We start from the raw sequence: 1153433 nt of genomic DNA on the forward strand, positions 1-1153433 counted from the left end.
GAGAGCTGTGGAGACTGGGTCATTGAATATATTTAAGGCGGAGATCGACAGATTTTTGAACGATATGGGAGTAAAAGGTTATGGAGCGGGCAGGGAAGTGGAGCTGAGTCCATGATTAGATCAGCGATGACCTTATTGAATGACAGAGCAGGCTCGAGGGGCCGAATGGCCGACTCCTGCTTCTTATGTTCTTATAAATATTGGCCAGGACACCTGGGATAACTTCCCTGCTTTTCTTTGACTGATGCTATGTGATCTTTTATGTTCACCTGAGAGACAGGGCCTTGGTTTAATGTATCATCCGAAAGACAGCCCCTCCAACAGTGCAGCACTCCCTCAGCACTAAGTCTTTGGAGTGGGACTTGAACCCCACTACCTTCTGATTCAAAGATGTAAAGTCCTGTCCCCTCAGAACAGATTCACACGAGGCATGTAGTGAAGTCAAGGTCACTCTGGACCTGCACCTTTATTTCACAGCTCTGGAATGCTGCACTTGCCTGAGACCTGTCCTTATATACCTGTCTCTTGCAAGTGCACCGCTGGTGGTAAGGTATGCTGGTGGTTACAGGTCATGTAGAGCATGTTAGGATACAGTTATATATAATAATGTAAGATACATGACAAAAGGCAAGAGTGCTATCCACTGAGCCACGGCTGACTGCAAGCAATATCAAATCAGAACCTTTCCAGACATGGCATTCATTGCAGAAGTGTCTCTTGGCAATTAATGAGGCAATGCGATACCGCGGAGTTCAACTCTTGTATTTCTCTATCGTTTATGACAGTATCATTTTACTTTCACAGTTGAAGCCTTGTTTTTTTCCGGTTTCTGTGGATGCAGCGCGGAGAGAATGTGTAGTCTGTGAGAAAAGCCCGATGGCGCCTGTGAGACATGTTAACATTCGGGCTGCTGAATAACAACTCGGAGATGAAAATATTGTCCACAATTACAAGGTCGTTACTCCCTGCCTAGTTAGATAAATACTGATTATTTGGACAATGGAGATATTTGTCTGGGAGATGTTGACAGTTGTCTGCAGGAGGAGATTAAGGTAAAAGATCACGCTGTGTTTTCCTTGTTTCTCGGGGAATATTTCGATGGGGTCGCGCTTTAATACTGTTGTTTTCTTTTAAGGCAATTTTTCTCCTTCCTTTCCCGGAGGAGGTCAGTTCGGTTATTGCTTGGACACATTTTTATGGGTACATAAGAACATAAGAACATAAGAATTAGGAACAGGAGTAGGCCATCTAGCCCCTCGAGCCTGCTCCGCCATTCAACAAGATCATGGCTGATCTGGCCGTGGACTCAGCTCCACTTATCCGCCTGCTCCCCGTAACCCTTAATTCCCTTATTGGTTAAAAATCTATCTATCTGTGATTTGAATACATTCAATGAGCTAGCCTCAACTGCTTCCTTGGGCAGAGAATTCCACAGATTCACAACCCTCTTGGAGAAGAAATTCCTTCTCAACTCGGTTTTAAATTGGCTCCCCCGTATTTTGAGGCTGTGCCCCCTAGTTCTAGTCTCCCCGACCAGTGGAAACAACCTCTCTGCCTCTATCTTGTCTATCCCTTTCATTATTTTAAATGTTTCTATAAGATCACCCCTCATCCTTCTGAACGCCAACGAGTAAAGACCCAGTCTACTCAATCTATCATCATAAGGTAACCCCCTCATCTCCGGAATCAGCCTAGTGAATCGTCTCTGTACCCCCTCCAAGGCTAGTATATCCTTCCTTAAGTAAGGTGACCAAAACTGCACGCAGTACTCCAGGTGCGGCCTCACCAATACCCTATACAGTTGCAGCAGGACCTCCCTGCTTTTGTAATCCATCCCTCTCGCAATGAAGGCCAACATTCCATTCGCCTTCCTGATTACCTGCTGCACCTGCAAACTAACTTTTTGGGATTCATGCACAAGGACCCCCAGGTCCCTCTGCACCTCAGCATGTTGTAATTTCTCCCCATTCAAATAATATTCCCTTTTACTGTTTTTTTTTCCAAGGTGGATGACCTCACATTTTGACATTGTATTCCATCTGCCAAACCTTAGCCCATTCGCAAGATGCCGGGCGGGCGGGCCCTGCCGAAGGAAGAGGGAGCGGACCGGAGTTAAAGTTAGGTGGCCGGGGGAGGCCGGAGCTGGTGGGGGAGGTCAGAGCGGGAGCTGGGGGTCGGGGGGGTCGGAGCGGGAGCTGGGGGGGGGGTTCGGAGCGGGAGTTGGGGGAGGGCAGTCGGAGCGGGAGCTGGGGGGGGTGGTCAGAGCGGGAGCTGGGGGCCGGGGGCGTTGGAGCGGGAGCTGGGGTGGGGCTCGGAGCGGGAGCTGGGGGGGGGTCAGAAAGGGAGCTGGGGGGGGTCAGAAAGGGAGCTGAGGGGGGAGCGGAGCGGGAGCTGGTGGGGGGGGGTGTCGGAGCGGGAGCTGGAGTGGGGTCGGAGCGGGTGCTGGGGGGGGGGGTTGGAGCGGGAGCTGGGGGGGGTGGGAGCGGGCAACGGAGCGGGAGCTGGGGGGGAGCGGGCAGCGGAGCGGGAGCTGGGGGGGCGGGAAGCGGGCTGCGGAGCGGGAGCTTGGAGGGGTGTGAGTGGGGGGTTGAGAGAGCCAGCTGAACAGGGGAGAAAGCTGGACGAGGGAGGTGCAGCCTGATCCTCGCAGCCCCAGTGAGGCCATTCGGCCAGGGCTAGTGGCTGCGTGCTTCGGGCCCCTCCCACACAGTTTCGGGCGCTTGGAGCTGCTGCACATGCGTGCCCACTGTAGCGCACCTGTGCAGAGGTCCCTGCAGAGATTTCAGTGCAGGGACTTGGCTCCGCCCCCCACAACTCGTGCTGTGCTGCACCAAGCTTCAAAGGACCTGCAGGGAGCTGGAGAATCTGAAGGTATTTTTTTGACGCACTTTCGGGCGCGAAAAACTGGCGTCCAGGTTGGGGCTGCGCCATTCTAGGCGCGGCCCCGAAACTTGGGCCCATTGTGTTTGAAGCGGCATTGATGGGCTCGATGATCACCTCCGCAACAAGGTGTTAACTGCCTCGCATTAACGATTGATGGCAGACTCTGGGTCTTCTGAGGTCGTACAGTTGCCGACGTGTACGTTCAGCCACATGCATTTCTGTCTGAAAACGACGTTACTTTGTGTACAGTATTAGCCGAAATCTCTTTATGCTGCGAAATTTGTTTGGTGTTATCGCTGGTGGACATAAATGCCTGGGCTATCATTATGGCTTTGCTCAGATTCAACAATCAATAGTTTGCGAAGGATAACCTCATGGCCAATGCCTAGCACAAAAAAATCTCTTAGCATTTGCTCAAGGAATCCATCTGTTATGCTCATAATAAATGGTCAGACCGAGTACTGTGTGTAATGAGCAAGTGTGACCTTAGCTCCTTTATTGTAGTTCCAGAGTGCAGGTACTTCGTGGGTGGCCTGCTTATATACCGTGCTCCTAAGGGATGCTGGGATCCTTTGGGACTCCAACAAGTAGGCCCTCTGGTGGATAGGTGTGAGGCAAGTTACAAGGTTACAAGGTGTTAAATACATAACATCACTCCTCCGTGAAGTCAACAATGTACTTATTTACAAGGTGAGACGATCTGGGGCTTTGCGCCCCCTTGTCGATCGTCTCGGTACAAATGTTGGTGTGGTTGGGTTGGTCAGTTCTTCATTGGGCTGTTGGGCAGACGGCCTTGCCGGGCTGCTGGGTATGATGAGTTCTGTTTCATGGTCAACTGTGATGTTAGTTGCCACTTGTGTGTGTGTGTGTTGGAAGCTCAAAGTTGGTGGTGTCCTCTTCAGGTTGTACGTAGCTATTGGTGAACCGCAGTTTAATTTGGTCCAAGTGTTTTCTGTGCGTTTGTCCATTGGTCAGTTTGACCTGAAACACCCTACTCCCCTCTTTGGCTGTGACCGTGCCAGCGAGCCACTTGGGACCATGTCCATAATTGAGCACAAACACAGGATCATTGATCTCAATATCGCGTGACAAGTTTGCACGGTCATGGTGCACACTCTGTTGATGCAGCTTGTCCTCCATGTGATCATGTAGATCATGGTGGACCAGAGAGAGCCTTGTTTTAAGTGCCCTTTTCATGAGCAGCTCGGCTGGAGGAATCCCTGTGAGTGAGTGGGGTCTGGTGCGGTAGCTGAGCAGTACTCGGGACAACCGGGTCTGCAGGGAGCCTTCCGACATGCGCTTCAAGCTTTGCTTGATGGTCTGAACTGCCCGTTCTGCCTGGCCATTGGATGCGGGCTTGAACAGCGCAGATGTGACATGTTTGATCCCGTTGCGGGTCATGAATTTAGACGAGGGGATTAAATGCAGTATCTCCAAATTTGCAGATGATACTAAGTTGGGTGGCAGTGTGAGCTGCGAGGAGGATGCTATTAGGCTGCAGAGTGACTTGGATAGGTTAGGTGAGTGGGCAAATGCATGGCAGATGAAGTATAATGTGGATAAATGTGAGGTTATCCACTTTGGTGGTAAAAACAGAGAGACAGACTATTATCTGAATGGTGACAGATTAGGAAAAGGGAAGGTGCAACGAGACCTGGGTGTCATGGTACATCAGTCATTGAAGGTTGGCATGCAGGTACAGCAGGCGGTTAAGAAAGCAAATGGCATGTTGGCCTTCATAGCGAGGGGATTTGAATACAGGGGCAGGGAGGTGTTGCTACAGTTGTACAGGGCCTTGGTGAGGCCACACCTGGAGTATTGTGTACAGTTTTGGTCTCCTAACTTGAGGAAGGACATTCTTGCTATTGAGGGAGTGCAGCGAAGGTTCACCAGACTGATTCCCGGGATGGCGGGACTGACCTATCAAGAAAGATTGGATCAACTGGGCTTGTATTCACTGGAGTTCAGAAGAATGAGAGGGGATCTCATAGAAACGTTTAAAATTCTGACGGGTTTAGACAGGTTAGATGCAGAAAGAATGTTCCCAATGTTGGGGAAGTCCAGAACCAGGGGTCACAGTCTGAGGATAAGGGGTAAGCCATTTAGGACCGAGATGAGGAGAAACTTCTTCACCCAGAGAGTGGTGAACCTGTGGAATTCTCTACCACAGAAAGTAGTTGAGGCCAATTCACTAAATATATTCAAAAGGGAGTTAGATGAAGTCCTTACTACTCGGGGGATCAAGGGTTATGGCGAGAAAGCAGGAAGGGGGTACTGAAGTTTCATGTTCAGCCATGAACTCATTGAATGGCGGTGCAGGCTAGAAGGGCTGAATGGCCTACTCCTGCACCTATTTTCTATGTTTCTATGTTTCTATGAACTCTTTGAATTCGACACTGGTTAAGCACGGCCCATTGTCACTGACTAGGACATCGGGCAGGCCGAGCGAGGCAAACATAGCTCGTAGATTTTCAATAGTAGCCGTGGACGTGCTTACAGACATTATTGCACATTCAATCCACTTTGAGTAAGCATCCAAGACAACCAAAAACATTTTGCCGAGGAATGGGCCTGCATAGTCTACATGGATCCTTGACCATGGTTTGGATGACCAGGACCATAAACTTAGAGGTGCCTCTCTGGGTGCATTGTTCAACTGAGTTGCATTGGTGTACACATGATTCTAAATCTGAGTCGATGCCTGGCCACCACACGTGGGATCTGGCTATGGCTTTCATCATCACGATGCCTGGATGGGTGCTGTGCAGTTCACAAATAAATGTGTCTTTCTTGGGCAAAACCACACGATTGCCCCACAAGAGACAGTCAGCCTGCAGGGACAGCTCATCTTTGCGCTTGTGGAATGGCTTAATCGCTTCCTGCATCTCCACTGGGACACTGGACCAGCTCCCATGGAGGACACAGTTTTTTACCAAGGACAGTAAAGGATCCTGGCTGGTCCAGGTACTGATCTGGCAGGCCGTAATGGGGGATTTCTCATTCTCAAATGCCTCCAGGACCATAAGCAAATCCGCTGGCTGTGCCATTTCCACCTCAGTGGTGGGCAATGGCAGCCGACTGAGAGTATCTGCGCAGTTCCCTGCCCGGTCTGTGGCGGATTACATAGTTGTATGCCGACAGCGTGAGCGCCCATCTTTGGATGCGGGCAGAGGCATTGGTATTGATCCCTTTGCTTTCCGAGAATAGCGATATGAGCGGCCTGTGGTCAGTTTCAAGCTCGAACTTGAGTCCAAACAAGTACTGGTGCATTTTTTTTACCCTGTAAACGCACACCAGAGCCTCTTTTTCAACCATGCTGTAGGCCCTTTCGGTCTTGGACAAACTCCTGGATGCATACGCAACTGGTTGCAATATTCCCGATTCATTAGCCTGTTGTAACACACACCCGACCCCGTATGACGACGCATCGCAAGCTAACACTAGTCGTTTACATGGGTTATACAGAACAAGCAGTTTGTTAGAACACAGTAAATTTCTGGCTTTCTTAAAGGTTGCCTCTTGTGAATTCCCCCATACCCAGTCGTCTCCCTTGCACATTAGCGCATGTAGGGGTTCTAGCAGGGTGCTTAACCCAGGTAGGAAATTACCGAAGTAGTTAAGGAGTCCCAGAAACGACTGCAGCTCCGTCACGTTCCGTGGTTGCGGCGTGTTCTTGATGGCCTCCGCCTTGGCGTCGGTGTGTCTGATGCCATCTGCTGCGATTCTCCTTCCTAACAATTCGACGTCCTGTGCCAGGAACACACACTTCGAGCATTTCAACCTGAGCCCCATGTGATCCAACCAACTAAAAACCTCCTCCAGGTTCTTCAAGTGCTCCATGGTGTCCCGACCTGTAACCAATATGTCGTTCTGGAAGACCACTGTACAAGGAACCGACTTTAGCAGGCTTTCCACGTTTCACTGGAAGATGACTGCAGCCGACCGAATCCCGAACGGGCACCGGTTGTAAATAAATAGACCTTCGTGTTGATGCAGGTGAGGCCTTTCGAAGACTCCTCCAGCTCCTGCATCATGTAGGCCGAGGTCAGGCCCAGCTTGGTGAATGTCTTCCCTCCAGCCAGGGTTCCAAATAGGTCGTCTGCCTTGGGTAGCGGGTATTGGTCCTTCGGCGAAAAACGGTTAATTGTTACTTTATAGTCACCGCAAATTCTAACTGTACCCTCCTCCTTGGGTAACATAGAAACATAGAAAATAGGTGCAGGAGCAGGCCATCTGGCCCTTCGAGCCTGTACCACCATTCCTTCAGTACCCCGTGCCTGCTTTCTCTCCATATCCCTTGATCCCTTTAGCCGCAAGGGCCACATCTAACTCCCTCTTGAATATATCTAACGAACTGGCATCAACAACTCTCTGCGGTAGAGAATTCCACAGGTTAACAACTCTCTGAGTGAAGAAGTTCCTCCTCATCTCAGTCCTAAATGGCTTACCCCTTATCCTTAGACTATGTCCCCTGGTTCTGGACTTCCCCAACATCCAGAGCATTCTTCCTGTATCTAACCTATCCAGTCCCGTCAGAATTTTATATGTTTCTATGAGATCCCCTCTCATCCTCCTAAACTCCAGTGAATACAGGCCCAGTCGATCCAGTCTCTCCTCATATCCTGCCATCCCAGGAATCAGTCTGGTGAACCTTCGCTGCACTCTCTCAATAGCAAGAATGTCCTTCCTCAGATTAGGAGACCAAAACTGAACACAATATTCCAGGTGGGACCTCACCAAGGCCCTGTACAACTGCAATAAGACTTCCCTGCTTCTATATTTAAATCCCCTTGCTATGAAGGCCAACATACCATTTGCCTTCTTCACCGCCTGCTGTACCTGCATGCCAACCTTCAATGACTGATGAATCATGACACCCAGGTCTCGCTGCACCTCCCCTTTTCCTAATCTGCCGCCATTCAGATAATATTCTGCCTTCATGTTTTTGCCCCCAATGTGGATAAGCTCACATTTATCCACATTATACTGCATCTGCCATGTATTTGCCCACTCGCCTAACCTGTCCAAATCACCCTGCAGCCTCTTAGCGTCCTCCTCACAGCTCACACTGCCACCCAATTTAGTGTCATCTGCAAACTTGGAAATATTACACTCAATTCCATCATCTAAATCATTAATATATATTGTAAAGAGCTGGGGTCGCAGCACTGAGCCCCGCGACACTCCACTAGTCATTACCTGCCATTCTGAAAAGGACCCGTTAATCCCAACTCTCTGCTTCCGGTCTGCGAACCTGTTCTCTATCCATGTTAGTACATTACCCCCAATACCATGTGCTTTTATTTTGCACACCAATCTCTTGTGTGGGACCTTGTCAAACGCCTTTTGAAAGTCCAAATACACCACATCCACTGGTTCTCCCCTGTCCACTCTACTGGTTACATCCTCAAAAAATTCCAGAAGATTTGTCAAGCATGATTTCCCCTTCATAAATCCATGCTGACTTGGACCAATCCTATCACTGCTTTCCAAATGCGCTGCTATTTCATCCTTAATGATTGATTCCAACATTTTCCCCACTACTGCTGTCAGGCTAACCGGTCTATAATTACCCGTTTTCTCTCTCCCTCCTTTTTAAAAAAGTGGTGTTACATTAGCAACCCTCCAGTCCATAGGAACTGATCCAGAGTCGATAGACTGTTTGAAAATTATCACCAATGCATCCACTATTTCTAGGGCCACTTCCTTAAGTACTCTGGGATGTAGACTATCAGGCCCTGGGGATTTATCAGCCTTCAATTCCGTCAATTTTCCTAACACAATTTCCCGCCTAATAAGGATATCCTTCAGTTCCTCCTTCTCACTAGACCTTCGGACCCTTAGTACATCGGGAAGGTTATTTGTGTCTTCCTTTTTGAAGACAGAACCAAAGTACTTGTTCAATTGATCTGCCATTTCTTTGTTCCCCATTATAAATTCACCCAAATCCGACTGCAAGGGACCAACATATGTTTCACTAATCTTTTTCTCTTCACATATCTATAGAAGCTTTTGCAGTCACTTTTTATGTTTCCGGCAAACTTCCTCTCGTACTCTATATTCCCCCTCTTAATTAAACCCTTTGTCCTCCTCTGCTGTATTCTAAATTTTTCCCAGTCCTCAGGCTTGCTACTTTTTCTGGCTAATTTGTATGCCTCTTCCTTGGATTTAACACTATCCTTAATTTCCCTTGTTAGCCATGGTTGAGCCACCTTCCCCGTTTTATTTTTACTCCAGACAGGGATGTACAAATATTGAAGTTCATCCATGTGATCTTTAAAGGTTTGCCATTGCCTATCCACCGTCAACCCTCTAAGTATCATTCGCCAGTCTATGCTAGCCATTTCGTACCTCATACCTTCAAAGTTACCTTTCCTTAAATTCAGGACCCTAGTTTCTGAATTAACTTTGTCACTCTCCATCTTAATAAAGAATTCTACCATATTATGGTCACTCTTCCCCAAGGGGCCTCGCACAACAAGATTGCTAATTAGTCCCTTCTCATTACACATCACCCAGTCTAGGATGGCCAGCTCTCTGGTTGATTCCTCAACATATTGATCTAGAAAACCATCCCTAATACACTCCAGGAAATCCTTCTCCACTGCATTGCTACCAGTTAGGTTAGCCCAATCAATATGTAGATTAAAGTCGCCCATGATTACTGCTGTACCTTTATTTTTTGTTTGATGCTGTCCCCAACCTCATTACTACTGTTTGGAGGTCTGTACACAACTCCCACTAGCGTTTTCTGCCCTTTGGTATTCCGTAGCTCCACCCATACCGATTCCACATCATCTAAGCTAATGTCCTTCCTTACAATTGCATTAATTTTCTCTTTAACCAGCCACCCCGCCTCCTTTTCCTTTCTGTCTATCCTTCCTAAATGCTGAATACCCCTGGATGTTGAGTTCCCAGTCTTGGTCACCCTGGAGCCATGTCTCTGTGATGCCAATCACATCAGACCCATTAACTGCTATCTGCGCAGTTAATTCGGTCCGAATACTCCTCACATTGAGGCACAGAGCCTTCAGGCTTGTCTTTTTAACACACTTTGACCCTTTAGAATTCTGCTGTAAAGTGGCCCTTTTTGTTTTTTGCCTTGGGTTTCTCTGCCCTCCACTTTTATTATTCTCCTTTCTATCTTTTGCTTCTGTCTCCATTTTATTCCCCTCTGTCTTCCTGCATAGGTTCCCATCCCCCTGCCATATTAGTTTAACTCCTCCCAAACAGCACTAGCAAACACTCACCCTAGGACATTGGTTCCGGTCCTGCCCAGGTGCAGACTGTCCAGTTTGTACTAGTCCCACCTCCCCCAGAATCAGTTCCAATGCCCCAGGAATTTGAATCCCTCCCTTGTGCACCATTGCTCAAGCCACGTATTCATCTGAGCTATCCTGCAATTCCTACTCTGACTAGCACGTGGCACTGGTAGCAATCCCGAGATTACTACTTTTGAGGTCCTACTTTTTAATTTAACTCCTAGCATCCTAAATTCAGCTCGTAGGACCTCATCCCGTTTTTTACCTATATCGTTGGTACCAATGTGCACCACGACAACTGGCTGTTCACCCTCCCTTTTCAGAATGTCCTGCACCCGCTCCGAGACATCCTTGACCCTTGCACCAGAGAGGCAACATACCATCCTGTGCAGTTGCGGCCACAGAAACGTCTATCTATTCCCCTTACAATTCCCCTATCACTATCGCTCTCCCACTCTTTTTTCTGCCCTCCTGTGCAGCAGAGCCACCCACAGTGCCATGAACCTGGTTGCTGCTGCTCTCCCCTGATGAGTCATCCCCCTCAACAGTACTGAAAGTGGTGTATCTGTTTTGCAGGGGGATCACCGCAAGTGACCCCTGCACTACCTTCCTTGCACTGCTCATCCTGTTGGTCTTCCATTCCCTATCTGGCTGTGGACCCTTAACCTGCGGTAAGACGAACTCACTAAATGTGCTATTCACATCATTCTCAGCATCGTGCATGCTCCAGAGTGAATCCACCCGCAGCTCCAGTTCCGCACCGAGTACCGGAACAATCGCATTGGCCCAGTCGTTGAACTCCACCGGCGCGATGATGCCTTTACGTTGCAGCCTGTCTAGCTTGATTTCCACTTTTTCACGCATCATGTACGGTACCGCCCGAGCCTTGTGGTGGATGGGTCGCTTACCGGGAACTAAATGGATCTGCACTTTCCCCCCCGAGAAACTTCTAATGCCTGGCTTGAATAACAATGGGAACTTGCTTAGAACCTGGGTACATGTGGTGTCGTCAACTGATGAAAGCGCTCGGATGTCGTCCCAGTTCCAGCGGATTTTCCCCAGCCAGCTTCTGCCAAATAACGTGGGTCCATCCCCTGGCACAATCCACAGCGGGAGTTTGTGTACTGCTCCATCATAGGAGACTTTGACTTCAGCACTGCCAATTACCGGGATTAGTTCCTTTGTATAAGTCATTAGCTTCGTGTGAATGGGGCTGAGCTTGGGCCTATGTGCCTTCTTTCCCCACAGCCTGTTGAAGGCCGTTTTATTCATTATGGACTGACTTGCCCCCGTGTCCCGCCCCATAGACACTGGAATATCATTCAGTTCAACTTTCAACATTATTGGTGGGCATTTCCTCGTAAACGTGTGTACCCCGTAAACCTCTGCCTCCTCCGTACGAGTTTCCAATTCCATCTGATCCTCTGTGGACCGATCTTCCTCTGCAACGTGGTGGTTTGCAGGGTTTGCAGCTCGCCTGCACATTCGTTGGAGGAGTCCCATTGTTCTGCAGCCATTGCAGGCATAGTGCTTAAAGCGGTATTGATGGGGCCGATGATCACCCCCGCAGCGCCAACAGGGTGTTAACTGCCTCACATTAACAGATGATGGCGGACTCTGGGTCAATTGAAGTCAGGCCACAGCAGCCGGGTGTGTACATTCTGCCCTGTACATTTCTGCTCAAAACCGACGTTACTTTACGCACAGTACTGGCCAAAACTTCTTTGTTCTGCAAAATCTGCTTGGTGTTGTCACTGGTGGACATAAATGCCTGGGCAATCGTTATGGCTTTACTCAGATTCGGAGTTTCTACCGTCAACAGTTTGTGAAGGATTGTCTTATGTCCGATGCCCAGTACAAAAAAGTCTCTGAGCATTTGTTCTAGGAATCCCTCAAACTCACAATGTCCTGCAAGGCGCCTTAGTTTGGCGACGTAGCTTGCCACTTCCTGGCCCTCCGATCGTTGACACGTGTAGAACCGATATCTCGCCATCAAAACACTTTCCTTAGGATTTAGGTGCTCCCGGACCAGTGTACACAGTTCTCTATAGGGTTTCTCTGTTTGTTTAGCCGGGGCCAGGAGATTCTTCATGAGGCCATAAGTAGTGGCCCCACAGACATTTAGGAGGATCGCCCTTCGTTTGGTCGTGTTCTTGTCCCCTTCCAGCTCATTGGCTATGAAGTATTGGTCGAATCTCCCCATGAAGGCCTCCCAATCATCCTCCTCCGAGAACTTCTCCAGGATGCCGACTGTTCTTTGCATTTTCGCGCGATTCGTTACCTCGTCGTCAATTGTTATGCTCATAATAAATCGTCAGACCAAGTACTGTGTGTAATGAGCCAGTGTGACCTTAGCTCCTTTATTGTAGTTCCAGAGTGCAGGTACCTCGTGGGTGGCCTGCTTATATACCGTGCTCCCAAGGGATGCTGCGATCCCTTGGGACTCCAACAGGTAGGCCCTCTGGTGGACAGGTGTGAGGCAGGTTACAAGGTTACAAGGGGTTAAATACATAACACCATCGAATTCGCAATGTCCTGCAAGGCGCCTTAGTTTGGCGACGTAGCTCGCCACTTCCTGGCCTTCAGACCGTTGACACGTGTAGAACCGATATCTCGCCATCAGAACGCTTTCCTTCGGATTTAGGTGCTCCCGGACCTGTGTACACAATTCTTCATGAAGATTCTTCATGAGGCCATAGGTTGTTGCCCCACAGACGGTAAGGAGGGTCGCCCATCATTTGGCAGCGTTCTTGTCCCCTTCCAGCTCGTTGGCCACGAACTATTGGTCGAGTTGCTCCACGAAGGCCTCCCAATCGTCCCCTTCTGAGAATTTCTCCAGGATACCAACAGTTCTTTGCTTTTTCGCGTGGTTGTTCATTATCTCGTCGCCAGTTGTTAAGCTCATAATAAAATCATGCAACTGACTACTGTAGACAATGAGTAAGTGTGACCTTAGCTCCTTTATTCAAACTCCAGAGTGCTGGTACAGCATGGGAAGCGTGCTTATATACTGTGCTCCCAAGGGATGCTAGGATCCCTTGGGACGCCAACATGTACGCCCTCTGGTGGTGGTATGATACAGATTGCCTAGGGTTGTATACATAACAGGTTCATCATAACTTCCTTGCTTTTGTACTCTATTTATGAAGCCCAGGATTACATATGCTTTTTCAACTGCTTTCTCAACCTGCCCTCCCACCTTCAACGATTTGTTGACAGAAACACCCAGGTCTCTCTGTTTGTGCACACCCTTTAGAATTGTGCCCTTTAGTTTATATTGCCTTTCCTCGTTCTTCATACCAAATGTATCACTTTTCCGCGTCAAATTTCATTCCACCAGCCTGTCTGTGTCTTCTTGAAGTCTATCACAATCATATTTATATATCTTTATAAATACACTCAATAAATAAATATATGCACAAATAACTGGCAGTACAGCGCTATCGCAGCAAAAAGCTTTATTACCACAGGAGAGAGATTGACAGATACTGAATGTGGTGACGAATATAATTGTGCCACATTGGGGTACATTATCCGAGATAGAATAAGTCATTGCTTAGTGCACAGAATGACATCTCCACATATTTCCTACGTTCTATGAAGATTAAATCAAGAAATGACAACAAGTGGTGCCCGGATAGTCAGGCATCACAGTACGATTTGGATTTAAGATGAGCCTATTTGCATCAAATGATCACTTTTCTGATCTCACATCCTGCTGTCTGGTCTATTAGTTGGAGGATTAGTATGGACAATGATCACATGGGCAGGTGTTACACTGTCACTGTCATTTTCTATTCAAATCTCATGCAAAAAAACACAAACAAAAAAAAACCTAACAATAAACTGCTGCTGTAACTCAAAACAGCGCCAATATTTTTTTTTAAGTTACGATGAATCAAACTCCTTCTCTGAGTCCCTCTGTTTCCTGCTCTCTCCCATATTTCTCAGTTACTCTCTGAACCTATTAACCATTTCCCTTTCTGCTCAGCTCTCCTTTCTCTGTCGATTATCTTTCCGCTCCTTTTCTTGCTGGATAGAATCGCAGCACACAGCCGCTGAAACTCAGTGCCGCATCATAGAACCATCACGCAGCACAGGAGGAGACCGTTCGGCCCAACGTGCCTGTACTGGCTCTGTTGAAAGAGTGATCTGATTAGTCCCGCTCCCCGCCTGCTCTTTCCCCATAGCCTTGCAACTGTTTCATAAGAACATAAGAATTAGGAGCGGGAGTAGGCCATTCGGCCCCTCGAGCCTGCTCTGCCATTCAATAAGATGATGGCTGATCTTCTACCTCAACTCAGAAGAATGAGAGGTGATCTTATTGAAGTTTTAAGATAATGAGGTGGCTTGACAAGGTGGATGCAGAGAGGATATTTCCACATAGGGAAAACTAAAACTAAGGGACATAGTCTCATAATAAGGGGTCGCCCATTTAAAACTGAGATGAGGTGAAATTTGTTCACTCAGAGGGTTGTAAATCTGTGGAATTCTCTGCCCCAGAGAGCTGTGGAGGCTGGGTCATTGAATATATTTAAGGCGGAGATAGACAGATTTTTGAGCAATAAGGGAGTAAAGGGTTATGGGGAGCGGGCAGGGAAGTGGAGCTGAGTCCATGATCAGATCAGCCATATGAATGGCGGAGCAGGTTCGAGGGGCCAAATGACCTACTCCTGCTCCTATTTCTTATGTAACTCCACTTTCCTGTACTGTCCCCATATCCCTTGATTCCCTTAATGTCCAAAAATCTATCGATCTCTGTCTTGAATATACTCAAAGACTGAGCCTCCACAGCCCTCTGGGGCAGAGAATTCCAAAGATCCACCACCCTCAGAGTGAAGACATTTTTCCTCATCTCAGTCAAGTATTGATCCAATTCACCTTTTGAATATTACTATTGAATCTGCTTCCACCATCCTTTCAGGTTCTAGATCATAACAACTCGCTGCGTAAAGAAAATTTCTCCTAATCTCCTCCGCTCTGGCTCTTTTGCCCGAACATCTCCCCAACACACTGAAACAATCCCTCCCTTTAAAATGCCACGCTGTTTTAAGTAGAATCACAGACAGTTGCTGCTGTGATCTGATATTCAGAGATATCCCACTGGCAATAGTGGCGTGTCCTCTATTCAACATACATCAAACAATGACTGTTAATTAAATGAAAAAAATATATGGGGTTGGGGTTGGGCGGTGGGGGTGTAATTTTAACCTAACTCCCATGCTGGGAATCCCACGGGATCAGGTCGAATGCTGGTTTTACAACCCACCCATTATCCGTTGACACTGGGGAGTAAAATCGGGTGGAGTGTGTCGCCCAACACTGTCAGTTTCCCGATGGGCAGGTGAGGTTAGAATTGACCCCTCTGTGTGTCTTAAAAAATCATGTGCAGTGTAACCCAAACAGAACGCCAAGATTGGTGACACGCTGTTCATGTTAATCGTGCACTCGCAAACCAAACTGGATCCACCGTTGCACTTTGCCGCCGCTATCATGGTGTTGGCTCTGGGGTTGTCCCCAGGTACTGGTCCACGATTGGGAGGAGCCGTGGGGAAGGACCAGCGTGGCTCTGTTTACCGCCGGGCTGATCCTGCTTCCTGCAGTTAGTCGTCACCATACACCCTCCCGCACCCCGCACCCCTCCCCACCCTACAAACCCCCCCCCCCCCACCCTCCTGCCCACACAGGACTGTCGGTCCACAGTTTGGTAAACCTTTAACTTAAAATAGATAAAACCTGACATAAACAGAGGAGATTTACGAGGATGTTGTCTGGACTGGAGAATTTTAGCTGTAAGGAAAGATTGGATAGACTGGGTTTGTTTTCTTTGGAACAGAGGAGGCTGAGGGGAGACCTTATTGAGGTGTATAAAATTATGAGGGGCCTGGATAAAGTAGATAGGAAGGACCTATTTCCCTTAGCAGAGGGGTCAACAACCAGGGGGCATAGATTTAAAGTAATTGGTATGAGGTTTAGAGGGGAGTTGAGGAGAACGTTTTTCACCCAGAGGGTGGTGGGGGTCTGGAACTCACTGCCTGAAAAGGTGGTAGAGGCAGAAACCCTTCACCGCATTTAAAAAGTACTTGGATGTGCACTTGAAGTGCTGTAACCTACAGGGCTAGGGACCAAGAGCTTGAAAGTGGGATTAGGCTGGATAGCTCTTTGTCGGCTGGCACGGACACGTTGGCCGAATGGCCTCCTTCCGTGCTGTAAATTTCTATGATTCTACGATTTGACGCCGCATTGATTTTAGATCAGGCTGCCTTTGGATCAGTGCAGCTTGGAAAGCTGATGGCAGTTCTCCAGCCTGATCCCCAGTGGAACGTCCCGCGCTTGACGGGGAAACAGCAGTTTATGTTGTGACTAATGCTTAAAAGAGGACAAGTGGCACTCTGCGAACGTGGTTTCAGTTGAGAAATTTGACTTTGGAAATGCGTCGCCGGACAGACAATATTTTGTAAAACTCCTGCTCATTGGGGAGTCAGCCCTTTCATTTCCGTCTGATGGCTTCCACGGTGTCTTGTGGGTTACACTCTTCCTAAAGGAAAGGGAAAAAACAATCGGTGACGACAAGCATGTCTAAAGAGGTACGGCCTGCTTTAGTTCTGTCCGTTATAAAAGGAGTCAAAGGGGACTTCACTTGCACTAGAACATGTCCTGGTTTGGTTTGATACAGATTTTAGTCTATTTATATCTCAGCCAGGTGTCTGAGGAAGGGCCATAAGAGTTAGGAGCAGGAGTCGGCCATTCGGCCCCCCCCGAGCCTGCTGCGCCGTTCAATAAGATCACGGCTGACCTTCGACCTCAACTCCACTTTCCCGCCCGATCCCCATATCCCTTGATTCACCTAGAGTCCAAAAATCTATCGATCTCAGCCTTGAATATACTCAACGACTCAGCATGCACAGCCCTATGGGGCAGAGAATTCCAAGGATTCACCTCCCTCTGAGTGAAGAAGTTACTCCTCATGTCAGTTTTAAATGGCCGTCCCTTTAACCTGAGATAATGTCCCTTAGTTCAGGACACTTCAGCCAAGGGAAACAACCTCTCAGCACCTACCCTGTCAATCCCCCTCAGGATCTTACATGTTTCAATGAGATCACCTCTCATTCTTCTCAACTCCAGGGAGTATAGGCCCAATATATTCAATCTCTCCTCATAGGACAACCCTCTCATCCCAGGAATCAATCTTGTGAATCTCCATTGTACCGCCTCTAGGGCAAGGATATCCTGCCTTAAATAAGGAGACCAAAACTGCGCACAGTACTCCAGGTGTGGAGTCACCAGAGCCCTGTATAATTGTAGCTAGACTTCCTTACTCTGGTACTCCAATCTTCTAGCAATAAAGGCCAACATGCCTTCCTAATTGCTTGCTGTTACCTGCACGCTAACTCTATGTGTTTCTTATACTAGGACACCTAAATCCCTCTCAACACCAACATGTAATAGTTTCTCACCATTTAAAAAATATTCTGCTTTTCTATTCTTCCTACCGAAGTGAATAACCTCACATTTCCCCTCCGTTATACTCCATCTGCCACCATATTGCCCACTCACTTAAGCTATCTATATCCCTTTGCAGGCTCTCTGCATCCTCCTCATATCTTACTTTTCCACCTAGCTTTGTATTGTCAGCAAACTTGGATACATTGCATTGGGTCCCTTCATCTAAGTCATTGATATAGATTGTAAATAGCTGAGGCCCCAGCACTGATCCTTGTGGCACCTCACTGGTTACAGCCTGCCAATCTGAAAGTGGCCCGTTTATCCTTACTCTCTGTTTTCTGTCTGTTAACTAATCCTTTATCCATCCGAATACATTACCCCCAATCCCAAGTGCCCTTATCTTGCTTAACAACCTTTTATGTGGCACCTTATTGAATGCCTTTTGGAAATCAAGGTATACTACATCCACTGGTCCCCTTTAGCTACCCTGCTAGTTACATCCTCAAAAAACTCTAATAAATTTGTTGACTCTGCCTAATCATATTATGATTTTCTAAGTACCCTGTTACATAGAAACATAGAAAATTGGTGCAGGAGTAGGCCATTCGGCCCTTCAAGCTTGCACCATCATTCAATATGATCATGGCTGATCATGCAACTTCAGTACCACATTCCTGCTTTCTCTCCATACCCCTTGATCCCTTTAGCCGTAAGGGCCACATCTAACTCCCTTTTGAATATACCACTTCCTTAATAATGGATTCCAGTGTTTTCCCAATAACTAATGTCAGGCTAACTTGCCTGTAGTTCCTGGTTTTCTCTCTCCCTCCTTTCTCGAATAGGAACCAAGCTATTCAATTCAAATACAAACAGCTTCATCGGAATTTCCTCAGGGGTTCCTCTGATTGATGGCTGTAACTTTGGCAGAAACTCTGCCAAACTCACGGTGGCTGGTCAGGGCAAGTTGCCGATGATATTCCTGGCATTCGTGTCTGAATATGTCTTTAATTGGTGGCTTTTAGTAGTTATTTAAATTAGTCCTGGTTGCTTTCTGTAAAGTATTTCTCAGCATGGCTGGTTCAATTGAGAGAGTCTGCCTGAGGTCTTCAGAGAGTGATAGTCGGGCCAAATAGCTTAATTAAATGGTGACAAACAGATCACTTGGAATAACCAAAGCATCATTTAACTCAGCAACCGTGACTATTTTTTTATTACTCGAGAAGTCACCTCAGTTTTAAAATTCTCGTCCTTGTTTTCTCCGTACCCCCTTCCAGCCTTACAACCCTCCGAGATCTTTGCTCTCCTCCAGCCCTACAACCCTCCGAGATCTCTGCTCTCCTCCAGCCCCACAACCCTCCGAGATCTCTGCTCTCCTCCAGCCCTACAACCCTCCGAGATCTCTGCTCTCCTCCAGCCCTACAACCCTCCGAGATCTCTGCTCTCCTCCAGCCCTACAACCCTCCGAGATCTCTGCTCTCCTCCAGCCCTACAACCCTCCGAGATCTCTGCTCTCCTCCAGCCCTACAACCCTCCGAGATCTCTGCTCTCCTCCAAATTCAGCTTCTTGATTTTCATCATCTCCACCATTGGTGGCCTTGCCTTCAGCTGCCTGGACCCTAAGCTGTGGAATTCCCTCCCTAAACCTCTCCAACTCTCCACCTCTCTCTCCTCCTTAAAACCTACCTCTTTGACCAAGCTTTGGGTCACCTAACCTAATACCTCCTTATGTGACTACGTGTCAAATTTTGTTTGATAATCGCTTCTGTGAAGCACCTTGGGACGTTTTGCCACGTTAAAATGGTACGTTGAGAGGGTAATTCCAGAGCTTACGTCCTCAGCAGCTGAAGGCACGGCTGCCAATGGGCGAGCGATGAAAATCGAGGAGGCGCAAGAGGCCAGAATTGGAGGAGCGCAGACATCTCGGGGGGTTGTGGGGCTGGAGGAGGTCACAGAGATAGGGTCTGGCGATGCCATTGAGGAATATGACAACAAGGATGAGAATATTAAAATCGAGGCGTTGCCAGACCAGAAACCAATGTAGGTCAGCAAGCACAGGGGTGATGGGTGAGTGGGACTTGGTGAAAGTTAGGACACGGGCAACTGAGTTTTGGATGAGCTCAAGTTCACAGAGGGCAGACAATGGGAGGCCGGCCAGGAGAGTGCTGGAATAGTGAAGTCCAGAGACAACAAAGGCATGGATGAGGAGACTTTAAGTCTTTACTTTTGGATTTCTACAGTCAAAACCACATTTCAAGAAACTGAAACATAAAGCTAACCTTGCTTCGAGGCGGGATTATGATTTTATCTTTCCTCATTCCCACACATACCACCTGGTCTTCAAAGATCTTCAGCTCATTCTCCATCGCCACAGCATTTCGACCTGTTTCCGGTCAAAAATAAAATGCCTGGTCATTATCGTGTAACTTTCTATTTCCTGTTTGTTTCACTCATCTAAAAAAAAACATTGACAGGTGTCAGCCATGGCTCAGTGGTGCGTCTCATCCGAAAGACGGCTACTCCGACAGTGCGGCACTCCCTCAGTACTGCCCCTCCGACAGTGCAGCACTCCCTCAGTACTGCCCCTCCGACAGTGTGGCACTCCCTCAGTACTGCCCCTCCGACAGTGCAGCACTCCCTCAGTACTGCCTCTCCAACAGTGCGGCGCTCCCTCAGTACTGCCCCTCCGACAGTGCAGCACTCCCTCAGTACTGCCCCTCCGACAGTGCGGCACTCCCTCAGTACTGCCCCTCCGACAGTGCGGCGCTCCCTAAGTACTGCCCCACCGACAGTGCGGCGCTCCCTCAGTGCTGCTTCTCCGACAGTGCGGCACTCCCTCAGTACCGCCCCTCTGACAGTGCGGCACTCCCTCAGTACTGCCCCTCCGACAGTGCGGCGCTCCCTCAGTACTGCCCCTCCGACAGTGCGGCACTCCCTCAGTACTGCCCCTCCGACAGTGCGGCGCTCCCTCAGTACTGTCACTCCGACAGTGCGGCGCTCCCTCAGTACTGCCCCTCCGACAGTGCGGCGCTCCCTCAGTACTGCCCCTCCGACAGTGCGGCGCTCCCTCAGTACTGCCCCTCCGACAGTGCGGCGCTCCCTCAGTACTGTACTGTGAACGTCAGCCTCGGCTATGGGCTCAAGTCTCTGGGACTCGATCCCACAACCTTCTGTCAGCTGTCATTCAGTCGGAAGCACTTTTGCCTCTGAGTCAGAAGGTTGTGGGGGTGAGGGGGTGGGGGGGGTGGGGTGGCGGGGTAGAGATGAAGGTGAGGGGAGGGAAGGGGAGGAAAGGTAGAGATGGAGCGGGCGGGGAGGGAGGTGTTGGAGGAGAGGGACGGGGAGGTTGGATGAAGAGGGGAAAGAAGGAGAGAGAGGGAGGAGAGAATTTGGAAGAGCTGAGGATGGAGGGAGGGGGAGCTGGGGAAGGATATTAAAGAGAGAGAGGGAGGAGGGTGAAGGGAGAGTGAGGGGAGGGGGGAGGGAGAGGGGCAGGAGGGAGGGTGTGGGGGAAGAGAGGGGTGGAGAGGGACGCGGGGAAAGATGGGGAAGAGAGGGAGTGAGAGGGAGAGAGTGGTGTCAGGAGCAGAGAGGAGGATGGGGAAGAGGAAGGGGAAAGGGGATAAAGAAAGAGGGAGAGGGGGAGGCAAGGAAGAATGTGGAAAGAGAGAGAGGGAGGAGAGAAGGGGAGGAAGGAGGGGGAGGATGAGAGATGGGTGGAGGGGGATGTGGGGCTAGATGAGGAAGGGAGAGAGGGAGGGAGAGTGAGTGGAGGGGGTGGGAGGGTGAGGGGGACAGGGTGGTGTAGGGAGTAGAGAGGAGGAGGCGGGGAAGGGTAGCAGGGAAGGACGGAAAAGAGGGAGGAGGAGGGGATGGGGAAGGGTGAGGGGGACAGAGTGGTTTAGCGAGGAGAGTGGAGGAGGGGGGTGGAGGGAAGGGAGAAAGCGGGGAGGGTCAGATAGTGGGGAGGGAGGGGACAGAAAGCCTGGGCCCGCTAAATCTACCCGATAGCTTGGCTCAGAAAGCTTGGTTCATTGAGCAGTTTGCGAAGGATCGGCACTCAACACTCACTGTAGAGGGACATCGTGTTAAACATTTTGCCATCGCGCTTCTCCTGAATGTGAAAGAGCATGCAGCTGGGGATTCTGGCATTGAGAATTTTGATCACCATGTAGGGCTTTGCTGCAAGTAAAAATGGACAATTACTGCATCCAGGAATAACAAACAAAGCTCAGGAAGAACGTTGGAAAGTTTCTATTTAAGAACATAAGAACATAAGAATTAGGAACAGGAGTAGGCCATCTAGCCCCTCGAGCCTGCTTCGCCATTCAACAAGATCATGGCTGGTCTGGTCGTGGACTCAGCTCCACTTACCCGCCCGCTCCCCATAACCCTTAATTCCCTTATTGCATAAAAATCTATCTATCTGTGACTTGAAAACATTCAATAAGCTAGCCTCAACTGCTTCCTTGGGCAGAGAATTCCACAGATTCACAACCCTCTGGGAGAAGAAATTATTTCTCAACTCGGTTTTAAATTGGCTCCTCCGTATTTTGAGGCTGTGCCCCCTAGTTCTAGTCTCCCCCACCAATGGAAACAACCTCTCTGCCTCTATCTTGTCTATCCCGTTCATGATTTTAAATGTTTCTATAAGATCACCCCTCATCCTTCTGAACTCCAAGGAGTAAAGACCCAGTCTACTCAATCTATCATCATAAGTTAACCCCCTCATTTCTCGAATCAGCCTAGTGAATCGTCTCTGTACCCCTTCCAAAGCTAGTATATCCTTCCTTAAGTAAGGTGACCAAAACTGCACGCAGTACTCCAGGTGCGGCCTCACCAATACCCTGTACATTTGCAGCAGGACCTCCCTGCTTTTGTACTCCATCCCTCTCGCAATGAAGGCCAACATTCCATTTGCCTTCCTGATTACCTGCTGCACCTGCAAACTAACCTTTTGGGATTCATGCACAAGGACCCCCAGGTCCCTCTGCACCACAGCATGTTGTAATTTCTCTCCATTCAAATAATATTCCCTTTTACTGTTTTTTTTCCCAAGGTGGATGACCTCACACTTTCCGACATTGTATTCCATCTGCCAAATCTTAGCCCATTCGCTTAACCTATCCAAACCTCCTTGTAGCCTCTCTGAGTCCTCTACACAACCCGCTTTCCCACTAATCTTAGTGTCATCTGCAAATTTTGTTGCACTACACTCTGTCCCCTCCTCTAGGTCATCTATGTATATTGTAAACAGTTGTGGTCCCAGCACTGATCCCTGTGGCACACCACTAACCACTGATTTCCAACCGGAAAAGGACCCATTTATCCCGACTCTCTGCTTTCTGTTAGCCAGCCAATTCTCTATCCATGCTAATACATTTCCTCTGACTCCACGTACCTTTATCTTCTGCAGTAACCTTTTGTGTGGCACCTTATCGAATGCCTTTTGGAAATCTAAATACACCACATCCATCGGTACACTTCTATCCACCATGCTCGTTATATCCTCAAAGAATTCCAGTAAGTTAGTTAAACATGATTTCCCTTTCATGAATCCATGCTGCGTCTGCTTGATTGCACTATTCCTATCCAGATGTCCCGCTATTTCTTCCTTAATGATAGTTTCAAGCATTTTCCCCACTACAGATGTTAAACTAACCGGCCTATAGTTACCTGCCTTTTGCCTGCCCCCTTTTTTAAACAGAGGCATTACATTAGCTGCTCTCCAATCCGCTGGTACCTCCCCAGAGTCCAGAGAATTTTGGTAGATTATAACAAATGCATCTGCTATAACTTCCGCCATCTCTTTTAATACCCTGGGATGCATTTCATCAGGACCAGGGGACTTGTCTACCTTCAATCCCATTAGTCTGTCCAGCACTACCTCCCTAGTGATAATGATCATCTCAAGGTCCTCCCTTCCCACATTCCTATGACCAGCAATTTTTGGCATGGTTTTTATGTCTTCCACTGTGAAGACGGAAGCAAAATAATTGTTTAAGGCCTCAGCCATTTCCACATTTCCCATTATTAAATCCCCCTTTTCATCTTCTAAGGGACCAACATTTACTTTAGTCACTCTTTTCCGTTTTATATATCTGTAAAAGCTTTTACTATCTGTTTTTATGTTTTGCGCAAGTTTACCTTCGTAATCTATCTTCCCTTTCTTTATTGCTTTTTTAGTCATTCTTTGCTGTTGCTTAAAATCTTCCCAATCCTCTAGTTTCCCACTAACCTTGGCCACCTTATACGCATTGGTCTTTGATTTGATACTTTCCTTTATTTCCTTGGTTATCCACGGCTGGTTATCTCTTCTCTTGCCGCCCTTCTTTTTCACTGGAATATATTTTTGTTGCGCATTATGAAAGAGCTCCTTAAAAATCCTCCACTGTTCCTCAATTGTGCCACCGTTTAGTCCTTGTATCCAGTCTACTTTAGCCAACTCTGCCCTCATCCCACTGTAGTCCCCTTTGTTTAAGCATAGTACTTTCGTTTCTAACACAACTTCCTGATCCTCAATCTGTATTACAAATTCAACCATATTGTGACCACTCATTCCGAGAGGATCTTTTACGAGGAGATCGTTTATTTTTCCTGTCTCGTTACACAGGACCAGATCCAAAATGGCTTGCTCCCTTGTAGGCTCTGTTACATACTGTTCTAAGAAACAATCCCGTATGCATTCTATGAATTCCTCCTCCAGGCTACCCCCTGCGATTTGTAGGTTAAAATCCCCCATAACTACTGCCGTTCCTTTTTCACATGCCTCCATTATTCCCTTGATTATTGCCTGCCCCACCATGAAGTTATTATTTGGGGGCCTATAAACTACGCCGACCAGTGACTTTTTCCCCCTTACTATCTCTAATCTCCACCCATAATGATTCAACATTTTGTTCATTGTAGCCAATATCATCCCTCACAACTGCCCTGATATCATCCCTTATTAACAGAGCTACCCCACCTCCCTTCCCTTCCTGCCTATCTTTCCGAATCGTCAGATACCCCTGTACGTTTAATTCCCAGTCCTGGCCAGCTTGCAACCATGTCTCTGTAATGGCCACCAAATCATACCCATTTGTAATGATTTGTGCCGTCAACTCATTTACTTTATTTCTAATGCTGCGTGCATTTAGGTAGAGTGTTTTCATCCTAGTTTTTAAACCATGATTTTTAGTTTTTACCCCTCCTGCAGCCCTTTTATATTCAGTGGTCCTTTTTGTTTCTTGCCTTTGGTTTCTTGCATTTGATTGTTGTCAGGGTGTCGAATCCTTCATAATGTCTTCATAAGGTGTGGTTCACCTCAACTCATCTCAACCCAACTCACCTCAACTCAACTCACCTCAACTCAACACAACTCACCTCAACCTCAACTCACCTCAACTCAACCCAACTCACCACAACTCACCTCAACCCAACTCACCCCAACTCAATCCAACTCACCTCAACTTATCTCAACCCAACTCACCTCAACTCACCTCACCTCAACTCACCTCAACCCAACTCACCTCAACTCAACCCAACTCACCACAACTCACCTCAACCCAACTCACCTCAACTCAACTCAACCCAACTCACCTCAACCCAACTCACCTCAACTCACTTCAACCCAACTCACCTCAACCCAACTCACCTCAACTGACCTCACCGTCTTCCACCTGCCATAACCTGTTCTCCTTTCCTGCTCGAAGCGCATCCCACCCGCCCCTGGCCAGCTGCAGCGCCTCCCTATTCAATTTAAGTGCTCGTTTCCATATTTAAACCCCCTCACCAACCTCCACTGGCTCCTCCAGTTTTAGGCCTCCTCTTGCACCTGTCAGTTCTCCCACTCTGGCTTCCTGCCTCCCTTCTTCCTCCTCCTGCCCCCCCCCCCCCCACTCCCTTCCCCCTACCATTAGTGGGAAAGCCTATTGCTGCCTCAGTGAGATAGTTGCACTCGCATAGATCAATTTTTTTTTGTGTTTAATACTTAAGTTTGGTACTTACGTTCACAGGTGAACTCCAGGCCATTATTTGATAAACGATAGGCCTCCATCTCAGAGATACAATTGTCTCCTCTAGGCAAAGTGAAAAAGGAATTATTGTCCATGCAAGAACTAATGGTTCCATTATCTCTATTGCTGGTAAATCACTCAGCACTAATGTGTTCTCTCATGTTGCTGCCATATTGCTTCATCTCTTTTAAGAACATAAGAAATAGGAACAGGAGTAGGCCATTTGGCCTCTCGAGCCTGCTGTGCCATTCAATAAGATCATGGCTGATCTGATCATGGACTCAGCTCCGCTTCCCTGCACGCTCCCCATAACTCTTTATTCCCTTATCGCTCAAAAATCTGTCTATCTCCGCCTTAAATATATTCAATGACCCAGCCTCCACAGCTCTCTGGGGCAGAGAATTCCAAAGATTTACAACCCCCTGAGAGAAGAAGTTTCACCTCATCTCAATTTTAAATGGGCGGGCCCTTATTCTGAGACTATACCCCCTAGTTCTAGTTTCCCCTATGAGTGGAAATATCTTCTCTGCATCCACCTTGTCGAGACCCCTCATTATCTTATATGTTTCGATAAGATCACCTCTCATTCTTCTGAACTCCAATGAGTACAGGCCCAACCTACTCAACCTTTCCTCATAAGTCAACACCCTCATCTCTGGAATCAATCTAGTGAACCTTTTCTGAACAGCCTCCAATGCAAGTATATCCTTCCACCAAAACTGAACGCAGTACTCTAGGTGTGGCCTCACCAATACCCTGTACAGTTGCAGCAGGACTTCTCTGCTTTTATACTCTATCCCCCTTACAATAAAGGCCAACATTCCATTTGCCTTCCTGATTACTTGCATACTAACCTTTTGTGTTTCATGCACAAGTACCCCCAAGTCCCTCTGTACTGCAGCACTTTGTGCAATATTTCTCCATTTAAATTATAATTTGCTTTTCTAGTTTTTCTGCCAAAGTGGATAACCTCATATTTTCCCACATTATATCATCTGCCAAATTTTTGCCCACTCACTTAGCCTGTCTATATCCTTTTGCAGATTTGTTGTGTCCCCCTCACAATTTGCTTTCCCACCCATCTTTGTATCATCAGCAAACATGGTTACAGTACACTTGGTCCCTTCATCCAAGTCATTAATATAGATTGTAAATAGTTGAGGCTCCAGCACTGATCCCTGCTGTATCCCACAAGTCACTGTTTGCCAACCGGAAAAAGATTCATTTATTCTGACTCTCTGTTTTCTGTTAGTTAACCAATCCTCTATCCATGTTAATATATTGACCCCAACCCCGTAAACATTTATCTTGTGCAGTAACCTTTTATGTGACACCTTATCGAATGCCTTCTGGAAATCCACTGGTTCCCCCTTATCTACGCTGCTCATTATATCCTCAATGAACTCCAGCAAATTTGTCAAACATGATTTCCCTTTCATAAAACTTTTCATAAGAACTTTTCTTCGTAGTTCTACTGTTTTCAAACACTTCCCCCCTCCCCCCCCCCCCCACCCCCTTCTCTCATGAGAGGGAATGATCCACTGTTGGACACTCCTTCCTTCCCTCCTCTGGCCCCCAAGGGGTGCTCTAGTATTGAATTGATCTAATCCCTTCGTCCCTCGGTGGAAGATTGGAGTGCCAGCAAACAAATAAATTACAGCCCATCCCTACTTACAACTGAGTGGCTCGCTGGGCAACTTCATGGGGCATTTAAGGGACAATCATGTTGGTGTGGGACTGGAGTCACATATAGGCCCAGACCGGGTAAGGACAGCAGATTTCCTTCACTAAAAAAGGACATTCGTGAACCTGTTGGGTTTTCGTAGAATCATAGAAATTTACAGCACAGAAGGAGGCCATTTGGCCCATCATGTCCGCACTGGCCGACAAAGAGCTACCCAGCCTAATCCCACTTTCCAGCTCTTGGTCCATAGCCCTCTAGGTTACGGCACTTCAAGTGAACCGCCAAGTACTTTTTAAATGTGGTGAGGGTTTCTGCCTCTACCACCCTTTCAGGCAGTGAGTTCCAGACCCCCACCACCCTCTGGGTGAAGACATATCCCCTCTAAACGTCCCACCAATTATTTTACGACAATCTGGCAGATTGCTTTTTAAAACCAAATTCAAATTCTGAAACTGCCCTGGTGGGCTTTGAATTTGCATTGTCTGAATTATTAGTTCAGGCTGCTGTAGTATCTGGTCCAGAAACATAACCACTACATTGCAATCCCTTTATCTATTCGTCTCCCTTAGAGCAGAGAAGGTTAAAAGGAGATTTGATAGAGGTGTTCAAAATTAAAAAGGGTTTTGATCAAGTAAATAAGGAACAACTGTTCCCACTGGCAGGAGGATCGGTAACCAGAGGCCACAGATTTAAGGTGATTGGCAAAAGAACCAGACGGGAGGTGAGGAGATATAGTTTTATGCAGTGAGTTGTTGTGATTGGAATGCACTGCCTGATAGGATGATAGAAGCAGATTCAATAGTAACTTTCAAAGAGAATTGGATAAATACTTGAAGGGAAAAAAATTAGCGGGGCTGTGGGGAGTGGGTGGGGAGTGGGACTAATTGGACAGCTCTACCAAAGAGCTGGCATAGGCACGATGGGCCGAATGGCCGCATAAGAACATAATAATTAAGAACAGGAGTAGGCCATCTAGCCCCTCGAGCCTGCTCCGCCATTTAACAAGATCATGGCTGATCATGGCAAGATCATAGCAAGATCATGGCCAATTTGACCTGAAACACCCTACTCCCCTCTTTGGCTGTGACCGTGCCAGCGAGCCATTTGGGACCATTTCCATAATTGAGTACAAACACAGGATCATTGATCTCAATATCGTGTGACAAATTTGCGCGGTCACAGTACAAACTTTGTTGATGCCGCCTGCCCTCCACATGACCATGGAGATCAGGGTGGACAACAGAGAGCCTTGTTTTGAACGCCCTTTTCATGAGCAGCTAGGCTGGGGGAACTCCGGTGAGTGAGTGGGGTCTGGTGCGGTAGGTGAGCAGCACTCGGGATTGGCAGGTTTGCAGGAAGCCTTCCGACACATGTTTCAAGTTGGTTTGGACTGCCCGTTCTGCCTGGCCGTTGGATGCAGGCTTGAATGGGGCAAATGTGACGTGCTTGATCCCATTGCGGGTCATGAATTCCTTGAATTCAGCACTGGTGAAACACGGCCCATTGTCGCTGACCAGGACATCAGGCAGGCCGTGCATGGCAAACATGGCTTGTAGGCTTTCAATAGTGGCTGTGTACATGCTTACAGACATTATCGCACATTCAATCCATTTTGAGGAAGTATCCATGACAACCAAAAACATTTTGTCTAGAAATGGGCCCGCATAGTCCACGCGGATCCTCAACCAAGGTTTGGAGGGCCACGACCACAAACTTAACGGTGCCTCTCTGGGTGCATTGCTCAGCTGAGAGCAAGTGTTGCACTGGCGCACGCATGACTCTAAATCTGAGTCAATGCCGGGCCACCACACGTGGGATCTGGCTATGGCTTTCATCATTACAATGCCTGGGTGGGTGCTGTGCAGTTCACAAATGAACGTATCTCTGCCTTTCTTGGACAAGACCACGCGATTGCCCCACAACAGGCAGTCCGCCTGCAGTCGTTCTCGAATGCATCCATCACCATGAGCAAGTCCGCTGGCTGTGCCATTTCCACCCCGGTGGTGGGCAATGGCAGCCGACTGAGAGCGTCTGCGCAGTTCTCTGTGCCAGGTCTGTGGCGGATTACATAGTTGTATGCCGACAGCGTGAGCGCCCATCTTCGGATGTGGGCCGAGGCATTGGTGTTAATCCCTTTGCTCTCAGAGAACAACGATATGAGCGGCTTGTGGTCAGTTTCAAGCTCAAACTTGAGGCCAAATAAGTACTGGTGCATTTTTTTTACACGTAAACGCATGCCAGAGCCTCTTTTTCAATCATGCTGTAAGCCTTTTCGACCTTGGACAAACTCCTGGACGCATAAGTGACCGGTTGCAAAATCCCCGATTCTTAGCCTGTTGTAACACACACCCGACCCCGTACGACGACGCATCGCAAGCTAGCACTAATCTTTTACAAGGGTTATACAGGACAAGCAGTTTGTTTGAACACAACAGATTTCTGGCTTTCTTACCCAGTCGTCTCCCGTGCGCAGTAGTGCATGTAGGGGTTCTAGCAAGGTGCTTAACCCAGGTAGGAAATTACCGAAATAGTTAAGGAGTCCGAGGAACGACCGCAGCTCCGTCACATTCTGTGGTCTCGACGCGTTGTTGATGGCCTCCGTCTTGGCGTCGGTGGGTCTGATGTCGTCTGCTGCGATTCTTCTTCCCAAGAACTCGACCACACTTCGAACGTTTCAACCTGAGCCCCACGCGATCCAACCGACTAAGAACCTCTTCCAGGTTCTGCAAGTGTTCGATGGTGTCCCGACCTGTAACCAGTATGTCGTCCTGAAAAACCACGGTGCGAGGAACCAACTTTAGCAGGCTCTCCATGTTCCGTTGGAATATTGCTGTGGCAGCCGGAATCCCGAACAGGCATCTGTTATAGATGAACAGACCTTTGTGCATGTTGATGCAGGTGAGGCCTTTCGAAGACTCTTCCAGCTCCTGCGTCATGTAGGCTGAGGTCAGGTCCAGCTTGGTGAATGTCTTCCCTCCAGCCAGGGTCGCAAATAGGTCATCTGCCTTCGGTAGCAGGTACTGGTCCTGGAGCGAAAAACGGTTAATCGTTACTTTATAGTCCCCACAAATTCTGACCATGCCGCCCTCTTTAAGTACCGGGACAATCGGACTGGCCCACTCGTTGAATTCCACCGGCACGATGATGCCTTCTCGCTGCAGCCTGTCCAGCTCAATTTCCACTTTTTCACACATCATATACGGTACCGCCCGAGCCTTGTGGTGGATGGGTCGCGTACCGGGAGCTAAATAGATCTGCACTTTCGCCCCCGAGAAGCTTCCAATGCCTGGCTCGAACAATGATGGAATCTTGTTCAGAACCTGGGCACATGAGCCGTCGTCGACGGACGAGATCGCTCGGATGTCGTCCCAGTTCCAGCGGATTTTTCCCAGCCAGCTTCTGCCAAACAATGTGGGGCCATCCCCTGGTACAATCCACAGCGGGAGTTCGTGTACTGTTCCATCATAGGAGACTTTGACTTCTGCACTGCCAATTACAGGGGTTAGTTCCTTGGTGTAAGTCCTTAGTTTGGTGTGAATGGGGCTGAGCTTGGGCCTGTGAGCCTTGTTGCACCACAGCCTGTCGAAGGCCTTTTTACTCATTATGGACTGAATCGCACCCATGTCCAGTTCCATCGATACTGGAATTCTGTTCAGTTCAACTTTCAACATTATTGGTGGACAGTTCGTGATGAATGTGTGTACCCTGTACACTTCTGCCTCCTCGGTTCGAGTCTCCGATTCAGTCTGATCCACAGTGGATCTATCTTCCTCTGCAACGTGGTGGTTTGCAGGGTTTGCAGCTCGCCTGCACATTCGCTGGAGGTGTCCCATTGTTCTGCAACCGTTGCACGCATAGTGCTTGAAGCGGCATTGATGGGGCCGATGATCACCTCCACAGCGCGAACAAGGTGTTAACTGCCTCGCATTAATGATTGATGGCGGACTCTGGGTCATCTGAGGTCGTGCAGCAGCAGTCGGCGTGTACGTTCCGCCATGTATATTTCTGCTCTCAAACGACATTACTTTGTTCACTGTACTGGCCGAAACTTCGTTACTCATAGAAACATAGAAACATAGAAAATAGGTGCAGGAGCAGGCCATTCAGCCCTTCTAGCCTGCACCGCCATTCAATGAGTTCATGGCTGAACATGCAACTTCAGTACCCCCTTCCTGCTTTCACGGCATACCCCTTGATCCCCCGAGTTGTAAGGACTTCATCTAACTCCCTTTTGAATATATTTAGTGAATTGGCCTCAACTACTTTCTGTGGTAGAGAATTCCACAGGTTCACCACTCTCTGGGTGAAGAAGTTTCTCCTTATCTCGGTCCTAAATGGCTTACCCCTTATCCTTAGACTGTGACCTCTGGTTCTGGACTTCCCCAACATTGGGAACATTCTTCCTGCATCCAACCTGTCCAAACCCGTCAGAATTTTAAACGTTTCTATGAGGTCCCCTCTCACTCTTCTGAACTCCAGTGAATACAAGCCCAGTTGATCCAGTCTTTCTTGATAGGTCAATCCCACCATCCCGGGAATCAGTCTGGTGAATCTTCGCTGCACTCCCTCAATAGCAAGAATGTCCTTCCTCAAGTTAGGAGACCAAAACTGTACACAATACTCCAGGTGTGGCCTCACCAAGGCCCTGTACAACTGTAGCAACACCTCCCTGCCCCTGTACTCAAATCCCCTCGCTATGAAGGCCAACATGCCATTTGCTTTCTTAACCGCCTGCTGTACCTGCATGCCAACCTTCAATGACTGATGTACCATGACACCCAGGTCTCGTTGCACCTTCCCTTTTCCTAATCTGTCACCATTCAGATAATAGTCTGTCTCTCTGTTTTTACCACCAAAGTGGATAACCTCACATTTATCCACATTATACTTCATCTGCCACGCATTTGCCCACTCACCTAACCTATCCAAGTCACTCTGCAGCCTCATAGCATCCTCCTCGCAGCTCACACTGCCACCCAACTTAGTGTCATCCGCAAATTTGGAGATACTACATTTAATCCCCTCGTCTAAATCATTAATGTACAATGTAAACAACTGGGGCCCCAGCACAGAACCCTGCGGTACCCCACTAGTCACTGCCTGCCATTCCGAAAAGTACCCATTTACTCCTACTCTTTGCTTCCTGTCTGACAACCAGTTCTCAATCCACGTCAGCACACTACCCCCAATCCCATGTGCTTTAACTTTGCACATTAATCTCCTGTGTGGGACCTTGTCGAAAGCCTTCTGAAAGTCCAAATATACCACATCAACTGGTACTCCTTTGTCCACTTTATTGGAAACATCCTCAAAAAATTCCAGAAGATTTGTCAAGCATGATCTCCCTTTTACAAATCCATGCTGACTTGGACCTATCATGTCACCATTTTCCAAATGCGCTGCTATGACATCCTTAATAATTGATTCCATCATTTTACCCACTACTGAGGTCAGGCTGACCGGTCTATAATTCCCTGCTTTCTCTCTCCCTCCTTTTTTAAAAAGTGGGGTTACATTGGCTACCCTCCACTCAATAGGAACTGATCCAGAGTCAATGGAATGTTGGAAAATGACTGTCAATGCATCCGCTATTTCCAAGGCCACCTCCTTAAGTACTCTGGGATGCAGTCCATCAGGCCCTGGGGATTTATTGGCCTTCAATCCCATCAATTTCCCCAACACAATTTCCCGACTAATAAAGATTTCCCTCAGTTCCTCCTCCTTACTAGACCCTCTGATCACTTTTATATCCAGAAGGTTGTTTGTGTCCTCCTTAGTGAATACTGAACCAAAGTACTTGTTCAATTGGTCTGCCATTTCTTTGTTCCCCGTTATGACTTCCCCTGATTCTGACTGCAGGGGACCTACGTTTGTCTTTACTAACCTTTTTCTCTTTACATACCTATAGAAACTTTTGCAATCCGCTTTAATGTTCCCTGCAAGCTTCTTCTCGTACTCCATTTTCCCTGCCCTAATCAAACCCTTTGTCCTCCTCTGCTGAGTTCTAAATTTCTCCCAGTCCCCAGGTTCGCTGCTATTTCTGGCCAATTTGTATGCCATTTCCTTGGCTTTAATACTATCCCTGACTTCCCTTGATAGCCACGGTTGAGCCACCTTCCCTTTTTTATTTTTACGCCAGACAGGAATGTACAATTGTTGTAATTCATCCATGCGGTCTCTAAATGTCTGCCATTGCCCATCCACAGTCAACCCCTTAAGTATCATTAGCCAATCTATCTTGGCCAATTCATGCCTCATACCTTCAAAGTTACCCTTCTTTAAGTTCTGGACCATGGTCTCTGAATTAACTGTTTCATTCTCCATCTTAATGCAGAATTCCACCATATTATGGTCACTCTTCCCCAAGGGGACTCGCACAATGAGATTGCTAATTAATCCTCTCTCATTACACAACACCCAGTCTAAGATGGCCTCCCCCCTAGTTGGCTGCGAAATTTGTTTGGTGTTGTCGCTGGTGGACATAAATGCCTGGGCTATTGTTATGGCTTTACTTAGATTCGGAGTTTCAATGGTTAACAGTTTGCGAAGGATTGTCTCATGGCCAATGCCCAATACAAAAAAGTCTCTAAGCATTTGTTCTAGGAATCTCTCAAATTCACAATGTCTTAGTTCGGCGACATAGCTCGCCACTTCCTGGCCCTCCGACCGTTGACACGTGTAGAACTGATCAAAACGCTTTCCTTAGGATTTAGGTGCTCCCGGACCATTCTTCATAGGATTTAGCTGTTGGTTTTGCCGGAGCTAGGCGATTCTTCATGAGGCCATAGGTTGTTGCCCCACAGACAGTTGGGAGGATCGCCCTTCGTTTGGCAGTGTTCTCGTCCTCTTCCAACTCGTTGGCCACAAAGTATTGGTTGAGTCTCTCCACGAAGGCCTCCCAATCATCCCCTTCTGAGAATTTCTCCAGGATACCAACTGTTCTTTGCATTTTCACACGGTTGTTTGTTACATCGTCGCCAATTGATAAGCTCACAATAAAGGGTGAAACTGAATACTGTGTACAATGAGCAAGTGTGACTTTAGCTCCTTTTATGAGGCTCCAGAGTGCAGGTACCTCGTGGGTGGCCTGCTTATATACCATGCTCCCAAGGGATGCTGGGATCCCTTGGGACTCCAACAGGTAGGCCCTCTGGTGGTAGTGTAATACAGGTTGCAAGGGGTCAAATACATAACACCCTCGTCCTCACCTTCCACCCCACCAGCCTTCACATTCAACAGATCATCCTCTGCCACCTCCAGCGTGATCCCACATCTTGCCCTTCCTTTTCAGCATTCCAAAGGGACCGCTCCATCCCCACGACACCCTGGTTCATTCCTCAATCAGCCCCAACACGCCCTCCCCTACCCTCAGCACCTTCCCGTGCAAGCACAAGAGATGCAACACCTGCCCTTTTACCTCCTCCCCGCCCACTATCCAGGGCCCCAAACACTCCAGGTGAAACAGTGATTTACTTGTACTTCTTGCAATTGAGTATACTGTATTCGCTGCTCACAACGTGGTCTCCTCTACACTGGGGAGACCAAACGCAGATTGGGTGACTGCTTTGTGGAGCACCTCCGTTCAGTCCGTAACATGACCCCGAGATCCGGTCACCTGTCACTTTAATTCCCCGCTCCACTCCCACTCTGACCTCTCCGTCCTCGGCCTCCTACACTGTTCCAACGAAGCTCAACGTAAACTCGAGGAACAGCCCCTCATCTTGCGATTCGGCACTTTACAGCCTTCTGGACTCAACATTGAGTTCAACAATTTCAGACCATAACCTCTGCCCCTATTTTTTCACATGGCAGCTGTTGATAATTCTGCCATTCCCATTTACTCCTCTTCCAGACACACCTTCTGTTTCTTAACTTGTCCCATTACCATCTCCTTTCGCCTTGCTCCATCATCCTTTTTGTCTCTTAATCGCTCCTGCCTTCCACTCTGTCACAGACATTCCCCTTTATCTTTCCTCCCCTCCCCCCTTTCCCTGCCCCTGCACTTGCTTTAAAACCTGTTCTATCTCTAATTTTTCCCAGTTCTAACGAAGGGTTATCGACCTGAAACGTTAACTCTGTTTCTCACTCCACAGATGCTGCCCGACCCACTGAGTATTTCCAGCATTTTCTGTTTTTATATCTGGATTTGGGCAGCAAGGGGAATGACCCCTCACATTCTGCTCCCTCCTTGTTTGGTGGTCCAGTGGTTAAGATTTGGTGTTCTTACTTCTATGGCCCGGGTTCAATACACGGTCCGGTAAGTACATTTTTCCTCACACAAAGGGTAGTGGAAATCTCGAACTCTCCCCCCACAAAAAGCGGTTGAGGCTCTGGGGGGATGGGGGTCAATTGAAAATTTCAGAACTGAGATTCATAGAATCATAGAAATTTACAGCACGGAAGGAGGCCATTTCGGCCCATCGTGTCCGTGCCGACTGACCAAGTGTTATCCAACCTAATCCCACTTTCCAGCTCTTGGTCCGTAGCCCTGTAGATTACGGCACTTTAAGTGCACATCCAATTATCTTTTAAATGTGGTGAGTGTCACGTATTCAACTGCCATTGTAATCCATGTATAAACTGACCTAAGTTGTACACCGTGAGAACACTGACCACTAGGTGGTGAACTTGTGGGAGACACTCCTAACCTGGACTTTCAGGTATAAAAGGGGAAGCTCCATCCATCTTCTCCACTTCAGTGCTGGAATAAAGGTCACTGGTCACAGAGTGACCTTCTCTCTAGTATGGGCCTCGTGTGCATTTGTACTGTATAGTAAGGACATATTAGTGAGGGTTCCTAATTGACAGATTTTTGTTTGGCAGAAGGGATTAAGGATTACAGAACCAAGGCAGGTAAATGGAGTTAAGACGCAAATTAGCCATGATCTAGTTAGAACATAAAAAAATAGGAGCAGGAGTAGGCTATTTGGCCTCTTGAGCTTGCTCCGCCATTCAATAAGATCACGGCTGATCTGATCTTAGCCTCAACTTTATTTCCTTGCCCGCTCCCCATAACTCTCGACTCCCCTAGCGTTCAAAAATCTGTCTGTCTCCGCCTTGAATATATTCAATGACCCACCCAGTTGAATGGCGGCGGAACAGGCTTGAGGGGCTGAATGGCCTTCCTCCTGTTCCTATGTCCAGGTCTCAGTTGCCTTGGCAACCCAGCAACATCAAAACAGAGCAATTTATAAAGAAAGGGAAAGCTCAGATTGCCAGCTGAGAGGGTTGGGACTTACACACGCATGTAGCTCTTTATCAGAGTCTTGTTCATTCGGAGGACGGGAGTGTTTAAGAAGAAGGCGTTGTCCATCTGGTTGAATTCCTTTCGATACGGCTCGTACTGGGAGGCCCAGCGCAGTAAGTACCACTTGCCGGAGAACTGCCGGAGGTAAAGAAAATTAAAAACCATCATTTGTAAATGGACTTTAGAACCATGGAATTATAGAAATTTACAGCACAGAAGGAGGCCATTTGGGCCCATCATGTCCGTGCCGACCAACAAAGAGCTATCCAGTCTTATCCCACTTTCCAGCTCTCGGTCCGTAGCCCTGTAGGTTATGGCACTTCAAGTGCACATCCAAGTACTTTTTAAATGTGGTGAGGGTTTCTGCCTCTACCATCCTTTCAGGCAGTGAGTTCCAGACCCCCACCACTCTCTGGGTGAAGAAATTTCCCCTCAAATCTCCTCTAAACCTCCTACCAATTACTTTAAATCTATGCCCCCTGGTTGTTGACCCCATTGCTAAGGGAAATAGGTCCTTTCTATCCACTCTATCTCAGCCCCTCATAATCTTATACACCTCAATAAGGTCTCCCCTCAGCCTCCTCTGTTCCAAAGAAAACAAACCCAGCCTATCCAATCTTTCCTCATAGCTAAAATTCTCCAGTCCTGGCAACATCCTCATAAATCTCCTCTGTACCCTCTCTAATGCAATCACATCTTTCCTGTAATGTGGTGACCAGAACTGCACACAGTACTCTAGCTTGTGAGTGTTGAAGGTCTTTCAGTGATTCTGTTCATATACATGGGGCACATCACAACGCTTCTGTGACACAATTAGCAAAGTAAGCAAAACTTGCATTTATATAGCGCCTTCAACAACCTCAGGACCTCCCAAAGCGCTTTACAGCCAATGAAGTAGTTTTGGAGCGTGGTCACTGATGTAATGTGCGAAATGCAGCCAATTTGCGCACAGCAAACTCCCACAAACAGCAATGTGATAATGACCAGATAATATGTTTTTGGTGATGTTGGTTGAGGGATAAATATTGGCCAGATCACCGGGGAGAACTCTCCTGCTATTCTTCGAAATAGTGCCATGGGATCATTTACGTCCACCTGAGAGAGCAGACGGGGCATCGGTTTAATGTCTCATCCGAAAGATGGCACCTCCGATAGTGCAGCGCTCACTCAGTGCCTCCCCTCCAACAGTGTGGCGCTCCCTCAGTACTGCCCCTCCGACAGTGCGGCACTCCCTCAGTACTGCCCCTCCGACAGTGCGGCGCTCCTTTAGTACTGCCCCTCCGATAATGCAGCGCTCCCTCAGTGCCTCCTCTCCGATAGTACAGCACTCCCTCAGTACTGCACTGGCGCGTCAGACTGGATTTTTGTGCTCAAGTCCCTGGAGTGGGAATTGAATCCACAACTTTCTGACTCAGAGGCGAGAGTGCTACCCACTGAGTGACTCAGTGTCATGTTACATGGTGCATTTAACTCTGTGAGCTGGTGATTTTGTTTATTCGTTCCAGGGATGTGGTCATCGCTGACAAAACCGGCATTTATTGTTTATACTTAGTTGTCCTTGAGAAGGTGGTGGTGAGCCGCCTTCTTGAACCGCTATAGTCCGTGTGGTGAAGGTGCTCCCACAGTGCTGTTAGGGAGGGAGTTCCAGGATTGTGACCCAGCGACGATGAAGGAACGGCCGATATATTTCCCAAGTCAGGATGGTGTGTGACTTGGAGGGGAACGTGGAGGTGGTGGTGTTCCCATGCGCCTGCTGCCCTTGTCCTTCTAGGTGGCGGAGATCGCGGGTTTGGGAGGTGCTGTCGAAGAAGCCTTGGCGAGTTGCTGCAGTGCATCTTGTAGATGCTGCACACTGCAGCCAGGGGGCGTCGGTGGTGGAGGGAGTGAATAGAATCACAGAATGGTTACAGCACAGAAGGAGGCCATTCGGCCCGTCGAGCCTGTGCCAGTTGTCTGCAGCCAGTACCACTCCCCCTGCCCTTTCCCTGTAGCCCTGCAAGTGTTTTCCTTCAGGTATTTTTCCAATTTCCTTTTGAATGCCAGGATTGAGTCTGCCTCCACCACCTTTTCAGGCCGTGCATTCCAGATCCTAACCACTCGCTGCGTAAAAAGGCTTTTCCTTGTGTCACCTTTGGTTCTTCTGCAAATCACCTTAAATCCGCGTCCTCTAATTCATGACCCTTCTGCCAATGGGAACAGTTTCTCTCTATCAACTCTGTTGAGACCCCTCGTGATTTTGAACACCTCTATCAAATCTCCTCTCAACCTTCCCTGCTCCAAGGAGAACAACGCAACTTCTCCAGTCTATCCATGTAATTGAAGCCCCTCGTCCCTGGAATCATTCCCGTAAGTCTTTTCTGCACCCTCTCTAAGGCCTTCACATCCTTCCTAAATGTGGTCCCCAGAATTGGACACAATACTTCAGTTGAGGCCTGTTGTGTTCTTAGATGCTCTAACAATGACTCCATGAGGCAGTGTGTTGTACTTGAACTGTAATGACCTTAGTTCTTTATTAGTTAACTCCACAGTGAGGATCACACCTGGTGGCCTGCCTTTTATACTCGGCCTGGCACACCTGTACAGGTAACCTACGAGTCTCCCACTGCTGTGCCCTCTGGTGGCACACCTTAAGATAATACCAACAGTAGCCATGTAGGATACATGACATCACTCCCCCCTGAACCCTCAGTGCAAAGCGCCCCTGCTTTAACTGTGCTCTGGGCTTAGCCCTGTATGGGTTTTGTCTGGTAGACCTCTGGCGGACCAGCTCAACCTTGGGTGGGTAGTTGGTGCAGGTAGCTGGTGGTTGCTGTGTGTGTATGTTCCTGACCACTCCATTCTCCCCCCCTCCCACATTGGTGTGGCGGGGGCTCCTAACATTCAGGTAAGTGAGTTTTGCGTTTTATTTTTGTGTGGTTCCGTGGTGCGACAAGAGCGTTAGATGCCTTGTCGATGTGGTGACCGGTGCGTGAGGACAAGCTAGTTCCAGAGCTGCTGCGTGGTGCCCCTGCAGTATGGTGGCGGCTCAGTGCCCGGTGCTGGCAGTGGGAAGCCGGTTGGCTCGCCTAGCCTGCTCTCGGGGCTATTGCCGTGGAACCTAGCGTCGGGCAGGTTCACAGATGCCTGTGACCCCCCCCTGTCCTTTCTTTAAGCCCTGGGTCCCAGCTGCTCTGAGGAGCTGTCGTCTAGCAGTGCGCAGGGAACTGCTGACTCGCTGGCCTGAGCGTCGCTTGGTTTGGAATCCTGGCTGGTGCTTGTTTCCTCTGGGGGAACAGTGGAGGGTGACCCTACATCTAGGGGTGTGGCCTTAGTGCAGTCTGCTCCTTCAGGCTCGTGGCCGTTGGTGCCATCGGTTGCCTGAGAGACGGAGCCGACCCAGGGCATGGTCTCACTACCATTGCCGTTGCCCTGCTGAGGTCGCTTGCCTCGCAGCTCGTGTGTGTTGGCTGCTTGTGGCCACACTTCGTGGTGCCTGACTCTGGTCCCCGGGACGCAGGCTACAGCATTGGGTAGCTCGCTGGACCTGTGTGCACCCGATGGGTGTCTGCCGCTGCATTGGCTGCGTGTGGTGGGAATCCTGCATCGCACAGCTTTTGCTTACTTATGATGGACACTCAAGGGGTCCTATCACGATCACGTGACTTTTCCTCGCTGGTTGCATATGCACAGTTCAGATCATCAATTACACATTGTACATAATCGCGCGACTTTTCCTCGCCGGTTACATGTACACAATTCCGATTATCAGTTACACATTTTACATGGTCAGTTTCACGCTTTACATAATCCGCTACACCTTTAGCCTCTAACTTACAATTACTGTTACATTGCTTAAATGTGTGGAACTGTCCCTTTAATTGTAGTGGGTTGCAGGCCTCCTTTAAGAGAGTCTTGCTATCTTTACCCCAATCCGCTTCTCGGTTTGGTGCCACGTGTTGTTCTATCAGCGCCGCACCTCGTGGTCTGGCCGCCGCCATTTTTGTCTTCAGCGCATCACCTCGTGGTTTGGGCGCCATCTTTTCTTCGTCCACGATGTCGACTGCGGTGATCCTCTTCTCCCCGGGTTCTGCCTCCACAGTTGGGAAGTCACCTCTGGATCCGATTTTCTCCCCCCGGAGTCCTGCCACTGGAGCCTGGAAGATGCGTTCAGGTCGTCTCAGCTGGACACAGTCGTGCTGAGCGGTCTGTGCCTCGGGTGCTGTGCTGGTCTGCTCTCCGGTGCCGGGTCCACCCTCGAGTGAGGGCTTGCTTTGCCTCTGAGCACAGAGGGCTTCGATCGCTGGAGGGGTGAAATCTTCCCACTTCCAATGGATCTTCTTCATCCACCTTCTGCCGAGCAGCGTTGGTCCATCACCTGCAACAATCCACAGAGGTAACTTGTGCACCGTGCCATCATGGAGTCCCTTTACATTCACACTACCAACGACTGGGATGATTTCATCGGTGTAGGTGCGCAGTTTTGCCTGAACCGGGCCAACTCGGGTCGTTCAGCCGGATTGTCCCATAGCCTCTCAAAGGCTCCTTGATTCATCACTGACTGGCTCGCCCCCGTGTCCTCTTCCATGAAGACTGGACTTCCCTCTATCTCGACTTCCATCTTCAGCGGGGAGAACTTGGTGGTGCAGATAAACATGCTGTGTACCTCCCCGTGTGACTGGGCTGCCTCTCTGTCTAACAATTCATAATCCACGCTGGATTCATGGCCATCTGCAGACTCCTCATCGACACAGTGAGTCCTATTTCTCTTACACATTCGCTGGAGGTGGCCCTTTGTGCTGCAGCCTTTGCAAACATAGTCTTTAAAACGGCACTGGTGAGCCCTGTGATTCCTTCCGCAACGCCAGCATAGTGCTACTCGATTAGTCCCCCTTGGCGGACTCTGAGTTACTCAGGGGCCTGTTCTCTCTCCCCCCGAGAGTGTTCGTGCTGTACACTCTGTGCACAGTACCTGCCGGGTTTGAGTCCTGAGGGTGAGACATCTGCCTAGAGCCGCAGGTCGAGGTCATGAATGCCTGGCTCACAGAGATGGCCTTCCGCAGTGTGACTGTGGTATCCACTGACAGTAGCTTGTGAAGAAGGCCCTCATGGCCGATTCCAATGACAAAAATGTCCCCCAGCGCTTCATTGAGGTGGTTGCCGAAATCGCACGGTGCTGCCAGCCTCCTGAGGTGTGCGGTGTACTTCGCGACTTCCTGGCCTTCGGGCCGTCGGTGGGTATAGAACCGGTGTCTGGCTGTGAGGATGCTCTCCTTGGGCTTGAGTTGTTCCTGGATCAGGGTTACAAGCTCCTTGTACGTCTTGGTCGTTGTCTTCGCTGGTGCCAGCAAGTCCCTGACGAGGCCATAGACGGTGGGCCCACAACTGGTTAGCAGGATAGCTCTGCACTTCTCAGCCAGTGTGGCCGGGTCGACTCCTGCCGGGTCGTTTGCTGTGAAGAAATGGTCTAGCCTCTCCACAAAGGCGTCCCAATCATCACCATCGGCGAACTGCTGCAGCGTACCAAGGGTAGCCATTTCCGCGTGTAAGTTCGTAATCTCGTCGCCAGTTGTGCTCTTAGATACTCTAACAATGACTCCATGAGGCAGTGTGTTGTACTTGAACTGTAGTGACCTTAGTTCTTTATTAGTTAACTACAGAGTGAGGATCACACCTGGGGGCCTGCCCTGTATACTCGGCCAGGCGCACCTGTACAGGTAACCTACGAGTCTCCCACTGCTGTGCCCTCTGGTGGCACACCTTAAGATAGTACCAACAGTAGCCAAGTAGGATACATGACATGTGGTCCCCAGAATTGGACACAATACTCCAGTTGAGGCCGAACCAGTGTTATATAGAGGTTTTGTGCTCCATGCTTCTATTCATGAAGCCCAGGATCCCGTAAACTTTTTTAACTGCTTTCTCTACCTGCCCTGCCACCTTATTTGTGCACATTCACCCCCAGGACTCACTGTTCATGCACCCCCTTTAAGAATTGTACAGTGCAACCAGCTCCCATAATTTAACCCTTTAACATTATTCTGCTGAATCTGTGTTGCACCCGCTCCAAGGCTAGTGCACCCTTGCTGAGGTTGCCTGGGCCTGACACAGATAGAAAGGGTGAGGGTGAGCTGAGCATGCTCACCATATGGTGATGGGTTCAGAAGAGAGAGAGAGAGTGGAGCAGTCGGATAAAATAAAATGGTTTGAAACCCAAAGTTTCTAAAGGTGTACCACCGCCACCTTGTGGCAAAACATCTGAACTGCAACCCGAGGCTGAGAGATTGCCCCAGCTGCCTGGGGAATGGTTCGGGACTGAGTCACAGCCATGGCCTGACTTTGCGTGTCTTACCAGTGTTCAGGTATATTAAAAATGTAAAACACCACTCCACATAGGTGTCAGCCGTGACTCACTGGGTCGCACTCTCGCCTCTGAATCAGAAAGGTGTTGATTCAAGTCACACCCATTCAAGCTTGTTTGAGTAGTGTGGGCTTATAATCTCTAGAGTTTTGGAGAATGAAAAGTGATCTCATTGAAATGTATAAAATTCTTAGAGGGCTTGACAGTGTAGATACTGGGAGGATGTTTTCCCTGACTGGAGAGTGTAGAACTATGGGTTAATAGCCTCAGAATAAGGGGTCAGTCAGAGTGCAAAAGGGATGGTGTTCGAGACCAATATGTTGAGGAACCAACTAGGGGGGAGGCCATCTTAGACTGGGTGATGTGTAATGAGAGAGGATTAATTAGCAATCTTGTTGTGCGAGGCCCCTTGGGGAAGAGTGACCATAATATGGTGGAATTCTGCATTAGGATGGAGAATGAAACAGTTAATTCAGAGACCATGGTCCAGAACTTAAAGAAGGGTAACTTTGAAGGTATGAGGCGTGAATTGGCTAGGATAGATTGGCGAATGATACTTAAGGGGTTGACAGTGGATGGGCAATGGCAGACATTTAGAGACCGCATGGATGAACTACAACAATTGTACATCCCTGTCTGGCGTAAAAATAAAAAAGAGAAGGTGGCTCAACCGTGGCTATCAAGGGAAATCAGGGATAGTATTAAAGTCAAGGAAGTGGCATACAAATTGGCCAGAAATAGCAATGAACCCGGGGATTGGGAGAAATTTAGAACTCAGCAGAGGAGGACAAAGGGTTTGATTAGGGCAGGGAAAATAGAGTACGAGAGGAAGCTTGCAGGGAACATTAAGACGGACTGCAAAAGTTTCTATAGATATGTAAAGAGAAAAAGGTTAGTAAAGACAAACGTAGGTCCCCTGCAGTCAGAATCAGGGGAAGTCATAACGGGGAACAAAGAAATGGCAGACTAATTGAACAAGTACTTTGGTTCGGTATTCACTAAGGAGGACACAAACAACCTTCTGGATATAAAAGGGGTCAGAGGGTCTAGTAAGAAGGAGGAACTGAGGGAAATCCTTATTAGTCGGGAAATTATGTTGGGGAAATTGATGGGATTGAAGGCTGATAAATCCCCAGGGCCTGATGGACTGCATCCCAGAGTATTTAAGGAGGTGGCCTTGGAAATAGCGGATGCATTGACAGTCATTTTCCAACATTCCATTGACCATGGATCAGTTCCTATGGAGTGGAGGGTAGCCAATGTAACCCCACGTTTTAAAAAAGGAGGGAGAGAGAAAACAGGGAGTTATAGACCGGTCAGCCTGACATCGGTAGTGGGTAAAATGATGGAATCAATTATTAAGGATGTCATAGCAGCGCATTTGGAAAGAGGTGACATGATAGGTCCAAGTCAGAATGGATTTGTGAAAGGGAAATCATGCTTGACAAATCTTCTGGAATTTTTTGAGAATGTTTCCAGTAGAGTGGACAAGGGAGAACCAGTTGATGAGGTGTATTTGGACTTTCAGAAGGCCTTCGACAAGGTCCCACACAAGAGATTAATGTGCAAAGTTAAAGCACATGGGATTGGGGGTAGTGTGCTGATGTGGATTGAGAACTGGTTGGCAGACAGAAAGCAAAGAGTAGGAGTAAATAGTTACTTTTCAGAATGGCAGGCAGTGACTAGTGGGGTACCGCAAGGTTCTGTGTTGGGGCCCCAGCTGTTTACATTGTACATTAATGATTTAGACGAGGGGATTAAATGTAGTATTTCCAAATTTGCGGATGACACTAAGTTGGGTGGCAGTGTGAGCTGCGAGGCGGATGCTATGAGCGACTTGGATAGGTTAGGTGAGTGGGCAAATGCATGGCAGATGAAGTATAATGTGGATAAATGTGAGGTTATCCACTTTGGTGGTAAAAACAGAGAGACAGACTATTATCTGAATGGTGACAGATTATGAAAAGGGGAGGTGCAACGAGACCTGGGTGTCATGGTACATCAGTCATTGAAGGTTGGCATGCAGGTACAGCAGGCGGTTAAGAAAGCAAATGGCATGTTGGTCTTCGTAGCGAGGGGATTTGAGTACAGGGGCAGGGAGGTGTTACTACAGTTGTACAGGGCCTTGGTGAGGCCACAACTGGAGTATTGTGTACAGTTTTGGTCTCCCAACTTGAGGAAGGACATTCTTGCTATTGAGGGAGTGCAGCGAAGATTCACCAGACTGATTCCCAGGATGGTGGGACTGACATATCAAGAAAGACTGGATCAACTGGGCTTGTATTCACTGGAGTTCAGAAGAATGAGAGGAGATCTCATGGAAACGTTTAAAATTCTGACGGGTTTAGACAGGTTAGATGCAGGAAGAATGTTCCCAATGTTGGGGAAGTCCAGAACCAGGGGTCACAGTCTAAGGATAAGGGGTAAGCCATTTAGGACCGAGATGAGGAGAAACTTCTTCACCCATAGAGTGGTGAATCTGTGGAATTCTCTACCACAGAAAGTTGTTGAGGCCAATTCACTAAATATATTCAAAAAGGAGTTAGATGTAGTCCTTACTACTAGGGGGATCAAGGGGTATGGCGAGAAAGCAGGAATGGGGTACTGAAGTTGCATGTTCAGCCATGAACTCATTGAATGGCGGTGCAGGCTCGAAGGGCCGAATGGCCGACTCCTGCACCTATTTTCTATGTTTCTATGTTTCTATGTTAAGACAGAGATGAGTCGGAAGTTCTTCACTCAGAGGGTTGGGAATCTTTGGAATTCTCTGGCCCAGAGGGCTGTGGATACTGAATCGTTGAGTATCAAGGCTGAGATAGATAGATTTTTGGGCACTAATAGAATCAAGGAATATGGGGATAGGGCAGAAAAGTGGAGTTGATGTCAAAGATCGGCCGTGATCTTATTGAATGGCGAAGCAGACTCGAGGGGCCATATGCTCCTATTTCTTATGTTCTTATAAATCCCCACTCCAGAGACATCAGCACAGAATCGAGGCTGAGACTAACAGTACAGTACTGAGGGAGGGCCGCACTGTCGGAGGGGCAGTGCTGAGGGAGCGCCGCACTGTTAGACGGGCAGTACTGAGGGAGCGCCGCTCTGCCGGAGGGGCAGTACTGAGGGAGCGCCGCACTGTTGGAGGGGCAGTACTGAGGGAGCGCCGCACTGTCGGAGGGGCAGTACTGAGGGAGGGCCGCTCTGCCGGAGGGGCAGTACTGAGGGAGCGCCGCACTGTCGGAGGGGCAGTACTGAGGGAGCGCCACACTGCCGGAGGGGCAGTACTGAGGGAGCGCCGCACTGTCGGAGGGGCAGTACTGAGGGAGGGCTACACTGCCGGAGGGCAGTACTGAGGGAGCGCCGCACTGTCGGAGGGGCAGTACTGAGGGAGGGCCGCACTGTCGGAGGGGCAGTACTGAGGGAGAACCGCACTGTCGGAGGGGAAGTACTGAGGGAGGGCTGCTCTGCCGGAGGGGCAGTACTGAGGGAGTGCTGCACTGTCGGAGGGGAAGTACTGAGGAAGCAGTGCACTGTCGGAGGGGCCGAACTGAGGGAGTGTTGCATTGTCAGAGAGGCAGTACTGAGGGAGCGCAGCACTGTCGGAGGGGTAGTACTGAGGCAGCTCTGCACTGTCGGAGGGCCAATACTGAGGGAGTGTTGCACGGTCGGAGGGGCAGTACTGAGGGAGTGTTGCATTGTCAGAGAGGCAGTACTGAGGGAGTGCCCACACTCAGAGAGGCAGTACTGAGGGAGTGTTGCATTGTCGGAGGGGCAGTACTGAGGGAGTAGTGCACTGTCGGAAGGGCAGTACTGAGGGAGTGTTGCGCGGTCGGAGGGGCAGTACTGAGGGAGCGCCGCACTGTCGGAGGGGTAGTACTGAGGCAGCTCTGCACTGTCGGAGGGCCAATACTGAGGGAGTGTTGCACGGTCAGAGGAGCAGTACTGAGGGAGCAGTGCACTGTCAGAGGGGCAGAAATGAGGGAATGCCGCACTGTCGGAGGGACAGTACTGAGGGAGTGTTGCACTGTCGGAAGGGCAGTACTGAGGGAGCAGTGCACTGTCGGAAGGGCAGTACTGAGGGAGCAGTGCACTGTCGGAAGGGCAGTACTGAGGGAGCAGTGCACTGTCGGAAGGGCAGTACTGAGGGAGCGCCGCACTGTCGGAGGGGTAGTACTGAGGCAGCTCTGCACTATCAAAGGGGCAGTACTGAGGGAGTATTGCACTGCCGGTGGTACCGTTTTTCGGATGAGATGTTAAACCGAGGCCCCGTCTGCTCTCTCAGGTAGACGTAAAAGATCCCATGGGCACTATTTCGAACGTTTTGAGACGTTCTGAAGTGGTGAAAGGCGCTGTAGAAATGCAAGTTCCTTCTTCCCTGATCAGCCCCGAGTATGTGCGGAATTCTCCGGAGTGGGGATTTATAAGAACATAAGAAATAGGAGCAGGAGTCGGCCATTCGGCCCCTCGAGCCTGCTCCGCCATTCACTAAGATCATGGCTGATCTTCAACCTCAACTCCATTCCCGCCCGATCCCCATATCCCTTGATTCCCCTACATTCCTAAAATCTATCGATCTCAGTCTTGAATCCCCACAGCTCTCTGGGGTAGAGAATTCCAGGGGATTCACCACATTCTGAGTGAAGAAATTTCTCCTCCTCTCAGTCCTAAATGGCCGACCCCTTATTCTGAGACTGTGACCCCTGGTTCTAGACTCCCCAGCCCGGGGAAACATCCTCCCAGCATCTACCCTGTCCAGCCCTGGAGGAACTTTATCTGGTCTTACCGTGGGGCTCTTGAGGTCAATCTTTTTGGGTTTGAGCACCCGGCAGGCCTGTGGCGCAGCGACAGACGATCCGATCAGACCGACGGCGATGAAGACCAAGGTGGGGAGGCCTGCCATTGTTCCCCGTGTTGTGCTGCTCGCTGTGCTGTTGGACAGAGCTGCTGCGATATTTATAGAAGCCTTGGAGTTTGTTGCAGTTTAAGCTCTGGCAGCGCCGCTGCCCAATAACAATACTGCCTTTTCCTGGCTCACCGTGACGACAGGCTTTCTTGAATCCGTGCCACGAGCAGACACACAAATAAAACCGGAAGCTTTTTTCGTCAAGCGATAACAGAATGTTCTACCCAAACCCTGAGAGCTGACCGTGCAAGTTAGTCTTTGTGTGTCAGCCGTGGCTCAATGCGGAGCACTCTGGTTTCTGGGTCGGTAGGTTCCTGGTTTCAAGTCCCCACTCCAGGGACTTGAGCACGAAAATCCAAGCCGACACTCCCAGTGCAGTACTGAGGGAGCGTTGCACTGTCGGAGGGGCAGTACTGAGGGGAGCGCTGCACTGTTGGAGGGGCAGTACTGGGGGAGTGCTGCACTGTCGGAGGGTCAGTACTGAGGGAGTGCTGCATTGTCGGAGGGGCAGTACTGAGGGAGCGTTGCACTGTCGGAGGGGCAGTACTGGGGGAGTGCCGCACTGTCGGAGGGGCAGTACTGAGGGAGCACTGCACTGTCGGAGGGGCAGTACTGGGGGAGTGCTGCACTGTCGGAGGGTCAGTACTGAGGGAGTGCTGCATTGTCGGAGGGGCAGTACTGAGGGAGCGCTGCATTGTCGGAGGGGCAGTACTGAGGGAGCGCTGCACTGTCGGAGGGGCAGTACTGAGGAAGCGCTGCATTGTCGGAGGGACAGTACTGAGGGAGCGCTGCACTGTCGAAGGGGCAGTACTGAGGGAACGCTGCACTGTCGGAGGTGCTGTTTTTCAGAAGAGACGTTAAACCGAGGCCCCGTCTGCTCTCTCAAGTGGACGTAAAAGATCCCAAGGCACTATTTCGAAGAAGAGCAGGGGAGTTATTCCTGGTGTCCTGGGCCAATAGTTATCCCTCAATCAACATATCAAAAATACCAGATTATCTGGTCATTGTCACACTGCTGTTTGTGGGAGCTTGCTGTGTGCAAATTGGCTGCCACGTTACCCGCATGACAACAGTGACTACACTCCAAATGTACTTCATTGGCTGTAAAGTGTTTTGAGACGTCCGGTGGTCATGAAAGGTTCTATATAAATGCAAGACTTTCTTTTCCGAGTGAAGAAGTTCCTCCTCATCTCAGTCCTAAAACTATGCCCCCTAGTTCTAGACTCTCCAGCCAGGGGAAACAACCTCTTTGGTCTCCGAGGTGAGTGTGTAACCCACTGAGCAATGGCTGACAATTCCGCACAGGAGATAGCTATGTTGCAATCTAGGATTGAACAGATTCCCCAAACATCGCGGAGCTGGCTTGAGGGGCTGCATGGCCTACTCCTGCTCCTATTTCTTAAGTTCTTAATGCGTCATTGCTGTGATTCCCGTAAGTCCCTTGTTGGTATTTATTTGCATAGGGCATGGTGTTGTTTTGGGCAGATTGTTTGGAGCGTTGTGGCTGAATGATTTCCTTGTTGGGGAATGTTGGCTAACAAGCTGCGGGCTCTGTGGTGGTTACTGGAACTGGACGTCCCATCAGGTTCTGAGCTGGCGTCCCACCACGATAAATTGTGAAACTGAATTCAACAAATCTGGGCCGGCACCACAAAAACAACCATTGTAAAAAAAACCTGTGTTTTTGTTTACTAATGTCCTTCAGGGAAGGATATCTGCCACCCCCTGACCTGAGGCTAGTTACCGAGACAGGAATTGAACCTGGGCCCTTTGTGTTTGGTTCCTGCATGGCCATCAACGTTCCCTGTGTCAGCTGTGGCTCTCTGGGTGGGAACGGCGAGGAGTGAGCAGATACTGCTGATCACTGCAGGAGTTGGAGTGAGTTCGTAAAAAGTTGGTGGTGGGTTTTTGGGTTGTTTTTCCCCCCAAAATTTTAGGGCCTTTTTGGCCCATAAACATCAGCCAGCTGGCTGCTGAGGGGCCTGGAGTGCCGGGCCCCTCAGAGGACAATGCTCCCAGTGTGAATTTAACCAGGGGAGGGAATGTTGGGGAAAGGGAGAATAAAAGGCCCAAAGATTTGGGCCGGGACCCCAGGAGGTTTGGAAAAGAAAACACGGTGGTGGTTCAGTGCCAGGATAAGGAGAGATGCGAGCTTGGGATATTATCCAGGCACTACACGAGGACTGCGGTGAGGGAAGTTGCTTTGCCTGCCGAGCAAAGCCGAATGTTGGGTTCGAGGTGACGGTCAGTGGCCGAGAGGAGGTGGAAAGACTTTTACTGAGCCTGAAGGTTGGTGAGAAGTTCTTGGATGTATCTTTGCTGTATTCTGAAGAGGTGGTGAGGTTTCATTCTTAAACCTGCCGGTTTATGTTGAGGACAGTGTGCTAATAAAAAAAGTTGGAGTCGTGGGACATTAAACTTTGCTCAGTAATAAAGAGGAGATACTATCCAGGAACGCCAGTAGCCAATGGAACCCGTTGTGTAAAAGTGCGGTTCCCAGGGGGAGCAAAGTCATTGCCCTACAGCATGAAATTTGAGACAATGGAAGGAGTGCAGCTCTTCTGGGTTCTACATGGTAACCAGGTGAAGGTTTGCTATTACTGACTTGGACACGACCATCTTGTAAGAAGCTGCCCAGACCTGCACTGTTATAACTGTGGCAAGTCTGGACACATCGCTCGGAACTGCATGGCAGAGAGCTGTGGGGTGTGTTACAAAGGCCCCTCCGACTGTGAAGTGAGGCAGAAGGAAGCTCCTTGAGTGACGAGGAGATGGGAGAAGGAGAAGGAGCAGGAGGTGTGAGTGGAGTGGCCGGAGGAGCAGAGCAGGAGGAGGACACGGCCGGCGAACGGAATGAGAAAAGCGAGCAAGAAGAGGCAGAAAATTGTGGCGCAGAGAACAGGATGGAGGTGGTGGAAAACACACCAAGTATGGTGGAAAAGCACAAAGACAGTGGGGGGGCAGCAGGGGTCAAGGGCAGAGTTGAGCCATAATAGGGCTCGGCTCTCCCTAAAGAATCGGGTGTCCATGGGGGGAGCAAAGGTGGGTACGGGGTAAGTGTAAGCACTCCAAAGAAAGATGGAAAGTCAGACATCTCGGGGAGCAGGAGGGGGCTAGACAAGGAGAGGGGGGCAAGAGGCAGGAGCCTTAAAGGGGTAGGAGGACAGGAATGGGGAGACAAGGGTGAGGATGTTCCATTGTCCCAGAGAGAGAAGAAACGGGGACAAGGGTCAGCGGTGGAGGTGAGGCCGAAGGGAGTGGCACTGTTGGAGAAACCATGTTAGCAGGAGGACTCTCTAAGGGAGATTCTGTATCTGACGGGGAACAGGGACGGGAGATTAGCGAAGAGCTCAAGAGTGAGGAGCCAGAGGAGGATGGAGACATGGAAGTGTGGGGGTGGGGATGGGGGAGGGGCAACATGTGGCGAGGGAAAGGTTAGTGAGGGGTAGAAGGAGGGAAAAGGGGCAGCTCCTCGGCCTAAACCTAATGTAAGGAAGAGGCAGAAATGGCAGGGAATGTTCAAACAGGAGGTGAAAAAGAGCCGGAGAAAACAACAGCTGCCCAAAAAGTTGGGAAGGAGCATGAGAGGAGGGAAGGGCCGGAGATTAAATGACGATGGGGGGATTATCAGGCACACTTCCTTCATTAGGAGCCAGAATTACATTGGTCTCGGTTAATGTGAACGGACTGAGGGGGGAGAAGAATTTGCTGCAGTTGTTGCAGTGTTTTAAAGGCACTGGCCTGTTGTTTCTGCAAGAAATCTTTTGGGATGAGAATATCCTAGAAAGAGTTCAGAAGGCTTGGTTATGATCAATTTTTAAACTACAATAGATTAATATATGTTACGGGAGACAAACTAAACTTCAGGTTTTGATGTTACTATGTGTTGGAGGAATGGCTGTGCAGAGTGAGGGAAAGAGTTTGTATGATGCAATGGAATGATCACGATGTTATAAATGTTGAATGAATTGTATATATTTTTTAAAGCGAGTAGCACACTCGCCTCTGAGTTAGGAGGTTGTGGGTTCAAGTCCCACGCTAGAGACTTGAGCACAAAATTATAAGCTGACGCTCCAGTGCAGTGCTGAGGGAGCGCCGCACTGTCGGAGGTGCCGTATTCTGGATGAGATGTTAAACCAAGGCCCCGGTTACTCTCTCGGGTGGACGTGAAACATCCCATGGAGGTGTGTGAAATTATGAGGGGCCGAGAGAGAGAGTGGATAGGAAGGACCTATTTCCATTAGCAGAGGGGTCAACAACCAGGGAGCATAGATTTAAAGTAATTGGTAGGAGGTTTAGAGGGGATTTGAGGGAAAATATTTTCACCCAGATGGTGGTGGGGGTCTGGAACTCATGCCTGAAAGGGTGGTAGAGGCAGAAACCCTCACCACATTTAAACGGCACTTAGATGTGCACTTAAAGTGCCGTAACCTACAAGGCTACGGACCAAGAGCTGGAGAGTGGGATTAGGCTGGGTAGCTCTTTGTCGGCCGGCGCGGACATGATGGGCCAAAGGGCCCTCCTTCTGTGTTGTAAATTTCTATGATTCTCTTTCAAAGAAGAGCAGGGAGTTATCGCTGGTGTGTCCAAACTAATATTTATCCCTCAATCAACATAACAAAAACAGATTATCTGGTCATTATCACATTGCTGTTTGTGGGAGCTTGCTGTGCGCAAATTGGCTGCTGCGTTTCCCACATTACAACAGGGACTACGCTCCAAAAAGTAAATAATTGGTTGTAAAGCGCTTTGAGACGTTCGGTGGTTGTGAAAGATGCTATATAAATGCAAGTCTTTCTTTTTTCTCTAAGCTGTGGGGCCGCGCAGTAATGGGAAAGGTCCCACACAGGCCGTTCATCGGCTCCTCCATTGTAAATACCGTACAGACACCGAAACTTCCAGGGACCACACACTAAAGGAAACAGGCCACGCAGAACAAAGCACAGCTTGCAGGAAACATCGCTGACTACATTTTCATTTTGTAAGCAGTTAGGCTGAAATGCCTTTCATAAAGGAGAATAAACATTGAAAGGCCTTTTCATGTAAGCAGCTGCCCCGGTGTCTTATAACTGGGACTCAAATAAAAATGGATTCACTTTTCACGGGATTTGGGCGATGTTTATTTTTATGGGTCGGATTTATTGACCATCCCTCAATACATTACCTAAGAAGGTGTTAAAGGGCAGCCACATTGTTGTGGGACTATCTACATAGAATCACTAGATAGAATATACAGCACAGAAACAGGCCATTCAGCCCAACCAGTCCATGCCGGCGTTTATGCTCCACTCGAGCCTCCTCTCGTCTTTCCTCATCTAAATCTATCAGCATAACCCTCGATTCCCTTCTCCCCCATATACTTGTCCAGCCTCCCCTTAAATACATTGATACTATTCGCTTCAACCACTCCCTGTGGCAGCGAGTTCCACATTCTCACCACTCTCTGGGTAAAGAAGTTTCTTCTGAATTCCCTATTGGATTTCTTTGTGACGATCTTATACTGATGGCCTCTAGTTATGCTCTTCCCCACAAGTGGAAACATTCTCTCTGTATCCACTCCATCAAAACCTTTCATCATTTTAAAGACCTCTATTAGGTCACTCCAAGAGAAAAGAGACCCAGCCTGTTCATCCTTTTCTGATAGGTATATCCTCGCATTTATCATCCTTGTACATCTTTTTTGCACCCTCTCCAGTGCCTCTAGCCTTTCTATTACCCGCCCTTGTGGTAGCACGCCTGTTTTCAGAGGGCCATGCTGCTCCCTGCTGCAGTGTGATTGGGGATTGGGTAGTCAGCTGCCCTGACTCTTTCCCCCACATCTTTTCCTAAACGATATTCCATCGTTGCGCCCGACTTGGGATGAACTTGATGCATATTTTCTTGCGGCCACTTCGCAGTGAGCGGCTTAAGGTGTTTGTCACTGAACACTGCCTTCTCACTCTGCTCCTCCAGAGCTGACACAGGCGTCTCCGATGGAGATCAGCGGACTGGCATACGGGCTTTAACATAAGAATTAGGAGCAGGAGTCAGCCATTCGGCCTCTCGAGCCTGCACCGCCATTCAATAAGATCATGGATGATCTTCTACCTCAACTCCACTTTCCTGCACTGTCCCCATATCCCTTGATATCCAAAAATCTATCAATCTCTGTCTTGAATATACTCAAAGACTGAGCCTCCACAGCCCTCTGTGGTAGTGAATTCCAGAGATCCACCATCCTCTGAGTGAAGAAGTTTCTCCTCATCTCAGTCCTAAATGGCCGATCCCTTATTCTGAGACTGTGACCCCTGGTTCTAGACTCCCCAGCCCGGGGGAAACATCCTCCCTGCATCTACCCTGTCGAGCCCTGTAAGAATTGTGTATGTTTCAATGAGATCATCTCTCACTCTTCTAAATTCTAGAGAATATAGGCCTAGTCTGCTCAATCTCTCCTCATAGGACAATCCCCCATCCCATGAATCGGTCTGGTGAACCTTCGTTGCACTCCTTCATGTTTAGTGCTACTGGATCGTGCTGTGACCCCTGCATACGAACAGCGCTCAGCAGAAGGATCCCTTTGTATGAGCAGTTTTTCCCCCATCTCTCTCGAGGGCGCCTCTGCGCTGGGTTGCAGGTCCACAGGGGCTGGGCCTCCTCCTGCACCACGTCCGACTCACTGTTATTCATTGGGCACTAGCAGATTATTCAACTGCAGAGGGCCTCACCGCCCGACCCCCTCTCCTGACCTGATGTCTGCAATTGTATCCTACCCTACGTAAACGAGAGGTCATCCGAAACTCATGGCCTAACTCGCACCAAGTTCCGCTCACCTATCATCCCCTGTGCTCGCTGACCTACATTGGCTCCCGGTTAAGCAACGCCTTGATTTCAAAATTCTCATCCTTGTTTACAAATCCCTTCATGGCCCTCGCCCCTCCCTATCTCTGTAATCTCCTCCAGCCCCCCCCCCCCCCCCGAGATGTCTGCGCTCCTCTAATTCTGCCCTCTTGAGCATCCCTGATTACAATCGCTCAACCATTGGTGGCCGTGCCTTCTGTTGCCTGGGCCCCAAGCTCTGGAACTCCCTCCCTAAATCTCTCCGCCTCTCTACCTCTCTCTCCTCCTTGAAGTCGTTCCTTAAAACCTACCTCTTTGACCAAGCTTTTGGTCATCTGCCGTCATTTTTTTCTTATGCGGCTCGGTATTAAATTTATTTGTTTTGTCCTGTGAAGCGCCTTGGGATGTTTTACTGCGTTAAAAGCACTATATAAATACAGGTTGTTGTTGATGTACCCACTAACAGCGGGTGTTGTGCAGCAATCAGGGGCAGGAAGCCGGGCTATTTTGCCATCCTGAAGCCAGGGGCCAGGTAACCAAGCATAGCCTGGGGATGACACGTGAATCATCTGCTCTTGAGGCCGAGCTGCTCTCGAAGGACAACATTTGCTGAGTCATCAGGGGAGCCCAGAATGAGCCCTTTCAACCCTCCCAAGAGATGATGCTTTCTGGTTGAGATGAATGGTGCTATCGAGTGACCTGCTTTTATCAGCATGCTCTCCAAACGGGGCACAGCTTGGTGCCCTATTACATCACACAACATTCTGGAACAGCATTTTCACAGAGTATCATTTTACACAGATCCATGGGAGACATTTGTCTCTCTGAAAGACAAACTGCCAATACAAAATTGACCCTGGTTTGATTGTATAGCCGTGTTTAGTTCTGTTGATATAATCAATAGGGAGGTTAATTATACATTTAAAAAAAAGCAAAACTTGCATTTATATAGCGCCTTTCACAACCTCAGATGTCCCAAAGCGCCTTACAACCAATGCAGTACCCTTTGAAATGCGGTCACTGTTGCAATATGGGAAACGCAGCAGCCAATTTGTGCACAGTAAGCTCCCACAAACAGCAATGTGATAATGAGCCTGCTCTTCTTCAAAATAATGCCGTGGGATTTTTGTTGTTGAATATTTGTACAGTAAAAGGCTGCTTTCTTCACTTCTTTGGGATACTGTCCAGAGACAGCTTAAACTGTGAAAAAAAAATAAGATTGTGGAACCATTGCTGAAAAAGGCTGTGTCATGAAATTTCATTTTCTGAAATATTTTGGTTTTACGGTACTCTCGTTGAATATGGTGCACTTGTCCTATTAAATAGACAGATTACTATTTTAATAACTGCGGTTGGATTTATAATATTCTACATTGCTTTCAAAGCCTGAAGCTGCTCTGTAATTGCATTATGGATGTTTTATTTAAATAGAAAATAGATTCAACAATAACAAGTTGTACTTATACAGTGAAACGTCGCAAGGCGCTTCACAGGAGGATTATGAGATAAAAAATTTGACACCGAGCCGCATAAGTAGAAATTAGCGCAAGTGACCAGAAGCTTGGTCAAAGAGGGAGGTTTTAAGGAGCCTCTTGAAGGAGGAAAGAGAGGTAGAGGGGCGGAGAGATTTAGGGAGGGAGTTCCAGAGCTTGGGGCCCAGGCAACAGAAGGCACGGCCACCGATGGTTGAACGATTATAATCGGGGATGCTCAAGAGGGCAGAATTAGAGGAACGCAGACATCGCGGGGGTTGTGGGGCTGGAGGAGATTACAGAGATAGGGAGGGGCGAGGGCATGGAGGGATTTGAAAATAAGGATGAGAATTTTAAAATCGAGGCATTGCTAAACCGGGAGCCAATGTAGGACAGCGAGCACAGGGGTGATGGGTGAACGGGACTTGGTGCAAGTCCACTAATAAACCACATGTGACGCCAGGTATATGGCAGATTGGAGGCTGAATATTTTTCGAATAAAGTAAATTAACCCCCACGTTGAATATGCCTTATTGAATATGTGTTTATCCCTAAATAAATGATGAAAACGTGTTAGTCTATTCCACCCATTAATTATTGGGTTTCTGATCTTTGATTTGAAATGTGATTCAGTAACACATTCGAGCCGCTGTATACAGTTTGAAGATGTTTGCACTTTTTAATCTTGTTTCTGTTGCCGGTTGTTTGGTATTGAGGTTTTTTTTTTGGAATGTTTATTTTCTCCGGCAGTGACTGTTGCTGGGAACTTGGTAACTGGAAGCGTTGTTACCTTTCCCAATCACTGTTGTAATGTATGCAGATGTGAGCAGGCTCACAGGTTTACAAAAATAGTTGTAGAGCTATTGCTGCAGTGTGTGAGGTTGCATTTATATAGCACCTTTCACGACCACCGCACGTCTCAAAAAGCACTTTACAGCCAATTAAATACTTTTTGGATTGTAGTCACTGTTATAATGTAGGATACGCGGCAGCCAACTTGTGCACAGCAAGCTCCCACCAACAGCAATGTGCAAAATATCAGGTAATTGTTTTTTTTTTGTTATGTTGATTGAGGGATGAATATTGCCCAGACCACCGGTGGTAACTCCTCCCTGCTCTTCTTCAAAATAGTGCCATGGGATGTTTTATGTCCACCTGAGAGGGTAGACGGGACCTCTGTTTAATGTCCCATCTGAAAGGCGGCACCTCCGACAGTGCAGCACTCCCTCAGTACGGTGCTCCCTCAGTACTGCCCCTCAGGTGGTGCGGCACTCCCTCAGTACTGCCCCTTCGAGGGTGCAGCACTCCCTCAGTACTGACCCTCCGACAATGCAGCGCTCCCTCAGTACTGCCCCTCCGACAGTGCAGTGCTCCCTCATTACTGACCCTCCGACAGTGCAGCGCTCCCTCAATTCTGCCCTTCCGACAGTGCGGCGCTCCCTCAGTACTGCCCCTCCGACAGTGCGGCACTCCCTCAGTACTGCCCCTCCGACAGTGCGGCACTCCCTCAGTACTGCCCCTCTGACAGTACGGCGCTCCCTCAATTCTGCCCTTCCGACAGTGCGGCGCTCCCTCAGTACTGCCCCTCCGACAGTGCAGCGCTCCCTCAGTACTGCCCCTCCGACAGTGCGGCACTCCCTCAGTACTGCCCCTCAGTGCAGCACTCCCTCAATTCTGCCCTTCTGGCAGTGCGGCGCTCCCTCAGTACTGCACTGGAGTGTCAGCCTGGATTTATGTGCTCCTGTCCCTGGAGTGGGACTTGAACCCATAACCTTCTGACTCAGAGGTGAGGGTGCTACCCACTGAGCCGCAGCTGACACTGGTCGAGGTTTATAATCACTATTGTCACTGATGATATGGGCACTACCAAAAGTCAACACTCAAAAACCTTTAGTGCATGAAAGCGGTATGTGCACAGGAGGGGTCGTCTTTGCCATGTGTTGCTCTTTACTGCGCTATACTTTGTCTCAATGTAGCATACTTCTCTGTAACATTGCTACGCTGCACGAGTACAGGAACTAACTGTGAGGGCATTTCTCATCATTCCTTCCTACGGACAGCTTGTTCCTTCACTGGTAGACAATTTAACACTGTATTTTGGTGCTTCTTCAACATTGGGAACTTTACTGTGGGAGTAGGTGCCAGGGCGAGTTAATGCATTGAGGGTACAATGAGACTTGGTGGTTTATCGAAATAACATTGGGTTTTTGCCGTGAGCTGACTCAGAAGTGGGCTATTTTCATAAAGTTAGTCCCACCACACATCTTGTTTCTGTTGCCGGTTGTTTGGTATTGAGGTTTTTTTTTTGGAATGTTTATTTTCTCCGGCAGTGACTGTTACTGGGAACTTAGTAACTGGAAGCGTTGCTACCTTTCCCAATCACTGTTGTAATGTATGCAGATGTGAGCATGCTCACAGGTTTACAAAAATAGTTGTAGAGCTATTGCTGCAGTGTGTGAGGTTGCAGCCCCTCTTCCGTTATTTGAAGGGGCTGCTCCGCGATTTCTTGCTGCACTTCAGTCCCACACTCCTGATCTTTGGGCACCCTGTGCGGAGGGGAGCGAGCAGGTCGGAGGGCCTCCTCATAGGACTGCTCCTGGGCCTGGCCAAGGGGGCCATTAACCGGTCGAGGGGGCCGTTCAGCCCGAATGCCTGCCTCTCTTCCGCGGCTACATCTGAGCCAGGGTGTCCTTGGAGATGGAGCACGCGGTGTCCACCGGTACGCTCGCGGCCTTCCGCGAGAGGTGGGCACCGGAGGGACTGGAGCGCATCATTACAACAGGGAACAGAATTTTAATTTGATTTGTTAAGGTTCCCTTTAACATTTATTTGTTAATTTGTGGGTCCTAATCATTGTGTCCCTTTACCAAAGGGGGCACTTGGCTTAAAGTTATAATAAGAATTGTAGAGCTATTGCATTGTGAGTAGCTTAGCCAAGGTGGCAGAGTATCATAGCTGAGTATCCTCGCCTGATGCGTGCACACATGCACTTCCCAAGTACGGGGGATATGGAGGAGGCAACACTCCACAGCAGGCACCCTGGCTGACATTTGACCTTCCCTACATCAGTGACACAAGTGAACTGTACTGCCCCCCAGACTGTACCACTGACTGAGATCACAAACCAACCCAAGCCCATGCAAGATTTGAACCTAGTGTGTCAGGTTCAGTACCATACCAACTAGTGTCTTTACCTACTGAGCATTTAATGGGGTGAAGAAACCCGCCCCTCCACTTCCCTCCCCATCCTCTCGTCCCCGCCCCCTCCCCATCCTCTCTTCCTCCCTCCGTCCCTCCCCTCCGCCCACCTCCTCTCCTCACTCTCCTCCCCCTCCCCTCCCCTCTCCCCACCAGTGTCTCCAAAAATCCCTGTGTACTAGTTATTTTCTAAAACAGATTAGCCGACCTCCTGTGGCATTGCTCCCAGTATATCAGATGGTTCATTGCTTTATAACATCACAAGTGTTATTGCATGTGATGAGTACTTAAGTGTTTAAGTGGCTTTTCCATTTGTAGCCCTAAAATCTAACTGTTGTAAATTCTGAGGTCAATGAAAGAGCAAATAGGTGTTGGGGTGTATCCACAGGACAACTGAGTACGAGACCATGGTCAGCCCTCACTTGGAATACTGTGTCCAGTTTTGGTCTCCTCACCTGGTAGGTGATATTGAGGCTTTGGAAAGGGTGCAGACGAGGGCCATTAGACTAATTCCCAGTGTAAAGCATCTTAAAGAAAAGACTTGGATTTATATAGCGCCTTTCACGATCACCGGACGTCTCAAAGTGCTTTACAGCCAATGAAGTACTTTTGGAGTGTAGTCACTGTTGTAATGTGGGAAACGCGGCAGCTCAACTTTCACACAAGAGCCGGGACTCTTCACTTTAGAGATGTGTAAGCTTAGGGGGGATCTGATTGAGGTTCGTAAGATAATGAAGGGAATAGCTTGTATTCTAGTTGAAATTTGTTCCAATTAAATAGGTTAGGCAGGACCAGGGGTCACATATTTAAGTTGTATGAGGCCAGATCTAGGTTAGATGTCAGGAGGTGGTTCTTTTCCTAGAGAATAGCAGACCACTGGAACAGACTTCTGTCTCATGCGGTGGATGCTGATTTGCTGAATTCCTTCAAGCATGAGCTGGCCCTGTTTCTGGCTACGGTGGAGATCACCTTTTGCCGAAGATCGGTACTGCAGGGAACTCGGGGCCAGAGTGAACTGCTGGCCTAGTTTCTATCGTCTAGATGGGTCGAAGAGGAATTTCCCATATTTTTTCCCCTGGGTTTTTTTTAACCTGGTTGTTTGCCTCTCCCATGGTTTCGGGTGGGGAGGAATGTATATGTTGTGATACACCAGGTATCGCAATTGTATGGGACAGGCTTGACAGACTACAGGATGTTTACCCATCCGTCATTGTTCGTATGTTCGTTTAATGCTGCTGATGAGGGAGGTTTGCAAATTGGGAGGTGCTCATAAAATTCTGGGTTGAGGTCAGAGGTTGCTGCTGCGTTTTCTACATTACAACAGTGATTACACTTCGAAAAGTACTTCATTGGCTGTACAGCACAGAGGTTGTGAAATGTGTGATCACTCCTGGCAGGCCTCCCATCTTCTACCCCCTCTTGAGGTCAACTCTGCTGCCCATGTCCTAACTCGCACCAAGTCCCGCTCACCCTTCACCCCCTGAACTACATTGACTCGTGGTTAAGCAACGCTTCAATTTTAAAACTCTCAACCTTGTTTTCAAATTCCTCCATGGCCTCGCCCCTCCCTATCTCTGTAATCTCCTCTCTCGTTATAACAGTGACTACACTTCAAAAAGTACTTAATTGGCTGTAAGGTGCTTTGAGGCGTCTGGTGATCATGAAAGGTGTTATATAAATGCAAGTCTTTCTTTCTCCAGCCCCACAAACCCACCGAGATCTCTGATCTCCTCCAATTCTGGCCTCTTGAGCACCCCCAATTTTAATCGCTCCACCACTGACGGCCTAAGTTCTGGAATTCCCTCCCTAATCCTCTCTCTCCTACTTACGCTCCTTAAAACCAAAGTCTTTTCACTAAGCTTTTGGTTAGCTACCCTAATTTCTCCCAATGTGGCTCGGTGATAATTGCTCCTGTGAAACGCCTTGGGTCGTTTTACTGCGTTAAAAGTGCTGTATAAATACAAAGTGGGGTAAAAAGACACTGCTGATGTGCAATGGAGAGGAAGTGAGAAGGTGCTTTAAAACCCTGTGCTCTTGCCGAGTTTAAAATGTGTTGATTTATCTTATTTTTGGGGGGGGGGGGGGGGGGCGCAAGTTACAATCGTTTTTTTCACGAAGAATGCACAAAACAGCCAACCCAGGTTTCATTGCTTCAGTTTGAAATATTTATTTCAATAAAGTTTCAGAAACTTTTAATTTCAAACGATGGCAGTCTAAGCCCCAACGAGACTAGCAAAGGCTGAATAAGGTACTTCACAGCTAAATAGTGAACCGCTGTACGGAACGGTCGAACATCTGCGACTAAGGCAATAATGATACTGACGTCTGCGGATGACCATTTCATGGCAACTCTGTTTCTATAGCAACAGACACACACAGAAAAGCGAATGGAATAGAAAAATAACCCCCCCCCCCCACAGCCCTCAAAACAAAAACCCAATCAGAACTAAAAAATAAAAAAATAAAAACGAAAAGCTGATGGGTGTTCAGAATAGTACCAAAATGTATCTGAGGTATTCTGATGGCTGGATTTTCAACTGTATTATCAGATTTTTTATTTTAAAAAAAGAAATGAAATAAATTTAAAATGTATTAGAATTCTAGATTCTTCACATATTTCCTTCAAAGTAAAAAAAAACAAACAAAAATAATTCAGGAATTTAAAAAGCGCTTAAAGCATTTTCCTATACAGTACGTTTAAACTCTGCATATCTTATAGATTTGAAACACTGAAATATTCCTCTCTTCGAAACACCAAATTTACACATTAGACAAGCCAAGAAAAAACTCTACATAACTCTCCAATACCAGTTGGGTGCTGAAGCAACATGTTCACAACTACAAACAGATTTACTTTCAAACATAGACATCTGCGATAGAGACAGCCGATTGGTTTCCTTACTTTGTTGAACCATGATTTTTTTTTTAAACATTTAAATAACATTAAATAGCAGATTGCAAAATACTGATCCAACTGTATACAACATAGCGCACAGAAAACATTTGACACAATTTGATCAGAAGGTGGAAAAAGCGATCATTATTGCAGGAAAGATTCTTGGTTACTTTTCTTTTTCATGAATAAAGCTCATCTCAATATTAATTACAGCTTTCAGGGGGGGGGCAACTCTATACAAACAGAAGTAGTGTTCAAAATGAGGAACTTAAAAAAAGACAGTATGGGTTTCAAAAATAGTTCAAACTCTTTTTTTCTCTCTAAAGACAAAGGAACAGTAGGGGTTTGAAACCCTGCTGCTCTCACACCTGTCCAAAAACACAATTAAAATAATCCCTTAAAATATTAAAGGCACTTATGAAATAATTAAGTTAACAATTATCCTTGCGTTTTTGACTCTGGGTGGGGCCAGGGGTGTTACCCCCAGTCACAAAAACTGGAATTGTCACCCCCTCCCCCACCCAACGACACCCACTCCTATCCTGTGGTAGTTACATAGCACCATTGATTCAAAATGACACATGAACCAAAACAAATACATGAGAATGTATGAGCACCAATACCAGTCAATGGGAGGTAGTAAGTCACCCCGGGAAGCTCATTTCATTAGCACCGTGTGGTATCACTAGAAAATGGGGTGCTGCCAAGGTACCTCATCACTTACTTTTCTCCCCTGTGTCCGAAACCCATCAATTGGTTCAGGCGTTTTTTTTATTTGGCAGCTGAAAGCTAACGCTGGAACTGTTTGCGCATTAAATTAAGTGTCACGGATTTTAGAGAATTTCAACAACTCTTAATAGTTCCCCCTTTTCTCCTCCACTATTGCACATTGGAGATGCTTAGCAGACATGCAGCTCTATCTACTGCATAAAGTCACTTTTCTGAGTATCCTAGCCTGTGGAACTGCTGATATTAACTTTCGCAGCCACTGGAAACCAATTAGCTCTTTTTTTTCACAAATAAATGCATCTTCTGCAACCCAGTTATAGACAGTCTGTCTCTTCTCTCTCAACACGGCGGCCTTGGTCATTGGTGGAGATCTTCCATTCTAGTTGTTTTAGCTAAGCACTCTCCCACGAAACAAGTCCTCTAACATTTCCTTGCAGTTTTATTATTAATAAAAAGCCATTGACAGCCTTCTCTGATCAGTGATGTGACATTTTTCGCATCACGTCAGCATTTCCTTGAGTTTTATTGAACACACAATAAAGAATAACTACGCTCTGATGTGGGTTAAAGATGGTTCAAGTCAAGAGCTCAAAGAAAGCAGACAGGCCCCACCTCCAGGTGGTAATGTATTCCAGGCTTTGGTTGTGGCAAGTTATAGATGCCGATTATGGGCAACTGATTGGGATCTTGCGTGTGAAAAATGAAGTGCGTCTGATGCCATCGGCCGTCTTGTATCTGAAATGCAATGAAATAAACACGAACACGATCATCACTTATACTTGTGATTAAAGCAGCTAAAACATTACACCCCTTAAAATAAAAACACTTTGCTTTCTGTCCAGAAGATCTTCAGACTTTCTGAAGGGTAGTGAAGTGGGTTCAAATCCAAATCTGGATGTGGGACGATGGCGAAGGGGCCTAAATAAAATGAAATTGTCGGCCATGCCTTCAGCTGCCTGGGCCGTAAGCAATGGAATTCCCTCCTGTAATGTATTTGCTTCATGGGTTCTTTGCTTAAGAATTCATAGCAACTAAGAACGTTGGTTTATTAACAAAGGTTTAACACTCAAACTACACATTACCAGTTCATCCACTAGGTTCACAATTGCATACCTCATCGTGGATGATCTAGACTCAACTGACTGGGGTTTTATTGAGCCTTGTGAACATCACATGACTGGCTAAGCCACTCACAATGCAACACAGCTCTACTACAACTATTTTTAGTTGATCTGTAAATCAAGTACCTCCTGATTAAAGGGGCCCACTAAAACTGACACATTAACAAATTAAACTTTTGAAAGTAAACCTAAATCAAATAAAAATTTGGTTGCCAGGGGTGATGATGCACTCCAGTCCCTCCGGCGCCCACCTCTTGCGGGAAGGCCGCGAGCGTACCGGTGGACACCGCGTGCTCCATCTCCAGGGACACCCTGGCTCAGATGTAACCGTGGCAGAGAGGCAGGCAGTCGGGCTGAATGACCCCCTCGACTGCCCACTGCCTGGACCGGCTGATGGCCGTGCCCAGGAGCAGCCAGCTCTACTACAACTCTTTTGAGTAACCAAATCAACATTAAATCAAGTGCCCCCCGATCTGGGGGACACTACAAACATTGCCCCTTTTTTTTTGTATTTTTGTAGGTTTTTTTTGTGGTTTTTTTGGGGCTCTAAAACCATAATTTACAAGTGCCCCCTATCTTTTGGGGGACACTAAAACCGGCATTTAAAACAAATGAAACTTTAAAACATATAAAATCAAATTAAAATTTGGTTGCCGAGGGTGATGATGCACTCCAGTCCCTCCGGCGCCCACCTCTTGCGGGAAGTCCGCGAGCGTACCGGTGGACACTGCGTGCTCCATCTCCAGGGACACCCTGGCTCAGATGTAACCGCGGAAGAGAGGCAGGCAGTCAGGCTGAACGACCCCCTCGACTGCCCACTGCCTGGACCGGTTGATGGCCCCCTTGGCCGTGCCCAGGAGCAGCCAACTCTACTACAAACCTGTAAGCATACTCACAGGTGCGTACATTACACCTCCCTAAACCTCTCCGCCCCTCTCCTCCTTTAAGGCGCTCCTTTAAACCTACATCCAATATCTCTATGTGGCTCGGTGTTAAATTTTGTCTGATTTATGCTCCTTGAAGCGCCTTGGGACCAACGTTCCCTTTGCACAGCTGACTCACCGGCTTTTAAATAGAAAAAAACTGCGTGTGTGCAGGATTTTAAAGCGGTCCCGGACCTAAAAAAACAATCAAAGGGAACACTGCTTGGGATGTTTTACTACATTAACGGTGTTATATAAACACTGGTGTTGTTGTTATTGTCGGCAGAGATATTCTAGTGACAGAGTCCCCACCTCAAAACTGCTTATAATTTAGCACTCAAATGTGCAGAGCCATTCAGAGGTTCCATGAGGGTGTGAGGTTGTAAATGGACGTGTTGCTGTGGTCCAGTATGCTGTTGTTGGGTCAATAGGTGTTGAGCTTTTACCCCTGCATAAGGTGCCGAAACTGCAACTCGGAGGAGCAATTAAATACAACAACAGCAACTTGTATTTATCTAGCGCCTTTAACGTAGTGAAATGTCCCAAGGCGCTTCACAGGAGTGTTACGAGATTAAAAAATTTGACACCAAGCCGCACAAGTAGAAATTAGCGCAGGTGACCAAAAGCTTGGTCAAAGAGGTAGGTTTTAAGGAGCGTCTTGTAGGAGGAAAGAGAGGTAGAGCGGTGCAGAGGTTTAGGGAGGGAGTTCCAGAGTTGGGGGCCCAGGCAACAGAAGGCACGGCCACCAATGGTTGAGCGATTATAATCAGGGATGCTCAGGAGGGCAGAATTAGAGGAGCGCAGACATCTCGGGCGGAGGGGCTGGAGGAGATTACAGAGATAGGGAGGGGTGAGGCCATGGAGGGATTTGTAAACAAGCGATGGGTTTGTTTGCAGGTGGAGGCTATTTTACTGCGATGTCAAAACTGAACATAGAACAGGGGAGTATGGTTTGATTTGATTTGTACCCGGCAGTCATCCAGCAGTACTTCTGGTATAAACGTTCCCCCTGCCTCCAGCATCAGGCCATTCCACGACTTGAACTTTACGGCTTGTTTGAAAGGTTTGTCCAAACTTCCATCTGCCCACACGGGCACATTCAGGCAGTGTATGGTGATGTGTTGGACCGCCTCTGAGCTCAGCAAGTGTAAGAAGTTCATCTGGACCCGTCCCACTGAGAACTCCAACTGAAAGCAATGCAAAGAATAATTAGGACCTTGTTCCCAATAGGGCAAGAAAATAAAAACAGCTGTACCAGCCTCAAGTGGCTGAGTTATAAAGACTTGCATTGATATAGCGCCTATCACACCACCAAGATGTCCCAAAACGCTTTGCAGTCAGTGAAGTATTTTTTGGAGTGTAGTCATTGTTGTAAAGTGGGAAATGCGGCAGTCAATTTGCACACAGCAAGCTCCCACACACAGCAATGTGATAATGACCAGATAATCTGTTTTAGTGATGTTGGTTGAGGGATAAATATTGGCCCCCAGGACACTGGGAAGAACTCCCCTGCTCTTTTTCAAAATAATGCCCTGAGATCTTTTGCGTCCTCCTGAGAGGGCAGATGGGGCCTCGGTTTAACGTCTCGTCCGAAAGACGGCACCTCCGACAGTGCGGCATTTCCTCAGTACTGCCCCTCCGACAGTGCGGCGCTCCCTCAGTACTGCCCCTCCGACAGTGCGACGCTCCCTCAGTACTGCCCCTCCGACAATGCGGCGTTCCCTCAGTACTGCCCCTCTGACAGTGCGGCGCTCCCTCAGTACTGCCCCTCCGACAGTGCGGCGCTCCCTCAGTACTGCCCCTCCGACAGTGCGGCGCTCCCTCAGTACTGCCCCTCCGACAGTGCGCCGCTCCCTCAGTACTGCCCCTCCGACAGTTCGGCGCTCCCTCAGCACTGCCCCTCCGACAGTTCGGCGCTCCCTCAGCACTGCCCCTCCGACAGTGCGGCGCTCCCTCAGCACTGCCCCTCCGACAGTGCGGCGCTCCCTCAGTACTGCCCCTCCGACAGTGCGGCGCTCCCTCAGCACTGCCCCTCCGACAGTGCGGCGCTCCCTCAGTACTGCCCCTCCGACAGTGCGGCGCTCCCTCAGCACTGCCCCTCCGACAGTGCGGCGCTCCCTCAGCACTGCCCCTCCGACAGTGCGGCGCTCCCTCAGCACTGCCCCTCCGACAGTTCGGCGCTCCCTCAGCACTGCCCCTCCGACAGTGCGGCGCTCCCTCAGCACTGCCCCTCCGACAGTGCGGCGCTCCCTCAGCACTGCCCCTCCGACAGTGCGGCGCTCCCTCAGCACTGCCCCTCCGACAGTGCGGCGCTCCCTCAGCACTGCCCCTCCGACAGTGCGGCGCTCCCTCAGCACTGCCCCTCCGACAGTGCGGCGCTCCCTCAGCACTGCCCCTCCGACAGTGCGGCGCTCCCTCAGCACTGCCCCTCCGACAGTGCGGCGCTCCCTCAGCACTGCCCCTCCGACAGTTCGGCGCTCCCTCAGTACTGCCCCTCCGACAGTGCGGCGCTCCCTCAGCACTGCACTGGGAGTTTCAGCCTGGATTTCTGTGCTGAAGTCTCTGGAGTGGGACATTGACCCACAACCTGCTGACTCTGAGACGAGAATGCGACCCACCGAGCCACGGTTGATATAGAAGGGAGTTGGTTTCAACCGTGTGAACACAGGGAGCCAAAGCATGGCCTGCGCTCTGGCCAGGATCCAAGCTCCGTAAGGGCTCTCCCAGTTTCTGTTGCAGATTTCCTGGTCCTGTCTGGCCAGTTTCTGTTCTGTGACCCCCCCCTCCCTCCATCGCTGCTCCTCGCTGGTGACACTAAACTTCAGCTTGAGGGCCCGGTGACTTTGCACAACAAATATCGTAGCTGTGTAAAAATTACACAACAAATATTATAAGTGTTACTTTAACCGTGACCCTGAGGACCCGTTTGAATTGGTTCTTTTGTTTATTCAGTAGGGTAGGCACAGAAGCACACGAACTCGTGGTTAGGCAATTGCCGCAGTATTTGTTGTGAAACTCTTCATAAATGTTTGCTAATGAAAGCATTACGTACAGTGCTTGACCTGCAACTGTACTGGATGCTTGTCCAATGATCTAGAAGGCCATTTTGGACCGTCGCCGAAGCCTTTCAGCGATCTCCCCTCAGCCTTGATGACCGGCGGCGAAATGCTTGGAAGAACTGCGACATATGGAATGGATTCCTCATAGAAGACCCCACAGTACAACCTGAAGGATCAAACCTTCCTCGCAAACAGTGGACAACCATCAACCGCCTCAGAACAGGCCGTGGCAGATGCTGCCACCTTCTCCATAGGTGGAAGATTGAAGCCTCCCCATCATGCGACTCTGGAGCTCCTAATCAGACCCTGGAGCACCTCACTGAGCACTGCCCTCAGAGGGAACTCGCAGGCAGCCTACAAGATATCCACGCTGTTACATCGGAAGCTCAGCTATATTGATATCTGATTTGCTTTTGCTACTACCATTTGAAATAAGAACAAGGAACAAGGTTGAAGTAACACAATGTATTTCATCAGAAAATCATAGACTAATGCAGCACAGAAGCAGGCAATTTGGCCCGTCGTGCCTGAGCCGGCTGTTTGAAAGAGCGATCCAGTTAGTCCCACTCCCCAAATTTTCCCCCTCAACCGTGCAAATTACAACAACAACAACTTGTATTTATATAGCACCTTTAACAGGGATAGCTGGACTGACATATGCGGAGAGACTGGATCAACTGGGCCTTTATACATTGGAGTTTAGAAGGATGAGAGAGGATCTCATAGAAACATATATGATTCTGACGGGATGGGACAGGTTAGATGCGGGTAGAATGTTCCTGAAGTTGGGGAAGTCCAGAACCAGGGGACACAGTCTTAGGATAAAGGGTAGGCCATTTAGGACTGAGATGAGGAGAAACTTCTTCACTCAGTGAGTTGTTAACCTGTGGAATTCCTTGCCGCAGAGATTTATTGATGCCAGTTCATTGGATATATTCAAGAGGGTGTTAGATATGGCCCTTACGGCTCAGGGGATCAAGGGGTATGGAGAGAAAGCAGGAAAGGGGTATTGAGAGAATGATCAGCCATGATTTTATTGAATAGTGGTGCAGGCTCGAGGGGCCGAATGGCCTACTCCTGCACCTATTTTCTATGTTTCTATGTTAACAGAGTAAAATGTCCCAAGGCGCTTTTACAGGAGCGTTATCAAACAAAATTTGACACCGAGCCACATAAGGTGATATTTGGGTGGATGACCAAAAGCTTGGTGAAAGAGGTAGGTTTTAAGGAGCGTCTTGAAAAAGGAGAGATACAGAGGCAGAGAGAGGATTAGGGAGTGAGTTCCAGAGTTTAGGGCCGCCAATGGTGGAGCGATTAAAATCGGGGATGCTCTCGAGGGCAGAATTGGAGAAGCGCAGAGATCTCTGGGAGGTTGTAGGGCTGGAGTAGATTACAGAGATAGGAAGGGGTGCGGCCATGGAGGGATTTGAAAATAAGGACGAGAATTTTTAAATTGAGGTGTTGCTGAACCGGGAGCCAATATCGGTGGGTGAGCACAGGGGCGATGGGTGAGTGGGACTTGGTGCGAGTTAGGACACAGGCAGCAGAGCTTTGGCTGACCTCAAGTTCATGGAGGATAGAAAGTGGGAGGCCGGCCAGGAGTGTGTTGGAATAGTCAAGTCTGAGGGTTTCAGCAGCCGATGAGCTGAGGCGGGGGGTGGAGTTGGGCGATGTTATGGAGGTGGAAATAGGCGGTCTTAGTTATGCTGCGGATATGTAGCTCATCTTGCCGAAAACTCATCTTGCCGTCAAATACGACACCGGGGTCGCAAACAGTGTGGTTCAGCCTCAGACAGTTGCCAGGGAGAGGGATGGAGTCGGTGGCTAGGGAAAGGAGTTTGTGGTGGGGACCGAAGCCAGTGGCTGTGGACTTCCCAATATTTAATTGGAGGAAATTTCTGCTCATCGAGTACTGGATGTCGGACAAGCAGTCTGACAATTTAGAGACAGTGGAGGGTTCGAGAGAAGTGGTGAGGTAGATCTGGTTGTTGTCAGCGTACATATGGAAACTGATGCTGTGCTTTTGGATGATGTCGTCAAGGGGCAGCATGTAAATGAGAAATAGGAGGGTGTCATGGATAGATCCTTGGGGGACACCAGAGGTAACGATGCGGGAGCGAGAAGAGAAGCCGTTGCAGGTGATTCTCTGGCTACGACTGGGTTAGTCCTCTTCGAGCACATGTCCGAACTTTACAAAGACATTGAGACCTGGACTAAAGTAACATTTACTGTATTTGTTGTGTAACTTTGACACATAGCGATATAAAGTAATATATTTGTGGCTGAATTGTTTGCCATTTGGGCCAAGGTTAAAGTGATTGTCACATTATTTGTTGTGTAACTATCTGAAGTTGCTATTTATTCAGCAGCATAAACAGAAACACAGCCTTTTACTGTTAAGAACATAGCACCAGGAGGAGGCCATTGAGCCCCTAGAGTCCGCTCTTCCATTCAAAGAGACCACGGCTGATCTGTGACTTAACTCCAGCCTTTGCCTCACGTCCCTTAGTACCCGAAATAAAAACAGAAAATGCTGGAAATTCTCAGATCAGGCAGCAACCTGAAACATTAACTCTGTTTCTCTCTCTGCAGATACTGCCTGACCCGCTGAGAATTTCCAGCATTTTCTGTTTTTATTTCAGATTGCCAGTATCCGCACAATTTTGCTTTTGTTATTTATTTTTCTATGCACCTAAGTTGCCCACAAGATGAATAAAGCATGGACACCTCTTCTGTAGAGTTTAAAAAAAAAGTTTTGTCGTCATTTTCAGGTCTTAAAAAAAATCAATACTAGGAAGTCAACTATTAAACTTCAGAGGAAGTAATTTAGAAAAGGTTGCGAATAGCTGCAATAACAGCATGCGCCTGCTGGTGGCGCTGCCGTGATGGTTTATTTGTTCTCAGCACTGCCACCTCATGTTACTGACCGGTACTGCAGCACTAAATAGCTGATGAAAGGCCATCGGCCTGAAATGTTAATTCTGTTTCTCTCTCCACAGTTGCTGCCTGAGTTTTATTTCAGATTTCCAGCATCCGCAGTCTAAATAGCAATCGTTGGATTGCAAATCGCATTTATTTTGGTGGTCTACATCTTGAAAATGTGTAAAAGAAAGACTTACATTTATATAGCGCCTTTCACGACCACCGGATGTCTCAAAGCGCTTTACAGCCAATGAAGTACTTTTGGAGTGTAGTCACTGTAATGTGGAAATGTGGCAGCCAATTTGCGCACAGCAAGCTCCCACAAACAGCAATGTGATAATGACTAGGAATCTGTTTTTTAGTGATGTTGATTGAGGGATAAATATTAGCTAGGACACCGGGGATAACTCCCTGCTTTTCTTCAAAATAATGCCATGGATCTTTTACATCCACTTGAGAGAGCAGATGGGACCTTGGTTTAACGTCTCATCCAAAAGACAGCACCTCCAACAGTGCAGCACTTCCTCAGTACTGCATTGGAGTGTCAGCTTAGATTTTTTGTACTCAGGTAAGTCCCTGGAGTGGGACTTGAACCTGAACCAAACCCACAACCCCCTGACTCAGAGGCAAAAGTGTAACCCACTGAGCCACATTCACTGAGACAATAAGTGAAGCACAATAAGTTGTGGACACTCCCATTTGTACACTCCTCCCTTTCAGTGAGGTAGTGCCCTTATTCTGAAGCTACCTGCAGCTACACTGGTACAATGTCTTGCAGGACGCAGAGCTCCGAAAAGCTAAATGACATGTTAATGACAAGTGAAAATTCTGGAAAACACTCAGCGGGTCAGGCAGCATCTGCGGAGAGAGAAAAGAATTCACGTTTCAGGTCTGTTCTGATGAAAGGTCACCAACCTGAAACGTTAACTCTGTCTCTCTCTCCGCAGATGCTGCCTGGCCTTCTGAGGCATTTTCCGTATTTATGTTACTGTCCTTGACGTCAAGGCAGCATTTGACCGAGTGTGGCACCAAGGAGCTCTGAATTTTCCGCTTCTGCATATTTTGCTTTTGTGAGGACATGTTAGTGAAGACTGGCCATTGCATTCAATGTCACAAGTTCACTACCTGCGCTTTAACCAGAACTTAGAGTAAGACTAGAACGCAGTAATGTATAGAGTCTCTTCAGTCTTTGTAAAGGGCTGAGAATTAGATAGTCACTGGTAACTCTAGGTACTTGAACTAGGTTCTTCCACAGCACCTCGCAAACCCGCGACCTCGACCACCTAGAAGGGCAAGGGCAGCAGACGCAGTCACACATCATCCTGACTTGGAAGTATATCGGCTGTTCCTTCATCGTCGCTGGGTCAAAATCCTGGCACTCCCTCCCGTGGGAGCACCTTCACCACATGGACTGCAGCTCACCACCACCTTCTCAAGGGCAATTAGGGATGGGCAATAAATGTTGGCCTTGCCAAGAATGAATAAAAAAAATTGTCTGTCTCTGTCCAAGCAAAAGGGTTAGGCTTATCTGTTAACAATTGCTGTTAGCTGCTCCAGACAGACATTAATGTTATGGGTCCAATATGGTGATTGGCCTTCAGGCTATAGAAGGAAGCTAGGTAGATGGGTTCATTAAAATATTGAAAAATCATATTGTAGCATTACCTTTGACACAGTGACAGGCTTGAGACAGGTCTGCCCACCGTTAGTGAAGTTGCATATCACCTCGATGGTGTCAGAGGTGCAACCGAGGTTAGGATCGATCCAGTAAGTTCCTAAGGAGTAAATAAAAGAAAAAGATCAGGTGTTGCTCCAAGCAACAGTGGTTAGTTGGTTGCGGGGAGGGGGGGGGAGGGGGAATCGCACCTTTCAGATAACCTGTACAAAATGGACTGAGCTCACTAGACCGATCTGAGATACTGGACACTGGACAGGTCTGAGATACTGGACACTAGACCGATCTGAGATACTGGACACTGGACAGGTCTGAGATACTGGACACTGGACCGGTCTGAGATACTGGACACTGGACCGGTCTGAGATACTGGACACTAGACCAGTCTGAGATACTGGACACTGGACCGGTCTGAGATACTGGACACTGGACCGGTCTGAGATACTGGACACTGGACCAGTCTGAGATACTGGGCACTGGACCGGTCTGAGATACTGGACACTAGACCGGTCTGAGATACTGAACACTAGACCGGTCTGAGATACTGGACACTGGACCGGTCTGAGATACTGGACACTGGACCAGTCTGAGATACTGGACACTGGACCAGTCTGAGATACTGGACACTGGACTAGTCTGAGATACTGAACAATAGACCAGTCTGAGATACTGGACAATAGACCAGTCTGAGATACTGGACACTGGACCAGTCTGAGATACTGGACCGGTCTGAGATACCGGACAATAGTTCAAAAAACAAGAAAGACGCGTTTATATTGCGCTCTTTCATGACCATAGGACGTTCCAAAATGCTTTACAATTAATGAAGTAGTTTTTGAAGTATAATCACTTGTAATTTGGAAACACAGCAGCCAATTGGTACACAGCAAGTTCCCACAAACAGCAATGCGAGAATGACCAGAATATCTGTTTTTAAATTATGTTGATTGAGGGATAAATGTTGGCCAGGACACCAGGGATAACTCCCCTGCTCCTCGAAATAGTGTCACAGGATCTTTTACGTTCACCTGAGAGAGCAAACGGTGGCCTCGGTTTAACACCTCATCCGAAACATGGCACCTCCAACAGTGCAGTACACCCTCAGCATGGCACTGGAAGTGTCAGCCTAGATTTATGTGCTGATGTCTCGGGAGTGGGATTTGAACCCACAACCTTCTGACTCAGAGGCGAGAGAGTGCGTCGCACTGAGCCACGGGCTGACAGCAGCCTGGGAACGGAGAACTGAAAACCACTCTGCCACAAAATTGACGGGATGCAAGTTTGCATCAATGTTTGGATCTCGCCTATACTGTCAGGCGTGAGCGGGGAGCACCTAGCAGCGTGATCAGAGGCTTGATCAGTAGACTGGGTAAACCTTGGAATATCACTGCAGAGCTTAGCCAACTACAGGAGGCTGAAAGCAATTAGGTCATCGATAACCATGTTTTGGAGCATGCAGGGTTTGGTGGAGCTCATGCCATCCATTTATCCCGTACATTTCCACATCCAGTCAGTTTGGACCAGCCTGAAGTTTGGGAGTTGTGTACAAAGCATTTAATTAGTAAGGTAAGTTGAGAGAGACAGTACTTGACACCAACAAGGCCAGTAATTTACAAAAAAGCCAATGTCAATCTGGATTGATTCTTGCCAGTCTACATGGAGGGACATTAAGAAGGCTAAGAGGAGATTTGATAGAGGTGTTCAAGATCATGAGGGGTTTTGATGGAGTAAATGAAGGGAAAGTGTTTCCAGTAGCAGGAGGGTCGGTAACCAGAGGACACAGATTTAAGGTGATTCGCAAAAGAACCCGAGGCGAGATGAGGAAATTTTTTTTTACGTTGTTGTGATCTGCAATACGCTGCCTGAAAGGATGGTGGAAGCAGATTCAATAATAACTTTCAAAAGGGAGTTGGATAAATACCCTGAAGGGAAAGTATTTGCATGGCTATGGAGAAAGAGTAGGGGAGTGGGACTAATTGGATAGCTTTACCAAAGAGCCAGCACAGGCACGATGGGCCGAATGGCATGCTCCTGTGCTATGTCACACTGTGATTCTATGACTTGCAACTGCACGGTCAAATTGGAGAAGATATGGCAAGTGACTGAGTCAGTGAAAGAGTTAGCACCAGAATACGGAATCACAGTCTATTCGGACTCACCATCATTCATTCGCTGCTCACAGTTCATGAGGTCACGACAGACACGGGCAGGATTGTCCCTAGTACCCAAAGGGTTCTTAATGCTGTGGATAAGATTACTGAGGTAGTGTAGGGTCTTAAAGATCTCTGCTCCCTGGTCAATCAAAGGTAGGTCTGAATTCTGAAAGTTCTGCATGGGGAATAGAAAGGTTGGCTCTAATCACCGCAGTTAAAACGTACATCTATAACAGCATATGTTGCAGTAGTTATCAAAAGATATGGGGCTTAAAATTAACTTGCTTAGTGGCACCCGTTAGTGCCCGAGTGCCACCCTTTACCGAGCGATGCGCTGGCAGTGCCTGCCACAACCTGCCGCAAGTTTACCAGCAGCGCTCAGAGCTAGCACTACGCACTCTAGCTCCACCCACTTGGTGACGTCACTGAGGGTGCAACGCCCCGTATCAAAATGACTGCTTTGGCCTGCAGTCGTGCCCGGCGCTAATTCTGACAGGGAAAGCAGGTGTCCCGGAGAAACTGCCGGGGCAATATGTCTGCGGGGTGAGCATTTGGCTGGTCAAAATGAAATTTATTTGGACTAATGTATCTCTCTCAGGCGTTCAACACTGTTGCTAAAACTCCCGTGCATTTTCTTTCAGTTTTCGGGTGGTCCAGCTGGCCTCCCCTTTGGGCGCTGAGATGCCGGTTTCCTAGCCCCAGAACTTCAGCAGCGCTCCCGCAATAGCGCCCCAGGAAACAGGGTTAGTGCCTTAGGAGGGGTGTGGAACATTTCCCTTAGCTCTCCACTCCCCTCTTGGGGTGTTAAAAACAAATATCCCGGTTGGAGGCGGTAAATATCGCCCGGTGCTAAAGTTAGCGAGCAGGCGGCATCACCGCCTCAAAGCGGCCTATAATGAATTTGTAACCCATGGTTCCAACTGATGAGGGCTATCAAGACACAGATGAAGAGCGTTCAGCTACCTCTGTCCTGAGTGCAGTTTTCGATTCGATAAAAGCTTGTAAAGCAGCACCTAGATCTTCGTGTTTCTGAAAATATAAATGGTACAAAATAATGTTTCAGACTCAAACCAGGGGCATGGGAGTAATTGGAAAGCTCTTACAGAGAGCGAGCATAGGAGCGATGGGTCGAATACATAAGAACATAATAACATAAGAATTAGGAACAGGAGTACATCATCTAGCCTCTCGAGCCTGCTCCGCCATTCAACACCTCTGTGCTGTAAAATTCTAAGGCCATTTTTGATTGCAGCCTTACCTACTGTAGCTGTTTTCCCCTGGCTGGGGAGTCTAGAACCAGGGGTCACAGTCTCAGAATAAGGGACCAATCATTTGGGACTGAGATGAGGAGAAATTTCTTCACTCAGAGGGTGGTGAATCTTTGGAATTCTCTACCCCAGAGGGCTGTGGATACTGAGTCATTGACTATATTAAAGGCTAAGATCGATAGATTTTTGGACTCTAGGGAATCACGGGATATAGGGATCAGGCGGGAAAGTGGAGTCGAGGTCGAAGATCAGCCATGATCTTATTGAATGGCGGAGCAGGCTCGAGGGGCCATATGGCCCACTCCTGCTCCTATTTCTTATGTTCTTAGTAGTATGTTGGAAATGTTTAAACTGCTTTAATCTGTAATTGTACAGTATATAATGTATTTTATACATATTTAACCCATTTTAATCTGTTATTGCATGCTGTATGGAAAAAGCTACTGTATACTATTAACACTTCTAGCGCTGTACATTGTTTAAACTTCTTTAAATCAGCCAATTTATTTGGTTACAATGTTGTGACCTATTATTAAATAATCAGTCTGTAGTCACTTCTCGGTTATAAATGCGCATCCATAGTCTCAGACAAGTGTTCTCAGCAAAATGCCAATATTTTATTACATTGGTCCCTTCGACCCCAGTTGGTGGATGTTGCACTGCCATTGAAGGCTCAGAGACCTGCTGTAACCATTCTCTGATTCTATGCTGAAAGTAGGCAAGGGCATAACGGGCCGAATGGCCTTCTTCCGTGCTGTAATAATTCTGTAACCATTACTATGCTTTTGATTCATTTAGAGGAAAGCAGTCTTGTGGTGCACGGCTGTGAAACTCATGCAGGAGGAGTAAGGGGCTCAAATAATTTTAAAAAACTTACGAGTGCGACTTGAATTCCGGGAGGACCCTGTTCAAAAGATCAAAGGTCAGCTGTATAAATGCTCGAGTGTTTACTGATCATTATCGACATTATGTTTGGTGACTTTATGTTTTTTTCTATTGATACGTTGATCACAAGAGTTCCAAAACATGAAATTATGTGGCTGCAATTAAAAAAAATAGAAATCCAGGAACTTACCGGTGGTCCAGGGAGTCCTCGTGGGCCGGCTGGACCCTGAAAAGAAGAAAGTCATAAGGTGTCCCATCAGTTTCCCGTATAAAACCCATGTAAAGGAGAATTGAATATTGGTAAGTTCACGGTTGACATTTTCTGGTGACCAAGTTTACTGCTGTATTTTGCGATGTTTTTACAGCACCTGATTCCAATTGAGTCTACTGGATTAAACTATTTTCCTCACAGTGCTCACATGGATAACTGGATACTGTGCGCGGAATTGGCTATTTATTGGGGGCTGACCAACTGGGATTAGTTCTATTGCCCATTGTGTTTTTTTAATTCATTCACAGGATGTGGGCAAGGCCGGTATTTATTGCCCATCCCTAACTACCCTGGAGAAGGTGGTGGTGAGCCGCCGCCTTGAACCGCTGCAGTCCGTGTGCTCCCACAGTGCTGTTAGGCAGGGGGTTCCAGGATTTTGACTCAGTGACCATGAAGGAACAGCCGATATATTTCCAAGTCAGGATGGTGTGTGACTTGGAGGGGAACGTGGAGGTGGTGGGGTTCCATACGTCTGCTGCCCTTGTCCTTGCAAATGGTGGAGGTCGCGGTTTGGGAGGTACCGCTGAAGAAGCCTTGGCGAGTTGGCTGCAGTGCATCTTGTAGATGGCAAACACTGCAGCCACAGTGCGCCGGTGGTGGAGGGAGTGAATGTTGAAGGTGGTGGATGGGGTGCTGATCAAGCGGCTGCTTTGTCCTGGATGGTGTCGAGCATTTTGAGTGTTGTTGGAGCTGCACTCATCCAGGCAAGTGGAGAGTGTTCCATCACACTCCTGACTTAGTTTTATTGATGATGGAAAGGCTTGGATTCAGCAGCATGAAAGGCAAACGAGGAACAGCAACTGTTTTTATTTTGTGGGTGTAAACAGGGTAGCTGGGTGGCGACCATATCCGCAGCAAGGCAAAACTACAACATGCCAAGCAGAGAATCTCTACCCAACCTGTAGCTTGCACTAGGATGGCCAATCCTCTCTCCCTTGTGGGACTGCTATTTATTTTGCGGTTCATAATTGTCAGCAAAAATGTTAATTTTTATGTTTAAGTCCTTAGTTCAGACCATGCCAGTCACTCCCTTGCAAAATAGTGGCCCTGGTTAATGTCTGATTTAGTCTGAAGAATGAAATAAAGGCAGCACCTTACCTGCGGTCCTTGTACACCCTGCCATCCAAAGAAGGGACAAAAAAAGATAACGATTAGAAAGAAAGTTCCGCACAGATTTTCAGAGATTTTTCATGAGTAACATTCAACTATCTAGTCAGCCAGCATGCTCATCTCTATCTTCGGGTCTGCTGTCACAATCCTACCTTGGGAGAGACAACCTCCACACACGCACTAATCACCAGCCACAGTGAGATGAAGGTGTAATCACCTCCGCTGGCAGGTGTATGGATGTGTGGCTGCTGGCAGATAGGCACAGAGCACCTCTGATTTGCCTGGCCTCCCATCAGTGCTTCTTCCAAGCACTTCAATAGAGCGACGGATGGACAGGGGAAAGCATAAGACCATAAAAATTAGGAGCAGGAGTAGGCCATTTGGCCCCTCGAGCCTGCTCCGCCATTCAATAAGATCATGTCTGATCTTCTACCACAACTCCACTTTCCCACACTATCCCCATATCCCTTGATTCCCTTAATATCCAAAAATCTATCGATCTATGTTTTGAATATACTCAAAGACTTAGCCTCTACAGCCCTCTGGGATAGAGATTTCCAAAGATTCACCACCCTCTGAGTAAAGAAGTTTTTCATCATCTCAGTCCTAAATGGCTGACCCCTTATTCTGAGACTGTGAACCCTGGTTCTAGACTCCCCAGCCCGGGAGAAACATCCTCCCTGCATCTACCCTGTCAAGCCCTGTACGAATTGGGTATGTTTCAATTAGATCACCATCGGATCCCACTGGAAACCCTTTGGTGCTGGTTTGGCAATTTAACAAAAACAATTGGCACCAGGACTCATGAGAACCCAAGCACCAATGTGCCGAAATGACCTAAAAGCATCTGCATGAATCTCCTGACTGGCCCTTTAGTGTCAGCCGTGGCTCAGTGGGTAGCACACTCGCCTCTGAGTCAAAAGGTCAGGGATTTAAGTCCCACTCCAGGAACCTGAGCAAAAAAATCCAGGCTGACACTCCTTGCAGTGCTGAGGGAGTGCTGCACTGTCGGAGCAGTGGTCATTCGAATGAGACGTTAAACTGAGGCCCTGTTTGCTCTCTCAGGTGGATGTAAATGATCCCATGGCACTATTTCGAAGAGGAGCAGGGGAGTTATCCCTGGTGTCCTGGCCAATATTTATCCCCCAATCAACATCACAAAAACACATTATCTGGTCATTATCACATTACTGTTTGTGGGAGCTTGCTGTGCGCAAATTGGCTTCTGTGTTTCTCACATTACAACAGTGACTGCACTCCAAAAGTACTTCATTGGCTGTAAAGCGCTTTGAGACATACAGTGGTCATGAAAGGCGCTATATAAATCCAAGTCTTTCTTTTAAATCTGCATCTACATATAAGTTCATCATCCAGCAACCCCGGCCACCCATTTATAATGAGTGTGAATCAGAAGCTTCGTGGATCCAGAATTTCCATGGGCTAACTAAGTGAGCGTGACGGTTTGGCACTAATCTCGAGTTGTGGACTCGTGCCCACTGGGCTGAGACTGTCCAAACTCTTGACTTGACTTGCATTCTTTTTTCTACAGTGCCTTTCATGCCCTCAGGATGTCCCAGAGCACTTTACAGCCAACAAAGTACTTTTTGATGTGTAGTCAATGTGACAGCCAATGTGGCAATGACCAGATAATCTGTTTTTAGTGATGTTGATTGAGGGATAAAAATTGGCCTGCTCTTCTTCAAAATAGTGCCGTGGGATCTTTTACACCCACCTGAGAGGGCAGATGGGGCCTCAGTTTAACATCCGAAAGAAGTCACCTCCAACACTGCACTGTACTGCGAGTGTCGGCCTAGATTTTTGTGCTCAAGTCTCTGGAGTGGGACTTGAACCCCACGACCTCTTGCTCAGAGGCGAGTGTGCTACACTTCGACTGACACTGGCTGACACTTCGACTATAAGTGAAATTAATTTCCATTATAGTTGAAGGAGGCTTCCTGTTCAACCCCTCTGAGTTCAAAGCTCTAACCCAGGGGCAGAAAGCCACTGTCTAATGCACTTTACAAAAAGTTGAAAAGTGTTCTATTCACCGATATTGATATTCCTTACTTTAATCAGCACAAAATAAAATAAATAATAAGAAACATACTGAACAGAATTCATCTCCTCAAATTTGGAGTCAGCGTGATGCAGGGAGACGGACTTTTAATTCTTTCAAATTAATCACTCTTACCGTATCACCTTGATTTCCTTTATAACCCTTTGGACCCTAAAAAAACAAAGAAGAATTGTAGAATTTGTGCTTAAGTGAACATATTAAGAAATTGTAAATAACACCAATTACTTTGGACATTTTCCTTTTTAACTTCAATAAAGATAAATCAAAGAATACTCACAGGATGCCCCGTGGGACCTGTCACGCCAAATGGGCCCATGATGCCTTCTTTACCCTAGATAGGAAAGAGTGCTTAGTCTCAAACACCACACAGCTTTCAACCACCACATTAACAAGTTACGCGTGCAAATTACAATCCTACTTTACATCTAAGTCTAAAGTTGTTCTTATATTGGGTTTATTGGGGTGTGAACAATAAGCTTGCCAGATTCGCAAAGACCAAATCCGAGAAAGACTCTATAAACGGCCGGCCCCAACAAGCACTGTACCCATCTCCAAAACCCGCGACCTCATGACCTCTACCACCTAGAAGGACGAGAGCAACAGGCGCATGGGAACACCACCACCTCCATGTCCCCCTCCGAGCCATTCACCATCCGGACTTGGAAATATATCGGCCGTTCCTTCATCATCGCTAGGTCAAAATCCTGGAACTCCCTCCCTAACAGCAGTGTGGGAGCACCTTCACCACACGGACTGCAGCGGTTCAAGAAGGCGGCTCACCACTACCTTCTCAAGGGGCAATTAGGAATGGGCAATAAATGCTGGCCTTGCCAGCGACGCCCACATCCTGGGAACGAATAAAAAAAATTACAAACCTCTTAAAGAATCACTAAATTTGGCATATCGCGTCTGTGCGTTTGGACTCGAACTTTGACTGCACGCATACTTATAACATTATGTTTAACTTGAAGATAGATGGCAGCAATTCACGATAACAGTACAGGTGAATTATCACCCTCCTGTGACCCACAACTTTATCTACTCAGTTTGACAAAGTGAAACCTGTCAGAAATGATGTTTGCATGTAGAAATGTAACATTTCTTACCAATTCAGTAAATAGTACAAAGCGTCATTTAAAGGGCACTGCATTGCTCCTTTAAAGGGCACTGCATTGTTCATTTGCTGACTGGAGCAGACTGGGAGGAATCATAGGTACAGGTTCCATCACTAAGTGTTTTGGAGTTTTAGTGATTATGACATAAAACAAGTCAACTAATCAAACAATTGTTAACTTGAATTTATCATCTCCTTTATGCGTGTGCAGTTACAGATTATAAAAACATAGAAACATGGAAAATAGGTGCAGGAGTAGGCCATTCGAGCCTGCACCACCATTCAATATGATCATGGCTGATCATGCAACTTCAGTATCCCATTCCTGATTTCTCCCCATACCCCTTGATTCCTTTAGCCATAAGGGCCACATCTAACTCCCTTTTGAATATATCTAACGAACTGGCCTCAACAATGTTCTGTGGTAGAGAATTCCACAGGTTCACAATTCTCTGAGTGAAGAAGTTTCTCCTCATCTCGGTCCTAAATGTCTTACCCCTGATCCTTAGACTGTGACCCCTGGTTCTGGACTTCCCCAACATTGGGAACATTCTTCCTGCATCTAACCTGTCCAATCCCGTCAGAATTTTATATGTTTCTATGAGAACCCTTTTCATTCTTCTAAATTCCAGTGAATATAAGCCTAGTCGATCCAGACTTTCTTCATATGTCGGTCCTGCCATACCGGGAATCAGTCTGGTGAACCTTTGCTGCACTCCCTCAATAGCAAGAATGTCCTTCCTCAGATTAGGAGACCAAAACTGTACACAATAGTCAAGGTGTGGCCTCACCAGGGCTTTGTACAACTGCAGTAAGACCTCCATGCTCCTATACTCAAATCCTCTCGCTATGAAGGCCAACATGCCATTTGCCTTCTTCACCACCTGCTGTACCTGCATGACAACTTTCAATGACTGATTTACCATGACACCCAGGTCCCGTTGCAACTCCCCTTTTTCCTAATCTGTCACCATTCAAATAATATTCTGCCTCCCTGTTTTTGCCACCAAAGTGGATAACCTCACATTTATCTACATTATACTGCATCTGCCATGCATTTGCCCACTCACCTAACCTGTCCAAGTCACTCTGCAGCCTCTTAGCATCTTCCTCACAGCTCACACTGCCACCCAGCTTATTGTCATCTGCAAACTTGGAGATATTACATTCAATTCCTTCGTCTAAATCATTAATGTATATTGTAAATAGCTGGGGTCCCAGCACTGAACCTTGCGGTACCCCACTAGTCACTGCCTGCCATTCTGAAAAGGACCCGTTTATTCCTACTCTTTGCTTCCTATCTGCCAACTAGTTCTCTATCCACGTCAATACATTACCCCCAATACCATGTGCTTTAATTTTGCACACTAATCTCTTGTGTGGGGCCTTGTCAAACGCCTTTTGAAAGTCCAAAATACACCACATCCACTGGTTCTCCCTTGTTCACTCTACTAGTTACATCCTCAAAAAATTCCAGAAGATTTGTCAAGCATGATTTCCCTTTCATAAATCCATGCTGACTTGGACTGATCCTGTCACTGCTTTACAAATGCGCTGCTATTTCATCTTTAATAATTGATTCCAACATTTTCCCCACTACCAACGTCAGGCTAGCTGGTCTATAATTCCCTGTTTTCTCTCTCCCTCCTTTTTACATTAGCTACCCTCCAATCCATAGAAACTGATCCAGAGTCTATAGAATGTTGGAAAATGACTACCAATGCGTCCACTATTTCTAGGGCCACTTCCTTAAGTACTCTGGGATGGAGACTATCAGGCCCGGGGATTTATTGGCCTTCAATCCCATCAATTTCCCTAACACTATTTCTTGACTAATAAGGATTTCCTTCAGTTCCTCCTTCTCACTAGACCCTCGGTCCCCTAGTATTTCCGGAAGGTTATTTGTGTCTTCCTTAGTGAAGACAGAACCAAAGTATTTGTTCAATTGGTCTGCCATTTCTTTGTTCCCCATTATAAATTCACCTGATTCTGACTGCAAGGGACCTACACTTGTCTTCACTAATCGTTTTCTCTTCATATATCTGTAGAAGCTTTTGCAGTCAGTTTTTATGTTCCCTGCAAGCTTACTCTCATACTCTACTTTCCCCCTCCTAATTAAACCCTTAGTCCTCCTCTGCTGAATTCTAAATTTCTCCCAGTCCTCAGGTTTGTTGCTTTTTCTGGCCAATTTATATGCCTCTTCCTTGGATTTAACACTATCACTAATTTCCCTTATTAGCCAAGGTTTACACCTTCCCCGTTTTATTTTTACGCCAGACAGGGATGTACAATTGTTGAAGTTCATCCATGTGATCTTTAAATGTCTGCCATTGCCTATCCACCGTCAACATTTTTAGTATCATTCGCCAGTCTATCCTAGCCAATTCATGTTTCATACTGTCGAAGTTTCCTTTCTTTAAGTTCAGGACCTTAGTCTCTGAATTAACTGTGTCACTCTCCATCTTAATGAAGAATTCTACCATATTATGGTCACTCTTCCCCAAGGGGCCTCGCACAACAAGATTGCCAATTAATCATCTCTCATTACACAAGACCCAGTCTAGGATGGCCTGCTCTCTAGTTGGTTCCTCGACACATGGTCCAGAAAACCATCCCTTATACACTTCAGGAAATCCTCCTCCACTGTATTGCTACCAGTTTGGTTAGCCCAATCTATATGTAGATTAAAGTCACCCATGATAATTGCTGTCCCTTTATTGCCCGCATCCCTAATTTCCTGTTTGATGCCATCCCCAACCTCACTACCACTGTTTGGTGGTCTGTACACGACTCCCACTAGCGTTTTCTGCCCTTTGGTGTTCCGCAGCTCTACCCATACAGATTCCACATCATCCACGCTAATGTCCTTCCTTACTATAGCGTTAATCTCCTCTTTAACCAGCAGCGCTACCCCACCTCTTTTTCCTTTCTGTCTATCCTTCATGAATATTGAATACCCCTGGATGTTGAGTTCCCAGCCTTGGTTACCCTGGAGCCATGTCTCCGTAATTATGCAAAACGGCAATTAAAAGAAAAGTTTCTGTGAATTCCCTTGTAATAAATGATCACTTACCATTAATCCTGGAGGTCCTTTGGGACCCTGGATCCCAGTAAAACCTGCATCTCCTGGATGGCCCTACAGAAACAGAGCAGATAATAAATGATGGATCTTGCTGTTCTCAATTCTAAATTGGACCCACATCAATAAAAATGATCATGTGGCTAGAAAGGGCAAAATACACACACACCGGAGAATATAATTAACAGCCTCGAAATCATTGACCGGGAATTTCCATTTATGCCACCCCCCAGGCCATGATGTCCCGGCTTTGGATTTCAATGGCTGAAGAATCACAAGCTGGCAAGTGTAGACATGGAAAACCTTCCCTATTAATACTTACTGCCCACTCAAAGACTCAGCAGAGTCCATCACAAGGGACTATAGCACTGCTACCCAGAAGACTGAGGACTGAGGACTGAAATTGCCCCCTTTTTTTTTTTTACAGGCCGTTACCGTAATGGCGGGGGGGGGGGGGCAGCAGAAACGGGATTTCGCCGCACCCCCTTTTCCGCCCCGTGGGGGAAATAGTCCTGTGGGAGTGCGGCCACTGCCGGTCGGTGCCCCCGGAAACTTTCCGCGGCGGGAAGAAGCTGCCAGTGGCTGGACAGTGCGGCCGTCCTTAAAGGGGATGGCGCGCTGCTGCGGCCGGCATTTTCTTTTAATTGTTGGCCGACTCTGCAGTCGGCCCGACAACTGCGGCCACGAGTTCGGTCGGGCCGGCCGCCAACAGGCAGCCCGGCTCCCCCTCTTGGCCTGGCCAAACCCTTCCCTGGTGGCCCAGTGGGCGCCCCCAGAGGCCTCGCAGCGTCCCTTCCCTTTAACTGAAGGGCAGGGACGTTGTTACGCGTCAGCGCGGCGGTGATGGACACCGCTCCTGACCCGGACCCGCCCCGACACCCTCTCAAACAGTGTCCCAAAGCACAGACACAGTTAGAGCTGAATTTTCCATCTCTTTACTCCGACTCCCGCTGGGCGGTAATAATTCGAATTATCTGCCCGAAACGGGACGGAGGGCAATTTCCCCCCCACCGAGTGTTTGAGTTCTAGAGCTGATGACTGTTTGAATCCGTGTGCTATAGTTACACAATCACAACAACAACTTGTATTTATATAGCACCTTTAACATAGTATATTGTCCCAAGGCACTTCACAGGAGCGTTATCAAACAGAATTTGACACCGAGCCACATAAGATATTAGGACATGCGACCAAAAGCTTGGTCATCGAGGTAGATTTTAAGGGGCATCTTAAAGCAGGGGAGAGAGGCGGGGAGCAGAGCTATATTTGTCCATTTCTCACACTGACCTTCCAGTTTGGAGCTCCTTTTGTTCTCCGTTTGTCTTTTCACTGCCTTATTGAACTATTTTCAGTTCGGTTAAAGCCTGTCTAAGATAATCAGTGCAGATCATCCAGTAACCTTCTTCACATTCTAGATTTTTATTAAAAACCCGATTGCAGAATAATTAAACAGTCCCTTGTGTTAGGAGTCACCAAATGCGACTCGTGACTTTTGCTGCTGCTCTCCATCCTCATTTTGTCCTGTAGGAAGGACTTGTTCATCACTTTCTAGTTGTAATGAAGCATCTAATGAACACACACGCTTGTCTCTTCTCTTTACAGACGCTGAGAGACCTGCTGTGTATTTTCAACAATTTCTGTTCTCATTTCAGATTTCCAGCACTTACACTTAAAGCACTTGCATTTATATAGCGCCTTTCACGACCACCGGACGCCCCAAAGCACTTTACAGCCAATTAAGTAACTTTTTGAAGTTATAGTCACTGTTGCTATGTAGGAATCATCCTTTTTCTCTCCACTAGAATAAAAGACTTCAATAGAGCTACAGTAAAGGTTGCTATGGAAAGATGCTCAGTGAGATGGACAGTTTCAAGCTCTCCCTAAACTTGTCTCAATCCCAAACTTTGCAACAAAGGTTAAGTCTGCGCTGCGCGGGTTTATTCTTTCAACAAGTGGATGTCGGGAGAATAGCTTCCTGGTACAGGGCCCACGTTAGTTACATCCTTACTGGAAACAAAGGGAATTATGTTTGTAACCTGTGAGCTCAATTACATTTTTACTGAGCGTTAATGGTGTCGTGTGTGTGTGTCTGCACGAGTGTGAATGTGAGGGTGTGAGTGAGTGAGTGAGTGTGTGAGTGTGTGTGAGTGTGTTTGTGTGTGAGTGTGTGTGTATATGAGCGTGTATGTGTGTGTGTGTGTGTGTGCGCGTGTGTGCATGAGCGTGTGTGTGTGTTTGTGTGTATGAGTGTGTGTGTGTGTGTGTGCAATTGTCTTTTAGTGCTGTGGGTAATGTCAAAAATCCATGGGGCCATGCAAGTTCCAGGTTTTCGCACGTGAAGCGCATGGGGTTGCCGCGCATACGGTATTCTCATAAGTATGAATGGGGATCCTCTCCTTTCATTGGTTGGACCAGCCCACGTGATCCCATGGGCGCTTGCGAACCGCCTGCCGGCCCTGAGATACGTGGGCCTCTACCTGCAGATACCCGGAGAGGCCTCAGGACCGCGAGCCTCTGTACCTCCCGGACCACCAGGTACGAGGGCATTTTACTTGCGGATGGGAGGTGTTTCCCCCACAGGAAGCCTCTGACCCCAAATTCAGGGCTGTTGTTATTATTGGAAACAGACGGGTGGTTGCAACAGAGATGCAAATAAATCAGAATTGCCCAAGGGTGACACATGAAGTATTTAAATATTTGCTTAAAAAAGAATAAATATAAGCAAAACATTTCAATACAGCTCCACAGGGGTCAAGAACAAACATACATAATGAGGCTGTTTACACGAATGTGTCAATACGGATTACAACCTCGACTAGTTTAAATCAGACTTAATTTGCTTACACAAGTCTCAACAAATGTTCAGGTCAGTGCCAGATTTGTTGCTGCTTATCAGCAAGTTTATGAACAATTATTTAAAATTACCCGACATCTGCACATAAAACGTCGGCCACGAGCAACACTTGCTGGTTAGTGAATATTTTCCAGGATATAACGGCACCATGTCAAGGAAGCAGCCATTTTTTCCACAAATCCACCAACCTTGATGGTAAAATAGTGACTGACTGCACAGTCATTCATTAAAATAAATGTTAAAATCAAAAAACACTGATCAGAAAAGCTTGCCGGCAATCAATTGCCAATGACTTCATGCAAACTTACTCCATGCTACTGAACTGTGCAAGACCATAATCAGGTCATGGAAAATATCCTGGAAGTCAGCTCTTGGTCCGTAGCCCTGTACCTTACGACACTTCAAATGCACATCCAAATACTTTTTAAATGCGATGAGGGTTTTTGCCTCTACCGTCCTTTCAGGCAGTGAGTTCCAGACTCCCACCATCCTGTGGTTGAAAAAAATTCTCAAGTCCCCTCTAAACCTCCGACCAATTTCTTTAAATCTCTGCCCCCTGGTTATTGATCCCTCTGCTAGGGGAAATAGGTCCTTCCTATCTGCTCTATCCAGGCTCCTCATAATTTTATACACCTCAATTAGGTTTTCCCTCAGCCTTCTCTGTTCTAAAGAAAACAACCCCAGCCTATCATCTGATTATTCTCTTCAGATGTTGTTTGTGCACAGCCAAGCTTGGAATGTTGGAATCTGGAGACGTCTGTGGCACAATTACAAGTAACCACCTCCAGGAATGAACACACTCCCTAAGTTAAAGCCCCCGATTGCATTTGTATTTTACAACCCAAGTGACTTGACCTGCTCCAGATCGATTTGATCATTTGCTCCCTGTGCAAGTTCTATTCCCGTCGCCTACCTCTCGATGTCCATGTGAAATAAGATCATAAGAAATAGGAGCAAGAGTCGGCCATTTGGCCCCTCGAGCCTGCTCTGCCATTCAATAAGATCATGGCTGATCTGAGCTTGGCCTCAATTCCACTTTCCTGCCCGCTCCCCTTGACTCCCTTATCGTTCAAAAATCTGTCTATCTCCACCTTAAATATATTCAATGACCCAGCCTCCACAGCTCTCTGGGACAGAAAATTCCAAAGATTCCTGACCCTCTGAGAGAAGAAATTCTTCCTTACCTCCATTTTAAATGTGCGCTCCTTATTCTGAAACTATGCCCTAGTTCTAGATGGAGGGGAGGGCTTGAAAGCAGCTGGGAGACCTCATAGATGGGGAGCGCACACTGGATATGTAGAGCTAGCGGGGCGTGTTGGAGACACACAGGAGAGGATCTTGGAGTCATGGTGAAGATGATGCAATCTGGAAGACACAAAACTTTCGAGAGGGATCTTGGGGACACAGATTGGATGAGGATCATGTGGAAGTGGAGAGGGCCAGGAGGAACGTTGAGGAGATATTGCAGTTCGAACTGATTTGGGTCAGCTGCTCTCTTCCAGTTTTAAAGTGAAAGCTGACTCCTGTTTTGCTAAACTCACCATTAAGCTTCTGCTAGAGGCCAATAAAGTTAATTTCCAATTTCAATCCTTCTGATGAATTATTTAAGCTTTGCTGCTGAAGAAATTTAAACAAAACTCTGAGCGACCTCTTCAGGAATGATTTTCTCCAACTGTTTTGTAACTTTATACAGTGCAGAGGATTTTTAAAGAGAGATCTTTAGTATGAAAGAAGCTTTGTGTGCCCCAGAAATCAGTATCTTCATTGAGGGAATGTAATGAAAAGCACATGGTAGCTACTGGGGAACTACTGGGCATAAATGATTACAGCAGAGGGGGATGTGAGACTTCAGCTACCTTCAGTGAGTGTATGCCAGGGCAGCACTCATAAAACAGCACTGCATTTATAGAGTGGGTGCATTCTTACACATCCAATAAATGGTATATCTTGCCAAATTTGAAAGGCGAGGTTATTGCTGCATCTGTCCACAGTTTTCCAAACTTAATTCTTTTTGCCCCATTTTGTTTTCTGGCCCATAAACCATTCTGTAGAGGGTGGGTGTTGGTGGACTATGTGGCAGTGGGAGCTCATCACAGCTGATGCATTCAATGTAGAAATTGTGAAATATTGCAATTTAGAAGTAAGGAAGTACAAAGGAAGACTTGCATTTATATAGCACCTTTCACCACCACCACCGGACGACCCAAAGCGCTTTTCAGTCAATGAAATACTTTTTTGAAGCGTAGTCACTCTTGTAATGTGGGAAACGTGGTAGCCATTTTCCGCACAGCAAGCTCTCACACACAGCAATGTGGTAATGACCAGATAATCTGTTTTTAGTGATGTTGCTTGAGGGATAAATATCTTCCAGGACACTGGGGGAGAACTCCCCTGCTCTTTTTCGCCCATCTGAGAGCGCAGATGAGACCTCAGTTTAACGTCTCATTTGAAAGAGGGCACCTCCAACAGTGCAGCACTCCCTCAGTACTGCCCCTCCGACAGTGCAGTGCTCCCTCAGTACTGCCCTTCCGACAGTGCAGCGCTCCCTCAGTACTGCCCCTCTGATGGCATGGCACACCCTCAGTACTGCCCCTCCGACAGTGCGACACTCCCTCAGCACTGCATTGGAGTGTCAGCCTAGATTTATTGTGCTCAAGCCTCTGTGGAGTGGGACAGTAACAAGAGGGCACAAATTTAAGACAACCACGTAAAGAATTAAAGTGCAGCTAGAAAATAATTCTTTACCCAGAGATTGGTTGGAATTAGCACTTTCTGCTGTTGAGGCAGAGTCCATAAATGCTTTTAGCTTTAAAAGGAGGACTGTTCGCGGGTATGGGGAGTGAGTGGGAAAACACTCGTCATCTCATGGGAAAAAACACCAGTGCGGAATTGACGGGTTAATTGGCCTGTTGATGTGCTGTAACATTCTGAATGTTAACCAAGTGAGACCCTCCGTCTGACTGAGTAACACGTTACCAGAGCCCTGGTTGTTCTCATATTAACCTTTTTGACTGGATGCCCAGATTTTACGATTGGGTGGAAATAATGCCTTTCCCCCCAATGTCTGAATGAGACAAAATAAACTCAATATACAAAGTACAACACCCCCTGCCCCCACCACCCCCCCCCCCACCCCGAAGACTGAATCAATTCTCTGAAACTACTCAAAAGACATGGGCCAAACAGAATGGTTACTAATTTTTGTAACAAATTGCACTAGTGAGAAAAACTAGCGTAAAAGAACTTTGAAATTCCCTCCATGGCCTCGCCCCTTCCTATCTCTGTAATCTCCTCCAGCCCCAGAACCCCCCCCCCCCCCCGGAGATGTCTGCGCTCCTCTAATACTGCCCTCTTGAGCATCCCTGATTATAATCGCTCAACCATCGGTGGCCGTGCCTTCTGTTGCCTGGGCCCCAAGCTCTGGAATTCCCTAAACCTCTCCGCCTCTCTATCTCTCTTTCCTCCTTCAAGACACTCCTTAACCTACCTCCTTGGTCACCTGTACTAATTTCTCCTTATGCGGCTCGGTATCAATTTAAAAAATCTCATAATTTTCCTGTGAAGCATCTTGGGACGTTTCATTATGTTAAAGGCACTATATAAATACAAGTTGTTGTTGTTGAAATTTATTGCAAGCAAAATGCACTTTGCATTTCACAATCAAGTATCCTGCTTGGAGGATGGGATTATGCAGCAAATATGTATTGGTGGCATTTCATTCAAGTTGCTAAAACATAGAAAGCAGAGTGTAGGGATAGCTATTCAGATCGGAGAAAGGTACAAAGCAGTGTTCTACACGGATCAATGCTGGGACCATTATTGTTCATAATTTACATTCATGATTTGGACTTAAGAATAAGTAATCCAATATCAAAATTTGCAGATGATACCAAACAGTGCTGTATATTCCAAGTACAACGCCTTAAACATTCACTCCCTCCAGCACTGACACACCGTGGCTGCAATGTGTACCATCTACAAGATGCACTGCAGCAACTCGCCAAGGCTTTTTTGGCAAACCTGCGACCTCTACCACATAGAAAAACAAGGGCAGCGAGTGCATAGGAACACCACCTAGTTCCCCTCCAAGTCACACACCAACCTGACGTGGAAATATATCGCTGTTCCTTCATCGTCGCTGGGTCAAAATCCTGAAACTCTCTCCCTAACAGCACTATGGGAGTACCTTCACCACACAGACTGCAAAGGTTCAAGAAGGCACCTTCTCAAGGGCAATTAGGGATGGGAAACAAATGCCGGCCTTGTCAGCGACACTCACATTTTAGTCGGGAGCAGCAAAGGTAGTTGCAAAATTAGTTTGAGAACATCAGTAGACAACTGAATACTTGCTCTCTTGGTCTCGAATGCTCTCCTCCTCTGTCTACAATGCGTACCATCTACAAGATGCACTGCAGCAACTTGCCAAGGCTTCTTCGACAGCACCTCCCAAACCCACGACCTCTACCACCTAAAAGGACAAGGGCAGCAGGCGCGTGGGATCACCATCACCTCCAAGTTCTCATCCAAGTCACACACACCATCCTAACAGGTAATATCTGTAGGACATTGAGGGAAACCCGCACTTCCGGGTGTCCTATCCATAACGCCTCCCCTCCCCCGTCTCGGTAAAAGTGGGGGACAATATGTTCCACATGACTCAACTAGCAATGAGCCACAGAGACTGAGGCTGGGGACAATGGATGTTCCAAAATGCAACAGAAAACAGAGAATGGTCACAAAGCTCAGGAAATGTTCTTATAGTAAATACCGTTGGTCCAAATACTCCCATCAGCCCAGGAAAGCCAGATTCTCCAGGGTCCCCCTGAAATCAAGAAGAACACTTTGGTTAGCAAAGAAGAGCAAGGCCACATTAGTCACACAACATATGTGGGACGGGGGGGTGAAATTTGACATGGGTGAGGATGTAGAACAGGCGGTATTGCACTGGTCGCCCATTGTACCCTCCGCTCGATATTCAGTCCCACTGACTTCAGTAGAACTGAATATCGGACGTGTGGTACAACGGGCGACAGAAGCAATTCCGCCTGTTTTGCCTCCCCGCCCGTGCCCAATTTCACTCCCCCCATCTTCTACAGTGCATAGGAAGGAAATAGGAACAGGAGAAGGCATTCAGCCCCTCGAACCTGTTCCATCATTCAAAAGAAAGACTTGGATTTATATAGCGCCTTTCACAACCACCAGAAGTCTCAACGCGCTTTACAGCCAATTAAGTATTTTTGGAGTGTAGTCACTGTTGTAATGTAGGAAATGCAGCAGCCAATTTGCGCACAGCAAGATCCCACAAACAGCAATATAATAATGACCAGATAATCTGCTTTTGTTATGTTGGTTGTTGATTCAACTAGAACATGTATCTGTATCTTAACTCTACAGTGATTTGATCAGTTACTCTAAAGTAAGACTGGAGACAGGGAATACTTCAATATATAGTGACATCTGTTGCTGCATTTACAGTGCCTTGGATCAAGACTTCCTGTAATTCACACTTGCATTGAACAGGAATAGTAATAACATTGAGCTAACTGGTACTAGGTAGAAATGTACTTGTATCTGGAACTTACTTCAGCGTTTCTGTTCATATCACTCACTGTCACATGACTACACCTCTACGTGTCTGTTGATATGTATGAGAGCGAGTATTTGTGTTTTAGCCTTCAATCTATGATTTTTGTGGCAAATCCACAATTTAATCAAATGGTAAATAGATTTTTTTAGATTCAATGTCTTACTGGCTTGGTCCATGGTGTGATTCAGGGTGATGTTAGGGTCGTCTCCCCGATAATAAATTCTTATATCAGACCAAACATGCTGTTGTGAACAAAACACCATTAAGAACATAAGAAATAGGAGGTGGAGTAGGCTATTCGGCCCCTCGAGCCTGCTCCGCCATTCAATAAAATCATGGCTGATCTACTTCAACTCCGCTATCCCCATACCCCTTGATTCCCCTGGTGTCCAAAAATCTATCCATCTCTGTCTTGAATATACTCAAAGACTGATCGTAAAATACACGCAGAAATAACCGATTTAAGATCAGATCAGATTTGGATATTAATTAATGGAGTAAATTGTGTGACATTTACTCCATGGCATCTACATCATACGACACTGAGAAATTTTCAGTGCATTGTGATAAATTATTTATTATTTATTAACTCGCACCAAGTCCTGCTCACTCATCACCCCTGTGCTCACTGACCTACATTGGCTGCCGGTTAAGCAACGCCTCCATTTCAAAATTCTCATCCTTGTTTTCAAACCCCTCCACGGCCTCACCCCTCCCTATCTCTGTAATCTCCTTCAGCCTCACAAGGCTGAGTAGACTGATAGATTGAGTAGTCTGGGTCTTTACTCGTTGGAGTTCAGAAGGATGAGGGGTGATCTTATAGAAATATTTAAAATAATGAAAGGGATAGACAAGATAGAGGCAGAGAAGTTGTTTCCACTGGTCGGGGAGACTAGAACTAGGGGGCATGGCCTCAAAATACGGGGGAACCAATTTAAAACCGAGTTGAGAAGGAATTTCTTCTCCCAGAGGGTTGTGAATCTGTGGAATTCTCTGCCCAAGGAAGCAGTTGAGGCTAGCTCATTGAATGTATTCAAATCACAGATTGATAGATTTTTAACCAATAAGGGAATTAAGGGTTATGGGGAGCAGGCGGGTAAGTGGAGCTGAGTCCACGGCCAGATCAGCCATGATCTTGTTGAATGGCGGAGCAGGCTTGAGGGGCTAGATGGCCTACTCCTGTTCCTAATTCTTATGTTCTTATGTAACTCCTGTCTCCCCCCCGCCACCCCACCCCCGCCCTGAGATATCTGCTCTCTTGAGCAACCCTGAATAATCGCTCAACCATTGGTGACCATGCCTTCTGTGGCCTAGGCCCTAAGCTCTGGAACTCCCTCACTAAACTTCTCCACCTCTCTACCTCTCTTTCCACTTTTAAGACGCGCCTTAAAACCTACCTCTTTGACCAGGCTACCCTAATTTCTCCTTATGCGGCTTGGTGTCAAATGATTTGTCTACTAATACTCTCGTGAGGCATCTTGGGATGTTTTAGTATGTTAAAGGCGCTATGCAAGTTGTTGATATCAACAGGATTCCCACATTGAAGCATTGTACAACACTTATTGACTGACCTCCTCTTTATAGAAAACAATGGGAAAATATTACCAATACAAGTTGTAATCCCCAGGAAGGGTGCACTGCAGAAAAGTAGCAATTTTTCAGTTACTTTCATGCTTTGATTCATTTCATGGGAGGAACTAGGGCTAATTTTACGAAACTGACAGGAGATCTGGGAACAAGTGCGTTTAATAATCTGCGGCTTCATTCAGCAATGTGCAGGCATTCCCTGTTGTTCGGTTGCGAATGACTGAAATGTTGCATGAGGTATTTACATCATTTGCATGGTGTTTTACACCCACTGTCACAGTCGGCGGAAAATCCTGGCCAAATGGAAGAAATTCCAAGAGTTGTGCCGGGAAACTGCTGTAACCCCAGTGCAAAATCCTAGCTATGATCTGAGCAAGGCGCTGAATGAACCTTATGTTTCTCTGCTAACCTAGGTCACTATTGTGCAACTTTAAGCAGCAGTGGATGGCAACAGAGTACAGATACTTGAGAAGATAGACTGGAGAAGCTGAGATTGTTCTCCTTGGAGCAGAGAAGGTTGAGAGGAGATTTGATAGAGGAGTTCAAAATCATGAGGGGTCTGGACAGAGTAGATAGAGAGAAAGTGTTCCCATTGGTGGAAGGGTCGATAACCAGAGGACACAGATTTAAGGTGATTGGCAAAAGAACCAAAGGCGACATGAGGAAAAATCTTTTTTACACAGTGAGTGGTTAGGATCTGGAATGCACTGCCTGAAAGGGTAGTGCAGACAGAGTCAATCATGGCTTCCAATAGGGATAAGTACCTGAAGGAAAAAAATCTGTAGGGCTACGGGGAAAGGGCAGGAGAGTGGGGGTGGGAGGATGCTCCAGTTGAGTTCATCAAAAAAAAGACTTGCATTTCTGTAGCGCCTTTTACAACCACCGGATGTCTCAATGTGCTTTACAGCCAATGAAGTACTTTTTGAAGTGTAGTCACTGTTGTAATGTAGGAAACATGGCAGCCAATTTGTGCACAGTAAGCTCCCACAAACAGCAATGTGATAATGACCAGATAATTTGTTGTTTAGTGATGTTGATTGAGGGATAAATATTGGCCAGGACCCCGGGGATATTTGCCCTGCTCTTCTTTGAAATCGTGCCATGGGATCTTTTAGGTCCACCTAAGAGAGCAGATGGGGCCTTGGTTTAATGTCTCATCTGAAAGACGGCACTTCCGACAGTGCAGCGTTCCCTTGGTACTGTACTAGTTTTTTGTGCTCAATCTCTGGAGTGGGATTTGGACCCATGACCTTCTGACTCAGAGACAAGAGTGTTACCCACTGAGGCAGGTTTGACACACAAATCAAGCAGTACATCATCTGTTACAGCTAATGATCAGATAATTTTGAAATAAAAATAGTACCTTCAGTGTTTTTCTACCTAATCCAAAACTAGTTCTTCGTAATTATTTTTAGACAACGCCCTAAACGATGGCGAAGCCCTTGTCAATTCTCTGATCATATTTGCCAGAATACTTAGCTGAACATGGCTGACAGAAGCAGTTAATATCAACTCGTCAAAATACAGCTCGGGAAAGAAGCGTGTCACTGACCGGTTGACCTTTGGATCCCGGATCTCCTCTTTTCCCAGGCAGACCTGCCCCTCCTTCTGTTCCTTTTATTCCCGGGGGTCCCGCCTGGCCCCGCAATCCTCTCTCTCCCTGTGACAATCACAATGGATAAAGAAACATGGATTTACTGACGCTGGTTACAGACCGCGAAGAACTGACTGTACTTTACAATGCGTCTGTTACAGCATCTGACTTACCGCTGTTTTAAACTGAACACCAAGTGACCTGCAAAGCTCGGGTGTTCAGTATTCTTTAAAATGAACAAGGGAAGACTGGTAAACAGACTACTGCAACAATAATTCGCTTGCAGACAGAAAAGATTCAAATAAATGGTTTCAAACAAATATGTAGGGAACAATTACTTTTAAACAGAGTCGTTCCCCCAATAGGCTGTGGATGCTTGCGGGTGGGTGGGGGGATCAATTGAAATTTTCAAGACGGAGATCGATAGATTTTTGTTAGGTCAGGGCATCAAGGGATATGCAACAAAGGCAGGAAAATGGAGTTGAGGTACAGATCAGCCACAATGTGATTGAATTGCAGGCTCAAGGGGAGGAATAACCTCCTCCTGTTCCTATGAGCACCTAGACTGATCAGTAACCTTTTGAAATTAAAAAAAAAATTAATTCACTGGATGTGGGCGTCGCTGGCAAGGCCTGCATTTATTGCCCATCCCTAATTACCCTTGAGAAGGTGGTAGTGGTGAGCCGCCGATTTCAGAGGGCAGTTAAGAGTCAACCACATTGAGGTCACATATAGGCTAGAGGCAGATTTCCTTCCCTAAAAGGGCATTAGTGAACCAAATGGGTTTTTACGACAATCTGGTAGTTTTGTGATTTATTTAATTAACTGAATTTAAATTCTCCAGCTGCCGTGGTGGGATTTGAACTCATGTCTCTGGATCATTAGTCCAGGTCTCTGGATTACTAGTCCAGTAACATGACCACTGAGCTACCGTACCCTTACCGTACCGTTCTTTTGTTCCACCATTTCTCCATTGGTTTCAGTCCATCTAATTGCTAGAGTTTTATCTCATTTGTGAAAGTGAGGGATGATGATACGGAATTATGGATAAAGACATTGTGGCACTAACTGGGCCAAATCCAAGCACCCCAGACCATGCAATGGATAGTCAGGCCATGGTTTTGGCCTTTCCGAGTGTAATGTATGCACCTGTGAGTATGCTCACAGGTTTGCAGAGCTGTTGCGAGAGGTAGGCATCATCACCACCGGCAAACACATTTTAATTTGATTTAAGTTTCCTTTAAAAGTTTTATTTGGAAATTTGTGGGTTCGAGTGCCCTTGCCAAAAGGGGGCACTTGATTTAATGTTTCTACTTTAAAATAGTTGTCGAGCTGTTGCATTGTGAGTGGCTTAGCCAGTCACGTGATGTTCACTGGATTCAATAAAACCCCAGTCAATTGGGTCTAGGTCATCCACGATACAGTATGCAGTTGTGAGCCTAGTGAATGAACTGGTAATGTGTAGTGTGATTGTTCAACCTTTGTTAATAAACCAACTAGTTCTTAATAGCAATGTGTTATTATGAATTCTTAAGCAAAGATCCCATGAAGCAAATACATTACATCGAGATTGAAAGACTCCACGTATGAAAGCTCTCAATAATAACATAAGAACATAAGAAATAGGAGCAGGAGTAGGCCACCTGGCCCCTCGAGCCTGTTCTGCCATTTAATAAGATCATGGCTGATCTGATCATGGACTCAGCTCCACTTCCCTGCCCACTCCCCATAACCCTTTATTCCCTTATTGCTCAAAAATCTGTCTATCTCTGCCTTAAATACATTCAATGACCCAGCCTCCACAGCTCTCTGAGACAGAGAATTCCATAGATTTACAACCTGCTAAGAAGAAATTCCTCCTCATCTCAGTTTTAAATGGGCGGCCCCTTATTCTGAGACGATGTTCCCTAGTTTTAGTTTCCCCTATGTGGAAATATCCTCTCTGCATCCACCTTGTCGAGTCCCCTCATTATCTTGTATGTTTCGATAAGATCACCTCTCATTCTTCTGAACTCCAATGTGTATAGGTCCAACCTACTCAATCTACCTTCATAAGTCAACCCCCTCATCTCCGGAATCAACCTAGTGAATCTTCTCTGAACAGCCGCAATGCAAGTATATCCTTCCTTAAATATGGAGACCAAAACCTACACTGGGCTACAGCACAGATAATTGACAAGGGTTGGCTCCTCAAGCACTATTCTGTCCCAAATGTCAGTGTTTCTACACCAATACTATTTGATCCAATTTAACAGCAGAGATTTACAGAGCATCACACTTGGAGATGTTATGGGAGAGAATCAACCTGCGTGTATTCTGATCACTGCAAGGAGAATTAGCTCTCGAAAGAAGTAAAGAGAGATGGCTGTTTGATCTGCAGCACAGTGACAGTTAGTTTTAACTTTTGATCATGTTCCTTCTTTGATTCCAACCAAAGGGTCACTCTGGCTTCAGCAATGGGAACATTTAGCGATGCCTCAAGGCATGTTCAGTGCGCAATTCCATAATAATGACATATTGCACCGCTCTGTGTGACCACAGGGTATGTGGCATAAAGATGAAACAAAATATGCGTCATGAGGACTCTTGGCGATTTATTTGTTATCAGTCAAAGCCGCAAAAAATAATTAATTTGCAATTTGTTCAACAGATGGAGAGAGATGTGTGGTTTTAACATCTTTTGTTGTGAAATGACAATCAACCACATCAGATACACCATGGAGTTCATGATAAACAGAACATTGGGGCCGATTGCACTCTGGAACACACAGCCGGCAGTGATTAGAACTCTCTGTTGGACTCTTCAGATTGTGCTCCTCAGATTTGGCTAATCTTACATTTCTCACAGCACAGGTACCGATACACAGCGTGTACGGATAGAAAGGGTACGATTACAAAAACAGAAAATGCTGGAAACCCTCAGCGGAAAGAACTGGCAAGTTGATGTTTTGGATATGGACCCTGGATCAGAACTGGAAGACATTACACATGAACGGCATTCAAAAAGAACAGGGAAGGGAGAGGGAAAAAAACCCACAACCACATGGAAGCATGAAAAAATGGCAAAGCTACCATGTTGGGAGGCCTTAAAATCTCTCCCCCAAGTCTTTCCTACTACACTTCTCAAACCTGACCAGTTGTATCACTCTGATACAGCACAGACCATGGACAGACGTGACAAAGACCTGCTTTTACGGCTCGGTACCAAAACAGGCAGTGCAGTTAAAGACTGAAAGACTTGGATTTATACAGTGCCTTTCATGACCACTGGACGTCTCAAAACGCTTTACAGCCAATTAAGTACTTTTGGAGTGTCATCATCATCATAGGCAGTCCCTTGGAATCGAGGACGACTTGCTTCCACTCCTGAAGTAAGTTCTTTGGTGGCTGAACAGTCCAATACAAGAGCCACAGACTCTGTCATAGGTGGGACAGACAGTCGTTGAGGGAAGGGGAGGGTGGGACTGGTTTGCCGCACGCTCTTTCCGCTGCCTGCGCTTGATTTATGCATGCTCTTGGCGTTGAGACTCGAGGTGCTCAGTGCCTTCTCGGATGTACTTCCTCCACTTAGGGCGGTCTTTGGCCAGGGACTCCCAGGGGATGTTGCACTTTATCAGGGAGGCTTTGAGGGTGTCCTTGTAGTGTTTCCGCTGCCCACCTTTGGCTCATTTGCCGTGAAGGAGCTCCAAGTAGAGCATTTGCTTTGCGAGTCTCGTGTCTGGCATGCGAACTATGTGGCCTGCCCAGCGGAGCTGATCGAGTGTGGTCAGTGCTTCAATGCTGGGGATGTTAGCCTGGACGAGGACGCTGATGTTGGTGCGCCTGTCCTCCCAGGGGATTTGTAGGATCTTGTGGAGACAACGTTGATGATATTTCTCCAGCAACTTGAGGTGTCTACTGTACATGGTAGTGCAGTCACTGTTATAATGTGGGAAACGTGGCAACCAATTTTGCACACAGCAAACTCCCACAAACAGCAATGTGATAATGATCAGATAATCTGTTTTTGTTATGTTGATTGAGGGACACTGGGGATAACTCCCCGGCTCTTCTTCGGATTAGTGCCATGGGATCTTTTACGTTCACCTGAGGGGGCAGACGGGGTTTTGGTTTAACGTCTCATCCGAAAGACGGCATCTCCAACAGTGCAGCACTCCCTCAGCACTGCACTTTGTGCTCAAGTCCCTGGAGTGGGGCCCACAACCATCTGACTCAGGGGCGAGTGCACTACCCACGGAGTCATATCTGACACACAAATTAACAGGATGACTGCTTCTGAAGGGGCTAAAGGCCCACCACCCTGCAGTCTGGTTGTGCATCTAAGTACTGCAGTCGACCTTTGGATTGGCAGTGCAGCCTGTTAGACTGAGGCAAGCATGGTCTTTGTAAGGTTGCAATATTTGCTTGGTACATTATTCAATTTATTTCATCATTTATTTTCAACAATTGTGTCTGCAGATCATTTCGAACAGAGTGCCTTTAATCCATGCTATTTTTCCAACTCATTTTGCTTACCCAATTTTGGAAGAAGGTTAAATATTCTTTTGGCAGGTTGAAGTGCCTGGATAATTGCTGCCTGTCATGAGCATATGTTCAGCTTTAGATTCTAATTGACAGATTTGCCCGAAGGGGTAGGATTTTATGAAATGGTTGGAAGCTGGCAGAGGAGGTCTCATAAATACAAAACAATCTTTCACACGCACCAATAAACATTAATTAAGGGGTAACTGTTTTTTTTGCAGAAGCTTAATTGAGAAGGTATATCAATTTTTTAGATTCATTTTTCCCAAACTTGAGAGGCTGGAGTTTTTGGCTGATCTGGAAAATTGTGACAGGTTTATTGGGTTATGAAATAAATTGATTCCAAATTTTGAAGAAATGTTTAAGTTAGATCATGTCCATGAGAAAGTGTGAATTAGAAAGAGGTCATGGACAGACATATTACCGCAGTGAACTGAAGACTACCAGATGCCATTAACAGCATCAGTAGGAAGCTGACTCAACCAGGAGGAGGCGCTAACTACTAACTCACAAGGGGTTCGAGTCCTTTCAGCTCTTAAAAACCTGTAGTAACTGTGTTAACCCATCCCTTTAACCCATCCTAATTTGACTATAATTAGGACCTCAAGGAATTGTTGAGCAATGGACCAGGTGGTACAATATATAAGAACATAAGAATTAGGAGCAGGAGTAGGACATTTGGCCCCTCGAGCCTGCTTGGCCATTTAATAAGATCATGGCTGATCTTCTACCTCAACTCCACTTTCCTGCACTGTCCCCATATCCTTTAATATCCAAATATCTATCGATCTCTGTCTTGAATATACTCAATGCAAAGTATAAATGCTGCCAGGAGACCTAAAATGGTTTGGCTCCAAGCAATTTAGCAATTTTTAGAGACTAAATCAATCACGTAACCTTTTAATGGACATAGTTGGCTTGGCCCTGGGAATGGGCGGGGGAGTGGGACTGGCTGAAGTGCTCTTGCAGAGAGCTGGCACGGGCTCAATGGGCCAAATGGCCTCCTTCTGTGCTGTAACCATCCTATGATTTATATAGGACTTGGGGACGTCCCATAGCATTCCACAGCCAATGACGTGCTGTTGAAGTGTAATCTCTGTTGTTATCTAGGCAAACATCCTAGGTTGGGGCCATAAAAAGGAGCGGCGTGGATGCCTCGGGAGCAATGTGGAGGCCCAGACCTGTGTGAGAACACCAGCGGCAGGTCAGGACCTCCTGCATGAGAACACCAGCGGCAGGTCGGGGCCATAAAAGGGATGGCAAGTGGCCTCGGGAGCAGCGTGGAGGCATGCCACTCCAAGGAACAGCGCGAGCTGGTGCAGGAGGGCGACGGCAGCGAAAAGTGACGTCATCCAGGTCGGTGATTGGAGCGTGGGCAGATACAGCAGGAGCGGCGAGATCGGGGCGAAGGAGCAGCGAGAGACTGTAGAGGGACGTGATTGGGGCCCAGGAGAAGTGTGAGTTCAGGGCCAGGAGCCCAGGGGCAGCACAGGCCAGCCCACACTACGATATGTGTGCGCATTAGGTCCATGCAGCAGAGCAGGTCTCCAGTCTTCTTGGATAACCCTTGCCACTGGACCAAGACCGAGCTCTGTCAAGCCCGTGTGGTGGCTGGTGTGCAACGGCCACCACACGTTAAAAAAAATCCACGCACAGGCATCTTCCACCCTTCAGGATGTAGTTCAGGACCTAGAATATTAGGTCCTTCATTGAAACACCTGTGAACGAATCTCTTATTGGCGTGAAAGCAAGTCATCCTTGATTCGAGGGACTGCCTGCCTGAGCAAACATGGCAGCCAATTTTCACACAGCAAAGTCTGACAAACAGCCTTGGTTTAATGTTTCATTGAAGCAGCACGTTCCGCACTGAGGTATCAGCCTAGGTTATATGCTTAAATCGGTAGTGGGGCTTGAACCCACAATGTTCTTACTCAGAGTGCTGCCACTGAGCCCAGATGAGACTTGAAAAAGTAGAAAGTTACAATGGCTTTCAAAGCATCATTGGCAATATGCAATATACGGTAATATCTTACATAAGAAACTAACTCCCGGTAGAATGAGAATTCACTCCCGAGTATTACTGTTTGCTTCACTTGAGTGACACACTTTTTCAGTTGTTAGTGAGACCATGCTCCATCCCTGTATTGTGTGGACAGATCACCTGTGAAGAACTACCTTCGTCTTTCCAGTCGTCGAGTTGCTGTACATGACTGCTTCAGGCCACCGAGTTGTGACCCAGGAAGCCTCGAACCTGCTCACCTTAAAGCCAGGGGGTCCCTGAGATCCAGGCAGTCCTGGCACTCCAACACGGCCGCGCGCTCCGGAGGCACCGATCAATCCTACACCCCCGTCATCTCCCTGTTCTCCCTATGGCATGAGGGAAAGTAACATGTTAACAAGCCTCAAGAGAAACCAACTCTCGCCTGTTCATCCTAAAACTGCTGCTGTGATTCTTAATCCGCAAGGTGTGATAATTCACTGCAGTGAAAATAAGACTCAGACCAACAAATGTATAAAGGCTCTCTCGCAGGGATATAGGGTGCGGACCCGTGTTCATTTCATGTCAAAATTTTGCACACCTCGATCAGATCGTCTCTGTTCTAATGAAAACATGATCAGTTTCTCTAGTCTCTCAATACTAAAGCCTCTCAGCCTCTGTGTAATGTTAGTAAATCTCTCCTGCACCCCCTTCTCAACCTTGACATCCTTCCTAAAGCAGGGCCCCTGCTTGTAAAACTGTAGGAGCTGATATGCTTCTTATTTTGACAGCTTTATAAACTTGCCTCCTGAATACGATTTCGAGTAGCCAGGGTTAAAAAGGAAGCCTGCTCTCTTCATTAGATGTAAATTAGAAGACAACAGACAGTCACGTTGTAGAAAAATGAAATTCCTTTCGATCAGGAATTAGGATTAAGGTGCTCTGATAGTGGGGCTGCATGCTAAACTTCTCAATCAATGCAGCTTTGGCAGAAAGATACATCATGTACGGAAAAAGAGTGTGAGAAACGCACTACCAGTATTCCACGACCAAGATGTAAGCACTGTTAGCATTTTAGTTGCTTGACTGTTTCAAAGGAAATACCTTTACATCAAAGAGGTTCCATGGGACCAATAACCCCATCCTGGCTACTGGTCTTTGGTCCCGACAAGGATTATATGGCTCTGTGGATGCTCGTGTATTCTCGGTGTAATGTCTTATACTGAGTGATTCATTTTGTGCAAGAAACAGCTGTCTTTGCCCAAAGGAACTGTTGCCTTTCATAAAAATTGCAAAAAAGGGCAGCTTTTAGAATATTGATCCCTTCAGGGACTGGTCCCATGGCCAAGAAATGTATCGTGCCCATTTTGTGGCGGGGGCGGGGGGCGGGGGGGATACCGGATCCGGGAAATGTTGGGGTCAATTGGGGGTACGGTCTGGGGATTGGATCGGGCGAGCAGGAAGCAGCGGCGATCAGGAGGTGGGGATTAAATGCGGGGTCTCCTAATCCTCCTGGCTTCACATTCAGGTAAGTAAAAGTAAAAAAAAAAGTCTAGTTTCTGAGTGTGTGGGCTGCCTGAAGGCAAATCAATCTTGCAGATGTTTAATGTATGCACCTGTGAGTATGCTCACAGGTTTGTAGAGCTGTTGCCTATGCTTTTAAAGCCCCCCAAAAAAAAAACCAAAAAAGGGCAGTTGAAAAGTGTCTGGAGTGTCCCCCAGATCGGGGGGCACTTGAACTAATGTTTATTTTTTGTCCCCAAAAGAGTTGTAGAGCTGTTGCCATCGCGGCCTTCCGCGAGAGGTGGGCGCCGGAGGGACTGGAGTGCATCATCACACCCGGCAACCACATTTTAATTCGATTTGAAGTCTAAATGTTACTTTGTTTAATTTGCCAGTTTTAGTGCCCACCCCCCACCCGCCCTTTTAGCCAGGGGGCACTTGTATAATTTGTGTTTCAGTGCCCTCAAAAAACCCCAAAAAAAACAAGGGGGCACTTGAAAAGTTTTTGGAGTATGCCCCCCCTTTAATCAGGGAGCACTTGATTACTGATTGCAACTAAAATAGTTGTCGAGCTGTTGCTGCTCGCGGTCTTCCGCGAGAGGTGGGCACTGGAAGGACTCGAGTGCATCATCACCCCCGGCAACCAAATTTTAATTTGATTTTAAATGTATAAAGTTTAATTTGTTTCTTGTGCTGGTTTTTAGTGTCCCCCCCCCGCCCTTTTAGCCAGGGGGCACTTGTATAATTTGTGTTTTTAGTGCCCTCAAAAGCCTCCCCCCCAAAAATAAGGGGGCACTTGTTTGAAAGTATTTGGTGTCCCCCCCCCACTTTAATTAGGGGGGCACTTGATTTAATGTTTTATTTTGTTCACAACAAAGGAAATGTAGAGCTGTTGCATTGTGAGTGGCTTAGCAGTCACGTGATGTTCACAAGACTCAACAACACCCCAGTCATAGAAACTTAGAAATTTACAGCAAAGAAGGAGGCCATTCCGGCCCATCGTGTTTGTGTCGGCCGACAAAGAGCCACACGGCCCTCGGTCAGCAGCCCTAAAGGTTACATATAAACTTATGAACAACGACGGAAAGGCAAAGAGCACCCAGCCCAATCAATCCGCCTCACCACAACTGCGGCACCCCTTATACAAAACATTTTACACTCCACCCCAACCGGAGCCATGTGATCTCCTGGGAGAGGCAAAAACCAGATAAAAACCCAGGCCAATTTAGGGAGAAAAAATCTGGGAAAATTCCTCTCCGACCCATCCAGGCGATCGACACAAGTCCAGGAGATCACCCTGGCCGTCTTCTATTCCCTGCAGTACTTATCATTATATCTGCGCCATCCAACAGATGGTCATCCAGTCTAATCCCAATTATCAGCTCTAGATCCGTAACCCTGCAGGTTACTGCACTTTAAGTGCCCATCCAACCATCTCTTAAAAGTGGTGAGGGTTTCTGCATCCACCACTCTTCCAGACAGTGAATTCCAGAACCCCACAAACCTCTGTGTAAAGAAGCACCCCCTCAAATCCCCTCTAAACCTTCCACCAACCACCTTAAAACTATGCCCTCTCATAATAGACCCCTCCAACAATGGAAATAGACCCTTACTATTCACTATGTCCAGGCCCCTCAATATTTTGTACACCTCAATGAGGTCTCCTCTCAACCTCCTCTGTTCCAATGAGAACAAACCCAGCCTATCCAATCTGTCCTCATGACTAAGATCCTCCATTCCAGGCAGCATCACAGTAAATCTCCTCTGCACCCTCTCTAGTGCAATCACATCCTTCCTATAATACGGCAACCAGAACTGCACGTAATACTTCAGCTGTGGCCTAACCAAAGTATTATACAATTTAAGCATAACCTCCCTGCTCTTATATTCTATGCCTAGGCCAATAAAGGCAAGCATTCCGTATGTCTTCTTAACCACCTTATCCACCTGGCCTGCTACTTTCAGGGATCTGGGGACAAGCACTCCAAGATCCTTTTGTTCATCTACACTATTAAGTGACCCACCACTTAATGTGTATACCCTTTCCTTATTAGCCCTCCCAAAGTGCATCACCTCACACTTCTCTGAATTAAATTCCATTTGCCACTGCCCTGCCCATCTGACCAGTAGATTGATATCATAGAAACATAGAAAGTAGGTTCAGAAATAGGCCATTTGGCCCTTCGAGCATGCATTACCATTCAATATGATCATGGCTGATCATGCAACTTCAGTACCCCGTTCCTGCTGTCTCTCCATACCCCTTGATCCCTTTAGCTGTAAGGGCCATATCGAACTACCCCTTGAATATATCTAACGAACTGGCCTCAACAACTTTCTGTACAGAGAATTCCACAGGTGCACAATTCTCTGAGTGAAGAAGTTTCTCATCTCAGTCCTAAATGACTTACCTCTTATCCTTAGACTGTGACCTCTGATTCTGGACTTCCCCAACATCGGGAACATTCTTCCTGCATCTAACCTGTCCAATCCCGTCAGAATTTTATTTGTTTCTATGAGATCCCCTCTCATCCTTCTAAATTCCAATGAATAGAAGCTTAGTCGATCCAGTTTTTCTTCATATGTCAGTCCTGCCATCCCGGGAATCAGTCTGGTGAACCTTCGTTGCACTCCCTCAATAGCAAGAATGTCCTTCCTCAGATTAGGAGACCACAACTGCACACAATACTCAAGGTATGGTGTCACCAAGGCCCTGTACAACTGCAGTAAGACCTCCCTGCTCCTATACTCAAATCCCCTCACTATGAAGGCCAGCATGCCATTTGCCTTCTTTACTGCCTGCTGTACCTGCATGCCTACCTTCAATGACTGATGTACCATGACACCCAGGTCTCGTTGCACCTCCCCTTTTCCTAATCTGTCACCATTCAGATAATAATCTGCCTTCCTGTTTTTGCAACCAAAGTGGATAACCTCACATTTATCCACATTATACTGCATCTGCCATGCATTTGCCCATTCACCTGACCTGTCCAAGTCCTCCTGCAGCCTCTGAGCATCCTCCTCGCAGCTCACACTGCCACCCAGCTTAGTGCCATCTGCAAACTTGGAGATATTACATTCAATTCCTTCGTCTAAATCATTAATGTATATTGTAAATAGCTGGGGTCCCAGCACTGAACCCTGCGGCACCCCACCAGTCACTGCCTGCCATTCTGAAAAGGAACCGTTTATTCCTACTCTTTGCTTCCTGTCTGCCAACCAGTTCTCTAGCCATGTCAATATATTACCACCAATATCATGTGCCTTAATTTTGCACACTAATCTCTTGTGTGGGACCTTATCAAAAGCCTTTCGAAAGTCCAAATACACCACATCCACTGGTTCTCCCTTATTCACTCTACTAGTTACATCCTCAAAACATTCCACAAGATTTGACAAGCATGATTTCTTTTTCATAAATCAATGCTGACTTGGACCGATCCTGTCACTGCTTTCCAAATGTGCTGTTATTTCATCTTTAATAATTGATTCCCATATTTTCTCCACTACCGATGTCAGGCTAACCCGTCTATATTTCCGTGTTTTGTCTCTCCCTCCTTTTTTAAAAAGTGCGGTTACATTAGCTACCCTCCAATCCATAGGAACTGAACCAGAATCTATAGAATGTTGGAAAATGACTACCAATGCATCCAATATTTCTAGGGCCACTTCCTTAAGTACTCTGGGATGCAGACTATCAGGCCCTGGGGATTTATCGGCCTTCAGTCCATTCAATTTCCCTAACACCATTTCCTGACTAATAAGGATTTCCCTCAGTTCCCCCTTCTCGCTAGACCCTCGGTCCCCTAGTATTTTCGGAAGGTTAATCGTGTCTTCCTTAGTGAAGACAGAACCAAAGTATGTGTTCAATTGGTCTGCCATTTCCTTGTTTCCCATTATGAATTCACCTGATTCTGACTGCAAGGAACCTACATTAGTCTTCACTATTTTTTTTCTTTTCACATATCTATAGAAGCTTTTGCAGTCAGTTTTTATGTTCCCTGCAAGCTTACTCTCATACTCTATTTTCCCCCTCCCAGTTAAACCCTTAGTCCTCCTCTGCTGAATTCTAAATTTCTCCCAGTCCTCAGGTTTGCTGTTTTTCCTGGCCAATTTATATGCCTCTTCCTTGGATTTAACACTTTCCCTAATTTCCCTTGTTAGCCACGGTTGAGCCACCTTCCCTTTTTTATTCTTACGTCACACAGGAATGTACAATTGTTGAAGTTCATCCATGTGATATTTAAATGTCTGCCATTGCCTATTCACCATCAACCCTTTAAGTATCATTCTCCAGTCTATCCTAGCCAATTCACGTCTCATACTGTCGAAGTTTCCTTTCTTTAAGTTCAGGACCCTAGTTTCCGAATTAACTGTGTCACTCTCCATCTTAATAAAGAATTCTACCATGTTATGGTCACTCTTCCCCATGGGGCCCTGCACGACCAGATTGCTAATTAATCCTCTCTCGTTACACAAGACCCAGTCTAGGATGGCCTGCTCTCTAGTTGGTTCCTCGACATATTGGTCTAGAAAACCATCCCTTATACACTCCAGGAAATCCTCCTCCGCAGTATTAGCCCAATCAATATGCAGATTAAAGTCACCCATGATAACTGCTGTACCCTTATTGCATGCGTTCCTAATTTCCTGTTTGATGGCATTCCCAACTTCCCTACTACTGTTTGGTGGTCTGTACACAACTCCCACTAATGTTTTCTGCCCTTTGGTGTTTCGCAGCTCTATCCATATAGATTTCACATCATCCACGCTAATGTCCTTCCTTACTATTGCGTTAATCTCCTCTTTAACCAGTAATGCTACCCCACCTCCTTTTCCTTCCTGTCTGTCCTTCCTGAATATTGAATACCCCTGGATGTTGAGTTCCGGGCCTTGGTTACCTTGGAGCCATGTCTCCGTAATCCCAATTTCATTATATCCATTAACAGCTATCTGCGCAGTCAATTCATCCATCTTATTACGGATGCTCCTCGCATTGAGACTCAGAGCCTTCAGGCTTGTTTTTTTAACGCTCTTTGTCCTTTTAGAATTATGTTGTAATGTGGCCCTTTTTGATTTTTGCCCTTGATTTCTCTGCCCTCCACTCTTGCTTTTCTCCTTCCTACCTTTTGCTTCTGCCCCCTTTTTACTTCCCTCTGCCTCCCTGCATAGATTTCCACCCCCCTGCCTTGTTAGTTTAAACCCTCCCCAACAGCACTGGCAAACACTCCGCTTAGGACATCGGTTCTGGTCCTGCTCAGGTGCAGATTTCCCGGTTTGTACTGGTCCCACCTCCCCCAGAACCGGTTCCAAAGTCCTAGGAATTTGAATCCTTCCCCCTTGCACCACTCCTCAAGCCACGTATTTAGCTGAGCTATCCTGCAATTCCTACTCTGACTAGCACATGGCACTGGTAGCAATCTTGAGATTACTACCTTTGAGGTCCTACTTTTTAATTTAACTCCTAGCTCCCTAAATTCAGCTTGTAGGACCTCATCCCATTTTTTACCTATATCGTTGGTACCTATATGCATCACAACAGCTGGCTATTCACCCTCCCCCTCCTGAATGCACTGCAGCTGTTCCGAGACATCCTTGACCCTTGCACCAGGGAGGCAACATACCATCTTGGGGTCTCGTTTGCGGTTGCAGAAACGCCCATCTATTCCCCTTACAATAGAATCCCCTGCAGCCCATGACTTTCCTCTGCATTATTAACCACACAGCCAATTTTAGTGTCAACTGCAAACTTCTTAATCATGTTCCCTATATTCAAATCTAAATCGTTGATATATACCACAAAAAGCAAGGGTCCCAGTACTGAGCCCTGCAGAACCCCACTGGAAACATCCTTCCAGTCACAAAAACATCCATCAATTATTACCCTTTGCTTCCTACCTCCAAGTCAATTTTGGATCCAACTTGCCACTTTGCCCTGTATCCCATGGGCTTTAACCTTCATGACCAGTCTACCATGTGGGACCTTATTAAAAGCTTTGCTAAAGTCCATATGTACTACATCGTACGCCCTACCCTCATGGTTACCTCCTCAAAAAATTCAATCAGGTTAGTCAGACACGATCTTCCCTTAACAAATCCGTGTTGACTGTCCCTAATTAATCCTTGCCTTTCCAAATGCAGATTTATCCTGTCTTTCAGGATTTTTTCCAGTAATTTTCCCACCACTGAGGTTAGGTTGACAGGCCTGTAATTACTCAGCCTATCCCTTTCTCCCTTCTTAAACAAGGGTACTACATTAGCATCCTCCAATCCTTCGGCACCATGCCCAAATCCAAAGAGGACTGGAAAATGATGATCAGGGCCTCTGCTATTTTCTCTTTTACTTCGCTCAACAGCCTGGGATGCATTTCATCCGGGCCTGGGGACTTATCTACTTTTAAAGCTGCTAAACCCATTAATACTTCCTCTCTCTCTATATTTATTTCATCCAGAATATCACACTCTTCCTCGATAGCATTATCTGCATTGCCCCTTTCCTTTGTGAAAACAGATGCAAAGTATTCGTTAAGAACCCTCCCAACATCTTCTGCCTCCACACAAAGATTACCCTCATGGTCTCTAATAAGCCCTACCCTTTCTTTAGTTACCCTCTTACTCTTAATATATTTAAAGTCAGTTGGGTCTAGCTCATCCACGATGAGGTATGCAGTTGTGAGCTTGGTGGATGGACTGGTAATGTGTAGTGTGATTGTTAAATCTTTGTTAATAAACTAACTAGTTCTTAATAGCAATGTGTTGCTATGAATTCTTAAGCAAAGAACCCATTAAGCAAATACATTACAAAATGAGACCTCAAACAGGCGCTAGGTCCCTTATTTACATATGCAACGGGTCTAACGTCTGCTTCAGGTGTGGGTAAAGGACACCTATTTTTTCCTTTCCCAACATGGCAGGCTGGAGCACCTCCGGGGATTATGTGCGCAGGCCTCTTGCCCGCCATATTGGCTCAGTAGGCCATTTAGCACCTAAAAAATGGGACTAATTCCTCGGACCATCTCTCTCATAAATATCACGCAGTCTAGTATTTTGCCTATGTGTCTTTGCTATTGTATACCACTTTATTTGTAATTATATCTCAGAACAGCAGTTTACATATATAAAGAAAGCACAATAGCATCCTATACTTGCCTCTGCCCTCAATTGTGGCTAATTGCTAGATCCGGGCTAAGCAAACTGGAATAGAGTGGAGGCAAAGGATACAGATTTTGGTTTGCTGGAGACTTGTTTATGGATAGTGACATTGGCACGGGGGGAGGTGGGGGGCGGGGGCAGGGGTTATTAATTGAACTATTGGGAAGCTAGCCTTTACTTTTAAATTGGAAAAAAAGTTAATGAACAGCGATTTATTAAATTGCAATGATTAGATTGATGGACTGTATATTTAGCAATCGCAGTGTTGTATGTAAAGAACAGAACATGTAAGAACATAAGAAATAGGAGCAGGAATAGGCCATAAGGCTGCTCGAGCCTGCTCTACCATTCAATAAGATCATGGCTGATCTGATCTTGGCCTCAACTCCACTTTCCTCCCTGTTCCCTATAACCCTTGACTCCCCTATAGTCAAGAATCTGTCTATCTCAGCCTTGAATATAATCAATGACTCAGCTGCCATAGCTCTCTGAGGTAGAGAATTCCAAAGACTCGCGACCCACTGAGAGAAGAAATTTCTGCTCATCTCTGTCTTAAATGGGCGACCCCTTATTCTGAAACTTTGCCCCCTAGTTCTAGATTCCCCCACGAGGGGAACATCCTCTCTACATCTACCCTGTCAAACCCCCTCAGAATCTTATATGTTTCAATGAGATCACCTCTCATTTTTCTAAATTCCATTGAGTGCAGGTCCAACCTGCTCAACCTTTTCTCATAAGACAATCCCTTCAACCAAGGAATCAACCTCGTGAACTTTCTCTGAACTGTCTCCAACGCAAGTATATCCCTCCTTAAATACGAAAACTTGTGGCACATTTAATTATAGTGCTGTGCAATATTACTGCTGGGGACAGAGATTCAGTCAGGGATGATTAACTTAAATGATTGTCCCACAGATGCTTTCATCACTTTATCAGAAGGCCCTTCTTACCTGGATTCCTGGTTTGCCATTGAGTCCGGGAAATCCGTCCAACCCTGGAGCACCTTCTTGACCTTGTCGGCCAACAACACCCCTTGGACCTGGGGGCCCAACAGGACCCTGAGGATTAAACACAAAACATGATATGAGTTAAGCTTTAAAACATGATATGAGTTAAGCTTTAAAATATTCTGAATTACAACTGTGTTAGAATGTATCGTGCGTAATATTCATCTTTGTTCCGATAGAAATGACAGTAAAATATTACACTATTGAGGGTACGGTAGCATAGTGGTTATGTTACTGGACTAGTAATCCAGAGGCCTGGAGTAATGATCCGGAGATGTGAGTTCAAATCCTACCACGGCAGCTGGGGGAATTTAAATTCAATTAATTAAATACATCTGGAAAGAAACAAGTATCAGTAACGGTGGCCATGAAACTACCAGACTGTTGTAAAAACCCATCTGGTTCACTCATGTCCTTCAGGGAAGGAAATCTGCTGTCCTTACCCGGTCTGGCCTATGTGTGACTCCAAACACACAACAATGTGGCTGACTCTTAACTGTCCTTTGAAATGGTTACTCAGTTGTACTAAACCGCTACGACAAAGTCAGCACCGTGTGGGAGTACATGCACCACATGGACTGCGGTGGCTCACCACCACCTTGAGGGCAATTAGGGATGGGCAACAAATGCCAGCCTTGCCAGCGAAGCCCACATCCCGTGAACGAATAAATAAAAAAGATATATTTATATTTGCAGTTGTACAGCCTTGTATAGTCAGGTCGTCAGGATATCTCAAAGCCCCACTGTAATCAATTAAATAGTGTTGAAGTGCAGTTAGTGTTGTTAAGCTGCTAAATTGATGAATCAAAGTAGATGCGCAGTAAAAACACTTACTGGTGGGCCTTGGCTGCCTTGCATACCTCGGAAACCGTTTTTTCCTTTTCGCCCCTGAACAAAAAAGAAAGGGTTAACAGAACCCCGCTAGCTTTATGGTGTTAGTGGAGCAATAGAACGTAGCACCAACACACTTTAACATTTGTTTCCCCTGAAGTTCGGGACACATAAGAGTGGCCATCGGTGCCAAGGCTTCCTGGGCTGGATTTTCCGATGGAGGATTTTTCAGGCGGTAATGGCGGCGAGGCAGTAAAGTTTGCGGCGGGACAGAGTTTGCGTCAGCAGCCATAAAACTTAGCAGCTGGGCCCAGAGTGTGGAGCGGAACGCTAAGGGAGGCCTTCCACATCTCCTTTGGGGCGCTAGGCTGGCTGAGCAACTGGAAATCCCCAGCGTAAGAGCAGGCCTTGGAGCGCCCCAACAGAGGCTCCCATGGAAAAAAGAATTGCTACAAAACACACAAAAAAACACATTAGGATAAATCGCTAAAATAAAAACAAAACAATCAAACTTACCTCATACATTAATTACTTCACTCACCGTTGTCGGGACAGCTCGGCGGTCCCACCACGGAGCACTAGAGGGTCAGCACCAAACCAAAATCAAAGCGCAGTCAAAATTGGGCTAACCAAACTGGAAGCAATACGGTGAGGAGGATTTCCCGGAGTGCATAAGGGATGGTTTTCTAGACCAATATGTCGAGGAACCAACTAGGGGGGAGGCCATCTTAGACTGGGTGTTGTGTAATGAGAGAGGATTAATTAGCAATCTCGTTGTGCGAGGCCCCTTGGGGAAGAGTGACCATAATATGGTGGAGTTCTACATTAGGATGGAGAATGAAACAGTTAATTCAGAGACCATGGTCCAGAACTTAAAGAAGGGTAACTTTGAAGGTATGAGGCGTGAATTGGCTAGGATAGATTGGCGAATGATACTTAAGGGGTTGACTGTGGATGGGCAATGGCAGACATTTAGACACCGCATGGATAAACTACAACAATTGTACATTCCTGTCTGGCGTAAAAATAAAAAAGGGAAGGTGGCTGAACCATGGCTATCAAGGGAAATCAGGGATAGTATTAAAGCCAAGGAAGTGGCATACAAATTGGCCAGAAATAGCAGCGAAGCCCGGTGACTGGGAGAAATTTAGAACTCAGCAGAGGAGGACAAAGGGTTTGATTAGGGCAGGGAAAATGGAGTACGAGAAGAAGCTTGCAGGGAACATTAAGACGGATTGCAAAAGTTTCTATAGATATGTAAAGAGGAAAAGGTTAGTAAAGACAAACGTAGGTCCCATGCAGTCAGAATCAGGGGAAGTCATAACGAGGAACAAAGAAATGGCAGACCAATTGAACAAGTACTTTGGTTCGGTATTCACTAAGGAGGACACCAACAACCTTCCGGATATAAAAGGGGTCAGAGGGTCTAGTAAGGAGGAGGAACTGAGGGAATCCTTATTAGTCGGGAAATTGTGTTGGGGAAATTGATGGGATTGAAGGCCGATAAATCCCCAGGGCCTGATGGACTGCATCCCAGAGTACTTAAGGAGGTGGCCTTGGAAATAGTGGATGCATTGACAGTCATTTTCCAACATTCCATTGAATCTGGATCAGTTCCTATCGAGTGGAGGGTAGCCAATGTAACCCCACTTTTTTAAAAAGGAGGGAGAGAGAAAACAGGGAATTATAGACCGGTCAGCCTGACATCGGTAGTGGGTAAAATGATGGAATCAATTATTAAGGATGTCATAGCAGCGCATTTGGAAAGAGGTGACATGATAGGTCCAAGTCAGCATGGATTTGTGAATTGGAAATCATGCTTGACAAATCTTCTGGAATTTTTTGAGGATGTTTCCAGTAGAGTGGACAAGGGAGAACCAGTTGATGTTGTATATTTGGACTTTCAGAAGGCTTTCGACAAGGTCCCACACAAGAGATTAATGTGCAAAGTTAAAGCACATGGGATTGGGGGTAGTGTGCTGACATGGATTGAGAACTGGTTGTCAGACAGGAAGCAAAGAGTAGGAGTAAATGGGTACTTTTCAGAATGCAGGCAGTGACTAGTGGAGTACCGCAAGGTTCTGTGCTGGAGCCCCAGCTGTTTACATTGTACATTAATGATTTAGACGAGGGGATTAAATGTAGTATCTCCAAATTTGCGGATGACACTAAGTTGGGCGGCAGTGTGAGCTGCGAGGAGGATGCTATGAGGCTGCAGAGTGACTTGGATAGGTTAGGTGAGTGGGCAAATGCATGGCAGATGAAGTATAATGTGGATAAATGTGAGGTTATTCACTTTGGTGGTCAAAACAGAGAGACAGACTATTATCTGAATGGTGACAGATTAGGAAAACGGGAGGTGCAACGAGACCTGGGTGTCATGGTACATCAGTCATTGAAGGTTGGCATGCAGGTACAGCAGGAGGTTAAGAAAGCAAATGGCATGTTGGCCTTCATAGCGAGGGGATTGGAGTACAGGGGCAGGGAGGTGTTGCTACAGTTCTACAGGGCCTTGGTGAGGCCACACCTGGAGTATTGTGTACAGTTTTGGTCTCCTAACTTGAGGAAGGACATTCTTGCTATTGAGGGAGTGCAGCGAAGGTTCACCAGACTGATTCCCGGGATGGCGGGACTGACCTATCAAGAAAGACTGGATCAACTGGGCTTGTATTCACTGGAGTTCAGAAGAATGAGAGGGGACCTCATAGAAACATTTAAAATTCTGATGGGTTCAGACAGGTTAGATGCAGGAAGAATGTTCCCAATGTTGGGGAAGTCCAGAACCAGGGGTCACAGTCTAAGGATAAGGGGTAAGCCATTTAGGACCGAGTTGAGGAGAAACTTCTTCACCCAGAGAGTGGTGAACCTGTGGAATTCTCTACCACAGAAAGTTGTTGAAGCCAATTCACTAAATATATTCAAAAAGGAGTTAGATGTAGTCCTTACTACTAGGGGGAATCAAGAGGTATGGCGAGAAAGCAGGAATGGGGTACTGAAGTTGCATGTTCAGCCATGAACTCATTGAATGGCGGTGCAGGCTCGAAGGGCCGAATGGCCTACTCCTGCACCTATTTTGTATGTTTCTATGTTTCTAAAATGGGGGAAATTGCACACCCGCTTGACAGTTTTGCTCAGTGCTGCTCAGTGACCCCACAAAACCAGCGTTTCACCTGAAAAACGGCACCTCCGACAGTGCAGCACTCCCTCAGCACTGCACTGCAGTGTCAGCTTAGATTGTTTTGAGCTCAAGTCCCTGGAGTGGGACTTGTACCCACCACAACCCTCTGACTCAGAGGCGAGAGTGCTATCCACTGAGCCACAACTGACACTATGACAATAGGTTTATCTTACACTCAGATTCATTCTCTACTTTGGCAAATTTGACGAGTTCTTGGCTGGACCACTCGGTGGTATCTGGGAGGTAATCTACGCCCATCTACCGCCCTGTTCAAGCTGAAAAACAGAGCAGTCAGTGGACAAAAGTTTTAAAAAGACCTAATGCTAACTGGCTGCCTAACAAGCTCCTCCTTCGTTCAACTGCTGTATGGTGTCTGTTTATCCTTCCTTTTTGGAACAGCCTGGGGCATTTCACGACATTAGAGGTGCTACGTTAGCGTGTTATTATTCTTAGTCATGGCTTCTCTTTGAGATTGTGTAGAATTCCTAATTGCTCCGCAGGGTAAGGCTTAAAAATTGAAGGCAGGTTACTTTTCTAAGCAAGTAAGGCTTAAGGAACGCTACCAGTCCCTGTTTTACAATGAGGTGTGGGAGTGTTGAGTGTCTCAAAGCACTTTACAGCCAATTGAGTACTTTTGAAGTGTAGTCACTGTTGTAATGTGGGAAACGCAGCAGCCAACTTGTGCACAGCAAGCTCTCATTAACAGCAACATCACCACCATCATAGGCAGTCCCCCGGAATCGAGGAAGACTTGCTTCCACTCCTAAAGTGAGTCCTTTGGTGGCTGAACAGTTCAATGCGAGAGCCAGAGACCCTGTCACAGGTGAAACAGACATTCGTCGGGGGAAGGGGGGGGAGGGGGGGGTGGGACTGATTTGCCGCACGCTCCTTCCGCTGCCTGCACCTGACCTCTTCACACTCGCGGCATTGAGATTAGAAGAGCTCAACGCCCTCCCGGATGCATTTTCTCCACTTAGGGCCGTCTTCGGCCAGGGTCTTCCCAGGTGTCAGTGGTGATGTCGCACTTTACCAGGGAGGCTTTGAGGGTGTCCTTGTAATGTTTCTGCTGCCCACCTTTGGCTCGTTTGCCGTGAAGGAGCTCCGCATAGAGCAATTGCTTAGGGAGTCTCGTGTCTGGCATGCAAACCGTGTGGCCTGCCCAGCGAAGCTGATCGAGTTTGGTCAGTGCTTCAATGCTGGAGATGTTAGCCAGGACGAGGACACTGATGTTGGTGCGCCTGTCCTCCCAGGGGATTTGCAGGATCTTGCGGAGACATCGTTGGTGATATTTCTCCAGCGACTTGTGGTGTCTTCTGTACATGGTCCATGCCTCAGATCCATACAGGAGGGCGGGTATTACTACAGTCCTGTAGACCATGAGCTTGGTGGTAGATTTGAGGGCCTGGTCTTTGAACACTCTTTTTCTCAGGCGGCCGAAGGCTTCACTGGCGCACCGGAGGCGATGTTAAATCTCCGCATCAATGTCTGCCTTTGTTGATAAAAGGCTCCCGAGGTATGGGAAATGGTCCACGTTGTCCAGGGCCGTGCCATGAATCTTGATGACCTGGGGGGCAGTGCTGTGCGGCGAGGACAGGCTGATGGAGGACCTTTGTCTTACGGATGTTAAGCATGAGGCCCATGTGCCTCGGTGAATACATCGACTATATCCTGGAGTTCAGCCTCAGAATGTGCGCAGACGCAGGCATTGTCCGTGTACTGAAGCTCAACGACAGAGGTTGGGGTGATCTTGGACCTGGCCTGGAGGCGGCGTAGGTTAAACAGCTTCCCACTGGTTCTGTAGTTTAGTTCCACTTCAGCGGGGAGCTTGCTGATTGTGAGGTGGAGCATGGCAGCGAGGAAGATTGAGAAGAGAGTTGGAACGATAACGCAGCCCTATTTGACCCCAGTCCGGTTGTGGATTGGGTCTGTAACAGAACCGCTGGTAAGGATCATGGCCTGCATGTCGTCGTGGAGCAGGCGAAGGATGTTGACAAACTTTTGGGAGCATCCAAAACGGAGAAGGACGCTCCATAAGCCCTCACGGTTGACAGTGTCAAAGGCTTTTGTAAGATCAAAAAAGGCCATGTATAAGGGCTGGCGCTGCTCCCTGCATTTTTCCTGCAGCTGTTGTGCTGCAAAGATCATGTCCATTGTGCCCTGTAGGGGCGAAATCCACACTGTGATTCCAGGGGGAGCTTCTCGGCTGCAGGGAGAAGACGGTTGAGGAGAACTCTAGTGACAACCTTCCCAATGGCTGATAGCAGGGGGATTCCCCTGTAGTTGCCGCAGTCGGACTTGTCCCCCTTTTTAAAGATGGTCACGATCACTGCATCTCTGAGATCTCCCGGCATGCTCTCCTCCCTTCAAATGAGAGAGATGAGGTCATGTATCCATGCCAACAGCGCCTCTCCGCCATACTTCAGTGTCTCAGCAGGAATTCCATCCGCACCGTAGCCTTGTTATTCTTCAGCTGTTTTATGGCTTTGCCTACCTCGTGCAGCATTGGGGTTTCACTGAGTTGGTGGCGGGTCGCATGCTGCGGGATGGAGTCGAGAACACTCGAGTCAAAGGCAGAGTCTCGATTGAGGAGATCTTCAAAGTGCTCCTTCCAGCGGGCCCGGACAGCCTCGGTGTCCTTGATGAATGTTTCCCCGCTCTTGGCATGGAGTCGGGTGGGGCCTTGACTGCAATGAAGAATACTCACATATTGTGGCTGTCGGCCAGTTGTTGCATCTCCTGTGCTTTCTCCATCCACCACCTGTTCTTTAGGTCCCGGCTTTTTTGTTGGACCTCAGCCTTGAGCCGCCTGTAATGTTGCTTTGCTGTTCCTGAGTTGGGTTGTTGCCTGAGGATCAGAAATGCTCTGCGCTTATGATCTATTAGTTCTTGGATTTCCTGATCATTTTCTGGTGTTTTCTGGCTGAGTAACTAAGTGTCTCTTCATAGGCACTGGTTATGGAGACCTGGAGGGCAGACCAAGCACTGTGGGCATCTCAGGGTCATCAAGGCATGCCAGATTAGCTGTGAGGCGCCAGCTGAATAGGGCTCTCTTAGCTTGGTCTTTAAGTGCCCCGGCATTAACTTTTTTGTGGCACTGCTTCTGCTGTCCCCTCTGCTTTGGGGCTATGTTTATATTGATGATGGATCGGATTAGGCGATGGTCCGTCCAGCAGTCATCAGCTCCTGTCATGGCGCGGGTGATGCGCACATCCTTGCGATCCATGGTTCAGATGATGACGTGATCGAGTAGATGCCAGGGTTTGGAGTGAGGGTGATGCCACTATTGTGTTCCTAACACAGATGAGACTGCACACAGGGAGATTAAAGTAACAGTGACCTCAGTCTTTATTAAGACACTCCAGAGTGAGGAACAGGCCTTAGGGACCGGCTTATATACAGTGCTCCCAAGGGATGCTGGGATCCCTTGGGACTTCAGGGGATGCACTCCCTGGTGGCGGAACATGGGAGTGCATGCTTTACAGATACACATCACTCCCCCTCAAAGTCAAAGTGAAAACTATTTACAAGGTGAGGCGTCGGGAGCCTTTCTTTCCCTGGTGGACCGCCTCGGTACAAATGTCTGTTCTGGTGTGTTGGCTGTGCCCTCGCTGGGCTGGCGTGTTGTTGGCCCTGCAGGGCTGCTGGGTGAGTCTGGTCTTGCTGGGCTGTTGAGCGTGATGGGTTCGATTTCCTGGTCCGGGATGGCGTGGTTGATCCTTTGGGTGTGTGTTGTGGGCTCGAAAAAGGTGGTGCCTGCTGTGGGTTGTTCAGGGCAGTCTGTGAACCACAGCCTCGTTTGGTCCAGGTGCTTTCTGAAAATGTGTCCATTGTCTAATTTAACTACAAACACCCTACTCCCTTCTTTAGCTATCACCGTGCCCACGATCCACTTGGGACCATGTCCATAGTTTAGCACATACACAGGGCCATTCAGATCAATTTCCCATGACACAGTGGCGCGACCATCGTTTACATTTTGTTGCTGCCGCCTGCTCTCTACCTGATCATGCAGGTTGGGATGAACCAGCGAGAGTCTGGTTTTAATTTGTCCTTTTCATAAATAGCTCAGCCGGGGGCATCCCTGTGAGCGAGTGGGGTCTCGTGCGGTAGCTGAGCAGTACTCGGGACAGGCGGGTTTGGAGTGAGCCTTCTGTGACTCGTTTAAGGCTCTGTTTGATTGTTTGTACTGCCCGCTCTGCCTGCCCATTGGAGACTGGTTTAAACGGGGCCGAGGTGACATGTTTGATCCCATTGCGGGTCATGAATTCTTTATATTCGGCACTGGTGAAACATGGCCTGTTGTCACTGACCAGTATGTCAGGCAGGCCGTGGGTGGCAAACATGGCCCTCAGGCTTTCAATGGTGGCGGTGGCGGTGCTTCCCGACATTATTTCACATTCAATCCATTTTGAAAAAGCATCCACCACCACCAGGAACATTTTACCGAGAAACGGGCCCGCATAGTCGACATGGATCCGTGACCATGGTCTGGAGGGCCAGGACCACAAACTTAGTGCTGCCTCTCTGGGTGCGTTGCTCAACTGAGCACACACAGGACTCTAAATCAGAGTCGATACCGGGCCACCACGCGTGGGATCTGGCTATCGCTTTCATCATTACTATACCTGGGTGTGTGCTGTGGAGATCCGAGATGAACGTCTCCCTGCCCTTTTTGGGTAGCACTACGCGGTTACCCCACAACAGGCAATCTGCCTGAATGGATAGCTCGTCCTTTCGCCGCTGGAACGGCTTGATTGGCTCTTGCATTTCAACGGGAATGCTGGCCCAGCTCCCATGCAGTACACAGTTTTTTACTAGGGACAGCAGAGGATCTTGGCTGGTCCAAGTCCTAATCTGGCGGGCCGTGACAACTGATTTATCATTTTCAAATGCTTCCATGACCATCAACAAGTCTGCGGGCTGCGCCATTTCCACCCCCGTGGTGGGCAATGGTAGCCGACTGAGAGCATCCGCACAGTTCTCCCTGCCTGGCCTGGAGCTGATGGTATAGTTATACGCTGATAGTGCGAGTGCTCACCTTTGTATGCGGGCTGAGGCACAAGTATTTATCACCTTGTTTTAAGCGAACAGGGATATGAGGGGTTTGTGATCAGTTTCCAGCTCAAATTTGAGGCCAAACAGGTACTGATGCATATTCTTTACCCCGAACACACAAGCTAATGCCTCTTTCTCAATCATGCTGTAGGCCCTCTCGGCCTTAGACAAGCTCCTGGAGGCATAGGCGACAGGTTGCAACTTCCCCGCAACGTTAGCTTGTTGTAATACACACCTGACTCCGTACGACAATGCATCACATGCTAGCACAAGTCTTTTACATGGGCTATACAATACAAGCAACTTGTTGGAGCATAAAATGTTTCTGGCTTTCTCAAAAGCAATTACTTGTTTTTTTCTCCATACTCAGTTCTCACCTTTACGCAATAACACATGTCGGGGCTGTAAGAGGGTGCTTAACCCTGGTAGGAAGTTACCAAAGTAGTTGAGGAGTCCCAGGAACGACCGCAGCTCCGTGACATTCTGTGGCCTGGGCGCGTTCCTGATAGCCTCTGTCTTGGCGTCTGTGGGCCGAATGCCGTCCGCCGCGATCTTTCTCCCCAAAAACTCCACTGCTGTTGCCATGAAGATGCCTTTCGACCTCTTCAGCCGCAGCCCTACGCGATCCAGTCGCTGGAGGACCTCCTCCAGGTTTTGTAGGTGCTCGACGGTGTCCCGACCTGTGACCAATATGTTGACTTGAAAAACCACCGTGCGTGGTACCGACTTGAGTAGGCTCTCCATGTTTCTCTGGAAGATCGCTGCAGCCGACCGAATTCCAAATGGGCATCTGTTGTAGATGAACAGTCCCTTGTGCATGTTGATGCAGGTGAGGCCCTTTGAAGACTCCTCCAGCTCCTCCGTCATGTAGGCCGAAGTCAGGTCGAACTTGGTGAACATCTTGCCTCCTGCCAGCTTTGCAAATAGGTCGTCTGCCTTAGGCAGCGGGTATTAGTCGTGTAGCGAGAAACGATTAATAGTTAGTTTATAATTGCCGCAAATCCTGACCGTGCCATCACTTTTGAGTACTGGAACAATCGGGCTGGCCCACTCACTGAATTCTACTGGGGAGATGATGCCCTCGCGTTGCAGCCTGTCCAGCTCGATTTCCATTCTCTCCCTCATCGTGTGAGGTACTGCTCGCGCCTTGTGGTGAATGGGTCATGCCTCTGGGACCAAGTGGATCTGCACCTTCGCCCCGGAAAAGTTTCCAATGCCTGGCTCAAAAAGGGAAGGAAATTTGTTGAGAACCTGGGTACATGAGGCCTCATCGACATGTGATAGCGCTCGGATGTCATCCTAGTTCCAGCGGATTTTGCCCAGCCAGCTCCTTCCAAGCAGTGTGGGGCCATCGCCCGGGACAATCCAGAGTGGCAGTTCATGCACCGTGCCCTCGTAGGTGACCTTGACCATGGCGCTGCCCAGGACAGTGATTAGCTCTTTGGTGTACACTTTCAGTTTTGTGTGGATGGGGCTCAGGGCTAGTCTGAGTGCCTTGTTGCTCCACAGTCTCTCAAACAACTTTTTACTCATGATGGATTGGCTAGCGCCAGTGTCCAGTTCCATGGCTATGGGTAAGCCATTCAATTTTACATTTAGCATTATAGGTGGACATTTCGTCGAAAATGTGTGCACCCCCCGTGTACTTCAGCATTTGCCTCCTCTCTCTGAGGCTCGAAATTGCTTTGATCCACCATGGATCGATCTTCCTCTGCCAAGTGGTGGTTAGCAGGTTTTGCAGAGCTTGCAGCTTGTCTGCAAGCTCATTGGAGGTGTCCCATTGTTCCACAGCTCTTGCAAACATACTCTTTGAAGCGGCATGAATAGGCTGAATGGAAGCCTCCACAACACCAACAAGGTGTGAATTGCCTTGCATTCATCCTTTGTTGCGGACTCTGAGTCATCTGGGTCACCTGAGGCCTGCTGGCAGTTGCAGGCTCGTGTTTTCTGCTCTGTACATTTCTGCTCGCAAACACAGTTCCAGTTAATTTATGAACATTGCTAGCACTTGTGTGCTGAGAGATTTGTTTGGTGTTATCACTGGTGGACATAAACGCCTGTGCTATTGCAATGGCCTTACTGAGGGTCAGTGTCTCTACAGTGAAAAGTTTTCGTAGGCTGGTCTCGTGGCCAATGCCCAGTACAAAAAAATCTCTGAGCATTTGCTCCAGGTAGACATCAAACTCACATTGTCCTGCAAGTCACCTTAACTTGGCGACGTAGCTCGCCACTTCCTGACCTTCAGATCGCTGGCACGTGTAGAACCGATACCTTGCCATCAGCACGCTCTCCCTCGGGTTAAGATGCTCCCGAACCAGTGTACACAGCTCCTCATACGACTTATCCGTGGGTTTCACCGGAGCCAGAAGATTCTTCATGAGGCTGTAGGTCGGTGCCCCGCAGAATGTGAGGAAGACCGCTCTCCTTTTTGCAGCGCTTCCTTCTCCGTCCAGCTCATTGGCTACAAGGTACTGGTCGGTGCCGTTCGACATCGGCTTCCCAGTCCTCACCCTCCGAAAACTTCTCCAGGATGCCCACAGTTTGCTGCATCTTTGCGTTGGATTCGTATACTCGTCGCCAGTTATTGTGTTCCTAACACAGATGAGACTGCATACAGGGAGGTTAAAGTAACAGTGACCTCAGTCTTTATTAGGACACCCCAGAGTGAGGAACAGGCCTTAGGGGCTGGCTTATATACAGTGCTCCCAAGGGATGCTGGAATCCCATGGGACTTCAGGGGATGCACTCCCTGGTGGCAGAACATGGGAGTGCATGCTTTACAGATACACAACAGCCACGATGCCTTGTATTTGTCCCGCTGGCGGAACAGGGTGTTTGGTGATGATGAGTTCATGTTCCAGACATTTTGTCAGGAATAGGGTACCACTGGAGTTGGCTTTCCCTACCCCCTCTCTGCCAATCATGCCACCCCAGAGGGCTGTGTCTTTGCCGACCCTAGCATTAAACTCACTTAGGAGGATCAATTTGTCGCCCGTGGGGACCTGGGACAGGGATGTCTCAAGGTTGGAATAAAAATCCTCTGTAGCCTCATCGATTGCATCGAGTGTTGGGGCGTATGCACTGATGACTGTGGCGCATTGGTTCCAGGATAGGGTGCGTCGAAGAGTCATGAGGCGGTCGTTAACCCTGCAGGGGGAGTCTTTGAGGCGGTCGACCAGCTCATTTTTGACGGCGAAGCCGACTCCATCAAGGTGGCGTTCTTCCTCTGGTTTTCCTTTCCAGAAAAAGGTGTAACCTCCACCATGTTCCTTGAGCTGGCCTTCCCCTGCCCACCGGGTCTCGCTTAGGGCGGCGATGTCAATGTCAAAACGTCCAAGTTCCCGGGCAACTATGGCGGTGCGGCGTTCCGGCCTGTTGCTGTTGGAATTGTCCATGAGGGTCCTGACATTCCAGGTCCCGAACTTCATATTAGCGAAGTGGAAGATGCCCGAGTGCGAGTTCTTTTAACGTGGGGTGGCCGCTGCACACCGACAACCACACTGGTCTTGGTCCAGTGGCAAGGGGGTCCTAGACAACTGGAGACCAGGCACTGCTGTATGAGCCTAATTGCCTACGGTGAAGTGTTGGCTGCAAGCTCAGCGCCGAGTAGCGCCATTGATGGTAGATGGCCCGATGCTTGGTAGGGGGCCAGGTATTAGGAAGGTCAGCTGTCTGCTGGGGTCGTGGTTTTAAAAGTTTAAGAGTTTAAAAGTATTTCCAAATTATTTTTTTTTAAGTTACACAAGTTGATTGAAGATTTATTAAATAGATTAAGAGTTGATAAACAGCAATGTTAGAATGACCAGATAATCTGTTTTTGTTATGTTGAGTGAGGGATAAATATTGGCTCCAGGACACATTGGATAACTCAGCTGCTCTTCTTCGAAATAGTGCCATGGGATCTTTTACGTCCACCTGAGAGAGCAGACGGGGGGCCTCAGTTTAACGTCTCATCTGAAAGACGGCACCTCCGACAATGCAGCACTCTCTCAGCACTGGAATGTCAGCCTAGATTTGTGCTCAAGTCTCTGAAGTGGGACTTGAACCCACAACCTTCTGACTCAGAGGCAAGGATTGGCACGAGGATTGCGGAATGCTGTAGCCCAACAGGTGCATCACCATGACAACTGTTTATTCTTTCCCTTCCATTACCAACACACACCAACAGAAATAGCAATCGTCACAGCCAGCAACTTTGTTTTTCATTGGTGTTGCCGTGAGTGAAAGAGAAATGCCAATGAAAGCCAATTTCAATAAGTGGAGTAGCGTGTGTGTGTGTGTGTGTGTGTGTGTGTTGGTCAAACAGTTGACTCATTGAAACTACACCAAAGAACCACGAATTCTCTTCGCTTACCCTAGCTTGCCATTTTACCGCACACACGTACGATGATGTAATTGTCACAGGGAACTAGTAGTCTTTGAACAGCAGTTAGAAGCAGGAATTGCCACTCAAATACCGTTCAAAGAAATGGGCGCTGCTGAGGTATAGCCTCTCGACAGTATTTTGGGGAATACATGAGTATATTTCAGAGTGTTGGCCTCAACTTTAACTTTGCCCCAAAAGCACAGCACATGGAAGACATTAGATATATTTTTCAAACCTCTTACAAAAGGCATGATTATTAAACTTTGGGCTGCCTTTCAATGAAAGGCTGGCTTTCTATAGTTGTAATTTTCCCAATGTTTTTTTTTTAAACTTTTGGTTCCACTCCACATGGAACACATTATAAATTCCAAACCCTGCTCATCAGCTGGGTCTTTCAAACTCTTGGCTCTGTTGCAGGAGGACAGAGCTGGTAATTGCTACAGTGGAAAGGTTTGTAATTACTTAGTGTGGAAGCTGAACGCCGTTGTGGGATTTGGAATTACCCGAGCTCTTTCTTCATTGCTGCTAAAACTGCTCTCTGGCACAATTCTACACCAAGGCTGGAACACGATTCTTCCCAGACAGTATAAACGTCCACCACTTTCCAACGTTGGCTAATTCTTGGTGCACAGCAATTAAGTTTCAGGGTTGTGAGGCATTCTATGAATGAAGTAAGCAATAAAATCTCGATGTTGGCCTTCAAAGGCCAAGCATAATACTGCAGGCAGATCGACTGGAAAGCGTGAACATTGAAATTATGGCCAGTTGACCTAAACCTCAGAGTGAGGATGCATTGCAGATCCATGTTTTCTAATTGATAGAAGTTCTTTAAACTACTGCACAGCAGTAGAACACTGCTCCACAAATTGCTGCAATGCAATTCGCACATACCGAGCTCCCACTCTCAGCCAAGGTTGTCATGGAGACACAGGGCAAGTTGGAGGAAGGGTCATTCTAAAGCTGCTCTCATGCCCTGCCGAGTGATTAATTTCAGAATGGCACTGGCATAGGCCTGGGAATTGTTTAATCTTGTCCCCAGCCCCAATGTCTTTGGCACAAATCACAAATAATGAAAGTGTAATGTATGCACCAATGAGGATGCTCGTGGGTTTGTTGAGCTGTTGCATTATGAGTGGCATAGCCAGTCATGTGATGTGCAATAAAACCCCAGCCAGTTGGTCATCCACGATGAGGTACACAGTTGTGAGCCCAATAGATGATCTGGTAATGTGTAGTGTGATTGTTAAGCCTTTGTTAATAAACCAACTAGTTCTTAATAGTAATGTGTTGCTATGAATTCTTAAGCAAAGAACCCATGAAGCAAATACATTAAGTAGGGGAAAATGCCTTCAAATAAAAAAGGACGGTTAGCCTCAATCCAATCACGGTACAGGTAAGAAGGCAGCATCAATGCAATAGATCACAATGGCATGGTTTGGCTTGATTCAGTTGAACTTGGATTTCACACAAACTAAGTTAATGTGTAACTGGATACTTTGGTGATTATTTTTCTTTGCGCTGATAATGCATGCCGGTATAGTCAGAGCCAGCATGGATTTATGAAGGGGAAGTCATGTTTGACAAATCTGCTGGAGTTCTTTGAGGGTGTAATGAACATGGTGGATAAAGGGGAACCAGTGGATGTGGTGTATTTGGACTTCCAGAAGGCATGTGACAAGGTGCCACATAAAAGGTTACTGCACAAAATAAAAGTTCATGGGATTGGGGGTAATATATTAGCATGGATAGAGGATTGGCTAACTAACAGAAAACAGAGATGCAGGATAAATGGTTCATTCTCTGGTTGGCAATCAGTAACTAGTGGGGTGCCGCGGGGATCAGTGCTGGGACCCCAACTATTTACAATCTATATTAACGACTTGGAAGAAGGGACCGAGTGTAAGGCAGCCAAGTTTGCTGATGATACAAAGATGTGAGGAAAAACAATGTGTGAGGAGGACACAAAAAATCTGCAAAAGGACATAGACAGGCTAAGTGAGTGGGCAAAAATTTGGCAGATGGAGTATAATGTTGGAAAGTGTGAGGTCATGCACTTTGGCAGAAAAAAATCAAAGAACGTTATTATTTAAATGGAGAAAGATTGCAAAGTGCCGCAGTACAGCTGGACCTGGGGGTACTTGTGTATGAAACACAAAAGGATAGTATGCAGATACAGCAAGTGATGATCAGGAAGGCCAATGGTATCTTGGCCTTTATTGCAAAGGGGATGGAGTATAAAAGCAGGGAAGTCTTGCTATAGCTATATAAGGTATTGATGAGGCCACACCTGGAATACTGTGTACAGTTTTGGTTTCCATATTTACGAAAGGATATAGTTGCTTTGGAGGAAGTTCAGGGGTTGATTCTGGGGATGAGGGGGTTGGCTTATGAGGAAAGGTTCAGTAGGTTGAGCCTCTACTCATTGGAATTCAGAAGAATGAGAGGTGATCTTATCAAAGCGTATAAGATTATGAGGGGGTTTGACAAGGTGGATGCAGAGAAGATGTTTCCACTGATGGAGGAGACTAGAACTAGAGGGCATGGTCTTAGAATAAGGGGCCGCCCATTTAAAACAGAGATGAGGAGAAATTTCTTCTCTCAGAGGGTTGTAAATCTGTGGAAGTCATTGCCTCAGAGAGCTGTGGAAGCCGGGACATTGAATAAATTTAAGACAGAAATAGACAGTTTCTTAAACGATAAGGGGTTAAGGGGTTATGGGGAGCGGGCGGGGAAGTGCAGCTGAGTCCAGAATCAGATCAGCCATGATTGTATTAAATGGCGGAGCAGGCTTGAGGGGCCGAATGGCCGACTCCTGTTCCTATTTCTTATGTTCTTATGTTTATAAAGAATATTTTTGCCAAGCCTATATGATGCATTGTATTTTGGCTCTGCCACTGCATTCCCAAACTTATCCATGAATTGCCATTCAATAAACTATTGACTGCCAACGTAATGCCCTCACACAACAGCACTCCAAAGCCAATCCCATTCTGCCTTGCTAAACACACGTCTTTCTGTAGTGTTCTGTAGTAAAGCAAAGTATATGTCTTCTCTGTAAAAAAATTTTATTTGATGTCAACTGACCCCATCTATTATGCCTCTGGTGTCATGCATTGTGAATGCAGCTGATGGTAAAAACAGATGGTCGTAACGCTGGTGGTTAAAGGGGATATGAATGCTGATGGTGGATCTGAAATGGGACAGTTACAAAATATAAAGGGTGGATTTTCCGGTCTTTTGCACTCTGTTTTTTGCCCCCAGGAGTAGCGGCAATGAGGTCTTCTGGGCGGGCGGTCAGCCTCCAATGCCTCGCGGGGATTTTCGGGACCGGTTTTGCGGTTGCACGGAAGAGCTGCGCCAGTGTGCAACGCCTCTGGTTGCAACACCGGCGCACTTTTTGACGCCCACCCGTACACCCCGCAGCACGCCCGCAATGAACGCCTGGGAAATCAGGTGGTCCAACAGATACCGACTGCAGAGAGGTAAGTAATGTCGTCCTAAGGTAAGTGTGATTGTTTTTTCTTTTAATTTTTTTTACGATTTATGTTGTAGTTGTGTGAGCTATGTATTGGGAATGTTTTTGTGGGGTTTTTTTCAGTTTTTTTTCTCCCCAGGCGTCTTCGGCGTGCTGCCGAGCTTGGGTTGATTTCTTTGGAACAGAGGAGGCTGAGGGGAGACTTTATTGAGGTAAATAAAATTATGAGGGGCCTAGATAGGGTGGATAGGAAGGACCTATTTCCCCTAGCAGAGGAATCAACAGCCAGGGGGCATAGATTCAAAATAATTGGTCGGAGGTTCAGAGGGGATTTGAGGGGAATTGTTTTCACCCAGAGGGTGGTGGGGGTCTGGAACTCACTGCCTGAAAGGGTGGAAGAGGCTGAAACCCTCACCACATTTAAAAAGTACTTGGATGTGCACTTGAAGTGTCGTAACCCACAGGGCTACGGACCAAGAGCCGGAAAGTGGGATTAGGCTGGATAGCTCTTTGTCGGCCGGCATGGACACGATAGGCCACAATGGCCTCCTTCTGTGCTGTAACTTTCTATGATTCTCTGAATGATGATACCACATAATGCTAACAGTTTGCTGATGATACCAAATTAGGGTGTGTGACAAACTATGAGGAAGAGATTGCAGGAGATCATGGTCACATTAGTGGAATGGACAGATAGGTGGCAAATGCAGTTCAATGCGAAGGAATGTGAAGCGGTACATTTTGAAATAAAAGAATAACAAGTGGCAAGACAAAAGGCAAGATCGGAGAGATCTAAGGTGGAGACACATAGGTCTTTAAAGAAATGAGCAGAGCTAGAAAAGGCTATAAAAAGACAAGTGGAATTCTGACTTTAGTACATAGGGACATTGGTTACAAACGTAAGGAAGTGATGTTGAACTTGTACAAAACATTCGTTAGGCCATAGTTGGAATATTGTGTACAGTTTTGGGTACCCCGTAGAGAGGATATTGGCACCATGGAAATGGTATAGCAAAGATTCACTAACTAGCACCATTTCACTGGAACAGAGAAGGTTGTGGAGCTCTATTCTGAAAGGTTTTGAAATGGTATAGAGCGAAAAATAATTTCCATTGGTGGGTGTAATGTATGCACCTGTGAGTATTGTTTGTAGAGCTGTTGCATTGTGAGTGGCTTAGCCAGTCATGTGATGTTCACAAGACTCAATAAAACCCCAGTCAGTTGGGTCTAGGTCATCCATGATGAGGTATGCAGTTATGAGCCTAGTGAATGAACTGATAATGTGTAGTGTGATTGTTAAACCTTTGTTAATAAACCAACTAATTCTTAATAGCAATGTATTGCTATGAATTCTTAAGCAAAGAACCCATGAAGCAAATACATTACAGTAGGCAAATCTGTAATGTCCACATACCCCTGAAAGTAGCAGGCCAGGTAGATAAGGTGGTTAAGAAGGCATGCAGAATGCTTGCCTTTATTAGCCGAGGCAGAGAATACAAGAGCAGGGGATTATGCTTGAACTGTATAAAACACTGGTTAGGCCACAGCTGGAGTACTGCGTGCACTTCTGGTCACCGCATTACAGGAAGGATGTGATTGCACTGGAAAGGGGACAGAGGAGATTTACGAGGATGTTGCCGGGAGTGGAGAATCTAAGCTATGAGGACAGGTTAGATAAGCTGGATTTGTTTTTATTGGAACAGAGCAGGCTGAGGGGAGACCTCATTGAGGTGTATAAAATTATGAGGGGCCTGGATATAGTGGATAGAAAAGGGTCTATTTCCCTTAGCAGAGGGGTCAACAAGCAGGGTGCATAAATTTAAAGTAACTGGTAGAAGATTTAGAGAGGATTTGAGGGGAAATTTCTTCACCCAGAGGGCGGTGAGGGTCTGGAACTCACTGCCTGAAAGGGTGGTAGAGGCAGAAACCCTCACCACATTTAAAAAGTACTTGGATGTGCACCTGAAGTGCCGTTAACTGCAGGGTTACGGACTTGGAGCTGGAAAGTGGGATTAGGCTGGATAGCCTCTTGTTGGCCGACATGGACACGATGGTCCGAAATGGCCTCCTTCCGTGCTGTAAACTTCTATGATTCTATGAAATCAGTTAACAAGGGGGCTCGGACTGAGGATCAAGGAGAAAGGTGGGAATTGGGACAGTTATTAGAATGCGGAATGCTTTACCACAAGTGGCTACTGAAGCAGAGAAAATAAATCCGTTTGAAATGGAATTGAATATGTATCTTAAAAGGAAGAGAATAAATGTATCTGGGGCAAGAGCATGGAAACCAGAACAGGTGCCATGGGTCTAATTGCTTCCTTCTGGCTGATAGTGTCTATGATTCTCTTCCCTTGGCTGTAGGGAACATCACTGCTTACCATGGGGCGGAAGGCTGAATAAACTACAGTTACCCACCTCTTGACCTTTAGATCCTTTCACACCTGATCGACCTGGAGGTCCAGGGTTGCCCTAGAAATTCGAAACAGACAATGAAGGAATTATATGCAGTTATACATCCAATGCAAGTCAGCGGTTTTACGACATAAACGTTGTCCTCCTCCATGTGGAACCAATTACTGTAACGCTTCCCCTCCAGACAAATTCTCCTCCCACTGCACAATCGCACAAGTAATTCAACCCGTGCGGTTTGCAGAGCAGAGTTAAGAAATGCCGGCATTCTGATAAAAATGAAACTTTAATCTCAGGGAGCACTTACACAAGCTCTGTGACTGGTGGATTTTTATTAAGTTTTAATGCGCACTTACTGGCAAACCTTGCTGGCCGTGCTTCCCTCTCTCGCCATCCAGACCTTCCTGACCCTGTAAAGGAACATATATCAGTCAATGTGAATGCTGCCAAGACCTACTAAGACCATAATACTTTGGGTATTTTAAATTCAAACGCCCAAGTAATGTCACATCTGTTTATTGTGCACTGCCCTCTGCCCTCGTATCTGCTCAACAAATGTAGAGATAACTGTTGAAAAATTGAGATAGTACAGCTCAGTTTCTCTGATCATGTAGCACCTTGCAATAATCCCCCTCTGTCGTTTGTGGTTGCCAAATAAATCAGAGGCATTGATGTATCTTCCAATGAGGTAAAGTGGCAGGATTATTGGCAGTAAGCTGTCCCACAATACCCTGTACCGGCACCATTTCTAGAAGTCTCACTTTAATTATGAGTTCCCCGAGTTTGATATTTCATAGCCTTATTCCTACAAGTACCCACTGCTTACATATATGTAAACAACAACAACTTGCTAGTGGAGGAGGTTACAGAGATGGGAAGGGGCAAGGCCGTGGAGGGATTTGAAAACAAGGATGAGAATTTTAAAGTCGAGGCGTTGCCAGCCCAGGAGCCAATGGAGGTCAGCGAGCACAGGGGTGATGGGTGAACGGGACTTGGTGCGAGTTAGGACACAGGCGGCTGAGTTTTGGATGAGCTCAAGTTTACTGAGAATGGAAGATGGGAGGCACACTTCCAGGAGAGCAGTGGAATAGTCAAGTCTCGAGGTAACAAAGTCATGGATGGGGGTTTCAGCAGCAGATGAGCTGAGGCAGGGGCGGAGTCAGACGAAGTTCACAGGTGTGAATTTTGAGAATGAATTGTAATTGGATGCTTGGAGGAAAATGGGAGGGGCATATGTTTAAACAAATAAGAGAAAGAAAGTTTTGCATTTATATAGCACCTTTCACGACCATCGGACGTCTCTACTACTGATGTCAGGCTAACGATCACATGGAAGAACTTCAGCAATTGTACATCCCTGACTGGAGTAAAAATAAAGCGGGGTGGCTCAACCGTGGCTAGCGGGGGCAGGTTGGGGATGGTGTTGGATCCAAGGAAGAGCCATATAAATTGGCCAGAAGGGGCGACAAGTCTGAGGACTGGGAGAAATTTGGAATTCAGCAGAGGAGGACAAAGGGTTTGGTTGAGAGGGGGAAAATGGAGTACGGGAGGGAGCTTGCCGGGAACATGGAGGCTAACTGCGGAAGCTTCTGCGGGTGTGTGAAGAGAAGTGGATTGATGAGGACGGATGTGGGTCCCTTGCAGTCGGATTCAGGTGAATTTATAGTGGGGAACAGGGAAATGGCAGACCAATTAAACGGGTGCTTTGGTTCTGTCTTCACGGAGGAAGACGCGGATAACCTTCTGGAGGTACTGGGGGACCGAGTGTCTAGTGAGAATGAGGAACTGAAGGATATCCTTATTAGTCAGGAAGTTGTGTTGGGGAAATTGATGGGATTGAGGGCCGGTGAATCCCTGGTGGTCTGCATTCCGGAGTGCTTGAGGAGGTGGCCCTGGAGATAGTGGATGCATTGGTGATCATTTTCCAACAGTCTATCGACTCTGGATCAGTTCCTATGGACTGGAGGGTAGCTAATGTAACACCACTTTTTAGGGAGGGAGGGAGGGAGATGCAGTATAATGTGGATATATGTGAGGTTATCCACTTTGGGGGCAAAAACACGTAGACAGAATATTATCTGAATGGCGGCAGATTAGGAAAAGGGGAGGTGCAACGAGACCTGGGTGTCATGGTTCATCAGTCATTGAAAGTTGGCATGCAGGTACAGCAGGCGGTGAAGAAGGCAAATGGTATGTTGGCCTTCATAGCTAGGGGATTTGAGTATAGGAGCAGGAAGGTCTTACTGCAGTTGTACAGGGCCTTGGTGAGGCCTCATCTGGAATATTGTGTTCAGTTTTGGTCTCCTAATCTGAGGAAGGACATTCTTGCTATTGAGGGAGTGCAGCGAAGGTTCACCAGACTGATTCCTGGGATGGCAGGACTGACATATGAGGAGAGACTGGATCAACTGGGCCTTTATACATTGGAGTTTAGAAGGATGAGAGGGGATCTCATAGAAACATATAAGATTCTGACAGGACGGGACAGGCTAGATGCGGGTAGAATGTTCCCGATGTTGGGGAAGTCCAAAACCAGGGGACATAGTCTAAGGATAAGGGGTAAGCCATTTAGGACTGAGATGAGGAGAAACTTCTTCACTCAGAGAGTTGTTAACCTGTGGAATTCCCTGCCGCAGAGAGTTGTTGATGCCAGTTCATTGGATATATTCAAGAGGGATTTAGATATGGCCCTTATGGCTAAGGGGATCAAGGAGTATGGCAAGAAAGCAGGAAAGAGGTACTGAGGGAATGATGAGCCATGATCTTATTGAATGGTGGTGCAGGCTCGAAGGGCCAAATGGCCTACTCCTGCACCTATTTTCTATGTTTCTATGTCTCAATGTGTTTTACAGCCAATGAAGTACCTTTCGGAGTGTAGTCACTGTTGTAATGTGTGTAATGCGGCGGCCAAATTGTGCACAGCAAGCTCCCACAAACAGCAATGTGATAATGACCAGATAATCTGTTTTGTTATGTTGATTGAGGGATAAATATTGGTCCCAGGAAACCGGGGATAACTCCTCTGCTCTTCTTTGAAATAGTGCCATGGGATCTTTTACGCACACCTGAGAGAGCAGACAGGATCTTGGTTTAACGCCTCATCCAGAAGACAGCACCTCCGACAGTGCAGTACTGCACTGGAGTGTAAGCCTAGACTTTTGTGCTCAAGTCCCTGAAGTGGGACTTGAACCCACAACCTTCTAACTCAGAGGTGAGTGTGCTGCCCACTGAGCCACAGCTGACATCATACAAGGAGGTTGCATATGCATATGTGGACAGTCGCATACAGAGAAAAATGTTCACTTCACCTATCTATAAAGGCCACCTGAGGCACATAGTCATGTTATGGTTAGCATTTTGCCTGTCTATCTTGTGCACTGTAAGCCAATCACAATTTATTGCCACACTATTTTTCCCCAATGTCCAATCTCAGTTAAGCCCATCTGACTGCAACAATTTATCACGCCAATCTTTATAGCCTCTCTAAGCAGGAGATCAGTTTAGGGCCAAATTGTGTCAAGGTTTCTGCAGCAGAACTGGGCTGAGGTGCCTTTAATCTGTTTAATTTAATGCAGGGCTCTTGCAGCTGACTGAGAGGAGGCTTGTATCTAGTCAGTACGGCTGACTCAACCACAGGTCTCAGAGTTAATAGGACAGTCTGCTCACCCATTCTATCACCTAGCTCGTAGTGCTCTACTAGGCTTCTCTCCCCAATTTTAATTGCTCCACCATTGACGGCCGTGCCTTCAGCTGCCAAGGCCCTGAGCTCTGGAATTCTCACCTTAAAACGTTCCACCTCTCTTTCCTCCTTACAGGGACAGCTGACTCAGTGGGTAGCATACTTGCCTCCGAGTCAGAAGGTTGTGAGTTCAAGACCCAAATCCAGGAACTTGAGCACATAAATCTAGGCTGACACTCCAGTGCAGTGCTGAGGGAGCGCTGCACTGTCGGAGGTGCCTTCTTTCAGATGAGACATTAAATTGAGGCCCTGTCTGCTCTCTTTCAAGTGGACGTTGGACGTAAAAGATTCCATGGCATTATTTTGAAGAAGAGCAGGGGAGTTCTCCCTGTCTGCTCTCTCAAGTGGACATAAAAGATTCTATGGCAGTATTTCGAAGAAGAGCAGGGGAATTATTGGCTGGTGCGTTTCCTACATTACAACAGTGACTACACTCCAAAAACTACTTCATTGCCTGTAAAGCGCTTTGAGATGCCCGGTGGTCGTGAAAGGAGCTATATAAATGCAAGTCTTTCTTTCTTTCTTTAAGATGCTCATCTGCCCTAATGTCTCTTTATGTGGCTTGGTGTCAAATTTTGTTTGATAATGATCCTAGTAAAGGTGCTATATAAATCAAAGTTACTGTTGTTTGCTCTACATTCTCACACCAAAATGCTCCAAATGCAATACTTCAACAAGATACTATGCTGCAATATACTGAGCCCACCAATAAGTGAAGGCACGGTTTAGCATTCAACTGTTTTTGCTTGCATCATCCATGGATGGAGGAATGTTAGCAATTCAGTCGTTGGGGTGCACTGTGGCAAACTGTACAACTGTGATACATAATGCATGGAAAACTCAGGCTCGAGTGGACAACAACTTGTATTTATATAGCGCCTTTAATGTAGTGAAACGTCCCAAAGTGCTTCACAGCAGTATTATGCGATAAAAATTTGACACCGAGCCGCATAAGTAAAAATTAGTGCAGGTGACCAAAAGCTTGATCAGAGAGGTAGGTTTTCAGGAGCCTCTTGAAGGAGGAAAGAGAGGTAGAGAGGCAGAGAGGTTTAGGTAGGGAGTTCCAGAGCTTGGGGCCCAGGCAACAGAAAGCACGGCCACCAATGGTTGAGTGATTATAATTAGGGTTGCTCAGGAGGGCAGAATTAGAGGAGTGCAGACATCTCGGGCGGTTGTGGAGCTGGAGGAGATTACAGAGATAGGGAGGGGCGAGGTCATGGAAGAATTTGAAAATAACGTTGAGAATTTTGAAATTGAGGCGTTGCGTAACCGTAAGCCAATGTAGGTCAGCGAGCACAGAGAAAATGGATGAGCGGGACTTGGTGCGAGTTAGGACACGGGCAGTCGAGTTTTGGATCACCTCAAGTTTACGTAGGGTAGAATGTGGGAGGCCAGCCAGGAGTGCGTTGCAATAGTCAAGCCTAGAGGCAACAAAGGCATGGATGAGGGCTTCAGCAGCGGATGAGCTGAGGCAAGGGCGAAGACGGGCGATGTTACAGAGGTGGAAATAGGCGGTCTTAGTTATGCTGCAGATATGTGGTCGGAAGCTCATTTCCGGGTCAAATAGCCATTTCTGAAACAAGCTGCAGATAGGCAAGGCTCCCTTGAACAGTAAGGTGAGGCAGAACGATACTGAGAGAAGTGGTAAATAACCTACAGTGTAACCAGGGTCTCCAGGTTCGCCTCTGTCTCCTCGATCCCCAATGGGGCCCTGCAAAGAAACACACACACTTTAGTTAGTTCGGTCTCTTTCTCCTTTTTCACAATCAGAGCATATGAAGTGTCTGAAAATCAGCACTGGTGCAGGATTTTTCTATTTAACTTTACTCTCTGTAATATGAACCTTCATGCTTTTTATGTCCAACTTGTTCATTTGTTTTGCTTTTTTTTTCTAACCTTGGTTGTGCAGAAACTGCAGTCGATGTCTTTTCTTTTATAAGCCAAGGGGCAGCCTTCCAGAGAGGGGTTAGAAACTCCTCAGTACTTGGAAACTCATTCGTACATAGATAATTGTCAGAAGTCTAGCGCAAGGTGGCAAGAGTTAAGTTAATTATTTAAAGTTTGAAATGAATGAGAACCCTGGCTGGAAGCAATCTGAGAAGCATCTGCTGTTGGTTGGATGTGCACTTAATCTGGAATAAAAGGCTAGCTCAAGCGCCCTGCTAACAATTCAGTGACTGGAAACGGATTTATCTTTGTGATTCGCTGCAGAAGTTGTCGTCATGCTGAAGGACACCTCATGGCTTTGACGTGTAATGCAGCTTGGAGGTTACAGCAACTAATTGCGTGCAGATGAAGGGTCTGAATTTGCGCTGTGGGTATGACCGTACAGACAGTCTGGCATGTTCATCTACAATTCCTCTACTTCAGTGCAGACGATAACCCATTTATTTTTAAACAGGTTGACAGTGTTCATGACTGTGTCATATAACTGCGTATGTATCCAGCAGATGGGGCTGCATCATGAGGGATGTGCTAGCCTGTATTTGGCATGCTGTTGGCTGAGAGAGAGAGAGACATCGTCCAAAACTATGCGTCCCTTCAGTGCACTTCCACTCTAGCTCCAGCAGGAGTGCAGTGGAAGCCTTGTGTATTTTCAAGCTACAACTCGGATCGTCCAGCCAACAGCATACCAAGTACAGAAGCCAAATAAATGATAGCCTACTCTTCATGACTCAGCCCCATCTGCCAGTTACAGTTGCACGATGTGGTCGCAAACACTGGCCTGGAAATTCCTGGGTCTCGCTCCACTGGCGCAAGTGCACCAGAGTGGAACCTTTGCCTGCCCTTGCCTCCGGCCAAATCCAGAACCCCAATTCCGGCACTGGAATAGTTTGCTTATCTACAGTGTCAGCTGTGGTTCAGTGGGTAGCACTATCACCTCTCTGCCTCAGAAGGTTGTGGGTTCAAGTCCCCACTCCAGGGACTTGAGCACAAAAAATCCAGGCTAACACTCCATTGCAGTAATGAGGGAGTGCTGCACTGTCGGAGGTGCCGTCTTTTATACGAGACGTCAAACCGAGGCCCCGACAACTCTCTTTCAAGTGAACGTAAAAGATCCCATGGCATTATTTCGAAGAAGAGCAGGGGAGTTCTCCCCGGTGTCCTGGAGAATATTTATCCCTCAATCAACATAACGAAAAAAACAGATTATCTGTTCATTATCACATTGCTGTTTGTGGGAGCTTGCTTGTGCGTAAATTGGCTGCCGCGTTTCCTACATTACAACAGTGACTACACTCCAAAAGTACTTATTGGTTGTAAAGTGCTTTGAGACATCCGGTGGTCGTGAAAGGCGCTATATAAATGCAAGTCTATCTTTCTTTTATCTGATGTTGGCCACTGGCGTCTGCCAGGGCGTGACCTGCCCTTCCAAGGCGCGAGGAATTTCAGATGGAAGTATTAACTGTTCTTAACTCTGGAGGGAGTGTAGTGAAAGGCCCAGGATATAGTCCCGGCCTAATCCCACTTTCCAGCTCTTGCTCTGTAGCTCTGCAGGTTACGGCACTTCAGGTACACATCCAAGTAGTTTTTAAATGTGATAAGGGTTTCTGCCATCCTTTCAGGTAGTGAGTTCCAGACCCCCAAAACCCTCTGGGTGAAAAAAAATACTCAACTCCTTTCTAAGCCTTCTACCAATTACTTTTAATCTATGCCACCTGGTTATTGACATCTCTGCTAAAGGAAATAGATCTTTCCTATCCACTCTATCTAGGCCCCTCATAATTTTATACACCTCAATTAAATCTCCCCTCAGCCTCCTCCGTTCCAAAGAAAACAACCCCAGCCTATCCAATCTTTCCTCATAGCTCAAATTCTCCAGTTTAGGCAACATCCTCGTAGATCTCCTTTGTACCCTCTCTAGTGCAATCACATCTTTCCTGTATGTGCTCTGGATTGACTTTATTGTACCATTTAGTGTTTAATAAACTTATATAAGCCCCTCCCCTTAGTCATTTTCTTTCAAAGCTAAAGGTCCCAGTTTTTCTAGTCTTCCCTCATGAGTCTAGAGTACTGCATCACAGCTGGAGTACTGCGTGCAATTCTGGTCACCGCATTACAAGAAAGATGTGATTGCACTAGAGAGGGTACAGAGGAGATTTACGAGGATATTGCCTGGACTGGAGAATGTTAGCTATGAGGAAAGAATGGATAGGCTCTGTGTGTTTTCTTTGGAACAGAGGAGGCCGAGGGGAGACTTAATTAGAATTGAAGGAAAAATAGTATAATTTGCTGTTGACGCCAAATTGGGGGGAGAAATATGGCAAATTGTGACCAGGGTTGTGAAAATTGCAGGAGGTCATAGATAGGGCAGCAGGATGGGCAGAAGCAATTCAACGTGGAGAAATGTAATGTTATAACCAGGGGGCATAGAGTTAAAGTAGTTGCGGAAGGATTAGAGGGGAGATGAGGAAACATTTCTTCCCCCAGAGGGTGGTGGGGGTCTGGAACTCACTGCCTGAAAGGGTGGTAGAGGCAGAAACCCTCACTGCATTTAAAAAGGTACTTGGATGTGCACTTGAAGTGCCACAACCTACAGGGCTATGGACCTAGTGCTGGAAGGTGGGATTAGGTTAGATAGTTCTTTTTCGACCGGCACGGACGCGATGGGTCGTAATTTTTCATGATTCTATGAATAAAATTAAATGGACAAATTTTTTATGGAAGAGGAGCCTTTGAGTGTAGATACACAGCATTAAAGAGGATCGCAAAAGTAGATAAGGCCACAAAAAGAATGGTCGGCATTGCTGTCGGAGCCATTGAATCTAAAATCAAAGGGAGAATGTTGAACTCGTACCTAACCCATGCTGTACCTGCCCTGGGAGTGTCAATATTGGGCCCTTCATTATAGGAAGGATCATCAACATCCTAAGCAGTCCCTTGAACGAGGAAGACTTGCTTCCACACGAGTTCACAGATGTTTCAATGAAGGACCCGATGTTCCAGTCATGAACTGCAACTGAGGGGGTGGAAGATGCCTGTGCGTGGATTTTTTTAACGTATGGTGACCGTTGCACACTAGCCACCACACGGGCTTGACAGAGGCCTTTATCCAGTGGCAAGGGTTAACCAGGACGACTGGAGACCTGCTCTGCTGCACGGATCTAGTGCGCTCACATATCGCAGGAGGTGCGGCGAATAAAAGCAATGGCAAAGGGAAATCATATATTTGCTACACAGTTAGCATTCATAGATAGACGAGAAGTGGGGATTTATCACTTGAGCTGAGAAGGTTAATGACATAGGACAAAGGGAGTTTAGAAAACATGTCAGAGCGGTTAGAAACTGCCACAAACCATTAGTGAAGCAGATTCAATAGCTTACTTGTGTCATAGTTTAATCAAACTTATATAACAAAGACTCTTACCCTGTCTCCAGGTGGGCCAGAAGGACCTTCAACCTTCCCATCATCTCCTTGTTCACCCTGGAACATTAGAACAATTCTATTAGTAACATCCTCAGGGAACCAGAGCCTACAGGAAGGCTTAACTGGTAAAGCCCTGGTAGTCTGAATGGGCCAACAATTCCGGCCTCCCCGGGTCTGTACAGAGTTCCTACGGTCCCGAGAAGGCATTGGTAATGGCGGTTTCCAGCGCGCAATGTGAATACGCTGGAAACCGGCATTTCCGATCTGTCAACTTTCTGGATTGACAGATGGCCGCATCTCGGGAGCGAGGACATTTGTCAGTGGAAATTTCCAATATTTACGCTTACAAATGTCCTCAAAAATCTTGCGCCTGAAAAAGCAGACGCACAGCCTACTTTTACAGGCGCAAGTGTTTTAAAAACACAAAAACATATAAAAATAAAGTTATTAAAACATATTTTATCATTAAAAACCCTCCCCACAATGGTAAGTTTATCTTAAAAAACTTCTTAAAAAATCGGGAAATTATTATTTTTTTTAAGACATTAATAACTTTAATTTAAATGAATGTAGTGTAATTATTTTCTATTTTTTATTAGTGTGTTGGGTGTTTGGGGCTGTGTTTTGGGTGTTTCGGGCTCGATCACAATCATAATAATAGGAGTTTAGGACCCTGCGGAACTCCTATTACTATGATACTTTACCTGATTGGCTGCCCAGAGCCATGTGACTCCAGCTGTAGGCCTGCGCATGCGTTGACGTGCACGCGCTGCGACTGGCAGTCTGGAGAGGCCTCAGCACCGGAAAGTCGAATGTGGGCAGCAGCTTAAGGTGGGTGCGTATTTTTTCTCTAAAATGCCCACGGGAAGGCCAAAATGGAATTTCAGAGCCAATATTTCAACTATGGTGGAAATAACACAACAGGATGAAAGAAAGAAAATAACAAGAGTCGACTTCCAGTAAACTTGCTTTTAACTGGAATAAAAACAGAAAATGCAAGAAATCTCAACGGGTCAGGCAGCATCTGTGGGGAGAAACCGAGTTAACGTTTCAGATTGATGACCCTTCGTCAGAACTGGCAAAAGTTCGAAATCTAACAGATTCTTAAGGAAGTGCAGGGCAGTGAAAGGGGGAGGGGAGGAAAGAACAAAAGGGAAGGTCTGTGATAGGGTGGAAGGCAGACGAGATTGAGAGACTAAAGGGAAGATGGGCCAAATTGAGATGGTAATGGCTCACGTTAGGAAACAAAAGATGAGTCTAGATAGGGTGTGAATGGCGGAATAATTACCAGCTGCCGTGGGAAACAGAGAAAAAAAACTTAAAATAAAAGTTGGGGGGGGGGTGTTTCTGTAAAAAAAAAAGGGAGGAAAAGAAACAAAATATGGGCAGAAGTTATGGTCTTAAATTGTTGAACTCGATGTTGAGTCTGGAAGGCTGTAAAGTGCCTAAACATAAGATGAGATGCTATTCCTCGAGCTTGCGTTGAGCTTCTTTGGAACAGTATAGGAGGCCGAGGACAGAGAGGTCAGAGTGGTACAGGTTTACCAATGGCTGATCCTTGTAATCACTCTGATTTGGCAGGTCTGTGCTATACTGTAACCAGATTTTCTGAATAACATTACTTAATGCCAATGGTGTTAACATAAGATTGATCGGAGGCTCTAGACAGGAGTTCATTAGTCGGTAATACAATTCCAAAGGAAAGATTTTTTTTTAACCAATTTCTACAAAGGTTTATGGCTACATTGCATAATGTCACAAATTCTGCACAAATAAGTTTTAATTGGATGTAAACTGGTTGAATTGCTTCTGCCCCGTGCCCCATTCCCCCCTCCCCCAGAACACCAGCCAGGCCACTAACAAGTCTACAAAAACTGCTAGCGATCATAATAAAAGCTAACATTATTGAGCACTTAGTAAGGTATGAGATACTCAGGGACAGTCAAGATGAATTTGTAAAGGGCAGGTTATGCTTTGTTGAATTTTGTTAAAAAATCACTGAGCAGATAGGGAAAGGGAATGCAGTAGATGTGATATATTTGGACTTTCATAAAATGTTTGATAAAGTGCCATACAAGCGACCTGTGAGAATTAAGGCCACTGGTATTAAAGGTAAAGTAGTGGTATGGATAGAGGCACAGCTGAAGGTTAGAAAGCAGGGGTAAATGGATGTTTCTCAGACTGTAAGGGCTCCCTTCCCGTGTCACTTAAGCACATTTACAAACAAACAAGGAGTAGCTTGGATGGTGTTTGAGGGGATCACACTATTCTCCCAACTCTAGGCATTAAGGTAGATACTTGTAAGATTTTTTTCTGGGAAAGAATAGGGCTGCAAACATTAGAGAAAAAGCTCCAGAGATTTACCCCAGTGGACGACTTTGGGCTATTCATTGGCCTGTGGATAATGGATAAAAAAAAAAAGAACATTTTGATGACTATTAAAATATAAATTTGTAGGGCTATGGAGAAAGGGCATGGGAGTGGGACTAATTGGATTGCTCTTTCAAAGAGCTGTCTCAGCCACGATGGACCGAATGGTCTCCATCTGTGCTGTATCATTCACTGATTCTATTCAGCTTTTGTATTTAAAAAAAATTTGTGATGACAAATGAGCATCAGAATTTTATTGAAAAGATAGCTCCGGCCCTCGTGAGTCAGAACGCCAGAGATTAGTTTTCCCCTAATCTTCCATTGAAATGAGATCTTTCTTGCTGGGTTGTGTGCAGACAGAAAGTTAATTTCGACTGTCAGGAATTGGCAGTGGTAACCACCTTCAGGATTGTCAGAGAAGCATAGGGAGTTTGTTTCCCAGTGGGTTGCGGGCCAGCTGGAAAGGTCTGTTTTTAATCGCAGATAATGCAGAGGTGAGTCAGCAATGAACCACGGCAGGACCGAGTTCTTTTTTAGCAATGTCTGGAGAACTCATTCAGTTTTAAACCAACCAAGAAACTCCAAACAGCATAACAGTTGGAAAATGGGAGTAATTATACTTGAAGGCAGTCAAAGAGATAGATCTTTTTCCATCTCCCAATACGGTCATTACTCCCTCTGATGAACTCAATAAAAAAAATGTTTTTTAAGTACAACTGCTACATTTGGTAACACTCAACTGGCTGCTCTTGTCTTCCTCATTTCATTATTGGATTTTTATAAAGACCTTCTTACAAAATGAACGTTATTTGAAGCCAGCTCCTTTGAAAATTATTTGTTGTTTGCAAATGCGATAATGGTGCTGGTCATGCACTTCTTCTGAAGTATGATTCAGTTTCTTTGAAGTGAAAGAGCAAACCCATGTAACGGCCTTGAAATTACAGCAGATATGCCTCAATGCATTTATTTTAATGGTGACATTAGCCTGATTAAAACAAATGGCACTGGTTAAAAGTTTCAGACAAAGGTGTCTCGGACAAATCGATCAAGCGCTCAAATGTTAATTATTTTCTTTCCTCCTTTAAGACGCTCCATAAAACCTATCCTTTTGACCAAGCTTTTGGTCATCTGCCCTCATTTCTTATGTGGTTTGGTGTGACATTTTTGTGAAGCGCCTTGGGAAGTTTTACTACGTTAAAGGCGCTAGATAAATACAAGTTGTCGTTATTATTCACAAAGCGTAATTTCGGGACTAATGTCTTTTGAATCAGGACATAAGAACATAAGAAATAGGAGCAGGAGTAGGCCATTCAGCCCCATGAGCCTGCTCCGCCATTCAATAAGATCATGGCTGATCTTCTACCTCAACACTACTTTCCTGCACTGTCCCCATATCTCCCTTGATTCCCTTAATATCCAAAAATCTATCGATCTCAGTCTTGAATATAATCAACGACTGAGCCACCACAGCCCCCTGGGGTAGAGAATTCCAGAGATTCACCACCCTCTGAGTGAAGAAACTTCTCCTCATCTCAGTCCTAAATGGCCGACCCCTTATTCTGAGACTGTGATCCCTGGTTGTAGACGCCCCAGTCAGGGGAAACATCTACCCTGTCAAGCCCTGTAAGAATTTTGTGTGTTTCAATGAGATCACCTCTCATTCTTCTAAACTCTAAGGGCCCGAACTTGGTGGCCTTATCGTCCGTTGCCGCCAAGTTTTTTGGGCGGTCTCCCCTCGGTGCCAGTTTCCTCTAGGCCTCCTGCCGGCGGGAGGCGAAGACCGCTGGGAACCGCCCGCTGACGGCCGCTAGCGCGCAAGGCACGTAAGTGACCTCCTGCCCGCCAAGCTGCCATTTTGGTGCGGGCGGGAGTGGCAGCAGCAGGGGGAAGGACCGCTGGGTGAAAGCAGGTCTAATCCCAACGGTAGGTAAGAAGACCTGCAAAAAAAGGTTAGTGAACTTTTTTTATTTTTTTTTCGGCGATTTATGTGGATGGGATCCCCTGAAGGTGTTCCAGTGGGTTTATTTTGTCCATAAATTTTTATTTTTAGCTGTTCCCCTCCCGCCCCCCCCCCCCCCCCGCCCCCATCTCCCTGGACCCGACTCATTCCTCAGCGGCACTTTGGCGAGGATTGCATTTGCCGCTGAGATTTGGAGCTCCCGCCCACTGCCGCCCAGATTCACGGCGTAAGTCGTTTTTTTGCCGCCGGGCATAACTTTTAGAGGAATCTTCCTGGCAAAGTACTGCCCGGTCTCTCGGCGGTCCTTTGGGCGGCACTTGGGCGGGCCTTAGCTTTCACTAAGTTCGGGCCCATGGACCTCCAGGAACAACAAAAGTACGACATTAAAACAAAAATAGGCTTCGTCATTGTCAGAGCAGCTCAAGACAAAAACCATGCTCACTGGCGTTGTTCTCCTTGGAGCAGAGAAGGTGAAGAGAAGATTTGATAAAGGTGTTTAAAATCATGAAGGGTTTAGATAGGGTAAATAAAGAGAAATTGTTTCCACTGGCTGCAGGGTCGGTAACCAGAGGGCACAGATTTAAGGTGATTTGCAAAAGAACCAGTGATAATGAGTGATTGGGATCTAGAATGCGCTGTCTGATAGGGTGTGGATACAGATTCAATAGTCGCCTTCAAAAGAGAATTGGATAAATATATGAAGGAGAAAAAATGGCAGGGATATGGGGAAAGAGCGGGGGAGTGGGTCTAACTGGATTGCTCTTAGCAAGAGCCGGCACAGACTCGATGGGCTGAATGGCCTCCTTCTGTGCTGTACTAGTCTATGATTAACATTAAATTGATCATATTGAAATTATTCAAAGAGAAATTTTAATTTTAGGATGTTATTCATTCCTATGACTGCCTGTGAAAGCAGCTGGGCTCGAAGAGATTGTAATAAAACCTCATTATCATCATAGGCAGTCCCTCGGAATCGAGGAGGACTTGTTTCCACTCCCAAAGTGAATTCTTTGATGGCTGAACAGCCCGATACGAGAGCCACAGACCCTGTTACAGGTGGGACAGACATTCATCGAGGGAAGGAGTCGGTGGGGCTGGTTTGCCGCGCGCTCCTTCCGCTGCCTGCGCTTGACCTCTTCATGCTCTTTGCATTGAAACTCGAAGAACTCAATGCCCTCCCGGATGGACTTTCTCCACCTCAGGCGGTCTGCGGCCAGGGTCTCCCAGGTGTCAGTGGTGATGTCGCACTTTACCAGGGAGGCTTTGAGGGTGTCCTTATAACGTTTCCGCTGTCCTCCTTTGGCTCGTTTACCATGAAGGTGCTCCGCATAAAGTATTTGCTTAGGGAGTCTCGTATCTGGCATGCGAACTATGCCTGCCCAGTGAAGCTGATCGAGTGTGGTAATAAAACCTAACTAACAATGCAAGCTCCAGTCCTTCAGCTGAAGTCTGTGGGTGGCACTGCAATACTTCGGGAATCCTCCACCCTAATTTGGCGGCTGCCTTCATGGACAATACGGTGCAGATTCAAGTCAAATAATAAAACTCGTGACTGAAAGCAACTTCAGAAATACGAGGATGGGATTAAGGAATATGTTTATCCAAATTGCATTTCACTCTCAACACTTTGGATCGTAGAGGCAGGTACTGGGATTTTACAAAATAGAAGCTGCAGGTTTTAGGAAACTATAATCGGGCATAATAGTCTTCGAAATCCAGTACCGCCTAATGCTTCAATGGAAACTGATGAAACTGTAATTTTGACCATTAACTTTGTGAAATAACCTTTGTCGTGTGTACCCCGATAACGAATGGGAAGCAACGATCAAAGACATGAACACTCAGAGGAAATGGATAGAGAAATGGACTTCTGTTCCACTCACTACTGCCTTCTCTTCACAGCTGAGATTGATAACTCAGCACAGTGGGATAAAGCCTGTGTCTCTCCACTCTGTGCCACTGTGTAATGGTGCTATAACACCATCAGCACCATCAGAAAGTAACTACTTTGGTTCTGAAACTCCCACAGCCAGATTCCTGGGATTTGGGCAAGGACCCAGTTGTGCCAGGATTCTGCAGCATTCCTTTAAGGTCACATTTTCCTCTGGGATGGAGGAGGATTCCTTCGCCTGTCCCCTGTACCTGGGATTTCTATATCCCAAGAGACCCTGGGAGAGGTTCCGCCTCTGGCCACTGAGGCCCGAAGGTGAAGACCCGATCCTAAACTGCATGGCTCACGGGCACCTGCAAGGGCACACCCAGCGCGTCTGTCCCAATGTGGGCGTGTCCGAATGCACCTCTTGCAGGTGCTGGTGACCCCTGTCCTTGCACCTGGAATGGGGTCGGCACCTTTGGGCCTCTGTCCCTAGGAACAGAGCACCTGACGGCTGAGTGCCGTGCTCCGAACCCCCTCTCGGGCTGAAGATGAAGCACTTATTTTAAATCTTCAGCCCCAAAAGCGAGCCATTTTCTTGCAGGTCGGGGTAAGGTCTGTTTTTATTTTATGAACAGCTTCAATGGTATTCACATGGCCAGAGTTATGCTGAGGCCTTATAAAGCATAACGAGTATAGAAATCCCCCAGGCATGCCGCCTTGATGTGGGGACAGGGGCAGTGAAGGAATCTTTCTCGCTCCCAGTGGAAAATGTGACCTTAAACGAATCCTGGCAGAGCTGGGTTCTTACCCAAATCCCAGGAATCCAGCTGTGGGAGTTTCAGAATCAAAATTGTTACTTTCTGACGGTTAAAGCACCATTGCACAGTGGTACAGAGTGAGAGACACAGGCTCTATCCCCACTGTGCTGAGTTATCGATCTCAGTTGTGAAGAGAAGGTAGTAGTGAGTGGAGTAGAAGCATTACCCTGGGGGTGGGGAGTGTAATGTATGCACCTGTGAGTATGCTCACAGGTTTGTAGAGCTGTTGAATTGTGAGAGACTCAATAAAACCCCAGCCAGTTGGGTTCGTGGAATCCACGATGAGGCAGGTGGTGGTGAGTTTGATGGATGAACTGGTAATGTGTAGTGTGATTGTTAAACCTTTGTTAATAAACCAACTAGTTCTTAATAGCAATGTGTTGCTATGAATTCTTAAACAAAGAACCCATGAAGCAAATACATTCCGGGGGGGAGGGGGGGTGGATTTATCTATCGGATTGTTGTAGTCATTAATAGCATTTTGCTCCCAATCTGTCTGTCCCAACTGCTTAGCTGCAAGCGATGCATGGTTTAGGAAGGATGTACGAGGAGAGAAGGTGGTAGGGGTGCGGGGGTTGCAGGGGGAGGAGGAGGTTGGGGAGAAAGGTTTTCCTCGGAAGGTAAAGACTTTAAAATTCTATTTTTAATAATCCAATGCAGTGGATTTAAAAGTTATGAAACAACTATTTTTATACATCAGAACCTTCACACTGGCCAATCTAGCAATTTTCAAATTAAAAAAAATCTACTTCCTGGAGACGACGAAGTAGAATACAGATGACTTTTTAAAGAAATTAAATGCATTTATACTCCCACAATTAGGGGTAGTCAAGTGCAAATCCCGGGCCTGTGCGGATAGCCTTTAATCTACATATAGATTGGGCTAACATATAGATTGGTTTTCTAGACCAATATGTCGAGGAACCAACTAGAGAGCAGGCCATCCTAGACTGGGTCTTGTGTAATGAGAGAGGATTAATTAAGCAATCTTGTCGTGTGAGACCCCTTGGGGAAGAGTGACCATAATATGGTAGAATTCTTCATTAAGATAGAGAGTGACACAGTTAATTCAGAGACTAGCGTCCTGAACTTAAAGATAGGTAACTTCGATGGTATGCGACGTGTTGGCTAGAATAGACTGGCGAATAATACTTAAAGGGTTGACGGTGGACAGGCAATGGCAGACATTTAAAGATCACATGGATGAATTACAACAATTGTACATCCCTGTCTGGTGTAAAAATAAAACGGGGAAGGTGGCTCAACCGTGGCTAACAAAGGAAACAAAGGAAAAGGATAGTGGGGTACCGCAAGGTTCAGTGCTTGGCTCCCAGCTATTTACAATATATATTAATGATTTAGACGAAGGAATTGAATGTAATATCTCCAAGTTTGCAGATGACACTAAGCTGGGTGGCATTGTAAGCTGTGAGGTGGATGCTTAGAGGCTGCAGGGTGACTTGGAAAGTTAGGCGAGTGGGCAAATGCATGGCAGATGCAGTATAATGTGGATAAATGTGAGGTTATCCACTTTGGTGGCAAAAACAGGAAGGCAGATTATTATCTGAATGGTGACAGATTAGTAAAAGGGGAGGTGCAATGAGACCTGGGTGTCATGGTACATCAGTCATTGAAAGTAGGCATGCAGGTACAGCAGGCAGTAAAGAAAGCAAGTGGCATGTTGGCCTTCATAGCGAGAGGATTTGAGTATAGGAGCAGGGAGGTCTTACTGCAGTTGTACAAGGCCTTGGTGAGACCACACTTTGAGTATTGTGTGCAGTTTTGGTCTCCTAATCTGAGGAAGGATATTCTTGCTATTGAGGGAGTGCAGTGAAGGTTCACCAGACAGATTCCCTGGATTTCCAGGACTGACATATGAAGAAAGACTGGATTGACTAGACTTATATTCACTGAAATTTAGAAGAATGAGAGGGGATCTCATAGAAGCACATACAATTCTGACGGGATTGGACAGGTTAGATGCAGGAAGAATGTTCCCGATGTTGGGGAAGTCCAGAACCAGGGGCCACAGTCTAAGGATAAGCGGTAAGCCATATAGGACCGAGATAAGGAGAAACTTTTTCACCCAGAGAATTGTGAACCTGTGGAATTCTCTACCACAGAAAGTTGTTGAGGCCAATTCATTGGATATATTCAAAAGGGAGTTAAATGTGGCCCTTATAGCTAAAGGGATCAGGGGGTATGGAGAGAAAGCAGGAGTGGGGTACTGAAGTTGCATGATCAGCCATGATCATATTGAATGGTGGTGCTGGCTCGAAGAGCCAAATGGCCTGCTCCTGCACCTATTTTCTATGTTTCTATGATACTGCACCGTACCATATCAGAGCATCTCAGAACCACAATATCACAGGTGCAGAACTGCACCTCTAGCTCCTCCCTCTACAGACAACTCAATATTGAGTTTCAATAAAAATAAACACAATATTTCTCCCCCCCCCCCCCCCCCGCCCCCCGCCCCCCTGCCACCAAAAAGAAAAAGATTGAAGGGAACTGCAATGTGCTGAAGATTCACAGAGCTGAAGAGGCCTCTATAAAGTGTAAAACAATCTACTGCACGTGAAGACTGTTTCATCTCTGATTCGGCCCAGCCTTCAAGGCACAAACTCACTTCCAGATGTGTGCAACTGCGGACTGACTCATCAGTATGTATAGAATTAGATATTGGCCAGCGTGAGCAGAATCGTTTGTGTAATGACTTAATTAGGCACATTGAAAGTGAGTACAGTTCAGAGCCTCGGGCATGTGTCAGTGAGATGGCCGATAGGCATCGGTCACTGAATCGCGACTGAGTTGTATAAACTGAATTGATTGGAGAGGCAGCTGCAGATTGCGGGGCTGATGTACTCTGCATGCAGTTCCCTGTTTATTTTATTCTGTTGTTGCTGCCAGAAACACAGTTTAACTCACTGCAGAGAAATTAAAAGCTAAGTTTAAAAATGAGGCTACTTTACCTTTTCACCTTTGGGACCAGGTGGTCCTTTTGGTCCCGGTGGCCCTTTATGTCCCTGTGAAAGGCAAAAAAAAAGTTTTCAATTTTCTAGTGACAACCAAATTAAAGTTTATTCAGGTACAAGCAGTTATACAGCATTTCAGACCAGCACTTTACTATTAAAAGCATCGTGACATTCTCTATGACCAGCACAGGATAAAAAGCTGCAAGGGTAGCAACTGTGACTCTTGTACAGGTCGCTGTGCTTTATACTAATCTGTGACAAGGTGGCTGCATACTCCATGTGACAATGGTGTGTTACAATGGTAAATGTGAGACATGCCACTTGTAAAAAAAAAGACAGCGGATTGCCAGCTTTATCAGTGGCATGTCTCACATTTATTGCAGACATATATTTCGCCTTCATGAAAGGCGCATGGCACAACTTGGACACAGACATATGCCATTCTGATAAAAGTAGGAAAAGTAAGATCGGGGTAGGTGAAATGTTCCCCTCTAAGCTGTGTGTGTGTGCGTGAGCAGCCTCGCAGTAATCTGGACGGCCCCGCACAGGCCGCTCACGAACTTTACCATCTGAAATACCGAGCCGGCACAGAAAATTTAAAGAAAAGAAAAACTTAGATTTATAGAACGCCTTTCATGACCATTGGACGTCTCAAATGCGCTTCACAGCCAATGAAGTACCTCTGAAGTGTAGTCAAAGTTGTAATGTGGGAAACGCGGCAGCCAATACGCGCACACCAAACTCCCACAAACAGCAATGTGATAATGACTGTAAGGGATAAATTGTAAGAGTTGCAAATTGTAAGGGATAAATTGTAGAAGTTGCAAATAGGTGGTCAGAACAGTGCTGAAGATAGTGAACTAATCAGTATTAGGAGGGTCTGAGAAACTGCCTATGTATGTAAAACTTGCTTATGTAGGTATAGCACAAAGCAGTAACGCGTTAAACTGTATCCTTAACCTTAGTAACACTTAAACAGCCAAAGTCAGCAGTTTTTGATTAGAAGTCTCTGAGGAAGAGATAAGGAAGCCAATATTTTAGTACAGTCATTCTAGGCGACTTACAAAATGGAACAACACAATAATGGGAGATGGACAATTGCATGTACCATAGAGCCAATCTGATAAGAGTCGACAAATCAATGTAACTTCGCTGACAGCAATAGACCTATTGATGATTTTGTAGGAGGGTAGCTCCTCTTCAAAACCTGTATAAATTATAATTGAAAACTCTTTTATTTCGAAGGTTTAGACTGAACCTTCCCATTGCTCGAAATAAAGCCGGTAAACCTGAGGTTACATTTGTTTACTTCCATGGTCATTATACAGTTGGAGCTGGGCGAGGTGTCGATGAACTAAATCAGTTAATCCACCCCGAGGGAGAGAAGCCTCCTTTTTACCCCTACAATAACCAGATAATCTGTTTTTTTGTTATGGTGATTGCGGGATAAATATTGGCCAGGACACTGGGGATAACTCCCCTGCTTTTCTTTGAAATAGTACCATGGGATACTGTGGGTTTTATCGGCTCATCCGAAAGACGGCACCTCCGACAGTGTAGCACTCCCTCAGCACTGGAGTGTCAGGCTGGATTTTTGTGCTCAACTTCCTGGAATGGGACTTGAACTCACAACCCTCTGACTCAGAGGCGAGTGTGCTACCCACTGAATAAACAGGTTGTGGCAACAAAGACAATTTGGAAGAAACATCAGCAAGGTGTAAGACGGGCAGCTGGTCCAATCTTGTCAGTTTCCTGCCGGGGAGCTTGGATGGTTAGTTTAAAATTACTCGCTATTGTCTGTAGGGGGGGAAATTTGATTTTAAATCTCCTTGGGATACAGTGTTAATATGTAATAGAATTGGTCAGCACATTGAAATAATAAAGATTGAAATCAGTTTGTTAACATTATCATATGACAAGTAGCGTTCCAATCTGAATGCGTTTGCTCTTGATTCCTTTAAGCCAGCATCTGATACAGAAGTAATTGGACTTGTCATGGCATTTTGTTTTTGTATCGGGGCATGTATCGAATTTATCACAGAAAATTTATGGACGTTACTGAATACGAGTGAAGGGCCTGGATTCTAATCTCTCCTGGCTGAATAACTGGAAGCAACGGTTTCATAAAGTGGCATTTCATCACGACACTGAAACCAGAGAAGGAGGAAGAGGATAAATGAGGTAAAAGTTGGGTTCCCCAAGTGTGTGAAGCAATAAACAGTTCCTGTATACTCGGTAAATCCTAGTAACTATGGGTTCAAAGCACTTAATGAAACGGAGGGCATCGTTGATTGCCTCAATCACCATACACCAGCAACATGGGTACCTGCTGCTGAGAGAAGAGGCCATTGTCAACGATAGGGGTAAGTTGCTAGTTTGCTGAGGTTGTGAAGAGTCACAGAGAACCACTGTCTCCTGGAGCCTTGCTTCACTGCCTTGGGGTCAGAAGGAAATTACCAAAGTTTTTCCCAATTTTGCCAGAGGTAATGCCTCTCTTCAGAAATGTGTGTGTGTGTGTGTGTGTGGGGGGGGGGGGGGAGGGGGGGGGGGGAGGTTGGTATGTGAGAAAGTAAACTTGCATTTATATAGCACCTTTCATGACCACCAGACGTCTCAAAGCACTTTACAGCCAATGAAGTACTTTTGGAGTGTAGTCACTGAGGGGATTTCAGGAGAAATATTTTCACCCAGAGGGTGGTGGGGGTCTGGAACTCACTGCTTGAAAGGGTGGTAGAGGCAGAAACCCTCACAGCATTTAAAAAGTACTTGGATGTGCACCTGAAGTGCCGTAACCTACAGGGCTACGGACCGAGAGCTGGAAAGTGGGATTAGGCTGGATAGCTCTTTGTCGGCCGGCACGGACACAATGGGCCGAATGGCCTCCTTCTATGCTGTAAATGTCTATGATTCCACGATATCTTCCTGTAAATGTATTTGTAGTTACATTGCAGTAAATGTTGTATCAATCAGATGATGCTCTTCCTCTGTTATGGCTGGCTCACATTCATATCTGGTACTGTAAGCAGAATATGCTATTAACACAATGACAAGAGTAGAAGGGAGTATCTGATGGAATGCACAGGCTACCTATCCGCTATCTTGATCATTTTTTTTGTTTGCCCAATGTTTCTCCACTCCTTTGCTAAAGGTGCAGATTCATACTGGGAACTTTTGTCAGGCCTGTTCAGTAATGTGCTTGCCAGCGGCAGGTTATAGCATGGAATACCTTGCCACAGGGAGTAGTTGAGGCAGAGGCCGTTACATCTTTCAAGGGAAGAGTAGATAAACATTTGGAGCAGTGGGGCAGTGGGATTAGTCTTGGATTGTTTTAACACAGAATCGATGCAGACATAATGGACCAAAAGGCCTCCTTCCGTGCTGTAAACCTCTATGGTACTAATACCCTCGCAACACACATAATTCACCTCTGGTTTGCTGAGTGATGTCAAGCAACAAGTACTTTAATCATTCACATTGCAGGAAGAGACAGTAAAGTCTATAGTGCTGACTGGATGAAATACTCACCTTGGTTTTACATCAGTGTTCTAGGGCACAGCGGGTGCAGTGGTTATGATATATAAAAAAAAATCACAGATTCTGGAAATATGAAAATAAAAACAGAAAAAGCTGGAAATACTCAGCAGGTCAGGCAGCATCCATGGCAGTGCAGCAACAGCCAATGACGGCGGCCTTTTGGTCAAGGACTAGAAATCCAGAGGATGCGAGTTCAAATCTCACCATAGGAAGTTAGATTGAATTCAATAAATCTGATCATTTCTGGGCCAGTGCCAGAAGACACTTTCCTTCCGGGAAGGGACCCCGTCACCATCCTGCCCCCACCCCCCAACCCAATTTGCTCTGGCCTGCACATGCTTACATTGTGGATGACCCTTTACGCTCTCTGAAGCAGAGTAGCAAGCCTCTCAGTTGTAAAAAAAAATAATTGTTACCCTGGTCGAGTGCGCTAATTGTGGCCATACAGGCATCACCCACATCTCAAGAACAAAGAAGAATACATGCGGGCAGAAATTCAGTCCGTTGCCGCTTCTGTTCGTGCCCCGGAGAGGGTACAGTGACGATTCACTAGGCTGATTCCGGAGATGAGGGGATTACCTTATGATGATAGATTGAGTAGACTGGGTCTTTACTCGTTGGAGTTCAGAAGGATGAGGGGTGATCTTATAGAAACATTTAAAATAATGAAAGGGATAGACAAGATAAAGGCAGAGAGGTTGTTTCCATTGCTCGGGGAGACTAGAACTAGGGGGCACAGCCTCAAAATACGGGGGAGCCAATTTAAAACCTAGTTGAGAAGGAATTTCTTCTCCCAGAGGGTTGTGAATCTGTGGAATTCTCTGCCCAAGAAAGCAGTTGAGGCTAGCTCATTAAATGTATTCAAGTCACAGATAGATAGATTTTTAACCAATAAGGGAATTAAGGGTTACGGGGAGCGGGCGGGTAAGTGGAGCTGAGTCCACGGCCAGATCAGCCATGATCTTGTTGAATGGCGGAGCAGGCTCGAGGGGCTGGATGGCCTACTCCTGTTCCTAATTCTTATGTTCTTATGTTCTTATGTAATGGGTGGCGGAAATCATTGCTGGATGGATGAGTGATCAGCTTCCAGCGCCCCGCCAGGACATTCGATGCCCGTTTTGCGGGGGGCGCGGCGAGCCGGTGTGCAACGGCCCCCGGTTGTGACACTGTTTTGAAATCTGTTTTCTGGGGGATCCGTAGCGCCTTGCTGCGCCCCCTAGTGGAACCGCCTGGGAAAGCGGGCAGTCCGAGCTGTTCTGGCCGCGGTGAGAGAAGGAATGTCTACCTGAGGTGATTGTGATTGTTTTTTATTTTTGCGATTTTATGTTTATGTGGCGTCAGTTTGGTATTGGGAATGTTTTTGGTGGGTTTTTTTGCCGATTTTTTTTTCCCTACGGAAGCCTCTCTCAGGACGTTCCGAGGCCGGCTGTTTAGCTCGGGATTTTCAGTTGCTCAGCCAGCTTAACGCCCTAACAGAGCTGTGGAATGCTTCCCTTAGCGCTCAGCCCCACACTCGGGGCCCAGCTAATGAATTTTGTGAATGCAGACGCAACTAAATTTATCGCCATGCCGCCATTAGCACCCTAATTAGCCCCCAACCGATGGTCTGGTGATGTTACTGCAGTCCTCACACAGTTAATTTAGAAGGTTACAGGTTGAGAAGCATTAGCTGAGAAATGTTCAATTTCGTTTTCAGACCTGCGCTGTTTCCTGTTATACGGTGGAGTAAACATTACTACAGTCTGTGTAGCGAAGTGTCCTTACCTCATACCCTGCCAGCCCTAGTTCACCCTGAGCTCCCATGCGACCAGGAGCGCCCTGCCAAAGAGGGGGGAAAAAAACTCATCAGGCAGCTGAATCCGGAATCAAGCGGAGATAACGGTGCCTTTGTAAATTTGAAATAATTTTACTCATCCATTCATTAGAAAATAAGTTAAATACATTAGTTAGTTTCGCTTTTGCAGTGCCGACCAGGACCTGGTAAATCTGAATGTGTAAAGTTCAGTGGAACTTCTGATAACAGATACTGCAAGCTGAGAAAAGCACATCATGTACTGACAACTTTTACACAAACATATTTTACTCAACACTGCAAAAACAAGAGGAAAGTTTTTAATAAAATGCCATTTTAATCCATCAGTTTTGATAAACATAGATTAGCACATCAATAATATTCCCTTTCTAGAAATGTATTGCACAACTAACACATGCTGTCTGTCTGGCCTCATCTTCCAGTGTCTCACGCTGTAATATGATCGTTTACCTCCTGTATCTACTGCGCTGTTCAGCATTCAGAACTGCTGCACACAATGTGCCATTCAGTGTGTGGACCATTTGCATGCAATGTCCTGCCTAGTGTCCAAAGCCTCTGCATGCAATGTCTTGCTCAATGTACAATGTCCACATGCAATACTGTTCGGTATACAAAGCCTCTGCATGCAATACTCTGTTCAGCGTACAGACCCCTCTGCGCAAATTGTTCAGCGCTGCCAATGATATATTGTACTTTTTCAGCCTCTTATTGCCATTTAATATTCCATCCTTACTCGTCTGTAGCTAGCACAGGCAATTAAGTGGGTTGCACTCCTACACACCATAGCTTCTGATTCAACATGCATTATTTGTGTCTCCTTTATTAATGGTAAATCATTTATTATAATAATCCTAACTATAACATACCTTTTGTGCAGCAATTAAATGAAACAATATACAGAAAGTCGACTGTGCTTAACTGTGGAAAAACCGACAGTCTGCCAGTACTTTCGTGGGTTAAGAACTAACTCCTTATTAGCTTTTAGTGGATGAGAGATTGACAGGGAGGTTTAATTCAGTAAAACATGTTGTATTTACGAAGCCGATTACCATAGATCCTCGTGTTCCTCGAGACCCCTTGGGCCCCTGGGTTCCCTCGGGTCCTTGCTCTCCTGTGGGTCCGGTCTCTCCTAGATGTCCGAAGTGGCCTTTGCTACCCTGCAACGCACAACACACGAAAGGGTTAACAAGGATTTCATCACCGGCCAGCTCTTTTGTGATTCCAGCGCGCTGTGTAAAGGGCGAGGTAGGTATTGGGAGTGCAAATCGCAAATAACAGCACAGTCCCAAGAAACAAGCACCTGGAATTTATCAAATAATTTAACTTTAGAAGGGGAAGGCGATAGGAAAATCACCTGGGCTTTGTATGGTCTGAGCAGTGACAATCCTCAGAGTGGATGCTGGGATGGGGGTGTGGAGAAGCGATTTGAGTGGGCATGTGGCTATTGTTGGATGGGATACAAGCTATTTTTCCAGAGGTAGCAGCCTCCCTTCCATTTCAGCATTGTCATTGGCACTGGCCCCAGCAAATACCTTTTATTTACAAGAATTAATTGAAAAAAACATTTTTCTCCACAGCTGACACAACCCATCTCCGATTATTCAGCTTTTGCTTTGATGATGTGCGAACAAATAATTTACACAGAAAATCCATCCATCTTAATATTGCTTGTGGGGGGAGGTGGAAGAATGCTATTAACATCCAGGGATTGAATAGTTTTACAGTTTGTTGATGGATCTGTTCCAAGGTCACCGAGGAAATGACACACCCTTGTAACTTTCACATTGTTTTGATATGAGTTCTGAATGTGGTACCTTCAACAGACATCATTTGAGAAGGGCTACAGTCAGACTCGAGAGTTATCGAGCTGCCTATCTCTGCAACTCTTTACCACTTATATATTATCAGGGTGCGGGTCGATTTGGTACTTTTAACTGGATTTAACTCTTGGATGTTAGAACGGTACATTACTAATCTAGAAGGCCGAAACAGAAATAAACAGGAAAGTGCATCAAATTATGAGGGAAACGTACATGAATAAATGAAAGACAAGTATACAGAGAGGTAGATACATTGAAGTAACCACAGACTGACACTTTTTTGCAAACAACAACAACTTGTATTTATATAGTGCTTTTGACATAGTAAAACCTCCCAAGGCGCTTCACAGGAATATTATCTGACAAAAAATCTGACACCGAGCTACATGAGGAGAAATTAGGATAGATGACCAAAAGCTTGGTAAAAGTGGTAGGTATTAAGAGCACCTTAAAGGAAGAAAGAGAAGTAGAGAGGCGGAGAGGTTCAGGCAGGGAGTTCCAGAGCTTAGGGCCCAGGCAACAGAAGGCACAGCACCAAATGGTGGAGTGATTCTAGTCAAGGGGGCAGAATTAGAGGAGCGCAGACTTCACTTGGGGTAGTGGGGCTGGAGGAGATTACAGAGATCGGGAGGGGCGAGGCCATGGAGGGATTTGAAAACAAGGATGAGAATTTTGAAATCAAGGCGTTGCTTAAACAGGAGCTAATATAGATCAGTGAGCACAGGGGTGATGGGTGAGTGGGACTTGGTGTGAGTTAGGATACATGCATCCAGGTTTTGGATGAGCTTAAGTTTATGTAGGATAGAATGTGGGAGGCCAGACAGGAGTGCCTTGGAATAGTCAAGTCTAGAGGTAACAAAGGCATGGATGAGGGCTTCAGCAGCGGATGATCTGCGACAAGGGCGGAGAAGGACGATGTTACAGAGGTGGAAATAGGCAGTCTTAGCTATGCCGCAGATAAGTAACATAACTAAGCAGATAAACAGTCGGATAAATGTGTAGGTAAAAGCAAGCAAATAGATGTATCTTTTTTGATACTATTAAAAATAATATAGGCACGACTAACCTTTCTGCCAGGTTTTCCCCTCTCCCCAGACTTCCCAGGTTTTCCTTCAGGTCCCTAGATAGGAATAACAACATTGATGAAGGACATTTTGCACAGCTCGTAAAGCAATCACTGATGGGGAACGGTAGCATAGTGGTTATGTTACTGGACTGGAGGCCTGGATTAATGATCCAGGAGACATGAGTTCAAATCCCACCATGGCAGCTGGGGAATTTAAATTCAGCTAATTAAACAAATCTGGAATAAAAAGCTAGTACAGGTTGGACCTCTGTGCACCCTCGGGACCTGACCGGTGCCAAAACACTGAATTTTCCGAACCACGAGAGGTCAGTATATGACATAGAAACATAGAAAATAGGTGCAGGAGTAGGCTATTTAGCCCTTCAAGCCTGCACCGCCATTCAATAAGATCATGGCTGATCATTCCCTCAGTACCGCTTTCCTGCTTTCTCTCCATACCCCTTGATCACCTTAGCCGTAAGGGCCATATCGAACTCCCTCTTGAATATATCCAATGAACTGGCCTCTCTGCGGCAGGGAATTCCACAGGTTAACAACTCCCTGAGTGAAGAAGTTTCTCCTCATCTCAGTCCTAAATGGCCCACCCCTTATCCGAAGACTATGTCCCCTGGTTCTGGACTTCCCCAACATCGGGAACATTCTTCCCGCATCTAACCAATCCAGTCCCGTCAGAATCTTATACATTTCGATGAGATCCCCTCTCATCCTTCTAAACTCCAGTGAATAAAGGCCCAGTTGATCCAGTCTCTTCTCATATGACAGTCCAGCCATCCCTGGAATCAGTCTGGTGAACCTTCGCTGCACTCCCTCAATAGCAAGAACATCCTTTCTCAGATTAGGAGACCAAAACTGAACACAATATTCCAGGTGAGGCCTCACTAAGGGTCTGTATAACTGCAGTAAGACCTCCCTGCTCCTATACTCAAATCCCCTAGCTATGAAGGCCAACATACTATTTGCCTTCTTCACCGCCTGTTGTACCTGCATGCCAACCTTCAATGACTGATGAACCATGACACCCAGGTCTCATTGCATCTCCCCTTTTCCTAATCTGCCGCCATTCAGATAATATTCTGCCTTCGTGGTTTTGCCCCCAAAATGGATAACCTCACATTTGGCCACATTATACTGCATCTGCCATGCATTTGCCCACTCACCTAACCTGTCCAAGTCACCCTGCAGCCTCTTAGCGTTTCCCTCACAGCTCACACTGCCACCCAGTTTAGTGTCATCTGCAAACTTGAAGATATTACACTCAACTCCTTCATCCAAATCGTTAATGTATATTGTAAAGAGCTGAGGTCCCAGCATCGAGCCCTGCAGCACTCCACTAGTCACTGCGTGCCATTCTGAAAAGGACCCGTTTATCCCGACTCTCTGCTTCCTGTCTGCCAACCAGTTCTCTATCCATGTCAGTACATTACCCCCAATTCCATGCGCTTTGAATTTGCACGCCAATCTCTTGTGCGGGACCTTGTCAAAAGCCTTTTGAAAGTCCAAATACACCACATTCACTGGTTCTCCCTTGTCCACTCTGCTAGTTACATCCTCAAAAAATTCCAGAAGATTCGTCAAGCAGGATTTCCCTTACATAAATCCATAGTGACTTGGACCGATCCTGTCACTACTTTCCAAATGCACTGTGATTGATTCCAACATTTTCCCCACTACTGATGTCAGGCTAACCGGTCTATAATTACCCGTTTTCACTCTCCCGCCTTTTTAAAAAAGTGGTGTTACATTAGCTACCCTCCAGTCCATAGGAACTGATCCAGAGTCGATAGACTGTTGGAAAATGATCACCAATGCATCCACTATTTCTAGGGCCACTTCTTTAAATACTCTGGGATGCAGACTATCAGGCCCCGGGGATTTAGCGGCCTTCAATCCCATCAATTTCCCTAACACAATTTCCCACCTAATAAGGATATCCTTCAGTTCCTCCTTCTCACTAGACCCACTGTCCCCTTGTACATTCAGAAGGTTATTTGTGTCTTCCTTCGTGAAGACAGAACCGAAGTATTTATTCAATTGGTCTGCCATTTCTTTGTTCACCATTATAAATTCACCTGAATCCGACTGCAAGGGACCTACATTTGTCTTCACTAATCTTTTTCTCTTCACATATTTATAGAAGCTTTGGCAGTCAGTTTTTATGTTCCCTGCAAGCTTCCTCTCGTACTCTATTTTCCCCCTCTTAATTAAACCCTTGGTCCTCCTCTGTTGAATTCTAAATTTCTCCAAGTCCTCAGGTTTGTTACTTTTTCTGGCCAATTTATATGCCTCTTCCTTGGTTTTAACACTATCCTTAATTTCCCTTGTTAGCCACGGTTGAGCCACCTTCCCAATGACTGTACCAAAACACACTACATAAGCATACGCCTAACCTAGGCTTACTGGTACCCGTAGAGTGCTGCTCACTGATCTCCTTCTCATTTAGGGGTAAATTAGAGCTAAATAATAGCACAGAACACTGAGAGCCAGGACTGCCGGCCGCACATAAACAAACTTTGCGGAAGCGCGGGAAGCCAGGACATCACCCATGCAAAGCGGCAGTTCCGCAAACTAATGTCGAACCACCGATGTTTCCGGACCAGAGAGTCCCGGACAGGAGAGGTTCAACCTGTATCAGTAATGGTGACCATGAAACTACCGGATTGTCGTAAAAACCCATCTGATTCACTAATGTCCTTTAGGGAAGGAAACATGCCGTCCTTACCCGGTCTGGCCTACATGTGACTCCAGACTCTTAACTGCTCCTCTGAAATGGCCTAGCAAGCCACTCAGTTGTACCAAACCACTATGGCAAAGTCAGCAAGACTGCAGCAGTTGAAGAAGGCGGCTCACCACCACCTTCTCAAGGGCAACTCGGGATGGGCAATAAATGACGGCCTTGCCAATGACACCCACATCCCGAGAATTAATACATTTTTAAAAATTACGCTAACAGGCTGGGGTTATGTTGGTTTGGGTCGCTGGCTTTTCTGTAGATTGGGTTATAATGATTGGGTTATAATGATTCACGTGGTCAGAATTGAACTCTGCCAGCTTCCTGACCACCCCCACTCCCTGGTGTTTGGGTACCTCAGTATTGTATGATACTCTGTTCAATACTCTGGACGAGAACTAGTGAAAGTCAACTTAAGTGAAACGAGTGAGTTCAAGGATAAAATGGATCTGAGGAACCTGAACTCAAAGCTGTTGTCTGAAATTCAGCTGCTGAATCTCTTGAATCTACCCGTCTCCAGCTGAATTACTCTGGTCAAATTTCCTAAAAGTTCTAAAATCTAGTTTGGGTTAAGGATGAACACTTTGATAATAAAACAAACCAAAAAATGACTCGTCTCATCAAGGGTGTCTTTGTACTGATTACTGCTAAATAATTAAAGTTACAATCGCAAACTTCCATATTCCCGGACTCTGGAGCTCTTGCTATCCATTGAATTTATGGTCTCGGGTTTGGTGAAACTCAAACAGAATGCATATGGGTTTATTACCCTCTCTGGGATAGGGGTTGGAATCCAGCCCAGACTGATGATCCACAGACCCAGCAGTCCAGTGTCAGGATACACCGATCCCGATAATCCAGTTTCAGGATTTGGGGCCCATTATTGGGTTAATGGGACAGTTTGATCCATTAGCCAGCCTTCTCATTGCACATCATAACAATGTTGGGGCTTATTACAGAGCCCTTTGGTGGAGTAGAGTAGATTGGTTATGCTCGATTGTAAAATATTGCTCTCTTCCTACTGTTCTACTGTACAGAATTCCAGCTGTCACTTTATCTTCATATCGTCATGGCCAGCAAAGCATAATATTATTGATCCAGCAATATCACGGTATTTTGATTATATATCAGGTTTTTAAAGAGAGTGCTGCTCAATGCATACTTAATCAGGTCGGTCTGATGTCTTGATGCAACGTTGCATTGTACTATCCTACATTATAACAGTGACTACACTTCAAAAAGTACTTCATTGGCTGTAAAGCGCTTTGAGAGGTCCGGTGGTCGTGACAGGCACTACATTAATGCAAGTCTTTCTTTTCTCTCTTACTAATCTTTAATGGTGCGTCAGCGGTAGTTGTATCTATTGGTAGTAACGATGTTTCTGATTTTTACTTCTGGTTACTCGACACTGAAAACCATACAGGGCTCGGACTTGCGAAGTTAGAGAGAGGCACTGGTGACTCAGAGGTAGAGTTTTTCCCATTTCCTATTTAGAACTTCCTAAAAGAAAAAAACCTGCATTTAGATAACACCTTTCCCGACCATTGGACGTTTCAAAGCGCTTTACAACCAATGAAGTACTTTTGGAGTGTAGTCACTGTTGTAATGTGGGAAATGGGGCAGCCAATTTGCATACAGCAAGTTCCCACACACAGCAATGTGATAATGACCCAGATAATCTGTTTTTGTTATATTGATTGAGGGATAAATATTGGCCAGGACACCGGGGATAACTCCCCTGCTCTTCTTCGAAATAGTGCCATGGGATCTTTTATGTCCACCTGAGAGAGCAAACGGGGCCTCGGTTTAACGTTTCATCTGAAAGACGGCACCTCCGACAGTGCAGCACTCCCTCAGCACTGCACTGGATTTTCAGCTTAGATTTATGTGCTCAAGTTCCTGGAGTGGGGTCTTGAACCCACAACCTTCTGACTCAGAGGCAAGTGTGCTACCCACTGAGCCACAGCTGACATTGTGCGGTACACTTCTAAACGGTACACTTTAGATAAAGGCAAAAAAAAAAATTTTTCTGTAAAATTATATGTACAGACGGCAGCTTCATGAATGATTTAACATTATCTAAATTAATGTTGTCTAAATATTGGGGAAAGGTGCCACTTGTACACTGGATGTTAAGTTAATATAATTTACATATGTAAAATATATGTACTGTCTGCACAGATTTGATTAATCTCCTATACCATAATGCCTACAAACACAGGTTTTGTATGTACAGGAGTTACAGCTTCTAAATGGGAATGTTATTATGCTTTAAAAGTTGTTGGGGGAGTTGTTCCATTTGCCTCAAACATGCAACGTGATGATATCGCTTGCACTGCAGAGCGATCGTAGCATTGCTTGCGCGTGACGTCATGTGAAGCATCTCTGCCACACCACTCTGCTACGATCTTCTTCGCTCCAATAACGACAAAGAATCCCCCTTGAATGAAAATGTGTAAAAGTTATGCAGACACCATTTCTTTCTAGATAGGCTAGATAGAGTGGATATGAAAGACCTATTTCCCTTAGCATAGAGGTCAATAACTGGGGGGCATTGGTAGGAGGTTTAGAGGGCAGTTGAGGAGAAATGTTTTCACCCAGAGGGTGGTGGGGGTCTGGAACTCACTGCCTGAAAGGGTGGTAGAGGCAGAAACCCTTCACCACATTTTAAAAGTACTTGGATGTGCACTTGAAGTGCCGTAACCTACAGGGCTACGGACCATGAGCTGGAAAGTGGGATTAGGCTGGATAGCTCTTTGTTGGCCGGCATGGACTCGATGGGCTGAATGGTCTCCTTCTGTGCTGTAAATTTTGGCAATGAATGGGGGTCTCCCCGATTTTAACTCCAGGTGGATTCCCCGCTCAGGCCAAAGTTAAAATTACAGTCGGATCTCAATTATGTCATCGGGCCGCAACATGCACAAGTAAAGAAGGACACTGTTGGCTCTGGGCGCGTGTTCTTGCTGCCTGCTCTGGTTAAAATTGCAGATGCTGTGATCATGGTGGCTTTCGGACAGGTTGATTTTAAACTGCTGAGCGAGTAGGGTTAAAATCGCCTCTAGAAGTCAATGAAGAAATCTGTAAATCACTTGGTGGTCTTAATGTAAAGTTTTTCACTTTTCTGGGTTGCTTTTCTCACTAATTTTCTCTGCCACTTTGTTTTGTTTGCCTTTTGTGAGTGGCTATCTTATACATATATACCCCCTTCTTCTCGACTCACCCACAAGTGGAAACAGTTTCTCCACATCCACCCCATCAAACTCTTCCATAATTTTTAAGACCTTTATTAAGCCTCGTTTTAGTCTCTCTTTTCCAGTGAAAAGAGCTCCAGTCTCTTCAATCTTTCCTCTTTCTGGTAATATCCTTTAAAATCATTTCCGCACTCTCAGTTTGGATAAAAATTATGCATTGCAACGAATAGCGTTTTTAATGTAGTAAAACGTCCCAAGGTGCTTCGCAGGAGTATTATAAGACAAAAAATCGACACCAAGTCATATAAGGAGAAATTAGGGCAGATGACCAAAAGCTTGGTTAAAGAGATAGGTTTCAAGGAGCGTCTTAAAGGAGGAAAGAGAGGTGGATAGGCGGAGAAGTTTAGGCAGGGAATTCCAGAGCTTGGGGTCCAGGCAGCTGAAGGCACGGCCGCCAATGGTTGAGCGATTATAATCAGGGATGCTCAAGACGGCAGAATTAGAGGAGCGCAGACATCTCATGGGGTTGTGGGGCTGGAGGAGATTACAGAGATAGGGAGGGGCGAGGCCATGGAGGGATTTGAAAACAAGGATGAGAATTTTGAAATCGAGGGAGCCAACGGAGGTCAGCGAGCACAGGGGTGATGGGTGTGTGGGACTTGGTGCGAGTTAGGACACGGGTAGCTGTAAACTATTCACTTTATAACTTATTTCAGTGTAAGCAATGAAGATATAAGAACATAAGAAATAGGAGCAGGAGTAGGCCACCTGACCCCTCGAGCCTGCTCCGCCATTCAATAAGATCATGGCTGATCTGATCATTGACTCAGCTCCACTTCCCTGCCTGCTCCCCATAACCCCTTATCGTTTAAGAAACTGTCTATTTCTGTCTTAAATTTATATAATGTCCCAGCTTCCACATCTTTCTGAGGCAGCAAATTCCACAGATTCACAACCCTCAGAGAAGAAATTTCTTCTCATCTCAGTTTTAAATGGGCGGCCCCTTATTCTAAGATCATACCCTCTAGTTCTAGTCTCCCCCATCAGTGGAAACATCCTCTCTGCATCCACCTTGTCAAGCCCCTCATAATCTTATAGGTTTCGATAAGATCACCTCTCATTCTTCTGAATTTCAATGAGTAGAGGTCCAACCTACTCAATCTTTCCTCATAAGTCAACACCCTCATCTCCGGAATCAACCTAGTGAACCTTCTCTGAACTGCCTCGAAAGCAAGCATATCCTTTCGTAAATATGGAAACCAAAACTGCACGCAGTATTCCAGGTGTGGCCTCACCAATACCCTGTATAGCTGTAACAAGACTTCCCTGCTTTTATACTCCATCCCCTTTGCAATAAAGGCCAAGATTCCATTGGCCTTCCTGATCACTTGCTGTACCTGCATACTAACCTTTTGTGTTTCATGCACAAGTACCCCCAGGTCCCACTGTACTGCAGCACTTTGCAATCTTTCTCCATTTAAATAATAACTTGCTCTTTGATTTTTTTTTCTGCCAAAGTGCATGACCTCACACTTTCCAACATTATACTCCATCTGCCAAATTTTTGCCCACTCACTTAGCCTGTCTATGTCCTTTTACAGCTTTTTTATGTCCTCCTCACACATTGGTTTCCTCCCATCTTTGTATCGTCAGCAAACTTGGCTACGTTACACTCAGTCCCTTCTTCCAAGTTGTTAATATAGATTGTAAATAGTTGGGGTCCCAGCACTGATCCCTGCGGCACCCCACTCGTTACTGGTTGCCAACCATTTATCATCTCAGTCACTTCTGAAGCAACTAAATAAAGAGTAAAGTTTCAAATCTGAGCAGCAGAATGGCAGCATCATGGGGGGGGGCAGGAGCAGCTGCTGTTGTGAAGCCCGTATTGGGATGGGGCATGGGTCTTGCGTTGATTGAGATAACCCAACAGAGGAGGAGAAGAAGGAGGGAAATTACTCCTGTCAATAGCTGCCATGAAAAAGAGGAAATCAGCAGGAAATTATCATTGGAAGAATTTTATCTTCAGAGCCCGGGAATGGAGAAAGACTGAGGTGGAATATGAAGGAGATCGAGCTGGGAAATCATAGTGTCACAGTGAGGAGTTGGATTACAGGGAGAAGGCCAGGGAATAGTACGACGAGAAGCAGATAATTGTGAGGATGACACCTGGAGATAAGGAAAAACAAAGATTGGAGTGGGATCAGAGAAGAAAGGAAGAATGAAAGAAAGATTTTCATTTATATAGTGCCTTTCACGACCTCAGGACGTCCCAAAGTGCTTTACAACCAATTGAGTGCTTTTGAAAGTGAAGTCACTGTTGCAGTGTAGCTCCTACAAACAGCAATGAGATAATGACTAGATCATCTGTTTTTTTTTTAGTGATGTTGACTGAAGGATGAATATTGGTCAGGACACCGAGAAGCACTCCCCTGCTCTTCTTCGAAACAGTGCCAAAGAAGATGGCAAAGGACACAGCCTGGTAGTTGCAGGGACTGTAAAATTAAAATAAATAGGGAAAAGCAGAAAGGCAAATAAAAACATCTATAACAAAGGAAAAATTAGGGGAAAAAAATAAGAGAAATAATGAGGAAATGCAGAAGAAACAGAAGGTACTGAAACAGAAACTGACTGCAAAAGCTTCTATAAATATGTGAAGAGAAAAAGATTAGTGAAGACAAATGTAGGTCCCTGCAGTCGGATTCAGGTGAATTTATAATGGGGAACAAAAAGAGATGGAAGACCAATTGAACAAATACTTCGGTTCTGTCTTCACGAAGGAAGACACAAATAACCTTCCGAATGTACTAGGGGACAGTGGGTCTAGTGAGAAGGAGGAACTGAAGGATATCCTTATTAGGTGGGAAATTGTGTTAGGGAAATTGATGGGATTGAAGGCCGCTAAATCCCCGGGACCTGATAGTCTGCATCCCAGAGTACTGAAGGAAGTGGCCATAGAAATAGTAGATGCATTGGTGATTATTTTCCAACAGTCTATCGACTCTGGATCAGTTCCTATGGACTGGAGGGTAGCTAATGTAACACCACTTTTTAAAAAAGGCGGGAGAGAGAAAACGGGTAATTATAGACCGGTTAGCCTGACATCAGTAGTGGGGAAAATATTGGAATCAATCATTAAGGATGAAATAGCAATGCATTTGGAAAGCAGTGACAGGATCAGTCCAAGTCAGCATGGATTTATGAAAGGGAAATCATGCTCGACGAATCTTCTGGAATATTTTGAGAATGTAACTAGCAGAGTGGCAAGGAAGAACCAGTGGATGTGGTGTATTTGGACTTTTAAAAGGCTTTTGACAAGGTCCCGCACAAGGGATTGGTGTGCAAAATCAAAGCGCATGGTATTGGGGGTAATGTACTGACGTGGATAGAGAACTGGTTGGCAGACAGGAAGCAGAGAGTCGGGATAAACGGGTCCTTTTCACAATGGCAGGCAGTGCCGCAGGGCTCAGTGCTGGGACCCCAGCTCTTTACAATATACATTAACGATTTAGATGAAGGAGTTGAGTGTAATATCTCCAAGTTTGCAGACGACACTAAACTGGGTGGCGGTGTGAGCTGTGAGTAGGACGCTAAGAGGCTGCAGGGTGATTTGGACAGGTTAGGTGAGTGGGTAAATGCATGGCAGATGCAGTATAATATGCTAAATGTGAGGTTATCCATTTTGGGGGCAAAACGACGAAGGCAGAATATTATCTGAATGGCGGCAGATTAGGAAAAGGGGAGATGCAATGAGACCTGGGTGTCATGGTTCATCAGTCATTGAAAGTGGGCATGCAGGTACAACAGGCGGTGAAGAAGGCAAATGGTATATTGGCCTTCATAGCTAGGGGATTTGAGTATAGGAGCAGGGAGGTCTTACTGCAGTTGTACAGGCCCTTAGTGAGGCCTCACCTGGAATATTGTGTTCAGTTTTGGTCTCCTAATCTGAGGAAGGACGTTCTTGCTATTGAGAGAGTGCATCGAAAGTTCACCAGACTGATTCCAGGGATGGCTGGACTATCATATGAGGAGAGAGTGGATCAACTGGGCCTGAAAAAGGAATGGCAGTAATCATGGGGGATTTTAACCTACATATCGATTGGTCAAATCTAATCGCATGGGGTAGCCTGGAGGAGGAATTCATAGAATGCATACGGGATTGTTTCTTAGAACAGTATGTTACAGAACCTACAAGGGAGCAAGCTATCTTAGATCTGGTCCTGTGTAATGAGACAGGAATAATAAACGATCTCCTAGTAAAAGATCCTCTCGGAATGAGTGATCACAGTATGGTTGAATTTGTAATACAGATTGAGGGTGAGGAAGTAGTGTCTCAAACGAGCGTACTATGCTTAAACAAAGGGGACTACAGTGGGATGAGGGCAGAGTTAGCTAAAGTAGACTGGGAACATAGACTAAACGGTGGCACAAGTGAGGAACAGTGGAGGACTTTTAAGGAGCTCTTTCATAGTGCTCAACAAAAATATATTCCAGTGAAAAAGGGCAGTAAGAGGAAGGATAACCAGCCGTGGATAACCAAGGAAATAAAGGAGAGTATCAAATTAAAAACCAATGCGTATAAGGTGGCCAATAGAAGATTGGGAAAATTTTATGACTAAGAAAGCAATAAAGAAAGGAAAGATAGATTACGAAAGTAAACTTGCGCAAAACATAAAAACAGATAGTAAAAGCTTTTACCGATATATAAAACGGAAAAGAGTGACTAAAGTAAATGTTGGTCCTTTAGAAGATGAGAAGGGGGATTTAGTAATGGGAAATGTGGAAATGGCTGAGACCTTAAACAATTATTTTGCTTCGGTCTTCACAGTGGAAGACACAAAACCGTGCCAAAAATTGCTGGTCACGGGAATGTGGGAAGGGAGGACCTTGAGACAATCACTATCACGAGGGAGGTAGTGCTGGACAGGCTAATGGGACTCAAGGTAGACAAGTCCCCTGGTCCTGATGAAATGCATCCCAGGGTATTAAAAGAGATGGCGGAAGTTATAGCAGATGCATTCGTTATAATCTACCAAAATTCTCTGGACTCTGGGGAGATACCAGTGGATTGGAAAGCAGCTAATGTAACGCCTCTGTTTAAAAAAGGGGGCAGACAAAAGGCAGGTAGTTTAACATCTGTAGTGGGGAAAATGCTTGAAGCTATCATTAAGGAAGAAATAGCGGGACATCTAGATAGGAATAGTGCAATCAAGCAGACGCAACATGGATTCATGAAGGTGAAATCATGTTTAACTAATTTACTGGAATTCTTTGAGGATATAACGAGCATGGTGGATAGAGGTGTACCGATGGATGAGGTGTATTTAGATTTCCAAAAGGCATTCGATCAGGTGCCACACAAAAGGTTACTGCAGAAGATAAAGGTACGCGGAGTCAGCGGAAATGTATTAGCACGGATAGAAAATTGGCTGGCGAACAGAAAGCAGAGAGTCGGGATAAATGGGTCTTTTTCAGGTTGGAAATCGGTGGTTAGTGGTGTGCCACAGGGATCGGTGCTGGGACCACAACTGTTTACAATATACATATATGACCTGGAGGAGGGGACAGAGTGTAGTGTAACAAAATTTGCAGATGACACAAAGATTAGTGGGGAAGCGGGTTGTGTAGAGGACACAGAGAGGCTGCAAAGAGATTTAGATAGGTTAAGCGAATGGGCTAAGGTTTGGCAGATGGAATGCAATGTCGGAAAATGTGAGGTCATCCACCTTGGAAAAAAAAACAGTAAAAGGGAATGTTATTTGAATGGGGAGAAACTACAACATGCTGCAGTGCAGAGGGACCTGGGGGTCCTTGTGCATGAATCCCAAAAAGTTAGTTTGCAGGTGCAGCAGGTAATCAGGAAGGCGAATGGAATGTTGGCCTTCATGCAAGAGGGATGGAGTACAAAAGCAGGGAGGTCCTGCTGCAACTGTACAGGGTATTGGTGAGGCCGCACCTGGAGTACTGCGTGCAGTTTTGGTCACCTTACTTAAGGAAGGATATACTAGCCTTGGAGGGGGTACAGAGACGATTCACTAGGCTGATTCCGGAGATGAGGGGGTTACCTTATGATGATAGATTGAGTAGACTGGGTCTTACTCAATAGAGTTCAGAAGGATGAGGGGTGATTTTATAGAAACATTTAAAATAATGAAAGGGATAGACAAGATAGAGGCAGAGAGGTTGTTTCCACTGGTCGGGGAGACTAGAACTAGGGGGCACAGCCTCAAAATACGGGGGAGCCAATTTAAAACCGAGTTGAGAAGGAATTTCTTCTCCCAGAGGGTTGTGAATCTGTGGAATTCTCTGCCCAAGGAAGCAGTTGAGGCTAGCTCATTGAATGTATTCAAATCACAGATAGATAGTTTTTTAACCAATAAGGGAATGAAGGGTTATGGGGAGCGGGCGGGTAAGTGGAGCTGAGTCCACGGCCAGATCAGCCATGATCTTTTTAAATGGCAGAGCAGGCTCGAGGGGCTAGATGGCCTACTCCTGTTCCTAATTCTTATGTTCTTATGTTTATTCACTGGAGTTTAGAAGGATGAGAGGGGATCTCATAGAAACATATAAGATTCTGACGGGACTGGACAGGTTAGATGCGGGAAGAATGTTCCTGATGTTGGGGAAGTCCAGAACCAGGGGACATAGTCTTAGGATAAGGGGTAAGCCATTTAGGTGAGATGAGGAGAAACTTCTTCACTCAGAGAGTTGTTAACCTGTGAAATTCCCTTCCGCAGAGAGTTGTTGATGCCAGTTCATTGAAAATATTCAAGAGGGAGTTAGATATGGCCCTTACGGCTAAGGGGATCAACGGGTATGGAGTGAAAGCAGGAAAGGGGTACTGAGGTGAATGATCTGTCATGATCTTATTGAATGGCGGTGCAGGCTCGAAGGGCCAAATGGCCTGCACCTATTTTCTATGTTTCTATGTTTTTATGAAAAAGAAAGAAAGAGGGAAACTAATCAATAAACAATCAAAGGAGGGAAGAAAATAAAAAGGCAGATAAAAATGTATATTGACATATATTTAAGAGAGAGGAGAAAGAAATAATGAAACGTTATTTCTGCAGAGAGAAAAAAAATATTTGCAGACGAACACTTAAATTGTAGGAAGTGAGTCTGTAAGATCATCTGACCTCCTCAGGTTAACTCGAGCAGCAATCCCCACTTTGTAGTCAGAGAGGCTAGAGGGCAAGCTGCAATTAACAGTGTCCTGTAGTTTGATCATTCTCGTAGTAAATTGAATCATGTCCCAGCTAATGGTCATTTACCAGTTATAGGATTGTAAAATTCCATCATAGAATCACAGAAATTTACGGCACAGAAAGAGTCCATTTTGGCCCATCATGTCTGTGCCGGCCGAAAAAGAGCTATCCAGCCTAATCCCACTTTCCAGCTCGATATGTGTGCGCACTAGGTCCGTGTAACAGAGCAGGCGGACGCTCCCAGTGTAGTGCTGAGGGAGCACTGACATACCGTCTTTTGGATGAGACGTTAAACCGAGTCCCTGTCTGCACTCGCAAGTGGAGAGAAAAGATCCCATGGCACTATTTCGAAGAAGAGCAGGGGAGTTATCCCCGGTGTCCTGGGGCCAATATTTATCCCTCAATCAACATTAAAAAAATAGATTACCTGGGTCATTATCACATTGCTAATTTGTGGGAGCTTGCTGTGTGCAAATTGGCTGCTTCGTTTCCGACATTACAACAGTGACTACACTCCAAAAACTACTTCATTGGCTGAAAAGCGCTTTGGTGGTCATGAAAGGCCCTATATAAATGCAAGTCTTTCTTCCTTTTTTCTCTCGTTGGAGCTGTTTTTATTAGTGACCCACCGAGACAAGCTTCACTGCAGAGTGCCATTGATTCAGCATGTTCTTTTTTTAATTGGCTTTTTCATTCCATACTTTCTAGCCGTACATTCCCAAAAGCACAGTTCATGGTTGTTACAGCACAACTACACTGAAGGAAATTTTCTGTGGAAAAATGGATATTTCCTTTGCCCTGGAGAGGTAACTAGACTGGTGGTGATGACAGCCTGTAATGCCGACTTCAGCACCGTGGGAACAGCTAGCAGCTAACTAGCTGAGCAATGTAACTATTTGTACTGCACTTTTTTCACAGACAGGCGTCTGTCAAGCCCCCCACCCCCTGCCCGTACTGCACTTTTTTGACTGACAGGCGACAAGCCCTACCCCATGTCAAGCTCCGTCCTCTTCCTGGCCCAAATCATTCCATCCACGTGGTGCCGAGAAGCAGGTTCCGACTCTCTCCCCCCAACAACCCCCCCCCCCCCCGGCAGGCCTGGGGCTGAAAGCAGCCGACGGGGGGGGGGGGGGGGCCGATAGCAAGAGGCTGGGGGGGAGGGGGGGGTGGGGGGAGTAAGAGAGAGGCTGGGGGGGGGAACGAGAGGCTGGGGGGGGGGAAGAGAGGCGGGGGGGAAAGAGAGGCTGGGGGCGGAAAGAGAGGCTGGGGGGGGAGAGAGAGGCTGGGGGGGGAGAGAGAGGCTGGGGGGGAGAGAGAGGCTGGGGGGGAGAGAGAGGCTGGGGGGGAGAGAGAGGCTAGGGGGGAGAGAGAGGCTGGGGGGGAGAGAGACGCTGGGGGGGAGAGAGAGGCTGGGGGGGAGAGAGAGGCTGGGGGGGAGAGAGAGGCTGGGGGGGAGAGAGAGGCTGGGGGGGAGAGAGAGGCTGGGGGGGAGAGAGAGGCTGGGGGGGAGAGAGAGGCTGGGGGGGAGAGAGAGGCTGGGGGGGAGAGAGAGGCTGGGGGGGCGAGAGAGGCTGGGGGGGAGAGAGAGGCTGGGGGGGAGAGAGAGGCTGGGGGGGAGAGAGAGGCTGGGGGGGAGAGAGAGGCTGGGGGGAGAGAGAGGCTGGGGGGGAGAGAGAGGCTGGGGGGGAGAGAGAGGCTGGGGGGGAGAGAGAGGCTGGGGGGGAGAGAGAGGCTGGGGGGGAGAGAGAGGCTGGGGGGGAGAGAGAGGCTGGGGGGGAGAGAGAGGCTGGGGGGGAGAGAGAGGCTGGGGGGGAGAGAGAGGCTGGGGGGGAGAGAGAGGCTGGGGGGGAGAGAGAGGCTGGGGGGGAGAGAGAGGCTGGGGGGGAGAGAGAGGCTGGGGGGGAGAGAGAGGCTGGGGGGGAGAGAGAGGCTGGGGGGGAGAGAGAGGCTGGGGGGGAGAGAGAGGCTGGGGGGGAGAGAGAGGCTGGGGGGGAGAGAGAGGCTGGGGGGGAGAGAGAGGCTGGGGGGGCGAGAGAGGCTGGGGGGGAGAGAGAGGCTGGGGGGGAGAGAGAGGCTGGGGGGGAGAGAGAGGCTGGGGGGGAGAGAGAGGCTGGGGGGAGAGAGAGGCTGGGGGGAGAGAGAGGCTGGGGGGAGAGAGAGGCTGGGGGGAGAGAGAGGCTGGGGGGGAGAGAGAGGCTGGGGGGGAGAGAGAGGCTGGGGGGGAGAGAGAGGCTGGGGGGGAGAGAGAGGCTGGGGGGGAGAGAGGCGCTGGGGGGGAGAGAGGCGCTGGGGGGGAGAGAGGCGCTGGGGGGGAGAGAGGCGCTGGGGGGGAGAGAGGCGCTGGGGGGGAGAGAGGCGCTGGGGGGGAGAGAGGCGCTGGGGGGGAGAGAGGCGCTGGGGGGGAGAGAGGCGCTGGGGGGGAGAGAGGCGCTGGGGGGGAGAGAGGCGCTGGGGGGGAGAGAGGCGCTGGGGGGGAGAGAGGCGCTGGGGGGGGAGAGAGGCGCTGGGGGGGGAGAGAGGCGCTGGGGGGGGAAGAGGCGCTGGGGGGGGGAGAGAGAGGCTGGGGGGGGAGAGAGAGAGAGAGAGAGAGGCAAGGGGAGAGAGAGAGAGGTGAGGGGGAGAGAGAGAGGCGAGGGAGAGAGAGAGAGAGGGGCTGTGGGGGGGGGGGGACGAGAGGCTGGGGGGGTGAGAGAGAGGCTGGGCAGGGGGGAGAGAGGCTGGCGGGGGTGGGGAGAGAGAGGCTGGGGGGTGGGGGGAGAGAAAGGCTGGGGAGTGGGGGGGGGAGAGAGAGGCTGGAGTTTGGGGGGAGAGAGAGGCTGGGGGGTGGGGGGAGAGAGAGGCTGGGGGCTGGGGGGTGGGGAGAGAGGCTGGGGGGTGGGGAGAGAGAGGCTGGGGGGATGGGGAGAGAGGCTGGGGGGATGGGGAGAGAGGCTGGGGGGATGGGGAGAGAGGCTGGGGGGTGGGGAGAGAGGCTGGGGGGTGGGAAGAGAGGCTGGGGGGTGGGAAGAGAGGCTGGGGGGTGGGGAGAGAGGCTGGGGGGTGGGGAGAGAGGCTGGGGGGTGGGGAGAGAGAGGTTGGGGGGTGGGGAGAGAGAGGCTGGGGGGGGGAGAGAGGGAGGCTGGGGGGGGAGAGAGAGAGGCTGGGGGGGGAGAGAGAGAGGCTGGGGGGGGGAGAGAGAGAGGCTGGGGGGGAGAGAGAGGCTGGGGGGGAGAGAGAGGCTGGGGGGAAAAGAGGCTGGGGGGAAAAGAGGCTGGGGGGGGGAGGGGGGAAGAGAGGCTGGGGGGAGGGGGGAAGAGAGGCTTGGAGGAGGTGGGAGAGAGGCTGGGAGGAGAGAAGAGAGGCTGGGGGGGGAGAGAGAGGCTGGGGGGGGGAGAGAGAGGCTGGGGGGGAGAGAGAGGCTGGGGGGTAGAGAGAGGCTGGGGGGGAGAGAGAGGCTGGGGGGGAGAGAGAGGCTGGGGGGGAGAGAGAGGCTGGGGGGGAGAGAGAGGCTGGGGGGGAGAGAGAGGCTGGGGGGGAGAGAGAGGCTGGGGGGGAGAGAGAGGCTGGGGGGGAGAGAGGCGCTGGGGGGGAGAGAGAGGCTGGGGGGGAGAGAGAGGCTGGGGGGGAGAGAGAGGCTGGGGGGGAGAGAGGCGCTGGGGGGGAGAGAGAGGCTGGGGGGGAGAGAGGCGCTGGGGGGGAGAGAGGCGCTGGGGGGGAGAGAGGCGCTGGGGGGGAAAGAGGCGCTGGGGGGGGAGAGAGGCGCTGGGGGGGGAGAGAGGCGCTGGGGGGGGAGAGAGAGGCTGGGGGGGGAGAGAGAGAGAGAGAGAGGCAAGGGGAGAGAGAGAGAGGTGAGGGGGAGAGAGAGAGGCGAGGGAGAGGGAGAGAGAGGGGCTGTGGGGGGGGGGGAACGAGAGGCTGGGGGGGTGAGAGAGAGGCTGGGCAGGGGGGAGAGAGGCTGGCGGGGGTGGGGAGAGAGAGGCTGGGGGATGGGGGGAGAGAAAGGCTGGGGAGTGGGGGGGGGAGAGAGAGTCTGGAGTTTGGGGGGAGAGAGAGGCTGGGGGGTGGGGGGAGAGAGAGGCTGGGGGGTGGGGATGGGGAGAGAGGCTGGGGGGTGGGGAGAGAGAGGCTGGGGGGATGGGGAGAGAGGCTGGGGAGATGGGGAGAGAGGCTGGGGGGATGGGGAGAGAGGCTGGGGGGTGGGGAGAGAGGCTGGGGGGTGGGGAGAGAGGCTGGGGGGTGGGGAGAGAGGCTGGGGGGTGGGGAGAGAGGCTGGGGGGTGGGGAGAGAGGCTGGGGGGTGGGGAGAGAGAGGTTGGGGGGTTGGGAGAGAGAGGCTGGGGGGGGGGGAGAGAGGGAGGCTGGGGGGAGAGAGAGAGGCTGGGGGGGGGAGAGAGAGAGGCTGGGGGGGGGGAGAGAGAGAGGCTGGGGGGGAGAGAGAGGCTGGGGGGGAGAGAGAGGCTGGGGGGGAGAGAGAGGCTGGGGGGGAGAGAGAGAGGCTGGGGGGGGAGAGAGAGAGGCTGGGGGTGGAGAGAGAGGCGCTGGGGGGGGAGAGAGAGGCTGGGGGGGGAGAGAGAGGCTGGGGGGGGAGAGAGAAAGGCTGGGGGGGGAGAGAGAGAGGCTGGGGAGGGGGGGAGAGAGAGGCTGGGGAGGGGGGGAGAGAGAGGCTGGGGAGGGGGGGAGAGAGAGGCTGGGGGGGGGAGAGAGAGGCTGGGGGGGGGGGAGAGAGAGGCTGGGGGGGAAGAGAGAGGCTGGGGGGGGAGAGAGAGAGGCTGGGGGGGGAGAGAGAGAGGCTGGGGGGGGAGAGAGAGAGGCTGGGGGGGGAGAGAGAGAGGCTGGGGGGGAGAGAGAGAGGCTGGGGGGGGAGAGAGAGAGGCTGGGGAGGGAGAGAGAGAGGCTGGGGAGGGAGAGAGAGAGGCTGGGGGGGAGAGAGAGAGGCTGGGGGGGGGAGAGAGAGAGGCTGGGGGGGGGAGAGAGAGAGGCTGGGGAGGGAGAGAGAGAGGCTGGGGGGGGAGAGAGAGAGGCTGGGGGGGGGAGAGAGAGAGGCTGGGGGGGAGAGAGAGAGGCTGGGGGGGAAGAGAGAGAGGCTGGGGGGGGAGAGAGAGAGGCTGGGGGGGGAGAGAGAGAGGCTGGGGGGGGAGAGAGAGAGGCTGGGGGGGGGGAAGAGAGAGAGGCTGGGGGGGGAGAGAGCGAGGCTGGGGGGGGGGAGAGAGCGAGGCTGGGGGGGAGAGAGCGAAGCTGGGGGGGGGGGGAGAGCGAGGTTGCGGGGGGAGAGAGCGAGGCTGGGGGGGGAAGAGAGCGAGGCTGGGGGGGGAAGAGAGCGAGGCTGCGGGGGGAGAAAGAGAGGCTGGGGGGGAGAGAGAGAGGCTGGGGGGGGAGAGAGAGAGGCTGGGGGGGGAGAGAGAGAGGCTGGGGGGGGGGAAGAGAGGGGCTGGGGGTGGGGGAAGAGAGAGACTTGGGGTGGGGGAAGAGAGAGACTGGGGGGGGAAAGAGAGAGTCTGGGGGGGGAAAGAGAGAGGCTGGGGGGGGGAGAGAGAGGCTGGGGGGGGGAAAGAGAGAGGCTGGGGTGGGGGAGGAGAGAGAGGCTGGGGGGGAAGAGAGAGGCTGGAGGGTGGGGGGAGAGAGAGAGGCTGGAGGGTGGGGGGAGAGAGAGGCTGGGGGGTGGAGGAGTGAGGGGCTGGGGGGAAGGAGAGAGGGGCTGGGGGGGCAGAAGAGGGGCTGGGGAGAAGGGGAAGAGAGGCTGCGGGGGAGGGGGAAGAGAGGCTGCGGGGGAAGAGAGGCTGCGGGGGAGGGGGAAGAGAGGCTGCGGGGGAGGGGGAAGATAGGCTGCGGGAGAGGGGGAAGATAGGCTAGGAGGGGAAAAGAGAGGCTCGGTGGGGCAAAGAGAGGCTAGGTGGGGCAAAGAGAGGCTAGGTGGGGCAAAGAGAGGCTAGGAGGGGGAGAGAGAGAAAGAGAGGCTGGGGGTAGAGCGAAAGGCTGTGAGAAGAGGAGAGAGGCTGGGGAGAGAGAGAGAGAGACTGGGTTGAGAGAAAGAAAGGCTGGGGGGGAGAGAGAGAAAGAGAGACTGGGGGCGGGGGAGAGAGAGGCTGGGGGGAGAGAGAGAGAGAGGTTGGGGGGAGAGAGAGGCTGGGGGAAAGAGAGAGAGGGTGGAGGGAGAGAGAGAGAGGCTGGGGAGAGAGAGAGAGCGAGGCTGGCGGGGGGGGAAAGAGAGTGGTTGCGGGGGGGGGGGGGTGGGGCAGGGGGGGGGAAGATGCACTTGCGCTGGGATAGGGCACTGTGGCTGGGCGAGGGATGTACTTGGACTGGGGTAAGGCACCGACTGGGGGAGACATGCACTTGGACTGGGGAAAAGGCACTTTGGCTGGCCCTTGCTGTCTTCTGGGGAGCTCTATCCTCTGTCGCTTCAGGAAGTCAGTGGATCGAGTTACAATTTGCAAAGTCAGTGAGACCTTGGGATGGGTGAAACTTCACGGTGTGGCTTATCCTCCAAGGGGACCAATCAGAAACAAAGGATGGAGCATGTTGGCCATTTTTGCAGTACAAATAAGCACGTCCTTATCTGAGGAACTTTATACGCACAAGATCCGTTTGGCGGTTCCAGTCAGCCCTACTAATAAACAACCATCAATAGTGTATCATTCCTGTAATGTATTTGCTTCATGGGTTCTTTGCTTAAGAATTCATAGCAACACATTGCTACAAGTGTTAAAAACTAGTTGGTTTATTAACAAAGGTTTAACAATCATACTACACATTACCAGTTCATCCACCAGGCTCACAACTTCATACCTCATCGTGGATGACCTGGACCCAACTGACTGGGGTTTTATTGAGTCTTATGAACATCACGTGACTGGCTAAGCCACTCACAATGCAACAGCTCTACAAATTGTGAGCATACTCGCAGGTGCATACATTACAATTCTTTTCACTCTGAAAAAATTATCAAAGCGCAGTAAACTGTTAACTGCAGTATTGCTCTTTGACTTTGATGGGAGGGGGGGAGGGGGGAGAGTGGGGTGGGGTGGAATGAGGTGGGAATAACTCACAATCGATGACCTCACAGACTGACTTTTGGAAAATATTTTCAGACATTGGATCTGGGCCAAGATGTTAAACCGAGGCCCCGTCTGCTCTCCCAGGTGGACGTAAAAGATTCCATGGCACCTATTTGAAGAAGAGCAGGGGGAATTCTACCCGGTGCCTACAAGGCTACAGACTAAGTGCAGGAAAGTGGGATTAGGACACGATGGGCCGAATGGTGCTGTAAATTTCTATGATTCTATAAGAGCAGATCTGTTGGTGCAAAATCTCCAAGCAGGTCCAAACCGAATCGCCCCACGACAGCATAAACTAGATTTAGGCTCGCGTTGCAATCTTCCTCTGTGAGCAATTAATATTTCACACCGGTGCGGAATTACATAAACCACAATAGCTTGACATAGCGGTAGTTCAAGCTAAATAAAGTTATTGTTCCAAACAATAAAAAACATGAAAACATCTCTGAACATAACAAGCATAATTTCACAGTCATTGGGTTTTAGTACTGCACCAAGGTTCAGTTAAACACCCGTGACATAGAATCATAGAAATTTACAGCATGGAAGAAAGCCATTTTGGCCCATTGTGTTTTTGCGCCGGCCAACAAAGAGCTATCCAGCCTAATCCCACTTTCCAGCTCTCGGTCCGTAGCCCTGTAGGTTACAACACTTCAAGTGCACATCCAAGTACCTTTTAAATGTGGTGAGGGTTTCTGCCTCTACCACCCTTTCAGGCAGTGAGTTCCAGACCCCCACCACTCTCTGGGTGAAAATAATTCTCCTCAAATCTCCTCTAAACCTCCTACCAATTACTTTAAATTTATGGCTACCCTGGTTGTTGATCCCTCTGCTGAGGGAAATAGGTCCTTCCTATCCACTCTATCTAGGCCCCTCATAATTTTATACACCTCAATAAGGTCCCCCCTCAGTCTCCTCTGTTCCAAAGAAAACAAACCCAGCCTATCCAATATTTCCTCGTAGCTAAAATTCTCCAGTCCAGGCAACATCCTCATAAATCTCCTCTGCACCCTCTCTAGTGCAATCATATTTTCCTGTAATGTGGTGACCAGAACTGCACGCAGTGTCAATACAATGCTGCTTGCAGGTCTGTATTTGAAGGTTGTGTTATTTTCAATGGAATTCTGGGACTAGTAAATATGATCGGTTAATCTCCAAACCACTGCTGTATTGATATGTTGGCCAGATTTGAAAGGAGTTCATATAATTTGGGGATGCTTGTGGGCTGCTACTTGTAAAAATACTTCCTTGCTTTAAAAATATCCCCTGGTTTTGCAATCATACATAAGGCTTTAATAAATTTTAAATGAACTAAATAAGCGGTTTAGGAAAAGATGACATCACTTTTATTTTACTGGTTATTTAGGAAACTCAGTAAACATAGATAATCTGATGAAAGGCTATTGTCTGGTCGCTTGCCAAATGAATTCATAAATAGGCCGATAATTAATCCTGTTGCTGCTTTAGAAAATTTTACCGAAAGCATTTATTCATCGAACATCATAACATGCCTGTTTTTTTTCCCCCCCTTAATTTAATGAGGTCTTGTGTCTGTATCTGTGTTATCATCCCAGAGCAAGGGAGATGAGATGCTGTATTGTCTGGGCTACCAACCCCTCCGTAATTTGCATCAATGCAGATCGACAGAAGCCACGCTTTGCCAAGGGAATGGGGTAGACCTTCCCCTAAGAATGCAAGATTCCCCATCTGGTGGCCAGCTGAACTTCAATAAATTCGCCACTGGGAGCAGCTGAATCTAACATCAACTGAGGCTGGAATTTGGCCTTGGGCTCTGGAGGCTTTAACCACTAGACATCAGGTTACCAGAAATGTTCTTTTCATTTAAAATGCTCCCCCATAAGGTCAGTCACATCAATATATTTATTTTGAAGGGCTTGACAATCAGGCCCCAGACCTTTTAAGTGCTTCCAGTTTCTTTGGTTGACAGGCAGTGCACTCACAACGGGACCAGTTCCTCTGTGGGCACTTTACCCTACCTCTGTAACCTCCTCCAATTCTATATCCCAATTCACATGCTCCACTCTGCTGGGCAAGTTTTCTTTCCTTTTTTTTTTTGAAGGGCCTTGGGATGTTCTGTTCACTTCAAGGCACAATAGAAGTGTAAGCTTTGGTCATTGAAATAATTTGCAACTGTGAGGTGCTGCACTAATTGGACCTGGAGTAAAACAATCTATTTTGTTTATTCCAGATGATTTAATTGAAAAAAAAATCAAATAAATCATGTACTGCACCTGTTCAGACTTGCATAGGAATTAGGAGCAGAAGTAGGCTGTACGGCCCCTCGAGCCTGCCCCACCATTCAATAAGATCATGGCTGATCTTCGACCTCAACTCCACTTTCCCGCCCGATCCTCATATCCCTTGATTACCTTACTTACTTTAGATTGTGTAATGTATGCACCTGTGAGTATCCTCACAGGTTTGTAGAGCTGTTGCATTTTGAGTGGCTTAGCCAGTCACGTGATGTTCACAAGACTTAATAAAACCCCAGTTGAGGTTGTCAACCGTGGCTCAGTGAGCAGCACTCTCGCCTCTGAGTCAGAAGGTTGTGGGTTCAAGTCCCACTCCAGGGAATTGGGCACAAAAAAAAGTCTAGACTGACACTCCAGTGCAGTGCTGAGGGAGCACTGCATTGTCGGAGGTGCCATCTTTCAGATGAGACATTAAACCGAGGCCTTGTATGCTCTCTCAACTGGACATAAAAGATCCCATGACCCTATTTCGAAGAAGAGCAGGGGAGTTATCCCCAGTATCCTAGCCAATATTTATCCCTCAATCAACATAACAAAAAAACAGATTATCTGGTCATTATCACATTTGCTGTTTGTGGGACCTTGCTGTGCGCAACTTGGTTGCTGCGTTTCCCACATTACAACAGTGACTACACTCCAAAAGTACTTCATTGGCTGTAAAGTGCTTTGAGACATTGTGAAAGATGCTATATAAATCCAAGTCTTTCTTTTTTTTTTCTTTCAGTCAGTTGGGTCTAGGTCATCCATGATGAGGTATGCAGTTGTGAGCCTAGTAGATGAACTGGTAATGTGTGGTGTGATTGTTAAACCTTTGCTAATAAACCAACTAGTTCTTAATAGCAATGTGTTGCTATGAATCATTAAGCAAAGAACCCATGAAGCAAATACATTACAGATTGTTATCCATTTGCAGTGCTGGTTGAAGGAACCAATGTTGGCCATGTTGCTTGAATGGCCTTTTAATTGACTTTGAAGGACTAGCAGTTTGTGTGGGTCAAGCAGCTGCTGTATTTGTTGTGTGCCGAAGGCCCCTGGGACACTTTCTGGTCACAGGGGCTTTCAGGATATATGGGATAGATGGCCTAGGGCGGGATTACGGTGGTCACGCAGATGGTGGGAATGGAGCGGTAACTTATTCCCCACCATTCTCGAGGGCACTACCACCCTGTTTTTGCTGGACAGGACTCCTCAAAATCTCCACACCTGTGTTTTTTGCTGGTTAGCAGAGCTGCTGTTTGGAATTTTAGTGGAAGGAGATGCTTTCGATCTGTGAGGGCTGACCAGGTTAAAGCTTTCCACCCTCTGTATTGAAGAACATTAATTGCTACCAGCAGGGACCTGACATCAGATCCTGCCCTTTGGTCAATCTCAATAAAACAGGAGCTCTGAGCTCAGCCAGCCCCGCCACAATGCACTATTTCGAAGAAGAGCAGGGGAGTTGTCCCTGGTGTCCTGGGGCCAATATTTAACCCTCAATCAACATAACAAAAACAGTCTATCTCGTCATTCACATTGCTGTTTGTGGGAGTTTGCTGTGCGCAAATTGGCTGCTGCGTTTCCCACGTTACAACTGTTATATATACAGACTGTGGATATACTCTCTGTGTAGTCACTGTATAGTTGCATAAGATGGAGACTTGTTTACCTGATGTACTATCAATAAGGTTTACACTGTGTATATACATGCTGGCACCACTAGAGGGTGCAACTGGTGGAGACCGGGATTTCCTGTCCTGCTCTGGTGGCAGGGGCTGTATAAAAGGGGAGCCACCATGCGGCTGCCTCACTCTGGAGTTACGAGTAAAGGACCAAGGTCACTACAGTTTGAGTACAACACATTGCTTCGTGGAGTCATTCACAAGTACACTATTCGAAGGGCCGAATGGCCTCCTCCTGCACCTATTTTCTATGTTTCTATGTTTCTACTGGCGACGAGAATACGGACTTTCATACGATTATGGCTACCTTTGAGTGATGATTGGGATGCCTTCACGTAAAGGCTCGAGCAATATTTCGTGGCAGGGAGACGGACACATTGGCGGAGAAGCGCAAGGCTCTACTGCTGACCAGTTGTGGGCCCGAGGTCTATCGCCTCGTCAGGGACTTGCTGCTGCCCATGTAGGCCAAGGATAAGACATACGATGAGCTGACTGAACTAATTCGCGACCAACTAAAACCAAAGGAGAGCATCCTCATGGCCAGGCACAGATTCTACACTCAGTGCAGACCTGAGGGCCAGGAGATTGCAAAATATGCTGCCGACCTCAGGAGACTTGCGGCACCGTGTGATTTCGGCACGCACCTCAACGAAGCATTGTGAGACATCTTCGTTATAGGAATTGGCCACGAGTGCCTCCTTCACAAGCTATTATCTGCCGACACCACAGTCAACCTGCAGAAAGCCATCGACATCAGTCAGGCGTTCATGACGTCGACCTGCAGCACCAAGCAAATTATTCATCCTGTGGACTCAAACCCGGCAAGTACTGTACATAGAATGGTGCCTTTCATAGGTAAGACTGCAGAACGTGGCTCTGCCCAGGGCAGAGAGCACAGAACTCAGTGTTCCAGAACTCAGAGTCTGCCGAGGGGTGCTAATCGAGTAGTACCATGCTGGCCTTGTGGAGGAAACCATAGGGCTCTCCAGTGTCAGGTTGCAAAGCCTGTAACACGAAGGGCCACCTCCAGCGTATGTGTAAAAGAAATATGACTCACCACCGAGCAGAGGAGTCGGTAGATGACTTTGAATCCAGCGGGGAGTATGATGATTTGGCCATAGAGGCAGCTCAGCCCCAAGAAGAAGTGTATGGAGTGTATACCTGCAACACCGATTGTCCTCCAGTGAAGATGGAAGTTGAGATAAACGGCATTCCAGTCTTCATGGAAGTGGACACGGGAGCGAGCCAGTCAGTGATGAGCCAGGATGCCTTTGAGAGGCTATGGAATGAAAAATGACCTGAGCTGGTTCCAGTACAGGAGCTGATCCCAGTCCCTGGTAGTGCGGATGTAAGTGTAATCCATAATGGCGTGGTGCACAAGTTACCTCTGTGGATTGTTGCAGGTGATGGTCCAATGCTACTCGGAAGAAGGTGGATGGGGAAGATCCAGTGGAAATGGGAATACCTCTTCACTCCAGCAATCGATGTCCGCCGTGCTCAGAGGCAGAGCAAAATCTCACCTTCGCTTGGGCCAAGCACCAGAGAACAGACCAGCGTAGCACCTGAGGCACAGACCGTTCATCACGACTGCGTGGCAATGATCCGACCGGAACGACCGAAAAGTACCTTCCTGGCTCCAGTGGCAGGACTCCCGGGGAGGAAGATCGAATTCACACGCATTCTTCCAGCTTTGGTGGCAGAATCGCGGGAGAGAAGGATCAAGGCAGTCGACCTCGAGGACAGAGGCAAGATGGCGTCCCCGCTGGAGCGAGGTGGAGCATGGCGTGGCAGGGTTCTCTTAAAGGAGACCTGCAACCAACTGAACTTAAAGAGACATTGTATGCATGAACCGATTAAGAATGCAAAGAACAAAATGTTGCGAGATGTCGGGAATAGAGTGTCCCCAAAAGTAGCAAGCCAGCGACCTCAGCAGGGTGAAGGCACTGATCCTGATGCCCTGCCCCAGGTGTCCCCACAAGTTATAGGCCAGCGACCTCAGGAGGGTGAAGGCACTGATCCTGATACCCTGCCCCAGGTCTATCCCACACTGCAGGCACCCGATGGCACTATTTGCCATGGACCTGGAGACGAAACGGTGCCAATACACGCAGTCGGCTGCCGTTGCCCACCATCTGGGTGGAGATGGCGCAGCTCCCAGACTCAGTCGCTACCTCGGCCATGTCCAGGAGTGAAAGGTCAGAACCAACGAGTTGCCCAAAAGGACCGGGAACAGTCAGATTCCTAACACTGTTAGAAAGCAGGAAGAAGATTCTGCAGCCTCAAAGGAGGACAGGGAGGCCACACACATCTGTGGCTCTGCCCACCACTAGGCAATGGCAAAGGCCCCGAGTCCAGGCAAGATGAGCGAACCAAGCCCATCCCACTAGCAGGGGGCGCAGCGCCGCCATCAGATGACTAGGACCCCGTCCGGTTGCTCTGGAACTAGCGTCCTCGCATACCTGTACTGCTACCTCAGTACTGACCATGACTGAACTAATTATGCAATCTACCCAATCCTGGCACACGGCCGTAAAACGCAACGAATGTAAGTCATTGAACCAAAGTGTCACGATACAAACTGTAAAAAAAAATGTTTTTTTCTTCCTTTCTTTCTACTTGCACTGTGCCTGATCCTGCATGTTTATGTAACGGGCCAGCTGCATGATCTCGCTGGGGGGGGGGGTATGGATGTATGTTGCCATGGACACACACATGGATCACACCCAGAACCCTCCGGAACCTCCACTGCATCATCGAACCATCCAAACTGGTAACCACTATCCAACGTTGTGGCAAAAGGACTTGGGGGTTAACAGGGAGAGAGCCAAGCCAAAGCACAGTCAAGGTGCAAGGGCTATTTGCACTTAAGTCTTGGGAGAGCTAAGCCAGAGCACATAGTGCAAAGGTAATTGGCACAAAGGACTTGGGAGAGAGTGATGTTATATATGCAGACTATAGATATACTCTCTGTGTAGTCACTGTATAGTTGCATAAGATGGAGACTTGTTTACCTGATGTACTATCAATAAGGTTTACACTGTGTATATACATGCTGGCACCACTAGAGGGTGCAACTGGTGGAGACCGGGGTTTCCTGTCCTGCCCTGGTGGCAGGGGCTGTATAAAAGGGGAGCCACCTTGGGCTGCCTCACTCTGGAGTTATGAGTAAAGGACTACGGTCACTACAGTTTGGGTACAACACATTGCCTCGTGGAGTCATTCACAAGTACACTACAGATATAATAATAACAGTATCATCATCATAGGCAGTCCCTCGGAATCGGGGAAGACTTGCTTTCACTCTTAGAATGAGTCCTTAGGTGGCTGAACAGTCCAATACGAGAGCCACAGTCCCTGCCACAGGTGGGACATACAGTCATTGAGGGTAAGGGAGGGTGGGACAGGTCTGCACACGCTCTTTCCGCTGCCTGCACTTGTTTTCTGCATGCACTCGGCGATGAGACTCGAGGCACTCAGCGCCCTCCCAGATGCACTTCCTCCACTCAGGGCGGTCTTTGGCCAGGGACTCCCAGGTGTTGGTGGGGATATTGCACTTTATCAGGGAGGCTTTGACAGAGTCCTTGTAACGTTTCCTCTGTCCACCTTTGGCTCGTTTGCCATGAAGGAGTTCCGAGTAGAGCATTTGCTTTGGGAGTCTCGTATAAGAACATAAGAATTAGGAACAGGAGTAGGCCATCTAGCCCCTCGAGCCTGGCATGTGGACAATGTGGCCTGCCCAGCGGAGCTGATCAAGTGTGGTCAGTGCTTCAATGCTGAGGACGTTGACCTGGACTAATATTGGTGCGTCTGTCCTCCCAGGGGATTTGTAGGATCTTGCGGAGGCATCATTGGTGGTATTTCACCAGCACTTGAGGTGTCTGCTGTACATGGTCCATACACTCCATAAGTACTTCATTGGCTGTAAATCGCTTTGAGCTGTCCGGTGATTGTGAAAGGCGCTATATAAATGCAAGCCTTTCTTTTCTTTGTCAGGATTTCAGTGGGGCCTTTGGGTGCAGCCTCTGTCCATCGCTTACATGGCCTTTTAAGCGGGGGTGGAGTCGAGTGGTGGGGTGCCCAATGGCAAGAGTTTACACTGCCCTCTGAGATGAGAGCAGCCATACACCAAGGTGCCAAAAAGGGCGCAGGTGAGAGCTGAGAGCGCAGGCTCGGATCATGTCCCAAAACCCTGAAAATTGAGTGAATGTTTGGGTGACATTTTGACCACTTAAGAAAGGAGGGAGGCCCGGCACATAATGGCCAGCTTTGCGGCTTTTGTGTCAGCTGTGGCTCAGTGGGTAACACCCTCGCCTCTGAGTCAGAAGGTCTTTGGTTCAAGTCCCGCTCTTGGGCACAAAAATCTAAGCTGACACTCAGTGCAGTACTAAGGGATTGCTGCACTGTCGGAGGTGCCGTCTTTCGGATGAGACGTTAAACTGAGATTCCACCTGCTCTCAGGTGGACATAAAAGATCCCATGGCACTATTTTGAAGAAGAGCAGTTATCCTCGGTGTCCTGGGGCCAATATTGATCCCTCAATCAACATCACTAAAACAAATGATGTGGTCATTATCACATTGCTGTTTGTGGGAGCTTGCTATGTGCAAATTGGCTGCTGCATTTCTTACATTACAACAGTGACTACACTCCAAAAGTACTTCATTGGCTGTAAAGCGCTTTGAGACACCCCGTGGTATTGAAAGGCGCGATAGAAATCCAAGTCTTTCTTTCACGAGGGAGCTCAGCACCCGAGATGTGTCCACCACAGCCTTGCAAATAGGCTGACCTCCCAATGACCCACAGAATCCAGCAGGGTCAGCACTGTCACCAACGCCTGCACATGCCACTGTGGGGGGTTTATCCATTGAGCTCCTGGAGATTAAGCCAAGTAACTGAATTAAGCCTACGTAGTGAGCAGAACTAGTCATAGTCATAAATGTTTACAATTGCTGCGGGTCTAAGAAGTCACTTGGATAAGCATTGCTACCTTGGGGAAAACACTGGCCCAGAAATTGCTGTCGGAGGCAACAGGAGTGTATAGCCTCCATGGGATCACATGGGCCAGCCCAACCTATCAGAGTATGGGTATTCCCATTCATACTTAATGGTGAGTTCCGATATAAGTATGAATGAGAATACCCCCAAAAACACAGAAAATAATTTTTAAAAACCATCACATATTTAAAATTAATCAAAATGGAATTTAATTAATTATGTAAAACAAAAATTAAATGTTTTGAAAATCTTTTTTGCATCTTCTCCAGTGCCTCTATAAACTTTATTTATAATATGGAGAACAGAAATGTTCACATTACTCCAAGTGTGCGCTAATTAACTTTCTATACAAGTTTAACGTAACTTCTCTGCTTTTCAATGCTATCCCTCTTGATAATGATTTGATTTAAGCTCTCTTCCTCTTGTGCTAAAGCTTAATTCATTTTATTTTTAGATCGTTAGATTTGTTTCTTCCATTCTGGTCTTTTCTATTACACATCATTTTCCATTCTGATATTCAGATTCCTATCATGGTTGTTATATATGTAAACCTGTAAATATCTTGTTTAACCACTAGAGGGCTCATCCCCAGGAGTCCCAAGGGATTCCACAATCCCTTGGGAGCACCTGTACTTAAGGAGGCCTCACAGGCTGGAGAGGCACTCTGGAGACCTGCAATAAAAGACTAAGGTCACTCTTTACTTTAAGCTCACAGTGTCTGATCAGACTCTTTATTTAATACACAATAACTGGCGACGAGATACAGATGACGAACCCCACTGCAATGATGCAGAGAACAGTGGGCCTCCTGGAGAAATTTTCAGAGGGAGATGATTGGGAAACCTTCGTGGAGCGACTCAACCAATACTTCGTGGCCAACGAGCTGGAAGGAGAAGCGAACACTGCCAAACGAAGGGCGATTCTCCTCCTCGTTTTCAGGGCACCAAAGTATAGCCTCATGAAAAACTTGCTTGCTCCAGCGAAACCCACAGAGAAGTCGTATGATGATTTGTGCACACTGGTCCGGGAGCATCTCAACCCCAAGGAAAGCGTTCTGATGGCGAGGTACCGGTTCTACACGTACAAGAGGTCTGAAGGCCAGAAAGTGGTGAACTATGTCGCCGAGCTAAGACGCCTTGCAGGACATTGCGAATTTGAAGGACATTTGGAGCACATACTCAGGAACTTCTTTGTACTTGGCATTGGCCATGAAGTAATACTTCGCAAACTTTTGACTTTAGAGATCCCAACCTTGAGTAAAACCATAGCGATAGCCCAGGCGTTCATCGGCACCAGTGACAATACCAAGCAAATCCCTCAGCACACGAGTGCTGCTACAAGTACTCTGAACAAAGTAATGTTGTTTTCGAATCGTAACGTACAGGGCAGGCCTCATATGCCTGCAGCTGCACGTACGCAGATGTCTCAGAGTCCACCATCAAGGGTGATGAATGCTAGGCCATTAACACCTTGTTGGCGCTGCGGGGATGATTATCGTTTCCATTCATGCCGCTTCAAAAGATACGTTTGCAAGGGCTGTGGAACAATGGGACACCTCCAATGTATGTGCAGGCGAGCTGCAAACCCGGCTAATCCTGCAAACCACCATGTTGCAGAGGAGGACAGATCCACAGAGGATCACGATAAACCAGAATCTTAGACCGAGGAGGAAGAGATATATGGGGTGCACACATTTACCACAAAGTGTTCCCCGATAATGCTGAAGGTTGAATTAAATGGACACCCGGTGTCAATGGAGCTGGACACGGGTGCGAGCCAGTCCATTATGAGCAAAAAGACATTCGATAAATTGTGGTGCAGCAAGGCCTCAAGGCCAGTCCTGACTCCCATTCGCACTAAACTGGGAACTTATACAAAGGAACTGATTCCCGTAATCAGCAGTGCTACCGTAAAGGTCTCCTACGATGGAGCGGTGCACAAGTTACCATTCTGGGTGGTACCGGGCGATGGCCCCACGCTGCTCGGCAGGAGCCGGCTGGGGAAGATACGCTGGAACTGGGACGACGTCCGAGCGCTCTCGCCCGTCAACGACACTTCGTGTGCCCAAGTCCTAAACAAGTTCCCCTCGCTGTTCGAACCAGGCATCGGGAAGTTCCAAGGAGCAAAAGTGCAGATCCACCTAATTCCGGGTGCGCAACCGATCCATCACAAGGCGAGAGCAGTACCGTACATGATGAGAGAGAGGGTGGAGATCGAGCTGGACCTGCTGCAACGAGAGGGCATAATTTCGCCGATTGAATTCAACGAGTGGGCCAGTCCGATTGTTCCAGTCCTCAAGGGAGACGGCACCATCAGAATCTGTGATGATTACAAAGTAACTATCAATCGTTTTTCCCTGCAGGATCACTACCCACTACCAAAGACAGATGACCTATTTGCGACGCTGGCGGGAGGAAAGACATTCATGAAGCTGGACTTGACCTCGGTCTACATGACGCAGGAGCTGGAGGAATCATCGAAGGGCCTCACCTGCATCAACAGGCAAAAAGGTCTCTTCATTTACAGCAGATGCCCCTTTGGGATTCGATCAGCTGCGTCGATATTCCAGAGAAACATGGAAAGCTTACTGAAGTCGGTTCCGCGCACCGTGCTCTTCCAGGACGACACCTTGGTTACAGGTCGGGACACCATCGAGCATCTGCAGAACCTGGAGGAGGTTCTTAGTCGGCTCAATCGCGTGGGGCTCAGGTTAAAATGCTCGAAGTGCGTTTTCCTTGCACCTGAAGTGGAGTTCCTGGGGAGAAGAATCGCGGTGGACGGCATCAGGCCCACTGATTCGAAGACGGAGGCAATCGAGAACGCATGGAGACCACAGAATGTGACGGAGCTGCAGTCGTTCCTAGGACTCCTGAACTACTTTGGTAACTTCTCAGCACATTGTTAGAACCACTGCACGCTTTACTGTGTAAAGGAGACGAATGGGTATGGGGTAAAAGCCAATAAAATGCCTTTGTAAAAGCTAGAAAACTGTTATGCTAAACAAATTGCTTGTGTTGTATGATCCATGTAAGCATTTTGTACTAGCATGTGATGCGTCGTCATATGGTGTCGGGTGTGTATTGCAACAAGCTAATGAATTTGGAAATTGCAACCGGTTGCTTATGCATCCAGGAGTCTGTCTAAGGCTGAGAGGGCCTACAGCATGATTGAAAAAGAAGCGTTAGTGTGTGTTTATGGGGTAAAGAAAATGCATCAATATCTGTTTGGGCTCAAATTTAAATTGGAAACCAACCATAAGCCACTGATATCCCTTTTTTCTGAAAGTAAAGGGATAAATACGAACGCATCAGCCCACATCCAGAGATGGACGCTCATGTTGTCCGCATACAACTACGCCATCCGCCACAGAAAACTGTGCCGATGCTCTCAGTAGGCTGCCATTGCCCACCACAGGGGTGGAGATGGTGCAGTCCGCAGATTTAGTTATGGTAATGGAAGCATTCGAGAGTGAGCAATTACCTGTTACCAACAGATTAGAAGCTGGACGAGCCAGGACCTCTTACTGTCCTTAGTGAAAAACTGTGTGCTTCACGGGAGCTGGTCCAGTGTTGGAAATGCAGGAAGAAATAAAGCCGTACCAGCGGCGCAAAGCTGAAATGTCTATATAGGCAGACTGCGAGGGCCCAACAAATGACTCACCAAAACCAGCTTTTGCACCGAGACGATCAACCAGGGAAAGAAAGGCCCCAGATCGACTCACCTTGTAAATAGTTACACTATTGACTTGGGGGGGTGGGGGGGGGGAAGTGTTGTTATATATGTAAATTTGTATATACCTTGTTTAACCACCAGAGAGTTCATCCCCTGGAGTCCCAAGGGATCCCACAATCCCTTGGGAGTACCTGTACTTAAGGAGGCCTCACAGGTTGGAGAGGCACTCTGGGGACCTGCAATAAAAGACTAAGGTCACACTTTATTTTGAGCTCACAGTGTCTGGTCAGACTCTTTATTCAATACACAATAATGGTGGTTCCAAGATTGGCTCTCTATTACAGTAGAGCAACTTATATGCATCCCAATTGGTTAAAATGCCCCCAAATTCCGCAGTAATCTAAAAGGCCACAGACCTTTGAGTATTTCATCGATTGAATTACTATTTATGGCCTTCCTCAAGGTGAGGGATATGGGTGCAGGGAGTTGGAACATTTTCTATTTCAGTGTCAGTATCAAACAATCCCAGGCAAGGATTAGTATGGCGGTTAGAAACAGAGTAAAGCTTTCTCTGTACTTCCCCAAATAAATGTCTCACTCCTTACTGCACTAGTATAATAATTTTCCATTTCCAAAAGCAGATATTCTGTGGCTTTCTTTGGGTGAGATTGCCAATTTGGGATTAACCATTGCCAAATTAGAGGCCGTATTGTACTGCGGGTGTGCATCTTTCAGGAACAGAATTGAGGCTGCTCAAATTCATTTGACTCAGGACACTTATAAGCCCGCCGCAGAAGTAAACTTTCAGGAAACTTAACTCATCCCAGAAGAGAAAGGCCAGAGTGTAAACCACAGCAACAACAACAACTTGTATTTATATAGCGCCTTTAACGTAGTGAAACATCCCAAGGCGCTTACAGGAGTATTATTTGACACAAAGAATTTGACATCGAGCCACAAAGGAGAAATTAGGGCAGGTGACCAAAAGTTTGGTCAAAGAGGTAGGTATTAAGAAACGTCTTGAAGGAGGAAAGAGAAGTAGAGAGGCGGAGAGTTTAGGCAGGGAATTCCTGAGCTTGGGGCCAAGGCAACAGAAGGCACGGTCAGCAAATATAATCTGGGATGCTCAAAAGGGCTGAATTAGAGGAGCACAGACATCTCGGAGGTTTGTGCAGCTGGAGGAGATTAGGGAGATAGGGAGCATCCTGGACTGCAGCATCCAGTCCCAATGTATTTCACAGATTGATTAGAGAGCAACGGCTAGAAATCAGAGCAACATCCAGCCAAAATAGCATGCCCTGAAAACTGCTGAAAATCCGCAAGGAATGTGGTTAGCATGATTGCAGCAACAATGCATTTTCTGCGATTAGCTTTGAGGCATGTAGTCGGAACAAATTTAGGAGAGGGAGAACGGAGAATGTGCCGATCGGACTATTGATATTTACAATATGACCAGAGAGTTTGGCAGTGGGCTCGAAGAACTCTACCTGCCACTCGTATAAACAGGAGGCAACACTCAAAACTGTTTTTTGGAGCACTAGCGCATGATGGCATCGCCAGCCTGTCTCATTTAGACTGGACGGATTGCTGTCAGCAGCATCAAGCCTAGAGTAGTATACGCCATCTATGAATGTAGCAACAGGCATGCATCAGTGCCTCTGGAATGCTGTGATAATGTGCTGCGTTGAGGCCAAGCGGGTGCTTATGTTGCAGGATGAGGCTATGATTATTAGAGAGACCTGGAGATTTCCTGCTCTTCACCATCCACAGGGAGCAGTGGTTGCCAAAACCTGGAGTGATTTATGCAAACTCAGGCCAACATGAACTCGCATTAAGGACAAACCCATTCCAGATTTCACTGGCCTGGATCCCACCTTCTAAAACTTAATGGAAACAGTTAATCTAACGGTCCATCGTGACTGAACAAACTCAGCAGTGGGAATGAAAGAGGGGACTCAAAGGAGGCTTTGCAGTGGGTCAGTGGGTCGCCCGCTTAACCCATTCCCTTCCCGACCGGCCAAATCTTCATGCACTTTTGTAATTCAATTTGTTCAAAAACCAAACAATATGCAAGGCTCCCAAACTGCACCCGGCTGAGTGTGATGGTTGTCAGGTTTATTCCCATTCATAGGCTTTCAAATCATGTAATCAGCAAAGGCATTTGAAATGACTGCCATTGTAGACCATGGATTGAAAGGCAGCGATGGGCTGACTGCCTGGCATCCTACTCCTCCGCGGTAACTGTAAAGAAAAAAAAGACTTGCATTTTTATAGCGCCTTTCACGACCACCAGATGTCTCAAAGCGCTTTACAACCAATCAAGTACTTTTTGAAGTGTAGTCACTGTTGTAATGTGGGAAACGTGGCAGCTAATTTAGGCACAAACAGCAATGCGATAATGACCAGATAATCTGGTCATTTTTGTGATGTTGATTGAGAATTAAATATTGGCCAGGGATAACTCCCCTGCTCTTCTTTGAAATAGTACCATGGGATATTTTACGCCCACTTGAGGGCAGATGGGGGCCTCGGTTTAACGTTTCATCCGAAAGACGGCACCTCAGCACTGCACTGGATGTCAGCTTAGATTTGATGTACTCAAGTCCCTGGAGTAGGGACTTGAACCCACAACCTCCTGACTCAGTGCTACCCACTGAGTTGCAGCTGCAATAAACAAAAATCATCCATTAAGTCTTGCAGTATTCTGAGAAGTCTTCCAAAATGCATACCGAGAGATTCCAAAACCATCTTTAATATGTTCTTAGTTCTCATTATCCCCGCTCCAGTAATACATATCATTTTAGTGATTCTCACTCTTTTGTCAGTGGGAGATGATCCAATGTCTGCGAATGTAAAGGAGGAAATCCAATACCAAACACACTTAATGATATCAGCCACAGAGAGGATTTGTAAAATGAAACCAGTAATAAAATAATTAACTTTTTTTTTTAAAAAACAGAAATAAAACGTAGAGTTTTAGATGTCGATTTTTTAAATTAAAAAGTCGTGGTGCATGCAATGGTTAGATTTTGCAGTGGTATTTTTTTTAAATATTAGAACGCTGTTCCTGGGTATATCTGTGTGATTGGCTTGAGGAGACATTACAGGTGCCAATTTGCACAGACAAGAGAAAAAACAAAACAAAAAAACTTGAGCGACACCTTGAAGAAATGCACTATGAAAACAGGGGGCTGGAAATTCGCTGGGAGGGCGCTCCTCGCGAGGGTTGGAACAAGGGCGCTAAAGGGTTTGCAGCCGTGAGTGCTGGCATTCGCGCCGCCTGGCAAGTTCAGTGTGCCGGTACCGGTGACATAGAGGAATATTGCCTGGGAGCGTTGCGCCAGTGTGCAACGCCCCCGGTATCGACCCACTTTCAAAATTTGTTCTGCGCTGAATCTGTAGCACCCGTAGTGACCCCGCCAGAGAAAGCTGGTGAGCAGAGCTTTTCTGGCGGCAGTGAGCGAAGGAATGACCGAGTTAGCTAAGTGTGATTGATATTATTTTTCTTTTTGCGATTTAAGTTTATCTGCGATGAGTAATGTATCGGGAATGTTTTTGTTCCGATTATTTTTTGTTGCAGGGAGGCCTCTCTTAGGGCAATGGGATATTCAGCTGCTCACTCGGCCTAGCGCCCTAAGATAAGTGTGGAAGGCTTCCCTTAGTTGCCGACGCAAACCATTTCCCGGCGTTAAATTTACCCACTGTCCGACATTAACGCCCCGAAAAACCGTCAACTAATTCTCAGCCCATGGTGTTTCTGATTAAACTTGGGAGTGTGTCAGGCCGCTGTCCATATAATGCACAATGGAATATACCATGCTTTGCAACAGGTTTACTGTTTCCCGATCAGCATTTAACCTGCATTTACAAACATTAGTTTGTCTGCTAAGTGGCTGCTTTTTGTATTTTTGAAACATTTTTGGACAGGATTTCAGCTCCAGAACACACAGGCTTGGCTGGGTTTACCCTGGCGCCTGTTCCCTCACTATCCCGGCTGTGCAACGCTGTAAAATGTTGGATTGAAACAGTTTCCAGATGTTGGGCACCTGGGTTCTGGATCTCGCTACTCAACAACTTCCTAAATCTACAAACATTACGCAGAATGTAGATTTACTGGGAAGAAATAGAACCTTGTTTGTAGTTAAATGCAGCATTTAAAAATAACCTCCAGAAAAATACACAATATTCTCCTGTGAATAAGTCATTCTTTTGAACAAGGGCTTTATAGTGGTCCTGAACAGTTTCAAATTACATCCAAAAGCTGTTGTAAAAAAGAGATAAGGATGGCAGCAAGCCACTACTTCCACACTCATCCCCTTTGAGAATGTTAAACGAGACTATAAACAACAGTGCAAGAAGACCTTAGCATGGTCCATTGCTGCGAAAGAAACTACCAGGAGCGTTATTCAGCAGAAAAAAGCAGCATTAATGTTCATTAAATCAAATTCTACCGCACTTTGACGCAATGAAAAGAAAGTATTATTAAGAATTCTTTCATAAAAATTAGGAGCAGGAGAAGGCCATTCGGCCCCTCGAGCCTCCTTCGCCATTGAACAAGATCATGGCTGATCTTCTACCTCAACTCTACTTTCCTGCACTATCCCCATATCACTGGATTCCCTTGATTACCAAATATCTATCGATCTCAGCCTTGAATATACTCAACGACTAATACTCCACAGCCCTCTGGGTAGAGAATACCAAAGATTCACCACTCTCTGAGTGAAGACATTTCTCCTCATCTCAGTCCTAAATGGCCGACCCTTTATCCTGAGACTGTGACTCCTAGTTCTAGACTCCCCAGCCAGGGGAGACATCCTACCTGCATCTACCCTGTCAAGCCCTGTAAGAATTTTCTATGTTTCAATGAGATCACCCCTCATTCTTCTAAACTCGAGAGAATATCGGTCAACATCTACTCATCATCTCACTCTTCCATTGGAGAACAGTGTGAAGTAGTGGAAAGATTTACTGGCTGATTAACAGTCTGACAGGCTACGTTAATGCTCCTTCCATGGCCGTAACCATCTTTATACCAGCCGACAGGGTGGTTAGTCCTATACGGCGGGAGGGTTTTATGATGGGGGGGTGGGGGAGGTGGAGAGAGGGGGGCACCCACACCCAGCGGACCTCTGACTCCACGTGCCAGGACTGTCTGGAGTGGGGTTTGAACACTGCACCTTCTGACTTAGAGGCGGGAATGCTACCACTGTGCCAAAGGCTCACTTCAACATCGACTAAGATAACTGACTGTAACTTTCTCATGCAAAAAAAAAGAGCTATGTGGTACTGCATTTATATAGCGCCTTTACGAGGAGCGTTATCAAACAAAATTTGACATTGAGCTACATAAGGCAATATTAGGGCAGATGAGCATCTTTAAGAAAGACTTGCATTTATATAATGACTTTCATGACCACCGGACATCTCAAAGTGCTTTACAGCCAATTTAATACTTTTGAAGTGTAGTCACTGCTGTAATGTGGGAAACGCAACAGCCAATTTGCACACAACAAGCTCCCACAAACACCAATGTGATAATGATCAGAGAACCTCTTCTGGTGATATTGATTGAGGGATAAATATAAGCCAGGACACCGGGGATAACTCCGCTTCTCTTTTTTGAAATAGTGCCATGGGATCTTTTACTTCCATCTGAGAGAGCAGACAGGTTAATGTCTCATCTGAAAGATGGCACTGCTGACAGTGTAGCACTCCCTCAGCACTGCACTGGGAGCGTCAGCTTGGACTTATATGCTCAAGTTCCTGAAGTGGGATTTGAACCCACAGCTTCCCGACTCAGAGGCCAGAGTGCTACCCACTGAGCCACAGCTGACACAAACAATGAAACAAGTAGACCAAGCACAACATTTCTACCTTAATACCACTTTCCCAACTGCATCATGGCTACTTTGCTATCATTTTCATTTTAAGAGGTAAAATAATGTCATGCTATGTTGAAGATGACGTAGAGTGGGCTTCCTTGACACAGCTCGTCTCCCAGACTGTAACAGACAAAATAATTCCTTCAAAAAACAATTCCCACCTCCCCAGGCTGGGTGGATACTCAATGCTGGAATCAACTGTTCCCTTCCCAAATTGGAACAAGGCGAGTGACTGAACAAAATACCATGGGCCGAAATTCAGGGCCGCCTGAAAGACTTTGTAGTTTTTTTGCCGTCGGACCAGAAGTCGGTCATAGTGGGGTCGGAAGTGCGGAGGTAAGTGAGGCTATGGGATGGAAGTTGGGGCGGGATCGGGACTCCGCCACTGTCACTCACCGGCGGAGTGGTGGTGACTTCACGTGTGTACGTCACAGCGCTCTCTTCCCTCCGTTAAAGGGGAGAGAATCAGGCATTTTTCTATCTTCGGCCACTGGGCCCCCAGGGAGGGTTTCTGCCGGGCCAGCCGCCTGGCACCCAAGAGGGGGTGCTAAGCTGCCTGTTGGCGACCCGGCCGAACCCGTGGGCAGTATTTTGCCGGCCGATCAGGAAGTCGGACAGCAAAAATAAAGACATAGTGGCCGCGGCAGAAGACCCTCCACGTGAAGGGCCGTCACGCTGCCGGGCTGCACACGGTGAGGAGAAGCTGCACCGACAAGAATGCTGTTGGGGACACCGTGCGGCGGGGGAACAATCTTTTCCACTAAATCTGGGAGGCAGTATTCTGGAGGTGAGGGTCAGTGGTGGTGCGCTTGTGGCAGTCATCAGCAGCGGGGCAGAATTGGGGGCAGGCAACCTGAATTTGTGTCGGGGGGGGGGGGGGGCATTGGACTGCAACGCGGTGGCCACTCGATTCCGCCGCATGGCTGCCGCTAAACGGCGGAAACGGACCTTACACAGACCCTGAATTTCGGCTCCCATGAGTCAAATGACTCAAGAAAATAAAATGCATTTTTCCCAGGTTTTAGAGACAGAAGTCACAGAAGCAACTATGTGTTCCCTGCACTGCACCTGATGTGACAGGTGAAATAATTCAGTGATGGAGTCAGCTGCCCAGTTCTCTAATTGTAACAGGCATCGGGATTTAATAACACAATTAAATGTCCACTTCTTCAACTGTAACATAACTAGAGTCAATGGCACAATCGGGTATCTGCCTCCTGGACGTTGAAAGATGCAGCGATGCTCTGACGCAATCAGCTGTCTGTTTTTCAGACTACATCGGGAATAGTGGCGCAATAATATTAATGAAATAATCTGATTTCTAGATTTGGTGACAAAATCAGATATCCATTAGCCAATACGTGATAGTTGGCATCACGCATATACATAGAAAATTATGACACAGCAGGGGGCCATTTGGCCCATCGTGCCCATATAATATATACATATTATATATGTGTATATATGGAGTGACTTCATGGTGTTGGTCACAAAACCTGGTAAGTCACTAAAGGGAACCTCTCTTCCTCAAATCTGCCTTATAGTCTATGAACAGGAATTACACACTATTGTTTTTTGATAATACCAGGATATTTCGGAAAACTGTCTTTGCTAGTTTTCCTTTCTTGTTAAGAGTAGAAATACTTGGGGGTAATTTTGCGAGTCTCCATCCTCAGTGCAGAGCCTCACTAGTGGTCAGTGCATGTTGGAAAATTGGGTTGCAGTCCAGTTGTCCTATCGCTGCTACTGCGTTTGACACTGGGAGTGGAGCCTGGCAAAATTACCGGTAACTTGAGGATACATCACAAATTATCAAGACTGTGGATAATCTTGGTGGGCAAATAAATTATTGTGAATTTTAAATATTCCCATGTGTACTGTGACATATCTCATCTTTGATTGTCCACAGATTGTTATTTCCAGTCATTCCATATTCATGATTTCTATGGAAATAAAATTGAAATGGTACTTACTCGGACTCCTGTGATTCCTGGTACACCCGGTGGTCCTTGATTTCCTTTTAGTCCTTCTGGCCCCTTGTCTCCATTATCTCCTTCTGCCCCTGGGTCTCCCTTGTCACCCTAGTATGAAAAACGACACACGGGTGGTCAGCGAGGGGCAGATCAGTCGACAACAGAAGCATCAGTGATAAATGAAGCCTACAACAGCCATCTGAGATCTCTGCAGCCTTCCAATTCTGGCCTTTTACGCATCCCCGATGTTAATCGCTCTTCCATTGGAGGCCGTGCCTTCAGCGACGGAGGGCCCAAGCTCTGGAATTCCCTCCCCAAACCTCAATGCCTCTCTACCTCCCTTTCCTCCTGTAAGGCGTTAGGAAACCGGCATCCTAGTGCCTAAAGGGAAGGTCTGATGGATTCCTGAAGACTGGAAATAATTAGGCTGGAGCTTCTTTGCAGACTGTTGCACACCAATCAAGGTGAAATAAGTGCACAATAATTCAAAAATCGCAACCTGTGGACACCCACCTGCTCAGCTGCCTCCTTATCGCCCTGGGAGGTTGGGGAACGCCTGCTTTCCCTGTCGTGATTAGCGGCAGGAGCTAAGGCAGGCAAACCCAATGAAGTTCGCGACCACGGCGCGAATGGGGCATTGCACGCGCATCTACGTCACCAAGTGGGCGGCGCTAGAGTGTGTAGCGCTAACTGCGCAGAGCAAATAGGGTGTTGGGGTGTATCCATAGGACAATTGAGTATAAGACGAGGCATACTGTCTTGTCCTTGTACAAGACCTTAGTCAGGCCGCACCTGGACACAGTTGTGTCCAGTTTTGGTCTCCTCACATGATGGGTGATATTGAAATCCTGGAAAGGATGCAGAAGAAGGCCACTAGACTAATGCCAAGTCTAAAGCATCTTAGTTATCAAGATAGGTTAAAAGAGTTGGGACTCTTCACCTTAGAGCAACATAGGCTTAGGGAGGGATATGATTGAGGTTTATAAGATAATGAAGGGAATAGACGGTGTTCCAGCTGTACGTTTATTTCAATTAAATAGGTTAGGTAGGACCAAGGGGCACAAATTTAAGGGCTAGATCTAGGTTAGATGTCGGGAGGTGGTTCTTTTCACAGAGAACAGTAGACCTCTGGAACAAGCTGCCCTTTCATGTGCTGGATGCAGATTCACTAAACTCCTTCAAGCAAAAGCTGGAATTGTTACTGGCTGCAGTGGAGATCAACTCTTGCAGAAGGTAGGTACTGCAGGGAATTTAATGGGCAGAGTGATCTCCTAGACTAGTTTCGATCGCCTAGATGGGTCGGAGAGGAATTTCCCAGATTCTTTCCCCAAAATTGGCCTGTGTTTTAAATCGGGTTTTTTTGCCTCTCCCAGGAGATCACATGGTTTCAGGTGGGGAGGTGTATATGTTGTGACACACAAGGTATCGCAATTGTGTGGGACAGGCTCGATGGACCAGATGGTCTTTACCTGTCCATCATTGTTCATATGTTCATAACTGTTAGCACCGCTGGTGAACCTCTACGGAAGTTCCCAGGAGGCTCTGCCAGCTCGCGTTCGGTCGGTTGGGCACTAACAGGTGGCGCTAAGCTATCGAATTTCGGCCCCAAAAGACATTCTTCCTTCAAATTGACACTGATGCAATAAGGATGGTTTAGGGAGGAGTGGGCGAAATGATTTTGGGGCTAACAGTTATGAAATGAGAGGCTCATAGAGTTGGGACTTCTTTTCACTATAGAAAGAAAATTGAGGTTGGATATATTCCAGATCTTTGAAGTGCTGAGAAAAGCATAGGCAATGTAGGTTTCAGTAGGTTATATGACTTCAGCTAGAATCACGGAACGAAAAGATGCAAGTATGTTTTAACAAGCCATGAGGTAGACAGCGCTTGAGAACATAAATTTCTCCAGCCAAGTACAGACAAGGCAGATTCATTCCTTTAAAAAAAAGGTAGATAAATGTGTGGCTAAGACTGTAAGCTTAAGTTTAGATAAAAACAAAACAAGCAATCTACAGAATAGCATGGTTCCTTTGCAGCTGGCAGCATGGATGTGTCATTTGTGGAATGAAACTGGTTGGGGTAGCAACGTTGATACAATGTATGAAAAATGATACGTTTGTGTGCACTTCCCATCAATGTTTTCCATTATAAATTCCTGGGCCTGCATTAGTAACAGAAACATCCTACGTAAACTTGTCACTCTGTAATTACACCTTCCCCCAGCTTCTCTGATAAATGTGAACATTGGAATTTATAAAGGAAATATAAAAATAAGGACATGATGTAAGACGTAAAAATGGGGACTGAATTACATGTGTCCCCTGGTCAAATTATACCTCTCTCCACCTGAAGGTTCCACTTGGTCTACACTGCCCATGTGCAACAACATGGGAAATCGACCAGTAATATATTAAAAATCTTAGATCTGTGGACATTTCTGTTACAAATTCTTGCGTTCACATTTATAATGGAAACTGTGAACCTGTCCTGCTGTGTTTACACTGCAGTTTTGCATCTCCCAGCTCCTTAGCCTGTACTGCAAAGAAACGGCAATACTCCAACCAGCTCTACTTCTCTACTCCCAAATTGCAGTAGGTTTTGCTGCAAAACCATCTATATGTTAAAAAATCTTATGCCAGTGTGCATTTATTGTCAACTTCCCCCCCCGCCCCCCCCCACAGTGCCAGCCATGGCTCAGTGGGGAGCATCCTTACCTCGGAGTCAGAGGTTTGTGGGTTCAAGTCGCAATCCAGAGACTTGAGTACAAAATTCCAGGCTGAGGGAGCACTGCACTGTCGTTGGGGCAGTACTGAGGGAGTGCTGCACTGTCGGAGGTGCCGTCTTTTAGATGAGACATTAAACCGAAACCCCATCTGCCCTCTCAGGTGAACGTAAAAGATCCCACGGCACTATTTCGAAAAAGAGCAGTGCAGTTCTCCCCGGTTTCCTGGCCAATATTTATCCCTCAATCACCATAACAGAAGCAGATTATCTGGTCAATATCACATTGTTGTTTATGGGAGTTTGCTGTGCGCAATTTGGCTGCTGCGTTTCCTACATTACAACAGTGACTTCACTCCAAAAAGTATTTCATTGGCTGTAAAGTGCGTTGGGATGTCCAATGGTTGTGAAAGGCACTATATAAATAGAAGTCTTTCATTTTTCTTTTTTATATAAATTCCTATGTCCAAATTTAGAATGGAAAATGTCTAAGTAAAGTTGTCGCGCAGTAAACCCTCCCCCCACCCACTCTAGTGGACGCACTGCTGCACTAGCAGTAAACCCTCCCCCCCCCCACTCTAGTGGACGCACTGCTGCACTAACAGTAAACCCTCCCCCCACCCACTCTAGTGGACGCACTGCTGCACTAGCAGTAAACCCTCCCCCCCCCACCTACTCTAGTAGAGGCACTGCTGCACTAACAGTAAACCCTCCCCCCCCCCACTCTAGTGGACGCACTGCTGCACTAACAGTAAACCCTCCCCCCCACCTACTCTAGTAGAGGCACTGCTGCACTAACAGTAAACCCTCCCCCCCCCACCTACTCTAGTAGAGGCACTGCTGCACTAGCAGTAAACCCTCCCCCCCCCACCTACTCTAGTAGAGGCACTGCTGCACTAGCAGTAAACCCTCCCCCCCACCCACTCTAGTGGACACACTGCTGCACTAACAGTAAACCCTCCCCCCCACCCACTCTAGTGGACGCACTGCTGCACTAACAGTAAACCCTCCCCCCCACCCACTCTAGTGGACGCACTGCTGCACTAGCAGTAAACCCTCCCCCCCACCCACTCTAGTGGACGCACTGCTGCACTAACAGTAAACCCTCCCCCCCACCCACTCTAGTGGACGCACTGCTGCACTAACAGTAAACCCTCCCCCACCACCTACTCTAGTAGAGGCACTGCTGCACTAACAGTAAACCCTCCCCCCCACCCACTCTAGTGGACACACTGCTGCACTAACAGTAAACCCTCCCCCCCACCTACTCTAGTGGACGCACTGCTGCACTAGCAGTAAACCCTCCCCCCCCACCTACTCTAGTAGAGGCACTGCTGCACTAGCAGTAAACCCTCCCCCCCCCACCTACTCTTGTAGAGGCACTGCTGCACTAGCAGTAGCAGGATGGTGTAATTACAGCAAGATGTGACTTTAAAATGGAGACTTAATTACTATGTGTGCCCTGGTCAAATTATACCCCACCCTCTAATCACAGTTCAACTGAAGACTACACTTGGTCCTCACTCCCATTGTGCAATGGTCCGGAGATTGACGAATATAAATACTGACGTTGGATGGAGTTTTCAGGATTACCTTAGGGGATGTGAGTACAGCTTTATCCACCTTAGGAGATTTATCTCTGTTCAACTTTTTCAAGAGATTAAATAAATTGGTTAGAGTCCAAGAGAAGGCAAATTGTACATCATCTATCAAAAACGATAGACCTGATGAGCTGAGTTCTTGAAGAAAACAATTAATGAGCTTAGAATTGTGGTCCCCGCCACAAACACTGTTCCCTAGCCACTGATTCCAACCCTCTCCCCAACTTCTATCTGAGACTGAACCAGACTTTTGCAATCTTAGTGTTATATTTGATCCTGAAATGAGCTTTCAACCACACATCCGCAGCATAACTAAGACTGCCTGTTTCCACCACCTTAACATCGCCCGTCTCAGCCCTTGCCTCAGCACATCCGTTGCTGAAGTCCTCATCCATGCCTTTGTTACCTCTAGACTTGACTATTCCAATGCACTCCTGGCTGGCCTCACACATCCTACCCTACGTAAACTAGAGGTGATCCAAAACTCAGCTGCCCGTGTCCTAACTCGCACCAAGTCCCGCTCACCCATCACCCCCTGTGCTCGCTGACCTACATTGGCTCCCGGTTAAGCAACGCCTCGATTTCAAATTTCTCATCCTTGGTACCTTTCTCGTAAATCTCTTCTGTACCCTCTCCAAGGCCTTGACATCCTTCCTAAAGTGTGGTGCACAGAATTGAACACAATACTCCAGCTGTGGCCTAACCAGTGTTTTATAAAAGTTTAGAATGATGTCCTTACTTTTGTGCTCTATTCCTCTCTTAATAAAGCCAAGGATCCTATTTTAACAGCCTTCTCAACTTGTCCTGCCACCTTCAAAGATTTGTGCACATACACCCCCAGGTGTCTCTGTTCCTGCACCTCCTTTAAAATGTTACCATTTACCCTCTCCTCATTCTTCCTACCAAAATGCATCACTTCACACTTCTCTGATTTAAATTTCATCTGCCATGCATCTGCCCATGTCATCCTTGTAATGTATGCACCTGTGAGTAGGCTCACAGGTTTGGAGAGCTGTTGCATTGTGAGTGGCTTAGCCAGTCACGTGATGTTCACAAGACTTAACAAAACCCCAGTCAGTTGGGTCTAGTACATCCACGATGAGGTATGCAGTTGTGAGCCTGGTGGATGAACTGGTAATGTGTAGTGTGATTGTTAAACCTTTGTTAATAAACCAACTAGTTCTTAATAGCAATGTGTTGCTATGAATTCTTAAGCAAAGAATCCATGAAGCAAATACCTTACAATCCTGAAGTCTGTTTCCTCATTATTGACCACATTTCTGAGTTTAGTATCACCTACAAGCGTTGGAGTTATGCCCTGTATGCCCAAGTCCAGGTCATTAATATATATCAGAAAGAACAGGGTCCTAATACTGATCCCTGGGGAACACCACTGTATACCTCCCATCAGTCTGAAAAACATCCTTTCACCACTACTCTCTGCTTTCTGTCCCTTAGCCAACGTATTCATGCTGCCACAGTCCCTTTAACCGTGTGGGTTAATTATGCCAGAAAGTCTATAATGTGGTAATCTATTCCATTCTTTGCAGAGAATGAGTCAATTTTAAATTGACTCATCATTTTCAGAAGAGATTCTTTGAAGAACCCTTTAACTGCTGTACTGTGTGACCGTAACATCAATCACAAAAATAATTTAAAAAATAGAGACATAAGCATTCACTTTCTGAAACCACCCTGCCTACTTATTAATTTTACGGAAAGATGTGGTCGTTACCCCTTTTGAATTGTAAAATCCAGCATTAAGGAAATAGTAAACTTATAAAATTCCTCAAATGAAAATTAGAATTTGTACATAAAAGACAGCGTCTTTCATGACCTCAGGACGTCCCAAAGCACTTTACAGCGAATAAAATACTTTTAATGTGCAGACACTGTTGTAATGTAGGAAACGCAGCAGCCAATTTGCGCACAGCAAGTTCCCACAAACAGCATTTAGATAAATGACCAGATAATCTGTTTTAGTGATGTTGATTGAGGGATAAATATTGGCCAGGACACCGGTGATAACTACCCTGCTCTTCTTCAAAATAGCGCCATGGGATCTTTTGCATCCATCTGAGAAGGCAGACAGGACCTCGGTTTAACATCTCAGTCGAAAGACGTCATGTCCGACAGTGCAGCACTCTCTCAGCACTGTGCTGGAGTGTCAGCCTAGACTTAGTGCTCAAGTAAACAACATGAACATTGTGTGTGCAATACAACAATTACTGTCCCATGATCAGTGTAGGAAGAAAAGATATTCAACAGTCCTGCCTTCAAAGATTTGGTCCCCTCCCCCTTCAAAAGACCAACTTGGAGAAATAAAACTCTTCACAAAATCTGCATTAATTTAACTTTAGTCTTCACACAATCTATTCAATTCAAATATCCTAGACACTGAAGCCAAATTAATGGCTGCATTATCTTTAAACCATATATGTATAATTCAGATTTCCAGCATCTGCAATTTTGTGCTTTTGCATGAATATTACAGTCCGCACAGATTCACTGTTGAAATTCTTACCTTGAGCCCATCGATTCCAACAGGTCCATCATCACCCACCAGACCAGGCTCACCCTTGAAACATAAAAATAATAATGAGCCAATTTTGAAGGAGTCATTTGCCTCTGGTCATTATGTACTGATAATTAATTTTAGCGATACATTTATAACTAAGTCTACAATTAATGCATTATCTGTGAGCTATCTCACCCAAGACTCAGTGGTGCAGGTTAAGCTTTGGGATTGACCATATCGAGGACTAGGTGCTGCAATCAGAGCACAGAGAGTGGCATAAAGTTTGATTCTTCCAAAAAAGTCGTGAATTGTGTGCCTATGAAAGCCAAGGTCTGAGCAGGTTCCAACTGGGAATTCTTGTACTGTAGTTTACAAGGAAACTGATTCCCAAAATAGAGCAAATATGTACTCCATGGCTATCCTTGTGGTCGGCAGTGTGACAGTTTGGGCAAGCTAATTGTCTAAACATAATGCAGCAGTCATTACCAGAAATCATTTGGAGCAACCAGTGCCAGTGAGTGTTACAGCACTAATGCTTAGAACCGTGCGGCGATGGACAAAGGTTGATTTGAAAGGCCGGGATAATTGAATGGAGAATTGTGCCTGGCACAGGGAGCCCTTGATGCAATCTTGGAGCAGGCTGGCTTGGAAACAAAGTGGCCTAGAGCAGGTAGATTGTTGTTCAGGGATAGTTTAAAAAGGAAGAAAATGATCTATTTTTAGAAAATAATGGCCCAGAATTTGCAGTCGGAGGCTTCCCGCGGACGATGCCTCCGACCGCAAAAATTTCCATCCCAGCAGCGTAAGCGCTTCATACGCATCACTGAGATCATGTGGGCCGGCCCAACCTATCAGAGTAGGGGTATTCCCATTCATATTTATGGTGATTCCAGGATTTGAAAAATAAATTTACATATTTTAAAGGGTCTAAAAAAAAACTTCTTATTTAATAGGATTTTAAATGTTTAAATTATTGAAAATCTTTAAAAAGTTTTAAACTTTAAAAGTCTTACTCTGATAAAAGCAGGCCTTATGCCTGCGTTTATCAGTCGTAAGAATTTGAATTGACATTCGCTGGGCAGAAGTTGGGCAAATAGCTCAATTCTCTGCCTGCAGAGGCTCTTTACTTCCGGATTCTTGACAGATCGCAAGTTCCGGGTTTAAGCGCATGCGCAGCGCATACCTAAACCCGGAACTTACGCGGCCCTAATGGACTTGTGTGCACCTCGTACACCACCCATAGGGGCCGCGAATTCAGGGCCAGTCTGTTTTTAAAAAGGTACCAACTTTGATGCCTAACACAAGGCTGAAAGAGAGTATATTGTGATGCTGAATCCTTATGGAAATAGAGAAATAACTATCCTGGAGATTTATGTCATATAGACAGTTGACCAAACACTCTGACTGAATTATCTGAGGTACGTATGGCCACTCTTGAATTTTCTTTTCTTTATGAAAGCATTCAAGTGACTTAGGTCCTTGACTGGACTGTAATTCTCAACAGTTTGAGGGTTCAAAAGATAACGGGCGAAAAATTGACTGGAATAGCCGTTAGCACCCTCTCGGCGCTTACCGCCAGCGCGCCGTGCTGTCAGCGCCTCCCGGGAGCTTTACCGGCAACACAAACAGTAAGCGCTGCGCACTCTAGCACCACCCACTTGGTGACGTCAGTGCGCGGGTAATGCCCTGTTAACTCTGCGGTCGCGAATTTCAATGGGTTCGCCTGACTTATCGCCTGCTGCTAATTGCGACAGAGAACGCAGATGTTCCAGAACCTCCCAGGGCGATAATGAGATGGATCAGCGGGTGGGTGGTTATAACGTGAGATTGAAATTTATTTAAGGTTGGTTGATGTGTTCAATGACCTCCCTTCCATTTATTTTTACTCCTCAGCTGGTCCAGCTGACCTCCCCTTTAGGCACAAAGATGCCGGCTTCCTAGCGCCACAACTTCATTAGCACTCCCATACTAGTGCTCCGCGATTGAATGTTAGCGCCCTAAGAAGAGCTTCCCTTAATGCTCCACTCCCTTCTTAGGGCACGAAAAATCAATATCCCAGTCGGAGACGGTAAACATCGCCTGCCGCTAAAGTTACCGCCTCAAACCAGGCTATAACCAATTTTTCCCCCAACCTGTTTCCCCATCGAAGACGCTCTGATTGTACATGTTTCCGTATTACACAGCAGGACTTGGGGTGAAGAACTTCTGTGGAGATTTGAAAAAAAATTTAAAATATGGAGGAAAATTTCTATCTTGAATTGCCTGCCTGACCCACCTATCATTTTGTAATCTAAAAAAAAATAGGAACTTATTTGACCCAAAAGAAAGTCAGGTAGGAACAATGCTTGGGTCTCAGAGTTACCCAAGATTAGGATATGGCAGCCAAGGCTTCACGGGACTATGATATTTCCTTGCATTTCTTACAACGCTCTATCATGTTCTCAACTAGCTCATAAAGGGGGCAGTTCATTTCAACGAGAAACTCTAAGGGCTAGAAATTGGGGCGATAACTTTTCAGGGAGCGCAAAAGTACCGCCGGGCGAAAAATAATTTTTGCTCCCGGGAATTTCCGCTTTATGCTCCAAGAGGGAGGTGGAGCATTAAATTAAGCACTAACACTTCCCTTAGAGCGCTAAAGTGAGTGAGAGAAGCGGTAGCAGAAGAACGCTGAACAATATTCCGTGCAGGGCTGCCGTCTTTGGAGACTATTTCCCTCACTTAAAGAGAAGGGCCAAAGTTGGTTTGAATCAATCCTCATGCTATCTCTGTGCGGCCACGGGACCTGTGCTATGTGCATAACAGCCCCAAGCACTCTAAGAGAGCGCAGGGCTGAGGAATCGCGGGGGCAAAAGAAATCAGGAGGCACCAGAGTGGGGAGAGAAATAAATGTTACCCTGCCGCACCACCACTGCCTTTAAATATTGCTCCCCAAGTGGCCAGCTGAGGTGAGAATGCCTCCTGCAGCTGCTGTTGTTGGCACCCGGCAACGCTGCAGGGGGCAGGAGCGAATATCACATCCGGGACGCTAATGGGGTGCTGCGTACCGGATGACGTCATGATTTACGGGACGCAAGAGAGCGAGGAGGTATGCGTTAGCGCCAGCACAAAACCGCCAGCGAGGCTTGCAGGTGTCGGTGAATTCGCCACACTCGGTCGGTAACCCCTTAGCGCTCCATTACCGCCCCCAGCAGGCGGTAACGGGAGGTGCAAACCAGGCCAACGTTTCCCCCTAAGTGCTTTACCCTGAGTTTTGAGTGTCTGGCAGGAATTCAGAGCAAGGCATAGTGGAACAGTAACCCCGAACAGTAAAATAATTAGAGATCTTCTTTCCCGATGGCCTTCCCCAGAGCAGTAACGTTACTGCAATGCTGAAAGTCCGACCGTGGGAGAGGAGGAGGAAGAGGAGGGACTCTCGTCCCACTCGATGTATCAAATTATCAGTGGACACATAGGAATCCGAATGGGAAAGTGTGCTGCAACCTGAATGGGACAAGGGATCAACAAAAGAGAACAGCCAGAAACTGACGAGACGATTGGTCAAGAAAGATGTACACAGGTTCAGCTTTTTCCCACAAACAATTGTCGAATGGAACCAGTCAGATAACATATGAACATAAGAAATAGGAGCAGGAGTAGGCCATATGGCCCCTCGAGCCTGCTCCGCTATTCAAAAAGATCATGGCTGATCTGATCATGGCCTCAACTCCACTTCCCTGCCGGTTTCCCATAACCTTCGACGCCCTAACGAAATGGTAACAGCAAGCTCACTAGACACATTTAAACATAAACTGACAAATTTGAATGAGTAATTTCACTGCTGCACTCAGCCACCGACCTCACCCCTTGCAAGGTTGGCGGAGTACAGCTATGCTGCATAGGCCGACTCAACCAAGACAAGACAAGACACCACTGGAAGGTTTCTTGAATATTGGTTCATATTGGGAGCACTGAAATGCAACTCAATCAATCACTTACCCTTTGACCCATAAGCCCTTGTTCACCAGCGCCTCCAGTTGGTCCAATTGCACCCTGTAGATCAGAGCATGTGTGAAAACTACAGTGAAAATATTCATCCATCTCAAATACCTTTGCATCATTCAATTTCAGACAAAACAGGACTGCAACATAATGTATCAGGAAATGTTGTTTATCTGAGAGTGCTTTGGTTAATGTACCGGCAACATTTGAAAAAAAATCCTGGATTATTTATTAATCTTTGACATAGTATAACTAGAGGCCATCAATTTAAGATAATCATCAAGAAATCCAATAGGGAATTCAGAAAAAACTTCTTTACCCAGAGAGTGGCGAGAATGTGGAACTCACTACCACAGGGAGCAGTTGAAGCGAATAGTAAGGGGAGGCTAGATAAGCATATGAGGGAGAAGGGAATAGACAATAATGCAGATAGTTAGATGAGGAAAGATGTGAGGAGTCTCGAGTGGAGCATAAACGCTGGCATGAGTTGATTGGCCGAACGGCCTGTTTCTGTGCCGTATATCCTGTGTAATCCTATGTATGTAATTCCATCGATGCCTCAAGGAACAGGGAGAAACAACATTGTTCACAGGATCTTCTTGCCTGCAGGTATGTGCCTTGCTATTAAAGGTTGTACTGTGTAACATGGTAAATTCTTTGACAAACTTCCAACAGATTCCAAGTTTACCGTTTCAAAAATGTCATAAAAGCAACCTCTGTACGACAAAGAAAAAAGTCAATATGGTGTTGTTTTTCTGTAAAAAGTTCAACGCGTGTAACCCTGGAATTTCTAAATACATGAACATTGCCCTAATATGCTGTGCTATGGAGCTGAGGGGGGTGGGGGTGGGGGGGGGGGGGGGTGAGGGAATGGACTTTTTGTCCTCATGAGTCACATAAGTACATACCATGGAGCCTCTGAGACCTCATATAAAGTTTAAATCTATGTTCCCATTAATTTGCCCATAGCTGAAGTTCACACCACACAAGTACCAGGCAATGACTATCTCCAACAAGCGAGAGTCTAACCACCGCTCCTTGTGTACCTTCTAATAGCTGGTTTCGGATGGCACTGGTTGAGCCAGGCCATCACCCACCTTCTTAGCTGGGTACCTTAAAAAGGAATTAGTCTCTCAATAAAAAAACAAACACAAGCAAACAGAAATGCCATCAGGTACATTTACATTCTGGTCTTCCCAATGATTTTACGAAGTACTATCATGGAACAGGTTCGAGTTGTATTGCAGGGCTTCTACATTTACTAACATGCATTCTCTAGACAACAACTTGTATTTATATAGCACCTTTAACGTGGTGAAACGTCCTAAGGCGCTTCACAGGAGGATTATGAGATAAAAAATTTGACACCGAGCCGCACAAGTAGAAATTAGCACAGGGAAGAGGTAGGTTTTAAGGAGCGTCTTGAAGGAGGAAAGTGAGGTAGAGAGATGGAGAGGTTTAGGCAGTTCCAGAGCTTGGGGCCTAGGCGACAAAAGGTACAGCCACCAATGGTTGTACGATTATAATCAGGGATGCACAGGAGGGCAGAATTAGAGGAGCGCAGACATCTCGGAGGGGGGGGGGGGGGGTTGTAGGGCTGGAGGAGATTACAGAGATAGGGAGGGGTGAGGCCATGGAGGGATTTGTAAACCAGGATGAGAATTTTGAAATCGAGATATTGCCAATGTAGGTCAGCGAGCACAGAGGTGATGGGTGAGCGGGACTTGGTGTGAGTTAGGACACGGGCTGCCGAGTTTTGGATCACCTCAAGTTTACGTAGGGTAGAATGTGGGAGGCCAGAAGGTTGTGCATTGGAATAGTCAAGTCTAGAGGAGATTACAGAGATAGGGAGACATGCAAAGATGCACTGTTATATGACAAGTGTGATAATAAATAAAGTCTTGCAGATTACCAATGTCACCTTAAGTTTTTTCATAAATTAAAAAAAATGAATTTAATACTTTTCGATTTTCCTTTCAATCCCCGAAATGGGCTGTCGATGTCTAACTGATTGCCAACAATGCCATTCTATAGCACAGTAGACACTCATTTAGAGCTGGGTAGAACAGTGTGGCTAAATATTTTTCACCTCTGGGTTCAAATCCAGTTCAAACAGAGGGGATGGCACTCTCCTGGGATGAGGAAGTGGATGGAATAAGTGTGTTAGAACCTCTCCGCAATGTCCATGCCAATTTGGCTGGAAGCTCATCTGCCCAAAGCTATGTTTGCTGCAGGACAAGATGTGAAGGCCTTTCTTCCTCCCGGGCAAGGCATCGTGCTGCAAATATGACATACAGAGAATTCACAAAAGCCTCTTACCATGTGGATGCAGCAACCATTTTAAACGTAGCAGCCTTTTTACCGCTGCTAATTTTGAATTATGTAGCAGACAGGACAAGTGATAAAAGGAAAACTTTTTTGTAACGGTAAGCCCAGTGTGAACTCAATCTTTTGGGATGTACTTAAGCTAGGAGTACATCAACTTTAAAGTATGCGCACTTCATTGAAAATTTAACCCAGGATTAAAAGACTATTTAAAAAAAATCCATTTAACAATGGCTCGGAATTTGCGGTGGATGATAATGGCGAACAAACATTGGGCCTAAATTCGTGCTCCCCACGGGCACGTGCGAGGTGAGCAGGTACCCGTGGGGTCCTCTCAAGTTCTGGGTTTAGGCATGCGAAGTTCCTAAACCCGGAACCTGTGATCTGTCAAGGGCGGAGAGTTGGGCTATTTGTCCAACATATGCCCAGTGAATGTCCTTCAAATTTTTATGACTAATGTTGCGACAAATTTGTGCTTGTGTGTTTTTGGGGGTATTCCCTATGAATGGGAATACCCCTACTCCGATAAGTTGGGCTGGCTCACATGATCCCAGGGATGCGTACGAAACCCATATGCTCCTGGAACATGCGTCCATAAGTGCCCACGGGAAGCCTCTGAATGCAAATTCTGGGCCAGCATTCGCTGTTATTACCCCTTTGAAACTGACTGCAACTTCAGGATTTAGCGCATGCGTATCGTAATGCGGAAATCCTGAAGTTGCGGTCAGTCATTCACTGCTCCGACACTGACTGTGCTGTACCCACTCCCCCCTCCCCCGTCACTCAGTGTAAACAGTGAAATCAGGGAAAACAGACCAAGACTTCGGCTCTTCTGCAATAATCTCGTGGTTAAATTCCCCATTAAAAGTTAGACACTTTTGGATTAGTTGCAATTGGGGATTTAACAGCGTATTGACTGCTGAACAAAGGGGACCCCAGCTATTTACAATTTACATCAATGATTTAGATGAAGGAATTGAATGTAATATCTCCAAGTTTGCAGATGACACTAAACTGGGTGGCGGTGTGAGCTGTGAGGAGGACGCTAAGAGGCTGCAGGGTGACTTGGACAGGTTGGGTGAGTGGGCAAATGCATGGCAGATGCGGTATAATGTGGATAAATGCGAGGTTATCCACTTTGGTGGCAAAAACATGAAGGCAGAATATTATCTGAATGGTGACAGATTAGGAAAAGGGGAGGTGCAACGAGATCTGGGTGTCATGGTACATCAGTCACTGAAAGTTGGCATGCAGGTACAACAGGCAGTGAAGAAGGCAAATGGCATGTTGGCCTTCATAGCAAGGGGATTTAAGTATAGGAGCAGGGAGGTCTTAATGCAGTTGTACAGGGCCTTGGTGAGGCCACACCTGGAATATTGTGTTCAGTTTTGGTCTCCTACACTGAGGAAGGATATTCTTGCTATTGAGGGAGTGCAGTGAAGGTTCACCAGACTGATTCCCGAGATGGCAGGACTGACATATGAGGAGAGACTGGATCGACTGGGCCTGTATTCACTGGAGTTCAGAAGAATGAGAGGGGATCTCATAGAAACATATAAAATTCTGACAGGACTAGACAGGTTAGATGCAGGAAGAATGTTCCCGATGTTGGGGAAGTCCAAAACCAGGGGTCACAGTCTAAGGATAAGGGGTAAGCCATTTAGGACCGAGACGAGGAGAAACTTCTTCACTCAGAGAGTGGTTAACCTGTGGAATTCCCTACCGCAGAGAGTTATTGATGTCAGTTCGTTAGATAGATATGGCCCTGACTGCTAAAGGGATCAAGGGGTATGGAGAGAAAGCAGAAAAGGGGTAGTGAGGTGAATGATCAGCCATGATCTTATTGAATGGTAGTGCAGGCTTGAAGGGCCAAATGGCCTACTCCTGCACCTATTTTCTATGTTTCTATGTTATGGCCCTGAAAAATGAATTTTAATTTTGTGGAATGTCAAATTTATCCATTCTAATCAAATTATAAATGTTTTTAAAAAGTTTCTTCATCTTTATTTCAGGTTTACCTTTTCCCCCATGTGTGAGCCCCAATCTTTGTTTTGCTCTCTATAACATTTTTTAAAAAGTTAGAATCAAAGGAGCTTATCCACTTCCTAGTTCTCGGTTGGTGAGAATTCTGCATTGTGATTGGCTGCTTGGACAGCATGTTGACGTCCCAGCAGCTCGCGTTAGGGATTCCCCATTAACTTCACACTGATTTCAACAGAACGTCGGAAAAGCTGAACCTCTCGCCACAGAGATTGCGAGATCTTTGTGGAAAGCTTACTTCAGGGTCAGCGGCGCGTGCCTTTGCTTCGCTGCTGACCTCAAATTACGGGTTATTTTATGTACCTTCATTTATACAAATGTACGAAATTGACGGGCCAGGAAAGAGCAGGCAGTCCATCAATTGAGAACTACTTAAAAGTTGAAGTGTCAGTAATTTGGGGGACAGAAACCTGACATTATTAGCACAAGAACGATTACAATCTCTCGGTTGTGCTTAAAAAATTTTAAATTTCAGCTCAGTTTTAACACAACTCTGTGCAAGCTTCAACCCACAAATCGTGCACTCTGCCTTGGACAGCAATACTCTCGTGTGTCCTCATGGTTTTCAACGAGTGAAGAAAACACCAACTGGGGTCTCTTCCATCAGGGCTTCAGCTTATTGACAGAACAACTGTGTTTATTTTCTGTAAACTGAGTACCTGAAAGGGGTATCAATACTCCAATACGTGTTAGAAATAGATTTCGGCTAAAAATCTGGTTGTGCAGCACACCCCCGTGAGGGGTGCTCATCATCACCATAGGCGGTCCCTCGAACGAGGATGACTTGCCTCCACATGAGTTCACAGATGAGCTACAGGGGGCGCTAGGGGGTTAGTGCCAGCGAGCGGCGATAGTTGTGACACTCGTCGAATTTAGTTGGCTGGTAATGGCGGCGAGAAGGGGCATCACCCGGCAGCGTTGTGCCGGTGTGTAATGCCCCGGCAGCGACCCAGAAACAACTCGGAAGCAAACTTCAGTTTGCTCGCCAGCATTAGTGCCCCGTGGTAACCATGCCAGGTTAACCCTGGCGGTCACAGCTGCCCCAGGGTGCCGGAATGACTCCAGACGGTAAGTTCCAGTGATTTTTACTGCACTATTTGGTAGTGATTTAATTTTATGTGTGTTGTGTAATGCACATGGAATGTTTTCTGCGAATTTTGGCCTGACTTTTTCTTCATCATGTAGGCCTCTCTTGGGGGGGCTACGAAGCCGGTTCTTTATCGACGGATCTTCGGTACCGCTCCCGGCAACGCTTCCCATAGCGCCGATTTCAGGGCGCAAAAACTGAATTTTGCTGGACCCGGCACCAAAAATCTTCTGGTGCTAAATTTAGCGCCTGGACAATATTATCATCTCAAGAGGCATCCAACCAAAGTTCTAGCCCTTTGTATTTTGCATGACAACAAATAATACATCAGCATCAGTCAAACTGATTCACTTGTGTGATTCATAATGATTAAAATGATACGGATCGACTCTTCCAGAATTGAGGAGGCCGAGCTCTGGAATTCCCTCCCTAAACCTCTTCGCCTCTCTACCTCTCCCTCCTCCTTCAAGACGTTCCTCTTTGTCCAAACCTTTGGTCACCTGTCCTAATTTCTCCTTATGTGGCTCAGTGTCACATTTTTTGTCTTATAATACTGCTGTGAAGTTTTATTATGTTAAAGACACTCTATAAATACAAGTTGTTGTTGAAAATGAATTGCCCAAAATGCCTCATTACCACCTTGAACTTCATAGAAAAAACTGCAATCCATATAAAGTAGGAACTTTTACCATGTTACAAAAAGCAGTTAAAATTCAAACTCTTTTCATTATTATGAATGAATACAGTTTTCCAGCATGGTGGATCGGTGTTGTCTGTACGGACTTCCAGAAGGCATCTTGCAAGGTTCCGCGCAAGAGATTATTAGCAAAAATGGGAGCACACAGATTTGGAAGTAACCTTAAGACATTGTTCAGTCATTAGTTGCCAAAAGGCAGGGAGTGGGGATAAAGGCTTCATTCTATGATTGGCAGGATGTAACAGGTGGTGTGTCCCAAGGATCTGTACTGGGGCCTCAGCTTTTCATCATATACATCAATGACTTGGATGAAGGAACAGAGTGTTGTAGGTCCAAGTTTGCACATTACACTGAGTTAGGAGGCACAGTAAGTTGTGTGGGTGGGAGGATGAAGTTACAAAAGGGACATAGACAGAGTAAGTGAATAGGCACAACTGTGACAGATGGAGTTCAACGTGGGGAAGTGTGAGGTCATCCACTTTGGATCGGAGAAAGACAACTCGGAATACTTTCTTAATGTTGAGAGACTAGGAGCGAAGGGATTTGAGTGTCACTGTACACACATCACTAAAAGCTGGAGCATAGGGTACAAAAAGTAATCAAAAAGGCCAATGGAATGTTGGCCTTTATCGCAAAGGAATTGGAATTGAAAAGTGAGGAAGTGATGCTTCAGTTGTACAGAGTCTTGGTCAGATCCCATCTGGAGTAATTGTGTTCAGTTCTGGGCACCATACTTTGGAAAGATATATTGGCCTTGGAAAGGGTACAATGCAGATTCAACAGAATTATACAAGGGCTTGTAAAGTTAAATTATGACATCAATTGGCTAGTATTCCCTTGAATTTAGAAAGTTGAGGGTGATCTAATTGAGATGTTTAAAATGATAAAGGGACTCGATTGGGTAGATATAAATAAACTATTTTTTCTATTGGGAGAATCCAGACCAAGAGGGCATATTCTTAGAATTAGAAGCTGGCCATTCAGGAGTGAAATTAGGAAGCACTTTATCACAAAGTCTGGAATTTGTTCTTCAAGAAGCTGTGGATGCTGAGTTAATTGAAATTGTCAAGACTGCGATCGATAGGGTATGAAGCGATATGTTACAAAGGGGCCAAATGGCCTACTCCTGCTCCTATTTCTTACGTTCTTATGTTTAAAGGTGGGTAAATGAAGTTGAGGTACAGATCAATCATGATCTAATTGAATGGCGGAACAACCTCGAAGAGCTGAATGGCCTCCTCCTGCTCCTATGCTATTCCAAATCAGCAAATTTAACTCACCGAGCCTTTGAAGAGTAAAAAGTAGCGCGATAAGCTTTTAGGCGATGTTTGTATTCACGTGGGGACTTGCATCACTGACTGCAATCACCGTGAATAAATTTGTTAAAAGCATATATTAAAACTATGTTTGATAGTAGTTATGCAAAACTTTCCGCTGCTGCCGATTTCACATCTGGTGCAGTGTAAACTTTGCCGGCAGCCAGTCTGCAGGCTGTGGAAACAGAAATTTGGGGAGCTGGCAAATTCTGCCTGCCTGAAAACACCTTAAAAAAAAAACATTTAAGATTACAGATTTTCAAACTATTGCTTACAGTATATTCCTACTGAAGAAGCAGGCACTCTCGAGATTGTTCTCATTTTGCTGTATAACATTCAGAATTAGACAGTTGCAGAAAATCAACGTCAAGGATGCTATCTGATAGAAAACAGGTGCATAGTTTACTTGCAGCAAAAGAAACGCAGTGCACAGAGGGTTACTGTGAGAGAAGTTCTACCCACCTTCCCTTTCCACTCAAAAAGTTTTACAGGAAGAATGAAGCCTGCTGTAGAAATTCTGACTTATTCTGTCTGACTGCCCAGTTGGACTGGGTTGTAATGAGAGAGCCAGCCTTCAAAACAAAAGCCCCCATTTATCCACAGAAAATCAGTTCGGAATGATTAGAAAGTCTTACCTTCTCTCCTAGTTCACCTGGGAGCCCAGGCTCACCAATAGGGCCAGGAATCCCCTGAAAAATAGAAACAGCCTTCAGCAAAAAAAAATCTCCAATATTGTGGCATTTATGTAAATGGGATCTATGGTGTCCAGAAGAGCAATTGAGAGGAAGACTGATATCGAAAGAGACTGCCAGATCTGAAGCCAAGGTTGAAACTGGTCCGTGCAACGCATTGAAACAGAGTGTCTCCTCCTCTGCTCCATTCACTACTATCAGGATGCAGAGCAGTACCTTGTGCGTACCAACTCTTCAATCACATTTCTACTGAGAACCTCAGCAGAGGACTTGTTCCTTATTCAGAGCAACAGGGATTGTTGGTGTGTTTTGGGAATGAGAGTTTGTAATTATGGGGTAGACTTTCAAACACTGGTTACCAGTTTCTCACGTGAATAATGAGGGATCTATCGTTGAAAGTCTGGTGTGGGGGCCTTGTGCACCCATCTGCCTCCTCGATTCAACTTTCAGGCCGGTCTATAAACGGACACCTAGCACACCTGCCAACCACAGAGGGCAAGGCTGTTTAGATGTGCAATTCAGGGTCCTATGCTTGTCGTCAGCTATGGCTCAGTTGGCAACACTCTCGCAGTTGAGTCAGAAGGTTGTAGGTTCAAGTCCCACTCTGGGGACATTAGCACATAATCTAGGCTGATGCTCCAGTGTAGTGCTGAGGGAGTGCTGCACTGTCAGAGGGGCAGTACTGAGGGAGCGCCGCACTGTCAGAGGGGCAGTACTGAGGGAGCGCCGCATTGTCGGAGCGGCAGAACTGAGGGAATGCTGCACTGTCGGAGGGGCAGTACTGAGGGAGTGCTGCACTGTCGAAGGGGCAGTACTGAGGGAGCGCCGCACTGTCGGAGCGGCAGTATTGAGGGAGTGCTGCACTGTCAGAGGGGCAGTACTGAGAGAGTGTCGCACTGTCGGAGCGGCAGTATTGAGGGAGTGCTGCACTGTCAGAGGGGCAGTACTGAGGGAGTGCTGCACTGTCAGAGGGGCAGTACTGAGGGAGTGCCGCACTGTCAGAGGGGCAGTACTGAGGGAGCGCCGCATTGTCGGAGCGGCAGAACTGAGGGAATGCTGCACTGTCGGAGGGGCAGTACTGAGGGAGCGCCGCACTGTCGAAGGGGCAGTACTGAGGGAATGCTGCACTGTCGGATGAGGTGTTAAACCGAGGCCCTGTCTGCCCTCTCAGGTGAATGAAAAAGATCCTGTGGTACTATTTCAAAGAAGAGCAGGGGCAATCTGCCCATTTTCTTTGGCCAATATTTATCCCGCAATCAACATCACTAACAAAGATTATCTGGTCATTATCACATTGCAGTTTGTGGGATCTTGCTGTGCGCAATTATGCTGCTGCATTTCCCGCATTACAGCAGCGACTATACTTCATTGGCTGTAAAGCGCTTTGGGACATCCTGAGGTCAGGAAACACGCTGTAGAAATGCAGTTCTTGTTTTTCTGTTTTGTAGGATCCCCAAATACAAACTTTCAAAGAGAAATGCAGCACATGCCAGCGGCAGTTGTCCCAGGCGTCGAGAGGTGGTCCGTAAAAGAAGTACCGGGGGCCTCTCCCAAAAGCTTACCTTTTTTTCTTCTTGTTAAGGATTTTTGTGGGGCTGGCAGAAGAACATAAGAACATAAGAATGAGGAGCAGGAGTAGCCATTCGGCCCCTCGAGCCTGCTCCACCATTCAATAAGATCATGGCTGATCTGATCTTGGCCTCACCACTTTCCTGCCTGTTCCCCATAACCCTTGACTCCCCTGTAGTTCAAGAATCTGTCTATCTCCGCCTTGAATGTATTCAATAACTCAGCCTCCACAGCTCTCTGGGGTAGAGAATTCCAAAGATTCACGACCCTCAGAGAAGAAATTCCTCCTCATCTTCGTCTTAAATGGGCGACCCCCTTATTCTGAAAGTATGCCCCCTAGTTCTAGATTTCCCCACGAGGGGAAACATCTTCTCAGCAGCTACCCTGTCAAGCTCCCTCAGAATCTTATGTTTCAATAAGATCGCCTCTCATTCTTCTAAACTTCAATGAGTATAGGCCCAACCTGCTCAACCTTTCCTCATAAGACAACCCCTTCATCCCAGGAATCAACCTTGTGAACCTTCTCTAAACTGCTTCCAATGCAAGTATATCCCTCCTTAAATAAGGAGACCAAAACTGTACGCAGTACTCCAGGTGTGGTCTCACCAATACCCTGTACAGTTGTAGCAAGACTTCCCTACTTTTATACTCCATCCCCCTTGCAATAAAGGCCAACATTCCATTTGCCTTCCTAATTACTTGCTGTACCTGCATACTAACTTTTATGTTTCATTGAATGCTACATTGATGTAGCCCTGGGTGCTTATCTGGGGGTCGGTTTATCAAGCACTGTTCAGGCAGTATAGAGGAAGAATAATCATTCATCTAACTCACACTGCATCTGACCTGCAATGCATTGTTCTGATACTGGATATAAAAGCTAGAAAATATTCAATTTCCCAGCATTGACACATACGTCAGAAACAGTGCTTTAGGAACAGTTTAAAACAAATAAGACTGTTGTCATTTTACCTTTAGTCCCATCTCCCCCAGCATTCCAATCATTCCCTCTGGTCCAGATGGTCCCTGAAAAAGTAAGGCAAGGAGGTAAAATATTGCTCACAATTTAAGGTTTCACCTGCTTATGAAGAATCTGATATTAAACAGTTTTTGCTGGTGATAAATGTTCAGGTGCAGATTACTGACCAGAAGGCAACAGCAAGCATCTATTACTAAAACGAGCCCACACAGGGGATTTCGTTTTTTACGATCACTGTAGTTTTCATTTGGTTGCAATGATAACACTGCACGCAGCTTGGTGCATGTTAAGAGAGAACGTACTTGCACTGGATGACACCAACACTGAAGTATCTCACTGCTTTTTTTTTTGCTCTCAGACGCTGCGTCATAGATCCTTTAGTCAAGAAGGTATGAAAATGTAACGCCAAGCTTGTTTGCAGTTCAACTGAAGGAGGCTGTTTGGCTGCACGGCAAGAGATATGGGGGTAGAAATTGTGCTCCACCTGAAAAGAGTCGCACCTACCGCTCTTGAAATGTCATTGCGGCGGCCTTACCATCGAAATTCAGCATTTGGGGGATTTTCTTGGAGTGGGGCGGAAGTGGCCTCATCATCTGGGGGGGGGAAATGGGGGCGGGGCAGAGTAGCCGACGCGCAAAGTCATCAGCGCCGATGACATCATTGCGCTGGTACGTCAACGTCCCTATCAATCTGTTAATGGAGAGGCCCACTGCGAACTCTGCAGCCACTTTGGTGGCAAACACTTGGCCACCAGGGAGGGTTTCGGCCGAGCCAGCGGCCTGGCACCCAAGAGGCCCGCTTTCAGGTGGCCAGACACCTTCTAGAAAGGGGCAATATCGGCCCCATGGTGAATTGGAGAAAAATGCATGATGTGGTGCTGTAAGCACAGTATGCTGGCTGTCGGCACGCAATGCAGTGCTGAGGCAGTAGGTTGGAAGTGTGGGGCGAGAGTTGCTTTTCCAGTTTCACTTCCCCGAGCTGACATGAACTGAGCTTGTTCAATTAACTTAAGAGACAACAGTTATCTTAACTAGTTCCCATTGGGCACAGACCTCCAGAAGATAATAGCCCACACCATTAAATTGATGATTTTATTCAGAGAAGTCATAAGGATGGTGGAAAAATTCAAACAGGGGTAGTAGGAGAGTAAGGTTGGATTAAGACATATTTTTGGGTAGAACACAAGTGCGAGTATTTTTATAATGCCTTTAATGTTAATAGGGGGAGAAACAAATAGATAAAAAGGAATAAACAAGTAGAGACCAAGTGGTGGATGAGTTAGGAGAGGAGACCATAAACTTGGCGTTATCAACAACAACTTGCATTTAATAGTGTCTTTAACATAAAAATATCCCCAGATACCCCGCAGAGGTGTAAGGAAAATGAATGCCGAGCCAAAGAAAAGGTGACGAGGGCTGACCAAAAGCTTGGTCAAGGAGGTGAGTTTTACGGAGAATTTTAAATGAGGAGTGGGAGATGAAGATGTGGCAAGGCTTGGGGAGGGACCTCCAGAGAATGGAATCTAGGTGGTTGAAGGCATGGCAAAGGGAGGGGCAATGCCCAAGGGGCCAGGGTCAGAGGGTGAAGGGCAAGCGGAACTTAGTGCAGGACAGGATATGGGCAGTTCAGTTTTAAACAAAACGGAGTCAATGGACGTTGGGAGGATGGGCGAGTGACAGGAGGTCACTGGAGAAATCCAGCCTTGAGGTGACAAAAGCAAGGACAAGGGCAAACGCTCTTCACGTACATTTAGCACCTTGAGAATCACATCTGATCTGTGCTGGAGAAAGCAAGTGTTGAAGGTACTGGAAAAACTGGGGAAAGCGTGGAAATTGTTAAACAAGCTTGGCTCTATTTTCACCATCTGAGAGTTCTGTGAAGTCCATATTCATTCAATAATTCAATAGTGTAGCTCTTTGGCAGGCTGGAGAGAAACTCTATCTCTTTCTCGTGGACTTAATATAGTCATGCAACTCAATCTCCAAAATCCACTTTCTACGACATAAGGGAGGATGGGGATGTGAAAGACTTACGACCAAAGCAAGACAATTGAGTTGCCAGTTCCTCAACCAGATCTCCAGGGTCTGAGGCTGGAGCACAATGCATTGCTGCTGCTGCACCTCAAGCATTCTACATAGATCCCAAATATCTGCACATTACCAAATGGTGAAGCTTCTTCTTGCACGTGACATTTTACCCAAAACCAGCTGTCTGAAGCTTAGCCCCTGGTGTGCAAATGTTCAAATGCAGAGGTAATCGTCACTCGCTGAACTGTGTTTGGCTATGGAAAATCGGCAACTGGTATTAAAGTACAGTTTATCTAGGGCTTCCTATCTGTAGTTTTAAATATATATTCTTTTATTTATTTGTTCACGGGATGTGGGCGTCACCAGCAAGGCCAGCATTTATTGCCCATCCCTAATTGCCCTCGAGAAGGTGGTGGTGAGCCGCCTCATACAACTGAGTGGCTCGCTAGGCTATTTCAGAGGGTACTTAAGAGTCAACCACATTGCTGTGGGGGGTCTGGAGTCACATATCAGCCAGACCGGGTAAGGACAGCAGATTTCCTTCCCTAAAGGACATTAGTGAACCAGATGGGTTTTTCCGACAGTCCGGTAGTTTCATGGTCACCATTACTGACACTAGCTTCTTATTCCAGATTTATTTAATTAATTTAATTTAAATTCCCCAGCTGCGGTGTTGGGATTTGAACTCATGTCTCTGGATCATTAGTCCAGGCTTCTGAATTACTAATTCAGTGACATAACCACTATGCTACCATACCCGTATATATAATACACATACACAAAATCATATTATTCACGTATATACATGGGTCTTCTCTTGCCGTTTCAAATATTTTATTTCATGCAACTAGTGTCCCACTACACAATTATAAGAGTACTTACTGGTTCTCCTGGGACTCCTTTAGCTCCTGGAGGACCAGAAGGTCCTGGTATACCCTGCAACAACAAAGTGGATTAGGTTCATTCTCAACAGGCCAATGTTTGGTAAACAAGTTAAAACAGAGAAATAAGAAATTTAAATGTGACAATAATGTGGCATTTGGATTTGAAGAAAATGTTCCAGTTTCCTCTGCAGTGTTTCCATGCCTGTGGTGGTTTGGAGAAGTTGTGGATTGTTCCATCTTTGTTACACATGATTTCTACAGAATTTGTCAGCCACAGAATCCCATTTGCGTAAATTTTTTGTTTTCCTACGCATCACGACAGGGGACTGAGCAAATTGTAGAAATTAGAAACTTGCTAACTCGAGAGCGAATGGTTAACACAACTTTAACTTGAGAGAGAAAAAAAGATTAAAATGGACTGGGAACAAGGCACTTGACTTCCAAGGGGGTTAGAGTAAACAATGTTTATTATTAAAAGAGGGGAAAAAAATATCTTGGCATAGCTCTTATAATATCAAGAAGCAGGCAAAAAGAACATACTACAAAGCACAGGGCCTCGAGCCATGATGATATTTTAACTGTTAGGCTACTGGCAAGTTAAGAAAAACTACCAAATTTTAGGCTTCTGGACACTGAAGCAAACATTATTACAGTAATGAAACTGCGCAACTGTACTTGCATCCTCACGATACTTTAATATTAACATTATTAAAAGAAATATTAAACCACAATTTTCAATAAAAATTGTCAACAATCTATTTCTGCTTTCTTTATTTCACCCTTTCCCTCCCCCCCCCTCCTCGTCCTTCTTGACCTCTCTGCAGCCTTTGACACGGTTGACCTCAAGTCGCTGGAGAAATACCACCAACGATGTCTCCGCAATCCCCTGGGAGGACAGATGCACCAACATTAGTGTCCTTGACCAGGCCAACATCCCCAGCATTGAAGCACTGACCACACTTGATCAGCTCCGCTGGGCAGGCCACATTGCCCGCATGCCAGACACGAGACTCCCAAAGCAAGTGCTCTACTCGAAACTCCTTCATGGCAAACGAGCCAAAGGTGGGCAGAGGAAACCTTACAAGGACACCCTCAAAGCCTCCCTGATAAAGTGCAACATCCCCATCGACACCTGGGAGTCCCTGGCCAAAGACTGCCCTAAATGGAGGAAATGCATCCGGTATGGTGCTGAGCACCCTGAGTTGCGTCGCCGAGAGAATGCAGAAATCAAGCGCAGGCAGCGGAAAGAGTGTGCAGCAAATCTGTCCCACCCTCCCTTACCCTCAACGACTGTCTGTCCCACTTGTGACAGGGACTGTGGCTCTCGTATTGGACTGTTCAGCCACCTAAGGACTCATTTTAAGAGTGGAAGCAAGTCTTCCTCGATTTCGAGGGACTGCCTATGATGATGATGATGACCACTCTATCCTTCTCTAACGCCTCTACAACGTTGTCCAGCTGGGTGGGACTACACTCGCCTGGTTCCATTCTTATTTATCTAATCGTGGGCAGAGACTCACCTGCAACGGCTTCTCTTCCCACTCCCACACCGTTACCTCTGGTGTCCCCCAAGAATCTATCCTCGGCCCCATCCTATTTCTCATTTACATGTTGCCCCTTGGTGACATCATCCAAAAACACAGCGTCAGTTTCCACATGGACGCTGATGATACCCACAGCTCTACCTCATTACCACTTCTCTCTTCCCCTCCACAGTCTCTAAATTGTCAGACTGCTTGTCCAACATCCAGTTATGGATGAGCAGAAATTTTCTCCAATTAAATTATGGAAAGACCGGAGCCATTGTTTTCAGTCCCCGCCACAAATTTCATTCCCTAGCCACTGACTCCATCCCTCTCCCCAACTTCTGTCTGAGGTTGAACCACACTGTTCGCAACTTTCGTGTCATTCTTGACTCTGAAATGAGCTTTCGACCGCATATCCGCAGCATAACTAAGACCACCTATTTCCACCTCCGTAACATCTCCCGTCTCTATCCTTGCCTCAGCTCATCTGCTGCTGAAATCCTCATCCATGCCTTTGTTACCTCTAGACTTACCTCCAACGCACTCCTGGCTGGCCTCCCACATTTTACCCTACGTAAACATGAGGTGATCCAAAACTCGGCTGCCGTGTCCTAACTCATACCAAGTTCCGCTCACCCATCACCCCTGTGCTCGCTAACATAGAAACATAGAAAATAGATGCAGGAGTAGACTGTTCGGCCCTTCGAGCCTGCACCACCATTCAATTAGATCATGGCTGATCATTCCCTCAGTAGCCATTTCCTACTTTCTCTCCATACCCCTTGATCCCTTTAGCCGTAAGGGCCATTTCTAACTTCCTCTTGAATATATCCAATAAACTGGCATCAACAACTCTCTGCGGTAGGGAATTCCACAGGTTAACAACTCTCTGAGTGAAGAAGTTTCTCCTCATCTCAGTCCTAAATGGCCTACCCCTTAACCTACATTGGCTCCCAGTTAAGCAACGCACACGATTTCAAAATTCTCATTCTTGTTTTCAAATCCCTCCATGGCCTCATCCCTCCCTATCTCTGTAATCTCCTCCAGCCACACAACCCCCCCGAGATGTCTGTGCTCCTCTAATTCTGCCCTCCTGAGCATCCCTGATTATAATCGCTCAACCATTGGGGGCTGTGCCTTCGGTTGTATTGGCCCTAAGCTCTGCAATTACCTCCCTAACCCTCTCCGCCTCTCTACCTCTCTTTCCTCCTTCAAGACAATCATTAAAACCTACCTCTTTGACCAAGCTTTTGGTCACCTGCTCTAATTTCTACTTATGTGGCTCGGTGTCACTGCTGTTAAGCACCTTGGGATGTTTTCCTACATTAAAGATGCTATATAAATACAAGTTGTTGTTGTTGAAATTGTAACCTTAAAAGTTGCATTTTTCAAAACTAGCATTACTGCAATTTCATTAGTGGGTTCTTAATTTAAGAGAAAAATACATATATTATAATTTTTCATAAATAAAATAATTGTGCCTATGCATTGAGACAGAAAAACATTTGCATTTAAGTTGCACCTGATGTTAGGATGTTATGTTTTTATTATTAATTCTTGTGATGTGGGTGTCGCTGACAAGGCCACCATTTATTGCCCATCTCTAATTGCTCGAGAAGTTGGTAGTGGGCCATCTTGAACCGCTGCAGTCCGTGTGGTGAAGGTGCTCCCACAATGCTGTTAGGGAGGGAGTTCCAGGATTTTAACCCAGCGACGATGAAGGAACAGCCGATATATATATATATATACACACACACACACACACACACACACACACGAGTCAGGATAGTGTGTGACTTGGAGAGGAACATGGAGGTAATGGTGATCCCACGTGCCCGCTGTCCTTGTCCTTCCAGGTGGTGGAGATCATAGGTTTGGGAAGTGCTGCTGAAGAAGCCTTGGCGAGTTGCTGCAGTGCATCCTGTAGATGGTACACACAGCAGCCAAGGTGCGTCGGTGGAGGAGGGAGTGAATGTTGAAGGTAGTGGATGGGTTGCTGATGAAGCAGAGCGCTTTATCCTGGATGGCATGTTGCTTCCTGAGTATTGTTGCAGCTGCAATCATCCAGATAAGTGGAGCACATTCCATCACACTCCTGAGTTGTGCATTATAGGTAGTGGAGAGGCTTAGGGGAGTCAGGAAGTGCGACACTCACTGCAGAATAACCAGCCTCTGACCTGGTGTATTAGCTATGATATTTAGGTGGCTGGTCCAATTCAGTTTTTGGTGAGTGTTGACCCCCAGGATGATGGGGGTCGATGGCACTCTGCGATGGTAATGCTATTGAATGTCAAGGGGAGGTGTTTGGGCTCTCACTTACTGGAGATGACCATTGCCTGCCACTTGTGTGGCACAGATCTCTCTTTCCACTCATCAGCCTTAGTTTATTATCTGAGCAATTGCGAAAGCAGTTAACAATCAATGTGCCAAAGCTGTTCACAATCAATGAATCAATTTGGAAGTGCACAAGGTCCCACAATCAGAAAATATGATGAATGCCCAGTTAATTTGTTCTGGTTGGTGTTAGTTGAGGGAAGAATATTAACTTGATATCAAAAGACTTCCCTGCCCTTCTTTGAATAGCACCATGGGATCTTTTGCATGCAGCTGAACAGGGAGATGGGCCTCATTTTAATGTGCCATGTGAAAAATAGATATGGTGATCTCCCTCAGTTAGGTTGTTGGAAGAATGTATCTGGCAGAAATGATGCAGTCCTCACAGGGAGAAAGAAAAGGAAATTTAAAAGGGAAGTGAACTTATACTACAGTGCCTGGCTGCATTATTACAAGTTGCCTGCTGGCCTTCATAGTTGGCAATGATGCATTCCGTAGAGGCACATGAAAACTGTGAAGAAGAGAAAACTGGTGTGCTAAAATTTGACTTTCTTGAAGAAGTAACTTTTCATTCAATAAGATCATGGCTGATCTTCTACCTCAATTCCACTTTCCTGCACTGTCCCCATATCCCTTGATTCCCTTAATATCCAAAAATCTATTGATCTCTGTCTTGAATATACTCAATGACTGAGCCTCCACAGCCCTCTGGGGCAGAGAATTCCTAAGATTCACCACCCTCTGAGTGAAGAAATTTCTCTTCATCTCAGTCCTAAATGCCCGACCCCTTATTCTGATACTGTGACCCCTGGTTCTAGACTCCCCAGCCAGGGGAAACATTCTCCCTGCATCTACCCTGTCAATCCTTGTAAGAATTGTGTATATTTTAATGAGATCACCTCTCATTCTTCTAAACTCTAGAGAATATAGGCCTAGTCTACTCAATCTTTCCTCATAGGACAATCCCCCCCATCCCAGGAATTAGTCTGGGTGAACTTTCGTTGCAGTCCCTCTATGGCAAGTGTATTATCCTTCCTTAGGTAAGGAGACCAAAACTGTACACAATACTTCAGGTCTCACCGAGATCCTTTATAATTGCCGTAAGACCTCTTTACTCTTAGACTCAAATCTTCTTGTAATAAAGGCCAACATACCATTTGCTGAATAAAAGTAAAAAAAAGAAAATAATTTGAAAAGAAACAAAACAACTTTCAGCTTTAAGTAGCAAGAATTCGTTGAAGTTGAACTAGAGACAACACTGCCTTGAGCATAATCTTGATTGGAATATAGAATTCCAATGCACCAACTACTTCCCATTAACTCCCACTGTATGGAACACCTAGCCCAAGTAGAACATTTAAATGTATAGCCTTGATTGAAGCATAGAATGTCAGTCTACCAAACCACTTCCCGTTGACTCCTACTGTATAGAATGTCTGATACAATCAAAACATTTAACTACAAAATGGTGATACAAGCATGAAATTCCAACCAACCAAACCACTTCCAATTCACTCTTATTGTATATAATATCAGGTCCAAGTATAACATTCTAAAGTGAAAACCTGATTCAAGCATGGAATGTTTCTGAATTATCCAGATTTTGGTTATTGCAATGTATGCACCTGTGAGTATGCTCACAGGTTGGTAGAGCTGTTGCACTGTGAGTGGCTTAGCCAGTCACATGACGTTCACAAGGCTCAATAAAACCCCAGCCAGTTGGGTTTGGGGGATCCACGATGAGATATGCAGTTGTAAGCCTAGTGGATGAACTGGTAATATGTAGTGTGATTGTTAAACCTTTGTTAATAAACCAATTATTTCTTAATAGCAATATGTTGCTAGGAATTCTTAAGCAAGAACCCATGAAGCAAATACATTACATTTATCAATATCTCAGGCACAGTCAATCCACTAGTGAGTTTACACCAGAGGCAGCAGAACATTTTAGATACTTCATTAACTTCCGCAGAAAATATATGATTTTAATCACATTGTGTTGCTTTTGTTTAGACTGAATGATTAAATATATTTGAACCTAATTATTTAATGAGTTGCACTATAAAGATATGATTAATTGCATTTTAAACAGTTTATAGCAATCCATATCTTAAAACATATTTGATGGAAAGTATTTCAAGACTGGATGCTAGTTTTAATAGTTTAGGGCCTTTTAAAATATTTATGTATTGGCAGCCAAATTAAGATGTTATTCGCATGGATGGCGTGCACCACAGCTGAGACCATTCCTGCACTCATCCAACATGTATTTAAACGCAGGCTTTGCTTGTATAACAATCAATAAAGGAAATACCAGGAAAGATGTGATCAGGAAAGATGAGAGGGTGCAGAGGAGATTTACGAGGATGTTACCAGGATTTGAAAATTTTAGCTATGAGGAAAGATTGGATCGGCTGGGGTTGTTTTCTTTGGAACAGAGGAGGCTGAGGGGAGACCTGAATTAGGTGTATAAAATTATGAAGGGCCTAGATAGAGTGGATAGGAAGGACCGGTTTCCCTTAGCATAGGGGTCAATAACCAGGGAGCTTATTTTTAAAATAGTTGGTAGAAGGATTAGAGGGGAGATGAGGAAAAAGATTTTCACCCAGAGGGTGATGGGGGTCTGGAACTCACGGCCTGAAAGGGTGGTAGAGGCAGAAACCCTCATTGCATTTAAAAAGTACTTGGATATGCACTTGAAGAACCATGACCTACAGGGCTACTGCACTTTTTTGACCGACACGATGGGCTGAATGGCCTCCTTCTGTGTCATAATTTTCTTTGATTGTATGATTCTATGAATCTGTGGCTAATTTTTTTTCTGCCTCATTGCGGAGGTGCCGAGGTCGATTATAGAACATCTACTGCTGCTTGGGCTGAGATCTGTTCCCTCCAAACAGATCAATGATTGCACCTCGGATCTGTATAGCTTAGCACCGCATCAGGTGATGTATTTCCCCACTGAATGGCCGGGGAGTAGTGCAGGAGCATTTAAGCACAAACAATATATTTTTCACGTCCTAAGAATCCATTACGGCCACTCTCCTGGGAGTGTACTGCCTTTGATTTATTTTTCCTTCCTGTGTTGGTCTGCCTCTCTTCCCAGGAGGTATTTTTGGGTGTTGGAGGACTTGCATTTTGTAGGCCTCCCGGAAAGGGTCTCTCAGTGCTTGGCAGTTCCCAGTTCCACGTGGAGGCCATACGCCATGTTTTGAGTTTTGATGTACTTCTAATTGGTAATTTGCTTTTAAATCAGGAATTTCTTGTCTCCAAGGATAAATTTCCAAAGGCATATCCTAGAGAATTGTACACACCAACTGATAGCAAAGAGGTGTGGATTAAATTAAGGCCTAGAAATTGGATCACACACGAACTCAGGCACAATCTGGTGCAGTGGTTGCTGCATGCACCTAAGGAGGTTAGCAGCACAAACAGGCAAAATTGGTCCGCTGAACTCCCCTACTCTTCTTTGAAATAGTGCTATGCAATCTTTTTGGGGACGCATCTCTCCGACAGTGCGGCACTCCCTCACTGTTGGACCTCATTGTCGATGTCTGCCCTTGCTGATAGTAGGCTCCCAAGGTATGGAAAATGGTCCATGTTGTCCAAGGCCACGCCATGGATTTTGATGACCGGGGGGCAGTGCTATGTGATGAGGTCAGGTTGGTGGAGTAGCTTTATCTTATGGATGTTTAGTGTAAGGCCCATGCATTCGTACGCCTCGGTGAAGATGTTGACAATGACTAGGAGTTCGGCCTCTGAATATGCGCAGACGCAAGCGTCATCTGCATACTGTAGTTCGATGACGGAGGATGGGATGACCTTGGATCTAGCCTGGAGGCGACGGAGGTTGAACAGGTTCCTATTGGTTCTACAGTTTAGTTCCACTCCAGCGGCGAGCTTGTTGAGAGTGAGATGGAGCATTGCAGCAAGGAGGTGTACCAGCGCAGCCTGAGGAAGAGAGTGTTTGAAGACTAGGACCTCAAATCTGGCACCAAGCTTATAGTCTACAGGGCAGTAGTGATATCCGCCCTCCTATATGGCTCAGAGACGTGGACCATATACAGTAGACACAAAGCACTGGAGAAGTACCATCAGCGCTGCCTCCTGCAAATCCCCTGGGAGGACAGATGCACCAACGTTAGCATCCTCGACCAGGCCAACATCCCCAGCATTGAAGCACTGACCACACTTGATCACCTCCGCTGGGCAGGCCACATAGTTCACATGCCCGACATGAGACTCCCAAAGCAAGCGCTCTACTCAGAACTCCTACACGGCAAGCGAGCCCCAGGTGGGCAGAGAATATGTTTCAAGGACACCCTCAAAGCCGCCTTGATAAAGTGCAACATCCCCACCGGCACCTGGGAGTCCCTGGTCCAAGACCGCTCTAACTGGAGGAAGAGCATCCGGGAGGGCATTGAGCACCTTGAGTCTCGTCGCCGAGAGCATGCAGAAACCAAGTGCAGGCAGCGGAAGGAGCGGGCGGCAAACCAGACTCCCCACCCACCCTTTCCTTCAACGATTGCCTGTCCCACCTGTTACAGAGGCTGTAATTCCCGTATTGGACTGTACAGTCACCTGAGAACTCGCTTTTAGAGTGGAAGCAAGTCTTCCTCGATTTTGAGAGACTGCCTATGATGACGACGACTCCCTCACTACTGCACTGGAGTGTCAGTTTGGATTATGTGCTCGAGTCTCTGGGGTGGGACTTGAACCCACAGCCTTCTGACAGAGGTGTGGGTGCTACGCACTAAGCCAAGGTTAGTACCTGGAGCACGATTGCTCCTCTTGGCTTCATATTCAGGAAAGTATACAATTGTTTAGTTCATTGTTTGGTGGCACTCTCCAGCGGTTCCTTTAAGGACCTCTGGTTTGCTGTCTGTGCGTTCGAGAAAACTAACTGCAGCATGTGCAGTGCTGTCCAATTTTGCAAAGGGCCCTGAAACAGGTGTTGGACTTCTGATTGGCATAGGCAATGAGTCTAAAGCCTGTTTCAGGTGGGTGGCCTGGATGACGAGGGAGCACGAAACACTATGGCATGTGCCGCACTTCCGGCGTAGATTGAGCGCACTCATACCATATTGGACCCTTCAGCAGCTGGTTCCCGCTCAAGAAACATGCGCTGTGCAATCGTATTTCTAGGCCTCAGTGTCCAGTATGTGTTGACATGGGCGGGTGGCGGGGGAGGAGAGCAAAATCACCTAAAATCTTAATTATCATCCCTCACACACTTTGGCCCACGAGAGTTTTCCAGGTCCATTCTGATACAGTAAAAACCACTTTTATGAGGTTACAAAGTAACAACCAGTAGTTTCTAAACAAAATCAAAACATCGCACTTGGTTTATCGAATGTTCGAAGTAATGCAATTGTTAATCTTAAAGTTCACTATGTGATTTTTTTTTTAGGTTAAAGAATTTTGTTGTGCATTTTTGTTGGACAGTTAAATTGTTTGGGAAATATTATTTCTACAGATTAATTGCAATTCAATGTTTTGTAAAATGTTATTCAAATACTTACCGGAAATCCTGGCGGTCCTGTCCCTCCTGGTTCCCCTCTTTTACCCTATAAATTAAAACATGGATTTAACAATCAGGTTTTCAAAAGTATGACTCATATGTTAAACGCTTGCCAGAAAAAATGACATATTTTGGATAAATTAAAAAATATATATTTTGCCGTCTCTTTGGCTTCACATACCCTTTGTCCCTCTGGTCCAGTCCGACCTGGTTCCCCTAGAGATCCCTGTAGGGGAAAAAAAACAACGCATTTTTTTTTAAAACATTGGGCTAAAAATTTGTTATACCCGGTTTGAGGAAGCGGTGACACGCCTGGTCGCTAACTTCAGCGCCGGGCGATGTTTACCGCCTCTAACCGGGATATTCACTATTAGCGCCCCAAGAGGGGAGTGGAGAGCTTAAGGGAAGTGTTACACACCCCTCTTCGGACGCTAACCCTGATTCCTGGGGCGCTATTGCAGGAGCACTGCTGAAGTTCTGGTGTTCTGAAACCGGCATCCCAGTGCCCAAAGGGGACCACCTAAAAAGTTAAAAAACTAAGGCATCTAAGCAACAGTGTCGAGCATCTAGGAGAGATGCATTAATGGAAAAAAAAATAATTTTAACTGCCCACCTGCTCCCCCCTCGGACATATTGCCCCGGCAGCTTCTCCTTGAAGCCTGCTTTTCCCGTCGGAAGTAGCGGCAGGCGTTACAGCAGGTGAAAGCAGTCAAGTTCGTGACCACGGCGCTGTGGGGGCGATGCACACTCTTGAGCGCTAACTGCTAGCGCTGCCACTAAACCTCCACTGAAGTTCGCGGGAGGCGCTGACAGCGCGGCACTCAGGCAGTAAGCACTTAGTGGCCTGTTAGCATCCCTCTCGGGTGCTGACAGGCAGCGCTAAGCGAATTAATTTCTAGCCCATTAAATTTATTACTTAAGGCAACCATGTCTTTCCTGGCATAAACATCTGTGGAGCGGGTAGCTGATTTATCCACTCATCCTCAACCATTTTACGCAATAGGAAATCCCTTCATTTAGCTTAACCCTCATTAGAAGTATCACCGACATTCATGTGTGAACAAATTGTCTGCAGGCAGGTTATTTCTGGTATGCTCTGAACTACATGTGTGCAATGTTCTACTCTGCAACATAGAAATTAAAATATTCATTTCAATAACTTTTAGCGCAGTTATTTAAAAATCTGCAGAGAGCCAAAACCGAAACAGAATCTTTGGCAGCAACAACATGACTAACGAAGTAATTTAATAAACACCCTTTGCTTTATAGTTTTTTGTATCATACCACCGAATATTAACAGTTGGCCCCCTTTACCGGAATAACATTGTGGGAGAGGCTGAGCATAATCTGAATGCATTCTTGGAAGCTTATTTGTAAATAATTTTTAAAAATCAAATAAATACTTGACTTTTTATTAACTCTCCTTTGAAGGTAAAGTACTAAATGAAGAATTTTTTTTAGACATCTCCAAAATAAAGGAATGTTGGTTGCGGGCTGGGCCACCTCCTCCCTTGCAGCCTCCTGATTACGTACCTTGACACCCAATGACCCTGGCTCCCCCGCGGGTCCGTCGGAACCTCTTGCACCCTGAAAGACAGAGGAGATGATTTGAACAGCAGGTGTCTCTCTTGCACTTCTTCCAACCTTCGCCTCAGCACAGAGCTGGTGCTGCACTGGGATTCTTTCTTCCCATATTCCTTCCTGTATCCCTAGTTGTATAATTTTCTGGCTTGCTCACTTGCTGAATTTTGTTTGTGCTCCTTTGTTCTCTGAATCCCCCCCCCTCCCCCTCTCCCACCCACGTTCTCTTTCGTTACTACCAGAAAATTAAGCTTCATCGGTCATCTGAACAGCAGACTTTCATTCTATGACCAGTGGGTGGCCTGCCTGAATGGTTAATTCTGTTAAAGACACCAGTTAAGATTTGCATCAAAGTAAGAGCGCGGTACAAAAAGACTTGCATTTACATAGCGCCTTTCACGACCACCAGACGTCTCAAAGCGCTTTACAGCCAATTAAGTACTTTTGGAGTTTAGTCACTGTTGTAATGTCGGAAACGCAGCAGCCAATTAGCGCACAGCAAACTCCCACAAACAGCAATGTGATAATGACCAGATAATCTGTTTTTTTGTTATGTTGATTGAGGGATAAATATTGGTCAGGACGCTGAGGAGAACCAGTCTGCTCTTCTTCGAAATAGTGCTGTGGGATCTTTTATGTCCACTTGAGAGAGCAGACGGGGCCTAGGTTTAACATCTCATCTGAAAGACAATGACGCACTCCCTCAGCACTGCACTGGAGTGTCAGCCTAGATTTTTTTACGTGCTCAAGTCTCTGGAGTGGGACTGAACCCACAACCGCCTGACTCAGAGGCGAGTGTGCGACCCACTGAGCCACACTGGCTGACATCAAGAAATACACTCTGAGGTTGCGCACGTATCTCTATTTCAAAAAGCACATGTGATAATATTCCGCGATTGAAAATGACAAAAATTCTTTTTGATAAGTCTGCAGACAAAAGAAAATGTACATTATACATTCAGTGCACAGAGAGCTCAAACAATTGCAGATACTTCCACTAAACTACCACAAGTTATCTTCAGTTCCTGGCTTTCCCACATATGTTTTGTATTGCTTTTTTTGTTATTTAGAATGAAATGCATAGTTTTATTTCTATGTCTCCTGCACATTCCACACATTTTCAGATAGTATATTCCATTTGTTTTTAAAGGTTCTGGTTGTTTTTTTTTAATGAAAGAAACAGTTCAAAGCAATGATCTTGCAGTTATGATTTGATGAGGTGGTTAGCAAATAAAGAGAATTCCAATCTTTTCTTTCCATACAATTTAAATTATCCTGGAGCTCTGCCTGGGTCTCAGTTGCATTTCAGGACCTACTTTTGTCTTAAGGAACAATGACAACAAAAGTCAGAAGAAAATAAGAACTAGGAGCAGGAATAGGCCATTTGGCCCCTCGAGCCTGCTCCACCATTCAATGAGATCATGGCCGATCTTCTACCTCAACTCCACTTGCCTGCACTATCCCCATATCCCTTGATTCCCTTAATATCCAAAAATCCATAGATCTCTGTCTTCAATATACTACTACTATGCAACCACTGAGCATCTACAGCCCTCTAGGGTAGAAAATTCCAAAAATTTACAACCCTCTGAGTGAAGAAATGTCTCCTCATCTCTGTGCTAAATGGCCGGCTCCTTATTCTGAGACTGTGACCCCTGGTTCTAGACTCACCAGCCAGGGGAAACATCCTCCCTGCATCTACCCTGTCAAGCCCTGTAAGAATGTTGAATGTTTCAATGAGATCACCTCTCATTCTTCTAAACTCAAGAGAATATCGGCCTCGTCTATTCAATCTCTCCTCATAGGTCAATCCCCCCATCCCAGGAATCAGTCTGATGAATCTTTATTGCACTCCCTCTATGGCAAGTATATCCTTCCTTAGGTAAGGAGACCAACTCTTTTGGTTGGACAAACAGTTAAATCAAGTGCCCCCTGATCTGGGGGACGCTCCAAACACTTTTCAAGTGCCCTTTTTTTGATTTTTTTTGTTTTTTGAAAAAAAAATTGGGGGCACTAAAATCATAATTTTACAAGTGCCCCCTATAAAAGGGGGAGGGGGACACTAAAACCGGCAATAAAACAAATTAAACTTTAAAACATATAAAATCCAATTAAAATGTGGTTGCCGGGGGTGATGAAGGTAAGGCGACCAAACCTGTACACAATACTCCAGGTGTGGTTTCATCAGGACCCTATATAATTGCAATAAGGCGTCTTTACTCTTATATTCAAATCCTCTTGTAATAAAGGCCAACATACCATTTGCTCTCTTAATTGCTTGCTGTACCTGTATGTTAACTTTAATCCTCTAAACATAAGGAACAGACAGACAAAGACTATACTATGTGATACTTGATAATGGAATATAATTACTAAGTAAATAGAAACTGAAAACCAAAACCACTTCTACTTATATACTGCATTCATTGACTGAATAATTTTGGATGTAAGTATCTAATTAGGAAATGCCAGACAGCTAATGGCTACTGCAACTGACATCTGGAAATCAACTACTGTTTCTGGTGCCAAGAGCGCAATCAAAATCCAACCAACATCAACTGTTCGATATAAAGGTCACGTTGACAGCACTCAGTATCAAAGTGTCGACACACTATGAAATTGGCTGACACGGGCTACATTACAAAATAATCACAAATGAACACTTTCCATTTTAGTCTCCATGAAATAACAATAGGTGAACTGCAGTAATTAGACAATACTTAATGAAAGATTGTTGCAGTATTTGAACACTTTCCTTACAGAAACTTAACTGCATGTAAAGTGAGAGATGAATGTTGGTGTCGGAGAGACAGAGTTAATCCTTAGTCAAGATTCTCTCCAACTTCATTCACATATAAAGAATCTTTACACCATATTACTGGTGAAGGGAAATAGTTAACTGTAAAAAGAATGACTTGGATTTCTTTCACTTTTAAAGTGTAGTCACTGTTGTAATGTGGGAAATGTGGCAGCCAACTTGTGCACAGCAAGCTCCCACAAACAGCAATGTGATAATGACCAGATAATTTGTTTTCTTTTGTTATGTTGATTGAGGGGTATATATTGGCCCCAGGACACTGGGGAGAACTCCCCTGCTCTTCTTCGAAATAGTGCCATGGGATCTTTTATGTTCACCCGACAGGGCAGACGGGGCCTCGGTTTAACGTCTCATCCGAAAGATGGCACCTCCGACAGTGCAGCGCTCCCTCAGTACCGCACTGGGAGTGTCAGCCTAGATTTCTGTGCTCAAGTGGGTGTTGAACCCACAATAGTCTGACACAGGGCGACCCACTGAGCCACAGCTGATACTGTAGATTTCTCATGGAGGTGAGCATCACATATTTTATAAATTGGTGCCGTCAAAATCAAGACAACCAGGAAAATATAACTGCACTAATCGCAAATAATTTAAGCATGTTCCAATGCAAGTATATGTCACACAGGCAACTGGGCAGTTGGGGGTCAAAAATATGTCTGCAATCATAGTTACAAGAACTGTTAATTGGAAAAGTAAATCCAGGTTTATTTAATATGGACGAATACATGTGTTAAATTAGTGGAGACAGGAATTTGGTCTCAGCTTGTTAAGTATTATACGGAAACACATCGAGGATCATCTCTATCCTGCAGTGCTCACAAGATTTTCACATCCCAGCTGTATGAATGCTGTGCTTTTTCCACCGTTTGCATTATTTACCTTACGTCAACTAGAGGTGATCCAAAACTCGGCTGCCTGTGTCCTAACTCGCACCAAGTCCCGCACACCCATCACCCCTGAGCTCGCTGACCTACACTGGCTTCCAATTAAACAACATCTCGATTTCAAAATTTTCATCCTGGTTTTCAAATCCCTCCATGGCCTTGCCTCCCCCTATCTCTGTAATCTCCTCCAGCCCCACGATTACCCCACAACCCCCCTAGATGTCTGCGCTCCTCTAATTCTGCCCTCATGAGCATCCCTGATTATAATCGCTCATCCATTGGTGGCCGTGCCTTCTGTTGCCTAGGCCCCAAGCTCTGGAACTCCCTGCCTAAACCTCTCTACGTCTCTTTCCTCCTTCAAGATGCTACTTAAAACCTACCTCTTTGACCAAGCTTTTGGTCACCCGCGCTAATTTCTACTTATGTGGCCCGGTGTCAATTTATTTAAATTTCTTAATACTCCTGTGAAGCGCCTTGGGACGTTTCACTATGTTAAAGGCGCTATATAAATACAAGTTGTTATTGTTGTTGTTGTTGATCGATATTTCAGTTGTATTGATGACCGGGGTCAAGCAGGGCTGCGTCAACGCCCCAACCCTCTTCTCAATCTTCCTCGCTGCCATGCTCCACCTCACAGTCGACAAGCTCCCCGCTGGAGTGGAACTAAACTACAGAACCAGTGGGAACCTGTTCAACCTTCGCCGTCTCAAGGCCAGGTCCAAGACCACCCAACCTCTGTCGCCGAGCTACAGTATGCGTACGACGCCTGCGACTGCGCACACACAGAGGCTGAACTCCAGGACATAGTCGACGTATTCACCGAGGCGTACGAAAGCATGGGCTTTACACTAAACATCAGTAAGACAAAGTTCCTCCACCAGCCTGTCCTCGCCGCACAGCACTAACCCTCAGTCATCAAGATCCACAGCACAGCCCTGGACAACGTGGACCACTTCCCATATCTCGGGAGCCTCCTATCAATAAGAACAGGCATTGACAACGAGATCCAACACCGCCTCCAGTGCGCCAGTGCAGCCTTTGGTCGCCTGAGGAAAAGAGTGTTTGAAGACCAGGCCCTCAAAACTGCCACCAAGCTCATAGTCTACAGGGCTGTTGTAATACCCGCCCCTCCTGTATAGCTCAGAGACATGGACCATGTACAGTAGACACCTCAAGTCGCTGGAGAAATACCACCAACGATGTCTCTGCAAGATCCTACAAATCCCCATGGAGGACAGACGCACAAACATTAGCGTCCTCATCCAGGCCAACATCCCCAGCATTGAAGCACTGACCACACTTGATCAGCTCTTGGACAGGCCACATAGTTCTCATGCCAGACATGAGACAGGAGACTCCCAAAGCAAGCGCTCTACTCGTAACTCCTTCATGGCAAACGAGCCAAAGGTGGACAGAGGAAACGTTACAAGGACACCCTCAAAACCTCCCTGATAAAGTGCAACATCCCCACTGACACCTGGGAGTCCCTGGCCAAAGACCGCCCTAAGTGGAGGAAGTGCATCCGGGAGGATGCTGAGCACCTCGATTCTTGTTGCCAAGAGCACGCAGAAATCAAGCGCAGGCAGCGGAAAGAGCATGCTGCAAACCAGTCCCACCCACCTCTTCCCTCAACGACTATCTATCCCACCTGTGACAGAGATTGGTTCTCGTATTGGACTGTACAGCCAACTAAGAACTCATGTTAAGAGTGGAAGCAAGTTTTCCTCGATTCCGAGGGACTGCCTATGATGATGATGTATTGATGAGTTTGTGTTGGGTGCTCCATTGCTTTCCACCTGAGGCAAATTCACAGGTTCTTTGCATCTCATTGTCTGGCCGCAACTAGCAGTGTGACTGCATCACAGTTTGTTCGCCTTTTGAGCCCATCGCATGCAGCCCATGTGACTGTGCCTGCTGGCGGAGTGGTTCCGCAGGCTTGCGTTGCAATTTCCTACTGCACATGTGGCTTCTCATTACGCAAAGGACCTGAAGATGTTATTATAGTGGCTGACGCAGATAACAACAACTTGTATTTATATAGCGCCTTTAATATAATGAAACGTCCCAAGGCGCTTCACAGGAGCATTATGAGACAAAAAATTTGACACCGAGTCATAGAGGAGAAATTAGGGCAGGCTTCTTGAAGGAGGAAAGAGAGGTAGAGAGGTGGAGAGGTTTAAGCGGGGAATTCCAGAGCTTAGAGCTTAGGCAACAAAAGGCACGACCACCAATGGTCGAGCGATTATAATCAGGGATGCTCAAGAGGGCAGAATTAGAGGAGCGCAGACATATCTGAGGGTTGTGGGGCTGGAGGAGATTACAGAGATAGGGAGGGGCGAGGCCATGGAGGGATTTGATAACATTAAAATATTATCTGGAATGACAAAGGAGGAGTTTAACACGTGAGCATAACTGGGGTATTCAACAACTAGTGGCATGTTGTCTGAGGTCGACAGTGTAAACGTACTGTTGCTTTAAGTAGGGTCCAACTTAATCTCCAACCTATTAAGGAAAAGAGGTAGAACCGTCTTGCTACAGTTGTGTAAACAATCACTCGAACCATCGAAAGCGGATGTTGATAAGAACGATTCAAATGTCCAAGTTGGTGAGATAAAAATCACGGTGAGATAAAAATGATGATGGAAAAAACAAATTAAAGTATGTTTGAGACTGCTCATATGATGGGGGTTTTTTTGCATTATTTTTGATGAAAAAAGAAACAATTTAGTCTTGGGATACTTGCATGTGCAGAGACTTCCCGAGCTGGGCAAAATCAACATGCAGAGATTGACAGGAATGAGTTTGAACAGAAGGTTACTGTAATGTATTTGCTTCATGGGTTCTTTGCTTAAGAATTCATAGCAACACATTAAGAACCAGTTGGTTTATTAGCAAAGGTTTAACAATCACACTACACATTACCAGTTCATCCACCAGGCTCACAAACACCTGCCTTGTCGTGGATCCCCCAAACCCAACTGGCTGGGGTTTTATTGAGTCTTGTGAACATCGTGTGACTGGCTAAGCCACTCCCAACTCAACAAGCTCTACAAACCTGTGAGCATATTCACATTGTGCACACATTACAGTTAACTGTTGGCAAGCGGTTCACATGTCCCAAAATATACTTCCTGAACATAAATACCGCAGTAGTACCAGATCAATCGGCAGAAACAAATATAGAAGTGTGAATACACAATGCACAGAATCAGAAAATGAAGGATGTATGTTGATCTTACAAATTGGGTTGAGAATGACTCTACTTGGTTTTTAAACAGGGGAGTGAGTCCAGATAGTATCCTTTGGTCTGTGTGGGACAAGCATCTGTTTTGGTGGCATCCGTACTTCTGCCCCGACTTGAAGCCATTTATAGAGGACCTTTCACGACCACCGGACGTCTCAAAGCGCTTTACAGCCAATGAAGTACCTTTGGAGTGTAGTCACTGTTGTAATGTGGGAAACGCGGCAGCCAATTTACGCACAGCAAACTCCCACAAAAGCAGATAATCTGTTTTTGTTATGTTGATTGAGGGACAAATATTGGCCCAGGACACCGGAGAGAACTCTCCTGCTCTTACTGAAAATAGTGCCATGAGATCTTTTACATCTAGCTAAGAGGGCAGATGGTTTAACGTCACATCCAAAAGGCACCTCCGACACTGCAGCACTCCCTCAGCACTTCATTAAAGTGTCAGTCTAGTTTTATGTGCTCAAGTCTCTGGAGTGGGACTTGAACCCACAATCTTCTGACTCAGAGGCGAGTGTGCTACCCACTGTTATGTAGATCGTACAAAGAGAATCAAATAGACAAACTCAAAGGAAAAGAAATTGGCAGATTTATGGAGAAAAACATGCAGGGAAAAGAAACCATCTCTGTATTTTTGGCAAGCATGATTGAAAGAGACTGCCAGAAATAGAGAGACGAACGTGGAGGATATGTCAGATTGATGAAACAAGGCCAACTCAGTAACAAACTGTCTCTTTATATGTGATAATTGCTGATTTCAAGATGGAGGCACAAAGAACGTGGAGGGAAAAGAATCCTGCTGGAACAGTAGCGTGCGTAAAGGTGTGTTAGCATCATACAAGTGTAATGTATGCACCTGTGAGTATTCTCACTGGTTTGTAGAGTTGTTGCATTTCGAGTGGCTTAGCCAGTCACGTGATGTTCACAAGACTCAATAAAACCCCAGTCAGTTGGGTCTAGGTCATCCACAATGAGGTATGCAGTTGTAAGCCTAGTGGCTGAACTGGTAATGTGTAGTATGATTGTTAAACCTTTGTTAATAAACCAACTAGTTTTTAATAGCAATGTGTTGCTATGAATTCTAAAGCAAAGAACCCATGAAGCAAATACATTATAACAAGCTTCTGTCAGCATGTGGGTAAAGGTAACACAAGAGAAACAGCAGGATTGTAGACACTGGTGAAATCTGATTGACTTCAAATAAATCTGCTAAGTAACAAATTTAAGGATTCACCTGCGTACTGATTTATTTTGACTGGTGGAATTTTTTCCCTCAAGCAATACAAATGCATTTTTTTTAGCCAGCTGTGGCTCAGTGGGTAACACACTCACCTCTGAGTCAGAAGGTTGTGGGTTCATGCCCTCACTCCAAGAGCTTGAGCACATCAATCAAGGCTGAGAGAGCGCTGCACTGTCGGAGGTGCCGTCTTTCAGATGAGACATTAAACTGAGGCCCCGTCTGTTGTGTATCTGTAAAGCATGCACTCCCATGTTCCGCCACCAAGGAGTGCATCCCCTGAAGTCCCAAGGGATCCCAGCATCCCTTGGGAGCACTGTATATAAGCCGGCCCCTAAGGCCTGTTCCTCACTCTGGAGTGTCTTAATAAAGACTGAGGTCACTGTTACTTTAACCTCCCTGAGTGCAGCCTCATCTGTGTTAGGAACACAATAACTGGCGACGAGTATACGAATCCAACGCAAAGATGCAGCAAACTGTGGGCATCCTGGAGAAGTTCTCGGAGGGTGAGGACTGGGAAGCCTATGTCGAACAGCTAGACCAGTACTTTGTAGAAAATGAGCTGGACGGAGAGGGTCCTCCTCACGGTCTGCAGGGCACCGACCTACAACCTCATGAAGAATCTTCTGGCTCCAGTGAAACCCACAGATAAGTCGTATGAGGAGCTGTTCGGGAGCATCTTAACCCGAGGGAGAGCGTGCTAATGGCGAGGTATGGTTCTACACGTGCCAGCGATCGGAAGGTCAGGAAGTGGCGAGCTACGTCGCCGAGCTAAGGCGACTTGCAGGACAATGTGAGTTTGATGACTACCTGGAGCAAATGCTCAGAGACTTTTTTGTACTGGGCATTGGCCACGAGACCAGCCTACGAAAACTTTTGACTGTAAAGACACCAACCCTCAGTAAGGCCATTGCGATAGCACAGGCGTTTGTGTCCACCAGTGATAACACCAAACAAATCTCTCAGCACACAAGTGCTAGCAATGTTCATAAATTAACTGGAACTGTGTTTTCGAGCAGAAATGTACAGGGCAGAAACCACGAGTCTGCAACTGCCAGCAGGCCTCAGGTGACCCAGATGACTCAGAGTCAGCAACAAAGGATGAATGCAAGGCAATTCACACCTTGTTGTCATTGTGGAGGCTTCCATTCAGCCTATTCATGCCGCTTCAAAGGGTATGTTTTGCAAGAGCTGTGGAACAATGGGGCACCTCCAACGAGCTTGCAGACAAGCTGCAAGCTCTGCAAAGCCTGCTAACCACCACGTGGCAGAGGAAGATCGGTCCATGGTGGATCAAAGCAATTTTGAGCCTGAGAGAGAGGAGGCAGATGCTGAAGTACACGGGTGCACACATTTTCGACGAAATATCCACCTATAATGCTAAATGTAAAATTGAATGGCTTACCCGTAGCCATGGAACTGGACACTGGCGCTAGCCAATCCATCATGAGTAAAAAGATGTTTGAGAGACTGTGGTGCAACAAGGCACTTAGACCAGCTCTGAGCCCCATCCCCACAAAACTGAGAACGTACACCAAAGAGCTCATCACTGTCCTGGGCAGCACCATGGTCAAGGTCACCTACGAGAGCATGGTGCAAGAACTGCCACTCTGGATTGTCCCAGGCAATGGCCCCACACTGCTTGGAAGGAGCTGGCTGGGCAAAATCTGCTGGAACTGGAATGACTTCCGAGCGCTATCACATGTCGATGAGGACTCATATACCCAGGTTCTAAACAAATTTCCTTCCCTTTTTGAGCCAGGCATTGGAAACTTTTCCGGGGCGAAGGTGCGGATCCACTTGGTCCCAGAGGCACGACCCATTCACCACAAGGCGCGAACGGTACCTCACATGATGAGGGAGAGTGAAAATCGAGCTGGACAGGCTGCAATGCGAGGGCATCAGCTCCCCAGTGGAATTCAGTGAGTGGGCCAGCCTAATTGTTCCAGTACTCAAAAGTGATGGCACGGTCAGGATTTGCGGCGATCATAAAGTAACTATTAATCGTTTCTCGCTACAGAATCAATACCCGCTACATAAGGCAGACGACCTATTTGCGACGCTGGCAGGAGGCAAGACGTTCACCAAGCTCGACCTGACTTCGGCCTACATGACGCAGGAGCTGGAGGAGTTTTTGAAGGGCCTCACCTGCATCAACACACACAAGGGACTGTTCATCTACAACAGATGCCCGTTTGGAATTCGGTCGGCTGCAGCGATCTTCCAGAGAAACATGGAGAGCCTACTCAAGTCGGTACCACGCACGGTGGTTTTTCAGGACGACATATTGGTCACGGGTCGGGACACCGTCGAGCAGCTACAAAACCTGGAGGAGGTCCTCCAGCGACTGGATCGCGTAGGGCTGCGACTGAAGAGGCCGAAATGCATCTTCATGGCAACAGAAGTGGAGTTTTTGGGGAGAAATATCGCGGCGGACGGCATTCGGCACACAGACGCCAAGATAGAGGCTATCAGGAACGCGCCTAGGCCACAGAACATCACGGAGCTGCGGTCGTTCCTGGGACTCCTCAACTATTTTGGTAACTTCCTACCGGGGTTAAGCACCCTCTTAGAGACCCTACCTGTGTTATTGCATAAAGGTGAGAATTGGGTATGGGGAAAAAAAAACAAGTAATTGCTTTTGAGAAAGCCAGAAACATTTTGTGCTCCAACAAGCTGCTTGTATTGTATAACCCGTGTAAAAGACTTGTGCTAGCATGTGACGCGTCGTCGTACGGAGTCCGGTGTGTATTACAACAAGCTAACATTGCGGGGAAGTTGCAACCTGTCGCCTATGCCTCCAGGAGCTTGTCTAAGGCCGAGAGGGCCTACAGCATGATTGAGAAAGAGGCATTAGTGTGTGTGTTCGGGGTAAAGAAAATGCATCAGTACCTGTTTGGCCTCAAATTTGAGCTGGAAACCGATCACAAGCCGCTCACATCCCTGTTCGCTGAAACCAAGGGGATAAACTCTAATGCCTCAGCCCGCATACAAAGGTGGGCACTCGCGCTATCAGCATATTACTATACCATCCGCCACAGGCCAGGCACCAAGAACTGTGCGGATGCTCTCAGTCGGCTACCATTGCCCACCACGGGGGTGGAAATGGCGCAGCCTGCAAACTTGTTGATGGTGGCGCAGCCCGCAGACTTGTTGATGGTCATGGAAGTGTTTGAAAATGATAAATCACCTGTTATGGCCCGCCAGATTAGGACTTGGACCAGCCATCGACATGGTCCCAAGTGGATCGCAGGCTCGGTGATAGCTTAAAAAGGGAGTAGGATGTTTGTAGTCAAACTAGACAATGGACAAATTTGCAGAAAGCACCTGGACCAAACAAGGCTGCGGTTCACAGACTGCCCTGAACAACCCACAGCAGACACCACCTTTTTTGAGCCCACAACACACACCCAACGGATCCACACCACCACCCCGGACCAGGAAATCGAACCCATCATGCCCAACAGCCCAGCAAGGCCAGGCTCACCCAGCAGCCCTGCAGGGCCAACAACACGCCAGCCCAGCGAGGGCACAGCCAACACACCAGAACAGACATTTGTACCGAGGCGGTCCACCAGGGAAAGAAAGGCTCCCGACTGCCTCACCTTGTAAATAGTTTTCACTTTGACTTTGGTGGGGGGAGTGATGTTGTGTATCTGTAAAGCATGCACTCCCATGTTCCGCCACCAGGGAGTGCATCCCCTAAAGTCCCAAGGGATCCCAGCATCCTTTGGGAGCACTGTATATAAGCCGGCCCCTAAGGCCTGTTCCTCACTCTGGAGTGTCTTAATAAAGACTGAGGTCACTGTTACTTTAACCTCCCTGCGTGCTGTCTCATCTGTGTTAGGAACACAACACCATCTGTCTCCTCAAGTGAACATAAAAGATTTCATGGCACTAATCTGAAGAGGAGCAGGGGAGTTATCCCTGTTGTCTTGGCCAATATTTATCACTCAATCAACATAACAAAAACAGATTATCTGGTCATTATCACATTGCTGTTTGTGGGAGCTTGCTGTGCGCAAATTGGCTGCTGCATTTCCTACATTACAATTGTGACTACACTCCAAAAAGTACTTCATTGGCCGTAAAGCACTCTGGGACGTCCGGTGGTCGTGAAAGGTGCTATAGAAATGCAAGTCTTTCTTTAAATAATTTGTAAGTTGTATGCTCACTAAAGTGAGGCGTGCTGGGAAGTGAAATCATTTTATATTTTCCGCATTACACCCGTGTTACAAATGGACTAGTGCCGACCATGGCAGTCTCGCTCACCGTCCTCACGGGCCATCATTTTCTGTGGATCTGTGATTTCCTGACAGGCATGGGTGCTGGGCGAGACTCCCCATTAGCAGCGCAGATTCATAACGTCAGCCCACAAACATAGGAACAGGAGTAGGCCATTCAGCCCCTCGAGTCTATCCCTCCTTTCAATGAGATCCAAGCTGATCTATATCCTAACTCCATTTACCTGCCTTGCCTCCATATCCCTTAATACCTGTGGCTAGTGAAAATCTACTGCTCTCAGATTTAACATTATGAGTTGAGCGAGCGTTTACTGCTTTTTGCAGGAGAGAGTTCCACACTTCTAAAAAGACATATTTATATAGCGCCTTTCACAAGCACCGGACATCTCAAAGCACTTTATCGCCAATGACGTATAGCCAATGAAGCACCCTTCTGTCTCAGAGGCGAGAGTGCTACCCACTGAGCCACTGGCTGACAAGGGAAGTAGTGCAAATAGAACAAGTAAAATAATATTACTTCTTAAAAATGAACTGTTCTTAATATATTTTCCCAGGCTGCCAACAGCAAAACAAGGCTGGTATAGAAATGGCTGCAAATGGCTCTGCAATCAGCTTCCTGGACCGACGCCCATTAGTTAGCAATCACTTTGCTCTCTTGTGCCCAGCACAGACAAAGAGAATCACAACCGTAGGCTTCAAATATGTGACATGCGTCTTCGTAATTTAGTTGGGCAGAAACAGCAGGATTCAGCCAATTAGCTAAAAAATAAAATCTTAATACATTTACTAAGCCTGACATGCTTTATTAAAGATTAGTGAAGGTAGCAGCACATTCCTGAATTACTTCCAGTAGGTATCACATCAGCGCCCCACTGCCTTGGCTGAGCCATGCGCAGCTTGGCAATGAAAACAGATGTAAAAATATAAAAATAAACTTAATCTCACTGTTGCTAGAAGGGCAGTCTCCATCCTGAGAGAGGTTTTCGCCACGGGATTATTCAAACATGAAAGTTTTCACAATTAGGTTTTTAGCTGGGTCTTGAAGCTGCTTAACCCCAGAAACTGCTGTGAAATGATTTCAAAAGCCTTTGATTTGATTTTTAAAAAGGAAGGCTTTCATTTATATAACATCTTTCATGACCACCTGACGTCTCAAAGCACTTTACAGTCAATGGAGTACTTTTGGAGTGTAGTCACTGTTGTAATGTGGGAAATGCGGCAGATAACTTGCGCACAGCAAGCTCCCACAAACAGCAATGTGATCATCTGTTTTGTTATGTTGATTGAGGGCTAAATATTGGCCAGGACACCAGGGATAACTCCCCTGCTCTTCTTCGAAATTGTGCCATGGGATCTTTTACGACACGAGAGCAGACGGGGCCTCGGTTTAATGTCTCATCCGAAACTCGACACCTCCGACAGTGCAGCATGCCCTCAGCCCTACACTGGGAGTGTCAGCCTAGATTTTTTTATGTGCCCAAGTTCCTGGAGTGGGACATGAACGTACAAACTTCTAACTCAGAGGCGAGTGTGCTACCCACTGAGACACAGCTGACAGAAGTTCACGTAACTTGTTTTTTTCCCTATGGAGCTGAGAGATAGGAACATAGGAAATAAGTGCAGTAGGCCATCTGGCCCCTCGGGCCTGCTTCGCCATTCAATAAGATCATGGCTGATCTTTGACAACTCCACTTTTCCGCCCAATCCCCATAATCGCTTGAGGTTCCCCATGAGCCCAAAAATCTATCTATCTCAGCCTTGAATATATTTAATGATACAGCATTCACAGCCCTCTGGGGTAGAGAATTCCAAAGATACACCATCCTCTGAGTGAAGAAATTCCTCCTCATCTCAGTCCTAAATTGCCGACCCCTTACCCTGAGTGTATGCCCCTTAGTTTGTGAAAGGTGCTATATAAATGCAAGTCTTTTCATATCATAAATTTGAAACCTTGCATTTGCATAACTTTACATTTAAAAACAAAACCAGACGAGTCTGATTAATCTATGATGAGATAGTGCACTAGCAGAGGCTGATAATCACCAATAGAATCATAGAAGATTTACAGCACAGCAGGAGGCCATTCGACCCATCGTGCCCGTGCGGGCCAAACAAGAGCTATCTTGCCTAATCCCATTTTCCAGCTCTTGGTCCGTAGCCTTCACATGATTGAGTACACATGCACAGAATAGCCCCTCCACAGTGCTGTAAGTGGGTAATACATAGATTTGCCACCCTGTTAAAAATGCAGTTGTGTAGTGGAGCAATGTGCAGCGGCCTGGCCTGGAAATTGGCGCAGTCCCAGCCTGCAAGACCATCAGCAGGCCGGGGCCATTAGAGGGAGCAACGTGCGGTGGCATATCACGGCAGGAAGCAGTGCGTGCTGCTGCAGAAGGGCGACGGCTGCCAAGAGGGCGACTTGATTTGATGTCACCCAAATCCAGGTCGCTGATTGGAGTGCGGACGGGTACAGCAAGAGCGGCAATGTCGGGGCGGAGGAGCGGCGAGAGTTCGTAGAGAGACGTGATCGGGGCCCATGAGAGGCGTGAGTTCGGGGCCCAGAAGAGCCGAGGGCCCAGGGGCAGCACGGGCCAGCCCACACTGCGATATGTGTGTGCACTAGGTCTGTGCAGCAGAGCTGGTCTCCAGTCATCTTGGTTAATCCTTGCCACTGGACCAAGACCTAGCTCTGTCAGGCCCATGTGGTGGCTGGTGTGCAACGGCCACCACACGTTAAAAAAATCCACGCACAGGCATCTTCCACCCTTCAGGATGTAGTTCGGGATCTGGAATATTAGGTCCTTCATTGAAACACCTGCGAACTCATCCCTTTTTGACGTGGAAACAAGTCATCCTCATTTCGAGGGACTGCCTATGATGATGATGATGATGTGCAGTTTAAATGTAGCATTACACCATAGGTTTGAATGCTTACTATTACAAAGCAGAGTAGGTCTGCTGTGGACTGTGGACTAACAGCCTGCAGTATCCCTTCCACCCTCTGTCTTTTATGGGTGTATACTGATATCCATCAACTCAGATGGTTCTAGGTTTATGCTCCAGAGCAAACTGTTGCTTTCATCTCCTTGTATTTGGTGTGTTTTATGGACCAGTTGACAGGAAACATTGGAATTGTAGGTGTAATGATTCATGCCACGTCTGCAATAAGTCACTCAGATTTCAGTTCTGGGTGACTCACAGTGCTACTCTCGCTGTCTCTCTCTCTATGTCTCTGTCTGTGTCTCTCTCTGTCCCTCTCTCTCTCTCTCTCTGTCATGCTCTCTCTCTATCTGTCTCTCTATCTATCTGCCCCTCTATCTATCTGTCCCTGTCTCTGTCTATCTCTCTACTTCTATGTCTGTCTTGTCTCTCTCTGACTTCCACGCGGTTTCTCCCCAGGAGTTCCCACTTTGTGATCCGGATGCTCTCTATCCCCAAATCCAAGCTCGTGGTTCTTATGTACCCATAATGGTAGTACAGTAACAGATGGCGATATCTGTACAACTCTTTTACTGGACACGAAGTTCAATTCACAAAACTCTGTATCCCAGTTTACTGATGATATCATGAAATTGGTCCAATAGAGCTGCACATTTGTTGCTGTGTTTTGGTTTACCCACAGTTTCAGGTTGTTACCAGACTTAGCGTTCTGTCTACAATGTGCCTGTGAGGCAATGCAGTCAGATGAAGTGAAAAATAACTCATAGCAACATCAATACACTTTGTCACGCTCATATTGCGGAAAGTGTTACTTGCAAGTAATGCTGTGGTGAACTGTTGTTACATGCTCTGTGCAGTGCCAGGAAGCAATTTTTTGTAATATTTGTGAATTCAATGTCATGTAGGTCATGCGCCAAGGTCAAATGTAAAGTTGCTCAGAAATGTAGAATGAAATAGAAAAAGATCATGGAAAAATCAAATCAGACAATGAGAGCCTGGAGGGAAGGCACGCACTGCATCCAATCTGTGTCCGTGTGGGAACAGGATATTTGTCTAAAAGGAGTCGTGACTCATGTGCTGTGAAGTTGGCAAGTAGGTGTCAGCCTTGGCTCAGTGGGTAGTGCTCTCACCTCTGAGTCAGAAGGTTGTGGGTTTACGCTCCTCTGCAACGACTTGAGCACATAATCTAGGCTGACACTTCAGTGCAGTGCTGAGAGAGTGCTGCACTGTCGGAAGCGCCGTCTATTGAATGAGAAGTTAAACCGAGGCCTCATCTGCCTTCTCGGGTGGATGTAAAAGATCCCAGGACAATATTGCAAAGATGAGTTGGATAGTACTCACCGCAATCCTGGCTAATATCTATCCCTCAACCAATATTACAAAAAAAAAATCCAAATGATCTGATCATTATCTCATTGATGTTTGCAGGAGCTTGCTGTGCACAAATTGGCTGCCGCTTTCCTCCACTGGAACAGTGACTACACTTCAAAAAAGTACTAAAGCACTTTGGGATGTACTGAGGTTGCGAAAGGCGCTATATAAATGCAGGTTCTTTCTTTCCTTTTATTTAAAGTGTTGTAAAGGCACTTGGGACCTGGAAAACGCCACCTCTTGGGAGATAACCAGGTGAAAACATTTCCAGATTGCCATCTAGACCAGGGCATGTGCAGATAATAAAATTCTCATCTCACCAATAATCTGCAGTGAACTGCTACAAAGTTATTAAGGCCAAAGTTCACAGTTTTAGCCGGAAAGAGCGTATAAAAGGAACTTGTGACTCTGAGGCAAGGCTGTAACACTAACTGCAAAACACCTACATCCCAATCATATTGCCACAGGACTGAGCCTCAGGAACGCTCAGTCATTCAAATTGGCTTGGCAGCTGGGAAGATGTGTTGTGAGTTTCCAGCTGGTCTATTAGAGGGAGAACTATACTGCAACAGGATGGGGAAAAAAGCCTGGCACCCGGTTTCCATGGTTAGTCCTGGTACAGCACTGAAGGTTAAGCAGAGCAGAGGCACTAACCAGTTGCAGGTTGCAGGAGCGGAGTTGCAGCAAACTTGAGAAGACGAGGAAGAACTGGGAAAATACACAATTTTAAAAAGGTCTCTAATGCGTGGGTCTATGTTTCTAAGTGGATTGAATATGTTTTTAATTTCCTTGCATTTTTTTTACATTTTCCCCCCGAGATTACATAAGAACATAAGGAATAGGAGCAGGTGTAGGCTATCCGGCCCCTCGAGCCTGCTCCGCATTCAATAAGATCATTGGTCATCTTCTACCTCAACTCCACTTTTTCGCACTATCCCCATGTCCCTTACTATCCAAAGATCTATCTATCTCTGTCTTGAATATACTCAACGACTGAGTCTCCACAGCCCTCTGTGGTAGAGAATTCCAAAGATTCACCACCCTCTGAGTGAAGAAAGTTCTCCCCATCTCAGTCCTAAATTTCTGACCCCTTATTCTGAGACTGTGACCCCTGGTTCTAGACTCCCCAGCCAGGGGAAACATCCTCCCTGCATCTACCCTGTCAAGCCCTGTAAGAATTTTGTATGTTTCAATGAGATAGAAACATAGAAACATAGAAAATAGGTGCAGGAGTAGGCCATTCGGCCCTTCTAGCCTGCACCGCCATTCAATGAGTTCATGGCTGAACATGCAACTTCAGTACCCTATTCCTGCTTTCTCACCATACCCCTTGATTCCCCTAGTAGTAAGGACTTCATCTAACTCCTTTTTGAATATATTTAGTGAATTGGCCTTAACAACTTTCTGTGGTAGAGAATTCCACAGGTTCACCACTCTCTGGGTGAAGAAATTCCTCCTCATCTCGGTCCTAAATGGCTTCCCCCTTATCCTTAGACTGTGTCCCCTGGTTCTGGACTTCCCCAACATTGGGAACATTCTTCCTGCATCTAACCTGTCTAACCCCGTCAGAATTTTAAACGTTTCTATGAGGTCCCCTCTCATTTTTCTGAACTCCAGTGAATACAAGCCCAGTTGACCCAGTCTTTCTTGATAGGTCAGTCCCGCCATCCCGGGAATCAGTCTGGTGAACCTTCGCTGCACGCCCTCAATAGCAAGAATGTCCTTCCTCAGGTTAGGAGACCAAAACTGTACACAGTACTCCAGGTGTGGCCTCACCAAGGCCCTGTACAACTGTAGCAACACCTCCCTGCCCCTGTACTCAAATCCCCTCGCTATGAAGGCCAACATGCCATTTGCTTTCTTAACCGCCTGCTGTACCTGCATGCCAACCTTCAATGACTGATGTACCATGACACCCAGGTCTCTTTGCACCTCCCCTTTTCCTAATCTGTCACCATTCAGATAATAGTCTGTCTCTCTGTTTTTACCACCAAAGTGGATAACCTCACATTTATCCACATTATACTTCATCTGCCATGCATTTGCCCACTCACCTAACCTATCCAAGTCGCTCTGCAACCTCATAGCATCCTCCTCGCAGCTCACACTGCCACCCAACTTAGTGTCACCCGCAAATTTGGAGATACTACATTTAATCCCCTCATCTAAATCATTAATGTACAGTGTAAACAGCTGGGGCCCCAGCACAGAACCTTGCGGTACCCCACTAGTCACTGCCTGCCATTCTGAAAAGTCCCCATTTACTCCTACTCTTTGCTTCCTGTCTGACAACCAGTTCTCAATCCATGTCAGCACACTACCCCCAATCCCATGTGCTTTAACTTTGCACATTAATCTCTTGTGTGGGACCTTGTCGAAAGCCTTCTGAAAGTCCAAATATACCACATCAACTGGTTCTCCCTTGTCCACTCTACTGGAAACATCCTCAAAAAATTCCAGAAGATTTGTCAAGCATGATTTCCCTTTCACAAATCCATGCTGACTTGGACCTATCATATCACCTCTTTCCAAATGCACTGCTATGACATCCTTAATAATTGATTCCATCATTTTACCCACTACCGATGTCAGGCTGACCGGTCTATAATTCTGTTTTCTCTCTCCCTCCTTTTTTAAAAAGTGGGGTTACATTGGCTACCCTCCACTCGATAGGAACTGATCCAGAGTCAATGGAATGTTGGAAAATGACTGTCAATGCATCCACTATTTCCAAGGCCACCTCCTTAAGTACTCTGGGATGCAGTCCATCAGGCCCTGGGGATTTATCGGCCTTCAATCCCATCAATTTCCCCAACACAATTTCCCGACTAATAAGGATTTCCCTCAGTTCCTCCTCCTTACTAGACCCTCCGACCCCTTTTATATCCAGAAGGTTGTTTGTGTCCTCCTCAGTGAATACCGAACCAAAGTACTTGTTCAGTTGGTCCGCCATTTCTTTGTTCCCCGTTATGACTTCCCCTGATTCTGACTGCAGGGGACCTACGTTTGTCTTTACTAACCTTTTTCTCTTTACATATCTGTAGAAACTTTTGCAATCAGTCTTAATGTTCCCTGCAAGCTTCTTCTCGTACTCCATTTTCCCTGCCCTAATCAAACCCTTTGTCCTCCTCTGCTGAGTTCTAAATTTCTCCCAGTCCCTGGGTTCGCTACTATTTCTGGCCAATTTGTATGCCACTTCCTTGGCTTTAATACTATCCCTGATTTCACCTAAACTCGAGAGAATATAGGCCTAGTGTACTCAATCTCTCCTCATAGGACAATTCCCCCATCCCAGGAATCAGTCTGGTGAACCTTCATTGCACTCCCTCTAGGGCAAGTATATCCTTCCTTAGGTAAGGAGACCAAACCTGTCATCATCATAGGCAGTCCCTCGAAATTGAGGAAAACTTGCTTCCACTCCTAAAGTGACTTCTCAGGTGACTGAACAGTCCAATATGGGAATTACAGTCTGTCACAGGTGGGACAGACAGTGGTTGGAGGAAAGGGTGGGTGGGGAGTCTGGTTTGCCGCATGCTCCTTCCGCTGCCTGCGCTTGTTTTCTGCATGCTCTTGGCGACGAGACTCGAGGTGCTCAGTGCACTCTCGGATACTTTTCCTCCACTTAGGGTGGTCTTTGGACAGGGATTCCCAGGTGTCGATGGGGATGTTGCACTTTACCAAGGAGGCTTTGAGGGTGTCCTTGAAACATTTCCTCTGCCCACCTGGGGCTCGCTTGCCGTGTAGGAGTTCTGAGTAGAGCACTTGCTTTGGCAGTCTTGTGTCCGGCATGCGAACATCAAACCTGTACACAATACCCAAGGTACGGTCTCACCAGGGCCCTATATAATTGCAATAAGACGTATTTACTCCGAGACTCAAATCCTCTTGTAATAAAGACCAAAATATCATTTGCTTTCTTAATTGCTTGCTGTACCTGCATGTTAACTTTCAGTGATTCATGTACAAGGACACCCAGGTCCCCCTGAACACCAACATTTCCCAATCTCTCACCATTTAAAAAACACTCTGCTTTTCTATTTTTCGCACCAAAGTGGATAATGGCAGTTGGTAGTGGCAGTTCTGACGAAGGGTCCGTCGACCCGAAACGCTAACTCTGTTTCTCTCCACAGATGCTGCCTGACCCGCTGAGATTTTCAGCATTCTCTGTTTTTATTATGAATAATATAGGCCTGTAATATTACTGTAATTTATGTTGCTTTTTCTTGTGCTGTGACGATGTCAAGTTGATAGCTAGCCTACCTCCTTGCTGACAGTTACTGGAATACCTCCAGTTGAAAAGTTAGATCCCCGCCAGCCGTAGCAATACTCACTCTAGAGCCGTTTGAAAAATAGTGCCCCAGGGGTCAGTTTACGCTGTTTCTCTGGGGATTCTGCCAATTTTCCATTGACGTGATGATGGGCGATGGGCAGAACCCCTTCAGAAATTCCATCCAAACGTATTTTGTAAATATGACAGAATGCTTAAGAAATTCTATGGGTCATGCCAATACTGAGCCAAATTTTACATTTATCATATTTGGACAGTTCAGATCTTTCCAAAGAAACTAATTGGAATGTAAACTATCCAGTAGATGGCTGGATGCATAGCACAATAAAAGGGAGCATGGTTCTATTTGAGGATCCCACCTTAATATTCCGATTTTTCTAATGATTAGTCTAAACTCATAGACCTGGACCTTTTCTGCTGGTGCAAAGACCCAATGTATGAGACCTGGTGACAGAGGGTATTAGCAAGATTTCTACTGCCATTGATTTTCCATTTCAACAAAAAAAAAAATCAGCAGAAGTGGGAGTAGATTCTGGTGACAGATCTTTGGTGGGGCTGATTTCTGCACACCCCCAGTCTGTGCTCTTAAACTGGCCCATTTCCCAGGTTCAACATCAATAACAACAACTTGTATTTATACAGCACCTTTAACGTAGTGAAACATCCCAAGGCGCTTCACAGAAGTATTATGAGATAAAAAAATTTGACACCGAGCCACATAAAGAGAAACTGCGGCAGGTGACCAAAAGCTTGGTCAAAGAGGTAGGTTTTAAGGAGCGTCTTGCGCCCTGTTAGCACCCCCCGGAGGCGCTAATTGGGATTGCGTTATGAATGGTTCATAATGGCTTATTGACAAATTGTTCCATGCCTACCCCAACATCTCCATGAAATGGGTGGTAAAGGGAAGGAAAATCTCTTGCATTAATTCGTAAATCTATGTTGCCTATTGTTTTCCTAAAAGAAAACCTACAGTATAACTGGTGCATTAAATCACAAATTTGTATTATAGAATCATAGAATAGTACAGCTCAGAAGGAGACCATTCGGCCCATCGAGTCTACGCAGGCTCTTTCGAAGAGCAATCCAGTTAGTCCCACTCCCTCACTCGTTCCCCATACCCCTGAAATGTTTTCACCTTCAAGTATTTATCCAATTCCCTTTTTGAAGGCTACTATTGAATCTGTTTCCACCACCCTGTCAGGCAGTGCATTGCAAATCCTAACCACTCGTTGCGTAAAAAAATTTTTCCTCATGTCGCCTCTGGTTCTTTTGCCAATCACCTTAAATTTGTGTCCTCTGGTTATCAACCCTTCAGCCATTGGAAACAGTTTTTCTTTATTTACTCTATCTAAAACCTTCAAGAATTTAAACTCCTCTATCAAATCTCCTCTTAGCCCTCTCTGCTCCAAGGTGAACAAACTCAGCTTCTCCAGTCTATTCACATAACTGTATTCACTCATCCCTGGAACCATTCCAGTAAATTTCTTCTGTACCCTCTCCAAAACCTGCACATCCTTCCTAAAATTCTCACTGTCCTGAGGCAGAGTAGATCAAATCTGAGAAGCCCTTGCACTAATCTTTCTCTTTCGTTCTTTATGGGTTGTCTCCTCTTCAACGTGCCTGCACTTCTGTCTCAACGAGGGCAGGATTCCAGCCTTCGGTATTTGGTGACGTTATAACAAGTGTTGCCCTTGATGAAAGCGTTTGGCTGAGCATCCTGCTCGCAGGCGCTAGTGGCAGCCTTTCTTATAGAAACACCATCTCAACACTTCCGGGCAGTCACTTATCTATTCTAATCAGGTAGATACTGTTGCCAGTATCACGTAACACATTGGCAGATGTACTACCATTCATAACGCAATCCCAATTGTCCCAAGTTAGATGCAGGTTGATGTGCAATAATTTCTCTCTATGTTGTATGTGCTGCTTTAGCATATGATGTACATTATTTTTGTTTAATGTCCAAGTGTGCAGACATTTGTCATGATATGAGGTCTATTATGTATCATGTTTCAGGTTTTCTCTCAACTAGAATATCAATACCACGATCTGAAAACTTGGTCTTACATCTGCAGGGAACATTCCCAAGACATCTGCCTAGTTCATAGAATTGTAGAATGGTTACAACATAGAAGGAGGCCATTCGGCCCGTTGAACCCGTGCCGGCTCTCTGCCAACAGCATTTCAGCCAGTCCCACTCCCCCACCCTTTCTCCGTAGCCCTGCAATTTTTTTTCCTTCAAGTACTTATCCAATTCCCTTTTGAAAGCCACAATTGAGTCTGCCTCTAACACCCTTCAGGCAGTGCATTCCAGATCCTAACCACTCGTTGCATAAATTTATTTTCCTCATTAAAAACAGAAAATGCTGGAAATACTCAGCAGGTCAGGCAGCATTTGTAGAGAGAGAAACAGAGTCAACATTTCAGGTCGATAACCCCTCATGTCGCCTTTGGTTCTTTTACCAAGCACCTTAAATCTTCGTCCTCTGATTCTCGCCCCTTCCGCCATTGGGAACAGTTTCTCTCTATCTATCTCTGCAATCTTTTTCAGCCTCACAATCCCACAAGATGTCTGCGCTCCTCAAATTCTGGCCTCTTGAACATCTCTCATTACAACTGCTCAACCATCGGTGGCCGTGCCTTCAGCTGCCTGGGCCCTAAGCTCTGGAACTCCCTCCCTAAACCTCTACGCCTCTCAACCTCTCTTTCCTCCTTTAAGACGCTCGTTAAAACCTATCTCTTTAAAAAAGCTTTTGATCGTCTGCCTTAATTTCTTCTGAGGCTTAGTGTCAAATTTATCTGTTTGTCTGTAATACTGTTGTGAAGCACCTTGGGACGTTTTACTACATTAAAGGCGCTTTATAAATAAAAGTTATTATGATTATTATTATTACTCTGTGTAGACCCCTCATGATTTTGAATACCTCTATCAAATCTATTTATGCCAAATCAGTAACAACCTCTCCAAAGACTGGTATTTTCAGACATTTCCACATTGTTGGATGGCTTCTCTGACAAATGCTCCTAATTTTATAAAACTTTTGACAGCACCGGCACTTTACATCACAAATGAAGTACAGCAGAATTGTGACAACAAAAACTTTTACAAATCGTCCCCCAAAAATGTGAGGAGCAAATAGAAGCACAGAGTACCAATCAGGCTGGAATGCAGCATGCTGATGAGGCAGGAACAAACAGAGACAAGGCATATGTTGCTGTCCATATGTTAGCTACACTTTACATTCTACAAGGAGATGTTTCTGAATTCCTAGCTCCATCTATTTGCTCAGTCCTGCGAGGGTCTGGTGACGTTTCTTAACTATAATCCATACAAGACAAATGTTTGGGGTTTGCAATGATCTCTCGGTGCATCCAAGTCTTATATGATAGAGCAGTCATGGGGTTATTTTTTTGGAATGTGGTGCAGTTGGAAGTGACTGAATGCAGGTTTTGCCATTTACCAACCATGAGGGATGGTGAGGGTTGGGGAGTGGGGGAAGGGGAGGGGGTGCAGTGGAGGAAAAGATTTTCTCCGCTACTTAGGGTAAAACCATAAATGTGTTTTTTATTCTCGTGTTTGTGATTTTGTTACCAATAGCCAAGAGAAGAAATCTTTTCCCCATGACATTGCTCTGCTAGTTATTTTAGCAGAGGTGTTAGCCCATTCATGGCGTCAAGGTAATGGACAGAGGAATGTAATACAAACTTGTCAAGTGTTCACCTGCTGGTATCACCCTTTCGGTTTCGGAGTTCTTTTTAAGCTTGGTGCAAAATTGCTCCTTGAAGTATAAAAGAAAGGAAGGCTTGGATTTCTATAGCACTTTTCATGACCGCCAGACGTCTCAAAGTGCTTTACAGCCAATGAAGTACTTTTGGAGTGTAGTCACTGTTGTAATTTGGGAAACGTGACAGCCAATTTACGCACAACAAGCTCCCACAAACAGCAATGTGATAATGACCAGATAATGTGTTTTTTTTGATTGAGGGATAAATATTGTCTAGGATGCCAAGGATAACTCCCTGCTCTTCTTCGAAACAGTGCCAAGGGATCTTTTGCGTCCAACTGAGAGAGCAGACGGGGCCTTGGTTTAACGTCTCATCCGAAAGACGGCACCTCCGACAGTGCAGCACTCCCTCAGCACTGCATTGGGAGTGTCAGCCTGGATTTTTTGTGTGTAAGTCTCTAGAGTGGGACTTGAACCCACAACCTTCTGACTTAGAGGCGAGAGTGCCACTGAGCCATGGCTGACAATGTATAGTCAGTAAGGTGGACTTCAGAATCATGTATTTACAGTAGTTATTCAACATACTTTATAATCACTAAGAACTGTCTGCATATGAAGGTCTATTAAAGGACTAAATTTTGAGAGAAAGTTCTTAACTATTTTAGGAGCAGTTTGAAAATTGACAAGAATACTGGAAAAAATGAGAGCTGGCATGAGTACTACTGAAGACTTTAAAAAAGAAAGGCACCAAATCATTACAAAGGAAAGGTCATTAATCCTTGATGGGTATGGTTACTTCCCCTGGGCCTCATAAATAGAGGTATAGAATACAAAAAAGTTGGAAGTTATGATGAACCTGTATAAAACACTGGTTCTGCCCCAACTGGAATATTGTGTCCAATTCTGGGCACTGCACTTTAGGAAGGACGTGAAGGCCCGCGAGAAGGTGCAGAAAAGATTTATAAGAAAGATTCCAGGAATGAGGGACTTCAGTTACGTGGATAGACTGGAGAAAGCTGGGGTTGTTCTCCTTAGAGCAGAGAAGATTGAGAGGAGATTTAATAGAGGCATTCAAAATCATGAGGGATTTGGACAGAGTAGATAGAGAGAAATTGTTCCCATTGGCGGAAAGGTCAAGAACCAGAGGACACAGATTGAGGGTGATTAGCTTGGATGATGTGGAATCTATATGGGTAGAGCTGCAGAACACCAAAGGGCAAAAAACGTTAGTGGGAGTTGTGTACAGACCTCCAAACAGTAGTAGTGATGTTGGGGAGGGCATCAAACAGGAAATTAGGGGTGCATGCAATAAAAGTGCAGCAGTTATAATGGGTGACTTTAATAGGCACATAGATTGGGCTAACCAAACTGGAAGCAATACGGTGGAGGAGGATTTCCTGGAGTGCATAAGGGATGGTTTTCTAGACCAATATGTCGAGGAACCAACTAGGGGGGAGGCCATCTTAGACTGGGTGTTGTGTAATGAGAGAGGATTAATTAGCAATCTCGTTGTGCGAGGCCCCTTGGGGAAGAGTGACCATAATATGGTGGAATTCTGCATTAGGATGGAGAATGAAACAGTTAATTCAGAGACCATGGTCCAGAACTTAAAGAAGGCTAACTTTGAAGGTATGAGGCGTGAATTGGCTAGGATAGATTGGCAAATGATACTTAAGGGGTTGACTGTGGATGGGCAATGGCAGACATTTAGAGACCGCATGGATGAACTACAACAATTGGACATTCCTGTCTGATGTAAAAATAAAAAGGGAAGGTGGCTCAACCGTGGCTATCAAGGGAAATCAGGGATAGTATTAAAGCCAAGGAAGTGGCATACAAATTGGCCAGAAATAGCAGCGAACCGGGGACTGGGAGAAATTTAGAACTCAACAGAGGAGGACAAAGGGTTTGATTAGGGCAGGGAAAATGAAGTACGAGAAGAAGCTTGCAGGGAACATTAAGACGGATTGCAAAAGTTTCTATAGATATGTAAAGAGAAAAAGGTTAGTAAAGACAAACGTAGGTCCCCTGCAGTCAGAATCAGGGGAAGTCATAACGGGGAACAAAGAAATGGCAGACCAATTGAACAGGTACTTTGGTTCGGTATTCACTAAGGAGGACACAAACAACCTTCCGGATATAAAAGGGGTCAGAGGGTCTAGTAAGGAGGAGGAACTGAGGGAAATCCTTATTAGTCGGGAAATTGTGTTGGGGAAATTGATGGGATTGAAGGCCGATAAATCCCCAGGGCCTGATGGACTGCATCCCAGAGTACTTAAGGAGGTGGCCTTGGAAATAGCGGATGCATTGACAGTCATTTTCCAACATTCCATTGACTCTGGATCAGTTCCTATCGAGTGGAGGGTAGCCAATGTAACCCCACTTTTTAAAAAAGGAGGGAGAGAGAAAACAGAGAATTATAGACCGGTCAGCCTGACATTGGTAGTGGGTAAAATGATGGAATCAATTATTAAGGATGTCATAGCAGTGCATTTGGAAAGAGGTGACATGATAGGTCCAAGTCAGCATGGATTTGTGAAAGGGAAATCATGCTTGACAAATCTTCTGGAATTTTTTGAGGATGTTTCCAGTAGAGTGGACAAGGGAGAACCAGTTGATGTGGTATATTTGGACTTTCAGAAGGCTTTCGACAAGGTCCCACACAAGAGATTAATGTGCAAAGTTAAAGCAAATGGGATTGGGGGTAGTGTGCTGACATGGATTGAGAACTGGTTGTCAGACAGGAAGCAAAGAGTAGGAGTAAATGGGGACTTTTCAGAATGGCAGGCAGTGACTAGTGGGGTACCGCAAGGTTCTGTGCTAGGGCCCCAGCTGTTTACACTGTACATTAATGATTTAGACGAGGGGATTAAATGTAGTATCTCCAAATTTGCGGACGACACTAAGTTGGGTAGCAGTGTGAGCTGCGAGGAGGATGCTATGAGGCTGCAGAGCAACTTGGATAGGTTATGTGAGTGGGCAAATGCATGGCAGATGAAGTATAATGTGGATAAATGTGAGGTTATCCACTTTGGTGGTAAAAACAGAGAGACAGACTATTATCTGAATGGTGACAGATTAGGAAAAGGGGAGGTGCAACGAGACCTGGGTGTCATGGTACATCAGTCATTGAAGGTTGGCATGCAGGTACAGCAGGCGGTTAAGAAAGCAAATGGCATGTTGGCCTTCATAGCGAGGGGATTTGAGTACCGGGGCAGGGAGGTGTTGCTACACTTGTACAGGGCCTTGGTGAGGCCACACCTGGAGTATTGTGTGCAGTTTTGGTCTCCTAACCTGAGGAAGGACATTCTTGCTATTGAGGGAGTGCAGCGAAGGTTCACCAGACTGATTCCCGGGATGGCGGGACTGACCTATTAAGAAAGATTGGATCAACTGGGCTTGTATTCACTGGAGTTCAGAAGAATGAGAGGGGACCTCATAGAAACGCTTAAAATTTTGATGGGTTTAGACAGGTTAGATGCAGGAAGAATGTTCCCAATGTTGGGGAAGTCTAGAACCAGGGGTCACAGTCTAAGGATAAGGGGGAAGCCATTTAGGACCGAGATGAGGAGAAACTTCTTCACCCAGAGAGTGGTGAACCTGTGGAATTCTCTACCACAGAAAGTTGTTGAGGCCAATTCACTAAATATATTCAAAAAGGAGTTAGATGAAGTCCTTACTACCAGGGGGATCAAGGGGTATGGTGAGAAAGCAGGAATGGGGTACTGAAGTTGCATGTTCAGCCATGAACTCATTGACTGGCGGTGCAGGCTAGAAGGGCCGAATGGCCTACTCCTGCACCTATTTTCTATGTTTCTATGATTAGCAAAAGAACCAAAGGCAACGTAAGAAAATATTTGATCAATTTAAGACCTGAAAGGGTGGTGGAGGCAGACTCAATTTCATCTTTCAAAAGGGAGTTGGATAAGTGTCTGAAGGAAAAAAAATTGCAGGGCTACGGAGAAAGGGCGGGGGAGTAAGACAGGCTTAGAGTCGGCACGGGCTCGACAGACCGACTGGCCTCCTACCGTTCTATGATGCAATGATTCTAAGATATCCACTTGCCCCATACAATAGGAGGAGTGGAATGTTTCTCTGGGGCCGTGCCAGACATCCTCTCTGCTGTCCTAGAGGGATGGTGCCGATCCAACAATCTGCCAGAGGCTTGGGAGCGCGCAACTGCAGGACTTATAGGAAAAGGCCGGCAAGCCTTGGCCATGCAGATGACCCTGTCCTTGTGTTTTGGGATAGGGTCTCCGGTCTGGGGCTAGTGCAGGTGGGCATTCTGCCTTGCTGCATTCGTGCTGGCACAAAATTTCAGGCCTAAAGTCTTTTTCTAAAACGATGGCAAGGATAAAGATGACATTTGATAAGATCATGTCAGTGATCATGAGGTCTACTTTTCCAATTAGTCACTCTCAGTACCACTTTCTTGGCACAAAAAGCCATTTTGCATGAAAAATATCTCTTTCTCACATCGAGAAATGATCGAATAAACAATATTAATGCTGATGGATGTGTTCATCACAGATTGTGTGCCGAAATTTAATGAATGTTTTTAGAGGTACAGGTTGTACTTCTCCAGTCAGGACACTTTAGTCCGGAAACATCCCTGGTCCAGCATCAGTCCCGGCAAGGGTGGCAGCCATTGAAAAAAGAATTGTGGCTCCACGTGTTAAACGTACGTGTGATGCATTTTGGATGACAAAGCTTGACAGCCTTGCCCTGGCCAGCTGGAGATTTTACACACTGGCTAGTACTGTGGTTCGACCCGCGCTCCTCGCTGCCATGGCCGCCTCTCCTTGCCTGATTGGCGGTGGGCGCGCTTACTCTGAAGGCTGCAGCTGCAGTGCTGGGCTGAGCTGACATTTTCCCCTCCCCCCGGTCTTGGGGGGTGGGAGGGGATGGGTGTGTGTATCTCGGTGCGAGGAGGCTGCCGCTTCCACCAGTCAGGCTCTGCTCACGGCTTATGCATGGGACTGGCGGTGGGAGTAGGATTGTGGGTAAGGGTCGGCTTCTCTCCTTGACTTTATCCTCCACTTTATCTCTAATCTCTAGTTTTTTTGTGTGTATGTATATGTTTTTTTGAGGTATTGGTGTTGGTGTTCATTGAGGTAAGCGGGCCGGGCAAGGAAAGGGAAGGGAAGGGCAGGTGGTTGACTGAGGTGCCAAAGCTGGGCCTGAGGATTTAAAAAAAACGGATAGATTCTGGACGACTAAATGCTGCGCAGTAGGCTTCTGTGCAGCGCATGTGCAGAACATGTCTGGGTCGTTGTCAGCAGCATTGTTACCAGTTGACTTCCCGTGGTTCGGAAAATTCTCTGGTCCGGCACCGGTCAGGTCCCAAGGGTGCCGGACCAGAGAGATCCAATCTGGTAGTTGCTTGAAAAGCAGTATTTTATGAAACTGCTGACAATTTGTCCTGCTGTACTACAGCAAAAAATGTTTAATGTTTACTGGCATGAAGGATTAGCATGGAGATGATGGTCGCAAGTGTCTATGTGTTAGTGCCTGCGTAATTTATAATCAAAGTGAGGTCTGTTATTCCTCATGCTACTGAAAGCAGCCTTGTTTGAGTGCTGGAAGTGAAACCTTTATACCAATGCAGATTTGCAGATACTGTTGTAGAAGAACTCTGTCTCAGGAGGAAAGGGATTTTCTACATTAAACAGCTGTGTTGGTGTTGGCCAGCCTGTTAGAAAAATCGCCAAATAATGTTTGGCTTCTCAATGCGTTTGTTACAATAATCATAAAATGATTTAACCCAATTATTTATATATTACACTCTCCCATTATCTTTCACTGTCTGTCCATATACTCGGGAATTCTTCCTGGTGCTTGAATATCCATGAAAATTGCCTAGCTGGATCTGCTATTGGCAAGTTCTGAGGAGCAAGTCATGTTTTCCAATGTGACCCCTTCACCCCGAGACTCAGAGACCCCCAAGATTCAATCCAATCCTTGGCCGAAACGTTGATTTCCTGACTGATTTCAGATGGCAAGTTACCGACCGAGGTTGTATGGTCTAGACACTGCACTGAGTAGGGGCTAGGGCCTTCCCAACAGGAGAGAGGGGAAATCAGCAGAGCCCCAACTCGGGTCATACGTCAAGACCCCTACTGCTGGCTGCAAAGTGGAGGTGGTGAAAAATGTGTTTCCTTCCATTTAGAGTTCTGGATGCTTGCTGAGTATGAGTGAGAAAAGAAAGAAGGAAATATTTGCATTTATATAGCGCCTTTCACAGCCACTGGATGTCTGAAATCACTTTATAGCCAAGGAAGTACTTTTGAAGTGTAGTCACTGTTGGAATGTGGGAAACGCGGCAGCCAATTTGCGCACAGCAAGCTCCCACAAACAGCAATGTGATCATGACCAGGTAATCTGTTTTTTTGTTATGTTGACTGAGGGCTAAATATTGGCCCCAGGACACTGGGGATAACTCCCCTGCTCTTCTTCAAAACAATGCCATGGGATCTTTTACGTCCACCTGAGAGAGCAGACGGGGCCTCGGTTTAACGACTCATCTGAAAGACAGCACCTCAATCAGTGCGGCGCTCCCTCAGCACTGCACTGGGAGTGTCAGCCTACAGTTTTGTGCTCAAGTCCCTGGAGTGGGACTTGAACCCACAACCTTCTGACTCAGAGACGAGGGTGCTACCCACTGAGCCACAGCTGACACAGAAGGTGAGAATATGCATATATATATTACATAAGTCCATTTCATCTTAAATCTACACAGTTAAGTATAGAACTCAAAACTTTGAAGAGGTTTAAACAGCCGGGCATGGGTTAAAGAATGGTGAAACTGTTGAGAACAAATCTCTACTCCTACTTTATCACTGAAGTTGCAGGATTTTGAACTGACACGTATGCCCCTTATTTTTGGCGGAACTTCATTAAAATGTATTAATTTATGAGATCAGTTCTGTGGGGATTTTAGCAGCATTCATTGTTTATGCTCAATCTCCAAATTTGAATGCTGCTGGCCCGTGAAGTAATTTCTCCGTGTTCAATAAATAGATGTTGTCTGATTGTGGACATGACATCATAGCTGTAACAGTGAGTGACTTAACCTTTTTCAGGAGAAACTCAAGTACTGAGCGTTGCTGAGGCAAAACTGAATTCTGGCACTTAAAAAAGTCAGTAACTTAATAGTAATTTCCTCCAAACAGCTTTCCCCTCCCCCACAGACCAATTTTTCAATCAAATGCCAATCCTCATTTTGCTTCTTGTAAGAACAATTCGGATTGTAATACTTGGAATGGAATGTAATTCCTGCTTGTTTCTTCTCATTGTATTTCATATCACAGGCAGAATGTGCTAAAACAAAGTGAGCTGTTAACGTTAAATCAGAATACACTGGATCTCGTTTGGTAAAAGAAAAAGAAAAGACTTGCATTTATATAGTGTCTTTCACGACCACCGGACGTCCCAAAGCACTTTACAGCCAATGAAGTACTTCTGAAGTGTAGTCACTTGTTGTAATGTAGGAAACGGGGCAGCCAATTTGCACACAGCAACTCCCACAAACAGCAATGTGATAATGACCAGATAAACTGTTTTTGTTACTTTGATTGAGGGATATATCCCAGGGCATCACAAAGAACTCCCCTACTTTTCTTCAAAATAGTGCCATGGGATCTTTCACATCCACCTGAGAGAACAGACGGGGCCTCGGTTTAACGTCTCATCCGAAAGACGGCACCTCCGACAGAGCAGCACTGCACTAGAGTGTCAGCCTAGATTTATGTGCTCAAGTTCCTGGTAGGCAGTTACACCATGGGAAAACCAGTCTGTATAAGGTCACTAAAACATACATCTGTTTTAATAAACCGCAGAATATCTTCCTGAGGACACCGGATGTGACATTGCAATGCACAACGCGGACGATTTTCAAGTACGGGTGTGAAACGGGCAGGGCATTTGCTACTCCCACCCCAAACCAGCGTGTCATGATGCTCCATTTTGAGGTGCGCGAGTCATTTTCAGAATGAGGGCAAGCTGTCAGCACTGCTCCCGCTTGCAGTTCGCAGCTCACCCACCGAGGGGCCGCAGGAAATTCAGCCGAGCTCCTGCAGCCTGCACCTCCTGAAGGGGAGCTGGCTTTGTCAAAGGTGAATGCCAGAGCTGCTGCCGCTGCGAGTAAAGTGTCTGCTGCCAGAACCCCCTCCCTTTCCTGGATGCTGCGGGGCTCTTGGTGGAGGAGGTGAGCAGGTATTCTTCCCCGCACATGGGTGTCACGCCAGTCAGCGGGCAGAGGTGGCAGAGCCTGTGAACACCAGGAGCCCGAGACTACAGACCTGGACTCAATGCGGGAAGAACTTCAATGACCTGAGCAGAACTGCTAAGGTAAGACTCCCAGTCACAGCTTTCTTACAATCTGCACGGCTCTGCCAGCACTCTACTGTGGCTGCAGCACTCGCAGGCTTTGCCACCCCCGCATTCCACTTCTCCCTTCCAATGACACACATGAATGTACCTTCTTCTGCTTCCACTTGCACACTCTGCATCGGCATGTTTAGGCATGAGGGCCCAGAAATTGTGAGAGAAATTGTGAGGGAAATTGTGAGGCCCTCACAATTTCTGGGCCCTCGTGCCTAAACATGCCAATTCCTTTGCTCACCATGAAAACGATGTTAAGCTGCCGTAGACATCTTCACATCTCTTCAACAGGCCACGTGCTAATACGCTCCAACTTGTCTTGCAGGACAAGCTGGCGCACAGCAAGAGGGAGCGCTCCAGATCTGGAGGAGGGCCACCATCCACCCAAGAGCTCACACCAATGGAGGCAGCTGCGATCGACATCATGGGCAGAAGGAGAAAAGGTGGATAAGTGCGCACCAGCAATTGTTTGCGCTTTGGGTTGTCCACCAGCGAGGCTCCGTTGCATGTCAGACAGTGTGGAGGAGGCCATTTCCAAGTCGAGTGGAGTCATTGTGCATGGCATCAAGGCAATGCAGTCAACCATGGAGCGTGTGGTGTGCTCTACGAAGGGTGAAGCAGGGCCCTCAGCAGCGGAAACAGTGGCGAGAGCTCTGACCGTTCAGCTGGAAGCTGAGACTACTGCCATTCAGGCTCTTGGCCCCACCATTCCCACAGGTTTCCATGAAAGAGTGGCTAGGGGCTTCAGGGCTTTTACAGCCCTCCTGCAGTCTACTCTCCTGCAGATGAGTGCCAGTAGTACTATGGGTGAGGCACCTGCTATCCTCTCTCTCTCTCTCTCGAGATGAGAGCACACCTGTTTTCCCGCCAACCCCTCAACCAATGCTGCCCCTGGTGCCAGAAAGCCAGCTGGGTCCGCCTGTCCCGGCAGCAGCCATGCTAAAGCCACCAGCATCGCACGTTGTAGGAGCATCGGAATAGCACAAGAGCATGAGGCTTAGGCACCTGGGTGATAATTAGTTTATGGATATGTTAATGCTCATCGCCTTTCAGATGAGACGTTAAACCGAGGCCCCGTCTGTTCTCTCAGGTGGATGTAAATGATCCCATGGTACTATTATGAAGAAGGGCAGGGGAGTTATCCCCGGTGTCCTAATTTATTGCAAGGGGAATAGAGTATAAAAGCAGAGAAGTCCTGCTACAACTGTACAGAGTATTGGTGAGGCCACACCTGGAGTACTGCGTACAGTTTTGGTCTCCGTATTTAAGGAAGAATATACTTGCATTGGAGGCTGTTCAGAGAAGGTTCACTAGGTTGATTCCCGAGATAAGGGGCTTGACTTATGAGGATAGGTTGAGTAGGTTGGGCCTATACACATTGGAGTTCAGAAGAATGAGAGGTGATCTTATCGAAATATATAAGATAATGAGGGGGCTCAACAAGGTGGATGCAGAGAGGATATTTCCACTCATAGGGGAAACTAAAACTGGAGGACATAGTCTCAGAATAAGGGGCCGCCCATTTAAAACTGAGATAAGGAGAAATTTCTTCTCTCAGAGGGTTGTAAATCTATGGAATTCTCTGCCCCAGAGAGCTGTGGAGGCTGGGTCATTACATATATTTGTGGAGGTAGAGATATTTTTGAGCGATAAGGGAGTAAAGGGTTATGGGGAACGGGAAGGGAAATGGAGCTGAATCCATGATCAGATCAGCCGTGATCTTATTGAATGGTGGAGCAGGCTCGAGGGGCCAAATGGCCTACTCCTGCTGCTATTTTTTATGTTCTTATGTCCTGGCCAATATTTATCCCTCAATTAACATAACAGAAATAGATTATCTGGTCATTATCACATTGCTGTTGTAGGACCTTCCTGTGTGCAAATTGGCTGCTGCGTTTCCCACATTACAACAGTGACTACACTTCAAAAGTACTTAATTGGCTGTAAAGTGCTTTGAGACGTCCGGTGGTCATGAAAGGCACTATACAATTGCAAGTCTTTCTTTTATTAGAGTCTTTTATGGATTCCTTAGTGTGCAGAGTTTATTTAGCGAGTGGTTGCTGAGCAGGCAATGTGATTTGATTGAAAGAGCCAAGCTGGTGTTCGGGCTGAGTGTAGTCCTATGGATAGTAGAAGGAGTGGGGCTAGTGTTGGTGCAGGACAATAGGAGCGACTGCTGGTACAGGAGACTAGGAAGTAGTTCGCCAAAGTGCTCCACGATGAGCTGCTGTGGAAGAGCTCTTGCAGCTGGCAGGGTCAATGGGCCTTGCTCTCCCACGTCATGCTCTGAGTGTCTTCTTGTTCTTCATGTTTCTTCGCCTGCACCTCATCTGCCACAGGAGGTTTTATGGTTGTCGGCACATCCTGGGTGCTGTACTGCAGGACGCCTCCAGACATATTCAGGTAGTGAGAGCATTGGTTGAGAATTTTAAAAAAATGTGTACACGGGATGTGGGCATCGCTGGTAAGGCTGGCATTTATCGCCCATCCCTAATTGCCCTTGAGAATGTGGTGGTGAGCCGTCTTCTTGAACCGCTGCAGTCCGTGTGGTGAAGGTACTCCCACAGTGCTGTTAGGGAGAGAGTTCCAGGATTTTGGCCGAGCGACGATGAAGGAACGGCCGATATATTTCCAAAACAGGATGGTGTGTGAGTTGGAGGGGAACATGAAGGTGGTGGTATTCTCATGCGCTTGCTGCCCTTGTTCTTCTAGGTGGTAGAGATTGCAGGTTTGGGAAGTGCTGCCGTAGAAACCTTGGCGAGTTGCTCGCATCTTGTAGATGGTACACACTTGCAGCACGATGCACCAGTTGTGGAGGGAGTGGATGTTTAAGGTGGTGGATGGGGTGCCAATCAAGCGGGCTGCTTTGTCCTGGATGGTGTCGAGCTTCTTGAGTGTTGTTGGAGCTGCACTCATCCAGGCAAATGGAGAGTATTCCATCACACTCCTGACTTGTGCCTTGTAGATGGTGGAACGGCTTTGGAGAGTCAGGAGGTGAGACACTCACCGCAGAATACCCAGCCTCTGACCTTCTCTTATTGCCACAGCATTTATGTGTCTGGTCCAGTTAAGTTTCAGATCAATGGTGACCCTCAGGATGTTGATGGTAGGGGATTCGGCGGTGGTAATGTCATTGAATGTTAAGGGGCGGTGGTTAGACTCTTGCTTGTTGGAGATAGTCATTGCCTGGCATTTGAATGGCATGAATGTTACTTGCCACTTATCAGTCGAAGCCTGAATGTTGTCCAGGTTTTGGCGTATACAGGCATGGACTGCTCCATTATCTCAGGAGTTGCAAATGGAACTGAACACTGTGCAGTCATCAGCGAACATCTCCACTTCTGACCTTATGATGGAGGGAATGTCATTGATGAAGCAACAGAAGATGGTTGGGCCTAGGACACTGCCCTGAGGAATTCCTGCAGCGATGTCCTGGGGCTGTGATAATTGACCTCCAACCACCACAACCATCTTCCTTTGTGCTAGGTATGACTCCAGCCAGTGGAGAGTTTTCTCCCTGATTCCCATTGACTTCAATTTTACTAGGGCTCCTTGATACCACAATCAGTCAAATGCTGTCTTGATGTCGAGGGCAGTCACTCTCACCTCTGGAATTCAGTTCTTTTATCCATGTTTTGACCAAGGCTGTAATGAGGTTTGAAGCGGAGTGGTTCTGCCGGAAACCAAACTGGGCATCAGTGAACAGGTTATTGGTGATTAAGCTTGATAGCACTGTTGACGACATCTTCCATCACTTTGCTGATGATTGAGAGTAGACTGATGAGACGGTGATTGGCTGGATTGAATTTGTCCTGCTTTTTGTGGACAGGACATACCTGGGCAGTTTTTCCACATTGTCGGATAGATGCTAGTGTTGTAGCTGTACTGGGACAGCTTGGCTAGAGGCGCGGCTAGTTCTGGAGCACATATCTTCAGCACAACAGCCAGGATGTTGTCGGGGCCCATAGCCTTTGCTGTATCCAGTGCGTTCAGCCGTTTCTTGATATCATGTGTTTGCCGTTGGTTTGCTCCAGGGTGGAGGCATGGCTTTGAACGAACTTCATCTGTCCGTCTGTGCGTGGGTTCTTGATCGGTGTCATGAGCCACGTCTGCAGGGGGATAGTCCTTGTATCCAAGGAGCCAGCCTCTGAACCGATCATCTGGGCGAAAGGGGGCGGGGGAGGGGTGCAAATTGAGGATTGATACAGGATAAAGGAATTGTGACACTGCCGGGATACCGAGCACAGATCTGCCTGCTGCACTGCATGTTGCTGCACATCAGCTGCACGCTCAACGAGTGGAAGCCCTCCCTGATGATGTGTACTCTGCGGTCTTGCGGTGGAACATGCAAGGCTGCATGTGTGAAGCCAATGCTGCCCTGCACCTGGGGGAAGCCCGTAATTCTGGCCAAGTCCAGAGACCTCTCTTCCTGCTTCGTAGGAGAGACAAAGTCATTGGCTCTGGCGGAGAGCATTTGCGTCACCTGTTTAACGCAAACATGCGCAGACTAATGCTGTCAACGGCGCATGGTGCAACCTGGAATAACCCCGAGGTGTAAAGATTCGGAGCCACAACGGCTATTGCAACCACAGGCAATAATGAAAAGAAAAAAGAAAGATTTGCATTTATATAGCGCCTTTCACGACCACCGGATGTCTCAAAACGCTTTAAAGCCAATGAAGCACTTTTGAAGTGTGGTCACTGTTGTAATGTAGGAAAAGCAGCAGCCAATTTGCGCACAGCAAGCTCCCACAAACAGCAATGTGATAATGACCAGATAATCTGATTTAGTGATGTTGATTGAGGGATAAATATTGGCCACAGGACATCGGGGATAACTCTCCTGCTCTTCTTCGAAATAGTCCCGCGGGATCTTATATGTCCACCTGAGAGAGCAGACGGGGCCTCGGTTTAACATTTCATTGACAGATGGCATCTCCGACAGTGCAGCACTCCCTCAGTACCGTACTGGAAATGTCAGCCTAGACTTTTGTGCTCAAGTCTCTGGAGCGGGACTTAAACCCACAACCTTCTGACCCAGAGGCAAGTGTGCTGCCCACTGAGCCATAGCTGACACTAAACGATCGTGACCAAGTGCTGGGCTGCAGTTTGTGACTTAGTTCTGTGACTGTCTCCCTGGTAAAGTGAAGCCTTCTCACACGGCAGCCCGGTCGGTATTCAAAGCCTCTTCGCTGGCGAGCTGCCTGGGACTGCCCAGTAGGTGTTCATAGCTCGCCGGTGTCATTTAACTGAGACCCGAGGTCCCGAATCAGGTGAGCCTTGATAAATACTCAGCACCAAATCCTGCTCACCCATCACCCCTGTGCTCGCTGACCTATATTGGCTCCCGGTTAAGCAACGCCTCGATTTTAAAATTCACATCCTTGCTTCTTAAATCCCTCCATGGCCTTGACCCCTCCCTATCTCTGTAACTCCCTCCAGTCCTATAACCTCCTGAGATATCTCTGCTCCTTCAATTTTGTCGTTTTGAGCCTCCCCGATTTTAATCGCTCCACCATTGGCGGCTGTGTTTTAAGCACTGGAATTCCCTTCCTTAACTTCTCTACCTCTCTCTCTCCTCCTTTAAAAAGCTCCTTAAAACCTATCTCTTTGACCAAGCATTTTGTCACCTGCCCTAATTTCTCTTTGTGGTTCTTGATGTCAAATTTTGTTTTATAATACTCCTGTGAAACGCCTTGGGGCGCTTACTACGATAAAGGTGCTGTATAAATACAAGCTGTTGTTCTTGCCCTTGGGGGAAGAATTTCTACCCCGTAATGTACATATGGGAATGGAATGGAATGATTCTGTGTGGAACTTTTTCTGACTGTATAATAATGGAATCAATTTGTATTGTCCTTGCACAAACATCAAAATTGGAACTTATTTTTAGAAAGGACTGCTACCATTTCTGCACTCCTCCCCGTGGTGCACTAGTAGGGATTATGCAAACAGAATATCTCACTGTGCTATAAAGCAGCAACACCAGGAAGGTGTTTGGATAATGTCACAAAGTTGCCTGAACCCTAAGCGTATGCACAAGTCCGCGTAGCACACTAGCAAAACCAGCTGCTGTTTTAACAACACAGACAGCCTTCTATTCTGTTGCTCAGGGGTTTTATTTTTTTTCCCAGTACCACCGCCAAGTTTTGCTGTTCAGGTTTGAATTTCCTGCAGCTGCTGCTACTGTAACCTAAATACTCAGGGGGTTGACACAGCATGAAAGGACCTGATACGGGATTATTTTGCATAGTACCTTACCAGAATATAGGATACGCTAGACGAGAAAAGACCAAGGTCCATTCATTTAGATCGTCTTCCACCATCCCTGGTAGTCGCATGATGCAATGATAATGGAGCTGTTCACTAATTACTTCAATCAATCTCCAGCAATTAGTCTACAACAGACCCAGACATGACGCAAGCGCCGCCCCCACCCCCCACCCCCTCCCCGCACTGTTGGAAAGCTTTGGGAACCACAGGTACACCTGTTCTGCCCGAGCTCGCTACACTTACCTTATGTCATGTCTCAAATTATTCACATACTGTATCCCAAAATGTTATTTTCTGGAAGATATCTATCCAATTTGCATCTGAATGAATCAACATTAATGAACTATTTCCACCGTCTCTCTAGGGAGCCTGTTCCATAGATTGACCACTCGCTCACTGAAGTATCGTTTCCACAGATTAATTTTGAATTTACCCCTCCTTCAAGCACAGGCCGTGTCCTCTGGCTCACTCTTCTGGACAAGGTTAGACAGCTTGTCAGGATCTACATTATCTAGTCTCTTTAGAATCCCACAAACAGCTATCAGATCTCCTCTCAATCTTATTTTTTCCCGTGGGAACATGCCCAATTTACATAATCGCTCCTCATAATCCAATCCTGCCATCCTTTCAATCAGTCTGATTGCTCTCTTCTATATCCTTTCAATAGCTGCAATATCCTTTTTGTACCAATGGTTTATACAGTGGCGGGATTACCTCACTATTTCGACTCAATATTGACCTTTTAATACATCCCAGCACCCTGATTTGCTTTACTCATTGATGCCGAGCAGTGTTACGCAGCGAGTGGTTAGGATCTGGAATGCACGGCCTGAGAGGGTGGTGGAAGCAGATTCAATGGTGGCTTTCAAAAGGGAATTGGATAAGTACCTGAAGGAAAAAAAAATTGCAGGGCTATGGGGAAAGGGCGGGGGAGTGGGACTAGCTGAATTGCTCTTGCAGAAAGCTGACGCGGGCTCGACGGGCCGAATGGCCTCCTTCTGTGCTGTAACCATTCTATGATGGCTTCACTTTATTGCCAATCAGGGTCTATCAGTGCTCTCAAAAGCCAATCCTGCCACAGAATGCAGGGTAGATGGGAGGGCGCCTAATTGATGTGGAACTGCAGGAGCCAGTGGCACCAGTGCACATTGTTGGTGCCTGCCTGTCCCATGTGGACGAAGGTGATCATGCTTTCCCTCCGTGACCCCAGCCGTTTACTCCTTCAGTCCCCAATGTAAAGGGACCAATACAGATTTTAGTGACCATTTGTGTAAAAAAGTTGCTTTCCTCTGGGCTCCAGGCCACTGCTCAGTGGGGCCTGCTTGCAGCCATCTCTAAGCCGGTACATCTCATCTTATTCAGCATTACCAGTCTCCAGTCCTACACCAGGCCTCAGGGGTCTGGACCCCATGGGAAATTCCGAGCCATCTTTTCCATTGGTTAAAAAGAAAGACTTACATTTATAGCGCCTTTCATGACCACCAGACGTTTCAAAGCACTTTACAGCCAATTAAGTACTTTTGGAGTGTAGTCACTGTTGTAATGTGGGAAACGCAGCAGCCAATTTGCGCACAGCAAGCTCCCACAAACAGCAATGTGATAATGACCAGATAAGCTGTTTTTGTTATGTGGATTGTGGGATAAATGTTGACCAGGACACCGGGGATAACTCCCTTGCTCTTCTTCGAAATAGTGCCATGGGATCTTTTACGCCCACCTGAGAGGGTAGACAGGGGTTCGGTTTAACGTCTCATCCGAAAGACGGCACCTCCGACAGTACAGCACTCCCTCAGCCCTCAAGTCTCTGGATTGGGACTTGAACCCACAACCTTCTGACTCAGGCGAGTGTGTCACTGAGCCACGGCTGACACTAGTAGTTGAATCAAAGACGAGAGTCATTGATCTCAAGACAAGCACTACATATAGAAAGCTGGCATTGGAAGAAAATGTTCATGCAAAAATGATTGGAATGTGAAATGCTTTGCCACGAGTGGCGATTGATACGGAATTAATTCAAGAAGATGCTGGATAGTTACTTAAAATATTTTTTAAAAGGAGGAAAGTGGGATTGGTTTGGGGAAAGAACAGTAAAAGCAGACTGTGTAAAATCAGCCCCGAGAGTGGTATAAACTCAGTGCAGGCAAGAACAACAAATGACCTCCTGTGCTAAAAATTCCTGTGTTTTTACGTAGCAAATCTCTCAAAAAACATTCTGAGCTGGGAACCTCAGTCGCAAAAATACAGCTGTTAGGATTCAATGAGATTCAACCCACCACAAGGCCAGTATTTTATGTAACTAGAGAGGAAAAATTTGCATGTTTGGTCATTGTTACGGCACTGATACTGGGTATGACTGTCGACTATTCGTGTTCAAGATATCCTGGCAATGCTGATACGGATCGGATTTGAACATCCCAGAAGTTTCATAAACTCTTGTGAATCCTCCTATTTATAAAATCTCACCTATCTGCGCAAGAAAGGTCAGAGTTTTCCAAAAATCTATTACTCTCAAAAGTTGCTGTTCTGAAAATTACCGAATATTAGAAGGTGAAATCAGAAAAGTGACCAGCAAAAAAAAAGTCGGGCAACATTTCAATTCTCCAAATATTCTCTGGAAAACCATGCAGTGTTTATGCTGGTGTGAAGCTGCTACTGCCACCCACAGAGGACTCATAAGATGTGTTTGGGAGGGCTTGATTCTTCATAGACTTGAACTTCAGCCGGAATGTATTGGATAAAAGGAGTCTGTGTAGTTAAATTCACTTTTTTTTTAATCCCTATTAGCATTACCATAAAGTTAGCGAAAATCTGGCACTGTCTTACCAAAAGCGGCATGTTTCCACAAAAATTAAAATAAAGGTGGCCAAAATTTCCCCTTTGCACAAGGCTGTTAGCCCCGGCAGCCGGTGATAAGGGTATGCTAAAGGGTTTTCTCCCCCGGGCACTGCACTTAGAGCGCTCCCCCCGGAATTGCCCCCCAGGGCTCTGCCTGCAAAAAGAGGTTTGCACTGCGCAGTAGCGATGACATCATCGCCACGTGCGCCGACCTCTTTATTGCCGCGCGCCGACCCTTTTGCGCCCCGCGGGGGAAGTTGCCCCGCGGGAGTGAAGTCCGTGGGGCTGTGGCGCCCCAGCCACCCTTAAAGGGGAGGTACCGCCGCGGTGGCCACCATATTTTTTGTGTCGGCCGACATTTCGGTCGGCTGGTTCAGCCAGGCCGCCAACAGGGAGGCCGGCACCCCCTCTTGGGCGCCAGGCCGCTGGCCCAGCCAACACCCTCCCTGGTGCGCCAGTGGACGGCACTGAAGGTGCTGCTCAGATCGCAGTGACCCTCCCCTTTAAGAGAAGGGGAGGGACGTTACTACGTGGCGGCATGACGTGGTGCGTCGATGTCATCAGCGCCACGTTGATGTGAGTAGCCTGGCGCTGAGCGCTGCGCGTGCCGCACGTGTGCCCCGGGAGCGCCAACAAAAGGCACGGTTACTGCACCCACCATTTTTATGGCTTCAAGAGGGCAATTCCACACTGCGCCGACGCAAACAAAACCTGCAATTCGTATTATGCACTGCAAATCCAGTGCGGGGAAATTTCAGCCCCAAGGTCTTCTACAAAAAATGTGTTGATATATTATATATATATATATATATGGGCAGGTACAGCAGGAGTGGCAAGGTCGGGATAAAGGAGTGGCGAGAGATTGTAGAGGAACGTGATCGGGGCCCAGGAGAGGCGTGAGTTCGGGGCCCAGAAGAGGCGAGGGCCCAGGGGCAGCACGGCCAGCCCACACTGCGATATGTGTGCGTACTATGTCCCATGCAGCAGAGCTGGTTTCCAGTTGTCTTGGATAATCCTCGCCACTGGAACAAGACCTAGCTCTGTCAAGCCCGTGTGGCTGGTGTGCAACGGCCACCCCACGTCAAAGAAATCTACGCACAGGTCCTTCATTGAAACACCTGTGAACTCATCCCTTTTTGCGTGGAAGCAAGTCATCCTCGATACGAGGGACTGCCTAAGAAGAGAAGTTTGCAGGTAAGTAAATATTACCTTGTTTTATCAGTTTATTGCTGTGCCTTGTCCAGTCTGCATGCATGAAGCTCTCATTTGACTGCATGAATATCAGCACTGACTGAGGTATAACTTCTCCCTGTGCTGATGGGTGATCTTTAGACAAAAAAACACTTGATAGCGAATTTTACCCTCATTATAATTATTTTAACCCCCACACCCCCCGCCCCCGCCTCGCGTGTTCCCTCCTCCGCTTATGATATGCTGGGGTAAAGTCCCATTAGCGTTGCAAACTCTCATCCAAGTGTCATAAGTGTTTGCAGACCATTTGATTGTGAAATCAGTCCCCGGGAATGGCATAAACATAGTGCAGGCAAACCTGATCTTTTCCTCATCCAGTGTCCGTGCATTTTCCAGCAGGAATTACTGGACAGTGATCATGAGCAGAAACCCTGGATGACTTACTGCTTCCGAGCCTAGACGTGGTCACGGCTGATCTTCCAAGCCCTGACAATCACTGATTAAAAAGCTTTGATTGGAAGGGGTTTCATTCCCAGGGTGTCCAGCTTGTCTGTGATGCAGAGCAAGCCTTGTCCTCACGGGTCACTGCAAGGGGTATCAGCGGGCAGAATCGGCAAGTGATTATGTCAACTGATTGACTGCAGTGGCTGAATTGAGAGATGTGGAGGGGGCGGAGGTGAGGATGTTAGATTGTAGAAAGAAGTTTTGGGGTTGTGCAAGGCAGTTGATGTGCGTTAACAACATAAGAAATAGGAGCAGGAGTAGGCCATTTGGCCCTTCGAGCCTGCTCCTCCATTTAGTAAGCTCATGGCTGATCTGATCTTGGCCTCAACCCCACTTCCCCGCCTATTCCCCATAACTCTGGACTCCTCTATAGTTCAGAATCTGTCTATCTCAGCCTTGAATATATTCAGTGACTCAGCCTCCACAGCTCTCTGGGGTAGTTTCTATACCAAAATATTTAACTTACCCCCAGAAAACTTGTGTGCAACCCACTGCTGGTGTATGGCGTACCTTTATGATGCAACTATGGCATAACTGACCAAGCCTCCCTTCCTGCTACAAAAACAGTTACTACCTCTTCCCTAAAATGTGAAGAATCGCAGCTTATTCTCATGGGCTGCTGATACCTGTTCTCTATGTATATGAGCTTGCAAACAAGCGTACAAAGATAGTGCGTGCAGATCAATATTTCCGTGCAATTGGCCATAGGTTTGTACCCTACTGGCTTTCTCAAGCACAGGGTAAATCAGTCCTTGATTTTCTTAAATCAGCTCCCAGTTCATATACCCAGTGCAAGTTTTCCTACATTTGATGAGGACAGGAACATTTAACCAATTGAGGAGTATAATATGGTTTGTTTTTATTACTTGAAATATTATAGCAGAGAAATTACTATTCATGATATTAGTGTCCACACATTTAGCATATTCATTTGACATTCCAGTGCTATTGTCAGTGTCAGCTGTGGCTCAGTGGGTAGGACCCTCGCCTCTGATTCAGAAGGTTATGGGTTCAAGTCCCTCTCCAGCGATCTGAACACAATAAAATATCTAGGCTGACACTCTATTGCAGTGCCGAGGGAGTCAGAGGTACCGTCTTTAAGATGAGATGTTAAACCGAGGCCCCATCTGCTCTCTCAGGTGGATGTAGAAGATCCTATGGCACTATTTTGAAGAAGAGCAGGGGAGTTATCACCAGTGTCCTGGCCAATATTTATTCCTCAATCAACATAACAAAAATGGATTCTCTGGTTATTATCACATTGCTGTTTGTGGGAGCTTACTGTGCGCAAACTGGTTGCCGCGTTCCCTATATTACAACAGTGGCTATACTTCAAAGGTACTTCATTGGCTGCAAAGCGCTTTGAGACGTCCGGTGGTCGTGAAAGGCGTTATATAAATGCCAGTCTTTCTTTTTCTTTTTATTTCAACAGAGTTATGGCCTACTCCTGCTCCTATTTCTTATGTTAGCCCCTTGAAAATAAGCAGATTAATCTCTGCATTCAAACATGAGGCAAAGGAATGTCATGTGAACAGGTTAAGCTCACATGCTAATTCCTATGGATTCAAAGCTAAAAACATGAGACGGAAAAATATAGAAATAGCGGGGTCATGCAGTTTTAAGTGGGGCCCCTCAAATCAAGTATTTCAGTTCTAAATCACTGCGCGATGGCAAGCAGCCTGATTTTTTTTTGTTTTAACAAGATTTCTACACTAAGTCCTTCGTATTGAACTTGTAATAAATCTGTCGAGGACTCGGCTATTTCACAAACCCTCTTTGTAAGTGTTTATCACATTCTTAATGTGCTGAAAGGATTTAAAACGCATCATGCACAGGACTTTGCTGCACATGCAGTTGACCCAATTTGGCTTACATCCGAAAAGTTTTGAATTTCCCACTTTTCTCAGACTGCTGTAAGGGAGCAGCACTGTGTCATACAGCTCACTGACTTTATTTTCAGGGCCATTCATCATGAAAGGTCAAATTTGTATTCATTAAAAGAAATCCAACCATAATAATTAGTTACAAATATTTCTCATTCCGCTCTTAAAGACTTGGATTTATATAGCGCCTTTCACGACCACCGGACATCACAAAGTGCTTTACAGTCAATTAAGTACTTTTGAAGTGTAATCACTTTTGTAATGTGGGAAACACGGCCGCCAATTTGCACATAGCTAGCTCCCACAAACAGCAATGTGATAATGACCAGATAGTCTGTTTGTTTGTTTTTGTTATATTGATTGAGAGATAAATATTGGCCAGGACACCGGGGCTAACTCCCCTAATCTTCTTCGAAATAGTGCCGTGGGATCTTTTAAGTCCACCTGAAACATAGAAACTTGGAAAATAGGTGCAGGAGTAGGCCATTCGGCCCTTCGAGCCTGCACCACCATTCAATAAGATCATGGCTGATCATTCACCTCAGTACCACCTTCCTGCCTTCTCTCCATACCCCTTGATCCCTTTAGCCGTAAGGGCCACATCTAACTCCCTCTTGAATATATCCAATGAACTGGCATCAACAACTCTCTGCGGTAGGGAATTCCACAGATTAACAACTCTCTGAGTGAAGAAGTTTCTCCTCATCTCAGCCCTAAATTGCTTACCCCTTATCCTTAGACTATGTCCCCTGGTTCTGGACTTCTCCAACATTCGGAACATTCTTCCTGCATCTAACCTGTCCAGTCCCGTCAGAATTTTCTACGTTTCTATGAGATCCCCTCTCATCCTTCTAAACTCCAGTGAATACAAGCCCAGTCGATCCGGTCTCTCCTCATATGTCAGTCCTGCCACCTTGGGAATCAGTCTGGTGAACCTTCGCTGCACTCCCTCAATAGCAAGAACGTCCTTCCTCAGATTAGAAGATCACAACTGAACACAATATTCCAGGTGGGGCCTCACCAATGCCCTGTACAACTGCATCAAGACTCCCTGCTCCTATACTCAAATCCCCTAGCTATGAAGGCCAACATACCATTTGCCTTCTTCACCGCCTACTGTACCTGCATGCTAACTTTCAATGACTGATGTACCATGCCACCCAGGTCTCGTTGCACCTCCCCTTTTCCTAATCTGCCTCCATTCAGATAATATTCTGCCTTCGTGTTTTTGCCACCAGAGTGGATAACCTCACATTTATGCACATTATTCTGCATCTGCCATGCATTTGCCCACTCACCTAATCTGTCCAAGTCACCCTGCAGCCTCTTAGCGTCCTCCTCACAGCTCACACCACCACTCAGCTTAGTGTCATCTGCAAACTTGGAGATATTACACTCAATTCCTTCATCTAAATCATTAATGTATATCGTAAATAGCTGGGGTCCCAGCACTGAGCTCTGCGGCACCCAATTAGTCACTGCCTGCCATTAGAAAGAAGAAAAGTAAAAGTAGAGGGCAGAGAAACCTAAGGCAAAAAGCAAAAAGGGCCACATTACACCAAAATTCTAAAGGGGCAAAGTGTGTTTGAAAGACAAGCCTGAAGGCTCTGTGCCTCAATGCGAGGAGTATTCGGAATAAGGTGGGTGAATTATCTGCTCAGATAGCAGTTAACGGGTATGATGTAATTGGCATCACGGAGACATGGCTCCAGGGTTACCAAAGCTGGGAACTCAACATCCAAGGGTATTTAACATTTTGGAAGGATAGACAGAAAAGGAGGTGGGGTGGCATTGCTGGTTAAAGAGGAAATTAATGCAATAGTAAGAAAGGACATTAGTTTGGATGATGTGGAATCGGTATGGGTGGAGCTACGGAATACCAAGGGGCAGAAAACGCTAGTGGGAGTTGTGTACAGACCACCAAACAGAAGTCGTAAGGTTGGGGACAGCATCAAACAAGAAATTAGGGATGCATGCAATAAAGGTACAGCAGTTATCATGGGTGACGTCAATCTACATATTGATTGGGCTAACCAAACTGGTAGCAATGCGGTGGAGGAGGGTTTCCTGGAGTGTATTAGGGGTGGTTTTCTAGACCAATATGTCGAGGAACCAACCAGAGAGCTGGCCATCCTAGACTGGGTGATGTGTAATGAGAAGGGACTAATTCGCAATCTTGTTGTGCGAGGCCCTTTGGGGAAGAGTGACCATAGTATGGTAGAATTCTTTATTAAGATGGAGCATGACAAAGTTAATTCAGAAACTAGGGTCCCGAACTTAACTTTGATGGTATGAGGCACGAATTGGCTAGATTAGACTGGCAAATGATACTTAAAGGGTTGACTGTGGATAGGCAATGGCAAACCTTTAAAGATCATATGGACGAACTTCAACAATTGTACATCCCTGTCTGGAGTAAAAATAAAACGGGGAAGGTAGCTAACATGGGAAATTAAGGATAGTGTTAAATGCAAGAAAGAGACATACAAATTAGCCAGAAAAAGTAGCAAGCCAGAGGACTGGGAGAAATTTAGAATACAGCAGAGGAGGACAAAGGGTTAATTAAGAGGGGGAAAATAGAGTACAAGAGGAAGTTTGCCGGAAACATAAAAAATGACTGCAAAAGCTTCTATAGATATGTGAAGAGAAAAAGATTAGTGAAGACAAACGTAGGTCCCTTGCAGTCAGATTCGGGTGAATTTACAATGGGGAACAAAGAAATGGCAGACCAATTGAACAAGTACTTTGGTTCTGTCTTCACAAAGGAAGACACAAATAACCTTCCGGATGTACTAAGGGACCGAAGGTCTAGTGAGGAGGAGGAACTAAGGATATCCTTATTAGGCGGGAAATTGTGTTAGGGAAATTGACGGGATTGAAGGCTGATAAATCCCCAGGGCCTGATAGTCTACATCCCAGAGAACTTAAGGAAGTGGCCCTAGAAATAGTGGATGCATTGGTGATAATTTTCCAACAGTCTATCGACTCTGGATCAGTTCCTATGGACTGGAGGGTTGCTAATGTCACACCACTTTTTAAAAAGGAGGGAGAGAGAAAACGGGTAATTATAGACCGGTTAGCCTGACATCAGTAGTGGGGAAAATGTTGGAATCAATTATTAAGGATGAAATAGCAGTGCATTTGGAAAGCAGTGATAGGATTGGTCCAAGTCAGCATGGATTTATGAAGGGGAAATCATGCTTGACAAATCTTCTGGAATTTTTTGAGTATGTAACTAGTAGAGTGGACAGGGGAGAACCAATGAATGTGATGTATTTGGACTTTCAAAAGGCTTTTGTCAAGGTCCCACACAAGGTGTGCAAAATTAAAACACATGGTATTGAGGATAATGTACTAACGTGGATAGAGAACTGGTTGGCAGACAGGAAGCAGAGAGTCGGGATTAACAGGTCCTTTTCAGAATGGCAGGCAGTGACTAATGGAATGCTGCAGGTCTCAGTGCTGGGACCCCAGCTCTTTACAATATATATTAATGATTTAGATGATGGAATTGAGTGTAATATCTCCAAGTTTGCAGATGACACTAAACTGTGTGGCGGTGTGAGCTGTGAGGAGGATGCTAAGAGGCTGCAGGGTGATTTGGACAGGTTAGGCGAGTGGGCAAATACATGGCAGATGCAGTATAATGTGGATAAATGTGAGGTTATCCACTTTGGAGGCAAAAACACGAAGGCAGAATATTATCTCAATGGCGGCAGATTAGGAAAAGGGGAGGTGCAACGAGACCTGGGTGCCATGATTCATCAGTCATTGAAGGTTGGCATGCAGCTACAGCAGGCGGTGAAGGCGGCAAATGGTATGTTGGCCTTCATAGCAAGGGGATTTGAGTATAGGAGCAGGGAAGTCTTACTGCAGTTGTACAGGGCCTTGGTGAGGCCCCACCTGGAATAGTATGTTCAGTTTTGGTCTCCTAATCTGAGGAAGGATGTTCTTGCTATTGAGGGAGTGCAGCGAAGGTTCACCAAACTGATTCGTGGGATGGCAGGACTGACATATGAGGAGAGACTGGATCGACTGGGCCTGTATTCTCTGGAGTTTAGAAGGATGAGAGGGGATCTCATAGAAACATAAAATTCTGACGGGACTGGACAGGTTAGATGCAGGAAGAATGTTCCCGATGTTGGGGAAGTCCAGAAGTGTGACAGGGTGAAACATAGGGTAGCAGACGAGTACAAGTTTCATGTCGAGGCGGAGGCAAGTGCCAAATGAGGTGCCCTAAGGGTCATTGTTGGGACCAATACTGTTTCTAATTTACGTGAATGACTTGGACTCAGAACCTCAATGCAAATTGGTCAAGTTTGCAAATCATACCAAACTAGGAGGGACCAATTGAATTGAAGAAGGCAGTACGGATATTACAGGAGGTGGTGAACAAAATATAGAAGTAGGTCGGACAATAGCTGATGAAATTTAATGCGGGCAAAAATAAAGCGCTGCACATGGGAAGGAAAATGGGCGGCACAGGTTCTCCATGAATGGTGCTGAAATTGCTGAGGAAAAAACTGAAAGAAGCTGAAAGCACCCTCGGAGTCTTGGCTGACGCAACGCTCAACATGTCGAACCAATTATGAGCAGCAATCAACAAAGCCAATAGAATGCTGAACTGTACAGCCAAAACAGTAGAATTCAAGACTGATAAAGTCTAGATCAAATTGTAAACAGATTAGAAGGTTAAATGTGCGGCTCAAAGAGTGGTGTGGGAGGCACCAGGACTGGTGGCTCTGTGGGGCACTGCCACCAGTGCTGGGGAAAGAGGGAACTGTTCAGTTGAGACTGGCTCCACCAGCTGGGACCAGTGCCCTGGCGAATCGAGTAACTAGGGTGGTAGACAGAGCTGAAAACTAATGAGGAGGGGGATGGGAGGATTCAGCAAAGAGTAAATTCAAAAGCAGTAAGAGAAATGTAATGGCTGTAGAGCAGAGCAGCGATTTGGATAAAAATAAGCAGAGAGGGTCAGGAAGGGGCAGACAGCTTAACAAAGGTAATAAGGGCATTAGTGACTAAGATGACATCAGGGACATAAAGAAAAAAGTAAAAGCTAAAGGCACTATATCTGAATGTGTGAAGCATTTGCAACAAAATAGATGAATTAATAACACAGGTAGAATTAAATTAATTTGATGTAATAGCCATATGGAGACGTGGTTGCAGAATGACCAAGGTGGGAAACAAAATATTCTACAATGCTTGACGTTTAGAAGAGATAGGCAGAATGGAAAAAGTTGGGGGTTGGGGGGGGGGGGGGGGGGGGTGCTAAGGCGGTGGTGGGTGGGGAGGGGGGGTGTAGCCCTGATAATAAACAATGGGATAAAGAGAGTAGAGAGAAAGGATCCTAGCTCAGAAACACAAGATGCAGAATCAATTTGGGTGGAGCTAAGAAACAGCAGGGGACAGAAAACATTGGTGGCATTTGTTTATAGGCCCCCTAACAGTAGTTGTAGTGTCAGGCACAGTATAAATCAGGAAATGAGAGCTGCATGTAACAAGGGTAATACGGTAATCATGGGGGATTTTAATTTTCATATAGACTGGGCAAACCAAATTTGCAGTAATAGTGTGGAGGATGAGTTCATGGAATGCATTCAAGATAGTTTTCTAGATCAGTATGTCGAGGAACGAACTAGGGAAGAGGTTATTTTAGATCTAGTATTGTGTAATAACACAAGATTAATTAATAACCCTGCAGTGAAGGAGCCTCGGTGGAAGAGTGATCATAATATAATAAACTCAATATAAAATTCTGTGAGTGATTTAATTAAATCCAAAACTAAAGTCTTAAATCTGAACAAAGCAAACTATGTAGGTATGAGGGGCGAGTTGGCCAAGGTGGATTAGGATACCAGATTTAAAGATATGAGGGTACATAAGCAATGGCAAACATTTAAAGAAATAATTCATAATTTGCAACAAATTGACATTCCCTTAAGGAATAAAAACTGGCTCAACCATAGCTAACAAGAGAAGTTAAAGATACTATTAGATTAAAGGAAGAGGCTTATAATATTGCTATGAAGAGTAGTAAGCCTGAGGGTGGGAAGGGTTTTAGAGTTCAGCAAATGATGACCAAGAAATTGATAAAGAGAGAGAAAATAAAATACAAGAGTAAACTAGCAAGGGACAAAAAAAAACAGATTTTCAAAGCTTCTTTCGGTATGTAAAAAGAGATTAGTGAAAATGATTATGGATCCCTTACAGGCAAAGACAGGAGAAATTATAATGGGGAATAAGGAAATAGCAGTGACATTAAACAAATAATTTGATTTTGTCTTCACGGATGACGACACTGAAACATTCCAGAAAGAGTGGGAACAAAGAGTCTAGTGAGAATGAGGAACTTCAAGAAATTAATATTAGTAAAGAAATAGCACTGGAGAATTTAATGGGACTAAAAGTCGACAAATCCCCTGGACCTGATGGCCTACATCCTAGGGTTCCAAAAGAGGTGGCTACAGCGATAGTGGATGCATTGGTTTTAATTTTCCAGAGCCTGCTCCTCCATTCAATAAGATCACGACTGGTCTTTTACCTCCACTCCACCTTCCCGCACTATCCCCATATCTCTTGATTCCCTTAGTATCCAAAAATCTATCGATCTCTGTCTTGAATATACTCAACGACTGAGCCTCCACAGCCCTCTGGGGCATAGAATTCCAAAGATTCACAACTCGTTGAGTGAAGAAACTTCGCCTCATCTCAGTGCTAAATGGCCGACCCCTTATTCTGAGACTGTGACCCCTGGTTCTAGACTCTCCAGCCAGAGGATACATCCTCCCTGCATCTACCCTGTCAAGCCCTGTAAGAATGTTGTGTGTTTCAATGAGATCATCTCTCATTCTTCTAAATTCTATGGAATACAGCCCGACCAAAAAGAAAGACTTGCATTTATGTAGCACCTTTTACGTCCACCGGACTTCCCAAAGTGCCTTACAGCCAATTAAGTACTTTCTTTTTTTAAGCGTAGTCACTGTTGTAATGCAGGAAATCTCACCTGATAGGAAAATCCCCTCATCCCAGGCTTTATCAAAGTTAAACGCAGGTACAAAACATGTATAGAAGCTATACAGAGACAGACGAGAGGAAGAAGATATAGAGAAGGTCAAACATACAGAAAGAGGGAAAGAGTGAAATATAGTTATACATAGATAAGAATGGTGAAAAGTGTGCAAGGCTTTGTATATGTAGCGAGAGAGAGAGAGAGAAAAAAGCCAACTGCAAGGCCTTAAAATGAGTCTGTGGGGTGCGGGAATACATATTGATCAAAACATCAAATATTAACCATTAGCAATCGGTTAAACACACCAATCGAGGAACAACACCTCATCTCTCGATTAAACACTTTACAGCCTTCTGGACTCAACATTAAGCTCAACAATTTCAGACCATAACCTCTGCCCATATTTCTTCACACAGCAGCTGCTGATGATTCTGCCATTCCCATTTACACCTTTTCTAGACCCATCTTTTGTTCCTTTACTTGTCCCGTTACCATCTCCTCTTGCCTCGCACCATCATCCCTTTTGTCATTTAATCTCTCCTGCCTTCCGCCCTATCACAGACCTTCCCTTTTCTTTCCTCCTCCAACCCCCTTTACTTGCTTAAAACCCGTTACACCTCGAACTTTTTCCAGTTTCTCTGTCTCTCCACAGATGTTGCCTGACCTGCTGAGTATTCCCAACATTTTCTGTGGTTAAATACACACACCGGTGAAAAATCACAGAGTTTAGATGGAACACGAGCAGCATAGTACTTTAGATGGCTGTTGGTTTTCAGGTGTTCATCTGGATTCCTACCTGTTACTTTAATAGAGGAATTAACCTGATTAAAGTAATTCATTAATACCCTTGAGTAAGTAGCAGAGAGAGAAACATTTCAGATGGATGCACTAATGATTCCGACACTGGTATCCCATGGTATAACTTCAGGACTGGAAACAGACAGGAAGACAAACATCAACAGACAGAGGGAGACGGAAAGTGTGGGAGGGAAACAGAGGCACAATTTTTTTTAATATGGTCCGTACACAAAACCATGAGAGATACTTTTTGAAATTTGTTTCCATTTATAATGAGAGGTGGTAGTATCGTGAATTCAATTTGTTCTTTAATTTATTGAAAATCTGTTTCAACAAAAGCACCGGCAAGGGATGTTGGTTATCAAAAGGGCATCGAAGTGCTTAACTGCAATAAAAAGATAGATAATCTCAGAGATGTTCCCATTAGAAATGAAGTCATTGGAAAAACTTCCTTCCCGCCCACACAGTGATGGGTTTGGATATTTCAGTGTAGTTGGTTTCTATTAGAAGTATCAGCAGCTTGATTTTTTTATTCATTTTTTATTGCGAAACATGTTGTGAATTAAATTTACTATGTGGAACTCACAGATAGTTTGGTTTAACACATTACAGGTATAATGTTCCTGCCATTAGAACACAATGAATCCAACTCATCGCAAGCAACATCACAGAAGAATGGAAGGGCCCCAAGTATTTTTTGCAAATCAGGCCCTACATTTTTGACAAATATCATTTTATATGCTCCAGAAGCTAACTATATTCTCCCTCCTTTAAATATTCAAAATGCAAGACTCTCCATAGAGACATTTTCACACTATAGATTAGAAATGTTGCGTACTCGACTGCTCAGGGCTCTGACGTTTATGGAGAACGGGATGTACTTTCCAAAGACAGGATCTGAGAGACCACAGTCCTGACACTTAGAAAAATATGGAAGGAAAGAAAGGGCTTCTTTAAAACCCAGCAGGTTATGACTGAATATCTATACTGCATCACTGAATTGTGGAGAGGCAGGCCAGTTGAAGTATGGACCACCTACCCACGCACAATTTCCTGATGGAATAGAGATAGTATCCATTATCGCTGAAGTTGACCAGGCTGAAGTCCAAGATGAAACAGAGATGCAAGTGTGGTACAGATTGGGCAAACTGCCGACAAACAGCTGCTGAATACAATTTTGTGCAAGCATTTTTATATTACAATTGCTATAGATCTGCTTTCCGTGATGACTGCTAATGGCGATCATGAGGTAAAGTTTCAATTTGCAGAATATTAACATTGTGTTTTGACCTACACATAGTAGTTTCCAATCTTAATTCAACAATAATGCAGCCGCATCTGTAGGACACTGAGGGAGTATCAGCATTTGGCCAAATACTACAGACAGGGAGCAAAGCGTTTTACATAGATACATAGAAAATAGGTGCAGGAGTAGGCCATTCGGCACTTCGAGCCTACACCACCATTCAATATGATCATGGCTGATCATGCAACTTCAGTACTCCATTCCTGCTTTCTCTCCATACCCCTTGATCCCTTTAGCCGTAAGGGTCACATCTAACTCCCTTTTGAATATATCCAACGACCTGGCCTCACCAACTCTCTGCGGTAGAGAATTCCACAGGTTCACAATTCTCTGAGTGAAGAAGTTTCTCCTCATCCCGGTCCTAAATGGCTTACCTCTTATCCTTAGACTGTGACCCCTGGTTCTGGACTTTCCCAACATCGGGAATTCTTCCTGCATCTAACCTGTCCAATCCCATCAGAATTTTATATGTTTCTATGAGATCCCCTCTCATTCTTCTAAATTCCAGTGAGTATAAGCCTAGTCGATCCAGTCTTTCTTCATATGTCAGTCCTGCCATCCCGGGAATCAGTCTGGTGAACCTTCGCTGCACACCCAGAGAGTGGTGAACCTGTGGAATTCTCTACCACAGAAAGTTGTTGAGGCCAATTCACTAAATATATTCAAAAGGAGTTAGATGAAGTCCTTACTACTAGGGGGATCAAGGGGTATGGCGAGAAAGCAGGAATGGGGTACTGAAGTTGCATGTTCAGCCATGAACTCATTGAATGGCGGTGCAGGCTAGAAGGGCCGATTGGCCTACTCCTGCACCTATTTTCTATGTTTCTATGTTTCTATGTAATAGCAATAATGTCCTTCCTCAGATTAGATGACCAAAACTGTATACAACATTCAAAGTGTGGCCTCACCAAGGCCCTGTACAACTGCATTAAAACCTCCCTGCTCCTATACTCAAATCCTCTAGCTATGAAGGCCAACATGACATTTGCCTTCTTCACCGCCTGCTGTAAATCAATGACTGATTTACCATGACACCCAGGTCTCGTTGCACCTCCCCTTTTCCTAATCTGTCACCATTCAGATAATATTTTGCCTCCTTGCTTTTGCCACCAAAGTGGATAACCTCACATTTATCTACATTATACTGCATTTGCCATGCATTTGCCCACTCACCTAACCTGTCCAAGTCACCCTGCAGCCTCTTAGCATCCTCCTCACAGCTCACACTGCCACCCAGCTTAGTGTCATCTGCAAACTTGGAGGTATTACATTCAATTCCTTCATCTAAATCATTAATGTATATTGTAAATAGCTGGGGGCCCAGCACTGAACCTTGCGGTACCCCACTAGTCACTGCCTGCCATTCTGGAAAGGACCCATTTATTCCTACTCTTTGCTTCCTGTCTGCCAACCAGTTCTCTATCCACGTCAATACATTAGCCCCAATACCATGTGCTGTAATTTTGCACACCAATCTCTTGTGTGGGACCTTGTCAAAAGCCTTTTGAAAGTCCAAATACACCACATCCACTGGTTCTCCCTTGTCCACTCTACTAGATACATCCTCAAAAAATTCTAGAAGATTTGTCAAGCATGATTTCCCTTTCATAAATCCATGCTGACTTGGACCGATCCTGTCACTGTTTTCTAAATGCGCTGCTATTACATCTTTAATAATTAATTCCAACATTTTCCCCACTACCGATGTCAGGCTAACCGGTCTATAATTCCCTGTTTTCTCTCTCCCTCCTTTTTTAAAAAGTGGGGTTACATTAGCTACCCTCCAATCTATAGGAACTGATCCAGAGTCTATAGAATGTTGGAAAATGATCACCAATGCATCCACTATTTCTAGGGCCACTTCTTTAAGTCCAAAAATAATGCTAGCAAAATTCCTAGCATGAATGCAAATCTCAACACTAACAGCACATTATCTCCACTGCCATTGTGAATTAATTATGGAATGGTTACTGCACAGAAGGAGGCAATTGGTCCCGTTCAGCCTGTGCCGGCTCTCTAGAAGAGAATTTCAGCCAGTCCCATTCCCCGCCCTTTCCCCATAGCCCTGCAAATTGCTTTCCTTCAGGTACTTATCCAACTCCCTTTTGAAAACTACGATTGAGTCTGCCTCTGCCACCCTTTCAGGCAGTGCATTCCTGATCCTAACCACTCGCCGTATGAAAAAGCTTCTTCCCGTGTTGCCTTTGGTTCTTTTGCCAATCACCTTAAATCTGTGTGAATATCGAATCACAAATCGTATACCACATGCTACACCTAGCTGAGTCTGGTACAGATATAGTTTGGACATTGTGCACAGCGGACAAAGTGAACAACCTCCCGTTTAATCCCCCAAAATAACACAACAAGCAATGTTACCTATTAGGACGGAAACACTGAATGTCACATTTGGCCCATGAACTCTGTACTGAGGCTTTTCTCCACATCAGCCGCCTAGTCTAATTCTCCTTCCTTGCTTGGACCGATACCCTTTAATATTGCCACAACGTCAATAATTCTTTATTCCTAATCTACATGCATCATACATGATGATTTTTAAATACTACACAAGAGGAAATTACTGCAGTGGGTTAGCCACTGCATTTTGTGTTGAATTACAGTGGGCCTGAAAATCCTTGGAAATATTGTAGTGGCACAAATGCAGTATAATGGGAGTTATTTACTGCTTTTGCAGCTGTCACCTATTCAGAGCAATGGAAAGTCACTGAGAACCCGACCTACTTATGTGATGTGATCCCCGAGTGATGTGAAAGTCGTCAAAAAGTTGGAAAAATGGATAGTAGCTGGTAAATGCTGCTTAAATGCCTATAAACAGCTACTCAAGTATTGCAGTTACATGACCCGCCGGGTCAGCTAAGTGCAGGCAGAGCCGGCACTTTGGAAATTTACAAGGAAGCGGGGAGCGGGATCCCGCCCCGCTGTCAATCTTTTAGATTTTGGCAGCGGACCCGGCTCCGAACCCACTCTCTGAGCACCGGCAAAATCCCGGCTGGTGTGTGGACGCTGCTGGGTGGACCTCGCCATAATGTAGGGCCACCTTTCCTTATTAATGCAGTTATTTTTGGTCATATACAGAAGGGGACTTAAGTTCCCAGCAATTGCAAGTACAAAAGAATTGGCAGCAATGTTTTGGCAGCGAAATTCTAGTTTCATAACACTCCTGTAAAGGCCAATTTTAATTCCCAGTGTATGAAAATGCAGAAAATCAATTCTCTTACCTCGAAATATACTGCAGAGCAATATTCTTTAATGCTGATTTGGTATATATTAATAACACAGAATTCTTACTATGAATTAGAGTCCTCAATACTCTACAATATGTTAACAACTCGCTTTTTGTACACTGAAATACTCGACACAGTAAGTAGTTATTTTCTCCGCTTTGTATTTGGAAGTGCTTGCTTACCCTGCGGCCTTTTAATCCTCTCATCCCAGGGGGTCCTCGCACACCTTTGGCACCCTAGGGTAGATACACAAGCAACTCATTATGATTGTCATCATCACCTGGATGTTAGTAGCTCAACAAAAATAAAGACTTGCCTTTCTATGGCGCCTTTCACGATTCGAGGACACCCCAAAGCACCTCGCAGCCGATGATGTACTTTTGGATGGTAGAATCAAGAATTTGTGGCCTTGGGATGCGGCATCGGAATTGCAGTCAATGAAACTGAATCTCAGGCGCTGCGTATAAGGGCGGCCGATCTGATATCGCCCACATTGCGCCACTACCCGAGAAGAATTACTAGGCCAGTATGTTTTCACTTACAGTGAGAAAGAGAGAATGTTGGCCTTTATTGCAAGTATAAAAGCAGGGAAGTCTTGCTACAACTGCACAGGCCGTTGGTGAGACCACACCTGCAGTACTGTGTACGGCTTTGGTCTCCTTATTTAAGGAGGGATATACTTGCCATTGGAGGCAGTTCAGAGAAGGTTCACAATGTTGATTCCTGGGATGAAGGGGTTGTCTTATGAGGAAAGGTTGAGCAGGTTGGGCCTATTCTCATTGGAGTTTAGAAGAATGAGAGGTGATCTTATTGAAACATTCTGAGGGGGCTTGACAGGGCAGATGCTGAGAGGATGTTTCTCCTCATGGGGGAATCTAGAACTAGGGGGCTTAGTTTCAGATAAGGGGTCGCCCATTTAAGACGGAGATGAGGAGGAATCTCTTCTCTCAGAGGGTCGTGAATCTTTGGAATTCTCTACCCCAGGGAGCTGTGGAGGCTGAGTCAGTGAATATATCCAACGCTGAGATAGACAGATTCTTGAATGATAGGGGAGTCAAGGGTTATGGGGAGTCAAGGCAGGAAAGTGGAGTTGAGGCCAAGATCAGATCAGCCATGATCTTATTGAATGGCAGAGCAGGCTCGAGAGGCTGTATGGCCTACTCCCGCTCCTATTTCTTATGATCTTATGCGAGAGAGAGAGAGAGAGAGAGAGAGAGAGAGAGAGAGAGAGAGAGGGAGAGAGAGGGATGGTGAGGGACACAGATGTACTAATGTGAAGGAATAACAGTGAGAGAACAATCGGGATCGAAAGGTGACTGAGAATTATTGAAAGAGCTGATTCGATCCAGAAGGATTAGAGAGGGGAGACTAAATAGCGAGAGAGTGTAATGGAGCAAACACAGCAGGGGGAATAGGCAAAGATGTCGCTCCTTGAGAAACAGCAAGCTGAGAGGTGGAAAATAAACAAAGATGACAGGGATCTATAACTGTACAGTTTAGATTTACTGCTGCATAAACATTTGTCTTAAATTGATTTTTGTACCAATAAAGCTGAAGAATGTCAGTACTGGAGATTGAAAACACTATTCCACGTTTGGTAACTAGTATCAGTATCAAGCACTCTCAGGCCAGGCAAATCTCCAACCACTTTCATCCCATCTATCTGGGCTAGATTCAAATCCAGATCCAAAAGTGATGTGGCAGTATTTTAAGACTATGGGCCTGAATTTGCGCTCCCAATGGGCGGGTACAAGGTACGCTCATGCCCATGGGGTCCCCGCATGTTTTAGGCTTAGGCATGTGAAGTGTGTGCGCCTGAATCTGGAACTTGCCATCTGTCAAGAATCCTCTTGACAAATCGCACGCCTCCAAAACTATTTTCCAACTCCTGCCCAGTGAATGTCCTTCAAATTCTTACGACTGATAAAAGCAAGCGTAAGGCCTGCTTTTGTCAACATAAAACTTTTAAAGCACAGAATAATAAATTTTTTTCAATAATTTAAACATTTAAAATCCTATTCAATAAGGTAAGTTTATTTTTAGACCCTTTAAACGATGTAAATTTATTGTTAGACCCTTTAAACGATGTAAATTTATTTTTCTAAAAATAACGTTTTTGTTTTAAATAATTTATTACATTCCATTTTGGTTCATTTTAAATGTGATGTTTTTTTTAATTTATCTGAAGTGTTTGTGTGTGTTTGGCAGTATTCCCATTCATACTTACGCTGATTGGAATCACCCAAAAGTATGAATGGGAATAACCCTACCCTGATAGGTTGGGCCGGCTCACGTGATCCCAGTGATGCGTATGAAGCGTATACCCTGCTGGGATACGTGGGCCTCTACACAGGCCTTCACAGAGGTCCGGGACCAGTAATCTCCGAAACTCCAGGACCAACAGGTACTTTCGTAGAAACTTTTGCGGTCGGAGGCATCAACTGCAAATTCTATGCCATTATTATTTTACTCAATACTGTACCACCAAAAATAGCTTGCGTGTTTATTTATTTTGTTGTTTGTGGGACCTGGCTGTATGTAAATTCGCAGCCATAATTGCCTACAAAACAACCAAGCAACATAAGAACATAAGAAATAGGAGCAGGAGTAGGCCATCTGGTCGCTTGAGTTTGCTCCGCCATTCAATAAGATCACGGCTGATCTTGGAACATCCCAAGGACATGAAAGGTGTCCCACAAACGCAAGCTCGGTCCATCTCTTACCCAAATAGCCGCTAAGGTTCTCTAGCTTCTTGCAAGTTTTTCCTTCCAATCTTGGCAAGCATATTGTTGCAGCGCGTATTGTTTATTTCAGGGTTTAACTGGCAGCCAGAAGTTAGGGAAAAAGAAAAAGGGAAATAAAAGAGATGAAGAAGTTAGAGAAGTGAAGGCAAACAGCAGAAGATTTAAAAAATGAGGGAAACAGAGGGAACAAAGAACTGAAGAAGCAGCAAAGTACGGGAAAAAAAACATTAGAAGAGAAAACACAAAGAAATCATAAGAGTCAAGAAAGAGACAACTGGTAAAATGCAAAGTATTGAGAAAACAGAAAATTTAATTTCAAATTCAATTTTTAAAAAATCACACCTTTGTATTAATTTGGTATAACAACAACAACTTGTTTTTATATAGCACCTTTAACGTAGTAAAACGTCTCAAGGTTTTTTCACAGGAGTATTATGAGATAAAAAATTTGACACTGAGCCGCATAAGGAGAAATTAGGACAGGTGACCAAAAGCTTGGTCAAAGAGGTAGGTTTTAAGGAGCGTCTTGGAGGAGGAAAGAGAGGCGGCGAGGCGGAGAGGTTCCGGCAGGGAGTTCCAGAGCTTGGGCCCCAGGCAACAGAAGGCACGGCCACCGATGGTTAAGCAATTATAATCAGGGATGCTCAAGAGGGCAGAATTAGAGGAGCACAGACATCTCGGGGGGGGGGGGGGGGGAGGGGAGGGGGAGTGGAGAACGGGGCTGGGGGGTGGAGGGGGTGGGTAGGCGTAGTGGGCCTGGAGGAGATTACAGAGATAGGGCAGGGCGAGGCCATGGAGGGATTTGAAAACAAGGGTGAGAAATTTGAAATTGAGTCGTTGCTTAACCGGGAGTCAGTGGAGGTCAGCGAGTACAGGGGTGATAAGTGAGCGGGACTTGGTGAGAGTTCGGACACAGGCAGCTAAGTTTTGGATCACCTCTAGTTTAAGTAGGAAAAGTCGGGAAAATGAAAATAATATGAAGTGTGAGAAAAGCTAGAACATTGTATTAGCGCATGTAATACAATGTTATTTAGGCAAACCACTATGTTTGTTGCATTTGGGAAACTGATGAGCAAGTTCCACAATTCTTGTACATACGAAAGTACACCTATTCATTAAGCCCTGTGTGCACAAATAAAATATGGTCGTTTTTCTAACCAAGGCCGCTAGCATTCTGCTTTACTGGCACAGCCCTGAAGACTGAAGCACATGTGAACTAAAAGTCATCTTTGATTAAGTTAAAACAAGTTTCCACTATTAAAGGCGCTTATACATACACTGCACCACAGAGTTTAAATATCTGATTAGGAAGGGAATGGAAAATCCATATCAGGAGTTGATTATTTATTCTGTCATGGAGTACTGTTCCAGCTCGTTACAGATCAAAGAGAGGTAATGGTGTGGTTATTGGGGAGGTGCTATCCTGTAATATTTCACGTTCCTTCACTATGAAATGAAGAGGAAATGTTTTCTTTAACAGTAGGTGCACAAAATGATATTGCACAAGAAAAAAATCCTTTGAGCGACTGAAGGACACGGTTCAACCGAGAATAAACACCCGCTGTGCACTGGGACAGTAGCACTGGCGCTGTGCTGTAGTGCCTTGGGGAAACTTGTAACACTAACATCCATAAATAAGCCAGCTTCAGTCTCTGAAGAAGCAGCATAAAGGAGTCTCTAGAGGCACTTATACACAGCGATACTTTGGTGGAATAAACCTTGATCAGCCAGTAGGAGGCACGCATAGCCTGCTCAAAGGATAAGCATGTTGCCATCATCCCTGCATATACATAATATCCACACACATATAAATTTGTGTGTATATATATATACATATACACTTACACCCACATACACATGTATATATACACACATATATTCATTCATGTGCTTTTGATACATACATACTATCTAATTTATTTAACCCTGATGCAACACACAGCAACCTGAGCTTTGAATGTTAAAATATCACTTCGATCAAAAGTACAAATGTTCCATTTGAATGTTATACTCCTTTAGTGTGGTAAATTTGAAGGTAAGGCTCGTTTTACTGGCAGGCTTTCCTGCTGAACCTGAATCCGTGTAAATGTACTGAAATCGTGGATTTAGAATTCATTCTGGAAATTTTGGTCCAGCACTGTGATGACACACACAAATGCACAATGGGACTGGCACACAGAGAGAGGGAGAGAAAGAGAGAGACAGACAGAGGGAGAGAGTGGGATGGACAGAGAGAGTGAGAGAGAGAGAGACTGGGATGGACAGAGAAAGAGAGAGTGGGATGGACAGAGAGAGTGTGTGAGAGAGTGAGACAGTGGGATGGACAGAGACAGATAATCTGGGATGGACAGAGAGAGAGAGAGAGAGAGAGAGACTGGGATGGACAGAAAGAGAGTAGGACGGACAGAGTGTGAGAGAGAGAGACTGGGATGGAGAGAGAGAGAGAGAGAGAAACTGGGATGGACACCCACACAGAGGTCATTCTTTCATGCCTTGTGTACTGTGCTGGGAGATGGTGTTCTGTCTAATGTAGCAAAGAGCTTTCAGATGGTTAAACCTAATATCTCATAAAATTGCCAGACACGCAGTTTCATTAGATCACTGTACATTCAGGATTCCTGTGGTCCCAGCGCCAGTCATCCTGTCTAATCTCACATGGTTATATTTTTCTCCGTTTGATAATTCTTCTTCTTAGGTGGTCCCTCATATCGAGGATGACTTGCTTCCATGTCGAAAAGGGATGAATTCACAGGTTTTCAATGAAGGACCGAATATTCCAGGTCCCGAACTACATATTGAAGGTGGACGTGGATTTTTTTAATGTGTGGTGGCTGTTGCACACCAGCCACCACACGGGCTTGACAGAACACGGTCTTGGTCCAGTGGCAAGGGTTAACCAAGGCGAGTGGAGACCAGCTCTGCTGCACGGACCTAGTGCGCTCACATATCGCAGTGTGGACTCTCACCACAGATGCTTCCTGATCTGCTGAGTATTTCCAGCATTTTCAGTAGTTACTATCAATGCTAGAAAGAGACACCATTTTTTTAAATGTCTAATAGTTTGTATTAGTAGATAGTCATTAGCCAATTAGTTAGCAAGCGCAGGCAGCGGAAGGAGCGTGCGGCAAACCAGACTCCCCACCCACCCTTTCCTTTAACGACTGTCTGTCCCACCTGTGACCGAGACTGTAATTCCCGTATTGGACTGTACAGTCACCTGAGAACTCACTTTTAGAGTGGAAGCAAGTCTTCCTCAATTTCAAGGGACTGCCTATGATATGAGTTAGGATTGCAGGAAAAGCAGCACACCAACAAAAAAGGATGGAATGCCGGTAAAAGTGCTATGAATGATTTGTGTTTGGTGATTCTCTGAGGGTTCCTCACCCTCCATAAGGTGGATTGGTGAACACTAGTGAAATGAGAGAGAAAAGGGCAACATTTTACTTGCTAAGATATTGTGAGGCCTCAGTGAGTATAGTGAAGGGGAAACTCTGGTGTAAATGGAAAACAGGAGTTGCTTTTTTTAAAAAAATAAAGAGAGCATAGGTGTAACGATCATATTCTGGTGGAGTAGGAGGAGGAGAGGGGGGCCTGGAAAGGTTAAAGGATATGCATGTCTTGCAGTAGGTACTACCCCAGACTGTGGGTCTATCACAAAAGAATCAGCCTCTTGTGCATGGAGGTACAACAACAACTTGCATTTATATAGCACCTTTAATGGAGTAAAACATCCCAAGGCGCTTCACAGGAGCGATTATTAAACAGAATTTGACAGAGCTACATAAAGGAGTTATTAGGTCAGGTGACCAAAAGCCAAGAGGTAGATTTTAAGGAGCGTCTTAAAGGAGGTAAAAGAGGAAGAGAGGCAGAGAGGTTTAGGGAGAGAACAACATATGGGAGTCTCAGAAGAGAGGCTATGACTCTAATGTACCACCGGCCCATAAAGACAACAACAACAACGTGTATTTATATAGCGCTTTTAACATAGTGAAATGTCCCAAGGTGCTTCACAGGAGTATTATGAAATAAAAAAGTAGAAATTAGCACAGGTGACCAAAAGCTTGGTCAAAGAGATAGGTTTTAAGAAGCGTCTTGAAGGAGGAAAGAGAGGTAGAGAGATGGAGAGGTTTAGGCAGGGAGTTCCAGAGCTTGGGGCCCAGGCAACAGAAGGCACGGCCACTGATGGTTGCGCGATTATAATCAGTGATGCTCAAGAGGGTAGAATTGGAGGAGCGCAGACAACTCGGGGGATTGTGAGGCTGGAAGATATTACAGAGATAGGAAGGGGTAAAGCCATGGATTTGAAAAAAGACCTGCAGAGACAGTCAGTCACTTGCAAAGCACTGCAGTGACAGTGAAAGCCACCACTTCTAAGCACCCACAGGAGATATATCAAGAGTCCGCCACTTTGTCTGATCTTGAGAACAACTGAAACTTCATCTGCCACACAGTGAAAAGAACCGCACACCAGAAGATGTGGCGAAAATACAATCATGTTTCTCAATTGTGCATTGGTGGGGACGTACATGTTGCTGGTATCACTTATGCACTGAGAACTTCTCTTCGCTGGCTGCAGAGGTGTCTTATTAATTGCTGCTCTAGTTGACATGAAACCACTGGTTGGTGGTTGGACAGCCAATGGGTAGGCTGCAGGAGATCCAGAAGCCCTTCATCTGGGGCATCAGTGTTAGAGATCTTCTGTTCTGAATTTGCGGTTGGCTCTTTGCTTCCAGAGGCAATGTCTAATGCCATCGTAAAATAGAATTACTAAAAAACTTCTGCAGTAAAGCGTACTTTAAAAAAAAATGCAAATCGTCTAACAATCCTTGACTTCAAATTCCTTCTGTGCTAATTCGAGGGATAAAAGTCGCCTTTTTCTCTCCATCAAAGAAAACTTTTGTAAATGAACTGTGTTGTGTTGCTGGCAAAATCGAATTATTTGTCTAGTCATTATGCAATGTGCAAATAAGTAAGGAATGAGGGCCCTCATTCATCCTTAATCTGAACCTTGATTAATAATGCGTTAAAACAACTGTCATCGATCTGACCCTCAGTTTTCTCAGTCCCTGTTTCTAAACCAAAATTTCACAAAAATATAATTCAGTGAGTCCTATTCATGAAGTTTTTTTTTTAATGAATCCACAAAATGTGATTTCCTGCCATTTTTAAATAAAAATTCCACATATAACTATTTGCGGAAAAATGGCCGAAACTACCGTTTTTGCTGATCCACAAATCCTTTGCGAACAGGGGCACATTTCAACGGTAGGGTTGGATATATGATCACATCAAACATCCTTGCACTTTGGTAGCCAATGACCTTGCTGAATAGCATATTCTTGAACCTTGACATTATAAAAAGAATAAATAGAAATTGTGAAAGATAGTTTGAGTGAAGATGAAATAAAAACAGAAAATGCTGGAAATACTCAGCAGGTCAGGCAGCATCTGTGGAGCGATAAACAGAGTTACCGTTTCAGGTCGATGACCCTTCTGCTACTTTACACGATTGCTGTGTGCATCCAGCACTCCTTGTGTTGTTCATTGGCTGTTCAGCGGGAGGTCCGATATCATGAGTAGCTGGCGCTACTTAAAGGCAGCCTACACCTCTTAAATGGGTGGTGCATTGTGGCTGCAAGCTGTGCTGGGAGTCATTTGAAAACTGAATCTGTGCTGGGATACTTTGAAGGACTAGTAGGGGACTAAGAGTAGGGGCAGGGAAATGAGGGAGGGGAGGAAAGAACAAAAGGTAAGGTCTGTGCTAGGGCGGAAGGCAGGAGAAATTAAATGACAAAAGGGATGATGGTGCAGGGCAAAAGGAGATGGCAATGGGATAAGTTAAGAAACAAAAGATGAGTCTAGATAGGGTGTAAATGGAAAAATCAAAAGCTACCGTGGGAAAGATAGAAAAAAAAATATTGAAGCGAGAGGTTGAGAGCATGCATGTGCATTTCTGACGGAAGATGGTTCATCTGTGTCTTCGTACACTAAACCTATCGGCCAGGTTTCCCAACAGTAGCAAATCCAATAAACTGCGGGGGCACTTACTGGTGGTCCAAGTGGTCCTGGGGGGCCTAGTTTTCCTGGAGGTCCGGGGTGTCCCTGGAAATCAAATGGAGAAAAAAATTCAATTGTGACGGAGATATTATAAGTAGGAATGAGAAAAAAATCACTTGTAGTTGTTCGTGGCTATTTGCGTGTGTGTCAGCCAGTGGGTACAACAGGTACAACAGTGACTACACTCAAAAAGTACTTCATTGGCTGTAAAGCGCTTTGAGTCGTCCGGTGATCGTGAAAGGCGCTATATAAATGCAAGTCTTACTTTTAGCACTCTCACCTCTGAGTCAGGATGTCGTGGGTTCAAGTCCCACTCCAAAGACTTGAGCACAACAATCTCGGCTGACACGTCCAGTGCAGTACCGAGGGATTGCTGCACTGTCGGAGGTGCTGTCTATCGGATGAGACGTTAAACCCGAGGCCCTGTCTGCTCTCTCAGGTGGCCGTAAAAGGTCCTATGGCACTATTTCGAAGAAGAGCAGGGGAGTTATCCCCGGTGTCCTGGCCACTATTTATCCCTCAATCAACGCAACAACAAAAAAAGATGATCTGGTCATTATCACATTGCTGTTTGTGGGAGCTTGCTGTGCGCAAATTGGCTGCTGCGTTTCCTACATTACAACAGTGACTACACTCCAAAAGTACTCCATTGGCACTTTGAAAGGTCCGGTGGTTGCGAAAGGCTCTATATAAATCCAAATCTTTCTTTCTTCTAAATACATTTTTGATGAAGTATTTCTGAAAAGGAATATGTTTTTTTGGGCGAGACTTTCCCCTTCATTTTCGGCGGTTTTCTCGGCGGTACAGCTTTTTTTTGTGAAAAACTACCCGGCGAAAGTTACCTCTTTATTTTTTTAAAGAATTCCGCTGACATTTTGAAAATATCGCTGGGGAGCAAACTGCCCACATGCATCTGCACGCACCACCGAGGAAACCGCCATGGCCCAAGTTTTGCCTCAACGGGGACCCATACGCACCGCCGAGGAAACCGCCCACAAAAAGCTGCCGGAAACAGGGCGGTAGGCGAAAGCCCTGCAAAGAAAGGTAAGTTAAAGGTTTTTTATAATTATTTTTTAACATTTTTTTAACGCGATTACGTTAAAAAGTCTTGAGAATGTTTTCGAACTTTTTATTTTTTGTTTAATTAAAAATATATATTTTTTGAGTTTTCCCCCCTCCTTAGGCCCAACCACAGCCTCGGTCTAAATTTTAAATACTTACCGTCCGTTCCGGTAAGAACCGCCCATTTTACTTAGTTTCGCCTTTAACCGCCGAGAAACCGCCGAGAATCTTGGTGATCCATTTTCTCGCAGGGCGCTTTTTTTTTTTAAAACCTTTTTTATGGAAATTTTCACCAGTGATTCTTAGCGGTCTTTCTGGGTGGCAATCGGGCGATGGGGGCTTTAGGGAAAATCTAGCCCTTTGTGTGCAGTTCATATTTGTGCTGATTTGTCAAACGGGAACTGTAGGAGTGCTAGAACGTTTCAGTGTCATGTCTGAAAATAGGGCACTGCTTGTTTTTTTTCCCCCTTGAGGTACATTACATACAAATTATTTTGTAAAAAATATATTTTAAAAGCAAGCTTTGAAAGAATGAAGTTTTATTATTTGTTAAACATAGGGAAGAATGTAATCCATAATTATAAAAGATAGTTGGTTTTGCAGCCCATGCTGTATTAAGTTCCCAGTTATATGAGCTAAATGTATAATGTGAAGAAATGTAAAGTTATAGAAACATAGAAAATAGGCGCAGGAGGAGGCCATTCGGCCCTTGGAGCCTGCACCGCCATTCAATATGATCATGGCTAATCATGCAACCTCAGTACCCTACCCCAGCCTTCTCTCCATACTCCCTGATCACTTTAACCGTAAAGGCCACATCTAACTCCCTTTTGAATATGTCCAATGAATTGGACTCAACAACTTTCTGTGGCAGAGAATTCCACAGCATCACAACTCTCTGGGTGAAAAAGTTTCGGTCCTATATGGCTTACCCCTTATCTTTAGACTGTAACCCCTGGTTCTGGACTTCCCCAACATCGGAACATTCTTCCTGCATCAAACCTGTCCAATCCCATCAGAATTTTATAAGTTTCTATGAGATCCCCTCTCATTCTTCTAAATTCCAGTGAGTATAAGCCTAGCCGATCCAGTCTTTCCTCATATGTCAGTCTTGCCATCTCGGGAATCAGTCTGGTGAACCTTCGCTGCACTCCCTCAATAGCAAGCACGTTCTTCCTCAGAAAAGGAGACCAAAACTGATACGTCCTTACTACACGAGGCCCATGCTTGAGAGGTCAGTCTGTGACCTGTCCTTTATTCCTTAGCACTCAAGTGATGAAGGTGGGTGGAGCTTCCCCTTTTATACCTGAAGGTCCAGGTTAAGAGTGTCTCCCATCTAGTGGTCAATGTTCTCACGGTGTACAACTTAGGTCAGTTTATACATGGGTTACAATGCTGGTTGAATACATGACATCACCTCCCCCCCCCAAAGTCTTATTGGGATCACAGGTTGAGTCTCTCTGGTGGTTTACGCTCCCTTGTAGAGCACCTGAGTTGGGGCTCTGGTTGTTGGGTGCTGGCCTGAGTGTCTACTGTTTGTGGTGCCTCAGGCCTGTCCGGACTGCCCACAGTGACTGGGCTCTCCTCCACTTGGTTCCGGTGTTCGGTCACCTGTGGTGGAGTGAACTCTACATCGTGTTCTTCCTCTGCTTCTTCTATGGGGTTGCTGAACCTCCTTTTTGTTTGATCCACATGTTTGCGGCAGATTTGTCCATTGGTAAGTTTAACTACCAGAATCCTATTTCCCTCTTTGGCAAACACAGTGCCTGCGAGCCATTTGGGCCCTGCAGCGTAGTTGAGGACAAAAACAGGATCATTTACATCAATACATCGCGCCCTCGCATTCCTGTCATGGTAGTCATATTGTGACTGGCGCCTGCTCTCGACAATTTCTTTCATGGTGGGGTGTATAAGGGATAATCGGGTTTTGAGCGTCCTTTTCATTAGTAGCTCTGCGGGTGGAACCCCTGTGAGCGAGTGTGGTCGGGATCTATAGGCCAACAGGAGGCGTGATAAGCGGGTTTGTAGGGAACCCCCTTGGAATCTGAGCATCCCCTGTTTGATTATCTGCACTGCTCGTTTTGCCTGGCCGTTTGAGGCCGGCTTGAACAGTGCCGTTCTAACATGGTTAATTCCATTGCCTGCCATGAAGTCCTGGAATTCAATGCTTGTGAAGCACAGGCCATTGTCGCTGACCAAGATGTCCGGTAGACCGTGGGCGGCGAACATTGCCCATAGATTTTCTACCGTGGCAGAGGATGTGCTTGAATTTAAAATGTCACACTCGATCCATTTGGAGCAGGCGTCTACTACAACCAAAAACATTTTCCCCATGAAAGGACCTGCGTAGTCCACATGGATGCGTGACCAAGGCTTGGCGGGCCATGGCCAGGGGCTAAGGGGGGCTTCCCTGGGCGCATGGCCCAGCTGGGCACACGTGTTGCACCTGCGAACACAAAGTTCCAGATCTGCGTCTATCCCTGGCCACCAAACGTGTGACCTGGCAATTGCCTTCATCGTGACAATGCCCGGGTGCCCATTGTGGAGTTCTCTGATGAACACCTCTCTGCCCATCTGGGGCATGACTACGCGGTTTCCCCACAGTAGGCAATCGGCCTGAATCGAGAGTTCATCCTTGCGCCTGTGAAATGGTTTAAATTTCTCAGGGCATGCCCTGTACGTGGCTGCCCAGTCCCCATTCAGGACACATTTCTTGACTAGAGACAATAGCGGGTCTCTATTTGTCCAGACTTTAACCTGACGGGCTGTCACGGGTGAGCCTTCGCTTCCGAAAGCTTCAACAGCCATGACCATCTCAGCACCATGCTCGGTAGCCCCCTCAGTGGTGGCTAGTGAGAGCATACTGAGTGCATCGGCGCAGTTTTCGGTGCCTGGTCTGTGCCGAATTGTGTAATCATAGGCAGCTAACGTGAGTGCCCACCTCTGTATGCGGGTCGATGCGTTTGCATTTATGGCCTTGTTGTCGGCCAAAAGGGACGTTAGGGGTTTGTGATCTGTCTCCAGCTCAAATTTCCTGCCAAACATTTTCTTTACCGCATATACACATGCGAGCGCCTCCTTTTCTACCATCCCGTAGCCCCTTTCTGCCTGGGACAGACACCTGGAGGCATAAGCTACCGGCTGTAACTGACCCTTGGCATTGACATGCTGCAAAACACACCCGACACCATAGGACGACGCATCGCACGTTAACACAAGTTTCTTACATGGGACATATAGCGTTAACAGATTGTTGGAACATAACAAATTGCGTGCTCTATTAAAAGCCGTTTCCTGGCTGTCCCCCCAGACCCATTCGCAACCTTTGTGTAGGAGCATGTGTAGCGGCTCTAGCAGCGTACTCAATTTGGGAAGAAAGTTACCAAAATAGTTCAGGAGCCCCAGGAACGAACGCAGCTCCGTCGTGTTACGGGGTCTGGGTGCTCTCTGGATCGCTTCCGTCTTGGATGCAGTAGGGCTGATCCCGTCTGCTGCTACCCTCATCCCCAGGAATTCTACCTCTGGAGCTAGGAAGACGCACTTCGCCTTTTTCAGTCGCAGACCTACCCGGTCCAGTCTGCGTAGCACCTCCTCCAGGTTGTGGAGGTGTTCTTCAGTATCGTAACCCGTAATGAGGATGTCGTCCTAAAAACCATCGTCCCTGGAATCGACTTGATGAGGCTTTCCATATTTCGTTGGAAGATCGCGGCGGCCGAGCGAATCCCGAACGGACATCTGTTGTACTCAAACAACCCCTTGTGTGTTGTGATGGTGGTCAGCTTCTTCGACTCACTCGCCAGCTCCTGGGTCATGTAAGCTGAGGTCAGGTCCAATTTTGAAAAAAGTTTGCCACCGGATAGCGTCGCAAAGAGGTCCTCCGCTCTCGGTAGCGGGTACTGGTCTTGGAGTGACACCCGATTGATGGTGGCCTTGTAATCGCCACATATCCTGACCGACCCATCCGCCTTGAGCACCGGCACGATCGGGCTCGCCCAGTCACTGAATTCGACTGGCGAGATGCTGCCTTCCCTCAACAGGCGGTCCAATTCGCCTTCTATCTTTTCCCGCATCACGTACGGCACCGCTCTGGCCTTGTGGTGTACTGGTCTGGCGTCCGGGTTTATGTGAATCACTACCTTGGCCCCCATGAAAGTGCCAATGCCGGATTGAAATAATGAGTGAAATTTGTCCAGGACCTGTGAGCATGATACTCGCTCCACAGAGGAAATTGCATTGACATCGCCCCATTTCCAGTTCATGACAGCAAGCCAACTCCTCCCCAGTAGTGCGGGACCGTCCCCTGGGACAATCCAGAGTGGCAACCTGTTCTCCGAATCTTTGTGGGTCACGACTACCGTGGCGCTGCCTAGCACCGGAATGATCTGCTTTGTGTAAGTCCGTAGCTGTGCGTCAATCGCCGATAATTTTGGCCTCCTGGCCTTGGATGCCCACAACTTTTCGAACTGTTTGATACCCATCAAGGACTGGCTGGCACCCGTGTCTAACTCCATTGATACTGGGATGCCATTGAGGAGCACTTTCATCATTATCGGTGGCGTCCTGGTGTATGAACTGTATACATGCTCCACATGAACTCGCTGAACTTCAGCTTCCAGCGATTTCCCCCAGTGTCCATTTCTGCAATTTCTGCAGGTATTTTGCTCATCTCTGCAAACTCCGGCTGAGTGTGTGCCTCCACGCCTCCAGCATGAGTTGTGGTTTGAAACAAAAGGTCCCTTGCCAGTCGATCGTCCCTGACTGCCCCTGTTATTGTCCTTGAGTGCACCATTAACAGGTGTTGATGGCCCCATTACTGGCCGCATTGTCCCTTGCAATGGCGTGAATCGCTGTTTAGCTTGCCATTGTCTCTGTCGAACTCCCCCTCTGGGTTCGACTACATGTTGGGGCATGCCTGACTGCCCTTGTGTGCCTGGAGAACTGTGTGCTGCTTTAACAATGTTGAATCTCTGTCCCAACCATTCCTTCACACAGTACCTCTCGTCTGTTCTGTTAGTGGCCATGCTCGCGTGGTTTAAATCCCAGTTTCTTGTCGCCATTGATACATCCTTACTACACAGTATAAATGCACACGAGGCCTATGCTTGAGAGAAGGTCAGTCTGTGACCTGTCCTTTATTCCTTAGCACTCAAGTGATGAAGGTGGGTGGAGCTTCCCCTTTTATACCTGATGGTCCAGGTTAGGAGTGTCTCCCATTCGTGGTCAGTGTTCTCACGGTGTACAACTTCGGTCAGTTTATACATGGGTTACAATGCTGGTTGAATACATGACAAAAACTGTACACAATACTCAAGGTGTGGTCTCATCAAGGCCCTGTACATATGCAGTAAGACCTCCCCTGCTCCTATACTCAAATCCCCTCGCTATGAAGGCCAGCATGCCATTTGCTTTCTTTACTGCCTACTGTACCTGCATGCCTACCTTCAATGACTGATGTACCATGACACCCAGATCTCGTTGCACCTCCCCTTTTACTAATCTGTCACCTTTCAGATAATAATCTGCCTTCCTGTTTTTGCCACCGAAGTGGATAATCTCACATTTATCCACATTATACTGCATCTGCCATGCATTTGCCCATTCACCGAACCTGTCCAAGTCCCCCTGCAGCCTCTGAGCATCCTCCTCACAGCTCGCACTGCTACCCAGCTTAGTGTCATCTGCAAACTTGGAGATATTACATTCAATTCCTTCATTTAAATCATTAATGTATATTGTAAATAGCTGGGGTCCCAGCACTGAACCCTGCGGCACCCCACTAGTCACTGCCTGCCATTCTGAAAAGGACCCGTTTATTCCCACTCTTTGCTTCCTGTCTGCCAACCAGTTCTCTATCCACATCAATACATTACCCCCAATACCATGTGCCTTAATTTTGCACACTAATCTCTTGTGTGGGACCTTGTCAAAAGCCTTTTGAAAGTCCAAATACACCACATCCACTGGTTCTCCTTTATCCATTCTACTAGTTACATCCTAAAAAAACTCTAGAAGATTTGTCAAGCATGATTTGCCTTTCATAAATCCATGCTGACTTGGACCGATCCTGTCACTGCTTTCCAAATGCGCTGCTATTACATCTTTAATAATCGATTCCAGCATTTTCCCCACCATCGATGTCAGGCTAACCGGTCTATAATTCCCTGTTTTCTCTCTCCCTCCTTTTTTAAAAAGTGGGGTTACATTAGCTACCCTCCAACCCATAGGAACTGAACCAGAGTCCATGGAATGTTGGAAAATGACCACGAATGCATCTACTATTTCTAGGGCCACTTCCTTAAGTACTCTGGGATGCAGACTATCAGGCCCTGGGGATTTATCGGCCTTCAGTCCCTTCAATTTCCCTAACACCATTTCCTGACTAATAAGGATTTCCCTCAGTTCCCCCTTCTCGCTAGACCCTCGGTCCCCTAGTATTTTCGGAAGATTATTCGTGTGTTCCTTCGTGAAGACAGAACCAAAGTATTTGTTCAACTGGTCTGCCATTTCCTTGTTCCCCATTATGAATTCCCCTGATTCTGACTGCAAGGGACCTACATTAGTCTTCACTAATCTTTTTCTCTTCACATATCTATAGAAGCTTTTGCAGTCAGTTTTTATGTTCCCTGCAAGCTTACTCTCATACTCTACTTTCCCCCTCCTAATTAAAACCTTAGTCCTCCTCTGCTGAATTCTAAATTTCTCCCAGTCCTCAGGTTTGCTGCTTTTTCTGGCCAATTTATATGCCTCTTCCTTGGATTTAACACTGTCCTTAATTTCCCTTGTTAGCCACGGTTGAGCCACTTTCCCTTTTTTATTCTTACGCCACACAGGGATGTACAATTGTTGTAGTTCATCCATGTGATATTTAAATGTACCATTGCCTATCCACCGTCAACCCTTTAAGTATCATTCTCCAGTCTATCCCAGCCAATTCACATCTCATACCATCGAAATTTCCTTTCTTTTTCAGGACCCTAGTCTCTGAATTAACTGTGTCACTCTCAATTCTATCATATTATGGTCACTCTTCCACAAGGGGCCCTGCACGGCCAGATTGCTAATTAATCCTCTGTTATTACACAACACCCAGTCTAGGATGGCCTGCTCTCTAGTTGGTTCCTCGACATATTGGTCTAGAAAACCATCCCTTGTACACTCCAGGAAATCCTCCTCCACAGTACTGCTACTAGTTTGGTTAGCCCAATCAACATGTAGATTAATGTCATCCATCATAACTGCTGTACCTTTATTGCACGCGTCCCTAATTTCCTGTTTGATTCCATCCCCAACCTCCCTACTACTATTTGGTGGTCTGTGTACACAACTCCCACTAACGTTTTCTGCCCTTTGGTGTTTCGCAGTTCTACCCATATAGATTCTACATCATCCACGTTAATGTCCTTCCTTACTATTGTGTTAATCTCCTCTTTAACCAGTAATGCTACCCCACCTCCTTTTCCTTCCTGTCTGTCCTTCTGAATATTGAATACCCCTGGATGTTGAGTTCCCAGCCTTGGTTACCCTAGAGCCATGTCTCTGTAATCCCAATTACATTATATCCATTAACAGCTATCTGCGCAGTCAATTCATCCATCTTATTACGAATGCTCCTCGCATTGAGACTCAGAGCCTTCAGGCTTGTTTTTTTAACACTCTTTGTCCTTTTAGAATTATGTTGTAATGTGGCCCTTTTTGATTTTTGCCCTTGATTTCTCTGCCCTCCACTTTTGCTTTTCTCCTTCCTATCTTTTGCTTCTGCCCCCTTTTTACTTCCCTCTGCCTCTCTGCGTGGATTCCCATTCCCCTGCCATTTTAGTTTTCCTGGTAGGAAAAATAAAAAAGCAGACTATTTTTTTTTTTAAAAAGGTGAAAGATTAGAAAATCTTGGTGTTCAGAGGAACCTGGATGTCTTTGTACATGACTCACTGAAAGTTAACATGCAGGTACAGCAAGCAATTAATTAAGAAAGCAAATGGTATGTTGGCCTTTATTGCAAGAGGATTTGAGTACAAGGGTAAAGACGTCTTACTGCAATTATGTAGGACCCTGGTGACACCACACCTGGAATATTGTGTACAGTTTTGGTTTCCTTACCTAAGGAAGGATATTCTTGCCATTGAGGGAGTGCAACAAAGGTTCACCAGACTGATTTCTGGGATGGGGGGATTGTCCTACGAGGAGGGATTGAGTAGACTAGGCCTATATTCTCTAGAGTTTAGAAGAATGAGAGGAATGAGAGATACTTACAAAAAATGTTTGTGCTCGTCACAGTGAGGGATGTCAGTACTGAATAGTGGAATACTTCCCCATTTTCGGGATCAGTGTCAGCATTGAACACTCCCACGGCAGGACCAATGATCCTGTTAATTTTTTGGGGGTCCGCAGCCTCTGTATGGCTCGTTCAAAATACTGCACATGCGCAATTTTTCTCCTTTAAAGTCCGGTGAGCTGGCAGCGCGGGAGCTTAAAGGGAAAATTGGCCAAGTACAGTATGACATTTTGGTAAGAAAAAAAAGGTCACATATTACTTGGAAAATAAGAATCTAAATGGGATCTGGGAGTACAAATACACAAATCACTAAATGTAGCGACTCAAGTCAATAAAACCATAACAAAAACACTTGGGTTTATTTCTGGAGGGATAGAATTGAAAAGTAGTGATGTTATGCTAAACTTATATAGAAACTTGGGGGAGTATTGTGTACAGTTCTGGTCGCCATATTATAAAAAGGATATGGAGGCACTGGAAAGGGTGGAAAGAAGATTTACAAGGATGATACCAGAAATGCGAAGGTATACCTATCAGGAAAGGATGAACGAGCTGGGTCTTCTTTTCTCTTGAAAAGAGAAGGCTGAGGGGTGACCTATTAGAGGTCTTTAAAATTATGAAAGATTTTATGGAGCGGATACGGAGAGAGTGTTTTCACTCATGGGAAAGAGCAAGACTAAGAGCTAAGTTTAGCTGAGGGAAGATTACCCAAACTCATTTCCCAACTCGTTACAGGCAGTTGAAAATAAAACTTTCATCCCGTCATTCTATGTTGGATTCAAACAGAAACTCAAGAGGTCAAAAGGTACTTCGTCAATCAGCATGTCGCCCAGTCCCAAAATAAAAAAAGGTAGCAATTTCTTCACCGTAATTGGTGTAACCTTACAGATACTACTAAACTGTACATGCCTATCCCAACCATTCATTGTACTTTGGTGTAACAATTATTTCTCAAATAACCTACACTTTCTGAATTTCTAAATTAGCCCAAAGTTAAGAGGAACCAAAGGATATGGGGATCGGATGGGAAAGAAAGAGAGAGAAAGACTTGAATTTATATAGCACCTTTCATGACCACTGGATGTCTCAAAGCACTTTACGGCCAATGAATTACTTTTGGAGTCTAATCACTGTTTTAATGTAGGGAATGGGGCAACCAATTTGCGCACAGCAAGCTCCCACAAACAGCAATGTGATAACCAGATAATCCGTTTTTGTTATGTTGACTGAGGCCAAAATATTGGCCAGGACACCGGGGATAACTCCCCTGCTCTTCTTCAAAATAGTGTCATGGGATCGTTTACGTGCACCTGAGAGTGCAGACGGGGCCTCGGTTTAACATCTCATCCGAAAGACGGTATCTCCAATAGTGCAGCACTCCACTGGGAGTGTCAGCTTGAGATTTATGTGCTCAAGTCCCTGGAGTGGGGCTTGAAGCCACAACCTTTTGACTCAGAGATGAGTGTGCTACCCACTGAGCCACAGCTGACATCAAGTGGAGCTGCTGTAGAATATCAGCCATGAGTTTACTGAATAGTGAAGCAGGCTCGAAGGGCCGTACGGCCTATTCCTGCTCCTAATTCTTATGTTCTTTCGATGGATTTTGAAAAAAATGATAAGTAAAAGATATACTGCTGATTGACTGCCTTTGTAGCCTTATGGAGATTGGTCCCACAAAATCTTTCAAGACTTTGACACAGTTAAACAAAGAATATAAAGCAATTGGAGATTTGTAGAACAGAATCATTTGTCACGACCACGTTTTGCTTGAAGTGGGCAGTTCTGGGAAATAGAATGGATATTGATGAAATTATCAAAGCTCCATATTAGAATCATTATTTTATAGTGGTTTTACGACTTCCTATTGAACTGTATTTGGGCTGGGATATAGTAAAGTGTACATTTCCGTATGCCTTGATCTTCTCTTGCACTCCCCCTTCTCAAATTGCTTTAAATAAAGTTGCTTCCTCCTGCCGTTTCTGTTGCCATGTGAAAATGACATTGAGTTCCACAATTTCAGACCATAACCTCTGCCTCTATCTTGCTGATGTTTCTACCGTTCCCATTTACACCTCTTCTCGATCCATCTTATGTTTCTGTACTTGTCCCATTACCATCTCCTTTTGCTTTGTACTATCATACATGTAATGTATGCATCTGTGAGCATGCTTACAGGTTTGTGGAGCTGTTGCCAATATTTGAAGGGGCTGCTCCTCAAATTCTGGTTGCACTTCAGTCCCACGCTCTTGATCTTTGGGCATCCTGTGCGGAGGGGAGCGGGCAGGTCAGAAGGCCTCCTCATAGGACTGCATCTGGGCATGGCCAGGGTGGTCATTAACCGATCCAGGCAGCGGCGGTTGAGGGGGTCATTCAGCCCGACTGCCTGCCTCTCTTCCTCGGTTACGTTCGAACCAGGATGTCCCTGCAGTGGCCTTCCGCGAGAGGTGGGCACCGGAGGGACTGGAGTGCATCATCACCCCGGGCAACCACATTTTAATTTGAATTGTTAATGTAAAAAGTTAATTTGCTTAATTTGTCGGTTTTAGTGCCCCTTTAATAAGGGGGCACTTGATTTATTGTTTTATAAAAATATTTGTGGAGCTGTTGCACTGTGAGTGGCTTAGCCAGTCATGTGGTGTCCACAAGACTCAAGACCCAGTTAATTGAATCTAGGTTATCCAAAATGAGATATGCAGTTGTGAACCTAGTGGAATACTTGGTAATGTTCAATTTGATTGTTAAACCTTGCTAATAAACCAATTAGTTTTTAACAGGTAATGTGTAGTTGTGAATCCTTAAGCAAAGAACCCGTGAAGCAAATACATTACAAAACCTTTTGTCTTTTAATCTCTCCTGCCAACTACCCTATCACAGACCTTCACTTTTGTTGTTTCCTCGCCTTCTCTCTTTCTCTGACCCTGCACCTGCTTAAGAACCTGTTACATCTCTAACTTTTTCCCAGTTCTAACGAAAGGTCATCGATCTGAAACATTAACTTATTTCTCTCTCCACAAGATGCTGCCTGGCCTGCTGAGCATATCCTGCAATTTCTGCTTTTATTTCAGATTTCCAGCATCTGCAGTATTTTGCTTTTGCATGTTTTTTTTTCTTGTTTTTGTTAATATTCATATACATGCAACTTCATGAGCACAGGGTCATGAATAGTTGCTGCATGATATTATCAAACTCAGAAACGTCACGTTAAAAGGTAACGTGATGGGGCAGTGCATAGGATGTTAATGCCTGGGAAGAACGCAATTCTTTGAAACTAAAAATGCAAGATAAAATTGCAGTTATATAGTGCCTTTCACGACCACCGGACCTCCCAAAGCACTTTACAGCCAATGAAGTTCTTTTTGAAGTGTACTCACTGTTGTAATGTAGGAAACACGGCAGTCAATTTGCGCACAGCAAGCTCCCACAAACAGCAAAAGATAATAACCAGATAATCTATTTTAGTGATGTTGATTGAGGGATAAATTTTGGCCAGGACATCAGGGAGAACTCCCTTGCTTTTCTTTGAAATAGTGCCCTGCTTTATTTTACATTCAACTGAGAGGGCAGATGGGGCCTCGGTTTAACATTTCATCCAAAAGGTTCCCTCAGTACTGCTCTGGAGTCTGTCTAGATTTTGTGTGCTCAAATCTCAAGTAGAGAAGAAAATGAATAAATCCCTAGCTGTGGCAAATTGCTAGGTTACAGATCTGGGGATGTCCCATTTCTTTCATGCCCTGGACAGCCAGCCTGCAGGGTCATTGTTTCATCTTTCAGGTGAGATGTTAAATCGAGGTTCCGTCTGCTCCCTCAGGTGGACGTAAAAGATCACATCGCACTATTTCGAAGAGGAGCAGGGGAGTTATCCCCAGTGGCCTGGACAATATTTATCCCTCAATCGACGTAACAAAAACAGATTATCCAGTCATTATCACATTGCTGTTTGTGGGAGCTTGCTGTGCACAAATTGGCTACCGCATTTCCCACATTACAATAGTGACTACACTCCAAAAGTACTTAATTGGCTGTAAAGTGCTTTGAGACATCCGCTGATCATGAAAGGCGCGATATAAATGCAAGTCTTTCTTTACCATGCACCTTGCATTCCCAAAGTAAATGGCTACCAGTTTAGAATTTTACCATACCAATTACGCATATGAAACAGACATCATGCACCCTCCTAACAACAGCAATTGGAGAAGTGTGGGAAGTAACTGTACTGAGAAAATACAGCGCACCAACTATTCAAAACCCGACAATCAATATGTATATGACCCCCCGCCCCCCACCACAAAATAAAAGTAAACTTCATCAAATGTTTTCAAATAGGAACACATTCATTTTTGAACAGGTCGGAAGGACTGACTAAGCAAAGTAAGGATAATCTATTTCATACAGGAATAGCTGGCATTTTTGATGACATTAAATGATGGACAGTGTAGAGTTTGGCATTTTTAGTTAGAAAACATTAAGCACAAGTGTCCATTCATCTGAATTTTATGAAACAGAAATGTTATTTGTGAGACATAAGAAATGGTGTCGCTATGAAATAAATTTCTCTTTAACATTAATGATTGGCGACCTTCATTTTGCTGCCATTTCCTGCGTGAAGGAAACTGCTTTCAATAAATATTTCTGCCTTTTAACTTTTCCTAATTCGCTTTGACTCCAATGAGCCAAACCCCATCTCTGGCAAGTGAAGACTGAAACATCTATACTCCGGCTCTGTCGCTGCATTGGCCGAGAGACAGTAAGTATACAGAATGTGTGTTCTGGCTCCAGTGGTGGGGATGCCCGCATTCCCACAGCAATTATCAACATATTGAAAATATATCAGGTAAATAGATTTGTCTGTTCTAAAAATAGTTAGCGATTTTAAAGCTCTTTCTTCTGCTGTCTGGGTGGGTAGCTGAACTTGTGTTCACAACTGCCAGCGAGGAATTAAAAGGTTTATTGACACACACAGCTCTTTAAGTTGCATTCAGACAGATCTCCAGAAGCAGTCGGAATGTGGTGAGGGGCTGCTTTGGCAGCACTCAGAGTCCAAATAAAAAAAGACATGAATTAAAGGGAATCCACACTGGTATCTCACATTGAAAGCATGCCAATTGGTGGAAATAATATATCACAATAGCCTGATGCACACAGCATATGTTGTCATCACATCCACACATAAATTATATGACTGGCTTCACTCGGAAAGCTGTTTCTTTGTTGAACAGCTTTTATAGCCATTAGCACTGTTAGTTCACCAAGACAGAAATAGAAAGATTGGCCAATTCCTACCCTGAAAGCAGCACCAAGATGACAATCAGCATGGAGCCGGATTAAGAAATATCGAGAATAAAGTTGGGTATGAAATTCTCATGGACCTCAGTGACACAATGTACAAAAACAAAACAGATTATCTGGTCATTATCACATTGCTGTTTGTGGGAGCTTGCTGTGCGCAAATTGGCTGCCGCGTTTCCCACATTACAACAGTGACTACATTCCACTGGCTGTAAAGCTCTTTGAGATGTCCAGTGGTGGTTAGAGGCGCTATATAAATGCAAGTCTTTCTTTCTTTCAATGTAGTAAATCCATATTTATAACAAAGAACTGAAGTGAATTTGGATCAATGTGATTGTAATTAAACTTATATTCTGACTTCCAAATTGTTCAAACACAAAAATAGTACACTGAATAAACTTTTGTTAACTGTAGCTATTACAACTCTTTGTATTATAGCCCATCATTCTTTCAGCACATAAGTCATTGTGTAAATATTAGCCATTCAGAATTCACTCTGGTCAAAACGAGTAAACATAAAGACCATAGAAATGTTACAAAGTGGTTGCATAACTTGCAAAAACCAAACAAGAGACTGATTATTTTTTTATTTGAATGATTTAGCATTTTTATTTTTGCTGAACAACCTTTTTTTTTGTTTTGTTGAATTGCGCTCCTGTGAAACACCTCGGGGTATTTTACTGCCTTAAAGGTGCTATATAAATGTTGTTGTTGTTGACCTTTGCCAGTCCACTTACACATTAGAAATCTCTTGGCATTATTTGAAGTAAAGTAGGGAGTTCTCCCAGTGTCCTAGGCAATAGTTACCCCTCAACCAATCCCACAAAAAGATTAGCTGGTCATTAGCTGTTTGTAGAATCTTTATTTTTCTATTCGTACACTGGATATGGGCGTCGCTAGCAAGGCAGCATTTATTGCCCATCCCTAATTGCTCTTGAGAAGGTGGTGTGAGCCGCCTTCTTGAACCACTGCAATCTGTGCTATGAAGGTTGATACAACTGAGTGGCTTGCTAATGGCCATTTCAGAGGGCAATTAAGAGTCAACCACAGTGCTATGGGTCTGGATTCACATGTAGGCCAGACCGGGTAAGGACAGCAGATGTCCTTCCCTAAAGGACACTAGTGAACCAATTGGGTTTTTACAACAATCCGGTAGTTTCATGGTCACCATTACTGATAAGAGCTTTTTATTCCAGATTTATTTAATGAACTGAATTTAAATTCCCCAGCTGCCGTGGTAAGATTTGAACTCATGTCTCCAGATCATTAGTCCAGGCCTCTGGATTATTGGTCCAGTAATATAAAATCTTGCAGTCATATTTGCCTACATAACAATAACTTATTGTATTTGAGACCTTCTGAGCGATGTGATAAGGCGCGATATAAATACAAATCTTCCAAGCGTTAATAATTTTAACATGATTATAGAAATGAAACAGTATAAGAGTATTGTGTAGACAGCTCTTTCTCTCTATTTGTTTTCGTGTCCTAGAAGTGATTGGTTCACACTTTATAATTACAGAATATCGGAAAAAGTCTCAAAAAGGCACTCGCGATCTGTAGGTACATACGGTTACAAAATTCAAGCACTAATGCATAGATAATGGGTGGGAACAAGGCATCCAAGCCTGCAGTCAACTTCAGTCATTCTAAATAAAGGGGCGATTTTCCATTCCCCTGCTTTTGGCGTGAGCTGGTGGTGCATACCGGAAAATTCTCCATCCCTAGCCCTTAATTTTATGTCCATTAAAATTAAAGAACAGGAGATCATTGTTCAGGGTATGCAACTTCTTGATACGCACTCCAGGCCTGCACTGAGAGCACTGAATTCTTCCATTACATCGGCGCTAAAGAGCACGGCTCCAAGGGGATTTGTTGGTTTGTGAGGTTTTAAATGAAGCTTGAAAATGTTAACGTTGGGCGAATGTGGACTGTTAGAACGCTACACAAAAACTAAATGAGAAATACTGTCACATTATCAGGAGGTCCATTGTTATTGCTAAGCTTAGTGCACTTGCGATTTCTGAATTTGCAATGTAAAAACCTGTCAGTTAAATATTTTTAATTCATCATCCCAGATTTTGCTGGAACGCGGCATGCCGTTAGTTCATGCTCATTTAGGTGTTAGCATTTTTGCTGGAAGTGCGCGCTGATAACAGCGCAGCGAGGGAAACAGGGCATGTGGGACCTTGCTGAACAACAGGACAGGCAGTGTATCTTCTTTACCAGTGGAATTAAAGGATTAAGAGATAAACAGTGGAAGGACGGAGGAGGGTGAATTAGAGTCAAATCAGGAAGAGAGAAAGAAATAAAGAGAGGGGAATAAAGATTGGATATAGGGAGAGAAAAGTGACAAAAAGGAACATTTAGAAAAAAACATTTAAAAATGTAAATCTGGCAACTTTAAAAACTCTGAAAACAATTCACAACCAGAAGGAGAAAACGGGGAACTATAGACTGGTTAGCCTGACATCAGTAGTAAGGAAAATGCTGGGGTCTATTATAAAGTGTGATAGCGGCACACTTAGATAATATCAACGGGATTAAACAAAGTCAACATGGATTTATGATAGGAAAATCATGTTTGACAAATCTACTGGAGTTTTGTGAGGATGTAACTGATAGAATAGATAAGGGAGAACCAATGGATGTAGTGTATTTGGATTTTCAGAAGGCCTTTGATAAAGTCCCACGTAAGAGGCTAATGTGCAAAATTAAAGCACATAGGATTGGGGGTAATGTATTGGCATGAATTGAAAATTGGTTAACTGACAGGAGACAGAGAGTAGGAATAAATTGGTCTTTTTCAGGGTGGCGGGCAGTGACTCGTGGGGTACCACAGGGATCAGTGCTTGGGCCCCAGCTATTCACAATATATATAAATGATTTGGATGAGGGAACCAAAAGTAATATTTCCAAGTTTGCTGACGACACAAAACTAGGTGGAATTGTGAGTTGTGAGGAGGATGCAAAGTCGCTGCAAGGTGATTTAGATAGGTTGAGTGAGTGGGCAAATACATGGCAGATGCAGTATAACGTGGATAAATGTGAAGTTATCCACTTTAGTAGGAAAAACATAAGGACAAAGTATTATGTAAATGGTGATGGCTTGGGAAGTGTCGATGTACAGAAGGACCTGGGTGTCCTTGTACACCATTCATTGAAAGCAAACATGTAGGTGCAGCAAGCAGTTCGGAAGGCAAATGGTATGTTGGCCTTCATTACAAAAGGATTTGAGTACAGGAGCAAGGATGTCTTACTACAGTTATACAGGGCCTTGGTGAGACCTCACCTGGAGTATTGTGTGCAGTTTTGGTCTCCTTACCTCTAAGAAAGGATATACTTGCCATAGAGGGAGTGCCAGACTGATTCCTGGGATGGCAGGACTGTCGTATGAGGAGAGATTGGGTAGACTAGGCCTATATTCACTAGAGTTTAGAAGAGAGGGGATGTCATTGAAATGTATAACATTCTGACTGGGTTGGATAGACTGGATGCGGGGAGGATGTTTTCACTGGCCGGGAAGTCTAGAACAATGGGTCACAGTCTCAGGATACGGTTAAGAAATTTAGAACAGAGATGAGGAGACATTTTTTCACTCAGAGGGTGGTGAACCTGTGGAATTCCCTACCACAGAAGGCTGTGGAGGCCAAGTCACTGAATATATTTAAGAGGGAGATAGACAGATTTCTAGAAACAAAAGGCATCAAGGGGTATGGGGAAAAAGCGGGAATATGGTGTTGAGATAGAGGATCAGCCATGATCATATTGAATGGTGGTGCAGACTCGAAGGGCTGAATGGCCTACTACTGCTCCTATTTTCTATGTTTCTATGAAATGAGACTCCACACTAATAATTGTTCACTTTCTGAGCAAAGGATGTTGACCTAGGCACCCGTTTCCCTAACAGCACTGTGGGAGTATCTTCACCACACGGACTACAGTGATTCAAGGCAGCGGCTCACCATCACCTTCTCAAGGGCAACTAGGGATGGGCAATAAACGTTGGCCTTGCCAGCGATGCCCACCTCCCATGAACGAATGAGAAAAAAGATTGGCAGTTGTAATGTATACACCTGTGAGTATGCTCACATGTTTGTAGATGTATTGCATTGTGAGTGGCTTAACGATGATGTTCACAGGACTCAATAAAACCCCAGTAATTTGGGTCTAGGTCATCCACGATGAGGTATGCCGTTGTGAGCCTAGTGGATGAACTAGCAATGTGTAGTGTGATTGCTAAACTTTGTTAATAAACCAACTAGTTCTTAAAGCAATGCGTTGCTATGAATTCTTAAGCAAAGAGCCCACGAAGCAAATACATTACTGCAGTCATTGACAATTCATCATCATCATAGGCAGTCCCTCGAACGAGGATGACTTGCTTCCACATGGGTTCACAGATGTTTCAACGAAGGACCCAATATTCCAGTCCTGAACTCCAGGGGTGGAAGATGCCTATGCATGGATTTTTTTGAACGTGTGGTGGCCGGTGCACACCAGCCACACACGGGCTTGACAGAGCTAGGTCTTGGTCCAGTGGCAAGGATTAACCAGGACGACTGGAGACCTGCTCTGCTGAATTCTGCCATTCAATCAGATCATGGCTGATCTGTAACTTAACTCTATTTACCTGCCATTGCTCCATATTCCTTGATACAACAAAAATCTATCCTGCTCAGTCTTGACATTTTCATTGGACCCCCAGCATCTACAGCTTTTTCAGCAGGGTGGGGGGGGGGGGGGAGGGGGGAGATTTCCAGATTCCCACTACCCTTTGTATGAAGAAGTGCTTCCTGACATCACTCCTGAATGGCCTGGCTCTGATTTTAACATTATGCCCTTGTTCTGGATTCCCCATCAGAGGGCGTTGTTTCTTGGTACCAGCTCTATTGAATCTCTTTAATCATTTTAAACACCTTGATTAGATTACCCTTCTAAGCTCAAGGAAATACAAGCCCAGTTTATGCAGCCTGTCCTGCCTGCAATAAGAACATAAGAACATAAGAAATAGGAACAGGAGTAGGCCATAAGGCCCCTCGAGCCTGCTCCGCCATTCAATAAGATCATGGCTGATTTGACAATTACCGTGTTGTTCAAAGGGTACTTATGAAGTTAATTACTAGAGTTAACCTTCTGTGGCGCGTTTTATGGGCAATTAATATGCCAATGCAGCAACTTCAACAAACTCACGGGGAGGTTAAGCGAGAGATGTAATTTTAGTGAAGCTAATGGCCAGCAACTTGTGGCGATTGGCAATTCACGGGGCATCACTCCCTCGCCACAAGTTGCTGGGCGATTGGCGCATTAATAAAGGTGTGCGTCGTTTTCAGCTAAATCTGGGCCGTGATAATTCTCACTTCTACGTATCTTCTCCCCACTCATTTACTTTTGTTTTTCAGTGGAAGTAAAAAAACAAAAAATTACCATAATTTTCTTTTAATTCTCCATTTTTACAGTCCTATTTTAAATGTTATTTCAGTCCCTCTTTTGGTCTCCCCATGCTAGGTAAAAGTGCTTGGGGTGGTGGGATAAATGGCCTCCCATCACTGTTCGAAGGAGGTGTGTGCGTGTACGGTGTGCGTGTGCATGAGGAAATTCGGACATGGATCTCACCAATTCATTCCCCCACCCCACTTCTTCACTGATGACACGCAGGCCACCGCTTGACTTGTACCTCAAACAGCAGAAGCCAAATCAGGAAACTGCAGTGGAGGTGAATCATGGGTGCAAAGCCAAACGTTACCACAGCACAATTGAGCACGTGACCACACTCATGATTGTATTTCAACTGTAGATATACGGAACTAACCAAATGTTAATTATAAGACTTCAGCAAGTATTACAACCTCAAGGTTTTTTTTATTGGCGACAGATCTGATTTTTATTTTCCATAATGCCCACCTCATCAGTTTTGAGTTCGAGATGTTGGTTATGCTGAAACAGCTCCAACTTTGGCAGTCGCATACTTAAGTCTGAAATAATTTTATTTCCAAACTCTTGTTATCTCAGCCCTTCCTGCTGGATAAGCAGGGTCTCTATGCAATTAAGAAAACAAATGCTATGACCAGCAGGTTAACTGTTACCTTGCTGAACAAACAGGAATTCTATACACCAGCGCAAACTGTGGTACGTATTCCACGTATGAAGTGGACTCATCCATTTTCTGGTATGTGGTATTATACTCGGCTGTTTAAACCTTCTGTTCGACCAAGCCATTCTCGTGTGAGCTACATGATATGATTGTAACCTTTGCTTACCAGAAGACAAAATGTTAATTTTGCAAAAATAACACATATTATTCTCTGGCTTCCCCCATTATTCCTGTGGCACAGATAATAACATAAGAATTAGGAGCAGGAGTAGGTCATTCAGCCCCTCGAGCCTACTCCGCCATTCAATAAGATCATGGCTGATCTTCCTCCTCAACTCCACTTTCCTGCACTGTCCCCATATCCCTTGATTCCTTTAATATCCAAAAATCTATCGATCTCCGTCTTGAATATATTCAACAACTGAGCCTCCACAGCCCTCTGGGGTGGAGAATTCCAAAGATTCACCCTGAGTGAAGAAATTTCTCCTCATCTCAGTCCTAAATAGCCGACCCCTTATTCTGAGACTGTGACCCCTGGTTCTAGACTCCTCAGCCAGTGGAAACAACCTCCTTGCATCTACCCTGTCTACCCGTGTCAGAATTTAGTATGTTTCAATGAGATCACCTCTCATTCTTCTAAACTCTAGAGAATATAAGCCCAGGCTACTCAATCACTCCTCATAGGACAATCTCCCCATCCCAGGAACCAGTCTATGACAAGTATATTCTTCCTCAGGTAAGAAGACCAAAACTGTACACAATACTCCAAGTGCAGTCTCACCAGGGCTCTATATAATTATAGGAAAATGTCTTTACTCTTATACTCATACATACATACATGTTTCACAGCTGCTAACATAGTACAATGCCCCTCTAACCGGCTGGTGGGAGGGTGGGTGAATGATAGTGGTCCAACAGGACTATCCCTCTGACACCCCTGTGGGGAAGTGTCTGGCCTCCATCCACTGCAGCTCCCGTGTGGAGAGTCACATGTGTAAGCCCACATCCTGCCACTCCAAAATACTCCAAGGCTGCATGCAAATGCAAAATTAGCATCTCTCGGGCCAAAAGGAACATTTGGGGAGGTTTGGTTCTTTAATGCAAATATCCTGATCAATTGCAGTGCATTATAAAACAGGAAGTCGCATTTTTTTAAATGATATCATTAATGATGTTTCAACATTTTTTTAAATAAATGCAACACATACCCTCTTTTTGGTTTGAAACCCACTATATTGTAAGATTACAGTCAATCATGCAATTGCAATGACTTTTCTCAGACAGCAATGGGTCTGAATTCCTAGAATCATAGAATGGTTACAGCACAGAAGGAGGCCATTCAGCCCTTCGAGCCCGTGCCGGCTCTCTGCAAGAGCACTTCAGCTAGTCCCACTCCTCTGCCCCTTCCCCGTAGCCCTGCAAATTTTTTCCTTCAGGTACTTATCCAATTCCCTTTTGAAAGCCACCCACCCTTTCGGGCAGTGCATTCCAGATCCTAACCACACACTGCGTAAAAAAGTTTCTCCTCGTGTCGCCTTTGGTTCTTCTGCCAATCACCTTAAATCTGTGTCCTCTGGTTCTCTGGAATTAAGCCCAGTCTGAAGTGAGACACTGAATGGTTTTATTTAACCTAGCGAATTGTTTCCCAACAGTGTAATGAAGCTGCAAAACTTTACAATCTAATTGCTTAATATCACTTCAATGCTGGAGGAGCTAGGTTAGACCTGGTGAGAAAGATTTGGGCTTTCAACCAGAGACTCTCGGCCTCCAGGTGGCTCAGACACGGCTGGCCTCAATGGGTAATATTTATAATAATTTATATTCAGTTTGGACACTAGATGGAGCATTTTATCACTGCGATGCAGTGAAGGAGCCGATACAGAAAACTTGCAGGACTGGTATGCCTTTGAGAAACACTCCTCCTGTTGGCAGAATGACATTGCTCCAGAAACAGTAGGAACACAGAGAATCGACCTGAAACATTAATCTGTTCTTTATCTTTTCAAATGCTGATGGACCTGGTGTGTACTTCTTGCATTTTCTGTTGCTATTGTTACCCTGGCAGGGTGACTTGGGCAGGTTAGGTGAGTGGGCAAACGCGTGGCAGATGAGTATAATGTGGATAAATGTGAGGTTATCCACTTTGATGGGAAAAAAACACGAAGGCAGAATATTATCTGAATGGCGGCAGATTAGGAAAAGGGGAGATGCAACAAGACCTGGGTGTCATAGTACATCAGCCATTGAAAGTGGGCATGCAGGTACAGCAGGCAGTGAAGAAGGCAAATGGTATGTTGGCTTTCATAGCTAGGAGATTTGAATATTGGAGCAGAGAGGTCTTACTGCAGTTGTACAGGGCCTTAGTAAGGCCTCATCAGGAAAATTAGGTTCAGTTTTGGTCTCCTAATCTGAGGAAGGATGTTCTTGCTATTGAGGGAGTACAGCGAAGGTTCACCAGACTGATTCCTGGGATGGCAGGACTGACATATGAGGAAAGACTGGATCGACTGGGCCTGTATTCAGTTTAGAAGGATGAGAGGGGATCTCATAGAAACGTATAAAATTCTGACGGGACTGGACAGGTTAGATGCAGAAAGAATGTTCCCAATGTTGGGGAAGTCCAGAACCAGGGGACATAGTCTAAGGATAAGGGGTAAGCCATTTAGGACCGAGATGAGGAGAAACTTCTTCACTCAGAGAGTTAACCTGTGGAATTCCCTGCCGCAGAGAGTTGTTGATTCCAGTTCATTGGATATATTCAAGAGGGAGTTAGATATGGCCCTTACGGCTAAAGGGATCACGGGGTATGGAGAGAAAGCAGGAAAGGGGTACTGAGGTGAATGATCAGCCATGATCTTATTGAATGGTGGTGCAGGCTCGAAGGGCCGAATGGCCTACTCCTGCACCTATTTTCTATGTTTCTATGTTAACGTTACTGCAATAGAATCACGGAATGATACAACAGAGGAGGAGGAGGCCATTCGGCCCATTGTACCTATGCCGACTCTTCAGTAGAGCGATCCAATTAATCCCAGTTCCCTGCTCCTTCCCCATAGCCCTGTCAATCTTTTCACTTCAAGTATTTATCCAATTCCCTTTTGAAGGTTATTATTGAATCTGCTTCCACCACCCTGTCAGGCAGTGGAATCCAGATCACAACAACTCGCTGCTAAAAAAAACATTTCCCCTCATGTCATCTCTGGTTCTTTTGTCAATCACCATAAATCTGTGTCCTCTGGTTACTGACCCTTCTGTCATTGGAAACAGTTTCTCCTTATTTACTCTCTCAAAACCATTCATGATTTTGAACATATTTATCAAATCTCCTCTTAACCTTCTCTGCTCCAAGGAGAACAACCCCAGCTTCTCCAGTCTATTCATATCACTGAAGTCCCTCGTCCCAGGAACCATTCTCGTAAATCTCCTCTGCCCTCTCTCCAATCCTTCTTAAAATCTGGTGCCCAGAACTGGAACACAATATTCCAGCTGAGGCCTAACCAGTGTTTTATAAAGGTTTAACATAACTTCCTGGCTTTTGTACTCTATTCCTCTATTAATAAAGCCAAGGATCCCCTAGGCTTTTTTTAAGCAGCCTTCTCAACTTCTCCTGCCACCTTCAAAAATGTGTGTATATACACCCCCAGATGTCTCTGTTCCTACACCCCCTTTAAAATTGTACCATTTAGTTCCTATTGCCTCTCCTTATTCTTCCTATCAAAATATATCACTTCACACTTCTGCGTGAAATTTCACCTGCCATGTGTCTGCCCATTTAACCAGTCTGTTTATGTCCTTCTGAAGACTATCACTATCCTCCTCATTGTTTACTACATTTCCAAGTTTTGTATCATCTGCAAACTTTGAAATTATGCCATGTATACCCAAGTCCAGGTTATTAATATATATAAAAAAGAGCAATGGTCCTAATACCACCCCCCCTGGGGAACAGCACTGCATACTTCCCTCCAGTCTTAGAAACAACCATTCACTACTCTCTGCTTTGTGTCATTTAGCCAATTTTGTATCCATGCAGCCGCTGTCCCTTTAATGCCATGAGTTTTAATTTTGCTAACATCAATTATGTGATACCTTGTCAAATGCCATTTGGGACATGATCTTTGCAGCGCATCGGCTGCAGGAAAAATGCATGGAACAGCGCCAGCCTTTATACATGGCCTTTTTCGACCTTACAAAGGCCTTTGATGCTGTCAACTGCGAGGGTCTATGGAGCGTCCTCCTCCATTTCAGATGCCCCCAAAAGTACGTCACCATACTCCGCCTGCTCCACGACGCCATGCAGGCCGTGATCCTTACCAACGGATCCATCACAGACCCAATTCATGTCCGGACCGGGGTCAAGCAGAGCTGAGTCATCGCCCCAATCCTCTTCTCAATCTTCCTCGCTGCTATGCTCCACCTCACAGTTGATAAGCTCCCCGCTGGAGTGGAGCTAAATTACAGAACCAGTGGGAAGCTGTTCAACCTTCGCCGTCTCCAGGCCAAGTCCAAGACCACTCCAACCTCTGTCATCGAGCTACAGTATGCAGACGACGCCTGCGTCTGTGCACACACAGAGGCTGAACTCCAGGTCATAGTCGACGTATTTACCGAGGTGCATGAAAGCATAGGCCTTACACTAAACATTAGTAAGACAAAGGTCCTCCACCAGCCTGTCCTCGCCGCACAGCACTGCCCTCCAAACATCAAGATCCACGGTGTGCCCCTGGACAACGTGGACCACTTCCCCTATCTCGGGAGTCTCCTATCAACAAGGAAATTGATGGGATTGAAGGCCGATAAATCCCCAGGGCCTGATGGACTGCATCCCAGAGTACATAAGGAGGTGGCCTTGGAAATAGCGGATGCATTGACAGTCATTTTCCAACATTCCATAGACTCTGGATCAGTTCCTATGGAGTGGAGGGTAGCCAATGTAACCCCACTTTTTAAAAAAGGAGGGAAAGAGAAAACAGGGAGTTATAGACCGGTCAGCCTGACATCGGTAGTGGGTAAAATGATGGAATCAATTATTAAGGATGTCATAGCAGCGCATTTGGAAAGAGGTGACATGATAGGTCCAAGTCAGCATGGATTTGTGAAAGGGAAATCATGCTTGACAAATCTTCTGGAATTTTTTGAGGATGTTTCCAGTAGAGTGGACAAGGGAGAACCAGTTGATGTCCAGAACCAGGGGTCACAGTCTAAGGATAAGGGGTAAGCCATTTAGGACCGAGATGAGGAGAAACTTCTCAGAGAGTGGTGAACCTGTGGAATTCTCTACCACAGGAAGTTGTTGAGGCCAATTCACTAAATATATTCAAAAAGGAGTTAGATGTAGTCCTTACTACTAGGGGGATCAAGGGGTATGGCGAGAAAGCAGGAATGGGGTACTGAAGTTGCATGTTCAGCCATGAACTCATTGAATGGCGGTGCAGGCTCGATGGGCCGAATGGCCTACTCCTGCACCTATTTTCTATGTTTCTATGTTTCTAACAAGAGCAGGCATTGATGATGAGATCCAACACCGCCTCCAGTGCGCCAGTGCAGCCTTCGGCCGCCTGAGGAAAAGAGTGTTTGAAGATCAGTCCCTCAAAACTGTCACCAAGCTCATGGTCTACAAGGCTGTAGTAATACCCGCCCTCCTGTATGGCTCAGAGTGTGGCTCAGTAGGTAGCACACTCGCCTCGAAGTCAGAGGGTTGTGGATTTAAGTCCCACTCCAGGGACTTGAGCACATAAATCTAGGTTGACACTCCAGTGTAGTGCTAAGGGAGTGCTGCACTGTCAGAAGTACCATCTTTCGGATGAGACGTTAAGCCGAGGCCCCATCTGATCTCTCATAAGAACCTAAGAAATAGCACAGGAGTAGGCCATTTGGCCCCTCGAGCCTGCTCCACCATTTAATAAGATCATGGTTGATCTGATCATGGATTCAGCTGCACTTCTCATAACCCTTTATTCCCTTATTGCTTAAAAATCTGACTATCTCTGCCATAAATATATTCAATGACCCAGCCTCCATAGATCTATGGGGCAGAGAATTCCAAAGATTTACCTCTGTGAAAGAAGAAATTCCTCCTCAACTCAGCTTTAAATGGGCGGCCCCTTATTCGGAGGGAGCAGACCGGGAGGCCATTTGGCCTGGGATAGGTGCGGGGAGCCGACCGGGAGGCCATTTGACCAGAGTTAGGTGCAGGACTGGAGGGTGGAGGCCACTCGGCTAGGGCTAGGTGCGGGACCAGGAGAGTGGAGGCCACTCGGATAGGGCTAGGTGCGGGACCAGGAGGGTGGAGGCCACTCGGCCAGGGCTAGGTGCGGGACCAGGAGGGAGGAGGCCACTCGGCCAGGGCTAGGTGCAGGACTGGAGGGTGGAGGCCACTCGGTCAGGGCTAGGTATGGAACTGGGAGGGGGGAGGCCACTCGGCCAGGGCTAGGTGCGGGACCAGGAGGGAGGAGGCCACTCGGCCAGGGCTAGGTGCGAGGGAGCGGACCGGGAGGGCACTGGGCCTGGGATAGGAGTAGGGATCGGCACTGGCATCGGTGGGGGGGGGGACTTTAATAATTTAATGGAGGTAAGTTGCTACAATGTATTTGTGCTTGTGGAATTGCTACAATGTATCTGTGCTTGTGGAATTGCTACAATGTATTTTAATGTGTTGTGCAGGTTGCAACCTAGCTGTATATTTCCCTTTCCAGCCTCAGCCCGCATTGTGTTTCTGGTTACCGTGGCAACCCGATCTTTTTGACGCAGATCAAGGCTTCACCCCCAAAACAAAAGGACAGGCTAGGCTGCGCCAAAATGAAGAAATCAAAAGAGGAAACTTGGACCCCAAAAAACGGGCACAACTCTTCAAGTACGCCAAAAGAAAGCTTTGGGGAAAATTGAGCCCATAATCTATCTTCCCTTTCCTTACTATTTTTTCTCAGGTGGACATAAAAGCACTATTTCGAAGAAGAGCAGGGAAATTATCCCCGGTGTCCTGGCCAATATTTATCTCTTAATCAACATAACAAAAAAATAAATTATCTGGTCATTATCACATTGCTGTGTGTGGGAGCTTGCTGTGCGCATATTGGCTGCCGCGTTTCCCACATTACAACAGTGACTACACTCCAAAAGTACTTCATTGGCTGTAAAGTGCTTTGAGACGTCTGGTGGTCGTGAAAGGCGCTATATAAATGTAAGCTTTTCTTTCTTCTTTCTTTAATTCATCACAGAACTTGATCAAGTTTGCCAAACATGGTTTGTCTTAAACAAATCCGTGCTAGCTTTCATTTATTAGCCCATACTTTTCTATATGCCGATTAATTTTGTCCCGGATTATAAGTTTCCCCACGTCGACATCAGAGGGTGAATAGTGGGTAAATAAAATAATGTCTTTCTCATATTGGAATATTACTGAAATGTTTTAATTAGTGTGGCTGTTACATAGTCCATTGTTACTGAAATACCTTGTTGCTGGAAGGCTCCCAGACACACTTCAACCAATAGCAGTGACAGTATTTACAAAATTACAGTATTGAATGAAAAACTAATATCAAATTAAAAGATTTATATTTATTTTTTTATATAAATGTTTTGCCCTTTCTCTCCTGAAGATGCTGACTCATGTCCGAGGTACCATTCCACAGGTACTTCACCCAAGAGGGCTAATTTGCCTTGAAGGGGAATAATTTGCACGGTTATGGACAACATTCCCCCTATGGTATGCTAGTTCGCGGCCGCGCATCGATCGGGAGGTCCCGCGCAGGTCGATCACCAGCTGTTGCCGCTGGAAAAGATATCGAGCACAGGCGGCTGTGCAAATTTAAAGGGACCACGAACAGAATGAAAATTAGAGGGAACGTTAGTTATGTGGCTGGCCTCCCACATTCTACCCTATGTAATCTCGGCTGCCCAAGTCCTAACTTGCACCAAGTCCCACTCAGCCATCAACCTTGTGCTCACTGACCGACATTAGATTCCGGTGAAATAATGCCTCGATTTCAAAATTTTGTATCCATGCAGCCACTGTCCCTTTAATGCCATGAACTTTAATTTTGCTAATGTCTATTATGTGGTACATTGTCAAACGCCTTTTGAAAGTTCAACCACACTACCTTCATCAATCTTCAGTGTCAGCTGTAGCTCAGTGGGTAGCACACTCGCCTCTGAGTCAGAAGGTTCTGGGTTTGAGCACATAAATCTAGGCTGACACTCCAGTGCAATGCTGAGGGAGCGCTGCACTGTCAGAGGTGCCGTTTTTCCCTCCCTATCTCTGTAATCTCTTCCAGTCCCACAACCCCCTGAGATGTCTGCGCTCCTCTAATTCTGCCTTCTTGAGCATCCCTGATTATAATCGTTCAACTGTTGCCCGGGCCCCAAGTTCTGGAACTTCCTCCCTAAACCTCTCCGTCTCTCTACCTCTCTTTCCTCCTTCAAGATGTTCCTTAAAACCTACCTCTTTCCCGTGCTAATTTCTACTTATGCGGCTCGGTGTCAAAATTATTATTTTTAAAATGATCTCAGAACACTCCTGTGAAGTGCCTTGGGACATTTCACTATGTTAAAAGCGCTATATAAATACAAGTTGTTGTTTTAAATTGGTCAGCTCCTTCAAAGAGCCGGCACAGGCCGATGAGCCAAATGGACGCTTTCTGTGCTATGATTCTAAGTGGCCATTCTTCACGGGTGGGCCTAGGCAGCAAGTATTGACAGGTTATTGGACTGTCGCAGCAACACAGCCAAGCCCAGATGTCTCTTTGCTTACACAGTGATCGGCAGCCAGAACTCTGGCAGAATGGAACGTTCCATAAAACAGCAGCAGGGGAGAAAGCTGCACTAATCATAGCTGGAATGTCTTCAGGAGTCAGGTTTGATTATGAAGTCAAGCTAGCTGCACGCGCAATTGTGATTTAGGTAGGCTGTCCAATTTCTAATCCAGGTCGTTCCGTAGCTCTGTTCCCAATTGCATAGACACCCCTCACAATGTTCTACCTCTCTAAGGAATAACAATAGAGCTACGTAAACACTCAGGTCCAATAAGGTACATTGTTCAAAAAACAGTTCTTTTATGACTGTGCATTGACCTTAAAAGTAACAAATATATGACCACCGGACACTATCAGGCCTACTCTAAAGCCTTTTTATTAAAAGATGCATGTTCTCTGCATTTCAGAATGTGTATTCATAGGAGTGTATATATGCTAATAGACATATGTACAATAACCGTGATGCTGATCATTTATCATTGTGCAAAAGCTTATCGCATAACTGCACACGGAGAATCTGAAAACACTGATCGCACAAGTTAGGATAGGAAAATGCATTTCAGAATGAGAGCAGGAGAGAGAGACAGGTTGGGGTGGGGGGGGGGGGTGGGGGGGGTTGCAGGGAGAGAAGGGAGTGAGTGGAAAGAGAGGGAAGGAAACGGGGAGGGAGAGGAGAGAGAGGGGAGGGGGGGGAAGAGAGAGCAAGGGAAGAGGGGGAAGAGGGAGGGAAAGAGGGGGAGGGGAGGGAGAGAGAAAGAAAGTGTGGGGAGAGAGTGAGGGGAAGGGGAGAGAGAGAGCGAGGGAGAGGGGGAGGGGAGAGAAAGAGAGGGAACAGACTTACTCCTTACCATCGCTCCTTTAACTCCAGGAGGCCCTGGAGGTCCCGTTTCACCACGGTCACCCTGCAGAAACAAGAGAAGGCGGTATTTAGTTGGAATTCCAGAATACACGCCTCACATCTGCTCTAACATTAAGTACACTTATAAGCTGGGACAAGAGATTGAGGTTTAGTGTGCGTCATCACTGATGCATTGTAACTGTGGCTTTCCATTCGCTTAAATGCACAGCAGCACCTCATTGTGTAAACAGCTCAACATAAGACCATAATAAATACGAGCAGGAATTGGCCATTCGGCTCCTTGTGCCTGCTCCGCCATTCAATAAGATCATGGTTGATCTTCGACCTCAAATCCACTTTATCGCACTATCCCTTGATTCCCTTAGTATCCAAAAATCTATTGATCTCGGTCTTGAATATACTAATCGACTAAGACTCCATAGCCCTCTGGGGTAGAGAATTCCAAAGATTCACAATGCTTTGAGTGAAAAAATTTCTCATCTCAGTCCTAAATGGCCAACCTCTTATTCTGAGACTATGGCCCCTGGTTCTAGACTCCTCAGTCAGAGGAAACATCTTCCCTGCATCTACCCAGTCAAGCCCTGTAAGAATTTTGTAGGTTCAATGAAATCATCTCTCATTCTTCTAAATGCTAGAGAATTTAGGCCTAGTCTACTCAATCTCTCCTCATTCCACCCCCCTCTCAGGAATCAGTCTGGTGAACCTTTGCTGCACTCACTCTAAGGCAAGCATATCTGCTTATAAATCTGTGTGAGAATCAAACAAGCTGATTCATTATCTATCTGTATAAAAATAGCTTTTTCAATTTGTATTGCTCTTATACTGCAGTGCAAGAAGTCAGCAGGCATCCATGATAAAACCTCCATTTGTAGAGTTTTCCTAAATTTCAATACCTCTTTTTCTTTGCGTTATTGGGTCATTGTCAGGAAGAGTTCTTGCAGGCGCCAAGGAAATGAGAAATAAGGAAAACAAGAAATTGACCAGAGGTTCTGGTGTGGATTTTTTTAATCCTTGCATGCAATGGAATATTGTTGTCAGTTTGATAGGCAATAGAGTGACTCTAAATGTGATCACACCTGGAATACTGTGAGCAGTTCTGGGCACCACATCTTAGGAAGGATATATTGGTCCTGGAGGGAGTGCAGCGTAGGTTTACCAGAATGATACCCGGACTTCAAATATTAAGATAGGAGGAGAGTGTACACAAATTAGGGTTGTATTCCCTTGAATTTAGACGGTTAAGGGGTGATCTGATCGAAGTATTCAGGATATTAGGGTAGGAGAGATAGAGAAAAAGTATTTCCGCTGGTTGGGGAATCTAGGACTAGAGGGCATAGTCTAAAAATTAGAGCCAGACCTTTCAGGGGCGAAATTAGGAAACACGAAGGGCGGTAGAAGTTTGGAACTGTCATCCACAAATGGAAATTGATGCTAGGTCAATAATTAATTTTAAATCAGAGATTGATAGCACTTTGTTAACCAATGGTATTAAGGCATATGGGCCAAAGGCAGGTATATGGAGTTAGGTCGTAGATCAGTCATAATCTCATTGAATGACGGAGCAGGCTCGAGGGGCTGAATGGGCTCCTCCTGTTCCTGTGTAAGCCAGCAATAACTGGGTACCATTCCAGTATGATGTCCTCAGAGGAACATACAAGATTAACATTTTGCAACAATTTCACCACAACTTGAGTCACAAGTGTTTTACCACTACTGTTTTGTGAAGATTTTAATTAGAACAAGCTGAAAAGTTGTTTCTGAGTTCAATTATACCCAGACAATTTGATCAGTTTGGATTTGAGATAACACTTACATAAGAACATAAGAAATAGGAGCAGGAGTAGGACATTTGTCCCCTCGAGCCTGCTCCGCCATTTAATAAGATCATGGCTGATCTGATCCTGGCCTCAACTCCATTTCCCTGCCCGTTCTCCATAACCCTTGACTCCCCTCTAGTTCAAGAATCTGTCTATCTCAACCTTGAATATATTCAATGACTCGGCCTTCACAGCTCTCTGGGGTAGAGAATTCCACAGATTCACGAGCCACTGAGAGAAGAAATTCCTCCTCATTTACGTCTTAAATGGGTGACCCCCTTATTCTGCAATGATGCCCCCTAGTTCTAGATACCCCCATTTCTGCCTGTTTCAGATAAATGCAACATAAATAATGCCCGGCTCTGGCGAGAAAATAGATAGCAAGCGCCAGAGAGAAGTCGGAAACCAGGAATGGTGCCACATGGCATTGGGGAACCAAAGCACGGTGTTAGAGTGGTGGGATTCTGAGTTCACAGTTGCAATCCTCAGTAGCAGTTTGAAGGAAATGCTGAACGGGAGGGGGCGGGGCCAGGGGAGACGATGCCTTGGTGGGGCAAACAGAGCTATCCTTCTTGTAAACATGCAGCACCATTTCCCCTTCAGCTCCACTTCAGCAGGGACTAAACAGGAGCTGGACAGTGGGGTTGCTCGGTCACTTGTGCAGGGAACCGTAGTTCAAACCCCGCTGCAGCAAATTTGCAAAATTGGAATCAATAAATCTGGTAATTTGTTGCCTGGCAGCAGAAACATTGACCAGGAAAGGTGCTGGTTCATTGATGTCCTTTAGGGAAGGGCGCCTACCACTCCCACCTGGTCTGGCCTACAGGTGACTCCAGTCCAATGCATGGCTGATGAAAATATCTCAGTATCAGCTGTGGCTCAGTGGGTAGCACTCTCTCGCTTCTGAGTTCAAGTGGGTTCAAGTTCCCACTCCAGGGACTTGAGCACAAAAATCTAGGCTGACACTCCAGTGCAGTGCTGAGGGAGCGCTGCACTGTTGGAGGTGCCGTCTTTCAGATAAGACGTTAAACCGAGGTCCCGTCTGCTCTCTCAAGGGGACATAAAAGATCCTACAGCACTATTTCAAAGAAGAGCAGCGGATAATCCCTGTTTTTTTGGCCATTATTTATCCCTCAATCAAAATAACAAAAAACCCCAGTATATCTGGTCATTATCACTTTGCTGTTTGTGGGAGCTTGCTGTGCACAAATTGGCTGCCGCGTTTCCTACATTACAACAGTGACTACAGTCCAAAAGAACTTCATTGGTTGTAATGCATTTTGAAATGTCTGATGGTCGTGAAAGGCGCTATATAAATCCAAATCCTGTCTTTCTTTCTGGGGAACTAAGGATCATCATGTATACTGTAATACATACTGTAAGTATGCTCACAGGTCTGTTGAGTTGTGAGTGGCTTAGCCAATCACGTGATGTTCACAAGATTCAATAAAACCTCAGCCAGTTGGGTTCGGGGGATCCACGATGAGGCAGGTGGTTGTGAACCTGGTGGATGAACTGGTAATGTGCAGTGTGATGGTTAATCCTTTGCTAATAAACCAACTCGTTCTTAATAGTAATGTATTGCTATAAATTCTTAAGCAAAGAGCCCATGAAGCAAATACATTATACATACTGCCTTGCTAGTAAGCACCTCCAACAGTGAGCACTCCCTCAGCACTGCACTGGAGTGTCAGCCTAGATTTTTGTGCTCAAATCACTGGGACTTGAACGCACAACCTCCTGACACAGAGGCAGGAGTGACACCCTAACAAGAGCTCAAGATTCCCAGATAAACATTTTAGGGAGATTCGAAGCAACTTGTTTTGCCAAACATGGGAGCCAGATAAACACACGAGAGAGGAAGGAATAGAAGGATAGGTTAATGGGGTGAGATGAAAAAGGGTGGGAGGAGGCTTGTATGGAGTATAAACACCAGCACAGACCAGTTGGGCCGAATGGCCTGTTTCTGTGCTGTAAATACTATGTAAAATACAACTTTGAAAATGTGCCTGTACATTGGGATTCCTTTTGCTTCCTCACTTGGTGAACACTGTACCTGTTTCTAACCATTTTGGATTAAGCTACAGCTTAACATTAACGTGTCTGGATTACTTCTGTCAATCCCTGTTATTTCAATAGTAGAACATGGATCAAATGCAGTACAAGAAATAAACCTATTTCTAAGCATGAACCTCCCTCCCCCTTTCTCCCAATACAGCTCTCCTCACTCAGCAGGTGTCACCAAAACTTTTACCAAATCATCCTGTGGTCAGTTGCCTTGAGGTGTGCTTGAGCCATCTTAGATTTGAGAGCGAAATGATTGGCTTCCACGAGTTGTTGGAAAAATTGAACATTCCAATTTTACCAGGTAGACAGACTTGGAACTGTCCTGCTTGTAAAGCAGGCTACTCTACTGACATTACACTGTGGGACTCAGATCTGTCACCAGGCTAGACTGCATTGTGTTCACGTCACTTCTGTTAACATCACGTGTCTCTGCCCCTGCCTCAGCTCATCCGCTGCTGAAACCCTCATCCGTGCCTTTGTTACCTCTGGACTTGACTATTCCAATGCACTCCTGGCTGGCCTCCCACGTTCTATCCTACGGAAACTTGAGGTCTTCCAAAACTTGGCAGCCCGTGTCCTAACTCGCGTCAAGTCCTGCTTACCCATCACCTCTGTGCTCGCCGACCTAAATTGGCTCCCGGTTAAGCAACGCCTTGATTTCAAAATTCTCATCCCTGTTTTCAAATCCCTCTATGACATCGCCCCTCCCCCCTATCTCTGTAATCTCCTCCAGCCGCACAACCCCCGCAAGATAACTGCACTCCTCTAATTGTGTCTTCTTGAACATTCCTGATTATAATCACTCAACCATCGGTGGCCATGCCTTCAGCCGCTTAGGCCCTAAGCTCTGGAATTCCCTCCCTAAACCTCTCTGCCTCTCTTTCTTTCTTAAAACCTACCTCTTCGACCAAGCTTTGGTTATCTGCCCTAATTTCTCCTTATGTAGCTCAGTGTCAAAGTGTTTGTCTCATAACACTCCTGTGAAGCGTCTTGGGACATCTTACTATGTTAAAGGTGCTATATAAATACAAGTTGTTGTTGTTCCAGCAGTCATTAACATCCACGTATAATTTAAATGCTTATTAGATTCCAATAACTCACTTTGAACACAAATTGGTGGCTGTAAAATTAACGTACCTTTTCCCCAACTTTCCCAATTTCTCCGATGTGTCCGATGAATCCCGGCTCCCCCTGGTATAGGAATACAAAAACAGAAAGGTTGTTGCAATTGAGAAATAATAATAAATGATTGTAGCGTATTCAGTGTTCCAACATCCGACCACTCTGGCTTGCGATTCGGTCACAGCAATGATTGTACGAATTGTGCTTAAAAGACATGCAGCTGAAACAGTTTCTAACGGTCGTTTGGTCTTTCTCTTGCCATGGGTCTGATGTATTTGCAGGTTCACAGATTGCTCAGTGGGAGGGGTACAGGGTCACACTGGGGCAGAGGTTGCCACCCGCTTTACCCGAAAGCTGGCCATGCATCAACAAAAGCAGAGAGTACAGAAAACCAAAAGCTTGTGCCTTGGAAAAGCGACTTCAAAGGAGACTAAAATCGGGCGGATGGAAAAACCAGTGCCGTGCCCGATCCTGTCGGTTTTTCCGATAGGCAGGTTAGGTTAAAACTGCCCCTGTCGTGTCATCGCAGGCTGTGAGATTCTTGGATTCAACTCCACAGTGGCAGGAGGTCAACAGTCATAAGTTGTCTAGTGTTCTTATCCCTGCATAAATGGATTGTAAAGATAAAAAACAAAAATCTTTCCGTGGTCGCAAGATTATGTGATTGCACGAGAGAGGGTAGAGAGGAGATTTACGAGGATATTGCATGGACTGGAGAATTTTCGCTATGAAAGATTAGATAGGCTGGGGTTGTTTTCTTTGGAACAGAGGCTGAGGGGAGATTTAATTGAGGTGTATAAAATTATGAGGGGTCTGGGTAGAGTGGATAGGAAGGACTTATTTCTCTTAGCAGAGGGGTCAATAACCAGGGAGCATAGATTTAAAGTAGTTGGTGGAAGGATTAGAGGGGAGTTGAGGAGAATTTTTTTCATCCAGAGGGTGGTGGGGGTCTGGAACTCACTGTCTGAAAGGGTAGTAGTGGCAGAAACCCTCACCGCATTTACAAAGTACTTGGATGTGCACTTGAAGTGCCGTAACCTGCAGGGCTACGGACCTAGTACTGGAAAGTGGGATCAGGCTGGATAGCTCTTTTTTGACCAGCACAGACATGATGGGCTGAATGGCCTCCTTCTGTGTCATAATTTATCTATGATTCTATGATTATGGGCAGCCAGATGCTAAATTCTCATGGGGCATCATCAAAAATCAACAGACCAAAGACTTGGCCACAATTATTAAGCTCTTGTGTGATGACAAGGGTAGCGAGGACAGCTATTTCCGTGCTCCTTCCAAACACTGCTCTGGTTATCACCCGAGGTGGAAGTAATAGTTCTAAAAAAGAAACTACAGGTTTGCTTTGGAAGTCAGCTTGCTATTCACACATCATTAACAGCTGCAGTCAGAAATAAATTAATCCTCATTTAACTGAAGGTTATTTTAGAACCAGGGACTGACAGTTCCTGCATTCCTTGAACTTAATGACCTGAGAAATGAGGGCGGTGTGGTTTCGGAGAATGTTACTGGCGCATTAGAGCGAAAACGCACAGAAGAATCATTCCCAGTGACATATGCGTTTCCTACCCAGGAGACAAACAGTTATACCGACATCGCACGGAGATTTTTCCTCAGCAGATACAAAACACAAACATTCTGCAGCACAATAAATTCTGCTTTGGTACCAAGTTGCCCGTTTTAACAGTAATTTAGATGGGACGGCAGCAGCCCAATCGATCAGAGCTGCAATTACACTTTGGCTCCCCCATCTCAGCTGTATCATTTGAGCAGGCAACTTTATTTAAATAAAGCAAGACAACCCACTGATGTTAAAAAGCATTGAGAGTAATTTTTTACGCATTCACAGGATGTGGGTGTCGCTGGCAGGACCAGCATTTATTGCCCATCCCTAATTGCTCTCGGGAAGGTGGTGATGAGACGCATTATCCAACTGAGTGTCTTGCGAGGGCGTTTCAGAGTGCAGTCAAGAGTCAACCACATTGCTGTGGGTCTAGAGTCACGTATAGGCCAGACTGGGTCAGGACGGCAGATTTCCTTCCCTTAAAGGCATATTTCCTTCCCTTAAAGAACATTACTGATGCTCGCTTTTTTTTAAACCCCCCCCCAATATTTTTATTTAATTAACTGAATTTAAAATCCCCCGTCTGCCGTGTGGGATTTGAACTCGGGTGTCCTGATCATTAGTCCAGGCCTCTGGATTAGTAGTCCAGTAACAACCACTGTGCTACTGTACCCTTACACAATAAAGAAAGACAAGTTGTACTGTTGAACTAAGTGAGTCTGATAAAAAAAATAGTTGCTCTGTGTGTCTACTTGCTGCACAATAATTCATATCTGGCCACATCTTACCATGTGTTTTTTCAGTCTGCCTGCAAACAGATTGAAGAGGTGGATGTGGGGTTGGGGGCGGGGGGAGTACATGTGAAAGACACGAATATCAAAGTTCAGATCACAAGGGGATGCTATTGTTATACCCCTGGGTTATGCTTCTACGTGGTTTGATATGGGGCAGTACAGGCACATCTTTAATTTACGATGGCCCGGCTGCTTCTGGGAGTGACTAGCAATGTTGTAATGGAGACAATATCCAAAGTTAAGACCCTAAACCAGTAACAGAAGGAGATGGTTAACTCGAAATTTGAATGTTTGCATACAAGTGGCAGGAGCTCCAAGCAACCTCATTGTCTGGGATGGACTTCCATAGGCACAAGAAATATCCTACGCTGGGCTACAAGTTAGAGAATCATAGAATAGTACAGCACAGAAGGAGGCCATTCAGTCCATCGCGTCTGCGCTGGCTCTTTCGAAGAGCAATCCAGTTAATCCCACTCCCTTGCTCTTTCCACATATCACTGCAATTTGTTTCTCCTGAGAAACAAGGAAGCACCTTTTAACCCCAAATGTAACGCCCCTATTTAAAAAAGGAGGCAGACAAAAAGCTGGAAACTATAGACCAGTTAGCCTAACATTTGTCGTTGGGAAAATGCTGGAGTCCATTATTAAGGAAGCAGTAGCAGGTCATTTGGGAAAGCATGATTCAATCAAGCAGCATCAGTATGATTTTATGAAATCATGTTTGACAAATTTGCTGGAGTTCTTTGAGGATGTAACGAGCAGGGTGGATAAGGGGAAACCAGTCGACGTGGTGTATTTGGATTTCCAGAAGGCATTCGATAAGGTGCCACATAAGGGGTTACTGCACAAAATAAAAGTTCACGGGGTTGGGGGTAATATATTAGAATGGATAGAGGATTGGCTAACTAACAGAAAACAGAGGGTCGTGATAAATGGGTCATTTTCCGGTTGGCAAACAGTGACTTGTGGGGTGCCGTAGGGATTGGTGCTAGGTCCTCAACTATTTACAATCTATACTAATGACTTGGATGAAGGGACCGAGTGTAATGTAGCCAAGTTTGCTGATGATAGAAAGATGGGCGGGAAAGCAAGTTGTGAGGAGGACACAAAAAATCTGCAAAGGGATATAGACAGGCTAAGTGAGTGGGCAAAAATTTGGCAGATGGAGTATAATGTGGGAAAATGTGAGATTATCCACTTTGGCAAAAATAATAGAAAAGCACATTATAACTTAAATGGAGAAAAATTGCAAAGTGCTGCAGTACAGACGGACCTGGAGGTCCTTGTGCATGAAACACAAAATGTTAGTATGCAGGTACAGCAAGTAATCAGGAAGGCAAATGGAATGTTGGCCTTTATTGCAAGGGGAATAGAGTATAAAAGCAGAGAAGTCCTGCTACAAGTATACAGGGTACTGGTGAGGCCACACTTGGAGTATTGCGTACAGTTTTGGTCTCCGTATTTAAGGAAGGATATACTTGCATTGGAGGCTGTTCAGAGAAGGTTCATCAAGTTGATTCCGGAGATGAGGGGGTTGACTTATGAGGATAGGTTGAGCCTATGCATATTGAAGTTCAGAAGAATGAGAGGTGATCTTATTGAAACTTATAAGATAATAAGGGGGCTCGACAGGGTGGATGCAGAGAGGATATTTCCACTCATAGGGGAAACTAAAACTAGGGGACATAGTCTTAAAATAAGGGGCCGCCCATTTAAAACTGAGATGAGGAGAAATTTCTTCTCTCGGAGGGTTGTAAATCTATGGAATTCTCTGCCCCAGAGAGCTGTGGAGGCTGGGTCATTGAATATATTTAAGGCAGAGATAGACAGATTTTTGAGCGTTAAGTGAGTAAAGGGTTATGGGGAGTGGGCGGGGAAGTGGAACTGCGTCCATGATCAGATTAGCCATGATCTTATTGAATGTCGGAGCAGGCTCGAGGGGCTAAATGGCCTACTCCTGTTGCTATTTCTTATGTTCTTATGTTCTTATTAATCCATTTAGCTTGTCCTGTTGTTTACATCCAAGTACAATACCAAATTGGACCATTTTCATGCCCCTCAGGCCTGAGAGCAGCATGAATCCCTGGACTTGAGGCTTATTCAGAATTTATCCATTCCTTTTTTTTTAAATGCTTCAACCTGAGGACACCAGATGACTCAACATGTGGTTTAGACAATGAACGGGCAATCGGTTTCTGGGCCTTCACCAATGTAGCATCTGGGAGGCACAGTCAACAGCCCACGAATGATTCCCTCTCCGAATCTTCCCCCAACGCCACCCCCCACAAGTGTAGATGTCTGGCCTCTGCTTGGCACCTCCCCACAGCAATATGTATTTCTATGCTGTGCTGATACTCCCTACACTCTGCAGCTAACATGTCAAAAGAATTAATTTGGCTTACAGTCATAGTTCCAGCTCTATTCTCCTGGTTGCTTTTAGAAATATATTTAATAATTACAAAAGTATGCACAGTGAAAGAAAACAATAAAAAAGCAAACAAGGATTATGACATTTGTGAAAACTCGCCAGACACATGCTGGATTGGAAATAAGATGTTCTACAGAACAATGACCAACTTCCCAACAATGCAGTATAGTTGACTCTGGATTAAACCATAATTTTCAGAGTATTCCAATGTACCAAATTACTTCAGTTTCTGTCTCATTAGAATGGATTTGCGATCCAAGCATAATACCCGACGACATAGCCCCAGTTTGAGCATAAAATATTCCTCCACAATCTCTATTTTTGTTGGTCAGCACACTGAATGTTGCCAATTCGCCACTTTCCAAACACCTGTCGTGCACTACAGGCTGTAAAAGTCCATATTTGGTTTGATAACGTGTTTTAGTTGGAGCGCGCGCAGCGGTAGAAATCGTTAACTTTTAGATACAAGCCAGTTACACATTAACCAGAATTCAGCAAGATATAAAAAACTTCTGTTTATACAATGAGAATGAGACAACAGTTACCTGCTCCCCGACCTTTCCCACCTTTCCAAAATTGCCAGGTTCTCCCTGGGAGGAGAAAAGAAAACAAAGACCAACATTTTTGACGAGCTGAAAATTGTTTTGAAATGTTATTTAATTCCCCCCCCCCCCACAAAACAGTCCAGATTTTCTGCTGCACAAGAAAAACAGTTTCCTTAAATAACACAATCTACAGATCTGAACGAAACACTTCCAGAGTCAGTGGTAGGCGGAATACATATTTTCTTGAGTTGATATATATAAGGGGTCACAGTCTCAGAATAAGGAGTCAGCCATTTAGATCTTAAATGAGGAGGATTTTCTTCACTCAAAGGGATTGTGAGTCTATGGAATTCTCTACCCCAGAGGGCTGTGGATGCCCAGTCGTTGAGTATATTCAAGATGGAGATCGATAGATTTTTGGACTCTAGTGGAATCAAGGGATATGGGGTTTGGGCAGGAAAGTGGAGTTGAGGTTGAAGATCAGCCATGATCTTATTGAATGGTGGAGCAGGCTCGAGGGGCCGCATGGCCTACTCATGCTCCTATTTCTTATGTTTTCCCAAAGAAATAACTTATTTGAGAGAATTTTTGATGTTGTACATGTTTAAGGTCATAAAATATCAGACTTCAGCTTCACACATACACAATCGCTGTTGTCTCTTGAGCTGGCTGGTTAGGAATGGAGTCATCATCTTCATAGGCAGTCCCTCAAAATCGAGGAAGACTTGCTTCCACTTTAAAAGTGAGTTCTCAGGTGACTGAACAGTCCAATACTGGAATTACAGTCTCTGTCACAGGTTGGACAGACAGTGGTTGAAAGAAAGGGTGGGTGGGGAGTCTGGTTTGCCGCACGCTCCTTCCGCTGCCTGCGCTTGTTTTCTGCATGCTCTTGGCGACAAGACGCTAGGTGCATAGCGCCCTCCCGGATACTCTTCCTCCACTTAGGGCAGTCTTTGGCCAGGGACTCCCAGGTGTCGGTGGGGATGTTGCATTTTATCAAGGAGGCTTTGAGGGTGTCCTTGAAACGTTTCCTCTGCCCACCTGGGGCTCGCTTGTCGTGTAGGAGTTCCGAGTAGAGCGCTTGCTTTGGGATTCTTGTGTCAGGCATGCGAACAATGTGGCCCGCCCAGTAGAGCTGGTCTAGTGTGGTCAATGCAATGGAGTCAAGAATCATTATGGCACAGAAGTAGGCCATTCGGAATGGAAGACACAAGTAAAGAAACAAAAGACGAGTCAATGTTTGTTTGTTTACTTGCCCCATTACCATTTCCTTTTGCTTTGTGCCATCATCCCTTTTGTCTTTTAATCACTCCTGCCTACCACCCCATCACAAACCTTCCCTTTTGTTCTATCCTCCCCTCCCCCCCTTTTCCTGCCCCTGCACTTGCTTAAAACCTCTTGCATCTCTAACTTTTTCCAGTTCTGATGAAGGGTCATCGAGCTGAAATGTTAACTCTGTTTCTCTCTCCACAGATGCTGCCTGGCCTGCTGAGTATTTCCAGCATTTTATGTTTTTCTTTCAGATCTCCAGCACCTGCAGTAATTTGCTTTTGGCACAGCAGAAGTGAGTTTCAAACAAAGCTCCATAAGCCACCCGGGTTTAGTGTTGCACAGGCAGTTTCTCAGGAAGCAGGCCAGTCGTGAGGTTAAAAGTTCAGAAAACGATGGGTTCAACCCTCCAACAAGACATTTGAGGATCCAATTCACTCTGCGTTGTAAATGCTCCACTATGAAATTCGTGGGGCTAAAAATTTGTTATAGCCTGGTTTGAGGCGGTCGCTAAGTTTCGCGCTGGACGATGCTTACCGCCTCCAACCGGGATATTCAGTTTTAGCGCCCCAAGAGGGCAATGGAGCGCTAACTGAAGCATTGCACACTCCTCTTAGGGCATTAATAGGGTGGGAGCGCTACTGAAGTTGAGGTGCTAGGACACTGGCATCCTGGCGCCTAAAGAAGAGGTGAGGTGGGCCCGGCAAAAACTGCAAGGAAATGGAAGAAACATTAGCAACAATCTTCTAGAGGTCAGAAAGGTAAGTAACTGTAAATAAAGTGCAATCTGAACACTTACCTCGTCAGTCCTTCAAATGTCGCCCCGGGATCTTCTTTGCAGCGCCTGCTTTCTGTGTCGGGAGCAGCGCCAGGCGCTATAGCAGGTGAAAGCAGTCAAGTTGGTGAACCTGGTGCTAAGAGGGTGCTGCACCCACATGACGTCATCAAACGGGTGGCACTAGAGTGTGCAGTGCTAAATGACAGCACCGCCGCTAAACCACCAACGAAGTTGGCAGCAGGCTGTCATAGCGCGGCACTCAGTTGGTAGGTGCTTCGCAGCCTGTTAGTGCCCCTCTCGGGCGCTAATGGGTGGCGCTAAACCAATGAATTTCTAGCTCTCAGTGTGTTATGCAGATCAGATTGTGTGCCGCATACTGAAATGATTATATAGAGCTCTGATTCACAGCTGCAAATGTAATGGTTAGTGTGATTACAATTTTGTGTTAAATGCACAACTGCTGAAAGATTAATCATACATTACCACATAAATGGCGGGTGTAGCAAAAGTATAAGATTAAAATTGGTTAGAATTCACAGAACATTAAATGCTCAAAAATGCATGACATTGTTTTCTTCAGAGGGGTAGGTTTTAACTCGGGTTGGTAACTGCAATGTATTTGCTTCATGGGTTCTTTGCTTAAGAATTCATAGCAACACACTGCTATTGAGAACTAATTGGTTTATTAACAAAGGTTTAACAATCAAACTATCAGTTCATCTTCTAGACTCACAACTGCATATCTCATCGTGGATGACCGAGACTCAACTGACTGGGGTTTTATTGAGTCTTGTGAACATCACGTGACTGGCTAAGCCACTCACAATACTCACAGATGCATACATTACAGTAACGATGCATAAATGGTGCTCCGGCCACTGCCATCCTCAAAGGGCCTTCTGCTGGCCGGCCGGAAAACCTGCCCGTTTCAGGTGGTAGGCCCCTTTAAATATGCAAATTGCGACATGGCCCCGACTATGATTTTGAGTGACAGCGGGGCGGAGCGTGCACAGGGCAGGCTCTGCCCAGTTTTAACTGGGTATGGCAAAAGAAGCACAAAAAGGGTCAATTTTAAATTATATTTTGTGGGACTGCGTGCGCTCCTCCAGAGCTCCACAAGAATAATGTGGGTCGCTGCCAACCCAACTCCTTCATGTCACCCCACCCTTCATGGATCTACCTTCCTGCTGGCCAGTCGGGTCTCCAGCCCCTGGATATTGCACTGGCCCAGAGCTGGCTAGCTGCCAGTAGCTCGCCGATAGCATCGTAATAGGTTTTCCCCCCCTCCCGCCTCTCTCAAAATGGATAAGGCCTCCTTGCCAGCAGGATCGGGCGGCCAGATCGTACAAATCTAAACCCTCCTCAGGGCGTCAACCTCAGTTCCAGTGTATTATTCCAGCTTCAGCAGAAAACAAATTGAAGTGAGCCCAACCACATTTTATTTAATTTTTATCAGAGATGAGTGAACACCCAAGCAGTGCTGGCTGAGTTTGGTTCAATCTGATCCAAATTGAGCTCAAACCAAGACCAGGCCTATTTCAGAGGTTTGGGGGAAAGGGTTTGATTATCGTCCCAACACCACGTTCCTCTCCAATCTCGGTACAGGTACACGTTTTTTCTGCCATTGGACAATTTATAGAAACAGTACTCCATGTACTGTCATTTGGAAGGATATCAGTGAACTTTGAACTTGACGTCAGCCTGGTTTGTTTGAGGGAACAATCTGAACTTGCCAAATACATTTGAGATTTTATGGTTCAGCTGTAACCCGAGTTAATTGGACAAGTAGCAGCCAAAATATGATCCATATTGTTACATCTACCTAGAGTTTTACCTTGGGACCATCAGGTCCTGGTTTGCCGGGAAATCCTCTCCTCCCAGGACGTCCCTAGAACAATACATGTAAATGGAAAGAAATTGTCACATTTTGGAATGTATGAGTCAATTCCAAAATTCGCTCAGAAGAATTTTAAATATAATTTGCTAGTTGTGGGGGCGGGGGGGGCGGGTCTCCTTTAGTATGTAGTACGTTTCACCTTCACTGTAATGCATAATGGCCCCAGAAATTGGTGAGACTTGCTCAGGTGGAGTGCAGGTTGGAAAATCGCAGGTAGCTCATGCCCAAACAGGTGCTCCAGGTGGGTGGAGCTCTTAGAGCTGCACAATAGCCAGGAAACCCAAGGGCAGTGTAATGTATTTGTTTCATGGGTTCTTTGCTTAAGAATTAATAGCAATACATTGCTATTAAGAACCAGTTGGTTTATCAACAAAGGTTTAACAATCGCACTACACATTACCAGTTCATCCACTGGGCTCACAACTGCATGCTTCATCGTGGATGACCGAGATCGAACTGACTGGAGTTTTATTGAGGCTTGTGAATATCATGTGAATGGCTAAGCCACTCAAAATGCAACAGTTCTACAACAACTCTTTTGATTGGAGAACAAAATTAAACAGTTAAATCAAGTATCCCCCCGATCTGGGGGACACTCCAGACACTTATAACTGCCCTCTTTACAGTTCTACAACAACTCTTTTGATTGGAGAACAAAATTAAACAGTTAAATCAAGTGCCCCCCGATCTGGGGGACACTCCAGACACTTATAACTGCCCTCTTTACAGTTCTACAACAAAGACTGTGAGTATACTCACAGGTGCATACATTACAGGCACCATAAATTGGGCACTAACCTGTGCACCAATGTTCCCAATAATTGCTTTGTTTTCCCCACACGAGGCCCCTTTAATAGACTGCGTGGCCCATTCAAATTTTTGCGTACGTGCAATTTCTTCCATGTTAAAGCTGGTGAGCGGCTTGCATGGGACCTCCAGACCACCACACGGCCGCGCAGCTTAGCAGGAACGTTGCTGTGTACTGAATTCTCTGATATGTGCTGCCATCGAGGAAGACTCACTTTGGGGCAGAAGCCTTCTGATTTTGCAGGTTACATATTATAAGGATATAGGGCTCATTTCATGTCACTGAGGCATGCAATTGGTAGGCATAAAATTTACAAGAAATACTTTGGGTTTTTTCGCACCACACACAACGTTGCAGTAGGTGCTCAGAATTAGGAACCTTGGTTGATTTTTTTTTTATGCTGTCTGGTCAAGTGGTTCGGGGGTCAATTGCAGGACCTCAAATGTCAACACAGCTGAGATCAGTAAGCCCAGCACAGACCAGGGACTGAACCTGGCTGGGATTTTCCTGATCTGTGTGACTCACTCGCCTATCAAGGGAGGCGTTACTGACACGCATCAGGGAATCTCTGGTCTATTTAAGATTTGCATTTCTGTGGAATTCCTGATTTGAACAGTTGGTGCGAGTTTGCGGGAATGATGCACTGTTAAAAATTTCATCAGGAATATGTAATTTTCTAATTTATTGGGCTAGCACCCTGCTCTTTCATATCTGGCACAAGGTTTGAATGCTGTCCAGACTGCAAGAATGAAAGTCTCTTCTCTCGCTCTCTCCTTACTCTACAGGTCCAATGTGAAATAAGTCTGTTCAGCCTCAGGCCAGATGTTAGCAAGCACAGACTTGCTCTACAAAGCTGGCCATAGTTCAGCACAAACTGGCACAGAGACAGACCACAAGAATCGTTGATGTGGGAAATGGGGAAATTCACACAGCAGAGGGTGTCGTTCTGAGTTGGTGCTCAAGTCATGTTGAGAGCAGCATAAGGGAAGTTTTCCTATGCATCGGACTGTGCCTTACCAACTTTGATGTGGAAATTGGGTGCTAGACATTGAAGAATATTCCATTTCCCAGCATGAATATTCCTTTACTTTGCTCAACACAAAAATAACATTATATTTTTTTCTTCAGCATGCAGTGGTAAGAGCTTCAGCCACCTGGAGCTCCTATTGGAAATCTGGGCATGAGCTGTCTATGATTTTCCATTCAAATGGAAAATTGTGATAATGGATGCTAGAATTTCCAATTGGTGATTCAGGTGAGTGAAGCCCTTATGCCTGTATGTTGATGGTGTAACTGAATCATTAAACGGAGCATAAGATCATAAGAAATAGGAGGAGTAGGCCATATGGTCCTTCGAGTCTGCTCCGCCATTCAATACGATCATGGCTGATCATCAACCGCAACTCCATTTGCCCGCCCAATCTCCATATCCCTTGGTGCCCCTAGATTCCAAAAATCTATCTAGCTCAGCCTTGAATATATTCAGAGACTCAGCATCCACAGCCCTCTGGGGCAGAGAATTCCAAAGATTCACAACCCTCACAGAGTGAGGAAATTCCTTCTCATCTCTATCCCTTATCCTGAGACTGTGCCCCCTAGTTCTAGACTCTCCAGCCAAGGGAAACAACCTCTCAGCATCTACCCTGCCAATCCCCTTTAGAATCATGTATGTATCAGAGATCACCTCTCATTCTTCTAAACTCCAGAGAGTATAGGCCCATTCTACACAATCTCTCATCATAAGACAGCCCTCTCATCCCAGGAATCAATCTAGGGATCGTCAGATAGTTACTCAAACATCTCGATCCAGATGTCACTTTCAATTGGTGTTGTGGTCTGTCCCAAGTTCAGTGTGCATCCCTTCCAAGTCATACTGGACAGTTACTTACACATTATTTTCAGATGTAGCTCGCCCTCCATTCACAGTCAGTGGACATTACCAAAGCTATTTAAATGGCCACAATCTCAATCATTCTAACAGTGCGATTCAGCAGTCCATTCCAAGATTTGGATAGCGAGCTTTGAGAGAGGTTGAAGAAGTGAGTGCTGAACAAGATATGAAAGAGTCACTGCACAGTGAGATTTAATTCCCTGTAATTATTCTTGGTGCCACATAGCCCCTTTAAGGGGCTGCGGGGGCTATTCAAAATACCGTGCATGCGTGGTTTCTACATTGAAAAGCCGATGACTCTCCCAAATCTTGAGCAGCACTCCCACCTCAAAATCTTGCTCAGTGCCTCCTGCTCCAGATCTTGTCCAGAGTTTACTCCCTCCAAACCTCGCTTTCCCCCCACCCCACCCCACCCCCCGCCCCTGCACATCAAATCTTTCCTGATGCCCTATCCTAACAAATCTCACACAGCACATTCTTCAAATCGCCCACAACTCCTTTCTTTAAATCTCAATTAATGCTCCTCCCCAAATCTAGCTCAGAGATCCCCTCCTCCCCAAAGTTTTGCTCCATGCTTCTGCCTTTAAATCTTACTCAGAACCCACTCTGCTTCATTTCACTCAGCATTCCCTTCCTATAACCACACATAGCTTCTTCCCTCAAGAGTAGCTCATCCCTTCATGCTCAAAATCTCAACTCAGCAATCCCTTTTTCAAATTTCACACAGCACTCACACCTTCAAATCCCACTCAATGCTCCCTCTCAAATCCTCTCTTCCCGTAAAAATTTGCTCAATGCTCACCAATGTTCCCTTTAAGTAGCACAGCTGTGCAGCGCTCCAGGGAAACCTTGTACACGGCTCGGCAGCTTTTCAATGCAAAACCCCGTGCAGCGCGATATTTTGAAGGGGCCTCGCAGCACCAAAAATAATTACACGGAACATTGGTGCTCGCTCCTTTAAATCTCACTGTGCATTGACTCTTTCATATCTTGTTCAGCACTCACTTCTTCAAACCTCTCTCAAAGCTCGCTCTCCAAATCTTGCTCAATGCTCCATCCCACAAACCTGCCTCAATTATTATTACAGGAGGATTTGAGTATAAGAGTAAGTCTTACTGCAATTATATAGGGCCCTGGTGAGACCACACCTGGAGTACTGTGCACAGTTTTGGTCTCCTTATCTAAGGAAGGATATACTTGCCATAGAGGGAGTGCAACGAAGGTTCACCAGACTGATTCCTGTGATGCGAGGAATTCTATGAGGAGAGATTGAGTAGACTAGGCCTATATTCTCTAGAGTTTAGAAGAATGAGAGGTGATCTCATTGAAACATACAAAATTCTTACAGGGCTTGACAGGGTAGATGCAGGGAGGATATTTCCCCTAGCTGGAGAGTCTAGAACCAGGGGTCACAGTCTCAGAATGGGTCGGCCATTTAGGACTGAGATGAGGGAAAATTTCTTCACTCAGAGGGTGGTGAATCTTTTGAATCCTCTACCCCAGAGGGCTGTGGAGGCTCAGTCTTTGATTACATTCAAAATAGAGATCAATAGATTTCTGAATATTAAGGGAATCAAGGGATATGGGATAGTGCAGGAAAGTGGAGTTGAGGTAGAAGATCGGCCACGATCTTATTCAATGGCGGAGCAGGCTCGAGGGGCCGAATGGCCTACTCCTGTTCCTAACTCTTATGTTCTTATAATTCTCACTTCTTCACATTTCACTCAGAATTTGCATCTTGTGACCTTGCTCAGCTCTCGTCTCCTCAAATTATCCACAGCACTCACCTCTTCACAATTCTCACCAAGCCAGTTTATGACAAATTAATAAAACATTACACAAGGCGATAATATACATCTGAAGTGGTAAGAGATCCATATTAACACCCTTAATTATTAAACTAATTAGAATTATACATTATGAGCATATTATTATAGAAATGAGATTACCTTTACTTTAGAAAAAAAAAGGTTACAACTGGAATATTTAAGATCTCATGTAAGAATGATTCATGGAATACACTACATTAGGGATATGATGTCATGCAGGTGATCTGCTCCCCAGTACAGTACAGTGCTTGTCCATTTCTGAAATTTTGCCACAATTTGTAATTGCTTGAACAAGTAGCTTATTTTTTCAGGCTTTTAGGAGCTTTCGAAAACACTGCCAACAGTCAAACAATAGCGATGAATTCCAAGCTACTGCCGTCATACAGTTACGCCTCTGAAAAGCATCCGAATTTTTATTGAGTTCAGTGTTGCATGCTTTGGTTCTATTATTGGTAACAAGCACCTTGTCCAATTATTGGGAGGGAAAACTGTGATCCCAAGTGCCGGGAGGACTGCTGACCATCAAACCAGGTTCTCCCTCTCAACAGTACGTTCTGTTGGTGCCACCACTCCACTGACGGGACCGTAGATTAAAGTTTTACTTATTCAAGGCAAATTATTTGTCAGCTTCTTTAATATTGTGTACCTCTTTGCTTCACGGTGCCAAAATTATTTATACAATATATAATCAGAATTTTAGCTATGAGGAAAGGTTGGATAGGCGGGGTTGTTTTCTTTGGAACAGATAAGACTAAAGGGAGACTTAATTGAGGTATATAAAATTATGAGGGGCCAATATAGAGTGGATAAAAAAGACCTATTTCCCTTAGCAGAGGGGCCAACAACCAGGGAGCATAGATCTAAAGTAATTGGTAGAAGGTTTAGAGGGGATTTGAGGGGAAATTTCTTCACCCAAAGGGTGGTGGGGGTCTGGAACTCACTGCCTGAAAGGGTGGTAGAGGCAGAAACCCTCACCGCATTTAAAAAGTACTTGGATGTGCACTTGAAGTGCCGTAACCTACAAGGCTACGGACCAAGAGCTGGAAAGTGGGATTAGTCTGGATAGCTCTTTGTTGGCTGGTGCTGTAAATTTCTATGATTCCCTGACCCCCAACCTACTTAAGAATACAGAAGTTTGCATTGATACCGATATGAACATTAGTAATGAATGATTAATCATAAATTTAATCAAATCAAGCGTACCTCAGGACCTGGATCTCCCGGTGGCCCGATCGGTCCTTCATCCCCCTGGAATAAACCATATGAAAAACACCCGTCAGTGGATTTGCTCATTAGGATACACCTTACCATTTTTACTACAAAGCTACGTCATCCCATGAGCTGCCTGGGACTTTTTCAATAGGAGGAGCATTATGCACTGTCAAATTTCAATAGGAGGAGCATTATGCACTGTCACTGCTGACTGGCATGATGCAAGTATAAATTTACACCCATGGATAAGGTAACCATTATTGTTAGCTTGAGTTGTACAATTTTTATTATTTGTCATCCAACAACAACTACCAATTACATTATTACAACGGGTTTCTCATTATTTCTGATTAAGTGTCACAATGGCCCTGAAATTCCGATGTCCCGGGCCTGTACGCAGTTTCTACGGACCCGGGAAAGCATCGGAGAAGCCAGTTTTCAGTGCACAATGCGCATGCGCTGAAAACCGTCTTTTCCGATCTGTCAAGCTGGAGCTTGACGGGTCTTCCTCATGCACTAGAGAACTATGAGTTCTCGCGCAAAATTCCGACTTTTAGAGATCTTCTGCCCAGGATTAGGGCATGAAAGTTCTGCGTGAGATAAAGCAGGCGTACAGCCTGCATTCTGTGTGCATTTGCATCACCTGAAACTTTGCTTCAAACAGCTCAATAGCCTTCAACATAAGCAGCAGTCGATGCTGAGGAGTTCTGTAGAGTAAAAGCTTAACACAAACTAAATAAACAACAGGAAATGGAAACAAGCAGCTTCCTCTCATAGTATTAAAGAGATTCAAATTTTTCAACTTTTATAACAATTGAGGTACTGTGTTGTCTATTGCAGCTTGGCTTGTAAAATATGATCAACTTTATGCAAGTGTGCACAGGTGTCAATAGTAAATTGGGTGAAATCGATACCCTATACTAAACTACTTCAACTCTATTTATGCTGATCAATTAGTTTTTTTTAAATATGGAGATGGGAAACCTGCATGAATTGTTTAACGCTTCTATTTTTGTGGAAATGTAACATGTTGCTCCGTCCTGTGCCCAGACCCGACACCTTAGATCAGGGACGTGGCCTATGTAAATGAGCTTCTTTTGACAGCTCCTGTGGGCGGGGACAGACTCCGAAAGAAGCCACAGGCTTCGTGCGCGCTGCGTTCCCATGCGGCGTGACGTCATACGCTGCCCGGGAATCTTCATCACAGAATCATAAGTTCAAGAGGGCGCAGGAGAGAAAGGTAAGTGCGCATTTTTTTTCTTTATTTTACCAGATTGCCCACGGGAATAGTGTTACAGGAATTTCTGGACGATTGATTTTTAATACAGAGACTGTCGTTTGAAGAGCCAGTTTGCCCTGACTTCACTGAGACAGTTGTAGACAGATCTGACTTTAACATAGGCACTTGTTTCTTTTTTTTCTAATTCTAGTTCTCTCTTCCTTTTTTAAAAAAAAGGTCAAGAAATTACTGTTGCCAATATGAGTGGATGAATGCTTAAAGCAATTGTAAGGGAATACTTTACTACTTTAAAAGTGGCATAAAGTAAATTGATTAATGTTTCTTTTGAAATAGTGTACAGAAGAATAACAGAATATGTTAAGTGCTCCACTGCAACACAATTGTTTTATTTCCAGGCCTCATCAATTCTCCATTCCATGCACCATTCTCTGACTTAAGAAAAAAAGGATCGTAGAGAAATATTACACACACACAAAACATAAAACAAGTTTGCAAAGTGAAGGCACTTCTGTGTCAGCCGTGGCTCAGTGGGCAGCACTCACCTCTGTGTCAGAAGGTTGTGGGTTCAAGTCCCAACTCCAGAGACTAGAGCACAAAAATCTAGGCTGACACTCCAGTGCAGTACTGAGGGAGTGCTGCACTGTCGGAGGTGCCGCCTTTCGGATGAGACATTAAACTGAGGCCCCGTCTGCTCTCTCAGGTGAACGTAAAAGATCCTATGGTACTATTTCGAAGAAGAGCAGGGGAGTTATCCCCAGTGTCCTGGCCAAAATTTATCCCTTAATCAACATAACAAAATCAGATTATCTGGTCATTATCACATTACTGTTTGTGGGAGCTAGCTGTGTGTAAATTCAAAACACTTCAAAAGTACTTCATTGGCTGTAAAGTGCTTTGGGATGTCCTGAGGTCATGAAAGGTGCTATAGAAATGCAAGTCAGTCTTTGTTTTATAACTATGTACAGCCAGTCTGGTCCAACTATGCAAATACCAATCTTCAGTCAGCTCCAGGAAGTGGTGCATGCACGTTGTGAGCTGATTTGACCTCCAATTTTTCCCTAATCTTTCCTCCCCGGTTTCAAGCTGAATGCGTCCCACTCATCTGGTAGAAACCATTAATTTATTTGACGTATTTATTTGAAATCTTTTATCACCAAACGTCCTGGAGGATTGTGTGCAAGAGCACAAAAGATCCACTTTGAAGCCTGCTTTCACCGTGCTTGACAAATGACAAAATGAATGCTTCAAAACTAATGGAACTGGTGCTCTCCACTCTCCCGTCCTGTGACAGTTGGAACTGGTGCCCTCCACTCTCTGTTCTGTGACAGTTGGAGCTGGTGCTCTCCACTCTCCCGGAGGGAGGGCTTTAGTTTCCTGAACAATTGGGAGCGCTTCTGGGGTAGGTGGGACCTGTACAAGTCGGACAGGTTACACCTCAACAGAGACGGGACCAATATTCTTGCGTGTGGTTTTGATAGTACGGTTGGGAGGGCTTTAAACTAGCTTGGCAGGGGGATGGGAACGCAGGAGAGGGCTCTGAGCTAGTTAGGGTGGGTGAAAGCTCAGATGAACAGAACCCCAAGAAAGAATGCAAAAGGCAGGAGGCAACAGAGCAGAGTAGCACTGGGGTAAGTGTAAACCACAAGGTGATAGGAAGAGACAATATGTATGAATATAAAGGGGCTGCAGGAGGGGTCAAAACTAAAAATCATGGTTTAAAAACTAGTATTAAAACACTTTACCTAAACGCACTCAGCATTCGAAACAAAGTAAATGAGTTGACGGCACAAATCATTACAAATGGGCATGATTTGGTGGCCATTACTGAAACATGGTTGCAGGGTGGCCAAGACTGGGAATTAAACATACAGGGGTATCTGACAATTCAGAAAGATAGACAAGAGCGGAAGGGAGGTGGGGTAGCTCTGTTAATGAAGGATGATATCAGGGCAGTTGTGAGAGACGATATTGGCTCTAATGAACAAAATGTTGAATAATTGTGGGTGGAGATTAGAGATAGTAAGGGGAAAAAGTCACTGGTGGGCGTAGTTTATAGGCTCCCAAATAATAACTTCACGGTGGGGCGGACAATAATCGGGGGAATAATGGAGGCATGTGAAAAAGGAATGGCAGTAATCATGGGGGATTTTAACCTACATATCGATTGGTCAAATCAAATCGCACGGGATAGCCTTGAGGAGGAATTCATAGAATGCATATGGGATTGTTTCTTAGAACAGTATGTGACAGAACCTACAAGGGACCAAGCTATTTTAGATCTGGTCCTGTGTAATGAGTCAGGAATAATAAACGATCTCCAAGTAAAAGATCCTCTTGGAATGAGTGATCACAGTATGGTTGAATTTGTAATACAGATTGAGGGTGAGGAAGTAGTGTCTCAAACGAGCGTACTATGCTTAAACAAAGGGGACTACAGTGGGATGAGGGCAGAGTTGGCTAAAGTAGACTGGGAACACAGACTAAACGGTGGCACAATTGAGGAACAGTGGAGGACTTTTAAGGAGCTCTTTCAAGTGCTCAACAAAAATATATTCCAGTGAAAAAGAAGGGCGGTAAGAGAAGGGATAACCAGCCGTGGATAACCAAGGAAATAAAGGAGAGTATCAAATTAAAAACCAATGCGTATAAGGTGGCCAAGGTTAGTGGGAAACTAGAAGATTGGGAAAATTTTAAACGACAGCAAAGAATGACTAAGAAAGCAATAAAGAAAGGAAAGATAGATTACGAAAGTAAACTTGCGCAAAACATAAAAACAGATAGTAAAAGATTTTACCGATATATAAAATGGAAGAGTGACTAAAGTAAATGTTGGTCCCTTGGAAGATGAGAAGGGGGATTTAATAATGGGAAATGTGGAAATGGCTGAGACCTTAAACAATTATTTTGCTTCGGTCTTCACAGTGGAAGACACAAAAACCATGCCAAAAATTGCTGGTCACGGGAATGTGGGAAGGGAGGACCTTGAGACAATCACTATCACTAGCGGGGTAGTGCTGGACAGGCTAATGGGACTCAAGGTAGACAAGTCCCCTGGTCCTGATGAAATGCATCCCAGGGTATTAAAAGAGATGGCGGAAGTTATAGCAGATGCATTCGTTATAATCGACCAAAATTCTCTGGACTCTGGGGAGGTACCAACGGATTGGAAAGCAACTAATGTAACGCCTCTGTTCAAAAAAGGGGGCAGACAAAAGACAGGTAACTATAGGCTGGTTAGTTTAACATCTGTAGTGTATTTAGATTTCCAAAAGGCATTCGATAAGGTGCCACACAAAAGGTTACTGCAGAAGATAAAGATACGCGGAGTCAGAGGAAATGTATTAGCATGGATAGAGAATTGGCTGGCTAACAGAAAGCAGAGAGTCGGGATAAATGGGTCCTTTTTGGGTTGGAAATCGGTGTTTAGTGGTGTGCCACAGGGATCGGTGCTGGGACCACAACTGTTTATAATATACATAGATGACCTGGAAGAGGGGACAGAGTGTAGTGTAACAAAATTTGCAGATGACACAAAGATTAGTGGGAAAGCGGGTTGTGTAGAGGACACAGAGAGGCTGCAAAGAGATTTAGATGGGTTAAGCGAATGGGCTAAGGTTTGGCAGATGGAATACAATGTCGGAAAATGTGAGGTCATCCACCTTGGGAAAAAAAAAAAGAGTAAAAGGGAATATTATTTGAATGGGGAGAAATTACAACATGCTGTGGTGCAGAGGGACCTGGGGGTCCTTGTGCATGAATCCCAAAAAGTTAGTTTGCAGGTGCAGCAGGTAATCAGGAATGGAATGGAATGTTGGCCTTCATTGCGAGAGGGATGGAGTACAAAAGCAGGGAGGTCCTGCTGCAACTGTACAGAGTATTGGTGAGGCCGCACCTGGAGTACTGCGTGCAGTTTTGGTCACCTTACTTAAGGATATACTAGCTTTGGAGGGGGTACAGAGACGATTCACGAGGCTGATTCCGGAGATGAGGGGGTTACCGTATGATGATAGATTGAGTAGACTGGGTCTTTACTCGTTGGAGTTCACAAGGATGAGGGGTGATCTTATAAAAACATTTAAAATAATGAAAGGGATAGACAAGATAGAGGCAGAGAGGTTGTTTCCAGGGAGACTAGAACTAGGGGGCACAGCCTCAAAATATGGGGGAGCCAATTTAAAACCGAGTTGAGAAGGAATTTCTTCTCCCAGAGGGTTGTGAATCCGTGGAATTCTCTGCCCAAGGAAGCAGTTGAGGCTAGCTCATTGAATATATTCAAATCACAGATAGATAGATTTTTAACCAATAAGGGAATTAAGGGTTATGGGGAGCGGGCAGGTAAGTGGAGCTGAGTCCACGGCCAGATCAGCCATGATCTTGTTGAATGGCGGATCAGGCTCGAGGGGCTAGATGGCCTACTCCTGTTCCATGTTCTTATGTTCTTATGTTGTTATGTTGTTATGTTCTTATTAATGTTGGGGAAGTCCAGAATCAGGGGTCACAGTCTAAGGATTAGGGGTAAGCCATGAGGAGAAACGTCTTCACCCAGAGAGTGGTGAACCTGTGGAATTCTCTACCACAGAAAGTTGTTGAGGCCAATTCACATAATATATTCAAAAAGGAGTTAGATGTAGTCCTTACTACTAGGGGGATCAAGGGGTATGTCGAGAAAGCAGGAATGGGGTACTGAAGTTTCATGTTCAGCCATGAACTCATTGAATGGCGGTGCAGGCTCGAAGGGCCGAATGGCCTACTCCTGCACCTATTTTCTATGTTTCTATGTTTCTATGAAGTAAACATTAGCGAATTATTATATCTGTGTTAAATCTAACTTATTTTGGAGTCTGGCATTTTCCTTCAAGCTAGTTTCTGAAATGTGAAAAATATATTTTTTTCTTATGCTTTCATCATTACAGTAAAAGAAACTGCTTGTGGTTTCTTTTACATTTCACATCTATTGAAATGACTGACTATCCAAACTAGAATCATTTATCTCTGATCTTAGTTGAATGGTTGTACCGAATAAACCAAATGTATTTTGTAAGGAAGTTTTTCCATCTATTCTCCTATTTTTCTTTGGAAACTCTCTGATCCCATTCCCGTATTCGCATCAGATACAGCTGTTGGCTATGACTGACAGCAACACAGAGTCACACTGAGTTGTTTTAACTCTTTGCTGTGATGGAGTTTAAATTTTTTTTTTTTTTTAAAAAGTACATTGTCTCAAATCCCAAATCCTTTTGCTCAGTAAGACCATATCCTTCGAACTCATTCGTTCATGGGATGCGGGGGTCACTGGCATGACCAGCATTTATTGTCCATCCCTAATTGCCCTTGTGAAGGTGGTGGTGGTGAGCCACCTTGAACCGCTGCAGTCTGTGTGGTGAAGGTACTCCCACAGTGCTGTAAGGGAGGGAGTTCCAGAATTTTGACCCAGGGACGATGAAGGAACGGCCGATACACTTCCAAGTCAGGATGGTGTATGACTTGGAGGGGAACTTTGAAGTGCTATATAAATACAAGTTGTTGTTATTGTTGCATAGTCACTGTTGTCATCATCTTCATAGGCAGTCCCTCAGAATCGAGGAAGACTTGCTTCCATTCCTAAAGTGAGTCCTTTGGTGGCTGAACAGTCCAATGCGAGAGCCACAGACCCTGTCACAGGTGGGACATACATTCATCAGGGGAAGGAAGGAGTGGGACTGATTTGCCGCACGCTCCTTCCGCTGCCTGCACCTGACCTCTTCACGCTCGCGGCGTTGAGATTCGAAGAACTCAACGCCCTCCCGGATGCACGTTCTCCACTTAGGGCTGTCTTCGGCCAGGGTCTTCACAGGTGTCAGTGGTGATGTCGCACTTTACCAGCGAGGCTTTGAGGGTGTCCTTGTAATGTTTCTGCTGACCACCTTTGGCTCGTTTGCCATGAAGGAGCTCCGCATAGAGCAATTGCTTAGGGAGCCTCGTGTCTGGCATCTGAACTATGTGGCCTGCCCAGTGGAGCTGATCGAGTATGGTTAGTGCTTCAATGTGGGGATGTTAGCCTGGGCGAGAACACTGATGTTGGTGCGCCTGTCCTCCCAGGGGATTTGCAGGATCTTGCGGAGACATCGTTGGTGATATTTCTCCAGCGACTTGGTGTCTTCTGTACATGGTCCATGCCTCAGATCCATACAGGAGGGCGGGTATTACTACAGTCCTGTAGACCATGAGCTTGGTGGTAGATTTGAGGGCCTGGTCTTTGAACACTCTTTTCATCAGGCGGCCGAAGGCTTCACTGGCGCACTGGAGGCGATGTTGAATCTCCGCATCAATGTCTGCCATTGTTGATAAAAGGCTCCTGAGGTATGGGATGTGGTCCACGTTGTCGAGGGCCGTGCCATGAATCTTGATGACTTGGGGCAGTGCTGTGCGGTGGAGGACCTTTGTCTTACGGATGTTAAGCATAAGGCCCATGCTTTCATATGCCTCGGTGAATACATCGACTATATCCTGGAGTTCAGACTCAGAATGTGCGCAAACGCAGGCATTGTCCGTGTACTGAAGCTCAACGACAGAGGTTGGGGTGATCTTGGACCTGGCCTGGAGACGGCGTAGGTTAAACAGCTTCCCACTGGTTCTGTAGTTTAGTTCCACTCCAGCGGGGAGCTTGTTGACTGTGAGGTGGAGCATGGCAGCGAGGAAGATTGAGAAGAGGGTTGGGGCGATGACGCAGCCCTGTTTGACCCCGGTCCAGACGTGGATTGGATCTGTAACAGAACCGCTGGTAAGGATCGCGGCCTGCATGTCGTCGTGGAGCAGGCGAAGGATGTAGACAAACTTTTGGGGGCATCCAAAACGGAGGAGGACGCTCCATAAACCCTCACGGTTGACAATGTCAAAGGCCTTTGTAAGATCGAAAAAGGCCATGTATAAGGGCTAGCGCTACTCCCTGCATTTTTCCTGCAGCTGTCGCGCTGCAAAGATCATGTCCATTGTGCCCCGTAGGGGACGAAATCCGCACTATGATTCCGGGAGGACCTCCTCAGCCACAGGGAGAAGACGATTGAGGAAAACTCCAGCGACAACCTTCCCTGTGGCTGATAGCAGGGAAATACCCCTGTAGTTGCCACAGTTGGACTTGTCCCCCCCTTTTAAAGATGGTCACGATCACTGCATCTCTGAGATCTCCCGGCATGCTCCCCTCCCTCCAAAGAGAGAGATGAGGTCATGTATCCGCGCCAACAGCGCCTCTCCGCCATACTTTAGCACCTCAGCAGGAATTCCATCCGCACTCGTAGCCTTGTTATTCTTGAGTTGTTTTATGGTTTTGCCTAGCTCGTGCAACGTTAGGGTTTCACTGAGGTGGCGGCGGGTCGCATGCTGCGGGATGGAGTTGAGAACACTCGAGTCAAAGGCAGAGTCTCGATTGAGGAGATCTTCAAAGTGCTCCTTCCAACGGGCCCCGACAGCCTCGGTGTCCTTGATGAGTGTTCCCCCATTCTTGGCCAGGACTGGAGTGGGGCCTTGGGAGTTTGGACCGTAGGTGGCCTTGATTGTAATGAAGAATCCTCGCATATCGTGGCTGTTGGCCAGTTGTTGTATCTCCTGTGCTTTCTCCATCCACCACCTGTTCTTTAGGTCCCGGGTTTTTTGTTGGACCTCAGTCTTGAGCCATCTATAATGCTGCTTTGCAGCTCCCGAGTTGGGTTGTTGCTTGGGGCTCAGAAATGCTCTGCGCTTACGGTCTATTAGTTCTTGGATCATTGTTGTAATGTAGGAAACGCAGCAGCTAATTTGCGCACAGCAAGCTCCCTCAAACAGCAATGCGATAAATGACTAGATGATCCTGTTTTAGTGATGTTGATTGAGGGATAAATATTAGCCAGGACACCTGGGATAACTCCCCTGCTCTTCTTCGAAATAGTGCCGTGGGATGGTTTTTACGCCCACCAAAGAAAGAGCAGACTTGGCCTCAGATTAACGTCTCATCCGAAAGCAAAGCTGTTGCACAGTTTGCCACGATGGCAAGAACTACGGAGGTGATTTTCTCTCTGGACTTACCTCTTGACCAAGTAGGCCCCGAGGCCCAGGTAAACCTCGCGCTCCCGGCTTCCCCTGTGAAAGATATTTAAAAAAATTATTACATGTAGCAAATTTGTCAGGAAATCAACAAACCCCTTGAGGCCTTCAATAGTGCAGCGACCACAGGTCTGACCTCCAACCTGTGGTTGCCATGGGCGACCTTGCAGCACTCGTTACTTTTTAAAAGCAATTGGGAGTAATATCAATAAAAACACAAGCGCTATTTTTCGGACAGGGCAATCTTTTGGAAAGACAGTCTGCTAATAAAGTCAGGACATGGTTTAATTTGTCCGAATGTCTGCCTAAATGGAACAGCCATGCATTCATAACTCACCTTCGGCCCTTCTGGGCCATTTTGCCCCGGTGGTCCAATGTCTCCTGGGAAACCCTAAATGGAGTTTATAAGATAAAAGAAAAGATGATGGATACTTCATGAGTCAGCGGCCTTTCATTTACGCCAGTAATGCACTATATTGTGGAATCGCTTAAAGCCAAGTCCCCAAAATAACAAAACTCATATTCTGATCATTCTTTTGCTATATCAGAGGGTAGACACTAGTCTCTTAAAATATCTTATATAGGCTTCAAAATTTGTAAGAACATAAGAAAAAGTTAAAGGCGAGAAAAGGTGCTTCAAGTTCATCGAGCTAATCGCTCCAATACTCACCCAACCTAGTATACAACTGTATTTTGAACTCCCTTCTTTAACTTACCATACAGATTATTCCAAAGATTAATCATAAGAACAAAAGAATATGAGAAATAGAAAGAGTCGGCCATTTGGCCTCTCGAGCCTGCTCTGCCATTCAATAAGATCATGGCTGATCTGATCATGGACTCAGCTCCACTTCCCTGCCCGCTCCCCATAACCCTTTATTCCCTTATCGCTCAAAAATCTGTCTATCTCCGCCTTAAATATATTCAATGACCCAGCCTCCACAGTTCTCTGGGGCAGAGAATTCCATAGATTTACAACCCTCTAAGAAATTCCTCCTCATCTCAGTTTTAAATGGATGGCCCCTTATTCTGAGACTTTGTCCCCTAGTTTTAGTTTCCCCTATGAGTGGAAATATCCTCTCTTCATCCACCTTGTCGAGCCCCCTCATTATTTTATATGTTTCAATAAGATCACCTCTCATTCTTCTGAACTCCAATGAGTATAGGCCCAACCTACTCAGCCTATCATCATAAGTCAACCCCTTCATCTCCGGAATCAACCTAGTGAACCTTCTCTGAACAGTCTCCAATGCAAGTATATCCTTCCTTAAATACGGAGACCAAAACTGTACGCAGTAATCCAGGTGTGGCCTCACCAATACCCTGTACAGTTGTAGCAGGACTTCTCTGCTTTTAGTCTCTATCCCTCTTGCAATAAAGGCCAACATTCCATTTGCCTTTCTGATCATTTGCTGTACCTGCATACTAATTTTTTGTGTTTCATGCACAAGGACCCCAAGGTCCCTCTGTACTGCAGCACTTTGCAATTTTTCTCCATTTAAATTATAATTTGCTTTTCTATTTTTTTCTGCCAAAGTGGATAACCTCACATTTTCCCACATTATACTCCATCTGCCAAATTTTTGCCCACTCATTTAGCCTGTCTATATTCTTTGCAGATTTTGTGTGTCCTCACAATTTGATTTCCCACCCATCATTGTATCATCAGCAAAGTTGGCTACATTACACTTGGCCTCTTCATCCAAGTCATTAATATAGATTGTAAATAGTTGAGGCCCCAGAACCGATCCCTGTGGCACCTCACTAGTTATTGTTTGCCAACCGGAAAATGACCGATTTATCCCGACTCTCCGTTTTTTGTTAGTTAGCCAATCCTTTATCCATGCTAATATATTACCCCCAACCCCGTGAATGTTTATCTTCTGCAGTAACCTTTTATGTGACACCTTATCGAATGCCTTCTGGAAATTCAAATACACCACATCCACTGGTTCCCCCTTATCCACCCTACTCGTTACATCCTCAAAGAACTCCAGAAAATTTGTCAAACATGATTTTCCTTTCATGCTGACTCTCCTTGAGTGAATTATGCTTTTCCAAATGTCCTTAATAATGATCTCCAGCATTTTCCCTACGACAGATGTTAGGCTAATTGGTCTATAGTTTCCTGCTTTCTGTCTGCCTCCTTTTTTAAATAGGGGCATTACATTTGTGGTTTTCCAATCCACTGGGACCTCCCCAGAATCCAGGGAATTTTGGTAGATTACAACCAATGCATTCACTATCTCTACAGCCACTTCTTTTAAGACCCAAGGATACAAGCCATCAAGTCCAGGGGACTTGTCTGCCTTTAGTCACATTATTTTACCGAGTAATACTTCTTTAGTGATAATGATTGTATTAAGTTCCTCCCTCCCTATAGCCCCTTGATTATCCACTATTGGGATGTTTTTAGTGTCTTCTACTGTGAAGACCGATACAAAATATTTGTTCAATGTCTCTGCCATTTCCCTGTTCCCCATAATTAATTCCCCAGTCTCATCCTCTCGGGGACCAACATTTACTTTAGCCACTCTTTCCCTTTTTATGTACCTGTAGAAATGCTTACTCTCTGTTTTTATATTTCGTGCTAGTTTACTTTAATAATCCATCGTCCCTCACTTTATTATTTTTTTAGTCGGTCTTTGCTGGCTTTTAAAAGTTTCCCAATCCTCTGGCCTCCCACTAGTCTTGTCCACATTTTATGCCCTTGCTTTCGATTTGATGACATTACTTTTTGCTGATTTCTTTTCAATTCACCATTGACTAACTTTATGTCCTATTGGCCTGAATTTGTGGTCCTGATGTGGGGCGTAATGACAGCGTTCGCCATCATTTCGCCTTTGAAACTGACCGCCAGGTGAGGATTTAGGGCAAGTGCGGCCGAACACGGAAATCTGACGATATGGCCTGTCATTCACTGCTCCGACACAGGCTGCGTGTGCCCCACCACCCCGACAGAGCTGGAAATCACCCAAATCAGAGAAACTGACGAAAACTTTGACTCTTCCACAGTAAGGACCCTGTTAAATTCCCCACCAATAGTTCGACCCAAAGGGATTCGGTGTAACTGGGGCTTTAACAGCCTATTGATTGCTCAATAAAGGTTATGGACCTATAAAACTAATTTTAATCTTGTGGAGTGTAACATTTATCCATTTAAATAAAAATATTAAGAAACTGTAAAAATATATATTTTTTTAAAAGTTTGTCCATCTTTATTTCAGGTTTGCCTTATCCTCATGTGAGAGCCCCAATCTTTGTTTTGTTCTCTCTAACAGTTTTAAAAAGTTAGAATTTGAAGAGTTTACCCACTTCCTTGTTCGCTGTCTGTGAGAATTCTTTTGATTGGCTGCTTAGACAGCTTGTTGACAACACAGGCTGCTCTTCGCTGGGAATCCCCATTAACCTCCGTTGATTTCAATTACGTGTCGGAACACACAAAATTCCCGACACAGTGATCACGAGATCTTTGTGCGAAGTTTACTTTGGGGCCAATAGCGAACGCCTTTGCTTCACTGCTGACAACAAATTCCAGGCCAATATTTTGGCTTCACCTCATCTTTCCTATGTAATACTGTATATTCCTTAATGAGATCCTCCATTAATTGCTTTCTCTTCAGACTGGTAAAGTATGATTTTCGCTCATACCTCACCCACTTAGCACAGGAATTTATTTTTGCTGCTCTTCTCTGCATTCTGTCCCTTTTAAGTACGGCAAACAAAACTGCACGTGGTCTGACCAGTGCTTTATAAACCATCAGCATGACCATGGTAGACTAACACTCCATTGCTCTTGCTACGATTCCTAACATTACATGTGCTTTCCAATTGCATTTTCTACCTTGTCTTAACATTGAAAATGATTAGTTTATTACTCGCAGGTCCCTTTCAAAGTTGTGCTAATTCTATATATGTGTCAGCCGTGGCTCATTGGTAGCATTCTCGCAGCTGAGTCAGAGGTTGTGGGTTCAAGTTCCACTCCCGTGCCGTACTGAGGGAGTTTAAGCTGAGGCCCCGTCTGCCCTCTGTAATTATCCCATGGCACTATTTCAAAGAAGAGCAGGGGAGGTCGCCCCTGCTGTCCTGGCCAATAATTATCCCTCGAACACCAGCACTACAACAGATTATCTGGTCATTATCACATTGCTGTTTGTGGGAGCTTGCTGTGCACAAACTGGCTGCTGCGTTTCCGACACTACAACAGTGACTACACTTGAAAAAGTACTTCATTGGTTGTGAAGCGCTTTGGGACGTCCTGAGGTGGTGAAAGGAGTTGTATAAATGCAAGTCTTTCTTATGATGCTCAACCTTTCTCCCAACATGCAATACTTTGCATTTGCCATTATAAAGATTAAGTTCTCCTTTGTCCATCATTTGCCGAACTGATCTAACTCCTCCTGAAAAAAGCTTTAATTGCATCCTGTCCCTATTATACCTGTACTCCCTATTTTACTGTTTTGTTTGCAAATTTAACGAGCTGCTAAAATTGGTTTCTGCGACCAGGTCCACTTATTTGGTTGAGAAGCAGCAGGCTCATCTGAATAATCTGGGCAGGCTGCCGTGCCTCCACAGGCCGCTCTATCCTGCGCAGGAATGGATTTCGGGTGGCAGTGGCCCTCAGGCAAGTAATGGGTTGGGAGGCCCAAACACGGCCGGCAGGATAGCGTTGTGGAACCGGGAGGAGCACTTGGGCTCTTCCTGGCTTTACATGAATATAATTTAAAAAAAATTAAAGCCAACTTCTCGATGGTGGCCATCTCCCAAGCTGCATCACGCCAGGAAAGTTGACGCCTGCTGCACTCAAAGCAGTACCATATTTCAGAGCAGGTCCTGAAACAGGCGATATATATGCAAGGGGCCCATCAAGGGTCATCATCATAGGCAGTCCCTCGAAATCGAGGAAGACCTGCTTCCACTCTAAAAGTGAGTTCTCAGGTGACTGTACAGTCCAGTACAGGAATTACAGTCTCTGTCACAGGTGGGACAGACAGTGGTTGAAGGAAAGGGAGGGTGGGACAGGTTTGCCGCACACTCCTTCCGCTGCCTGCGCGTTGACGAGACTCGAGGTGCTCAGTGCCCTCCCGGGATGCTCTTCCTCCATTTGGGGTGGTCTTTGGCCAGGGATTCCCAGGTGTCGGGGATGTTGCACTTTATCAAGGAGGCGTTGAGGGTGTCCTTGAAACGTTTCCTCTGCCCACCTGGTGATTGCCTGCTGTGTAGGAGTTCCAAGTAGAGCGCTTGCTTTGGGAGTCTTGTGTCAGGCATGTGGGCGATGTGGCCCTCCCAATGGAGCTGGTCGAATATGATCAGTGCTTTTGTGCTGGGGCTATTTTAGGTAATCGCCCCCCCCACCCCCCCCAATGGCCGGAAAATTATCCGAGGACATTTTTCAGGCATCGTTGGGTTGCAAGGTGAAATCAGTTCGTTTGTGCCCCTCCGGACTCCATGAATTTATTGCCCTGGCAGTTGACATTCTTAGTGCTTAAAAATCGTGCCTCCTGCCACTGAAAAGGCACCTCCCCTTTCAGAGGCGAAGGCTTGCTTTAAATACCCATCAGGGCTGGCAAATTTCCGTCCACTCCAAAATGGCGAACTGCCCAACAATAAAGACGAACCATGCAGCATCATGGTTATGTCATTGGATTAGTAATCCAAAGAGCCTAGACTAATGATCCAGAGACAAGAGTTCAAATCCCACCATGGCAGCTGGGGAATTTAAATTTAGTTAATTAAATAAATCTGGAATTAAAAAGCTAGTATCAGTAATCCAACCACCGGATTGCTATAAAAGCCCATCTAATGTCCTTTAGGGAAGGAAATCTGCCGTCCTTACCCAGTGTGGCCTATATGTGACTCCGGACCCACAGCAATGTGGTTAACCCTTAACTGCCCCTCTGAAATGGTCTAGCGAGCCACTCAGTTGTATTCAAGAAGGCGTCTCACCACCACCTTCTTGAGGGCAATTAGGGATGGGCAATAAATGATGGCCTTGCCGGTGACGCCCACATCCCGTGAACGAATAAATAAAAAATAAAAAATGAAATGCGACTGCCCTGACCAGGGCCTGGCTGATGTACTCCAAAGGCTAAAATTGGGGCCATGACGATTCATGATGGCAGGAACATTGTAGTTGTGTCACCTGATGACACTGACAAAGTCCCAATAAAAAATCCTTAACTTGAAAATTTGAAAAAATCTCCTGAGGTGGCGAGTGTGCGGGGCATAGCAAGGGTGGGGGTGAGGGTGAGGGGGTGGGTGGGGAGAAGAGTTCTACAATCCTTTTTGTGTCACGAATAACAGTAACGTGGGGCCTCTTCACCCCCCTCCCTTCTTCAAATCCCCTGAATTGCCTTGAAAAGAAAGCAGCAGGCTGTTGATGGCAAAGGGAAGCTCTGGATCCACGCAGCCTAGTGCTGAGCAATGTATGGTTTATTGTATAGCAACAGATTGTCTGGCTCTTGTCCCTTTGGCTACTTTGATTTGCGATGAAGCGGCAGCACTTCAGCTTTGGTTTGGCATGCGCTGTGCAATTCTGACCCGCACGATGCCGTGCCTTTGAATCCAGCCCACAGCACTTGAACTAACCCAGCTGCTGCCTTGAAAATTCACAGTGCGGGCCTTCCTTCACTCAGTCGTAGTACAGAGGAATGAAAACCCATGCACGCCCAGACCACAGCAGGAGCGAAACAACAGCAGTCAGGTGGTGCATGTCTGGGTGGATTATGGGCAACCTCGGTGCACCACAAAGCATCTGTTTCCAGTCTCCCTGCATCAATGGGGGCTAGCGCAGCTGATGTCTGTACAAAAAAACGAGATGTTGCCAACCCCGACATGGAATGATCTGCGGAGGGATTATTGAGGCAATCGCGGAAATTGCTTAAGCTCTGACTAGCAACCTCTTTACTTTTTATCCACAAGCAATCCTGTGGCATATCACTATTACACGCGCATATATAAATAAATATATCTAAACATATCAACATAGTCATCATCATAGGAAGTCCCTCGAAACGAGGATGACTTGCTTCCACGCCAAAAACGGATGAGTTCACAGGTGTTTCAATTATATTCCGGATCCCGAACTACATCCTGAAGGATGGAAGATGCCTGTGCGTGGATTTTTTTTAACATGTGGTGACCATTGCACACCAGCCACCACACGGTCTTGACAGAGCTAGGTCTTGGTCCAGTGGCAAGGATTAACCAAAACGACTGGAGACCAGCTCTGCTGCACGGACCTAGTGCGCACACATATCGCAGTGTGGGCTGGCCCCGTGCTGCCCCTGGGCCCTCGGCTCTTCTGGGCCCAGAACTCACGCCTCTCATGGGCCCCAATCACATCCCTCTATGAACTCTCGCCCCATAGTACAATGTCACAAGCTAGACACTTTTAATTGTTTTATTTTTAATTCATTCATGGGATGTGGACGTCACCAGCATGGCCAACATTTATTGGCCATCCCTAATTGCATTGAGAAGGTGGCAATGAGCCGCCTTCTTGAATAAGTGGCTTGCTAGGCCATTTCAGAGGGCGGTTAAAAATCAACCATATTGCTGTGGGTCTGGAGTCACATGTAGGCCAGACCGGGTAAAGACGGCAAAAATTACTTCTAAAGGACATTAGTGAACCAGATGGGTTTTTACGTCAATCCAGTAGTTTCATGGCCACCGGCCATTAAATTCCGGATTTATTTAATTAACTGAATGATGTTAACTGCCATGATGGGATTTGAACTCAAGTCTCTAGATCATTAGTCCAGGCCTCTGGATTACTAGTCCCATAACATAACCACTATCCCACTGTTTCCAATTTAATTTTTAGGGGTGAAGGCATGATTCTGTAAAAGATGGCCACCATAATTGTCACAATGATGTAATAAACTTTGCGTCAGCAGGCAAGATAATACATAACATAAATTTTACTTAAAAAAAAATTAAGTTTCAATTGTAATGTTGATACTTTTAAATATTAGGTTCAATAAAGGCTTCAAATCTATAAAGTGCAAAGAGAGCTCTATTTCCTGATGAGTGCAAAAATGCTTGATTTACAAAGTGTGAATAAGTCGAAGGCAACAACAACAACTTGTATTTATATAGCACATTTAACGTAGTTAAACGACCCAAGGCGCTTCACAGGAGTATTAGGAGATAAAGAAATTGACCGAGCCGCATAAGTAGAAATTAGGGCAGCTTGGTCACGAGGTAGGTTTTAAGGAGCGTCTTGAGGAGAAGAGAGAGGTAGAGAGGTGGAGCGGTTTAGGCGGGGAGTTCCAGAGCTTGGGGCCCGGGCAACAAAAGGCACGGCCACCAATGGTTGAGCGATTATAATCAGGGATGCTCAACAGGGCAGAATTAGAGGAGCGCAGACATCTCGGGGGGTTGTGGGGCTGGAGGGGATTACAGAGATAGGGAAGGTAGACATGTAATCAGAATCTAGTTATACAGTGGACTGTAGAGCAAAGGATGCAGAAATCACAGCCAGTCTGACAAAACAATCTAATCGTGTAGTTCATGCAGGTCAGTGCACTAATCTCATTGAATATAAAGCTATATAACTTCTACATAAATTACAATTAGTTTGAATGTAAAAGATGATTTTGAATGCTGTCTGTACTCTGACATTATTTAAAAATAAATCAATATCTGGACAGTATTTTGACACCACCAATGTTACATTTTTGTGTAAAGCACCTTGGAACGTTTTGTGACATTAAAGACGCTACATAAATACAAGTTGTTGTTGTTGTGAACCCAGCTAAAAATCACTAGAACATTCTATTTGACGATGCTTTGACTTAAGACTCTATCCAACCTCTGCAGTATAAAACCCAAAACCAACTACCACTTTACTCTGACTATAATGTCTACCAATCTCCTGTTTAATCCTGCAATGTTACTGATGCGGTTTTACTGGTTTGTTCATAATTGTGTCAACGCATATACTTGTGGTGTGAGGTTCAGTGTGCAAGTTCACAACTTTTATTGATACACAGAGCTTCCATGCTGCAGTAGCCATGTAAATGCCACCAGCTTTTAAACACCATGACTTGGAGGCGATGGTGTTCCCATGACAGTGTTGCTCTTGTTTTAGATGAGATGCTTTTAAAAAAAATGTATTCACAAGATGTGGGCATTGCTTTGGGCAAGGCCAATATTTATTGCCCATCCCTAGGCATGCTAGGCCATTTCAGGGGGCAGTTAAAAATCAACCACATTGATGTGGGTCTGGAGTCACATATTGGCCAGACCGGGTAAGGACAGCAGATTTCCTTCCCTAAAGGACCAGATGGGTTTTTACGTCAATCCGGTAGTTTCATGGTCACCATTACTAACGATAACTTTTTATTCCAGATTTATTTAAATAACTGAAATTAAATTCCCTAGCTGCCATGATGGGACTTGAACTTGCATCTCTGGTTCATAAATCCAGGTCTCTGGATTACTAGTCCAGTGACATACCCCCCTCCCCCCCTAGGCTACTGTTCCCCTGTTCTCAGCTGAGAACACTTCCTTGAGGAACTCCTGAAGTGAGGCTGTGACGTCTGGCCTCAGACAAATTCCCAAGACTGGTCTGAGGTCAGGTGAGTAGCCTGGGGCCTGGAGTCTAGTCGGGCTCTTAGTGAATCATCCAAGCATAGACCAGGAAAAGCACCAGCGATAAAATGCTGGATGGGACAGGAAAGGGAGAGCCATCAGACACGTAGGTTGACCAAGATCAATTCCAGCAATGAATCCCACATAGCAGCTGACTGTTCAATTCTGAATTATTCTGGTTTGGGTCAAAAATGAAGTGTATAAACACAGCTGGCTATTTGATGTGAGCAAAGAAAAGGAAACACTGTGGTGTCTAACACTGTAAGTGGAGAGATCCCATGGGGGTTTTGCTGGGGATTTAACCAGTGCTACCATTAAAACATAGAAAGCATCGGGAAATTTAAGGAAAACATGGAGTTTACTGATGATTCTTGGGCAGATATTTCATTGTGATTTGTAATAATTACACAAATCATTTGACCACTGCTCCTTGCTCTCTGGAATTTTCCTGGCAAGTAATGTTGGGATTTTCTGCTGGCATCAGGTTGGATCCCTGGTGTTAATTCCAATGGAATTTAGTGGGAAATTCTGGGGATTCGGTACACCATCTCCCCACTGTCAAACACCACATCTAGGATATTCTGCTAAGAATGGACGGGTTCATTTTAATGACAACCAAATGATGGGAACATTATCTGACATATTCCCAGGGATCCTTGCATATTCTTGGCATCCTGGAGTACTAGGGTGACAGGCACTGCTTCTTTTATGCTTTGCGGCCGCTGTGCTCTGGAGGTCCTGCGCAGCACGTGCAGAATTTTGAATGGGCCACACAGCCCGTTAAAGGGGTCGTGCAGCCCAAAATGAAATTAGAGAAAACATTGGTGACAGTGCAATTTAAAAACTAAAAGGGCCACCTTAGCTTGTGCAGCTGACAGCAAGGTGATAGTTGATAGGCTAAGGCAGTATTATTTTAAAAACATTCACATCAGGGCAGCTTGAATGCAAGGACTGTGGTGGGAGCCCAGGGCCTGCGTCAAGTGCCAATGGCCTGTCAAGCCATTCTCCTCCCACCTAAAATATGCAAAATGGCCTAATCCCTGGGTATGGGGTGGGACATTGGGGTCAGGTGGAAAATCCTGGCCACCCATCCATCAATTATTTTTTTTCTTGATTGTTGTTGGCGACATTGGCAAGGCCTCATCTAGTGCCCAACCCTATTTGCTAGGAGAAGGCGGTGAGGCTCCTCCTTGAATCGTTGCCATTCCTGTGATGATGTTGCTCCCATGATGATGTTAGGTCGGGAATTCGAGGATATTGACCCGGCCGTGAACGATAATATACCTCCAAGTCAGGACGATGTGTGTGGTGTTCCCATGACATTATTGTTCTTGTCCTTCTCGATGGCGGGGGTCACAGGGGGAGGAAGACACCGTCAGTGTAATCTTGTTGAGTTGCTGCCATTACTCCTGTAGAGTGTATGTACTGTAGCCTTGGCTCAGTGGTAATACTCTTCCCTCTAAGTCAGAAGATTACGTTATGGGTTTAGGCTCCACTCCAGGACTTCAGTGCAATACTGAGGGAGCGCCTTCTTTTAGATGAGATGTTCTCAGCTGAGAACACTTCCTTGAGGATCTCCTGAAGTGATGCCCTGAGGCTATGGTGACTGGTCTCAGACAACCACAACCATCTTCTTTGTATCAGGCATGACTCCAACCACCGGACGGTTTCCTTTTCATTTGCTTTAGTTTTGCAGAGGCTGCTTGCTGGGATGCTCGGCCGATTGCTGCCTTGATGTCGAGGACAGCTACTCTCACCTCCGCTCTCCCCATTCAGTACCTGTGTCTGGATCCGAGCTGTACTTGGGCCCGGGGCCGAGCAGTTCTGGCAAAACCCGAACAGTGCAAGTTTTTTGGTGAGTAGGTATCGCTTGATGGCACTGCTGACACCTCCTTCCATCACTTCATCGATGATTGGGAGGAGGCAGTGACTGTTCAGGTTAGATTTATCCTGTATTTTTTTTGTGAAAAGGACATACATGGGCAATCGTCTGCATTGTTGCTTCTATGCCAGTATTGTGGATGTACTGAAACTGCATTGATGGGGAGTGGTTAGCTTTGGTGCACTACAACCGAGATGTTGTCAGGGCTGATTGTCTTCGCTATGTCCAGAGTTACCACTTTGGCTGTGTTTACCACTTCACATTTGAACAGCAATGTGTCCCAATTCTTTGGGGGAGATATTCGGTCGGTTAGCGGCCCTGGAAAGGGTTGGAACAGGGGCGCTAAAGGGATCGGAGCTACGAGCGCTGGCGCTGAGCAGCATCGTCCGGGAGCGTCGTGCCGGTGTGCAACGCCCCTGGTTTCGACAGCAATGCGATATTTGGTTAGGACGCCAACCATAACGCCTCGTAGTGACACCGCCAGAGAAAGCTGCCGGTCAGAGCTATCCTGGGGCGTTGAGCGAAGGAATGATTGAAAAAGGTCAGTGAAATTGATATTTATTTGAATTTTTTTGCGATTTACCTTTATTTGGGGTGAGTACATTATCGGGAATGTTTTTTGTGCTGATTTTCTTTTCCAGAGGAGTCTCTATTAGGGCGCCCTGAAGCTGGCTTTTTAGCAACGGATTTTCAGTTGCTCACCTGGCCTAACGCCCAAAGAGAGTTGTGGAATGCCTCCCTTAACGCTCTGCTCCACTCCACTCTCAGGGCATAGCAACCAAATCTTTTGCCTGGCATCACAAACCTTTTTACGGCGTAAAAGTTACTGACCCGTCACCATTAGTGCACTCAGAAGCCTCCGTCCGAATTTCCACCCCTTTTGTATTACTATCTTCTCATTGTTTCAGATGAAACACAAAGGCACATCCATGTGCCACTCTTTGCATAAAGATCACATCAAATAGATGCAATTAAACAGGAATTGCAACACATATTTAAGGGAAATGGGCAACATTTAAAAGCATGAATCAGAATATGGTGCTGGATCTTCCCCGTCTGACAATTACAACTGACTGCATAACTTATTCACTATAATCATTATTCTAAATTCGAGTTGCTGTTGTTCCAGCAACTTGTATTTATACAGCATCTTTAACACAGTAAAACATCCCAAGGCACTTCACAGGCGCGATTATCAAACAAAATTTGACACCCTGTCACATAAGGAGATATTAGGGCAGGTGAACAAAAGTTTGGTCAAAAAGGTAGGTTTTAAGAAGCATCTTAAAGGAGGAGAGTGAGGTGGAAAGGTTTAGGGAGGGAATTCCAGAGCTTAGGGCCGAGGCAGCTGAAAGCATGGCCGCCAATGGCGGAACAATTAAAATCAGGGATGTGCAAGAGGTCAGAACTGGAAGAGCGCAGAGATCTCGGAATGTTGTGTGGTTGGAGGAGGTTATAGAGATGGGGAGGATCGAGGCTATGGAGGGATTTGTAAACAAAGATAAGAATTTTAAAATCGAGGCATTGCTTAACCGGGAGCCAATGTAGGTCAGCGAGCACAGGGGTGATGGGTGAGCGGGACAGTGCGAGTTAGGACACGGGGCAGCGAGCACAGGGATGATGGGTGAGCGGGACATGGTGCAAGTTAGGACATGGGCAGCCGAGTTTTGGATGAGGTCAAGTTCATGTAGTCAGAAATCACTACTGCAGCAAAGTGAATGAGGCCGAAAGAGTGAAATCACGAGAGTAAATAGAGGAACAGGTACGTTTATGGCTGTTTCTGCTAAAAGAAAAATCAAATCCAGAAAGTCTGTGCAGGACAAGTGAAGTAACTAATACCGGCTAACTATACAAGATGGGCAAGAGTTCCCATTGAAATAAAAACAGAAAATGCTGGAGATACTCAGCAGGTCAGGCAGCATGCGCGGAGAGAGAAACAGAGTTAACGTTTCAGGTCTGTGACCCTTCGTCAGAACTGGAAAAAGTTAAGAGATGTAACAGGTTTTAACCAGGTGCAGAGGCAGGGAAGGGAGGAAAGAACAAAAGGGACGGTCTGTGATAGGATGGAAGGCAGCAATGATTAAATGCTGCAAATGGGACTGGCAGAATCATCAACAGCTGCCATAACCTTTGGCCCTATTTTTCCCAACGGCAGCTGTCACAGACCTTCCCTTTTGTTCTTTCCTCCCTTCCCTCCTTTCTCTGCCCTGGTTAAAACTGGTTATTTCTCTAGCTTTTTCCAGTTCTGCTGAAAGGTCATCGACCTGCAATGTTAACTCTGTTTCTCTCTCCATCGATGCTGCCTGACCTGATGAGTATTTCCAGCATTTTCTGGTTTTATTTTAGATTCCAGCATCCACAGTATTTTGCTATTGTATTCTCATTGAAATAAATGGGAAATTGCCAATTGAGGCAATTGCTGATCTGTCACAGACCATTACAGAGAGAAGAGTTGCCAAACAGCTTTTCAAAACAACCAGAATAGTTGTGGATGGAATACTTATTTGAAATAGCTTTAAAATCATCAGAGGTTTAACCAAGTAAAGACCATGGTCACACACAAATAGAGTGCTGTGTGCAGTTCTGGTCACCACATTACAGAAAGGATGTACTAGAAAGGGGAAAGAGGAGATTTACGAGGACGTTGTCAGGACTGGAGAATTTTAGCTATGAGGAAAGATTGGATAGGCTGGGGTTGTTTTCCTTGGAACAGAGGAGGCTGAGGAGAGACTTAATTGAGTGTGTATAAAATTATGAGGGGTCTAGTTGAAGTGGATAGGAAGGACTTACTTAGCGAGAGGTCAATAACCAGGGGGCATAGATTTAAAGTCATCGGTAGAAGAATTAGAGGGGAGTTGAGGAGAACTTTCTTCACCCAAAGGGTGGTGGGGCTTTGCCACTCACTGCCTGAAAGTATGGTAGAGGCAGAAACCCTCATCATATTTTTAAAAGTACTTGGATGAGTACGTGAAGTGTCATAACCTACAGGGCTACGGACCAAGAGCTGAAAAGTGGGATTATGCTGGATAGCTCATGTCGGCCCGCACAGATGGGCTGAATGGCCTCCTTCTGTGCTGTACTAGTCTATGATTCTATGTTGCTCTTGACAGCCTCCAGTTTGTGGGGAACACCTTGCAACATTGAATGAATGTTGTGGAAAGGGCAGGAATGAATAAATGTTCTTCCGAGCTATTTTTCTTCAGATCACTAATATTTGATTAAGTATTTGGCGGTTACAAATATTTCAAGGCCGAATTCTAAAACTTTCCATTATCGACTAACTTAACTACTTTGCAGGTGCTCAACCACTCAAAGTTGCCATGAGTTATTTTAAACAATATCTTACACTGTCAGTCCGAGCACAGAGGGTCTCTTCCTTTGCCTCGAAGACTCCAGTGAAATGTAAATATGCATTCCTGATGTTGGCTAACAACGGTTATTATCCCATGTGGGGTTGACACTCATCCTTTTTTTGGTCAACTGCATAACATCTGTGGGCACAGCTCATGAGGGAAATATTCAGCTGACTAAACCGTCTGCCAAATGAGTTCTGTCCATGCAGTCCACCTTTGGCAACAACTCAACTCATTTTGCTTGCTGCCGTGTAGCTCTCCTCCACAACTACCAAGGCTCTCATTTGGAGATCTTGCAGGAGCAGGAAGTGGGTGCGAAGGTTGCCGTGGCACCCACTGCACATTGCTCTTAAGCCGTAGATGGTGAGGGCAAGATAACTGAAACTGAGAAAGGTGCTTTTTACAGTGCATTATTCTTCTTCTTTTGTATGGTAGCAGCAAAGCAAATCAGAGCACGCTGGGCTGTGAGGTGCGAGCTCGGAGCTGTGTGTGAGCCGAGATTGCACAGCTATCAGATATCCTTGGGGAATTGTTTAAGAGCTTTTTAATGGACAGGAATGTGGTAAATGATGGGTGATTTACAATAATAATGTGTATTTAGCGGTCGATCAAAACAAAAAGGTTTCCTGTTATAAGAGAGTAGGGACAGTAGCAGTAGCTTTAGTTGCGTATTGTTACCTTGGATCCAGAGCAACACCAGAACATTGGCTACAGTGCGAAGCGGCCGATGTTCCAGAAAGCTGCTCGCTTCAATTTCATTTACTTATTTTTCAAATGATTAACTGTATGTGTAACTTCTGCTGCGAGCAAGTGGAAACTTGGCTGAAGTCTGACATAGTACGACTGATTCTGTGTTGAAGTGGTGCGTGTGAAGGAAGAGAAAGAGGGAGAAGGAGAATCTGTAATAATAACAGCAAAGGAATGAGAAAGAGGAAGAGAGAAAACAAGGAAGAATGAGAAACAGAGGGAGGAAATGAAAGAATTCAAGATGTGCAAAGGAAAAAATGGAAAATGGTAAAATTGTGAAATTACATTTAAAGAACATAAGAAGTAGGCCATACGGTTCCTCGAGCCTGCTCCGCCATTCAATAAGATCGTGGCTGATCTGATCTTGACCTCAACTCCACTTTCCTGCCCGTTCCCCATAACCCTTGACTTCCCGATAGTTTGTAGTTCAAGAATCTGTCTATCTCAGCCTTGAATATATTCAATGACCCAGCCTCCAGAGCTCTCTAGGATAGAGAATTCCAAAGATTCACCACCCTCTGAGAGAGGAAATTCCTCCTCACCTCCGACTTAAATGGGTGATCCCTTATTCTGAAACTATGTCCCCTAGTTCTAGATTCCCTCACGAGGGGATACATCCTCTCAGCATCTACCTTGTCAAGTCCCCTCAGAAAAATAACAAAGATTATTAAGAAAAAAATAAAATTGGAAATAAGATGACTTTTGAACAATACATGATAAAGCTACCTTAAAGATTAGGTAACAAGTTGTTTGATCAAGAGCAAAATGACGAAGGATCACAGACCTGAAACATTAACTCTGTTTCTCTCCACAGATGCTGCTTGACCTGCTGAGATTTCCAGCATTATCTGATTGATCAAGAGATTGTTTTATGAAAGACTCTTTATTAGAGCCAAACGATGAGTGGATATGCTGTATAAATGGCAAAAGGGTCAGGCCTGGGCTTTCTTTCACATAATTTTCTGTTAAAATTTTAGCTGCACTCTCTGGATGCTACAATTGTCCTCAGCACCAAAGGAGGGAGTAAATGAGAAAAACCCAGAATGGTAGGAGCGTAACAGAAACACAGGGGAAATGTGGGGATGTTCGCTGATGACTGCACAGTGTTCAGTGCCATTCGCAACTCCTCAGATAATGAAGCAGTCCATGCCCACATGCAACAAGACCTGGACGACATTTAGGCTTGGGCTGATAGTGGCAAATAAAATTCACGCTACGCTAGTGCCAGGCAATGACTATCTCCAACAAGCGAGAGTTTAACCACCGCCCTTTTACATTCAATGGCATTACCAAGGCCGAATCCCCCATCATCAACATCCTGGGGGTCACTATTGACCAGAAACTTAACTAAACCAGCCCCATAAATACTGTGGCTACAAGAGCAAGTGACAGGCTGTGTATCCTGTGGCGAGTGTCTCACATCCTGATTCCCCAAAGCCTTTCCACCATCTAGAAGGCATGTCAGGAATGTGATGGAATACTCTCTACTTGCCTGGATGAGTGCAGCTCCAACAACACTCAAAAAGCTCGACACCATCCAGGACAAAGCAGCCCGCTTGATCGTCACCCCATCCACCACCTTCAACATTCACTCCCTCCACCACCGGCGCACCGTGGCTGCAGTGTGCACCATCTACAAGATGCACTGCAGCAACTCGCCAAGGCTTCTTTGGCAGCACCTCCCAAACCTGTGACCTCTATCATCGAGAAGGATAAGGACAACGGGCTCATGGGAACACCACCACCTCCAAGTTCCCTTTCAAGTCCCAGCATCCTGACTTAGAAATATATCGCCGTTCCTTCATTGTCGCTGGGTCAAAATCCTGGAACTGACTCACTAACAGCACTGTGGGAGTACCTTCACCACACGGACTGCAGCGGTTCAAGAAAGCGGCTCACCACCATCTTCTCAAGGGCAATTAGGGATGAGCAATAAATGCTGGCCTAGCCAGCGACGACCACATCCCAGGAACAAATTTTTAAAAATGCAGCGAAACAAAGAGAGAAAAATATAGAAATGGTGCAAGTAACTGGCGCAGGGAGAGAGTAACAGAGGAAGAGAAAGACTTCAAGTAACCACAGTAAAAAGTGATCAATTTAAAGTCCCATCTAGACCTCAGTAGGATTGCTGAGGGACCTTATCTGAATATTATTGATAATGCCTGACACAACTTTAGGTAAAATAAGATACAAAGTTTAATGTCAAGTTAAACAACTGCATTGTTAACATAGAAACATAGAAAATAGGTGCAGGAGTAGGCCATTCGGCCCTTCGAGCCTGCACCACCATTCAATAAGATCATGGCTGATCATTCACCTCAGTACCCCTTTCCTGTTTTCTCTCCATACCCCTTGATCCCGTTAGCCATAAGGGCCATATCTAACTCCCTGTTGAATATATCTAATGATGATTGGCATCAACAACTCTCTGCGGTAGAGAATTCCTCAGCTTAACAACTCTCTGAGTGAAGAAGTTTCTCCTCATCTCGGTCCTAAATGGCTTACCCCTTACCCTTAAGACTGTGATCCCTGGTTCTGGACTTCCCCAACATCGGGAACATTCTTCCTGCATCTAACCTGTCCAGTCCCGTCAGAATTTTATATGTTTCTATGAGATTCCCTCTCATCCTTCTAAACTCCACTGAATATAAGCCCAGTCGATCCAGTCTCTCCTCATATGTCAATCCTGCCATCCCGGGAATCAATCTGGTGAACCTTCGCTGCACTTCCTCAGATTAGGAGACCAAAACTGAACACACTATTCCAGGTGTGGGCCTCACCAAGGCCCTGTACAACTGCAGGAAGACTCTTCACTGCTCTTATACTCAAATCCCCTTGCTATGAAGGCCAACATACCATTTGTCTTCTTCAATGCCTGCTGTACCCACATGCCAACTTTCAATGACTGATGTACCATGACACCCAGGTTTCATTGCTCCTCCCCTTTTCCTAATCTGCCGCCATTCAGATAATATTCTGCCTTCATGTTTTTGCCACCAAAGTGAATAACCTCACATTTATCCACATTATACTGCATCTTCCATGTATTTGCCCACTCACCTAACCTGTCCAAGTTACCCTGCAGCCTCTTCGCATCCTCCTCACAGCTCACATCACCACCCAACTTAGTGTCATCTGCAAACTTGGAGATATTACACTCAATTCCTTCATCTAAATCATTGATGTATATTGTAAATAGCTGGGGTCCCAGCACTGAGCCCTGCGGCACTCCACTAGCCACTGCCTGCCATTCTGTAAAGGACTCGTTTATCCCGACTCTCTGCTTCCTGTCTGCCAACGAGTTCTCTATCCAGGTCAATACATTATCCCCAATACCATGTGCTTTAATTTTGCACACCAATCTCTTGTGTGGGACCTTGTCAAAAGTCTTTTGAAAGTCTAAATACACCACATCCACTGGTTCTCCCTTATCCTACTAGTTACATCCTCAAAAAATTCTAGAAGATTTGTTAAGCATGATTTCCCTTTCATAAATCCATGCTGACTTGGACCGATCCTGTCACTGCTTTCCAAATGCGCTGCTATTTCATCTTTAATAATTGATCCCAACATTTTCCCTACTATTGATGTCAGGCTAACCGGTCTATAATTCCCTGTTTTCTCTCTCCTTCCTTTTTAAAAAAGTGGTGTAACATTAGCTACCCTCCAATCCATAGAAACTGATCCAGAGTCGATAGACTGTTGGAAAATGATCATCAAGGCATCCACTAATTGTAGGGCCACTTCCTTAAGTACTCTGGGATGCAGATTATCAGGCCCTGGGGATTTATCGGCCTTCAATCTCATCAATTTCCCTAACACAATTTGCTGACTAATAAGGATTTCCTTCAGTTCCTCCTTCTCGCTAGATCTCGGTCCCCGAGTATTTCCGGAAGGTTATTTGTGTCTTCCTTCGTGAAGACAGAACCAAAGTATTTGTTCCATTGGTCTGCCATTTCTTTGTTCCCCATTATAAATTCACCTGAATCTGACTGCAAGGGACCTACATTTGTCTTCACTAATCTTTTTCTCTTCACACATCTATAGAAGCTTTTGCAGTCACTTTTTATGTTCCCAGCAAGCTTCCTCTCATACTCTATTTTCCCCCTCCTAATTAAACCCTTTGTCCTCCTCTGCTGAATTCTAAATTTCTCCCAGTCCTCAGGTTTGTTGCTTTTTCTAGCCAATTTATATGCCTCTTGCTTGGATTTAACACTATCACTAATTTCCCTTGTTAGCCACGGTTGAGCCACCTTCCCCGTTTTATTTTTACTCCACACAGGGATGTACAATTGTTGAAGTTCATCCACGTGATCCTTAAATGTTTGCCATTGCCTGTCCACTGTCAACCCTTTAAGTATCATTCGCCAGTCTATTCTAGCCAATTCACATCTCATACCATCGAAGTTACCTTTCCTTAAGTTCAGGACCCTCGTCTCTGAATTAACTGTGTCACTCACCATCTTAATAAAGAATTCTACCATATTAACACCAACTAGATTCTCTTGAAATCACAGTCCTGTCACTCACACATTGTCCTACCCATTGCCCAGCCTACTGCCCTCCAACTGTTTGGGTTCGGATTTAATGTAAGATGGCAACAGTATTCGCAGGCAGCTAATACTCAGTTCCAATTAGTTAACAGTACTGTTCAAAACAGACACTTCTAACGTGCTAATTGTTTCATATTTAATGGACATGTATATTCCTTAAGTTGTGATTTTTATTTCCTTAGAGTCTAATTGATATCCAACATATGTGAATCAGTTTTGATGGATTTTGTTTGGCAGGTGCAATTCGTAAATTGCACTATTACGCTTCAATTAACCAGCTTGAACAGTTCCACGTAAGTATCTTCAGGAACACAATGCACGAGTCTTTTACAATTTTTGCGTTTTTGCAAGTCTAACTTAAGATACACAATTATATTTTCACCAGATTGATGTTTAGAGATACACAATGAAGAAGAGCGGGGACATTACTGCTCTCCTTCTCCAGAGTCAGGAATCTGTCTGCAATGTCAGAATTTTGCAACACCGCAGATTCTCAAGACAATTCTTTTCATCATAAATTCCCAGAATGTTAACAATTATGCCTGTGGCTGTCCAAGTGTTGGTCACTGTTTTGGGGGTGGGGAGATCTAGAGTTGGAGACAAATTGTGGAGCATGGAAAGAGAGAAAGACAGCTGAGACAAACCGAGGACAAAATAAAGAAAGAATCCTAGTAAAAAAGAATCGCAGTTTAAAAAGGGACAGAAGAATAAGTATAAATATAAAAACTTGCAAGAAATTTAACAATAAACAGTCTTCAATTAACTTTAAATCCAATTTTAAATGGACAAAAGCTAAATTTTGATAAACTGGGTTTGAATTGATAAAAATTCCGGTGTGTGTTCAGACAATGTGACAATTTGTGGTCGATGGAGTCAGTAGGCTCCGGAGAAACACAAACTGCAGCAATCTATGAAAGGATTTTCCGTTAAAAAAAGTTTTATTTTGCCAAAACTCTTAATAATAAACCAGAATGTTTAAAATGAAATCTTACTGTATGTATAAGTAATTTCAGAACGTGTCTGGTCATAAGTAATCGTCTCTGAGTTCAACTGCAAGAACATTACTTCATTAATAATAACATTCACGCAATATATTCCTGAAAAAACTCTGTGTTACAACAATTAACAATGTGTACATGAGCTAGAAGGGGTGATTAATGGAGTTTGAATCAGAATGTTCATCTGGGAGCAAAACTTCTGCTTGCTGCCATCTGAACAGTTTCCACATCCTACTGTTTGTGTCTGCATTACAAACCTTTCCTTAGGGAAATACTTCTAGAACTGACTTTTTGTAAAATCTTCTTTGGTGGTGGGAGAAATAGAAAAGAAAATGATCAGACCTAGAAGCATCTGCTGCTGAAGCCTTCATTCCAACACTTTGTTATCTATGGAATTGGCTATTCCAACGCACTCCTGGCTGGCCTCCCAAATTCTACCCTACATAACCTTGAGGTCATCCAAAACTTGGCTACCCATGTTCTAACTCACACCAAGTCCCGCTCACCCATCATCATCATAGGCAGTCCCTTGGGATCGAGGAAGACTTGCCTCCACTCAGCATGAGTTCTTTGGTGGCTGTACAGTCCAATATGAGAACCACAGTTTCTGTCACAGGTGGGACAGATAGTCATTGAGGGAAAGGGTGGGCAGGGAGCCTGGTTTGCCGCACGCTCCTTCCGCTGCCTGCGCTTGATTTATGCATGCTCTCGGTGACGATACTCGAGGAGCTCAGCGCCCTCCCGAATGCACTTCCTCCACTTAGGGCGGTCTATGGCCAAGGACTCCCAGGTGTCTGTGGGAATGTCGCACTTTATCAGGGAGGCTTTGAGGGTGTCCTTGTAACAGTTCCTCTGCCTGCCTTTGGCTCGTTTGCCGTGGGCGAGTTCCGAGTAGAGCGCTTGCTTTGGGAGTCTCGTGTCTGGCATGCGAACTACGTGGCCTGCCCAGCGGAGCTGATCAAGTGTGGTCAGTGCTTCAATGTTGGGGATGTTGGACCTACATTGGCTCCCGGTTAAGCAAGGCCTCGATTTCAAAATTCTCATCCTTGTTTATAAATCCCTCCATGGCCTCGCCCCTCCCTATCTCTGTAATCTCCTTCAGTCTCACAACCCCCCCCCCCCCCCCACCGAGATGTCTGCGCTCCTCAAATTCTGGCCTCTTGTGCATACCTGATTTTAATCACTCAACCATCGGTAGCCATGCCTTCAGCTGCCTAGGCCCCAAGCTCTGGAACTCCATCCCTGAACTCTCCATCTCTCTTTCCTCCTTCAAGACATTCCTTAAAATATACCTCTTTGACCCTTTTGGTCATCTGCCGTAATTTCTTCTTGTCTGGCTTGGTGTCAAATTTATTTTTTTAACACTCCTGTGAAGTGCCTTGGAATGTTTTCCTACGTTAAAGACGCTATATAAATACAAGTTGTTGTAGAATCATGGGTGAAGATAGTAAGAGTTACATCTGTTATCTCCCCTCTCGAACATCACTCTTCAAATCGATTTTCGTTAATTCTTGGGCAATGCAGTAAATCCCTATCTAAAGTTTTGGTTATTGCTGGACAATGATATCTTCCTAAATTCATTCACTTTTTTAAAAAAAAGGTATTTTATGCAAGGATATACATTTCTTCATGACTCCCAACACCCACTCGAAGGTGTACTACAAAAGGCTAAGGTGAGCATGCCTGATGCAACACACCTAAGAAATAAGAAAACTCACTCCAACTGACGTAAGGCAAATTAAGTGTCTGCCAGTTGGCTCATTTCGAATCAGGAGAGTGTCAAAGCTGCTCTCAGTGATTATAAGGCAATAATCTGAATGACTAGATCTCAAAATGTCAAAACTGTGACAATGAAACACAAAGGATTAGATTGCAGCCTTTGAAACCACTACTTGGTATCTGAAAACTTTTACCCTGTGAATTTCATGTGATTGTTTACCCCAGTTCAGGATCACTTTTTGGCAACCGTTAGTGCAGCCAAGTTGACATGTAATGGCACTCACAGTGAATGATGAGAAACTGTGACATAACCATTGAGTACTAACCATTACTTCTCCCTCCTCCTTTAAGACGCTCCTTAAAACCGACCTCTTTGACCAAGCTTTTGGTCACCTGCACTAATTTCTCTTTATGTGGCTTAGTGTCAAATTCTTTGTCTCTTAACACTCCTGTGAAGCGCCTTGGGACATTTTACTACATTAAAGGCACTATATAAATACAAGTTGTTGTGATTGTATGAGAAAGCAGTTTATTACCAGAACAGTATATTCAGCAGATATTCCGTGCTTCTAAAAGCAGAATTACCAAAAATTTATTGAAACAGGAAGAAATTGTGCTTTAAAGCCACGTGTAATTGTCATGTATTCAACCAGCATTGTAACCCATATATAATCTGACCTAAGTTGTACACTGTGAGAACAATGACTACTAGGTGGGAGACACTCCTAACCTGGACCTTCAGGTATAAAAGGGGAAGCTCCATCTACCTTCATCACTTGAGTGCGAAGGAATAAAGGACAGGTCACAGGCTGACCTTCTCTCAAGCATGGACCTCGTGTGCATTTATACTGTATAGTAAGGACGTATCAATGGCGACGAGAAACTGGGATTTAAACCACGCGAGCATGGCCACTAGCAGAACAGACGAGAGGTACTGTGTTAAGGAATGGTTGGGACAGAGATTCAACATTGTTAAAGCAGCACACAGTTCTCCAGGCAGACAAAGGCAATCGGGCAAGCCCCAACATGTAGTCGAACCCAGAGGGGGAGTTCGACAGAGACAATGGCAAGCTGAACGGCGATTCACGCCATTGCAAGGGGCAATGCGGCCAATAATGGGGCCATCAAACCTGTTAATGGCGCACTCAAGGACAGTCACAGGGGCAGTCAGGGACGATCGACTGGCAAGGGACCTTTTGTTTCAAACAACAGCTCATGTTGGAGGCATGGAGGCACACACTCAGCCAGAGTTTGCAGAGATGAGCAAAATACCTGCAGAAATTGCAGAAGTGAACGCTGGAGGAAATCGCTGGAAGCTGAAGTTCAGCGAGTTCATGTGGAGCACGTATACAGTTCATACACCAGGACGCCACCGATAATGATGAAAGTGCTCCTCAATGGCATCCCAGTATCAATGGAGCTAGACACGGGGGCCAGCCAGTCCCTGATGGGTATCAAACAGTTCAAAAAGTTGTGGGCGTCCAAGGCCAGGAGGCCAAAATTATCGGCGATTGACGCACAGCTACGAACTTACATAAAGAGATCATTCCGGTGCTAGGCAGCGCCACGGTAGTCGTGATCCATAAAGATTCGGAGAACAGACTGCCACTCTGGATTGTCCCAGGGGACGGTCCCGTACTACTGGGGAGGAGTTGGCTTGCTGTCATGAACTGGAAAAGGGGCGATGTCAATGCAATTTCCTCTGTGGAGTGAGTATCATGCTCACAGATCCTGAACAAATTTGACTCATTATTTCAACCCGGCATCAGCACTTTCATGGGGGCCAAGATAGTGATTCACATAAACCTGGACGCCAGGCCAGTACATCACAAGGCCAGAGCGGTGCCGTACGTGATGCGGGAAAAGATAGAAGGCGAATTGGACCGCCTGCTGAGGGAAGGCATCATCTCGCCAGTCGAATTCAGTGACTGGACGAGCCCGATTGTGCCGGTGCTCAAGGCGGATGGGTCGGTCAGGATATGTGATGATTACAAGGCCACCATCAATCGGGTGTCACTCCAAAACCAGTACCCGCTACCGAGAGCGGAGGACCTCTTTGCGACGCTATCCGGTGGCAAACTTTTTTCAAAATTGGACCTGACCTCAGCTTACATGACCCAGGAGCTGGCGAGTGAGTCGAAGAAGCTGACCATCATCACGACACAAAAGGGGTTGTTTGAGTACAACAGATGTCCGTTCGGGATTCGCTCGGCCGCCGCGATCTTCCAACGAAATATGGAAAGCCTCCTCAAGTCGATTCCAGGGACGATGGTTTTTCAGGACGACATCCTCATCACGGGTTACGATACTGAAGAACACCTCCACAACCTGGAGGAGGTGCTACGCAGACTGGACCGGGTAGGTCTGCGACTGAAAAAGGCGAAGTGCGTCTTCCTAGCTCCAGAGGTAGAATTCCTGGGGATGAGGGTAGCAGCAGACGGGATCAGTCCTACTGCATCCAAGACAGAAGCGATCCAGAGAGCACCCAGACCCCGTAACACGACGGAGCTGCGTTTGTTCCTGGGGCTCCTGAACTATTTTGGTAACTTTCTTCCCAAATTGAGCACGCTGCTAGAGCCGCTACACGTGCTCCTACGCAAAGGTCGCGAATGGGTCTGGGGGGACAGCCAGGAAAGGGCTTTTGATGGAGCACGCAATTTGTTAATTATGTTCTAACAATCTGTTAACGCTATATGACCCGTGTAAGAAACTTGTTTTAACATGCGAAGCGTCGTCCTATGGTGTCGGGTATGTGTTGCAGCATGTCAATGTCAAGGGTCAGTTACAGCCGGTAGCTTATGCCTCCAGAAGTCTGTCCCAGGCAGAAAGGGGTTATGGGATGGTAGAAAAGGAGGCGCTCGCATGTATATATGCTTTAAAGAAAATGCACCAGTACCTGTTTGGCAGGAAATTTGAGCTGGAGACAGATCACAAACCCCTAACGTCCCTTTTGTCTGACAACAAGGCCATAAATGCAAACGCATCGGCCCGCATACAGAGGTGGGCACTCACGTTAGCCGCCAATGACTACACAATTCGGCACAGACCGGGCACCGAAAACTGCGCCGGTGCACTCAGCAGGCTCCCACTAGCCACCACTGAGGGGGCTACTGAGCATGCTGCTGAGATGGTCATGGCTGTTAAAGCTTTCGGAAGCGAAGGCTCACCTGTGACTGCCCGTCAGATTAAAGTCTGGACAAATAGAGACCCACTATTGTCTCTAGTCAAGAAATGTGTCCTGAATGGGGACTGGGCAGCCACGTACAGGGCATGCCCTGAGAAATTTAAACCATTTCACAGGCGCAGGGATGAACTCTCGATTCAGGCCGATTCCCTACTGTGGGGAAACCGCGTAGTCATGCCCCAGATGGGCAGAGAGGTGTTCATCAGAGAACTCCACAATGAGCAGCCGGGCATTGTCATGATGAAGGCAATTGCCAGGTCACGTTTGGTGGCCAGGGATAGACGCAGACCTGGAACTTTGTGTTCGTTGGTGCAACACGTGTGCCCAGCTGGGCAATGCGCCCAGGAAAGCCTCCCTTAGCCCCTGGCCTGCCAAGCCTTGGTCACGCATCCATGTGGACTACGCAGGTCCTTTTATGGGAAAAATATTTTTGCTTGTAGTAGATGCCTACTCCAAATGGATCGAGTGTGTCATTTTAAATTCAAGCACAGCCTCTGCCACGGTAGAAAGTCTACAGGCAATGTTCGCCGCCCACGGTCTACCGGACGTCTTGGTCAGCGACAATGGCCCGTGCTTCACAAGCACTGAATTCCAGGACTTCATGGCAGGCAATGGAATTAACCATGTCAGAACGGCACCGTTCAAGCCGGCCTCAAACGGCCAGGCAGAACGAGCAGTGCAGATAATCAAACAGGGGATGCTCAGAATCCAAGGAGGTTCCCTACAAAGCTGCTTATCACACCTCCTGTTGGCCTATAGATCCCAACCACACTCGCTCACAGGGGTTCCATCCGCAGAGCTGCTAATGAAAAGGACGTTCAAAACCCGGCTATCCCTTATACACTCCACCATGAAAGAAATTGTTGAGAGCAGGCGCCAGTCACAATATGACTCCCATGACAGGAATGCGAGAGCGCGATGTATTGATGTAAATGATCCTGTTTTTGTCCTCAACCAAGCTGCAGGGCCCAAATGGCTTGCAGGCACTGTGATTGCCAAAGAGGGAAATAGGATTCCGGTAGTTAAACTTACCAATGGACAAATCTGCCGCAAACACGTAGATCAGACAAAAAGGAGGTTCAGCAACCCCATAGAAGAAGCAGAGGAAGAACACGATGTAGAGTTCACTCCACCACAGGTGACCGAACACCGGAACCAAAGGGAGGAGAGCCCAATCATTGTGGGCAGTCTGGATAGGCCTGAGGCACCGCAAACAGCAGACACTCAGGCCAGCGCCCAACAACCGGAGCCCCAACTCAGGCGCTCCACAAGAGAGCGTAAACCACCAGAGTGACTTAACCTGTGATCCCAATAAGACTTTGGGGGGGAGGTGATGTCATGTATTCAACCAGCATTGTAACCCATGTATAAACTGACCTAAGTTGTGCACTGTGAGAACAATGACCACTAGGTGGGAGACACTCCTAACCTGGACCTTCAGGTATAAAAGGGGAAGCTCCACCCACCTTCATCACTTGAGTGCTAAGGAATAAAGGACAGGTCACAGACTGACCTTCTCTCAAGCATGGGCCTCGTGTGCATTTATACTGTATAGTAAGGACGTATCAGTAATTGTATTAGTTCTGTCCCTTACTACAGGAAGGTAGTTGGACTCTAACTGCTAAACAACAAGCTGAATCTCCCAGTGAATGAGAAGACTATCCTTTCACATCTGGGATCCCGTCCAAACTTTTCCGATGATGTGTCTCTCTGACAGCTTCATCGATCTTGTGTGAAATTAACGGGCTGACTTCAACCCAATATCTAGTGGGCATAGCATAATTTGTCATTAAATTGGACAGCTCACTCAGAGATGTCATAAGGATAGCAGCTGTGGGAAGCTATACTATGACACTGGGAATACTTCTCCTTGAGACAGTCTAGAGCAAGCTTTATTGAGCCACAATCTATGCTGTACCTGACCCGAGAGTGTTTGATGCTGACACCAGGTGCACAAAATGGAAAAGGTTTTCATTCTACAGCATGGACATCCCTCAATTCAAATAAAAACAAAAAAATTGTCCCCTCAAAATGGAACATAAAATGTCAAAATTATAACCTTTCAATTATATTGGGGGGATGTCATTTGTCAAGTTTTATGAATGCCACTACTCTTGATGGATCACCGTTCTGATCTGCATCATTGTAACTGCCACAATTACATTTAACTTTTTCACATAATTGGGACAAACAAACTGGATCTGTGCAGTCTTGCTTCGGATCCAACTAAAATTGTGCTTGGACTGAAAAAGGGATTGCTGAGTTGGCCCCAAGTCACTGAAGTATAATCCTTGGAGCCCAGCTCCAGTTCCAAATTAAATTCACTCGTCTGGCACAGACGCAGGTTCCTGAAACCTCTTCCCTTCTACATGAATTAAGTGAACTCGGACTAGAGCAAGGCAACTGACGGCGCCGATAACCAACTGCACGTGTGCTGCAACCAAATTCTTTGCTGACTCACTGCAGTGTAAAAGATAAAGGGTTATCCAAATAATAAAAACCTTGGAGTCACAAACTAAAACCAAAAAAAATTAAAATAGTTGCTTTGTCATATTTGATTTGAAAGCCAGCAAGGGCTTAATTCCAGCTGTTACTTTGTCAGTTCACCAAGTATGGCGCTAACCCTGCTACACATATGGATATACTTTATGTGCTTAGAATTTGGCCAACTTGCACTCAAAGTCCTGAAGCATCACAAAACACGACGCAAGAGTCTGTAATTATCAAATGCCCAATTTCTAGGAACACCCTGTAATAGAACGACTGGATAAGGTGAATCCACAAACCAAAGACAAATATGCTAGTTACTTAATACAGACATACCACTGAATTTATTTGAATCATTCGGTTTCTAGAATTAAATAAAACATGGTATTCCCCAGGGATCGGTACGAGGACCACTGCTTTTCTTGATGTACATTAATGGCTTGGATGTGGGTGTACAGGACACAATTTCAAAATTTGCAGATGACACAAAACCTGGATGTATAGTGAACAGTGAGGAGGATAGTGATAGGCTTCACGAAGCCATAGACAGGCTGGTGGAATCGGCAGACACGTGGCAAATGAAATTTAATGCAGGAACATGCGAAGTGATACATTTTGGTAGAAAGAATGAGGAGAGACAATATAAACTAAAGGGTGCATGAACAGAGAGACCTGGTGAGAGACCAAATTGTTGAAGGTGGCAGGGCAGTTGAGAAAACGGTTAAAAAAGCATTTGGGATACTGAGCTTCAAAATAGAGGCATGCAGTACAAAAGCAAGGAAGTTATGATGAACCTTTATAAAACACTGGTTCGGCCTCAACTGGAGAATTGTGCCCAATTCTGGGCAGCGCCCGCTAGGAAGGATGTGAAGGCCTTAGAGAGGGTGCAGAAAAGATTTACGAGAATGGTTCCAGGGATGAGGGACTTCAGTTACGTGGATAGACTGGAGAAGCTGGGGTTGTTCTCCTTAGAGTAGAGAAGGTTGAGAGGAGATTTGATAGAGGTGTTCAAAATCATGAGGGGTCTGGACAGAGTAGATAGAGAGAAACTGTTCCCATTGGCGGATGGGTCAAGAACCAGAGGATACAGATTCAAGGTGATTGGCAGAAGAAGCAAAGGTGACAATAGGAAAATCTTTTTTACACTGCGAGCAGTTATGATCTGGAATGCACTGCCTGAAAGGGTAGTGGCGGCAGATTCAATCATGGCTTTCAACGGAGAATTGGATAAGTGCCTGAAGGAAAAAAAATTGCATGGCTACGGAGAAAGGGTGGGGGAGCGGGACTAGTCGAAGTGCTCTTGCAGAGGGCCGGCACAGGCTCGACAGGCTGAATGGCTTCCTTCTGTGCTGTAACCATTTTATGATTCTATGTCCTTATAATCAATGTACAGCACATTAGCAGTTTCTGTAGGGGAACCTGTTATTATCCAGTTTCTGCATATTATGACATTTCGTGGATCCAGATGCATAGCTTCTGCAGGTATTCTTAATATGCCTTATTGCTTTTTGGTTCTTAAACCTGATCCACTTAATGCTCAGCAATCTGTTCTTTCAGCATTCTGCTTTTGCAGAGAGAATATATCTGCACTGTAAAAAAAATTGTTTCCATACTTAGAGTTAAAAATCTATGAATATTGGGGAGTGGGAACTTCAATCAATGAATTCACAACATCATCTAATTACTTTTATGTCAGCCTGTCAAATCATATCTGTAGAACATATCTGAAAGCTGAATGAGAACTTGTATACTGGCTTTTTACTTGTGCACATTTGGGAATATTGTCACCTTGTATTAATTTAATCTTTATTTAAAAGTTGGTTCTGAATGGAATGGAGGAGCTGGATTGCTGTATCATTGCTAACTGAATCAACGCCTCATTAAATCACATTATTCACAGAACAAGAGACACGCAGTATTGGAAACAGCTGCTGCTCATCTCGATCCAACATAAACATCTAACAGACTAAGACAGATCAAAACGTGACCTAATTTTTATTTGGAGTATGAAAATGTCGGAACTTTTATTATTCTATTATTATTCTCCATTGGCTCCCGGTCCAGCATCGCCACGATTTTAAAATTCTCATCCTTGTGTTCAAACCCCTCCATGGCCTCGCCACCTCCCTATCTCTGTAACCTCCTCCAGCCCCACAACCCTCCGAGATCTCTGCGCTCCTCCAATTCTGGACTTTTGCGCGTCCCCGATTTTCTTTGCTCCACCATTGGCGGCCGTGCCTTCAGATGCCTGTGCCCCGCTTAAACCTGTTCACCTCTCTCCCTCTCTTTCCTCCTTTAAGTCATTCCTTAAAACCTACCTCCGTGACCTAGCTTTTGGCCATCTGTCCTAATACCTCTATGTCGCTCGGTGTCAAAGTTTGTCTGATAACGCTCCTGTGAAGCGCATTGGGATGTTTTACTACGTTAAAAGTGCTATATAAATACAAGTTGTTGTTACATAATTTGTCATGTAGCATTATGTACAGTACTGGTGTGTATCTGGTATGTATTTTGGCTATTTGGCTGCCTCTGAGAGATCTGCATTATACCAAACCCAACTGGTGAAATGATACAATCCCTCTCATCGTGGCACTGGCAAAATGTGGAAGTGTTGGCTGTAATGCAAATCATTTGCTCCTGACAGCTATGGGTCATTGACAACATCAACTTCTTCAAGGTCATGCTTTATTATCTAGCATTTATTCATGCCTTTGGAACTTAATCTCCTCGGCCATCTGCGTTGAAGTTTTGGCTGCCACCCCCACCCCAGTGCCATCACTTCTATCTCTCCTCTTTACCTCTTTGTTCTCTAACCGCACCTCCCCTCCCCCCAGCCTTCATGCCTCTTTTTCTTTCTCCGCTGTCATGTACTCTATCCTCGCTAACTCGTATTGTCCATTACTCATCGTCCTTTCTACTCTCCAGCTGCCGCTCAAGGCTTGACTCCCACCTAAATAATCCCCCAGCTTCCCTCTGTGCCTCTCTCGGCATCCTTCGAAAGGCCCACCGAGGCACTCGTCGCTGCCCCCTAGTGAGCAGTGACACAAATTGTCATATCGTACTCTCTCCCCTCTCCCCACCCTAAACACCTGCTGCAGGCTAAACTCGCCAATCTCCTCCCTGTCCCTCCCGGCTCTGCCCCTCTGGACTAGGCCAGTAAATTAGGTATCATCTCCCTTCTCCACATTCCCTTCACTTGTAAATAAGGATCTTGCCATCCATGACCTTATGGTGGACGATCAAATTGACATAATGGCATTGATGGAGACATGGTTGAGGAGGTTGAGGAGTGAAGACACCTTTTCCCTTAATGAAGCTTGCCCACCTGGCTACAGTGTCCGCCATAGTCCATGCCCAAACCGCCACAGTGGTGGTGTAGCCCTTATATCGAAATCACACCTTTGTCTGTCTCCCTACTCCTCCGACAACGTCTCCTCCTTCGAGCATCTCGCCTTGTTCCATCCCCATGTCTCTCTTTTCAAATTCTTGTTCTGTACCGCTCACTCAAATACCACACCAATTCTCTCATTGAGATATCTTCTCTGCTTTCCTCCCTCTGCCTTTTCGCTGAGCGACTTCTCATCCTTGTTGATTTTAACCTCCACTTCAACTCTTCTTGCTCCCTCTCCTCCAAGTTCACTGTCATCCTTTCCTCCCTTAATCTGTTCATTCATATAAATTTCCCACCCATACACACGGCCACCCCTTCGATCTTATCATCTCACGTGGTCTTGCTATCCCCACCGTAACCATCACTGATAAGGTAATCTCTGCCCTTTTCCTTATATTAGTCTCTACCTATATTCTCCTTCCCCTCCTAATCCCACTTCTTTTTGCATCCACCTCTGGAAACAACTCTCACTCAAGTCCCTTAACACTGTACTTTCCAATTCCCAACGATCGAGTCTTTGGCCTACAATTCATGACATTTCCGCAGCTACTGACTTACTACATTGTACCCTCTCCACCACCGTTGGTGCCCTATTCCTACTAAAATTATTACACTCTTGCACCCTAGTTGTTCCCCCAGTATACACCTCATCTCCGCTCCCTTAAATCCAAGGGATGCAGACTTGAACGTCTTTGGCGGACAACTGGTCTAACCATCCATCACCAGATTTGGCTAGATCATATAAAGCACTACCAGGTCCATCACTAAAACTTCCCACGATTCTAAGGTCATCCAATTTGGCAAAAATAACACCAGGCTTCTCTTCTCCACCACTAACCATCTTCTCAAACCATTCTCCCCTGCCTCCTCCTCCCTCACTTCCAACAATAAATGTGATGAGTTCATGAACTTCTTTGTTAAAAAGATTGACAACATCCATTCAACTGCCTCTGCTACTTATCTCCCTTCCCCTAGCCCATCGGACCTTACTTCCTCTCCATTTCCCCCCGCCCTAACCCTACATTTGCATATTTCTCCCGTATCTCCCCTCTTAACCTTTCAAAGATTGTCAAATCAATGAGACCGACCTCCTGCTCTCTCAATCCTATTCCTACTAAACTGCTGACCACCCAACTTCCCTTCCTGGCTCCCATGTTAGCAGATATTGCTAATGGTTCTCTCTCCTCAGGTAATGTCCCACTTTCCTTCTAATCTGCCGTCATTACCCCTCTCCTCAAAAAACAAATCCTCTGTCCTTGCAAACTATCACCCCATCAACCTCCTTTTCCTCTCCAAAATTCTTGAATATGTTGTCGCTTCCCAAATCCTTGGCCCATCTTTCCTAGAACTGCTTGTTTGAATCCTTCCAATCATGCTCCCTCCCTTGCCACAGCACTGAAACTGCTCTAACTAAGGTCACAAATGACATCCTAGTTGACTATGACAAAGGTAAACTATCCCTTCTTGTCCTTCTGGACCTGACTGCAGCCTTGGACACAGTTGACCACAAAGTCCTGCTCCAACACTGTCATCCAGCTGGATGGGACTGCACTCGCCTGGTTTAATTCCTATCTTTCTAGCCACAACCATTGAATCACCTGCAATGGCTTCTCTTCCTGATCCCGCATCGTTACCTCTGGTGTCCCCCAAGGATCTATCCTTGGCCCCTCTCCTATTTCTCATCTAGGTCCACTCGGTGCATTATCCGGCGACACAACGTACAGCTCTACCTCTCCTCCACCTCTCCCAAACCCTCCACCATCTCTATACTATCAGACTGCTTATCCGACATACAGCATTGGATGAGTAGAAATTCCCTCCAATTAAATAACGGGAAGATCAAAGCCACTAACAAGTTCAAACCACAAACTCCATTCCCTTTCCACTGATTCGATCTCTCTCCCTGGCAACTATCTAAGGCTGACCAAGTCTTGGGGCTCGATTTTCGGTTGCCTAACTCCCCAGTTAACGGCCAGAGGTGGCGTTAATGGGAGCATAAGCGGTTACCGACCGGGAGTGCAGCACTTAGCGCCCTGACTGGAAATTAATTAGAGACTCACAGGGAGCGCAAACCAGTAGCACCTGGCTGCTGACGATTACTCCGATCATGACGTATTCCTGGTGCAATGCCCACATTTGCGCCCCGGTCAGAAAGTTAGGTGCGGCCACCTCATTTAACGGCCACTAAGAAAACATCTGGAAAAACAGACTTGCAGAGTGATTAACTGGTGGATACTTAAAGGGATGAGGAAGCGCTTCTCTCGGAGGTCACAGTCAGTGCAACGTTTACACAGTGCACGATGCGTGAGCCTCCGAATTTGCAGCGACAGACAAATATAACAGTACAGGTTGAAAACAAGTGATGTTGAAAACTTTAATGGGTGCATGATGCAGGGGTCTAACTCGGAGATCCGTGCATGTGCAATGGGTCCACCAAATTTATTGACCAAACCTTCGTTATCGCCTCCCCCAGCTCTGGTGTGCAATGGCTGATTTAGCACCCCTGTCAGCTCATCGCCCGATTCTGACGAATTTCTGGGGGGAGGGCGCAAACTTTTTCAAGGCAATAAACTTACTGCTCCGCCTGGATTACTGCTCCAAATGAGGTATGTCCGAATTTCCATCCCTCGGTGTCATAATCACGAATTGAGCTTCCTAACTCGTATCTGTTCTATCATTAAGACAGCCCATTTCCGCCTTCGGAATATCGCCCGCCTCCGCTCTTACCTCAATTTGTCTGCTGCCGAAACCCTCAGCCATGCTCTTATCACCTCTAGACTTGCTATTCCAACGCACTCCTGGCCGGCCTCTCTCGTTCTACCCTCCATTAACATGGTCATCCAAAACTCAGCCGCCGATGTGCTAATTCACCCATCTCCCCTGTGCTCGCTGACCTCCACTGGCTCCCAGTTAAGCAACACCTCGATTTAAAAATTCTCATCCTTGTTTTCAGATCCCTCCATAGCCTAGCCCCTCCTTATGTCTGTAATCTACTCCAGCCTATAATCCCCCAAGACTAACTGAAACACTACACTACAATAGTGTAAATATTTTGGTGTGAAACTTGTATGGATTGGAGAGAAGTCACTATCTGCTAAATCTGGTGTAGTTCTCTCTGCCTGTCACATTTAAATATATCTTGCTCACGTCTGGTTTGCTTTTGCAACAAATCTCTGAGATTCTATCTCCACGATAAATTAGATTCTGTATTCAATTCTGAATGACTCCACTAGCGCTAAAGTTGTACTCTGAATTTAATCAAAGGCAAACCGAATTTTTGCCACACGCTGTTCATCTCCAAAGGAATAAAAGAATGGTTCACGGTGACGGCACTTGAACCAGTTTACAAGCTCAGCTGAAAGGTTTGCATGGAATTATTAAATCCATTTGCCCTAAACCTTACCATTCCAACAATCTGCTGTAAAACAATTCATTATTCGGTAGTTGTGGTCAGGATTTATTATGGTGTGTTCGATTTTGTATCACATTTGCATGTGATTATAATGTTTCGTTTGAGGAAATACATCTATCCCAGGTGTATAAATGTTGCTTATTGGCATAAACTGAACAGATTTCATTCAGACTGCTTCCACGCTGTTCTTTCAAATGGCTGTGCATGCTGATAGTCTGAGTGTATCGCAACTGGATAGCATATTTATTTTGCTGCTGATGGCAAACTTGGCAGAGTATTTGAGGTGACAGCAGTGTTGTCGGAGGTGGTGCTCATCTCCAGTTTGGCCTGCACCAACGAGTGCCCAAAGCGCATTGCTATCAGAGGTGGTCACATATTTTGGCCACTGGCAGGCTGAGCGCAGAAACTGCTGAGGTTTGCTCTGTCGATGCCAACCAAGTGGTGTTTCTGCCAATGGCATGTACCGACTTTTCTCAGTCCGATGTAAACAGCGACTTTAAAACAATTACTGCAGAAACTGCTGAAGCCCTCATCTGTGCCTTTGTTACCTCTAGACTTGACTACTCCAAAAACACTCCTGGCTGGCCTCCCACATTCTACCCTACGTAAACTTGAGGTCATCCAAATCCTGGCTGCCCGTGTCCTAACTCGCATCAAGTCCCGCTCACCCATCACTCTGCTCGCTGATCTACATTGGCTCCCGGTTAAACATAGAAACATAGAAATCTACAGTGCAGAAGGAGGCCATTTCGGCTCATTATGTCCGCGCTGGCCGACAAAGAGCCACACGGCCCTCAGTCAACAGCCCTGAAGGTTAAACCTATGAACAACACCTCCTTTTCAAAATTCTCATCCTTGTTTTCAAATCCCTCCATGGCCTCGTCCCTCCCTATCTCTGTAATCTCCTCCAGCCCCACAGCCCCTCCTCCACCCCCGAGATATCTGCTCTCCTCTAATTCTGCCCTTTTGAGCATCCCTGATTATAATCGCTCAACCATCGGTGGCCGTGCCTTCAGCTGCCTGGGCCCCAAGTCCTGGAACTCCCTCCCTAACCCTCTCCGCCTCGCTACCTCTCTTTCCTCCTTCAAGACACTCCTTAAAACCTACTTCCTTGCTCAAACTTTTGGGCATCTACCTTAATTTCTTCTTACCTGGCTCGGTGTCATATAATGAGTTTTGTCTTATAACATTCCTGTGAAGCGTCTTGGGACATTTTACTACATTAAAGGCGCTATATAAATACAAGTTGTTGTTGTTGAACCCATTCTGCAATATAAATAGGGTGCCGCTACTGTGGAAATAACTACACAATATACTCAGGCTAGTTCCTGCAGCAACAGGAGGCATTCAGGAAGCAGTGTTGCAATTTAAATGCAGCTTGAGATCCAAATCTTTTACTCAGGGTCAGATTCAAGTCTCTCCCACTTCCAATGTCCAATTGAATTTGATGAGAAATATAACATAATGAGGGATGCGCTACACAAAGAGGGCTGACATGACAGATGTTAAAATTACTTAGAAAAAAGCTGATTACATCTGGTTTGCATTCTACTCCTCAACTGCAAATGGTATTATATCCGGTATCTCAGTTAACCCTTTCATCAGATCAGGAGCATTGGCAAGTCATGTCGTGAAGTAATTGAAGTATTAGGGTCTGACATTTTTTATTGTACTTTACAAAAATGACACACTGTGGGCTGGATTTTGCGCTCCTGTCCGCCTCTCTTTTTTTCCCCAGAGGGGTGGCAATGGCGGCAGCAATGGGCAGCTTCCAGCGCCCCACCGGAATTTCGGGACTGGTTTCGGCAGGGCACGCATGGCGCATTACTGCCCGGAAGAAGCGAGCCGATGTGTAACGCCCCTGGTTGCGACACCAGTTCGAATTTTGCCTCCTGCCCGACCCATAGGGCTGCATAGAGCGCTTTGCTGGGACCACCTGTGAAAACGGGTGGTCCAAACTGTAGCAACGGCAGTGAGGTAAGTAATGTCCACCTCAGGTAAATGTGATTTTTTTTTTTGCGATTTAAGTAGTGATGGCGTGAGGTATTTTTGGGGAATATTTTTGGTGTTTTTTTCCAACTTTTTTTCCTCCTCAGACCTCTCTCAGAACGCTCCGAGGCAGGCTCTTTAGCTCAGGATTTTCACATGCTAAGTCGGCCTAGCGCCCTAAGACAGGTGTGTAACACCTCCCTTAGCGCTCCGCCCCACACTTAGGGCCCAGCTGCCCAATTTTGCTGACTGAGGCGCAAACTTTTTCCAGGCGGTATCAGGACCGCCCCGCTGCCATTAACGCCCCGAAATCATACAAGCTGAAAATCCAGCCACAAATCTTCACATTATCTATAGGATCATTGCTGGTTCCCATGACTTTACCGTGCAGTGTTGTTGATACCATTTGCTCAAAGTACTGTGTGTGTGGTTATTGTGATCTGTCCTGACTATAGGGTCATGGTTAGTCATCATTGTGCTGTGTATTTGTGTAATGGTTGCTTTGTCCTGAGCATAGCATGTGTTTGTACATTTATTGCTGTTTGTGGCTGCACAGTGTACTTGTGAACTCTCCATTATTTGTCTTGATTGTAATGATGGGTCTTGTGTGGTCACAGTTGTTTACTTGACTATATAGCATCATGGTACCATATATAGTGCTCCTTTCTTTCTCTGACAAGTATGCTGGGTTTTTTTATAAATGTAACTGCCCTGGTTAAACACAGTCCTATAACAGCAGATGCACTTAAACATGCAAATGAATGGTGACTAGTACATAAAATGACAGTACATCTGTTGAATTAGCAGAGACGCTGAAAAAATTGGGTTTTAAAAGATGTATTTAATTTACTGCACTTTAGCGCTGCATTTGTTTCCAAGAATTATAGGAAATACTCGATCACCAACTGATCAAGGGGACTGGATTACAAAGGAGAAGGAAGTGATGCTTCAGTGTTATAGTGCTTTGGCCAGACCCCATCTGGAGCACTGTGTTCAGTTCTGGGCATTGCACCCCAGGAAGGATATATTGGCCTCGGGAGGGGGTGCAGCGCAGATCCACCAGGATGATACCGGGGCTTGGTGGGTTAAATTATGAGAACAGCTTGCATGAACGTGGCGTGTATTCCCTTGAGAATAGAAGATTGAGGGGGCGATCTAATCGAGGTGTTCAAAAAGATTAATAAAAAAAAGAATCAATAGGGTAGATAATGAGAATCTATTTTCTCTGGTGGGGGAGCAAGAGGGCCTAATCTTAAAATTAGAGCCAGGACATTCCGAAGTGAAATTAGGAAGCACTTTTTCACAGAAAGGGTAGAGGAAATCTGGAAATTGCTTATCCAAAAGGCTGTGGATACTGGGGGTCAATTGAAACTTTCAAAACGGAGGTCAATAGATTTTTGTTGGGTAAGGGTATCAAGGGATATGGAGGAAAGGCGGATAAATGTGATTGAGGTACAGATCGGCTATGATCTAATTGAATGGTGGAACAGGCTCGAGGGGCTGAATGGCCTCTCCCTGTTCCCATGACCTGTTTCACCCATTTTGTATTTGTTTTTGCTGTTAATGAAGATTTCAATGGATTTTTCATTGAGGAATAAAATTACGTTTTATTATTGTGCATTTGTTCTCTTTGGATGGTTTCAACAGAGAGATGTATTCCAGTAGGGGGAGCAGCGGTCTGAGAGCACACTGCAAACAATTAACCCAATCTACTGTTTCCTCACTTGCTCATTTGACAATTGCAGGCTATAAATTTTTACTTTCTGATTTTTTACTTATTTTGAAATTATTTACAACATAAGAAACAGGAGCAGGAGTAGGCCATTTGGCCCCTTGAGCCTGCTCCGTCATTCAATAAGATCACGGCTGATCTTCCACCTCAACTCGACTTTCCTGCACTATCCTCATATCCCTTGATTCCCTTAATATCCAAAAATCTATCGATCTCGGGCTTGAATATACTCAATGACACGGCCTCTACATCTCCCTGGGGTAGAAAATTTCAAAGATTCACCACCCTCTGAGTGAAGAAATTTCTCCTCATCTCAGTCCTAAATGGTCGACCTCTTATTCTATGACCCCCTGGTTCTAGGCTCCCCAGCCAGAGGAAACATCCTCCCTGCAACTACCCTGTAAGAATTTTGTATGTTTCAATGAGATCACCTCTCATTCTTCTAAACTCTAGAGAATGTAGGCCTAGTCTGCTCAATCTCTTCTCATAGAATAATCCCCCCTTCCCAGGAATCAGTCTGGTGAACCTTCGTTGCACTCCCTCAATGGTAAGTATATCCTTCCTTAGGGCCAAAATTGTATACAATACTCCAGGTGCATTCTCACCAGGGCCCTATATAATTGTAGTATGACGTATTTACTCTTATACTCAAATCCTCTTGTAATAAAGGCCAACATATCATTTGCTGTCTTAATCGCTTGCTGTACCTGCATGTTTCCATTTCGTCTTTGCAATCTTTTCTCCATCTTTCAGTTCCATAAGTTCTGATCAGGAAAGTGATTGAGGAAAAGTGGATTCAAACCACTTTGATAATGAAACAGTCCATACCCACATGCAGCAGGAACTGGACAACATCCAGGCTTGGACTGCTAAGTGGCAAGTGACATTTTCACCACACAGAATCAGGCAATGATCAACATCTAGCAAGAACGAGCTTAACCACCTTACTTGACATTCAGTGGCATTACTGACTCCCCCACCATCAACATCTTGAGGTTTACCATTTGACCAGAAATTAACTGCACAAGTCACAAAAATGCCGTGCCTACTAGAGCAGGTATTGTGCAGGGAGAGTATTCTTCGGCAGCACCTCCCAAACCTGTGACCTCCGCCACCTAGAAAGCCAAGGGCAGCAGGCGGATGGGAGCACTACCACCTCTAAGTTGCCCTCCAAGTCTCACAGCATCCTGATTTGGAAATATATTGCCGTTCCTTCATTGTTGCTGTGTCAAACTACTAGTGATCCCAACCTAACAGCACTGTGGGAGCACCTTCAACTCATGGACTGCAACAGTTCAAGAAGGTCTACCACCACCCTCTCAAAGGCAATTAGGGATGGGCAATAAATGTCGGCCTTGCCAGCGACGCCCACACCCCAAGAATGAGTGAAAAAAAATGAAAACAAGAGCCAATTCCTTGGAAAGTCATACATAGGTGAACTGGACAACCACTTATACTCTTCTAGGAGTGGCTAGTAACATCATGAAGATGGCTAGTTAACAACTGAACACTTTGTGGGTGAAATTCAACTTGGGTGGGGATGCAAAGCGGTATTACACCTGCCACCTGTTACATATCCCGTCCGGTATTCAGTTCAACTGAAGTTGCTGGAACTCAGTATTGGACAGGACATATAATGGGTGGCAGATGTGATTCCACCCGTTTTGCATCTCCGCCCAAATCGAATTTAAAGAACTCCCGAGACATTACAACAGTGACTACACTCCAAAAGTACTTCATTGGCTGTAACGCGCTTTGAGACGTCTGGTGGTCATGAAAGCTGCCATATAAATCCAAGTCTGTTTTTCTGTGAAGTACAGCCACTGTTGTGATGGAGGAAACGCGCCGGGTAATTTGCGCACAGCAAGGTCCCCCAAACAGCAATGAGATAATGACCATTGCTGATGTGGGTTGAGGGATGAATACTGGCCGGGACACAGGGGAGAACTCTCCTGCTCTTCGAAATAATGCCGTGGGATCTTATATGTTCACCTGAGAGAGCAGACGGGGCCTCGGTTTAATGTCGGCACCTCCGACAGTGCAGCACTCCCTCAGTACTTGACTGAAGTGTCAGCCTAGATTATTTACGCTCAAGTCTCAGGAGTGGGACTCAGAGGCAAGAGTGCTACCACTGTTAGTTTGATCTATCACAGAAGGCTTTGCATGAGTACATTTGCCATTCAGTTTCACATTTCTGGACAATTTCAAAGCGGCTGTGTTATTTTATATCATACCACTACAATTATTTAATATTTTTTAATATTGTAGGTTTAACACTCATACATCAGAAGTAAAAAGCAATGCTGAACATTTCTACCATGTACAAGAAAACACTCTGAACAGGATGTTATCATTAGCAAAAGTGACAATCTTTTCACACTTAATGTTTTCTCAGTTTAAATCACAATGGTTAATGAAATAATCTCACACTTACCTCAAGGCCGGGTGGTCCTGGTATTCCAGATGGACCTTTATCACCAATTTTCCCCTAAAAAGATTAGCAAAAGTAATAAATCAAGAAGCATACTCCACAATACTCCAGCTAACTCCTAACCAATCAGTTATAAAGGTTTAGCATAATTCACTCACTTTTGTACTCCATGCTTGTATTTATAAAGCTAAGGAGCTCATACAAGAACATAAGAATTAGGAGCAGGAGTAGGCCATTCAGCCCCTTGAGCCTGCTCCGTCATTCAATAAGATCATGGCTGAACTTCCACCTCAACTCCACTTTCCTGCACTATCCCCATATCCTTTGATTCCCTCAATATCCAAAAATCTTGTAATCCTTGTTTTGAATATACTCAACGGCTGAGCATCCACAACCCTCTGGGGTGGAGAATTCCAAAGATTCACAACCCTCTGAAGAAATTTCTCCTCATCTCAGTCCTAAATGGCCGACCCCTTATCCTGAAACTGTGACCCCTGGTTCTCGACTCCTCAGCCAGGGGAAACATCCTCCCTGCATCTACCCTGTCAAGCCCTGTAAGAATTTTGTATGTTTCAAAAAGATCACCTCTAATTCTTCTAAACTAAAGAGAATACAGGCCTAGTCTACTCAATCTCTCCTCAAAGGACAATCCCCCCATCCCAGGAATCAGTCTGATGAACCTTTGTTGCACTCTCTCTATGACATGTATAACCTTCCTTAGGTAAGGAGACCAAACCTGTACCAATACCCCAAGTGTGGTCTCACCAGGGCCCTATATAATTGCAGTAAGGCATCTTTACTCTTATACTCAAATCCTCTTGCAATAAAGGCCAATATACCATTTGCTTTCTTAATTGCTTGCTGTACCTGCATGTTAACATTCAGTGAGTGGTGTACAAGGACACCCAGGTCCCTCTGAACACCAACATGTCCCAATCTCTCACCCTTTAAAAAAAATATTCTGCTTTTCTATTTTTCCTACGAAATTGGATAACTTCACATTTCCCTACTTTATATTCCATTTGCCATGTTTCTGCCCACTCACTTAACCTGTCTATATCCCCTTGAAGCCTCTTTGCATCCTCCTCACAACTGACATTTCCACCTAGCTTTGTATGTTTTATTTACGCTTTTTTAATAGCTTTATCAACTTCATCCCCTTCAAAGATCTGTGTAATGTGCACCCCCAGCCTCACTATTCCTGCTTCCCTTTTAAAATTGGACCATTTAGTTTATAATGCCTCTCCTCATTTTTCCTTCCAAACGCATAACTACACATTTCTTTGCATTAAATTGCATCTGCCATGTGTCTGCCCATTTCCCCAGTCTTTCTATGTCCTCCCGAAGTCTGTTATTATCCTTCTCACTGTTTATTCTATTTCCAAGTTTTGTGTCATCTGCAAACTTTGAAATGATGTCCTGTATACCCAAGTCCAGATCATTAATATATATCAAAATGAGCAATGGTCACCACTACTCTCTGCTTTCTGTCTCTTAGCCAATGTTGTTTCCACACTGCCCTGTTAATTCCATGGGCTTCAATTTTGCTAACGTCTATTATGTTGCACTTTAACAAAATGACATGCTGAAACACAGCCACATATGGGGGAAGTGTGCAGTACCTTTGTAGTGAAATGAAACACATTATTTTTCAATGCACTTAAGATGATCATCATCACAGACAGTCCCTCGAAACGAGGATGACTTGCTTCCACGCCAAAAAAGGATGAGTTCACAGGTGTTTCAATGAAGGACCTGATATTCCAGGTCCTGAACTGCATCCTGAAGGGTGGAAGATGCCTGTGCATAGATTTTTTAACGTGTGGTGGCGGTTGCACCCCAGCCACCACACGGACTTGACAGAGCTAGGTCTTGGTCCAGCTCCAAGACGACTGGAGACCTGCTCTGCTGCACGGACCTAGTGCACACACATATCGCAGTGTGGACTGGCCCGTGCTGCCCCTGGGCCCCTGGCCCCGAACTCACGCCGCTCCTGGGCCCCGATCACATCCCTCCACAGTTTCTCGCCGCTCCTGGGCCCCGATCATATCCCTCCACAGTCTCTCGCCGCTCCTGCTGTACCTGCAGTCCAAACCCAGCCAGAATTGTGGATTAACAGGAGTATAATTGTTGAGCATTTTGTAAGCTCGATCTTCGTTCTATCGCATCCTACGTGAAGGCACGTTTGCCCACCCCTCGAGGGTAAGGACCGAGAACGAAGCCTCACTTCTCTAACCCGGCGGACTTCAAATTCAACCTGGACCTCGCATGCTTCAGCCAAGCACGGGGCTATGGAGTCGAACTGCTGAGGAAGGGCCAGCGTGCGAGGAAGGGCGGATTGGGTGAGAGCTCACCAACCGATCTATGAAAGCACGTGAGGGGGTGTCAGTGTGCCCTAACCAAACCAGAGGGGGGTTTAGAGTTAGGTGGGTCCTGGGAGGGTTTAGCCCATGGGGAGGGTTGGTCTGTTGTAAGGCTAACAAGGGAAGTACTTATGATGGCACTACACTTACAGACTAATCCCCCCACCGCCCCATGATGTGCTACATATGGCATGATTTAGATAATACACCAATGTAAAAATAACGTGAAACAATGTTCCATTCAGAATAAATCTTCAATTATAATAGAAGTATAGAATAGTACAGCACAGAAGTAGGCCATTCGGCCCATCACGTCTGCGCCAACTCTTTCGAAAAGCAATTCAGTTAGTCCCACTTCCCTCACTCTTTCCCCATATCCCTGAAATTTGTTCTCCTTCAAGTATTTATCCAATTCCATTTTGAAGGCGACTATTGAATCTGTATCCACCACCCCATCAGGCAGTGCATTCCAAATCCTAACGACTCGTTGTGTAAAAAAGCTTTTCCTCATGTCCCCTCTGCTTCTTTTGCCAATCACCTTAAATCTGTGTCTACTGGTTCTCGACCCTTCAGCTCTTTAGTTACTCTATCTAAACCCTTCATGATGTTAAACACCTCCATCAAATGAAAACATGGGCAAGAAGCTGTAGCTATTTTGGTTTGAACCTCTAAAATAGCAGAGGCAGAAATTTAGCACAATTATATTAAGCATTCACACTAAGACTGCACCAACTGGACACATATAATGCAGGTGCTTTTACACATATTTAGGAATTTCTGAACCTGAAAAATATAAAGCATCTTTCATGCATCAAACAATTTGTAAAGATGCACCAATAAGGAGAATTGAAAGAATGAGAAATATTTTGATACTCACAGCTATCCCGGGTTTCCCCCTTATTCCAGGCATGCCCTGCAACCCTGGGTTACCCTGTGGGTGAAACAACAGTACTTTAATCTAAGACAACAGCAGATTTGCCGATTCAGAGTAATATAATTATCGCAAATTACTTATGCTATCAATCACAGCGCTCTGCTCAATGATCATTAGATTCACTGAGCTGATTTCCAAGAGAATGATGTGAACCTATTGTTTGCAGGTTGGGACTATAAATAGAGCTAGAGCTGGAGCACCGGGCCCTGGAACATTGTGGGCCACCCTGACCTGTGTGAGAACACCACCGCAGGTCGGGGCTATAAACAGAGCTGGAGCATCGGGCCCTGGAAAATCATGGGCCACCCCGACCTGCGAGAGAGCACCACTGCAGGTCGGGGCTATAAATAGAGCTGGAGCATCGGGCCCTGGAACATCGTAGGCCAAGGTGTGGCGAATGCGGGTACGGGGCCCAGAAGAGCCGAGGGCCCAGGGGCAGCACGGACCAGCCCACACTGCGATATGTGCGCGCACTAGGTCTGTGCAGCAGAGCAGGTCTCCAGTTGTCCTGGTTCAACCCTTGCCACTGGATAAAGACCTAGCTCTGTCAAGCCCGTGTGGTGGCTGGTGTGCAACGGTCACCACACGTTAAAAAAAGATTCACGCACAGGCATCTTCCACCCCCTCAATTGGAGTTCAGGACTGGAACATTGGGTCCTTCATTGAAACATCTGTGAACTTTTGCGGAAGCAAGTCTTCCTCGTTCGAGGGACCGCCTATGAATGAATGAATTGTTTGCAAACGGAAAGGAATTTGACTCAAAAAAATTATAATCTGGAAAGTAAGCACACAACTAGAGGGCACATTTTAAAAAGAAAATCACAGTCCTCATCAAGATTAAAGATCAGAAGTAATGTTTCATCCAAGGGGCTAATGGATATGTGGAGCAGACTAGTAGCAAAATGGTTTGATTCTGGGTCAGTAGATACCTTTAAAACGGAACTGGATCAATAGCTCTTCAGATAGATGACTAAGAGCTAAGGCGATATTAATAAATCTGTTTGATCCGCATGGAACTTAGCCGAGGAGTGTAGCGATCTGAGGAGTGTAGCAATCTGAGGAGGAATATCCATGAAGGTGGTGATACTTGAATAGTGGAAGGAGAAGGGCAGCATCGGCTGAATGGACAGTTCTATTGATATGGAGCTAATTTAACACTTTTCTGCTGGACTTCCTGTATTCAAGCAATATTTCAACTTGATCAGAATAGATTCTCATATCTGCACTGCAGACCTGTCCCTGCAAAGACAAACATCTCTACTACATATTCAAATGACATTGTTTGAATCTCTCTGGGATGAAGATGTGTCCCTACTCTTTGAAAATACAGTACTGGCGGTGCTCACGGGGACATAAAACACAAAGTGCACTTCTTGAATTACGAGGTGCGAGCAACACAGCAGTAACAGTTTATTTTGATTAACAGATATTATCACGTCATTAGCTTAATCCAATTGCATCTCCTTTTAAACAAAACTAAAAATATCCTAGTTTTAAGAATACAAAAGTAATGTGGTCAAAAGAGTTCCTACTGCAACTGGTATACTTTCAATGTATCAGCACGCAATGGACTAAACCTTCCAGCAGCACTGGAGCAACTCCATGGGACCAGTAATCCAGAGGCCCGGGCTAATAATCCAGAGACGTGAGTTCAAATCTCACCACGGCAGCTGGGGAATTTAAATTCAGTTAATTTTTTTAAAAGCTAGTATCAGTAATGGTGACCATGAAACTACCAGATTGTCATAAAAACCCAACTGGTTCTCTAATGTCCTTTCAGGAAGGAAATCTGCTGCCCTTACCCGGTCTGGCCTATACGTTACTCCAGACCCACAGCAATGTGGTTGACTCTTAACTGCCCCTCTGAAATGGCCCAGCAAGCCACTCAGGTGCACTAAACCGCTACGACAAAGTGAGTACTGTATGGGAACACCTCACCACACGGAGGCGGCTCACCACCACCTTCTCAAGGGCAACTAGAGATGGGCAATAAATGCTGGCGATGCCAACGACGCCCACATCCCGTGAATGAACTTGAAAAAAATCAGTGACACGGGTGTGAAAATATATTTTACACCTGTAATCAATATATTTACTGTTAACGGGTAATTTTAATCTTCAGCACTCCTACAGTAGAGCTTTCCATGCCAGGGATGCACATTGTGTATTCAAGGCATGTGCCCGCCATAATCTTCTGTCCGTTCGCTGCATAAAATTCCTTAGAGCAGTGAGATGAAAATGTACTGCTAATATCTTTTGGTATTTTTCCCTCCCCCCACTAATGTCCCTTTTTTTTCATCTTCTTGTTATATGATACAGATGCATTTGTTTGCAATTCCTTTTTTTAAAAAAAAACATGAAATTAAACCAGCTACAAAATTCCAGTAGCAACGACATCCAGGAAAAAAAAATGAGCTCACATTTATAACAAAACAGTTCATTTCAAAGTAATAATTTTCCCTCTGGGATCGGTTATGTCGAAAGAATGCTTTAATATTTCCTGTGCCATCACATACTACTAAGAAAACAATCCCTCATCAAAAGACAATGTTGAGGTGGATTTTCAGCCTCCACAGAGCCAGTTGAACGATGAAATCACAAACTTTGTCCTTCCTGTGTCATGCACATCTCATGACTCCGCAGCCCGACCTTGCACCCAAAGGACAATAACTTTTAGCAAGGCTTCTCGGAATATGGGACCTGACTGAATAAAACTTGTAGAGCTGTTTTACCTATTTGGACACGAGCTCTCCTATAAACAAACAGATTCATGGAAAACTTCTTGCTTGCCAACTTTGAAAAGTTGGCATCTCTGAGTGAAAGTTGCAAATTGAGCTTGACTTGTCAGCATCAGATTTTCCTGAAAAGAGTAGAGTTTAAAGGGAAACAATCTTGCAGCACATTTTTGATATGGATCCCACTCAGAGTTTCAAAAACGTGCCTGTGTGGCATCCATTCATGAAAACGGCTGCATTTGTGATAAATCTCGATGGTTTCTTAATCCAATTATGTGAATTACAATCATTTGTTTATATTTTATACAATTTATATGAAGATGTGGTCTATGAAGGAGCAGTTATAACTGGTAGCATTAGTGAATTCCATCAATCGACCCATTCCCAAACTGTGGCCTCTGATCATCTCACATCTTACGGTGGAAGATCAGAAAAACCTTTTCTGTAACAATTGTTTGTAAATATAGTTCAAAACGAATACTCGTGATGCCTGTTTGTTATTATTTTGTATTTTAGTCATCCAAACCATCTCAGGCTGTATAAATACAGTCAGAACTCCTCTGATAATAAACCAACCCTTGCCAACAGTCAGGCTTGAGGAGATAAGTGGCAGGTAACAGATGTGTCACTTAAGTGCCAGATACTGACCATCTCAAACAAAAGAAAGCCAAGGCAATTTCCTCCTGACCTTCAATTGCACCATCATTGCCGAGTTCTCTGCCATCAACATCTTGGGGGGTCATCATTGACCAGAAGCTGAATTAGACCAGCCACATCAACACTGTGGCTGGTTACAAGAGCAGGAGAGAGGTTGTCACTCGCCTCCTGACCCCTCAAAGCTTTTCCACGGTCTACAAGGCTCAAGTCACGAGTGTGATGGAACACTCTGGATGGGCGAGTGTCCCAGCCACTGGACTCAGTATCTACTCCTTCCACCACTGGGACACCGCAGCTGCAGTACGTATAATCTACAGGAGGCAGTGCAGCAGCTCACCAAGGTTACTGCGGATAACAGCTTCCCCCCTTTACAACTTCCACCACCAAGAAGCACAAGAACAACAATGTTGTGAGAACATCACCACCTCACAGTTTCCCTCCAGGCCACACACCATCCTGATTTGGACGCATATCATCGTTCCTTCATCGTCACTAGCTCAATATATTGGAATTCCCTACCTAACACTATTATGGAAACAGCATCACCACAAGCACTTCAGCAGTTCAAAGAGAAGGGCCACCTCCATCTTTTCAGGTCAACTAGGGATGGGAATTAAAAGTGGCCTAGCCAGAGATGCCCACATCCCGAGAACAAAAAGAATATAAACATATCGGGTAGTTCTCGACTTTGTGCGACAGTGTAAAACAAGTGATAGTGATTCGGAAATCCCATTTGAGATGTAAAACTAGCTGCCGATTCGCTATCACCTGTTTTACACTGTCGCACAAAGTCAAAATTCATCCCGTCGAGTCCAAAATTCTGGCGTAGTTCATTTACAAGAACGGTTCCAAGGATGAGGGACTTCAGTTACGTGGATAGACTGGAGAAGCTGGGGTTGTTCTTCTTGGAGCAGAGAAGGTTGAGAGGAGATTTGATAGAGATGTTCAAAATTATGAGGGGGTCTGGATAGAGTAGCTAGAGAGAAACTGTTCCCATTGGCGGAGAACCAGAGGACATAGATTTAAGTTGATTGGCAGAAGAATCAAAGGCAAAATGAGGAAAAACCTTTTAACGCAGCGAGTGGTTAGGATCTGGAATGCACTGTCTGATAGGGTGGTGGAGGCAGACTCAATTGTGGCTTTCAAGAGGCAATTGGATAAGTATCTGAAGGAAAAGAAAATGCACGGCTACGGGAAAAGGGGCGGGGGAGTGGAACTGACTGAAGTGCTCTTGTAGAGAGCCGGCATGGGCTCGAGGGGCTGAATGGCCTCCTTCTGTGCTGTAACCATTCTATTATTCTAGGCCATCTTGTCTATTTGAACCTCTTGATGGGGTGTGTGCATAGCTAAGCTGCCACGCTCAGCACGTTCTATGAAATGCAGTAATTTTACTTCTCATTTTCCTGTTATCTTCAGGTTGTGAAGGCCTTGCCTGATTGCTTTCCTGACTGTTCATGGCTTCTGAGGGATGAGCAGCATCTTCCTAGCAATATAGGGAAGCTCACTGTTTCTCTCTGGTGAATAGCACATCTTGCTCCATCTTCATTTTGATTTAAGTGCTTTTAAAAAATATAGTTAAATGTTTTTTTGGATTGCGATTCAAATGCAAAAGATCTGAATCTGATAGAAAACGGAAACAAAAATACATCTGAACTCTCGTCTCGACATATTGGTACATTTGTCAAGATCACAACTAATTACAAAAGGAAATAAATGCAGCCGCTACAGGTGTGAAGTGGCTGTATAAGTGAAACAAACGCTTACTCAGCCTTTTCTTTCTTGTACCTTAGGTGAATTACTCTAAAGCAACAGGAAAATGGCATTGCAGTTTATTTGTACAGGAATGCGCTGTGGTTAAAAGATGGAAAACAGGGAATACTCAGCAAGAAAGAGGCGATATTCATACCACTATGAACCCTCTACTGAAATCAATGTTTGCTTTTTAAGTACCAGGTATACATTGGAAATGAAGTAGGTTGAATTTTCAAAGTTTACACTTATTGTCAAATTATCAAGAAACTTACCTTATCGCCAGGGAAACCCGGTTCTCCTGGTATTCCTGGAATGCCCTCGTCACCCTAAACTCACAGTACAAGACAGCATAGTGTTAGAGCATTGCCTCATCCCTCAAAACGCACAGTAGAACAGCACAGATCTGTAGCATTGCCTCACCAATCTCAATATAATGAACAAGACAGCACAGTTAGACCATTACTCTGTCACTCTAAACATACTGTACAAGCCAGCGTATTACTTCATCACTCTAGATTCAGTTTAGGATACTGTTTCACAACTCTGAATGGAGCATAACAGTGCAGTGACTGCAGACCCACAGTAAAATACCAGTGTCAGAGTGCTTTTTCTAAACAGAAGCACAGTACAAGAGCACAGTTTTAGGGCTTTGCCTCATCACTATAGACACAGCACAACTGCAAAGTATTGAAACATTGCCATGTCACATTAAGGCTACAGCGATAACAGTGAAATGACAAAATTTCCTCATACTCTTTCACACTATTCAGTACGGTGCAGAAATTTAGTCAGCAAAAACCAATCTGTAAAACACTCGGCAGTGAATTATCTGGTGGTGACATGCTCCTGTGTTGTGCAAAGTTTGGAACATTTTCCACAGGCATATTGCTTTAATTTGAACAATGTACACTTATAATAACTTTAACCAAAGTGCAATTTTCCTCACCGAATGAAAATTATACAAGATTGTAATAAAACACGCAAGGGCCTGGAAATTCGTCTCGGCCGGTGGCACTAGGCGGGCGGTATCGGATCGGCCGCTCCTATGCGCAGCACCTGATATTCACTGATCACTATGGAACTGAATCTTGGGCACTGCATATAACGGGCGGCTGTCCCGATACCCTCCCGCTCTGCACCACCGCCCAAGATAAATTTCTAGGCCCTAACGTTTTTTACCATACCTGCAACATACAAGGCAATCAAAAGAAAACTTTATTTCACAACATATTTTAGGGTCATTTCGAGGGCAAGGTATTGTCAACACATTTGTGCTGAATTTTTCGATAGGACTTCCCCTTATCGGTTCTTAACTTCAGCAATCCTTCTGCTGACAAACTGGAAAAACCCATCACAGATCTATTCACGTGAATCAACTGATAGAAGACACTGATACTGTTTGTCAAACACAGCAGTCTCGTGCCTTCCCCCATGGAAGACCTCCACTGTTACAAAATGGCCAATCAATTAACCACCTTGGGAAGGGGTGGATTTGAGACTTGCGGTTACAACTCAGGTACGGGGGCTGGCGGTCGGGGGGGAGGGGGGGAGTGGGCATGAGATGTTACACTACTACAGAATCACCCACTGCGTTCAAACCTTGGTTAGATCACACTTAGAGCTCTTAGTGCAGTTCTGGTCGCCATCTTATAAAAGGGATATAGAGGCACTGGAGAGGGTGCAGAGAAGATTTACAAGGATGATACCAGAAATGCGAGGGTATATCTATCAAGAAACAATGAACAGACTGGGTCTCTTTTCTCTTGAAAAAAAGGCGGCTCAGGGGTGACCTAATAGAGGTCTTTAAAACTATGAAAGGTTTTGATAGTGGATACAGAGGGAATGTTTCCACTTGTGGGGAAGAGCATAACTAGAGACCATCAATATAAGAGTCAGCAAGAAATCCAATCGGGAATTCAGAGGAAAATTGTTTACCCAAAGAGTGGTGAGAATGTGGAACTCACTACCACAGGGAGTGGTTGAAGCGAATACTACAAATGCATTTAGGGGGGAGGCTAGACAAGCACATGAGGGAGAAGGGAATAGAGGGTTACGCTGATGGATTTAGATGAGGAAGGATAGGAGGAGGCTCGAGTGGAGCATAAACGCCGGCATGTACTGGTTGAGCCAAATGGCCTGTTTCTGTGTTGTATATCCTACGTTATCCTATGTTTTCTGGCTGAAAGCTGAAGAATGCAGTTGAATCTGAGTTTCTCTCATAATGAGACCTGACTAGAAAGGTCATCGACCGGAAAGGTTAACTCTCTCTCTCTCTCTCCACAGATGCTGAGTATTTCCAGCATTTTCAGTTTTCATTTCCGAATTCCAGCATCTGCAGGATTTTGTTTTTGACTAGAAACTGAGTGGCTCTTTTGCCCTCTATAAGTTTTGGAATTCAAAGCCTTCCTTTTCTGATAATCCTTTCTTTCATGAACAATTCAAAAAGAATGGGTTCGCTTGTCCTTGACAAACACTCTTTGAAGCCATGTTTTTTCAGCATATTTGTGTTGAAACAGAAGGGTGCATCGTCTATTAAATATGTATTTTTAAGAAGTTTTCAAATGATTACAGGGCAATTACCACAAACATAAAGGTAAATTGCAGGCAGGTGACTATCACCATATAAAAGGAACTCTCAGTCTTAGAAGAACACTCTCTACTGCTCAAGTTGTTGCTGTACTGATATTCTTTGACTTAAGTCTCTTTTAAGTGGTCTTTTTAAGATCGGTATTTATTATTGCTAGCTCAAGGTTTGTGCAGTTCCATCACAGATGAAATAATTATGTGTTTAATACTGCTGGTTAAAGGCTACAGATATACCACAAAAAGCTGAAAAGGAAATTAATTTGATTTATAGTTCACCCATCTACGGTGAATTGTTGGAAGCAAATCTAGCTCCCTGACTCGATGTAATGGGGTAGATTTTGAACTTGCTGCCGGGTCATCAAACTGGTCTTGTGGATCAGTCGGCCACTGTAGAAACTGGCGGACTTTCAGTGGAAATTGAGCGGTTTCTATAACAAATTGCTGATTTGTAACAGTGGATGGATGAAAGATAACTCAAATTTATTACGTTTTGCAACTTTTCAAAATCAAGAGTTGCTAATAGAATAAAAACAATTAAAAATACTGGTTCAGCCTCAACTGGAGTAGTGTGTCCAACTCTGGGCATTGCACTTTAGGAAGGATGTGAAGGCCTTAGAGAGGGTGCAGAAAAGATTTACAAGAATGGTTCCAGGGATGAGGGACTTCAGTTATGTGGATAGACTGGAGAAGCTGGGATTGTTCTCCTTAGAGCAGAGAAGGTTGAGAGGAGATTTGATAGAGGTGTTCAAAATCATGAGGGGTTTAGGCAGAGTAGATAGAGAGAAACTGTTCCCATTGGCGGATGGGTCAAGAACCAGAGGACACAGAGTTAAGGTGATTGGCAAAAGAACCAAAGGCGACTTGAGGGAAACATTTTTTACGCAGCGAGTGGTTAGGATCTGGAATGCACTGCCTGAAAGGGTGATGGAGGCAGATTAAATCGTGGCTTTCAAAATGGAATTGGATAAGTACCCGAAGGAGAAAAATTTGCAGGGCGGGGGAGTGAGACTAGCTGAAGTGCTTTTGCAGAGAGCCGGTACGGGCTAATGATTCTATGAAAACATTGGGGAAAGAATTGCTCTGGCCATAACATGTAGTCACATTAAAAATATTGCAAAGTGCTGCAGTACAGCGGGACCTGGGGTACTTGTGCATGAAACACAAAAGGATAGTATGCAGGTACAGCAAGTGATCAGGAAGGCCAATGGAATCTTGGCCTTTATTACAAAGGGGATGGAGTATAAAAGCAGGGAAGTCTTGCTACAGTTATACAGGGTACTGGTGAGGCCACACCTGGAATACTGCGTGCAGTTTTGGTTTCCATATTTACGAAAGGATATACTTGCTTTGTTCAGAGAAGGTTCACTAGGTTGATTCCGGAGATGAGGGGGTTGACTATGAAGAAAGGTTGAGTATGTTGGGCCTCTACTCATTGGAATTCAGAAGGATGGGGGGTGATCTTATCGAAACGTATGAGGGGGCTTGACAAGGTGGATGCAGAGAGGATGTTTCCACTGATAGGGGAGACTAGAACTAGAGGGCATAATCTTAGAATAAGGGGCCGCCCATTTAAAACTTAGATGAGGAGAAATTTCTTTTCTCAGAGGGTTGTGAATTCGCTGCCTCAGAGAGCTGTGGAAGCTGGGACATTGAATAAATTTAAGACAGAAATAGACAGTTTCTTAAACGATAAGGGAATAAAGGGTTATGGGGAGCGGGCAGGGAAGTGGAACTGAGTCCATGATCAGATCAGCCATGATCGTATTAAATGGTGGAGCAGGCTCGAGAGGCCGTATTGCCTACTCCTGCTCCTACTTCTTATGTTCTTATGTTCCTATGTTCATTTTAGAAGAATTTTAGAAGAAATGCCAATCAGGAGAAATCTTCATGAATGTGTTTATATGTTGCAACAACTGTAAGCTTATCATTACATGTTCAACCCAAATCAAACAAAATGGAACATTACTTTCCTTAAAGTAATAAATTAGTCATAGTTATTTAATAAAGACCTTGAATAATTGTGCTAAATACAGGCTAATAAATCTTGTAAGACTCAAAGATATAACATGAAAACAAATGATACCTATAATCATTTATTTCATAAACACAAGGAAGGGACCTATGTAGCCATGAAAGCTTGTGAATATATGGAACTTAGGAACAGCAGTAGACCATTTAGGTGTACGGTAGCATAGTGCTAATGTTACTGACCAATAACCCAGAGGCCTGGACTAATGATCTAGAGCCACGAGTTCAAATCCCACCATGACAGTTGGGTAATTTAAATTCAGTTAATTAAATAAATCTGCCATAAAAAGCTAATGTCAGTAATGGCGACCATGAAACTACCAGATTATCGGAAAAACCCAACTGGTTCACCAATGTCCTTCAGAAATGTCCTTCAGAGAAGGAAATGTGCCATCCTTACCCGGTCTGGCCTATATGTGACAGCAATGTGGTTGACTCTTAACTGCCCTCTGAAATGGCCTAGCAAGCCACTGAGTTGTACCAAAACCGCTATGACAAAGCCAGCACTGTGGGAGTACCTTCACCACATGGACTGCAGTGGTTCAAGTGGATGGGCAACAAATGCCGGCCCTGCCAGCGACACCCATGTCTCGTGAACAAATAAATGCAAATTTCGCCCCTTGAGCCTATTCCGCCATTCAAATGCTGTTTGCAGAAGAGAGTTCCAAACCTCTATCACTCTCTGCGTGTAGAAGTGTTTCCTGGCTCTAACATTTACATTATGCACTCTAGTCTTGGATTCCCCAACAAACGGAAATAGTTTCTCTCTATTTACCCTTAATATCTTGAAAACTTCAATCAAATCACCCCTTAACCGTCTAAATTCCAGGGAATTCAAACCTAGTTTATCATTCTGGTAAACCTACACTGCACTCCCTCCAAGGCCAATATATCCTTCCTAAGGTGTGGTGCACAGAACTGAACACGGTAATCCAGGTGTGGTCTAACCAGGGCTATGTATTTTAGCCTATCTCAGAAATGTTTATACATATTGCTGAGGCAAACACAGCAAAAGTATCCTTATGGTGATGTTATGCAATTTAATCAGTCTTTCTTTGCCTGCTGGGCTGATATGAAGATTAAACTCCAGCACGCAAAATTAAAAAAAAAAAATTGTTTTCAGTACACAAAGTATTTATAAAAGACATCTGTTTACTGCGGGAGACTGTTAACTATATTTAGAATAATGTGTGAAGAATATTTCCTTAACAGCTGTATTGTTTAAATAAACTTCAAATGTACAAATCTCGTTACATTTTCCATTATACTGCAGTGCATTAAATAGAAAGTGTGGTTACTTATATTGTACAGTTTCAGGGTACGCAACGTGACATAGACAGGAATGAGTTGCATAAATTCTTTATCTAAAAAATGACAGCACTAATACCTTTGCCCAAGAAGAAATTAATATAAAGGCACATGGTTATCTTGGGGAGGAACAATATATAAAGCACTAGAACAATCATATTAAAAGAAAAAACAAGAAATGAAATGAGTATGAGGAGGAACAAATGTGAGGACGAGCCGTGATTACCCGTTCCCAGTGGATGATAATCGAATGGATGTTCAAAGGGCATATTAGACCTACCAGACAGTAGTGTCTAGCGGCAAGGATGCTTGAAGCCTGACACAGCACACTGATGGTCCAACATGTTGTGCCACAGAAGGGTAACTTGTGACTTTTTAACCCATAATTTCCTACAGATTGAGTTCCCAAACTTGGCCGTGCCATCAGGACCGTTCCCAGTAGAGGGCAAGTACTTCCTCAATGAGTGAAAGCGAAGGACCATGTTTAAAAATGGTGAGTAAATCATTCTGAGGTACTGTTGTGCAACTCAGTGCACAGTTATAGAGTGGTATCAGCAAGTTGCTTGTCTACCTCCTTGAATAGGAGTGGTGTGTAGCAAAAGGTACCTAAATTATGGGCTACAAAGGATTGTTAACTCATCCTAACACGGATTAATACTGTACTACAGTGCAATAAAGGAGTATTAAATATTGTTTTTGTTAAAAATTTATGAAATTCAGTGCTTAAAAAAGTATGAAAGCTAAATCACAAGTAGTGATGGGGGATTAAACTCCATGCTAGAGGGAGAATTAACATTAGACCAAAGGTGCGAGAAACCATTATTTCTAAATGAGTGCAATAAATGAGCATACATGGTTATAGTAATTCAGTGCAGTAAGGGAGTATTATGAAAGAGAGCAATAGACACAGTGTTTTGAAAATATTAATATTACATCACAGTGCAATAAGGAAATATCAAACTCAGGTGCTGGAAGGGAGTTTTAATATTACATCACAGTGCAATAAGGGAGTATTCAGATCACCTTATCACCTTTCAGTCCTAGTTCTCCAGGGTTCCCCATCAGCCCCTAGGAAAACAAGCAGAAAGTTTAGTCAACAAGAAAAAGACACATATTAGAGATATGTGGATGTCAGGTTCCTGAATGTGTTCAATGTTAAGGTGCAAATCATTAAAATGTTAAAAAGCACCAAATAATGGGATTGAATTTCCTGATGGTTTGCCCTAACCTTAACGAATGATCTGCAGAAACTTTGAAGAAACAGGATTTCTCATGGTGCTGCCGCTGAAGTTATGGCATGTGATGCTCGCAGAAATTCAACCCCAATGTCACTTATTTAACAAAGGTTCACAGAGTAACACTCAGCGAGGTCAGTTATTATATAACAACTTGTACCTATATAGCGCCCTTAACCGAGTAAAACTCCACAAAGCCTTTTACAGGAGAGTTATCAAATAAAATTTGACACCCAGCCACATAACAGGATATTAGGGCAAATAACCAAAAAGCTTAGTCAAAGAGGTAGATTTTAAGGAGGGTCTAAAAGGAGGAAAGTGAGGTAGAGAGGCGGAGAGGTTTAGGCAGGGAATTTCAGTGCTTAGGGCCTAGGCAGCGGAAGGCACGGCTGACAATGGTGGAGCAATTAAAATCAGCGATGCTCAAGAGGCCGTAATTAGAGGAGCGCTGGGATCTCAGAGGTTTGTAGGGCTGGAGGAGGTTACAGAGATGGGTGGGGGGTGGGGGGTGGGGTGGGGGGGGGGGGGATGTGGTGAGGTCATGGAGGGATTTGAAAACAAGGATGAGAATTTTGAAATCGAGGCATTGCTTAGTTGCTTCACCAAAAGCCAATGTAGGTCAACGAGCACAGGGGTGATGGGTGAACGGGACTTGGTCCGAGTTAGGATACGGGCAGCAGAGTTTTGGATGACCTCACGTTTATGGAGGGTGGAAGATGGGAGGCCGGCCAGGTGAACATTGGAAGTGTCAAGTCTAAAGGTAACAAAGGCATGAATGAGAGTTTGAGCACGGTCTGAGTCGGGCGATGTCACAGAGGTGGAAATAGGCAGTCTTGATGATAGTGATGTACTTCGACAAACATACCAATTTCCTACATGGTTTACAGAAGTTGTATCCCACACATTATGCAACTGAACAGCATTTTGTCTGTGTTTTTCATGATTCCAACACACCCCATAAAAAAGTTTATTGAGCCTCAGTTTATAAGGGAGTAAAAGTCCTCCAAGCTAGCATGAGTATAAAATAAAGAATTGCTTTATACCCACACCAGTTTTTTAATTAACATAATTGAAGACTTTTTAACGTGGTCATGAGTTTCTGTTTATATCTGACACTTGGCTAAACAACAAGAAAAGCCTACACAATACTACCTGCAGTATGTATACTCAGGGCGACCAATATCATGGAAATTTGTATAGAAGGTGTAGTGGTATACATCAAAATACTTCACAACTTTAAACCAACACGAATGGCTGTTTCGTTTAGCCTAATGAAAGACAATTGGGTGGTTATATTAAAATTACATGATGCCCATTCTTTTGCCGGAATTTTCCCATTAAAAAACAGATGATGCTGAGGCCGGTCACAGTCTTCCGGTGTCCAGCCCCGATCCTCTTTTCCCACTGCCGATCCTCCGGCCGACCTCGGCGCCCCCCATCCCCGCCAATCCCCAATCCCTGACCGAGCCCCCCATGATCCCTTCCCTGGACCAATCCTTCGCTCCCTCTCTGTAGCTACAAATCCACCTGGTGGTCCTGGAGGTACAGAGACTGGTGGTCGTGGGCCTCTCCGCGAAGGCCTGCATCGAGACCCGCGAATTTCAAGGATGTAGGTGCTTTGAATGCATCACTGGGATCACGAGGTCCGGCCCAACCAATCAAAATAGCGGGATCACCTTTCATACTGTGGTGAGTTCCATATATACAGAACCACCACAAATATGATTGGGAATATCCCCCCAAAACACACAAGCACTTAAAATAAATTTGAAAAAAACATCACATATTTAAAACTAATCAAAATGGAATTTAATTCATTATTTAAAATAAAATTTAATTTTTTGAAAAATAAACTTACCTTATTTAACAGGATTTTAAATGTTTAAATTATCGAAAATTTTTTATTTTTCAGTCCTTTAAAAGTCTTACGCTGATAAAAGCAGGGGCCTTACGCCTGCTTTTATCAGTCATAAGAATTTCAAGGGCATTTGCTGGGCAGAAGTTGGGCAAATAGGATTCTTGACAGATCGCAAGTTCCGGGTTTGGGCGCATGCCCTTCACACACCTTAAACTCGGAACTTGTAGGGCCCCTATGGCCGCGTGCGCACCTCGTACACACCCATAGGGCCATATATAAAGTGTTCAAAATAGCATGAGCTGTTTTTGATTCTTGCCACAAATTCTGTTCTGGCAACAGATCAAATACATATTCAGATTATAGAGGGAAAGCAACACTATTTAACCCTTTAGCACTTGAATCATTTTTCTAAAACTTTCACATTATTTGTATTATTTGATATCTGTATAAATAATTTTCTATACCTTTATTGTGCTAAATATATTTTTTAAATGCACAAGAATTTACATAATTCCATATAATCAAAGTTACAAATCTTATATATTTTTAATATTTGCATTGAAAAATCCATCGGCACCCAAACACACATTATTGCCAGACAGAATTATGACTGGTAACTTTAACCTATTATTTTTGACATGTAGTAACATCGGCTTCCGCCCATCAATAACGTTACTGAAAAATTTGCAACTTTCTTTGCTAAAATAATTGACAGAAGGAATTTCAGCCACTGGTCAACAACATAATCTGGCACAGAAACAATCGCTCAGGGTCAGATCAATTAACACAAAAAGATTTGGAATAAACCATCTCACCTTCGGTCCTCGTCGTCCAGACAAGCCCATCTTTCCCAGACGCCCCATGTCACCCTGCCAAGAACAGCGATGAGACAGTTAAAGTCTACGGCTTGTATTAGCCTTTAGCAACATCAAATAAAGCAGTAAAATGGGGGGAAAAAAATCAAATTTTATGAGAACAGGTCCTTAGTTCCACTGGGAAATGAACTTCCTACATATTCTAAGCAGTGAAAGGCATGAAGTGCTCCCAAATCAGATACCCCACTGGGCAGCTGCAATACAAACTTTTTCTGATAACACGTCATAAAACCTTGCTACAGTTGTTGCTGTTATTTAACATTCCCATTTCCAACACAATTTACTCTTTGGAGACCTTTGAGCAATTTTATCTAGTGCGTATCTAGTAAATTGACTAATTGCCAATTCGGCTAAATTAATGCTTCTCAATACCCAAATTTAAAACTACTTTCCTACTGTAAATTCGCACCTTCAAGGCCTTAGAGGATGTGGAAAAGATTTATGAGAACGGTTCCAGGGATGAGGGACTTCAGTTACAGGGGTGGACTGGAGAAGCTGGGCTTGTTCTCCTTGGAGCAGAGAAGGTTGATAGGAGATTTGACAGAGATGCTCAAAATCATGAGGGGTCTAGGCAGAGTAGATAGAGCGAAACTGTTCCCATTGGCGGAAGAGTTGAGAACCAGAGGACACAGATTTAAGGTGATTGGCAAAAAAAACAAAGGAGACAAGAAGGAAAACTTTTTTGCACAGTGAGTGGTTAGGATCTGGAATACACGGCCTGAAAGGGTGGTGGAGGCAGATTCAATCATGGCTTTTAAAAGGGAATTAGATAAGTAACTGAAGGAAAAAAAATTGCAAGACCACAGGGAAAGGGCGGTGGAGTGGGACTAGCTGAAATGCTCTTGCAGAGAGCCAGCACAGGCTCGATGGGCCGAATGGCCTCCTTCTGTGTTGTAACCATTCTATGATTCTATGATTGGATTAATACTATGCACATCTTATCACGTAGCCCATTAACACCAGTCACTCCTTTCTTTGGATTAGTTTTGTGCCTGTGCCATAGGGTGAAAGGACATTATAACATAAAGTACCACTAATTAACTTAAATAGGACTTTAAAATATAATTATGACTTTTCAATGTGGCCTCTCTCCTGTTGTTTATTAATCATTGGTCTAAATTAGATTTTCTCATTGTTGTTTTGAGGTTAAAATGGAATTGCGCCCTAATATATCAATATTAAATAAACCAACAAGTTCCTCTATCAATGACAGTAATACTTCTTTACTGTACATCTGGGCTAGATTCACTCTTATATAAAAATAAAGTTTCCCATTAGCAACCATGCAGTCCAAATAGTGTATATATTCCCAACTGTGTCACTGTTCATTTCTAAATAATGACTTTCTAAAGTCACCCATCTGATTAGCAGTATGGACTATAGTTACATGATAATAATTGCTTGTTTAAAAAGATAGAAAGCAACATACATAACCATAATTCCTGTTTCACCGTATGGAGGCAAGTTTTTCCTTCGAATGAAATGATCAATGAAGTTGGAATTGTTCATTGTACACTTGGTCAGTGTAACGTATATACCTGTGAGTAACTGGTCCAGGCAGCGGGCAGTAGAGGGGGTTGTTCAGCCTGACTGCCTATCTCTCTTCTGCGGTTACATTCGGCCAGGGTGTCCCTGGAGATGGAGCACGCGGTGTCCACCGGTATGCTCGCAGCCTTCCGCGAGAGGTGGGCGCCGAAGGGACTGGAGTGCATCATCACCCCCGGGAACAGAATTTTAATTTAATTTGACCGTTTAAAGTTCCCAGTTAATTTGGAAATTAGTGGGTATTTATGCCATTACTAAAAGAGGGTATTTGACTTTAAAATTTGAACCAAAATATTGTAGAGCTGTTGCATTGTGAGTGGCTTAGCCAGTCACAAGATGCTCACAAGACTCAAAAAAAAACCCAGTCAGTTGGTTCTAGGTCATCCACAATGAGGTATGCAGTTGTGAGCCTAGTGGATGAACTGGTAATGTGTAGTGTGATTGTTAAACCTTTGCTAATAAATCAACTCGTTCTTAATAGCAATATGTTGCTATGAATTCAGAAAACATGAAGCAAACACATTACAATCAGGTACATCTAAACACGGCCCATTGAGGGTTTGGCTTGAATGTTACCACCGAGTTGAGAATCTAATAGCCAACAGCCTCAAACGGGAGCAAAGTTTGCATAAGACGTTGGGTGCTTCAGTTCTGTTTGCAGTTACAATAATTAATATATGGTGGTTGCAGTGTGGGATAAAAGATTAAAAGAGGGCAATATTGTAGCTGAGAGAACACCAGTCTGTGAGTCTAGCGATTTATAGATTGTGGCGGCATAGAGGAGGGACCTGTTGATTGAGTTAGAAGTGTGCAAGGCAGATGCCAGCTTGCTACAACTTGGGGAAAATGGTAGCCAAGGCCAGGGTATTGCTGCTATGGCGGGAACAGTGTAAAAGCTGGAAAGCTTCTGATTGTACTTGTGGCAGAGGCAAAAGGATGCTCATTGCATTTGAAAAGGAGAAACACAAGGTTATTGATAATAGCTGGACAGGAGGTTTATGAACTGGAGGATTGCTGATTGTAGCTGGAACAGAGAAAACTACTTTTTGTATTTGGGACAGAAAGAGCTTGCAGGGTTGGTAGTGGGAGGACTGGCCTGGTTAGGGTTGGGGTTAAAAGAAGAAGAAAAAAAAAGACATGCATTTCTATAGTGTCTTTCTTTCATGACCACCTGACGTCCAAAAGTGCTTTACAGCCAATGAAGTATTTTTTGAAGTGGTCACTATTGTAATGTAGGAAATGCAGCAGTCAATTGTGCACAGCAAGCTCCCACAACCAACAATGTGGTGATGATCAGATAATTTGTTTTAGTGATGTTGATTAAGGGATAAATATTGGCCAGGACACCAGGGATAACTCCACTGCTCTACTTTGAAATAGTGCCATGGGATCTTTTACATCCACCTGAGAGAGCAGACAGTACCTTGGATTAATGTCACATCCGAAAGACGGTACCCTCCGACAGTGCAGCAGTCCCTCAGCACTGCACTGAAGTGTCAGCCTAGATTTTTGTGCTCAAATCTCTGGAGCGGGATTTGAACCCGCAACCTTTTGACTCAGGGTGCGAGAGTGCTGCGCACTGAGCCATGGCTGACATGTTGGGTAAGTGCATATGGGTTAGGGTTAGGGATACTGCGTTAGAGTTAGGGATAGTCCATATAGGTTATGGTTAGAGTTGGTGCATTAGAGTTAGGGTTAGTGCATATGGGATAGGCTGGGGTATTTCAAGCTGGATTCATCAACATATATTTGTCCAGTGAACTTTGATCATTGATTGAATTCTTGAAAGTCTTTCTATAGACCTTTAACACCATAGGTGTTTCATAGGGGCATGTTCGCTCACATTGCTCCTTCGTGATTTCAGTAATCACCTCCATTCATAATAGGGGTGATTTTTGTTACTTGCGTATATTGAGCCCAACATTTCCCAAGCCGTTTTTTTGGCGTACTGATCTGAAGCGCGCCGACTTTGACTCCTGGCCGCTCTTCCGAGTCCCCGGAGTCGTGGCGTGAAGACTGAAGGGGGGGACGGAGCAACAGGCCAGGGCAGAAAGCACTGCCGGCACCTGCACACATGCTCAGTGAGAGCTGCGCGCATATTCCTGCCCTCCCAGCACGTCCTGAGGGCTGTGAGCAGGACCTGATGCTCGCAGCCCCTATTCCCGGCTGAAGGGATGCCTGATCTCGCCGCACCCTATCCCTGGCTGTGTGGCATCCCGCACCGGCCGGCTGGCCTGCTGAGTTCCCGGGCGAGGTAGGACTGCGGTTCTATTTTTTATTTAGTGGCTGTGCTTGAGACTTTTGACTGGGGGGGAGGGGGAGGGGGAAGGAGGAGAGTTTGTGGTGGGGGGAGGAGGAGAGAAAGAGTGAATGGGAGAGGGGAAGAGAAAGATTGTATGGGGGGGGGGGTGGAGAGGAGAGTTTTGGGCGGGGGATGAGTGGGGGAGAAAGAGTGTTTTGTATACCAGCATCTCTCTCTCTCTGGCTATACCCCCCCCCCCCCCCCCACCCCGCCCCCGTGACATCGCGGCCAGCAGCTCGCATTTCTCCAGTAGGATTTACTTCATTTTTATTAGTTATTAGTATTTTAATTGTTTGAGCTTTTCCTTGCAATGTTGGGTGCTTGGTTGTTGAGGTCCTCTCCAGTTCCCTTCCCATGTCTGCCGAATGTGCGCTGCTTTTTCTTCACTTCCTGCAAGGTTTTTCAGAGCTGGCACATACGTTGATCTCAGTCGATTTGGAGTAAGGTTTTGCTGGCCAAAGTGGTATAATTGGCCAAAACTGTCGTAAGTGTCTGGGAACGCCCCCTTTTGAAAAAAAAAACTGACCTAAAAATAAATCGTACCTAACTGACTTACTCTGGAGCAAATTTTGGGGGAAAATGGCATTTTTTAAACTTACACCAGAAAAAACAACTTATTCCAAAAAAATTGATGCAAGTCATGGCCAATGTTAGGCTCATGAGTGGGCACTGGGCAGGATGTCTGCATCTACTTGTCCAAGGGAGTTGCCAAAGCAATTTTCATGGTTGTGTCTCATTGACGTTAGATTGGCAAGCTGCCATTGCTAATTGTGCACCCTGTAGACAACTCACTGATGGACAGGGCAGGACAGGAAATGCAGTGGGACCGATTTAGATTTGCCTGCAGCGTTACCTTACAGAGGAGGGGTGGAAGCGCTGGGAGTAAAAGGGAGCAGTGGTTTATAGTGGCAGGGAAAGATGCTTGCATCGCCTACAGTGGCAAATCAAAGGCTCAAAACACACAGGCAGCTGCAGTAAGAATGTGTGCCAGAGCTGTTTCCAGCTTTCAATTACTGCCGCCAATGATCCCTTTAAATGCCGCTGGCAATGGCCACCCTCCCACTTCTCCCACCCAGGGTTTGTGGTCAGATAAAGGAACTGGCAGTGGCAACACGGACAGGAACAAAAATGGCATTGGGTTTAACTGCGTCATTTGACCCCAATTTCCATATATTAGTGAGGCCTCCACCTGGTCCTGGCTGCAGCTCCAGCTGCCTAATTGCCAAACGTCAGAATGAGTGTCAATCCCCCATATGATATTGGGCCTGCTAGCACGGCATTTTTAGGTGGGGATGGTGCTGAGACAAAGCTGCCTGCCATGTATCCATTGATCCTTTTGCTGAAGATTCAATTTGCATTTTTCCCCACTTCCTGCAGAATACATGCGACATGATGGGTCGAAATGGCCTCCTTCCGTGCTGTAAATTTCTATGATTCTATGCATGCCTTCGGACCATTCCTTTCACAGTGCAGTTCTTGTACTGATGCAGTTTGATATCCATGCTCTTGAATAGGGCAGCGAAAATCTCACTTCTTTCAATTATTGAAAAGGTGATTTCTTCATGATTATTGCAGGTCCAACTAGCAGTTATTACCCCATACCTTTGTTGACTCCGTCCTTATTCATTCTTCTTCTGTTGACATTTTTGGCCTCTGACCCGCAATGGAAACCCCACATCGCTCCATTGTTAGAGTTGCCTGGAATAAGTATGGCTTCCTCTTATCCTAAGGATAAGGGGTAAGCCATTTAGGACCGAGATGAGGAGAAACTTCTTCACCCAGAGAGTGGTGAACCTGTGGAATTCTCTACCACAGAAAGTTGTTGAGGCCAATTCACTAAATATATTCAAAAAGGAGTTAGATGTAGTCCTTACTACTAGGGGGATCAAGGGGTATGGCGAGAAAGCAGGAATGGGGTACTGAAGTTGCATGTTCAGCCATGAACTCATTGAATGGCGGTGCAGGCTAGAAGGGCTGAATGGCCTACTCCTGCACCTATTTTCTATGTTTCTATGTTTCCTTAAAAAGCACTTCTTTTCCTCCTCACCAACTTGTAACTCTCTGTTCATTCAAGATTTTGGTGAGGGTCTTTTAAAACTTTGTTGATCGCCAGGGTCAAAACTGGACACAAACTCTCATGCCATGCAGTCCATGTTGGTTAAGATTATTTCCACCTCCATAACGTCATCCAACTCCGCCCTTGCCTCAGCTCATCCACTGCTGAGATCCGCATCCATGCCTTTGTTACCTCTGGACCCGACTATTCCACCGCAGTCTTGCTGGCCTCCCACATTCTACCCTACGCAAAGTTGAGGTCATCCAAAATTCTGCAGCCCGTGTCCTAATTCGCACCAAGTTCCGCTCACCCATCACCCCTGTGCTCGCTGACATACATTGGCTCCCTTATAAGCAACACCTCAATTGTAAAATTCTCATCCTTGCTTTCAAATCCCTCCATGGCCTCACCATTCTAGGGACCAGGGATGAGGGACTTCAGCTATGAGTAGAGACTACAGAAACTGGAGCTGTTCTCCTTAGAGAAGAGAAGGTTAAGGGGCGATTTAATTGAGGTGTTCAAAATTATGAATGGTTTTGATAGAGTAGGGAGAAACTGTTTCCAGTGGCAGAAGAGTCAGTAACCAGAGGACACAGATTTAAGATAATTGGCAAAAGAACCAGGGGAAAAATGAGAAGAATTTTTTTAATGCAACGAGTTACGATCTGGAATGCACTACCTGAAAGGGTGGAGGAAGCAGATTTAATAGTAACTTTCAAAAGGGAATTGGATATATACTTGAAAAGGAGAAATTTTCAGGGCTGTGGAGAAAAAAAAGCAGGAGAAGTGGGATTAATTGGATAGCTCTTTCAAAGAGCCAGGAGAGGAAGGATGGGTCGTATGGCTTCCTCCTATACTATATGATTCATAGGTCACCGTTTGGAGTGTGGGCAGGAGCATTGGCTGGGCCCTGGTACAGCAGAGGAGCCAGAAGGTCATGGTGGACTTGCGACGAGTGATGAGGGATCGTGGCTGAGGTTTGCTGGGTGATCATGACGGAGGTTTGCCGAATGTTTTGTGGCGGAGGAGCAGTGAGGGATCATGGCGGAGGTGCGGCGAATGTTTTTGCGGAGGAGTGGCAAGAGATTGTGGCGGAGGCGCGGCGAATGAGAGTCTGGGGCCCAGAAGAGCTGAGGGCCCAGGGGCAGCACGGGCCCAGCCCACACTGCGATATGTGTGCGCACTAGGTCCGTGCAGCAGAGCAGGTCTCCAGTCGTCCTGGTTAACCCTTGCCACTGGATAAAGGCCTCTGTCAAGCCCGTGTGGTGGCTGATGTGCAACGGTCACCACACGTTAAAAAAATCCACGCACAGGCATCTTCCACCCCCTCAATTGGAGTTCAGGACTGGAACATCGGGTCCTTCATCGAAACATCTGTGAACTCGTGGGGAAGCAAGTCTTCCTCGTTCAAGGGACCGCCTATGATGATGATGGATGATTCGATGAAGAGTGAAAGTATGAAGCTGAACTGCACCAATCTAAAACTCGTTCTTGTGGTTCCCGATGATGAATGTAAGATACAATAGTGAGCCATAATAAACTCCACGTTCATTCTGCATCGGCATCACAGGTTAAATGTTTGAACCTGGTGCAAGATTCAGAGGGCAAGCAATTATAGTTTGCTTGCCAAGTTGTTGAAATTTAATCACGGTGTCAGCTGTGGCTCAGTGGGTAGCACACTCGCCTCTGAGTCAGAAGGTTATGGGTTCAAGTCCCGCTCCAGGTGCTTGAGCACATAAATCAAGGCTGACACTCCAGTGCCAGTACTGAGGGAGTGCTCACTGTTGTATGTGCTGTCTTTTGGATGAGACATTAAACCAAGGCCCCATTCAGAAGAATGAGAGGGGACCTCATAGAAACATATAAAATTCTGACGGGGTTAGACAGGTTAGATGCAGGAAGAATGTTCCCAATGTTGGGGAAGTCCAGAACCAGGGGTCACAGTCTAAGGATAAGGGGTAAGCCATTTAGGACCGAGATGCGGAGGAACTTCTTCACCCAGAGAGTGGTGAACCTGTGGAATTCTCTACCACAGAAAGTTGTTGAGGCCAATTCACTAAATATATTCAAAAAGGAGTTAGATGAGGTCCTTACTGCTAGGGGGATCAAGGGGTATGGCGAGAAAGCAGGAATGGGGTACTGAAGTTGAATGTTCAGCCATGAACTCATTGAATGGCGGTGCAGGCTAGAAGGGCCGAATGGCCTACTCCTGCACCTATTTTCTATGTTTCTATGTTTCTATCTACTCCCTCAGATGGACGTAAAAAATCCCACAGCACTATTTCGAAAAAGAGCAGGGGAGTTATCCCCGGTGTCCAGGGGCCAATATTTATCCCTCAATCAACATAACAAAAACAGATTATCTGGTCATTATCACATTGCTGTTTGTGGGAGCTTGCTTTGTGCCAATTGGCTGCTGCATTTCCCACATTACAACAGAGACTACACTTCAACAGTGCTTCATTGGCTGTAAAGTGCTTTGAGACGTCCGGTGGTCGTGAAAGGCGCTACAGAAATACAAGTCTTTCTTTTAAACACTTGCTGGAACCACCATCCGATTCCCCTGTGCAGCAACATGTTTAGGTACCTGGATGTAATTAAACATTCAGTGTGAAGTTATTTTATTGAATTATGCTCATTCAGGCACAAGTCAATAAAATGTTTAATTAGTCTAATTTTAATGAAGCTAAGCATTTATAGCACATTTTGAACAGTGTTTAAAACACACAGAATGATAAAAAGCCATTCTTTTATTTTGATATGTCAATCAAAAATCAAGGTCAAAATCAACCTTTCAGGGACAAAAGAGTAAAAAGGTGCATGAGTCGAATTTGCAATCACTTTAGTAGAAATTTAGCAATTCCACAACCAGTGGTAATGGCATCTGCCAAAAAACTTATATTGCCACAAAGGGCAGCTTTGCTTCAGAGGTATTCTTTAGTAGATTAACATATTTTTTTAAGATTTTGTTTTCATTCCTGATTTTAAAAAAAATGGTATTTACCTTTAGCACCACACTGCAGCCTTCTTCTGTGAGGACTGAATGGCTTGGGTCTTGAGTCAATGTTGATCCATGATCATGTGACAGGCATACCAACTATGTGTTTCCAGCTTTCCGAGCTGCCAGCTTTCTCCTCCCCTGAAGAAAGGCACTCCCCGCCCCCTCCCGCCCATCCCTCCGCCACCACTGCCAATAAAGGTCTATCTGATGACCGAACAAAGAACCCAAAACTCCTGCCCTCAAGTTACGAGCAATTCTGGAGTCCAGATCAATGATGCTGAGTGGTAGATGGTATGTTCCATTGACATTCCATGCAGATGCCGAGAGGATGTTTCCCCCGGGCTGGGGAGTCTAGAACCAGGGGTCACAGTCTCAGGATAAGGGGTCGGCTATTTGAGACTGAGATGAGGAGGAATTTCATCACTCAGAGGGTGGTGAATCTTTGGAATTCTCTACCCCAGAAGTATGGGGATGCTGAGTCATTGCATGTATTCAAGAATGAGATTAATAGATTTTTGGACACTGTGGGAATCAAGGGATATGAGAATAGGGCAGGAAAGTGGAATTGAGGTAGAAGATCAGCCTTGACCTTATTGAATAGCGGAGCAGGATCAAGGGCCCGTGCGGTCTACTCCTGCTCCTATTTCTTATGTCCTTCTGGTTCATAGACGTTAACACATTTATCTTACACCTCAGCTGTTTACAGTAAATGAAATGCTCACTTCACATCAGCCTAGCTCACAATTAATGTACTCAAATTGCTGCTCCTGCAGATCTATATCAACTGACATGTTTTCTTGTCATCTTAGACTGACTTATAGTAATTACCATGCTTCCTTGTTTGACCCACAACAATTAACACACCCGTTTGACTTGCCAAGCTTCACAACATGCCCCCCCTCACTTCACCTCCCTGACTGGTCTCTAGCAGTTCAACCTTATTACAGTGTTGCACGGCCAAAGTCTTTCCGCGGATGGTGGGCACCGCAGGGACTGGAGTGTGTCGTAGACACAGAAAATAGTGTTCTTATTTAATTTGATAAGTGTTATTTTATTGTTTCGTTTTTGATTAGTTGTACCTTATTTTTAAAAAAAGAGGGGCACTTTTGCTAGATTATGCTGTTAGATGACACGAGGGCAACCCAGTGTCACCTCAATGGTCCAATCAGAAGAGTAAGCTGCCAAATTTAGCTGCCCCCTCGGTCTATTACATACCTTAGCCTGCCAAGAACAGATTGAATAAGTGCTTTTAACAAGGAATTTTAGTGCAAGTTTGGCAGTATAAATGCAAAAAACTAGCACGAGTTTGGATTTCAGCTTTAGACGAGAGACTGTGTCCAAGAACTTTCTCCCACCCAGGCGTCACATCAGCTGTGGTATAACTGCAGCCAGTGTATCGCAAGTTTAAAATTAATTTCCCAGGCATTTCCCTGGACTGCGTTTAATTTTTAATGTTAGTAGAGGCAACAGGATAGCTGGCTTTTAAAATTTCACTGGTGTTCCAATGCCTCTGTGGAGAGTGTTACGTGAGGCTGCATACTCAAGGTATACCAGCTCTGGGTAGTTAGCTGTCAGCATCAACAGAGCTCTGCATTTGTTCCCTTGAACATCTGTGCAGAGGTGTGTTCACTGGCATCTAAATCAGGACAACATTTCAATGTTATGAAGGAGCTGAATGACCCGTGGGGCCTTCTAAGAACTTAGATTTTGTTTTGCAACAATGTCGTTAAACTGAAGGGGCTGTGAAGCCAAAGTGGTGTAAAGATTGAAAAACTTGCATTTATTTTGTGTCTTTCATGGCCACCGGATGTCTCAAAGCACTTTACAACCAATGAAGTACTTTTGGAGTGTAGTCACTGTTGTAATGTGGGAAATGCGACAGCCAATTTGTGCACAGCAAGCTCCCACAAACAACAATGTGATGATGACCAGATAATCTGTTTTTGTTATGTTGATTGAGGGATAAATATTGGCCCAGGACACAGGGGATAACTCCCCTGCTCTTCTTCAAAATCATGCCATGGGATCTTTTACGTCCACCCGAGAGAGCAGACGGGGCCTCGGTTTAACATCTCATCCGAAAGATGGCACCTCCGACACTGCAGCACTCTCTCAGCACTGTACTGGAGGGTCAGCCTGGATTTATGGGCTCAAGTTCCCACAACCTTCTCACTCAGAAGCGAGTGTTCTGCCCGCTGAGCTGGAAATGGCTGCACACTGCTTATCTCAGAGCACAATTAAAGTGTGCACGGCAACTCGCTCAACAGTGTTTAGATTGCTTTACGGGAGCCACAGTTTAGGTGTGAAACCCCAGTTGCTGGGATTGAGATCCCAGGTCGCTGGGGAGTCAGACCGCTCGCGGTAACTTTAATGCTGCAGAGCAGCCGAGACACTCCGTGCATCCGGTGATGTCACACCTGAATGGCACTACAGTTGCTGAAAATGATTTGCAGCCATGCAAACTGTGTAGTGTAAGTGACCTAATCGGTAAGCTTCCCGTTCACAAAAAGCACAAAAAAAATTATTCTGAATTAAGATTTCTGCTGCTGTGGGTGTACTTAATATCACAAATGTCTTCCAGAGAGTGAGTAATCGTAAAGTTTTCTTTTTTGTCTTTTAAATCAATTTTTGAGAAGAGAATCTTTCCGTGATCAAATTATTATTGTAACCATTCCATCTGAGGCCTTGTGCACGTTGAAGGTTTATTTAATCGAAGCTGAACAGCAATCTTCGGAAAATTCTGCTGCACTTTCTATACTCCGGTTACAAAAAAGGGTCTGTACACGGCAGTTTATTTATTCAGGTCTAAAATCATCATTATGCACACTAGTGGTGGGTAATATTGACTATAATTACATTTTTAGAAGTGCTTTAAAAAGAGCCACCCGGAAATATTTAAGAGGAAAATCAGATAATTACCCCTTGTTCTCTCACTATTCAGCCCCTTACAGAATGAAGGCTATTTAAGCGGGAGTGACAGTGCTGATATAACATTTCAAAATCTGCAAGAAATTATAGGTTAATTCCCAAGAATGGTTCCAGGGATGAGTGACTTCAGTTATGGGGATAGACTGGAGAAGCTGGGGGCTGTTCTCCTTAGAGCAGAGAAGGTTGAGAGGAGATTTGATAGAGATGTTCAAAATCATGAGGGGTGTAGACAGAGTAGATGGAGAGAAACTGTTCCTGTTGGCGGAAGGGTCGACAACCAGAGGACACAGGTAGAAGAACCAAAGGTGACATGAGGAAAAACTTTTTTTTACGCAGCGAGTGGTTATGATCTGGAATACACGGCCTGAAAGGCTGGTGGAGGCAGATTCAATCATGGCTTTCAAAAGGGAGTTGGATAAGTACCTGAAGGAAAACAATTTGCTGGGCTACGGGGAAAGGGCGGAGGTGTGGGACCAGCAGAAGTGCTCTTGCAGAGAGGGCGCATTAGCTCGACCGGCCGAATGGCCTCATTCTATGCTGTAACCATTCTATGGTTCTATGAGGTTCTGATTTTTAGTAGCTTAAGATTTAGAGCAAGAGTGACATTATAAATGTTCACAGTGCTATTTTCCAATTAGGTAGAAAAACACTTGTTTATTTGTTACAGTGTGAGCTGTGAGGAGGATGCTAAGGGGCTGCAGGGTGACTTGGACAGATTAGGTGAGTGGGCAAATGCATGGCAGATGCAGTATAATGTGGATAAATGTGAGGTTATCCACTTTGGTGGCAAAAACACGAAGGCAGAATATTATCTGAATGGCGGCAGATTAGGAAAAGGGAATGTGCAACGAGACCTGGGTGTCATGGTACATCAGTCATTGAAAGTTGTCATGCAGGTACAGCAGGCGGTGCAGAAGGCAAATGGTATGTTGGCCTTCATAGCTAGGGGATTTGAATATAGGAGCAGGGAGGTCTTACTGCAGTTGTACAGGGCCTTGCTGAGGCCTCACCTGGAATATTGTGTTGAGTTTTGGTCTCCTAATCTGAGGAAGTTCTTGCTATTGAGGGAGTGCAGCGAAGGTTCACCAGACTGATTCCTGGGATGGCAGGACTGACATATGAGGAGAGACTGGATTGTCTGGGCCTATATTCACTGGAGTTTAGAAGGATGAGAGGGGATCTCACAGAAACATATAAAATTCTGACGGGACTGGACAGGTTAGATGCAAGAAGAATGTTTCCAATGTTGGAGAAGTCCAGAACCAGGAGACACAGTCTAAGGATAAGGGGTAAGCCATATAGGACTGAGATGAGGAGAAACTTCTTCACTCAGAGAGTTGTTAACCTGTGGAATTCTCTACCGCAGAGAGTTGTTGATGCCAGTTCATTGGATATATTCAAAAGGGAGTTAGATATGGCCCTTACGGCTAAAGGGATCAAGGGGTATGGAGAGAAAGCAGGAAAGGGGTACTGAGGTGAATGATCAGCCATGATCTTATTGAATGGTGGTGCAGGCTCGAAAGGCCTACTCCTGCACCTATTTTCTATGTTTCTATGTTACATAAGATGATATGTACATCGAAGAAAATATAGTCTTTTTTGAGCTTTTTCAGCCCACCTAAAGGCACATTTCTGTAACACTTCCAATTCATGTTTTACAAATTGATGTCTCAAAATTAAAAGGGGACAGATTGTTTAGATAGCTGGCCATTGGCAAAAATATTCTCAGTATGGCAAGCACCAACCATTTTCATTGATACTAGTTTATAACTTAATTGGTTATGTGCTCACTTTTTGTAGTGCTGTGGGCGTCGCCCGCAGGAGGCAGCTACTAGTGGAAATAACTTGGATTGCAAGCAAAGCCTCCAAATCGCCCTGAAAATATATGGGGGAAAAATTCCGTTGCGCATCTTTTGGGGGTGGTGACATACTTGAGGTGAGACTTTTTGCACCAGGTATGGAAGCCAGGCCCCGCTCTCGAAATTGGGGTTACCAAAAGAACGTGCTCCACTTCCTCTCTGGGGTGCAAGCAGAGGGAGTGGGGCGCAGTGCTACACTGGGCCGCGTAGCGCTGATGAGTAGGAGGGACTCTCCCCTTCATTAAAGGGGAGGGCCTAAGCTGCCAACTCTGCGGATCGCAGAACGGACCCCGTGTTCTAAACCCCAATGGGATGCTTAGGAAAACAGTGACAGTAATTTCCAAGATGGCTGACATCTCCCCTTTAAGTAGTGTCCCGAAAGCCTCCTCCTGCCCTATTCACGTGCCCTGAAGCTGGTGCTGTCATCGCCAGCTGCAGTTTCAGGGGGCCCAGGCCAATTCTTGTTCCGGGCAGAAATGGGATGCTGCACACAGTGATGACGTTGTCATCGCGAGCGTGGCGGAGCGGGGTGCTACCGGTTACTGCCGCCGCTAATCTCCCGCGGAATTTAACGGGAGTCGTTAGTGGCGCCACTCCTGGGTGCAAAGTAATTTGCGCCCACCCCCCTGGGAGCACGAACGGGAGGCGCAGACAACCCCAATTTCTCCCCCATGGTGTTGGAGCTGGTTTTCAGGAATGGTAATTCTAGGGGGAAAAACTCTCTATTCACTATTTTTTTTTCTCAGCTTTCTGGAAAGATGTTAGAGTTAAGAGAGATATCGGTATTCAAGGCGAATCCATCTTAACTTTAATTGTAAGCCTATTTTGCCGATATCATCTTAGAAAACGTTTAGAGATCATTTTCCTGTTTTTCATTGTCAGTTTGATCCTGAAACTCTTAAGAGATTTATTTAGCAAACAATTTGTAAATGCTAGCCCACTCACCCCCACCCCTAGTTCATCTTTCGTGCATCACATGTCACTTGTACTCACTGTACAAGCGCTCTACTTGGAACTCCTTCATGGCAAATGAGTCGAAGGTGGGCAGAGGAAATGTTACAGGGATACCTTGAAAGCCTCTTTGAAAAAGTGCAACATCCCCACTGACCTGGGAGTCCCTGGCTAAAGACCACCCTAAGTGGAGGAAGTGCACCCGGGAGGGAACCAAGCATCTTGAGTCTCATCGCCGAGAGCATGCAGAAATCAAGCGCAGGCAAACCGGTCCCACCCACCCTTTCCCTCAATGACTATCTGTCCCACCTGTGACAGGGACTGTGGTCTCGTATTGGACTGTTCAGCCATCTAAGGACTCATTTTTAAGAGTGGAAACAAGTCTTCCTCGATTCTGAGGGACTGCCTATGATGACTCACTGTCTGAAAGGATGGTCCAATAATGCTGGAACAATGATGTTGCATGACTCTGTTGCATAGTGAGTTGGTCTTACCACAGGTAAAGGGTCCACAGCCAGATAGGGAATGGAAGACCAGCAGGAAGAGCAGTGCGGGGAAGGTTGTGCAGGGGTCCCCTGCGGTCATCCCCCTGCAAAACAGATACACCGCTTCGGGTACTGTTGAGGGGGATGACTCATCAGGGGAGAGCAGCAGCAGCCAAGTTCATGGCACCGTGGCTGACTCTGCTGCACAGGAGGGCACGAAAAAGAGTGGGAGAGCAATAGTGATAGGGGATTCAATTGTAAGGGGAATAGATAGGCGTTTCTGCGGCCGCAACCGAGACTCCAGGATGGTATGTTGCCTCCCTGGTGCAAAGGTCAAGGATGTCTCAGAGCGGGTGCAGGATATTCTGAAAAGGGAGGGTGAACAGCCAGTTGTCGTGATGCATATAGGTACCAACGATATTGGTAAAATGCTGGGATGGGGTCTCATGAGACGAATTTAGGGAGCTAGGAGTTAAATTAAAAAGTAGGACCTCAAAAGTAGTAATCTCAGGATTGCTACCAGTGCCACGTGCTAGTCAGAGTAGGAATCGCAGGATAGCTCAGATGAATATGTGGCTTAAGAAATGGTGCAGAAGGGAGGAATTCAAATTCCTGGGACATTGGAACCGGTTCTGGGGGAGGTGGAACCAGTACAAACTGGACGGTCTGCACCTAGGCAGGATCGGAACCAATGTCCTAGGGGGAATGTTTGCTAGTGCTGTTGGGGAGGAGTTAAACTAATATGGCAGGGGGATGGGAACCTATGCAGGGAGACAGAGGGAAATAGAAGGGGGGCAGAAGCAAAAGATAGAAAGGAGAATAGTAAAAGTGGAGGGCAGAGAAACCCAAGGCAAAAAGCAAAAAGGGCCACATTACAGCAAGATTCAAAAGGGGCAACGTGTGTTAAAAAGACAAGCCTGAAGGCTCTGTGCCTCAATGCGAGGAGTATTCGGAATAAGGTGGATGAATTAACTGCGCAGATAGCAGTTAACGGATACAATGTGATTGGCATCACGGAGACATGACTCCAGGGTGACCAAGGCTGGGAACTCAACATCCAAGGGTATTCAGCATTTAGGAAGGATAGACAGAAAGGACAAGGAGGTGAGGTGGCGTTGCTGGTTAAAGAGGAAATCAATGCAATTGTAAGGAAGCACATTAGCCTGGATGATGTGGAATCAGTATGGGTGGAACTGCGGAATTCCAAAGGGCAGAAAACGCTAGTGGGAGTTGTGTATAGACCACCAAATAGTAGTAGTGAGGTTGGGGACAGCATCAAACAAGAAATAAGGGATGTGTGCAATAAAGGTACAGCAGTAATCATGGGTGACTTTAATCTACATAGAGATTGGGTTAACCTAACTGGTAGCAATGCGGTGGAGGAAGATTTCCTGGAGTGTATTAGGGATGGTTTTCTAGACCAATATGTCGAGGAACCAACCAGGGAGCTGGCCATCCTAGACTGGGTGATGTGTAATGAGAATGGATTAATTAGCAATCTTGTTGTGCAAGGCCCTTTGGGGAAAAGTGATGATAGAATTCCTTATTAAGATGGAGAGTGACAAAGTTAATTTGGAAACTAGGGTCCTGAACTTAAGGAAAGGTAACTTCGACGGTATGAGGTATGAATTGGTTAGAATAGACTGGCAGAGGATACTTAAAGGGTTGACGGTGGATAGGCAATGGCAAACATTTAAGGATCACACGGATGAACTCCAGCAATTGTACATCCCCGTCTGGAGTAAAAATAAAACTGGAAAGGTGGCTCAACCATGGCTAACAAAGGAAATTAAGGATAGTGTTAAAACCAAGGAAGAAGCATATAAATTGGCTAGAAAAAGCAACAAACCTGAGGACTGGGAGGAATTTAGAATTCAACAGAGGAGGACTAAGGGTTTAATTAAGAAGGGGAAAATAGAGTACGAGAGGAAGCTTGCAGGGAACATAAAAGCTGACTGCAAAAGCTTCTATAAATATGTGAAGAGAAAAAGATTAGTGAATACAAACGTATGCCCCTTGCAGTCCGATTCAGGTGAATTTATAATGGGGAACAAAGAAATGGCAGACCAATTGAACCAATACTTCGGTTCTGTCTTCACAAAGGAAGATACAAATAACCTTCTGAATGTACTAGGGGACTGTGGGTCTAATGAGAATGAGGAACTGAAAGATATCCTTATTTGGCGGGAAATTGTGTTAGAGAAATTGATGGGATTAAAGGCCGATAAATCCCCGGGTCCTGATAGTCTGCATCCCAGAGTACTTAAGGAAGTGGCCCTAGAAATAGTGGATGCATTGGTGATCATTTTCCATCAATCTATCGACTCTGGATCAGTTCCTATGGACTGGAGGGTAGCTAATGTAATGCCACTTTTAAAAAAATGAGGGAGAGAGAAAGCGGGTAATTATAGTCTGGTTAGCCTGACATCAGTAGTGGGGAAAATGTTGGAATCAATCATTAAGGATGAAATAGCAGCCCATTTGGAAAGCAGTGACAGGATCGGACCGAGTCAGCATGGATTTATGAAAGGGAAATCATGCTTGACAAATCTTCTGGAATTTTTTGAGGATGTAACTAGTAGAGTGGACAAGGAAGAACCAGTGGATGTGGTGTATTTGGACTTTCAAAAGGCTTTTGACAAGGTCCCGCACAAGAGATTGGTGTACAAAATCAAAGCGCATGGTATTGGGGGTAATGTATTGACGTGGATAGAGAACTGGTTGGCAGACAGGAAGCAGAGAGTAGGGATAAACGGGTCCTTTTCAGAATGGCAGACAGTTACTAGTGGGGTGCCGCAGAATTCAGTGCTGGGACCAGCTCTTTACAATATACATTAACGATTTGGATGAAGGAATACAGTGTAATATCTCCAAGTTTGCGAATGACACTAAACTGGGTGGCGGTGTGAGCTGTGAGGAGGACGCTAAGAAGCTGCAGGGTGACTTGGACAGATTAGGTGAGTGGGCAAATACATGGCAGATGCAGTATAATGTGGATAAATGTGAGGTTATCCATTTTGGGGGCAAAAACAGGAAGGCAGAATATTATCTGAATGGCAGCAGACTAGAAAAACGGAAGGTGCAACGAGACATGGGTGTCAGGGTTCATCAGTCACTGAAAGTGGGCACGCAGGTACAGCAGATGGTAAAGAAGGCAAATGGTATGTTGGCCTTCATAGCTAGGGGATTTGAATATAGGAGCAGGGAGATCTTACTGCAGTTGTACAGGGCCTTAGTGAGGCCTCACCTGGAATATTGTGTTCAATTTTGGTCTCCTAGACTGAGGAAGGACGTTCTTGCTATTGAGGGAGTGCAGCAAAGGTTCACCAGACTGATTCCAGTGATGGCTGGACTGACATATGAGGATAGACTGGATCAACTGGGCCTTTATTCACTGGCGTTTAGAAGGATGAGAGGGGATCTCATAGAAACATATAAGATTCCGACGGGACTGGACAGGTTAGATGAGGGAAGAATGTTCTCGATGTTGGGGAAGTCCAGAACCAGGGGACATAGTCTTTGGATAAGGGGTAGGCCATTTAGGACTGAGATGAGGAGAAACATCTTCACTCAGAGAGTTGTTGACTGTGGAATTCCCTGCCGTAGAGAGTTGTTGATGCCAGTTCATTGGATATATTCAAGAGGTAGATATGGCCCTTATGGTTAAGGGGATCAAGGGGTATGGAGAGAAAGCAGGAAAGGGGTACTGAAGGGAATGATCAGCCATGATCTTATTGAATGGCGGTGCAGGCTCGAAGGGCCGAATGGCCTACTCCTGCACCTATTTTCTATGTTTCTATGTTTCTATGACTCAGAAGCCTTTGGAAGGGATGAATGAACATAAGAACATAAGAAATAGGAACCGGATTAGGCCATATGGCCCCTCGAGCCTGCTCCGCCATTCAATAAGATTATGGCTGATCTGATCATGGACTCAGGTCACTTCCCCACCCACTCCCCATAACCTCTTATTGATTAAGAAACTATCTATTTCTGTCTTAAATTTATTCAATGGCCCAGCTTCCACAGCTCTCTGAGGCAGCAAATTCCACAAATTCACAACCCTCAGAGAAGAAATTTCTCCTCATCTCTGTTTTAAATGGGCGGCTCTTTATTCTAAGATCGTGCCCTCTAGTTCGAGTCTCCCCCATCAGTGGAAACATCTTCTCTGCATCCACCCTGTCAAGCCCCCTCATAATATTATATGTCCCGATAAGATCACCTCTCATTCTCTTGAACTCCAATGAGTAGAGGCCCAACCTACTTAATCTTTCCTCATAAGTCAACCCCCTCATCCCCGGAATCAACCGAGTGAACTTTCTCTGAACTGCCTCCAAAGCAAGTATAGCCTTTCATAAATATGGAAACCAAAACTGCACGCAGTATTCCAGGTGTGGCCTCACCAATACCTTATATAGCTGTAGCGAGACTTCCCTGCTTTTATACTCCATCCCCTTTTCAATAAAGGCCAAGATACCATTGGCCTTCCTAATCACTTGCTGTAACTGCATACTAGCCTTTTGTGTTTCATGCACAAGTACCCCCAGGTCCCGCTGTACTGCGGCACTTTGCAATCTTTCTCCATTTAAATAACTTGCTCTTTGATTTTTTTTCTGCCAAAGTGCATGACCTCACACTTTCCAACATTATACTTCATCTGCCAAATTTTTGCACACTCACTTAGCTTGTCTATGTCTTTTTGCAGATTTTTTGTGTCCTCCTCACTCATTGCTTTTCCTCCCATCTTTGTATCGTCAGCAAACTTGGCTACGTTACACTCAGTCCCTTCTTCCAAGCCGTTAATATAGATTGTAAATAGTTGGGGTCCCAGCACTGATCCCTGCGGCACCCCAATAGTTACTGGTTGCCAACCAGAGAATGAACCATTTATCCCGACTCTCTGTTTTCTGTTAGTTAGCTAATCCTCTATCCATGCTAATATATTACCCCCCACCCCGTGAACTTTTATCTTGTGCAGTAACCTTTTATGTGGCACCTTGTCAAACGCTTTCTGGAAGTCCAAATACACCACATCCACTGGTTCCCCTTTATCCACCCTGTTCGTTACATCCTTTGGAAAGCAGTGACAGGATCGGACCAAGTCAGCATGGATTTATGAAAGGGAAATCATGCTTGACAAATCTTCTGGAATTTTTTGAGGATGTAACTAGCAGAGTGGACAAGGGAGAACCAGTGGATGTGGTGTATTTGGACTTTCAAAAGGCTTTTGACAAGGTCCCGCACAAGAGATTGGTGTGCAAAATCAAACGCATGGTATTGGGGGTAATGTACTGATGTGGATAGAGAACTGGTTGGCAGAGTCGGGATAAACGAGCCCTTTTCAGAATGGCAGGCAGTGACTAGTGGAGTGCCGCAGGGCTCAGTGCTGGGACCCCAGCTCTTTACAATATACATTAACGATTTAGATGAAGGAATTGAATGTAATATCTCCAAGTTTGCAGATGACACGAAACTGGGTGGCGGTGTGAGCTGTGAGGAGGATACTAAGAGGCTGCAGGGTGACTTGGACAGGTTAGGTGAGTGGGCAAATGCATGGCAGATGCAGTATAATGTGGATAAGTGTGAGATTATCCATTTTGGGGGCAAAAACACGAAGGCAGAATATTATCTGGATGGCGGCAGATTAGGAAAAGGGGAGGTGCAACAAGACCTGGGTGTCATGGTTCATGAGTCACTTAAAGTGGGCATGCAAGTACAGCAGGCGATAAAGAAGGCAAATGGTATGTTGGCCTTCATAGCTAGGGGATTTGAGTATAGGAGCAGGAAGGTCTTACTGCAGTTGTACAGAGCCTTGGTGAGGCCGCACCTGGAATATTGTGTTCAGTTTTGGTCTCCTAATCTGAGGAAGGACATTCTTGCTATTGAGGGAGTGCAGCGAAGGTTCACCAGACTGATTCCAGGGATGGCTGGACTGTCATATGAGGAGAGACTGAATCAACTAGGCCTTTATTCACTGGAGTTTAGAAGGATTCGAGGGGATCTCATAGAAACGTATAAGATTCTGACGGGACTGGACAGGTTAGATGCGGGTAGAATTTTCCCGATGTTGGGGAAGTCCAGAACCAGGGGACATAGCCTTAGAATAAGGGGTAGGACATTTAGGACTGAGATGAGGAGAAACTTCTTCACTCAGAGAGTCGTTAACCTGTGGAATTCCCTGCCGCAGAGAGTTGTTGATGCTAGTTCATTAGATATATTTAAGAGGGCGTTAGATATGGCCCTTACGGCTAAGGGTATCAAGGGGTATGGAGAGAAAGCAGGAAAGGGGTACTGAGGGAATGATCAGCTATGATCTTATTGAATGGCGGTGCAGGCTCGAAGGGTCAAATGGCCTACTCCTGCACCTATTTACTATGTTTCTATCCTCAAAGAACTCCAGCAAATTTGTCAAACATGACTTCCCCTTCATAAATCTATGCTGACTCTGCCTGACCGAATTTTGCTTTTCCAAGTGTTCTGCTACTGCTTCTTTAATAATAGGCTCCAACATTTTCCCAACCACAGATGTTAGGCTAACTGATCTATAGTTTCCTGCTTTTTGTCTGTCTCCTTTTTTATATAGGGGCGGTACATTTGCAGTTTTCCAACTGTCTTGTTTTTGATTTAAGATGGGATGTAACATCTATTCCTTCCCCCTCTTGTGTGAGATAATATGTCTTGTTTGCTGAATGAGTGGAGACTTCCTCTGGGTTCAAACCAGTGGTCACCATGGGTGAAATTTGAGCGTTAACCTTTATCCTACCAGAGTGTTGGTTAAAGGCCCGTAATTGATCCTTTGACTCATTTAAGGACGCGAGTCCTTACTGGAACAACATGGGAACTTTCCAGTCAGCTTCTGCAAAAGTTCACTTTTTTGTGATTAATTACATAAACCACATGTTGAATAGTTTTTATCGGATCTTCCTCACTCATGGAATTCCATAGGTCCCCATTGAGCACCCTCTTGGCACTTTTTATTATTAGGAAAATACAGTCTGGTGGTTTAAATCTAACTGTTGCCAGCACTTGGTGGTTTCGACTGTCATAACTCTTTCTTCATGCGCCTTGCATAATTTCCGTACAGGAAAAATTCTGCTCCCAAAGTTTGCAAGACAAAAGCTTACAACAACGTGAGCTCGGTTTTAACAACAGATTACGAGACGTGCTAGGGAAAGAACTGCGCAAGTTTAGCAATTTTTATTTATTAAAACCATCTTGCACCGTTAAATGAAAGGTTTATGGTCTCTTTATAATGAGCACTGTTGGCAAATATCTGACACCCAAGAGGTTCTGTTTAATTATCATAAATGTCTGGAATCAATCTTTTTTTGAAGCTGCAATGTTAAAGGCTGGATTTAGACTTCAACTAACGTCAATTCAAATTGCTATAGGACAGTCTCCTGAAACTGGTCCGGGTGTGTTCGAGATCAGATCGAGACCTGGTTCCTGAGTTATACTGTCGCTTTTGCATCATTGCACAAACAAAACCATTTTCTACTGACACAAAAGTGACAGTAGAACTGCACTCTTAGCATGGGAATGGTATTATAGTGGCTATGTTACTGGACTAGTAATTCGTAGGCCTGGACTAATGATCTGGAGACATGAGTTCAAACCCCCACCATGGCAGCTGGGGAATTTAAATTCAGCTAATTAAATACATTTGGAATAAATAGCTAGTGTCAGTAATGGTGATCATGAAACTACCGGTTTGTCGTAAAAACCCACCTGGTTCACTAATGCCCTTGAGGGAAGAAAATCTACCGCCCTTACCCGGTCTGGCCTATGTGTGACTCCAGACCCACAGCAATGTGGTTGACTCTTAACTGCCCTCTGAAATGGCCTAGCGAGCCCCTCAATAAATGCTGGCCTTGCCAGTGTGAATGAATAAAACAAAATATTCAGGAGCAGTCACGTTATGAAAGAAATGTTCCCTTCAAGAACTTAAAGCATAAAGAAAGACATTGTTAATGTCATTTTCACATCCATTTTAGGAATTAGCTGAAGTGGAAGATGAAGTTTTCATCAAAATGGAAACTGATCCATTTGTTAATATTTATGTGTGTTTTTTTTTAAATGTACATGTTAATTTGAGCTGTTGTGCAATGAGGAAAGAAGTAGGCAAACCTAAATGGTTTGGTTGACAAACTTTCTGCAGAGGCTTTCTCATAACTCAGCAACTTTATCCAGTGAACAATTGAATTTTACAGAGCAGGTAGGTCTTAGGTTTAAGCCCTGATCTGTGCTCAGTTAGCTGAAGTTTGCCATGGGAATGGTGGTGGCACCACAGTAGGGCTCAGCAGTGGTTATATGTTGCTGGACTAATAATCCAGAAGCCTGGACTAATGATCCAGAGACATGGGTTCAAATACCACCATGGCAGCTGAGGAATTTAAATTCAGTCAATTAAATAAATCCGCAATATAAAAGCTAGTATCAGTAACGGTGACCATGAAACTATTGAATTGTCGGAAAAACCCATCTGGTTCACTAATGTCCTTTAGGGAAGGAAATCTGCTGCCCTTACCAGGTCTAGCCCACATATGACTCCAGACCACAGCAATGTAGTTGACTCTTAACTGCCCCTCTGAAATGGCATAACGTGCCACTCAGTTGTACCAAACCGCTGCGACAAAGTCAGCACAGTTGGAGTACCTTTACCACACGGGACTGCAGCGGTTCAAGAAGGTGGCTCACCACCACCTTCTCCAGGTCAATTAGGGATGGGCAATAAATGCCGGCCTTTCCAACAATGCCAACATCACATGAACAAATATATATATATTTTTTTAAATCATGCCCTGGGCTGAAGAAAGGCAAATTCAGTCAGAGTTACTGCTCCTGATCACTATTCATTTAACAAAAGGTTATTTATTGGACATTAAGGGAATCAAGGGATATGGGGACAGTGCAGGAAAGTGAAGCTGAGGTAGAAGACCAGCCATGATCTTATTGAATGGCGGAGCAGGCTCGAGGGGCCAAATGGCCTACTTCTGCTCCTAATTCTTATGTTCTTATATTCAGTAACCCCTGCTGGAATGTGCGTGCATGTGGCTGTCATAATTGTTTCTGAAATGTTTGGAAAATTAACTCTTTGAGCAGTGTGTACAGGTTGACTGGATGTCAATCTCTGGGGTCTACTGATTAATATACTCTTTTTAGATTGACCTGCAAAAATCTGTCAAAGACTGATCCAGTTGCATCTAGAATGCGACCTTTCAAGTTGTGAGTGAATCTTTCAAGTTTGGCCCATCAGTTTGTCTGAAAAACAGCCTTGAAAGTTGGTTTTCAGCAAAAAGTTGTTTTTTTTTCTTCACTTGCATCCAACTCCAGAATAGATTAGGAAAGCTTTGATAGTTTTGTTTCTGTCTAATGGGACCTAAGATTACAGGTGAGCAAATGAACAAATAGGTCAGATAGAGAATGTGAAAGAAGAGAGAATGGGGGCAAAATAGGAACATCGCAAAATGGAAGTGTTTCATTTTGGCTGAAATTGTGTCTTAAAAGTATATTTCAGTCCACAGGTTTAATATTACAATAATAAAGCAACTCCTGATGGAGTGTTACTGTAAGTGTCAAAGTTGAAAACAAACTGCTTAGTCCAGGGAGACAGGAATTTCGTAGGAGCTAGGAATTTCCCTGGGAGACAGGAATTTCGCTGGCACTGCCAGCAGAGCAAGAGTTAAAAATGCATCTTTTTTAGCAGTGACCAGAAGAAATACGCCAATGTTATTTTGTGACTAAAGCATCAAAAGGGCTTTGGTTAATAAAAAGATCTGAGAATTAATGTTTTGAATGACTTTCTGTTAAACACGAATGAATACAAATTAGTTATTAACCAGTATTTGTGACGGTTGTAACATTCACTCTTCACTTCTGTCTTTAGAAACAAAGTGCATTGTAATGCCGCATGCAATTTTTCTGAATGATGGATGACAATATTTTCCATAGTTATAATATACATAAAAAAAAGAAAAGAAAAGGGAATGCAGAGCAACACCGCTGAATGTAAAATAATGGCATTGAAGCGGTTAAGGAATGTTTGATACTTACAACCAATCCGTGGACACCTGCAGGGCCTGGGGCTCCCAACTCTCCCTGTAAGCAAAGATCAGAAGATTATTGGCTCTTTTCTAAACAAACAAGGGTCTGAAAGTGGCTGGTGCTCGGGAAAGCACAGGCTCAAGGGGCAGGGGGCAGGGTGGGGGGGGGGGGGGGGGGGGGAGACCTGGTTCCCTCACTGGCCTGTGTAATCTGCAGCTCCCATCGACAGAAGGCATGCAAATGAATGAAGCTCAGCTACTTTCCGTCAGTGCGCAAACAGAGGCCCGCTTGTTGTCCCGCTTCAGTGGCCTACAGTTATGTGCGGGGCCTGATTTCCTCCAGTCCACCAGTGGGATTACAGGAACACTTCATTGAAAGAGATAACTGCAGCCATCCAATCAGTCAGCACTTTTTTGGGGGGAGGTAGGGTTTGGGGGGAGAAACTGGTAGCAAATTGGAATAGAACCAGAGTAAAAAATCCGAAGTAAATAACAGAATCTGTGTCAGACGGATGTTTCTGTTAGCAGAATCGCTGCTAGATTTAATCATGTAAATAAAAGACTGAATGACACAGATCTCAATCCAAACAAACCTCAGACATTGACTGAATTGCAGCCTCTGTATGTTGTTATTGTACTAACACAAACTGAATCAGAGCCTTCTTGTACCATGCGACCACTTATAGCATTGCCATCTCTATTTTTATACGTTAGTAAAACCTAATGAATTATAATCTCGATAAAGTATATTGTATTTCCAAAGCACTAATTCCATTGCTATGTAATTGTTCTTTAATTATACTATTAACAGCGACTGAAATAAGAATACGTCAAAATACTGTTCATTAATGATGCATTGAATTCAATGTGTGCGACCAACGTTTCTGTTAAATTGCGTGGACAGTCAATGGTCTGGAGGTCCAGCACAGGCCGTTCAGCGGCTTTTGAATGGAAAAACTGCGCATGCACGAAAAATTTAATTAAGAACGTAAGAACTAGGAGCAGGAATAGGTCATTCGGCCCCTCGAGCCTGGTCCGCCATTCAATAACATCATGGCTGATCTTCTACCGCAACTCCATTTTCCTGCACTATCCCCATATCCATTGATATTCAAAAATCTATCAATCTCTGTTTTGAATATACTCAACGACTGAGCCTCCACAGACCTCTGGGGTAGAGAATTCCAAAAACTCACCACGTTCTGAGTGAAGACGTTTCTCCTCATCTCAGTCCTAAATGGCAAACCCCTTATTCTGAGACTGACCTGGTTCTAAACTCCTCAACCAGAGGAGAAAGACTTGCATTTCTATAGTGCCTTTCACGCCCACCAGACGCCTCAAAGCACTTTACAGCCAATTTTGTACTTTTGGAGTGTAGTCACTGTTGTAATGTGGGAAAGGCAGCAGCTAACTTGCACACAACAAACTCCCACAAACAGCAATTTGATAGTCTGTGCCATGGGATCTTTTACGTCCACTTGAGAGGGCAGATGGGCCTCAGTTCAACATCTCATCTGAAAGACAGCACCTCCGACAGTGCGGCACTCTCTCAGCACTGCACTGGAGTGTCAGCCTAGATTTATGTGCTCAAGTTCCTGGAGTGGGACTTGAACCCACAGCTTTCTGACTCAGAGGTGAGTGTGCTACCCACTGAGCCACAGCTGACAATATAACACCAAATGAATGGGAATAGACAAAGAATGGACACTGAGGTATGGAGGTAGAGAATTGGAGCAGTGACTGGAAGCTTAGTTGATAAAGAAGGTTTTTAAAAGGTGGAGGGAGTTCCAAAAAGTAGGGCAGAGGTGGCTGAAGAATCTCTCACCAATGGTGGATGTGTAAAAGGCCAGAATCAGAGGACCGACGGGTGGGAGAGGGGGGAGGGGGAAGAGATTTAAGGCTGGTGAGTGTTGCAGAGATAATGTGGGGTTGGGATGAGGAATATGAAGAGATGAACATGGATTTAAAATTCAATACTTTAATGGACAGGGATCCAATGTAGGTCAGCGAGGGCGGGGCCTTGGTGCGGACAGGAAGTGAGCAGCTGAGTTTCGGTAGTTGGGAGTTTGTAGGGAGGGTAGAGGGTAGGAGCTTGGCTAAAGGGTTAGGCAACAAAAGCATGGCTAAGCTTTTTAGCAGCAGTGGGGCTGAGGTGCTATGAAGGCGGAAATAATTGGACTTTGGCGACGAACAGAAGGTGGGGTTTGAAGCTTAGCTCTGGGTTGAACAGGAGGCAATGTTTTTGCATGGAGTGGCTCAATGTGCAAGTGGTCAGGGCGGAGGATAGAGTCAGTTGTAAGGAAGTGGAGTTTATGGTGGGGCTGAAAGTGATGCTTTAGGTTCCCCTGATGTTAAGTGGCAGTGAGCTGAATTACCATTAAAGTTACACAAAATAAAATTAAGCGCCCAATTTTAACCCTGCCCGCCTGGCTAGGTGAGCAGTTAAAATCGGGGGCTAATAACTTACTTCTTCCAATCTTGCTGCCTTTCTACGGGATGTCATGTTAACCTGCTGTTATCAGCAGGCTCACAGAACATGGAAGGTAGCAGGGACCGACTGCAATATTTATCGGAAAGCTCCCCCATAATGGACAGGAAATTGCAGACAGCACACTTACAATTTCCTGGTATGTGAGGCTGCTGGACAAAACCTCCCGATAATAACGCGCATTTTAAAAAAAATCGGCCCTTGAAGCTTGGTGACTCCAATATCACAACGTGAACATGCTTTATTGCGTAGTGTAATGGAAATTAATACCTCTGTGATTTCCCACATAATGGGCCAAAAATTGCGGTCGGAGGCTTCCTACAGGCGGATGTCTCTGACCGAAGTTTTTTTTTAAAGTACTTGGCGGTCCTTGAGGAACGAACACTTGCACTCCGAGGCCTAGATATGCAGCCCAGCGCAGAGGCCCATGCATCCCAGGAATGTAAGCATATCCTGGTATCGTGGGCCTGGACCACCAATCACAATGTAATACTCTCATTGATGATAATGGTGAGTTCTGTTTCTCCGAGCTCACATTACTGTCAATGGGAATACCCCTCAAAACGCAACACAATAAATAAAAAAAACACATCACATATTTAAAATTGAATTCAATTCAATGTTTTAGGAAAAATATATATATTTTTTAATGTTTTAATAGGGTTAAAAATAAACTTATCTTAATGGACAGGATATTTAACATAAAAATTAGTGATAAAATGTAATTTTTCTTTTTTTTAAAAAAAACTGTTACACTGAAAAAAGCAGGCCTGCTTCTAGCAGGTGTAAGAGTTTGAAGGACATTCGCTGGGCAAGAGTTGGGCAGTAGCCCAAATCTCCGCCTGCGGAGGCCCTTTATTTTTGTATGCATTGGATCTGTCAAAAGACATTTTAGAACTTTCTCTTCGGGTGCATGCGCACATTATACGCTCCCAATGAGGCCGCAATTTCAGGGCCCATTTTAAAAACAATGATTTATTACCACACCGTTTTACATAAATAATTGCTTTTTAAAAATGAAAACAAGCCGAATAAATCTCCTTGTATGTAATTTCATTTAGTTGTGAGCGAATTAAAGTAACCATATTGGATACTTGTATCTAAAAACCATGACATTGTGGTGAACACTGGATCACAAATATAGTTCCAATTTCATTACTTCAGGATTAAATTCATTACAGGAGAATTTATTTGGATATTTTTGTTTGTTTATCTCCTCATTTTTGATCGGTTCTACTGCTCTATAATATTTATGTAATTCTGGCTGGGAATTCATTTAGCAGGAGGAAATGGATTGGACTCGAATCACGAGAAACCTAAGGAAACATTAACATCCAAATTCTTCAAAATGAAAACATTTTGAGACTAAACTTTTGAAACAGCTCTTTATTCAGTTATTTACTAATCATTTACACTTCACATAAATCAACAGTAACCAAATCAGGCAGTATTTGTCAAGCCTGTGCAGTTTTATCTCACATGATGGGCCTGAAATTGCGGCCTCCCTGGGTGCGTATGATGTGCGCACGCTCCCGAAGAGGACCCACAAGCTCCGGGTTTAGGCGTGCGATGTGCACGCGCCGAAATCCGGCACTTGCGAACTGTCAACATTTCTTTTGACAGATCACACGCCTCCCCAGGAGAAGGGCCTTCACGGGTGGACATTGGGAATATTTTCCCAGCGAATGTCCTCCAAATTCTTACGTCTGGTAAAAGCAAGGCCAGCTTTTACCTGCGTAAGTTATAAAAGATAGAAAAATGAAATTTTATCAATAATTTTTATATTAAAAACCCTGTCCATTCAGGTAATTTAATTTTTACCCCTATTAAACCATATTCCAAAAAAATTTTTTTTGAATACATTTTTGTCTAAAACATTTAATTAAATATGTGAAGTGTTTTTCTTATTTATTTTAAATGTTTGTATTTTTGGGGGTATCCTCATTCATAGAAATGGTGATCTCCGCACAAACGGAACTCACCATTACTATGAATGGGGATACACTATTTTCATTGGTTGACCAGGCCCACGTGATCCCGGGCTGTACACACGCTCCTGGAATACATGGGTCTCTGCACTGGGCTGCGCGAGGAGGCCTCGTACCGTAAGTGTTCGTTCCTTCGGGACCATCAGGTACTTTCGTAAAGATTTTTGTGGCTGGAGGCATCTGCCCTCTAATTTTTAGACTATGCCCCATAGTTCTAAACTCCCCAGCCAGCGGAAATAGTTTCTCTCTATCGACCTATCTGTTCCCCTTAAGATCTTGATAACTCCGATCAGATCACTTCCTAACCTTCTAAATTCATGGGTATACAACCCTAGTTTGTGTAATCTCTCCTCGTAACTTAATCTCCGGAGTCCGGGTATCATTCTGGTAAACCTATGCTGCACTCCCTCTCAAGGCCAGTATATCCTTCCCTAAGATGTGGTGCCCAGAACTGCTCACAGTACTCCTGGTGTGGCCTAACCAGGCCTTTCTGTGCTTTATTGTAATTTGCAAATTAAGAATGGATTTGCATTTCTATAGCACCTTTAATCACCCTCAAGCCATCCCAAAGCATTTTGACAATCAATGAGGTAGTTTGAAGTAATGTAGGGAACAGGGCAGCCAATTTGCACACAGCAAGGTCCCACAAACAACAATGAGATCATAACCAGATCATGTGCTTTAGTGATGTTGGTTGACACATAAATATTGGGCAGAATATTTGCTTTGTTTAATGTCTCATCCGTAACATGGTCAAACCGGACATGGAGTAAACAATCTGGAAGTGGCGTAATAATACTTGCTCTGTGCTTTTTCCAGATTTTATGTTTGTACATAAGCACATTGTAATGTATTTGTTTCATGGGTTCTTTGCTTAAGAATTCATAGCAACACATTGCTATTAAGAACTAGTTGGTTTATTAACAAAAGGTTCAACAATCACACTACACATTACCAGTTCATCCACCAGGCTCACACTGCATACCTCATCGTGGATGACCTAGCCCCAACTGACTGGAGTTTTATTGAGTCTTGTGAACATCACGTGACTGGCTAAGCCACTCACAAGACAACAGCTCTACAATTATTTTGTTGCAAACAATAATCAAGTACCCCCTGATTAAAGGGGGGCACTAAAACTGACAAATTAAACAAATCAACCTTTTAGCAGTAAACTTGGATCAAATTAAAATTTGGTTGCCGGGGGTGATGATGCACTCCAGTCCCTCCAGTGCCCACCTCTCGCGGAAGGCCGCAGGCGTACCGATGGACACCGCGTGCTCCATCTCCAGGGACACCCTGGCTCAGATGTAACCGCGGAAGAGAGGCAGGCAGTCGGGCTGAACAACCCCCTCGACAGCCCGCTGCCTGGACCGGGTGATGGCCCCCTTGGCCGTGCCCAGGAGCAGTCCTACGAGGAGGCCTACCGACCTGCCCGCTTCCCCCCGCACAGGGTGCCCAAAGATCAGGAGTGTGGGACTGAAGTGTAACCAGAATTTGAGGAGCAGCCCCTTCAGATATTGGGAGAGAGGCTGCAACCTCACACACTCAACATACACATGGAACACGGACTCCTGTAGACCGCAGAAATTACAGGCGGCCTGGGAGCCTATGAACCGACTTAAAAACTTAGTGCATGGGATGCTCCATGCAAGACCCTCCAGGCCAAGTCCCCAATAAATAGAGGGAGGACTCTCGTGTAGAGAGCACTCCACTGGGGACCCCACCTCCTCCGGACGGCAAAATGGTGCGCCATGGTGTGTCCGGACGGCAGACGAGGATGGCAACATGGAGGGTGTGCAAGAGCAGCCTTTAGAGGACTCCCCTCTGCACAGAACTAAAAGGCACGGAGGGGATTTCCCAGAGGAGGCTCAAGTTGTGAGGCGCGGCTCCCAAGGGAGGTTTCGGGGCAACAGCTCTACAACTATTTTGTTGTAATCAGAAAATCAAGTGCCCCCTGATTAAAGGGATGCACACTCCAAAACACTTTTCAAGTGCCCCCTTGTTTTTTTTTTGGTTTGTTTTTTAGGGCACTGAAACACAAATTATACAAGTGCCCCCTGGCTAAAAGGGGGGGCACTAAAAGCAGCACAATAAACAAATTAAATTTTAGACAAAACATCAAATTAAAATTTGGTTGCCAGGGGTGATGATGCACTTCAGTCCCTCCGGCGCCCACCTCTCGCGGAAGGCCGCGAGCGTACCGGTGGACACCGCATGCTCCATCTCCAGGGACACCCTGGCCTGGATGTAAGCGCGGAAGAGAGGCAGGCAGTCGGGCTGAACGACCCCCTCGACTGCCCGCTGCCTGGACCGGCTGATGGCACCCTTGGCCGTGCCCAGGAGCAGTCCTACGAGGAGGCCTTCGGACCTACCCGCTCCCCTCCGCACAGGGTGCCCAAAGATCAGGAGTGTGGGACTGAAGTGCAACCAGAAATTGAGGAGCAGCCCCTTTAAATAATGGAACAGGGGCTGCAACCTCGCACATTCTATAAAAACATGGAACACGGACTCTTCCAGACCGCAGAAATTGCAGGCGGCCTGGGAGCCCGTGAACCGGCTTAAAAATTTGTTGCATGGGACTGCTCCGTGCACCACCCTCCAGGCCAAGTCCCCAATAAATAATGGGAGGACTCCCACATAGAGTGCACTCCATTGGGGACCCCTGCCTCCTCCGGATGGCAAGATGGTGCGCCATGGCATGTCCGAATGGCAGACGAGGATGACAAGGTGGAGAGTGTGCAAGAGCAGCCCGTACAGGAATCCCCTCCATGCAGAACTGAAAGGCACGGAGGGGATTTCCCCGAGGAGGCTCAAGTTGTGAGATGCCGGCTCCCGAGGGAGGTTTCGGGACAACAGCTCTACAACTATTTTGTTACGTGTAACAAATTCGCGTGTCATCCTTGTGCAGGAGCCATCAAGCAAATTCTACTCTGTAATGCTCATTGGTTTATGTGCAACGACCAGCTCTACAGCTTTTACCAAGATTTGAACTTGGATCGCTAGATTCAAAGTCCAGAAACACGACCAGCTCTACAAACCTGTGAGCATACTCACAGGTGCATACATTACACACATCATACAATGAGTATCCCAGGTGATGCAGGGATCAACTGCAGGCAATATTTTATATAAAGGGCAAGGCAAGATCAAAATGAACAATTTCAAGGCACATTTATGCAGTTTTTCTCGATATATTTTTGTCTTTCTGCTGTCACAAAGGTTCTCGTGAGATTTTCTTGTGGTAATGGCGCTGCAGTGTTTGTTTTAACAGAATCCATTCGTTCCCTGAATGGGATTACTGCTGGGAAACTCTATAGAGGTAAGCTATTGGGAGGATGAAGACACACTGGATGGATGCAGATCAGGCTGCACCACAGGTGTTTTTTCCCCAACCTTTCCAAAGGCTGTAAGAAATTCCGTTCCTCTATTGCACCACTTCCCTTTGATTGTCTACATCCTGTGTTTTTCACTGCAATACAATTCTCTGCTTCAGACCTCCATTGGCTTCCGGTCTGGCGATATCACGATTTAAAAATTCTCTTCCCGGTTTTCAAATCCTTCCAGGGTCTCACCCCTCCCTATCTCTGAAATCTCCGTCAGCCCCACTGCCCTCCAAGATCTCTGCGTTCAATCAATTCTGGCCTCTTGCACATCCCTGATTTTAATTGCTCACCCATTGGCGGCCATGCCTTCGGCTGCCTGGGCCCTAAGCTCTGGAATTCCCTCCCTAAACCTTTCCACCTCTCTCTCCTCCTTTAAGGTGCTCCTTACAACCTACCTCTTGAACCAAGCTTTTGGTCATCTGCCCCAATACCTCCTTGTGTAGTTCAGTGTCAAACTTTGTTTGATAATCGCTCCTGTGAAGTGTTTTAGGACGTTTTGCTACTTTAAAGCTAACTTCTTGTTGTTGTTGTATCACCAGTGCACGCTCTGTAAATGTACAAATCTACATATAGCTGCGAATCATTATGCAAATACACAGACACATGCAAATTGAATGCCATCATCGCAGCACCATTCTGGGGAGATATGTGTGCCAGTTCTATTGACTTACACCAGTTTTAGGAAAATCAGCCTCATGGGCCTGATTACGAATCATGGATCTCATCTATATGAGGTAATTCATGAATGGAAACGTGGGTGTATATACAAGCAAATTGTGGGTTTTACAGTATGCATATTCCTACCCACAGCAGACACTGGTGCTCGTTGAGTTTCTGTTTAATTAGCAGGGTATGATTAAAACAAAGCCACACTGTTTGACACGCATGAAATTGCTGTTTATTCAGCAGAATGAAAGTTAAACCAGTTTAGCATTTGCTCAGCTAACTGTATGGCATTTGTGTTTCATTAGCTAGATACAGTTAAAGGATAACCATGTGGATCTCTTCTTCAATAAAAAGCTAGGAGCTAAAGATCCAACTCTCATCCTGTACAAACTGCAGAGAGCACGATCCGTTCGACAAAATAAGGTACAAATTTGGCCTGGATTTTGCGCTGGGTAATGATGGTGAGCTGTCAGCTTTCGCCATTATTGCCCTTTTGAAACTGACGGCAATGTCAGGATTTAGCTCATGCGCATCTAAACGTGAAAATCCTAAACTTGCGGTCAGTCATTCACTGCTCCGACACTGGCTGTGCTGTGGACCCCACACACTCTCCATAACCGGCAATCAGTGAAATCAAGAACTTGAGGTTTTCTGCCCATTATCGTTGTTAAATGTCCCATTAAATGTTAAGCCTTGTTAGAATAGGTGTAACTGGAGTTTTAACAGTGCATTGATTGCTAAACAACCGTTTTGGCCTTGAAAAACTAGTTTTATATTTGTGAAATGTCAGATTTCTTAGTTTAAAAAAAAGATAACATTTTTCTAAAAGTTTGTTACTGATACTTCAGCTCCTACCTTATCCCCGTGTGCAAGTCCCAATCTGTATTTTGCTCTCTGACATTTTTTTTAAGTGAGGATAAAAATGACTTTTTATTTCCTGGTTTGCTGTCTGTGAGAATTTTTCAATGTGATCGGGTGTGACCAAAAAGGGGGGTTGACCGGGTCAGGAAAGAAGTTCTGGCTGTGGAGGGAGGAGTAGGGGGTGATGAAAGTTGGGGGAGCAGGTGGCAGCGATGATTGGGAGGCAGAAGTAGTGACGGTGTTCGTGAGGGGAGGTAACGGTGATGATCTGCGGGTGGGGGGGGGGAGGGTCGGCAGCAGGGTGAGAGTGGTGGTCGGCAGCGATATGCATTCTGTGAATGCTTCTGGTTTCAATGCTATGACTCACCAGTCCCGTCAGAATTTTATATGTTTCAATGAGATCCCCTCTCATTCTTCTAAACTCCAGTGAATACAGGCCCAGACAATCCAGTCTCATATGTCAGTCCTGCCATCCCGGGAATCAGTCTGCTGAACCTTTGCTGCACTCCCTCAATAGCAAGAACGTCCTTCCTCAGATTAGGAGACCAAAACTGAACACAATATTCCAGATGAGGCCTCACCAAGGCCCTGTACAACTGCAGTAAGACTTCCCTGCTCCTATACTCAACGCCCCTAGCTATGAAGGCTTCTTGCCTTCTTCACCGCCTGCTGTACCTGCATGCCAACTTTCAATGACTGATGTACCATGATATCCAGGTCTCGTTGCACCTCCCCTTTTACTAATCTGTCACCATTCAGATAATATTTTGCCTATGTGTTTTTGCCACCAAAGTGGATAACCTCACATTTATCCACATTATACTGCATCTGCCATGCATTTGCCCACTCACCTAACCTGTCCAAGTAACCCTGCAGCCTCTTAGCATCCTCCTCACAGCTCACACTGCCGCCCAGCTTAGTGTCATCTGCAAACTTGGAGATATTACACTCAATTTCTTCATCCAAATCATTGATGTATATTGTAAATAGCTGGGGTTCCAGCACTGAGCCCTACGGCACCCCACTAGTCACTGCCTGCCATTCTGCAAAAGACCCATTTATCCCGACTCTCTGCTTCCTGTCTGCCAACCAGTTCTCTATCCACATCAGTACATTACCCCCAATACCTTGTGCTTTAATTTTGCACACCAATCTCTTGTGTGGGACCTTGTCAAAAGCCTTTTGAAAGTCCAAATACACCACATCCACTGGTTCTCCCTTGTCCACTCTACTCGTTACATCCTCAAAAAATTCTAGAAGATTTGTCAAGCATGATTTCCCTTTCATAAACCCATGCTGAATTGGACCGATCCTGTCACTGCTTTCCAAATGTGCTGCTATTTCATCTTTAATAATTGATTCCAACATTTTCCCCACTACTGATGTCAGGCTAATCGGTCTATAATTACCCGTTTTCTCTCTCCCTCCTTTTTTGAAAAGTGGTGTTACATTAGCAACCCTCCAGTCCATAGGAACCGATCCAGAGTTGATCCCAAGGTGCTTCACATGAGCATTATCAAACAAAGTTTGAAACCAAGCCACATAAGGAGATAATAGGGCAGATGCTGAATCATAAAGCTTGTAAAGAGCATCTTAAAGGAGGAGAGAGAGGCGGAGAGGTTTAGAGAACAAATTTCACAGCTGAAGGACGGCTGCCAATGGTAGAGTGATTAAGATCAGGCAAGCACAAGAGGCCAGAATTGGAGGAGTGCAGGAGTGCAGGGGCTGGAAGCAGTTACAGAGATAGGGAGGGGCGAGTACATAGAGGGATTTGAAAACAAGGATGGCAATTTTTAAAATTGAGGTGTTGCCAGACCAGGAGCCAATGTAGGTCAGTGAGCACAGGGGTGATGGCTGATCGGGACTTGGTGCGAGTTAGGATACAGGCACTCCTACTCCCACACATTCAAGCGAGTATATTTTAAAACCTTGGCCCAGAAATTGCGGTCGGAGGCTTCCCGCGGGCGGATGCTTCCCGTGGGCGGTGCCTCCGACCTGAAAAATATCTACGAATTTACCTGATGGTCCGGGAGATTTGGAGACTTGTGGTCCCGGGTCTCTCTGCGAAGGCCTGCGTAGAGGCCCACATATCCCTGGGACGTAGGCACTTCACATTCATCGCTGGGATCACATGGGCTGCCCCAACCAATCAAAGTAGGAATATTACCATTCATACTTGTGGTGAGTTCTGTATGGACTGAATCACCAAAAGAATGAATGGGAATACCCCCAAAAACACACATTTAAAGATATAATTTTTAAAACATCACATATTTGAAATGAATCAAAATGGAATTTAATTAATATTTAAAACAAAAATTTAATTTTTTGAAAAATAAAGTTACATATTTTAAAGGGTCCAAAAATAAACATACCTTATTTCATAGGTTTTTAAATGTTGAAATTTTTGCAAAAAATATCTTTTTCTGTCCTTTAAAAGTATTACGCTGATGGCCTGTTTTTATCAGTCGTAAGAATTTCATGGGCATTCGCTGGGTGGAAGTTGGGCAAATAGCCCATTCTTGACAGATCGCGAGTTCCGGGTTCAGGCACATGCACTTCGCATTCCTAAACACAGAACTTTCTGGGCCCCCAAGGGTGTGTGCGCACCTCGTAAGCGCCCATAGGGGCCGTGAATTCAGAGCCAATATCTTGTTGATTGCAGCCTAACATATGGTCCAAGAACCGCATGTTAGGCTGAATGTTAGAAGACCTGGCAAGGATAACCGATCTTGCGGTGGGGTCTCAAGCAGGCGTTAGGCCCCTTCGTAACAATTGCAAAAGGCCCAACACCTATTTCAGGGGTGGATTTTTGGGCCTTTACCAATATGGTAGGTGGTGCAACAGAATGAACAACTTTACTTCAATCCCTTATCCCAGTGTCATGATCGCTCGGAATTGAACGGCTTATTATCGTACTGTACTACAGTTCTCATTCCTCTAAGTATGAGTTTATGCAGTAATGGAGAAATATAAATACCAGCTTTTTTTTGCCCTTTATAGATGCTGTTGAAAGATCTGTGTTTAGTTTGGCATTAATACTGTTGCTAACCATGAATGTAGACTGCTTTGTTATCAACACCATGAATAAAATACCTACCTTTACCCTGAAAATGCAAATTACAATTGCAGAAACGGAGGATGACTATTTGGTTCCCTGCAAATGTGATTTTTTTTTAGCTTCTTAAGTGTCAGCTTGGCTCAGCAGGTAACCTCTAAACAGGTTCAAGGCCCACTCCAGGACTTGAGCACATAATTTAGGCTGATGCTTCAATGTTGCACTGAGTGAGTGCTGCACTGTTGGAGCCTGTTTTTCAGGTGCGGCGTTAGACTAAGGCTCCATCTGGCAGTGGTCATTAGAAATTTCTCTGGAATTATTCAGGGAAGGGCAGGGAGATCTCTTGGTGTCTTGGACCAACATTCCTCCCTCAATTAACACCAGCAGAAACAGATCAGCTGATCTCTCATCTCATTCTCTGTTTGTGGGGCCTCGCTGTGTGAAAACTGGCTGTTGCATTTGTTTTCATAAGAACAGTGACTGCACTTCAAATATAATTCATTGGTTTGAAGTCCATGATAAAGTTTGTTAAGAATGAGGGATAAATATTGGCCAGCACACTGGGGATAACTCCTCTGCCCCTCTTCAAAATAGTGCAATGGGATCTTTTACGTCCACCTGAGAGAGAGCAGACGAGGCCTCGGTTTAATGTCTCATCTGAATGGCAGCACCTCCAACAGCAGAGCACTCTGTCGGCACCACACTGGAGTGTCAGCCTGGATTTTTATATTCAAGTCTTTGGAGTGGGGACTTGAACCCACAATCTTCTGACTCAGAGGTGAGTGTGCTGTGCACTGAGCCACGGCTGACACTCTACAAGTGTGTATTATCATAAAGGACGAGCGTATTATATCAAAAATGAGATCTACTGTGATATCCTTGTTTACCAGTTATTCAGAGAGCTTTTGCTTTTCCAGCATGATTAGACTCAAGCATAGCATTACCTCAATCTGGATACCATTACAGTCACGACACAGTTCAATGACTGTCACTAAACCACCACTGGCTGAATTCTCCAGTGAATCCAAGATGTGCTTTGATGCAAATCACAAAACAGTGACTAACAAAATCCAGACAAATAATTTCAACATGGATCTAAACCTCCTATTCAATAATCTTTTACTGGGTGAATAAAGAGAGACGCCAGTTACAGGCTCGAAGGAAAGGAATCGTTTGCAAACTGCAGACTAGATTAATGAAATAATTCTCATACATGATGTGTTGTAAAATGTTTACTGCACCACAGTTGTTTGGCTCAAGGTATTGACTTACACCAATCCAGACACATGGAAATACTGAGTTTCAGAAGAGAGAATTCAACGTCGTCAAAACAGAAACATTAAAACAACGTGCAAGGATTTCTTGAGGCTGTGATCTAACTTGTGATGTGGAGTGACCACTGTGATTGATCCTCACCCCAACCATCTCTGTTTTCCTTATAGAATATCACACTGACCCCAACAAAATCACGATCCTTGAATTTAACTAACATATGGGAATCGGGCAGAGGGGGGGGTGCGGGGTGGGTGGGAGAGCAGTTAAAATGGAGTGGTATATTTACCTGATGGCCTTCTGCCCCAATCCCATCAACTGCAATTTTAAATTGCAGGTGCCAAGGACATCCATCTGTAGCTGGCGGACTCCTTCTTTAAAGTGTCAGCCGTGGCTCAGTGGGTAGCACTTTCGCCTCTGAGTCAGAAGGTTGTGGGTTGATGAAGGGTCATCGACCCAAAACATTAACTTTGCTTCCTCTCCACAGATGCTGCTTGACCTGCTGAGATTTCCAGCATTTTCTGTTTTTAATCCAGATAAATCCCACTTACCAGCTTTAGGTCCGTAATCCTGCAGGTTACAGCACTTCAAGTGCCCATCCAAGCACCTTTTAAATGTGGTGAGGGTTTCTGCATCCATCACCCTTCCAGGCAATGAGCTCCAGACCCCCACAACTCTCTGCATGAAGAAACCTCCCCTCAAATCCCTCCAAACCTTCCACCAACCACCTTTAAACTATGGCCCCTCATAATTGACCCCTTCACCAAAGGAAATAAGCCCTTGCTATTCACTATATCCAGGCCCCTCAACATTTTATACACCTCAATGAGGAGGTCTCCTCTCAGCCTCCTCTGTTCCAATGAGAACAAATCCAGCCTATCCAATCTATCTTCATAGCTAAGATTCTCCATTCCAGGCAGCATCCTAGTAAATCTCCTCTGCAACCTCTCTAGTGCAATCATGTCCTTCCTACAATACGGCGACCAGAACTGCACGCAGTACTCCAGCTGTGGCCTAGCCAAAGTATTATACAATTTAAGCATAATCTCCCTGCTCTTATATTCTATGCCAATAAAGGCAAGCATTCCGTAAGCCTTCTTAACCACCTTATCCACCTGACCTGCTACTTTCAGGGATCTGTGGTCCCTTTGTTCATCTACACTTTTAAGTGGCCTACCGTTTAATGTGTATACCGTTTCCTTATTAGCCCTCCCCAAGTGCATTACCTCACACGTCTCCGAATTAAATTCCATTTGCCACTGTTCTGCCTACCTGACTAGTAGATTGATATCCTCCTGCAGTCCATGACTTTCCTCTTCATAATTAACCACACAGCCAATTTTAGTGTCATCTGCAAACTTCTTAATCAGACTCCCTATATTAAAATCTAGATCACTGATGTATACCACAAAAAGCAAGCAACCCAGTACTGAGCCCTGTGGAACCTCACTGGAAACATCCTTCCAGTCACAAAAACATCCATCAACCATTACCCTTTGCTTCCTACTTCTAAGCCAATGTTGGATCCAACTTGTCACTTTGCCCTGGATCCCATGGGATTTACTGCCTGAAGGCTTAGCGGCAACTATTCCACATGGACCATGTTTACTGTTTGGGCCTGTTCCGTAATTTTGTGTTGTGTTAACAGAACAAATGATGGAAATGATTCTTCTTTACTTCAAAACGTTGTGTTCATAATGGTACAAATAATGGAAATGATTCAGTTGTAATTTAAAATATATTTTATTCAAAAGTTTAACAAACATTTGTTTGTACTTAACTTTAATAAAAATATTCTTGTATCAAACTTTAAAGTTTTCACTTAAGGTCACTTACAAACTTTAAGATCATTCACAAACTCTAAGATCATTTACAAACTTTTAAACTTGTAAATTTACATAGCTTACAAAAAACTTTTAATTTGAGAACAGTTACAACAGTAACAACAATAATAATAACAACAGCAGCAAAGAAAGGCTGCATCATCTCTCCTCCACCTTATTCTAAGACCACCCGCTGCGCTTGGTCTTGTTGACTCCACCACTCCTGCCCGCAGGCGGTGGCACAGTGTTTCTCAGGTTGGTACCAAGCTTATTCTTTGGAACATCTCGGATAATGCACATAGAAACATAGAAAATAGGTGTAGGCCATTCGGCCCTTCGAGCCTGCACCACCATTCAATAAGATCATGGCTGATCATTCCCTCAGTAGCCCTTTCCTGCTTTCTCTCCACACCCCTTGATCCCTTTATCCGTAAGGGCCATATCTAATTCCCTCTTGAATATATCCAATGAATTGGCATCAACAACTCTCTGCGGTAAGGAATTCCACAGGTGAACAACTCTCACAGGTGAAGAAGTTTCTCCTCATCTCAGTCCTAAATGGCTTACCCCTTATCCTTAGACTATGTCCCCTGGTTCTGGACTTCCCCAACATCGGGAACATTCTTCCTGCATCTAACCTGTCCAGTCCTGTCAGAATTTTATATGTTTCTATGAGATCCCCTCTCATCCTTCGAAACTCCAGTGAATACAGGCTCAGTCGATCCATTCTCTCCTCATATGTCAATCCCGCCATCCTGGAAATCAGTCTGGTGAACATTCGCTACACTCCCTCAATAGCAAGAATGTCCTTCCTCAGATTAGGAGACCAAAACTGAACACAATATTCCAGATGAGGCCTCACTAAGGCCCTGTACAACTGCAGTAAGACCTCCCTGCTCCTATACTCAAATCCCCTAGCTATGAAGGCCAACGTACCATTTGCCTTCTTCACCGCCTGCTGTACCTGCATGCCAACTTTTAATGACTGATGTACCATGACACCCAGGTCTCGTTGCACCTCCCCTTTTCCTAATCTGCCACCATCCAGATAAGATTTTGCCTTCGTGTTTTTGCCCCCAAAGTGGATAACCTCACATTTATCCACATTATACTGCAGCTGCCATGCATTTGCCCACTCACCTAACATGTCCAAGTCACCCTGCAGCCTCTTAGCATCCTCCTCACAGCTCACACCGCCGCCCAGCTTAATGTCATCTGCAAACTTGGAGATATTACACTCAATTCCTTCAGCTAAATCATTAATATATATTGTAAATAGCTAGGGTCCCAGCACTGAGCCTCACTAGTCACTGCCTGCCATTCTGAAAAGGACCCATTTATCCCGACTCTCTGCTTCCTGTCTGCCAACCAGTTCTCTATCCACATCAGTACATTACCCCCAATACCACGTGCTTTAATTTTGCCCACTAATCTCTTGTGTGGGACCTTGTCAAAAGTCTTTTGAAAGTCCAAATACACCACATCCACTGGTTCTCCCTTGTCCACTCTTACCAGTTACATCCTGAAAAAATTCTAGAAGATTTGTCAAGCATGATTTCCCTTTCATAAACCCATGCTGACTTGGACTGATCCTGTCACTGCTTTCCAAATGCGTTGCTATTTCATCTTTAATAATTGATTCCAACATTTTCCCTACTACTGATGTCAGGCTAACTGGTATATAATCACCCGTTTTCTCTCTTCCTCCTTTCTTAAAAAGTGGTGTTATACTAGCTACCCTCCAGTCCATAGGAACTAATCCAGAGTCGATAGACTGTTGGAAAATGATCACCAATACATCCACTATTTCTAGGGCTACTTCCTTAAGTACTCTGGGATGCAGACTATCAGGCCCCGGGGATTTATCAGCCTTCAATCCCATCAATTTTCCTAACACAATTTCCCACCTAATAAGGATTTCCTTCAGTTCCTCCTTCTCACTAGACCCTCGGTCCCCTAGTATTTCCGGAAGGTTATTTGTGTCTTCCTTCGTGAAGACAGAACTAAAGTATTTGTTTAACTGGTCCGCCATTTCTTTGTTCCCCATTATAAATTCACCTGAATCTGACTGCAAGAGACCTATGTTTGTCTTCACTAATCTTTTTCTCTTCACATATCTATAGAAGCTTTTGCAGTCAGTTTTTATGTTCCCAGCAAGCTTCCTCTCATACTCTATTTCCCCCCTCCTAATTAAACCCTTTGTCCTCCTCTGCTGAATTATAAAATTCTCCCAGTCCTCAGGTTTGCTGCTTTTTCTGGCCAATTTATATGCCTCTTCCTTGGATTTAACACTACCCTCAATTTCCCTTGTTAGCCACGGTTGAGTCACCTTCCACGTTTTATTTTTACTCCAGACAGGGATGTACAATTGTTGAAGTTCATCCATGTGATCTTTAAATGTTTGCCATTGTCTATCCACCATCAACCCTTTAAGTGTCACTCACCAGTCTATTCTAGCCAATTCACGTCTCATACCATCGAAGTTACCTTTCCTTAAGTTCAGGACCCTAATCTCTGAATTAACTGTGTCACTCCCTATCTTAATAAAGAATTCTACCATATTATGATCACTCTTCCCCAAGGGGCCTCGCACAACAAGATTGCTAATTAGTCCTTTCTCATTGCACATCACCCAGTTGAAGATGGCCTGCCCTCTAGTTGGTTCCTCGACATATTGGTCCAGAAAACCATCACTAATACACTCCAGGAAATACTCCTCCACTGCATTCCTACCAGTTTGGTTAGCCCAATCTATATGTAGATTAAAGTCGCCTATGATAACTGCTGTACCTTTATTGTGCGCATCCCTAATTTCTTGTTTGATGCTGTCCCCAACCTTACTACTACTATTTAGCGGTCTGAACACAACTTCCAGTAGCATTTTCTGCCCTTTGGTATTCCGTAACTCCACCCATACCAATTCCACATCATCCAAGCTAATGTCCTTCCTTACTATTGCGTTAATTTCCTCTTTAACCAGCAACGCTACCCCACCTCCTTTTCCTTTCTGTCTATCCTTCCTGAATGTTGAATACCCCTGGATGTTGAGTTCCCAGCCTTGGTCACCCTGGAGCCATGTTTCCGTGATGCCAATTATATCATATCCGTTAACAGCTATCTGCGCAGTTAATTCATCCACCTTATTACGAATACTCCTCGCATTGAGACTCAGAGCCTTTAGGCTTGTCTTTTTAACACACTTTATCCCTTTAGAATTTTGCTGTAATGTGGCCCTTGTTGCTTTTTACCTTGGGTTTCTCTGCCCTCCAATTCTACTTTTCTTCTTTCTATCTTTTGCTTCTGCCCCTATTCTACTTCCCTCTGTCTCCCTGCATCAGTTCCCATCCCCCTGCCATATTAGTTTAACCCCTCCCCAACAGCACTTGCAAACACTCCCCCTAGGACACTTCTTGATGGGGGGGCAATGTGGAGGGCCCGGCTTGGGCCTCTTCAGAGGCTGGTGTGGGGATTGGAGTGGGGGTGGTAGTTGATTCTGTCAATGGACATGGGGTCTGGGTGTGTTCCCTTATTGCAGCAGCTAACTCCGACATTCCTTCCCTCATGTGCCCTAACAGTGTCTCAACTATCTCCAACATTCCCTCCCTCATGTTCACCGACAATGTCTCACCTACCTGTGACATGCCCTGCCTCATGTTGAGCAAAAGTATGTCAACTACCTGCAACATTCCCTCCCTCATGTTCACTGACAGTGTTTGAACTACCTGCAACATTCCCTCCCTCATGTTCACTGACAGCGCATCAGCTACCTGCAACATTCCCTCCCTCTTGTGCACTGACATTGTTTCTGCTAACTGAGATATTCCCTCCCTCATGTTCCCGGACAGCGTTCTCATTTCTCGTGAGAGTGTTGTTACTTCGCCTGACAGTCCCAATACATCACCCACCCCACTGACGGTGTCCAGGAGTGATCGGGTAAGGTCAATGCTCTCCGCACTCATTGCCATCATGTGAACCACATCGGTTAGATCCTGCACCTCAGGAGAGCGCGGTCATGCTCTCCTTCCTCTTCTCACCCTGGGTATGGCTCGCAGCATCCCACTGGAACCCGCAGCCTCGGACGGTGGGACCCTGGGTGTGCCTTGCTGCATCCCACTGGAACCCGCAGCCTCGGACGGTGGGGCCCTGGGTGTGCCTTGCTGCATCCCACTGGGACCCGCAGCATGGGATTGTGGGGCCCTGGGTGTGCCTTGTTGCACCCCACTGGAATCCCCAGCCTCGGACGGTGGGAAACCATGGAATGTCCCAACAACAGACAAACCACTACTCAGAGAAGGGGCTAGCACCTCACTGGGTGGCACCTGCACCTCCTCAAAACCGAGTACAACAGTGGGGGCTTCATCCATCCCCTCCCCCTCACTCCCATGCTCTTGGTCTGGAAGGTGGGACTGGAAGATCTCCTCTTCAGGCTCATCCTTGTCTGAATCTTCTTCTGCATCGTCAGTGTTGATCTCAATTTCTGCAAAATATAACAGAACAGACAAATGGTTAGAAGCAGAGGAGGAGTCAGGGTGGGTGGTATGAGTAGGCTCACACAGCGCAGGCAGCGGGCTGATTTGAAGGACCACGATGAATGATAGCACATTGTATCAACCGAAGCGTAGCTGAGGGACATATCCCCATGAACTGAAGCATGGCTAGCCTGTGCAGTACTTAACATTTAGGAAAGCCAGACTGTGGAATTTGCAGGACTTAACCTCTCCCTTGAGTGTGGGCCCAGTTGTGCAGTGGTGGTTGCTTTTCTCCAGGCAGGACACATCAAAGCAGTGACCCTCTCTTCCAAGGGTGTCAGTGGGTGCAGATTTGCCGGGCCTCCTCCTGTTCGAATTCTTTCTCGTTTGTTGTGTGCAACTTTCCTCTGCAAAGATGAAAATATAACTTTTTAAAGGTGTCTTTCTGCTGGGTGGGATATATACAGATGGTCACATTTACAATTGCAATTCCATTGAAAAATGAAAATATTACTTACATTAACTACTTGACCAAGGTCCTGCCATTTCTTTTTGCACTGGCCTCCAGACCTCGGGGTGGTCACCACTGCACAGTAATCTTGTGCAAGTTGGTTCCAGCGTTTCTTCATTTCTTTCGGACATTTTTTTTATGTGACCTCTGCTGGTGTCCAGCTCCTGCCATCTGCCCTCAAATCGCAGTAACTAGTGCCTCCACTTATTCCTATAAGAAATTCTTGGTCCTTGCGCCGCGTTACAATTTGTATTGCAGCTCTGATTTTTTCAATGATAATTAAAGTTCTCACACAGCACTCAAAGTTCTCACACACACAACTGGCTCTTTAAAAATGGCTGATTGCAGACCGGGAGCTGTACTGCGTATGCACGCCCATAGGAATCACATCAAAAACGTCCTTTTTATTTTGCGCATGCGCAGAAGGGGCTACATCGTTTTTTCGCCGCAGACATTAGGCTTCACCCCCCCCCGAGGCTACAGGATAGGCTGCGTGGCGCCAATTTCAAAAAATAGAACAGGGAAACTTTGCACATTTATTTTTGGAGCAGTTCTGGCCTAGAAAAACGGGCGTGACTCTGGCAATACGCCAAAAAAACGGCTTCAGGGAAAATTGAGCCCATATAAACTGCTGTTGGCATTTTTACCCAATAAATACTTAATATGACAGTCCTCTGACCATTTTAATATAGGCATCAATTTGTTTATTTTAAGGCAACGACTGCTGCTAAACAAAGTTGAAGTAGTTGCGCATGCGCAGTCTCAGTGTTTTTTGGTTGCCGTTTTGTGAATCATGAGGTCTAGGGAAAAATAGCCAGGAAGGGAGCGGCTCTGTGAAAAAAAGCAGAAATATCATCGATATCGGCTTCCAGATTAATGCGCAGTACGCTTTTGCACAGCTTTTGGTCTTTGGCAGCAGGCACTCCATTATTTTAAATGTTTATATCAAAATAACAAACAAAGGAATGTCAAGCAACATATTAAGTATTCTTTCACTAATAATGAACAGTAAGTTCGAGACTATAGATCTTTTTCTGATATAGCACCAATGGCACCTTTAAGAGCTTAAATTTAAATGGATTCAGATCAGATTTATGTCCTTTTAATGGGCAGGATTCCAAAGCATAAAGTTAGCTACACAATAATAATCATTACAGAAAACTGGAAATAAAATATTGGTAATCCGGAGCTGGACTACCAATGAAGTATTCTTCTGAGATACATGGGGCGAGAAGTTGCGGTTGGAGTAAGTCTCCGACCTGCGACAGAATTGCGAAAGTAACAGCTGGCGGCCAGACTGCGAAAACTTGCGGTCTCAACCCTCGAGGCAGCGGGCAGCTTCATGGCCCGCAGATCCCAGGAACGCACACGGGTGCGGAAGCTTACCTGGGAACACGTGGGCCTGGTCCTCCAATCAATAAGCAGAATTCCATTTCAATCATTTACGAAGGGAATCCCCTAATGAGATGCAATGGGATCCCCAGATCTAATAATTAGACCATGTGCAGAAATTGAATTTTATTCATAATTATCTTCTTTCCACCAACCTTCCTAAAAAATTAAAACTGTAATCCAGGCCACGATTTTAAAACCAAAGGCCCGTCTGCCCTCTCAGGTGGACGTAAAAGATCCCAGGGCACTGTTTTGAAGAAGAGCAGGGGTGGTGTCCTGGCCAATATTTATCGCTCAATCAACATACAAAAAAACCAGATGATCTGGTTATTATCACATTGCTGTTTGTGGGAGCTGACTTGTGCGTAAATTGGCTGCCGTGTTTCCTACATTACAACAGTGACTACACTCCAAAAGTACTTCATTGGCTGTAAAGTGCTTTGAGATGTCCGGTGGTCATGAAAAGCTCTGTAGAGATCCAAGTCTTTCTTTCTTCTTTCTAAACTCATTTCATACAGTGTACGTGCATAATTTAGGATGTGCCAATTTTTAATTGAAGCCTTAGATATCCCCTTACACTGATGCAAACAGGTCCTGTGCCTGCTTGCATCAGCTACAAGATTTCTGTGCGCAATTTCTGGCCAGTAGGTGGCCAAATAGCCCAACTCTACCACAGCAATTGCTTTCTCGAGCCCCCCACAGACATTGTTCTGGATTTCGCGCCTGCGTCCTGAACTTGCGGGGCATTTCAAAGAGAATACGACAGCGTACTCTTGAGAGTATACTATCATAAACACTACAATTTCAGGGCCATTACCTTGAGACCACAAAATACCAGTTTTCCAGTAATCATACAGCTTTTTGGCATTTTCATTCAATCTTTATTTGCACTTTCTTGAGCAAACAAACTAAAATCTACCAAATGCTTCCTTCTGTTGGAACATGATCTGCAATATTTGTGGTTTGGCAGATTTGTTAAGAAAAACAAATGGTCATTACCATATAGATCAATGTGTGTGCAAGATTTGCAACTGCACTATAATGAGTAGCTGGTGCAGATAATAGATCGTTACCACATTGAACATTTGTTGCCGAATCTGAATGAGTAAATTGCCGATATCAGTAAGTGCTGGAGTTTTTTTGAACAAAGAACTAGTTGATAGCCTGAATTACCCATCTGGGGTCTGGTGCAGTTATGATGGGCATGTCCACAGCGGGTGGGAAAGTATCGTTCACGCTTCAAAGCGGCACACTTACAAAGTGTCCCACACGTGAAATCCTGATCAGCTCAAATAATGCATACATAGTCCCATTCCAAGCCCGAGCTTAATATCCAGCACCGAGCCTGCGGCCAGCATCTCGCCTGCAGGCCCATATAGCAGTGCCTGGTCTCCAGTCATCTTGGACCCCCTTGCCACTGGACCAAGACCTCGCTCAGCTAAGCCCGTGTGGTAGCCGGTGTGCAACGACCACCCCACGTTAAAAGAACTCACGCACAGGCATCTTCCACTCCGTTAACGTGAAGTTCTGGACCTGGAACACCAGGACCCTCATGGCAGCCACCAAAGTAAGTCTTCCTCGATTCCGAAGGACTACCTATGATGATGATGAGGTCTAATGAATAGTACCAGATGGAGCCGGGGAACAGAGCTCAGTAGGGCCAGGTTATGGAGAGTAATGATGCCAGGAGGCAGAGTGTAGTGAGGAGTGGAGCATAGCAGGGAAGACATGGAGCAGAGCACAATGGGGGTCCAGGGAGCAGAGCCAGAATGAGTTATTTTCTGATTGGTCTATGCACCTAAATAAGAACATAAGAAATAGGAGCAGGTTTCGGCCATTTGGCCCTTTGAGCCTGCTCCACAATTCATAGCTATTCTGATCCTGGCCTCAACTCCACTTCCACGCCTGCTCCCCATAACCCTTGACACCATTATCTTTCAAAAATCTATCGCCACCTTAAATATATTCAATGACTCAGCCACCACAGCTCTCTGAGGTAGAGAATTCCAAATATTCATGACCCTCTGAGAGAAGAAATTCCTCCTCATTTCCATTTTAAATGGGCGACACCTTATTTTGAAACTATGCCCCCTAGTGTTCTAGATTTCCCCACGAGGGCAAATATCCTCTCTGCATCTACTCTGTCAAGCCCCCTCAGAATCTTAAACGTTTCAATAAGATCACCTCTCATTCTTCTAAACTCCAATGAGTACCGGCTCAACCTGATCAACCTTTCTCCATATGACAACCCCTTCATCTTAGGAATCAACCTCGTGAATCTTCTCTGAACTGCCTCCAGTGCAAGTAAATCCATCCTTAAATAAGGAGACCAAAACTGTATGCAGTACTCCAGGTGTGGAGTACTTATTTATCTACCTAGCTATATTCATCTGTTTAGCCTGTGCCCATAGAGTGTGAGAAAGTGTCCATTGCACTTCAAAGTGTCCCACTTACAAAGGACTTCCACTTAAAATCCAGATTGCCTCATATTCATTAAAAAATAATCAAGATCACTGTTAACTGAACAATGCCGATTGCCTCAAATATGATTAAACCAAATTCACTGGCAGGAAAGATATGAACACGGCAGCTGGGGAATTTAAATTCAGTTAATAAAATCTGAATGGTGACAGATTAGGAAAAGGGGAGGTGCAACGAGACCTGGGTGTCATGCTACATCAGTCATTGAAGGTTGGCATGCAGGTACAGCAGACAGTTAAGAAAGCAAATGGCATGTTGGCCTTCATAGCGAGGGGATTTGAGTACAGGGGCAGGGAGGTGTTACTACAGTTGTACAGGGCATTGGTGAGGCCACACCTGGAGTATTGTGTACAGTTTTGGTCTCCTAACTTGAGGAAGGACATTCTTGTTATTGAGGGAGTGCAGCGAAGGTTCACCAGACTGATTCCCGGGATGGCGGGACTGACATATCAAGAAAGACTGGATCAACTGGGCTTGTATTCACTGGAGTTCAGAAGAATGAGAGGGGATCTCATAGAAACGTTTAAAATTCTGACTGGTTCAGACAGATTAGATGCAGGAAGAATGTTCCCAATGTTGGGGAAGTCCAGAACCAGGGGTCACAGTCTAAGTATAAGGGGTAAGCCATTTAGGACCGAGATGAGGAGAAACTTCTTCACCCAGAGAGTGGTGAACCTGTGGAATTCTCTACCACAGAAAGTTGTTGAGGCCAATTCACTAAATATATTCAAAAAGGAGTTAGATGTAGTCCTTACTACTAGGGGGATCAAGGGGTATGGCGAGAAAGCAGGAATAGGGTACTGAAGTTGCATGTTCAGCCATGAACTCATTGAATGGCGGTGCAGGCTCGAAGGGCCGAATGGCCTACTCCTGCACCTATTTTTTGTGTTTCTATGTTTCTAAAATAAATCTTGAATTTTTTAAAAAGCTACTGTCAGTAATGGTGACCATAAAACTACCGGATTGTCGGAAAAACCCAACTGATTCACTAATATCCTTTAGGGAAGGAAATCTGCCGTCCTTACCCGGTCTGGCCTACATGTGACTCCAGATCCACAGCAAGTGGCTGACTCTTAACTGCCCCTCTGAAATGACCCAACACTGTGGGAGTACTTTCACTGTACAGACTGCAGTGGTTCAAGAAGGCAGCTCACCACCACCTTCTCAAAGACAATTTGGGATGAGCAATAAATTTTGGCGCTATCAATGATGCCCACATCCCGTGAACAAATAATAAAAAAACAATCAAATTCTTGGAAAACTTTCCTCCGGTGCTTTGAGCAGCCCCTACCATATCTTATTAGGCTTTGCTCGTGTTGAATTCGAGGGTGTGCTTTTACATTGATGGGAGCATTATACAATATATTAAATAAAACACATGCAGGAGCGCATATATCTATTAACATACGGTGTTTTATTACATTAGCTCATATAGGATTGGAACTTGTGTCTCCATTTTCCTAGAACTGTTTTTTGTCTCACACTATCTAATGTTTCCTGTCTCCCTCTACCTTCCTGCTTGTCTTTCTCTTCTTCTGACTTTTTCTTTCTTGCTTTATGCCTCTTACACATTTTTTCCAGACGTCTATGCACCTTTGTACTTGTGTCTCTTTTCTGACTCTTCAGAAGCAGACGGGAGTGGATGACAATTCCACGTGGAAGTGTCAGTTGGAGGCCTGGCAGATTTTAACTGATGATGTTGGTCAACTGGTTGGCGGGGAAGGATGAAAATAGGGCGGCCTCCAGAAGGAAGCCAGTGTACCCTGTTTGGCCACGTCTTACCATGAAAACACCAACCAGGCAGATTCATAGAATAGTACAGCATAGAAGGAGGCCATTCGGCCCATCGAGACTGCGCCGGCTCTTTCAAAGAGCAATCCAGTTAGTCCCGCTCCTCTGCTCTTTCTCCATATCCCTGCAATTTCTTTCTCCTTTATAGAATTAAAAGTAGGGAAGGGATGCTAAACCTGTATCGAACCTTGGTTCGACCTCACTTTGAGTACTGCGTACAGTTCTGGTCGCCATATTATAAAAAGGATATAGAGGCACTGGAGAGGTGCAAAGAAGAATTACAAGGATGATACTAGAAATGCGAGGGTATACATATCAGGAAAGGATGAACAGGCTGGGTTGGGTCTCTTTTCTCTTGGAAAAAAGAAAGCTGAGGGGTGACCTAATAGAGGTCTTTAAAATTATGAAAAGTTTTGATAGAATGGATAGAGAGAGAATTTTTCCACTTGTGGGGAAGAGCACAACTAGTGGTCATCAATATAAGATAGTCACCAAAAAATACAAGAGGGAATTCAGAAAAAACTTCCTTTACCCGGAGAGTGGTGAGAATGTGGAACTCACTGCCACAGGGAGTGGTTGAAGCGAATATTATAGATGCATTTAAGGGGAGGCTAGACAAGTATATGAGGGAGAAGGGAATAGAGGGTTATGCTGATAGATTTAGATGAGGAAAGACTGGAGGCGGCTCGAGTGGAGCATAAACGCTGGCATGGACTGGTTGGGCCAAATGGCCTGTTTCTGTGCTGTATATCCTATGTTTTATCCAATTCCCTTTTGAAAGCTACTATTGAATCTGTATCCTCCAACTTATCAAAATCTCTATCAAAATCTGCCACACTTAGCTGGCAATGACTGTAGGGAAATCTCTTCATGTGGTCAAAGTTATCAGAGCGTGGCTGTGCCATTTACTGCGAGAACACCTACAGCTACCGTGCTGCATAGGGCTGTTGCATCCAGTGATGGCAATGGTTAACTGTGGACTGAAATTTAGTTCCGCCTTCACAAGACATGCTGCAATGTTGTCTTCTGGGAATGGTGCCATGGAGTGCGAAAGCGAGCCAGCCTCCATGCCAACACATAATGCAGCATCACCTCTACTTCATCAGCCATCGAAACATGGGCTCGAGTGCTGATTTGCTCCATCGGTTGCCCACAAACTCATGGGTGCACCACCAATTTCCTTTTTCTTCATCCCTTCTGAGCTTTTCCAAAGGCTTTCAGAACTTTTGTCCCTTTATGCGACATTCCACTGTAATTGTTGCCATCCCCTTAAATTTCACTTATAGTCAATTTTCTGCTCCTGCCACTAGTGTGTTCCCTGCCCTCCTTCCCATCTGCACCTGTAGATATGGAGTGAGTTCATCTTTGAAAATTGGGTGAAAACAGCACAATGCTATCCAAGTCTGTATAAAATCTCCTCCATAACATTGAAGCCTAAACTGCATCCACATCGGAAAGTCTATGCTCAGAAGCTGAATTGTAGCTGGCCTGATGCTGACTTGTGTAAAACACCTACCTAAACATCCATAAAACAGAACTATAAAAGACAAATTAAAAAAAAGAGTTTTCAGGACAAAATAAAGGATGAAAAATGGTTGAAGTCTTTAATTCTATACGGTTGACTTATCCTTAAAATAATTATCTTCGAATCAGATGTTAAACCGAGGCCCTGAATGGTCTCTCAGGTGGGTATAAAAAAATCCCAGGGCACTATTCGAAAGAAGAGCAGGGGAGATCTCCCTGGTGTCTTGGGGCCAATATTTATCCCTCAGCCAACATCACCAACACTCAGATTATCAGGAAATTAACACATTGCTGTTTGTGCTGCATATCCTATATATTTATCAATTCCCTTTTGAAAGCTACTATTGAATCTGTATCTGCCAATTTATCAAAATTATCAAAATCTGCCACACTTACCTGGCAATGACTGGGGAAATCTCTTCATGTGGTCAAAGTTCTCAGAGCAACAGTTGGGGTGGCTGGGCCATTTAATGCATCCACATCCGGACCGAGGTCAAGCAGGGCTGCGACATCGTGCCAACCCTCTTCTTGATCTTCCTCGCTGCCATGCTCCACCTCACACTCAACAAGCTCCCCGCTGGAGTGGAACTAAACTACAGAACCAGTGGTAAACTGTTCAACCTTCGTCACCTCCAGGCCAGATCCAAGACTGTCCCATCCTGTCATCGAGCTACAGTGTGTGGACGATGCTTGCGTCTGCGCACATGCAGAGGCTGAACTCCAAATCATAGTCAACATCGTCACTGCATACAAAAGCATCGGCCTTACACTAAACATCCGTAAGACAAAGGTCCTCCACCAACCTGACCCCGCCACATAGCACTACCCATCAGTCATCAAGATCCATGGCACGGCCATGGAAAATGTGGACCACTTTCCGCACCTTGGGAGCCTATTATCAGCAAGGGCAGACATCGACGACGAGGATCAACAGCGCCTCCAGTGCGCCAGTGCAGCCTTCGGACGCCTGAGGAAGATAGTTTTCGAAGATCAGGCCCTCATATCTGGCACCAAGCTCATGGTCTACAGGGCTGCAGTGATACCCACCCTCCTGTATGGCTCAGAGATGTGGACCATTTACAGTAGCCACTTCAAACCGCTGGAGAAATACCATCAACGATGTCTCCGCAAGATCCTGCAAATCCCCTGGGAGGACAGACGCACCAATGTCAGTGTCCTCAATCAGGCCAACATCCCCAGCATCGAAGCGCTGACCACACTCGACCAGCTCCACTGGGCGGGCCACATTGTTCGCATGCCTGACATGACTCCCAAAGCAAACACTCTACTTGGAACTCCTACACGACAAGCGAGCCCCAGGTGCGCAAAGGAAACGTTTCAAGGACACCCTCAAAGCTGCCTTGATAAAATGCAACATTCCAACCGACACCTGGGAGTCCCTGGCCAGAGACAGCCCTAAGTGGAGGAACAGCATCCGGGAGGGTGCTGAGCACCTCGAGTCTCGACGCCGAAAGCATGCAGAAAGCAAGCGCAGGCAGCGGAAGGAGCATGCAGCAAACCAGACTCCCCACCCACCCTTTCCTTCAACCACTGTCTGTCCCACCTGTGACAGAGACTGTAATTCCCGTATTGGACTGTTCAGTCACCTAAGAACTCACTTTCAGAGTGGAAGCAAGTCTTCCTTGATTTCGAGGGACTGCCTATGTGGGAGCTTGCTGTGTGCAAATTGGTTGCTGCGTTTCCTGCATTACAACAGTGATGACACTTCAAAAAGTACTTCATTGGCAGTAAAGCACTTTGGAACACCTCTTTTAAAAACTTTTGTTTTTAAACGGAGGTTTATATGGATGTCTAAAGCCATCAGCATCAGAGCATCAAAAGTAGCGACACAGGTTAATAAGGCCATAAAAAAAGCAAACATGGAGAAGTTATGTTAAACTTGGTTAGACCACAATGTGCACAGTTCTAGTCTCCATCTGATAAAAAGGATACAGAGGCACTGCAGAAAGTGCAAAAAAGATATACAAGGATGATACAAGAACCGAGAGGTTATATCGATCAGGAAAAATCGGGCTCTTTTCTCTAGAAAAGACAAGGCTGAGGGGTGACCTGATAGAGGTCTTTAAGATTTTGAAAGGGTTTGATAGATAGAGTGGATACAGAGAGTGTGTTTCCATTTGTGGGAGAGACCAATACTCGGGGTCATAAATATAAGATAGTCACTAATAAATCCAATAAGGAATTCAGGAGAAACTTCTTTAATAAAAAAGTGGTAAGAATGTGGAACTCGCTACCACAAAGAGTGGTTGAGGCATAGATAAGAACATAAGAAATAAGAGTAGGAGTAGGTAATACGGCCCCTCGAGCCTGCTCCACCATTCAATAAGATCATGGCTGATCTTCTACCTCAACTCCACTTTCCTGCACTATCCCCATAACCTTTCATTCTCTTAATATCCCCCCCCCCCACCACCCCACAATTTTCGTTTTTGTCCTGTAATCAATTAAGAGGTTAACCAAAGGAAATAAAAGAGAAAGAGATGCATTTAAAGGAAAGCTAGATAAACACCTGAGGGAGAAAGGAATATGCTGATAGGGTGAGATGAAGTAGGGTGGGAGGAGCCTTTTGTGGAGTATAAACCTCTCAAGGGCAATTAAGAATGGGCAAAAAATGCTGGCCTTGCCAGCAAAGCCCACATTCCAGGAACAAATTTAAAAGATGTCCTGTATCTGCACTTTATATTCTATATAATTCCACGTAATTATCTGTAATTCAATTTGAACATATATGGACATGAAGAAAAATAATAGTTGTTAAAGATATATGCAAAAAAGATTTGCAAGCAAGGCTGTAGAAGTGAAAGGTGTGGGGTTATGCAAGTCACACTGTCAATACTAAGATGGGTATGAGAACATACTGCAAGAAAAGATTTCCATGGGTCAAATCATCATCTTCACCGCTTATGGTCAAAGGCAAAACTTGCATTTGATCAAAGGTTGAGGCGAAGAACAGGTGGTGGATCCCATGCCAAGAAATAAACACGAGCAGGATATCAAAGGTCAATTTGAGATGGCATGGATCTGTGTAGATTATGTGCAAACATAATACCTGTAGCATAAACAATATTATTCAGATATTTTACAATTTGCACGCTATATTACATCAGTGTTGCACAAACATGGTGATATTCAATGTAACTCAGAAGCCATGTTGTTTTATGATGACAAGAATGTTACACTATGAAACACATAGGCCCTGAATTCACGGCCCCTATGGGCGCTTACGAGGGGCCCTGCGAACTGTATGCACCTAAACCTGGAACTTGTGATCTGTCAAGAATGCTCTTGACAGATTGCATGCCTCCGGAAATAAAGGGCCTCTGTGGGCAGAGAGTTGGGCTATTTGCCCAACCCTTGCCCAACGAATGCCCTTGAAATTCTTACGACTGATAAACGCAGGCGGAAGGCCTACTTTTATCAGCATGAGGCTTTTAAATGACAGAAAAATAATTTGTTTTCAATAATTTAAACATTTAACATCCTGTTAAAAATAAGGTAAGTTTATTTTTTAGAGCCATTAAAATATGTTAATTTATTATTCAAAAAAATTTAATTTTCGCTTTAAATAGTTACTTAAATTCCATTTTGATTAATTTTAAATATGTGATGTTTTTAAAAAAAAATGATTTTAAGAACTTGTGTGTTTTTGGCGCATTCCCATTCATACTTATGGTGATTCCGTACATATGGAATTTACAACAAGTATGAATGGGAATCCCTACTTTGATTGATTGGGCCAGCCCACATGATCCCAGGGAAGTGTCCCTGGGAATACGTGGGCTTGTACACAGGCCTTCGTGAAGAGGCCCAGGACCACAAGTCTCCGAACCTCAGGACCACCAGGTAAATGCGTACAAATTTTTCAGGTGGGAGGCATCTACCTGCTGGAAGCCTCCGACTGCAATTTCTGGGCCATTCTGCATGTTATCAGGATGCCTTGTGCAATCGCAGCAATTTTCTGAACATCCGTTCTGAAAATCAGCCTAATCATTTTAAACTCACAACTTTGAAAGATATGATTAAAATTTACAGCTTCCACAAACTTAACTGTTAACAAAAAGCTGTCTTGAAAAGGTAGATATAATAAAGTAATCAAACAAATATTAGGACTTTATTCTTAACCAAAATGTAAAACCAAACCAATTCAAAAAGCAGCCTTTCAACTATGTTGAAAAGTTAAGTAAAATAAAAAAAACTTTCAATACACTAACAGGTAAATATAACAGTGAAACCCTAAAAACCTGAATTACTCCAAATCTTAGAAAGAAAGAAAGACTTGCATTTCTATAGCCTCTTTCATGACCACTGGACGTCCCAAAGTGCTCGACAGCCAATGAAGTACTTTTTGAAGTGCAGTCACTGTTGTAATGTAGGAAACGCGGCAGCCAATTTGCACACAGCAAGCTCCCACAAACAGCAATGTGACAATGACCAGATAATCTGTTTTTTCTTTAGTGATGTTGATTTAATAACTATACCATAATGACCAAAAACATACAGGAAAGAGCACATTTTGTTTGAAGTTCATGTAAATGTGTGTGCAGGAGGGGCAACCTCAGATTGAATCAAAGGCCATCTGATACACAAATAAGCATAGATTGATTTTTTTTTCTAGAAGAAAAGAAAGCCTCCGAAACACATATACATAAGAAGAGGCCTTTTGTTGTATATAAAGACCAACAAAAAAAACTGAAAAATAATTAGCTGCAGGCCGAAAATGCTCAACTAAAGAACAAAGAAAGTAAGGAGAGAAAAATGAGCAGCACTGTCCAGATGAGGAATTCAAGGGCAGGGAAGTTCCAAATTCATGCCTTTGTTACATCTAGGCTGGATTACTCCTATGCACTCCTGGCTGGCCTCCCATGTTCTACTCTATGTAAACTTGAGATCATCCAGAACTCGGCAGCCCATGTCCTAACTCGCATCAAGTCCCGCTCGCCCATCAACCCTGTGTTCGTTGACTTACATTGGCTCCCGGTTAAGCAATGCCTCGATTTCAAAATTCTCATCCTTGTTTACAAATCCTTCCATGGCCTTGCCCCTCCCTATCTCCGTAATCTCCTCCAGCCTCATAAACCTCAGATATCTGCGCTCCTTGAATTCTGCCCTCTTGAGCATCCCTGATTATAATCGTTCAACCATTGGTGGCTGTGCCTTCAGCTGCCGAGGCCCCAAGCTCTGGAACTCCCTCCCTAAACCTCTCCGCCTCTCTACCTTTCTTTCTTCCTTTAAGAGGCTCCTTAAAAGCTACCTCTTTGACCAAACTTTTGGTCATCTGCCGTAATTTGTTATGTGGCTCGGTGTCAAATTTATGTCTAATAACACTCCTGTGAAGCGCCTTGGGATGTTTTACTATGTTAAAGGTGCTATATAAATATACGTTGTTGTTGTAAAACTCAAATCCCAGGGATAAGACTTGTGAAGAAAATATTATTGCAGGCATTGGCAACCCTGGAGACAACTGCATGGGTAGGTTTATTTGTTTTGGATGTGAATTTTTTTCGGTTATGTTTATTAAATTGGTATAACTTAGGCTTTAAAATCCAAATAGTAACTCAAACTACTTAAAAATAAAATCCTTTGAGCGATTATTTTGGCTGCTATTCTAGAGCTTGGTGATTCATAGTTGTCCCCCTGGCTGTTTAGTAAATGCCAAGAGTTGACTGGTTAGGGTGTTTCATTCAACCAGCATTGCTCACTTAACAGGTAGTAATTTCTGAATGCTTAATATATTTTTCAAAATGTGACATTTCAGTTTATCATCTGGCCAGAAATTGCAGTCGGCGGTGTACCCCCGGAGTTCGCTGCCAACCTGCGAAAAGAATACGCATCGTCCTGATGGCGGCCCTCCTGCAAAAACCTGCGCTCTAACACTACGAGTAGGAGGGCAGTGTAACGGCCCATGGATCCCAGGGGCACAGCCTGCGTGGAAGCATACCTGGGGTCACGTGGGCCCGGTTCTCCAATCAGAATACAGATTGTCATTCATTCATTTAAATTACTACATTACTTCATTACTACAGCCTTTAAAATAAATACAGATTTATCTTTTAGCGTGGGAATCCAATTTATTACTCATAATTCCCACTTTTAAACAAATACCGCACACTGCACAGAAAGTTATGAAATACTTTTTTTTAAACCTGCAGCTTTAACATACACTAGCATTGCTTCTCGTTAAAGCTTTCAAGTCATTTAATTTTTTTTTTTAAACATTTTTTTCATCTTGGGTATCGCCCAACACTGGAAACAGGCCGTGTGCCTGCTGGACCAGCCGCAAAATCTGTAATTGGTGGGCAAATAGCCCAACTCTGCGCCAGCAATTAGGTTTTCGCAGATGGAGCGGATGCCCTGTCAATGCGTATGTTGACAGACCACAAGTTCAGGATTTAGCGCATCCAGGTCTGGGGATGTGGAATTTCCTGTTATGCTATCTGGTGTACATCAGGAGCATTGAAGTGTGAAGTCATGAGCCCCCCCCACCCAGCTGTTATCTGCTATATCCAGTTAGCTGACTCTGTTGCAGGTGTCATTGTGCCTGGGATAGCTCCGGCTTATCCTGCTTAAGCAACGCCTCGATTTCAAAATTCACATCCTTGTTTTCAAATCCCTCCATGGCCTTGCTCCTCCCTATCTCTGTAATCTCCTCCAGCCCCACAACCCCTCTGAGATATCTGCGCTCCTCTAATTCTGTCCTCTCGAGCATCCTGATTATAATTGCTTAACCATTGGTGGCCGTGCCTTCTGTTGACTAGCCCCAAGCTCTGGAATTCCCTACTTAAACCTCTCTACCTCTCTTTCCTCCTTCAGTACGCTCCTTAAAACCTACCTCTTTCTGCCCTAATATCTCCTTATGTGGCTCAATGTCAAATTTATTTTAGTTTGTCTTATAATACTTCTGTGAAGCGCATTGGGACATTTTGCTACTTTAAAGGCACTATATAAATACAAGTTGTTGTTGTTGCTTATGTTCTCTGTGCTCCAGTGCCACCCTTTGCCTTCTCCTACTGCACTGTTGCACTATAGTATGCTTTATGACACCTGTAATGTATGCACCTGTGAGTATGCTCACAGATTTGTAGAGCTGTTACATTGTGAGTGGCTTAGCCAGTTCACAAGACTCAATAAAACCCTAGTCAGTTGAGTCTAGATCATCCACGATGACGTTTTCAGTTGTGAGCCTAGTGGATGAACTAGCAATGTGCAGTGTGATTGTTAAACCTTTGTTAATAAACCAACTAGTTCTTAATAGCAATGTGTTGCTATAAATTCTTAAGCAAAGAACCCATGAAGCAAATACATTTCAACACCGTTCACTTCCGTCGCTGCTATGGTGATAAAAGAAGAAAAAGACTTGGGCTAGACTTTTCACTTCACATCGCCCATATATCGTCCAAAACGGCCTTTCATCGCCCATTTTGACAAAAAAGTGGAAATTCAGGCTGGATCATCGCCGAAAAATTATCCCCCTGACTTTCGGCTCATATCGCCAAGCTGATCACCGAGCTGATCGCCGAGCACATTGCCCAGTCTAACTTTCGGCACATCGCCGGCTGATCGCTCGCTGACAACATTGCCGGGAAATAGTTGCTTTTCCCGGGCTTTACTCATAGAACTCGGCGCTACGTATGCTATTTTGAATATTGGAGGAAAGGAGGGAGGCTGCAAAAACAAGAGTGCTCTAATAATTTGTGAGTTATAAGTGTATTTGACAGATATATCCAGTCAAATTTAAACTTATATTACATTATAATTATATTTTCAATTATTTTCGTAGAAAGGTCAGTTTAGTAGTAGAAAAGGCATTTATATAAACAGTGAAAGAATGGGGGCTACATCTTAGAACATAAGAACATAAGAATTAGGAACAGGAGTAGGCCATCCAGCCCCTCGAGCCTGCTCCGCCATTCAACAAGATCATGGCTGATCTGGCCGTGGACTCAGCTCCACTTACCCGCCCGCTCCCCATAAACCCTTAATTCCCTTATTGGTTAAAAATCTATCAATCTGTGATTTGAATACATTCAATGAGCTAGCCTCAACTGCTTCCTTGGGCAGAGAATTCCACAGATTCACAACCCTCTGGGAGAAGAAATTCCTTCTCAACTCGGTTTTAAATTGGCTCCCCCGTATTTTGAGGCTGTGCCCCCTAGTTCTAGTCTCCCCGACCAGTGGAAACAACCTCTCTGCCTCTTTCTTGTCTATCCCTTTCATTATTTTAAATGTTTCTATAAGATCACCCCTCATCCTTCTGAATTCCAACGAGTAAAGACCCAAGTCTACTCAATCTCTCATCATAAGGTAACCCCCTCATCTCCGGAATCAGCCTAGTGAATCGTCTCTGTACCCCCTCCAAAGCTAGTATATCCTTCCTTAAGTAAGGTGACCAAAACTGCATGCAGTACTCCAGGTGCGGCCTCACCAATACCCTGTACAGTTGCAGCAGGACCTCCCTGCTTTTGTACTCCATCCCTCTCGCAATGAAGGCCAACATTCCATTCACCTTCCTGATTACCTGCTGCACCTGCAAACTAACTTTTTGGGATTCATGCACAAGGACCCCCAGGTCCCTCTGCACTGCAGCATGTTGTAATTTCTCCCCATTCAAATAATATTCCCTTTTACTGTTTTTTTTTCCCCAAGGTGGATGACCTCACATTTTCCGACATTGTATTCCATCTGCCAAACCTTAGCCCATTCACTTAACCTATCTAAATCTCTTTGCAGCCTCTCTGTGTCAACCTGCTTTCCCACTAATCTTTGTGTCATCTGCAAATTTTGTTACACTACACTCTGTCCCCTCTTCCAGGCCATCTATGTATATTGTAAACAGTTGTGGTCCCAGCACCGATCCCTGTGGCACACCACTAACCACCAATTTCCAACCCGAAAAGGACCCATTTATCCCGACTCTCTGCATTCTGTTAGCCAGCCAATTCTCAATCCATGCTAATACATTTCCTCTGACTCCGCGTACCTTTATCTTCTGCAGTAACCTTTTGTGTGGCACCTTATCGAATGCCTTTTGGAAATCTAAATACACCACATCCATCGGTACACTTCTATCCACCATGCTCATTATATCCTCAAAGAATTCCAGTAAATTAGTTAAACATGATTTCCCCTTCATGAATCCATGTTGCCTCTGCTTGATTGCACTATTCCTATCTAGATGTCCCGCTATTTCTTCCTTAATGATAGCTTCAAGCATTTTCCCCACTACAGATGTTAAACTAACCGGCTGATAGTTACCTGCCTTTTGTCTGCCCCCTTTTTTTAAACAGAGGCGTTACATTAGCTGCTTTCCAATACGCTGGTACCTCCCCAGAGTCCAGAGAATTTTGGTAGATTATAATGAATGCATCTGCTATAACTTCCGCCATCTCTTTTAATACCCTGGGATGCATTTCATCAGGACCAGGGGACTTGTCTACCTTGAGATCCATTAGCCTGTCCAGCACTACCACCCTACTGATAGTGATTATTTCAAGGTCCTCCCTTCCCACATTCCTGTGACCAGCAATTTTTGGCATGGTTTTTGTGTCTTGCACTGTGAAGATCGAAGCAAAATAATTGTTTAAGGTCTCAGCCATTTCCACATTTCCCATTATTAAATCCCCCTTCTCATCTTCTGAGGGACCAACATTTACTTTAGTCACTATTTTCCGTTTTATATATCGGTAAAAGCTTTTACTATCTGTTTTTATGTTTTGCGCAAGTTTACTTTCGTAATCTATTTTTCCTTTCTTTATTGCTTTCTTAGTCATTCTTTGGTGTCGTTTAAAATTTTCCCAATCTTTTAGTTTCCCACTAACCTTGGCCACCTTATATGCATTGGTTTTTAATTTGATACTCTCCTTTATTTCCTTGGTTATCCACGGCTGGTTATCCCTTCTCTTACCGCCCTTCTTTTTCACTGGAATATATTTTTGTTGAGCACTATGAAAGAGCTCCTTAAAAGTCCTCCACTGTTCCTCAATTGTGCCACTGTTTAGTCTGTGTTTCCAGTCTACTTTAGCCAACTCTGCCCTCATCCCACTGTTTAAGCATAGTACACTCGTTTGAGACACTACTTCCTCACCCTCAATCTGTATTACAAATTCAACCATACTGTGATCACTCATTCCGAGAGGATCTTTAACTCGGAGATCGTTTATTATTCCTGTCTCATTACACAGGACCAGATCTAAGATAGCTTGCTCCCTTGTAGGTTCTGTCACATACTGTTCTAAGAAACAATCCCGTATGCATTCTCTGCCATTACTTGTAAGTGCAGAACTGCTGGCATCTGAGCTTGAGTTAAGTGAAGAGTTAAGTGAAGGGGTCAATCGTAGAGGTCACAGACTAAAGCGTGAACGTATGAGGAGACTTTACAGCCGAAGAACTTACAAGGAAAAGCAATCTTACCTGAATGTGTCTGATATTGTGTGCCTTCGGAGGTTGCACTTCCGAAAGGAGGTCATCGATGAGATTTTTCAGCTCATTAAAGAGGACCTGCAGCCTGCCAGCACCATCAGGACCGCACTGTCCGTTGAGGTAAAGATTACTGCGGCACTATTCTTCTACGCATCGGGCTCCTTTCAGGCTTCAGCTGGTGACATCTGCCGTATCTCTCAGCACGCCACACACTGCTCCATTCGACAGGTGACTCAAGCCCATTACGTTAGCAGGATGGACTTTATAAGCTTCCCTATGACCAGGGAGGCACAAACCTCCTGAACGAGTATCCTCGTTTGTCCTATCTGAGAGGTGCTTGGCCCTTTTGCGAGCCTTCTCCACATCAGACGATGATCTTTATAAGTTTTATAATATTTTGATTTTACATTTTAAAATTAATGTTTCGACTACATGATTTCAAATAAACGTTTTCATACTAATGTTTTCCAATTTATCACTTTTTGCTCTCTTAATCCTCTCTTAATCCTAATCCAAGCTCTCTCCTCCTTCTTGCTCTCTCTCTCTCTCTCTCTCCCACCACAATCGGCCTTCTGCACATGTGTGGATGACCCCTGACCTCCCAAAATGCACAAAATGCTGTCAACCAGAAAAAAGAAAAAAAAAATCGCATGCGCAGAAGGCCGTTGCTAGGGAAGCTTTTGCTGGCCATTCATTGGGCGAACGTCACATTGTTGACCTTTTGCATCGCCCATTTGACATCGCTGGCCTATTGCCGAGTAGAAAATCACCATCCAAAAAATCACCATCCAAAGGCTGGGACATCGAACAAAGCTGTAACATCGGCCATTTTGTGGGCAATAGACAGCAAAGTGGAAAGTCTAGCTCTTGCATTTATTTAGCACCTTTCACGACCACCGGACATCTCAAAGCGCTTTACAACCAATGAAGTAGTTTTTTTGAAGGGTAGTCACAGTTGTAATGTAGGAATCGCGGCAGTTCAATTTGTGTACAGTAAGCTCCCACAAACAGCAATGTGATAATGACCAGATAATCTATTTTTGTTATGTTGATTGAGGGATAAATATCAGCCCGGGCACTTCATTCATTTAACCAAACTAACTACAGATCTGATATGGGGCGGGGGGGTGGGGGGGGGGGAGGTGGGGGGCAGGGGAAGAAATACATTACCAAGGCCTTGTTGGCACAATTTTGACAATGGTCATAGAACCACGTTTAGAGTGCGACTCCTCACAGCACTTTCTACTCATATTACAAAACTGTCAAAACAGCAAAATATGGGCCACCGCCAATAATATTGAAGGAACTGTATTTCAGCATTAAATAAGATCCAATTGAAATAAATTACACTCAGTTGGTGGCTGGACACAACCAATAAGTTGTATTATATCGCATTCAATGTTCAATGGGTGGTGAATTCTTCTATTTATATGCAGATATTTCCAAAGCTATAAAAGTCTGGGTATTTCATAAGTCCCGACTGCAAATGTAACTTTATATACCCAATCTGATCTCTCCGTCCTCAGCCTCTTACACTGGTCCAATGAAGCTCAACGTAAGCTCGAAGAACAGCATCTCATCTTTTATTTAGGCACTCTACAGCCTTCTGTACTCAACATCGAGTTCAACAATTACAAACCATATCCTCTGGCCCTATTTTTCTCCCCTGTTTTTTTCTCTTTCCCACAGCAGCTGTTGGTGATTCTGCCATTTACAGCCTATCTAGACTCATCTTTTGTTTCTTAACTTGTCCCATTACCATCTCCTTTTGCCTTGCTCCATCATCCCTTTTGTCTCTTAATCTCTCCTACCTTCCAGCAGACCTTTATCACAGACCTTCCCATTTGCTCTTTCCTCCCCCACCCTCTTTTCTCTGCCCCTACACTTGCTTAAAAACCTGTTACATCCCTAACTTTTTCCAGTTCTGACAAAGGGTCATCGACCTGAAACGTTAACTCTGCTTCTCTCTCCACAGATGATGCCTGACCTGCTGAGTATTTCCAGCATTTTGTGTTTTTATTTCAGATTTCCAGCATCCGCAGTATTTTGCTTTTGTCTACATAGGCAGTGCCTGGTCTCTAGCTTTCCCAGTGCAACAGAGGGTGTCAGGCACCCAGCGCATCCTTGGATATTGCTCTAAAATTCTTATTTTACACAAAGTGATTTGCATGAGGCCTTGCAGATCAGGCAGCGGTCTTCCTGGATGGGAAACAACCAGTGGCTCTAGCACACTGAATCATAGAAATTTACTGCACTGAAGGAGGCTCTTTGGCCCATCCTATCTATGCCGAAACCTGATCCATTCATTTCCTACTTCTGCACAGCAGTAACACTAGCTTCCTACCATAGCCTGAGCACAAGCTATCACAAGCACTTTTTTTAAAATCCCAAAGTATTAAAACCAATATTTGATTGACAAACGTACAAAATTACATTTAAGAATGCATTTGCCCCAGCACTAGTCAAATGAAAGGACCCGGCGCTATTCTTTAAAAAAAAAACTGCCAATAAGCATTATTATTTGAACCAGATCTGTAAGTAGAATGCTTGCATGTGTAAAGCTAAGCCACAGCCTGTGTTTCCTTGCACGTTGGGTGTGATACTGATACAATACCAGAAAATAAACGAGTCTGCATGACTCACTGTCATCCTGTTAACTCCATTGATGTGGCAAATAAAGTCTGCAGCAGCCTGAAACAACTTGGACTGTTCTCAATAATTATAATATTCTATTGACACTGTCCACAGCAAGGAAACACTATAAAGTATGTGTGGAACTTAATAAACTAGTGGCGCTCTGTGATTATATTTTCTCAGACTGGATGATTACATCATCAGGCCAGTTTGGCCTCCAGCAACTATTTACGTAAGGAAACATGTGTAAGGAGACCAACGCCATTGTCCATCTCGAAGGAAGGGAAAAATTGACATGTCTCTGATGATTACATAAGAAGCAAAGAGATGGCCCAATGCATCTCGACTCCTACGTGAAGAGGCCGCGCTGGTGGAAAACAATTCTTGGCAGATAGTAAAGAGGAAAAAAAAAATCAAGGAAGAAAAATAAAGCAAACTGATCTACCGACATATATGTGAACTTACTGGACTTCCGTCTGAGCCTGGTGATCCCCGCTCCCCAAAATTTCCTGGAAATCCCTGCGGAGAGGAGAAACATTTTATCAGCACAAAAAAACAATAGAAAAACAGTTTCACAGAATAAAGAAACGGCAGGTTCAACTGAAATATGGATAGTAATTTTCTAAATATTTCAGTTCAGCTGCCTACTCTGTATCGAGCATCATTTCCATGGATAGGTTGCCTTCAAGCGACAGTTTTTAAGTCAGGTTGCAAGAGTAGTTTCAGCTGTGCTACCAATGCAGGGGCGGCATTTTCCTTTGGCCCAGTGCCAAGGTTCCCTACATTTCACCAGACAACGATACTAAATGTAACCTACTTAATCTGGTGTCAAATCCCCACACATTTTGCCTGGAGCTATTTAGATCATTCTCTTCATAGTCTTGAAAAGCTTAAATTAGGTTGTATGAAAGATCCCTTTCCCAAAGGCAACAAACCTAGGGGGCAAAACTGCCTTTTTAGAGGCCTGTTAGTGCCCCTTTAAGCGAAGGGGAAGGGCGTTGAAGCACGTCAGCACTACGCGGAGCATCCGCATAGCGCTTGACTCCCCGCCCCAGTAGCGCCCCGGGAACCGTCCCTAATGGAAATGGAGTGCCCGAGATTGTGCTCCACTTCCTTACAGGGGCGGTAAGCCCAATACAGCGGCAGGGGCGGGACTTCTGCGCTGGCCGCAGGAAGTCCCGGCCCCAGCTGGATGCCGCCCCCAATTGGGGCACAGGGCAATTTCGCCTCCCTAATCGTCAACCTTTCCTCATAACCATAGTCACCTTTTGAAAAGTTTCTTCTAGCACTCAGTTTGGCCATTTTTGGGGGACCAGTGTCCAAGAGTTGGCCCCCTGTGTCTGTACTACTAAAATCCAGCTGCTCTGCTGTGGCAGAATAATGGTTCTAGTAGGGTAAATGTTCACAGACACCAGTCTCCCAGTACAAAAAACTATAGTCGCCTGTTTATGTAACCTAACAAAGGAAACAATATCCTTTCAGTAATTAGGTGATCAGAACTGCACACAGTTATGTAGATCGATTTGACAACCCTTTATACTTTGGAAATGTGAGGTGATTTTAATGAGACAGGTTGAAAAGCTGTGTATGCTTTGCTTTTGCAAAAAAAAAAGCTTTGTTCAATAAAATACATGCATCTTATTCAAGGCTCACTGGGCCTGAATTTGCGGTCGGAGGCTTCCTGCGGGCGAATACCTCTGAACCGCAAGAAAAGTACGGACCTACCAGACGGTCCCAGAGGTTCGAACACTTGCGCTTCTGGGCCTGCAGGCGTGCGCATGCGTGAAGGCCCACGTACCCCAGAGGCGCAGGCAGTTTGCGGGCGTCCCTGGGATCACGTGGGCCAGGCCAACCAATCAAAAAGGAGGATCCCCATTCATCATCATCATCATTATGCTTATGGGGATTGCATTTACGTACAGAATCCCCATGAGCATGAATGGGAATCCCTTAAAGAAGAAAATGACACACCAGTTAAATAAAAATAAATTGCACATTCAAAATTAATTAAAGCACAATTTAAACATTTAAAAGATACATTTTTTGAAAAATAAATTTAAACGTTTTAAAGGGTCTAAAAATAACATACAACTAATTTTTATGTTTACAATTAAAAAAAATATTTTAATAGTTAAACTCTTCGGCTGGTTAAAAAAAAAGGCCCTACGCCTGTTTTTACTAGGCATAAAAGTTTCAGTGGCATTCGCTGGGCAGTAGCCTTTGCCAGCGAATATCCGTTTCCCGGAGACGCAGTCATTTCTGTCAAGCTGAAACCTGACAGATTGCAAGTTCTGGGTTTTTGCACATGAGCAGCACGTACGGAAACCAGGAACTTGCAGACGTACTTACGGTCGCATACGCAGTCATAGGCCCCGGAAAATCCCGGCCATTACATTTTATTACATTCATTGGGGATAATTTTGACTTTGGGTGACAGTTTAAAATGGCTGATATCAACAGAGCCAGCCATTCTACATCCCTTCCCAATATTCATTTCCATTGGCTTCAGAAGGAGATATTAGGAGAGGTGACCAAAGGCTTGATTGAGCCAGCGGGTTTTAAGAAGGATCTTAAAGGAGAAGAGGGAGGTGGAGAGGTGGAGAGGTTTAGGTAGGGGGGAATTTCAGAGTTTGGGGCCTAGGCAGTTGAAGGCACAACCACCAAAAATGCGACATATGGGGAGATGTGCACAAGAGGCGAGAGTCAGAGTCACGAGGAGTGCAGGATCGCTGAATTTACCCTAAATTTTTTGTGAAACCTAATGCTGTCGTACGTCATCTAGGTAACAGAATTTTTGTAGTAGTGAGAAATAATATGAAATCTGAAATACCTTATGTCGCTCCTCCGCAAACCTCCTCCCTCCATAGAAATGATGGGGTATTTTCTGAGTATGAACTGCAACAGGGTCATCTTGTGTGCTGCTGCCTACACATATCGGAAAATGCCATGTGCAATGTCCACAGTTTTCCATTCATTAAAATCCATGTTGCACACACTCAAAATTATCCAATATGTGCTGGCAGCAGGCAAACTATACTTGGAAAATTACTTCCATTGTGGAAAACTACCTCCAATGTTCCAGTATGATCTACTTGACTAATGAGACAGTAAATTTTTCAAACATGTGATTAAACCTTTACATATGTTAATCAGTTGAGGATCAGAGTTGTACACATGTCTGATCAAAGCCGAGATTGAACTAACTGAAAGACAATTAAGCTTTTGCCAGAGGCAAGGCCAGGATGTGAATTCCAGTATTACCGCAAGGTCAGAACTTGACAGTTACACTTACGTCATATATTCCCCGGCACTTTGGGGCTGGACTTAGTTCTTAAAACCGTATTTCAACATTTTTCTTACTAACTTCTGTACCACAGCACAATGGCATCCGCTGTCAGAGTAGAAATTGAACAGTACTGGGAGAGATTCTGTGCCCATTTGCGATCAATGGGTAGCTTTGAAAGGCAGTGAGAATTTCGTGATGGACCATAAGAATTGAGAAATGAATTTCAGACATCAATGGAGACAAATGCAACTTGCGCCAGTGTCCAGTGCAGGGTGAGCAGCGGGATCTGAACGCGCGCCTGAAGACGTTGGCCTGAGACCCAATCGATATTGTGGGGTGGGGGGGGGCAGGGGATAAGAGAGAGGTGAGGAGGAGTGTGAGAGCCCAGGCCGGCACACAGTATTTCTGTGAAGTCAGCAAAAAGATTCCTGTTAAAGTAAGTCACTATTATTTGTGACAAACACTCGCACAAGTGGACTTGAACTTTTTTTTTCTATCTCAAACTATTTCAACCATTCACCTTGTACGATACTGGGTTGTAACAGATGCCCTGATTCAGTCCTAGCACAACAGAAGTAGCCCAAGGTATGTTTTGCATAAATGGTGATGCTTGGGGCACATGGCCTATTTATAATTGCCAAGTGCTTATGGCAAGTCGTGTGTAGAACAATTGTTGCAAGGGCTTCTCACAAGGAATAGGCATCCTAAAGTTCGAGCATCCGATTTGGCTGTGATGCTGCACAGCTGTAGGGAATTGCCAATGCTCTATGTATTTCCAACATTTGTATCTTTTCATCTGCTTTGAGAACAAACGGCGTCTAATCATAGACTCACAAATGTGCGCATCCCAAACATTTCAAGCCCCTAGCCTATTCTGAGGAGACCACCCAAAAAAATTATAGACTGGAAGAGCATTGCGAGCCTGGAGAATGGTGAAGCAGGAGCCATCTCACAAACCCATGGTTAGTACCATATTGCTTATCTTAGATAATGTTGTCCTGCTGAAAAACTTAAGAACGCAAGAATTAGGAGCAGGAGTAGGCCTGCTCCGCCATTCAATAAGATCGTGGCTGATCCTCGACCGCAACTCCACTTTCCCGCCTGATCCCCATATCACTTGTGTTATATATGTGGACTTGTATTTACTCTGTACAGCCACCAGAGGACTCATTCCCCAGAGTCCCAAGGAATGCCATAATCCCTTGGGAGCACAGGTATTTAAGAAGGCTTCACAGGTTGGAGAGGCACTCTGGAGACCTGCAATAAAAGACTAAGGTCACACATTACTTTGAGCTCACAGTATTCAGTCTGACTCTTTCTCCATACCCAACAACTGGCGACGAGATACAGATAGCGAACCCAAAGATGCAGAAAACAGTAGGCATCCTGGAGAAATTTTCGGAGGGAGAAGATTGGGAAACTTTTGTGGAGCGACTCAACCAATACTTCGTGGCCAATGAGCTAGATAGGGAAGAGAGCACTGCCAAACGAAGGGTGATCCTCCTCACTGTCTGTGGGGCACCAACATATGGCCTCATGAAGAATTTGCTCTCTCCAGCGAAACCTAGAGAGAAATCGTACGACAATTTGTGCACACTGGTCCGAGAGCATTTTAACCCGAAGGAAAGCGTTCTGATGGCGAGGTATCGGTTTTCCACCTACAAAAGGTCTGAAGGCCAGGAATGGCGAGTTATGTCGCCGAGCTGAGACGCCTTGCAGGACCTTGCGAATTTGAAGGACATTTGGAGCACATGCTCAGAGACTTTTTCGTACTTGGCATTGGCCACGAAATCATACTTCGCAAACTTTTGACTGTAGAGACCCCAACCTTGAGTAAGGCCATAGCGATAGCCCAGTCATTCATTGCCATCAGTGACAATACTAAGCAAATCTCTCAGCACACAAGTACTGCTACAAGTACTGTGAACAAAGTGATGTTGTTTTCGAATTGTAACATACAGGGCAGGTCACACATACCTGCAGCTATACGTTTGCAGATGTCTCAGAGTCCATCATCAAGAATGATGAATGCAAAGCCATTAACAGCTGGTTGGCGCTGCGGGGGTGATCATCGTTTCCATTCATGCCGATTCAAAGGATACGTTTGCAAGGGCTGTGGAACAATGGGACACCTCCAACAAGTGTGCAGGCGAGTTGCTAAGCCTGTTAAACCTGCAAAGCACCATGTTGCAGAGGAGGAACACGACGAAACAGAGCCCCAGATAGAGGAGGCAGAGGTACATGGGGTACATACATTCACCACGAATTGTCCCCCGATAATGCTGAATGTTGAACTAAATGGACTCCAGGTATCAATGGAGCTGGACACGGGCGCAAGCCAGTCCATCATGGGCAAAAAGACTTTCGAGAGGTGTGGTGCAACAAGGCCTCAAGGCTTGTCTTATCTCCAATTTGCACGAAACTAAGAACTTACACAAAAAGACTGGTTCCTGTAATCGGCAGTGCTATTGTAAAGGTCTCCTACGATGGAGCGGTGCACAAGCTACCACTCTGGGTGGTACCGGACGATGGTCCCACGCTGCTCGGCAGGAGCTGGCTGGGAAAGATACGCTGGAACTGCGATAATGTCCGAGCACTATCGCCCCCTGATGACACTTCGTGTGCCCAGGTCTTAAACAAATTTCCTTCGCTGTTCAAAGCAGGCATCGGGAAATTCCAAGGAGCAAAAGTGCAGATCCACCTAATTCCAGGGGCGCGATCCATCCATCACAAGGCGAGAGCAGTACAGTACATGATGAGAGAAAGGGTAGAGATCGAGCTAGACCGGCTGCAACGAGAGGGCATCATTTCACCGATTGACTTCAGCGAGTGGGCCAGTCCTATTGTCCCAGTCCTCAAGACGACACCATCAGAATCTGTGGTGATTACAAAGTAACTATCAATCATTTCTCCCTGCAGGTCCAATACCCACTACCAAAAGCCGACGACTTCTTTGCAACGCTGGTGGGAGGAAAGACGTTCACAAAGCTGTATCTGACTTCAGCCTACATGACGCAGGAATTGGAAGAATCATCAAAGGCCCTCAACTGCATCAACACGCACAAAGATCTTTTTGTTTATAACAGGTGCCCGTTTGGAATCTGATCAGCGGCTACGATATTCCAGAGAAACATGGAAAGTTTACTGAAGTCGGTCCCGCACACCGTGGTTTTCCAGGACAACATCTTGGTCGCAGGTCGGGACACAGTCAAGCATCTGCAGAACCTGGAGGAGGTTCTTAGTCGACTCAACCACATGGGGCTCAGGTTAAAATGCTCGAAGTGCGTTTTCCTGGTGCCTGAAGTGGAGTTCCTGGGAAGGAGGATTGCGGCGGACGGCATCAGGCCCACCAACGTGAAGACGGAGGCAATCGAGAATGCACCGAGGCCACAGAACGTGACGGAGCTGCGGTCGTTTCTGGGACTCTTGAACTACTTTGATAACTTCCTACCGGGTCTCAGCACCCTGCTAGAACCACTACATGTCTTACTACGAAAAGGGGGTGAATGGGTTTGGGGCAAAAGCCAAGAAAATGCCTTTGTAAAAGCGAGAAAATTGTTATGCTCAAACAAATTGCTTGTGTTGTATGATCCATGTAAGCGTTTGGTACTAGCATGTGATGCGTCGTCATATGGCGTCGGGTGTGTATTGCAACAAGCTAATGATGTCAGGAAACTGCAACTGGTTGCTTATGCATCCAGGAGTCTGTCTAAGGTTGAGAGAGCCTACAGCATATTTGAAAAAGAAGTGTTAGCGTGTGTCGATGGGGTAAAGAAAATGCATCAATTCGAATTGGGCTAAAATTCGAATTGGAAACTGACCATAAGCCACATATCCCTGTTCTCCGAGAGTAAAGGGATCAATACCAACACATCGGCCCGCATCCAGAGATGGGCGCTCACGTCCGCATACAACTACGCCATCCGCCACAGGCCAGGTACAGAAAACTGCGCCGATGCTCTCAGTAGGCTGCCATTGCCCACCACGGGGGTGGAAATGGCGCAGCCCACAGATCTAGCCATGGTTCTGGAAACATTTGAGAGTGAGCAATCACCCATCACTGCCCGGCAGATCAAAACCTGGACAAGCCAGGACCCCTTATTATCTCTAGTCAAAAGCTGTGTGCTTCACAGGAGCTGGTCCAGTGTCCCATTGGAAATGCAGGAAGAGATAAAGCCGTTCCAGCGGCGTAAAGATGAAATGTCTATACAGGCAGACTGCCTTCTGTGGGGCAATCGAGTATTGGTTCCTAAGAAGGGCAGAGACACTTCATCAATGAACTCCACAGTACCCATCCAGGCATCGTAATGATGAAAATGATAGCCAGATCCCACATGTGGTGGCCCGGTATCGATGCGGACTTAGAGTCCTGCGTCCACAGATGTAATACATGCTCGCAGTTAAGCAATGTACCCAGGGAGGCGCCGCTAAGTTTATGGTCTTGGCCCTCCAAACCATGGTCTAGGGTACACATCGATTATGCAGGCCCGTCCTTGGGTAAAATGTTCCTTGTGGTTGTAGACACGTACTCCAAGTGGATTGAATGTGAGATCACGTCAGCTAGCACGTCCACTGCCACTACTGAAAGCCTGCGGGCCATGTTTGCCACACACGGCTTACCCGATGTCCTGGTGAGCGACAAAGGGCCATGTTGTACCAGTGCTGAGTTCAAAGAATTCATGACCCATAACGGGATCAAACATGTCACATCTGCCCTGTTTAAACCAGCGTCCAATGGTCAAGCAGAGAGAGCAGTGCAAACCATCAAGCAAGGCTTGAAGAGGGTAGCTGAAGGCTCACTGCAGACTCGCCTATCACGAGTCCTGCTTAGCTACCGCATGAGACCCCACTCACTCACTGGGATCCCACCTGCTGAACTGCTCATGAAAAGAGCACTCAAGACAAGGCTCTCGTTAGTTCACCCTGATCTACATGAACAGGTAGAGAGCAGGCGGCTTCAACAAAGTGCATACCATGATAGCGCAAATGTGTCACGCGAGATTGAAATCGATGATCCTGTATTTGTTTTAAATTATGGATAAGGTCCCAAGTGGCTTCCCGGCACTGTCATGGCCAAAGAGGGGAGCAGGGTGTTTTGGGTCAAACTTTCAAATGGACTCATTCACCGGAAACACTTGGACCAATCAAACTCAGATTCACGGACTACCCTGAGCAACCCACCTTGGACCCTACCTTTTTTGATCCCCCAACACACACACCCGTGGCAACCGACACCACGGTTGACTACGAAGCAGAACCCATCATCCACAGCAGCCCTGCAGGGCCCAACACACCAGGCAGCCCAGCAAGGCCAGCGGCACAGCAGCCCAGCGAGGGCCCAACAAATGATTCAACAATACCAGCTTTCACACCGAGACGATCAACCAGGGCAAGAAGGGCCCCAGATCGACTCACATTGTAAATAGTTACACTATTGACTTTGAGGGGGGAATGTTGTTATATATGTGAACTTGTATTTACTCTGTACAGCCACCAGAGGACTCATTCCCTGGAGTCCTAAGGAATCCCATAATCCCTTGGGAGTACAGGTATTTAAGAAGGCTTCACAGGTTGGAGAGGCACTCTGGAAGCCTGCAATAAAAGACTACGGTCACACATTTCTTTGAGCTCACAGTGTTCAGTCTGACTCTTTCTCCATACCCAACAGCTTGATTCACCTAGAGTCCAAAAATATATCCATCTAAGCCTTGAATATGCTCAACGACTCAGCACCCACAGCTCTCTGGGGCAGAGAATTCCAAATAGTCACAACCATCTGAGTGAGGAAATTCCTCCTCGTCTCTGTCTTAAATGGCCAACACGTTATCCTGAAATTTTGCCCCTTAGTTCTAGACTTTTCTAAACAACCTCTCAGCATCTAACCTGTCAATCCCCCTCAGAATCTTATATGTTTCAATGAGATCGCCTCGCATTCTTTTAAACTCCCAAGAGTATAGGCCCAATCGATTTAATCTCTCCTCACAGGACAACCCATTAACCAATCCTCTATCATATTAATTACGCTAACTGCAACAACCTTTTATGTGGCACCCTATCAAATGCCTTTTGGAAATCCAAGTATACCACATCCACTGGTTCCCCTTTATCTACCCTGCTAGTCCTCAAAATCTCTAATAAACTTGTCAAACACGATTTCCCTTCCAAAAATAATGGATTCTAGCATTTTCCGACGACTGATGTCAGGCTAACTGACTAGTATTTCCCTGTTTTCTCTCTCCCTCCTTTCTTGATTAGTTGAATAGCTCTATTACATTTGCTACCTTCCAATCTGCTGGGTCCGTTCTAGAATCTAGGAAATTTTGGTATATGACAAAGGCGCATACTCAACTTCAGTAACATCATAGAGCATCAATTAATAGATGCAACGCTTGAATGTGCTTATTTGTGGCAGAATTTTCATATGTTGTTCTCTTATGCTTTGTTAGGAATGGAAGAATGGACGCCGGCCACACTGACTGTGACCGATTGCAACATGAGCAGCTGACTGGTCCGGCGACAAAATAGGCAGCGCTATTGTGAGGATTGGACCTCACTTAAATGGAACTGGTGAGCGCTAAACTGAATGCATGTTGCATTCTCCAACCAGTTCTATCCTAAAATGGGAATTGGGTTCCTATCTGTATGTCATAGGATCACTACTTGCGTATTAAAAAGGGGTCTACCACCTGAAATAGGCAAACACTTCGGCTGCCCAGCGATTCGCCCTTGTGAAAGTGGTGGCATGGAAGTCCACCGACCACATGCCGTTACTTTTTCTTATTGATGGCAAGGCTAGCATTTTTTACCCATCCGTAATTGCCCTCAAAAAGGTAAGTGGTGAGCCGCCTTCTTGAATACAACTGAGTGGCTTGCTAGGCCATTTCAGAGGGGCAGTTAAGAATCAACCACATTGCTGTGGGTCTGGAGTCACATATAGACCAGACCGGGTAAGGACGGCAGATTTCCTTCCTTAAAGGACATTAGTAAACCAGTTGGGTTTTTATGACAATCTGGTAGTTTTCATGGTCACCCATTCTAGACTTATTTAATTGAATTTAAATTTCCCAGCTGCCGTGGTGAGATTTGAACTCATGCCTCTGGATCATTGGTCCAGGCCTCTGGATCACCAATTCAGTATTATAACCACAATGCTACCGTACCCTTTACTGACCGACTAATGCTGGTTTCGGCAAGTTATGATTGACCCCACTGTCCTCAAACAAACCACTACTGATCAGCATCCTGCACAACATATCACCATCTCTGCTAGGAACCAATTCAGGACAAAGCAGCCTGCTTGATTGGCCCCCCATCCAGCACCGTAAACATTCACTCCCTCCGCCACCAGCACACCATGACTGCAGTGTGTACCATCTACAAGATGCACTGCAGCAACTCACCACGGCTTCTTCGGCAGCGCTTCCCAAACCCGGTACCTCTACCACCTAGAAAGACAAGGGCAGCAGGCGCAAGGGAACTCCATCACTTCCAAGTTCCCCTCCAAGTTACACACCATCCTGACTTGGAAATATATCACCGTTCCTTCATCGTCGCTGGGTCAAAATCCTGAAACTCCTTCCCCAACAGCACTTTGGGAGTACCTTCACCACATGGACTGCAGTGGTTCAAGAAGGCGGCTCACCACCACCTTCTCAAGGGAACTTAAGAATGGGCAATAGATGCTGGCCTTACCAGCAATGCCAACATCCCACAAATGAATAAACAAAAATGCTGGAAATACCCAGCAGAGTAGTCAACATTAAGAAAATTCGGAAAGAACCATTGGGGTGATTCCGTGATCCTGAGCCCTAAGTGAGAAGCAGCTCCTAAATGAAGCATGAGCCAGAGATTAGCCTTAATGATCCAATCTGCACACCATGTAGTATGGCACCTCACTGGGAGTGCTAGATTACAGAATCACCCGGATTGGCCTATCTTTCTCCTTCAGGTCTTGCCTGACTTAGTGTCATCAAAAGTTTTCCATTTTTAATTCAGATTTTTTTAGTACTTGTAGATTTTCTCTGTCTCAATTACATGGGGCTGTTATGCTTGGAGAAAGAATGTATTAATCTGACTTTTGTCTGAATCAAACCTTCCTGTGTTATAAAGTGCAAAGGAAAATTATTGCCCAAAGAACGCGCAATTATTCCAATTCATGTCTCCGAACAATCAACGTTTCTTGTCTCAAAATTAAATATTCTCTAGGCACTCCTGTTTTTTTTTGATCCCTGTAGTATTATTTCTTTCATCCTATTCATATACTCAATTTTATTATTATTCTCTTCCATGTCAGTCCTTTTGACTATTCTTCCTCTGCCTCTTTCCTCTTCGTATTTATTTCACTGTGGCACATGCCTATTAGAGTAAAGAGTAACGCTCGGCTGCCAGGAAAAGAGTCCAGGAAATTCTGGCATATTTCCACCTCTGTGCTATTTTCATCCATTCTCCCTGGCTGAGGACCAGATTTTGGAACAAATTCAAGGTCTGTTTGAGTACACTCGTTGTGCAGATAAAACAAAAGCTCTTTTGCCAATATTCTGTTTGAGGTGAAACCGCCTGCCTAATGTCCCACTGCTGGGACAGATGTAGGAAAAAAAAAAGTTTTGTTCCTGTTAGTATCTCCTTTAATTACACACATGAAAAAAAAACTTTCCTCCAAACCAATCTTGCTTTACCTTCTGTCCAATAGTGAGCTTGGAGGTTAGAACAGCAAAACACTTTCACTGAAGGTGTGACAAGGTCAAATGGCTGCCATCTATACATTTCAACCCGAAAGTGCCCCCGATGGCCACATGGTGTGGTGCTGAATCACAGTGCTCGGGAAGGTACCAGATTTGATCTCTGGTCTCAGACTGGGTCACAATGAAGATGCTAATATTGGCCTCAGGAAGGGGAAAGACAAAGTGAAGGTTATCCTATTCTTGACCACTGTGCAGTAACACCCTACAGACAAGTGGACATTGAACAAGAAGAAAATGTGACTCCGCTGTGATGTCCTTCCATAGGCAAATAGCCAGATAATATTCACTACTCACGATTACGTACAAAGAATGGCTTTTTTGCGCAGAGAATTGGACAATATCTGGGCTATATAACTCCCGAGCTTTAAATAAATCAGATTTTTTTTTCCAATGCCAATTTATTTAACTTGGAATACTGTTACTCACTAATGGATTATTTCTGAAGTGTCAGGAGTAAAGGCACTTTATAGTTTTGCTGTGGTAAGTGGATACATTTATCACCCATCCATTAACACTGAATATCCTAATCCACAGCATCTTAACTTTGTCAGCAGAATGTCAAGGCACTCATTCTCTGTACAGTTACAATAACAGTTAACCAGCTAATAATAGGTTCACTGGTGGCCTATGTATCAAGGCAGCACTAAGCATACAGACCAGTAAGTGATACATTCAATTTGTAGTTGTGCTTAGTTAGTGGGGCAGGGGTTGGACCACTTTGACACTCTTCGGCTCGGCAGACGAAAAGCTCATCAAGTAAGGACATTTCAGCAAACTACTGGAAAGCTGCAGGCACCTGAGAAATTGTACCCTGGCAAAGGATGGAGGACAAAAATGGAGGGCAAAAATAGCAGCTCAACAAGGTGGTAATGGAGCATTTTTTCCTGCAAGTCACCATGTGATGACATTGCTGGCAGAGCTGATCAGAAATCAGCATCAGCGACTCAAAAAAGCAAGAAAGCCAGATGATGGTACATGATGCAAATTTGGTAGTGGAGAAGGCCATGACCTGCAGCCCCATCGTATCTGGAACAGGGCTCAGTTCACCAAAGCCACATATCAGGAGGTAGGGCTTGATTAAATATGCCAACGTAATGAACAAAAGAACATGGCAATTGGATGAAAATCATCAAGGATAAGATTGCATTCAAACACCAAGTCATGAAAACAACGAGGCAATAACACCTGAAGACACATGCTAAGGAGCAGAAGAGAGTTCTTCAGCTTTGAATATTTGGAAGGCATGTCAAAAGCTGAAGTAAATCCCTCAACTATTGGCTCTGGTAAGGACTTTCTCCTTGTGGAACATATTCAGAATGTTTGGATCCAGTAATAGAAAAGTAGAACAGTAGCATAAGGTGCTAATGTCTAATGTCAATGGTAAATTGAATAAGCCAGTTTCAGGTGTGGTTTGATGTCTTGTACTTTGCATTCTTGAACACCACATGGTTCAGATTTGTGTGTGAAGAGAGGAAAGGTACATATGAATAGTGTATTTCGCTACCTTCGTGACAAGATCAACAGTGAAACTAACACATTTATTGACATCATTTTGTTTGCAAGCTTAACAAGGACGTTAATTTTTAAATGAATTAATATCTGTTAAAATAGCAGAGAAAATGGTGCCATATGAATACGGTAAGTGATCAGATGCTAATATTGCACACACTGATTTCTAGGCCTATCTAACATAATACAACTTGTCGGCATGCTTTGCTAATGATCGATCCAAATATTAAAAATCTGTTTCACGAGGCATCGCAAGCGTGGGTAGGTCATTATCAGAGCATGGTATCATGGTTTAATTTTGGGAAGTATGGGCAGCTCCCTCTCAGAGAGGCACGTACTACAGTTCAGCATGAAGGAAATGGTGGCTGTGATGGAACCATCAGCCAGGATTAGCGCTTCAGGGGCACAGACATACAGGATATCAATTCAAATTGATTATCTCATTGAATCACTTTATTAAGTATTAATATATGCCAATGAATGCAAATTAATATGACTTTATATCCCAAGGTGGAAAAGGCATAAAATGGGAGTGCAGAAGCAGCGAAAGTTGGGCAAGGTTCTTTGCGACAGAATTGTTTATCTTTGTAAATAGTTTTTGCAAATTTCAAACTGTATCATTTGGAACACTGGTAACACAACTCATCCCTTTTTGGCATGGAAGCAAGTCATCCTCGATATGAGGGACCACTTATGGTGATGATGAGGTTGCAGGTGTTTCAATGAAGGACCTAATATTCCAGGTCCCGAACTACATGTTGGAGGGTGGGAGATGCCTGTGCGTGGATTTTTTTCACATGTGGTGGCCGTTGCACACCAGCCACCACACGGGCTTGACAGAGCTCGGTCTTGGTCCAGTGGCAAGGATTAACCAAGATGACTGGAGACCAGCTCTGCTGCAGGACAACACAACAATACCTGAAGGGAGATCACATGGAGCCGGACAAAGAAAGCGAATAAATTTCAAAACCTCAAATACCACAGGTCTGTTGAAAAGAAATCAACAACCTGAAGATTGACAGAAAGTAAAGATTAGATTTCAATGCACGAATGTCAAAGATCGTTGAGGCACGCCGCCACCGAAGAAAACTCCAACTTGGATGGAGGACAAAGCTGCAAGATTTTCAAAATGACACCAGAGGTTAAAACCCCAGAGTCCACAATATCTGGTAAGTTTAAATTAAGATTTCTCTTTCCATGTAAAGACAGAGTGCAGTGAAAGTAGTTTGGAAAGCAGTCTATAAATTGTCATTTAAAAATCACTTCATAAAAGTCTTGAAAGTTTCCAATGTAGATGCAGAAGGTCCTTCATACAATGGTGACAGCTTCACACCCCTGCAAATGTACATCTCTTCAAAAATGGCATCTACAGCTGTCTTTCCCCAGTTCCAGTGATATGTGCTTATATGCAATAGTTTCTGATTGTTTTCCTTTGTCTCCTTAGCTAAGTTGTTGTTTTCTGCCACTACAGCGACCATAACCATTTCTGTCAGTGACAAGGCACGAGAGAGGATGAACAGGAAAGAACTTGTCTGTAACCACTGAGTAGAATCCACCCAGGAGGAAAGTTCGCAAATTGCTGCCAAGTAGGGAGAGGGAGTGACCTGTCCCACAAGAAGATCCTCCAGGGGATCTGTCTGGAAGTAACTGAAATACTTGGGAGGTTCATCAAAAGGAGGAGTCAATAAGGAAAAGAAAGATACCCCAGAGCTTTGTAGAAGAGGGTAGACATCTGATGAAGCAAACCGTGAGCATTGTCCATGTCTATGTCCGATTTGGGAACACTCAAACATAGGTTGACATGGTTTGTCTGCTTAACATTACACAGTTGGCAGAGCAGGTGTTTAATCCATCTTTTTGGATAAATTCATCGTGATCTCCGTGGCGAGAAGTTTGCCTTTCTCGACGTGCAATTCATTGTAGCGCTGCGTAATAGGGATTCCCAGCAAAGAGCTGCAGTGACATCAACAAGCTGTCTGAGCAGCCAATCACATTGAAGAATTCTCACAGACAGCAAATCAGGAAATAAAAAGCTGCTTTTATCCCCAATTTATAAAAAAATGTTAGAGGGCAAAATCAAGATTGGTACTTTCATATAGGGATAAGGTAGAAGCTTAAAAAACAATTTTGTTTCTTAAATTAAGTTTTTTTTAAAAATTGTAATTTTTATTATATTGGAGTAATTTGACATTCCACAAATATAAAAATTAGTTTTTCAGGGCCAGAATATTTGTTTAGCAGTTAATACGCTGTTAAGACCCCAGATACACCTATTCCAACAAGGCATTTAATGGGGTATTTAACAGCGATATTAGTGTGGAAAAGCCCAGGTTTTCACCAGTTCCACTGATTTCATTGATTACACTGATTGCCGGCTAAGGGGAGGGGGGGTTCCACAGCGCAGCCTGTGTTGGAGCAGTGAACGACTGACCACAACTTCTGGATTTCCGCCTTTACCATCTACAAGATGCACCTTCACCACATGCACTGCAGCGGTTCAAGAGGGCAGCTCCCCACCACCTTCTCAAGGGCAATTTGGGATGGGCAATAAATGCCGGCCTTGCCAGTGACACGAACATCCCATGAACAAACAAAATAAAAGATGCACAGTTTCAGAGAGGCAGTTACGGCGAACGCTTTTTAGTGTTCAATCACCTTGCGGCCAAACTCTCACAGGTACCCGTGGTCACAGGAATCCAGCATTAATCAACTGACCAGCAGTCAATTGAATCCACTGCTGCAGTAATCATCAATTAGTTTAAAAAGTTGCGTAGCGCCCGAGAATGGGCAGCCCAATTTTACACTTTGTACAATTTACTTTTCCAACGGGAACGCCTGCCAATTCATTACCGCCTATTTTGCAATGCTGCCCGAGGCGATTTCACCCCTTGTGTCTAGTTTACACATTTAACATGATGGCCCTGAAGTCGCTCCTAGTGGCCCCGCAGGTTCCAGGTTTAGGTATGCGAAGCACATGCACCTAAACCCGGAACTTGCAATCTGTCAAGAATGCTCTTGACAGATCCGCCACATCCAACGGTAAACGGTCTCCAACTCCTATTTGCCCAACTCCTGCCCAGCGAATGCCCTTGAAATTTTTACGACTGATTAAAGCAGGACTGTAAGAGTTTTAAAGGACAGAAAAGGACATTTTTTTCAATAATTTAAACATTTAAAATCCTGCTAAATAAGGTAAGTTTATTTTTAGACTTTAAAATATGTCAATTAATTTTTCAAAAAATTAAATTCCATTTTGATTAATTTTTAATATGTGATTTAAAAAATATATATTTTAAGTGTGTTTTGGGAGCATCCCCATTCATACTTATGGTGATTCCGTATATATGGAACTCACCACAAATATGAATGGGGATCTCCCTACATTGATAGGTTAGGCCGGCCCATGTGATCCCAGGGACGCATGTGAAGCGCCTACATCTCTGGGATACGTGGGCCTCTAACGCAGGCCTTCGCGTAGAGGCCCAGGACCACAAGTCTCCGAACCTCCCGGACCACCAGGTAAATTCACAGCAATGTTTCAGGACGGAAGCCTCTGACCGCAATTTCTGGGCCGTGGTCTTTGGAACACAATTTTTGTTTTGTGTTTTGTTTTGTGCACAGTGTGCTGTTCATTTTTGTACACAGTGCAATTATTGATAACCTCATAACAATATTTAATCTATGACCACAAAATCTCTGTCCTGAACTAGTAGCAGCTCATACTGGATTTGAAACACATTGGAGTAGATTGTATTTCTATCTGTGAGGACAATAATGCTACCTCATAGAGTTCATAAACTGGAGATGTTCAGTGACCATTTGCATAATTAAAGATTGTATTTTTGTACAACACTTGAATCTAATCAAACGAAATTGAACAAAACAGTCTTCCAATGTTCCCTTCCCTCTCTATAACTCGGAGCACAGATGTATAGCATTTCATTCCTATTATGCAAAAATCCGGATCCATTCATTGCATTCCAAATGTTGAATTCCCATTTCACCATAAGCCCCATCCAAGAAAAACATTTATTTGCAAATGCAAGTGTGGATTTGCACAGCTTTGCTGTTGGAACTCATAAAAATGTCTCAGTTTCTTATTGGGACTCTTATTCTCACAAAGGCTGCTCTGTGAAGTATTATATATACATGAACGTTTTATATCAGCCTATCTCCAGCCTCTGTAGTTTTGTTTAGAAAGGATATGCACCACTGGCTTGCAAATGTTAAAAAAGTGAGTCATTCAGCCTCACACTCAATATCAGCATGTGCATGTATTGTAATTAACTTGGTACTGTAATTACATCATCTTTTGGGGCTCATGAGCTTGTCTAAGAGTTACAAAGTGGATTATTCATAATAGTCAATGTGTAAATGTGTGGAAGGAATTAATGCAGCTATTTTGATTTCAATAAAATGTCCCCGTCAGTAAATAAAAAGCTATCAATTTAAAAGCCAAAAAGACATGGCGCATCTATAAATTCTAAATGATAAACAGCCTGGATAGAGTGGATAGGAAGGACCTATTCCCCTTAGCAGAGGGGTCAACAACCAGGGGGCATAGATTTAAAGAAATTGGTTGGAGGTTTAGAGGGGATTTGAGGAGAAATGTTTTCACCCACAGGGCGGTGGGGATTCTGGAACTCACTGCCTGAAAGGGTGGTAGAGGCAGAAACCCTCACAGCATTTAAAAAGTACTTGGATGTGCACCTGAAGTGCCGTAACCTACAGGGCTACGGACCAAGTGAGATTAGGCTGGATAGCTTTTTGTTGGCCGGCGCGGACACAATGGGCCAAAAGGCCTCCTCCTGTGCTGTAAATTTCTACGATTCTGTTATTTCTGATTGCATTTTCCCTTTCCTCTCTCAATCTCTTTTGTAAGTTTATTTTAAATTTGCATGGCTGTCTTTCACTGTCTTATACTTCTGATAGCAAGTTCCACATTAGACGTTTAACCTGAATTCCTTCTTAGATTTATTAGTGACTGTTATATTTATGGCCCCTAATTTTTTGGACTCCCCACAAGTGGAAACATCTTCTTTACATCTTCTCTATCAAAATGTTATACTTTTAAAGACATTGCTCGCGTCGCCTAGAGAAAAAGGGAATCAAGGGATATGGGGATATAGTGCAGGAAAGTGGAGTTGAGGTCGAAGATCAGCCATAATCTCATTTGAATGGTGGGGGAATGCTCGAGGGGCTGAATGGCCGACTCCTGCTCCTAATTCTTATGTTCTTATTTTCTTAACAGCTGAGAAAAATGGAGAAAACCTTTACCGGCCTACCCATCTTGCCCCTCTTCCCTGGTTCTCCTGGCATGCCCTGCAGAAAGGGAAAAAAAAATTAGACCATTGCAAAATGGAAAAAAATTATTCAGCGGAATGTTAAACTTCAAGATGTAAAAGGTTATTTTTGCTTGGTTACATATATTTATCAACAGACACATTTGTCCCTGGAACAATATGATGCCAGTACAGGGCGTCACAGGCAGAGTGCGCTATATATTCACTCTTTAATCAGATTCTTCAGCAAACAGTACATATGTTATATACCTGTTGTTGTCCTAACCAAAATCTGTTAAATCATTTTTTTTTTAATTCTTAAATCAAATGCATTGCAAAATATGTGCAAATTAATCAAATTCACTTTAAAAATTTAGTCATAATAATCTGTGTTAGATGTAGGACTGAAGCCAATGTAAACAGCTCAATGAATTATCTTTCCAGGTCTGAGAGATTTATTGTACATAGAATTACACAGATGTACAATGGACAGTTAGAAAGCACCGAGACACAATTATTGACCCGTTTACATTACAGTTCTTGCTTCTTTAATGCAGGCATGCAGAGTGGTGTCAGTAAAGGTCAGTGATAGCACAATGGCAATACATAAATGATGAGTTAAGTCACAAACATATGCTTCACTGAAAAATATATTGTTGTAAACCATGGGAACTGGATAAAATATTATTATACAGTGCTAGGAAGTAATAACATCAGTAAAATATTAGTATCATATTGCAGAGCCGTCCGCTCATCCAAAAGAATTCTTTGGTTTATCTTTGCAGCAACTCCTAGAATGTACAATATAACAGTCCCCAGATGTACAATGGCCTCACTCAACTTCTAGAGAACAATAAAGACAAATTACGTTTTGCACGAGGAATTTGCGACAAGAACTTGGAAACAACCCAGAGTGCGCCTCTAGTTGAAACCTCGAGTACACTAATTTGCAAACTCCACCGAGATGTGTATGTTTCTATAACTATAAGCAGCCTTTTCAAGTAAAGTATGTCAGAGCCTGTTTTCACTTTCCAGTCGTGTAAGAGGTGGAGTGCTTGTCTTCCAACCAGCAGGTTGGAAGTTTCAATCTTAATGGGTACATGAACTGAGTTGGCAAGCGTGATCAACTCTCAGCTTAGCTGCTGGATAAAACCTTACTTGGTAAGGCAGCAATACACCTTGAAAGAGGGAGGGGTCTGCTATTGGCTATCTTGATCCTCCTGAACTCCCTCTCATGCTGAGTAACAGTCTAATGATGGGAGAAGACAGAAATCTTCCCCCGATTGTATTTGCTCTCCCAAAGTGGACAACTGCATAATCAGGATTCTATACATCAAAAGACAAGACCATCAAGTAAGTGCTAAAACAAAACAGGGGCCTAGAAATCTGGCGCCCTGTGCAGCGTATGTACCCTTGGCCAAATGGAGAGGTCCGAGGAGCCCTGGATATTGGACTTCATTAGAATGATGATGGTGCTGTGGGAGGAGCCCAATGAGGAGGAATGGACTTAGATTGGGCTACTGCTAGTGCCTCACAGGTAGGTGAAGGCCTCGGGAAAGGATCACTGCCTTCGATGGCGCAGGTGGGGTGCGACTGAGGGCCACGGGGATGGGGGGGAGCAATCGGCAGCCTGGGGGCGGGCGGTGGGATGGGGTGGTCTTGCAGCACACAACAGTGGTCCATGGATTCAGGGAGTATGGAGTCGCGGGGGGGTCAGGTACCCGGGGGAGGGAGATTGCTGTGGGTGGGGGGGAGGAAGGGAGGGTGTGGTAGCAGTCAGGAGGGTGGTTAAATGTGGGGTTCGGGAGAAACACTCCTGCTCCTCCCAGCTCCACATTCAGAAGAAACAAACTTCTTTTTGTTGCCGCCATTCTGTAGGCGCTGGCTGCCTCAGGGCAAACAAATCTTGGAGTGGGGACCTCAAGCAGGCATTAGGCCCCTTATTTGCATGTGCAAAGAGGCTGATGCCTGCTTCAGGCATAGGTAAAGGACAAGTCTTGCTTGTCCTTCCTCAATGTGGCACATGGCGCACTCATCAGGCAGCAAGTACACCCCGCTAAAGCCGATGGGCTCCTTTTGGACGTGAGATCCCAATGGCATATTTGAGACCCGGCTACAGTTTTAGCTCAGCGGCCTGAGCTGTAAGCTGCAGTGGGTGAAGTCAGCAGGGAAGGTTATCCAGGGCCAGAACAGACTCAAACAGATCAGGTTTATTTATTTATTTTTTTAAATAAACTTTCCTGGAGTGCTCCTCCAGGCCTACGAGGAAAGCTTAGGTCTCCCACTGCCACAGACTCGCTCCCCTTCCCCCTTCGCGAGCCCCCTGCGTGGATGGCACCGCCAGATGGTCCCACCGCCTACCTGCTGTCGGTGGGTAGCCCCTCGGCCTCACGGTTTTCCACCACTTCCTGCCCGGATCGGGATTTAACTGAGGCCTGGGAGTTAATACACTAGGCCTCGTTTGTGAAGCAGCGGGCGAGCTGGTAAGTCACACCGCTGCTCACCTGCCAAAACCATCCTGGAATAAAAATTCCGGCCTTATATAGTAATGATTACTACATTGTAGTGCAAGGAGATCAGTATGTTAAGTCTTGATGAATTTTATTGCTGTGTGAATACACCAAGAAACAATCCATGTTGCATATTGTGTGTATAAAAGCTTCACTTATATGAGCTGAGAACATACAAGATCACATTTAGTTTGAGTCATGGTGACCTGAAGTGAATGTAATCACCCGTTTTCCCCCCACCATAAATTTATATTAAGGGCCTCAAATCAGTTTGTATTCCAGAAGACATGAATCAAATTAGTTACCTATATGAAAAATGTGCTGATTTTTTATTTACATTTTAACTCCACAAGGGATTAATATATTCCTGTGAACTGTCTACGTTAAGAGGCAAAGAAGGGGATTTTTTACATTGAATTGCAGGCTGAGCAATGAACTTAATTTAGTTTATACCACCTCCGTAACATCGCCCGTCTCTGCTCCTGCCTCAGCTCATCTGCTGCTGAAACCTTCATCCATGCCTTTGTTACCTCTAGATTTGACTACTCCAATGCATTCCTGGCTGGCCTCCCACATTCTATACTAGAGGTGATCCAAAACTTGTCTGCCCATGTCCTAACCTGCACCAAGTCCCGCTCACCCATCACCCCTGTGCTTGCTGACCTACATTGGCTCCCAGTTAAGCAACACCTCGATTTCAAAATTCTCATCCTTGTTTTCAAATCCCTCCATGGCCTTGCCTCTCCCTATCACTGTAATATCCTTCAGCCTCACAACCGTGCCCCCACATCTGCCTCCCCGAGATATCTGCGCTCCTCAAATTCTGCCCTCTTGAACATCCCTGATTATAATCGTTCAAACATTGGTGGCCATGTCTTTGGTTGCCTCGGCCCTAAGCTCTGGAACTCCCTCCCTAACTCTCTTTCCTCCTTCAAGACGCTCCTTAAAATCTACCTCTTTGACCAAGCATTTGGTCACACCTGCCCTAATTTATTCTTATGTGGCTCGGTGTCAATTTTTTTGTCTTATAACACTCCTGTGGGACATTTCACGATGCTAAAAGCGCTATATAAATACAAGTTGTTGTTGTTTATACTTCCCCATAAACATGACTGTGCTGAAAAATTTATTGGACAAGTTAAATGAGGGTAATATAGCTAAAACCAAAGGCACTGTAGCTCTACTTATTGGTTCAATTCACTTTATAGTATTGCCCCTTTCTTTATAGATGTCTATTCAGGGCCACGTCAGTAAAAATATGGTATTGTAAACGTTAACAAACTACAGTTATTGTTGCAAAATCTGTATCAAGTCACGCATATGTTCTATTTTCAGATTGCACAACTGGGATATGGAGCTAGATGGACAGTTGTTGGAAGAAGTTCACTTCTAGCTGTATTTCAATTTCGTGTGGATATAAAAACTTTCGTTTCTACAGCGCTTTTTATGACCACCAGGCATCCCAACAGGCTTTACAGCCAATGAAGTCGTTTTTGAAGTGTGGTCACTGTTGCAATGCAGGAAACCAGATGTTGATATGGTCAACATACTGTTTATTTGACAAATTTTAAACCGTGGGCGAGTTTGCGACATTAATGCGATACTCCACAACCACTCACCTCCCATATTCACTTCCGCTGGGCCTTCATTTATGCCACAGAATCACAAGAGGTCAATAGCGATCATTGTTAAGGATCGCACTGTGCTGGAAATGAGTCTCTTTACCCCTATGAGCACATAAATCTAGGGCAGTGCTCTCCCAAGTGGCCATAAAAGATCCTATGGCACTATTTCGAAGAAGAGCAGGGGAGTTATCCCCTGTGTCCTGGTCAATATTTATCCCTCAATCAACATAACCAAACAGATTATCTGGTAATTATCACATTGCTGTTTGTGGGAGCTTGCTGTGCACCAAGTGGCTGCTGCCTTTCCCACATTAAAACAGTGACTACGCTTCAAAATTAATTAATTGGCTGTAAAGCGCTTTAAGAAGTCCAGTGGTTGTGAAAGACGCTATAGAAATGCAAGTCTTTCTTTCTTTCTTTCTTTGTTCCACTGCCAGAATGGATTGGAAAATCATAAAAGTCACAAAAAATCCACGTTTACTGAGAAAGAGGTACATGTGGTGGTGGGGAGGGAGGGTGATGCCCAGAAAATGCTTCATACACGGAACTATGACCAAGCCTTCCAACCTAAGGACCAGGAGGGAAGTTATTGTAGGAGTTTGAACAAGAGGCTATTACCAGGTCTGTCCTTAAACAGAAAGCTGGGGGGCCGCCACCAAAAATGTAAGTTTTGTTAAAAAAAAAACTTACCTGAATGTGGAGCCAGGAGGAGCATGTGACAGTGGAAATTGTACATGGCCTATTAAAGGAGTAGGCCCGATCGCTCAACTGAACTCTTCGCATTCTATGCCTTCTTATTCTCTGGTCTTATTCCCTCTTGGTGGCAATATTTACCACCTACATTAAGCAGTCATGAAGAATCCGACACAACAGATGCCAAGGTGGAAATCCAGATAAAAGGAATATTAGGGATGGATGTTGTCGTGCTGCTAAAATTGGTAAATGAAATAATAATGCAACAAGCAAATATTACAGGCCAGTTTCCTTTTAGGAAGCTGTAAGACAAAGGTTTTTCAACATTAACACAGTTTCCTACCACAGTTTCTAATTTAGAGGATGAACGTTACCAACATAGATAAAGTATACGTAGAGAAATAAAGACTTACTTGCTTTCCATCTGCCCCCGGAGGCCCCATTAACCCTGGTGGGCCTATGAAGCCCTGTAGAAAGAGGAGAGAAGTGGCATCAGTAGATCTTGCAGAACCTCAGGGATGTCATTGCGTTATCTGGCTCCATCGATGCAGCGTAGTGGTGCAAGTGATGAACAAAGCCTTGAGGCAAGTGTATATGCCCATGGACTGCATGGTGCTGGCTTCCACGATGTAGTCCAAGGGCACATACCCTCACACCAGGGATCGAGCTGTGTCTGATGCACACTGCTGCTAGAAACAAGAACAATATGAAAAGCCTACCTTGAGTTCCATGCTAAAGGGAGCAACAAATTGATTAAATCACAACCACACTGTCTTATCCATGACATTTCCACTTCAGGTATTATAAAAAAAAAGGTACATTCAACAATGGAGTATAGAATACCGCCACGAAGGACAACAATGGAGTATAGAATACCACCACGAAGGACAACAATGGAGTATAGAATACCGCCACGAAGGACAACAATGGAGTATAGAATACCGCCACGAAGGACAATAATGGAGTGTAGAAGAACAGTGAAATGTGATCTCTCTCTCAGGCGGAAGACAAGCCAATTGTTGCGTTGGCCATGGTTTCTTCCCTAACAACAGTTATAATGTCATATTCTTCCAAATTCTGAACCTTCTAATTATCTGCACTAAAATCTAGACATAAAGTTATTTTATATTTAATCTTTTCACAAATATAATTTTAATACTAGCATATATTCATAACAAATAATTTCGCCCAACTAAGCATTGCTATAAACATTCATCTCTTCCATTCCATCATGCCTAGTCTGGAGTGATAACAGGCCATTATGATTTAATCAAGCAAGCCCGTGCCATTTTGTCGTGCTTGGTGGAGCACTCTCAAAAATTCCCTCAAAGTAATTGCCCAGCCTGTTTTTGATGCAGCTTCCAATGGTCCATGTAAGGACCTTTATTTGCATATTTAACAGCCTCCCAGCTAGTTTTGGACAGGTGTGTTGGCCGGCCATTGACAGGCCTGCCTAAAACCTGAAATAGACGGGTCTTGGACATCAAAAGGATGTCCATGGCGTCCGCCCAATTTTTCTCTGCCAGTTGCCCATTTTTTTCCAAGCGTGAAACAGGCAAGCCATAAATGAAAATTGTCCCCTCATTTCAACCTTTAGTAGTTTGGAAAGGTGGTTGAGAAAAAAGGGCAATGGGAGATATGGAAGCAAGGCAGGCACGTGGGAGTAGGACTACTGTTCATGTGGAGGATAAAGATCAACAGAGACTGGTTGGGGCCAAATAGCTTCTTTCCATAATGTAATTTCTATATAATCATATCTGTAAACATTTAAAAACATTCTAACATTTCCCCAAGCACCTATGTCACCAGCCAGTATGGCCATAAATATTTAGCCCAGACCAGCGTTTCCTTGCACGTTCATTGAACTAAACCAACAATTCCATTCAAACAGCATTCGTTCCAAACAACCCAGTTCTCTAAATTCAAATCAAATCTCAAATGGTCTCTAATGGGAGTGTGTTTGAGGTGCAGAATTGTGTTCTGTATGGCCAGGCTGATATTGCCAACAATTCACTTCACAAGTGACCAACACGGCATTCAGTAACAGTGAATGAACTTCAGAAGGCCTTCATTTAAACTTCAGCATCCAGAACTAGAAGAGGAATTCTGAACAGAAGAAAGAAATATCTGACATCAGCAACCTAGCAAACAATCATTTAGGAATTTAGAATAAAGTTATTTATTTGTAAGAAACACAATTTGAAAAACTATGAAAAATTGAATATAGTGTAAGTATATTCTTTAACCTGCATCCATCCCTGACTTGTCACTATGCTAAAGTTACAATTCATCGGCTGCTGTTTTTTCAAGGTTAGCTTGCTTTCTGTTACTGAGCTAGTGTCAAAACTGAACTTAAACAATGTTGCCAAATTTAAAGGTTCAATGTTACAGTTTGTGTGTTTTACATGGACATAGAGCAATACATAGGATTACATGGGATATACAGCAAAGAAACAGGCCATTCGGCCCAACCAGTCCATGCCGGCGTTTATACTCCACTCAAGCCTCCCATTTTTCCTCATCTAAATCTATCCGCATAACCCTCTATTCCCTTCTCCCCCATATGCTGTTTAGCCTCCCCTTAAATGCATGTTTATCCAGCTTCCCCTTAAATGCATCGATACTATTCGCTTCAACCACTCCCTGTGGTAGCGACTTCCACATTCTCACCACTCTCTGGGTAAAGAAGTTTCTTCTGAATTCCCTATTTATTTTCTTGGTGACTATCTTATATTGATAAGAACATAAGAAATAGGAGCAGGAGTAGGCCACCTGGCCCCTCGAACCTGCTTTGCCATTTAATAAGATCAGAGCTGATCTGATCATGGACTCAGCTCCACTTCCCTGCCCGCTCCCCATAACCCTTTATTCCCTTATCGTTCAAAAATCTGTCTAGCTCCACCTTAAATATATTCAATGACCCAGCCTCCACAGCTCTCTGGGGCAGAGAATTCCTTCGATTTACAACCCTCTGAAAGAAGAAATTCCTCATCTCAGTTTTAAATGGGCGGCCACTCATTCTGAGACTATGTCCCCTAGTTTTAGTTTCCCCTATAAGTGGAAATATCCTCTCTGCATCCACCTTGTCGAGCCCCCTCATTATCTTATATGTTTCGATAAGATCACCTCTCATTCTTCTGAATTCCAATGAATATAGGGCCAACCTACTCAACCTATTTTCATAAGTCAACCCCCTCATCTCCAGAATCAACCTAGTGAACCTTCTCTGAACAGCTTCCAATGTAAGTATATCCTTCCTTAAATATAGAGACCAAAACTGTACGCAGTACTCTATGTGTGCCTCATCAATACCCTGTACAGTTGTAGCAGGACTTCTCTACTTTTATACTCTATCTCCCTTGCAATAAAGGCAACATTCCATTTGCCTTCCTGATTATTTGCTGTACCTGCATACTAACTTTTTGTGTTCCCCCAAGTCCCTCTGTACTGCAGCACTTTGCAATTTTTCTCCATTTAAATTATAATTTGCTTTTCTATATTTTCTGCCAAAGTGGATAACCTCTCATTTTCCCACTTTATACTCCATCTGCCAAATTTTTGCCCACTCACTTAGCCTGTCTATATCCCTTTGCAGATTTTTTGTGTCCTCCTCACAATTTGCTTTCCCACCCATCTTTGTATCATCAGCAAACTTGGCTACATTACACTCGGTCCCTTCATCCAAGTCATTATTATAGATTGTAAATAGTTGAGGACCCAGCACCGATCCCTGCGGCACCCCACTAGTTACTGTTTGCCAAGCAGAAAATTACCCATTTATCCCGACTCTCTGCTTTCTGTTAGTTAGCCAATCCTCTATCCATGCTAATATATTATCCCCAACCCCGTGAACTTTTATCTTGTGCAGTAACCTTTTATGTGGCACCTTATCGAATGCCTTCTGAAAATCCAAATACACCACATCCACTGATTCCCCCTTATCCACCCTGCTCTTTACATCCTCAAAGAACTCCAGCAAATTTGTCAAACATGATTTCCCTTTCATAAAACCATGCTGACTCTGCTTGATTGAATTATGCTTTTCCAAATGTCCCAATACTGCTTCCTTAATGATGGACTCCAGCATTTGCCCAATGACAGATGTTTGGCTAACTGGTCTATAGTTTCCTGCTTTTTGTCTGCCTCCTTTTTTTAAATAGGGGCGTTATATTTGCGGTTTTCCAATCCGCTGGGACTGCCCCAGAATCCAGGGAATGTTGGTAGATTACAACCCATGCATCCACTATCTCTGCAGCCACTTCTTTTAAGACCCTAGGATGTAGGCCATCAGGTCCAGGGGACTTGTCTGCCTTTAGTCCCATTATTTTACCGAGTACTATTTCATTAGTGATAGTGATTGTATTAAGTTCCTCCCTCCGTATAGTCCCTTGATTATCCCCTATTGGGATGTTTTTAGTATCTTCTACCATGATGGCCTCTAGTTATGCTCTACCCCACAAGTGGAAACGACTATCAAAACCTTTCATAATTTTAAAGACCTCTATTAGGTCACCCCTCAGCCTTCTTTGTTCAAGATAAAAGAGACCCAGCTTGTTCATCCTTTCCTGATATGTATACCCTCGCATTTCTGGTTATCATCGTTGTAAATCTTCTTTGCATCCTGCACTCTCTTCAATAAAAACATATAGAATTGGAACAGACCATTGTATTTCATATACCTGTCCTATAAGCTTAATAAATACTATATATGCAGAAATCCTGAATCACTGGATTAAGATGATTCAGTCTGACGAATCAAAGCCATATTTTAGATTTTTTTAATCTTAGGGTGAAGATTAATGGTTTAAATAAATAGTTCTTCTGGCTCAGCATTCTGTTCTGGATTTCATCATTCTCCCCAGTTTCCATATGCAACTCCATTCACAGGAAGTAACCAGTTGGAAGGATTCATTCCTGGTTTTCTCAAACCCTGGTCAGTATATTGTGTAGGGGTGACAAACTTCACTGGCCAGACCCTAGTGCTCGTCAAACCAAAATGTCTTAGTCTTTTAAATCGCTCTTTCTGGATTTTCCCTGTCCTTCCTCCTAGCACAGAATCAGTACAGGAGTTGTGGGATGGAACCCATTATTTGAAAAGGCTGTCGCCAACAGCTGGAAGAGGACAGATGATTGGAAGGGGGCTAATTTTTCGCAAAGGAAAGTTCACTTACTGTAAAATTGCAGTACAACTAGTCATAATTTTAGGATTAGATCAACCATTATTGGTTCTACATTGCTTCCGAGAAGAGCACTTTTTACGATGTGGATTCATACTAATCGTTTTAGGGAACTGAAGATGTATTAGCTACCAACAACAGTGGAAAGTTAAACAGTTATCACACCGATTCTGATCAGTGTACTTCTTTTAAAATTAAAAACTTTTCTTAATAGATCTGGATTGGCATATTAAGCCAAGAATTGGGTACTTCCCTCAGAAAACAAAATTCCCAATCTGAGTCAGGACAGTTAACATTGAGAGCATTCTGCTCAATCTGTATTTCAACTGTGCGAAATACATTCATAGCTTTTCAATTTATATTGCTTCATTTCTTCAGGTCCCCCAATGCACAATGCACTCCATTCTTCAGGTGAGAAGGCAGAGCAGGTGTTCCATTCCCAAGCCCCTTCCGATGCTACTGTGTTACTGGCTGTTGAGCAGCCTAGAGAGATCTACTCTTCAAGTTTCTCCTCTCCTTTGAGGTAAAGCCTAGTCTCAGCAGGGAATCTCTTGGCAGTTCAATGGAGATGGGGGAGCCTGCCAAGTGCGGAAACAAATATTGCAGACAAGGACCTATATCGTATTACTCTTTGCCTACAAAATAATAGTAATTGCACATCAAAGTCTTTCCTTGTCAATGAAGTGCTTTGGGACATTCCCTGGAGAGATATGATAAGCACAATATAAATGCAAGACTTCTTTTTCTTTATCCTTTCATTCCAATACTAATGCAGTGAACCGTTGTAACTATATTTTTAAACATTCCTTAATGATGGGATCACACTTATAACTCTTGAGGAGTCAATATACAATTACATCCAATTTGAACATTTGCTTCCAGCTACAGAGAACAATTACATAGGATATACCGCACAGAAACAGGCCATTCGGCCCAACCAGTCCATGCTGGTGTTTATGCTCCATTCGAGCCTCTACCCGTCTTTCCTCATCTAAATCTATCAGCATAATCCTCTATTCCCTTCTCCCTTATATACTTACCTAGCCTCACCTTAAATGCATCGATACTATTTACTTCAACCACTCCCTGTGGTAGCGAGTTCCACATTCTCACCACTCTCTGGGGTAAAGACGTTTCTTCTGAATTTCCTATTTATTTTCTTGCTGACTATCTTATATTGATGGCCTCTAGTTATGCTGTTCCACACAAGTGGAAACACTCTCTCTGTATCCACTCTATCAAAACCTTTCATCATTTTAAAAACCTCTATTAGGTCACCCCTCAGCCTTTTCTTTTCAAGAGAAAAGAGACCCAGCCTGTTCATCCTTTCCTGATAGATATAAACTCGCATTTCTGGTATCATCCTTGTAAGTCTTTTTTGAACCCTCTCCAGTGCCTCTATATCCTTTTTATAATATGTTGACCAGAATTTTACATAGTACTCCAAATGTGGTCTAACCCAGGTTCGATACAAGTTTAGCATAACTTCTCTACTTTTCAATTCTATCCCTCTAGAAATAAACCCTAGTGCTTGGTTTGCTTTTTTAGGCCTTATTAACCTCCTTCGCTACTTTTAGTGATTTATGAATTTGTACTCCGAGATCCCTTTGCTCTTCTACCCCATTTAGATTCAAAATTTCCAAGTAATATGTGAATATAAAAATGATGGCATTCCTGGTTTGTCATTAAACTTCTAAACTCTAAATAGCTGTGATATCCTTACATTTTTGGGTGAAGAAGGAATTAGTGCCCAGGGCTTCATGCTTACTCTCCAATTACTTGTCATGGTTATCTGTTCTTCATCTCTGAAGATTTGAATTCAAACTAAGCCCAGTTATGAAAGATGCAAATGATCTCACTGACAGCTTTAGAGAGGTCACTTGTGAAGTAATTTGAAAGCAGAAGCCAATGATAGAACACTCTCATTCAATGGTGAACAATATTAAGCTAGTAACAATCCTGTGCCATTCAGCATGTTATTGACTTTCTCTGAAAACTGCTGCAGAGTATTTAGTTTACTCTACACTGCGCTCACTTTGTTCCAAAAATAATGGCCTGGAATTTGCGGTCAGCGGTGGGGTGAAGGCATTTGCCGCTGGCCCCGAAGTTTGCTTCGCACTAAGGTCCCGCAATCCCTGTGTCGAGAAGTTCGGGTTTTCCAGTGTTCCATTCAAATCAACGCAGGTTAGTGGGGATCCCCTCACGTGAGCTGCTCTGATGTCAACAGGCTGTCTAAGCAGCCAATCAAAAGGTAGAATCCTCACAGACAGCAAACAAGGAAGTGGGCACGTTCTTAAAATTCTAACTTTTAAAAAATGTTAGAGAGTGTAAATTAAAGATTGTGGCTCTCACACGGGGAATAGGTAAACCACAAATAAAGATGGACAAACTTTATTTTAAAAAAAAATTCTCAAAAGTTTCTTAATTTAAATTCTTATTAAAATGGATAAATTTCACTGCACATAATTATCATTAGTTTTTCAGGTCCATAACCTATGTTTGGCAGTCAATATGCCATTAAAATCCCAGTTACACCTCATCCCTTTGGGTCTAACTTTGCGGAAGAGCCAAAGTTTTCATCAGTTTCCCTGATTTGGGTGATTTCACTGATTGCTGACTCTGTGGTGCAGGTCGGGGTGGGTGTGAGGGGACGGTGGGCAGCATAGCCTGTGTCGGTGCTATGAATTACAGACCGCAACTTCAGGATTTCCGCATGCGGCAAATCCCAAAGTTGCGGTCAGTTTCAAAGACTGAATGACTGCGAACGCTGCCAGCTCGTCTTCATCCCGACCACAAATTCTGGGCCATCGTAATATTTATTAGTCTAGTTTCAAATTTTTCGATCATACTTTTTCAATCTGCAAAAATAAATTCCTCCTTTTTCAGTTTAACAACATCTGAAAGCAACTTTCAAGATTTACAAATTCTGAATAAATAATTCACAACATATTAAAATATTGGATGGTGGACCTGATCATCCCTTGTCATGGACTGGATTCATTGTTAACAGGTACCCAATGAAAAATCTGTTCATAGTTGAAGTCAGCAATGGGTGGGCAGACTGTCTGAGCATGCATGTGCCAGCGCATCTGGTATTAGCATGATGGTAATTCTGTTCTGCCAAAGTGAAAACATCAAGCCTTGTATTCATAGCACAAGACGACTAAAGATTAGGTATCAGCTGTCTGGGTGGGATATGATCAGTGGCCTTATCACCAATGCTGGTAGCACCATCCACACTTTAGGGATACACTAAGTACTAAAGCTACCCACTCCTTTTACTTTGCTTCTAAGCCCCAGAAGAAACTCTTACCAGATACTCAGAATAAGGAGAAAATTGGACAATGTGCAATTTTCAAACAAAAAATATTGACTGGAGCTCTGAAGTCAATTCACATGTGGGGTAACACTGTTCCCAGTTATTACCAGCAGGACCATAATACCCAGCTTATTGGGTTGCTAATCTTTAAACTCCCATTTTCTCTCACATTTCCACTTGCTGCTTCACTATTCTTGGTCAGTCGAATGAGGGACAATGTGCCAATTACTGTTTCCACAGATAAAATCAGTGTGGCACCTTACTAGATCTGACACAAACTATACATTAAATGCAGAGGAATGGAAAATGAAAGGGAATGCAAACCTTCCTATCTCTCTATTTGTTTTGACCAGGCCAATACTTGGTGAAACCTGGGATTCAAACTCAGGTCTCCTTGATGAGAGTCTACCACTATAGACACCACGTCACCCCAAAGGCCTGTTTTCATGTGGTGTGATGTACGGATAAAGAGTAATCAACATTCAAGAAGGTTTACTCTGAAGAAGACACTAGAGCTGCTGGTTAAAAGGTAGTTAGTGAGTCATGTTTACAAACCTATTGAAAACCTGCAATAATAGCACATGAAAACAATTACAACATTGAGTAAAAATGCTTACATTGCTGAGTGTGTCCAATAAATATCAGGCTCCACCTGTTCTCTACCTTGATCACATTAGTTTTCATAAAATAATATAATGTTCCAGACAATTGAGTCACTAAGAACACAGTAGCTATTTCTATACAGAATAATTTATTCTATACACATCATTTTAAAATCCCTATGTCATTTATTTTCTTGCTTACATGAAAATAGTAAACTATCCTGACTGATGATGTAATCAGTTAAAAGTGAACTTTATTATAGTGACTTCTGCACAATGATGTTACTTATACACCATTCAGACTGAAAGCAACTGAATTATAAACATGCTAAACCTAAAAGGACTTTTATTTATTTAGAGAATATTAATTTTTTTGCCAGAAGTTTCTCTCATTTTAACAGTGCTGATTCATGCTAGGATAAGGTTACATTATTAATGTCCAAAGGGCCTCCCTTCCTGTGTGAATATAGACAGGAAGCATTGACTATTTAGCCACTGACCCAACCCTGTCCTTACCCAATGCACAGGTCACTAGACAGCCCTCAGCAGTAGGAGCACTGGCTAATTTCTCTTCTCAAGGGATTGGCACTAACTGTTGTTCCGACTGAGATTAACAAGCAGCATAGATTGGGAATCAAACCTGGGACTTTCTGGTGCATACAGTTTAGTAATACACATTTACGTACCCCCCACCCCCTCCACAGCCCCTCCCTGGTTATTGGGGATGATTAAGTAAAGGACTTTTAAACAATCTTTCTGATCAACATTTTAAAACCATAAAGAGGATTACCAACCTTGTAGGGTCATCTTAATTCTTCAAATTGAAACCATTCTCCACACACTGCTGCAATGAGTTCATTCCTCTGTGCTGTTATCCAGGTAAAAGTCACAAGCAACAACATCCCATCAAGATATTTTGATGCTGTGATGTACAATGTCAGGAACGTCACCTGTGTCCTCTCCTGTTGTCGTGCAATATATAAGGTAAGCTATGTCCCTGAAGCTTCAGTTTGTTTTGATTGGAAAATCTGTGGAAGAGTACATACTTTAAGAAACCTACTTCCTAAGAGGGCTGATGGAAGAGCAGGGTGGGACTAGTAGTTGGAGGATGCCTGTCCTTTGAAGAATGAGGCTGCAATACAGGTAATCTTTCTTCTTCATTCTTGGCATCCTCCTCCCACATACTGCTGGAAATGGGCCAAGTAGTAACCTAGGAAGAGGAAGAGTAAGGCCATGCCCCTGTGGTGATACAAATACGACAGTTGCCGAATGTGAAGTGTTGCTAAGTCCAAACAGTAATGCTTCGTAAATGTGTGAGGATTCTTCAGGTCACTGCCTCAAGGATTGAGATGAGGAGAAATTTCTTGACTTATGAAGTGGTGAATCTTTTAACTTCTCTACCCCAGTGGGCTGTGGAGGCTCAGTATTTGAGTTTATTCAAGACAGAGATCGATAGATTTTTGGATATTAAGGGAATCAAGGGATATGGGGATAGTGCAGGAAAGTGGTGTTTAGGTAGAAGATCAGCCATGATCTTATTGAATGGTGGAGCAGACTCGAGGGGGCCAAGTGGCCCACTCCTGCATCTATTTCTTATGTTCTTAAATACCGCTGATGGACACTTGTAGAATGAACCAATATAGCAATAGATAAAATGAGGGAGCAGCAATACCCTGAATATACTGGAAATTCATCAAGAAGAGCTTGATGTATATACTCAGCTTGATTAGAATGGCACAAAACAGGACTGACCAATGAAACGTTTCTGGAACTTACTCAGCCTTTGTGCAATAAGGGTACAGCAAATAAAACCGAGACAAGGCAAGGCAGATGTTGATTAAAGTGCTAGCCTTTGGTCCAAGCGCCAACATTTTCGCATATTGATAGATGCACTGAGTAGGTCTCAACTCGCTTGTTGTGGTGTGACAGACTACCAAGCATCAACAGTTTGCCCTAAATCGGGGATGGGATGTTCATGTTCAAGCCCATTAATATACGATGTGGAGTTTGCTGCAGCCCATTAATTCGGTATGCACACTTCCTAGATGTGAGTCCCCCCCCCCCCAACACCCCTCTGGAGGAATAGCAAAATACCTCTAACCAACATTAGTGCAGAAAGGTGATGGCTGGAGAACAATGTGCAGTTGAACCATCCAGTGCACAGGATTGGTCTATCTCCATTAGTTGGGATAACAGAACCATTCACATTATCGGCTCAACTGCAAGGATTTTCAGAAGAGGGAGTACACATATGGTCACTATCAGAATGATAACATGGAAGAGGTGTTCCACTGTGATCTGATCTCCTTTCCATTGGGCAGAGACCACTCCATACAACTGCAACCCAGCCTGTGGGCAAGAAACCTTGGCATAGATCATGGCCTCCAGTTGAGACTTCCCATTACTGATGAGGAAACAAAGCTCCTGGAACATGCTGAAGACTATTTCATGAAAGGAAAATCAGTCATCTGCATAGAAATAAGACATGCAAGTGCAAATGTGTAGATGGACTGTAACAACACATAGTTATTTCATGAAAACCTTAGAGATTGAGGATGACAAAAGGATAGAGCCTTGTACTGTTAGCTATGATCCTGAAGACTGAATTTTAGGAACATTTGATGACAAAGCTAGATGGCCATGTGAAAGAGGATACTGTGAAAATGGATATTGTTAAGGTTGGTGGACAGCCAATCCTGGACACACTGACTGCATGTTCTGAGGCAACTGAGGACCTTGTTCAAAGGTCAGATATGCAAGATAATTGGAATTTATGGGAACCACAGTAGTGCAAGTTGGTACAGAGCTAGTTGATGATGGTACGCTCCAGACTTTGTCCAGGGATAACAAAATTGAGTGCAACCATAGTCATACGCAAGTATTTGGTTGGTATTGGGTCAGTTAGCACAGAATCAGCTGCTGCCAGTGCTTTGCCATATGCTTCAACTTGCATTTTTCAAAGATCCAGTGGAATTGTCCCAGAGAGTCCTGAGGAAGAAACCCAGATATATTTGGAAAAACAGAAAACATTGCTGAACAGACAATGAAGGCAGCAGCTATGTCCATCCTCCATTATAAATGCCATGCTACACTTTGTATCGGGCTTGGCATGTTTATAAACTGTCGAACTCTCACGTGACTGATTAATACGATTGACAAAGATTGAAAATGGTCTGAGGCCAGAACTTTTTCACGTTGAGAAAAACAAACTGAAGCCTCAGGAGGGTGATTCACCTTATATAAAGCACCGGAGCTGGGAAGGTGATGTGGGTGATGTTCCCAATGTCATGACATCACAATGTCAAGTCATCTTAAAAGAGATGTCCTCCCTGTGATCTTTCCCCAGTAGAATTGTATTGAGGCGTAACTTCACTCCTTTAATGTGTCGAGGATGGCAAGAATGAAGAAGAAGAAGAAATGTTTAATTATCTTTGGAGATTATCGCGAGAAAAAGGTTTGAATATTTAGGTCTGTATACCTTTAGATTGCGCAATCCTGCAGATTGTTTACCTTGTCTAACCTCAGGAAATAAATGTTAAGGAAGTGGGGACAATGTGGCATTAAGTCTACCGTGTCTACTCCTGTATCATGTGCAGTAAAGGAAATGGGCCAAAGGAGCTGCTGTTGCTCTATTCACTACAAGAGAAAAACACAAGTTAAAATGCTGCCAGTACATGATGTTTCCTGGGGTCCCACCTCTGACTTAGGGTTTTGTACCTGAAAATTGATTAGTTTTACTAAGATCTGAACCAGTTTTCATTTTAATTTTAAATTAACAAACAGAATAATTAAGTTGCTAGGAAGCACAGTAATAGCAAGCACAAACTACGATAATACATTGAATAGAACTGATCAATGTGAGCTTTTTACTGGGATTTGGTTTAATGGGTGTTTATAAGACTGTCAAATGTCCTTCAGAAAGAGGATTATCCAGTTGACACAATGAGTTGCTTAATTACAGAAACAGCTTTAATAGACATTTAACAAAACCATTCCCGGTTTCATGGAAAAGCAAGAGATGGATTCAGCGTACTCACTCACCCGAAATCCTTTAGGCCCATGTTTCCCCACTGGTCCCGGTAAACCCTGTAAAAGAAACAGCAGGTTCAAAAAAGGAAATTTTAGAAACTACGGCGTTGATTTTAACTCGCGGCGGGATGGCTGCACGAGGGGGTGAAGTCGCAAGGCAAGTGACAAACTCGCATGCTGAGGTCCTGAGATTTTAAAGCTCCCAGGCCTCAAGTACACATGCAGGATCGGACTCCTGCTTGAACCCGTCAGGAATTATTGTTTGGTGCATGGGTGGGAGCAGAACCAGTGACCCGCAGGAATGGTCCCGAAACAAGCTATGTTCATTGGAGGCTCGGGGAGTGGAATTCCTGTCGGGGGCGTGGGGGAGGCGGGGAGTACGGAGCAAGCATTCCTGCTCCTCTTGGGCCACAAGGAAACTCATTTTCTTTTTAAAGAATTCACCTTTTTAGACCACTTTTGGTCCTTGCTGCTGTCCCAGCAGATTTGGCCTGGTGGAGAAACCAACACTGATCCCTCGCTTAGGCCTCAGGTTAAAATGGCAGATCAGGTCTCGATGACATCATCGGAGCCCGATCTGCATATTTAAAGGGGACCCTGCAGGCTTGGGGCAAGTGTCCTTGTCGCCTGCAATTTAAAACTGGTAACCAGATTGGGGTGGGAAAGGAGTGGGTAAGTTCTCCCAATCCATTTTAACTCCACCAGGTTGGGGCTGGGAGCTGGGGGGGGGGGATTAAAATCAAGGCCTACTTCTCACTATTTATTTTTAAACAGATGTTTTATGCTGTTTTGTAAATACATTTATCTTTTTAAAATAGGATTTTTACACACTGCCCTGCCCACCCAACATTATTTCCGTCGTGCAGACATGATCGAACATAAACCAATAATAATCTTTGCGATGCTGACATCAGGACGTTAAACTACGGCTCAACACTAACAAAGGATACAAGGATTTTCAGATAAATATACCCCCTAATAAAATTGATTGACTTGTGTTAGTGAACCATTTGAAGCATTCTATATATTGTTCAGCACCTTAAAAAGTATATCGATGCATCCGGGTTCATTCAGAGAAGAGCGGTATGCACAAATCTGGGATTTAGGGCTCTTAAGTTCGAAGAGAATCAGGGAATTGAACTTATTTTTCTTGTAGAAAAGAAGATTGAGATGACCCATTCTCCAGTCTTTTAAGTGGGGAGCGGCATTAATAATAGAGGTAAGCGAGCTACTTGACTTATGTTATGAGCAAAGAAGTAGGTGAAGCAGGCGTAAAGTTAACTAGACCCAAGGGATTAGAAATAATGATGTTCTTCTCAGTGAGGGAATACCTGAAACAGGCTCTGAGCAAATATTGTTAATGTTGAGCTGATCAACTCCATGACAAAGGTCTTGATAGATACCTGGCTATGAATGGGATTGTAGTATATAGAAACAGATATAGATTGGAATGATCAAATATCCTTAAGACATGATGGTCCTCTGCAGTTGGGGGTTGGAAGAGAGAGGACAATATTGTCTGAGGTGGGCAGCAGGTCAGACTCGAAAGATTTGGATCACAGGTCACACACAGATTACCCAAAGGGTCTTAGGAGTCATAAAGCATTTTATTAAGGAGCGATAGTTCAAATATAGTTAAACACAACACACAATCAGGACAGACATAAGTAGACAAACGACCGTGGCAAGTAGCTGGTATTAGTCCCGATCGGACTGGTGGTACGAACAGCTCTTCTCTGCACCGTCTGCCCAGAAAAGCTCTTTAATTATCGCTTTTATTCTCTTTTTAGGGTTGGGCCTGGCATAAAATAATGGACAGGACCACTTAACCTGTAAGGGCTCTTCTCAAACCGGGGATGCCCAATGGCTCATCGAGTTCTTTGTTTCAACTCTTAGGTGAAACCCTCCTCTTCACATGTCTTTCTTGTTTATACTTTCTGAAGGCCCATCTCTCCTGTCCTTATCCTCCCAAGGTTGAAGTCAGACATGCCATTCATGTCCTTCAGATACTATTGTACCATGAAATTAATCATTAAATGTTATAAGATCCACAGGGAAGCAAATTCTAAGCAGCTATCCAGTTATTCTAACACCAGTCTGAAGAGACTTTTTTGGCTCAAGTTATTTCTTCCAATTCACGATTTATTCCAATGCATGATTTCTTACACAATGGACTTGTGAGCATAAAGGAACATACAAGAATTTTGCGTGATCACATTTGGATAATCAGGAAGTGCTCATACAGAACATTCCCCTCAGGAAATTAACCGGGTGGGCTAAAGGTAATTGGTACACGGTGAATGGGAGGAGTGAGATTGATGGACCAAATAGCCTTTTTTCATTGTCGTTTTTTTTTCTATTTGCATAATTTGAGACATGTGTCGCAGGAAGCTCCTGCTCCCACAAATGTTCAAGCACGAATACTTACTCTGGTTTCCTGCAACAGTGAATTCCTCAACACAGCAGTATGTATTCCAAATCTAAATTTCACGACTAACTCACAGCTTTTGATTGCAGTAACGCTAAGCACCTAATGTGACCAACAATAGACTGTCACAGTAAGTTATTGCTGAGCTCACACAGAAGGTGAGACAAATCCATCAACCTTGCCTACATTCCAGCTTTGTGGAGCTATACCTGTTTTATTTTATTGTACGGACAGCAACCTTCCTGCAAATCTTTGCCCCATATATTGAATTATATTAGCCAGCTTCATACGTACAAAGTATTACAAAGAATCATTGGAAAGAACCATTTGTTCTAGCGTATCGGGGGGTTGGCTTTTGCTAAATGAAACTGAACTACAAGTTCAGTGCATGAAATTAAAACAAAATGGTTCTTTCATAGAATCAAAGAATCATAGAAATTACAGCATAGGAGACCATTCGGCCCACTGTGTCTGTGCCGGCCGACAAAGGGCTATCCCGTCTATTCCCACTTTCCAGCTCTTAGTCCGCAGCCCTGTAGGTTACGGCATTTTAAATGCATATCCAAGTACTTTTCAAATGCTAAGAGGATTTCTTCCTCTATCACCCTTTCAGGCAGAGAATTCCAGATCCACAACACCCTCTGGGTGTAAAAAGTTCTCCTCAAATCCCCTCTAAACCTCCCACTAATTACTTTAAATCTATGCAGTGTGAGCTGTGAGGAGGATGCTAAGAGGCTGCAGCGTGATTTGGACAGGTTAGGTGAGTGGGCAAATGCATGGCAGATGCAGTATAATGTAGATAAATATGAGGTCATCCACTTTGGTGGCAAAAACAGGAAGGTAGAATATTATCTGAATGGTGACAGATTAGGAAAAGGGAAGGTGCAATGAGGCCTGGGTGTCATGGTACATCAGTCATTGAAAGTTGGCATGCAGGTACAGCAGGCAGTGAAGAAGGCAAATGACATGTTGGCCTTCATCGTGAGAAGATTTGAGTGTAGGAGCAGGGAGGTCTGATTGCAGTTGTACAGGGCCTTGGTGAGGCTACACCTTGAATATTGTGTACAGTTTTGGTCTCCTAATCTGAGGAAGGACATTCTTGCTATTGAGGGAGTGCAACGAAGGTTCACCAGACTGATTCCCAGGATGGCAGGACTGACATATGAAGAAAGACTGGATCGACTAGGCTTACATTCACTGGAATTTAGAAGAATGAGAGGAGATCTCATAGAAACATATAAAATTCTGACGGAATTGGACAGGTTAGATGCAGGAAGAATGTTCCCGATGTTCGGGAAGTCCAGAACCAGGGGTCACAGTCTAAGGATAAGGGGTAAGCCATTTAGGACCGAGATGAGAAGAAACTTCTTCACTCAAAGAATTGTCAACCTGTGGAATTCTCTACCACAGAAAGTTGTTGAGGCCAGTTTGTTAGATATATTCAAAAGGGAGTTAGATGTGGTCCTTATGGCTAAAGAGATCAAGGGGTATGGAGAGAAAGCAGGAATGGGGTACTGAAGTTGCATGATCAGCCATGATCATATTGAATGGTGGTGCAGGCTCAAAGGCCGAATGGCCTACTCCTGCACCTATTTTCTCTGTTTCTATGCCCCCTGGTTATTGACCCCTTTGCTAAGGGAAATAGGTCCATTCCATCCACTCTATCCAGGCCCTTCATAATTTTATACACTTCAATTAGGTCTCGCCTCAGCCTCCTCTGTTTCAAAGGGAAAAAAACCCAGCCTATCCAATCTTTCCTCATAGCTAAAATTCTTCAGTCTAGGCAACATCCTCGTAAATTTTCTCCTTTGTACCCTCTCGAGTGCAATCACGTCTTTCCTGTAATGTGGTAAGATGCAGTTGTACAGGGCCTTGGTAAGGCTGTACTTTGAATATTGTGTACAGTTTTGGTCTCCTAATCTGAGGAAGGACATTCTTGCTATTGAGGGAGTGCAGCGAAGGTTCACCAGACTGATTCTGGGATGACAGGACTGATATATGAGGAAAGGCTGGATCGACTAGGCTTGTATTCAATGGAATTTAGAAGAATGAGAGGGGATCTCATAGAAACATATAAAATTCTGACGGGATTGGACAGGTTAGATGTAGGAAGAATGTTCCTGATGTTGGGGAAGTCCAGAACCAGGGATCACAGTCTAAGGATAAGGGGTAAGCCATTTAGGACAGAGATGAGGAGAAACTTTTTCACTCAGAGAGTTGTGGGCATGTGGAATTCTCTACTGGAGAAAGTTGTTGGGGCCAGTTCGTTAGACATATTCAAAAGGGAGTTAGATGTGGCCCTCACGGCTAAAGGGATCAAGGGGTATGGAGAGAAAGCAGGAATGGGGTACTGAAATGCATGATCAGCCATGATCATATTGAATGGTGGTGCAGGCTCAAAGGGCCGAATGGCCTACTCCTGCACCTATTTTCTACGTTTCTGTGCAACCACAACTGCACGCAGTACTCTAGCTGTGGCCTAACTAGTGTTTTATACAGTTCAAGCATAACCTCCCTGCTCTTGAAATATATGCCTTGGCTAATAAAGGCACATATTCCGTATGCCTCCTTAACCACCTTATCTACCTGTCCTGCTACCTTCAGGGATCTGTGAACATGCACTCCAAGGTCCCTCTGTTCCTCTACACTTCTCAATGTCCCATCATTTGTTGTGTATTCCCTTGCCTGGTTACCCTTTCATTGTTAAATACTTAGTATGTCATGTGTCATACAGCATTTAAAACAAATCACCTATCAAGATAATTGTATTCCAAAGGGCTCTGCAGAACCGTAAAGCTTCCGGATATTTCAATAAATCAGAATGGTTTGTTTACATTAACTATGGAGATCCTCACCTCTACGACCAGTAAAGGGCATTTGCTTTCCATCTGCTTCAGTGTCTCTGCTCTTTGAGGGCAGGTAACCGCAGTCTCTTGGGGTGGAGGTGGCTTCTAAATGGCTGGCATGGTGATGGAAACTTGGAAGCAGCTCAGCCTTACACGGCAGACTCAGTATCCGCCCACCTGAATGAGGTAGGTTCGCAGTACTCTAGGATACTGTTAGTGACTCACTAGCCAACCCGTCTCACCAACAGAACTGTGAGGGGTAGCCCCGTTATGGAGGCTCAAGAGTCTTCCCCTTCAGCTCCAGGTGACGCAGAAATCCAGTGTCCACGGACTAGCGTGGTCTTTGGTTGATCAGCACCAGGAGGCAAGTCTAGTTACGCTCCAGTAGTAACCCTGTGCACATTTTTGGCTCGCTGAGACACCCAACTAACCAAAGCAAAAACCTGCTTCAGTGAAGCGTCAAGCACCAACAGTTCTATGGAGCAGTTCATCAGAGGATGGTTGAACACAAAAGTATCTCACATTAATACATTGGCTGGTAAAAGTATGAGTTTTAAAAGATAGAAAAAAATCAATTTGATGACAAATTTTTATATTAAAAACCCTGTCCATTAAGGTAATTTTATTTTTATTTTTAACACTATTGAAACGTATTAAAAAATATTCAAAAAATAAAGAAAATTCTAAAACATTTAATTTAATTCAATTTCTATTAATTTTAAATGAGTGAGGTGGTTTTTTTATTTATGTAAAGTGTTTTCTTTGTTTTTGGGAGTATTTCCATTCATAGTAATGGCAGCTCCATGCAAACAGAGTTCCCATTACTATCAATGGGAATATTAAATTTTCATTGGTGGTCCAGGCCCATGTGATCCCAGTGATGCGTTTATGTTCCTGGGATGCGTGGGCCTCTGCGTGGGCTGCACATCTAGGCCTCAGGGCCGAAGTATTAGTTCCTCCAGGACCACCAGGTACTTTCGTAATTGTTGTTTTGCGGTCAGAGGGAAGCCTCCAACCGCAATTTCTGGGCCAATATTATCTGTTCAAAGTTACATCTGTCATTTCACTGAGGGGAAAATTGCGGTAAGAGGCTTCCTTCGGGCGAACGCCTCCGACCCGAAATTTTTTTAACAAAAATAGCCCAATCTCTGCCCCGCGGATGTCCTTCTCCTGCAGGGATGCGTTGGATCTGTCAAAAGACATTTTGACAGATCGCAAAAGCCGGTTCTCGCCGCATACTCATCGCGCGCTGATTTGCGAGGCCTCTTCGGGTGTGTGCGCACATCATATGCACCCGGCAAGGCGCCAATTTTAGGTCCAAAGACTTCAGAGCCTAGCAGGTATTTTACTGTTATTTGCAAAGCAATTCACAAAATTTGAGAGAAATCTGGAAATATCAGCGGCTGTGCTTTAGGTTTCTCCACTTGCCAACCTGCGATTTTCCACCTATTAAAGTAAATAAGCATAAAGTCGCAGGCTAGCAATCACAGAAGCAGAAAACCCAGGTCCAGATGTAACTGGAGACACAAGTACCGGGAATTACTTCAACCTAAAAATCAGCAATGACAAAGATTTTTGTTCAACAGACACTGCCCATTATATATTTACAAGTCGTTTTCCAGTTTATATGTGCACATGAAATAAATTTATGCAGACGCCACAATGCAAATGAACTATCTCCCTGTAGTTTTTTATGCTTAGCACAGTATCTGCGTTTTTTAAAAAAATCTTTGGAGGCTAAAAAATGTGCTCTCCAAAGTGCTCACCCATAAAATTTCATGTAGCTCTTTGGTGCCCTTCTGAATTCATTTGATTTATTTGATTGCATTGCTAAGCTATGGGATGGAGATAGTCAGACGGAGGGTATGCATTCCCTTCCCACAAGGAAACAGAATAAAAAAGCAGGGACTAGTGGGATTAGTAGATTTTTCAGTTCTGAAGAATGATTAATATTTGGGTAAATGAATCTTTCCAAGAAAATAAACATCAATCCTTCCAATAAAACAGCAATTTCCTTCCCATTCCTTCCAGTCAGAGTCAGAGCAGCACTCAAGTATCGTGCTTGCCAATTTCATGAGATTAAACAATGAATCAGCATTTATTGAACAGAGTGTTCCCATTAACTGGATCATCCATTAGCCTTAGCAGAAATTTTAATATATTTCAGTTTTAGAACCTAGAAACTGCATTTGGACAACATTCCTTACACCTTTATTTTAAAAGGGAAGGTAGAGGAATGTCACATGCAAACAGAAATCCTGGGCTAACATGTTGCTTGGTGAAGAGAGATATGGATGGTACATCATAAACAATTATTAGACTGGATAAAAATAGATAATCCATATCTCAGTTTGTTCACTGAATTTTTCCTGACACACTCAGGTTACATCAATTGAGTAAAACATTTATTTTAATACTGTCAGTTTATAAAGGGGTCTAAAATGATCCATACAACATCAAAACATCCTGGAAAAATCTACTACTTTCCACATTCGGTTCTGCTTTTGAAGCTGCCAGTTTTAAATGGCTATCAACTGCAGCAGCTAATCCATTCAAATTATGGGATACCCTTGTGAATTATGGACAAAAGTTTGTTATAATCATTATTGTTTGATGTAGTACTGACTTGTGGAATGTTGTTGTCTGTGTAACACAATTGATTGTGCAGTGAATAGTCTTACTGCGGGGCAATGGATATACCATGATGGTCTATTTCAAAACTCATTCTTGGATGTGGACGTCGCTGACAAGTCTGGCATTTATTGTCCATCCCTAGTTGCCCTTGAGAATGGTGGATCATCTTCTGGAACCGCTGCAGCCCATGTGGTGAAGGTGCTCCCACAGTGCTGTTAGATTGGGAGTTCCAGGATCTTGACCCAGCAACAATTATAGTGGAATGAAGCAAGGCCAGAAGCAGGGACGGCAAAAAATACAAAAGCAAAACACTGCTGGAAATCTGAAATAAAAAACAGAAAATGCTGGAAACACTCAGCAGGTCAGACAGCATCTGTAGAGAGAGAAACAGAGTTAACGTTTCAGGTCGATGACCTTGGTCATGCTGCCTGACCTGCTGAGTATTTCCAGCATTTTTTGTTTTTATTACAGCAACAATACAAGTGCCTGCTGATTAATAAATATAGTTACCATTAGTGATCGCATACCCAATTCTGATATTGTACTCAACATGCAACTGCATAGCATAGTTTGTTCAAATTCTGTATCACCTTTGCACCATATTTTGACATGATAATTCAACCATGTTGCCTTTACATCAATGCTGGAAAGTTAAAGGTAGAAATTCTAATCAGCCCAGTTCTCATACGATGCTTAATGCACACTCTTTCAAATTGCTCCCTCATTAGTTTAAAATAGTACAGACGGAAATTTGGTTGTAATTTCTACCTTATAATAGCTTAATTCAGGAGAAATTTCCTGTGGAACATACTGAAGGCACCAGCTAGTTACCCGTGCTCATTTTTATTGCAAGTTGATGTTAGTATGGGCTACCTGTGATAGGTGGCAAGTGTGTTTGAAAAACAACTGTCATTAGCCAGTTCCATTAACACGTAACCTTCCCATTTTAAAATGTTTAAAAGAAAGCTCTGCTAAAGTCAGGTTCAATGGCCTCACATTAATGCGTCTTTTTGGTTGTTTGACTAGAATCTCAATTAAACAAGCTTAGTAAACATATGAACATTGCCTCTGTATTAAACTGCACGGCACGAGAAGATTTACTGCACCTGCCTGCCAGGATAACCTTTGGCACCTCGACTTCCGTCCACTCCACGCTCTCCCTGTGAGAAAAGAGATGGGCAATATTACTGATAAGATCACAAGAGGGAACTCCAAAATGTGGCCAACTTTTTAAACTTTTTTTTAATGTTTCCAATGATCAAATGTCTCGAGTTTAAAACCTTTTGAATGTGTTTTCAACAGTAACTTCTATTTTTATTAAGAAAGAGTAATGAAATGTCTCAGTTGGGATTACAGCCTTAAACACACTCTAGCACATGTCTTCAGAAACTATTCTCCAGATGTGTTACTTATATAGTATTCATGCATGCACACAATTAAAGAAGTTCCCTGCCAAGTGCAGCATGATTCAGTGTAAAAACCTGGCATTACAGTCTAGGGCGTCCCTCGTTCCAAGGAATTCATGTTTCAACTCAACCCAAGGGGCATGATTTCACAGCACAGAAATATTCTTAATTCAGCAGGCTCAGATTAGTCCAAGTCATCTGGAATTTTATTTTAAATTCACACAGACATTATTTGGATATATGTTGGTGTTGCTTCAAAACCATCCTGGGGGGAGGGGGGGGGGGGTGTGAATTGCTAATGAATTGATCTGATCCATACTAGTCCAAAATTGGCCAGATTAAAAGTTCCAGATTAGTTGCACGCTTACCCTCCGTTTACATGCTTGTTTACAATGTAAAATAGATCTGGTATGGATTCAGCTCACAGTTAAACCTGCAATTGCTGCTGCAGTAAATATGTGGTTCAGAATCAGCCTGGCATGGAACCAACTTCCATGGAGATTAGCTTTGAAATTACCTATGATGATATTAACCCATGAATGCTTAACGTGTTTAACATAAGAATTAGGAGCAGGAGTTGGCCATTCGGCCTCTCGAGCCTGCTCCACCATTCAATGAGATCATGGCTGATCTTCTACCTCAACTCCACTTGCCCGCATTATCCTCACATCCCTTGATTCCCTTAATATCCAAAAATCTATCGATCTCTGTCTTGAATATACTCAACAACTGAGCTTCCACAGCCCCCTGGGGTAGAGAATTCCAAAGATTCACCACCCTCTAAGTGAAGACATTTCACCTCATCCCAGTCCTAAATAGCTGACCCTTTATTCTGAGACTGTGACCCCTGGTTCTAGACTCCCCAGCCCGGGGGAAACATCCTCCCTGCATCTACCCTGTCAAGCCCTGTAAGAATTTTGTTTGTGTCATTGCAACTACCTCTCATTCTTCTAAACTCTAGAGAATATAGGCCTAGTCTGCTCAATCTCTCCTGTTTGTGTGACATTCCTCTGTTTGCATTTTATTCCAGATATTTATTTTCCAGCCCTTTGCGCTCTGGGTCTCGCCCCGGAGCGACATGGGGCGGCGAAGTCTCCTGCATCCTATCGCGAGCTTCAGGTCGGGTTTTGCAGCGGACCTTAGCAGCACCTCTCGTTGTGACACCGTCCGAATTTTGACTTGAATCCGACCCGCACACCTGGAATCGCGCGTCATAATGACGGAGGCAGTGATGAAGGTAACGCGCTGTAAAGATAAGCGCGAGTGTTTGTTCTTTTAATTTTTGTAGTGATTTATGTTGTGGTGGCATGGGCAATGTTTTGGGAATGTTTTTGTGGGTTTCCCCCCACCTCACCCCATGGCCTCTCTCGGAGCACACACAGCCCAGCACTTTAGTTCACGAGTTTCCCATTTTTGCGCCTCGAAAGTTGTACAATGCCCCCCTTTGTGCTGTGCACCCTAGCGCAGGGCCCAGATGGTGAAAATTCCTGACAAAAGCGCAACCTATTCCCAGCCGGTAACTTTTCCACCCAGCCTCCGTTTTCGCACCGAAAATAGAAAAGCCTAAAATCCAGCCCATTGAACTATTTGAATGGGCTAACTCATCCACTCAAATAGAAGACAGAGAAACGCCATACAAACGCATTATTCATTCCTCCATTAATACCGCTAAGGCTTTTGGGGTTTACTCTGCTTTCGTCCATACTCCAAGTCACGGAATCGTCTCAGCAAAGAGATAACACTCTCTGTAGAGACGGTATTCTTCCCTCTAATATTACTGAGTCAAGACAATGAAAATGGTTCCGACACCATTAAGGCTCAAGGCCTGGCAACAGAAACACTAACAAGATATTATTAGTGCTGACTGACACAACCTCACTGTATCCAGATGTCTTAAATTGATAGACATGCTGAGCATAATTTAAATGCTTCTGTTTGAACCACTCTTCAGTGCAACAAGAGGGCAGCTCCAGCATCTATCAGATGGCTCCTGCAGTAAGCCTCTGCAGGAACCCTGAAAATTAATATTAAAAACAGGCTTCAAAGAAGGGTGAGCTGGAACACCGTAATTAACTCTACAGTACACAGAGTCAGTCATTTGGAAGCAAGCTGACCCCAATCTGATTCTCAACTAGAATGCATCATAAAAATCCCAAAGCAAAATACATCTTCCTAAGTCATGTAGTAGGAATGTGTTTACAATTTAGGCACATAAAGTGACCGGGGCAAATTTTCTCTCAATGCTAATTCAGAAATGTAAGTTTCTTAGGGTGGAAAATTCGGTATCGCCCACTTTGAGGTGGTAACACCGCCTGGTCGGTAAGTTTAGTGCCGGCGACCTCGATATTCACTTTCAGCACCCCAAGTGGCAAGTGGAGCGTTAAGTCAAGCGATGCACACTTCTCTTAGGGCGCTAAAGCCGAAAGTTGTGGCACTAAGGTCACAGCACTAATGAGGGTCAGGCAATCCTCATCAGATATACTGGCGCCAACCGCTTCTTACAGGGTACATTAATTGATGCTGCACAGCATCCTTCCAAGCATTGCAATTTGTGGAGTGAGACACACACCAACATGGCAACCACACAAGGAAGGCAGCGTGCCCATCGTTCTTCCGAGGCTGCCCTGGAGGTACTGGTGGAGACGGTGAAGAGGAGACAGGAAGCCCTCCACCCTAACAGTAGGGGGAGGCCAGCACCCAGGGGTCGTAGTTCGGTCCCGCCATTTTTGAGACGGTGACACTGGCTGAGTGCTGATTTTAATGCCAGGCGGTAATCACCGCCTCAAACTGCAAAATTCAGTTTTGCCTTCCAAAGATAAGAGAGCAGCGCTAAAAGTGGAGTTGCACACTTATCCTCGGGTGCCAACAAGCAGCAGCTCAGGAGGCCAACTGAATATCCCAACTGTAAGCGAGTTTAAAAAAAAAAGGAAAAGAAAGCTTTTGACACTTTCCCTCACCCACACTTCCTCACTGGTCCCATTAATATCTAAATGCAAAAAAAACCCATAAACACTGACCTTGATCCCTGGATGCTACCGCCCCGGGATCCCCGGCACGCCAGCCGGTAAGACCACTGTACTGACCAAATATCGCAGCGGCAACGGCAAGAGGGCATTGCTGCTCGATGACATCACCACTTGGGTGGCGGCTGAGCGCGCAGTGGTACGTCTTGCCGTCGCCCCCAACGCCCAACTAAATTTCCCGACAGACCAGGAACCCAGTCGCGGCTGACGACAAGGACTTGGCGCCCGTTAGCCGCCCCTCTCTGGCGGTAACAGACGGGGCAAGAAACTGAATTTCGACCTCGCAATCTTTTCAGGCGAATGTGGAGGGAAGTAGCCGCCCACGTGCGGGCAAGGAGCACGGTGCCCCGAACTGCGACGCAATGTCGAAAGAAATTCAACAATCTCACTCGGATCTGGTTCTTCTTGCAGGCAAAGCTGGCGCATAATCGCCGGGAACAGATGCGCAGCAGTGGAGGGGACCCAGAGCTGCAGCTACATACAGATGAGCCAGCGGCCTCTGGCAGTAGGGACAGCACATCAGTGGAGGAAGCCATATTTGTGGGATCAGATGTTGGTGATACTCCGGAACCCATTGGGATGTAGCAACACCACAGGCGAAGGGAAGCTCGGGTGTGCGCCCGAGTGCTGTTCAGCAGGACTCAGTTGAGGACCCCGGCGTGAAGGTTGTGGCCAGACAATCATTGCAGATGCACAGCAAGCTTCTGGGTGCATTGACAAGGGTGCCCGAGAGTTTGAATGCATTTGCTCTGAGGTTGGGGGAGTTCACCTCAAGCATTGGACGTGGCTCTCACCAGCCCATCGACCCCATCCTTGGCACTTACCAATTCAACGAGCAACAGGGGGGACCCAGACATCATGGCACATGCCATGGCTGATGCGGCAGCAGCTACTGCAGCACAAGCCGAAGCTACGCAAGGCCTTCGTGCTGTCATGGAGTCAGTGCTTGGTGGCATCAATACTCAGCCTGCTCTCATGCTGACTCAGATTGATGCCACGCAACCTCTGACTGCTGCCATCGGCTCGGAGTCCCCAGCAGTCCAATGGGGCTCTCACAGTGCCAAAGCAGGCCAGCAATCTTTGCTAGAGCAGATTGCTCTGGATGCTGAGGTGCTGCCCCGGGAGTGGCAGTGCGACGGTGGAAATGGAAGGTGCAGTCCTCCGACTGCCGCTTCGCCAATGCACCTGCACCCCAGCCATGCGTGACTGCTGCCGCCCATGCTGAGGTGGTGCAGTCTGCAGCCGGGCCTTCCAGGCCCAGAGCTGGTCGAGGGCATCCTTCGATGCCATCTGAAGTCTCTGCATCACAGAGACTCTGCAGCCATTGGGGCCCCATTAAGGAGGAGCAGTGGGCGTGGGAAGGGGGGGAAAGGGAAGAGGTGGGGAAATATAAAAATGTCAAAGTAACAGCTGGCCTCAACATGGCCATATGTCCCCATGCTTTGTATATATTATTGTACATATATTGCTGCTGTTCTTTAATGCTTGTCATGTGTTAAAGAGGAGCCTCTTTTCATCAATCTTGTTCATGTTCTTATGATTCAATAAGCCATAAGGAGGGATATACTTGCACTGGAGGCTGTTCAGAGAAGGTTCACTAGGTTGATTCCGGAGATGAGGGGGTTGACTTATGAGAAAAGGTTGAGTAGGTTGGGCCTATACACATTGGAGTTCAGAAGAATGAGAGATGATCTTATTGAAACTTATAAGATAATGAGGGGGCTTGACAAGGTGGATGCAGAGAGAATATTTCCACTCATAGGGGAAACTAAAACTAGGGGACATAGTCTTAGAATAAGGGTCCGCCCATTTAAAACTGAAATAAGGAGGAATTTCTTCTCTTAGTAGGGTTGTAAATCTGTGGAATTCTCTGCCGCAGAGAGCTGTGAAGGCTGGGTCATTGAATAAATTTAAGGCGGAGATAGACAAATATTTGAGTGATAAGGGAATAAAGGATTATGGGGAACAGGCAGGGAAGTGGAACTGAGTCCATGATAGAAACATAAAAAATAGGTGCAGGAGTAGACCATTCGGCCCTTCGCACCTGCACCACCATTCAATAAGATCATGGCTGATCATTCACCTCAGTACCCCTGTCCTGCTTTCTCTCCATACCCCTTGATCCCTTTAGCCGTAAGGGCCATATCTAACTCCCACTTGAATATATCCAATAAACTGGTATCAACAACTTTCTGCGGTAGGGAATTCCACAGGTTAACAACTCTCTGAGTGAAGAAGTTTCTCCTCATCTCGGTCCTAAATGGCTTACCCCTTATCCTTAGACTATGTCCCCTGGTTCTGGACTTCCCCAACATCGGGAACATTCTTCCTGCATCTAACCTGTCCAGTCCCATCAGAATTTTATATGTTTCTATGAGATCCGCTCTCATCCTTCTAAACTCCAGTGAATACAGGCCCAGTCGATCCTGTCTCTCCTCATATGACAGTGCTGCCATCCCGGGAATCAGTCTGGTGAACCTTCGCTGCACTCTCTCAATAGCAAGAACATCCTTCCTCAGATTAGGAGACCAAAACTGAACACAATATTCCAGGTGGGGCCTCACCAAGGCCCTGTACAACTGCATTAAGACCTCCCTGCTCCGATACTCAAATCCCCTCGCTATGAAAGCCAACATACCATTTGCCTTCTTCACCGCCTGCTGTACCTGCATGCCAACTTTCAATGACTGATGTACCATGACACCCAGGTCTCGTTGCACCTCCCCTTTTCCTAATCTGCCGCCATTCAGATAATATTCTGCCTTCGTATTTCTGCTACCAAAGTGGATAAGCTCACATTTATCTACATTATACTGCAATTGCCATGCATTTGCCCACTCACCCAACCTGTCCAAGTCACCCTGCAGCCTCTTAGCATCCTCCTCACAGCTCACACCGCCACCCAGCTTAGTGTCATCTGCAAACTTGGAGATATTACACTCAATTCCTTCATCTAAATCATTAATGTATATTGTAAATAGCTGGGGTCCCAGCACTGAGCCCTGCCCTGATCTTATTGAATGGCGGTGCAGGCTCGAGGGGCCAAATGTTGTAACTTGAAAGGGAAGGGGTGGTTGCAAATAAATTTTTGTTTGAAGGTATATGGGTTCATTCTTAATGATTTTTATTTCATGGTGCTGGTTTTGCTGGTTGAGGGCACAGACTTGTTAATAATACATTTTTGATTTGACCTTTCCACACTTCTGATCGATGTGATGTCACAGTTGTACTGTGCTGTGCGATGGGTTTTACACATTCCGATGTGAGACTGCTAGCCATTAGCCATCTTATGGCTAACTCATTCGAATCGCTGCCTGATGAGGCGCTGATGCACGGCCCTTGCAGCGGCAACATTGTCATGATGCATTCTCCATGGCTGCTGACCCTCTTCCTCCTCTGTACCTCCTGATCATCCTCTTCCTCCTCCGGAGGTGGAGCTCCAATCCCTGGTGGCAAAGGCTGAGCCCTCAAGATGTCCAAGAGAGAGACTCGATCGGGGAGTCCTGAAGGCTCCCTCCAGAGCGATCAAGGCAACGGAACCGCTGCTTCAGCACCCCAATGGTCCGCTCGATGATGTTCCTGGTGGCGGCATGGCTATCACTGTAACGTTGCTCAGCAGGGACGTTGGGGTTGTGGGGGGGGGGGTCATACGCCAGGTGGCGAGAAGATAACCCTTGTCCCCGAGCAGCCAGCCGCAATCCTCATGTGGTAAGCTGGAACAGTCGTGGCACAGTGCTCTCTCACAGGATGAATGCATCGTGGCTGATGCCAGGATAGTGGGCATTCACAGCAAGGATGAGCTGTCTGTGGTCTCACACCAACTGAACATTGAGAGAGTGGTAGCCCTCGCGGTTCCGAAAGATCTCCGCACTCTGCGTCTGCAATGCTACGTGGCTGCAGTCAATGCCGCCTTGAACCATGGGGATGCCCGCTATCCTGGTGAAGGCACATGAGCATTCCTCTTGTTTCCTCCCTCGTCATGATGAAGTTGATGTACTCCATTCTCCTGCGGTATAGAACGTCTGCTGCCTCCCGGATGCAGCAATACACAGCAAATTGGGAGATGTTGGAGATATCTCCTGCTGTAGCCTGGAAGGAGCTGGCAGCATAGAAGCTGAGCGCTACTATCATTTTTACTGCCACAGAGTGAATGTCCTGGTCCTGATGTGAGGCTGTACATCTGGCTGCAGGAGATGGCACAGCTCTGTGACCACCCTCTTGCTGAACCTCAGCCTTCTTAGGCACTGCTCCTCAGACATATTGATGTAGAAGAAATGCTCCCTATAAACCCTGGGGCGGGGGGGGGGGGGGGGGGGGTTAAGGCCTCCTGTTCCAACCTCTCCTCATGCCTCGGCCCACATTGGCCATATTCTGTCTCTTCAGCCGGTGCCTACGGAATCATTGCCGCAGGCCAAGGTGGACTGCCAGCATTGCCCCGATCTAGGTGCTAAGGGATGAGGTGCAATTGGCTAGGTAATTGGTAAGCTAAAAAAATAACGAGCAACAAGTAGGCAATAGCTACAAATTGTGCTACCATAACACATGGCACTCACTCTGACCTCTGTGACCCGGTTGTTCATCCCTTTAAATAATGCCTCGCCAGCGCCAACCATAGGTTAGAGCGCCTGCTTACTCTGGCAAAAAAAATGAAGGCCACATCCGGGGCGATGCACGTGTACTAACATCATGCTTGGCACTAAAGGGCGAGGCATTAACTGTTAGCACCGCCGCTAAAATCCGACTGAAGTTTGCGAATGACGCAAAAATCGCCATGCCCGGGCAAAAACCCATTAGCACCCCGCCCAGGCGCTAACCAATTGAATTTCTAGCCCAGAGATTCTTAATGACCGTGTTACAACATTTTTTCATAGGTACATTGTTGGTTTTTCTCTGCATGTTTTCCTGTGTATACACAAGTGAGATCCCACCAACGCAATTGTGGAAACAATTACCCTATTAGAATATTGTGATCCAAGATGTACATAACAGGGTAAACCACTAAGATTGGAAAAAATGAAGCACAGAGCAAAAGTAAGTTTTATAAACTGTACAACATTTTAATTTATTTTGCTTTTCTCAGTCTGCCAGGTTTCTTTATTTTTTGATCTCTTTTTGCACTCCATTGTAACTTGTATCTCGATTTTCTCTCCCAATCTCTCTCTGTCATAGAGTCATTATGGTACAGGAGGAGGCCAATTGGCCCATCGAATCCATGCCAGCTCTCTGCAGAACAATCCAGTCAGTCCCATTCCCCTGTTCTATCCCGGTAGCCCTGAAGTTTATTTCCCTCAAGTGCCTATCCAATTTCCTTTTGAAATCATTGATCGTCTCTGCTTCCACCATCCTCGTCGTCAGCGAGTTCCAGATCATTACCAAACGCTGCGTAAAAAAGTTCTTCCTAACATCCCCCCTGTATCTCTTAGCCTAAACCTTAAATCTGTGCCCCCTAGTCCTTGTACCACCAGCTAATGGGAACAGTTGTTTATGCTGACTATGGATGTACTCTATGTGTAGTCACTGTGAGATTGTATAAGATGGAGACTTGTTTACCTGATGTACTATCAATAAGGTTCACACCGTGTACATACATGCTGGTACCACTTGAGGGTGCAACTGATGGAGACCAGGGGTTTCCGGCCCTGATGGCAGGGCCCTGTATAAAAGGCTGCACACCATGCTTGCAAGGCACTCTGGAGTTTGGAATAAAGGACCAAGGTCACTACAGTTCAAGTACAACACATTGCCTTGTGGAGTCTTTCATAAGTACAACATAGACATAACAGGAACAGTCTTTCTCTGTCTACCTTATCCAAACCCGTCATAATCTTGTACACCTCTATCAATTCTCCCCTCAACCTCCTTTGCTCCAAGGAGAACAAACCCAGCTTCTCCAAACTAACCTTGTAGCTAAAATCTCTCATCCTGCACCATTCTGATAAACCTCCTTTCATATCTGAGAATTTCCACTCAGCTCCCAATCTATTGTTTATTTTCATTTTTGACAGTTTTTTGAAGTAATTGATCTGGTTATAACAATTGTGCCTTTCTTGGAATGTTTGTAATTTTTATTTGATTTTTTCTCCACTGCCTGTGTTGTCAGACTGCTTGTTCAACATCAGTCTTGGATTAACCATAACTTATTTCAGTGAAATATTGGGACAATTAGCCATTTTCTTTGGTCTCCACCACAAACTCCGTGCCTTCACCACCATTTCCATTCCCTTTCCCGGCCTCTATCTTAGACTGAACCAGACTGTTCACAACTTTGGCATCCTGTTCGACTCCAAGCTGAGCTTCCAACCCCATATCCTTTCCATCACCATGCTGCAATGCTCTCCTGGATGGCTTCCACACTCTAGCTCATCCAAAACTTTGCTGTCCGTATCGCATCCTGAACCAAGTCCTATTCATCCATAACCCCTGTCCTCGCTGACCTACATTGGCTCTCAGTTCCCAACATCTCAAAATTAATTCAAATCGGTCTTCCCCATTTGTGTAAATTCCAACAGCCCTATAAATATCCAGATTCTCCATTCCTGACTCCAGGCTCTTCTTAATCCCCTCTCCTCCACCCCACCCCCAGTGGCTGTGCCTTAAGCTGCCTAGATCCCACTTTCTGGGTGTTATATATGTATACTTGTATTTACTCTGTACAGCCACCAGAGGGCTCACCCCCTGGAATCCCAAGGGATCCCATAATCCCTTGGGAGCACAGGTATTTAAGGAGGCTTCACAGGTTGGAGAGGCACTCTGGAGACCTGCAATAAAAGAATAAGGTCACACTTTACTTTGAGCTCACAGTGTTCAGTCTGACTCTTTCTCCATACACAACAACTGGTGACGAGATACAGATCGCAAACCCAAAGATGCAGAGAACAGTGGGCATCCTGGAGAAATTCTCGGAGGGAAATGATTGGGAAACTTTTGTGGAGCGACTCGACCAATATTTCGTGGCCAACGATCTAGATGGGGAAGAGAGTGCTGCCAAATGAAGGGCGATCCTCCTCACCGTCTGTGGGGCACAAACGTATGGCCTCATGAAGAATCTGCTCACTCCAGCGAAACCCATGGAGAAATCGTATGACGATTTGTGCACACTGGTCCAAGAGCATTTGAACCCGAAGGAAAGCGTTCTGATGGCGAGGTACTGGTTCTACACCTACAAAAGGTCTGAAGGCCTGGAAGTGGTGAGTTATGTCACCAAGCTAAGACGCCTTTCAGGACATTGCGAATTTGAAGGACATTTGGGGCACGCGCTCAGAGACTTTTTCGTACTTGGCATTGGCCATGAAACCATATTTTGCAAACTTTTGACTGTAGAGACCCCAACCTTGAGTAAGGCCATAGCGATAGCCCAGGCGTTCATTGCCACCAATGACAATATGAAGCAAATCTCTCAGCACACAAGTGCTGCTACAAGTACTGTGAACAAAGTGATGTTGTTTTCGAATCGTAATGTACAGGGCAGGTCACACATACCTGCAGCTACATGTCTGCAGATGTCTCAGAGTCCACCATCAAGGGTGATGAATGCAAGGCCATTAACACCTTGTTGGTGCTGCGGGGGTGATCATCGTTTCCATTCATGCCGATTCAGAGTATGTTTGCAAGAGCTGTGGAACAGTGGGACACCTCCAATGAGTGTGCAGGCGAGCTGCAAAGCCTGTTAAAGCTGCAAACTACCATGTTGCAGAGGAGGACAGATCCACGGAGGATCTCTATGAATCAGAGCTTCAGATAAGGAGGCAGAGGTACATGGGGTACATACATTCACCACGAATTGTCCCCCGATAATGCTGAATGTTGAACTAAATGGACTCCCGATGTCATTGGAGCTGGACATGGGTGCAAGCCAGTCCATCATGGGCAAAAAGACTTTCGAAAGACTTTGGTGCAACAAGGCCTCAAGGCCAGTCTTAACTCCAGTTCGCACAAAACTTACACAAAAGAACTGATTCCTGTAATCGGCAGTGCTACTGTAAAGGTCTCCTACGATGGAGCGGTGCACAAGCTACCACTCTGGGTGGTACCGGGCGATGGTCCTACGCTGCTCGGCAGGAGCTGGCTGGGAAAGATACGCTGGAACTGGGATGACATCCGAGCGCTATCACCTGCTGACGACACTTCGTGTGCCCAAGTCTTAAACAATTTTCCTTTGCTGTCCGAACCAGGCATCGGGAAATTCCAAGGAACAAAAGTACAGATCCACCTAATTCCGGGGGCACGACCCATCCATCACAAGGCGAGAGCAGTACCGTACATGATGAGAGAAAGGGTAGAGATCGAGCTAGACCGGCTGCAATGAGAGACCATCATATCCCCAATCGAGTTCAACGAGTGGGCCAATCCTATCGTCCCAGTCCTCAAGGGAGACGGCACCGTCAGAATCTTTGGCGATTACAAAGTAACTATCAATCGTTTCTCCCTGCAGGACCAATACCCACTACCAAAGGCCGACGACCTCTTTGCAACGTTGGCAGGAGGAAAGACATTCACGAAGCTGGACCTGACTTCAGCCTACATGACGCAGGAACTGGAGGAATCATCGAAGGTCCTCACCTCCATCAACGCGCAACAAAGGTCTTTTTGTTTATAACAGATGCCCGTTTGGAATCCGATCGGCAGAGGCGATATTCCAGAGAAACATGGAAAGTTTACTGAAGTCGGTCCCGCACACCGTGGTCTTCCAGGACGACATCTTGGTCACAGGTTGGAACACAGTCGAGCATCTACAGAACCTGGAGGAGGTTCTTAGTCGATGCAACCTGCATTTTCCTGGCACCTGAAGTGGAGTTCCTGGGAAGGAGGATTGCGGCAGACGGCATCAGGCCTACCAACGCGAAGACGGAGGCAATCGAGAATGCACCGAGGCCACAAAATGTGACGGAGCTGCAGTCGTTTCTGGGACTCTTGAACTACTTTGGTAACTTCTTACCAGGTCACAGCACACTGTTAGAACCACTGCATATCTTACTATGAAAAGGGGATGAATGGGTTTGGGGCAAAAGCCAAGAAAATGCCTTTGTAAAAGCAAGAAAGTAGTTATGCTCAAACAAATTGCTTGTGTTGTATGATCCATGTAAGCGTTTGGTACCAGCATGTGATGTGTCATCATATGGCGTCGGGTGTGTATTGCAACAAGCTAATGATTTCGATAAAACTGCAACCGGTTGCTTATGAATCCAGGAGTCTGTCCAAGGCTGAGAGCGCCTACAGCATGATTGAGAAAGAAGCATTAGCGTGTGCCTATGGGGTAGAGAAAATGCATCAATACCTGTTTGGGCTAAAATTCGAATTGGAAACTGACCATAAGCCACTTATATCCCTGTTCTCCGAGAGTAAAGGGATAAATATCAACGCATCGGCCCGCATCCAGAGATGGGCGCTCACGTTGTCCGCATACAACTACGCCATCCGTCACAGGCTAGGCACAGAAAACTGCGCCAATGCTCTCAGTAGGCTGCCATTGCCCACCATGGGGGTGGAAATGGCGCAGCCTGCAGATCTAGCCATGATTATGGAAGCATTTGAGAGAGAGCAATCACCTGTTACTGCCCGGCAGATCAAAACCTGGACGAGCCAGGACCCCCTTATTATCTCTAGTCAAAAGCTGTGTGCTTCACGGGAGCTGGTCCAGTGTCCCAGTGGAAATGCAGGAAGAGATAAAGCCGTTCCAGCGGCGCAAAGATGAAATGTCTATACAGGCAGACTGCCTTCTGTGGGGCAATTGAGTAGTGATCCCCAAGAAGGGCAGAGACACCTTCATCAATGACCTCCACAGTACCCACCCAGGCATCGTAATGATGAAAGCGATAGCCAGATCCCACGTGTGGTGACCCGGTATCGATGCGGACTTAGGGTCCTGCGTTCACAGATGTAATACATGCTCGCAGTTAAGCAATGGACCTAGGGAGGCGCAGCTAAGTTTATGGTCTTGGCCCTCCAAACCGTGGTCGATGGTACACATCGACTATGCAGACCCGTTCTTGGGTAAAATGTTCCTTGTGGTTGTAGACGCGAAATTCAAGTGGATTGAATGTGAGATCACGTCGGCTAGCACGTCCGCTGCCATTACTGAAAGCCTGCGGGCCATGTTTGCCACACATGGCTTACCCGACGTCCTGGTGAGCGACAACGGGCCATGTTTTACCAGTGCTGAGTTCAAAGAATTCATGACCCATAACGGGATCAAACATGTCACATCTGCCCTGTTTAAACCAGCGTCCAATGGTCAGGCAGAGAGAGCAGTGCAAACCATCAAGCAAGGCTTGAAGAGGGTAACTGAAGGCTCACTGCAGACTCGCCTATCCCGAGTCCTGCTTAGCTACCGCACGAGACCCCACTCACTCACTGGGATCCCACCTGCTGAACTGCTCATGAAAAGACCACTTAAGACAAGGCTCTCGTTAGTTCACCCTGATCTACATGAACAGGTAGAGAGCTGGCAGCTTCAACAAAGTGCATACCATGATAGCGCAAATGTGTCACATGAGATTGAAATCTATGATCCTGTATTTGTATTAAATTATGGACAAGGTCCCAAATGGCTTCCCAGCACTGTCATGGCCAAAGAGGGGAGCAGAGTGTTTCGGGTCAAATTTTCAAATGGACTCATTCACCGGAAACACTTGGACCAAATCAAACTCAGATTCACGGACTATCCTGAGCAACCCACCTTGGACCATACCTTTTTTGATCCCCCAACATACACACCAGTGGCAACCGGCACCACGTTTGACCACAAAGCAGAACCCATCATCCACAGCAGCCCTGCAGAGCCCAACACACCAGGCAGCCCAGCAAGGCCAGCTGCACAGCAGCCCAGCGAGGGCCCAACAAATGATTCAACAACACCTGCTTTCACACCGAGACGATCAACCAGGGCAAGAAGGGCCTCAGATCGACTCACATTGTAAATAGTTACATTACTGACTTTTGGGGGGGGGTGGGGGGGAGTGTTGTTATATATGTAAACTTGTATTTACTCTGTACAGCCAGCAGAAGACTCATCCCCATCCACACACATACATTTTCAGCAAAGATCACTGAATAACAAGCAGGAGTGGGAACTAGATTAACTTTTCTCCTTTGTGTCCCAAGGACGTGGTGGCCAATTGCAGAGCAAGTACCACAAACTCAGCTGACTTAGCACAGATCCCAAGAGTCATGTCTGATCAAGGAGGTGCAAGTTAGAATGGTGAATTCAATGGGCTGGATTTTTCTGTTCGTGCGCCAGGGGGGCGGTAATGGTGGTGAAAATAATTTCCGGGCGGGTGGCCAGCTTCCTGCCGGGACATTCAGTGCCGGTTTTGTGGGGGCACGGAGCAGTACCTCCCGGGAGAGTCGAGCCACTGTGCAATGCCCCTGGTCACAACACCGTTCTGTTTGTGAAAATTTGTTTGAAGCGGGACCCGTAGCGCCTTGTAGTGCGCCCTAGTGGGACTGCCTGGGAAAGCGGGCGGTCCGAGCTGTTCCGACCGTGGTGGGCGAAGGAATGACTACTTGAGGAGAAGTGTGATTGTTTTTTTTTTACATTTTTTTATTTATTTTTACGTGGGGTGAGCAAGGTACTTTTTGGGGCATTTCCCCCCCCCCCCCCCCCCCCAGTAAAGCCTTTCTCAGGGCGCTCTGAAGCCGGATCTTTAGCTCAGGATTTTCAGTTGCTCAGCCAGCCTGCCACCCCGAGAGAGGTGTGGAAGGCCTCCCTTAGCACTCCGCTCTACACTCAGGGCCCAGCTGATGAATTTTGTGACTGTAGGCGCAAACCATTTCCCGTCGCAAAATTTACCGCCCCACCGCCATTAGCGCCCTAATTAGCCTCCTACCGAATTACCATCCCATAGTTTTTCAGCTCAAATAAAATCTTTGCATTTTACTTTTGTTGCAATTTTCTGTTTGTTATTCCTCACACGAGGAAAAAAATGCCCTGGCAACCTAAGAGATCCACATTAATGAGCATTATGTGCTCTGGCCAACAGAATGAGAAACAATTCAGTGCATGTACTAACCACTACATAAAGCACCTCAACATCTGATGGTCCAAAAATCTATCCCAGTAGAATGTGAATGCTGTAAAATTGTGCAGTGTTGAACCTTCTTTTCATCTTTAGGTAACATCTTTAGCTCACATGATCATAAGAACATAAGAAATAGCAGCAGGAGTAGGCCATTAAGCCCCTCGAGCCTGCTCCACTTTTCAATAAGATCATGGCTGATCTTCTACCTCAACTCCACTTTACTGCACTATCCCCATATCCCTTGATTCCCTTAATATCCAAAAATGTATCGATCTCGGTCTTGAATATACTCAACGACTGAGCCTCCACTGCCTGCTTGGGTGAAGAATTCCAAAGATTCACCACCCTCTGCATGAAGAAGTGTTTCCTCATCTCAGTCCTAAATGGCCGACCCCTTATTCTGAGACTGTGATCCCTGGTTCTAGATTCCTCAGCCAGAGGAAACATCCTCCCTGCATCTACCCTGTCAAGCCCTGTAAGAATTTTGTAGGTAGAGACACTTTATGAGCTTGTTGCAAAATTAAAAGTGATTTGCAAGGAATGTTCTCATTATTTTTATTCTTTTGAATACTTTTATTACTTTTTGTTAAAGTTGAATGCTGAGTACCTGTAATCAACAGATTTTTTTTTTTTAAAGGATCTAATACACATCTGAAGCAGCTGGGTCTGCTAATTAATACTAAGTCTTGCCAGAAAGTCTTGGAAGTGCAAATGCACTTGAGCGTTACATTGTCCAAAATGCTCTGCAGTTACAGCACAGTCATCCATACATACGTAGTCCAAATGCACATGGGAGAAGTTTTAAAAATCTTCTTTCCATTAAAATGATGGCTAGGCTTTTTGAAGTGTGATAGTTGGCATAAATTTACGGTTCTAATTTTCAATTATCTGTTTCCTGGAGCATAAATATGCCTTAAGTATGTTAATTCGATAAACAGCAATAACAACTTGTAATAATATAGCGCCTTTAATGTAGTGAAATGTCCCAAGGCGCTTCACAGGAGTATTATGAGATTTTAAAATTTGACACCAAGCCACATAAGGAGAAATTAGCGTGTCCAAAAGCTTGGTCAAAGAGGTAGGTTTTAAGGAGCGTCTTGAACGAGGAAAGAGAGGCGGAGAGGTTTAGGCAGGTAATTGCAGAGCTTAAGGCCAAGGCAAAAGAAGGCACAGCCGCCAATGTTTGAGAGATTATAATCAGGGATGCTCAAAAGAGCAGAATTAGAGGAGCGCAGACATCTCGGGGCTACGGGGGGGTTGTGAGGCTGGAAGAGATTACAGAGATAGGGAGGGACGAAGCTATGGAGGGATTTGAAAACAAGGATGAGAATTTTGAAATGGAAGCATTGCTTAACTGGGAGCCAAATGTAGGTTAGCGAGCACAGGGGTGATGGGTGAGCGGGACTTGGTGCGACTTAGGACATGGGCAGCCGAGTTTTGGATCACTTCTAGTTCACGTAGGATAGAAGGTGAGAGGCCAGCCAAGAGTGTAAATTGAACAAAAATTAAATATATTTTGCGGGAAAAAGAGCAACGTGTGAAAATTGCATTCCAATTCAGAAGTGGTCTTCTACTCATACGTGACTGCTTTGCATTGCAACCCCCTGATTTTCTATTTGTATTTTTAAGTAAATGGCTTGTCCATGCTGCTCTTTTGCTGTAGAAAAACTAGATTTTTTTCCAATTAAATTCAAAAATTACTCTTTGAAAAATAAAACGTGTAAATAAATTTTGCCGGTGTAATGTATGAACCTGTGAGTATGTTCACAGGTTTGTAGAGCTGTTGCTGTACGGTGGGGATTCCTGTACAGGCTACTCCTGCACACTCTCCACCTTGCCATCCTCATCTGCCATCCGGACATGCCACGGCGCACCATCTTGCCGTCCGGAGGAGGCGGGGGTCCCCAATGGAGCGCTCTCTACGTGGGAGTCCACCCTTTATTTATTGGGGACTTGGCCTGGAGGGCGTTGCATGGAGCAGTCCCGTGCAATAAGTTTTTAAGCCGGTTCACGGGCTCCCAGGCCGCCTGTAATTTCTGCGGTTTAGTGGAGTTTGTGTTCCATGTTCATGTAGAGTTAGCGAGGTTGCAGCCCCTATTCCATTATTTGAAAGGGCTGCTCCTCAAGTTCTGGTTGCACTTCAGTCCCATGCTCCTGATATTTGGGAAGCATGAGCAGAGGGGGGCAGGCAGGTCAGAAGGCCTCCTCGTAGGACTGCTCCTGGGCATGGCCATAGTGGCCATAGTGGCCATAAACGGTCCCTGCAGTGGGCAGTTGAGGGGGTCGTTCAGCCACGGTTACATCCAAGCCAGGTGTCTCTGAAGATGGTGCATGCGGCCTTCGTGCCGGAGGGACTGGAGTGCATCATCACCCCCAGCAACCAAATTTTAATTTGATCCAGTTGACTGTTCAGAGTTTAATTTGTTTAATTGTGTCGGTTTTAGCGCCCCCCCCCTTTAACCAGGGGGCACTTGATTTACTTGATTTACAGGTGCAACTTAAAATAGTTGTAGAGCTGTTGTATTGTGAATGGCTTAACCAGTCACATGATGTTCACAAGACTCAATAAAACCCTAGTCAGTTGAGTCTAGGTCATCCACGATGAGGTATGCAGTTGTGAGCCTAGTGGATGAACTGGTAATGTGTAGTGTGATTGTTAAACCTTTTGCCAACTAGTTCTTAATAGCAATGTGTTGCTATGAATTCGTAAGCAAAGAACCCATGAAGTAAATACATTACAGCTAGAAATAAAGGTTTAGCTTTTCATAGATTTTGCATTCGAGTGTTAATAATTAGCATGAAGGCTGTTGTAATATGACAGGCAGTGCTTGCCATTAGTGGTAAATGCCTCATTCCTACAGCTAGTTATACCACATATTTATTTTTATATTCTTTATAAAAATTACAATGGACATTCGGACATGTTTTCTGATGGAATATTGGACCTCCAACAGACTGAATTTATTCCTTATTGAGACACATGCCAATTTGTTCCTTACCACCAGCACCAAAACAGTGCATTCTTACCATCATTTCACTCGAAAACCTTTATGAGGTTGTTATACGTTATGTCTTTAGATGCTCTGATAATGACTCCACGAGGCAATGTGTTGTACTTGAACTGTAGTGACCGTAGTCCTTTATTGATAACTCCAGAGTGAGGATCACACATGGTGGCCTGCCTTTTATACTAGGCCTGGCACACCTGTACAGGTAACCTACTAAGTCTCCCACTGCGGTGTCCTCTGGTGGCACACCTTGTAATAATACAAACAGTAACCATGTAGGATACATGGCACCACTCTCCCCCAAGCCTTTAGTGCAAATCGCCTCTGCATTGACTGTGCTCTGGGCTTCGCTCTATCTGGTTAACCCTTGGCGGATTGTTTCCATCTTGGGTGAGAGGGTGGTGTTTCGTTGCCAATAGAGTGCTGGTGGTTTCTGTTTGTGTGTCCGTGACCACTCCATTCTCTCCCCCCCTTCACCCACCCCACCACATACAGATGGTGCCGTTGACTCATTACATTCATATACATTAAAGTCCCCCAAAAAATTTGCATTTACAGTGTTGCATTCGTGTTACATGCTTGGAATATTCTTGGGGTCAGTACTGGTGCGTGAGGACAAACTAGTGCCAGGACTGCTGGATGGTGTCCAGGTAGTATGGTGGCAGCGCAGTGCCCAGTGCTGGCAGTGGGAACCCGGGTGGCTCAAGTTGCCTGCTCTCGGGGCTTTTGCCGTTGCTTCGAGCGTCGGGTAGGTTCACAGATGCCTGTGACCTCGCTGTCCTCTCCTTGCGCTCCGGGTCGCTGCTGCTCCCTGAGGAGCAGTCGTCTAGCAGGGCACAGGGAACTGCTGACTCGCTTGCCTGGGCGTTATTTGGTTTGGGATCCTGGTTGGTCCCAGTCCCATTTGGGAGAACTGTTGCGGGTGACCCTTCATTCCGGGTATGGCCTTGGTGGCGATAGGGTCTGGGGGTTGCGCCTGAGCACAGTTTGCTCTTTTAGGCTCGTGGCGGTTGGTGCCATCGGATACCTGAGAGGTGGAGCCGATCGGGGGCAGGGTATCGATACCGGTGCCGTTGCCCCCTTGAGATCGCTTGCTCTGCAGCTTATATGTATTGGCTGCTTGTGGCCACACTCCATGGTGCATAACTCTGGTCCAAGGGACGCAGGCTACTACATTGGGTAGCTCGCTGGACCTGTGTGCTCCCGATGAGTGTCTGTCCGCTGCATTGACTGAATGCAGTTGAAATCCTACATTGCACAACGTTTCATTACTCATTGTAAATAACCTGTAGCTCCGATCGCAATCGTGTGACTTTCCTTTGCTTATTGCATGTACACAACTCTGATCATCAATTACACATTTTACATCTAACTCACAGTTGCTCTTACATTGAGAGTGTGGGACTGTCCCTTTAAGTGTGGTGGGTTTCAGGCTTCCTTTAAGAGGGCCTTGCTATCTTTACCCCAATCCTCTTCTCCGTTTGGTGCCACGTGTTGCTCCATCAGCGCTGCACCTTGTGGTCTGGCTGCTGCCATCTTTTTCTTCAGCGCATCACCTCGTGGTTCGGGTGCCATCTTTCCTCCATCCACGATGTTGACTGCGGAGATCCTCTTCTCCCCGGGTTCTGCCACCGAAGCTGCGAAGTCACCTTTGGATCCGATTTTCTTCCTCCGGAGTCCTGCCACTGGAGCCTGGTGCGTTCGGATCATCTCAGCTGGATCATCTCCACGCAGTCATGCTGAGCGGTCTGTGCCTCAGGTGCTGTGCTAGTCTGCTCTCTGGTGCCAGGTCCACCCTCAGGTGAGGGCTTGCTTTGCCTCTGAGCACGGGGGACGATCGATCACTGGAGGGGTGAAATCTTCCCAACTCCAATGGATCTTCTCCATCCACCTTCTTCCGAGTAGCGTTGGTCCATCACCTGCAACAATCCACAGTGGTAACTTGTGCACCGCGCCATCATGGAGTACCTTTACATCCGCACTACCAACGACTGGGATAAGTTCATCGGTGTAGGTGCGCAGCTTTGCCTGAGCCGGGACCAACTTGGGTTGTTCAGTTTGATTGTCCGATAGCCTCTCAAAGGCGTTTTGATTCATTACTGACTGGCTCGCCCCCGTGTCCACTTCCATGAAGACTGGAACGCCATTTATCTCGACTTCCATCCTCAACGGGGAACACTCGGTGGTGCATTAAACATACCATATACCTCATTGTGGGGTTGAGCTACCTCGCTGACTATCGTTTCATAATCCGCGCTGGATTCATGGCCATCTGCAGACTCTTCTTCAACACTGAGTCCTATTTCTTTTACACATTCGCTGGAGGTGGCCCTGTGTGCTGCAGCCTTGACACACATAGGGCCCAAGTTTCCACACGATAAAAAACAGGCGCCCCTCCGAGCTGGGCGCCCGTTTTTCGCGCCTAAAACAGCGCCGGAACAAAAACTCGCGATTCTGGAGCGCCCTGCAGCTCCTTGTCTGTTTGGCGCGGCGCCCAGGGGGGCGGAGCCTACACTCGCGCTGATTTTGTAAGTGGGACGGGGCGGGTACTATTTAAATTAGTTTTTTTCCTGCCGGCACCGCTGTGCGTGCACGTTGGAGCGTTCGCGCATGCGCAGTGTGAAGGAAACATTGGCACTCGGCCATTTTTGTAGTTCTTTGTAGCTGTTTAATTTTTGAACATTTTTTAATAAAAGCACATTGCCATCAGCACATCAGCACTGAGAAGGCTGCAGGAAGCCTCAGAAAGTTGAGGCAGCCGTTTCCCGACGACCTCCCCCTTTTGCCGTCGGGAAATGGCTCCTCAATTTCTGAGGCTTCCTGCAGCCTTCTGTCTCCTTCCCTCCCTCCCGCCATCTGGAACGGCTTCCTCCCCACCCCCCCCACCCCCGCGTTCGGTTGGCGGTCGGTTCCCTCCCTCCCTCCCTCCCGCCGTCTGGAACGGCTTCCTTCCTCCTCCCCCCCCTCCCCGGTTCGGTCGGCGGTCGGTTCCCTCCCTCCCTCCCTCCCACCGTCTGGAACGGCTTCCTCCCTTCCCCCCCCCCCCCGCGTTCGGTCGGTCGGTTGGTCCCCTCCCTCCCTCCCGCCCGCCAGCCATCTGGAACAGCTTCCTTCCCCCGCCTCCCCCCCCCGCCCCCCCGCGTTCGGTCGGCTCCCTCGTTTTGAGGCTTGCTGCAGCATTCTCCCTGGCTGAAGCACTTTCACACAGGTAGGAAGATGGTTTATTTAATGTTTTCTTTGCTTATAAATTTTTATTCAGGTTGGATTTATTTGTATAATATTTGTATAAGTATAAATAAGGATTTATTGTAGAATTTAATGACTTCCCTTCCCCCTCCCTCCCCCCCCACCTCGTTCTGGACACCTAATTTGTAACCTGCGCCTGATTTTTTAATGTGTAGAACAGGTTTTTTCAGTTCTACAAAAATCTTCACTTGCTCCATTCTAAGTTAATTTGGAGTACGTTTTCACTGTGGAAACTTTCAAATCAGGTGTCAGTGGCCAGACACGCCCCCTTTTGAAGAAAAAATTCTGTTCCAAAGTGGAACTCTTCTACCTGACTAGAACTGCAGAAAAAAAATGTGGAGAATTGCGATTTCTAAGATAGTCTGTTCTCCACCAGTTGCTCCTAAAAATCAGGCGCAAATCATGTGGAAACTTGGGCCCATAGTCTTTAAAGTGGCACTGGTGAACCCTGTGATTTTCTCTGCAACGCCAGCATGCTGCTACTCAGTTAGCCCTCCTCGGCGAACTCTGAGTTAAGGGACTCGGGGGGCCTGTTCTCTCTTCCCCGAGAAGGTTCACATTCTACAGTCCAGCCTCTAAAAGGCACCACTCTGTGCACAGTACTTGCCGGGTTTGAGTCATCTGCCTAGAACCGCAGGTCAAGGTCATAAATCCCTGGCCTTCGGAGATGGCCTTCTGCAGTGTGACTGTCGTAGCTGCAGACAGTAGCTTATGAAGAAGGTCCACATGGCCGATTCCAATGACAAAGGTATCCTGCAGAGCTTCAGTGAGGTGGTCGCAGAAATCACACTGTCTCGCCAGCCTCCTGAGGCCTGCAGCATATTTCACGATTTCCTGGCCTTCGGTGGGTGTAGAACTGGTATCTGGCTGAGAGGATGCTCTCTTTGGGCTTGAGTTGTTCTTGGATCAGTGTTACAAGCTCCTCGTACGTCTTGGTCGTTGTCTTTGCTGGTGCCAGCAAGTCCCTGACGAGACCATAGACAGTGGGCCCACAACTGGTTAGCTTATCAGCCAGTGTGGCTGGATTGTCGCCTGCCAGATCGTTTGCTGTGAAGAAATGGTTGAGTCTCTCCACAAAGGCGTCCCAATCATCATCAACGGCGAACTGCTGCAAACGTACCAAGGGCAGCCATTTTCGTGTGAAGGTCCATAATCTCGTCGCCAATTGTTATGTCTTTAGATGCTCTGATAATGACTCCATGAGGTAATGTGTTGTACTTGAACTGCAGTGACCTTAATCCTTTATTGATAATTCCAGAGTGAGGATCACACCTGGTGGCCTGCCTTTTATACTAGGCCAGGCACACCTGTACAGGTAACCTACAAGTCTCCCACTGCGGTGCCCTCTGATGGCACACCTTGTAATAGTACAAACAGTAACCATGTAGGATACATGACATCATAGAGCTAAAAATGGTGTGAACAGCGCCAGTAAGAAACAAACAGTAGTGATGAACAGTATTGAAAGAAATAGTAATACAGGTACATGGACAGTGTAAAGGGCATAACAAGAGTTGGAGAATTTGAAGAGCAGTGAGTCGGGAACTAGAAGGCATTTATTTGAGATAATCATCAACATATCGAAGGAAGGGATGAAGAGAATGAATTTATTTTTCAGGCAGAGGGCTGTTAGGATATTGAATGCCCTATAAGAAACAGTGATGGAATCATCCATTTCTCTCTCTAACTCAATACATAAACTAATAAAGACGTTTCTGTTTCTTCGCCTCTCCTAGGAGGTTACATTTTATGGCCCCAACCTGCTCCTTTGAAGAGAGACATCATCAAGGTCCAGGTCGGTGATTGGAGCGTGGGCAGGTACAGCAGGAGCGGCGAGGTCAGGGTGAATGAGCGGTGAGAGACTGTGGAGGGATGTGATCGGGGCCCAGGGGAGGCCTGAGTTCAGTCCCCAGAAGAGGCAAGGGCCCAGGGGCAGCACGGGCCAGCCCACACTGCGATATGTGTGCGTACTAGGTCCGTGCAGTAGAGCTGGTCTCCAGTCGTCTTGGGTAACCCTTGCCACTGGACCAAGACCGAGCTCTGTCAAGCCCGTGTGGTGGCTGGTGTGAAACGGGCACCACAAGTTAAAAAAATCCACGCACAGGCATCTTCCACCCTTCAAGTTCGGAACCTGGAATTTAGGTCCTTCATTGAAACACCTGTGAACTCATTCCTTTTCATTATGGAAGCAAGTCATCCTTGTTTCGACGGACTGCCTATGATGATGATGAAGATGACATAAGAATAAAAGAAATAGAAGCAAGATTAAGCCATACGGCCCCCTCGAGCCTGTTCTGCCATTTAAGATCATGGCTGATCTTCTACATCAATTCCACTTTCCTGCCTTATCCCCACATCCCTTGATTCAGTTAGTGCCCAAAAATCTATTGATCCCAGTCTTGAATATACCCATCGAGTGAGCATCCACAGCCCTTTGGGGTTCCTCTTCTCTCCAAACCCCATTCCTCTCTTCCTGACCCCTATTCCCCCTCTCTCTGGCTCCGGATGGGTGGGGAGTGTCTGTATCGTGATACACAAGGTATCATAACTATGTGGGGCAGCTTAAATGAACCAGTTGGTCGTTTCCTGTTTGTCATTTTCCTATGTTTGCAAAACTGCCAGCCACTTTCTCTCTACACACAGACTTTAAAACATCCGCTTACTTGTTTTGCGTGTTTAGCTGCCTTAGCCTTCTTGCAGGACAAGCACAAATTTAAAACACAGTGCTCTTCTCTAGGGTTGACTGGAAATCTGAAGCCATGCCTATAGACTGCTTTCTCAGACAGGTGTATTGACAAAAATATGATTCCAATTCCTTTGAAGTTATACTGAAACAAAAGGCAATGGGCAGCAACATTGCTCATAATTACATACGGTCAACAGCCATTCACAAAAAGCTGAATTTCTCTATATCAGTATTAAATAGATAGCTAGTCTTTGACAATGGCAGGGTGCCTCCCCCTCAACCCATTTCCTCTATCCTCCAGAACCGATTGCCCCTCCCAGTAAACTACAGAGACATTTCGTAGCCTGACTGTCTGTAACCAGTGTCAAGCTAAGCACGTTGAATAGAATGATACCCAAGCAGCACGGTGTCATAAAGACCTTCTGAGGCCCCGATTTTAACTCCAGGGTGGATTCCCCGCTCAGGCCCAAGTTAAAAGTACAGTCGGGTCTCCACGATGTCATCGGGCCTCAACACGCATATGTAAAGAAGGGGCCTGTTGGCTCCGGGCATGTGTCCTTGCTGCCTGCTCAGGAGAGCAGGATAAAATTGCAGATGTTGCGATCATGGTGGTTTTCGGACAGGTAAGAGCCAGGACGATTTTAGTGAGGAGGATTAAATGTGGCTGAAGTGATTTCCTTTTGGATTCTAAACTGCTGATGTGAATTGTCTCCATCTTGCAGAAACTACTAGCCATAACAGTGTTAGCCGTGGCTCAGTGGGCAGCAGACTTGCCTCTGAGTCAGAAGGTTGTAGGTTCAAGTCCCACTCCAAAGACTTGAGCACATACATCTAGGTTGACGCTCTGCTGAGGGAGTGCTGCACTGTCAGAAGTGTTGTCTTTCAGATTAGACATTAAACTAAGGTCCTGTCTGCTCTCTCAGGTGGACACAAAAGATCCCACAGCACTATTTCGAAGAAGAACAGGAGAGTTATCCCCAGTGTCCTGGCCAATATTTATCCCTCAATCAACATAACAAAAACAGATTATCTAGTAATTATCACATTGCTGTTTGTGGGAGCTTGCTGTGCAGAAATTGGCTACCATGTTTCCTACATTACCACAATGACTACATTCCAATTGGCTGTAAAGTGCTTTGAGGCATCCAGTGGTTGTGAAAGGCGCTATATAAATCCAAGTCTTTCTTTCTTTAAGTGAACCAACTAAACAGTATTTGTAGGACATGGAGAGTTAAACAATTAATGTAGGAGATTGACAATTCAAAGTTATTTTACATTTAATGGGATGAAATCTGTCTATGCTTTCTTCAATAATTCAGCCTGCATCTGTGAGTATTCATGGGTACGGTGGCATAGTGGTTATGTTACTGGACTACTAATCCAGAGGCCTGGACTAATGATCCAGAGACATGAGTTCAAATCCCATCACGGCAGCTGGGGAATTTAAATTCAATTGAATAAATCCAGAATTTAAAAAAACCTAGTGTCAATGGACCATGAAGCTACCAATTGTCATAAAAAAACATCTAGTTCACTAATGACCTTTAGGGAAGGAAATCTGCTGTCCTTACCCGGTCTGGTCTACATGTGACTCCAGACCCACAGCACTGGATGCTACTCTTAACTGCCCTCGGCTCACCACCACCTACACAAGGGCAATTAGAGATGGGCAATAAATGCTGGCTTTGCCGTAAAATAATTTTTTTAAAGAGGGAAGTGCACACTCACTGGTTCTCCAGGATGGCCAAGTGGTCCAGAGTAACCTTTCAATCCCTGAATGAAAGAGAAAAAAAACATTAGTCAGTTTGAAAAAGAACAAGAAAAACAAACATTTGTGTAACTGAAATACGAAACACATGCATAAAAGCAAATACATGAAAGTGTAGAAAAGTACAATCTTGGCAAAATGTGAAAATTCTGAGGAAGACCGCAGTTCATTTTCATGAACAAAATATTCAGTGAACTATATTCCTGGGGGGGGATGGGAAGAGAGTCAAAAAACAAATGTGTCATTTTTGTAGTAGCAAATGTGAAATCATGTGGCTTGAGGTGACTTTTATCATCTTGTTTGCCAAATACTTTAAGTTGACAATGGCACTCTGTTAAATCTTGTAGGAAAAGGGTTCAATTATTTGTTGTCTTGGTCACACCTGACTGGCAAGAGGACTGAACATTTTGTCCTTGGTCAACAGCCCCACAGTGAGCAGATGGGTTTGGTTTGATTTTTAACCTTCATTTTCTCAGCTTGATCTGCGCACAAATCTTTGCCAAAGATCCCAAAGATAAATGTTTTGCTCAATGGGTAAATAACGTGGTAATGGGCCATGTAAATCAGGAAGATCTAAAGATCAATTCCTGCTCTTTGTCGAGTTGGCTGAACATTGGCAGGTAGTGGTCGGGATGCTACAATCAGCCTCAGCTTTCCCAGACTAGGAAGGGAAAAACAGCAAGGGTTCCTGATGCGAGCTGCTATACTGTGATCTCCATTAGAAAGTGAGTGTGTGTGGATGTTGGGTGATGACAGGATCAGGCCAAATACCTGCAGTGGCTACCATCTACAAGATGCACTGCAGCAACTCACGATGTACAAATCTCTGGACAGTGGAGGAAAGGACGTTCCGAACGTGGCCCTCATCCTAATGGCCACCTTTGTGTGCGGCTGTATCAAGCTGTGCACAGCCCCCCAGTATGCAAACACCAAGTGTCACTACGTGCTGAGGTTCTACCTGTCCCCGGTGTTGCGAAGGATGGGTCTGGCCACGCTGCCGCGAAACGCCCCCACCAGTTGGACCATGCCTGTCCACCTGTCCTTCGTGGAAAAGTTCCTCACAGAAACCCCTTTGACCACAAGTGCCATAAAACAGTGGTCAGCACGTAAGGTCCTGGACGCCCTATGAAAGACGGAGATGGTGGACCCTGTCGGGTGGTTCCCTGAGCGGACTGTCGAACTCGTTTGGCAGAATGTCTCATCGCCAGAGCTTACACACAAGCACCAAGACATAGCTTGGTTGGCGGTGAGGAGAGCCCTACCCGTCAGAGCGTTCATGCACAGCCGACGCCTCAGCAGCACGGCACGGTGCCCCCGAGCCGGCTGCGGGGTGGACGAGACTGTCACCCATCTCCTTCAGGACTGCGCCTTTGCTAGCCAGGTCTGGAAAGAGATGCAGTGGTTGCTGTCGAGGTTCATCCCAAGCAGCTCCGTAACACAGGACTCTGTGCTCTACGGGCTGTTCCCAGGGACACACACCGAGACAGGCATCACTTGCTGCTGGAGGGCCATAAACTCGGTCAAAGACGCCCTTTGGTTTGGCCGAAACTTGCTGGTTTTCCAGAACAAGGAGATGACCACGTCTGCGTGTTGCAGACTGGCGCAATCCAAGATCCAGGAATACGTGCTGAGGGATGCACTTAAAATTGGTGCAGTCACCGCAAAGGCACGGTATGAAAGGGCCACAGTTTAAAGCCCCTCTGCCACGGAAAACCCGGGGGCAGGAATCAGTACAAAACCCCCCTCGGGCTGTATTTGTAATTTACTTTTTGTGTACATAGAGCACCAAATCTGTAAACACCAATATTGTGCCATGTACAATGCAAAGTCTGTTGCGAAATGCATGTTTGAAAAGAAAAATGTAAATGTACCATCACCCATTCTGTGTACTGTATCGTAACACATGAAACGTAATTTGTGTGAATGTACCACAATGCATCCCGTTTATTGTACCGAATTGCACTTGAACTGGAAAACAAGGAATGTAACGAACAGAACTGCCGTCAGCACCCAAATATAGTGTATGGGATTGCTGACCACAGCTAAATGTACTGAAATGCCTCTGAATGTACTGTACAGATTTTTTTATGAATAAAGTATATTTTGAAATTAAAAAAAACTCGCCAAGGCTTCTTTAACAGCACCTCCCAAACCCACGGCCGCTACCACCTAGAAGGACAAGGGCAGCAGGTGCACGGGAACACCACCACCTCCACGTTCCCCTCCAAGTCACACACCATCTTGACTTGGACATATATCGCCGTTCCTTCATCGTCAATGAGTCAAAGTCCTGGAACTCCCTCCCTGGGAGCACCTTCACCACACGGACTGCAGCGGTTCAAGAAGTTAGCTCACCAACACTTTCTTGAGGGCAGTTAGGGATGGGCAATAAATGCTGGCTTTGCCAGCGCCGCCCACATTCCATGAATGAATAAAAAGAAAAAAGCTACATTGCAATGCCTCTATGATTGACTAGCCTACCAACACAGCATTTAAGTGACATGTACAGAAAAGCCACTTGGGTCATGTAGCAGAGGACAGCTGACACCATATCGCACCCTGAAAAACTGGATTCAGCAGGTGAGAAGCAAGGCGAGAAAATGGGAGAGGACACATAGGGAGTCAGCAACTGTGCTACTTACAAAGGAAAAAGTACCATGGAATATTTGCGACATGGTTCGGTGTCTCAGCTCAGCTCAGCTCAATCCAAGTATTGAAAGCATTCACACAGATTCACTGGACATACTCAAATGCATTTGGTGAACCAACAGTGCAAGGTATGTTTCATAATTTTAAGTACATGGCATTCATACACAGAGGGCAATTGTATTCTTTTGGTGATTTGGACTTTTCTGATTTGTTCGACACTGTGGGCTCAATGACAATCAAACCAAAGCTCTGAAATGAATCTGAACGTCCAGAAAGTTGTTGAAATGTAATTTGTTTTTCTAATTTTCACCCTCTTCTCCGAATGGTCCATAATATGCAGGCAGCCCTCAAATACACACAACTTTCTAAATCGTGGATGGCATCACTGCTGAGTTCTCTCGAACCTTTATCTGACAGGCTTATACACAATTATCCACACTTCCCAGCACGGGTCAGTGATTAGCAATCGGTACTAGGAAGTCTGGCTGATTTTTTTCTCCTCCTCCTTAAACTGCAGCGCTGAGCACAATGCTGCCTGCCTGAGGTCAGATAATTAAGCAATTGTCATGTATGTAACCTTCATGTAACTGTAACCTTCATAACAACACTGCATACACCTAACAAATGCACACCTTGACCACAGGGGATGAACTTGTGGGAGACACCTCTCATCTGGTCATCCAGGTATATAAAGGGAGGTCCCATGCAGGGTCATCACTTCTTGGTCCTGTGAATAAAGGTTCAGGTCACAGAGTGACCTTGTCTGCAGAATGTGCCTCATGTGAATTTATAGTCGTGTGTAAGGACATTACATTTGGCGACGAGAAACTGGAATCAACGACTCACGAGAATGGCCACCGGTAGCACAGAGGAACAGTACTGTGTTGGTGAGGACTGGGACGATTTCATTGAGGGGCTCCAGCAGAGCTTTGTCATGAAAGACTGACTGGGAGATGCAGCGGCTGACAAGCGAAGGGCGCATCTACTGACCAGCTGTGGACCCAAGACATACGCGCTGATGAAAAACCTGCTCGCACCCGAGAAGCAGGCGGACAAAATCTTTGAAGAGCTCAGCAAACTGATCGGTGAGCACCTCAAACCGGCGAGCAGTATACACATGGCCAGACACCGATTCTATACACACCGACGTCAGGAAGGACAGAGCATACCGGACTTCGTTGCGGACCTTCGGCGCTTGGCCAGCCTCTAAGTTCACAGACGCCTGCAGGGGGGAGATGTTAAGGGATTTCTTTATTGAGGGCATTGGTCATACTGGGATTTTCAGAAAGCTAATTGAGACCAAGGACTTGACCTTGGAAGCGGTGGCGTTGATGGCTCAGACCTTCATGGCGAGGGAAGAGGAAACCAAGATAATATACGCACGCAACTCTGCTTCCAATGTGGCGATGGATCAGGGAATTAACATTGTAAATGCGATTCAGAACCCCGCAGGCAGGCAAGGGCAATTCGACACAACCCAGGCAGCAACAGACTCTAGAGTGGGTCCTCAACAGAGACAATGGCAGGTTGAACAGACATTTACACCATCACGGTGGACAATGCGTCCCGGGATGGGGCCATTGACACCCATTAACGGAGTGCTCAAGATTAATCAAAGAGACAATCAGAGAGGAATGCCTGGGAACAGCCCTTTTGTTCACAACGGTTTCAACAATTTATCTGTAGAAATTGTAACTTCAGTGGACATTAGCCAGAATGTGCAGGAAGCCCGCAGCGAGGCTAATTTACGAGGCAGATGAACCAGAAGAGGGTTCTGCAAGGCAGGTTGATGCTTGGGACAAAGCAATGGACGCTGAAGTTCAGCAGGTTCATGTGGCAAACATCCACAGCTCATATAGCAAAACGCCACCTGTGATGATTAAAGTCCTATTAAACGGCATCCCGGTACGCATGGAGCCGGACACAGGGGCCAACCAGTCACTTATGAGTGTCCAACAATTCTAGAAACTATGGCCACTTAGAGCTAGCAGACCCAAACTAGAACGCATTGACACGCAACTACGGACGTACACCAAAGAGATCATCCCAGTGCTAGGCAGTGCAATGTTGGTGGTCACACATTATGGATCAGAGAACCGGCTGCCATTCTGGATTGTCCCGGGAAATGGTCCCACGCTTTTGGGGAGGAGCTGGCTAGCCGAGATGAACTGGAAATGGGGGGGATGTGCACACCATTTCATCTGTGGAGCGAAGTTCATGCTCACAGGTCCTACAGAATTTGAGTCACTATTTCAACCTGGTGTCGGGACTTTCATAGGTACCAAAGTAATGATACGCATCACCCCGGACGCCAGACCAGTGCACCACAAAGCCAGAGCTGTGCCGTAAGTGATGCGGGAGAAAATTGAGAGTGAGTTGGACAGGTTGCTAAGAGAGGGCATAATTTTGCCCGTTGAATTCAGCGACTGGGCACGCCCCATCGTCCCTGTCCTAAAAACGGATGGCTCGGTCAGGATCTGTGGCGATTACAAGGTCACTATCAACCGTGTGTCACTACAAGACCAATACCCGCTTCAGAGAGCGGAGGATCTTTTTGCCACTTTGGCAGGCGGCAAGCTGTTCACCAAGTTGGACCTCACTTCAGCCTACATGACCCAGGAACTGGCCGAAGAAACCAAGCTACTGACCAGCATCATCACACACAAGGGGCTGTTTGTCTACAACAGGTGTCCGTTTGGCATTCGATCAGCGGACGCTATCTTTCAAAGGAACATGGAAAGCCTGCTCAAATCCATCCCTGGAACAATCGTATTTCAGGACGACATCCTTATCACGGGTCGAGACACCGAGGAACACCTCCACAACCTGGAAGAGGTGCTACGCTGACTGGACCGGATAGGCCTGCGACTAAATAAGTCCAAGTGTGTGTTTTTGGTCCCAGAGGTCGAGTTTTTGGGCAGGAGGGTTGCCGCAGACAGAATCCGGCCTACCGAATCCAAAACTGAGGCGATTCGTCGTGCGCCCAGGCCCGGCAACACATCGGAGTTGCATTCATTTCTGGCAATCTTGAACTATTTCGGGAACTTTCTGCCGAACTTAAGCACATTGTTGGAGCCTCTACACGTGCTTCTGCGTAAGGGTTGCGATTGGTTTTGGGGGGGGGGGGGGGGGGTGACTGTCAGGAACGGGCTTTCAATCGGGCGCGGAACCTGCTTTGTTCTAATAAGCTGTTGACTCTGTACAACCCCTGTAAGAAATTGGTTTTGACATGTGATTCATCATCCTATGGGGTTGGGTGTGTGTTGTAGCAGAGGAATGATGAGGGCCAACTCCAACCTGTGGCTTATGCCTCCAGGTTGCTCTCCCAAGCAGAACGGGGATATGGGATGGTTGAAAAGGAAGCACTCGCATGTATCTACGGGGTGAAAAAGATGCACCAGTACCTTTTTGGCAGAAGGTTCGAGTTAGAAATGGACCACAAGCCGTTAACATCCCTGTTGTCAGGCAGCAAAGCTGTCAATGCCAATGCGTCAGCTCGCATACAGCGATGGGCTCTCACGCTGGCTGCGTATGACTACACCCATGTGGCTTGAGGATACTGTAATTGGCAAAGAGAGGAATAGGGTCATAGTCGTCAGACTTAACAATGGACAGATATGCCGCAAGCATCTGGACCAAGTAAAAAAAAGGTTCAGCGTGGACACTGAGGAACCTGAGGGAGATCATGAGATGTTGCCCACACCACCGCCAGTGAATGAGCAACAAGAACGTTCAGCAGCATGCACAGTCCCTGCGGCCAACCCGGAATCACCACAGGTGACAGAGACGCATGCCAAGGCTCAACAACCAGAGCCCCAAATGTGGCGCTCCACGAGAGAGCGTCGACCGGCTGAAAGACTTAATCTTTGACCCCATAAGACGTTGGAGGAGGAGGGGGGGGGGGGGAGGTGATGTCATCTATGTAACCTTCATGTAACCGTAACCTTCATAACAACATTGCATACTGTATACACCTAAGAAATGCACACCTTGACCACAGAGGGTGAACTTGTGGGAGACACTCCTCACCTGGTCATCCAGGTATATAAAGGGAGGTCCCACGCAGGGTCATCACTTCTTGGTCCTGTGAATAAAGGTTCAGGTCACAGAGTGACCTTGTCTGCAGAATGTGCCTCGTGTGAATTTACAGTAGTGTGTAAGGACATTACAGCAATGACCGAGAAATGGTGGGAACTTCCAATCTGGATAGCTTCGTTCTACAGCGGGTCATTGGGGAAATAAAAATAACTTGAACCTACAACAACTTGTTTATATATAGTGCCTTTAACATAGTGCAACATCTCAAGATGCTTCACAGGAATATTATGAGATTAAGATTTGATACTGAGCCGCATAAGTAGAAATTAGCGCAGGTGACCAAAAGCTTGTTTAAAGAGGTAGGTTTTAAGAGGCGTCTTGAAGGAGGAAAGAGAGGTGGAGAGGTTTATGCAGGGTGTTCCAGAGCTTGGGGCCTTGACAACAGAAGGCACGGCCACCGATGGTTGAGCGATTATCATCAAGGATGCTCAAGAGGGCAGAATTTGAGGAGCGCAGACATCCCCGGGAGGTTGTGGGGCTGGAGGAGATTACAGAGATAGGGAGGGGCAAGGCCATGGAGGGATTTGAAAACAAGGATAAGAATTTTTAAATCGAAGCATTGCTTAACCGGGAGCCAATGTAGGCCAGCGAGCACAGGGGGTGATGGGTGAGAGGGACTTGGTGCGAGTTCGGACACGGGCAGCCGAGTTTTGGATCACCTCTAGTTTACAAAGGGTAGAATGTGGGAGGCCAGCCAGGAGTGCATTGGAATAATCAAGTCTAGAGGTAACAAAGGCATGGATGAGGGCTTCAGCAGCAGATGAACTGAGGCAAGGGCGGAGACGGACGATGTTACTGAGGTGGAAATAGGCGGTCTTAGTTCTGCTGCGGATATGTAGTCGAAAGCTAATTTCCGGGTCAAAAATGTCTCCAAGGTTGGGAACGGTTAGGTTCAGCCTCAGACAGATGTTGTGGAGCGGGATGGAGTCAGTGACTAGGGAACGGAGTTTGTGGCGGGGACCGAAAACAATGGCTCCGGTCTTCTCAATATTTAATTGGAAAAAATTTCTGCTCATCTAGAACTGAATGTCGGACATGCAGTCTGACAATTTAGAGACTGTGGGTGGGGGGGGGCGGGGCGGGGGGGTCAAAAGAAGTGGTAGTGAGGTAGTTGCTACTATGGCTCTGAACCAAAGGCTTTCAACCTGGGGTCCTTGGATCTGAGGGGACCACTTAGGGATTCCTGGGGTTTTTGAAGGCATCGGATTTCTATCCATCTAGCATTAGAGTTCTATATTTTTTCTCTATTGACTTACTAGCAGTTACCTTCTGTTGTTATATAATAATAAAACATGTCTTCTGCAAACATGGCACTGTTTTCCTTTGGAAAGATAACCCTGTCCTTCAGAAGTTAGAATGAAGTGTGTCAGAATATGCAGGAGTTCCCCAGGGTTCATTACATTTGCACAGGTCTGAAACCTACTGCACAAAGGTGTTACCTGCACAAAATAATCTAAAGACGGTTTTCAATTTCAAATCATTTTTTTTTTCTGACTCATAGATTTTAACCCAATAACCAATGCACTTCAATTTTTCTAAGCCTGAGTAAAGGTTCAGGAGCTGTAATATTTTTTACATGGTGGTTCCCCTCTCCCACTCCTCGTAATTCAGTTTGTGCTGTGGAAATGACAAGCCCTAGAGCAACTCAGTAAGAACATAAGAAATAGGAGCAGGAATATGCCATTTGGCCCCTCGAGCCTGCTCCGCCATTTAATAAGATCATGGCTGATCTGGTCATGGACTCAGCTCCACTTCCCTGCCCACTCCCCATAACCCTTTACTCCCTTATCGCTCAAAAATCCGTCTAACTCCGCCTTAAATATATTCAATGACCCAGCCTCCACAGCTCTCTGGGGCAGAGAATTCCGCAGGTTTACAACCCTCAGAGAAGAAATTCCTCCTCATCTCAGTTTTAAATGAGCGGCCCCTTATTCTGAGACTATGTCCCCTAGTTTTAGTTTCCCCTATGAGTGGAAATATCCTCTCTGCATCCATCTTGTCGAGTCCCCTCATTATCTTATATGTTTCGATAAGATCACCTCTCATTCTTCTGAACTCCAATAAGTATAGGCCCAACCTACTCAACCTATCTTCATGTCAACCCCCTCATCTCCTAGTGAGCCTTCTCTGAACTGTCTCCAATGCAAGTATATTCTTCCTTAAATACGGAGACCAAAACTGAATGCAGTACTCTAGGTGTAGCCTCACCAATACCCTGTACAGTTGTAGCAGGACTTCTCTGCTTTTATACTCTATCCCCCTTGCAATAAAGGCCAACATTCCATTTGCCTTCCTGATTACTTGCTGTACCTGCATACTAACTTTTTGTGTTTCATGCACAAGGACCCCCAAGTCCCTTTATACTGCAGCACTTTGCAATTTTTCTTCATTTTAATTATAATTTGCTTTTCTATTTTTTCTGCTAAAGTGGATAACTTCATATTTTCCCACATTATACTCCATCTGCCCAATTTTTACCCACTCACTTTTAACATTTCCTTCTTTATATCCCATACATACAGCCCCTCTAAAACGTTCATCCTGTACCTGTTTAGAAAATAACAGATCTTACTATTCAGAAATGAAATCTCAATTTTCCCCAAAGTTTTGACACAGACTTTCATAAAAACATAAGTAATGGGAACAGGAGAAGGCCATCAAAAATCGTCTTGCTTTTCTCCACAATAGAAGCTAGCAGCACAGACAAGGCTTCTTCAGTAACTCCATTAACAATCCTTTTAACGCTTCCACAAGTTAAGTAGCTCATATAGCTGCTGGAGAAGTATTTAAAGATTATTATTGCAGTTGCATTGTCATTACCTGCTATTTTCCTGTTAGCACTAACGAAGCTGGGATCTTAGAAATCATGCATTTCAAATCCGTGAGTTCCTGAAATCTCATTCGGTCATAAATTACAGTGAGAAATGTAAATTTCACCTCCTCAGCAATAAACGGGCAAAGTCTAGCCTAAGATTACAAGAGCAACACCACAGCATGAACATAGAGTTGTCAGAAAGGAATAATGAAATATAACTGAGTGCCAAGAACTGAGAGACCTCCCTGCTGGGCAGTCTCTCCCCAAACACCACAGAGTCTGTGCAGCACTACCGAGTGATCAATATCACACACAAGTGTAGAAGGCCAATCTTTAGGCTGCCAGACATAGCTGCATAATTTTCATGTTAGCATTTTTACAGGTCCTTGGGTTTTCTAAATACTTAAATACTGCCCCTCTTTGTACCTACACTCTGGACTATAATTTCCTCTTTGTTCAAAAGACTATTTTCCTTTTTCTTTAAATTCTTATTTCAACCTGATAACAAAATGCTTGATCCACTTGGATTTTAATTGGGGGAGGGTGGAGGGGGCGGGGGAATGAAAATTCAGCCAAGCATGGTGCATCTATAATAGTGATCCCTTAACACACCAACATGCATAACATAAGAATTAGGAGCAGGAGTAGGCTCGTTGGCCTCTCGAGCCTTCTCCGCCATTCAATGAGATCATGGCTGATCTTCTACCTCAACTCCACTTTCCTGCACTATCCCCATATCCCTTGATTCCCTTAATATTCAAAAATCTATCTCTGTCTTGAATATGTTCAATGACTGAGCCTCCACAGCCCTCTGGGGTAGAGAATTCCAAAGATTCACCACCCTCCGAGTGAAGAAGTTTCTTCTCATTTCAATCCTAAATGGCCGACCCCTTATTCTAAGACTGTGATCCCTGGTTCTAGACTTCCCAGCCAGGGGAAACATCCTCCTTGCATCCACCCTTTCAAGTCATGTAAGAATTTTGTATGTTTCAATGAGATCACATCTCATTCTGCTGAACTCTACCCTAGTCTACTCAATCTCTCCTCATAGGACAATCCCTCCATCCCAGGAATCAGTCTGGTGAACCTTCGTTGCACTCCCTCAATGGCAAGTATATCCTTCCTTAGCTAAGGAGACCAAAACTGTACACAATACTCCAGGTGCGATCTCACCAAGGTCCTATATAATTGTAGTAAGATGTCTTTAGTCTTATACTCAAATCCTCTTGTAATAAAGGCCAACATACTATTTGCTTTCTTAATTGCTTGCTGAACCTGCATATTAACTTTCAGTGATTTGTGTACAAGGACACCCAGGTCCCTCTGAACACAAGCATTTCCCAATCTCACATCATTTAAAAAAAGGAAGGACCATTCAATGGTGCTATTTAAAGGTATCATCCACCCCATACAGGTTAGTTACTGGTTTGTCCTTTTAGGCTGTTGGTTAACTTCTGGGCGTTTCTCTTGCCAATTTCTGCTCTCGACAACTGACTTATGACTTCCACTAATAACTTTTTGCTGGTTCCAGACTGCCTTCCCAACACTTTTATTGCAGTCATGGTTTATTTTAGGCCAGTCTAGCATTATTTACATTGATTAACCACACCGGTGAACAGGAGCATGTGTGAACAGAGGCAGTTCTGATCATGGTTCCTTTGTTGATCGTCAGAAAAGTAAACATTGTTTATACAGAATGAATTTGCTGTTCATTGCTACAAAAATTCTGATTATAAATATAAACAAACTTGGAAACTGCATAAACATCTGAACATTTTGTGCATTTTATGAGGTAATTTTTGTATGTTTATGGACATTTTTGTTTATTAAAAACTGTGCAAGTCAGTAAATTCTCTATTAGTGTGTAAATTTTCAGCTTTTGTGCTCCTGGAATTATCAGGAAATTGCATGTCCCCGACCCATGAATTTTCATGCTTCATCTTAAGAGGCACAAAATTTACACTAGTGCTTTAAAATAGGAACATAAAGACAGTGGCCTCAAATGTATTTGAGGTTTCTGACAGCCTCCAACTGTAACTCTGATGGTCCCCACCAGAAAGTTTTTTTTAATTCACTCACGGGTTGTGGGTGTCCCTGGCAAGGCCAGCATTTATTGCCCATCCCCAATTGCCCTGGAGAAGGTGGTGGTGAGCCGCCTTCTTGAATCGCAGAATGCAGTTGAGAGTCAACCACATTGCTATGGGTCTGGAGTCACATATCTGCCAGATCGGGTAACGACAGCAGATTTCCTTCTCTAAGGTGTCAGCTGTGGCTCAGTGGGTAGCACTCTCGCCTCTAAGTCAGAAGGTTGTGGGCTCAAGTCCCACTCCAGGGACGCGAGCACAAATAAAATCTATGCTGACACTCCAGTGCACTGCTGAGGGAGCGCTGCTCTGTCAGAGGATCCGTCTTTAGGATTAGACATTAAACCACGGCCCTGTTTGCTCTCTGAAGTGGTGTAAAAGATCCCATGTCACTATTTCGAAAAAGAGCAGGGGAGTTATCCCAGGTGTCCTGTGGCCAATATTTATCCCTCAATCAACATAACAAAAACAGATTATCTGGTCATTATCACATTGGTGTTTGTGGGAGCTTGCTTGTGCACAAATTAGCTGCTGCATTTCCCACATTACCACAGTGACTACACTCCAAAAGTATTTAATTGGCTGTAAAGCGCTCTGAGACATCTGGTGGTTGTGAAATGCGCTATATAAATCTACAGCTTTAAAGGACATTAGTGAACCAGATAGATTTTTATGACAATCTAGTAATTTCATGATTTTTTATAGATTCATCATAGATTTTTACATTACTGACACGAGCTTTTTATTCCAGATTTATTTAATTAACTGAATTTAAATTCCCCTAACTGCCTTGGTGGGATTTGAACACACATCATCCAGGTCATTAGTCTAGGACTCTGGATTACTAGTCCAGTAACATATCCACTAAGCTACTGTCCCAACTTTTTCCAGGGGTTCCCAGTTGGCCTTGTGAGGGGCAGAATCTCCACCCACCCTTGACAAGGTCAACGATGCTGAGGAGGAGGAGGCTCCCTATGGCAGGAGTTTCCACTTCTGCACTTTGAAAGGCCGATGTATATTTTTGGAGGCCAATACAATGAGAAGAAGAATGAGAATATTTTGGCCCTTGAGCTTTGAATGGCTGGCCATCCTTGTAGCAGTGTACTTCTCTCATGGAGATCCTGGACTGAAATAACAGATCTGAAATAACTAAATTGATTCCAATCAGTGAAGTTTTACATCACATTTATACAGAAGGTAATTTTATTACAATACTGGTATATCGCTCGTGTCTTCGCTCACGATAAATTTTGAGATTTAGTTACATTAATGTTTGATTTTAGATTAGGCCACTTGCACTTTCATAGTCATTCTTATTTTGCAAAACCACATTTTGTGTGCATTTTCTTCAATATCTTTATAAAAAAAGTACTGGAAAACTATGGCACTCTTTATTTAGTCTAGATCCCTTCTATGAAGAATTGCAAGGTTAAGATACCATGCAACAACAACACAACGGCTGCTAATCACGAGAGCCTCTTTAAACTCTTTACAAAAAACATAAAACATAATAAATCAACCACATTGCTGTGGGTCTGGAGTCACATATAGGCCAGACCGGGTAGGACGGCAGATTTACTACCCTAAAGTGTCAGCTGTGGCTCAACTGTTATATTTAATGGAATGCCATCCAACATTCTTATGAACACTTAAGTAAAACTTCACTGTCCTACTCTTCATTTTTTCCTCACAAACAAGTGTTGGAGAAACTCCATACACACTGGGCTATAAATTGTGGCCTCGCTGGGTGCGTACGATTTGCACATGCACCCGAACAGGCCCCGCAAATTCCGGGTTTAGGAATGCACTGCGCATGGGCCTAAACCCGGAACTTGCGATCAGTCAATTGCACGCATCCCCGGGAGAAGGACCTTCACGGGTGGAGATTCGGGCTATTTGTCCAACTCCTGTCCAGCGAATGTCCCTAAAACTAAAACTGCTTTTTACCAGCTTAGCAGTTTTAAAAAATAGGAATAATAAATTCTATGAATAATTTTTATATTAAAAATTCTGTCCATTAAGGTAAGTTTTTTTTTAACACTATTAAAACATTAAAGTCAAAAAAAATGTTCTAATTCTAAAACATTTTAATTTAATTCAATTTCTATTAATTTTAAATAAATGGTTTTTTAAAAATTTATTTATGTAAAGTGTTTTATTTGTTTTTGGTGGTATTCCCATTTCATAGTAACAGGCGCTCCATACAAATGGAGCTCCCACTACTATCAATGGGAGTATTACATTTTCATTGGTGGCCCAGGCCCACGTGATCCCAGTGATGCGCTTACGCTCCTTACAAAGCCAGAGTGGTGCCGTATGTGATGCGTGAGAAAATTGAAAGTAAACTGGACAGGCTGCTCAGAGAGGGCATAATTTCGGCCGTTGAATTCAGCGACTGGGCAAGTCCCATCGTTCCCGTCCTCAAAGCAGATGGCTCGGTTAGGATTTGTGGCGACTACAAAGCCACCATCAACCGAGTGTCGCTGCAAGGCCCGCTTCCGAAAGCGGAGGAGCTCTTTGCCACGCTGGCAGGTGGAAAGCTGTTCACGAAGCTGGATCTCACTTCGACCTACATGACTCAGGAACTGGCGGAAGATTCCAAGCTTCTGTCCACCATCACGACGCACAAAGGATTATTTGTCTACAACAGGTGCCCATTTGGCATTCGTTCGGCAGTGGCTATCTTTCAGCGAAACATGGAAAGCTTGCTCAAATCCATCCCTGGAACAGTCGTATTCCAAGACGACATCCTTATAACGGGTCGAGACACCGAGGAACACCTCCGCAACCTGGAGGAGGTGCTACGCCAATTGGATCGGGTAGGCTTGCGGCTGAAAGAGGCCAAGTGTGTGTTTTTGGCCCCAGAGGTCGAGTTCCTGGGCAGGAGGGTTGCCGCAGATGGGATCCGGCCCACTGAATCAAAAACTGAGGCGATTCGCCGGGCGCCCAGGCCCGGCAACACGTCAGAGTTGCGATCATTCTGGAAACTTTCTGCTGAACTTAAGCACATTGTTGGAGCCGTTACAGATGCTCCTCCATAAAGGTTGTGAATGGTTTTGGGGGGATTGTCAAGAACAGGCTTTCAATAAGGCGAGGAACCTGCTGTGTTCCAACAAACTGTTGACTTTGTATGACCCCTGTAAAAAATTGGTTTTAACATGCGATGCGTCACCCTACAGGGTTGGGTGTGTATTGCAGCAGGGTAATGATGACGGCCGACTCTAACCAGTGGCTTATGCCTCCAGGTCGCTCTCCCAGGCAGAGTGTGGATAGGGCATGCTCGAGAAGGAGGCACTCACGTGTGTGTATGGTGTGAAAAAGATGCACCAGTACCTTTTCGGCAGACAGTTCGAGCTAGAGATGGACCACAAGCCGTTAACATCCTTGTTGTCCAACAGCAAGGCTGCCAACACTAATGCGTCAGCTCGCATACAGCGATGGGCCCTCACGCTGGCTGTGTATGACTACACCATACGGCACCGGCCAGGCACCGAAAATTGCGCTGACGCACTCAGCAGGCTCCCACTAGCCACCACCGAGGGGGCGTCGGAGCAGAGCGCCGAGATGGTCATGGCCGTTGAGGCTTTTGACACTGCGGGCTCCCCCATCACAGCCCGACAGATCAAACTCTGGACCGACAGGGACCCCCTCCTATTCATGATAAAGAAATGTGTTCTGACTGGGAATTGGGCGCCCGCACACAGGGCGTGCCCCGAGGAAGTCAGGCCATTTCAGAGACGGATGGATGGACTCTCCATCCAAGATGATTGCCTGTTATGGGGCAGCCGGGTAGTCATGCCCCAGAAAGGAAGGGAAGCGTTCATCAAGGAACTCCACAACGAGCACCCTGGCATCGTGTTAATGAAGGCCATTGCCCGGTCACATGTATGGTGGCCAGGGATTGATTCAGAGCTGGAACACTGGGTTCGCAGGTGCATGACGTGTGCCCAGCTGGGCAATGCCTCCAGGGAGGCTCCACTCAGCCTGTGGCTTTGGCCCACCGGGCCATGGTCACGTATTCACGTAGACGATGCGGGCCCGTTCATGTGGAAAATATTCCTGATCATAGTCAATGCATACTCGAAGTGGATCGAGTGCATCATATTGAACTCATGCACGACATCCATCACAGTGGAGAGTCTGCGTACGGTTTTCGTGACCCATGGCTTGCCGGACATCCTGGTTAGCGACAATGGCCCGTGTTTTACCAGCCATGAATTCCAGGAGTTTATGTCGGGCAATGGGATCAAGCACGTCCGGACAGCGTCGCTCAAGCCGGCCTCCAATGGCCAGGCGGAATGGGCGGTCCAAGTCATAAAGCAGGGCATGCTACGCATCCAAAGACCCTCCCTTCAGTACCGCCTATCGCGCCTCCTGCTGGCCTACAGGTCCAGGCCGCACTCGCTCACGGGAGTCCCGCCAGCGGAACTCCTCATGAAACGCACGCTCAAGACGCAACTGTCCCTCATTCATCCACCCCTGGCAGACATTGTTGAGGGCAAGCACCAGTCCCAAACCGAGCTCCATGATCGAGGCTCAAGGTGGAGGTGTATAGAAATAGATGACCCAGTATTTGTTCTTAACCATGCTTTGGGACCCATATGGCTTGAGGACACCATAATTGGCAAAGAAGGAAACAGGATCATGGTGGTCAGACTAAACAATGGGCAGATATGCCGCAAATACCTGGACCAAGTAAAGACAAGGTTCAGTGCAGACACGGAGGAACCGGAAGAAGAGCATGATGAGATAGCACCCACACCACTGCCAGCGCACGAGCAACAAAGACAGCCCTCAGCATGCACAGTCCCTGCGGCCAGCCCGGACAGGCCGGAATCACCTCAAGTGACAGAGACGCGGGCCGAGGCTCAGCCAACCACCCGATAGACTTAACCTCTGAAACTAAAAGGCCTAAGGGGGGAGGTGATGTCATGTATTTCACCATCTTGCAATGACTATATGTATGTAACTGTAACTCATGCATACTGTACCTGTACCCTTGTAATGCACACCCTGACCACAGGGGGTGAGCTCCTCACCTGGGCTTCCAGGTATAAAAGGGGAGGTCCCACCCAGGGTCAGCACTCTTTGGTCCTGGGAATAAAGTGAAGGTCACAGAGTGACCATGTCTGATATATACATGCCTCGTGTGAGTTTGTAACAAGATAAACATAGAAACATAGAAAATAGGTGCAGGAGTAGGCCATTCGGCCCTTCGAGCCTGCACCGCCATTCAATGAGTTCATGGCTGAACATGCAACTTCAGTACCCCATTCCTGCTTTCTCGCCATACCTCTTGATCCCCCTAGTAGTAAGGACTACATCTAACTCCTTTTTGAATATGTTTAGTGAATTGGCCTCAACAACTTTGTGTGGCAGATAATTCCACAGGTTCACCACTCTCTGGGTGAAGAAGTTTCTCCTCATCTCGGTCCTAAATGGCTTACCCCTTATCCTTAGACTGTGACCCCTGGTTCTGGACTTCCCCAACATTGGGAACATTCTTCCTGCATCTAACCTGTCTAAACCCGTCAGAATTTTAAACGTTTCTATGAGATCCCCTCTCATTCTTCTGAACTCCAGTGAATACAAGCCAAGTTGATCCAGTCTTTCTTGATATGTCAGTCCCGCCATCCCGGGAATCAGTCTGGTGAACCTTCGCTGCACTCCCTCAATAGCAAGAATGTTCTTCCTCAAGTTAGGAGACCAAAACTGTACACGATACTCCAGGTGTGGCCTCACCAAGGCCCTGTACAACTGTAGTAACACCTCCCTGCCCCTGTACTCAAATCCCCTCGCTATGAAGGCCAACATGCCATTTGCTTTCTTAACCGCCTGCTGCACCTGCATGCCAACCTTTAATGACTGATGTACCATGACACCCAGGTCTCGTTGCACCTCCACTTTTCCTAATCTGTCACCATTCAGATAATAGTCTGTCTCTCTGTTTTTACCACCAAAGTGGATAACCTCACATTTATCCACATTATACTTCATCTGCCATACATTTGCCCACTCACCTAACCTATCCAAGTCACTCTGCAGCCTTATATCATCCTCCTCGTAGCTCTCACTGCCACCCAACTTAGTGTCATCTGCAAATTTGGAGATACTACATTTAATCCCCTTGTCTAAATCATGAATGTACAATGTAAACAGCTGGGGCCCCAGCACAGAACCTTGCGGTACCCCACTAGTCACTGCCTGCCATTCTGAAAAGTACCTATTTACTCCTACTCTTTGCTTCCTGTCTGCCAACCAGTTCTCAATCCACGTCAGCACATGACTCCCAATCCCATGTGCTTTAATTTTGCACATTAATCTCTTGTGTGGGACCTTGTCGAAAGCCTTCTGGAAGTCCAAATACACCACATCAACTGCTTCTCCCTTGTCCATTCTACTGGAAACATTCTCAAAAAATTCCAAAAGATTTGTCAAGCATGATTTCCCTTTCACAAATCCATGCTGACTTGGACCTATCATATCACCTCTTTCCAAATGCGCTGCTATGACATCCTTAATAATCATTTTACCCACTACCGATGTCAGGCTGACCGGTCTATAATTTCGTGTTTTCTCTCTCCCTCCTTTTTTAAAAAGTGGGGTTACATTGGCTACCCTCCACTCCATAGGAACTGATCCATGGTCAATGGAATGTTGGAAAATGACTGTCAATGCATCCGCTATTTCCAAGGCCACCTCCTTAAGTACTCTGGGATGCAGTCCATCAGGCCCTGGAGATTTATCAGCCTTCAATCCCATCAATTTCCCCAACATAATTTCCCGACTAATAAGGATTTCCCTCAGTTCCTCCTTCTTACTAGACCCTCTGACCCCTTTTATATCCAGAAGGTTGTTTGTGTCCTCCTTAGTGAATACCGAACCAAAGTACTTGTTCAATTAGTCTGCCATTTATTTGTTCCCCGTTATGAATTGCCCTGATTCTGACTGCAGGGGACCTACGTTTGTCTTTACTAACCTTTTTCTCTTTACATATCTATAGAAACTTTTGCAGTCCGTCTTAATGTTCCCTGCAAGCTTCCTCTCATACTCTATTTTCCCTGCCCTAATCAAACCCTTTGTCCTCCTCTGCTGAGTTCTAAATTTCTCCCAATCCCTGGGTTCGTTGCTATTTCTGGCCAATTTGTATGCCACTTCCTTGGCTTTAATACTATCCCTGATTTCCCTTGATAGCCACGGTTGAACCACTTTCCCTTTTTTATTTTTACGCCAGACAGGGATGTATAATTGTTGTAGTTCATCCATGCGGTCTCTAAATGTCTGCCATTGCCCATCCACTGTCAACCCCTTAAGTATCACTCGCCAATCTATCCGAGCTAATTCACTCCTCATACCTTCAAAGGTAGCCTTCTTTAAGTTCTGGACCATGGTCTCTGAATTAACCATTTCATTCTCCATCCTAATGTAGAATTCCACCATATTATGGTCACTCTTCCCCAAGGGGCCTCGCACAATGAGATTGCTAATTAATCCTCTCTCATTACACAACACCCAGTCTAAGATGGCCTCCCCCCCAGTTGGTTCCTCGACATATTGGTCAAGAAAACCATCTCTTATGCACTCCAGGAAATCCTCCTCCACCGTATTGCTTCCAGTTTGGTTAGCCCAATCTATATGCATATTAAAGTCACCCATGATAACTGCTGCACCTTTATTGCATGCACCCCTAATTTCCTGTTTGATGCCCTCCCCAACATCACTACTACTGTTTGGAGATCTGTACACAACTCCCACTAGCGTTTTCTGCCCCTTGGTATTCCGTAGCTCCACCCATACCGATTCCACATCATCCAAGCTAATGTCTTTCCTTACAATTGCATTCATTTCTTCTTTCACCAGCAACGCCACCCTGCCTCCTTTTCCTTTCTGTCTATCCTTCCTAAATGTTGAATACCCTTGGATGTTGAGTTCCCAGCCTTGGTCACCCTGGAGCCATGTCTCCGTGATGCCAACCACATCGTATCCGTTAACTGCTATCTGCACAGTTAATTCGTCCACCTTATTCCGAATACTCCTCACATTTAGGCACAGAGCCTTCAGTCTTGCCTTTTTAACACACTTAGACCCTTTAGAATGTTGCTGCAAAGTGGTCCTTTTTGTTTTTTGCCTTGGGTTTCTCTGTCCTCCACTTTTACTCATTTCCTTTCTGTCTTTTGCTTCTGTCTCCATTTTGTTTCCCTCTGTCTCCCTGCTTTGGTTCCCATCCCCCTGCCATATTAGTTTAACTCCTCCCCAACAGCACTAGCAAACACTCCTCCTAGGACATTGGTTCCAGTCCTGCCTAGGTGCAGACCGTCCGGTTTGTACTGGTCCCATCTCCCCCAGAACTGGTTCCAATGCCCCAGGAATTTGAATCCCTCTCTGCTGCACCACTGCTCAAGCCACATATTCATCTGAGCTATCCTGCGATTCCTACTCTGACCAGCACATGGCACTGGTAGCAATCCCAAGATTACTACTTTTTAATTTAGCTCCTAGCTCCTTAAATCCGTCTCGTAGGACCTCATCCCGTTTACCTATATCATTGGTACCAATGTGCACCACGACAACTGGCTGTTCACCCTCCCTTTTCAGAATGTCCTGCACTCGCTCCGAGACATCCTTGACCCTTGCACCAGGGAGGCAACATACCATCCTGGAGTCTCGGTTGCGGCCACAGAAACGCCTATCTATTCTCCTTACAATTGAATCCCCTCTCACTATCGCTCTCCCACTCTTTTTCCTGCCCTCCTGTGCAGCAGAGCCAGCCACGGTGCCATGAACTTGGCTGCTGCTGCCCTCCCCTGATGAGTCATCCCCCTCAACAGTACTCAAAGCGGTGCATCTGTTTTGCAGGGGGATGACCGCAGGGGATCCCTGCAACTACCTTCCTTGCACTGCTCTTCCTGTTGGTCTTCCATTCCCTATCTGGCTGTGGACCCTTTACCTGCGGTAAGACCAACTCACTAAATGTGCTACATCATTCTCAGCAAGGTGCAGAGACACTACAAATAGGAAGGTCACTTATTAAATGGAGGGTGAGAGTTTAGGTGGGGTAGAGGAACAAAGGGATCCCGGAGTACAAATACACAAATCGATAAAAGTTGTGACACAGGTTAGCAAGGCCATAAAAACATCAAACCAAGCACTAGGGTTTATTTCTAGAGGTGTCGAATTGAATAGTAGGGAAGTTATGCTAAACTTGTACGGAACCTTGGTTAGACCACACTTGGAATGCTGCGTACAGTTCTGGTCACCATATTATAAAAAGGATATAGAGGTACTGGAGAGGGTGCAGAGAAGATTTACAAGGATGATACCAGAAATGTGAGGGCGTACATATCAGGAAAGGATTAACAGGCTGGGTCTCTTTTCTCTTGAACAAAGGCGGCCGAGGGGTGACCTAATAGGGGGCTTTAAAATTATGAAAGGAGTGGATACAGAGAGAATGTTTCCACTTATGGGGAAGAGTATAACTAGAGGCCATCAATATAAGACAGTCACCAAGAAATCCAATAGGTAATTCAGAAGGAACTCCTTTACCCAGACAGTGGTGAAAATATGGAACTCGCTACTACAGAGAGTGGTTGAAGCGAATAGTATAGATGCATTTAAGGGGAGGCTGGACAAGCATATAAAAGGGAGAAGGGAATAGAGGGTTATGCTGATAGATTTAGATGAGGAAAGTCGGGAGGAGGCCCAAGTGGAGCATAAACGCTGGCATGGACTGGTTGGGCCGAATGGCCTGTTTCTGTGCCATATATCCTATGTAATCCTATGTATACAAGAATACCCAACTTGCGGCAACCAATTCCATCACTTAATTTATCATTTAGTTTTACACGTCATTGGACAGTAGTTTTCAAAAATTAATCAGTTAATAGCAATTACTTCTTTACGATTTGTACAGACTTTCCTGGGATTTTACCATCATCAAAAGTCTATCTTGTTTTGTATTTTGTTTGATATTAGCTGGTTGAGTAACTCCAAGTTATCTTTGATATGGAGCTTCTCATGAAGTATTTTGCTTTGTTAAGGCTTGTATTCAAATTGAGGAACTTGCCACATAATGAATAATTTAACATGCTATCTGAATGGTGACAGATTAGGAAAAGGGAAGGTGCAACGAGACCTGGGTGTCATGGTACATCAGTCATTGAAGGTTGGCATGCAGGTACAGCAGGCGGTTAAGAAAGCAAATGGCATGTTGGCCTTCATAGCGAGGGGATTTGAATACAGGGGCAGGGAGGTGTTGCTACAGTTGTACAGGGCCTTGGTGAGGCCACACCTGGAGTATTGTGTACAGTTTTGGTCTCCTAACTTGAGGAAGGACATTCTTGCTATTGAGGGAGTGCAGCGAAGGTTCACCAGACTGATTCCCGGGATGGCGGGACTGACCTATCAAGAAAGATTGGATCAATTGGGCTTGTATTCACTGGAGTTCAGAAGAATGAGAGGGGACCTCATAGAAACGTTTAAAATTCTGACGGGTTTAGACAGGTTAGATGCAGAAAGAATGTTCCCAATGTTGGGGAAGTCCAGAACCAGGGGTCACAGTCTGAGGATAAGGGGTAAGCCATTTAGGACCGAGATGAGGAGAAACTTCTTCACCCAGAGAGTGGTGAACCTGTGGAATTCTCTACCACAGAAAGTAGTTGAGGCCAATTCACTAAATATATTCAAAAGGGAGTTAGATGAAGTCCTTACTACTCGGGGGATCAAGGGTTATGGCGAGAAAGCAGGAAGGGGGTACTGAAGTTTCATGTTCAGCCATGAACTCATTGAATGGCGGTGCAGGCTAGAAGGGCTGAATGGCCTGCTCCTGCACCTATTTTCTATGTTTCTATGTTTCTATGCTCCAGCATCACACATTTCGAAGAACTGTATAAAAGAAAATGTTCTTTCTACTAATTGCTTTAAGAAAGCCTGCGATCAGTTCACATGGCTTGTAAAAGAACCATACTAACGGATTCAGGTATTTTTACTAAGCAGGGCTTATAACTTTTGGTTTAGGGCATAGAGGTTAATATGGAATCGGTGCAACAGGATGAAAGAATTGGTGACAAATGAGGATCAAATCTGTTCCAAGGTCAGAAAAGATCCGAGAATTGTACGTCAGTATAAACTGGTTAATTTATTCAATCTGTATCAATGTCAGTGCAACTCAGATCTATTGCTGGAAGAATGTCTTATTCTAGAGCGCAGTCAGATACACGTTGGCAACATGCTGGAAACCAAATACCATTTTCCCTCCATCACTCAAGAATCAAGCCAACACTTAACTGGGCACTATATTCTTCCCACCACAAAAAAAACATATGGCATCCTGCAAACTGTTTGTTCTTGCTCCCTTAATTCAAACCCTCCTCACCAAAATATATTTGTGCATGTATGTGCATCTGATGTACACATGTACCGAAAATGCATAAAAATAATTATTTGAAAATTCTTGTTACATAGAAACATAGAAAATAGGTGCAGGAGCAGGCCATTTGACCCTTCGAGCCTGCACCGCCATTCAATAAGTTCATGGCTGAACATGCAACTTCAGTACCCCATTCCTGCTTTCTCACCATACCCCTTGATCCCCCGAGTAGTAAGGACTACATTTAACTCCTTTTTGAATATATTTCGTGAATTGGCCTCAACAACTTTCTATGGTAGAGAATTCCACAGGTTCACCACTCTCTGGGTGAAGAAGTTTCTCCTCATCTCGATCCTAAATGGCTTACCCCTTATCCTTAGACTGTGATCCCTGGTTCTGGACTTCCCCAACATTGGGAACATTCTTCCTGCATCTAACCTGTCTAAACCAGTCAGAATTTTAAACGTTTCTATGAGATCCTCTCTCATTCTTCTGAACTCCAGTGAATATAAGCCCAGTTGATCCAGTCTTTCTTGATATGTCAGTCCCGCCATCCCGGGAATCAGTCTGGTGAACCTTCGCTGCACTCCCTCAATAGCAAGAATGTCTTTCAAGTTAGGAGACCAAAACTGTACACAATACTCCAGGTGTGGCCACACCAAGGTCCTGTACAATTGTAGTAACACCTCCCTGCCCCTGTACTCAAATCCCCTCGCTATGAAGGCCAACATGCCATTTGCTTTCCTAACCGCCTGCTATACCTGCATGCCAACCTTCAATGACTGATGTACCATGACACCCAAGTCTTGTTGCACCTCCCCTTTTCCTAATCTGTCACCATTCAGATAATAGTCTGTGTATAGTATGACTACAGATATACCCAGCAATGTAAGCACAGCACTGCATTCAACTTGTCTATAAGGACTGAATTGGCCATCCAGGATTACTAATTACAGTATTCGACCTCAACAGTAACGAGCTAAAAGCAGAATAGAAATCCACACCTGGTGCCATAGGTTTAATGAAGTGACACTGAAAAAACGTCCAGTGTAAATGCTTCCCTGATGTGAAACCAAAACCTCCCATTGGGACATTTTAAAGAAAAAAAAAGACTTGCGTTTCTATAGCACCTTTCATGACCACCAGACGTCTCTATGCGCTTTACAGTCAATGCAGTACTTTTGGAGTGTAGTCACTGTTGTAATGTGGAAAACGCAGCAGCCAATTTGCACACAGCAAGCTCGCAGAAACAGCAATGTGATAATGACTAGATAATCTGTTTTCATTATGTTGATTGAGAGATAAATGTTGGCCTAGGACACTGGGGATAACTCCCCTGCTCTTCTTCTAAATATGGGATCGTTTACGTCCACCTGAGAGAGCAGACGGGGCCTCGGTTTAACCCTCTCATCTGAAAGATGGCACCTCTGACAGTGCAGCACTCCCTCAGCACATCACTGGAATGTCAGCTCAGATTTTCTGCTTAAGTCTCTTGAACCCACAACATTCTGACTCCGGGGCAAGTGTGCTATCCACTGAGCCACTGGCTAATGTTTTACTACGTTAAAGGTGCTATATAAATGCAAGCTGTTGTTGATCTGCACCGAATCTCCACTACATATAGGATGCCACATGTTGCAATCCTGCATAGTAGTTGCTTGAATCCCTTGACTGCAGAATTACAGGGCTGCATTTTCCCCAATTATTTGTGCCATTTTTTTTGCCGTGCAACGTTTTTTTTTGGAGTAAATTAAAATCTCCAAGTTCCCCAAAGTTTCTGCGCCAGCACAATTCACTTAGGTTCGTTTTTTTTAGGCTACGATTTTTTTTACCTCATTGGGGGCGTAACCTGCCACCCGCGACAATTCTGGCTATTTAAGCAAGTTTGGTCAACTACAATTTTTCTTAATACAGCGTATGTGTCTGCTGTGAAAAACATTCTGAGCAGTTAACAAAATCAGCACAGATAAGAGAATCAGCACAGATGATCCACTTCCACAGCAGGGACAGCAGTGGCAGAGAGGGAGAGAGAGTGGGTAATTATAACCTCTTTTACTTACCGGTTCTGAGGTACTGTAACAATCTCCTTTTTGTCTTTAATCTTGAATTAACTTTAATCTGGGGCTTTTGGTCCGGTCTGGGCTCGGCTTGGAGTGGCACCTGCTCTGGCGGGGGCAGGGGGGGGGAGCGGGACCTTTCCAATAAAGTTTTCTTTTGGAACAAAAACTCTAATATTTTCATGTTGGTAAGCTGCAATGTGCTCGTGCAGGTTGCAGTGAGCTGACCAGAATGTCTTGTATGTTTCACTTTCCAGCCTCAGCCCGCAGTGTGTTCCTTGTTAACCCTGGCAACCCGACCTTTTTGGCGCACATCTTTAGGCTCCACCCACAGAGCTTAAGGACAATGTGCGCCAGGTCACATTCACAAGTTAAAACGGGGAAACTTTCAACTTTTTTTTTGGCGTAGTCGGACCCCCAAAAACAGGCGTAACTCTTCAAATACGCAAAAAAACGGCATTCGGGAAAATTGAGCCTATAGAAAGGTGCTACCCTGTAGTTTCGGGGGTGGAGCCTAATGTCTGCGCCGATAAAAAATGATGCCTCCCCTTCTGCGCATGCGCGACAAAAATACGGTTTTGCCCAGTACAGCTCCTGGTCTACATTCAGCCATTTTTGAAGAGCCAGTTGTGTGTGAGAACTTGAATTCTCATTGGAAAAATCGGAGCTGCAATGCAATATGCAACGCGCCTCAAGGACCAAGAATTTCTCACTGGATGAAGTGGAGGCACTAGTTACTGTGATTGAGGCTAGATGGCACGAGCTGGACACCAGCAGAGGTCACATAAAAGTTTCACCAAAAGAAATGAAGAAACGCTGTAACCAACTTGCACAAGATTACTATGCAATGGTGACCATCCTGAGGTCTGGAGGCCAGTGCAAAAAGAAGTGGCAGGACCTTGGTCAAGTAGTTAGTGTTAGTAATATTTTCATTTATTCAATGGAATTGCAATTGTAAATGTGACCAGCTGTATATGTCCCACCCAGCAGAAAGACACCCTCTCCAAAAAGTTATATTTTCATCAATGCAGAGGAAGGTGGCACAAAACAAACGGGAAAGAACTGAACAGGAGGAGGCCCGGCAAATCTGCACCCACTGACACCCTTGAAAGAGAGGGTCGCTGCTTTGATGGGTCTTGACTGGAGAAAAGCAACCACCACTGCACAAGCTGGGCCCATACTTGAGGAAGAGGGTAAGTCTTGCAAATTCCACATTCTGGCTTTGCTAAATGTTAAGTACTGCGCGGGCTAGCCATGCTTGGGTTCCTGGGAATGTCTCCATCAGCTATGCTTCGGTTGATGCAATGCATTCATCGTGGCCCTTTAAATGAGCCTGCTGCCTACTCATGCCACCCACCCTGTCCCCTCCTCTGCTGCTAACCATTTGTCTGTTCTGTTATATTTTCCAGAACTTGAGGCCCACTCGGAAGATGCAGAAGAAGATTCAGACACCGACGAACCTGAACAGAAGAACATCTTCCAATCCCACCTTCCAGACCTAGAGCATGGGGGTGAGGGGGAGGTGACGGATGAAGCCCCCACTGTTATACTCACTTTGGAGGAGGTGCAGGTGCCGTCAATTGAAGTGTCAGCCCCTTTCCTGAATGGTATGAGTGTAGCTGGGACATTCCATGGTTTCCCACAGTCCGAGGCTGGGGATTCCAGTGGGGTGTAGCGAGGTAAACCTAGGGCCCCACCGTCCGAGGCTGCAGGTCCCAGTGGGATGCAGCGAGCAACACCCAGGGTGAGGAGGGGGAAGGAGAACTCAACAGCACTCTCCTGAGGTGCAGGAACTAACAGATGTGGTACAGATGATGACAATGAGTGTGGAGAGCATTGACCTTACGCGATCACTCCTGGACACCATCAGTGGGGTGGGTGATGTGGTATCGGGACTGTCGGGAGAAGTAACAACACTCTCACGAGAAATGGGAACACTGTTCGGGCACACGAGGGAGGGAATGTCTCAGGCAGCAGATAACAATGTCAGTGAACATGAGGAGGAATGTTGCAGGTAGTTGAAACACTGTCGGTGAACATGAGGGAGGGAATATTGCAGGTAGTTGACACACTGTCAGGGCACATGAGGGAGGGAATGTCGGAGTTAGCTGCTGCAACAAGGGAACACGCCCAGACCCCGCGCCCATTGACAGAATCAACTGCCACTCTCACTCCAATCCCCAGACTAGCCTCTGAAGAGGCCCAAGCCGGGCCCTTCACATTGCCGACTGCACCCCCCCACCCCCGCTCCACCAATCAAGAAGTACCGGAGATGTTCAAAAGAATAAGCTTGGTACCAACCTAAGAAATGCTGTGCCACCGCCTGCGGGCCGGGGTGGAGTCAACAAGACCAAGCGCAGCGGGCGGTCTTAGAATAAGGTGGAGGAGAGATGATGCAGCCTTTCTTTGCTGCTGTTGTTGTTGTTATTGTTGTTAATGTTGTTACTGTTCTCAAATTAAATATTTTTGTAAGCTATGTAAATTTACAAGTTTAAAAGTTTGTAAGTGATCTTAACTGAAAACTTTAAAGTTTGATACAAGACTATTTTTATTAAAGTTAAGTTAAGTACAAACAAATGTTTGTTAAACTTTTGAATAAAATATATTTTAAATTATAACTGAATCATTTCCATTATTTGTTCCATTATTAACACAACTTTTTGAAGTAAAGAATAATAACATGGATAGAGAACTGATTGGCAGACAGGAAGCAAAGAGTAGGAATAAATAGGTCCCTTTCAGAATGGCAGGCAGTGACTAGTGGGGTACCGCATGGTTCAGTGCTGGGACCCCAACTATTTACAATATGTATTAATGATTTAGACAAAGGAATTGAATGTAATATCTCCAAGTTTGCAGATGACACTAAGCTGGGTGGCAGTGTGAGCTGTAAGGAGAATGCCAAGAGGCTGCAGGGTGACTTGGACAGGTTAGGTGAGTGGGCAAATGCATAGCAGATGCAGTATAATGTAGATAAATGTGAGGTTATCCATTTTGGTGGCAAAAACAGGAAGGCAGAATATTATCTGAATGGTGCCAGATTAGCAAAAGTGGAGGTGCAACGCGATCTGGGTGTCATGGTACATCAGTCATTGAAAGTTGGCATGCAGGTACAGCAGGCGGTGAAGGCGGCAAATGGTATGTTGGCCTTCATAGCGAGAGGATTTGAGTATAGGAGCAGGGAGGTTTTATTGCAATTGTACAGGGCCTTGGTGAGGCCACACCTTGAATATTGTGTTCTGTTTTGATCTCCTAATCTGAGGAAGGATATTCTTGCTATTGAGGAAGTGCAGTGAAGGTTCACCAGACTAATTCCCGGGATGGCAGGACTGACATATGAAGAAAGACTGGATCGACTAGGTTTATATTCACTGGAATTTAGAAGAATGAGAGGGGATCTCATAGAAACAAATAAAATTCTGACAGGATTGGACAGGTTAAATGCAGGAAGAATGTTCCCGATGTTGGGGAAGTCCAGAACCAGGGGTCACAGTCTAAGGATAAGGGGTAAGCCATTTAGGACCAAGATGAGGAGAAACTTCTTCACTCTGAGAATTGTGAACCTGTGGAATTCTCTACCACAGAAAGTTGTTGAGGCCAGTTTGTTAGATATATTTAAAAGGGAGTTAGATGTGGCCCTTATGGCTAAAGGGATCAAGGGGTATGGAGAGAAAGCAGGAATGGGGTACTGAAGTTGCAAAAATGATCAGCCATGATCATATAGAATGGTGGTGCAGGCTCGAAGGGCCGAATGGCCTAGTCCTGCACCTATTTTCTATGTTTCTATGATTTCCATTATTTGTTCCATTAACATAACACAACATTATGGAATAGGTCCCAACAGCAAACATGGTTCATTTGGAATAGTTGCCGCTGAGCCTTCAGGCAGCAAAGCGTTCACGGATGAGCTGCTGGCGCAAGGCTCGAGCAATCGTTAAAGGGGCACGATGGCGTGCCCTCCTCCACTGTCGTGCTTCGGGTTCGGGTAGTTGCATGGCTTCCTCCTCCTCCTCCTCATCATCTGCATCTTCCTGCTCATCATCAGCCACCCTCACCTCAGGTGGGTCTTCTGCAGCCAGCTGCTGCTGCCTCATGCTGGCTAAGTTATGCAGCATGCAGCATACAACAGTGAACTGACTGACAATCTCAGTGGAATATTGCAAATAGCCTCTGGAATGGTCCAGAAATGAAATGGCCCTCTCTATTACGCTGTATGTCGCAATGTGCGACATGTTGTATTCCCGGTCAGCTTCCGTCCGAGACAAGTGGCGAGGCCATACCCTTTGTCTCCCAGTAGCCAGTTCTGCCTTTCTGGCTACTGCTGAAACATGGCAGCTATAGCGCTCTCGTTTGGATGAATGCATCATGGGTGCTCCCAGGGTATCTTGCATCAACTGACATGATGCAATGCTTGTCGTCACACACGAGTTGTACATTAACGGAGTGGAAGCCTTTTCTGTTCTTGTACATCTCAGAATCCTCCAAAGGTGCTCGCAAGGCGATGTGAGTACAATCTGTACCTTTGGAAAGCCAGCAATCCTGAAGAAGCCCACAGCCCTTTCATGCATTGCCTGGGCAGTCATGGGGAACTTTGTGTAGTCATTCCTCCAGGCATATAGTGCAGCAGTCTCCTGCCGAATGCAGATATGTGTTGCAAGTTGAGAAATGGTGCACACATCCCCAGTTGTGACCTGGAATGATCCAGATGCATAGAATGAAAGTGCAGCTGTAACCTTCACTTCAACTGACAAAGCAGTCCTCCTGACGCTTCTAGGTTGCAGATCTGCTTTTACTAACTCACAGATCTCAGTTACAACTTCTTTGCGGAAATGCAGCCTTCTGACACAGTCTGCATCACTCGGGTGCAGGTATGAACGCCTGTCTCGATATACCCGACGTGGGTAAGGCCACCTGCCCATCATCCTACGTGCTCTGAGGTTTCTCATGCGATGACGTCGAATTAATTGTCTCCTCCGCAGCACCATCATGCAGAAGATTTGCACAAGGTATGGCATTGTCAGTATTGCCCCCATGATTAAATTTTACCTTTGCAAGAAGCTCAAAATGGCAGGCAAGACAAGCTTCTTTCGTGTCTCTCTCCCCAAGGTCGATGCCCTAGTATGGACTACACCCAGGTCTGAGCATGCGCAATGGATTAGCTTAGATCGGGAAATCCCCCCCCCCCCCCCGGGCTTTATTTGATGTTGCATGCTGCATAGTGGCAGAGTGTAAGGGTTCTCATGCCTTCAGTTTGGCTCCCCGCACCCCACCCTCCACTCCAGACATCAGGTTACGCCCCCTATGACACACAAAAAAAATAAGCTAAAAAAATCGTAACCACAGTTAAGCTGGCGCACAATCTTTGGGCAAACTTGGATTTTTAAAATTTAGGCCAAAAAAGCAGCGCACGCCAAAAAAATGCCGTAAATCACTGGGGAAAATTGAGCCCTATATTTTATGCAAAAAAAAACATGGTTAAAAGTAGAGAATGCCGGGGTTGGGGTTGGGGGCGGTGGGGGGAGGGCGGGTGTGGAAAACTGAAACCTACCTTAGGCAGATTTTCCATGCACAACTCCTAAAATAAATGCTGAGCGGCGTGAGTGGAATCTGGTTTCGTGTGCATAAATATTTTTAAACAGCCGTGGTGAGGAATGCTTATTGTTTTTCATGCAAGCAAGCCAGGCTGATTTGCACCCATATCTGTCCAGATTTGCATGTGCAGCTGGTTGAAAGAGAATCAACCTCAAAATCTGTTTAGAATCCCCCCGTCTGCAAAGAAGTGTTGCTTATTTTAAGATTAATTATATGGGCCAATACTGAGAGTTCTTAAGACTGGAATTACTTTTCAAAATACTTTCCTAACAGGCCTTTTTTTTGCCACAAACTTTTAATAAAAGCTATATGGTAATACAAGATTTGCCAGGTGCTACGGAATTCTGCACTGTCATTAGTACAATGGAAAGCAGAATCAAGAGAATGCAAAAAACTGAAACTCCAGTCAGCCCTAGGTACAACAATATATGGAGTAGCTTCAATCAGGCGTCAACCTCATTTCAAACAATTTATTTTAAACGGCGCAATACTGTTGATCCTCCAATATACTTTGTTGCACACTGGCAACACTTGAGTCTATGGCTGCAACAGCCGACACAATGACCCTGAATTCGCAGCCCCTACGGGTATGTACGAGGTGCGCCTGTGCCCGAAGGAGCCCTGCAAGTTCCGGGTTTAGGCGTGTGAAGCGCATGTGCCCAAACTCGGAACATGCGATCTGTCAAGAATCCTCTTGACAGATTGCACGCATCTGGAAGTAAAGGGCCTCCGTGGGCGGAGTGTTGGGCTAGTTGCCCAACGAATGCCCTTGAAATGCTGACGACTGAAACATAGGCGTAAGACCTGCTTTTATCAGTGTAAGACTTTTAAAGCACAGAATAATACATTTCTTTCAATATTTTAAACATTTAAAATCATATTAAATAAGGTAAGTTTATTTTCATAACCTTCAAAATATGTAAATTTAATTTGCAAAAATAAAATTTTTGTTTTAGGTAATGAATTATATTCCATTGATTAATTTTAAATATGTGATTTTTTTTTCATTTATCTTGCGTGCTTGTGTGTTTTGGGGGGTATTCCCATTCATACTTTCACCATAAGTATGAATGGGAATATTCCTACCCTGATAGGTTGGCCCGGTCCACATGATCCCAGTGATGCATACGAAGCGCTTACACTGCTGGGATACATGGGCCTCTACGTCTGGAGTAAAAATAAAAAGGGGAAGGCAGCTCAACCGTGGCTATCAAGGGAACTTAGGGATAGTGTTAAATCCAAAGAAGAGGCATATAAATTGGCCAGAAAAAGCAGCAAACCTGAGGACTGGTAGAAGTTTAGAATTCAGCAGAGGAGGACAAAGGGTCTAATTAAGAGGGAGAAAATAAAGTATGAGAGGAAGCTTGCAGGGAACATAAAAACTGACTGCAAAAGCTTCTATAGATATGTGAAGAGAAAAAGATTAGTGAAGACCAACGTAGGTCCTTTGCAGTCAGAATCAGGTGAATTTATAATGGGGAACAAAGAAATGGCAGACCAATTGAACAAATACTTTGGATTTGTCTTCACTAAGGAAGACACAAATAACCTTCTGGAAATACTAGGGATTCGAGGGTCTAGCGAAAAGGAGGAACTGAAGAAAATCCTTATTAGTCAGAAAATTGTGTTAGGGAAATTGATGGGATTGAAGACCGATAAATCCCCAGGGCCTCATAGGCTGCATCCCAGAGTACTTAAGGAAGTGGACCTAGAAATAGTGGATGCATTGGTGATCATTTTCCAACATTCTATTGACTCTGGATCAGTTCCTATGGACTGGAGGGTAGCTAATGTAACACCACTTTTTAAAAAAAAGAGGGAGAGAGAAAACAGGGAATTATAGACTGGTTAGCCTGACATCGGTGGTGGGGAAAATGTTGGAATCAATTATTAAAGATGAAATAGTAGCGCATTTGGAAAGCAGTGACAGGATCGGTCCAAGCCAGCATGGATTTATGAAAGGGAAATCATGCTTGACAAATCTTCTCGAATTTTTTGAGGAATCAATGGTAGAGTGGACAAGGGAGAACCAGTGGATGTGATGTATTTGGACTTTCAAAAAGGCTTTTGACAAGGTCCCACACAAGAGATTAGTGTGCAAAATTAAAGCACATGGTATTGGGGGTAATGTATTGATGTGGATAGAGAACTGGTTGGCTGACAGGAAGCAGAGAGTCGGAATAAACGGGTCCTTTTCAGAATGGCAGGCAGTGGAGTGTCGCAGGGTTCAGTGCTGGGACCCCAGCTATTTACAAAATACATCAATGATTTAGATGAAGGAATTGAATGTAATATCTCCAAGTTTGCAGATGACAATAAGCTGGGTGGCAGTGCGAGTTGTGAGGAGGATGCTAAGAGGCTGCAGGGTGACTTGGACAGATTAGGTGAGTGGGCAAATGCATGGCAAATGCAGTATAATGTGGATAAATGTGAGGTTATCAACTTTGGTGGCAAAAACAGGAAGACAGATTATTATCTGAATGGTGACAGATTGGGAAAAGGGGAGGTGCAACGAGACCTGGGTGTCATGGTACATCAGTCATTGAAGTTTGGCATGCAGGTACAGCAGGCGGTGAAAAAGACAAATGGCATGTTGGCCTTCATAGCTAAAGGATTTGAGTATAGGAGCAGGGAGGTCTTACAGCAGTTGTACAGAGCCTTGATGAGGCCACACCTGGAATATTGTGTTCAGTTTTGGTCTCCTAATCTGAGAAAGGATGTTCTTGCTATTGAGGGAGTATAGCGAAGGCTCACCAGATTGATTCCCGGGATGGCAGGACTGACATATGAGGAGAGACTAGATCAACTGGGTTTATATCCACTGGAGTTTAGAAGAATGAGGGGGGGGGGGGATCTCATAGAAATAGATTAAATTCTGACGGGATTGGACAGGTTAAAGGCAGGAAGAATGTTCCCGTTGCTGGGGAGTTCCAGAACCAGAGGTCACTGTCATGTATGTAACCTTCATAACAACGCTGCATACTGTATATACCTAAGAAATGCACACCTTGACCACAGTGGGTGAACTTGTGGGAGACACTTCTCACCTGGTCATCCAGGTATATAAAGGGAGGTCCCATGCAGGGTCATCACTTCTTGGTCCTGTGAATAAAGGTTCAGGTCACAGAGTGACCTTGTCTGCAGAATGTGCCTCGTGTGAATTTATAGTCGTGTGTAAGGACATTACATTTGGCGATGAGAAACTGGAATCAACGTCTCACGAGAATGGCCACCGGTAGCACAGAGGAACGGTACTGTGTTGGTGAGGACTGGGACGATTTCGTTGAGGCGCTCCAGCAGAGCTTTGTCACGAAGGACTGGCTGGGAGATGCAGCGGCTGACAAGCAAAGGGCGCATCTACTGACCAGCTGTGGACCCAAGACGTACACGCTGATGAAAGACCTGCTAACACCCGAGAAGCGGGTGGACAAAACCTTTGAAGAGCTCAGCAAACTTATCGGTGAGCACCTCAAACCGGCAAGCAGTATACACACGGCCCAACACCGATTCTATACACACCGACGTCGGGAAGGACAGAGCATACCGGACTTCGTTGCGGACCTTCGGCGCTTGGCCAGCCTCTAAGTTCACAGATGCCTGCAGTGGGGAGACATTAAGGGATTTCTTTATTGAGGGCATTGGTCATGCCGGGATTTTCAGAAAGCTAATTGAGACCAAGGACTTGACCTTGGAAGCGGCGGTGTTGATGGCTCAGACCTTCATGGCGGGGGAGGAGGAAACCAAGATAATATAAGCGCGCAACTCTGCTTCCAACATGGCGATGGATCAGGGAGTTAACATTGTAAATGCGACTCAGAATCCCGCAGGCAGGCAGGGGCAATTCAAAACCACCCAGGCAGCAACAGACAATTTGAAACCACCCAGGCAGCAACAGACTCTATAGTGGGTCCTCAACAGAGACAATGGCAGGTTGAACGGACATTTACGCCATCACGGTGGACAATGCGTCCGGGATGGGGCCATTGACACCCATTAACGGAGTGCTCAAGAGTAATCAAAGAGACAGAGAGGAATGCCTGGTAACAGCCCTTTTGTTCACAACGATCTCAGCTCATGCTGGAGATGCGGGGGCAGACATGCTGCAAAAACCTGTCGGTTTCAACAATTTATCTGTAGAAATTGTAACTTCAGTGGACATTTTGCCAGAATGTGCAGGAAGCCCGCAACAAGGCTAATTTATGAGGCAGATGAACCAGAAGAGGGGTCTGTAAGGCAGGTTGATGCTTGGGACAAAGCAATGGATGCTGAAGTTCAGCGGGTTCATGTGGCAAACATCCACAGCTCATATACCAAAACGCCACCTATGATGATGAAAGTCCTATTAAACGGCATCCCAGTACGCATGGAGCTGGACACAGGGGCCAGACAGTCACTTATGAGTGTCCAACAATTCGAGAAACTATGGCCACTCAGAGCAAGCAGACCCAAACTAGAACGCATTGATTCGCAACTACGGACGTACAACAAAGAGATCATCCCAGTGCTAGGCAGTGCAATGTTGGTGGTCACACATAATGGATCAGAGAACCGGCTGCCACTCTGGATTGTCCCAGGAAATGGTCCAGCGCTTTTGGGGAGGAGCTGGCTAGCCGAGATGAACTGGAAATGGGGGGGGATGTGCACGTCATTTCATCTGTGGAATGAAGTTCATGCTCACAGGTCCTACAGAAATTTGAGTCACTATTTCAAAAGGTACGAAAGTAGTGCTACGCATCACCCCGGACGCCAGACCAGTGCACCACAAAGCCAGAGCTTTGCGGTAAGTGATACGGGAGAAAATTAAGAGTGAGATGGACAGGTTGCTCAGAGAGGGCATAATTTCGCCAGTTGAATTCAGCGACTGGGCAAGCCCCATCGTCCCTGTCCTAAAAACGGATGGCTCGGTCAGGACCTGTGGCGACTACAAGGCCACTATCAACCGAGTGTCACTACAAGACCAATACCCGCTTCCGAGAGCGGAGGATCTTTTTGCCACTTTGGCAGACGGCAAGCTGTTCACCAAGTTGGACCTCACTTCAGCCTACATGACCCAGGAACTGGCCGAAGAAACCAAGCTACTGACCAGCATCATCACACACAAGGGGCTGTTTGTCTACAACAGGTGTCCGTTTGGCATTCGATCAGCGGACGCTATCTTTCAAAGGAACATGGAAAGCCTGCTCAAATCCATCCCTGGAACAATCGTATTTCAGGACGACATCCTTATCACGGGTCGAGACACCGAGGAACACCTCCACAACCTGGAAGAGGTGCTGCGCCGACTGGACCGGGTAGGCCTGCGACTAAAGAAGTCCAAGTGTGTGTTTTTGGCCCCAGAGGTCGAGTTTTTGGGCAGGAGGGTTGCCGCAGACAGAATCCGGCCTACCGAATCCAAAACTGAGGCGATTCGTCGTGCGCCCAGGCCCGGCAACACATCGGAGTTGCATTCATTTCTGGCAATCTTGAACTATTTCGGGAACTTTCTGCCGAACTTAAGCACATTGTTGGAGCCGCTACACGTGCTTCTGCGTAAGGGTTGTGATTGGTTTTGGGGGGGGGGGACTGTCAGGAATGGGCTTTCAATCGGGCGCGGAACCTGCTTTGTTCTAATAAGCTGTTGACTCTGTACAACCCCTGTAAGAAATTGGTTTTGACATGTGATGCATCATCCTATGGAGTTGGGTGCGTGTTGCAGCAGAGTAATGATGAGGGCCAACTCCAACCTGTGGCTGATGCCTCCAGGTTGCTCTCCAAAGCAGAACGGGGATATGGGATGGTTGAAAAGGAAGCACTCACATGTGTCTACGGGGTGAAAAAGATGCACCAGTACCTTTTTGGCAGAAGGTTCGAGTTAGAAATGGACCACAAGCCGTTAACATCCCTGTTGTCAGACAGCAAAGCTGTCAATGCCAATGCGTCAGCTCTCATACAGCGATGGGCTCTCATGCTGGCTGCGTATGACTACACCCAAGTGGCTTGAGGGTACTGTAATTGGCAAAGAGGGGAATAGGGTCATATTCGTCAGACTTAACAATGGACAGATATGCCACAAGCATCTGGACCAAGTAAAAAAACGGTTCAGCATGGATACTGAGGAACCTGAGGGAGATCATGAGATGTTGCCCACACCAGCGCCAGTGAATGAGCAACAAGAACGTTCAGCAGCATGCACAGTCCCTGCGGCCAGCCCGGACAAGCTGGAATCACCACAGGTGACAGAGACGCATGCCAAGGCTCAACAACCAGAGCCCCAACTGCGGCGCTCCATGAGAGAGTGTCGAGCGCCTGAAAGACTCAATCTTTGACCCCATAAGATGTTGGAGGATGGGGGGGGGGGGGGAGGTGATGTCATGTATGTAACCTTCATGTAAGTGTAACCTTCATAACAACACTGCATACTGTATACACCTAAGAAATGCACACCTTGATCACAGTGGGTGAACTTGTGGGAGACACTCCTCACCTGGTCATCCAGGTATATAAAGGGAGGTCCCACGCAGGGTCATCACTTCTTGGTCCTGTGAATAAAGGTTCAGGTCACAGAGTGACCTTGTCTGCAGAATGTGCCTTGTGTGAATTTATAGTAGTATGTAAGGACATTACAGTCACAGTCTAAGAATAAGGGGTAAACCATTTAGGGCCGAGATGAGGAGAAACTTCTTCACTTAGAGAGTGGTTTAGCTGTGGAATTCTCTACCGCAGAAAGTTGTTGAGACCAGTTTGTTGGAAATATTCAAAAGGGAGTTAGATATGGCCCTTACGGCCAAAGGGATCAAGGGGTATGGAGAGAAAACAGGAAAGGGGTACTGTGGTTGAATGATCAGCCATGATTTTACTGAATGGCGATGCAGGCTTGAAGGGCCGAATGGCCTGTTCCTGCACCTAATTTCTGTTTCTATGTTACGCAGGCCTTCACGTAGAGGCCCAGGACCAAAAGTCTCCGAAACTCCGGGAACAACAGGTACTTTCGTAGAAAGTTTTGCGGTCAGTGGCATCAACTGCAAATTCTGGGCCAATGAGTTCCCAATATTAGCTGCCCCTCTGAAGGGGATACTGAGCAGAAGCCAGGTCCTTCCCTACAAAAAGGGAGGGCAGGAGCGTGTAGATATTTGCATGTGTATGCGCGCTGTCCTATTGTATTCCTTACAATTGACTCTGGAACTGAATTTACTTTTTTGTCAATATCAGAACAAGAATTTATTGAATTTTCACTGATTCTTCAGCTGCTGTCAACACACAGAGGTCTACTGATTAAGGTAATCTCAGCATTAAATGGAGAATTTACTAGTTAGGACTATCACTAGAAAATGTCAGGCCTTCCGTCAGCTCTTATGTCGCATTGTATATATGCTTAGTGCATCTCCTTGCCTTGAAATAAAGAAAATAAAAGTGAGGAAAAGCTTTGTTTCCTTGTGAACCAAGAGCAATAGGAGTGCTCCTCCAAGCCCCACAAGCAAATCTTGGACCTCCACTGCCCCGGGCTTCCTCCTCCCTCGGGAACAATGATGTCCATTGCTTTTCTTTTCAGTGCGATCCATTAACCAACTAATCCAGCTGTACTGGGAGAAAGATATAATCCTTGCTGATTTGTGATGCCTGCATTTTTTCAGACCTCTGACGGTTTAAAAAAAAGATTCCCAGAAAAAAAAACTATTTTATGAGAAGAAACACATTTTTGCATAATTAATGCCCATCCACATGTGTGTAGCAGAAAATATCTGACAGTGAGTGGTTATGGGGAACAAATCATTCACCAATGATCAGACCACGTAATCCCTGACGAGTGTGGATTAAAGTGAGTTATGCAATCCAGATGTCACAAGGTGGATTATTTATCCCGTTTATAGTACCTTTTATTGGAATTGGGAAGTATTTCTGATATTGGCTTGTGGGAGAAATAAACCACTTTTGAAAAACACATGTGCAGTAGAGATGCAGATGACTCATAATTACAGATTACACAATTGACACACATTTACAGATGGTATACGTGGCATGCCTATAAATTCACATGTCACACAGTATAGGTCCTAGCTGTTCTCTTTGGTGCAGACAATGGTGAAAAATATATTTGTGGATGTGCCTGATTATTGAGTACATGCTTTTAAAATTAAATGATCCATCATTTACCTCATTTCCTCATGCTTTCATGAGAACACAAGAGCATACGAATTAGGAGCAGGAAGAGGCCGTACAGCCTCTCGAGCCTGCTCCGCTATTCAATAAGATCATGGCTGATCTTCGAGGTCAACTCCACTTTCCTGCCCCTATCCCCATGTTCCATAATTTTTCTGGAGTCCTACCGATCTCAGCTTTGAATATACACAACAACTGAGCATCGACAGCACTTTGGGGTAGAGAATTCCAAAGATTCACAACCATATTAGTGAAGAAATTCCTCCTCATCTCAGTTTTAAATAGCCGGCCCCTTATCCTGAGACTGTGGCCCCCTAGTTCTAAACTCTCCAGCCAGGGGAAACCATCTCTCAGCATGTTTGGAGAAAGGGATTGATTTCACAACTTCATGCACTAGTAGGGGACCTCAAGTTCGATTGACGGCTTCCCATTCTCTATTTAGATTTTTGAGAATACAAACACAAATCATGTTCAAGATCAGTGTAAACTCACTGAGGTTTCTTGGCTGATCATTGTTGGAGCATACTTTCATAATTAATTACTTCAGTTGTTCACAATTAATTAATTCTTCAAACCATCACTGAATTTTTCTTCCTCCCAACCATCCCTGGAAATATTGGTAGATCATGCAGTGGGCTGGAGCCAGCAGCAGGGTCAACACCCACCACGGACACCGGCTGCATCAGATCCGCCAAGGTAAGGGAACTTCCGGCCTTAGTGCGAGAAGAGAACAGTCACATGCTTCTAACCAACAAAGAAAAAATTCAAAACTATATCTAGTGATTTCTCCTCCTTGTCCATTAGAACACTATAAATGATTATAAGGGATTACATTCATACTCGGGCATAAAGTGTCAGCTGTAGCTCAGTGGGTAGCACACATGCCTCTGAGTCAGAAGTTGTGGGTTCAACTCCAGGAACTTGAGCACATAAATCTAGGTTGACACTCCAGTGCAGTGCTGAAGGGTGCCGTACTGTCGGAGGTGCCACCTCTCGGGTGGACATAAATGATCCCATGGCCACTATTTCGAAGAGGAGCAGGGAAGTTATCCCTGGTGTCCTGGCCAATATTTATCACTCAATCAACATAAACAAAGAAACACATTATCTGGTCATTACCACATTGCTGTCTGTAGGAGCTTGCTGTGTGCAAATTAGCTGCCGCATTTCCCACATTACAATAGTGACTGCACTCCAAAAGTACTTCATTGGCTGTAAAGCACTTTGAGACATCTGGTGGTTGTGAAAGGTGCTATATAAATCCAAATCTTTCTTTTTTTAAAGTTTACAGAAATGCATAAGCTGTCAAGAGAGTCAATGATCTTAAATGTCCAACGAAGTGTAAATTTGGACACAACAGCTGCACACAGCCATAAGACAATTGCTGACAATTCCAGAGAAAATCACTGCACAGATATTGCAAGTGAAGTGCAATGAAACTACCTCCTCCTCCAAAGCCATAGCAGAATCTGGTAAATGACAGAACACTTGCCATGTCACGTGCAATAAATGTATGATCTTTGAAAAGGGCACTTCTATATTTATGCTAGCAGCATGTCTTGCAGGTGCTCGGTTAATAGTCTCTTCTCTTGCTGGCTGTGGGCCAAGGAATTCAAACACTTGTTTTCTGTGTTCAGGAGTAGTATTACTGCAAATACATTTGGAATCCATGAAGAGCTCAAAATCTACTAAATTATCTTGTACCTTCACAGATAAGTCTACCTCATCTGACATGGAGATGATGCAGGAAGCTATCGGAATTTCTGAAGACACCACAGATACAGATGTTAATGTCACACCCAATGGAAACAGCATTTACAGGATCTAGGATGCACACTGTGCTGCCAAATGGCAGAAGGATATATTAATTATGACTAGATCTTCAACAGGACCTTATAAAACCATAAAAATTTGGAACAGGAGTAGGGCATACAGCACCTCACATTCAATAAGACCATGCCTGATCTTTGACCTCAACGCCACTTTCCAACCCAATTCCCATGTTCCTTGATTCCCCTAGAGTCCAAAAATCTATCAACCTTGACTATAATAAACAATTCAGCATCCACAGCCCTTTGAGGTAGAGAATTTCAAAGCTTCACAACCCTCCGAGTGAAGAAATTCCTCATCTCGGTTTTAAATGGTCTACCCTTTATCCCTATACTGTGACCCCTGGTTCTCAACTCTCCAGCCAGGGGAAACAACATCAGCATCTACCTGGTCAATCCCCTTCAGAATCATATATGTTTCAATGAGATCACCTCTCATTCTTCTAAACTCCAGAGAGTATAGGCCCATTCTACATAATCTCTCATCATGAGCGCCCTCTCATCTCAGCAATCAATCTCGTGAAACTTTGTTGCACCACCGCCAAGGCAAGTATATCCTTCCTTAGATAAGGAGACCAAAACTGTGCACAGGACTCCAGGTGTGGTCTCACCAAGGCCCTGCACAATTGGAGCTTTTGACCAGTGATAGACATGCACATCTGCTTCTGGAAGTAGAAGGCACTAGGACCATGGGGAGTGGATAGGTGCAACCATCTGGGCTTCAAAGTAAGTGGTCACATGTCCCAGATTAAACAAACAAGGTTTTAAAGTAGAGGAGACAGACAGGTTAGAAAGACATACGCTAGTGACAAGTTTGAAGCAAGAGTATTTTTTTGTTTGCTGAATCCAACAATAAAAGTATGCAGGAGTGCTGAACTACTTCAGATTTACTGAACTGAACTCGACAACACAAAGGGGTGATAGTGCTGACCATTGAGACAAGAGCTGAAGAGTAAGCTCTTGCACCACTGTGTATACATTTAATTTCCACTGTAGAACTTTTCCTAGCCCCGGTACGATCAGGCTTAGCATACTTCAAGTCAATCAATGCCACAGTTGTTCTCTCCACTACCACTAGGGGAACCACAAATTTGATGTAGGACAACACTATATTCCATTTCCTAGTGTTGTGTCCCCATTCTCTGCACACAACAGCTCCCTGCATCAAACCTCACAATCTGAGGAAATCACCTGTCCCCCTTTACTGTACCCATGTCCCTGGGTGGGTTATACCCAAATGCAGCTTCCTTTCCACTTACCCAATTTTTGCTTTGACCATTAACTAACTTAAATATCCCAAGCTCCTTGCCTCCTCCCTGCCTTAGATGGGCTAGGCCTAACACAATCTGGATGCCATCCTTTGGGTTCCAGTGTAGGGGCAGAGCCAGTAAACAGGCATTCCATTCTCTTCCTTCAAAAAACATAAGAAATAGGAGCAGAAGTAGGGGCAGAGCCAGTAAACAGGCATTCCATTCTCTTCCTTCAAAAAACATAAGAAATAGGAGCAGAAGTAGGGCATTTGACCCCTCAAGCCAATCTGATCTTGGCCTCAACTCCACTTTCCTGCCTGTTCCCCATAACATCAGCCAAGTCCACCACCTCATGTAACATAAAAATCAGCATGCTGTCATACCACACTCAAACTGTTCCAGCCAAACCTTTTATGACTTTGGGGCCCTGAAATTCTCCTGGGGGGTCAACCAACCCCAGCACAGGCCTTACAGCTGGTGGAGCACAGACTGTGCCATTAGTCTTGGGACCCAGAAGCACAGCTGGTTATCACTCCTTGGCTATTCCAAACCTCTGTAGACCATCTCACTTTTCTGTTTGGATGAATAGTTTAAGGCAGCCTGTCAGCAGTGGACCTGCACAATACACTGCACAACCTTCTTTGGGTCAGAACACCACAGTAGCAATACACTCAAAGTTACTTATGAAGGCATTAACCTCTTCCTAGGGGTCATACTTGTTCAATACAGCAGGCAGCCACAACCTCTGGGCCTGGTGTTGTCATTGATATCACTCCCCTGAGCATTCAAATATCCATTGAAAGAACTGCACTCTTGCATTCTTTTGTGCTCTCAATACCAATTCAGCCCAGTCAACCAAAGGCAGTTCTGTGCTCCTGCACAAACTTACTGTTGGATTCCTCAAATAAACATACACACCTCTGTCTTACTATCCTACCCATTCTCTCCTAATCTATGGCATTTTGGTTCATATAACCCCCTTGCTTGTTTCTTTAATCTGGGACACCTGTGACCACTTATTTTGGAGCCCAGAAAGCTGCTACCACCAGTCCCCATGGTCCTAGTGCCTTATAGTTTAATCAGTGCATATACTTTTGCAAACTCGAACCTAATATATACACCTTTGGAGAGTCAAACAATCTACAACTGCTTAATCAGCTTCTAGCTCACAACTCTTTTAAATACAACAATATGCAAATTGAATTCAAACATGTGCCCTCTTTCATCAGTGCATGTACACTTCATTACAACTACCGGCAATTAAGTCAACAACCAATAAACCTGTAAATTAACAAAAAAATGTTTAAAGGAACCTTAATACATCAAATTAAAATTGTGTTCCCGTTTGTGACGGTGCACTCCTGTCCCTCCGGTGCCCACCGGTCGCAGAAGGCCTCGAGCGTACCAGTGGACACCGCGTGTTCCATCTCCAGGGATACCTGGGCTCGAACGTAGCTGCGGAAGAGAGGCAGGCAGTCAGGCTGAACGACCCCCCACTGTCTGGATCTGTTAATGGTCACCTTGGCCAGGCCCAGGAGCAGTCCCACGAGGAGGCCCTCCGACCTGCCCGCTCACCCTGCACCGGGTGCCCAAAGATCAGGAGCGTGGGACTGAAGTGCAGCCAGAAATGCAGGAGCAGCTCTTTCAAATAGTGGAAGAGGGGCTGAAACCTCTCACATTCTACATTGATGTGGAACACAGACACCTCCAGGCCGCAGAAAATGCACACACTTCGTTACATCCCATGTATTCGCCATCACAATGGCTGCGTTTGTCCATCCTTCGCTATATAAATCCAAGTTGTTGTTGGTGATGATTCTTTTTAATGATTAAGAAATTTCCTCCTGGCAACTCTGTTTTGAGCCCTTCCTACAATGAACAACACTCATCTCAAATGGATGAATTGTATTAGGAAAAGTACACTATTGTATTAGGAAAAGTACACTATTGTATTAGGAAAAGTACACTATGGAACAATTGTTAATATTTGAGTCATGCTTGAGGATTATCATATGGAAAATCTTTCCCTCTGTACAATACTGACTCTTAGATCCGGCCTTTTCACACCCTTCTTTTCTATAGACACACTTGTGTTCCTTTCCTGCTCGATTACTTTAAAGGTTGTGGGTTCAAGCCCCACTCCAGGGACTTGAGAACTAAAATCTAGGCTGACACTCCAGTGCAGTACTGAGGGAGCGCCGCACTGTCAGAAATACCATCTTTCGGATGAGACGTTAAACCAAGGCCACATCTGCTCTCTCAGGTGGACGTAAAAGATCCCATGACACTATTTCGAAGAAGAGCAGGGGAGTTCTCTCCGGTGTCCTGACCAATATTTATCACTCAATCAACATAACAAAAAAAAAACTGGTCATGATCACATTACTGTTTGTGGGAGCTTGCTTGTGCGCAACTTGGCTGCCGTGTTTCCTACATTACAACAGTGATTATACTCCAATAATACTTCATTGACTGTAAAGCACTTTGAGACGTCTGTTGATCGTGAAAGGCGCTATATAAATCCAAGTCTTTATTTCTTTCTTTCATTGGTTTATATAGCCTTCTGACTCAGAGATGAGAATGCTCCCCACTGAGCCACAGCTGACACACAGAATGGCTCACAGAATGCATCCCCGATTTCGTTTAGCACTCTTGGATGGATACCATTGGGTGCAGCAGCCTGATTAACTTGAAGAGCTTTGGCCAAGAGCATTGTCACATTAACTTCCAAGGATCCAATATTAGAGCACCCCTGTCTGTCACCACCAGCAACTTTGCATCATTTTTAGCAGTGAAAACAGATGCAAAGTCTCCATTTAGCACTCATCATGTAACAGTTGTATCATTTCTCTCTCAATAGCCCATGAATGTTCCAAAGGAAAGAACTAGCCTGTCTGCAGACAGGACATTTCTCTAAGAAATGTATACACTTGGGTTAGCCAACTACAAGAAGTACTTGCTGGCAGCTGCATCAACATATCTCAAAAAAGAAGCCAAGGTGATGACTGAAACAATACATTCAGTTTCCAATGTTAGCAATTTGATTCTGACACAATGAATAATACAGTCAGTGCACCTTAAAACTCATAAAACTAACATCTAATTTACCCCCCTCACAATGATTTTCAATTAGGGCTGTCACCGTTCCTAACATTAATTTCAACTTGATCTTACTCCTGTAGGGGGTAGAGTATTGTAAGGGGATAAAGATGGTCACTAAAGTGGATACTGGAGGTAGTGAATTGATTTGACACATAAAATGGTCCAGATTATAGGGCTTATCAGTATTAGGAGGTTGTGAGGAGTCGGGAGTTCCTCCACCTCATGATAGGGATTGTAATATATCGCCTATTGACAGATTGTATGTAAAACTTGCTTATGTATGTAAAGGATGCTTATAACACTTGCTTACAAATGGTTTTTTTGAAGCTTGCTTAGCAGCAAAGCTTGATGGTAAATGAACCATCAATTGTATTAACCTTTAGTACAGGCTGATAGAAAATGAAAACTTACATATTCAGTACAGAACAATTTCTACCAAGGACAGTAGGGAGCCAGCAGTCTAGAAACATAGATTGTAGCAGCAGTAAAATCCATGAGAACGAGAAAGTTTTGACTGGAGTTCTCTTGGGGAAGGGACAAGAAATCAGGTGTTTGGGAACAAGATAGCAAACCCTGGGAAATAAGGTTAATCAACATGTCATGAGGAACTGAGGCAAAGTTGACACCACTGAACAACACATTCCAGAAGGGTGACACGTGATGGGAGATGGACAGGTTGGGAAATCACTCAGCAGCAAATCTGATAAGAGTCTATGAATCAATGAAGCTCCGCTGATAAGCTACATGCTAATAGAAGTTTTGTAAGAGGGTCGCACACCTCAAAAATCTGTATAAATGTTCTTGTAGAAACCCTTGTATTTTGAAGGTTCATTCGTGAACTCTTCCCCTGCATGCTTGAATAAAGACCAGTTGAACCAAGGTTTCGTCTGAGTGATTCCGTGGTTGCATTAACGGGTGGGTGTCGATTTCTTATAATCAGGAAATCCACCTTGAAGAGAAGTCTTCTTTTTACCCCAACACTCCCAATAACAAGTAAATAAAAACTTAGCAAATGTCCAGTTTTAATAATGAGTAACGATCTCGGTTGCCTACCTTTCTGCCTGATGACCCTTGGAGTCCGATGGCACCAGGACGACCCAGATCACCCTGTAAAACAATGAGACCAGGTCTGCACGTTAAAAATATTTTCATATTAGTCATGCAAAATCATCAACCAAATCCACTGTTTGAATTATACAAGATACAGTAAACTAATATTGGGATTAGTACTGGCTTTAGTAACATATTAATAGTAATATAAACATCACTATCAGCATAGCACCCATCAGAAAATCTTAAACCACCACCGAATGCACAGTACTATGCTTACACTCTACTGCATAAACATCTGTCTAATATCTCCTGTTCTAGCTCCTGATAAAGGCAGCGTTCTAGAAGGACAATATATTTGGTGGGTGGACACAAGGTATCGCAATTGTGTGGAGCAGCCTCGATGGGCCAGATGGCCTTTACCTATCCGTCATTGTACAAGACCATTTCCCTATTTTACACCTTTCTAAGAACAGGGTTGATTCCACCACAAAATAAAGGAGAACACATATAGCAGATACAAGAGGGAACCAAAATTCCACAAGGGGGGATTGGTTTTGCTCATGTTCCCCATAAAATGTTTCGGATATTGTTGGTGGTTTGTGGCTTTATGTATTAGTGGTCCATTTCTTCATTGTTATTATATTCATTTTAGTACTACTAATTTATATTGCAAAATCGTTTCAATCTGGTTGATATAGTGCATCGTTTATGCAACTCAAAGTGTGGGATATCAATGTTGGGTAACAGCATACTGTCCCTAAATGGAAAGTGGAAAAGTATGACATACTCCCAAAGTCATATATACCATGGACAGGTACAGAGTAAACTACTTTAACTACATCCTCAGGTGGTAATTCTTTGATACTGGAACAGTGTGACTCTTTAGTTTCTCACTTGGTACAGTGCGGTGGTTCAAGTACTGGACGATTACACCAGTGTTCAAATTCCATTGTGGCAGGTTGTGAAATTGAATTCAATATCTCTGGTTATTTGTGAGCTAGCGCTTAGGAAAAGTGACCGAGCAGCCCAACTGACCAGTGCCCCATCACTGGACTCAATAGCAACCCTTCTCCACCACTGGTGCACTATTGCTGTGGTATGTGCTAACTACACACTGCATTGTGACAACTCCCCACATTTAGTGAGATAGAGGCTTCGACCAAAAAAGACAAGTGTCATAGGAACGGCAAAACCTCCAAGTCACATACCATCCTGGCATACACGGCATTCCTGCATAGTCACTGGATCAAAATCCTGGTATTCTCTACCTAGAACCACACCACAAGGATTACATCAGTTCAAGGTTATTCTCCTTGGAGCAGTGAAGATTGAGAGAAGATTTATTAGAGGTGTTCAAAATCATGAGGGATCTGGACAGGGTAGATGGAGAGAAACTTTCCCCATTGGCAGAAGGTTTGAGAACCAGAGGAAACAGATTTAAGGTCATTGGCAAAAGGACCAAAGGCAATGTAAGAAAAAAAATTTATACGCAGCGAGTGGTTGGGTTCTGCAATGCACTGCCTGAAACGATGGTGGAGGTAGACTCAATCTTATCTTTCAAAAGGGAGTTGGATAAGTATCTGAAAGAAAAAATATTGCAGGACTACGGGGAAAGGACGGGAGAGTGGGACTAGCTGAGAGTTGGCATGGGCTCGACGGGTTGAATGGCCTTCTTCCGTGCTGTAACCATTTTATGATTCTAAGAAGACCCGACCATCACTTTGCAGGGTAACTACAATGGGCAATAAGTGTGCCCACATCTCACGAACAAATAATAAAGGGTCTTTCTCAGTGAAATGCCTAATTTGATGTCAACCCCCAATGCCAGATGTCATCACTTTTTATCTCAGCTGATATCGCTATTGGTGGTTATACTGATAGTAACAAAGTACCAACCATTTTTAATCCAATTTTTAATCACTTTTTCCCTCAATTTTTTTCCCACCCCTCCGAAAGTTGCTGACTGACAACAGAGTATAGCTCCACAATGTAGCTGTGCTCTGGTGTCAATCAAAGAGGCATTATTCATACGGGAGCATGGATAGTGAATGCTGGGAAGAAATTTGACAAATGCACATCATAGCTGAATCCATCCCACCATCACCCAATGCCTGTTCCTTTCAGCAGGATTCAAAGAATAGTGATCAAGAGCAGGAACCCTGGTTGTTCATTATTCTTCATCGCTTAGGGGCACTGAGGGCAACTATAGTATTCCCATTACAGTCCATGATTTTTAAAAATTCATTCATGGGATGTGGGCGTCACTGGTGAGGCCGGCATTTATTGCCCATCCCTAATTGCCCTTGACAAGGGGGTGGTGAGCCACCTTCTTGAACCGCTGTAGTCCCGTGTCGTGAAGGTACTCCCACAGTGCTGTTAGGGAGAGAGTTCCAGGACTTTGACCCAGCGATGATGAAGGAATGCCAATATATTTCCAAGTTAGGGTGGTATGTGACTTGGAGGGGAACTTGGGGCTGATGGTGAGCCCATGCGCCTGCTGCCCTTGTCCTTCTAGGTGGTACAGGTCACGGGTTTGGGAGGTGCTGTCGAAGAAGCCTTGGTGAGTTGCTGCAGTGCATCTTGTAGATGGCACACTGCAGCCACGGTGCGCTGGTGGTGGAGGGAGTGAATGTTTAAGGTGGTGGATGGGGTGACAATCAAGCGGGCTGCTTTGTTCTGGCTAGTATCGAGCTTCTCATCCAGGCAAGTGGAAAGTATTCCATCACACTTCTGATCTGTGTCTCGTAGATGGTGGAAAGGCTTTGGGGAGTCAGGTGAGACACTCACTGCAGAATTTCCAACATCTGACCTGCTCTTGTAGCCACAGTATTTATGTGGTTGGTCCAGTTAAGTTTCTGGTCAATGGTGACCCCCAGGATGTTGATGGTGGGGAATTCGGCGATGGTAATGTCATTGAATGTCATGGGCCAGTGGTTAGACGTTCAAATCAATCAACAGCACAGACCAGGGATTGAACCCAGGACCTTTATAGTCTGTATGGTCCAATGAAGCAGTACCTTTACCAACTAAATCACCAGGATAGTTTCATACCACTTCAACATGGAAGTCATCATCAGGTTTTTTTTTGGTATTTAATTAAGAATCCAAACTGGTTTGGTTGGAATATCCACACTGGTGTTAGCATCAGCATTGATACATTTTTGGGGCACAGTAATTTAAAAATAATGTTTCCTCTATAAAACAACATGTTTCTAAACTCTATAAAAGCAAATTGTTGTTGTCATTCTAACCTTTTGTCCATTGTATGCTTTTCCTGGAGAGACGCCCGGTTCACCTTTATGTCCCTGCAAGATAAGAGAATGGAAGTTAAAAGATGTTAGCTCTCCTACTCTTACGAATCAGGTATGACCTCTCGAGGTGGTCCTTAAGATCATCTTGATTCACTAAATTGATGCCCGAATCTTGACTGCAGTAGTGTAATGTATTGCTTCATGGGTTCTTTACTTAAGAACTCATAGCAACACATTGTTAATAAACCAACTAGTTTTTAATAGCAAAGGTTTAACAATCACACTATACAATACCAAATCATCTGCTAGCCTCACAACTGTATACCTCATCGTGGATGACCTAGACCCAACTGACTGGGGTTTTATTGAGTCTTGTGGACATCACGTGACTGGCTAAGCCACTCACAAAGCAACAGCTCTACAACTATTTTTGTACAACATTAAATCAAGTGCCCCCTTTTGTAAGGGCACCAAAACCCACAAATTAACCATGCAACCTTGTCAAATCAAATTAAAATTTGGTTGTTGGGGGTGATGATGCACTCCAGCCCCTCTGGTGCCCACCTCTTGTGGAAGGCCGCGAAAGTGCCGGTAGACACTGCTTCCTCCATCTCCAGGGACACCCAGGCGTGAACGTTGTTGTGTATCTGTAAAGCATGCACTCCTATGTTCCGCCACCAGGGAGTGCATCCCCTGAAGTCCCAAGGGATCCCAGCATCCCTTGAGAGCACTGTATAAAAGCCGGCCCCTAAAGCCTGTTCCTCAATCTGGAGTGTCTTAATAAAGACTGAGGTCACTGTTACTTCAGCCTCCCTGTGTTAGGAACACAATAACTGGCGACGAGGATATGAATCCAACACAAAGATGCAGCAAACTGTGGGCACCCTGGAGAAGTTCTTGGAGGGGGAGGACTGGGAAGCCTATGTCGAACGGCTAGACCAGTACTTTATAGCCAACGAGCTGGACGGAGAAGGAAGCGCTGCAAAAAGGAGAGCGGTCCTCCTCACGGTCTGCGGGGCACCGACCTACAGCCTCATGAAGAATCTTCTGGCTCCGGTGAAACCCACAGATAAGTCGTATCAGGAGCTGTGTACACTGGTTCGGGAGCATCTTAACCCGAGGGAGAGCGTGCTGATGGTGAGGTATCGGTTCGACATGTGCCAGCGATCTGAAGGTCAGGAAGTGGTGAGCTACGTCGCCGAGCTAAGGCGACTTGCAAGACAATGTGAGTTTGATGGCTACCTGGAGCAAATACTCAAGAGACTTTTTTGTATTGGGCATTAGTGACGAGATCATCCTCCGAAAACTTTTGACTGTAGAGACACCGACCCTCAGTAAGGCCATTGCGAAAGCACAGACGTTTATGTCCACCAGTGATAACAGCAAACAAATCTCTCAGCGCACAAGAGCCAGCAATGTTCATAAATTAACTGGAACTGTGCTTGCGAGCAGAAATGTACAGGGCAGAAACCATGAGTCTGCAACTGCCAGCAGGCCTCAGGTGACCCAGATGACTCAGAGTCCCCAACAAAGGATGAATGTAAGGCAATTCACACCTTGTTGGCGTTGTGGAGGCTTCCATTCAGCCTATTCATGCCACTTCAAAGGGTATGTTTGCAAGAGCTGTGGAACAATGGGGCGCCTCCAACGAGTCTGCAAAACCTGCTAACCACCATGTGGCAGAGGACGATCGGTGCATGGTGGATCAAAGCAATTTCGAGCCTCAGAGAGAGGAAGCAGATGCTGCAGTACACGGGGTGCACACATTTTTAACGAAATGTCCACCTATAATGCTAGACATAAAATTGAATGGCTTACCCGTAGCCATGGAACTGGACACTGGCGCTAGCCAATCCATCATGAGTAAAAAGATGTTTGAGAGACTGTGGTGCAACAAGGCACTCAGACCAGCCCTGAGCCCCATCCACACGAAACTGAGAATGTACACCAAAGAGCTTATCACTGTCCTGGGCAGTGCCATGGTCAAGGTCACCTACGAAAGCACGGTGCACAAACTGCCACTCTGCATTGTCCCGGGCGATGGCCCCACACTGCTTGGAAAGAGCTGGCTAGGAAAATCCGCTGGAACTGGGATGACATACAAAGCGCTATCACATGTTGATGAGGCCTCATGTACCCTGTTTCTTAACAAATTTCCTTCCCTTTTTGAGCCAGGCATTGGAAACTTTTCCGGGGCGAAGGTGCGGATCCACTTGGTCCCAGAGGCACGACCCATTCACCACAAGGCGCGAGCAGTACCTCACATGATGAGGGAAAGAGTGGAAATCGAGCTGGACAGGCTGCAACGCGAGGGCACCATCTCCCCAGTGGAATTCAGCGAGTGGGCCAGCCCGATTGTTCCAGTACTCAAAAGTGATGGCACAGTCAGGATTTGCGGCGATTATAAAGTAACTATTAATCGTTTCTCGCTACAGGACCCATACCCGCTTCCTAAGGCAGATGACCTATTTGCGACGCTGGCAGGAGGCAAGACATTCACCAAGCTCGACCTGACTTCGGCCTCCATGACGCAGAAGCTGGAGGAGTCTTCAAAGGGCCTCACCTGCATCAACATGCACAGGAACTGTTCATCTACAACAGATGCCCGTTTGGAATTTGGTCGGCTGCAGCGATCTTCCAGAGAAACATGGAGAGCCAACTCAAGTCGGTACCACGCACAATGGTTTTTCAGGACGACATATTGGTCACGGGTCGGGACACCGTTGAGCACCTACAAAACCTGGAGGAGGTCCTCCAGTGACTGGATCGCATAGGGCTGTGGCTGAAGAGGTCGAAATGCGTCTTCATGGCAACAGAAGTGGAGTTTTTGGGGAGAAAGATCGCGGCAGATGGCATGCGGCCTGCAAACACCAAGACAGAGGCTATCAGGAACGCGCCCAGGCCACAGAATGTCACAGAGCTGTGGTCGTTCCTGGGACTCCTCAACTATTTTGGTAACTTCCTACCGGGGTTAAGCACCCTCTTAGAGCCCCTACATGTATTATTGTGTAAAGGTGAGAACTGGGGATGGAGAAAAAAACCAAGTAATTGCTTTCGAGAAAGCCAGAAACATTTTATGCTCTAACAAGCTGCTTGTATTGTATAACCCGTGTAAAAGACTTGTGCTCGCATGTGATGCGTCGTCGTACGGAGTCGGGTGTGTATTACAACAAGCTAATGTTGCGGGGAAGTTGCAACCTGTCGCCTATACCTCCAGGAGCTTGTCTAAGGCCAAGAGGACCGACAGCATGATTGAGAAAGAGGCATTAGCGTGTGTGTTCGGGGCAAAGAAAATGCATCAGTACCTGTTTGGCCTCAAATTTGAGCTGGAAACCGATCACAAGCCCCTCACATCCCTTTTTGCTGAAAACAAGTGGATAAATACTAATGCCTCAGCCCGCATACAAAGGTGGGCACTCGCGCTATCAGCATATAACTATACCATCCGCCACAGGCCAGGCACCGAGAACTGTGTGGATGCTCTCAGTCGGCTACCATTGCCCATCATGGGGGTGGAAATGGCGCAGCCTGCAAACTTGTTGATGGTGGCACAGCCCGCAGACTTGTTGATGGTCATGGAAGTGTTTGAAAATGATAAATCACCTGTCAGGGCCCGCCAGGTTAGGACTTGGACCAGCCAAGATCCTCTGCTGTCCCTAGTAAAAAACTGTGTACTGCATGGGAGCTGGGCCAGCATCCCCATTGAAATGCAGGAGCTAATCAAGCTGTTCCAGCGGCGAAAGGACGAGCTGTCCATTCAGGCAGACTGCCTGTTATGGGGTAACCGCGTAGTGCTACCCAAAAAGGGCAGGGAGACATTCACCTTGCATCTCCACAGTGTATAGTAATGATGATAGCAATAGAAACATAGAAAATAGATGCAGGAGTAGGCCATTCGGCCCTTCGAGCCTGCACCGCCATTCAATGAGTTCATGGCTGAACATGCAACTTCAGTACCCCATTCCTGCTTTCTCGCCATACCCCTTGATCCCCCTTGTAGTAAGGACTACATCTAACTCCTTTTTGAATATATTTAGTGAATTGGCCTCAACTTTCTGTGGTAGAGAATTCCACAGGTTCACCACTCTCTGGGTAAAGAAGTTTCTCCTCATCTCGGTCCTAAATGGCTTACCCCTTATCCTTAGACTGTGACCCCTGGTTCTGGACTTCCCCAACATTGGGAACATTCTTCCTGCATTTAACCTGTCTAAACCCGTCAGAATTTTAAACGTTTCTATGAGGTCCCCTCTCACTCTTCTGAACTCCAGTGAATACAAGCCCAGTTGATCCAGTCTTTCTTGATATGTCAGTCCCGCCATCCCGGGAATCAGCCTGGTGAACATTCGCTGCACTCCCTCAATAGCAAGAATGTCTTTCCTCAAGTTAGGAGACCAAAACTGTACACAATACTCCAGGTGTGGCCTCACCAAGGCCCTGTACAACTGTAGCAACACCTCCCTGCCCCTGTACTCAAATCCTCTCGCTATGAAGACCAACATGCCATTTGCTTTCTTAACCGCCTGCTGTACCTGCATACCAACCTTCAATGACTGATGTACCATGACACCCAGGTCTCGTTGCACCTCCCTTTTTCCTAATCTGTCACCATTCAGATAATAGTCTGTCTCTCTGTTTTTACCACCAAAGTGGATAACCTCACAGTTATCCACATTATACTTCATCTACCATGCATTTGCCCACTCACCTAACCTATCCAAGTCACTCTGCAGTCTCACAGCATCCTCCTCGCAGCTCACACTGCCACCCAACTTAGTGTCATCCACAAATTTGGAGATAATACATTTAATCCCCTCGTCTAAATCATTAATGTACAATGTAAACAGCTGGGGCCCCAGCACAGAACCTTGCGGTACCCCACTAGTCACTGCCTGCCATTCTGAAAAGTACCCATTTACTCCTACTCTTTGCTTCCTCTCTGCCAACCAGTTCTCAATCCACATCAGCACACTACCCCCAATTCCATGTGCTTTAACTTTGCACATTAATCTCTTGTGTGGGACCTTGTCGAAAGCCTTCAGAAAGTCCAAATACACCACATCAACCGGCTCTCCCTGGTCCACTCTACTGGAAACATCCTCAAAAAATTCTAGAAGATTTGTCAAGCATGATTTCCCTTTCACAAATCCATGCTGACTTGGACCTATCATGTCACCTCTTTCCAAATGCGCTGCTATGACATCCTTAATAATTGATTCTATCATTTTACCCACTACCGATGTCAGGCTGACCGGTTTATAATTCCCTGTTTTCTCTCTCCCTCCTTTTGTAAAAAGTGGGGTTACATTGGCTACCCTCCACTCTATAGGAACTGATCCAGAGTCTATGGAATGTTGGAAAATGACTGTCAATGCATCCGCTATTTCCAAGGCCACCTCCTTGAGTACTCTGGGATGCAGTCCATCAGGCCCTGGGGATTTATCGGCCTTCAATCCCATCAATTTCCCCAACACAATTTCCCAACTAATAAGGATTTCCCTCAGTTCCTTCTTCTTACTCGACTCTCTGACCCCTTTTATATCCGGAAGGTTGTTTGTGTCCTCCTTAGTGAATACCAAACCAAAGTACTTGTTCAATTGGTCTGCCATTTCTTTGTTCCCCGTTATGACTTCCCCTGATTCTGACTGCAGGGGACCTACGTTTGTCTTTACTAACCTATTTCTTTTTACATATCTATAGAAGCTTTTGCAGTCTGTTTTAATGTTCCGTGCAAGCTTTCTCTCGTACTCTATTTTCCTTGCCCTAATCAAATATTTTGTCCTCCTCTGCTGAGTTCTAAATTTCTCCTCGTCCCCAGGTTCGCTGCTATTTCTGGCCAATTTGTATGCCACTTCCTTGGCTTTAATACTATCCCTGATTTCCCTTGATAACCACGGTTGAGCCCACTTCCCTTTTTTATTTTTAAGCCAGACAGGGATGTATAATTGTTGTAGTTCATCCATGCGGTCTCTAAATGTCTGCCATTGTCCATCCACTGTCAACCCCTTAAGTATCATTCACCAATCTATCCTAGCCAATTCACACCTCATACCTTCAAAGTTACTCTTCTTTAAGTTCTGGACCATGGTCTCTGAATTAACTGTTTCATTCTCCATCCGAATGTAGAATTCCACCATATTATGGTCACTCTTCCCCGAGGGGCCTCGCACAACGAGACTGTTAATTAATCCTCTCTCATTACACAACACCCAGTCTAAGATGGCCTCCCCCCTAGTTGGTTCCTTGACATATTGTTCTCGAAAACCATCCCTTATGCACTCCAGGAAATCCTCCTCCAACGTATTGCTTCTAGTTTGGTTAGCCCAATCTATATGCATATTAAAGTCACCCATGATAAGTGCTGCACCTTTATTGCATGCACCGATTATTTCCTGTTTGATGTCCCCCCCAACATAGCCAGATCCACGTGTGGTGGCCCGGTATCGACTCTAATTTAGAGTCCTGTGTTAGACAATGCAGCGTGTGTGCTCAGTTGAGCAACGTGCCCAGAGAGGCACCACTAAGTTTGTGGTCCTGGCCCTCCAGACCATGGTCAAGGATCCATGTCGACTATGCAGGCCTGTTTCTCGGTAAAATGTTCCTGGTGGTGGTGGATGCTTTTTCAAAATGGATTGAATGTGAAATAATGTCGGGAAACACCGCCACTGCCACCATTGAAAGCCTGAGGGCCATGTTTGCCACCCACGGCCAGCCTGACATACTGGTCAGTGGCAATGGGCCATATTTTACCAGTGCCGAATTTAAAGAATTCATGACCCGCAAAGGGATCAAACATGTCACCTCGGCCCCATTTAAACCAGCCTCCAATGGGCAGGCAGAGCGGGCAGTACAAACCATCAAACAGAGCCTTAAACAAGTCACAGAAGGCTCACTCCAAACCCACCTGTCCCGAGTACTGCTCAGCTACCGCACGAGATCCCACTCGCTCACAGGGGTGCCCTCGGCTGAGCTACTCCTGAAAAGGACACTTAAAACCAGACTCTCGCTGGTTCACCCCAACCTGCATGATCAGGTAGAGAGCAGGCGGCAGCAACAAAATGTAAAAGATGGTCGCGCCACTGTGTCACGGGAAATTGATCTGAATGACCCTGTGTATGTGCTAAACTATGGACATGGTCCCAAGTGGATCGCGGGCACGGTGATAGTTAAAGAAGTTAGTAGGGTTGTTTGTAGTCAAACTGGACAATGGACAAATTTGCAGAAAGCACCTGCACCAAACGAGGCTGCGGTTCACAGACTGCCCGGAACAACCCACCGTAGACACCACCTTTTTCGAGCCCACAACACATACCCACAAAGAATCAACGACACCACCCCGGACCAGGAAATCGAACCCATCACGCTCAACAGCCCAGCAAGGCCAGGCTCACCCAGCAGCCCTGCAGGGCCAACAACACGCCAGCCCAGCGAGGTAACAGCCAACACACCAGAACAGACATTTGTACCGAGGCGGTCCACCAGGGAAAGAAAGGCTCCCGACCGCCTCACCTTGTAAATAGTTTTCACTTTGACTTTTGGGGGGGAGTGATGTTGTGTATCTGTAAAGCATGCACTCCCATGTTCCGCCACCAGGGAGTGTATCCCCTCAAGTGCCAAGGGATCCCAGCATCCCTTGGGAGCACTGTATATAAACCGACCCCTAAGGCCTGTTCCTCACTCTGGAGTGTCTTAATAAAGACTGAGGTCACTGTCACTTTAACCTCCCTGTGTGCAGTCTCATCTGTGTTAGGAACACAATAAACGTAACGGCGGAAGAGAGGCAGGCAGTCGTGCTAAACGACCCCCTCGACCGCCCGCTGCCTGGACCTGTTAATGGCCACCTTGCCAGGCCTAGGAGCAGTCCTACGAGGAGGCCCTCCGACCTGCCCACTCCCCTTCACACTGGGTACCCAAAGATCAGGAGCGTGGGATTGAAGTGCAGTCAAAAATCAAGGAGAAGCCCCTTCAAATAATGGAAGAGGGGCTGCAACCTCACACACTGTATATACACATGGAACACGGACTTGCAACAGCTCCACATCTATTTTAATAAAAAACTATAAAACATGTGCCTCCTTATTAAAGGGGCACTAGAATCGATAAATTAACAAATTAACCTTTTGAAAAAATAATTGGTCAAATTTAAATTTGGTTGCCGGGGCTGATGATGCACTCCAGTACCTCTGGTGCCCACCTCTCGCGGAAGGCTGCAAACATACCAGTGGACACCATGTGTTCCATCTCCAGGAACACCCTGGCTTGAACGTAACTGCGGAAGAGAGGCAGGCAGTCGGGTTGAACACCCCCCTGGTCCGCTCAGTGCCTGGACCGGTTAACGGCCACCTAGGCCAGGCTCAGGAGCAGTCCCACGAGGTAGCCCTCCGACCTACCCGTTCCCCTCTGCACCGGGCGCCCAAAGATCAGGAGCGTGGGACTGAAGTGCGGCCAAAATATGAGCAGCAGCCTCTTCAAATAATGGAATAAGGGCTGCAATCTCACATACTGAACATACATATGCAATACGGACTTGCAACAGTTCTACAACTATTTCAGTTGTATCAGTAATCAAGTGCTCCCTGATTAAAGGGGGGGCACAATCCAAAAACTTTTCAAATGCTCCCTTGTTTTTTTGGGGGGTTTTTGAGGGCACTAAAAACACAAATTATACAAGTGCCTCCTGGCTAAAAGTGGCGGGGGGGGGGGGGGTGCGGGCAGTAAAACCGACAACTTGAACAAATTAAACTTTAGACATTAAAATCAAATTAAAATTTGTTTGCCGGGGGCGACGATGCACTCCAGTTCCTCCGGCACCCACCTCTCACGGAAGGCCGCGAGCATACCGGTGGACACCGTGTGCTCCTTCTCCAAGGACACCCTGGCTCTGATGTAGCCGCGGAAGAGAGGCAGGCAGTCGGGCTGAACGACCCCCTCGACCGCCCGCTGCCTGGACCGGCTGATGGCACCCTTGGCCGTGCCCGGGAGCAGTCCTATGATGAAGCCTTCGGACCTACCCGCTCCCCTCCGCACAGGGTGCCCAAAGATTAGGAGTGTGGGACTGAAGTGCAACCAGAAATTGAGGAGCAGCCCCTTTAAATAATGGAACAGGGGCTGCAGTCTCACGTACTGAACATACACTTGGAATACGGACTTGCAATAAACCTGTGGGCATACTCACAGGTGCATGCATTACAAAGATAAATCCAGAGAGTTTCAATTCACATGGATATTTTAAAATATCTGCACTGCAAGTATTCCAACATGTGAAATCGAAGGTTTCATTCCGGAAATGTTTTGAACATTCTTACCAAGAGCAAGACAAACTTCTTATTAAGTTTTCTATTAACAATAGTCTATCATCTGTACACAGAAATGAGAAACCGGAGATGCAGTTCAGTAGCTCACCTTGACTTTATTACTAGAAACAGGACGAGTTCCCCTTCACAATTGTGCTAAAGTTATTGCACCGTGTGTGTACAGCAATAAAAAATTTGTAAACCCTTTGGTTGAAATATTCAATGAGACAAGGCAGTAATCATCTGCTCCTCTACCCCTCGATTAAATTGCTACCCATCTTGAGCAGCAAACATTTTAATAAATGAATCACTTCAGGCTAGACTGTGGTGCCTCCCACAATCAAATAATCTGCTGACACACATTGTTTTAGGGTCACACATGAATAATTGACACTGAGACAAGGTACTGAAAGATGGCTGGTACTCCTGGAACCACATATCAAGATCCTTTAAGACGCAAGTGTTGAAAGTGATTGAGTGAGTGAATATGCGTGAGAAAGAGACTGTGCAACAGTGGGGGGGGCGGGGGGGAATGCGAGAGGGTGGAACCACAAGACACAATGTGCAGAAACTTTATAATGTCAGATTCACAAAATGAATAAAAACCATGGTTGCGGTTTTCTGCTCCTGTACTTGCTAGCCTGTGATTTTCTGCACATTAAAAAGTGAACGGGTGGAAAATCGCAGGCCAGCCAACACAATAGAGGGAAACCCCGGCCCATACCCAACATCAACCAGCACCAAATTCTGTTCTTTTTATTCACTTTGTGAATCTGACATTAAAAAGTTTCTGCACATTGTGTCTTGTGGTTTCACCCTCTCACATCCCCTCTGGTTGTGTCATGTAACTATTTACATTAAAACATGCATCGTAAAATATTGGCTGGCTTGAGGACTTAAAAAAAATCCAATGGCACAAGAGACCAGAAGCACTCATTTTCCTCCCAGTTTTTATTTTGAAACAGGTCCATTATGTTGAAAGTACGGGTGAACAAACAGGGTCATCACAATCAAAATGTCCAGCTTTAGAAACACTTGAAATCTGCTGAGACACTTTATGTGGTTCCGTCTATCTTCTCAAATCTTTAACCACTTATGTGGGGTTGGAAAGTGCTACAGGCAAGATCTTGGTCATTTAAAAAAAATTCATTTATGGGATGTGGGCGTCGCTGGCGAGGCCGGCATTTATTGCCCATCCCTAATTGCCATTGAGAAGGTGGTGGCGAGCCTCCTTCTTGAACTGCTGCAGTCCGTGCGGTGAAGGTGTTCCCACAGTGCTGTTAGAGAGGGAGTTCCAGGATTTTGACCCAGCGACGATGAAGAAATGGCGATATATTTTCAAGACAGGATAGTGTGTGACTTGGAGGGGGACTTGCAGGTGAAGGTGTTCCCATGTGCCTGCTGCACTGGTCCTTCGAGATGGTAGAGGTCGCTGGTTTGGAAGGTGCTGCCGAAGAAGCTGTGACGAGATGCTGCAGTGCATCTTGTGAATGATATACACTGCAGCCAGGGGGCGCCGGTGGTGGAGGGAGTGAATGTTTAAGGTGGTGGATGGGGTCCTTTGTTCTGGATGGTGTCAAGCTTCTTCATTACTGTTGGAGCTGCACTCATTCAGGCAAGTGAAGAGTATTCCATCACATTCCTGACATGTCTTGTAGATGGTGGAAAGGCTTTAGGGAGGTAATTAGCCAAAACCAGTTGAGATATGATTTATATTCAGTTTTTATGTGCACGTCACCATGCAACAAGATTTGGATTTTCAGTCTACTCTATCAGACTGTTATTGGAACATAGCAGCGCATGAATTTCAATTCTCAGAACAGTATTACCACCCAGACTGAAAATGTCCATATTTCTTATGAAGCTAATGATCTTTTGATCCAGCTCTGAAACTGTGCTGAATTTTGATATGTCCTTACTATACAGTATAAATGCACACGAGGCCCATACTTGAGAGAAGGTTACTCTGTGACCAGTAACCTTTATTACCAAGACCTCAAATGATGAAGGTGGGTGGAGCTTCCCCTTTTATACCTGAAAGTCCAGGTTAGGAGTGTCTCCCACAAGTTCACCCCCTTGTGGTCAATGTTCTCAAGGTGTACAACTTAGGTCAGCTTATACATGGGTAACAATGATAGTTCAATACATGACATCACCTCCCCGCCGCCCCCCCGCAAAGGTCAAGTCTCTCTGGTGGTTTATGCTCCCTTGTAGAGCGCCTGAGTTGGGGCTCCGGTTATTGGGTGCTGGCCTGAGTGTCTGCTGTTAGCGGTGCCTCAGGCCTGTCCGGACTGCCCATGGTGACTGGGCTCTCCTCCACTTGGTTCCGGTGTTCGGTCACCTGTGGTGGAGTAAACTCTACGTCGTGTTCTTCCTCTGCTTCTTCTATGGGGTTGCTGAACTTCCTTCTAGTTTGATCCACGTGGTTGAAGTATAATGTGGATAAATGTGAGGTTATCCACTTTGGTGGTAAAAACAGAGAGACAGACTATTATCTGAATGGTGACAGATTAGGAAAAGGGGAGGTGCAAAGAGACCTGTGTGTCATGGTACATCAGTCATTGAAGGTTAGCATGCAGGTGCAGCAGGCGGTTAAGAAAGCAAATGGCATGTTGGCCTTCATAGCAAGGGGATTTGAGTACAGGGGCAGGGAGGTGTTGCTACAGTTGTACAGGGCATTGGTGAGGCCACACCTGGAGTATTGTGTACAGTTTTGGTCTCCTAACCTGAGGAAGGACATTCTTGCTATTGAGGGAGTGCAGCGAAGGTTCACCAGACTGATTCCCGGGATGGCGGGACTGACCTATCAAGAAAGACTGGATCAACTGGGCTTGTATTCACTGGAGTTCAGAAGAATGAGAGGGGACCTCATAGAAACATTTAAAATTCTGACAGGGTTAGACAGGTTAGATGCAGGAAGAATGTTCCCAATGTTGGGGAAGTCCAGAACCAGAGGTCACAGTCTAAGGATAAGGGGTAAGCCATTTAGGACCGAGATGCGGAGGAACTTCTTCACCCAGAGAGTGGTGAACCTGTGGAATTCTCTACCACAGAAAGATGTTGAGGCCAATTCACTAAATATATTCAAAAAGGAGTTAGATGAGGTCCTTACTACTAGGGGGATCAAGGGGTATGGCGAGAAAGCAGGAATGGGGTACTGAAGTTGAATGTTCAGCCATGAACTCATTGAATGGCGGTGCAGGCTAGAAGGGCCGAATGGCCTACTCCTGCACCTATTTTCTATGTTTCTATGTTTCTATGCTGCGGCAGATTTGTCCATTGATAAGTTTAACTACCAAAACCCTATTCCCCTCTTTGGCAATCACAGCGTAATTAAGGACAAAAACAGGGTCACTGACGTCAATACATCGCGCCCTCGCATTCCTGTCATGGTAGTCACATTGTGACTGACGCCTGCTCTCAACAATTTCTTTCATAGTAGGGTGTATAAGGGATAACCTGGTTTTGAGCGTCCTTTTCATTAGCAGCTCTGCGGGTGGAACCCCTGTGAGCGAGTGTGGTCGGGATCTATTGGCCAACAGGAGGAGTGATAAGCGGCTTTGTAGGGAACCCCCTTGGATTCTGAGCATTCCCTGTTTGATTATCTGCACTGCTCGTTCCGCCTGGCCGTTTGAGGCTGGCTTGAACGGTGCCGTTCTGACATGGTTAATTCCATTGCCTGCCATGAAGTCCTGGAATTCAGTGCTTGTGAAGCACGGGTCATTGTCGCTGACCAAGATGTCTGGTAGACCAGGGGCGGCGAACATTGCCCGTAGACTTTCTCCCGCGGCAGAGGATGTGCTTGAATTTAAAATGGCACAATCAATCCATTTGGAGTAGGCGTCTACTACAACCAAAAACATTTTTCCCATGAAAGGACCTGTGTAGTCCACATGGATGTGTGACCATGGTTTGGCGGGCCAGGACCAGGGGCTAAGGGGGACTTCCCTGGGTGCGTTGCCCAGCTGAACACACGTGTTGCACCTGCGAACACAAAGTTCCAGGTCTGCATCTATCCCTGGCCACCAAACGTGTGATCTGCCAATTGCCTTCATCATGACAATGCCCGGGTGCTCATTGTGAAGTTCTCTGATAAACACCTCTCTGCCCATCTGGGGCATGACTACTCGGTTTCCCCACAGTAGGCAATCGGCCTGAATTGAGAGTTCATCCTTGCGCCTATGAAACGGTTTAAATTCCTCAGGGCATGCCCCGTATGTGGCTGCCCAGTCCCCATTCAGGACACATTTCTTAACTAAAGACAGTAGCGGGCCTTTATTCGTCCAGACTTTAATCTGACGGGCTGTCACCGGTGAGCCTTCGCTTTCGAAAGCTTCAACAGCCATGACCATCTCAGCAGCATGCTCGGTTGCCCCCTCAGCGGTGGCTAGTGGGAGCCTGCTGAGTGTATCTGCACAGTTTTCAGTGCCCGGTCTGTGCCGAATTGTGTAATCATAGGCGGCTAACTAAGTGCCCACCTCTGTATGCGGGCCGTGCATTCGCATTTATGGCCTTGTTGTCGGCCAAAAGGGACGTTGGGGGTTTGTGATCTGTCTCCAGCTCAAATTTCCTGCCAAACAGGTACTGGTACATTTTCTTTACCGCATATACACATGCAAGCGCTTCCTTTTCTACCATCCCGTAGCCCCTTTCTGCCTGGGACAGACTTCTGGAGGCATAAGCTACCGGCTGTAACTGACCATTGGCATTCACATGCTGCAACACACACCCGACACCATAGGACGACGCATCGCACACGAGAACAAGTTTCTTACACGGGTCATATAACGTTAACAGTTTGTTGGAACAAACAAATTGTGTGCTCTATCAAAAGCCCTTTCCTGGCTGTCCCCCCAGACCCAATCGTGACCTTTGTGTAGGAGCACGTGTAGCGGCTCTAACAGCGTGCTCAATTTGGGAAGAAAGTTACCAAAATAGTTCAGGAGCCCCAGGAACGAACACAGCTCTGTCGTGTTACAGGGTCTGGGTGCTCTCTGGATCGCTTCTGTCTTGGATGCAGTCGGGCTGATCCCGTCTGCTGCTACCCTCCTCCCCAGGAATTCTATCTCTGGAGCTAGGAAGACGCACTTCGCCTTTTTCAGTCGCAGCCCTACCCGGTCCAGTCGGCGTAGCACCTCCTCCAGGTTGTGGAGGTGTTCTTCAGTATCGTAACCCGTGATGAGGATGTCGTCTTGAAAAACCACCGTTCTTGGAATCGACTTGAGGAGGCTTTCCATATTTCGCTGAAAGATCGCGGCGGCCGAACGAATCCCGAACGGACATCTGTTATACTCAAACAACACCTTGTGTGTTGTGATGGTGGTCAGCTTCTTCGACTCACTCGCCAGCTCCTGGGTCATGCAAGCTGAGGTCAGGTCCAATTTTGAAAAATGTTTGCCACCGGATAGTGTCGCAAAGAGGTCCTCTGCTCTCGGTAGCGGGTACTGATCTTGGAGTGACACCCAATTGATGGTGGCCTTGTAATCGCCACATATCCTGACTGACCCATCCGCCTTGAGCACCGGCACGATCGGGCTCGCCCAGTCACTGAATTCGACTGGCGAGATGATGCCTTCCCTCAGCAGGCAGTCCAATTCGCATTATATCTTTTCCCGTATCACGTACGGCACCGCTCTGGCCTTGTGGTGTACTGGCCTGGCGTCCGGGTTTATGTGAATCACTACCTTGGTCCCCATGAAAGTGCCAATGCCGGGTTGAAATAGTGAGTCAAATTTGTCTAGGACCTATGAGCATGATACTCGCTCCACAGAAGAAATTGCATTGACATCGCCCCGTTTCCAGTTCATGACAGCAAGCCAACTCCTCCCCAGTAGTGCGGGACCGTCCCCTGGGACAATCCAGAGTGGCAGCCTGTTCTCCGAATCTTTGTGGGTCACGACTACGTGGCGCTGCGTAGCACCGGAATGATCTCCTTTGTATATGTCCGTAGCTGTGCGTCAATAATTTTGGCCTCCTGGCCTTGGACACTCACAACCTTTTGAACTGTTTGATACTCATCAGGGGCTGGCTGGCCCCCGTGTCTAGCTCTATTCATATTGGGATGCCACTGAGGAGCACTTTTATCATTATCGGTGGCGTCCTGGTATGTGAACTGTATATGTGCTCCACATGAACTCGCTGAACTTCAACTTCCAGCGATTTCCCCCAGTTTTCATTTGGCCCCGTAGGGCTTACATCGGGCCCGTCCTCCTCGTACATCAACCTGGCTGCAGGCTTCCTGCACATACGCGCCAAGTGACCGCTGACGTTGCAGTTTCTGCAGGTATATTGCTGATACCTGCAAGCTCTGGCTGGGTGTTTGCCTCCACACTTCCAGCATGAACTGGAGGCCCAATTGTTGGAAACAAAAGGTCCATTACCAGGCGCTCGTCTCTGACTGTCTCTGTAACTGTCTTTAAGCCCACCATTGACAGGTGTTGATGGCCCCATTACTGGCCGCATTGTCCATTGCGATGGTATGAATCGCCGTTGAGCTAGCCATTGTCTCTGTTGAATTCCCCCTTTGGGTTCGACTACATGCTGGGGCATGTCCGATTGCCCTTGTCTGCCTAGAGAACTGTGTGCCGCGTTAACAATGTTGACTCCCTGGTCGTTTGCCGCATTTGAGCCAAGATTTTTGTCATACATCATTCTGGTCTCTTCCTCCCGAGATAAATGTCTGGGCTATCAGAGCCGCCGCTTCCAAGGTCAAGTCTTTGGTCTCAATCAGTTTCCTGAAAACCCCAGCGTGCCCGATGCCCTCAATAAAAAAGTCTCGCAGCATCTCCGCTCTGCATGCATCTGGGAACTTACATAGGCTCGCCAGTCGCCGGGGGTCTGCCACGAAGTCTGGAACGCTTTGCCCTTCTCGCTGCCGGTGCATGTAAAACCGGTGTCTCACCATGTGCATGCTGCTCGCCGGTTTAAGGTGTTCCCCGATCAACTTACTGAGCTCTTCGAACGTCTTGCCCGCCAGCTTCTCTGGCGCTAGAAGGTCCTTCATCAGGGAGTACGTTCTGGATCCACAAACCATCAGGAGATGAGCCCTGCGTTTGTCGGCCGACTCCTGTCCCAACCATTCCTTAGTGACAAAACTTTACTGTAGTCTCTCAATAAAAGCATCCCAATCATCACCAACACAGTACCTCTCTTCTGTGCTGCTAGTGGCCATGCTCGCGTGGTTTAAATCCAAGTTTCTCATTGCCAATGATATGTCCTTACTATACAGTACAAATGCACATGAGGCCCATACTTGAGAGAAGGTCACTCTGTGACCAGTTACCTTTATTACCAAGACCTCAAGTGATGAAGGTGGGTGGAGCTTCCCCTTTTATACCTGAAAGTCCAGGTTAGGAGTGTCTTCCACAAGTTCACCCCTTGTGGTCAATGTTCTCACGGTGTACAACCTAGGTCAGTTTGTACATGGGTTACAATGATAGTTGAATACATGACAAATTTGAACTGGATTTTGTCTCAGAATGCTCACCATACATGGAGTCAGGCCCCCCCTGACCTGCGAGAGAACAGCTCCACAGGTCGGAAGATTAAAGAGCTGGAGTGGCGGGCCTGAGACATCGTGGCCCCCAGACCTGAGAGAGAACAGCTCCGCAATTCAGGAAGTAGAAGAGTTGGAGCGGCATACCACTTCAACCTCCAGCGCGAGCTGCTCCAAGTATGCGACGATTTTGAGATGGGCAACTGGATGATGTCATCAAAACCCTGGTCACTGTTTTGGAGCGTGGGCAGGAACATCGGCAGGGCCCAGGTACAGAGGAGTGAGAAGGTCGGGGCGGATGAGCGGCGAGTGTTTGTGGCGAGATGCGGTGAATGTTTATGGCGGAGGAGCGGTGAGAAATCGTGGCGGAGGTGCGACAGAAGAGAGTACAGGGCCCAGAAGAGCCGAGGGTTCAGGGGCAGCACGGGCCAGCCCACACTGCGATATGTGTGCGCGCTAGGTCCGTACAGCAGAGCTGGTCTCGAGTCGTCTTGGTTAACCCTTGCCACTGGATAAAGGCCTAGCTCTGTCAAACCCGAGTGGTGGCTGGTGTGCAACGGTCACCACACGTTAAAAAAATTGACGCACAGGCACCTTCCACCCCCTCAATTGGAGTTCAGGACTGGAACATCAGGTCCTTCATCGAAACACCTGTGAATTCGTGGAAGCAAGTCATCCTCGTTCGAGGGACTGTCTATGATGATGATGATGATGTAATATTGTCACCCACTTCCTGTATGGCATGCAAGCATCACCACAGTTCAAATAGTTTGAACTACATTTGGAAGTGACAGAATTTAGTGTTACAATCAATTTCCTGAGTGCGTGTAACAGATCAAAAGGTTTGAATGTGGAGATCAAATGTTACACCTAGTTGTAAATTCAGTTAGTAATAAACAGCAGGAAATTAAACTGTAAAAGCACAAATCATTCATTTAGCAACACAAACTCAGAATACTAAGATTGAAATAATTAATTTAACAGGTCAAAAGAATTAAAAGTGAAAATGATTTCCTCCATGAACAGATGCAAGAACTTGGCTCATTCTTCGCAAAAACAAATCCTGGCTCAATTTGAACTTCCAATCAAGAGTGTAACAGTAATTTAAGTTCCAGAAGATTTTTCCCCTTACAGTTTACTGTCAGACTGGAACAAAGTGAGGAAAGATTAGCGTGAGCAGTTGGGATAAAAGCTTCCAATTTGGTCAAATCCACAATCTGGACTACTTCACTGCAGCCAACTACTTGCAAAAAAAGAAAATGCACAGGGCCACATAAATCTAAACATTCAGATACCTCAGGTGCTTCAACACTGATTTTCGGAACTCATTAAACAGATTGCATTTGTTGGGGGTGGATTTTCCAGCGGCTGGTTTTACTAGGACGAGTTAGCCTGCCACATGCCCGATGTTGTTGGTCGGGCTTCATTTAAATATAATCAGCAAGACAATAGGCAGCTCACTGATCGGAGGGGGGCTCAAGAAATCTGGCAGCTCCTCTGCGGAGCCGAGTCGATCGTGGCAAATTACCACAGTGTCAGCTGTGGCTCAGTGGGTAACACTCTCACCTCTGAGTCAGATGGTCGTGGGTTCAAGTCGCACGGCAGAGACATAAATCGAGGCTGACACTCCCAGTACAGTGCTGAGGGAGTGCTGCACTGTCGGAGGGGCCATCTTTCGGATGAGACATTAAAACGAGGCCCCATCTGCTGGTCGTAACAGGTCCCATGGCACTATTTTGAAGGAGAGTCATCCCTGATGTCCCAGCCAATATTTATCCCTCAATCAACATCACTAAAAAACAGAATATCTGGTCATCATCATCACATTGCTGTTGGTGGGTGCTTACTGTGCACAAATTGGCTGCTGCATTTCCTATATTACAACAGCGAAGACACTTCAAAAGGTTGGCTGTAAAGTGCCTGATGTCATGAAAGGTGCTATATAAATGCAAGTCTTTCTTCTTTTAAGTAAGGAAGGGAGAAGGCAAACTTGGAGTAGGGTCAGTTTTGTGGGGTCAGGAAAAATATTAATAATGTTGGTACTTCAAAATTGCATTGAGCTCCTATAACGGTCATAGGACCCAGATTGACAGGCGCTAATGATACACCTGCCTGTTGGGGCTGGCACCTGGCTGCCCAGTTCAAGGCCCCACCATAAATGGCATCAGCCAGTGCAGCAGCAGGATCGTGTCAGTAAGTGCTTTGCCGTGATTTTCACTGCACCACCTCCTGGCGGCGAAGATAAAAATCGGCCCCACTGAATCCAAAACAGACCTATTTAGCCTTCTTTTTTTTTTTAATTCAATGGCGCCCATAAAAACCATTGTTACAGTAATGACATCTGTGCAGTTTAAGATTCATGCTGGTTCCAACGTCACAGACTGTGAATTGAATTTTTTTTTAAATGGCTGTCACGAGGACACTGCAATTTCCCACGGGTTTGGGAGGTGTTGTTGTAGAAGTATTTTAGCAGTGCATCTTGTAGATGGTACATGTTATGTATGTAGCTATATATAGTTGCCACCAGAGGTCGTGTTTGCGGGAGTCCTACGGGTCACCCACACCTCGTGCTGTGCTAGTATAAAAGGCTTGCTACCTTGTTGTTTAGGCACCCTGGAGTTAGAAGAAAGAGACCAAGGTCATACTAGTTTCAGCTTACAGTACTCGGCCTCGTGAGATTATTTCATACACAATAAGTGGTGACGAGTAAAGAAATACGAACTTTCATGCGACCATGGCTGCCATTGGTATTTTAGAATGATTTTTTGCAGGGGAAGATTTTGTTGATCGCCTCGACCAGTACTTCGTGGCCAATGGACTGGAAAGAGCTGACAGCGGCGTTAAATGCAGGGCTGTGCTCCTCATCATTTGTGGGTCCAAAATATACGGACTCATCAAGAATCTCCTCTCCCCAACGAAACCATCACAGAAGGATTACACTGAGCTGTGCACGCTGGTCCACGACCACTTAAAACCGAAGGAGAGCATCCTCATGGCCAGGTATCGCTTTTCCATGCACCATCGCGCTGTGGGCCTGGACCTGGCGAGATTTGTTGCCAACCAGTCTTGCTGGGCCCTGCGAATTCGGAGCTGCGTTGGGGGAAATGCTGCGGGACTTTTTCATGCTGGGAATCAACCACAAGGTCAATCTTCGCAAGCTGCTGGCTGCCTAAAACCTAGACCTGAGCAGAGCCATCACGATCGCCCAGGCATTCATATCCACGGACGACAACACTAAAGTGATCTCTTCTCAACATCGAGGCTCAACGGGACCGGCAAGTACTGTACACAAACTAACGTCACCAACAGGCAGAACTGCTCATGGCTGGGCCAGTTTGCCTGCTGCTACAAGACCTGGAGTGACTCAGAGTCTGCCACCATGGGTGAATGGTAATCCATTAGCACCTTGTTGGCGCTGCGGGGGCAATCATCGGGCCCATCAATGCCGATTCAAGCACTACGTGTGCAAAGGCTGTGCAACAATGGGGCACCTCCAGCGAATGTGCAGTTGTGCTGCGACACACCACGTGGCAGAGGATGATCGATCCGGCGTGGATCACGCAGAACAGGCAACTCAACCCGAGGAAGAAGTGCATGGGGTGCAAACCTTCACCACTAAGAGCCCCCCTATCATGCTGGAAGTAAAGCTAAATGGAGTTCCAGTATCTATGGAGTCATTATTGATGAGCCAGAAGGCTTTCTAAAAATTGTGGGTCAACAAGACACAAAGGCCTAAACTGAGCCCCGTCAATGCAAAACTTCATACCTACACCAAGGAACTCATTCCAGTCATTGGAAGTGCGGCTGTGAAGGTGCCGTACGACGGAGCTGTGCATAATTTATCCTTATGGATTGTTCCAGGCAATGGCCCAACGCTGTTTGGCAGAAGTTGGCTGCAAAAAAATCAGATGGAACTGGGACGACATCAAAGCCTTGTCATCAATGGATGATGCCTCGTGTGCTCAGGTCTTGAGCAAATTCCCCTCGCTATTTGAACCAGGCATCGGCAAATTCACGGGAGCCAAGGTGCAAATCCACCTAGTCCTGGATGCACGGCCTGCCCATCACAAGGCTCGGGCAGTCCCTTATATGTTGAGGGAGAAAGTCGAGATCGAGCTGGGCTGACTTCAATGTGAAGGAATCATTTCGCTGTCGCATTGTCCCGGTTTTGAAAAGCGACAGCACGATCCAAATTTGCGGGGACTACAAGGTGACAATCAACCGAGTCTCGCTACAGGAACAGTACCCACTACCGAAGGCAGACGAACTATTTGCAACGCTGGCAGGCGGGTAGTCGTTTTCCAAGTTGGACCTGACCTCCGCCGACATGACTCAAGAGCTGGCTGAATCCTCGAAAAAGCTGACGTGCATTAACACGCACAAGGGACTGTTTATTTACCACTGATGCCCCTTTGGGATTCGTTCAGCTGCTGCAATATTCCAGAGGAACATGGAGAGCTTGCTAAAATCCATCCCGAGGACTGTCGTGTTCCAAGACGATATCCTGATCACCGGTCGTAACACCACAGAACACCTACAACCTGGAAGAAGTCCTGCGTCGCCTGGACAGAGTGGGACTCAGGCTGAAATGCTCCAAGTGTGTTTTCCTGGCACCAGAGGTTGAATTTTTGGGGAGGAAGATCACAGCTGATGGCATCAGGCCCACAGACTCCAAGACGGAGACCATCAAAAATGCACCTAGACCCCAAAATGTGACGGAGCTGCGTTTGTTCCTGGGACTCCTCAATTACTTTGGTAACTTTCTACCTGGGTTGAGCACGTTGTTAGAACCTTTGCACATGTTGCTACGACAGGGTAATGACTGGGTTTGGGGTCAATCTCAAGAGACAGACTTCAAGGCGGCTAGGAACCTGTTATGCTCTAATAAGTTACTTGTATATGACCCATGCAAACGATTAGTGCTAGCTTGTGATGCCTCATCGTATGGGATCGGTTGTGTGCTACAGCAAACCAATGTATCGGGGAAGCTCCACCCAGTTGCATATGCATCCAGGAGCCTTTCCAAGGCTGAAAGAGCCTATAGTATGGTTGAAAAAGAGGCCTTAGCATGCGTTTATGCAGTTAAGAAAATGCACCAGTACCTATTCGGCCTGCGATTTGAGCTCAAAACTAACCACTAGTCGCTCATTTCACTGTTCTCTGAAAGCGAAGGTATAAACACCAATGCTTCAGCCCGCATCCAAAGATGGGCACTGACACTATCCGTGTATGACTATGTTATTTGGTACAGACCAGGCACCGACAACTGTGCTGAGGCACTCAGCCGGCTTCCACTACCCACCACCGGGGTTGAAATGGAACAGCCCATAGACTTGGTAATGGTCATGGAGGCTTTTGAGAGTGAAGGGTCACCTGCCACAGCTTTCCAGATCAAAATCTGGACCAACCAGGACCTGGTGCTATCTCAACTAAAGAGTTGTGTCCTAAGCGGGAACTGGTCAGCCATTCACGGGGAAATGCAGGACGAATTTAAGCCTTTTCACCGCCACAAAGATGAAATGTCTATTCAGTCTGACTGCTTATTATGGGGTAATCGCGTGGTTTTGCCAAAAAAAGGCAGGGAGACCTTTATACACAACCTCTACAGTACATATCCAGGCATAGTCATGATGAAGGCCATTGCCAGATCGCATGTGTGGTGGCCCGGCATTGAGTCAGATCTTGAATCATGCGTGCACCAATTGGTTACAGTTGCTCACAACTGAGCAATGCGCCCAGGGAGGCTCCCCTGAGCCTGTGATCATGGACCTCCAAACCATGGTCCAGGATTCATAAGGATAATGCCGGCCCTTTCCTCGGGAAAATGTTTCTTGTAGTTGTGAATGCCTACTCTAAATGGATTGAATGTGTAATAATATCATCCAGCATGTCCACAGCCAGCATTGAAAACCTCAGGGCAATGTTTGCCACCCATGGCCTGTCTGACGTCCTTGTTAGTGACAATGGACCCTGTTTCACTCGCTCCGAGTTCAGCGAGTTCATGACTCGCAACGGCATCAAGCATGTCAGGTCTGCTCCTTTCAAGCCCGCCTCCAACGACCAAGCAGAGCGGGCAGTCCAAACGATTAAGCAGAGCCTGAAGCGAGTGACGGATGGCTCCTTGCAGACCCGCTTATCTCGTGTTCTGCTCGCTTATCGGACACGACCCCACTCGCTCACAGGGATCCCGCCCGCCGAACTTCTTATGAAGAGGGCCTTCAAGACAATGTTCTCCCTAGTCCACCCAGACCTGAATGAGTATGTGGAAACCTGGCGGCAAAAGCAGAGCATGTATCATGACCACGCGGCTGTAACTCGTGACATTGAGTTGAATGAACCGGTGTTTGTGCTCAACTTTGGTCCAGGTCCTAAGTGGGTTGCTGGCTCTGTTTTGGCCAAAGATGGGAGTAGGGTGTTTGTAGTCAAATTGACAAATGGCCAAACGTGCAGAAAGCATATTGATGAGACAAGGTTGCGTTTCATCGACAACCAGGAACAAAAGGGAGAAGATATCAACATTGACGACCCACCACAACACACACAACCAGCAATCGACCCTGCTGCCAACTATGAAGAAAAACCTGTCCCCCGGGACAGTCCGGCCAGACCCACTGCACTGAAGTGCAATGATGCCCTGACCGGCTCACCCACACCCAACTTCGAACTGAGACAATAAACCCGGGAGCGAAGGGACCCCGACCGTCTCAACCTGTAAATAGTTGTATCAAGGACTTTGGAGGGAGTGATGTTATGTATTTAGCTATATATAGTTGACACCAGAGGGCGTGTCTGCGGGAGTCCTATGGGTCACCCACACCTCATGCTATGCTGGTATATAAGACTTGCTACCTTGTTGTTTAGGCACTCTGGAGTTAGAATAAAGAGACCAAGGTCATACTAGTTTCAGCTTACAGTACTTGGCCTCGTGAGATTATTTCATACACAAAGTACACACTGCAGCCACGGTTCACCGATGGTGGAGAGAGTGAATGTTTAAGATAGGGTACAGGTTCCACAGGCACTGACTCTCACTGGGGTACAGGTTCCACAGGCACTGACTCTCTCTGGGGTACAGGTTTCACAGGCACTGATTCTCACTGGGGTACGGGTTCCACAGGCACTGACTCTCTCTGGGGTATGGGTTCCACAGGCACTGATTCTCACTGGGGTACGGGTTCCACAGGCACTGATTCTCACTGGGGTACAGGTTCCACAGGCACTGATTCTCACTGGGGTACGGGTTCCACAGGCACTGACTCTTTCTGGGGTATGGGTTCCACAGACACTGACACTCTCTGGGGTACGGGTTCCACAGGCACTGATTCTCACTGGGGTACGGGTTCCACAGGCACTGACTCTTTCTGGGGTACGGGTTCCATAGACACAGATTCTCACTGGTGTATGGGTTCCACGGGCACTGATTCTCACTGGGGTACAGGTTCCACAGGCACTGATTCTCACTGGGATATGGGTACCACAGATACGGACTCTCTCTGGGGTACGGGTTCCACAGGCACTGGTTCTCACTGGGGTACAGGTTCCACAGGCACTGACTCTCACTGGGGTACAGGTTCCACAGGCACTGATTCTCACTGGGGTATGGGTTCCACAGGCACTGACTCTCACTGGGGTACAGGGTTCCACAGGCACTGACTCTCACTGGGGTACAGGTTCCACAGGCACTGACTCTCACTGGGGTACAGGTTCCACAGGCACTGACTCTCACTGGGGTATGGGTTCCACAGGCACTGACTCTCACTGGGGTACAGGGTTCCACAGGCACTGATTCTCACTGGGGTACAGGTTCCACAGGCACTGATTTTCACTGGGGTATGGGTTCCACAGGCACTGATTCTCACTGGGGTACAGGTTCCACGGGCACTGACTCTCTCTGGGGTACAGGTTCCACAGGCACTGACTCGCTCTGGATTATGGGTTCCATAGGCACAGATTCTCACTGGGGTATGGGTTCCACAGATACTGACTCTCACTGGGGTATGGGTTCAACAGGCACGGACTCTCACTGGAGTACGGGTTCCACAGGCACTGACTCTCACTGGGGTACGGGTTCCAAAGGCACCGACTCTCACTGGGGTATGGGTTCCACGTGTAAAGTCCTTACTTTACAGCATGAAACCACATGAGGCACATTCTGGGGACAAGGTCACTCTGTGACCTACTCTCTTTATTTACAGGACTCCAAAAACGATGACCCTGCGTGGGACCTCCCTTTTTATACCTGTGTGATCAGGCAAGGAGTGTCTCCCACAAGTTCAACCATTGTGGTCAAGGTGTGCATCTAGGTTGAGTGCATACAGTAATACAGTAGTGTTATATTGTGGTTACATACATTACATCACCTCTCCCCCGCAAAGGGATCATAGGTTTAGTCTTTCAGGTGGTCTACGCTCCCTCATGGAGCGCCGCAGTTGGGGCTCTGGTTGTTGGACACTGATGTGAGTGTCTGTCACCTGTGGTGATTCCGGCCTGACCGCAGGGACTGTGCATTCTTCTGATTGCTCTTGTTGCTTGTTCACTGGCGGTGTTGTGAGCACCATCTCATGGTCTTCTTCAGGTTCCTCTGTGTCGGTGCTGAACCTTTTTTTTTAAAACTTGGTCCAGATGCTTATGGCATATCTGACCATTGTTGAGTTTTACCATGATGACTCTATTCCCCTCTTTGTCAATTACAGTACCCTCAAGCCATTTGGGCCCCATGGCATGATTGAGGACGAATACAGGATAATTTATTTCTATACATCTCCCCCTCGAATTACGGTCATGGTACTCGTTTTGTGACTTGCGCTTGCCCTCAACTATGTCGGTCAGGGCTGGGTGAATGAGGGATAACCGAGTTTTGAGTGTCCGTTTCATTAGTAGCTCTCCGGGCGGGACCCCCATGAGCGAGTGCGGTCGGGATCTATAGGCCAGCAGGAGACGAGACAGGCGGCATTGTAGGGAGGGTCCTTGAATCCTGAGCATCCCTTGCTTAATGATTTGGACCACACGTTCCGCCTGGCCATTGGAGGCCGGCTTGAACGGTGCAGTCCTGACGTGGTTGATGCCTTTGCACGACATAAACTCTCGGAATTCGTAGCTTGTGAAACATGGGCCGTTATCACTAACCAGGATGTCCGGCAAGCCATGGGTTGCAAAGATCGCACGTAGGCTTTCCACGGTGGTGGATGATGTGCATGAATTCAGAATGATGCACTCGATCCATTTCGAGTACGCATCTACCACAATAAGGAACATCTTACCCATGAATGGGCCCGCGTAGTCAACATGAATACGTGACCATGGCCTGGTGGGCCAGCAGGGCCACGGGCTGAGAGGGGCCTCCCTGGGGGCATTAGCCAGCTGGGCACACGTCATGCACCTGCGAACAGAATGTTCCAGATCTGAATCAATTCCAGGCCACCAAACGTGTGACCAGGCAATGGCCTTCATCAGCACAATGCCTGGGTGCTCGCTGTGGAGTTCCCTGGTGAATGCCTCCCTGCCCTTCTGGGGCATAACTACCTGGCTGCCCCATAGCAGGCAGTCGGCTTGGATGGAGAGCTCATCCATCCGTCTGTGGAACAGTCTGACCTCCTCAGGGCATGCCTCGTGTGCGGGCGCCCAATCCCCAGTCAGGACACATTTCTTAATCAGGGAAAGGAGGGGATCTCTGTTTGTCCAGATTTTGATCTGGCAGGCTGTGATGGGGGAGCCTGCGCTGTCAAAGCATTGACACCATGACCATCTCAGCGCTTTGCTCCGCTGCCCCCTCAGTGGTGGCCAGTGGAAGCCTGCTGAGCGCGTCAGCGCAATTTTCAGTGCCGGGCCGGTGCCGGATGGAGTAGTCATAAGCAGCCAGCGTGAGAGCCCATCGCTGTATGCGAGCTGATGCGTTGGCATTGACAGCCTTGTTGTCTGACAACAGGGATGTTAATGGCTTGTGGTCCGTCTCTAATTCAAACTTCCTACCAAAGAGGTACTGATGCATTTTTTTTTACACCACAGACACATGCAAATGCTTCCTTCTCGACCATCCCATATCCCCGTTCTGCTTGAGAGCGCGACCTGGAGGCATAAGCCACAGGTTGTAGTTGACCCTCAGCATTGCTCTGCTGCAACATGCACCCAACTCCATAGAACGATGAATCACATGTCAGAACCAATTTTTTACAGGGGTCGTACAGGGTCAACAACTTGTTTGAACAAAGTAGGTTTCGCACCCGATCAAAAGCCCGTCCCTGACAGTCCCCCCAAAACCAATCGCAACCCTTACGTAGGAGCACGTGTAGCAGCTCTAACAATGTGCTCAAGTTCGACAGAAAGTTCCCGAAATAGTTCAACAGTCCCAGGAATGAACGCAACTCCAATGTGTTGCAGGGCCTGGGTGCTCGTCGAATCGCCTTTGTTTTGGATTCGGTGGGCCGAATCCCATCTGCAGCAACCCTCCTGCCCAGAAACTCAACCTCAGGAGCTAAGAACACACATTTAGACTTCTTGAGTCGCAGGCCTACCCGGTCCAGTCGGCGTAGCACCTCCTCCTGGTTGTGGAGGTGTTCCTCGGTGTCTCGACCCGTGATGAGGATGTCGTCCTGGAATATGATCGTTCCAGGAATGGATTTAAGCAGGCTTTCCATGTTTCGTTGAAAAATCGCAGCCGCTGATCGAATGCCAAACGGGCACCTGTTATAAACGAACAGTCCCTTGTGCGTGGTGATGGTGGTCAGTAGTTTAGATTCGTCGGCCAGTTCCTGGGTCATATAGGCTGAAGTGAGGTACAACTTGGTGAACAGCTTGCCGTCTGCCAGCTTGGCGAAGAGGTCCTCTGCTCTCGGGGGCGGGTATTGATTTTGTAGGGACACCCGATCGATGGTGGCCTTGTAGTCGCCACAGATCCTGACAGAGCCATCCGCTTTTAGAATGGGAACGATGGGGCTCGCCCAGTCACTGAATTCAACAGGCGAGATGATGCCCTCTCTCAACAGCCGGTCCAATTCGCTCTCGATCTTTCCCCGCATCACATACGGCACCGCTCTGGCTTTATGGTGCACTAGCCTGGCGTCCGGGGTGATGTGTATCACTACTTTAGTGCCTTTGAAAGTCCCGACGCCCGGTTGGAATAATGAATCGAATTGTTGTAGGACTTGTGAGCATGAACTTCGCTCCACAGATGACATTGCGTGAACATCCCCCCATTTCCAGTTCATCTCGGCTAATCAGCTCCTCCCCAATTGTGCGGGACCATTGCCCAGGACAATCCAGAGCGGCAGCCGGTTCACTAACCCATTGTGTGTGACAGCCAACATTGCACTGCCTAGCACCGAAATGATTTCTTTAGTGTAAGTTCGTAATTGTGTCTCAACACGTGCTAATTTGGGTCTACTGGCTGGCCATAGCTTCTCAAATTGCTGAATGCCCTTGAGTGACTGGCTGGCCCCAGTGGTATCGTTTAATAAAACCCTCATCATCATTGGTGGTGTTCTGGTGTATGAACTGTGAATATTCGCCACATGGACCCGCTGAACCTCGGCGACCATCGATTTGCCCCAAAAGTCATCCTACCTCAAAGAACCCTCTTCTGGTCCATCCGCCTCATATATTAGTCTGGTTGCAGACTTCCTACACATTTGAGCTAAATGGCCACTGAGATTGCAGTCCCTGCAGACAAACTGTTGAAATCTGCAAGATCTAGCTGAGTGTTTTCCCCCACACCTCCAGCATGAGTTAAAGTTTCCATTGTTGGGAACAAAGGGACTATGGCAAGGCATTCTGTGCTGACTGTCCCTTTGACTGCTCTTAAGTACCCTATTAGTGGGTGTCAATGGCCCCATCCCCCAGGTCGCATTGTCCACTGTGATGGAGTGAATGGCCGTTCAGCCTGCCACTGTTTCTGTTGAAGTCCTACTCTGGGGTCTATTGCTGCCTGGGGAATGTCGGACTGCCCCTGCCTGTCTGCGGGGTTCTGAGTCGCATTGATGATGTTGACTCCCTGATCCATCGCCGCGTTTGAGGCAGAATTGCGCGCGTATATTATTTTCGTCTCTTCCTCCCCCACCATAAAAGTTTGAGCCGCTTACAAGATCAAATCCTTGGTCTCAATTAATTTGTGGAAAATTCCCGCATGGCCGATGCCCTCGATAAAGAAGTCCCTCAGCATCTCTCCCCTGCAGGCGTCTGTGAACTTAGAGGCTGGCCAAACGCCGGAGTTCCGCTACAAAGTCCGGTATCCTCTGTCCTTCACGATGTCGGTGGGTGTAGAATCTGTGTCGGGCCATATGTATGCTACTCGCCGGTTTGAGATGCTCCCCGATCAATTTGGTAAGTTCTTCAAAGGTTTTGTCCGCCGGCTTTTCAGGTGCTAGTAAGTCCTTCATGAGCGTGTAAGTCTTTGGTCCGCAGCTGGTCAAAAGATGAGCCCTTCGCTTCTCGGCCACTGCATCCCCCAGCTATTCTTTCTTAACAAAGCTTTGCTGAAGCCTCTCGACAAAATCGTCCCAGTCTTCCCCAACACAGTACCGTTCCTCTGTGCTACCGGTGGCCATTCTCATGGGCCGTGAATTCCCGTTTCTCGTCGCCAATGTAAAGTCCTTACTTTACAGCATGAAACCACATGAGGCACATTCTGGGGACAAGGTCACTCTGTGACCTTAACTCTTTATTTACAGGACTCCAAAGACGATGACCCTGCGTGGGACCTCCCTTTTTATACCTATGTGATCAGGCAAGGAGTGTCTCCCACAAGTTCACCCCTTGTGGTCAAGGTGTGCATCTAGGTTGAGTGTATACAGTAATACAGTGGTGTTATATTGTGGTTACATACATGACAACACGGGTACTGGTTCTCGCTGGGGTATGGGTTCCACGGGCACTGGCTCTCGATGGGGTACATAAGAACATAAGAGCATAGTTACTGGGAAGCTGTTTCCCCTGGCTGGAGAGTCTAGAACTAGGTCATAATCTCAGAATAAGAGTCGTCCATGTAAGACTGTGATGGGGAGAAATTTCTTCACTCAGAGGGTTGTGAATCTTTGAAATTCTCTACCCCAGAGGGCTGTGGAGGCTCAGTCATTGACTTTATTCAAGGCTTAAATCGATAGATTTTAGGATTGTAGGTGAATCAAGGGATATGGGATAGGGCGGGAAAGTGAAGTTGAGGTCGAAGATCAGCCATAGTCTTATTGAATGGCGAACCAGGCTCGAGGGGCCATATAGTTTACTCCTGCTCCTATTTCCTATGATCTTAGTACCGTGTATTAGAGACGTCATGGTAAAGTCAGCCCTTAAAATGAATTCTTTATCTGAAGAAACCCTTCTATGCTGCGATTGAACGGAGATCATTTTTACACCACTCAAGTTCAAAACACCAAAATATTAGCTGGCAAATTGCAAAAGAGATGCCGTTTGCTTGAATCTCCACCATAAGGCAATCTAACATTTCATAAGCTTTGCTTCCCAGAGGTACTTTTGGATAATTTGCCCCAAACATCAGATAGATTATAAGTAGCTACACTTCACAGTACAGCAATGCCGCTAGGACTCCACAATCTGTTTTGGCTCCCATGTTTGCAAAATATTATATCAGCGTTTGTATCATGACATATATATTATGCACTCACACTATAGTGTATTTGCTTCACGGGTTCTTTTTGCTTAAGAATTCATAGCTATACATTTGCTGTAAAGAACTAGCTGGCTTATTAGCAAAGGTTTAACAATCAAACTGAACACTGCCAGTTCATCCACCAGGTTCACAACTGCACGTCTCATCGTGGCGAACCTGAACTCAGTTAACTGAGGTTTTATTGAGTCTTGTGAACATTGCGTGACTGGCTAAGCCACTCACAGTGCAACAGCTCCACAACTATTTTAAATTAAACGATAAGGCCGCGTGCCCCTTATTAAAGGGACACTGGAACCCACATATTAACAATAAAACTTTAAACTTAGAAGATCAAATTAAAATTTGGTTGCCGGGGGTGATGATGCACTCCAGTCCCTCTGGCGCCCACCTCTCGCAGAAGGCCGCGAGCGTACCGGTGGACACCGCGTGCTCCATCTCCAGGGACACCCTGACGCGAACACAGCCGGGGAAGAGAAGAAGGCAGTCGGGCTGAACGACCCCCTCAACTGCCTGCTGCCTGGACCGGTTGATGGCCACCTTGGCCATGCCCAGGAGCTGTCCTACGAGGAGGCGTCCGATCTGCCCGCTCCCCTCCGCACAGGATGCCCAAAGATCAGGAGTGTGGGACTGAAGTGCAACCAGAATTTATATATTTTATATAAACATGGAACACGGACTCCTCCAGACCACAGAAAATGCAGGCAGCTCGGGTGTCCATGAAACGACTTAAAAACTTATTGCACAGGAGCCTCCAGGCCAAGTCCCCAAAAGATAAAGAGGCAACAGCTCCACAACTCTTTTGTAGCAAAACATAAATAAACATTAAATCCAGTGCCCCCTGATCTGGGGGACACTCAAACAGTAAACAAGTGACTTTTTGTTTTTGTTTTTTTTTGTGGGTTTTTTTGTGGTTTTTTTTGCTTTCTTTTTGGCACTAAAACATACAATACAAGTGCCCCCTATAAAAGTGGAGGGGGACACTAAATCCGGCAATAAAACAAAGTAAACTTTAAAACATATAAAATCAAATTAAAATTTGGTTGCTGGGGGTGATGATGCACTCCAGACCCTCCGGCGTCCACCTCTTGCGGAAGGCCGCAAGCGTACCGGTGGACACTGCGTGCTCCATCTCCAGGGACACCCTGGCTCGGATGTAACCGCAGAAGAGAGACAGGCAGTCAGGCTGAACGACCCCTCGACCGCCCACTGCCTGGACCGGCTGATGGCACCCTTGGCCGTGCTCAGGAGCAGTCCTACGAGGAGGCCTTCGGACCTACCCGCTCCCCTCCGCACAGGGTGCCCAAAGATCAGGAGTGTGGGACTGAAGTGCAACCAGAAATTGAGGAACAGCCCCTTTAAATAATGGAACAGGGGCTGCAACCTCGCACACTCCATAAAAACATGGAACACGAACTCTTTCAGACCGCAGAAATTGCAGGCGGCCTGGGAGCATAAATGTTGGCCAGGGCACTGGGGATAACTCCCCTGCTCCTTGAAATAGTGTCACCGGATCTTTTACGTCCAGCTGAGAGAGCAGACAGGGCCTCGGTTTAAAGCCTCATCCGAAAGACGGCCGTCCGACAGTGCAGTACTCCCTCAGCACATAGAAACATAGAAACATAGAAAATAGGTGCAGGAGCAGGCCATTCAGCCCTTCTAGCCTGCACCGCCATTCAATGAGTTCATGGCTGAACATGAAACTTCAGTACCCCCTTCCTGCTTTCGCGCCATACCCCTTGATCCCCCGAGTAGTAAGGACTTCATCTAATTCCCTTTTGAATATATTTAGTGAATTGGCCCCAACCACTTTCTGTGGCAGAGAATTCCACAGATTCACCACTCTCTGGGTGAAGAAGTTTCTCCTCATCTCGGTCCTAAATGGCTTACCCCTTATCCTTAGACTGTGACCCCTGGTTCTGGACTTCCCCAACATTGGGAACATTCTTCCTGCATCTAACCTGTCTAAACCCGTCAGAATTTTAAACGTTTCTATGAGGTCTCCTCTCATTCTTCTGAACTCCAGTGAATACAAGCCCAGTTGATCCAGTCTTTCTTGATAGGTCAGTCCCACCATCCCGGGAATCAGTCTGGTGAATCTTCGCTGCACTCCCTCAATAGCAAGAATGTCCTTCCTCAAGTTAGGAGACCAAAATTGTACACAATACTCCAGGTGTGGCCTCACCAAGGCCCTGTACAACTGTAGCAACACCTCCCTGCCCCTGTACTCAAATCCCCTCGCTATGAAGGCCAACATGCCATTTGCTTTCTTAACCGCCTGCTGTACCTGCATGCCAACCTTCAATGACTGATGTACCATGACACCCAGGTCTCGTTGCACCTCCACTTTTCCTAATCTGTCACCATTCAGATAATAGTCTGTCTCTCTGTTTTTACCACCAAAGTGGATAACCTCACATTTATCCACATTATACTTCATCTGCCATGCATTTGCCCACTCACCTAACCTATCCAAGTCACTCTACAGCCTCATAGCATCCTCCTCGCAGCTCACACTGCCACCCAACTTAGTATCATCCGCAAATTTGGAGATACTACATTTAATCCCCTCGTCTAAATCATTAATGTACAATGTAAACAGCTGGGGCCCCAGCACAGAACCTTGCGGTACTCCACTAGTCACTGCCTGCCATTCTGAAAAGTACCCATTTACTCCTACTCTTTGCTTCCTGTCTGACAACCAGTTCTCAATCCACGTCAGCACATTACCCCCAATCCCATGTGCTTTAACTTTGCACATTAATCTCTTGTGTGGGACCTTGTCGAAAGCCTTCTGAAAGTCCAAATATACCACATCAACTGGTTCTCCTTTGTCCACTTTACTGGAAACATCCTCAAAAAATTCCAGAAGATTTGTCAAGCATGATTTCCCTTTCACAAATCCATGCTGACTTGAACCTATCATGTCACCATTTTCCAAATGCGCTGCTATGACATCCTTAATAATTGATTCCATCATTTTACCCACTACTGAGGTCAGGCTGACCAGTCTATAATTCCCTGTTTTCTCTCTCCCTCCTTTTTTAAAAAGTGGGGTTACATTGGCTACCCTCCACTCGATAAGAACTGATCCAGAGTCAATGGAATGTTGGAAAATGACTGTCAATGCATCCGCTATTTCCAAGGCCACCTCCTTAAGTACTCTGGGATGCAGTCCATCAGGCCCTGGGGACTAATCGGCCTTCAATCCCATCAATTTCCCCAACACAATTTCCCGACTAATAAAGATTTCCCTCAGTTCCTCCTCCCTACTAGACCCTCTGACCCCTTTTATATCCGGAAGGTTGTTTGTGTCCTCCTTAGTGAATACTGAACCAAAGTACTTGTTCAATTGGTCTGCCATTTCTTTGTTCCCCGTTATGACTTCTCCTGATTCTGACTGCAGGAGACCTACGTTTGTCTTTACTAACCTTTTTCTCTTTACATACCTATAAAAACTTTTGCAATCCGCCTTAATGTTCCCTGCAAGCTTCTTCTCGTACTCCATTTTCCCTGCCCTAATCAAACCCTTTGTCCTCCTCTGCTGAGTTCTAAATTTCTCCCAGTCCCCAGGTTCGCTGCTATTTCTGGCCAATTTGTATGCCACTTCCTTGGCTTTAATACTATCCCTGATTTCCCTAGATAGCCACGGTTGAGCCACCTTCCCTTTTTTATTTTTACGCCAGACAGGAATGTACAATTGTTGTAATTCATCCATGCGGTCTCTAAATGTCTGCCATTGCCCATCCGGCACTGGAAGTGTCAGCCTAGGTTAATGTGCTGAAGTCTCGGGAGTGGGATTTGAACCCATAACCTTCTGACTCAGAGGCGAGAGAGTGCGATGCACTGAGCCACGGGCTGACACCGCAACAGCTCCACAACTCTTTTGGGGGACAAAATGAACAGTTAGATCAAAACAGCTCCACAACTCTTTTGGCGGGGGGACAAAATAGACATTAGATCAAGTGCCCCACCGATCTGGGGGACACTCCAGACACTTAACTGCCCCTTTTTCTAATAAATGTTTTTTTTGGGGGGTTTTTGTGGTTTTTGTGTGTTTTTTTTGTGTTTTTTGGGGGGGGCATTAAAACCATATATTTTACAAGTGCCCCCTATAAAAGGGGAGGGGGACACTAAGAACCCGGCAATTAAAACAAATTAAACTTTAAAACATATAAAATCAAATTAAATTTGGTTGCCAGGGGTGATGATATACTCCAGTCCCTCCGGCGCCCACCTCTCGCGGAAGGCCGCGAGCGTACCGGTGGACACCGCGTGCTCCATCTCTAAGGACACCCTGGCCCGGATGTAGGCGTGGAAGAGAGGCAGGCAGTCGGGCTGAACGACCCCCTCGACCGCCCGCTGCCTGGACCGGCTGATGGCACCGTTGGCCGTGCCCAGGAGCAGTCCTACGAGGAGGCCCTCGGACCTACCCACTCCCCTCCGCACAGGGTGCCCAAAAAAACAACTCCACAAGCCTGGGAGCAAGCTCACAGGTGCAAACATTACACAAACAAAACTCAGTATCATTAAGCTGCTTCAATTCATTAAACAGAAGTTTGTAACAAATTAAGTTCCACTTTCTTAAACTGGGTGATACAGTCTTTTCACAGCAAGAAGATTATATAAAAAAGTGAATTAAAGTTTTGAAATATACCCTTAAAACCCTAATAATCTGAAGTTTTAGATTACTGTCTGTGGAGTTGTGAAAATTAATCTTTTTGCTATGCTTAAAATATTACATCAGAACACAGGGAACAGCAGACCATTCAGTCCCATGGGCCTGTTCCTTCATTCAATTAGATCCTGTTTGATCTCATTATACCTCAATTCCATACGCCTGGATACTCTTAACTAACAAAAATGTATCGATCTCAGTCTTGAAAATTTCAATTGACCCAACATCCACAGTTTTTTGGGGAGAGTACTCCGGATTTCCACCAACCTCTGAAAAATTGTTTCCTGATTTCACTTCTAGTTCTAATTTTAAGATTATGCTCCCTTGTACTGGATGCCCCAACCAGAGGAAATAGTTAATTTGTATTGTGTTCCTAACACAGATGAGGCTGCACACAGGGAGGTTAAAGGACAGTGACCTCAGTCTTTAATAAGATACTCCAGAGTGAGGAACAGGCCTTAGGAGCCAGCTTACATACAGTGCTCCCAAGGGATGCTGGGATCCCTTGGGACTTCAGGGGATGAGCTCCCTGGTGGAGGAACATGAGAGTGCATGCTTTCTGCAAATTTGTCCATTGTCTAGTTTGACTCCAAACACCCTATTCCCTTCTTTAGCTATCACCATGCCCACGATCCACTTGGGACCATGTCCATAGTTTAGCACATACACGGGGTCATTCAGATGAATTTCCTGTGACACAGTGGCGCGACCATCGTTTACATTTTGTTGCTGCCGCCTGCTCTCTACCTGATCATGCAGGTTGGGGTGAACCAGCGAGAGTCTGGTTTTAAGTGTCCTTTTCATGAGTAGCTCAGCCAGGGGCACCCCTGTGAGCAAGTGGGGTCTCCTGCGGTAGCTGAGCAGTACTCGGGACAGGCGGGTTTGGAGTGAGCCTTCTGTGACTCGTTTAAGACTCTGTTTGATGGCTTGTACTGCCCGCCCATTGCAGGCTGGTTTAAACGGGGCCGAGGTGACATGTTTGATCCCATTGCGGGTCATGAATTCTTTAAATTCGACACTGGTGAAACATGGCCCGTTGTCACTGACCAGTATGTCAGTGGGTGGCAAACATGGCCCTCAGGCTTTCAATGGTGCTTTCCGACATTATTTCACATTCAATCCATTTTGAAACAGCATCCACCACCACCAGGAACATTTTACCGAGAAACGGGCCCGCATAGTCGACATGGATCCTCGACCATGGTCTGGAGGGCCAGGACCACAAACTTCGTGGTGTCTCTCTGGGTGCGTTGCTCAACTGAGCACACACGCTGCATTGCCTTCCACAGGACTCTAAGTCAGAGTCGATACCGGGCCACCACACGTGGGATCTGGCTATCGCTTTCATCATTACTATACCCGGGTGTGTGCTGTGGAGATCCAAGATGAATGTCTCCCTGCTCTTTTTGGGTAGCACTACGTGGTTAACCCAAAACAGGCAGTCTGCCTGAATGGACAGCTCGTCCTTTTGCCGCTGGAACGGCTTGATTGGCTCTTGCATTTCAACGGGGCTGCTGGCCCAGCTCCCATGCAGTACAGTTTTTTACTAGGGACAGCAGAGGATCTTGGCTGGTCCAAGTCCTAATCTGGCGGGCCGTGACAGATAATATATCATTTTCAAACGCTTCCATGACCATCAACAAGTCTGCAGGCTGCGCCACCATCAACATGTTTGCAGGCTGTGCCATTTCCACCCCCGTAGTGGGCAATGGTAGCCGACTGAGAGCATCCGCACAGTTCTCGGTGCCTGGCCTGCGGCGGATGGTATAGTTATACGCTGATAGCGCGAGTGACCACCTTTGTATGCGGGCTGAGGCATTAGTATTTACTCCCTTGTTTTCAGCAAACAGGGATGTGAGGGATTTGTGATCAGGCTCCAGCTCAAATTTGAGGCCAAACAGGTATTGATGCATTTTCTTTACCCCAAACACATACACTAATGCCTCTTTCTCAATTATGCTGTAGGCCCTCTCGGCCTTAGACAAGCTCCTGAAAGCATAGGCGACAGGTTGCAACTTACCCGCAACATTAGCTTGTTGTAATACAACCCCGACTCCGTACGATGACACGTCACAGGCTTGCACAAGTCTTTTACACGTGTTATACAATACAAGCAGCTTGTTGGAGCATAAAATGTTTCTGGCTTTCTCAAATTACTTGTTTTTTTCCCCATACCCAGTTCTCACCTTTGTGCAATAACACAATAAGAGGGTGCTTAACCCAGATAGGAAGTTCCCAAAATTGTTGAGGAGTCCCAGAAACAACCACAGCTCCATGACGTTCTGTGGCCTGGGTGCGTTCCTGATAGCCTCTGTCTTGGTGTCTCTGGGCCGAATGCCATCCGCCGCGAGCTTTCTCCCCAAAAACTCCACTTCTGTTGCCATGAAGACGCATTTCGACCTCTTCAGCCGCTGCCCGACACGATCCAGTCGCCAGAGGACCTCCTCCAGGTTTTGTAGGTGCTCGGCGGTGTCCCGACCCGTGACCAATATGTCGTCCTGAAAGTCCACCATGAGTAGGTTCTCCATGTTTCTCTGGAAGATTGCTGCAGCCGACCGAATTCCAAACGGGCATCTGTTGTAGTTGAATAGTCCCTTGTGTGTGTTGATGCAGGTAAGGCCCTTCGAAGACTCCTCCAGCTCCTGCGTCATGTAGGTCGAAGTCAGATCGAGCTTGGTGAACGTCTTGCCTCCTGCCAAATAGGTCGTCTGCCTTCGGTAGTGGGTCTTGGTCCTGTAGCGAGAAACGATTAATATGTACTGTATAATCACCGCAAATCCTGACCGCAAATTTTGAATACTGGAACAATCGGGCTGGCCCACTCGCTGAATTCCACTGGGGAGATGATGCCCTTGCGTTGCAGCCTGTCCAGCTCGATTTCCACTCTCTCCCTCATCATGTGAGATACCGCTGACGCCTTGTGGTGAATGGGTCGTGCCTCTGGGACCAAGTGGATCCGCACCTTCACCCCGGAAAAGTTTCCAATGCCTGGCTCAAAAAGGGAAGGAAATTTGTTAAGAACCTGGGTACATGAGGCCTCATCAACATGTGATAGTGCTCGGATGTCATCCCAGTTCCAGCGGATTTTGCCCAGCCAGCTCCTTCCAAGCAGTGTGGGGCCATCGCCCGGGACAATCCAGAGTGGCAGTTCGTGCACCGTGCCCTCGTAGGTGACCTTGACCATGGCACTGCCCAGGACTGTGATAAGCTCTTGGTGTACGTTCTCAGTTTCGTGTGGATGGGGCTCAGGGCTGGTCTGAGTGCCTTGTTGCACCACAGTCTCTCAAACATCTTTTTACTCATGATGGATTGGCTAGTGCCAGTGTCCAGTTCCACGGCTATGGGTAAGCCATTCAATTTTATGTTTAACATAATAGTTGGACATTTCGTCAAAAATGTGTGCACCCCGTGTACTTCAGCATCTGCCTCCTCTCTGAGGCTCGAAATTGCTTTGATCCACCATGGACTGATCTTCCTCTGCCACGTGGCGGTTAGCAGGTTTTGTAAAGCTTGCAGCTCGTTTGCAAGCTCATTGGCGGTGCCCCATTGTTCCACAGCTCTTGCAAACATACCCTTTGAAGTGTCATGAATAGGCTGAATGGAAGCCTCCACAACGCCAACAAGGTGTGAATTGGCTTGCATTCATCCTTTGTTGGGGACTTTGAGTCATCTGGGTCACCTGAGGCCTGCTGGCAGTTGCAGACTCGTGGGTTCTGCCCTGTACATTTCTGCTCCCAAACACAGTTCCAGTTAATTTATGAACATTGTTAGCACTTGTGTGCTGAGAGATTTGTTTGGTGTTATCACTGGTGGACATAAACGTCTGTGCTATCGCAATGGCCTTACTGAGGGTTGGTGTCTCTACAGTCAAAAGTTTTCGTAGGATGGTCTCGTAGCCAATGCCCAGTTCAAAAAAGTCTCTGAGCATTTGCTCCAGGTAGACATCAAACTCACATTGTCCTGCAAGTCGCCTTAGCTCGGCGACGTAGCTCACCACTTCCTGACCTTCAGATCGCTGGCACGTGTAGAACCGATACTTCATCAGCATGCTCTCCCTCGGGTTAAGATGCTCCCGAACCAGTGTACACAGCTCCTCATATGACTTATCTGTGGGTTTCACTGGAGCCAGAAGATTCTTCATGAGGCTGTAGGTCGGTGCCCCGCAGACCGTGAGGAGGACTGCTCTCCTTTTTGCAGCGCTTCCTTCTCCGTCCAGCTCGTTGGCTACAAAGTACTGGTCTAGCTGTTCGACATAGGCTTCCCAGTCCTCACCCTCCGAGAACTTCTCCAGGATGCCCACAGTTTGCTGCAAATTTGCGTTGGATTCGTATTCTTGTCGCCAGTTATTGTGTTCCTAACACAGATGAGGCTTGCACACAGGGAGGTTAAAGTAACAGTGACCTCAGTCTTTAATAAGACACTCCAGAGTGAGGAACAGGCCTCAGGGGCCGGCTTATATACAGTGCTCCCAAGGGATGCTGGGATCCCTTGGGATGAGCTCCCTGGTGGCGGAACATGGGAGTGTATGCTTTACAGATACACAACACTTTGTATCTACCCTATTGACTCCTTTAATCATTTGAAATACCTCGACTAGATCATTGCTCAACCTGCTAAACTCGAGGAAATACAACCTCATAATTTAATGGTTTAATCATTGGTATCGTTCTGGTAAATCAATGATGTACACCTTCCAAGGCCAATACATTTTTCCTGAGGTTTGGTGCTTAAAGCTGAACCCAGTTTTCTAGAAGGAGCCTGAGCCAGGTTCTGTACAATTGAAGTATCGCTTTTGAATTCCAATCACCTTGAGATTATTTAGCCTTTTTGATTACTCTTTGTATCTTTTAGTGATTTGCGTACACAGACACCCAAATCCATCGCCATATTGAACTCCATCTGCCGTAGATTAGTCCACTCACTTTGTAACTTTCTCCTCCCATCTACACAACTGACTGTGCCTTCTAACTTAGTGTCATGTGCAAAGCTGGATATGCTACTCTCTATTTCGTTATCCAAGTCATTGATATACATGATGAAAAGCTGAGGCCCCAGCATAGATCCCTGGGAACACCACTTGTTACATCCTGCCAATTAGAGTCAATTATTTTTACCCCTATTCTATCTCCTGGCTTCCAAACAATTTCCAAGCTATGTCACAAGGTTACATCCGATTACGTATGCATAATCTCTTGTACAAATGCCTTCTGGAAGTCCATATAGACATCTATAAAATCCTCTGTCCACCATGTTAGTGACCTCCTTGAAAAATTCTACTAGATTAGTGAGATGTGACCTAGCCATCATAAATCCATTTGATCAGCTCATATTCAGTTACTCTATCCTTTATGATAGATTCCAGTAACTCCTCCACTATTAGTGTACACATTCAAAATACCTATTAAATAACAAGATAGCTTCCCATATAAACAGAGGTAATGATCTAAAATCATTACAATGAATAATCAATGTTTAGCATTTAGTTCATTTATTAAGTATCACCATGGTCGTTTCCCTTCTCCTCCTGTCGTTTCTAAAGTGCCACTCAGATTTGACGTGATAAATTGCTGAATCCAATTGCTAAATACACTGTGACTTTACTGATAAAATGTTACACATTGTAAACATGTCACTTCTAGAATTTATAAGATGTCATTAGATTAAGCATGAAATACCATACATGCCACAGTGACCAGCTGGTATTCGAATGGAGTACCATACACACCAAACAGAAATGCATAGGCAAACACTCACATCCAACACATTTTGCCTGAAACCTTCCAATTTCTCATTCGCTTTCCACCTCCACAACAACATCAACAACTTGTCTTTATATAGCGCCTTTAATGTACTGAAACGTCCCAAGGCACTTCATTGCAGTATTATGAGATTTAAAAATTTGACACCGAGCCGCAGAAGTTGAAACTAGCAGAGTTTGGTCAAAGAGGTAGGTTTTAAGAAGCGTTTTGAAGGAGGAAAAAGAGGTAGAGCAACGGAGAGATTTAGGCAGGGAGTTCCAGAGCTATGGGCCTGGGCAACAGAAGGCACGGCCACCAATGGTTGAGCGATTATATTTAGGGATGCTCAAGAGGGCACAATATTCAGAAAATGTACCAAAAGAATCTTTCATTCTAAGCATGCAATTCAAAATGAATATTATTGGCACTAGCACCTCATAGCGCAATTATGTAGAGATTTTTTTATGAAGCAAACTATTTTTAAATTGCATGGCTGTTATATATTGTTTTATGTTTCCTAGATCCTAAGCTCTGGAATTCCCTGCCTAAACCTCTCCACCTCTCTTTCCTCCTTCAAGACGCTCCTTAAAACCTACCTCTTTGATCAAGCTTTTGGTCACATAAGAACATAAGAAATAGGAGCAGGAGTAGGCCATATGGCTCCTCAAGCCTGCTCCGTCATTTAATATGATCTTGGCTGATCCGATCATGGACTCAGGTCCACTTCCCTGCCCACTCCCCATAACCCCTATTCCCTTATCGGTTAAGAAACTGTCTATTGCTGTCTTAACTTTAGCTTCCCAGCTTCCACAGCTCTCTGAGGCAGCAAATTCCACAGAGTTACAACCCTCAGAGAAGAAATTCCTCATCTCAGTTTTAAATGGGCGGCCCCTTATTCTATTATGCCCCCTAGTTCTACCTCCCCTATCAGTGGAAACATCCTCTCTGCATCCACCTTGTCAAACCCCCTCATAATCTTTTACGTTTCGATAAGATCACCTCTCATTCTTCTGAACTCCAATGAGTCGAGGCTCAACCTACTTAATCTTTCCTCATAAGTCAACTCCCTCATCTCTGGAATCAACCTAGTGAACCTTCTCTGAACTGCCTTGAAAGCAAGCATATCCTTTCGTAAATATGGAAACCAAAATTGCATGTAATATTCCAGGTGGGGCCTCACCAATACCCTGTATAACTGTAGCAAGACTTCCTTGCTTTTATACTCCATCCCCTTTGCAATAAAGGCCTGTGCTAATTTCTCCTTATGTGGCTCGGTGTCGAGGTTTTTTGTCATAATACTTCTGTGAAGTGCCTTGGGACGTTAAAGGCACTACATAAATGCAAATTATTATTGCTGTTGTTGTTTACCCAAAGAGCGGTGAGAATGTGGAACTCGCTACCACATGGAGTGGTTGAGCCGATTACTATAGCTGCATTTAAGGGGAGGCTACACAAGCATATGAGGGAGAAGGGAATAGAGGGTTATGCTGATAGATTTAGATGGGGAAAGTCAGGAGGAGGCTCGAGTGGAGCATAAATGGTTTAGTCGGCCTGGACTGGTTGGGCCGAATGGCCTGTTTCTCGTATATCCTAAGTATGTAATCCAGGTATTATATGATACATATTCTGTCAACAAAACCCTTCAACTGAAGTTATTTATATTCTCTGACACCAAGTGTTCTATATCCCTCCAGCTGAACATGGAATCGGTTGCAAACCTCTGCAGAAAGAAACATTCAGAGCAACTTGGTTTGCTGCTAATCTCCTAAAGGTTTTATTATGAAAATCTAACCGCAATACTCTGATTGCTGTACTTGCCAACAATATAACCCCACGTTCAAATAATGGGATTCTGACTGTTAACCTACCATTTAGAATTGTCTCCTATAGTTTATGATTGTTTATGAAGGGATATGGGGATTCCAAAACAGAAAATTACATAAGAACATAAGAACATAAGAATTAGGAACAGGAGTAGGCCATCTAGTCCCTCGAGCCTGCTCCGCCATTCAACAAGATCATGGCTGATCTGGCCGTGGACTCAGCTCCACTTACCCGCCCGTTCCCCATAACCCTTAATTCCCTTATTGGTTAAAAATCTATCTATCTGTGATTTGAATACATTCAATGAGCCAGCCTCAACTGCTTCCTTGGGCAGAGAATTCCACAGATTCACAACACTCTGGGAGAAGAAATTCCTTCTCAACTCGGTTTTAAATTGGCTCCCTCGTATTTTGAGGCTGTGCCCCCTAGTTCTAGTCTTCCCGATCAGTGGAAACAACCTCTCTGCCTCTATCTTGTTTATCCCTTTCATTATTTTAAATGTTTCTATAAGATCACCCCTCATCCTTGTGAACTCCAACAAGTAAAGACCCAGTCTACTCAATCTATCATCACAAGGTAACCCCCTCATCTCCGGAATCAGCCTAGTGAATCGTCTCTGTACCCCCTCCAAAGCTAGTATATCCTTCCTTAAGTAAGGTGACCAAAACTGCACGCAGTACTCCAGGTGCGGCCTCACCAATACCCTGTACAGTTGCAGCAGGACCTCCCTGCTTTTGTACTCCATCCCTCTCGCAATGAAGGCCAACATTCCATTCGCCTTCCTGATTACCTGCTGCACCTGCAAACTAACTTTTTGGGATTCATGCGCAAGGACCCCCAGGTCCCTCTGCACTGCAGCATGTTGTAATTTCTCCCCATTCAAATAATATTCCCTTTTACTGTTTTTTTTTCCCAAGGTGGATGACCTCACATTTTCCGACATTGTATTCCATCTGCCAAACCTTAGTCCATTCGCTTAACCTATCTAAATCTCTTTGCAGCCTCTCTCTGTCCTCTACACAACCCGCTTTCCCACTAATCTTTGTGTCATCTGCAAATTTTGTTACACTACACTCTGTCCCCTCTTCCAGGTCATCTATGTATATTGTAAACAGTTGTGGTCCCAGCACCGATCCCTGTGGCACACCACTAACCACCGATTTCCAACCCGAAAAGGACCCATTTATCCCAACTCGCTGCTTTCTGTTAGCCAGCCAATTCTCGATCCATGCTAATACATTTCCTCTGACTCCACGTACCTTTATCTTCTGCAGTAACCTTTTGTGTGGCACCTTATCGAATGCCTTTTGGAAATCTAAATACACCACATCCATCGGTACACCTCTATCCACCATGCTCGTTATATCCTCAAAGAATTCCAGTAAATTAGTTAAACATGATTTCCCCTTCATGAATCCATGTTGCGTCTGCTTGATTGCACTATTCCTATCTAGATGTCCCACTATTTCTTCCTTAATGATAGTTTCAAGCATTTTCCCCACTACAGATGTTAAACTAACCGGCCTATAGTTACCTGCCTTTTGTCTGCCCCCTTTTTTAAACAGAGGCGTTACATTAGCTGCTTTCCAATACGCTGGTACCTCCCCAGAGTCCAGAGAATTTTGGTAGATTATAACGAATGCATCTGCTATAACTTCCGCCATCTCTTTTAATACCCTGGGATGCATTTCATCAGGACATGGGGACTTGTCTACCTTGAGTTCCATTAGCCTGTCATATTGCAGTCAGAACGGTTTCCAGAACAAGGCTTTTGTAGTCTTGCTGGCAGCTGCTTGCCTATGTCGACATCGCATGCAGCTTCGCCGAGGACTCTTCAGTGTAGGAACATAGGAACAGGAGTGGACTACTCGGCCCCTCAAGCCTGTTCCACCAGTCAATTAGATCACGGCTGGTCTGTACTTCAACTCTATTTAAGAATAACTAAGATCGCCTATTTCCACCTCCGTACCTTCCCCTATCTTCGCCCCTGCCTGATCTCATCCATTGCTGAAGCCCTCATCCATGCCTTTGTTACCGCTAGACTTGACTACTCCAATGCACTCCTGGCTGGCCTCCCATATTCTACCCTTCGTAGACTAGAGGTGATCCAAAACTCGGCTGCCCGTATCCTAACTCGCACCAAGTCCTGCTCACCCAAGTGCTCACTGACCTAAATTGGCTCCCAGTTAAGCAACGCCTCGATTTCAAAATTCTCATCCTTGTTTTCAAATCCCTATCTCTGTAATCTCCTCTAGCCCCACAACCGCGCCTCCCCTCCCCCGAGATGTCTGTGCTCCTCTAATTCTGCCCTCTTGAGCATCCCTGATTATAATCGCTCAACCATTGGTAGCCGTTCCATCTGTTGCCTGGGCCCCAAGCTCTGGAACTCCCTCTGCCTAAACCTCTTCGCCTCTCTACCTCTCTTTCCCCCTTCAAGATGCTCCTTAAAACCTACCTACAATCTCTCCCCGCTCCTTCGCCCCGACCTTGCCGCTCCTGCTGTACCAGCCCACGCGCCAATCACCGACCTGAACCTTGATGATGTCCCTCTTCGCTGCCATCGCCCACCTGCACCAGCTCACACTGTACCTTGCAGTGGTATGCCGGCATGCTGCCTATGGCCACCGCTTGCCCCTCTGAGGTGTGAGTTCGGGGCCAGAAGAGGCGAGGGCCCCGGGGGCAGCAGGGGCCAGCCCACACTGTGATATGTGCGCGCACTAGGCCCATGCAACAGAGCTGGTCTCCAGTCGTCTTGCCACTGGACCATGACCTAGCTCTGTCAAGCCCGGCTGGCGTGCAATGGCCAACAGACGTTAAAAAAATCCACATACAGGCATCTTCCACCCTTCAAGATGTAGTTCTGGATTTGGAATATTAGGTCCTTCATTGAAACACCTGTGAAATAATCCTTTTTTGGCATGGAAGCAAGCCATCCTCATTTCGAGGGACTGCCTATGATGATGATGATAAAAACGTACCTCTTTGAGCAAGCTTTTGGTCACCTCCCCTAATTTCTCCTTATGTGACTCGGTGTCAGACTTTTTGACTCATAATATTCCTGTGAAATACAAGTCTTTGATCCATATTTTGTGATCATACTACATCGTGTGCAACTTACTGTTATTCCTCAAAGCATCCAAAACCTGCTTGTGTCGGTCAAGCTGCTATGATAATAGCAATCAGCCACTGTGGTAACCATCAGTCATGGTGCTTCTGACAGTCAAATCATTATCCCTTGGGCAATCACTCCTCATGTTGAAAGGAAATCAGTCACTATAATGCTGAAAGGGAATCTCCAGGCTAACAATGGCAATGTTTATCTGCATCGCACTGTGCTCCAATTTGTCGCACAGCACGAGTTTAAATAGATAATGAGTGTATTTCAATCCTCATAAATAATCCCATGTTGTGAAAAGTTAGTGTGTGGTTTTGCTTGCAATGACAATGCCCAAGTACTAATGCCTCAGGCTTCTGCTACACACACAATTGACTGTGTTACAAAACCCTCAGCACAGGCCTGGACCAGCAGCCAGACAGAAACAGCAAAGCCTCTTCCTTTGGTGTCAATGTTTATATTGGGCACTAAGGGCACAGTTACCTTTAAAGGTTCTGACAACAAAAGCAACCACTTTGGATGGGTTTCCAAGCTTCTGGAACCAGTAGTATCACTTCATTTATCTTCTGATACTACCGCAAAAATTGGGACTGCTATTAACAGCGATGCTATTGGCCCTGAATCCGCAGCCCCTACGGGTGTGTACAAGGTGCGCACGCGTCCGTGGGAGACCCTGCAAGTTCAGGGTTAAGGTATGCAAAGTGTATGCGCCTAAACCCAGAACTTGCGAACTATGAATGGGAACACCCCTACTTTGACTGGTTGGGCCGGCCCACGTAATCCCAGGTACACATGTGAAGCGCTCAAGTTAGAAAGGTTGCAATATACTACAAAGGGAACACTTCTATCTTTTGGACAAAAACAAACTGGTGTTTCTAGAAATGCTTTGCATGGCATGAGAATGGGGAGTCAGAGGATAACATACCAATGGTCCTGAGACAATGGATCTCTGAAACATCGCCACAGGATTCTGTCCATTAGGTTTTTGCTCACTTAGGAATGCAACAAACAAGTAAGAAAGAAAGACTTGGATTTATATCGCACCTTTCACGGTCACTGGATGTCTCAAAGCACTTTACAGCCAAGGAAATACTTTTGGGATGTAGTCACTATTGTAATGTGGGAAACGCGGCAGCCAATTTGCGCACTGCACGCTCCCATAAACAGCAATGTAATAATGACCAGATAATCTGTTTTTTTTGTTATGTTGATTGAGGGATAAATATTGGCCAGGATATCAGGGATAACTCCTCTACTCTTCTTCTAAATAGTGCCTAAGGATCTTATAAGTAAAGCTGAGAGAGCAGACGGGGCCTCGGTTTAACGTCTCATCCGAAAGATGGCACCTCTGACAGTGCGGCGCTCCCTCAGCACTGCACCGGAGTGTCAGCCTAAATTATTGTGTGTGCTCAAGTCCCTGGAGTGGGGACTTGAATCCACAACCTTCTGTTTGGAGAACACCAGGAAATTGTGAATGTTTAAAAATGTATAGAGACATTGAAGTTGAGAACGTGGGAATTGTATAGGGACAATATAAGCTAACAAACAATTCATGGAGGAATAGCCATGACATCTCAGACTCGAGACTGCGAAATGTTACAACACTAACACATATTGAAACAAAACCCACAGCTTGCAGAAAAACCTCAAGGTCTTATTAAATCATGTTATTAACCTGAAACATTGACAGAAGGTCTTTGTTTAAAATCGGACCATGCTTGGGTCAGCTTATGAGTAGACAAAGGGAAGGAGGGATCAAAAGAGATGGGCTGAGCTGGGATGTCACTCTAGCCCTATCTTGTTATCTTTTGCCGAAAATGTATAACCATCGTGCCTTGACAATGTAACGTCACTTATCTGTAGGGAGTGTGTACGCTCTATCGAGAGAGTATATCTTCTGTCTGATAAGTCTTGCCGGCCGGTAAAATAAAGACTGCTTTGTTTAAAGCACAATAGGTATTCGACTCAGTAATTTTACTGAACCAGATTGAGGTAAAAGAATCCAGAATCAACATTTGGTGTCAGAAGTGGGATCTCAACGGACGACTGCCGAAAACTTGCGAATTAAGAGCCAGACTAGCCTTGGACGAGTCGAGGGGAAAGTGGCCACTGGAGTGAGTATGATTTCAATACTGCTCCAGTTTCCCCCGGTTTCAAAAGTCTGAGGAAAGTTTAGCCACTCGCTGGTTCTCAGGTAGTGTCTGAACGAGATCCAGGACAATCTGGTGAATACCTTTCAAACTTAGAATAGGGATAGAGATAGGGAAATTGCGCGATGACGCAAACCAAGTGGCAACTTGGAAAGATAGGTTATAGTTAGAGCTAGATAGGGATAGATGATCAATCATGGATCCAAAAATTAATAGGAAAGAAAAGAGACTCTTGTGAACGTCTGTTTAAATGAGAAATGCTTCTGTGATTTTTACTGTAAAAAAAAAGCCGGGGAGTTGTGGTTTGTTTTATCTCAAACAGAATGAAAGTTTTTTTTAACCCTTCGTAGTGTTGTCCTGTATGTGGGAAGTTTAAGAGTGTGAACCTTATTGAATTACGTATATTCGGATGATAAGTTAAGGAGCTAGGAAATGCACAAAGGATAGGTTTGTTTAAAAAAAAAGGAAAAAATTACATGGTCCCGGTGGTTAAAAAAAAAAGGATTTAACATGCTCACTTACTTGTCGAAAGAAAACATTCAGAGAAGGCACAGCAAAACAACTGAGATGGATTCAAAAGGATTCAAAAAAAATATTATATTAAATAACACGACCTTGAGGCTGAAACAATTGAGATAACGAAAAGCAGTCCACAGCCTACATGCCAGACTTCTCTCTAGTTATGGAAAAGACAAAAAAAAGTAACGTACTAAATAGGTGCTAAAAAAAAATGTTCTGAGATTTTAAATTATGAGAAAAATTCCACTGCAGTCTAAAAGAAAAAAATCACTCCTGTCCAGTTGGCAGAAAAACTCCATTAAATTAGGGCTTTCATTGACTGATTGGATTTAAACTGCGCAGTGACGCGAAAGGATAGGGAAATTTGGAGACTAAAAGAAATTAAATAAGGCTCATAAGAAATCAAATTTAGAAAATTAGGCTCACAGGGAATTAAGTAAGGCTTATGGGGAATTAAATAGAGGATAGGTGTTCAAATCAGGTGTGACGTCGACCTTGTATATCACTTGGCCCGTCTAGGCACTGATTGAATTTAAATCACGCAGCAACTCGAAAGGTAAGGCTGATGCAGACGCGCAGCGGCGCGATCGCGTAGCAACGCAAGACGTGCGGCGGTGCGAGCGTGCGGCCGAGTGAAGGAGGGCTGACGCAGACGTGCAGCAGCTTGGAACGCGTGGTGACGTGGGACGTGCGGCGGCACGAGCGCGCGCCCGAGTGAACGCGCAGCGACGCGAACCGCGAAGTAATATCAAAGTCAGTGCTGATTTTTGTAAGTCCGTTTATTGTAAGTCTGTTGGTTTTTCGAATCGCGCGGCGACGCGAGCTGCGGGGCGACGCGGCTTTGTGTTAGTTTAGCAAAGTCTGTTAAGTCTGTTTATTTCAAGTGTTTTGAATCGCGCGGTGACGCGAGCCGTGGGGCGACGCGGCTTTGTGTTAGTTTAGTAAAGTCTGTTTGTTTTAAGTTTGTTGAAATCGCACGACGACGTGAACGCGTAACGACGCGGTAATACGAGGGACAGTGTGAAAATGGGTAATCAGTTGGATAAAACAACGGATGCGGATAGTCCGCTACAAAAGTTATGTGAGGAATTCCCTGAAAGAGCTGAAGACTTTAGAAAATTATCAGGAGCCCTGAACAAATTATTAGGAGATGACCAGTGGCCTCTAGGTGGCACTAGAAGCGTAGAGGTAGCAAAAAAGCACAGGGATTGTCAAAAATTAAAAGATGCATCACTTCTGTCAAGTTGGCAAATAAATGCTATTAAATTGGGACTCTCATTGACAGAGGGAACACATGTTAAAACTGTAGACGTCTTAAAAAAAAAGAATGTGCGCACGAGAAACTTACTAAGAGATCCTCTGGGACCTCTGAGAAAGGTATTGACCGACTACGTAGTAAAATGGCTGGCTTTGTGTTAACCGAGGCTGATGATGAAATTGATGAGTGGTCACTGACTCAGCGCCCAACGGCGCCTCCCGCACCCCCTGGCCCCTTGCTCCAGTCCTCTTCCCAACACCCTCCACCTTACACTCCGGCGAGAGGAGTTAAAAATAACCCCATACCACCAAAGCAACAAACCCAAACTGACTCCTCATCCTCTGATAGCGATTCGGATCCCCAGTTCACAAGCAATATAGCCGAAAGGACCAGATCTCACACTCGAAAGGGCAGAACTATATCTCACTCACAGACAGTCCCGTAAATCTTCTAGTCAATCTACCAGTCCAAGTTGTGAAAGACATAGCAAACACCCCCGCAGATCGAGACGCAGAACTGTCAAGCAGTCAGACAGCTCCGAAACATCCTCCGATCTAGGAATGATTTCCAAGATCCCAAAATCCTGACACCAATTCCCTGTCAGACCAATGCCAAACCCTGATGCACAACAAGCTGCAGACCACCCCACTATAGATGTCTATGTGATCTTCGAACAACTATTTGATTGCTCACGCTATCCGGACAAATGGAAAGGGCAGTTAGATATTATTGGCAGGAAAAGAAAGGGGAGGGGGGAGGTGCGCCCCCAGCCCGGATCAAGACTGAATACGTGACTAGAAAGGAAGAACCATCTCGGGAGGAAGGATCAATAGAATCGCAGTGTTGCATACAGGATTGGATGGATAAGCAAGGATACGGTTATACTAAACAACCAAACGGCCCGAGCCCTGCTAATAAACCTCCCTATTGTCCCCGGCATGGTATGGGAAGAGGCCGGGACTGGGTAAGAGGAATTGACTGTTTTAATTGTGGGCAGGAAGGACATTGGAATAAAAATTGCCCCTACCGTCAGCATGGAAAAGGAAGAGGAGGAAGAGGAGGGGGGCAAGGGGGGAGAGGAGGATCTTACACTAACTTCTCCCAGAACAATCCCTTTGGTCAATTGTCCCCTGATTGACTACGCAGCTTGATTGTGCAGGGATCCTCCCTGGACGACGAACCAATGATATTGTTAAAAATTATATTGTTAAAAATTCTGACTGAGTGGCAACCCTTTTTGATAGATACGGGAGCCTTCATGTCTTCTGTACAATCAAAGCTTAAACTCCCTGCCTCTACTGAAACACAGGAACTTTCAGGATTCCTGGGACAAATCTCGACATTCCCAGTGTCAGAACCGGTTAAAATGGGTTACCAGGAAGAATCGGTGGAACATCGAGTTGTTATCACAACCAATCTGGACTGTAACTTGATGGCTAGATACCTCCTCTGCAAATTCCAGTTGCATTTGGAGTGTGGAGATGATGGGATTATTGTAAAACAGGGAACCCTTAAGCGACAGTATTATACCACTAGAACCCCTCAGTGGTGGTCTCTGGACCTGCCGCAGGCACCCTATCACGTGACCCTAGCATACGATCCCAGTGGAAAGAATCAGGACCTGCAGAACTTTATCAGGATCACGAAGGGGAAGTGAAGGAAATTCTATTAAGGGCTAGAGTGACTGGACCGGAAGGGAAGGCAGATTTTGTGAAAATGGACAGCCCCCAACGGTGGCACCACATATTACTCGTGAAGTATTACCTCCCCACCACGCTAAAGATTTGGGAGTTATGGTGCGCCAGGCTATTCCACGGGGACCCCGAGAAGGTCTTAACGACTCTGCAGCATCATACTGGCTCTGACATACCTGACTATGTGGATCCTCATGTGTGGGCAGAGGACCCCTCCCAAGTGGGTTATCACAGGCAATACCGAGTATCCACCGAGCTTTGGAGGCTAGCCGAGTCGAACCAATTTGCCAGTTTCCAGTCCCTAGCACGGCTAAACAAATGCGACAGTGTTTGGGGATGATCAATTACTGCAGATCCTGGATCCCTAATGTTGCCCTGATGACTAAGCACCTCACCCCGTATACAAATAAGTAAGGCAGCTTTGAAATAGAAACCGTAGACGTCCAAGCCTTTAAGGAACTAAAGACAGCCCTGCTGCAAGCTCCGGCTTTGGGCCGGCCCCTCTATGACCGGCCCTTTCAACTGTATTGTACAATTCTGAAAGACTGTGCTACCGTTGTCTTAACACCTCTCACTCCGTAGCTGCCCTCCTGGGCCAACTGCAGACTCAACACCTTACCATGGCCAGGCAAAGCAGATATGAGATCTATTTACTAAACAATCCTAAACTGACCTTTCGGCACTGCACTGCAATTAATCCGGCCTGTTTTCTTACTGAGCCACCCCAAGATGAGGAAGAACCCAGTCATGATTGTTTATCTTTAATTTAAGAGGTCACATCAGTCAGGGAAGATTTTGTTGATGTACCAATTGAAGATCCAGACTGTATTATGTATGTTGACGGAATTAATCCAGAAGGTACACGAATCTCAGGATACGCCATAGTAAACCAGGAGAATCAGGTCTTGGAATCTGCCGCTTTTGAAACTGCCTATTCTGCTCAACAAGCTGAACTATTCGCCCTCACCCGAGCCTGTATCTTGGCCAAAGATCTCAAAGTCACTATCTATACCGACTCTAGGTATGCCTTTGGGGTGGCCCATGATTTCGGACAATTATGGAAAAATAGGGGATTCCTAACCTCACAGGGGAATGAGATATCTCATAAACAGCTAGTATCTGATTTGTTGCAAGCCCTCATGTTCCCCAAACGCATTGCCATTGTCAAATGTACTGCCCACACTACCGGAAATTCTCTGGTTGATATAGGGAATCGTTGTGCTGACCAAGAGGCCAAACAGGCCTCTCGTGATCAACAGATGGTAATGCCCAAAATTATGAGTCTAAATATCCTGCGAAGGATAAGGTAGCCTCGGAAAAACCAATGCCAACCATCCAAGATGTTATAAAAGCACAGGAGGACGCTCCTGAAAAAGATAAACTGTTGTGGAAATATTATGCATGTACTTATGATAATGTTTCTAAACTCTGGACCACTCCCGCGGAACAGACTTGCATGTCTGACAAGTTGGCTCTATGGGTTATTGAATGTCTGCATTTTGCTACTCATTGTGGAGCAAGGACCACGAGTGACACACTTTTGGCTACTTGGTGGCACCCTAGACTCCAGGCGCTCACCCAGAACATCAGTAGTCATTGCCTGGTTTGCCAGCAACATAATCCAGGGAAGGGAGTCCCCTGTGATTGGGGTAAAACGCCCCTACCCGAAGGTCCCTTTGAGACATTTCAGTTGGACTACATTGAGTTGCAAAAAGTTCAGTGTTACAAATATGTGTTAGTAATAGTAGATGTGTTTAGCATATGGATTGAAGCCTACCCTACCCTGGACAATAAGGCTCAAATTGTTGTTAAGGTGTTAATGAGGGAAATTGTTCCTAGATATGGTATCTCAGCTCGACTGATGACCACCTATGACTCAGGCTCTGCGACTAGTTCACAACCAGGTTCAAGATGCTCACCTCGACCTCCCAGTTTTACCCGAATTGTCCCTCGTGGCACCAGGAAAGTATGGATTCGGAAGGGATTAGAGCCACAATGGGAGGAGCCTTTTCAGGTGTTACTCACTACCCCCACTGCAGCCAAGGTTGAGGGGAAAAGTGCCTGGGTTCACCTGCACCACTGTAAGCTCACCACCCTCTAACGAACCTATTTTACTGGTTATTCTAATTCCTGTTTCTGTTCCAGACTTCCTCTTCTCCATAGCTGAACAAGGCTGTTGGCATCCTAATTGGAACGTGGACCAGTTTGAACTTTTACCCGTAGTGATAGACAGCCAGCTACACCGACGGTGACCTGAGAAGAGAGACGGGAAAACTGAACTCTTTTAATCAGCAAAATAATTGGACTATTTATCTGAATCCTGAGCCATAAGATGAAACTGTCTGTATGCCACAGTCTGTTTAATAGTGTTGATATATGACAGTTTTGGCGCATGGGAGGGGAGACAGAGACGAGAGCTACATGTCTTATGTTTATGCGCAAAATGGAAACTTTTCTAGATGTTGGGTGTGTTCACATTCCCTATACATTTTACTCCTAGAATGATCCTAAGTGTTATCATGGAATGATAAAAGGGGGGAATGTGAATGTTTAAAAATGTATAGAGACATTGAAGTTGAGAACGTGGGAATTGTATAGGGACAGTATAAGCTAACAAAGAATTCATGGAGGAATAGCCATGACATCTCAGACTCGAGACTGCGAAATGTTACAACACTAACACATATTGAAACAAAACCCACAGCTTGCAGAAAAACTTCAAGGTCTTATTAAATCATGTTATTAACCTGAAACATTGACAGAAGGTCTTTGTTTAAAATCGGACCATGCTTGGGTCGGCTTATGAGTGGACAAAGGGAAGGAGGGATCAAAAGAGATGGGCTGAGCTGGGATGCCACTCTAGCCCTATCTTGTTATCTTTTGCCGAAAATGTATAACCATCGTGCCTTGACAATGTAATGTCACTTATCCGTAGGGAGTGTGTACGCTCTATCGAGAGAGTATATCTTCTGTCTGATAAGTCTTGCCGGCCGGTAAAATAAAGACTGCTTTGTTTAAAGCACAATAGATATTCGACTCAGTAATTTTACTGAACCAGATTGAGGTAAAAGAATCCAGAATCAACAAAATCAATGAGAAATTATAAAAAAATACATGTCAGGCTGATGGCTTATGCAAAAATAAGCCATTTGTGTTAAGACTGCCATAACAAACTCGCACCCATGTGCAGGTCAATTCTTAGTTATTTTGTTAGTGTAAGCTGCTACTTCCTGACATCCTTCACATAATTCATCTGCAGCTTTAGTTCTGATCTAAAGCAAGCCAAAACAAGATAAAATTTGACTTTTGCAGCAAGTTCAAAGTCAGGTATAAACGGACTTGAATCCAAATATTACTTGTGCGGAAATAAAATCGAACATAAAAATGTTAATTTTTATGCTTCTCTCTGTATTTATTTCAAATTATTTTTCCTGTTTTGTCTGCCAAACCCTAGTTTCTGCACAGGGGAAGGACAGGTGATTTATTCCCAGGTTTCTGTCAATGCCGTCCTGTAACCAGCCTCAAAGAGTAACCCGCCAGATAACAACTTCCAATGTTTCCTACCTCCCCATGGAGGAGTGGATCATATGAATGTGATCTGATTGATGTTTATAAGATAATAAAGGGTATTCCAGCTGACAGTGTATTTCAATTAAATAGGTTAGGCAGGACAAATTTAAGTTGTACGAGGCTAGATCTAGGTTAGACATCAGGAGGTGGTTCTTTTCCCAGAGAACAGTAGACCTCTAGAACAAGCTATCCTTTCATGCAGTGGAAGCAGACTCGCTGAATTCCTTCAAGCGAAAGCTGGATTTGTTCCTGGCTGTGGCGGAGATCACCTCTTACAGAAGATAGGTACTGCAAGGAATTTAAGGCCAGAGTGATCTCCTAGATTAGTTTGGATCGTCTAGATGGGTTGGAGAGGAATTTCCCAGATTTGTTTCTCCCAAATTGGTCTGGGTTCTTTATATTTTCTTTGCCTCTCCCTGGTGATCACGGGGTTTCAGGTGGGGTGCAATGTATATGTTGTGATGCACAAGGTATTGCAATTGTGTGGGACAGGCTCGATGGACCAGATGGTCTTTATCTGTCCGTCATTGTTCGTGATTCATATGTTAATATCACGAACAGTACTTTCTAGGGTTAAGGGGTTGTCCTGAAATCACTCTATGTTGCGATTGGAAGCTCATCCTTTGACTTTGTATTTGCACGGGGGCTTCTTTCCACTTTGATCAGTCTTCAATGACTTACTCCCACTCACCATCTAACCCTACCAACGCCTTTGCTGATGGCTCCACATTTGATAAAATCTTTCAGATTGCAAGTGCTCAGTGCACACCAGCTCCAGCCCTTTTGCGCTGCAATGGCTGAATTAATATATCTTGATGTCCGCTGTGCTTTTCTATTAATTCTTCAGAGATGATTTCTACTAGTTTCTTTCAAATCTAATCAATAGCTATAAATTGTTACTATTGAAAGCCTTGTCCTTATCCCTTCTTCATTGATCAATGGTCGTAACCTCACTATCTCCTCTGACAAATTGCAGTCTGACTTCTCATTGCTACAATGTCAGTTGTGGCTCAGTGGATAGCACACTCACCTCTGAGTCAGAAGGTTGAGAGTTCAAGTCCCACTCCAGGGACTTGAGCACATAAATCTGGGCTGACACTCCAGTGCAGTACTGAGGGAGTGCTGCACTGTCGGAGGTGCTGTCTTTTGGATGAGATGTTAAACTGAGGCCCGCCTGCTCTGTCAGGTGGATGTAAAAAATCCTATGGCACTATTTATCCCTCAATCAACATAACAAAACAAATTATCTGGTCATTATTACATTGCTGCTTGTGGGAGCTTGGTGTGTGCAAATTGGCTGCCGCATTTCTCACATTATAACAGTAACTACACTTTAAAAGTACTTCATTGGCTGTAATGTGCTTTGAGATGTCCGGTGGGCATGAAATGCGCTTTATAAATTCAAGTCTTTCATTCTTTCTTTAAAGTTATCCCCAAAAAACTTCTTCCCTGCTCAGTGACAAATATTTATTTTTCTGTTCAATAATTTTTAACTCTCTGTAAACCCAAATCCATCCAAGACTTCAATAAGGCTCCAAAAGATGAAGAGGTTTAGCGATATTCTCTCTCATAACCGTAGATAGGATATAAGACATGCTTTTCATGCCTTTCTTGCCCCAGATCGCCAACCTCTCTCTATTACAACTTTTCTTGTATTATTGAAACTATGGTCACTTCGACTCTGAACTTTCCGATTTTGTTCCTTCTAAAACCCATATGTTGTTGTAAATGCTTCTCCTTCTCCCTATCTCCTCACAGTGCTCAAATCAAGACTCCTTCAAATCACAACAATTTCTCCTGTTCAATATTTCCAAGGGCCATAAAAGATTTGATAATCATTTCCTCCCTCTTCATTCCATCCCACTGCAATATTCAGGCTTAAAAAAAAATCTTGGTGTCATTTAATAGCTACTTTCCAATTTAATGGGGGCATAGAGGTTAGGTTATTGAACTACTAATTCAGGGGCCTGAACTAATGATCAAATCCCACCATGGCAGCTGGGGAATTAAAAAAGCTAATGATAACAATGAAACTACCAGATTGTTGTTATAAACCCAACTGGTTCACCAATGTCCTTTAGGGAAGGATATCTGCCATCCTTACCCGGTCTGGCCTATATGTGATTCCAGACCCACAGCAATGTGGTTGACTCTTAACTGCCCCTCTGAAATGGCCACTAGCAAGCTACTTAGTTGTATTCAAGAAGGTGGCTCACCACCGCCTTCTTGAGGGCAACGAGGGATGGGCAATAAATGCTGGCCTTGCCAGTGACGCCCACATTCCGTGAATTAATTTTAAAAAATTTACTTTAATAATACTAATAGTGTCCTGCAGCAGGATATCAAGAGGTTTGGTCCTTCCTGGTGTAGCTTTCTGGTAGTGTGGAGTGCTACAGAGTAGCTGAATTGCTGAAGACAATGCTGTGAATCACTTATGATCAAGGACACAACACATTGGGATAATTAGCTGGAATTCTAATGAGCAATTAATTATATCTTCTAGGACCTGAGCACCTGCTTGGGACTCAAAAGTATGCAATTACATTTTCATCGAGAAGAAAGCCCCTTTATTTTTGACTGCTTTCCTTGTCCTGCAGGGTGTGCCTCCTGTATTTCAGTTTGAAAAATAGCAAAGCGCTACCCCTATTTTGATCTTAGCTTAAAAATAATTGATCACATATTAGGAGTCTTGCACATGGTGTACACTTCTGTATGTGTCGCACTTAATTCCTGTGTCACAAGTTAGAAAGACTTGCATTTCTATGTCGCCTTTCACGACCTCAGGAGGTCTCGAAGCGCTTTACAGCCAATGATGTGCTTTTTGAAGTGTAATGTAGGAAACGCGGCAGCCAATTTGCGCACAGCAAGCTCCCACAAACAGCAATGAAATAATGACCAGATCATCTGTTTTTTTCAGTGATGTTGATTGAAAGATAAATATTGGCCATTAAAAGGGGAGGGACGCTGCGAACTCTGCAGGCCCTTTGAAGGCCTCCACTGGGCCACCAGGACTAAGGGTTGCCGTGGCCACAGCCCGGCACTGAGACGGAGTGCCTTGATGCATGATCGCCGCCTGGACCCCGTGAAAGGAGCGGCGAACGGCCCAACTGATAAAGGGGGGGGGATAAAAAACAAAGATGGCGGCACGCGGCGAAGTGCATTTTATAGAAACATAGAAAATAGGTGCAGGAGTAGGCCATTCGGCCCTTCGAGCCTGCACCGCCATTCAATGAGTTCATGGCTGAACATGCAACTTCAGTACCCCATTCCTGCTTTCTCGCCATACCCCTTGATCCCCCTAGTAGTAAGGACTCCATCTAACTCCTTTTTGAATATATTTAGTGAATTGGCCTCAACATCTTTCTGTGGTAGAGAATTCCACAGGTTCACCACTCTCTGGGTGAAGAAGTTTCTCCTCATCTCGGTCCTAAATGGCTTACCCCTTATTCTTAGACTGTGACCCCTGGTTCTGGACTTCCCCAACATTGGGAACATTCTTCCTGCATCCAACCTGTCTAAACCCATCAGAATTTTAAATGTTTCTATGAGATCCCCTCTCATTCTTCTCAACTCCAGTGAATACAAGCTCAGCTGATCCAGTCTTTCTTGATATGTCAGTCCCGCCATCCCGGGAATCAGTCTGGTGAACCTTCACTGCACTCCCTCAATAGCAAGAATGTCCTTCCTCAAGTTAGGAGACCAAAACTGTACACAATACTCCAGGTGTGGCCTCACCAAGGCCCTGTACAACTGTAGTAATACATCCCTGCCCCTGTACTCAAATCTCCTTGCTATGAAGGTCAACATGCCACTTGCTTTCTTAGCCGCCTGCTGTACCTGCATGCCAACCTTCAATGACTGATGTAGCATGACACCCAGGTCTCGTTGCACCTCCCCTTTTCCTAATCTGTCACCATTCAGATAATAATCTGTCTCTCTGTTTTTACCACCAAAGTGGATAACCTCACATTTATCCACATTATACTTCATCTGCCATGCATTCGCCCACTCACCTAACCTATCCAAGTCGCTCTGCAGCCTCACAGCATCCTCCTCGCAGCTCACACTGCCACCCAACTTAGTGTCATCCCTTTAAGCTCGCCCCGCAATGGATGGCCGGCCTGGTTTCGGCCCCCTGGAGGTGCTAACGGGAGGCGCAGAACAGGGGAATTTCGGCCCCTTTATCTCCAGTGAAGTCTATTGAACCCATTTGCACTGTCGCACAAAGTCAAAATGTAAATTTTTTAAAATCTTTAGTAGTATCCTCACAGGTATTGTCAAACAGAATGCATAATGGAGGAGAGTGCAAGATCCAGTTCATTCCGCAGTCACACAATTTCAAACCTTCTTAAATATTGAAATAAACGCAGAAGCCTAAATTTTTCAAGCAGATATTGACAATGAACTTTGCCTCCAATCAGTGCACGTTGGAAAACCGTTCACTCGTTACCAGTTTTTGATCCAGTGTCTCGTAACAAGAAACTTCCCCACCCGCACATTATTTCACTGTTCTCCATTATACATCCTCCAGTTTTATAAAGGCTATGTGGATTGTAGAATTTTTCCCATATTAAAAGGAAAGCTCCAACTATTTTTTCAAGCTGTACCAGTTGAAAATGAAAGAGAAATAATTAGATTGGTGATTTCCTGGGGGAAGAGTAGCTATGAGCAGTTAGAACCACCAGGTTACGTTTGGATCGTGCTAGCTGCTGTCCTCCAGCACTCACCCCGCTGGAACTTATGGGATCAATGGGAGGGCATCTTAATTACATGGGGCCGCTCGACCACGGGGGGAGGTGGGAATGTCCATCCTCTCGACCCCATTGTGACCCCACCCAGTCCCCATTGGCCCCTGTGTGGGATGATCCAAATTATTGTTTTAAAATTACTAACTTGTTCTTCAGATCTGCACCCCCAATCCACTGGGACCCACCAGCATCTTTTTTTGAGGCCAGTGCATCTCATGCCTCTCAGCGCAGCGGAGGTCACTAATACGCTCCGTCCCTTCTGAGCCAGAGAGGTCGCAGCCTTGCTGTAGGAGGTCCCTGCCCCAACGGCCTCACTTGTAAGGGGCTGAGTGGAGTCTCTAGGCCTTACAAGGCCAACCAGGAATTGAGTCGCTGTGGACCTGGTTAGACTGGGTCCTGCCTTTTTCCAGTGGGTTCCCACTGGAGTTACAGCACCAGTCCATTGGAAAAGTTGAATACATTTGGGGCTCAGAAATGGAACAATACAGAATGATGTTAATGCTAATTGTAAATCGTCGCAATAGTTTGATATCTAATAGAAGTACTAATGTCCAGGTGCAGTTTATAAAAATGAGAAAAAGTCAGAAATATTTCGAGCAAGCAATACATTTGCTATTTCAGACCATGATCGCAATGCAAACTGAGGATTAAACACAATTTGTTTTCATAAAGTACCGACCTTCCCACCAGGGGGACCAGGGCGGCCTGGGTTTCCATGCGGTCCTTGGCGTCCCTATGGAATAAAAACAGAAAGAAAAGCAGCAATCAGATGGCATGATTCTCAATATGAACAGCTTGTTGCACATCAGCTAAAGCAGTTTCACAATTCTAATAGTAGGCATATTTACCAAAGCAGAGTTTGTGTAAGCTCTCACATTAGAGAATCTTGTTACAGCACAGAATGGGGACCATTCAGCCCGTCGATCCCGTGCCAGCTCTCTGCAAGAGCAATTCAGCTAGTCCCCCAGCCCTTTGCCCGTGGCCCTGCAATTTCTTTTCCTTCAGGTATATTGTGTTCCTAACACAGATGAGACCGCACACAGGGATGTTAAAGTAATAGTGACCTCAGTCTTTAAGAAGACACTCCAGAGTGAGGAACAGGCCTTAGGGGCCGGCTTATATACAGTGCTCCCAAGGGATGCTGGGATCCCTTGGGACTTTAGGGGATGAGCTCCCTGGTGGCGGAACATGGGAATGCATGCTTTACAGATACACAATATCACTCCCCCACAAAGTCAAAGTGAAAACTATTTACAAGATGAGGCGTCGGGAGCCTTTCTTTCCCTGGTGGACCGCCTCGGTACAAATGTCTGTTCTGGTGTGTTGGCTGTGCCCTCGCCGGGCTGGCGTGTTGTTGGCCCTGCAGGGCTGCTAGGTGAGCCTGGCCTTGCTGGGCTGTTGGGCGTGATGGGTTCGATTTCCTGGTCCGGCGTGGTGTCGTTGATCCTTTGGGTGTGTGTTGTGGACTCGAAAAAGCTGGTGTCTGCTGTGGGTTGTTCAGGGCAGTCTGTGAACCGCAGCCTCGTTTAGTCCAGGTGCTTTCTGCAAATTTGTCCACTATCTAGTTTGACTACAAACACCCTACTGCCTTCTTTAGCTATCACCGTGCTCGCGATCCACTTGGGACCATGTCCATAGTTTAGCACATACACAGGGTCATTCAGATCAATTTCCCGTGACACAGTGGCGCGACCATCGTTTACATTTTGTTGCTGCCGCCTGCTCTCTACCTGATCATGCAGGTTGGGGTGAACCAGCGAGAGTCTGGTTTTCAGTGTCCTTTTCATGAGTAGCTCAGTCGGGGCACCCCTGTGAGCGAGTGGGGTCTCGTGCGATAGCTGAGCAGTACTCGGGACAGGTGGGTTTGGAGTGAGCCTTCTGTGACTCGTTTAAGGCTCTGTTTGATGGTTTGTACTGCCTGCTCTGCCTGCCCATTGCAGGCTGGTTTAAACGGGGTCGAGGTGACATGTTTGATCCAATTGCGGGTCATGAATTCTTTAAATTTGGCACTGGTGAAACATGGTCCGTTGTCACTAACCAGTATGTCAGGCAGGCCGTGGGTGGCAAACATGGCACTCAGGCTTTCAATGGTGGCAGTGGCGGTGCTTCCCGACATTATTTCACATTCAATCCATTTTGAAAAAGCATCCACCACCACCAGGAACATTTTACCGAGAAACGGGCCCGCATAGTCGACATGGATCCTCGACCATGGTCTGGAGGGTCAGGACCACAAACTTAGTGATGCCTCTCTGGGCGCGTTGCTCAACTGAGCACACACGTTGCATTGCCGTACACAGGACTCGAAGTCAGAGTCGATACCGGCCCACCACACGTGGGATCTGGCTATCGCTTTCATCATTACTACACCCTGGTGTGTGCTGTGGAGATCCGAGATGAACGTCTCCCTGCCCTTTTTTGGTAACACTACGCGATTACCCCACAACAGGCAGTCTGCCTGAATGGACAGCTCGTGCTTTCGCCACTGGAATGGCTTGATTAGCTCTTGCATTTCAACGGGGATGCTGGCCCAGCTCCCATGCAGTACTCAGACTTTTATTAGAGGATCTTGACTGGTCCAACTCCTAATCTGGCGGGCCGTGACAGCTGATTTTTTATTTTCAAACGCTTCCATGACCATCAACAAGTCTGTGGACAGCGCCACCATCAACAAGTTTGCAGGCTGCGCCATTTCCACCCCTGTGGTGGGCAATGGTAGCCGACTGAGAGCATCTGCACAGTTCTTGGTACCCGGCCTGTGGCGGATGGTATAGTTATATGCTGATAGCACGAGTGACCACCTTTGAATGCGGGCTGAGGCATTAGTATTTATCCCCTTGGTTTCAGCGAACAGGGATGTGAGGGGCTTGTGATCGGTTTCCAGCTCAAATTTGAGGCCAGACAGGTACTGATGCATTTTCTTTACCCCGAACACACACGCTAATGTCTCTTTCTCAATCATGCTGTAGGCCCCCTTGGCTTTAGACAAGCTCCTGGAAGCATAGGTGACAGGTTGCAACTTCCCTGCAACGTTAGCTTGTTGTTATACACACCCGACTCCGTATGACGATGCGTCACATGCTAGCAAGTCTTTTACACGGGTTATATAATACAAGCAGCTTGTTGGAGCATAAAACGTTTCTGGCTTTCTCAAAAGCAATTACTTGGTTTTTTCCCCATACCTAGTTCTCACCTTTGCGCAATAGGGGCTCTAAAAGGGTGCTTAACCCCGGTGAGAAGTTAGCAAAATAGTTGTGGAGTCCCAGGAACGACCGCAGCTCCATGACATTCTGTGGCCTGGGCGCGTTCCTGATAGCCTCTGTCTTGGCGTCTGTGGGCCGAATGCCGTCCGCCGCGATCTTTCTCCCCAAAAACTTCACTTCTGTTGCCATGAAGACACATTTCAACCTCTTCAGCCGCAGCCCTACGCGATCCAGTAGCTGGAGGACCTCCTCCAGGTTTTGTAGGTGCTCGGCAGTGTCCTTACCCATGACCAATATGTCGTCTTGAAAGACCACCATGTGTGGTACCGACTTGGGTAGGCTCTCCATATTTCTCTGGAAGATCGCTGCAGCCGATCGAATTCCAAATGGGCATTTGTTGTAGATGAACAGTCTCTTGCGTGTTGATGCAGGTGAGGCCTTTCGAAGACTCCTCCAGCTCCTGCGTCATGTAGGACGAAGTCAGGTCGAGCTTGCTGAACGTCTTGCCTCCTGCCAGTGTCGCAAATTGGTCGTCTGCCTTAGGTAGCGGGTATTGGTCCTGTAGTGAGAAACGATGAATAGTTACTTTATAATCGCCGCAAATCCTGACCTTGCCGTCACTTTTGAGTTCAGGAACAATCGGGCTGGCCCACTCGCTGAATTCCACTGGGGAGATGATGCCCTCGCGTTACTGCCTGTCTAACTCGATTTCCACTCTCTCCCTCATCATGTGAGGTACCGTTCGCGCCTTGTGGTGAATGGGTCGTGCCTCTGGGACCAAGTGGATCCGCACCTTCACCCCGGAAAAGTTTCCAATGCCTGGCTCAAAAAGGGAAGGAAATTTGTTCAGAACCTGGGTACATGAGGCCTCATCAACATGTGATAGCGCTCGGATGTCATCCCAGTTCCAGCGGATTTTGCCCAGCCAGTTCCTTCCAAGCAGTGTGGGGCCATCGCCTGGGACAATCCAGAGTGGCAGTTCATGCACCGTGTCCTCGTAGGTGACCTTGACCATGGCACTGCCCAGGACAGTGATAAGCTCTTTGGTGTACGATCTCAGTTTCGTGTGGATGGGGCTCAGGACAGGTCTGAATGCCTTGTTGCACCAGTCTCTGTTTTTAGTCATGATGGATTGGCTAGCGCCAGTGTCCAGTTCCATGGCTACGGGTAAGCCATTCAATTTTACGTTTAGCATTATAGGTGGACATTTCTTCGATAATGTGTGCACCCCGTGTACTTCAGCATCTGCCTCCTCTCTGAGGCTCGAAATTGCTTTGATCCACCATGGACCGATCTTCCTCTGCCACGTGGTGGTTAGCAGGTTTTGCAGAGCTTGCAGCTTGTTTGCAAGCTCGTTGGAGGTGCCCCATTGTTCCACAGCTCTTGCAAACATACCTTTTGAAGCGGCATGAATAGGCTGAATGGAAGACTCCACAATGCCAACAAGGTGTGAATTGGCTTGCATTCATCCTTTGTTGGGGACTTTGAGTCATCTGGCAGTTGCAGACTCATGGGTTCTGCCCTGTACATTTCTGCTCGCAAACACAGTTCCAGTTAATTTATGAACATTGCTAGCACTTGTGTGCTGAGAGATTTGTTTGGTGTTATCACTGGTGGACATAAACACCTGTGCTATCGCAATGGCCTTACTGCGGGTCGGTGTCTCTACAGTCAAAAGTTTTCGTAGGCTGGTCTCGTGGCCAATGCCCAGTACAAAAAAGTCTCTGAGCATTTGCTCCAGGTAGCCATCAAACTCACATTGTCCTGCAAGTCGCCTTAGCTCGGCGACGTAGCTCGCCACTTCCTGAGCTTCACTGGCACGTGTAGAACCGATACGTTGCCATCAGCACACTCTCCCTCGGGTTAAGATGCTCCCGAACCAGTGTACACAGCTCCTCGTACGACTTATCTGTGGGTTTCACTGGAGCCAGAAGATTCTTCATGAGGCTGTAAGTCGGTGCCCCGCAGACTGCGAGGAGGACCGCTCTCCTTTTTGCAGCGCTTTCTTCTCCGTCCAGCTCGTTGGCTACAAGGTACTGATTGAGCCGTTCGACATCGGCTTCCCAGTCCTCACCTTCTGAGAACTTCTCCAGGATGCCCACAGTTTGCTGCATCTTTGCATTGGATTCGTATTCTCGTCGCCAGCTATTGTGTTCCTAACACAGATGAGACTGCACACAGGGAGGTTAAAGTAACAGTGACCTCAGTCTTTAATGCTGGAGATATTGAGTAGACTGGGCCTATATTCTCTAGAGTTTTGAAGAATGAGAGATGATCTCATTGACACATAGAAAATTCTGCCCCTGCCCCCTATACTTGGTTCAAAACCTGTTTCATCTCTAACTTTTTCCAGTTCTGATGAAAGGTCATTGATGCTGGGATCCCTTCGGACTTTAGGGGATGAGCTCCCTGGTGGCGAAACATGGGAGTGCATGCTTTACAGATACACAACAAGGTACTTATCCAATTCCCTTTTGAAAGCCACAACTGAATCTGCCTCTACCGCTCCTTCAGGCAGTGCTTCCCAGATCCTAACCACTCGCTGCGTAAAAAAGCTTTTTCTCGTGTTGCCTTTGTTTCTTCTGCCAATCACCTTAAATCTGTGTCCTCTGGTTCTCGACCTTTCCGCCAATGGAAACAGTTTCAATAAAATATTGTTCTTTGTTGGGGCCAAATGATTTGCTTGATAAATGTGATAATATAAATTTGCAGGGTTTCCTTTTGCTTTTTTGTTTTGCCAGCTACACGTGTATGAGGTAATGCAACATATACATCAGATCGAACAATTGAAAAGAAGCTATATAACATGCAATTATATAAGAGTCCTGGTGAGACCACACCTGGAGTATTGTGTGCAGTTTTGGTCTTGTTATCTAAGGAAGCACATACTTGCCATAGAGGGAGTGCAATGAAGGTGGTTCACCAGACTGATTCCTGGGATGGGGAGATTGTCCTATGAGGAGAGATTGAGTGGACTGGGCCTGTATTCTCTGGAGTTTAGAAGAATGAGAGATGATCTCATTGAACCATAGAAAATTCTGCCCGTGCCCCCTATACTTGGTTAAAAACCTGTTACATCACTAACTTTTTCCAGTTCTGATGAAAGGTCATCGATTTAAAATGTTAACTCTGTTTCTTTCTCCACAGATGCTGCCTGACCTACTGAGTATTTCCAGCATTTTCTGTTTTTATCCTTCATTCTATATTTTGAAACAAGAGATAAAATAGGCAATCTGCACATATTTTAGAAGTTAGTAAGCTCTCAAACTGTTAGTTCTTGAATTTTAATGATTTTCCCTTCTCTTGTAACTGTTCCTGTTCAATGTTAAATGCATGCAATCACAAGCAGCACCAGTTAACTATCTGTTCCAGGAGATTCTGTGTTGGAGCAAGTTCAGATATCTCAGCTGTACCAAACTGTTTCAGTCAAATTGACAGATGTTCTGGTATTTTAGGTGGTTTTGTGTATGTTTTTCTCTGTCCAATGTTGAACCATTGGAAATCGAGCCAAATAGTGGAATATGACCCAATCGAGATCCAGCCAATTCTCAACAACTCATTGTGACTCAGTCAGCTCCTTGCAATCAGCTGAAATAGCTGTTAACCTTCACTTCTGAACAGATCCTGGTAACACTTAAGTGCTTCACGCCAATAATGTCTTCTAAGTAGTGAGCAATTCCACAAATCCAACTATTATTCACATCTTCTGAAAGGCTGAGGTCTGGCCAGTGACATCTCAAAGAGATCATTAAAAGGAACATTATTAGAAACCCCTGCTCCTCCGCCAGAAATTCTAAATTGTCTAGATTATTTGAACAGTATTTAAGACAGCTGCAATTTTACAGATAATTTTGAACAGCTCGAATTGTTCTTTTCAAGCTGGTATAAACAATCCAACTTGAACCCGGCTGGTGTGAACAATCTCATTCAAATCCAGCTGGTGTGAACAACTCGATCTGCTCCAGCTGGTGTAAACAACCTGATTTAGGTCAGATTCATGTAAGAGAATATTGCACAATGCTGTAATTAAGTTTCTGTGAAGGGCCTCCCACAGACATGCACTTGTGTTCAACCATGTACAAACATATCAGCTCAGACAGCGTGTGTGTTTAAGTTACCATACAGTTTCCTGAGTTCCCCTCCTCACCCACCGAATATATAGAGAGTATATAATCATAAATGTTATCCACTTGATCTAGTTCATTTATCAGCTGTGACTCTGTGGGTAGCACACTCGCCTTGGTGTCAGAAGGTTGTGGGTTCAAGACCCATTCCAGGGACTTGAGCACATAAATCTAGGCTGACACTCCCAGTGCAGTGCTGAGGGAGCGCTGCATTGTCGGAGGGGCAGTACTGAGGGAGGGGCAATACTGAGGGAGTGCTGCACTGTCAGAGGTGCCATTTTCCGGATGAGACATGAAACCGAGGCCCCATCTGCTCTCTCAGGTGGATATAAAAGATCCCATGGCACTATTTCAAAGAAGAGCAGGAGAGTTATCCCCGGTATCCTGGCCAATATTTATCTCTCAATCAACATAACAAAAACAGATTATCTGGTCATTATCACATTGCTGTTTGTGGGAGCTTGCTGTGCGCAAGTTGGCTGCCGCGTTTCCCACATTACAACAGTGACTACACTCCAAAGCACTTCCTTGGCTGTAAAGCGTTTTGAGACGTCCGCTGGTCGTGAAAGACGCTATATAAATACAAGTTTTTCCTTTTTCTTTTATGGCGATTAGAGGGTTTTCCAATCCCTTGAACAAAAATAGAATTTTCACCTTGCCTGTATTTTCATTTAATAGTATTAAACCATTTATTTTGACTGAACAAAGCTAAAGGTAACGGGCCAGATCTTGCTGTCAAAGAATGATGAGGCTAATGACACTCGCCGTTATTACAGAGTCAATGGCGAGGAGCAGATGCGCAGTTAAATGCCAATATCCAGAAGGTGCTATCCGAGTTGTGCTGCTCTGCCGTTGGCTTTGAAAAAACGGCATTCCGCTGTCTGCCTCACCGTTCAAATGCATTCAGTTCCGTGAAGTTGCTGCATTAGCGCAGTAGATACGAACTAAATTCGCCACAGAAAGTTAAGTCTTGTCACTTCAAGTGCAAGTACCCTTTTAACGATGTGATGTGTTAATTACTGCCAAACAATCTCTCTGGCACTGAAAATTAATTATTACAAGTGTGGAATCCCATTCCTTCAGGCATTAATGGCTGTTGGAGATTTTTTTTAAAATGTAACATTTTACATTTTCATCCTTTTTTCTTCGCCTTCCTGTCTCTTTTCTCTCTCTTAATCCAATCTTTCTTTCTCTCTTTTTATTTCTCTTTCTGTACCTAATTTGACATTGAATTCACCCACTCTAATTTACCCTCCTTCTCAGTCCTTGCGCTGTGTATTTCACAATCCTTCAATCCGATTGGTTGAAGAGAGACACATTTGTTTGCTCCGTTCACTCAGGTCCCAGATGACCTGTTTCTCTCATTGCGCCATTGTCAGCTCGTCCTTTCAGCAACCTGCCATACAAAAAATTTGAAAACCTAAAAGTGCAAGGGCAAGTCTAACTACAGTCAAACGCCACTAGAGGCCCAACCACAGGAAAATCTAGGCTGTTGGCATGGAAATTCTTGGGTACCAATGAGCAAGCGTAATTGTGGCAGTCCTGGACTTGTGTCTGCTGAAGTCCCATGGTCAGCTAAATCAAATAATGCTGGCGGGACAAGGGTGGGAGTCCCGTTTTCTCCTGGGGGAGTGGGGGAGTGCTACTACCTCATGGAAAATTGAATCGGAGGTTTGGGGGGGCGCTGTCCCGGCATGTTCATCCCTCACCGCCCCATGGGGGAAATTGCACTGCGGGCCACGAGGCTGTTGTGGGCGGATGTCAACGCCAGCTTCACGGGTCATGAAGTTGGTGAACATCCTCTTGGGTCGACTCGACAATGGCAGTTCTATCATGCAGTCCGGCATTCCATTTTGGGTGCCAGGCTGCTGGCCCTGTCGATCGCATCCCTGGTGGCCCAGAGGCGGCCACCAAAGGGCCATGCAGAGTGCGCAGAGGCCCTTCTCTTTAATGGAAGGGGAGGGGCATTGTAGTGCGTTAGCGCAACGTGGAACATCTGCATAGCGCTGGCCTGCTCTGCGCAGTGCTGGACTCAGTGCCGCGCTAACACCCCAGGACTCACCGCCAAAGGAAGCGGTGCACCGGAGACAGCGCTGGAGACAGCGTTCCGCCTCCTTTCAGGGGCGTATAGCCCAATTCCGCACCGGGGGCGAGACTTCCAGGCTGGGCACATGAAGTCCTGGCCCCGGAAGTTTACCTCCCCCAATCGGGGCGAGGGACAATTTAGTTCCCTCAAACTTGTGTTCTAATGAATATAACTATTTGTATTTCCACATACTATGCAGCATCCTAGTGAACCTACACTCTACCTCAACATCTCTCCTATAGTATGGAGCACAAAACTGCACACAGTAGCACAACTGTGCTATTCCAACGGTTTTATATACATCTTGGCTTTTAGAAAGTGAATCAAATCAAAGAATTTGGTCTGGTCTTTCATACAGCATCAGTAGGTTTGAGCCACTGTTGCGTATTTCAAGCCAAGGACTATTGCTGGTCTAAACGGTGAACAAACATAGACCTGTTTGGGAACTCGGTTACAGGAGGATCCAACTATATCACAACTGCTGTAAAACAGATGACTTATGGTCGAGAATCTGCAGCAGTTTCTTCGGCCCCAAACTGAATGGGTAGCATGTGCGTTATGAACTAGCTTTCAAACCACAACAAAAGGGATGTTTAAGGAATGATAGCACTTGGGACAATGACAATCTATAGGATTTAGGCTATTGCGTGCGTGCTGTAAATTATATATTTTTAAAAAACTTATGTATGAAAAAGCGTTGGTTAGCAAACATTCACGTTGGCTAACAGCAACAGTCTCTGTATGAGTTTGATTCATGTTGGTGTAAACAATGTGATTCCAATTAGGCTGCTGTAAATGAGTTGATTTGACTCAGACTAGTGCAAATGAGTTGATTTGACTCAGGTTAGTATAAACAATCGGGATTCTAATTATTTTGGTTTGAACAACATTGATGAGGCAGAACGCAAAGTTAAGAACAAAAGGTGGCGTCACAGCCAAGGGGGTAAGTGATTGGCTGGTGATTGGTAAGTAGTTTTTCTTTTACTTTCTTTATCAGTAAGTAACCTTTAGCATTGTTATTGCCAAATTAAGTTTATCTAAGGGTTAAGTCATAGCAGGACAGCTCGGACACGTGTTATGCCCCTCCTGTATGTACTATGTGGGAACTCAGGGACGCTTCCGATGTCCCTGACGACTACATGTGCAGGAAGTGTATCCACCTGCAGATCCTGACAGACCGCATTGCGGCACTGGAGCTAAGGGTGGATTCACTCTGGAGCATCCACGATGCTGAGAATGATGTGAATAGCACATTTAGCGAGTTGGTCTCACCGCGGGTAAAGGGTACACAGCCAGATAGTAAATGGGTGACCAACAGGAAGAGCAGTGCAAGGAAGGTAGTGCAGGGTCTCCTGCGGTCATCACCCTGCAAAACAGATACAGCGCTTTGGGTACTGTTGAGGGGGATGACTCATCAGGGGAGGGCAGCAACAGCCAAGTTCATGGCACCGTGGGTGGCTCTGCTGCACAGGAGGGCAGGAAAAAGAGTGGGAGAGCTATAGTGATCGGGGATTCGATTGTAAGGGAAATAGATAGGCGATTCTGCGGCTGCAACCGAGACTCCAGCATAGTATGTTGCCTCCCTGGTGCAAGGGTCAAGGATGTCTCGGAGCGGGTGCAGGACATTCTGAAAAGGGAGGGTGAACAGCTAGTTGTTGTGGTGCACATAGGTACCAACGATATAGGTAAAAAACGGGATGAGGTCCTACGAGACGAATTTATGGAGCTAGGAGCTAAATTAAAAAGTAGGACCTCAAAAGTAGTAATCTCAGGATTGCTACCAGTGCCACGTGCTAGTCAGAGTAGGAATCGCAGGATAGCTCAGATGAATACGTGGCTTGAGGAGTGGTGCAGAAGGGAGGGATTCAAATTCCTGGGGCATTGGAACCGGTTCTGAGGGAGGTGGGACCAGTACAAACCGGACAGTCTGCACCTAGGCAGGACCGGAACCAATGTCCTAGGGGGAGTGTTTGCTAGTGCTGTTGGGGAGGAGTTAAACTAATATGGCAGGGGGATGGGAACCTATGCAGGGAGGGAGAGGGAAACAAAAGGGAGACAGAAGCAAAAGATAGAAAGGAGAATAGTAAAAGTGGAGGGCAGAGAATCCCAAGACAAAAAACAAAAAGGGCCACATTACAGCAAAATTCTAAAGGAGCAAGGTATGTTAAAAAGATAAGCCTGAAGGCTTTGTGCCTCAATGCGAAGAGTATTCGGAATAAGGTGGACGAATTAATTGCGCAGATAGCAGTTAATGGATATGATGTAATTGGCATCACAGAGACATGGCTTCAGGGTGACCAAGGCTGGGAACTCAACATCCAGGGGTATTCAACATTTAGGAAGAATAGACAGAAAGGAAAAGGAGATGGAGTGGCATTGCTGGTAAAAGAGGAAATTAATGCAATAGTAAGGAAGGACATTGGCATGGATGATGTGGAATTAGTATGGGTGGAGCTGCGTAATACCAAAGGGCAGAAAACGCTGGTGGGAGTTGTATACAGACCACCAAACAGTAGTAGTGAGGTTGGGGACAGCATCAAACAAGAAATAAGGGATGTGTGAAATAAAGGTATAGTAGTTATCATGGGTGACTTCAATTTACATATAGATTGGGCTAACCAAACTGGTAGCAATGTGGTAGAGGAGGATTTCCTGGAGTGTATTAGGGATGGGTTTTTTGACCAATATGTCCAGGAACCAACTAGAGAGTTGGCCATCCTAGACTGGGTGATGTGTAATGAGAAGGGACTAATTAACAATCTTGTTGTGCGAGGCCCCTTGGGGAAGAGTGACAATAATATGGTAGAATTCTTTATTAAGATAGAGAGTGACACAGTTAATTGAGAAACTAGGGTCCTAAACTTAAGGAAAGCTAACTTCAACGGCATGAGGCAAGAATTGGCTAAAATAGACTGGCAAATGATACTTAAAGGGTTGACGGTGGATAGGCAATGGCAAACATTTATAGATCACATGGATGAACTTCAACAGTTGTACATCCCTGTCTGGAGTAAAAATAAAACAGGGAAGGTGGCTCAACCGTGGCTAACAAGGGAAATTAAGGATAGTGTTAGATCCAAGGAAGAGGCATATAAATTGGCCAGAAAAAGCAGCAAACCTGAGGACTGGGAGAAATTTAGAATTCAGCAGAGGAGGACAAAGGGTTTAATTAGGAGGGGGAAATTAGAGTACGAGAGGAAGCTTGCCGGGAACATAAAAACTGACTGCAAAAACTTCTATAGATATGTGAAGAGAAAAAGATTAGTGAAGACAAACGTAGGTCCCTTGCAGTCGGACTCAGGTGAATTAATAATGGGGAACAGAGAAATGGCAGACCAATTGAACAAATACTTTGGTTCTGTCTTCACGAAGGAAGACACAAATGACCTTCCAGATGTACTAGGGAATCGAGGGTCTAGTGAGACGGAGGAACTGAAGGATATCCTTATTAGGCGGGAAATTGTGTTGGGGAAATTGATGGGATTGAAGGCCGATAAATCCCCATGGCCTGATTGTCTGCACCCCAGAGTACTTAAGGAGGTGGCCCTAGAAATAGTGGATGCATTGGTGATCATTTTCCAACAGTCTATCGACTCTGGATCAATTCCTATGCACTGGAGGGTAGCTAATGTAACACCACTTTTTTTTTTTTAAAAAGGAGGGAGATAGAAAACAGGTAACTTTAGACCGGTTAGCCTGACATCAGTAGTGGGGAAAATGTTGGAATCAATTATTAAGGATGAAATAGCAGCGCATTTGGAAAGCGGTGACAGGATCGATCCAAGTCAGCATGGATTTATGAAAGGGAAATCATGCTTGACCAATCTTCTGCAATTTTTTTGAGGATGTAACTAGTAGAATGGACAAGGGAAAACCAGTGGATGTGGTGTATTTGGACTTCCAAAAGGCCTTTGACAAGATCCCACATAAGAGATTGGTGTGCTTGGTGTGCAAGATCAAGGCACATGGTATTGGGGGTAATGTACTGGCGTGGATAGAGAACTGGTTGGCAGGCAGGAAGCAGAGAGTCGGGATAAACGGGTCCTTTTCGGAATGGGAGGCAGTGATTAGTGGAGTACCGCAGGGCTCAGTGCTGGGACACCAGCTCTTTCCAATATACATTAATGATTTGGATGAAAGAATTGAGTGTAATATCTCCAAGTTTGCAGATGACACTAAACTGGATGGTTGTGTGAGCTGTGAGGAGGATGCTAAGAGGCTGCAGGGTGATTTGGACAGGTTAGGTGAGTGGGTAAATGCATGGCAGATGCAGTATAATGTGGATAAATGTGAGGTTATCCACTTTGGTGGCAAAAACACGAAGGCAGAATATTATCTGAATGGTGGCAGATTAGGAAAAGGGGAGGTGCAACGAGACCTGGGTGTCATGGTTCATCAGTCATTGAAAGTTGGCATACAGGTACAGCAGGCGGTGAAGAAGCCAAATGGCATGTTGGCCTTCATAGCTAGGGGATTTGAGTATAGGAGCAGGGAGGTCTTACTGCAATTGTACAGGGCCTTGGTGAGGCCTCATCTGGAATATTGTGTACAGTTTTGGTCTCCTAATCTGAGAAAGGATGTTCTTGCTATTGAGGGAGTGCAGCGAAGGTTCACCAGACTGATTCCAGGGATGGCTGGACTGACATATGAGAGATTGGGCCTTTATACACTGGAGTTTAGAAGGATGAGAGGGGATCTCATAGAAACGTATAAGATTCTGACGGGACGGGACAGGTTAGATGCAGAAAGAATGTTCCCGATGTTGGGGAAGTCCAGAACCAGGGGACACATTCTTAGGATAAGGGGTAGGCCATTTAGGACTGAGATGAGGAGAAACTTCTTCACTCAGAAAGTTGTTAACCTGTGGAATTCCCTGCCGCAGAGAGTCGTTGAGGCCAGTTCATTCGATATATTCAAGAGGAAGTTAGATATGGCCCTTACAGCTAAAGGGATCAAGGGGTATGGAGAGAACGCGGGAAAGGAGTACTGAGGTGAATGATCAGCCATGATCATATTGAATGTTGGTGCAGGCTCGAAGGGCCGAATGGCCTATTCCTACACCTATTTTCTATGTTTCTATCTCAACTTTATTATATTTGATTATATTGCTACTTTCTCCTGAAGGACCATGTCAACCTTGAGCAGCTTAATGAAAAGCTATTAGTCCACCAGAGAAGCTGATAGTGCACTTGACACATGCCTTTTTTTCATCTGGCCCAACTCTGCTACCAAACGGACTGCCTATTGGACCGAGTTTTGGCCCAGGAGCAGGGTCGGGAGGAGCAGTGAGGTCGGAACCAAGGAGCGAGGTCAGGACCCAGGTGCGGGGTCGGGACCCGGGAGCAGGGCCGGGAGGAGCAGCGAGGTCGGAACCCAGGAGCGAGGTCGGGACCCAGGAGCGGGGTCGGGACCCAGGAGCGGGGTCGGGAGGAGCAGTGAGGTCGTCACCAAGGAGCGAGGTCGGGACTCGGGAGCGGGGTCGGGACCGAGGAGCAGCGAGTTCGGGAGGAGCAGCGAGGTCGAGAGGAGCAGCGAGGTCGGGACCCAGGAGTGAGGTCAGACCCAGGAGCGAGTGTATTACTAAGTGCTTGCAACTGTGATATTTCCTACACAGGAACATATCCTCAGGCCATCGCAAACTGCTTGAGAACCAAAAAAAACCTTTACTTTTTAAGTGCAGTCACGTGATTATGAGGTTAAAAACAGCAGCCAAATTGCATACTTCAATGCCCATTAAGCAGCATATTGGAGAAACGACTAATCTATTGTTGGTTGAGAGAGGAATGTCCTGACACTGGGGGCGCTCCCTACTCATCTTCAAATAAGTTGTAAATGCCAGGGATCTTTTACATCAATATCAATCACCAGAACAGATATATGGGCCGTGGTTTAAAGTCTCATCGAACAGATAGCACCTCCAACAATACAGCACCATGTCAGCACTGGACAGAAGCGTCAGCCTAGATTATGTGCTCAAATCCTTGAGCGGGGCTTGAATCCACAACTTTCTGGTTCAATCAAGAGAACTAGCAAGTGAGTAAAAGAGGCTTTTATATATTTTTTTTTGTTTTCACTGGGTGAAATTGAACCAAATCACTGTAAGTTAACAAAGGGCTACTGTTCATTTAACACTGAAGTGTCTCACATTTTAATCTATTCCCACTTGCCGACTGAAAATCCAACTGATCACAAGCAACATTTTTATTTGCTGTTTTCTTTGGTAAAAATGTTTAAATGCTTGACATATAGCCAAACCAACTCCTTTAAATATTTATTCATAAAAACTGCTAAACCAGCTTCTCTTTTCCTTCAGACTGGGTGCTATTTGTGCATTGGGGTAAGTTATTGCACAAACATGTTCTTTCTTTTCGAAATGAATGCTTCAAACTATTCAAAAGAAAATTTCCAACGGCAATAATCTCATGAGATAGTGGGCCCGAAATTCGGTACCGCTGGAAAGCTGGTGCTCCCCTCACATTTTTGTGGCCATTAGCACTGACATTTTTGAGTGGCTGGGCCACCCCATATTCAGCTCCAAAAGTGAACAAATGGGTTCCAGCGCTAATGAACCCTTCCAAAGTGGATTTTTAAGCGGTGTGGCTGTCTTAATTTGAGCGTTATCACCACTGAGAAATTCAGCATGTCGGTAAGGGTTTCTAATGAGCCAGCTGCTCCCTGGATTTTTAAAGGCCAGGGTTTGCAGCAAGGCCCTGAGGGGGGAAGGCGTTTGGAAGGTTCACTGATATGGAGCTGGAGACACTGTGGAGGACAGAAGAAGAATACTGTTTCCTGACGTGGGGAGACCTGGCAGACGGGTAGTACATAATGCATGGAGGGAGATTGCAGGGGAGGTGTCAGACACCTCTATATATATGTGAGGACGCACCCTTCCAGGAGGGTGCTGGCCAGTCTGCACCCATCCCTTCCAGGGTGGCGATGGGTCGACACCTCCTAGCTCTGGGGCGATGGGGATCCTCCTCCTCTTCCTGCACCTCCTCCTCCTCCTCCTCCTCAGGTGGTGCTGTTGGCTCGGCCTCCAGTGGCTGTCCCCTTATGATGGCCAGGTTGAGCAGCATACAGTAGACCACAACAATTATGGAGACCCGTTGAGAAGAGTACTGCAAGGTGACAACAGAGCGGTCTGGGCACCGGAATCCCTGCTTGAGGATGCCTATGCACTGCTCGGTGATGCACCTGGTGGCACAATGAGCGTCATTGTATGCATGCTCTGGCGCTGTCCTGGGGATCTGCAGAGGAGTGAGCAGCCAAGTGGACAGGGGATATCCCTTGTCCCCAAGCAGCCAACCGCAATCCTGATTCGGGACAGTGAAGATGGTGGGCACACTGGTCTGACACAGAATGGCTGCTGTCTCCTTTGCCCGCTGTCTGTCTGCACGGTGCTAATGGCGACACCTTCTCCTGTGTGCCGCCCTGCTTCTGACCAGGTGTACCAGGTGTCGCCTTCCCAACACTCCTCCCATCCTCAGGGTGAACCATGCCAAGCAGCTCTCTACAGTCCATTAAAGAGTCAGACCTGAAAGTTATACAAAAGTACAGGGGTATGTGCAAACCTCTGAGCAGCAATCATCAGGTTTAATGGAGCCAAAACAATTCATAAAACTATAATCGAGATAAATACTGCAGACCATGGAAGATGAAATAAAAACACTAATAATTAATAAAACTATATCAAAAGATAAATACTGCGGATGCATGCAGAAAAATGAAACAATAATAAGTAATAAAACCTTTTCAAAAGATTAAATACTCCAGATGCATGGTGAAAATTGAAATAAAAACAATAAGTAACAAAATGTTTTACCTACTATCATCATCATAGACAGTCCCTCGAAATCAAGGAAGACTTGCTTCCACTCTAAAAGTGAGTTCTCAGGTGACTGAACAGTCCAATATGGGAATTACAGTCTCTGTCGCAGGTGGGACAGACAGTCGTTGAAGGAAAAAGTGGGTGGGGAGTCTGGTTTGCCGCACGCCCTTTCCGCTGCCTGCGCTTGTTTTCTGCATGCCCTCGGCGACGAGACTCGAGGTGCTCAGCGCCCTCCCAGATGCTCTTCCACCACTTAGGACAGTCTTTGGCCAGGGACTCCCAGGTGCTAGTAGGGATGTTGCACTTTATCAAGGCGGCTTTGAGGGTGTCCTTGAAACATTTCCTCACCTGGAGCTTGCTTGCCGTGTAGGAGTTCCGAGTAGAGCGCTTGCTTTGGGAGTCTTGTGTCGGGCATGCGAACAAAGGGCCCCAGCAGTGTTGCGTTCGAGCACCGCATCGAAAACCTCATGGGGGCACTGCCGGGAAAAGTCCTACCTTTTCCTTGGTGAATTTTGTGTGGTAGTCCCTTTCCAGCAACCTGCACGCTACAGAGCTCACCGCTGGAAACCCTCCTTTACTGCGGCTTCATCGCGCCGTTTCCGGCGGAAGTGAACACCACTGAAATCCTTCCCGAGCTGAATATGGCTCGGGAAGGGAAAAGTACCCGACCACGGTAGCCGATCGATTTTTTCGGTCGACTGCCCAAACTTCGGCCCCAGTCTTTCTACAACTTACATGGCCAAAAAAAGAAGTTATTTTTTTCTCTTGACAGTGCTGGCAATTAGAATTTTCACATCTGCTATAATATGAATCAGATGCAATCCAGTTTATGTCACACCAAACAGATGCGAATATCACCTGTTACACAACTGTGATTTTTGCTCTTTGTCGGGCTGATCATTTTAGTGAATGTCCATAATGTGGCAACATTGGCTATTCCAAAAGTGCATCCAACTAAATTCCCAGATTCTTTCAATCAGCATTGTTGGAAAAGGTCACCACAGATGTTTCATTATTTGGCAGACAAGCCGCCCTGGTTCGCCGTGTTTACTGTAAGTTACAGGCAGGCATTAAGAGGAGGAGGCAGAGGGCCCCAATGGTGGATGCATCTTGTTTATAGAACTGACTAAATCAATGCGATCCAGCTCTCGCTCAATGGCATATAATAAAACCTGGAGCCAACTGAGACCCAGCAACATTCCATAGTAATGGCATGCCTCCAGAAGCACAGGGTATTTTGCTCCATCCTAGTGCAAGTTGGAGCTCATATACTTTCTATAATTTTCTTCCCTTTACTTCACTCCTCTGAATGTGCCAATTCTTGTTAGGGTATGGCTGTACAGGGACCAGCAACTCTTTATTCTCCAACTAAGTCCAATAGTTGTAATGTATTTGCTTCATGGGTTCATGGCTTAAGAATTCACAGCTACACATTTGCTGTAAAGAACTAGCTGATTTATTAAAAATCAAACTGAACCCTACCGGTTCATTCACCAGGTTCACAACTGCATGCCTCACCGTGGAAAATCTGAATTCAATTAACTGGGGTTTTATTGAGTCTTGTGGACGTCACGTGACTGGCTGAGCCACTCAGTGCAATAGCTCCACAAACCTATGAGCATGTTCACATGTGCATACATTACAATAATGAATGCCAAAAGATGTGGTTATGCTTAAATTGTATAATACTTCGGTTAGGCCACAGCTGGAGTACTGCATGCAGTTCTGGTCGCCGTATTATAGGAAGGACGTGATTGCACTAGAGAGGGTGCAGAGGAGATTTACTATGATGCTGCCTGGAATGGAGAATCTTAGTTATGAGGACAGATTGGATAGGCTGGGGTGGGTATAGTGGATAGTAAGGGTCTATTTCCATTGGTGGAGGGATCTAGTACAAGGGGGAATAGTTTTAGGGTGGTTGGTGGAAGGTTTAGAGGGGATTTGAGGGGGGCTTCTTTACACAGAGGGTTGTGGGGATCTGGAACTCGCTGCCTGGAAGAGTGGTGGATGCAGAAACCCTCACCACTTTTAAGAGATGGTTGGATGGTTGGATGGACACCTGCAGGGCTACGGACCTAGAGCTAGTAATTGGGATTAGACTGGATGACCTTTTGTTGGACGGCGCAGATATAATGGTAAGTACTGCAGGGAATAGAATACGGCCAGGGTGATCTCCTGGACTAGTTTTGATTGCCTGGATCGGTCGGAGAGGAATTTTCCCAGATTTTTTCTCCCTAAATTGGTCTGGGTTTTTCTCTGTTTTTTGCCTCTCCCAGGAAATCACATGGCTCCGGTTGGGGTGGAGTCTATGTCCCTGCGAAACATGGGCCCCTACACAGGCCTTCGCCTAGAAGCCCAGGATCGCAAGTCTCCGAATCTCCCGGACCACCAGATAAGTTTGTATAAAATTTTTCAGGTCGAAGGCATCCGCCTGTGGGAAGCCTCCGACTGCCAATTTCGGGGCCAATATAATAAGTCTGTATTCTAAGGCAGCAGCTCAGCGTAGAGGATCAATGTTCAGTTTTGGCATTAATAGTGCGCAAATGAATACAAGAGTAAAAAATAATGGGAAGCACATGTATATCTGTGAACAGGCATTTAGCGCATTAAAAAAAATGTAACATACAAAATGCAAAGATCACAAGTGAAAATAAAAAAGACTGAGAATAAATCTGAACAGTTACAGATTCACAGTTCACTTTTTCCTATACTGCCTCTCCATTTCAGAGCCACTTCAAAGTTTCAAACCCTTTAATAGAACTTGAACAATACCCCAAACCAGCAGTGCAGCACAGCACAAAACAGTCATCCGAGGCATGCAGAACTTTCCAATTGCCAAAATAAGTTTAAAAACACCAGCAACGAGTTTCCAAAGCTTTCATAAAAACAGCAATTAATGGGGGGGGGCACTTTCAAATAAATTAGCCACATTGCAGTTTTACAAGATTTAAGTAGCCAGCAGATATATGTCATTACAGGCTAAGTTCAAATTTCACACTGCTCTGAAGAAATAGTAGTGATGGGTGGTTATGGAGGATGTGGAGGCAAGGCAGCTGAATGGAGTTAAGATCAGTTATGATCTCACTGAATGGCCTCCTCCTGTTCCTATGTTCCATGGGTGTCTTATTCCCAGACTTGTGTCTTGGTATCTGGAGTGGGGTAGTTGGGGGTGGGGGATGGTGGGGGAGGGAGTGTAATGCTCTCTTGTGCCAAAGGTCATTGCACTCACCATCATCATAGGCAGTCCCTCAAAATTGAGGAAGACTTGCTTCTACTTTAAAAGTGAGTTCCCAGGTGACTGAACAGTCCAATACAGGAATTACAGTCTCTGTCACAGGTGGGACAGACAGTGGTTGAAGGAAAGGGTGGGTGGGGAGTCTGGTTTGCCGCACGCTCGTTCCGCTGCCTGCGCTTGCTTTCTGCATACACTCGGCGATGAGACTCGAGGTGCTCAGCGCCCTCCCGGATGCTCTTCCTTCACTTAGGGCGATCTTTGGCCATGGACTCCCAGGTGTCGGTGGGAATGTTGCACTTTATCAAGGAGGCTTTGAGCGTGTCCTTGAAACGTTTCCTCTGCCCACCTGGGGCTCGCTTGCCGTGTAGGAGTTCCAAGTAGAGCGCTTGCTTTGGGAGTCTTGTGTCGGGCATGCGGACAATATGGCCTGCCCAACGGAGCTGGTCAAGTGCGGTCAGTGCTTTGATGCTGGGGATGTTGGCATGATCGAAAACACTGACGTTGATGCGTCTGTCCTCCCAGGAGATTTGCAGGATCTTGTGGAGACATCGTTGGTGGTATTTCTCAGCGATTTGAGTTGTCTACTGTTTATTGTCCATGTCTCCGAGCCATGCAGGAGGGCGGGTATCACTACGGCCTTGTAGACCATAAGCTTGGTGCCAGATTTGAGGGCCTGATCTTTGAACACTCTCTTCTTCAGGCGACCGAAGGCTGTGCTGGCACACTGGAGGTGGTGTTGGACCTCATCATCGATGTCTGCCCTTGCTGATCATAGGCTCCCGAGGTATGGAAAGTGGTCCACGTTGTCCAAGGCCACGCCATGGATCTTGATAACTGGGGGGCAGTTGGTGGAGGACCTCTGTCTTACGGATATTTAGTGTAAGGCCCATGCTTTCGTACGCCTCGGTGAAGATGTTGACGACGGATTGGAGTTCAGCCTCTGAATGTGCGCAGACGCAAGCATCATCTGCATACTGTAGTTCGATGACAGAGGATGGGACGGTCTTGGATCTAGCCTGGAGGTGACGAAGGTTGAACAGGTTCCCACTGGTTCGATAGTTTAGTTCCACTCCAGCGGGGAGCTTAATGAGTGTGAGGTGGTGCATTGCAGTGAGGAAGATCGAAAAGAGGGTTGGCCGATGACGCAGCCCTGGTTGACTCTGGTCCAGACGTGGATTGGGTCTGTGGTGGATCCATTGGTCAGGATCATGGCTTGCATGTCATCATAGAGCAGAAGAAGGATGGTGACAAACTTTTTGTGGCAGCCAAAACGGAGGAAGATGCTCCATAGTCCCTCGCGGTTAACAATGTCAAAGGCCTTTGTAAGGTCAAAGGAGGCCAAGTACAAGCGTTTGTGCTGTTCCTTGCATTTCTTTTGCAGTTGTCGCATCGTAAAGATCATGTCCGTTGTACCCCGTAGTGTGCCTCCGGGAAGAGCTCCTCAGCTATAGGGAGAAGATGGTTGAGGAGGATTCTAGCGATGGCCTATACACAGCCTGTATATCAATAGCAATATCAAGGACATTAGAGCGTCTATGAAAAGGGTTCTTATTTGTTTTCAGAAGCTTGAGCTCTTGCATTTCCAATCGTCACATCTGGTTTGCATGGCATTCATTCTAAGCTTTGTCCTCGGGTGCTGCTGGCAATGGTAGCCCTGAAGTTGGCAGCGACACTATAGTTTGCATAGACTGGGCTTGTATTCCCTTGAATGCAAAAGATTAATGGGTGATAATGGAGGTGTTTAAGATGATCAAAGGAATTGATAGGATATATAAAGAGAAATTATTTCCTCTTGTGTGGGAGTCCAGAACAAGGGAGCATAATCTTTTTGATCTAGGAGTCCTTGGAACAATTTGATGTGGCAGTGACCTAATACATAGGAACTTAGGTGCACGAGTAGGCCATTCAGCCCCTCGAGCCTGTTCCACCATTCAATGAGATCATGTCTGATCTGCGACAACTCAATATACCCACCTTTGGCCCATATTCCTTAATACCTTTGGTTAACAAAAATCGATCAATCTCAGATTCAATATTAACAATTGACTTGGCACCAATTGCATCAATAAATGCATACTCTCTGTTTAATACTTGGATTGTTATTGTAAATGTTCTAATTTTTTGTGATGTACCAGTGGGTTTTGATTTCTGTTATGTTTGTTACTTGATAACAGCTGCAAGCTCAAATATAAAGTTATCAAAGAAACTGCTGGGGACATTTTATGATTTAGTGTTCTTGGCACAGAGCTGCAATATTTTTAAATGGACTAAAAATCGTGTGGGTTATGCACTGATCCCTGCATAAAACTTCCCATATGCGCACTTGCCGCGTGAACTCTGAGTACTAACTTGTAAAATTTGCCCCTAAAAACTGGCCTCCCCATTGAGAAAGGTCCACTTCCCAGTTTCGGAGTTCAGCAGCTGCAGAGAGCTTACATAGTTCAACAAAACCAGCGCATCTGATGATCTGAAATTTGCCCAGTATCAGTTCAACGCAACTTCTTGCAATACAAGTTTACCAGTTTCTAGCAATTGCAAAAATATTTTAAAGGGTCAGTTAATTGTAGTGTATTATAATCACTGACCCACCTTCACCCCCAGCTGAACAAATACACAAAGCATTTATAGGAGATAAATGATTCACTTTTACAAGAGCTAAATAAAGTTCAATGCCAGCTTTGTAATCTCTGTGTTCAGCAAAAAGGATAGAAGGCACAGTAATGACAACTTCATAATGGTAATAGAAGGAAATGAAAAGTTGTCGTAGCTCTGGGGAGTAGATAGAATCATAGAATCATAGAAAAGTACAGCACAGCAGGAGGCCATTCGGCCCATCGAGTCTGTGCCGGCTCTTTAGAAGAGCAATCCAATTAATCCCACACCCGTGCTCTTTCCCCATATCCCTGCAATTTTTTCTCCTTCGCGTATTTATCTAATTCCCTTTTGAAGGCTGTTGTTGAATCACACATACTGGACTCTGCCAGTGCCTCATCATTCACCGCCCCTCTCCACATTTCTCTTCAGTATGCCCATGTAAACAAAGCCCTTGCCACCCGCAATCTTATTCAGGCTGACTGTGATGTCATCATGGCATTGTCGGAAACTTAGCTTACAGATGACGACATCTTGCCCCTCACTGAAAGAATAGCCATCCCTGGCTATTCTTTCCACCACCTGACCCACCCAAACCGCACAGTATCGGTATGGCCCTAGTCACCAAATCACACTTTGGTCAGACGGATTGGGAGAGTAAGGAGATGCTCTCTAATAGTGAAAGGCTGGGAGAAGGACAGAAGCTCGTTGATGCCTGTGTCCATTCTACGCCATCATGTAAGCTTGCACGAATGTTAGTAGTTGGTACAGTTGTAGCAGGACTTCCTTACTTTTATACTCCATCCCCCTTGCAATAAAGGCCAACATTCCATTTGAACATAAGAAACAGAAGCAGGAGTAGGCCATTTGGCCCCTCGAGCCTGCTCCGCCATTCAATAAGATCATGGCTGATCTGATCTTGGCCTCAACTCCACTTCCCTGCCCGCTCCCCATAACCCTAGACTCCCCTGCAGTTCAAGAATCTGTCTATCTCCACCTTAAATATATTCAATGACCCAACCTCTACAGCTCTCTGGGTAAAAGAATTCCAAAGATTCACGACCCTCAGAGAAGAAATTCCTCCTCATCTCAGTTTTAAATGGGCGAACCCTTTTTCTGAAATTATGCCCCCCTAGTTCTAGATTTCCCCACGAGGGGAAACATCCTCTCAGCATCTACCCTGTCAAGCCTCTTCAGAATTTGATATGTTTCAATAAGATCCCCTCTCATTCTTCTAAACTCCAATGAGTATAGGCCCAACCTGCTCAACCTTCATAAGACAACCCTTCTCTGAACTGCCTCCAATGCAAGTATATCCTTCCTTAAATAAGGAGATCAAAACTGTGCGCAGTACTCTAGGTTTGGTCTCACCAATGCCCTGTCCAGTTGTAGCAGGACTTCTCTACTTTTATACTCCATACCCCTTGCAATAAAGGCAACATTCCATTTGCCTTCCTGATTACTTGCTGTACCTGCATGCTAACCTTTTGTGTTTCATGTACGAGGACACCCAGATCCCTCTGTACTGCAGCATTCTGTAGTTTAAATAATATTCTATTTTGCTAATCTTCCTACCAAAGTGAATAACCTCACATTTTCCCACATTATACTCCATTTGCCAAATTTTTGCCCACTCATTTAACCTATCTATATCCCTTTGCAGACAATTAAGTAATCTCTGAAAGTAATAAACCCACAGCAATTCCAGCAAGAGCACGTTGGGTTCGGATGGAGGTGCAGCCACAGACAGTCAGTGTTCTGCATCCTCTGAAGCTTGCCCGTCGGCTACTCATCCATCTTCTGGTGCTACTCTTTGAATTAGGAGAGAATCTAGCAGTGCAGCACAGTCACAGCCAGTGTGGAGATGTTTGCAACACACAATAGGCGTACGCCAGCAAAACACATTAAACAAGTACACCACCACTGCGCAAAGCAAATTAAACATATTCACTTTTACTACATTTTGAAATCTGTGATTCATTTACTGCAGAAAAGAAAGCATCGGTTTTCCAAAAAGCAAACCAACAAAGTGACTGCCTTCTAAAATGTCCACTGTGGGATTAAAGGGCAGTGGTAATGTTCATTGGCGCCAGTAATGCACTGCAGATGCCTAACCGTTATAGCAAGTCTTTGATGACCAGGTGGCACACTGAGTCATCACCTCCCTGATCAGTCTGGGCCTCCTCCTGCACTGCCTTCTGCCATGCCAACACAGCTGACTGTTATGTCCTCTGCACTCTCCAGCCACCCTCTCCTCCTGTTCCTCACCCCATCTCTCTGACAAAAACATTCCTGTTCATTAAGTTCACAAACTTCCAGGTCCGACCTTGAGTAAAATCCCACTTTTCGATTTGGCATTGCAACTGTAGAACGATCCCCCGAGTTCGCCATTAATAACTTTATTTAGGCCTGAATAAGCAAAAATCTACTTTTCTTAACTTTCTACTTTGCTCGTTAATTCGTTTTATAAAGGCTAATGATGGTCAGAGCATGACAACATGGGCATTTCAGCTGTCATTAACCAAGTTTACAAAACAGAAGGTTTCAGCTCAAAGATGATTCAGTGTAGGTCAAAATCGATTATGGGTGAATCCACATTTGGACTATCATCCAAGTTTGGCCGCTTTAAACTTAAACAGGAGATAAATGGATTGAAAGAGTTTAGAGTAAGGTGACCAGAATCAAGCCAGAACTGGGAGCTCTAAGTTATGAGAGGAAGCTTTCAGAGCTGAATTTAACTGGAGAAAAGTATTCTGGTGGGTACGCATTCAGGTCTTTAAAATGCTAAGCAAGTTATCTGACTCTTTTTTAATTCATTCCTCGGATGTGGGCATCGCAGCCAAGGCCGGCATTTATTTCCCATCCTTAATGACCTTGAGAAAGTGGTGGTGAGCCGCCTTCTTGAACCGCTGCAAGTCTGTATGGTGAAGGTATATTTCACCGTGCTGTTAGGGAGGGAGTTCCAGGATTTTGACCCAGCGACCATGAAGGTATGGCTGATATATTTCCAAGTCAGGATGGTGTGTGACTTAGAGGGGAACTTGCAGGTGGTGATGTTCCCATGCGCCTGCTGCCCTTGTCCTTTTAGGTGGTAGAGGTCGTGGGTTTGGGAGGTGCTGCCGAAGAAGCCGTGGCAAGTTGCTGCAGTGCATCTTGTAGATGGTACACACTGCAGCCACAGTGCGTTAGTGGTGGAGGGAGTGAATGTTTAATACAGTGGCAGGTCGGGTGTGCTCTGTCACGCAGGTGCCCTATGGCGTGCTCAGGGCGGACAGAAACCTCCCGTGGAGCAGAAGCGGGCTTCTTTGTTCTGGACGGTGTCGCGCATCTTGAGTGTTGTTGGAGCTGCACTCATCCAGGGAAGTGGAGCGTGTTCCATCAGACTCCTGACTTGTGCCTTGTAGATGGTGGAAAGGCATTGGGGAGTCAGGTGGTGAGACACTCGCTGCAGAATACCCAGCCTCTGACCTGCTCTTATAGCCACAGTATTTATGTGGCTGGTCCAGTTAAGTTTCTGATCAATGGTGCCCCCCACCCACTTCAGGATGTTGATGGTGGGAGAATCGGCGATGATAATGCCGTTGAATGTCAAGGGGCGGTGGCAATCGCTTGTCACTCTCGCTTGTTGGAGATGCTCATTGCCTGGCACTTGTGTGGCACGAATGTTACTTGCCACTTATTAGCCCAAGCCTGAATGTCGAGCAGGTCTTGATGTTTGCAGGCACGGACTGCTTCATTATCTGAAGAGTATGAACTTGTACTTGAACTGTGAGAATAGAACTTGAGGACACCGATTTGAAAACAATAAGCTTTAAATTGAGAGACTAGAAATGAGAAAGATTATTTTGATGGACTAAATGATCCATTCTTGTTTTAGCATTTTTATGTTCCTCTGATATGTACCTAAGTTAGGTTGCAGTCGGGTGATTCACTGGTAATTTGCTTATGTTTTCTTATGTCTACTTACATTGCTACTCTGGACTGTTGCCCAGCTCCCACTAGTTTGTCTGAGCTTTATTTATTGCAGTAAGTACACATTTTTCCTCAGTTACTTATGATGCTATTTTCACCATTTTATGTATTCCACACTGTTTCAGTAGAACTTACAGTTCATTTACAAATCACAGTGGCCACCTTGGCAAGGTGCAGGGTAAACAAATGAGTTAATACCACATACAGATAAAATGGGCGAAATTTATGTTCGACAGCCAGCATCAACTTATTTCTTACCACAGGTTACTAGAACAAATAGGTTTCTGTGCAAGAAAATGTGACACTGGATATTTAAATGAGCATCATCTTGACGAAGAAAGGTTTGGCAAGCCTTTATTTTGTTTGAAAAGGGAAAAAGAACCTGGTTATTTTTGTCAGAATTACATTACACACAAGGAGCAATTTACAATTCACGTGTACTCAGGGAACATTTAGTTCCTGGGCATAAAGCAGGGGTTAGAATGGGGAAAGACCTGTTGGGATAAAAATTGCACCTCGTTGTGCCTGTCTTACAGGCGTAAAATGGGATTACGAGCGACGTTGCCGTTAGGCTGTGCGACCACGCGCCGCTCTACAGCACCTGCACAGCCGGCTCACCGGCTTTTAAATAGGAAAAACTACGCAGGCGCGGTATTTTGAATAGGCCGCGCAGCCCCTTAAAGGGGCCCTGCATCCCCCCAAAAATTAACGAGAACATTGCTTATGAGGTGTAATTTTAGGGATCAACATCCTGTGAGTGTTGGCAGAGCCTCAAATCACAATATTGATGCTGGCCTGAAGTAGCTGTTCTCACTCTTTCATGCCCTGAACGAGTTGATACTCAAACCAATATTTTGAATGAGTTAAAAGTAAAAGAAAAAGATTTCAGGCACTTACCCGAGGTCCTCTTTTTCCGGATGGGCCGGGTAGGCCTGGAGGGCCGAGGGGACCCTGTACAAAAACAATTAATATGTATTAACGTATTGCACAATCATTATTCTATCTTTTAGTACAGCAATTAGTTACTAATCCTACTTGAGGTGACAGAGTTCATGCATTATTCGTCAGAATATCAGCAATGCTTTCCACAGAGAATTAAGAATTCTCAGAAAACTGACTCAGACTTGACACGGCCACCTCTTAATGAGGGTATTAATTATGAAAGAGTAATCTCTGTGCGAAGCAAAAAGGTTAGAAAGCACAGGGAATACAACTTATTTCATAATGGTAATAGAAAAGGAAAAAAGTTGTCGTAACTCTGGGAAATAGGTAGTCATAGAATAGTACAGCACAGAAAGAGGCCATTCGGCCCATCGAGTCTCCGCCAGCTCCTTCGAAGAACAATCCAGTTAGTCCCACTCCATCACCATATCCCTGCAATATTTTCTCCTTCAAATGTTTATCCCATTCCCTTTTGAAGGTTATTATTGAAACTGTATCCACCACCGTATCAGGCAGTACATTCCAAATCCTAACCACTCGTTGTGTAAAATGATGTTTCCTCATGTCGCCTCTGGTTCTTTTGCCAAACACCTTAAATCTATACCATAGAATGATAAAGTTTGACATAATGTAAGATTCAAAAGTACCAGAGACCAGATGCATCAGTTTAACAAAACTTCAAGGAAATGTGGGAAGAACTTAAGCAAAATGATTGGGCAATTTCTTCAACACTCCAGTAGTTAACAAGTGGAATACCTTTAAAGTCATACAGGATAAATAAAGGATTAGCAAGTGTAGAATAAACATGCACGACCCGAATGCATTTTGATGTATATTAATGACAGCATAATTTCAAAGTTTGCAGATGACACAAAACTCGTAAATGTAGTAAACAATGAGGAGGAAAGTAACATAATTCAGTAGGACATAAACTGACTGCTGAAATGGGCAGATACATGGCAGATGAAATTTAACACAAAGATGTGTAAGGTGATACATTTTGAAAGGAAGAATGAGGAGAGGCAATATAAACTAAATGGTACAATTTTAAAGGGGGTGCAGGAACAGAGAGACCTCGATGTGTTTGTGCATAAATCTTTGAAGATGGATGGACAAGTTGAAAAGGCTGTTAAAGCATATGGGATCTTTGGCTTTATTAATAGAGGGATAGAGTGCAAAAGTATGGATGTTATGCTAAACCTTTATAAAACACTGGCAAGCCTCAGCTGGGGTATTGTGTTCAATTCGGGGCACTACACATTAGGAAGAATGTCAAGGCCTTGGAGAGGGTGCAAAAGAGATTTACTAGAATGGTACCCGGGATGATAACTTCAGTTATGTCGGGAGACTGGAGAAGCTGGGATTGTTCTTTTTAGATCAGAGAAGGTTAAGAGAAGATTTGATAGAGTTTCAAATTCAGCAGAAGGGAGGCTGAAGCACTTCCTTGAGGGGCCAGGGAGAGCACTCATAAGAACATAAGAAATAGGAGCAGGAGTAGGCCATATGGCCCCTCGAGCCTGCTCCGCCATTCAATAAAATCATGGCTGATCTGATCCTGGTCTCAACTCCACTTTCCTGCCCGTTCCTCATAACCCTCAACTCCCCTGTGGTTCAAGAATCTGTCTATCTCAGACTTGAATATATTCAATGACTCAGCTTCCTCAGCTCTCTGGGGCAGAGAATTCCAAAGATTCACAACCCTCATCTCCATCTTAAATGGCGACCCCTTATTCTGAAACAATGCCCCCTAGTTCTAGATTCCTCCATGAGGGGAAACATCCTCTCAGCATCTATCCTGTCAAGCCCCCTCAGAATCCTATATGTTTCAATAAGATCACCTCTCATTCTTCTAAACTCCAATGAGTACAGGCCCAATCTGCTCAAACTTTCCACATAAGACAACCGCTTCATCCCAGGAATCAACCTCGTGAACCTTCTCTGAACTGCCTCCAATGCAAGTATATTCCTCCTTAAATAAGGAGACCAAAACTGTACGCAGTACTCCAGGTATGGTTTTACCAATGCCCTGTACAGTTGTAGCAGGACTTCCCTATTTTTATACTCCATCCCCCTTGCAATAAAGGCCAACATTCCATTTGGTTTCCGAATCACTCCTGCTCCTCCTGGCCCATAAGGAGTGCTGGAAGGACACATATCTTGTGCCTCCGACAGCTCCCGCCTCCCTTTCACTGTCGGTTTCCCCAATCCCTGGCAAACAAATAACATTTACATTGGGTTCCCGGTTGAACTATAGCAGCCTGACTTAAATATGTTAATGAAGAGACCCGCCTCTCCACGGCGTGATACTCAAGATATCATAAAACCCGGCGGCGTGAAAACAGCAACGGGCGCAAATACAGCGTGTTGAGGGGTGCATTCCCCGTTAATTCATTTTTAACGCCGACCCTCTCCTGCCCATCGAGGGGAGATGGGTGAGGAGTTGTTAATATCAAGGCCTACCTGTTTAAATACCTATAATCAGTAAATAGCTTTTCAGTTTGCTTCTAGAATAATTTCAGTGGAAGCAGCATGAATTTGAAAAGGGATTCTAGCTGGAAGGAAATAATAAATAGAAAGTGAATGAACTCTTAACTGTAAGGTTAGTAACAACCAGCTGCCGAGCTACCCTACCCACTTCCCCAAGAATCACTATCATAATAATCATCATTTTTTTTCCTTTATTTTGTGTGTTACAGGTAGCACTTCATTAAAAACCTCAGCTGCCACAAAATCATTACGGGGACGAAATTGGCCCTCGCCCCGATTGGGATTGGTAACCTTCCGGGGCCAGGACATTTGGTGCCTGGCGCGGAAGTCCTGTCCCCGACATTGAATTGGGCCTACTGTCCCTCAAGGGAAGCGTAACACAATCTCTGGCACTCCACTTCCTTTGGGGGGGCGTGAGGGACTGAATCCAGCGCTGCGCAGAGGCTCCGTGTATCGCTAACGCGCTACAAAGTCCCTCCCCTTTGCTTAAAGGGGAGCGCTGCTGTGCACTCTGCACGGGCTCTGATGGCCGCTGCTGGCCCAAGATGGAGTGACAGGCTGCACGATGGCGGCTCGGACCATGCTAGGACCAGCATCGTCGAGGCGGCCCGAGAGTTGGCCTTGCAGGGCAACTTCCCCCGCGGAGCGTTAAAGGTGCAGCACGGGGCGTTGAGACGTCATCACCAGTTGCGCGGCAGCCCGGGGCACTAAGCGTGGGCCTGCCAAAGCAGCGTCTCCACAACCTCCCGCATAATTTCCTGGGAGGCTGTAGCGCCCTCCTCCCCCGGGCGAAAACTGGGAGGCGCTAACAGAGCTATAGAAAGGGCCAATTTAGCCCCCTAGGTTTATCTTAAAGACTGTGGAAACTAAATGGACCCCTTGACTGTATTTGTCCCCGAGATGCTTAGAGGATTAAAGACAGAGAGAACTGTTAGAATAACCTTTCAAGATAGAACCTGTCTTATCTGATGTTTCAATTACTCCAATTTAGAAGCCTAGCCATCCAGAGAGTTAATAGTTCTGTTGTAAGTTCTAATTAAGAAATAAATGTAACTGAGAGTTCTGAGAAGTTCTGCTTTGATGCTAGAGTTCGCCAATGTTTGGGTCCGATCTCTTCCCCCTGTATTTGTCTGTAGTTTGGGAATAATAATACGGGTGTTGGCAGCATGGTTCTTGCTCACAGGCAGTGACATACCTCACTGCCACCTGGGGATCTGGCTGCTTGCCCACACCTTGTCAAACAGCTTTCCATTTTAACCACATGATGTACACAACCTCAGCTCACAGCAGCGCAGACAGACACAAATGTCCTCATGCTGCTCAGTAGAACTGAGGAGAAGAAAATAGGTTCTCTGTCAAAAATCTCTCACCCCAAACAATCCCTGTAGATCAAATCTAATGCAGAAATATCTCAATGCTATGGATAAATTGACCCACATAACTATAGAGCCCAGGATCTTTAAACTTTAACAGAGAATAACAGATTTAGCCGTCAAAAATTGGCCATGTGGTCGATAGTGAAGAAGAAAGCTGTAGACTGTAAGAAGATATTAATGGACTGGTCAGGTGGGCAGAACAGTGGCAAATGGAATTCAATCCAGAGAAGTGTGAGGTAATGCATTTGGGGAGCGCTAAAAAGGCAAGGGAATACACAATAACTGATAGAACACTGAGAAGCTGCAGAGGAACAGAAGGACCTGGGAGTGCATGTTCACAGATCCCTGAAGGTAGCAGGACAGGAAGATAAGGTGGTTAAGAAGGCATACGGAATACTTGCCTTTATTAGCCGAAGCACAGAATATAAGAGCAGGTAGGTTATGTTTGAAATGTATAAAACACTAGTTAGGCCACAAATTTAGTCTGCGTGCAGTTTTGGTCACCACATTACAGGAAAGATGTGATTGCACTAGAAACGGTACAGAAGAGATTCACGAGAATGTTGCCTGGACTGGAGAATTTTAGCTATGAGGAAAGATTGGATAGGCTGGGGTTGTTTTCTTTGGAACAGAGGAGGCTGAGGGGAGACCTTATTGAGCGGTATAAAATTGGCTAGATTGGATAGGAAGGACCTATTTCCATTAGCAGAGGGGTCAATAACCAGGTGGCATAGATTATAAGTAATTGGTAGGAGGTTTAGAGGGAATTTGAGGAGAATTATTTTCACCCAGAGGGTGGTGGGGGTCTGGAACTCGCTGCCTGAAAGTGTGGTAGAGGCAGAAACTCACCGCATTTAAAAAGTACTTGGATATGCACTTGAAGGGCCGTAACCTACAGGGCTACAGACCAAGAGCTGGAAAGTGGGATTAGGCAGGGTAGCACTTTGTCGGCCGACACGGACACGATGGGCCGAATGGCCTCCTTCTATGCTATTAATTTCTATGATTCTATGAAGCTATGCGATGTTTGTTTTTCTGGCAATGTTTATAGACGGTTTTCTCTGTGTAATGATAAAAATCTAATTTCTTTGTTCTTGAATGTGTCTATAATAGACACCGCTCAAAAGGTGCACCTGTAAATTTCTATTCTTTGAATTTCAAGAGACAATTTAAAAGAGTCGACAACCTCCCACAGTGCAGGTGGGTGAAAAATGGTAACAACTTGTATTTATATACAGGTACAGTGCCTAAAATCCTGAACCCTCGGGACCGAGGCCGTTCCGGACTTTGTGTTTTTCCGGGTTTTGGAACGTGTTTCTGATGTCTGAAGTCCGGAAACGCCTGAGCCCAGGTTCGGGTATTTCCAGATTTCGGAACGCCAGAAGCGCGTCCCAAGTCCGGAAATTTCTGGGCCCAGGTTCCGATATTTCCAGTTTTTGGACGTCATTTTGTAGTTCTTCTCTTCGCATGCCTCGCTTCTTCGCAATACAATGTAAGTCTCCCTCTCTTGTTTTTGCAACACAGTAACTGTACCTAATGTGAGCTTCCCGGCCTGTATCTTTTGCTACCATCCTCAAATTTGAAAAGGAATATACAGTACTCAAAGCATGAAATATAATAAAGGTTTTTATTTGTAAAACAGTAAAGTTATGAAATATAAAACAGTAAATGAAGGATTTTATTTGGTAAACAGAGTAAAAATAAACAGGTACAGTTACAATTGGCTGGAGGTTGTGCTTGAGGGAGAGAACTCAGCTATGATGTCTGGGACTGATGATGGCCTGCAATGGGATTATCAAATGTGGAAATTGTTGGTGTAGTTACACGCTGTAGGTCTTCAGTCTTCTGATGCTACATCTTTTGAAAGATATTTAATATTGTTGTTTGTTTAAATAATTTGGGCTTTTCTTTCACTAATTTTTCCCGAATTCTGTAGACCTGCAGTATTTCTTCTTCACTTATGAAGCTTTGTTGCTCTGAGGCGTTAATTAATTCTTGACAAAGATTGATTGCTTTGTCAATGGGCACTTTTTCGACTTGATCACAGGCATCGACATCATCCTCACTGCTTTCATCCTTTTCTTCTGGATGCAAAACCCTCTGCATGATTTCTTCATCTGTCACTGCATGCACAATGGGAGCATCGTTGTCTATGTCCATGACTTCTGCAACATCATTTCATTCAATTCCTGCGCAGCTTTGCAAGTCGGCCCTCTTGCATAATCTAAAAGTTGAGAAATCATTGCTTTCTCCCTGGACACATGAAAGCCTTGAAAGTCCTGAGAAGCATCATCAGCAAACATAGTTGATGGCCAGATGTTATGCCAAGCATTGACCAAGGTGTCTGCAGTTAGCAAGTTCCATGCATCCGCAGCTGCCCATATGGCGTCCTTGATACAGAAAGCTTTTAAGAATGCTTTTATTCCCATGCCTGTGTTCACAGCATTAAGCAAACACCTCATAGAATAAGAGGCCGCCCATTTAAAACTGAGATGAGGAGAAATTTCTTCTCAGAGGGTTGTGGATCTGTGGAATTCGCTGCCTCAGAGAGCTGTGGAAGCTGGGACATTGAATAAATTTAAGACAGAAATAGACAATTTCTTAAATGATAAGGGAATAAGGGGTTATGGAGAGTGGGCAGGGAAGTGGACCTGAGTCTATGATCAGATCAGCCATGATCGTATTAAATGGCGGAGCAGGCCGAGGGGCCGTATGGCCTTCTCCTGCTCCTATTTTTTATGTTCTTATGTAAACTTGTTTTTGTAGAGACACTTCATCGATCTCAAAATTCCTTGGTCCATTGGCTGTATCAGTGATGTAACATTTGGAGGTAAGTAGATTCCATGGACATTATCCTTCACCAAAAGCTCAGCATCGGGATGTGCTGAGTAGTTGTCTAGCAGCAAGTATATTTTGCAGTTTTCCTCAAGGCCAGCTTCCATGCAATGAGCAAGGAAGCTGACCTCAGGGACAAAATGCTTCTCAACCAGTTCAGAAAGATTACCCTGGTTACCCATGCTTTCTTATTGGCATAATAATGCACTGGCAATATTCTCAAACCCTTGAGACATCTTGGACGCTGGCTTCTACCAATGACCATAAGCTTACACTTGTGTCCCAGCCACATTTGCAGCAGCAAGCACAGTCAACATATCTTTGATATCTTTTGCACCTGCTGGCTGCGTTTCTTCTGCTGCTGCTGCTAATATCTTTCGCAGTACGTAGCGCCCAAACACTGCTGTCTCGTCAGCATTATACATTTGCTCAGGTGAAAGGTTTTCATCAACAATTAGTTTGATGAACTCATCAATATAATTTTCAGCTGCCTCATGATCTGTTGAGGTTTTCTCACCATATACTTTCAGTTGCCTGATGCCATGATGCCTTCTAAATTTGGCTAGCCAATCAGAAGAGTACTCGCATGGAGTTTCAATCCCCAGTTGTGCATGGAATATTTTAGCTTGTTGCACCACCATTGGGCCAAAGGAACCTTTTCACTTCGCCTCTGTCGCCACCATTCCATCACTGCTCGATCCAAATCAACACATTTCAGCTTATGCATATTTTTTCTCTTACTCATTTCCTTATGAACATCATTTTCCGCATAAAACTTCATGAGCTGCTCTTTCTGTTTTCTGATATCATCATCAAAGGCAGTCCCTCAGAATCGAGGAAGACTTGCTTTCACTCCCTAAGTGAGTTCTTTGATGGCTGAACAGTCTGATACGAGAGCCACAGACCCTGTTACAGGTGACACAGAGATTCGTCGAGGGAAGGCTGGTTTGCCGTGCGCTCCTTCCGCTGCCTGCGCTTGTCCTCTTTACGCTCTTTGCGTTGAGACTCGAAGAGCTCCACGCCTTCCCGGATGCACTTTCTCCACCTCGGACGGTCTTTGGCCAAGGTCTCCCAGGTGTCAGTGGTGATGTCGTACTTTACCAGGGAGGCTTTGAGGGTGTCCTTATAACGTTTCCGCTGTCCTCCTTTGGCTAGTTTACCACAAAGGAGCTCAGCATAAAGCATTTGCTTAGGGAGTCTCGTGTCTGGCATGCGTACTATGTGGCCTGCCCAGTGAAGCTGATCGAGTGTGGTCAGTGCTTCAATACTGGGGATGTTAGCCTGGACGAGGACACTGATGTAGGTGCGCCTGTCCTCCCAGGGGATCCGCAGGATCTTGCGGAGACATCGTTGGTGATATATCTCCAGCGACTTGAGGTGCCTTCTGTACATCGTCCATGCCTCAGATCCATACAGGAGGTTTCTGATATCATAGATGGTGGAGAGTCCAACACCATACTCCTCATTCAATCTTCTCACTGAAGCACCTCTATCTAATCTCTAGAGTAACTCCACTTTCTTGGCAATTGAAAGTGAACTATGCTTCCTCTTTCCTTTATCTGAACCCATTGGGGTATTCGTTGGCCTTTTTGACATGTTTGCAATGGCACAACACAAATTCACAATCTTTACCTGTGCAGATCTTTAAATTGGGACAAACACCACAGCGATTGAGTCAGGTTGTGTGGGGTCTGATCATGGGATATAGGTGGGTCAGGTGGGGTCTCATATGGGGTGTAGGTAGATCAGCTGGGAGTAGCCCTATAATGTTTAATGCCACAATTTAAAAAAAAAAATGCTGAATTTAAAAGTGTATACACAGTACAGGTGCAGGTACAGGTAGTATTTGTTAATACAGGTACAGGTGTGCAAACTAAAAATCGCAATCTGGTTGGGTGAGGTCGGCTCAGCTCCGCTCGGAGTCATGGGGCATGGCGATCCAATCACGCGGTTTCTGCTTTGGGGAGCTGCAGTGTACTGTGCAGAGTGTGATTCTCGCCAAAGGGACTTGTATAAGAACATAAGAATTAGGAACAGGAGTAGGCCATCTAGCCCCTCGAGCCTGCTCCGCCATTCAACAAGATCATGGCTGATCTGGCCGTGGACTCAGCTCCACTTACCCGCCCGCTCCCCATAACCCTTAATTCCCTTATTAGTTAAAAATCTATCTATATGCTGTGCAGAGCTTGGTTCTGGCCGGGGACTTGCGCGCGGGAGCTTGGTTCTGGCCGGGGACTTGCGCGCGGGAGCTTGGTTCTGGCCGGGGACTTGTGCGCGGGAGCTTGGTTCTGGCCGGGGACTTGTGTGCTGCGCAGAGTTGGTGCGGACCCAGGTGCAGCGGCTGTGAAGACCTGGCCTGGAACAGGTAGGATTGGCGATTTTATTCTAGCAATTTTTGTCACTGTACAGTGGTTGGATTTCATTTGTTGACTTTTCCCTGGGCCCAGCTGGTGGCAGTAATGGTTTGGCAGGGTGTCCGGATTCCCCAACATTTTGCAGATTCTGGACGACCCTGCCATGGATCGATCCGGAGTCCGGATTCTGGAACATTCTGGGATTCCGGATTTTAGGTGCTGTACCTATAATGTAGAAAAACGCCCCAAGGCACTTCACGGAGGCGTAGTCAGACAGAAATGCACACCGAGCCAAAGAAGGAGATATTCGTAGAGGTGACCAAAAGCTTAGTCAAACAGATAGGTTTTTAGGAGGGGCTTAAAGGAGGAGGGAGGTGGAGAGGCAAAGGAGCTTAGGGAGAATTCTAACTTGAACAACCGACCAACAGCCCGTCTCAAATCTGAAAGGCCATTTTGGCCCATCGCCAAAGCACTTCAACGATCTCCGCTCAGCCTTGATGACCGATGGCAAAATGCTTAGAAGAACTGCGACATACAGAATGGATTCCTTACAGAGGACCCCGCAGTACAACCTGAAGGATCAAACTTTTCTTGCAAACAGTGGACAACCATCAACTGCCTCAGAACCGGTCATGGTCGATGCTGCCACCTTCTCCACAGATGGAAGATTAAAGTATCCCCATCATGTGACTCTGGAGCTCCTAATCAGACCCTGGAGCATATCACTGAGCACTGCCATCAGAGGAAATTCGCAGGCAGCTTACAAGTTATCCACGCTGTTACACCGGAAGCTCTGGCCTGGATATCCAACTTAGATATTGACATTTGATTGACTTTGTTACTACCATACAAAATAAGAAGGGAGAATTGCAGAATGTGGGACCTAGATGGCTGAAGGCACAGCTGCTAATGATGGAAGGAAATGAAGATGATGAAAAGGAGGCTAGAGTGAGAGGAATACATAGCTCAGGGGGGTTGTAGGGCTGGAGGATGCTACAGAGATAGCGAGAGGTGAGGTCATGAAGGAATTTTAACAAGAAAGAAAAAGAAAGACTTACATTTATATAGCACCCTTCATGACCTAAGGATGTCCCAAAGGACTTTACACCAATTAAATAATTTTTAAGTGTAGTCACTGTTGTAATGTAGGAAACACGGCAGCCAATTTGTGCACAGCAAGCTCCCACAAACAGCAATGTGATAATGACCAGATAATCTGTTTTTGTTATGTTGATTGAGGGATTAATATTGGCCACAGGACACTGGGGATAACCCCCTGATGTTCTTTGAAATAGTGCCATGGGATCTTTTACCTCCACCTGAGAGAGTCGGGACCTCGGTTTAACGCCTCATCCGAAAGACGGCACCTCCAACAGCGTAGCACTCCCTCAGCACTGCACTGGAGTGTCAGCTCAGATTTTTGTGCTCAAGTCTCTGGAGTGGGATTTGAACCCACAACCATCTGACTCAGAGGCGAGTCAGAGATGAGGATGAGAATTTAATTTGGGGCACCGAGAGCCAATGTAGTTCAGGAATTACAGGGCTGAGCAAGACTTGGTATCAGCTAGGATACAAGCAGCAGAGCTATGGATGTGCTGCAGTTTATGGAGGATGGAGGTTGGAAGGCCAGCCAGTGGTAGCATGCAGATGAGGAAGAGGAGGGGGCCAAGGATAGATCCTTGGGGGATACCAGAAGTAACAGTGCAGGGACAGGAAGAGAGCTATTGCTGGAGATGCTCTACTTATAATTGGACAGGTCGTAATTTATTCTTTACCAACCACTGCCCAATACCCTCCCTTTTCACTCCAAAGTCCTTGAATGTGTCACCTGACAAATCCAGGGTCATTTTTTTCCCCACAACTCCATGCTCGAGTCTCTACAATCAGGTTTCTGCCTGTGCCCCAGCACTGAAATGCCCTAATCAAAGTCACAAATGGCATCTTTTGTGAATGTGCTTCAAAATGCTTTTTTCCAAAAGCTATTATTGGTATTAGTGACCTTTGCAATGCAACGTGATGTTAACCAATGGACGGTTCCATACTAAGTAATGCTTTGTTGCAGATTTAATTAAATCCTAGTTTCTCATCTCTTTTAAAAAAAACAATGAGTAAATCATGTTAGTAAAATAGTATTTTGTGAGAAACAAATTAATTTGTTGTTTCATCTTTTTGTTTTGGCAATGTGAAACGGCTGGATCCAATTCAAAATTCAATTTTTTTTAATGTCTTATTAAACTGCCACAGCAATAACTTCTGCAGTTACTGTCAAAAAAAAATCACTTTAAAGCTGCCACATAATTTCTTGCAGGCTTGTAAGTAAACTTTGTGGCTCTTTCTTGAGGTTATTTTGAACTTCATGGATTTGAACTTCCTTAAATATTATGGTGGGGCCGGGGAAATATGGGAAAAGGTGCTGTGTGGCATTAATGACTGATAGTCACAATATCATGTCCAGCTCAGTGAACCAAAGTAGAAGATCACTTTAACTTAGAATTGCCATGACAGTGGTAAAATTAAATAGTACTGACAATCACTAAAGAATCTGTTCTGTTCAGTACAAATTACAGCCTTCAGCAGCCTTTATCAACCAAAAACAGCAATTAATCCATTCATAGTCAGCAATCTATGATATTCAGCTATACTATCAGAAAGCAGTATCTGTAATGGAACTGTAGCGTAAAAGCTCAACATTAGCTGATGGGTTACTTTTCTAGATTCAGTCGTGAATTATACGGTGAATTGTATGGTAAATGGTGGAGGTAGTTGCCCAGTAGAAGTAAATGAGATAAAGAGTAGCCACACTAAAGACAGCTATGTGGCATTAAGTAACAAAATGAGGGGGAGAAATTTGCATCGTTTGTGCCGACCCGGAGCCACTACCTCCTCCTGCGCAATTCAGCGAGGGTTTGTGGAGGCGCGGACCAGGTAGCACCCTGCTCCCACCAGTAGAGCTCCAGGCCGCTGCGCCAGTGACGATGACGTCATTGGCGTGCACAGCAACCTGTTTTCGCCCTGCAGTGGAAATTTGGTAGCGCCCAGTGAGGCTGCCGCTGCACTCCGCTCGCTGGGTGAAAACTAAAAGGGAGATGTGGCGCCGACATTTTGGAAAATGGCCGACTTAATGGTCCGGCCTTTCGTTGAAGATTTCGCGAGGTCTGCTTCTGTGGCGGGCTGCTGCCATTGCACCCTGTTCCTCAGTGGTGACGTGGAGGCCCCTCTCCCCATTGCAGAGCTCACAACGTGCCCTCCCCTTTAATGAAAGGGGAGGGCCATGTGATCCCACCCGTCGCTCCGCGTAGCGCTGGAAAATTCCCGCACTTTGTGCACTGGTCCCACCCGACATTGTGTTCCACTTCCTCTCGGGGGCGGTACCCCCAATTTTGCGGCAGGGGCGGGACTTCCACGCCGGTGCAACAAGACCCGCTTCATCTCGGTTACTGCCCCAACCAAATTTCAACCCCATGAGGCAGTGGCATATTCTCAGGCATACTTTCAGTATGACTTGCAAGAAAACTGCAAAAGTTAATAATTTGCTCGTTGAAAAGTGAAAGAGAAATAAAGCAGAGCTCACCAATAACTGGGATTGTTTATTGGGAGGAAAAGAAAAGTGATGGGCTGCACGCAGGAAGACATCTGGAGGCTTGAGAGAAAATTAGAAATGGCTACTGAGCGCCATTTAAACTAGGACACAATGGAGTCCATGCTTAAATACAGAAAACTAATGTCTTCAATGAGAAAAGGTTTGCGATAGGTTGACTGACCAAAATAAGGAAAATGACTCATCATTTTACGATGATCATAAGGGCGAGCACAGACATGGAAGGCAACAATGATGGGCTATTTTGACCAGCAACTGGGAATGCTGAATGGAAATTATTCTGATTTTGTCAGTGCAGGTTGTAACTACTTTCTGACTCAGTGGAGGAGAAATTCAACTCGTGCTGGTTTATGAGGCAAAATGGACATTGTCGGCCTGAGGCCTGATCGCAATGGACTCAGGCATCATTTGCATCAAACCAGCGAGTTGTGAACAAGTTTCATATTCTCAGGAAATTCCAAAAGAACTTCACAGTCAATTAATTATTTATATGATGTAATCACTGTTGTTTTGTAGGCAAATGCAGCAGCCAATTTACACACAGCAAGGTCCCCCACAAACGGCATTGAGTTTCCAGTGGTGTTGGTTGAGGGATAAATGTTGGCCAGAATACCTGGAAGGTCAAGGGCAGCAGGCGCATGGGAACACTATTACCTGCAAGTTCCCCTCCCAGTCACACACCATCCTGACTTGGAAATATATCAGCCGTTCCTTCATCGTCGCTGGGTCAAAGTCCCGGAACTCCCTTCCTAACAGCACTTTGGGAGCACCTTCATCACACGGACTGCAGTGGTTCAAGAAGGTGGCTCACCACCATCTTCTCGAGGGTAATTAGGGATGGGTGATAAATGCCGGCCTTGCCAGCGACGCTCGCATCCCAGGAACAAATTTTTTAAAAAGCGGGAGAACTCTCCTTCTTTTCTTCAAATAGTGCCATTGGATCTCTACGTTCATCAGCAGATGGTCACTTGGTTTAGCATCTCAGCTGAAGGACAGCACCTCCGACAACTCTTTCTGCACTGCCCTAGATTATGCGCTTGAAACCTGGAGTGAGACTTGAACCCACAATCTTCTTCCTCAGAGGCAAGAGTACTACCATTCAGCAAGCTGACACATGGGAGAGGAAGTTGCTGAGCCCCCAAGGCTAAACTGGCCACAGCATGAGGACTGAGAGGAACCTCATCTACTCCAGCGCAGTACTGAGGGAGTGCCACATTGTCAGAGGTGCCGTCTTTTGGATGAGATGTTAAACCGAGGCCCCGTCTGCTCTCTCAAGTGGACGTAAAGGATTCCACGGTACTATTTTGAAGAAGAGCAGGGAAGTTATCCCAGGTGTCCTGGCCAATATTTAACCCTCAACATAACAAAAAATAGATTATCTGATCATCATCACATTGCTGTTTGGGGGAGCTTGCTGTACGCAAATTGGCGGCCACATTTCCTGCATTACAACAGTGACTACACTCCAAAAAGTACTTAATTGGCTGTAAAACGCTTTAAGACGTCTGGTGGTCGTGAAAGGCGTTATATAAATCCAAGTCTTTCTTTTATAGGGACTCAGGGCTATGAAGCCTGAGCTTAGGAACATTACTCAAGAATATGCCTTGAGGATAAATAGACAGACATTCTTCAAAAAAAATGATGTGCAATATCTAGAACAAGTGCATACTGAAATGTAACAGAGTCAATGTAAATAAAAACGCACTATAATTGTACAACAGGAAAATTAAAAGGCTGATTAAGAGAAAAAATATTGAAAAGCTTGTAGGAAGAAGGGACGGTAAACATTGGGCTGAGTACAAGATAATACAGAAGCAACTTCAAACAAGAGGATGGGATGCCAAGGAAAACTGGAAAGTGATACAACAGCAAAACGTGCCAAAGAATTCTTCCAATACTATAACAGCAAAAGAGTAAAGTAAAATTTAAAACCCTAAGCGATACATACAGAGCTGAACATGAGCATCATTGGACAAAGTAGTTGACATGCTGACTAACTTATCCATGGAGCTACTTAACCAGGAAAGGTACCAACAATATACCATTGAACAATAAAGAGATGTTGCATATGCTCTGGCTCTTTGACATTAGTGAAACATACAGTCCAGCTAAGCTGAAAATCAATGATGCATTGACAAAGTAGCTATTCTGCGCATGCGCACACGTTTGTTGACTGCTCAGCCAGTCACGTGACGTTCACAAGATTCAATACAACCCCAGTTAATTGAGTTCAGGTTCTCCACAACGAGGCGTGCAGTTGTGAGCCTGATGGATGAACTGGTCGGGTTCAGTTTGATTGTTAAACCTTTGCTAATAAACCAGCTAGTTCTTTACAGCAAATGTGTAGCTGTGAATTCTTAAGCAAAGAACCCATGAAGCAAATACACTCTGAACACTGGGGAGGTCCAAACAGGCAGGAAATAAACAAATGTAGTCCTCATATTTAACAATGTTGGTAGACATGTATCTGGCAATAACAGACCCATTACCCCGACCACAATAATTAGAAAACAAACTGAATCCATAATCATGAATAAGGCTGTTAATAAAGCATACAGGTTTGTGGGCTTTATAAATAGACGCATAGAATACAAAAACAAAGAAGTTGTGCTGAATCTTTATAAATGGTGTTGGCCTCAGCTGGAGTATTGTGTCCAATTCTGGGCACCACACTTTAGGAAGGATGTCAAGGCCTTGGAGAGGGTGCAGTGGAGATTTACTCCAGTGATACCAGGGATGGGGGAAATTTAGTTATGTGGAGAGACTTAAGGTTGAATTGTTCTCCTTAGAGCAGAGAAGGTTAAGGGGAGATTTAATGGAGATGCTCAAAATGATGAAAGGTTTTGATATAGATAAGGAGAAACTGTTTCCACTGACGGCTGGGTCGCTATCTAGAAGATGCAGATTTAAGGTAATTGCAAAAGAACCAGAGAAAAGCTGAGATTTTTGTTTACACAGCAATCTGTTATGATCTGGAATGCACTGCCTGAACGGGCATTGGAAACAGATTCAACAGTAACTTTCAAAAGAGAATTAGATAAATACTTGGAAAATAAACTTTTGCAGGGCTACGGTAGAAGTGCGGGGGAGTGCAATTAATTGGATAGCTCTTTCAAAGAGCTGGCACAGGCACGATAGGCTGAATTGCAGCCTATATGAGTCTATGATCATCAAAAAAGAAGAGTATCTGAAGGGTATAAGAATACCTAACAATGGACAAGGGGAAATCTTGCTTGACCAACTTCACAGACTATCTGAGGTGCTCGTGCAGAGAGCCGGAATGGGCTTGACAGGCCGAATGGCCCCCTTCCGTGCTGTAACCATTCTATGATTCTATTTTCTATGAAAGGGAGGCCACATGATGTGAAATAGCTAAGATCGTATAAAGGGAGCTAGACAGGGTTCTGACCTGGACTGATGAACAGCAAGTGTACAGTCTGTTATGTATGTAAACATTGCAACTATGTAAGACATGCCACCAGAGGGCGCAACTGTTGGAGGCCCAAGGGTCACCTGCACACCTTGTGCAAGGGAGTATAAAAGGTTGTCTGCCATGCTGCTTAGGTACTCTGGAGTTGTATTAAAGAGACTAAGGTCACATCAGTTTTAGTTCACAGTACTCAATCTTGTGGAGTTCTTCCATATTTAACAATTGGCGACGAGTAACAGATTACGAACTTTCACACGGTCAAGGGTTGCCATTGGTATTTTAGAGAGATTTGTAGAGGGTGATGATTGGGAAGCCTTCGTTGAGTATCTCGACCAGTACTTTATGGCCAACGAGCTGGATGGGGACGATAAAGCGATCAAGCGCAGGGTGATTCTCCTCACCGTGTGTGGGTCCACAATATACGGCCTCATCAAGAATCTGCTAGCACCGGAGAAACCAGCGGAGAAGACATATACAGAGTTGTGTGCGCTGGTTCGCAACCACCTCAAGCCGAAGGAGAGCGTCTTAATGGCCAGGTATCGCTTCTACACGTTCCACCGCTCTGAGGGCCAGGACAAGGCGAGTTATGTCGCCGACGTGAGACACCTTGCGGGAACTTGCGAATTTGCTGAATTTTTGGGGGAAATGCTGCGGGACTTTTTTGTGCTTGGCATCGGCCACGAGGTCATTCTTCGCAAGCTGCTGTGCGCTGAAACCCTAGACCTGAGCAAGGCCATCACGAAAGCCCAGGCATTCATATCCACAAGCGATAATACCAGACAGATATCTTCCCAACATCGAAGCTCACCGCCAAGTACTGTGCATAAAATAACGTTGCTAGCAGGCAGGGCCTTCACGTCTGCAGCTGCAAGACCTAGGATGACTCAGAGTCCGTCATCGGGTGTGAATGCAAATCCATTAGCACCATGTTGGCGCTGCAAGGGTAAGCATCGAGCCCATCAATGTCGATTCAAGCACCACGTGTGCAAAGGCTGCGAAACAATGGGGCACCTCCAGCGAATGTGCAAGAGTGCTGCGATTCACCACGTGGCAGAGTCGGCAGAGGATGATCGATCCGGTGCGGATCACGCAGAACAAACGAGAGGCAACTCAACCCGAGGAAGAAGTGTATGGGTACACACCTTCACCACCAAGAGCCCTCCTATCATGCTGAAAGTCAAATTGAATGGTATTCCGGTATCAATGGAGTTGGACACGGGGGCAAGTCAGTCAATTATGAGCCAGACGGCTTTTGAGAAACTGTGGGGCAACAAGGCACCAAACTGAGCATGATTCAGACAAAGCTGTGCACCTACACCAAAGAGCTCATACCAGTTATTGGCAGTGCGACAGTTAAGTTATTGTACGATGGAGCTGTGCATGATTTATCACAGTAGATTGTACCATGCGATGGCCCAACGCTATTCGGCAGAAGCTGGCTGAGAAAAATTCGATGGAACTGGGACGACATCAAAGCACTATCTTCAGTGGATGATGCCTCGTGCACCCAAGTGCTGAGCAAGTTTCCGTCGCTATTTGACCCAGGCATCGGCAACTTCACAGGTGCCAAGGTGTAGATCCATCTAATCCCCGATGCAAGGCCCGTTCATCACAAGGCTCGAGCGGTTCCATATATGATGAGGGAGAAAGTCGAGATCGAACTGGACAGACTTCAACGAGAGGGAATCATATGTTCAACGAGTGGGCCAGTCCGATTGTTCCGGTGTTGAAAAGCGATGGCAGAGTCAGAATCTGCGGAGACTACAAGGTAACGATCAACTGAGTCTCGTTACAAGACCAGTACCCGCTACCCAAGACGGATGACCTGTTCGCAACATTAGCGGGGGGCGGGGTGGAGAAGTCATTCACCAAGTTGGACCTAACCTCCGCCTACATGACACAGGAGCTGGCTGACTCTTCGAAAAGATTGACGTGCATCAACACGCACAAAGGACTGTTTATATACCACAGGTGCCCTTTTGGGATTCGTTCGGCTGCTGCCATTTTCCAGAGGAGAGTCTGCTTAAATCGATTCCGCGCACCGTTGTGTTTCAAGATGACATCCTGATCATCGGTCGTGACACCACTGAACACCTGCACAACCTGGAAGAGGTTCTAAGTCAACTGGACAGAATGGGACTCAGGTTGAAACGCTCCGTGTATTTTCTTGGCGCCAGAGGTCGAATTTTTGGGGAGAAAGATTGTGGCAGACGGCATCAGACCCATGGACTCAAAGACAGAGGCCATCAAGAATGCACCCAGACCACAGAATGTGATGGAGCTGCGTTAATTCCTGGGACTCCTCAACTATTTTGGTAACTTTCTACCCGGGTTAAGCACTTTGCTGGAACCATTGCACATGTTGCTACGTAAGGGTGACGACTAGGTTCTAATAAGTTACTTGCACTGTGTGACCTGTGTAAACGATTAGTGCCAGCTTGTGATGCATCTTCGTACGGGGTCGGCTGTGTGTTATAGCAAACCAATGTATCGGGCAAACTTCAACCGGTTGCATATGCGTCTAGAAGTCTGTCTAAGGCTGAAAGAGCCTACAGCATGGTCAAGAAAGAGGCGTTAGCCTGTGTATATGGGGGTTAAGAAAATGCACCAATGCCTATTTCGACTTCAGTTTGAGCTTGAAACTGACCACAAACCGCTCATTTCACTTTTTTCAGAAAGCAAAGGTATAAACACCAATGCTTCATCCCGCATCCAAAGATGAGCACTAACATTGTCCGCATATGACTATGTTATCCGCCACAGACCAGGCACGGAGAACTGTGTTGATGCCCTCAGTCGGCTACCATTGACCACTACTGGGGTGGAAACTGCGCAGCCCTTGCTTCTGGTCATGGATGCTTTGGAGAGTGAGGGGTCACCCGTCACTGCTTGCCAGATCATGACCTGGACCAGCCAGGATCCTGTGCTATCACTTGTAAAAAGTTGCATCCTCAATGGGAGCTGGTTGGCCGTTCTCGGGGTAATGCAAGATGAAATTAAGCCATTTCACTGACGCAAAGATGAAATGTCCATCCAGTCGGATTGTCTCTTATGGGGTAATCGCGTGGTTTTGCCAAGAAAAGGCAGGGAAATATTTATAGGCGACCTACACAATACCCATCCAGGCATAGTCATGATGAAGTCTATAGCCGGTCATATGTTTGGTGGCCTGGCATTGACTCGGACTTAGAGTCATGTGTACACCAGTGCAACACTCGCTCGCAATTGAGCAATGCACCAAGGGAGGCTCCATTGAGTCTGTGGTCATGGCCCTCCAAACTGTGGTCCAGGATCCATGTAAATTTTGCTGGCTCCTTTCTCTGAAAGATGTTTTTAGTTGTAATGGACGCTTACTCTAAGTGGATTAAATGCGTAATCATGTCATCCAGCACATCCACGGCCACCATTGAAAGCCTCCAGGCTATGTTCGCCACCCATGGCTTGCCCGACGTGTCCTTGTCAGTGACAATGGACCGTGTTTCACCAGCTCAGAATTCAACGAGTTTATGACCCTCAATGGCATCAAGCATGTCAGGGCTGCCCCATTTAATCCTGCATCCAACGGTCAAGCAGATCGGCCAGTCCAAACTATCAAGCAGAGCTTGAAACGCATGACAGAAGGTTCCTTGCAGACCCGCTTATCTCAGGTTCTGCTCAGCTACCGGACGCGACCCCACTCGCTCACTGGGGTTCCCCCCTGCAGAATTGTTAATGAAGAGAGCACTCAAAACCAGGCTCTCCCTAGTCCACCCGGATTTAAATGATCATGTGGAAACCCGGCGTCACCGGCAAAACATGCACCACGATCGCGCGGCTGTATCGCGTGACATTGATGTTAACGACCCTGTGTTTGTCCTTAATTACGGTCATGGTCCTAAATAGGTTGCTGGCACTGTCTTGGCCAAGGAGGGGAATAGAGTGTTTATAGTCAAACTATTGAATGGACAAACGTGCAGAAAGCATTTGGATCAGACCAAACTGTGGTTCACCGACAACCAGGAACAACCTGAAGAGGACATCACCATCATCGACCCACCAACACACACCCAACCAGCAATCGACCTCACTGTCAATTAAGAGGATGAACCCACCATTCCCAACAGTCCTGTCAGACCAGCCGTGCCGCAGTGCAGCAATGGTCTGACCAATTCACCCATACTAGAGTTTGAACTCAGACGATCAACCAGGGAGCGTAGGGCCCCGGATCGTCTCAACTTGTAAATAATTTGTATCAAAGACTTTGGGGGGGGGGGGGGGGTGGGGAGTGATGTTATGTATGTAAACATTGTAACTGTGTAAGACTTGCCACCAGAGGGCACAACTGTTGGAGGTCCAAGGGTCACCTGCACACCTCATGCAAGGGAGTATAAAAAGTTGTCTGCCCTGCTGCTTAGGCACTCTGGAGTTATATTAAAGAGACGAAGGTCACATCAGTTTTAGCTCACAGTACTCAGTCTTGTGGAGTTTTTCCATACTTAACACAGTCAGTATGTACAAATGATAGGACTGCATGCTGGATGTAAGAAGCCTGTGGACTTCATGGTGGGTTAGAACTTCCTATAGATAAGTTAAGGATGTAGTGGTTTCACTTATAATTACATTATGGGCTGGATTTTCGGCTTTGCTGGTTTTGGGGTGGTAATGGCGGCGGTGAAGTAAAGTTTGTGCCCGGGAGCAATTTGCGCCTCAGTCATCAAAAATGTGGGGCAGAGTGCTTAGGGAAGCTAAACATCTGGCCTGGGAGCACTCAGAGAGGCATGGGGAGAAAATAACTTGGAAAAAAACCACCAAAAGCATTCCCAATATATAGCCCAAAGAATTTTACAGCACAGAATAGGTACCATTCGTCCCATCAGGCCTTCTGCTCCACACAAGCTTCCTCCCATCTTTCTTCCCATAATTCTATACTTTAGAACATCTGATTACATTTGTATGACAATGGAGTTTACAATTAATAATTGAGTGCAATTCGGCACTTTAAATAACATGGGACTACATCGAGAATATCAAATAGTGCAATGTACTTTTACTATTTAGCCCATGTTACAAATATCATATTACAAATTTCAAGCCTCAATTTTGAGGAGAAATCTTTTTACCCAAAGGGTGGTGGGGGTCTGGAACTCACTGCCTGAAAGGCTGGTAGAGGCAGAAACCCTCACCACATTTTAAAAGTACTTGGATGTGCACTTGAAGTGCCGTAACCTACAGGGTCATGGACCAAGAGCTGGAGAGTGGGATTAGGCTGGGTAGCTCTTTGTTGGCTCGCACGGACACTATGAGCTCAATGGTCTCCTTCCATGCTGTAAATGTCTATGATTCTATGAAGCCAGATCTGGGAGAAGGGGGGAGCAGTTTATAAAGGCTTCAAGCACCCAACGTGATTTTTAACCCTTGATAAAGAGTACACGTTGGGGTTAAATCAATCAAATACTACAGTCCCTGCCCGAGTACCATCAGAGGGAAATTTGCCACACAATGTATTTTCTGCTGACAGTGGTATCTCTGGGAATCCAGAGGCATCACAAAAAATGGTATTGGACATATTCAAAACACAGAAAATGTAACTGTGCTGGCAAGTTGAACCATTTTCTTGTAAAATGTAATGCTCTTGTGGTATTATAACCCTTATTTCTAATAGAATGTGTTCAGCTTAGTGGAGGAACAGAGATGCTAGCTGAAAGGATTGGTTTACTTCCTTCTTATTTATGAGTGGCTGTTGCTGGCTGCCTATTTTGATTTTGCGATTGGTAGTTTTCATTCCTGCTGGCTACCTGCTGACAGGTATGTTGCCTAAATGTTACGTTGTGATTTGTTACCTTCTTATGAACATGAAATTTGACTCAAACATGTACAACAAGTGTGACAGACGCTATGTATATCAAATGTGATGCCCGAGGTGTGATTCAGGATGTATGAAAGACAAAAAACATGCACTAATGAATTAATCAATTAATTACATACATTTGGAATTAAAAAAGCTAGTATCAGTAATGGTGACCATGAAACTACCGAATTGTCACTAATGCCCTTTAGGGAAGGAAATCTTCCGTCTTTACCCGCTCTGGCCTATATGTGACTCCAGACCCACAACAATGTGGTTGGCTCTTAACTGCCCCTCTGAAATGGCCTAATGTGCTACTCAGCTGTACCAAACCGCTATGACAAAGTCAGCACTGTGTGAGAGTACCTTCACCTCAAGGACTTCAGCGATTCAAGAAGGCGGCTCGCCACCACCTTCTCAAGGGCAACGAGGGACGGGCAATAAATGCCGGCCTTGCCAGTGATGCCCACATTCCACGAAGAAATCATTTATTTTTTTTAAAAACGACACTCACACAGACTTTAAATATAAGACAGATAAATGAGTCTTACCATTAGTCCAGGGTCCCCTTTTATACCTAGAAATCCTTGAAGCAGTGGATCAATGGTAAAACTTTCCATCCCAAAGGTCTGATATCCATCTGTGGCGGCGGGTGTTACAGACATGGCAGTGTAGGTATCTGTGGAGTATGATGGAATTGTTGTAGGCTTTGGTTCAGTTTCCTTTGCTGCTGGCTGCTTGTTCTGTCTGTGTAGCTGTGTTTCCACAAGTGCTGTTGAGGTGGGTTTCTGGGTCACAATTAGACTCTTGGCGGATTGGTATTCTGTTTTTTTTTTCACCGGCTTTATTGGTTTTGAAGTCGCTGCCACAGTTACAGTTGCTTTAGTTTTCTTTTTGGTATCTTGCTCGGTCGTGTGGTCAGTGGGGCTTTGGCTAATCTGTATCTCCTGCCTCTCTAATTTTGCATTGTTTTTTTCCGCTGACTTGCTTGGAGCTGTGCGAGATAGCATCATGGCAGGGGTTGTGGTTGGAAGTTTGATATGTGGAGGGAACTGGAGGAGCTCAGTGCTTGGGAGCAGCGTTGAGGTTGCCAGCTGTAGGTGAGAGGAGACAGTGCTCTGGTGTTGTATTGACAGCACAGTAGGTAGGGTTGTGGTTTCAAAAGCTGAATGTTTACTGGTCTGGATATTGAGGTTCGGCATTGTTTGAGCCATGCCTATTAAGGCTGCCCTCTCGGTATAGTTGTCATCCTTTCTGGTCCCTTGAGGCAGCATAAATGGAGGAGGAGAGATGGCAGAGGAATTGGGAAAACGTGGTAAAAGAGGAAGTAGGGGGAAAAGGTTCGGCCGGTAGATGTCCGCCTGCCTGCACTGTTTTTTTATGTATTTGCAATAATTGTGAGCTGCTTTGGCAGAGGGATAAATATCAAATTGACAGATGGCTCCTTCAAACTGGACTGAGTTTTGGTTCATTTTCCCCAAAAGAAAGGAACCTTCTCGATCTAAAGAATCTTCTTTTTTGAAATGCAAATTTGCATTAGTGCGATTCTTCCCACAAGAAGTATATAGAGTAACCTTTCGGCTTCTGATGTTGATGGCCATGTGGTGCCACTGGCCATCGTGCACATCGTAATCAAAATATACAGACTGTTTGTGTCCTACATACACAATGATTTTGCCCGGTATAAACTGAACACCAAGCTGCAGTTTTTTCTTCTTATTTCTAACAGTAAATAAAAAAGCATTGTTGATGCGATGCGAGCACAGGCTCAGAACTATGGCGAGGTTAGTGCCATATGAGGCAGGAATGAGTGCTGCGACAGGTGCTTTGATGCGTGCTCTCTGAGTGAGGATAACGCCCGATTTGAATGGAATGACCCCCTGAGGAACCGAGTGGGACGTTGTAGAAGATGACGATGACAGTGTTTGTGCTTTTTTCCCAGTAAGGCCCAGCCTTTGGAGAATGTCCACATCTGAAAGATAAAATGACAAAAAAATAAATTAAGAATTAAGTCTACACAGATGAGATCTTTGCCCCCATCTTTGATGTTCTATTCCTTTTTGGGAACATTTTAATACTACAGGCCATTATTCTGCAGACTGTTTAAGTCCACATGAGGTCATACTTCTTTGCAAATCAACGTTCTCACTGACAAATTTTTTTGCTGATTTTATCAGACTATATGATGTAGCCAGCGCCTTGTTATACTGAGTATCAGACCCGATTAAGTGCCAAAGATAATTTATAATAGTTTATAATACAAATTAGTCTAAATAAATGGCAACAACTTCCCCATGTAACATTTCTCACTTATTCTGGTTAAGTGCTTTCAAATTCAAGTATTCACTGCCGAAATCCGATCAGGTGCAATTTTCAGCCAGAGTTTTGAGCTACAGTGGAAAAAGATGCCAAAATATATGAGTTTAATTGTAACCATTGTGCATCGGTCCAACATAGGGCAAACCTTCCTCTGCATACAGGAGATCCTCACCCAATATCACAATTTATTACATTGATACTTGACCAAATGTCTAGAATAATTTTATCGTGATTTCCCAATTTCAGCTACCGATAAAATCCTAAAGTTGCTCCTGAATTCCTCTTTGGATTTATTAGTGACTATATTATATTCATGGTCCCCAGTTCTGGTCTCGCCCGCAAGTGGAAACATCTTCTCTACCTATACCCTATCGAACCCTTTCATAATCTTGAATACCTCTATCAGGTCACCCCTCAATCTTCCCTTTTTTAACCTCTATTACAAAAGAATTTGAGGAGAAAGAGTAAAGACATTTTACTGCAATTATATAGGGCCCTGGTGAGACCGCACCTGGAGTATTATGTACAGTTTTGGTCTCCGTACCTAAGGAAGGACATTCTTGCAATAGAGGGAGTGCAATGAAGGTTCACCAGACTGATTCCTGGGATGGGGGGGATTGTCCTATCAGGATTGAGTAGACTAGGCCTATATTCTCCACAGTTTAGAAGAATGAGAGGTGATCTCATTGAAACATACAAAATTCTTACAGGGCTTGACAGGGTAGATGCTGGGAGGATGTTTCCCCTAACTGAGGAGTCTAGAACCAGGGATCACAGTCTCAGAATAAGGGGTCGGCCATTTAGGACTAAAATGAGGAGAAATTTCTTCACTCAGAGGAATCTTTGGAATTCTCTACTCCAGAGGGCTGTGAAAGCTCAGTTGTTGAGTATATTCAAGACAGAGATCGATAGATGTTGGGATATTAAGGAAATCAAGGGATATGAGGATCAAGCAGGAAAGTGGAGTTGAGGTAGAAGATCAGCCATGAGCTTATTGAATGGTGGAACAGTCTTGAGGGGCCGAATGGCCTACTCCTGCTCCTATTTCTTACATTCGTAGATACATCTGATGTAGTGCAGTGCCACTAGTTTCAAACACTGCAGGAAACGGACTATGTTTCAAGGTAAATGATGTAATGAAGTCAAAAGATTGAGCTACAGGAGAAAAATAAAATCCTGGTTGTATTGCATATTAAAAGTCGAGTCTGTTCCAAACTGGCTATAATCCAACCTCCAATGTGCAGCAAAAACCACCACAATCTTAAATCAACTCCTGGTTAAACCATGGTTTCCCTCTGCCACCGATTTATACCAGTTCAACAAATTCACCATTAATATTTTAATTTGCTGATTATAGAACCGGGTTTCAGTATCATCGAGCTGCAAAGTTATATAAAATAAACTCTTAAACTGAATCAGCATGTTACCATTGTATGAATCATAGATATTTCAGCACAGAAGGTCACTTGGCCCGTCATACCGATGCCAGTGCTAGCTTCACATCGGAACTAACTACTTTAATCTTGTTTCCATCCTTTCCCTGCGCCATTTAATAATTTCTTCTTGAAGTATTTCACTCTGTCTTGAAAGCATGACTCACTCAGCTACAATAGCCACCTGTGGTAATGTAGTCCACATTCAAATAAACTTTTATGTGAAACAGTTCTTCTAACCTCCTCTTTAAGCTTCTAGTGCGAATTCGAAATTCATGCCCCATAGTTACTAATTCAATGACTAGTGGAAATAACTTTTCACTACTTAGTCTTAAACCCAGTCATAATTTTGAACACTGCCTCTCAGTTCTGATGATTAGGGCCCCCATTTTTAAGTCTATCATATCTACATCCTGTCATCCCCAGTATCATCCTGCTTCTTTTCCATGGCTCCAATATCCTTTCTATAATGAAATGCCCCAAATGCACATGGCACTCCAACTGTGACCTAACCAACGTCTTCCACAGATTCAAAATTATAATGTATGCACCTGTGAGGATGTTCACAGATTTGTAAGTGTTTGGGTGCTGGGTTAGCTCAGTTGGTTAGAATGTGGTGCTAATAATGCCAAGGTCGTGGATTCGATCCCTGTATGGGACATTTGAACACTATTCATAATTTTTGATCCCTACGGCCATACTATTCTGAAAAAGTCTAATTTCGGATGCGAAGCAAAGTAAGGCCTGGTTAGTACTTGGAAGGTAGATCGAGTGAGAATACCAGGTGCTTTAGACTTTAGGGGGTCGTTCAGCCCGACTGCCTACTTCTCTTCCGCAGTTACATCCGAGCCAGGGTGTCCCTGGAGATGGAGCACACGGTGTCCACCGGTACGCTCGTGGCCTTCCGCGAGAGGCGGGCGCCGGAGGGACTGGAGTGCATCATCACCCCCGGCAACTAAATTTTAATTTGATTTTATAAGTTTTATTGCCGGGTTTTAGTGTCCCCCTCCCATTTTAGCCAGGGTCACTTGTATAATTAGTGGTTTTAGTGCCCAAAAAACCCCCCCAAAAAAAACAAAAAAACAAAAAAGGGCACTTGAAAAGTGTTTGGAGTGTCCCCACCGCCTTTAATCAGGGGGCACTTGATTTAATTGTCTTCAACTAAAATAGTTGTAGAGCTGTTGCAGTCCCGTGCAATAAGTTTTTAAAGTCGGTTCACAGGCTCCCAGGCCGCCTGCAATTTCTGCGGTCTGGAAGAGTCCGTGTTCCATGTCTATGTTGAATGTGCGAGGTTGCAGCCCCTATTCCATTATTTGAAAGGGCTGCTCCTCAAATTCTGGTTGCACTTCAATCCCATACCCCTGATCTTTGGGCACCCTGTGCGGAGGGGAGCGGGTAGGTCCGAGGCCCTCCTCATAGGACTGCTCCTGGGCACGGCCAAGGAGGCCATCAGCCGGTCCAGGCAGCGGGCGGTCGAGGGGGTCGTTCAGCCCGACTGTCTGCCTCTCTTCCACAGTTACATCCGAGCCAGGGTGTCCTTGGAGATGGAGCATGCGGGGTCCACCGGTACGCTCGCGGCCCTCCGCAAGAGGTGAGCGCCGGAGGGACTGGAGTGCATCATCACCCCCGGCAACCAAATTTTAATTTGACCCTAAATGTTTAAAGTTTAATTTGTCTATGTTTGTCGGTTTTAGTGCCCCACCCCCTTTTTAGCCAGGGGGCACTTATATAATTTGTGTTTTTGGTGCCCTCAAAAAAAAATAAGGGGGCACTTGAAAAGTTTATTGGAGTGTGACCCCCCCCCACCACCGCCCCCCCCCTTCAATCAGGGGGCACTTGTTTAATCTTCACAGCTAAAATAGTTGTAGAGCTGTTGTATTGTGAGTGGCTTAGCCAGTCACGTGATGTTCACAAACCTCAATAAAACCCCAGTCAGTTGAATCTAGGTCATCCACGATGAGGTATGCAGTTGTGAGCCTAGTGGATGAACTGTTAATATGTAGTGTGATTGTTACACCTTTGTTAATAAACCAATTCGTTCTTAATAGCAATGCTATGAATTCTTAAGCAAAGAACCCATGAAGCAAATACATTACAATCATCATCGGCTTGCTTTTGTATTCAATGTCCTTACATAAAGCCCAGAACATTATTTGCCCTTTGCTGAACGTTTCCTACATGCAGTGCCGTATTATCGGCTCCACATTGTCGCAGAGGAAGGGATGCGGAAAGGCAACTCACTTGTTGATTAACTTAGCCCGCCTTGGTTGCTTTTGGTTGACATTTAGACATGTTTTATTTAGATTTTCTTGCAACGTCAGATTAACTGTGCTTCAAGGAGCAGGAAAAGATGTTCAGATAGAACTTCTTCAAACCATAAATTTAGACTGCTTTTAAGAAATAAAAAAGAAAGACTTGCATTTAGTATCAGCTGTGGTTCAGTGGTTAGCACACTCGCCTCTGAAGCAGAAGGTTGTGGGTCCAAGTCCCACTCCAGGGATTTGAGCACGAAAATGTAGACTGGCACTCCCAGTGCTGTTAGGGAGGGAGTTCCAGGATTTCGACCCAGCGACGATGAAGGAACGGCAATATATTCCCAAGACAAGATGATGTGTGACTTGGAGGGGAACTTGGAGGTGGTGGTGTTCCCATGCACCTGCTGCCCTTGTCCTTCTAGGTGGTAGAGGTCGTGGGTTTGGGAGGTGTTGCCGAAGAAGCCTTGACAAGTTGCTGCAGTGTATCTTATAGATGGTACACACTGCAGCCACGGTGCGCAGTGGTGGAGGGAGTGAATGCTTAGAGTGATGGACGGGGTGCCAACCAAGCGGGCTGCTTTATCCTGGATGGTTTCGAGCTTCTTGAGTGTTGTTAGAGCTACATTCATCCAGCCAAGTAGAGAGTATTCCATCACATTGACTTGTGCCTTGTAGATGGTGGAAAGGCTTTGAGGAGTCAGGAGGTGAGTCAATCACCACAGAATACCCAGCCTCTGACCTGCTCTTGTGGCCACAGTATTTATGAAGCAGGCCCAGTTAAGTTTCAGGTCAATGGTAACCCACAGGATGTTGATAGTGGGAGATTCGGCAATGGTATTGCCGTTGAATGTCAAGGGGCGATTGTTAGGCACTCGATTGTTGGAGATGGTCATTGCCTGGCACTTGTGTGATGCGAATGTTACTTGCATTCGCAAGTTACCTTTTCTCTTGATCACTCCATTTAATTAGCTCTAAAAATCTTTTTTTTTTTTTTAAATCACTACAAGAATCAGATACCTTGGAAGTGGTCGGAATGGAATCTACAAAGTTACGAAGTTGGAAAGAATGACAATACAGTATCATCCAGAAACTGTACAGATAGTTTATTCGTTATCTCTATACCAATGCACCCCTCCAGGAGTACAACTGTGGGACGGTTTAATTTTGGAAGATCACAAACCCAGCTGACCCAAACTAAATCACCAATACGACATCACTCTCTGACCAGGAAAAATTGCAGCTCTGTACACGTATGCAACATTCATACTCGATGAGCTCTGCTCACTGAAGAATTAAATTTTAATGTAACCAGAGACAGTTGGCTCTCTGCTAACATTAGAAAGATTAAAAATGTAGATGTAAAAGTTCACAGGCAGTTCAATGGCTGCAAATTGTACTGCACAGTTTGCATTGATGGTGAAACTGAAAATGCACAAACTGTTCAGTATAACTGACCCAATGAAGTCTTGTCTAAATGTGGATGTGTGCAGTTCTTTACAGCACCAGTGCACATTGCTTGTTTTTTAAATCTTGGCAAGCCAAAGAAAGATCAAAACTTTAAATAAAAAGAAACAAAAGTGGGTAAACCTTTTATTGAAGAGTAGGGACTACATGCAGTAGAACCACTGAGCTTAGGCTGAATCATGTGGGTATTGCTACATATGGACAGAATTAAAGTCCGCTGCCCAAAAATATTCTGTTTGTATCGGTATTCCAAACAAAACACTTGAATTACAATTGCGCTCTCCCTGCAGACCACATCCTTCTTTAATCAAAACAGAATCTGTATTTTACACAAAAATAATGCAAAAGCTTGTTGTATGTCTCAGAAAATAATTGCACAAATCATTCCTATAACTGGCCTGAATCCTTTTTTTTAAATAAATATTTTGAGTCTTTATCACAAGAACTTTTGAATACACTTCTCTATTATTGCTTTCTGATTCTGAACATTTGATATTGAGATTTAAAAGAATCAGAATTTAGGAGGGCTTTGAAAACTTGAAAGCTTAAACTTGGAGAGGTTAAAGAAGTTGATTCATTTTTACGATCCGCTTTGCCAACTTATTCCCCTTATTGGGCCCCACTTTCCCCTCTCTCTCCCTTGCTTATTGCTGCCACACTTCCACCTTAGGATGGTGGGCCAGTCTTGGCTTTTCCATACTCTGGTGAATGCCAAAAATCTGATAATGTTATTATTTCGCACAGTGTTTCTTTTTAAACTGATGTAGAACTGGTACCAAAGAAAGATTCTTGCAGCAATCAAGAAACTCAGGAACTGTACTCAAACTATTTCCCGGAAGACAGTGACTCATGCTGCAGCATAATCCCTTGGGCATTGGCAGCCCCTCTATCACCTTAGCGTATGACCCATCTTTGTGCGTAGGCCTTTACAGTGAATGTTGCCAGATTATTTGACTGCGAGAGACAACTTAGCTGAGCTTAATCCTGTTTGCACATGGGATCACTTCGCAATCAGAGGTGCGAGCCATGGTTGATTTGTTTTCTTCCAAGCCTAAGGCACCGAAGCCAACTGTAAGACGGACTGAAAAAGTTTCTATAGATATATAAAGAGAAAAAGGTTAGTAAAGACAAACGTAGGTCCCCTGCAGTCAGAATCAGGGGAAGTCATAACGGGGAACAAAGAAATGGCAGACCAATTGAACAAGTACTTTGGTTCGGTATTCACTAAGGAAGACACAAACAACCTTCCGGATATAAAAGGGGTCAGAGGGTCGAGTAAGAAGGAGGAACTGAGGGAAATCCTTATTAGTCGGGAAATTGTGTTGGGGAAATTGATGGGATTGAAGGCCGATAAATCCCCAGGGCCTGATGGACTGCATCCCAGAGTACTTAAGGAGGTGGCCTTGGAAATAGAGGATGCAGTGACAGTCATTTTCCAACATTCCATAGACTCTGGATCAGTTCTTATCTAGTGGAGGGTAGCCAATGTAACCCCACTTTTTAAAAAAGGAGGGAGAGAGAAAACAGGGAATTATAGACCGGTCAGCCTGACCTCAGTAGTGGGTAAAATGATGGAATCAATTATTAAGGATGTCATAGCAACGCATTTGGAAGGAGATGACATGATAGGTCCAAGTCAGCATGGATTTATGAAAGGGAAATCATGCTTGACAAATCTTCTGGAATTTTTTGAGGATGTTTCCAGTAGAGTGGACAAGGGAGAACCAGTTGATGTGGTATATTTGGACTTCCAGAAGGCTTTCGACAAGGTCCCACACAAGAGATTAATGTGCAAAATTAAAGCACATGGGATTGGGGGTAGTGTGCTGACGTGGATTGAGAACTGGTTGTCAGACAGGAAGCAAAGAGTAGGAGTAAATGGGTACTTTTCAGAATGGCAGGCAGTGACTAGTGGGGTACCGCAAGGTTCTGTGCTGGGGCCCCAGCTTTTTACATTGTACATTAATGATTTAGACGAGGGGATTAAATGTAGTATCACCAAATTTGCAGATGACACTAAGTTGGGTGGCAGTGTGAGCTGCGAGGAGGATGCTGTGAGGCTGCAGAGTGACTTGGATAGGTTAGGTGAGTGGGCAAATGCATGGCAGATGAAGTATAATGTGGATAAATGTGAGGTTATCCACTTTGGTGGTAAAAACAGAGAGACAGACTATTATCTGAATGGTGACAGATTAGGAAAAGGGGAGGTGCAACGAGACCTGGGTGTCATGGTACATCAGTCATTGAAGGTTGGCATGCAGGCGGTTAAGAAAGCAAATGGCACGTTGGCCTTCATAGTGAGGGGATTTGAGTACAGGGGCAGGGAGGTGTTGTTACAGTTGTACAGGGCCTTGGTGAGGCCACACCTGGAGTATTGTGTACAGTTTTGGTCTCCTAACTTGAGGAAGGACATTCTTGCTATTGAGGGAGTGCAGCGAAGGTTCACCAGACTGATTCCCAGGATGGCGGGACTGACATATCAAAAAAGACTAGATCAACTGGGCTTGTATTCACTGGAGTTCAGAAGAATGAGAGGGGATCTCATAGAAACGTTTAAAATTCTGACGGATTTAGACAGGTTAGATGCAGGAAGAATGTTCCCAATGTTGGGGAAGTCCAGAACCAGAGGTCACAGTCTAAGGATAAGGGGTAAGCCATTTAGGACCGAGATGAGGAGAAACTTCTTCACCTAGAGAGTGGTGAATCTGTGGAATTCTCTACCACAGAAAGTTGTTGAGGCCAATTCACTAAATATATTCAAAAAGGAGTTAGATGAAGTCCTTACTGCTAGGGGGATCAAGGGGTATGGCGAGAAAGCAGGAATGGAGTACTGAAGTTGCACGTTCAGCCATGAACTCACTGAATGGCGGTGCAGGCTCGAAGGGCCGAATGGCCTACTCCTGCACCTATTTTCTATGTTTCTATGTAACATCCTTCCCCTGCCTTGGCCGATAGGATTTTTGAGGTGGGAATGATAAGAGCAATTTTGTAAGAAGAATGATGGTGCTTGAGGAAGCATACCATGGGGACTAGGAGGGATAGAAGAGTGCTCAGAATTTGCACTGGATTTGAATAGAGGGAGCAGGATGTGAGTCTCATGGGAGAGATGAAGGGAGATTGATGAGAAAATGCCAAGTGATGGTGGATCGTTTGTAGGGTGGTGGCTGGCCAGCGGTTGCAGCAAGGGGGTGGAGGAGGGGGTGTAGGGGCAGAGATGGGGATATACCTCAACATTATTGAGTCACATATCTGTGCTTCAAAATTCGGAAAAAATCCCACAAAAAATGTACTGGACATCGCAGCCGGGATTTTCCGGGGCCTATAACCCGTAAGTGCCCTGCAAGTTCCGGGTTTACGCCTGCGTGAAAACCCAGAACTTATGATGTGTCAAAAATCTTCTTGACAAATCCTCCGCATCCCCGGGAAATGGCCATTGGCTGGTGGAGAGTTGGGCTATTTGCTGGTAAAAGCAGGCGTAGGGCCTCCTTTTACCAGCATAAAGGTGAAAATAAATATTAAAATAAAATATTTTAAATCATTTTAGCATTCAAAAATCTGTAATAAATTTGCGTTATTTTTGGCCACTTGAAAAATGTTTACATTTATTTTTCAAAAAATTAAATATTTGTTTTAAATGTTTAATTAAATTGTATTTTACTTCATTTTAATCATGTAATGCTTTTTTTATTTCAGCGCTATAAAAATGTATTTTTTGGGTGATTCCTATTAAGCTTATGGGGATTCGGTATGTAAATGGAATCCCCAGAAATATAATGGGAATTCCCTTTTCTGATTGGTTGGGACAGCCCACGTGATCTCAAGAGCGCTCGCGAGCCGCCTGCGCCCCTGGGATACGTGGGCCTTTACACATGTCTACAAATAGAGGCCCAGGAGCGTGAATCTTGATGTATCCAGGACCATCAGGTAGGTACATAGATTTATTGCGATTCAGAGGCATCCGCCTGCGGGAAACCTCCAACCACAAATTCAGGCCCAGCATGATTTTTTTTTTTTAAGTATGGGGGGGGAAATTCGGTCGCACCTCTGTTGCGGCATTGTCCCGGGTGGAGCGGTACATTTTTCGCCAGCAAATCGATTGCATTTGCCGCTGCAAAATTCATCAGCTGAGTCTGGAGTTTGGAGCGGAGCGCTAAGGGAGGTGTTGCACTCCTCTTTTAGGGCGCTAGGACAGCTGAGCAAACGAAAATCCGAGCTAAATAGCCGGCCTCAGAGCGCCATGAAAGAGGCTGCGGGGTGGGCGGGTGGGGTGGGATAAGAAAACCTGATAAAAAAACAACAAAAACATTCCCAATACATAACTCATACCACCACAACATAAATCGTGGGAAAAAACACAATCACACTTACCTGAGGTCGCACATTACTTACCTCACTGCGGCCGCAACAGCTTGGAACGCCAGCTTCCACAAGCATTCCCAGCAGGACGCTCTACGGGGTGCGAAGGGTCAGGCAGCAGCCAAAAATCGAGCCGGTGCCACAATCAGCCTCACCACTTCCGGGCGGTAATACTCTGCGCCCCGTTGAAACCGGCACCAAATGTTCCGGCGGGACGCCGGAAACTGGCCGCCCGCCCGGAAGTGCTTATCGCCGCCATTACCACTCCTCCGGCACACTAATAGGGGCGGCAGAAGACCGAAAATCCAGCCCAATTGACTTTTATTATTTTAATTCTTTGTTTGTGTGTGCAATTGCTCTCACAACAACTAATTTAGAATTTTATTTCACATTCCTATTGTAAATAAGAAAAAAAAAGTCATAAAAGTAACCAAATATGAATTACTCTCCTCATTTATGTTTGCTATCAGTTCATTTTTCCCGCAGCATTCATTAGTAGTGGACCCCGACACTGATGGTGTGTCATTGCAAACACTATGCAGGTAAAATCCGTAACGGAGAAAAAACAGGCGCGGGCCATGCCCCATTGGAAGGAGTTCAGGCAACATGTCAAATTCAACTGAAAGCGCATTGCAATATGATCAGACAGGTGCAAGACATACAAAACAAACCGCCTTGTTACTGAGAAACAGGTTTGGAATTATTAAAAATGAAAGTGCAGGTGCTTCATGCAATCAGAGTGGATGCTGGATTGAACACCTGCATTGATCTTCTAACAATAGCCTAGAAATTACTGTTTGCAATTCCTTTATCTTTAATGTAGATGTTAATGTGCATTTTAATTAGATTAACAGTCTTTCAGATGAGGCATTAAACAAAGGTCCCGTCTACCCTCTCAGGTGGGTGTAAAAGATCCCATGTCACTATTTCAAAGAAGAGCAGGGGAGTTATCCCCGGTATCTTGGGACCAATATTTATCCCTCAATCAACGTAACAAAAACAGATTATCTGGTCATTATCACATTACTGTTTGTGGGAGCTTACTGTGTTCAATTTGGCTGCCACGTTTCCCACATTACAACAGTGACTACACTCCACAAGTACGTCATTGGCTGTAAAGCACTTTGAGACATCCGGTGGTCGTGAAAGGTGCTATAGAAATGCAAGTCTTGATTTCTTTTTAATGAATAGGCAATTGGGGGATGTGCAATAAATGCCGGCTTTGCCAGCGATGCCCACATTCCGGGAACGATTATTAAAAAGTGATCCCTTTGCAGACAGGACTACTTCTGATTCCATTGTGCCTGAATCTGCCGTGAAGAAAACTTGCATCACGTCAAACACTACGGAAGAATATTTTCATTCATTCAGATTTTGGCTGTGGAAGTAGTGAAGCCAAAGACAGAGGGGGACAAATGCGGTACCTTAGCACCAGCTAACGGGACGCTAGAGCATTAGCATTGGGTGAGGCGAATCCAGCGCTTCATGCCAAATCTGCTGCCACCCGCGCCTCCACTAACAGTTATCGCCGCGAGCAGTGAGCACGAATTTTACGTACAATCTAAAGCATTAGCGCCTAGCACTAATTCTCCAACTTCTCTAATTATACCGCACATTCTTGGGTTATAATTAATTTCTACCCAGATTTTTTTGGCCAAAGTACGGAAATGCCAATGATAGTACATTTTACCCTCTGTACATGACACAATCATTGTTATTCAAGGAACGTGCGCAATCAAGCACACGGTATTCCACCAAATTAGCACAACTGGCCCAAATCAGATTACATAGGATGCACAATCCAGGTCAGTTGTCATCCCTAATGCACACACAACATAAGTGAGACAAATAAGATTGCATGGAGACCAATTACTCAGTAAGGTTCCAGATCTCTTTGGTTGCAATCCAGGTCATGATGTAACAGTTTATAGATGTCTTTTAAGGTTTACAGCATAGTGCTCCAGTACATTTAGAATTAATGTAGTTGTACCACTTCTGTATTCAACCCTGCTCTGTGTAACTTTCTGGCTTCAATGAAGAAAATAATAAGAAACACTCTTCACTCAGAATCTGTTTCACTCAGAATCTGTTTCAGATACATCTGTCAGGTGTCAGGCCTTGGCAGTGAATGGCACCATATCTGCTGAGGAAATCCCCCATACACATTATCCAGCTACCAATTTAGCTTGAAACAAAGTGGAAGTTCTTCAATGAGATTTGATAGTTGGTTCAATATTGATGTAAAATTTAACTCTGTGAGCACACCTGCCACATGAGGTCTGTCATGGGGACCCAGGCTGATAGGTGAGCATGGTGCAAGTGGTTAGTGATAACAAACTTGTTCTCACAGGGTTTCCTGCATTACAACAGTGACTAAACTCCAAAAGTACTTCACTGGCTGTAAAGCGCTTTGGGACGTCTGGTGGCGCTATAGAAATAAAAGTCTTTTTTTCTTTTGTTTTTAGAAATCATTTCAGACATCTGCAAATTGGTCTCCTCCAACCTACAATCTTTGCAGTTTCCTTGGATATTGGCCAACCAAACAGCAACAGATATCCACTTTGAAATATGGTCATTTCCATCTTGAATTATTCTCCACATTAGTACTTACAACAACAACAACTTGTATTTATATAGCACCTTTAACATGGTAAAACGTCCCAAGGCACTTCACAGGAGTATTATGAGACACATATTTGACACCAAGCCGCATAAAAAGAAATTAGGACAGATGGAGATAGGTTTTAAGGAGCGTCTTAAAGGAGGAAAGCGTGGTGGAGAGGCGAGGGAGGGTGTTCCAGAGTTTAGAGCCTAGGCAGCTGAAGGCACAGTCACCGATTGTTGAGCAATTATAATCAGGGATGCTAAAGAGGGCAGAATTAGAGGGGGGTTGTGAGGCTGAAGGAGATTACAGAGATAGGGAGGGGCAAGGCCATGGAAGGATTTGTAAACAAGGATGAGAATTTTGAAATCGACGCGTTGCTTAACCGGGAGCCAGTGTAGGTCAGCAAGCACAGGGGTGATGGATGAACGGGACTTGGTGCAAGTTAGGACACAGGCAGCCGAGTTTTGGATAACCTCAAGTTTATAGAAACATAGAAACATAGAAAATAGGTGCAGGAGTAGGCCATTCAGCCCTTCTAGCCTGCACCGCCATTCAATGAGTTCATGGCTGAACATTCAACTTCAGTACCCCATTCCTGCTTTCTCGCCATACCCCTTGATTCCCCTAGTAGTAAGGACCTCATCTAACTCCTTTTTGAATATATTTAGTGAATTGGCCTCAACAACTTTCTGTGGTAGAGAATTCCACAGGTTCACCACTCTCTGGGTGAAGAAGTTCCTCCGCATCTCGGTCCTAAATGGCTTACCCCTTATCCTTAGACTGTGACCTCTGGTTCTGGACTTCCCCAACATTGGGAACATTCTTCCTGCATCTAACCTGTCTAACCCCGTCAGAATTTTAAATGTTTCTATGAGGTCCCCTCTCATTCTTCTGAACTCCAGTGAATACAAGCCCAGTTGATCCAGTCTTTCTTGATAGGTCAGTCCCGCCATCCCGGGAATCAGTCTGGTGAACCTTCGCTGCACTCCCTCAATAGCAAGAATGTCCTTCCTCAGGTTAGGAGACCAAAACTGTACACAATACTCCAGGTGTGGCCTCACCAATGCCCTGTACAACTGTAGCAACACCTCCCTGCCCCTGTACTCAAATCCCCTTGCTATGAAGGCCAACATGCCATTTGCTTTCTTAACCGCCTGCTGTACCTGCATGCCAACCTTCAATGACTGATGTACCACGACACCCAGGTCTCTTTGCACCTCCCCTTTTCCTAATCTGTCACCATTCAGATAATAGTCTGTCTCTCTGTTTTTACCACCAAAGTGGATAACCTCACATTTATCCACATTATACTTCATCTGCCATGCATTTGCCCACTCACCTAACCTATCCAAGTCGCTCTGCAGCCTCACAGCATCCTCCTCGCAGCTCACACTGCCACCCAACTTAGTGTCATCCGCAAATTTGGAGATACTACATTTAATCCCCTCATCTAAATCATTAATGTACAGTGTAAACAGCTGGGGCCCCAGCACAGAACCTTGCGGTACCCCACTAGTCACTGCCTGCCATTCTGAAAAGTACCCATTTACTCCTACTCTTTGCTTCCTGTCTGACAACCAGTTCTCAATGCATGTCAGCACACTACCCCCAATCCCATGTGCTTTAACTTTGCACATCAATCTCTTGTGTGGGACCTTGTCAAACGCCTTCTGAAAGTCCAAATATACCACATCAACTGGTTCTCCCTTGTCCACTCTACTGGAAACATCCTCAAAAAATTCCAGAAGATTTGTCAAGCATGATTTCCCTTTCACAAATCCATGCTGACTTGGACCTATCATGTCACCTCTTTCCAAATGCACTGCTATGACATCCTTAATAATTGATTCCATCATTTTACCCACTACCGATGTCAGGCTGACTGGTCTATAATTCCCTGTTTTCTCTCTCCCTCCTTTTTTTAAAAAGTGGGGTTACATTGGCTACCCTCCACTCTATAGGAACTGATCCAGAGTCAATGGAATGTTGGAAAATGACTGTCAATGCATCCACTATTTCCAAGGCCATCTCCTTAAGTACTCTGGGATGCAGTCCATCAGGCCCTGGGGATTTATCGGCCTTCAATCCCATCAATTTCCCCAACACAATTTCCCAGCTAATAAGGATTTCCCTCAGTTCCTCCTCCTTACTAGACCCTCTGACCCCTTTTATAACCGGAAGGTTGTTTGTGTCCTCCTTCGTGAATACCGAACCAAAGTACTTGTTCAATTGGTCCGCCATTTCTTTGTTCCCCGTTATGACTTCCCCTGATTCTGACTGCAGGGGACCTACGTTTGTCTTTACTAACCTTATGTAGGGTAGAATGTGGGAGGCCAGCCAAATTGGAATAGTCAAGTCTAGAGGTAACAAAGGCATAGATGAGGGTTTCAGCAAAAGATAAGCTGAGGCAGGGGTGGAGATGGACGATATTACAGTGAAGATAAGAATAAAACTACAGTGGGTAGTGCTTTTGGATGGTGCGTGCATTATTAGAACAGTCCTGCCCTTCTTTAAAAAACTCCTAGAATTCTGAAACTTCCTAAGTTTTTTTCAAGCAAAGCTTGTTTAATTGTCTATAAGGGTGCTGAGAAAGGTTGAGCATTTCAACATCACCGGAATGGGAAAATTAATTGACCAAGTCGAGATACAAACATGCTAGCAATCATACATTTAGATTACTCACAGCACCAAAGCTAACATTACGAGGGTAGTGAGAGGTGCTGTTATTGTGCTTTTTAAAAATTATTTAAAAAAATGCTGAAACCTAATTGAAGAGCCATCATCCATAACGCAGTACACCATCATGAATTAAAGAGAAGCCAAGACAAAATCAAGAAGTCGTGCTCCAGTTACACTAAGGTGGCTATATATTAAAAACCAAATCCGGGGATGCACAGGCACTGTTCCCCAGCAAATTTATTTTTGGCTGCGCGGCCCATTTGACAGACAGCTACGTGGCTCTCCAGCTTAGATACACCGAATCACGAATTTTGTTTGTGTTCTGGCAATAGTGCCGCACCATCTTCGGTCAGGTGAGCAGAGTCAGCATGGATTTATGAAGGGGAAGTCATGTTTGACAAATTTGCTGAGTTCTGTAATGAACAGGATGGATAAAGGGGAGCCAGTGGATGTGGTGTATTTGGAATACCAGAAGGCATTGGACAAGGTGCCACATAAAAGGTTACTGCACAAGATACAAGTTCACAGGGTTGGGGGTAATATATTAGCATCGATAGAGAATTGGAGAACTAACAGAGAATCGGGATAAATGGTTCATTGTCTGGTTGGCAACCAGTAACTAGTGGTGTGCCGCAGGGATCAGTGCTGGGACCCCAACTATTTACAATCTATAATAACGACTTGGAAGAAGGGATTGAGTGTAAGGTAGCCAAGTTTGCTGATGATACAAAGATGGGAGAGGAAAAGCAATGTGTGAGGAGGACACAAAAAATCTGCAAAAGGATATAGACAGGCTAAGTGAGTGGGCAAAAATTTGGCAGATGGAGTATAATGTTGGAAAGTGTGAGGTCATGCACTTTAGCAGAAAAAGTCAAAGAGCAAGTTATTATTTAAATGGAGAAAGATTGCAAAGTGCCGCAGTACAGCGGGACCTGGGGGTACTTGCACATGAAACATAAAAGGATAGTATGCAGCTACAGTAAGTGATCAGGGAGGCCAATGGTATCTTGGCCTTTACTGCAAAGGGGATGGAGTATAAAAGCAGGGAATTCTTACTACAGCCATATAAGGTATTGGTGAGGCCACACCAAAGGTTACTGCATAGGTTTCCATATTTACGAAAGGATATACTTGCTTTGGAGGCAGTTCAGAGAAGGTTCACTAGGTTGATTCCGGGGATGAGGGGGTTGACTTATGAGGAAAGGTTGAGTAGGTTGGGCCTCTACTCATTGGAATTCAGAAGAATGAGAGTGATCTTATCGAAACGTATAAGATTATGAGGGGGCTTGACAAGGTGGATGCAGAGAGGATGTTTCCACTGATGGGAGAGACTAGAACTAGAAGGCACGATCTTAGAATAAGGGGTGGTCCATTTAAAACAGAAATGAGGAGAAATTTCTTCTCTGAGGGTTGTAAATCTGTGGAATTCGCTGCCTCAGAGAGCTCTGGAAGCTGGATCATTGAATAAATTTAAGACAGATATAGACAGTTTCTTAAACGATAAGGGGATAAGGGGTTATGGAGAGCGGGCGGGGAAGTGGAGCTGAGTCCATGATCAGGTCAGCCATGAGGGGCCGTATGGCCTACTCCTGTTCCTATTTCTTATGTTCTTATGTATCTTCTTGTCCCCAATTACCCGAAATTTTAATTTATCAATTTTGCATCTGTTTTCAACAGATGAAATTTGCCAAACAACATCCTCAGTCTCAGAAGCTTTCAGATTCACAAACCTCTTCTCGGTGGGAGAATTTAGAGCTTGCCTTCCCTTACTCAATAAAAAAAAACAAGCTGCACCATACAGGTAAACAGGTGCAGTAAATCAAATCCACTCACCCACCCATCTGCTCTCACCATTCCCTTGGCTTCTCCCGCACATTTGAAGGTCCCGCCCTCCGCCCAGTCGCCATTGGATGAAGCATTGATCAGCTGACAATCCTCTACAGTGCAGAGCGACCAAAGCTATAGATAGTGCCTTGTCTCACACCCATTGGATTGCATTATGGGAAGGCCGGGCCACCATTGACGCCTCCAATCAACCCGATCTAGGAATTCGTTCCTGAACTCAAAGGGGCCGAGAATCTCCTGAGGAACGGGTTTCTGCGCATTAACATAATCAAAGACTCAATATCGGGGGTGAGAATTTTAAACCAGCATCTCTTCTGGGGACATTCTATGGCGGGGACACAGTCCCAAATCCGGGGGCTGCCCCTGGAAAACAGGAGACGTTTGGTCAGCCTAGGTTTCACTAAGCATGGGTTTTAAAACTTCTCGACTGTAGAGAAGGGATGATTGCAGGAGCTAACATGCTTCGCAGTATTAAAAGCCTGGGACAGTATGAATTCAAATGTCATTATGTTACAGGCACCGGTCTTCGAATGATAGACAATAATGCGATGTGTGCACTTTTGCTGGTAACAAAGGTGCCTTGCATCTCCTGGGGGTGATCGCACACCTCGGCTTCAGGGTATTCAATAGTAGATTGCCAACTTGGTTCTTGAGTGTCAGCTGTGGCTCAGTGGCTAGCACTCTTGTTCTGAATCTGAAGGTTGTGGATTCAAGTCCCACTCCAGGAACTTGAGCACATAAATCTAGGCTGACACTCCAGTGCAGTGCTGAGGGAGGGCTGCACTGTTGGAGGTGCCGTCTTTCAGAAGAAATGTTAAATCGAGGCCCCGTCTGCTCTCTCAAGTGGACGTAAAAGATCCCATGGCACTATTTCGAAGAAGAGCAGGGAAGTCATCCCTGGTGTCCTGGCCAATATTTAATCATCAATAAACAGGTTATCTGGTCATCATCACATTGCTGTTTGTGAGAGCTTGCTTGTGTGCAAATTGGCTGCCACATTTCCTACATTACAACAGTGACTACACTCCAAAAGTACGTGAAGGGCTTTGAGAGGTCCAGTGGTCGTGAACGGCGCTGTATAAATGCAAGTCTTTCTTTCTTTGAGTTATACTCCTGCATTTGCAATGGCATTCATCAAAAACTACCTTGCACTGATGCAAAAGCAGCAGTACGACAACACAGTTAAAACAGGAAACAATGCAACAAGTCTTGATTTCATATATTGTCCATGAACGAGAAAGAGGTATTCAGGAAGCTTCCCCAAATATGAGCGGTATTCAAACCTTGGAAGTTAAGAGTGGTTAGAAGTAATATCCAAGTTGAGAAAGATGAAAAATTGTTGAGAAGAAAGGCATTTGGCATGAACTGGGAATCCAAATTTCTTGGAGACAGCTTTAACAGCTGAGAAGATATGGAAGTTCTCATTTGTGATCAGAGTAGCTAGTGAATCCAAGTTTGTCAACAGATGAAGAAGAAATAGGACTAAAAGATTAGTGACATTATGCTGTAAATTAGATAAACAGAAATGATCTATTGACTCAGGAAAACAATTTCAGACATGTTCCTAAAGCATGTGCATTGTAGCAGTTAACAATATGTTTGAAATATACAAACTAAAAAATATAATGAATGTTTCAGTGCATTCAACGCTGGCTGAGCAAAACCTTCTAAAAAGCTTTCAACTGCACACTGGTTTTTAATCTGCTTTTTGTTCCTTATTTCTGCATAACACACACCCAATATGTTATTCATTATTACATCTATAATAAAAATAATAAACAGTTATAATAAACAGAACAGTACATGACTGGAGATAGATTCCCTAGCAGATTCATGAGCTTGTCTTTTCAATTGTGTGAGATCAACCCTAAATTTTCTCATCACTGCACTATCATTTGCTCATTAATACTGTGAGTGTCAGCCTTGGATTTGGGATATGTTCAGTGGGCAGCGCCCTCGTCTCTGAGCCAGAGGTTGTGGGTTCATAGTCCCACTCCAGAGACATCAGCATAAAAATCTAGGCTGACACTCCAGTGCAGTACCGAGCGAATGTTGGCAGAAGTGCCGCCCTTCTGATGAAACGTCAAACTGAGGCTCCGCCTGCCCTCTCAGGTAGACCTAAAATACCCCATGGTGCTGAGCCTGCTCCGCCATTCAATAAGATCATGGCTGATCATCAACCTCAATTCCACTTTCCCGCCCAATCCCCATATCCCTTCCTTCTCCTAGAGTCCAAATATCTAGAGATCTCAGCCTTGAATATACTCAATGGCTCAGCATCCACAACCCTCTGGGATAGAGAATTTCAAAGATTCACAACCCTCTGAGTGAAGAAATTTCTCCTCATCTCAGTCTTAAATGGCCGACCCCTTATCCTGAGACTATGTCCCCTAGTTATTAAGAGTATATTAAGAGTAAGAGGGTAACTAAAGGGTAGGGCCTATTAGAGACCATGAGGGTAATCTTTGTGTGAAGGCGGAAGATGTTGGTAGGGTTCTTAACGAATACTTTGCATCTGTTTTCATAAAGGAAAGGGGTAATGCAGATACTGCTATCGAGGAGGAGTGTGATATTCTGGATGAAATAAATATAGTGAGACAGGAACTATTAAGGGGTTTAGCAGCTTTTAAAGTAGGCAAGTCCCCAGGCCCAGATGAAATGCATCCCAGGCTGTTGAGCGAAGTAAAGGAGGAAATAGCAGAGGCTTTGACTTCAATTTCCAGTCCTCTTTGGATCTGGGCATGGTGCTGGAGGATGGTGGATTGCTAATGTAGTACCCTTGTTTAAGAAGGGAAAAAGGGATAGCCCGAGTAATTACAGGCCTGTCAGCCTAACCTCAGTGATGGGAAAATTACTGGAAAAAATCCTGAAAGACAGGATAAATCTGCATTTGGAAAGGCAAGGATTAATTAGGGACAGTCAGCACGAATTTGTTAAGGGAAGATCATGTTTGACTAACCTGATTGAATGTTTTGAGGAGGTAACTAAGAGGGTTGATGAGGGTAGTGCGTACGATGCAGTATATATGGACTTTAGCAAGGCTTTTGATAAGGTCCCACATAGTAGACTGGTCATGAAAGTTAAAGCCCATGGGATATAGGGCAAAGTGGCAAGTTGGATCCAAAATTGGCTTGGAGGTAGGAAGCAAAGGGTGATGATTGATGGATCTTTTTGAGACTGGAAGGATGTTTCCAGTGGAGTTCCACAGGGCTCAGTACTGGGACCCTTGCTTTTTGTGGTATATATCAAAGATTTAGATTTGAATATAGGGAGTATGATTAAGAAGTTTGCAGACAACACTAAAATTGGCTGTGTGGTTGATAATGAAGAGGAAAGTCATGGGCTGCAGGAGGATATCAATCTACTGGTCAGGTGGGCAGAGCAGTGGCAAATGGAATTTAATAGAGAGAAGTTTGAGGTGATGCACTTTGAGAGGACTAATAAGGAAAGGGTATACACATTAAGCGGTAGGCCACTTAATAGTGTAGATGAACAAAGGGACCTTGGAGTGCTTGTCTACAGATCCCTGAAAGTAGCAGGCCAGGTGGATAAGGTGGTTAAGAAGGCATACGGAATGCTTGCCTTTATTGGCCGAGGCATAGAATATAAGAGCAGGGAGGTTATGCTTAAATTGTATAATACTTTGGTTAGGCCACAGCTGGAGTACTGCATGCAGTTCTGGTCGCCGTATTATAGGAAGGACATGATTGCACTAGAGAGGATGCAGAGGAGATTTACTGTGATGCTGCCTGGAATGGAGAATCTTAATTATTGGATAGGCTGGGTTTGTTCTCATTGGAACAGAGGTGGTTGAGAGGAGACCTCATCGAGGTGTACAACATATTGAGGGGCCTGGACATAGTGGATAGTAAAGGTCTATTTCCATTGGTGGAGGGGTCTATTATGAAAGGGCATAGTTCTAAGGTGGATGGTGGAAGGTTTAGAGGGGATTTGAGGGGGTGCTTCTTTACACAGAGGGTTGTGGGGATCTGGAACTCGCTGCCTGGAAGAGTGGTGGATGCAGAAACCCTCACCACTTTTAAGAGATGGTTGGATGGGCACTTAAAGTGCAGTAACCTGCAGGGTTACGGACCGAGAGCTAATAATTGGGATTAAACTGGATGACCTTTTGTTGGACGGCGCAGATATAATGATAAGTACTGCAGGGAATAGAATACAGACAGGGTGATCTCCTGGACTAGTGTCGATCGCCTGGATGGGTTGGACAGGAATTTTCCCAGATTTTTTCTCCCTAAATTGGCCTGGGTTTTTATCTGTTTTTTGCCTCTCCCAGGAGATCACATGGCTCCGGTTGGGGTGGAGTATAGATGTTTTCAGTATAAGGGGTGTCGCAGTTGTGTGAGGCGGACTGGTTGGGCTGGGTGCTCTTTGCCTTTCCGTCATTGTTCATAGGTTTATATGTAACCTTTCGGGCTGCTGACCAAGGGCCGTGCAGCTCTTTGGCAGCCGGCACAGACATGATGGGCTGAAATGGCCTCCTTCTGCGCTGTAAATTTCTATGTTTCTATGTAGTTCTAGACTCTCCAACTAGGGAAAATAACCTCTCAGCATCTACCCCTCAATAACATATATTTCAATGACATTACCTCTCATTCTTCTAAACTCTAGAGAGTATAGGCCCAATCTATTCAATCTGTCCTCATAGGACAACCCTCTCATCCCAGGGATCAATCTAGTGAACCTTTGTTGCACTGCCTCCAAGACAAGTATGTTCTTCCTCAGATAAGGAAAGCAAAACTGTGCACAATACTCCAGATGTGGTCTCACCAAAGCGCTGTGCAATTGTAGTAAGACTTCCTTACTCTTTTACTCCAACCCCCTTTTATAAAGGCCAACACATTTGTTTTCCTATTTGCTTGCTATACCTGCATGCTAACTTTCCGTGTTTCCTGTACGAGGACATGTAAGAGCAGGGGAGCTTCTCCCAGTGTCCTGGCCAAGATTTATCCCTCAACCAACACCTACAACAGATGATCTGGTCATTTATTTAAATACCCTTTGTGGGAGCTTGCTGTGCGCAAGATACCTTTCAAAAGTACTTCATTGGATATAAAGCAGTTGGGACATCCTGAGATCGTGAAAGGCACTATATAAATTCAAGTCTTTCATTCTTTATTCCCCACCTCATTTTCTTGATCACCTGCCAGCTGAGTGTCCCAGTGCACAAAAGCCCAGAAAATCTGGTGCTGTTATTTGTGCATCGACCCTCCCCCAGAGGTTACATCATCCAAGGGGGTCCTGGGTACAAGCCGAAAAATGCAAATAGAAATGTCTTTCATTTTTATATTAAGCTCCAGTATGCTGCAGTCTAATTGGGGCCTTCTGGTGTTGATCTCTTGGTACATGGCTTGCTCCCAACCATGTAACAGAATTTGGGGCAGATTTATACGTTAGAAGTTTCCTGGCACTTTAGTTGCAAACCCCAGCTGAGTTGATTTGTTCTTTAGAACTTTGGTGACTTGTTTTGCTGAGCTGCCAACTGCTAGGTTCTCCACCATAATTCCACAAATACTCAACATACCATTCATCACTGGACAGGAAATCCTCATGATCCTAGTCCTCTCCTGCAAGAGCAGAGCACTATGCATGCACAACACCCGTCCAGCACCATGATGGATGGTATAATGTATACACCTGTGAGGCTTGTGGAGCTGCTGCACTGTGAGTGGCTTAGCCAGTCACGTGAAGTTCACAAGACTCAATAAAGCCCCAGTTAATTGAGTTCAGCTTCTCCACGATGCAGTTGTGAACCTGGTGGATGAACTGGCAGTGTTCAGTTTGATTGTTAAACCTTTGCTAATAAACCAGCTAGTTCTTTACAGCAAATGTGTAACTATGAATTCTTCAGCAAAGAACCCATGAAGCAAATAAACAACAGATGGCGGGGTGGGCGGGGGGGGAACAGGGGGAGGGGGAGGGTCAGGGAGGGAGTGAGGGAGAGGAGGAGGGCAGATAAATCCAGAAGGGGTTAAATTACCATTTTTAGAACATGATTCTCTTAAAGAGTACTAGTTGAAGCAAAGTTTTGTAGATCTTCATACAGCAATAGAGTACTTGGATAATGCTCTGTTCACCCAGAGGTTGGATCTTTTGCCAGAATTAAAAGCTAGATGAGAATCCTAGTTTTTATACCATTTTAGCAACAATTATATAACGTTTGGAACACAATAAAATGACCCAAAATGTCTCATAAATGGGAGAAATTCAAAATCTTTGCTCAGCAAGTCAATGCGATTCTGCTTAAACCAGTAGGCTTGGCGTCTCTTTGGTTTCTATCCTCTACTCTCAGTTTGAAAGGTGTAGACGGGGGAATTATTTCTTCCTTCTCATCAGTGAGTCTTTACTTATCTTTCCTGGCACAGAAAACCTGGCTTGTGCTTATGAAATTCAGTTAAAATAGAAAATATTCGAATGCACTGAAAATAGTAAAGTCACCATCCAATCACAATAAAATCCAAGGAATCAGGACTTTCCATAGTCTATAAATTTGTGCCCGATGTATAAAACAGAACATCAGCAAGCATGTTCTTTGAATGAGACTTACTCGTGGCACATAAATCATCTGAATTACAAAAACATATATGGAAGTCACTGGTTTATATGAACAATGAACCTTGATAGTTGTCAGTTAGACAAGCTGCTTCCAAATCTAGGGCAACAGGAGAAGAGTATGACTCCAGTATTGTAAGTAGCAATTAGTCTAACGTTCATAAGAACATAAGAAATAAGAGCAGGAATAAGCCATTTGGCCCTTCGAGCCTGCTCCGCCATTCAATAGGATCATGGCTGATCTTGTACCTCGATTTGTTAAGGCAAGATCATGTCTGACTAACTTGATTGACTTTTTCCGAGGAGGTAACCAGGATGAAGGCAAAGCATATGACGTAGTGTATATGGACTTTAGCAAAGCTTTTGATAAGATTCCACATGGCAGACAGGTCACAAAAGTAAAAGCCCATGTGATCCAGGGCAAAGTGGCAAGTTGGATCCAAAATTGGCTCGGAGGCAGGAAGCACAAGGTAATGGTTGATGGATGTTTTTGCGACTGGAAGGATGTTTCCAGTGGGGTTCCGCAGGGCTCAGCGCTAGGTTCCTTGCTTTTTGTGATATACATCAATGATCCAGACTTGAATATAGGGGGTATGATTAATAAATTTGCAGCTGATACTAAAATCGGCTGTGTGGTTGATAATGAAGGAGGAAGCTGCGGACTGCAGGAAGATATCAATCAACTGGTCAGGTGGGCAGAACAGTGGCAAATGGAATTTAATCCAGAGAAGTGTGAGGTAATGCATGGGGAGGGCTAACAAGGCAAGGGAATACACATTAATGGTAGGATACTGAGAAGTGTAGAGGAACAAAGGGACCTTGGAGAGCATGTCCACAGATCCCTGAAAATAGCAGACCAGGTAGATAAGTGGCTAAGAAGGCATACGGAATGCTTGCCTTTATTAGCTGAGGCATAGAATACAAGAGTTGGGGGGCTTATACTTGAACTGCATGAAACACTGGTTAGGCCACAACTGGAGTACTGCATGCAGTTATGGCCACCGCATTACAGGAAGGACATGATTGCATTGCAGAGGGTACAGAGGAGATTTATGAAAACGTTGCCGGGAGTGGAGAATCTAAGCTACAAGGACAGAATAGGCTGGATTTGTTTTCATTGGAACAGAGGAGGCTGAGAGGAGACCTCATTGAGGTGTATAAAATTATGAGGGGCTGAGATATAGTGGATAGAAAGGACCTATTTGCCTTAGCAGAGGGGTCAACAACCAGGGGGCATAAATTTAAAGTAATTGGTAGAAGGTTTAGAGGGGATTTGAGGGGAAATTGGTTTATACAGAAGGTTGTGGTGGTCTGGAACTCACTGCCTGAAAGGGCGGTAGAGGCAGAAACCCTCACCACATTTAAAGAATACTTGGATGTGCACCTGAAGTGCCGTAACCTGCAGGGTTATGGACCTAGAGCTGGAAAGTGGGATTAGACTGGATAGCCTCTTGTTGGCCGGCATAGACACGATGGGCCAGAATGGCCTCCTTCCGTGCTGTAAACTTCTATGATTCTATGATTCAACTCCACTTTCCCACACTATCCCCATATCCCTTAGTATCCAAAAATCTGATAATCTCTGTCTTCAATATACTCAATGACTGAACATCCACAGCTCTCTTGGGTAGAGAATTCCAAAAATTCACCACCCTTTGAGTGAAGAAATTTCTCCTCATCTCATTCCTAAATGGCCGACCCCTTATTCTGTGACTGTGATTCCTAGTTCTAGACTCCCCAGCTAAGGGAAACATTTTCTCAGCATTAACCCTGTCAAGCCCCTCAAGAATTCCATACATTTCATTGAGATCACCTCTTATTCTTCTAAACTCTAAGGAATATAGGCCTAGTCTACTCAATCTCTACTCATAGGACAATCCCCCCATCCCAGGAATCAGTCTAGTGAACCTTTGTTGCACTTCCTCTAAGGCAAGTATAAATTTCCTTAGATAAGGAGACTAGAACTGTATACATTACTCCAGGTGTAGCCTCACCAAGGCCCTATATAATTGCAGTAAGACTTCCTTACACTTATACTCCAATCCTTTTGTAATAAAGGCTAACATACCATTTAGTTTTCTAATTGCTTGCTGTACCTGCATGTTAGCTTTCTGTAAAAAAGTGCAGTTTTATTTAACACAGCAAACTAATTCTCCTGACTCCAAAAAAACATAAAGTTTTTTGTCCTCATACTGAATATCTGCTTATTTGCTTTTGGTGACTGCCCAGACTCTATTAAGCAAGGGTCTTTTACAAACAGACATATTTTTGCTGTGATATGTGGCATTACTTTGCTTTGCACCTAACTCGCACAAAGTCCCATTCACCCATCTGTCCCGGTGCTTGCTGACCTGCATTGGCTCCCGTCGGATAAGGCCTCAATTTTAAAATTATCCTCCTAGTTTTCAAATCCCTCCGTGGCCTCACCTCCCCCCCCCACCACCCCCCTCCCACCCCCCATCTCTGTAGCCTCCTCCAGCCCTACAACCCTCCGAGATCTCGCGTTCCTCCAATATTAGCCTCTTGTGCATCCCTGATTATAATCGCTCCACCACTGGCAGCCGAGGCCCTGAACTCTGGAATTCCCTCCCTAAACCTCTCTGCGTCTCTTAACTCTCTCTACTCCTTTAAAATGCTCCTTAAAACCTACCTCTTTGTCCAAGCTTTTGGTCACCTGTTCCAATATCGTGGCTTGGTGTCAAATTTTGTATCAGGGCAATAACAACAACTTACATTTAGATAGCGCCTTTAATGTAGTTAAAAAGTCCCAAACTGATTCTGTTGATTTCTTAAAGAATCATAGAGTATATTCAAAGGCAAGATAGATAGATCTTTGAACTATAGGGGAGTCAAGGGTTATAGGGACCAGGCAGAAAAGTGGAGTTGAGACCAAGATCAGATCAGCCATGATCTTATTGAATGGCGGAGCAGGCTCGAGAGGCCGTATAGCCTACTCCTGCTCCTATTTCTTATGTTCTTTTGAAACAAGTCTAGTTTTCTAATTTTTCTTTGAGAAAATAAACAATGTCCAGTAATTCAACTGCCACTTATGTGGATCTTGCAAAAGTAAAGCTATAAGTAGACATTGTCAAGCACAAAAAATTGAAGATGAGCTTGTGTTATGCAGCATTGAAAGGCAAAGGGATAGGGGTACGTCATGCAGGGATAAAGATGCTGCACAGCGCCAAAGTGTGCAACTGCAGCAACAACAACTGCCCTTTATATAAGGTCTTTAATGCAGTAAACCATCCCAAGGCGCTTCACAAGAACGATTATCAAACAAAACTTGATACCGAGCCAGATAAAGAGATATTACGACAGGTGGCTTGGTCACTGATGGAGGTTTTAAGGATCATCTTAAAGGAGGAGAGCGATACGTAGAGGTTTAGACAAGGAATTCCAGAGCTTAGAGCCTAGGCAGCTGAAGGCTCGGCCGCCAATGGTGAAGCAAAGGAAATCGAGGAGGTGCAAGAGGCCAGCATTGGAGAAGCGCAGAGATCTCGGAAGGTTGTAGAGCTGAGGAGGTTACAGATATTCAGCGAGGCCATGGAGGTGCCGAGGATGGTTACGCTGTACCCTGGATGGGTTAATGTATTCATACTAACTTCATTATTAATAAGCTACAACAGACAGTTACTACTTTAACATAGTTGCCTTTACTGGTCCTGTGTTAATATAGGAACTTGAACTTCAGTGTCAATGAGCTATGCTGTTTACTGCAGACAATTCCTCTTTGACGATTCTCTTTGCTGTCCATGGTACTGAGGTCAATGCATTTCACTGTACCAAGCTATCACACTACGTATCCTCAGTGTGCTGACATCATCATCATGACAAATTAAAACACTCGAGTTGCTATTTTCAGAAAGATAGAATGACTTGTATTTATATAGAGTCTTTCATGACCACCGGACATCACAAAGCGTTTTACAGCTAATTAAGTACTTTTGGAGGGTAGTCACTGTTGTAATGTAGGAAACACGACAACTAATTTGTGCACAGCAAGCTCCCACAAACAGCAATGTGATCATGACAAGATGATCTGTTTTTAAGTGATGTTGATTGAGGGACAAATATTGGCCAGGACATCGGGGATAATTCCCCTGTTTTTCTTCGAAATAGTGCCATGGGATCTTTTACATCCACCTGAGACAGCAGATGGTGCCTCGGTTTCACGTCTCATCCAAAAGACAGCACCTCCGACAGTGCAGCACTCCCTCAGCACTGCACTGGAGTGTCAGCCTAGATTTTTTGTGCTCAAGTCCCTGGAGTGGAACTTGAACCCACAACCTTCTGACTCAGCGGTGAGAGTGCTACCCACTGAGCCACGGCTGACACTATTTTTAACATTAATCAAACACCTTGGGGAAATTGTAATATGCCTCACCCCCCAAAGTCGGGCGGGAAAGGGTTGAGGGGAGGGTCAAAAATAAAATATCGCGTAACATGACCTCAAACGGCCATGTATGCCGCCATTTTTATGCTGGCGGGTTGCCTGGCATGTCTATGTCATGCTCGAAAGGCGAGACACCTCATTATATTTAAATCAGGCTCCCACGGTACAGTCAGTAGCATCATTTAAATCTGACATTGGCCGGCCAAGTTTCCCAGAGCTCGGGGAACCCAGCAACAAAATGGATCAAGCGGGTAAATGCTTTTTATAGCACAGTTTGTGGGACAGATCAGGAGGCTGCTGCTCACTGGAGCAGGTCTCCAGTCATCCTGGTTAATCCTTGCTACTGGGCCAACACCTAGCTCGGTCAAGCCCGTGTGGTGGCTGGTGTGCAACGGTCACCACGTGTTAAAAAATCCAAGCACAGGCATCTTCCACCCTTGAAGATTTAGTTTAGACCTGGCATTTTAGGTCCTTCATTGAAACACCTGTGAACTTTTTGACATGGAAGCAAGTCATCCTCGATTCGAGGGACTGCCTATGAAGATGTGGGACAGGGCTCGCCCTGCAATCAAATCCTCTGCCGCAATCGCCCCCCCCCCCCCCTACCCCAAACCCCCGATCTTCTGCCTCGCCATCTCTCCTGGTCCTCCCTCCCTCCCAATTGCTGGTCCACCACCCCCACTCCACCAACATCTGATCTTTCCCGGTTTCCGGGGACCGGCCCCAATGATCCCCGGCTGTGACCCTTCCACAGCAGGCTCTCCCGTCCGGCAGCCGGGCCACCTGTCAATCTGACCAGCCGCTGGGCAGGAAACACAGTAGAAAAAATGATAGTTACATTCGGCAAGACCTCCACCCTCCTGGGATTTCTCGGTTGCCCATTCCACAACCGTGCTCCCTGTGGGAGCGCAAGCCTGCATTTCTGAACGCTTTGCTTCAGCTGCAGTCTGGAAATATCGAAAGGGTTAAAAACAGGAAGATTGGAAGTTTGGATCGAAAGAGGCTGTGAGACGATATGGTGCCTTTTCACCATTGAAATGAGTTGATAGCATCATCTGTATGTTAAGCGATGTTTACTAAATGAAGTTAAGTATTTGAGTACCTTGTTACGACGTGAATAATAGTAATTCATGACATGTAAGTATTTGAGTACCGTGTTACTAAACGATGTTAAGATTTGATGACATCTATATGTTAAACAATTCAGAAAACAGTTAGCCATGATTGTCTAAATGCAAAGAAATAAGAGTTCAAAGGCTTTTTAGGTATAAATGATGGAACTGGCTTTTGTCACACACACTTATGGACTGTAGACACTGGAATCTCAAAAGGTGTGTAACTTCTTGGAGACCTGCCTTTGCAAGCAGAGAGTTGGCTTGTGAATGTCTGAATGTCTGAATGTCTAAATAAAAGACCCGATCCGGCCTTTACTACAACTGAGTGGGTGTAATTTGACGTTTAAAGCAATGAAGCGAAAAGAGCAAGACAGCCATTTACAACACTCCCCCCACCCCCCGCACCACCACCCCCCTGTCCCCCAGTAAATATCGGGGCCTGTGTCAGCAAACACCGGATGAAGTAAATCTTGTTTAAGGAATATATGCGATTAAAAAGTTTGAAGCAGCTGAAACGATCGGTAAATATTTGGTACCGCCCCATGGCGCTACCACTCGCGAGGCGAGAGACTTTGCACCAGGCGCAGAAGTCTCATGAGAAATTAGGGTTACCGCCCCCGAAAGGAAGAGATGCGCTAAATTAAGTGCTCCACTTCTTTTCTGGGACGGTAGCGGTGCATCGTCCTGGGAGCAGGGGGCACTAACAGGAGACACAAATTACGCGAATTTCTCCCCCATAACTGTATAAAAGGAAGCTTACCAATTTATTATTTAACCTATCCCAAAAGCACTAATTTTGATGTTTTCTTTCCAGGGTTCAATTAAAGAGGTTCAAAGAAACAAGTAACAGAAAATGAGTGCTCAGGGCTGATGCAGTATGAAGCTTTTATTTTGGGCTTCAGAGGCTCATCCAATAACTTGCATACTCTCCAGAAAATTCACAATAATATTAAAATTTTTCAGGATAACCTTATATATAACTGTATATAAACCTGGAAATTACTATTTGTGATATTAGCAAAAACAGTGCATTTCTATGGGATTTCTTTGTAATTTGAATGAAGGAATTAAACCAGTGTCAACTGTAGCACAGTAGGTAGCACACTCGCCTCTACATCAGAAGGTTGTGGGTTCAAGTCGCACGCCAGGGGCTTGAGCACAAAAAAAATCTAGGCTGACACTGCAGTACTGAGGGAGTACTGCACTGTCGAAGGTGCCGTCTTTCAGATGAGATGTTAAACTGAGGTCCCGTCTGCTCTCTCAAGTGGATGTAAAAAGATCCCATGGCACTATTTCGAAGAAGAACAGGGGACTTATCCCTGGTGTCCTGGCCAATATTTATCCCTCAATCAACATAACAAAAAAAAAAGATTATCACATTGCTGTTTGTGGGAGCTTGCTGTGTGCAAATTGTCTGCTGTGTTTCCTACATTACAACAGTGACTACACTCCAAAAGTACTTCATTGGCTGTACAGCTCTTTGAGATGTCTGGTAGTTGTGAAAGATGCTATATAAATCCAAGTCTTCCTTTCTATTTACTTTAAGAAGTGCTTCCAGTAACAGAATGTTATCTGAAATCAATAAGCATTTGTCCGCTGATAGCGCTGATGAGAGCAAGGGAGGAGGAGGAGAAAGTGGTGACAGCGAAGGCAGCCCAACAGATAGACATTATCTTTCACGATGCAAAAGTTCAGAAGCTCTGATAGTGGGATTGAGAAAATGGGTAGGAAACGAAGATGGAAGTTGGTTATTGAGAACTGGAGTCTGGGTTATCCATGCCCTCAAGAATGAACTTGGAGCAGTAGCAGAGGGAGCTTGCTGTGGAGATAGAGAAAGAGTGAGCGAGACGCAGGCTTGCTTAACATGGTGAAACCAGTTCTGGCAATGGATGACCAGACCGGTTGTGCATTGGGTGTATTCAAGTTTGTGGCCTTTGGACATGAAGTTGCAGCGGTGAGGAGAATACCATGACAACAGTGAGAGTGAGGGGGTTAAAATTCCCCACAGGGTATTTGTTTGATGTTAACAATAGCTATTTGATTTAGGCAGAACAGGAAATCAAAAGTAGAAACAAGGGAGCTGTTGGGAACATAAGAACGTAAGAAATAGGAGCAGGAGTAGGCCACCTGGCCTCTCGAGCCTGCTCCGCCATTCAATAAGATCATGACTAATCTGGTCATGGACTCAGTTCCACTTCCCTGCCCACTCCCCCAAACCTTTATTCCCTTATCACTCAAAAATCTGTCCATCTCCACCTTAAATATATTCAATGACCCAGTCCACAGCTCTGTGGGGCAAAGAATTCCATAGATTTACAACCCTCTGGTAGAAGAAATTCCTCCTCATCTCAGTTTTAAATAGGTGGCCCCTTATTCTGAAACTATGTCCCCTGGTTCTAGTTTCCTCTATGAATGGAAATATCCTCTCTGCATCCACTTTGTCAAGCCTCCTCATTATCATATGTTTCGATAAGGTCACCTCTCATTCTTCTGAACTCCAATGAGTATAGCCCAACCTACTAAACCTATCTTCATAAGTCAACCCCCTCATCTCCGGAATCAACCTAGTGAACCTTCTCTGAACAGCCTCCAATGCAAGTATATCCTTCCTTAAATACAGAGACCAAAACTGTACGCAGTACTCCAGGTGTGGCCTCACCAATACCCGATACAGTTGTAACAGGACTTATCTGCTTTTATACTCTATCCCCCTTGCAATAAAGGCCAACATTCCATTTCCCTTCCTTATTACTTGCTGTATCTGCATACTAACTTTTTATGTTTCATGCACAAGGACCCCAAGGTCCCTCTGTACTGCAGCACTTTGCAATTGTTCTCCATTTAAATTATAATTTGCTTTTCTATTTTTTTCTGCCAAAGTGGATAACCTCTCATTTTCCCACATTATACACCACCAAATTTTTGCCCACTAACTTAGCCTGTCTCTATCCCTTTGCAGAATTTTTGTGTCCTCCTCACAATTTGCTCTCCTACCCATCTTTGTCAGCAAACTTGGCTACATTACACTCGGTCCCTTCATCCAAGTCATTAATATAGACTGTAAATAGTTGAGGACCCAGCACCGATCCCTACGGCACCCCACTAGTCACTGTTTGTCAACTAGAAAATGACCCATTTACTCCAACTCTCTGTTTTCTGTTAGTTAGCCAATCCTCTATCCATGCTAATATATTACCCACAACCCCGTGAATTTTTATCTTGTGCAGTAACCTTTTATGTGGCACCTTATCGAATGCCTTCTGGAAATCAAAATACACCACATCCACTGGTTCCCCCTTATCCACCCTGCTCAAAGAACTCCAGAAAATTTGTCAAACATGATTTCCCTTTCATAAAACCATGCTGACTCTGCTTGATTGAATTATGCTTTTCCAAATGTCCTGCTATTGCTTCCTAAATAATGGACTCCAGCAATTTCATAACGACAGATGTTAGGCTAACTGGTCTATAGTTTCCTGGTTTTTGTCTGCCTCCTTTTTTAAATAGGGGTGGTACATTTACGGTTTTCCAATCCACTGGGACAGCCCCAGAATCCAGGGAACTTTGTTAGATTACAACCCATGCATCCACTATCTCTGCAGCTACTTTTTTTAAGACCCTAGGATGTAGGCCGTCTGGTCCAGGGGACTTGTCCACCTTTAGTCCCATTATTTTACCGAGTACTACTTCATTAGTAACAGTGATTGTATTTAGTTCCTCTCTCCCTATAGCCCTTTGATTATCCACCATTGGGATGTTTTTAAGTGTCTTCTACCGTGAAGACTGATACAAAATATTTGTTCAACGTCTCAGCCATTTTCCTGTTCTCCATTATTAATTCCCCAGTCTCATCCTCTAGGGGACCAACATTTACTTTAGCCACTCTTTTCCTTTTTATGTACCTGTAGAAACTCATACTATCTGTTTTTATATTCCATACTAGTTCATTTTCATAATCTGTCTTCCCTCTCTTTTTCATCGTTCTTTGCTGGCTTTTAAAAGTTTCCCAATCCTCTGGCCTCCCACTAGTCTTAGCCACATTATATGCCTTTGTTTTCAATTTGATACCATCCCTTATTTCCTTAGTTAGCCACGGATGGTTATCCCTTCTCTTACAGTCTTTCCTTCTCATTTGGATATATTTTTGTTGTGAGTTATGAAATATCTCCTTAAATGTCTGCCAATGCTCATCAATCGTCCCATACTTTAATCTATTTTCCCAGTCCACTTTAGCTAACTCTGCCCTTATACCTTTGTAATCCCCTTTATTTAAGCTTGTTGAGTAGCTTGACAACAGAAATTATCTCATGGCAGATGAAGTGGAGTTTGGAATCAGAACGCCTTGGGGAGGGAGGTGGGGTGGGGAATTTTTCCAGGACACAGGTTGATGGCGATGTGGTCAATGAGATCCAGAGGATGTTGAGGGTAGGAATAAAGGAGTTTATATATATGGTGCGGCTGAATGAGGCAGGAAACCAAGGAAGTCAGATAAAGAGCTATGGGTGTCGAAGTGAAGGCTGAAGTCACCAAGCATGAGAAACCACTTGGACCAAAGGGAGGAAAAAATGGAAAAGGGACCTCCCTAAAGAAATCACAGTGGGGCATGGCAGGGCAGTGGATGACAAGGACTTTAATGGCGAGCTGGGAGGAGTGGAACAGGGTGATATGCTCAAAGGAGGAAAAGATGCCAGAGAAGTAGGGGAAGAATCCCTGGTGGGACCTGACAATGGCAGCCATGCCAACAATGTGTATTTATATAGCGCCTTTAACATAGTAAAATGTCCCAAGGCGCTTCACAGGAGTATTATAAGACAAAATAATTTGACACCGAGCTGCATAAGGAGAAATTAGAAAATCTTGCTCAAAGAGGTAGGTTTTAAGGAGCGTCTTAAATCAGGAGACAGAGGTAGCGAGGCGGAACAGTTTAGGCAGGGAATTCTAGAGCTTAGGGCCAAGGCAACAGATGCCACCACCACAATGGTTAAGGTACAGGGCATAATGGAACATATAGATTAGCGGAGTGGCTTCAGTATAAAAGATCAATCTCTGATACAAAGAACATGTCCAAACTAAGAAGTAAATTCATCATCAGATTCCATAACCCAACAGCATCCGTCTGTCGCGTTTGAGTTAGTAATTTGCAGCCATAAATCTGTGCTTTTTGGGGGGTCTTCTGTTCCCTCCTTTCTCTTCTGACCTTGAATGGAAATTTTTGCTTAAGGGTCACTTATATTGAAGTAATTTGGTTGCAAATTGCAAACATTACCGACAATAAAAGCAAATGAAAAAAAAGGAACATATGATCCCATAATTGATGCTGGTTTGTATGCTGGCGTGATACTTGTGTCTGCAGACTTTTGTTTTTATAGCCTATATATAATGGATGCCTTACAGTTCTTTCTATTGCCAACCTATTCCCTGAGCAACTATTTTAACAAAGGTCAAACTAGTCCTGTGCTATTTTCACGCAAGCCTGCGATTGCCAGCAAAACTGACTGAAAATAGCACATTTTAGCCGTCTATATTTCACAACTACATGTACAGTCAGTTATATTTGAGTTATGGGAACAATAGTAAAAGATTTGTGGAAAGATGTGTGTTGCAATTGGACATGGCAGATGAAAAATGAAGTTTAATCATACATGTAAGTGAAATATTACTAACAATGCACATAAATCAAATATTTCACAGTCCAGAATGTCATAAATGTTAAATGTTTCACATTGATCAAAAAATGTTAATCGTATCACATTCATGAAATTAAATTGCTCACAAAAGCAACTGAAAGTGATAGCTGACTCATAACTTTCAATCTCTGGACAATGTTGTGAAGCAATTAGAAAATCAAGGAGAATGTTCGATATAGAGCTAGAATAATACAACACAAGTTTTGGTCTGTACATTGTACTGGTCACACCATATTTAAGGGCTGAGATTTGCACTGCCAGCAGGGAAATTGCAAATTGTTACTCATGATTTCCTGATAAGCAAGGCCGCCAGTAGTCTAAATTTGTTAAAATTACCCTCTTGGATTACAGAGTTCACCATAGCACAAAACCAGAGGAACCAGCACTTCCCCCCCTACTTCTACCACTGAGACACACAAGAGTAGCAATGTCATGGGAATACTATCACTCTCCAAGTCATACACATTCCGACTTGGGCATATATTGCCATTGCTTCATTGTTAGCGGGTTAATATTCTGGGGTTCACTACTGAACACTATTGTGGGAGTACCATCAGCAAAAAGACTGTCCGGTTGAAGGAAAAGGTCCACCAACATCAACATAATTCTTACAGGGTTTGACAGGGTGGATGCAGGGAGGATGTTTCCTCTGGCTTGTATTCTAGAATCAGGGGTCACAGCCTCAGGATAAGGGGTCGGCCATTTAAGAGTGGGATGAGGAGAAATTTCTTCAGTCAGCGGGTGGTGAATCTTATGAATTCTTTACCCCAAAGGGCTGGGAAGGCTCAGTCGTTGGGTATATTCTCCGGAATCAATCTAGTGAATCTTCTCTGAACTGCCTCCAAAGCAAGTATATCTTTTTGTAAATATGAAAACCAAAACTGCATGCAGTATTCCAGGTGTGACCTCGCCAGTACCCTGTATAGCTGTAGCAAGACTTCCCTGCTTTTATACTCCATCCCCTTTGCAATAAAGGCCAAGATTCCATTTGCCTTCCTGATCACTTGCTGTACCTGCATACTAATCTTTTGTGTTTCATGCACAAGGACCCCTAGGTCCCGTAACACCTTGCAATCTTTCTCCATTTAAATAATAACTTGCTCTTTGATTTTTTTCTGCTCCTAATCCTTCTGTTCTTATGTTCTCAAGGAAACTAGGGATGAGCAATAAATGCTGCCCCAGGAACAAATAACCACGGTGCAATAAATTTGAATGCCATGGATTACTGGGTCAGAAGGCAAACACCCTTTCAAAAACACTGATTGTCCTTAGAAAACACAACAGTTGGCATTTATGGGTAAATAAGACTTCGCAATCATGAATACAGCCAGTAATATTTCAAGGCAATCAGTAACATGTACCAAATACTGTATAGCTCCACGTAATAAATGGCATTTTGTATCAGGCAGTGCACTGGCTCAGGGAGTGATATAATAGAATTTTGATCCCTGTAATTCACCATACTGAATTTCTAATCTCAACAATCGTAAAGGTGCTTCCACTCTTACCCAACTGATCAAAGACATGGCTTCTCTTCCAACCCGCACAGTGTTACCTCTGTTGTCCCCCAGTGAATTATCCTTGGCCCTCCACCTTTTCCTCATCAACATGTTGCCCTGTAGTATCATCACTCACAGACACGATATAGGCTTACATATGTTTGCTGATGACACCCAGTTCTACCTCGCCACCATGTCTCTTGACCCCGCCACTGAGCCATCAGACTGCTTGCCCAGTATCATGGATGAGCCACAATTTCCTCCAGTTAAACAATGCGAGTACTGAAGCCATCTTCCTCCACCTTCACCACAAACTCCCATACAAACCACCGATTCCATCCCTCTACCTGGCCATTATCTCATGCTGAACCATGCAATTCATGACCTCAGAGGCCGAATGAACCCTAAGCTGATATACTCTTGAGTACAAAGACCGCCTACTTCCACCTCTAACATCGCCCGCCTCTGCTTCGTTTCAGCCCATCTGCTGCTGAAACCCTCGTCCATGCCTTTGTCATCTCCAGACTCAACTATTCCAAAGTTGTCCCTGATGGCCTCCCATTCTCCTCCATCCATACATTTCAACTCATCGGACAGTTTGCTGCCCAAATGCTGCCCTGCACTAAATAGTATTCACCTATCTTTTTTTGGCTGCCTGTCCCCTAATGCCTCAAATTTAACATTTTCATCCTCGTGTTTAAATTCCTTCATGGCCCCGCCTCTCACTAGCCTTATAACTTCTTCCAGCTGTACAACCTCCTAGAAGTGTCCGTTCATCTGACTCTGGCCTTTTGTGAAGGTGAGCTGTAATTTTACACCTCTGATCTATCACTCACACCCCATTGTTTGGACTATCATTGGCTGCAGTCTTAGTGCGAAAATGATTGTCTTACAATTATTAATAGACCTAAGCAACAACAACAACAAACTTTATTTATATAGTGCCTTTAATGTAGTAAAATGTCCCAAGGCGCTTCACAAGAGTGTTATCAAAATTTGACACCAAGCCACATGAGGAGATAGTAGATGATGAGGTTTTAAGGAGCATCTTAAAGAAGGAAAGAGAGGTAGAGAGGCGAAGAGGTTTAGAGAGGGAATTCAGATGCCAAGGGCTTAGGGCCTTGACGTCTGATAGCATAGCCACCAATGGTGGAGTAATTTAAATTGGGGATTCTCAGGAGGCCAGAATTGGAGGAGTGCAGAGATCTCAGATCCCCTGCCGATCTCAGCGCCAGGCACTACCACAGGCAAGAGAGTCAATTTTGCAAACGGGGGGCTATGGGGGCGTTGCACACTTGGTGATGTCACTGAGTGGGCGGTGCTAATAAGCACAGCGCTAACTGTCAGCGCCACCACTAAACCTTCACTGACGTTCGCCACAGGTGCGGACAGCATGCCGTTTGGGTGGTAGGGGTTTAACGGCCCCTTAACGTCCCTCTCTGGCGCTAATGATGATGCTAAACAACCGAAGTTCTCCCTCAAACTTTTGTAATGACTTATAGCCTTGTAATAGCTACCTCTCTTTCTTTAGTTAATAATTTATGTTGCAAATATTTTTTGATTGAAAACTGTTGCTGATGATACGACCTGGTAGATTCTGTGACTTCAGGTGAGGTAAGGATCTACTGCACACGCTTGACCCATATTTCATCCACATATTGACCGCGATTTCGCCAACAGTTGCGTGACTGGTACGGCCAGCATTGGTGGCATTTGGAGAACGCATCTCCTCACTGAGACATTATTATTACTAATCTCGTTTTATTTATTATGGCCAATGCTTGTATTAATGGAAGCCTTCTCAGTCACATACAAAATTGTTTTAGCAAATTTATTATGCAGGTCTAAATTTCAGTGAATAAGATTCTCTAATACTCTGCACAGCTACCAAAATGATTAGAAATTACGTTTTATTGACTTGCCTACATTGTTTCATTGATAAACAGTTACTAATGAAATGCATCTTACCTTCAGGCAGTACTTGTGCAAGTCCCAGGTAACAAGTACAATACAATACAGCACAAAGGATTAGGGCTCTCCTAGGGAAGTAATAAAAACAGGTTAGAATTTTGATGAAAAATACACTGTGTATATCTATTGACAACGTGTCGATGTAATATTGTTATTAACCTTGTTGTATTCTACCATTGCAATACTTTTACCCCGAACAAGGTGACAAGATAGATACAACTGAGGAAGGCTTTTTAGCTCATCCAAACAGGACAAAAAAACCTTCTTTAGATTCCCAAATATTCTTAAATGATTCCAGAGCTTTTGCCACCACTAACACAGATGTTCATTCCATGTGTTAGTCATCCTTCATGATATCAGTCCCGAGTTATCTTTTGTTCATTTGAACCTACTGTCATGACTTAGTTTGAAGCAGTGTTCCGCATCTACCTGTTGTAGACCATTTACTGTCAGATACGTTTCTTTGAGGTCACCTCTCAGTTGGTCTCTTCTCAAAGATGAAAAACCCAAGTTTCTCCAGTCTTTCCTCATAACTCGGTTCTATGATGTTAAGGATCAGTCTTTTGAATTTTCCCTGAGCTGTCTTCAAGGATTAAATATCTCCCTTGTATCTTGGTGACCAGAATTATGTGTGACATTCAAGGTGTGACCAGAACAATAACTTGTATTTATATAGCGCCTTTAACATAGTGAAACGTCCCAAGGCTCTTCACAGGAGCATTATGAGATAAAAAATTTGACATCGAGCCGCACAAGGAGAAATGACAACAGGTGACCAAAAGCTTGGTCAAAGAGGTGGGTTTTAAGGAGTGTTTTGAAGGAGGAAAAAGAGGTAGAGAGGTGGGGAGGTTTAGGCAGGGAGTTCCAGAGCTTGGTGCCTAGACAACAGAAGGCACAGCCACCGATGGTTGAGCGGCTATAATCAGGAATGCTCAAGAGGGCAGAATTAGAGGAGCGCAGACAGCATGACTTCCTCTGACTTGTACACCGTTCTCATGGTTGTAGACTATTCCTATCAAATCAAAGTTCTTTCTGCGCCCCGCAGGAGGCTTTTCTACCACTGAAGAAATTATTTATTCAATCATTCGAATTGTATAATTTTGAAGTAACGTGCGTAAAATGTTTCTTGCTAGTGTTGATTAAAAGGTAGGGTAGCGTAGTGGTTATGTTACTGGACTAGTAATCCAGAGGCTTGGACTAATAATTTGGAGACAAGAGGTCAAATCTCACCACGGCAGCTGGGGAATTTAAATTCAATTAGTTAAATAAATCTGGAATAAAAAGCTACTATCAGTAATGGTGACCAAGAAACTACTAGATTGTCATAATAACCCATCTCGTTCGCTAATGTCCTTATAGGGAAGGAAATCTGCTGTCCTTACCCAGTCTGGCCTGTATGCGACTTGAGACCCACAGCAATATGATTGATTCTTAACCGCCCTCTGAAATGGCCTAGCAAGCCCCTCAGTTGTATTCAACTTCTCAAGGACAACTAGGGATTGGCAATAAATGCTGACCTTTCCAGCGACACCCACATCCCATGAATGAATTTTTAAAAATTTACTGCTCCACAATTATTGAACATTGAGTCGACTAAAACCCCGAGGTCACTTTCAACTTAATTCTTTGCTTTTTCAACACCATTTACAAAGTACCTATATTTCACCCATATTTTCTTCCTATGTGCAATACTTATAGTTGTTCATATTAAGTTTCATCTTCCATGTTTTATTTACAATCTATATTAACGACTTGGAAGAAGGGACCGAATGTAACGTAGCCAAGTTTGCTGCCGATACAAAGATGGGAGGAAAAGCAATGTGTGAGGAGGACACAAAAAATCTACAAAAGGATATAGACAGGCTAAGTGAGTGGGCAAAAATTTGGCAGATGGAGTATGATGTTGGAACGTGTGAGTTCATGCACTTTGGCAGAAAAAAATCAAAGAGCAAGTTATTATTTAAATGGGGAAAGATTGCAAAGTGCTGCAGTACAGCGGGACCTGGAGGTACTTGTGCATGAAACAAAAGGTTAGTTTGCAGGTACAGCAAGTGATCAGGAAGGCCAAAGGAATGTTGGCCTTTATTACAAAGGGGATGGAGTATAAAAGCAGGGAAGCCTTACTACAGTTATACAGGGTCATCATCATCATCATCATAGGCAGTCTCTCGGAATTGAGGAAGACTTGCTTCCACTCTTAACATGAGTTCTTAGGTGGCTGTACAGTCCAATACAAGAACCACAGTCTCTGTCACAGGTGGGACAAATAGGGAAGGGGTGGGTGGGACTGATTTGCCGCACGCTCTTTCTGTTGCCTGCACTTGATTTCTGCATGCTCTCAGCGATGAGAGTTGAGGAGCTCAGCGCCCTCCCGGATGCACTTCCTTCACTTAGGGTGGTCTTTGGCCAAGACTTCCAGGTATCAGTGGGGATGTTGCACTTTATCAGGGAGGCTTTGAGGGTGTCCTTGTAATGTTTCCGCTGCCCACCTTTGGCACATTTGCCGTGAAGGAGTTCAGAGTAGATACAGGGTATTGGTGAGGCCACACCTGGAATACTGCATGCAGTTTTGATTTCCATATTTACGATAGGATATACTTGCTTTGGTGGCAGTTCAGAGAACGTTCACTAAGTTGATTCCGGAGATGAAAGGGTTGACTTATAAGGAAAGGTTGAGGAGGTTGGACCTCTACTCATTGGAATTCAGAAGAATGAGAGGTGATTATTGAAATGTACAAGATTATGAGGGGGCTTGACAAGGTGGATGCAGAGAGGATGTTTCCACTGATAGGAGAGACTAGAACTATGGGGCATAATCTTAGAATAAGGGGCCGCCCATTTAAAACTGAGATGAGGAGGAATTTCTTCTCTCAGAGGGTTGTAAATCTGTGGAATTCGCTGCCTCAGACTGCTGTGGAAAACAGAGATAGACAATTTCTTAACCGATAAGAGAATAAGGGGTTATGGGGAGTGGGCAGGGAAGTGGACCTGAGTCCATGATCGGATCAGCCATGATTGTATTAAATGGCGGAGCAGGCTCGAGGGGCCATATGGCCTACTCCTGCTCCTATTTCTTATGTTCTTATGTTCTTATATTTTACCGGCTTACATATTCGGTCTAACTCATATTGTAGTCCAATTTAAGCAAATAGAAATTCTATACAGTAAGCATAATTAATGCTGGGTCTAACACTTTACAGGTTGATATTATGGAGATTACATATATAAATGTTTGAGGGCTGCAATTATATTTGAGCATCAATATCAGAAATACAACAAAATTATAATATTTTTGTTTACACTATTATGCAGCAACTAAGGAACTCATTGCATTCATTTAATTTTACTTCACAATATTTGTCATTGCAAAGCTACAGGAATGTATGTGTAGACATTATTCTGTAGAGAGTTGATTGTGTAAATCCTGCTTTGGCAGCAAAGCTAACAGCCTTTTCTGCAGACTGCTGGCATCTGTGGGGAATGTAATAGTCATTGGCCTTGGCAAAGAGGGCATCAGTGACCTACTTGATGCAGGCCTGGAGGGGTAGATGAGCTCACCCACGTCTCTTATAGAACAGGCATCAACCAGAAGTTGAAAGGAGAGAGAAAAAAAGTAAGAACTTGCATTTATATAGTGCCTTGATTTCCTCAGAATGTCCCCAAGCAATGAAGTACTTTTGAATTTCAGTCACTGTTGTAATTTTAGGGAAACAGAGCAGCCAATTTGCACACAGCAAGCTTCCCACAAGCAGCAATGAGATAAATGACTAGATGATCTGTTTTAGTGGCCTTGGTAGAAGGACAAATGTTGGCAAGGAAGTTCCACGGATCTTTTACATTCAGCTGAACAGGCAGTCGGGACCTCAATTTATCATCCCTCCCTGCTGCACTAAAGTATCAAACTTGATTATATACCCAAATCTCTGAAGTGCAGTTAGAATCACCATAATCTTCTGACTCAATCGTAAATACTATTACTGAGCTAAAGTAGATCAAGGCTTCACTAATGGGATGGTAGAAATATTGAACTATGAAGTGGACCAATAAAGAACCAAGGAGTCACTCGCCTATCCACTATAAGCTTACTCACAGAATAAGACATAGTCATTAGGCTATGTTCCTATATCAATACATCTATAATATATTAAAAGTCTTGTGTATAGTACACACTTCCTATATTTGTCAAACTTAATTCCAGTAGCACTTCACCAATTACATTTTTGGCATCATGGGCTACAAATTTGGTACCGCCCCTTTGAGGCAGTGATGGTGCTGGGACGCTACCATTAGCGTCAGGCAATGTCTACCGCCTCAAAGTGCGATGTTTAGTTGCATCGCCCCAAGAGGAGAGTGGAGTGCTAAGTGAAGCGTTCCACACTACTCTTTGGGCGTGAACAGAGCAGTAGCGCAGGAGGCCTACTCAATTTTTGCCGCTACGATGCCGGCATCCTAGTTGAAAAATTCAATAAACCTCACCCACACTGCAACAAATAAATAAAAGTTGAAAAAGTGACATTTCAGCACTTCCCTTGCACTCTGGATGATATCGCCCCGGGATCGTCGCTGGGCCGACTGCTTCCCCCCCCTGCCGGTCTCAGCGCCAGGTGCTACAGCAGGTGAAAAAGTCAATTTTGCAAACGGGGCGCTACGATGATGTCACGAGTGGGCATCGCTAGCGAGCGCAGCACAAACTGTCAGCGCCGCCACTAAACCTTCACTGAGGTACATGGCAGGTGCTGACAGCACAACGCTTGGGTGGGAGGTGCTTAGCGCCCCGTTCGCACCCCACTAACCAATCGAATTTCTAGCTCCATATCTATTAACATCCCATTGTTATAAAAAAAATCCTCTGACCTACTTCAGGAAATCTACTAGTAATACATTAAAAGTCTTTCATATAGTGTGCAATTCCTGTAACAGTGGCACTTATTGTTTGCAATATTTTTCCCATTATACTTTGTTGATAACGTTATTATAAAACAGCGCATCCTCCAACTCACCATGAGCAATGTCATGGGAGACCTGTTTCGGCATCGGCAAAAGATTTTTCTTCAGTGGCCAGTGTTGAAACATGAAATACAAACAGAATATGCTGGAAATACACAGGGAGGCACTAAAGATGGGTTATTGACAGTTTTGGAGTGTGCCAGATGTGTCCAAAGGGATTTCTTGAAGATTTACTCCTTCAGTATGTCTTGAAGTTGGTCCCAATTGGTTGCAGGGGAGAAGAGGAGAGAGAAACCCTGACAGAAGTTGCAGCTACATATTTCATGCATTTTGGAGACACAATAGAGATTACGATCATGATCATCCGTCATGCTGAATGCCCTGGAGAGCTGCAAATAATGCTGGAAACTATCACGAGATTTTGCTTTTTACATTTTATTTTGGAAATTATGAATGTTGTTATGTTATGTTCTTGGAGAGGAAAATTTTCCTTTTTTTTTGAAGATGAAGATAACAAAATGGATTAAACCGTTGCTTTTTGTATAAAGAAAGATGAAAGAAAACAACTTAACTCGTCACCATCAAAAATGGTATCGATGGTGCTGTGAGTATGCACCTGTGAGAATGATCACAGGTATGTGTAGAGCCATGCCTGCCTCTCTTCCGCGGTTACATCTGAGCCAGGGTGTCCTTGGAGATGGAGCACGCGATGTCCACCGGTACGCTCGCGGCCTTCCGCGAGAGGTGGGCGCCGGAGGGACTGGAGTGCATCATCACCCCCAGCAACCAAATTTTAATTTGATTTTATGTTTTAAAGTTTAATTTGTTTTAATTGCCGGTGTTTTTAGTGTCCACCTCCCCTATTATAGGGGGCACTTGGAGAAAAAAAATATGATTTTAGTGCCCAAAAAAACAAACAAAAAAAACCCAAAAAACCCCACAAAAATACAAAAAAAACACACAAAAAAAGGGCCTTGAAAATGTTTGGTGTGTCCCCCAGATCGGGGGGCACGATTTAATGTTTAGTTTCCTCCCAAAAGAGTTGTGTAGAGCCATTGCGCTGGCGACGTATTTCTTCCGCCAGCAATACAGCCTCAATTATGACACGCAGCTTCTGTTTGTGAGCCTGGGGGGGTATCAGGACCGCCGTGCAGGGGCTGCCTGTCTTTTACCAGGAACTCATCAGGGTCTGGAACACAGTCGCCACCAAGTGCAGCTCTCCACCGTCTGGAGTGGCGGCTGTCCTGCAGGAGCCACGGCTCAGGAATCCGTACCTCCACGACTGCGGTTTTAGGTGGCAGGCGGACGAGAGGGCTGTGGCTGGTGAGGTGACTAGGGTCAGGGACCTGCTCGATGGCGGAGGAGCGGGCTGGATGGCGCCAGACGTGCTGGCACGGCGCCTAAACTGGGCCGACGTCCGGCGCGCGGCCTATGCCATCGAGTCGCTAATAACAGCTCTGGGCCCTGACTCTGTTAGGTGTGTTGAGGAGGCTTAAGCACGTGGGCAGATCCCGTCCGAACTGACCCCCGTCCGGACGGAATTCCTCATCGGCGCCAAGCCCCGAAACCTCCCTCGGGAGCCGGCACCTCACAACTTGAACCACCTCGGGGAAATCCTCTCCGTGCCTTTCAGTTCTGCGCGGTGGGGTTTCCTGTACGGGCTGCTCCTGCATACTCTCCACCTTGCCATCCTCGTCTGCTGTCTGGACACGCCATGGCGCACCATCTTGCCATCCGGAGGAGGCGGGGGTCCCCGATGGAGTGCACTCTACGCGGGAGTCCTCCCACTATTTATCGGGGACTTGGCCTGGAGGGTGGTGCACGGAGCAGTCCCGTGCAACAAATTTTTAAGTTGGTTCACGGGCTCCTAGGCCGCCTGCAATTTCTGCGGTCTGGAAGTGTCCGTGTTCCATGTTTTTATAGAATGTGCGAGGTTGCAGCCCTTGTTCCATTATTTAAAGGGACTGCTCCTCAAATTCTTCTGCACTTCAGTCCCACACTCCTGATCTTTGGGCACCCTGTCCGGAGGGGGGCGGGTAGGTCCGAAGGCCTCCTCATAGGACTGCTTCTGGGCACGGCCAAGGGGGCCATCAGCTGGTCCAGGCAGCGGGCGGTTGAAGGGGTCGTTCAGCCCAACTGCCTGCCTCTCTTCCGCGTTTACAGCCGAGCCAGGGTGTCCCTGGTGATGGAGCACGCAGTGTCCACCGGTACGCTCGCGGCCTTCCGCGAGAGCTGGGCGCCGGAGGGACGGGAGTGCATCATCACCCCCGGCAACCAAATTTTAATTTGATTTTATATGTTTTAAAGTCTAATTTGTTTTTATTGCCGGTTTTAGTGTCCCCCACCTTTTAGCGGGGCACTTGTATAATTTATGGTTTCAGTGCCCAAAAAAACCCACAAAAAAAAAGGGCATTGAAAAGTGTTTGGAGTTCCCCCCCCCCCCTCCCTATTCAGGGGACAGTTGAACTAATTGTTTATTTTGTTTCACAACTAAAAGAGTTGTGGAGCCGTTGCATTGTGATTGGCTAAGCCAGTCACATGATGTTCACAAGACGCAATTAAAACCCCAGCCAATTGGGTGTAGGTTATCCACGATGAGGTATACTGTTGTGAGCCTGATGAATGAACTGGTAATGTGTAGTGCGATTGTTAAACCATTGTTAATATACCAACTAGTTCTAAACAGCAATGTGTTGCTATGAATCCTCAAGCAAAGAACCCATGAAGCAAATACATTACAGGTGCCATAAGCAAACCCTCAGCGAAACAAATGGTATACATGAATATCAAATGTTTCCCCTGGTGCTGGGGAGAACAAGCTTGCCCTCAAGGTTGAAACTGTCCCTTTTATACTTTCAGGAATGACAAGGCCCACATGGGAAGGCCTCGCTCTGGTGACAACATGATCACAAAGTATTTTTCAAAGAAAGCCTTCCCTTTTTGCAATTTACTTTTTTTGCCAGCAGGAATGCCAACCAACACTGGCCCATTGCAATAGTGTATGGAAATCTGATCTGTAGAACAATAAAGAAGATACTACCTATTAGATCATCTATTTTTTCCTCTTCGTTCTCTGAATCTTTTACATTCTACTACTGACTAACATAGTAGTAATTCAATAGAGTTAGCCGTGACACCTGCAGCTCTGATAGGTCTGCCAAAATATAAACTATCCTCCGTAGGTAGATCCAAATCAACCCGTAAAGATATATGTATTGCTCTATATTTCCACTTTACAAATGCCTTCAACAAAGATCTGCCCAGAACGTCGAAGTGGGTTTTGCTGAATATCCTTTAACTGTGGCTCAGTGGGTAGCACACTCATCTCTGAATCAGAAGGTTGTAGGGTCGTCCTACTCCAGGGACTTCAGCACATAAGTCTAGGTTGACAACCCAGAGCAGTGCTGAGGGGATGCTGCACAGTCGGAGGTACTGTCTTTTGGATGAGATGTTAAAACCGAGGCCCTGTCTGCCCTCACAGGTGCACGTAAAAGATTCCATGACACTTTCGAAGAAGAGCTTGGAAGTTCTCCCCGGGGTCCTGGTCCAATATTTATCCCTCAATCAACATAACTAAAAAACAGATTATCTGGTCATTATCACATTGCTATTTGTGGAAATTGCTGTGCACAAATTTGCTTCCGTGTTTCTCACATTACAACAGTGACTGCACTCCAAAAGTACTTCATTGGCTGTACAACAATTTGAGACGTCCGGTGGTCGTGAAAGGCGCTATATAAATGCAAATCTTTCTTTCATTCTTCTTTCTTTTACTGAGTGGGAAAGTTTCCTATCCACAAGCTAATAGCAGTGAATAAGCCATTCCACCATCCAATTAGCTAGCTTTTGCCTTGAGAGAGCTGTTTCCAACAAATAAGGGCCTGATGCCACGAACATCAGATGACTTTTATGCCACAAACATCAGATGATTTTTATGCCATGAACAGCAGATATATATTTAGCGCCTTTAACATAATGAAATGTCCCAAGGCGCTTCACAGGAGTATAATGAGATAAAAAATTTGACACCAAGCCACATAAGGAGAAATTAGGGCAGGTGATATCAAATAGGTAGGTTTTAAGGAGCATTTTGAAGGAGGAAAGAGAGGTAGGGAGGCGGAGAGGTTTAGGCAGGGAGTTCCAGAGCTTGGGGCCTAAGCAGCAGAAGGCACGGCTAGCAATGGTTGAGTGATTATAATCAGGGATGCTCAAGAGGGCAGAATTGAATTAGTGGAGACATCTTGGGGGGGTTGTGGGGCTAGAGGAGATTACAGATATAGGAAGGGGCAAGGCCATGGAGGGATTTGAAAATAAGAAAGAGAATTTTGCAATTGAGGCACTGTTCAAACAGGAAGCCAATATAGGTCAGCAAGCACAGAGGTGATGGGTGAGCAGGACTTGGTGCAAGTTAGGACAAGGGCAGCGAGTTTTGGGTGACTTTTATGACATGTACATCGGATGACTTTCACGCATAGACTTGCTGTGCTGCACGTGGAACACTGAAGCCCTACTTGCAGCCACACGGTGGAATCACCATTCACCTGGTTAGAGTAAAATGGTGGATAAAAGGAAGGAATTAGCAATTGTTGTTAAAGATGAGGTCAAGAAGGTATCTTAGATAGGAATTTAAGGTCTTTTACTTTCATATGGTAGTATGGAAAGTAAAAGCAAATCAAATGTCAATGTCTAAGTCAGATATCCAAACCAAAACTCCCGCTGTTAACAGTGTGGATATCTTGTAGGCTGTCTGCGAATTTCCTCTAAGGGCAGTGCTCAATGATGGAGTATAAAAGCAGGGAAGTCTTGCTACAGCTATACAGGGTATTGGTGAGGCCACACCTGGAATACTGCGTACAGTTTGGTTTCCAGATTTATGAAAGGATATACTTGCTTTGGAGGCAGTTCAGAGATGGTTCATTAGGTTGATTCCGGAGATGAGGGGATTGACTTATGAGGAAAGGTTGAGTAGGTTGGGCCTCTACTCATTGGAATTCAGAAGAATGAGAGGTGATCTTATCGAAATGTATAAGATTATGAGGGGGCTTGACAAGGTGGATGCAGAGAGGATGTTTCCACTGATAGGGGAGACTAGAACTAGAGGGCATGATCTTAGAATAAGGGGTCACCCATTTAAAACTGAGATGAGGAGAAATTTCTTCTCTCAGAGGGTTGCAAATCTGTGGAATTCACTACCTCCGAGAGCTGTGGAATAAATTTAAGACAGAAATAGGCAGTTTCTTAAATGATAAGGGGATAACGGGTTACGAGAAAGTGGAGCTGAGTCCATGATCAGATCAGCCATGATCTTATTGAATGGCTGAGCAGGCTCGAGGGGCCATAAGGCCTACATCTGCTCCTATTTCTTATGTTCTTATGTTATTATGTGCTCCAGGGTCTGATCAGGAGCTCCACAGTCGCACGATGGGGATGCTTTAATCTCCCATCTATAGAGAAAGTGGCAGTAGCTACCATGACCGGTTCTGAAGCGGTTGATGGTTGTTCACTGTTTGCGAGGAGGGTTTGATCCTTCTGGTTGTATTGTGGGGTTTGGATTGTTGCCAAAGTTGCCCTTCAGTGATCTCCCCTCAGCCTTGATGACCGACAGCGAAATGTTTGGAAAAACTGCGGCATACAGAATAGATTCCTTATAGAGGAATTTAAGGTGAAACTTAAGAGCTTGGTTGTTGTGCCTAAAAGGTAGATGATTCATGCCTGCAACTTTTTTAATCTTCAGGAATGAAAGAACTTGCATTTATATTGCACCTTTCACACCCTCAGGATGTTCCAAAACGCTTCGTAGATAATGAAGTACATTTGAAGTGTAGTACTAGTTACAAAGTGGGTAAAATGCAGCAGCCAATTTGCACACAGCAAGTTCCATAACCAACAATGAGATAAATGACCAGATATTATGTTTTGATGGTGTTGACTGAGGGATAAATGTTAGCTATACTCAAGAGGGCAGAATTAGAGGAACACAGATATCTCGTGGGGTTGGAGGAGATTATAGCGATAGGGAGGGGCGAGGCTATGGAGGGATTTGAAAACAAGGATGAGAATTTTGAAATCGCAGCGTTGCTTAACTGGGAGCCAATATAGGTCAGGGAGCACAGGGGTGATGGGTAAGCGGGACTTAGTGTGAGTTACGACACGGGCAGCCAAGTTTTGGATCACCGCTAGTTTATGTAGGGTAGAATGTGGGAGGCCAGCCAGGAGTGCGTTGCAATAGTCAGATCTAGAGGTAACAAAGGCATGGATGAGGGCTTTAGCTGCAGATGTGCTGAGACAAGGGCGGAGACGGGGAGGTGGAAATAGGCATTCTTATTTATGCTGCGGATATGTGGTCAAAAGCTAATTTCAGGGTCAAATATGACACCAAGGTTGCGAAGCATTATCCACCTTTAAGGGCAAGCATTCTTCCATTTAACACATCATCAGAAGATGGCATCTGGCTCTCAGGCGAGAGTGCTACCATTAAGCCAAGACTGATATTTTTTACACTAATCTTGCTAACTGAGAGAAAGTAAGCAGTAATATGGTTTTCACAAGCAGAGAGACTCAAAGTGGATTGTGCATTAACCGTTACAGGGCCAAAGTAAAGTTACATGGAGGAGTGACTGAAACTAAAATGGATTTAATTTTCATATTCCTTTCAGAAAGACTTAAATGGATGATCCCCAAACAGCAAGTGGGTACTAATAATAGTAATTCAAATGTAATTCTTGCTAATGAGATTGACACCATATTAGCCTGATTAGCATTTATGCATGAGGCTCTCCAGAGTCTAGTAGGCGCTTCATCCGCTGCCAAAACCAGTGGAATTAAAATCAGAAATCAGCAGGAAATGGAGCTGTTCCATTTTAATTGCTCACCCGCTCCATTCCCACTGAATGGGTAGAGATAAAACTCCCCCCTGTAAATTCTGGAAGTGATTGCTTAACCGGGTTGATTAACACCATGGGGTCACCACAAACATCCTCTTCCCTTCAAAAGAATCCTTAGAATCAAGGCAAACAGAGCAAAGGTGTAGAGAGACATTTACTTCTATAGAAAGCACAAGCTATCCAGCTTCCAGGCTGACCTTTCTCTGGTGCTTGACATTTGCATCAATGCAAATAGATGCAAAAATTTGAAAGATTTTCCAGTTCATTTCTGGATGTATCATCCACTCATGAGTGGACCACGGAGAAACTACAATATTATCGCCTCGTGCTAAATGTTGAGCAGAGGCAGAGGCAGAAAACGATTCCAACAGCAGTGGCTGATCAGCACTCCAACCTCCCGCAGGATTGAGAATGTTTCCCTTCCTGTTTGTTTATATTTAGCACTGCTGTGGTGTTGACCTTTCAGAGACAACACTGACTAGGAAGGAGAAACTACTTTGAAGATAGTCAAACTGAAATCTGTAACTCACTACACAAAGGCAAATCTCAGCTCAGATCAACCACACAATGGATAACTCTATCCGTTCCCTGCACACTGTGCTACTGGGCCAATCCTCTTGATTTTCAAAGAATATTCTATGTAACTGGAATGACCAATATCAATCATGATGGCTTATGGCATTTCTGTATGAGTTAAACTCAGAAAACAGCAACATGGGTCTGTTAACTGTTGTCCAGATTATTAAAGGCTTAAAGAAATTGAAAGCCAAGATTTACTGTATATATTTATAAAACATTAAACAGTAAAGAAATAGGCTTGTAACAAATTGGCTAAAGACAAAAGTCTAATGCAAGAATGACTTTCAGTTTATCATCATTAATAGCCTGTGTATATAGAGAGAGTGAGCAGTAAGTCTGCAGCCTGCTGTTGGAAATCTAATTCTTCTGTTGTGAATTACAGTACACCAACATGAAGTCAGCTGCGGCTCAGTGGGTAGCATTCTTACCTCTGAGGGTGACTGAGAAGGTTGTGGGTTCAAGTCCCACTCCAGCTTTTGATAAGGTCCCACATGGCAGACTGGTCACGAAATAAAAGCCCATGGGATCCAGGGCAAAGTGGCAAGTTGGATCCAAAATTGGCTCAGAGGCAGGAAGCAAAGGGCAAGGGTCGATGGGCGTTTTTGCGACTGGAAGGATGTTTCCAATGGGGTTCCAGTGCTAGGCTTCTTGCTTTTTGTGTATACAGCAATGATCTAGACTTGAATATAGGGGGGTATGATTAAGAAGTTTGCAGATGATACAAAAATAGGCTGTGTGTTTGATAATGTGGAAGAAAGCTGCAGAAAGATATCAATCAACTGGTCAGGTGGGCAGAACAGTGGCAAAGGGAATTTAATCCAGAGAAGTGCGAGGTAATGCATTTGGGGAGGGCTAACAAGGCAAGGGAATATATATTAAATGGTAAGACATTGAGAAATGTAGAGGAACAAAGGAACCTGGGAGTGCGTATCCACAGATCCCTGAAGATAGCAGGATAAGGTGGTTAAGAAGGCATACCGAATGCTTGTCTTTATTAGCCGAGGCATAGAATATAAGAGCAGGGAGGTTATGCTTGAACTGTATAAAACATTGGTTAGGCCACAGCTGGAGTACTGCCTGCAGTTCTGGTCACTGCATTATAGGAAAGATGTGATTGCACTGGAGAGGGTACAGAGGAGATTTACGAGAATGTTGCCGGGAGTGGAGAATCTTAGCTATGAGGACAGATTGGATAGACTGGGTTTGTTTTCCTTGGAACAGAGGAGGCTGAAGGAGACCTCATTGAGGTGTATAAGATTATGAGGGGTCTAGATACAGTGGATAGAAAGGGCCTATTTCCGTTAGCAGGGGGCATAAATTGGTAGAAGGTTTAGAGGGAATTTGAGGGGAAATGTCTTCACGCAGAGGGTTGTGGGAGTCTGGAACTCACTGCCTGAAAGGGTCGTAGAGGCAGAAACCCTCACCACATTTAAAAAGTACTTGGATGTGCACTTGAAGTGCCGTAAGCCACAGGGCTACGGACCTAGAGCTGGAAAGTGTAATTAGGCTGGATAGCCTCTTGTTGGCCGGCGCGGACATGATGGGCCAAAATGGCCCCCTTCCGTGCTGTAATCTTCATGATTCGATGAGACTGGAGCACAAAAATCTAGGCTGGCACTCCCAGTGAAGTACTGAGGGAGTGCTGGACTGTCGGAGGTGTTGTCGTGTGAATGAGACGTTAATCTCAGGCAGATATAAAAGATCCCATGGCACTATTTCGAAGAAGGGCAGGAGAGTTAACGCACAGCGTCATGGCCAATATTTATCCCTCAATATCACTGAAACAGATTATCTGCCCGTTATCACATTGCGGTTTGTGGGAGCTTGCTGTGTGCAAATTGGCAGCTGTGTTTCCTACATTACAACAGTGACTACACTTCAAAAAGTACTTAATTGGCTGTAAAGTTCTTTGAGATGTCCGGTGGTCATGAAAGGCTCTACATAAATGTAAGACTTTCTATATTTTTTTACGCTATGCAATGGAGAAGATGATTGTTTTTTTCCTTCCTATAAGGTTGCCATTACTGGCGAGATGAAAAGGCAGAAGAGCTGCATATTGTTTTCATCATTAAAATAATGTCATGTGCGAGTGAAGCAATACCTTTACATGGCCAGAATTTCCTCCGAGCTATTCCTGCTCCGCTGCCAGAACGTCACTAGTGCAGCAGCGGTAACCCATTTATGCATGTCAGCCAGGTCTCCGCCGCTCTTCAGTCAAAGTTACAGTAGCAAAGTCAGAACAGGTCAGAGGAAACTCCAGGTTCACCTTTCTAAAGCATGCGCGTGCCTTTTGAAGTGTTGTGACCAAAAGGCATACAGTGATTCAAGTGTGGTCTGCCCAGTGCATAGTAAAGTTTCAGCATAACTTCTGTAGACTTGTAATGCATGGCTCTGGCGATGTATCCCAACATTCTATTTGCTATCATACTCTTGCGAAGCACCTTGGGACCTTTCACTATGTTAAAGGCGCTATATAAATACTAGTTGTTGTTGTTTGTTGTTGCTTCAGACTATCTGAGATTTGGCGCTAGCGAGCAAAGCCAGACAAATCAGTTGTGTAACCCTTTCAAGTGTGAATATCATAACAAGAAACATGGTAAAAACCATTTTGGAAACTAGATTGGATTGATATCTGAATATGAGGAGATTTGTCCAAGAAGAGAAACTGTTTCCATTGGCTGAAGGGTCGACATGAGAGGGCACAGATTTAAGGTGATCGGCAAAAGAACCAGGGTGACATCTTTTATACACAACCAGTGGTTAGGATTTGGAATGCATTGCCTGATAAGAGTGGTGGATACAGATTCAATAGTAGCCTTCAAAAGGGAATTGGATAAATACTTGAAGGAAAAAAAATTACAGGGATATGGGGAAAGAGCAGGGGGCGTGGGACTACTGGACTGCTCTTCGAAAGAGCCAGTGCAGACTCGATGGGCCAAATGGCCTCCTTCTGTGCTGTACTATTCTATGGCTCTATATGATTCTATGTGGGATAGTTGATGTGATGCATGTGGGCTTCTGCCTGCAACCCTCTGATGTTCTGATGTTGGTTGCACCATTTTGAGGAGGTACTGAGCAGAGGCAGATTATTCCCCTCAGCATTGGAGAGAAAATCAAAAAGTATAGACATCCCCCAGATTGCCTTGAGCACCTTCCAACTGTTGATCAAGAGCAACATTGGCCAAAGTTCTGTTGTAGATTGCCCACCCGCCCACTCGGTCGGCAGTGCCATGTAGCATAGGGAGTTCAGCAAAGGAGAGAAAAACTACTGGGAATAGAATTTGCCCAAGTTTGCACAGCTGGTGGAGAGAAAATTGAGGATAGCGCAGGGGTGATTTCCCATTCGGCACAGTCAGCAAGCAAGGCTCACAGCACAAATCTGAACAATCAGTCCTCGGAGCCATCTGCACTAAATACAGATGTGGGTGTTCCACTAGACAATACCTAAAATTGCACCATTCAAACGGATTGTCTGACAAGTACAAAGTTTGGGTTTAGGACTACTAAAATATTGTTGCCTACGAAAGAACAGTATTGCATTCCCAGACATTTCATAGCAAGCCTATCTCCTGGTGTTTGAAACTAACTAAACGGCCTCAATCAGAAATCTTGGCAGAGTGCATTTAGTTCAGATCATCCTGACCTGCACATAATACACTATCTGTTTGTAAGTATAAACAGACTATAAGAGATATACAATAGAAAAGAGGTCTGTCTTATTTCCAGTGTTTTTATAGTCTTGCAGAAGAATGAGCTAATTGTTTTATGAACACTGATAATATTTATTTTTAGTTCAACATGCTTTCTGAACAACAACTTGTATTTAAAAAAACAATGTAGTAAAAAGTTTGGTCAAAGAGGTAGGTTTTAAGGAGCGTCTTAAAGGAGGAAAGAGAGGTAGAGAGGTGGAGAGGTTTAGGGAGGGGGTTCCAGAGCTTAGGGCCGAGGCAACAGAAGGCACGGCCACCAATGGTTGAGTGATTATAATCAGGGGTGCTCAGGAGGGCAGAATTAGAGGAGCACAGATATCTCGGGGGGGCTTGTGGGGCTAGAGGAGATTACAGAGATAGGGAGGGCTGAGGCCACGGAGGGAATGTGAAAACATGAATAAGAATTTTGAAACGAGGCTTGCTTAACTGGGAGTTAACAAAGGAATGGATGAAGGTTTCAACAGCGGATGAGCTGAGGCAAGGGCAGAGACAGGCGATGTTACAGAGGTGGAAATAGGCGGTCTTAGTTATGAAGACATAATCAAGCACGAATTGAAACCATTATTGTGAATTTTCACCACCTGGATCCACAACACTTATCTGTTTTGGTTAAATAACCTGACAATTGAATGTGAAAATCAACAGTGCAAACCAACTATCATAGGACACTTACTGAACAAGACAGGGGACAACATTAAGTGCCAGAGGAAAATAAATGTATCACATTGAGAGAACTGCTGAAAAGACATTACTAATTCAGATCATTCATGAGAATTATATACCAGCTTGAATCCAACTTCCATAAATAGAAAGACGTTACACTTGCTTTTTTAGGACTGTGAGTGCAATGTACAATACAATTATAATCAAATAAATGACAGCAACAGCAATGAACAAATGCTAAAGTATAGGACCGAGAACAAAGAGCTGGAAGGACAGTGACTGTGCTGAAACGACACCATGAAAGGACACTAAATGAACAGACACAGATACAAACAGTACAGAGGTAAAAAGTAGTGAGAGTTCAGAAACCAAAATGAAATCTAAAATCTAAAAATCTTTCTGCGTTTACAGTTACGGTTCAACACAGAAACGGTATCACTTTCTGGAGCTTCCTGGGTGTGATGGATAACACACTGTGCCTCAGACAGGTGCAGGTGCTGCTCCCTGAAAACTCGCTGGGGGGGTAAGGCCTCCTCCCCATAAGTTTGCGACCTCTTTGATTACGCTGATGATTCTGTCGAATAAGTCTTCTTTCAGGTCTCGATAGCAAAAGCAGCCAGCAATAATGGTAGAGATAGCATAGACCCCATTGTTTTCACTGTCCTTAATAACAAAGTATAAACACACAAAAACCTCAAAGTGTAAAACGCAGCCTTCCCTCCAAATGCTTTCATTCACTCCGTTTTTCAAGATGGTGTCATTAGCGCCGGTTTCGTTGTGAATCCGACATGGTAAGACCTGCATTTTTTGGGTGGTATTTAAGAATAGCGTTATTGGCCAATTTTCCAAAAACGGCAATATTGGAGTATTTGACGCCGAGTGATATCACAAAAACAGTTTGGAAAAAAGGCGTTCGTTATTTCTTAACGCTGGCGTTAAACCATTGGCCAATATTGGAAAATGTCATTACATTTTTTTAATGACAAAAAAAACTTTTAACACCAAAAAATGATGATAAATCGGCCGCAATCCTGGCCAATTTGTAGCCCTGTGTGTTTTATCATCACATCTTCTGATCTGATTAGTTGATGACATGATCGTGCTCGCTATGCCTATCTCTTAATTTAAAGTCATTCTTCCTTCAACTTTACGTAACAGTATCTCAAATATTGAGTACATTTTGAATCATTAAATGAAATAGCTTATTGTTGAGGTTGCACCCCTTTTTAAATTCATCATTCGCCAAACTAAAATCATTGGGATAGATAGTAATTTACTTTAAACATGGCATCAACCATCGTCTGCTATATTAACATGAATTATTTGTGTTAAACTGAGTATTATTGCTATTATTGGCAGTGTGCTATGAGCAGTGTCCTGCTGGATTTGAACACAAAGATGACAGCATTCTACTTTTTATCCTCAGATCTATGTCCAGGATTTCTTCCCTATAGAATAAGTATTATGATGTAATTGTAATGTACACACATTTGTAAGCAATATAGAATTATCTCCAAAGACAAAGACAAACTGATCCCAAGAGCTCAGGTAAACTCAAAGTGAAACCACACTGAAATGATAAATTAGCTTTAAGATTCTCCACTGCTGTAGTTAATTGTCTTTATTTAAATATAGGAGTGTAAGAGAGCATGGAACAAGAAAAAACCTTTTGGCCCATCAATCTTTCCACAGACCATGTATGGCTACCATCTTATGTATTGTACCCAAAATTATTTACATAGGATTACACATCAACAAGCCATTCGGCCCAACCAGTCCATGCCAGTGTTTATGCTCCACTCAAGCCTCCTCCCGTCTTTCCTCATCTAACTCGATCTGTCCTGGCCAATATTTATCCCTCAATCAACTTAACAAAACAGATTATCTGATCATTATCACATTGCTGTTTGTGGGAGCTTGCTGTGCGCAAATTGGTTGCTGTATTTCCCATGTTACAACAGTGACGACATTGGCTTCATTGGCTATAAAGCACTTTGAGACGTCCAGTGATCGTGAAAGGCGCTATATAAATGCAAGTCTATGGGCTCAATGTTGGCCAGGAGTTGCTCCATTGTTTTTTGGATTAGACTTCTTTTTCTGGCATAACTTAAAAATCCCCAGTTTCCCCAATCAATTTGCACCAGCGTAACTCACTTAGTTACATTTTTTTTAGGTTAGTTTTTTTTTCTCAAAATAGGGTGTTACCGGCCACCTACGCCAGTTATGGCCATTTAGGCAACTTTGGCCAGCTAATAGTTACTCCATTTCTACCTAGGCCAGTGTATGTGGCCACTTGAGAAAACCCTTGCGGAGTTAAAGAAATCAGTGCAGGTAAGGAAATCGGCGCAGGTAAGCGCAGCAGATTCCCGGACAGCAGCAGCAGGAAAGGTGGGGGGGGGGAGGGAGAGAGAAGGCGGGGGGGGGGGGGGGAGGGAGGGAGAGAGAAGGCGGGGGGGAGGGAGAGAGAAGGCGGGGGGGGAGGGAGAGAGAAGGCGGGGGGGAGGGAGAGAGAAGGCGGGGGGGAGGGAGAGAGAAGGCGGGGGGGGAGGGAGAGAGAAGGCGGGGGGGGAGGGAGAGAGAAGGCGGGGGGGGAGGGAGAGAGAAGGCGGGGGGGAGGGAGAGAGAAGGCGGGGGGGGAGGGAGAGAGAAGGCGGGGGGGAGGGAGAGAGAAGGCGGGGGGGGAGGGAGAGAGAAGGCGGGGGGGGAGGGAGAGAGAAGGCGGGGGGGGAGGGAGAGAGAAGGCGGGGGGGGAGGGAGAGAGAAGGCGGGGGGGGAGGGAGAGAGAAGGCGGGGGGGGAGGGAGAGAGAAGGCGGGGGGGGAGGGAGAGAGGAGGCGTGGGAAGCCTTTGACCGGGCTAGGGGCGGGGCAGTGGACCGGGAGGCCACTCGGCCAGGGCTAGGGGTGGGCAGGAGAACTGACAGGATTCACCGGCAGGCAGGAGAACTCATAGGTTACCATGGCAGCCTGATCTTTTTGGCACAGATCAAGGCTCCAATCCCCTCGGGTTAGGCCACGCCAAAATGAAGAGATCCTAAGGGGAAACCACCAACACATTTTTTTTGGCGTACTCAGGCCACAAAAAATTGGGCGTAACTCTTCAAGTACGCCCAAAAAATGCTTTGGGGAAAATTGAGCCCTATCTTTCTTTTCTATAAGCATAACCCTCTATTCCTTGCTCCCTCATTTGCTTATCTAGCGTTCCTTTAAATACATCTATAATATTAGCTTCAACCTCTCCCTGTGGTAGCGAGTTCCACATTCTCACCATTCTCTAGATAAAAAAGTTTCTTCTGAATTCCCTATTGGATTCCTTGGTGACTATCTTATATTGCTGACCTCTAGTTATGTCTTCCCCACAAGTGGAAACATTATCTCTGTATCTACTCTATCAAAACCTTTCATAATTTAAAAGACCTCTATTAGGTCACCCCTCAGCCTTTGCTTTTCAAGAGAAAAGAGACCCAGTCAGGTCATCCTTTCCTGATAGGTTTATCTTCGCATTTCTGGTATCATCCTTGTAATTCTTCTCTGCACCCTCTCCAATACCTCTATATCCTTTTTAGAATATGCCAACCAGAACTGTACGTAGTACAGGTACTCCAAATGTGGTCTAACCAAGGTTCTGTTCAAGTTTAGCATAACGTCTCTACTTTTCAATTCTATCCATCTAGAAATAAACCCTGGTACTTGGTTTGCTTTTTTTTTTTTAAATGGCCTTATTGACCCGAGTAGCTACGTTTAGTGATTTGTGTATTTGAACTCCCAGATTCCTTTGCTCTTCCACCCCATTTAGATTCTTATTTTCCATTAACTCTTTCAAAGGAAGGTTCTGGGAAGTTCCTGTCTGCCACTTTACAACCATAAATTAATAAAATCTTCAGAGTATCAGCTTATTCTTGTATTCTACATTAAATGTTCCTCAACTGAAATGCTTCCAGCTAAAGAGCTCCTCATGTTTTCCTACATTGCAACAGTGACTACACTTCAAAAAGTACTTCATTGGCTATAAATGCTTTGGGACATCCTGAGGTCCTGAATGGTGCTATGTTAATGCAAGTCTTTCTTTTTTCCGGATCATTTAATAGAGACATTAATTGCCTTTGCTGGGATAGGGGTCCACATATCTGCTATCCTGTATATTCTTTGAGGTAAAATATGTAGTAAGGAATTTGTGTACAACAGGGGTAGTCATTACACAGTATGCGGGCCAACTGTGGCTCTTGCAAGATGTTGTTGCAGCCCCAGTCCTGTGTTTACAGTCCTCCGGAAGAAAGAAAATCACACAGTTGAACCGCCTTTTTGAATGCAATCAAGTGGTTTGCTGGACCATTTCAGAGTCAACCACATTGCTGTGGGTCTGGAGTTACATATAGGCCAGACCGGGTAAGGACAGCAGATTTTCTTCCCTAAAGGACATTAGTGAACCAACTGAGTTTTATGACAATCTGGTAATTTTCATGGTCACCATTACTGAAACTAGCTTTTTATTCCAGATTTATTGAATTGAATTTAAATTTTCCAGCTGCCGTGGTGGGATTTGAACTCGTGTCACTGGATCATTGGTCCAGGCCTCTGGATTACTAATCCAGTAACATAACCACGATGCTACCGTACCCTTTTCTTTTAAGGCAACAAGAGGGATGAAAAGTTGGAGTCATTGATGGAATAAATTACAGAGGGCTGATGCATAGTGTTGTAAGGAATGGCCACTATAACAACAATACGTAAGCTGCTGATGAAGAAGCAGAGGGTGCTTGCAGGAAGGTAAAGCTGGAGCAGCTCACAGTGGTAGGATGAGACAAGGCCATGGAATGAAAGGTGAGGATCTTAAAGCCAATTTGCTGAGACACAGTGAATTACTGGAGATTAGTAAGAATAGGGTTTAAGGGGGCGGGGTGGTTGGGGGAGGTGGTTGGGAAGACCTTTGTATCTGACAATTCTCAGTCCAAGATCTCACCAGAATTCACATCACCGTCCAGGGCTAATCTTCAGGAATGATGCTACAATGCCATTTGAGAAGAATGAGAGTCATCAACTGGAGCCAGCCTAACGAGTGCAACATGCAAAGACCACCATCAATAGATGAGAAACTAGGTGATAAAAGAACTGATGTGAGCCAGGTCTTGATTGTAACACATGGCCAATCAACGCCTGGACAGAAAATAGGCTTGATTATTGATGTATCATCGATTTCAACAGAATAAAACCATTTTAAATTGAAGAGGAAAGTGAGTGTCAGAGACTCTAAGCCTGCGCGCACACATGTTCAGTAGCTGGTAGGGTCCATTTGTGAAAGAAAGCAAGGTTTTGATAACAGGAAGTTCCTAATAAAGCTTGGTTAAAATATAATGTTCTCAAATTATTAAAGCAGTACATCAGTTGTTAGGATCAAACCAACACATGGTTCCCACATATGGTTCCAACTTTGCTCCTTTTCAAACGAATCCTTGTAACGGATGACAGAATATTCCTTTACGAACCATGGTTAAAATCTGGTAAAGCTGAATGCATTTCAGGATGTGGTATTCTGTGTCCAGGATCAGGCTCTCCTCCCATCAGCACAACCATGGCAGCTGCGACTTGTCCATTGATATGACAGGGGACTCCATCATTCAACCATACAGACCAGAGAGGTTCAAGGTTCAATCCCTTGTATGTCTAAATCATATTTAAGAACATAAGAACATAAGAAATAGGAGCAAGAGTAGGCCATACGGCCCCTTGAGCCTGCTCCGCCATTCAATAAGATCATGGTTGATCTGATCATGGACTAAGCTCCACTTCCCCGCCTGCTCCCCATAACCCCTTATCCCCCTATCTTTTAAGAAACTGTCTATTTCTGTCTTAAATGTATTCAATATCCCAGCTTCCACAGCTCTCTGAGGCAGTGAATTCCACAGATTTACAACCCTCCGAGAAGAAATTCCTTCTCATCTCTGTTTTAAATGATTATTCTAAGGTCATGCCCTCTAGTTCTAGTCCCACCAGTGGAAACATCCTCTCTGCATCCACCTTGTCAAGCCCCCTCATAATCTTAGACATTTTGATAAGATCACCTCTCATTCTTCTGAATTTTAATGAGTACAGGCCCTACCTCCTCAACCGTTCCTCATCCCCGAAATCAACCTAGTGAACCTTCTCTGAACTGTCTCCAAAGCAAGTATATCCTTTCGTAAATATGGAAACCAAAACTGCACGCAGTATTCTAGGTGTGGTCTCACCAAAACCTTGTTTAGCTGTAGCAAGACTTCCCTGCTTTTATACTCCATCCTCTTTGCAATAAAGGCCAAGATACCATTGGCCTTTCTGATCACTTGCTGTACCTGCACACCATCCTTTTGTGTTTCATGCACAAGTACCCCCAGGTCCCGCTGCACTGCATTACTTTGCAATCTTTCTCCATTTAAATAATAACTTGCTCTTTGATTTTTTTTCTGCCAAAGTGCATGACCTCACACTTTCCAACATTATACTCCATCTGCCAAATTTTTGCCTACTCACTTAGCCTGTCTATGTCCTTTTGCAGATTTTGTGTGTCCTCCCCACATATTGCTTTTCCTCCCATCTTTGTATCGTCAGCAAACTTGGCTATGTTACACTCAGTCCCTTCTTCCAAGTCATTAATATAGATTCTAAATAATTGGGGTCCCAGCACTGATCCCTGCGGCACCCCACTAGTTACTGGTTGTCAACCAGAGAATGAACCATTTATCCCGACTCTCTGTTCTCTGTTAGTTAGCCAATCCTCTATATTTACTAACAATATAAACTCTAACATAATGTGAGAACACCATTACCAAGGATCAGGAACATAGGAGCAGGAGGAGGCCATTCAGCCGCTCAAGCATGTTCTGCCATTCAATGAGATCATGACTGATCTGTGACCTAACTCCATCTACCTGCCTTTGGCCCATATCCCTTAATACCTTTGGTTAATAGAAAGCTGACAGAAAGTTAACAAATCGCCATCTTCTCAGGGCAATGAGGGATGAGCAATAAGTGTATTTTGCATCCCAAGAACAAATTTAAAATATATTGCATCACCACTAATAACTTATAAAATTAACTTTTGTTAAAAACTATCTATCATTTTAATGTGCACCACCCAAGGAGTTGCCTTGCCACTGCTTCCCTCCCATTGCCATAGCATATTAACATACTATGCTTCACTCTGGATACCCATAGAGATTACTGGTACAAGCTGGGTTACGGAATTGTTACACTAATTAATTCTGTAAAAATTGAAGGGAATGATATATACAACAACTTGTATTTCTATAGCATCTTTAACATAATAAAATGTCCCAAGGTGCTTCACAACAGTATTATGAGATTTTAAAATTTGACACCAAGCTCCATAAGTAGAAATTAGTGCAGGTGACCTGGTCAAAGAGGTAGGTTTTAAGGAGCCTCTTGAAGGAGGAAAAAGAGGTAGAGAGGTGGAAAGGTTTAGGCAGAGAGTTCCAGAGCTTGGGGCCTAGGCAACAGAAGGCATGGCCACCAATGGTTGAGCGATTTATAATCTGGGATGCTCAAGAGGGCAGAATTAGAGGAGCGCAGACATCTCAGGGGGGTTGTGGAGCTGAAGGAGATTACAGAGATAGAGAGGGGCGAGGCCATGGAGGGATTCGAAAATAAGGATGAGAATTTTGAAATCGAGGCATTGATTAACCGGAAGCCAATGTAGATCAACGAGCACAGGGGTGATGGGTGAACAGGACTTGATGCGAGTTAGGACATGGGCAATCCGGGTTTTGGATCACCTCTAGTTTATGTAGGGTAGAATGTGGAAGGCCAGCCAGGAGTGCATTGGAATAGTCAAGTCTAGACGTAACAAAGGTATGGATGAGGGCTTCAGCAGCTGATGAGCTGAGGCAGGGGCAGAGACGGGCGATGTTAGAGGTGGAAATAGGCAGTCTTAGTTATGCTACGGATATGTCGTCAAAAGCTCATTCCAGGGTCAAGTATGACACAGAGTTTGCTAACAGTCTGATTCAGCCTCAGACAGAGGTTGGAGATAGACATCTCCTGGAGTCATCTCTTTTTATAAACTGTTGCAAAAATAGAAACGTTGAAAGGAAAAGAACTAAAGCTGGTTGGCCCTTTTTAAAACACTGGGAGGAAATACTGTAATTTGTATCTAAGCACAGTAAATCTACCCTTCTGGAATTTCTTACAATCCTTTTATTGCAGTTATTCATTCCTACAAGTCACTTCCTGTGATATCTTCAGAAGACAATTACATCCATTCACTGCTTATTCAATACTGATGCAGAAGCATCGTGATGCTTCCTGTAGTTGATCAGGGCGAGTTTTATTTTTGCAGCGCACTAGACAATCCATGTGACCTTCTGGCAGGGTGGAAGAGATTTAACAGGTTTCTTTTTTATTGAAAAGTAGATGGAGATAGCACTCAACATTCTTCCCTTGCAGAATTAATCCTTCTGAGTCCTGTCAGACTCGAGGGTATTTAAAAGGGCTCGATCCAGTTTTGAAGAATGTGTGTTTTGGTGGGGGTGGGTCAGATCTGAGAACTGCCTGCATTTTGAAGCTCTTCCACTTTAGTTAACGGCTCGGATTTTGTGATAGGAATGAGTGAGACTATCATTATGGAGTAAATCGGACGGCAACTTCAGTCATCCATACGTGTAGCCAAAGGTGGAAATCAGGAAGTTACTGTCCGATTTGCCCAGCTTCTCCACAAGTTTTGCTACACCAGTACCTCGCTGATAGATTCGGCATTAAAACACATGAAGGGCCTGAAGTCATGGTACTTACCGACTATTTACCGACTAAACACGCCAGAAAAGATTAGGGCTCGTGCATTCAGGTACAGGCTACAAGCAAATTCTTAACGGTGTGATAAGCCTTAATTACTGCCAAATAGCCTCTCTGGCTCTGAAAATATAATTTTACAAGTGTGGAGTCTCATTCCTTTAGAATTTAACTATAGTTGGAGATTTTTAATTTTAAAAAAAGTAAACTTTCTCTTTCTGTCTCTTTTATCTCGCTCTCTTAATCCCATCATTCATTCCCTCTCTTCATTTTGCTTTCTGTAAATGAAATCACATTAAATAACATTTTATAATATATAATTCCTGGTTTAGACTGTGTGCCTCAGTCAGGATTCTTCAATATGAATGGTTGAAGATTTGCTTGCCCTGTTCACACACACCACAGATCTCTGCAGAGGGTGCAGCGCTGAGAAGGAAACTGTAAGTTGTTGCTCAAAAGCCCGCAAAATGACTGTGGGCAGCTGTCAGCGCGCTGAATGGCAAACACCGTTCCTTCACCGCTGACCGCAAAATCCGGACCAATGAGTTTTCCCCAACATTTCTTTTTTGAAAATGTTCTCTCATTACTTGAAGCATTGAATACGAATTAGCACACATTTACAAGATGATACATTATCACACAGTGGCTTCATACCAATGCGTATAAGGTGGCCAAGGTTAGTGGGAAACTAGAAGATTGGAAAAATTTTAAACGACAGCAAAGAATGACTAAGAAAGCAATAAAGAAAGGAAAGATAGATTACGAAATTAAACTTGCGCAAAACATAAAAACAGATAGTAAAAGCTTTTACCGATATATAAAATGGAAGAGTGACTAAAGTAAATGTTGGTCCCGTAGAAGATGAGAAGGGGGATTTAATAATGGGAAATGTGAAAATGGCTGAGACCTTAAACAATTATTTTGCTTCGGTCTTCACAGTGGAAGAAACAAAAACCATGCCAAAAATTGCTGGTCACGGGAATGTGGGAAGGGAGGACCTTGAGACAATCACTATCACTAGGACAGGCTAATGGGACTCAAGGTAGACAAGTCCCCTGGTCCTGATGAAATGCATCCTAGGGTATTAAAAGAGATGGCGGAAGTTATAGCAGATGCATTCGTTATAATCTACCAAAATTCTCTGGACTCTAGGGAGGTACCAGCGGATTGGAAAGCAGCTAATGTAACGCCTCTGTTTAAAAAAGGGGGCAGACAAAAGGCAGGTAACTATAGGCCGGTTAGTTTAACATCTGTAGTGGGGAAAATGCTTGAAGCTGTCATTAAGGAAGAAATAGCAGGACATCTAGATAGGAATAGTGCAATCAAGCAGACGCAACATGGATTCATGAAGGGGAAATCATGTTTAACTAACTTACTGGAATTCTTTGAGGATATAATGAGCATGGTGGATAGAGGTGTACCGATGGATGTGGTGTATTTAGATTTCCAAAAGGCATTCGATAAGGTGCCACACAAAAGGTTACTGCAGAAGATAAAGGTACGCGGAGTCAGAGGAAATGTATTCGCATGGATAGAGAATTGGCTGGCTAACAGAAAGCAGAGAGTCGGGATAAATGGGTCCTTTTCGGGTTGGAAATCGGTGGTTAGTGGTGTGCCATAGGGATCGGTGCTGGGACCACAACTGTTTACAATATACATAGATGACCTGGAAGAGGGGACAGAGTGTAGTGTAACAAAATATGCAGATGACACAAAGATTAGTGGGAAAGCGGGTTGTGTAGAGGACACAGAGAGGCTGCAAAGAGATTTAGATAGGTTAAGCGAATGGGCTAAGGTTTGGCAGATGGAATACAATGTCGGAAAATGTGAGGTCATCCACCTTGGGAAAAAAAAAACAGTAAAAGGGAATATTATTTGAATGGGGAGAAATTACAACATGCTGCGGTGCAGAAGGACCTGGGGGTCCTTGGGCATGAATCCCAAAAAGTTAGTTTGCAGGTAATCAGGAAGGCGAATGGAATGTTGGCCTTCATTGCGAGAGGGATGGAGTACAAAAGCAGGGAGGTCCTGCTGCAACTGTACAGGGTACTGGGGAGGCCGCACCTGAAGTACTGCATGCAGTTTTGGTCACCTTACTTAAGGAAGGATATATTAGCCTTGGAGGGGGTACAGAGACGATTCACTAGGCTGATTCTGGAGATGAGGGGGGTTACCTTATGATGATAGATTGAGTAGACTGGGTCTTTACTCGTTGGAGTTCAGAAGGATGAGGGGTGATCTTAGAGAAACATTTAAAATAATGAAAGGGATAGACAAGATAGAGGCAGAGAGGTTGTTTCCACTGGTCGGGGAGACTAGAACTAGTGGGCACAGCCTCAAAATACGGGGGAGCCAATTTAAAACCGAGTTGAGAGGAATTGCTTCTCCCAGAGGGTTGTGAATCTGTGGAATTCTCTGCCCAAGGAAGCAGTTGAGGCTAGCTCATTGAATGTATTCAAATCACAGATAGATAGATTTTTAACCAATAAGGGAATTAAGGGTTACGGGGAGCGGGCGGGTAAGTGGAGCTGAGTCCACGGCCAGATCAGCCATGATCTTGTTGAATGGCGGAGCAGGCTCGAGGGGCTAGATGGCCTACTCCTGTTCCTAATTCTTATGTTCTTATGTTCTTATGTTCATACAAACATCTGCCGTTGGATAAATAGGGACCAGCTAGTTATCTTGGTATAATGTGTTATTTTAAACCGAGTAGAATATTTTTTTTTATTCATTCATGGGATGTGGGTGTTGCTGGCAAGGCCAGCATTTATTGCCCATCCCTAATTGCCCTAGAGAAGGTGGGGGTGAGCCGCTATCTTGAACCGCTGCAGTCCGTGTGGTGAAAGAACTCCCACAGTGCTGTTAGGGAGGGAGTTCCAGGATTTTGACCCAGTGACGATGAAGGAAAGGACGATATACTTCCAAGTCAGGATGGTGTGTGACTTAGGGGAGCTTGGAGGAGATGGTGTTCCCATGCGCCTGCTGCCCTTGTCTTTCTAGGTGTTAGAGGTCGCAGGTTTGGAAGATGCTGCCGAAGAAGCCTTGGTGAGTTGCTGCAGTGCATCTTGGAGATTGTACACACTGCAGCCACTGTGCGCCATGATGGAGGGAGTGAATGTTTAAGGTGGTGGATGGGGTGCCGATCAAGCGGGCTGCTTTGTCCTGGATGGTGTCGAGCTTTTTGAGTGTTGTTGGAGCTGCACTCATCCAGGCAAGTGAAGAGCATTCCATCACATTCCTGGCTTGTGCCTTGTAGGTGGTGGAATGGCTTTGGGGAGCCAGGAAGTGAGACACTTGCCGCAGGATACCCACTCTCTGACCTGCTCTTGTAGCCACAGTATTTATGTAGCTGGTCCAGTTAACTGTCTGGTGAATGGTGATCCGCCAGGATGATGATGGTGGGGGATTCGCCGATGGTAATGCCATTGAATGTCAAGGGGCGGTGGTTAGACTCTCACTTGTTGGAGATAGTCATTGCCTGGAACTTGTGTGGCGCATATGTTACTTGCCACTTATCAGCCCAAGCCTCAAGCGTCCAGGTCTTGCTGCATGCGGGCATAGACGGCTTCATTATCAGAGGAGTTGCGAATGGCACTATACAAAGTAGATTGGTGTTACAGAAAGGAATACAGAAAATAAATTTTAAAATGATTGATAAAGAACTGTCCATCTGAAGAAAGATTTAAAGAAAAGATTGTCTATTCTCAGTCAGTACTCTTATTTTCTTTGTTTTCCCATGTTTTTTTCTTGGTCTTGGTTGACTTCTGGTCAGGCATGCATAGTATTCTTGTCGTCTATTTCTTTGCCTTGTATTATTTTGAAGCTTTTATTAATTTCCGTTTCATTTCCCCTTTGATGGACACAGTACAGTAGGTTCTAGGGCATGTTTCTGTTTTCAATTTGCCTCAGTTCTGCTGGATGAATTTGAGATGAATTGGAAACAGAAAATACCCTACAGGGAATGTGATGAATATTTTAACATTTTAATATTTTTTTTAAACAATCTTACTATTTGCCATTGACTGGTTATGGCCTGCATAAAAAAAAACTGAATGCAGCTGAATGCAGAACAAACTCAATATGGCAGCTACAGGGCACTGTCATATGGAAAACATATAGGAAGGTATGAGGATTGCCAACTCTTCAGGATTGTCCTGGAGTCTCCAGGAATTAAAGATTAATCTTCAGGACACTGCTGGGAAGATCCCAAGAGAAAAATCATTGGAGCAACAAGGAAAAAAGATCTTGCAACAGTTTTGTTTATCAATTATGAAAATGTTGGGAGTTGGGAAAGAAAAGGCTGTTGATTGACAGTCAAGAATCATCCAATCGGGTAATGAAGAGGCTATTTGTTGTCCCATTGGCATGGGAATGAGTTGCACCATGAGAATGGACATGTAAAGAAAGATAGACTTACATTTATATAGCGCCTTTCACGACCACCGGAAGTACTTTTTGAAGTGTGGTCACTGTTAATGTTGGACAACCAATTGGCGGGGGGGGGGGGGGGGGGGAAACGCAATGTGGGGAAAGGGCAGTTTGAATGTCGTACCGATAGCATAGTGGAGGTTTGGACTAATGATCCAGAGACGTGAGTTCAAATCCCACCACGGCGGCTGTTAATTCCATAAATCTGGTATAAGCAGCTAGTATCAGTAATGGTGACCATGAAACTACCGGATTGTCGTAAAACCCATCTAGTTCACTAATAGCAGCTCACCACCAACTTCTCAAGGACACTTAGGAATGGGCAATAAATGCTGACCTTGCCAGCGACGCTCACATCCTGTGATCAAATTAAAAAATATACATCCAGCCAGTTGGCAACCCTAAAAAGGTACAAATAAGGTGGGACTTTTTATAATTCATTGAGGTGCTGCAAACACTGACAAGCACTGCACAGAGATGCATGTCTGCACCCAAACTCTCCCATGACTCCCTCCAGATGCTTATGGAGGGAGTCACAGCACACAGGGAGCTTCTCTTCCCTTCTAATGGGCGGAAGAGACCTCCCCAGGAGACCAATGCAGCCTGGCTGGACATTGTACAAGAGGGCACAAGCAGGGATGTCATCAGGAGGACCTGACTGCAGTGGCGCAAACCTTTAAATGATCTCAGTAGATCACAAAACGTTACTGCAAAGCCACACTCAACCTCATCCTGCTGTGCCACTCATCACATACCCATCACTCTGCCTTCCCTACTCTACTCCTGCATATCCTTATTTACACCAACTTACCTTGCATCTCCACCCAACCTTCTCGATCTACATTATCACATCCCCATCTTACTAGCCATCACTCACACTCACCCTAATCCAATCATACCAAGGGTAGGCACTTGTGTGTGGTGTCAAACATTGAAACATTTATTTTCAATACTTTGCTTTCTTGGACAGATCTGTGTGCACCTTTGGAAGTGCCTTAGTGAGTTGCAGTGAATGGTGAGATATAACGGTATCCCCCGCAATGGTGATGAGTGTGAACGGAATGGCTTGGACATTGTAGGGATGCTTTATGGTGTTGGTGTGGTATGGTGCCAACCTGGCGCATCATGTGGCAGCCAGGGTATACAGCATCAAATGAAGTAAATGTGGCCATGGGGAGGCCATCCCTGGCATCAATATGGTCAGGTGTTGATGCCCTGTGCAATATCAGTTGCTTGCGGAGAAGGTCGGTGTTGTTGTTGTTGCTGCTGGTGTGCCTGGTGCTGCTGATGTTGGAGTTCATCGTGGTCCGATTCTGAAGGCTAAGGTGACAGAGTGTAAATGGTTCCCGTCCTGATGGAGTAGATACCAGTTGAAGGTGAGATGACAGAAGCACTCTGTCAAAGGTGAGAGAGGTTTCTGCAAGGAGGTGAGCCTGGCTGGAGAATTTGCTACAAAGACTTACAGCTGGCAAAAAGCACAATCTCTCTTCCAAGGGGAGAAACCAAAGGGTCTCTGGGTTTGGAGAGTGTGAGGTTTTATGCAAGTTTTATCGCTGTCACCAATCATCTGCTTCAATGGCCACTCAACCTCCACCTCAGATGAACAGACGGGGCCTGGGAGCAGCACGGGATCTGTGCGCGACCTGGTAAAGTTAAACGGTGAGTAAAATACCACTGATAAAGGCTTCGAAACAAGCCAATAATTGACTCAATTGCCTCCGCCGCTGCCGTGTGTCGCGTCAGCGCTGGCAGACCCGACTTTTGGGAAAGGCAAATGGCGGCAGGTTGAGAACGGGGTCCCAGCCCACTGTCAAAAAAAAATTTGCCACCCGACCCGCCACCATACGCACTGCTGAACCTCCAAACATCCCCAAAACTTTGATAAATAAACTTCTACATCCAAGCTACTGCCATGGAAATACAAGGCTGGAGTTCTGCCCAACAGGAGAATTTTTTAAAATCAATAAACAATAAAAGGTATAGGACGGGAGCCTGTTCTTTTTCTGGGCAGTTGGGGCACAGGGGAATACTGGAGTGTCCTCTGTCACTGTTGATGGAATAAACTTGTATCAAACCTTGCATAGAGTACACTTGGAATACTGTGTACAGTATTTTAAAATTCGTTTACGGGATGTGGGTGTTGCTGGCAAGGCCAGCATTTATTGCCCAGCCCTAACTGCCCTTGAGAAGGTGGTGGTGAGCCACCTTCTTGAACCGTTGCAGCCTTTGCAGCGGTTTGTTATAACTGAGTGGCATGCTGGTGGCCATTTCAGAGGGCACTTAAGAGTCAACCACATTGCTGTGGGTCGGGAGTCACATATTGTGTTAGACCAGGTAAGGATGGCAGACTTCCTTCCCTTTAAGGACACTAGTGAACCAAATGGGTTTTTACAACAAACCAGTAGTTTCAATAGTCACAGTTACTAACACTAGCTTTTTTTCCAGATTTATTTAATTAACTGAGTTTAAATTCCCCAGCTGCCATGGTGGGATTTGAACTCACGTCTCTGAATCACACTTGGAATACTGTGTGCAGTTTTGGTTTCCATATTTACGAAAGGATATACTTGCTTTGGAGGCAGTTCAGAGAAGATTCACTAGGTTGATTCCAGAGATGAGGGGGTTGACTTATGAGGAAAGGTTCAGTAGGTTGGGCCTCTGCTCATTGGAGTTCAGAAGAATGAGAGGTGATCTTATCGAAACGTATAAGATTATGAGGGGGCTTGACAAGGTAGATGTAGAGAGGATGTTTCCACTGATAGGGGAGACTAGAACTAGAGGGCATAATCTTAGAATAAAGGGCCGCCCATTTAAAACTGAGACGAGAAGAAATTTCTTCTCTGAGGGTTGTGGATCTGTGAAATTCACTGCCTCAGAGAGCTGTGGAAGCTGGCTCATTGAATAAATTTAAGACAGAAATAGACAGTTTCTTAACCGATAAGGGAATAAGGGGTTATGGAGAGCGGCAGGGAAGTGGACCTGAGTACATGATCGGATCAGCCATGATCGTATTAAATGACGGAGCAGGTTCGAGGGGCCGTATGGCCTACTCCTGCTCCTATTTCTTATGTTCTTATTAGTTCAGGCTTCTAGATTACTAGTCCAGTCACATAACCACCATGCTACTGGTCTGGTTGCCATATTATAAAAAGGATATAGAAACACGGGAGAGGGTGAAAAAAAGATTCACAAGGATGATATCAGAAATGCGAGGGTATACCTATCAGGAAAGGATGAACAATCTGGGTCTCTTTTCTCTTGGAGAGAAGACTGAGGGGTGACCTAATAGAGGTTTTTAAATTATGAAAGGTTTTGATAGAATAGACAGAGAGAGAGTGTATCCACTTGTGGGGAAGAGCAAAACTAGAGGCCAACAATATAAGATTGTCACCAAGAAATCAAATAAGGAATTCAGAAGGAACTTCTTTACCAAAGAGTGGTGAGAATGTGGAACTCACTACCGCAGAGAGTGGTTGAAGCAAATAGTATAGATGCATTTATGGGGAGGCTAGATAAGTATATGAGGGTGAAGGGAATAGAGGGTTATGCTGATAGATTTAGATGAGGAAAGACGGGAGGAGGCTCAAGTGGAGCATAAACGCCAGCATGGACTGGTGGGGCCGAATGGCCTGTTTCTGTGCCGTATTTCCTGTGTAATGTATGTAATGATCCATTACTGTCAGGTGGTTATCAAATGAATAGTGGCAGACAGATTCATAAAATCACTGCAAAATCAGACAGTAATATTCCCAATGGAAAATCCAGGCATTAGCACCAATTGCTACAGTTAAGCAAAGATTGGGAGATATCTCTATTCATAGGTCCCTTTAAATAAAAGAATACTAAAGTTATCCAAACAATCTCAACACCAATACTATTGGGTGCTCTGTGCTCTGTTAACAGGCTAATTCTTTGTTGCTGTATCTATATCAACTATCCTGTCCACGCTAACGAGGCATATCACCTAAAATAAAAACAGAAAATTCTGGAAATACTTATGAAGCAAATCACCTCTCTGGGGAAATTAGTCACATTTAGCAGTCCAAATAGAATTGCTGAACTAATGGTATCTGTGGCTGGAGAATTTGAATGTCAGTTGTACTGACAGTAATAAACTTACCACAAATTCAACTGACGCATTAGGTATTAGATGTTGCTGAAACTGTCAAACTTATCACGGCAGAGGGATAATCCTATCACTAGGGAGTCAGGGGTTATGGAGCAGGCAGGGAAATGGAGTTGAGGCCAAGATCAGGGCAACCATGATCTTATTGAATGGCAGAGCAGGCTCGAGGGGCCAAATAGCCTACTCCTGCACCTATTTCTTATGTTCTTATGTTATGTTATGTTTATAGGGCGGTAGTATCAGGTTCATCCTGGAACTTCGCCAAATGTAATTACAGAGATGCAAAGCCATTGTATTAAATTGGAAGATATTTTATTATGTTCAAAGTGTTGCCCTATTTTACAGAAAAAAATATTACTCTGAAAGGAATTTGAATTGATGTATTTCAAAACAAATCTTATTTATTACCAGCATTGGCACCCTTGAAACCAAAACACTGGAAACATTCAGTAGGTCAGGCAGAATCTTTCAAAAGAACACAAGTCAACGTGTCAGGAAACTTTTCCTTGGAAATGGAAGATATTACAGATGAACAGCATTAAAGAAAGAACAGAACAAGGGAAAGGGGGTGGAGAACACACAAGAACCATACACCTTCTACACTCTTCCAATGAAGAGCAAGGCAAGCTCTATGAACAGCTCTGCATCTTTCTACTCGACACCTGCCTGGATGAGCGCAGCTCCAACATCACTCAAGAAGCTTGATACCATCTAGGACAAAGCAGCCCGCTTGATTGGCACCCCATCCACCACCTTCAACATTCACTCCCTCCACCACCGGCGCACTGTGGCTGCAGTGTGTACCATCTACAAGATGCACTGCAGCAACTCACCAAGGATGCTTTGGCAGCACCTCCCAAACCTGCGACCTCTAGACCACCTAGAAGGACAAGGGCAGCAGGCGCATGGGAACACCATCAGCTCCAAGATCCCCTCCAAGTTACACACCATCCTGACTTGGAAATATATCGTCGTTCCTTCATCGTCGCTGAGTCACAATCCTGGATCTCCCCACCTAACAGCATTGTGGGAGTACCTTCACCACATGGACTGCAGTGATTCAAGAAGGCAGCTCACCATCACCTTCTCAAGGCCAATTAGGGGATGGGCAATAAATGCTGGCCTTGCCAATGACGCCCACATCCCAGAACGAATTAAAAAAAACTTACAGCCTTGTGGCCTTAATATTGACTTGTACAACTTCAGAACTTAACTGTAGTTCCTATTTTTTCTCTGGCAGTGGGTGCTGTCAATCTAATGTGGATGTGACGGAATTTCCAGGGATGAGGGAGGGGAGCGGGTTGTGCTTGAGGTGGGCATCCCTCCCACAGTCAGAACACCCTGCTGGCAGGGTGGTCTGCACTTTTTGTGGTCGATCTACTATTTTTCTTCCACCAGACTCCTGAGCCACTGGCGCCTGCTCCCTTTGCTAGTTTTTCAAGTTTCCCATTCAACTTACCTATCCACCTTCAGTTATTCTCACACTTCCTATGTCTTGTCTTTAATCTGTCTTTAATGTATTTAATTTCTCATCGTGCTTCCTTTTACCTCGTGCAAATAAATTCTGCCATTTAACCATCTCCTGTTCTCCACCTAAGCACTTTACAGGTCATTCTATTTTCTTTTCTGTGTGTGTGGTCGTTGTGTGATTCCCTCCCTTCCCTTTCCTGGGTTCTGTTTCATTTTTAATGCTTTTTGTCTGTAATATCATCCAGTTCTGAGGATTAGAGAACCCCAGTTCTGTGCTAGAAACACCAACTTGTGTTCTCTCCACAGGTGCTGCCTGACCTGCAGAGTGTTTCCGGCATATTTTGTTTTTGTTTCAGATTTCCAGCATCTGTAGTATTTCGTTTGTTGCAGTCGAAACAGGGTATAGCTTGGTTGGATGTAATACTGCAACTATAACGTCCTGTGGTTCTTTTCTGGACTGCCTCCAAGACTGGAGTTCTGCCTCCATTATCCTACTGGAAGAGCAAACCAGGTGCTGGTTAATTTTTTTTTTTAAATAAAGAAGTGCTACTGAAATAAGTCCCGAAATTGCCTTTTACCAGTTTGTATGCACGTCTCTCTGTCCTACAGTCATGGTTTAACATAAAAGAGCTCTAAAATAAAATAGCAGATTAACTTTCTCCATTCTCTTTAGTTTTTTTTTATCTAACTACATAACGTCCTCTGTCATTCACCTCCTTTCAAGATTGAAGAGTCTGACTTTTCTAGTCTTTCCTTATAATTCAGTCATCTGATACTAGTGATTAACCTTGTGTGTTTCCTCTGCTCCAACTCCTTGATGTCTTGAATGTTTCTGTTGTTACTAAAACTGAGCCTAATACTCAAGGTGTGGTCTGACCAGAACACTATAGAATCAGTATGATGATTTCAGACCTGTACACTACAAAACTACTACACAAATCATCAAAAAGCAATTGGAATGTTGGTCTCAAGTGGGTTGGCATTCAAAAGTGAGGAAGCCATGCTTCAGTTGTACAGAGCCTTGCTCAGATCTCATATGGAGAACTGGATTCAGTTTTGGGCACCGCACCTCAGGAAAGATACATTGGTCTTACAGCACAGATTCACCAGAATGATATCAGGGCTTAAAGGGGTTGGATTATGAGACAAGATGCTTAAAATTGGTTTGTGGTCCCTTGAGTTTGGAAGTTTGAGGGATGATCTAATCGAGGCATTTAAAATGGTGAAGGAGTGAAATCGCAAGCACCTTCTCACACAAAGGGTGGTGGAAAGCTGGAACTTGCTCCCTTAAAAATTGTGGATGGAGTTGAGGGGCAGATTAGTCATGATCTAATTGAACGGCGGAACAGGTTCAAGAGGCAAAATGTCCAAGTCCTGTTGCTATGTTCCCATGTTTTCTCTGATATCTACTGTGGTGGGCAGGGTTCCTTGGTACCTGCGCAAACTCAAAAAAACTTAGGTACTTACCTCATCAGCCGTCTGGTCTAGACAATGACTTAAATAACTTTAGCTGTATCTCTGGTTATGCTACCTGATTCTTCATTACATTCCCTTCTATCCTAGAATAGTTTTACTCTTCTTTCGACTTCCTATTGCCTTCACTGCATTTTCACTGCCTAACTGTGATGAGCTTTATACATCACACAGCATTGTTGTAGTGATGTAAAATGTGTTTACAGACTCTCAAATTCATTATCTACCTCTTTGTAAAATCTCTATCTTTACCCCTAACCTTATCCCCTCTATGTTTTGGTGAACCTTATGAAGAGGCTTCTCTATTACCAAGTCTGAGGGAATATTTTTTGTGTATTGGGCGCCAGGGAAGCTTGCCTTCCGGCAGCCAATCACAGGTCCACTGCCTACACTTTCTGTCCACAATGAACAGAAATCGCAGGCAGCATGCTTCTTATTTTCCATTGTGCACTGTCGCCGGACAAAGCTAGTGCATATTTAGAAAGTTGGCCGCAGCATAGCCACAAAAAATTGTTAACCTTCCTTTTCTTTCAGATGCTGATGGATCTTCACTGTGTTTCTAGAATTTTCTCTTTTTAATCTACAAAATTCTTATTCATTTAATAAAGAAAGACTTACATTTATATAGCACCTTCCATGACCTCCGGATGTCTCAAAGTGCTTTACAGCCAATGAAGTACTTTTGGAAGTAGTCACTGTTGTAATGTGGGAAACATGGCAGTCAATTTGTACACAGCAAGCTCCCACAAACAGCAATGTGATAATGACCAGGTAATCTGTTTTTGTTACGTTAATTGAGGGATAAATATTGTCCAGGACATCGGGGATAATTCCCCTGCTCTTCTTTGAAATAGTGCCATGGGATCTTTTACGTCCACCTGAGAGAGCAGATGGGGCCTCGGTTTAACATCTCATACGAAAGACGGCACTTCCGACAGTGCAGCACACCCTCAGTACTGCACTGGGAAATGTCAGCCTAGATTTGTGCGCTAAAGTCCCTGAAGTGGGATTTGCACCTACAACCTTCTGCCTCAGAGGCGAGAGCGTTGCCCACTGAGCCACAGCTGAAACAAACACCCACCACCCTCCCCCCATCAAGCACAAATACAAATCCTCCGGCTTGTTCAATAGTGATAAAGACACTCTTACTCAGTGAGCTCAGATAAAGATGGTTTGCTTCATTCATAGCACAAAACCTTCCTCCCCCCTTCGACACACACACACAGGATCAACGCTTGATCAGTATGGATACAAACCCTCGACCTCATTCGATGTGCAGATACAAATCCTTCCTTTTGTTCAGTAGTCACCAACCTTCCCTATCATTCAGCATAGATGCAAATTGTTACCTCTCATTCACAGCAGATACAAATCCGCCTCCTTATTCAGCAGACATTTAAAAACTCTCATTTTCATTCAGTGCAATTACAAATCTTCCCTCTCATTCAGTACAAAGTTGTAAACCCCAATCGCCATTCAGTAGAGGCATCATCGCTCCCTTTTGTTCAGTACAACAGATATAAACTTACACCTTTTTGTCATCCATTCCTTTTTGTCTTCTGCAAGCTTTATATGGCTGCCATATCTTAGAAGGTCAGTGAGGCTGGGGTTTTGGAAATCTTCATGACCCAGCCAATCAACTGGACTAATTTTTGCACGGCTTGTCACTTGCCAAGTAGAAATTATTTTTCCACTTAACTAAATTGATGGTTTAATTGTCAAAAACTAAGCCTAGAGGACAGCTTGCAATTGTCTGAACAAGAAAAATAAACTGGATCATGTACAATGGCCAGGAATTCAACATCAAATCTCAAGGCCAGAGCTGGGGGAAAATTCTCGTGGCCATGGTCAACATCTCTCCCACCAGAAATCGATACTTACAGAAATAAGGTCCAGGAATGTATTGCTTTCAATCCTAAAGTGGATGAATATCCCCACTTGATCTTTTCCAAATCCCGGATTTAGCCTTGGTTCTATGATACTTTTATTAAAATTTAGATTGAGATTCCCCAATGGCTCAAGTGCTGAAGGCAGTGAGTAACTGAGCTATATGGACAAAGGAGGTGCCAGGTTTGATCCCCCTGTCTGTGCTGAAGTAGCTGGTCTCAGCTAGGGCAATGGGTTTTGGGCACAATAATTAACCTTAACACTGCGTTGGGGGGAGGACAATAAATTAGCCAGGGTTTCAGCACCACTGCTGGCCATGAAGAGATTTGTAGCTGAGGAGGATGCGAAGAGAGCTCTCATTAGATATTAATTCAATGGATAGATATGAGGTTCTACATTTCCTACATTACAACAGTGACTACTCTCTAAAAGTACATCATTGGCTGTAAAGCACTTTGAGACATCTGGTAGTCATGAAAGTCGCTACATAAATCCAAGACTTTCTTTCTTTCTGGGGCATATGTTAATTTCACAAGATAAACATCAGTACCCATACAAGGTGCTAATACTGTGGGGTGTATCAAATGGTAAATGTTAGGCACTACTTGATAATTAGCATGATCCAGGTTCACCAGTCTTCCTGTTTTCCTTCCTTTCCTGTGGAGAAATGTCTACCCTGCACTTGGCATCTGTCTGTACCTCATTTAGAATGGGAGCTCAACAATTGGGGATATGTTGCATTCACCAGAATGATACCAGGGCTTGAAGGATGAAATTATGAGCATAAATGGTTTGCATTCCCTTGAGTTTAGAAGGTTGAGGGATGATCTAATCGAGGTTGTTAAAATAATAATGGCATTCGATAGGGTAGATACAGAGAAACTATTTCCTCGTGGGGGAGTCCAGAATGAGGGCATAATCTTAAAATTGGAGCTAGGTCATTTCGGAGAGAAATCGGAAGCATTTTTACCACACAAAGGGTAGTGGAAACCTGGAACTCTTTCTCGCAAAAACTACAATTACAATTTTCAAGACTAGGATTGACAGATTTTTGTTGGGTAAGGGTATCAAGGGATATGAAACAAAGGAGGGTAAATGGAGTTGATGTATTCCTACATAAGTGCCTTTAAATAGCTTGGTAATATTTGCAACGGCATTATTGGCCTAAAGACATCAATCATGATTTTCAACAATTACACACATTTACAGCTGAAGAAAATGTTCCTTTTGAGAGTTAAATTAGAATGTGAATAATATAAAAAAAAGTTCAAATTTTTATCTGGCAAAATATAAACAGTTAGATGGCGAAATATATGTGGTACTGACTGTTGTGTACTAGCTGCAGATTGACACGAGGTGCATAGTTTATTTAGGAAATTTCTATAGATAAATGGGTACTTATTAAGAGTGCCACAGTGTGCTGGAGCCCCAATGATTGCCCCCAATGATGAGTTCCCAGATCATGTGCAAATAGATGTCAATTGTTGGGTAGGCATTTCTCCACAGGGAAAGAAAGAAATCTGGAGAACTGGTGAATGGTGACCCTGGATCATGCTATTACACCTCCTAGTGGTTGGCTAAACTATAGCATTGGCAGATCTGAGCTGATCCTGTCATCACTGCCAGAAAAAGTACATGACGTGGGGAAGCTACAGGAGGAGAACCTGGAGAGAAAGATATGTGAACTAGCAAAACAAAAGTTGTGTGTATTCCGCACAACTATCACGCAAAAAATCATGAGTGGCTGATATTCCCCACCACCACCTAAAAATAGAATTTTAGTAATTATTTCACCACCACGCACACAAAATTAAGTCCAACAATTCAATCACACTTCAGATTACATAATAACACATTAAGTATTACACACATAATGCTCCTGTTGTTAGAAAATAACATGTCCTCCAACACTCTGAGCAACACCATGGGAAATCTACTAGGTAACTTAAAAATGTTATCCGACTGTTTCTACTGCACAGGTATAGTCACAGTGCTAGTTGTGGGCTGATATGCCCTTGAGCAGGACAGTACATATAAGATGTACGAGGCATTCGGCTAAGAGGTCCTGATGATTTCACAAACTGCAAGAACAAAACCCCAAGCAAAATCACAAAACTGAGTTACTGGCACAACTCAATGTTTGTTGTGGTTTGTAACATGATGGAGATTTTCTGCCCATTGACAATGAGCAAGCAGAAAACTAGCCCAAATATAATCTATAATTTGCATTTTCTTTCCAATATCGTGGCACGGTTGCAAGTACTGTAATACAGGTTATAAAAATGGTACCAGGAACACAAACGATAGATGGAATCGCATGATCAGTATTATATTAATACCAGTTTGTTTTCCAGTAGGACATAGTGAAATATAAGTAGTCACCACTGGGCACGATGACAGAAGAATCTCTATTGGGCTAAAGAGGTTGATGTTCTATCCCATAGACTTCTTCTATGTAAACAAAAAATGGGCAGGGCTATTAACGGAGGTTAAGCAGCTCAGTCCAGGAGAAACCACTGTAGATTTGAGTCACAGTCTCCACTACATAGAGATATTCACAATGCTAACGACAGACTAGCAGACTTCCAGTGGTACAGTATAGAGAGACCTCTGTGAATTAAAGTTATGGTGCAGTTATTGTATGCTTCTAAGCTCTTCAGTAACCCAGCACATCATGGCATAGTGTTGTAAGTGTTGTCAAGATCTCCTTTGTGCATTTAAATCTAAAAATTAGTAACACATGCGCATATTGAAAAACTAGATTTTTTTCTTAAACTATTCTTGATCCTTGACTGCCCCTTATGAAATAAAAATGGCTTAAATGGAATAATTACTGTTCGCTGTACTTTCAAAATACCCACAAGGTCTACATTGCAGCTGAAAAAACACAATTTGATATAAGCTTACAACATCGATATCGAGTCAAATTAGTCAAATGAATAAACCTACAGAGCAAAAAAGGGTGCTTGTGTTATTTGGGTGCAGAGAGTGGAGATGCAACAAGGCATTATGTAAATTCCTGCCTTCTGAATTTGCCTGGTTTATTTGGACCTCCAGAATTTCCATCGGGTTTTGACATCAGCCTGAAACTAGCCACCGGTTCCGACTGAAATCAGCTGAGTTGTCTTTTTTAAAATGAAGGGCATTCATCTCAATGAGAGATGCTTTGTGAGAAACCAACTCCACCGACCAGAATTGTCTTAATTTTTGGTATGCCCCACCCCCCAACCCCGGCTCAACTCTACCGGGACTTCTTCCAGCTGTCACGGAAAGGACAGAGAAGTGAGAAATTCTGCTTTCAGTCTCAGCACAGGAGCTGTCTTTCTCCCTCTCTCACCTGAAAATTCTCCGGATTGTGGACATGCACCGCGTTCTGCCAACGATTCAAGTTGGTTAAAAGTCTGCCTGCTTGTGCAAACACAGAGTGTGCGGAAACTAATTCTGTCTGTCTGAGATATAGCCTGACGCGGCGATCCTGGAAGAAAAGCCTTTCCCTGAGAGTTTGGAAATGCTTCACATAGAGAGAGAGCAGTCCAAGACAGCACTGCGAGTTCAGGCACCGTCTCTAAATTACCCACCTCCCATTCTCAACTCGGCACACAGAAGTTATGTCTGAACAAATTCAAAGCGCTGAAAATATTCAAAATAGATATAAGCCGTGGAAAGGCTCAACCTGCATCTGTTGAAATACCAGTTTGGGTTTAACACTCGCTCACTACATTAACTAGTACAACACGTTTAGATATTCTCATTCTTTGCCCGAAATGTTAGTTTTGCTAGAATAAATGAATAATAAAGTAGCAGCTAGTTGTAATATTAGAAACACTGAACTCAAGAAACATACTCAATTCGTATTTCTATTTGCATTAGAAATCAATTGGAGATTCGAGTTATAAAAAATGCTATTATAAAAGCACCACAACCCATTCGACTTTTGCAGCTGACCCCTAACTTGTAAATGACAGATCTGAAGCTCGTAGATGTAACGGGAAGATGAATTCACACAGATCTCCATCTCATCCACACCGCTGCAGCCCAGCAACACTGTCCTCGCCTTAAATCCAAAAAACTACAATCTGCTTTTCTTAACTTGAACTGCAACATTTTCTCAACACATTCTCCTAAGCGAATTGCATTGCCAATAAAAGCTTTGAAATCTGAGACACAGCAGATACAAGTCGCGATTTTCCTAATGTGCGTCTGATTTTATTTTATAATTAAAAATACACATCCGTGCATCCCTTCAAGGAGACGGGACCCTTCCTCTCACCACCTCCTCTCACCACCACCCTCCCCCCCCCCCCCCCCCCCCACACACACACACACACACACACACTTTGTCACTTGGGATGTTTGCCTTAGACAGGGGAGGGGGTAAAACTTCAAAAACAGAAAAATCCGGGTTTAAGTCACTTCCTGTCCACCCAGAGCCACTGCGGCATCGGAATTTGTCACAAAACTTTGCGATTAACTTTTTTTGTTTTTTCAGACTCACCCCCCGAGGGCAGCAGGTTTGCTGTTGGAGTCCCCGACTGCCGCCGTCTCCATGCCGTTACTTCATTCTCTCTCTGAGTCCCATTGGAGGCACATCTGACAACATCTGCCTGTTCACTCCATGGACTTCTTAGAAACTTTCTTTGAGTCGAAAAAACGGCTTGGGGGGAAAGCGAGTGGACTCTGCAGCCGGTTTAACTCTCGAATATCGGCCTCTCGCTGTGTCACACCGACTCTCAATCCCATTTAACTGCGAGAAATGTTAGCAGCGGTCGGGTTGGGGGGGGCACTTTTATGTGTGGTATTAAGAACAAACCTTTTAGAGAGTTAAAAAAACACGTTTTAAAAGTTTTAAATCCCAGTGGGTGGTGGGGGTCTCACCCTCAACCTGATACCTTGAGAGCTCCAGCCCGGTCCCACTGCCACCAAGAGTAACCCGAGGGGCTCGACATTTCCGAGCCGAACAAACTCCGACTGGAACCGCTCGGAAGCAGCTGGAGAGAGCAAAGAAGGATTTCAAAGCGAGCAAGGTTTTTTTTAAATATAAACTCTCTACCGCCGCCTCACGGCAAGGAATGCAATCTGACACCGACACACACACACACACACACACTATCAAGGCCCTGATTGACAAAGCTTTTTTGCAGATCTGCCAAATGCAATTTTCTGTGTAAAAAAAATAATTGCAAGTAACTGCACAAAAAAAGCTGTGGAAAACATGCTTGTAAATCTCAGAAATTTCAATCAGTTGATTTTAATTAGTACGCTGGGCTTCAAAGTCTTATAAATGTAATATTACACGGTACAAAAATGAATAAATTATATACCGCATTGTAACATAATGGAACTCCAGCGAAGTGTAAATATATTTAATGCTGTACGCCTTTAAAAAGATGCATTTTTGAAATTTTACTAAAAAGAAACGCATGTTATAAATGTGTTAGACCTAATTGATATAATAGGTTATGAATGAAAGGCATCTGAATCTGGGATCAAATACAGTACAAATTAAAATAATGCAACGAAGGTTCACCAGACTGATTCCTGTGATGGGGGGATTGTCCTATGGGGAGAGATTGAGTAGACTAGGCCTATATTCTTACAAGTTTAGAAGAATGAGAGGTGATCTCATTGAAACATACAACATTCTTACAGGACTTGACCGAGTAGATGCAGGGAGGATGTTTCCCCTGGGCTGGGGAGTCTAGAACCAGGGTCATAGTCTCAGGATAAGGGGTCGGCCATTTAGGACTGAGATGAGGAGAAACTCTTCACTCAGAGGGAGGTAAATCTTTGGAATTCTCTACCCCAGAGGGCTGTGAATGCTCAGTCATTGAATATATTTAAGACAGCTATCACTAGAGTTTTGGATATTAAGGAAATCAAGAGATATGGGGATAGTGCAGGAAAGTGGGGTTCAGGTAGAAGTTCAGCCATGATCTTACTGAATGGCGGAGCAGGCTCGAAGCATAGAATGGGCTACTCCTGTTCCTATTTCTTATGTTCTTACCAGGGTATTGTGTAACATCAATTCTCTTCCTCAGCTAATATATTTGTGGTGGAAATTAGTTATTAAACCAATCTTATAAAGTATTGCATTGTGTATGTCTTGTATGTGTGTGTGGTGCTTTCCTTGAATTGGTGTCTCATTTTACTCCCAGATGTCCATATTACAGGTTGCATAACATTTAGAATACAATGATAGCTTCGCACTGGAACTAAAGGAAGGTTTAAGTTATTTACTACAAGCTGCAGTTTAGAAAGTAAAATATTTACCCTTTATTTGTTAATGATTTAGTGATATAAAAATACAAAATGTTGGAAATCTCAGCAGATCAGGCAGCATCTGTGGAGAGGAAGCAGAGTTAATGTTTCGGGTCAATCCTGAAACGTTAACTCTACTTCCTCTCCTCAGATGCTGCCCGATCTGCTGAGATTTCCAGCATATTCTGTTTTTATTCCAGATTCCAGCATCTGCAGTATTTTGCCTTTGTATTAATGATTTAGTGATGGACATGTATGCATTGATTGGTGTGGCTGGTATGATAGCTCAGTAACCGTGTATCTGCAATGGTTCACTGGTCTTTGTTTGTGCCTATGTACAAGGTTGTGAATCCCCTGGGTGTGCAATTACTGACTGTAGTTTGGGAAGTATTATGTAAGTGTGTTAGGTGGTGATTTAATTGCTATGCTGGGGAGTGATAGTTCAAGATAATTGAATATAGCCTGTATGTGTGTCAGTGAGCAGTTGGCAGAGATTCCCTGTGCTTGTGATTAAAGTGGTTGACTGAGATTGCTTGTAAATGAAGGATTTGGAGATTCCCTTGCGTTAAATTATTTAGTGAAGATTCCGTTTGCGTGCCACTAAAGCATTTAGCAGAAGTTTGTGCATTATTGAAAGCACATTGGTTCAATGAGGATGCTGTTTGTATCCCATATCTATTAGCTATCTCTATTGAACTACATATTCCTTTTTGAGTTTTGGCAAAGTTCTGCAGGATGTTCCATTTTTTTTCGTAGAACAAGGAGAGTGTGTAACCAGTTTCTGCCTGTGCCGGTCTCTGTTTGTGAATACCTGGAAGTGTGTGTGTGAAGTGCCCTTTGTATCAATGTGACTCGGTAAGTGTGTGCCGCGGGGTTACCTGTCAGGACCCATCAATCGGCAAATCTGACATCAAATGTATGAAGGCATTTCATCTTTTTTCAGGTGAGTTCCGACCGCTAACCAAACTACTTGCTGCAAGCATACAGTTAAGCACAAACGCTCCAAGGAATCCCCGCTGTTAATGGAGTTGGGGATGGTTGGCTACAAAGAAACAGTTCAGATCGTGCCTAAAAAATGGATGTATTTCTAGTAAAGAACAGCTCCTAAATGTCCCAACACGATGCACATCCAGCTCTCTCCGCTTTCATATGTTCCTGCAAGAGCCACATGAACTTTATGGCGCTCAGCTGTTTGAATGGAAACTTTTAGCATCGCGTCCCATTGGATGTCACTGTGCTGAATCACAGCTCTAGAAACCCACACAAAGAAATCTATCTCCCCCCCAAAAAATAAATCTCAGAAAGAGCTATCAAATACCCAGGGTGCGTTTATGGGGAACTCACTGCACTTATTCTCGCATGGCTACAAGATGCCAATACCTTAGGCCAGTGCAATTTTTAAAAGCGAAAGTATCTAGTCAATCAACAGGAGCATATTCATTCCAAGATCCTCGCCATCATTGAGCACAAATTAGAAAACACCGTTACAAGGGTAACTTAACCCTCAGGCACGGCCGAATCGTTTTGTGACATGCACAGAGCATTTGAAACTGGTACTTATGGACATGGCTGGGGGAGAGAGGAGCTCAATCGGGACGTTTCTGAGCAACCCTAACTTGTTCCACGCACTCCAGGATGTCTCTCAGACCCAACGAAGGAACTCTGCCGTAAAGTTAAACGGAAAGAAAAACTTACTTTTTTGCGAGTGTAGAGCGTCTGCAATCTCTCCTTCGAGTCGCTAAATACATTTGTATGCATTTGTCCCACTATCTAATTCCAAGCTTTAATCAGAACGTGACTCCAGAGCTGGCCCACAGGACGGAGCCCCTTGCCTTCATTGGGTAAGAAGCGAGAAGCTTTTCCCCCCCGGCAGAAAATATACAAATTTCTGCTCCCCCGCCCTCCCTAGTTCGGACAACAATCCTAAAGTGTGCTAACTGTTCTGGGGGCAGGCTGGCAGTTTCGGGAGTGGGCTTTCTTCTTTTCCTGACGATTACTCATTGAGGACAATCCAGTTTATAGGGAGAGGCTCTGACACCTAATGGGGTTGTAGGACGAGAGGACCCCGACTGCGGCGAAAGTTGAACGCACGCTGGCTGGGAACTGACGACCGTTCTTTTCCTTTTAAATAGCCATTTGCTACTGACTGGGTTTTTTTGGCTTTAGTGCCTTAGGTGTCCGGTTTCACCACACATTCGACTGACTGAGCCGGGATCCTGCCTCCTGCCACTAGCTATATAACACGTCCTCCTCTCAAATGCAACTAAAGCCAGTAACTCCTACACTCTTTCTCGCATAGGCTTCTCACTTCAAATGTCATTAACTCCATTCACATCTTCAGTAGCTGAAATATTCACTCTCCCAAATCCCGCACAGATAAGGAACTTCCGAGCTCGCCCAAATCGCAGGAACTCATATCCATTCCCCATCTCTTAAGCTCTTCCCTTTCTTACTATCTCAAAACTTAAATCAATTACCTCAAACGATGAAATTCACCTACCTCTCAAATGGCATTGAGGCCACAGTTACACTGCAATTTTAGTGTAACTTAGTATAGCAATGCGAAAGTGTAGTAGAATTGTTGTTTCTTTATTTATTGGATGTGAACATCACTGGCAAGGCCAGCATTTATTGCCCATCCTTAGTTGTCCTTGAAAAAGTGGTGGTGAGCCACCTTCTGGGCAACTGACTGGCTTGCTAGGCAATCTCAGAGGGCAGTTAAGAGTCAACCACATTGCTCTGGATCTGGAGTCACATATATGATAACATAGGATATACGGCACAGAAACAGACCATTCGGCCCAACCAGTCCATGCCAGTGTTTATGCTCCAATAAAGCCTCCTCCCGTCTTTCCTCATCTAAATCTAACTGCATAATCCCCTATTCCGTTCTCCCTCATATGCTTGTCTAGCCTCCCTTTAAATGCATTGATACTGTTCGCTTCAACCATTCCCTGTCGTAGCGAGTTCCACATTCTCACAATCTTTGGGTAAACAATTTTCTTCTGAATTCCCTGTTCAATTTCTTGGTGACTGTCTTATATTGACGGCCTCCAGTTATGCTCTTCCCCACAAGGGGAAACATTCTCTCTGTATCCACTCTATCAAAACCTTTCATAATTTTAAAGACCTCTATTAGGTCACCCCTCAGCCTCCTTTTTTCATCCTTTCCTGCTATGTATGCCCTCGCATTTCTGGTAAATCTTCTCCGCAATCTCTAAATCGTTTTTATAATATGGCGGCCAGAACTGTACGCAGTACTCCCAGTGTGGTCTAACCATATAGGCCAGACCGTGTAAGGATGGTGGTTTCCTTCCTTAAAGGACTATAATGAACCAGATGGGGTTTTACAACAATCCAGTAGTTTCATTGTCTAGCTTTTTATTCCAGATTTATTTAATTAACTGCATTTAAATTTCACAGCTACTGTGGTGAGATTTGAACTGATGTCTTTGGATCTATTAGTCCAAGCCTTTGGATTACCAGTTTAATAACATAACCACCATGCTGCCATTCTCATTAGGACATCTGGAGTCAGGGTCCACTGACTTTGGAAAAACAGGGTGTGAGAGGTCCTGGAGCAGACAATTTTGGATCTGGCATTGCACGGAGGATAACTGTAGTGTGGTGTTAAATCAGGTGTAAAATATACTCAATGCTCCTTGATTTCACTGTTTCGATGGTGTGCAAATGCCCCCCACATATGCTCCTTAAACATTCAAAATGTCACTGCCATGAGAGGAACTCTACACAGGCATACCCTGTATCACCAGACATGAGCCAAGCTCTCTCCTAGGCAGGAGAAGTGAAGTTTCAGCCAGGTAGTATAAATAGGGAACACAAACAGAGAATGCTGGAAACACTCAGCAGGTCTGGCAGCATCTGTCGAGAGCAGACAAGTCAACGATTCAGGTGTAGACCCTCTTATGATGGAAGGTCCATTGCTGAAATGTTAAATTGTCCAATCTCTCCACATCTTCTGGCTGGCCTCTGAGTGTTTCCAGCATTTTCTATTTTTGTCTCAGATTTCCAGCATTTTGCTTTTTGTAGTATAAACAGGGCACTGCTCGGCTGGAACTAATACTACAACTATAACTTCCATGTGGTTCTTCTCTGAACTGCCTCCAAGGCTAGAATGTCTGACTCCCTTGTGTCCTGCTGAGCACAACTGGACACAGTACTCAAGGCAAAGTCTGTCCAGAGCACTATAGTGTTTGAGCATGACTGCCACTCTTATGTCTGAGCACACACTTCAGCATTCTGTTTGTTTTGTTGATTGCTACTCTGAAGTGATCGGACATGTTGAGTGTCAAGTCTAGTAGGACCCCCTAAATCTCTTTCAACTTCATCCTTACCTATTTCAACACCATCCATGAAATGCATGTGTTACTCCACAGCCTCTGTGTTGTCAGTCTGCTCCTCTGACATCCAGTCCTGGATGAGTTGGAATTTCCTACAATAAACGAAGGCATTTAGGGGACAGTAACATAGTGGTTATGTTACTAGACTCGTAATCCAGAGGCCTGGACTAATGATCCAGAGACGTGAACTCAAATCCCACCACAGCAGCTGGGGGAATCTAAATTCAGTTAATTAAATAAATCTGGAATTAAAAGACTAGTATCAATAATGGTGATCATGAAACTACCGGATTGTCAGAAAAACCCATCTGGTTCATTAATATCCTTTTAAGGAAGGATATCTGCCGTCCTTACCTGGTCTGGCTTATATGTGACTCCAGATCTACAGACACACAGCAATGTAGTTGACTTGAAATGGCCGAGCAAGACACTCAGTTTTACCAAAACTGCTACAACAAAATCAGCACTGTGGGAGTACCTTCATCACATGGACTGCAGCGGTTCAAGAAGGCTGCTCACCAACACCTTCTCAAGGGCAACTAGGGATGGGCAATAAATGCCAGTCTTGCCAGCGACATCCACATCCCGTGAACGCTTTAAAAAATTGTCTTCGGCCACCACCACGAACTCCATTCTTTAGCCACCGATTCCATCTCTTTCCCCGGCCACTGTCTCAGGCTGAACTAGCCTGTCTGCAACCTCGGTGTCCTTTTTGACCTTGAGCTGAGCTTCAGACCCCATATCCTCTCCATCACAAAGACCGCCACGTCCACCTCCATAACATCATCCATCTCCACCCCTGACTCAGTCCATTTGCTGCTGAAACCCTCATTCATGCTTTTGTTACCTCCAGACTCGACTATTACAATGCACTCCTGGCCGCCCTCCCATCTTCTACCCTCCACAAACTTCAGTCCATCCAAAACTTTGCTGCCCATGTCCTAACTTGCACCAAGCCCTGTTCACCCGATGCCCCTGTGTTCATTGACGAACAATGGCTCGCGGTCCACCAACACCTTGATTTTAAAGTTTTCATCCTCATGTTCAAATCCCTTCATGGCCTCACCCCTCCCTTTCTACACCAGGAGGAACATCTACATCACTTTCAGAATGGACAGAGCAAAGCAGGACAAGAGTGATTGAGGCGTCCACATTGCCTTGCACGCTCCCCATTACCAACCTGGCATCTTTCTCAATAGAAAGGAAATCTACTCCCTCAATGTCCAGCTTGTTTGCCTCTACAGGAAGGACATCATGCAGGTCTGTGCCCGATTTCCTGACAACAATCATGATTTATTCATCCTGCGCCAGTCCTCCCTGCCATGTTTAGTGCAACCAGACCATCGGGTCACAGGCTGGCTACTGGGCGAAAAGAGGTATAGACTTCAAACATAGCTCATGACTCCTGTCAGAAACCCAGGCACGCAGAGCTGGCTTACAAATGCCATGCCACCACCAGAAATATAATCAAGCAGACCGTCAGCATGCTCAAGCAATGCTTCCACTGCCTGAACCATTTGACAGCAGCTCTGCAGTGCAACCCCAACCCGGTTTTCAGATTTGTGGTCATGTTCTGCATGCTGCATAACTTTGCAATCCCAAGGGACCAGCCCATACCACTATCTGGCAGCGTGAAGTGTAGGAGGAGGACTAATGTGAACAGTGTCAACCATCAGTGCCCCTGACTGTCTGAGTTCGTAAAGAGCAATTCATCCGACAGCTCTCATCCCTCCCATCTCCAATACACAGTTCCGGAATCCTCATCACTGCCATCCTTACCAGCACTATCTGATCGCTTTCCTTCAGTATGCCCTTATGGGGGAAAAATTTGGGTAGTTTGCGCCTCCCGTTAGTGCTACCAGGGGTGCATTAATGGGGCGGAAATGGCTTTTCACTTGGATATGGCGCCGCTACTAACTCCCGTGAAATTCCATAGGAATTTAGCGGCAGCGCTAACCGGTAGCAACCCGCTCCTACCGGTCGCGCCCTAGGAAGTGTTATAAGTAGTGAGGCTGCAGGTGGACTAGGGATGAGGAGAAAGTAATTGATGTGAGTGCTAAGATTTTTACTCCAGTGAGGTCTGTGAACTTTTTCCAACATTGCAGCCATGTCCTGGGAGCTAAACCGCTGCCATTGACCTCTTCCCACTGATGGCGGAGTTGTTCCCTGAAGGGTTTTCTGCCCCCTCCCTCCCCTTGGAGTGAACTCGATCATCCGCTTCTTGTCCACCAGCAGGTCCTTAAAGCGCCATCGGAGAACCTGGGAGCTATTCTACAGATCTTGCAGCCATTTCTGTATTCACAAGCATTCCTTGCTCTCTGTTGCCACAGTGCACCTCCCCTTTAAGAGGTGCTGGCTGCCTTTAAGAGGCAGCAGTGAAGCCCGATTTCCCACCCCTTCAAACAGGCCTGGAGCCAATAAGCAGCGCGAGTAGCACTGGCTGGATGCCTGGTTCTTTATAATGAGCTCCCCTGCATGAATTTCACGTTGCGCTTATGCCCACGTGAACAAGTGAGTGCAGCCCCCTACCCCACCCCGCCTCCTGTGCACCCAGTTTTTGGCACAATCAAATTCTACGCTCACATGCTTTATTTCCTTGTTTCTCCTCGTTGTCAACTTTCTTTTTAACTATTCATTTCCAAGCTATCTTCCTCCAATAACCAAAGATGGAAGAGTGAGTCAGACTTTCCCACATTGCCCTTCTCCAGCTTTGACAGCGCAAGAATGGATTAGACTGTTAAATATTGACGGCAATCAAACATTGCAGAAATGTCTGTGGCTCACCCAACTGCTGATGGAAGAATCTAATTTGCATGTGAAAGTTTATGAAGGGCAGAAAACTGGAAGAAGAAATAAATAAAGTATACTGTAACACAGATATATGCAAGAGCGTGAATAACAATATACTTTTGCATCCTACTAGAAAACGAACTTTGTAACGTGCTTTTGCATACATCATAATTCTCCTAACATGCTTTTAATGACATCACCCCATACATATCTAAAACAGTGAACCCTAAGGAGATTACAACATCATGAACTAAGATTAACATTTTAGATGATATCTTATAAACGTATGGGATGTAATGGCAGCATATTTCCCAATTTCTGAACCTAGCTGTTAGGGGTGAAGCCCATAAAAATTAGAAACAAATGATCAAAATTAGAGGCACCAAGTCCCACTCACCCATCACACCTGTGCTCATTTGTAGTGAAGTGAGTATAAGACACCAGCGGTTGAAAATTCGGTTGGGGGTGGTAACAGCAGAAGGTGGAACTTCCTGTGCCAGGTGTAGAAGTCCTGCCCCGTGATCTATATTGGGCAGGAATAACAGTTTAGCTGTTCCTGCAAGGAATTTGCCTTTTTTATGCTGCATTTCTTGTTGTTTTACCCAGTTAATGCCTTTATTTAAAAATTCACATCCATGTTTTCAAATCCCTCCATGGCCTTGCCCCTCCCTATCTCTGTAACCTCCTCCATCCGTACAACCCTACAAGATATCTGCACTCTTCCAATTCTGCCCTCCTGCGCATCCTCGATTTTCATCGTTCCGCCATTGGCGGCCATGCCTTCAGCTGCCAAGGCCCTGAGCTCTGAAATTCCCTCCTTCAACATCTCAACCTTTCTACCTCTCTCTTCTTCCTTAAGACCCTCCTTAAAACCTTAATATGAAATTTCTCCTAGTTTACATTATAATTTCACGCTTATAAAAAAAATCTCTAGACACAGGGATCAGTTTCCCAATGCTTAGTTCATTAAAACAAAATCCTCTTTTTGACCAAGCTTTCGCCCTAATATTTCCTTATGTGGCTCGGTGTCAAATTGTGTTTGATAATCGCTCCTGTGAAGCACCTTGGAACAATTTACTACATTAAAAGCGCTGTATAAATACAAGTTGTTGTTATTGTGCATCTCAGCTGAAGCCTGTTTCGATCCCCAGTTGCATTTTTGTGTAACACAGTATACCACCACTGAAATCCACAGTTGTTCCAAGGAATTTGCCTCCTTTAGGCTGCATTTGTTGTTGTTTAACACTGTATTTTTGGCGAATTTGAGCATTGTCCTGGGCTCTCTCATTTTACAATGTCAATGCAAGTTGGCAGTAAATACAGTCCTTCATTTACATTGCTGTGATCATTGCATAGTGCATTCTCAGTTGTTGCAAAGTGGCTGGCCAAGATATCAATGCAAGTTGTAATAAGACTCAAAGATAATTAGCAGTGTGTTAAATAGCTGCAATACAATAAGGACTTCTGATAGTGCCATAATAGCAAACAATTATCACAATCTCTGCAGTTATATTCCGATGTTAAATACATTTAAGGCTTATTAATATGTGCAATATTTGGATTGCTAAAATTCATTTTAGTTCATGGAGGTTATAAATTCCTTGTGAATTACAATTACTCGCCTTCAAATCCTTGTAGGGTGATAGTATTGGACTTATATTATAAATATTATGATGTAAACTAAGTTTTTTCCTCCTAGTGGCTATTCACTATCCCATACATAACTGCATCACGGTACACTTTAATAAGCACTTCTTTATCTTTCACTGTTCATTTTTTTAGGATTGTGGCCTATCTTCCATTACGCCAACTTTTTGTTAATTTGCTTTTATCTATTCTTTGTATAACTATTTACCACTGAGGTTTGCATTTTCTATCGCTAAAATCCAACATGCTCAAAGGTTCATCTTGTTCTACGGCTCCTGAATTTGAAACGCATAAATGGGATTTTCCAAACTAAAAAAGTTTTTAACGTTCATGTGAAATGAATGGACATTTTTCCAACTTAATTAAGTACCTTCAATTACCTTGTTGTTCCCCATCTTGTGTGTGTTATTATTCCATGGCTCCCTCTGAATCCTCCACTAGGGGGAGAATGAAAGCAACATAAGTTGTCTTTTCCCCTGAATTTTGCTACGTCCCAAGGTGACTGTGCTGAGACCAGTAACCCACTCTATGAAGCATCACAGAACAACTGAGTTTATATTACATTAACTATCACTAATTGTCTCTCCCTTTTGCTGCAACACAGTTTAACAATCAGTAAAATCCTTTAATAATTCAATCGAGTAAAAAGATCTGATTTACAAATAATATACCTCAGAGGGATTGTGTGTCAGTTTACCAGACAGGATAAAAGCATTATCTAATAGCTATTAAAGGACTTAGTTCAGATAATCTCAATTAAATTCACATAACATAAAAAAATATTTCGATTTGGCACTTGGTTCTCCTAATGGTCCAATGGAGTAAGACAATTAACCATTGATCCATACAGACCAAGAAGTTTCTAGGAAATTTGCAGGCAGCCTACAAGATTTCCACGCTGTTACACTGGAGGTCTTGGCCTGGCTATCCAACTTAGGTATTGACGTTTGATTTGTGTTATGTATGTATGTAGACCTTACCCAAATGTAAGACTTGCTACCAGGGGGCACACCTGTGGGAGACCGAAGGGTCACCTGTGCGTCCTGGGGCAAGCAGGTATAAAAGGTGACTCACCATGCTGCTTCCTCACTCTAGAGTATGAAATAAAGAGATGATGGTCACAACAGTTTGAGCTTGCGATATAGTCCTGTGGATTTATTCTGAACATAACTAATTGGCGACGAGTAACGGATCCTGAACTTTCACGGAGCAATGACTGCCATTGGTATTCTTGAGAGATTTGTTGAGGGTGATGATTGGGAAGCCTTGTTGAGCACCAGTACTTTGTGGCCAACGAATTGGACAAGGCGGCCAAGCGCAGGGCGATTCTCCTCACCGTATGTGGATCATAGGTATATGGCTTCTTAAAAAACTTGCTGGCACCGGTCAAAATAACGGACAAATCTTACGCAGAGCTGTGTATGCTGGCTAAGGAACATCTCAAGCCAAAGAAGGGCATCCTGATGGCCAGGTACCACTTTTATACGCACCGTTGCTCTGAGGGCCAGAACGTGGTGAGTTTTGTCGCCGACCTAAGATGCCTTGCGGGGCAGTGTGACTTTGCAGGATCCTTGGGGAAAATGCTGCGGGACTTTTTCGTGCTCGGAATTGGCCACCAGGTCATCCTTCGTAAACTGCTGATTACCGAATGTCTAGATCTAAGCAAGGCCATCACAATAGCCCAAGCCTTCATATCCACGAGCGATAACACGAAACAGATATCTTCACAGAATCGAAGCTCATCGGTGAGCACCGTGCACAAAATAATGTTTGCAGCAGGCAGATTGGCACAGGGCAGGGCACACCCGATTGCAGAGGCCAGACCTAGGCCTAGAGTGACTCAGAGTCCACCGTGGGGCGTGAATGCGCATCAATTAGCACCATGTTGGCACTGCAAGGGCAGCCATAGAGCTCATCAATGTCGATTCAAGCCCTATGTGTGCAAGGGCTGTGGAACAATGGGGCACCTCCAGCGAATGTGCAAACGATCTCTGACTCACCACGTGGCAGTGTCAGGAGAGGATGACCGATCCAGCAAGGATCATGATGAACGAGCAGAAAAGCAATTGAACCTGAGGATGAAGAGAGAGTATATGGGATACAAACCTTCACCACCAAAAGCCCTCTGATAATGTTAAAAGTTGAACTTAATGGCGCTCCAGTCTCCATGGAACTAGACACAATCAATCAGTCATGAGCCAGAAGGCTTTCGAGAGGCTATGGAGCAACGAAGCCAAGCGACCCGAGCTGATCCCAATTCAGGCAAAGCTGTGCACCTACACCAAGGAACTGATACCAGTTATTGGTAGTGCAGACGCAAGAGTATTCCATGAGGAAGCAGTGCACGAATTACCACTGTGGGTTGTTTCAGGTTTCAGGTGATGGGCCAACGCTGCTTGGCAGGAGGTGGATGGGGAAGATTCGATGGAACTGGGAAGACCTCTGCATACCCTCTCCAGCGAACGAGGCCTCCCTTTCTCAAAGGCTGAGCAAACTCCCTCTTCCAGCTGAACCAGGCATCGAAGTGCAGATCCCCGAGGCACAGGCCGCTCATCACAACGAAGAGGAGGTGAAAGTTCAATTGAGCAGAGGTACAGGCACGGTACCCACCACCCGAAGCCGACGACCCCTTCGCGACGATGGAAGAGGTTTCAGGTCGACCATGCGGAGTGCGACTCTGGCCAAAACGATCCGAATGCCTCTTCCCAACGCCAGAGGGAAAATACCTCGGGAGGAAGATCACGGCAGTCGACATCATGGACACGGACGAGAGGGCGCCCAGACCATGGGATGAGAAGGTGTCCAGATCACGGGACAAAGGTGTGTCTAGTCCAAGGGACAAGAGTGCGTCCAGGCCACAGGACGAGAGAGCGTCCAGACCACGGGAGGTCGCCGCATCGTAATGGAACCCAGCAAGGAAGACAACTGGGTTTGGGGCAAAGGTAAAGGTGTAAGGGGTTTTCACAGGGTTGTTGTGCCTTGGGTGTCTCTCTCTGGGCTTCTGCCCTCACAGCTTATGCCTGGCCTGTGAGGTACCCTGAGTGCTGCAAGAGCACCCCTGGAGAGACTGTGTCCACAGCTTATGAAGGGGGTTTTGAGACTCGTGCGTCCCCACAGCTTATGCCTAGCCTGTGAGGCACCTGTGAGTGTCAAACACTCCTAACCCCTTCTTCCCTAGCCTGTGACACACAGTTGAGCGTTTTCGAGGCGCTCCTAGCTTCCCTTACACGGTTCTGACATAAGACTCACGATCAGGAGATGTAATACAATAGAACTGAGACAAGGTGATTCTAAGAGGAACTTTAGGCTTCCAATTTATTTGGAAAGGTGTAACTCAACAAACAGCAATACACCAACAAAACAATCCCCCTAAATCCCACTAAACGGACACAACGAAAATCTTTACACCAGTTTAGCAGTACAATGCCCAACCTCCCACCTTTCCTGGCCTAACTGAGTTGGGAGTTCTGGGGACCAGAGGTTATACTCACTACTGTGCCTTCCGCAGTCTGGTGGTTTGTTTCTTCTATCTTTGGTGTCTTCGGACACTGGTTTTCCTTCAGTGTCGAGAGGCCTGTGGTTGTGGTTGTTGAATCACGACGGCAGGGAAAATCATCACTCCTCTATACCACTACGTCAGAAACCCCTTTTTTATAGCCTGATTATCCAGTCCGCCTCTCCTGCTGAAGTCGATTCTTCTCATTGGTGGACTTTTGATTTTGAAAAATGCAGCAGTTTGAGGTTTTTAGGTTTTTTCCACTGATCTTAACCTACTCAAGGTTTGAGTGGGTGTTGATTGCATTGGCCTCCTGTAGCCATTGTGCTAGTCTGGCCTGAGCCAGATATTTCTATGCCTGATGAAAAAGGTGTTGGAATATGTATGTGGCATTGTTTAAATGCTAATGTTTTCAAGGGGCAAGTTTCGAGGGTATACAGTTCCCAGACAATTTGATTAGTTCCAATGTCCAAACTGACCCTTTTGATATTGACTCCACCCCTTTTCTTGCAGACCTTTAAAAAAATCCCAAATTCGATTAAAGTTCGTAGTTTCTTCCATGTGCACTTTAGGATTTCAAACTTTCTGGTAGATAGTTCCAAATTAAATTCCCTTTCCTATGAGTCCAAACACTGAGGGGGGGGGGGTCTCCATTTGTGTTCCAAAGTTTTCCTTCCATTGGTTTCAATTCACAGCACAGACTGATCCCACAGCCCTTTTCCTTCTGGGTAAAATGAGGGGGTTTTCGTCCTCCCCTACAAAGGGGTGGCCGCGGTGAGGGCCAGGAACCCACCATGCTCAAATAAATTGAGTGCACCATGTAACCCGTGCAAGCAGTCTTTTGCAGCCAATGATGTACCATTGTATGGGGTTGGAGTGGCCTTACAACAAGCCAAAGTAGCAGGCGAACACCAACTGGACGTATATGTATCTGACAAAGTACTTGTAACAAGTGATGTGTTATCACACGGGGTCAGGTGTGTTGTACAGCAAGCCAAAGGAGCGGGTGAACCCCAACCAGTTGTATATGCATCTAACAAAGCATTTGTAGCAAGTGAGATGTTCCTGCATGGGATCGGGAGTATTGTGCAGCAAGCAAAAGTAGTGGGCGAGCCCCAAATGATTGAACATGTATCAAATAAGTTAAACAAAGCAGCAGCCTGTGTTCACGGGACTAAAGAGACGTACCAAAAAGTGCCCCAATATGTGTTCGAGTCAGACAAGCTGCTCATCCCACAAGCTTTGGAAAGCAGAGGCACCATTATCGATGCGTTGGTTCGAGAATGTCCAACACTGTCTGTGCACTGTAACATGATCCGCCACGGGCCAGGCACAAAGAACGGCACCCATGCTCTCAGTTGGCCACCGTTGCCCACCACCGGGGTGGAAACGGCGCAGCCTGCAGACCCACTCGTGGTTGTGGAAGTGCTAGAAAGCGAGGGGTCAACCGTAACAGCCCCCCAGCTTAGGATCTGGACCAGCCAGGATCCCACACCAAAGGTGAACTGCTAGACGGGATGTGGCAATCTATCCGCCAAAAAGACCATGGACCCATCCCCACGTTGCAAAGCAAGGCAGGGCGGCTACATGCAGTCGATGGTCCGGGGCCCCCATACTACGGCCCAATGTCCAAGGGAACCACTAGGCCTCCTGCCACTACCGAAAGTCTCAAGGCCATTGCGGCCACCCTGGGCTTGCCAGATCTCAGGGTCAGCGCCCAAATCACTAAACCCAGCACCACGCCTGCCATGATAGACTCCCTACAGACCCGGCTATCCTGAGTGTTACACAATCACCAGACTGAATCACTCAGAACCGAGCCATCCGCATGCCATCAACAGAGAATGCACCATAAGTGCATGGCCCCTCCACGCGACATCAGAATAAGTGATGTAGACCATGTTCAGGGCCCCAGTCGGGCCGCCGGCACCGCATTAGCCAAAGGGGGGAATGGGGGTTATGTGATGAAAACGGAGCGTTTGATTGTGAAACCATGTACCGGGCTAACGAGTAAAGCAGTGGGACGAGACCAAACTGTGAACGACAGATAACCAGGAACCACACTGAAAGGACCTGGCCCCCAGCGACCCACTAACACAATCAACTTCGCCGTCAACCACAAGGATGAACCCACCACGTCAGGACTTCAACCCAGGCAATCGACCCGGGGGCACGGGGCACCAGATCGCCTCAACTTGCAAATAACTTGCACAATAAGACTTTGGGGGACAGTGATGTTATGTATGTATGTAGACCTTACCCAAATGTAAGACTTGCCACCAGGGGGCACACCTGTGGGTGACCTAACGGTCACCTGTGCACCCTGGGGCAAGCAGGTATAAAAGATGACTCACCATGCTGCTTCCTCACTCTAGAGTCTGAAATAAAGAGACCATGGTCACAACAGTTTGAGCTTGCGATATAGTCCTGTGGATTTATTCTGAACGTAACAATTTGCTTTGCTACTACCATACGAAAGAAGAAGAATGTTCTATGTTCAACCTATGTTGAGTTATATGATCGCAGCTGGAGTGGTGGTTGTGGGACACTCCTGGGTGAAGGAGGACAAAATCATTGAAAGATTCCGCTTCTGAGGAGGCAGTCAAACCTCTACATGCAACAATGACACTCAACAAACATAACTACAAGAAGTGTAATGATTTTGCCAGATCCACCAAGGTAGAAGGCCCTACAATCATTTTGTAATAATGATATGCATCGAGCATGTGTGGCATGTTGTTACCTTCCCCCCCCCACCACCACCACCACCTACACAGCCGTTGAATAATTTCCATGAATGCCCTTATGCAGCAGGGTACTCCTTTCCGCTCAATGTGCTCTTTGCCTTGCATGCTTAAATTCTATTTCCACCTGCCAAGATTTTCCATCTACCATCTCTGCATGTTGACTTCCACAATAACACACAGGTATCACTATGTGTTTTTGCAATTTTAAATTTTCACCTGTTTTGCTATGTTTGCAGGAGAAGCTGCATAGAAGGATACCCCACCCCCACCCCCCCTTCTGCACCCCCCCTAATCCCTGTCCTCTGACCTGCTTTGAGAAGGGAGCTGCAGGTGATAGAGGAAACAGAATGGGGTAATTAGAGGCCTCTCTCGAACTCAGAGTTTATACTTAACTCCTGCATGCATTCAAAGCATGTACTGAGGAACAATTCTATGTCACTCATTCAACAGAAAGTGACATTTGTTTGTGTCAGTGTCAGCCGTGGTTCAGTTGGTAGCACCCCCACCTTTGAATCAGAAGGTTGTCGGTTCAAGTTCCACTTGAGGGCAAAAAACTAGGCTGATGCTCCAATCCTGCACTGTTGGAGGTGCCGTCTTTCGCATGAGACATTAAACCGAGGCCCCGTCTGCTCTCTCAGGTGGACGTAAACGATCCCATGGCACTATTTTGAAGAAGAGCAGGAGAGTTATCCCTGGAGTCCTGGCATAATATTTATCCCTCAATCAACATCACTAAAAAACAGATTATCTGGTCGTTATCACATTGCTGTTTGTGGGAGCTTGCTGTGTGTGAATTGGCTGCCACGTTTCTTACATTACAACAATGACTACACTTCAAAACAGTACTTCATTGGCTGTAAAGTGCTTTGGAACATCTGGTGATGAAAGGCACTATATAAATCCAAGTCTTTCTTTCTTTTTGTCATTAAGACACCATTGTATCACATATTCCTTTTCTCTTTCTCTAGGTATACCACATGAATAAAGAATTGGGGACAAGAAGAAGCTTACAGTATACAGCATGCACAAGTCCCCAACTCTAATCCTGAAAAATGCCTCAAGGTATAAGAACATATGAAATAGGAGGAGGAGTAGGCCATTTGGTCCCACGAGCCTGCTCCACCATTCAATATCACAGCTGATGTTCTACCTCAACTCCACTTTCCTGCAGTATTGCCATATTCCTTGGTTCTCTTAATATCCCCAAATCTATCGACCTCTGTCTTGAATGACTGAGCCTCTGGGTTAGAGAATTCCAAAGATTCACCACCCACTGAGTGAACAAAATTCTCCTCATCTCAGCCCTAAATGGCCGACCCCTTATTCTGAGATTGTGACCCCTGGTTCTAGACTTCCCAGTCAGGGGAAACATCCTCCCTGCATCTACCCTGTCAAGCCCTGTAAGAATTTTGTATTTGGCAATTGAGTGAGGTAAGAGTGAGTGCACTAGAAACTTATCCCATGCGTAAATTGGTTGCTGTGTTTAGTTGGTAAGTGGTTCATTGTTGGCGTGATTTTGTTTCATGAAGTTTCTTCAGGTGGCAGTCTCAGATCGATGCTGTCATAGAACAGTATCAGCCAATAATAAGCTATTTCTAAACTAAACTCCACTATACAATGTGACAATGTAGCATCATTAGTTGTAAAAATGAAAGACAAAACTTACCAATTCAAAAACTCAATGATGTTTCCCATATATAAAACGTTGGCCAGTCAAGAAGGCTATTGGGATGTCAAAGCATGTGGATCACTTGCTGCTTCAGGATCCTGAAGTGCAATATAAAGGAGTTATGTTTAGGCTATATTTGTATAGACTAAAATCAAATGAAGTAACTTAAAATCTCTCAATTAATGAAAACATGTCTCATTTTGTTTGAATCACACAGAAAGCTAACTCTATCGTACGCAGAGACTAACCAAAAATACAGTGACAGTTTCCAGTCTAATTACTATGACTAGAGCAATTACAATTTCACATAATCATCATTATAAATTACATCTGTTAACATTTATTGCAAGTACAAACTGTACTTTCCATTTATTTAATTATGACAGTGATTGAAGAAATATATCCTATGAACTGAAGAATGCGACTATATAAAACAAATTAAATGCAAGAAGAGTTCATCTTTCAGTTGTTAACCACCTTAAGATAACGAAGAGACAACCTTGAATAATTATCTTAAATATGATAGAGATAATAAACTTCCAGAGAGCATTTTTTTTCTGGAATTGACAAAGCTAAGCTATTATAAGTATAGGGCCCCTGAAATTTGTGTGCCGCTGATCACTACCACCGCGGCCCCCCCACCCCCCCGCCCTCACCCCCGGCCGCCCACACCCCCATGATCACCTTCATTTCTTAATTGGAAACACAAGTCGATATTGACAGTTCAACTCTAACTTTTAGGTTTTGATTACCTTGATGGGTCGGAGAAAAATTTTCCAGATTTCTTTTTCCCAAATTGGCCTGGGTTTTTAATTTTTTTTGCCTCTCCCAGGAGATCACATGGTTTCAGGTGGGATGGAGTGCATATGATGTGATACACCAGGTATCGCAATTGTGTGGGACAGGCTCGATGGACCAAATGGTCTTTACCTGACTGTCATTGTTCATGTGTTCGTATTAAGGGAGTGGTGAAGGAGATAACAAGGATGGTTAGTGCAGAGGGACTTTGTGTAACTTTTGGGGGATGGGAATGAGCAGGTCACCAGAGGCACTGGGCTAGCAAATGATCCCTGGCCAGGTGTTTTGTTGTCCCTCCTTCTTTGGCTTCTACTTGCCTTCTCGCAAGTCTTCCCTCATCAAATGATGTTTGTTGCTTTGCCCTCTCCAACTGCAATCCCCCGCTGTATTGTCATGTCGTGCAACATGCATCATACTACAATGACGCAGAACACTTTGCGTGGGGCATATTGTAGGGAGCTTCTTGAACTATCCAGGCATCTGAACCTTTGCTTAAGAGCTGTATAGTGTGCTCAGTAAAGTTCCTGGCGGACCCATGGCTCTGATTGTACCTGAACTGTTCAAGCGCAGTGGGGTTGCGGAGGGGTTTCATCAGCCATGTGTGCAGGGGGTTGCCCTTGTCCGCAAGCAGCAAACCTCTTATGCACTTGGAAGGATGGAATAGTGGGGCACATGACACTTAACTGAAAAACTGGCATAGACACATGATCCTTCTGCGGTGATCATGGGACAGCTGGATATTAATGGAGTGAAAAGCCCCTTAAGAACATAAGAAATAGGAAAGAAATAGGAGCAGGAGTAGGCCATACGGTCCCTCGAGCCTGCTCCGCCATTCAACACGATCATGGCTGATCCGATCATGGACTCAGGTCCACTTCCCTGCCCACTCTCCATAACCCCTTATTCCTTTAGCATTTAAGAAACTGTCTATTTCTGTCTGAAATTTATTCAATGTCCCAGCTACCACAGCTCTCTGAGGCATCAAATTCCACAGATCCACAATCCTCTGAGAGAAGAAATTTCTCCTCCTCTCAGTTTTAAATGGGCAGCCCCTTATTCTAAGATCATGTCCTCCAGTTCTAGTCTCCCCCATCAGTGGAAACATCCTCTCTGCATCCACCTTGTCGAGCCCCCTCATAATCTTATATGTTTCGATAAGATCACCTCTCATTCTTCTGAATTCCAATGAGTAGAGGCCCAACCGACTCAACCTTTCCTCATAAGTCAACCCCCTCGTCTCCGGAATCAACCTTGTGAACCTCCTCTGAACTGCCTCCAAAGCAAGTATATCCTTTCGTAAATATGGAAACCAAAACTGCATGCAGTATTCCAGGTGTGGCCTCACCAATACCCTGTATAACTGTAGCAAGACTTCCCTGCTTTTATACTCCATTCCCTTTGCAATAAAGGCCAAGATTCCATTGGCCTTCCTGATCACTTGCTGTACCTGCATACTAACCTTTTGTGTTTCATGCACAAGTACCCCCAGGTCCCGCTGTACTGCAGCACTTTGCAATCTTTCTCCATTTAAATAATAACTTGCTCTTTGATTTTTTTCTGCCAAAGTGCATGACCTCACACTTTCCAACATTATACTCCATCTGCCAAATTTTTGCCCACTCACTTAGCCTGCCTATGTCCTTTTGCAGATTTTTTGTGTCCTCCTCACACATTGCTTTTCCTCCCATCTTTGTATCGTCAGCAAACTTGGCTACATTACACTCGGTCCATCCTTCCAAGTCGTTAATATAGATTGTAAATAGTTGGGGTCCCAGCACTGATCCCTGCAGCACCCCACTGGTCACTGATTGCCAACCCGAGAATGAACCATTTATCCCGACTCTCTGTTTTCTGTTTGTTAGCTGTAATGTATGTATGCCTCGGTTTATCTGCCACCAGGGGGAACAACCGTCGGAGGTCATGGGACCATAGACACACACGTGTAGCCTTTCTATATAAAGAAAGCCTCCATGTTTAATCCTCACTTTGAGCTAATAAAGTAGAATCAGGTCGCACCTGATTGAGTTCACAGTACTAAGCCTATTGAGTTATTGCATACGCAACATTTGGCAACGAGGCACAATATGAACTTTCATGCACAAAAAAAAATTAGCACCATTGGAATCCTGGAGCGATTCGTGGAGATGGCTGGGAGGAGTTTACAGATCGCTTTGCCCAATACTTCGTGGCCAACAAGATGGATGAAGATGCTGACGCAGTTAGGCGCAGGGCGGTTTTCCTCACGGTTTGTGGTCCAAAAATCTATGCCCTCATAAAGAATCTGCTCTCACCTGCATGTCCAACGGAAAAGACCTATGAGGAATTGTGTGCTCTGATTCGGGACAATCTCAAACCTAAAGAAGGCATCATTATCTCGAGATATCGCTTTTACAAGCATGTTCGTTCTGAGGGCCAGGACGTGGTGGAATTTGTTGCCGACCTAAGACGTCTCGCTGGGATGTGTAAATTTGGAACCGCGTTGGAAGACATGCTGCATGACGTCTTTGTATTAGGCATAAACTACGAGGTGATCCTGTGGAAGCTGCTGGCTGCGGAGATGCTGGATCTGAGCAGGGCCATCACGATCGCCCAGGCTTGCCTGACCACATAGAAATATAGAAAATAGGTGCAGGAGTAGGCCATTCGGCCCCTCGAGCCTGCACCACCGTTCAATAAGATCATGGCTGATCATTACCTCAATTCCCCTTTCCTGCTTTCTCTCCATACCCCTTGATCCCTTTAGCCGTAAGGGCCATATCTAACTCCCTCTTGAGTATATCGAATGAACTGGTGTCAACAACTCTCTACGGTAGGGAATTCCACAGGTTAACAACTCTCTGAGTGAAGAAGTTTCTCCTCATCTCAGTCCTAAATGGCCTACCCCTTATCCTAAGACTGTGTCCACTGGTTCTGGACTTCCCTATCATCGGGAACATTCTTTCCACATCTAACCTGTCCAGTCTCGTCAGAATCTTATAAGTTTCTATGAGATCCCCTCTCATCCTTCTAAACTCCAGTGTATAAAGGCCCAGTTGATCCAGTCTCTCCTCATATGTCAGTCCCGCCATCCCGGGAATCAGTCTGGTGAACCTTCGCTGCACTCCCTCAATAGCAAAAACATCCTTCCTCAGATCAGGAGATCAAAACTGAACACAATATTCCAGGTGAGGCCTCACCAACGCCCTGTACAACTGCAGTAAGACTTCCCAGCTCCTATACACAAATCCCCTAGCTATGAAGGCCAACATACCATTTGCCTTCTTCACCGCCTGCTGTACCTGCATGCCAACTTTCAATGACTGATGAACCATGACACCCAGGTCCCGTTGCACCTCCCCTTTTCCGAATCTGCCGCCATTCAGATAATATTCTGCCTTCGTGTTTTTGCCCCCAAAGTGGATAACCTCACATTTATCTACATTATACTGCATCTGCCATGCATTTGCCCACTCACCTATCCTGTCCAAGTCACCCTGCAGCCTTTTCGCATCCTCCTCACAGCTCACACCACCACCCAGTTTAGTGTCATCTGCAAACTTGGAGATATTACACTCAATTCCTTCATCTAAATCATTAAGGTGTATTGTAAAGAGCTGGGGTCCCAGCACTGAGCCCTGTGGCACCCCACTAGTCACTGCCTGCCATTCTGAAAAGGACCCGCTTATTCCGACTCTCTGCTTCCTGTCTGCAAACCAGTTCTCTATCCACGTCAGTACATTACCTCCAATGCCATGTGCTTTGATTTTGCACACCAATCTCTCGTGTGGGACCTTGTCAAAAGCCTTTTGAAAGTCCAAATACACTAAGGATAAGTGGTAAGCCATTTAGGACCGAGATGCGGAGGAACTTCTTCACCCAGAGAGTGGTGAACCTGTGGAATTCTCTACCACAGAAAGTTGTTGAGGCCAATTCACTAAATATATTCAAAAAGGAGTTAGATGAGGTCCTTACTACTAGGGAGATCAAGGGGTATGGCGAGAAAGCAGGAATGGGGTACTGAAGTTGAATGTTCAGCCATGAACTCATTGAATGGCGGTGCAGGCTAGAAGGGCCGAATGGCCTACTCCTGCACCTATTTTCTATGTTTCTATGTTTTCTATGTTTCTACATCCACTGGTTCTCCCTTGTCCACTCTACTAGTTACATACTCAAAAAATTCTAGAAGATTTGTCAAGCACGATTTCCCTTTCATAAATCCATGTTGACTTGGACCGATCCTGTCACTGCTTTCCAAATGTGCTGCTATTTCATCTTTAATAATTGATTCCCCACTACTGACGTCAGGCTAACCAGTCTATAATTACATGTTTTCACTCTCCCTCCTTTTTAAACAGTGGTATTACATTAGTTACCCTCCAGTCCATAGGAACTGATCCAAAGTCGATAGACTGTTAGAAAATGATCACCAATGCATCCACTATTTCTATGGCCACTTCTTTAAGTACTCTGGGATGCAGACTATCAGGCCCCGGGGATTTATCAGGCTTCAATTCCATCAATTTCCCTAACACAATTTCCTGCTTTATAAGGATATCCTTCAGTTCCTCCTTCTCACTAGACCCTCGGTCCCCTAGTATTTCCGGAAGGTTATTTGTGTCTTCCTTCGTGAAAACACAACCAAAGTATTTATTTAACTGGTCCGCCATTTCTTTGTTACCCATTAGAAATTTACCTGAATCTGACTGCAAGGGACCTACATTTGTTTTCACTAATTTTTTCTCTTCACATATCTATAGAAGCTTTTGCAGTCAGTTTTTATGTTCCCAGCAAGCTTCATCTCATACTCTATTTTCCCCCTCCTAATTAAAACCTTTGTCCTCCTCTACTGTATTACAAAATTCTCCCAGTCCTCAGGTTTGCTGCTTTTTCTGGCCAATTTATATGCCTCTTCCTTGGATTTAACACTATCCTTGATTTCCCTTGTTAGCCACGGTTGAGCCACCTTCCCCGTTTTATTTTTACTCCAGACAGGGATGTACAATTGTTGAAGTTCATCCATGTGATCTTTAAATGTTTGCCATTGCCTATCCACCGTCAACTCTATAAGTATCACTCACCAGTCTATTCTCGCCAAATCACGTCTCATACCATCGAAGTTACCTTTCCCCAAGGTCAGGACCCTCGTCTCTGAATTAACTGTGTCACACTCCATCTTAATAAAGAATTCTACCATATTATGGTCACTCTTCCCCAAGGGGCCTCGCACAACAAGATTGTTAATTAGTCCTTTCTCATTACACATCACCCAGTCTAGGATGGCCAGTTGGTTCCTCGACATATTGGTCTAGAAAACCATCCCTAATACACTCCAGGAAATCCTCCTCCACCGCATTGCTACCAGTTTGGTTAGCCCCGTCAATATGTAGATTGAAGTCGCCCATGATAACTGCTGTACCTTTATTGCACACATCCCTAATTTCTTGTTTGATGCTGTCCCCATCCTCATTACTACTGTTTGGTGTTCTGTACACAACTCCCACTAGCGTTTTCTGCCCTTTGGTATTCCGTAGCTCCACCCATACAGATTCCACATCATCCAAGCTCATGTCCTTCCTTACTATTGCATTAATTTCCAGCAATGCCACCCCACCTCATTTTCCTTTCTGTCTATCCTTCCTAAATGTTGAATACTCCTGGATGTTGAGTTCCCAGCCTTGGTCATCCTGGAGCCATGTCTCCGTGATGCCAATTACATTATATCCGTTAACTGCTATCTGCACAGTCAATTCATCCACCTTATTCCGAATACTCCTCGCATTGAGGCACAGAGCCTTCAGGCTTGTCTTTTTAACACCCTTTGCTCCTTTAGGATTTTGCTGTAATGTGGTCCTTTTTGCTTTTCGCCTTGGGTTTCTCTGCCCTCCACTTTTACTTTTCTGCTTTCTATCTTATGCTTCTGCCCCCATTCTACTTCCCTCTGTCTCCCTGCATAGGTTCCCTGCTGCAGGGGATCAAGGGGTATGGCGAGAAAGCAGGAATGGGGTACTAAAGTTGCATGTTCAGCCATGAACTCATTGAATGGCGGTGCAGTCTCGAAGGGCCGAATGGCCTACTCCTGCACCTATTTTCTATGTTTCTATGTTTCTATGTTTCCCATCCCCCTGCCATATTAGTTTAACCCCTCCCCAACAGCACTAGCAAACACTACCACTAGGACATTGGTTCCAGTCCTGCCCAGGTGCAGACCGTCCGGTTTGTACTGGTCCCACCTCCCCCAGAACCGGTTCCAATGTCCCAGGGATTTGAATCCCTCCCTTCTGCACCACTCCTCAAGCCACGTATTCATCTGAGCTATCTTGCGATTCCTACTCTGACTAGCACGTGGCACTGGTAGCAATCCTGAGATTACTACTTTTGAGGTCCTACTTTTTAATTTAGCTCCTAGCTCCCTAAATTCGTCTTGTAGGATCTCATCCCGTTTTTTACCTATATCGTTGGTACCTATCTATATGCACCTCAACAACTGGCTGTTTACACTCCCCCTTCAAAATGTCCTGCACCCGCTCCGAGACATCCTTGACCCTTGCACTAGGGAGGCAACATACCATGCTGGAGTCTCGGTTGCAGCCGCAGAACCGTCTATCTATTCCCTTACAATAGAATCCCCTATCACTATAGCCCTCCCACTCTTTTTCCTGCCCTCCTTTGCAGCAGAGCCACCCTCGGTGCCATGGACTTGGCTGCTTCTGCCCTCCCCTGATGAGTCATCCCCCTCAACAGTACCCAAAGTGGTGTATCTGTTTTGGAGGGGGATGACCGCAGGGGACCCCTGCACTACCTTCCTTCCACTGCTCTTCCTGTTGGTCACCCAACCCCTATCTGGCTGTGTAATCTTTATCTGCGGTAAGACCAACTCACTAAACGTGCTATTCACAACATCCTCAGCATCACGCATGCTCCAGAGTGAATCCACCCGCAGCTCCAGTGCTGCAATGCGGTCTGTCAGGAGCTGCAGCAGGATACACTTCCCGCATATGTAGTCATCAGGGACACTGGAAGCGTCGCTGACTTCCCACATAGTACAGGAGGAACATAAAACGTGTCCGAGCTCTCCTGCCATGACTTAACCCCTAGATTAACTTAATTTGGCAACAATAATGCTAAAGGTTACTTACTGATAAAGAAAAGAAAAAGAAAAAACTACTCACCAATCACCAGCCAATCACTTACCCCCTTGGTTGTGAAGTCACCTTTCGATTTGTTTCTACTTCTTTTTTGCCTTCTCTCCCTGCTGCAGCTGCACCAGCTGGCCTTTGTAGGCTGCTCCGACGTCCCAGAACCTCTTGCTGATTGATAGTACAAAGCAGATATCCTCGCAGAGTCGGAACTCCATGGCAAGTACTGTGCACCAGATTGTGTCGTCGGTTGGCAGAGCTGCACCTGGCAGGGCCTACCCGACTGTGTTAGTGAAACCTGTAGCTGCTTGAAGTCCGCCATTGGGCAAAAATCCAATTTCACCCTGTTGGCATTGTGGGGGCAATCATTGGCCTCATCAGTGCCATTTCAGCCAGTATATCAGTATATTTGTAGAGGCTGTGCGAAAAAGGGGCACCTTCAGCGGATGTGTCTGCAGCTCAGCAAGCGTGCTGCGACACACCACGTGGATGATGATGACCGATCCGGAGCGGATCCTGCAATGCAACCTGAGATACCCGAGGAGGAAGTGTACAGTGTACATTCGTTCCTGACAAAGCCAACCGATAATGATTGAAGTAAAATTGAACGGCGTGCCGGTATCTATGGAATTAGACACGGGTGCAAGTCAGTCAATTATGAGCCAGAGGACTTTCGAAAAGCTGTGGGATACCAAGGCCATGAAACCCAAGCTGAGTCCAGTAAATGCAAAATTGCATACCTACACCAAAGAGCACATACCAGTGATTGGCAGTGCAGCAGTCAAGGTGCCGTACGATGGGGTGGTTCATGATCTATCGCTGTGAATCATTCCAGGCAATGGTACAATGTTGTTCGGCAGGAGTTGGCTCGAAAAAATAAAGTGGAACTGGAACGATATTAAAACTTTGTCATTGGTGGCTTCGTGTGCTCAAGTGCTGAGCAAATTTCCCTCGCTGTTTGAAGCGGGCATCGGCATCTTCATGGGAGCCGAGGTGCAGATCCACCTGAACTCGGATGCAAGACCCGTCCATCACAAAGCCCGGGCGGTCCTGTACATGATAAGGGAGAAGGTCGAAATCGAACTGGATAGACTCCAATGTGAAGTGGTCATTTCACCAGTCGAATTTAACGAATGGGCTAGTCCCATTGTTCCTGTGCTGAAGAGTGATGGCACTGTCAGGATTTGTGGAGACTACAAGGTTACGATCAATCGAGTTTCGAAACAGGATCAGTACCCGTTACCAAAGGCTGATGGCCTGTTTGCAACGCTAGCTGGGGGAGAGTCGTTCACCAAATTGAATCTGACGTTGGTCTATATGACACAGGAGCTTGTCGAATCGTCGAAGAAACTTATGTGCATCAATACGCATAAAGGGCTGTTCATTTACAACAGGTGTCCTTTCGGAATTCGCTCGGCTGCAGCCATATTTCAGAGAAACATGGAGAGTTTACTGAAGTCCATCCCTAGATCCGTGCTGTTCCAAGACGACATTCTGGTCACAGGTCGTGACACTGCCAAACATCTGCACAACCTGGAAGAGGTTCTACGTCGTCTGGACAAAGTGGGGCTCAGGCCGAAACGTTCAAAGTGCGTCTTTATGGCACTGGAAGTCGAATTCCTGGGAAGGAAGATTGCTGCAGACAGCATCAGGCCTACGGACTCGAAAACAGAGACCACCAAAATGCACCCAGACTCCAGAATGCGACAGAGCTGCGTTCGTTCCTTGGTCTTCTCAACTACTTCGGTAATTTCTTACCTAAATTGAGAACATTATTAGAGCCACTGCACATGCTGCTCAGAAAAGGCAACAACTGGGTTTGGGGTCTATCTTAAGACAGGATCTTTGAGAAGGCTAGAAATCTGCTTTGTTCCAACAAATTGCTAGTACATTATGACCCATGCAAGCGTTTAGTATTGGCCTTTGATGCTTCATCACATAGGGTTAGTTGTGTGCTCCAACAATCCAGTGAGTTGGGTAAACTACAACCCATTGTGTACGCGTCGAGAAGCATGTCTAAAGCGGAAAGAGCCTATGGCATGGTAGAGAAAGAAGCTTTAGCCTGCGTATATGGGGTTAAAAAGATGCACCAGTATCTGTTTGGGCTTCGTTTCAAGCTTGAAACCGATCACAAGCCGCTCATATCAGAGCATAGAGGTATCAATACCAGAGGTGGGTGCTGACATTATCTGCGTCCTGCATCCAGAGGTGGGTGCTGACATTATCTGCCTATGATTATGTCATTCGCCATAGACCTGGCACCGAGAATTGTGCCGAAGCATTGAGCCATTTACCGTTGCCCACGCCGGAGGTGGAAACGCCACAGCCTGCAGACCTACTGTTGGTCATGGATGCCTTTGAGAGTGAAGGGTCGCCTGTCACTGCTCAACAAGTTAGGACCTGGACCAGCTGTAAAACGTTGTGTCCTTAGTGGTGATTGGTCGGCCATTCCCAGGGAAGTGTGTGATGAGACCAAACCTTATAACTGTCGCAAAGACGAACTATCCATTCAATCAGATTGTTTGCTATGGGGTAATCGTGTTGTTATGCCCAAGGCAGGGAGAGATTTGTACGGGATTTACACAGTACCCATCCCGGTATTGTGATGATGAAGGCCATTGCCAGGTCTCACGTTTGGTGGCCTGGCATTGACTCTGATTTGGAATCATGTATGCATCAGTGCAACACTTGCATGCAGTTAAGCAATGCACCAGTGGCATCTCCGCTAAGTCTGTGATCGTGGCCATCCAAACCATGGTCGAGGGTCCACATCGACTATGTGGGTCCTTTCCTGGGCAAAATGATTTTGGTGGTGGTGGATATGTATTCCGAATGGATAGACTGTGTAATCATGTCATCCAGCACATCCACAGCCACCATTGAGAGCCTTCGTGCCATGTTCGCCACTCATGGTCTGCCTGACATCGTTGTGAGCGACAACGGATTGTGTTTCACTAGTTTGGAGTTTCAAAAGTTTATGAGACTCAATGGTATCAAGCACGTAATGTCAGCACCATTCAAACCTGCATCCAATGATCAAGCAGAGTGGGCCGTCCAAACCATCAAGCAGAGCCTGAAACGCGTAACTCACGGTTCTTTGCAGACTTGCTTGTCACGCATACTGCTTAGTTACAGGATGAGACCCCACACGCTTACCGGGGTGCCCCCGCTGAACTGCTGATGAAGAGAGGTCTCAAGACCAGGCTCTCACTTGTCCATCCTGATCTTAACGATCACATCGAAAACAAACGTCAATCATCAACAGTGGTATCATGATCGCACTGCCGTGTCACGCAACATCTCTATTAATGATCCTGTGTATGTTATAAATTATGGTCAAGGCCCCAAGCGGGTCACTGGCACTGTTATGGCCAAGGAGGGTAACAGGGTGCTTATTGTCAGGCTCACTAATGGGCAAACATGCAGGAGGCACATTGATCAGACGAAATTGCGGCACACAGACGAACTGGAACAGTTTGAAGAAGACACCATCAATGACCAACTGATTCATATTCAGCCATCAGAAGACCCTGCTGTTGTCAATGAATCTGGACCTTCAATCGCTGATTTGGACACTGCCACTCCCATTAGATCGGCTACCCAGCCTCAAGTCATGAATGACTCAGAGAGCTCACCCAGATCTGGAATTGAACTGAGACGATCAGCTAAGGGAACGGAAAGCCCCGGACCGTCTCAATTTGTAAATAGGACTGATACCAAGATCTTGGGGGGAATGATGTAATGTATGTATGCCTGGGTTTACCTGCTACCAGGGGGAGCGACCGTCGGAGGTCATTGGGCCACAGACACGCACGTGCAGCCCTTGTATATAAAGAAAGCCTCCATGTTTAATCCTTACTTTGAGAGCTAATAGAGTCAGGTTGCACTTGATTGAGTTCACGGTACTAAGCCTATTGAGTTATTGCATACGCAACATTTGCCAATCCTCTATCCATGCTAATATATTACCCCCAACCCTGTGAACTTTTATCTTATGCAGTAACCTTTTATGTGGCACCTTGTCAAATGCCTTCTGGATGTCCAAATACACCACATCCACTGGTTCCCCTTTATCCACCCTGTTCGTTACATCCTCAAAGATATTGATGAAAGCTGCTGGCTGATCTACTGATGCCTTGATGGCTCCATGAGTGCAGCCTATAACCCCCTGGGAAGCCAGCCACTGCTACAAATTCCTGAGCTCTTTCATTTTATCTGCTGGTGTCCACGGGAAAGGTGATGTATTGGTTGACCATGGCAAATAGGGCATTGGTGGCCTGCTTGATGCAGTTGTGTACTGCAGATTGGGAGATGTGCCCTGTTGAACCCTGGAAAAAGCCTGTTGCAAAAAAGTTAAGGGTGGTGGTGTCTTTGATAATCCATGGCAAAGCATGGGCTCCGGGCCCAGCAGGCAGCAGGGTTTATTGCAGGAGGCTTCAGAGATCAGCGACAGGCTACCTGGAGAAGTTCAGCCTTCTCGTTTGTTGCTCTTCAAAGATATCCAACAAAAGGACTCCTGGACTTTAGACCTAGTGGACTGGGTAAGGCCTGCTATGAGCAGTCCCCTCACCTGATGTCTTTTAACAGGCCGAGCTGCACCTCATTTTAGTTATTGACATTGCTGCTGCTGTTGTTGTTCCTGTTTCTCCAACCTTTCCTTCATCCAAAACAAGGAAGCTAGAATGGCACCTATCATAAGCTGTGAGCGCTTAGTCAGGGTGAGTAAGGCAAATATCAGAAACAAACAATCACCAAACTCAAAAATCCTTCGGAAATCCCAAAAGCACAATAGCACATAGATCCCTTCGATCTGAGTGTAATGTAGCCAAGTTTGCAGATGATACAAAGATGGGTGGGAAAGCAAGTTGTAAGGAGGACACAAAAAATCTGCAAAGGGATATAGACAGGCTAAGTGAGTGGGCAAAAATTTGGTAGATGGAATATAATGTGGGAAAGTGTGAGGTTATTCACTTTGACAGAAAAAATAAAAAAACAAATTATTATTTAAATGGAGAAAAATTGCAAAGTGCTGCAATACAGAGGGACCTCGGGGGTCCTTGTGCATGAAACACAAAAAGTTAGTATGCAAGTACAGCAAGTAATCAGGCAGGCAAATGGAATGTTGACGGGCCCTGGAGAGTTGACGGGCCCAGAAAAGTCGGTCCGACCCCCCAAAGGGAACGTTGTCGGGAGGAGCGGCTGGCCCGAGGATTATGGCTGCAGGAGTTCCAGCAGGATGAAGAGGAGGAGGCAGCCGATCGAGGATAAAGATTATATTGGTGAGTAGGATTTTGACGGGTCGCATTCTGCGCATGCGCTACCCGGCAGCAGGGAATGATTCCGGACGAGGGGTGGTGCCGGATAAGGGAGTCCCGAATAAGAGAGGTTCAACCTGTACTGCATACAGTTTTGGTCTCCTTATTTAAGGAAAGATATACTTGCATTGGAGGCAGTTCAGAGAAGGTTCACTTGGTTGATTCCTGAGATGAAGGGGTTGACTTATGACGAAAGGTTGAGTAGGTTGGGCCTATACTCATTGGAGTTCAGAAGAATGAGAGGTGATCTCATTGAAACATAAAAGATAATGAGGGGGCTCGACAAGGTAGATGCGGAGAGGATGTTTCCCCTCGTGGGGGAATCTAGAACTAGGGGGCACAGTTTCAGAATAAGAGGGCGGCCATTTAAAACTGAGATGAGGAGGAATTTCTTCTCCCAGAGAGTTGTAAATCTGTGGAACTCTCTGCCCCAAAGAGCTGTGGAGGCTAGTTCATTGCATATATTTAAGGCGGAGATAGACAGATTTTTGAGCGTTAAGGGAGTAAAGGATTATGGGAAGCGGGCAGGGAAGTGGAGCTGAGTCCATGATCAGATCAGCCATGAACTTATTGAATGGCGGATCTGGCTCGAAGGGCCAAATGGCCTACTCCTGCTCCTATTTCTTATGTTCTTATATACCTGACTGTCCTGTTAAATACTGCTTCCATTCGGCCTCAGAAACCAATCTCATGTGGCTTTACTCAGCAGGTTGAGCGCTGGGTGGGATTTTCGATTTTTCCAGTTAAAAATGCTCAACACCAACAACTTGCCTTTATATAATGCCTTTAACCTATTACTACATCCCCAGGTGCTTCACAGGAACATAATCAGACAAAATTTGACACCAAGCCACATAAAGAGATATTAGGACAGGTGACCAAAAGCTTGGTCAAAGAGGTTTAAAGTTGCATCTTAAATGAGGAGGGAGGTCAAGACGTGGAGCACTTTAGGGAGGGAATTCCAGAGTTGAGGGCCTTGGCAGCTGAAGACATGGCTGCCAATGGTGGGGCAATGGAAATTGGGATGCAAGAGGCCAGAATTGGAGGAATGCTGATATCTCAGAAGGTTATTGGAGGTTACAAAGTTAGGTAGGGGCAAGACCATGAAGGGATTTACACACAAGGATGGGAATTTTTAATTGGAGCCGTTGGAATCTGAGAGCCAACATAGCTGAGCAAGCTCAGGTTGATGGGTGAGCAGGACATGATGTATGTAAGGATATGGGCAGAAGAGATTTGGATGAGCTGAAGTTTACGGAGGGTGGAAGGTAGGAGGCCAGCCAGGAGAACATTGGAATAGTCGAGTATGGAGGTAACAAAAGCATGGATGAGGGTTTCAGCAGCAGATGGGCTGAGGCAGGGGTGAAAACGGGTGATATTATGAAGGTGGAAATAGATGGTCTCGGTGATGGACAAAATATGGGGTCGGAAGCTCAGCTCAGGCAAAATAGGATTCCAAAGTTGAGAAAAATCTGGTTCAGCTTCAGACAGTGGCTAGAGATGGGAATGGAATCAATGGGAAGGGAACGGAGCTTGTGGCAGGGACCGAAGACAATGACTTTGGTCTTTCCAATATGTAATTGGAGGAAGTTTCTGATTATCCAATACTGGATGTCGGATAAGCAGTGTGACAAATCAGAGGCAGTGGAGGGGGTCAAGAGAGGTGGTGGTGAAGTAGAGCCGGTTTTCAGCAGCCTAAATATGCAATCTGAGGTTGTGTTTTTGGATGATGTCACCGAGGGGCAGCATGTAGATAAGAAATAGGAGGGGGCCAAGGATAGATCAGGGCCTTCATTACACTATAGGAGCCCAAATTGTATGAATTCATGAGGTACCTCAGCCACCTAATGAAACTCCGTAGTTAAAATGGCATCGTGAGAATCGATGGGAATGAGGCGGAGAAGCAATTTGAACAGTATGCCTGCCCCATTCTCATTGAACAGATTGGGTTAAAATCACCCCCAGAGAATTCACTGTAATTGGTCTTGGCCAATTTGAATATTGATGGACTGAAATCCATTTGCACTCAGGAAATCCAATGGCTTAACTGTAGGAGCCTGTTGTGCCATATGGGTGCCATCTAAGCCCCCAAACTTTGGGGAAGCCAGCAATAGGATAGAACTGAATGGCGCTGCACTGCTGCTGCCTAGGAGTCATCTCAAAATGGATGAATTCCTCAGCTCTTCTGAAGATGGAATTGGTGACCTGGTGAATACAGGTCCAGCTGGCACCCTGGGTTATGTTGCAAAACTCCCCTGCTGCAGCTTAGAAGGAGCCAGCAGCATTAAAGTTGAGAAGAGTTACTGACTTCTAAAGCTTTCAGGCAGATGATCTGGGCTACAGGTGAGTATGCAGAAGCTGGCACTGGCCATCCAGGACTTTATTAGTAAATCAAGGTCTGTAAATGCACACTCGTAAGGTCTCTAGGGGCCTACAGACTCATTCTAAGAGCATAATAAATAGGAGCAGGAGTAGGCCATTTGGCCCCTCGAGCCTGCTCCGCCATTCAATAAGATCATGGCTGATCTTCTGCCTCAACTCCACTTGCCTCCATTATCCCCATATCCCTTGATTCCCTTAATATCCAAAAATCTAGTGATCTCTGACTTGAATATACTCAACGACTGAGCATTTGCAGATCTGGAGTAGAGAATTTCAAAGATACACAACCCTCTGAGTGAAGAAATTTCTCCTCATTTGGGCCCAAGTTTGCCCAGGAGTTGCTCCTATGTTTTTGGAGCAACTAGATTTTTTTGGAGTATCTTAAAAATCGCAATTCTGTCCATTTAATTTGCTCCATTCTAAGTGAGTTAGTTAGGTTTTTTTTTAGTTTAGTTTTTTTTCTAAAGGGAGCGTTACCAGCCACTTATGACTGTTTTGGCCATTTAAGCAAGTTTAGACAGCTAAAAGTTACTCCAAACTAACTTAGGCCAGCGTATGTGGCCACTTGTGTCCGCACAGAAAAACCTTGCAGTGAGCTAAGAAATCAGCGCAGGTAGCCAGAGATAGGGGGGTGGTGGGAGGATGGGGAAGGAAGTGAGAGGACCTTGCAAAGCACTAAACACCTTCACAACAACATTAAAGAAGCATAAATGCATTTAAAGCACCAAACACTAAACAAAGCACAAAAATAAGCATTCAATAACAAATTAAAAATACAAGGAAGCTGAGAGGACCTACACCTAGCACCAAGACTTACAAAGCACAAAACAATGCACAAAAAGTAATGAGCAATTAATTAACAAACAAAAAATAGAAGGAACCCTGCATTTAAAGCACCAAGACTTACAAAGCACTAAACAAAGCACAAAAAGTAATAAGCAATTAATTAACAAATAAAAAATAGAAGGAACCCCGCAACTAAAGCACCAAGACCAAAGTAATAAGCAATCAATCAATCAATAAATAACAAATAAAAAATAGAAGTTCTACCTTAGGGAACGCGGTGGGCCGCCGATGAGGGAGCCCATTCGGCCAGGGCTAGGGGCGCCGTGCTTCAGGGTGCACATGTACAGACGTCCCAGCACTGTTTTCAACGCCAGGACCTGGCTCCATCCCCCACTGGATGTGGTGCGCTATGCCGAGGCCGAAGACGTCCTGAGGAGTGGGGAGAATTCCTCGGTAAGTTTTAGGCGCGGTTTTTCTTCTACAAAGTCGCCGCGCCTCAGGGAGGTGCGCCGTTCTAAGCAGGGGGGGTGGGGGGTCAAACTTGGGTCCATTATGGGGTATTATGGGGTTGTCCTCATCCTCTGATACTGACTCCTTTGTTCCTTTCCAGTCTCCTCCTCTTCAATCAAGATTACACACAGTGCAATCCAAATAAGGAAACCTATGCTGCTGTCCAGTATCCCTTACTGTGCGTTGAGGTTGAAAATTTGCCTTAACTGGTGACTCTCACCCTGTCAGTTTAAAGTTCATCTCACTAGTTGCCCGGAGCAGAAAAAAATACTGAAATATGCAAGCCAATCTGATATACGGGAAAAGTTATTCCAGCTGTAGGCAGCTATAAATGGAGTACTTCTGCCAGGATCAGTTAATCCTGGTAAGCCACAATGTCATACTCAGGCTGACAGTCCAGTGCAGTATTGAGAGAACACTGCTGAAGGGCCAGACATAGTAAACAACCCCCACCACCCAAGGTGTAAATATTGGTGGACACAAGACAAGAGTTGGACCAGCCAGAAATGGGTCCCACCCTAAAGTCCACCCCTGAAAAATGATATGCAGCCACAGTACACCGTGGCTAACTAAAGAAATAAAGGACGGTATCCAATTAAAAACAAGGGCATACAAAGTGGCCAAACTAGTGGGAGGACAGAAGACTGGGTAGCTTTTAAAAGCCAGCAAAGAACGACTAAAAAAATGATTAAGAAAGGGAAGAAAAACTATGAAAGTAAACTAGCACAAAATATACAAACAGATAGCAAGAGTTTCTATAGGTGTATAAAAAGGAAAAGGGTGGCTAAAGTCAATGTTGGTCCCTTAGAGGACGTGACCGGGGAATTAGTAATGGGGAACATGAAGATGGCAGAAACTCTGAACAAATATTTTGTATCAGTAGAGGACACTAACAATATTCCGACAGTGGATAGTCTAGGGGCTATGGGTGGGGGAGGAACTTAACACAATCACAATCACTAAGGAGGTGGTATTCAGTAACATAATGGACTAAAGGCAGATAAATCCCCTGATGGCTTGCATCCTAGGGTCTTAAGAGAAGTAGCGGCAGGGATGGTGGATGCATTGGTTGTAATTTACCAAAATTCCCTGGATTCTGAGGAGGTCCCACCAGATTGTAAAACTGCAAATGTAACGCCCCTATTTAAAAAAGGAGGCAGACAAAAAGCAGGAAACTCTAGACCAGTTAGCCTAACTTCTGTGGTTGGGAAAATGTTGGAGTCCATTATTAAAGAAGCAGTAGCAGGACATTTGGAAAAGCAAAATTCGGTCAGGCAGAGTCAGCATGGATTTATGAAGGCGAAGTTATGTTTGACAAATTTGCTGGAGTTTTTGAGGATGTAACAAACAGGGTGGATAAAGGGGAACCAGTGGATGTGGTGTATTTGGACTTCCTGAAGGCATTTGACAAGGTGTCACGTAAAAGGTTACTGCACAAGATAAAAGTTATCGGGGTTGGGGGTAATATATTAGCATGGATAGAGGATTGGCTAACTAACAGAAAACAGAGAGTCGGGATAAATGGTTCATTCTCGGGTTTGCAGCCAGTAACTAGTGGGGTGCTGCAGGAGATCAGTGCTGGGACCCCAATTATTTACAATGTATATAAACGGCTTGGAAGAAGGGACTGAGTGTAATGTAGCCAAGTTTGCTGATGATACAAAGATGGGAGGAAAAGCAATGTGTGAAGAGGACACAAAAAACTCTGCAAAAGGACATAGACAGGCTAAGTGAGTGGGCAAAAATTTGGCAGATAGAGTATAATGTTGGAAAGTGTGAGGTCATGCACTTTGGCAGAAAAAAAATCAAAGAGCCAGTTATTATTTAAATGGAGAAAGATTGCAAAGTACCGCAGTACAGCGGGACCTGGGGGTACTTGTGCATGATAACAAAAGGATAGTATGTAGGTACAGCAAGTGATCAGGAAGGTCAATGGTATGTTGGCCTTTATTGCAAAGGGGATGGAATATAAAAGCAGGGATGTCTTGCGACAGCTATATAAAGTATTGGTGAGGCCACATCTGGAATACTGCATGCAGTTTTGGTTTCCATATTTACGAAAGGATATACTTGCTTTGGAGGCAATTCAGAGAAGGTTCACTAGGTTGATTCTGGGGATGGGGGGTTTGACTTATGAGGAACGGTTGAGGAGGTTGGGCCTCTACTCATTGGAATTCAGAAGATTGAGAGGTGATCTTATCGAAACGTATAAGATTATGAGGGGGCTTGACAAGGTGGATGCAGAGAGGATGTTTCCACTGATGGGGAAGACTAGAACTAGAGGGCATGATCTTAGAATAAGGGGCCGCCCATTTAAAATAGAGATGAGGAGAAATTTCTTCTCACAGTGAGTTGTAAATCTGTGGAATTCACTGCCTCAGAGAGCTGTGGAAGTTGGGACATTGACTAAATTTAAGTCAGAAATAGACAGTTTCTTAAACGATAAGAGGATAAGGGGTTATGGGGAGCGGGCGGGGAAGTGGAGCTGAGTCCATGATCGGATCAGCCATGATCTTATTAAATGGCGGAGCAGGCTCGAGGGGCCGTATGGCCTAACTCTGTTCCTATTTCTTATGTTCTTATGTTCTTATGTAAAGGACAAATGACGTTTGGGGCCAGTGACATTAATTATATTCAAGTACTGAACTAGAATTATTTTTGCGTCCAATTTAATTACAAGAACCTTTTTCACAAATGTTTTCCTCACCACTCTTTTCATGATGGCATTGACACTCGTAGGGATACAGTACCAGAAGTGCAGGCTCCCAATAGTGGTTCGTAATAGTATTGTCAAAGTGATCGTCATGTTTGAACCTGACATCCAGTTCATCACAAAGGCAGTTCCATCCCTGTCATTCTATCACCCCCGCTGTTATGTATCTGTAAAGCATGCACTCCCATGTTCCGCCACCAGGGAGCGCATCCCCTGAAGTCCCAAGGGATCCCAGCATCCCTTGGGAACACTGTATATAAGCCGGGCCCTAAGGCCTGTTCCTCACTTTGGAGTGTCTTAATAAAGACTGAGGTCACTGTTACTTTAACCTCCCTGTGTGCAGTCTCATCTGTGTAAGGAACACAATAACTGGAGACGAGTACACAAATCCAATGCAAAGATGCAGCAAACTGTGGGCATCCTGGAGAACTTCTTGGATGGTGAGGACTGGGAAGCCTATGTCGAACGGCTCGACCAGTACTTTGTAGCCAACGAGCTGGACCGAGAAGAAAGCGCTGCAAAAAGAAGAGCGGTCCTCCTCACGGTCTGCAGGGCACCGACCTACAGCCTCATGAAGAATCTTCTGGTTCCAGTGAAACCCACAGATAAGTCATATGAGGAGCTGTGTACTCTGTTTCGGGAGATTCTTAACCCGAGGGAGAGCGTGCTGATGGCGAGGTATCGGTTCTACACGTACCAGCGATCTGAAGGTCAGGAAGTGGAGAGCTGCGTCGCCGAGCTAAGGCGACTTGCAGGACAATGTGAGTTTGATGGCTACCTGGAGCAAATGCTCAGAGACATTTTTGTACTGGGCATTGGCCACGAGACCATCCTACGAAAACTTTTGACTGTAGAGACACCGGCTCTCAGTAAGGCCATTGCAATAGCACAGGCGTTTATGTCCACCAGTGATAACACCAAACAAATCACTCAGCACACAAGTGCTATCAATGTTCATAAATTAACTGGAACTGTGTTTACGAGCAAAAATGTACAGGGCAGAAACCATGAGTCTGCAACTGTCAGCAGGCTTCAGGTGACCCAGATGACTCAGAGTCCCCAACAAAGGATGAATGCAAGGCAAACCACACCTTGTTGGCATGTGGAGGCTTCCATTCAGCCTATCCATGCCACTTCAAAGGATATGTTTGCAAGAGCTGTGGAACAATGGGGCACCTCCAACGAGCTTGCAGACGAGCTGCAAGCTCTGCAAAACCTGCTAACCACCACGTGGCAGAGGAAGATCGGTCCATGGTGGTCCAAAGCAATTTCGAGCCTCAGAGAGAGGAGGCAGATGCTGAAGTACACGGGGGGTGCACACATTTTTGATGAAATGTCCACCTATAATGCTAAACATAAAATTGAATGGCTTACCCATAGCCATGGAACTGGACACTGGCACTAGCCAATCCATCATGAGTAAAAAGATGTTTGAGAGACTGTGGTTCAACAAGGCACTCAGACCAGCCCTGAGCCCCATTCACACGAAACTGAGAACGTACACCAAAGAGCTTATCACTGTCCTGGGCAGCACCATGGTCAAGGTCACCTACGAGGGCACGGTGCACAAACTGCCACTCTGGATTGTCCCGGGCGATGGCCCCACACTGCTTGGAAGGAGCTGGCTGGGCAAAATCTGCTGGAACTGGTATGACATCCGAGCGCTATCACATGTCGATGAGGCCTCATGTACCCAGGTTCTTAACAAATTTCCTTCCCTTTTTGAGCCAGGCATTGGAAACTTTTCCGGGGCGAAGGTGCGGATCCACTTGGTCCCAGAGGCATGACCCATTCACCACAAGGCGCGAGCGGTACCTCACATGATGAGGGAGAGAGTGGAAATCAAGCTGGACAGGCTGCAATGTGAGGGCATCATCTCCCCAGTGGAACTCAGCAAATGGGCCAGCCCGATTGTTCCAATACTCAAAAGTGATGGCATGGTCAGGTTTTGCGGCGATTATAAAGTAACTATTAATCGTTTCTCGCTACAGGACCAATACCCGCTACCTAAGGCAGACGACCTATTTGCGACGCTGGCAGGACGCAAGACCACCAAGCTCGACCTGACTTTGGCCTACATGACCCAGGAGCTGGAGGAGTCTTTGAAGGGCCTCACCTGCATCAACACGCACAAGGCACTCTTAATCTACAACAGATGCCCATTTGGAATTCGGTCAGCTGCAGCGATCTTCCAGAGAAACATGGAGAGCCGACTCAAGTCAGTACCATGCACGGTGGTTTTTCAGGACAACATATTGGTCATGGGTTGGGACACCGTCGTGCGCCTACAAAACCTGGAGGAGGTCCTTCAGTGACTGGATCCCGTAGGGCTGCGGCTGAAGAGGTCGAAATGCATCTCCATGGCAACAGAAGTTTTTGGGGAGAAAGATCGCGATGGACGGCATTCGGCCCACAGATGCCAAGGCAGAAGCTATCAGAAGCGTACCCAGGCCACAGAACGTCACGGAGCTGTGGTCGTTCCTGGGACTCCTCAACTATTTTGGTAACTTCCTACCGGGGTTAAACACCCTTTTAGAGCTCCTACATGTGTTATTGCATAAGGTAAGAACTGTGTATGGGGAAATAAACCAAGTAATTGCTTTTGAGAAAGCCAGAAACATTTTATGCTCCAACAAGCTGCTTGTATTGTATAACGCGTGTAAAAGACTCGTGCTAGCATGTGATGCATCGTTGTACGGAGTCGGGGTTGTATTACAACAAGCTAACATTGCGGGGAAGTTGCAACCTGTGGCCTATGCTTCCAGGAGCTTGTCTAAGGCCGAGAGGGCCTACAGCATGATTGAGAAAGAGGCATTAGAAACATAGACATAGAAACATAGAAAATAGGTGCAGGAGTAGGCCATTCGGCCCTTCTAGCCTGCACCGCCATTCAATGAGTTCATGGCTGAACATTCAACTTCAGTACCCCATTCCTGCTTTCTCGCCATACCCCTTGATCCCCCTAGCAGTAAGGACCTCATCTAACTCCTTTTTGAATATATTTAGTGAATTGGCCTCAACAACTTTCTGTGGTAGAGAATTCCACAGGTTCACCACTCTCTGGGTGAAGAAGTTCCTCCGCATCTCGGTCCTAAATGGCTTACCCCTTATCCTTAGACTGTGACCCCTGGTTCTGGACTTCCCCAACATTGGGAACATTCTTCCTGCATCTAACCTGTCTAACCCCGTCAGAATTTTATATGTTTCTATGAGGTCCCCTCTCATTCTTCTGAACTCCAGTGAATACAAGCCCAGTTGATCCAGTCTTTCTTGATAGGTCAGTCCCGCCATCCCGGGAATCAGTCTGGTGAACCTTCGCTGCACTCCCTCAATAGCAAGAATGTCCTTCCTCAGGTTAGGAGACCAAAACTGTACACAATACTCCAGGTGTGGCCTCACCAATGCCCTGTACAACTGTAGCAACACCTCCCTGCCCCTGTACTCAAATCCCCTTGCTATGAAGGCCAACATGCCATTTGCTTTCTTAACCGCCTGCTGCACCTGCATGCCAACCTTCAATGACTGATGTACCATGACACCCAGGTCTCTTTGCACCTCCCCTTTTCCTAATCTGTCACCATTCAGATAATAGTCTGTCTCTCTGTTTTTACCACCAAAGTGGATAACCTCACATTTATCCACATTATACTTCATCTGCCATGCATTTGCCCACTCACCTAGCGTGTGGGTTCGGGGTAAAGAAAATGCATCAGTACCTGTTTGGCCTCAAATTTGAGCTGGAAACCGATCACAAGCCCCTCATATCCCTGTTCGCTGAAAACAAGGGGATAAATACTAATGCCTCAGCCTGCATACAAAAGTGGGCCCTCGTGCTATCAGCGTATAACTATACCATCTGCCACAGGCCAGGCACCGAGAACTGTGTGGATGCTCTCAGTCGGCTACCATTGCCCACCACGGGGGTGGAAATGGCACAGCCTGCAAACTTGTTGATGGTGGCGTAGCCCGCAGACTTGTTGATGGTCATGGAAGCATTTGAAAATGATAAATCACCTGTCACGGCCCGCCAGATTAAGACTTGGACCAGCCAAGATCCTCTGCTGTCCCTAGTAAAAAACTGTGTACTGCATGGGAGCTGGGCCAGTATCCCCTTTGAAATGCAGGAGCTAATCAAGCCGTTCCTGCGGCGAAAGGACGAGCTGTCCATTCAGGCAGACTGCCTGTTGTGGGGTAACCATGTAGTGCTACCCAAAAAGGGCAGGGAGACGTCCATCTCGGATCTCCACAGCACACACCCGGGTATAGTAATGATGAAAGTGATAGTCAGATCCCACGTGTGGTAGGCCGGTATCGACTCTGACTTAGAGTCCGATGTACAGCAATGCAGCGTGTGTGCTCAGTTGAGCAACGCGCCCAGAGAGGCACCACTAAATTTGTAGTCCTGGCCCTCCAGACCATGGTTGAGGATCCATGTCGACTATGCGGGCCCATTTCTCGGTAAAATGTTCCTGGTGGTGGTGGATGCTTTTTCAAAATGGATTGAATGTGAAATAATGTCGGGAAGCACCGCCACCGCCACCATTGAAAGCCTGAGGGCCATGTTTGCCACCCGCGGCCTGCCTGACATACTGGTCAGTGACAACGGGCCATGTTTCACCAGTGCCGAATTTAAAGAATTCATGACCCGCAATGGGATCAAACATGTCACCTTGGCCCCGTTTAAACCAGCCTCCAATGGGCAGGCAGAGCGGGCAGTACAAACAATCAAACAGAGCCTTAAACGAGTCACAGAAGGCTCACTCCAAACCCGTCTGTCCCGAGTGCTGCTCAGCTACTGCACGAGACCCCACTCGCTCACAGGGGTGCCCCCGGCTGAGCTACTCATGAAAAGGGCTCTTAAAACCAGACTCTTGCTGGTTCACCCCAACCTGCATGATCAGGTCGAGAGCAGGCGGCAGCAACAAAATGTAAACGATGGTCACGCCACTGTGTCACGGGAAACTGATCTGAATGACCCTGTGTATGGACATGGTCCTAAGTGGATCGCGGACACGGTGATAGCTAAAGAAGGGAGTAGGGTGTTTGTCGTCAAACTAGACAATGAATAAATTTGCAGAAAGCACCTGGACCAAACGAGGCTGCAGTTCACAGACTGCCCTGAACAACCCACAGCAGACACCATCTTTTTCGAGCCCACAACACACACCCAAAGGATCAACGACACCACACCGGACCAGGAAATCGAACCCATCACGTCCAACAGCCCAACAAGGCCAGGCTCACCCAGCAGCCCTGCAGGGCCAACAACACACCAGCCCAGTGAGGGCACAGCCAACACACCATTTGTACTGAGGCAGTCCACCAGGGAAAGAAAGGCTCCCGACCGCTTCATCTTGTAAATAGTTTTCACTTTGACTTTGGCGGGGGAGTGATGTTGTGTATCTGTAAAGCATGCACTCCCATGTTCCGCCACCTGGGAGTGCATCCCCTGAAATTCCAAGGTATCCCAGCATCCCTTGGGAGCACTGTATATAAGCCGGCCCCTAAGGCCTGTTCCTCACTTTGGAGTGTCTTAATAAAGACTGAGGTCACTGTTACTTTAACCTCCCTGTGTGCAGTCTCATCTGTTTTAGGAACATAACACCCGCTGTTGCTGAAACAGCGATCCATATCTTTGACAGATTCATTATCTCAAACCCTCTCTGGCCTCCTGAGCTCCACCCAATACATCCAATCATCCAAAGCTCCGACGCCAAATTTTGTCTTGTATTAACATTCTTCTACTGGCCTCTTGCTCTCCCAGAGCACTGATTTTAAAAACTTCATTGATAATTTCTTCCATGGCCTCTCTCCACCCAACCGTTCCAACCTCTCCAGCCCTACGCACCAGCTCACACTCTCTACTCTTCTGACTATGGTCTACTTTGTGCCCTTGCTTTCTCTGTTCCTTCAACCATCATGACCCTCTGGAATACTCTACTCCTTACTACATCTCTCCCTACCTTCCATCATCTCTTCAGCCATAACACCAAATTCTTCTCCAATTTCCTGCTCAGTGTCCATTCTCTACCACTTGTCAAGCACCTTGGGTCAATTTTCTGTATTAACAGCTCTATGTAAAAGCAAGTTGTTGTTGATATGTGAGTGCCAGCAGTGTTTTGGACCATGGGGGTATCTCAGCTGAGGATCCTGTCCTCATCAAAGTCCACACATATGTATTTCCAGTATGGGGTGCTCAATAGCTATCAGGTGCTAGAACACTGGCTAATTTTCCCCCTTACTCATACATAACTGCTGGGGGTCAAATGTAACATCCTTGCTGTGGTCACTGCATAAACTCGATCAGTAATCCAGGGAGGCTTAATTACCAGGTTAAATAACAAATAGGTATTTTAGTTTCTGTATAAGAATCATCTGTGGCTCAGTGGGTAGCACTCTCGCCTCTGAGTCAGAAGGTTGTGGGTTCAAAAGAGCACAAAAAAAATCTAGGCTGACACTCCAGTGCAGTGCTGAGGGAACGCTGCACTGTCGGAGGTGTCGTCTTTCGGATGAAATGTTAAACCGAGGCTCCTTCTGCTCTCTCAAGTGGACGTAAAAGATCCCACGGCACCATTTCAAAGAAGAGCAGGGAAATTATCCCCGGTGTCCTGGCCAATATTTATCCCTCAATCATCATAACAAAAAACAGATTAGCTGGACATTTCTGATAAAGGATCTTTGACCTGAAACGTTAACTCTGTTTCACTCTCCACAGATGCTGCCTGACCCGCTGAGATTTCCAGCGCTTTCTGTTTTTATAGAACCAGGGGTCACAGTCTAAGAATAAGGGGTAAGCCATTTAGGACCGAGATAAGGAGAAACTTCTTCACTCAGAGAGTGGTTAACCTGTGGAATTCTCTACCGCAGAAGGTTGTTGAGGCCAGTTCGTTAGATATATTCAAAAGGGAGTTAGATATGGCCCTGACAGCCAAAGGGATCAAGGGGTATGGAGAGAAAGCAGGAAAGGGGTACTGAGGTTGAATGATCAGCCATGATCTTACTGAATGGTGGTGCAGGCTCGAAGGGCCGAATGACTTGCTACTGCACCTAATTTCTATGTTTCTATGTTATTTGGTCATTATCACATTGCTGTTTGTGGGAGCTTGCTTGTGCACAAATTGTCTGCCACGTTTCCCACATTACAACAGTGGCTGTAAAGTACTTTGAGACGTTCGATGATCGTGAAATGTGCTATATAAATCCAAGTATTTCTTTCTTTTTTTCCCACTGAGAATAAGAAAAGCGATGCTGAGAGACATCTATTATTGGAAGCTGAAGGATATCTGATGTTGGCACTATGTTCGTCTAGGACAATAAAGAGAAGTCTTCTGTTTGATAATCCTGAATCTACAGTGGGATGGCAAATTGTTGGTGTGATTATGTACAACGTAGCAGCATTGCTAAAATGGGTGTTAACTGAAGATTTGTTTGTCCCATTTGTTCATTGATCTATTATTGTGACGTTAATCTTATTCGTGAGCCAGCTAATTTAATGTCCTTTGCCTCAATCTTTCTATTCCCAGATGGTGTTGGAGCTTTAATATTGTAAGAATTATACTGTAAGAATTTTGATTGAATATGCTGAGGTTTCTGGATCATTTTCTATTTTCTGTTGTTTACAGTGGAAATCTTACAGAAAAAGTCTGAAGTATGCATCTACTGTTCGCAATATCACTCTTCTAGAAAAATCACTGAGGACTGTGTTGTTAGCAGTTGCAATTTTCTAGAAAGGTAACTCAAGGATATTTGCCATTGCCAGCTGCATTCTAGAAATAGTACTGAAGAATCTCCAATGATGGCAGCTGCATTCTGCTAAGAACAGGAAGAATAGTCCCTGCTTTTGTCAGCTCTTCTAGAAACAATACTGAAGGGTATCTCTGCTCTTGGCAACTCTTGTAGAGAAAGCACTGAAGGATATTTCTGTTGTTGGCAGCAATGCGTATGTGGAAACAGAGATGAAAGTCATCTTTACTTTTGGCAGCTGCATTCTTCTAGAAACAGCTGAAAGATGTTGGCAGCTATATTGTTCTGGAAACACAGCTGAAGAAGGTCTGCTGTTGCCACTATGTTCTTCTAGAAATCCAAAACTGTGGATCTGCTATCGGCACTTGCACAAAAGGATGTTTCTGCCATTGGCAGACACATAAGAGATATTTGCCATTACAGGCAGCAGTAAAGGACATCTCTGCTGTTGGCAGCTGCACTGAAGGATGTATCAGCTGTAAGCAGCCGCACTGAAGAATGTTTTTGTTGTTGGCATCTGTATTAAATATGGTCGTCACACTTCAGGATGTATCTGCTCTTGACAGATGCGCTAATCTTACTCTTGCTTTGATCAAATCATTTTTAATACAATACTGCTTAATTAAGACGTGCATGATGTTATAAGACAAGAATATGGGCTTAAGCACATCAAATTACTCTTAAGGGTGTAAAATAAGCAGACAGGCATCACAGACAAGTCAAGCATTTCTTAATAATTCAATGTAGTGTTTAATCTGACCATACACAGTCTAGCCGATAACTTCTTTTCCCTCACATTTACCAGCTTTGTTGCTGAATTAGCCTTTCACCAATCGGGATGTTGGGAATGGTCAAGACCATTCACGTTTCCACAAAAACTGTCAATGCCAATCCATGTCTGACCAATCAAGGACCATTCTTCAGCAACATAACCTCTTGCAGATGATTTGAAAAATGGGGGAAAACTTGAGCAAACACTTTAGTCAAGAGGAAATAACATTGATTTCCCAAATGGAATTTCAGCATTGTTAGCAGGTCATCCTGTGAAGAATTTTACTTCCTGATATAGTTTCTCTAATTCCTTCTGGTGCACCAGTTCAATGGCTAGTTGCTCTGAAACAAAGAGAAGCTTATATTCAATAGAAAATGATCCAGAAATCTCAGCATATTCAATAAAAACTCACAGTATACAGAAAAAATAATAAAGCAACAACATCATCAAAAATAGAAAGATTGAGGCAAATGACATTAAATTAGCTGCTCTCAAGAATAAGACTAACACCATAACAATAGATTAATGAACAAATGGAACACACAAATCTTCAATTAACACCCTTTTGGCAATGTTGCTGGATTGTACATAAACTAATCACAATGCCAATAATGTGCCATCCACAGTTGTGATGTATTTGTTTCATGGGTTCTTTGCTTAAGAATTCATAGCAACATATTGCTATTAAGAACTAGTTGGTTTATTAACAAAGGTTTAACAATCACGCTACACATTACCAGTTCATCCACTCATCATAGGCAGTCCCTCGAAAACGAGGAAGACTTGCTTCCACTCTAAAAGTGAATTCTCAGGTGACTGTACAGTCCAATACGGGAATTACAGTCTCTGTCACAGGTGGGACAGACAATGGTTGAATGGAAAGGGTGGGTGAGGAGTCTGGTTTGCCACACGCTCCTTCCGTTGTCTGCACTTGGTTTCTGCATGCACTCGGCGACGAAACTCGAGGTGCTAAATAATAGATTGGGCTAAACAAACTGGTAGCAATACGGTGGAGGAGGATTTCTTGGAGTGTATAAGGGATGGTTTTCTAGACCAATATGTCGAGGAACCAATTAGAGAGCTAGCCATCCTAGACTGAGTGTTGTGTAATGAGAGAGGATTAATTAGCAAGCTTGTTGTGCGAGGCCTCTTGGGGAAGAGTGACCATAGAATTCTTCATTAAGATGGAGAGTGACAGAGTTAATTCAGAGACGAGAGTCCTGAACTTAAAGAAAGGTAACTTCAACGGTATGAGACGTGAATTGGCTAGGATAGACTGGCAAATGATACTTAAAGGGCTGACAGTGGATAAGCAATGGCAGACATTTAAAGATCACATGGATGAACTTCAGCAATTGTACATCCCTGTCTGGCGTAAAAATAAAACAGGGAAGGTGGCTCAACCGTGGCTTTCAAGGGAAATTAGGGATAGTGTTAAATCCAAGAGGCATATAAATTGGCCAAAAAAAGCAGCAAACCTGAGGACTGGGAGAAATTTAGAATTCAGCAGAGAAGGAAAAGGGTTTAATTAGGAGGGGGAAATAGAATATGAGAGTAAGCTTGCAGGGAACATAAAAACTGACTGCAAAAGCTTCTATGGGCATTTGAAGAGAAAACGATTAGTGAAGACAAATGTAGGTCCCTTGCAGTCAGAATCAAGTGATTTTTTAATGGGGAACAAAGAAATGGCAGACCAATTGAACAAATACTTTGGTTCTGTCTTCACTAAGGAAGACACAAATAACCTTCCGGAAATACTAGGAGACCGAGGGTCCAGCGAGAAGGAGGAACTAAAGGAAATCTTTATTATCCAGCAAATTGTGTTAGGAAAATTGATTGGATTGAAGGCTGATAAATCCCCAGGGCCTGATAGTCTGCATCCAAGAGTACTTAAGGAAGTGGCCCTAGACGTAGTGGATGCATTGGTGGTCATTTTCCAACATTCTTTGACTCTGGATCAGTTCCTATGGACTGGAGGCTAGCTAATGTAACACCACTTTTTAAAAAAGGAGGGAGAGAGAAAACAGGGAATTATAGACCGCTCAGCCTGACATCGGTGGTGGGGAAAATGTTGGAATCAATTATTAAAGATGTAATAGCAGCGTATTTGGAAAGCAGTGACAGGATCAGTCCAAGTCAGCATGGATTTATGAAAGGGAAATCATGCTTGACAAATCTTCTACAATTTTTTGAGGATGCAACGAGTAGAGTGGACAAGGGGGAGCCAGTGGATGTGGTGTATTTAGAATTTCAAAAGGCTTTTGACAAGTTCCCACACAAGAGATTAGTGTGCAAAATTAAAGCACATGGTATTGGGGGCAATGTATTGACGTGGATAGAGAACTGGTTGGCAGACAGGAAGCAGAGAGTAGGAATAAACGGGTCCTTTTCAGATTGGCAGGCAGTGACTAGTGGGGTACCGCAAGATTCAGTGCTGGGACCCCAGCTATTTACAATATACATTAATGATTTAGACGAAGGAATTGAATGTAATATCTCCAAGTTTGCAGATGGCACTAAGCTGGGTGGCAGTGTGAGCTGTGAGGAGGATGTTAAGAGGCTGCAGGGTGACTTGGACAGGTTAGGTGAGTGGGCAAATACATGGCAGATACAGTATAATGTAGATAAGTGTGAGGTTATCCACTTTGGTGGCAAAACCAGGAAGGCAGATTATTATCTGAATGGTGACAGATTAAAAGGCGAGGTGCAACGAGACCTGGGTGTCATGGTGCATCAGTCATTGAAAGTTGGCATACAGGTACAACAGGTGGTGAGGAAGGCAAATGGCATGTTGGCCTTCATAGCGAGAGGATTTGAGTATAGGAGCAGGGATGCCTTACTACAGTTGTACAGGGACTTGGTGAGGCCACACCTTGAATATTGTGTACAGTTTTGGTCTCCTAATCTGAGGAAGGACATTCTTGCTATTGAGGGAGTGCAGCGAAGGTTCACCAGACTGATTCTTGGGATGACAGGACTGAGATATGAAGAAAGACTGGATCGACTAGGCTTAAATTCAATGGAATTTAGAAGAATGAGAAGGGATCACATAGAAACATATAACATTCTGACGGGATTGGACAGGTTAGATGCAGGAAGAATGTTCCCGATGTTGGGGAAGTCCAGAACCAGGGGACACAGTCTAAGGATAAGGGGTAAGCCATTTAGGACCGAGATGAGGAGAAACTTCTTCACTCAGGGAGTTGTGAGCATGTGGAATTCTCTACCACAGAAAGTTGTTGAGGCCAGTTCATTAGATATATTCAAAAGGGATTTAGATGTGGCCCTTACGGCTGAAGGGATGAAGCGGTATGGAGAGAAAGCAGGAATGGGGTACTGAAGTGCATGATCAACCATGATCATATTGAATGCTGGTGCAGGCTCGAAGGACTGAATGGCATACTCCTGCGCCTATTTTCTATGTTTCTTTGTTTCTATGTACTCAACACCCTCCCGGAATCCGCACTGTGACTTCAGGGGGAGCTCTTCAGCTACAGGGAGAAGACGGTTGAGGAAGATTCTTGTGATGACTTTCCCAGTGGCCGACAGCAGGGAAATTCCTCTGTATTTGCCGCAGTCAGACTTGTCCCCTTCTTTGAAGATGGTCACGATTATGGCATCTCTGAGATCTTCCGGCATTCTCTCCTTCTTCCAGATAAGAGAGATGAGGCCATGCATTCGTGCCAATAGTGCTTCTCCACCATACTTTAGTGCCTCAGCGGGGATTCTATCTGCTCCTGATGCCTTGTTGTTCTTAAGCTGACGGATGGCCTTTTCTACAGGACTGGGGTTTTGCTGAGATGGTGGCGGGTAGCACACTGCGGGATGGAGTTGAGGACACTCATGTCAAAGGCAGAGTCTCGATTAAGGAGATCTTCGAAGTGCTCCTTCCAGCAGGCCCTGACTGCCTCGGTGTCCTTAATGAGTGTCTCCCCATTCTTGGCCAGCAGTGGGATGGGCCCTTGGGTGCTTGGGCAGTAGGTGGACTTAACTGTGGTGAAGAATCCTCGCACGTCATGGCTGTCAGCCAGCTGCTGGATCTCCTGTGCTTTCCTCACCTACCATCTATTTAGGTTGTGGGTTTTTTGTTGGACCTTGGCCTTCAGCTGCCTGTGGAGCTGCTTTGCTGCTCCCGAATTGGGATGTTGCTTTAAGTTCAGAAATGCCTTGTGCTTGCAGTTTATTAACTCCTGGATCTCCTGGTCATTGTCATCAAACCAGTCTTGGTGTTTTCTGGTTGAATGACTGAGCGTCTCTTCGCAGGCTCTGGTTATGGTGGCCTTGAGGGCAGACCAGGCATTGTGGTCAATCTGCATCTCGGGGTCTTTGAGGGTCGCCAGGTTGACAGTGAGGCGCTGGCTGTATAGGGCTTTCTTAACTGGGTTTTTGAGTGCCCCGGCGTTGATTTTTCTGCGGCATTGCTTCTTTTGCCGTCGCCGCTTTGGGGCTATATTAATGTTGATGAACCCCTGTGAGCTCTTATCTTGTGCAGTAACCTTTTACGTGGCACCTTATCGAATACCTTCTGGAAATCCAAATACACCACATCCACTGGTTCTCCCTTATCTGCCATCCATACATGGTCTGGCCTCTGAAATGGCCTAGTCAGCCACTCAAGGACAATTAGGAATGGCAATAAATGCTGGCCTTGCTGGCGACACCCACATACAATAAAAAAATGAAGGACAAATATCTTTCTTTATCCAAATCAAGTATTGAGAACGCTCCTGCATGTAACTAAACTGCAGCTTGGTAAATTTGCGTTTTCACATACTTCAGAAGTTTGAAGGAACTTAAAAACACAAAAAGCGAGCATATTAGTTCTTCCCCTCAAAATAGAGTATTTTCAAACTTCTTTGGCCCTGGTATTAGTAAGTTCATAATGCCCACAACTCAGCTGTTTCTCGCAAGACCATATTCATCAAATCCCGCCACTTACACTGGAATTAACGGCCCATGGATGTCCCGGTTAAGCAATGCCTTGATTTCAAAATTCTCACTCTTGTTTTCAAATCTCTCCATGGCCTCATCCCTCCCTATCTCTGTAATCTCCTCCAGCCCCACAACCCCTCGAGATGTCTGTGCTCCTTTAATTCTGTCCTCTTGAGCATCCCTGATTATAAATCGCTCAACCATTGGTGGCAGTGCCTTCTGTTGCCCAGGCCATAAGCTCTGGAATTTCCTGACTAAACCTCTCTGCCTCTCTTTCCTCCTTCAAGGCGCTCCTTAAAACATACCTAATTGACCATGCTTTTGGTCACCTGTCCTAAATTCTCATTATGCGGCTCGGTGTCAAATTTTTAACCTCATAATACTCCTGTGAAGCACCTTGGGACATTTCACAACGTTAAAGACTCTATAAAAATACAAGTTGTTGTTGTTCGGACCCAGGATTGATTTTAATTAGAAAGGGTACAGAAAAAGACCAAGAAGACTGGTCACAAATGTGAAGGGTGTAAAGGGATGAACTATGATGAGGAATGAGTGGGAAAACTTTGCACTCTGGCAGGAAGGTAGTTAAGAGGAACCTCATTGAAGTATATAAACCAGTAAATGGTAAACCCAGTTTTATTATCTCAAAGTACACTGTAACATTAGGATCACAGGTCACACACAGATATCCAAAGAGTCTTAGGAGTTATATTCATTTTATTAATGAGTGGTCATTTAAATATTGTTAAACATAACACACAATCGCAGACATAGGGCCAGACTTTCCATAAAGGCGCTCAACGCCCGATTGCGCGCTGAGAAGGATCGCTAACGCTCGGCGAAAAAAACGGGCGAGAATTTAATTTTGAGGGTAAAGGTGTGTGGAACTGATCGCCCGGCGAAAAAAATCGACGTTGCACACTCATTCTCAGCGTTCTCTCGACAGGTAAGTGGAAAGTTAGCCAAATGGGCAGTCGTTACCGGAATGGACGGTAAGTACAAAAATTTAGGCCGAGGCTGCGATTGGGCCTATGGAGGGGGAAAACCTAAAGAAAAAATTACTATTATAAAAAAAAACACATACAAAGTGTTCCCAAGACAGTTTCAAGCCTAATCGGCATGGTAAAATTTTAAATAAATAATTAAATAACCTTTCACTTACCTTTCTTTGCAGGGTCCCCCCCCCACCTTACCACCCTGTAAAAGCAGCATTTACAGGGCGGGTCTCTCGGCGATCTGGGCGCCAGCAGATGAGCCCAAACTTACGCCCTGGCGGTTATTCTCAGTGTTGCACGTGGGCGGTCATGTCCCGGCGGGCGACTTCTGATGTGGGCGATACCAAAGAAAAAACTTGCGTGCAAACTCTCGCTGGGCAAAAAACTGGCTGTAACGCTGAGAAAATCGCTGACAATGAAGCCAAAGGTCTGGCCCATAATAGACATCCAACCGTGACAAGTAGCTGGTATTAGTCACGATCGGACAGACGGCTGGTGGCATGAACAGCTCTTCACCGTCTGCCCTAAAATGCCTTCTAAGTCTTTCTTTTATTCTCTTTGTAGGGATGGGCCTGCTATATGATATGGACAGGACCAGTTAACTTATGATATGTCGAGTTCTTTGTCTCAACTCTTGGGTGAAATCCTCCTCTTCACATGTCTTTCCTGTTTATCCTCCCAAGGTTGGAGTCAGACATGCCATTCTTGGTCTACAGGTGTTTGGAACTGCCTATTATCAATTATTTATGTTCACGCTGTTCAAGTTGCTTTCGCTATTATACCATGGAATGAATCCTTCAATTCTAACACCAGTCTGAAGAGACTTTTTGGTCTCAAGTTTTTTCTTCCAATTCACGATTCACTAAGAATGTGGCATTAGAGGACTTAAGAGACACAAATTAGTGAAAAGTAAATTTAAAAGAGATATTGGAAGAACCTTTTTTACTCGAATTGATAAATATTTGGAATAATCTGCCAAGCAAAATAATGCAAACAATATAATTAGACACAATGATCAAGAGTTAGGGTATTAAAGGGATGAGTGTCAATGGGTCTAATGGGCATTTCTTAATTCTGACTTTTCTTAGCTTATGTTTTTTGTTATTATTTGACCAATTTACTATTTCTTCCTTTACCTCAAGCTTTGCAGTTTTCAGAAGAAATGTGTTCACCAAAACACCTTCAGAAACACCAAAATCTCCTGTAATTGCCTTATTCTGTCCCAATAAACCAAAGTAAAACAAAATCTCCCCAAAACACCAGTAAGTATCCCAGAATCCTATATAATAAAAACAGAATCTAACTTATTGACTCATTGTAAACTAATGACCCCACTCAGGAGCTTGTACTGTGGCCACAACATTCTTGTAAGGGATTTAATCAAATATTTTATGAAAGCCAAGGTACATGATATAAACATCAATCAACTCTGTTATATCTTCAAAGGAATTTTGCAGATAAGGCCAGCCTTCCATAAACTCTGTTGATTTGGAATTAATATTTTCAAGAAGCAATCTGCAAAAGCAAAGAACTCAAGCAGACAGAAACAAAATAGTACGAGCCAACATGAAAGAAAGACTTGCATTTCTAATCCACAACCTTGTAACTAAGAGGCAAGAGGCTGACACATGACAAAACGTAAACACAGTTTGGCCCCGATATTAACCCGGAAGGGGAATGGAGCTTGGGGATGGGGGACGGTAAAAGAAAGAAAGACTTGCATTTATATAGCACCTTTCTGAAAGACAGCACCTCTGTCAGTGAGCACTCCCTCAATACTGTGCTGGAGTGTCAGCCTAGATTTTAGTGGTCAAGTCTCTGGAGTGGGACTTGAATGCACAATCTTCAGGTTCAGACCCAAGTGTGCTACCAACTGAGCCACGGCTGACGCATGACAAAACGTAAACATAATTTAGTCCCAATATTAACCCGTAGGGGGAACAGAGCTTGGGGTTTGGGGACGGCAGTGGGCAACAGGCCTGCAATATGGTGAGATGAGGAAGCCTGGTCGATTTTAACGAATATTGCTTCCAGGACGTCTTTACTGCGTGCCAGTGGGCGTGACGCAGACCAGCAAGATGCAATTTCCTGGCGCCTGTTTAAAGGGCCAGTGCAGCGCTGAAATAAGAACATAAGAAATAGGAGCAGGAGTAGGCCATACGCCCCTCAAGCCTGCTCCGCCATTTAATACGATCATGACTGATCCGATCATTGACTCAGGTCCACTTCCCTGCCCGCTCCCCATAATAAAGGACAAGGTTAGGAGGTTTCTACTGAGAGGAAAGAAGAAGAGGAACAGCGAGATGGCAGCACACCTCTCCATCCCGGTTTCACAGATGCTTCCCTTGATGTTCTACTGGATGCTGTAAGGGTCAGGAGGGAGTTTCTGTTCCCAATAGTGGAGAAAAGAAACATGCTTTCACCACAAAGAAGGCCTGGGCGGAGTTTGCAAAAGATGTGGACTCAGTGCCGCTAACGGTTCAATGACCTAACGAGATCAGGAAAGGTTAGCAGAAGACAATATGCACCCAAATTCAGTCATGCACCCCATCACACTCTGTCTTGTCAATCCTATTCCATTCACACCAGTCCTCAATCGGACCAGTTCGATACACTTCCGCTCATCCTCACACCCTTCACATGCTCAGCTCCCATCTCTTCCCTCCAGCACTGCCGTAACCACAATCCTCATCTCATCTGATGGGATCTCATTCAACTCCACCCACTCTCATTACACATCATGACTTGGCACCATGACCATATTCCTCAAAGACATGCCATTCCCACTCCTTGTGCATCTGCCTGATTCTCACCATCACCGTATGCACTGCATCAGATGCACACATTCCTTAGAGCCACTCACAGATTTCTCTCACCACCCTTGCAGGAGAAGAGAGCACATAATGCCAGGAAGAGGACCAGGATGGATGGAGGTCCATGTGAGATCACAGAAGTATCCCTGGCAGAGGAGGAGGCACTGGCCATCAGCGGCATCTCAAGCACCCTGAGCATTGGGGATAACAAGGCTGGCAGTCCAGTGGATCAGCAACAGCGATTTAACTTTCGGACCCACATCTCCCACAAAGCAACTTCTTCGTCAGTGGACTTCAGAGCATCAACAACTCTGATCAAGTGATTCATGTGCCTATCAACATTTACAAAGTACCATCACTAAATCTTATCCTCGTCTTCTCTCCACCAGGGCCATCACCCGAAGACCATGAGACCCTGGCCAGAGAGGACAAAGACTCTTCAGACAACCTCATACCTGCTACACCAGCACAGAGACCAGCACATCATCTGGTGGTCAGGTAGATGGGTGGCACTTGGTGACTCTCACAGCACAAGTGAGCACGAGCAGAGAGTGGTGGCAGGGACAGCTCAGAAGAGTATGCGCCAGAGGCTGCCGAACTCTCCGAGCTTTGCTCAACGTGACAGAGATGCAGAACCCAGGGGGCCGGCAATGAAAAGGAGAATGCTGGAGGCACAGCAGCAACTGTCTCAGGCACAATATCCACAATGGCAAAGAGGATGGAGAAGTCCAACTTCACGATATCTGATGCTTTTTAACACTGCAATCTAAAAGACTTACATTTCTATAGCGCCTTTCACCACCACCGGACGTCGCAAAGCACTTTACAGCCAATTAAGTACTTTTGAAGTGTAGTCACTATTGTAATGTGGGAAACATGGCAGCCAACTTGCGCACAGTAAGCTCCTACAAACAGCAATGCGATAATGACCAGATAATTTGTTTTGTTATGTTGATTGAGTGATAAATATTGGCCAGGACACCGAGGGTAACTCCCCTGTTCTTCTTCGAAATAGTGCCTTGGGATCTTTTACGTCCACCTGAGAGGGCAGACGGGGCCTCAGTTTAACATCTCATCCGAAAGATGGCACCTGCGACAGTGCAGCGCTCCCTCAGTACTGCACTGGAGTATCAGCCAAGATTTTTGTGCTCAAATTCCTGTAGTGGGATTTGAACCCACAACTTTCTGACTCAGAGGCAAATGGGCTACCCACTGAGTCACAACTGATCAATCTACTATGGGTCATGTGGCAATTGCCATGGAAATTGTAACAGGGCACTCATTAGTAGCTGCTATGAGCTGTCGTGGTCCGCCTGCCAGCTAACATGGCGGCGGTGCACTTTGGGCACAAACATCTGTACTGGATTCGACAATTGACGGAATGTCTAGATAGGGGCTTACAAGATGTCATTGATCTCCTCCTCTCTACTCTCCTGCAGACAGGTAGGACTGATGTCCTGGGGAGGGTGGATGGTAGAACGGGCGAGGCAAGTACTGAACTTTCTCAGAATGTCTGCACGTCTGATCCATTGCACACCCTCAACCAATACCAGACATGGTGCCTCTAGTCCTGCTAGGCCAGACCGCTTCAGTCCAGGAGCGGTCAGTGGCGGAGCTCTCACAGGCTCCAACACCTAGAGGCCGTCAGCTGCGAGCACCTCACGAGAGTGATACAGGTACACAGCAGCCTGTCACCATCTCTGCTGAAGCCACTGGGGTAACATTCATCATCATAGACAGTCCCTCGGAATCGAGGAAGACTTGCTTCCACTCTTAAAATGAGTCCTTAGGTAGCTGAACAGTCCAATACGAGAGCCACAGTCCCTGTCACAGGTGGGACAGATAGTCGTTGAGGGAAAAGGTGGGACAGATTTGCCGCACGCTCTTTCCGCTGCCTGCGCTTGACTTCTGCATGCTGTCGGCGATGAGACTCGAGGTGTTCAGCACCCTCCCGGATGCACTTCCTCCGCTTAGGGCGATCTTTGGCCAGGGACTCCCAGGTGTCGGTGGGGATGTTGCACTTTATCAGGGAGGCTTTGAGGGTGTTCTTGTAACGTTTCCTCTGCCCACCCTAGGCTCGTTTGCCGTGAAGGAGTTCCGAGTAGAGCGCTTGCTTTGGGAGTCTCGTATCTGGTAAGGGTGTGATGGGAGTATGAGGTTCGATTGTTTTCAGAAATACATGCAGAACACTGGAAGGCTCACAAAGCAAACCAGCAATTCTGACATTTACAATGCTTCAATTAAGAAAACATTTGACCATAAACATCGAAGAGCACTCAGAGAGAGTATGTAATCCCCTCTATTATTAAAGCAAAATAGAGGAAATGCATCCCACACATTCATTGGGGAAAGATGACATTTCCAAAGCAGGACGCACCTTCTAGTCACCACGAGCGTATTCTGCTCCTTCTTCAAAAGGAATTTTAATGTTTTTACATTTACAAGAATGTAAATGGAATGGTACAAAATAATATAAATACAATAGTAAAGATAAATGTTAAATAGTAAAGATAAATGTTAAAAACTGATTTTCTTGTGTTGTTAAAGAAGAAAATCTATTTTCTTACCTGCAATGGCATTGAGCTACCCACTTGCTAACCTGAAGCAGCCGGAGCACTCCAAGAGTTGGTGCACAGTTGCAGTACACCAGGGAAGCCAAGTTATTTTAAGGCTAGTGTTATGTATTTTAACCCCTTGCGACCTGTATCACACTACCACCAGAGGGTCGACCTGTTGGAGTCCCAAGGGTTCCCAGCATTCCTTGGGAGCATGGTATATAAGCAGGCCACCCACTAGGTACCTGCACTCTGGAGTCTTATTAAAGGAGCTAAGGTCACACTTGCTCATTGTTCACAGTACTCAGTTTCATCCTTTATTATGAGTGTATCAATTGGCGACGAGGTAACGAACTGCGCGAAAATGCAAAGAACAGTTGGTATCCTGGAGAAGTTCTCAGAAGGGGATGATTGGGAGACCTTTGTGGAGAAACTCGATCAATATTTTGTGGCCAATGAGCTGGAAGGGGACAAGAACACTGCCAAACGAAGGGCGATCCTCCTAACTGTCTGTGGGGCAACAACCTATGGCCTCATGAAGAATCTCCTAGCTCCAGCAAAACCAACAGCTAAATCCTATGAAGAATTGTGTACGCTGGTCCGGGAACACCTAAATCCTAAGGAAAGTGTTTTGATGGCGAGATATCAGTTCTACACGTGTCAACGGTCGGAGGGCGAGCTACGTCGCCGAACTAAGGCACCTTGCAGGACATTGTGAATTTGAGGGATTCCTAGAACAAATGCTAAGAGACTTTTTTGTACTGGGCATTGGCCATGAGGCAATCCTTCGCAAACTGTTAACCATTGAAACTCCGAATCTAAGTAAAGCCTTAATGCCTTAAAGGCATTTATGTCCACCAGCGACAACATCAAACAGATTTCGCAGAATAAAGAAGTTTCGGCCAGTACAGTGAACAAAGTAACGTTGTTTTCGAGCAGGAATATACATGGCGGAACGTACACGCCGGCTGCTGTTGCCCGACCTCAGATGACCCAGAGTCCGTCATCAATCGTTAATGAGAGGCAGTTGACACCTTGTTGGTTCTGTGGAGGTGATCATCGGCCCCATCAATGCCGCTTCAAGCACTATGCGTGCAGCAGTTGCAGAACAATGGGACACCTCCAGCGAATGTGCAGGCGAGCTGCAAACCCTGCAAACCACCATGTTGCAGAGGAAGATCAATCCACTGTGGATCAGACTGAATCAGAGACTCGAACCAAGGAGGCAGAAGTGTATGGCATACACATATTCACCATGAAATGTCCACCAATAATGTTGAAAGTTGAACTGAACAGAATTCCAGTATCGATGGAACTGGACACGGGTGCGATTCAGTCCATAATGAGTAAAAAGGCCTTCGACAGGCTGTGGTGCAACAAGGCTCACAGGCCCATGCTCAGCCCCATTCACACCAAATTAAGTACTTACACCAAGGAACTAATCCCTGTAATTGGCAGTGCAGAAGTCAAAGTCTCCTATGATGGAGCAGTACACGAACTCCCGCTGTGGATTGTGCCAGGGGATGGCCCCACATTGTTTGGCATAAGCTGGCTGGGAAAAATCCGCTGGAACTGGGACGACATCCGAGTGATCTCGTCTATCGACAATGCCTCATGTGCCCAGGTTCTGAGCAAGTTTCCATCATTGTTCGAGCCAGGCATTGGAAGCTTCTCGGGGGCGAAAGTGCAGATCCATTTGGTTCCCGGTACGCGACCCATCCACCACAAGGCTCGGGCGGTACCGTATATGATGCGTGAAAAAGTGGAAATTGAGCTGGACAAGTTGCAACGAGAAGGCATCATCGCGCCGGTGGAATTCAACGAATGGGCTAGTCCGATTGTCCCGGTACTTAAAGAGGACGGCATGGTCAGAATTTGTGGGGACAATAAAGTAACGATTAACCGTTTTCCGCTACAGGACCGATACCCGCTACCCAAGGCAGACGACCTATTTGTGACCCAGGCTGGAGGGAAGACGCTCACCAAGCTGGACCTGACCTCGGCCTACATGACGCAGGAGCTGGAGGAGTCTTCGAAAGGCCTCACCTGCATCAACACGCACAAAGATCTGTTCATTTATAACAGATGCCTGTTCGGGATTCGGTCGGCCGCGGCAATCTTACAACGGAACATGGAGAGCCTGCTAAAGTCGGTTCCTCGCATCGTGGTCTTCCAGGACGACATACTGGTTACAGGTCGGGACACCATCGAACACTTGCAGAACCTGGAAGAGGTTCTTAGTCGGTTGAATCACGTGGGGCTCAGGTGTGTTTTCCTGGCGCAGGAGATTGTGTTCTTGGGAAGAAGAATCGCAGCAGACAGTATCTGACCCACCGACGCCAAGACGGAGGCCATCAACAACGCGTCAAGACCACAGAACATGACGGAGCTGTGGTCATTCCTGGGGCTCCTTAACTATTTCGGTAATTTCCTACTTGGGTTAAGCACCCTGCTAGTACCCGTACATGCGCTACTGCGCAAGGGAGACGACTGGGTATGGGGGAATTCACAAGAGGCTGCCTTTAAGAAAGTCAGAAATCTGTTGTGTTCAAACAAACTGCTTGTCCTGTATAACCCTTGTAAAAGTTAGTGCTGACTTGCGATGCGTCGTCGTACGGGGTCGGGTGTGTGTTACAACAGGCTAACGAATCGGGGATTTTGCAACCGGTCGCTTATGCGTCTAGGAGTTTGTCCAAGGCCGAAAGGGTCTACAGCATGTTTGAAAAAGAGGCTCTGGCGTGTGTTTACGGGATAAAAAAAATGCATCAGTACTTGGTCTCAAGTTTGAGCTTGAAACTGACCACAAGCTACTCATATCGCTGTTCTCTGAGAGCAAAGGGATTAACACTAATCCCTTTGCCCGCAGCCAAAGATGGGCGCTCACACTGTCGACATACAACTATGTAATCCACCACAGACCTGGCACAGAGAACTACCACCGGGGTGGAAATGGCAGCCAGCAGACTTGCTCATGGTTATGGATGCATTCGAGAACGAAAAGTCCCCCGTCACGGCCCACCAGATCAGGACCTGGACCAACCAGGGTCCTTTACTGTCCTTGGTAAAAAACTATGTCCTCCATGGGAGCTGGTCCAGCGTCCCAGCGGAGATGCAGAAGGCGATTAAGCCGTTCCACAGACGCAAAGATGAAATGTCCCTGCAGGCGGACTGCCTGTTGTGGGGCAATCGCGTGGTCTTGCCCAAGAAAGGCAGAGATACATTAATTTATGAATTGCACAGCACCCACCCAGGCATTGTAATGATGAAAGCCATAGCCAGATCCCATGTATGACAGCCCGGCATCGACTCAGATTTAGAGTCATGCGTGTGCCAGTGCATCACTTGCTCTCAGCTGAACAAGCACCCAGAGAGGCACCGTTAAGTTTGTGGTCATGGCCCTCCAAACCGTGGTCGAGGATCCACACGGACTATGCAGGCCCATTTCTAGGCAAAATGTTTTTGGTTGTCGTGGAGGCTTACTCAAAATGGATTGAATGTTCAATAATATCTGTAAGCACATCCACAGCCACTATTGAAAGCCTACGAGCCATGTTTGCCATGCACGGCCTGCCTGATGTCCTGGTCAGCGACAATGGGCCGTGTTTCACCAGTGCTGAATTCAAGGAATTCAGGATCAAGCACGTCACATCTGCCCCGTTCAAGACCGCATCCAACGGCCAGGCAGAACGACCGGTTCAGACCATCAAGCAAAGCTTGAAATGTGTGTCAGAAGGCTCCCTGCCGACCCGACGGTCCCGAGTGCTGCTCAGCTACCGCATCAGACCCCACTCACTCACCAGAGTTCCCCCAGCCGAGCTGCTCATGAAAAGGGTGCTCAAAACAAGGCTCTCTCTTGTCCACCCTGATCTCCATGATCACATGGAGGGCCGGCGGCATCAACAAAGTGTGTACCATGACCGCGCAAATTTGTCACACGACATTGAGATCAATGATCCTGTGTTTGTACTCAATTATGGAAATAGTCCCAAATGGCTCGCTGGCACGGTCACAGCCAAAGAGGGGAATAGAGTGTTTCAGGTCAAATTTGCCAATGGACTAACGTACAGAAAACATTTGGACCAAATCAAATTGCGGTTCACCAACTGCTACGAACAACCCGAAGAGGACACCATCAACTTTGACCCTCCAACACACCCACACAAATGACAACTGACATCATGATTGACCACGAAGCCGAACTCACCATCCACAGCAGCCCGGCGAAGAACTAACCAACTCACCCACACCTGCATTTGTACCGAGGCGATCGACAAGTGAATGAAAAGCCCCAGATCGTCTCACCTTGTAAATAAGTGTACTATTGACTTCGAGGGGGATTGATGTTATATATTTAACCCTTTGCAACCTGTACTACACTACCACTAGAGGGCCTACCTGTTGGAGTCCCAAGGGATCCTAGCATCCCTTGGGAGCACGGGATATAAGGCCACCCACGAGGTACCTGCACTCTGGAGTCTCATTAAAGGATCTAAGGTCACACTTGCTCATTACACACAGTACTCAATTTCATCCTTTACTTAGAGCTTATCCCCTTTGACAACCACCGGACGTCTCAAAGCACTTTACAGCCAATGAAGTACTTTTGGAGTGTAGTCACTGTTGTAATGCGACAGCCAACTTGCACATAGTAAGCTCCCACAATCACCAATGTGATAATGACCAGATAATCTGTTTTTTTTTAATGTTGATAAAGGTATAAATATTGGCCAGGACACCAGGGATAACTCCCCTGCTCTTCTTCAAAATAGTGCCATGGGATCGTTTACAAGAGAGCAGACAGGACTTTAGTTTAACATCTCATCTGAAGGACACCACCTCCGACAGTGCAGTGCCAGCCTAGATTTTTGTGCTCAAGCTCCTGTAGTAAGACTTGAACCCACAACCTTCTGATTCAGAGGTGAATGTGCTACCCACTAAGCCACAGCTGACACTTTGCACAAGAGTAGTCCAGTTGGCAACAGTTTAACTGAACCTACGAACTATTAGAACATCCCTTGCGTCATAGGCAGCAATATTTATCGGCTGGCTGAGCATTGTTGGTATTTTCCTTTGCCACATTAAGGTGAACCTCTGTGCAAGTGCTTTGAACAATACTGTGTGTTTCAAAGGGTAGAAGAAAGGAGTGGTAACCATTTTCAAAAGTGGAAAAAAGATGAAAACTGGAAATGGTACAAATCTGAAAAAACCCAGAAAATTGTGGAAACAAACTGCAGGTCTAGATGGGTGAAAGTTTTGGAGACAGATGCTTTGTTAGAATTAGTGTTGCTACAATTATGGTAAGGATGTGATGGGAGTATGAGGTTCGATTGTTTCTATTCACACTCCCATTTTGTGCATGGTGAAGTGAAATACATGCAGAACACTGGAAGGCTCACAAAGCAAACCAGCAATTCTGACATTGACAATGCTTATCAGATAGGTCTTCAATTAAGAAAACACTTTACCATAAACATCAAAGAGCACTCAGAGAGAGTATGTAATCCCCTCTATTATTAAAGCAAAGCAGAGGAAATGCATCCCACACATTCATTGGGGAAAGAAGACTTTTCCAAAGCAGGACGCACCTTCTAGTCACCACGAGCGCACTCTGCTTCTTCTTCAAAAGAAATTTTAATGTTTTTACATTTACAAGAATGTAAATAGAATGGTGCAAAATAATATAAATACAATGAAAGTAAATTACAAGTTTATACTTGACAACAGGAATACTTTTGCAAACCTAATTTTAGGCTGGTGTTGGCAAATACACAAATCACTAAAAGTTACCCCACAGGTTAGCAAGGCCATTAAAAAAAGCAAATCAAGCACTAGGGTTTATTTCTAGTGGTATAGAATTGAAAAGTAGGGAAGTTATGCTAAACCTGTATCGAACCTTGGTTAGACCACACTGCGTACAGTTCTAGTCGCCAAATTAAAAAACGGATATTGAGGCACTGGAGAGGGTGCAGAGAAGATTTACAAGGATGATACCAGAAATGCGAGGGTATACATGTCAGGAAAGGATGAACAGACTAGGTCTCTTTTCTCTTGAAAAAATAAGTTTGAGGGGTGACCTAATAGAGGTCTTTAAAATTATGAAAGGTTTTGATAGAGTAGATACAGAGAGTATGGGGCCAAGTTTCGGCCTGAGTTGCTCCTGTTTTTTTGGAGCAACTGGTTTAGAATGGAGTATCTTAGAAATTGCAATTCTCGGCATTTAGTTTGCTCCAGTTCTAGTCAGTTAGAACAGTTTCAGTTTGGAACAGATTTTTTTTCAAAAGTGGGCGTGTCTGGCTACTTACGCCCGTTTTGAAAGTTTAGGCAGTGAAAACTTACTCCAAACTAACTTAGAATGGAGTAAGTGTAGATTTTTGTACGCTCAGAAAAACCTTGCCGACACTTAGAAAATCAGGCGTAGGTTACAAATCAGGCGTAGGGAATGGTGGCGGGGGGGAGGTTTAAAGAGAAGTTTACAAACATTAAACACTTCAGTTTTACAAATAAAGAGCCATCATCAATAATAAATGATAAATACATCAATAAGTCAACCAATAAATTAATCAAAAAATTAATAAAAAAATAAAAACAAATGTAAAAAATCAATCAATAAAAAATTTTCTTCTCACCGACTGCAGCATCGGGAGCCCTCCAACAGCGTGCTGGGATGCCCCCCCTCACACAGTGTGTCTCTCTCTCGCTCTCTGTCTGTCGGTGTCAGTGTCTCTCTCTCTCTGTCTGTCAGTGTCTATGTGTTTCTGTCAGCGAGGGGAGTGGGGAGGAGGGGAGGGGGGGGGGTGGGGAGGGGGGAGGAGGAGGAGGAGGGAGGAGGAGGAAGGAGGGGGGAGGAGGAGGAGGGTTGGGGAGAGGAGGAGGAGGGGTGGGGAGAGGGAGAGGGAGGAGGGGTGGGGAGAGGGAGGGAGAGGTGGGGAGAGGGAGGGAAAGGGAGAGGTGGGGAGAGGGAGGGAAAGGGAGAGGGAGGGAGAGGGAGGGAGGGAGAGGAGAGGAGAAGGAGGGAGGGGAGAGGAGAGGGAGGGAGGAGGAAGAGGAGAGGGAGGGAGGGGGGAAGGGGGGTAGAGGAGAGGGAGGGAGTGGGGAGAGGGAGGCGGGGAGAGAGGAGAGGGAGGGAGGGGGAAAAGGAGAGGGAGGGAGGGAGGGGGAAGGGGGGAGGGGGGAGAGGAGAGGGAGGGAGTGGGGAGAGGGAGGCGGGGAGAGAGGAGAAGGAGGGAGGGGGAGAGGAGAGGGAGGGAGGGGGAAGAGGAGAGGGAGGGAGGGAGGGGGGGAGAGGAGAGGGAGGGAGTGGGGGGGAGAGGAGAGGGAGGGAGGGGGAGAGGAGAGGGAGGGGGAGAGGAGAGGAGAGGGAGGGAGGGAAGGGGGAAGAGGAGAGGGAGGAGGCTGAATGGGCCCGGCGGACGTGAAGAAGCCGGGCCCAAGTCTTCGGGCAGGGCCTGCCCCCAGCAAGATGCCGGGCGGGCGGGCCCCGCCAAAGGAAGAGGGAGCGGAGCAGACCGGAGTTAAAGGTAGGTGGCCGAGGGAAGCCGGAGCTGGGGGGGGGGGGGGGGTCGACGGAGCGGGAGCTAGGGGTAGGGGGGGGGTCGTCGGAGCGGGAGCTGCGGGGGGGGGGGGTTGTCGGAGCGGGAGCTGGGGGTGGGGGCGTTGGAGTGGGAGCTCGGTGAGGGTGAGGGGTCGTCGGAGCGGGAGCTGTGGGGGAGGTCGGGGGGGAGCAGGGCAGGAGCTGGTGGGGGTGTCGGAGCGGGAGCCTGGGGGGGGGGGTCGGAGCGGGATCTGGGGTGGGGCGTCCGGGGGGGAGCGGAGTGGGAGCTGGGGGTAGGGTCGGAGCGGGAGCTGGTGGGTGGGGGGGGGGTCGGAGCGGGAGCTGGAGGGTGGGGGGGGGTGGGGGGTTGAGAGAGCTGAACAGGGGAGGAAGCTGGAGCTAGAGCAGGAGCTGGACGAGGGAGGTGCAGCCTGATCCTCACAGCCCCAGTGAGGCCATTCGGCCATGGCTAGGGGCTGCGTGCTTCGGGCCTCTCCCACAGTTTCGGGCGCCTGGAGCTACTTCACATACACGCCCACTGTAGCGCGCCTGTGCAAAGGCCCCGGCACTGATTTCAGTGCAGGGACCTGGCTCCGTCCCCCACAGCTCGTGCTGCGCTGCGCCGAGCTCCAAAGGACCTGCAGGGAGCCGGAGAATCTGCAGGTATTTTTTAGGCACACTTTTGGGCACGAAAAACGGGAGTCCAGGTCGGGGCTACGCCGTTCTAGGCGCGGCCCGAAACTTGGGCCCAATGTTTCCACTTGTGGGAATGAGCAAAACTAGAGGCCATCAATATAAGATAGTCACCAAGAAGTCCAATAGGGAGTTCAGAAGAAAATTATTTAGTCAGAGAGTGCTGAGAATATGGAACTCCGTACCACAGGGAGTGGTTGAAGCGAATATCATAGATGCATTTAAGGGGAGGCAAATGAGGGAGAAGGGAATAGAGGGTTATGCTGATAGATTTAGATGAGGAAAGATGGGAGGAGGCTCAAGTGGAGCATAAATGCTGGCATGGACTGGTTGGCCAGAATGGCCTGTTTCTGTGTCATATATCCCATGTCAGGGTTGCTTTACTACACTGCCAGTGCCTACTACATGAAATTCCACTTTATTGCTTTGAGGAATACAAGCAGGTGTTTGCACGAGCATCCCAGTGTGTCAATAAAGCAATTTGTTGTGCAATTGAAATAATTTCATAATATAGTAAAACGAAAATACTTCTCAAGTATTTCTCACTATTTCATAGTATGAAGGAAGCACCCGAGAGATTAACTGTATTATAAAAATGAACTGGCTCTTCCCCATGGGATCAACAAAATGAACCAGCGTACTGAATTTCCTTTTCATCTTTCAAAATACAAATTTCCTGTCATCTAACATCAGCGTAAATGATTTTTCTGGTCATTTGTATTTTTCAGCATTATGAAATAGAACTCGAGAAATGTGTGAAGCCACACAACTCTCATAAATGTTGCAGCATTTCTTAAATTACAGCCAATGTCATAACTTTGTTCTCATTTTTATTTAGATGTGTCAGCTGTGGCTTGGTGGGTAGCACACTCGCCTCTGAGTCAGAAGGTTGTGTGGTTCGAAGTCCCACTCCAGGGACTTGAACACATAAATCTAGGCTGACACTCCAGTGCAGTGCTGAGGGAGTGCTGCTCTGTCGGAAGTGCCGTCTTTCGGATGAGACATTAAACCGAGGCCCTGTCTGCTCTCTCAGGGGGATGTAAAAAATCCCATGGCTCTATTTCGAAGAAGATCAGGGGAGTTATCACCAGTGTTCTTGCCAATATTTATCCCTGAATCAACATCACAAAAACAGATTATCTGGTCATTATCACAATGCTGTTTGTGGGCTATGTTGATGCCAATGATTGATCGGATTAGGCAGTGGTCCGTCCAGCAGCCATCAGCTCCTGTCACGGCATGGATGATGCGCACATCCTTGTGATCCTTGGCTCGGACGATGACATAGTCGAGCAGGTGCCAGTGTTTGGAGCGAGGGTGTTGCCACGATGCCTTGTATTTGTCTCTCTGGCTGAACAGGGTGTTGGTGATGAGGTTCATGTTCTAGATATTTTGTCAGGAGTAGGGTACCGCTGGCTTTCCCTACCCCCTCTCTGCCAATCACGCCTCCTCAGAGGGCTGTGTCTTTGCCGACTCTGGACATTGAAGTCACCTAGAAAGGTCAATTTGTTGTCCGAGGGGACGCGGGACAGGGATTTTTCGAGGTTGAAGTAAAAACCTTCTTTGGTCTCATCTGTTGCATTGAGTGTTGGGATGACTGTACACACTGATGACTGTGGCGCATTGGTTCCGGGATAGGGTAAGGCAAAGAGTCATGAGGCGTTCGTTAACCCCGCAGGGGGAGTCTTTGAGGCGGTCGACCAGCTCGTTTTTGATGGTGAAGCTGACTCCGTGAAGGCGGCATTCTGCCTCTGGTTTCCCTTTCCAGAAAAAGTTGTAACCCTCACCTTGTTCCTTGAGCTGGCCTTCCCTTTCCCGCCAGGTCTCACTTAGGACAGCGATGTCGATGTCAAAGCGTCTAAGTTCAGGGGGAATTATGGCGGTGCGGCGTTCCGGCCTGTCGCTGTTAGAGTTGTCCATGAGGGGTCCTGGCATTCCAAGTCCCGAACTTTATGTTAACGGAGTGGAAGATGCCTGTGCGTGAGTTCTTTTAACGTGGGGTGGCCGTTGCACACCGGCTTCCACATGGACTTAGCTGAGCAAGGTCTTGGTCCAGTGGCAAGGAGGTCCAAGACGATTGGAGACCAGGCACTGCTGTATGAGCCTAATTGCCTACGGCGAGATGTTGGCTGCAAGCTCGGCGCCGAGTAGCGCCCTTGATGTTAGGTGGTCCGAGGCTTGGTTGGGGGCAGGCATTGGGAGAGTCAGTGGTCCGCTGGAGTTCTGAGTGGGAGGTCAGTAAGCAGTGAGAGAGTGGGAGAGTCACAGCCATGATGCTCACCAGTTAGAAGAGGCCAGGTCACCAGTGAGGAAGGAGCAGTCCAGCCGTCGTCGAGGAGGAGAGGCCCGGTCGCTGCTGGAGGGATGAGGCCCGCCGCTGGAGGGAAAAAGGCCCGCCACTGGGGGGATGAAGGCCCATCACTGGAGGGATGTAGGCTCGTCACTGGAGGGATGAGGCCCATCGCTGGAGTGGGGCGGGGGGGGCGGTGATGTCCCGGTCGTCTGGTCGGAGGCTCAGCTGCTCGCTGGGCGTTGTCGTGGATCAAGGATCCCTGTCGTCATCGCTGATGGATGGCGTGGTGAAGATTGAGGTAGGCCCGAACCCGTTGGATTCGCAGCGTTGGGTTTAGAGCAAGGGTTTAAGTGTCCAAGACACTTTATTAGGGTCTATTAGGGCTAGGGGAGGTTTAGACAGTGAGAGGGGGAAGTTGCCGGATGGCAGAAGATGGTAGTTGTTCAGCAGGGGAGCTCCCTAGGGAGCTGCCACCCCGGCGACCATCTTGAGGCCTATACCGATCCATCATCGACATCAACATAGCCCCAACGTGGAGGGGACAGCAGAAGCAGTGCGGCAAAAAAGTCAATGCCGGGGCACTTAAAGACCCAGCTAAGAGAGCCCTATACAGCCAGCGCCTCACAGCTAACCTGGCGTGCCTTAATGACCCTGAGACGCAGAATGCCCACAGCACTTGGTTTGCCCTCCAGGCCTCCATAACCAGTGCCTGCAAAGAGACGTTTGGTCACTCAACCAGAAAACACCAGGACTGGTTTAATGAGAATGATCAAGAGATCCAAGAACTAATAGATCGCAAGCACAAAGCATTTCTGAGCCTTAAGCAACAACCCAACTCGGGATCAGCAAAGCAACATTACAGGCGGCTCAAGGCTGAGGTCCAACAAAAAACCCGGGACTTAAAGAACAGGTGGTGGATGGAGAAAGCACAGGAGATACAACAACTGGCCGACAGCCAATATGTGCGAGGATTCTTTATCGCAGTCAAGGCTACCTACGGCCCAAACTCCCAAGGCTCCCCCCACTGCTGGCCAATAATGGGGAAACACTCATCAAGGATACCGAGGCAGTCAGGAAAGAGCACTTCGAAGATCTCCTCAATCGAGACTCTGCCTTTGACTCAAGTGTTCTTGACTCCATCCCACAGCATGCGACCCGCCACCAGTGAAACCCCAACACTGCATGAGATAGGAAAAGCCATAAGACAGCTAACAAACAAGGCTGCGGGAGCGGATGGTGTGGTGTCTCTGCACCTTGTTACAAACTCACATGAGGCATGGATATATCAGACACAGTCACTCTGTGACCTTCACTTTATTTCCAGGCCTGAAGAGTGCTGATCCTGGGAGGGACCTCCCCTTTTATACCTGGAAGCCCAGGTGAGGAGCTCACCCCCTGTGGTCAGGGTGTGCATTACAAGGGTACAGGTACAGTATGCATGAGTTACAGTTACATACATATAGTCATTGCAAGATGGTGAAATACATGACATCACCTCCCCCCTTAGGCCTTTTAGTTTCAGAGGTTAAGTCTATCGGGTGGTTGGCTGAGCCTCGGCCCGCGTCTCTGTCACTTGAGGTGATTCCGGCCTGTCCGGGCTGGCCGCAGGGACTGTGCATGCTGAGGGCTGTCTTTGTTGCTCGTGCGCTGGCAGTGGTGTGGGTGCTATCTCATCATGCTCTTCTTCCGGTTCCTCCGTGTCTGCACTGAACCTTGTCTTTACTTGGTCCAGGTATTTGCGGCATATCTGCCCATTGTTTAGTCTGACCACCATGATCCTGTTTCCTTCTTTGCCAATTATGGTGTCCTCAAGCCATATGGGTCCCAAAGCATGGTTAAGAACAAATACTGGGTCATCTATTTCTATACACCTCCACCTTGAGCCTCGATCATGGAGCTCGGTTTGGGACTGGTGCTTGCCCTCAACAATGTCTGCCAGGGGTGGATGAATGAGGGACAGTTGCGTCTTGAGCGTGCGTTTCATGAGGAGTTCCGCTGGCGGGACTCCCGTGAGCGAGTGCGGCCTGGACCTGTAGGCCAGCAGGAGGCGCGATAGGCGGTACTGAAGGGAGGGTCTTTGGATGCGTAGCATGCCCTGCTTTATGACTTGGACCGCCCATTCCGCCTGGCCATTGGAGGCCGGCTTGAGCGACGCTGTCCGGACGTGCTTGATCCCATTGCCCGACATAAACTCCTGGAATTCATGGCTGGTAAAACACGGGCCATTATCGCTGACCAGGATGTCCGGCAAGCCATGGGTCATGAAAACCGTACGCAGACTCTCCACAGTGATGGATGTTGTGCACGAGTTCCATATGATGCACTCGATCCACTTCGAGTATGCATCGACAACGATCAGGAACATTTTTCCCATGAACGGGCCCGCATAGTCCATGTGAATACGTGACCATGGCCTGGTGGGCCAGGGCCACGGGCTGAGTGGGGCCTCCCTGGGGGTATTGCCCAGCTGGGCACATGTCGTGCACCTGCGAACCCAGTGTTCCAGGTCTGAGTCAATCCCCGGCCACCACACGTGTGACCGGGCAATGGCCTTTATTAACACGATGCCAGGGTGCACGCTGTGGAGTTCCCTGATGAACGCTTCCCTTCCTTTCTAGGGCATGACTACCCGGCTGCCCCATAACAGGCAGTCGGCTTGGACGGAGAGTTCATCCATCCATCTCTGAAACGGCATGACTTCCTCGGGACACGCCCTGTGTGCGGACGCCCAGTCCCCAGTCAGGACACATTTCTTTATTATGGATAGGAGGGGGTCCCTGTTGGTCCAGAGTTTGATCTGTCGGGCTGTGATGGGGGAGCCCGCAGTGTCAAAAGCCTCAACGGCCATGACCATCTTGGCGCTCTGCTCCAACGTCCCCTCGGTGGTGGCCAGTGGGAGCCTGCTGAGCGTGTCAGCACAATTTTCGGTGCCTGGCCGGTGCCGTATGGTGTAGTCATACGCAGCCAGCGTGAGGGCCCATCACTGTATGCGAGCTGAAGCAATAGCGTTGACAGCCTTGCTGTCAGACAACAGGGATGTTAACGGCTTGTGGTCCGTCTCTAGCTTGAACCGTCGACTGAAAAGGTACTGGTGCATCTTTTTCACACAGTACACACACGCAAGTGCCTCCTTCTCGACCATGCCATATCCACTGTGAGAGCGACCTGGAGGCATAAGCCACGGGTTGGAGTCGGCCGTCATCGTTACCCTGCTGCAATACACACCCAACCCCATAGGGTGACGCATCGCATGTTAAAACCAGTTTTTTACAGGGGTCATACAAAGTCAACAATAAGGTTCCTCGTCTTATTGAAAGCCCATTCTTGACAATCCACCCAAGACCATTCACAACCTTTACGGAGGAGCATGTCTAACGGCTCCAACGATGTGCTTAAGTTCGGCAGGAAGTTCCCAAAATAGTTCAAGAGTCCAAGGAATGATCGCAACTCCGACGTGTTGCCGGGCCTGGGCGCCCGGCGAATCATCTCAGTTTTTGGTTCAGTGGGCCAGATCCCGTCTGCGGCAACCCTCCTGCCCAGGAACTTGACCTCTGGGGCCAAAAACACGCACTTGGCCTTTTTCAGCCGCAGGCCTACCCGTTCCAATCAGCGTAGCACCTCCTCCAGGTTGCGGAGGTGTTCCTCAGTGTCTCGACCCGTTATAAGGATGTCGTCTTGGAACACGACCGTTCCAGGGATGGACTTGAGCAAGCTTTCCATATTTCGCTGAAAGATAGCCGCTGCCGAACGAATGCCAAACGGGCATCTATTGTAAACAAATAATCCTTTGTGTGTCGTGATGGTGGTCTGAAACTTGGATTCTTCAGCCAGTTCCTGAGTCATGTTGGCCGAAGTGAGGTCCAGCTTCGTGAACAGCTAACCACCTGTCAACGTGGCAAAAAGGTCCTCCGCTCTCGGGAGCGGGTCTTGGTCTTGCAGTGACACTCGGTTGATGGTGGCTTTGTAGTCGCCACAAATCCTAATCGAGCCATCTGCTTTGAGGACGGGAACAATGGGACTTGCCCAGTCGCTGAATTCAACAGGCGAAATTGTGTTCACTTTCAATTTTTTCATGCATCACGTACGGCACCGCTCTGGCTTTGTGGTGCACTGGTCTGGCGTCCGGAGTGATACGTATCACTACTTTGGTGCCCTTGAACGTTCCGACACCGGGTTGAAAGAGTGACTCGAATTTTTGCAATACCTGCGAGCATGGACGTCGCTCCACGGATGAAATGGCGTGCACATCCCCCCATTTCCAATTCATCTCAGCTAGCCAACTCCTCCCCAAAAGTGCGGGGCTATTTCCAGGAACAATCCAGAGTGGCAGCCGGTTCTGTGATCCATTATGCGTTACCACCAAGTTTGCACTGCCCAGCACTGGGATGATCTCTTTGGTGTACGTACGTAGCTGTGTCTCAATGCGTTCCAATTTGGGCCTGCTAGCTCTGTGTGGCCATAGTCTCTCAAATTGTTGGGCGCTCATGAGTGACTGGCTAGCTCCGGTATCCAGCTCCATGTGCACCGGGATGCCATTCAGTAAGACTTTCATCATCATGGGTGGCATTTTGGTGTATGAGCTGTGGACATGAACTCTCTGAACTTCATCCTGCATTTCAGACCCCTCGTGTGGTTCGTCTGTCTCGCAGACTAGCCTCACTACTGCCTTTTTGTACATCCTGGCCAGGTGTCCCTTGCCATTACAAATCCTACAGGTGTAAAGTTTGAACCTGTAGATTTTTGCAGTGTGTCTGCCCCCACATCTCCAACATGAGCTGAGATTGCTGTTCACAAAAGGGCTATTCCCAGGCATTCCTCTCTGATGGTTCATTTGGCTGTTTCTAAGCACTCTGATGGAGAGTGTTAATTGTCCCATCACAGGATGCATTGTTCCTCGTGATGGCGTGAATTGCCGATCCCCTTTCCATTGTCCCTGTTGCAGGCCGACCCTGGAGCTAGTTGCTGCCTGAACGGTGTCGAATTGCCCTTGCCTGCCTGCCTGGATGGTGTCGAATTGCCCTTGCCTGCCTGTGGGGTTCTGCGTCCTTTTTACAACATTAACTCCCTGGTTCATCGCAACATTGAAACCAGGGCTGTGTGCGTAAATTAGCTTGGTCTCTTCCCCTGCCATGAAGGTCTGAGCTATCGACGCTGCCCCTTCTAAAGTCAAATCCTTAGTCTTTATGAGCTTCCTGAAAATGCCGGCATGATTAATGCCCTCGATGAAAAAGTCCCTTAACATCTCCCCCATGCAAGCATGGGAGAACTTACAGAGACTGGCCAAACGCCACAGTTCCGCCACGAAGTCCGAGATGTTTTGACCCTCCTGATGCCGGTGAGATTAGAACCGATGCCGGGCCATGTGTATGCTACTTGCCGGCTTGAGATGCTCACTGATCAGCTGGCTGAGCTCTTCGAAGGACTTGTCCACTGGCTTTTAGGGTGCGAGCAGGTCTTTCATCAGCGCATACGTCTGTGGACCACAGCTGGTCAGTAGATGCGCCCTCCGCTTGTCAGCCGCTGCCTCTTCCAGCCAGTCCTTTGTGACAAAGCTCTGCTGGAGTCTTTCCACAAAGTTGTCCCAGTTCTCACCCACACAGTAGCGTTCCTCGGTGCCACCGGTGGCCATCCTCGTGGTTCAGTGATTCCCAATTCTCGTCGTCAGATGTGGTGTCTCTGCACCTTGTTACAAACTCACACGAGGCATGGATATTCAGACACGGTCACTCTGTGACCTTCAATTTATTCCCAGGCCTGAAGACTGCTGATCCTGGGTAGGGTCTCCTCTTTTATACCTGGAAGCCCAGGTGAGGAGCTCACTCCCTGTGGTCAGGGTGTGCATTACAAGGGTACAGGTACAGTATGCATGAGTTATAGTTACATACTTATAGTTATTGCAAGATGGTGAAATACATGACAGATGGAGTCCCCGCTGAGGCACTAAGTATGAAGGAGAGCCGCTGTTGGCACGGATACATGACCTCATCTCTCTCATCTGCAGGGAGGAGAGCATGCTGGGAGATCTCAGAGATGCAGTGATCGTGACTGTTATATTTTTGGATGCTCTGCTAATGACTCCACGAGGCAATGTGTTGTACTTGAACTGTAGTGACCTTAGTCCTTTATTGATAACTCCAGAGTGAGGATCACACCTGGTGGCCTGCCTTTTATACTAGGCCAGGCACACCTGTACAGGTAACCAACATGTCTCCCACTGCTGTGCCACTGAATATAAAGGGGCTGCAGGAGGGGTCAAAACTAAAAATCATGGTTTAAAAACTAGTATTAAAACACTCTACCTAAACGCACGCAGCATTTGAAATAAAATAAATGAGTTGACGGCACAAATCATTACAAATGGGTATGATTTGGTGGCCATTACAGAAACGTGGTTGCAGGGTTGCCAAGACTGGGAATTAAACATACAGGGGTATCTGACGATTCGGAAAGATAGACAAGAAGGGAAAGGAGGTGGGGTAGCTCTGTTAATAAAGGATGATATCAGGGCAGTTGTGAGAGACGATATTGGCTCTAATGAACAAAATGTTGAATCATTGTGGGTGGAGATTAGAGATAGTAAGGGGAAAAAGTCACTGGTGGGCGTAGGTTATAGGCCCCCAAATAATAACTTCACGGTGGGGCGGACAATAATCAAGGGAATAATGGAGGCATTTGAAAAAGGAACGGCAGTAATCATGGGGGATTTTAACCTACATATCGATTGGTCAAATCAAATCGCACAGGGTGGAGGAGGAATTCATAGAATGCATATGGGATTATTTCTTAGAACAGTATGTTACAGAACCTACAAGGGAGCAAGCTATCTTAGATCTGGTCCTGTGTAATGAGACAGGAATAATAAACGATCTCCTAGTAAAAGATCCTCTCGGAATGAGTGATCACAGTAATACAGATTGAGGGTGAGGAAGTAGTGTCTCAAACGAGCGTACTAGGCTAAAACAAAAGGGACTACAGGGGATAAGGGCAGAGTTGGCTAAAGTAGACTGGAAACACAGACTAAACGGTGGCACAATTGAGGAACAGTGGAGGACTTTTAAGGAGCTCTTTCATAGTGCTCAACAAAAATATATTCCAGTGAAAAAGAAGGGCGGTAAGTGAAGGGATAACCAGCCGTGGATAGCCAAGGAAATAAAGGAGAATATCAAATTAAAAACCAATGCGTATAGGATGGCCAAGGTTAGTGGGAAACTAGCAGATTGGGAAAATTTTAAACAACAGCAAAGAATGACTAAGAAAGCAATAAAGAAAGGAAAGATAGATTACGAAGGTAAACATGCGCAAAATATAAAAACAGATAGTAAAAGCTTTTACAGATATATAAAACGGAAAAGAGTGACTAAAGTAAATGTTGGTCCCTTAGAAGATGAGAAGGGGGATTTAATAATGGGAAATGTGGAAATGGCTGAGACCTTAAACAATTATTTTGCTTCGGTCTTCACAGTGGAAGACACAAAAACCATGCCAAAAATTGCTGGTCACAGGAATGTGGGAAGGGAGGACCTTGAGACAATCACTATCACTAGGGAGGTGGTGCTGGACAGGCTAATGGGACTCAAGGTAGACAATTCCCCTGGTCCTGATGAAATGCATCCCAGGGTATTAAAAGAGATGGCGGAAGTTATAGCAGATGCATTCGTTATAATCGACCAAAATTCTCTGGACTCTGGAGAGGTACCAGCGGATTGGAAAGCAGCTAATGTAACGCCTCTGTTTAAAAAAGGGGGCAGACAAAAGGCAGGTAACTATAGGCCGGTTAGTTTAACATCTGTAGTGGGGAAAATGCTTGAAACTATCATTTAGGAAGAAATAGCGAGACATCTAGATATGAATAGTGCAATCAAGCAGACGCAGCATGGATTCATGAAGGGGAAATCATGTTTAACTAATTTACTGGAATTCTTTGAGGATATAACGAGCATGGTGGATAGAGGTATACCGATGGATGTGGTGTATTTAGATTTCCAAAAGGTATTCAATAAGGTGCCACACAAAAGGTTACTGCAGAAGATAAAGGTACGCGGAGTCAGAGGAAATGTATTAGCATGGAAAGAGAATTGGCTGGCTAACAGAAAGCAGAGAGTCGGCATAAATGGGTCCTTTTCGGGTTGGAAATCGGTGGTTAGTGGTGTGCCACAGGGATCGGTTCTGGGACCACAACTGTTTACAATATACATAGATGACCTGGAAGAGAGGACAGAGTGTAGTGTAACAAAATTTGCAGTTGACACAAAGATTAGTGGGAAAGCGGGTTGTGTAGAGGACACAGAGAGGCTGCAAAGAGATTTAGATAGGTTAAGCGAATGGGCTAAGGTTTGGCAGATGGAATACAATGTCGTAAAATGTGAGATCATCCACCTTGGGGAAAAAAACAGTAAAAGGGAATATTATTTGAATGGGGAGAAATTACAACATGCTGCGGTGCAGAGGGACCTGGGGGTCCTTGTGCATGAATCCCAAAAAGTTAGTTTGCAGGTACAGCAGGTAATCAGGAAGGCGAATGGAATGTTGGCCTTCATTGCGAGAGGGATGGAGTACAAAAGCAGGGAGGTCCTGCTGCAACTGTATAGGGTATTGGTGAGGCCGCACCTGGAGTACTGCGTGCAGTTTTGGTCACCTTACTTAAGGAAGGATATACTAGCTTTGGAGGGGGTACAGAGACGATTCACTAGGCTGATTCCGGAGATGAGGGGATTACCTTATGATGATAGATTGAGTAAACTGGGTCTTTACTAGTTGGAGTTCAGAAGGATGAGGGATGATCTTATAGAAACATTTAAAATAATGAAAGGGATAGACAAGATAGAGGCAGAGATGTTGGCTGCAAGCTCGGCGCCGAGTAGCGCCCTTGATGTTAGGTGGTCCGAGGCTTGGTTGGGGGCAGGCATTGGGAGAGTCAGTGGTCCGCTGGAGTTCTGAGTGGGAGGTCAGTAAGCAGTGAGAGAGTGGGAGAGTCACAGCCATGATGCTCACCAGTTAGAAGAGGCCAGGTCACCAGTGAGGAAGGAGCAGTCCAGCCGTCGTCGAGGAGGAGAGGCCCGGTCGCTGCTGGAGGGATGAGGCCCGCCGCTGGAGGGAAAAAGGCCCGCCACTGGGGGGATGAAGGCCCATCACTGGAGGGATGTAGGCTCGTCACTGGAGGGATGAGGCCCATCGCTGGAGTGGGGCGGGGGGGGCGGTGATGTCCCGGTCGTCTGGTCGGAGGCTCAGCTGCTCGCTGGGCGTTGTCGTGGATCAAGGATCCCTGTCGTCATCGCTGATGGATGGCGTGGTGAAGATTGAGGTAGGCCCGAACCCGTTGGATTCGCAGCGTTGGGTTTAGAGCAAGGGTTTAAGTGTCCAAGACACTTTATTAGGGTCTATTAGGGCTAGGGGAGGTTTAGACAGTGAGAGGGGGAAGTTGCCGGATGGCAGAAGATGGTAGTTGTTCAGCAGGGGAGCTCCCTAGGGAGCTGCCACCCCGGCGACCATCTTGAGGCCTATACCGATCCATCATCGACATCAACATAGCCCCAACGTGGAGGGGACAGCAGAAGCAGTGCGGCAAAAAAGTCAATGCCGGGGCACTTAAAGACCCAGCTAAGAGAGCCCTATACAGCCAGCGCCTCACAGCTAACCTGGCGTGCCTTAATGACCCTGAGACGCAGAATGCCCACAGCACTTGGTTTGCCCTCCAGGCCTCCATAACCAGTGCCTGCAAAGAGACGTTTGGTCACTCAACCAGAAAACACCAGGACTGGTTTAATGAGAATGATCAAGAGATCCAAGAACTAATAGATCGCAAGCACAAAGCATTTCTGAGCCTTAAGCAACAACCCAACTCGGGATCAGCAAAGCAACATTACAGGCGGCTCAAGGCTGAGGTCCAACAAAAAACCCGGGACTTAAAGAACAGGTGGTGGATGGAGAAAGCACAGGAGATACAACAACTGGCCGACAGCCAATATGTGCGAGGATTCTTTATCGCAGTCAAGGCTACCTACGGCCCAAACTCCCAAGGCTCCCCCCACTGCTGGCCAATAATGGGGAAACACTCATCAAGGATACCGAGGCAGTCAGGAAAGAGCACTTCGAAGATCTCCTCAATCGAGACTCTGCCTTTGACTCAAGTGTTCTTGACTCCATCCCACAGCATGCGACCCGCCACCAGTGAAACCCCAACACTGCATGAGATAGGAAAAGCCATAAGACAGCTAACAAACAAGGCTGCGGGAGCGGATGGTGTGGTGTCTCTGCACCTTGTTACAAACTCACATGAGGCATGGATATATCAGACACAGTCACTCTGTGACCTTCACTTTATTTCCAGGCCTGAAGAGTGCTGATCCTGGGAGGGACCTCCCCTTTTATACCTGGAAGCCCAGGTGAGGAGCTCACCCCCTGTGGTCAGGGTGTGCATTACAAGGGTACAGGTACAGTATGCATGAGTTACAGTTACATACATATAGTCATTGCAAGATGGTGAAATACATGACATCACCTCCCCCCTTAGGCCTTTTAGTTTCAGAGGTTAAGTCTATCGGGTGGTTGGCTGAGCCTCGGCCCGCGTCTCTGTCACTTGAGGTGATTCCGGCCTGTCCGGGCTGGCCGCAGGGACTGTGCATGCTGAGGGCTGTCTTTGTTGCTCGTGCGCTGGCAGTGGTGTGGGTGCTATCTCATCATGCTCTTCTTCCGGTTCCTCCGTGTCTGCACTGAACCTTGTCTTTACTTGGTCCAGGTATTTGCGGCATATCTGCCCATTGTTTAGTCTGACCACCATGATCCTGTTTCCTTCTTTGCCAATTATGGTGTCCTCAAGCCATATGGGTCCCAAAGCATGGTTAAGAACAAATACTGGGTCATCTATTTCTATACACCTCCACCTTGAGCCTCGATCATGGAGCTCGGTTTGGGACTGGTGCTTGCCCTCAACAATGTCTGCCAGGGGTGGATGAATGAGGGACAGTTGCGTCTTGAGCGTGCGTTTCATGAGGAGTTCCGCTGGCGGGACTCCCGTGAGCGAGTGCGGCCTGGACCTGTAGGCCAGCAGGAGGCGCGATAGGCGGTACTGAAGGGAGGGTCTTTGGATGCGTAGCATGCCCTGCTTTATGACTTGGACCGCCCATTCCGCCTGGCCATTGGAGGCCGGCTTGAGCGACGCTGTCCGGACGTGCTTGATCCCATTGCCCGACATAAACTCCTGGAATTCATGGCTGGTAAAACACGGGCCATTATCGCTGACCAGGATGTCCGGCAAGCCATGGGTCATGAAAACCGTACGCAGACTCTCCACAGTGATGGATGTTGTGCACGAGTTCCATATGATGCACTCGATCCACTTCGAGTATGCATCGACAACGATCAGGAACATTTTTCCCATGAACGGGCCCGCATAGTCCATGTGAATACGTGACCATGGCCTGGTGGGCCAGGGCCACGGGCTGAGTGGGGCCTCCCTGGGGGTATTGCCCAGCTGGGCACATGTCGTGCACCTGCGAACCCAGTGTTCCAGGTCTGAGTCAATCCCCGGCCACCACACGTGTGACCGGGCAATGGCCTTTATTAACACGATGCCAGGGTGCACGCTGTGGAGTTCCCTGATGAACGCTTCCCTTCCTTTCTAGGGCATGACTACCCGGCTGCCCCATAACAGGCAGTCGGCTTGGACGGAGAGTTCATCCATCCATCTCTGAAACGGCATGACTTCCTCGGGACACGCCCTGTGTGCGGACGCCCAGTCCCCAGTCAGGACACATTTCTTTATTATGGATAGGAGGGGGTCCCTGTTGGTCCAGAGTTTGATCTGTCGGGCTGTGATGGGGGAGCCCGCAGTGTCAAAAGCCTCAACGGCCATGACCATCTTGGCGCTCTGCTCCAACGTCCCCTCGGTGGTGGCCAGTGGGAGCCTGCTGAGCGTGTCAGCACAATTTTCGGTGCCTGGCCGGTGCCGTATGGTGTAGTCATACGCAGCCAGCGTGAGGGCCCATCACTGTATGCGAGCTGAAGCAATAGCGTTGACAGCCTTGCTGTCAGACAACAGGGATGTTAACGGCTTGTGGTCCGTCTCTAGCTTGAACCGTCGACTGAAAAGGTACTGGTGCATCTTTTTCACACAGTACACACACGCAAGTGCCTCCTTCTCGACCATGCCATATCCACTGTGAGAGCGACCTGGAGGCATAAGCCACGGGTTGGAGTCGGCCGTCATCGTTACCCTGCTGCAATACACACCCAACCCCATAGGGTGACGCATCGCATGTTAAAACCAGTTTTTTACAGGGGTCATACAAAGTCAACAATAAGGTTCCTCGTCTTATTGAAAGCCCATTCTTGACAATCCACCCAAGACCATTCACAACCTTTACGGAGGAGCATGTCTAACGGCTCCAACGATGTGCTTAAGTTCGGCAGGAAGTTCCCAAAATAGTTCAAGAGTCCAAGGAATGATCGCAACTCCGACGTGTTGCCGGGCCTGGGCGCCCGGCGAATCATCTCAGTTTTTGGTTCAGTGGGCCAGATCCCGTCTGCGGCAACCCTCCTGCCCAGGAACTTGACCTCTGGGGCCAAAAACACGCACTTGGCCTTTTTCAGCCGCAGGCCTACCCGTTCCAATCAGCGTAGCACCTCCTCCAGGTTGCGGAGGTGTTCCTCAGTGTCTCGACCCGTTATAAGGATGTCGTCTTGGAACACGACCGTTCCAGGGATGGACTTGAGCAAGCTTTCCATATTTCGCTGAAAGATAGCCGCTGCCGAACGAATGCCAAACGGGCATCTATTGTAAACAAATAATCCTTTGTGTGTCGTGATGGTGGTCTGAAACTTGGATTCTTCAGCCAGTTCCTGAGTCATGTTGGCCGAAGTGAGGTCCAGCTTCGTGAACAGCTAACCACCTGTCAACGTGGCAAAAAGGTCCTCCGCTCTCGGGAGCGGGTCTTGGTCTTGCAGTGACACTCGGTTGATGGTGGCTTTGTAGTCGCCACAAATCCTAATCGAGCCATCTGCTTTGAGGACGGGAACAATGGGACTTGCCCAGTCGCTGAATTCAACAGGCGAAATTGTGTTCACTTTCAATTTTTTCATGCATCACGTACGGCACCGCTCTGGCTTTGTGGTGCACTGGTCTGGCGTCCGGAGTGATACGTATCACTACTTTGGTGCCCTTGAACGTTCCGACACCGGGTTGAAAGAGTGACTCGAATTTTTGCAATACCTGCGAGCATGGACGTCGCTCCACGGATGAAATGGCGTGCACATCCCCCCATTTCCAATTCATCTCAGCTAGCCAACTCCTCCCCAAAAGTGCGGGGCTATTTCCAGGAACAATCCAGAGTGGCAGCCGGTTCTGTGATCCATTATGCGTTACCACCAAGTTTGCACTGCCCAGCACTGGGATGATCTCTTTGGTGTACGTACGTAGCTGTGTCTCAATGCGTTCCAATTTGGGCCTGCTAGCTCTGTGTGGCCATAGTCTCTCAAATTGTTGGGCGCTCATGAGTGACTGGCTAGCTCCGGTATCCAGCTCCATGTGCACCGGGATGCCATTCAGTAAGACTTTCATCATCATGGGTGGCATTTTGGTGTATGAGCTGTGGACATGAACTCTCTGAACTTCATCCTGCATTTCAGACCCCTCGTGTGGTTCGTCTGTCTCGCAGACTAGCCTCACTACTGCCTTTTTGTACATCCTGGCCAGGTGTCCCTTGCCATTACAAATCCTACAGGTGTAAAGTTTGAACCTGTAGATTTTTGCAGTGTGTCTGCCCCCACATCTCCAACATGAGCTGAGATTGCTGTTCACAAAAGGGCTATTCCCAGGCATTCCTCTCTGATGGTTCATTTGGCTGTTTCTAAGCACTCTGATGGAGAGTGTTAATTGTCCCATCACAGGATGCATTGTTCCTCGTGATGGCGTGAATTGCCGATCCCCTTTCCATTGTCCCTGTTGCAGGCCGACCCTGGAGCTAGTTGCTGCCTGAACGGTGTCGAATTGCCCTTGCCTGCCTGCCTGGATGGTGTCGAATTGCCCTTGCCTGCCTGTGGGGTTCTGCGTCCTTTTTACAACATTAACTCCCTGGTTCATCGCAACATTGAAACCAGGGCTGTGTGCGTAAATTAGCTTGGTCTCTTCCCCTGCCATGAAGGTCTGAGCTATCGACGCTGCCCCTTCTAAAGTCAAATCCTTAGTCTTTATGAGCTTCCTGAAAATGCCGGCATGATTAATGCCCTCGATGAAAAAGTCCCTTAACATCTCCCCCATGCAAGCATGGGAGAACTTACAGAGACTGGCCAAACGCCACAGTTCCGCCACGAAGTCCGAGATGTTTTGACCCTCCTGATGCCGGTGAGATTAGAACCGATGCCGGGCCATGTGTATGCTACTTGCCGGCTTGAGATGCTCACTGATCAGCTGGCTGAGCTCTTCGAAGGACTTGTCCACTGGCTTTTAGGGTGCGAGCAGGTCTTTCATCAGCGCATACGTCTGTGGACCACAGCTGGTCAGTAGATGCGCCCTCCGCTTGTCAGCCGCTGCCTCTTCCAGCCAGTCCTTTGTGACAAAGCTCTGCTGGAGTCTTTCCACAAAGTTGTCCCAGTTCTCACCCACACAGTAGCGTTCCTCGGTGCCACCGGTGGCCATCCTCGTGGTTCAGTGATTCCCAATTCTCGTCGTCAGATGTGGTGTCTCTGCACCTTGTTACAAACTCACACGAGGCATGGATATTCAGACACGGTCACTCTGTGACCTTCAATTTATTCCCAGGCCTGAAGACTGCTGATCCTGGGTAGGGTCTCCTCTTTTATACCTGGAAGCCCAGGTGAGGAGCTCACTCCCTGTGGTCAGGGTGTGCATTACAAGGGTACAGGTACAGTATGCATGAGTTATAGTTACATACTTATAGTTATTGCAAGATGGTGAAATACATGACAGATGGAGTCCCCGCTGAGGCACTGAGTATGAAGGAGAGCCGCTGTTGGCACGGATACATGACCTCATCTCTCTCATCTGCAGGGAGGAGAGCATGCTGGGAGATCTCAGAGATGCAGTGATCGTGACTGTTATATTTTTGGATGCTCTGCTAATGACTCCACGAGGCAATGTGTTGTACTTGAACTGTAGTGACCTTAGTCCTTTATTGATAACTCCAGAGTGAGGATCACACCTGGTGGCCTGCCTTTTATACTAGGCCAGGCACACCTGTACAGGTAACCAACATGTCTCCCACTGCTGTGCCACTGAATATAAAGGGGCTGCAGGAGGGGTCAAAACTAAAAATCATGGTTTAAAAACTAGTATTAAAACACTCTACCTAAACGCACGCAGCATTTGAAATAAAATAAATGAGTTGACGGCACAAATCATTACAAATGGGTATGATTTGGTGGCCATTACAGAAACGTGGTTGCAGGGTTGCCAAGACTGGGAATTAAACATACAGGGGTATCTGACGATTCGGAAAGATAGACAAGAAGGGAAAGGAGGTGGGGTAGCTCTGTTAATAAAGGATGATATCAGGGCAGTTGTGAGAGACGATATTGGCTCTAATGAACAAAATGTTGAATCATTGTGGGTGGAGATTAGAGATAGTAAGGGGAAAAAGTCACTGGTGGGCGTAGGTTATAGGCCCCCAAATAATAACTTCACGGTGGGGCGGACAATAATCAAGGGAATAATGGAGGCATTTGAAAAAGGAACGGCAGTAATCATGGGGGATTTTAACCTACATATCGATTGGTCAAATCAAATCGCACAGGGTGGAGGAGGAATTCATAGAATGCATACGGGATTATTTCTTAGAACAGTATGTTACAGAACCTACAAGGGAGCAAGCTATCTTAGATCTGGTCCTGTGTAATGAGACAGGAATAATAAACGATCTCCTAGTAAAAGATCCTCTCGGAATGAGTGATCACAGTAATACAGATTGAGGGTGAGGAAGTAGTGTCTCAAACGAGCGTACTAGGCTAAAACAAAAGGGACTACAGGGGATAAGGGCAGAGTTGGCTAAAGTAGACTGGAAACACAGACTAAACGGTGGCACAATTGAGGAACAGTGGAGGACTTTTAAGGAGCTCTTTCATAGTGCTCAACAAAAATATATTCCAGTGAAAAAGAAGGGCGGTAAGTGAAGGGATAACCAGCCGTGGATAGCCAAGGAAATAAAGGAGAATATCAAATTAAAAACCAATGCGTATAGGATGGCCAAGGTTAGTGGGAAACTAGCAGATTGGGAAAATTTTAAACAACAGCAAAGAATGACTAAGAAAGCAATAAAGAAAGGAAAGATAGATTACGAAGGTAAACATGCGCAAAATATAAAAACAGATAGTAAAAGCTTTTACAGATATATAAAACGGAAAAGAGTGACTAAAGTAAATGTTGGTCCCTTAGAAGATGAGAAGGGGGATTTAATAATGGGAAATGTGGAAATGGCTGAGACCTTAAACAATTATTTTGCTTCGGTCTTCACAGTGGAAGACACAAAAACCATGCCAAAAATTGCTGGTCACAGGAATGTGGGAAGGGAGGACCTTGAGACAATCACTATCACTAGGGAGGTGGTGCTGGACAGGCTAATGGGACTCAAGGTAGACAATTCCCCTGGTCCTGATGAAATGCATCCCAGGGTATTAAAAGAGATGGCGGAAGTTATAGCAGATGCATTCGTTATAATCGACCAAAATTCTCTGGACTCTGGAGAGGTACCAGCGGATTGGAAAGCAGCTAATGTAACGCCTCTGTTTAAAAAAGGGGGCAGACAAAAGGCAGGTAACTATAGGCCGGTTAGTTTAACATCTGTAGTGGGGAAAATGCTTGAAACTATCATTTAGGAAGAAATAGCGAGACATCTAGATATGAATAGTGCAATCAAGCAGACGCAGCATGGATTCATGAAGGGGAAATCATGTTTAACTAATTTACTGGAATTCTTTGAGGATATAACGAGCATGGTGGATAGAGGTATACCGATGGATGTGGTGTATTTAGATTTCCAAAAGGTATTCAATAAGGTGCCACACAAAAGGTTACTGCAGAAGATAAAGGTACGCGGAGTCAGAGGAAATGTATTAGCATGGAAAGAGAATTGGCTGGCTAACAGAAAGCAGAGAGTCGGCATAAATGGGTCCTTTTCGGGTTGGAAATCGGTGGTTAGTGGTGTGCCACAGGGATCGGTTCTGGGACCACAACTGTTTACAATATACATAGATGACCTGGAAGAGAGGACAGAGTGTAGTGTAACAAAATTTGCAGTTGACACAAAGATTAGTGGGAAAGCGGGTTGTGTAGAGGACACAGAGAGGCTGCAAAGAGATTTAGATAGGTTAAGCGAATGGGCTAAGGTTTGGCAGATGGAATACAATGTCGTAAAATGTGAGATCATCCACCTTGGGGAAAAAAACAGTAAAAGGGAATATTATTTGAATGGGGAGAAATTACAACATGCTGCGGTGCAGAGGGACCTGGGGGTCCTTGTGCATGAATCCCAAAAAGTTAGTTTGCAGGTACAGCAGGTAATCAGGAAGGCGAATGGAATGTTGGCCTTCATTGCGAGAGGGATGGAGTACAAAAGCAGGGAGGTCCTGCTGCAACTGTATAGGGTATTGGTGAGGCCGCACCTGGAGTACTGCGTGCAGTTTTGGTCACCTTACTTAAGGAAGGATATACTAGCTTTGGAGGGGGTACAGAGACGATTCACTAGGCTGATTCCGGAGATGAGGGGATTACCTTATGATGATAGATTGAGTAAACTGGGTCTTTACTAGTTGGAGTTCAGAAGGATGAGGGATGATCTTATAGAAACATTTAAAATAATGAAAGGGATAGACAAGATAGAGGCAGAGAGGTTGTTTCCACTGGTCGGGGAGACTAGAACTAGGGGGCACAGCCTCAAAATACGGGGGAGCCAATTTAAAACCGAGTTGAGAAGGAATTTCTTCTCCCAGAGGGTTGTGAATCTGTGGAATTCTCTGCCCAGGGAAGCAGTTGAGGCTAGCTCATTGAATGTATTCAAGTCACAGATAGATAGATTTTTAACCAATAAGGGAATTAAGGGTTACGAGGAGCGGGCGGGTAAGTGGAGCTGAGTCCACGGCCAGATCAGCCATGATCTTGTTGAATGGTGGAGCAGGCTCGAAGGGCTAGATGGCCTACTCCTGTTCCTAATTCTTATGTTCTTATGTTCTTATGTGCCCTCTGGTGGCACACCTTGTGATAGTACAAACCATAGCCATGTAGGATACATGACATAACTCTCCCCCAAGCCTTTAGTGCAAATTGCCTCTGCATTAACTGTGCTCTGGGCTTAGCTCTATCTGGTTGACCCTTGGTGGGTCGTTTCAATCTTGGGTGAGTGGTTGGTGCAGTACAGTGCTGTTTGTGTGTGTCCCTGACTACTCCATTCTCCCCCCCCGCCCCCACATATAGATTATGCCAGAGGCTCATTGCATTCATATACATTCAAGTTCAGAAAAACAGGTTTGCATTCCATTTGTGGTTCAGTTGTGAAACAAGTACGTTAGACTGGTGAGATACATTATCGATGCGTGCTGGGGATCGGTGACCGGTGCATAAGGACAAACTAGTTCCAGAACTGCTGAATGGTGTCCATGCAGTCTGGTGGCGGTGCGGTGCCCAGTGCTGGCAGTGGGAACCCAGTTGGCTCAAGTTGCCTGCTTTTGCGGCTGTTGCCGTGGTTCCTAGCGTCGGGCAGGTTCACAGATGCCTGTGACCTCCCTGTCCTTTCTTTGCACCCTGGGTCGCTGCTACTCCCTGAGGAGCTGTCGTCTAGCAGTGCACAGGGAACTGCTGACTCGCTAGTCTGGGTGTTGTTTGGTTTGGGATCCTGGCTGGTCCCGGTCCCCTTTGGGAGGACTGTAGCGGGTAACCCTTCGCTCCCAGGTATCGCCTTGGTGGCGATAGGGTCTGGGGGCTGCACCTTAGCACAGTTTACTCCTTCAGGCTTGTGGCGGTTGATGCCATCTGGTGCCTGAGAGGTGGAGCCGATCAGGGGCAGGGTATCGATACCGGTGCCGTTGCCCTCCTGAGATCGCTTGCTCTGCAGCTCGTGTATATCGGCTGCGTGTGGCCACACTCCGTGGTGCATAACTGTGGTCCCAGAGACGCAGGCTACAGAATTGGGTAGCTCGCTGGACCTGTGTGCTCCTGATGGGTGTTTGCCCACTGTATTGGCTGTGTGCAGTTGAAATCCTACATCGCACAACTTTTCATTACTTATTGTGAATACCCTGTAGCTCCGATTGCGATCGAGCGACTTTTCCTTGCTATTTGCATGAACACAATTCTGATCATCAATTACACATTTTACATGATCAAGCGACTTTTCCTTGCTTATTGCATGTACACAACTCTGATCGTCAGTTACACATATTTAACACATATTTAAGGACATAGTTGACGTATTTACTGAGGCGTATGAAAGCATGGGCCTTACGCTAAACATCCGTAAGACAAAGGTCCTCCACCAGCCTGTCCTCGCCGCACAGCACTGCCCCTCAGTCATCAAGATCCACGGCGCGGCCCTGGACAACGTGGACCATTTCCCATACCTCGGGAGCCTCTTATCAACAAAAGCAAACATTGATGACGAGATTCAACACCGCCTCCAGTGCGCCAGCGCAAGCTTCGGCCACTTGAGGAAAAGAGTGTTCGAAGACCAGGCGCTCAAATCTACCAGCAAGCTCATGGTCTACAGGGCTGTAGTATTACCCGACCTCCTGTATGGCTCAGAGACAAGGACCATGTGCAATAGACACCTCAAGTCGCTGGAGAAATACCACCAACCATGCCTCTGCAAGATCCTACAAATCCCCATAGAGGACAGACGCACCAACATTAGCACCCTCGACCAGGCCAACATCCCCAGCATTGATGCACTGACCACACTTGATCAGCTCCGTTGGGCGGGCCACATTGTCCGTATGCCAGACACGAGACTCCCAAAGCAAGCGCTCTACTCCGAACTCCTTCATGGCAAACGAGCCAAAGGTGGACAGAGGAACTGTTACAAGGACATCCTCAAAACCTCCTTGATAAAGTGCAACATCCCCACTGACACCTGGGAGTCCCTGGCCAAAGACCGCCCTAAGTGGAGGAAGTGCATCCGGGAGGGCACTTAGCACCTCGAGTCTCATCACCGAGTGCATGCAGAAAACAAGCGCAGGCAGTGGAAAGAACGTGCGGCAAACCTGTCCCACCCTCCCTTACCCTCAACGACTGTCTGTCCCACTTGTGGCAGGGACTGTGGCTCTCGTATTGGACTCTTCAGCCACCTAATGACTCATTCTAAGAGTGGAAGCAAGTTTTCCTCGATTCCAAGGGACTGTCTATGATGATGATGTTGATGGCTGTTTGTGGGAGCATGCTGTGTGCAAATTGACTGCCACGTTTCCCACATTGCAGCAGTGACTACACTCCAAAAGAACTTTATTGGCTGTAAAGCGCTTTGAGACATCTGGTGGACGTGAAAGGCGATATATAAATGTAAGTCTTTCTTTCTTTCTTAGGAGCAGTTTTTCGACCTGAAAGGATTATCTGTCAGCTACAGATCTGGTACTGAAACTGAACTCGGCATTAATTAAACATTTGTATATTGAAATTGTTTATTTGCCACAGTTTTAGAACAATCTTCTCCAAATCTGTTTATTGATTTTTTTTTCCTGAGGGCAATTCTGTACAGGTAGTTTTAGGAATGTAATTCAACGCCGTACACCTCTTCAATCAGATTTTTAAATAAAACGGAAACTTTTGCCTTATTTTGCTATGGATCTCCACAACTTCAGGCCCTCCAAAGAGCTCCCATTCACTGTGACCCTCTCAAAAGATTCTCTCTTTTCACCTGCACACTAACCGGTAGTCTTTGAAAAGCTCCTATTTCCTCACAAAAACAGTGAGCGGTGGCACCAAACATAACATAAAAATAATGTCAATTCATTTCTTGTTTTAAAGTGTCTTAAACATCTGCAGCTGTTTTCAATTTAAATTCCTTTAGAGAATGTGTAAGAATGGGCCTGTTTATAACTGTAAGAAACTGGGCCTTTATTTCAATATGCCAACCTGGAACAGAATTCAGTTGCTTCATTTACTGATTATGTTACAGTTTCGTTCCGCAGGATTCAGGGCCAGGAAATTTGATTAGATTCCACACACCATGGCTGGTGAGATTCCACTAAACAGAATTAAGCAGTATAGTCCTGTAATACAGTTGTTCCTTTACATTTGGTTAGACTTTGGGATCAATTTTCCGGGTCATTTGTGCCATTTGTTTGGCGCGCACCGTTTTTTTTTGGCGTAAGTATTTAAATCAAAGTATCCCCCAGGAATCTGCACCGGTGCAACTGAGTTATTTACGATTTTTTCACGTTCGTTTTTTTTGATGTCATGAAGGGCGTTCCCTCATGTCTGCACCAGTTTTGATCATTTTTCACAGTTTGCCACAAAAAAATTTCTGCTAGGTCAGCGTATCTGGCCACTCCCGAAAAACATTCTGGTGAGTTAACAGAAAGCAGCGCACATTGAGAAATCGGCGCAGAAAAACGCCATTGTTTTTCATCAAAGTTTTTGTAGGGAGTCAAGAACACTTTAAATATCCATAATAAAGATGACATTTTTTACCTTTTAATGGAGTACATAGAAGTTTCTTGGATTTCTGAAGTTTTCATTGTTTTTTTTTACTCACACGCCACCACCAAACATCTTCAAGCAGGGCTGGAGTGGGAATCGTAACGTCAGCCGTCAGAATTGGCTGGAAAACAAGGCCCGGGGGGAGGGGGGGGGCGGAGAGGTGATGATTGGAAGGCTTTTGCACTGAGCCCAGGGAGGGAGGTGGCGATCACCTTCTTGCAAAGGTAAAATTTAACTATGGGGACAATACTGACAATGCCATACTTTGTGCGAGCCTTCTGCATGATGGCGCTATGTAGAAGACAATTGATTCAACGTCATCGCATGAGGAACATCAGAGCCCATAGGATGATGGGCAGGAGGCCTTACCCACGTCGGGTATATCGAGACCCAGGCGTTCGTATCTCCACCTGAGTGATGCAGACTGTGTCAGAAGGCTGTGTTTCCGCAAAGAAGTTGTAAGTGAGATCTGTGAGTTGGTCAAAGCAGACCTGCAACCTAGAAGCATCAGGAGGACTGCTTTGTCAGTTGAAGTGAAGGTTACAGCTACACTTTCATTCTATACCTCCGGATCGTTTCAAGCTACAACTGGGGATGTGTGCGCTATTTCTTAACATGCAACACATGTCTGCATTTGGCAGGTGACAGCTGCGCTATATGCTCAGAGGAATGACTACATAAAGTTCCTCATGACCACCCAGGCAACGCATGATAGGGCTGTGGGCTTCTCCAGGATTGCTGGCTTCCCAATGGTACAGGGCTGCATTGATTGCACCCACATCGCCGTGCGAGCACCTTTGGAGGATTCCGAGATGTACAGGAACAGAAAAGGCTTCCATTAATGTACAGCTCGTGTGTGACAACATACATCGCAAGATATCCTGGGAGCACCCATGATGCATTCATCCTACGCGAGAACGTTATATCTGCCATGTTTCAGCAGCAGCCAGAAGGGCAGAGCTGGCTACTGAGTGACAAAGGGTATGGCCTCGTCACCTGGCTCATGAGGCCCCTACGCTAACACGGGCGGAAGCTGACTGGGAATACAACATGTCGCACATTGCGACGCACAGCATCATAGAGGACCATTGGCATCTTGAGACAGCATTTCCGATGCCTAGACCATTCCTGAAGCTACTTGCTATACTCCCCTGAGATTGTCGGTCAGTACACTGTTATGTGCTGCATGCTGCATATCTTAGCCATCATGAGGCAGCAGCAGCTGGTAGTAAAAGACCCACCTGAGGTGAGAGAGGCTGATGATAATGATGAGGAAGATGCAGGTGATGAGCAGGGGGACAAGGACGAGGAAGCCATGCAAGTACCTGAATCTGGAGCACAAAGGCAGAGGAGGGCGGGCCATCGTGCCCCTTTAACAATTGCTCGGACCTTGCACCAGCAGCTCATCCATGAACGCTATGCTGCCTGAAGGCTCAGTGACAACTATTACGCATGGACCATGTTTGGACTTGTTCTGTAATGTTGTGTTGTGTAAATGACACAAATAATGGAAATGATTCTTCCTGAGTTCCAAAAGTTGTGTTAATAATGGAACAAATAATGTAAATGATTCAGTTTTAATGTAAAATATATTTTATTCAAAAGTTTAACAAACAGTTCTTTGTACTTAACTTAACTTTAATAAAATTATTCTTGTATCAAACTTTAAAGTTTTCAGTTACAATCACTTACAAACATTAAGATCACTTACTAACTTTTAAACTTATAAATTTACATAACTTACAAAACACTTTTAATTTGAGAACAGTTACAACTGTAACAATAATAACAGCAGCAGCAGCAGCAGCAACAACAAAGAAAGGCTGCACGCAGCTCGCCTCCATCTTATTCTAAGACCGCCCGCTGCGCTTGTTCTTGGTGACTCCACTATCTCTGCCCACAAGCGGTAGCGCAGTGTTTCTTGGGTTGGTTCCAAGCTTATTCTTTCTAAGATCTTGGGTAGTGCGTACCTGTTAAGGGCGGGTGTGTGGGGGGGGCGCGGTGGAGGGCCCAGGCGGCAATGTGGAGGGCCCGGCTTGGGGCTATTCAGAGGCTGTTGTGGGGATTGGAGTAGGTGTGGCAGTTGATTCTGTCAATGGGCGCGGGGTCTGGGCATTTTCCCTTATTGCAGCAACTAACTCCAATATGCCCTACCTCATGCGCCATGACAATGTCTCAACAACCTGCAACATTTCCTCCCTCATGTTGAGCAAAACTGTCTCAACTACCTGCACATTCCCTCCCTCATGTTCACTGATAGTGTTTGCACTACCTGTGACATTCCCTCCCTCATGTTCACTGATAGTGTTTGCACCATCTCCCTCATGGTCACTGACATGGTTTCAGCTGACTGAGATATTCCCTCACTCATGGTCCTGGACATCGTTCCCATTTCTCATGAGATTACTGTTACTTCTCCCGACAATCCCACTTCCTCATCACTCACCCCACTGATGGTGTCCAGGAGTGATCACGTTAGGTCAATGCTCTCCGCACTCATTGCCATCATCTGAACCACATCTGTTAGATCCTGCACCTCAGGAGAGCGTTGTAGAGCTCTCCTTCCTCTCCTCACCCTGGGTGTGCTTTGCTGCATCCGACCCGTGGCCTCGAAAGGTGGGACTCTGGGTATGCCCTGCTGCACCCCACCACTGGGACCCGCAGCCTCAGAAGGTGGGGCCCTAGGTATGCCTCGCTGTACCATACAACTGGGATCCGCAACCTTGGACGGTGGGGTCCTGGGTGTGCCTCGCTGCACCACACCCCTGGGACCCGCAGCCTCGGATGGTAGGAAACCATGGAATGTCCCATCAACACTCAAACCACTAGTCACAGAAGGGACTGCCACCACAATGGGTGGCATCTGCACCTCCTCCAAAGTCAGTAAAACAGTGGGAGCCTCATCCATCTCCATCACCTCCCCCGCCCCTCCCCCACATGCTCTTGGTCTGGAGGGTGGGATTGGAAGATGTTCTCCTCTTCAGGCTCATCCTCATCTGAATCTTCTTCTGCATCATCAGGGTTGGCTGCAAAATAGAACAGAACACAGGCAAATAGTTAGCAGCAGAGGAGGGGGCAGGGTGGGTGACACAGCGCAGGCAGCAGGCTGATTTGAAGGACCACGATGAATGATAGCACACTTCATCAACCGAAGTGTAAATGATGGAGGCATCCCAAGGAACCAAAGCATGGCTAGCCAGACTGTGGAATTTGCAGGACTTAACCTCTCCCTCGAGTGTGGGCCCAGTTGTGCAGTGGTGTTTGCTTTTCTCCAGGCAGGACCCATCAAAGCAATGACCCTCTCTTCCAATGGTGTCTGGATGCAGATTTGCCGAGCCTCCTCCTGTTTGAGTTCTTTCCTTTTGTTATGTGCCATCTTCCTCTACAAAGATGAAAATGCAACTTTTTAGAGTGGGTGTCTTTCTGCTGGGTGGGACATATATAACTGGTCACATTTACAATTGCAATTTCATTGAATAAATGAAAATATTACAACTTGACCAAAGTCTTGCCACTTCTTTTTGCACAGGCCTCCAGATCTCGTGGTGGTCACTATTGCACAATAATCTTCTGCAAGTTGGTTCCAGCATTTCTTCATTTCTTTGGGTGGAACTTTTATGTGACCTCTGCTGGTGTCCAGCTCCTGCCATCTGGCCTCAATCACAGTAACGAGTGCCTCCACTTCATCCTGTGAGAAATTCTTCGTCCTTGCACCGCGTTGCATTTTGTATTGCAGCTCCGATTTTTCCAATGCTCTCACACAACACACAACAATGTTCTCACACACACAACTGGGGGCTGGATTTGACAGTTTTTTTGCATGCATAACACCCACTTAACGTCCATTTTACTGCTGAAATGACGTATAACGCCCAGATATCGCCCATTTGGCAACAAAATGGAAACTGACACCCATTTATCAGACACTTATCGCCGAGCGTTACTTTCCCCATGTGCGTAACACCAAGAAAAAAATAACACCGCACGCCCACTTTTTTTGGGCGGAATCATCAGAATGGATGAAACCAACGCCCATAATATCACCCAGCGTTACTTTCCACACGTAATTAACGCCGAGATTCAATAATATCGACCACCTTCTTTTTTTTGTCGTAAAGATCACATTTGCCGAAACTAATGCTCAGGGGATCGCCCAGCGTCACTTACACCACCTCGTACACATCTCGCCCACAATATCGCTCACCCAAAACACCGCTCAGAATAAGTGGAACTGTTCTGAATGAATCACAGCGCTGTGGGCGTCATTTTTAAAATCGCAGGTCGCTTCATTCAAAAGGCTGCTTCAACTTTGGGGGAGTTTCAATTGACTCTGGAGTTCTTCTCAGGTGAAGTGACCATCTCAACAGACATATTTTCAGACTCTGGACTATTGGGGGTTTACTGTAGGTGTATTTTAGTGAGGAAATTATTTCTTCTGATCAATCGCTATTATACTTTCATTGCAATGGGGCCAGCCATTTCTCAGCCTGCATCGATTAATGAGCAGATGCTGCAGAGTGCAAATGGCTCAATGTCTGACGCACATCATTATGTGCCCAATTTAAGTTGTGCCAGAATGAGGAGGAGGTCCAGACCATACACACCCCGCACATACAGGTAGAAGAGATCTTACCTCGACGTCTCCGACCACACCTGCCTTCGGAGACTGCGTTTCCACAAGGTGGTGATCAATGAAATATGTGAGCTCATCAGGCCACATATGCAGCCTGCCATCAGGACATCAGTGTAGGTCGAGGTCAAGTTCACCGCGGCACTCTTTCTAAGCATCCAGTTCCTTTTGGGCCTGGTCATGGAGGCCCTGTACGCGCGTAGGATGGACTTTATCAGCTTCCCCATGACCATGGAGGCTCAGACTGACAGGGCTGAAGCATTCTACCGCATTGCTATGTTCCCCAGGGTGCAGGGAGCTATACAGTGCACTCACATCGCCATGCGGGCACCTTCTCAGGACCAGGAGCTTTTTCGTAACAGAAAAGGATTTCACTCCCTGAAGGTCCAACTAGTTGTCGACCACAACCAGATCATAATGGCAGTGAATGCCAAATGTCCGTGCAGCTTCGATGAGGCTCACAGCCTGCATGAGAGCGCTGTCTCTGACATGTTTAAGAGTCAGCCACAAGGACAATGCTGGATGCTTGGTGACAACCGTTATGGCCTAGCCACCTGGCTGATGAGCCCCCTGCGTGACACCCACATCGAGGCCGAGAAGTGATACAACCACAGCCACAGAGACACACGCAATGTGGTCCAGAAAACAATAACTGTGCTTAAGCAGCGCTTCAGATGCCTGGACCATTCAGGAGGGGAGCTACAATACAACCCTGAGCAAGTAGCTAAATTTGTGGTTGCGTGCTCCATGCTGCACAACCTGGCTATCAGGTGGGGAGAAGAATTGCCAGAAGAGACTGATGCTCCACCTCAGGAGAGAGAGGAAGAGGAAGAGGAAGAAGACGGGCTGGACGCTGACCTAGGGCCAGACAATCAGGCTGGGCATGCAATCATGCCCACTCCTCCCTCCAGACCGCAGGAAAGGGCCTGTGGTGGCTACATAGCTGCAAGACTCTTACGTCAACTGAACGATTTTCCTGAAAGAACGTTGCAGTGAGTGACAATGCTGACACACTGCTGTGTGTGTGCAGCTCAGACATCAATGGTGGGCATCACCTTGGTGCCAGTTAAAGTTTAAGTAGATTGAAGTTAAGTTTTATTTAACCCTTTCACGTTAAGGAATCACCAGTGTGTATCGGTCCAGCTATTTGAGACAATTCGCAACAAAGTTATGTTCAATAAAAAAAAAAATTATCCCAACATTGGTCTGAAATCATGAGTATCACAGGCAAAGACACCCAACCCTCGCACACACCCCACTTTTTCCACCATTGACATCAATCAAATGGTCAACATGTACAGCAACACAGAATACAAATGCAAAGCAAGAGTGTAGTCCCCTCCCCCCATACATTACAACAAATTGCATACACCCAGATGGAGATATAACACAACCATCACCTGTGAACGTGCACCTCACTTTCCTTCCCCCTTCCCCTTCTTCTCCCCACCTCTACCCCTTCCCTTCCTCGCTCCACGCTGCCTGGACGAAGAGCTTCTTAGGCGGTGTCTCATTTGGGGGGATGAAGGCAGATGCGGTGCTTGGACAGGTATGGGAACAGGGGGTGCCGAGGGGGAACATTCTCAGATCCTGCCTCTCATTTGTCATTCGCAGTGGTGGTGCGGAACCTAGGGGTGGAATGTCGCACTCCGGGACTACTGGGAGGCTAGTGCCAGCAGTGTTCCTGGCTATCGCCTCCAGGGCCTCCGCTATCCATGGAACGCACTCAGTCATGGTGGCCAGCTGTTGGGATATGTCACCCAATGCATCGAGGATCTGGTCACCAATGTCTACAGTCCTCCTGGACAACTGTACCATCTCTCCGCTCTCATGTGGCGCTCGTGGACCAGACTTGCCATGTCCACGAAACCTCCGCGGGGTCGACGCCGTCCTGGGGACAAATGGGATGCCCTGTGGAGAGCTGCTTGGGGCCGGTACCTCCAGAGTGGAGGCGAGAATGACCGGAGGAGCACTAGATGGCCTTGAGGTGGAATGGCTTCTGGAGCGTGGCGATGCAGGTTCCTCGAAGTCCATAGAGAACAGACCCAGCGGATTGACGGGCGAGAATTGGAGCTCCTCAGCACCAGATGTAGGGTCATCCGATGAGTCCGGCCCCTCAGACTTTCCTTCCCCCTTCCCCTTCTTCTCCCCACCTCTACCCCTTCCCCTCCTCGCTCCATGCCGCCTGGCCGAAGAGCTCCTCAGGCGGCGGCCCCCACCTTCTGACCTCTGTGGTCTTGCCTGGGGCCGCGCTGCTGGCTAAGCTGCAAAACACAAATGAGGTTATTAGAGAAGGGGGTGCTAGGGTCACAAGGTGATTCCAGCGCTACACACAACATATGAACCACAAAAGCACCACCGCTATCAAAATCATCACAGACATCACATTTCATGACCATCAACACATTCTACATTGCAATGATTTTCATTAGGACAGCATTATTTATAGGACAATTTTAGAAATCATCTATCATATATGATTGTTCAGATATGAGTGGGTGTGACATCTATTGACTTTACATCACGCAATGGTGTAAACTTTACTCACGTTGCATCACTTCAGGGTCTGCAGATGCTTGCGTGGCTGTCCGGGGGTACTTCCCCACGAGTGTGAGCACTCGCTCCTCCATCTCAGTGATGTCGCCGGTGACTGGTGGCTCCCCACCCGTTCGCCTTTGCATGGACCTCATCATCAATAGCTTCTTCTGTAAAAGGTGACAGGACAACATGGCATGAGATGATTGCGTGATATCATTGCTAGGTACGTCACAGAGACTGATACAACACATAACTGACAGATGTAATCATGATTATTATGATAATTATCATTCTTTACTTAAAGACGTGCACCGCGACTGCAGGCTTTGACTACAACATTCCCAGTAAAAGTGAAAGACCTCACATCTGCTGATAGTCACTCATGACTGTTACAAATCAAATTATATAAATACATAAGTACATGTAAATCAATATCATATTTACTCTTGGGGATCCCGCAAGGTCGATCCATCATTTGCGGCATTGGTTGCCCTCACGCACCTCGTTGGTCGCCGACGAGACCACCTCTGCTATCTCGGCCCATATCTTCTGGTAGGCCTTTGGGGTGGGCTTCCCATGCCCTCCCTGGGTCAAATCACCCCTGCGTGACTCGACTTCCTGCAGGAGGGAGGCATTTGCCTTGTCCGAGAACCTCCTTGCTCTTTTGTGCCCTCCAATGTGCTCCTCTCCCACCTCACTGCTCTCTCCAACGTCAATCTCCACAGCATGCTGTGACGCCTCCTCCTCTCCCTCCATTATAGGGCAAAGTCGGGCAAATATCTGGCTGATAACAGCTAATTTTTGTTTCTCTATTTGCTCTAAAGCTCTAAACTCTCTCTCCTTCCTCCCAAAGCAGCCACACCACACCCACACATGCCTTCAGTCCCTCTCAGCTCCCTCTCTCTCTGTCTCCTCTTCTGCGCATGTCATGATGACCCTTGACCTCTTGAATCACGGGAATCGAGCGTTGCCATGCGGTTGCTAAGGACAGTGACACTTTACGGCAGAAGGTCAGAGAGATTTAACGCTACCGCCCATTTCATATCGCTCGCAGTAATGCCCAATTTCAAAAATGGAGACTAGAGGCTTTGAGAATGGGCGACAAGCTGGTGATCTGAAAATCCATTTTTATCAGCTACGCCAGAAATACCGCCCATTTTTGGGCGATCTGCACAAAAGTGTAAAATCTAGCCCTAGCTCTTTAAAAATGACCAATTGCAGACCCGGAGCTGTACTGCACATGTGCACCCATGGGGATTACGTCAAAAACATCCTTTTTTTTGTCGTGCATGCGCAGAAGGTGTGGCATTATTTTTTCGGCACAGACAGCAGGCTTCACCCCCCGAAGGTGACTGATCAGGCTGCGCGGCACCAAATTTGAAAAATACAGCAGGGAAACATTGGACAAATATTTATGGCCTAGAAAAATGGCGTAACTCTGGCAACACGCCAAAAAACAGACTTGGGGAAAATTGAACCCTAAGTCTTGTGAGTAAACTCTCCCGCAGTGCTTGAAGTGCTAATGACGTCTTGCAGTCGTGGTGCTAAAAGAGCAGGACTGGAGCATGGCAAACATAACTGACTTCCGACTGGGTCATCTCCTGGAATTTTCTGGGGTGAGTCCTCGTTTGTGCACGATGATTTCCCACCCGAGACATTGGGATCTCGCTAACGATGGGGGTGCAGGCAACTGCATATCAGCAGCTGCTAAAATTTAAAGAGAAAGTGACTGAATATCGTCACTGTGGCTCAATGGTAACATTTGCGCTTCTGAGTCAGAAGGTTGCAGGGCTTCCAGGACTTGAGCTCATAATTTAGGCTGATACTTCAGTGCAGTTCTGAGAGAGTGCTGCACTGTCAAAGGTGCCGCCTTTCTGATGAGATGTTAAACCGAGGTCCCGTCTGCCTTTGCAGGTGGATGTAAAGGATGTCATGACAGTATTCGAAGAAGAGCAAGGAAGTTCTCCCAGTATTCTGACTAATATTCATCCCTCAACCAACACCGCCATAAATACACTGGACGCAAAATTCAGATCCGTAGCACCCGTTTTTTAGGGTGCTACAAGTGCCTTTACAGGTCCAAAATGATGTCCGCAGCACGCACACACTTGTGGGGTGATTCGCGCCAGATGCCATATTAGTGAGGGGATTAGTGGCGTGCAGTACGCGTCCGCCTAAAGTATGCAGAACAGGTAGATCGTGACATCATACAGCATGTATTGCTGATTTGATGCCACGCTGCCATTTTGGAGCTCAATGCTCCAGCTAATACCTTCTCTTGAGCTCACACAGCTGAACACGCATTCAGCAGCAGGAAGGACCCCCCCCCACCAGCGCTACTTAAAGGGATCATCAACTATTTACAGGTTAGTTGCTGAGGAGGGGAAACAAGAGGAGGAGGAGGAAGGGGTAGGAAACCTAGTACTAGCCCAGTGTCTGCAGTATGGCTGCTCTAAGGCAGCTGAAAGACATTGAACAGCTCTGAGCCTAGAAGGCACAGCTGTGGACTGCACCATCTCGGCATGTGCGGTAGCAGTCAGGGCTGGCTGGCTGACAGGCAACAGCAAGGGTACTGGTAGATTAGCAGTGATGGGAGGATGAATGCTGTCATCCTGAGTGAGGACAGCAGGTTCGGGCTTTACAGAGCCACTGCCACTACCCCGGGACAGCACCTCAACAATCCTTGTAATCTGTTGGAGGACAGATTGCTGGACTGCTGTGACACCCTGCATGCGCCTTTGAACACTGGAATCCAAAGCCATAATGGAAGCAGTCTGAGCTTCCACTGCAGTGCTTACATTTTGGGTGGCTGCTGCTTGTGCTGCATTGGAAGCTGAGACATTGGCCATCTGACACCGCATCATAGTTGGGTCCACAAGTGTAGTAATGGAGTTGGCCACCACTTCCATGGTCTCCACAAAGCCCTGTGCCAAGTTGGTGCCGGACTCCTCCATGCTCCTTGACATTGCATGCAGGCTATCTGGCAGGCCTCCTAATGCACCAAGCATTTCATTGTGCATAACCATCAGCCTTCTTGTATAACTTGTCCCTTCGAAGTCCTCTTCTGCATTCTCTGCAGCAGAACTTGTGTGCGACCTCGCCCTCCGGTGAGCTGGCACCTGCATTTCTTTGCCTCCTGGTCTGGCTGCAGGCCACTCGTGCCCAGTGTCTCACCACATGCATATCCCACCTCTATGCTAGCCTCTAAATGAGACGCAGTGTCAGTATCTGAGCTGGTGGCTGCGAGTGTGAAATCGAGTGATGGTATGTCATCATCTTCATTGTCTTCCTGCTCTTCCACCATTGCCTGGCCAGGTTGCAATTCTTGAGTATCTGAAAGGAGAAAGGCACAGGGTAAGGTTGTGAGAAAAGGGAGGAGGGAAGAAAGAAGTGAATACTTACACCATCTGCACCTTGTAAATCAGAAGAGGTTGTGGGATGAGGGCTAAGTGGGATATGAGAAGGAGGACTAGGTATGAGGATACCGTCATCTTCTATGGTTTCAGCCCCATTACTGGGCATGGCCTCAGCAATGGCTGTTCCAACAATGGACAGCACCGTCTCCTTCATGGGGGTTAGCAGATGCAGTCATGCCTGGTCCCCCTCCAGTTAGCTCCTGCTGCCTCCGGTTGTGCACCAGCTTGTCTTGCAAGAGAGAACTAAGTATGTTAGTGGGTGTGGTGCAATCTGTTTAGGTGATGTGGCTGTCATGGTTGACGGTGTGTGCAAGCTGTGATGTGGGTGTGAGGCTTGCAGCAGTGGTAAGTGTGTGAGGGTATGGTGAAACTATGAATGTCAGGTATGAGACCTGATTGATAGAGATTGTTGGTAGGTGAGTGATGGTGGTGTGGTGCATTGAGCGGTGGCTGAGGCTAGTGGTGCAGTTAATAGGCATTTGAAGTTGCATTCGCTGACCTTGGCCATTTATGCGAGTTCATTGAACTTCTTTTGGTATTGCATCCAGGTCTTCGGGACGTGACTCCTAGCCTTGACCACCATGGCTATCTGTTCCCACTGCCTTCTAAGCATGTGTCTTGAGGGCCCCCTGTGGATACAGCACATCTGTCATCTTTTCTACCTCCTCTACCAGGGCCTACAGTGCAGCGTCAGAAAACCTTGGTGCACGCTCTCTCCCATGATGTGTCATTGTTGTGTGCTTCCCAGGTCAGAATCAGTTGTAGCGGCTTCCAGCACCTGCTTCAGCCACAATGCACCTCCCCTTTAAGAGGTGCAGGCAAGTTTTAAGTAGTGCAGGCTAGCTTTAACTTGTGCTAGCTATAATGTATTTGCTTCATGGGTTCTTTGCTTAAGAATTCATAGCAACACATTGCTATTAAGAATTAGTTGGTTTATTAACAAAGGTTTAACAATCACACTGCACATTATCAGTTCATCCATTCTAGCCTCTCACAATTTTGAGCCCCCTGCTGATGCGTGCAACCAATCAGTAGCGTGGTTTGTGCTGGCTGCATGCTGCAATCATGTTAATCAGCAGGCAGCCCTAAGTTGGCATGCTGCCTGCATCACATTGAACGGGCGTGTGTTAATCATGCATCATGATCCCTGCGCCTATGTTCGGGGGCTATTGAATTTAGCCCCATTACCTAGTCATTAATCGCCTGCTGTTTGTGGGACCTTGCTGTGTACAAATTGGCTACAAAACAACAGTGACTGCATTTCACAAGGAATGAGAAGGTTGTAAACTGCTTTGAGATGTCCTGAGAATAGGAAAAGCACTAACTATAAATTCTTTCTACATTATTTCTCTTCTATATATAGCAGCAGTTTTTTACTGTGCTTATAAAGTCTTTTTATATTTAGTTTTCAGATTTTCCAAAGGATAGCTAGCTGGCTGCAAGACAGAAAGCAGAGAGTAGGGGTAAAGGGTAAGCTATTCAGAGTGGCAGAAGGTGAGAAGTCGGGTCCCACAGGATCAGTGTTTAGACTACTGTTGTTCATAATTTATATTAATAATTTAGACTTTGGAATCAAAAAAACAATTTCTAAATTTGCAGATGACATCAAGTTAGGGGAGGAGGACTGCAACAAATTACAGGAAGACATTAATAAACTTGCAGAACGGGCATTTAATTGGCAAATAAATTTCAACATAGATAAGTGTGAGGTAGTACATTTTGGTAAGAAAATTAAGGAGGTCTATATTACTTCGAAAATAAGAATCTAAATGGGGTCGAGGAACAATGGGAGTATCAATACATAAATCACTAAAAGTTGCGACACAGGTTAATAAGGCTACAAAAAAGCAAACCAAGTACTCCGCATTATTTCTAGAGGGAACGAATTGAAAAGTAGTGAAGTTATGCCAAACTTGTAGCGAGCCTTGGTTAGACCACACTTGGAGTACTGTGTACCATTTTGGTCACCATATTATAAAAAGGATATAGAGGCACTGGAGAGGGTGCAGAGAAGATTTACAAGGACGATGCTTGAAGAGATCGCAAAGTCTCTGTTTAAAGAATGGACTCAGTCGAGAATATTTCGTGGACTTTATGTTTTTTTTTCTCTGAGGTACTTTCCCTGTGATGGGGTCACCCTGTGCAGATACATGAAAAGGCTGGTTTGTTAAAACTCCAGAGACCGCATGGCAGTTGGCTGTGACAAAGAACTGTCAGTCATCCAGAATGTACGGGTTCGCCCTAGCAAAAGGAAAGGGGCTCAGATATCTGAGGCATGCATAAACTATTGGAAAACCACTCTAACGCAAAGGCACTTCTCACCTCCATCTCAGAAGAGAAGCAGAACAATGGACCCACTAGCCTGGCCAGACTAAGAGGGGCCAGTTCTTTCCTACACAAAAGCCGCGAGATGTCTCAGACCCAGGGCCATCAGTCCAATACACATGGGTCTAATGGCCCATCACCGACTAAGCACCAGAGTACTTAGAAGCAAAAGGATTTCAAAGATTGGCGGGAGAGATAAGGGCAGAGGGACTCCTTTAAAGATAGACTCTTTTCCACCATTCTCTAGTGTTCTGGATCGTTCTCCAGCGTTCGAGCGTTCCCCCTCTCTCTCTCGCTCCACCAAGACCGACGTGACAAGAAGAAGGACCAGCTGAGTGATTGAGACTAACTGGTGAGCATGGTCGCGAGTGTCCCAAGCCGGTAACCAGAGCGCCAGGCGAGCTGTGTGGGGTGTAAAGGGCTCAGAGTTTTCTTGGAAGTGAAGCTTTTTCGGGCTATCCTGGGGAGGGAGCTTCATGCGACTGGGTAATTCGCTGGTAGGGGGGGAGATAGATTCCATCATAGCAACAAGGAAATGATTGCATGTCACCGGTCCTCAGTGTTGTACTGTATGTTGTTTTAACCTGAATCTTATTCTCCACAGAGACAGTGATTTCATTTAGTAGTGCATGTTTTAGCCAGTGTATGTTAGACCAAATAAATAAGTGTGATTTTTCATCGAAGCATTCCTGTCCGTGACTTATTCCATTTACACTCTGAATAATAATCCCCGGGTATAGAATTCTCATAAGCCGGGGGCGATTCGAACCGTCCATCTAACCACTGGGCTAGGATCAAAATCGGTTACATGCCAGATATGCGAGGTTATACCTATCAGGAAAGGTTGAACAGGCTGGATCTCTTTTCACTTGATGAGTTAGATCAGGAAAGACGGGAGGAGTCTCGTGTGGAGCATAAACACCAACATGGACTGGGTAATTTGCTGGTAGTGGGGAGTTAGACTCCACCATAGCAACAAGGAAATGATTGCATGTCACCGGTCCTCAGTGTTGGACTGTATGTTGTTTTAACCTGAATCTTATTCTCCACAGAGACAGTGATTTTGTTTAGTAGTGCATGTTTTAGCCAGTGTACTGGTTGGGCTAAATGGCCTGTTTCTATACCGCATATCCTATGTAATCCTATGTAATTTCATGTGGTCACAGGGACCCTGTCCCCTGTGTGCAGTTTTCAGGCACGATCGAATTTCTAGCCCAATCTATGGGCTCAATTTTGCCCAACCCCGTTTTCTGGCATATTGCCAGAGTTACGCCTGTTTTTCTAGGCCAGAAATATTTTGCCAAAGTTTCCCCGATGTATAATTCAAATTTGGCGCCGTGCAGCGTATCCAGTTGCCTCGGGGAGTGGAGCCTGCTGTCTGCGCCGAAAAAAACTATGCCAGACCTTCTGCGCATGCGCGACCAAAAAATGACATTTTTGACATTATATCAATGGACGCGCATATGCAGTACAGCTCCAGGTTGGCAATCAGCCATTTTTAAAGAGCCAGTTGTGTGAGAAGGAGTGCTGTGTGAGAGCATTGGAAAAATCGGATCTGCAGCAATACAAGATGCAACGCGGTGCAAGGACCAAGAATTTTTTACAGGGTGAAGTGGAGGCACCAGTTACTGTGATTGAGACCAAATGGTAGGAGCTGGACACCAGCAGAGATCACATAAAAGTTCCACGCAAAGAAATGACGAAACGCTGGAACCAAGTTGCAGAAGATTACTGCGCAATGGTGACAACCACGAGATCTGGAGGCCAGTGTAAAAAGAAGTGGCAAGATCTTGGTCAAGTAGTTAGTGTAAGTAATATTTTCATTTATTCAATGGAATTGCAATTGTAAATATGACCGGCTGTATATGTCCCACCCAGCAGAAAGACACCATCTCTAAAAAGTTGCATTTTCATCTTTGCAGAGGAAGGTGGCACACAACAAAAGGGAAAGAACTCGAACAGGAGGAGGCCCAGCAAATCTGCAGCCACTGACACCCTTAGAAGAGAGGGCTGCTGCTTTGATGGGTCCTGCCTGAAGAAAAGCAACCACCATTGCACAAGCTGGGCCCATACTCGAGGGAGAGGGTAAGTCCTGTAAATTCCACAGTCTGGCTTTGCTAAATGTTAAGTAATGCGTGGGCTCGCCATGCTTTGGTTCTTGGGGCTGTCTCCGTCAGCTACGCTTCAGTTGATGCAACGTGATATCATTCATCGTGGTCCTTCAAATCTGCCTGCTGCCTGCGCTGTGTGAGTCTACTCATGCCACCCACTTTGCCCCCTTCTCTGCTGCTAACAATTTGTCTGTGTTCTGTTATATTTTGCAGAACTTGAGGCCAACCCTGACGATGCAGACGAAGATTCAGATGAGGACGAGCATGAAGAGGAGAACATCTTCCAATCCCACCCTCCAGACCAAGAGCATGGAAGTGAAGGGGAGGGAATGGAGATGGATGAAGCCCCCACTGTTTTACTGACTTAGGTGGAGGTGCTGATGCCGCTCATTGAGGTGCCACCCCCTTCCATGACTAGTGGTTTGTGTATTGGTGGGACATTCCATGGTTTCCTAACGTCCAAGGCTGCGGGTTCCAGTGGTGTGATGTAGTGAGGCACACCCAGGGCCCCACCTTCTGAGGCTGCGGATTCCCGTGGTGTGATGGAGCGAGGCACAACTAGGGCCCCATCGTCCAAGGCTATGAGTTCCAGTGGTGTAGTGCAGCGAGGCACACCTAGGGCCCCACCTTCCGAGGTTGCGGGTCCCAGTGGTGGGGTGCGAGCCACACCCGTGTGGAGGAGAGGAAGGAGAGCTCGACTGCGCTCTCCTGAGGTGCAGGATCTAACAGATGTGGTTCAGATGATGGCAATGAGTGGGGAGAGTATTGACCTTACGCGATCACTCCTGGACACCATCAGTGGGGTGAGTGAGGAGGTAGCGGGACTGTCGGGAGAAGTAACAGCAATCTCACGAGAAATAGGAACGATGTCCGGGACCATGGGCTAGAACCTCCACTTTGTAGCTTATCGCCCAAAAATGGGCGATATTTCCGGTGTGGGTGGTAAAAAAGGGTTTTCAGATCACCGGCTTCTCGCCTATTCTCAAAGCACCTAGTCTCCATTTTTGAAAATGGCCGTTATTGCGAGCAATATGAAATGGGCGTTAGCGTTAAATTTTTTTGATCTTCTGCCGTAAAGTGTCGCCATTCTTAGCAACGGCATGGCAACATTCAATTTCCGTGATTCAGGAGGTCAAGGGTCATCATAACATGCACAGAAGAGGAGACAGATAGCGAGGGAGCTCAGAGGCACTGAAAGCAGGTGTGGCTGTGGTGTGTGCTTGTCTGGCTGTTGTGGGAGGCACGAGGGAGATTCACCAGCAGCAAAAAGCCTACTAAGCACCAAGAACATAGTTGGCACCAAGTTTTTGTCCAACAAATAAGATATAACATAGAAGGGATGGAGGAGGCCCTGGAGCTGGTAGCCAGGAACACTGGTGGCAGAGGGCTCCCAGTGGTCCCGGAGCGTGGCACTGCACCCCAAGGTGCCACACCCCCATTGCCAACCACACATGAGAGCCAGCAGCAACATCTTGCTTCTGGCTCGGAGCACGTTCCCACCTCGGACCGTCCTCTCCCGTATCCGTCCAAGCAGTGTTTCGGCCATCAATCCCCTCTGCCACAATGAAGCATCACCTGAGGAGCTCCTCGGCCAGGCAGCTTGGAGTCTGGAGGGGAAGGGGAAGGGGAAGGGGTAGAGGTGGGGAGGAGAAGCGGGGGTGGGCCGGGAAGGGTGGTTTGTACAGAAATACTGATGATTTCAGACTAATATTCAGTTTTAATGTTTTTTATTTAACAAAACCTTGTAGCGCATTGGCTCAGATAGCTGCACTGTTACATGCTGTTGATTCCTTAACATCAAAGGGTTTAATCACACTTAACTTCAATCAACTTAAACTTTAACTGTCACCAAGGTGATGCCCACCATTGATGTATGACCTGCACACCCAGCAGTGTGTCAGCCTTGTAAATAACATCAATGCTCTTTCAGGCAAAACGATCATTGATGAGCTCCTGACATAAGGCTCTTGCATCTATCATGCCACCATGGGCCCTTTCATGCGATCTACAGGGATGGGGGTGGGGGGGGGCAGGGGCATGCCTTCAGCATCAGCCTGATTGTCTGGGCCAATGTCAGTGTCTGCCTCCTCATCCTCCTCTTCCTCTCTCTGGAGAGGTGGACTTTCAGACTCATCAGGCAATTCTTGTCCCCTCCTGATAGCCAATTTGTGCAGCATTGAGCACACCAGCATGAATTGAGCTACCTGCTCAGGGTGGTATTGGAGCTCGCCTCCTAAGTGGTCCAGACATCTAAAGCGCTGCTTCAACACTCCAATGGTTTTCTCCACGATATTGCGAGTGGCTCTGTAGCTCTCGTTGTATCGCCTCTCAGCTTCGGTGTGGATGTCACGCAGGGGATGGTCATCAGCCAGGTGGCGAGGCTATATTCTTTGTCACCAAGCATCCAGCATTGAGCTTGTGGCTGATTGTTAAACAAATCAGATACAGTGCTCTCACGCAGGATGTGAGGATCATGGATGCTGCCCGGAAATTTAGCATTCACTGCCATTATAATTTGCTGGTGGTCGACAACCAGTTGGACATTCAGGGAGTGGAATCCCTTGCGGTTCCTGAAAACCTCTGCATCCTGAAAAGGTGCCCGCATCGTTATGTGCGTGCAGTCTATTGCTTCCTGCATCTTGTGGAAGTTTGCAATTCTGGAGAATCCTCGAGCCCTCTCACTCCATGCCTCCCTGGTCATAGATAAGCTGATCAAGTCCCTCCTGCATGCATACAGGGCCTCAGTGACCTGTCGAATGCAGCAATGTGTGGCATGCTGAGAAAGTCCGCATGTTGGACGCAGGCATGAACGCTGCTGACCTTACATGTTTCATGCCGTTAAGTTTTACAAACTCCTGAAACTCCTGACTCGTGAAGCACGACCCATTGTCGCTCACCACTTTGTCAGGCAGACCATGTGTCGCGAACATGACATTGAGATTCTCTATGGTTGCCGTGGATATATTGGATGACATGATTATGCTTTCTATCCATTTCAAATAATCATCCACCACCACTAAAAACAACTTGCCCATGAAGGGACCTGCAAAATCTACATGGATCCTGGACCAAGGTTTGGATGGCCATGGCCACAGCGGGATTCTGCTGGTGCTTTGCTGAGCTGCATGCAGGTGTTGCACAGATGCACACATGCTTCCAGCTCAGAATCAATTCCTGGTCACCATACGTGGGACCTGGCGATGGCCTTCATCATCTCTATACCAGGATGTGTGCTGTGTAACTCACGCACAAACTTCTCTCTCCCTTTCTTAGGCATTACAACTCAATTGTCCCACAATGTGCAATCTGCTTGAATAGACAGTTCGTCCTTGCGACGAATGTATGGTTTGGCCTCCTCGCACATTTGCTTAGGTATGGCAGACCAATCCCCTTTGAGGATACAATCCTTTACCACCGATAATATCAGGTCCTGGCTGGTCCAGGTCTGAACTTGTTGAGCCATGACAGGGGTACCTTCACGCTCAAAAGCATCCATGATTAACATTAAATCTGCATGTTGTGGCGTTTCCATCTCCGGTTTGGGCAATGGCAATCAGCTCAAAGCATCGGCACAATTCTCTGTACCAGATCTGTGGTGAATGACATAATCATAGGCAGATAATGTCAGCGCCCACCTTTGAATGCGGGATGAAGCGTTGATACCTTTGCTTTCGGAAAACAACGAAATGAGCAGCTTGTGATCGGTCTCTACTTCAACCCTCAGACCGAACAGGTATTGATGCATCTTTTTAACACTGTACACACATGCTAAAGCTTCTTTTTCTATCATACTGTAGACTCTTTCTGCTTTAGACAAATTTTTGGATGCATATGCGACAGGTTGAAATTTCCCCTACTCATTGGCTTGTTGTAACGCACAACCAATTCCATATGACGATGCGTCACAGGCCAAACTAAACGTTTACATGGGTCATAATGTACTAGCAGCTTGTTCGAGCAAAGCAGATTGGTGGCTTTCTCGAAAGCTCTGTCTTGCACTGTGTCCCACATCCAGTTGTTGCCTTTTCTCAATAGCATGTGCAGTGGTTCAAGTAACATAGAAACATAGAAAATAGGTGCAGGAGTAGGCCATTCGGCCCTTCGAGCCAGCACCACCATTCAATAAGATCATGGCTGATCATTCACCGCAGTACCCCTTTCCTGCTTTCTCTCCATAACCCGTGATCCCTTTAGCCGTAAGGGCCACATCTAACTCCCTCTTGAATATATACAATGAACTGGCATCAACAACTCTCTGCGGTAGGAAATTCCACAGGTTAACAACTCTCTGAGTGAAGAAGTTTCTCCTCATGGCTTACCCCTTATCCTTAGTCTGTGACCCCTGGTTCTGGACTTCCCCAACATCGGGAACATAGTTCCTGCATCTAACCTGTCCTGTCCCATCAGAATTTTGTATGTTTCTATGAGATCCCCTCTCATCCTTCTAAACTCCAGTGAATAAAGGCCCAGTCGATCCAGTCTCTCCTCACATGTCAGTCCAGCCATCCCGGGAATCAGTCTGGTGAACCTTCGCTGCACTCCCTCAATAGCAAGAACGTCCTTCCTCAGATTAGGAGACCAAATCTGAACACAATATTCCAGGTGAGGCCTCACCAAGGCCCTGTACAACTGCAGTAAGACCTCCCTGCTCCTATACTCAAATCCCCTAGCTATGAAGGCCAACATACCATTTGCCTTCTTCACCATCTGCTGTACCTGCATGCCAACTTTCAATGACCGATGTACCATGACACCCAGGTCTCATTGCACCTCTCCATTTCCTAATCTGCCGCCATTCAGATAATATTCTGCCTTCATGTTTTTTCCCCCAAAGTGGATAACCTCACATTTATTCACATTATACTGCATCTGCCATGCATTTGCCCACTCACCTAACCTGTCCAAGTCACCCTGCAGCCTCTTAGCGTCCTCCTCACAGCTCACACCTCCACCCAGTTTAGTGTCATCGGTAAACTTGGAGATATTACACTCAATTCCTTCATCTAAATCATTAATGTATATTGTAAATAGCTGGGGTCCCAGCACTGAGCCCTGCGGCACCCCACTAGTCACTGCCTGCCATTCTGAAAAGGACCCGTTTATCCAGTTCTCTATCCATGTCAGTACATTACCCCCAATACCATGTGCTTTAATTTTGCACACCAATCTCTTGTGTGGGACCTTGTCAAAAGCCTTTTGAAAGTCCAAATACACCACATCCACTAGTTCTCCCTTGTCCACTCTACTTGTTACCTCCTCAAAAAATTCCAGAAGATTTGTCAAGCATGATTTCCCTTTCATAAATCGATCTTGACTTGGACCGATGCTGTCACTGTTTTCCAAATGCACTGTTATTTTATCTTTAATAATTGATTCCAACATTTTCCCCACTACTGAAGTCAGGCTAACCGGTCTATAATTACCCGTTTTCTCTCTCCCTCCTTTTTAAAAAAGTAGTGTTACATTAGCTACCCTCTAGTCCATAGGAACTGATCCAGAGCCAACAGACTGTTGGAAAATGATCACCAATGCATCCACTATTTCTATGACCACTTCCTTAAGTACTCTGGGATGCAGACTATCAGGCCCCGGAGATTTATCGGCCTTCAATCCCATTAATTTCGCTAACACAATTTCCCGCCTAATAAAGATATCCTTCAGTTCCTCCTTCTCACTAGGCCAACTGTCCCCTAGTACTTCCGGAAGGTTATTTGTGTCTTCCTTCGTGAAGACAGAACCAAATTATTTGTTCAACTGGTCTGCCGTTTCTTTGTTCCCCATTATAAATTCACCTGAATCTGACTGCAAGGGACCTAGGTTTGTTTTCACTAATCTTTTTCTCTTTACATATCTATAGAAGCTTTTGCAGTCAGTTTTTATGTTCCCGGCAAGCTTCCTCTCATACTCTATTTCCCCCCTCCTAATTAAACCCTTTGTCCTCCTCTGCTGAATTCTAAATTTTTCCCAGTCCTCAGGTTTGCTGCTTTTTCTGGCCAATTTAAATGCCTCTTCCTTGGATTTAACACTATCCTTAATTTCCCTTGTTAGACATGGTTGAGCCACCTTCCCCGTTTTATTTTTACTCCAGACAGGGATGTACAATTGTTGCAGTTCATCCATGTGAACTTTAAATGTTTGCCATTGCCTATCCACCGTCAACCCTCTAAGTATCATTTGCCAGTCTATCGTAGCCAGTTCACGTCTCATACAATCGAAGTTACCTTTCCTTAAGTTCAGGACCCTAGTCTCTGAATTAACTGTGTCACTCTCCATCTTAATTAGGAATTCTACCATATTATGGTCACGCTTCCCCAAGGGGTCTTGATCAACAAGATTTCTAATTAGTCCTTTCTCATTACATATCACCCAGTCTAGGATGGCCAGCCCTCTAGTTGGTTCCTCGACATATTGGTCCAGAATACCATCCCTAATACACTCCAGGAAATCCTTCTCCATCGTATTGCTACCAGTTTGGTTAGCTCAATCTATATGTCAATTAAAGTTGCCCATGATAGCTGTTGTAACTTTATTGCATGTATCCCTAATTTCTTGTTTGATGCTGTCCCCAACCCCACTACTAGTATTTGGTGGTCTGTACACAACTCCCACTAGCGTTTTCTGCTCTTTGGTATTCCGCAGCTCCACCCATACAGATTCCACATCATCCAAGCTAATGTCCCTCCTTACTATTGCGTTAATTTCCTCTTTAACCAACAACGCTACCTCACCTCCTTTTCCTTTCTGTCTATCCTTTCTGAATGTTGAATACCCCTGAATGTTGAATTCCCAGCCTTGGTCACCCTGGAGCCATGTCTCCGTGATGCCAATTATATCATATTGATTAATTGCTGCCCGTGCAGTTAATTTGTCCACCTTATTCTGAATATTCCTCGCATTGAGGCACAGAGTCTTCAGGCTTGTCTTTTTAACACAATTTGCCCTTTTAAAATTTTGCTGCAATGTGGCCCTTTTCGATTTCTCTGGTTTCTCTGCCCTCCACTTTTACTTTTCTTCTTTCTATCTGCCCCTATTTTACTTCCCTCTGTCTCCCTGCATAGGTTCCCATCCGCCTGCCATATTAGTTTAACCCCTCCCCAACAGCACTAGCAAACACTCCCCCTAGGACATTGGTTCCGGTCCTGCCCAGGTGCAGGTTTATACTGGTACCCACCTCCCCCAGAACCAGTTCCAATGTCCCAGAAATTTGACTCCCTCCCTTCTGCACCACTCCTCAAGCCACGTATTCATCTGAGCTATCCTGCGATTCCTACTCTGACAACATGTGGCACTAGTAGCAATCCTGAGATTATTACTTTTGAGGTCCTACTTTTTAATTTAACTCCTAGCTCCCTAAATTCAGCTTGAAGGACCTCATCCCATTTTTTATCTATATCGTTGGTACCTATATGCAACACGACAACTGACTGTTCACCCTCCCCTTTCAAAATGTCCTGCACCCGCTCCGAGACATCCTTGACCCTTGCACCAGGGAGGCAACATATCATCCTGGAGTCTCGATTGCGGCCGCAGAAACATCTATCTATTCCCCTTACAATAGAATCCCCTACCACTATAGCTCTCCTACTCTTTTCCCTGCCCTCTTGTGCAGCAGAGCCACCCACGGTGCCATGAACTTGGCTGCTGCTGCTCTCCCCTGATGAGTCATCCCCCTCAACAGTACCCAAAGTGGTGTATCTGTTTTGGAGGGGGATGACCGCAGGGGACCCCTGCACTACCTTCCTTGCACTGCTCTTCCTGTTGGTCACCCATCCCCTATCTAGCTGTGTACCCTTTACCTGCAGTGTGGCCAACTCACTAAATGTGGTATTCACGACATCCTCAGCATCGCGAATGCTCCAGAGTAAAGCTGCAATGCGGTCTGTCAGGTGCTGCAGGTGGATACACTTCCCGCACATGTAGTCGTCAGGGATGCCATAGCATAGGAGGAGCATAACACGTGTCTGAGCTCTCCTGCCATGACTTAACCCCTAGATTAACTTAATTTGGCAACAGCAATGATAAAGGATACCTACTGATAGAGAAAAGGAAAAGAAAAACTAATCACCAATCACCAGCCAATCACTTACTCCCTTGGCTGTGACGTCATCTTTCGATTTCTTTCTATTTCTTTGTTTACCTTCTGCACCAGCATCAGCTGGCCTTTATAGGCCTCATGAACTCCCGCTCCGCCTCCTCGACGCTGCCACCGATCTCCAGACTCCTGCTGGGCCTTTATAGGACTCACGAACTCCCGTTCCGCCTCCTCGACGCTGCCGCCAATCCCCAGACTCCCACTGGGCCTTTATAGGCCTCATGAACTCCCGCTCCGCCTCGATGCTACCGCTGATCCCCGGACTGCCGCTCAAGTAAGGTGCTCAATTTAGGTAGGAAGTTACCAAAGTAGTTGAGTAGACCCAGGAACGAACGCAGTTCCGTCACATTCTGCAGCTTGGGTGCATTCTTGATGGCTTTGGTTTTCACGTCAGTAGGTCTGATGCCATCAGCTGTGATTTTCCTCCCGAGGAATTCGACCTCCGGTGTCATGAAGATACACTTCGAGCATTTAAGTCTGAGTCCCACTCTATCCAAACGTAGTAGAACCTCTTCCAGGTTGTTCAGATGTTCCTTGGAGTCACAACCGGTGATCAGGATGTCATCTTGGAACACAACGGCTCTGGGAACGGACTTCAGTAGACTTTCCATATTCCTCTGGAATATTGCTGCAGCCGAGTGAATTCCAAAACGGGCACCTGTGGTAAATAAACAGTCCTTTGTGCATGTTAATGCATGTAAGTCTCTTCGACATCTCGACCAACTCCTGTGTCATATAGGCCGACGTCAAGTCTAGTTTTGTGAACGACTTCCCTCCGGCTAGTGTCGCAAACAAGTCATCAGTCTTCGGTAACGGGTACTGATCTTGTTTCGAAACCCTGTTGATCATCGTCTTGTAGTCTCCATAGATTCTGACTGTGCCATCACTTTTCAGCACAGGAACAATGGGTCTGGCCCATTCATTAAATTCGACCGGTGATATGATCCCTTCACGCTGGAGTCTGTCCGGTTCAATTTCGACCTTCTCCCTCATCATATAGGGCACTGCGTGAGCTTTATGATGGACGGGTCTTGCATCTGAGTCGACGTGGATCTGCACCTTGGCTCCCGTGAAGTTGCCGATAACCGGTTCGAACAGCAAGGGGAACTTACTCAATACTTGGGCACATGTATCTTCCTCTGACGACAACGCCTTTATGTCGTTCCAGTCGCATCTGATTTTCTCCAACCAGCTCCTGCCATTGCTTGGAACAAACCACAGCGGTAACTCGTGAACCGCACTGTTATACGACATATTAATTTGTGCACTGCCAATCACCTTTATCAGTTCTTTGGTGTATGTGCGTATCTTGGCGTTAACAGGGCTCAGCCTGGGCTTCACAGTTTTAGTATCACACAGCTTATTAAATGCCCTCTCATTCATGATCGATTGACTCGTCCCTGTGTCCAGTTCCATCGATACCGGTATCCCGTTAAACTTCACATTAATCAAAATTGATTTACTCTTGGTTATGAAAGAGTACAGTCCATACACTTCCTCCTCTGGCATCTTGGATTACGTATCCGGATCCGCGCTAGTCTGACTCTCATCCTCCATGTGGTGTGTCGCAGCTCATTTGCTCATCTGCGGACACTTGCGCTGGAGATGCCCCACTCTCAAACAGCCTTTGCAACTATATTGCTTAAATCAGCACTGCTGGTGCCGATGATTTCCCCAACAACTCTAACATGGAAAAGTTGAATACATTCCCGCTGGCGGACTTTGGGCAGCCACAGGTTTCGTGAACGCAACCGGATAGGCCCTGCCATGTGCCGCTCTGCCGAATGCCGAATCAATCGCATTTACAGTACTTGCCGAGGTTCGGTTCTTCACCGATATTTGCTTCAGACTCCTGTCCGTCGTCATACATGATTGAGCGATCTGGATGACCCTTTTTAAATCCAACTCCTCCACCGCTAGAAGTTTGCGCAGGATCACCTTGTGGTTGATACCGATAACAAACAAGTTCCGCAGCATGTCTGCCAACACCGTCCCGAACTTGCATGGTTCCGCTAGACGTCTCAGATCAGCAATGAATTCCGCTGCGCTCTGGCCCTTCTTGTGTATAAAACCCATATCGCAAGATGATGGTGCCGTCATCTGGCTTGAGGTGCTCCCGTAACAATGTACACAACACCTCGTACGTTTTCTCTGTTGGATCACTCGACATGAGTAGATTCTTTATCAGACTGTAGACCTGAGGGACATGGTCCGGTACCGATCTGCATCGTCGACCACCTTCATTTTATTGGCCATGAAGTACTGGCTCAAATGGTTCACAAAGTCTTCCCAATCTTCTCCCTCCACGAATTGCTCTAAAAATCCAATCGTGCTCATTTTGCAAACAAAGGTTCTTGTATTCTCGTCGCCAAATGTTATGTATGCAATAAAGGTACAAACTGAGTACTGTTTAACTGAACAAGGTACAACCTTGTTCTGCTTTATTACGGCCCAAAGTGCTTGACTCTCAAAATGGCTGGCCGTTTATACCAGAGCAGCACCATGTGTGGGTTGCTCAGTGGCCTCCAACAATGACACCATCTGGTGGCTACAAACAGCATGTACATACATGACACTTTTAAAGGATGCGACGTGATCTAGAACATGGCATCCATAACGCTGTGATTAGTTCCAGTTAGTTCCACTTTTTCTGAGCGTTTTTTGGGAGAACGATATTGTGGCCGATATGTGTGCGAAGTGGTGAAATTGACGCTGGGCGATCTCATGGCTGCCAATTTCAGTAAATATGCTCTTTACGACTAAAAAAAGTTGGCGGGCGGTATTATTGAATCTCAGCGTTAAATCAGTGTAGAAATTAACACTGGGCGATATTATGGCCGTTGATTTCGCTCATTCTGGTGATTCCGCCCAAAAAAAGTGAGCGGGCGGTAATATATTTTCCCGGCGTTAAGCACACAGGGAAAGTAGCGCTCGGCGATAAGTTTCCTAAAAATGCCTGTCAGTTTCCATTTTGTGCCAAAATATGCAATGTATGGGCGTTTTACATCATTTCAGCGGTAAAATGGGCATTAAGTGGGCGTTAAGCATACAAAAAAAGTGGAGGTTCTAGCCCCATGAGCGAGGGAATATCTCAGTCAGCTGAAACCATGTCAGTGACCATGAGGGAGGAAATGTCACAGATAGCTGATGCGCTGTCATTGAACATCATGAGCTAGGTGGCTTTTGTCTCCCAGTAAGAACATAAGAACATAAGAATTAGGAACAGGAGTAGGCCATCTAGCCCCTCGAGCCTGCTCCGCCATTCAATAAGATCACGGCTGATCTGGTCGTGGACTCAGCTCCACTTACCCGCCCTCTCCCCGTAACCCTTAATTCCCTTATTGGTTAAAAATCTATCGATCTTTGACTTGAAAACATTCAATGAGCTAGCTTCAACTGCTTCCTTGGGCAGAGAATTCCACAGATTCACAACCCTCTGGGAGAAGAAATTCTTTCTCAACTCGGTTTTAAATTGGCTCCTCCGCATTTTGAGGCTGTGCCCCCTAGTTCTAGTCTCCCCCACCAATGGAAACAACCTCTCTGCCTCTATCTTGTCTATCCCTTTCATGATTTTAAATGTTTCTATAAGATCACCCCTCATCCTTCTGAACTCCAAGGAGTAAAGACCCAGTCTACTCAATCTATCATCATAAGGTAATCCCCTCATTTCTCGAATCAGCCTAGTGAATCGTCTCTGTACCCCTTCCAAAGCTAGTATATCCTTCCTTAAGTAAGGTGACCAAAACTGCACGCAGTACTCCAGGTGCGGCCTTACCAATACCTTATACAGTTGCAACAACACCTCCCTGCTTTTGTACTCCATCCCTCTCGCAATGAAGGCCAACATTTCATTTGCCTTCCTGATTACCTGCTGCACCTGCAAACTAACCTTTTGGGATTCATGCACAAGGACCCCCAGGTCCCTCTACACCACAGCATGTTGTAATTTCTCCCCATTCAAATAATATTCCCTTTTACTGTTTTTTTTCCCAAGGTGGATGACCTCACACTTTCCGACATTGTATTCCATCTGCCAAACCTTAGCCCATTCGCTTAACCTATCCAAATCTCCTTGCAGCCTCTCTGAGTCCTCTACACAACCCGCTTTCCCACTAATCTTAGTGTCATCTGCAAATTTTGTTGCACTACACTCTGTCCCCTCTTCTAGGTCATCTATGTATATTGTAAACAGTTGTGGTCCCAGCACTGATCCCTGTGGCACACCACTAACCACTGATTTCCAACCGGAAAAGGAACCATTTATCACGACTCTCTGCTTTCTGTTCGCCAGCCAATTCTCTATCCATGCTAATACATTTCCTCTGACTCCGCGTACCTTTATCTTCTGCAGTAACCTTTTGTGTGGCACCTTATCGAATGCCTTTTGGAAATCTAAATACACATCCATCGGTACACCTCTATCCACCATGCTTGTTATATCCTCAAAGAATTCCAGTAAGTTAGTTAAACATGATTTCCATTTCATGAATCCATGCTGCGTCTGCTTGATTGCACTATTCCTATCCAGATGTCCCGCTATTTCTTCCTTAATGATAGTTTCAAGCATTTTCCCCACTACAGATGTTAAACTAACTGGCCTATAGTTACCAGCCTTTTGCCTGCTCCCTTTTTTAAACAGAGGCGTTACATTAGCTGCTCTCCAATCCGCTGGTACCTCCCCAGAGTCCAGCGACTTTCTGGCTGCTGCTGAAACGTGGCAGATATAACATATAATGCATCATGGGTGCTCTCAGGGTATCTTGCATCGACTGACATGATGCGATGCATGTCGTCACACACGAGCTGTACATTAATGGAGTGGATGCCTTTTCTGTTCCTGTACATCTCAGAATCTTCCAAAGGTGTTCGCAAGGCAATGTGGGTACAATCAATGCAGTCCTGTACCTTTGGGAAGCCAGCAATCCTGGAGAAGCCCACAGCCATGTCACACGTTGCTTGGAAGGTCATGGGGAACTTTATGTAGTCATTCCTCCATGCATATACTGCAGCTGTCACCTGCCGAATGCAGACATGTGTTGCACGTTGAGAGATGGCGCACACATCCCCAGTTGCAGCTTGAAACGATCTGGAAGCATAGAATGTAAGTGCAGCTGTAACCTTCACTTCAACTAACAAAGCGGTCCTCTTGACATTTCCAGGTGCAGGACTGCTTTCACCAACTCACAGATCTCAGTTACAACTTCTTTGCGGAAGTGCAGCCTTCTGATACAGTCTGCATCACTCAGGTGCAGGTACGAATGCCTGTCTCGATATACCCGACGTGGGTAAGGCCTCCTGCCCATCATCCTATGGGCTCTGATGTTCCTCATGCGGTGACATTGAATCAATTGTCTCCTACGTAGCACCATCATGCAGAAGGCTCGCACAAAGTATGGCATTGTCAGTATTGCCCTCATAGTTAAATTTTACTTTTGCAAGAAGCTCAAAATGACAGGAAGACAGGCAGGACAGGTTGTTTGTTCTCTTTCCCCAAGGTCTGTTTGGATGGACCACATCCAGGTCTTGTGACTTCTCCTCTCTCTCTCCACCACCGCCCCACCCCCCCACCACCCCACTGCAACTAATTGCAGTCTTGTGACTTCTCCCTTCTCCCCCCTCCGCCAAACTCATTGCAGTCTTGTGCCTAGTGCAGCAGCCTTCCGATCGCCACCTGCATCCCCGGGCTCAGTGCAGAAACCTTCCGATCGCCACCTCCCTCCCCGGGCTCAGTGCAGAAACCTTCCGATCGCCACCTGCATCCCCGGGCTCAGTGCAGAAGCCTTCCAATCGCCACCTCTCCGCCTCTCCGAGCTTGTTTTCCAGCCGAGCCCCGAGCCCGTGTCTGGGCGCGGGGTCGATTCTGATGGACGACGCTACGATCCTCCTCCAGCCTTGCTTGAAGACGTTCGGTGGTGGCATGTGAGTAAAAAAAAAATGAAAGCTTCAGAAATCCAAGAAACTTCCATGTACTCCGTTGAAAGGTTAAAAATAAAGTTGAACTTTATTATGGAAATTTCAAGTGTTAGAGACTCCCTCCAAAAACTTTGATGAGAAACAATAGCATCTTTCAGCGCCGATTTTTCAAAGTGCGCTGCTTTCTGTTAACTCACCAGAAGGTTTTTCAGGAGTGGCCAGAAATGCCGACCTAGGATAAAAAATTTTTAGGCAAACTGCGGAAAATGCTGAAAACTGGCACAGACATGAGGGAACGGCAAATGATGTCAAAAAAACCTAACGTAGAAAAATGGTAACTAAAGCAGTTACTCTAGCGCAGATTCCAGGGGGAAACTTCGAATTAAATAATTACGCCAGAAAAAATGGGGCACACCAAAAAAAGGGCACAAATGACCTGGGAAAATTGAGCCCATTGTGTTATTTCATACAATGGATCATGCAGCAAAATTCTGCTTATTTTTTCCTTCAACAGAAATATTAAAACTTTAACTCTAGATTAAATTGACATGCTGAGATTATGCAATTCAGCTTGTGGGTTGACCTGATTTTTATCCAAAGGAAACACAGTTATGAACAGCAAAGACCAACAGTAGCAGGGGTTATTACTTTATTACCTGGCAGCTGTTCAGTATTTGGGGTGGAAAATATTTGTTCTTGACTGTTTCCAATCAAAGCTATCTGAACAAAGGGCTTCACCAGTCCCATTTATTTGAGCTGCTACCTAATAGCCTCCTCTGCTACCTTAACTTTTGGCTGAATGATCTCATATTTATATCACTACACAAGTCGAACTGCATCACGTTCAGTTAGAATTGAACAGTCGAGGATAAAACTTCCGAACAGCTATACAACTATAAAGTCCTGCCCCTTCAGTACAGATTCACACGAGGCATGTAGTGAAGTCAAGGTCACTCTGGACCTGCACCTTTATTTCACAGCTCTGGAATGCTGCACTTGCCTGAGACCTGTCCTGAAAAACCTGTCTCTTGCAAGTGCAACCCTGGTGGTAAGGTATGCTGGTGGTTACAGGTCATATCTTATTACAGTCATGTATAGTATGATAGGATACAGTTATACATAATAATGTAAGATACATGACATCACCCTCCCCCAAGGTCTTATTGTCTTTATAGGTGCAGTCTCTCAGGTGATCTACGCTCTCGCGTGGAGCATCTGAATTGTGTTTCAGTTGTTTGCCTTGGTGTCTGTTTTTCTTTGGGTGTGGTTGCTGGTATCTCATCTGGGCTGTCTGTTTCGATTGGTGTGATTGTTGTTGACTCGCCTGGGCCGTCTGCTGGGATTGCCCTTTCCTCAGGTTGTTCCCTCTGTCTGTCTACCAGGTGTGGTTCGAGTTCCACATTGTAGTCTGCCTCTGGTTCCGCAGTGTTGTTGGTAAATCTGCTTTTGACTTGGTCTACATGCCTCCGGCAGGTTTTGCCATTGTCCATTTGTACTACCAGTAGCTTGTTTCCTTCCTTGCCCGTTACTGTCCCTGCAAGCCATTTGGGACCCCTGCCATAGTTTAGTACAAACACATTGTCCCCTATCTCATTCCATCTCCCCCTCGAATTTCTGTCATGGTACTCAGTCAGCTTACGGTGCTTTGCCTCAACGATTTTGTGCATGTCTGGGAGGATTAATGAGAGCCTTGTTTTTAAAGTCCTTTTCATCAACAGTTGCGCGGGGGGGATCCCAGTCAGTGAGTGCGGACGAGGTCTGTATGCCAGCAGCAGTCGCGACAGGTGACCCTGCAGTGTGGGACCTTGGATTTTAAGCATGCCTTGTTTAATGATTTGCACTGCTCTCTCTGCCTGGCCGTTGGAGGCCGGCTTGAACGGTGCCGTCTTGACGTGATTTATGCCGTGGTCAATTATAAAGTCTTGGAAATCTGCGCTGGTGAAGCACGGACTATTGTCACTGACCAATATGTCAGGGATTCCGTGCGTTGCAAACATGGTTGCGAGGCTCTCCACAGTGGTGGAGGTTGTGCTCGAGTTTAAAATGGTGCATTCGATCCACTTTGAAAATGCATCTACAACTACGAGGAACATTTTGCCCATGAATGGGCCCGCATAGTCTACGTGCACCCGCGACCACGGTTTGGTAGGCCAGGGCCAGGGGCTCAGTGGAGCTTCCCTGGGGGCATTGCTGAGTTGGGCACAAATGGTGCACCTTCGGACGCAGAGCTCCAAGTCCGCGTCAATAGCAGGCCACCAGACGTGGGATCTGGCTATGGCCTTCATGAGAACGATCCCCGGGGGCTCGCGGATGGAGCTCCTGGACAAATGTCTCTCTGCCTCGCAGAGGCATGACTACTCGGCTGCCCCACATCAGGCAGTCTGCTTGTAGTGATAGCTCATGCATGCGCCTGTGAAAGGGTTTTAATTCCTCGGGGCAGGCATCGCGAGCCTCTGCCCAATCATCGGTTAGGACACATCTTTTTACTAAGGATAACGTGGGGTCGCTGGCCGTCCAGGCTCTGATTTGGCGAGCTGTCATGGGCGAATCTGTGGACTCAAAGGCATTGATTGCCATGACTATCTCACAGTCCTGTTCATCAGACCCTTCCGTGGTCGCCAGGGGTAGCCTGCTGAGTGCGTCGGCACAGTTGTCTGTGCCTGGTCTGTGCCTTATGGTATAATCGTAGGACGCCAGCATGAGTGCCCACCGTTGAATTCGCTCTGAGGCATTGGTGTTCATTGCCTTGTTTTCGGATAGGAGGGACGTGAGGGGCTTCTGGTCAGTTTCTAATGCGAACTTGGCCCCGAAAAGGTATTGGTGCATCTTTTTGACACCGTACACGCACGTGAGCGCCTCCTTCTGTACCTGCGCTCCGCCCGCGAAAGTGACCTGGAGGCATAAACTATGGGTTGTAATTTGCCCGCACTATTGACATGTTGCAAAACGCACCCGACCCCATACGCTGACGCATCGCATGTGAGAACTAGCTTTTTACCTGGGTCAAAGAAAGTCAAAACACTGTTGGAACACAGAAGGTTGCGTGCCTTATTGAAGGCGCGTTCCTGGGCGTCCCCCCCAAAACCAATCGCACCCCTTCCTGAGTAGGATGTGGAGAGGCTCCAGCAGCGTGCTTAAGTTCTGCATAAAGTTCCCAAAGTAATTGAGTAGCCCGAGAAAGGCACGCAGTTCTGAGACATTCCGGGGCCTGGGTGCCAGGCAAATTGCTTCTGTTTTGGACTCTGTTGGGCGGATTCCCTCAGTGGCAATCCTTCTGCCCAAAAATTCAACCTCGGGTGCGAGAAACAGACACTTGGATTTCTTGACTCGTAGGCCTACCCGATCCAACCGCTTTAGTACTTCCTCCAAATTACGGAGATGGGAGTCGGTGTCCCTGCCCGTGATAAGTATGTCGTCTTGAAATACAACCGTCCCCGGGATGGACTTGAGCAGACTCTCCATGTTGCGCTGGAATATGGCAGCTGCCGACCTGATGCCGAATGGGCATCGATTGTACATGAAAAGGCCTCGATGTGTGTTGATGGTGGTGAGTAGCTTGGATTCCTCGGTCAATTCTTGAGTCATATACACAGATGTGAGGTCTAATTTTGAGAAAAATTTACCTCCAGCCAATGTGGCAAATAAGTCCTCCTCTCTGGGCAGCGGGTACTGGTCCTGTAGGGAGACTCTGTTTATGGTAGATTTGTAGTCCCCACAGATTCGTACGGATCCATCAGGCTTCATGACTGGGACGATGGGACTTGCCCAGTCGCTAAATTCCACAGGTGATATAATGCCTTCCCGCAGATGCCTGTCTAGTTCGTGTTCAATCTTTTCCCTCATCACATAGGGTACAGCTCTGGCCTTGTGATGGACCGGTCTAGCATCTTGTGTGATGTAGATTTTGACTTTGGTCCCTTTGAAAGTGCCCACACCTGGCTGAAAGAGATGTTCAAATCTCTTTATAACTGTTGAGCAAGAGGTCCGTTCCTCTAATGACATGGTATGGACATCATCCCATTTCCAGTTTAGTTTTGCCAGCCAGCTTCTCCCCAGCAATGCTGGGGAGTCTCCGGGGACAATCCACAGGGGAAGTCGGTTCACTGTCCCTTTGTGTGTGACAGAGAGCATGGCGCTGCCGAGGACTGGTACGATTTCTTTGGTATAGGTCCTTAGTTTGGTATCAACCCTTGTGAGTTTTGGTCTGTCTCTTTTCGGCGGCCACAGTTGTTCAAATTGTTGAGAGATTGACTCGCTCCCGTATCCAGCTCCATGTTGACAGATATCCCATTGAGTAGGACCCTCATCATTATAGGAGGCGTCCTGTTGTAGGAGCAGCGGCCATTGATCGTGTTGACCCGCTGTACATCGATGTCCCGGGTACTGTCCCCACCATCTTCTGGTCCGCTTTCCGACCCATCCGATTCGTATACCAGCCGAGCTGCCATTTCTTTGCACATGCGGGCCAAATGCCCTGTATATTCACAATTTCTGCAAACAGCCTGCTGAAATCAACATCCCCTTGATGAGTGCCCACCCCCACACCTCCAGCACAGACCTGTTCCATTGTTCAAAGAGTTTCCAAAGAATGAGCTGCGTCTGGCTGATCTCTCTTGAGCTTCTCTCAGTTTGTAGTTGATTGCTTGCATTGTGGGTTGATGAGGTGTGAACGGCCATTCCTGTGGCCCTTCCTGGCTTTTGCCTGCTGTCGAGAGCCTGTTCTCCCGGTTTTGTCTGTGTGTGGGAGTAGCAGCTTGTTTAGTGCTGTGAACTTCTTGTTCCGATATTTCGTTAGTTGTCGTACCTGCATTGTAAATTAACCTCGTTTCTTCTTCCCCTACCAAGAATGTCTGTGCAACCAGTGCTGCTGCCTCTAAGGTCAGGTTCTTGGTCTCTATGAGCTTTTGGAATATGCCTGCGTGGCCTATTCCTTCAATGAAAAAGTCTCTCAGCATTTCTCTCCTCAGTTCATCGGAGAACTCACATAAACTAGCCAACCTCCGAAGTTCCGCCACGAAGTCGGGTATGCTCTGGCCCACACAGCATCTGTAGTTGTAGAACCTGTGTCTGGCCATGTATAGGCTGCTCGCTGGCTTCAGGTGGTCTCTTACCAGTGTGCTCAATTCTTCAAATGACTTGCTTGCTGGTTTCTCGGGTGCCAACAGATCCTTCATTAACGCATACGTTTTCGAGCCACAGCTGGTCAAGAGATGGGCTCTTCTCTTGTCTGCCTTATCGTCGCCTAACCAGTCTTTGGTTACAAAGCTTTGCTGGAGCCTTTCTATAAAGCCCTCCCAATTGTCTCCCGCATTGTACTTTTCATCTAATCCGTTGTTCGCCATTCTGTGGATTCTTAATCCCGTAACTCGTCGCCACTGTAAAGTCCTGTCCCCTCAGTACAGATTCACAAGAGACATGTAGTGAAGTCAAGGTCACTCTGGACCTGCAGCTTTATTTCACAGCTCTGGAATGCTGCACTTGCCTGAGACCTGTCCTTATATACCTGTCTCTTGCAAGTGCACCCCTGGTGGTAAGTTATGCTGGTGGTTACAGGTCATATCTTATTACAGTCATGTATAGCATGTTAGGATACTGTTATATATAATAATGTAAGATACATGACAATAACTATTTTAACAACAGATATTTTGAGATTCCTGGTTAGTGCTGTACATGCAAAGGTGGTTTATCCTCTTCATGTCGTTTCTGCAGGGTATCTACTGATCTCCCACCCAAGTTACAGCAGGGGATGGGGAGAACCTCTGCGGAAATTACCAGAGTCAATGTATTTAGGACATCCCCAATGAAGGCTGTTTAATTCCAAGGTCAAATATTAAAAAATCATATAGAGGAAAGAAAAAAAACTTGCATTTATACAGCGCCTTTCACGTCCACCGAACATCTCAAAGCACTTTAGAGTCAATGAATTACTTTTGAAGTGTAGTCACTGTTGTAATGTGGGAAACACAGCAGCCAATTTGTGCACAGCAAGCTCCCACAAACAGCAATGTGGTAATGACCAGATAATCTGTTTTTGTTATGTTGATTGAGAGGTAAATATCTGTCTAAGCTAGATTCAACCCAGGTTCCAGCACAGGAACTGCAATATTCTATTATGCTGTTCAACTAACCCTCCGGTTCAAAAGGATTACAGTATAGTTTTCAGAAAGTACAAGTCAATTCATGTTCTTTTTTAATACATTTTTAAAATGAATTTAGTACTCATCAAGGTACGTGGAAATGCAACACCCCATTTTGGTCAGAGTCTCAGCATTAAGAACCCCCAGGTTAGGCACAGCAGGCTAAAGGCAAAATGAAGCTCCTTTAACTCTGTCCTATCATTGCACATTAGCTATACCCCAACTGCGCCAATGTGGCATTTTCTAAATCAGTTATTCTCTGGCCTCTCAGAATGTGATTGTCAATTTACCGCCAAATGAGCCCATGTGACAAACGTAGGGATTTTGTACAGTCAGGCTTGTTTGTATGTTTAGATGCTGCAGTTAACCATAGCTTGCTTTCTTCATTCTAAAATGGCTTCTGAAAGGGTTTATCGGCCACAACAGCCAGGTAGCCTTTTGATTGAAGTGTGAATTAGATTATTGAGAACTTGACAAGGTTTTGTCAGCAAGTGCCGCAATCCTGCGACTGCAGACATGGAAGTACGAAGCCAGCTAAGGTTTGTTGTGTTCATACTATTTATTTATTAAAGCTCACTCGACGGGCATTAGGACCCTGCAGGGACTATTCACAGTTGCTGTACTCATTCTGGTTCATGCCGGTTTGAGATTCCATTTTGGGTTATATAAAAGCACATTTAAGTTAAGTTACATTTCTCCTGGCTCAGTTTGCCAGTTATTTACGCGTACTGAACATAATTTGGCGATGAGGATAATTCAAATTAACCTCCCTAACACCACCCCCCCCCCCCCCACCACCCCGACCCCCGCTTTTCCTCTCCACACCCAGGGACCCTCCAATTCCATTACCGAGATAGATAAAAAGTTTTTCTACATACATTATATGTGGGTTAGACGGCAACAACCTAACACCAGCTCGCCGCCGTGCAGTACTTATCTACTGCCTCGGCACTGAAGGCCAAAGCATCTTTGGCAAAATTGAAGACACGGAGTCCTACGACAAAACGGTAAGCACCCTAGAGAAGTATTTTGGGCCAAAGAAAAATATCATGATGGAGAGATACCAATTTTGTAAAAGGGGACAAAGGAACAGTGAACCAAACAGTATATCATAACATTAATGGAACTGGCCGCTACATGTAACTTTGGAGCACTTATAGAGGAAATGATCAGGGATCAAATTATTGAGAAAGCAATTATCCCCTGCATTTGGGAATGCTTGCTAATGGAGGATTACAAATTGTCATTGGGCAAAGCAACTAATTTGGCCATCCAAATCGAATCAGCGCTTTCCGATTAAAAGCGATCAGATCCCCTGCTCCCCCTGTGCAGCAGACTTCAGCTACAGCCCATGTGCAAGGCGTTCGTCCAAAGTGGAAATCGCACCACATGCAGAGCATTTCTTCCCACGTGCAGGGCAGTTAGGACTCTTTGCTGAGTGTGATTTGTCCCCACAGTTAAAGCAGTGGAAGTTAAGCCTGTGAACCGTAGTGGGTGGTTTATTACTAGCCAAAGTCGGGTGTTGTACACAGCCTCGCTCAATCTGGAGACTTTGGCTCCAGGCAGTGGTGTTACTACGCCAATGCAGCCAATGCAGCCAATGCAATGGTATTGGGGCCCTCGCCTGAAGTGGGGGCCCACTACCTGCTTCCTCATGAACTCGTTGGCGGTGTGGCTCAGCTGGAAAACGCTCTCGTCCATCCTCCTGATGAAAGTTTTGAACCCGCCGACCCTGCTCTCCACCTCCTGCAGGTCGAGGGGACTCTGCGGAGTGCTGAGCTTCAGGAAGAAGTTGCCCCCCACCATGTCGTCCTTCTTGGCTTTCCTCTTGCCCTGCTCCATTTGTTGCAGGTGAGGAAGTGCTGGAAGGCGTCACAGCGGGCCAGCACCAGGTGGCTCATCATGTGGTTCATCCACAGGGTCAGCCCTTTCTTCTGCTTGGAGATGAAGTCCTCCTCGAAGCAGCCGGTGGCTTGCTTCTCGGGGATGTGGGGTACCAAGATGTCAGGGAACCGCTCCCGTGCTCACTCGATAATGGCCGGTCCCGTCAAAATCTGAGAACCAACCGCCGCCGCCTCCCCCACTCCCGCTGCCCCCGGACAGCGGCTCATCCGCCACCGTCGAGTCATCGTCCCAGTCGTCATCGTCGCCGCTGCCCAACGCCTGGCGCTGCAGCCCCACAAGGGCCAGCCCCCCTCGAGGCCACCGCCACCCGTTTGGGCGAGAGTCGGGGGGGGGCAGAGGGTTCTGGTGGCGGGGCAGGCTGGTAGGGGGGGGCTGAGGCGGTGCTGGGCTGTCGTAGCCACCGGTCGGCACGTTGGCATAGCGGGAGGCGGGGGGCTCGGCAGCACCGGGTGCAGCATTGCCCCCGCTCCTGGCCCAGAGGATCTGCATGTACGAGGCCGGGAAGAGGCCCCTCTGGCCGCGGCTGTTGGCCCCCCTCCAGCCAGCCCTCGATGTCGTGCTCGCTGTACACGGTCAGCACCTCGTCCTCCTGCACCGAGATCTCGCCCACATTCTCGCTCTGGAAATCGCGGCTCTCCCTCACACCAGCTCCCCCAGACCCCGAACTCCCTCTTTGGCCCCCCCCAGGCTCCCCTCACTCGAGGGGCAACTGCGCAGGGTCTTCCCTGGCCGGCTGCACTTTTCCTTGTCGTTCTGTGATTTAAAAAAAATCTATGTTTGCATTGGGGCCCACATCCTCTAGTTATGCCACTGAAGCACAGTGCACCGGCAGAAAAGGTGGCAAGATTTTCTGCACGGAATTTCATGTTCGGTGGGGGGGGCACGTTGGTGGTGCGCAGTCTGATGATGCACTTAGAACGGATCGGCAGCAGCAGAGCGGTAGTGGGGGAGCAGGTCACCTCCAGGATACTGCAGGAGCTAAATTTTCAAAATGGCGGCCATTTGATGAAAAATCAACGGCCATTCCACTCCGCTGCGTGGCTGCCAATTTCTGGCAGTAACAGGCCTTAAGGGAAGGGGCAATTTCAGCCCCACTGTCTTTTCCTTAAATTAATTACAGATATAATATAATAACCCCTGGCTACTATTCTCTACTGTTAACCGTCTCCCCTATCTCCATCACACTCACCTTCAACAACAAGTGTGAGGAGCTCATGAACTTCTTTGTATCAAAGAATGAGACCATCCGATCAGCTGCCTCTGCAAGTTCCCTTCCTTCCCCGAGCCCAGAGCCAAACTTCATCTGAGGCTCCCACCTGCCCTAGCCCTAAACTCACATCTTTCTCTAGTTTCTCTTTGATCTCCCCTCTTGATCGCTCCAAATTCATCTTGTCCATGAGACCCACTTCCTGCTCTCTTGATCCTATTCCCACTGAACTGCTGACCACCCAACTTCCTTTTTTGGCTCCCATGTGAGCATCAATCTGAGGGTTAACAAGACTGTTCACAACCTAGGCGTGATATTTGATCCTGAAGTTAGTTTTCAGCCACAAATGCACAGCTTAACTAAAACCGCCTTTTTCCATCTCTGTAACATTGCCCACCTCCTCCCCTGCCTCAGCTCTTCTGCTGATGAAACCCTCATTTATGTCTTTGTTACCAGTGCACCAGTACAGCCTGAGGAAAAGAGTGTTATAAGACCAGGCCCTCAAATCTACCACCAAGCTCACAGTCTACAGGGCTATAGTAATACCCACCCTCCTGTATGGATCAGAGGCATGGACGATGTACAGAAGACACCTCAAGTCGCTGGAGATATATCACCAATGATGTCTCCGCAAGATCCTGCAAATCCCCTGGGAGGACAGGCGCACCAACATCAATGTCTTCGTCCAGGCTAACATCCCCAGCATTGAAGCACTGACCACACTCGATCAGCTTCGCTGGGCAGGCCATATAGTTTGCATGCCAGACACGAGACTCCGAAAGCAAATGCTCTATGCAGAGCTCCTTCACGGCAAACGAGCCAAAGGTGGGCAGCGGAAACGTTACATGGACACCCTCAAAGCCTCCCTGATAAAGTGCGACATCACCACTGACACCTGGGAGTCCCTGGCCGAAGACCGCCCTAAGTGGAGGAAGTGCATCCGGGAGGGCGTTGAGCTCTTTGAATCTCAACGCCGAGAGCGTGAAGAGGTCAAGCGTAGGTAGTGGAAGGAGCGTGCGGCAAACCAGTCCCACCCACCCCTTCTCTCGACAAATGTCTGTCCCACCTGTGACAGGGTCTGTGGCTCTCATATTGGACTGTTCAGCCACCAAAGAACTCACTTCAGGAGTGGAAGCAAGTCTTCCTCGATTCCGAGGGACTGCCTATGATGATGATCATTGTTACCTCTAGACTTGACTACTCCAACTCACTCCTGGCCGGCCTCCCACATTCTACACTATGTAAACTTGAGGTCATCCAAACTCAGCAGCCCATGTCCTAACTCGCATCGTCACGATTACCCATCATCCCTATGCTTTCTGATCTACATTGGCTCCCAGTTAAATAATGCCTCAATTTCAAAATTCTCATACTTGTTTACAAATCACTCCATGGCCTTTCCCCTCCCTATCTCTGTAATCTTTTTCAGTCTCACAACCCCACAAGATGCCTGCGCTCTTCAAATTCTGGCCTCTTGAACATGTGTTTGGGCCCTAAGCTCTGGAACTCCCTCCCGCCTCTCTACCTCTCTTTCCTCCCTCAAGACGCTCCTTAAAACCTACCTCTTTAAACAAGCTTTTGGTCATCTGCCTTAATTTATTCTTTTGTGGCTCGGTGTCAAATTTATCTGTTTTGTCTTACAACACTATTGTGAAGTGCCTTGGGATGTTTTACTATGTTAAAGATGCTATATAAATAAAAGTTATTATTATTATTATATAAAAATGTCTTTCTCTGATTTTTTTCAGCTTGTTGCTGGATTTATGAAAGACTCTTCAGACTAAGGAACTCCATTATCATTAGCTGGCATTATTCATACCATGAAGGAAAACCCGAATGATTCCACAGGAAGAATTATCTCGTGGACTGGTTCCGTTGCCAATTATCTGAAACCTCCGTTTTGGGTGCCGGGCTGCTGGCCCGGTCGATCGTGTCCCTGGTGGCCCAGTGGCGGCCAGCAATGGGCCTGCAGAGTGGACAGCGGCCCTCCCCTTTAATAGTCTAGTCTGCACGGTGCTGAACTCAGCACAGTGCTACTGCCCCAGGAGTGCTCCTCAAAGGAACCGGTGCGATGGAGACAGCACTCCGCTTCCTTTGAGGGGTGTATGGCCCCATTCCACATTGGGGGGCGGAACTTCTGGGCCGGGCGCAGGACGTCCAGGCCCCGGAAGGTTACCATCCCTCATCGGGGTAAAGGGCAATTTCTAGCCCCATGTGTTATCATTACATCCGGATAAACTGATCCATTCCAAACAAATCAGTAACAGTAACGGAATAACTTTTAATGTATTTAGTTTGGACAGACAAGGCTTCCAGTTACCTGATTACCTAAACCTGCTATAACATGCTATTTGCTTTCAGTAGAGTATTATTCTATGGAGGGGAAAATTCGTCTAATCATCGGCTTAGTTTGCGGCTTGCTAAGTTTGCACTTGTTCTGCAATCAACATTAAAGGTCAATAGAAGTTGCTTACATTTATGTATATCTAAGTCTATCAACATTTTAAAGGCCTGCATTATATCATCTCAATCCTTTTTTCTCTAATAATAACAAGTTGTGACTATCTCTTTATAACTTATAGGGACAAATAACTTGATGGCAGACACTCTGTATTATTGGGCCTGAGGCCTGCAGTACCCACAAGCTACCTAGTGCACCGCTTGCAGGTGGACAGTGCAGTGAGTGCCCGCGTACAAGCTGTATACAAGACTCATCAGGCACCTGAAAAGTATTTAAATTAGGGAGTCACTTCATAACGTGACTGTAGCGTCAGATCAGTGTTCCAGCTATATAACGATCATTTGAAATGAGCACTGACGGGGAAGCCCCAATAGAAAGGTCAGAGAATGCGGAGTCAGGGGACAAGTAGCAGAATGGATAGCTGGCTTCAAGACAGAAATCAGAGAGTAGGGGTAAAGGATAGCTATTCACAGTGGTAGAAGGTGGGTAGTAGTGTTCCACAAGGATCAGTGCTGGGACCACTGTTGTTCACAATTTATAAGAGTGGTGGGGATCTGGAACACAGTGCCTGAAAGGGTGGTAGAGACAGAAACCCTCGCCACATTTAAAAAATACTTGGATATGCACTTGAAGGGGCCAAAATTCAGATGCACCAGAAAACTGGCGCACCTATGATTTTTTTACTTGTACTCACTGCTGGAACTCTTGGTGCGGTGAGTGGATCCATTTTCGGGACATTGCATTTTTTTCAAAGTCCTACAGGAAATGGATCATAATGGGGCGGGCCTTAGACTCAAAGCCAGGCTGACTGGCTGAAAATAGGTTGTTTGGGTCGTGCGCCACTGTCAATCAACGTGGCGACGTCATGGCGCGTGTATGTCACCACGCTCTCTCCCCTCCGTTAAAAGGGAGAGATTCTATCATTTTTTTAAACTTTGGCCACTGGGCTACCAGGAAGGGTTTTGGCCGGGCTAGCAGCATGGCACCCAAGAGGGGGAACTAGGGGCCCGTTGGTGGCCCGGCCGAACCTGGGGACAGTATTTTGCCTGCCGATCTACAAGTCGGCCGGCAAAAATGTTTGCATTGCGGCCGTGGCAGTGGGCCCTCCCCTTTAAGGGCTGCTGTGCTGCCAGGCCGCACACAGTCTTCAGAGGGTGCACCAGCAGAAAAACCTGCCGGGGGCACCATGCGACGGGAGATCAACGGATCTAGGTGAAAATGGCTGGGTAAGTATTTATTTCATTTTAAATTGGCGGTGCATCTATTTGGGCGAGCTGGGGTCCAGGTCAAAAAATCCCCAACCTGAATTTTGCTCGGGTCAGCCTGCTGATCCCAAAACGGCGGCCATTCGATTTTTAGGAATGGGTATTAATGAATTTCGGCCCCCAAGTGTCATAACCTACAAGGCTACGGGCCAAGAGCTGAAAAGTGCGATTAAGCTGGAAAACTCTTTGTCGTCCGGCATGGACATGATGGGACCATGGCCTCCTTCCCTGCTGTAAATTTCTATGATTCTGTGGAACTGTGCCATCAAATCTGCCGCACCTGCGCATTACCCGTCACCTGTATCCCATGCCTCTCTTCCGCCCGCTCCCCTCATGCTGGAAAATAAATTGGCACTGAATGAGCAGTCAGTCGCTCTATACTGGTGCCCTAAAATCTAGTCCTGTTGCTTCTGGTATGTCAAGAGTAGCATTCCCAGAATGCCAAAAAATTATTCAAAGGAGCTGATCTTGTGTTATTCGACAATGCCAGCTCAGTCTTTCACAGGCATACGGACCACCTGAACAGCACCAGCACTGCCACACTAGGGTTGCATTATGAACTGCATAGTTTTGATTTCTGGAGTCATCCTCATCAATCTTCTCCAAACCCACTCTATCGCACCAATGTCCTTTTAAATGTACGGTACCTAAATGACACACAATATTCTAAATCGGCATGACCTATAAGCCATACAGAGTCAAAGGGCTCAATTTTTGCCATCATTGGGTGCCGTTTTTTTTGCCGTCTGCTGATTTTTTTTGGAGCAATCGTGAATTTGCAACTTTCCTCAAAGTTTGTACGTCAACGGCGACTGACAGCGCTGGATTTTTTTGTACGCCAGATTTTTTGGTGCAGGTCTGGATGAAAACTAATTTCCGCACCGTTTATGGCCCTTTTTGGTCGTTTAAGTGATTTTCGCCAACACCAATTTTTTAAAGGACAGCACACAGTGGCCTTAAGTACTAATCAGAAAAACCCTGCATTAACTTAAGAAAATTGGCGCTGAGTATATGTCTGAGATTTTGTGCGAAGGAAGAAGATAATTTAAAACACAAATTCATGATGTTTTTGCAGAGGGAATTCGGAAAATAAATTTCTTCCACATAATGGGGTCAAGTTTCGGGCCGCGCCTAGACTGGCACAGCCCTGACATTGACGCCCGTTTTTCGCGCCCAAAAGCGCGCCAAAAACTTACATAGGAATTTTCAGCCTCCCTGCAGGTCCCTCGGAGCTCGGCGCGGCGCGCAGAGATCAGCAGAGGGCGGAGCCACAGCGTCGCGCCGATTCTGGAAGTGCAGGCATGGCGGAGCTAACTCAGATCCGAGGATGTCGCGCCGGCAACCCTGAACGTGCGCGTTGGAGCACGCGCGCATGTGCAGTAGGTCACAAACATTGGCACACAGCCATTTTTAAAGGAACTTGAAGAAAAGTGCTGATTTGTTTCGTGGAGCTCTGGAAAGGCTTGGGATTGAATCTTGGTGATTTTTTGTGTCTGAAGGAGTGCTTTTAGCAGCACTGTTAACGAAATCACCTGCTGAAATCAGTGAGTGCTCCTTTTTGCTGCTAAACTTCCAGAACAAGTGCTGCATAGGTGCATGCAAAATAAGGATTGTGTGTTTTGAAAAAAAAGTGTCAATTCAATACAGCAATGGAACAACGTCCATTAAGAACAAAGAATTTCTTGCATGAGGAACTGGAGATATTAGTTAACGTCATTGAGCAGAGATGGCAAGAGTTGGATACCAGCAACAGGGGTCGCATAAAAATACCACCTAAAGAAATGAAGAAACGCTGGAACCAAGTTGCACAAGATTACTGCGCAGTGGTGCATACCATGAGATCTGGAAGCCAGTGTAAAAAGAAATGGCACGACCTTGGTCAAGTAGTTAGTGTAAGTAATATTTTCATTTTTTAATGTAATCGTAATTGTAATGTGACTATCTGTATGACCCACCCTGCAGAAAGACGCACTCTGTAAAAAGTTATATTTTACTCTTTGCAGAAGAAATTGGCCCACAACAAAAGAGAAGCAACTCGAACAGGAGGAGGCACGCCCAATCTGCATCCACTGACACCCTTGGAACAGAGGGTAGCTGCTATGATGAGTCATACATGGAGAAAAGCAATCAGTGCAGCACAAGCTGGGCCCGCACGCGAGGAAGAGGGTAAGTCCTGAAAATGCATCGTGGCCCTTCGAATCAACCTGCTGCCTGGCCTGCTATGTGTGAGAGTACTCATGCCACCCATCCTGCCCCCTCCTTTGCTGTTAAACATTTGACTGTTCCGATATATTTTGCAGAACATGATAATGATAATAATGCCAACCCTGAAGATCCTGAACAAGAACCAGTAGAACCAGATGCGGATGATCCAGACTGGATGCTGGCGGCGATGATTGAAATGTCTACAGGAGAGACTTTCCAAATTAATGTTTATGAACCCACATTAAGGGGCATCAGAGTTTCAACCCCTTGCATAGGTTCTGGTTCCACCTTCCATGGTTTTGATTCCGATGTTGCGGGTCCCAGTGGTGCTGCTGGTGTAATGCAGCAGTTTATAGCCAGTGCCACACCGTCCGAGCCTACGCCTCCCACTCGCATAAGTTCTGGTTCCACCTTCCATGGTTTTGATTCCGACATTGCAGGTCCCAGTGGTGCTGGTGATATAATGGAGCAGTTTACACCCATTCACCCACCATCCCAGCCCACGGCTCCCACTTGAGTGGTGCCGGATGCAAGACCCAGGGCCGCACCATCCCAGCCCACGCATCCCACTCTATTGCTGCCGTCTGGAACACCGAGCATCCCACCGTCCCAGCCCGCACCTCACACTCTAGTACTGCCGTCTGGAACACAGAGCGCCCCACCGTCCCAGCCCGTGCCTCTCACTCTAGTACTGCCGTCTGGAACACCGAGCGTCCCACCGTCCCAGCCCGCACCTCTCACTCTAGTACTGCCGTCTGGAACACCGAGCGTCCCACTGTCCCAGCCCGCACCTCTCACTCTAATACTGCCGTCTGGAACACCGAGCGTCCCACCGTCCCAGCCCGCACCTCTCACTCTAGTACTGCCATCTGGAACACCGAGTGTCCCACTATCCCAGCCCACGCCTCCCAGTGTAGTGGTGCCGTTTGGAACACCGAGCGTCCCACTGTCCCAGCCCGCGCCTCCCAGTGTAGTGGTGCCGCGAGGCAGACCCAGGCAGAGGAGAAGGAGATTGGAGACACGCTCTCCTGAGATGCAGCGTGCTCAGGTTGTGACATTGGGTATGGAGACCAATGAGCTTACCCGATCACTCATCAGTAGCGGCAGTGCAGTGGGCAAAGAGGTAACGGTACTGACGGGAGAAATATTAGTAATGACACGGGAAATTAGGGAGGGAATGTCCGAGGGAGTGCAATCGATGGCACAGGCCATCAGGGAGGGCATGCAAGTGACAGCACAGGCCCTCATGGAGATAGCTGCTGCAATAAGGGCACACAGCCCTGCCAATCAAATGACACCCCCTGAAGAAGTGAATATTCACTGAGATATGGATGAGACATGGTTGCAGCCTTTCTTTGCTGCTTTTGTTCTTGTTCTTGATGTAGCTGTTGTAGCGTTTTTCAAATTGAAATTGTTTTGTAAGTTTTGTAACTTTACAACTTATAAGTGATCTTAGGGTTTTTAAGTGATCTTATAGTGTAAATGCTCTCACATTTTGTATCTTCTTTAATTTTGTACCTAAAAAGTGATCCTGAAGTTTAAGTGATCTTAAGAGTGTAAGATTATTCAAATTGAAATTGTTTTGTAAGCTTTGTAGCTTTACAACTTATGTGATCTTAAGAGTTTTTAAGTGATCTTATAGTGTAAATGCTCTCGCATTTTGTAACGTATTTAATTTTGCACCTAAAAAGTGATCTTGAAGTTTAAGTGATCTTAAGAGTGTAAGATTTTTCACATTGAAATTGTTTTGTAACTTTTGTAACTTTACAAGTTTATAAGTGATCTTAACGTTTTTAAGTGATCTTCAAGAGTCATATTAAAAAGTAAAGTTCGATACAACAAATATTTTATTACAGTGATGTTAACTTTTCAATAAAATATTTTTTCATTAAAACTGAATCATGTTCCAGTAACACAACACAACATAGGAACAACTCCAAAAAATAAACATGTCCATGCACAACAGTTGTCGTAGAGCCCTCAGGCATCAGTAATTGAAGCATTCACGGATGAGCTGCTGGCGCAGGGCTCGAGCAATCGTTAAAGGAGCACGATGGACGGCCCTCCTCCGACCTCGTGCTCCGGCATCAGGCACTTGCATGCTTTCCTGATCGTCATCATCCTCATCCTGCTCTTCCAAATTACTATTATCAGGCACAGGCCCCTCATATAGGTCTTCTGGTTCCACTACCAGCTCCTGCTGCCTCATGATGGCTAAGTTATGCAGCATGCAGCACACAACAGTAAAGTGACTGACAATCTGAGGAGAGTATTGCAAGTGGCCTCCGGAATGGTCAAGGCATCAGAAACGCTGTTTCAAGATGCCAATGGTCCTCTCTATGATGCTGCGCGTCGCAATGTGCGCCATGTTGTATTGACGATGAGCTTCCGTCCATGTCACGCGTAGGAGCGCCATGAGACAGGTGGCTAGGCCGTACCCTTTGTCTCCCAGTAGCCAGCTCTGCCCTTCTGGCTGCTGCTCAAACATGTCAGATAGAACGCTGTCGCGTAGCATCATGAGTGCTGCCAGGGTATCTCGCATCGACTGACATGATGCGCTGCTTGTCGTCACACACAAGCTGCACATTGATAGAGTGGAAACCTTTTCTATTCCTGTACTGCTCGGAATCCTCCACAGGTGCTCGCAAGGCGATGTGGGTACAATCAATGCAGCCCTGTGCCTTTGGGAAGCCAGCAATCCTGAAGAAGCCCACAGCCCTGTCATGGATTGTTTGTGCGGTCATTGTGAACTTGATGAATAATTCCTCCACGCATACAGTGCAGCCATGACCTGGTAAACGCAGGCAAGTATTGCACGTTGAGAGATGGCGCACACATCTCCAGTTGCAGCCTGAAACGATCCCGAGGCATAGAAGGCAAGTGCAGCCGTTACCTTCACTTCAACAGACAAGGCAGTTGGCGTTCTGCTTCTAGGCTGCAAATCTGCTCTCAGCATATCACAGATCTCAACGACAACTTCTCTGCGGAAATGCAGCCTTTTGACATAATCAGCCTCGCTCATGTCCAGGTACAAGTGCCTGGCTCGATATTGCTGATGTGGGTAAGGTCTCCTGCCCATCAGCCTATGGGCTATGACGTTCCTGGTGCGATGAGCTCTAATCAATTCTCTCCTATGCAGTGAATTGCTGGCGAACCATTGCATAATCCGTGGTGTTGATAGTGCAGCACCCATACTTGAATTACAAATTTAACTTTTAAACTGGCTGGCTGTCTGGCTGGCTCTCCCTCCCGGTGCTTTGCACGCCTACCCTGTCTCCTGGCCGAATGGCCTGCAGCCTATAAAAATAAATTCACAGCTGTGGAGGCTGCTGCATTGTCTCTGTGTGTGGCCCCAACCGTGCCCCTCCCCTTTCTCCTGGCCGAATTGCCTCAGCCTCCTCCGCAGTTCGAAGGCTGCTTCCTGCCTCTTCGGCTGCCGTCGAGCCACTGATGCCGCCACTGTCTCCTACATGAAAGGCCTGCCTGAAGCACCGCAGCTTGAAGGCTGCTGCTGCTTCACACAGGTAGGAATATTCAATATTTTTTATTTGCTTTATTTTAAATTTTTTATTCAGGATGGCTCTTTATTTGTATAAGTGAGACTGTTGAATGCTTGTAGAATTTAATTACTTCCCTTCCCACACTACCCCCCCACCCCCCGTCGCCCCTCGTTCCCTACGCCTGATTTGTAACCTACGCCTGATTTCTAAGTGTAGGCAAGGTTTTTCTGAGCGTACAAAAATTTACACTTACTTCATTCTAAGTTAGTTTGGAGTAAGTTTTCACTGCCTAAACTTGCAAAACAGGCGTAAGTGGCCGGACACGCCCCCTTTTTAAACAAAAAAAATCTGTTCCAAAATGAAACTGTTCTAATTGACTAGAATTGGAGCAAACTAAATGCCGAGAATTGTAATTTCTAAGATACTCCATTCTAAACTAGTTACTCAAAAAAAATAGGAGCAACTCAGCCGAAACTTGACCCCAATGTTTAGAATGTGAGAATGTGCATTGTTATGTGAGAAGGAAAATTACGACTCCATCCCGCCACAGAATCTCTGCTCACGGGGCTCCAGGCATGGGTCGGAGGAGTGCCTTTCAGCCGGTGGCAGGATTACTCCCTTGGCTGGACACAAGCACAGGAGCTCGGTGTTTGGATTCCACCACACTGCCACCCCCCCCCCCCAACACCCCCCGCTGCCCCCCCACCCCCGGCCTTCTTTCCAAGCTGAGCGCCGATCTCCCGTGTCTCTGGCTGGCCAAGTGAGCGATCCTGCCAGCTGGCACTCCGATCTGTGCCTCGAGCCCGGTGAGCATTGGAGACAGCACTACAGTTTTGTGCACAGCAGCAAACGTACACATTTCGCCCCACCCAAGGTTATCATTAAAGTGCCATAAATCACTGTGCGTCACGGCTCCATAGAGATAGAGCCAAGTGTTGTGCATGCGCAGACCAGGGTGTGGTCTGTTCTACTAGGGCGTCATCCAGCAAAGGTGTGAGTGATTCACTAAGTATTGTCTCAGTAACAATAATAACAATAACAATAATAATTATGGATGCAATTCTGACCTCATGGCATAAGGTCGTTTTGCATGCATGCCATGCAGAGGCGATGGATAAAATGATGCCAACATCGGAGAAACCAGATAACTCGGGGATTGATGGGGAGGATGCCATACCTTGATCGAACCTACACCTGAGTAAGGCAGACTGTAATCGCAGGCTGCAATTTACAAAGGAGGTCATCACAGAGATCTGCCAGCTAATCAGGGCAGCCATACAGCCAAAAAGTGGCAGGAGGACTGCCCTACCTGTGGAAGTGAAGGTCACTGCAACACTTACCTTCTATGCTTCTGGCTCATTTCAAGCATCAACTGGGGATATATGCTGCATCTCGCAGCATGCCACACATTGCTGCATTCGGCAGGTGATTGCAGCACTGTATGCTAAATGGGACCAGTTCATCAATTTCCCTATGACCATGCAGGCAATGCGAGACAGGACTGTGGGGTTCTCCAGAAGTACATGGTGCGATCGACTGTACACAACTTGAGAGCATCTTTAAATGACTCCGAAGTTTATCGCAACAGGAAAGGGTTCCACTCCCTAAACGTTCAGTTCATCTGCAACGATATGCATTGGATCATGGCAGTGAATGCCAAATATCCAGGTAGCATCCATGATGCTTTCATTTTACATGAAAGCGCTACATCTGCGATTTTTCAGGAGCTGCCAGAAGGGCACAGCTGGTTGCTCGGGGACAAAGGCTATGCACTTGCCACCTGGCTTATGACCCCCCTACGCAATCCACGCACTGAGCCAGAGCGTCGGTACAACATGTTGCACATAATGACATGGAGCATCATAGAGCGCTTGGCATACTGAAGCAGCATTTCCGATGCCTGGCCCACTCACCACGTTGGTCAGTTCGCTGTAGTGTGCTGCATGCTGCACAACTTAGCCATCATGAGGGGACAGGTACTGGATATTGAAGATTCTCCTGAGGGGAGAAGGGGGTGGGGGGGAGGAGGAGGAGGAGGCTGGCAACGAGGAGGAGGAGGAAGAGGACCAGCAATAGGAGGAGGAGAACAAACCCATGCCACCACCTCAACCCACAGGACAAGGGCAGAGGAGGTGGCCTCGTGCATCTATAGCCACAGCTAGAAACTTGCGTCAGCAGCTAATCTGTGATCACTTTGCTGCCTGAAGGCTAAATGACCCGATATTGTTGACTCTTTGTACCTGTTAGTCTGAAAAAAATAACATACATAATAATGTACGTAATGCTGTGTTGGTTTATGTTGCTTTAATTCAAAAAATAATGTACAGGATTCTGGGTAAATTTTTTAAATAATTAGATTAACCATTTGTACAGTTGTAAACTTTAATAAAAACATTTGTATCAAACTTTAAACTTTTCAATTAAGTAACCAACAAGTTTCAGCAACAAACAAACTCTAGCTGCAGCCATCTCTCCTCCCCCTTATTCAAAGAGATTATCATTTAGCGCCCCTCTTGTTGCCTCTCCCCCAACCCGTGCCCGTTGTTGCAGACTTCTGCTTCCTCCATCCAATCCCATAGTTTTTTCTGTTTTCTGCGCGAAGGCGCATTTGTTGTTGGTGGAGTCGGACAGGGACAGATCTAGCAGACGGCATTGTGGAAGGCTCAAGTTCCTCTTCGGACTCTTCTTCAGCCTGTGGATCAATCAGCGGCATACTACCTGAGGTTGGTCTGGGGATTGGAATGTGAGTTGACAGCAGTTAATGCTGTCAATTGCTGTTGGACAATGACAGTCTGGGTATGTCCGCTTATTGCAGGAGCTATCTCCGACATTCCTTCCCTAATCTCCAACATTCCTTCCCTAATCTCCGACATCCCCTCCCTCATCTGTGCTGACAGTGCATCAGTTGCCTCCCATATTCCCTCCCTAAACTGTCTCAACAGTGCTCCCATTCCTCCAGTGTTGCTGCTTCTACTGACAGTCCCGCTAATCCTCCTCTCACCCCACCCATGATGTCCAGGGGCGATCTCGTTAGCTCAATGCTCTCCCCACTCATTCCCATGAGCTGTCCCATGTCCCATGCATCCTGCATTTCAGGTTGAGCTCTCCTCCCCACCCTTCTCGGCTGTCTCCCAGGTGTGGCTTGCTGCAACCCACTGGGACCCGCAGCCTCAGACTGTACACCGTGAAATGTCGCATTGGTTGAATCGTTCAGGAAAGAGCTTGGCGCACTTGGGGGGTTTCATTGGCTCCAATTCCCATGTAACTGTTATATATGTAAACTTGTATATACCTTGTACAGCCACCAGAGGGCTCATCCCCTAGAGTCCCAAGGGATCTCACAATCCCTTGGGAGCATAGGTACTTAAGGAGGCCTCACAGGCTGGACAGGCACTCTGGAGACCTGCAATAAAAGACTAAGGTCACGCTTTACTTTGAGCTCACAGTATCCAGTCAGACTCTTTATTCATACATAACAACTGGCAACGAGATACAGATGACGAAGCCAACGATGCAGAGAACAGTGGGCATCCTGGAGAAATTCTCGGAGGGAGATGATTGGGAAACCTTCATGGAGCGACTCGACCAATACTTCGTGGCCAACAAGCTGGAAGGAGAAGCGAACGCTGCCAAACGAAGGACAATTCTCCTCACCGTCTACGGGGCACCAACGTATGGCCTCGTGAAAAATCTGCTTGCTCCAGTGAAACCCACAGAGAAATTGTACGAGGGTTTGTGCACACTGGTCCGGGAGCATCTGAACCCAAAGGAAAGCGTTCTGATGGCGAGGTACCGGTTCCACATTTACAAAAGGTCTGAAGGCCAGGAAGTGGCGAGTTATGTCGCCGAGCTAAGATGCCTTGCAGGACATTGCGAATTTGAAGGACATTTGGAGCACATGCTCAGAGACTTTTTCGTACTTGGCATTGGCCACGAAACTATATTTTGCAAACATTTGACTGTAGAGACCCTAACCTTGAGTAAGGCCATTGCGATAGCCCAGGTGTTCATTGCCGCCAGTGACAATACTAAGCAAATCTCTCAGCACACGAGTACTGCTACAAGTACTGTGAACAAAATGATGTTGTTTTCAAATAGCAACGTACAGGACAGGCCCCACATGCCTGCAGCTGCATGTCCGCAGATGTCTCAGAGTCCACCAACAAGGGTGATGAATGCAAGGCCATTAACACATTGTTGGCGCTGCGGGGGTGATCATCGTTTCCATTCATGACGCTTCAAAGGGTACGTTTACAAAGGCTGTGTAACAATGGGACACCTCCAACGTATGTGCAGGCAAGCTGCTAATCCTGTTAATCCTGCAAACCACCATGTTGCAGAGGAGGACAGATTCACGGTGGATCACGACGAACCAGAGCCTCACACCGAGGAGGCAGAGGTATATGGGGTGCATACATTTACCACTGTGTCCTCCGATAATGCTAAAGGTTGAACTAAATGGACTCCCGGTGTCAATGGAATTGGACACGGGTGCGAGCCAGTTCATTATGAGCAAAAAGATTTTCAAGAAATTGTGGTGCAGCAAGGCCTCAAGGCCAGTCTAGACTCCAATTCACATGAAACTGAGAACTTACGCAAAGGAACTGATTCCCGTAATCGGTAGTGCTACTGTAAAGGTCTCCTACGATGGAGCGGTGCACAAGCTACCACTCTGGGTGGTACCGGGCAATGGTCCCACGCTGCTTGGCAGGAGCTGGCTGGGAAAGATACGCTGGAACTGGGACGATGTCCGAGCGCTCTCGTCCGCTGATGACACTTCTTGTGCCCAGGTCTTAAACAAGTTCCCTTTGCTGTTTGAACCAGGCATCGGGAAGTTCCAAGGAGCAACAGTGCAGATCCACCTAATTCCGGGGGCACGACCCATCCATCACAAGGCGAGAGTAGTACCGTACATGATGAAAGTGTAGAGATCGAGCTAGACCGGCTGCAAAGAGAGGGCATCATTTCGCCAATCAAATTCAACGAGTGGGCCAGTCCGATCGTCCCAGTACTCAAGGGAGACGGCACCATCAGAATCTGTGGTGATTACAAAGTAACTATCACTCATTTCTCCCTGCAGGATCAATACCCACTACCAAAGGCCGATGACCTTTTTGCTACGTTGGCAGGAGGAAAGACATTCACGAAGCTGGACTTGACTTCGGCCTACATGACGCAGGAGCTGGAGTAATCATCGAAGGGCTTTACCTGCATTAACACGCACAAAGGTCTCTTCATTTATAACAGATGCCCGTTTGGAATTCGATCAGCGGCGGTGATATTATCGAGAAACAAGGAAAGCTTACTGAAATTGGTCCTGCGCACGGTGGTCTTCCAGGATGACATCTTGGTTACAGGTCAGGACACAGTCGAGCATCTGCAGAACCTAGAGGAGTTCTTAGTTGACTCAACCGCGTGGGGCTCAGGTTAAAACGCTCGAAGTGCGTTTCCCTGGCGCCTGAAGTGGAGTTCCTGGGGAGGAGAATCGCGGTGGATGACATCAGGCCCACCGATTCAAAGACGGAGGCAATCGAGAATGCACCGAGGCCACAGAGCGTGACGGATCTGTGGTCGTTTCTCGGACTCCTGAACTACTTTGGTAACTTCTTACCGGGTCTCAGCAGACTATTAGAACCACTACACGCATTACTGCGTAAAGTTAACGAATGGGTATGGGGAAAAAGCCAAGAAAATGCCTTTGTAAAAGCTAGAAAATTGTTATACTCAAACAAATTGCTTGTGTTGTATGATCCATGTAAGCGTTTGGTACTAGCATGTCGTATGGCGTCGGGTGTGTATTGCAACAAGCTAATGATTTTGGGAAATTGCAACCAGTTGCTTATGCATCCAGAAGTCTGTCTAAGGTTGAGAGAGCCTACAGCATGATTGAAAAAGAAGTGTTAGCATGTGTTTATGGGGTAAAGAAAATGCATCAATATCTGTTTAGGCTAAAATTTGAATTGGAAACTGACCATAAGCCACTAATAGCCCTGTTTTCTGAGAGTAAGGGGATAAATACTAATGCATCGGCCAAATCCAGAGATGGGCGCTCATGCTGTCCGCATACAACTATGCCAACCGCCACAGGTCAGGCACAGAAAACTGTGCTGATGCTCTCAGTAGGCTGCCATTGCCCACCATGGCGGTGGAAATGATGCAGCCCGCAGATTTAGTCATGGTTATGGAAGCATGAGAGTGAGCAATCACCCATCACAGCCCGACAGACGAGCCAGGACCCTTTACTGTCCCTAGTTAAAAACTGTGTGCTTCACGGGAGCTGGTCCAGTGTCCCAGTGGAAATGCAGGAAGAGATAAAGCTGTATCAGCGGCGCAAAGATGAAATGTCTATACGGGCAGACTGCCTTCTCTGGGGCAAGAAGGTAGAGGTCCCCAAGAAGGGAAGAGACACCCTCATCAGTGACCTCCACAGTACCCACCCAGACATCGTAATGATGAAAGCAATAGCCAGATCCCACGTGTGGTGGCCCGGTATCGATGTGGACTTAAGAGTCCTGCGTGCACAGATGTAACACATGCTCGCAGTTAAGCAATGCACCCAGGGAGGCGCCACTAAGTTTATCGTCTTGGCCCTCCAAACCGTGGTCTAGGGTCCATGTCAACTATGCAGGCCCGTTCTTGGGTAAAATGTTTCTTGTGGTTGTAGATGCGTACTCCAAATGGATTGAATGTGAGATAATGTCGGCAAGCACGTCCGCTGCCACCACTGAAAGCCTGCGAGCCATGTTTGCCACGCACAGACTACCTGATGTCCTTGTGAGCGACAACGGGCCATGTTTTACCAGTGCCGAGTTCAAAGAATTCATGACCCGTAACGGGATCAAACATGTCACATCTGCCCCTTTCAAACCAGCATCCAATGGTCAGGCAGAGAGAGCAGTGCAAACTATCAAGCAGGGCTTGACGAGGGTAACTGAAGGCTCACTGCAGCCCCGCCTATCCCGGGTCCTGCTTAGCTACCGCACGAGACCCCACTCGCTTACTGGGATTCCACCTGCTGAACTGCTCATGAAAATGGCACTTAAGACAAGGCTCTTGTTAGTTCATCCTAATCTGCATGAACAGGTAGAGAGCAGGCAGCTTCAACAAATTACATATCATGATAGCGCAAATGTGTCACGCAAAATTGAAATCAATGATCCTGTATTTGTATTGAATTATGGACAAGGTCCCCAGTGGCTTCCTGGCACTATTCTGGCCGAATAGGGGAGCAGGGTGTTTCGGGTCAAACTTTCAAATGGACTCATTCACTGGAAACACTTGGACCAAATCAAACTCAGATTCACAGACTATCCTGAGCAACCCACATTGGACCCTACCTTCTTTGACCCCCCCAACATACACACCAGTGGCAACCAACACCGCGGTTGGCCACGAAGCAGAACCCATCATCCGCAGCAGCTCAGCAGGACTCACCACACCAGGCAGCCCAGCAAGGCCAGCTGTACAGCAGCCCAGCGAGAGCCCAACAGACGATTCACCAAAACCAGCATTTGCACCGAGACGATCAACCAGGGAAAAAAAAGCCCCAGATCGACACACCTTGTAAATAGTTACACTGTTGACTTTGTGGGGGCGGAGTGTTGTTATATATGTAAACATATATACCTTGTACAGTCACCAGAGGGCTCATCCCCTGGAGTCCCAAGGGATCCCACAATCCCTTGGGAACACCTGTACTTAAGGAGGCCTCATAGGCTGGAGAGGCACTCTGGAGACCTGCAATAAAAGACTACGGTCACATTTTACTTTGAGCTCACAGTATCCAGTCAGACTCTTTATTCATACATAACAGTAACCATCTCAGTATTGGGGTCTTCCTGCTGCCCTTCATTCTCCAGCTCATCCTCATCCTGATCTTGATGAAGAATATCTAGGCTGATGGCTTCCTGATCATGCTCTGCTTCTACTTCTACTTCAGCTTGTCTCATCCTGATGCACAACATCTGCAAAACATAACATAGCAGCAGGGGAGGTGGCAGAGGGGGCAGGGTGACATGAGTACGTGGGTCACACAGTGCCGGCTCTTTTCAAAGATCACAATAGCACATTGGATAAACCGAAGCATAATTGACCGAAAACATTTCATAAACCGAAGCGTAGCTAGCCCAAGCAGTATTTAACATTTAGCCAACCCAGACTGTGCAATTTGCATGGCTTACCCTCTCTCGGTAACATGGACCCAGCGTCCACATTGGTGGTTGATCTTCTCTTGCGAGATTTAATCTATTCTGCGATCCTCTGTTCCACGGCTGTTAGTTGCAGCCTACTTGGCGCACCTCCTCCAATTTCTGACCTTTCTCGGTTGATCTATGACATCTTCCTCTGCAAAGATGAAAATAGAACTTTTTAAAGAGAGGGTCCTTCTGCTGTGGTGGCCACACACACACACACACACACACACATATTGGTCACATTTACAAATGTAATTGCAGTGCATAAATAAAAATATTACTTACAGTAACTGCTTGGCCAAGGTCCTGCCACTTCTTTTTGACCTGCATGCTGCTTCTCGGGGTCATGGCCACTGCATTACACTCTTCTGCAACTTGGTCCCAAAGTTTTGCTAGTAGAGAGGGTTTTAGTTTCTTTTGTCCCATTCTCCCTTTGTTCTCAAGCACATCCCAACTCCTCTCAATTATGTCTACCAGGTGCTCAATTTCTTCTGCTAGAAATCTCTTGGCCCTTCCCCCTTTCCTTTCTCCTTCCCCTTCCCTTGATCCATATTTTGCAGGTAATATGTAAATATCCGGATGCAGCTCCGATTAGAATGGGTTCTCACAAGGTATTGATCCAGACCAGGAAGTTTACCGTGGATGCGCAGACACACCCGTCGCGTGGAAAAAATGATTTTTTTTTTCCGGCGCATGCTCAGAGACTTTTTGGTGCACACTTGAAGCTCTACCACCGCCAACCCCCCCCACCCCCAGACTTAACTTCAGGTACCGCAGCGCCAAAATTAAATTTTACTTTGGCGAAAGTTGCAACTTTTGTTTTTCGGCGCAATCAGGCACAAAAAAATCGGCCGTTGATCCTCCTGGGTGCCAAAAATTGGCAAAGAGGACAATTGAGCCCAAAGTTTTTGACTTATAATCAAACTCCCTGGAGATACATCCCAGTACTTGATCATCCTTGTTGGCAATAGCTTCACATTGACCGGATATTTTCGGTGGGAGAGCTGGTTGAATCTTATTCCTCTGTGTTTTTCATTCATTCTGTATCTTTCTGTGGTTTTTTTCAGCCTCTCTCTCGCACTCTGTAGTCTCTCTATTTGCACAGTAGTCCTTTCACTGCATTCTGAGTTTAGATTTACCCTGATTAACTTGGGACTCAGTAAAAACGCACTCTAATTAAATAAAATAAGCAAACAGTTTCAACACTGCATGGCATTGTTCCTGACCTTGCTTCCTCAGGAACAGGATATTAACAAGCCTACCTTTCAGGATGTACATGGACTAAAACACAAGTTCAGAAGCATTTCCAGGTTCTTTTCTCTACCAATAATCGTAATTAAAATAAAAAAATAAGGTAAGACAGTGCACTATTTTTATTGAAAAATTAAGATTTAACAAGTTTTGTCACTTGAGCCAGGGTTCAGTTGTTGCAGAAAAACTTCAGCATGTTTATGGTACCTTAAAGAACATACATGTCATTTTAACATAGGGTTCAGAAGGGTAATTATTAGGCCAATGAAAGAACGTTCAGTGCTTTTATTGCTTCCTATTCTGTTGGTGTTCCACTGTAGCTAGCAAGTCTGTGAAGCCTTCTAACTGTGAAATTGCTGACCAGACCTCAATAAAATGGTTGCACTTCACTTCAGTATAAAATTACAAAATCCTGGCAAATTCCCAGTTCTTTACTAATCATAGAAATGCATCAGACTGCAAAATATCATGGACATAGTCTCAAATGAACGTTGATGAATTCCAAAATCCAAGCTCACTGACATTTCGAGCAGGTGTCAAGTGGAGCTAAAGCCAAACCTTCAAACACTTTCAAAAGATTTCAAAAGCGCTTTCTTTCTTTCACAACTGATGGTAAGACTAGAAAAGATCAAACCAATTCGGTATATTCCTTATATACATATGGACCACTGGACCAAGACCTAGCTCGGTCAAGCCTGTGTGGTGGCTGGTGTGCAATGGCCACCCCACGTTAAAAAAATCCACACGCAGGCATCTTCCATCCTTCAGGATGTAGTTCAGGACCTGGAACATTAGGTCCTTCATTGAAACACCTGTGAACTCATCCTTTTTTGGCATGGAAGCAAATCATTCTCGTTTCGAGGCACTGCCGATGATGATGACATGGATGCGCTGGCGAGGATTCAGAATACAAATGGGAAATAAAAAGAACAGTTATGGTTAGTATATTGTTGCTCCTACATGACTATTTCTATTACAAATGCTCCTACCAAGTCCTCGAAGGGTAACACTTTTTCAATGATGCCACTCCTTCACCTATAAAAAGGTTAGTAAAGACAAACATAGGACCCCTGCAGTCAGAATCAGGGGAAGTCATAACAGGGAACAAAGAAATGGCAGACCAATTGAACAAGTACTTTGGTTCGGTATTCACTAAGGAGGACACAAACAACCTTCCGGATATAAAAGGGGTCAGTGGGTCTAGTAAGAAGGAGGAACTGAGGGAAATCCTTATTAGTTGGGAAATTGTGTTGGGGAATTGGTGGGATTGAAGGCCGATAAATCCCCAGGGACTGATGGACTGCATCCCAGAGTACTTAAGGAGGTGGCCTTGGAAATAGGAGATGCATTGACAGTCATTTTCCAACATTCCATAGACTCTGGATCAGTTCCTATGGAGTGGAGGGTAGCCAATGTAACCCCACTTTTTAAAAAAGGAGAGAGAAAACAGGCCTGACATCGGTAGTGGGTAAAATGATGGAATCAATTATTAAGGATGTCATAGCAGCGCATTTGGAAAGAGGTGACATGATAGGTCCAAGTCAGCATGGATTTGTGAAAGGGAAATCATGCTTGACAAATCTTCTGGAATTTTTTGAGGATGTTTCCAGTAGAGTGGACAAGGGAGAACCGGTTGATGTGGTGTATTTGGACTTTCAGAGGGCTTTCGACAAGGTCCCACACAAGAGATTAATATGCAAAGTTAAAGCACATGGGATTGGGGGTAGTGTGCTGATGTGGATTGAGAACTGGTTGGCAGACAGGAAGCAAAGAGTAGGAGTAAATGGGTACTTTTCAGAATGGCAGGCTGTGACTAGTGGGGTACCACAAGGTTCTGTGCTGGGGCCCCAGCTGTTTACATTGTACATTAATGATTTAGACGAGGGGATTAAATGTAGTATTTCCAAATTTGCGGATGACACTAAGTTGGGTGGCAGTGTGAGCTGCGAGGAGGATGCTATGAGGCTGCAGAGTGACTTGGATAGGTTAGGTGAGTGGGCAAATGCATGGCAGATGAAGTATAATGTGGATAAATATGAGGTTATCCACTTTGGTGGTAAAAACAGAGAGACAGACTATTATCTGAATGGTGACAGATTAGGAAAAGGAGAGGTGCAACGAGACCTGGGTGTCATGGTACATCAGTCATTGAAGGTTGGCATGCAGGTACAGAAGGCAGTTAAGAAAGCAAATGGCATGTTGGCCTTCATAGCGAGGGGATTTGAGTACAGGGGCAGGGAGGTGTTGCTACAGTTGTACAGGGCCTTGGTGAGGCCACACCTGGAGTATTGTGTACAGTTTTGGTCTCCTAACTTGAGGAAGGATATTTTTGCTATTGAGAGAGTGCAGCGAAGGTTCACCAGACTGATTCCCAGGATGGCGCGACTGACATATCAAGAAAGACTGGATCAACTGGGCTTGTATTCACTGGAGTTCAGAAGAATGAGAGGGGATCTCAAAGAAACATTTAAAATTCTGACGGGTTTAGACAGGTTAGATGCAGGAAGAATGTTCCCAATGTTGGGGGAAGTCCAGAACCAGGGGTCACAGTTTAAGGATAAGGGGTAAGCCAGTTAGGACCGAGATGAGGAGAAACTTCTTCACCCAGAGAGTGGTGAACCTGTGGAATTCTCTACCACAGAAAGTTGTTGAGGCCAATTCACTAAATATATTCAAAAAGGAGTTGGATGTAGTCCTTACTACTAGGGGGATCAAGGTGTATGGCGAGAAAGCAGGAATTGGGTACTGAAGTTGCATGTTCAGCCATGAACTCATTGAATGGCGGTGCAGGCTCGAAGAGCCGAATGGCCTACTCCTGCACCTATTTTCTATGTTTCTATGTTTCAAATTTGTAAGTCTATTCAGCAAGCTCCCACAAACAGCAATGTGATAATGACCAGATAATCTGTTTTTTTTGTTATGTTGATTGAGGGATAAATATTGGCCAAGGAGATCGGGGCCAAGGAGAGGCATGAGTTTAGGGCCCAGAAGAGAGGACACAGGGGCAGCACGGGCCAGCCCACACTGCGATATGTGTGCGCACTAGGTCCGCGCAGCAGAGCAGGTCTCCAGTCGTCTTGGTTAATCCTTGCCACTGGACCAAGACCTAGCACTATCAAGCCCGTGTGGTGGCTGGTGTGCAATGGCCACCACATATTTAAAAAATCCACACACAGGCATCTTCCACCCTTCAAGATTTAGTTTTGGACCTGGGATATTGGATCCTTCATTGAAACACCTTTGGACTTTCTGGCGTGGAAGCAAGTCATCTTCGATTTGAGGGACTGCCCATGATGATGGTGCCTATGATGATGATGAAATATTGGCCCCAGGTAACTCCTCTTTTCTTCGAAATAGTGCCAGGGGATCTTTTACATCCACCTGAGAGAGCAGATTTGGTTTAACGTCTCATCCGAGAGATGGCACCTCAGACAGTGCAGCGCTCCCTCAGCACTGCACTGGATTGTCAGCCTAGATTTTCGTGCTCCAGTCCCTGGAGTGGGACTTGAACCCACAACCTTCTGACTCAGAGGCAAGAGTGCTAATCACTCATCATCATCATCATCATCACTGAACCACAGCTAACACTCAAGAAGCTTAAAACTATCAATGAGAAACTGAGAAACTATTAAGGACTTTATGAAAACAACTAATCCTGAACGTGCAGTCAGGAGAAACTACAAATTAAAGAAATGTGAAGCTGACCCAATCAAAACACTTTCATCTGCCATTTTTTCCCTCAGCAATGGACGCTTCGAATATCCACAAAAAGATTTAGCAAAATAAAAAGATCCTAAAATGACATTTCACAGTAACTTGATTACATTTGCCCATAGCAATGATTTTTTTGTATTTTTAATACTTTTATTAAGGTTTTTACTTCATAGTCACAGCCTGACTCAAAAGTCTATACATGAAGATGATCATTTCACCCAGAGTTTTCATTTTGTTAGCTTCGGGGAGATGCCTCAAAATGAATGGTGTGCTCAATTTCCCCACCCTGCATCAGTACGATGGGCGATTTTAACCCTACTCGCTCAGCAGAAACCTGGCGGGTGGGCAGTTAAGACCGCCCTGGCTCGTCCTTGTCCGAAAGCCATCAAGATCGCAACATCTGCAATTTTAACCTGCTCTCCTGAGCAGGCAGCAAGGACAGGTGCATGGAGCCAACAGGGTCCTTCTTTCCCTGTGCATCATCATCATCATCATCATCATAGGCAGTCCCTCGAAATCGAGGAAGACTTGCTTCCACTCTAAAAGTGAGTTCTCAGGTGACTGAACAGTCCAATACAGGAATTACAGTCTCTGTCTCAGGTGGGACAGACAGTCGTGGGTGGGACTGGTTTGCCGTACGCTCCTTCTGCTGCCTGTGCTTGGTTTCCGCATGCTCTCGACGACGAGACTCGAGGTGAACAGCGTCCTCCCGGATGCACTTCCTCCAATTAGGGCGGTCTTTGGCCAGGGACTCCCAGGTGTCGGTGGGGTTGTTGCATTTTATCAAGGAGGCTTTGAAGGTGTCCTTGAAACATTTCCTCTGCCCACCTTGGGCTCACTTGCCGTGTAGGAGTTCCGCATGTTGTGGCCCGATGACATCTTTGAGACCCAACAGTAATTTTAACTCAGGCCTGGAGTTAAAATCGGGGCTCTTTTGTGCGGCAGGATATCTGACTTTCTTCCTTCTAAATATTTTCAAAACACACTGGAGAACAAATTGCCATTTTTTCTTCTTCAGGTAATTTGTGCATTTTAATCATAATCTATTCATAATTAAACAGTTTGCAGCTGAATTTCCTGCTGCAGCGACAGTGGATCTTTGGTGGGCTCAACTTTCACCTGCCTATTGTCTCCTGGTCCATTTCCCAGGGGCCTTTGAATCTTGCAGGCAATGGCCTTGGCCATTTGTGGCACAACTCGGACACTCACTTCAGTGGAATGGGTGAGAAGTCTTTGTGGCATCCTTTTGCGGTGTCATTGGCCCATGGTTCCAGGGGTAGTGGTTATGTTACGGGACTTGTAATCCAGAAGCCTGGACAATCTGTGAGACTTGAGTTCAAATCTGACCACGGTAGCTGGGAGAATTTAAATTCAGTTAATTAAATAAACCTGGAATTAAAAAGCTAATATCAGTAATGGCGACCATGAAATTACCGTATTGTCGGAAAAACCCAACTGGTTCACTAATATCCTTCAGTAAGGAAATCTACCGTCCTTACCCTGTCTGGCCTAAATGTGACTCCAGACCCATATCAACATGGTTGACTCTGAACCATCCTCTGAAATGGCCTAGTAAGCCACTCAGTTATATCAAACTGCTACAAAAAAGTAATCTTCGCCTCACGGACTGCAACAGTTCAAGAAGGCGGCTCACCGCCACCTTCTCGACGGCAATTAAATGCCAACCTTGCCAGCGACGCCCACATCCCAGGAATGTATAAATAAAAAAAGAATAGTTGCACATGATTGAATACATTAGTGAGCCTAGCCATTTAAACTTTGAATTCCTCCCAGTCCAAAGCCAAAGCTCCCTAGCAACACCGGATCCTAGGGATGCCCAGGTGGCCCGTGCATTCAGAATTGTTAGGGCACAAAGGATGGAAAATACATTTAATGACATGTCATTAGATTGTCATAACACACTCGACCGTATTTGGGTGTACATATTATATTCTGACATCACCTCCAGCAGAAAGTGCCAGAAACGCCCGAGAAACAGTGAGCAAATGTCCTCTGAAGTGGCCTGCCAAGCCTTTCAATTGTAAACACAATTACTAGAATATGTAGTCTCATCACGATCACCTTCTCAGAAACAAAGACTTGCAATTACATATTGCCTTTCATGACCACAGGACTTCCTAAAGTGTTTTACAGTCAACGAAGTACTTTTGAAGTGAAGTCACTGCTGTAATCATCATAGGCAGTCCCTCGGAATCGAGGAAGGCTTACTTCCACTCATGGGGCCCAAGTTTCCACATGATTTGCACCTGATTTTTAGGAGCAACTGGTGGAGAACGGACTATCTTAGAAATCGCAATTCTCCACATTTTTTTTTCTGCAGTTCCAGTCAGGTAGAACAGTTCCACATTGGAACAGAATTTTTTCTTCAAAAGGGGGCGTGTCCGGCCACTGACGCCTGATTTCAAAGTTTCCACAGTGAAAACGTACTCCAAACTAACTTAGAATGGAGCAAGTGAAGATTTTTGTAGAACTGAAGAAAAGATTAAATAAACCATCTTCCTACCTGTGTGAAAGTGCTTCAGCCAGGGAGAATTCTGCAGCCGTTCGTTCCCACGGGGGGTGGGGGGGGCTGGGAGGAGAAATCCGTTCGTTCCCACGGGGGGTGGGGGGGGCTGGGAGGAGAAATCCGTTCGTTCCCGCGGGGGGGAAGGAGAAAGCCATTCGTTCCCGCGGGGGGGAAGGAGAAAGCCATTCGTTCCCGCGGGGGGGAAGGAGAAAGCCGTTCGTTCCCGCGGGGGGGAAGGAGAAAGCCATTCGTTCCCGCGGGGGGGGGGAGGAGAAAGCCGTTCGTTCCCGCGGGGGGGAGGAGAAATCCGTTCGTTCCCGCGGGGGGGAGGAGAAATCCGTTCGTTCCCGCGGGGGGGGAGGAGAAAGCCGTTCGTTCCCGCGGGGGGGAAGGAGAAATCCGTTCGTTCCCGCGGGGGGGAAGGAGAAATCCGTTCGTTCCCGCGGGGGGGAAGGAGACATCCGTTCGTTCCTGCGGGGGGGGAGGAGAAAGCCGTTCGTTCCTGCGGGGGGGAAGGAGAAATCCGTTCGTTCCTGCGGGGGGGGAGGAGAAATCCGTTCGTTCCTGCGGGGGGGGAGGAGAAATCCGTTCGTTCCTGCGGGGGGGGAGGAGACATCCGTTCGTTCCTGCGGGGGGGAGGAGAAAGCCGTTCGTTCCCGCGGGGGGGGGGAGGAGAAAGCTGTTCGTTCCCGCGGGGGGGGGGGAGGAGAAAGCCATTCGTTCCCGCGGGGGGGGGGAGGAGAAAGCCGTTCGTTCCCGCGGGGGGGGGAGGAGAAAGCCGTTCGTTCCCGCGGGGGGGGGGGGAGGAGAAAGCCATTCGTTCCCGCGGGGGGGGGGGGGGGGGAAGGAGAAAGCCGTTCGTTCCCGCGGGGGGGGGGGGGGAGGGAAACGGCTGCCTCAACTTTCTGAGGCTTCCTGCAGCCTTCTCAGTGCTGATGTGCTGATGGCAATGTGCTTTTATTAAAAAATGTTCAAAAATTAAACAGCTACAAAGAACTACAAAAATGGCCGCGTGCCAATGTTTCCTTCACACTGCGCGTGCGCGAACGCTCCAACGCGCACGCGCAGCGTTGCCGGCAGGAAAAAAACTAATTTAAATGGTACCCGCCCCCTCCCACTTACAAAATCGGCGCGAGTGTAGGCTCCGCCCTCCTGGGCGCCGCGCCAAACAGACAATGAGCTGCAGGGCGCTCCAGAATCGCGCATTTTTTTTCCGGCGCCATTTTAGGCACGAAAAACGGGCGCCCAGCTCGGAGGGGCGCCCGTTTTTTATCGTGTGGAAACTTGGGCCCTTAGAATGAGTCCTTAGGTGGCTGAACAGTCCAATACGAGAGCCACAGTCCCTGCCACAGGTGGGACATACAGTCGTTGAGGGTAAGGGAGGGTGGGGCAGGATTGACACAACTTACTGTTTGTTGTAAGTAGGAAATGTGGCAGACAATTTGCGCACAGCAAGCTCCCAGGAACTGCAAGGAACAGCAATGTGATAATGACTAGATAATCTGTTTTAGTGATGCTGATTGAGAGATAAATATTGGCCAGGAAACATAGAAACAGAAAATCGGTGCAGGAGTAGGCTATTTGGCCCTTCGAGCCTGCACTACCATTCAATATGATCATGGCTGATCATGCAACTTCAGTACCCATTCTTGCTTTCTCTTCATACCCCTTTATCCCTTTAGCCATAAGGGCCACATTGAACTCTTTTTTGAATATATATAACGAACTGGCCTCGTCAACTTTCTTTGATAGAGAATTCCACAGGTTCACAATTCTCTGAGTGAAGAAGTTTCTCCTCATCTCGGTCCTAAATGGTTTACCCCTTATCCTTAGACTGTGACCCCTGGTTCTGGACTTCCCCAACATTGCGAACATTCTTCCTGCATCTAACCTGCATCAATCCCGTCAGAATTTTATATGTTTCTATGAGAACCCCTCTCATTCTTCTAAATTCCAGTGAATATAAGCTTAGTCGATACAGTCTTTCTTCATATGTCAGTCCTGCCATCCCGGGAATCAGTCTGGTGACCCTCAATAGCAAGAACGTCCTTCCTCAGATTAGGAGACCAAAACTGTACACAATATTCAAGGTGTGGCCTCACCAAGGCCCTGTACAACTGCAGTAAGACTTCCCTGCTCCTATACTCAAATCCTCTCGCTATGAAGGCCAACATGCCATTTGCCTTCTTCACCGCCTGCTGTACCTGCATGCCAACTTTCAATGACTGATGAACCATGACACCCAGGTCTCATTGCACCTCCCCTTCTCCTAATCTGTCACCAGTCAGATAATATTCTGCCTTCCTGTTTTTGCCACCAAAGTGGATAACCTCACATTTATCTACATTATACTGTATCTGCCATGCATTTGCCCACTCACCTAACCTGCCCAAGTCACCCTGCAGCCTCTTAGCATCCTCCTCACTGCTCACACTGCCACCCAGCTTAGTGTCATCTGCAAACTTGGAGATATGACATTCAATTCCTTCGTCTAAATCATTAAAGTATATTGTAAATAGCTGGGGTCCCAGCACTGAACCTTGCGGTACCCCACTAGTCACTACCTGCCATTCTGAAAAGGATCCATTTATTTCTACTCTTTGCTTCCTGTCTGCCAACCAGTTCTCTATCCACGTCAGTACATTACCCCCAATACCATGTGCTTTAATTTTGCACACTAATCTCTTGTGTGGGACCTTGTCAAACTGGGGATAAATCCCTTGTTCTTCTTAGAAATAGTGCCATGGGATTTTTCACATCCACCTGAGAGGGCAGACGGGGCCTTGGTTTAACGTATCATCCGAAAGATGGCACCTCCGACAGCGCAGTACTCCCTCAGCACTGCACTGGAGTATCAGCCTAGATTTCACTGGAGCAGGACTTGAATTCACAACCTTCTGACTCAGAGTCGACGGTGTTACCCACTGAGCCATGGCTAGGGCAGAGCAAGTAGGGATGGCAAACTTTTATATAATCCTACAGGGAGGTTGGGTTGTAAGGTTGCTTTGTGAGCTCACCTTTCCAGATGATAATGTGGCCAGCACCTCCAAAGTGACAACAGAAAGAGGAAGGGTTGTTAGTTCTTTCCCAGTTACTTCTATGTTTATGTCAGTGAGAGTTAAGGAACCTTTTTAAATCTGGAAACCTATGTCAAGTACAATGAACAGGTCTCTCATAAATCCTGATGGAGATATTACAATATATTTTCTCATTGGTGCTGTTCGCACAGGAACACTAAACATACTTGTAATAAATCTCTCAAACAGGTTAACATCTGTGTTTAAAAAAGCACATAGAGGTACGTAGTATAAAGCATTTGTATAGGAACAGCACCATTCGGAAAATATATGTCATTTTGTCATAAACATAGCAGATTCTTGAGATAGTTTAACAAATCAAAAAAAGCTATCATCTTTGTCCTGTTGTGCCATTTTATTGAATTCAGTCCCTCTCCAGCTTTCAATTTTCAAATCTGGATGTTTCCAAGGGAAGCTATATTGATGGATTGAGTCCAAGGCATCACAGAGTTCTCAAAGCTCTCATTTTTGTATCTCATTACTTAAAAAATGTACTGTTTATAGGAAATAATTAATTCAACAAATATACATTGACTGCAGCTGATCCTGGAGCTAATATTGGTTCCTTTACATTTCAATGCTGCCATACCGCTACATACCATTTACTGTTCCCGATACAGAGTCCAAGAAATTTTTGGCCAGAATCATTCTGGCTAAGGGTAAGTTGGTGTTAACTGCACTATAATTATGTGCACTTACTGCTCAACCATTCAAATACATTTGCTGCTTTTTAATATGTTAATTTACTGTTGACAGATCATCAAGTGAAAGCACTCTTTTAATGATGAGTTACATTGCTTAACCAGTCATTAATGAGCTACAAGTGTGGAGGGACATGATTGGGGCTCACGAGAGGCGTGAGTTCGGGGCGAGGGGCCCAGGGGCAGCACGGGCCAGCCCACACTGCGATATGTGTGCGTACTAGGTCCGTGCAGCAGAGCAGGTCTCCAGTCATCCTGGGTAATCCTTGACACTGGACCAAGACCCAGCTCTGTCAAGCCCTTGTGGTGGCTGGTGTGCAACGGCCACCACATGTTAAAAAAATCCACGCACAAGGATCTTACAACCTTCAGGATGTAGCTCAGGACCTGGAATTTTAGGTCCTTCATTGGAGCACCTGTGAACTTATCCTTTTTTGGCGTGGAAGCAAGTCATCCTCATTTCGAGGGTCTGCCTATTATGATGATGACAAGTTAAAAGAAATAAAAACAGAAAATGCTGGAAATACTCAGCCGGTCAGGCAGCGACTGCGGAGAGAGAAACAGAGTAAACGTTTCCGGTTGATGACTTTGGTAATGCTGCCTGACTTGCTGAGTATTTCCAGCATTTTCTTTTTTTATTTCAGCTTTCCAGCATCCGCAGTATTTTGCTTTTGTACAAGTTAAAAGATCCAGGAGGGAGGGATAATGGAGCAAAGAGTAAACTCATTACTGAGGAGGAGGGCCTCCATCTTTGAGACCACCTTGAATCCACCCATAGAAGGGTTGGGCAGTGTTGGTTGAGGAATGGAACGCAATCTCACAGTAAAAGAATCTGGCCTGCTATCAGAAAGCATGAAGACTGCCTTGGATAATTGTGATTTATCTAGCTCAGTATCCTTGCATTCTTTCAATCTGGAAAAGAAAAGTGGATCTCAAAGTGTGGTGGGATACTGAGAAGTGTAGAGGAAGAGAGGGACTTTGGAGTGCATGTCCACAGATCCCTGAAGGTAGTAGGATAGGTAGATAATAAGGTGGTTAAGAAGGCATACGGAATGCTTGCCTTCATTAGCTGAAGCATAGAATACAAGAGCAGGGAGGTCATGCTTGAACTGTATAAAACACCAGTTAGGCGACAGCTAGAGTACTGCATGCAGTTCCAGTCACCACATTATACGAAAGATGAGATTACACTAGAGAGGATACAGAGGAGATTTACGACAATGTTGTCTACACTGGAGAATTTTAGCTATCAGACATCACCGGACATCTCAAAGCGCTTTACAGCCAATGAAGTATAGTTACTGTTGTAATATGGGAAACGCGGCAGTTGATTTGTACACAGCAAGCTCCCACAAACAGCGATGCGATAATGACCAAAGAATCTGTTTTTTTTTGTTATGTTGATTGAGGGATAAATATTGGCCAGGTCACCGAGGAGAACTCTCCTGCTCTTTTTTGAAATAATGCCATGGGATATTTTACATCCACCTGAGATGGCAGACAAGGCCTCGGTTTATCATCTCATCCAAAAGACAGCTTCTCCGACAGTGCGGCACTCCCTCAGCACTGCACTGGAGTGTCAGCCTAAATGTTTGAATGTACTCAAGTTCCTAGAAGTGGGACTTGAACCCACAACCTGCTGACTCAGCAGCAAGGGTGCTACCCATTGAGCCACAGCTGACAATAGGTGCTGTGAAGTTTGTTGGAGCTTTAGCAATTTTTGGAAACACATCCTTTTGGATTTTTACCAACAAGCTTTAAAGGATAAAGAGAGCTTGTCTAACTGAATGTAGTCTCCAAACCCTCTTTCAGAGATCTAGTTAAGAAAGTTTTGATGTCTTCTGTACTATTTTTACTGTTTCTTCATCGTTTATGCAATTCTTTATTATTACAAACCAAATACAGGTAGCCATGCTGTTAATTCTGTGCCCAACCCATGTACCCCAGAGAGAAAAACTTAGAAATAACTGAGCCACATGCAGCATCCTCCAGGGCTCAGCAGCCTGCAGCTCAACTACAGTCCTCAGAATAGCTGGTATTTTCATCGCCCCATTCTGAATGGATCCATTATGGAGCCTTCATTAATATTTCTGAAGAGCTGCACTGATATCCCTGCTGCTCCATTTCCTGTTGGAATTCAAACACATCTTAAACACAGAACGACTTTTTCAACATTGCATATTTACTTCCCAATAAACAGCACACCTATTAGCAGGGAGTTTGTATTCCAGCCATAATTAATTTCCGTGCAGCCATCGAGAACTTCATACACCTAATGCTGTATCCGCTTTCTGCTCCTTGAAAGAATTTGACCTCGTGCTCAATTATCTGCCATTTGAAGTATAATTTTCAAAATAAAAGACACTTTATTATTGGAGGGGGTCGAACAAAATAAAAATTATAGTGAATTTAACCCTACCTGCCTGGTGGAAACCAGGTGGGCGGTCAGTCAAAATCGCCCAGGTTACTTCCAGACGCTGGTGAAACCGGGAGCTGGCAGTTCCCGATTTTAATCTGCTCAACTGAGCAAGCGGCAAGGACACACGTCCTTGGACATCTGATGGGTAACGTAAACTGGATGATTTTAACTGCCCATCTGCCGGACAGGTAAAAGCAAAATACGCCCGCTTGGATTTGCTGTTCAGTTCTTTGAGAAGTCAAACTTCGGGCAGATTTTCGGCTCACCTGTACTCCCCATTCGCAGAACTCGACTGTCAAAATCCTACTCACCGATATAATCTTTCTCCTCAATTGGCTGCCTCCTCCTCATCGCCCTGCTGGAACTCCTGCAGCCACAGTCCTTAGGCCGGCCGCTTCTCCCCACAGCGCTCCCTCGGGAGGTTGGGCCGACTCTTCTCGGCCCGCCAGCGCTTCGCGGCCCGCCGACTCTTCTCGGCTCGCCAGCTCGCCGGCTCTTCTGGGCCCACCGGCCCGCTAACTGTTTCGAGGCCCGCCAGGGCCCGCCGACTGTTCCGAGGCCCACTGGGTCTCGCCGACTTTTCGGGGCCCGCCAGTTGTTTGGGGCCTGCCGGCTTGCCAGCTCTTCAGGGTCCACCAGCTCTTCGGGGCCCTCTGGCTTTTCTGGGCCCCCTGCACACTGATTGGCTGACTGACTGACTGACAGTCGGTCCAGCCAATCAGCGCACACACATACTTACCCCAGCAACAGCACCCAAACACGTGACCTCCCCTCATCCGGCAAAATCCCTCGTTCGGGACAGGCCAGGTTCAACCTGTACCTCTAATTATGAAGCCCAAGATCTCGTAAGCCTTTCTAACTGCTTTCTCAACCTGTCCTGCCACCTTCAACAATTTATGCACAAATACCCCCAGGTCTCTCTGTTTGTGCACCCCATTTAGGATTGTACCATTTAGTTTATAACTCCTCTCCTCATTCTTTTCACCAAAATGCATCAATTCACACTTTTCTGCGTTAAACTGCACCTGCCACGTGTTTGCCCATTTCACTAGCCTGTCTATGTCATCCTGAAATCTATCACTCTCCTCCTCACTGTTCACTATTCTTCCAAGTTTTGTGTCCTCGGCAATTTTTTAAATTGTGCCCTGTACACCCACGTCCAAGTCATTAATATATATCATGAAAAGCAGTGGTCCTAGAATCTTCCTCCAGTCCAAAAGACAACAGTTCATCACTACTCTCTGTTTACTGTCACTTAGCCAATTTCGTGTCCAGGCTGCCACTGTCCCTTTTATTCCATGGGCTTCAATTTTGCTGGCAAGCCTGTTATTTGGCACTATGTCAAACGCCTTTTGGAAATCTATGTACACTACGTCAACCACATTACCCTCATCAACCCTCTCTGTTACCTCATCAAAAAACTTGATTAAGTTGGTTAAACACGATACGGCTTTAACGAACCCGTGTATAAGAAGGCAACAGAACAGCTCTGTTATGTACTGCATGTGGACTTGCAGACAAGCTCTCTGCCTGCATTGCTCTCTGTGTGGCTATGTAGGTGACCGCTGCACCCAATTTTCATGGTACTGGCTCATTTCAGGTAGCCATGGGCGATCTCTCTAATATCAACCAGGATGCAGGATGCACATTCGTCAGGTGCCTGATCCACTTTACAAGAGAGCTGGAAGATTCATCTAGTTTGTTATCACAGCAAGGGAGCTGCTGTGTAGGTGTACAGCCACCTATCTGGCACGAGTACTGCACCTCGAATCTTGCCATCTCCCGCTGTAAGAGCAGGCTTCCTGACCATCAGCTCCGTGGCCTGCTCCTCATAGCAGATGAGATCCTTGATGTTGGGGATACTGCCTCTCACAGGCATTGTGTATAAGTTTTTCTTGCAACAGGATTGAGTAAGTTAGGTGACGGAAGGCAACTAAAAGCTGTCTCCTAGGTTGCATTGGGCAGCTGATGTAAAAGGTGCACTTGTATCATCCTGTTAAAGTAGAGGAAGAAGTTTTAAGGTTGTGTATGCAAGTAAATGTTGTTGGAGAGATAGCTTACATAGGGGTGTAAATTCGATCGTGCCTGTGGTGTTAATCCAGGCGGAGCGGTAAATTTTGCACCGGCAACTGTATTGCGTCTGTCGCTGCAAAATAAATCAGCTGTGCCCGGAGTTTGGAGCGCAGCGCTAAGGGAGGCGTTGCACACCTCCTTTGGGCGCTAGGCTGGCTGAGCATTTGAAAATCCCGAGCTGGCCTTGGAGCGCTCTAAGAGAGGCCTCAGGGGGGAAAAAAAACTGAAAAAAACCCCCAAAACATTCCCAATACATAACTCACACCACCACAACATAAATCGCACAAAAAAAACAATCACACTTACATCAAGTCGACATTACTTACCTCACTGCGGCCACTACAGCTTGGAACACCAGCTTTAACAGGTGTTCCCAACAGGGCGCTTTACGGAGTGCTACGGGTCGGGCGCCAGCCAAACATCGACCCGATGTCGACCTCTCCTGGGCGGTACTGCTCTGTGCCCCCTTGAAACCAGCACCGAATGTCCCGGTGGGGTGCTGGAAGCTGGCTGCCAGCTCAGAAGTGCTTACCGCCGCTATTACCGCCCATCCGGGGCGCTAACAGGGGCGGCAGGAGACCGAAAATCCAGCCCGTACTGTTAATGTTGCCTTTAACCTGAATGCAGTATGAAGGGTAAGTTGTGGAGCTCTTAATTTTAGAGAGAATAATGAGTGTACTGCTGCCTAAGGAAGAAAAGGGAGCGTGGCCGATGTGTAACCTTGCCCACCCTAGTCAGGCCATTGAACTTCGTGCAGAACTGCTCTGCAATTCTGGGGGTGAGATAGTTGCCACTCAATACAAGTGCCACCTCCGTCCACGTGCCATGTAACATTTTTTTGAGGGTTCCTCCCATGCCGACCCAGCAGTGTATCTATTCTGAATTCGGTCTCCTCAAGGAGGGCTTGGAGGTCAGTCTCACTGAAATTGCTAGTTCTTCTTATGTGCTTCCGTGTCTTGCCCTTGTCCCATTTACTGGCTGCCTCTGCCAGATCCTCTTGGAGTAGACTTTCTTGAAAAGTGGCACAAAAACATTCATGAGACGCCCAATCAAGCTACCAAATAGTGAACTGTGAGCTAAGCACTTTGCTACTTACCTGCTGCTGCAATCTCGAGAGCCTGAAAGGATGGTAGAGGCAGAAACCCTCACAGCATTTAAAAAGTACTTGGATTATGCATTTGAAGTGCCGTAGCCGATAGGGCTACGGACCAAGAGCTGGAAAGTGGGATTAGGCTGGATTGCTCTTTGTTGGCCGGTACGGACACGTTGGGCCAAATGACCTCCTTCTGTGCTGTAAATTTCTATGATTCTATGATTAAAGGCTCTATTCTAATTTCTAAGTACCCCAGCATACTCTCATATTACACAGGATTTGAGCCAATGACTCCTCCAAAGGATATGCAAATGAGCTGACCCAGAAATTCTGGAGTAAGCAGATCTCCAGACCATCAATAGAAGCAACTGCATATTGTAATTCAATGACAGAGGATGGGACGACCTTGGATCTGGCCTGGAGGCGGAGGAGGTTGAACAAATTTCTGTTTGTTCTGTAAATTAGCTCCACTCCAGTGGGAAGCTTACTGAGGGTGAAATGGAGCATTGCAGCAAGGAAGATCGAGACGAGCGTGGGTGCAATGACACAGCCTTGCTTGAACCCAGTCCGAATGTGAATTAGAAACATTGAAAAATAGAAAATAGGTGCAGGAGTAGGCTATTCGGCCCTTCGAGCCTGCACCACCATTCAATAAGATCATGGCTAATTATTCCCTCAGTACCCCTTTCCTGCTTTCTCTCCATACTCCTTGATCCCTTTAGCTGTAAGGGCCATATCTAACTCTCTCTTGAATATATCCAATGAACTGGCATCAACAACTCTGCGGTAGGGAATTCCACAGGTTAACAACTCTCTGAGTGAAGAAGTTTCTCCTCATCTCAGTCCTAAATGGCCTACCCCTTATCCTAAGACTGTGTCCCCTGGTTCTGGACTTCTCCAACATCGGGAACATTCTTCCCGCATCTAACCTGTCCAATCCGTCAGAATCTTATATGAGAAGTTTCTATGAGATTCCCTCTCATCCTTCTAAACTTCAGTGTATAAAGGCCCAGTTGATCCAGTCTCTCCTCATATGTCAGTCCAGCCATCCCGGGAATCAGTCTGGTGAACCTCCGCTGCACTCCCTCAATAGCAAGAACATCCTCAGATTAGGAGACCAAAACTGAACACAATATTCCAGGTGAGGCCTCACCAAGGCTCTGTACAACTGCAGTAAGACCTCCCTGCTGCTATACTCAAATCCCCTAGCTATGAATACCAACATACCATTTGCCTTCATCACCACCTGCTGAACTTGCATGCCAACTTTCAATGACTGATGAACCATGACACCCAGGTTTTGTTGCACCTCTCCTTTTCATAATCTGTCATCATTCAGATAATATTCTGCCTTCGTGCTTTTGCGCCCAAAGTGGATAACCTCACATTTATCCACATTATACTGCACCTGTCATGCACGTGCCCACTCACCTAACCTGCCCAAGTCAACCTGCAGCCTCTCAGCGTCCTCCTCACAGCTCACACCGCCACCCAGTTTAGTGTCATCTGCAAACTTGGAGATATTACACTTAATTCCTTCATCCAAATCATTAATGTATATTGTAAAGAGCTGGGGTCCCAGCACTGAGCCCTGCGGCACCCCACTAGTAACTGCCTGCCATTCTGAAAAGGACCCGTTTATGCCAACTCTCTGCTTCCTATCTGCCAACCATTTCTCTATCCACGTCAGTACATTACCCCCAATACCATGTGCTTTGATTTTGCACACCAATCTCTTGCGTGGGACCTTGTCAATAGCCTTTTGAAAGTACAAATACACCACATCCACTGGTTCTCCCTTGTCCACTCTACGAGTTACATTCTCAAAAAATTCTAGAAGATTTGTCAAGCATGATTTCCCTTTCATAAATCCATGCTGACTTGGACTGATCCTGTCACTGCTTTCCAAATGCGCTGCTATTTCATTTTTAATAATTGATTCCAACATTTTCCCCACTACTGATGTCAGGCTAACCGGTCGAAATTACCATTTTCTCTCTCCCTCCTTTTTTAAAAAGTGCCGTTACATTAGCTACCCTCCAGTCCATAGGAACTGATCCAGAGTCGATAGACTATTGGAAGCTGATCACCAATGCATCCACTATTTCTATGGGCACTTCCTTAAGTACACTGGGATGCAGACTATCAGGCCCCGGGGATTTATCGGCCTTCAATCCCATTAATATCCCTAACACAATTTCCCGTCTAATAAGGATGTCCTTCAATTCCTCCTTCTCACTAGACCCTCGGTCCCCTAGTACTTCTGGAAGGTTATTTGTGTCTTCCTTCGTGAAGACAGAACCAAAGTATTTGTTCAACTGGTCTGCCATTTCTTTGTTCCCCATTATAAATTCACCTGAATCTGACTGCAAGGGACCTAGGTTTGTCTTCACTAATCTTTTTCTCTTCACATATCTATAGAAGCTTTTGCAGTCAGTTTTTATGTTCCCGGCAAGCTTCCTCTCATACTCTATTTCCCCCCTCCTAATTACACCCTTTGTCCTCCTCTGCTGAATTCTAAATTTCTCCCAGTCCTCAGGTTTGCTGCTTTTTCTGGCCAATTTATATGCCTCTTCCTTGGATTTAACACTATCCTTAATTTCGCTTGTTAGCCACGGTTGAGCCACCTTCCCCGTTTTATTTTTACTCCAGACAGGGATGGACAATTGTTGGAAGTTCATCCATGTGATCTTTAAATGTTTGCCATTGCCTATCCACCATCAACCCATTAAGTATCATTTGCCAGTCTATTCTAGCCAATTCACTCTTCATACCATCGAAGTTACCTTTCCTTAAGTTCAGGACCCTAGTCTCTGAATTAACACTGTCACTCTCCATCTTAATAAAGAATTCTACCATATTATGGTCACTCTTCCCCAAGGGGCCTCGCACAACAAGATTGCTAATTAGTCCTTTCTCATTGCAATCACCCAGTCTAGGATGGCCAGCCCTCTAGTTGATTCCTCAACATATTGGTCTAGAAAACCATCCCTAATACACTCCAGGAAATCCTCCTCCACCGTATTGCTACCAGTTTGGTTCGCCCAATCTATATGTAGATTAAAGTCACCCATGATAACTGCTGTACCTTTATTGCGCGCGTCCCTAATTTCTTGTTTGATGCTGTCCCCAACCTTACTACTACTGTTTGGTGGTCTGTATACAACTCCCACTAGCGTTTTCTGCCCCTTGGTATTCTGCAGCTCCACCCATACAGATTCCACATCATCCAAGCTAATGTCCCTTCTTATCATTGCGTTAATTTCCTCTTTAACTAGCAACGCTACTCCACCTCCTTTTCCTTTCTGTCTATCCTTCCTGAATGTTGAATACTCCTGGATGTTGAGTTCCCAGCCTTGGTCACTCTGGAGCCATGTCTCCGTGATGCCAATTATATCATATTCATTAATTGGTGCCTGTGCAGTTAATTCGTCCACCTTATTACGAATATTCCTCGCATTGAGGTGCAGAGCCTTCAGGCTTGTCTTTTTAACGCACTTTGCCCTTTTCGAATTTTGCTGTAATGTGGCCCTTTTTGATTTTTGCCTTGGGTTTCTCTGCCCTCCACTTTTACTTTTCTTCTTTCTATCTTTTGCTTCTGCCCCCATTCTACTTCCCTCTGTCTCCCTGCATAGGTTCCCAACCCCCTGCCATATTAGTTTAACTCCTCCCCAACAGCACTAGCAAACACTCCCCCAAGGACATTGGTTCCGGTGCTGCCCAGGTGCAGACCGTTCGGTTTGTACTGGTCCCACCTCCCCCAGAACCGGTTCCAATGTCCCAGGAATTTGAACCACTGCACCACTCCACAAGCCATGTATTCATCTGAGCTATCCTGCGATTCCTACTCTGACTAGCACGTGGCACTGGTAGCAATCCTGCGATTACTACCTTTGAGGTCCTACTTTTTAATTTAACTCTTCACTCCCTAAATTCATCTTATAGGACCTCATCCCATTTTTTATCCATATCGTTGGTACCTATATGCACCACGACAATTGGCTGTTCACCCAACCGCTCCAAAATGTCCTGCAACAGTTCCGAGACATCCTTGACCCTTGCACCAGGGAGGCAACATACCATCCTGGAGTCTCGATTGCGGCTGCAGAAACGTCTATCTATTCCCCTTACAATAGAATCCCCTACCACTCTCGCTCTCCAACTCTAATTCCTGCCCTCCTGTGCAACAGAGCCATCCACGGTGCCATGGACTTGGCTGCTGTTGCCTTCCTCTAATGAGTCATCCCTCCCAACAATACCCAAAACATTGTATCTGTTTTGGAGGGGGATGATCACAGGGGACCTCTGCACTACCTTCCTTCCACTGCTTTTCCTGTTGGTCATCCAATCCCTATCTGTCTGTGTAACCTTTACCTGCGGTCTGACCAACTCACTAAACGTGCTATTCACGATATCCTCAGCATCACAGATGCTCCAGAGTGAATCCACCCGCAGCTCCCGTGCTGCAATGTGGTCTGTCAGGAGCTGCAGCAGGACACACTTCCCACATATGGAGTCATCAGGGACACTCGAAACGTCCCTGAGTTCCCACATAGCACAGGAGGAGCATAACATGTGTTCGAGCTCTCCTACCATGACTTAATCCCTAGATTAACATAAGAACATAAGAACTAGGAACAGGAGTCGGCCATCTAGCCCCTCGAGCCTGCTCCGCCATTCAACAAGATCATGGCGATCTGGCTGTGGACTCAGATCCACTTACCCGTCCGCTCCCCATAACCATTAATTCCCTTATTGGTTAAAAATCTATCTATCTGTGATTTGAATACATTCAATGAGCTAGCCTCAACTGCTTCCTTGGGCAGAGAATTCCACAGATTCACAACCCTCTGGGAGAAGAAATTCCTTCTCAACTCGGTTTTAAATTGGATCCCCCGTATTTTGAGGCTGTGCCCCCTAGTTCTAGTCTCCCCGACCAGTGGAAACAACCTCTCTGCCTCTATCTTGTCTATCCCTTTCATTATTTTAAATGTTTCTATAAGATCATCCCTCATCCTTCTGAATTCCAACGAGTAAAGACCCAGTCTACTCAATCTATCATCATAAGGTAACCCCCTCATCTCCAGAATCAGCCTAGTGAATCATCTCTGTACCCCCTCCAAAGCTAGCATATCCTTCCTTAAGTAAGGTGACCAAAACTGCACGCAGTATTCCAGGTGCGGCCTCACCAATACCCTATACAGTTGCAGCAGGACCTCCCTGCTTTTGTACTCCATCCCTCTCGCAATGAAGGCCAACATTTCATTCGCCTTCCTGGTTACCTGCTGCACCTGCAAACTAACTTTTTGGGATTCATGCACAAGGACCCCCAGGTCCCTCTGCACCGCAGCATGTTATAATTTCTCCCCATTCAAATAATATTCCCTTTTACTGTTTTTTTTTCCAAGATGGATGACCTCACATTTTCCGACATTGTATTCCATCTGCCAAACCTTAGCCCATTCGCTTAACCTATCTAATTCTCTTTGCAGCCTCTCTGTGTCCTCTACACAACCCGCTTTCCCACTAATCTTTGTGTCATCTGCAAATTTTGTTACACTACACTCGGTCCCCTCTTCCAGGTCATCTATGTATATTGTAAACAGTTGTGGTCCCAGCAGCGATCCCTGTGGCACACCACTAACCACCGATTTCTAACCGGAAAAGGACCCATTTATCCCGACTCTCTGCTTTCGGGTTAGCTAGCCAATTCTCTATCCATGCTAATACATTTCCTCTGACTCCGCGTACCTTTATCTTCTGCAGTAACCTTTTGTGTGGCACCTTATGAATGCCTTTTGGAAATCTAAATACACCACATCCATCGGTACACCTCTATCCACCATGCTCGTTATATCCTCAAAGAATTCCAGTAAATTAGTTAAACATGATTTCCCCTTCATGAATCCATGTTGCGTCTGCTTGATTGCACTATTCCTATCTAGATGTCCCGCTATTTCTTCCTTAATGATAGCTTCAAGCATTTTCCCCACTATAGATGTTAAACTAACCGGCTTATCATTACCTGCCTTTTGTCTGCCCCCTTTTTTAAACAGAGGCGTTACATTAGCTGCTTTCAATCTGCTGGTACCTCCCCAGAGTCCAGAGAATTTTGGTAGATTATAACGAATGCATCTGCTATAATTTCCGCCATCTCTTTTAATACCCTGGGAATGCTTTTCATCAGGACCAGGGGACTTGTCTACCTTGAGTCCCATTAGCCTGTCCAGCACTACCCCGCTAGTGATAGTGATTATCTCAAGGTCCTCCCTTCCCACATTCCCGTGACCAGCAATTCTTGGCATGGTTTTTGTGTCTTCCACTGTGAAGACCGAAGCAAAATAATTGTTTAAGGTCTCAGCCATTTCCACATTTCCCATTATTAAACCCCCTTCTCATCTTCTAAGGGACCAACATTTACTTTAGTCACTCTTTTCTGTTTTATATATCGGGAAAAGCTTTTACTATCTGTTTTTATGTTTTGCGCAAGTTTACTTTCGTAATCTATCTTTCCTTTCTTTATTGCTTTCTTAGTCATTCTTTGCTGTCGTTTAAAATTTTCTCAATCTGCTAGTTTCCCACTAACCTTGGCCATCTTATACGCATTGGTTTTTAATTTGATACTCTCCTTTATTTCCTTGGCTATCCACGGCTGGTTATCCCTTCTCTTATTGCCCTTCTTTTTAACTTAATTGAGTCTGTGGTGGATCCGTTGGTCAGGATCACGGCTTGCGTCTGCGCACACTCGGAGGCCGAACTCCAAGCCATCGTCAACACCTTCACCGAAGGGTACAAGAGCATGGGCCTTACACTAAACATCCGTAAGACAAAGGTCTTCGACCAACCTGCCCCCGCCACACAGCACTGACCCAGATTATCAAAATTCACGACGAGGCCTTGGATAACATGGACCATTTTCCATAGAAACATAGAAACATAGAAACATAGAAAATAGGTGCAGGAGTAGGCCATTCGGCCCTTCTAGCCTGCACCGCCATTCAATGAGTTCATGGCTGAACATTCAACTTCAGTACCCCATTCCTGCTTTCTCGCCATACCCCTTGATCCCCCTAGTAGTAAGGACCTCATCTAACTCCTTTTTGAATATATTTAGTGAATTGGCCGACTGTCAACAAGGGCAGACATCAACAACGAGGTCCAACACCAGCTTCAGTGCACCAGTGCAGCCTTCAGTCGCCTGAGGAAGAGAATGTTTAAAGACCAGGCACCAATCTCATGGTCTACAAGCAGTGGTTATACCTATCCTCCTATATGGCTCAGAGACAGGGACTATGTACAGCAGGCACCTCATAACACTGGAGAGGTACCACCAACATTTCCTCCACAAGATCCTGCAAATCCATTGGCAGAACAGACGCACCAAATTCAGTGTTCTAGCTCAGGCTGTAAGATTTCTAAATCTCGGGCATTAAATTGACAGCAAGACCGATTCTTTTAAAACAATTTGGAATAAGTTTATTAAACACACACATGCACACATGCACGCCTATCAGACAAACACAGTCAAAAATCTACTTAGTTACAACAGATACAATGATGTACAATAATGATTTATAAAAAGGTATACATTAATGATTTAGACGAGGGGATTAAATGTAGTATCTCAAAATTTGCGGATGACACTAAGTTGGGTGGCAGTGTGAGCTGCTATGAGGCTGCAGAGTGACTTGGATAGGTTAGGTGAGTGGGCAAATGCATGGCAGATGAAGTATAATGTGGATAAATGTGAGGTTATCCACTTTGGTGGTAAAAACAGAGAGACAGACTATTATCTGAATGGTGACAGATTAGGAAAAGGGGAGGTACAACAAGACCTGGGTGTCATGGTACATCAGTCATTGAAGGTTGGCATGCAGGTACAGCAGGCAGTTAAGAAAGCAAATGGCATGTTGGCCTTCGTAGTGAGGGGATTTGAGTACAGGGGCAGGGAGGTGTTACTACAGTTGTACAGGGCCTTGGTGAGGCCACATCTGGAGTATTGTGTACAGTTTTGGTCTCCTAACTTGAGGAAGGACATTCTTGCTATTGAGGGAGTGCAGCGAAGGTTCACCAGACTGATTCCCAGGATGGCGGGACTAACATATCAAGAAAGACTGGATCAACTGAGCTTGTATTCACTGGAGTTTAGAAGAATGAGAGGGGATCTCATAGAAACGTTTAAAATTTTGACGTGTTTAGACAGGTTAGATGCAGGAAGAATGTTCCCGATGTTGGGGAAGTCCAGAACCAGAGGTCACAGTCTAAGGATAAGGGGTAAGCCATTTAGGACCGAGATGAGGAGAAACTTCTTCACCCAGAGAGTGGTGAACCTGTGGAATTCTCTACCACAGGAAGTTGTTGAGGCCAATTCACTAAATATATTCAAAAAGGAGTTAGATGTAGTCTTTACTACTAGGGGGATCAAGGGGCATGGCGAGAAAGCAGGAATGGGGTACTGAAGTTGCATGTTCAGCCATGAACTCATTGAATGGCGGTGCAGCTCGAACAGCCAAATGGCCTACTCCTGCACATATTTTCTATGTTTCTATGAACCTCCCTTATCCTGAACCCTCGGGACCGGGCCTGTTCTGGATAAGGGATTTTTCCGGACGAGGGGTGGTCACGTTAAATTGGATGGTACAGGTACTGAGCAACACGTTATCGAGACTGGCTGGCTTGGGGCTGGAAGTGCGGCAAAGAGATCATGGGGGTGGGGACGGTGGATCGCGGGGTCAGGCCAGCGACTGCGGGAGTCGGCAGCGAGGAACGACTTCAATTTGATCAATTTGGTCATGTTGGAGTTCTGCGCATGCGCCACCCGGTGGCCGGGAATGGTTCTGGGCGAGGGGTGGTTCCGGATAAGGGAGTTCTGGATAAGGGAGGTTCCACTTGTACTTTACTTCCCTCCGGCAAAGCAGACAACCTGCTTCTTGGTCTGGTCTTGTGTAGAGGAAGGTTTCCTGCTTTGCCGTGTGCTTAAGAAGAAACAAGAAAGCAAGCAATCTTTGCATTTAGGCTTTTATATCCCTTAAGTCCATTGTTTCTCAGAAAGCCCCGTGATTAGGCCTTGGTTCCAGGACAATTCCCTATTGGCTTCTCCTCATACATGTGTCGATCTGGAGGACAAGCGCCATTAGGTTAATCGCTTTCCAATTAACACCTTTTCTAGTTTGGCGAGTTTCAAAGCCATGCTTCCTTTGTTCCTTGGGCTCTGCGCAGCCAGAGAGCACATGGACTTGGGGAAGGTATCCATTTTGTTTTTTCAAAATTGTCTTTCCGTATAATCACATTTATATATACACAGAATTAATTTTGTCATTACTAAACACTTTTATTCTTAAAAGACCAACATCCCCAGCATCGAAGCATTGACCATGGTCGATCAGCTCCATTGGACGGGCCACATCATCTGCATGCTCAACACAAGACTCCCAAAAGAAGTGCTCTACTTGGAGCTTCGACATGGTAAGCAAGCCCCAGGTGGGCAGAGGAAGCACTTCAAGGACACCCTTAAAGCCTCCTTGAAAAAGTGCAACGTCCCCATCAACACCTGGCAATCCCTGCCCCAAGACCGCTCAATGTGGAAGAAAAGCATCCGGGAAGGCGCTGAACACCTTGAGTCTCTTCACCAGGAGCAAGCTGAAGCCAAGCATAGACAGCGGAAAGAGTGCACAGCAACCCAAGCAGCTCCCCCCCCGGTCCTTCAACCACCATCTGCCCCACCTGTGACAGAGATTGTAGATCCCACATTTGACTCATTAGTCACCTGAGAACTCATTTTTAGTGTGGAAGCAAGTCATTCTGGACCCCGAGGGTCTGCCTATGATGATGATGATGATTTTGGGATGATATTTGTAATCTATTTGCTTCATGGGTTCTTTGCTTAAGAATTCATAGCAACACATTGCTATTAAGAAGTAATTGGTTTATTAACAAAGGTTTAACAATCACACTGCACATTACCAGTTCATCCATTAGGCTCACAACTGCATACCTCATTGTGGATGACCTAGACCCAATTGACTGAGGTTTTATTGAGCCTTGTGAACATCACGAGACTGGCTAAGGCACTTACAAGGCAACAGCTCTACAACTATTTTGGTTATTAAAGGGACACTAGAACACACAAATTTACAATAAAACTTTACGTGAACCTTAAATGATCAAATTAAAATTTGGTTGCCGGCGGTGATGATGCACTCTAGTCCCTCCGGTGCCCACCTCTCACAGAAGGCTGCGAGCGTACCGGGAGACACCACATGAACCATCTCCAGGGACACTCTGGCGCGAACATAGCTGCAGAAGAGAGGCAGGCAGTCGGGCTGAACAACCCCCTCGACCGCACTCTGCCTGGACCTGTTAATGGTCACCTTGGCCAGACCCAGGAGAAGTCCTACGAGGAGGCCCTTCGACCTGCCCGCTCCCCTCCGCACCGGGGGTGCCCAAAAATCAGGAGCGTGGAATGAAATGCAACCAGAAATCGAGGTGCAGCCCCTTCAATAATGGAAGCGGGGCTGCAACCTCACACATTGGCCGTAAACATGGAACACGGACTCCTCCAGACCGCAGAAAATGCAGGCTGCCTGGGAGTCCGTGAACCGACTTAAAAACTTACTGCCCCATGCAACACCCTCCAGGCCAAATCCCCAATAGATAAAGGGAGGATTCCCACATAGAGAGCACTCCATTAAGGACCCACAACTCCTCCGGACAACAAGATGGTGCGCCAATACGTGTCTGGACGGCAGACGAGGATGGCAAAATGGAGGGTGTGTACAAGCAGCCCGTACAGGAATCCCCTCCGCGCAGAACTGAAAGGTACAGAGGGGATTTCCCAGATGCGGCTCAAGTTGTGAGGTGCCAGCTCCCGAGGGAGGTTTCGGGGCTTGGCACCGATGAAAAATTCCGTCCGGACGGGGGTCAGTTCGGACGGGATCGCCCCACGTGCTTCAGCTTCGTCAACACACCTCGTGGAGTCAGGGCCTAGTGACTCAATGGCTTTTGCCGCAGGCCGGACGTTGACCTAGGGCAGGCGCCTCGCCAGCTCCTCTGGTGCCATCCAACCCGCTCCTCCGCCATCCAGTAAGTCCCTGACACTGGTCACCTTGAAAAACACAGCCCTCTGGCAACAGCTCTACAATTTGTGAGCATACTTACAGCTGTATACATTACAATACCCATTTATTGGACTTGAAAGAAATGTACAAGAAATTGTACTGTTATATAACATGTGTTGCTAGCATGCTGCCATGCACAATGGTGATCCCGAATGCATTAATAATAATGTAACCTACAACATCATGTATCAATGATATCATAACAACAAACTCATAAATATAGAAACTGTGCTTCGTCACCGTTGCCTCCAATGATAGTGGAAAAATACTTAAATGGCTATTATCGCAAAATATGTGATAACAGCAGGGCAGAAAACTTAGAATGTAATGTTCTGTAAAATTCTGACATCATTTGCTGCCAACACATTTGTCCCCAAATTATAGAAGGTTAGACGGTCAGAGGTGACATTTTGAATTGATGATGTAATGCAAAGAGTTTGATGAATGATTTCGATGAGAACCTTCCTCTGTAAATGAAATCTGACATTTAGCGCACGGAGATAATAGCAGCCTTGTGAAAACAATACACTAAAGGGCATTTATGGTTCATTTTAACAAAATGCAAAGTTCAACTAAGTGCAATCTGGAAAAATTAAATAATCCAAGTAGATAGCCAAACCTGCACAATCAAATTTGGAATTTTTGATTTTAAGAATCAATGTAAACAAAAATATAACAGTGCCAATAACAAGAGATTACTGGGCGAAATAAATTTGTTTTGATGAGCACGCCGGAACGGGTAGGACTGCTATTGGACCTCGGGCCTCATTTACATCAGAACAACGAGCTGTTGACAACTGCTGGGCATCCTCGGGCAGCATCCCGGTGAAGATCATTTGAATTTGGAGCTGCTGCATCGTCAGTAGGTCAAGCAGGTCTTGGGAGAAGCGGGTGGAGGAGGGCAGGGGGGAGGTGGGGGGCACTGGGATCGTTTGGGAGAAGGAGGGAGACAACTGGGAGAGAGAAGGGGGAGCGACCAAGAGAGGGGGACAATGTAATCAGGTGGGGGGGGGGGGGGGGTGGGGCTGAGTTGGAAATCAGGAAGGGTGGGCAAGCTGCCCCTGCTTTTAATGTGGAGCTGGGAGGAGTACAACTGCACCTCCCGTTTCCATGTTCAAATATTTCTTTAAGGACATGTGGTTAGGCCATATGTAGACCTAGTTTTCGGAAATGCACCCGGTCCCGCGCTGACTGGGTTCATGGCAAGCCAATTTGGGAAATGAGGCATTAATCACGCATTAGACCCTTAACTGCATGTGCAAAGGGTCTAAGGCCTGTTTCAAGTGTGGGCTCTGGACGCCTCTTTCGATGCCTGTACCAAGGCGGGTGGTGCACCTCCAGCGCAGAATGTGTGTGCATATAGAAACATAGAAACAGAAAATAGGTGCAGGAGTAGGCCATTCGGCCCTTCGAGCCTGCACCGCCATTCAATAAGATCATGGCTGATCATTTCTTCAGTACTCCTTTCCTGCTTTCTCTCCATACCCCTTGATCCCCTTAACCGTAAGGGCCATATCTAACTCCCTCTTGAATATATCCAACTAACTGGCCTCAACAACTCTCTGCGGCAGGGAATTCCACAGTCAACAACTCTCTGAGTGAAGAAGTTTCTCCTCATCTCAGTCCTAAATGGCCTACCTCTTATCCTAAGACTATGTCCCCTGGTTCTGGACTTCCCCAACATCGAGAACATTCTTCCCGCATCTAACCTGTCCAGTCCCGTCAGAATCTTATACGTTTCTATGAGATCCCCTCTCATCCTTCTAAACGCCAGTGAATAAAGGCCCAGTTGATCAAGTCTCTCCTCATATGACAGCCCAGCCATATGAGGAATCAGTGTGGTGAACCTTCGCTGCACTCCCTCAATAGCAAGAACGTCCTTCCTCAGGCTAGGAGACCAAAACTGAACACAATATTCCTGGTGAGGCCTCACTAAGGCCTTGTACAACTGCAGTAAGACCTCCCTGCTTCTATACTCAAATCCCCTAGCTATGAAGGCCAACATACCATTTGCCTTCTTTACCGCCTGCTGTACCTGCGTGCCCACTTTCAGTGACTGATGTACCATGACACCCAGGTCTCGTTGCACCTCCCCTTTTTCTAGTCTGCCACCATTCAGATAATATTCTGCCTTCATGTTTTTGCCCCAAAATGGATAACCTCACATTTATCCACATTATACTGCATCTGCCATGTATTTGTCCATTTACCTAATCTGTCCAAGTCACCCTGCAGCCTCTTAGCGTCCTCCTCACAGCTCACACCACCACCCAGTTTAGTGTTATCTGCAAACTTGGAGATATTACACTCTATTCCTTCATGAGAATCGTTAATGTATATTGTAAAGAGCTGGAGTCCCAGCACTGAGCCCTGCGGCACCCCACTAGTAACTGCCTGCCATTCTGAAAAGGACCCGTTTATCCCGACTCTCTGCTTCCTGTCTGCCAAGCAGTTCTCTATCCACGTCAGTACATTACCCCCAATACCATGCGCTTTGATTTTGTACACCAATCTCTTGTGCGGGACCTTGTCAAATGCCTTTTGAAAGTCCAAATACACCACATCCACTGGTTCTCCCTTGTCCACTCTACTAGTTACATCCTCAAAAAATTCCACAAGATTCGTCAAGCATGATTTCCCTTTCATAAATCCATGCTGACTCGGTCCGATCCTGTCACTGCTTTCCAAATGGGCTGCTATTTCAGCCTTAATGATTGATTCCAACATTTTCCCCACTACTGATGTCAGGCTAACCGGTCTATAATTACCCGCTTTTTTTCTCCCTCCTTTTTTAAAAAGTGGCGTTACATTAGCTACCCTCCAGTCCATAGGAACTGATCCAGAGTCGATAGATTGTTGGAAAATGATCACCAATGTATCCACTATTTCTAGGGCCATTTCCTTAAGTATTCTGGAATGCAGACTATCAGGACCCAGGGATTTATCGCCCTTTAATCTCATCAATTTCCCTAACACAATTTCCTGCCTAATAAGGATATCTTTCAGTTCCTCATTCTCACTAGACCCACTGTCCCCTAGTACATTCGGAAGGTTATTTGTATCTTCCTTTGTGAAGACAGAGGTGCCTGCCATATTGGGACACTTCACGCCAAGCTCATACCACTGCTCACCTGCTGCAAACTGGTTCAGAGTTAAAATTGGGCCAATGCTTTCAAAACAGAAGTGCCAAAGAGCTAATTGCCTTCAGGCAACAGTGTTTTGAAAAAGTATGAGGATTCTTCGAAGTGCCAACTCTATTCACCCCGCTTATTGCTGGCCACAAAAATGGCTTTAGAGTGAGTCAAATGAGGCTTAGTATTCACTTGACATTCTCATTCCAGCTAAGGAGCAACAGTGCAAAATACACTGTACCAATCTCTTGGAATCATAATTCCAAGAATGTGCATTTTGTGGGATACAAACATTTAAAAAAAATGAGAAACCAAAGTGACGGCATCAGCAAGATTGGAAAGACTAAAATGGACGAGGTTAATCAGAAAACGGCCATTCAGTAATTACCAATCTTGGGTTTTAACAGCTTTAAAAATGCAAGAAAATGAGAAGACTGAGGGAAGTAGAAAATCGTGTAGTCTGAGGAAGGAATATCGATTAGGGGGGCAAAATTGGGTGTCTTTGCGCCTCCTGTTAGTGCCCCCCGGTAGAGCTGGAGGAAATTACAGAGATAGAGAAGGGCGAGGCCATGGAGGGATTTGAAAACAAGGATGAGAATTTTGAAATCGGAGCGTTGCTTAACCGGAAACCAATGTAGATCGGTGAGCACAGGCGTGATGGGTGAGCGAGTCTTGGTGCGAGTTAGGACACGGGACAGCTGAGTTTTGGATCACCTCTAGCTTATGTGGGGTAGAATCTGGGAGGCCAGCCAGGAGTGCGTTGCAATAGTCAAGTCTGGAAGTAACAAAGGCATGAATGAGTGCTTCAGGGCTTTATCAAGTGACAAGCTTTTTCTTGTACCCTGTGCGAGAGAGGTATTGGAAGAGGAATCACATCTCTGTTAGTTTTAGACTGTGCTTTATAAAAGTTGTTGAGAGGAAAAAGAGTATTTGACATGAAAGAGCATGAACTGCAGAAGGAATTTTAACCCCCAGGTAATCGGTTGACAGAACACATGGGCCAGCTGCCCGGGAGGTGCATTGGGAGTCCAGGTCCATTTTAACGGCAAGGCCTCATTTAAATGGAGTGGGCAAGCTGCCTGCCCCAAACAGGTGCCCAGAGGTAATTTGCTGGGTTTAGGTTTGTAGTGTTTGCAGGCACTTTAGTAATGACGCCACAAGGTAAGGTATTGCACTTGAACTGTTGTGACCTTCGTCCATTTATTGCAGCTCCTGAATGAAGGTACAGTAAGGTGAGCTCCCTTTTATACCTGGTCACCTGCAGGCATATTGTATACAGTGTAAAGATACATTCATTTGTCTTATGTAATTGTACTTTTGAGTGTATAAGGTATATACATACACAACATCACTCCCCCCTAAGTTTTGTGCCGCTGGCCTTTGCACTGGGTGCTCTGGCCCTAGACTTGAGTTCCCAAAGCCCTTGCACTTTGTCTGTGCTTGGGGATGGCTCTCTCCCTGTGGACCCCCAAGTCCTTATTGCCACAACATTGGGAAATGGTCAGCAGTGGACGGCTGGAGGTTGAAGTGGAGGTTTGTGTGGGTTCTGGGTGTGATCCATGTGTCCATGGCTACATACCCCCATTTCCCGCCTCCCATACATAGACCATGTGTGTGGCTCGACAGTTGCATTTATATACATGTACCAAAAAAAAGGTTGGTTACATGACTGTTTGGGTTTAGCAGTGGTGGAACAAGTACATTTTACAGGTAAGGTACATACATGGTATTACAGTCTTGCCCCTGGGGTGTAGGTGCAGGTAGGTGAGGACTCTAGTTCCAGAGTCACTGGATTGTGTCCAGGTTGTCTGATGGCGGTGCTGCACCCCCTGCCAGCTGGCTGAGTTCGGGTCGTTCCCTTGGCTGGGTCTCAGGGCCTTTGCCGTTGCCTAGTGGTGGGCAGAGCCACAGGAATGTGTGGCCTCCCTGTCCTCCTTTGAGGGCTGCAGGGTCTCCCTGCAACCCTTCAGCGATAGTGGGAGCCTGGTCATCCCAGGTCCCCTCGGGAGGGTTGGAGGTTGCTGGCCACTTGTTCCCTGTGCTGGCCCTGGTGGCCAGAGGGATAGTGCCCATCTGGGGCAGGGTGCCAGTAGTGGTGCCTGTGCCGTCCGCTGATCGCTGGCCCTGCAGTGGGTAAGATCCCACTGTGTGTGACCACACTCCCTGGGGCATCACCTTGGTCCATGATTGGTTAGCCCGCTGGACCTGGGTGCTTCAAACGGGAGGTTGCTCTTGGTTTTGTCGGCGAGCATCTTGAACCCGGCATCACACATTATTCCATCGTTTACATTCATGATACATTGGCTCCGATCGCTTTCAGGTATGAGTTCACATTTGTCAATTACATTTTTACGCTCAATTACATATTTTCCCTGTATATTAGCGCTGTACAATGTTACATTTAGATACTTGTGTTCATCAATTACACCTTTTCCGCGTATCCTACCGGCATCGCTGTTCAACGGTACAGTTAAATACTTGCATTTGTTAATTACAAGTATCACCGGCATCTCTGTACAAAAAGTGGAACTGTCCCTTTAATTGTTCTGGGTTGCCGGTCTCCTTTAAGAGGACCTTGCAATCTTTACCCCAATCTGGTTCGCTGCTCGGCATCACGTGTTGCTCCCTCAACGCTGTCCCTCAAGGTCTGGTCGCGGCCATCTTGATTTCAGGCACTTCTCCTCGTGGTGCGGGCATCATCTATTCCTTCTCCTCAAGGTAGGCTGCTGTGATCCTTCTCTCCCCAGGGTCGGGGAGACTAGAACTAGGGGGCACAGCCTCAAAATATGGGGGAGACAATTTAAAACCGATTTGAGAAAGAATTTCTTCTCCCAGAGGGTTGTGAATCTATGGAATTCTCTGCCCATGGAAGCAGTTGAGGCTAGCTCATTGAATGTATTCAAATCACAGATAGATTTTTAACCAATAAGGGAATTAAGGGTTATGGGGAGCTGGCGGGTGAGTGGAGCTGAGTCCACGGCCAGATCAGCCATGATCTTTTTGAATGGCGGAGCAGGCTCGAGGGGCTAGATGGCCTACTCCTGTTCCTAATTCTTATGTTCTTATGTTATGTTATGTCTACCACTGAAGCCGAGGAAATACCTTCTGCGTCGATCTGCTCCCTTCTGAGTCCTGCCACGGCCCAGAAGGTGTGTTCTGTCCATTGGGTTGGATCCTCTTTTCACTCTCCTCGAGGTAGGCTGCGGTGATCCTTCTCTCCCCAGGGTCTGCCACTGAAGCTGGGGAGATACCTTCTGCATCGATCTTCTTGCTTCTGAGTCCTGCCACGGCCTGGAAGGTGTGCTCTGTTCATTCGGGTTGGATCATCTCGCCGTTGGGTAGTGCGGTCTGTGCCGTTGCCACGCAGTCGAGCTGGATGGTAGGATCTTCAGGTGCTGCGATGGATCCAAATTTGGGGCTGCCTAGGACATCGATCGCCAGGGTCTGGAGGCTTTACCAGCTCCAACAGATTTGGATTTGCTTCATCCAACTTCTTCCTAGCAGCATTGGAGCATCATCAGCAATGATCCACAAAGGTAACTTGTGCATCGCACCGCCATGGGACACCTGGACATCCACACTGCCAACGACTGGGAAGGGGTCGTTTGTGTAAGTGAGCAGCTTCGCTTGGATTGGTCGCATTTTAGATTGTTCGATAGGTCCCAGAGTTTCTCGAGGGCCACCTGGTTCATCAGCAATTGGCTCGCCCCTGTGTCGACTTCCACCGAGACTGAAACACCGTTGATTTCAACTTCTATCTTCAACGGGGAACTCTCAGTGGAGCAGGTAAACACTCCGTACACCTCTTCCTGGGGCTGAGTTGCCTCCTGGACTCTCTCTTCATCTTCATCAGCGCTGGAGCCCGGGTGATCGGTTAACTCTTCAGCGACTCGGTGAGTAAAATTTCTTTTACACATTCACTGTAGATGGTCTTTAGTGTTACAGCCTTTGCAAGTATAGTCTCTGTATCTGCATGGGTGGGCTCTGTGATTTCCTCCGCAGCGCCAGCATGGGGCTGGCCGGTTGGCCCCCTGCGGCGGACTCAGGGCTGCGGGGCTCGGGGTCACAGTCTTGCCTCTGAAAGGCACCATTCGGTTCACTGTGTTGGAGAACTGGGGTTGAGTCATTATCCTTCTGGAATCACAGGCCGAAGCCATGAACGTTTGGCTCACGCTAATTCCTTTCTGCAGTGTGACGGTGGTGTCCGCAAAGAGCAGCCTGTGGAGGAGGCCTTCGTGGCCGATTCCGATAACAAAGATGTCACTCAATGCATCGGTGAGGTGGTCGGCAAAAATCACACGGTGCAGCGAATCACCTCAGGTCTGCAGCATATTTTGCGATTTCCTGGCCTTCGGGCCACCGGTGAGTATAAAACCGGTGTCTGGCTGTTAGGATGCTCCCTTTTGGCTTAAGCTGTTCCTGTATCAGTTTTATGAGCTCCGCGAACGTTTTCGTTGTCCTCTTCTCTGGGGCTAGCAAGTCCCTGACCAGGCCATGAAGGCTGGGCCCATAACTGCTGAGCAGGATGGCTTGGCGCTTATCAGCCAGCGAGGTCGGTGTGTTTCCAGCCAGGTCATTTGCGATGAAGTGATATTCTAGCCTTTCCACAAAGCCACCCAATCTTCTCCATGAGCGAATTGTTGGAAGTTGCTGAGGTTAGCCATTTTTCACGTGGAATTCGTATTCTCATCGCCAATTGTAGTGTTTGCAGGCACTTTAGTAATGACTCCACGAGGTAAGGTATTGCACTTGAACTGTTGTGACCTTAGTCCATTTATTGCAGCTCCTGAATGAGGTTACAGTAAGGTGGGCTCCCTTTTATACCTGGTCACCTGCAGTGTACAGGTGACCTCTAGGTCTCCACCTGTTGCACCCTCTGGTGGTACAGGCATATTGTATACAGTGTAAAGATACATTCATTGGTCTTACGTAACTGTACATTGAGTGTACAGGGTATTTACATACACAACAGGATTGGTGTAATGCCAGTGAGGTAAGTGAGGTAAACCTTCAGAAGGTTTTGGAAATGCAGAAGAGGGTGGGAGTTCGCGGCGGCAGTAGACTAAACTATTTATGTTACTAACAAAATACGTTTTTTTTAACTGACCTTGGAGAGGCTCCGCATCTAATATGACATCCACTAAGCGGAGCATCTCCGACTGACACTCCACCCAGCAGATCATAAAAATGGCTTTCGGATCCTATCTACGTGATAGGAACCCAATTAGTATAAATTCATGAGACTATCACCTGAGTCTGACAGGTGCTTTAGCCACCCGGCTGTAAAATTGTAATGGAGTGGAAAAGGAATGGTATGTAGACCGCTTTGATTTTAACTCTCATACTGTCCAGTTAAAATCCCTCCTTATGGCATGTATTTCTTTTGTTTTGCTATTGTTAGGAAAAAAAGCCGGTGTGGGTGTAAAGCGAGTATATCGACATTTTTGCTGATATTAATGACAGAAAGACTTGCATTTATATAGCACCTTTCATAACCACTGGACTTCTCTTCCTCCACTTTGAGCGGTCTTGGGCCAGCAATTTCCAGGAGTCGGTGGGGAAGTTGCAGTTTGTCAAGGAGGCTTTAAGGGTGTCCTTGAAACGTTTTCTCTGCCCACCTGGAGCTCGTTTGGCATATCGAAGCTCCGCATAGAGTGCTTGCTTTGGGAGTCTCATGTCGGGCATGCAAACGACGTGGCCCGCCCAACAGGGCTGATCAAGCGTGGTCAATGCTTCGATGCTGGGGATGTTGACGTGAGCGAGAGCACTGACATTGGTGCGTTGGTCCTGCCAATGGATTTGCAGGATCTTGTGGAGACAGCGCTGGTGGTACTTCTCTAGTGCTTTGAGGTGTCTGCTGTATATAGTCCACGTCTCTAAGCCATATAGGAGGGCGACAATCGCCACTGCCCTGTAACCCATGAGCTTGGTGCCAGATTTGAGGTCCTGGTCTTCAAACACTCTCTTCCTCAGGTGACTGAAGGCTAAGCTGGCGCACTAAGGCGACGTTGGACCTCATCATCAATGTCTGCTCTGCTGACAGTAGGCTCCCAAGGTATGGAAAATGGTCCACATTGTCCAAGGCCTCGTCATGCATTTTGATAATCGGGGGGCAGTGCTGTGTGGCGGGATCAGTTTGGTAGAGGACCTTTGTCTTATGAATGTTTAGCGTAAGGCCCAAGATCTCATACGCCTCGGTGAAGGTGTTGACGATGGCTTGGAGTTCGGCCTCCGCATGTGCGCAGACGCAAACATCGTCTGCGTACTGTAGTTCAATGAGGATGGGATGGCCTAGGATCTGGCCTGGAGGCAGCGGAGGTTGAACAGACTCCCATCTGTTCTATAATTTAGCTCCACTCCGGCGCGGAGCTTGCTAAGGGTGAGATATAGCATTGCAGCAAGGAAGATCGAAAAGAGCGTTGGTGCGATGACACAGCCCTGCTTGACCCTGGTCCAGACGTGGATTGGGTCTGTGGTGGATATGTGATAGCTAGTGTGCAACGGCCACCCCACATTAAAAGAACTCATGCACAGGCATCGTCCACCTTTCAAAATGAAGTTCAGAACCTGGAATGTCAGGACCCTCATAGACAACCCCAACAGCGACAGACCGGAACGCTGCACTGCTATCATTGCCCGGGAGCTCAGACACTTCGACATTGACATAGCCACCCTAAGCGAGACCTGACGGGTAGGGGAAGGCCAGCTCAAAGAGCAAGGTGGTGGTTACACCTTCTTCTGGAAAGGCAAATCAGAAGAAGAATGCCAACCAACCTATGGTCCTGCTCAATGCAATGGATCTGTTCTATAATGTAGAAAATGCAGCAGCCAACTTGCACAGAGCAAGCTCCCACAAACAGCAATGTGATAATGACCAGATAATCTATTTGTTTTTGTTATATTGATTAAGGGATGAGCATTGGCCAGAACACCGGGGATAACTCCCCTGTGCTTTTTCGAAATAGTGCCATGGGATCTTTTACGTCCACCTGAGAGAGCAGACGGGGCCTCGGTTTAACGTCTCATCCGAAAGACTGCACCTCCAACAGTGCAGCGCTCCCTCAGCACTGCACTGGAGTGTCAGTCTAGATTTATGTGCTCAAGTCCATGGAACAGGACTTGAACCCACAACCTTGTGACTCAGAGGTGAGTGCGCCACTGAGCCACAGCTGACACTGTGACAGTCTAACTGGAGGCAACCTGCCAGATTCCTGTTCATCCCCGCCACTTCTAAGAGTTCTTGCTGGACGCGACAGGGATGTACAATACATCCACTCATACATCGGCGAATGCATAGTTTATAAAATGCAAATGAAGGAGCTACATCATATGACTTTTTTCCCTGCCTATGTGCCAATGCAACCATCGACGTGAGGTATGTCTGCTTGATGTTCAAAGGTGTCTTTGAATGGCACAGGTGCAATTTAGAATTTAAATGCATCGTGTCTGTGCAATCAATCACTGAACAATTGCTTGTACAGGTTGTGATGTCACATTCAAATAAGTTACATTTATTTGGCGAATATATGGCGGCATCAATTTTACACTGCGGCACCTCATCTCGGCAGTCTCGCTAAGCAAATGTCCTGGCCTCTGCTGGGGATTCCACCAAAGCTCTGTAACTGATACTGAGGGTGGAGAATCAAGCCAGGATCAGAGCACATTTTTTTTTGGCAGGTGGAAGTTGAACGTTTCTTCACTGTAAAGCAACATCTCCAGAACTGTGAGTTGTTTTTTCTTCCTTAATGATGACATCATTACACAGACACGTGTATCCATTACACGCAGAATAGGCTAGAAATTGGCCCTCGCCCCGATTTGGGAGCAGAAACCTTCCAGGGCCAGGACTACCTGCGCCTGGCCTGGAGGTTCCATCCCCTATACAGAATTGGGCCGGATGTCCCTCCAAGGAAGCGGAGCACTGTCTCCGGCACTCCGCTTCCTTTGAGAGGCGCTTCCAGGGTGGTAGCATGAGCTGAGTCCAACGCTGATGCTTTACAACACCCCTACCCTGCCATTAAAGGGGAGGGCCACTGCACACTCTGCAGGCCCTTTGGTGGCCACCACTGGGCTACCAGGGAAGCGATCGACCGGGCCAGCAGCTCAGCACCCAAAACGGAATGCCAGGCTGCACGAAGGCGGCCTGGTCGATGTGAGGGCTGCCACTGGCGGGCCGACCCAAGAGTCGGCCGACAAATAAAGTTGGCGGCCTGGGGTGCTAAAGGTCTCCCCTTTAAGGGGTGCCCCAGCGGTGGTTGTCCCGCGAAGCTGCCGCTGACTTTCGCCCACATCAGCCTCACGGCCCGCGGGCAATTTCCAAAGAGGTCGACGCGGATGGCAATGACGGCATCGGCAGCTGTGCGGCAGCCCGAGGCGTTAATAGTGAGGTGTGGTGCTGCCAGGACAGCGCCCCAGGGCAATTCTCCGGGAGGCGGTAGCGCCCTCCTCCCCCGGGCGAAAACGCCATTGCGCCCCTTTAGCACTCTGGTGGTGCAAACGTGGCTATAAAAAGGGACAATTTCATCCCCAATTACTTCACAGATACATTCATCAATATTTCTTGTATTGTCGAAAAAGAATGAAGAATTATAATTCTCAACTCTTCAGCAGTTTCTGAAATGATGTTAAAATTCTATGACAGTCCTCTCAAGGTGAAACTCCTTTTTCTCAAAAAACAAACTCCTCGGGATACAGGCACGGCATAGTGCTCTCTTTGTGTTGTTCATGTGCAAGGGTGTTTCATGTGGAGTAAGAGCAGAAATGTTGGCCTGTTTTTGCCTCCCTTGACTGGATAATATGCCAAGATTGTAACTTGAGGGAATTCAGGAATGGAGACGGTTATTTTTATTAAAAGAATTTGTTAACTTGTATTTATGTTCGGCTACATTGAAGAAGTGCCAAGGAGAAGAAGAAATGACACATTAGAGTTACAGTTGTCATTTGTAAAGAAATAATGTTCTAGAAATCTGAGAGATTTCTACAATTTTTTATAAAGATTTATATTTTCCTTCAGTTAATATGAGGAAATCAGCAACAACATCATACTTTGAAGTAACAGAATTTCCCCCTATGGAGAAGATATACTTTATTAGTCTCTAAGGACTCACTTCAATTTTACAATTGTACAGGAAAATGCTAATGAAAGTTCTGGGTTTTCAGACTGTCAGCCTTAATAAATTACATTTTACTGCTTAAAACAGATGAACATTTACACTCAAAAATAGTGCTGACAATGAATGCGGTTTTACTGCAGTTAGAATTCTTTATTCTCCGTTGTTCAGGTGCAAGGCTCAAGTACATCGTAAAGGCTTTGTTGAGGAGGTGGCAGATGTAGTTAATGGGGGAAATGCAATGGATGCAGTGTGCATGGACTTTCAGAAAACCTTTTACAAGGTAATCACATTGAAACATACAAAATTCTTACAGGGCTTGACAGGGTAGATGCAGGGAGGATGTTTTCCCTGGCTAGGGAGTCTAGAACCAGGGGTCACAGTCTCAGAAAAAGGGTCTGCCATTTAGGACTGAGATGAGGAGAAACTTCTTCACTCAGAGGGTGGTGAATCTTTGGAATTCTCTGCCCCAGAGGGCTGTGGAGGCTCAGGCATTGGGTATATTCAAGACAGAGATTTTTGGATATTAAGGGAATCAAGGGATATGGGAATGGTGCAGGAAAGTGTAGTTGAGGTAGATCAGCCATGATCTTATTGAATGGTGAAGCAGGCTCAAGGGCTGAATGGCCTACTCTTGCTCCTATTTCTTATGTACCATGCAGGAAACTATTGGAGAAGATTAAGGGGTATGGAAGTAAGAGGTGGCGGTAGCAAACTGAATTAAAAACTTGGTAGAGGGGTGGAAACAGAGAGTAGAAATTAAGGGCAGTTTCTCGAGAGTGTTTGGAAGTGGGTAGTGGTGTCCCACATGGTTCTGTTCTGGCACCACTTCTGTTCATAACATACATCAATGATTTCAATAAAGGGCTAGAGAGGGTGGTGTCCAAATCTGCATAAGATACAAAAATAGGCTGCATTCTAAATAATTCTGAGGACCACAGGAAAAGGTATGCTGATAAGAAAGTGGAATGGGCAAAATGGTGGCAGATGAAATTCAATATTAGGAAATGTCAGGTGATATATTTTGATATAAAGCATTAAAAATAATTATACTTTGAATGGGGAAAAGCTGGAAGATGTGGAAGAGATGAGGGATTTCAGGGTTCACAACATATTAAAACCAACACCTTAAATGAGTAAAGTCACAAAAAAAACCTAATAAAATACTGGGGAAAGAAATTCCACAGCTCCTCGATTGGGGGCGATAACCGACTTGGGGTAGGGATTCCTGGAATGCTGCCTGGTATAAGGAAAAACGAAAACAAGAAAAACTTGAAAAATTGGAGCTGTTTTCAGTAGAACAGAGGAAACTGTGAGATCATTTGATAGAGCTGTTTAAAATTATGAAGACTGTTTTCAATGATTGAGGGGTCTAGAATGAAGAGACCTAGATATAAGATTAAATGCAAGATATTAAGGACAAAAAGCAGGAGAAACATTGGGGTCTAAATTCCCTATCGCCCTGGTTGGGGGCGGTAACCTCTCCGGGGCCGGGCATTTTATGACCAAAATAGTTAAGGAGTCCCAGGAACGACCACAGCTCCATCGCGTTCTGTGGTCGTGGCGCGTTCTTGATGGCCTCCGTCTTTACGTCGGTGGGTCAGATGCCGTCTGCTACGATTCTCCTTCCCAAGAATTCAACATCCTGTGCCAGGAAAACACACTTCGAGCATTTCAACCTGAGCCCCATGCGATCCAACCGACTAGGAACCTCTTCCAGATTCTTCAAGTGCTCAATGGTGTCCCAATCTGTAACCAGTATGTCGTCCTGGAAGACCACTGTGCAAGGAACCGACTTTAGCAGGCTCTCCATGTTCCGCTGGAAGATCGCGTGGCCGACCAAATCCCGAACAGGCACCAGTTGTAGATAAACAGACCTTTGAGCTTGTTGATGCAGGTGAGGCCTTTCGAAGACTCCTCCAGTTCCTGCGTCATGTAGGCCGAGGTCAGGTCCAGCTTGGTAAACGTCTTCCCTCCAGCCAGGTTTGCAAATAGGTAATCTGCCTTGGTTAGTGAGTACTGGTCCCACAGCGAAAAACGGTTAATCGTTACTTTATAGTCCCCACAAATTCTAACCGTGCCGTCCTCCTTAAGTACCGGGACAATCGGACTGGCCCAGTCGTTGAATTCCACCAGCGCGATGATGCCTTCACGTTGCAGCCTGTCCAGCTCAATTTCCACTTTTTCACGCAACATGTACGGTACTGCCCGAGCCTTGTGGTGGATGGATCGCGTACCAGGAACCAAATGGATCTGCACTTTTGCCCCTGAGAAGCTTCCAATGCCTGGCTCGAACAATGATGGGAACTTGTTCAGAACCTGGGTACATGAGGCGTCGTCGACAAACGAAAGCACTCGGATGTCATCCCAGTTCCAGTGGATTTTTCCCAGCCAGCTTCTGCCAAACAACATGGGGCCATCCCCTGGTACAATCCACAGCGGGAGTTCGTGTACTGCTCTGTCATAGGAGACTTTGACTTCTGCACTGCCAATTACAGGGGTTAGTTCCTTGGTGTAAGTCCTTAGTTTGGTGTGAATGGGGCTGAGCTTGGACCTATGTGCCTTTTTGCCCCACAGCATATCAAAGGCCTTTTTACTCATTATGGACTGACTTACCCCCATGTCCAGTTCCATAGATACTGGAATGCCATTCATTCAACTTTCAACATTGTTGGTGGACATGTCATAGTGAACGTGTGTACCCCGTACACTTCTGCCTCCTCAGTACGAGTCTCCAATTCAGCCTGATCCACAGTAGATCAATCTTCCTCTGCAACGTTGTGGTTTGCAGGGTTTGCAGCTCGCTTGCACATTCGTTGGAGGTGTCCAATTGTTTTGCAACCATTGCACGCATAGTGCTTAAAACACCATTGATGGGGACGATGATCACCTCCGCAGCTCCAACAGGGTGTTAACTGCCTCGCATTAACAATTGATGGCGGACTCTGGGTTATTTGAGGTTGGGCCGTAGCAGCCGGCATGTACGTTCTGCCATGTACATTTCTGCTCGAGATCGACGTTACTTTACACACAGTACTGACCGAAACTTCTTTATTCTGCAAAATCTGCTTGGTGTTGTCGCTGGTGGACATAAATGCCTGGGCAATCGTTATGGCTTTATTCAGATTCGGAGTTTCTACCGTCAACAGTTTGCGAAGGATTGTCTCATGTCCAATGCCCAGTACAAAAAAGTCTCTTAGCATTTGTTCTAGGAATCCCTCAAACTCACAATGTTCTGCGAGGCGCCTTAGTTCGGCGACGTAGCTCGCCATTTCCTGGCCCTCCGATCGTTGACACGTGTAGAACCGATATCTTGCCATCAAAACGCTTTCCTTAGGATTTAGGTGCTCCCGGACCAGCATACACAATTCTTTGTAGGATTTCTCTATTGGTTTTGCCAGGGCCAGGAGATTCTTCATGAGGCCATAGGTTGTTGCCCCACAGAGAGTTAGGAGGATCGCCCTTCGTTTGGTAGCATTCTCGTCCCCTTCCAGCTTGTTGGCCACGAAGTATTGGTCGAGTCTCTCCACGAAGGCCTCTCAATCGTCTCCTTCTGAGAACTTCTCCAGGATGCCGACTGTTCTTTGCATTTTCGCCCGGTTGTTCGTTACATCGTTGCCAATTGATACACTCACAATAAAGGGTGAAACTGAGTATTGTGTGTAATGAGCAAGTGTGACCTTAGCTCCTTTAATAAAATTCCAGAGTGCAGGTAGCTCGTGGGAGGCCTGCTTATATACTGTGCTCCCAAGGGATGCTGGGATCCCTTGGAACTCCAACAGCTGGGCCCTCTGGTGGTCAGGTGTCATGCAGATTACAAAGGGTTAAATACATAACACTTTTCTTTTTCCCTCTTCGAGGAGATGTGCTGAGGGTGGAGAAATAGGGGTCAATGTGCACACAAGTGGCACCATGACAGTGTGGACAAGCTTGATGCACTAGCTGGTCTTTTCCTGTCCATCATCCCGTTCCTTTGTTTGACTCAATCTGTAAGGAGTGTTTGCCAGCGGAGTTTCAATGGTATCTACACACGCGGTTTTGCTGTTGGTTTTTCAGTCTCAGAAACAACACTTGGAATAACTTCGGTGGTAATGCCTATTTTCAGATCAAAGTTACAGTGATGCACTGAACTTGTAAACCGAGACTCACCCTACATTGCCCCTACTCTTATTTATTTACTAACACTTTTAAAACTTAACATTAATTAGGCTAAATGGTAGTGCACATCAATCATTCTTCTTTTAAAAGGCTGAGGACTAGAAATTCCCCAACCTGCCGTTATTTGATAAATAACGTCATTTTAGTGAATAAATAAGAATAAAAATGTCACCATTTTTTAAGGGGGTAAATTTGGCCACAAAATACGGCTGTCGTTAAAAAAGTGTTGCACAACAATTCGCGTTAAAAACCACGATCTCGCCAACTTTAGCCTGAGACCTATCAACGCCAAAAATACAGGCCATGGGAAGGGAGAAAACACAAAAAAAAATTGCAAAAAACAATAAATCCAAAATCGCAAAACATTTACAAGACCCTTAACTAAGTAATCGCTGCAAAAGAATTGAAAAATAAAAACTTTAACTTACCTTTTTTACTTACCGACGTTTCTGAGGCTGCAACACCTGCTTTTCTCGTGCGGTTTTTTTCATCCCAAAACGGGTTCGCCGAATAGCCAAACTTAGGTGGTGCATTTGTTTTACGCCTTGCACCAGGGCGATCCGCTTTTTGGCGATATTTTGAAACACCATTCTTAAAATTTGGGGAATTTTGTGCACTTCATTTTAAAAACAAAATGCATGCGCTAGGCTGGGGAAACTCTAGCCCCTAGGACTCTGAATTTTTCATCTCTGTCCTTTGCAACAGAGCTAGGATGTAAACTTTCCTGGTGGGAAGCTATTTCCTGTTGAATTATATGACTTCACTGTTTGACCAGTGCTACTGGAACAGACTGGCTTTAATGATCAGCACTCGTTGATTTTAAGAGTTGTTTTGAATGTTTATATTAGCAGTTCACTGAATCCTTACCCCAGGCTAAACTGGCACCTGTACCGATCTCTGACTTTTTAACCCAGGCTACATTGGCCCATGAATCTATTCAATGGCCTCTCAGTTTAGGAATTGGCCATATTCCCTGCTGCAAAGACTGTCAGCTGTGGCTCAGTGGATAGCACTCTCACCTCTGAATCAAAAGGTTGTAGGTTAATAGTCTCGACTCCAGTACAAAAATCTGACACTCCAGGGTTGCACTGTGCTGTTAGAGGAGGTGTCTTTTGGATGCGACGTTAAAACAAAGCCGCGTCTGCTCTCTCAGCTGAACATAAAAGATTCCATGGCACGATTTCAAAGAAGAGCAGGGGTGTTATCCCCGGTGTTTTGGCCAATATTTATCCCTCAAATCAACATCACTGATCATTATCACATTGCCGTTTGTGGGAGCTTGTTATTGCATATTGGCTGCCACGTTTCCTACATTGCAACAGTGACTACATTTCAAGTAAAGCGCTGTAAAGCGCTTAGGGACCTCCTAACACAATGAAAAGTAATGACCTAACTGTTATTCTTCATCAGAATTGTTGTCTTTGACTGCAAAATGCAACTGACTTATATGGCCGTCAGCGGACAAATGACATCATCCTGACCTCACCAGAGATGCAAAGTGCACTGCCACATGCAAAGACTTCCATTGGAGGCAGCACAGAGAAGGTTTGCTAGGTTGATTCCTGGGATGAAGGGGTTGTCTTATGAGGAAAGGTTGAGCAGGTTGGGCCTGCACTCATTGGAGTTTAGAAGAATGAGAGGTGATCTTATTGAAACATATAGGTTTCTGAGAGGTGGGCTTGACAGCATAGATGTTGAGAGGATGTTTCCCCTCATGGGAGAATCGAGAACTAGGGGGCATAGTTTCAGAATAAGGGGTCACTCATTTAAACCGAAGATGAGGAAGAATTTCTTCTCTCAGAGGGTACTGAATCTTTGGAATTCACTACCCCAGAGAACTGTGGAAGCTGAGACATTGTATATTCAAGGCTGAGATGGACAGATTCTTGAACTATAGGGGAGTCCACGGTTATGGGGAACAGGCAGGAAAGTGAGTTGAGGCCATGATCAGATCCGCCATGATCTTATTGAATGGCGGAGCAGCCTCGATGGGCCATATGACCTACTCCTGCTCCTATTTCTTATGTTCTTAAGACATGCTATTTGAGCTGAAAGAACAAGGAGTGTCATTAACAGACCAATTTGTGGGATAAGGCTCTTAATTAGGATTTTACTCTGAAGTTATAAAATTTGTCCTATGATGTACCCAATGTTCTCTTAAAAAATACATTTGGAGCAGGGCATTTAATACTACCAGCACTAGCCACACAAATATTATACCGTTTTTCCACCATGTGTGACTTCTCCAAAGAAAGTGTCCCTATCATTTGGTTGAAAACTGTAAAATTGCCCCATAACAATGTGTAAGCTGTGGCTCTAGCCCTTTACAGTCAGTGCCTCACAGCTAACCTGGCGTGCTTTGATGACCCCGAGACGCAGAATGCCCACAGCGCTTGGTCTGCCCTCCAGGCCTCCATAACCAGTGCCTGCAGAGAGACGCTCGGTCACTCAACCAGGAAACACTAGGACTGGTTTGATGAGAATGATCAGGAGATTCAAGAGCTAATAGATTGCAAGCGCCTTACATAGCATTTCTGTGCCTTACATAGCAACCCAACTCGGGAGCAGCAAAGCAGCATTACAGACGGCTAAAGGCTAAGGTCCAACAAAAAATCCGGGACCTAAAGAACAGGTGTTGGATGGAGAAAGCACAGGAGATACAGCAGCTGGCCGACAGCCATGATATGCGACGATTCTTCATCGCAGTCAAGGCCACCTACGATCCAAACACCCAAGGCCCCACCCCGCTGCTGGCCAAGAACGGGGAAACACTCATCAAGAACACCGAAGCAGTCAGGGCCCACTGGAAGGAGCACTTCAAAGATCTCCTCAATCGAGACTCTGCCTTTGACTCGAGTGTTCTCGACTCCATTCCGAAGCATGCTACCCGCCACCGCATCAGTGAGACCCCAACATTGCACGAGGTAGAAAATGCCACAAGACAGCTAAAAAATAAGGCAACAGGAGCGGATGGGGTCAAGCAGGGCTGCGTCATCGCCCCAACCCTTTTCTCAATCTTCCTCGCTGCCATGCTCCACCTCACAGTTAATAAGCTCCCCGCTGGAGTGGAATTAAATCACAGAACTAGTGGGAAGCTGTTCAACCTTCACCGTCTCCAGGCCAGGTCCAAGACCACTCCAACCTCTGTTGTTGAGCTACAGTACGCGGACAACGCCTGCGTCTGTGCACACACAGAGGCTGAACTCCAGGACATAGTCAACGTATTTACCGAGGTGTATGAAAGCACGGGCCTTATGCTAAATATCAGTAAGACACCAGCCTGTCCTGGCCACACAGCACTGCCCCCCAGACGTCAAGATCCACGGCACGGCCCTGGACAACGTGAACCACTTCCCTTCTCTCGGGAGCCTCCTATCAACAAGAGCAGGCATTGACGACGAGATCCAACTCCGCCTCCAGTGCGCCAGTGCAGCCTTTGGCCTCCTAAGGAAAAGAATGTTTGAAGACCAGGCCCTCAAAACTGTCACCAAGCTCATGGTCTACAGGGCCATAGTAATGCCTACCCTCCTGTATGGCTCAGAGACGTGGACCATGTACAGTAGACACCTCAAGTCACCGAAGAAATACCACCAATGATGTCTCCGCAAGATCCAACAAATCCCCTGGGAGGACAGATGCACCAACATTAGCGTCCTCGTCCAGGCCAACAACCCCAGCATTGAAGCACTGACCACACTTGATCAACTCCGCTGGGTGGGCCACATAGTTCGCATGCCAGGCACGAGACTCCCAAAGCAAGCGCTCTACTCAGAACTCGTCCATGGCAAACGAGCCAAAGGTGGGCAGAGGAAACATTTCAAGGACACCCTCAAAGCCTCCCTGATAAAGTGCGACATCCCTACTGACACCTGGGAGTCCCTGGCCAAAGACCCATTTGTGCATAACAATGTGTAAGCTGTGGCTCAGTGGGTAGCACACTTGCCTGTCAGAAGGTTGTGGGTTCAAGGTCCACTCCAGGGACTTGAGCGCATAAAAATCTAAGCTGACACTCTAGTGCAGTTCTGAGGGAGCACTGCACTGTTGGAGGTGGCGTCTTTCGGATGAGACGTTAAACCAAGGCGCCGTCTGCCCTCTCAGGTGGATGTAAATGATCCAATGGTACTATTTCGAAGAGCAGAAGGGAGTTATCCCTGGCGTCCTGGACCAATATCCCTTAATCAACATAACAAAAAGTTTATCTGGTCATGATCACATTGCTGTTTGTGGGAGCTTGCAATTCGGATGCCATATTTTCCACATTACAACAGTGACTACATTCCAGAAGTACTGCATTGGCTGTAAAGTGCTTTGAGACGTCCGGTGGTCGTGAAAGGTGCTTTATAAATACAAGTCTTTCATTCTTTCTTTAACATAGGGACTGGGAACATGGACGGTGTAGGCAATGTGCAGCCGGAAGTCACCGCCAAACGAAGGCCTGGTACTATTGCTTTTCTGTTATTCTTTTTCTGCTCAGTGACTGACTCACTCTTATACGCATACACTCAAGTTCAACACGATGATATGCAATTAACTGGCCCGGAATTTGTGGTCGGGATGCCGACGAGCTGGCAGCATTCATCATCATTCCGCTTTTGAAATTGACCGTAACTTCGGGATTTGGCACATGCAGAAATCCCGAAGCAGCACCCCCGCCTCCAACCCACCCTCCCCGCCACCCACACAGAGCCAGCAATCAGTGAAATCACTCAAATCAGAGAAACTGACGAAAACCGTAATTACGCTGTCAAATTCCTCACTAAAAGTTAGACTCAAAGGGATGAAATGTTACTGGGGTTTTAACAGTGTATTGACTGCTAAACAAAGGTTAAGGGTGTGAAAAACTAATTCTGAATTTGTGTAGTGTGAAATTAATCAATTTTAATAAAAATTTACATTTTTAAGAAACTTTAAAAAAAAAATCAATTTTGGTCATCTTTATTTCAGGGTGCCTTTTTCGGGTGAGAGCCCTAATCATTGTTTTGCTCTCTCTAACATTTTTAAAAAGTTAGAATTTTAAGAGCTCACTCACTTCTGTGTTCGCTGTCTGTGAGAATTCTGTGTTTTGATTGGCTGCTTAGACAGCCTGTTGCTGTCACAGCAGGTCACACGAGGGAATCCGCACTAACCTGTGTTGATTTGAATTGAACATTGGAAAACTCGAACTTCTCAACACAGGGATCGCGAGATCCCTGTGCGAAGCGTACTTCGGGGCCAGCGGCGAATACCTTTGCTTCGCTGCTGATCGCAAATTCCGGGCCAATACCATATAAGAGCTATTGAAAAGCTGTCTTGCAGGCAGCTTTATAACATATGTTCCTAGCCTGAAGTTCCAGTGAAACAGAAGAAGCTAGCAACTCATAGCACCCAGCATTCAACCTCAGTCCACCTCTCCAAGTACAAGTGCATCCATTCCTAGGATTTAGACAGTCAGTTTGACTAGGGTGCACTGGGTAAATCACACAGCACAAGTGAAGATGCGCATGTGGTGATGGTAGTGAAGTAGTAAGGCCAGAGAGCCAACTCGTATCCTTCCTCAGTGGCAAAGGGATTTGGACCTCACAAAGCGCGCATTAGATGGCCACTGTGTCGTACTATTGTGCACCTCCTAGTTCCTTGCCAGGGTAGCAGCTCCCTAGGGAGCTCCCCTGCTAAACAGCTCCTCGGCAACTTTTTACCCTCAACCTCCCCCCTCCCACTGTCTAAACCTCCGCAAGCCCCAGCCCTAATTAGGGGTCTTATACACTTAAATCCCCACTCTAATCCCAACCACGCGAATCCTAAAAGTTCTGGCCTACCTCAAACCTCCCGCCACATCACACATAGGCGACTTGACGTGACTTGGGCCTCCCGGCTGGACCTCCTGCAGCAACTGAATGACTCGGCATGACCTCCTGCGGCGACTCGAGGCAACCTGAGCCTCCCGGCTGGGCCTCATGCAGCGACCCGACGCGACCTGGGTCTCCCGGCTGGATCTGCTGCGGCGATTCGATGTGACCTGGGCCTCAAGCAACAACTCAACTCGGGAGCAGCAAAGCAGCATTACAGACGGCTAAAGGCTAAGGTCCAACAAAAAACCCTGGACCTAAAGAACAGGTGGTGGATGGAGAAAACACAGGAGATACAGCAGCTGGCTGACATCCATGATGTGCGAGGATTCTTCATTGCAGTCAAGGCCACCTACGATCCAAACACCCAAGGCCCCACCCCTCTGCTGCCAAGAACGGGGAAATACTCATCAAGGATACCGAGGCAGTCAGGGCCCGCTGGAAGTGATATGTCCTTACTATACAGTATAAATGCACACGAGGCCCATACTTGAGAGAAGGTCACTCCGTAACCAGTTACCTTTATTACCAAGACATCGAGTGATGAAGGTGGGTGGAGCTTCCCCTTTTATACCTGAAAGTCCAGGTTAGGAGTGTCTCCCACAAGTTCACCCCCTTATGGTCAATGTTCTCAAGGTGTACAACTTAGGTCAGCTTATACATGGGTTACAATGATAGTTGAATACATGACATCACCTTCCCCCGAAAGTCTTATTGGGATCACAGGTTAAGTCTCTCTGGTGGTTTACGCTCCCTTGTAGAGCCCCTGAGTTGGGGCTCCGGTTGTTGGATGCTGGCCTGGGTGTCTGCTGTTTGCGGTGCCTCAGGCCTGTCCGGACTGCCCACAGTGACTGGGCTCTCCTCCACTTGGTTCCGGTGTTCGGTCGCCTGCACTCAACAATTTCTTTCATAGTAGGGTGTATAAGGGATAACCTGGTTTTGAGCGTCCTTTTCATTAGCAGCTCTGCGGGTGGAACCCCTGTGAGCGAGTGTGGTCGGGATCTATTGGCCAACAGGAGGCGTGATAAGCGGCTTTGTAGGGAACCCCCTTGGATTCTGAGCATCCCGTTTGATTATCTGCACTGCTGGTTCTGCCTGGCCATTTGAGGCCGGCTTGAACGGTGCCGTTCTGACATGGTTGATTCCATTGCCTGTCATGAAGTTCTGGAATTCAGTGCTTGTGAAGCACGGGCCATTGTCGCTGATCAAGATGTCCGGTAGACCATGGGCGGCGAACATTGCCCGTAGACTTTCTACCATGGCAGAGGATGTGCTTGAATTTAAAATGGCACACTCAATCCATTTGGAGTAGGCGTCTATTACAACCAAAAACATTTTTCCCATGGATGCGTGATCATGGCTTGGTGGGCCAGGACCAGGGGTTAAGGGGGGCTTCCCGGGTTGCATTGCCCAGCTGAGCACACGTGTTGCACCTGCGAACACAAAGCAAGCGCTTTACTCGGAACTCGTCCATGGCAAATGAGCCAAAGGTGGGCAGAGGAAACGTTACAAGGACACCCTCAAAGCCTCCCTGATAAAGTGCGACATCCCCACTTACACCTGGGAGTCCCTGGCCAAAGATCGCCCTACGTGGAGGAAGTGCATCCGGGAGGGCGCTGAGCTCTTCGAGTATCATCGCCGAGAGCATGCAGAAATCAAGCGCAGGCAGCGGAAAGAGCGTGCAGCCAACCAGGCTCCCCACCCACCCTTCCCTTCAACCACTGCCTGTCCCACCTGTGACAGAGACTGTGGTTCTCGTATTGGACTGTACAGCCATCTAAGAACTCATGCTAAGAGTGGAAGCAAGTCTTCCTCGATTCCGAGGGACCGCCTAAGATGAAACTGAGCTTGATCTTCTCCTGCGGTCATTTGAGATCTTGCAAGGTCTGTGGATGAGTAGCCGCAACTGTACAATCGTGCAGTCCACCATGAAACTCACACGGCACCCTATCTAAAGCAATAAATTTCTGTAAAGATACCTTGCTTTTCTGCATCGCAGACATCAGGGATTCCTTGATTTCTACAACTGCGATCTTTGGGTGGCGCAAATGTCTACATTCACAAAGTAGTCATCAGACAATAATACTATGCAAACACTACTAGTTGTGGCTTGTCCACATTACAAGATTCGTCCAGTGTTGGTCTTAAATATGCGCAGCTCTGGATGTCTGTTATTTAATATTGTAATTCTGAGATCTGGCGGTCGATTTGAATTCACAGCAGAACTAAGACACCATTTACCCTCGATGAAGCCAAATACTGAGGCCGAGGAGAGATATAATGAAAGCCACATCTCCACCAGATGTGTCATAGAGCAGACAATAGGCGTGCTCAAAATGCGCTTCAGATGTCTTGACAGATCCGGAGGAGCCCTTCAGTACGCACCAGCCAGGCTCTCCAGAATCATCGTGCCTGCTGCGCCCTGCGCAACAGTAAGGATTAGCGCTGCATGAGGAGCAAGGCACTGAGTGCACAGCCTCTTCAGAGGAGGAGGAGCAGGAGGAGCATCAACTGGAAGATGAGGAGGAGGAGTAGCAAAAGGATCCTGCGGCCCAGATCCCACCAGCACCCGAGCACATTGCTGCCCAGAAGGGCAGAGATGGGGCTCAGCATATCCAGATTCACTTAACTTTACGCATTACGGCTGCCATATGATATGCCACGTTGGCACCACCCCACAGCAACACCATAAAACATCCCTACAATGACCAAGCCATTCCTTTCACATTGACCATCATTGCTACAGGTAACATTACGTCTCACCATTCACTCCAACTCACTAAGCCACTTCCAAAGTTGCACACAAATTTGTCCTTGATCAGAAAGTGGGGAAAATAAAGATTTTTTAGCTGTGACCTCACAGTAATGGAAAGTGTACAGAAACATTTAATAAAACACCCAAGTGGCTATCCTTGTGAATCTACTTGTGTTTCATCTTTCTCTTACGCGTGCTGCTACGAGGTGCAACCCCTGTGGCTTCAGCAGAGGTAGAGGCAGCCTCCTCACTTCCCTGCTGCGAAACACTTTTGTGGGACGCCCTCTGGGTTTTGGAACCTGTGATGGCCCTGCCAAAGTCTGCTCCTCCTGCGACAGTGCAGGGGCAAACTCAGCCATCGTGATCCGTGGAGCTTTGACTGACGGGGCGGGCAATGGAGAAGAAGTGTGAACACATGGAGAGGAACCCTCTCCTCCATGTCCCCCCATCATCCCTTTCATGGGCCACCCACACTTCCCTGTTAGCAAGGAGCTGGAGAACACCTTGCTGCATGGCAGTGGGGCCATGAGGACCCATTTCTACATTGACATCCCTCCTAGAGAAGAGGTCTATGAGCCTCTGCCTTCTATTCTCCACAGATAGCCAACTATTCTCCATAGAGACCATGTGCTCCTGTGAGTGACTCATTAGCTGCTCCATGCAGGTGGCCATCCTATCCATGGAAGAGCCTACAGTCGCCACTGCCTGCAACACGTTGGTACTCATGTTGGGGATGGACTCCTCCATTCTCTGGTCGCAAAATCTATCAGAGCCCCCTGCACTTCTTGCTGCACCTCCAGGATGTCCCCCGAGGCTCAGCGCCTGCATGCAGCTGAGCAGAACTGGGAGCGTCCTATGACCTCCGGCGAGTAGTCTCCACTGTATTCCCTGCCGTGACAATCTGCTCGTGCTCACTTGGGACTTGTGGGACACCAAGTGACAATACTACTTTATCGCGCGTGCATATTTCCGCTGGCGCTTATGTCTGGTGAAGGTGCGCTCTCAGAAGCTTGAGGCTGCTCTGAGGAGTTGTCTTGCTCTTCCTCCTGGATGGTGGGGGGGGACTCTTGATGGGAGAGTAAAGAGATGAGTTACATATGTCATATGAAGAATGGGTACAGGTACCATTATGTACAGGATGAACCTTCAGTGACTGCTGACATGAGTCCTCATATGAGTGACTGCTGTATGCCATGTATCTGTATGATATGTAATTCTGTCACAAGGTTGCTGAGATGTCCCCCTCTCTCTGTCTCCCACCTCCAGCTGCTCGGCAACTCCAGAGACTTAAAAGGCAGTCATGTCCGCTGATGTTAGTGCAACCAATGATGGAGTGCCACCTTCGGTTCTCTCCCTCTCCCTCTTGTGGGCTCTTTTTTCCTGCATGGAGGGAAAGAAAAGGTTGAGTGAGAGTGATGGAATGAGTGTAAGGGATGAATGGGCTGCATCTCTAGAGGATGACTATGATGGAGTGGGGTGTCAATGTTAAGTAGCCTCCTTGTGTTTTGGTAGTTGGTCTGATTGCATTCGGATGAAGGTGAGTGTGAGGGGTGGCTAGTCAGATGGGGATGTGATAATGTAGTTAGAGAGAGAGGGATGGGTGGACATGCAAGGTATGTTGGTGTAAGGATGTGAAGGAGCAGGGTTGGGAAGGCAGAGTGATGGCATGAGAGGCACAGCAGGATGAAGTTGAGTGCAGCTTTGTACTCACCTTTCCTGATCTAATGAGATCATTGAAACGTTTGCAGCACTGCACCCAGGTCCTCCTGATCACACCCCGGCTGTTGACCTCCTCTGCTATTTAGAGCCAGGTTCGTTTTGTCTCCCGGGAAGGTCTCTTCCACCCATTAGAATCATAGAATGGTTACAGCACAGGAGGCCATTCAGCCCATCGAGCCCGTTCCAGCTCTCTGCAAGAGCACTTCAGCTAGTCCTACTCCTCCATCCTTTCCCCATAGCTCTGCAAAAAAATTTCCTTCAGGTACTTAGCCAATTCCCTTTTGAAAGCTTTGATTGAATCTGCCTCCACCACCCTTTCAGTCAATGCATTCCAGATCCTAACCACTTGCTGTTTAAAAAATCTTTTCCTCATGACGCCTTTGGTTCTTTTGCTAATCACCTTAAATCTGTGTCCTCTGGTTCTCGATCCTTCCACCAATAGGAACAGTCTTTCTCTATCTACTCTGTCTAGACCCCTCATCATTTTGAACACCTCTATCAAATCGCCTTTCAACCTTGTCAGCTCCAAGGTAACAACCGCAGCTTTTTCAAACTATCCACCTAACTGAAGTCCCTCAACCCTGGAACCATTCTCGTAAATCTTTTCTGCACCCTCTCTAAGGCCTTCACAAGATATATTCTTTAAGATCTCACAAACACACAGACTTTTCCTTGTAAACTGCAATGGCTGCATTACCACAGTAGTCCACTAGGTAGAGCAGTAGTCCACTAGGTGGAACTATATTACACTTCTCCCTCCTTAATGTAGAAGTAATTATAACAAACAATCATCATACATAACTTGCATGGTTATACATAAAAAAATATATGGACTTATTTTGCCATATTTACAAATCAAACTTAACCACTGGTTTTCTGTTTCGAAGAGGATACCTTCGCTCTCGAACAGAACCTTCCAAACATGGTGTCAAACTTAGACTCATTCTAGGCTGACCTTGAGGAAAGTTTTCCTCCGAGGAATGTCCTTGATCTACATTTGAACTCTCTACAACTTCAGACTGTTTGTCTGCCTGACTCGGACTCAGATTTAAATTCTGACTTTCTCTTGGACTTGTTTCCAGTACATCTGATGTAGGATTTGCTACTAGGACTCTACTTGTAACAAAACTATCTGATGAGTCAGAAATAATCGAATCATTCCAACTTTCAACTCCTTCCACAGGTAAAATATGATCAATGTGAACAAACCTAACCTGTCCATGATCAAACATCTTGATCAAATCTGTGCGAGGACCACATATCTTCACCGCGCTTTCTGGTAACCACGTTACCATTTATGGTGATGGTTCTTCACTCTTACCTTCTGATTTAATTTCATACTTCTCTTTCTTACTCTACCTCTATCATGATTCTCTTTAGATACGTCATAGTGAACTAACATGGTGCTCTCTACCAACTGGCTTTTACAGTCCTTGAATGCTGTGTTGCATTCTTCTGACCACTTCCAATGGACTTGTTTTTTCAATAGCTCATTCAGTGGATGTAACACTGTAGCCAAATTTGGTAGGAACTTCCCATAATAGTTCAAAATATCCCAAAATGATCGATGTTCAGTGACATTCTTGGGAGTGGGTGCATTTCTGATTGCATCCAGCTTTCCCTTGGTTGGATGTAAACCATATTTGTCTACTCTGTGCCCTAAGTACTCCACTCAGTTTTGAAATAACTCACACTTGCGAGCAATCACTCATACTCTGTGCTTCTCTAGCCGTTTGTGCACTTCATTCAATATGTTATTATGGATTTGCCTGTTTGGCGCTGAAATGAGTACGTCATCTAAATAACATATTACCCCTTCAAAACCTTGCAATATCTGGTTCATCACCCCTTGGACTATGGTGGGGGCGGAAGACACTTCAAATGGTAGCTTATTAAATTGATATAGGCCTAGATGAATATTTATAGTCAAGTATGACTTGGACTCCTCATCTGTAGTACAAGCTATAAGTAGGCATTCATATGATCCAACTTTGAGAAAATCTGACCCCCTGTCAGTGTTGTGAACAAATCTTCTATATTTGGCAATGTATTGGGGACATTACTCTCTAGAACCTGGTTTACAGTTATTTTATAATCACCACACAACCTTACCTTACCATCTGACTTAGGTACAACAACAATGGGTGTAGCCCAATTACATAGATCTATCTTGGAGATAATGTTCTCAGTCTCTAGGTTTTTGAGTTCTTGCTCAACTTTCTCCTTGAGTGCGTAAGGTACGAGACGTGGCTTGCAGTAAACTGGTCTAGCGTCCTTCTGTATCCTGATACTCATCTTGAAGCCTTGGATTGAACTGCCTGTTTCGCAGAACACCTTTGGATACATCTTGATGACATCATCCTTTGATGCAAATCTCGTTTCAACACGAAAAATCTCATTACAATCCAGCTTCGGTGATCCCAACCAATTTCTACCTAGTAAGGCAGGCTTGTCTACTGCCACTAAGAAAGGCAAGCTCTGAAATTGATCCTTGCATTGCACCGGTACGGTGATACGACCTACCACAGGAATGTTCTCTCCTGAGTAGCCTCGCAGCTCTACCTTGGAATTCTCCAATGGGAAATCACGTAATTTGTCAAGATATAGCGATTCTGTAACGATGCTCACAAATGCACCAGTGTCAATTTTCATGGGTATCTTGGTTCCTGCAACATCTACTTATCTCTTCGCCTGCTGCTTTTCTTCCATGCTATGTACTCTCTTGGAATTTCTACTTATAGCCTTGAAAGTTTACTCTTCAGTCGGCATGCCTTCGCAAGATGCCCAGTTTTCCTGCAGAAGAAACACTCTGCCTTCACATATGGACAACTTTGAGCAAAGTGTTGTCCCAGACACCGATAGCACGACTTCAATGCTCTGTTATCTTGGCCAGTTGCTGAGACCTTGGGGCCCAACTGCCTTTTACTTTTAACCTGCAGTCGATTCACCTTGGTTGTCTGACGACTGGAAATGGTATGAAATTTTCGTGAATATTGCTTGGCCATGTCCATCGACATTGCTGTCTGACAAGCTATATCAAAAGTCAAGTTAGGGGTTGTCAACAGCTTTCTTCTGATCGCTCAATTTTCATCCCACAAACAAAGCGGTCACGCAATGCTCGGTCCTGAAAGTTTCCTAAATGACAGTGAATGGATAGCTTCTTTAATGCTACAATGTACTCACTGATACATTCATCAGGTAATTGATTTTGTATTTCGAAATGATAACTTTCAGCAATTTCCAGGGGCTCAGGACTATAGTGCTGTTCTAACTTGCTTAGAATCTCCATAAGTGATGTATCCTATGGCATGACGGGAACAAACACATTTTTCAAGGTTTCATACACCTCAGGGCCTGCTTCAGTTAAGAAAATAGCCCGTTTTCTTTCCAACACCACCTGGTTACGGTTTTCATCATCGGGGACTTCGATACTATTCGCAGTAAAAAATATTTCTAGCCGCTCCACATACGCACCGAAAGTTTCTCAGTCGTGTTGCAACTTCCCCAAGTACCCTATTATTCCCATAGGCATGGCCATCTGGACTCTGGCAGTTCAGCCAAGTGTAATTTACCTTGGATTTTTAAGCTGTTCTGCAAACAAAGGAACTCTCTAATCTCTCTGTTGTTTGGCTGGAATCATCCATCAACAAAAATTTTAGCTATGTAATTCAGAAATCCTATCCTTCGCCAATGTGACATATTCTTTACGACCTCACAAACACACAGACTTCAAGATGGATGCTAATTCCATTCCTTTTATTTTCCTTGTAAATAGCAATGGTTGCATTACCACAGTAGTCCACTAGGTGGAGCAGTAGTCCACTGGGTGGAACTATATTACACACATCCTTCTTAAAGTGTTGTGTCCAGAATTGGATACAATATTCCAGTTGAGGCCGATCCAGTGTTTTACACAGGTGCATCATAACTTCCTTGCTTTTGTACTCTATACCTCTATTTATAACACCTAGGATCCTGTAAGCTTTTTTAACCACTTTCTCAACCTGTCCTGCCACCTTCAATGATTTGTGCACATATACCCCCAGGTTTCTCTGTTCATGCATCCCCTTTAGAAATGTACCCTATAGTTTATATTGCCTCTCCTCGTTCTCCCTACCAAAATGTGTCACTTCACACTTTCCTGTGTTAAATTTCATCTGCCACATGTTCACCCATTTCACCAGCCTGTCTACGTCTTCCTGAAGTCTATCACTCTCCTCACTGTTCACTATACTTCCAAGTTTTTCATCATCTGAATTTTGAAATTGAGCCTTGTACACCCAAGTCCAAGTCATTAATATATATCAAGAAAAGCAGTGGTCCTAGAGCCGACCCCTGGGGAACACCACTGTGTACCTTCCTCCAGTCCGAAAAACAAGCATTCACCACTTCTCTCTGTTTCCTGTCACTTAGCCAATTTTGTATCCATGCTGCCACTGTCCTTGTTATTGCTTGGGCTTTGCTGGCAAGCCTATTATGTGGCACTTTATCAAATGCCTTTTGGAAGGAAAGAGGACTACCCTTCATGCTCTCAATCCCTCCAACAAGCATCGGAGAACGTGGCTGCAGCCCTCTGTCTTAGTGCAGTCATGTTGGGCACTCTTTCCAGCAGTCTAACTGTGCCGTGTGCTACCTGCACACTCCTAGACGAACCTTCAAATGCAATGTGGCCATGGCCCCTTTAAATATCGCGGCTGAAAACGCGTCATCAATTACGTCATCAGACCCGCAACATTTAATAGAGCCGGGTAACACGCAGGGCGGTGTTAATAGGCCCCATTAATGGAAAGTCGATCACAGGAGGGGCATGGGATGAAGAATGGGATCACGACCTGCCATGGCGATTGCCTGCACCCCACCCGCCCAGGTACAGGAAATTCAGCTCAGCACTAACATTTTGAAAACAGTACATTAAAGAGAGAACTCAGCTCTGGATCAACATTTTTTAAACTGTCTTATGGAACACTCTTGGTCTTGGGCAACATAAAGGAAAAACTGTAGCTTAGCATCAACCTTTTATCAACAGTGACATGGCGCAGCCTAGACCACCCCGGACCACCCCAGACCACCCACAATCCTTCACGACAAAGATATGCTTCATTTTCTTTCTGGATGTCAAGTTCCACTTCTACTTGACATCCCTTCCTGCTTGTGGTCCTACTTGCCCTCCCACTCAATGTTCCAATCCTGCTACCACTCCTGAGATTCTGCTCCCGCTCAAGGACCTACTTTGAAATGCGCTTATTGATCCAGAAATAACAGCGCATGTACCACCAGTGCAGCGCAGTCTATTTACTAAATCTGCGGGTGACATTTAGGGCAGAACAAAACACACTGCCCTATCCTTTACACTCAGCATATTGATAGATTGTTGAATTTAAGCTTCAACTAGATGATTAGGCAAATGGTTAGATCTAACACTGCGGCAGCTCTGAGGGAGGCAGCCAGCAAAATCATTGAAACTGGCAACAAGGATGATTTCCGTGAACAATGGTAGCACTTTATGAGAGGCTGGCAGCAGACGTAGTGAGGCTGGCAGCATCCTTGTGGACACATTGGAAGCAGTAGAGAGGGTACTCCTATCCTTGGTGGTCTCAGAGAAAGTGAATGGGTCTTTTAAACTGAGTTACGGCACACCCTTGGCCTTGGGCAACATAAAGGAAAAACTGTAGCTTAGCATCAACATTTCTAAAACAGTAACATGGCACACCCTAGACCTCAGACTCTTGCAGCTTAAAACCAACATTTGTAAAACAGTGACATGTCGTATTTTTATCCTCGAATTCCATAAAGAAGATAGAACCTTGAAACATATACAGGGTAGATGCTGTGAGGATGTTTCCCCTGGCTGGAGAGTCTAGAACTAGAGGTCATAGTCTCAGGATAAGGGATCGGTATTTAGGAGATGAGGAGAGATATTTATGTGACCTAACTAAAAAATAGAAACTTAGCAACACAACATTTTCTCATTTACTGTGTCAGCTGTGGCTCAGTGGGTAGCACTCTCGCCACTGAGTCAGAAGGTTGTGGGTTCGAGTTACACTCCATGGGACTTGAGCACAAAAAAATCTAGGTTGACATTGCAGTGCTGAGGGAGCATTGCACTGTTGGAGGTGCTGTTTTTCAGATGAGATGTTAAACCAAGGTCTTGTCTGCTCTCTCTATTGGGTGTAAAAGATCCCATGGCACTATTTTGAAGAGAAGGGGAGTTATCCCCAGTGTCCTGGTCAATCAACATAACAAAAGCAGATTATCTGGTCATATTCATATTGCTGTTTGTGGGAGCTTCCTTGTGCACAAATTGGCTGCCATGTTTCCTACATTACAACAGTGACTACATTCCAAAAATACTTTATTGGCTGTAAAGCGCTTTGAGATGTCCGGTGGACAATGAAAGGCACTATATAAATGCAACTCTTTCTTCTTTCGTTCTTTCATATACCCATGTGCATACACTTTTGCAACTACAAAGCCTTACTCTTCTTTTTCCGACTACTCCTGTGGTGCAACACCTGTGGCTTCAGCAGAGGTCGAGGCAGACTGCTCAGATTACTGCTCTGACTGCTGCGATGCTCTTGAACGATGTCCTCTAGGTTTTGGAGCCCATGAGGGCCCCGCCCAAGACTGCTCCACTGCACCTGCGCAGGGGCAGACTCGGCCATCGACATCAACCCACTCATGCTTGAGGTAGGCTCCTCAATTCTTTCTGCAATTGTGGTCAGTGTGCTAGGAAGGCCTGTCAGTACATTGCACATTGTTTGCTGCTACTCAATGATTCTTCATTTCATCGACGGTCCTCAAGGTACAGCATCTGTGCTCAGCTGAGCAAAGTTTGGAGAGGGCTATGCCCTCATACACGGACTCTCCACTGCTGTCCCTGTCATCACCATCTGCATTTGGTCACTTATGCAGTGTGAGTCACTAGCTGAAACCCCAACTATCTGCCTACATTGTCCCACCAAAGTGTGAGTATCTGAAGTGGTGCATGGCAAACATCAGTCCTGTGATGGTGTACCCTCAGAAGGGCTCAGCTCCTTAGTGACGTCCACCAACTTCTGCTGCATGTGTGAAGGCCCTGTCAGAAATAAAGAGAGATCATTTAGTCCTAGCAAAGTAGAATACGTTGCAAGTTATTGTTATGAAGATGATCATATTTCACTTGCTGTTGAAATCAAGTCAACATGACTGAGTGCTGTATGTCATGTAAATCGCTAATATTTAATTGTGTCACCAAGTAGCTGGGAGCTCCATCTCCCCAACTCTAATGGCCAGGAAGGCCAAGACTCCAGTGATTTACAATGCCTCATCTTCCGTGATTGTCTGTTGTGAAATGTTTGGAGGATCACCTGCCATTCTCTCCCTCTCCCTGGTGTTCTGTGCTCTCTTCTCCTGCAATGAGGGAAAGGTCAGACCTATGAGTGAGTGCAATGGCATGTGTTCACTTGATGGATGGAGTGCATTTGGTGAGGGTGAGTATCAAGGAGAGGCATGAAAGTGCATAAGGGTGAGGGTGGATGGATAGATGAGTATGTGAGGAAGTGTATAGACAGAGAAGGATGGGTGCACCTGCAAGATAAGTGGGTGTGAGGAGTGATTTGATGAAGTAGGCTTGAGAAGGCAAGGGGGTTGGGGCGATGCGCACAGCTGTAGGTGAATGTGCAACTGTACTCACCTTTCCGGACCTGGCTAGGTCATTAAACCTCTTCCTGCACTGCATCTAGGAGCGTGGCACTGCGCTCCTGCTACTCACCTCCTGGGCAACCACCACCCACACCTTCTTCACTTCTGCCGCAAGACTTCTCCTCCCGTTGCTGGGTAATAGTATGTCTTTCCGGCTTCTCACAGCCCCCGGAAGCACATCAAGGGAGGCCTCAGTGAACCGGGGCACAGCCTTTGAACATCTATAAATCATTGTTGAAGTTGCTTTTCTCTTCTTCTCAACTTCAACTCCTCCTAATTGCGTTTTTGGATTGGCCCTTTAAATCCTGGAGTTGGGATCGCGCCATATGGGTCCTCATCACACCCGATGACACAGATTGGACTCAAACACAGAAGTAAAATGAGGTAGCTGAGTTTAAAAAAAACACTGATAGATACGCTGAACATACTTCTGTGTTTCCCTGGCGATATAGAGCAACACCTCCTACAACAACCCCTCCCCCCCACCCATTCCGCCCCCAACGCCAACCACTCCCGCTCCCAGTTAATATCGGAGCATAAATTTCACTTTCACTTGACATCCCTTCCTGCTTGCGATCCTACTTGCCCTCCCAGTCAACATCCCGATCCCGCAACTGCTCCGATTTGAGATTCTGCTCCCGCTCAAGGTCCTAATTTAAAATGGTGCTTATCGATCCAGAAATAACGGCGCATGTGCCAGCAGTGCGGTGCAGTCTATTTACTAAATCTACTGGTGACATTTAGGACACAACAAAACACACTGCACTATCTTTTACACTCAGCATATTGATAGACTGTTTAATTTAAGCTTCCACTAGATGATTAGGCAAATGGCTCGATCTAACACTGCGGCAGCTCTGAGGGAGGCAGCCCAGCAAAAATCATTGAAGCTGGCAGCAAGGATGATTTCCGTGAACAATGGTAGCACTTTATGAGAGGCTGGCAGCAGACATAGTGAGGCTGGCGGCATCCTTGTGGACGCATTGGAAGCAGTAAAGAGGGTGCTCCTATCCTCAGTGGTCTCGGAGAAAGTGAATAGATCCTCAGACACTGACAGCAGTCTTCAACCTTTGGCATCCTCGAGGATGTTGGCACCAGGTCTGTTGAGGTTGTTGATATTTTCATGGAATTTTGCAGAATACAAGCATTTATAGTGTATTTTCTTTTTATTCACCGTGCTGGCACCCACTTACTCTCCACACATTAAATGCTCATTTGTGCACGTTAAAATAATTTCACTTCCAGATATAACTACTAAAATCCATGAAAAGGATTCAAATTATTTTTTTCTCATTGATCTATTTTTGTAAATAATATGGCACATAGATAACTGCTAGCTTCTGCAAATAGTTTTTTTAAAATATGAAGGCAGCTTTTGTTTGGGGCTTATACACCTGGGAACGGCATTGAGACTGCTTAATAATTTTTTTAGAAATCTCAGTAACTATCAGTAGGAGAAGCTTAAGTCCTCTGTCGAGTTGGATTGCAACCAATACCACAGAAGCTAAAGGAAACTTTCAGATATACTGCCTTGGCCAATGCCCAGTCACTCAGAAACCTTTTTGCAATTGGGTCCACATAATCAGAAAAGTGAACAGTGATCAGTTACGTTGGATTTCTGCTCACATTGCTCATTGCATGCATTTCCAGATGCACGAAAGCGGCATAGGAATTGCCCGTCCTAACTAGGCATTTCAGGCTGGATTTTCGGCTTCAGTGATTTCAGGGCGGTAATGGCGGTGGGGCGATTCTTATACTGCCTGAAAAAAGTTTGCGCCCTCAACTGCACAACTCGGCAAAAAATGAGGTTCCAGGATTGGACCGCAAAATCAGGCATTACACAGGGAAGTTTTTGCACCCCAGCTGAAAATCGCGCGTTAAAAATGTTTTGTTGATTTAAGGAACTTTATTGTTGTTCAGTGCCTTGCAACATTAACCCTTCTTCTAGCTTGACACTGCCTGGCAATAGCAACCAGCATGATATGCTGGCAAACTAGTAATGCCCCCATTAAATTCTCTCATTGACCTTGTAAGGACATTGTAATGGCGGATAAAAGTGCTGTTTGCAAGTCGGAGCTTCACGCAGCGTACTGTGCCCAACCATGGCAGTCAACGTGAGCTGTGATATAGGATCCTCATCCCTCCATTTAAATTCCAATAATGGCTGCTGCACCCTGGGAATGGCTGTTTTTTCAGACATTTCTTGGGGCGGTCATTTAATGAGGCATTAGGGCCATATTTTGCATTTAGGCTGCTAGCTCGATGACTGACGTCATGATCTCAGTGAAACTAGAGGGCGGGGTGGTGAGTTTTGTAAACCATGAGTCGGATTTACTGGCTGAGCGCTAAAAGCTGGACACCCGCCGTAACGGCTAGAAACACCATTTACTGCCACTCTGGGGTGCAAACAGGCGTAAACAACCCAAAGATCCAGCCCTTTAATTCTAATTTGAGGGTGGGAATGTCTTGCATTCCATTTCCTGATGTTCTGGCATGTAGGGCATCAATTTTTTAAATGTAAACTGGACATCCAGAGTCTCTAGTTGGTGGTTATAAGAACAGAAGAACATAAGAAATAGAAGCTGGAGTAAGCCATTTGGTCTCTCGAGCCTGCTCCGCCATTAAATAATATGGCTTATCTGATCTTGGCCTCAACTCCACTTTCTGGCCTGTTCCCCATAACCATTGACTCCCCTGTAGTTCAATAATCTGTCTATCTCCACTTTGAATATATTCAATGACAGTCTCCACAGCTCTCTGGGGTAGAGAACTCCAAAGATTCACGGCCCTCTGAGAGAAGAAATTCCCCCTCATCTCCGCCTTAAATGGGCGACCCCTTATTCTGAAACTATGCCTCCTAGTTCTAGATTCCCCCACGAGGAGAAACATGGAGGTTCATTTAGAGGACACATTTTTGTTCTTTTTTTGCCAGCACTTAGGCTCCTATGAACCTTTGTGCCAATTGTTTCAATTTTTCCTCAGTAGTACTGTCCACATCAATTGGTTTTGCTATGGGAATTCCCAAACTGGAAGAAAAGGAGGAAGACGCTGAGAAGATACAACAATATAAATGCTGCAGTAACTGTAATGTCTGATACTTTCTAGAAAGTATCCTAGTCACAGTGGTCTGAATCCTCCTAGCCGCTACCATTGAATGATGGGTAGCAGTGGGACGATCAGCAATAGGAGATGGCCCAGGAAGCAATTCCACTGGCTCTCTGGTGTATGGTGTATACCTTCACTTCAAGGGTTTTGTGGCAAGTGACATCTGATGTTGAACGTATGAACAAAAATATAGGCAGGTATATTCAAATCATGTTAATGATGAGAATACATCATCTGACGTATTTCCGTCATTAATACCTTAACAATGCGAGGCACTAGTGTTGCTAAGGTGACAAAGGAGGAAGTTGAACTTTAAAAAGGCCATTTGTCTCATGGAATGGATTACAGAGCATTACAAAGTTTACAAAGTAAAATTTTCTGTCTTCTGTCAAGGCTGCCATCATGCTGAGGTGGATGATCTGGCAGTAGCAGGAATAGCCCCAGGAGCCTGTAAAATTATGTGACTGAGAATGATCCCAGAAAATCCACAGGGTCAGCGCTCACCTTGATGAGCAAGTGTAAAGCAAGAAATCCTGTCCAATATGTCATGCTTTCAATAATACTGGAGAATTTTAGCTTTGAGGAAAGATTGGATAGGCCGGGGTTGTTTTCTTTGGAACAGAGAAAGCTGAGGGGAGACTTGATTGATGTAAAATTAAGAGTGGCTAGATAGAGTGGATAACAGAGGGGTCATTAACCAAGGGGCATAGATTTAAAGTAGTTGGTAAAAGGCTTAGAGGGGATTTGAGAAATTGTTCCACCCAGAGGATGCTGGGGGTCTGGCACTCATTGCCTGAAAGGGTGGTAGAGGCAGAAACCCTCATGGCATTTAAAAAGTGCTTGGATATACACATGGAGTGTCGTGACCTACAAGGCTACGGACCAAGGGCTCAATTTTCCCCAAGCCCATTTTCTGGCGTACTTGCCCGAGTTGCACAGCTTAATTACGTGTTTCCCCGATGTTTGGCCTCTAATCTGCAGCCGCGCAGCGTGGCCAGTCACCTCAAGGGGTGGAGCCTGCGGTCTGCGCTGGAAAAAGGAGCCGGGCCTTCTGCGCATACACGGGGGAAAAAAGTGACATTCTTGACATCGCTGAAATGGCCGCACATACGCAGTAGATCTCCGAGTCTGGGAGACTTCCTTCAGCTTCATATAGTGAGTAACCTTCGAGGTCTGTCTTCTCAGATAGACAATGATGGATGATGTGAGTGGAGGAGAAAGTTACAACAGGAAGATAAAAGGAGAATATAAAGAAATCTTTTGAAGGGCAAAGCACCAAAGTGCCGGACAACATCAAGGTTGAAAAAGAAAGAAGGTGCATTTATCAAGATGAACAAGTAATGGTTAGGTGACAGTGCAATAGATTTCAAGAAGTTGTAGATTATAACACAGTCTCTCCCCACCAAGCCTCTCCAGTGCCTTCCTGCCGTTCTGTGGCCCATGATGTCGACCAGTTCGTTCCCTTCCCCACCTCCCCGAGCCACTTCGGTGCCTTCCCACCGCTCTGTGGCCCCCCCCCAAGCCAGTTCGCTCCCTCTCCCCAACCCCCCCTCCCTCTCCCCCGAGCCTCTCCGGTGCCTTCCTGCCGCTCTATGGCCCCTGATGCCGACCAGTTCGCTCCCTTCTGTGGCCCCACGATCTATGCAGTCATCAAGAATCTGTTCTCACCCACTCTTCCAACAGAAAAGGATTACAAATAACTGTTTGCTCTAGTTCGGGAACAACTTAAACCCAGGGAAGGAATCCTCATATCCAGATATTGCTTCTATACGCACGTTCGTCTAGAAGACCAGGGTGTAGCGGCATTTGTTGCCGACCTGAGACGTCTTGCAGGGCCTTGCAAATTTGGGCCTGCATTGGAAGACATGCTGCGTGACTTTTTCCTGATCGGGGTCAACCATGAGGCGATCTTAGTGAGCTGCTGGCTGAGGAGACGCCAGATCTCAGCAAGGTCCTCACCATCGCCCAGACTTGCATGTCCACGCAGAAAAGCACAAAGCAGATATCGTGACAAATCAGGAACTCCACGGCAAGCACTGTGTACAAAATTGTATCGATGGCCGGCAGAACTGCACATGGCAGGGGCTACTCGACTGTGTCTGCAAGGCGGGGAGCCGCTCAAAGTTCACCATTGAGGGCCTACTCGACTGCGTATGCGAGAACGGGAGCCGCTCAAAGCCCGCCAAGGACGCAAATCCGAGCTCAATGAGTTGGCGTTGCGGGGGCAATCGCCGACCCCGACCCTACAGCAGGCGGTTAAGAAAGCAAATAGCATGTTGGCCTTCATAGCGAGGGGATTTGAGTACAGGGGCAGGGAGGTGTTGCTACAGTTGTACAGGGCCTTGGTGAGGCCACACATGGACTATTGTGTACAGTTTTGGTCTCCTAACTTGAGGAAGGACATTCTTGCTATTGAGGGAGTGCAGCGAAGGTTCACCAGACTGATTCCCGGGATGGCGGGACTGACATATCAAGAAAGACTAGATCAACTGGGCTTGTATTCACTGGAGTTCAGAAGAATGAGAGGGGATCTCATAGAAACGTTTAAAATTCTGACGGGGTTAGACAGGTTAGATGCAGGAAGAATGTTCCCAATGTTGGGGAAGTCCAGAACCAGGGGTCACAGTCTAAGGATAAGGGGTAAGCCATTTAGGACCGAGATGAGGAGAAACTTCTTCACCCAGAGAGTGGTGAACCTGTGGAATTCTCTACCACAGGAAGTTGTTGAGGCCAATTCACTAAATATATTCAAAAAGGAGTTAGATGTAGTCCTTACTACTCGGGGGATCAAGGGGTATGGTGAGAAAGCAGGAATGGGGTACTGAAGTTTCATGTTCAGCCATGAACTCATTGAATGGCGGTGCAGGCTCGAAGGGCCGAATGGCCTACTCCTGCACCTATTTTCTATGTTTCTATGTGCCGCTTCAGGCAGTATGTATGCAGAGGGTGTGCGAAGATGGGCCATCTTCAGCGGACATGTCCACAGCAGAGCAAGCGAGCTGCGACACACCACGTGGATGATGATCAATTCAGCATGGATCTGGCGATGTAGCCCAAGACGTTTGAAAGCTCCGAGGAGAAAGTGTGTAGCGTACGTGCGTTCCTACCAAAGAGCCAACTGATAATGATAGAAGTAAAAGTAAACGGCGTGCCGGTATCCACGGAATTAGACATGGGTGCGAGTCAATCGATAATGAGCCAGAGGACTTTCGAAAAGCTGTGGGAGACAAAGGCAGAGAGACCCAAGCTGAGTCCGATAAATGCGAAGTTGCATACCTACACCAAAGAGCTCATACCAGTGATCGGTAGTGCAGCAGTAAGAGTGTCGTACAAGGGAACAGTTCATGATCTACCATTATGGATTATCCCGGGCAACGCCCCATCGTTATTCGGCAGGAGTTGGTTCGAGAAAATAAAATGGAAATGGTACGATATCAAAGCTTTGTCATCAGCGGATAATGATTGGTGCGCTCAAGTACTGAGCAAATTCCCCTCACTGTTTGAACTGGGAATTGGCAGTTTCAAGGGAGTCAAGGTGCAGATTCACCTAGGCCCAGACGCAAGGCCCATCCATCACAAAGCCAGGGCGGTCCCGCACATGATGAGAGAAAAGGTCGAGCTCGAATTGGACAGGCTACAATGCGAGGGGGTCATCTCACCGGTCGAATTTAATGAATGGACCAGTCCCATTATTCCGGTGTTAAAGAGCGACGGCACGGTCAGGATTTGTGGAGACTACAAGCTCACGATCAACCAAGTTTCGAAACAAGATCAGTACCCGCTACTGAAAGCTGATGACCTGTTTGCAAAGCTAGCCGGGGGAAAATCGTTCACCAAATTGGATCTAATATCGGCCTACATGACACAGGAACTGGTTGAATCATCAAAGAAACTTACGTGCATCAACATGCACAAAGGACTGTTTATTTACAACAGATGCATTTGGCATTTGTTCGGCGGCAGCCATATTTCAGAAAAACATGGAGAGCCTATTGAAATCTGTCCCCAGGACCGTGGTATTCCAAGATGACATCCTAGTCACAGGTCATGACAACGCAGAGCACCTGCACAATCTGGAAGAGGTTCTGCGTCGTCTGGACAAAGTGGGACTCAGGCTGAAATGTTCGAAGTGCTCTTTCATGGCAGCAGAAGTTTAATTCCTTGGACGAAAGATTGCTGCAGATGGAATCAGGCCGACAGACGTGAAAATAGAGACCATCAAAAATGCGCCCAGGCCCCAGAATGTGATGGAGCTGCATTCGTTCCTGGGTCTTCTCAACTACTTCTGTAACTTCTTACCCAAATTGATGAAGGCCATCGCCAGGTCCCATGTTTGGTGGCCTGGCATTGAGTCATGCGTGCATCAGTGCAGCATTTGCATGCAGTTAAGCAATGCCCCAAAGGAAGCTCCGCTCAGTCTGTGGTCATGGCCATCCAAACTGTGGTCTAGAATCCACATCAACTTTGCGGGCCCCCTCCTCGGTAAAATGTTTTTTGTGGTGGTGGATGCATGCTCCAAATGGATAGTGTTGTGTCCTTAGATGCTCTAACAATGACTCCACGAGGCAATGTGTTGTACTTGAACTGTAGTGACCTTAGTCCTTTATTTGCTAACTCCAGAGTGAGAATCTCAACTGGTGGCCTGCCTTTTATACTAGGCCAGGCACACCTGTACAGGTAACCTACAAGTCTCCCACTGCTGTGCTTTCTAGTGGCACATCTTGTGATAGTACCAACAGTAGCCATGTAGGATACATGACATCACTCTCCCCTGAGCCTTTAGTGTAAATCGCCTCTGCATTGACTGTGCTCTGGGCATAGCTCTGTCTGGGCTCTATCTGATTGACCCATGGCAGGTCGTTTCAATCTTGGGTGTGTGGTTGGTGCAGTAGAGTGCTGGTGGTTGCTGTTTGTGTGCGCCCCTGACCACGCCATTCTCCCCCGCCCCACATATAGATCATGCCGGAGGCTCATTGCATTCATATACATTCAAGTTCAGAAAAACACGGTTGCATTACATTTGTGGTTCCGTTGTGAGACAAATATATTAGACTGGTGAGCTCCATTATCGATGCAGTGACTGGTATGGAAGGACAAACTAGTTCCAGAACTGCTGGATGGTGTCCCTGCAGTCTAGTGGCAGCTCGGTGCCCAGTGCAGGCAGTGGGAACCCGGTTGGCTCAAGTTGCCTGCTCTTGGGGCTGTTGCCGTGTTTCCTAGTGTCGGGCAGGTTCACAGATGCATTGTCCTTTCTTTGCGCCCTGGTCACTGCTGCTCCCTGAGGAGCTGTTGTTGAGCAGTGCACAGGGAACTGCTGACTCGCTGGCCTGGGCGTTGTTTGGTTTGGGATCCTGGCTGGTCCCGGTCCCTTTTGGAGGGACTGTAACAAGTTACCCTTCAGTTACGGGTATGGAGTCTAGGCACTGCACCTTAGCACAGTTTGCTCTTTCAGGCTCGTGGCGGTTGGTGCCATCGGGTGCCTGAGAGGTGGAACCGATCGGGGCAGAGCCCTGCTGAGGTCGCTTTCTCTGCAGCTCGTGTGTGTTGGCTGCTTGTGGCCACACTCCAGAGTGCATAACTCTGGTCCCCGGGATGCAGGCTACAGCATTGGGTAGCTCGCTGGACCTGTGTGCTCCTGATAGGTGTCTGCCCGCTGCATTGGCTGCGTGCAGTTGAAATCCTACATTGCACAACTTTTCATTACTTATGATGGATACTTTGTAGTTCCAATCGCGATCGCGTGACTTTTCCTCGCTGGTTGCATGTACACAATTCAGATCATCAATTACACATTTTACATGATCGCGCGACTTTTCCTTGCTTATTGCATGTACCCAACTCTGATCATCACTTACACATTTTATATCATCACGCGACTTTTCCTTGCTTATTGCATGTATACAACTCTGATCGTCAATTACACACTTTGTCTCTAAATTACAGTTGCTATTACATTGCTTGAGTGTGTGGAACTGTCCCTTTAATTGTAGTGGGTTGCAGGCCTCCTTTAAAAGAGCCTTGCTTGCTTTACCCCAAACCTCTTCTCTGTTTGGTGCCGCGTGTTGCTCCATCAGCGCTGCACCTCGTGGTCTGGCCGCGGCCATCTTTTTCTTCAGCACCTCACCTCGTGGTTTGGGCGCCATTTTTCCTCCATCCACGATGTCGACTGCGGTGATCCTCTTCTCCCCGGGTTCTGCCACTGAAGCTGGGAAGTCGCCTCTGGATCCGATTTTCTTCCTCCGGAGTCCTGCCACTGGAGCCCAGAAGGTGCGTTCGGGTCATAGAAACATATAGAAACATAGAAAATAGGTGCAGGAGTAGGCCATTCGGCCCTTCGAGCCTGCACCGCCATTCAATGAGTTCATGGCTGAACATGCAACTTCAGTACCCCATTCCTGCTTTCTCTCCATACTCCTTGATCCCTCTAGTAGTAAGGACTATATCTAACTCCTTTTTAGTGAATTGGCCTCAACAACTTTCTTTGGTAGAGAATTCCACAGGTTCACCACTCTCTGGGTGAAGAAGTTTCTCCTCATCTTGGTCCTAAATGGCTTACCCCTTATCCTTAGACTGTGACCCCTGGTTCTGGACTTCCCCAACATTGGGAACATTCTTCCTGCATCTAACCTGTCTAACCCCGTCAGAATTTTAAACGTTTCTATGAGATCCCCTCTCATTCTTCTGAACTCCAGTGAATACAAGCCCAGTTGATCCAGTCTTTCTTGATAGGTCAGTCCCGCCATCCCGGGAATCAGTCTGGTGATTGATTCGCTGCACTCCCTCAATAGCAAGAATGTCCTTCCTCAAGTTAGGAGACCAAAACTGTACACAATACTCCAGGTGTGGCCTCACCAAGGCCCTGTACAACACCTCCCTGCCCCTGTACTCAAATCACCTCACTATGAAGGCCAACATGCCATTTGCTTTCTTAACCGCCTGCTGTACCTGCATGCCAACCTTCAATGACTGATGTACCATGACACCCAGGTCTCGTTGCACCTCCCCTTTTCCTAATCTGTCACCATTCAGATAATAGTCTGTCTCTCTGTTTTTACCACCAAAGTGGATAACCTCACATTTATCCACATTATACTTCATCTGCCATGCATTTGCCCACTCACCTAACCTATCCAAGTCACTCTGCAGCCTCATAGCATCCTCCTCGCAGCTCACACTGCCACCCAACTTAGTGTCATCCGCAAATTTGGAGATACTACATTTAATCATTAATGTACAGTGTAAACAGCTGGGGCCTTGCGGTACCCCACTAGTCACTGCCTGCCATTCTGAAAAGTACCCATTTACTCCTACTCTTTGCGTCCTGTCTGGCAACCAGTTCTCAATCCATGTCAGCACACTACCCCCAATCCCATGTGCTTTAACTTTGCACATTAATCTCTTGTGTGGGACCTTGTCAAAAGCCTTCTGAAAGTCCAAATATACCACATCAACTGGTTCTCCCTTGTCCACTCTACTGGAAACATCCTCAAAAAATTCCAGAAGAAGGGTAGTCTCAGCTGGATCATCTCCATGCAGTCGTGCTGAGCGGTCTGTGCCTCAGGTGCTGTGCTGGTCTGCTCTCCAGTACCGGGTCCACCCTCAAGTGAAGGCTTGCTGTGCCTCTGAACACGGAGGACCTCGATCACTGGAGGGTTGAAGTCCTCCCACTTCAAATGGATCTTCTCCATCCACCTTCTGCCGAGCAGCATTGGTCCATCACCTGATGTACCATGACACCCAGGTCTCGTTGCACCTCCCCTTTTCCTAATCTGTCACCATTCAGATAATAGTCTGTCTCTCTGTTTTTACCACCAAAGTGGATAACCTCACATTTATCCACATTATACTTCATCTACCATGCATTTGCCCACTCACCTAACCTATCCAAGTCACTCTGCAGCCTCATAGCATCCTCCTCACAGCTTACACTGCCACCCAACTTAGTGTCATCCGCAAATTTGGAGATACTACAAACAGAGGGAACTTGTGCACCGTGCCATCATGGAGTACCTTTACATTTGCATTACGAACGACTGGGATAATTTCATCGGTGTTGGCGCACAGCTTTGCCTGAACCGGGACCAACTTAGGTCGTTCAGCTTGATTGTCCCATAGCCTCTCAAAGGCTTCTTGATTCATTACTGACTGGCTCCCCCCCCCCACCCCCGTGTCCACTTCCATGAAGACTGGAGCGCCATCTATCTCGACTTCCATCTTCAGTGGGGAACATTCGGTGGTGCAGGTAAACATGCTATACACCTCATTGTGGGACTGAGCTGCCTCTCTGCCTATCATTTCATAATCCGCGCTGGATTCATGGCCATCTGCAGACTCTTCATCGACACAGTGAGTCATATTTCTCTTACACATTCACTGGAGGTGGCCCTGTGTGCTGCAGCCTTTGCATACATAGTCTTTAAAGCGGCACTGGTGAACCCTGTGATTCCCTCCAAAATGCCAGCATGGAGCTACTCAATTAGCCCCCCTCGGCAGACTCTGAGTTAAGGGATTCAGGGGCCTGTTCTCTCTTCCCTGAGAGTGTTCATGTTCTACAGTCCAGCCTCTAAATGGTGCCACTCTGTGCACAGTACCTGCCGGGTTTAAGTCCTGAGAGTGAATCATCTGCCTAGAGCCGCAGGTCGAGGTCATGAATGCCTGGCTCATGGAGATGGCCTTCTGCAGTGTGACTGTGGTATCCGCCGACAGTAGCTTATGAAGAGGGCCCTCATGACCAATTCCAATGACAAAAATATCCCGCAGCGATTGAGGTGGTTGCCGAACTCGCACGGTGCCGCCAGCCTCCTGAGGTCTGCGGCGTATTTCGTGATTTCTTGGCCTTCGGGCCGTTGGTGGGTGTAGAACCGGTGTCTGGTTGTGAGGATGCTCACCTTGGGCTTGAGTTGTTCCTGGATCAGGGTTCCGAGCTCCTTGTACATCTTGGTCGTTGTCTTCGCTGGTGCCAACAAGTCCCTGATGAGGCCATAGACGGTGGGCCCACAACTGGTTAGCAAGATAGCTCTGCGCTTATCAGCCAGTGTGGCCGGGTCATCTCCTGCCAGGTCGTTTGCTGTGAAGAAATGGTCGAGCCTCTCCACAAAGGTGTCCCAATCATCACCATCAGCGAACTGCTGCAACGTACTAAGGGTAGCCATTTTTGCGTGAAAGTTCGTAATCTCGTCGCCAATTGTTGTGTCCTTAGATGCTCTAATAATGACTCCACGAGGCATTGTGTTGTACTTAAACTGTAGAATCATAACTGTAGTGACCTTAGTCCTTTATTTGCTAACTCCAGAGTGAGGATCACACCTGATGGCCTGCCTTTTATACTAGGCACACCTGTACAGGTAATCTACAAGTCTCCCATTGCTGTGCCCTCTGGTGGCACACCTTGTGATAGTACCAACAGTAGCCATGTAGGATACATGACAGCACTTCCACTGCCACCATTGACAACCTGAGAGCCGTGTTTGCCACACATGGTCTGCCAGACATCGTTGTCAGTGACAAAGGACCTTTTTTCACAAGCCTGGAGTTTCAAGAGTTCATGAAACGCAACGGCATAAAACACGTGAGGTCAGCCCCGTTCAAACCCGCGTCCAATGGTCAAGCGGAGCGGGCAGTTCAAACCATCAAGCAGAGCCTGAAACGCGTAACTCACAGTTCCTTGCAGACACACCTGTCACGCATACTGCTCAGTTACAGGACAAGGCCACACATGCTCACCGGGGTCCCGCCTGCAGAACTATTGATGAAGCTAGGCCTTAAAGCCAGATTCTCTCTAGTCCATCCTGACCTTAACAATCATGTCAAAACCCAACGTCAACGGCAGCAGTGGTATCACGACCGCACTGCAGTGTCACGCGACATATCTGTAAATGACCCAGTGTATGTACTTAACCATGGTCAAGCGCCCAAGTGACTACCGGGCAATGTTACGGATAAAGAGGGTAACCGGGTGTATGTGGTTAAGCTCAAGAATGGGCAGATGGGCAGGAAACACATTGATCAAATCAAGCTAAGACATACTGACGAACTGGAACAGTTGGAAGAAGACACCGCGAGCTTCGACGACTAACCAACTCACGTCCAGCCATCAGAAGAACCCACTGTGGCCAATGCCCAGCCCCAAGTCGTGAAAGACTCAGAAAGCACTGGGATTGTACTGAGATGGTCAACCAGGGAGCGAAGGGCTCTGAACCATCTGAACTTGTAATATGGACTTGTGCCAAGAACTGGGGGGGAATGATGTAATGTATGTACTTAAGGTCTGCCCACCACCCACAGGGGGCACTACCGTTGGAGGTCCTAGGGTCATAGGTACACTCGTGCTGGGCCCAGTATATAACCTGAACATCAACTCTTCACTTCTGGAAACGCTTAAAGACTGACCAGGTTATACCAAGTCACTGGCTCACAGTATGGAGTTCATTGTATCATTTCATACAAAACAGTGGTGAAGCAGTAATCCGGGAGGAAATTAATAGCTATGGACAAGCATGAACTAATAAAGGAGAGCCAGCACAGATTTGTTAAGGGCAAATCGTGTTTGGCTAACTTGATGGAGTTTTTAGATAAGCCAACAGAAAGGATGGATGAGAGCAGTGCAGTTGATTTTGTATATATGGACATTCAAAAGACATTTGATAAAGTGCGACATATTAAGCTTGTTAGAAAAATTGAAGCCCATGACATAAAAAGGGAAGTACCATCATGAATACAAAATTGGCTAAGGGATAGAAAATAGAGCTGTGATGATGGCTTTTTTGGGGGACTGGAGGGAGGTATACAGTGGAACTCCCCAAGGTTCTTAACTAGGACCACTGCAGTTTTTGATATATATTAATGACTTGAACTTGGGGCTCCAGGGCACAATTTTGAAATGTTTTGATGACACAAAACTTGGAAGTGTAGTAAACAGTGAGGAAGATGGTAATGACTTCAAGAGGACTTAAATAAGCTGGTGGAATGGGCAGACACGTCAATGTAGCAAAGTGTGAGGTGATATATTTTGGTTGGAAGAATTAGGAGAGACAATGCATGCTAAATGGTGCAATTTTAAAGGGGGTGCAAGAAAAGAGAGACCTGGGAGTGTTTGTGCACAAATCTTTGAAGGTGGCAGGATAGGTTAACAAAGCAGTTAGTAAAGTATATGGGAACCTGGGCTTTATAAATAGAGATAGAGTACAAAAGCCAGCAAGTTATGCTAAACCTAGATAAAACACTAGTCTGGCCCCAGCTGGCCAAGTATTGTGTCTAATTCTGGGCACCACACTTTAGGAAGAACTTGAAGGCTTTGGAGAGGGTACAGAAGAGATTTATTAGAATGGTTCCAGGGATGAGGGATGAGTTAAATGGATAGACTGGAGTATCTGGGGTTGTTCTCCTGAGAGCAGAGAAGGCTAAGAGGAGATTTAATCGAGGTGTTTAAAATCATGACAGGTTTAGATAGAGTAAATAAAGAAACTGTTTCCAACTGCTGAAGGGTTGATAACCAGAGGGCACAGATTTAATGTGATTGGCAAAAGAACCAGAAGCGACATGAGGAAAAACTTTTTTACCCAATGATAGGATGATGGCTACAGATTCAATAGTAGCCTTCAAAAGGGAATTAGATAAATACTTGGAAGGGAACAAATTGCAGGGATATGGGGAAAGAGCAGGAGAGTGGGACTAACTGGCTGGCCGCTCTTCGAACGAGCCATGGGCCGAACAGGCACCTTCTGTGCTGTACTATTCTATGATTCTTTGGCAAAGGTTGCTAATGGGTTCAGATGACTTTTGAGCATCACCCAAGTCTGCCACTTCACTTTAATTCTCCCAACTCTTTACATTCAATTTTCTACTTCCATCCCAGTTTCCTTCCTCTGCCTATCCAAATCTTCACCTGAAACTATGCTAATAAGCGGATCTCAGGAAATTGGGTGCAAACAGCACACTTCCATTTGAATCTGTCTAAACCTCAAGGGGCCGAAATTCAGTCACGCCAGAAAGCTGGCGCACTAACGATTGCCTACCTGTTTTTTCCACTGGGAGTGTGGAGGCAGCCTTTGGATCGATTATTGGGACTTTGTACCTTTTTGGACGTCGGACCGGAAGTCGGTCATAGTGGGGGCGGAAGTGCGCCAGTAAGTCATGCTAAGGGAGGAAGTTGGGGCGAGATCGAGTCTCCGTCGCTGTCACTCAGTGGCAGCGCGGTGGTGATGTCACTGTGCGTGTGCGTCAGCACACCCGCTCCCCTCCGTTAAAGGGGAGAAAATCGGGCATTTTTTAGCTTCGGCCACTGGGCCACCAGGGAGGGTTTCGGCCGGGCCAGTGACCTGGCACACAAGAGGGGATGCCAGGCTGCTTGTTGGCGGCCTGGCTGAACCCGGGGGCAATAATTGGCTGGCCAATCGAGAAATTGGCCGGCAAAAATAACAACATGGCAGCCGCAGCAGTGGCCCCTCCCCTCGAAGGGTTGCCGTGCAGCCGGGCTGCACACAAGCAGGAGAAGGTGCCCCAACAGAAAAAGCTGTCGGGGACACCGTTCAGCGGCTGGAGTATTTTATTACCTAAATTTGGGGCGGATTAATATGTAGTGCAGGACAGCGGCGGTGCGTGCTTTGATGACGCGCTTGTGGCGGTCGGCAGCAGTGGGGCAGAAGTGGGGACAGTCCAAAAAATCCTCGACCTGAATTTGGGTCAGGGGGCCAATGGACTGCAACGCGGCGGCCACTCGATTCCGCCACATGGCTGCCGCAAAACGGTGGAAATAGGCCTTATACGGACCCTGAATTTCAGTCCCCATGTCTACCCAGTGTGGTCTAAACTACATCACATCAGAAAATTTGGGCTTTGAGTGCACAACCCTCGTGTCGCAAGGTATGTGACACACGACCTATCATGATATGGATGTTAGATAGAAAATTAAGAGATGTTAAAAAGAGGGGTTACAAATAAGATTTTTGATTAATGAAACTCCACTGATTTCCAGTGCCTCTGCGCTTGTCAGTTGTGAGATGTTTGGAGGACTACCTCAAGTTCTCTCCCTCTCCCTGGTTCTATGCTCTCTTCTCCTGCAATGAGGGAAAGGTCAGACCTCTGAGTGAGTGTAATGGCATGTGTTCACCCGATGGATGGAGTGCATTTGGTGACTCCAGAGCTGGGAAGGACACAGACCTCTGGGGATGTGTGATTGGCAGAGAGGGGGTAGGAACAGCCAACACCAACAGTACCCTCCTCCTGATGAAATGCTTAGAACAAGGTCTTGTCATAATGAACACCTTGTTTCATCAGAGAGACAAGTACAAGGCCTCATGACAACACCCGCGCTCCAAGCACTGGCATCTGCTAGACTACGTCATCGTCTGAGCGAGGGACCGCAAGGACGTCCGCATCACCCGCGCCATGACGAGCAGATGACTGCTGGACTGACCATCGTCTAATCCACTCTGTCATTTCCATCAATGTAGCCCCAAAACAGCGGTGGCAACAGAAACACTGCCGCAGGAAAATCAATGCTGGAGCACTCAACGACCCTGCTAAGAAAGCCCAATTCAGCTAGTGCCTCACAACCAACCTGACGACTTTCAGTGAACTGGAGATGCAGAGTGTCCACAATACCTGGTCTGCCCTCAAGACCTCCATAATTAGCACCTGTGAAGAGACGCTTGGTCACTCCACCAGGAAACATCAAGACTGGTCCGACAAGAACGACCAGGAGATCCAGGAGCTGATAAGCCACAAGCACAAGGCATTCTTGAAGTAGAAACAACAACACAACTCAAGAGCAAGAAAGCAACTCTACAGATGTCTGAAGGCTGAGGTCCAACATGAAACTCGCGACCTGAAGAACAAATGGTGGGTGGAAAAAGTGCAGGAGATCCAGCAACTAGCCGACAACCACGACATGCGTGGATTCTTTAGCGCAATCAAGACCACCTACGGCCCAAGCACCCATGGTCCTACCTCACTGAGGGCCAAGAACGGAGAGATACTCATCAACGACAGAGAGGCAGCCAGTGCCTGCTGGAAGGAGCACTTTGAAGATCTCCTTAACCAAGCCTCTGTCTTCGACGTGTGTCCTTGATTCCGTCCCACAGCATGCTACCCGCCACCACCTCAGCACAACCCCAGCCCGACATGAGGTTGAAAAGACCATCCAACAACTGAAGAACAACAAGGCTTCAGGAGCAGATAGAATACCTGCCGAAGCACTAAAGCATGACGGAGAAGGACTTTTGGCACGAATCCATGAACTAATTTGTCTTATTTGGAAAGAGGAGAGCAAGTTAGGTGATCTGAGATGCTGTAATCGTGACCCTCTTTGAGAAAGGCGACAAACATAGAAACATAGAAAATAGGTGCAGGAGTAGGCCACTCAGCCCTTCGAGCCTGCAACACCATTCAATATTATCATGGCTGATCATAGAAACATAGAAAATAGGTGCAGGAGTAGGCCATTCGGCCCTTCTAGCCTGCACCGCCATTCAATGAGTTCATGGCTGAACATGCAACTTCAGTACCCCATTCCTGCTTTCTCACCATACCCCTTGATTCCCCTAGTAGTAAGGACTTCATCTAACTCCTTTTTGAATATATTTAGTGAATTGGCCTCAACAACTTTCGGTGGTAGAGAATTCCACAGGTTCACCACTCTCTGGGTGAAGAAATTCCTCCTCATCTCGGTCCTAAATGGCTTCCCCCTTATCCTTAGACTGTGTCCCCTGGTTCTGGACTTCCCCAACATTGGGAACATTCTTCCTGCATCTAACCTGTCTAACCCCGTCAGAATTTTAAACGTTTCTATGAGGTCCCCTCTCATTCTTCTGAACTCCAGTGAATACAAGCCCAGTTGATCCAGTCTTTCTTGATAGGTCAGTCCCGCCATCCCGGGAATCAGTCTGGTGAACCTTCGCTGCACTCCCTCAATAGCAAGAATGTCCTTCCTCAGGTTAGGAGACCAAAACTGTACACAATACTCCAGGTGTGGCCTCACCAAGGCCCTGTACAATTGTAGCAACACCTCCCTGCCCTTGTACTCAAATCCCCTCGCTATGAAGGCCAACATGCCATTTGCTTTCTTAACCGCCTGCTGTACCTGCATGCCAACCTTCAATGACTGATGTACCATGACACCCAGGTCTCTTTGCACCTCCCCTTTTCCTAATCTGTCACCATTCAGATAATAGTCTGTCTCTCTGTTTTTACCACCAAAGTGGATAACCTCACATTTATCCACATTATACTTCATCTGCCATGCATTTGCCCACTCACCTAACCTATCCAAGTCGCTCTGCAGCCTCATAGAATCCTCCTTGCAGCTCACACTGCCCCCCAACTTAGTGTCATCCGCAAATTTGGAGATACTACATTTAATCCCCTCGTCTAAATCATTAATGTACAGTGTAAACAGCTGGGGCCCCAGCACAGAACCTTGCGGTACCCCACTAGTCACTGCCTGCCATTCTGAAAAGTCCCCATTTACTCCTACTCTTTGCTTCCTGTCGGACAACCAGTTCTCAATCCATGTCAGCACACTACCCCCAATCCCATGTGCTTTAACTTTGCACATTAATCTCTTGTGTGGGACCTTGTCGAAAGCCTTCTGAAAGTCCAAATATCCCACATCAACTGGTTCTCCCTTGTCCACTCTACTGGAAACATCCTCAAAAAATTCCAGAAGATTTGTCAAGCATGATTTCCCTTTCACAAATCCATGCTGACTTGGACCTATCATATTACCTCTTTCCAAATGCACTGCTATGACATCCTTAATAATTGATTCCATCATTTTACCCACTACCGATGTCAGGCTGACCGGTCTGTAATTCCCTGTTTTCTCTCTCCCTCCTTTTTTAAAAAGTGGGGTTACATTGGCTACCCTCCACTCCATAGGAACTGATCCAGAGTCAATGGAATGTTGGAAAATGACTGTCAATGCATCCACTATTTCCAAGGCCACCTCCTTAAGTACTCTGGGATGCAGTCCATCAGGCCCTGGGGATTTATCGGCCTTCAATCCCATCAATTTCCCCAACACAATTTCCCGACTAATAACGATTTCCCTCAGTTCCTCCTCCTTACTAGACCCTCCGACCCCTTTTATATCCGGAAGGTTGTTTGTGTCCTCCTCAGTGAATACCGAACCAAAGTACTTGTTCAATTGGTCCGCCATTTCTTTGTTCCCCGTTATGACTTCCCCTGATTCTGACTGCAGGGGACCTACGTTTGTCTTTACTAACCTTTTTCTCTTTACATATCTATAGAAACTTTTGCAATCCGTCTTAATGTTCCCTGCAAGTTTCTTCTCGTACTCCATTTTCCCTGCCCTAATCAAACCCTTTGTCCTCCTCTGCTGAGTTCTAAATTTCTCCCAGTCCCCGGGTTCGCTGCTATTTCTGGCCAATTTGTATGCCACTTCCTTGGCTTTAATGCTATCCCTGATTTCCCTTGATAGCCACGGTTGAGCCACCTTCCCTTTTTTATTTTTACGACAGACAGGAATGTACAATTGTTGTAGTTCGTCCATGCGGTCTCTAAATGTCTGCCATTGCCCATCCACAGTCAACGCCTTCAGTATCATTCGCCAATCTATCCTAGCCAATTCACGCCTCATACCTTCAAAGTTACCCTTCTTTAAGTTCTGGACCATGGTCTCTGAATTAACTATTTCATTCTCCATCCTAATGCAGAATTCCACCATATTATGGTCACTCTTCCCCAAGGGGCCTCGCACAACGAGATTGATAATTAATCCTCTCTCATTACACAACACCCAGTCTAAGATGGCCTCCCCCCTCGTTGGTTCCTCGACATATTGGTCTAGAAAACCATCCCTTATGCACTCCAGGAAATCCTCCTCTACCGTATTGCTTCCAGTTTGGTTAACCCAATCTATGTGCATATTAAAGTCACCCATTATAACTGCTGCACCTTTATTGCACGCACCCCTAATTTCATGTTTGATGCCCTCCCCAACATCACTACTACTGTTTGGAGGTCTGTACACAACTCCCACTAACGTTTTTTGTCCTTTGGTATTCTGCAGCTCTACCCATATTGATTCCACATCATCCAAGCTAATGTCCTTCCGAACTATTGCCTTAATTTGCTCCTTAACCAGCAATGCTACCCCACCTCCTTTTCCTTTTATTCTATCTTTCCTGAATGTTGAATACCCCTGGATGTTGAGTTCCCAGCCCTGATCATCCTGGAGCCACGTCTCCGTAATCCCAATCACATCATATTTGTTAACATCTATTTGCACAGTTAATTCATCCACTTTATTGCGGATACTCCTTGCATTAAGACACAAAGCCTTCAGGCTTGTTCTTTTAACACCCTTTGTCCTTTTAGAATTTTGCTGTACAGTGGCCCTTTTTGTTCTTTGCCTTGGGTTTCTCTGCCCTCCACTTTTCCTCATCTCCTTTCTGTCTTTTGCTTTTGCCTCCTTTTTGTTTCCCTCTGTCTCCCTGCATTGGTTCCCATCCCCCTGCCATATCAGTTTAAATCCTCCCCAACTTCAGTACCCCATTCCTGCTTTCTCTCGATACCCCTTGATCCTCTTAGCTGTAAGGGTCATATCTAACTCTCTTTTGAATATATCTAACAAACTGGCCTCAACAACTTTCTGTGGTAGAGAATTCCACAGGTTCACAATTCTCTGGGTGAAGAAGTTTCTCCTCATCTCGGTCCTAAATGGCCTACCCATTATCCTTAGACTGTGACCCCTGGTTTTGGACTTCCCCAACAGCGGGACCATTCTTCCTGTATCTAACCTGTCCAATCCCGTCAGAATTTGATATGTTTCAAGAGATCCCCTCTCATTCTTCTAAATTGCAGTGAATATAAGCCTAGTCGATCCAGTCTTTCTTCATATGTTAGTCCTGCCATCCCGGGAAACAGTCTGGTGAACCTTCGCTGCACTCCCTTAATAGCAAGAATGTCCTTCCTCAGATTAGGAGATCAAAACTGTACACAATATTCAAGGTGTGGCCTCACCAAGGCCCTGTACAACTGCAGTAAGACCTCCCTGCTCCTATACACAAATCCTCTCGCTATGAAGGCCAACATGCCATTTGCCTACTTCACCGTCTGCTGTACCTGCATGCCAACTTTCAATGACTGATGTACCATAACACCCAAGTCTCATTGCACCTTCCCTTATCCTAATCTGTCACCATTCAGATAATATTCTGCCTTCCTGTTTTTGCCACCAAAGTGGATAACCTCACATTTATCCACATTACACTGCATCTGCCATGCATTTGCCCACTCACCTAACCTGTCCAAGTCACCCTGCAGCCTCTTAGCATCCTCCTCACAGCTCACACTGCCACCCAGCTTAGTGTCATCTGCAAACTTGGAGATATTACATTCAATTCCTTCGTCTAAATCATTAAAGTATATTGTAAATAGCTGGGGTCCCAGCATTGAACCTTGCAGTACCCCACTAGTCACTGCCTGCCATTATGAAAAGGACCCGTTTATTCCTTCTCTTTGCTTCCTGTCTGCCAACCAGTTCTCTATCCACATCAATACATTACCCCCAATACCATGTGCTTTAATTTTGCACACTAATCTCTTTTGAAAGCCCTTTGAAAGTCCAAATACACCACATCCACTGGTTCTCCCTTGTCCACTCTACTAGTTACATTCTCAAAAAATTCTAGAAGATTTGTCAAACATTCATAAATCCATGCTGACTTGGACCGATCCTGTCACTGCTTTCCAAATGCGCTGCTATTACATCTTTAATAATTGATTCCAACATTTTCCCACCACTGATGTCAGGCTAATTTATCTATAATTCCCTGTTTTCTCTCTCCCTCCTTTTTTAAAAAGCGGGGTTACATTAGCTACCCTCCAATCCATAGGAGCTGATCCAGAGTCTATAGAATGTTGGAAAATGACCACAAATGGTCTATTGGCCTTCATAGCTAGGGGATTTGAATATAGAAGCAGGGAGGTCTTACTGCAGCTGTACAGGGCCTTAGTGAGGCCGCAGCTGGAATATTGTGTTCAGTTTTAGTCTCCTAGTCTGAGGAAGGACGTTCTTGCTATTGAGGGAGTGCAGCAAAGGTTCACCAGACTGATTCCAGGGATGGCTGGGCTGTCATATGAGGAGAGACTGGATCAACTGGGCCTTTATTTACTGGCGTTTAGAAGGATGAGAGGGGATCTCATAGAAACATATAATATCCTGATGGGACTGGACAGGGTAGATGCGGGAAGAATGTTCTCGATGTTGGAGAAGTCCAGAACCAGGGGACATAGTCTTAGGATAAGGGGTAGGCCATTTAGGACTGAGATGAGGAGAAACTTCTTCACTCAGAGAGTTGTTGACCTGTGGAATTCCCTGCCGCAGAGAGTTGTTGATGCCAGTTCATTGGATATATTCAAGAGGGAGTTAGATATGGCCCTTACGGTTAAGGGGATCAAGGGGTATGGAGAGAAAGCAGGAAAGGAGTACTGAAGGAATGATCAGCCATGATCTTATTGAATAGCGGTGCAGGTTCGAAGGGCCGAATGGCCTACTCCTGCACCTATTTTCTATGTTTCTATGTTTCTATCCATCCTTCTCTGTCTATACACTTCCTCACATCCCCAATACCACTGCCACTCACCCGAACCCTTATGCAATTTCATGCCTCTACTTGATAGTCACCCTTACCAAATCTTCTTAGGCAGTCCCTTGGAGTTGAGGATGACTTGCTTCCACTCTAATATGAGTTTACAGGTAACTGATGAGCCCAATGCAGGGCCTCCAGTCTCTGTCACAGGTGGGGCAGACGGTGGTTGGAGGGACAGGTGGATGGGATACTTGGGTTGTCATGCGCTCCTTCCGCTGTTTGCGCTTGGCTTCCGTGTGCTGGCGAAGAGACTTGAGGTGTTCGGCATCTTTTCGGATGCTTCTCCTCCATTTTGGGCGGGGAATCCCAGGTGTCGGTGCGGATGTTGCACTTTTTCAAGGTGGCTTTGGGGGTGTCCTTGAAGCGTTTCCTCTGCCCACCTGGGGCTTGCTTGCCGTGTCGGAGCTCTGAGTAGAGTGCTTATTTTGGGAGTCTAGTATCGGGCATGCGGACGATGTGGCCCGTCCGTTGGAGCTGATTGAGCGTAGTCAATGCTTCGATGCTGGGGATGTTGGCCTGAGCGAGAACATTGGCGTTGGTGCACCTATCCTGCTAATGGATTTGCAGAATCTTGCGGAGGCAGCTTTGGTGGTACTTCTCCAGTGCTTTGAGATGCTTGCTGTACATAGTCCATGTCTCTGAAGCAAATAGGAGGGCGGGTATCACTACTTCTCTGTAGACCATGAGCTTGGTGCCGGATTGGAGGTCCTGGTCTTCAAACACCCTCTTCCTCAGCCGACCGAAGGCTGCACTGACAAACTGAAGATAGTGTTTGACTTCATCATTGACATCTGCCCTTGTTGACAGTAGGCTCCTGAGGTATGGCAAATGGTCCATGTTGTCCAAGGCCATGTCATGGATCTTGATAATCAGGGGGCAGTACTGTGTGGTGGGGGCAGGTTGATAGAGAACCTTTGTCTTACGAATGTTTAGTGTAAGACCCATACTCTCGTACGCCTCGGTGAAGGTGTTATCGATGGTTTGGAGTTCGACCTACTGTAATTCAATGACAGAGGATGGGATGATCTTGGATCTGGACTGGAGGCGAAGGAGGTTGTAAAGTTTCCTGTTTGTTCTGTAGATTAATTCCACTCCAGCGGGGAGCCTATTGAGGGTGAGATGGAGCATTGCAGCAAGGAAGATCGAGAAGAGCATTAGTGCAATGACACAGCCTTGCTTGACCCCAGTCCGCACGTTTATTGGGTCTGTGGTAGATCCATTGGTCAGGATCACGGCTTGCATGTCATCATGAAACAGGCAGAGGATCGTGATGAACTTTTGAGGGTAGCCGAATTTGAGGAGGACACTCCATAATCTCTCCCGGTTGACAGTGTCGAAGGCCTTTGTAAGGAAAAAGGCCATGCATTTTTCTTGAATTTGACGTGCGGGGAAGATCATGTCCATTGTGCCTCTTAGTGGGCAGAATCCGCATTGCAACTCTCAAAGAAGTTCTTTAGCCATTGGGAGAAGGTGTTTGAGGAGGTTTCTTGTGATGACTTTCCCTGTGGCAGACAGCAAGGAAACTCCTCTGTAATGACCGCAATCGGACTTGAATTCATAATGGGGAACAAGGAAATGGCAGACCAATTGAACAAATACTTTGGTTCTGTCTTCACTCAGGAAGACACGAATAACCTCCCGAAAATAATAGGGGACCAAGGGTCAAGTGAGAAAGAGGAACTGAAGGAAATCTTTATTAGTCAGGAAATTGTGTTAGGGAAATTGATGGGATTGAAGGCCGATAAATCCCCAGGGCCTGATAGTCTGCATCCCAGAGTACTTAAGGAAGTGGTCCTTCTTTACCGCCTGCTGTACCTGCGTGCCCACTTTCAGTGACTGATGAACCCTGACACCCAGGTCTCATTGCAACTCCCCTTTTTCTAGTCTTCCGCCATTCAGATAATATTCTGCCTTCAGGTTTTTGCCCCCAAAATGGATAACCTCACATTTATCCACATTATACTGCATCTGCCATGTATTTGCCCACTCACCTAATCTGTCCAAGTCACCCTGCAGCCTCTTAGCATCCTCCTCATAGCTCACATCTCCACCCAGTTTAGTGTCATCTGCAAACTTGGAGATATTACACTCTATTCCTTCATCCAAATCATTAATGTATATTGTAAAGAGCTGGGGTCCCAGCACTGAGCCCTGCGGCACCCCACTAGTCACTGCCTGCCATTCTGAAAAGGACCCGTTTATCCCAACTCTCTGCTTCCTGTCTGCCAACCAGTTCTCTATCCATGTCAGTACATTACCCCCAATACCATGCGCTTTGATTTTGTACACCAATCTCTTGTGCGGGACCTTGTCAAAAGCCTTCTGAAAATCCAAATACACCACATCCACTGGTTCTCCCTTGTCCACTCTACTAGTTACATCCTCAAAAAAGTCCAGAAGATTCGTCAAGCATGATTTCCCTTTCATAAATCCATGCTGACTCGGTCCGATCCTGTCACTGCTTTCCAAATGGGCTGCTATTTCATCCTTAATGATTGATTCCAACATTTTCCCCACTGCTGATGTCAGGCTAACCGGTCTATAATTACCCGCTTTCTCTCTCCCTCCTTTTTTAAAAAGTGGCATTACATTAGCTGCCCTCCAGTCCATAGGAACTGATCCAGAGTTGATAGATTGTTGGAAAATGATCACCAATGAATCCACTACTTCTAGGGCCACTTCCTTACGTACTCTGGGATGCAGACTATCAGGACCCGGGGATTTATCGGCCTTTAATCCCATCAATTTCCCTAACACAATTTCCCGCCTAATAAGGATATCTATCAGTTCCTCATTCTCACAAGACCCACTGTCCCCTAGTACATTCGGAAGGTTATTTGTATCTTCCTTTGTGAAGACAGAACCAAAGTATTGGTCCAATTGGTCTGCCATTTCTTTGTTCCCCATTATAAATTCACCTGAATCCGACTGCAAGGGACCTACGTTTGTCTTTACTAATCTTTTTCTCTTCACATATTTATAGAAGCTTTTGCAGTCCGTTTTTATGTTCCCTGCAAGCTTCCTCTCGTACTCTATTTTCCCCTTCTTAATTAAACCCTTAGTCCTCCTCTGCTGAATTCTAAATTTCTCCCAGTCCTCAGGTTTGTTGCTTTTTCCAGCCAATTTATATGCCTCTTCCTTGGTTTTAACACTATCCTTAATTTCCCTTGTTAGCCATGGTTAAGCCACCTTCCCAGTTTTATTTTTACTCCAGACAAGGATGTACAATTGCTGAAGTTCATCCATGTGATCTTTAAATGTTTGCCATTGCTTATCCACCGTCAACCCTTTTAAGTATCCTCCGCCAGTCTATTCTAGCCAATTCACACCTTATACTGTCGAAGTTACCTTTCCTTAAGTTCAGGAAACATATAGATTGGGCTAACCTAACTGGTAGCAATGCAGTGGAGAAGGATTTCCTGGAGTGTATTAGGGATAGTTTTCTAGACCAATATGTCGAGGAACAAACCAGGGAGCTGGCCATCCTAGACTGGGTGATGTGTAATGAGAAGGGACTAATTAGCAACCTAGTTTCTGAATTAACTTTGTCACTCTCCATCTTAATAAGGAATTTTACCATATTATGGTCACTTTTCCCCAAAGGGCCTCGCACAACAAGATTGCTAATTAGTCCCTTCTCATTACACATCACCCAGTCTAGGATGGCCAGCTTCCTGGTTGGTTCCTCGACATATTGGTCCAGAAAACCATCCCTAATACACTCCAGGAAATCCTCCTCCACCACATTGCTACCAGTTAGGTTAGCCCAATCTATATGTAGATTAAAATCGCCCATGATTACTGCAGTACCTTTATTGCACACATCCCTTATTTCTTGTTTGATGCTGCCCCAACCTCACTACTACTATTTGGTGGTCTATACACAACTCCCACTAGCGTTTTCTGCCCTTTGGGATTCCGCAGCTCCACCCATACCGATTCCACATCATCCAGGCTAATGTCCTTCCTTACAATTGCATTGATTTCCTCTTTAACCAGCAACGCCACCTCACCTCCTTTTCCTTTCTGTCTATCCTTCCTAAATGCTGAATACCATTGGATGTTGAGTTCCCAACCTTGGTCACCCTGGAGCCATGTCTCCGTGATGCTAATCACCTTGTATCCGTTAACTGCTATCTGCGCAGTTAATTCATCCACCTTATTCCGAATACTCCTCGCATTGAGGCACAGAGCCTTCAGGCTTGTCTTTTTAACACACTTTGCCCCTGCAAGATAAATGGGTGTGAGGAGTGATGTGATGGAGTAGGCTTGAGAAGGCAGAGTGAGGGGGTTGGGGTCGCCCAAGGGGCCGCCCATTTAAACTGAGATGAGGAGGAATTTCTTCTCTCAGAGGTAGTAAATCTATAGAATTCTCTGCCCCAGAGAGCTGTGGCGGCTGGGTCATTGAATATATTTAAGGCGGAGGTAGACAGATTTTTGAGCGATAAGTGAATAAAGGGTTATGGGGAGCAGGCAGGGAAGTGGAGCTGAGTCCATGATCAGATCAGCCATGATCTTATTAAATGGCAGAGCAGGCTCAAGGGGCCAAATGGCCGACTCCTGCTCCTATTTCTTATGTTCTTATGTTCTTATGGGGTGAATGTGTGACAACTCACCTTTTCGGACTGGGTTAGGTCATTAAATCTCTTCCTACACTGCATCCAGGAGCATGGCGCAATGCTCCTGTTGCTCACCTGCTGGGCAACCTCCAACCATGTCTTCTTTGTTTCTGTTTTAATTCTATCTTTTAAATAGCATAAACACAGTTATGGTAAGTTCTCGATTTAAGAGGATTGCAGTATTGCAGCGCAAAATCAAAGTCTAAATCACAGAAATCACATGCACTTTTCAGTATAAACTTTATATTCAGGTACACTAAAGAATACTATTGCTGGGCCTCAGCAATTGATTCCTGTGGGCATGTAGCTGTCGTTGGCAAGGCCCTACCATCCTGGCAGCCAAATAAGCCTATTAATCAGCTCATGCAGAAAATGACTATGTGACACAGCAGGATTACTCAAAAACCTCACACATTGCTGTTATTTTTTTACATGCAAACAGTACCACTCTGATTTCAGCCCCACACTAGTATTTTAGAACCATAATATAAATATAGATTCATAGAATCATAGAAAAATTACAACACAGAAGGAAGCCATTCCCCCTATCATGTCCTTGCTGGTTGAAAAAGAGCTATCCAGCCTAATCCCACTTTCCAACACTAGGTCCATAGGGCCCAAATTTGGCCATGACTTGCATCAATTTTTTTGTAGTAAGTTGTTTTTTCTGGCGTAAGTTAAAAAATGCCATTTTCCCCCAAATATTTGCTCCAGAGTAAGTCAGTTAAGTACGATTTTTTTTAGTTCAGTTTTTTTTTCAAAAGGGGGCGTTCCCAGACACTTATGCCACTTTGGCCAGCTAAAACTTACTCCAAATCGACTTAGGTCAGCGTATGTGGCCAGTTCTGAAAAACATTGCGGGCAGTTAAGAATTCGGCGCAGGTTAGTACATTTAAAGCACCAACACTTACAAAGCACTAAACAAACCACAAAAAGTAATAAGCAATCAATCAATAACAAATAAAAAATAGAAGTCCTACCTTTATGCCAGAATCAAGTTTTTTTTAAAGTTTCCCACCCCCCGCATCAAAACTCTTTCACCCCCCCCCCCGCCCACTATCAAAACACTCCTTCTCTCCCCCCACCCCAAAAACTCTCCTCCTCTCCCCCAATCAAAACTCTCAAGCACAACCATCAATAAATAAAAAATAAAACTGAAGTCCTACCTTAGCCCAGGAAGTCAGTGGACCGGCCGGCCGGTGCGGGAAGCCACTCGGCCAGAGATAGTGTACGGCGAACATCGGGGCGTCCCTTCAGCCGGGGATAGGGGCTGCGAGCATCGGATCCTGCTCACAGTCCTCAGGACACGTTGGGAGGGTAGGAGCATGCACGCAGACTTCACTGCGCATGTGCGCAGCTGCCGGCAGTGCTTTCTGCGCTGGCCTGTTACTCTGCCCCCCACTTCACTAGCTACATCACGCTGGGACACCGGAGACTTGGCAGATAAAGCAGGATGTGGCCCCTTTTTTTTGGCGCCGTTTCCAGCGCGCAAAGTCGGCGCATTTAAGGTAAGTGCGCCGAAAAAAGGGGTTGGGGAAATTCGGGCCTGTAGCCTTGTAGATTACGGCTCTTTGAATGTACCTCCAAGTACTTTTTAAATGTGATGAGGGTTTCTACCTCTACCACCCTTTCAGGCAGTGAGTTCAAGACCCGCACCACCCTCTAGATGAATTTTTTTCCCCTCATCTCCCCTGTAATCCTTCTACCAACTACTTTAAATTTATGCCACCTGATTATTGACCCCTCTGCTAAGGGAAATCCACTCTATCTCGGCCCCTCATAATTTTATGCACCTCAATAAGTTCTCCCCTCAGCCTCCTCTGTGCCAAAGAAAACAAACTCAACTTATTCAATCTTTCCTCACAGCTAAAATTTTCCAGTCCTGGCAACATCCTCGTAAATCTCCTCTGCACCCTCTCAAGTGCAGTCACATCTTTCCTGAATTGTGGTGACCAGAACTGCACGCGGCACTCAAGCTGTGGCCTAACTAGTGTTGTATACATTTCTAGCATAACATTCCTGCTCTAATATTCTATGCCTCGGTTAATAAAGGAAAGCATTCCGTATGCCTTTTTGAAGACCTTATCGATCTGTCCTGCTACCTTGAAGGATCTGTGGACGTACACTCCAAGGTTTCCATATAAATGAGTTAAATGATGAAATTCTTTCTTGAGCTGATGTCCAGACTTTCCACTCCGATGGCACTGCTGCCAGAAGTGTGGTGGAACTTCAACCCGCCGACTAACCTGCCTACTCGAAATGTGCTGCTGCTGTCTTTAATTCATCTGCCAGCCTGGATCCCCATACGGTTGATTCCAACTCAACTGAGGCCCAAAGCTGCTGTCTCTCTCTATGTGCAGTTGCAGAGATAAGCAAGCGAGATAGGTGCAAAATAAAAGAGTATGAGAGACAAAGGAGTGAAACGTAAGTGTGAAAAGAAATAAAATAGCAAGAAGAGAATATGAAAGGAGCAGAGCAAAACAAAGAATCAAAATGGGAGAGGCAGAAGGGGAAAAGGAGACAGAGAAATGGTTGAGATGTGTAAGAGTCAGAACCTTAAGGAACCATAAAAGAGACGTGTAGATGGGTTTAATCCTAAATCAGTCTGACTCAAAAACAGTTCAACTATCAGATTGACTATTGGGCCAACCTGCATCATCAATTGCATCACACTGTTGACACTGCATAAGTTAGGGTTTAGATTTAAGGTTAGGACTATAGGTTAGGGTTAGGGTATTAAGATTAGAGTGTTAAGATTAGGGGTGGATGTTAGAGTTAGAGGTTCGGGTTAGGGTTGGTGATTTGAATTAACGGTTAGGGTTGGGTTTAGGATGTTACAGTTAAGTTTAAGCTTAGGGATTGGTGTTAGGGGATCATGGTTAGGGTGCGTGGTTAAGAGTGTTACAGTTGGGGTTAGGTTTAGGGGTTAGGCTTCGGGGATTGTGTTTGTAGTTAGGGTTGGGGTAACGGTGTTAAGGATACGGTTTAATTTGGGGGTTCGGGTTAGGGGTTTGTGGTTAGAATTAATGGTTAGGATCAGGGTCAGAGGTTAGTGCTTAGGGCGATAAACCACTATTGCTAACAGAACGTCGAGAGCAGAACTCACCATTGACAACGCCCTTGTCACTAGACGTGCCCTTTGTCTATACATGGCACACCCGCTAAGTGTGACATGCAGATTGCGTTCAAGCTTGGGCACCACTGCCCAAACGACGGACGTAGTTACTCTTCTGCCGGGAACCTGAAACGTGACCACAACAGCAACAACAACTTGCATTTATATAGCTCCTTTAACTAGTAAAACATCCGAAGGTGCTTCAGAGGGTCATTATCCGTCAAACTTTGACACGGGAGCCACATGAGGCGATACTGGGGCAGGTGACCAAAAGCTTGGTCAAAGAGGTAGATTATAAGGAGCGTCTTGAAGGAGGAGAGAGAAGTTTGGGGAGCGTATTCTGTCAAACAAAAGTAATTACAGTAAAAAAAAATAGATGGAACAAGTAAAGGATGTCTTAAAAAAATGACTAAGTGTGAGAACTGCTAACGTTGAATTTGGCTCACCAGAACGTCTGGCTTTTATACAGTTTTCTTACAGTAAAGAGGTTAAAACGTTTTCAATCAACGTGACAGAGGCTAAATGTGAACATTTAAATGTACATTTAAGAGAAGAAAGTCTTACCTTGGTGGAGCTGTAAAATGGCGCCCAACTGCCGCTTCCCTCGAGCACGAGGCAGCGGGAGGCGCGGCAACGGCGCCACCGGCGGCCTGGAGCGGCACTGCAGCGCCACCGGCGGCCTGGAGCGGCACTGCAGCGCCACCGGCGGCCTGGAGCGGCACTGCAGTACTACTCGAGTCAGACAAGCGAGAGCAAAAATCTCCTTTGCAGGCTACAAGGCCAGTCGCTCAGATGTAGGCAGATCAGTCTGAATTCCATTCACCTTAAAGTGAGACGACAGTTTAAAAAAAAAATTATTAAACAGCAGCTAAATCTTTTGCAAAAGAGTGTAAAAACAAGGGGCAATTAACGTTTTTTTTTTAAAATAAATTATTCAACAGCAGCTAAATCTTTTGCAAAAGAAGATTTTAAAAAGGGCATTAAAAATAGAAACACACTCAGCAGGTCAGGCAGCATCTGTGTGGAGAGAGAGAGAGAGAGAGAGAGAGAAACAGAGTTAAAGTTTCGGGTCGGTGACCTTTCGTCAGAACTGGTAACAAGATGCCCTGAATTTGCGGTCAGAGGCTTCCCATGGGAATAACGCCTCCGATCGCCAAATAAAATGCCCGCTTACCTGGAGGTACGGAGACCCGCGGTCCTAGGAGCTCTCCGGGTATGCGCGGGAAGAGGACTGTGTATCTCAGAGGTGCAGGCGGTTCGCAAGCGCCACTGAGATCACATGGGCCGGCCCAACCAATAAAAGAAGGGGATCCCCATCTATACTTATAGGGATTCCGTATGTGCGGAAACCCCATAAGTACGAATGGGAATACCCCCAAAAATCCCTCTAGGCATCAAATAAATTTTTTAAAACTCACACATTTAAAATTAATTAAAATGGCATTTAATTAAATATTTAAAACAAAAATTTATTTTTAAAAAATTACATGTTTTAAAGGGGTTAAAAACAAACTTACTTTATTTCACAGATTTTTTTAAATGTATAAATTATTGATAAAAAAAAGGTTGTTCTGATTTTTATAACTCGTACGCTGGTAAATGCAGGCCTTATATCTGCTTTTACCGGGTGTAAGATTTTCACAGGCATTCACTGGGCAGACGTTGGGCAAATCCTCCGCCCGGGAATGCCCTTTTCCAGAGGATGCGTTGGATCCATTAAGAGGATTCTTGACAGATCGCAAGTTCCGGGTTTCAATACATGCGCAGTGTATGCCTAAACCCGGAACTTGCACAGCCCCTGCAGACACGTGTGCACCTCGTACGCACCTGTAGGGGCCGCAAATTACGGCACAAGGTTTTAAGCAAGTGCAGAGGTCGGGAAAGGGAGGCGGAGGGAGAAAACAAAAGGGAAAGTCTCCTCCACTCTATCGAAGTCGAAACAGTAGTGTGCGCAGTGGAGTTTTGCAGTGAGATCTTAACCAGCTTTATCACTCTGTGTTTGTTGCCGTTAACCTTTGAGTTGGATAGAAGCCAGGCCGCAATGGCATCTCCACTCATCTTTGGCGCCTCATGTGGGGGCAGTGAGGTGTGGGTATCATGCTGGCTGAGCGGATCCCGGGGTTCCCTGCTGGAATGCGCGAATTCCAGGTTTTCGGCGGTTTCTCGTCATCGCGCTAGTCTGCCTTTGTCTAGGAAATCCAACAGTGGTTTTGCTGTAAAAACCGCAGCCGCATTCCCAAATGTGCTTTAGAATCATAGAAATTTACGGCGCAGACAGAGGCCACTTAGCCCATCGTCTGCGTGCCGGCCGACAAAGAGCTGTCCAGCCCAATCCCACTTTCCGGCTCTTGGTCCGTAGCCCTGTCGGTTACGACATTTCAAGCACACATCCAAGTACTTTTAAATACAATGAGGGTTTCTGCCCCTACCACCCTTTCAGGCAGTGAGTTCCACACCCCCACCACCCTCTGGGTGAAACAGGTTCTCCTCAACTCCCCTCTAATCCTTCTACCACTTGCTTTAAATCTGTGCCCCTGGTTGTTGACCCTTCTGCTAAGAGAAATAGATTCTTCCTATCAACTCTATTGAGACCCCTCTTAATTTTATACACCTCAATTAAGTCTTCCCTCAGCCTCCTCTGTTCCAAAGAAAACAAATCCCAGCCTGTAAAATCTTTCCTCATAACTTGTCCTGGTAACATCCTCATAGATCTCCTCTGCACCCTCTCAAGTGCAATCACATCTTTCCTGTAATGTGGTGACCAGAAATTTAGACACTACTCTAGCTGTGGCCTAACTGGAGTTTGATACAGTTCAAGATTAGCCTCCCTGCTCTTATATTCCATGCCTTGGTTAATAAAGGAAAGTATCCTGAACGCTTTCTTAATGACCATGTCTAAAAGGTTACTGCACAAGAAAGAAGTTCACGGGGTTGGAGGTACTATATTAGCATGGATAGAGGATTGACTAACTAACAGAAAACAGAGAGTCGGGATAAATAGTTCATTCTCGGGTTGGCAACCAGTAACTAGTGGGGTGCCGCAGGGATCAGTGCTGGGACCCCAACTACTTACAATCTATATTAATGACTTGGAAGAAGGGACTGAGTGTAATGTAGCCAAGTTTGCTGATGATACAAAAATGGGAGGAAAAGCAATGTGTGAGGAGGACGCACACAATCTGCAAAAGGACATAGACAGGCTAAGTGAGTGGGCAAAAATTTGGCAGATGGAGTATAATGTTGGAAAGTGTGAGGTCATGCACTTTGGCAGAAAAAAATCAAAGAGCAAGTTATTATTTAAATGGAGAAAGATTGCAAAGTGCTGCAGTACAGCAGGACCTGGGGGTACTTGTGCATGAAACACAAAAGGATAGCAAAAGCAAGTGATCAGGAAGGCCAATGGAACCTTGGCCTTTATTGGAAAGGCGGTGGAGTATAAAAGCAGGGAAGTCTTGCTATAGCTATACAGGGTATTGGAGAGGCCACACCTGGAATACTGTGTGCAGTTTTGGTTTCCATATTTACGAAAGGATATACTTGCTTTGGAGGCAGTTCAGAGAAGGTTCACTAGGTTGATTCTGGGGATGAGGGGGTTGACTTATGAGGAAAGGTTGAGTAGGTTGGGCCTCTACTCTTTGCAATTCAGAAGAATGAGAGGTGATCTAATCAAAACATATAAGATTATGAGGGGACTTGACAAGGTGGATGCAGAGAGGATGTTTCCACTGATGGGGGAGACTAGAACTAGAGGGTATGATAGAATTTAAAACTGAGATGAGGAGGAATTTCTTCTCTCAGAGGGTTGTAAATCTGTGGAATTCGCTGCCTCAGAGAGCTGTGGAAGCCGGGACATTGAATAAATTTAAGACAGAAATAGACAGTTTCTTAAACGATAAGGGGATAAGGGGTTATGGGGAGCGGGCGGGGAAGTGGAGTTGAGTCCATGGTCAGATCAGCCATGATCTTATTGAATGGTGGAGCAGGCTCGAGGGGCTGTATGGCCTACTCCTGCTCCTATTTCTTATGTTCTGATTTTCTTATGTTCCACTCACTTCAGGGATCTATGGACATGCACTCTAAGGTCCCTATATTCCTCTACACTTCTCAGTGTCCTACCATTTATTGTGTATTCTCTTGCCTTGTTAGCCCATATGAAATGCAGCACCACACACTTCTCTGGATTGAATTCCATTTGCCAGTATTCTTCCAACCTGACCAGGGTAGGAAAAATAAAAAAGCTAATTATTATTTAAATAGGGAGGGATTACAAAATGCTGAGGTACAGAGGGATCTGGGGGTCCTTGTACATGAAACCGAAAAAGTTAGCATGCAGATACAGCAAGTAATAAGAAAGCAATTGGAATGTTGGCCTTTATTTCAAGGGGGATGGAGTATAAAAGTAGAGAAGTCCTGCTACAAATGTACAGGGTATTGGTGAGACCACACCTGGAGTACTGTGTACAGTTTTGGTCTCCTTAGTTAAGGAGAGATATATTTGCATTGGAGGCAGTTCAGAGAAGGTTCACTAGGTTTATTCCTGAGATGAAGGGGTGTCGTATGAAGAAAGGTTGAGCAGGTTGGGTCTATGCTCATTGAAGCTTAGAAGAATAAGAAGTGACCTTATTGAAATGTATAAGATTATGAGAGGGCTTGACAGGGTAGATGCAGAGAGGATGTTTCCCCTCGTGGGAGAATCTAGAACTAGGGGACATAGTTTCAGAATCAGGAGTTGTCCATTTAAAATGGAATTGTGAAGGAATTTCTTCTCTCAGAGGGTTGTGAATCTTTGGAATTCTTTATCCCAGAGAGCTGTGGAGTCTGAGTCATTGAATATATTTAAGGTGGCGATAGGCAGATTTTTGAATGATAAGGGAATCAAGGGTTATGGGGAATGGGCAGGGAAGTGGAGTTGAAGCCAAAATGAAATCAGCCATGATCTTATTGAATGGCAGAGCAGGCTCGAAGGGCCAAATGGCCTACTTCTGCTCCTTTTTCTTATGATCTTATATTCTTATGACTAGTCCATTGATACCTTCCTGCAGTCTATAGCTATCTTCCTCACTATCAACCATACCAACAATTTTTGTATCATCTGCAAATTTCTTAATCATGCTCCCTACACTGAAGTCTAAATCATTGATATATACCACAAAAAACAAGGGACCTAGTACTGAGCCCTGTGGAACCCAACTGGAAACAGCCTTCCAGTCACAAAAACACCCGTCGACCATTACCCTTTGCTTCCTGCCACTGAGCCAATTTTGGATCCAACTTGTCAATTTCCCTTGGATCCCATGGGCTTTCACTTTTATGACCAACCTGCCATGTGGGACCTTGTTAAAAACCTTGCGAGAATCCATCTATACAACATCGAACACACTGCCCTCATTGACCCTCCTCATTAGCTCCTCAAAAAATTCAATCACGTTAGTCAGACACTACCTTCCCTTAACAAATCTATGTCATCAGAAAGCACAAATAGGTCAAAGTCTACTATGAAATCACTTTAGCATCACGATTTCCTACTCATGTATTCCTGGAAGACCAGTGTAATGAGAAGCCATGGTGTTGCTCTCCAGCTGGAGAGCATTAGGAGGTTAAATGAAAGCAAGTTCATCGCTGCACATGTGCACAATTAGCAGTAAGGAAATACACTTGCTCGTCCATCTTAGTTTATAACAGTCTTCATAAACATCATCATTAATCTGGAGTCCATGTATAATACTCAAGCGACAGAGTTCTTTGACAACCTCACTGTTCTCATTTTACTAGTAGAGCCAGCAAATGGAAGTTTCAGGGATTCCACACTACCATCTCCCTGACTAAAGACAAACCCAGGACTGCAGCAGCTGCTGCCTTGGCTGCATTTTTACAGTAAATAATTCTGATAGAATCTGAGAGAGTCTACATTGTGACATTGCTCTGACCTCTCACCTGCTGCTTGACTGTAACCTTTGGCTGACATTCTGCGACTGACGCTGTGGGCACAACACGATTTTACACAACTTTACACTAACAGTCAAACTTGTGAGTTCAATAATTTGACTACTGTGCAAAGGTTTTTCCTACTACTGTATATATATATGTTTCAATATTTCATTTTTAATCAAACAAAGCGAGGTCAGTTGTGCAACTTTCATCTTCTGAGTAGGAAGTCGTTGAGAAATTACAGAAATAAAAACTTCCATTTGTATAGCGCCTTTCACGACCACCAGACATCTCAAAGTACTTTAGGCGTGTAGTCACTGTTGTAATATGGGAAACCCGGCAGCCAATTTGCACACAGCAAACTTCCACAAACAGCAATGTGATAATGACCAGATAATCTGTTTTTTCTTGTTATGTTGATTGAGGGATAAATATTGGCCGGGACACCAGGGATAACTCCCCTGCTCTTCTTCAAACTACGGGATCTTTTACATCCATCTGAGAGAACAGATGGGGCCTCGCTTTAGCGTCTCATCAGAAAGACACCACCTCTGACAGTGCAGCACTCCCTCAGCACTGCACTGGAGTGTCAGCCTAACTTTGTGTGTTCAAGTTCCTGGAGTGGGACTTGAACCCACAACCTCCTGACTCAGAGACGAGTGTGCTACTCACTGTCAAAAACACGGCCCAAGAGATAGGTGGGTACGTTTTGAGGAGGCTTCCGAAGGTGAGGTAGAGGGATTTAGGAGAATAATTAGAGAGCAGGGGTATAATGGCTAAATCTTAACTACCTGATACTGGAGTGCAGAAACAGGGAGACGCATAGAAGAGCAGAATTGGAAGAGTGGAGGGTTAATGCTGGGAAGTAGGGCTGGAAAAGATCACAGAGGTAGCATTGAGCAAGTTTGTCAGCTGTGGCTCAGTAGGTAGCACACTCGCTTCTGATGTCAGAAGGTTGTGGGTTCAAGTCCCACTCCAGGGACTTGAGTGCATAAATCTAGACTGACGTGCCATTGCAGCGCTGAGGGAGTGCTGCACTGTCGGAGGTATCGTCTTTTGGATGAGATGTTAACCGAGGCCCCGTCTGCCCTCTCAGGTGGACATATAAGATCCCATGGCACTATTTCGAAGAATAGCAGGGGCGTTATCTCTGGTGTCCTGATCAATATTTATCCCTCAATCAACTTAATAAAAACAGATTCTCTGGTCATTATCACATTGCTGTTCGTGGGAGCTTGCTATATACACATTCGCTGTTGTGTTTCCCACATTACAACAGTGACCACACTCCAAAAAGTACTTCATTGGCTGTAAAGAGCTTTGAGACATCCGGCGGTCGTGAAAGGTGCTTTATAAATGCAAGTCTTTCTTTCAAGGACTTAAGAGGTTTTTGAAAACAAGATTGAAGCTTTTAAAATCAATGCACTGAGAGTTGGTACCAATGGAACTCAACAAGGATGTGGGTGACAGGTCTGCAGAACTTGGCATAGTATGGGGTTTGAGTGGCAGAGCTTTGGATGAGTTGATGTTTATGCAGGATGGAGTTCAGAAGGGTGATAAGGAGAGCATTGGAACAATCAGGCCTTGAGATAAAAGAAATGGATGATGTTTCCATCATCATAGGCAGTCGCTTGAAATCAAGGAAAACTTGCTTCCACTCTAAAAATGAGTTCTCAGGTGACTGTACAGTCCAATACGGGAATTACAGTCTCTGTCACAGGTGGTTGGAGGAAAGGGTGGGTGGGGAGTCTGGTTTGCTGCATGCTCCTTCCGCTGCCTGCGCTTGTTTTCTGCACGCTCTCGGCGACGAGACTCGAGGTGCTCAGCGCCCTCCCGGATGCTCTTCCTCCACTTAGGGCGGTCTTTGGCCAGGGACTCCCAGGTGTTGGTGGGAATGTTGCACTTTATCAAGGGGGCTTTGAGGGTGTCCTTGAAATGATTCCTCTGCCCACCTGGGGCTCGCTTGCTGTGTAGGAGTTCCGAGTAGAGCGCTTGCTTTGGGAGTCTTGTGTCTGGCATGCGAACAATGTGGCCCGCCCGTCCGATCGAGTGTGGTCAGTGCTTCGATGCTGGGGATGTTATCCTGATCGAGAACACTGACGTTGGTGCGTCTATCCTCCCAGGGAATTTGCAGGATCTTGCGGAGACATCATTGGTGGTATTTCTCCAGAGATTTGAGGTGTCTACTGTATATTGTCCACGTCTCTGAGCCATACAGGAGGGCGGGCATCACTACAACCCTGTAGACCATAAGCTTGGTGCCAGATTTGAGGGCCTGATCTTCGAACACTCTCTTCCTCAGGCGACTGAAGGGTGGTGCACTGGAAGCAGTGTTGAACCTCGTCGTTGATGTCTGCCCTTGCTGATAATAAGCTCCAGTAGTATGGAAAGTGGTCCACATTGTCCAGGGTCGCGACGTGGATGACGTTTATACTGAGGGCAGGGATAGAATTGGGTGATGTTTTGGAGGTGGGAGCAAATGCTTGTGGTGATGCACTGGATGTGGCTGAGTTTGGGATGCTCAGGCTGTGCACCGAAAGGCTTTGCCTTTGCAAACAACTGGGACAGGGATGGAATCAGCCTGAGGCACAGCGTTTCTAGCAAGGGCCAAAAACAGAACATTTCTAAACCATCCATGACTTAGTGTCCAACAGACAGCGTGACAACAGTTGTGGAGTTGAGGGTAGCGGTGGGAAGATAACGTTATGTGACATTGGCATAACTACGGAAGCTGATCCCTTGCTTATAAATGAGGTCAGCAAGGAGAAGAATGTAGGGGATGAAAATGAGGGAACCAAGTATGACGCCTTGGGCCACACTGGAAATGAACATGTAGGGATGGGAGTAGAAGCCACTGAATGAAATATACTGATTAGATTGGGATTGGTAGCAACAGATGTAATAATAGGGGGAGTGCCACAAAGGTGGAACATGAGGAACAGGCACTAAATAAGGCTGCAAAGATCAAGAGTGTCAAAAGATGCATGAAGGTTGAGGGAGGAGAGTGTCAATGATTGCTGTCACAACGGCCCTTTGTTGGTGACTTTGAACAGGCTGCCCTTTTGCTGTGACCTGGGTAGAAATCAGACCAAAGGAATTTAAACATGGAATGGTGGGTGAGGCAGACATGGAGTCGAACAGTGAAGGCACATTTTAACTCTTACGAATTTTTCAAATCGTTCACGTTGGTGTTCGGGTGATATTTGTGTCCACAATTCCCACGTGATGATGATCTCGGCAGTCCTATCCGACTGCAACACTGAGTGGAGACTGGTACGCTCACAATAAAGGTGGAAACTGAGTACTGTGTGCAATGAGCAAATGTGACCATAGCTCCTTTAATAAGATTCCAGAGTGCAGGTACCTCGTGGGTGGCCTGCTTATATACCGTACTCCCAAGGGATGCTGGGATCCCTTGAGACTCCAACAGATGGGCCCTCTGGTGGTCAGGTGTCACGCATGTTACAAAGGGTTAAATAGATAACATCACTCCCCCATGAAGTCAACAGTACGCTTATTTACAAGGTGAGATGATCTGGGGCTTTTCGCTCCCTTGTCGATAGTCTCAGTACAAATGCGGGTATGGGTGGGTTGGTCAGTTCTTCACTGGGCTGTTGGGCAGCCGGTCTTGCCGGGCTGCTGGGGATGGTGAGTTCGGCTTTGTGGTCAACCATGATGTCAGTTGCCACTTGTGTGTGTGTGTTGGAGGGTCAAAGTTGGTGGTGTCCTCTTCGGGTTGTTCGCAGCTGTTGGTGAACCGCAATTTGATTTGGTCCAAATGTTTTCTGTGCATTTGTCCATTGGCCAATTTGACCTGAAACACCCTACTCCCCTCTTTGGCTGTGACCGTGCCAGCGAGCCACTTGGGGGACCGTGTCCATAATTGAGCACAAACACAGGATCATTGATCTCAATATCGCGTGACAAATTTGCGCGGTCATGGTATACACTTTGTTGATGCCGCTTGCCCTCCACGTGATCATGGAGATCAGGGTAGACAAGAGAGAGTCTTGTTTTAAGCGCCCTTTTCATGAACAGCTCGGCTGGGGGAACCCCGGTGAGTGAGTGGGGTCTGGTGCGGTAGCTGAGCAGCACTCGGGACAACCGGGTCTGCAGGGAGCCCTCCGACACACGTTTCAAGCTTTGTTTGATGGTCTGAACTGCCCATTCTGCCTGGCCATTGGATGCGGGCTTGAACGGGGCAGATGTGACATGTTTGATCCTGTTGCGGGTCATGAATTCCTTGAATTCAGCACTGGTGAAGCACGGCCCATTGTCGCTGACTAGGACATGGCTCGTAGGCTTTCAATGGTGGCCGTGGACATGCTTACAGACATTATTGCACATTCAATCCATTTTGAATAAGCGTCCACGACAACCAAAAACATTTTGCCTAGAAATGGGCTTGTATAGTCTACATGGATCCTCGACTACGGTTTGGAGGGCCACGACCACAAACTTAACGGTGTCTCTCTGAGTGCATTGCTCAGCTGAGAGCAAGTGTTGCACTCTTTCATCATTACAATGCCTGGGTGGGTGCTGTGCAGTTCATATATGAATGTGTCTCTGCCTTTCTTGGCAAGACCACGCGATTGCCCCACAATATACAGTCCGCCTGCAGGGACAACTCATCTTTGTGTCTGGAACAGCTTAATCGCCTCCTGCATCTCAACTGGGACACCGGACCAGCTCCCATGGAGGACAAAGTTTTTTACCAAGGACAGTAAAGGATCGTGGTTGGTCCAGGTACTGATCTGGCGGGCCGTAACAGGGGACTTCTCGTTCTCGAATGCCTCCATGACCATGAGCAAATCCGCTGGCTGTGCCATTTCCACCCCGGTGGTGGGCAGTGGCAGCCGACTGAGAGCATCTGCGCAGTTCTTTGTGCCTGGTCTGTGGCGGATTACATAGTTGTATGCCGACAGCGTGAGCGCCCATCTTTGGATGCGGGCAGAGGCATTGGTATTAATCCCTTTGCTCTCAGAGACCAGAGATATGAGTGGCTTGTGGTCAGTTTCAAGCTCAAACTTGAGGCCAAATAAATACTGGTGCATCTTTTTTACCCCGTAGACGCACATCAGAGCCTCTTTTTCAACCATGCTGTAGGCCCTTTCGGCCTTGGACAAACTCCTGGACACATAAGCGATCGGTTGCAAAATCCCCGATTCTTTAGCTTGTTGTAACACACACCCGACCCCGTATGATGACACATCGCAAGCTAGCACTAATCTTTTACAAGGGTTGTACAGGACAAGCAGTTTGTTAGAACACAACAGATTTCTGGCTTTCTTAAAGGCAGCCTCTTGTGAATTCCCCCATACCCAGTCATCTCCCTTGCACAGCAGCGCATGTAGTGGTTCTAGCAGAGTGCTTAACCCAGGTAGGAAATTACCGAAATAGTTAAGGAGTCCCAGGAATGACCGCAGCTCCATCACATTCTGTGGTCATGGCGCGTTCTTGATGGCCTCCGTCTTGGTGTCGGTGGGTCTGATGCCATCTGCTGCGATTCTCCTTCCCAAGAATGCGACGTCCTGTGCCAGGAAAACACACTTCGAGCGTTTCAACCTGAGCCCCACACGATCCAACCGACTAAGAACCTCCTCCAGATTCTTCAATTGCTCCATGGTGTCTCGACCTGTAACCAATATGTTGTCCTGGAAGACCACTGTGCAAGGAAGCGACTTTAGCAGGCTCTCCATGTTCCGCTGGAAGATCGCCGCGGCTGACTGAATCCCGAACAAGCACCGGTTGTAGATAAACAGACCTTTGTGCGTGTTGATGCAGGTGAGGCCTTTCAAAGACTCCTCCAGCTCCTGCGTCATGTAGGCTGAGGTCAGGTCCAACTTGGTGAACATTTTCCCTCCAGCCAGGGTAGCAAATACGTCGTCTGCCTTGGGTAGCGGGTATTGGTCCTGCAGCGAAAAACGGTTAATTGTTACTTTATAGTCCCCACAAATTCTAACCGTGCCATCCTCCTTGCGTACCGGGACAATCTGACTGGCCCAGTCGTTGAATTCCACCGACGCAATGATGCCTTCACGTTGCAGCCTGTCCAGTTCAATTTCTACTTTTTCACGCATCATGTACGGTACTGCCCGAGCCTTGTGGTGGATGGGTCACGTACCGGGAACCAAATGGATCTGCACTTTCGTCCCTGAGAAGCTTCCAATGCCTGGCTTGAACAATGATGAGAACTTGCTCAGAACCTGGGTACCTGAGGCGTCGTCGACAGACGAAAGCACTCAGATGTCGTCCCGGTTCCGGCAGATTTTTCCCAGCCAGCTTATGCCAAACAACATGGGGCCATCCCCTGGTACAATCCACAGCGGGAGTTCGTGTACTGCTCCGTCACTGAAGACTTTGACTTCTGCACTGCCAATTACAGGGGTTAGTTCCTTGGTGTAAGTCCTTAGTTTGGTGTGAATGGGGCTGAGCTTGGACCTATGTGCCTTTTTGCCCCACAGGCTGTCGGAGGCCTTTTTACCCGTTATGGACTGACTTGCCCCCGTGTCCAGCTCCATAGATACTGGAATACCATTCAGTTCACTTTCAACATTATTGGTGGGCATTTCGTAGTGAATGTGTGTACCCCATACACTTCTGCCTCCTCAGTACAAGTCTCCAATTCAGCCTGATCCACAGCAGATCGATCTTCCTCTGCAACGTGGTGGTTTGCAGGGTTTGCAGCTCTCCTGCACATTCGTTGGAGGTGTCCCATTGTTCTGCAACCATAGCATGCATAGTGCTTGAAGCGGCATTGATGGGGCCGATGATCACCTCCGCAACTCCAACAGGGTGTTAACCGCCTCACATTAACAATTGATGGCGGACTCTGGGTTATTTGAGGTTGGGCCATAGCAGCCGGCATGTACGTTCTGCCATGTATATTTCTGCTCGAGATCGACGTTACTTTACACACAGTACTGGCTGAAACTTCTTTATTCTGCAAAATCTGCTTGGTGTTGTCGCTGGTGGACATAAATGCCTGGGCAATTGTTATGGCTTTATTCAGATTCGGAGTTTCTACAGTCAACAGTTTGCGAAGGATTGTCTCATGTCCAATGCCCAGTACAAAAAAGTCTCTGAGCATTTGGTCTAGGAATCCCCCAAATTCATAATGTCGCGCAAGGCACCTTAGTTGGCGACGTAGCTCGCCACTTCCTGGCCCTCCGACCGTTGACACGTGTAGAACTGATATCTCGCTATCAAAATGCTATCCTTAGGATTTAGGTGCTCCCGGACCAGCGTACACAGTTCTACGTAGGATATCTCTGTTGGTTTTGCCGGGGCCAGGAGATTCTTCATGAGGCCATAGGTTGTTGCCCCACAGACAGTTAGGAGGATCGGCCTTCATTTGGTAGCATTCTCGTCCCCTTCCAGCTCGTTGGCCATGAAGTATTGGTCGAATCTCTCCACAAAGACCTTCCAATCGTCCCCTTCTGAGAACTTCTCCAGGATGCTGACTGTTCTTTGCATTTTCACGCGGTTGTTCGTTACCTCGTCGCCAATTAGTACGCTCACAATAAAGGTGGAAACTGAATACTGTGTACAATGAGCAAGTATGACCTTAGCTCCTGTAATAAGATTCCAGAGTGAAGGTACCTCGTAGGAGGCCTGCTTATATACTGTGCTCCCAAGGGATGCTGGGATCCCTTGGGACTCCAATAGGTGGGTCCTCTGGTCGTCAGGTGTCATGCATTTTACAAAGGGTTAAATACATAACAGAGACCTGGTAGGTCGTCAGACAAGGAGAGCAATCAATAAAAAGGAAATCATTCCAGGCCTCTCTCATTTGTCTTCTACTGGCCAGCCTCAAGAACTTGGGAGAAGGGCATTTGTTCATCCTGTTAGCTGAGGACTGGCGTAGTTTGCAAGGGAAGTAATGTAGGGAAAGAAAAGCATTCAAATGGACAGAAGCAAAACATATGACAGTCACAAGACGATTGATAGATGACATGGAACAAGTAGTCAAATTGTCACAAAGATCTGTGGGCTCAGGAGGAGAGCAGAGCGAACAGCGTGAGAGCCATCAGTCGTGTTTATCTATAGTGTACAAAGTGTAAATAATAGAGATCAGCTATTTGTATTTCTGGTACCTGGGATGGGGGGGATTGTCCTCTGAGGAGAGATTGAGTAGACTAGCCCTATATTCCCTAGAGTTTAAAAGAGTGAGAGGTGATTTCATGAAACATATTCTTTAGGGGGTTGACAGGGAAGCTGCAGGGAGGATGTTTTCCCTGGAGAGTTTAGAACCAGCGGTCACAGGATAATAGGTTGGCCATTTAGGACCGAGATGAGGAGAAATCTCTTCACACAAAAGGTTGGGAATCTTTGGTACTCTCTACCCCAGAGAGTTGTGGATGCTCAATCATTGAGTATATTCAAGACAGAGGTCGATAATTTTTTGGAAACGAGGGGAATTTAGGGATATGGGGATAGTGCGGGAAGGTGGAGTTGAGGTAGAAGACCAGCCATGATCTTGTTGAATGGCAGAGCAGGCTCGAGGGGCCGAATGGCTTACTCCTGCTCCTATTTCTTATGTTCATGTTGGGTCCTGGTTGACCCCTTGCTCATTGTGGACAGTGCATTTGGTTTGTTTGAGAATTACAAATTTAGTAGAGGCTATGAGTACATCGACTCTCAAGCTAATCAAGGATGAAATCCTTCCAACGGCAACTTCAGATGTCATAAACTGTTGCTAATTATATATTTTTAACTGGAAGCATATATCAACTGAAAACTGTCATCAATCTCTTTCTTCCCATGGTTTCTTCTGTCGGATCCAGTTGCAATCTATTTGAATTTGCAGGCAATCTGCTGACTGATGAAGGAGCTGAAGAGAATGAATGCAATTATGGCTGCATTGGCCGCACTCAGTACCTTGATTAAAGGACAGCATTTCATCGCTTTTATTTGACTGGAGGCATCACATATTTTCGGGACCAGATGAAGTGGATCTTCGTTTCAATCCTGCAATTGCGCAATCTCTTAAAACAATTCTAGAGTTAAAACTGAATGAATTTATAGATCATCACCGCATTTTATAGGCTTAGTTTGTGTGCTTCTACTCCAGCGTGTTGCGGTTTTGAACATGTTTCAGCTACAATACTAAATGTCATAGAGAAAGTTAAATTGATTAAATTCTGTACCGGATCCTTTTCTCAGATTAAATCCAGATGTTGGTAAAGTGTGAAGAACCCGGGAGGTTGGAAGGACAGTTGCTTATGTCTGCCGGAATTTTCATTTTCTGAAACTCAGACCTCTCGGTGAAAATCAGATGTTTTCAATCAGCCCTTATATTAATATGCTAAAATTACAGCTATAAATATTGCCTAATAGAATGTTAAAATATGTACCTCGGGCATTTCAATGTGTGTTTCCAGTATTCTCTCTTCACCAAATTACAGCTAGTTGGCTTTCAACATCTATAGCGCAGAGTACACAGTGAATGACCCTTCAGGCATGAATGTTTTTCCGTAAAAGTTATAGGGCTAGAAATTGGGTACCGCCCGCTTTGAGGCGGTGTCGCCGCAGGGGAGCTATCTTTAGCGCCGGGTGATGTCTACCGCCTCAAAGTGGGATATTCAGTTGTATCGCCCCAAGAGAAGAGTGGAGCACTAAGGGAAGCGACCCACACTCCTCTTCAGGCGCTAACGAAAAAAAAAATCCCGTTGAAAATTTCAATAAACCTCACCCACAAAAATAAATAAAAGTTGAAAAAGTGAAATTTCAACCCTTACCTTGCACTCCGGACGATATCGCCCCAGGCTCATCGCTTTCCCCCCCCCGGCCCCCGCCGATCTCGGCACCAGGCGCTACCGCAGTCAAATGACTGAATTTTGCAGACGCGGGGCTACCGGGGGTAGGGGGTGGCACACACCTGGTGACGCCACCGATCGGGCGCCGCTAGTGAATGCAGCGCAAACTCTCAGCGCTGCCGCTAAACCTTCACTGAGGTACACGGCAGGCGCTGAGAGCGCGGCACTCGGGCAGGAGGTGCTTTGCGCCCCGTAGGGTGGCACTAACCAACCTGATTTCTAGCCCGTTGAATCAGAAATATGTTATACACAAAGCGTAGAATATTTCGTCAATGCTAAAAATAAAAATAGAAAACTGGAACTGTTAAATTTTATTATTTTGACGTACTGGTGTTAGCGCGCTTCTCAGGGATCAATCCCCATGTTACGTCACAACCCAAATTACAGGGGGAATTAATATTAAAAATACACTCTCAAAAGTGCACTGGTGCATCAATGTTCTGTTCCAGAGAGAGCGAAGATCATGTCCATGACTCCTCTACATGGTAAATGCCAAATCTTATCCATTGAGAGGCAGAAAGGAAAATGGGTGTCACTACATGCTTCCTGTGATGGCGGCAACAATGGCATAAATACAGGTGCAACGCTGCAAATAAATAATGGAGGCACACTTTTAACAAAAGATGGTGAAGTTATGGGTACTGCTTACTCTTCTTCTTCTTAGGCAGTCCCTCGAAGTCGGACATGACTTGCTTCCACACTAAAATTAATTCTAAGGTGACTGATGAGACCAACGCGGGCCAGGTCCCGAACTTCATTTTAAAGGGCGGAAGCTGCCTGTGCATGGATTATTTTAACGTGGGGTGGCCGTTGCACACCAGCTACCACACGGACTTGACAGCGCATGATCTTGGTCCAATGGCAAAAGGAGCCAAGCTGATTGGAGACCAGGCTTTGCTGCATGGGCCTAACACACACACACACACACATGTATTCTTACTGACCCCCTCCCTCCCTCCCTCAGGGTCCTCTCTCCCTGCTGACTGCCATCTTTACCAAAGTTTTAAGATTTAATTTCCTTTCCCCTGGCCTTTCTCTGGGTCACGAACCATTTCACTATCAGTGACTTACTCTTGGACCTCTACCCTGCTTGTGTAATTCTTCCGCTAGACAGAAGGAGATAGTACCTTCACCATGCTAGGAATTGTCCAAAGATTCCATGTTTTAAAGGGATTCTTCTCCAGGTGCCAAATAATTCTCTGTTGATTTTTTGCCAGATGAAAAATTGGATTTTGGCCAAAGTGAGAGCTTTGTTTTTTTTGGTTAATTCAGATTTCCACTCATTGTTTAACAGAATGGAAAATAGCTTGCACACAATATCAAAACCTGCAGCAGAACCAATCCACTTTAGATTCATTACAATATTAGTTCTGCTGCTAAGATTTCCTTTACTAGATTTAATAGACAATTTATAAGTCATAGTTACGTTGAACCTACAGTATAAAAACAGGCCATGCAGCCCAACTGGTCCATGCTGGTGCTTATGCTCCACACGAGCCTCCTCCCACCCCTCTTCATCTAACCCTATCAGCGTATCCTTCTATTCCATTCTCTCTCGAGCTTATCTAGCTTCCCCTTAAGTGCATCCATGCTATTCGCCTCCACCACTCCCTGTGGTAGCGAGTTCCACATTCTCATCACTCTCTGGGTAAAGAAGTTTCTCCTGAATTCCCTATTGGATTTATTAGCGACTATCTTATATTTATAGTAACTATCTTCTATCACATATGTTAATAGGCAATTACGTCCAACATCAGGCTAACAACCCCAGCATCGAAGCACTGACCACACTCGACCAGCTCCGCTGGGCGGGCCACATTGTTCGCATGCCTGACACAAGACTCCCAAAGCGAGCGCTTGGAACTCCTACACGGCAAGCAAGCCCCAGATTGGCAGAGGAAATGTTTCAACCCTCAAAGCCTCCTTGATAAAATGCAACATCCCCATTGACATCTGGGAGTCCCTGGCCAAAGACTGCCCTAAGTGGAGGAAGAGCATCCGGGAGGGCGCTGAGCACCTCGAGTCTCGTCACCGAGAGCATGCAGAAACCAAGCGTAGGCAGCGGAAGGAGCGTGCGGCAAACCAGACCTTTCCTTCAACGACTGTCTGTCCCACCTGTGACAGAGACTGTAATTCCCGTATTGGACTGTTCAGTCACCTGAGAACTCACTTTTAGAGTGGAAGCAAGTCTTCCTCGATTTCGAGGAACTGCCTATGATGATGATAATAGGTAAGTGCAGACAGGTGTCACAATATAATAGACGGGTTCCAATGTGAGAGATGAATCCACAAATTTTTCAATAAGCACAGGATGGGTGTACTGCCAAACAGAGGTTAACTTGCAATGTTTGAAAGAAATGTGAAAGAAAGAAGGCACAGGACGACAAATGTTAATGTAATCCTTTTATTCCAAACTTAGGTTGAGTGAAAGTATCTCTACTGTAAACTGATGGAAGTTAAATTAAGTTACATTTTGTAGTCATCGGGTCCCCAAGAATTGGACATTATCTGGACATTGTGTTTTAATATTCTCTCACTGCAGTAAAAACTGGAAGCCTGTTTGTGGGAGAGTCCAGGTACTTTTCCATGTTGGACTTGAAATGGAGGGTCTATTGTTAAGCAATGTGAACTCGTCAGAGTTAGATCAGATGAACTAATCAGTCAGCAAGCCATTACCTGGATGAGTTAACCCCGAGAGGCGGGAATACCAGAACAATAGAAAGCCATTAAGTCCCAGACCGGTTGGAAGCGAGACGCCACACCAGCCATCAGTGGAATATCCAGAAGCCACACAAACAGGAAGCTTCGGAACAAGGACAAACTTTATTGGGCCAGAAAAACAAGCAGACTTCGCATATAAAAGGGGACCGTGTGGCCACAGCTCTCTCTCTCTCTTGCACTTGCTGCTTCGTCTCGACAAGAACCGAGCACTCCACGTTGGATGGAGAGAAGAAACTAGAAGAGACACGTTTTCACCAGGAGGAGCAGCAAGCAAGCCATCAAAGCGGTGAGCATCATCTCTGCCCACGCAATTTTAAGATCACAGCCACGGTGTGAGGGGGTATCGTGTGTTCTCCCAACTAAATCTTAGTAAGGGTTTTAAGGTGGAGGTTTTAGACATTGAGCACTTTGCGATGGGGGCCTGGCTAGCCTGCCAGACTGTGTGTTGTACTGTGTGTTTGTTTGTATTACACTACCAGGGTGTGTTCTTACTGGATGCAGTTGTGTTTTAACTTGAATAAAGCATTGTCGGTTGAAACCAAGTTATTTGTCCGTGACTCATTCATCTGTTCAGTACAGTAATCACTCCCAGGTCTAGAACTATTGTAACGTGGGGGTGCATTGAAAACACCTAAGGGGAACCACTTACAAAATCTGGTGACCACAGCAGGACCTGGGTGTACTGAACAGAGAGTTATGGAAGATATTAAGGCCAAGAGATCGGCAATGGGGGATAGGATTTCCTCATATATCTTTGGGAAAGTTAACGTAACACAACAGTGGGTACTAGATCTTTCGCAGGCTGAGAGTCCGGAGGACAAAACTGCTGAGTGGACGGGGAGCAAGGAGCATAGAAAGGCAAAAGAAAAGGCCATCTGGCTCCTGTGTCTGCAGAAGCAAGTCCAACTGCTTAGGGAACAGGTTGGTAGGCTTAAGGCAGAGCTCCAGGAGTCCGAGGAGCAGTCAGCCGCAAGGGCCGTGGTAGGAACGAGGCTGTTAGATGAGTTGCGCAAAGAAAAGCAGGAGAGGCACACTCAGGAGGAAACCTCCCGTAACAAAAGGGAGTACCTGCAGTGTCAGGTAACAGAGACCAAGCTCAACGAGCAGGTCGCACGGGAGGAGACGGCTTGTCTAGCGGGTAAAATAAACGGGCTGGAGGGGCAACTGAAGGATATTAAGCATATAGGGTAGCCACCAGTAAGGGTTTTGAGAGTGGGAATCACGGGCCCTGCCAAGAGAAAATCCAAAGCTTGACCCACGCTCTATCCAAGGCCAAAGGAATGGTCTGCCTAATGGCCCCGGGTGGACTGGGAAGAGGAAGGGGAAGACAGTGAGGATTGGGAGTTGGACAGGGACGCACGACCTCTGCCAGAGGCGCCGGGACCCATGTTTCCCTTACGGCGGCAGAAATACGGTGCACCCGTAGGCGACCAAGGTCAGGGGGCGCTGAAAAGCAATTTTGTGGTCCCATTCACAACCCCACAGCTGCAAAATATGAGTTCAGGGGTGCCCAAGCTTACCAACGAAGGAGACACATCGGTTCACTTCACGGAAGCGGAGGTTCACAAGCTGCTATTATTTTCCCTGGAGGAGAAGATGTATCAGGCCCTATCTGCCGAAAGCAAGAGGGGGCAGGGAACCATAGAGGGCTTAAAGGAGGAAATCCTAAGAGCCATGGGTCACGCCCAAGGTAGTCCATTCTCCAGGGTGGAAAGGACGCTGCAACTGGCTGGGGAAGCACCTCAGGTTTTTGCGGACCGGCTCTGGCTGGTCTATAATAAAGCCTGTCATGGATTGCTGGACCGAGCGCAGTTGCAGGGGGAGCCAAGGAATCCATTGGCTCAGGACCCTAATGTCAAAGAGTTTGCCCCGGATTAGGGTAAAGTCCGAGAACTGGTTTGACCTTGAGGACCTCTAGATCCATGTGCTCCGTCACATGAGTCTGGCATTTAAGGCCGGCATGGAGGAGGAGGTCAAACCATTTAAAGGGAAGGTTCATGAGATGAAGCCCAGTGGGGGTAGTAAAAGAGAACGGTGCCAGGAAGGAAGTAACTCAGAGAGGGTTAGAATGTGTTTCGGGTGTGGGAAGCCGGGCCACTGGAGGAAAGACTGCCCAGCCCTGAGGAAGGGGCAAGGGAAAGAGGATCCTCCGACGCCCGTGGCGAAACCTGTTGAGGTGAAGGGGTCGAACACTGAACAATTCAATGTTCTGGCGGCCGCCCTTCGAACAGTTTTCGTGCTGGAGCAGGGAAGGGTAGACGCTGCAGTGATCAGAGAAGTCCCGACTGCTCTGGTAAACCCAGCACCCTGCCTAGCGCGTGCCCAGCCTGAGTACCTGTGTCCACTCATTTATGACGAGTGTGTCATGTATGTACTTTGGGGATCACTATCCACTAGATGGCATCACTATTGGAGTCCATTGGGTGTGTGCAGCCCAAGTATAAAAGGCCAGCCATTTTGTATATGTCACGTTGGGCCTTAATAAAGTAGAGCCAAGGTCATACCTCTTGGAGTTAAACAGTACTCAGCCTAACAGTTATTGCATACACAACATTTGGCAACGAGGCAACAAGAACCTTTGCATGCAAAAATGGGCACAATTGGATTGTTGGAGCGATTTGTGGAAGGAGAAGATTGGGCAGACTTTGTGAGCCGTTTGAGCCGGTTCTTCGTGGCCAACAAAGTGGAGGAGGTCGATGACGCAGCTCAGCGGTGTTCCTCACGGTTTGCGGTCCAAATATTTATGGTCTGATAAAGAATCTTCTCCTGCCTGTGAGTCCAACAGAGAAGACGTATGAAGAATTGTGTACACTGGTACAGGACCACCTTAAGCCAGACGAAGGCATCATCATCTCAAGATACAGATTTTACATACACGTTCACTCAGAGGGCCAGAATGCGGCAGAATTCGTTGCCGACCTGAGACGTCTAGTGGGACCGTGTAAGTTCGGGGCTGTGTTGGCAGACATGCTGCGGGACTTCTTTGTAATCAGCATCAGCCACGAGGTGATCCTGCGTAAACTACTGGTGGTGGAAACGTTGGACTTGAACAGGGCCATCATGATCACTCAGTCATGCATGACGACAGATAGAAGTCTAAAGCAGATATCAGTGAAAAATCGAAACTCGGCAAGTACTGTAAATATGATTGATTCGGCATTCGGCAGAGCGGCACATGACAGGGCCTACCCGACTGCGTATGCTAAACCTGTGGCTGCCCAAAGTCTGCCAGCGGAAATGCATCTGATTTTTCCATGTTGACATTGGGGGGGAAATCACCGGCACCAGCAGTGCCAATTTAAGCAATATAGTTGCAAAGGCTCTCTGAGAGTGGGGCATCTCCAGCGCAAGTGTCCGCAGATGAGCAAGCGTGCTGCGACACACCATGTGGAGGATGGAGCACAGATCCGGATGCGCAATCCGAGATACCAGAGGAGGAAGTGTATGGACTCTACTCGTTCCTAACTAAGAGCAAACCAATAATGATTAACGTGAAATTTAATGGGGTATCGATATCGATGGAACTGGACACAGGGGCGAGTCAATCGATAATGAGCCAGAAGGCATTCGACAAGCTGTGGGATACTAAGGCAGTGAGGCCCAGGCTGAGTCCAGTCAATGCGCATGTACACCAAAGAACTCATAACGGTGATTGGCAGTGTCACAATTAAAGTGTCGAATGACAGTGCGGTTCATGAGTTACCGCTATGGATTGTCCTAGGCTGTTCGGCAGGAACTGGCTTGAAAAAATCAGATGCAATTGGAACGACATCAAGGCATTGTCATCGGAGAAAGATACACGTGCCCAAGTACTGAGCAAGTTCCCCTCACTGTTTGAACCAGGCATCGGCAACTTCACGGGAGCCAAGGTGCAGATCCACATGGACTTGGATGCAAGATCTGTCCATCATAAAGCTCGGGCAGTTCCGTATATGATGAGGAAGAATGTCGAAAACGAACTGGGCAGACTCCAGCGTGAAGGGATCATATCATCACTAAAATTTAATGAATGGGCCAGCCCCATTGTTCCTGTGCTGAAAAGTGATGGCACAGTCAGAATCTGTGGAGACTGCAAGGCTACGATCAACAGGGTTTTGAAACAGGATCAGTACCTGTTATCGAAGGCTGATGACTTGTTTGTAACGCTAGCTGGGGGGAAGTCGTTCACCAAACTTGACTTGACGTCAGCCTACATGACACAGGAGCTGGTCGAGACGTCGAAGAGACTTATGTGCATTAACTCGCATAAAGGACTGTTTATTTATCAAAGGTGCCCTTTTGGAATTCGCTCGGCTGCAGCAATATTTCAGAGGAACATGGAGAGTCTACTGAAGTCCGTTCCCAGAACCGTCGTGTTCCAAGATGGCATCCTGATCACAGGTCGTGAGTCCGAGGAACATCTGAACAACCTGGAAGAGGTTCTACATCGTCTGGACAAAGTGGGACTCAGACTGAAACGCTTGAAGTGCCTCTTCATGGCACCAAAGGTCGAATTCCTGGGGAGGAAAATTGCTGCTGACGGCATCAGGCCCACGGACGCGAAAACCAAGGCCACGAAGAATGCACCCAAGCCTCAGAATGTGACGGAGCTGTGTTCGTTCCTGGGTCTACTCAACTACTTCGATAACTTCCTACCTAAATTGAGCACCTTATTAGTACCACTGCACATGCTGCTAAGAAAGGGCGACAACTGGGTGTGGGGTGCGTCTCAAGACAGAGCTTTTGAGAAAACCACTAATCTGCTTTGCTCTAACAAGCTGCTGGTACATTATGACCCGTGTAAATCTTTAGTATTGGCCTGTGGTGCTTCGTCATATGGAATTGATTGCGTACTCCAACAAGCTAATGAGTCGGGTAAACTTCAACCAGTCGAGTATGCTTCAAAAAGTTTGTTGAAAGTGGAGAGCCTACAGCATGGTAGCAAAAGAAGCACTAGCCTGTGTGTATGGTGTTAAAAAGATGCGTCAGTACCTGTTTGGTTTTCGGTTTGAACTAGAAACAGATCACAAGCCGCTCATTTCACTGTTCTCTGAAAACAAAGGTATTAATACCAATGCTTCATTCCGCATCCAGAGGTGGGCACCGACATTATCCGCTTATGATTATGTCATTCGCCATAGACTTGGCACCAAGAATTGTGCCGAAACTTTGAGCCGTCTGCCGTTGCCCACACCGGATGTGGAAACGCCACAACCGGCGGACCTATTGTTAGTTATGGATGCTTTTGAAAGTGAAGGAACCCCTGTCACAGCTCAACAAGTTAAGACCTGGACCAGCCAGGACCCGATTTTATTGGTGGTGAAGAGTTGCATCCTCAAAGGTGATTGGTCTGCCATAACCAAGCAAATATGTGAGGAGACCAAACCTTACATTCGTCGCAAAGACGAACTGTCTATTCAGTCAGATTGTATACTGTGGGGCAATCGTGTTGTTATGCCCAAGAAAGGGAAAGAGAAATTTGTACGTGAGCTACCCCGGCATTGTAATGATGAAAGCTATCACCAGATCTCATGTATGGTGGCCAGGAATTGATTCTGAGCTGGAATATGTGTGCATCAGTGCAACACTTGCATGCAGCTCAGCAAAGCACCAGCAGAATCACTGCTGAGTCTGTGGTCATGGCCGTCCAAACCATGATCCAGGATCCACATAGACTTTGCAGATCCCTTCCTGGGGAAGATATTTTTAGTTGTGGTGGATGCATATTCGAAGTGGATAGAGTGTCTAATCATGTCATCCAGCACATCAACAGTTACCATTGAGAATCTCAGTGTCATGTTCGCGACACATGGTGTGCCTGACATCGTTGTTAGCGACAACGGATCGTGCTTCACCAGTCAGGAGTTTCAAGAGTTCATGAAACTCAATGGTATCAAACATGTAAGGTCAGCATCATTCAAACCAGCATCCAATGAGCAAGCCGAACATGCTGTCCAAATCATAAAGCAGAGTATGAAGCGAGTAACCCAAGGGTCATAGAAACATAGAAACATAGAAAATAGGTGCAGGAGTAGGCCATTCGGCCCTTCGAGCCTGCACCGCCATTCAATGAGTTCATGGCTGAACATGCAACTTCAGTACCCCATTCCTGCTTTCTCGCCATACCCCTTGATCCCCCTAGTAGTAAGGACCTCATCTAACTCCTTTTTGAATATATTTAGTGAATTGGCCTCAACAACTTCCTGTGGTAGAGAATTCCACAGGTTCACCACTCTCTGGGTGAAGAAGTTTCTCCTCATCTCGGTCCTAAATGGCTTACCCCTTATCCTCAGACTGTGACCCCTGGTTCTGGACTTCCCCAACATTGGGAACATTCTTCCTGCATCTAACCTGTCTAAACCCGTCAGAATTTTAAACATTTCTATGAGGTCCCCTCTCATTCTTCTGAACTCCAGTGAATACAAGCCCAGTTAATCCAGTATTTCTTGATAGGTCAGTCCCACCATGCCGGGAATCAGTCTGGTGAACCTTCGCTGCACTCCCTCAATAGCAAGAATGTCCTTCCTCAAGTTAGGAGACCAAACCTGTACACGATACTCCAGGTGTGGCCTCACCAAGGCCCTGTACAACTGTAGTAACACCTCCCTGCCCCTGTACTCAAATCCCCTCGCTATGAAGGCCAACATGCCATTTGCTTTCTTAACCGCCTGCTGTACCTGCATGCCAACCTTCAATGACTGATGTACCATGACACCAAAGTCTCGTTGCACCTCCCCTTTTTCTAATCTGTCACCATTCAGATAATAGTCTGTCTCTCTGTTTTTACCACCAATGTGGATAACCTCACATTTATCCACATTATACTTCATCTGCCATGCATTTGCCCACACACCTAACCTATCCAAGTCACTCTGCAGCCTCATAGCATCCTCCTCGCAGCTCACACTGCCACCCAACTTAGTGTCATCCACAAATTTGGAGATACTACTTTTAATCCCCTTGTCTAAATCATTAACGTACAGTGTAAACAGCTGGGGCCCCAGCACAGAACCTTGCGGTACCCCACTAGTCACTGTCTGCCATTCTAAAAAGTACCCAGTTACTCCTACTCTTTGCTTCCTGTCTGACAACCAGTTCTCAATCCACGTCAATACACTACCCCCAATCCCATGTGCTTTAACTTTGCACATTAATCTCTTGTGTGGGACCTTGTCGAAAGCCTTCTGAAAGTCCAAATAGACCACATCAACTGGTTCTCCCTTGTCCACTCTACTGGAAACATCCTCAAAAAATTCCAGAAGATTTGTCAAGCATGATTTCCCTTTTACAAATCCATGCTGACTTGGACCTATCATGTCACCTCTTTCCAAATGCGCTCCTATGACATCCTTAATAATTGATTCCATCATTTTACCCACTACTGAGGTCAGGCTGACCGGTCTATAATTCCCTGTTTTCTCTCTACCTCCTTTTTTAAAAAGTGGGGTTACATTGGCTACCCTCCACTCGATAGGATCTGATCCAGAGTCAATGGAATGTTGGAAAATGACTGTCAATGCATCCGCTATTTCCAAGGCCACCTCTTTAAGTACTCTGGGATGCAGTCCATCAGGCCCTGGGGATTTATCGGCCTTCAATCCCATCAATTTCCCCAACACAATTTCCCGACTAATAAAGATTTCCCTCAGTTCCTCCTCCTTACTAGACCCTCTGACCCCTTTTATATCCGGAAGGTTGTTTGTGTCCTCCTTAGTGAATACCGAACCAAAGTACTTGTTCAATTGGTCCGCCATTTCTTTGTTTCCCGTTATGACTTCCCCTGATTCTGACTGCAGGGGACCTACGTTTGTCTTTACTAACCTTTTTCTCTTTACATATCTATAGAAACTTTTGCAATTCGTCTTAATGTTCCCTGCAAGCTTCTTCTCGTACTCCATTTTCCCTGCCCTAATCAAACCCTTTGTCCTCCTCTGCTGAGTTCTAAATTTCTCCCAGTCCCCGGGTTCGCTGCTATTTCTGGCCAATTTGTATGCCACTTCCTTGGCTTTAATACTATCCCTGATTTCCCTTGATAGCCACGGTTGAGCCACCTTCCTTTTTTTATTTTTACGCCAGACAGGAATGTACAATTGTTGTAGTTCAACCATGCGGTCTCTAAATGTCTGCCATTGCCCATCCACAGTCAACCCCTTAAGTATTATTCGCCAATCTATCCTAGCCAATTCACGCCTCATACCTTCAAAGTTACCCTTCTTTAAGTTCTGGACCATGGTCTCTGAATTAACTGTTTCATTCTCCATCCTAATGTAGAATTCCACCATATTATGGTCACTCTTCCCCAAGGGGCCTCGCACAACGAGATTGCTAATTAATCCTCTCTCATTACACAACACCCAGTCTAAGATAGCCTCCCCCCTTGTTGGTTCCTCGACATATTGGTCTAGAAAACCATCCCGTATGCACTCTCGAAAATCCTCCTCCACCGTATTGCTTCCAGTTTGGCTAGCCCAATCTATGTGCATATTAAAGTCACCCATTATAACTGCTGCACCTTTATTGCATGCACCCCTAATTTCCTGTTTGATGCCCTCCCCAACATCACTACTACTGTTTGGAGGTCTGTACACAACTCCCACTAACGTTTTTTGCCCTTTGGTGTTCTGCAGCTCTACCCATATAGATGCCACATCATCCAAGCTAATGTCTTTCCTAACTATTGCATTAATCTCCTCTTTAACCAGCAATGCTATCCCACCTCCTTTTCCTTTTATTCTATCCTTCCTGAATGTTGAATACCCCTGGATGTTGAGTTCCCAGCCCTGATCATCCTGGAGCCAGATCTCCGTAATCCCAATCACATCATATTTGTTAACATCTATTTGCACAGTTAATTCATCCACCTTATTACGGATACTCCTTGCATTAAGACACAAAGCCTTCAGGCTTGTTTTTTTAACACCCTTTGTTCTTTTAGAATTTTGCTGTACAGTGGCCCTTTTTGTTCTTTTTCTTGGGTTTCTCTGCCCTCCACTTTTCCTCATCTCCTTTCTGTCTTTTGCTTTTGCCTCCTTTTTGTTTCCCTCTGTCTCCCTGCATTGGTTCCCATCCCCCTGCCATATTAGTTTAACTCCTCCCCAACAGCACTAGCAAACACTCCCCCTTGGACATTGGTTCCGGTCCTGCCCAGGTGCAGACCATCCGGTTTATACTGGTCCCACCTCCCCCAGAACCGGTTCCAATGCCCCAGGAATTTGAATCCCTCCCTGCTGCACCACTGCTCAAGCCACGTATCCATCTGCGCTATCCTGCGATTTCTACTCTGACTAGCACATGTCACTGGTAGCAATCCCGAGATTACTACTTTTGAGGTCCTACTTTTTAATTTAGCTCCTAGCTCCTTAAATTCGTTTCGTAGGACCTCCTCCCTTTTTTTACCGATGTCGTTGGTACCAATGTGCACCACGACAACTGACTGTTTTCCCTCCCTTTTTAGAATGTCCTGCACCCACTCCGAGACATCCTTGACCCTTGCACCAGGGAGGCAACATACCATCCTGGAGTCTCGGTTGCGGCCGCAGAAACGCATATCTATTCCCCTCACAATTGAATCCCCTATCACTATCGCTCTCCCACTCTTTTTCCTGCCCTCCTGTGCAACAGAGCCAGCCATGGTGCCATGAACTTGGCTGCTGCTGCCCTCCCCTGATGAGTCATCCCCCTCAACAGCACTCAAAGCAGTGTATCTGTTTTGCAGGAGGATGACCACAGGGGACCCCTGCACTACCTTCCTTGCACTACTCTTCCTGCTGGTCTTCCATTCCCTAGCTGGCTGTGGATCCTTCTCCTGCGGTAAGACCAACTCGCTACACGTGCTACTCACGTGGATGCTCCAGAGTGAATCCACCCTCAGCTCCAATTCCGCAACGCGGTCAGTCAGGAGCTGGAGGCGGATACACTTCCCGCACACGTAGTCGTCAGGGACACCGGAAGTGTCCCTGAGTTCCCACATGGTACAGGAGGAGCATATCACGTGACCGAGCTCCCCTGCCATGACTTAACCCTTAGATACACTTAAATTGGCAACAACAATGTTAACAGGTTACTTACTGATATAAAAAAGAAAGGAAAAGAAAAGCTACTCACCAATCACCAGCCAATCACTTACTCCCTTGGCTGTGACGTCACCTTTCTGTTTCTTTCTACTTCTTTCTTGCCCTCTCCCTGTAGCTGCACCGGCTGGGCCTCTCGCCGACCCTGGACTCACGTCTCTCCACGCACCTCCTGACGCCTCTCGCGGCCTTTTGTAGGTCTCTCGCCGACCCCGGTCACCTCAGACCTGCCTGTCATGCATACTGCTTAGTTACAGGACAAGACCACACATGCTTACCGGGGTCTCGCCTGCTGAACTAATGATAAACAGAGGTCTTAAGACCAAGCTATCTCTTGTACACCCTGACTTGAATAATCATGCTGACTATAGAAAACAAAGTCAGCAAGGTTATCATGATCGCGCAGCTGTGTCACGAGATATTTCTGTAAATGATCCTGTATATGTTCTGAATTATGGTCAGGGTCCCAAGTGGATCGCTGGTATTGTTATGACCAAGGAGGGCAACAGAGTATTTATTGTCAAGCTCAAAAATGGGCAAACATGCAGGAAACACATGGATCAGACAAAGCTGCGGCACATAGACGAACTGGAACAGTCGGAGGAAGAGACAATCAACGACCAACCAACCTAGCCCCAGTCATCAGAGGACTCAGTGGTCATCAGTGAATTGGGACTTTCAATCACTGACATGTTCAATGAAAATGGACTTTCAATCCCTGACTTGGCCATTGCCATTCCCACCAGGTCAGCCACCCAGCCACCAGTCACAACAGACTCTGAACACTCACCCAAGACTGGAGTTGAACTGAGACGGTCAACCTGGGAGGGTAAAACACTGGACCGTCTCAATTTGTAAAAGACTATGTTAATATCTCAGAGGGGGGTATTGTCATGTATGTACTTTTGGTATCACTAGCCACTAGATGGCGTCACTGTTGGAGGCCATTGGGCTGCACGCACATGCAGTGTGGACTGGTATCGAGTGCACCAGGACACTTGGTATCCGGTCATCGACAGCACTTTCTGCTTCAAACCCCACGCCGAAGTTCAAGAGGCACAGGAACTTATTATTTGGATCCCAGAATCATCCACAGTACACATTACGGTAAACTACACGATCCCGAACCTGCAACAGTACTTTACCCAGTTCGGGTATCAGATCCCTTTTCTGCCGGAACAGCTAACAACGTTAATAAAGGCCGTTGAGCTATCCCAAAAACATTATTTCACGCTGGAACAGACAAACCGGGACACAGGGGAAAGAATTAAAGGGATAAATTCCCCGCCCTGGTGGGACCTTGGTATAAGTGTGGAGGTTCCTCCATGGATCCAGATATGCTCACATGCTCTCGTCATTGTACAATTTTTGATTGTGATATACCTGTTGTGCATTTCTTATAAAAAGAGAAGTCAGACGCTCCGGAGCCAATGGGAGGCCGTAGTTAACGAACCTTGAATGTGACTTTCTGTATCTATATGGTAACAGTGCGATGCACGGTTGTATTTCGGGGATGTATTTTCGGGGTGTTTTAAAAATAAAAAGGGATAGGATTGGTTGGGAGCCACGATGCTTGAAATATCATCGGGGGGACTGTAGTCATCGGGTCCCCAAGAATTGGACATTATCTGCACATTGCATTTTCACTGTGAAAAAAAACTGGAAGTCTGTTGTGGGAGGGGTCCAGGTACTTTTCCATGTTGGACTTGAAATGGAGGGTCTATTGTTAAGCAATGTGAACTCGTCAGAGTTAGATCAGATGAACTGATCAGTCAGCAAGCCATTACCTGGATGAGTTAACCCCGAGAGGCGGGAATACCAGAACAATAGAAAGCCATTAAGTCCCAGACCGGTTGGAAGCGAGACGCCACACCAGCCATCAGTGGAATATCCAGAAGCCACACAAACAGGAAGCTCCGGAACAAGGACAAACTTTATTGGGCCAGAAAAGCAAGCGGACTTCGCATATAAAAGGCGACCGTGTGGCCACAGCTCTCTCTCTCTCTTGCACTCGCTGCTTCGTCTCGACAAGAACCGAGCACTCCACATTGGACGGAGAGAAGAAACCAGAAGAGACACGTTTTCACCAGGAGAAGCAGCAAGCAAGCCATCAAAGCGGTGAACATCATCTCTGCCCACACAATTTTAAGATCACAGCCACGGTGTGAGGGGGTATCATGTGTTCTCCCAACCAAATCTTAGTCAGGGTTTTAAGGTTTTAGACATTGGGTACTTCGCGATAGGGGCCTGTCTATACAGACCAGACTGTGTGTTGTACTGTGTTTGTTTGTATTACATTACCAGAGTGTGTTCTTACTGGGTGCAGTGTTTTAACTTGAATAAAGTATTGCCGGTTGAGACCAGGGTATTTGTCCATGACTCATTCATCTGTTCAGTACAGTAATCACTCCCAAGTCTAGAACTATTGGGGTCAAGTTTCGGCCTGAGTTGCTCCTATTTTTTTAGGAGCAAGTGGTTTAGAATGGAGTATCTTAGAAATTGCAATTCTCTGCATTTAGTTTGCTCCAGTTCTAGTCAGTTAGAACAGTTTCATTTTGGAACAGATTTTTTTTCAAAAAGGGGCATGTCCGGCCATTTACGCCTGTTTTGCAAGTTTAGGCAGTGAAAATTTACTCCAAACTAACTTAGAATGGAGTAAGTGTAGATTTTTGTACGCTCAGAAAAACCTTGCCGACACTTAGAAAATCAGGTGTAAGGAAGAGAGATGGGTGGGGGGGGGAAATTTACAACCATGAAACACATCACTTTTACAAATAAAGAGCCATCATCAATAATAAATGATAAATAAATCAATAAATCAACCAATAAATCAATCAAAAACATTTTTTTTTTAAATCAATAAATAAAAAATTAAGTTTCTACTCACCGACTGCAGCACCGGGAGCCCTCCAACAGCGTGCTGGGACGGGTCCCCCCAGTGTGTCTCTCTCTGTCAGTGTCTCTCTCTCTCTGTCTGTCAGTGTGTCTCTCTCTCTCTCTCTGTCTGTGTCAGTGTCTCTCTCTCTGTCTGTCAGTGTCTCTGCGTTTGGCAGCGAGGGGAGGGGAGGGGAGGAGGAAGGGGGGAGAGGAGAGGGAGGGGGGAGAGGGTGAGGGGGGGGAGAAGAGAGGGAGGGAGGGAGGGAGGGGGGAGAGGAGAGGGAGGGAGGAGGGGAGAGGAGAGGGAGGGAGTGGGGGAGAGGAGAGGTGAGAGAGGGAGGGGGAGAGGGGGGAGGCTGAACGGGCCCGGCCCATGAGAAGAAGCCGGGCCGAAGACTTCGGGTGGGGCCTGCCCCCAGCAAGATGCCGGACGGGCGAACCATGCCAAAGACGTGAAGAGGGAGCGGACCGGAGCTGAAGGGCGGGGGGAACCAGAGCAGAGCGGGAGCGGGAGCAGGAGCTGGGGGTGGGGGGGGGGGAGCGGCAGGCAGCGGAGCGGGAGCTGGGGGGGGGAAGGCAGGGGGGGTGGGACAGAGCCAGAGGGAGTGTGAGCTGAACAGGGGGGGAGCCACAGCCAGAGCGGGAGCTGAAGAGGAGGGAGGTGCAGTCCGATCTTCACGGCTCCAGTAAGCCCATTCGTCCAGGGCTAGTGGGGGCGTGCTTCGGGCCCCTCCCACACAGTTTCGGGCGCCTGGAACTACTGCACATGCGCGCACACTGTAGCGCGCATGTGCAGAGGTCCCGGCACTGCTTACAGCTCGTGCTGCGCCGCGCCGAGGGACTGGATCGACCTGAGGGAGTGGAGAATACCGAGGCAAGTTTTCGGAGCGGTTTTGAGCCCGGAAATCAGGCGTGGCTCGCGGGGCTGCTCCGTTCAAGGCGCGGCCCGAAACCTGACTCCAATGTAACGTGGGGGTGCGTTGAAAGCACCTAAGGGAAGTCATTTACAGTTTACCACATAACTTTTAATGTAAAAAAATACAAATGAATAACAATCAATCCTTCCGTGGCATGTCTTTAAAATTAAAAAATACTGCACTATAAATTAGTGCATCATAAAAATGTGGAGAACTATTTTAGGTAAATAACTGATAACACTAAATACAATTGGCTGGATTTTCGGTTTGTTACTGCCTCTGTTTTCACCTCAGAGTGGCGGTAATGGCGGCGGAAAGCCCAGGAGAGGCGAGCCGGTGTGCAACGCCCCGTGGTTGTGACACCGGCTCGAAATTTGAAACTCTCCCAATCCGTAGCGCCCCGCAACGCACCCTCTAGTGGGACCGCCCGTGAAAGCTGGCCGTCCGAGCTGTACCGGCTGCAGTGAGGGAAGGAATGTCTACCTGAGGTAAGTGTGATTGTGTTTTATTTTTTTTTATTTTTTACGATCCATGTGCATGTGGCATCAGTAAAGTATTGGGAATGTTTCTGCTGGGTTTTTTCCCCCAGATTTTGTTTTATTCTACAGAAGCGTCTCTTCGGGCGCTCCGAGGCCGGCTGTTTACCTCGGGATTTTCATTTGCTCAGCCGGCCTAGCGCCCTGAAAGAAGTGTGGAGCGCCTGCCTTAGCGCTCCGCCGCACACTCAGGGCCCAGCTGCTGAATTTTGCAGCTGGAGACGCAAACCATTTCCTGGCGCAAAATTTGCCACTCCGCCCGGGTTAACACCGCAACAGAGGCACAACCAAATTTCCACCACAGAATTTCTAAAACAACTTTTGCATTATTTTTATTTGGAGGTGACAGCTTAACTATCTCTAGAGGTTTGGTAGGATTGTCCACAGGATCCCCCTCGGGGAAGGACTACGTCCAATATTCTTCCCAAGATGAGCCTCAGCTGACTCTATGGAGGCCTGAATGCTGACATCCTTGTGGACATGGGACAGGATTGCTGGAGTTACATAAAAGAGGGTGCTGGACAATCTCTAAAGAGGTGACTCTCTGGAGTTTAGAAGAATGATCTCATTGAAACATACAAGATTTTGAGGAGGATTGACAGAGTAGATGATGAGAGGTTGCTTCCCCCTGGCTGGAGTGTCTAGAACTAGGGGGCACAGTCTCAGGATAAGGGGTCGGCCATTTAAGGCTGAGGTGAAGAGAAATTTCTTCACTCAGAGGTTTATGAATCTTTGGAATTCTCTGCCCCAGAGGGCTGTGGATGCTGAGTCTCTGAGTATATCCAAGTCTGAGATTGAAAGAGTTTTGGACTCTAAGGGAACCAAAGGATATAGGGATCGGGCGGGAAAACGGAGTTGAGGTCGAAGATCAGCCATGATCTTATTGAATGGCGGAGCAGGCTTGAGGAGCCGAATGGCCTACTCCTGCTCCTAATTCTTATGTTCTTATGTGATCTGCTACAGTAAACACATCCTGTGATATTGCAAAGCATTTTGCAACATGCTCATGGTTAAATCCACAGTGTGAAGCCCCTCTATGATGTATAAGGACATAAGAAATAGGAGCAGGAGTAGGTCATGTGGCCCCTCGAGCCTGCGTCGCCATTCAATAAGATCATGGCTGATCTTCTACCTCAATTCCACTTTTCTGCCTGATTTCCATATCCCTTGATTCCCTTAGATGCCAAAAATCGATCTATCTCAGCTTGAATATATTCAGAGACTCAGCATCCACAGCTCTCTGATATAGAGATTTCCAAAGATTCACAACCCTCTGAGTGAAGAAGTTCCTCCTCATCTCAGTCCTAAATGGCCGACCCCTTATCCGGAGACTGTGCCCCCTAGTTCTAGACACTCCAGCTAGGGGAAACATCCTCCCTGCATCTACCTTGACAATCCCCCTCAGAAGCTTGTATGTTTCAATGAGGTCACCTCTCATTCTTCTAAACTCCAGAGAGTATAGGTCCATTTTACACAATCTCTCATCATAGGACAGTCCTCTCATCCCAGGAATCAACTTAGTGAGGTTATATTCTTTCTTCTGCACATTCTGGGATCATGAAGGTGGAAGTGAGAAGGCATCTTTAATGCAAGCTGAATGTGGTCCTCTTAGCTGTGCTGGGTGCCTGTACATGGAATATGTTCTCACGTGGATTAGGTTGTTGCTCTTGGATTTTAAAGCTTCCTTTAGCTACAACAATATCTGCAATTTCCTCTTCTTCTGAGATTACAGCAGGGTCTTGTGTTGACCTTGAAGGCATGGAGATGGAAATTCATTTGTGGAAACAGGAAGACAATTTTTATACTTAATTCGCATTGGGGTATAATAAGCAGAACTGTGTCCCAATAACATTTTAGAGGAATATTGGTGGAGCTCAAATAAAGAAAGAAAGACTTGCATTTACAGTGCCTTTTACAACCCGAGGACATCTCAAAGCGCTTTACAGCCAATGAAGTACTTTTGAAGTGTAGTCATTGTTGTAATGCAGGAAACACAGAAGTAAATTTGGGCACAGCAAGCTCCCACAGAAGCAACAAAATAAAGGTTTGAGGGTATTGGTTGGGGGATAATTGTTGGGCATGACATTGGGGGAATGCCCTTGTTTTTCTTTGAATAGTGCCTTGTGATCTTTATCATCCACCTGAGAGAGCAGACGGGGCCTTGATGTAACAACTCGTCCAAAAGACGGCACCTCCGACAGTGCAGCACTCCCTCAGCACTGCATTGGAGGGTCAGTCTAGATTTGGTGTTCAAGGGCTAGACTTTCCCGAGAGCCCCTCAATGCCCAATTGCCGCCCAGAAAAAACGCTAAAGTTCTGCAACTAACGTTGGCGAAACTTTTCATAATTAAGGTAAAAAAATATTGCCTGGCGAGAAAATGGATCTTGCACCAGTATTCTCGGCGGTTTCTCGGCGGTTAAAGACGAAACTAGGTGAAATGTTTTTAAAACTTTACTCCGAGGCTGCGTTTGGGCCTAGGGAGGGGGGAAAATGTTTTTAAAAATTTCACACAAAAAAAAAAGTTAAAAAACATTCCCAAGATAGTTTTACAGCTAATCGCCGTTTTACAATTAAAAAAAGATAAATAAAGAACCTTTAACTTCCCTTTCTTTACAGGGTGCTCAGGTACCGCCCTGTTTAAGCAGCTTTCACAGGGCGGTTCCCTCGGCAATCTGGACGGGCTTCCGTTGAGCCCAAACTTACGCCCTGGCGATTTTCTTGGCGGTGCACGTCGGCAGTTTGGTCCCGACGGGCGTTTCGAGATGTGTGCGGTACCATTCAAAAAGTAAGGGGGAAACTTTTGCCGGGCGGTGTTTTTCTCCCCAAAACAGCTGTACCACTGAGAAAACCACCGAAAATGAAGGCGAAAGCCTCTGGAGTGGGAGTCGAACCCACAACCTTCAGACTCAGCACGAAGCCAGGAGCTGGCACCTCAAATATGTCACCAATTTGCAGCCGTCACCTACTGCATGGTAAGTTCTAATTTTAGCTGGGCCACTATAGGGAAGTGCCAAAACCAGTTATTTCCGAAACAAAAACAAAATACTGCGGATGCCGGAATCTGAAATAAAAAACTGAAAATGCTGGAAATACTCAGCAGGCCAGGCAGCGTCTGTGGAGAGAGAAACCCGAGTTAATGTTTCAGCTCCGTGACCCTTCGTCAGAACAGATGGGTGATCGAGCTGAAACGTTAACTCTGTTTCTCTCACCACAGACGCTGCCTGGCCTGCTGAGTGTCTCCAGTTATTTCCAAGCAGGATGTGAGTAAATATCGTTCGTTCCTGGCTGCTGTCAAGAGGCCCTTAGTGGCAAGTTGTAGAACAGAGGCGTAGGAAGTAGGTCTCCAGCCAAGGAAGGTACACTACCTGGGTGGGGGCGCGGGGGTGTGGGGGGGGGGGGCATGGGGGCAGGGGGGTGGCGACTGGGGGCAACAAAAAAAGTCCAAATAAAAAAGCTTACAAAAAAAGCTACGTGTCGCTAAAAAGCTTTGTTGATATTGACATGAGTCAACAGGCCTCGAAATAATGGCAAATTCTGGAACTTTCTGATATTGATGGACTCATGAAGCCAAAAAAACATCACGACAAATGACCTTCGCAACAGCGTTCGAGCGATGATCGGCTTATACCATGCACTTACACACATCCGTTTTTTTTGTCAACATGCTTTAACGACAAGTCCATCGGGTTTATAAATTCATTAATGAATCTATCAATCCTGCTGACTAAAGAGCACAGCACGGAATTTGTTGCGAAAACAAGATCTCAACAGCTTATTTGTCATTATCGAACTGTGTCTTACACATTGGATCATTATGTCCAACATCCTTGTTGATAACTACATCGAATTACACGGGATATACGGCACAGAAACAGGCCATTCGGTCCAACCAGGCCATGGGGCATTTATGCTCCACCCGAGCCTCCTCCTGTCTTTCCTCATCTAAATCTATCAGCATAACCCTCGATTCCCTTCTCCCTCATGTGCTTGTCCAGCCTCCCCTTAAATGCATCTATACTGTTCGCTTCAACCACTCCCTGTGGTAGCAAATTCCACATTCTCACCATTCTCTGGGTAAAGAAATTCCCTATTCTGCTGTGGCTCAGTGGGCAGCACTCTCGTCTCTGGGTCAGGTGGTTGTGGGTTCAAGTCCCACTTCAGGAACTTTTGAGTGCAAAGAAATCTCGGCTGACACGTCAGTGGAGTGCTGCAATGTTTGAGGTGCCGTCTTTCAGATGAGACGTTAAACCGAGCCTTTTCTGCTCTCTCAGGTGTGCGTAAAAGATCCCATGGCACTATTTCGAAGAAGAGCAGGGGAGTTATCCCCAGTGTCCTGGTCAATATTTATCCCTCAATCAACATAACAAAAACAGATTATCTGGTTGTTATCACATTGCTGTTTGTGGGAGCTTGTTGTGCACAAATTGGCTGCTGCATTTCCTACATTACAACAGTGACTACACTCCAAAAGTAGTTAATTGGCTGTAAAGCACTTTGACACATCTGATGGTCATGAAAGGTGCTATAGAAATACAAGTCTTTCTTTTCTTTTATTGGATTTCTCGGTGACTATCTTATATTGATGGCCTCTAGTTATGCTCTTCCCCACAAGTAGAAACACTCTCTCTGTATCCAATCTATCAAAACCTTTCATATTAGGCCAGCCCTCAGTCTTCTGACCAAGCGATTCTATTCTGAACAAGCTGCCACAAAAGTAAAGCTTTTCTTAAGAAAGTACAAAAAAGAGTCACTCAAACAAAACACAATTCTTCATTCCCACTGGGCCAGTCAGAAATATGAAACTAGAAGGTAAGAAATCTTAAAGTTTGGCTTCAAACGGAAAACAGTCATTGAGACAAAATCCAAATGTGCCTTTTCTACATTGCAGGAAACATAAAATGCTACTTAGGCCAACACCATTAGCAAATAGTTAAAACAATTACTGAGATTGAAATCATCAACTCACATTTGCAGCTACCGATTAGGAAGAGTGACCCCCAGTGGCTGAGATCACAGGAGCATTTAAGTCCCAAGTTTTGAACTTCGGGGCTCTTACTGTCATGTCAATCTTCTTACTTGGATCGAAAGATTTCTATCAGATAATACGCTGGGTCACTTTTCAAGGGCTGGGTCACTGGTCAAGGGCTGGGTCACAGGTCAAGGGGCTGTCACTGGTCAATGGGCTGGGTCACTTGTCAAGGGCTGGGTCACTGGTCAAGGGCTGGGTCACAGGTCAAGGACTGGGTCACAGTTCAAGGGGCTGTCACTGGTCAATGGGCTGGGTCACTTGTCAAGGGGTGGGTCACTGGTCAAGGGGCTGGGTCACTGGTCAAGGGGCTGGATCACTGGTCAAGGGCTGGGCCACAGTACAAGGGGCTGGGCCACTGGTCAAGGGCTGGGTCACTGGTCAAAGGTTGGGCCACTGGTCAAGTGCTGGGTCACTGGTCAAGGGTTGGGTCACTGGTTGGGGCTAGGTCACTTGTCAAGGTTTGGGTCACTGGTTGGGGCTCGGTCACTTGTCAAGGGTTTGACCACTGGCCAGGCACTGTGTCACTGGCCAAGGGTTGGGTCACTGGCCAAGGGTTGGGTCACTGGTCAAGGGCTGGGTCACTGGTCAGGGGCTGGGCTACTGGTCAAGGGTTGAGTCACTGGTCAAGGGTTGGGCCACTCGCCAGGGGCTAGGTCACCGGTCAGGGGCTGGATCACTGGTCAAGAGTTGGTTCACTGGTCAGAGTGTCCAGAGCAAAGGTCAAAGATACCCATCACCCTATCCCAGTTGGCGAGAGTAGCTCACAGTCCTGAGATGTATATCTTACTAGTCATTCAAAAGATGGCATGGTTTGCAGATTGTAACGGCATTCGTGACTCAGATTGTCAAGACCTTCTCGCTCGAGTGGGTTATATGGTTTGTGAGTAGCATCGTTGGAGAGCAAGGTAGGTCTACAAATTCACAATGTTTTAAAAATTAGTCTTTGTTGTTCTTGCTGCATGTCATGGCTCAAATTAGCCTCATTGGGACTATTTCTAAACAAAACCATTGACAGGATAGATGCTGAGAGGATGTTTCCCCTGGTGGGTAATCCAGAACGAGGGGGTGTAGTTTCAGAATAAGGGGTCGCCCATTTAAGACGGAAATTAGGAGGAATTTCTTCTCTCAGAGGGTCGTAAATCTTTGGAATTTTCTACCCCAGAGAGCAGTGGAGGCTGGGTCTTTGAGTATATTCAAGGCTGAGATAGACAGATTCTTGAACTGCAGGGGAGTCAACGGTTATGGGGAGCGGGCAGGAAAGTGGAGTTGAGGCCAAGATCAGATCAGCCATGATCTTATTGAATGGCGGAGCAGGCTCGAGGGGCCAAATGGAATACTCCTGCTCCTATTTCTTATGTTCTTATTTTCTTATGAAAGGATGCAGAACACTGGAAAAATCTGATATTTGTCTTGCTTCAGTCGCAGGCTGATCTATCGACGGCTAGACATGTTCCGGTGTCTGCCATAGTGCTGCTGATGTTTCTGAGACCAGCTGGATATGGCCACTGTACAGGCTTGTAAACTTTAATGGGTTGGCTAAATTCTAATTATCCGCCAAGCACCTGACCTCTGCAAGGGGTTTCTTTACTACAAGCTGCAGACTGAGCTGCTGACAAAACAATCTCACCTCCATGTTAAACTGCCAGGTTGAATTAATGTAATGTCACAGGAGATCGGTTTCCATCAACCCCTTGCCGATTACTCAAAAACACATTTAAACTTACTTCCTTCTGTTTTGAATGTTTAAACTATCGGATTGCCGACAAGTTACTTTTAATTGATTCAACAATTTACTGAAAATCACCAAGCTATTCAAAAACCGAAGAATAATTAGAAGCAGGAGTAGGCCATTCGGCCACTCGAGCCTGCTCCGCCATTCAGTAAGACCATGGCTGATCTTCTACCTCAACTCCACTTTCCCGCCTGTAGTGTATTTGCTTCATGGGTTCTTTGCTTAAGAATTCACAACTACACATTTGCTGTAAAGAACTAGCTGATTTATTAGTAAAGGTTTAACAATCAAACTGAATACTGCCAGTGATTCCACCAGGCTCAGAACTGCATGCCTCATCGTGGAGAACCTGAGCTCAATTCACTGGCTAAGCCACTCACAGTGCAACAGCTCCACAACTATTGTAAAAACATAAAAATCAACAACCCCCCGCCCCACCCCTTATTAAAGGGGCACTAGAACCGACAAATTAACAAATGAAAATGTTTCAACTATAAATGGTCAAATTAAAATTTGGTTACCGGGGGTGATGATGCACTCCAGTCCCTCCGGCGCTCACCTCTCATGGAAGGCCGCGAGCGTGCCGGTGGACACCGCGTGCTCTACCTTCAGGGACACCCTGGCTTGGATGTAACCGCGGAAGAGAGGTAGGCAGTCGGGCTGAACGACCCCCTTGACCGCCCGCTGCCTGGACCGGTTAATGGCCCCCTTGGCCAGGCCCAGGAGCAGTCCTACGATGAGGCCCTCCAACCTGCCCACACCCCTCTACATAGGATACCCAAAGATCAGGACTGAAGTGCAGCCAGAAATCGAAGAGCAGCCCCTTCAAATAATGGAAGAGGGGCTGCAACCTCACTCAATGTACAGAAATTGCAGACGGCCTGGGAGTCCGTGAACCGGCTTAAAAACTTATGGCACACGACTGCCCCGTGCAACACCCTCCAGGCCAAGTCCCCAATAAATAAAGGGAGGACTCCCATGTAGAGAGCATTCCATTGGGATCACAGCTCCACTGCCCGATCCCCATATCCCTTGATTCCCTTAGTGACCAAAAATCTATTGATCTCTGTCTTGAATATACTCAACAACTCAGCATCCACAGCCCTCTGGGGTAGAGAATTCCAAAGATTCACAACCCTCTGAAATTTCACCTCATCTCAGTCCTAAATGGCCAACCCCTTATTCTGAGACTGTGACCCCTGGTTCTAGACTCTTCAGCCTGTCAAGCCCTCTAAGAATGTTATACATTTCAATGAGATCACTGCTCAGTTTTCTAATTTTATTTTTGCTGTATCATTCTATGATCTATTGGTCCTTAGTTACAATGATCATCTACTCATTGAACCTCCAGTTAGTCAGCCAGTGACCTTTCTTCCTACAATGGCCCAGGGTCCCAAAGACCTATTTATTAGCACCCACCACCAATGACTTCCATGTTCTTTTATGCCATCTGACAGTAAATGATCTCCAGAGCCTTGTTCACCATGGAGTAACACCCGACAAAGCTGCAGGAAGACACTGCGGATGCTGGAATTCCGAAAGAAGAACAGAAAATGCTGAAAAAACAGTCGGGCAGTATCTGTGGAGAGAGAGAGAGACAGAGTTAACGTTTCAGGTCGATGGCCTTTCGTCAGAACTGGAAGAAGTTGGAGATGTGACAAGGTTTTAAGCAAATGCGGAGGCAAGGGAGGGTGGTGGGACGGGGAGGGGAGGAAAGAACAAAAGGGAAGGTCTGTGATAGGGTGGAAGGCAAGAGTGAGTAAAAGACAAAAGGGTTGATCGTGGGAGGCAAAGCGGGTTGGTAACAGGACAAGTAAAGGAACCAAAGATGGGTCTTGAGGAGCTGTGAATGGCAGCAGCAGAATCATAACCAGCACCCGCTATCCGAAAAAATGGGAGCAGTGATTATGGTCTGAAACTGTGGATCTCAATTTTGAGTCCGGATGGTTGTAGTGTTGTTCTGTTAAAGCTGGAAGATTCTAAACTATTTTATCCAAATAATAACATCTATTAGTATTTAAATCTGCTATGCTGGACTGCAGTTACTACTTTACAGTCTTATTTAATCCTACGGTACAGTTTCTCACATTGTTTGAAAAGCAACATGCAGTGAGATTAACAAGGCTTGTTTTGGAAAATATACGCAAACATTCTGTCAGGCACAACGGAGAAGCTGGCCAGCACAGAGACACAAACTATCTGAGCTGCCATTCTATAGGTAAGGCAGAGCTGCCCGGGACACAATTAATTGGTTTGATAATGTTGACCAGAGGACAGGTTCAGGTACTGAAGAAACCAGACTGAAAGGCGGTGAGGTGTATCCCGACAATGAGACAAGGTGATCAGCTGTCCTGTCATCTCCCTCTTTCCTCCTTCCCCTCGAACAAAAGAGAGACTTGCATTTCTATAGTGCCTTTCAATGACCTCTGGACACCTCACAGCACTTTACAGCCAATGAAGTACTTTTGGAAGTGTAGCCACTGTTGTAATGTAGGAAACACAGCCGCTAATTTGCAAACTGCAATATCACACCAACAGCAATGTGACAATGACCAGATAATCTGTTTTAGTAATAGTGATTGAAGGATAAATACTGGTCAGGACACCGGGGATAACTCCCCTGCTCTTCTTCAAAATAGTGCCGTGGGATATTTTACGTCCACCTGAGAGAGCAGCCGGAACCTCGGTTTAACGTCTCATCTGAAAGACGGCACCTCCAACAGTGCGGCGCTCCCTCAGCACTGCACGGGAGTGTCAGTCTAAGGGGTCGAAATTGGTTGTGGCCGTTTTTGAGGCGTGTCACTGCCTGAGTGCTGATGTTAGCGCCGGACGTTAGGCGCAGGCTCAAAATTACAAGCATATCAATTGGCCAGAAAAAGCAGCAAACCTGAGGACTGGGAGAAATTTAGAATTCAGCAGAGGAGGACTAAGGGTTTAATTAGGAGGGGGAAAATAGAATATGAGTAAGCTTGCAGGGAACATAAAAACTGACTGCAAAAGCTTCTATAGATATGTGAAGAGAAAAAGATTAGTGAAGACTAATGTAGGTCCCTTGCAGTCAGAATCAGGTGAATTCATAATGGGGGAACAAGGAAATGGCAGACCAATTGAACAAATACTTTGGTTCTGTCTTCTAAGGAAGACATGAATGACCTCCCGAAAAAAGCTAGGGACCGAGGGTCTAGCGAGAAGGGGGAACTGAGGGAAATCCTTATTAATCAGGAAATGGTGTTAGGGAAATTATGGGATTGAAGGCCGATAAATCCCTGATAGTCTGCATCCCAGAGTACTGAAGGAAGTGGCCCTAGAAATAGCAGATGCATTGGTGGTCATTTTCCATTCTGGTTCAGTTCCTATGGGTTGGAGGGTAGCTAATGTAACCCCACTTTTTAAAAAAGGAGGGAGAGAGAAAACAGGGAATTATAGACCGGTTAGCCTGACATCAGTAGTGGGGAAAATGCTGGAATCAATTATTAAAGATGTAATAGCAGCGCATTTGGAAAGCAGTGACAGGATCAGTCCAAGTCAGCATGGATTTATGAAAGGGAAATCATGCTTGACAAATCTTCTACAGTTTTTTGAGGATGTAACCAGTAGAGTGGATAAGGGAGAACCAGTGGATGTGGTGTATTTGGACTTTCAAAAGGCTTTTGACAAGGTCCCACACAAGAGATTAGTGTGCAAAATTAAGACACATGGTATTGGGGGTAATGTGTGGACGTGGATAGAGAACTGGTTGGCCGACAGGAAGCAGAGAGTCGGGATAAACGGGTCCTTTTCAGAATGGCAGGCAGTGACTAGTGTGGTGCCACAGGGTTCAGTGCTGGGACCCCAGCTATTTACAATATACATTAATGATTTAGACAAAGGAATTGAATGTAATATCTCCAAGTTTGCAGATGACACTAAGCTGGGTGGCAGTGCGAGCTGTGAGGAGGATGCTAAGAGGCTGCAGGGGGACTTGGACAGGTTAGGTGAAGGGGCAAATGCATGGCAGATGCAGTATAATGTGGATAAATGTGAGGTTATCCACTTTGGTGGCAAAAACAGGAAGGAAGATTATTATCTGAATGGTGACAGATTAGTAAAAGGGGAGGTGCAACGAGACCTGGGTGTCATGGTACATCAATCATTAAAGGTAGGCATGCAGGTACAGCAGGCAATAAAGAAAGCAAATGGCATGCTGGCCTTCATAGCGAGGGGATTTGAGTATAGGAGCAGGGAGGTCTTACTGCAATTGTACAGGGCCTTGGTGAGACCACACCTTGTGTATTGTGTGCAGTTTTGGTCTCCTAATCTGAGGAAGGACATTTTTGCTAATGAGGGAGTGCAGCGAAGGTTCACCAGACTGATTGCTGGGATGGCAGGACTGACATATGAGAAAGACTGGATCGGCTAGGCTTATACTCATTGGAATTTAGAAGAATGAGAGGGGATCTCATAGAAACTTATAAAATTCTGACAGGACTGGACAGGTTAGATGCAGGAAGAATGTTCCCGATGTTGGGGAAGTCCAGAACCAGGGGTCACAGTCTAAGGATAAGGGGTAAGCCATATAGGACCGAGATGAGGAGAAACTTCTTCACCCAGAGAGTGGTGAACCTGTGGAATTCTCTGCCACAGAAAGTTGTTGAGGCCAGTTCATTGGACATATTCAAAAGGGAAAGATGTGGCCCTTACAGCTAAAGGGATCGAGGGGTATGGAGAGAAGGCAGGAGTGGGGTACTGAGGTTGCATGATCAGCCATGATCATATTGAATGGTGGTGCAGGCTCGAATGACCGAATGGCCTGCTCCTGCACCTATTTTCTATGTTGACGCCTAAAGATAAGAGAGCAGCGCTAAAAAGTGGCGTTGCGCACTCATCGTCGGGTGCCCATGGGGCGGGAGCTCAGGAGGCCGACTCAATTTCCCCACGGGAGGCTGCCGGCATGCTAGGTGAAAAAACAGGAAGAAAAAGAACCTAAAACTTCTCCAACTCACACACATACTTCCCCACTGTTACAACTAAAGGAAAAATGCAGAAATAAATCAAGAAAAAAACTTACCTTGCTCTCTGGGCGATTCCGCCCGAGATCCGCTATGTTCACACCATTTTTTTTTCAGGCTGCTCGGACGCCTGTCAGGAAGGCCGCCATTGAGATGACACAAAGATTAGTGGGAAAGCGGGTTGTGTAGAGGACACAGAGAGGCTGCAAAGAGATTTAGATAGATTAAGCGAATGAGCTAAGGTTTGGCAGATAGAATACAATGTCGGAAAGAGTGAAGTCATCCACCTTGGAAAAAAAAACAGTAAAAGGGAATATTATTTGAATGGGGAGAAATTAAAACATGCTGTGGTGCAGAGGGACCTGGGGGTCCTTGTGCATAAATCCCAAAAAGTTAGTTTGCAGGTGCAGCAGGTAATCAGGAAGGCGAATGGAATGTTGGCCTTCATTGCGAGAGGGATGGAGTACAAAAGCAGGGAGGTCCTGCTGCAACTGTACAGGGTATTGGTGAGGCCGCACCTGGAGTACTGCATGCAGTTTTGGTCACCTTACTTAAGGAAGGATATACTAGCTTTGGAAGGGGTACAGAGACGATTCACTCAGCTGATTCCGGAGATGAGGGGATTACCTTATGATGATAGATTGAGTAGACTGGGTCTTTACTCGTTGGAGTTCAGAAGGATGAGAGGTGATCTTATAGAAACATTTAAAATAATGAAAGGGATAGACAAGATAGAGGCAGAGAGGTTGTTTCCACTGGTCGGGGAGACTAGAACTAGGGGGCACAGCCTCAAAATACGGGGGATCCAATTTAAAACCGAGTTGAGAAGGAATTTCTTCTCCCAGAGGGTTGTGAATCTGTGGAATTCTCTGCCCAAGGAAGCAGTTGAGGCTAGCTCATTGAATGTATTCAAATCACAGATAGATAGATTTTTAACCAATAAGGGAATTAAGGGTTATGGGGAGCGGGCGGGTAAGTGGAGCTGAGTCCACGGCCAGATCAGCCATGATCTTGTTGAATGGCGGAGCAGGCTCGAGGGGCTAGATGGCCTACTCCTGTTCCTAATTCTTATGTTCTTATGTTCTTATGAGACCAAATATCACAGGAGCGGCCACAAGGGGACGTTGCACGCTGGATGACGTCACCACTGGGTGGCGTTAGTAGGTGCAGCGTTAGCTCTTGGTGCCTCTACCAAAGACCCGACTGAATCTCTCCGGAGGCGTGGACGCCACTCGCTGCCGACGGCAGGACTTTACCCCCCATTTACAGTCTCCTGCCAGCGGTAGCAGGCGGCATAAAAAAAAACAATTTTGATCAATAAGTTTTTGTGCTCACGTCTCCAGAGTGGGACTTGAAGCAACAACTTTCTGACTCAGAGTGCTACCCACTGAGCCTCAGCTGAACTCATCTCTTTCACAATTATTTGGGGCCTTTATTCCTTAGGAGAGCCATAACAAAATGTATGTTTAATTTTCTACAGTGATCTGTCATTGCGACATTAGCGTCCTGGATCAGTTCCATTGCAGATGGTTCATTTGTAAACCAAAAGATCATGGGCAAAACCCAACTAAATACTGCATTATTCTCAATCTGAGCTCATTTTTAAGAATTTATTGTTCCCAGATTAATCTCGTTATAAGTTGCTCGTACATACCTTCTACAATTGGCTGAACAGGCTAATGAGTATTTCTCAAATAATTACAATAGATCAAATGACACCACAGCGTTTTTATAATATCGGGCCATAATTTTCTGTCAGAATAGCAGTGAGGCTGATGGCACGTACCGTTTTTCATGTGCAAATGGTGCACAGACTTCAGGAGAGGATAGATGCTGTCCAAAATGCCATTAGCTTCGCGAACACCACATGTTTCCCCATTAAAACGCATCGAACGTCGCGAAGTTAGGGCTGGCCTGAAGTGCCACAAAGAGCCTGTTTTGGAGCCATTTAAGATCCACACATATTTAATTCAGCCTGGATTAGCAGTCAGAGATTCTGTTAACGATGTGCCAAATGTTAATTACTGCCGTCAAACCTCTCCGGCACCAAAAATTAACTATTGCAAGTGCGGAGTCTGATTCCATCAGGTTTCAATTGTTGTTGGAGATTTTTTTTAAATGTAAAATATAAAATTATTCTCTTTTCCTTTCTGTCTCTTTTTCTCTCTCTCTCTCTCTCTCAATCCAATCCTTCTTTCCCACTCTTTATTTCTCTTTCTGTACCTGATTTGTCATTGAGTTCACCCACTCCGATTTACACTTCCTTCTCGGTCCTTGCGCTGTTAATTTCACAATCCTTCAATCTGATTGGTCGAAGAGACGCGCAGTTGCTTGCCCTATTCACAAAGGTCCCGGATGCCTGGTTTTCCCCCTCGCTGTGCCGTTAGCGGCCGGCACTTTCAGCAACCTGCCGCGCAAAAATATAACCGCGGTTAAACGGGCAAGCGCGTGTCTAACTAACGGTGGATACCGTCCCTGGCCCTGCTACAGCAAACTACAGCGCTTCGAGTTGTAACTTTGTTCGTTCGGCGCTGATTAAATGAGCGCCGAGTTAATTTCAGTAACTATACCCGAGAAATTCGGAACACGTATTTCCCAAACAATCGTGTTCTTCGAGTGGAACAAGCAAAAAAAAAACAATCATAAACTTTTTGTTTCCACGTTGCTGCAAAGAATCAGCGAGGATGAGGATATAAACTGCATGTTAATAATGTAAACCCTGCATTTTAGAGGCAGCTGTGACTGCAGATGTTTCCAAAGACCAAATCCCAGAGGAAGCCAGAAAGCGCCTCAGGGCAATATTTAAATAGGCGGAATTGGAACTCTTCACTGAGGAGGTCCTGAAAAAAAATGAGGTAGCTCCTTTTGGCAAAGGCAAGAGAAATCTACAGCTTAGAGCAAGAAATCAAACCCAGATTGTTATAGCCAAAAGAAGGTCAGTGCTATAGGCACTGTCTATCAGGAGGTGCGCACGTAGGAACAGGAGGTTTTGTTAAACTGGGATGTGGATGATGCTGCCAAGGCCGGCATTTATTGCCCATCCCTTATTGCCCCTTGAGAAGGTGGAGGTGAGCCGCCTTCTTGAACCGCTGCAGTCCGTGTGGTGAAGGTGCTCCCACACAGTGCTGTTAGGGAGGGAGTTCCAGGATTGTGACCCAGCGACGATATATTTCCAAATCAGGATGGTGTGTGACCTGAAGGGGAACGTGGAGGTGGTGGTGTTCCCATGCGCCTGCTGCCCTTGTGCTTCTAGGTGCTAGAGGTTTGAAGAGGTGCTGTCAAAGAGGCCTTGGCGAGTTGCTGCAGTGCATCTTGTGGATGGTACACACTGCAGCCACGGTGCGGCGGCGGTGGAGGGAGTGAATGTTTAGGGTGCCAATCAAGCGGGCTCCTTTGTCCTGGATGGCATCGAGCTTCTTGGGGCCAAAATTGCCCCTTCCCTTAAGGCCTGATACCACCGGAAATCGACGGCCATGTTTCGGAGTGGAATGGTCACCGATTCTTTTGTGAAATGGTCGCCATTTTGAAAATTCCACTCCTGCGATATCCCTGGAGGTGACCTGCTCCCCCCACTATGGCTCCACTACTGCTGATCCGTTCTAAGTGTGTGCACCGCCGATGTTTGCCCCTCCCCACCCCGATGGAGAAAATTCGTCGAGAATATGGTCTCAGCAGCTTTTTCCGCCAGGCAGCCCTGGGACCCCCTCTTGGGTGGCAGGCCACTGGCCCTGCCAAATCCATCCCTGGTGGCCCAATGGACCAACTTCAAGAATAGCAGCGGCTCTCCCCTTTAAGTGAAGGGGAGAGACGTGGCGATGTGCCAGCGCAATGATGTCATCAGCGCTACGCTGATGAGTGACAGCGGTGGACACTCCGCCTGCCCCCAAATCCGCCCCTCTAGACTCCGAACCTCCGCTCACTGCCGCACATCCGCCCCCAATATGACCGACTGCCGGGCCGCTGGAAAAAAAGGCCAAAGAGCGGAATTTCGCTCAAGAGGCCACACATCCACCGCGCCGGTAAAAACAGCTGAAACTGGGTAGGTGCGCCGCGTTTTCGACGGGGGGCAATTTCGGCCCCCTTGAGTGTTGTTGGAGCTGCACTCACCCAGGCAAGTGGAGGGTAGACCATTCAGCCCATCATTTTCGTATGTTTGTAACCTCAGGACATCCCAAAGTGTTCTGCAGCTGATGAGGTGCTGGTAAAGCTGAAATATGGACTTGCGGAGTCTGATGAGCCTACACTTCAGTGATGACGGCTGTTCAAAAGCAATTTCAGAGTCAAACTTTACAGCCACCAATGCCCTAAAAAAACAAATTATATTCCGATTCCCTTCACCTACTCCAGTCAGGAACATAGGAACAGGAGGAGGCCATTCAGCCTCTTGAGCCTGTTTCATCGTTCAATGAGATCACGGCTGATCTGTATCCTAACTCCAGGGTAGGGAAGTAGAGCTGAGCCCAAGATCAGATCAGCCACGAACTTATTAAATGGCGCAGCTGGCTCGAGGGGCCAAATGGCCGACTCCTGCTCCTATTTCTAAACAGGGAAATGAATTATAAAACAATTATCTCTGGGCAATCTAAGCTACAAGGATGGAGCAGGTCAGAATCATAGAATCTTACAGCACAGATGGAGGTCATTTGGCCCATCATGACTGTGCCGGCTCTTTGAAAGAGCGATCCAATTAATCCCTGTTCCCCTGCTCTTTCCCCATACCCCTGCAAAAATGTCCTTTTAATAAGTATATATCCAATTCCCTACTGAAAGTTCTGATAGAATTTGCTTCCAACCAAAGTTCTTGTGGGGAATGTGATCCCATTAAAAACAGATGCAGGAAACCTCTTGGCAAGGGATGGCAGGACTGCAACATTACAAAGTTTAAAGAAAAACAATCCCTTTTACAGCGAAGATAAGAAATAAGGATAAGAATGGCTAGTGTGAAAATTTGAGAAATGCCACACTGTTGCAGTGTTGGTACTGTTCATTGTTTGAGATTAACGCATATATTAGGAGAGTGTAGAGAGGCTTCTTTACCCAGCGTCTAACCCATATTTTACCTGGGAGGGTTCTAATGCCAACCTGGATGTCAAGAGAGAAAATCTGCTCATATCCTGAGACCCCACCGCAACTTCTAGATGCTGAAATGATGTTTCCCCGCGTGGGGGTATCTAGAACTAAGGGGGCATAGTTTCAGAATAAGGGGGCGACCATTTTGAACTTAGAACATAAGAACATAAAAAATAGGAGCAGGAGTAGACTATACGGCCCCTCGAGCCTGCTCTGCTATTTAATACGATCATGGCTGATCCGATCATGGACTCAGGTCCACATCACTGCCTTCTCCCCATAACCCCTTAATCCCTTATTTGTTAAGAAACTGTCTATTTCTGTCTTAAATTTATTCAATGTCCCGCCTTCCACAGCTCTCTGAGGCAGCGAATTCCACAGATTTACACCCCTCTGAGAGAAGAAATTCCTCCACATCTCAGTTTTAAATAGGCAGCCCCTTAATCTAAGATTATGCCCCCTAGTTCTAGTCTCCCTTATCAGTGGGAACTTCCTCTCTGCATCCATCTTGTCAAGCCCCCTCATATCTTTCGATAAGACCACCTTTCATTCTTCTGAATTCCAATGAGTAGAGGCCCAACCTCCTCAACCTTTCCTCATAAGTCAACCCACTCCGGAATCAACCTAGTGAACCTTCTCTCAACTGCCTCCAAAGCAAGTGTATCCTTTCGTGGATATGGAAACCAAAACTGCGCGCAGTATTCCAGGTGTGGCCTCACCAATGCCCTGTACGAGATGAGGAGAAACTTCTTCACTCAGAGGGTGATGAATCTTTGGATGTTCCCTACCCCAGAGGGCTGTGGCGTCTCAGGGTTTGGTCGACTTACCGACCTTACCGAGCAAGACTGACATATGAGGAGAGACTGGATCGACTGGGCCTGTATTCACTGGAGTTTAGAAGGATGAGAGGGGATCTCATAGAAACATATAAAATTCTGACGGGACTGGACAGGTTAGATGCAGGAAGAATATTCCTGATGTTGGGGAAGTCCAGAACCAGGGGACATAGTCTAAGGATAAGGGGTAAGCCATTTAGGACTGAGATGAGGAGAAACTTCTTCACTCAGAGAGTTGTTAACCTGTGGAATTCCCTACCATAGAGAGTTGTTGATGCCAGTTCATTGGATATATTCAAGAGGGAGTTAGATATGGCCCTTACGGCTAAAGGGATCAAGAGCTATGGAGAGAAAACAGGAAAGGGGTACTGAGGTGAATGATCAGCTATGATCTTATTGAATGGCGGTGCAGGCTCGAAGGGCCGAATGGCCTACTCCTGCACCTATTTTCTATGTTTCTATGTTTCTATGTTTTCTCGGCGGTCCCGATGCTTTCTGGGCACTCTTCCCTCCGAGCGAGTTTGGTCAGACCCTCACACCGGCGGGGAGAGAAGACCGTTGGGGAGCATCCGCTGGCGTGCAAGGCCAACAAAAGTCCTCCCGTCTGCTCCCTCCCGAGTTTGGTCCGGGCGGTCCTCCGCTCCAGCAGCAGAAGAGACCACCGCAGGGAGGCAGGCCTTACCTGAACGGTAAGTATGAAGACCTGCAAGAAAAAGTTAGTGTACTTGTTTTCTTTATTTCTTTTGCAGGGATTTTGTTCGATGGGGTCTTTTGAAGGATTTATCGTCGTTTTTTGTTAATGTTTTGAAAATGTTTTTTTCCCGTTCCCCTCTCTGTGGGCCCGACTCTAACCTCGCCGTTACTTTGCCGAGGAATGCATTTGCCGCTCAGAATGCGAGCTACCGCCCGCTGCCGCCCAGAATCGCCGTTTTTTTCCCGTGAGGCGGTTTTCCCCACAATTTTTCACCAAATTTCCGCGCAAAGCAGTCCTTTCGATGGCATTTAGGTTTGACCAAATTCGGGCCCTCAGTCTTTGAGCATATTCAAGACAGAGATCGATAGTTTTTTGAATATTAAGGGAATCAAGGGATATGGGGACAGTGCGGGAAAGTGGAGTAGAGGTCAAAGATCAGCCATGATCTTATTGAATGACGGAGTGGGCTCGAGGGGCCGAATGGTCTACTCCTGCTCCTAATTCTTACGTTCTTATGTTAAGACACTCCTTAAAACCTACTTCTTTGACCAAGATTTTGGCCAACTGCTCTAACATCTTCTTATGTGACACGGAGTCAAATTTTGCTTTTTTTTGGATAACACTCCTGTGAAATGCATTGGGATTTTTCATTATGGAAAAGGCGCTGTACAAATATAAGTTGTTGTTGTTGAAACTATGTGTCTGATAATCACTGATATGCATGAATCAAACCGTGACCTTGAACAATTTGGCAACGGGAATGAAAACTGTTTGTGTGTGTGATATTCTATACTACCTGCAGAAACAGCCAATGAATGGGTTACCTATTCCTGAATAAAGCTTCATTTGATGAAGGTGGGCAGTTGGACAGAGGCTTCTTGCGCCATGGATATTTGGAAAGTCTACAAATGCATGAACCTGCCATTTGATTAGGTTCCAGATGTCCTTCAACTTTTGGACATCCTGCCTGGATCAGGGCATGTTTCTTGTTCTGTGTATTTTAACTCCCTTTTCACTCCTGCTTTGTAATTTTACGCTGATAGACAGCTGAAAGAGACAGTCTTTCTTCACACATATCTCCCAACCATTGCCATAATAGAATTGAAATGTAGGGAAGTTATGCTAAACCTGTATCAAACGTTGGTTAGACCACACTTGGAGTGTGGCGTACAGTTCTGGTCGCCATCTTATAAAAAGGATATAGAGGCACTGGAGAGGGTGCAGAGAAGATTTACAAGGATGATACCAGAAATGCGAGGGTATACATATCAGGAAAGGATGAACAGGCTGGGTCTCTTTCTTCTCGGAAACAAGAAGGCCGAGGGGGTGACCTAATAGAGGTCTTTAAAATTATGAAAGATTTTGATAGAGTAGATACAGAGAGTGTTTTCAATTGTGGGGAAGAGCATAACTAGAGGCCATCAATATAAGATAGTCACCAAGAAATCCAACAGGGAATTCAGAAGAAACTTCTTTACCCAGAGAATGGTGAGAATGTGGAACTCGCTGCCACAGGGAGTGGTTGAAGCGAATAGTATCGATGCATTTAAGGGGAGGCTAGACAAGCATATAAGAGAGAAGGGAATAGTGGGTTCTGCAGATAGATTTAGATCTATCCGCAATTATGAGGGACCTGGATAGAGTGGATAGGAAGGACATGTTTCCCTTGGCAGAGAGGTCAACAACCAGTGGGCATAGATTTAAAGTAATTTGGGGAGGTATAGAGGAAATATGAAGGGAAAGATCTTTACCCAGAGGGTGGTGGGGGTCTGGAACTCACTTCCTCAAGGGTGGTAGAGGCTGAAACCCTCATCACATTTAAAAATTACTTGGCTGTGCACTTTCATGTGCTGTAACCTACAGGGCTGCGGACCGAGCTGGAAGGTGGGATTAGGTTGGATAGCTCTTGGTCGGCCGGCGCAGACACAATGGGCCGAAATGGCCTCCTTCCATGCTGTAAATTTCTATGATCCTATGATTCTATGAGGAAAGACAGGAGGAGGCTCGAGTGGAGTATAAACACCGGCATGGACTGGTTGGGCCGATTGGCTTGTTTTTGTGCCGTATATCGATGTAATCCTATGTAATAAATACTTATGGCTCTCGTGCACCACCTACTAGCCTGAGATGCTCAGTTTTCCAGCTCTGATGATGACACTAACTAACAACGGTGAAATTTAAGTCATTTTACTGCCATTTTAACTTGTTCCTGACCGCTGTATTCTTTTCTTTATAATTTAATGATATTTCGTCAGAAATTCTTGAATAATTGGATTAAAGAAAAAGGAAGACTTGCATTTCTGTTGCCCGTTTCACAACCTCTGGATGTCTCAAAGTGCTTTACAGCCAATTAAGTACTTTCGAAGTGTAGTCACTGAGGATGCTCACAGGTTTGTAGAGCTGTTGAGTTGTGAGTGGCTTAGCCAGTCACGTAATGTTCACAAGACTCAATAAAACCCCAGCCAGCTGGGTTCAAGGGATCCATGATGAGGTATGCAGTTGTGAGCCTGGTGGATAACTGGTAATGTGTAGTGTGATTGTTAATCCTTTGTTAATAAACCAACTGGTTCTTAATAGCAATGTGTTGCTATGAATTCTTAAATCAAGAACCCACGAAGCAAATACATTACAGTGGGAATACCTGCAGTTGTGAATGTAAACCTGTAATTACCATGTCTATCCATGACAGGGCTTATCCCCTGGAGTCCCAAAGAGATCCCACAATCCCTTGGGAGCACCTGTATATAAGGAGGCCTCACAGGCTGGAGAGGCACTCTGAGATTTGCAATAAAGGACTACGGTCACACTTACTTTGAGCTTGCAGTATCTAGTCTGACTCTTTATCCAAGACATAACAACTAGCGTTGAGATACAGATTATGAACCGCAACCAACAATGCAGAGAATTGTGGGCATCCTGGAGAAATCTTCGGAGGGAGATGATTGGGAAACTTTCGTGGAGCGACTTGACCAATACTTCGTGGCCAACGAGCTGGAAGGAGTAGCGAACGCTGCCAAACAAAGGGCGATCCTCCTCATCACGTATGGCCTCATGAAAAACCTGTTCGTTCCAGCAAAACCCACAGACAAGTCGTACGATGAGTTGTGCACACTGGTCCGGGAGCATCTAAACCTGAAGGAAAGCGTTCTGATGGTGAGGTATCGGTTCTACATGTACAAGAGGTCTGAAGGCCAGGAAGTGGCGAGCTACGTCACCGAGCTAAGGTGTCTTGCAGGACATTGCGAATTTGAAGGACACTTGGAGCATATGCTCAGGGACTTCTTTGTACTTGGTATTGGCCATGAAATAATACTTTGCAAACTTTTGACTGTAGAGACCACAACCTTGAATAAAGCCATAGCGATAGCCCAGGCGTTTATCTCCACCAGTGACAATATCAAACAAATTTCCCAGCACACTAGTGCTGCTGCAAGTATTGTGAACAAAGTAACATTGTTTTCTAATCGAAATGTATATGGCAGGACTTACACGCCTGTAGCTGCACGTCCGCAGATGATTCAGAGTCCGCCTTCAAGGGTGGTGAATACAAGGCAATTAACACCTTGTTGGCACTGCGGGAGTGATCATCGATTCCATTCATGCCACTTCAAAGGATACGTTTGCAAGGGCTGTGGAACAATGGGACACATATGTGCAGGCGAGCTGCAAACCCTGCTAATCCTGCAAACCACCATGTTGCAGAGGAGGACAGATCCACGGTGGATCATGACGAACCAGAGCCTCAGACCGAGGAGGCAGAGGTATATGGGGTGCACACATTTACCATAAAGTGTCCCCCGATAATGCTGAAGGTTGAATTAAATGGACTCCCAGTGTCCATGGAGCTGGACACGGGCGCAAGCTAGTCCATTATGAGTAAAAAGACTTTCGATAAGTTGTGGTGCAACAAGGTTTCAAGGCCAGTCCTGACTCCCATTCGTACCAAACTTAGAACGTACACAAAGGAACTGATTCCCGTAATTGGCAGTGCTACTGTAAAGGTCTCCTACGATGGAGCAGTGCACGATTTAACACTCTGGGTGGTACCGAGCGATGGCCCCACGCTGTTCGGCAGGAGCTGGCTGGGAAAGATATGCTGGAACTGGGACGATATCCGAGAGCTTTCATCCGTCGACGACATCTCATATGCCCAGGTCCTAAGCAAGTTCCCCTCGCTGTTTGAACCAGACATCGGGAAGTTCCAAGGAGCAAAAGTGCGGATCCATTTGATTCCGGGGGTGTGACCCATCCATCACAAGGCGCGAACAGTACCTTACATGATGAGAGAGAGGGTGGAGATCGAGCTGGACAGGCTGCAACGAGAGAGCATCATTTCGCCGATCGAATTCAATGAGTGGGCCAGTCCGATTGTTCCAGTCCTCAAGGGAGACGGCACCGTCAGAACCTGTGGTGATTACAAAGTAACTATCAATCGTTTCTCGCTGCAGGATCAATACCCACTACCAAAGGCAGACAACCTATTTCCGACGCTGGCAGGAGGCAAAATGTTCATGAAACTGGACTTGACCTCGGCCTACATGACGCAGGAGTGGGAGGAATCTTCGAAAGGCCTCACCTGCATTACCACACACAAAGGTCTTTTCATTTGCAACAGATGCCCATTTGGGATTCAATTGGCCGCGACGATATTCCAGAGGAACGTAGAAAGCTTGCTGATGTCGGTCTCGCACACCGTGGTCTTCCAAGACGACATCTTGGTTACAGGTCGGGACACCGTCGAGCACCTGCAGAACCTGGAGGAGGTTCTTAGTCGGCTTAATCGTGTGGGGCTCAGGCTAAAGCGCTCGAAGTGCATTTTCCTGGCGCCTGAAGTGGAGTTCCTGGGGAGAAGAATCGCGGCGGACGGCATCAGGCCCGCCGATTCGAAGACAGAGGCAATCAAGAACGTACCGAGACCACAAAACGTGATGGAGCTGCAGTCGTTTCGAGGACTCCTGAACTAGTTTGGTAACTTCTAACCGGGTCTTAGCACATTGTTAGAACCCCTGCACTCTTTACTGCGCAAGGGAGATGAATGGGTATCGAGTAAAAGCCAAGAAAATGCCTTTGAGAAAGCTAGGAAGCTGTTATGTTCAAACAAATTGCTTGTGTTGTGCGATCCATGTAAACGTTTGGTACTAGCATGTGATGCGTCGTCGTACGGGGTCGGGTGTGTATTGCAACAGGCTAATGAATTTGGGAAATTGCAACCGGTTGCTTATGCATCCAGAAGTCTGTCTAAGGCCGAGGGGGCCTACAGTATGATCGATAAAGAAGCGTTAGCGTGTGTTTACGGGGTAAAGAAAATGCATCAATATTTGTTTGGGCTCAAATTTGAATTGGAAACCGACCATAAGCCACTTATATCCCTCTTTTCTGAAAATAAGGGGATAAATACGAATGCATCAGCCCGCATCCAGAGATGGGCGCTCATGTTGTCTGCATACAACTATGCCATCCGCCACAGGCCAGGCACAGAAAACTGTGCCGATGCTCTCAGTAGGCTACCATTGCCCACCACCGGGGTGGAGATGGCACAGCCTGCAGATTTAGTTATGGTAATGGAAGCATTCGAGAGTGAGCAATCACCTGTTACCGCCCGACAGATTGGAACCTGGATGAGCCAGGACCCCTTACTGCCCTTAGTAAAAAAACTGTGTGCTCCGCGGCAGTTGGTCTACTGTCCCGTTAGAGATGCAGGAAGAAATAAAGTCGTACCAGCGGCGCAAAGATGAAATATCTCTACAGGCAGACCGCCTCCTATGGGGTAATCGGGTAGTTGTGCCAAAAAAGAGCAGGGACACGTTCATTAGTGATCTCCACAGTACCCACCCAGGCATTGTAATGATGAAAGCGGTATCGATGCAGACTTAGAGTCCTGTGTGCACAAATGTAATACATGTTCCCAGTTAAGCAATGCACCCAAGGAGGCGCCACTAAGTTTATGGTCTTGGCCCTCCAAACCGTGGTCTAGGGTTCATGTCGACTATGCAGGCCCAGTCTTGGGAAAAATATTTTTAGTGGTTGTAGATGCATACTCCAAATGGATTGAATGTGTCGGCCAGCACGTCAGCTGCCATTCCTGAAAGCCTACGGACCATGTTTGCCACGCACAGCCTGCCTGATGTCCTTGTAAGTGACATTATCAGTGCGGAATTCAAGGAATTCACGACCCGCAATGGGATCAAACATGTCACGTCTGCCCCGGTTAAGCCACCGCCCAATAGTCAGGCAGAACGAGCAGTTCAAACAATCAAGTACAGCTTGAAAAGGGTAACTGAACGCTCACTGCAGACTCGCTTATCCCGAGTCCTGCTTAGTTACCGCACAAGACCCCACTCGCTCACCGGGGTCCCTCCTGCTGAACTGCTCATGAAACGGGCACTGAAGACAAGGCTCTCATTAGTCCACCCTGATCTACACGAGCAGGTAGAGAGCAGGCGGCTTCAACAGAATACATATCATGATCGCGCAAATGTGTCACGCGAAATTGAAGTAAATGATCCTGTATTCGTGTTGAACTATGGACAAGGTCCCAAGTGGATTGCTGGCACTGTTTTGGCCAAAGAGGGGAGTAGAGTGTTTGTGGTCAATCTTGCAAATGGACTCACCTGCAGAAAACACTTGGACCAAACCAAACTCAGATTTACGGACAATCCAGAACAACCCACAATAGACTCTAACTTTTTCGACCCTCTAACACACACACAAGTGGCAACCGACCCAGCGGCTAACCACAAAACAGAACCCATCACCCGCAGCAGCCCAGCAAGGCTCACCACCTCCAGCAGTCCAGCAAGGCCAGCTGTGCAGCAGCCCAGCGAAGGCCCAACAAATGACTCACCAACATCAGCATTTGCACCGAGACGATCAACCAGGGAAAGGAAGGCCCCAGATCGACTCACATTGTAAAAAGTTACACTATTGACTTTGGGGGGGGGGGTGGGGGGGGGAGTGTTGATATGTATGTAAACCTGTAAATACCATGTCTAACCACCAGAGGGCTTATCCCCTGGAGTGCCAGGGAATCCCACAATCCCTTGGGAGCACCTGTATATAAGGAGGCCTCACAGGCTGGAGAGGCGCTTTGAGATCTGTAATAAAGGACTATGGTCACCCTTACTTTGAGCTTGCAGTATCTAGTCTGACTCTTTATCCAAGACATAACACCTGCGCTGCTGCTTGTCAAGGTGAGATTGAGTGATGGAATGTGTTGTGAGATGTATGGTTGTTCTGGTCACTGGCTCCTGTCTCAGCTTTTTCTACCATATAGGGAACACAGTTTGTGCGCAGCGAAGTTAGCTCATGTCACGTTCAGAGTTCTTGCTTTGCAGATTCTGCTCCATAGTGTAAAGTCCTGTCCCCTCAGTACAGATTCACACGAGGCATGTAGTGAAGTCAAGGTCACTCTGGACCTGCACCTTTATTTCACAGCTCTCGAATGCTGCACTTGCCTGAGATCTGTCCTTATATACCTGTCTCTTGCAAGTGCACCCCTGGTGGTAAGGTGTGCTGTTGGTTACAGGTCATATCTTATTACAGTCATGTATAGCATGTTAGGACACAGTTATATATAATAATGTAAGATACATAACATCACCCTCGCCCAAGGTCTTATTGTCTTTATAGGTTCAGTCTCTCAGGTGGTCTACGCTCTCGCGTGGAGCGTCTGAGTTGTGGTTCAGTTGTTTGCCTTGTTGTCTGTTTTTCTTTGGGTGTGGTTGCTGGTATCTCGCCTGGGCTGTCTGTTTCGATTGGTGTGATTGTTGTTGACTCGCCTGGGCTGTCTGTTGGGATTGCCCTTTCCTCAGGTTGTTCCCTCTGTCTGTCCATCAGGTGTGGTGCGAGTTCCACATTGTAGTCTGCCTCTGGTTCCGGAGCGTTGTTGGTAAATCTGCTTTTGACTTGGTCTACATGCCTCCGGCAGGTTTTGCCATTGTCCATTTGTACTACCAGTAGCCTGTTTCCTTCCTTGCCCGTTACTGTCCCTGCAAGCCATTTGGGACCCCTGCCATAGTTTAGTACAAACACTTTGTCCTCTATCTCATTCCATCTCCCCCTCAAATTTCTGTCATGGTGCTCAGTCAGCGTATGGCACTTTGCCTCAACGATTTTGTGCATGTCTGGGAGGATTAATGAGAGCCTTGTTTTTAAAGTCCTTTTCATCAACAGTTGCGCGGGGGGGATCCCAGTCAGTGAGTGCGGACGAGGTCTGTATGCCAGCAGCAGTGGCAACAGGCGACCCTGCAGCGTGGGACCTTGGATTTTAAGCATGCCTTGTTTAATGATTTGCACTGCTCTCTCCGCCTGGCCGTTGGAGGCCGGCTTGAACGGTGCCGTCTTGACGTGATTTATGCCGTGGTCAATTATAAAGTCTTGGAATTCTGCGCTGGTGAAGCACAGACCATTGTCACTGACCAATATGTCAGGGATTCCGTGCGTTGCAAACATGGTTGCAAGGCTCTCCACAGTGGTGGAGGTTGTGCTCGAGTTTAAAATGGTGCATTTGATCCACTTTGAAAATGCATCTACAACTATGAGGAACATTTTGCCCATGAATGGGCCCGCATAGTCTACGTGCACCCACGACCACGGTTTGGTAGGCCAGGGCCAGGAGCTCGGTGGAGCCTCCCTAGGGGCATTGCTGAGTTGGGCACAAATGGTGCACCTTCGGACGCAGAGCTCCAAGTCCGCGTCAATACCAGGCCACCAGACGTGGGATCTGGCTATGGCCTTCATGAGAACGATCCCCAGGTGCTTGCGGTGGAGCTCCCGGACAAATGCCTCTCTGCCTCGCAGAGGCATGATTACTCGGCTGCCCCACATCAGGCAGTCTGCTTGTAGTGATAGCTCATGCATGCGCCTGTGAATGGGTTTTAATTCCTCGGGGCAGGCATCGCGAGCCTCTGCCCAGTCACCGGTTAGGACACATCTTTTTACTAGGGATAACGTGGGGTCGCTGACCGTCCAGGCTCTGATTTGGCGAGCCGTCATGGGCGAACCTGTGGACTCAAAGGTATTGATTGCCATGACTATCTCACAGTCCTGTTCGTCAGACCCTTCCGTGGTCGCCAGGGGTAGCCTGCTGAGCGCGTCGGTACAGTTGTCTGTGCCTGGTATAGTCGTAGGATGCCAGCATGAGTGCCCAGCGTTGAATTCGCGCTGAGGCATTGCCGTTTATTGCCTTGCTCTCGGATAGGAGGGACGTGAGGGGCTTGTGGTCGGTTTCTAACGCGAACTTGGCCCCGAAAAGGTATTGGTGCATCTTTTTGACACCGTACACGCACGCGAGCGCCTCCTTCTCTACCATTCCGTACTCGCGCTCCGACTGCGAAAGTGACCTGGAGGCATAAGCTATGGGTTGTAATTTGCCCGCACTATTGACATGTTGCAAAACGCACCCGACCACATACGCTGACTCATCGCATGTGAGAACTAGCTTTTTACCTGGGTCAAAGAAAGTCAAAACACTGTTGGAACACAGAAGGTTGTGTGCCTTATTGAAGGCACGTTCCTGGGCGTCCCCCCAAAACCAATCGCACCCCTTCCTGAGTAGCACATGGAGAGGCTCCAGCAGCGTGCTTAAGTTCTACATAAAGTTCCCAAAGTAATTGAGTAGCCCGAGAAAGTTCTGAGACAGTTCTGAGACATTCCGGGGCCTGGGTGCCAGGCGAATTGCTTCTGTTTTGGACTCTGTTAGGCGGATTCCATCAGCGGCAATCCTTCTGCCCAAAAATTCAACCTCGGGTGCGAGAAACAGGAACTTGTATTTCTTGACTCGTAGGCCTACCCGATCCAACCGCTTTCGTACTTCCTCCAAATTACGGAGATGGGAGTCGGTGTCCCTGCCCGTAATAAGTATGTCGTCTTGAAATACAACCGTCCCCGGGATGGACTTGAACAGACTCTCCATGTTGCGCTGGAATATGGCAGCTGCCGACCTGATGCCGAATGGGCATCGATTGTACATGAAAAGGCCTCGATGTGTGTTGATGGTGGTGAGTAGCTTGGATTCCTCGGTCAATTCTTGCGTCATATACGCAGATGTGAGGTCTAATTTTGAGAAAAATTTACCTCCAGCCAATGTGGCAAATAAGTCCTCCGCTCTGGGCAGCGAGTACTGGTCCTGTAGGGAGACTCTGTTTATGGTAGATTTGCAGTCCCCACAGATTCGTACGGATCCATCAGGCTTCATGATTGGGACGATGGGACTTGCCCAGTCGTTATATTCCACAGGTGATATAATGCCTTCCCGCAGAAGCCTGTCTAGTTCGTGTTCAATCTTTTCCCTTATCACATAGGGTACAGCTCTGGCCTTGTGATGGACCGGTCTAGTGTGATGTAGATTTTGACTTTGGCCCCTTTGAAAGTGCCCACACCTGGCTGAAAGAGATGTTCAAATCGCTTTATAACTGTTGAGCAGGAGGTCCGTTCCTCTAATGACATGGTATGGACATCATCCCATTTCCAGTTTAATTTTGCCAGCCAGCTTCTCCCCAGCAGTGCTGGGGGGTCTCCGGGGACAATCCACAGGGGAAGTCGGTTCACTATCCCTTTGTGTGTGACAGAGAGCATGGCGCTGCCGAGGACTGGTACGATTTCTTTGGTATAGGTCCTTAGTTTGGTGTCGACCCTTGTGAGTTTTGGTCTGTCTCTTTTATGCGGCCACAGTTGTTCAAATTGTTGAGCACCCATGAGAGATTGACTCGCTCCCGTATCCAGCTCCATGTTGACAGATATCCCGTTGAGTAGGACCCTCATCATTATAGGAGGCGTCCTGTTGTAGGAGCAGTGGCCATTGATTGTGCTGACCCGCTGTACACCGGTGTCCCGGGTACTGTCCCCACCATCTTCTGGTCCGCTTTCCGACCCATCCGATTCGTATACCAGCCGAGCTGCCATTTTTTTGCACATGCGGGCCAAATGCCCTGTATATTCACAATTTCTGCAAACAGCCTGCTGAAATCCCCTTGACGAGTGCCCACCCCCACACCTCCAGCACAGACCTGTTCCATTGTTCAAAGAGTTTCCAAAGAATGAGCTGCGTCTGGCTGATCTCTCTTGAGCTTCTCTCAGTTTGTAGTTGATTGCTTGCATTGTGGGTTGATGAGGTGTGAACGGCCGTTCCTGTGGCCCTTGATGGCTTCTGCCTGCTGTCGGGAGCCTGTTCTCCCGGTTTGCCTGTGTGTGGGGGTAGCAGCTTGTTTAGTGCTGTGAACTTCTTCTTCCGATATTTCATTAGTTGTCGTACCTGCATTGTAAATCAACCTCGTTTCTTCTTCCCCTACCAAGAATGTCTGTGCAACCAGTGCTGCTGCCTCTAAGGTCAGGTTCTTGGTCTCGATGAGCTTTCAGAATATGCCTGCGTGGCCTATTTCTTCAATGAAAAAGTCTCTCAGCATTTCTCTCCTCAGTTCATCGGAGAACTCACATAAACTAGCCAACCTCCAAAGTTCCGTCGGGTATGCTCTGGCCCACACAGCATCTGTAGTTGTAGAACCTGTGTCTGACCATGTGTAGGCTGCTCGCTGGCTTCAAGTGGTCTCTTACCAGTGTGCTCAATTCTTCAAACGACTTGCTTGCTGGTTTCTCGGGTGCCAACAGATCCTTCATTAAAGCATATGTTTTCGAGCCACAGCTGGTCAAGAGATGGGCTCTTCTCTTGTCTGCCTTATCGTCGCATAACCAGTCTTTGGTTACAAAGCTTTGCTGGAGCCTTTCTATAAAATCCTCCCAATTGTCGCCCACATTGTACTTTTCATCTGATCCGTTGTTCACCATTCTGTGGATTCTGTAATCCCGTAATCCGTCGCCACTGTAAAGTCCTGTCCCCTCAGTACAGATTCACACGAGGCACATGCTGAAGTCAAGGTCACTCTGGACCTGCACCTTTATTTCATAGCTCTGGACTGCTGCACTTGCCTGAGACCTGTCCTTATATATCTGTCTCTTGCAAGTGCACCCCTGGTGGTAAGGTATGCAGGTGGTTACAGGTCATATCTTATTACAGTCATGTATAGCATGTTAGGATATAGTTATATATAATAATGTAAGATACATGACACATAGCTCGACTTGCAGTTAGCACATTGATTTAGCACACCTCTCAGGAACATCCCAAACTGCTCCACGTGCAAACGATTTATATAAGAACATAAGAACATAAGAAATAGGAGCAGGAGTAGGCCATACGGCCCCTCGAGCCTGCTCCGCCATTTAATACGATCATAGCTGATCCGATCATGGCTGATCTGATCATGGACTCAGATCCATTTTCCTGCCCGCTCCCCATAACCCCTTATCCCCTTATCAATTAAGCAGCTGTCTATCTCTGCCTTATATTTATCCAATGACCCAGCCTCCACAGCTCTCTGAGGCAGCAAATTCCACAGATTTACAACCCTCTGAGAGAAGAAATTCCTCCTCATCTCAGTTTGAAATGGGCAGCCCTTTATTCTAAGATTATGCCCCCTAGTTCTAGTCTCCCCTATCAATGGAAACATCCTCTCTGCATCCACCCTGTGAAGCCCCCTCATAATCTTATGCGTTTTGATAAGATCACCTCACATTCTTCTGAATTCCAATGAGTAGAAGCCCAACCTCCTCAACCTTTCCTCATAAGTCAATCCCCTCATCTCCGGAATCAACCTAGTGAACCTTCTCTAAACTGCCTCCAAAGCAAGTATATCCTTTCGTAAATATGGAAACCAAAACTGCATGCAGTATTCCAGGTGTGGCCTCACCAATAACTTATATAGCTGTAGCAGGACTTCTCTGCTTTTATACTCCATCCCCTTTGCAATAAAGGCCAAGATTCCATTGGCCTTCCTGATCACTTGCTGTACCTGCATACTAACCTTTTTGTGTTCCATGCACAAGTACCCCCAGATTTGCTAATTCCCAATTGTTGTATTAAAGATTGTTCACACATACGATGCCGAGCGGCCCACTGATATCTGAGTGAGGACACGTGGCACTGCAAATAACAACCTGCCAAGGGCTGTAGTAATACCCGCCCTCCTGTATGGCTCAGAGACATGGACCATGTACAGTAGACACTTCGAAACAAGGATGACTTGCTTCCACACCAAAAAGGGATGAGTTCACAGGTGTTTCAATGAAGGACCTAATATTCCAGATCCCGAACTACATCCTCAAGGGTGGAAGATCCCTGTGCGTGGATTTTTTTAATGTGTGGTGGCCGTTGCACACCAGCCACCACACGGGCTTGACAGAGCTAGGTCTGGCAAGGATTAACCAAGATGACTGGAGACCAGCTCTGCTGCATGGACATAGTGTGTACACATATCACAGTGTGGGCTGGCCCGTGCTGCCCCTGGGCCCTCGGCTCTTCTGGGCCCCAGATTCATGCCTCTCCTGGGTCCTTCTCTCTATGAACTCTTGCCACTCCTTCGCCCCTCGTACTGTGCCTGCCCGCACTGCAATCATTGACCTGCTCCCTGCACTGGTATGTCGCTGCACACTGCTGCCTCCAATGGCCCCGGCCTGCTGATGGTCTTGCAGGCCGGGACCGCGCCGATTTCCGGGCGGGGCCGCCGCACAAACACACACACACACACACACACACACACACAAACATACACACACACACAGAAACACACACAGAAACACACACATACAAACATACACACACACACACACAGAAACACACACAGAAACACACACAAACATACACACACACACAGAAACACACACACACACACACACACACACACAAACACACACACACACACAGAAACACACACAGAAACACACACAAACATACACACATACACAGAAACACACACAGAAATACACACAAACACACACACACACACACACACAAACATACACACACACAGAAACACACACACACACACACAGAAACACACACACACACACACATACACACAGAAACACACACATACACACAGATACACACACACACACACAAACATACACACACACAGAAACACACAGAAACACATACACACATACACACAGAAATATACAGAAACACACACACACATACACACAAACACACACACACACACACACACGCAGAAACACACACACACACACACATACACACAGAAACACACACACACACATACACACACACACACACACATACACACACACACACACAGAAACACACACACACACATACACACACATACACACAGAAACACACACACACACACACACACACACACAGAAACACACACACACACACACACACACATAGAAACATAGAAACATCGACAATAGGTGCAGGAGTAGGCCATTCGGCCTTTCGAGCCTGCACCACCATTCAATAAGATCATGGCTGATCATTCACCTCAGTACCTCTTTCCTGCTTTCTCTCCATACCCCTTGATCCCTTTAGCAGTAAGGGCCATATCTAACTCCCTCTTGAATATATCCAATGAACTGGCATCAACAACTCTCTGCGGTAGGGAATTCCACAGGTTAACAACTCTCTGAGTGAAGAAGTTTCTCTTCATCTCAGTCCTAAATGGCTTACCCCTTATCCTTAGACTTTGTTCCCTGGTTCTGGACTTCCCCAACATCGGGAACATTCTTCCTGCATCTAACTTGTCCAGGCCCGTCAGAATTTTATATGTTTCTATGAGATCCCCTCTCATCCTTCTAAACTTCAATGAATACAGGCCCAGTCGCTCCAGTCTCTCCTCATATGTCAGTCCTGCCATCCCGCGAATCAGTCTGAAACTTCGCTGCACTCCCTCAATAGCAAGAACGTCCTTCCTCAGCTTGGGAGCCCAAAACTGAACACACTATTCCAGGTGAGGCCTCACCAAGGCCCTGTATAACTGCAGTAAGACCTCCCTGCTCCTATACTCAAATCCTCTCGCTATGAAGGCCAACATACCATTTGCCTTCTTCACCGCCTGATGTACCTGCATGTCAACTTTCAATGACTGATGTACCATGACACCCAGGTCTCGTTGCACCTCCCCTTTTCCTAATCTGCCGCCATTCAGATAATATTCTGCCTTTGTATTTTTGCCACCAAAGTGGATAACCTCACATTTATCCACATTATACTGCATCTGCCATGCCTTTGCCCACTCACCTAACCTGTCCAAGTCACCCTGTAGCCTCTTAGTGTCCTCCTCACAGCTCACACTGCCACCCAGCTTAGTGTCATCTGCAAACCAGGAGATATTACACTCAATTCCTTCATCTAAATCATTAACGTACATTGTAAATAGCTGGGGTCCCAGCACTGAGCCCTGCGGCACCCCACTAATCCTGCCTACCATTCTGAAAAGGACCCGTTTATCCCGACTCTCTGCTTCCTGTCTGCCAACTAATTCTCTATCCATGTCAGTACATTACCCCCAATACGATGTGCTTTAATTTTGCACACCAATCTCTTGTGTGGGACCTTGTCAAAAGCCTTTTAATTGATTCCAACATTTTCCCCACTACTGATGTCAGGCTAACTGATCTATAATTACCCATTTTCTGTCTCCCTCTTTTCTTAAAAAGTGGTTTTACATTAGCTACCCTCCAGTCCATTAGAACTGATCCAGAGTCGATAGACTGTTGGAAAATGATCACCAATGCATGCACTTTTTCTAGGACCACTTCCTTAAGTACTCTGGGATGCAGATAATCAGGCCCCGGGGATTTATCGGCCTTCAATACCATTAATTTCCCTGACACAATTTCCTGACTAATAAGGATTTCCTTCAGTTCCTCCTTCTCACTAGACCCTCGGTCCCCTAGTATTTCCGGAAGGTTATTTGTGTCTTTCTTCGTGAAGACAGAACCAAAGTATTTGTTTAACTGGTCTGCCATTTCTTTGTTCCCCATTATAAATTCACCTGCAAGGGACCTACGTTTGTCTTCACTAATCTTTTTCTCTTCACATATCTATAGAAGCTTTTGCAGTCAGTTTTTATGTAAGTTTCCTCTCATACTCTATTTTTCCTCCTCCTAATTAAACACTTTGTCCTCCTCTGCTGAATTATAAAATTCTCCCAATCCTCAGGTTTGCTGCTTTTTCTGGCCAATTTATATGCCTCTTCCTTGGATTTAACACTAGACTTAATTTCCCTTGTTAGCCACGGTTGAGCCACTTTCTCCGTTTTATTTTTACTCCAGACAGGGATTTACAATTGTTGAAGTTCCTCCATGTGATCTTTAAATGTTTGCCATTGCTTATCCACCGTCAACCCTTTAAGTATCATGCGCCAGTCTATTCTAGCCAATTCACGTCTCAAACCATCGGAGTTACCTTTCCTTAAGTTCAGGACCCTAGTCTCTGAATTAACTGTGGCACTCTCCATCTTAATAAAGAATTCTATCATATTATGGTCACTCTTTCCCAAGGGGCCTCGCACAACAAGATTGCTAATTAGTCCTTTCTCATTACACATCACCCAGTCTAGGATGGCCAGCCCTCTAGTTGGTTCCTCGACATATTGGTCCAGAAAACCATCCCTAATACACTCCAGGAAATCCTCCTCCACCGTATTGCTACTCGTTTGGTTAGCCCAGTCAATATGTAGATTAAAGTCGCCCATGATAACTGCTGTACCCTTATTGCACACATCCCTTATTTCTTGTTTGATGCTGTCCCCAACCTCACTATTACTGTTTGGTGGCCTGTTCACAACTCCCACTAGTGTTTTCTGTCCTTTGGTATTCCGCAGCTCCACCCATACCGATTCCACATCACCCAAGCTAATGTCCTTCCTTACTATTGCATTAATTTCCTCTTTAACCAGCAACGCTACCCCACCTCCTTTTCCTTTCTGTCTATCCTCCCTGAATGTTGTATACCCCTGGATGTTGAGTTCCCAGCACACAGAAACACACACACAGAAACACATTCACACACACAGAAACACACACACACACGGAAACGCACTCACACACAGAAACACGCACACACAGAAACACACACACTCACACAGAAGCACACACATACACAGAAACACACACACTCACACAGAAACACACACACACACAGAAACACACATACACACATACACAATTACTATGTAGAAGTTTTGATTCAGGAAAGTTTATTTTGTTGCCAGCAGTTTGGGTCCCGTAATTTATCCCAGATATTCCTGGACTTTCCTAGCCATGAAATCTTGTTAGCCATTTCCCAGAAAAGGTATTCATTTAGACACATTAAAATAAATGCTGGCTTTTCCTTGCCCTTTCCCTCCAGGCTTTTAGACTGATCTTTCAATTGACATTTGTTGCGAGGAGCCTCCCATAACTAACATACGATGCCTCAGTAAATATCTTTTGGATGAGACGTTAAACAAAGGCACCATCTGCCCTCTCAGGTGGACGTAAAAGATCCCACAACCACAATTTCGAAGAAGAGCAGGGGAGTTCTCTCCAGTGTCCTGGCCAATATTTATCCTTCAACCAACGCCACTAAAAAACAGATAATCTGGTCATTGATGAGGTGAAGCAAGAGTGACTGCCCTTGACATAAAGGCACCACTTGACCGAGTGTGGCACCAAGGAGCCTTAGTAAAACCGAAGTCAATGGGAATCAGGGGGTAAATGCTCCACTGGCTGGAGTCATACCGAGCACAAAGGAAGATGGTTGTAGTTGTTGGAGTTCAATCATCACAGCCCCAGGACATTGCTGCAGGAGTTCCTCAGGGCAGTGTCCTAGGCCCAACCATCTTCAGTTGCTTCATTAATGACCTTCCCTCCATTTTAAGGTCAGAAGTGGGGATGTTTGCTGATGATTACACAGTGTTCAGTTCCATTCGCAACTTCTTAGTCCATGCCCGCATGCAATAAGACTTGGACAACATTCAGGCTTGGGCTGACAAGCAGCAAGTAACATTCGCGCCACACATCTACCAGGCAATGACCAACTCCAACAAGCAAGAGCCTAACCACCTCACCTTGATATTGTAGAATTTACCAATATCTTGCAAAGATTCCAGGTACCTTTCCCCTGCAGAGGAGAATAATCCCTTTCTGGGCTTTTAAAATGAGTTTAAAGGGGCAGACGAAGCCTGCGGGGGATAAAAGGGGATGCATTCACGGAGACCCCCCCCACCCCCAGTGTTTGGACTCATAGGAAAGGGAATTCAAAATGGACCTAAATTACAGAAGCTTGAGATCCCCTAAACATCTCTGGGAAGGAGCATATCAATTTTAAGATTCTACAACATTTGGGCTGCGAAAAAGAGTTACCAAATACAGGAGGTGGGGCCAACCTCTGAAGCAAATTTGTGTATTAAGGATCCCAGGCTATTCACCCCCTAAGAGATATTCGAATTACCCAATCAAGCACAATGGAAATCATGGTCAGGAAACTGGACAATCCTAAAACAATGCAAAACCAGTGATAGCACATTCTCACACCCTAATCGAGTTACTGCTGACAAAGGAGACATTTGAAAGTCAATGGACAGAACAGTTTAAACAGAGCCCAAGAGATTTGATGGGAGATAACGGAGCCTTTTTTTGGGAAATATCTATCCCCCAGTTTTACAAGGAAAAACGAGCAGAACACAGACTGGAACTCGCACAGACTCGAACAGAACACAGACTGGAACTCGCACAGACTCGAACAAGGACACAGATGGGAACACAGACACAGACATAAGCAGCCTGCTTCCTCTACAGTGAAGAAATGGAATAGTGAAGAAAACTACCAGAACTCATCAAGAACTGACCGAGCACGAGGCCCGCGAAACGGAAGGTTGTCAGCAACCAAATTGACAACCACTCTACAATCTACTTCTGAACAGCCTCAAAATACGGGGGAGCCAATTTAAAACTGAGTTGAGAAGGAATTTCTTCTCCCAGAGGGTTGTGAATCTGTGGAATTCTCTGCCCAAGGAAGCAGTTGAGGCTAGCTCATTGAATGTATTCAAATCACAGATGGATAGTTTTTTAACCAATAAGGGAATTAAGGGTTATGGGGAGCAGGCGGGTAAGTGGAGCTGAGTCCACGGCCAGATCAGCCATGATCTTTTTAAATGGCGGAGCAGGCTCGAGGGGCTAGATGGCCTACTCCTGTTCCTAATTCTTATGTTCTTATGTTCTTACGTACGACCCAACGGGGGAGAAATTACCAAAAGGGACTAACTAAAACTATTCCTAACCAAAGAAAGTGGGTACTTACCCCATACATCCAAAATGCAACTTAGCGCATCAACGGATGCACCCCAACTGAAGACTACGCAGTCCGAAGTCCTCTCCTCCGTCCGGGGTGCGGCTCGCCTAGAAGGCCAAGTGCAGCGAACCCTGAAACCGTGATTCACTGGCAACTGTCTCAAGGGATTGGTGAGCATAGCCCCTGAACCCTCAGAGCTATAACTTAGTTAGTTCGGGGAATTGGGAGGGGGGAGGCTGGGATAACTTGTGTAAATGTATCTGCATTCTCCTCTTTACCCCATTTAGAGTTTAAGCTGTATTCTTTTCCCCACAGGCTGTAATTTGACATTTTATTCAATGTGTTGTACCCCTCAGCGTGTATTGGTCTGTGTGTGTTATTAAAAGTGTGCCTTTTACTTCTTTTTAAACACAATAAAGCCATACCTGCTTCCTACCTTGAAACCGATTGTCTGTCCAAGTCTGTCACAGTCCCTTCATAATTCCAGTGTCTAGAACCAAGGGTGTGGGAGCGATTCGGAACCGCTCATATAAGGTCAGAAGGGAAAGCTGACCCCCTGCAAACCACCCCTTACAATATTCATCGCCATTACCTGAGATCATCTAAAACTCAGCAGCCCGTGTACTAACTCTCACTAAGTCCTGCTCACCCATGACCCCTGTGCTTTCTGACCTACATTGGTTCCCGGTTAAACAATGCCTCGATTTCAAAGTTCTCATCCTTGTTTACAAATCACTTCATGGCCTCACCCCTCCCCCTATCCCTGTGATATTTTTCAGCCTCACAACTCCACAAGATGACTGCGCTCCTCAAATTCTGGCCTCTTGAGCATCCCTCATTATAACTGCTCAACCATCGGTGGCCATGCCTTCAGCTGTTTGGGCCCTAAGCTCTGGAACTCCCTCCCTAAACCTCTCTGCCTCTCTACCTCTCTTTAAGACGCTCCTTAAAACATAAGCTGTTGGTCATCTGCCTTAATTTCTTCTTTTTTGGCTCGGTGTCTAATTTATCTCTTTTGTCTTGTAACACTGTTGTGAAGCGCCTTGGGACATTTTATTACATTAAAGGCGCTATATAAGAAAAAGTTATTATTATTTCATCATTATTATTATTACCATCGCCGAATCCCCCACCATCAACACCTGGGGGTCACCATTGACCAGAAACTTAACTGGACCAGCTGGACATAAATACTTTGGCAAGAAGAGCGGGTCAGAGGCTGGGTATTCTGTGGTGAGTGTCTCACCTCCTGACTCCCCAAAAACCTTTCCACCATCTACAAGGCACAAGTCAGGAGTGTGATGGGATACTCTCCACTTGCCGGGATGAGTGCAGCTCCAACAACATTCAAGAAGCTCGACACCATCCTGGACAAAGCAGCCCGCTTGATCAGCACCCCATCCACCACCTTAAACATTCACTCCCTCCACCACCGGCGCACCGTGGCTGCAGTGTGTACCATCTACAAGATGCACTGCAGCAACTCGCCAAGGCTTCTTCGGCAGCACCTCCCAAATCCGTGACCTCTACCACCTAGAAGGACAAGGGCAGCAGGCGTATGGGAACACCATCACCTGAAAGTTCCCCTCTAAGTTGCACACCATCCTGACTTGGAAATATATCGCCGTTCCTTCATCGTCACTGGGTCAAAATCCTGGAACTCCCTCCCTAACAGCACTCTGGGAGCACCTTCACCACACGGACTGCAGCGGTTCAAGAAGGTGGCTCACCACCACCTTCTCCAGGGGCAATTAGGGATGGACAATAAATGCCGGTCTTTCCCTCCCTCCCTCCCTCCCTCCCTCCCTCCCTCCCTCCCTTCCTTCCTTCCTTCCTTCCTTCCTTCCTTCCTTCCTCCCTTCCTCCCTCCCTCCCTCCCTCCCTCCCTCCCTCCCTCCCTTCCTTCCTTCCTTCCTTCCTTCCTTCCTTCCTTCCTTCCTTCCTTCCTTCCTTCCTTCCTTCCCCAAATTGACTGCCGTGTTTCCCACATTACAACAGTGAATGCACTTCAAAAAGTACTTCATTGGCTGTGAAGCGCTTTGGGACATCCTGAGGTTGTGAACGGCGCTGTATAAATGCAAGTCTTTCTTTCTTGGCACAATTTGGAGAATGAAGTCATACATTTGTGGTGGGCTAGGGGAGAGAAATGTGTGGTGCACAGATGCCATTGGTGTACGGTGAGCTCTCACAGCTCAAGATTACAATCTTTCCCCCTTGGGCCCATGTATTAACTGTTGATTTACACTAACCCCAAACAAGAAGCTTTGCCAAATTAGTTGTGGTTGGGTGAATGCTGGCTGCGATTAAGAAAATATTGAGCATCATCCCATCTCCGGGATCTAATTTTGCTGTACAGTTAATGAGATACCAATATACACACTGATAAGTTGCTTATGCCAGCTATTTCCCAGACAAATAAATTTCAAGTCTTGGTAGTGGCCTGAGGGTGAGCTGTGAGGCAGAGGTTGTGTACAGTATGCCTTGAACTAAAATCGAGCATCACATCATTCTTTAGCACCTCCAAGCAGATGGCTCGGCTCAGTATTGCCTGGGAGCACATTGCTTGGCTGCTTCAGCAAAGAAAGAGGGACTTAAGACAAAATCTAGGCTGACACTCCAGTGCAGTGCTGAGGGAGCGCCGCACTGTCGGAGGTGCCGTCTTTCGGATGAGATGTTAAACAGGACATCTCAAAATGCTTTACGGCCAATGAAGTACTTTTGGAGTGTAGTCACTGTTGTAATGTGGGAAACACAGCAGCCAATGTGCGCACAGCAAGCTCCCACAAACAGCAATGTGATAATGACCAGATAATCTGTTTTTATTTGTTATGTTGGTCGAAGGACCCCAGGTGAACATAAGAGATCCCATGACAGTATTTCAAAAAAGAACAGGAGGAGTTATCCCCGGTGTCCTGGCCAATATTTAGCGTTCCTTTTCTTTTACTGATGTCCTGGCCGACATTTCTTCCTCAATCTATAATTTGCCTGCTTGTAACTCATTGCTGTTTACGGGATTTTGCCGTATGCAAGTTAGCTACTGCATTTGCTGACATTGCAACAGTGGCTACACTTCAAAAGCAATTGATTGGCTGTGAAGCACTTTGAGGTGTTCTGAGGACATGAAAGGTGCTATAGAAATGAAAGAAAGATTTGCATTTATATAGCGCCTTTCACGACCACCAGACGTCTCAAAATGCTTTACAGCCAATGAAGCACTTTTGGAGTGTAGTCACTGTTGTAATGTGGGAAACGCAGCAGCTAATTTGCACACAGCAAGCTCCCACAAACAGCAATGTGATAATGACCAGATAATCTGTTTTTGTTATGTTGATTGAGGGATAAATATTGGCCCCAGGATACCGGGGATAACTCCCCTGTTCTTTTTTGAAATACTGTCGTGGGATCTTTTACGTTCATCCAAGAGGGCAGACGGGGCCTCGGTTTAACATCTCATCTGAAAGACGGCACCTCCGACAGTGCAGCACTCCCTCAGCACTGCACTGGGAGTGTCAGCTTAGTTTTATGTGCTCACGTCTCTGGAGTAGGACTTGAACCCACAACCTTCTGACTCAGTGAGCCACAGCTGACAGTAGAACTCACCTGCTCTCCTTCCAATAATGTCTTGCCATCAATTTTACGACCAGCAAAGCAGGCAGATGGGGTTTCAGTGTGACGTTTCATCCAAAAGGCAACGCCTCGGATATAATTGTATGCTCAAGACCTGGAATGGGATTCGTACCCACAACGCGATGGCTCAGAACCGAGAGTGCTACCACAATAGCACGGCTGACCGCGCTGAAAAATGGTGTGTGGCGATGGAGAGACTTCAAATCATATTGCAGCAGAGAAATGCACCTCCCCCAGTTGTGTGACATTAACTTTGCAAGAGATGAGCAAAACACACAAACAAATCCACGACAGAAAACACACACGCCAGCTCACTCAGAATCGGAGGAGAAAAGCGACAAAAAGAAAGGCGGAGAAATTGCGTCAGGGTGCTAACTTAACCGATGAAAGAGTCAAGGGTTATGGGGAGTGGGCAGGGAAGTGGACCTGAGTCCATGATCGGATCAGCCATGATCGTATTAAATGGCAGAGCAGACTCGAGGGCCCATATGGCCGACTCCCGCTCCTATTGCTTATGTTCTTATGTTCTAACTTTTGCGGGAGCGTAAAAATATCGCCGGGCGCTATGCGAGTGAATCGGATGGGAATTTCCGGTTTAGTGCTCCAGGAAGGAAGTGGAGCGCTAAATCAAGCGCTGGAACTTCCCCTTGGAGCGCTAAAGCCGGCAAAAGGGGCGGTGGCGGTGCAGCGACGCACAACGTTCCGAGCAGCGCTGCCGGGATCCGAGGCTCCATCCCTCTCTGCAAGGGACAGGCCATCGCTGCAGGTTCTGCACTACAATGCTGTTGCTAGTCACTGAGGGCAGCCTGCATCAGTGACAATCAGCCCCGAGCTCGCCAACAGAGCGCAGGGCTGATCAATCATAAGATAAGAGAACATAAGAAATAGGAGCAGGAATAGGCCATATGGCCCCTCGAGCCTGCTCCGCCATTCAATAAGATCATTGCTGATCCGATCATGGACTCAGGTCCACTTCCTTGCCCACTTCCCATAACTCCCTGTCGGTTAAGTGACTGTCTATCTCTGTATTAAATCTACTCAATGTCCCAGCCTCCACAGCTCTCTGAGGCTGCGAATTCCACAAATTCAGAACCCACTCAGAGAAGAAATTCCTCCTCATCTCAGTTTTAAATGAGCGGCCCCTTAGTCTAAGATTATGCCCCCTAGTTCTAGTCTTCCCTACCAGTGGAAACATCCTCTCTGCATCCACCTTGTCAAGCCCCCTCATAATCTTATACGTTTCGATAAGATCACCTCTCATTCTTCTGAATTCCAATGAGTAGAGGCCCAACCTACTCAACCTTCCCTCATAAATCAACCCCCTCATCTCTGGACTCAACCGAGTGAACCTTCTCTGAATTGCCTCCAAAGCGGCAGGTCGGATTGTAAAACAAAATCGCCTAAGGGCTGCAAAGATATTTTTTACTTACCCGCCTTTAAACACCGTTCCTCGAGTGCCCAGCCTCCCTCACAGCGCCTCCTGCAGCTGCCGGTGTTGACTCCCGGCGATGCTGCAGGGGCCGGAACCGGAGTTCGGGTCCGGTGAGCCACCGGGGGGGCGCCGGGCAGCACGATGACATCACGATCTCGGGGGCGCTCAGGGTTCTCGCCGCAGCAAATATCCACAGCCACTATTGCCCCCCCTCCCACCCCTCAAAGGAGGCCGATTTCTAGCCCAAAGACTTGGATTCATGTAGTGCCTTTCACAACCTCAGGACTGCCCAAATGGTTTTTACAGCCAATGAAGTACTTTTTCCAAGTGTAGTCACTGTTGTAATGTGGGAAACGCAGCAGCCAATTTGCGCACAGCAAGCTCCCACAAACAGCACTGTGATAATGACCAGATAATCTGTTTTTAGTGATGTTGATTGATGGATAAAAAACTGGGGATAACTCCGCTGCTCTTAGTGCCAAGGGATCATTTATGTCCACCCGAGAGAGCAGACGGGGTCTCGGTTTAAAGTCTCATCCAAAAGACGCACCTCCGACAGTGCGGCATTCCCTCAGCACAGTCCCTCCGACAGTGCGGCGCTCCCTCAGTACTGCCCCTCTGACAGTGCGGCACTCCCTCAGCACAGTCCCTCCGACAGTGCGGCGCTCCCTCAGTACTGCCCCTCTGACAGTGCGGCGCTCCCTCAGCACTGCTCCTCTGACTGTGTGGCACTCCCTCAGCACTGCTCCTCCGACAGTGCAGCATTCCCTCAGCACTGCACTGGGAGTGTCAGCCTCGATTTCTGTGCTCACGTCTCTGTAGTGGGACTTGAATCCACAACCTTCAGAGGTGAGAGTGCTACCCACTGAGCCACAGCTGACGGAAGAGCTGGAATTTTCCTTACCTTGGCAGGTCCGGTGCGGGTGAATTCCATGACAGGTCCCGACACCATTGCTACATCCAAGCCACGCCACTAAATGACTATCCGGTAATGGTCTTGCCCAGCACGTTGCCCGGCCCAATTAAATGGAGCGGGTCTGGTGAGGTGATTGATGATGCGTCTTCGGCCGGGATATTTAAAGGGACCCTGGCCACCGTGCATTTGGAGGTTCATCTAGGAGTGTGCAGTTGGTGCAATTATGTTGCACTGCTGTACACATCATACGCAGTCCCTCGGAATCGAGGAAGATTACTCTTAAAATGAGTCCTTAGGTGGCTGAACAGTCCAGTACGAGAGCCACACTCCCTATCACAGGTGGGACAGACAGTCGTTGAGGGTAAGGGAGGGTGGGACTGGTTTGCCGCACGTTCTTTCCGCTGCCTGCGCTTGATTTCTGCATGCTCTCGGCGACGAGACTCGAGGTGCTCAGCGCCCTCCCAGATGCACTTCCTCCACTTAGGGCGGTCTTTGGCCAGGGACTCCCAGGTGTCAGTGGGGATGTTGCACTTTATCAGGGAGGTTTTGAGGGTGTCCTTGCAACATTTTCTCTGCCCATCTTTGACTCGTTTGCCGTGAAGGAGTTCCGAGTAGAGCACTTACTTTGGGAGTCTCGTGTCTGGCATGCAGACAATGTCGCCCGTCCAACGGAGCTGATCAAGTGTAGTCAGTGCTTCAATGCTTCAATGCTGGGGATGTTGGCCTGGTTGAGGACGCTAATGTTGGTGCATCTGTCCTCCCAGGGGATTTGTATGATCTTGCGGAGACGTCATGTGCAGTCAGTGCAATTGTGAAGTCCTTACTACTAGGGGGATCAAGGGGTATGGCGAGAAAGCAGGAATGGGGTACTGAAGTTGCATGTTCAGCCATGAACTCATTGAATGGCGGTGCAGGCTAGAAGGGCCGAATGGCCTACTCCTGCACCTATTTTCTACGTTTCTATGTTTCTATCTGTAGAGGCACAGAGGCACAGGGCCGCACCCAGGTTCTCCAATCACACCCTCCACTTGGTTGTGGAAGGAGTCAGAGCATGCAGGGAGGTTATCTTCCCTCCTGATGGGTGCAAGAGACCTCCCCAGCAAACCAAAGGAGGCTGGCTCCAGATAGCCGAGGAGGCCAACAGCAGGGACATCATGAGGAGGGCCAGGGTGCTGTAACGCAAACGCTTCAATGATCTTACGCGATCAGGAAAGGTGAGTAACAAGCCACACTCGCTTTCATTTTGTTGTGTCTCTCATGACATCCCCATCACTCTGCCTTTCCCAACCCTGCTCCTGCACATCCTTGCTCACACCAACATACCTTGCACCTCAACCGATCCCCCTCTCTCTAACTACATTATCACATCCCCATCCGACTAGCCACCCCTCACACTCACCCTCATCTTAATGCAATCAGACCGACTAACGACACACAAGGGGGCCACTTGGTATTTCCAGCCCACTCCATCATAGTCACCCTCTACAGATAGAAACATAGAAACGTAGAAAATAGGTGCAGGAGTAGGCCATTCGGCCCTTCTAGCCTGCACCGCCATTCAATGAGTTCATGGCTGAACATGCAACTTCAGTACCCCATTCCTGCTTTCTCGCCATACCCCTTGATCCCCCTAGTAGTAAGGACTTCATCGAACTCCTTTTTGAATATATTTAGTGAATTGTAACCCATTCATCCCTTACACTCATTCTATCACTCTCACTCCACCTTCTTTACCTCCTTGCAGGAAAAGAGGGCCCACAATGAAAGGGAGAGAGGGAGAACTGGTGGAGGATCACATCGCTCACAACCCTGACCATGGCAGAGGAGGCTATCTTGAAGCTCCCAGGGGTGTCCGAGCACCCAGGCGTGGGAGACGGAGAGAGGGGGACATCTCAGCAACCCAGTGACAGAATTACATATCATACAGCATCATGTGCATAATTATCAATGGGTAGCACACGCGCCTCTCAGTCAGAAGGTTGTGGGTTCAAATCCCACTCCAGGAACTTGAGCACATAAATCTAGGCTGACACTCCCAGTGCAGTGCTGAGGGAGTGCCGCACTGTCGGAGGTACCATCTTTCGGATGAGAAGTTTAACCGAGATCCAGTCTGCTCTCTCAGGTGGATGTAAAAGATCCCACGGCACTATTTCGAAGAAGAGCAGGGGAGTTTATCCCCAGTGTCCTGGGGCTAATATTTATCCCTCAATCAACATAACAAAAACAGATTATCTGGTCATTATCACATTGCTGTTTGTGGGAGCTTGCTGTGCGCACATTGGCTGCTGCGTCTCCTACATTACAACAGTGACTACAATCCAAAGGTACTTCATTGGCTGTAAAGCGCTTTGGGGACGTCCGATGGTCGTGAAAGGCGCTACATAAATGCAAGTCTTTCATTTTTCTTTCTTTCATCGTGGTATCTCTACCCAATGATATATGATGTATGTAACTCATCTCTTTACTCTCCGACAGGTCCATCAAGAGCCCGCCCACACCCCCATGGTCCAGGAGGAAGAGCAAGACAATTCCTCAGAGCAGACTCCAGCCTCTGAGAACACACCCTCATCAGACATAAGCACACCCAGCACCAGCGCAGAGATGCACACTTCGGTGGGTCCCACATGACATAGAATGGTATCTCACAGGTCACGAGTGAGCAAGAGCAGCTGGTGGAGACAGGGACAGCAGTGGAGACTCCTCGCTGGAGGGCGCGGGACGCTCCCAGCTCATGCTCAGCTGAGCCTCGGTGGGGGGGCCATCCAGGAAGAGGGCGATCCTGGAGGTGCAGCAAGAAGTACAGGGGGCTCCGACAGGTGCTGCCAGCATGATGTCTCCAAATGTGCAGAGAATGGAGGAGTCCATCTCCAACGTGAGCACCGTATTGCAGGCGATGGCAACTGTAGGTTCTTCCATGGATAGGATGGCCACCTGCATAGAGCAGCTAATGAGCCACTCACAGGAGCACATGGTCTCTATGGAGAATAGATGGCTATCTATGGAGGATACATAAGAACATAAGAAATAGGAGTAGGCCATTTGGCCACTCGAGCCTGCTCCGCCATTCAATAAGCTCATGGCTGATCTGATCATGGACTCAGCTCCACTTCCCTGCCCGCTCCCCATAACCCTTTATTCCTTTATCGCTCAGAAATCCGTCTATTTCCGTCTTAAGTATATTCAATGACCCAGCCTCCACAGCTCTCTGGGGCAGAGAATTCTACAGATTTACAAACCTCTGAGAGAAGAAATTCCTCCTCATCTCAGTTCTAAATGGGCGGCCCCTTATTCTGAGACTATGTCCCCTAGTTTAATTTCCCCTATGAATGGAAATATCCTCTCTGCATCCACCTTGTTGAGCCCCCTCATTATCTTATATGTTTCGATAAGATCACCTCTCATTCTTCTGAACTCCAGTGAGTAGAGGCCCAACCTACTCAACCTTTCCTCATAAGTCAACCCTCTCATCTCCGGATACAACCGAGTGAACCTTCTCTGAACAGCCTCCAATGCAAGTATATCCTTCCTTAAATACAGAAATCAAAACATCCAAGAGGCTCATAGACCTCCTTTCTCGGAGGGATGTCAATATAAAAGTGGGTTCTCATGACCTCACTGCTGTGCAGCAAGGTGCTCTCCAGCTTCTTACTAACAGGGAAGTGTGGGTAGCCCTTGAAAGGAGTACTGTGTACAGTTTTGGTTTCCATATTTACAAAAGGATATACTTGCTTTGGAGGCAGTTCAGAGAAGGTTCAATAGGTTGATTCCGGAGATGAGGGAATTGAGTTATGAGGAAAGGTTGAGTAGGAATTCAGAAGAATGAGAGGTGATCTTATTGAAACGTATAAGATTATGAGGGGGCTTGACAAGGTGGATGCAGAGAGGATGTTTCCACTGATGGGGGAAACTAGAACTAGGAGGCATAATCTTAGAATAAGGAGCCGCCCATTTAAAACTGAGATGAGGAGGAATTTCTTCTCTCAGAGGGTTGTAAATCTGTGGAATTCACTGCCTCAGAGAGCTGTGGAAGCCGGGACATTGAATACATTCAAGACAGAGATCGACAGTTTCTTAACCGATAAGGGAATAAGGGGTTATGGGGAGCGGGCAGGGAAGTGGACCTGAGTCCATGATTGGATCAACCATGATCGTATTAAATGGAGGAGCAGGCTCGAGGGGCCGTATGGCCTACTCCTGCTCCTATTTCTTATGTTCTTATTATGGTGAGAGGGGACATGGAGGAGAGGGTTCCTCTCCACGTGTTCACACTTCTTCCCCATTGCCCGCCCCGTCAGTCAAAGCTCCACGGATCGACGATGGCTGAGTCTGCCCCTGCACTGTCGCAGGGGGAGCAGACTTTGGCAGGGCCATCACAGGTTCCAAAACCCAGAGGGCGTCCCCCAAAAGTGTCTCGCAGCAGGGAAGTGAGGAGGCTGCCTCTACCTCTGCTGAAGCCACGGGGGTTGCACCTCGTAGAAGCACGCGTAAGAGAAAGATGAAACACAAGTAGATACGCGAAGGGTTGTCACTCGGGTCTTTTGTTAAATCTTATTTTTGTTCAATCTGACGTGGCTGTTAATTTAAGGTTTACTATAAGTTTAATTATTTTCAAAACTTGCCGGTCTTGGACAAATTTGTGTGCACAACACGGGAAGTGGTGTTGTGAGTTGGAGTGAAGGGTCAGACCTGCCGCAATGGTTTTGACTGTGAAAGATACGGATTTGTCACTGTCGGGATGGTTTATGGTCTGGCTGTGGGGTGTTGCCAAGGTAGCGACCACATGGGTGTGCTGCGTAAAGTGAAGTAAATCCCCGGCCTCGAGGGCAGCAATGTGCTCGCGTGCTGGTGTCATCTATACCATAGGTCCTTCCCCCTCCTCCTCCTCCTCCGACAAGGCTGTGCATTCTGTGTCTTGTTCCGCATGCAGCGCTAATCCTTGCTCCTGCACTATGTTGTGCAGGGTGCAGCAGGCCACGGCGACTCTGGAGACCCTGGCTGGTGCGTACTGAAGGGGCTCCTCCGGATCTGTCCAAGCATCTGAAGCGCATTTTGAGCGTGCCTGTTGTTTGCTGTACGACACATCTGGTGAAAACACGGCTTTCATTATATCGCTCCTCGGCCTCAGTTCTTGGCCTCCTCAAGGGGTGTCATGAGCCTGAGCCACGTCTTCGGTGGCTATCCCACGTCTCCAAGCAACCAGTGAGAAAGTCTGTTTGGAGGTGCGAAGAGCTGAGGGAGGGTGGGCTGGCGCAGGATGAAAGAGTCATGACAGCTGCCAAGAAATTTGGCGCACACATGCATGGTTCTCTCCCTATGGTTGCAGACGAGCTGTGCTTTGAGAGAGTGGAAGCCCATACGTTTGACAAAGACTCCTGGGTTATGACGGGGACGCGCTGACGGCAACACATGTGGACAGTCGATGACGCCCTGCACCCGTGAGATGCCAGACAGAGTGGCAAAAGCCAGCGCCCCGGTCAGTAACACTGGCTTCATCCGTGGCAAAGTTGATATACTTGGCCGACTTTTCAAACAGGGCATCGGTGAGCTGTGTGATGCATCTGTGGGCAGCCAACTGCGAGATGCTGCAAATGTCTGCTGCAGATCCCTGGAAGGAGCCTGAGGCGAAGAAGCTGAGGACGCTGGTGACTTTGACAGCCATTGGTAAGGCTTGTCCACCAGGTTCTCTGGGCTGCAGGTCTTGCTCCAGCAATGTGCAAATGTCTGCGATGACCTGGCGCGATAGCCTGTGCCTCCTTTGGCACTGCTGTTCCGTCATGTTGAACATAAGAACGTAAGAAATAGGAGCAGGAGTAGGCCATACGGCTCCTCAAGCCTGCTCCGCCATTTAATACAACCATGGCTTGTCCAATCATGGACTCAGGTCCACTTCCCTGCCCCCTTCCCATAACCCCTTATTCCCTTATCAGTTAAGAAACTGTCTATCTCTGTCTTAAATTTGTTCAATGACCCAGCTTCCACAGCTCTCTGAGGAAGCGAATTCCACAGATTTACAATCCTCTCAGAGAAGAAATTCCTCCTCATCTCAGTTTTAAATGGGCGGCCCCTTATTCTAAGATTCATCATCATCATAGACAGTCCCTCGAAACGAGAGTGACTTGCTTCCACTCTGAAAAGGGTTGAGTTCAGAGGTGTTTTAATGAAGGGCCTAATATTCCAGTTCCCGAACTACATGTTGAAGGGTGGAAGATGTCTGTGCGTGGATTTTCTTAACACGTGGTGGCCGTTGCACCCCAGCCACCACACGGGCTTGACAGAGCTCGGTCTTGGTCCAGTGGCAAGGATTAACCAAGACGACTGGAGACCAGCTCTGCTAAGATTATCCTCTGCATGGATACCCGGTGTTGGGGGTATCGCCTCCAGTGCGGTGTGGCCCTGTGCTGATGCCCTTTGCCCTCTGCAGCATCAAGTGGTTGGTGGTGTTGTTGTTGGTGCTGCTGGTGTGCCTGGTGCTGCTGGTGTTGGGGCTGATCGTGCTCCGATCCTGAGGACCAAGGTGAGACAGTGTAAACGGTACCCAGGCTGATGGAAGAGATGGCAGGTGAAGTAGAGTCGATGGAAGCAATCTGTCAATGGTGAGAGAGGTTCTTCCAATGAGGTGACAGTGGGCGGAGACTTTGCTTGAAACACTTGCAGTCTGCAGAAAGCTCAATCTGTGCAGCATATGCAGCGAGATACAGCTTCTGCACAAGGAAAGTGATCAGCGGTCAGGTGGGAGCTTTTATAGCGCATTTCATCCTGTCAACTAATCAGCTGGAGCAATGGCCACTCAACTCCCATCTCAAAAAAAACAACTTTCTCACCTGACCCATCACCACGGACAGTTCAGGTCAAGGTTAGGTTTTGGGTTCAGAGCAATCCTCAGAACCGAAAAGTTAGAAGTGGACAGACATATTAATACCATCAGATCTCTTGTAGCCTTGCACACAGAGAGTCGAGTCAAGGCTAAGTGGAGTCTTCAAGTCAAGGAGTGTTAGAGCGTAGAAGGTTATTGACTGGGGAGAAAAGGGCAGAGGGGAAAGAAATAATGGGATGGAGCTGGAGGGGGAAACGGTAGACTAGGGTAGAGAGGATGGTGTATAGCGAGAGGCCAGAAGAGGAGAGTTAGACGTTTGCAGTGGGAGTAGGGTTGGGAGAGGGAGGGTGGGGGGGGTGGGGGGAGAATCTAAGGCCACCGCAAGGCAGCAGAGCAGGGCTGGAGGCTCAAGGAAACAGCTGCGTGGTTGGCATTAGTGATAGAAGTACTTTAAGGAGGGGAAGGAGGGGAAGATAATTGGAGAGGAGAGGAACTGAAGAAGAGGTGGCAGAGGAGAGAGGGAAAGGGAATTAGAATTGGAAAGGAGATGGGGGGGTTGCGATGGGGCCCGTGGTGAGGTATGGGGGGGGAGGGGAGAAACTGGGGAAGAGGATGGGGAAAGGGGGAGGGATGGGGAGAGGATGACGGATGACGGAGGAGGAAGTCAGAGAATGGCAGAAGAGGACACGGAATGAGGAAAGGAGAGGGGGACAAGGTCGGGCGAGAATACAGAGGAGGGTGAAGAGCGACAGAGGCAGGGGATGGGGAGAGGGCAAAGAGAATAGGGTTGTTGAAAATGAATATATAAGCAAGAAAAATGAACAAACTAAAAATGGATGATTCATAAATTTAAAGCAGCTTAGATAGAGCCTGACATCGGTGGTGGGGAAAATGTTGGAATCAATTATTAAAGGTGGAATAGCAGAGCATTTGGAAACCAGATCGGTCCAAGTCAGCATGGATTTATGAAAGGGAAATCATGCTTGACAAATCTTCTAGAATTTTTTGAGAATGTAACTAGTAGAGTGGACAAGGGAGAACCAGTGGATGTGGTGTATTTAGACTTTCAAAAGGCTTTTGACAAGACCACAAACAAGAGATTAGTGTGCAAAATTAAGGCACATGGTATTGGGGGTAATGTATTGATGTGGATAGAGAACTGGTTGGCAGACAGGAAGCAGAGAATAGGAATAAATGGGTCCTTTTCAGAATGGCAGGCAGTGACTAGTGGGGTGCCGCAGGGTTCAGTTCTGGGACTCCAGCTATTTACAATGTACATTAATGATTTAGATGAAGGAATTGAATGTAATATCTCCAAGTTTGCAGATGACACTAAGCTGGGTGGCAGTGTGAGCTGTGAGGAGGATGCTAAGAGGCTGCAGGGTGACTTGGACAGGTTAGGTGAGTGGGCAAATGCATGGCAGATGCAGTATAATGTAGATAAATGTGAGGTTATCCACTTTGGTGGTAAAAACAGGAAGGAAGATTATTATCTGAATGGTGACAGATTAGTAAAAGGGGAAGTGTAATGAGACCTGGGTGTCATGGTACATCAGTCATTGAAAGTTGGCATGCAGGTACAGCAGGCGGTGAAAAAGGCAAATGGCATGTTGGCCTTCATAGCGAGAGGATTTGAGTATAGGAGCAGGGAGGTCTTACTACAGTTGTACAGGGTCTTGGTGAGGCCTCACCTGGAATATTGTGTACAGTTTTGGTCTCCTAATCTGAGGAAGGACATTCTTGCTATTGAGGGAGTGCAACGAAGGTTCACCAGACTAATTCCTGGGATGGCAGGACTGACATATGAAGAAAGATTGGATCGGCTAGGCTTATATTTAATGGAATTTAAAAGAATGAGATCTCATAGAAACATATAAAATTCTGACGGGATTGGACAGGTTAGATGCAGGAAGAATGTTCCCGATGTTGGGGAAGTCCAGAACCAGGGGTCACAGTCTAAGGATACGGGGTAAGCCATTTAGGACTGAGATGAGAAACTTCTTCACTCAGAGAGCTGTGAGCCTGTGGAATTCTCTGCCACAGAACATTGTTGAGGCCAGTTCGTTAGATATATTCAAAAGGGAATTAGATGTGGCCCTTACGGCTAGAGGGATCAAGGGGTATGGAAAGAAAGCAGGAATGGGGTACTGAAGTTGCAGGATCAGCCATGATCTTATTGAATGGTGGTGCAGGCTCGAAGGGTCGAATGGCCTACTCCTGCACCTATTTTCTATGTTTCTATGTTTCTAAAGAAGGTCAGTGACAGTGGGGGTACATGGAGTAAATAAATGGGGAGAAAGGTGATCAAAAGTTAAAGATAGATGCAGGGTTAATAAATTGAAAAGGCCCTCACACATCAGCAACATTAATTAAAGACCCTGGCTTCAGTAAACAACAACAACAACTTGTATTTATATAGCGCCTTTAACATAGTGAAACGTCCTAAGGCGTTTCACAGGAGGATTATGACATAAAAAATTTGACACCAAGCCGCATAAGTAGAAATTAGCGCAGCTGACCAAAAGCTTGGTCAAAGAGGTAGGTTTTAAGGAATGTCTTGAAGGAGGAAAGAGAGGTAGATAGGCGGTGAGGTTTAGGGAGGGAGTTCCAAAGCTTGGGGCCCAAGCAGCTGAAGGCACGGCCACCGATGGTTGAGCGATTATAATCAGGGATGTTCAAGAGGGCAGAATTAAAGGAGTGCAGACATCTCAGGGGCGGTGGGGGGTGGGGGGGTTGTGGGGTTGTGGGGCTGGAGGAGATTACTGGGATTGGGAGGGGCGAGGCAGGATTTGAAAATAAGGATGAGAATTTTGAAATTGAGGCGTTGCTTAACCGAACGCCATTGTAGGTCAGCGAGCACAGGGGTGATGGGTGAGCGGGACTTGATGTGCGTTAGAACACGGGAGGCAGCCGAGTTTTGGATCGCCTCTAGTTTACGTAGGGTAGAATATGGGAGGCCAGCCAGGAGTGCGTTGGAATAATCAAGTCTAGAGGTAACAAAGGCATGGGTGAGGGCTTCAGCAGCGGATGAGCTGAGGCGGGGCGGGGCAATGTTACAGAGGTAAAAATAGGCGGTCTTAGTTATGCTGCGGATATGTGGCCAGAAGCTCATTTCAGGGTCAAATATGATACCAAAGATCAGGCTTCACTGGGGAAAGTGAATGAACTCCAAGACTCTTGAGAGGCCAATCACGGATGATGGAGAACAGCAATGGCCTGTGCTTCTGGTTGCCACAGGACTAGTCGGGGGGCTAGAACTATGAGCAACAGGGTTTCAGTACTGCAAGAGCTGTGAGGCGGGCAGGAGGGCGTGTCAGCGATTGATCGAGTGAGGAATCTATGTTTGTTGAAAGAAGCAGGTGCAGGTTGTGGGGCCGGGGTGGGGTAAACCTGGATTTCTGTGGGCTCCAAGGTGAACACAATGGGCTTATCTTTGCCAAGATCGCCGGGAAATGCTCTGCTACAGTGCCACCTAGTGGAGCATGATGAGAACTGCAGTTCGAAACCGTCTAACAGGCTTGAGGTCAGTTGATTGACAGTCACGTAACATTAGGTGTCAGAACATTATACTCACAGCACCACTTGCAGGTTCAATACCATTAGACTGCCAGATAGCTATTTAAAATAAAATAATGAAGAACCAAGGGCGACATGAAGGAAAACTTTTTGCGCAGCGCGTGGTTAGGATCTGGAATGCACGGCCTGAAAGGGTGGCAGAGGCAGACTCAATCGTGGCTTTCAAAAGGGAATTGGATCAACACCTGAAGGAAAAAACATTGCAGAGCTACAGGGAAAGGGCGGGGGAGTGGGACTAGCTGAAGTGCTCTTGCAGAGAGCCGGCACGGGCTCGACGGGCCGAATGGCCTCCTTCTGTGCGGTAACCATTCTATGATTCTATGATTCTAATGACGTAGGATGAATCGTGAATGGAAAGATGCAACTGTGAGGAATGATGGTCTGTTTCTGTGATGTTCTCTGTGTCTCTGGGGGGGTTTTAAAACATGTATGTTACCCTTCCCTCTTTTTCTGATTGTATAAATATGCTTGTCTCACTCTGGGGAATTTAGGGACCCACTGCCAAGACTTGAGCACACAATCTAGGCTGACACTTCAGTCCAGTACTGAGGGAATGCTGCACTGTCGGTGTTATGTATTGTCCAGGTACATTAAATGGATAAGTACAATGGTGCGCCACAGAGGGCGCTGTGGTGGGACCGTGTGGAGTCAGTGATTTGAGTGCTACATACACCACAGTCGGAGGCGCCATCTTTCGGTTGAGACGTTAAACCGATGTTAACGACCCCATGGCACTATTTCGAACAAGAGCAGAGGAGTTATTCTCGGTGTCCTGGCCAATATTTATCCTTCAATCAACATCACTTAAACAGATTATCTGGTCTATTATATTCTCTCGAACACTCTTAGTTCAACTTAACTCTATTTATTTGGGAGATCTTAGACAGCCATGTGGGGCTTTAAAATGGCGTTCCTTCACAGTCTCTCTCTCTCAATGCAGCTCCCTATACCTACTAGCTAGCGGGCCAAGGCGCTTCCCAGGAGTCATTATAAAACAAAATTTGACACCGAGCCATGTAAGCAGGTAGTAGGGCAGATGGCCAAAAACTTGGTCAAAGAGGTAGGTTTTAAGGAGCGTCTTACAGGAGGAAAGAGAGTTGGAGAGGTTTATCGAGGAAATTCCAGAGTTTAGGACCCAGGCAACTGAAGGCACGGCCACCAATGGTGGGGCGATGAAAATCAGGGGATGCGCAAGAGGCCAGAATTAGAGGGGCGCAGATATCTTGGAGGGTTGTGGGGCTGGAGGAGATTACAGAGATAGGGAGGGGCGAGGGCCATGGAGGGATTTGAAAACAAGGATGAGAATTTGAAAATTGAGGTGTGGCTTGACCGGGAGCCGATATGGGTCAGCGAGCACAGGGGCACACACACACACACACACACACACATATGCAAATTCTCCCCTTCCTTTTTCCACTCTCCTGGTCTGGCTCGCATTTCCATGTATAATCTCACGTCGAAAATTAAGTTTGACAGAGCTGGGCCTGAGGCTTTTGGCCTCACTGGGAATTATGCATTAGTGGCACATTAAGCCAGCTTTAGCATTATGGAACAAGTGAGCAGCATACAGGGGAGCAGATGGTGACTTTCTGATAGCCATATGATTGTGTTTAATGAAATGTTTTGGATCGCATCACGATTCAGTCCTGCTTTCCATTTAAAGTCGGGGGAGGGAGAGGGACTTAGAGCATGAAAGCTCCATATGTGATGTGAACTGTGCTGTGAATGGCGATATTTTACCAAAGTCTCTTCAATTACAAATATTCCATTATTCTCACAGCTTGATCAATCACATTCAATCTGTGTTAAGTCCAACAAGTTGTGAGGATGGCTGGGGAAGAGAGAACAGCAAGAATCGTCACGATCTGACGCTCGGAACAGCTTGACAAAGCCTGGATCAGTCCAGCGCGGAGTATTATAGCTCCTGTTTGGCAGGCCGCACAGGAATTCCCCATCTCGTTCCTGCATTCTCTGCCCCTGCCGCAGCTCATCCACTGCTGAAGCCCTCATCCGTGCCTTTGTTACCACCAGACATGACTATTCCAATGCACTCCTGGCTGGCCTCCCACATTCTACCCGACGTAAACTAGAGGTGATCCAAAACTCGGCTGCCCCCGTTTCCTAACTCGCACCAAGTCCCACTCACCCATCACCCCCGTGCTCGCTGACCTACATTGGCTCCTGGTTAAGCAACGCCTCGATTTCAAAATTCTCATCCTTGTTTTCAAATCCCTCCATGGCCCTCGCCCCTCCCTATCTCTGTAATCTCCTCCAGCCCCACAACCCACCCCCACCCCTCAAGATGTCCGCGCTCCTCTAATTCTGCCCTCTTGAGCATCCCTGATTATAATCGCTCAACCATTGGTGGCCGTGCCTTCTGTTGCCTTGGCCCCAAGCTCTGAAACTCCCTCCTTAAACCTCTCCACCTCTTTACCTCTCTTTCCTTTTTCAAGACGCCCCTTAAAACCTATCTCTTTGACCAAGCTTTTTGTCACCTGCACTAATTTCTACTTATGCGGCTGGGTGTCAACTTTTAATCGCATAACACTCCTGTGAAGCGCATTGGGACGATTCACTACATTAAAGGCGCTATATAAATAGACGCTGTTGTTGTTGCAGTCAGCAGGAGACCAGTGGACTTGGATGAACTTGACTGGCTCAACATTAGACTCCACACTCTACATCAGAAAGGTGGAGGCCTGGCTGTTAGCTCTTTGTGGCCCCGATTTTAACTCCAGGTGGATTCCCCGCTCAGGCCCGAGTTAAAATTACAGCCGGGTCTCAATGATGTCATCGGGCCCCAACATGCACAGGTAAAGAAAGACCCCGTTGGCTCCTTGCTGCCCGCTCAGGAGAACAGGTTAAAATTGCAGATGTTGCAATTGTAATTTTTGTACCCTGTGAGCATGCTCACAGGTTTGTTGAGCTCTTGAGTTGGGAGTGGCTTAGCCAGTCACATGATGTTCACAAGACTCAATAAAACCCCAGCCAGTTGGGTTCGGGGGATCCACGATGAGGCAGGTGGTTGTGAGCCTGGTGGATGAACTGGTAATGTGCAGTGTGATTGTTAAACCTTTGCTAATATCCAACTAGTTCTTAATAGCAATGTGTTGCTATGAATTCTTAAGCAAAGAGCCCATGAAGCAAATACATTACAACGATCATGGAGGCTTTTGGACAGGGAAGAGCCAGTGCCATTTTAACTGCTCACCCGCCAGGTTTCTGCTGAGCGAGTAGAGTTAAAATGTTTTAAATAGAACTAGATACGGAAAAAAAGTTAACGCAGCAAGTTGTTACAAACTGAAAGGGCAAGTGGAAGCAGATTCAATAATAGCTTTCAAAAAGGTAATTGGATAACATCTTGAAGGGAAAACAATTACAGGTGCTGTGAGGGAAGAATAGGGGAGACTGGGACTAATTGAATAGCTCTGTCAAAGGGCCGGCGCAAGCACGAAGGCCCTCCTATGTTGTATCATTCAATAACAGTTGTTAAACCTGAGCCAGAGTGTCAGCTGTGGCTCAGGGGGATAGCGCAATCGCCTCGGAGTCAGAAGGTTCTGGGTTCAAGTCTCATTCCAGAGACTTGTGCACATAAATCTAGGCTGACACTCCAGTGGAGTGCTGAGGGAGCGCCGCACTGTCGGAGGGGCAGTACTGAGGGAGCGCTGCACTGTCAGAGGGGCAGTGCTGAGGGAGTGCCGCACTGTCGGAGGGGCAGTACTGAGGGAGCGCCGCACTGTCGGAGGGGCAGAACTGAGGGAGCGCTGCACTGTCGGAGGGGCAGTGCTGAGGGAGTGCCGCACTATCGGAGGGGCAGTACTGAGGGAGTGCCGCACTGTCAGAGGGGCAGTACTGAGGGAGCGCTGCAGTCAGAGGGGCAGTGCTGAAGGAGCGCTGCACTGTCGGAGGGGCAGTACTGAGGGAGCGCCGCACTGTCAGAGGGGCAGTGCTGAGGGAGCGCTGCACTGTCGGAGGGGCAGTACTGAGGGAGTGCCGCACTGTCGGAGGGGCAGTACTGAGGGAGTGCCGCACTGTCAGAGGGGCAGTGCTGAGGGAGTGCCGCACTGTCGGAGGGGCAATACTGAGGGAGCGCTGCACTGTCAGAGGGGCAGTGCTGAGGGAGCGCTGCACTGTCGGAGGGGCAGTACTGAGGGAGCGCTGCACTGTTGGAGGGGCAGTGCTGAAGGAGCGCCGCATTGTCGGAGGGGTAGTACTGAGGCAGTGCTGCACTGTCAGAGGAGCAGTATCGAGGGAGTGTTGCACTGTTGGAGGTGCCGTCTTTCACTTGAGACATTAAACTGAGGCCCTGTCTGCTCTCTCGGGTGGACGTAATAAATCCCACGGCACTATTGCGAAAAAGAGCAGGGGTGTTATCTCCGGTGTCCTGGCCAATTATTATCCCTCAATCAACATAACAAAAACAGATTATCTGGTCATTATCACATTACTGTCTGTGGGAGCTTGCTGTGTGCAAATTGGCTGCTGCGTTTCCCACATTGCAACAGTGACTACACTCCAAAAGTACTTCATTGGCTGTAAAGTGCTTTGGAGACGTCCAATGGTCATGAAAGGCGCTATATAAATGCAAGTCTTTCTTTTGTTCAAATGCCAGTAACACACAAACTGCTGCTGTACGAATATTTTGTAACAAATCCAAAAGTTCTGTACGGAATATCAGAAGGTCCAACAGATACTATACACCAGGCTATACAGGAGAGGCACACATACCTCCACTTATATGAGAAGATGTTCAATTGACAAGGTCCACCATGAGTGAATTATGCCGCTTGTTTCAACCAGACCTGCAGCCAAGTGTTTGCACTTCCAACCTCAATGCAACCACATATTTAATATCCCCAACCTCGTAATATGTGTCCTTGCCCTTGGTCTTCATAATTCAATTCCAAAATTCTCATCTTTGTTTACAAATCCCTCCATGGCCTTGCCCCTCCCTGTCTCTGTAACCTCCTCCCACAACCCTCTGAGATATCTGCGCTCCTCTCATTCTGGCCTCCTGCGCATCCCTGATTTTAATCACTCAACGAAAGAAGGAAAGAAGGAAAGAGAGACAGAAAGAAATAGAGAAAGAAAGAGAGACTTGGATTTATATAGCGCCTTTCACGACCACCGGACGTCTCAAAGTGCTTTACTGCCACTGAAGTACATTTGGAGTGTAGTCACTGTTGTAATGTAGGAAATGTGTGAGAACACCACCCGCAGGTCAGGTCTATAAAAAGAGCTGGAGCGCCGGGCACTGGCAAAGAATGAGAGTTCGGGGCCCAGTAGAGCCAAGGGCCCAGGGCCAGCCCACGCTGTGATATGTGCGCGCACTAGGACTGTGCAGCAGAGCAGGTCTCCAGTCATAGAAACATAGAAACATAGAAAATAGGTGAAGGAGTAGGCCATTCGGCCCTTCTAGCCTGCACCGCCATTCAATGAGTTCATGGCTGAACATGCAACTTCAGTACCCCATTCCTGCTTTCTCACCATACCCCTTGATTCCCCTAGTAGTAAGGACTTCATCTAACTACTTTTTGAATATATTCAGTGAACTGGCCTCAACAACTTTCTGTGGTAGAGAATTCCACAGGTTCACCACTCTCTGGGTGAAGAAATTCCTCCTCATCTCGGTCCTAAATGGCTTACCCCTTATCCTTAGACTGTGTCCCCTGGTTCTGGACTTCCCCAACATTGGGAACATTCTTCCTGCATCTAACCTGTCTAACCCCATCAGAATTTTAAACGTTTCTATGAGGTCCCCTCTCATTCTTCTGAACTCCAGTGAATACAAGTCCTGGTTCAACCCTTGCCACTGGATAAAAATCTAGCTCTGTCAAGCCCGTGTGGTGGCTGATGTGCAACGGTCACCACACGTTAAAAAAATCCACGCACAGGCATCTTCCACCCTTCAATTGGAGTTCAGGACTGGAACATCGGGTCCTTCATTGAAACATCTGTGAACTCATGTGGAACCAAGTCATCCTCGTTCGAGGGACCGCCTATGATGATGATGTGGGAAATGCAGCAGCCAATTTGCACACAGCAAGCTCCCACAAACAGCAATGCGATAATGACCAGATAATCTGTTTTTTTTGTTATGTTGATTGAGGGATAAATATTGGCCAGAGCACCGGGGATAACTCCCCTGCTCTTCTTTGAAATAGTGACATGGGATCTTTTACGTCCACCTGAGAGCAGACGGGGCCTCGGTTTAACGTCTCATCTGAAAGACGGCACCTCCGACAGTGCAGCACTCCCTCAGCATTGCACTGGGAGTGTCAATCTAGATGCCTTCAGTTGCTGAGACTCTAAACTCTGGAATTCCTTCCCTGAACCTCTGTACCTTGCCTCTCTTTCCTCCTTTAAGACACTCATTAAAACCTAGCACTTTGATCAAGCTTTTGGTCACCTGTCCTACTGTTTCCTTATGTGGCTGGGTGTCCAATTATCGCTCCTGTGAAGTACCTCGGGACGTTTTACCACATTAAAAGGCGCTATTTAAATGCATGTTGTTGTGGTTGTGTTCTGTCTTACATCTGTAATTCACCTTTACATATTTTAACTCACCCGCGATTTGCCTGTGTTGATCCGAATACTAACTTCTAGCTTACTGAAGTGTCCTGTTTCTTATAACACTATAACGTTCTGTACAGGACACAGGGCGCTGTTCATTATTTTCCAAAGTATTCAGAAGGGAATTCAAAAAAAAATTATAAAAGGAAACAGATGAAGAATGATGAATGGCCTTCGGGGACCAGCTTCTGAGACCATACACACAAACATCTTTGTGTGCACTGAGAAAAAATATCCAAGAATACTTTCCAAAGTCACGCAGAACATTGTAATCCCTCAATAGCGCAGCTAGCATTTCTAGAAAGGGGAGATATTTTTTTCTGTAAGAGGAGTGGAGCATGTGGGTGGGTGGGTCCTCTGGCTACAAGTGTTTCTTCGATGACAAATTCTGATCTTGCATCCCTGAAAAAGCTCTAGTATCCAAAGCAGCATCTCGTGTGCACAACCCCTCCATTTGTGTCAGCCGTGGCTCAGTGGGCAGCACTCTCAGCTCGGAGTCAGGAGGTTGTGGGTTCGAGTACCACTCTCAGAGACTTGAGCACCAAATCCTCAGCTGGCATTCCAGTGCAGTGCTGAGGGAGTGCTGCACAGTCGGAGGTGCCGTCTTTCAGGTGAGACGTTAAACGGAAGCCCCGTCTGCCCTTTTAAGTGGATGTAAAAGATTCTATGTTGCTATTTCGAAGAAGAGTTATCCCCAGTGTCCTGGGCCAATATTTATCCCTCAATCAACATAACAAAAAAACAGATTATCTGGTCATTGTCACATTGTTGTTTGTGGGAGCTTGGCAAATTGACTGCTGCGTTTCCCACATTGCAACAGTGACGACATTCCAAAAGTATTTCATTGGCTGTAAAGCGCTTAGAGATGTCCGGTGGTTGTGAAAGGCGTGATATAAATGCAAGTCTTTGATAGCCAGACACCATTTTCAGTTCGGGTATTTTATCCCCCTTCTCCCTCCTGTGGTTTTCTCACACCGTGTACTGGGCCCGCCTCGGAGGGGTGAGTTGTTGGTTTGGATGACGGGAAGAGCTTCGAATGGGAGGCCCAGTTTGGCTCTCCGATTTGCTGGCCTCCGGAGATGCCGAGTGGAGCAATGTGCTGTGATGTCTGCGGCTCATGGCCATGGTCACACTTCGGGACATCCCCCGCCTTCTATTGGTGGAGCATGTAGCCGCAGCTGTGATATATTCTTATGACATGACTCACAAACGCCCTCAACAAGTCGGCTCTTACACTGAAACAGTTCTCGTGTGACTTTTGTCACATGACCCTTTTATTGCATTTGCATCAGTAGTTGCAGTACAACAGTATTCCACTAGGTGGATCAGCGGTCCACTAGGGGGGAGCTCTATTACAGCAACGTCTGTGCCCTGTGTGGATTGGGTCGAGAGCAGTCCGCTGTCTCCAAGGGAGGTCGAAGCCAGGGACCTCTCCGGCTGGCTCAGTGATGAAGGTGTTGGCTCCTTCTGCTGCGTGCGTTCCATGACTTCGTCCATCTGGATAACAGGTCGATAGGCGTGAAAATGGGCCGCTGTTTCCCAGAGTGGCCGGCGTGATTGTAAGCGTTTCTGTGGTGGGTTTTTCAAGTCACAAAATCTAGTCTGACACTCCAGCACAGTGCTGAGGAGTCATTTTGACTTGGCCTTTGATTATAATTCCGTTCAGTTGTGGGGAAATCGACTCCTCCGCAACATAAGAACATAAGAAATGGGAGCAGGAGTAGGCCACCTGACCCCTCAAGCCTGGTCCGCCATTCAATAAGATCATGGCTGATCTGATCATGGACTCAGCTCCACTTCCCTGCCCGCTCCCCATAACCCTTTACTCCCTTATCGTTCAAAAATCTGTCCATCTCCGCCTTAAATATATTCAATGACCCAGCCTCCACAGCTCTCTGGGGCAGAGAATTCCATAAATTTACAACCCTCTGAGAGAAGAAATTCCTCCTCATCTCAGTTTTAAATGGGCAGCCCCTTATTCTGAGTCGATGTCCCCTAGTTTTAGTTTCCCCTATGAGTGGAAATATCCTCTCTGCATCCACCTTGTCGAGCCCCTCATTATCTTATATGTTTCGATAAGGTCACCTCTCATTCTTCTGAACTCCAGTGTGTACAGGCCCAACCTACTCAACCTACCTTCATAAGTCAACCGTCTCATCTCCGGAATCAACCTAGTGAATAGCCTCCAATGCAAGTATAACCTTCCTTAAAAATGGAGACCAAACTGTACGCTGCACACAACAACACAGGTGAAGCTGGAACTTGGTGCTCCTGAGCTATAATCATGCACCCTTCCATTCGATAACACGGAGCACTGTGGCTCTTGGCTGTCTCCCTCTCCAGTTTGAAAGTTCGTTTTCCCTTTCCTCCTTTAAAAAAATAAATCCCTCCACACCGTGTAACATTGCACATGCAAGGAAGGGAGGAGAGAACACTCTCCAGGTCTTCTGCATTGAAACCCAGAACTAGGAGGCAAAAGGTCGACTTGTTTCTGCAGGTTACCATTTGTCTTTCCTGGTGACCGTGTGTTGCCTCTACTCTGTATTGCTACCAGAAGAATTGCTATCGGCGTAGATTTTCTTCTTCAATGACCTGTGCTGGTTTCCCTGATTATACCTACTGAACAGTTGACCAATCTTCTCGAGGGCAACTAGAGATGGGCAATAAATGCCCAATGTAATGTATGCACCTTGTGAGCATGCTCACGGGTTTGTAGAGCTGTTGCATTGTGAGTGGCTTAGCCAGTCACGTGATGTTCACACAACTCAATAAAACCCCAGCCAGTTGGGTTTAGGGCATCCACGATGAGGTATGCAGTTGTGAGCCTAGCGGATGAACTGGTAATGTGTAGTGTGATTGTTAAACCTTTGTTGATAAACCAACTAGTTCTTAATAGCAATGTGTTGCTATGAATTCTGAAGCATAGAACCTATGAAGCAAATACATTATAGTAACCGTTCTATGAATCTATGATTCTATGTTTTCTGGTGCGCAAGGCAATCGCATCACTGGCCATGGTTGGCTAATTCCTTCCTTACTCTTTTTAACAGAATTGTATAACTAGAGACAGTAATATGTTTGATCGTTGACTTCAATTATTATTGGCCAATCTTTTAAAAAAAGCCATACCAACCACACAGACTAACGCACGTTAGTCCCATGTCTGAAATCTATGTGCTTGGATATTAACGAAAAATCGTGAAGATGGCTTCTCCAAGTCAGTTCACACCACGGGGTTTTGAAATTGGCGACTGTAATGTATGCACCTGTGAGGATGCTCACAGGTTTGGAGAGCTGTTGCATTGTGAGTGGCTTAGAAACATAGAAATTAGGTGCAGGAACAGGCCATTCGGCCCTTCGAGCCTGCACCGACATTCAATAAGATCATGGCTGATCATTCAACCTCACTACCCCTTTCCTGCTTTCTCTCCATACCCCTTGATCCCTTTGGCCATAAGGGTTATATCTAACTCTCTTTTGAATATATCTAACGAACTGGCCTCAACAACTTTCTCTGGTAGAGAATTCCACAGGTTAACCACTCTCTGAGTGAAGAAGTTTCCCCTCATCTCGGTTCTAAATGGCTTACTCCTTATTCTTAGACTGTGACCCCTGGTTCTGGAATTCCCCAGCAACGAGAACATTCTTCCTGCCTCTAACCTGTCCAATCCTGTCAGAATGTTATATGTTTCTATGAGATCCCCTCTCATTCTTCTAAACTCCAGTGGATACAAGTCCAGTTGATCCAGTCTCTCCTCATATGTCAGTTCTGCCATCCCGGGAATCAATCTGGTGAACCTTCGCTGTACTCCCTCAATAGCAAGAACGTCCTTTCTCAGATTAGGAGACCAAAACTGAACACAATATTCCAGGTGTGGCCTCAGGCCTCACCAAGGTTCTGTACAACTGCAGTAAGACCTTCCTGCTCCTATACTCAAATCCCCTAGCTATGAAGGCCAACATGCCATTTGCCTTCTTCACCGCCTGCTGTACCTGCATGCCAACCTTCAATGACTAATGTACCAGGACACCCAGGTCTCGTTGCACCTCCCCTTTTCCTAATCTGTCACCATTCAAATAATATTCTGTCTTCCTGTTTTTGCCACCGAAGTGGATAACCCCACATTTATCTACATTATACTGCATCTGCCAGGCATTTGCCCACTCACCTAACCTGTCCAAGTCACCCTGCATCCTCTTAGCATCCTCCTCACAGCTCACACCGCCACCCAGCTTAGTGTCATCTGCAAACTTGGAGATGTTACATTCAATTCCTTCATCCAAATCATTGATGTATATTGTAAATAGCTGGGGTCCCAGCACTGAACCCTGCGGCACCCCACTAGTCACTGCCTGCCATTCTGAAAAGGACCTGTTTATTCCGACTCTCTGCTTCCTGTCTGCCAACCAGTTCTCTATCCATGTCAGTACATTACCCCCAATATCATGTGCTTTAATTTTGCACACTAATCTCTTGTGTGGGACCTTGTCAAAAGCCTTTTGAAAGTCCAAATACTCCACATCCACTGGTTCTCCCTTGTCCACTCTACTAGTTACATCCTCAAAAAATTCCAGATTTGTCAAGCATGATTTCCCTTTCATAAATCCATGCTGACCTGGATCGATCCTGTCACTGCTTTCCAAATGCGCTGCTATTTTATCTTTAATAATTGATTCCAACATTTTCCCCACCACCGATGTCAGGCTAACCGGTCTATAATTCCCTGTTTTCTCTCTCCCTCCTTTTTTAAAAAGTGGTGTTACATTAGCTACCCTCCAGTCCAGAGGAACTGATCCAGAATCAATAGAATGTTGGAAAATGATGACCAATGCATCCATTATTTCTAGGGCCACTTCCTTTAGTACTCTGGGATGCAGCCTATCAGGTCCTGGGGATTTATCGGCCAGTCACGTGATGTTCACAAGACTCAATAAAACTCCAGTCTTTTGGGTCTAGGTCATCCACGATGTGGTATGCAGTTGTGAGCCTAGTGGATGAACTGGTAATGTGTAGTGTGATTGTTAAACCTGTGTTGATAAATCAACTAGTTCTGAATAGCAATGTGTTGCTATGAATTCTTAAGCAAAGAGCCCGTGAAGCAAATACATTACTCCCACCTTGTCACAGCCAAAGAATAAAGAAAAAAACAAAGGTTGTGGGTGTGCCACATTGGGACATATCCAGATTGACCGCACTTCAAGCAAAGCATGTGCAGCAGTTTGGCTTGTTTCTGAGAGGTGTGATAAGCCGATATACAAGGGCTAGTCTTTCTCTCTCGCGTTGGAGCAGAATCAGTAAAATAAGACCAGAAAGACGTGTTTCTGTAACGCCTTTCACAACCTCAGGATGTCCCAAAGCGCTTCACAACCAATGAAGTGTAGTCACTGTTGTAACGTGGGAAACGCGGCAGCTCAATTTGCGCACAGCAAGCTCCCACAAACAGCAATGTGATAATAACTGGAGAATCTGTTTTTTAATGATATTGGTTGAAGGTTAAATATTGGCCAGGACTCTGGGGAGAACTCCCCTGCTCTTCTGCAAAATAGTGCCGTGGGATCTTTTGCACCCACCTAATGTGGCATCCGAAAAATAGCACCTCCGACCATGCAGCACTCCCTCAGCACTGCACTGGAGTGTCAGCCTAGATTTTTGTGCTCAAGTCTCGAACAGGGAACGATTCTGAAAGCCCATCCTCTTGACTGAGGAAAGAATGATGCACGTGAAGACTCTTAAGAGGAGAAAAGGGAGCAAATAAAATACAAATGTGTATATTGCAGTCAAAGATTATTTACTCTTTTGTTTGAAACATGTTCACGAAAATGTTAAAGGCAGGATAATGGGCTCAACTTTCCCAAAGCCCGTTTTCTGGCATATTGCCAGAGTTACGCCCGTTTTTCTAGGCCAGAAATGCGGCAGAAATATTTTGCCAAAGTTTCCCCGATGTATAATTCTAATTTTGTGCCACGTAGCGTGTCGAGTCGCCTCGGGGGGTGGAGCCTGCTGTCTGCGCCGAAAATCGATGCCACACCTTCTGCGCATGCGCGACGGAAACAGTTACGTTTTTGACGTCGTTCTAATGGACGCAGATGCTTAGGACAGCTCGGATTTGGCAGTCGGCCGTTTTTAAAGAGCCAGTTGTGTTTGTGAGGACGTTGAGTGCTGTGTGAGAGCACTGGAAAAATCACAGCTGCAGCAATACAAGATGCAACGCGATGCAAATACCACGAATTTCTCACAGGATGAAGTGGAGGCACCAGTTACTGTGAGTGAGAACAGATGGCAGGAGCTGGACACCAGCAAAGGTCACATAAAAGTTCCACCAAAAGAAATGAAGAATCGCTGGAACCAAGTTGCAGAAGATTACTGTGCAGTGGTAACCACCATGAGATCTGGAGGCCAGTGTAAAAAGAAGTGGCAGGACCTTGGTCAAGTAGTTAGTGTAAGTAATATTTTCATTTCTTCAATGGAATTGCAATTGTAAGTGTGACCATCTGTGTGTCCCACCCAGAAGAAAGACATCCTCTCTAAAAATTTGCATTTTCATCTTTGCAGAATAAAAGAGAAAGAACTCGAACAGCAGGAGGCCCGGCAAACCTGCACCCACTGACACCCTTGGAAGGTGACAGCCCTTTCAGTGGTTTGAGTGTTGGTGGGACATTCCACGGTTTCACACCTTCCAACGTTGTGGGTCCCAGTGGTGGGGTGCAGCGAGGCACACCCAGTGCCCCACCTTCCCAGGTCTCAGTGTTGGGGTGCGAGCCACACCCGTGGGGAGGAGGGGGAAGGAGAGCTCGACCCCACTCTCCTGAGGTGCAGGATCCAACAGATGTGGTTCAGATGATGTAATTGAGTGCGAAGAGCATTGACCTGACCCGATCACTCCTGGACGCCATCAGTGGGGTGGGTGATGAGCTTGCAGGACTGTCAGGAGAAGTAACAGCAATGACACGAGAAATGAGAATGATATCCGGGACCTTCAGTGAGGGAATGGTGGCCATGAGGGAGGGAATGTCAGAGGTAGTGCAAACCACGTCACTGACCATGAGGGAGGGAATGTTGCAGGTCGTCGAGGCACTGTCAGGGCATATGAGGGATGGCATGTTGGAGTTAGCTGCTGCAATAAGGGAACACGCCCTGACTCCTGTGCCCATTGACAGTCACTCCCACTCCAATCCTCACACCAGCCTCTGAAGAGCCCAAAGCCGGCCCTCCAACTTGCCACTTGATGCCGACCCCCACCCCCCCCCTCCCACCCCCTTAAGAGGTGCGCAGTACCCGAGGTGTTCGAAAGAATAAGCTGGTACCAAGCTCAGAAACACTGTGCTACCGCCTGCGGGCAGGGATGGTGGAGTGTCCAAAACACAGCGGGCGGTTTTAGAATAAGGGGGATGAGAAGATGGGTGCAGCCTTTCTTTGCTGCTGTTGTTGTTGTTATTATTTTTATCAAATTAAAAGTTTTTTGTAAGATATGTAAATTTACAAGTTTAAGTGATCTTAAAACTTTTAAGTGATCTTAAAGACTGATCTTAAAGTAAAGTTTGATACAAGAATAATTTTATTAAAGTTAAGTTAAGTACATTGTAAACTTTTGAATAAAATATATTATAAATTAAAACTGAATCATGTTTCATTAACACAACACAACGTTATGGAACAGCTCCAAACTGTAAACATGTCCATGTGGAAGGCTTGTCGCTGAGCCCTCAGGCCTCAGTAAAGCGTTCACAGATGAGCTGCTGGCGCAAGGCTCAAGCAATCATTGAAGGGGCACAATGGTCCGCCCTCCCCCATTGTCATGCTCCGGCATCAGGCACTTGCATGGCTTCCTCATCCTCGTCCTCCTCCTCCTCCTCCTCCTGCTCGTCACCTGCATTTTCCACATCATTATCATCAGCCACTCTCACCACAGGTGGGTCCGGACCGGGGTCAAGCAGGGCTGCGTCATCGCCCCAACCCTCTTCTCAATCTTCCTCGCTGCCATGCTCCACCTCACAGTCGACAAGCTCCCCGCTGGAGTGGAACTAAACTACAGAACCAGTGGGAACCTGTTCAACCTCCGCCATCTCCAGGCCAGGTCCAAGACCACCCCAACCTCTGTCGTCGAGTTACAGTACATGGACGACGCCTGCGTCTGCGCACATACAGAGGCTGAACTCCAGGACATAATCGACGCATTTACTGTGGCGTATGAAAGCATGGGCCTCACGCTAAACATCAGTAAGACAAAGGTCCTCCACCAGCCTGTCCTCACCGCACAGCACTGTCCCCCAGTCATCAAGATCCTCGGCGCGGCCCTGGACACCGTGGACCACTTTCCATACCTCGGGAGCCTCCTATCAACAAGAGCAGGCATTGACGACAAGATCCAACACCGCCTTCAGTGCGCCAGTGCAGCCTCCGGCCGCCTGAGGAAACGAGTGTTTCAAGACCAGGCCCTCAAAACTGCTACGAAGCTCATGGTCTACAGAATTGTAGTGATACCCGCCCTCCTGTGTGGCTCAGAGACATGGACCATATACAGTAGACACCTCAAGTTGCTGGAGAAATATCACCAACGATGTCTCCGCAAGATCCGACAAATCCCCTGGGAGGACAGACGCACCAACGTTAGCATCCTCGACCTGGCCAACATCCCCAACATTGAAGCACTGACCACACTCGACCAGCTCCGCTGGGCAGGCCACACAGTCCGCATGCCAGACACGAGACTCCCAAAGCAAGCGCTCTACTCGGAGATCCTTCAGGTGGGCAGAGGAAACATTACAAGGACACTCTCAAAGCCTCCCTGATAAAGTGCAACATCCCCACTGACATCTGGGAGTCCTTGGCCTAAGTGCAGGAAGCGCATCCAGGAGGGGGCTGAGCTCCTCAAATCTCGTCGCCGAGAGCATGCAGAAATCAAGCGCAGGCAGCGGAAAGAGCGTGCGGCAAACCAGTCCCACCCACCCCTTCCCTCAACGACTATCTGCCCCATCTGTGACAGAGACTGTGGCTCTCGTATTGGACTGTGCAGCCACCTAAGAACTCATGTTAAGAGTGGAAGCAAATCTTCCTCGACTCCGAGGGACTGCCTCTGATGATGATGCTGCTGCCTCATGATGGCCAAGTTATGCAGTATGCAGCACACAACAATGAACTGACCGACAATCTCAGGGGAGTATAGCAAGTAGCCTCCAGAATGGTCCAGGCATCAGAAACGGCGTTTCAAGATGCCAATGGTCGTCTCTATGATGATGCACGTCGCAATGTACGACATGTTGTATTGACGGTCAGCTTCTGTCTGGGTTATGCTTAGGGGCGTCATGAGCCAGGTGGCGAGGCCGTACCCTTTGTCTCCCAGCAGCCAACTCTGCCCTTCTGGCTGCTGCTGCTGAAACATGGCAGATATAACGCTGCCACATAGGATGAACGCATCATGGGTGCTCCCAGGGTATCGTGCATCGACTGACATGATGCGATGCATGTCGTCACACACGAGTTGCACATTAATGGAATGGAAGCCTTTTCTGTACCTGTAGATCATGGAATCCTGCAAAGATGCTCGCAAGGCAATGTGGTTACAATCAATGCAGCCCTGTACCTTTGGGGAGCCAGCAATCCTGGAGAACCTACAGTCCAATCATGGATTGCTTGGGCAGTCATGGGGAAGTTTATGAAGTCATTCCTATGCGCACACAGTGCAGCCACGACCTGGCGAATTGAGACATACGTTGCATGTTGAGAGATGACGCACATATCCCCAGTTGTAGCTTGAAACGATCCGGAGGCATAGAATGAAAGTGCAGCTGTAACCTTCACTTCAACTGACAAAGCAGAACTCCTGATGCTTCTAGGTTGCAGGTCTGCTTTGACCAATTCTCAGATCTCACTTACAACTTCTTTGCGGAAACACAGCCTCCTGACACAGTCTGCATCACTCGGGTGGAGGTACGAACGCCTGTCTCGATATACCCGATGTGGGTAAGCCCTCCTGCCCAGCACCCTACGGGCTCTGATGTTCCTGATGGGATGATGTTGAATCAATTATCTCCTACATAGCACCATGATGAACAAGGTATGGCATTGTCAATATTGCCCCCATACTTATATTTAACCTTTGAAAGAAGCTCAAAACGGCAGAAAAACAGTCAGGCAGGACAGGTTCGCAGTTCTTTCTCTCCCCAAGGTCTGTATGGATGGACCACACCCAAAGGTCTTGTGACTTATTCTCTCTCTCCACCCCCCTTAACTAATTGGAGTCTTGTGACTTCTCCCCTTCTCCCTCTCCCTCCCCCCCCCCCCCCCCCACTCATTGTAGTCTTCAGTGCAGAAGACACCTTGCTCCCTGGGCTCCAAGCCTTCCGATCAGCACCTCGCTCTCGCTCTCTCGCTCTCTCTCTCCTCACCATCCCCCCCACCCCCCACCCTCGCCCCACGGCTTGTTTTGTAGCCGAACCCTGAGCCGCTGTGTGCAGGCGTGGGGCCGATTCTGCCGGCCAAGCCTACGACCCTCCAGCCCTGCTTCAAGACATTCGCTGATGGTGTGTGAGTGAGTAATAAAAATGAGAGAACTGCTGAAATCCAACAAATTCACACTTCTCCGTTGACAGGTTAAAAAAAAAGTTGAACTTTATTATTGATTTTGACAGAGTTCTTGACTCCCTTCAAAACCTTCGATTTAAAAAACAATGGGCGTCTTTCAGCGCCGATTTGTCAATGTTGGTTTTCTTAACTCACCAGATGGTTTTTCGGGAGTGGCCAGATACGCCGGCCTAAGAGAAAAAAATGTTGGGCAAACTGCGAACAACTGAAAAAGCCGGCGCAGACGTGAAGTTAAAAAAAGAACTGGCCGAGAAAAATCGCGACTAAGTCAGTTACGCCGGCGCAGATCGCAGGGGAAAGCTCGGGAAAAAAATAAATACGGCAGAAAAAACAGTGCGCGCCAAAAAAAAACGGCACAGATGAATGGGGAAAATTGAGCCGGTTAAATATGTTTCATTTCTGTAATAATTCAAGCCGTCATTAACTGGGTGGGTGGGAGGGAGAGGGGTGGAATCTGCAATAAGGAAAGCATTTTGTACATCATAACTTATTTTTTAAATGCCACAAAAATCCGTAAATAAACAGGAAAAATAAGCAGACAAAATAAAGAAAAAATGCTCACTGAATGCCAATGCCACTGCGGTTAATCTGGCTGTGTCAACTGGTAACACAATCTTTGCCACGGCTTATCACGTTAAAGAAAAAAGGAAGTTCCGCAGTGAGGTGAAATGCTTCTCGCTTCCATCCCAAAGACAGCCGCAGTCCTATTTCCAAGGGAGCAAAGCATTCGCACGGGGACATTGAAACCACATGTCCGAGCCCATCGCTGGAACGTCTCTTGACCTGCATGCCTGAGAGCCACCTAGGATTCCAAAGATAACTTCCCCGAGGCTCCTGGAAGACCAGCCAGAGCTTAGAGCGGGCAGACAGAAGGCTCTGAATGCCATACATGTCGGCTGACATCTGTTATCTGCTGGCTGCAACCAATCTGGCCGGCCCTCCGGGAGGTGGAGGTTAATCCTGTTTTTTTTGGATCTCGCACTTCCTCCATCCAGGCCGACTTATCAAGGAGAAAAAAAAGCTCGCACTGTTTGCAGCTCTTGAGGTCTTTCTTCCCCCAAAGAGAGTCCAATTCCCAGGCCTTCAGCTATCAACAGGCAGTCTCCATCACCACCTGAGATGAAGGGGTTGTCCAATGAAGAAAGGTTGAGCAGGTTGGGCCTGTACTCATTGGAGTTTAGAAGAACGGGAGATGATCTTATTGAAACACATAAGATTCTGAGGGGTTTTGACAGAGTAGATGCTGAGAGGATGTTTCCCCTCGTGGGGGAATCTAGAATTAGGGGGGGCATAGTTTCAGAATAAGGGGTCGCCCATTTAAAACTGAGATGAGGAGAAATTTCTTCTCTCAGAGGGTCGTGAATCTGTGGAATTCTCTGCCCCAGAGAGATGTGGAGGCTGGGTCATTGAATATCTTTAAGGCAGAGATAGACAGATTTTTGAATGATAAGGGAGTGAAGGGGTATGGGGAGCGGGCAGGGAAGTGGAGCTGAGCCTATGATCAGGATCAGCCATGATCAGATCGGCAGGCTCAAGGGGCCAAATGGCCGACTCCTGCTCCTATTTCTTATGTTCTTAGTGCTTTTATAAAAAAACAGAAAAGCTCCTGTTTTGCATCTGGGGTGGGGGTGGGGAGCTGCCATGAGCTGTACGGTGGAGATTGTCCATAAATATTTGGGTTGTCAATGGAGTATGCTTTCATTTAGTCTGCTGGATCTACTGCAGCAGTCTTGTTGCTGCAGGTGGACAGTGGTGGATAGTCCCGACGAGGGGGCAGGGGCTCCAGGGGGCAATGTTGAGAAGCTCACAGCTCCCTGTCCTGGACTTCAAAACAAAAAAAAAGGTCGAGATCGCTTCCTCTTCAGAAACCCTAATTTCCTGCCAACGGTTCGACAAGAAACACGACAGCTGCTCTTGTTTTTAGCGCCTCATACCGTTTGGTGGCACTGTCGGGATCGGCAAACGGGGTCACCGGGATAGGTCAAGTGACCCATGATGGAGGCACAGAGATCAGGGTGAGCACTGGCAAGCTGGTGGGAAGGCTGCAATTTGGGCCGGCACCACTGTATCGGGAGTCAAAGCATCTTAAATATCGTAAAAAGAAATGAGGGAAGGAAGGAAGGAGTGGAGGAAGGGAGGAAAGAAGGTGAGGTAGGAAGGAAGGAGGAAAGGAAGGATTTAAGAGAAGGAAGGAAGAAATAACGGAAGGAAGGAAGGAGAGGGAAGGAAGGAATGAAAGAAGGAAGGAAGGAGTTTACAGCCAATGAAGTACTTTTTGAAGTGTGGTCACTGTTGCAATGTGGCAGCCAATTTGCGCACAGCAAGCTCCCACACACAGCAAAAGGAAAGAGCAAAAGCCCATTTAAAGTTACCGGCGACTAAAAGGGCAATTGCTGGACCAGTAAGTGAAGCAGATTATCAAAAAGAAATAGTACAGAGGTCAGGAAGGAGGAAAACCCATTTAAGCTGCCGCTTCCAGACCACGCCAGCGCTGAGTGAGAGGCAGCTGAGGGGTGAGTGCTTCCCCCCGGTGTGAATCGCAAGCCGCGACACTCCCGCACTCCGAGATCACTCATCACGTTGCAGACCTATCACACCGCATTGGCCTCAGGCTGGTCTGGGGGGCCTCGGCCAGGACTATCGGTGCTTCCTCTTCTTAGTCAGTCCCTCGGAGTCGAGGATGACTTGCTTCCACACTAAAAGTGAGTTCCCAGGTGACTGATGAGACCAATGTGGGACCTACAGTCTCTGTCACAGGTGGGGCAGGCGGTGGTTGGAGGGATAGGCGGGTGGGGTGCTTGGGTTGTCGTGCGCTCCATCCGCTGCCTACGCTTGGCTTCAGCTTGCTCCCGGTGACGAAACTCGAGGTGCCCAGCGCCCTCCCGGATGCTTTTCCTCCACTTAGGACGGTCTTGGGCCGGGGATTCCCAGGTGCCGTTGGGGATGTTGCACTTTTTCAAGAAGGCTTTGAGGATGTCCCCTGGGGCTTGCTTGCCGTGTCGAAGCTCCGAGTAGAGTGCTTGTTTTGGGAGTCTAGTATCGGGCATGCAGACGGTGTAGCCCGTCCGTCGGAGTTGATCGAGCGTGGTCAGTGCTTCGATGCTGGGGATGTTGGCCTGAGCGAGAACACTGGCGTTGGTGCGTCTATCCTGCCAATGGATTTGCAGGATCTTGCGGAGGCAGCGTTGGTGATACTTCTCCAGCGTTTTGAGGTACCTGCCGTACATCGGTACATTCGCTGACTGAAACTTCAGCAGGCCGCTGACTGACTTGTTTGTTGTGTTCAAACAACGAATAACATCTGGTGCAGACCGCGAGCTGGTGAGTCATGTTGGGAAGGGGGGAATTAGAAGTTGGGAGCAGAATTGCTCTCTCTCACTCTTTACAAAGCTGTGTGAAGGTGCTATTAAAATGATGCTGGCTGCAATCTGAGGGTTTACCGCAGTATGCAGTAAGATCACTGCCAAGCCTAAGTGACAATAACATTTGACTCTCGATCAGTCATTGCCTAAGAGCTTACACACATCACGACAAAAACCAAGAAAATGCGCCAGAGTCAGCACTTGCTTGAGAACAACAACAACAACTTGTATTTAAAGTAGTCAAATGTCCCAAGGCGCTTCACAGGAGTATTAGGAGAGAACAAATTTGACACCGAGCCACATAAAGCGAAATTAGCGCAGGTGACCAAAAGTTTGGTTCAAGAGGTATGTTTTAAGGAGCGTCTTGAAGGAGGATAGAGTGGTAGAGAGGCGGAGAGGTTTAGGCGGGGAGTTCCAGAGCTTGGGGCCCAGGCAACAGAAGGCACGGCCACCGATGGTTGAGCGATTATAATCAGGGATGCTCAGGAGGGCAGAATTAGAGGAGGGCGGACATCTCGGGGGGTTGTGGGGCTGGAGGATATTACAGAGATAGGGAGGGGCGAGACCATGGAGGAATTTGTAAACAAGGATGAGAATTTTGAATTCGAGGCGTTGCTTAACCGGAAACCAATGTAGGTCAGCGAGCACAGGGGGCGATGGGTGAGCGGGACGAGGTGCGAGTTAGGACACGGGCTGCCGAGTTTTGGACCATCTCTAGTCTATGTAGGGTGGAATGTGGGAGGCCAGCCAGGAGTGCATGAAGGGGTCATGTCTGGTAGAGGAGACACTGCTGAGGGGTGATTTAATTGAGGTTTACAAGATGAGGAAGGGCTTAGAATGCGTTTGTGTAGACAAGTTGCTTCAACTGGTTAGGTTAGGGAGGACCGAGGTTGGGAGGGGGGGGGCGGGGGACAGGGGCAGTGATAGTCACTCCCTCAAGTCATGCAAGGGCAGAAATAGGTTAGACTTTAGAAGGTTCCTGTATTCCCAAGAATAGTGGACCTAAGAACATAAGAAATATGAGCACGAGCCAAACAGCCCTTTGAGCCTGCTCCGACTCAATAAGATTATGGCTGATCTGATCTTGACCTCAACTCCAATTTGCTGCCTGTTCCCCATTTTCCTTGACTCCCCTATAATTCAAAAATCTGTCATCTCAGCCTTGAATATATTCGATGACTCAGCCTTCCCAGCTCTCTGAGGTAAAGAATTCCAAAGATTCATGACCCTCTGAGAGAAGAAATTTCTCCTCATCTCCGTTTTAAATGGATGACCCCTTATTCTGAAACTATGCCCTCTAGTTCCTGATTCCCCCATGAGGGGAAACATCCTCCCAACATCTACCCTGTCAAGCCCCCTCAAAATCTTACATGTTTCGATAAGATCACCTCTCATTCTTCTAAACTCTAATGAGTATAGGCCCAACCTGCCCTTTAAGAATTACATATGTTTCAATGAGGTCACCTCTCATTCTTCTAAACTATGGGGAATAGTTAATATCTCACACATTTTGATAAGTTTTAATCCCAGTGCCTCTAGCAGGTTTAAGGGATACTCCTGTCTACCTGTATGCCACAATTTCCCAAAATGTTCAACAGGTACACAGTTTGGTCTCCTTATTTAAGGAGGGATATACTTGCATTGGAGGCAGTTCAGAGAAGGTTCGCTATGTTGATTCCTGGAAAAAAGGGGTTGTCTTATGAGGAAAGGTTGATCAGATTGGATCTATACTCATTGGAGTTTAGAGATGTGATCTTATTGAAACACATAAGATTCTGAGGGGACTTGACAGGGTAGATGCAAAGAGGATGTTTCCCCTTATGGGGGAATCTAGAACTAGGGGGCATAGTTTCAGAATAAGGGGTCGCCCATTTAAGACAGAGATAAAGAGGAATTTCTTCTCTCAAAGGGTCATCGATCTTTGGAATTCTCTACCCCAGGGAGCTATGGAGGCTGGGTCATTGAATATAATCAAGGCTGAGATTGACAGATTCTTGAACTACAGGGGAGTCAAGGGTTATGGGGAGTCAAGACAGGAAAGTGGAGTTGAGGCCAAGATCAGATCATCCATGATCGTATTGAATGGCGGAGCAGACTCGAGTGGCCGTATAGCCGACTCCTGCTCCTATTTCTTATGTTCTTAAGTTTATATGTTTTTCTCAACCTTCTCTTTTCCAATGAGAACATGCCCTATTTGAGAAATCGCTCCTCATAATCCCACCATCATTCTGGTTCCTCTCTTCTGTATCCTTTTAGGAGCTGCAATGTTCTGTCCATGCTGCGACGACCAGAACTGTGCACAGTATTCCAAGTGCACTCACACCAAAGCATTATAAAATGGCCAGATTACCTCACCATATTTCAGCTCGATATTGGCATTTTTATACATCCCAACATCCTCGTTTGCTTCACTCACTGGCACTGAGTATTGTTGCAACAACTTCACTTTATTGTCAATCATGACCCCCAGATCTCTTTCATTTTCCATGCACGTTATTTTGTTCCTATTTAAGTAATAGGCCATACTCAACCAGCTCCGTTGGGCAGGCCACATTGTTCACATGCCCGACACAAGACTACCAAAGCAAGCGCTCTACTCGGAACTCCTACACGGCAAGCGAGCCCAAGGTGGGCAGCGGAAACATCTCAAGGACACCCTCAAAGCCTCCTTGATAAAGTGCAACATCCCCACCGACACCTGGGAGTCCCTGGCTCAAGACCTCCCTAAGTGGAGGAAGAGCATCAGGGAGGGCGCTGAGCACCTCGAGTCTCGTCGCTGAGAGCGTGCAGAAAACAAGCGCAGGAGGGGAAGGAGCGTGCAGCAAACCAGACTCCCTGCCCACCCTTTCCCTCAACCACTCTCTGTCCTACCTGTGACAGAGACTGTAATTCCCATATTGGACTGTACATCATCATCATCATCATAGGCAGTCCCTTGGAATCGAGGAAGACTTGCTTCCACTCCTGAAGTGAGTTCTTTGGTGGCTGAACAGTCCAATACGAGAGCCACAGAATCTGTCACAGGTGGGACAGATAGTCGTTGAGGGAAGGGGTGGGTGGTGACTGGTTTGCCGCACGCTCTTTCCGCTGTCTGCGCTTGATTTCTGCATGCTCTCGCGATGAGACTCGAGGTGCTCGGCGCCCTCTCAGATGCACTTCCTCCACTTAGGGCGGTCTTGGGCCAGGGACTCCCAGGTGTCAGTGGGGATGTTGCACTTTATCAGGGAGGCTTTGAGGGTGTCCTTGTAGCGTTTCCGCTGCCCACCTTTGGCCTGAGAACTCACTTTTAGAGTGGAAGCAAGTCTTCCTCGATTTCAAGGGGCTGTCTATGATGAGTCCCTTCTTGGATCTTTTGTCCCCATGAAAATTACAGAATAGAAATTTACAGCACAAAAGGAGGCCATTTCGGACCATCATGTCCGCACCATAAATGAAACATTTAGCATTTCTTAAATTGAATTTCCTCTGCTAACTCTCTGCTCAAATTCCCATTGTTTGGACACTGAAGGTGGCACCTCTATTGCTTCCAGATCTTTTTATAAGTCTCCTTGTGCTAATTTAATTCTATTTACTGTCTAGTTATGTCCCACATTCTTTCATCTATCAGTGGTAATTGAATTTGCCATTATAGAACCGATCTAAATCCTCCCGCAAATCTTTTGCAGAATTCTATGAGAAACACCAGTGGGGGAGTCCAGAACAAGAAAGATTTGCATTTCTATAGCGCCTTTCTTGACCCAAAGCGTTTTACAGCCAATTAAGTATATTTGGAGTGTAGTCACTGATGAAATGTGACTTGCAGCCAATTTGCGCACAGCAAACTCCCACAAACAGCAATATAATGACCAGATAATCTGTTTTTGTTATGTTGATTGAGGGATAAATATTGGCCCCAGGACACCGGGGATAACTCCCCTGCTCTTCTTCAAAATAGTGCCGTGGAATCTTTTACATCCACCTGAGAGAGCAGACAGGGCCTTGGTTTAACGTCTCATCTGAAAGACGGCACCTCCGACAGCGCGGCACTCCCTCAGTACTGCCCCTCCGACAGTGCGGCACTCACTCAGTACTGCCCCTCCGACAGTGCGGCGCTCCCTCAGCACTACCCCTCCGACAGTGCGGCGCTCCCTCAGCACTGCCCCTCCGACAGTGCGGCGCTCCCTCAGTACTCCCCCTCCGACAGTGCAGCGCTCCCTCAGTACTGCCCCTATGACAGTGCGGTGCTCCCTCAGCACTACCCCTCCGACAGTGCGACGCTCCCTCAGCACTGCCCCTCCGACAGTGCGGCGCTCCCTCAGTACTGCACCTCCGACAGTGCGGCGCTCCCTCAGCACTGCCCCTCCAACAGTGCGGCGCTCCCTCAGTACTCCCCCTCCGACAGTGCAGCGCTCCCTCAGTACTGCCCCTATGACAGTGCGATGCTCCCTCAGCACTGCCCCTCCGACAGTGCGGCGCTCCCTCAGTACTCCCCCTCCGACAGTGCAGCGCTCCCTCAGTACTGCCCCTATGACAGTGCGGTGCTCCCTCAGCACTACCCCTCCGACAGTGCGGCGCTCCCTCAGCACTGCCCCTCCGACAGTGCAGCGCTCCCTCAGTACTGCACCTCCGACAGTGCGGCGCTCCCTCAGCACTGCCCCTCCGACAGTGCGGCGCTCCCTCAGTACTCCCCCTCCGACAGTGCAGCGCTCCCTCAGTACTGCCCCTATGACAGTGCGGTGCTCCCACAGCACTGCACGAGCGTGTCAGCCTAGATTTATGTGCGTAAGTCGCTGGAGTGGGCCCACAACCTTCTGACTCAGAGGCGAGAGTGCTACCCACTGAGCCACAACTGACACTGGGGGGCATGACAACAAGAGGGCATAACCTTAAAATTAGAGCCAGGCCGTTCAGGGGTGATGTCAGAAAGCACTTCTTCACACAAAGGGTGGTGGGAATCTGGAACTCTCTCCCACAAAAGGCTGTTGAGGCTGGGGAGTTCATTGTGATTTTAAAAACTGAGATTGACAGATTATTGTCCGGCAAAGGGCAGTAAGGGTTACGGAACCAAAGCGGGTAGATCTTAACCGATAAGGGAATAAGGGGTTATGGGAAGCAGGCAGGGAAGTGGACCTGAGTCCATGATCGGATCAGCCACGATCGTATTAAGTGGCAGAGCAGGCTCGAGGGGCCGTATGGCCTACCCCTGCTCCTACTTCTCATGTTCTTATGTTCTTATGTAGATGGAGCTAGCCTCGATCTGCCTGAACAGGCTTGAGGGTCTGAACAGGCTGCTCCTGATCCTGAATTCCCTGCCTCCACTGCTCCCACTTGATGCTGTGCCTTCAGTAAATTTGGCTAGTTTACAGACTATTTCAATATTGTGGAAACAACACCAATCGAAGCCACTCCACTCAATACCTGCAATCAACCCCAGTCTGGCAAAACAGTAAAGTGAGAGTGGCATTTACAAAGCTCTTAGCAGTTCAAAAACATTTCAACAAACTTCACACGCTCTCTGTTTCCTCTCCAGTCCCATGTTCCACCCTATATTTACGTGGCTTTTAATTTAATTCGGACTTGCATGGTGGAATCCTATCAAAAGCTTTCTGAGAAGACGAAAGTATCAGTTATCATGGCAGAGTGCCAGTATTTACATTATCGGTAACATCCTCAAAGAAGTCAAGCAATATGTAAAATGCCAGAACTTGTATTTAAGAAAAATCCAAAACGTTAAACCAAGTAAAATAAAAGCACAAATTCTTTTATGTGTCAGGTGAGGTAC

The 1153433-nt window shown here is 46.0% G+C and overlaps 2 protein-coding genes across 2 annotated transcripts; both read right to left on the bottom strand.

Annotated features, from left to right (window-relative positions):
- Positions 1 to 15827: 15827 nt before the first annotated feature.
- LOC139232862 (alpha-1-acid glycoprotein-like) lies at positions 15828 to 47777 on the bottom strand. The gene is made up of 6 exons (XM_070863351.1): positions 47634 to 47777; positions 36509 to 36651; positions 25578 to 25648; positions 21660 to 21770; positions 19868 to 19971; positions 15828 to 16683 (listed from the first exon to the last, which is right to left on the bottom strand). The coding sequence occupies exons 1-6, from the start codon at positions 47748 to 47750 to the stop codon at positions 16636 to 16638; spliced, it is 594 nt and encodes a 197-aa protein (XP_070719452.1). The 5' UTR covers positions 47751 to 47777; the 3' UTR covers positions 15828 to 16635.
- A 14137-nt stretch (positions 47778 to 61914) lies between these two features.
- Positions 61915 to 801970, bottom strand: col27a1b (collagen, type XXVII, alpha 1b). Its single transcript, XM_070863596.1, has 61 exons — positions 801705 to 801970; positions 758264 to 758334; positions 718624 to 720044; positions 696124 to 696177; positions 668866 to 668919; positions 608493 to 608546; positions 605242 to 605295; positions 559172 to 559216; positions 533164 to 533217; positions 524162 to 524206; positions 511436 to 511489; positions 506190 to 506234; positions 487842 to 487895; positions 446606 to 446650; positions 421366 to 421419; positions 418481 to 418525; positions 411808 to 411861; positions 406335 to 406388; positions 403098 to 403151; positions 361957 to 362010; positions 361602 to 361655; positions 352316 to 352360; positions 346522 to 346575; positions 342641 to 342685; positions 337313 to 337366; positions 332281 to 332334; positions 301963 to 302016; positions 293353 to 293406; positions 234940 to 234993; positions 233588 to 233632; positions 233408 to 233452; positions 224024 to 224077; positions 221108 to 221161; positions 218510 to 218563; positions 210407 to 210460; positions 206438 to 206491; positions 199592 to 199699; positions 158961 to 159014; positions 157124 to 157231; positions 156026 to 156079; positions 150725 to 150778; positions 140729 to 140785; positions 137018 to 137071; positions 131978 to 132031; positions 131628 to 131681; positions 113142 to 113195; positions 112251 to 112358; positions 102924 to 103031; positions 96102 to 96209; positions 92144 to 92197; positions 84516 to 84578; positions 80606 to 80659; positions 80443 to 80478; positions 78240 to 78257; positions 77061 to 77096; positions 76863 to 76889; positions 75681 to 75746; positions 74724 to 74892; positions 72555 to 72664; positions 65877 to 66095; positions 61915 to 63599 (listed from the first exon to the last, which is right to left on the bottom strand). The coding sequence occupies exons 1-61, from the start codon at positions 801755 to 801757 to the stop codon at positions 63453 to 63455; spliced, it is 5220 nt and encodes a 1739-aa protein (XP_070719697.1). The 5' UTR covers positions 801758 to 801970; the 3' UTR covers positions 61915 to 63452.
- Between the last annotated feature and the right edge of the window lie 351463 nt (positions 801971 to 1153433).

The sequence above is a fragment of the Pristiophorus japonicus genome, chromosome 20 (assembly GCF_044704955.1).
Source record: "Pristiophorus japonicus isolate sPriJap1 chromosome 20, sPriJap1.hap1, whole genome shotgun sequence".
NCBI classification, from domain to species: domain Eukaryota; kingdom Metazoa; phylum Chordata; class Chondrichthyes; family Pristiophoridae; genus Pristiophorus; species Pristiophorus japonicus.

Coding starts and splice junctions, on each gene's coding strand:
- col27a1b (XM_070863596.1), bottom strand. CDS start 801,757: ATGGAGACGGCGGCAGTCGGGGACTCCAACAGCAAACCTGCTGCCCTC. Junction 720,045..758,263: donor TGCACAAGTACTGCCTGAAG/GTAAGATGCATT, acceptor TTTATCTTTCAG/ATGTGGACATTCTCCAAAGG. Junction 346,576..352,315: donor CGGGAGATCCAGGTCCTGAG/GTACGCTTGATT, acceptor GTATTGTTCTAG/GGACGTCCTGGGAGGAGAGG.
- LOC139232862 (XM_070863351.1), bottom strand. CDS start 47,750: ATGGCAGGCCTCCCCACCTTGGTCTTCATCGCCGTCGGTCTGATCGGA. Junction 19,972..21,659: donor TAACACGATGTCCCTCTACA/GTGAGTGTTGAG, acceptor GACCGGAAACAG/GTCGAAATGCTGTGGCGATG. Junction 16,684..19,867: donor TAATCCCGCCTCGAAGCAAG/GTTAGCTTTATG, acceptor CCTTTCCTTTAG/GAAGAGTGTAACCCACAAGA.